This window comes from Pelodiscus sinensis, chromosome 4, assembly GCF_049634645.1.
Source record: "Pelodiscus sinensis isolate JC-2024 chromosome 4, ASM4963464v1, whole genome shotgun sequence".
Lineage (NCBI taxonomy): Eukaryota > Metazoa > Chordata > Testudines > Trionychidae > Pelodiscus > Pelodiscus sinensis.
Genome location: NC_134714.1, coordinates 78,734,543 through 79,847,074, shown reverse-complemented (window position 1 = coordinate 79,847,074; position 1,112,532 = coordinate 78,734,543). Strand labels below are relative to the sequence as shown.

The 1,112,532-nt window shown below is 41.9% G+C and overlaps 1 protein-coding gene and 4 long non-coding RNA genes across 9 annotated transcripts; 2 read left to right on the top strand and 3 right to left on the bottom strand.

Annotated features, from left to right (window-relative positions):
- Positions 1-74,007: 74,007 nt before the first annotated feature.
- LOC142828995 (uncharacterized) lies at positions 74,008-122,689 on the bottom strand. Its single transcript, XR_012903207.1, has 3 exons — positions 122,638-122,689; positions 108,461-108,646; positions 74,008-74,143 (listed from the first exon to the last, which is right to left on the bottom strand). It is a non-coding gene; the product is annotated as an uncharacterized LOC142828995 (long non-coding RNA).
- Positions 122,690-178,673: 55,984 nt separating this feature from the next.
- Positions 178,674-200,640, bottom strand: LOC112546025 (uncharacterized). Of its 2 annotated transcripts, XR_012903522.1 has the most exons (7): positions 200,431-200,640; positions 199,668-199,847; positions 194,514-194,679; positions 188,978-189,048; positions 184,744-185,876; positions 183,795-183,948; positions 178,674-183,343 (listed from the first exon to the last, which is right to left on the bottom strand). It is a non-coding gene; the product is annotated as an uncharacterized LOC112546025 (long non-coding RNA). The 2 variants fall into 2 exon arrangements; XR_012903523.1 differs by lacking the exon at positions 194,514-194,679.
- Positions 200,641-225,116: 24,476 nt separating this feature from the next.
- LRRC4C (leucine rich repeat containing 4C) lies at positions 225,117-998,372 on the top strand. 4 transcript variants are annotated; one of them, XM_075927512.1, is made up of 5 exons: positions 225,117-225,171; positions 461,462-461,551; positions 602,079-602,213; positions 827,246-827,332; positions 995,529-998,372. In XM_075927512.1, the coding sequence occupies exon 5, from the start codon at positions 995,571-995,573 to the stop codon at positions 997,482-997,484; it is 1,914 nt and encodes a 637-aa protein (XP_075783627.1). In that variant the 5' UTR covers positions 225,117-225,171; positions 461,462-461,551; positions 602,079-602,213; positions 827,246-827,332; positions 995,529-995,570; the 3' UTR covers positions 997,485-998,372. The 4 variants fall into 4 exon arrangements, with proteins under 4 accessions (XP_075783627.1, XP_075783628.1, XP_075783626.1 ...); XM_075927513.1 differs by lacking the exons at positions 225,117-225,171; positions 461,462-461,551 and adding an exon at positions 462,774-463,019; XM_075927511.1 differs by lacking the exons at positions 225,117-225,171; positions 461,462-461,551; positions 602,079-602,213; positions 827,246-827,332 and adding exons at positions 839,474-839,558; positions 839,981-841,303 and having other exon boundaries at positions 995,529-998,371.
- Positions 249,404-368,974, top strand: LOC142828994 (uncharacterized). Its single transcript, XR_012903206.1, has 3 exons — positions 249,404-249,920; positions 366,210-366,331; positions 368,493-368,974. It is a non-coding gene; the product is annotated as an uncharacterized LOC142828994 (long non-coding RNA).
- LOC142828993 (uncharacterized) lies at positions 531,087-551,684 on the bottom strand. The gene is made up of 3 exons (XR_012903205.1): positions 551,564-551,684; positions 541,741-541,828; positions 531,087-531,212 (listed from the first exon to the last, which is right to left on the bottom strand). It is a non-coding gene; the product is annotated as an uncharacterized LOC142828993 (long non-coding RNA).
- Positions 998,373-1,112,532: the final 114,160 nt, after the last annotated feature.

The following is a 1,112,532-nucleotide window of genomic DNA, read 5'->3' as shown; positions in this document are numbered from 1 at the left end:
ACTATATGCTTCTTTTGAAAGAAGCTTTTTAGAAAGAGCTTCTTTTGAAAGAGATCGTCCAGACAGACATAGCTTTTTTTTGAAGAAGTGATCCGCTTTTAAAAAAGAAAGCACCTAGGCAATCTGGATTTTCTTGTTTGACAAAGTCCTATTTGTGGTCAAGAATGCCCTTTTTTGGAAGAGCTCTTTTGAAAAAAGGTGTTCTTCCTCGTAAAATGAGGTTTACCGCTATGGAAAAAAACACTGCGTTCTTTTGATTTAATTTTGAAAGAACATGATGGCAGACTAGACACAGGTGACTTTTTTTTTTTTTTTGAAAAAAGTCCACTTAAAAAAAAAAACTGTAGTTTAGACATAGCCTTAGATATGTGTTAACTATTTACTCTAGACAACCTGTTCCAACTTTCATTTAGCTGTGACTCTGAGTACTGTTCCCAGACCTGAACAAGAACGATGTGGCTCAAGAATTTGCCTCATTCTCCAACAGAAGATGAACCCAAGATATTCCCTCACTCACTATGTCTCTCTAGTATCCTGGGACCAACAAAGACTTTCAAAGCACTGCATCTTTACTATCACAAAGTCAGCCATTCAAGGTCGAATATAGTGGTTACTCTAATGAAAGCAAGAGCACAGAAATCAACTTTAATGGCCTTGAAAGTCAACAGAATGGGCTTGGTGGTGTGGACTCATTTAGAATTGGCCTCAGGCTCTCTTTCACAGACTTGAAGAAGAAATCGGTGTGGCTTGTCTCTCTCACCAACAAAAGTTGGGCTAATAAAAGCTATTAGCTTACCTACCTTGTGTGAGGAAGGGCAAGTAATTGTACAAGGGGTTATAAGGATTTCCTTTATGACCGTATTGATTAAACTTCTGGCTGAGGCTGTGGGAAGAACAAACAGGGAAGCAACACAATGGTTCACTAGATAAGAACACCCAGCTTCAAGGACCTTGCATCCCGTCTCATGGAAGATGAAAGCTTGTCTTCCCAGGCTGAAAATTTGGAATTCAAAAGGATAATAAACAGTTTACAATCCTCTGAGAAAAGAAAGGGTGTCACTTGTCAGAGTCTAGGGAGTCACAAAGAAGTGCACTCTGAACATAGAGTCCAAAGAAATTAGTCCATCGCAGATGAAGGGAATGACAAGCCTTAGAGAAAAGCTACATATGTGTACTGTTTTAAAAATGTTTTCTTTTAAATGTTTTTGTTATCGAGGAATGATATTCTGAATTAAGGAGCCTGTTAGATTATAGTCTCTGACTGTTATTGCTCTTGAGTGAATAGGATAACAGGGTTTGGACATGATTTACCTCTGCAGGTTTGACTCAGCCAGGAACTGCAATCTAGGGCCCAATCAGAATAGAATCACATGCTTTTCCCCCTCTCAAAAAGACAGGTGACCCCTACATACTTGTGACCTATAAGGGGTGCACTCAGAGAGATCAAAAGGATCAAACCTGCAGTTTGCCCAGTAATGTTCAGACAGAGTTGCTTCTGACCCATTGCAGTCTTGTTCTCCATTAAATTATAGAAGTTCCCTCCTCTTCCCTCTGTTTCAGATGCTTACTTTACCTGTAAAAAGATAGCTGTTGGGGAAATGTGTTACTGGATGTGACTATTGCCATTTACTGGTATGGAGTCCTGAACTTGTTAGAATAACAGTTATGCTGGAAAGAAATGACTAGCCTATTTACCCATGAGAATCTCTGGAAAGATGTGATAATGTCCAACATGGCCCACGGAGTCAGAGCTACTAAAAGGGCTAAGTCTTTGGGAAAACATTTATGTTTATAGAAGGTATTCCATAGTCATGCTGGCATGACAAAATTTTGTAGTATTACTAGACTTGGACAAGAAACTTTGTTTTGGTTTTTGTTGTAAAACATTTCTTTTGGAAATAATGACTGTAGAAATCTTAACTTTTAGGTTATAAATTAGCCCTTTAAGTCAGAAGAGCAACATCTTCACCATGTTTCCTTTTTAAAAAAATGTAAACCTTGTTCTCAGCCTTACCATAGCTTTTTAAATTTTTCAAATGAAGGCCTTGAGTATATTGGGAAGATCTGCCCATTTTGAGAAGGGGTCCATTTCCCACCTTCCAATCCATCCATACTCAGAGACTGTAGAACAACCATATGCCACCACAACTGCTGCTTTGAGGAGCCACCTACTGGAGCTCCAGTGAGGATTGGGAAAGGGAAAGGAAGCACAGTGCAAAAATAGTTACTGGGCCTGGAGGAAGTGGTGTGGGTGAGTTCAGTAGGCTAATGGATTTAAGGGGGAAGAGTATGGAAATTAATAGGCATGGCATTTTTTGTTGGGAATAGGAAAGTCTATGAAAGAGTATGGGTTGTCGGTTTGGTGTGGTGGCAGAACATTTTGCCCAAGTAATGGTACATGTTAACATTTTTGTAGCACAGCACTGGGAATAAAATGGCTTTGTGATTAAAAGGCTTGTCTAGCACTTGAGATCTGGGTTCTCCTGCTGATTCCATACAAGATGGTAGGTGAGAGAGAGACATGAATGTTAGTCAAGTAACTTAGATGGCTTGAACTCAGTGCCCATAAATTAAGGTGCCCCAGATTCACAGACAATTGTGAAAAATGTAGGCCGTAAGTGTTCAGTGTCCCAATTAGTGGATACTTTTCAAAATGCAGGTGAATGAATATTTCTGGATCAGAGTTCTTCCATGTGCAAAATGGGGCTAATATGATTCCTTCATTTTAGAGTGGAGTTGGGAGGGTAAATTCATTTGTACCCATTTAATGCATAGATACTAGTGATGAGTGCTAAAGAAAGCTCTATACATTAAATTAAATTCCCATTCCTGCCTGGCCTTGGCTACAGCTATTTGTGAAAGGAACATGCCAAATAACTATAAGATGTGGATAATTTATTCAGTATTCTGTGATTCACTTTTGCTCTTGGCTTTAATGTTCGCTTCAAGCTCCCAACATATACATGGCATGTCCTGAAGCCAGACCATGCATGACTGGTGCAATCCTATTCTTTCAGCCAAGCCACTTGTCTACCTAACTAACACAAAAGTAGCAATTGTAATGATTCTGACATACGGTTTTCTTCATAGTCAGAGCTGTGCTTTGCTTCCCATTCACAACTTAAAGCACTGGATTTTTATATTCAAAAACTTCTTCTAGTGCAGTTTCTTCCCCCTCTGCTGGGAATCTGTAGAATTGCAAGTGTTTGCTTAATATTTTTGCTGCAGATATTTTTCCATCTCTGTCCTGACAACCAAATATTTTTCCCCCTCTCATTTCACATTTCTCACACTGCTCTATGCTTACCCTCTATTCATGCTGGTCAGAATTAGCTTTGAAAACTCAAAATTGTTAATGCTTTTATTTTTAGTAAATTAAACTAAATAGAAAAAGTCTAATGGAATGCAACCAGCTTAAACTAATAATAATGTTATAGAAAATTATTCTAAAACCAGGTAGAAAGTAACGGAGACTGATATTTTTACAACTATTTTATAGAGGTGTCTAACAGGGACCTATGAAGAAAGTAAATGACCTGTCCAAAGTCATATAGCAACTTAGTGACTAAGTCAAACATAAAACTCCCATGTCCTGGTTTCCTGCTCTTGCCACTAGTCAACTATGCTTCCTCTTGAAACCAATTAATACCCTAATACATGGTTATTTAATGTAAAACAGGAAGCATAACTTTGTCAAAATAAAGTACAGATAACCCTGACTTCAGGGTGTAGTGGTCAATTGCGGAAGAACTTTGTACGTGATAGTTTAGGGGTGATGAGGCCTGCATTCTTTCCCCCCTTTCCCTTTTCCCTCTATCTGATGAGCCAGAAGCAAGTCTTTGGGAACATACACCACTTAAGATAAGCATTGTTGCCAGTATAGCAAGAACAAGCACAGGAATGCAATTTTGTTTACCCTAACTTACTGATCACGTAAACAGGGCCAAAGGACAAGAAGATCCAGATCAGAACCAGATTGATAACTAACAGCTAAGCTCTACATCAGCACTAATGAGTAATCCCTGGACATTTCCAAACTGCCAAACAGGGCAGGAAAACTGTATTTAAGGCTGCCTCAGAGCCTAGCAAATTGGACCTCACTGATGGGCTTTGGGTACCGGTGCCTCAGAAGCTGAGACAACCTCCCACTTCGTCCACAGCCTACCTGGGGTCTCAGGCTTGCAGGAAGGGACGTAAGATATGCTGCTTCTTTGTTATATTGTTCTTCCATTTATGGGGCACGGCTATTAGCTGTCAGGAAATAAACTACTTGGCTGTGTCTACACTGGCATGAATTTCCGGAACTGCTTAAAATGGAATAATATTCCGTTTTCAGTTTTTCTGGAAAAGGAGCATCTACATTGGCAGGCTGCTTTTCTGGAAAAGCCCTTTTTCCAGAAAAGCGTCTGTGGCCAATGTAGACGCGCTTTTCCGGAAAAGAGCCCCGATCGCCATTTTCGCTATCGGGGCTTTTTTCTGGAAAAGACTACTGGGCTGTCTACACTGGCCCTTTTCTGGAACAGTGTTCCGGAATAAGGACTTATGCCCGAGCGGGAGCAGAATAGTTTTTCCGGAATAGAGGCTGATTTTGTACAGTAGAGCATCGTTGCTTTTCCAGAAATTCAAGGGCCAGTGTAGACAGCTCGCAGCTTATTCCGGAAAAGTGGCCCAGTGTAGACACAGCCCTTGTGTTTGACAGATACCTGTGTGGCATCCTTTGTACTTTGGGAACCCAGTGTTGGACCTGAGACTTACTCTTGCCGAGTACACAGGGTAAGAAACAAACAAACATTTATTGAACTAACAGTTTTCAGACAAGGGTCTTCTCTGTGGGCATGTCTACACCAGGAAATTATTTCAAAATAACTTATTTTGAAATAATAACTTCAGAAATAACTATTTAAAAATAAGCTTATTCCCCAAGGAAAGCAGGAGTTATTATTTTGAAATAACCTTCCCCTTATTTTGAAACAACAGGCTAGGTAGTGTAGATGCTCTGCTTTTTATTCTGAAACAAGGAAAGTTATTTCAAAATAACTCTTTAATGAATACCAGGGCTGTGAAAGAAGATCAGTGACTGGTTTCTTCCCTCGAGGCTTTTCTCTCCCACCTTACAGACAATCCCAGACCTGAAGTCTCTGCTTTCCACTGCTCAGAATGGGCAGATGCTCTCCTTTACCTTGCTGTCCTGTAATATTTCCCAAGTTATTTCTGCAAAACAGAACGGAAAAGTAGCTTGAAGGACTAAAGTGCCTGCTATAGTGAAGTTCCACTGTATATTTCTGTGAATAAGGGTATATCCACACAGCAGAGTTAAAGAAGAAGTAAGCTATGCAACTTGAGCTACGTCAATTGCATAGCTTAAGTTGAAATAGCTTAATTTGGCTTTTGGTGCTGTCTATGCAGCAGGAAGTTGAAGGAAGAACACTGTTCTTTTGACTTCCTTTCCTCCTCATGAAATGAGAGTTATAGTAGTCAGAGTAAGAAGCCCTCCAGCTCAACGTTATTTTGAAATAATGGCTTTCAGTGTCAACACACTCTTTATTATTTCAGAATGACTTCAGTTCTTCCGAAATAACGTTGCTGTATAGACATAGTCTAAGATAATAAGCTATCTTTGGTAATAGTATTTATATCCGCATATAGGTACTGGAACTAGAGATACTGGGGTGCTTGAAGTGGCTTCCGTTATATTACAGAGTTTACAGTTTTTGGTTCAATGGCTCCCAGTACCCCCTTTGTCCAAATTGTTCCGGCACCTCAGTATTCCCATGCATTAACTGGATCTTCTTAATTGGCTTGTCTAGAGTATCTGTTGCTGTAGAGTTATATTTTAACCTCATATACACTGAACCATTTACACATTCTGAGGATCTGGCCTGTATTATCTAGACAGAGAGTCAACACCCCTGCATGTGGATTTTCAAAAATTAGAATTCCCCTTAGTATATTGCAATCCCAACACTATATGACCCTGATCATCTCTCACCCCCCCCCCCCCCCAATTAAACCCAACTGGTCTTTGGCTTGGATTTCAAAGAGCATACAATTAATCCCTAAATGGGGTGGAAAAACAGAAAAAAACCCCCAAATTTTGTAAAATAGAAAAAAATAAATAAAAAATAATGCTTAGGACTTGTAACATAACACCCTGCATGGTAGCTGAACAAATTCTGAGTAGGTTGGATGCAGACGGAGAATCTTTTTATGTCTTCAACTTTCTCAAATAAAAAAGCAGTGATTAATCCCTATTAGGGGCAACTAATAATTGAAGAGACCCAAAAGGAATCAGGTAGGAATCTGTTTTCCCACAGAGTACGTCTACACTACAGCGTTACTTCAAAATAGTTAATTCGAAATAAATTATTTCAAAATAATGCGTCAACACACACTATTCATTTCAAAATAGCATTTTGCTATTTCAAAATAGCGTGTCCACACCGAGTGGACATTGAATCGCATTTAAGGCTGGCTGGAACCAGGTCTGGCAGGGCATCACGTCAGGAGTTACTTTGTGTGGCTGCTGCCTGAGGCTATCTGAGGCCAGTGCTTAAAGGGACCCTCCCACCCAGACAGCTGGTTCTAAGCTTTCCCTGCTTGTTTGACTACCTCAATGAGGGACAGCAAAACATTTTGTCTCTGCATGCTCTGGTTGTCCTCACTCGGGACACCACAGCACTCTGCAACATGGAGCCAGAGCTGCCCCTGGGTACTCTGGTGCTTTTCGTGGACATATTGCTGCGAGCCTGGCTGCACTTTCTGCAGGCTGCCATCTGAGAGGTCCATTGGGGGGCTGTGAGTATCCAGGAGTCCCTGCAGGAGAGCTACCACCCTGAGGAGCACTAAGAGCCTCCCTGGTCTGCCCCACTGGGGGCTTGTGCCTCATTCCTCTCTCACGACCTTCGACTTACCCCTCTCTAATCCCCCCTCATGAAAATACATATATTTTATTTAACATCAGGAACACAAACTATCTTTATTTAACAAAACTGGGAGGGGGGGATGAAACTCTCTGGTGAGACTGGGGAAAGGAGGCGGAAGAGGGGAGGAGAAAACCAGGAAGAAGGGAAGTGAGGGGAAGCTCAGAATGGAGGTTTCACCGGACCAACTTGATTTTCATGCAAACCTGCTCCTGGGTTTGCATGTGGCCTTTGGTGGCCAGGTTGGCAGCTATCCTGCCATAGACAGGAGATCATGGATGTTGGGGGCATCCCCCCCTCCAAAACCAAATAAGGTCCATGATCTCCACCCTGGACCAGGAAGTCACCTGCCTTCTCCGGGCCTTGGCAGGCTCCTGGGAGCTGGCAGACTGCTCCTGGGAAGCGGTGGAGGGCTGGCTGCCAGTGGCTTGCTGGCTCATGTTTTGGAGCCACTGGGTAAGGGGCAGTTACTGCTGGCTCTGGGTTGTCAGGCTTGGAGCTAGCACAGGCACTGTGGCCAGAGTCAACCCCTTTAAGAGCTCTGGGTAGGGGGAAGGGAGAGGAGTGTTCTTGATTGAGGCTGGAGTGGTCACCAGGACACCCTGGGAAGGCTGGAGACCCCCTATTTCAATATAAGTGTCTACACAGCACTTATTTCAAAATAGTTATTTCAAATTTGGCATTATTCCTCGTGGAATGAGGTTTACGAAATTCGAAATAAGCGCTCCGCTATTTCGCAATTAATTTTGAAATAGCGGTTTGCCTGTGTGGACGCTATGAAAGTTATTTTGAAATAACGGCTGCTAGTTCAAAGTAACTTTGCTGTGTAGACATACCCTCAGTGACAACTGGAATATTTAAGAGCAATTGAGTTTAAATGGAATATCAGAGAGCATTTGTTCAGCTGGAGATTATATGAAATAATACAACAGCTATACAATTTTATTTTTCTGTTAGCATCCTTAAATTGTTTTTATCATGTTAAGCAATTAAGTTTATATGCGAAGTGAAACTACAATTACCATCTTATAGAGAAAAAGTTAAATTTCTTGAAAAATTCCTTTTTAGCCCAGGGCGCATGTAATTGTGTAGCCAGGGGAAGGGCTGCTGGTCTTTGTGGAGCTTTGATACCTCACAGAGAAAACTCAGAAGCACCTTTATTCATTTGTTAGAAATTATTTTAATGAAGTAAATGTGAGTGAGAGGGCTGGTACAGTATCCTCCATAAGGTATGTTGATAGTTAATTCAACTGACTCTTTTTAGTGTGATTTAGATTTGTTTTGACAATACGGCATCTGCAAAGTAGAAGTGGTTAGAGAACACTGGAGACTTTGGCAGGTGGGAACACATAGGGCTTCTGGAACTTTGGGAAGTGGAAGGCAAATGTGAATTGTGAGAAGAACTGTAGCGGGATATTTCTGCTTAAATGATCAGTGGAGAAATAATTGATAGTACTTTTTAAAAGTCATCTTTTGTGTTATTGGCACATCTCCCAGAGCTGTAGTGTTAGGTTCTCTGCAAGCTCACAAAGACAAAAATGCTTTCTTAAAATGAAAGCCTACGTTCTGTAGTGTAACTTCTGTGGGAAGGGGTAAAAGAATTGTGAAATACACATAGCTCTGAGTGTAACATGTTGCATTCGGAGACTATAGCTTTCTCAGCTAAAAATGTGCTAAAGCTTTTCAGGATAGGTTTTGTCTTGGTAAGCTTGAATAATAATGATTCATCCTTCTTAGACTGAAAGGAATAACATAATATGAAGCTAGGTGGCTTGAGAATGTGCCTTTGATTTATAGGCAGGCACAAAACTAATTTAAATGGGTAGGTGTGATATACTCTTTCCATACAGGCACAGTGAAGGAACATTTAAGATTCTCTCCGTTTTGTTATAGCTTGAACAAAAAAACCACTGCCCAGGTCACTGAGCAGTGTGACAAGTCTGCATGGTTCAACCCTCCTCCAGTCTGCAGGCTTTTCTCTGGGGTCTAACTGCAAATGTAGGGGTTGGATATTGTTGTAGTTGAGTTGTGGATGGTAATAGAAGTGTGGTTCAGGGAGCTTTTTGTTCCGTGCTGGGTGGAAAGAGGCTTGGAGTCAAGAAATGACTCTAAGTTTGAGTCCACTTCTGTTCAAGGAAACAGGACTTTGTGTACACTCTTTGTAAATAAATGTGACTACCTGACATAGTCAATTTTCCCTAATAGAAATAACCTGCAAGACCCCAAATATTGGTTAATTTTTTTTAGTCTAAACAGGGAGGTAACCATAGTTTTCTCACTGTACAATAATTCTAGTGGCCTTTTTATTTTTTTTTAAGACTCTATTGCCTAGAATAAACCTAACTAACTGAGAAGATATTAAACTTAAAAAACAACAAATGGCCTGGTAGCACTTTAAAAACTAACACATGTAGATGGTGTCATGAGCTTTAGCAGGCACAGCCACTTCTTCAGATGACCGGAGTTTTGAGTTTAGGATGTGCAGACCCAAAATAAATAGGGGAGAAGGGAGAAGATATTGGGGAGGAGGAGTTTGTGTGGGGGGCAGTCAGTGCTCTAGATACTTTCCAAATAAAAGAAGAAAGGACATTGTCTGCTGCAAGGAGCTCATAGTTTAAAGAGAGGAACATAGGGCGTAAATAGAATGGTCTATATTATGGACTCTGTTATGAGCCCTATTGGGTATCCACACCACAGATTAATGGGCCTGAGAGGTTACCTACATCATTAGACCCTGCAGGATGAAGGGCAGAAAAACCACCACTGTGCTGCTACTTCCATTAAAAGTAGAATTTTAATAAGGGAAAATAGAAACATTACCAATCGATCTCTTCTACATCCTTTTTAACTTGGATGCTCATTAATATCGCACAAACTTGATTAGGTGCTGACACCATATTTGTTTGACAGGGGAATAAAACTCTGTAGGGAACAGTTTAAAACAGCAACTGTGATGTAATTAAATATAATGTTGACACTGAAGTGCAGCATAGCTCCTCTTTCACATCAACAGCTATTTGACTGTTTGCTACTGGCAAGGAGTTCTGAATAGGATACATTATTTAACAATGTCTATTTTGAAAATAACTTATTTCAACCACCTATACAATACTATTTCTATCCAGTTTGAATGCAATACTATTTCTATCCAGTTTGAATGCAATCCATCAACTTTATGGGAGAGGGAACTATGGACTGGTCAGAGGAGAATTAAAATCTACCCCAGCTGAAGGAGATTACTTCTCCGTATTTGAGAAAAAAGGAACCAGACATAACTTAGTATGACTGATAATGGTCCCTGCCCCACTCCTGATACAATGCAACCATGTTTTAGTTTTGCTAGATTTTAAAGTTATAATCCACTTCTATCTAAGGATGTTCTCTGAGGAATTCGACTATATAACTAATAGTATGTAAGTTTGTTTTTAAAAATTTATATATATATATATATATATATATATATATATATATATATATATATATATATATATATATATATATATATATATATTCCCAGTTTCTCTTGACACTTCTTAATCTGTGAATTTCATCATAGGCAGCATGTAGATTATGGGTGTCTCCATGGGAACTGCTTTTGTTGGTCTGTCTGAGTTACAAAATTTACGAACACCACTCTCCCAAAATGTGGATGGATGTGTTTTCCAGAATATTCTTTATTATACCATGTTTCTTAAAATCATGAGATGATAAACCCTTATTTTGCGGTGAATATTTACCCAGTATTTATATCAATTTTAGAGGAGTTTTGAGATAATGCAAAGTAAATTTTCTAGCTATCAAAATGTCTGGTAAGTAGCAAGCAGCATTTATCATTACTGTATTTCCTGTGTTAGTGCTGACATACATAGGAAAGGCAAATACATAGGAAAGGCAATATATTTTAGTCCTGGTGTGTGCTTTTATTATCTTTCATGTTGATGCAGATTCATTCTTTGATATGTAATATGAAACATCAGAAACAAAAAAATTATAACATTTTTATACTTAAAGAACTTTAAAAACCAGCAGGCCCTGATCCAAAGTTAGGAGGAGCCTTTCTGTATACTGCCAGAGATATTGGATCAGGCCCTTAAAGTTACAGGCTACCCTGTGGGGTAAGTTGTCTACCATATTACAGGTTTGAAAACCTCAAAGCTGAGAGAAAAAACTCCTGAAATCCCACACAATGGATGAATAAAAGAGGGAGCTTGGAATAGAACCTGGGAGGAGTCCTCTGATCATGAGCACATGATGCAGACACATATTGGTGACCATTAATGATAATTAGGTTACATTTATGATGGACATGTTCGTAGACCTCAATCATTATTCCTAGATATATCTGAAGAGAAGATGTGCCTAGGGCTTGGAGATATTGGGGATTTAAGTAAGTAGTTCTGCGTGCGAGAGACACCGAGACGAAAATGGCATTCTAAGAGAAATGGAAAAATCCCTAACACTTAAACAAAATGAGTGCTGTCAGTTTTATTGACTAATGTACAGAAGAAAAATCACTACACATCTTAGATAAAGTATATTTAATAATTTAGAAAATATACTTAGAGATATCCATGAAACATTATGGCTAATCAGAAATAAGAGCTTTTGTGTTCATCATCCACATGGACTTTATGTGAGCCAGCTGTCATAAATTTAAAATAATGACTTTAAAAACAGTTTCTTCAATTTATAATTTCCTCTTTTCTAACTGTGTAAAAATAATTTATTGATAATAGTTTAATAGATCTTGCATCACAAAATTCCTGAGTGCCGATAAAATTAACTCATTACAAATCTTGACACATAACTACACATGTGAGTGGTCTGATTGTACTCCAGGCCAGTGGTTCTCAACCTGGCATGCGACTCTTATTGGTGGAGGGGTGCCCGTGAGCACGTTTAATGGGATCTATCAAGCAGGGCTGGAATTAGACTTGCTTGGGGCCCAGGGCAGAAAGCTGAAGTCCCACCTTTTAGGTAGGGTTGCCAGATACTTAAAAAAAAAAAAAACAAATATGGCAGGAAAAAAATTGGTTGGAGGGGGGTAAAGTCACCGCACCTTTAAATCCCCACACTCCCCACTCCCTCTGCCCCCACCAGATGTGGCAAAGGAAGAATGTCCCCACCAGCCTTCCATCCGAGGAAAAACAGAAAATACCGGACATTTTACATGTCCAGTATTTTCTGTTTTTTGTTTTTTTTAACTGGACAGAGGCCGTGAAAACTGGACTGTCTGGGCGAAAACCGGACACCTGGCAACCCTACTTTTGAAACTGAAACCCAGGGCTAAATCTGAAGCGGAAGCAACATTGCATTGTAGGACCCCTAATGGCATGGGGTCTGGGGCAATTGCCCTACTTGCTTCCCCTTAATGCCAGTCTTGGCTTTTATATGAGGAGTTCATATAGCAGGTGAGGGCAGTGGGGCACGGAAGGAAAAATGTTGAGACCCCCTGCTTCAGGGGACTCTTTATATGTATGAAATTACTATGTGCTTAGCCTCTGAAAGAAGCAATTTTTTTTATGTATTATAATATACACACAGAGAGAAGACATTTCATGAATCACTGCAATGCAGTTAGTTCTAGAGTGGTGGACTTTAAATAGTAGCTGACAGTGTATGGTACTAATGTGTTAGTAAGGTGAAGAATACTGTTTCCACTAGATTGGGCAAAGTGGATGGCATGAGAAAGCTAGCCAAGTTGATTATCATAGAATAATAGAAGATTGGGGTTGGAGAACCCCAACCCCCTGCTCAAAGCAGGACCAAGCACAACAAAATCATCCCAGCTAGGGCTTTTATCAAGCCTGGCCTTAAAAACCTTTAAGGATGCAGATTTTACTACCTGCCTAAGCCATCCATTCCAGTGCTTCACCACCTTCCTTGTTCAATAGCTTTTCCTAATATCCATCCTAGATCACCTACACTGCAACTTGAGACCACTTGGACTGTCTTCTGCCAAAACTGAGACTAGCCTAGTTCCATCCTCTTTGGAAACCCCCTTTAGGACTAATAACTATTCAAACTGGAATTTTAACTGTTAATCTCGGCAGTTTTTTAAGATGTGTTGTAGAATGTTTTTTGGAGCACCACTGGCCAGAATCTAAATTACAGGGCACTGATGAATTTCTGCAGCACTGATTCAGAGGCTGAGAATCTTCAGCGTCTCCAAGAGGAAGAGGGGACAGAGGTGTCTTTGAGCCCACAAGGAACACGTGACATTTTATGCAAATTATAAATTGAGCAAATATTCATTTTTTAGAAATCTCTTTGCATATTGGCAAGACTTTATAGCTTCTAGTCAATACACACAGGAATGAGGAGTGGTGAGGCCTGGAGATAGCTGTTCAGCTTTGTGCAATTCTGTTCCTGGAGAAGGTAGGAACCTGGGGGAGCAGTGTTCTAGGACTGGCAAGGGGCCTGCAGAGGGGTAGGTAAGGGACCTTGCTAGGACATTGACTGGGAGGAAATGATTAGATGAGTGCTGAGAGCTATCTGGAGTGCTGGGCAGATGGTTCTGGAGGAATCTGAAATTTCAGATGGTGTCAGGAGGTTCTGGATTGGATGGAAATCTGGAGAGTGGGCAGGGGGATATTGGGAGTAAAAGTGAAGGCCATCAAGAAAGTTGGGGAAGTGGATGGCCTGTTAGCTTGGGTCTGGGTGTTTAGCAGGAGATGGGGATGAAGAGGGCTATCTGGTGTGAACTGAAGGTTGCTTAGATGACTGATGTATAAACAAGGGGTTGTGGGTGCTCTCTGGGTATCTGGAAAGGAGGAGAATCTCCAGCATGGGGGGAGAAAGCAAGATGGGAAATAAATGCCGCTTGACTACTGGCAAAGCAGTTGTTACATTAAACCCTAATAGCCATCAGCAGCAACTGCAGCTTAAAATAGAAGTCCAGGTGGATACTGGATGCAGTCCAGCTGGATTCCGACACTGAAAATGGGCTGTGACCATGCAAAAAGGTCTGACAAATGTGCAGGCATAACACTCAGTAACTTTACTTAAGCTACCTTTACACCATTCAGATTCTAGCTTCCTTCAAGGGCCAAAACAGCCCAGGCATAATTGGAGCCTCTGGGGGACGTTCCAAGTTACAGCAGTCTCATCGGAGCTACCTGTGATTTCTAATGCAAATCAAAATTGCTGTAGGTGTGTGATATACAGCTTCATCTTGGCACAGACTGTCCTGGGTCTTACAGGCGGAGCACAAGAGGACCTAGCTTCAGAGGTCTATTGCAGCTGCTGCACTGGCATAATTCTCCCTGGCACTTAAATATTTCTGTAGCACTGTCCCGGAGGAGGGACAGAAACCCATGCAGCAAAGTATCATGTCCTGAAATACCAACACAATCTCCACTGACCTGGACAGGAGCAGAGTTAGTTCCCTAGAGAACAGTGTGTAGGTGGTGTCCTTTATTTAATCTTTTTAGAGTCACAGAATCAGTGGCCCACCCATTTAAAGAACATTATTTTTCCTGAAAACACAGCATCATATATTTCTCTATCAAAGAGCCTCACAGGTACTAAGGCATGAAGAAGAGCTCTGTATAGCTCGGGAGCTTGTCTCTTTCACCAGTAGAAATTGGTCCAATGAAAGATATTATATCTCTCCACCTTGTCGCTAAGATCCTGGGATCACCATGACTACACTAACACTCTATTGCTATAAGTCATTCTCAGCTACTCAGACCAGTCTCAGCAATGTTTCTTGGTGCATGCTTTAATCACAGGCAGGGCTTCCTCAGATCCTGGCTCATAGGAGGAAGGAAAGGAAAAAGGGCTAAAATATCCATCCTTGAAAAGGCAAGCCTTTTCCAGCACCCAGCTCACATGAAAATGAGCTGGGGTGGTTGGCTTAGACACTGAGGTTAGGTCTATACTACGGGGTTTTATCAGAAAAAGCTATGCAAATTACACTCTGCAATTTGCTTAGCTTTTTCCGATCAAATGGCGGAAAAGCCTCTTCTTTTGGCAGCGCCCTTATGCCTTGTGAAATGAGGTATACAGGGCTCCTTGAAAGAGCGCATTTGCTCTTCCATGGAAAAAAAGCGGAACAGCAAACGTGTTCCTTGGATGTGGCAGGGTCTTTGCGGGATACCATTGGTATCCCGCAAAATCCCCGTAGTCTAGATGTAGCCTGAGAGATGGACAGAGGACATGTTAGATGCTGTCACAAACACAGGAGTAGGGTATAGGGAGTGGCGCTCAGGGATCACAACTGAGGGGATTAGCTATAGGGGTCAGAAAATGCCCTGAACATGGCTGACGTGGAGGGATCAGAGAGGAGATTCAGCCTGCCCATAAATGGGCAAGAACAGGCCCATGAAGGGGCGGCAGGGTAGAATGAAAGGGGACAATAGCCCAGGAGCTTAGGCAATATAAAAGGGCCTGGCGGCCCCTGGATACTATTGGCAGTACAGCAAGCCTAAGACAGACTTCCTGTCTGCCGTTGCTCTGCACCACTCCCAGATGTGACTGGCACCATCCCTGCAGCTCTTGAAGAGGCAGGAGATCTTCGTGCACTGCTCCACCTTGAGCATCGATTCCTCGGCTCCCTTTGGCCAGCAACTGTTGCTGATGGGAGTTGAGGGAGTGTTGGCCGCAGCACACAGGGACCTCCTGCCCCTCCCTACTTAGGAGCTGCTGCCTGAGGGGTGTTGCAGTCGCTGCCCTGCTACTCCCTCCCACACCTCAACCCCTTGTCTCCACCTAGAATCTACACCCAAACTCCCTCCCAGAGCCTGCACTTAAACTCCCTCTCAGAGGAAGAAATATGAATTGTTGGAAACCCAAGAGAAACTAGAAATGGCAGCCAGGCTGAGGAGACCTGTTTGTGCCTACTGCCCTTGTATGGAGCCAGCTGCCACCCTTAAACATCAAAGTTTCCACAAGGGAAGAGAAATCTATTTGACTGAGGATTGGAGGTATGTTCTTGCAAAAGCAGAGTTTGTATATGAATGCAAGGACATGTATTTTGCCTTATTTGAGGAGCTTCACCTATTTATGAAAAACTCATGCATTTGTGGTGCTTGTACTTGTCATTTGCCTCTTAATTCTGTCAATCTCTTTCGTATTGGGACTGAAACATTCTAGGGCTGGGTCTTTGTCATCATAGCCTACCATACAGCACCTAGTAGCTAACACTGTATCAATATAGAGGATGGATACACTCAAGGATAAGAAATTGGATTGGGTCTTAAGAAATCTGGGTACTATTCTTTGCTGCAGTATTCCCGGTAAGATGAGCATTTAGGATGCCATCTTGGAAAGAGTCAAATGCCACTAAGCTGATTAGTACAGCACCCACTGTGCCCATAGCCAGCAGCATTTGTTTCTATTTGTGGTGCATATCGGCATAGGTCTTGGTACACATGCAACTTATTCCACACATGAATGGAAAAAATTAGAGGGAACATTGTTTGTCTGTGTGACCTGGGCCACTCAACCTGTCAAGCTCAGTTTCTTATCTGTAAACCAGATCATAATACTTCTTTACCTCTCAAGGATGGTGAGGATATTTTTTTCAATATTTATCAGGCTTCAGTTTTGAGATAATGGCCAAATAAGATGTAGTGAATTAAAAATGTGTATTTTCTTCAGCTATTTCATGCAATTGCCTGTTTAGTTTGTTCATATATAGTAGCTGTTTTTTCTCCCTTGCCTAGGCAAAAAAACAACTAAAGTATTTAGCTGAGGTAGTGTATATTTTCTTGAGGTAGTGTAAAATAAAGATCCTTTTTCATGGTTATCTGAATGTCTTTGTCTCTGTCAGTAATAGAAATCTCTCTACATGACCACCTCATTTTCCACAACCACAGCTCCAAATCAAAAGTAAATCTCTTTGGAGTTTCCTTTTTTTAAAACTGTCATTTCCATCTAGTAATAGCAAGGAAGAGAGCACGCTTTCATGGGAGATTGCTGCTTTTTAGGGGTGATTAGCTCAAGTGCGATTCTAAGCAGACATGAGCCTTTAAACAACAATCCCTCAGGAAAACATTGGCTCTCTTGAGCTTTATTGTTTAAAGTGAAGTTATAGTCAGTAAAAATGACCTTGTGAGCTCCCTTACTCTATTCTTTCCCAATGACCCCAAAGCACATTTCTCAGAAGATGATTTTTTTAACAAACTTCACTTGGGATCAAAAAAAATCTCAACTCTGGCTGGCATCATCACAAAACTAAAATAGATACTGTAAACTGGGAATTTTCAGCAGGCAATTCTTCAGATAATGTTATGTATGAGGCACAATAGAATCTAGCTCAGCCTCTCTTAACTGGATTGGCTTTGCAGGGCTGTGAAATGTAAACATGTTACTGCCAGAAAAGCCAATCGTTATCACTCAGGCTATGTCTAGACTACAAAATCCTGGAAAAATTCTGCCGAGTCCAGGGAACGCGTCTGCTCTTCTAACATTTTTTGTGGAAGAGCAGGTGCTCTCTTTTGGAAGCCTTGTATTACCCATTTTATGAGGAAGAAGGGCTCTTCCAAAAGAGGAGGTTTTTCCAAAATTTGGCCCTGTGTAGACAGGCCAAATTTCAGAAAAGCCTCTTCCAAAAAAAAAAAAAAATCAGAAAAAGGTACACAAATTGCAAACGGCAATTTGCGTACCTTTTTCTGAAAAAAAAATGTTGTATAGACATTGTCTCTGATATGCATTGGGATGAATTTGTTGTGGAAGGAAGTATCATTATACATAATCATACATTTGCACATGTTACTTATTTAATAAGATGAGGGATTATTTTTTTAAAAAGCTTCACAATATATATTCTGAAAAATTGCCCTAATCAATCCTCTTACAAAGAATATATTACCTAGACCAGCAGAGTCACCACATTGTATGTCTTGCATACAAGTAGATTAATAGATTTTCCTACATCATTCGGAACTCAGACAAACAGTAACAAAAACAAGTAGCCTAGCTGGCTCGTGAAATGATAATGGAATGTAGAGCCTGTCATAACTCTCCAGCGACTTTGATAGAGAAGTGATGCCCTTTCTGAAAAGACCTGAACCATCTTCTAGAATTTTAGAGAATTTCATTACAGAATCCAATTCCTTCTATAGCGTTCCATAGGATACTTTTACAATAGCAAGATCATCCTTTAGCCTGAGCTAAAATTTCATGGACATTGATCAGAGAAGATGAGAGTGGTAGCTATTAAGTAGTATACATCTGGCTCTGAATTTGTATAGTGGGTCTTTTAAAGACTCATCTTGCTTCTGCAGAAAGTGGCACTGATCAGGACTAAACCAATTCTTAGAATTTTGTTTGTGGGAAGTAGGTTGTTGGGGTCCCATTTCTTGGGGCAGATGTAAATCTTGAGACCTAGACCTTTTTGTGCAGGTTTTTAAGGACCCCCTTTCAATTTTTTGAAAGTGAAGAATGTTCGTTCTGCTAACCAGCCCACATGCCAGCTCATGCAATTACACTCTGTTTCTCAAGATTTTCTCTTTAGTTTAATATTTTTCTTCATTTGCTTTCCTAAATTGCTGTATATGCTATGCCTTTACTGCTGAAATAGGTGTTTGTTTACATGAAAATAGCTCTCTGTGTATAACACTAATGGAACACAATAATTTTGTTCCTCAGTGTAGTTTGTCTAAGTAAATCCCAGGTGGGACACAGGGTTGTCTCTGACTAGCTACAATGAAGTAAAAATTAGCAGTGCCTGGCCTCCACTGAGACAGTACATAAACAGAGCTATCCTGAAAACACATACTTTTGTTTTTTGGAGGCGGGGGGGAACATAGGTATAGTATTGTTGTAGGCTGTAAATCAGCTGTAACATTGATCTCTATAGTTGGCTACCCTTTAGTGTTGAGTAAAGTGAACCTTCACCTATGTCACATGCTTGCTGGATGAAGTGTTATTATTTGTGTGAGACAGCAGCTTGTTAAAAAGCCTTTTAGAAGCCTCAGGTAAAATACTTTTAACCTGTATTTTTGTTCTATGAAATGACAATTGCACACCCACCCACTCACCCACAGAGCCCTATGCTCTCTGAAAGCTCCCTATGTAAAGGTGGAAAAATCCCTACTCCTGGAAAAATCCCCACTGGAAAAATCCCTACTCCTGAGAGACGTAGCCATACTGATCTAGCCCCTAGCCAATGACCTAGCTACCACTTCTTAAGAAGTTCTATCCTCTGGGGATAGAACAAGAAGCAATGGGCTTAAACTGCAGCAAGGAAGGTTTAGGTTGGACATTAGGAAAAAGTTTCTAACTGTCAGGGTAGTCAAACACTGGAATAAATTGCCCAGGGAGGTTGTGGAATCTCCATCTGTGGAGATATTTAAGAGTAGGTTAGATACATGTCTGTCAGGGATGGTCTAGACAGTATTTGGTCCTGCCATGAGGGCAGGGGACTGGACTCAATGACCTCTCAAGGTCCTTTCCAGTCCTAGTATTCTATGATTCTATGATTACCTAACTTTATGGGAGAATCCCTTCCATCAGTGCAGGTAGTGTCTACAATGAAGTACTATAGCAATGCAGCTGCAGCAGGACAGCTGTGTACCACTGCTGCATTTTAGATGTAGAGAAAAATCCTTACCCAAATAGGTGTAGAAGACTGTGTGGATGCTGTTGTTTCAATTCAGTTTAAATCTTCTGGGAACAGGGTTAAAACAAATCCAAAACCAGACATACGAAAGTGGAATAGGAATCTCTACACACAGGTTGGAAATAGCTTAACTCAGCCAGTTAAAGGGCTTGTCTACACATGGTTTTTGTGCCACTATAGGTATCCGATATAGTTAAGTGGTACAGTAGACTAGGATGAACCAAGTTGCACTGAAACGAAAGTGCTTGAATCATTGTACTTTTATAGGAATAATCAATAAATGTACCTTTGTTGATACTACCTCATGAACATTAGGAGGTTGTACTGCTTTAACTAGATTGGCATCTAAAATATAGTATCGAAGTACAGAAACCATCTAGAGCAGCCCTAAATAAGTTTTTGTGTGTTTTGTCTTTGTAGTCAAAGAAATGTCATGGGACACAAGGATATATGATATGTACAAAGAAGAATGTCCTTAAGCTAGAAGATATGGCCACTTGAATTGGAGGATCTCAAAGTGTTTTATAAATAGAGATGAACAAATGAGGGAGTTGGCAGGTAAGATTAGCTCTATTGTATCTATAGGGAAACTGAGGAACAGAAGTTTAACAAACTTCCCAATGTCACAAAGGAAATCTGTGGCAAAGTTGTATGTGGAAATCATAATCTTCCAGTCTCTGCACTGCTCTAGCTTCTGGTGTTTCACCTGGAGGATTACAACAGGTCTGTGAACTGCTCTAACTTTTAGCATTCTTATGTAGCTGCCTATAGGTTGTGCTGTTGCCTGGAGTTGCTGGAAGGGAGTGCTCTAGCAACTCCCACTCTCACTCTGAAATACCTTCTCCTGGACTTGAAAGATCCCAGGGAAGCTTAGGGTGCTCTGTCTGTCTGTCTATAATATTCTGCAGGAAAACTTGATGGGCAGTGCTCACTAAAAAGGAAGCTACAAATGGCTGGTTTTATCCTTTTGTTCAAAGCATAGCCCTAGGCCTTATTTACTTCATATTATTCAAAGAGGGCTGTAAAGAGAAAATTATTAATTTTTTTTCAGACTTTTTTATGATGCTCATGCTTAAAGAATGTGAGTGTTCACAAACATTAGCGTATTTGTTTACACAACCACCCTCACACAGGAGAAGACCATCTCCTGGGTCTCTGTGCCAGAGCTGGGCATCACAGCACTCCAGAGTAGCAATTGCAAAAGAAAGTCCTGCTTGGCCCCATATTGTAATATGCTTATCACCAACAAAATCTTCAGGAATGTGCTTGCCAAACAGTATTGCACCTTTGCACGTAAACATTATTGCACGTAAACTAAGATGTTCAGAGTCTTTTTACAGGTCTGAATGTCTGTGATTTTTCATGGTAACATCAAAAGCAACACCCTTGGGTTCTTCAAGTCCCTGCTCTAAAGTAAGGAGGCACTAGAACTTCTTAAGAAAAACAGCTGTAAGACTTACATTTTATTTATTTTGTGTTTAAACAATGCATTTTTACCTGATTTCATTCTCAGAAATGCCTGAAATGTTTTTTTTTCTGGAGATTTCCAAAAACCTTTAGCAAACACTGCATGGAAGACTTTAATCTATATAGTTGATGTTTACCAAAGTTAGAACCAAATGGGAACAACCTTGCTGAGAGAAGTGTCAGGCCATCTGAGCTCAAGTTTGTGCTACTAACTCTGCCTAGAACAGTTTGTTATGAAATGTTGTTTTAAAAGGAGAGTGGAGTGGAGCTGAGCATATTTTTCCTGTTCATGTATTCCCAGTGACTTGCACAGTAACGAAATCTGGATATCTGCATTGGGTGTCTTTTTTTGTGTTGAATTCCACTTGCCTTTTTGTTTTTCCCTGCAGAATTATAAATGCAGTGGGTGTTTTCCATCTGTAGCATTAGGTCACCTAGTAGCATGACCTGCCAATAGCAATGTTGTTCTCGGTGTGCATTTACTACTGTTTTGTCCAGTCTCTTTTTAAATACTTTAAACTAAAGGCTTCCACCATTTCCTCTGAATGATTGTTCTCCTACAGCCTAGTACATTGTAGCACATAAGCTGTCGACAATTCAACCTCAACTTTTATTTACCTTAATTTTATATTCCTCTTAAAGATGACCCTGGATGAATGTTAACCTATTTTATACTATATGGGAAAAAGAGCATATTTTAATTTTTAGGGGCAAAACATTTTCAGATCCATTGAAATTATCCAATTTACACTAACTGAAGATTTGGCCCTTCCTTCCTAAATCACTTTATAGCCATAAACAAGGCTTTGAGGATGGTTTTCTTTTTTGCTTATTTGTTTTTTTTGTTTGTTTTTGTTTTTCTCATTGTGCTTTATTTTCTAGCTTAATTTCCTAATTCCCTGTTGTTTCCTTGTTGGTACAAAAAATGGTTGGGTATTAGTCTCTCACTCTACTTTTTTCCTGAAGATTTTCTGCACATTATCTTCTGCCAATCAATATTCCTTTTAGGCATTTCACGTTCCCTCAGCTTTTTTGGTTCTTACAATGTGAAAAGGAGATATTTCACTTTTTTTCTTCAGGTATTTTCATAGCTTTTCACTCTGTCTGATCTCCTAAGCTAGCCAGGAAGGATACATTGTCATTTTGGGAGCTACTGGAGGCAGTTCACCTTCTGCATTCTTTTTAACCTTTACTCCAGCTTAAGATTTCATTTTAGCCATACTAAGTCTCAGGTCTAAAGAGGGTTGACGTGAGTAGGTGACCCAGGAACATTGTGTACCAGTAAGTTGAAAGATTATCATAAATAATGGGGCAGTAGCTAATATTTGGGAAACTATGCCATGATATAGCTCTCTTGAAGTTTTGCTCTCACCACAGGTACCATGGGAACATGCTTATGTAGATTCTAATAAAATGATCTAAGAGAACAACTGTGAGAATAAGAGCATTCCAAAATGTATGGCATGTGGTAGTACAGGGTAAACAAAAAAAAAGGGGATGGGGTCTTGGAAGTCTTGTGCATATGCATAAGACAGTAGATGATGTGGTCATAACAATGGACAAAAATAGGTTTGCTGGGATAGGGAAGGTGATTTCCCCATCAGGAACCACCCCTTTGTTTACCACCTATTGAGAGACCCATCAAACTCGATATCTCTAGATATGGGAGTATGTATACATCATTAGCTATTGTCTGGGATCCCTCTGGTTTTGTGTACATGCTATTGATTTTCCTTGGTTGGGAGATTCTAAAGGCAATTCTCACCCTGCTGATCTTAAAACTGGTACAACATAGGACAACGACTTGTTTGTGCATTCACTGTAGTTTAACACACAACTGTTGATTATTATATCAAGTACAGTTTCCATGTGTTAGTAAGAGTATGCAGAAATGTTTACCTCTGGATCATCCAACTCATATAGGTATTGACCAGAAAGTACTGGCAAATAATGGCTGCTCACTGGTGTCCATTAGGAACGTGTAAGAAGCCTAAAGGAATTAGCCTGCACTGCCAGTTCTCATTTAGTTTCAAATAGTATGTGGTCACCTAATTCCCAAAGGTGCCTTTGGAAATCCTTGATCCAGTCTCCAGAGTCAACCTCATGAGAACATTTTCCTTCACAATGGGCATCCTGGGTGGCACTTGTAGTGGAGTAACCAAGGAATGAGGAGATGATTCTCTCTCTCTTGCCTCCCAGAGGAGGTTTCTCTGAATGAGGATTGAGACCCAGTCCTACAAGCTTGATCCATGCTGCTCTACCATTGCTGAGACCCACCTGTTTCACCCCACCCTTGAGGGATTGTCCATAATTGAGAGAGTCACTAAATACAGTAAAACTCCAATAGTCCGGCATCCAATAGTCCGGCACTCCTGATAGTCCAGAATCAAAATGGCAAGAGCCTAGTGAGTGAGCTTCGCAAAAAATGAGTCACAAGGTAACAACGGCAGCAGCTGAACTGAGCAAAAAGGGTAAAAAAGGCTTAAAAAAACTAAAACATTACAGTATACTATATACAGTATGTACAATAAAAAGGGTTAAGAACACTTTATATACAGTATATAATGTATATAGTGTATATATATAACCAGCTTATAGTACCTCCTGATAGTGCAGCATATCTGATAATCCGGCACCACCTAGGTCCAATAGGTTCCGGATTATCGGGAGTCTACTGTACCATTTGTAGTAACTTCTCTATAACTAAGGAGACATAAACATCTGTGCATAGTTTCATGCAGTGGAAGCATGTCATGGGTATTTTTATATTACACTAGGAATGGCGGAACTGGTTCACATAAAATAAAAACCAGGTTGAATTTGAAGTCAGAACTGAGTTGAGGCTCTAACTTTTTTTTTTTTTTTTTTTTTTTTTTTTTTCATTTTGAAGGTTTGATAAAGTTTAGCAAAAGGAAAAGAGTTGACCATGGTGATATGCAGGAGTTAGCGACAGTCAAGAAAAGACCAGTTGAGACATTTCTTGTTTTAGATCATGGACAAGCCTGTAGCAAACTTTTTTTTTTGTCTAACAGAAAATAACAGCTTTTTAAACCATAATAGTCTAGACTCATGAAATCCACCCCCCTCCATCAACAGATATATTTCTGAGATACAACAACCTAGTACTGAGACTTCAGTGGCTCTCTACAAACAATAACTGTATTTGAGGTCAATTAGGCAGTAGAACAGTCTAATAAGGAAAACAGTGGAGGCCTTAGTGCAAAGGAAAACTTAAAATTAGACTGGACAAAGGCCTGGTAAATGCACATTAGGGAGCAATCCGGTATTGACTGGGAGATGGACTCAATGTAATAAGTCTTTTCCATCACTAACTTTTATGAAATAATTATGGGGGTTGCAGTCAAATACATTTAGCTCATCAGCCTAGGCATGCAACTAGATTCTCTCCCTTAGAATCCTTCTCGTAAACATGCCACTGCTGCTTTAGCAAGTATACTGCTCCTTAAAAAATTGCAATTACAACTCTGTTTAAAAAATCTGATTTGCATCTATTTCAAAAGGGAGTCTGGGGCAGTCATTTTGCCTTTTTTAAGGAAAACATGCTTCTCTTATAGTTTCTGCGTGATAGAAAAACATGTAAATAGTCCAGGTGAGAGAGAGACTGGATTGGGCTCAAAGAAAAGAATTCAGGTGGTGTTTATCTTTCCACATTTGCCCAATTGATCGTTCAAGTGAAATCTTAGACATTTTTGTGGGCCTTCCCTCCAGCCAAACAACATGTTTATTTCAGACCCAACCTGGAGTAAAATTAGAAAACCTACCTGATTTTTGTTCAAAATGTCTTGAGTATGGTAAGAAGCAGAAACTCCTTATCTCTATAGCCATCCTTCCAGGAACACAATTATCAACAAGAACCCTTTCACCTTCCTGCTGAATATGGGAAAAGGGAATCTTAGCTCAGTACAGTCCTTTATGCAGCCATCTCCCTAGCATGACTGAATATCCACTTGCAATCTATGTATACCTAGAAGATTTACCTAACTTTGCTCGGGTCCTTAATTCTATTATTTGTTTTTGTTTTTCTTCATTTTAAATAATTGCTCTAGAGTGAGGATGAGGATGAACTGGCCCAGCCCTCTCTCACTGCAGTAGCTTGGTGCCAGGTGAGACGCACCTCTCCCTGGTTGCTGCAGCTCCAGCAAGTACAGTTGGGGAGGGGTGTATGTAACCTGCTGGGACAGGTCCAGGTTTGTCTACTCTGCACTCCCCAGCCAGAGTGAGGAATACAGCAACTGTGCACTTTCCCTTCACTCCCTGATGAAAGAGAACAGCCAGTTATATCCCTGGGTGAAGCTGGGTGGTGGTGGGGTGGATTCAGCACCCCTCTGTTTTATCCTCTGTAATGGATACCTGGGGAGAAGGGGAGGCTTAGGGCTGGGGCGGTCCCCAGGGACGGATATAGGGCAGGGCGAACGGGGCGGCAGCCCCGGGCCCCGCGCTTCAGAAAGCCACGCGTATGCGCCGTGGCGTCGCCGTGCATGCGCGTGGTGTCACTGCACATGTGCCGTGGCAAAGGGGGGGCCCCGCAGAATTATGCTGCCCAGGGCCCCGCAAAATGGTCATCTGCCCCTGGCAGTCCCAGATGGGGTGGTGCACCCCAACCAGCCTCTTTCACCTGCCTAATGATTATGCCACTTTTCTTTGTAGCTTTGTGAGAATCAGTCCCATTCCAGGCGCATCCCATTACCCCAACACAACCAAACCCTTACCGTGCTTTAAGTTATGATAAAATGAAGCTCTGTACCTACCTTGGTGATCCTAGCTCTTACAGTTTAGGAGGAGTTCGGGAATAAACAGACAGAGGAACACACAGAAGTACACACAACCCCTCTCAAATGTATAATAGATTAAAAAAGGTAGTATTTCTAACTTTTCAAAACACAATACAGAGACACATGTTTGAGAAATACCATTCTCTGAGAGGCCATTACTGCCTTTTCAGGTCCTCTAGGCTGCATAAGGAAGATCACTAAAAGGCTGTGTTCTGTTCAGTTAACAAAGTGGTATAGTTCAGAAGCTTATCTGAACTGAATTTCCTGGCTCTTCTGGAGGGTGTCTCCTAGCCATACCTGCACTGTGAAGATGAGTACAAAGTTTCCTTGCTGAATTCCTTTTGACACAAGTGGGACTAAGAAGGAAACTCAGACACAGATGCTGAGAGAATCAAAGTCTCTGAAGGATGAAATATTGATGAAACTATCCGGCTCACCCTTTCTTTATTGGTAGCCAATAAAACTGGGACCAGTGTAAATATAAGAATCATATTCATAGACAAAGATGGCACAAACTTGAGGTGCAGTTAGACAGCTAAAGGATCAAGGAGCTTAATAAATGTGCTGAATCTTCCAGTGATCCAAAGGGTAATGGAATAGTAATGGTTTTATAGTTTTATTTTTTGTCTGTATCAGTTTAAAGATTATGAAATGGGACTCTGATATTCTAAAAAGTAAATTAAAAAGAATCTGTTGCTAATAATCTCTAGAGAACTAAAATAAAACAGCTTGTAGAAATCTGACTTGACCAATTATGCTCTAACTCATCTGCAATAATGAACCTATACCGGTCACTTTTATTAATTGAATACGTTTTCCTCTGTTTCTGAAAAGTAGCACAATGGAGCAAAGGTTACCTGTATGTCCTAACACACAAGTTGTTTTCACTGTCAAGAAACATACCCAAAAGAAAGGTCCAAACCTGTGATTTGAATAATGATTTTAATAATTGACTCCTCTACCTGCATAACACCAAAGATGAATGCAAGAGCCTCTGTCAAAGCAATATTTTAACAGAGGAAAAAGTATCAATTTTATTTATGCTGATAAGTCTCAGATCACTTGTGTAATTAGATTTCTTTGGGAGGGAGGGGGTGGAAGCAAGAGATTTGAAGGGAAAAAACCCAAAACACACTGTGCAACACACCCACTTTATTAAAAGGAAATAAACCCTAACATTTTAAGTCTTACATTACTGGACTAGGCTCTTAAACAATGTTTTTAACAGTGAAATGAAATGTTTATAACTATAAAATTGTTTTTTGAAAATCTCTGCATACGTAGATATAAAATGCTATTCAACTCTCAGTGGTTTTTGATGAAATTTGGGCACCTAATTCCCCTAGGTCCCTTTAAATATTTCAAATATTTTTAAATATTTAAATACCCTTGAACGATATAGCAAAAGAGTATACACAAAAAATCAGAAGCATAGTCATTCTAGAATACAAAACATAATCAACCAGAAAGTATGGGCTACATGTAGGAATTACTGAGTTAAACTTGATAACCTATGCTATGCAGGAAGTCAGACTCTATCAGAATAGAACCTGATGGGTTTAATATTCACAGATTAATAGTATTAGCATTCGAAAAGAAATAGAAAAAGTATTCAAACATCCACAAAGCTGCTATGAGGTGTAGATGGCCATAGTTGTGGGGTGGGGGTATGTAACATTTTAGTGCAGTGGTCCCCAACCATTTGGACCTGCCAGGCGCCAGAGAGCGGGGACACTTGTGCGCCCAGGGACGGGGCCACGCATATGCCACACCCCCATGAGCCACGTGCCTGGGGCCAGCAACCCCATGCAGTGCGTGGCCACGGGAGGGCCCACCCATTCGCCACAAGCCTGGGGCCAGCACCCCCTATAGCTGTACGCCTAGGGGCGGGGAGGCCAATTTGCTCCGTGCCTGGGGCCAGCACCCTCCAGAGTCGCGCACCCAGGGCTGGCACCCTCCATAGCTGCACGCCTGGGGATGGGGCAGCCAATTTGCCACATGCCTGGGGCCAGGGTGGCCAATTCACCATATGCCCAGGACCAGCACTCCCCATGCGCCGCGCACCGGTGTGCGGGCGGCCAATTTGCTAGGTGCCCGGGGCCGGCACTCCCCATGCGCCCGGTGCTGGTCCCGCGTATGTGCAGCACGCCTGGGGCCAGCACCGTGCATGCGCCACATGCCCGGGACAGGGCCAGACCCGAGCACTTGGAGAGCGCACACAAATCCCCCGTGGGAGCCATGGCACCCGCGGTCAGCATGTTGGGAACCACTGTTTTAGTGCAATACCAGGATGCACCAATTCGGAGCACAGTGGAGAGTATCTCCCTTTATTTTGAAATAATAAGCAGAGCGTCCACACTACCAAACCTGCTTTGTTTTCGTTTTTTAAATAAGGGGATGATTATTTCCAAATAACAACTCCTGCTTTCCATAAAGAATAAGGCTTATTTTGAAATAGTGGTAGTGTGGTAACTCTGTTGCTATTTTGAAATAATTATTACCCAGAGTCATTTCAAGTAATTACTCCCCAGTGCTTCCTGGGGCTCTAAGTCAAGGTGGTAGGTCCACATAAAGGGAACCTGCTTGGACATGCTATTTTGGGTTTTATCATTTCAAAATAAGTTATTTAAAAAATGTTATAGTGTGGAGTAGCCTCCTGTCATTTTTATTTTTTATATTTATTTTGGCAAAGTGTTTATGGTTAAGTCAAATTATTGGGACTCTTAGCTTCCATTTGTGCCTGCTGTGGATAGCTTTTTGATTTTTCCCTTTCTTTCGCAGAGGAGAAGATTAGATAAGACATTTATTATGTACTTGTATTGCTATGGGAGTGGTAGTTTGCCCCTCTTGTGCTAAGCACTGTACAAGCATTTATATAATGTTCAGCACAATGCACATTTCTATTCGCTGTGGGCTTCCAGTGACGAATGATGTGATTCTCTTTCTGTGGACAATAGATCCTCCTGTGGGTTCACCTTCCCTTCCAGATCCACCATCTCCCATTTCTGTTTTCTGAACACCTAAATGTAGTGTTTATGCAGCATTCAGAAGACAGGTTGATTGAACAGCAATAAAAACACTTCTGCTAACCACACAGCTGAGTCTGCATAGCCTTCTGGTAACATGTACTTCACACTGGCGTGCTCACAGTCAGGGCTGCAGGGGGAGAAGGGAGAGCAAAGAGGGCAACTGCCCTGCAGCCTGGTGATTTAAAAAGGCCTGGGGCTCACAGCTGCGGTTGCCACTACTTTGGCAGCTGCAGCAGCCAGAACCCTGCACACTTTAAATTGCTGCTGGAGTCCCTGGCAGCACTTTCCCTCCAACCACTGTGGGGCTGAAAGGCTTATTGGGGAGGCTAGTCCCAGTTCTTCCCCTTCTACCTGAGACCCTTCTCCTTCAAGGGGGCCTGGAGCTGTCTCCCCCTAGGGACTGGCAAAGACTCTCATCATCCCATCTCACAGTCTTGAACATACTTATCAGCGTGTCATTTCTTATATCATTATATAGTGTTGTAGCCATGCCAGTCCCAGGACATTAGAAAGATGGGGTAGGTGAAGTAACACTGATTTGGCTAACTTCTGTTTGATGAGTGAAACAAGTTTTGGAGCTACCCAGAGCTCATCTTTAATTCTGGGAAAGGACTTCACGCCATTATTTGCTTTCATTTGCAGAGTAATAAGATGTGTAGATATTCTAGTACCTGTGGCGAGGCCATGATGCTTCCTCACCCAGTGATACTCCTAGTGAGGGCTGTGTCAATCCAGAGTTTATTTGTACCTAAATCCCAACAGGTGTTATCGATAGGTAGTGTCCCTTTGAAAAGTGACTGGTGCAGATGAACTCAGGTAAGAGTTTGAATCTAGTAGGAAGATTGGCTATATTCAGGGAGAGAAAGGACTAGGAGACTGGAAATTAGAGAGAGCATACTAGTCTGGTTTGTATTGTTTGTGGATGGCTCTAGTTTTTGTCATTGGAGGTTGGAGTACCAGCACTGGCTTCCACTGGAGGTGAGGGGGAAGAAAGTCTGAAATCTCACTAGATTCATCTCAAGGTAGCATGCAGACATGCTGCCTGGAGGCTTTTCCTGCTGCTCCCATTGGCCAGAATCATTGCCAATGGGAACAGTGGGAGGCAGTACCTGGGAGTGGCTCCTAAGAGCAGAAGGGACATGAAGCTAGGTAAGCATTCCCCACATGCACCCCCATGCCTCTCATGCACACCTCTCCCTCTACTGAGACCTCGTATCCCCAGCCAGGTCCTGCACCCTCCCTTGCTTCTGCACCCTCCATCCAGGCCAGACAACCCACCCCCAGCCTTGTCCTGCACTCTCCTTCCTGGCCAAACTCCCCATTCCCAGCCCGTTCCTGCACCTAACTTCCCAGCCAGGCCCCAACCCCCTATCTCCATCCCACTCCTGCACCCATTTTCTCCTCATGGGTGGTTGGCTGGTGGTCCATGGAAATATCTGTATTGAGTGGGGTGGGCTGTGGGTCAGAAAGTTTGAGAACCATTGGTCTAACCTCCAATGTTGGAGATACTGGGGATTTCAAAGCAAGCATAAGCAATTAATTCCAGTGCTTAATCCCCCCTGAAAGGAAGCTTTTTCTAGTGTCCAATCTAAACTGCCCTGGGTGCAATTTAAATTCATTGCTTCTTATCTTCAGAGACCTCTATTCTTATAATATGGACCCCTGCAGAGACTGAATGCTGTTGACGGCCTATGCCCTAGGGCTATGCGTTAGAATATATGCTAACCATCATTTCATTAAACCATTGCTTATTAAAGTCCATTCTTTCATATGAGGTTAATTTGAGGCATAAATAATGAATTATAATGGAAAGTCTCTTTCATATAGAACCTTTAATTTAGAAGAATGACAGCATTTTTAAGCAGAAGGTATGAGTTCCTCAACCCTCCCTTGGTGGTTACAGCTCATTGACACCACATACCTCAACACCCTCAGGACAAGTAATAAAGAATTTGTTAGTCACCTATAACAAGAGGCATAGGATTACTGTGGCAGACTGATTGTCTACATTGGAACATGACCAGGACACTAGTTCTCCATTATAAAAATTGTTATGGGATATTTAATGGCCCAAAGTGGCAAACCTAGCTTCTTGAGAATCATTGAACCTACTAATAACACGATGAAGTAATGGTTTGGTCCATCTTTGGTGTTTGTGGCTTAAGAAAATTAGCTCCTTCCTTGAATTTACAAAATGAAGACTCTGATGGTGGTTGTGGGTGGTGCAGAGGAGAAGGGATTGAAACATAAAAGCAGAGAGAAATGGAACAGTTATGCTCAGCACATGTCTTGTTCCAAGATTTTTTTATATAAATCTTTTTATATTTAAATTGGAAGGTGAACTAAATTAAAGAACAGAGCCTGAATGAGTGAAGAGTTGATTGGTCAATGTTAGACAGATATTTTTCAATCTTCTGAATTAGTTCCCTGTAGCATCATATGTTTTTCCATTCAAATGAAAAGCAGATCAGCCCCATTTAATTTGCATGAACTGGTGAGCTCACAGTCCAGAGTTTCATGGTTGTAGGACTTACTTAACAGTGCATATTTATTTGGTACTTCCATATAATCTCTGTGAATATGATGTTTCTGATAAGTGTGGAATTGATTGCACTAAAGACAGCAGCTCCCTTTATTCAGAGCAATAATAGCAGTGCCGGAGGCAGTTTCACCATGCTGCCCAGCCAAAAAGAACCCTGTCCAGGAAGGACCAGTTGATATTGTGGGAAGATAATTCCACCTCTGTGCCCTTTTAGTGCTACCAACTAGGGGTTTGACTAAGGCTATTTGCAAAGGTTATATTTATGATGCGGACATAGGTCTGCTGAGACCATAAAAGTGATCTTACATTGACAAACTAACTCTGGCTGCTGCTGCTAATACTTACTGCTGTCCAGAGTTGGATTCAAACCTTTAATGTGAAAGGCTCAATAGCTGATGACCAGTCTTCTGAGCCATCCAGTCTCACATAGTTATATCATTAAAAACACACATACTTCTTGAAAAGTTTGTTTTTTCTCTGTAGATTTCCTTTCCTCTGGTTCACGAATTGAGTAATATATAATGTAATCAGCTGGAAAAGACTGTTTCTAAATAAGATATTACCTGTACAACATTGCTTGAATGCTGGACTTAAACTGAATAACCCAGTAAACCATCAGCTGAGCAGAGGTTACTGATTGTGAACTGAGACTACTTGTGTATTCCAAGAGGTTGAACTACAATGTGAATGGTGCTCTGCAGCTAATATTTGTATACCCTGGATGCTCAAAGACTAATACACCAATGAGGGGCACTACTTAACCAATGTATAACATTTCCTTTTTGTTGGCTGCATGGCATCATATTTATGCAGTACTCTGTGCTGACAATTTCAAACTCACTTAACATCACTGAAATATTTCAATAGAAGAACAGATCTTACCAAGAAAGAAAGAACTATCCAGTACCCCTAGAACTGAATTGTCTTGTGCCAATCAATTTAAACCCTGATAGACTCTCTATTGTGTATTTTTTCTCCCCTCATGAAAAATCTCCCTCTCTATACAAACAATCATTTATCTTTGGTTGTTTCCCCCTATCTCTGGACTGATAGGAAGGGGCTGCTTTTAAAAATCATTTATATATAGTGTAGCAGTGGATTTAAAATATTGCCTATGTCCCTTTGAGCCCTTTTACTAACCTAATGCATCTCTCTCTCTCTCTGAACATTGTTTCTCTCATAACTGCCCAGCCATTGCCTCAGGCTTCTAAAGCATTTAGCACTCTCCTTTTATCCTAAATAAAATAAGATCTCTGGCTCTGATATTCCTTGAAAGAAATAATCCAGATGAATTCAGGCTTCTGTAGCAGAGTGGAAACAGTTTGCCATTTGAACTGCAACTAAATCTAGAGACTGCCCCACCGAAAATACACATGCACATACACACCACACACTCACAGTACGTAGAATGCCTTGAAGAAACTGTAGCTAACCACCTTATTAGTATTCCTCCCTCCTCTGTGTTTCACTTGCAGCAACAGAGGGCTGAGCAAAATGCAGTAGAACAGGGACAGAGACAGAGCTGGCAATCATCTCAATGCAGGCTGCTGAATGTAGGGGGTGGGGGATGCAGCAAAAGCAAGATTAATAACCTTGCCATAATCCTGTGCACCCTGGAAGGAGATACCTCTGGTGACGGAGCCATTCCTGTCTTGATTAATTGTACTGAGTGAGTGAGTGGTTGGCAATCCACCTGCTTTGGAAGGGGACCCCCCGGTTTTGCTGTTCTTTGAATCCTCTACCCATCTGGGAAGGTAACAGTGAGATGTACCATCTGCAGCACACACAGCAGCTATTGGAAGATACTACTGACAGTTTGCACTACAGTTTTTGGTGAGCAAGAAGCCAGGTATATTGTACAGTGGAAATTAATATACCCAGGTCACTCAATTTCACAATCTGGCCCCTCAGCCACATCCCCACCACCCCCTTTTCCAATTGCCTTTAGTTCTGGGCTCACTTTTGACATAATCTTTTGGACACATTTTGCTGGGGATAGAAGATGAGTAAATGGAACCTTTTGAAAACTAATCATTTTGCTCCTATGTGACTTGAAAAAATAAAAATAAAAAAGAAGCATCTGAGTCCTTTTGGGGGAATTTTTAATTTCCTTTGGAGAAGTTTTAGGAGGGACCATCCAAAAGGTAAGTCCAGGGGTTTGTCTGCCCCTTCTTCCTCCTTATATTGTTTATGCTTGATTTGCTTAATCTTGAAAGAAGCTAAAAATGAGTATGGTGTACTTAAAAGTGCATGATGACATAGTGCAGGTGTGTTGTGGACTCTGTGCTTGACATTTGCAACCACCCCGACCACCTTTTTGCTTTCCTTCTGATGTACCTACTATTTGTAAAGCTAAAGTACCTGTAAAATTAATGATCAAAGTGCTGAGAAATGTTGGTAAAATAGCATTTGAAAGCTTTTTCTAGTCACAAGAATCCAAAGGAATTCTCTCTCACACACACACAAAATCCCATGCAATAACTTCAATGGGAGTCTTTATTTTCACAAATTATGGGGTTTTTTTCCTGTATGCATTTGTTTGCTCTGAAGCAATGAATATGTGCGTACAGAAAGCTTCTCCTGCTGCAATTAGCTGAAGTAGATGATAGAATGGAAATTGTTGAAGATATGTGGACCACACTGTTATGTGGAGTTCCTCTGCTATTGCTTCTCATTAACCTATTGAGTGCATTTTGCACTGTTTTAAGGCAACAGAATTTGTGAAATCTGTCATATCACTAAACCTTCCAAATCAGACTAAAGTGCTAATCACAAATGGCTTCTTACTGCCTTTCATTTATTTAGATGGGGAAGGGTTAGGGGCACAAGAGGGAGGTTTAAGGTGGCACCAAGCATACAGGTGTTGTAAGCAACTGCCTTGTCCAGCATGATTTATTGTAGTGTCATGTTTCCTAGGATCTATTAAACCACTTGGCTTTTGAGATATTCAAGGTCTGAACCTAGATCCCGCCTCCTACCCTCTCCTCACAGGTGCTGTTCTTCAGGAATTCTGAGACTGCTGGAAGATGGGTTTGGCTACAATTATTTAATGAAAGTAAAATACCCTTGTATTGCAGTAGCATTAGGGATCCCACACTTGAAGGTGTTTCATTGCTGCACTGACAGCTCTTAGCTTTCCCAAAGAGGTGACAGATCCATCTGTAAATATATTTCTGAGATGCCTGGTTCCCCAAGTGGAATTGCTAGGGACTTACTCCTACTCAATTATATGAATATGGATGACTAATATTGAAATATGTGGTACTGTGTTGATTTGATGGAATTATGCACAGCTGCCTAACTGTCACAGAAAGGCAGAGGTACAACTGAGCCTATAGAGAATAAACAGAAATAGAGGGGAGTGTATATATATGTATGTATAATATATGTTACAATGCATAAGAACACACATCCTATTGGAGGTGGACTTTTAACTTGCCCTATTATGTTTGAAGAAATGTGATGATGCTTTTTTTTTAATGGATATTGTATTGTAAAACTAAATACTTAATGAAAAGGCCTCTGCTACAGAGTAATTGAATAATATCATATTATTACATCCTGCCTATCAGTCAGTCTCTCTGGCTGTATTTTCTGCTGCTTTTGTATACCAGCTTGACGGGAGGATTAAACAAGGAAATCTGGCTATAGTTTCCCCTTGTTTTCTTCAAGTGATGTTCCATCCCATAATAATGTTACTGTACAGGAATAAACGGGATCTCTGTCTCTGGTCAAGGTGTAACTATGGATTGTGATTCCTTTTACCTTTCCTTTGTCTCAGGGGAGGATTTTAAACACAGTCCTATGAGAATCTCCAGAGCTCTTTTCTTTTGAAAGGGGAACTAAGAAAGAAGAGACTTCTGATGGAGACAAAGTGAAGGGGTGGGTAACATACAAACTGGAAATAAAACACGTCCACATTCTGAGAGGATGAAGGATACATGAGATCCTTGGCCCAATCCTGTAGGGTTCAAATTACCCTCAATTTAGTGGGACAGTAGTGGAAATTGAAGGGTTGTTACTAATGCACTAAACTGGATTGTAATGATACAGCCTAACCATGGTTCAATCCATAGAGGGAAGGGGTCACTTCTTTTGTGGTTAGAGTGATGTCTGTGTTTGTATGCATGAGGCCACAATTTTCTGTTTTGTTTGTTTTTGTTGGATGGTTAAGAGGCACAGCTCATTTGTAGCCCACAAACTAATTTAAACATTGTTCCTGAAGTGTGTAGATTAACAATGTTATTTAGGGAGAATGCTTCATTTTAATTATCTGTTTACTTCTTGACCAACTGTTTCTCAATTTAGAGTCCTACATGGCTCCCTGAAACTAACCTTTCATGGGCTTGATTACCATTTTCCTAACTTTAGTGTCCCAGAAGCATTATCTTCTGTGTTACAAGCCTGCTAACTCTATAGGATGCATGTTAAATAGTATTAATTATCCTCACGACACAGAGGAAGCAATTAAAATTCAGTATTGCCAGATTTCATGACAATTGAGTTTATTCAGGACTTGACGTAAGCAGCAGCTTGGTGTGTGGGGGAACGTGGAATACAACAATGTACAATTTAAAATAACTATTTAAAAGAAAACATGACATATCTTGCTTGTACGTGGTTCCCATTTTATCTATCCCAGTTCATGGCTGGGTGTGGAGATATTATTTTTTACTTTGCAAAAATATGGAGAATTCCATAATGCCTGTTGTTTTTCATGTAATGTTTGAGGGATTATAAAAGCTCACCGTTCTGCATCCTGTATGTGTCAGCATGTTGCTATTGGAAGGTCCATAGGAGTCCTTAAACCAAATGAAAGTAATAGTCTAGTACAAGCTTCCCAGCAGAAATGCAGGTACAGTTAGATTGTCAAAGATCAAATTGCCTAAATATTATTTTAAGAATATGTGAAAGATAAAAGGAACATTCAAATTTCTTCCCTATTTAGTTCCAGTCAGTTGAGCAGCTCTTCTCTCTCTTTCTCTCTCATTGCTGTAGTCAGCCAACCAGGCACTATGATCCTCCAGCACATGTTTCTATGTTTTTTTTAAGACCCTGGGTGCTTCACACATGAATTCTTCCTTTCCTCAGAAACAAGCTGGGTTGACAACTGGCAAGTGAGCTTAGGCACTCTATACAGGGCAAAAAAGGAAGAAACAAGAAATAAAATTCTTCCAGCAATTCCAGGACTTGAATGAAATGTAAAACCTGTGCAGGTTGATGATGCATAATTTTGATTGCTGAGTCTCCACGTTAGTCTGGAATATTATGTTCCATTAAAATGCTGACACTGGGACCAGTTTTGAAATAAATGGCTACGCGAGTTTAGAGTTGTTTAGCAGTAAGCCTGTGCCCTGGATTTAAGAAAATGTGCTTTCTTAGTTGCAGATGATTTTGCAGGTACACTATGACTGTTCACCCTTTTAGATCCCAGAGACACTGTAAAATGAGGAAGAGGGGATGTAGGGAACCTGGTAATAAAATACAAACCAGAAGTTCTAACTGCTGTAACAGGTTAGCCATCTGAAGCCTTTGTTGAATATAAAACAAAACAGCAGAAACAGCAACAAAAAACCTAGAGGAAATCCCTCTTCTACAGCCTGCAATTTCAGTGCAATCTCTCTCTCCCCTTCAGTAGCTGCCCAAAGTAAAGTTTGATAGGGAGGCTGATCAATCTGTCAGCTACTAGAAAGTACCGTTCTCTCAGACCAGTATCCAGGTTGCTTGGGAATGTAGTGGAGAGAACTGATGTGCAATGTCTTTCATGACTCCAGGAAGAAGCCTTTATTTCTTGACTTTATGAGTTATCTCAGGATCAGTTTTAGTCCAGACAGACTAAATCAGACTGACATCGTCCATTTCAAAAAGTGCTCCTGGAGCCTGGAACCACTATCGTATCAGTACCATGAACTGACTTGGTTGTATCTGTGATTGTATGTGGCCGCCTCAACAGTGTCCTCTATTGGCATGTGGCATTTTAATACTCTGGAGACAACATCATTATTTTCCATTTATTAATGCAATTTTCTTTCATCGTAGTTTTACTAATTATGTCATTGGTCATGTGTGTGAAAGCCCTGCAAGTTGGGAGAAATGGAACATGCATGTGTCACAAATCATGACCTAGTTGAAACAAAAGACAGGACTATGTAGCACTTTAAAGACTAGCAATGGTTTATTATGTGATGAGCTTTCATGGGCCAGACCCACTTCCTCAGATCAATATGTGGAAGAAAATTGGCACAACCATATATACCAAAGAGATACAATCCAAAAAATGAACACATGTGAAATTGACAAATCAAATTTTAGAACAGAGTGGGGGTGAGGGGGGAAGGTTAGTTAGTGTCTGTGAAGTAATTACATAGGGGTGATAGGAGAAGTTTCTGTGAGGTAATGACATTAGGGGTGATAATTGGGGAAGCTATCTTTGTAATGGGTGAGATAATTAGACTCTTTGTTTAAACCCATACCTAAAGTGTCAAATTTAAGCATGAATGACAATTCTGAAGCTTCTCATTGAAGTCTGGAGTTAAAGTCTCTTTGAAGCAATATGCATGTTTTAAGGTTATTGAGGGAATGGTCAGTCTGGCTAAAATGGCAAGCAACAGCTTTCTCTCTCAGAGAGAGTCTTATGTCTGTGTTGTGTGCATTGATTCTTTGGCGAAGTGTCTGAGAAGTCTGTCCAATGTACATAGCAGACGGACACTTTAGGCACATGATGGCATAACTTATATTTCTAGATGAACAGGAATATGTGTTCTTGATCTTGTTACATTATCCCCAATTATCACCCCTAATGTCATTACCTCACAGAAGCTTCCCCTATTATCACCCCTATGTCATTACTTCACAGACACTAACCTTCCCCCCTCACCCTCACTCTGTTCTAAAATTTGATTTGTCAGTTTCATGTGCGTTCATTTTTTTGATTGTATCACTTTGATATATATGGTTGTGCAGATTTTCTTCCACATATTGATCCGAGGAAGTGGGTCTGGCCCACGAAAGTTCATCATCTAACAAACCATCTTGCTAGTCTTTAAAGTGCTACATAGTTCTGTCTTTGGTTTCAGCTACACCAGACTAACACCGCTGCATCTCTATCACTAACTCATGACCTAGTCCCTCTGATTCTTCAGTTTGCCTTTACAAAGTTTTTGTGTCAGTAATTTAGCCTCTGGGTCGGTTGTTGTTTGTGGGGATTTGGAACATTTTGATGTGAACACATGGGCCTCTGTCAAGGCTAAAAGACAAAGCTCTGTTAGGTAAAAAGTCAGCTGCTAGTGAAGGACAGAAAGCTACACTGTAAGCATGGGTTACACTTATATATTTAGTCACTAATGCCTTCACATCTTTGTGAAGAGATGATTCAGAGAACTGTTGCAGGGGAAGTTTTAGGATATAGCACAGGGGCCTCATGTTTGTTTTTTCACTGTTGAGTCCTCTGTTTATATATACCCAGAGGGCCATCACTGCTGATATGCAAAACATGCAGCCATCTAGGGCACCACAAAATTTGCGGTACCAAATTGCCCCAAATTTCATGGTGCCCAGGCAGATTGTGCCTAATGCTGCATATGGGCTCCTGCAGCCCCCAGCCCCATCCTCCAGCTGGGCCACCCACCCATGGGCTCTGCACCAGCTCCGGCATCTGGACCCTTTTGCAATGAGGACATAAGAATGGTGAAAGCACAGAAGATAAATATTGTGATATCAGTAGGCTGGAGAAAGTGCAGGGATTGCTCCAACTAGAGGATTTGGATAATAAAATAAGAAAGATATGAAAGGGAGACAAAGGAAGTATACCGAGTAAGGCACTTTGGGAAGTGAGGAGATCAGCATAGTAAGAAAAGGCAAAGCCCAGCAGGGCTGTGAAGTTGAGAGGTCTGAACTTAATTTAGGAGGATTGGGAGGAAGATGGAGTATTGGGTGTCAAAACAGGAGCTAGAGGCAGTGGACTCTGGATAAAATTAAGCTTGGAGAAGCAGTCCCGAGAATAGTACTTACAAAGGTGGAATAGATGGACTCTTTCGTGTTTAAATGTTGACCTTTGTGTCAGAAGGCTATGTCTGGAAGTCCTATTTGGACTGATGCTTTCAAAATCTGCCTCACAGGAGAAATACAAAGACCATTCTATAAAAGCAAAGAAGCCATGTCAGTGGGTATTTTAGTTCAATTTTAAAAATCCAACTCTTGAGAAACTCTAATTTCTCAAGTCATTTGTGTAACTGAAGTAACTCCCAGAGCGTTTGGGTTGTACAATGGTTTTTATGCAATCACACTCTCATCTTTGAATGAAGTCTGAAGCCATAGATAAAGCTGTAAGGGTTTCTTAGAGTGTAGGTACTAGTGAAAGGCACCTATAAATATGCCATGTATTATCAGTCCTATATCCTATTTGTCTGAACTGGACTAATTAATACAGACTTTGGATGCTAGACAAAAAATAATGTGTGTTCTTTTCCTCTCCTGCATGGTTTATATTGAGGCAGATCTGAATGCATGTTTCTTTTCATTTTTTTAATTCTTTTCTAATGCTACTGAAATTTCAAGACTGTTCTACTATTTTTCCGAAGAAGCCTTTGGCCAGTATTGCCTAATAGTAGCAGTGCTTTTCAGATGCAGCTCTTGTTCTTGTGTATTATACGGAAGATACAGTGTCTGTCTCTGTAGCTTAATGGAGAACAAAGGGGTCTCAGAATAGCGGGAATTACTCTAGTCCTACCACGCTCTATCCTCTTATATAACCAGCATGTGACTTGGCCAAGCAGTGAGAGAGAGAGGGACAGAGTGCAGATAGTCTTGCCAGGCTTTTCCTTTCCTCTTCTGTCATAGATATTTGTGGATCACTACAGTAACCTGATGCTCTCATTCCACAGGAGGTCACAGCCTTTCCAAAACTATAAAAATATCTCTAAGAATTGGAATTTCCTGACCATCTGCTTTGTGGTATAAGCAGATTTACCAAATCCTGAGGACAGTGAGAAGACAGAGGTAACTGGGAAATGTCTCATGATAAATATACTTGGCTTGGCAATGCCTGCTTAAAAGTCTTAAACGATCTAAAATCTCTTAATCTGTGCTTTAATTTTTAAATTCTTGTTCCTGAAGCAAGCAAGGAGGTAGGGCCTCCCTGTCTGTTTATCTTAACAAGGGGTTCCACACTTGCCTCCAGACTCTGGAGTCTTTTGAGCTTCCTCTGGTTTCCATGAAGCTCATCTGGGATAAGTGTTTCCTTCAACCAAATCACTGAGTGTCTTGAAACTCCCCCTAATCTTGGAGACCAATTACCTTTCCTTTCCTGAATAGATATTAACATTTTATTCAACATTTAGGTTGAGTAAAGCACATGACATTAATTGTCCCATTTTGTTTTCTGGAGGTTCTAGGTTAGTTGATTTTTAATAGAAGGATGGGATTCTTTTGAACCTATTTGTGCTACTACTTGTGTGATATGAACCTCATAAATTTTTTGAGGTTCAGTTTGGGTAGAATTTGAATGGAATCTTTTTGGTCAGCTAACTTAACCTGGGCTTCTTCACTGCCAGACTTGTGTGACTTTCCTGCACATGGCCATAGGCATAGTTTGAAATAGCTCTTACTGTCCATGGGCAACAGTTCTATAAGGTGAGCCAGGTGCAGATTCTTGCAAGTTATCCCCAGAAAATGTGGTGAAGATGTCTTATCAGAAGGTTACCTACAGTACTGTGTTACTGTGGGTGATACAGGGAAGGTGATTTGGGAACAGAATTTTATAATCAATATTATAGTTTTGGGGATCTATGGGGTAGTGGGAACAGGTAAGATTACTATCCTGTGATGGGCACTAATATAGTTCCATTTGGAAGGAATTATTTTTGTGTCTTGTAGCCAGAGAGAGAAGAGAATGACTTATCATAGCTGGAAAGTTAAAGTAGCTGAAAAACCAGTACCATAAATTAGTAATCTCGGATGGATTTTAAGCAGTAATTTTGCTTCTTGGGATTCTGTCCCAACGATGGAATTTCTTTCCTCCTCTCACAAATTACCTCCTAAATTAAAAAGACTGAAGTAATTTTTGAAAATATGATTTGTTCCTAAACATTAAGGCTTTTTTGTTTTGTCTTTTTGATTTTGTTCACTGCACACTCTCTGGGCCAGCTCCTCAGCTAATCTAGAACAACATGTAGATGCATTGGCACAATGGCCGTTTACATGAGCTGAGGAGTTGCATCCCAGCATGTCACCATTTTTAAAAAATCTTATTTGCACTGCAATATGCTGTCTAGAAAAGTGAATTGACACAGCACTCTACACACATAGGGGCAATCTCTCAAATGCTTACTATCTAATTTGGGCCCACTGAAGCAAATACGTTAAGACTATTAAACTTAAAAAACCAACAAATAATCTGGTAACACTTTATAGACTAACAAAACATGTAGATGGTACCACGAAAGCTCATGATACCATCAACATGTTTTGTCTATAAAGTGCTACAAGACTATTTGCTGTTTTTTAAAGTTTATCCTGTACAAACTAACTCGACTACCCCCTGAAGCTTAAGACTATTAGTTAGCAGAAGAGCGGCTAGTAAAGGAAAGATCTTTGGGGCAAAAAATGTTCTACATATAAAACCAGGGCATTAGATTTGTCTCAGATGCTCATGATCAACTAGCTCCTGTTTAGGATAATAGTTCTAGAGCTCAGAATTTACTACAACTATACCTATGAACGCCCATTGATGATAATGGAAATGGGATTGATGAATTTCTAAGACTACAGCATAAGCTTTAAAATAGGGATAGGGTGGAATACTTTGGTTTATTTTTTAATTTATCTACTCGTATTAGGATATGTGTCAAAGATTTTTTTTCTAAGATATCTTTTATATGCATTGGGATCAAATGTTTGACTTTTTGCAGTGTTTTTTGAATGCTTCCATTTTCTTTCCATGGCCTGGGATAGCTTGATGAATATGCAGCTCAAAGAGAAGACCCAAGTAATGTATGTAGGGATGAAAGTGCCTGTGGATGAAACAACACCTCCATCCCATGTCACAGATTGGAGGCCTGTTGAAATCCACTCCTGAGATTCATATTATCTTCTCCAAAGGCCTCTGTGAAAGTATCAGACATCAGTCTTTAGTACCCCCTGCTTCACAACAGCAAACCTTTCCCTACTCCACTGATGGCCTGAGAGCTAAGATCTATCATATAAAATATGAATCTCCTTTAACATTAGTGTGAGGAACTTGTGCTTTTGAAGCAGGAGGCTCAGTGCTTTGTCCCTGCTACTCACATAAAGGTGCAAGTAGCTATGGTGTGAAGCCCTAGCTAGCTATGGATTTGATACAGTATTATTATGCACGCAACCCGTACTTCATGCTCCTGACGCTCAGCTGTTTCATGCAGTGCATAGTGTAATATGATAAGAAATGTACTGATATTTATAAAACGCAGACTACTTAGCCAAGCCAATATATAACATATATTTTTTTTTCAAAGCAAGTCAATGGCTCCCCCGCTACAAACAGCTAGCTAGTCTCCAAGACATAAGTGGCAAAGCTGGGCTATATTGTTTTGTGTACTTTTTTGTAATTTTCTCCCTCTTAAAAATCATGCTACTTCTGATTAATTTATTTTCTCAGCATTATTGTAACAAATAGCTTCTAATGACATTTCATTATGAATATAATGCCTTGAGTCCTCTGTACAATGAAGAAATGTTTTTTCCTTGCTAGGGCTTTGAATTTCTACTTGCATGAGTTCTGCAAGCTGTAATCATTATTGAATTTGTTCTTGAATAGCTTTTAAAATGTATTCTTTTGTGAAACAAAACAGTACTTCAGGCCTGAGATCATGCTGTTAACCTGGCAGAGTCAGGTGGGTGTTGGGCCAACACGTTGCTCTCTGTGCTGGCAAGTAAATGTCAGGGATTCAGGTAGTATCCCACCTAAATCTTCTCTGTCCCATTCACCAAAACCTTCTCTCAAAACCTCCTTTTGTCTTTGATAAGATTTCTGCTCCTTCCACCAGGTCTCAGCTCCCTTTCTTCTCCTCCATACTCAGGTGAGTTTGCTTCCCAGCTTTCTCACTACCCCTCCCTGTCTGACTGCTTCACATCTGCCTCCCTTTTCATTTCCACTCAGCCCAAATCCATCTTGTGCTATACTTTGCTATGGGTAGTCACCTCTTTAATACCCAAGGCCTGGTGTCACCATTTCAATTCTTGCATGATAACATAATGGCCATCTCCTGGAGCGTGAGGACTAGGATTTCAAAGGGTGATACTGAGGCTTAACATCAGAGTGTATTGACAGAACGAATTGGGATTTCTGTGCTGCAGTAGCATTTCAGGTCAGAAACAAGGTGCGGGGCAGAGCGATATGTGAAATACAATACAGGCAGTCCCCGGGTTACATGGATCCGACTTAAATCGGATCCCTACTTACAAACAGGGTGAGGCAACCCTGCACTAGCTGCTTCCCCCCAGCAGACCAGGGAGATGCGAAGCTAGCGCCCCCCCCCCCACCCCCCCAGCAGACCAGGGAAACGCGGAGTGGCTTTTCTCAGCAGACACCTCAGCTTGAGAATAAAGGACTGAGGGAAGTGAGGTGTGGGAGAATAAAACTGAGCTCTGGAGAAATGTTTGGCTAGAGTTTCCCCTACAATATGTACCAGTTCCGACTTACATACAAATTCAACTTAAGAACAAACCTACAGTCCCTATCTTGTACGTAACCCGGGGACTGCCTGTACAATATAGGACAGTAGCAGCTAGTGCTCAGCTAGTGCTCCTTGATGCAAGTTGTTTTTCCAGAGCAGTGTGAAGGAAGCTTTGCTGCACCTGCCTTACGTCATTCAAGCCAAATCCATTAATATCCCTGCACTTTAATTAGTTTATTTAAATGCCGAATAATTTATCATTAAGTGCCTATCTTGGGCTCCATGCAACCTTGTGATCAGGTACCAATGCTAAGCTCATTACTGAACAAAACTGCATCTTATTCCTCTGCCACACAACCATCAGCACATTAAGCTGCCAATCAACAAGAAACCCTTTGTTTACTCCCCATCTTCATTTGTCTCAGCCTGAACAAAGGGTTGGGCTTTGCAGTGTTCTCAGATGTTCCAAATTTTGGTTATTTCAGACCAAAGGTGAGAGAGGAATGAATAGCAAAGGTGAGGCACCCTTGAGGAAAACACTCCACTGGCAACTCCATTCTTGCATATCAGTTCAAGGGTGATCCAGCTCAGGTGATTCTACTGATGTCAACTAGAAGAGAAAGGACTTGGGAAGAAAGGACCTCGTCATTAAGGTTGACCCCAGGAAGTGAAATTCAACATACTAAACTCCACCTAGACACCTTCAGGCGGACAGCACAATCACGAAGCATTGACACCGGGCTCCTACTCCCATTAATGTGCAAGCTGATTCATTAAACACTAGCTTCAGCCTGTACATGGGTTTAAGAGAGGACTGGGTTGGAGGACCAATAGAGAGGTGATAAAGCAGTAGATGAAAGTTATGTGACCCCCCACATCCAAATAACTCATTCTGATCTATTCTCAGCAGCCATCAACCGTGTCTTCTGAATGAAACAGACACAAAACTGAATAAAATCATCATGTCAAAATAGTGGCCACTACAACCACATGCAAGGGTTTGGTGAGTGTGTGCTAATGATGCAGAATTATTAGCAAGGCCCTTTTAAATTGTGCCGCCACATTGTAACAATTCTGTTTATTTCACTCATGTGCATGCTTATTCTCTAGTGGGGCAGATTGAGATAAATACACAAGTGACATACAATGTTTTTCCCCATAGCAGCTAATATAAGAACAATTTGAGAAGCATTAAGCAAGAGCTGAGTATTCAAATCCACTGTGAAGCTTCAATACAGCTCTCTGAAAATTGTCACTTTTTCTTAGCCTTTAGTTGCTGGTTGGTGTGAAGCTCCTGCCATAATCTGTGCTGTAGTCTGCATTAATATATCACATTACAATACTCTTTTATTTCTGGGGTCACAGGGTTGATAGTGTTTCATTGTGGGGAAGAAGCAACAACAAAACAGAACTCTGTTATCAGTTAGAGAAACTGAAATGAATATCATGAAATCCAGGCAGGTGTTTTGCTGTCTGAATATTAGTACAGTTCTACAGTGGAAAATGGGGAGTGACAGCACTTTGAAATCAGTGCAGGCAAAGGGTAAAAGGTTTGCATTTGAGGTCAGATGAGTTCTGGGGGCCTGCAGATCCAACAAAGTTTTGGACAATTGTCCTCCGCAGAACTGAAATTGCAGTGGTTGTCGGTGAAATAAGCCCTCTGGCAAAAACTTTGAGAAAACGCAGCTCTGGTTTTGGTTCTTTACGCTCAGATTTTGAGGACTGTATGTCCCATAATAAGACTCCTATAACATTTAATACAGATGAAATTTCAAGTATGTAATGGGGCTTTTAAACCTGATGCAATGTAATAGAACATCATCTTTCTATAGGGTTTGATGAACCACCCAACAGAATTTAAGAGCAATATAATTCTCTATTCTATAGGGTAGTATAAAAATAAAACAAAAATATTACTATGTGAAATTAAATTTGGCAGGACTTTTTCCAAAAGGTATGTTCAATTCTGAGTGGAGGAGTATACTCATCTGTGTTCATAACACTAGCCCAATAAGTAACACATCCTTCATTCTGGAACAGTACTCATTTTTCAAATATTAATGGTTTTCCATTTGCAAGTATAGAGATTTTTATTGTATCTGGGATATCTGTTATAATGGGTTGAGAGACAATCAAAGTGATATTAATTGGGAGAAAAAGGGAAAAATGTAAAGATTTTATTGATGACACTTGTATCTGGGACCCATGATTTGAACTTTGTGCTAATTTTGGTCAACTCAGTGGAAAGCAGAGTACAGATTGCTCTCAGGTAGATTGTGTCCAGTGTGATCAGATGGTACATCTTTAATGCATATGCAGAAACTGAAACACTCCTTCGGGCCTTCCAGGTTGATTAAACAGGGCTGGAAATGTTTGGAACAGGCTTTCTCCTGAGAGTTATGGGGGTTTTTATATCTCTCTAAGGCAGATGTTTTCTTGCAGTATTCAAACCCTGCTGGGAAAGCTAGAAGGCAAAGAATCACAAGGAAGTGAAAATAATAATGGGGAATGGAGACAAGAGGAGAGGAAGACAACAGAATTGCCTTTTCAAAACTCCTGCTGGGTATTTGGTTTGAATTTTAAACCAAAGTTCAGATGTGTTGCTGGTTTTCTAACATGGCTTACCCATCCCTATCTTCACTTGTATGCAACTCCAACAGGTAGATGCTAAACCAGGGCTGATCAAATTTTGGCCTCCGAGCTGGATCTGGTGCACAGAGTTAGTCTCTAGCAGGCCCCCACCTCCATGTTTACCTGTACCTCTGCAGATATAGGAGGATTGCAGCTTTTGTTGGCCATGAATTGCCATTCATGGCCAGTGTGAGGGTTGAGAAGTGGCGGTCCAGTAGACAATGGTTCCTGCCACTTGCATTGGCCTTGAACGGTGATTTGCGGCCAACCAAAGTTTCAATTCCCTGATACCTGCAGAGGTTCTGGTAAACATAATGGTGGCAGACTTTTTTTTTTAAAATTGCCCACCCCTGTACTAAACCCTATGAACGTTGCCTATATTCAGTGAAATATAAACATAGAATTGGTCAGAAAAAGCTTTGGTGGATTTACTTTCTGTCAAATGCAGTTCCACCAAAGTCTCAATGCTTTGTGCAGATCCCGTTTTTTCTTCTCCAACATGAAATTTTGGTGAAAAACACACCGTGACCTATGTCAGAATGTACTATTTTGACACTTGGATAAAGTATTCTTTTTTTTTTTTTTTTTTTTTTTTTTTTTTTGCATTGAGATAACTTTTTAGAACTTTAAAATTGTATGTGTGTATGTAAAATATATATTTTTTTCCAGGGATAATTTCAAAATGCATGAATTTCATTACTAATTGCAAACCAACTTCTGTCCTCTGCGCAATTCTAACTATAATTTTACATTTATAATGTATTTTGATATATATTGTTTTGACACCATCAGAATGAAGCATTTTGGTAAGGCTTTTTTTTATTATTATTTGTCTTGAAATATTTCAGTATATCTTGTTCTGTAGAGGATTTTAACATTGTGTTTTGGCCCAACTCAGTACCCTTTGGAATGGAAATGGTATTTTCTGGTCTGCTCTATTTGAAGGTCAGTGGTTCTTTTCCCATGCTGCAGAATCGTAAGCTTTCCAGATTCTAGTCAGGGATGGAGAGACTGTCTCTTTGGAAGGAGGTGCTGGATTCCAATGCCCGTGAATAAGGAGGATTTGGAGAAATCGATTGTTAATAGGAAATGTGGTTTCTTTCTTCACACTCACTGACTTCTACTGGAATTAATAGCTAACTCCCATTGTACAAAGATGAAGATTATTGTATTTCTGACCATAACAAGTACCAGAAAATGCTTTTTATTTAATGCGACTAGCTTTTCAAAACAAAAAGGAAGAACAGATTCCAACTAGAGACAGCTCTGAACCAACCCTAACATACATATGCCCAGCATATTGAATTTCATGCTTCTCTGATTTATCATGTCATTACGAGCACCACAACCATCTCTATCTCCTGTAAAAGTTCCAGTTCATATGCAGACATCACAAATGTCTCATTTTGGTGATGTTTGGATCTAGATTCCAACTTCGCCATTACTGCTCTAAATCTTCTGAGGCTTTCCCTGCCACAACTTTCTGTAGACTCGTTCTTTACTGAGCTTTCTCATGTGGCCCTAACATATAACATGTTTTCAAATCCCCCATTTTAAATTTGTCTTTTGTACCTTAGGACACAACTATACATAGCTTTAAATTAGCATGATCTTTCAATCCAATTTATCATGGTGCACGATAAGCCTTGGGAGCACTACGTTACCAGCAGTGCTCCTGAAGTACCAGTTCAGCATGATTTCTCTCACCTAATTACAACTTCAAAAAGCACACAGCCAGTAAGAGGCCCTGGGGGCAATTTCAAGTGGAATTTCTAAGGACTACAGTATTGCTATGTGTCCTAACAAGCACTAGGTGTTGCTGTGGATCTGTGTTATATCAAGCCCAGAAGCATCGCCACAGCAGAAGCATTTTTTGCTTCTTAAAGATGGTCCACCTCAGAGTGCTTTACCTTATTAAAACAGATTTCTTCTAAGCAAACATAAGGTGGTTACTCTAACAGCTAATTATTAATTATCTGAATGTGTTAATGAGATTTAATATGCTTACAGGTGAACACATCAATCCAGTAAGATTCAAGGAAAACTTGTCCACTACCTCCTCTACCTTTTTTCTTCTCTTCTCACAATGATGATCTTGTTGCACTTGAATTGAAAATTGTTTCTTTTAAAAATCATTGTTCCCAAATTGTGGCACTGATTATTAATCTCACCTATGCTGATGTGCAGCTGCAAATGTAGCACAGCTGCTTGGCTTTTTATTTTCTTGGTTTGCTTTGCTCAGCATGACTTGTTCAAAGACAGGCCACATTTGTCTGACATGGATTCTTCCCAAAGAACAGCTGGGTTGGTGTCTCAGAGAGTATATCTCAAATCCACACGGTGTTTATCATCCTGGAGGTCCCAAAGCAGCTTCTGAACTATAGGAGCATAGAATTTGCTGTAAAGAATTGGAACAATGGTCCATTAAATGTGGTACCCTGCTTTCAGCAATGGTCAAACCCCATGCTTCAGGGAAGGACAGGCATGTCCCACAATGGATCTAGTGAGTTATTCTTAGCCTAATGCTAGAATGCCTTTTTGATAATACTATTGGGGAAATGTTTGAATCAGATAGGAAAGAAGTTCTAATTATTTTTCTACTCTGCATGGGTTAAAAAAACACATAAGATGTGTTAATTTACAAATTATATTATCTACTATATATTTCATGGAATATTCGAACTGGAAGGGACTTTGAGAGGTCATAATGTCCAGTTCCCTGCCCTCATAGCAGGACCAACTGCCATCTATATCATCTTTGATAGATGCTTATCTAACCTGCTCTTAAATATCCCCAGTGTTTGGAGATTCCACAAGCTCCCAATGCAATTTTATTCCAGTTTTTAACCACCTGATAGTTAGGAAGTTCTTCCTAATGTCCAACTTAAACCTCCCTTGCTGCAGTTTAAGCCCATTGCTTCTTATCCTATCATCAGAGGTTAAAGAGAATTTGTTTTCTCCCTTCTCATTATAACACCCTTTTATGTACTTGAAAACTGCTATCATGTCCTCTCATGGTCTTCTCTTTTTGTAACTAAACAAACTCAGTTCTTCCCATCTTCCCTCACAGATTATCTAGACCATTAATCATTTTTATTTGAGGAAAAAAAACTTTAACCACAACAAATAGTCTAGTAGCAGCTTAAAGACTAACAAAACATGTAGATGGTATCATGAGCTTTCGTGGGCACAATCCACTTCTTCAGATGACAGGATCTGAAGAAGAGGGTTGTGCCCACAAAAGCTCATGATACCATCTACATGTTTTTCCTGTTACAGACTAACTTGGCTACCCCTCTGAAGTTATTTGAGTTTGTCTGTTCAAGAACTCCTGCTGAACAGTAAGAGAAAAGGCTACCAGGTTTGGTATACAGCTTCCTCTTATCATAATTTAAAGAAAGGTAAGGGTTTGGTTGAGCCAGGAAAATGGGATGAGTCCAGAATGGGATTGCTTCTCAAAAAACCATGCAGAAAAGAGATGAAGTCACCAGGTAGGTGAAAGGAGCTGGCTTGGAAGGCAACCTCCCAGTCCCAATCTGGGACTGCCCCAGCCCCGGGCATCCCTTCCCCATCTGTACTGGAAAATTGTTGGCAGTTGATCAGGAAGCAAGGGGAAAGTGCAGAGTTTGCTGCAATCCTCATTCCAGATGGGAAGAAGAAAGGGCCAGGTGAACCTGGACATGCATCCCTCCCCCAGCTGTGCCCACTGGAGTCATCACTGAAAGGAAGATACTTTGGGGGATGAATATGGCTGTTGTTTAGCATCTCACTGCAGCAGTACATGAAAGTTTTAGCACAGGAAATGCAGGAGGAACTCAAAGTTCTATCTGTTCACCATACCAACTCGGACCTGAATTCTGGAACAGAATCTACAGATTTATGACATGATGGAAATTTTGTGGTACTTCCATCTACATTTCTAAAACTGAGCATTTTATTGAACACAACAAATATCACAATCACTATAATAGTTGCTGTGCAATTTGTTTGTATTTATTTTTTTTCTGCCTCTGCATTTCATTTTCCAATATGCAGTAGACTTTTGTACTGATATTACGGAACTGCATCATAGAAATTGAGAGAGGAAAAACAGGAGGCTGGAAGCAAGAGAGGGGTGGGAGATGACTTGGGATTTTGGGATAAACACACTAGCTAGGTGTCCTTTCCAAAATAACCAAAAGTGAATTAACTAACAATATTGCTGTTTGAATTATTACCTTTTAGGTTTCCCAAGCAACAGTCAATTAACATGAATATGATAGCCCTTATATGTGGGCTGTTTCAATATGTATGAAGATTCAAAAGTACATTGCATTGGGTTACACGTGGCTTGTGCTTTCAAAGTTATCTTTGAACTGAGGCCTAGAAACAAAATTGCTGTTTGGAAAGAAAGCTTAGATTCTGGAGCACACTTAGGCTGCAAGGAATGAATTCCCTTGAAAATTTCACCACAGCAGAATGATGAAAAAATGAGTATTTAAATATACCCAGATGAAATTGGCTAGGTCTAAAAATGAAGTACATTTGCCTTGTGGATCAAAACATTAGTCTATCAAGACCAATTCTCTTGGTAGTCAACCTGATCCCTAAAGACTGATATTTGATTACCCTTATTGTAGCATGGACTGTGGAGGACAGGACGCAGCCTGTCGGCGGGATGCAGTTCGCCATGGTCAACTCCTAGTGGGCTGCCAGATGTTTTATTTACTTGAGCATTTGCAAGCAAAGACACTCACAGCTCCCATTGGCTGCAGTTCACTGTTCTCAGCCACTGAGAGCTGCAGAAAGCAACACCAACTGCACTACCACTTTCTACAGCTCCCATTAGCTGGGAAAGACGAACTGCAGCCAGCAGGAACTCCAAGGGTCCATACCCAGAGTTGCTCTGCCCCCAGCTTCCTGGAATCAGCCTGATCAGTTTCAACAGCTGCTGAATCTGGAGCCTGGGACAGAACAGCTGGAGCGCTGCCCGGTAGGTTCCCACAGGACCAACCCGGCAGCACCCCAGCTGCTCTACCCGAGGCGTCCCGCAACAAAAGCCTGGTCTGCTGGGGGGGGGGGGGGCGCACTAGTTGCGCCCCCTCCCCCCCAGCAGACCAGGGAGACCTGAGCAAAGCCGCACAGGCGGAGGGACCCTGCCGCCCGTGTGGCTTTGCTCCTGTCTCCCTGGTCTGCTGGGGGGGGTCCAGCAAAGCTGCTGGACCCCCCCCCCCAGCAGACCAGGGACACCCGAGCAAAGCCGCCGCCTGGGCGGCTTTGCTCGTTTGCCCGGGAGCAAAGCCGCCCAGGCAGCGGGACCCCCGACGCCTGGGCGGCTTTGCTCCTGTCCCCCTGATCTGCTGGGGGGGTCCAGTGGCTTTGCTGGACCCCCTCCAGCAGACCAGGGGGACAGGAGCAAAGCCGCCCAGGCGGCGGCTTTGCTCGGGTGTCCCTGGTCTGCTGGGGGGGGGGGGGTCCAGCGGCTTTGCTGGACCCCCCCCCCCCCCCCCAGCAGACCAAGGAGCCAGGGAGAAGCTTTTCTCACCCCGGAGGACATGAGCAGCGACTCGCCACCCGTGAGCTCCGGGGCAAGAAAAGCCCCATTCGTAAGTGCGGATCCGACGTAAGTCGGATCTGCATAAGTCGGGGACTGCCTGTAGAGGGAAATCATTATTTTGTTGAATGTATAAATTAGTCTCACAGCAAAATGACCAAGCATTCTACCATTCACTGATAACCTAGTGAAACAAATACCAGTTTACTGGTCAATAACTTAGAATGATTAATAATTAAAACACTCTGTGATTTAATTATTAACCATTCTAATATCATCTGCTGCAGAAGCCCACTGAAGAGCCACTTACAGCACCTGAGACTCAGGCTAAGGATGACTGACCTAAACAATCTCTAATTTCTATGACTCAGGCAGAGTGAAGGAGCATTGCCTTTTACTTGTTTTAGCCTGAGCACCATTAATTGTAAACTTTAACTGAAACTATCACCCATCACACTTTTCTTGTCCCCCTTGTGAAAACCATTCAAAAAACCCATTTTCATAGAGGTTTCCACGATGTGTGGTGTTTTTTTTTTGTTGTTTTTTTGTTTTTTTTATTGCTGCTTGCAGAGAAGTGCTGGGAAAAATTTAGAAGAGCTGGAGTAGCATCTTGAAATCTCAGATTCTTCTGTCAAATTCTTTTTAATGTCTCAGAATCTCTATGGCTTGATTGTGGTAGACAATCCATCTTTGGTGTTCTGGAGGGAGCAGAAAGCTGTATTTGTCTTTGTGCTGCCAGTTGAAGTTTCAGGTGATGCCCATGCATTCTGATTAGGTCAGAGGCTGAGGTGCTAATCAATATCATACTCACAAATGGACAATAATGTATTTTTTCTAGTAATTAGATGCATTAAAATGAAACCATTACATTTCTACTGCATGCATGGGAAATAGGGACAATTAAGGTACTCACAATAAGAAATAGTTGGCAAATATATCTTGAGAAAAATTACATCTTTAAAGCTATTTACAAGCATATAAAATTTTTCTAGTTTCAGGAACTTGTGATGTAGATAAGTAGAGTGTGTATCTGTTTTACAGATCTGGAAACTGAAGGTGAGGGGCTGGCATTTGACTGAAGTTTGTGTGGGTGATAGGATTAGAAATCAGTGATTCCTTGGTATTAACACAATGCTAAACTCATCGCACTCTCATTAGACAGAAGAGTTCCTAGGTACAGGATCACCTGCTGAAAGGTGATAGTGGATCGAAACATAAATAGGTATCACACACTTCAATAAAGGTAGGCATTATAAATTCAATTTAGGAAAATCTCACTGCATATTTATATTACACTCATATTGGACCTGTAATAAAATGTCCCATGATTTACCTGTGTGCAATTATAAAAAAATACATTATTTATATTTGCTAACAATACTTTTAAAGACCAGGTTATAACTAGTCCTGAGGAAAGAGTCCTGTTCTTTGTTGAAGTAGTAGAGCAAAGTATCACACCATCAACGTTCTCTCTCTCTCTCTTGCTCTGAATTTTTCTGTTTTAATTTTAAAAAGTAATTTCAGCATCAATGTAAATCAGTGTCCCAGAGATGCAGATGCAACATCTATAATTGATTTCTCCACTGTTTTAAATCCAGGCTCTGCTGATGATTAGAAATTCCATGTTGAAGTTTTAGAGCTTGCTGAAACTAGGAGTAAAACATTTTGCCCCTCTTTTTTTTTTTTAATATGCATAAACTTTGTATTTTATATTTTCCATTCCCTCAAGAAATCTCACATGACATTTAACAAGGGACATTTGTAAGAATGTCAGATTGATAAGAGCTGTTAGCTGAAGTCTTACTATGTTCGTTCAGCTGAACAATGTCCATTGTCAAGAGCCATAATTACCATGAACATGTTTAAAGGACAAGCTTATTGCTGTATTTTGGCAACATTCTTTTGAGCTGGTGGTTACACAATAGTCATAGTTGGCACATTTATTGCTTTTCACTTCAAAGTACTTTACATATAGTATATAATGCAATTAATTAGTCAATATCTGTTGGCCCCTTGTTTTGTGGGAGGGCGGTAAATAATTCGTTTATATAACACTTCATGAGCATCTTAGTTTTTAACAAAATGCAATAGGCAGACAAAATAACATACACAATGAAAGATAAAGAACAACTACTAGAAAATGGAAAGAAAATGTGGATTCTTTTAAGAAGAGAAACTGAATTGTTTTGTTTTAATGGTTTTGATTGCCATGTTCTGACCCATCCAATGTATGTGGTTTTTTTAGTGCAACTAGCCCTACAATGTCTGGGTTCTGTCAATATTATTACAGGTCAAATTCAGTTCTAATGGCTGAATTCAGTTCCTCGCTTCTCTATCATATTGTGCCATTTGAGTGAACACAGAATTAGAATAGAAGTTCTGTTTTTTGTTGTTTTCACTTCTGTTCCTCTTACTTATGTCCCAGGAAATGTATACAGGGCTGCTGTTCTAATATTGTTGGCAGACTGTTGTACTAAGTGATGGGACTTAAATTTTGCTACAAGGTTGACAGACTGCATCTTATTCTAACATCTGACAGATAGGAATTTTGTCGCTGAGAAAACTCTCCAGACAGAATGTTACAAGCATGGACATGGTGTGACTATGCAAATGAGCTAACATAATGTTAATGTAGAGATGGCTTGTCAAAGCCTCTCAGAACATGCTCTCAATGTACTAAATTTCCCAGAAGCCTGAGCAAATTTAGACAGAAATGGAGTGCATGCTTAGTTAATACAAATAGAGTATTCTCTCAAAGCAACCTGTCCCTGGAGATTTTATTGAACCTTTCACTCTCTATCCTTCAGAAATCTATCCTAGACTGTCAATTCTAGAGTTCCTGATGATGGAAGTTGTGGAGGGAAAAAATGGTGGCAAAGGTTCATTCTAGTGAGCTCAAAATAGAGTCATAGAAATGTAGGATTGAAAGGAAGTTTGATGGGGTGAGTATGGTCACCTTCACTGAGGCAGGGCTAAGTATTACATAGGCCATCCATGTTATGGTGTTTGTCTAAGCTGTTCTGAAAAACCTCCAATGAGGGTTAGTAACTTCTTCTGTTGTTCAGTAATTTTCAAAGGGTAAGACACAGAGTAGGAACGTGCAATACCTATATCTGAGTAGAAATTATTAGTTGTAAATTCCCAAAGAGTTTTGAGGGAATATTGAGTAGTGAATTGAATGACAAGAATGAGACCTCAGGCATATAGCAGAAAGGTATCTATTCTGTGAAAGAACTTGAAGTACTGAATATGGGGTTGTGATGGGGTGAGGTCACAGATAGATGACCTGTTGGGAATGCTTCCTGGAGTGCTGACAAGGCTACTGCCACTTGCCTTCTTGAGGCTTTTTACCGCCCTGTCCTGCTGAGCCAGCTCTCTGGTTTCCCCCAGCCAAGGCACAGAGCTGAGATCACTAATCCCACTAACCCCCATGAGGAGTAATACAGATAATGAAACTCTTCAGGCCAAAGGAAAATGCAGTTTAGGGCCCAGCTTCCTGCGATACCACTCCCCAAATGGGATTAGAATCCCAAATGAATTATTTACGTAAGCCTCTTTTAACAATGAAAAGGGAAATATACACACTGATTGCTCCAACAATTAATTACACTGGGATTGATGGCAAATAAAAGTGATTTTATTAAGTACAAGCAGTAGGATTTAAGTGGTTATAACTGAGAACAGGTAGAACAAAGAAGATTACAAACTTGAAATAACAGAAAACACTTAACTAATTCTAACAATAAAACCTCAGTACAAACTTATTACAAACTCACCCTCAACCTGTTCTTGTTCCAGCTAAGCCTTGCCTTCAAAACCAGGGAAGTCTTCTCTCTCTAGGACCTTTGGCTCATTCTCCTGAGAGTGACATCATAGCCAAAGATAAAGAAAATCCTAGCTTTTTATTGTTTTATGGACACTGACTTTCAATGGACAGTGACTTGGTCCACCTCTACCAGTTGGGGTGGACATGTGAATTCCTAAGACCAACCACTGCTCAGACTTAAAGGACAAAAGAGGGCGTTTACAGTTGGTCATCTACACATTGATGGTAATACCCTTGACAGCTTTCATTTGCACGTTTAAAACCATAATGCATTCCATACTCCATATATCTAACTTTACATACAAGAATGATACGTACACCAAAATAAGATATACAGACCCAGCAGATTAAAATATTAAGATTGTAGGTTACATGAGGTAATTTTGTTCAAAGCATCCTTAAATTATGCATATTTGTGTCCATAAGTCCATTTCATCCATCACAGTAGCATGACCACCACCTACTTGGAGAAGTTTGTAAACTAGGACAAGAGGAATTGAAAGGGAACAAAGATGAAGTTCCTGAAATGTATGGTAGTTGGTTTATCTGGGCTGACAGTAGATGAGTGATGAACTGACTTCCTTTTGCTGCATTTCCAGACTGAGATGGCACGTTTGTATATTGTTAGCAAAACGAGAATGGGCCTTCAGTCAAGAAATAAGTTCACACCTTATAAAAATAGCAACAGAATTGTTCCATCTCACTGTTCAATGTAGTTAAACTACTCTATGTGTCTTTCTCTGTGTTGCTGTCAACTGTGAAATGGGTTGTCTTGTTTTACCTCAGAGGTAGCTGCATTTTGTTGTTAGATTGAAACCAGTGCTTTTTTTGTTTAAAAAAAAAAAAGCCAGTATCCCAGGGGAAAAGTTGTTGAGCTCTGACTGGAAGCTCTCGCACTGCATCTGGAGGTGCCGCTACTGCGTACCAGGTAGTACTATCACAAAGAAAGCACTGATTGAAGGTATTCGTGCATTTTGTAAAGTGCACTGGATCTGAAATTGCTCTGTAAATACAGTACCATTATAGTGAGCTCTGCTCTCCTGAGCAGCCCTGCATGCATATACTTCTATGATCTTCACCCTTTGTCACCAATTGGACTTAATTATCTGATACAATGACAGCTGCGTTCTAGTTTTCATAAAGAAGATCAAATTCAGAGAGGGACTGCTTTCCAACCCCTATCACTGGAGAGTGCTTCCTTTCATTATGTGGACAGCACTTAGCACATGAGTAATCAAATGATGAACCTGACTCTGGGCTCTAATAAGCAATTTGTGCTGTTTGATAAAATGATTTGCTGAATGGCAGCACGGGAACCTAAATACTTAATTGGGTCACATCTTGGAAGAGGTGCACATCTGGCCCATTGACTTGCTATTTCAAACATGCCTGGTAGCAAACTTAATGAAACTTCCTGCCTGCATATTTTATCTATGGGTGATGGCAGAAAAGGTAAGATATCTTGAAGCATGTATTTTCATTGCTGTACAATTTTCCTGGGCTTTTCTGAGTGAGTAACATCACATCTGTTAAAAAATATTTCAACACCAGTCATCCATTTAGTTGGTGGGGGAAGAAAAACCTCATTTCTCTGCATTTTGCTTTAGTTGTGGAAGGAGAGGATTTCAAATAAGTTTTGATATGTTTGTGAATTTAAAAGCATAAAAGTTACCCATATTCCTATTTGTGCTTATGTAAAAGCATCGAAACATTTTTCAGAGGGCTAATGAAATAGTTCACTGAAACATGCTTCAGAAAGATGGACTAAATCTGCAACAATATTAAAAGAAAAAAAAGTTTTCAAGGCCAATGCATATGAAGTCACATTTTCAAAACACCTCCAACCTGCATTTTGAAGTGCTCAGTAGAGCTAGTTAAGAACTTTTTGATAAACTTTGTTGGAAAGTTCCTTAGCTCTTAACCAGATGAATAGGAGTCAGGTTCCTGGGTTCTATTCCTGATGCTGCCATCGACTCATTGATGTGGCTAAGAATTACAGATAGTCAGCATGAGTCAGGCTTAAGCTGTCAGTCAGTACAGAGAAGCTATTCTTCCATATTCAGCAGCACTGGAACATAAGCAATAAAGACCTCATCCATGGTCCCAATGACATAGACCCTATAAACCCAGAATAAGGCATTGCCTCTGAAGATATAGGTTTGGCAGGATTATCTGAACTGGCCCTGGCTCCTTTTGTTACATTTTCTCTGAATCAAAGGTGAATCACTAAGCATCAAAGGAAGACTGTAAAAATAAATACATAAATCAAGCTTTCTGCAGCTCTTGACTTAATTTCTTTCCAAGTATCTTTCTTGTGTCATTTTGTGTCCTCATAGAACAGAGTATAAGACACAGTTCAGATTTCTTTTTGGTCACTTGATATGAAATGGAGCATAAGTCAGGTCGATCCCAATCTCCATGAACCCAGGGAACAGTTGTCATGACTTGGCCACACCACGTGAACTGTACAAGCTGCCATTGTAAAATGCACTGTCGTGGTGGTATTTGCAATGCTCTCTAATGATATTGATGTTCGACAACTCCTCCCACCTCCCAACCCAGTATGCACCTGGAGATTTCACAGAGGATTATGCTTCCTTAGTGAGGAAAATTCTGAGACTCATGAAAACTGTTCTAGGCCTGGGGGAATATCAGTGTCCATTTTAAAGGGATGCAAGTGCCCCCTGGGAAATATCATTGGGATGTTTCATTCAGCAGTCTTGCTGCTGGGGCAGCAGATGTTTTCTTTCTGTGTGGTTTAGAGGTAGGGGGAGCAGGTTATTGAGATGTTCACACGAAAACTTGTCTTGGTTTAATATTTTTACTATTCCTTCTGCTTATTCTCCATCTGAAGTCAACACGTTCTGTGTATACCATTATTACCTCTTCTGCAACCCTGTGTGATCTTAAAAAGTGGAGCATAATAGGCTTGATGTATTCTCAGGTGAGAAGCCATGGGGTACTATGCCTAAAGGAAAGGGGAGATCCACATCTGATGTAAATACAACTGGCAGCATCCGTGTCAACTTTAAACTTCAAGAAAGACACCTACGAGATGCAGTGAATCAGCACATGTCCTTTGTCCGCAGCCAACCCCTATTGCCAGCTCTGTTCATTTTTGCAGTTGCATCACTTTATGGAGCAGGGTAGAATAGAAGTTGGGTGTTTTGCTCTGCTATGCCCCCTTTCCAGATAGACTTCTTTCTCTTGGGACCTATTGCCTGGGTTTGCTCTCATTTCCAGTGCCAGGAACCCAGTCTGGTCACTTCTGGAGGGAGATAAAGCAGGGAGAAAAAAAGAATTCCTAAGTAGAGCTGGGCAAGAAAAAATCTTCATGTCTTGTGAGAGAAACTTCAGAATTTACAAACTTTTTTCCACCTTGAATCAGGACAAAAACAAATCAGTCTTAGAACTTGTCTTGACACTTTATACCTCAAGCACCAACAAAATTCAGATCAGGCATGTCAAAACATTTCCAAAATTTCAAAATGTATCATGGTGTTTTCAAATTGGTAAATGGTAAAATATGTTTATTATAAATTAATTAAGAGTTGATAACAACATGTTTCAAAATGATAAATAGATGCCAATTTTGACTACTTCAAAACTTTTTTTCAAAATGGGAAATTTGTCAAAACTGTTGCTTTCCCTTGAAAAGTATTGGTGTCAATAAATCAGCATTTTCCAATGTAAAACTATCTAGCTATAATGTTCCCAACCACATTTATGTCTTGAGCAATCAGAGGAAAGCTTATCCTTGCACCAAAATTTACTTGCTGGCATTGGGAGCTCTTTAGAAAGGGCATCAGCATCCCTGGCCAAGAATATTTTTTCATAAACACCAGCTTTTCCTCTGATGTAGATGAGCTGCAATGGACCATTACCCCTTTTGGTGAATATCCTGTGGCAAGACTTCCACTAGAAAGCTAGCTCTGAACTCTTCCACCTATATGGGAGGCTATCAGGGGCTGGAGAAGACCAAGATCTTCCTTTACTATAGCTATTCTTCAGCTGTGCCAGGCAGCTGGATTGTAAATTGGAGCAGTCAGCAGTTTTGCCCTAGCTTTTGTTGGGGGTCAAACCAGACTGTGGCAGCCCTAGAATCAGAGCTGAAGTTCCTTTTTCCCCCCCCATACTCCTGACCTGAGTAAATCTTGCTCTTTGTTTTTCCTAAACATCCTATTTCTTCTTGTGGCACCTTTTTCCAGAACTTATGCTGTGTACCTCTTCTCTCTCATCTTGGCTGAGAAGGGAGAAGTGTGGTCCAGGAGTCAGAGCAGGGTGGTGAAAGCCAGGCCTCCTGGGTTTTAATCCTTGACTAGTCACTAGCCAGGTGACAATGATCTGTGCCTCAGTTTCTACACAAAACAAAAGTTAACATTTATTTACCAGTCTCCAAGGAGTATTTTGAGAATTGGTGACTTGATTGTATTTTTAGACCCTAGAGCAGAGGGGCAAAACATTTTGCCATCATGTATGTGTCTTCATGGGTGCTCTTTGACTGATTTTCTGCTCATCCATATTTCTGATTAATATCCCACTGTGGAAGTTCTTTCCATATGGGTCCTTTCCTGTATGATTTCTGTATGAGTTTTTAAAAGTAAGCTTAAAATGTTCACTTATCATCTTCCCCTATTTTTAGTATAATTGTATGGTACTTAAGCCAAACAGCACTTTGATACTGTGCCTGTGAAAAGTTGCCTATTAGATTAGTAATGGCATAGGGAAAAGTCTATGCTATGAGTCAAAATGTCTCTAACTAGAGTGTTCTGTGCACCTTTCCAAAAAAGGCATATTTAAGTTACATCACCTGAACTGATCTCACAATTAGATTGTTGAAGCGTTTGTTTTGAAAGGAAGTGCATAGCAAATGTACAGAAGATGAAAGAGGAAGCTCTTCAGTTGCTCCTTATTGTCTTAATTAACGGCGGCAAACCCTCTCCACCTTGATGTTTTGCTTTTCAAAGCAAAACATTTCTGCTGCTGACTTGCATGACTTTCAAATCTCTCTTGTAGCTTTCTCCCCAGTGCTGGCCCTATTGGCTGCCCTGCTGCTGCACTCCTGCTTGCTCTGTGGCAGTGCTCTTTAACAGGCCCTGCCTTCTGTAAGCCTGTCAATTGTCAAGATGTTGAAGGGAGTCTGAAAGGAGTTCTGGACTCCCTAGTGGTGACAGAAGGGAAAACAAATGCCTCTCTCTTTCCCTTTTCATTCCCAGCCATGAGTGTGAAAGGGAAGACAGCAGCGGCACCGCAGTGAATGCTAACGAGTAGTTGGTAGGGCACTGAGAGCTTTTGATGCTTTTTGATGATTTTTGACACAGTGGTTTTTCCACTTAAGACATCGGGCTGATGCTTTGTGTCGCATTTGCAATAATTCTCCTTAGCAGGGCCTAGTTTTTCTCAGGTTTCTTCATCTTAGGAGAAACAGCTTGACTTAGGAGCGGTGTAGCTAAATAGGTTGTTTCCAAGAGCTTGCTTGTTTTTCCTTGGCTCTGGGGTCAAAATCTTCATAGTACAAATCTGGAATAATTTTTTTCCCCCCAGCAGTCTGTTTATGTGTGAGAGAGAACCCACTGTTTGTGCTAATTTGTTCATTGTTAGTGTAATTGAAGGAAAAACCTGCATTAACCTTTTTTAGAGTGAGAATGTTATCTTTGATGGCATTTATTTTTCCTTGTGAGATTTTGTGGTGTACTTGAACATTCATTATAGTGAGAAACTTGGACTAAGTAAAGTATATTTTAAGCAGCAGATGCATAGACTTTCAACAGTCAACAGCAGTAGCACCAAATATCCTAGTTTAGACCCCCTTCCTGAGAAGCACCTCAGTCCTTATCTGCAGTATTGTCTACTAATCCATTCTTGAGTTCTTCCCACTTACTGAAGGTTTGCTGGTGTCCAATGCATCTTCATTCTGATCTAGAACAGTCTCCTATTCAAGTCTGGGTGTTCCTAGCTATTTCCAGTTGTTACACATGGTACAATGGTTTTATACTATGGACTGGATAATGATGATAATTTGTTATTCAAGCTGCTGCGTGCTATGACAATACAACCAAGATTGGGGATCCATAATGGTGGGCATTGTACAAACAGTAAGGATATGCCCTGAATTATTTACAGTCTAAATAATAATAAAACCAGGATTTATCAGATCGGCATAACACACACTGGAAGGGGGAGTGATGTGATCTCAATGGGACTTGTACCTAGGTCTGCAAATCCTCTTCAATCATGACACTGGGAAAGACCCACAATGAGCAGGACCCTTTGTCATATTACTGCCTCCTTGTTGGTGACATAATTACAGTGTGACTGACACTTGGCATTTATATGACAAATATTGTCTTTTAATTATTTTCTTCGCTTCAGTGGAGAAAACTGTAGACACCACTATCCTTGAGCTCATAAGATCTCATCTGTGTTGCAGTTCCTGTGTAGCAGGAAGTCCAGTTTTGTTTTGTCCCAGCACAACTCACCACTCGGGCATCGAATCTCCAGGCAGCTTGAAGGCTCTGGGAATGTACTGGGAGGGTCCAGGAGGACTGCAGAGTGAGCAGGGTGGGTTTGTTTTTTGACATTCCACTTTTGCAAATGTATTTGCTCTTGCAGTTTTTCCCTAACTGGGTAACAGTTGAATTGATGCCAATGGAATTTTGCAGGCTTTAAAGACGTGACATGACCCATTAATTTTTTATTTGAAAAAGTGTTTTCTGAGCTGCTTCCCTGTAAGGTGATGCCCCCTCTGTGTTCCCCGCTGCACCAACCATCTGCCAATGTCAAGAACCAAGAGAGTTCACGCTGTCTATACTGAGGCAAGGGGTTGTGTGCACATGCTAGGGAGAATATGACGGACTGGCAGGTAGGTATAGTGACTCTGTTGGCGTGGATAGCTGTGCATTTGCTGGGGGCAAGTATTTATCTAGTAGGTGTGGTTATGATGGAATAGATACAGCATGTGTTAGGACATCCATGGTTTATGGTTTGCAATAGGCGTATATAATATGTGTGAGAGTTACAACCAACATTAAACATTTAGTAGGTAGCTATTTCAGCTTCAGTCTCTCTCATGGGCTTGCTGCACCTACTATGCACGTGATAAAAGCAACAAAAAAGGGGTGACTTGGAAATCCTGCAAGGGGACCTGGCTAGAGCACAGTTGCCTGTTATTGACTCTTTGTGGCAAATGGTCAATGCTATTATGGTGGGTCTTATGATTTTCCTCAGTGTGGTGAGTCAGGGCACTGCTCCTAACACTATTCTTGGGCTTCATCAGTGCCTTGGAGGGGGAGAGAAGAGGAATTGGGAAGGGAACCAGGTTTGCCCCCTGCTCTGGTCCTGGGCCTTTGAGTTTCCCAGGCTTCTTACACTCTTCCCTCTGGGCAGTGATTCTCAGTCCTCTGTGCTGGGGGAGTCCCTCTGCCCTGCTTAGGCAGGGTCTTCCTTCCCTTGGTACTCACATCCTCCGGACCACACTTCTGCAGTCTCTACCCCACACTCTGACTGAAGCAGGGTTGTTGGTTTTTTTTATTAGGTCATGAGCCAGGCCTAAATTGTCATCCGTGCTCCATTTACACTGTAATAACCTTTTCCTAGTCCACAGGGAATAAGGCCTTGATCATCCTAGGGCTAATATACTTCCCCTCACCCATTCTCCTTCTCAGAGCCAGCCCAAGCTACAAGCTGACCAGGCTACTGCCTGGTGTGCCCCATTGTAGGGGACACTGCATGGGTCTGCCAGACTGGGCGCGGGTGGGGCCATGCATGCGCCGGGCGCCTGGGTTGTGGGGCCGCACACATGCACCACACTCCTGGGGCAGTGCCATGCTCCCGGGGCTCAGGGCGCACAAATGGCTCAGGCTGGCCCTGCTCCTACTGCATCACATCTTGTTGTACTGTCCACAAGACAAACTCCTGCAGTGATACATGAAAAGGTACATGTTCAGTTCCTCTGATACCATCCCTTCAGTGCCTGGGCCTCCCTCTTGGTGGGTCAGTCGATATCACCATGCAGTGCCACAGAATGCAGGATGGAGTCTCTGCTGAGTTGGAACACTGTTCATCACAATATCAATAATGTTATTGATGCCATCTGCACTGTTGCTTGACAGAATTGTGCAAACCCTAACGACACAGTAATCAATTGTAGCTGAAAAGGTACTTAGCTGGGAGAGAGGGCATGTAAAAAAGCCAATATGACCTTTCCAGATCATCACTCTATTTAGTACAATTAATGAAAAGGCTCCCATCTTGGGCTGACTTACCCAGGCACCTTCAGCTTGCGGGACTATCTTCTAGGAGCCCAGAGGGAACAAGGCTTGTGAGGGGAAGAGGGAATATAATGAAACAGTCAGACCCCCTGAATGACTCAGGTATGCCCTGTTTTGCTAACGCACTGTCAGATTATTGAAATTAATGTTGGTGTCACTATTTACGTCACCACAACATGTCTTCTGACACCTCTGGCAATTTACCTCTCAACTGTGTATCATTTTTCATCTTCACTATGCGCCAGGAATCTCTTATCACCACCGCAGAGCTGCTGTGTGTGCACGCATAGCCCTGCTTGAAAGGAAGCATTTTTACAATAGGCTAGGAACTCAGACAACTGTAATTTCCTTTTTCAGGAATGCTCCATTTGATCCATTTTTACAGATGAAATAAATGCATGAAGGGTCAAGGAATGAAGGGGGCACTAAATGGAACAGCATAAAATCCTACCATGACTATTAACTCCTGTGTTTTATTTAAACACTGGCTTTAGGTTTCCCTTTATTTAAAAAAAAAAAAATCCAAACCCTTGCCAAAATCCAAAACTGCCTAATTTGTATGTAATCAGTTGTTTGCCACTGTCTGGCATATCCTGCCTGAATGGCTATTATACATTAATTCTTCTTTGTTGCTTTCTGTTGTTTTGCTGAAGCAAGAATGGCACTGAGACATTTCCTCTCACAAAAGGGGATCTTGGTGAATCATTTAAAACCTATTTTCTTGGCTCTGTCACAATAATGTTTTGTGTGTGTATGTGTGTGTGGGGGGGAGGAGTACAATAGAACCGGTCAACTGTTGTATCCATCTCTTTCTCATTGTCTTCAAGGACTTGTTACAGGCTCAAACAGTTTCTTCTGAGAAACATACACAGCTGCATGGTATTTATTCAGTCCTCTCCTGGTAGCTACTCCCTGGCAGGAATGAAGCAGAGTGAATTCAGAAATCATTTAACGAAAGACTGAAAGAGCTCGTATTTTGGAGAATGGCCTCGCATTATTGTTCAGGTGGTTCTAAAGAGTTTTATTGATTTTAAAGTTTCATAATGATAGATTGGGTTAGGAAGAGGGAAGAAATGTTGTGCTGAACTGAAATATGCATGTGGACTCTGGGCTCATCTGTTAAGACCTGATAGGTGTACATTGTACCATACATTTCCTGAGTGTGTAGAGAATACATGCATGGGGAAAACTCAAGCCTTTTGTTTTTGTTTTTTTTTACTGCTTCTTTGGGTATGTCTACACAGCAAAATGCTATGTATGAACTAGCTTGAATCCAGCTTGTGAAGGTAAAAATAGCAGTGATGACTTTGTAGCCTAAGCCTCAACGTGTATTACAAGCCTTGCATGGACCTGGGTAAATACTTAGTTCACTAGCACACTCTGAAGTACATGCTCTGCTACTTTTGATACTATTATTACCCATGCTAGCTGGATTCAAGCTAGCTTTTATAGGTAGTACATGCATATGTTGTTTTTTGTCCACATACTGGATGATATAGTGATGACTAGTGTTAACATATTAATTATCCTGTGCTTATTTTTAAGATGTCTCATGAGATCTCCCTGTACAGGCTATGGAAAATAACTTTGCAGGATGAGAGGTACCTGTCACAAACTCTACATATTTCCTGTTTTGGGTTTATTTTTAAAAGTGCCCATGAAGGGTTCTGGGGACTGTAAAATCACTATGAATCAGGCAACTTGATCAGTGTGATCATAAAAGGATCACGTAAAAGGATCATAAAAGATCAGAGTGATAATAAAAGGAAAATTTCTCCACTCAACTAAACAACCCTTTGGGTATGTCTATGCTGCAGTTTTTTCCAGAAAAATGGCAGTTTTTCTGGAAAAACTACACTTATGTCCATACTGCTATTGTGTTCTTTTGACAGAAAGTTGAAAGAATGGAGGGGTTTTTCCAACAGCGGTAAACTCCTTTCTATGAGGAAGAAGCCTTTTTTCAAAAGAGCTCTTTCCAAAAAAGGCATGTATGGACACAGAAGAGAGTGTTTTTTCAAAAGAAGAGGCCTCCGGGAAAAAGCACAGGTGCCCTGGTGGCAACTCCAACCACAGTAATCGCAACTGAAATGTGAGAAAGCGTCCAATCAATGTGGACTCTATCTTCCGGAAAATGACATCACTTTTTTGTCGCACTTTTGCTGTATAGACACTCTCTTTCGAAAAAAGTTTTTCCGGAAGAGATCTTCCAGAAAAACTTCTTCTGAAAGAAGCCTACTGTGCAGACGTAGCCTTTCTGTCCACTCTAAAGTCCTAGTCAATGCGTATTGGTCTTTATCCACAAAGGAATCTGTGGAATGTGTAAATGTTTTCCAGAGTTGAGTGCAAAGGAAGAAGATTAACTTCCACTCTCCTCCCACTTAAAGCCTGGAGGGAAAGGGAGGAGTAGAAGAGATGGTAGTGGTTCTTACAGTTGGTGTCTTTGAAGTCTTTTTGGTTGCCTTTGTAAAAAATTACAATATTATTGATGTATTTACAGTATTCTCTATTCTAAAATTGTAAAAAATTGGAAAATATTCAAGAACAGCCACTGTAGCTTCATCACTCAAGGATGAACACACTAATCACAACTGCTTTGGTATCGTATGAGAAGGAAGATCTAAACGAGAGCTGGGTGAATTTTCTTGTGCAAATAATCTTTGCCAAAAATCCAGTTTGTTAAACTGAATTTATTCAGGAATTCATGTCTAGTTCACAGAGTAGTTTTGACAAAACCAAACAAAATTTGGTTTTGACCTGATCCAAATTTTTCATTTAAACGTCAGTCATTTTCTGAAAAGTGAAAGACTACATTTGCAAAATGTTCAAGGAGGAGGTCAACCTTATAACTTCTACTTCATTGGCTAAGGTACTCATGTGGGATGTGGCAAACATTAGTGAAATTCTACTTTGTCTTCTGAAGAGAAGGAATTTGAATTTGGGTCAGGAAATACTATGATTCTGCTATATAAAGCCATGATGCATCCATATATTAAATATGATGTTCAGTTATGGTTGTCTCATCTCAAAAAAGTGATGGTGGAACTGGAGAAGTTTAAGATAAGGGCAACAAATATGGGGGGGGGGGAGGGGAAAGTATGGAATTGGTTCCATATGAGGGAAGACTATAAAGAGATTAGGGCTGTTGAGCTTACAAATAAAGGGAAGAATATGATATGGTTCTATAAAATCATGAATGACATAGAAAAAGTGGTAGAGATGAATAGTTTCTCTTTCCCATAACTCAAAAACCAGGGATCACCCAATGAAATTTAACGTAGGCATAAGATTTAATACAAACAAAAGAAATCACTATTTCACAGGAGGTGCAATTAATCTGTGGAACTCATTGCCATGAGATATGTGATGATAGCCAAAAGTATACCTGGATTCAAAAAGAAACTGGAGAAGTTAATGGAGGATAAGATCAATCAATGGCTGTTAGCCAAGAGGGTCAGATATGTAACCTCATGCTCAGGAGAATTCTATATCTCTGAATGCTAGAAGACGATAAGAGAAAATAGGGATAGATCCCTCAAATTGGACTGTGCTGGAAACTCTCCCTGGAGCTCTGATACTGGCCACTGACAGAGGGAGGATGCTGGACTAGAGGGACCACTGGTCTCTTCCAGCATGGCAATTCTTATGTCTCATATATATTGCAAGTGTATCCTAGTCCCTGAGCGCTGGGATTTTCTGGTATGGGGATCTTAATTCATCTATTTGTGTCTCCAGGGCCGCCAACTAACTTTGCTGAGACCTGGGAAGTGCGTGTATGTATGTGTGTGAGGGCTTGGCTCCAGGTCTCCAGGAGGGGTGGGGCTTCAAGCAGAAGTGGGGAGGGGCTAGATGCAGTCAGCTCTCAGCACTGCCAGAACTGTACTGTGTGAGGCTCTGGTGGCGATTTAAAGGGCCTGCAACACTGGGCCCTTTTTAAATCACCGGGCCACAGGGCAAGTGCTGCATTTGCCCTACCTCCCAAATCAGCATCCCTGGTCATAGTTGGCACTGTATATGTCCCTTGACCTTCAATCAAATCTAACATGTGTAACTGATAGTGGAATATATTTAATTGTTCTGCTTGTGTTTCTCAAATGGTTTGACACTAAAGAGTTTTCATTTTTCAACCTGTGTCTTTGTTGCTTTTCAGTTCCCTCTACCCAGTGCAATGTAAAAAAAAAGGGGCATTTCCACCATATAGCTTGTAATAAACAGCAAAGCTTTGGCTGATGCAAAAATTAGTCATTCAGCATCAGCCATCTGTTTCTCTAATCTAAGTGCCATATCAGATTGGCAGGAACCCTCAGATTTTTAAGGGGAAAAAACCCTTAGAGTGAAAAAAATGACATTAAAGTTTTATGATGTTTTCTCATGGGCCAATAAACAATATTAATGACAAAGTATACAAAGGACTAATAGATCCTTCTTGCAGGGCCTCAGTTACATAATCTGGAAGAATTCTGCCTGCTAAAATATGAGTCCTACAGTATCTCTGCAGGCATAAATTATTTAGCTTTTCTTCTCCTTGAAGGATAACCTGTCACTCTGGAGGCAATTTTTCTTTCTGATTTCTATGTACTGTAATTTTCCTGCACTCATTCTAGTGCACACTCCCACATGCAGCATGTGGCTTCCACATCTACATTAATGTCAGTCCCTTTACAAAGTAATAAGTCTCTGAGATCTTTATGTGGAAGACTGCCTGCTAATAGAGAGTCAGCTGCTCTGGCTAACCTGAAATAGGTCTGTAGCAGAGCAATGAGGTTGTTAGGCAGAGGGTGCTCTGAACCAGACTCCAGAGAGCCATGTATATCTATGGTGTCTATGGGCAAACCTCACTAGGCTGGATTTGAGTGAAAAGCTGGTTGGGGAATTTTCTGACACAATGTTTTTTTGCTGCAAAATGCTGATTCATCAAAACTGAAACTTTTCATGATCTTTCTTCGGGCAGCTTCCCACAGTTCAGCTGGACTCTCTGGGGGGTGACGATAGGAGAAGGGGAGACACAGACCCACCCCGGATTAGCTAATTACCTGGTGATTTTAGAGCTCTCACCTTGGTCTCCCACAGCCTACGTGAATGCCTTAATCACTGGGCTATGGCTGAGTCTTTCTCTCTCAATGAATATGTGATTAATATTAAATGGAATAGCTGCACAAGGAGAGGAAAAACTAGGTTCAAGTCCCTGCTCTCAGACTGACTGAACAACCTCCTACAACCCAGGTGAATGATCTAACCACCTGGTGATTGGCTGTTCTTGAGTGACAAGCTCTGGTCTCTCTCTCACTTTCATGAAATTGTAAAGTCATACTTTTTTGCTCAGATGCAAAATGAAATACTTAGATGATGTGCCTGCTCAAAGCACACTCCTTCAATGAGGATTTGATGGCCAAACAAAAGGCCTTGAAACTACTTCTTGAGTGGGACTTCAATTAAATTTCCCAAAGTCCACATTAACTCCCTTGCAACATCCTGGAGTTCATCGGAGCCTATCTAGATGCAAGAGCAGCCCAAGCATTTTCCCTCACACAGATTTAACATTCTAGTCAATTTAATTTCTATAATATAACTCAGCCATGAAACATCGGCCAGAAACTGGCTCCAGCTAATGGTGGTAGCAGGCAGCTGTATAATAAACCATGTGAAACTTCACGTGCACTGCCTTCAGGGAGGCTCAGAACTAACTGTTTACCAAATAAACACATCTTAAACAAATAATGTTGAAGATCTTGATAATCAAAAATCTCTCAACTGTTGGAAAGACCCTCACAATGTCTGAATATCCCAACATTAATATTTACTATGGAGATATTACTATTGGGATGAGAAGCCCACCTGGTGACCCACAGTATCCAAGGAAGGTGGTATCTACTCATGTCCACTCTCCATATCAACTTGCTGGAACTCAGAGTAATAAGAAATGCCTGTTGACATTGTCTCCCACTACTCAGGGGCAAGTATGTAAGGATTATGGTGGACAACACGTCATGTGCATTATACACAGACCATTAAGGATGAGTGAGATCACCTACTCTTTGGCTTTGTTTACACTGTAGCCTTCTTCTGCAAAAGCTTATGCAAATGAAGTATGGAGTGGAATATCATCATGCTTCATTTGCATAATTAATTAGCAGCTATTTTTGCCCAAGGGGCTTTTGAGCAAAATGGAGCTGTGTAGATGGCTCCTTTTTGTGCAAAAAACCCTCTTGTGCAAGAGCCGTTCTTCCTATTTTTTTCAGGAAGAATGGCTCTTACGCAAGAGAGGGTTTTTGTGCAAAAAGGAACCATCTACACAGCTCCTTTTTGCACAAAAGCCTCTTGCACAAAAGTGGCTCCTAATTAATTATGCCAGTGAAGCGTGGCGATATTCTACTCTGTGCTTCATTTGAATAAGCTTTTGCGGAAGAAGGCTACAATATAGACATAGACTTTGTGACCAATCAGGAATGGGTACATTCATCTTCACATCAGCATTTCCACAGCTTGCCTCCTAGGTATTTCAAAACACTATAGTGGCCGCTTTTGGTAGACAATCTTAGTGGACACTTCTCTCAGGATCACAAACGAAAAATAGACCCCTCCAATATCAATTGTGTATTTCTTTACTGGCAAATCCCAAAAACATATTCACTATAACCAGAAAAAAGAAATGCTCCCCCTTCTCTTCCAGGGCTGGTCTGGCTTATCCCTGTCTTGAAGATGCCATTCTTTTACAATGGAACAGAGATTTCTTCTATGTCTGTTCATCTATTCCTCTAATATCAAAGGTCCTGTCCAAGACAAGTCAGGATAATACATGTAGTTCCCAGATGTCCAAGACAAAGATGGTTCCCATTCCTTATTCACTGTGCTGTTTGCCATCCACTCTCTCTCCAAACCTCCATTCTACCTGTTCCCTTCTACACCTATCCTTGAAGACCCCATAGCTAGTGGGACAGACAAAGTCTGTAATGGCCTCCCACCGTTTACAATCTTTTTGTCTTTTTAAAGACAAGGTCATACTACAATTGCATCAAAAATTCCCATTAAAATATTTTTCAAGTTCCATCTAAATCAACTTAAGTGGAACTGCACTAGGACAGAAGGAATGGAACACTGCATGCACTTAGTGTCCGGACAGTACTAGTTTTACTAAAAAAAAAAAAAAAAAAGATAGGGCTAAGCCTTTCAGGAAATATTGCAAACTATTTCTCTCCATTGTGGACAGATTTAAGGGATCCTCGGTCTCGTAAAAAAAAGACTGTATAGATGGATATCAAGCTGTGTTATCCACTGGTATTGGCCTTATGATCTTCAACTTCCTTCTAGAATAAAAACTCCCTCTTCGAGAACTCTCTCCATTTCCATATCCTTCCTCAAAATGTTCCTGTCACAGAAATGTGTGGACCTGTGATGTCTGCTCTTATGTCTGCTGACCATTACACAGTCACCCACCACTCAGCATCCATTGCCATATTCAGCTCCATTGTATTATCCTCAATTCTAGACTCAACTCTGAAACCACGCTGCTACCTTTGGGGGGGGGGGTACTGCTGCAGAGTCATTTAGAATGGAGCATCCATAGGGATATTCCCCAAAGAAGAGGAGAAGGTTACTCTTCCTGTGTGGTAACTGTGGTTCTTTGAGATACATGTCCAGGGCAGCTGACAGGATTGCCAGGCCTCTGGGCAATGTGTGTGGGGGGCAGCACCATGATACCAGAAAGGGCAGGGCAGAAGCAATGAGACTTGGGCAGTGAGTCTCCAGCGCTGCTTGGATGGTGCATCCTCCCTGCCCCCCTACCCCATCCCTTGGAGCTGGCTGGAGTGATGGCAGTTGTAAAGGGCCCAAGCCTCTAGCTGCCGCATTAGTGGCAGCTGTGAGTCCTGGGCCATTTAGAATGGATGGCCTCAGGGAAATTGCCGCCTTTATCCCTTCCTGTTGTTGGGCCTGTGTACGTCCTTAGGGGTGTTCCACCACCTGCACTCATCCCCTCTTCTTCTGAATTCTTTCTAATGATCTGTGTGTTAGAAAATGAACAGAGGGTGCTTTGCGTGCACAGTGCTATAGCACACAAGACAGGGACCCATTGTGCATTCATGGATCCACTGTACACTGCTACCTAAAATCTCTAGTCTGAGATGCTGGGAGGTGCAAGTACTCCTAGAGTTGAGGACCTAAGGGGTCACAGATCTTGAATTATTATTACTGCACAGGCTGAGGAGCCTTGTCATCATGCGTTGAGGTTTAAAGTTCTCTCATGAATGAGAAACTGGTTGAGAAAGAGAGAGAGAGACCAAGCTTTAGGAATCAATAATAATTTTTCTATGTAGAAGGAGATAACAGTGAGGAACTTTACGGCAGTGAGAGAGAAATGGGATTTTGATGATTTTTGTGAAAAAAAATGGAGTTTTCATTGAAATAACAAAAAATGAAAAACAGCATTTTCAAAAACTGAAAAATACCTTATTTTTACTGGCCCCCCTCCCCCTATTTTGTGGAAAATAAATAAACATTGCTGAAAAAAATTAACCCCTTTTCAGAGAACACATGATTTTCTGCCAGCTCTATTCAATAACTGTCTGAAAAAGGGGATGAAAAGAGAAATATAAGAAATTTGGAGAATGACACACCATTGTTAGGTTTGTCAATTCTAAAGCAGCTTATGGAGAGCTTTAGAAGGATCTTACAAAACTAATCCAATGCAGAAAAGTGCAAGGTAATGGAGATTACAAAGAACAGTTTGAAATGTTCAGACACATTGATGGGTTATAAATTAACTGCAGCTACTCAAAGAAAAATCCAGGGTATCATTATGGACAGCTCACTGTAAACATCTGCTCAATATGCAGCAGTAGTCATAAAAAAAAAAACAAAGAAAATATTAGTCTGTAATATGAAGGAATAGCAAATAAGACAGAAAATATTTCCACATTTAAGGTTTGGTTTTGAAAAGATAGAGCAGAAAAACCCAAAAGTCCAAAAAAGAGCAGCAGAAATAGTGCTTTATCTTACACTAATTGAAATCCATATTAAACTCACTTTCATGGTGCAAGATCAGAACTATTAAAAGTTTATAAATTTTGATAACATGTCCAAATGGAGAAGAATTAAAAACTCAACAGTCAAAACTTTCAAAAGAAACTAGTAAGACATGACAAGATAGAAGGGGGGAAAAAAGATTACTAATATTCAGAAGTGAAGTGGGAGCTCTGATTTGCCCTTTCAAATAAGGAAAGATGGTTTAAACTTTTTGAATGAAAAAAGTAAAAATGCTCATTTTAAAAAACGTTTTCGTTCTTTTTAATTTTTTTCCTAGAAATCTGATAATGAAGAAAAATCAGAATTTCCACTTCTGCTTCATTCAAATTACTTGCTATCCATTCCCTCCCTTCTTTTCTAGTTGCATTTTTTTCTAAGAGGTGGGAGGGGGAACCCTAGAATTTTCAATATGTTCGTCATAATAACAATTCAGAATTAATTTAATTAAATACATTATTTCATTTTAAAAACTGTGACACAAAAGATGCCCTTGAAACTTTTTGCAACCCAGCTTTACAAACTACAACAAGAGAGAACACTGAGATAAAAATTAGCCTGTGGAACATGCTACTACTGGGTATTATGGAAGGAAAGAGGTTAGTAAGTTTCAGAAAAGACTAGAAAACTTAAAAGGACAATAATAATCTGAATGCCTACAATACTTAGGAAATATATTTTATATTCAGGGTTTATCAATCCTTATGCTTTAGTATAAACAAACCAGTCTGACTGAGATGAGAAAAACTTCCCCCATAGGCATGTTACTGCTTTATTTTATTGGGAATTCGAAGAGGAGATTTTATATTTTCTTTTGGAGCATTTGTCATTTTCTCTACATCCATGAAGATATCAAAAGAATCTGTGCAAATAGCTGATTTGTCATTTTGCTGGCTGTTCTGAAAAATAAATAATAAAGTTGTTTGGGGTTAATGCTAAACCAAATTTTTCAGAATATTTTCTTTCCTTTCTCTGGTGAGTGCCTTAGCCACCTGGCTATCATCAGAAGAGAAAGGGGTTGATTTCTCATTCTCTTCTGTTAAAGCTGTTCTTCTTTGTGTGAAATACTTAAATATTCATTAGGTTAGCAAGAAAGCACCAAAGGCTGTATGTCCCACTAGCTGTGGAATTTTTTAGGGCAGGGGTCCCCAACCTTTTCAGGTTGTCGGGCGCCAGGGGGCGTGGCCGTTAGCCCGCTGGGCGCCCGGGGGCTGCCCCCCCCATAGCCCCCGCATGCCCGGGGCCGGTGCCCCCCCCCAGCAAGCGCCGCGCGCCCGCCCCCCCTGCAAGCACCACGGGGCCGGTGCTCCCCCTCCCCCCCGCAAGCGCCGCGCGCCCGCCCCCCCTCCAAGCACCGTGGGGCCGGGGCCGGCGCTCTCCCTCCCCCCCCCCCCCCGCAAGCGCCGCGCGCCATGTGCCTGGGGCCAGGCCAGCCCCGAGCACCTGGCGGGCGCATGCAAGTGCCCCCGCGGGCGCCATGTTGGGGACCATGGTTTTAGGGAGAGGGGAGAAACTTGAATTCAGGTCCCCTGTCTTGCATCCAAAGAGAGTGCCCTGGGATACTAGATAAGAGGGCAACACTCTGCAAGTCCTCTTGTGCATTTTGTTAAAAATCAAACAAACAAATCCAGAAATGTCTCATGTCAAAATCAATTGTCTGGAAAATTTAGCAGGAGAAAAATGGAAACTATTTGAAAACTCATATGAATCAGTTTGTCAACCTAAATTTGCATTTTTTTCTTTAAAAAAGGGTTTAGGAAAAAAAGTACATTCATCTTTAATACTGAACTCAGTAGAACAACATCAGTCTGATCTGCTATGATAATCCTTCTGTTTCTACTTTTCATCGTGGTTCAGGTCCTGTGTAGTTTTCCCTCCATGAATTATTGTATTGTTGCTGTAATCTGAAATGCTTTTAGCTACCACCACCTCGATTTGGTCATCTGTTTTGGGAGGCAAGACCTAATTAGTTACAGGTCTGTGGCTTTTCAATCCAATCTCCTTTTGGTTTGAAAAGATCAAGCGTATATAGACTGCTAGAGCATATGTTGGAGGCCTTCTGTTTATTCAGGCCTGGTGTAAGAGTAAGTTGATGTGAAGTTGCAGTGTACTTTTGTTTTTAGCTTGTGTATTGCTTTTATTGTGAATGTGACTAGGGCTTGACAAAAAGTCCAGCTAATAAATGGAACTGTTTACAGGTGTTTTTGCTGTGTTTGTTTAAAGGAAGGAGCATAGCAAAACATGCAACCAGCTCAGAATTACTATGGGCAGATGAGAGTTAGGCTATAAAGTGGGAACAAAAGTGTTCTTTAAATGGTTTAATGGTTTATACTCTTAAAATATACATAAATTATTGCTTCAGTTCCACTGCAGGCCATTGATGACATAGCTCCTATGGTTTATTATATGAACTGCCTAGGGTAATGTAATTAGAACTGTATTGTGCCCCATTGTAGGTATGTTACTCCTTATAATAAATTAGCACACAACAGGAATGAGTAATTTTTATTTGCTAAGCTTTGGTATTGAATAGATATATGCAAGGAGAGGGAATTTAATTCCATATTTTATTCACACCAGGATTACAAAAAACATGCTATGTGCTACAATATTTCATAAATATAAAATGAAAGAGTATTTAATGTTTTGGGTCTGCAACATAGTGGCAAGTCCTCTATGACTTCACATGCATTCCTTACTTCACAAAATCATCCTTAGCCAGCAACAGGCATCCTGTCTCCTTAATTGACTAATCCAGCTACTATGTCCAATTATGCACATTTCAGACTCTTGACCCTTGCACTCTTAATCTTTTTCTCTGGGGAAATGTTTTGTTTTTATAAAATTAGTGCTGGTGAAAAGAGCTAGACTGACAGCCCTGAAACCTGAGGTCTTCCTTTTGTTGACAAAACATGTTCTATAAAAGCAGCAACAGTCTAAACTTTCAAATTCATAGTGTGTTGTACAAGTACTTCAAAATAATCCAGGACAAACTCTGTTAGACTGGAGTGGGTTTTCATTACTTACACTTCTACAGTACTTGGCCTTTCTGGTAAGACTGCCAGTTGTCATGGGGGTTTGAAAAATCCTTGCTTTGGGAAGCAAGCCCAGTGGCTCTGCTCTTTCTGACCAAGATCCTGCCCTCACATGTCAGAGCCCCAAAGTGCCTCCTCCCCAAAATACAAGCTGTGAGAGGATCCTGAGACCAGATGATCCCTGGCCCAGCCACATTGGGCCCAGCTACTGTCACTGGCTACCCCTACTTGCTGCCCCCCAGTGCCAGAATGAGCCTTTGTTCCCCTGAGCACCTTGCTGGCCCCAGCCCCAGCTCTGGGCTGAGACGCACCCACCAGTGACAGGCTGGCCCCAGTGCTGCTAGAAGCCTCCCTGAGCACCAGCTCCTCTTGCCCTGAAGGCCCCCCCCACCAATGAGCGGCCAGCCCCATCAGTGCCCAGTCAAGCCTCCTCAGTCCACTGGCTCTCTGCATCACACCTCGGTGCCTTGGCCTCAGGAAGAGGAATGTGTTGAGCAGTAGGGACCTTTAGGGGTGACTGATGGAGTGAAGGAGGCTTTGGGGATCTTGGTGACATGTGGGGGGAAGGCACAGCAGCCCAGTTGTCCCAGCAATGGGTCAGCAGTAGCCCTAGGAAAAGCAAGCCTTCCCTGGTCTATTATATCTGTTGCCCGTAATAGCTCTCTTTATCATTAGAATAAGGCCACTAACTAATAGGTGATGAAAAAGGCATCTAAGTAATAACTTTTGACCATCAACTTTCTTTTGTTGAGAAATGGATTTCATCATTTAGAATTCCATCAGATCTATTGGCATTAAGCTCAATGATCTCTCAGACCTTGACTATATGGCTGACGTTCTTTAAGTACAGAGCCCTGACAGGTTTTGCAAGGTATGCCAAAAAATGGAGGAAAAGTTGGCTGAATTTGCCCTCCTTGTTTAGTAGTCAATACAAAGCTGCAAAATTTAGCATTAGATCTATATGTGACCCTAATATTTTTGCATAATGAAACTATCAGAGCAGTCTCTAACTTTTGGGTTTTACATGCACCAGTTCCTCCAAATCTCAGTTGAAGATTCTCCATTGGCTTGGCACTGTAGTTTCTGCCATGGGTTGTTTACAATGAATATGGAATCAACACTATCTTGGCATGACAGACATGGTCAGGATCTATCTGAGCTATATTCTCTCTGCACTGTGGTACATTGACATTATTCTGCTCAGACTGGGCAAAGCTGGAAGCTTTCCATACAATATGTCAGCGTTTATTGAACATTGAGAGGAATGACTTCATTTGTAATGAAAATGTTTATGGTCACTCTGGTTTACAGACTACCAGGATCATTGTCTGCAGATGATATCTTTTGCTTTTCTGACCTATTGTGAGAACGCCACAAGATGTTCTGTTGGATGCCATTCTCCAGGTGGCTTGTAATATCCAGGATAAAATTGCACTAATCAAGGAATGGAGATGGCCCAGGAGCAGAGCCCATATTACATGTTGGACTCTCAGCATGTGAAGCTCTTGTGGACTTTAGAATGGACCAAATGGTCAATCACTCCAAATGACCATTTGGCTAAGTATAGAACTTCCAGTGATTCACATCAGTGACCAGGGGAGCCAACAGACCATGAAGGCACCTAGCAAAGTAAGGGGTTGGACATCTCCACACTCCCTGAAGAGGCAGGGCTTTGGGCAGAAGGAGTGGGGCCAGGAGCAGTCAATCCTCCGTGCTACCTGAAGTGCACCATATCGGCCCCCCACATTTCTTCAAGCTGCAGGGAACATGCACTGTGGCACTCTGGCAGTGAGTTAGATCCCAGGGCACAGATGCTGGAGTGATGTCACCACTACTGGAACACTTGAGTTCTGGTGCCTGTATTTCAAGACTGGTGTTAGTCAATTGAAGAGGTTTTAGCTTAACAAAGAAATAGCTAAGGGATGTGATTACAGTCTTATGATATCTAAGAGGGGAACAAATATTGGGCCTTCTTTGATCTGGCAGAGAAAAGATTAACACTATCCAGTAGCTGAAAATTAAAGGTAGACAAATGCCAACTGGAAATAAGATGCAGGACTAGGTAGCACTTTAAAGACTAACAAGATGGTTTATTAGATGATGAGCTTTCGTGGGCCAGACCCACTTCCTCAGATCAAATAGTGGATCTGAGGAATTTTTGATCTGAGGAAGTGGGTCTGGCCCACAAAAGCTCATCATCTAATAAACCATCTTGTTAGTCTTTAAAGTGCTACCTAGTCCTGCATTTTGCTTCAGCTACCCCAGACTAACACTGCTACATTTCTATTACAACTGGAAATAAGACATAATATTTTTTTTGCATATGAAGAAGTGGTTTTTACCCATGAAAATTTATGCACAAATAAATCTGTTAGCCTTTAAGGTGCTACAGGTCATCTTGTTGGTTTTGCAGATACAGACTAACAAAGAATTTCCCTTTGATAATTTTTTTCATGTGAGGGTCATTAACTTTGGAATAATTTACAAAGGGTCATAGCAGATTCTCCATCATTGCTATTCTTAAAATCAAAATTGGATGTATTTGTAAAAGATATGTTCTAGGAATTATTTTGGGGCAGTTCTAGGACCTCTTACTCAGAAAGTCAGACTAAATGACCATAGTGCTACCTTCTGGACTTGGAATCCATGAATTTCTATTTCCAATGAGTTATCTGTCACTTGTCTCTTCTCTGTCCAGCTATCCAGTCGTATCACTGTCAACTGAAGTGTTTTCTCCTTTTCATCTACAGCTATATACAACAGAATTACAATGTACAGGATGCACCTTCCTAAACTGGGACCCTCTGGTCCAGCAACATCCATGGTCCCACAAGATCACGGATGATACCCAGTCAGAAAGCCCGGGTGGCTGGGAGTCAGGAAGCAGGAGGGCTGGTAGCTGGGAGCCCCTGGAAGTCCAGCAGGGCTAGCAGCAGCCCGGTAGGGGGAATGGAGCCATGGCTTCAGGAGCAAGAGAGCCAGGGCTGGGACTGAGCTATGCAACAGGGGAGACGGGATTATGTGGCAGCCCGTTGTGGGGGGAGGGAGGTGAACTGGGGAGCCAGGGCCACATGGCAGCTTGGCAGGGGGCAGAGCTATGGAGCTGGAGCTTGGGCTGGGGCTGCATGGCAGCTCAACACTATTTAAATGGCCTGGGATCCTGCTTCCACCCTCTGACTGCTTGGTGCAGCAGTTTGCAGCATGTGTCTGAAGAGAGCTGTATCCCTGGCAAAGGAACCGGATCCAGGACTGCAACAGTGTAGCAGCTTAGCAGCGAGAGAGGGGGAATGGCAGCTTTGCAGAGGAGCTGGGCTGGGGCTTCAGAAGCTGGGACCATCAGCTGACAGCACATCTGGAGCCATCAGCAGGGTGACCAACTGGGCCTGGAAGTGGAGCCAGCAGCAGACTAGAAAGCCAGCAGCAGGAGACCTCCCCTAGTCGAGCAAATTTCCTCATTTGGGAGTGGTCAGAACTCTAGGGTGCTGGACCAGTGGGTTCCAACCTGTATTTCCACCAGTACTAGAAAACACTGAAACGAAGAACCTAGAATACTGAAGGATGCCCAATGGAATAGGATACTAGTCACATAGCATGGAGTATTCTAAGCACCCTGGTTCCTTTATTGATCTATTAGTGAATATTTCAAAATGATAGCTGCATTTACAAAAATGAATCAAAAGTTTTACATGTGGAGGAAAAAAGAAAAGAGCTCATTTGTTCATTATGCACTTACCCAGAGACTCAATAGTACATAGACATACCTTGGAGTGCTTTTTCTTATTACCATAATGCAACACATTACAATTCCTTAAGTATGTTAATTTTTTGAATACATGCCAATTGACTAAAATATTCTTGTCTAGGGTTAGCAAAATTAGGGATGTTCACAACATCATTCAATGTTAATTGTAGTAGTGTGGTAATCTAGTGCTTCCAATTAGCCAGGCCTCTGCATACATGATTATAGCGCATCTGATCAAGGACCAGTATCCTGACCCCAAAATCATTTCAACATCGGTAATTGTTGGGGAAAATGGGAACACATATTGCATTAATTTTCCACTGTACATGTTTGTCTGTGTTAACTGCTTCATAGCTGGGCTTCTACCCCAGTTCTTCGTATGCTGAAATTATATTGATTTTTTTCCCCATTGAAGTTAGTGAAATATGAGTCTAATTTGTGGAATTATTTTGCTTTATGATTAGTGCCACGTGTATGTATGCACAGGTTCATACGGGGGAGACAATAATATGTATTGAATCTACATAAAGACCATGTATGCTATTATTGACACATTGGTTTCATTACTAGCCTCAGGAAGGATCTGCTAGTGCTGTGGCCTGAAAGGGAAAGCTTTTCAGTGAAGTATCCTCCACAAAGGGCTCACCTGCAAGTGTAAGTAGGGCAGAAAAGACACAGAAAGGTTTACGGTCATAATTGCTTCCGTTTTTCCATAATTTACATCCTAACATGTGCCTAGTTCAAAAAAGCAGAAGAAAATTGTTTTTTCAAATGTTGCATTAATATGGAATGAGTCTATATAGCCCAACAGCTCTCAGTTTTGTTTCATCTGCATAGTAGTATAGGGGTTCTCACACTTTATTGTACCATGATCCCTGTCTGACGACAACATTACTATGCAACCCCAGGAGTGGGCATGGAAACTTGAGTCTACCTGAGCCCCGCAGCCCTTGGCAGGAGAGAGGAAAGGGATAAAGCCTAAGCCCAAGAGCTTCAACCCTAGACGAGGGGCCTGTAACCTGAGCCCCGTGCCCCATGGATGAAGCTGAAGTCTGGGTCCCAGTTAGTCTACCCATAGCTTTGACAATCCTTTTAAACCAAGGTCACAATCCACTTTGGGGTCCTGAGCCACAGTCTGATCACTGCTGCCATCACAATGACAGAATTCTTTGTGGAGGCTTTTTTAATTGTAGATCACACAACCCTATCTCAGCCAACATCCCTTTCCCCCTCCCCCCAAAAAAACAACTGATCTCCATGGAATGCTGTGTAGCATAAAGCTGTTTTAGTCTAATGTGGCTCTGTCTGAACTAAATCATGTTTTTGGCATTCCAGTGATGACTTTTAGATATTTTGTGAGAAACCTCTATTTTAGTTAGTAAAGAAAGGAGACTGGCATGACACAGTAAAATATATTTTTATTGGTGCATAGTAACTTGCTCATTTAGGAAGCTGACATGTAAATGTGCCATTCTAGAGTGGTCCCAGAAAATGACAATGTAAAGTAAGACAAACATTTCATTTGTGTATTTTATTTTCATAGTATTGGTGGTGGGGAGATATGGTTATTGTCCTCAGCTATGATCCACTTATCCATGTGCAGTGGGGATCAGAATATTTTCTGCTTTATGAAACTATGCTTAACTTTGACTGAATAAAGCTTCACAATTAAAAACAAATTTTCAGATAGCAAAGAACTAATTCCTTTATATCCAGAACTATGCTATGCCTGCCATGCTGTTGTTGTCTTCTACTGATTCTGTTTTTAAATCATACCTGGCTGTCTAAAGTTATCTAAGGTTTGATTACACCATGCTGAGCATAACTGGTACAACCAACACAACAGCAGGAGACTTCCCTGTTGTATATTCAGTGGTATAGCATTGGCTTTCTACTTTAGATATACTGTGTTTAGCAGCAGTCAAGCAGAGTTGCTATGCTAAATTTTTATGTAGAGGGTTTTTTTTTGCAAAATAAAGAAAATTTCAGTGCAACATAGTCAAAATATTTGTGACCTAGTTCACCAACTGCTACAACATACCCAGAGGCAAACTTACAGATTTCTCAATCATTTATTTATGGAGGTGGGAAAAAAAACCCCAAACAAACTGCTAAAATTGTACCACATCTCAAATTGTCAAATTTTGAATCTGAGGCAGAGAACAATGCAGAGTTTCATTGTACAGAATGTTCTTTTGGAATGTGTCAAAGTGTCCAGAAGAACTGGGCAGCATCCCCCTCTAAATGTTAAGTAAAGACATTTACATGATCTATCTTTTCATTTTTACTACTTTATAGTAGAAATGATAATGAATTGAACCTCATAAAAACAACCCTAGGAAATCAATGCAAAAATCATGAGCTGGTATGCTTATGTTTGTTATTTCCTTGGAGCCAAAAAGCTACAGCAAGAACTAACCCAGTATTGGAGGACGAGGGGGAAGGCTAAGCTGAAATAAAAGTAAATTAGTTTGCTATATGCTTTCATACAACTTTCTAGGGGACTCAATAGAGTCATTACCTTTTAGAGGGAGAAAGTAATCTGTTGGAGTAGAAGACAGAGTTAAGGTGCCTGATTACAGGGCCCATTTAAGCCACAGCTTTGCAGTGGGATTTCAAAGAAATGAACTGAACATCTTCTGCTGCATTTTCCCACCTGTATAGATTTGGGTGCTGACAGCAGTCTACCTGAATTGGATTGTGAGGCTTAATCAGGCCTGGCCAAAGAGCTTGTGGGGCCCATGGTGCCACCCTGACAGCAGCTGCCAAGGCAGTGAGTGAGTGGATGGGCGGGCAGACACCAGGCCCAAGACAACCGCCTTGCCATAAGGCTGGGCCTGGGCCTAATTAGTTTTTGTAAAACAGTCCCATGTGAACTATGCTATGTGAATGCAAAATATCAACACCTGGGTGAAAACACATCTCTATTCACTCATTAATAGCGGTCAATGCCAAAAATATTATCTACAGTATTCCCATACACACAGAAACATTCTTAACCATCAAGGGAAAGAGATATAGACCACAGGATAGCTGCACTGAGCTTTACTGTGTAAGTAAAAGAAAGATCTATGGGCAATCAACTGGGAACAGCTCATGCCAGAAGAGCTGCAATTACTTACACTTACTGTGCATAAATGTGTCCTGCTTATCCTAAGGATATGGATTAGCTATCTAGCCATTTGAAATGCCATCACTACTCCATGGTAGATAGGAATTAAAACTGCCTGCTCATTTATTTAAAGGTGCCTAAGAAGATAAGCACCTGTGTGTCTGCAATAGTCTGAGAAGCTGGACAGATTGGACTCTTGGCATGCTATATTAAAGTCACTTAAAAATAATTGTATCAAATTGAAATGTTATGGGAAATAATATACATTGCTGTAACAGTTAATATTGCACTGAATAAATAGTTACACTGTACAATTATGCTGTATATTCCACAAGGTTCCATCATATTTTACACTTACCGGTGCATAATAGTATATAAATTAATGCATATCAATTTTCTCTGTGTGCTCTACTGCATAAAAGAGGAGATGGAGTTCCAAATTTTCTCCTGACATAACTCTGTTAAAATCCATAGAGCTATTTCAGCAGACAATTTGGTCCACAATGTATGAAGGTAGGGCATACAGGATTTAGATACAGATGTATTCTTGCAAAAAATTGGTATCAATGTAGCATTACAATTGAGAAAAATCAAAGCACTAAAAAAGCTAGGAAACACATAGGTCATTCTTATCTTTATCCACAGGTGCTGACTTTCATTTTTTGGGTGGATATTCCACCCTTTTTCACCCCTCGGCCTTTCTATTCCTGTCTGTCACCCTCCCCCACCTCCAGCTCTGCCTCTCTCCAACAACTGAACAGTTGATTGGTGCAACCTGAACAGTTGTGGCTGGTGAGTGCTGGGCATCCACTATTGTTTTTCTGTTAGTGCTCCAGCCCTGAAGCACCCAACAGATTCTGCACCTATGTTTTTATTCCCTTTCAATTCTGCTATAAACCAGAGTCTCTATCATCATTTGTTAGGTAACTTAAGCTATAATACAAATTGGAATGCCTTGTAAATCCCATTACAGAGAAAAGTCATACTATGATTTATACAATCTTCATATGAGACTTGCTTTTTAGTCTCTCAGAAACCCTATAAAACAAGCTTCATTTCAAGAAAATTGGCATTCCTATGTTCCATGAATGTTTTTGTTGTGTTTTTTGTTTTATACTCCATACAAAAATCAACTATTTCCTCTTCAGTCCTTCTTAATGGTGACACACAGAGCCTATTTGCAACTCCTTCTTGGAAGTATGCTTAATGTAACATGGCCGGTGATGGGACATGCTCCCTATCCCGGCATTGCAAGAGCTTACTTACACCAGTGGCCCCAATTGGTTAATTAGGCTGGAGGCAGCTAAAAAAGAGAGTTTGATCTGTGCAGGAAGAGGCAAGACAGCAAAATGGGTACAGGATACTGCTGGGAAAGGCGTCAGATGCTTGGGAAGAGGGTTTGAAAAGCAGCAGAGGCAAGTTACCTAAATATATTCCCCAGGAGAAGGAAGTGAAGAGATCAGCTAGCACAGAAGTGTGGGAAAGGTGAGGAGGGAGGGAAGCAGCCCAGGGAAAGGCCACTAGGTGAATGGAAAGGATCTTCTCTATTGTATAGAGGGTCCCTGAGCTGGAATATGGAGTAGAAGGTGGGCCTGGGTTCCTTTGCTAGCACTGCAGGAATGGCATTGGGAAGCAGTGAAACAGAAGGCTTCCTGAGACTGTTGGAAAACAGGAAACCTGATACAATCCTCCTGGAAGGGAAAACCACAACAGTGATGTGGCCAGAATGCTGAGTCTAGAAGAGGATGCTATGGTTCCAAAGAGTGAGAAAGGAGCTGCAGCGGAGAAACTGATGAGGTATAAATACTGTAAAAGGCATTGGCCTGACCGAACTAATATCCAAAACTGCAAGCAGGTAGTGCCATCCAGCAGTGTGTAGAATAAGCACTAGAAGCATTGTCCTTGCCTCTTATTATTTGTATGTATTTATTGCATGCAGTCTTAACCCCTTTTCCCCGCAAATGACACTGACTATAGCAGGCATGGCCAACCCATTCAATGAAGAGAGCCGAAATAGTGGCGGAAAAAATGCAAAGAAATCCATCAGCCCCCCAGAGTTGTTGACCAAAAAAAAAAAAAAGACTTTAAAATACAAGGCTTTCCCCTCGGCCACTACTATCTTGGCATCACCATTTTGAATCGCTGCACCCAATGGCTCCCTTACCCCGGGGGCATAGGGAGCTGAGGATCGTTTCTAGGGGCACAGGAGCAGATTCATGAACCATGGGAGAGGCTTCATGAGCTGCACTTTAAGGGGAGAAGAGTCACATGCGGCTTGTGAGCTGTGAGTTGTCCAGCCCTGGTCTCTAGAGTAACTAATGTCCCCTTTCACCAAAATGCTATCTGTTGGCAGGAGGGGGCAGAGCAGGGATAAGGAAGGAAGTGGATAATTCTGTGGATTGCTAATGCATTATGGAGTCATTGTTTGGTCGTTAACATACTGCAAATACCCTTGTTTGCAAATTACTTTAAAATGGGAGACTTTTTTAATTAGTGAGAGCTCTGTGTAACAGCTCCACTTTTCAGATTTGCTGATGTGCCAGCTTCCCGGCCATGGAGCCTAAGGTCTTGTATTTAATTGCACAACTGGTACTTCACAGGCACAAGCAATGAAAGCTTTCCCTACATGATTCCACTGTAGTACCTCCTAGCTGCATCTGTGTTTCTGGCAAAGCAAATACTGCATGAGGAAGTTGACTTTTGTCACAGGTTAATATTTGTTTACTACTGCAAACTTTTTTTCCCAAGATATGTGCTTTAGACCCTTACATAGTTCGTGACAGCTCACCTCTTTTGTCACTACACAAGGGTATCCTTGTGTTCGGTGAACCAATGAATGAGAGAGAGAGAGAGAAATGGAGTAGTGACTGCTGCCTTCATGCTTTTCTCTGCTTGAATGAAGGAAGCCCAGCTGCTTTTAGACAGCAAGACAGAGAGAACCAGATTACACACTGAGAATAATTAGGAGGACATGGCTCTATTTAATTATTTCAAGGCATTATTCAAATTATTGCAGAGCAACTGCTGTGCCCCACTGCCCTCTGGTTCCCATGAATGCAAAATGGTCTAATTTTAAAATCACCAGTATCAGGATAACCAGGGGGAAAAAGTATTGGGAAAAATTCATGAGAGCAAAAGTGGTGTGCCCTGTTTTCAGCCACCCATCCACATATTCCCTGCTGGTTGAACCAAATAACTTCCCCCTTAGAACTTCAAACATCAAACATCGAGTAATCTATAAAAAAACAAGTCATGTGACTCCTCTTTCTCCATAGGTAACTTTGGGAGCCTCCACTTTATCCTTCTTTTCCAATTTTTGAAATTCAGCACTAATTTTAGAATCTGCAGCACCATCTCTTCTGGGTGTGGAGGTTGAGAGCAATAGAGATAAGGCACAGTTGAATTTTGCAACTGTGAGGGATAGGAGATGAATAGGCATGTGCGCACACACTAAAACAAACAGAAATCACCCAAAGGAAGAGTTGGTAACCATGGCAACACTGAGGCCATGTTCTGCATAAATGTAGAATCCCAGCTGTTTAGGGCCATATGCAGGCTATATTTAACCACTGCTGAGTGGCAAGTGAGTTTGGAGTTAACTCTTCCCAAAGACAGTGAGCCCTGGACCTTTAATATTTGCAAATATTCCCCTTGCCTTAGTACTTTGTAGTTTATCAACTTCAGCAAAATAGCAAATGTGAAAAAATGCAGGGGAAAAACATTGATTATGAAATTGATTCAAGTAGTCAGAAGTCCTTCCTTTTACTTTATGCCTCAACAAATGCACCAGAGTGGTAATTTTAAAAATAAAAGAGCAAAGGTGAGCTGATTTGGTTGTGTAATTAACAGCATTAAGTTCCCACCCTCCTATTCCCACTTCTGTTTTTCATAAAATAATTTAAAAAATCTTGCACTTTCAGTCTGAGTGAGTTTCCTTACAAATTAAGGAAATCAACAAAGAGAAAAAATGATAAATTTCCAGTTTGGGGAGAGATTAAATGTTAGTTACTGACTAACAAATAGCTTGACTGACTTGTAACAGCCTCTCTCCACCCAGAGTTAAAGGTGCAGTATGCACAAAACAGGTACAGATATGAAAAGACTCATGATTCTATCTGTGTCTATACCAAGCACCTACCTTCCTGATAGACTTTAAGATCTTCTGTAGTAGCGCTAGGTCCATGATGGCCATTGAGCCCTCTTTATCCCTACACATGCCTCACCTGCAAAACATAGAACCCCTTGGATACATGCTTCCTGATACTGGATAATAGTATTGTCCTATTAGTTTCATACGGCAGTTTGTACCCGATGCCATATACCAGTGTTCTACAAACCCATCAGGGATGCAGGTCAAGATCATGATACTAAAGATTTCTATTATAAGGCCTTGTTTTCATTTACTTATACCTTTGCTGAATGTTAACCACTGGAGCTGAAATAGTTCATGCAAGTTGTCTCCCTAAGGCTGATTTTATTTCAGTTAAAATTGCTCATCTGTTTGTCAGAATGAGGGTAGGGGAAAATCTATTATTTTGCCTGTGTTAAATCCCTTCCCATTGTTTAATGGAGATATTCTACTGACCCCACACTTTGGAGCAAGGCTGTGAAATTGGCAGTAGGATCACCAAATCATGGATATGGTGAGGGTGATCCGCCCATTTTTTTGGCCAACTGACTAGTCTTTGAAATTCTGTGTACACATGCTCAGTGGAGACTTATTACAGTTTGATAACTAACTTTTCTAATTTCACCTTCACTAAATGAGCTCCATCCCCATTCTCCTTTCCTATGCTCTCTGGTCTGTATCTGCATCTCTGAACAAATGTGTGCCATCCTAGAGGTGGAGGGGCACAAGAGGATTTCTTCTACAGTTGCTCTACCTGTTAGTTGGAGGCTGCTGTGGCTCTGGAGAGCAGGCAGACTTTCTCTCTCCTATGCTTTCAAGGCCTCCTGTTTTTCCCTCAGCAAGGAAGAAGGAACCACATGTGAAGACCTGAGAAACGAGGCCTGGGGTGGTAGTAAGGGAGGTAACATGGAGAAAGGGACTGGGGTGAGGAGTCAAAGGGGGCTGGTATTGGATATAGGATGAAGTTTAGCTGAAAGTACTAGAAGGGGTCAGACTTAAAAGGAGGGAGCGAAAGGATCTGACCTCTGCCACTTGAGCTATTGGAGCTACTGACAGCAGTAGCACAATGTTACCCTCTGTTATCCACTACAGGCTACTAGGACAATATTTTTGTGGATTTACCATAGTGTTATTCATTTCCCCTCCTCACCCCCCCCCCCCAGGTGCTGGAAATACCTTTAATGCAGGGTGGACAATGAGCAGCTCGTGTACCAGACCTGGTTCACCAGGATTAGCCCTTGGCAGGCTGCCAGTGTTTTATGTGCCTGTAGGTATGGCCACTTGCAACTCTGCTTATTGCTTACCCTGTTCTAATGGCAAATGTCCACATTTTTATGGTGCCTACTGTAGGCTGAATAGTTTCTGCTTATTCGGCATTCACAGCTCTCTATCTGCATCACAAAAAGGAAGTATGTTGTGTTCCTACGGGTTTAATACTGAAATATGGTTCCAGATTTTATTTATATATATAAACTTTTAAAAAAGACAATCTTTCTAAAAGCACACTAAAAGAGTAAAAATAAAGTTTTCAGCTACCAATTTAGGAGAAAGATTGGATGGCTAAATACAGTTCAAGGTAGTTGCTGTTAGCCATCCAATCTTTCTCCTTTGTCTTTTTGGTCTTAAATGTAGTATATTTCCACTAGTAAAAACTGCAAGGTTCTTGCCCATCTGTATCTCAGGGGCAGTGGGAAAGAGCTGCCCATCCCAGCTCAGGGACAGCTCTGCTTCCACCCTGGTGCTCTGGAGGCTCAGCCCCCTCCATCTTCTCTGCCCGTGCTCAGATGGCTCAGTCCTCTCCTTCCCCTTTCCCTCCCCTCTCCCTGTGTTCTCTCCCTGTGCTCTGTGCCAATGGAGTGTCCCCCGCATGACGCGGCATAGAGCCAGGCAGGCCGCCTGCAGGAGCTGGCAGGTGCAGCCTGCTGGAAAGGCTGGGAGCCGTGTGGCACAGAGCCAGGCAACAGAGCAGTCCTGCAGGAGTTAGCGGGACTGGCTATGTTGGTGCGTGCGCAGCAGCTGGGCCATGTTGGTGCATGTGCAGGAGCAGCAAGTTGAAAATCTCATGACTGACAGATACGAGAATGATGACCACTTAATAGAAAGATTATCTAATAATAATAATAATTAAGATGAGATGCACCTTGCAGCAAGTCTGTATTGAGCCCCTCAGTCTGATCAGCCGGTACCACCCACTTGGTATTAATCTGCAAGCTACATTCTCAATAGTGCTCCAGGCTCTAATGTGAAGTAGCAGCCACACAGTGTTTTCCTATTTAAGTGCACCCTGCCCACTTTCCGTGCATTTGAAAGCATGACAACAGACAATTGCTGTCTTGAACTCTTGTATTAAATTAAAGCTGGGCTAATATTAAGGTTCCTTGTTAACATTTAATTGCACATTAGCTTTGCAAAAAAGAATCAAACACACTTCAAGGAAGGGAAAACAATTGCTTAACTTTGCTCCCTCTTTGAACTACAGGCATGCATCTAATTAAAAATAAGGCAATTTGGGTTAAAATGAAACTAAGGAGACTCTAGCGACAGCAACAAGGAAATAGTGGGGCAATAGGGGAGATGCACAGAGGCAACGTTACTCCAAATGGCACAGTTGCAGCCTACGACACAGGGCAGAAGAGAAGCTTCTCTGACTACTTCAGCATTCGTGATTCTTCAACAGATGCACTGAGAGAAAATAGGAACAGTAAAGTCAAATAACCCTCGCGATGGAGACGCAATGGGGCCAAATCTTAGTGGTGTTGTCACACCTCAGGCACTCCCAGTCTCTAACAATATCGTTCACTCAGTTTGGGCCCTGCTGCCCTCTTGTCACATCAAAGGGCTGGCAAGGCCAAAACTGAGAAGGCAGCAAGCAGTGTTGTCAGCATTGCTCCTCCAGACTACTGCCAATGGTATGTAATACATATGTATTCTAGCAGGGACAGATAGAATCCATTTGTCTGGGGCAGCATTCAGTTGTCTTGACCGTAAGTCCCACACCTCATTCATTATATTCCTTCCAATGTCTTTTAACAAATGTGGTAGAGTTCCCACAGACACAACCCCAATTAACTTCTCATCTTCCATGCTTTCTGTGTGCTGAATGAGATAGGTCTGAAAGAATAGTAACTGATTGTATCATAATGCATATACTCAAGGAGACAAAATCAAGGTTCCAAAGGCAACTGAAATTCTCTAACCTCTGAGCACAGGTTGAAACTCTCCAATCTGGCACCCTCAGGACCTGACCTGTGCCGAACCATGGGAGGTCAATATTGTTTAGCAGCATTATCAACACTTCCACTGTTTACTGGGCTAGAAGATATTTTGGGGGTAAATTAGAGCTAAATAACAGCATAGAACACAAAGAGCCAGGAGTGTGGCTGTCAACAAACTTAATGGAAGTGCAGAAAACTTGGCCACATTCATTATAATGGACATCCAGCTAATTAAAATCATGCCGGACCACAAATGTTGCCAGACTAGAGAGGTTCAACCTGTGCCTGTATTGCAACCTTACCAATTCATTTAATGTATTTTGTATGTAATTTATTTTGTTTTTAATAAGGCAAACTGGAAAAATAAATTCCATCATTTCAGGGAGGTGTATTAACTGTGCCAATGGCAGAAGCTCTCTCATTGAAATAGGAGTGTCTTCACTAACGCATTACAGCAATGAGCTGTCCTGGTACAGTTGCAGTAATATGAAGTCAAGCCATTAGAATCCCTCAGTGATAGTTCTCAACTGGTTGAATTCACCTATTCCTCAAGTGAAGAACTTGTGCTTTGTGCTATAATATTATGTAAGACAAAGGGACTTGTGAGATACAAAGTATGGAAGTGCCCCCATCTGTGGGGTTAAGTCTGGGAAAAGAAGAAACAATTGCTAACTCTTTCAGTCATTTTTGAGTGAAATAAATAATATACAAATTTTACACTTAGACTATAGGATATAAATGTAAATAAAATGGATTTCTGAATTATTTATTACAGTTTTAGTCATTAGTCCAAGTCACTTTATTCACACTTATTACATCAGAATATATGCCTCTGCTTTGTGTCATAGGTCTGTAGCCAGATATCAAGCCTGTGTACAAGACCAGATTTAACTCCTGTAGAGGAAATCTCAGAGGAGCATAGAAGCTTAAATTATAAATCTCTCATTTTGTAAGGCTTATTAACTTGTCATAAAAACATTTATTGCCAAACTGAATTTATTATAAAAGGTCTTAACCCTGTATCCTATTGAAAATAATTTTCACTGAAAGCTCTTCCTTTTTTGTTATCAAAGACATTGTGTGTAGTGCTTTTTTTTGAGGGGGAGGGGAGGTCACTTTGGGTATGTCTACACTACCCCCCTAGTTCAAACTAGGGGGGGTAATGTAGTCATACGGAGTTGCAAATGAAGCCCGGGATTTGAATTTCCCGGGCTTCATTTGCATAAAGCCGGCCGGCGCCATTTTTAAATGCCGGCTAGTTTGGACCCCGTGCTGCGCGGCTACACGCGGCACGGACTAGCTAGTGGAACAAGGCGTACAGCTAGTTCGGATTAAGAAGCCTAATCTGAACTAGCTAGTCCGTGCCGCGTGTAGCCGCGCGGCACGGGGTCCGAACTAGCCGGCATTTAAAAATGGCGCCGGCCGGCTTTATGCAAATGAAGCCCGGGAAATTCAAATCCCGGGCTTCATTTGCAACTCTGTATGACTACATTACCCCCCCTAGTTCGAACTAGGGGGGTAGTGTAGACATACCCTTTCAGTCACTTTTTACCTCCGAATAAAAAGTTAGTTTTGGAAAATATAACTTTTAAGGGGGGTGTCATTCTCAATACTAAGCCGCATTAGTATGTCAAATCTGGTATAAAAAGGGAATGGAAAGGGCTGTGCAAAGAAGGTTAAGAAGACAACTACTCTCCACTATGCACCCGGTGATTCTGTGGAAATGAGCTTGCCTGAGATTGACAGCAAAATAAAAATCAGATGGAATGTTTGTTCCCCTAAAAATGGTTTTGATTTGAATGGCCTGCAGCTGCACCCAGTGCTGTGTTGCCATAAACTCTCTCACACTAAGCAAAGTTCAGTGAAGTCTGTACAAAATGTTTTGTATTGTATAGTGCTTTTCAGACTCATCATTTCTCCAGCATCTTTTCAGGGGCAAGAGAAGTGCTGTGATGGCAGAGTTAAAATTAAGAGATATTAAAGCAGCTCATAAAAGTAAAAGGTATTATTAAGAACATAAGAACATAAGAATGGCCGTACTGGGTCAGACCAAAGGTCCATCTAGCCCAGTATCCTGTCTGCCGACAGTGCCCAGCACCAGGTGCCCCAGAGAGGGTGGACCGAAGACAATGATCAAGCGATTTGTCTCCTGCCATCCCTCTCCAGCCTCTGAAAAACAGAGGCCAAGGACACCATTTTATCCCCTGGCTTTTATGGACCTAACCTCCAAGAAATTATCTAGCTTCTCTTTAAACTCTATTATAGTCCTAGCGTTCACAGCCTCCTCTGGCAAGGAGTTCCACAGGTTGACTACACGCTGTGTGAAGAAGAACTTTCTTTTATTCGTTTTAAACCTGCTACCCATTAATTTCATTTGGTGTCCTCTAGTTCTTCTATCTAGGGAACTAATAAATAACTTTTCTTTATCAGCCCTCTCCACACCATTCATGATTTTATATACCTCTATCATATCCCCCCTCAGTCTCCTCTTTTCTAAACTGAAAAGTGCCAGTCTCTTTAACCTCTCTTCATATGGGACCCGCTCCAAACCCCTAATCATTTTAGTTGCCCTTTTCTGAACCCTTTCCAAGGCCAAAGGGTGGGAAGAAGGAAGATACTGGCTGGGAAGAAGGAAGATATTCTCATTTAAGGTTTGTAAGGAGACAGATACCTGATGAATCATACCAATAGACTAGAGGAAAGCTGCTGTAGGTGGAAAGAGTGGAAGAGAAGACACTCGTGTAAGGATCATCAAGACTGCATGGAGGGGCACAGAGATGGGTGGTACTAGATGAACAATAGAAATAGAGAAGGGGGTAGAGGAATACCATGCCAGTGAAAGAAACATGAGGAAGCTGAAGGACTTTAAAAAGGAGTGAATTAGAACCTGGAATGAATGGTATTAATGGGGAGGTGTCATTGTTTTGGGGTTGGGGCAATGAGCAAGAAATACCTATTGTGTGCTGAAGGAAGCAGCATTAATAATCCAACAGACCCCTCTCCCTCTGACTCAGAGTGAGACTGTGCTCTGACTTAGTTTTAAATTTACCACTCACTTTTTTTGAGTGAGACGAATAATCAACAGAACAAGATGTAGCTATTAAAAATCCCATCTCATTTTTTTTTTTTTTGGAATAGAGAGATTTAACCTCAGTATTCTAGCCTGAATTTAACTTGGTTAACTTAATTTTATCAGCCTAAATTTCCCCATGTACTTGCAGATGTATATGGCATTCTTCATCATTTCATGAAAACTTATGTCTTATTGTTCCATTCTACATCTTTACCATGTTTCTCCCAATAAGTGTCTTCATTTCAGAGCTTGATGAACTGATCATTGGGTCTAGCTTGTCATTATATCAACTACGTAGCCTCCCCTCCACCCTATCCTGTCCTGTGGCAATGGACAAGCAGAAAAGTAGCAAGTGTGGATACAGTGTGAGCTGTAGCTGCAGACCTGCATGCACGATACTTGGGTATAGGACCACTTTTCACTGGACTGGAGCAGCTGTGGAATTTAGCAGCCACCTGGGTGATTGAGAAGATCTAGCTTTTGCTCCACAAGGCTGGAAGCTTGAACATGGCTCTGAAACTGAAAGACATTTTCCAGAGTATAAAAATGCATCTGTTGACAACTTATACAATTACTGGAGGATTTCCTTGATATCAATAGACAGCAAAATTATCACTACCATTCTGATGAATCACTTTGTGCAACAGATTGAACAAGGACTCCTGGCTGAGAGCCCATGTGGCTTCAGGGAGGATGCAGGCCCATGATACTGACAGTGGGCTTGGTATCAAACACCAGACTGAAAGCAAGTTTGCTTATATTCTCCTCATTAAAAAAAAGAGAAAGGTACAGGAAGTGACTCTGTGTGATCTTCTGCTTGCTATTGACTGTCAAATCTAAGTCTGCCACGCAGTGGAGCATGGACTATTTCTTCTCAGCTTGAGACAACTTCGATCTCACAATGTCAAGAAGACCAAAGTGATGTGATGTACCAGTCTGAATGAATAAAGTCTGATGTAGAGCCTTTCTTATCAAAAAGTATGGCCAATCTGTTGCAAGTATGGCTGTGACAGAATGCATTCAAATATGTGGGAGTAAAGAGGCATTAGTCAACAAACAAAACTGATGGTCTACAAAGCCATTGTGATGCCAATTCTGAAGTATACATGCAAAACCTGAACAGTGTATGGATACCATGCTGAATCGCTTTTACAGGGCTGTCTGAGGAAATGAACATGGATACGGTGGCTAGACAAGGTTCCAGGTTCTAAGGTTCTCAGACAGGCATGAACTCTGAGCATCCTTACTCAGTTGATGAAATCACCAGATGAGATGGGCAAGCCATGTCACCAGAATGACAGATGAGTGACTGCTAAAGAAAATGCATCTGACAAAGTGGGTCTTTGCCCACGAAAGCTTATGCTCCTACACTTCAGTTAGTCTATAAGGTGCCACAGGACTCCCCGTCGCTTTTGCTAAAGAAAATGTTTTACAGTGGAGAAACTCCCTCTAAAGGAGGGAGAACGCTTGTCAATAAGTACAGAAGAAATGCATCAAGGACTTTCTCAAGTTATCCCTGAGGAGTTTTGAAAGAAACTCGCTCATGATTGTTCTGACGGGAGAAACCTCATTGATAGTGGAATTTCAGCTTATGAGCACAGGAGAAATACTGAGACAGAGCAGGAGCACCAGCAGTGTACAACTTTTATGTCCACGCTTAATCAAGTAACTCATAGCAGCATCTCTTGTTCAGTGTGCCAAATCTCAAATTGGCCTGGTCAGCCACTCATATGTTCACAGAAACCAAACCAAATGATGTCATGGTCATCCCTGAACCTGAAGGACCAACACAACCAATTCATCTGCAGCAAAGGAGGCACTAAAAGATGGCGAAGCATTCCACACATAAGCACAAATTAAAAGTATGCATTTTTGTAAACACTATTTTCAGTCTGGGTCCCCTGAAGAATTTAGTAGGACTATTTGCCATGACTATTTTTGGTGAAACCTGACATACTGAAAAAATGTTGATCCATACCATACAAGAATAATGCAATCTCTATCTCTGTCTGTGGACGCACACACACACACACACACACACACACACACTCTACCACTCTCTCACTCCCTACTTACTCCCAATTTTACTTTGATTGCTTATCTCTCTGGAATCCTGTCCCAAATTTGGATCTCTAAACTAAAGCAAGATCAGCAAATTATTTTTTGCAAGGTCCAAATATCTTGGTCAAGGACCAGACTCCAAAAAAAAAAAAAAATACCCCTCTCCCAGCAATAATAATAAATAAATAAAAAGATTTTTAAAGTATCTGGAAATCCTGATTTGTCCCGGAGTCCTCTCTAACCTGTTCTAAAGGCATACCTCATTTCAAAGAAATCACAGTATGTCAATTTTATAGGGCTGCCAATTTTTGTTAGACATATTACTGGCAGTGTCATCACATGATATAATTGTTAATTCCTGGAGACTCCAGGGCAAGCCTGGAGTGTTGACAACCTTTTAATTTAGGCCATAGAAAAATTCACTTTTAGATAGATGACATGATTCAACCTTAACTATAGTTGTGCCACTACAATTAGTATGGTGACCACAAAGGTAACTGCAGGAGAACACTTAATCCTCATGAAATTGATGGCTTTCTTATGCATCTTGTTCTTTTCCATTGCATTCATGACCTGGAAGACACCATGTGGACATGAATACATGCTTGTCTGAGCCATGTTGTTATCCTGCGCCACTTGTTTTCTTTGAAAAAGAATAAAAATACACCCAGGCTACGTCTACACTGCATGCACGTTCTTGCACAAGTAAATTTACAGTAAAGCATCGGAACACAGGACTTCTTGCGCAAGAGTTATTCCTCTCCCCACGAGAGGGCAAGAGGGCAGTGCGTGGATGGGCAACAGGCTAAAATGGCCATCAGAGCTTTCTTGCACAAGAAAGCATCCACACTGCCATGGATGCTCTTGCGCAAAAGCACATCTCTTGTGCAAAAGCACATGGCAGTGTGGATGTGCTCTTGCACAAAACAGTCCTTGCATGAGAAGCCTGCAGTGTAGACATCGCCTCTGTGTTTTAGCCATGTACCCATTCGCTGACTAGAGTGCTGAGCTAGTATTTCAGGGAGCAACATGACATAACTTGTCTTATGTTAATGTGTTGTAAACAGCGGGCCTGGGGCTTGTCTAAAAGGGTCTTTGAAAAGCTGTGTGTGTTCACCAGCTCTGTTAAGCCTTGATATGCTTCTCCAGTTTATTTTCTCTCATAAATATTTTATAGCTATTCATGCTTGAGTGGTTCTGAAAAGAGACCTTTCATACTAAATTCTTTGCCTTAATGATGCAACGCGAAGGAAATTCTGTGCTGCAATATTGAAGGGGAGCACAGGACTCCAGGAGTGGGACAGAAAGAACAGATTCCTGACTGGGTGCCAAAAGCAGGCCTGCCATTACATTCTCAAGGTTTCCATGCTCAAATTAAATTGGGAATGACCTTCACTGTGAGAAGATGCCCTCTGATCTCCGGACTCTGACTTTCTGGGTTCCACTGGTTGTCCTTGCAGTTAAATGCAAAATTTTCTTTGCATTAACATTTACTTTCTGCTCTTCATTTTTTCTCTTTCCTCCATTTTCCAGCTCAGAAAAGTCCTATGTGCCAGCTTTTGAGCCTGATTAACTGTGATTAGCCTAGATTGCAAAGCCACCTGTTTCCAACTCACACCCCTATCTTTCTATTTAGGGGTCACAAGAGGATTCTTTGCTGATTTGAATTACTTATCGCATCCTTTGCTATCCAGATTACATATCTGGTGGCTCATGGGAGAGAAGAGTTGTAACCAAATTGTTCCCGATAATGATACATTGCTTTTGATTTCACATAGATACATAACTCAGTTTAATTTCCTTCAGGGATTACATCCAAACATACATGTCTTCCAGCAATGATTGGAAAGCGGGAGGAGGGGGAGAGTTTCACTTGTATTCTTCATTTCAGACATGGGACTGGGCTGCAAATCTGGATCCATATTTTGACGCAGGGGTTGGCCTCAGTCCCAGCTGTTTGGATAAATAATCATCTCTGAGCTTCGTTCCCCAAAAATCTGTTTCCTCTCATACTGCTCCTAAGTGCAGTTGCATAACAGCAGTAAGTGCTCTAAATCCTCTGTCAGAGGAGCGTATACTTAAGCAGAATGTTGTTTAACCTTAAAGACACAGTCTGTCAAATGGAGGAGGGGAGTCCATTCCAGAAACTCCTGAAATATTTGCATCATCTGTACTTATGCTCCAGTTGATTTAAATCCTAGGTTTCTTGGCAGGTCTTCCTCAAATAATGGTAGCATGCTGCATTGATATGTGGTAAGTCTTGGTTGGGTAGCTGATTCATCTCTCTCCCTAATTAGGATGGGAATGCTAGCTAAGCAGTTGCTGGAACATGCTCTAATGTTACAGTGATGAGCATGTTTCAAAACTTCTATAGGATAAAACTGCCTTGCTGGATTGGGAAACCCAACTATTTACCTCTGAGCAGTCCTAGCAGCTGAATGAGGTCATGACTGTGGGCAGGATACTGAGGTAATAGTTAAAGATGGGTGAACTGATGGAGATGGGGGGAAAAATCTGGAGCAGCTGACGGAATCCCATTTTATGACTCCCACTGGACGTGATTTATCTCCTGATATCTCTTGATATCAGCAGGTCTGGGGAGAATTCTGATCATCCCAATGGTTTTTTTAATTCTGGTGATTTCTGGAGGACAGAGAATTAAGAAAATTCAGATTCATTCTGGAGGCTCATCTGAACTCCCAAACAGTAGCGCTATATCTACACTGGCAGGTTCTTGCGCAGAGCGTCCACACTGCCTGCCTGATCTTGCACAAAAAGATTTACAGTATGGTGTCAGAAGAGAGGGCTTCTTGCACAAGAGTTATGCTCTTTTCTAACAAGTGTACCGGTAAGCCTAAGAGAGCAATTTAGACCTGTGGCAGGGGATTCTTTTGCAAGAAAGCCCTAGGGCTAAAATTGCCATCAGAGCTTTCTTGCACAAGAGAGTATCCACACTGCCATGGATGCTCTTGCACAAAAGCACGTGGACGTGTTCTTGCGCAAGAGTTCTTGCACAAGAACCCTTACGCAAGATGTTCTTGTGCAAGAACCTGCCAGTGTAGACATAGCCTAGGAGATTTAGCTATCTCTAATTATTTGGTGTGACATTTATGAAAGTCAGGGCGTTGTTACCCTTACATTCCCAAGGAGGTCTGATGAGGACAGGAAGTTTATCTTCCCCACCATACCAAGGTTGCTCAGATGTTCAAGATGCGTGTGTCCTTCTCAGCACTTGGTTTACTTAAGAGGGAAGATGAAAATATTGTGGACCCATCCCACACAAAGTGTCTCTGATTCAATAGAATTATCGTGAGCTGTGGTGAAAGTATACAGAAACACATACCATTGTTTTTATTGAAACCATTGGCTGGAAACACAATAACTTTGAACTTCTATTGAGCAGTTCAGAATTAGGGTGTCTATCCTGCCATATAAAAGTGTAATCACCACAAAGCTCCTTTACCACTCTCTCTGGCATGCTAGAATAGTAGGTGCCACTAAAAAAGAGATCAATAATTAATTGACCTGTGAGACCATGGAATCTCCATCACTGGAGATTTTTAAAGGCAGGTTAAACAAACACCTGTCAGAGATGTTAGGGAAGTCACTTAGTCCTGCCTTGATCACAGTGGACTGGACTAGAAGACCTCGTAAGGATCCTTCCAGTCCTATGATTCTATGGTCAGTGTGTACCTGTGAGATGGGATTTAATAATACTTATATGACATCATCATATATGTATATGGCCCTTTACTGATAAATTTACTTTTCTACTGGGTTTACAGTCTATAGCAGGGGTATCAAACATTTATGGCCTGGAGCATACTCACAAACCTGCCCAAGAGACCCAGTGGCCTGGTGGGTGGATGTTTGAACCCATCACCCAATCCTTGCTCCTTCCTGCCACTGACCTGTTCTTTCCTCCCTACCCCCGCCATGGCACCCTGTCCTCCAGGGGATCATAGAATCATAGAATAATAGGACTGGAAGGGACCTCAAGAGGTCATCGAGTCCAGCCCCCCGCCCTCAAGGCAGGACCAAGCTCTGTCTACACCATCCCTGACAGATGTCTATCTAACCTGTTCTTAAATATCTCCAGAGAGGGAGATTCCACCACCTCCCTTGGCAATTTATTCCAATATTTGACCACCCTGACAGTTAGGAATTTTTTCCTAATGTCCAATCTAAACCTCCCCTGCTGCACTTTAAGCCCATTACTCCTTGTCCTGTCCTCAGAAACCAAGAGGAACACATTTTCTCCTTCCTCCTTGTGACACACTTTTAGATATTTGAAAACCGCTATCATGTCCCCCCTTAATCTTCTTTTTTCCAAACTAAACAAGCCCAGTTCATGAAGCCTGGCTTCATAGGTCATGTTCTCTAAACCTTTAATCATTCTTGTCGCTCTTCTCTGTACCCTTTCCAATTTCTCCACATCTTTCTTGAAATGTGGCACCCAGAACTGGACACAGTACTCCAGCTGAGGTCTAACTAGTGCAGAGTAGAGCGGCAGAATGACTTCACGAGTTTTGCTTACAACACACCTGTTGATACAACCTAGAATCATATTTGCTTTTTTTGCAACAGCATTACACTGTTGACTCATATTCAACTTGTGGTCCACTATAATCCCTAGATCCCTTTCTGCCATGCTCCTTCCTAGACAGTCGCTTCCCATCTTGTATGTATGGAACTGATTGTTCCTTCCTAAGTGGAGCACTTTGCATTTCTCTTTATTAAACCTCATCCTGTTTACCTCTGACCATTTCTCTAACTTGCTAAGGTCATTTTGAATTATGTCCCTATCCTTCAAAGAAGTTGCAACTCCACCCAGTTTGGTATCATCTGCAAACTTAATAAGAGTACTCTCTATCCCAATATCTACATCATTGATGAAGATATTGAACAGTACGGGTCCCAAAACAGACCCTTGAGGAACTCCACTTGTTATCCCTTTCCAGCAGGATTTAGAACCGTTAACAACAACTCTCTGACTACGGTTATCCAGCCAATTATGCACCCACCTTATCGTGGCCCTATCTAAGTTATATTTGCCTAGTTTATCAATAATAATATCATGCGAGACCGTATCAAATGCCTTACTAAAGTCTAGGTATATGACATCCACCGCTTCTCTCTTATCCACAAGGCTCGTTATCCTATCAAAGAAAGCTATCAGATTAGTTTGGCATGACTTGTTCTTCACAAACCCATGCTGGCTATTCCCTATCACTTTATTACCTTCCAAGTGTTTGCATATGATTTCCTTAATTACCTGCTCCATTATCTTCCCTGGGACAGACGTTAAACTGACCAGTCTGTAGTTTCCTGGGTTGTTCTTATTCCCCTTTTTATAGATGGGCACAATATTTGCCCTTTTCCAGTCTTCTGGAATCTCCCCTGTCTGCCATGATTTTTCAAAAATCATAGCTAAAGGCTCAGATACCTGCTCTATCAGCTCCTTGAGCATCCTGGGATGCATTTCATCAGGACCTGGTGACTTGCTGACATCTAACTTTCCTAAGTGATTTTTAACTTGTTCTTTGTGTATCCTATCTTCTAAACTTACCCTCTCTCTGCTTGTATTCACTACGTTATGCACACCTCCAGACTTCTCGGTGAAGACCGAAACAAAGAAGTCATTGAGCATCTCCGCCATTTCCAAGTTTCCTGTTACTGCTTCTCCCTCCTCACTAAGCAGTGGGCCTACCCTGTCCTTGGTCTTCCTCTTGCTTTTAATGTATTTATAAAAGGTCTTCTTGTTTCCCTTTATGCCTGTAGCTAGTTTGATCTCATTTTGTGCCTTTGCCTTTCTAATCTTGCCCCTGCATTCCCGTGTTTCTAGCCTATATTCATCCTTTGTTATTTGTCCTAGTTTCCATTTTTTATGTGACTCCTTTTTTATTTTGAGATCATGCAAGATCTCCTTGTTAAGCCAAGCTGGTCTTTTGCCATATTTTCTATCTTTCCTACACAGCGGAATTGTTTGCTTTTGGGCCCTTAACAACGTCCCTTTGAAATACTTCCAACTCTCCTCAGTTGTTTTTCCCTTCAGTCTTGCTTCCCATGGGACCTTACCTACAAGTTCTCTGAGCTTATCAAAATCTGCCTTCCTGAAATCCATTACCTCAATTGTGCTGGTCTCCCTTCTACCTTTCCTTAAGATCATGAACTCTATTATTTCATGATCACTGTCCCCTATACTGTCTTCCACTTTCAAGTTCTCAACTAGTTCCTCCCTATTTGTTAAAACCAAATCCAGAACAGCTTCTCCTCTGGTAGCTTTTTCAACCTTCTGAAACAGAAAGTTGTCTCCAATGCAGTCCAGAAACTTATTGGATAGCCTGTGCCCCGCTGTGTTAGTTTCCCAACATATCTCTGGATAGTTGAAGTTCCCCATCACCACCAAATCTTGGGCTTTGGATAGTTTTGTTCATTGTTTAAAAAAGGCCTCATCCACCTCTTTCATCTGGCTAGGTGGCCTGTAGTAGACTCCTAGCATGCTATCACCCTCGTTTTTTACCCCTTTTAGCTTAACCCAGAGACTCTCTATACAGCTATCTCCTACGTTCATCTCCACTTCAGTCCAAGTGTGTACATTTTTAATATACAAGGCAACCCCTCCTCCCTTTTTCCCTGTCTGTCCTTGCTGAGCAAGTCGTACCCTTCCATACCAACATTCCAATTGTGCGTCCCATGCCACCATGTTTCTGTAATACCAATGATATCATAGTTGTATTTATTGGTTAGCAATTCCAGTTCTTCCTGCTTATTACCCATACTTCTTGCATTTGTATATAGGCATCTAAGATACTGATTTGATCTTGCCTCCCTGTTGTGCCCTGACCCTCCTTTCTCCTTGCCATTATAGGCCGTAGTCCCCCCCATTTCCTACCCATCTCCCAGTCCCGCACATTCAGCACTTACCTGTGGGCTTTGCTCACCTGTCCCCATCAAACCTAGTTTAAAGCCCTCCTCACAAGGTTAGCCAGTCTCTGTCCAAACAAGGCCTTCCCACTCCTGGAAAGGTGAACTCCATCTCCGCCAAGCAGTCCTTCCTGGAAGAGCACCCCGTGATCAAGGAAGCCGAATCCCTCCTGGCGACATCATCTTCACAGCCAGGCATTCACCTCCAGGATGCACCTCTCTCTGCCCGGGCCCCTACCTTTGACAGGAAGGATCGAAGAGAATACCTCCTGCGCTCCAAACTCCTTCGGATATGGCTTTGTGAATTGCTGAGGGTGAGGGAGGAGCTGGCATGAGGCAGCAAGTTATCCATCGTGCTGGGAGCCACAGGGAACTGTGGTGCACTCCGTCTGCACACTTGCTGCACTTCACAAAGGCTCCCATCACTGCAGGGGGTAGTGGGAGGCCTGTTTGCTCCTGCTCCCCCATGCCATGTCCCCTCCCCAATAATCCTGGAGGCTGCATCTCTCATGGGAAAGTTTGCCTTGGGGGAAGAGGGCGGGGAAGTGGCAGGCAGGGGTAAGGCTTGGTGGATTGGTTTGGGGACACAGCCTCAGGCCACTGTGTCTCCTGGGCCAGAATGGGAATATGTCTGGCCCAAAGATGGCTTGTAGGTTGTGAGTTTGAGACCCTGGGTTTATGGCTAGATTGAACAAAACCAAAGACAGCAGCTCATGTAAGACTGCAAAAGATACTGGAGTATCAAGGGCATAGTTTATTACCTTTTGGGAGGAGGATTTCTCAGAAAATATGGAACTAGTCTCACTTAAATTTCTTTGAACCTGGCATAACTTTGTTGACATCAACAGAGCTATGCCAAGTTGCACCAGCTGAGGCTCTGACTCCCTTTTTTTTGAAAGACAAAACATGTTGGATTATCTTGATGGACCTTGCTCTGCACTGGGACTTCAAGAAATGCAAGGTACCAGATAGACAGGCACCCATAGGAGGAGTGGGATGTTGGGGGGAAGGTCCTATTTTGGGTGATTGAAAGCAGTCAAAGACACTTGTTATCACTTAGCAGGAAACCTTAGCAACTCAACATTAAGAGGAGTGTTGCATTCCTTCTCCTTTTACAATTACTGACTTGGCCATTTTTTTGTAAGAGAATGATTTAGAGAGAGAAATACCAGGGCTTTTGTGTAAGGTATTCTCCAAGTATCTTTCACATCCTTTTGCTTTCTTTCTTAGGGCAGGTCTATTCTTGAAATGCTGCTTCAGTGCAGCTATGTCAATGAAATCAATACAGTCAATGAAGACTCTATTATGTTGATGGGAGAGTTAATCCACCTCCATGAGAGGCAGTATCTTTGTTGATGGGACAAGTCCATATAGGGCTGTGTAACTGGGGGCTTAGGTCAGCATAACTGCATCACTCAGAGCTATGGATAGTTCATATCCCTGAGCAATGTAGTTACAACAGTGTAAACTTATAGGCTATGTCTACATTTCAGGCTTCTTGTGCAAGAATGACCATTCTTGCACAAGTAGATCATCAGAAGAGAGGGCTTTTTGTGCAAGAGTTATTTCTCTGCCCATAAGGAATAAGCCTTTTTGCACAAGAGCTCTTGCGCAAAAAGGCTAGTGTGGACGGGAACAAGAATTTCTTGCACAAGAAACCCCTATGGATAAAATGGCCATCAGAACTCTCTTGCTCATGGCAGTGTGCACAAGAGAGCATCCACACTACCATGGACATTCTCGCGCAAAGCACATCTCTTGTGCAAAAGCATATGGCAGTGTGGATACACTCTTGCGCAAGAATTTTGAGTTCTTGTGCAAAAAGTTTTTGTGCAAGAAGCCTGCAGAGTAAACATAGCCACAGTGCCTTATGCTTTTTCATAGTCTCTTTTTTTCCTGTAGGAACTTCTTTTTGAATGACATGATTTTCAGAAGTACATACAGAAACTAATGGCTCTTCAGACTTAGAGTGACTTCTGGCATTTTGTCTGACACTTTTCAAATAAAGCCAGTATTTAGTATATAGCTTAATATCTCTGGGGCTGAGATGGCATTTGTATAGCACCACAGCTGCAGACCTGCATGTTACAAATAGCAATGCATGTTCTTTCCAGCAGCAGGCAAACAAGATTGAAAAGGACACTGTCAAGTTATTTAAGCTCAAATGCCAAAGAACATTTGTTGTTGAAAGTAAAATATATTTCTAAACACTTGCACTTTTAATTCTAAGTGTACGTAGTTTATAGATCCATATATATCCATCCAACTATTTGTGTGTGTGATATACATGTGTATGTATATGTCTGTTTGCAGGAAGGAAAATATATTTCTCAGGCTATACATTTTTTACAGTGTACAAAACAAGTGTTAATGCTTGTTGAAAATGTATGCTTAGCAGTAAAATTCAATGACTATGATTGGAGCTACAAAGGAAAATGGAGAGACCTTCCAAGAAATTCTGTAAATGATCTGGGCTTGAATGAGAATACAGACAAAATAGATTTTTAATATCTGCTCTCCTCTCCCTTTCTTGGACTTTTTTGCATTTTTAGGATTTTGGCAGTCCTGTGATGTCACGCACTGTTTCAATGCGAACTCTTTTCTTGTGCCCACATATTTGTCTGGCACTTTGAACCAAGAGTTCTTTGGCCCTGAGATGAGAATGCAGCCATGTATCTTCTGCTCTGTATTAGAAAGATAGATAGATAGATTGATTGTACTTGACTCTTTAATCAGACTACTAATGCTGTTCCAATAGGATTTTCTACCCCAAAGATGTCAAAACATTCAACAACCTGAGTGAAACCTCAGAACATCTCCGATGAATCAAGCTAACATATTGTCTTGTGCTGAAGATGGCCAAACTGAGGCACAGATTAATTTGAAACTTGCCCAAGGTCTCACACAGTGAGTGGCAGAGCTGAGAATACAACTCAGCTCTCCTGTCTTCCAGTTCTCTGTGCGAACCACCAGACCTGGTAGCTTTTCTGATTTCCCTTCTGCCCTCTAATATCAGTGACCAACAAATGCTACATTTTGGAAATCAGTTTAATGTAACTTGATTTAATCTTCTCTGTTTAAGCATTTAATTTCACCATCACTTAGATAACATTGCAACAGGGCTCTGTGGGAGTCTGAGCACCAAAGAGGGAAATACAGCTTGAGTCAGTAACTATTAGGCTTGTTCCATATTCTACAGATGCAGGAGAAGATCCTGCATGTCAGTGAGCAAGCAAACAAACACCCTTCCTTTCCTTGGCACTTTGTCAGAGCCTATTTGGCAAGCTAACTTTGGCTTCAGGCTGTCTTACTGAGACAAAAAAGGATGCTTCAAAAGACCCTTGCTCAGACAGGTACTTATGTACTTAGACTGATTTAGGTTCTGGGCCTGACTGTCTTGAGAAAAGATACCTGCCAGAAATTGATCAAACACTCTTGAAGAACCGTTCCTGCTTATTCCAGTGCAGATACGTACAACTACATCATGAGTACCTAAGCATTATTCAAGAGGGCTGCTATTACCTCAGTGGGCAAATTAGTTTCTAATGTGCACGTGCTGGTGTAGAATCTCTAGCTGCCTTCTGCCAGTTTATATTAATAAACTGCTATTTAAGCTCAATTCTTGAGACACAATTGCGAAACTGGACCCAACATCCTGGGTGTTTGATTTCTGTTGAATCATATTCAAAGGCTACGATGACTTCATCTGGATTCAGGGAACTGTAATAATGAGTCCAAAGCATCACCATTACTTGGGAAGTGCATGCCCAATGCTGAGTTGAGAAGGGTTTTTTTTAAGTGTCCTATTCATTGAGAGAGGTAATAAAATGAAACAAAGTAATTAGAAGAAATGAAGTAGTGGATTATAAAAATGTTTTAGATTAATAGACGAGGTTATTTAAGAGATTTGTTAATGGAAGATGGTGACACTGAATGTAACCATTCAGTGGTAGTGAATGCGTATCATTATTGCCTGAAGACTGGTATATGTGAAATCAGCTGGTGATCTTAGTCCATCATCCAAAAAGTTGGAGGAAGCCCAAGGATAAAAAGAGAATTTTCTCTATGTACCCATTCAGTCCTAGGTCCCGCTGAACAAACAATTAACATTGTGCCTGAGATTCCCATGAGAAGTGGTGGGCACATTTTCAACTAAATGCTAGTTTGTTTGGTCCAGAAATGCTGTTTTGTGGAAGCCAAATGTTTGTGATGACTTATCGATTACAATGACATTTTTGACAGGAAGGTTTCTGAGGGTGCTGGCAGACTATCCACTTGCTTACACTCACAGGGAGACCTGAATTGAAAACCTGACCTTTGACAATTCCATTTTGCAAACTCTTTGAAACTGTGAAAGTTTTCCAACAAAATCCCAGAACTTTAATTTCCAGTTGAGCCAGACCTTTCATATGTACAGTTAGTTGCAAGTCAAGGAGTAGACAGTAAAGATGTATTGTCTCACACAGCCTTTTAAAGGGGATGCCCAATAACTGAGGTTAAATAAGAGAATATCATTTCTGAGTTTTGTGCTTGAAAAGGAGTAATCTGGAGATAGACTGGTGATGGACTGATAGTCCTGGGATCCAGACTAATACATGGGGCTGATATCAAAAGAGGGAACCTTGAGGGCCCCATGTCAAAAAAGGAATGACTTTTGAATGGAGTTCACCGCAAAATAAAAAGGCATTATAGTCTCTGAAGAAAAGGAGGTGGGTGGTATTGGAGGTGAGAATGTAATGAGGAAACTTAAGAAGTTTGTTTTCAGAAAAGCCCTATTTCTTATATATACCACACGAGGGCTGATGCTTACATATATGCAGGCTTTCTCATAGAATCTCTGCACATCCACTCCCTGAGTCCAGTTTAAAAAAAAAAAAAGCCGAACTGGTTTGAGAACATTCCAGAATATTCCCTTCAGATATCAGGCAAAAGTTTGGTTCAGGCTTCACTGGAATTGAATCTGTTGTCCTAGCTTAGTGGTAATCATATTCACTACACTACCATGTGAGAATCTGACTCCTGAATATGATGAATTACTCTGAACTTTTTTTAAAAAATGTCTTATTTATTAATGGAGCAATCTAAAAACAAACCAAATGATACATTATTCTTCAGCCCTTTCTTGAAACTGGTTTATATCATAAAGTTTTATTTCATTTGAATTATCTTTCTGCTCTGTCAATCACTATCTTCAAATGGATTTCTGTCTTCACTGCACTTGGGAATTGTTGTTGTAGAACGATGTGTGATTGTTGTAATACGATTTGTTTTATTGTATGTATTTTAAAGAGAATTTACTCCATGGAAATATTTGGGTTTTTTTTCCTAGTTGCCCTTTTCTAGTCTAGTTTCATCAGAAGTTAGAGGAACACCTCCTAAGAAAGAGGAAAACGGAGTGTATGGCCTTTCCATCTTTAATTTCTCTCCTATGACTACCAATAACAGTTCTGCATATTAATGATAGTGGTGTGATGTGTGCACTGCTCACCCATGTTTATTAGGAGCAATGCTGAGACCCATCAAGTGAGTTACCAGGTAGTCATCCAAAAGTAACTATCACCATTTTGGATTAATTGAACCTTTATTTCCCTTCTGTGGTCTATCCAACTCTAGCTTCCCAATTCTTCAGCCATCATCACTCTTGAGAAGATACTTGCGTCTCTCTCCCTCCTGAATGACTTCCCTCCAGGATGCATAGTTCCCAACCTACTATATGTGAAGCTCTCAGGAAGACAGGCTGTTTAGCTAAGACAGCATTTATGCTTGGCTTTCTTTTGAGGGGCTATGAACAATATAATGGTCTGCAATTGCAAGTTACCATATACCCCTTTCCGAGCAAGCATATTTATTGTTAAGGTAGACGCCTTACATAGAAAAAAACATTAAAAATAAGAGAACCTACACACATGCTGCAAAGCTTACCAGAGATCAGACTCCAGAAAGTGTCAGACCCTCAAAACTCTGTTACGTTTTCCCAAGCTCAGAACTGAGAGTGGAAGATCAGCCAGTTTCCTTATTCAGCTCGGGCACTTGATAAGTAAGCCTCTGGTAAGAAAGACCATTTCTTCAGTAAGCTGGTTCACATGACTGGAACGTAGACTGTTGTGCCTGTTGGTCAGAACAAGAGTTGGTAGCCAGGAATTGGAGTCCAGATTTAGAACAGGAGTCACATGCCAGAACCAAGGGTCAGAACCAAAATAAAGAATGGGAGCTGGGGGTCAGGGCCAGGTTACTTGGAACAAGGCAAGGCTGGAAACAAAGCAGGAGCTATAAGAACATAAGAACGGCCGTACTGGGTCAGACCAAAGGTCCATCTAGCCCAGTAACCTGTCTGCCAACAGTGGCCAGCACCAGGTACCCCAGAGTGGGTGGACCAAAGACAGTGATCAAGCGATTTGTCTCCTGCCATCATTTTCCAGCCTCTGACAAACAGAGGCCAGGAACACCATTTCTATCCCCTGGCTAATTGCCTTTATGGACCTAACCTCCATGAAATTATCTAGCTTCTCTTTAAACTCTGTTATAGTCCTAGCCTTCACAGCCTCCTCTGGCAAGGAGTTCCACAGGTTGACTACACGCTGTGTGAAGAAGAACTTTCTTTTATTAGTTTTAAACTTGCTACCCATTAATTTCATTTGGTGTCCTAGTTCTTCTGTTATGGGAACTAATAAATAACTTTTCTTTATCTGCCCTCTCCACACCACTCATGATTTTATATACCTCTATCATATCCCCCCTCAGTCGCCTCTTTTCTAAACTGAAAAGTCCCAGTCTCTTTAACCTCTCTTCATATGGGACCTGTTCCAAACCCCTAATCATTTTAGTTGCCCTTTTCTGAACTCTTTCCAAGGCCAAATTATCTTATTTGAGGTGAGGACACCACATCTGTACACAGTATTCAAGATATGGGCGTACCATAGTTGTATACAGAGGCAGTAAGATATTCTGTGTCTTATTTTCTATCCCTTTCTTATAATTCCTAGCATCCTATTTGCCTTTTTGACCACAGCTGCACACTGTGTGGAAGTTTTCAGAGAAATATCCACTATAACTCCAAGATCTCTTTCCTGATTTGTCATAGCCAAATTAGACCCCATCATACTGTACGTATAGTTGGGGGTATTTTTTCCGATGTGCATTACTTTACACTTATCCACGTTAAATTTCATTTGCCATTTTGTTGCCCAATCACTCAGTTTGGTGAGATCTTTTTGGAGTCCCTCACAGTCTGCTTCTGTCTTGACTATCCTAAACAGTTTGGTATCATCCACAAACTTTACCACCTCACTAGATTAGTGGCTTCCTGAAGTATTTGTCTATGGCAGCCATAGACAAATACTTCGTAAAGCCACTAATCTAGTGTTCCTACTGTTGCTGATCTTAAGAACTGGTCTGGTCTGTTGACTCTTCCAGGTTATCAGAAGAATGCTGAGAGCGGCATAGAGCCAGTACGTGCACACCTGGTAAAAAATTGTGATAGAAATAGTGTGGGGAGTCCACATGCCTAGTAAGTTTCACCAGGGACCTAGACCTTGGAGGTTGCCCTTAATTCCCTTCTCCCGCAGTTGGAGCCATGTCGACTTCAGCCATTGAAGCGAGGATCAGGGATGGGACTCCCTGCGGTAGAAGGGACATAAGCATGCCAAGTGCCTTTTACTCTTATATGCATTGCTCTGTAACACTTGCTGATGTGTACTCTGTAATATCTGTATAACAATTCAGCAACATTAACTCCGTATAGCAGTGATGTAGTGAGACTAATAAAACAAACTAACTCTAGCTGACTCTGTGTTGAAGCAAATCCATAATCCTGTTTGTCCATGGCCCTGTGAGTTGACAGAAGGAATGGTAGAAAGGAGAACAGCAAACAGAGATAATGGATTTCAGGAAGGCAGATTTTAGTAAACTCAGAGGATTGGTAGGTAAGGTCCATGAGAAGCAAGACTTAGGCTATGTCTAGACTGCAGAGGTCTTCCAAAAAAACTTCTTCCGAAAGAGCATGCCCACATACACAAGCACATTGAAAAAGCGATCTGCTTTTTCGACAATGTCCACACTGAATGGATGATCTCGCAGTTAAGCTGTGATTACTATGGACGGAGTGGCCATCAGGGCACCTGTGCTTTTTCCTCTTCCCTTTTCTTTTGAAAGAACTCCCTCTTCCCTATCCACAAATGCCTTTTTCCAAAAGAGCTCTTTCAGAAAAAGGCTTCTTCCTCGTAGAAAGAGGGTTACCGATGCCAGAAAAAACCCTCTGTTCTTTCAATTTTTTAAAAAAGATTGTGATTGCAGTGTGGACATAACTCAGATTTTGTCAGAAAAATGGCTATTTTTCTGACAGAACTCTGTAGTGTAGACATAGTCTAAGAGGAAAAACAACTGAAGATAGCTGGCAGTTTTCCAAAGGGACATTATTAAGGGCCCAAAAGCAAACAATGCCACTTCATAGGAAGGCTAGAAAGAATGATGAGAGTCCACTTTGTCTTAACCAGGAGATCTTACATTGTCTGAAAATCAAAAAGAAGTCATATAAAAAGTGGAAATTAGGTCAAGTTACAAAGGGTGAATAAACAAACAACACAAGTATTCAGGGGCAAGATTAGAAAGGCGAAGGCACAAAACAAGCTCAATCTAGCTAGATACATGAAGGGTAACAAGAAGACATTCTACAAATATATTAGAAGAAGAGGAAAACCAAGGCCAATTGCTCAGTGAAGAGGGAGAAACAATAACAGGAAATTTAGAAATGGCAGCGGTGCTTAATGACTTTTTTGTTTCAGTTTTTGTCAATAAGATTGATGGTGATGGAATGCCTACTACTATAGGGTATGTCTACACTACCACCCTAGTTAGAACTAGGGTGGTTAATGTAGGCATTCGAAGTTGCAAATGAAGCCCGGGATTTAAATATCCCGGGCTTCATTTGCATCTTGCCAGGCTATACGCGGCACGGAGTAGGTAGTTCGAATTAGGCTTTCTAATTCATGGACCGAGGTGTAACGGTAGTTCGAATTAGAAAGCCTAATTCGAACTACCTACTCCATGCCGCGTGTAGCCACAGGCACGGAGTCCGAACTACCGGGGCTTTAAAAATGGTGGCGCCTGGCAAGATGCAAATGAAGCCTGGGATATTAAATCCCGGGCTTCGTTTGCATCTTCGAATGCCTACATTAACCACCCTAGTTGGAACTAGGGTGATAGTGTAGACATACCCATAGTGAATGCTAGTGGAAATGGGTAGGTTTAGAAGTTAGAATTAAAAAAAAATTAAAATTACTTTAGATGTCTGCAAGTCACCAGGGCCTGATGAAATGCATCTTAGAATACTCAAGGAGCTGATAGAGGAGGTATCTGAGCCCTTAGCTATCATCTTTGAAAAGTCATGGAAGTTGGGAGAGATACCAGAAGACTGGAAAAGGGCAAAGATAGTGCCCATCTATAAAAAGGGAAATAAGGATAGCCCAGGGAACTACAGACCAGTCAGTTTCACTTCTGTGCTAGGAAAGATAATGGAGTAAGTAATTAAGAAATTAATCGCAAACATTTGGAAGAAAATAAGGTGATAGCTAACAGCCAACATGGATTTGTAAAGAACAAATCATGTCAAACCAATCTGATAGCTTTCTTTGATAGGACACCAAGCTTGTGAATTAGGGAGAAGTGGTGGATGTGGTATACCTAGACTTTAGTAAAGCATTTGATATGGTCTAACATGACCTTCTTATCAATAAATTTGGGAAATACAACCTAGATGGGGCTACTAAAAGATTGGTGCAAAAATGGCTGAATAACCATTCTCAGAGAGTAGTTATTAACAGTTAACAATCATACTGGATGGGCATGACAATTGGGGTTCCGCAGGGGTCTGTTTTGGGACCGGTTCTGTTCAATATCTTCATCAATGATTTAGATGATGGTATAGAGAGTATGATTATTACATTTGCAGATGATACCAAGCTGGGAGTGGTAGCAAGTGCTTTAGAGGATAAGGTCACAATTCAAAATGATTGGGACAAACTAGAGAAATGGTTTGAGGTAAATTGGATATAAAGGTGGGAAACAAAACAACAGGAAGTTTCCAGACACCTGGAGACCCTCACTTACCATCCAAGATGCCCACTGAAAACATCTAAGACTGAATGGTGGAATGATCGGGCCCAAGCTAGAAGGCTGCCTAGCTTGTTAAAAAGATTATTAGAACTACTGTTAGGATAAGAATTTTCATGTAACAAGTTTCTTAGTGTATTAAGCTTACTTGGTGTGTTTTGTTTATTTCAGCTTAGTAACTCACTTTGATCTACAGTATCTGTTTTCACTTGCATTCACTTAAATCCTACTTTTTATATTTAATACAAACATTTTTTGTTTATCAAGCCCAGTGTAAATAATTGTTATGTACGGGGAGTCACAGCTGTGCATCTCTCTTTCATTAATAAGTGAACATCTTATGAGATTTCGCTGTGTAGAACTTTTATTCAGAGTAAGATTTATTTGCTTGAGGTTTTGATCTCTTTTGGGGGTCATGTTCCTGTGTGCTATCAAGTCCCTATAGTTACTATTCTATAGTTAAGCCCTTCCAGAGCTGAGTTGGTTCAGCATACATGTTGCTGGGGGAGACCATAGCATCTAGCCCAGCAGGACAGACTGTTGGTGGGGTGTCCCAGAGGATAGGCAGATGGACTCAGTGGCATGATCAGCACACTGGGTGACAGTCCCAAGGGGACCTCTGTGATGTAACCCATCACTCTCACTTCTTGTCATTGTGAAATCTCCTTGGGGTTTTCGTGTAGGAGTTAGGAATATTAACTCCCATGACCTGACTAATTTCATTTTGGCTAATTAGCTTTTCCTTATTAGCCTTTCCCACCCTTACAGTTTCAATTGGTTATTGTGTTCTATATTTTGTAAAGTGTAGTATGGAATTGCAGTGTATGTTTCCTCCAGAGTTGTCTGCATTTCAGTCAGAGATGAAGTAATTCCAGGAGATCAAGTATAGTTTGTAAAGCATTATGGCCGTGGCTGTGATGAAAGGAAACTTTAGCATACAGGTTGTACGCTTCAAAGGATAGGATGCTGATTTAGGACTTGAGAGATCTGGGTTCAAGTTCCTATTTCTCCCTTCCTCCGTCCTGCCCGCATATTTCACTGAGGGTATGTCTACACTACCCTCCTAGTTCGAACTAGGAGGGTAATGTAGGCATACCGCACTTGCAAATGAAGCCCGGGATTTGAATTTCCCGGGCTTCATTTGCATAAGCCGGGTGCCGCCATTTTTAAATCCCGGCTCGTTCGAACCCCGTGTCGCGCGGCTACATGCGCAGCTACACGCGCGGCTACACGCGGCACAGACTAGGTAGTTCGGACTAGGCTTCCTAGGGATAATAGCACTCTGGTATTTCACAAGGGTATTGTGAGGATCAAAAACAATCATGATTGCAAAATGTTCAAATTCTATATTGATATGGAGTCATATAAGTAACTACATTAGGTAGAAAGAAATGTGTCCTTCATAGAATCATAGAATAATAGGACTGGAAGGGACCTCGAGAGGTCATCGAGTCCAGCCCCCCACCCTCAAGGCAGGATCAAGCTCCGTCTACACCATCCCTGACAGATGTCTATCTAACCTGTTCTTAAATATCTCCAGAGAGGGAGATTCCACCACCTCCCTTGGCAATTTATTCCAATATTTGACCACCCTGACAGTTAGGAATTTTTTCCTAATGTCCAATCTAAACCTCCCCTGCTGCACTTTAAGCCCATTACTCCTTGTCCTGTCCTCAGAAACCAAGAGGAACAAATTTTCTCCTTCCTCCTTGTGACACCCTTTTAGATATTTGAAAACCGCTATCATGTCCCCCCTTAATCTTCTTTTTTCCAAACTAAACAAGCCCAGTTCATGAAGCCTGGCTTCATAGGTCATATTCTCTAGACCTTTAATCATTCTTGTTGCTCTTCTCTGTACCCTTTCCAATTTCTCCACATCTTTCTTGAAATGTGGCGCCCAGAACTGGACACAGTACTCCAGCTGAGGCCTAACTAGTGCAGAATAGAGCGGCAGAATGACTTCACGAGTTTTGCTTACAACACACCTGTTGATACAACCTAGAATCATATTTGCTTTTTTTGCAACAGCATCACACTGTTGACTCATATTCAACTTGTGGTCCACTATGACCCCTAGATCCCTTTCCGCCATGCTCCTTCCTAGACAGTCGCTTCCCATCTTGTATGTATGGAACTGATTGTTCCTTCCTAAGTGGAGCACTTTGCATTTCTCTTTATTAAACCTCATCCTGTTTACCTCTGACCATTTCTCTAACTTGCTAAGGTCATTTTGAATTATGTCCCTATCCTCCAAAGAAGTCGCAACCCCACCCAGTTTGGTATCATCTGCAAACTTAATAAGCGTACTCTCTATCCCAATATCTACATCATTGATGAAGATATTGAATAGTACGGGTCCCAAAACAGACCCTTGAGGACCCTTCATCATTCACCTAAAGACAGAAAGTAATACAGAGATGATATACCATTCACTGGGCTGAAAAAAGAGTAAGGAAAAATAAAAAATTCTGTGCTGGATAGTATTATTCAAAAAGATTTCTCTCCATAGAGAGGTTCTTCTGTGTGTGACATTTTCAGTCAGGACCACTGATAGGGCGGGGAAGGAGGGGAGCTAAAAGGTGCAGCTGTCCAGGGGCTCAGTTATTTTAAAAAGGCCCAGCGCTCCTGGCCACCATCGCTGTACCTTGGCATTGGCTAGAGCACTAGGCCCTTTAAATCTTCATCAGAGCCCCTATTGGTGCATCCAGCATAGAAGCCACAGGGAAGGGCTAGCTGGGGGAAACTAGCCCCAATCCTGCCCTTTCTGCCTGAGGTCTCACCCCTTGTGGGGGTCAGGAGCCAGCACCCGCTAAGGCCCGGTGAAGTCTCTTGTCAGTCCTGTTTTCAGTGGTCTTGCAAGTGTTTAATGTCTACAGTAATTTGAAGGTGACAATGGATGGAAGCCCCCTTTAAATGCAGCTTCCTCTCATATTTGGATAATGATAGACGCTGTGTGTGGTCCTGTTTGAAATTGCTACTCTCTGGAAGAGTTGGTTCCTGAGCAGCTAACCTAGGGATATCAGTGGGTAGGAGGGTGACAGATGAGAGTCTGAGGAAGGGAAAGAATAGAGATGCTAAATGAGTGGTGTTGCTGATTTACATAGCGGTCTTGTAGTTTTCCAACTGCTGGGGCCGTGATAGCTGGAGTTCTTGAAGCTTTCTAAGGCCAAATCAGGGGAGTCACTTTAATTATTTGTATCTGCCTTGTTTGCAAAGAATCCTCAAGATGTAGGAGTAAAAAAGAAAGAGGCTTCCATGGACACAGCTGCACTGAGATACAGGCAGTCCCCGGGTTACGTACAAGATAGGGACTATAGGTTTGTTCTTAAGTTGAATTTGTATGCAAGTCGGAACTGGTACATATTGTAGGGGAAACTCTAGCCAAACATTTCTCCAGAGCTCAGTTTTATTCTCCCACACCTCACTTCCCTCAGTCCTTTATTCTCAAGCTGAGGTGTCTGCTGAGAAAAGCCGCTCCGCGTCTCCCTGGTCTGCTGGGGGGGGGGAGGGGGTCTCTAGCTTCGCGTCTCCCTGGTCTGCTGGGGGGAAGCAGTTAGTGCGGGGTTGGATCACCCCATTTGTAAGTAGGGATCCGATGTAAGTCGGATCCGTGTAACCCGGGGACTGCCTGTATATGATGAGGCACATCTTTATCTGAAGTCTCATCACTGTGTTGTATTCTCTTGTGTAGTGTTATGTTCTGATCCTGAAAGCTGCTGTGAATGGGAAAACCCTTGAATCCATACAGAGCTCCCTGAAAACCAATGGCACTTTCTGTAAACCCAGAAGACTGAACACAGGAAACAGCTTGCAAAGCCAGGACTTTTGACCATTATGAAATTGGGAAACATTTTTTTCTCACTTTTGCTTTTTATTTTATTTTTATCACCCTCCACTCTTTACATTTTTAATCAAGAATTGCATTATTCTGCCATTGTTTCACTTCTGATTGACAGTCCTCATTGGATTAAAAATAATTCACTCAAAATGTTTGCAAAGTCAGTGATCAGAAAGTGGGGGATAGGTGACACACAGACTTCATCAAGACTCTCAAATCCTTATGGGTCTGCAAAATTAGGCTAGAAATATAGTGGGGTCAAAATTACTCTATTTTGGCACTTCCTTTTTCAGTTCCCAGTCAGAAACAAGCATAGTCTAAGCAAAAATGAAAAATAATAATGAAAAATACTTAGAGCGGTGTCTTCAAAAAAAGATCATTTAACATTTTGGGTTAGTTTGTGCTTTATCCAATATTTCATTTTGTCATTGCTACATTTGGCTTTTCCATGTGAAAAGACTGAAAGAAATAAAGCATGAGTAAACTTTTCAATCAAAATAATCTTCCAAGTCATTTAAAGTTGTTCTCTATCATAGAGTCATAGAATACTAAGACTGGAAGGGACCTCAAGAGGTCATCGAGACCAGTCACCTGCCCTCATGGCAGGACCCAGTACTGTCTAGACCAGTGGTCCCCGACCATTTGAGGCTGCCGGGCGCCGGGGGCGAGCCGTTCGCCTGCCGGGCACCAGAGAGCGGGGACACTTGCACACCCGGGGGTGGGCCCCCCCTTAGCTGTGTGCCTGGGGGCAGGGACCCCCCATGCACCACGTGGCCAGGGGCGGTGTCCCCTCCAAGGGCTGCACGCCCAGGGCTGGCACTCCCCCCACATGTGCCGTGCACCCGGGTCCGGCGCTCCCCCCCAAGCACCACGCACCCAGAGTGCAGGTGGCCAATTCGCCGCGCACCCGGGACCAGCGCCCCCCCCTCAAGTGCTGTGCGTCCGGGGCCAGTGCTCTCCCCATGCACCGTGTGCCCAGAGCATGGGCGACCAATTCGCGGCACTCACCATGCACCATGCGCCCGGGGCTGGCTCCGGCACCATGCATGCGCCACGTGCCCGGGGCCAGGCCAGCCCTGAGCACTTGGCGGGCACACACAAATGCCTCCGCGGGCGCCATGGCACCCCCAGGCACCATGTTGGGGACCACTGCTCTAGACCATTCCTGATAGACATTTATCTAACCTACTCTTAAATATCTCCACAGATGGAGATCCCACAACCTCCCTGGGTAATTTATTCCAGTGATTAACCACCCTGACAGTTAGGAACTTTTTCCTAATGTCCAGCCTAAACCTCCCTTGCTGCAGTTCAAGCACATTGCTTCTTGTTCTAGCCTCAGATACCAGGAAGAACAATTTTTTCCCTCTTCCTTGTGACACCCTTTTAGATATCTGAAAACTGCTATCGTGTCCCCTCTCAGTCTTCTCTTTTTCAAACTAAACAATCCCAATTCTTTTAGTCTTCCTTCACAGGTCATGTTCTCTAGACCTTTAATCATTTTGTTGCTCTTCTGTGGACCCTCTCCAATTTCTCCACATCTTTCTTGAAATGGGGTGCCCAGAACTGGACAGAATACTCCAACTGAGGCCTAATCAGAGCAGAGTAGAGCGGAAGAATGACTTATTGTGTCTTGCTCATGACACACTGTTAATGCATCCTATAATCATATTTGCTTTAATCACAAATTACTCAAATGGTATCTTTTAACTACTTTCATAATTGTTGGTATTGTTTTTCCAAATGACATTGGAATTTTTTTAGACAATATTTTCTACTGTCATGCTTTTTCCTTAATATCTTGACATTTACATCAGTTGTACCTCCCTAAACTGGGACTCTCCGGTCTGGCAACATCCATGGTCCAATAAGAGCCCCTATGGCAAAGGGGACCTCACCCCATCACCCCTAGTTCTTTAAAATAGTAATGTTAATTTTCTGAGCAGTCGGATTTTGATACCTCCCCAAGTGCAATACATATATCACAGCTTTGCACACATAACCACAGGGATTGTTCACTGGAACTTAAGAAGGACGTAATTGTGCCTTAGTACATGGCTATATGAGGGGTGGGGTGTATTTATATGCTACCTCCCTTCTTCCCCCCTCCCCCAAATTATTAGAGTCAGAAAAAGAGATAATTACAACGTTGAAGATGAACAGCCTAATCCTCTGCCTTGAATCCTCTCATTTTTCTGCATTATTCATATTTCTTGGCTGGGTTCAGGGAGTGCAGGCTGAATGCTAATGCTTGTGCCACTTGCTGGCTGCTTGCAGCCACCATATTTCTTTCCAGGGAAATATCTCCAGTGAGCTATTCTTAAATTTATCATTTTTGGAAGTGTCATCGTGTTGAGTCTCTGGCATTCCTTTAATCCTCTCCTATCCCCCTGCTTTAGAATATTCATACAGCATAAGAGTTTTCTAAGCAGGAATGAATACAGGCAGTGCTGTTGCCAGGGGAATGTAAATATCCAGAATTTTTTGTGTTGTCTCTATAGTTCTCTGGTAGGTAGTTACCCTTTTAGCAAGTTTTTCTTTTTCTTTAGCTGTTCTGTTTCCCCCACCCCTTTCTTGCCTTCTGAAATTGTACCTGTTCCCCTGTATGAAACGGAGTCCCCACCTATCCTATGTGAGGGTATGTCTACATTACAACCCAGTTCGAACTAGGGTGGTAATGTAGGCAACCGGAGTTGCAAATGAAGCCCGGGATTTGAATTTCCCGGGCTTCATTTGCATAAAGCCGGGCGCCGCCATTTTTAAATGTCCGCTAGTGCAGACTCCGTGCCGCGCGGCTACAGGCAGCACGGACTAGGTAGTTCGGACTAGGCTTCGGACAGGTTTCATGAGGAGTAACGGTAGTTTGGACTAGGAAGCCTAGTCTGAACTACCTAGTCCATGCCGCAAGTAGCTGTGCGGCACGGAGTCTGCACTAGCGGACATTTAAAAATGGCGGCGCCCGGCTTTATGCAAATGAAGCCTGGGAAATTCAAATCCCGGGCTTCATTTGCAATTCCAGTTGCCTATATTACCACCCTAGTTCGAGCTATGGTGGTAGTGTAGACATACCCTTAGTTAGCAAAGACCCATGTTGTTACCCCTGCCCCACTGTTCCCAGTACAGAATCAACCGATGCAGTTTTTTAAATGCTGCTGTCTGTGCAATAAGGAAGGCCCAGCTTCCATAAGTATAAATCCATCTGAGATACAGCTCTGGGACCTTTATAGCTGTCCTAGTAAATCTGATATCTACGCGGGTCTGAATTCTAGCTGCAGCAATGTGAAAATCACACAGTCAGCAAGTTGGCTTTATGGATGATGTCAGCTCTGTTAATAGATTAAAGGTGAAAATCAATGGGACTTGTGCTCCTAACTCACTTAGGGTGATTGGACTTCACCTGAGAGGGTTATAGTCTTGTGGATGTGAGGTACGGTAGCCACAAGTAAATACATAAGAGAGGAATTTAATTTGCTCATTTTCTCTCTCTCTCTCTCTCTCTCTCTCACTCTCTCTTTTTTTAATGTAATGGACTGGCAAAGGAACCTGGAGAGCTATCCTAATGAAATGACGTACTGGAATCCACATTATCACCGAAATTATTTTGGGCACTATAGTTCTTAAACATCTATGGATAAGTTTTCACTGGCACAGATCAATAGAAACTGAAAGTTATCATATCTGTTCAATGAAGCTGAGTTTGTGCTATTAGTCCATATCTATTGAAAAGACATTCAATCTACATCCCTACATGTTGAAATACTTGGCACCTTTGTTGGCACATAGCAGATAGGCCAAATACTGAATGAAGCAACAGATCCTAAACTGTAGAGGTTGTCAGGAGGTATGTTTTCTATTTTGTGGGAGATCTTGTGACTTTTATTTTTCTATTTTGAAACTGATAAAAACAAATTTGATATTTCCCACAAAATAAAATCCTGGAAACTAGCTTTTTTCAGTTGATCTGAATTGTTTCTTTCTAATTTCAACTTTCTAAATTGGAAACAAAAAAAGAAATTCAAAGTCATTTTGAAATGGAAAATTGAAACTTTGTTCCAAAAAAGTCAGTACTACATTGTTTCAACATTATTGTAATGCCCTATTGCAAGCTTTTTTTTTCTAAATTAAATTTTACTGAAATCAATGATTTTTTCCAGCAAAAATTTTAATTTTTATTTGCATTCCAACTCATCTGATGAAGTGGGTTTTACCCACAAAAGCTCACAATGCAATACATTTGTCAGTCTTTAAGGTGTCGCAGGACAGTTCATTGTTTTAAAAATTACAGATTAATATATCTGCCCCTATGAAATTGATTAGGAAAATGTTAGCTGGAAAAGTTGTGACCTGTTCTATAAGATTATCACTTCATGCTAGTGAGAGGCCCTTTAGGTTAGGGTGAAAACACATTTGTGGGGTAAAAAGTTATGGGAAATTTTAATGATCAAGTCTCATCCTGGCAGGACACCTCCAGGGGAACATTGTATAATCCCACAGTGGGGCCTTTGGTTTAATGCTGGAACAAAAGAAGCAGGGCCTCCAACTCTGCCGCACCTGCAGTTGTCTTGGAGATTTTCTATCCAGGTACTGACCAGGATCAGCACTGTTCAGCTTGCAGTGCTCTATATGCATTTGTGTTGTGACGTCACTGCGGAAATAACACAGATGGCTATTATACATATGGGAGACTATATACAAGGGAGTGTGCTAAAGCTTCTAGCTCGTGTCAAGACACTTAAAAATGTATACCACTGAATTCCAAGTAGGACTCTGTTGAATGATGATCTACTATGCTATAATCTTTCTCCATGTACCCCAACTTCATCTCCCTGAAAATCTCTCTGTGGGCCTGGTGAGGAAGAGATCAATAGCAGATAGTGCTATGACTGGCTACATTGTAGGCTGTGAAACTAGACCCATCCAGCAAATGCATGGCTCTAGAGCCACCAACAACACAAGACCTTCTATAAAAGCTGCCTCTTTGCACAGCTATTTTCAGCAGCAGTCAAGGGGTAAACAAATGAAAGCCAGGTGTGGTAACTCACAGCTCAGCTAGGATGACCTCAGCTCTGTGAGAAAACAATTTAACATGTCAGGGACAGGGAAGCTGAATCCTGATTGTACAATGTCTGTGTAGCCAAGCCATGTCTCTGTCTGCACGGAGTTAGGGTGAACAGAATGCTAACTAACACTCAAGCAATACCAGTGCATGAATAGCCAAACAATGCCCGAGGCACATGGTATTCCCTAGGAATGAGTGACTGGCTGAGTGGAGCTGTAGCTCACCCCTGAGCCATGCTCTGAGCTAAGACTCTAATTGCAATTAGAATCTGAAGCTAAAAATACCGGAGCAGGTATGTGGGAGGGCTTTAGCTCTGTCAGACATCTGGATTCTCACTCCCTTTTATTCCTATTCCCACTGGGAAGAAAGAGCAAGTATCCCCTTCCCTTCTCCATGGAGCCGTGATGGACACAACAGCCATTCTTCCTTCTAGGACTGAGAACAGAAAGAAGACCTGCCTGTGGAGACACATGGTGCTGCTTGAGAAATGACAGTTAAGGGCTCCTTAACTGATAATTCTGTGAAGGAAGAGTGGTCACAACCTGGTTGTAACAAGGTAGTATGAAATTTTCCCTTGAAACTTTAAATACCTGCTGAGATTGATCCAAGCATATTTGTTTTTACTCCATCTCTAGGTATTTTTCATGATCTTTCTTACTATGATATCTAAGCTCCTTGAAAGACTCCAGTAGCTGATGCTATTTTCCTGGGATGTACTAAGTATTTTGCCTACACATGAGAAGCTTTGTTTTTGAATGTGTGCTGATACTCCCTTGCACTGGCAGTTTGAAGTAACCTCATGCATAAGTTTTTTTCCTAATATCGTGGCAGTTTGGGACTTCCTCTATGTGCTGGTTCCCCTCCCCTGCCACTGGAAATTGCCCACTGTGCTGGGTTTCTCCAAAGTGATGGATCATCTCCTTTTGTACTAACAGGGTCAAGTTTTCTCCATGTGCTGATTCTTGATAAGAAATGTCAGTTTCAAGAATCTCCATGACCTGGTTTCCCTCTCCATGTACTAGAAATTTCAAAATTTTCCCCATGCTCTCCTTCCTTTCCAAATTGTGGCATATGAAGTTTTCCCAATACACTTACTTCTCACTATCAAATCATCAGAGCACCACACAGAGAACTTGCTGTTGCTGAGACTCTTTGTAGGCAGCATTCTAGAATATTCCCCTTTTAAAAATTATATTTACTGAATTAACATAAAGTGGTGGAGCCAGCAATTAGGTGTGTCTTCTCCTCCTTCTCCCCCCTTCACTCTTTTGTGATAAGGAGCATTACTGTCTCCAACACATTAAATATTAATGCCCCTCGTTGCAGTTTCTCTCTGTAATGTGCTTTATTTTGGTACCAGTCCAAGCAGTGGAGATAACGCCGCCCTCCCACCCCCCGGACCTGATGTAGAATATAATTTGCTCTGCATTTTTGGCTGTAAACATGATAATAAATTAGAGGATGTAATGAATATTCATTGAAGCATGCAAGGTTCCTCCTCTCTCCCCCCCCCCCACCATCGCCACTCTCTACCCAGCAATTCCTCCCTCACATCTCAACCCTGATGAAAGAGCCTTTCATGAATGTTGGCAGCCAGTGACATAATGTGTTCACTGCATTATAGACAAGATATCTGCCTGGGGAACAATTTTTACTATAAGAAAGGTCAGAGGTGCCTTGTTCTTACAAAACTCACTGCAGAATCCCCAGATCCCCCAGCTTCTGTTTAATGTAGTTAGTAAATTACAGGCCATAATAAGCACTCTTGCAGTGGGTGCTGCACCATTAACTTAAATGGGGCTATGCCTACTTATACCAAAGTTGAGTTTGTCTCCTTGGCTGCAGTGAGATCTATGTCTGTAGCCCATAGCTTTTCAGGAGAACTTCTATCAGATCTTACTTCTCAGCAAGGTCAGTCAGATCAGTCCATAGTGAACTCGGTTATAGCAAAATTCAGTTTATAGAGCAGGAAGAGAAAAGTTCTGGGTTGCTACAATAACATTTCAATCCGTTACTCCCCACCTCCATTATAGTTAAATTTTACTCCTCTCATAGTGACATTTCACTTTACTATAATAGTTCCCCATGAGATACTGGGTATGTCTAGACTGCATCCCTATGTTGGCAGAGGGATGCAGATTAGGAAGGTCGACATTGCAAATGAAGCAGGGATTTAACTATCCGGTGCTTAATTGGCATTAAAATGGCTGCTGTTTTTGCCAACTCAGCACTTTGTCGGGAGAAAGGGGCAGTCTAGAGGGGGATCTGTTGAGAAAGAAAGCCTTTTTTGACAGATCCCTTATGCCTCCGGCAAGGAGATTTACACGATCTGTTGAAAAAGGCTTTCTTTCTCGACACATCACCCTCTAGACTGCCGCTTTTTGCTGACAAAGTGCTGAGTCGGCAAAAACGGTGGCCATTTTTATGCAAATTAAGCATGGGATATTTAAATCCCCGCTTGATTTGCAATGTCGACCTGCCTAATGTGCATACCTCTGCCGACAGAGGAATGCAGTCTAGACATACCCTATAACTCAGAAACTGTTGCTATCTTGTGGAGAAAGAGGAAGAGGAATTCCTGGGTCGTGAATTATTTATCCTGTGGAATTGCTTTCAGATGTGATTGAATCATCAAGTATTGTGGCTGGATTTTCAAAAAGGGCTGAATCAACTGTTGACCAAAACATTTGTATTCTTCGGGCTTGAAATAAGGGCAATGAAATATTGGGCTTCAGAAGAACCAGGATCACTTAGAGGGTTGGGATTTTTTTTTCCTATGTACAGCGCCAAATTGCTAAGTTCTGTTCTGGTAAGTTTTCTGTTTCCACAAGAAGGAGATTAGAAGTGTGGTCTCATTTTGTGGAGGTTGGTGAAGAGTAGGGGTGGGCAATAATTTTTCTTGGGGGTCCAAGAATTTGAAAAGTGGTCAGTGGCCACTCTTTTCTATGATATTAATGGAGGGATTGTGGGGTCTGGGATAGAGTTTGGATTTCAAGAGGGGTTTCTGAAGTGGGGCACAAGTGTAGAAGGGGGTTTGACTTGAATGGGGTGGTGACCCCACTAGGAATTATAGTAATCAGGCAGGAGTTGTAAGAATAGCAAGAGCTAGGTTCCATAAGCAATATTCATGGTTAGAGGCAGGCTGAGGTTGGAGACCAGAGATCAGAGGTAGTAACAGGCTAGCATTTCAGTAGGCTAAAGTTTGTATAAGATGTTTTGCCAGTCAGAGAGTACTAACTCTCTGGGTTTCTTGGCCAGTACTTTCTAAGTTGCCTACTCTCCATAGTGTTCCTTAGCTGTGCTTCTGCATGTCTCCCTGGTGTTATAGTGGTAATAGCAGCTGTCCTGAGCTCGGTAGACCTGTGTTCTAGTTCTTGAGCCTTTTCAAGTAGCTCAAATATTGTTTTCATTCTTTGAGCTTTGTAGTTTATCCTGAATACCAGCTAAACTGGGGGAAAAATTCCTCCAATAATAAAATAGTGCACAGTTAGGCATATCATGGAGATTTTATGCCTTTCCATAAAGCATCTAATATTGATTTTATGTGTGAATCACATAAAATACCCGCTTTAGAATGACCATACATCTATCATGGCATGGCATTTCATAAGAAATCTGACTTCCATTAGCCCAAGGAATCAAACTGGTTTATTCACTCATAAATATGTCATTAACGCAGTTTTACTCCACTGTTAGGTTTGTGGTCTGTACAACTACTCCAGTGCTGTAACGCTGGGAAAGAATGCACCTCTTGCCTCAATATTGGTAGTTCATGACCAGTTGTAACCCCAGAGATGTGGATCAGACTTAACTTCAATACATCTTGCTTTATACCTACTTTGTGTGTCAAAGACATAATCAACTATGTAACTGCTGATCCCTGAGCAGCATGATAGGGAGAACTCATGTTAAAAAATAGATTTATTTGTATTTTAAATGTACAAGTTTTAGGGAATCTATCCCAGGCTCTATATGTCTTAGAGAAATAATAAAAAAAAAAACCAACCCTACAAAGATACAGATAGCAGCACCAAATTAAGTCTCTCCTTGTACAAAGTCATGAAACTGAAATTCCCCAAACTTCAGCTTCTACAAAAACTTATTTTCCCTCTAGTAAGCCCTAATGGTTTGAAATAGGTCACATGTTTAGACCAAAGTATGCATGGTGAGCAAGGATAGAATCTAAAGGGAAAGATCCTTCACAGACAATCCCTGGCAGAAACAACCTCTCTTGTTTACCAAGACAGCTTTAGCTTCATTGCCTCTGCTTTCAACAGGGGCATTATGAAAGAGGAAAGAGGTGGTCTCTCATGTAAACAGCTCGGATGCTCTGAGGGGGTATCTAGGGCTTTGAGGCACCTCAGCACTATCTACCCTCATCTTGAGGAAGTCATGTTTGTGTCTGCTGTGGATAAATTCCCTGAAACCAGCAGTCTGTGACAGCACAAGCAATAACTTCCAGGCCCTGCTTTCTCTGTACAGGAAGCAACAGGCCCTCCCCCAACTCCTCAGATTGTTCCCTGTAGTATTCAGCCTCTTATCCACTGCGCACTCACAGAATTACCAGGACTGCTATTCCCAAAGTACATGCCAGTTTGCAAGCTTCAACTTAGGATCACCTCTTTGCTTAATACCACCACACTTAGAGATATTTGTAATGAAAATAAGAATACATTTATTATCCAAGATCACAGATTCAAGTGAGAAAATATATTGGAAATAAACAGTTACATTAAAAAATCATAACATGTTTTAGACATGAGACTAATTGTCTGAAAAAGCTTTTCTCACCCAACGTTCTCTCTCTTGTTTTCAACCCAGCCCAGTTCGAGATCCCTTTTTTCATGAAGAAAACTTGTCCATTTGTTTCAAAGGTGAAGTATGATAGGACGTCTTCTTTGAAGAGAAAATGTTAAAATAATTAGTTCAGGGGAGTAAAGGAGTGGCAAAGACTATTATTGAGGAAGTAAGGATTTTGCTACGCTTATTTTATAGCTACAGAAAATTATTTGGTAGAATTTTATTTGCTGTATTGAAGCTGGTTATACTTACTCTGAACAGTAGCAAAGCTGTTTACAACTCACTTCAGATTAAGAGAGATTGACAACTTTTTTTAATAGCCATGACAGCTATGTCCTGTAATTTGTCACGTGTCATGTGGTTCCTCAGGTAATCTTTCTCCCATTGAAGGCATGAAAATGCTCTTTCACACGAACCACTTGATTGAGGAATATTAACACCAATCACACACAATTTATGCAGTTTGTGGAAGTCAAGTTTATATTTATCTGAGAAAATTAGCAGCTTCAGCTGGCTGTCAATCTTGGACTTCTGTTATTCTTCATAACATTCAGTTAATATTGGCAAGAGTTTTATCTTAATCTCCATACTGTTAAAATAACATTCATAGTGTTCTGTGAGTGGCTTTCATTTTAGAAAGTCAAGAAAGTTCTCATACTTAGGGTCAAGGTAATAGGCACCAAGAAGAACAGATATTTTCAAAAATCTTCTCTGAAATTCTCAAGTTATTTTATCAAACACTAGCAAAAAGGTGCATTTCCTGAAGTCTCCTTTTTCTCAGAGCAACTGTTCTGCACTTGAAACTACTTTAGTCAAAAGGTTCTTCTGGAATGTTTTAGGCACTTTCATACACCACTGAGTAATCTCCAAACTTCACAGGGCTTCATATCATTTTCTGAAGCGATGGTAACAGCTTATATAAGAATGGACATACTTTGATCAGACAATGGTTTACATAGCCCAGAATCCCATCTTCTAAGAGTGCACAGTGCCAGATGTTTCAGAGGGAATGAACAGAAGAGAACAATTTATCAAGTAATCCATCCCTTGTCACAGTGCTAATTTCTGGCAGTCATCTGTTTAGGGATGCCCAGGGTTGCATCCCTGACCATCTTGGCTAATGGCCATTGAGGGACCTATCCCCCATGAAAGTTTCCAGTTCTCTTTTTTTTAATCTAGTTATACTTTGGCCTTTAAAACAGTCCACAGTTGGGCCCTATGTTGTTTGAGATTCTAAACATTTTTTTAAACCTGCTGCCTATTAATATTCCAGAGGTGACCGTTAGTTCTTGTGTTTTACAAACGGATTAAATAACACTTCCTTACTCCCTTTCACATTTATTTTATAGTTCCCTATCATATCTCCCCTTAGCTGTTGCTTTTGTAAGCTGAACAATCCCTGCATTTTTTTAATCTCTTCTCATAGGGAAGTTATTTCATGCCCATAATCATTTTTGTAGCCCTGCTTTGTATTTCACTTCATATTTTATTGAATGTCTCCTCCCAATATCTCATGTTCAGAAATTCACTGATTTTGGTGACAAGAGATACATATGCCTGAGACAAGTTACACTCCACTGTGCAGGCAGGGGGGCCAACAGACGTGCTGGGTCACTCAGCAATGTGGGCGGAGTTCAGCTCCATACTCCCGGAAGGGGCGGGGTGGAGAGTCATACCCTCCTCCACCAGCCGTCAGAGCTGCCCAGAGCATACTGCATGGCTTTCTGGCAGGGGTCTGGCCACTGCTGCTACCACAATAGAAGCAGTGGTGACTGGAAGCTCCAGGCTCTTTTGAATCACTGGACCTCAGGGCAATTGTCCCATTTTTCTCCCCTCCCCTGGTCTGCAGACCTGCTTGCAAGTAGTCAGGTATAACTTTAAGCAGTCAGAGAATTTTTGTGAACATACAGAGGGACACGTAAGTCAATCTAACACCAAACTAAGACCTTGTGCACCCACAGCCCTGTCTCTCTTGACACACCTTGAGGTAGTATAGAGAGTGCCACAAGAATGGATAAAACTATCTTTTTCACAACATTGCAAGCACAAACTGGGCATATCCACGAGACTCAAAAAACTTCTGTTTCAAAACTTTATTTTTTGTTTGTAATTGTTTCCCTCGTTAATGGCTATGAATTTTGTGTGTATAGCAGATCTAGAGAGAAACGTGTACAATTTCTCCAGGATAGGGAAACATTAATTCCATATTTGATTCCTTTGCAAACAACCACACTAACTAAATTGAATTTGATTTGAAACAGTGAGCATGCTATGACTGCAGTATTTCCTCCCATAGGAGAGCTTGCACAACACTAAAATTTTCCATTCAACATGGGCACTATCGTAAGTATGGGCAATACAGTTCTGTATATCAGTACCACACCACAACAATGTTTTATTCATGTTCTGAAGGAAAGATACCAACTGACCCGACAGGATAGAAACCAAAAAAAAAAAAAAAATTCATTTACAATGCCATGTAAATAATATCTCAACATGACTGACATGTTCTACTTTTCTGATGTCTTTCGTTTCTCCATTCATTATATAGAAAACATTAGCCTCTTTAATTTCTTGTCTTAGGTATTCAAGTGCCATTTCTGACAAGGTGAATGATTTTATTTTGCATTAATGAAAGGGTGCATTTTGCACTGCACGTTCCACTTTCAATTTTCTTGTTTACCATGTCATTGCACTTGGCTATTAGGGTGAGGAGTGCTAGAAAGTTACCTTCCTCGTCAAGCCAATTCTGAGAGAAAGTATGGAATCCTGCTTGCTGTGGTGGGGGACAGGGAAGGAAGGAGTGTGCATGTGTCACTAAGGCTGTTCATTGAAGCATACAACCTTTTGGGGAGATTCCCCAAACAAGCAGAGACAAAGGGTGGTTATCAGAGTGAATCTAATTTCTGCTGTGGTGTATCCTATAGGCTGTGCATTTCAGCAGCAATCGCCCTGCTTTCTAAGATAAGTAACTACCTGCTTGTAAAAGCGGCGAGGAGTCCTGTGGCACCTTATAGACTAACTGAAGTGTTGGAGCATAAGCTTTCATGGGCAAAGACCCACTTCGTCAGATGCATGTAGTGGAAATTTCCAGAGGCAGGTATAAATATGCAGGCCAGAATCAGGCTGGAGATGACGAGGTGGATCCAATCAAGGCGAATGAGGCCCACTTCTAGTAGCTGATCTGGAGGTGTGAATTCCATGAGAGCAGAAGCTGCTTTTGTAGTTAGCAAGCCATTCACAGTCTTTGTTTAATCCAGAGTTGATTGTGTCAAACTTGAAGATGAACTGTAGCTCAGCAGTTTCTCTTTGAAGTCTGGTCCTGAAGTTTTTTTGCTGCAAGATGGCTACTTTTAGATCTACAATTGTGTGTCCAGGAAGATTGAAGTGTTCCCCTACAGATTTTTGTATGTTGCCATTCCTAATATCTGATTTGTGTCCATTGATTCTTTTACATAGGGACTGTCCAGTTTGGCCGATTGTATATAGTAGTGAGGCATTGTTGGCACATGATAGCATATATTATGTTAGTAGATGAACCAGTGACAGTATCACTGATCTGGTTAGGTCCTGCGATGGTGTTGCTGGTGTATATATGTGGGCAGAATTGGCACCGAGGTTTGTTGCATGGATTGGTTCCTGAGTTCGAGTTATTGTGGTGCAGTGTGTAGTTGCTGGTGAGAATATGCTTCAGGTTGGCGGGTTGTCTGTGGGCAAGGACTGGCCTGCCTCCCAAGGCCTGTGAAAGCGAGGGATCATTGTCCAGGATGAGTTGTAGATCACAAATGATGCGTTGGAGGGGTTTTAGCTGAGGATTGTAGGTGATGGCCAGTTGTGTTCTGTTGGTTTCTTTCTTGGGCTTGTCCTGTAGCAGGAGGCTTCTGGGTACACGTCTGGCTCTGTCAATCTGTCTCCTCACTTCCTCGTGTGGGTATCGTAGTTTACAGAATGCTTGTTGAAGATCTTTTAGGTGTAGGTGTCTGTCTGAGGGGTTGGAGCATATGCAGTTGTATATCAGTGCTTGGCTGTAAACAATGGATCGTGTGGTGTGTCCAGGATGGAAGCTAGAGGCATGCAGGTAAGCATAGCAGTCGGTAGGCTTTCAGTAGGGTGGTATTGATGTGACCGACACTTATTTGCACCGTTGTGTCCAGGAAATGGACCTCCCGTGTAGACTGGTCCATGCTGAGGTTGATGGTGGGGTGGAAGCTGTTGAAATCGTGGTGAAATTCTTCCAGAGTCTCCTTCCCATGGGTCCAGATGATGAAGATGTCATCAATGTAGCGTAGGTAGAGAAGGGGCGTAAGTGGACAAGAGCTGAGGAAGCATTGTTCCAGGTCAGCCATAAAAATGTTGGCGTATTGTGGGGCTATGCGGGTGCCCATAGCATACCTGCTTGTATTTCACTAATTACTTCTAGAGTCACAGCTCACACACTATCATAAGGAAACACTATGCCTCTGATACTTATTCTGCTTCTCCGATCAAGCAGGGTTGTGGAAAGCATGTGGAGGGGAGTTGGGGTTACCTCTGGGAATCATCCCTACTTCTTTGTTCAGCAAATATACTAAAGTAAATTTTTGATGTGAACCTCAGAGTAGGGTTCATCCTTCCCCCTTCTTCCCTCTTCCATCTCCACTGTTTGATTCTTCCTGTTACTCTTCTCTCTTTGGAGTTCTTACATTCCTTTATTAATATGCAGTTCAGATTGGTGGAAGGAGACCCAGTGTGAATTATAGAATACTTAAATTATATGTAAACAATTGGTTAGATAATCATTTCTCGTCTGATAGCAAATCTTGGCTGGTGACCAGTACCTAGAGACAGACTTTAAGAACATGTTCAATGCAACAACCAGATGTCAGTTTCACAATTATATTGATTGTCACTGTGATACAGCTTTTATTTGAGATGTCCCATGACACTCTTCGGTGAATTAGAATATACATGCCAGACCCATGAGATGCCCATAGCCCCGCCAGTTGGCATTAAGTGGTTCTTGGATCACAATACCCAAGCCATTTATGGCTTTATAGATTAGAACAAACGTCAGTCATGGTCACAGCAATTTATGCTATTGAAGAGAGAGCTATCACTTTCTATGCCAGCTTAGTTTCCAAATGGATTTTAAAATAGAGCTCCATGTGTAGCATATTGTAAGGGTCTAATCTTGAAATGACAAAGGCATGGATGACCATAGCAAGATCCTTACTAAGAAAAATGCCACACATTAAACAAATTTAGGTCTTAATCACTTGTATTTAGGCAACCATGAATTTTAGTTCAACGATCAATTCATCTTACTTAATCAGAATGAAGCCTTATGCAGAATTGCCCTCAAGATGGTTGCAAGATGTTTTGTATTAGAAAGTTTATCTGCTATATATTTTAGAAACTTTGTCTGTGTCTCTCCATCTGTGAGCCCATTTGTTCAAGAACACCTCCTAAGTGGAAAGGGCTGAGGCCTCTTATCGTCACTTAAAGCAAGGTAAGGATTTGGTTGTGCCCGGACAATAGGATATGCCCGGAATTCAGTTGTTTCTCATAAATTGGAAAGGAAGGGTTCTGATAGGAGGAACAGTTATACTGTAGAATGATCACAGGGAGGCAGCAAGAGGTCAGCGATGGAGATCAGGACAGCTGTAACCCCTTTGGGCCAGCAGAGGGCAGAGGTGGAGAAGCTATCTGCTATTTATTTCAGAGTTTGTCTGTTTGTGTGTCTGTTTGTTTTATGCCTGTCTATCCCTCCAGCTAGGGGACATATCCACCTCCTCCAGCTGTGCCTATTGCATCTTCAGCAGCCATGAACAGGTGCTTCTCACCTGGCTCCAAAATGCTCTGGTGAGAGAGGGCTGGGGTTGTCTTCTCTTCTTGGGGCAACCTGCTTGCTGAATGCCTAATCCCCGGCCCCACCCCAGAACGATGATTTAAATGAAGAGAAACAAAACTGACTGGAGTTAAGAACCTAAGCAACACTGGGCAAATCTTCAAGTAATTTATAACTTTTAAAAGCATCAAGGATGTTTTCTTATTGGCAGTATGTGACCTCGGATGTTCCTTAGGGTAATGCAGTTTCTCTTTCTACATACCATAGATGTTTAAGAGCTGCTTATTCTGTTCCCTGATTTGACTTGGAGGGTTGAAAGAGACCCCCTCCAGTTCCTCATTTGGGGGTTAACAACATTGAGGGTATGTCTAGACTACAGGGTTTTGTCGACAAAGAGCGTCTAGACTACATCCAGTTCTGTCGACAAAGCAAGCTGCTTTGATGTAGATGTCGATAAAAGGTGTTATTCCTCGTAGAATGAGGTTATGTCGACATAACTCAAAGGCAGTGTGGATGCAGGTATAGTTTTGTCCACTTTTGTCGACAAAACACTGTAGTCTAGACACACCCTGATTTATAAGCATCCCAGCCTTCTACATCCTGTTCTTCTGAATTGTCAGTAATGGTATCTTTCATATAACTCTTCCTCAACACAACACCTCTTCACGTGCTTTTCTATTAGGGTGTATTCAGTTATTTTTTTATCATTCCAGTCATGTAGCTGATCCTATCATTCCTTTTCTGATCACTGGACAATACAGCCAATAACCTCAACTAATGTATGGGCATCTGACATCTTGCCATCTAAACCATTTCAAATAAGAACTAGCTCACCCCATAGGCCTTGAGGTCAGGGATTCCTTGACAGAAACAGCTAATGAAGATCACATTAGCAGTAATTATCTGTAAATCTTGACTCTCAACCCCACAGGATTACAACTTTAACAACTCACTTCATTATTAAAAACATGAAGTGAGAGAGCTGCTTTTCCCTGCCTCTTGAAATATACCTGTCAATAGTAATTCAATGCATCAGGCTATTAAGGGAGAGGAGACACCCAGACTTTCAGGGGAATATAGGATTCACCGCAACCTCATGAACTGTCAGCTGCCTTGCTCGTACAAGGTTGAGTAAATGGAAATAAGTTTGATGTTTCAATGGAGGCTATACTGTGGGCAGACACCTGGGGCATCTCACTACATTGCTAGATGTGAGAGAGGTTTCAAGTCCATGCCAAGGTTGTGGTGGCAAACTGTGCCTTGCTTTTGAGGGATCTATTATAGCCACACTCCCTCATAAGTGGGGCCTTGATTATGCTACTCATGTAAGTGATGAAACCCTCTCTGAATCCCTGCTAGCAAGAATGCCAGTCTCCCTCCCAGCTAACAGAATCTTCCAGACCTCTCGCTGTCAAACACTGTAACATAGCACATTGTGAATTATGAACAATGGTTCATTGACCTGCTTTCATATACCCCTCTGCACATCCTAGGGTCAGCACTGACTGTTCAACCTCTGGGAACCAAAGAAAAAAAAATTTAGCACCATGGCTCTCCCTACTAAAAATTACCCTTAACGGGTTCCTGATGTGGATGAAGGTTACAATCTTTTTTGACCAACATGGGCCAGTCTTAAATGGGACACTTGGATGTGGAAAGGAGCGTAATAAAGGGGATAGAAGAGGATCCTGCAGTATCCTACCTCCACTCAAAAAGAAAATCTCTATGAGAACTAGAGACAGACCTAAGCTATGAAGTTCCTTTCCTTCTGAGGGTGCTCTATTCTAAGGCTATATACTGGGTCACTCTCTAGTGAAAGCCAGGTTGTGAGAGCTGTTCTGCATACTTCTTGAAGGCAGGGATTCTATTTTAGAAACCACTGCTCAATGTTTAAAATGCATCAAGCGATTTCTATTAAATTATCTTCAAAGTAGCTGTGTCATTAAAAATAGATCTTCACAGTCACTGGTATTAGATCTTTCTTCCTTCTTTTTCTAACAAATCCATTGGAGAACTACATGGGCACTCCTCACCTGAAAAAGCTCTCGTTTTCAGGGCCTGGATGGGTGTAACCAGTCTGCAGGTTAACACAGAGACAGGCACTGGATCCCCCTGTCGGGGTTCGGAATCAGGAGGTGACAAACGAAGAATCAGGTACTAGGAATCAGGTCAAGTCAAGAATCAAGAGGACAGGATAGTCTGAATCAGGAAGGGATCTGTACAGATAGCTTCTGTTCCTCAGTTTGCCTGAAGTAAGGGTAGCAGGCCAGTCGAGCTTTGGTGCTTCCCTGGTTGGAGCTCAGAGGTTGCCTCATCTGCCTATGATGAGCTTCAAGAAATCCTGGATCTAGCTGATACCAGTAAGCCATAGGAAGGAGGATTTGAGCATAATGAACTTCAGTAAACCCATAGACATGGGTTTAAGGCCCACAGGACATGACAGTCATGCAATACGCTCCATCTTACAAAACATACAGCCTTATACCCATTCTCATAATATACAGCATGCTTCCAAAATAAAAGACCATTCCTAGTTTGGGAGACAAAATCTTTGTTTATTTCACAAAAGAAAACCTTAAAATGAAATGCATGACCATATCCTCTGATCTCAAAGAATTTTGCGAACACCTCTATGAAGTAGAGAATTAGCACTACAGGCAGTCCCCGGGTTACGTACAAGATAGGGACTGTAGGTTTGTTCTTAAGTTGAATCTGTATGTAAGTCGGAACTGGCGTCCAGATTCAGCCGCTGCTGAAACTGATCAGTTTCAACAGCGGCTGAATCTGGACACCAGTTCTGACTTACATACAGATTCAACTTAAGAACCCCAGGCATCCCCAAGTCAGCTGCTGCTGAAACTGATCAGCGGCTGATTCCAGGAAGCCCGGGTCAGGGGCTTCCTGTAGTCGGCCATTGGTCAGTTTTAGCAGCGGCTGACTTGGGGATGCCTGGGGCAGAGCAGCTGGGGTGCTGTTGGGTTGGTCCAGTAGAGCCGCCGCTCCTCAGCGCTACTGGACCAACCCAGCAGCACCCAAGCTGCTCTGCCCCAGGTCCTGATTCAGCCGCTGCTGAAACTGACCAGCAGTGGCTGAATCAGGATGCCTGGGGCAGAGCAGCTGGGGTGCTGCCGGGTTGGTCCAGTAGCACCCAGAGCGGCGCTACGGGACCAACCGGCAGCGCCCCAGCTGCTGTACCACAGGCGTCCGGAGCAAAGCCGCAGAGCACTGGGGCAGCGGGACAGCCCAGACGCGCCGTGGCTGTCCTGCTGCCCTCGGGCTCCGTGGCTTTGCTCTGCTTTGCTCATCTGGGCTGTCCACTGCCCGTGTTCCACCGCTTTGCTTCCTCTCCCTGATCTGCTGGAGACCAGGGAGAGGGAGGGCCCCGTTCGTAACTGCGGATCCAACATAAGTTGGATCCGCGTAACTCGGGGACTGCCTGTATATAAAAACAAGAGACACAGCGGCATTTACTTAAAAAAACAAAGTGAGTCATGGAGGAGCTGGAAGTAGAACTCCACTGTTAAGATCTTCAAGCACTTGACCATGCTCCCCAGTTGAAACGAGAATGGGTAGTCTAGTGATGAAAGTCTGCTATGAATCTAACGAGACATGGATGACATCATTTTTTGAGGTTTACAGGATCTTTTGAAAAAGGCTTCTATTTTGGAAAGAACCACGTCCAGACTGTGGTTTCACTTTAGAAATAGTGCTTTTTCGAAAAAGTGCCATGACACGATTATGCAAATGAAGCATGGGAAATTCAAATCCCAGCTTCATTTGCAATTTTGAAGTTTCTAATTTATATCCCTCTGTTAAAAGAGGGATCTAGTCTTGATACACCCCTAAGGAATTTTGAGTACTGGAGATAAAATAATTAAAACAATTCCCAGGAAGAAGCTTAACTAATACATTACCATTTCTGATTGAGTTTCATAGAATCATAGAATACTAGGACTGGAAAGGACCTTGAGAGGTCATCGAGTCGAGTCCCCTGCCCTCATGGCAGGACCAAATACTGTCTAGACCATCCCTGATAGACATTTATCTAACCTACTCTGAAATATCTCCACAGATGGAGATTCCACAACCTCTATGGGCAATTAATTCCAGTGTTTGACTACTCTGACAGTTAGGAACTTTTTCCTAATGTCCAAACTAAACCTCCCTTGCTGCAGTTTAAGCCCATTACTTCTTGTTCTATCCCCAGAGGCCAAGATGAACAAGTTTTCTCCCTCCTCCTTATGACACCCTTTTACATATATGAAAACTGCTCTCCTGTCCCCCCTCAATCTTCTCTTTTCTAAACTAAAAAAACCCAATTCCTTCAGCCTTCCCTCATAGGTTATGTTCTCTAGACCTTTAATCATTCTCGTTGCTCTTCTCTGGACCCTCTCCAATTTTTCCACATCCTTCTTGAATTGCGGTGCCCAGAACTGAACACAATACTCCAATTGAGGCCTAACCAGAGCAGAGTAGAGCGGAAGAATGACTTCTTGTGTCTTGCTCACAATACACCTGTTAATACATCCCAGAATCATGTTTACTTTCTTTGCAGCAGCATCACACTGCTGACTCATATTCAGCTTGTGGTCCACTATGACCTCTAAATCCCTTTCTGCTGTACTCCTTCCCAGACAGTTGCTTCCCATTCTGTATGTATGAAACTGATTGTTCCTTCCTAAGTGGATCACTTTGCATTTGCCTTTATTAAACTTCATCCTATTTATCTCAGACCATTTCTCCAATTTGTCCAGGTCATTTTGAATTATGGCCCTATCCTCCAGATTAGTCGCAACACCTCACAGATTGGTATCATCTGCAAACTTAATAAGCGTATTTTCTATACCAATATCTAAATCGTTGATGAAGATATTGAACAGAGCTGGTCCCAGAACAGACCCCTGCAAAACCCCACTTGTTATGCCTTTCCAGCAGGATTGTGAACCATTAATAACTACTCTCTGAGTATGGTTATCCAGTCAGTTATGCACCCACCTTATAGTATCCCCATCTAAGTTGTATTTACCTAGTTTATTGATAAGAATATCATGCGAGACCGTATCAAACGCCTTAGTAAAGTCTAAGTATACCACATCCACCACTTCTCTCTTATCCACAAGACTCGTTATCCTATTAAAGAAAGCTATCAGATTGGTTTGACATGATTTGTTCTTTACAAATTCATGCTGGCTGTTCCCTATCACCTTGCCACTTTCCAAGTGCTTACAGATGATTTCCTTAATTACTTGCTCCATTATCTTCCCTGGCACAGAAGTTAAACTAACTGATCTGTAGTTTCCTGGGTTGTTCTTATTTCCCTTTTTATAGATGGGTACTATATTTGCCCTTTTCCAGTCCTCTGGAATCTCTCCTGTCTCCCATGATTTTCCAAAGAGTTTGCTTCTCTCTCATGGAGATACAGCATGTCATGGCTTCGTCTTACATATGATGATAGTAGAACAGTGAAAGCAATGGTGTCACTACAGTTGGATCTTAACGTCTGTTATCCAGCCTAGAGCATTGTATTGTGTGTGTTCAATTGTTTTTCTAATAGCATATGGTTTTCAGACATCAGATACTTTGCTAGTAGACACGGTATTTGACTTGTACTTCATATGGAGGGAGATACCGGCAAGTGAAAGGAACTTAACGTTAGTACCAAAATAATCTCAAATATCAGTATCATGACTTTTACCAAATATTTACAGCTAGAGAGTTCTGTTTATCATAAGTTTCATTTAAAATATCACACACAAATTATTCAAGTGATGATAAATATGCATCTCCATGGTGCTTTACACAAATGGATTAACTAAGCCTTATAATACCCTGTATGGGTATATGTCCCCAGCCTTTTAGAGATGGAAACAGAGAGGTGCAGAGAGGCAAAGTGACTTGCCTAAAATTACACAAAAGATCAGGGACAAAGCTTACAGTGGAACCAAGGAGTGACATGTCTGTTCCCAACCAATAGCCAGCACTACCTAGAGTGTATAATGCATCCATCCACATTTCATATACAAAACTGCTTTGACTGAAGTTAAATTTAGTTAGCAAGCTCTCTGAGGTTGCAGATTTATCAAAATGATTCAGCTGAGTTAAAATTTCTGGCTTGCTTTTGAATATCTAGCATTGTCATTTAAAAGTGAGTAGGGGGAAAGGAAAATAAGAAAGCTATTTTTCTGGAGTGTGTTTTATATATATATACTCCCTGCAAAAAGGTAATGAGAGAACTGCAGCATGTGTCATTACCACAAGATAAATTCACCTCAGAAGGTTTAGGTGTACTTGGCTGATCCTCAATCCTTATCACCACGTCTTTAGGAATATAATTGTCTTCTGATAACTGTACCTCCATTTTAGTCATTAGCATTGCAGCAATTTTCTGTGAAATCCTGTGCTTAGGAAATTCGGGAAGGGAAGTTGGATAGGCGGGAATAGAATCTTTGATATAATGATAAACAATATTCTAGGACATTTGCTGATAAAATAAAGGGAGAAAAAAAACAGGACCAAAATTTAAAACCATGAAAGTTTTCATGGGAAGTACATTTTATTTTATTTTATTTTATTTTATTTTATTTTATTTTATTTTATTTTATTTTATTTCTTGACAAAAATTCTGTCTAAGGAGAAATGAAACAGAATTTTGCAGCTTCTCGGACATTTGTCCGGAAGGCTCTTGTCAATATCATTTTCAGCCTTCAAGAGTGAAGATCTGGGGAAGGAGAGGAGGGTCTCTCTCTTCTCACACCGTAGAGCTCAGAGAAAGGCTTCCTGAATGTATTGGCTCTCTACTTGTTTGGTCCCAGAGTTGGGTGGCAGTCAGAAGGCAGGGATCCAGGGATCAACAGAGCTGAGTTCCCAACCACCTTTCTGGAAGATTATTTGTCAGTTTCAGTTTCTGCCTACAGAATTACAAGAGCCTTCCAGGGGGGCAGCTGGGGAGCTGACATTTCATTCTTTTGCCACAGAATTTTTTGAAAGGAGGTGGTAAGGGGAGGTAGTTATTTTTTTTTTTTAGTAGTGAATGTTGATTTTGCAACAAGGGTATTTTCTATCAGCATATTCCAAACTAGATCTAATGACAGTAATGATGTGCTTTTACACCAGAAATATTTTCCAGTTTGCTTCATTGCCACAAATTGACAAATGAAACAGACATTTCCAATTAGCATTTGCAAACGATTGCGTAACACCAGCCAAAGGAATGTAGATTAATGTTGATCTGTAAAAACAAATTACGCTGCAAAGTACAAAATGTAAATTGCTGCCTTTTTATTTCTGACACAGTGAGGGCCAGGGTCAATTCATCATTTGAAATGGCATGAAAAATCCTTTTATCTCTTTCATTAACTGATTCACTGCTGCTGAATTTGTTAGGCACGTGTCTTCAGAGCTGTTGAACAGAACCTTATGGAGAGGGAATGGGTGCAAAGATTTCTCTCATTAAAACCTTGCCAACTTTGGAGTCTGCCACCACTGAATCAGTGGTTTCTTCACTGACGAGTCATGAAGCATGGAGAAAATATTGCAGACAAAGGAACAAATTCTAGGAAGGCAGGTCAGGGCTCCCATAGATTTTCCACAATAGTGGTATGAAGGGGAGCCAACTGCTTGATGTGTTGCATCTTAGGAGAGTTAGGTGCATGGCAATAGTTATAAGAGGGAGCAGAAGAATGGGCTTAAAGTGGGTGAGAGTTGAGAAGAGGCCCAGGAGAGACAGACAGACATTTTCTGCATTATGTAGCTGTTGTAACCTTAACTTTAAAATAGCATAGATGACCCCCCCCCCCGCCGCCACACACATACCATATAGTTACAATCAAGCACAGAATTTCAGTATAAATGTCCCAAAAGTTCTGAGCTGATTGTTGTGGTATATGTTGGTATATATTCATAGCAAAAAAGGGAGGTCATGCTGTTTTCATCATTAAAAAAGAGTGTCTCCTTTTTTACTATAGCTGGTTCCCATTTTCACTTTTCAAATCAGATGCGGATTTGCTTGCTTGCTTTTTCTCGTGGATAATTAATAGTTATTCTTTTGTTTTTCTTTAGATTTGTCATTATCTGACAGTTTAGGTAGGCTGAAAATAAAGAATTTGGATCCAGAGTTTACCTCCTGGGTTTGGATGTGGACCAGACTCTAGCTATATTAAATGTCCTTTCTTTTTTTAATATAATACCTTAGTTTACTTAAATTATGTAATTATTAACCACAGTTTTTGTATTAAGGTGTTGTGCATAGACACTAGTCAGGATCAAGAATAGTTTTGATGGATGCTGAAAAAACTCATAGACTCGTACATTTTAACGAAAGAAGGGACTATCAGATCATCTAATCTGACCTTCTGCATATCACAGGGCACAGAAACTGAACCACTCACTCTTATAATACTTCCACAACTTTACACTGAGTTGCTGAAGTCCTCAATAATGATTTAAAGATTTCAATATAGGAAGATGAGATGGCAAAAGTTTACAGTCCTGCTTAAACATGTACTGCTATTTTGTTCACTTTGTACTTCTTCCAGTGAAATTAGAATGCAGATATCTGTGGCTCTTTTCTGCAGATGCAGATACCGATTTTGTGTCTGTACAGGGCTCTACTAGTCAATATTGTTGGATTTTGATTGCCAAAAAAGCAGAGGACTGTTTGCATTTTCAAGGAAGAAGGGAAGGCAAAAAAACCTGTTTTATGTGTAACTTTTAAAATTCATGAAAACACTCTTCATTTGTTTTCGTAAATAGAAATATTTTCTCTAACCCCCTATATTTTTAGCCTAAATGAAGACGTATGTTTTACTACGCGTATAGTCTCATGTCCTCATCCTACATCATCCTCTATTGCATAATGAATGGAGACACGAGCTAAGGAAATCTATTTGTGACTGTTATGATTTGAAAAATCATTGGTATTTTGAACCAACATTTCCTAATCAGGAACAATCTTTTCAGGGGAGCAATCTGTTTGTCAAGTATATGAAAATAATATTTTTTAAAATAGCCATGAAACAACTGTTAGAGAAAATTCCACATGGAAAAAGCAGAATTACCATTTAATCACAGCCCTGTAAACTTATCCTGAGATCTGACAGTCAGTGATGCTTGCCCCCCACCCACTGCAACTCGTGCCTCTCCATGAATAAAGGGTATGCAGGTCGGATTCTGTCTTCACTTGAACTTTTGCTACTCCCATTACCTTTGTGGAGGGCAAAATTTGAACATGCAAATGGAACTTCATTAATTATCTCCTTTGAAAATTCAGAAGCTGGAATAAAATCTAGCTCACTTGCCTGACTTTGAAGCACAAACAGTGAAAAGCCGGAGTTGCTAAAGTCATCAGTAAGAAAAGCAGATGATGCTGAGTTAGGATTGTCCTTTTTTACATTGAAAACTCATCTTGCTTGGCATTTTGAATTAATGGGAAGATGAGGACATAGTAATGGTTAGCACTTCCAGTACCTTTCACATTCAAAGCACATTACAAACATTATCTAGCACCTGTGAGGAGCTGAGGGACCTCTTTCCTTTATGCTTTGCCAGAGAGGATAGTAAGATGCTTTCCCTGTTGCCGGTTCTGTCTATTCCTTTCTTTACTAATAGGCATGAGGGTAAGCTTAACCTCCAAGATTCTCCCCTTCTCCAACTCACCAATTGCACTTTCTCTTCCATCTCTCTTGGCAGTGAGATCAATAGGCTATGTGAGTCCTGGCTTCCCTCTGTGACTGGGGGAGAAAAGAGGGAGCCTTTTCTTTTGAGTGCCCCATAAAAGCTTTTTTTTATATCCACACAGTTCCTCCTTTTGGCAGCCACAACATAGGGACAGGTTCTTGACTTTTGGCATTCATGCAATAGCTTTGCCATTCAGTGCTCTATGAATAGTAAGGCCATGCCTTAAAGAGGGAGTTCCTCAGTCTTGTTTGTTGGATTTACACATCCAACTGAGATTATTGTGCAGTTAATCTCGATTAGCAGAATCACTTATGGAAAAACAATTTGTACGCTTCCTCTTCATTTCCGTATTCCTCATGCTGTTTCCAATATTAGTGGTTAGTGCAGCAGTTCTTTGGGAGGTAACTTTAAATTACTATAGCTGGTCATTAAAAATGTCTTTTGTTTTTCAGGCAGTTAACACACACACACACACACACACACACACACACACACACACACACACACACACACAAATCCACAGCTTCCTCAGTTCTTAAATCAGAGACAATAAAACTGAAGAGGCCTAATTGACAACATGAGAGTTTGGGATGGGGGGGGGCACGTGGGCCTGTAGAGTAGAAAATATTCAACAGCCGCTTTAATACGGCATGAATATTTCATAAGAAACAAGACATAAAATCTTCTATTTACAGCAAAGTAAACAAACAAACAAATAAAAGCCCATTCCCATGAAGTGCTGACTGCTTTGTGCAAGCTGTTGTATAGCTGTTGTGATTTCCTTCTGAAATCAATGAGAACTGAAGACACTTCTAGGATTTAGCTTTCAGCAGCTTTATGTGACTTAGAAATTTCTTTCAGAACTGGCACTCTGGCCACAGAATTTAGCTAACTGTGGGCTGATATTATTGCCATCCTCTCTCTTCCTTTTCCACTTCTCTTGTCTATTTCTGGTTGTATGGTATGAATTCAGATTTTAAAAACTTTAGAGAAGGAATCATTTCTATTTTTGTTTGTATGAGCTCACACAATCAGTGGCGGCCCATCCATAGGCGTGAACTAGGTAGTCACCTAGGGTGCCAAATTAAATGGCCGTTGAGGGGTTTGGAGGTGGGGGCATCGCTTGCGCGCTTATTGCGTGTTCCGCCTATGGCGCCAGTTGCCAGCAGCTTGTCTAGGGCCGCTCCTGCACACATTACATATAAGAAGGACAGGAAACACGTGTCTTATCTCAGGACATATACCGGTACATTACAAAATGATGAAGCCGTAGTTTACATCAACCTATAGCCACCACAATTGTTAAATCATTTCTGGGTGCATGCTTGACTTTTTGTGTCAGTGGTACATATCATCATGAGGAGTGTGTTGTAAGAGTGGGATGGCTCCTAAAAGCCAATGACAATCATTGCAAGCAACACAGCATCTACACTGACACAGCATCAACCTAATTACATTGACTGTGGCTCTGTACTGCACAGGTGACTTAAGCTACATCCACCCAGCACACCTAAACAGAGCATGACTGTGCTGCTGCAGCTGCAGTGCTGTAAGATAAGTAAAGGAGCCCTCTTTGTCACCAGGAAAGAATTCTCCAGGCAAACCATCTCCACTAAGAGGCAGTAGCTTTGTCGCTGGGAGAGTGCCTCCTGCCAACAAAGCACTGTCCAATTTGGAACTTTTCATCATTAACTTTTGTAGTTCAGGGAGATATTTTTTTCAAAACCCCAAGTGACAAAAGTTTTAGACAAAATGTCATCCAAATCAATGTAGAGAGGCACTGCAGTTGGTGAGAGCCATACTGAAGTGAAAAACACTTCCACAGCTATGTCAATGGAACTAACCTTATAGGGTAGACCAGGCCTCAAACTGTTGGATATGATAGGGTATGTCTACACTACAAAGTTAATTCCAACTAACGGACGTTAGTTCGAATTAACTTTGATAGGCGCTACACAAGCGCTCCGCTAGTTCGAACTTCATTCGAACTAGTGGAGCGCTTAATTCGAACTAGGTAAACCTCATTCTACGAGGACTAAGCCTAGTTCGAACTTACTAGTTCGAATTAAGGGGTGTGTAGCCCATTAATTCGAACGAGTGGGAGGCTAGCCCTCCCCAGCTTTCCCTGGTGGCCACTCTGGCCAACACCAGGGAAACTCGTATGCCCCCCGCCTGGCCCCGGACCTCTTAAAGGGGCACGAGCTGGCTACGATGCCCGTGCCAGGTGCAAGCCTGCCAGCACCCAGCCAGGAGACCCTGAACCTGGCACGGCTCGAGCCAGCCACCCGATGCCCCCCAGCCCTCCCCCTCTTCCAGGGACCAGGCTGGCGGCTCCCGGGAGCTTGCCCGGGGCCGCAAGAGGCAGGCACCCGCCTGGTCTAGTGTGGACATCGTGGACCTCGTCCATGACCTCCGCACTAGGCACAGGAAAGTGGCCGTCTAGGGCAGGAGAGCTGCAAGCCTGATCACCCAAGAGCAGGTGTGCATGAAAATCAAGGTGGTCCACTGAGACCCCCCGACCCCGAGCCCTGAGCTTACAATGGCCGTACTGGGTCAGACCAAAGGTCCATCTAGCCCCGTAAGCTGTCTCCCGACAGTGGCCAACCCTAGGGACCCTGGAGGGGATGGACCGAAGACAGTGTCCAAGCAATTTGTCTCGTGCCATCCCTCTCCAGCCTTCCACAAACTTTGGGCAGGTACACCACTCCTACCCCCTGGCTAATACCACTCCATGGACCCAACCTCCATGACTTGATCTAACTTCTCTTTAAACTCTGTTCTAGTTCTAGCCTTCACAGCCTCCTGCAGCAAGGAGTTCCACAGGTTGACTCTTTGCTTTGTGAAGAAGAACTTTCTGTTACTAGTTTGAAGCCTGCTACCCATTCCTTTCCTTTGGTGTCCTCTAGTCCTTCTATTATGGGAACTAATGAAGAACTTTTCTGTATGCACCCTCTCCACCCCACTAATGCTTTTATAGACCTCTGTCATACCCCCCTCCATCTCCTCTTTTCTAATCTGAAAAGTCCCAGTCTCTTTAGCCTCTCTTCATATGGGACCTGTTCCAAACCCCCCATCATTGTAGTTGCCCTCCCCTCTTCCACCTCCTTTTCCCAGTCTCCCCCAGTTTTGTTCAATAAAGAGAGATTCTATTTTTGAACACAATTGTCCTTTATTTTGTACATCAGGAAGGGGGGTTAGGGAGGGGTAAGTGGAAGGAGGTGAGGGAGGAATGGGGCACGAGCTCCCGATGGGGAGGACTGGGCTGGCTCTGCGGGCTTGTGGGGGTGGAACCTCTCCTGCAGCCCCCCTACTGCCCCCTCTCCCCAGATGGCAGCCTGCGGCAAGTGCAGCCGGTCTGATGGCCGAGTGCTGTGATGTGCCCAGTGTGGGTACTCTGAGCAATCCAAGCCAGGACTGGTTTGCAAGCAGGGCACACCTGAGAACTGTCTTTCCGGGGTGGGGGTCGGGTCCCTTTAAGAACAGCCCTCGGTTAGCCTGAGACAGCAGCTCCACGCTCTAAGTCCTCATCTGATGCCCTGCCGGCACTGCTTCCGGCCAACCTTAACCCTAGTTCAGGGTCCACTCTGTGTGGAAATGCTAATTCGAATTAGCAAAACGCTAATTCAAAGTAGTTTTTTAGTCTGGATGCGTTAGTTCGAATTAGCTTAGTTCGAATTAACTAATTCGAACTAACTTAGTTCGAATTAACTTTGTAGTGTAGACATATCCATAGTGATCACAATAAAATGGCTGGATAGTATGGCAGAAGATGGTAACATACATTCAGAGAGCATTGTACTAGTGCATTGAAAAATGTATTTAAAACAATTCCAAAAGTGTAGGGTTTTTTTATTATTTTTTTCCGATTTTTAAATTTCCAAAGTTGTGCTGAAATTTTAAAGTTGAAAAATTTCAGCTAGCTCTATAAAAACACACTGAGATTTCCTTCTTTAGTTTCTCTGTCCAAGGAAATTATAGATGCCTGTGTAACTCATATAAAATAATGTCACTGTTTTACTCAAATGCTATTAGGTTATATTTGCATTCCACCCATCTTGGAGAGAGAGCCTGGAAGAATCAGGTGCACTTTGATGCTAGTCAGTTTCATTTTTCTGGATCTGGTCTTTCATCAATTCAGTCATCCACCCTGAATATCTACAAGCCTATTGTGTTTTGTACACCATGTTCATGTAGATGATTGTTTACAAAATATACAATATAAATGACAATGAAGGAGCTGAACATTTTGAAAAATAAACATGTAATTGACATTGATATTGATGGCACTGGTAAAACAAGGGAGATGAAAGGGGAATTGCAGAACAGTATCATAGTGAATTGGCACTGTGATATATGTTAGCAGGACAAGAACTGGAAGGATGGAGAAAAAACCTGGAAGGCTGAAAGAGAGGGCAGCACATAAAGACTGAGCTGCACTAGAAAAGGGTACAGTTGTCCTGACTTGGGATAGCAGAGGGTTTGCATCTAAGCATTAAGATATGTTAAACGAGTGGTGAGGGTACCCGGAGAGTATTGCACAACCTTTGCTGCATTACGGTTCTCTCTTGGGAGGAATTGCATCCAGGCTTTCACTTTTCTTAGTATTACATTCACTCACAGAAGAATAAAAATAAGTTAATTGATATTTCAGCCGTAATGAGAAGAGGAATAGTTGCTCTGTATTTTGTTATGAACTGATCCAGCTTCATTTCCCTTACCATACTGATGACAATGCTTCACCTCCCTTTATTGAATCTTATATTACCAGTGTATCATATAGCAGTGAAACATCTGTCCATCATTTCTGCTGAAGTCAGGTGCCATTCTGCAATGGAACAGTGGCTAGGAACTATCTGTCAGACATGCAGCCAGGCAAGCATCTAAACAGCGGGCCATTGTGTACTTGAAAAGCAAACAAAGATTAGCCCTAACATGTTAAATTAAAATAATTGTGATGCACAGACCATGAAGGGGACAGATCTCATTCTCTGCAAAATCCGCTGTCATAAAGAAAAGAGAGCGAGAGTGTTTAATGAGGTCTGTTGCTTTTGACTGGATTAAGTACTCAGTCTACTTCATCTCCTTCTGCTCTTGGCCTCTGCTGCTCATAAATAGTCCTTGGGATCTGCACACTGACAAGGCCACTGTAGGCAATAGTTTTCTTGCCCTTGCTAGGTATTATGATTGACAATGTAATCTGGGAGAATGTTGTGGTGTCATGCCTGTAGTGATATATATGAAATTTCTATATTGGCTTCTGGGCTTTTTCTTAATTGTGATGGAGCACAGAGCTGGATTTATTGATATGCAAAATATGGGGAGGCTAACAAGATTTCCAGCTTAACCTTCACAGATGTTCAGTCTTATTTCTTCAAGTGCCTAGGCACAGCAAGATCTTGCAAATAACTTGAATACAAAGGCATATACCTTTTAAAAGGATATTCTAGTGTTTATTTTACATAGCTTATGAGCACTCAAGTGGCTTATGTAGCGTAGACAGACACAATTACTGGCTGCCAGCTTCCTGAGCGATCCTGGCTCCGGCTCCTGCCACGGGGCTCCAGCCCCACACTCCCAGGGGCTGCTATGTGGCTCTGGCCCCAGTCCTGCATTGCCAACCCTATTGAACCTACCTTTGGCTGGCTCTCCTGCCCTTAGGCTCCCTGACTCTCCAGTCCAGGAGCATCAGTGGTCCTGCAGGACCACAGATGTTGCCGGACCAGAGAGTGCCAGTTTTCAGAGGGGCTACCTGTACTGACAGCTACTAAACATCCCCTGTGACTTGTATCCTCTTCGTAGTAGGATATATCCCCTTTGACCTCACACCTTGGTAACCTACTAATTCTCAACTCTGCCCAGAGACCATGTGCTCTAATATGAATGGACACACCTGTTCCAGTGTGCAGGCAGGTCACACGTGGACTTCGCCTGCACTGAGAATTTTTAGCAATTCTTTCAGGGTTAGTCTCTGACCTGTGAAGCTCCTCCAGTCCTTGCTTGATAGGTTGGTCTCCACTCCCTTGCCTCCTAATTGGAGTGGTAGTGGACACCAGTCTCAAGTTGAGGTGATTGGGCTTTTTTGAGTTTGTGTGTGTGTGTGGACGCATGCACGTGCAGAAATGTATGTGTGGTGGGGAGTTAACCACATTATCCCACTCTGGGTTAGATGATGCAGTGGTAGAGGGCAGCAGTAAGCCTGTGCTGCTATTTCCACCACAGCCAGCAACGGTGTTAGATGGCAGAATCCCGTACAATTCTCTTTTGGAGACCCAGCCATTGAGATGAAAGCCAATGCTCTCTTGACCCGAACCTGTGATGTGCTGTGCTTTTGTTTTGTTTTTGCACAAGTTTGACACCGAGCTTTTGTACTCCTGCTGCTCATGTGTGTATTGACTGGTAAGCACACTGTGAGATACAAGTAAGACTATCCCTTTTTAATATTTCAGTTCCCCTGAGGCTGCTGATAAAATGCAACTGAGAACAAAAAGTAGCTAAAGTCTGCCCAGTAATTTCTTCCCACAGCTTTGAGAAGCTTGTAGGGTCAAATGGTTGTGTCGAAGCTTCTTTTCAATTCCTAGCTCATCCAAAATGGAACATGAACAGAATGCACCGGATGACCCCACGAAGACACAAACTCTACAGTGAATGATCTATAACATTCCGATGCAGCTGAAGTTTCATTTTTTACTCACTGTAGAGTGCTGGCCAGAGTCCTGGTCCCAGATCTTGCCCATACTACACAAGTGATAAACTGCTGAAAGTTGATAATACTCATTGCTATAGTGCAATGTGCATCTGAGTCAATTGCCAGGAAATTCTATGTACATAGAGGTTAGCCTCAAGGCTGAAGAACCAGAACTGCAGGATTTTTATCCCTGGCTCTGCTATCAACCTGTGTGACCTTGGAGAAATCACACTACCTTGATGTGCCTCAGTTTCCCTACCCATTCCAAGTGTGTATTTTATTCTACTCGAGGTTGTTCTGAAGTTTACTCATTTATAAAAGTGCTTTTTAATCCTCAAGTGAAAGGTGCCTGTGACTGAAGGGTGACATCCTCAGCTGATATAAATAGTCATTGCTCAATAGAGCTCAGTTATACCTGGTGAAGATCTGACCCAAACAGTTGTAAGTCTGATTGTATTTCATATAGTAAATTGTACTGGACCAAAGCTTAATACTGGCTTCTCCTTTGTTTCTAGAAGTACGCCCATTATTTGTTGGCATGTGCTTATTTCATGAGGTCTATTTTCCCTGACTGTGCATATGCAGACCTCCCCTAAAACTTAATGGGAGCTACACCTTTGAATGCATTTAGTAGATAAGTTCCTTTAAATATATGATTTTGCATCCACTGCCAAACTGTACCTTCCAATGTCCACCACTACGAGATGGAGTGTTCAAGAGGTTGGGCTCTGGCCTGAGCCCAGAAATCTGCCCAGCAATGAAACAGACCGTTAGCCCAAGTGGGCTGGTAGGGACTAGACATGGACTTTTATTTGCTATGTAAATATATCCTGTCTCCTCTGAAGTCAATGTGAGTCATACACTTACCTTGAGGTAGAATCTAGTTCTTGATTATTTATAATCCATTGTATAGCAAGAAGGAGGATAGCTAGAGCATTTTCCAAATGGAAAAAAGTCTAGGAAAAGAAAAGAGCCTATAAAGTAACTGACGTGGCATGAAATTAATTTCATTGCCACTGAATGGGTGATGATTATTTCATACCAACTGCTTCAGATTGTCTCCTCCATATTCTTTTGTTTCTGTTGGATTTAAACCTGCCAAGTTACCACCTGTTTATAGCTGCAGCCGAGGAAAGTAAAATGGAAACTGCAGCAATATTTAAAGTATTTTAATCCCTATCTCTTTTTTAGTGTTCCCCCCTTTTTTAAATACAATAATTTAAAATAAATATAACAAAATAAAAATTATTCAAACATGAAGCTGCTATCTTTATAGATTGTCTTTGTTTGGAGTACACAAAAATATGCAGTTTAACAGCTAATACACATACAATGATCTAAGAATAGTTGTTGTTTCCTAAACTTCAAACATTTATTCCTTATAATATATGCAAAGGAGGCGTCACATTTTCTGTGTCTCAGACTATGTCATCAGAATTTACTTTTCATTGGGGAATATCATTAAAATGGCTACTCCCATTAATAGGCACCAGCACTGTTTCTAGTTAATGGAGATGTTGAAACAAAGTTATGTTCCAAAAGATGACCGACCGATCATTACGGTAGGATCATTTGCATTCCTACCAGAGACACCAATACCTGGCTAAGTCATAGGATACATCTACACTACCTGTGAGAGGGGGTTTCTAACTCAGGTAGACAGATATGTAAGCTCTGCTAGAGCTGGCATGCTAAAAATAGAGGCGTGGCTAGGGGTAGCGTGCCTGGCATCTTAGGCTAGCCATCAGACTACAAACCTGAGCCGACTCCCTGCATGAGTACCCATGTGGCTAGCCATTTGTGATGGGTGAAGATAGGGCTGGGGGAGACAAGCCCCCAGCCTCATATCCAGCCCCGCCTCTTCAGCATGGGGCATGTAGGTGGGTTGGCAGGCAGCCCCACCTTCCCCAGGTTGGAGCACAGGGAAGGCAGGAGTTCTGGGGCATCAAAAGCCTACAGTCGGTGTTCTGGGGATGGAGTATGGGTGGGTCCAGGCTGGCGGTTTGGAAAGGCAATGCCTTCCCCTGCCTAGCATGCCAGCTGCCCATGTGCGTAACCCAAATCCCTGTCCATGCTACCTTGAGGTACCCGGAAACTTTTAGCACACGAGCAAAGGCAAAATTAATACACATCTGTCTACCCACACTGGAAATACTGTCCCACAGAGAAGGAACTTACTCTGCATAGCAATAGGAATTTTACCGGGGAAGAGATCTAATTTACTGTAAGCATTTGCACACATGCTTAAGTACTGAAAGTAGACTCTTTGATTTAAAAGGGACTTCTCATGGTAATAAGGTAAGCATATGCTGAAATATCTGCAGGATCAGCTGTGCTGGTTGCTAGAGAACTGTATCAATAAATATACAAGGAAGATTCAGAGTTGCATGGGAGCAGGTTCTTCAAAAAAGAAAGACTCATGCTTTCGGTCATTGACTGTAACAAACTTTTCAAAGGGCTCAGCTGACCCCAGGGATACTGAGATACTGCAGTGTCTTGGCCTATGAACTCAGATCTTTGTTTCAGAAGAAAAAGAGAAGAAAAGAAAAGCACAGATGATTTCTTTGTAAAAGTCTACCTTGTAAAGTTAATGATGCAAAGTGTCTGGCAGAACCTAGCTCTGTCTGACGTACTTAGTGCAAGATGCTGATGGTTGAGTTTATTTCTATCCTCTGAAGTCACTTGTTATTTCAGCTGGAATGATCCTTATGGTCTCACTTCACAGTTTGACAAGGACAAATTCTGGAATATGATTTCAACTGCATAAAACATGTGGTGAAGAATTTTGATAGAGAGTGGTTGCCGCTTTCAAAAGATTAAAGTAACCTCCTGTTATCTCTCCTGAATAACAATAGCTTTTATTGTAAGCAACAATGACAGGCCCATTATGGTGGGAACACAACCAAGGTTAATTACATTGGGTCATAGGAAATAGAAAGAATTGCCAGGTTACAACATTAAACAAACATTCTGCTTCCAAAAGACAAATATGATTGGTTGCATAGTAGTTCACATGTAGCTGGGAAAGGTCACAAAAATGGATTCTTATAACTCTAATCATATACTTCTATCTTGAAGCTGAGCATGGTGCAGAATAGACATAAGTTTCTCATGTGGGTCATGGAAAGGGTTTGAGCAGGTGACTTACAGTGGACACCTCTGCCACTTGAGCTAGAGTAACTCCCGTTAATTGGGCGTGCTCGTAGAATGTCATTTTCTGTTTTCACCTGGCACTACAGTGAGAAGCAATACATGCTTTTTCATTCTTATATACATCCCCTTCTTTGGTATAGTTCACCTATACATTATAATGGTGGGCATAGTCTAAATATCTAATAGGGTGGGACTTTGAAAGAAACTCATTAGAGAGGCTAGTGACTGAATGGTAAAAGGAAACTGAATTCCCTTTTCACACACATAGGGTATGTCTACACTGCAAAATTAATTCGAAATAACAGCTGTCAGTTCGAATTAACTTTAATAGCGTCTATTCATGCAAACTGTTATTTTGAAATTAATTCGAAATAGCGGAGCACTTAATTCAAATTTGGTAAACCTCATTCTATGAGCGGTAATGCCAAATTTGAAATAGCTATTTTGAATTAAATACTGTGTAGACACTTAATTCGAAATAGGGGGCCTCCAGCCCTTCCCAGGGAGCCCTGGTGGCCACTCTGGGCACAACCAGGAAAACTTATTCTCCTCTCCCGCAACCCCGGAGCCATTAAAGGGGTAGACCGTGGCTACTGTGCCTGTGCCAGCTCCAAGCCTGCCAGCAGTAGCCACCAGGGACCCTGACCCAGTTGCCCCAAAAGAGGAGCCAGCCAGCCCTCCACGGCTCCCCAGAAGCAGTCTGCCAGCTCCCAGGAGCCTGAAAGGGGCTGCAGAAGGCGGGCGCCTTCCTGGTCCAGGGTGGAGATCATGGACCTTATTAAGGTCTGGGGGGGATGCCCCCAATGTCCATGATCTCTGCACTAGACGGAGGAATGCAGGATAGCTGCCAGCCTGGCCACCAAAGGCCACATGCAAACCCAGGAGCAGGTTAGCATGAAAATCAAGTTGGTCCGGTGAGACCCTTAACCCTGGGCCCTGAGCTTCCCCTCCTCCTTTTCCCCCCTTGCTTCCCCCTTCCCTCCTCCCAGGTTTTCCCCTTCTCTCTCCCACCCTCTCTCTTCTCCTCTCCCACCTCCTTTTGCCAGTGTCCCCAGAGGTTCATCCCCCCCAGTTTTGTTCAATAAACCCAGGTGGCTCAGCTGTGAAGAAAAATTTAAAAGGTCACTGATCATAGGAGACACTATGTATGAAGCCTGGCCCTAATCTCTGAACTTACACTGCTGGTCTTGGTTCAGACAATGGCGATGTGCATCGAGCAAGGCCATATGTTGCCTAGACAGAGGGCACTTTCCTGCAGGAGCATGGACATCCCAAAGGAGCATCGCAACACCCACAGCCCAGGGACAAGCAGGCATGTGAAGGTGCTGGCCAGGCCAGGAGGCTGCGGGCAGGAGAGGGGGTCGGGGCGGTTCAGCTTCCTTTTATGTCCTGCACACACCAGGCCCAGCACTGGTGGCGTCCCACAGAGAGAGAACTTCTATCACTGTCTTCTGGAGAGGTTGAAGGGGGTTGAGGGAGGTATGTGTGAGCAGCACTGGCTTCCCCTGCTCTTTCTCTCCCTGGCAGGTTCCCATGCACAAGATTAGTCTCCTTCACATCACCATGCTTGATCTGGAGTGATGCTGACTGAGTACAGCCCTGACCCTGGGCTGTGTGCAGCCCTGCTGTAGTACTTACTGGTGGCTTGTCAGGGGAAGATGTCTCACCACAGAGGCCAGAATAAGGAGGCCTCTCCAGGAACCTTGTGAGAAGGACCAAGGGGTTCCTGTGTGAGAACATCATGGAGCTGAGCGCTCCATGTGCAAGGCTGTTGTGCGACCCCTTCAGCTGAGTAGGCTGAGAGAGGAGCACACAGCCCCTCACAGCTTGTCACCTGCCCCCATGTGTAGACAGGAAAAGGTAGAGAACTCACCTGAAGTGCCCTCCCTGGGTTCCTCCGAACCCTGGGAGATGTCCTGGGAGAGGGGATCTGCTCCAGAGTGAGGTACAGCTCCAAGCTGGCAGGCATGGTTACCTGTCTGGCTTGCTTCTTCTCCTCCTCCTCCTTCGCCACCCTGCCCTCCTGAAGACTGACACCAGGAATGTCCTGGATGGACTCGATGATGATGGGGGAAGTAATAGCCCCCCCGCTCCCAGGATGGCATCAAGCTGGCCATAATAGAAGCAGGTGTATGGTTCTGCCCCAGAGTGTCTCCTCTGCCTCCCTGGCCTTGTGGTAGACCTGCTGCAGCTCCTTGATCTTCATGCAGCACTAGTCAAGGGTCCTAGTGTGCCCTTTGTCATCCAGTCTGGTGGTGACCCAGCTGAAAATGTCGGCATTCCCTTTTCCTGCTGCAGAGATCTTGGAGATTGGTCTCCTCCCCCCAGACCTCGATGAGGCCTAGGATCGCCACTCCACTCCAGTCTAGAGATCTCCTGCATCCCTGGGCAGTGACTTCTGCGGGAGCAGCAGAAGTGCTGGCAGCCATGGGAGGGCTCAAGGGAGCATTGGGGTCGCTCATGCTGCCTTGGGTAGTAGTCTCTCACACAGGCTTTCAAAGTAGGCCACATGCAAGAAGCCCTTATCCTGCTCTCTGGACTTTTAAGCTCCACAGGAGGAGGGGAGCAGAGGAGATGCTAGGTGTGCTCAGAGCTGCAGCTGCGAGAGGCCTCTGGAGGCTGTTATTTCGAAATAGCGGCACTGGCACGTCTACATTACCACTATTTTGAAATAACTATTTCAAAATTAGTGTTATTCCTTGAGAAAAGGAGTACAATTTCAAAATAAGCATTCTGTTTTTTGAAATAATGGGCTCTTGGTAATGTGGACACTCCGCTTTGAATTTGACCGAAGGGGTTTTATTTTGAAATGAATTCCTAGTGGACCAGGACTCAGGCAAGGATGGCAGAGGGCTGGGAGCAGGTTGAATTGATGTTCCAGTTGCAGATCTTGTTTCTAGATGGGTTCTCAATCTACTTCATACATATTCATTAAGATAGTTTCCCTGTTTGACACAAAACTGTCAATAGTCCATATGACAGACAAGAAAACTGATAAAAATCTTACATACACAGAACAGGCCTCTGTTACATGTTTGAGCAAAAGGCAAGTTGAAATTCTGATTATTTTCCCCCCGAGAATCTGTTTTAGTTTTCTGACCAGGTCTACTGAGGATTCGGGAAAGTGCTACGGCATTCCAAATGACCATTCATTTTTGAAAAATGTGGGGCACAGCTTCAAGGCCACATAGGTGGGCAAAACTTATGTTGCTCAGGGATGTGAAAAAAATGCACCCTCAATGAGTGTGTGCACAGCGCTATGTCAGTGTGAGAGCTCTCTCAGCAGCATCCTGTCACCGCTCCTTGAGGTCATTTTTTTATGCTGATGGGAGAGTTTTTCCCAGCAGCATAGTATGCAACATGACCAGTGGCACTACCACATTAGGTATAGTTGTGCTGCTGTAAATTCACTAGTGTACACATGCCTAACTTTATACCTGGGTTTAGGGTCTCTCTGTTGTGTCCAGCTTATTTTCCCCTGTGCAGCCTGCCAGGTGATGACCCTCTCCCTGCCTCCAGTTTTTGTGCAGGGCATCCCCTGAGAAGTAGGGACTGAATCTCTGCACTCAGCTGACAGTAGGAGCTGCAGTTCTGCCAGGTATGTACACCACTTGTGCAAGGGAAGAGAAAGTCTTGAGGATACTATTTTACAAGATAAACAATTGGCAGAATTAAGCCTTTTATTTTAAAACAGTATCCCAAAGTTCTTGAAGGGTTACGTAATATTTGACAGCAGGTTGTGTAGATGGTCTGAACTACAGCAAATGGCGGTGTAAAGGCATTTCTTAATGAACTATTCTGTGAGTTCAGTCATAAGGTCTGAAGCAGAAGGAAAGAGAAAACAAGAGGGTTAGGTAGGGGAGGTATTTTCAGATTAAATTTGAAAACAGATACATCATCAGTGAGGCAGGAAGGCTGCCCCAGACAACAGGAGAATGTTCATGCAGCAACAGTAAAGAATAAGGGGAGACAGAAATAAACTGTTACTTACAGAAGAATAGCATCTAAAATCAAAATATTTCCCCAGATGTGTCACCAAAGCAGTGGCAGCTTTTCAACGGTTTCCTTTTCTATTACTTTTTGGTTTCAGGACACATTGTTGCTGTAGTCTACTGCAGGGGGCAAAAGTCAATATTGTTTAAGGATTAGTACAGGGTACTAGGAGCTACAATAGAGCAGTTTGGATCCAGCTTTGCAGCTAAATTGCTGTGTGATCTCTCTTCATGCCTCCGTTTCTTCTTCTGTAACTATATTCCCACAAAGAGGAGTTGTAAGTGTTAATTAACTTATCTAAAATGCTTCTAGATTCTTAGAGGAAGGGCCAGTCTAGATCCACAGCAAGGCTGTGTCTAGATTGGCAAGTTTTTCTGCAAAATCATCTGCTTTTGCGGAAAAACTTGCCAGCTGTCTACACTGTCCGCTTTAATTTCCGCAAGAACACTGACGATCTCATGTAAGATCGTCAGTGTTCTTGCGGAAATACTATGCTGCTCCCATTCAGGCAAAAGCCCTCTTGCACAAATCATTTGTGCAAGAGGGCCAGTGTAGACAGCACAGTACTGTTTTGCGCAAAAAAGCCCCGATGGCTAAAATGGCAGTCGGGGCTTTTTTGCGCAAAAGCGCATCTAGATTGGCATGGATGCTTTTCCGCAAAAAGTGCTTTTGCGGAAAAGCGTTCGTGCCAATCTAGATGCTCTTTTCCAAAAATGCTTTTAACGGAAAACTTTTCCGTTAAAAGCATTTCCGGAAAATCATGCCAGTGTAGACGTAGCCTAATAATAGTATAATGATGAAAGAGGAACAAATTCAGCAAGGACAGTAAAAATCTCAATTCTGAGATGTTTCTCCATTACACATCCAATCTACCTCCTTTTATTAAATAAGAGGATGAGAGAAAATCCATCTCTTATTGGGTCCTGCTGTCCTCCTAAACTTCATTAAAGAGACACTCACAGTCCATCAATAATGATATTCTCCATCTCAGCCAGCTTCATTGTCTATTCATTTTTCTTTCCCACCTGCATTCACAATGGCGGCTGTTTGCTCCCACATACATTCAACAAGGAATCATTTGTAAGCTGGTCTTCATTCATTTCATTCCTGTTTGAAAGGCCTGACAGAAAGCCCTGTTTAAAAGCCTTTCAATGCAAATGCCACTTTAATGACTTGGTTCATTCAGCAGAGACGAATTTGCAATAACTTGACTTTTCCCCGCTGCAAATACAAGAAAATGTTTTCATAAAGCCCCCAACGTGTTTCGGTTGTTAATGAGATGACCCTAGTTTGAAAACAGAAACGTGCAACTAGAAATTTCAGTTGTTAAAACCTCAGATTTCTCTTAATATGTCATCCCAAAAGATGTATGCATATGTATGTGTATGTTTGCCTGTGTGTCTTTCCCCTGCTTTGGAAAAATCACCAGCTTTCTATGGCTTTAATTTGGTTCATTTCCTTGATAGAATTATATTTCCCTTTGGGGATTAAACCTTTGTTTGATTGGTTCTTTCTGAGCACATTTAAGTATCAAATTATTGGAGAATTACATCTGTAGTTACCCTTGGTAAAGCCAAAGGACAAACAGACTTAGTCTATTTCAACAGCTTGGTTTGGATTTTGGTTTCAGAACAAATATTATTTTTCTTAAATTAATTTTATTTTATTTTTTAAAATCTTTTTTTTTCCTGTGTAGTAAGTAAACAAAAGAAAATCAATGCCATGGTAATGTAACAGTGGGATCCTCCACTTAGCTTTTGCATGTTTGGTAGAGACTTGAGTATACAGTTGCAGCAGTGGTATCATTAAAAGATATAAACTGAACCGTATTTAAATTTAGAAGGGATAAATTAGTTTGATTTGGGAATTCCTATGAAACTGAATTAGAATGAAACCATCTGAACTTATATAGAAATAGTAAAGAACTCCTATAGAAATGAATCTTGCAGAATTTAAGAGAAAGATCTCCTTTTTGAGCCAGTTTTTAAATGCAATGGATGTCATTGAATTCTCCAGGGTGATTTAAATAGGATAACAGAGTGTGAAGCAACAGCACACATTTCTCATAACTGCTCAGCCAAAACACCTAAACCTTCACTGAACAGAACATTCTCTAATGTGTTGTTCATTTCCCAGGTCCACTCAAGCCTGATCTTTCCAAAGAAACATTGTAATCTGGTGGCACTTTCGATGGTGGCTTTTGAGATATGGAGCTTGCAGAGATGCTCTCAAATAAATAATAGAGTACAACATACTGGTTTCAGATCTTTCCCTCTTTTTCTACAGAGAAATAGACTGAAGATGACTTTTGCCATCCCATAGCTTCAAAGTGATACTGTTACAGTGAACCCATCTGTCTGTGCAAAACCAGTGTATTTATTTCATTTGCAAAGAATGAAACTGAGCTCTGGTAAAGCAAACAGAATGTTGGGAATTAAGAAAGGGATAGATCATCACCTGGATCAATTGGTCTTCAGCTATCATTAAGACTGCACCGATCACAGCATATCCACCATTCTTCTCGCACTCTTGCCTTTCTTCTCCACATTTGTCCAAAACGTTTAACAGTGTCCTCTTCCCACCTTCTTGGAGGCCGACTGGGTAGTCTTTTCAATTCTCGCGGGTACCACTCAGCAATAATTGAGGACCACCAATTGTCCGTGAGCCGTGCTGTGTAGCCTGCCAATTGCATTTTGTTATGTCTGCTTTCCACGATAATATCTTTCACACTGCTACGTTCTCTGATCGTTTCATTTGGAATACCATCCGGAAGGGAAATTCCCAACATAGCTCGCTCCATTGCCCTTTCAGCTACCAAAAGTCTCTGCTCTTCTCTCTTCGTCAGTGCCCACGTTTCGCTACCATACAACATGGCTGGCAGCAGTGCTGAATTGAAGATATTTGTACGTGTGATCTTATCGATTTTTCCTTTGAGGATGTCCTTGATGGAATTGAATGCACCCCATCCTGCCCGAATGCTTCATGAGAGTTCTCCATTCAGGTCTTGGTGCATATTAACTTCTTGGCCCAAATATATGTACTGTTCCACTTCTTCAATTTCTTCTTCTGTTATCATTATTTGGGCTTTTTGTAAGATGTCTGATTGCATGTATTTCATTTTGCAGTGGTTCATTTTCACAGTGACCTGACTGCTTTTCTTGTCAAGTCTTCGTAGCATACTCTGCAATTGGTTGGTGCTTTCAGCAATTAATACAATGTTGTCCATGAATCTGAGATGAGATAATCGTTCTCTGTTTATGTTGACACCACTCCTCCAATTGATCTTGTTCATAACCATTTTGAGACATGCAGTGAATAGTTTCAGTGAAATTGTATCTCCTTGCTTTACGCTTTTTTCGATTGGGATACGGAGGGGAGTTTTGAGGAGAGTAATATCTGTTGTACATCCAGTATTCGCTTCCTTCAACAAATTGATGTATTGCGTGTTAATGCCCTGCTCTGCGAGTGCCTTTAATATTGTGTTGAACTCGACGCTATCAAAGGCCTTTTCATAGTTGATGAAAGCAATGGCACAGTGGAAGTTTGTATTCCCTCACTCTTTCTAGGAGCTGGCTAAGAGTAACTATATGGTTGATCTTGCTGAATTTTTTTTGAAACCCCTGCCTGCTCTCTCGCTGTTATTCATCCAGGTTCTGTCAAAGTTGGTTCGTTACCATCTTTGTAAAGAGCTTGTAAATATGAGAGAGTAGGCATATAGGATGGTAATTCTTAAGATTTTCTTGATCACCCTTCTCGTACAGCAAGATGGTATTAGACTCCTTCCAGCTTGATGGTATTTTTCCTTCAAGATATCAACTGAATCTTAAAGCGAGGGCCTTGCAAAGTTTTTCGCCTCCTGCAGAAATCATTTCTGACATTATTCAATCTTTGCCTGGAGCTTTTCCCTTCGTCTGGTATAGTGTGCTTCGGATTTTGCTGACGATTATTGGGGGGACACGTTCTTCTGACGCCTGGAGCGTAGGGAGAGGGACATTGATTCTTGATTTGAATAGTTGTGTATACAAGTCCTTACAGACCTCCTTCATCCCTGCTCTATTACTGTCTCTCCATCCTTGTTCTTCAATGCTGTTATGCTCAGTCTACACTGCGTCAATTCCCACTTGGATGTCCAGAAGCTTTTATGTGATTCAGCTGTTTTGAGGAGTTTTTCTTTCCGAAAGTTCTCAAAGTCATCCTTCAGCTTTTGCCGTATAAGCTTGCATAGAATGAGTACTCGAAGTTGTTATCTGAGCTCCTTTAGATAATAAGACAGAAAATATCATGTTGCCCCTTGTCAGGGGGGGTGCCCGCCCCCAGTGTGCCTCAGTGCCCCCTGACTGTCCTCATATAGACCCTCTCAGGGCAAGTTACAGTCTGTATGGGTTGCTCATCATAGGCATTTGTCTCAACAGCTCAGCTTACCTAGTCGGCCTCATGATCGGCCCGCAAACCAGAGTCTTTGTCTCCAGCCCCTCGTCAAGGGGAGTCTTGGCCTGCCTACTTGCAGCATTTACTGGTTTTCCCCAGCTTGTCTCCCTCCAAGGAGCTCCTGCTTCCTCTGAAGTCAGCCCTCCACTCGCCCCCTAAGCAAACTGTGATCCTCCTTTTATAGCTGGCAGCTGGGCTCCCTAAGCCACCAGGGCTTCTCTGAATATCTGGCAGCTGGGCTCTCATTAGCCTAACAGCTTCCGCTGGCTTCTACAAGCCAATTATGCTGCCCTAGATAGTTGCCAGCTGGGCTCTCTCTAGCCCAAACAGATTCAGCTGGCCTCTCTGTTTCCAGCCCCGACTCCGGGCCTGAGTCCTTGTCTTAAAGGGCCTGTCATACCCCTATATAAATCCATGGCAAAACTAAATCTTGAATACTGCATGTAGATGTGGTTGCCTCATCCCAAAAAGATGTAGTGGAAGTGGGTAAGGTTCAGAAAAGGCCAGATTATTAGGGGTATGGAATGGCTGCTATATGAGGAAAGATTAATAAAATGGGGCTTTTCAGCTTGGAGATGGCCAAGGGGAGCTATAACAGAAGTCTGTAATGTCAGGACTGATGTGGAGAAAGTATATAAAATGGTGTTATTTAATCTGTCTCATGACATAAGAGCTAGGGGTCACCAGATTAAATTAATAGGCAGCAGGTTTAAAGCAAACAAAAAATAAGGTAATAAGAAGTCACACAACACAGAGTCAAACTGTGGAATTCCTTTCCAAAAGACATTTTGAAGGCCAAGGGGATAGGACCGTCAATGGCTATTAGCCAGGATGATCAGATGAGCAGGGATGTTTTCCAATGGTTTGGAGTGGTTTGCCACGGATGGTTTTCCACAAGATGGGAATGGGCAACAGGGTATGGATTACTTAATTACTATCTCTTCTGTTCTGTTCATTCTCTCTGAGGAACTTGGCATTGCCCACCGTTGGAAGATAGGATAAGATGGATCTTTGGTCTGATACATTATGGCTGTTCTTATGTTTGTAATTTGAACAGGTGAAACTTTAGTAAATTCCAGGCATTGTTCCATCCATTTGACGGACTTATTTCCTTCCTAACCTCCTGTGTTTCTTGTTCCATTAGTACCCCTCTTCCCCCCCCCCCATCTGACACCTGTTCCATTGACCATGATGCATTTTCAATATTTTACAAATATCTTCATATAAATATTAAAGCAAATAATTGATCCCCAGAGCCAACACCATGTCCTTTCAGCCACAGCTTGCTTGCAAATAGCCAAGTTGGAGTCTTGCCTTTAACACAGACTCATCTAGCTACATAGTCTTTGAGACAGTTTGGTCTAAACAGGTGCCCGCACCCATATATTTTTCCCATAGATTTTTCCCTGTGACCTATTTCTGAGTTTAGCAACCTATTTTTCTGGCTGTTTATTTGGTTTATCCCTCTTCCCTGTGGGGTTGTCCTCTGGCTAGCCCTTTCTGTTTTGTGATGTATGCAGTGGGCTCTCTCTAGGTGTTATGTCTGCTAGCTTATTAGTGCCTCCTGTTCCTTCAGGTCATTTCCCCCTCTTATGTGGTCATCTCGTATAACAGTATCTCCAGGAATATGGGCCCTTTGGCTTCAGTTCCCCTCATTATGGTACTGTCCAGCTACGTCTACCCTATGAATTTTCTGGGCAAAAAATATGCTAATGAGGGACTCATTTGCATGAGTTGTGATCTCATTTGTATATTTTCTGCCAATCTGTTTTTGCACAAAAATAAGCAGTGTGGACGTTTCCTTTTTGCACAAAAACCCCTTTTCCTGCAAGATCCTTATGCCCCAAAAAAGGAGGTGTACCAATCTTGCAGAAAAAGGGGGTTTTGCGCAAAAAGGAAGTCTCCACACTGCTTATTTTTGTGCAAAAACCCCTAGCGCAAAACCGGATTTGCAGAAAATATGCAAATGAGATCATGACTCATGCAAATGAGTCCCTCATTAGCATATTTTGCCAAGAATACTCGTAGTGTAGACATAGCCTCCATTTATAAGACCAAGAGCATATTTGGAAAAGAGAGAGAGAGAGAGAGAGAGAGAAACCTCACACGATTTCAATTAAGCTGGAATTCAATTAAGTGGAATCACTGCTAAGATAGCAGTAACATTTTGTCACTGCTGATCTGATCCAGGTGCAAAGCAATGCCCATGGTAAAAGCTCTTTTGCTTGTGTATTTTGAAACTCGATTTGATAAATGTAAGGAAACATTCTGCACTAAGAGTGGGATGGAATGTGTGGGGGAATGCAGTGGTATGTAATAGGCTGTTGCTATATCTATCTTCTTAAAAGATGAAAGGGTTCACTTCTTATTACCAGTCCCCTGAGCAATTCACTTCCCGAACACAATTTTAAATGCAATAAAAACCAAACTACTTTTGGCAGTATATAGTGAGGCATATTTTCCAGACATCATCGTAATACTTAGGAATTATGCAAAACTTTTCATCTTCAAAGAGCTTCACAAATATTTACTAGTTAATTAATCCTCACAACAGCCTATGATGTTGGAGACTCTCATCCCCATTTTACAGACAAGGAAAGTGAATCAGAAAGGTTAGGCTATTTCTATAAGGCGACAGCGAGAATCAGCGTAAAAGCCATGATTAGAATTCTGCTGCTGCTGCTCCTATAATTAGAACTTGTTAGGTTTGTTTTGTTTTATTCCTTAGTGAATTTTTTTGCTATTTTATTTCCTTCACTTTGTATGCAGAATTTCTCAGTGTAGAAACTCTTCTAAAAAGCCCCAACTCTGTGCATGATTAAAAACACTTTTTCTCTTCATACACAGTATGTATTGCAGCTCAATTATCCTCACTCTTGTTAATTTGCTTCTGTGCTGCAATAATTTTATTAGGATGCATTATGAAACATGTACCACCATAAATAGTCACGGATCATGTCATGTTTTTGTGTAGTGTTGGTTGCTCCTGAAACATAAAAGCAAATGAAAAACAAAACATTACACAGTCTTTACCATTAGAGAAGACAGAGGAGAAGATGTTACATGGTAATTCATTTTATTAAAATAATAACTAAGGTTTAGTGCAGGGTGTGATTCAGTTAAATTAAAAAAATGGATCAGAAAAAGTGGCAGAAAATATTATATTGCTAGCATCTAAATTATTCAATTAATCCATTATCTATACATCTATGATTCTGTGATTTATAAATCTCACCATCTTGTCATATTTCTGCACATACTCCCACATAGTTTTTCCCACATAGGCAAAAAATTTTCTCTCTCCATACATCTAGTCCTTATATGCCCCTAACTCTGTATTATCTGTTTTTGTTGCACATTTTTTATCAGATTTTCATTATTCTTATATTATTTCTTTACTTGTATTATGGAAGCAACTAAAGATTCCAACAAAGATCAAAGTAAAAGGCAATCCCTTCCCTGAAAAGTTTACAATTTAATGTTGGGAAGGGAAACCGGCCCAGTGATTTGCCCAAGGGCATATAGTTAATCAGTGGCATAATCACAAATAGAAAGCAGGTATCTTGATTTTCGTTCAGGTGCCCTCTGGAATGCACAATGTCTTCACTGATCTTAATGCACGTAGAGTGTCTTTAGGCAATCATGGAAGATAATGACATTTTTAAAACTAAATGCATCATTTGGAGTTCCTAGAACCTGTATGTTGGTTTGGATTGCCCATGTTTTATCCTTCATTCTTGTGAAATCTCATCCATTCACTCTTCTTCATGTTTACAGTTTCCAAAGGTGTATCTCAGGATTATCCCATGCAATCTCTGATTTTCTATATAACTGCATTTTCTGATGGAAAATACTCCATTAAATATTGTTCATCCAAGGCCAGTCATTATCATCCCAGATGTCCATCTTGTCTTTTGCACCACTATAAAGAACATATAAAAGTTATGTTTGGCTCTGTTAGCTTAATGACAGTTAGAAGTCTGACCCTTTTCTGACTTTTCTGTATTATCTTTTATTTCTTTCTGACTGAATCTCTGTGGAACACTTCCATGGCACTTCTGCTATTCTATGTAGAAAAAAAGATCACAATAACTGGCCCACTGGTTTCCTTATACTTTATATGAGCCGTGATCATAACTGGTACCTGCCTCATCCAATTTCAAGCAAGCTATGCAGAAATCACAGCAGAGAGGGAGGGGTATTGAAAGTGTATGTGACCTTACACAACCTTGGAAAAGATAGGTGTGTTGCCCTAAATACCCACTTAATTAATTTAAAACAACCTAACTTTCTGAGAATTTTCTTTCAGCATATTCTTTGTAGCAATAAAAGTATCGTTACACATGGGGAAAATTAGTTTCAGTATCTGTAGGATATTTTTTTCATTAAAAGGGCATCATAAAGTTATCTACCTTCACAGTCTAATTTGAGATTCTCCTGAAACAGCTCAGCAAATGACCCCAACTAACACTTGCAGAATAGGAGGCAGCTGAATTTTGTGTGTCCTTAGTTGTTTGTGATATAACTGGGGATACCTGTAAGGATAATTATTGAAAGACAAAACTCCCTGAAATGTCTTCATTACTCCCAGAAAGTTTGAGGGAGTACAACAGATGATAGACAGATTTGTTATAGTGCTTTCAGAGGATGAAATGAAAAACTGCTGTGTGTACTAAGTGCACAATACTATCTGAATGATTTCCCTGTATGTTGATAGTAATGCTTCATAGCATCTTTGTTCTTCCTTTTTGGGGGACTGAAAACCATGCTTGGTGTAGAGTAGTTTTGTTTTATTTTATTATATTTTAAAAATTTGAGAAATTTATTGGATAGAAATAGGTGTTAAATGTTGTCCCATTATTATACTGGAAAGGCTTTTTAAAAGAGGACGGTTTTGCTGTGTTTCTTAAAGAAAGTCAGACTCTGGATTTGCCTAATCAGCTCTGGAAGTTTGTTCCATAGCCCTATCCCCTCCACTAAGGATGCTTCCTCTTTAACTTCATCCTGGGCTTTGTGACGTGATTGTCTCAGAGAAACAAACTGCTGATATGGTAGCTTGAAATTTGACGTTTAATGTAGATGGTGTTTGATCTATTAATTGCTCTGACACTAGGTTTGTCAATGGTCCTCTAGTCAAACAAAACGTAATGCTGTTGCCACACACCCCTTTTCCCTGAGGCCGTCTCCTTCCCCTGCTCTTTCTCTGAATCCCTGCTCCTGCTCATTTAATTCCCCCCTTCCTCACTTTCACCAGGATGGGTCAAGCAGGAGAGCCGATGGACTCGCTGGGCCCCTGAGCAAAGCTAGGGAGGAAAGGCTGGCTTCTTGCGCCCAGAAAGGCCAGGGTCACAGGTTGAAGTGTAGGAGCCCAGGTCTCTTAACACTGTTTCTTGTTATATAGAGGTTGGTTTAAAGAAATACAAAGTGATATGCTTAGAGCTGCAGAGAATAGCCTTGAGTGAAGAAAACCAGGAGCCTAAACTGAACTGAACGTTGCTGGTAGAAATAATGATTTGAAATATGAATAAATGATTATTTCAGAATGGAACAACCAAACCCTGCTCCATTTCCCTACCAGAATGTGAGGCTGCTCTAGCATTAACAAAATGGCTTCTATGGGCTCAATGTTTTTTGGCAAATCAGTGTTCAAGTGTCTAGAAGAAAATTCAGGTTTCAAACCAATAGTTATGACCTAGAGACCCAAAACCTTCAGGCCCACAGGGAAAAGGATTGTCAACCATTCATTATTGGGGAAGGTGGATGTAGCAGGAAGAGACAGAGAGTATGGCCCTGCAAAAAATGTTGATTCTTAGGATAGTGGGTTTTCTTCAGCGTACTGTAGTTTGGATTTATGTGAACAGGGTTTTTTTCACCCACAAGGAATGGAAAGAGAGAATGAGAGGTATGATTTAGGGCTGAGAAATAAAGCAAAAATCTCCTTTTCTCTCCAGCCCAGTGCACATATTTTTTATGGCTCAATTCGATTCTGGCTTCCAAATCATTGAATGTACCATTTATTTGCTTCTGTTCTCTCAGAAAAGGAAATGTTTTGCATATCAGATGTGTCTAGAGATATATAGCTGTGCAGTACCACAAGCTTTTACAAGTGTTTTACATTTTACCCTACGTTGTGCCAGCAATTTCTTTTTTTTGTTTTTTTTGTTTCTGTTGGTATTGAAATTATGCCAATGGAAAGAGAGAGAACATGTGCCCTAGCATAAAAAAGGATATATCTAGTCTATGCAGGGAGCAAACCATAATCTGCAACAAAGAAAACAATTCCCAGGGTATCTGTTCTTTTCTTCTTTCCTATGAATACCAGAAAAAATAAGGAACATTAACAGTTCTTTCCTGTAATTACTTACGTTCACTGGAGGGTCATGAATGGCAAACTCTGTACATCCACTAGGCAGAGTCTTCACTCTGAGAAAGTGAGGTTATGGATGATAGAGATTTCTGGGAAGAACTACTGCAGGATGTAACTTTTTTAAAATTAAAGAATTTTGGTGTAAAGAGTCTGATCCTTATCCAGTTACTTCAGAATCAATTGGGCCTCAAATGCTTCACAGTAATGATGATATCCACCATTATCTCATCTACCAGGCACAGATCCACAGATGCTGCAAAACTTTATAAAATTAACTTTATATAGGGAACACTGCACCTGGCACTGAAATTTAACTACCTCTGTGGTAGATGTGGCAACTTTTAAAACGGCAGGTTTTATTTCAAAACCATTATAGATATACAGTCTTCTTTACTTCCTTTAATTGAAACTGGAGAAAAAAATGTGGGCTGAACATAATTACCCAACTGGAGTTTGGCCAGCCAGACACCTTATTCTTTCATAAAGTACCCATGGTTGTGCAATGATCTCATCTTGAAGTCCACTATTTCCTAATTCTGTGCTAGGCTAGTGGTTCAGTACTGACTTGGAAGACAGACCACTACTTACTGAAGCACCAACTCCAGTTTATATCTCCACCAGCATTTTCCTTCACAGTCTCTTATGAAAGTACCAGCTTATGGAAAGAACCTGTTTTAATTAATGAGACTCTGTTGCAATTATAGTGTGAGATGGGAAATACCTGATTTGACTTTCAAGGTTTATATCCAGTCTCCTTCCCTGATCCTGCTCCATGAGTGCAGTTGAGTCCCAGAACCTCACTGATCTGCCCCTAAATCAGTTGTTGTTTGGGTGCCTCATATAACACAAGGGAATTTAATCTGTCTAAAGAGAGGCTAGTGGAAGACAAGAGTCTGAAGTGGAATCTATGGTTTAGTAACATTTTTTGGGAGTCAGCTGTGGCTAATTGTATGGTGTCAGTCGAGGCTAGTGATGATTAACAGGCCTAATGATAGCATGATTTTGTTCAGGTATTTACATCCACTGAGGTTTAGAGATGACCAAAGACACCAATTTATGTGATTGTTTCCTCTCAATTTTCAGTAGCATGGAGGAATGTTTTTCCAAAGTGCAGCTGAAAAGCTGTTTCCTGTTCCTTTATCCATGGGACAATGGACTTTAATGTTCCCAGCATGGGACTCCCTATATTTAGACTCCTTGAGTCCCTGCTTTGCAGCCATCTCTAGACTAGACTTATCTGAGACAAGCCCTCACAAATAAACCCTCAGCATTTAACTGTCATTTTTTCCTGCATCAGGGAAAGACTTACTTGACAAAATAATAAATTCAATATCATCGCTCACTGATGTGGAGAATCCCTCCTCAGTTGTGATGCATCACAGTGTCATTTATTGCCTTTCCTGTGTGTGGCCACGTAAAGAGCATTGGGCTGCTGCATGAGCTATCAGAATGGGGGTACATATGGACTGAGACTGGAGTTCAGTCCCTTTTTTAAGCTAAACAGGAAAACAGCTCAGAGAAAAGCAGGTAGATAGGACAGTACTAGTAGTAAAAGCATCCTTTGCTGTGGGGTAGGAAGAGCTGAGGACAAAGCATCAGAGAATAAATAAGGCAGAGTAAGTTCATAAGAATGCAGAAATTTTCCAGAGGAACCAGGAATTTTATTAATTCCATTTTTATTAGATCTTGCTCAGCAACTTGCCATATTACCCTGTGATTTCCACTGGCAGACTGTTTGTGCAAAGTATTTCTTATCTTTGAATTTCAAGGCTGCCTCCTTCCTCTCACATTAGCAAAAAGGGTAACTAAGAGAGCCTGGTATAGTAAAGGCAAGGCCAAACTCCTCTAATTATTCTCTGTTCCATGCTAATTACATCTCTTTAAAAAAATCTTTTTATGGACATTGCTGTTTTGTCAGGACATTCTCTATTTCTGTCAAAACTGACTGTAGTATTCAATACAAGAGGAGATGGCTGCATTTCAATAATGACTCAATTATCTACCCTTTTTCTTTCTTTTTTATCCTATGGCAGCTACTGAACATGAAGCAGATATCTTCATTATGTTGTTAAATGTGCAATCTCAATCTGAGAGGTTGCAGCTAGAGCTTGGAGGAAATTGGGTTTCTCCTCCCATGGAACTTTCTGAGATTTCAAATGTAGTCTCATTTTATATTGGACAGGAATTAGATCTTTCAGGGTTTTTTATGAAAAACTGGAGAATGAAAGCTCCACTTCAGAACAGCCAATAGACCTGTGGCCATGACACTTATCTAGAGGCATAAGCAGCCCAGGTTCAAGTCCCTGGTCTGATTCAGACTGAGCAGGCACGTGAACCAGAGGCTCCCCAGTGAGTGCTGTAACTACTGGGCTATCAGTCTCACTCTGGACTGATGAATATTTACTTATTTTTACAAAGTGCAACAGATTGAACAGGTGAGATTAAGGGAGACCCACTCCAAAATCACTAATAGCCTAGCCTGTTGTTTAAAAAAACAACAAATAGTCTTGCAGCACCTTAGAGACTAACAAAAAATGTAGATCGTGTCATAAGCTTTTGTGGAAACAACCCAGAGTTAGTCAGAGCATGGATGTGTGACTACCCTGACCACCTAGTAATTCTGGTGTCTCTCTCTCTGGTTTTTAGCAGAAATTCCATCCTGGACCTGAGGAAAGTTCAGTCAAAATTGGTGTCTTCCAACAAAAAGGTTCGATTTCAATGAATCAGCACTTTTTGATGAAGAAATTCTAATTATAATTCCCCTTTCAGCTCTCAATATAACTGGGGTTCTGTGTCTGTCATGGAGGTCACTGAAGTCAGTGAATTCTGCAGGGGTCAAAGCTCTGGTTCTGGGGTCAGCTGCACAGGTGGCTCTAAAGGCAGCAACACAGGCTGCTGCTGGAGCCAGCCAGACACTCAGGCAATCCCCAGGGCTAGCTATACAAGGCACTGTATGGGCAGCCCCAGGCAGCTGACCCAGGGACCACCTGAGCAGCAGTAGGTGCATCTAGCTCCTGGGATTGCATGAGGATAAGCCAGTGTGGCTGGCCCTAGGGATTGCGTGAGCAGTGGTCCCTGGGGCAGCCAGAGCAGCTGCTACTTGGCAATCCCTGGTAGTAGGCCGCAGTGGCTGGAGAAGCCATTGTCAACAAACCTTGGCAGTGACCCTGAGGCAGCTGGAGCAGACACTACGTCTAGACTGGCATGATTTTCCAGAAATGCTTTTAATGGAAAAGTTTTCCATTAAAAGCATTTTCGAAACAAAGCGTCTAGATTGGCATGGATGCTTTTCCGCAAAAGCACTTTTTGCAGAAAAGCGTCCATGGCCAATCTAGACGCGCTTTTCCGCAAAAAAGCCCCGATCGCCATTTTCGCGATTGGGGCCTTTTTGCAGAAAACAAATCTGAGCTGTCTACACTGGCCCTTTTGCACAAAAGTTTTTCACAAAAGGGACTTTTGCCCGAACGGGAGCAGCATAGTATTTCCGCAAGAAGCACTGATTTCTTACAGTAGGAAGTCAGTGCTTTTGCGGAAATTCAAGCGGCCAGTGTAGACAGCTGGCAAGTTTTTCCGGAAAAGAAGCTGATTTTTCCGGAAAAACTGGCCAGTGTAGACACAGCTTCAGTGGCTATCAGCAGTTGAACCTACCCTCCCATCAGCAACACTCCCCCCATCCCAGATTTAGTCATGGACAGGTCATGAGCTATGAACTTTTGTTTATTTCTTATTACCTTTCCATGACTTTTATAAAAAATACCAGTGATTGAATTTTAGCCTTAATTATAATAACTAAATCAAGGCATAACCACATATGGACAAATTTGTTAACTCTTTCCTCCTAAAAGTCATTATTTTTCCCTTGAATTTCAAACTCGAGTCATCTACCATGTCTGTTGCCCAGTTAAAAAAAATTGTTAGGCCTTTCTGAGTTCTAGTCTTCCCAAATTTTGATTAACCTAAATTATTTTGTGCTTTCATCAAATTTTGCCAATTTGTTCCTTTCCCCAACGCATTTTTTTCTCATAGTCTGATTTACTACATAGCTTAAAGAAGACTGTGTAGTAGGTATTAGTAATTTCCAGATGTTTGATGCTAACTGTCAGGGATTAGAAAAAAATAATATCTATAGGCATGTTATTGCATAATAGTCTCTTATGAACAGTTAATACTCACTTTGGAAGATCTGCTGTTGGTCACAGAAATTAGATATTTCCCAATCTCTTTAAAATGAAGGCTACTTCAGGTCAATAGAACTAAGGCTAGGCAGGAGAGAATTGATGCAGTATACGCAACTCCAGTTAAGTGAATTGAGTAGCTTGAATCACAGATATCCTGGCATGGCCTTGTCTAGGGTTGCCAGGTGGATTCAACAAAAATTCTGGGCACACTTGACATTACATCACAATCTATATTACATCTTATTTAGAAAATACTGGACATTTATATTTTCTCAATTTGTTTCCTGAACAGAAAGCTCAAATACTGGACTGTCCAGTTCAAAACTGGATACCTGGCAAATCTAGCCCTGCCAAGGCTGTTCCCCACTCTGGCCCTCTGAGTACAGAAGGTGCCCACAAGAGACCTGCAAAATTCTTTGCCTCTATAGGCTTCTACTTAAAACCTTCTCAAGATCACAGAGTTCCTGGCCTTGGGAGATAGGCTGCCACCACCAAGTGAGCCCCTCGCCCCCTTTTTTTTAATCCAGGAAGAAACATTTAGAACTTCTTAGAGGGGGTATCTCAAACACTTTTAACACAAGTGAGTGCGAATAAAAAGAGAAAATAAACTATAATCTTTAATAACTGACCTCTTAGTCTCAGGCATGTATATTCAGACCTCCTATTACCTTTCAGGACACAAATCATTGTCTTAAAAAAGGTGATTTTATTAAATAAAAGATATACTTGATAAAGCATACTTGGATGCTAGGTGTTTTAAAGCAACTGAGAAAAGAACAATTTAAAAACACAGAGAAAATTCCATCCCTGGGATACAACTTAAAGTACAGTGTGTGTGTTTGTGGAGAGGGTAGGGGACATGGACTTAGCACAGAGAAGTATAACCAAACAACACAACAGAGAAAATAACCTGATAACATCTAAATAGACATTTCCCTATTTACTTATGTAATCCTTCTGCTGGATAGGGCTGGCAGTAACCAGGGCCAGGTTCAATATCTAGGGGTCCATCTCACACAGAACTGGCTTGAGCCCTTACCCAGTAGCCTGGGGAATTCACACACCCCTGGGCACCTCTGAGACGCAATGCTTCCTCACTCGCAAGCACCGAATCTGAGGCTACGTCTATACTGGCAGCTTCTTGAGCAAGAACTCTTCTACAAAAGAGTTCTTGTGCAAAAACTCTTCCAGAAGAGAGCGTCTACATTGGCATGTGCTTTTGCACAAGAGATGTGCTTTTGTGCAAAAGCATCCATGCCAGTGCAGAAGCTCTCTTGCGCAAGAAAGCTCTGATGGCCATTTTAACCATAGAGCTTTCTTGCACAAGAAATTCATGATGTCTGTCTACACTGACCTCTTCTGGAATAGCTCTTGCACAAGAGGTCTTATTCCTGAGAAGGAGCGTCAGAGTTCTCGCACAAGAAGCCCTGATTTTATACATTTATAATGTCAGTTTACTTGCTCAAGAACACGCGGCCAGTGTAGACAGGCAGCAAGTTTTTGTGCAAGAGTGGCCACTTTTGCGTGAGATCGCACCAATTTAGCCACAGCCTGAGTGTAGAAAATAAACTTTTAATGAATGAGAGAGAGAACTGACATGGCATTAACTTGGGAAAATACCATGAACAGAGTTCATAACTCCCCATGAGTAATTGTCCCAGCTCAAATGGATTGAGCAATGTCTTTTGCCTCTCAGGATAACTAGTCCAACAAGGTAAGGGTTCCATTCACTTACCCAAACTTTCTCCGTACCCCACTTCAAATGCCTCACTTAGGGTATGTCTACACTACCCTCCTAGTTCAAACTAGGAGGGTAATGTAGGCATACCGCACTTGCAAATGAAGCCCGGGATTTGAATTTCCTGGGCTTCATTTGCATAAGCGGGGAGCCGCCATTTTTAAAACCCCGCTGGTTCGAACCCCGTGCAGCGTGGCTACACGGGGCTCGAACTAGGTAGTTCGGACTAGGCTTCCTATTCCGAACTACCTAGTTCCACGAAGTGTACCGGTAGTTCGGAATAGGAAGCCTAGTCGAACTACCTAGTTAGAGCCCCGTGTAGCTGCGCTGCACAGGGTTCGAACCAGCGGGGTTTTAAAAATGGCGGCTCCCTGCTTCTGCAAATGAAGCCCAGGAAATTCAAATCCCGGGCTTCATTTGCAAGTGCGGTATGCCTACATTACCCTCCTAGTTCAAACTAGGAGGGTAGTGTAGACATACCCTTACAGCTCTGTGCAGTCACTGCTGACCCAGACACATCACCCTGTTGACTTCCTTCATAGAGCCTGATGTGATGGCACCTGTGTGCTGCTCCTGATGCCCACTGGTTGTTCCCCCCAGCTGCTCCGCTGGCCGCTTGCTGCTGCTCCTACCGGCTGCCCACCAGTTGATCCCGCCAGCTGCTCCACTGGCTGCAATAGATCTGGCTCCAGGCCAAACCAGTGACTTCAGCTCTTAGTGATTTCAATTCTTTAGCCCCCACCTAGGCTGGCAAAAGATTCCAGCTTCCACTGGACTAACAAAAAGACTCCCCATGGAGTCTGCTTTAGGTCTATCCTTAAAACAGGGAGGAAAGAGGCAGGTTGAGCCAGTCTTACAGCTCACACCTGGCAGGCATGAAGCATGCTGACTTAAGCCCTTTGGCCCTTTCCCCCAGACTCCATCCACTCAACTGTGGAAGAAGGGAGGCTTGTTCCTCTGAGACCTCTTACAATAATGGTGTCTCTTCTGCAAGCACTGGTGTCATATTTTACAATTCCCACATTTAGGGTAGCATGATTTGTGACCTCCACAACAGCCCCAAATTAGTTACAATACATCACATTCCATTCCAACACTGATTCTCCATCAGCCCTGGTTGAATTGGATTTACATAACAACACTTTGGATTCCTTACCTCTCCTGGCATGAGCTGTATTTACATGTTAACAGTTAATTATCTTGCAGAGCTAAACAAGTAGAGTGAGCATACCCATCCCCAGGGCAGCTCTCTCCGTTTAACTGGCCAATAGCAAGCAGTAATTCAGCCCCTGCTTACCTTACAATCCATGTTTGGAGGTCCAGTCCATTTCCATGCCCGGTATTCTTTGTAGGCCTGGTAGTTCTGCTTGGTTCAATTCATCTTCCCCCAACTCCTGGCTTAAAACTCTCACAAAGAAAAACAGCAGGCAGGTATATCTTCCAATGCAAATCTCAGCACCTTCTCCCATTGGCTCTCCAGGCTCTCTGCCAATACCCCCTTGCTACCTGAGTTTAACCCTTTAGTCACCAAATGCTGGGATGTTCAGAAAATGCCAGCACTCCTATCCATCACAAACCCACAAACTCTCCTATTGGCTTCATTTACTCTTTGCAGCAGTGAGAAGTACTAGTGCCAACAGGGTGCCCTTCAGCATTCAATTTAGTGGGTCTTTACTGAACCTGCTAAATTAAACTTTGGAGGATCGATCACCAAAGCATCGAACATTTGGAAAGTGGAGACACGGCCTAAGTATATTCCCCCATGATGCAACATGTGTTCTTAAAAGATTTATACATCTTAATTTATATCTTCTACACCCCAGATATTACCTTTGTAATATGATACTCCTTCTCCTTTACAGGCCTTGATGATGAGTGAAAATCGACAGTGTTGACATTTAAAGTATCTGCACTGGCATCCTATTCAAATGAATAAGGCAGTTTGCACTTCACATGTTTAGCAAACTCAGGCAGATATCCTTGGTTCAGTCACACCTGCTTTATGCTTTGATTTTTTTCTTTGCAACAATAATAGTGAGAACACTTTTAGTTTTTTTAAAAGCAAGTCTCTAATAAAACACTTTCCTTTCCCTCCCTTCCACACGGTTTTGTGTTTCCCGTAGTGGGTGCACTCGCACTGTGGGAAGCTGCTGTACTGGTAAACCATTGGCAAGTTGTTAAGCACCTCAGCTTCACTGGATCTAAGTTGTTAGGATCTATGCTGAGCTGGTCTTGCTTCAAGTCACCATTTGACTGGTTTACAGCAGCCCTAGAGTTTGTTTCCAGGACAAAATCACCCCATTTTTTCTTGTCTTCACTGACATGTCAAGTGTATCATTTTCAAGACTTGTCTGTAGCCTACATTGTGGTCTGCCTGTCCCTAGCAAAGAGATGAGAAGAGGTATGGTCTATTTCCAGACCTGCCATGAATATTTATATATTGCCAGCACCTTTACAAATTAGAAAGCAGCAAGATGAATGAGAGTTGTGAATCAGAGAAGACAGTGTAATGTTGACAGAAATTTACTATCTAGTTTTTATTTAAAACCTGATGACTCAGAAGGAGGCAGTCCATGTACATTTCAGTAAATTCTTTAATGCTCTCGAACAAGGAGGTTTGAATTTTATTGCTTGGTGGAGGCTATTGATTTATTCCTAGGAAGAACCAATTGATTAAAAAAGAAACATTTTAACAACGGCCCCAATAATTCTAGTTTAGCTAATCTCTAATTTATCTCCTTTTTTAATACTAGAAAGTCATAGCCTCTGGCAGTAAACTGTGCAAAGAGCATGCTTCACGGGTTGTTTGTGCACATATGATATGTGGCTTTGTTTTGAAAATAAAATCTTAATTGTCACTTAGATACTATGGTGACTCTCAATTACTTCATTGCCTTGTGACTGTGCTATGAAAAAAAAATCAAACATCATGCCTTTTCTTTCAAGGGCTTAGCAAACTCAGTACCATCTGAATCTTTGGTCTGGCTTCCTTTAGCATCCATCCCTCTTCTGTGCTCTTTGCTCCACCAGTTTTGCCAGCCCAAATACCTGTTTTCTTTCCTCCTTTCACAAATGTGTCCTCACCTCTTCTTTGTGGGCCATTATTCTTGGAACGTCTTTGCCATATTCCAACACCTCCTAGAAACTCATTTCTGCCATTAAGCCTATAAAAAGCTAGATAGAGGTAAAGAAGATAACAACTAAGTGAAAGAATCTTCAAGGTTTGTCCATGGCATACTGAATAGCACTTTTGCTAGTGTCATACTCCTCCTCTTCTTCCCTCCATCTTGTCTTTTTCTGATCCTCCCTCACTGTGTCATGTAATATCAGGATTATGTGCTCTTCTTTCATTCATTTTATGAACTATTTAGATTGCTAGAAAATACTAATGAGTCTCAGTATTATAAATGAAAACACTGTGTTATCTCAGAGATCACAGAGTGATTACTGGGAAAACTAAAAAGCTACTGTGATGGTAGCGTAAAATTAATATCTGTGATAAAAATTAACAGTGAGTTGAAAAAAGCATGAGGTAAAATTGAATTGTAACAGTAGATACTAACCACAAACATTTTGTTCTTGTTAGTATTATTGATTGCAAAATGGAAATGTGTCTTTTATTATAAAAACCTTCACTAACAGTGAAACCGTGAGTTGAAGATACCCAGGATATTATACAACTGGAAGAAACCTGGTACCAAGAAGAGGTCAAGGTATTGACTTAGGTCAAATTTGACTCCCTTGTCTTGATCTCAAGTTGAAAATTACCAGTTCACAATCTAAAGTCAGCCATGACCTAGCTGGATTGGGTAGTGTTCACAACAAACATGCCATATTTGCTGCTTGATGATTTTTGTTATAATGGTTGATTTTATTTGGGTTATCTTTAACTTTACAGAAATAGGACATTAACTTTCCTTTTGGATACTTTTTGCTGTGAGTTGAATACAGTGAAGAATGTACCATGTTTTTACTCTTGACTCTTGATTATCACCTATCTAACATTACCAGTTATATTGGCCAAAAAAGCTGTTGACAGGTTGATATAATGTGAATATTTTTCTGGCACAAAGACAGTGTCTGAAATCTTCTTGTGTTCTTATGAGTTCATTTTTAGAAGATAGGAAGCTGGATGTTGAGGAGAGGAAATTATATCTGCTCATTTGTTGTTTGATGAGCTCAGATGGAGGATATTGCATACAAGCAAAGGACCATAGGAAGCCTGCATGACTTGTTGTTTCCAGCTGCTCAGTGGGAGCCAGATAAGTGGTTCCTGCAGCCAGCTGATTGCAGTTAGGTCATACTAGTCTCTTCCTTCAAGGCCAGGTATTTGATCCTAATGTATTTTATGGTATAAATTCACTGGCCCCTGCTTTGTTCTCCTCATTCCACGAAGAGTAACGGTAGTTCAAACTAGGAAGCCTAGTTCGAACTACCTAGTTTGTGCCGCGTATAGCTGCGCGACACGGGGTTCGAACGAGCGGGGATTTAAAAATGGCGGCGCCCCGCTTATGCTTATGCGGGCTTCATTTGCAATTGCGGTATGCCTACATTACCCCGCTAGTTCAAACTAGCGGGGTAGTGTAGACATACCCTGGGTGAGTTAACACCTGGGTTATAATAATATACTGCATTTGATAAAAATGTGTAATCTTTATTTTTCAGATGGAAGACCAATTGTCCTTATTTGAGGAGGGTAGAGTCTTCATTTGTAAACCAACAGTAGTGTCATTATTTTCAAATGGTTCCTCCAAAAATGCTCTCATCCCAATCAATTTCAATGGAGTTAACAAGGTATAACTTTTTCCACTGCTTCACATTGTCCCTATTTGAAGCTTTCAGCTGTTGGCAAGTACAGCATGTGGTGTGTGTTAGCAAGCAGCCAAAAATGAAATCTGCAAGGGAATGTTAATCAGCTCATGGAAAGTACTCTATGTTGACACTTACTGGCCAGATTTGTATAGAGAAGTCAGGTTTATTTATTTATAGGCATTTTTTGAGTGCTCATTACCATAGTATCTGATTACCTCACAACATTAATATATTGTAGTAGGAAAGCAATATTCTCCCCAATTTATAGATGTAACTCGGAGGTCAGGGAGATTAAAGGAGTGATTTTCAAAATTACAAGGGGTGATTTGTGCCTGTGAAAATCTCCCACACGACTTAACTTAGGTCATAGAGGAAGACTGTGGAAAAGGGAGGATTTGAGCCAATGTCTAGTCCAGTGCTTTAACGGTAAGGTCAACCCATTCTTTCTTGTTCTGGACAATCAAATATTTGTAAAGTACAGTCTTTTATTCATGTTATGAAGAACTCTAAACATATCAATCCAAAATAATCGTTACATTATATTGCATTTTTCGTCTCTATTTATTATGTTACTGACTATTATTTTTGCAATCTGCTCTGCTTGGCTGTGTCTACACTGGGCCACTTATTCCGGAAAATCAGCCGCTTTTCCGGAATAAGCTGCAAGCTGTCTACACTGGCCCTTGAATTTCGGAAAAGCAACGATGATCTACTGTACAAAATCAGCACATATTCCGGAAAAACTATTCTGCTCCCGCTCGTGCATAAGTTCTTATTCCGGAACACTGTTCCGGAAAAGGGCCAGTGTAGACAGCCCAGTAGTCTTTTCTGGAAAAAAGCCCCGATCGCGAAAATGGTGATCGGGGCTCTTTTCCGGAAAAGCGCGTCTACATTGGCCACAGATGCTTTTCCAGAAAAAGGGCTTTTCTGGAAAAGCAGCCTGCCAATGTAGACGCTCCTTTTCCGGAAAAACTGAAAACGGAATAGTATTCCGTTTTAAGCATTTCCGGAAATTCATGCCAGTGTAGACACAGCCCTTGAGTTCAGGTGTAGGATATTACTTGGTAAGTGGGGAAAAAAATGTACTCATCCATGTCCTCTGTGTCTAGTCTAGTATATTTAAACTTTCTGGCTTTCATATGTTAGTACAATGCTGCAATGGTTCAGTTACAAACCATGCATGGGAATTTTTCTATTCCCCCTTCTAGCCCTCAGCCTCCACCCAAAAAGCAATTTGTTAATCTTTTTTTTTAAATGGCGTATATTTTCAAAAGTTACTAGTGATTTGGGGATGCCATAATTCTATCTAAGACTTGATACTTTAAAAGGACCTGTTTTTCAGAAGGTGGATGCTTAGAACCAGAGCTTAAGTGTTCCAAAATTAAAGAAAATAAAAATAGTACTATTTCCTAAAAATGTGGGCCTATGAAATTAGATTTAACATTTGGTTTGGTGAAACTTTTTTGTTTTTACAAAACTGAAATGTTGGTTCTAAGTGACCTGCAAATATATCTGTAATAGTTGCTTAGACGTTTTATTGTATTACTGTTGAAACTGTCTTGAAATATCTGGCTATGATACATCTGTACATAAATGGAATATACCTAATAAAAACTCAGCAAGGTTGACAATGTAACCGGGGCTGGCCATTAGGTATAATCTAAGCAAACAAGTAGGCCATGCATTACTGGGAATCCTGGTGTCAAACCATACTTTGCAACGCCTGGGCTAACTACTGTGCAGGGTGACCAAAGGAGGACAAAAAAAAGCCATATAGTGAGTTGTAATTCATTCATTTGCATATCGGTATTTTTCTGACAAAATTCCCATGAAGTAATTTTTTTTTATGTTATCTGCTCCTTGGCTTCACAGAGAGTATTTACAGTCGGATTGTAGATACTGGTCCTACTTCCTACTTAGCTTTGTTTATTTTATATAATATAAGAGTCATTACTTTGAGTTCTGCTGCTGCTGAATAATTAAAGCAGCAATTGGTCAAACTTAGGGGAGATTCCTTTCCATGCTTTTTCTTGAAAAGAGATTGCACCTTCCTGAGCAATTTGTGGGGCAGGGTCATACAGCATAAATGACTGTGGCGAGGTCCGTACCATCCATCCTTACGGCACCCCCCCTTTTCTTAGTCTTTTCCCTTAAAGTCCCGTCTCTCGCCCGATGTCTCGGGTGGCCGGGCGTACCCCCGGCCCCGGCTTTACTCTTTGGTGCGTTACCAGCCACCGCCGGGCCCATCCGGGTTGGGCGCTTGTTGCCGACGGGTTCCGCCCGTCGCCACCGAGCCTCCTGCCGGGGTCAGTTGCGGCGTCCTGGAGAACCGCCACTTGGGGCTCCTCCCGTCCTCCGCACGCTTCGTCTCCACCTGCGGGGGTTGAGAGCACAGCCAGCTCCTGCTCTCCCCCCCTCCCCCTTGGTTCCCAAGCTCGCCCTTTTGGGCTTTCCGGGCGGGGCCCTGCCCTCCTGCGCTCACCGCGCTGGGGCGCCCAACCTGGGTCCTAATGCCCTCCCGCCTGGAGTCCCGCCTGCCGGCGGCTGTGCCAGCTGTCAGCTCTGGGCTGCCCGCAGTGGCAGCGGTGCTCTCCCCACCTGTGGGCAACAGCGGGCCGCCGAGACTCGTCGGGGCTCAGTCCTCGGTCAGCCGTGCCCCCGCTACAGCCGCCTTCGGTCCTCCCTAGCCGTCGCCGCCCGCCGACCAGCTGGGTCGAGTGCGGGGATCATCTTCCCCATCACACTCCTCCCCCCCTTCTGGCTCTACACACAGCAAGAGAAAGTCTGCGTTCACGTGTGCTCACCCTGCTTTATGTACTATGCTAAAGTTGTATTGCTGTAAGAACAAGTACCACCTCATAATGCATGGATTCGCCTCCTGCATATTGTGCATCCATTTCAGGGGCGCGTGGTCCGTCACTAACAGAAACGGGCTCCCTAATAAATAGTACTGCAAGGCTTCCACCGCCCATCGGAAAGCTAGCGCCTCCTTTTCGATAGTTGAGTAGGCTCTTTCGCGGGGCAACAGCTTGCGGCTTAGGTACAGAATTGGGTGCTCACCGTCTGCGTATTCTTAGGCCAGCACTGCTCCCACGCCTATATTTGAGGCATCTGTCTGTACTATGAACGTTTTTGAGAAGTCTGGCTGCGTCAGTAACGGTGCTTGCGCGAGGTGTTGTTTTAACTGCTGGAAGGCGGTTTCGCACTGACCTGTCCAGTACACTCTCTGGGGGTATCCACTTTTTGTTATCTCCATTAGTGGCTCGGCTATCGTAGAGAAGTGGGGGATGAACTGCCGATAGTAGCCTGCGAGCCCCAGGAACTGGCGCACCTGTTTCTTTGTCCGCAGGGTTTGGTAGCCTCGTACTGCCTCGACCTTATCAATCTGCGGCTTTAGTCTGCCCCCTCCTATGACATTCCCCAGGTAGGTGACCTCAGTCCTCCCGAAGACACACTTACGGGGGTTTGCTGTCAGCCGGGCTTCTCTCAGCACTCCCAGGACCGCCCTTACATGCCGCAGATGCTCTTTCCAGGAAGTACTATAAATGACCACGTCGTCAATATATGCCGCCACGTACCCCTGGTGATCGCGGAGGAGACGATCCATCAGCCGCTGGAAGGTGGCTGCGGCTCCATTCAGGACGAAGGGCATCATCAGGAAATGGTACAGGCCAAACGGGGTGGCGAAGGCCGTCTTCTCTTGGGAGGCTGGTGTGAGTGGAATTTGCGAGTACCCCTTTGTGAGGTCGATCGTGGACAGGTACCGGGCTTGTCCGAGCCTCTCTAGGAGCTCTTCAGCTCGTGGCATCGGATATGCATCAAATTTGGACACCGCATTGACCTTTCTGAAGTCTATACAAAAGCGGAGGGTACCGTCATGCTTGGGAACCAGCACAATGGGGCTCCGCCAGCCACTCCATGACTCTTGTATCACCCCGCTCGGAGCATTTTCTGTACCTCCTCTCGCACTGGCTCCCACAATTTCCTAGGTAGAGGTTGTAGGGGTTCCCGTACCTTGATCCCCGGAGTGGTCTGGATGTGGTGGCATGCCACCGGGGTCCGCCCAGGCTGTGCTGACATGACCTCTGTGAATTCTTGGAGGAGCGCCTGGATTTCCCCCTTCTGGGCACCCGACAGGGTCTCGCCGAGGGTGACCCCGGTTTCTGGCTGGGTCAGGTCCCCTCCCCAGGGTCCCAGCTCTGGTTCCGCCAGTTGGGTGGTTGCTACCAGGCCCTCACGTGCCGTCCATTTTTTTAGCAGGTTCATGTGGTACAGCTGGGTACTTTTCTGTTTATCGGTCAATCGGACTTCATAGTCCACGGGGCCCACTTGCTGGATGACCTCGTAGGGGCCTTGCCATCGGGCCATCAGCTTGGACTCGGCCATCGGTAACAGGAGTAGCACCCTGTCCCCAGGGGCAAAGGTGCGGCTCCTTGCTCCCTGATTGTAGCATCTGGCTTGCTTTTCCTGCGCCCGCCTTAGGTTCTCCCTGGCCAGCTGTCCTGCCACTTTAAGCCTTCTTTTCAGGTTAAGTATATACGGGACCATCCCTTTCACCCGCGAGCTCTGTTCTTCCCAGCCTTCCTTCACCAAATCGAGGATGCCGTGGGGTTGGCGTCCATATAATAGCTCAAAGGGCGAAAACCCGGTAGAGGCTTGCGGGACCTCCCGTACTGCGAATAAGAAGGCTGGCAGGAACAGGTCCCAGTCCCTGGGGTCCAGCCCTACGATCTTTCGGAGCATTGATTTCAGGGTACAATTGAAACGCTCCACCAGCCCGTCGGTTTGGGGGTGGTAGACTGTGGTTCGTAGCTTTTTCACCCCCAACAGTTTGCACAGCTCTGTCATTACCCGGCCGGATACGTTTGTCCCCTGGTCTGTTCAAATCTCACGGGGGATTCCCACCCTTGTGAAGACCTTCACCAGTTTGGCTGCTAGGACGGGCGCCTTAGTGCTACGTAGGGGCACAGCCTCTGGGTACCGTGTGGCGTAGTCCACGATAACTAAGATGTATTGGTTGCCCTTTGCTGACCTGTCTAAGGGTCCCACCAGATCCAGCACGATCTGTTCAAATGGGATATCTACTACCAGCAAGGGGACTAGTGGTGCTTTCGGCACTCTTCCACCCCCCGGCTTCTGGCAGTCCAGGCAGGACTCACAAAAGTCTTTGGCCTCTTTGTAGATCCCGGGCCAATAAAAGCGCTGCAAAATCCTTTGCAGGGTCTTCTCCACCCCCAAGTGGCCAGCCCACGGGCTGGCGTGGGCCAGGTCTAGCACCCGCCACCGGAATCGCGCCGGCACCAACAGTTGGTATGTCTCCCCCAGCTCCCCCGGTCGAGTTGCGACCCGATATAAACGGTCAGCCCTTACCTTGAACAGTGGGCCCACTGGAGTTGTCCGGCCGGTGTCAGAGCCCTCACTGGCCTGTTCCCATGCGTGCCTCAGTGAGGGGTTTTCTCGCTGTTTGCGTAGGAAGTCCGGTTCTGCCCCCATCTCGCTTGTGCCCTCCGGGTTGGGCTGCGTCTCGGCCGACTGAGCCTCCATGGTTTTCTGGCTGGCCCTCTGGGCCTGAACTGCTTCAGGGCTCGTCGGCCCATGGTTCCATTCGCACCGGGCCATCGAGTCCCGGAACCCCATTCGGTCCCGTCCGAGAATCACGGGGTATGCCAATTTCAGGGCCACTGCCACCCGGCACCTGGCCTGCTGTGGCCCTTCCCTGATGGTCACCACTTGTGTGGGGTAATGCCTCACCTCCCCGTGGATGCACTGCACTGCTACCGGTGGGCCCCGGTCCCCCGTTTGTGCTGCCAGCCCCCGTCTAACCAGCGTCTGGTTGCACCCACTATCCACTAACGCCCAGGCTGGCCGCCCATCCACGCTTACCTGGACCGTCATCCGGGGTAGGTTGTGGCATGGCGGTGGCCTTGGGGTGGGCCTTGCGCGGCCATAGGAATAGTCCATGAATGGGCAGTCTCTACAAAAGTGGCCATCCTAGCTGCATTCAAAGCAGGCCCCCCGTATCCCAGGTTCGGATGGTCGTGCAGGTGCCTCCATTGGTGGGCTGCCGGTGGCATCCTCGGGGCTTGGTGGTGGTGCCTGACCGGGTCCTCCTCCCTGTGACGACGCGTCGGGGTTTTCCCATCTCCTGCACCCCGAAATGGCATGAACAGACTTCACCAGCCAGTAGAATGGAGGTTGTTTATTGTTCCTCCAGCACAGCGCAGCACAGATGTAATCTGGTTACAGGAACTGGGGCTAAGAGGCCTCAGTGCCCCCCTTGAGATAGGGGAGTCCCAGCCCCCCTCCCCAGCTCCTTCTTCCCTGCCTTCCAGCAAGGAACTCACTCCCCCTCTTCCAGCCCTGCCCACAGCCAGGGCAGCATTCCACCTCCCTTTGTTTCTCCCCATGGGGGGCCGCAGGTCAGACAGGTTTTTGAGTCACCTTTGCATAATGAGGTTTTCCCTGCTGGGTCTTGCTCCGGACAGCAGAGGTCACCACAGCCCAGCAAGTACCCCCACTACGTCACACTCCCCATCACCCCCAAGGAATAGGGTGTGCTGTCCAAGCCCCCCGTCCCCGTATCGGTCGGGCTTTACCTGTGGTAGCTGGAGTTCGTCCCAGTGTCCTGGTGCCTTTTGGACTGCTTTCTTTTCCTTCCGCTGCCATGTAGTTCTCGAGAATCGAGGTGGCCTCCCCCAACGTTGTGGGTTGGTGTTGCTGGACCCAGACCCGGCTATCAGGCGGTAGGATCTGTAGGAATTGATCTAACATGATCATGTCCACCACCTGCACTGCGGTCTTGCGTTCCAGGTTGAGCCATCGGGTGGCGGCCTCCTTTAGCCGTTGCACCATGGCCCTTGGCCGTTCTCCTGGTTGGTATCGCTCAGCCCTAAACCGTTGTCTATAGGCCTCCGGGATGATGCCGGCCTGGTCTAAAATGGCTTCCTTTACCTTCCTATAATGCAAAGCGTCCCTTGCGGACAAGCCCCTGTATGCCCACTGTGCTGGCCCGGTCAGGTATGGCGCCAGCAGGGTCGCCCAGTGTTCTTCGGGCCACCGGGTGGCTGTGGCCACCCTCTCAAAAGTAACTAGGAAAGCTTCCGGATCATCCCCCTCTGTCATTTTTACTAGTCTTAGTGGCAGGGCCAGGGCTGAGCCTCCGGCGCCCTCCCCAGGTGTCCCTGCTGACCCGTCCCCCGGCTTTTGCTGGTGCTCTACTAATTTGCGGACCAGCTGCTGTTGCCCCGTCAACTGTTGCAGCAGTTGGGTCTGCTGCTGTTGCTGCTGGTTCTCCGCCAGCCATTCCAGCAGCTTACCTATCTCCATCTCTCCGGTTACTATTGTGTCTCCCTAAATCCTACCTTCCCCTATATACACACCCAGTGTTTTTTTTTAAAGGGTTCACCGCTTCACCCCCCTTTCTGCCCACATTCTCCACCAGTGTGGCAAGGTCCGTACCATCCATCCTTACGGCACCCCCCCTTTTCTTAGTCTTTCCCCTTAAAATCCTTTCTCTCGCCCAACGTTTCGGGTGGCCGGGCGTACCCCCGGCCCCGGCTTTACTCTTTGGTGCGCTACCAGCCGCCGCCGGGCCCATCCGGGTTAGGCGCTTGTTGCAGACGGGTTCCGCCCGTCGCCGCCGAGCCTCCCGCCGGGGTCAGTTGCGGCGTCCTGGGGAACCACCGCTCGGGTTTCCTCCTGTCCTCCGCACGCCTCATCTCCACCTGCGGGGGTTGACAGCACAGCCAGCTCCTGCTCCCCCCCCCTTGGTTCCCAAGCTCGCCCTTTAGTGCTTTCCGGGCGGATCCCCGCCCTCCTGCGCTCACTGCGCCGGGGCACCCACTCCTGGGTCCTAATGCCCTCCCGCCTGGAGTTCCGCCTGCTGGCAGCTGTGCCGACCGTCAGCTCTGGGCTGCCCGCAGCGGCATTGGTGCTCTCCCCGCCTGTGGGCAACAGCGGGCCGCCAAGACTCGTCGTGACTTGGTCCTCGGTCAGCCGTGCCCCTGCTACGGCTGCCTTCGGTCCTCCCCAGCCGTTGGCGCCTGCCGATCAGCTGGGTCGAGTGCGGGGATCGTCTTCCCCGTCATAATGACCAATGTTAATTTGGGGGGCAATGTAAATATACCTTTTGAATGGCTTGTGTACATGCACCAATTTCAAAGTCTGGTCCCTTGCCATGGAAGATACGGGTTAACTTTTGATCCAGGTTTAATGAAATCAGGAATTTTTAAGCAATCCTATAAAGTATGGAATTTCAGATGAACAGCAGTCCAAGGCTGTAGTTGCTTCCTTTGGCCCAACCCTTGTAAGTGCAGATCATAATAATCATTAATGCTCAAGTTTTGCTCCATCTGTCGACTAAATTACCCAGAAAGGTGGAAGGAGGAGGTGAAGCCTTGGTTGATATTGAGGGAAAAGTTAATGCTTATAAAACAGAGTAACAGCATTGGCAGTTCCTCCTACTCCCCCCTGAAAATGCTATGTGGTTTCAGGAACACATTTCTAATGTGACATAAACTAGCAGCAAGAGTGCATTCACAGGACCGCTGGTGGATGATCTTGTCAGCTGCAATTTTCATTTTGGAGGAAATGTCTTCCACCACTTTCCCTTAATTCAAGTTACTGTCCTGCACTGATTCCTAGAGTGAACACTTTGGATAGTATTCATAGTCTTCATTCTGAATAGAAACAGAGAAAAAGTTTAAGGGGATGTTTCATATTGCTGTTAGATAACTTTCCATAACATTAAGAATGAGGGTAGTGCTGGATCCCTTCCACGCGCAGCATTAATGAAATTTACCTATGTGAAACACAAACATCTGCACAAGCTAATAGATGTCTGTATTATGTTCCATTTTTACTTTCAATAGAATAATGTGAGATGAACATACCTCAAGATTTAGAGGATGTTTTTTGTTTGGATAAGCAAAGTGGAACCTCATTCTAACTACCAGCACCTCTCAAGACTGGAAAATCTGGGCTGGAAATCTCACAAAGAACAAGAATTCAGTGTGTGATTTCTGGTGCTACTCATCTGCCCAAGAACATTTAATTCATAACCTGAGAAATTATAATTTGTGTAAATACATTCAACATCTCAGATTGTTTTATCTAAACGGAATAAAAATTTCCTATTTACTATCTATTAAAAGAAATTATTCTCTGTCCTATGTGAATTGGAAAACCATTGTCCTGATCTATGCAATGTCAGTATAAGAACACAATGTGAACAGGATCACAAAATGTGAGGGGGTAGCATGGCTACAATTTCTTCTATAATTAGGGAATTGCTTTGTATTTAATCAGAAATCTCAAAACCCAAACAAGTACAGCTGATGAGCATAATTGAAATGTATGTTTTGAACAAGTTATGAGAGTAAAACTTGTCATCTGACCATAAACCTTAAAACAGAACTAACCAAATGGGCCTGTGAACTGATTTTATTATATGAGGATTTGTACTATGGTCCTGCGATGAGCTTCATTAAAATGTATTAGGTCATATTCAGTTGAAAAGGGCCAAATTCCTGTGATCCTTACTTGGTTTTTACATGCAAACTCCTATTAAAATCAATGAGAGTTTGCCTGAGTGACTGAATAGGGCATCTTCTATACTATATAGCTGGTAAATCAGAACAAGAAGTGCTTAGATACAGCGGTAATTGGCCATCACAGAAAAATCCATGCTAGAGGGAGAAGGTCTGACCTAAATGTCTATCTTGGCCTTTACCTGCCCTTATTCAACTCGAGTTCCTCACATGAGGTATGTCTACACTATAGAGTTTTGTCAGAAAACCAGCCATTTTTCTAACAAAACCTGAGTTTCGTCCAGACTGCAAAAGTAAATCTTCCAAAAGTAAATCGAAAGAACAGAGGGACTTTTCCGGCGTTGGTAATCTTGTTTCTATGAGGAAGAAGCCTTTTCCGAAAGAGCTCTTTCAGAAAAAGGCATGTGTGGATGGGGAAGAGGGCGTTATTTCGAAAGAAGAAGAAAGAGGAAAAAGCACAGGTGCCCTGGTGGCCATTCCATCTATAGTAATCACAGCTTAAATGGGAGATAGCATCTACACTGAATGGACACTATCTTCTGAAAAAGCAGATCTCTTTTTCGATGTGCTTTTGTGTGTGGACGCTCTCTCTCAGAAGAAGGGTTTTTGGAAGATCTCTTCCAAAAAAAGGTTCTTCTGAAAGAAGCCTGCAGTCTAGACATAGCCACGGACTACTTCTACACTGCCACTGTCAGAGCAAATTGGTTTAATATTTTAAATGATAATTTATAGAGACAAGTTTTGTGCTTTTATTTCTACATAAGTTCATAGAATCATATGTGATTAGGTTTGGAAGAAACGTCAGGAAGTCATCTAATCCAACCCCCTGCTCAAAGTAGGATGAACCCTATATAAATAATCTCAGCAAAGGTTTTGTCAAGTTGTACCTTACAAACCTCTAAGGGTGGATATTTCACCACCTCCTTAAGCAACCCATTCCTGTGCTTCACCACCCTCCTAGTGAAACAGTTTCTCCTAATATCCAACCTAATTTAGTAGGCTGCTATCAAATCCCCTCCTCACTTTTTTCTTCTGCGGACTAAATATGTCCAGTTACCTCAGCCTCTTCTTATAAATTACATGCTCCTACCCCCTAAGCATTTTTTGTTTTCTAATTAACTCTCTTCAATTTCTCCATACCCTTTCTATAGTGGGATGCCCAAAACTGGAGGCAGTACTCCAGATGTGGCATAACCAGTGCCAAATAGAGGGGAATAATCACTTCCCTTGAACTGCTGGCAATGCTCCTACTAATGCAGCCCAATATGCCATTAGCCTTCTTGGAAACAAGGACATATTGTTGAATCACATCCAGCTTCTCATCTACTGTAATATCCAAGCCCTTTTCTGCAGAACTGCCTCTTAGCCAGTTGGTCTCCAGCCTGTAGCAGAGGATGAGATTCTTTCACCCTAAGTGTAAGACTCTGCCTTTTTCCTTGATGAACCTCATCATATTTCTTTTGGCCCAATCCTCCCATTTGTCTAGATCACTTTGGACCCTAACCCTACCCTCCAGTATATACACCTCTCTTTCCCCCCTTCCCCGCTCCCACACACACTTCAATGTCATCTGAGAACATGCTGAGAATGAAATTCATCTCATCATCCAGATCATTAATGAAGATGATGAACAAAACAGGACCAACCCCTGGGGCCCTCCTCTTGATATCGGCTGCAACTTGCCATTGATCACAATCCATTGATTCTACTGGCCTGGCCAGCTTTCTATCCCCCTTATAGTCCATTCATCTAATCCATACTTTAACTTGCTGGCAATAATGTGGGAGACTGTATCAAAGCTTTGCAAAAGTCCAGGTATCTCACATCCACCATTTCCCCTATACTCACAGAGCTAATTATCTTATTGTAGAAGGCAATTAGGTTCATCAGGTATGATTTGCCCTTGGTGAATCCATGTCGACTATTCCTGATCACCTTCTTTTCCTCCATGTGTTTCAAAATTGATTCTTTGAGGATCTGATCCAGGATTTTTCCAGGGACTGAGGTGAGGTGATAATGCCCTAGATTCTCTTCCTCCCCATTTTTAAAGATGGGCACTCCATTTGTTTTTTTTTCTAATTGTTTGGAATCTTGTTCAATTGCCATGAGTTTTCAAAGATAATGGCCAATGACTCTGCAATCACATCAGCCATCTCTGTCAGCCCCCTTGGATGCATTAGATCTAGATCCAGGGACTTCTGCATGTCCAGCCTTTCTATATAGTCCTTTACCTGTTCTGGCACTACTCAGAGCTGCTTTCCCCCTATGATGCCCATTGCAGCAATCTGGGGACTGACCTTGTCTGTAAAGACCAAGACAAAAAAAAAAAGCATTGAGTACTTCAGCTTTTTCCACATCACCAGTCACTAGGTTGCCTTCCCCATTCAGTAAGCATCCCACACATTCCCTGGCCAACTTGTTGTTGCTAACACATCTGTAGAAAAACCTCCTTATCCTTCACATCCTTGCTAGCTGCAACTTCAGTTGGCTTTCCTAATCACACCCTCAAGTAATGCTCAAGTAATATTTTTCTACTCCTCCCTAGTTATCTGTTCAATTTTCAATTTTCCACTTCTTGTAAATTTCCTTTTTGTGTTTAAGGTCACAGAAGATTTCCCTGTTAATTCAAGTTGATCACTTGTTATATTTGCTGTTCTTTCTGCACATGGGATGGTTTGTTTCTGCACTCTCAATAAGGCTTCTATAAAATACAGGCAGCTCCCCTGAATTCCTTTCTACTTCATATACCTCATTCTAACTGTACTTACTATGCTGTCCTTAGAGTGGTCATCTGTTACTTATTGAGTGGTTAATCTTCCACATTGTAATTTTCTTTGTTAGGAAACTGTAATATGGACTCTGGGCACAATTAATTTACAAAATTACTTCTGTCTGAATCTTGTTAGTATTCTTTTCTCTCTTGCTTTTATGTTATATTATACTGCAGACACTGGGGGTGTAGATTACTGTCAAGCTGCCCAGGTAATATTTAACCAACTGCTTTCCCTTTTGGAAAGAACCAGACAGGAGTGATAATCCTGACCCTGGTCCTTGGATTGTGTTTATACCATGTAAGATATAATGGCTGCCTCAGGAAGACGTATTTGTTGCACTTTCTCCTAGTTTTATTATATTTCTTTAAGTACATTCATTTATTGGCCAATTTCACAAATTGAAGTGTGCTGCTGTTGGATGAATGAGGGATGAATTCTCCTACTGCATCTAATACACATGTTCTTTAATTAATAACAATAAATAAATTAATTCATCCCCCACTCAGTCTGCCAACAGTATGTTAATCAAGTCATGCCAAGAAATGCTGAACATGGAATCTCAGACATCAGAAATTTATCATTTGACCAAGTCTCCTGGGGGATTCAGTGGCCACATGGTTTCCTGACTCCACATAAACTGATACTTGTTTTATTTACAAAAGATTATTTGGGGATGTCATTCTGTATAATAATTAATTAACATAATCAACTATGTAATTTTCAATTCAATCATTGTATTCTTCTCTGAGACATAATCCAATGTGATGTGTATTGTAGATATATTTATTAAGCATTGTTTATAATCTGGTTTTCATTGGTTTTTTTCTTGCTTATACAGCCCTGCTGGAATAGTATTGAGAGTAATTTAACTTTTTAAATAAGTAATATGTCTTGCTAGTCCAATTTGATATGCAAAATAAAGTTAGAGCAAATACAAACCACTTGATTCCTGAAGTCCTTAGTTTTTGTGTCTCATTCTCTAGAGGATGGTATTTTATCACCACTAATGGAATTGGCACTGGCCATTTATATGTCCCACCCATCATCCCCATTATCCCCATAGTGTCTAAGAAACTCTCGAACACCATTGCATTTATCCTCACAAGACCCCTCATCAGTGGAGAAATATCTTCCTCATTTTAAAAGCTGGGCAACAGTGGCACAGAGAGTTTGTGATTTACCCACAAACACACAGGAAGCATACAGCAGAGCTGGGAACAGAACCCAGCTTTGCTGATCCTGAGCCACAACTTCAAATATAAGGCTAGCCTTCCTTCAGCTACTAAGGCATGAACTGGGACTACCAGTTCACATCAGACAGGCAATAAAACAATCATTTATGGTGAGAGTGAGCATTGACCCTGTGAGCTAGAAAATGAGAAGCTCTATATTCATTTTCCAATAGCCTGAGTTCTCCAGACACCCTGACACCCCTTTTTTTACTTTTATGTCTCCTAGCCATCTGTCTTTTGTTAGCACTCTCAAAGCCTGCACTTACTGTGAATGTGTTTATTAAAAAAAATCTTAAATCATGCATTCTAACTAGATCAAAATTAAAATGACCTGACCCAAGTAGAGGTGAATCAGGTTCTATTGCAGCAGATTGGTGGAATAATAACAAAAGACAGCTCCACACTCAGTATATATAATGTGGTTTCTAGCAGCATTAATTTATAAGTAGTGGTTACTATGAGATGTTGGTATGTAATAGCAGAGGTTAGGGGCTGATTCTAATTGCATAATAATTTGATACAGTATGGGGACTATGATCAGGAGATTGATACTGGGATGTATCTAAACAACCTATACCAGTTGTTTAACTCCAGCCCATAGTGCAGAAGCTACATACATGATGGCTATTTAGCAACATTGTGCAATGTGTTGCTGGCTCTACCCATGTTTAAAATAAAACATAATAATATTCCAGATTACACAGTCCTGAATGTATGGGTGCCTATTTATTTATTTTACAGTGTGATGCAGAGGCCTCAGCTGAGACTGTGATTTCATTGTGCTGGGGGCTGTACAAACATGTTGGGAGACATTGTCTCTGCTCTGCAGAGCTTGGTCCCTCCAAGTCAAGGGATAGGCATATAGATGGAATGTGAGAAATTGGGTTGTCTTCTGCTGCTACTGCCCTTGTTGCACATGTATAAATACTTAGGACTTTTGTTTCTGACATGTCAGGCTGGCACCTTTCACTAGTGCCCAAATTTACTCTAGGAAAACATGACAAAATAGTTGTGAATATCATGCAGTAGTCCAATATTACTGCAAAAGATTCACCTATCATGTTGTACATTAATTTAAGAGGGGTGGAAAATAGAGAGAGACAGTCAGACTTGTAATATATTATGCCTGATTGCAAATGGGGACATATGTGTTAACAATCAAAGGATTGCCTTTTTTGTTATGCATGTGTTAGACACAGAGGCTATGTCTGCATTGGCAAGATTTTGCGCAAAATCTTGCCACTTGTCTATGCTGGCCACAAGTATTTGCGCAAGAACACTGATGTTGTAATGTACAAAATCAGTGCTTCTTGCGCAAATACTCTGACACTCCCGCTCAGGGATAAGTCCTCTTGCGCAAGTGTTCTTGCACAAGAGGCCAGTGTAGACAGGTAACGTCAATTTCTTGCGCAAGAAAGCATCTATACTGGCACGGATGCTTTTGCGCAAAAGCAAATCTTTTGTGCAAAGGCACATGCCAGTATAGACGCTCTCTTGTGCAAATACTTTTAACGAAAAAACTCTTCCGTTAAAAGTATTTGCGCAAAATCATGCCAGTTTGGACGCAGCCAGAGAGATTGAAATTACTTGATGCTTATTTTTAAATGAGGATGGAAGTTCTCTTCTGTCCTTCTGTCAGTGTACCTGATAAAACTCCAGAAGGAAAAGAAGGTGTTGCCCAATCAGTTTTCAACTGAAAGAGTCTGGCCCTTCTCTTTTTGAATGTATTTTGCCATTTTCCCATTTCATGAAGGTTATGAGACAATTCAAGTTTGGATATTTTTCATAATTTTGTTTTTCCAGATTCATCAGGTCTGACAAATTCATCTGTGTATTTTTGATATGTAACAGGATGTTTCTTTTAACCCATGGCAGTAGCAACCATCAGAGCATCAGAAACATTGGATAGGATGTGAAATACTAAAAACAAATCAAATAATGTTACAGTTCTAATGTGGAGATGATAAAGGAAAGGCACATAGAGATGAGACAGAACTAATTCTAACCTGTTCTGCAGTGATCTGGAAAAATAGAGCTGTCTGAATGTGATTAAACTGTCACAGATGCTGCAAGACCTGGGCACCAGATATGGACAGAGGTGTTTGTTAGTCTTTGTATGTCTTGGCAGTAAGTTGAAAACACAACACAATGGCAATGTGATTTTTTTTTTGGACATTGGAAATCTTTTTATGAGGAATGGAGTGTGTGTGTGTGTGTGTGTGTGTGTGTGTGTGTGTAGGATCTTTTAATTTAAATTTGGGTAGCCACCAGAAGTCTTGGTGAAAACCCTTTTCTGAAAGACTGTCTCTAGCAGTGCAGTCTGTTCCTATAAAGCCCTACCATGTCTGGACAATGTATCTATCCAGTGTTAATGCTGGGTATACAGTTAAAAGCTGGTATAGGACTTTGAGACATAACTTGTTGGTTCAGAGATAAGTACTGCTACTTGAGCCATATTCAGACAGGATTCCTTTCAGTATGATGTCTTGAAAAGGTTCTGGTATCCGGGAAACAAATATGTGCTAACAAAATGTCTGCCATTCTAAGAGGATTCCAAGCAAAAAAGTACTCTGGGAGATGATGTTTAATATACTGTATTGTATTGTCTATTGGGATATGCTTGCTTTGGAGAGCTTACTATTAGTGGGGACTACAATTTCCTGTAGTGTCCACTGTGCAAACACTATTAACACTAACATACTTCTGGACAATCTCAGTGGAGAATATGAGGCCTTATTACTCTCTTTATGTTGTGTGGACAGTTCCTCAGGGGAAGGGTTTAGACTCAAAGGCCTGATCTATACTAGACTAAGAAGGTCAGCTTAAGGTATGCAACTCCATCTACGTAAAATGCATAGCTGGAGTTGGCTAAACTCAAGCTGAGCCTTGGCAACATCCACACTGCAGGAGGCTGATGGGAGCAAATGCTCCCGTCAGCTTCCCTTACTCCTTGCAAAAGGAAGAGTACTGGATGCTGGCGGGAGCTGCCCTCAGCATTTGATTTACGGGTCTATGCTAGACTTGCTAAATTGAATGACAGAAGATCAACCTCCTGAGTGTTGATCTTCCAGTAAGTATTGACGTGCCCAAAGAGAGTGCACTCAAAGGTTACTAATAAAGAGCCCATTCTGCAAATAACTAGAGTTCATCTCTCTTCAGGGCTATTAATCTACTACTTTCCATTAACACTTTTTTTTTCTTCTCTCTCACGAAACTCTATGGCAACCAAATATCAAAAGTCAGTTGGCTGGGAGAAGAGTTGTAGAGCTAAGCAAAAGCACCGCATTGTCATTTTACTTCAAAACATTCTGATTTTTTCTGAGGAATGTTAAACTGTTGCTGGTTCTCTGCATATTATTTTCCTTTCTCTTCTCCCTTCCCCCAGGCAATGATAGCAGGTTTTTCTTATCACTGGTTTAGCAATCTGGGACATGTGAGTGCCTTAATTTATAGATTTTTTTTGTTAATTCCATATACTAGGCTCCAAAAAACAATCATACATTTAAAGCTCAGAGACACTGGATTTAACATTTCCTGTGCAAGTGTTTGCATATTTCTGACACAAGACCTCAGAAGATGTTATCCCTTCTGTCCCTGGTTTCAGGCAATATTCACCTAGTGTTAGTCATTGCTCTTCCGCTACATTAAGAAGTAATTTGTGTGAGTTTGGCTTCTCTCTGTATCTATATGTAACCAGTATCCCTAACTCTTAATTTTCACAAATGAACAGTTCACTACACTTAATTTCAAGGACAGAGTACCTGGGCTCCTGCTTAGCAATTTGCTACTTGGTTAATCAGTCCAAGGGTATCTAAAGGGCACCTCAGCTTACAAGCCAAACCATTACATTAAAAACTGCCAGACTCTCTCTCTCTTTCTTCTTCATCTTGAAATAATATCTGCTGGGCAAATTCTTGCTGAGAGGAGCTGCAGACAAAAATAGCATCCACAAATAGGAATCACTGGTATTAAATTAGACAAGCAGCATATAAGGAAATGAACTTTATTTCTAAAGCGTTTTTACACAGAGAATGTGGTCCAGTGTTACAGCTGGTGGCTAGAGGAAGACCTAGGACTAGATCAATGGTTCCCCCAGTGAGGTCCATGGACCAGCCATTTTGAAAGTGGGGCCGTGGCTCATGGCTCAGCCCCCACTATAGCAGGGAGTCCACACTGGTGCTCCAACCTGCACACACACCCCACAAGGTTGGAGTGCCACCATGTTTCCCGCTGTGGCGGGAGAGAGCCCTGAACCTCAAGGGCAGGATTCAGCTTGCAGGGGAAACAAGCAGCTCCGTGTGCTGCTGCTCCCCTTTGTTGTCATTCCCCCAATCCGGGGAGGGGAAGTGCTGCCTGGAGGCTTTTCCTGATGCTTCTATAGGCTGGCATTATGGCCATGGGAGCAGGGAATGTGTGCAAAGCCAGGTAAGTCCCCCCAGCCACCTCATACACACACCCTCATGTACCCCATCCTGCCAAGAACCCACATCCCCACCGTGCTCTGGCACCTTCCCTCCTTGCCAGGCAGCTCACCCCCAGCTCGTCTGTGCACCTTCCCTCCCAGAACCCCAACTCCCAGCTCTCTCCAGCTTTCTACATCCCACACAGACCATGCATCCTCACCTCTCTTGAACCCACATTCCTGGCCAGATCCCACACCCTGGCAGCCACCTCCAATACACTGAACCCTTCATTTTTGGCCCCACCCCAGAGCTTTGGAGGTGGGCACAAAATCTACTAACCCTGGGACACCAGAAGAATTAGTTTGTCCTGTGGGAAGCCCTGAAACTTGGCCCTCCCTGTCACCTCCACTCCCCCATGGATCAGGAGCATCAGGGGAGTGAGGTGTCTCAATTGGGCACCACATCAATAAAGGTTGGTTCAGTTTTTTTTTTTTGGTGGTGGTGGGAGGGGACTTTGCTTTTCACTTTTGTGTGGCTCTCCCAACTGAATTTGGATTCAAGCTTCTGTAGTCATATCAAGTATTATTTTTTGTTATACAAAAGAAATGCCAGATTATCTACAGAGTTAAATCAACTAGAGAACAGAAAACACTGAGCCTGGATCTGGAGCTGAATGCTAATTCTGTAGTCAAGGGGTGAGGAACCCCTTTGAGAAGCAGACAAAATTGAGAAGCAGAAAAAACCCGCACTGATGTGGCCCCTAAATGAGAAGCAGAAAGACACTCCTCATATTCCCCTTGCACACCAGAGCATTGGGGGCCTGAGGTAGTAGATTTTCTAAACGCCCCCCCGGCTCTGGGGTGGGGCCAAAATAAAGAGTTCAGAGTGTGGGGCTTGGGCTGAGGGAGCTGAGGTCTGGGTGAGAGGGTGCAGGAGTGGGCTGAGGTTAAGGATTCTGGACGAGAGGTAAGGGGCAAGAGTGAAGTGAGGATGGGAGATAGGATGCAGGAGCAGGCTAGGAGTGGAAGGGCTGTGTGGGAGAAAGGGTTCAGGAGTGGGCTGGGAATGAGGGGTCTGGGAAGGAAGTAGGGTGTAGGAGCAAAGTGGGGGTGCAAGATCTGGGTAGTATAGTGCAGAAATGGGGTTCTGGACAGCAGGGGATGCAGGAGCAGGGTGGGAGTGCAGGGTCTGGGTGGTGGGTGAGGAGGCTGCTTACCTGGTGCATCTCCCCAGGGATTCACATGGCACTATATCCCCCTCCACACACTTCCACGTACCCTTTCTACCCCGCACTCCTGCTCCTATTCGTCTGTGAATATGAACAAAAGGAGCAGCGGGAGAAAAGCCTTCAGGCAGCAGAAGGAAGAGTGGCAGGATGCAGAGCAGCCTCCTTCTCCCCCTTCCCCTGCTACACAGAGTCTGTGGGTTAGATCTGGCCCCAGCTTGCCTCAGGTTTCTGTCCCCTCCCCCCGCTCATATGCTCCAGCCCCGTAGGGGGGCGAGCACAGGTCTGGAGCAACATTGTGAACTCTCCAATTCTGAGGGTAGCCCTGAGCCTTGGTGGCCAGATCCAGGCCAACCGGGGGCCAAATCCAGCTCCTTGGCCATAGGTGCTCCACCCCTGCTCTACACAGAGAGCTAGCTGTGAAAAATCCAAGGATTAGTGTTGTGCTTGGGATGTGATATGCAAATGAGGGGCTCAAGAGCTAGTCTGGGCTCAGTCAGGCTATTCCTGCCACACCTGCAAAGACCTGGTTAAAAGGGAAGCAGAAAAATACACTTGTGGGAAGATCAAAGAAGAGGGCAAACCTTTAACTTGAAGCTGCTAAGAAAAGGGTAGAGCTTTCCTAATAACTCCCTGAAGATCCCTCCCTAGGACCCAACTCTGAAGACATTTCTCCTCTCTCATACTGACCCTTATTCGTGTTAGTTCTCCTTATTTGTGTTCATGGACAACCCTGCAAGGGGCTAGACTTGGAACTAATCTTGCCAGAGGTCCAAGTCATAGAAGGAGGTAGTAGGAAGTGGAACAACTGATGGCCACAACCCCTCAGAGAGTGAGAGCAGCCATGCCATGCCTAGCCCTGAGAAGGTGACAAATGCTGAACTGACCAGAGTGCTGTAAGTGCATTGGAAATACACTTTGTGAATGGAAAATTATTCCAAAAGGATTTTATGTATGCAATTGTAACTACCAAGAACTGTCAGGAGTCAGTCCATGGACCTGCATTTTTTCAGTAATCCTGACACCCTGATGTGTCACCTAGGCTGCCAGACAGACAACCCTGCCTACTTAGTTGACGAAGGCAATAGGCTGTTTTTAAAGCATAGTAGCAGCAATGGTTCATTGGCTGCTCAGTATAAATGTCCATGGATTCTTTGCTTCTTTATGCTTATCTCTTGCCATGCCCTATTCCTGTTTTAGTCTTCCATGGTCTGCCCTTCCCTGCACTCAGTCTTGTTCTAGTTCAGTCCTGGCCTTGATTCTGCCTTAGAACCAGACCTGTTCCTGCTTTCTCCGACTCTGGTAATCTGGTTCTAACCCTTTGTTCTGATTCCTGACTCCATCTCTGTCTCGAACTTGGCTGTGGTATTCAGGCTCTGAATTCAGTTCTGACTTTTGGTCCTACTTCTTGGATTCCTGTCTCAACTCTTAACTCTGGTATTTGGGCTCCAACCACTAGGCTACACTCTTGCTCTGACTACAAGGCCTCATTTTTGCTTCAACCTTGTCTCTTACAGGAAAACTATCATGGTAGGGATCTGTCTGAAAGGGGGAGAGATCAAAGTTCTGTTGTCCAGTGGTCAAGCATGTATTTTAAATCTTGTAGAGTATTCATATTGTACAGCATGGAATACTAAATAAATACCTAGAAATGAATTACTAAAGCCCTTGTTTTTAGCCTTTTGAAGGACCTTTCTGGTTTCTTTAAATTATTTTCCACATCTCCATCATTCAGCTGGACACAAGTGCCAAAGGCAGCAACTCTACATGAGTGTTGCATTTACTATAGTAGTTTTGACTATCTAGTTGAAAGAACCTAATCCAATGCTAGAATTCTAATTCTTTGTCATGCTGACTTTAAAACTGACCAAAATTCAAAACACATCTATTGTCTCCAGAAGAGGTTCTTGGTTGTGAAGCCAAGAAAGAATTAATATCTGCAGCAGAAGATTGGTTTGTCCATTTCTGGGTGGAAAAAGAAACAAGCTTGTCTAAGTCTGTCAAAGTGATTTATTAAATTATTAATGGGACAATTTGCCACCTTAACAAAAGAATTGGTTCTCTTTGTGTGTGCATCTGCAGATTTTGTTTCAGAAATAAGAAGTGAAAACAGCACAAAGAGACAAATTAAATGCTATTTTGTGCTGTTTTCTCTGCAGTAGTCAGTCCTTTAAAATAATCTGTTCCTGGAAGATTTCAGATGAGATATTGAAAGCCATCTTTCATATATTTATAGAGTTTAGGACCATAAGGGCACATCAGATCATTAGTCTGACCTCCTTTGTATCACAGGCTATTACATTTCACCCCTGTACTGAGCCTCATTGACATTCAATTTACTTTGGATGTCCAGTTCCCATTAAAATGGCAATGGGGTTGTGAATTCTTTAGGTTTGCTTTGAAATTCTCAAATTTCCAGCCCATGTTTTATAGACTTAAAAAATTGTGGTATGTTTTAAGCCAAGATTATGTATCTCATGATCTGTGTAGCTTCAGTCAACTGCTGCTTGGAATGCTTAGTTCTCTCACTCTCATGTTCCAGCCATGTAGAACTCATTATCACTAGGGCAAGGCTAGTTTAAATCCAAGCTGGTCATTTACTTGGAAGTGCTGTGCACCAGTTTCAAAGTTTAGAGGTATGTGTCTAAACTTTAGTGGGGCAGATTATACCACATCTACCTACTCTGGGGTTTTACCATCTTCCTCCTAAAGCTTTTATTTCAGGTCAAGGTAAGAGATGATGGATATGGATCTGATTCAGTATGACTGTTCCTATGTGACTTTCCCTCCTAAATTCAGTGGTATTAGGAATCAGAATTTTGACTTGGACTGCTCACTGATATTGAGATGTTAGTAATTGTATTTATTCATTTTTGTGTTCAGTTTAGTTGTGTCACTGTGAAGCTCTCTGTTTTATTTTTACAAGGACTTCCTCTACCTAGAGATCCTGTTTATATCACAATCTATTTGATAAATGGGTTTCCACACACATTGCCCATTCAGCACCTGTTTCAGGGTTGCATTGCCCCTTGAAGGGCTTTTAGTTGATGTAGCTGAATGCTAAGAGCAAACCTGAAAAGCTTATTTGCTGCTGGCTATTGGAACACTAATGATGGAGGTGAAGGGAGGGTGTTTCCTGGGTTTTAATGGGATGAGTAGATGGCTTATGGCATAGTTTTGGACCATTAACTATGCACAATGAGTCATTAAACCCCATGAAACGCACTGTTAGGGTCATTATTGCTATTATAACCTAAATATCTTTTGAAATCACTTTATACTGGTACCTTTTTAGGTGTATTTTTCCTGGAATTTCTCATTCTGTGTGTCTGAGTCCATTGATGATGATGATGCTGTTAAGCAGCACTGACATGTTTCAGACTTGATTCGTCACAGTCACACTGTAGGTTGTGCTGATTCCTATTCATCACCGGTCCTTCCTCCAATCTCCTTTTAAAAACTGCTTTCTGGTGGAATTTGGCACAAAAGTCAGTGGTTGTATAAATAAGCTTTCACAAACCTAACACTAGTAGAAATTATTTTAAAATAAATGTTTTTGTTTAAATAAACATTTCAGCATGACTCATGGAATAAGTTGCTGTTCAACACATGTAAACTTAGAAAGCTGGGCATTATGGTTTTCATGATTTATATAGCACTATAACTGAACATGGCAGTTACAACTAGAGCTGGCTGAAACTCAGGATTTCTGGTTTGCAAGAACTTTTGGCATCTTGAAATTTGGTATCATTCCGATTTGGAACAAAGCCTTTTTTTTTTAATTGTCACATACCAGAAATCTCCTCTTCCCTCCTCCCTTCCCAAATTGTTTCAGAAATACTGACACATGGTCCCTGATATCAACAACTTCTATATGAAATTGACATTTCATACAGCAGCTGTCAGGACACCTAGAGTCTGAGATTCCCGGACAGTCCCCCATCCAGTTTTCCTGGGGCTGGGGCTGTTTGAATGGCTGGACTGTAGCCACCAAACCCCCCCTCCCCCAAAGAAAAAATGGTACAGCAATTTAGAGGACTAGTTTCATACTTGGGAGACCAACGTCCAGTCTTCTGTTCTGCCACAGACTTTTTGTATGACCTTAGGCTTAGCCTCTCTGTATCTCAGTTGCCTGTCCATAAAATTGGGATAATAATTACCCCCCAGGAGTATTATGAGGATAAAAACTAGGAATGGCTTTGAGATCCACTGACTGAAAAATTTTGATTGTGAATTACATAGTTTGTTTTTTTTCCAGGAGCCCTGAGGTAGAATTGAAAGCCTAGACTCAGCGTTCTAGTGTGTGTTGTCTCCCAGAGTTACCACAGAGCCATAGAACCTAGAAGAATAGGGTCACAGACCCTAGGGCTATCCTGGAACTTTTAACCCTAGAAACCTGGGATACCTGGCCTCAGTGCAGGCCATGTGGCAGGGCTCTCCAAGAGCCCACTAGTCACAATGGCAGGGAACCAGGAAAGTTTCTAACAGAAACCCTGCCTATTGTTCAATGAAAGTCTTGCAACCTAACTCGCTTTCATGTGAAATTTCAGGTTCCATCCTTTTTCTTATAAAACAGAATATACCATCCAATCAGTTCTACTTGTAACCTGCAAAATTGAAAACATCCTAAATATTTCCTACCTGAAGTTGTTGCAGTTGTCTTAATCTGATGAACTGAGATATCTTACTGCTTCAAAAAATAGATCCCTAGGCTGTTCTGCTGGATGCAATCTACTGCCCAGCCTTTCCCGCCCTGACATCTTCTCTGAGATCTAACAGACGTATGCACAGTTCATGTTGCTCTCAATGTGTCCAATTTCTCCTTTTGTTTTTACTCTAATTCCCTATCTTCTTCAGCCATGTCCATGACATTACAATTTCCCACTGAGTTCTGTCTGATTCCCCTTCTATGCCTTCTGTTGCTCCCTGCATTTCAACCATGCCTCCTCCCTTGTCCTGACCCCTCCCCTTGGACCTGTTTGCTGTTCAACTAGATCAAAGCCAAGGGTATTGTATTACAATGTGGTTATCCCCTGGAGTCATCAAAACATGGTAGTATTGTATAATGTAGGTGAGTCCTTCATTGTGTTCCATAGCTGGAGTAATACCTCTTTCACTTCAGCAGTGGTTTAACATCTTTCACTCTGGAGTTCATAATGGGAAAATATCCAAGAGTGTTTGTGGGCCTTGGGGTGGTGATGTTTTTAATGAGTGTCTATTGATAAACTAAAAGAACATAATTTGCTACTGGTGAGTCACACTTCTACAAAATTCAAGATGAACATGAAATAGACAATGTCATAAACATGTCAAAAAATCTCACACAATTCAGGGTATGTACACCTACTGTTTCAAAATTCCATTGAGCAAGGATCCCCAGACCCTCATGTTCTGAAATAATTTTACATGAAACAAAATTTTCCCTCATAGAACCAGATCCTCAACTGGTATAAACTCTTACAGCTTCCTTGATTTAAGAGGAGCTAAACCACTTAACATCAGCTGAAATGTGATCTATCCTGCAATGTATATCAGACTAGGAGATTTACCTGGTATTGCTCACTGTAAATCAATTACGTTTATTTTGTTTTTTGTTTTTTTAATAAAAGGAAAATGTATAAGCTTCATTTAAATTATTTATATTTTTTTAAAAAACACAACGTTATTTTTATGAACTTATTTTTTATTTCAGTTTTCTTTAAAAAGGGATTGTTAACATTTTTCAGTTTAATTTTTTAGTAGTTTTTTTAATGGGAATTCCAAGTTTATTTTTTATTCATCCCTATAAACTCTTACCATTTGCTATGTTTTAACAAAAAAGAGCTTTAGTCAATTTGGTTTCAAGTAATATTTTCTTCTAGTTTTCAAACCTTTAGCATTGATTTAGCAGTCCCAAAACAGAGCACTATTCCAGTTTTTTCTGTTTTCTCTCTTTTCTGTAAGCCTTATTGAGAAGCAATCTTAATTCAAGTTCATCCTATTTTTCTGGATCATCTTAGTTCACTAGCTCTCAACATTCTCTCAGTTATGTCAGTTTTGAGGCCGTACTTTTCTGTTTGGTTTTATGGGAAGCAATCCCATTCCAGGCACATCCTGTTTTTTCTGGCACAACCAAACCCTTATGATGCTTTATATTATGATAAGAGGAAGCTGTACACTGAATTTGGGTCTTACTGTTTAGGAGGAATTCTTGATCAAACACACAAACTCTAAAATGTACAGTAGATGTTCACATATAGTATAAATGGCCAGAAAGAAACAATTCCATTTATTGAAAAATATAGAGGTTTAACATTTTGTTGTGGTCCAGCACAAAAAAAGATTTTTTTTGTTAAAAAAAAGAAGAAAAAGATAGACACCTCTTTCCCAGAATGGCCAATAGCCTGTGGGAAGGGCACTCATCTGGAAGGTGAGAAGCCCTAGTTCAAGTATGAGCTTTATATGATTTAGGGCAGGATTTTGAAACTAGACTTCTTAGGTGAGTATTTAGGAAAGTGACACAAAGCATGAGTTGAATCCAAGACCATTTTGGCTAATTGTCATTGATGGATGTATCCTTCATGATTTTTTTCTAATCCTTTTTGTTGATTATACTTTTGGCCTCCACAACATCCTACAGCTGTGAGTTCCACAGGTTAACAGTGGGTAGTTTGAAGAAGTACTTCCTTTTGTGTCTTTCAAAACTGCTGCCTATTCATTTCAGTGACTGACCCCAGGTTTTTAGGTCACATGAAGGGATAAATTACACTTTCGAAGAACATAGCAGCAGCTGTGCTGAGCCAGACCAAAGACACATCTAGCTCATAATCCTGCCTTCCAGCACTGGTCGATGCCAGGTGCCCTAGAGGGAATGAACAGAATCATCAGTCATGAAGTGATCCATCCCCTGTCACCCATTCCTAGCCTTTGACAAACAGAGACTAAGAACACCATTCTTCATATCATTCATGATTTTATAAACCTCTATCATGCTATCCCATAATGGTTGTTTCTTTTCTATACTGAACAGTCCTAATCTTCTGAATCTATCCTACTATGGAAGCTGTTCCACACCCCTAATCATTTTAGTTTCCTTTCTCGGTACTTTCTCCCCTTCCATTTGAATATATATATATTTGAGATGGGGAGACCACAACTGCATACAATATTCAAGACATAGGTGTACAATAGATGTATAGAGTGGTATTCTGATACGCTGTCTTTTTACTTATCCTCTTTCTAATGGTTTCTAATGTTTTTTAGCTTTTTTCGACTGCTGCTGTACAGTGAGCGGATGTTTTTTAGATAACTCTCCCCAGTGACTCCAAGATCTTTACGGAGTTATAGCAGTTAACGTAGATCCCATTATAGGTTGAACCTCTGTGGTCCAGGACTCTCTGGTCTAGCAACATCCAGAGAGTCCCAGCCACAGAGACTGTCAGTGGCTGGGAGCTCAGTCAGCAGGCAGCCTGAGGGCCAGTGGCCTGGGGGCAGGAAGCCCAACCAGCGGCTGGCAGCTGGAGCAGGACCAGGCGGGGAGCCCTGCTAGCTGAGAGTAGAGCTCCACATGCAAGGTCATGGAGCATCTGCTGGTGGGGTCATGGGAAGCACTCGCCAGTCAAGGATGCAAAATTGCTGCTGGCCGGGGGCAGAGAAGTCTCCACTGACTGGGGACAGGGAGTCCCTCTGGCTGGAGCAGAGGGGCAGCTGGGAGTGGAGCCCTGCCACTGACCAGCTCTGCTGGTCTGGCAAACACCCTACTTAAGGATCACTCAGGCCCCAAGGTTCCGCTGGACCAAGGAAGTTCAACCTGTATTTTGTATGGAGATAGTTGGGAATGTTTTCCAGCTACTTTTGCATTTACAACATTAAATTTCATCTGCCATGTTGTTACCCAGTCACCCAGTTTTGTATTACCATTTTTAACGGTTAGTTAAATCCTAAACAGACTACAATCCTGAGTAACTTTTGTATCATCTACAGACTGTGCCACCTCACTGTTCACTCCTTTTTCCACATCATTTATTAATATATTAAATAGCACTGATCCTGATACAGATCTTCGGGTGACACTTCTGTTTCCCTCTATCGATTTGAAAAACTGACCATTTTAGTCCTACTCTTTCTTGCTGATCTTTAACCAGCTACAGATCCATGAAAGGACATTCCCATTATCTCATGACTGCTTGGTTGCTTAAGAGCCTTTGGTAAGAAATCTTGTCAAAGACTTTCTGAAAGTCCAAGTACACTCCATCCTCTGGATAAGCCTTGTTCACATGTTGGTTAACCCTCTCAAGGAATTCACATTGTTTGGCGAGGCATGTTGACTCTTCCCCAACAAAACATGTATCTGATAATTCTATTCCATAGCTTCAATCAGTTTGCCTCCTACTGGAATTAGGTTTACTGGCCTGTAATTGTCAGGATCACCTCTGCAGCCTTTAAAAAAAAACAATCAGCATTACATTACCTATCTGTCAGTCATCTGGTACGGAGGCTGATAGTGGTGACTTTTAAACTGCTACTCTCCAACAGCAATAATTTCACTTTTGCTTTTTCGGTCATGCAGCTTTCTGGGAGACAAACTTCTCTCAAAGTAATACCTTCTCTTGCCCCTCTTCCCTTCCACTTGCTGCTTTCTATCACCATGAAATGACATAGTGGCATGTTGAAATGTGAGCTCCCTATCAGACTAGTTCTACGACTAATGATAGAGCTCTAAATCTGGTGCCTGCTAGCTTTGTGCACAATTTATATTGCTATCTGTAAAGTGCTTTTGTGCTTATGAAGAGTGTTACTGAAGAGCAGAAAACAATAACAAGTAGTCAGACGATAATGCTCATGAGCTACAACAGTCTGGGTTTTGTCTGTACTGAAAACATTTTCAAACTCAAAAGCAGTAATTAGCAATCTTCTGTTCTGGCCAGGCTTATTGTTAGTATACTAGGTAGTGGCATAATGGAAACTGACTGACCTCAGAGTCTCCCACTTCCTGTTGTCTGGAAAGGCAGCACAATTCATTAGTTAGTGTATCTAAAAGGTGACACTAAAGAGCAGTGCAGTATATTAAGATAATGGAATGGAAAAGCAATCAAAGAAGAAAGCTGCTGATGGAATTCACACAGTGGCTTCATCCCAGAGGAATAGGTTGTAAACTCTGCAGAATCTCAGTGGTTTTCTATGTAAACCCTCCCACATTTTTTTCTGCAGTGACTATTAGACCTAAATGGTGCTATCAGGTATAAAATGTGATGCAGGGGAGTATGCTAAACATAGAAGTCATGCCAAATTTACCCATCTCAATAAAATTTGCCACTTCACTCCTATTCTAGTCTAGTCATGTTTGATTCTGTTTTGGTGTAGATTTAATTATCATGATTTGTAGGAAGGCACTTGACAATAACCTTTATTAAAACTGTTGTTTCACTGGATTTTGTTAAGTTAATCTTAATGCAGAGAAGATGTTTAATGGCTAGGCATTAGGGATGTTATTTTCCTTGCTGATTGGAAAAGGTGTTCCACTTCCAGACAACTGCCCTGATCATTAAGTTAGAGTCAGTCTTTTTCCTCTCTGGCTAATTAATATTTATGTATATGAATTATAACAGTTCCAGCAGGAAATCTTGAACATGCTCAGAATTAGGCAGAGAAATGACTTTAACCTGGCTATCTGCATCCTACCTGACTGCCTGATGGCTGGGCTCTGATTGGTCTGTCTTTCTTGACCATAAATATTATCCTATATGTAAGAAAATATCATAGAAACATATCTATTTCTATGGATTGGCATTTTTTGACAAAACACTTTGTCAGAAAATCCCTAACCAACTCTAGTATATATGCAGATGTCTGGGCAAATGTTTGTATATTTGGATGACATTTGTTACAGTACATTCAATTGCTTTCTGGCCCTCAGGTAAGGATTAAATTATATTTGTATGAAAACTCTCTGTTGTGGATATATAGAGGGCTTTTTCAGTTGCAAATTAATTTGTTGGCGAGTACATTTCTCTTTTGTGCTTCTGTATCTATACACAAATCAGAATTCAGCAAAATATTTAAGCATATTTTTAAATTTAAGCATGTAGTAGTCTCACTGAAATGAGTGGGACTACTTGCGCTGAAAGTTAAGCAGAGTCTTAAGTACTTTCAACAATTGGGGCCATAGTGAACTCCCTTAAAAAATGTGCCAGTTTCCATGTTTACTATGGGCTGCATTAATCCATGTAATAATAAAAGGAAAGGATTGCAAATGGTGGTGGTAAGAGTATCATCATAAAATGTGATACAAACTAAGATTTTTAAGGATTCCTTCTTAAGCAGTGATCTAACTGTCTGGAAACTGCCAATTTTCTAACTGCCAGATTTTAACTCCTAAATGCAGTTGTCTTTTTTAGGTGGTCTATATATAGTTGGGAATATGGGGGCTGTCATGTGTAAAACAAACATTAATGTAGTCCTGCCTAATAGCTTTCTGATGCAGGAAGAAGATTATAATCACAAAAAGCAACCATTTAAAAAGTCACTGCTTTTTTTTTCATTGTCCATATTTTCCATTGTGATATTTCTAGCTGAGTAGGACAGATGGAATGTTTGGAGTAATGGTTAGCCATGTTACTGCTTGATAGTTGTGATGGTTGAGTAAACAGTGCAATCATAATTTCATTTGTCACACTGGTGGCGGATATAGTCACTGGATTGGTTCACCTACTTGGAAAGGCTTGGGAAAATAGTAGCGATGGCTTCAAGATTTGTCAAGGATGAAGACATGTGGGAGGCAGCTTGCTCAACATTCTAAAAACTGTGAATCATACAACTGTGTGAATCATACAACTGCTGCTTCTAAGACGTGTGAGAACACTGGTATTGGCCCATTTTTTTTCCTGTGGAAGAGGAAAACACTTCATCTAAAGAATGTAACAGTCAATGGCAAACTGTTCAAATTTACCTACATTTTACTAAACCGTCATTCACCATGAACATACACTTCTATAGTTAATTAAACCATTCTATCTTTGATCCAATAGGTTCAATAGATTCAGAGAGTTTTAAGATCAGAAGGGATGATTAGATTATACTGTCAGACCTGCATATATACATTATACCTTGCTACCCTGCAGCCTAATACCTTATGTTTAGTTAAAGTATATTTTTCAGAAAGGCATTCAGTCTTGATTTGAAGACTTCAGTTGATGGAAGATCTATCACTTCACTTGGTAGATTGTTTCAATAGGTAATCACGCTTACTGTTTACAATAATTTTTAAAAAGGGCCTTAATTGTAGAAGTTTTGAGACCCTTTAAAAATAAGAGATTCAGGCACAGTCCACTAATATAACTGTGTTCTGTGATTGAGGTAGTCACCTTGGTAGGGGGAGATAAGAAGATATTTTGGCTAAATTCAATTCGTACTGTACATTTCTCATATGGTTCAATGGATATGATTCTTCCCTTTTGAACAACAAAGCTAATTAACCTCCTACCAAGACTTGGACAGATATCTTAGTATGGCTGATGCCACTATCCAAAACAAGAACTCTGCACAGTTGGGGAGGTGTTTCTTCACAGGAAACAGTATGCTGAGTTTCCATCTGTCTATTTTCAGTGGTTAACCAATGTATAAAAAAAATCTCACAAGGGGAAAATAAAGACAGCAATAATTTCAGCATCCCAGCTAATGATCCATCAGTGGCCCTACCCTTGTTCTATAATATCTCCTGCCCACTTCAGATGTATTCTCTTGTCCAGTGCAGGAAAATAGATGAAGAAAAGAACCCAGGAGACTGAGGGCAAAGTATTCTCCATTAAGCAGCCCAATCTCAATATGCCTTAATTTGTCTATTCCTTGATTTATTGCCTTTTGTGCAAAGGTCAGAATCTGCCAAAGTTCCCCTTGTGGTCCATCTCTCTTTTTACTGTCTCCATCTGCTCCATGTAGATCCAAGTCATGGCCACTGTGGACCACTTTATCAGTTGTCAGTTACTCTTTGGAAATGGCTTTTAATCAGCAGAGAGCTTTGACAATGTGGATAAGGAAAGGAATGTTTTGAAGGTTAAAGGCAAATGACTTGGGAAAAGCTAATGTGGTTAGCAGAAGAGTAAGGGCCATCTGTGGTGTGCTCAATACATGGGGCAGATGGCCAGTTTTTCTCTCCAGCAGTAGCTTGTTTGAAAGAAGTGCCAAGACTGTAGCATTTCTTTTGAGCCTCGATTTTTTTCCCGCCATTTGGAAAGCTTGCTCAATTCCCAGTGACTTACGACAAATTTAGCACAAATGTAACACCAAGATGACTCTGTCCTTCCTCCTAGTAAGTAGGATCTGAATTAACTCTCCCCTGAAAATAGCTGGGAAGGGGAGAGACTTCAGGAGCAAACTTCAGTTCCATGAACACACCTAGTCTGCTTAAATATCCAGCAGATAGAACAGTGTTGGTTTACAAATCATGTTAGTACTGAGTTCAGGGTTAGTAAAATCTTGTCAATTTTGTTGTCTTCATTGTGCGAATAAACGGTAGCAGAACTATGCTGAACCTGTCCCAAATAAGGGGATTACCCTCATCTGAAAGGACCCTGTTAAGCCAGAGGGTCAAATGCCAAAGCCCTGTGAAAATAAAAAGGAGTGGAGACAAGTGTCCTAGACAGGAGTGAGGCCTCTCCCTAAAGGTGCGTTTGCATAGCACCCTAAACTCAAAATAAGATACGCAATTTGCACTATGCAAATTGCATATCTTATTTCGATTGTATTTTGAAATAGCTTATTTCAAAATTTGACACATGCACACAGCACCAAATTTCAAAATAATGCACTATTTTGACACATCCCTTAACCCTCATGGAATGAGGGTTACAGAGATGTTGGAATAGCACACCCATTATTTTGAAAAATATTTCAAAATAATGAGTGTGTTTAAAAGATGTGGGGTAGCTATTTCAGGATACTTCCAGTATCCCAAAATAGCATTGCTGTCTATTCATTCCCTAAGGCTATGTTTACACTGGCGGGTTGTTGCGCAGAAGTAAGCAAATGAGGCTAAGCATGGAATATCGCCGAGCCTCATTTGCATACCTAATGAGCTGCCATTTTTGTGGAAGAGGCTCTTGTGCCAGAAGGAGCTGTCTGCACTTCCCCTTCTTGCGCAAGAAAAACCCTCTTGCACAATGCCTTTATTCCTGAAAATAGTCAGCGTTGTTGCATTACGCAAGAGGGTTTTTCTTGCACAAGAAGGGCAGTGTAGACAGCTCCTTCTGGCGCAAGAGCCTCTTCCTCAAAAATGGTGGCTCATTAGGTGTGCAGATGAGGCTCGGCAATATTCTAAGCTTAGCCTCATTTGCATACTTCTGGCATAACAACCCGCCAGTGTAGACATAGCCTAAGGGTCCGCAGGCAGGTTTAACCATCAGTGAAAGTAACTCAAAATTTCTCACAGGTACTGTCCTATTACAACCCGGGACCCTGCCAACTTTCTAAATAGCTCCTTACTGGCTTTTGCTACAGCTCAGCCAGCTCTTGCCAGAGCTGCACACAAGGGCGTACCCACATACTTTCACCTGTGTTTAGGTTTAACCTGTTCCTCCTCACTTAAAAGATTTTGTTATTTTAAGTACTCATTGAACTTAAATCACTTGTGTTGGGGCAGTGGTTCTGCCCAGCTTGCTGAGAGCTAAAAATCATTAAGCCCTGGTCTATACTAGGAAGTCATTTCAAAATAACTCTCCTTATTTTAAAATAACAAAACACTACCAAGCTCATTATTTCAAAATAAGGGGCTGTTTATTTCTAAATAATTACTCCTGCTTTCCATGAGGAATTAGGGCTGCTTTGAAGTAGCAGTAGTGTGGATGCTCCACTGCTGTTATTTTGAAATAACTACTCCCCAGAGTCATTCAAAATCATTACACCCCAGTGTTTCCTGGGGCTCTAAGTTGAGGCAGTGCTTCCACATTAAGGGACCTTGTAGTGTGCACAGCTTATTTCGAAATAGTTATTTCAGGAGTTATTATTTCAAAATAAATTATTTTGAAATAATTTCCAAGTGTAGACATGCCCTAAGACTAAGAGACTGACCTACAGAGCTCCCAGCAGAAAGGGAAGTGGCAGCAGATGATAATTGATGTGCAGCAGTAGAAGGTAACTGGTGGGACCACCCATTGGAAGTGGAACAGCATCTGACCGGGTGACCAGGTGAGGAATAGTGGCTGTAAAGCCGGCCACATGATGAGGAGTTGGTGAGGTGGCCAGCCGCAGCAAGTATTCAGATGGCAGAGCACGCAAGGTGTTTTCTTCCCTGGGTGGGAGGTGAATTCATACAGATGCACCTCTGAACCCTGAGACCTCACTGATCCAGGACAACCACTGTGAGCAGGGGATAGTGAGGGAGCCCAGTAAAGGAACTTTTCATTGTAGAATTCAGGAACATGAGGCAGAAGACTCTGCCACACACATTCTGGGGTAGGTGCTCACAGTTTTATGTTTATAAATCCTGCTTGTGGCATTTTCCTTAATTGTCAGATGACTGCTCTCCTTTCATTAAAAGTTTATTTTCTACACTCATATTCTCTGCTTGTGAGGGGGGGAAGTATTCCTTCTCTGAGGTGAGTGGGTGGTATGTAATTTCCCATATGACTAGGTAGAAGTTAAACCCAGTTCTGGGTGGAATTGTTGAAAAGAAACCTTTCATATTGAATGTGGCACAGTTGTTACTGGCTCCTCCTTATTAAACATTATGATTCAAGAGGATCGTAATGCGATTGATGCCTTATTTTTATGCCTAGTAATTAAAGTGACTATGAAATAATATGTCTTGACTGTTCATTTATTTTCTCTAATTCTTAGGTTTTGTTAGTCTCATAAAAGATAGACCACCAATCACCAGTTTATATCCCTTATAGGGTTCCTTAACCATAATCAAGAATGTCCCCAAAAGAAATTAAAAACATTCCTCACCTGGCCCTGGTCTACACTGGGGGATAAGTTCAAATTAAGATGTGCAACTTTAGCTATGTTAATTGTGTATCTTAGGTGAAAGTATCTTAACTCAAATTTTGGTGTTGCCTACACTGAGGGACTCACCCTTCGACTTTCCTTAATCCTCATAGAAGAGGACTACCAGGATTGATGGGAGTTCTCTCTCTGTTCAAATTAGCATGTCTTCACTAGACACACTAATTCAAACCCCAGAAGATCAATTGTGGCTGTTTTGATCTTATCTGTAATGTAGACATGGCCCAAGTGCAATTTATTCACTCTTTGAACCTATATTTCTCTTCCAGTCCCCAACCCAGTACAATGTTTCAGTCCCTTTATATGGGGATTTCCTAGTGATGTTTTCCAAAGCTGGGAACAATTGTCTCTTTAAGAATGTGTCTTTCTCGCCCCCACTTTCTGTTTCCTGAGCATCCCCCAGTTTACTGCAGTCGCCTGCTCTTTTCAGGAAATCAGCTAGTTTCTCATACATGCTGCTTTTTTGCTGATGATTGTTGGCTATCCTTAAGCCTTCCAGTCATTAATGGGCAAAAATACCTCTTACTTAGGTATATATGCCTTTTTTAGCCAAGGGCTTCAGTGGACTTCATCAAGTACTCCATTTGTAGTCTACATTTGAAAAACTACACTAGAATATTACAAAAAACATTTTTATATGTGTGGTTTCTGCAAAATTTTTGCAGAAATGTATTGATTTTTCCATCTGGGAAAATCAAAATGATTTTTTAGTGTTAGATAGCGTCAATATGAATTGAAACTTTTTGGTTTGTCTAACTGAATCAAAATGGTTTGATTCAAGTTCAGTAAGATGTTCCGCAATTGAAGAAAGCATCTGAACCTCCCAGCTCCATAGTCTCTCCTTCCTGAGAGGGGGCCCTGTGAACTCACTTTTTTGTCTCCAATTGTTATAGGGAAATGAACACCCTACTGTAGTCCTTGCCAGCCAAGAGTGGCTCCAGTGGTCCCTCTAAGCTTCAGGACAGCACAGCTTAACAGGTGATTAAGCAGCCCCCGCCCAGCCAGTGAGCTCTGTGCACTGAGCCCTGAGGCTCTGACTTAACAGTGCTGATAAATCACCTGTGAAGCAGTGCTGCAGCTTAGAGGGAACACTGAATGGCACTGAATTGTCAAGCTGAGACTTAAACACTTCTAGGGATGGAGATTCCACCACCTCCTTGGTAACCCATTCCAGTGCTTCACCACTCTCCCAGTGAAATAGTTTTTCCTAATATCCAACCTAGACCTCTCTCACTGTAACTCGAGACCATTGCTCCTTGTTCTGCCACCTGTCACTACTGTGAACAGCCTTTCTCCATCCTCTTTGGAACCTCCCTTCTCTTCTGCAGTTGCTTGGAAGCAACTAATTAATTATGTCATGGGGTCTGACCCAAATTCTCCTGAAAGGTAGAGGGTGCCTCAGGACTGCTTTCTCCTCTTTTTCGGTTGGGTTCACTTTCTGGATTCATGTTTCCCAGTTTTCTCTATGGTTAGGGAAGATTTGATCAAACTGCAGAGCCTGAACCATAAAAGAGAATAGGAGCACAAGGCACTTGGGTTACAATTTCTGCGAGGTACCACATCCACTCAGGCAGACAGTCCAATGTTAATTCAAAACCAAAGTAACTTGATTGAAGAATGTTGAAATATTTTGTTCTGGTCAAAAACATGGAAACATTAAAATGTATCTACAATTTCTGTTCCACAAAATACTCCTATGTTGACATTTTTTTTTGTCCTGGTTCAGAATGAAAACAAATGTCAAAATATCTGAACTTATCAGAGGACAGAAATTCTGACTTTTTTTGTCAAGGCTCTTTGGAGGCCTTATGAAGCTAATATCCAGAAAAGGTATTTATTGCTAACCAATAATCCTGGCATCTCAACCTCTATAACTTTACATCATTTCCAAAGAAGTGATTTTTTTTTAAAGTTGCAGCTGAGTTCTAACTGTTTAGAAACCTCAGTTAAGATTCTCATCCTCAAAATCTCATCGCCCACCTTTATAGCAAATATACTGTACACGGATTCTGTTGCACAACAGCCTCAATGTCAGAAGAGTCATTCTGCATCATGGCTGAATCCCTGTCTGCCTAAACATCTGTAAATAACAGGACATAGATTTCTGGGCAATTTTTTGTTGAGGGAGTGCAGCTTTCCTTTGTGGCTTGAATACCCAGTTGTGTTGTGTGTTCAGATATAAAATGGCTGGAGAAAGTAGAGTTGCCTTCACCTTACCCAGTGGCCAAATTTTGCCCAATCCAAAACTACAGTGGCACCTTATTAAGAGCCTTTGGTCTGAATCTCTGTGCAAATTGGAAAACGTAAATGGCGTGGTAATATTTGCGTAACTTAGAAAGTGCTGGATGCCAGTAGCCATAGAAAGGCTGTTCTTATCAAAATGAAGCAGTGAGAGTTGAGACATGTCTTCATTTCATTGGCACTTTCCATGTACCTATTCCTCACTTGCCCTATTGTGGTTTAAATTATCCCTCTCACCACAAACCTTATTCTTCCTACGAGTTAAAATAATATTCTCCCAAAATAAATAACCTCCCCACCAGTCTGTCAAAAATGACATTCCTGGTCCAATTTTACACCTGCACAATCCTGAAATATTCACTTTAATATCATTGTTTTATCTTGGAATATGCCTCCATGGACAGAACTATTCTCATTGTCTATATGTGTTTCTACTCCAATGCTGAAAAATACTGACACATGAGCAATAAATAATTCCCTAGATCTGATGATTCAGAGTGGACAAGCAAGCGAAGTATAAGTAATTTCATAAAACTATCCAAATCTTTTGGGTCTCCAAAACTGGACTCTAAAGCTATGCACAGACAATCTTACTGTGTTTTGTTCTTTGCTTCCTGATTCAGGATGGTGCAGAGGATGGGAGGGGGATGGAGAGAGAGGAAGGCAAAGAAAGGGAGGGCCAAGGAAGAGAGTTACAGAAAGGGAAAAAAATAATAAAAATAACACTCAACTTCTGAAACTCAAAACATGCATGCGTATGTGTTCTGGGCAACTGAAGTACAGGGAATTTATGATACTGAAATCATCTCTTTCTCAGACTTTTTGCTTGGAAGATGTAGATTGTTCCTGATTAATCTCGTAACACATCAATTTCACCATCCATGTACAAACAGATGAATAAATATTTCCATCAATGAGGGCTGAAAATTATAGGCAGGATAAATAAGAAAAATGTTGATTAAGAGTTTATTAGAGTTTGATTTAAGACTAAAATTCTGACATACGATGTTTACAGATTGCGTTGTAACAGTCATAAAGCTTTAACATTTTAATTCTCAGTGATAACTGTTGTTAAATAATTATGGTTTGACAACGTGCCATTGTCTGACCTGCCATAATTTTCTGATGTGATGAGCATTTAAATTGATAAAAATATAAAATGTTTATAGTAAAATGATCCATAAAATTATGTAAAAAGCCTATTACATTTATGGGACATGTGGAAGAAATTCTTTCAAAGCCCTACAATATTTTCTGTGCTGCCTGTATAATTATTTTTTATTTCCCTGCCAGTGTCTCTGAAGTTCTGTCAGTCCCAGGTGTGAGTGAAATTAAACTTCTGTTCAGAACTCTCCATAGAGTACTGGATTTGGAGGCCCTGTTTAGTATCTTAACCAAAGATCTAATATTTTCTCCAATACACTTACTTATTTATATTCTTTATGGAAATGCAAAATTGCACTTTCCCCCTTTTTGCATTAGCTAGTCATGTTGAACCAGCTGGGATGATACACAGATGGCAGTAAATGTCATGAGAGAAAAAAAATAAAAAATCTTCCTAAATACCTTCAGCCTCTGTCGGTGCATAAAAACATGCTAGCAGAATACAAAGAGCAAGAAAAATAAGAGCAGAGGAAAGAGCTGGAGAGGATCAGGAGGTTATTTACTGGGGCTGTGTCCAGACTCAGGGTTTTTTTCGAAAAAAGTAGCCTTTTTTCAAAAAACTTCACCTGCGCCTAGACTGCAGCCGCGTTCTTTTGAGATTAAATCGAAAGAACGCGGCTTTTCTTTCGACGGCGGTAAATCTCATTGCACGAGGAAGAACGCCTTTTTCAATGGAGATCTGTTGAAAATAAGTGAGTGTGGACGCGGGGAGGCCATTTTTTCGAAAATAATGGCCTCCAGGAAGAAGCCTGGGTGGACAATCTGGGGCATGCCTTGCATGTCTCTGGTTCCTGTCTGCAGCCATTTCTTAAAGGGACAGGCACCCTCACAGCCGCTTGTTGCAGCCCCTCTCTCCCCCTGGCCCTCCTCTCCCCCAGGCCTCCCAGTCCCAAGAGTACCTACCCGCTGTTATACAGATAACCGACAGGCGCAACACCCGATCTCGTGGCTATGGTGGACCCCAAACACGAGACCCAAGCAGGAGACTGAGATCAGGCAAGCACCGTGCAACCTGATCCCCTTCCCCCCTCCAGGTTTCAAGCACCCCCATCACCCCAGTTAAATGACAAGGAATGTGTTAAACAAAATGTTTATTGTACATAGTTTGGCATGAAAGTATATTTTCTACATAAAAAATGAACAAACGCTTTTTTATGTTTGCAACAGTTATACTATTTTCCAGTGAGTGATATTTAAAGTGAGACAAACCCTGGTGTTTATTATTTCTCCAAACAGAGTCAGGAGATGGGTTGTGAAGGGAAGCTTCTATTGGGCCAGGGCCCAGTCCCCAACAGTACAGTCAGTGGCCTCCAATTGAGAATTGCTCCCGTAGGGCCTCCCGTATGCAAACAGCAGACCGGTGAGCCTGGCGGATAGCAGCTGTCAGGGGCTGGGCAAAGTGCCTCTCTTGACCATCAGCACCTGTACCCCACCCTGGTAGGAAGCCCTCTCCTTTCCTCTCCACCAGGTTATGGAGAACGCAACACGCGGCCACTACCTCAGGGATGTTGCTCTCCCCCATGTCTAGGCATGTGAGCAAGCACCGGAATCTGCCTTTTAAACGTCCGAACGCACATTCCACCTGGTTGCGAGCCCGGTTACGGTGAACATTAAACTGCTCCTTGCTCGCATCCAGGTGGCCGGTGTAGGGCTTCATCATCCACAGCATCAGGGGGTAGGCGGCATCAGCCACTATGCACACCGGCATGTGCACATCCCCAACCGCAAAGTCGTGATGCGGGAAAAATGTTCCTGCCTGAAGCTTCCGGTAGAGGTACGAGTTCCTGAAGATGCGGGCATCATGTGCCCGCCCTGACCATCCAACACAAATGTCAGAAAACTGGCCATGATGGTCGACCAGGGCCTGGAGGACCATAGAAAAGTAGCCCTTTCTGTTAATGAATCGGGCTGTTCGATGGGGCGGTGCACGGATTGGAATGTGTGTCCCATCGAGCGCTCCTCCACAATTCGGGAAGCCAAGGGCAGCAAAGCCGGCCATGATGCTGTCCAGATCTGCTAGACAGACGAGCCTGTTGAGCAGCTCCGAATTGATGGCCCTCACCACCTGCAGAACGAGACAGACAACAAAATGTTAGAAGGGGTGCCTTATCTCTTAGGAGGAGAACCCACCACCCACCTTCCCTCTCAAACACCCCGGGAATCCCCTCCTCAGAACTCCCCCCCCAACAATTCAGAGTGAGTGGAGGAGCTCCCTCCCACTCACACTCCACTTTGCCCTTCCTGACAGTCTCCCTTCCCCTCACCCCAAACTGTGACTGTCCCCAGACAATGACTTACCTCCATCAGGATGTATCCAACAGTAGACCTGCCCACTCCAAATTGGTGTCCCACGGAGCGGTAGCTGTTGGGGGTTGCCAGCTTCCAGAAGGCAATGGCGACCCTCTTTTCCGTGGGGATAGCGGGCCGCAAGTGGGTGTCTTGCCATTGCAGAGCAGGGACGAGCCAGGTACACATCTCCTGGAAAGTGGTCTTTCACATTCGAAAGTTGCGTAGCCACTCTTGGTCATCTCAGAGCTACATAACGAGCCGGTCCCACAAGTCAGAGCTGGTGTCAAGCCTCCAAACATGCCTGTCCACAAAGAAGTTTGGAGGCAAGGGCAGTGGGGCTGCATGACGGACAATCCCTTCGTACGTCTGGTCTGGGTCCAGATGGGGAAGTAGCCTCATGACTGTGTCATGCAGATGCAGCAACACTTGCAATATGATGGCGTGGGGCCATCGCCTGCCCAGGGCCAGCTCTGGCTCCATGCCGGAAAAACGGGTCTAAAACAGAAAAACCTCCCAACAAAAAACCTGCTGGGGTGTCCCAGGAAGCTGAGCACTCCAAACCAGCACTGCAATGCCTTGCTTACCTCCTAGAGGGACAGCAAAGGCAGCTGCAGAAACAGAGCAACGGGTGTTCAGGGGCGTTCCTTTAACCACGCGTCTCTGCAAAGGGCAGGCAGTAGCACCCGGAAGGAAATGCTGCCCCCATGCCCTGGCAGAAGCAGTTCCGGGTGGCTTTTAATTTCGAAAGAGCGTCCAGCAGTCAGGACGCTCTTTTTCGAAAAAGCAGATCGATTTTCCGATCTGCGTATTGTAGTCTAGACACGCTTTTTCGAAAGAGGCTTTTTCGAAAGATACTTTCGAAAAAGCCTCTTTCTGAAGAAGCTTGCAGTCTACACATAGCCTGAGTCTTGGGTCCAGGTGGAAAATGCATGCAACAGGCAGTTTGCTTTACAATAAATTAGACGCTGTTAAGATCGAGGCATGGGTGGTGCCAGATCTGTATATGGCCCTGTTTGTTATGTCAAACAGAACGAAATCTGCGAGGGGTCATACAGTATCTCTCTCTTAAGCCCTTAATATAAAAGGGTATGTCTACACTACAGCACTAATTCAAACTAACTTAATTTGAATTAGTTAATTTGAACGAAACTAATTCGAACTAGTGCATCTAGACCTAAAAACTAGTTCGAATTGGCATTTTGCTAATTCAAACTAGCATGTCCACATTGAGTGGACTCTGAACCGAGGTTAAGGATGGCCGGAAGCAGTGCTGGCAGGGCATCAGATTAGGATTTAGAGTGTGGAGCTGCTGTCTCAGGCTAGCCGAGGGCTGTGCTTAAATGGACTCGACCCCCACCCCGGACAGACAATTCTCAGGGGCTCCCCTCAGACAGTTCTCAGGGGTTCTCCGCTCACTTGTCTAACTCGATGAGGGACAGCAAAGCAGTCCTGGCTTGGAGTGCCCTGAATGCCCACACTTGGCACATCACAGCACTCGGCCATCAGCCCGGCTGCACTTGCCGCAGGCTGCCATCCAGAGGTGTCAATCGGGGGGCTGCAGGAGAGCTTCCACCCCGAGGACACCGCAGAGCTACCCCAGTCCTCCCCATCGGGGCTCGTACCCCATTCCTCCCTCACCTCCTTCCACTTACTCCTCCCTAGCCCCCCTTCCTGATGTACAAAATAAAGGACACGTGTGTTCAAAAATAGAAACTCTCTTTATTTAACAAAACTCGGAGTGTGGGGGGGATTAATCTCTGGGGAGACTGGGAAAAGGAGGTGGGAGAGGGGAAGAGAGAGGGTAGGAGAGGGGAGGGCAACTAAAATGATCAGGGGTTTGGAATAGGTCCCATACAAAGAGAGGCTAAAGAGACTGGGACTTTTCAGATTAGAAAAGAGGAGATGGAGGGGGGATGTGATAGAGGTCTATAAAAGCATGAGTGGTGTGGAGAGGGTGCATACAGAAAAGTTCTTCATTAGTTCCCATAATAGAAGGACTAGAGGACACCAGATGAAATGAACTGGTAGCAGGCGTCAAGCTAATAACAGAAAGTTCTTCTTCACAAAGCAAATAGTCAACCGGTGGAACTCCTTGCTGCAGGAGGCTGTGAAGGATAGAACTATAACAGAGTTTAAAAAGAAGTTAGATAAATTCATGGAGGTTGGGTCCATGGAGTGGTATTAGCCAGGGGGCAGAAATGGTGTCCCTGGCCTCTGTTTGTGGAAGGCTGGAGATGGATGGCATGAGACAAATGGCTTGGTCATTGTATTCCGTCCATCCCCTCCAGGGTCCCTAGTGTTGGCCGCTGTCGGCAGACAGGCTATGGGGCTAGATGGACCTTTGGTCTGACCCAGTACGGCCATTCTAAGCTCAGGGCTCAGGGTTGGGGATCTCACTAGACCACCCTGATTTTCATGCAAACCTGCTCCTGGGAGGCCAAGCTGGCAGCTATCCTGCTCTAGACGGCCACTTTCCTGTGCCTAGTGCGGATGTTGTGGATGAGGTCCATGATGTCCTCACTAGACCAGGTGGGCGCCCGCCTCTTGTGGACCTGGGTAGGCTCCTGGGAGCCACCAGCCTGGTCCTGGGAAGAGGCAGAGGGCTGGGTTGCAGCAGGTGGCTGGTTCGTGCTGTGCCAGGTGCAGGGTCTTCTGGCTGGGTGCTGGCAGGCTTGCACCTGGTACGGGCACCGTAGCCAGCCCGTACCCCTTTAAGGGCTCCGGGGCGGGGAGGGGGGCAATAGAGTTTCCCTGGTGGTGCCCAGAGTGGCCACCAGGGAAAGCTGGGGAAGGCTAGCCTCCCACTAGTTCGAATTAAGTGGCTACACAGCCCTTAATTCGAACTACTTAGTTCGAACTAGGCGTTAGTCCTCGTAGAATGAGGTTTACCTAGTTCGAATTAAGTGCTCCGCTAGATAGAATTAAGTTCAAACTAGCGGTTTGCATGTGTAGCGCCTATCAAAGTTAATTCAAACTAACGTCTGTTAGTTCGAATTAACTTTGTAGCGTAGACATACCCAAAATGGCAAGACAAGAAGCCCTGCCATAAAAGAGATTTCTGAAACAAATGTATAGACTCTCAGATAAGCATTCTGTAATATGCAAGGTGGTGGGATTTGGTGATGGCCCTGGTCATACGTTTAAAAACTTGGCCATAATGAAAAAGAATCAAGGAGAAGGATCTACTGCTGTTGAACAAGGTACTCTAGGCCACTCATATAACATTTAAACAAACTCACTGAACTCTGAAGACTGATGTTTGAGTTATAAAACCAGACTTTGTTTAACCAAGTTGATACTTTTAAAACTTGTGCTGATTTTAGACATATAAAACTGTAGCAATGAATGATTGAAGAACTGAAAACAGATTGGCTTACATTTTAGGCCACATCAGGTTTAATTTAGCAGAGATATTAATTTTGATTGTTTATGGAAATAGTTATGGAAGGTGCTTGTGAATAATCTGCCAGTTTTATCATTCATGTACACTGCACAGAAGGCCTTTAAACTACTTTGAGATGCCAAGTAATTAGTTTCATGTGCTTCTTCATATCTGTAGCTGATGTTTGTTGCAGGGGAAAAAAATACTAGAAACCCGAACAGATAGAATTTTCCTTCCTCTCTCCAGAAAATTAATTAATTACAAAAAATAATATGTTGCTATTAAGAAACTTAGTGTAGAATATGTGTTTGAAACATCAGGTGCACTGGAGATTTTGGCAATGTTGGGATGTCAGACTCTAACTTCATTCCTCCTATCCAGATCAGCAAGAATATATCCTGATTTTACTATTCTGCTGTGGTCCAGTAAGATTTTAACATGCAGCATCAAGTGGTTTCTGTACTTGACAAAAGATTTCAGAAGAACGATGCAGGAGATGATGATTGTGATTCAGTTGTTGTCGCTCTTTGTTATCATTATTGAACTCATACCCCAGCATGGTGCTAGTGGGTGCTGTAGTGCTTGAGTGATACCACCTTTCTGAGGAGAAGTAAATCATTAAGGCCAAAATTCTCAAAAGTGACCATGGATTATGGTTGTCCTATTTCCTGGATGCTCAGTCTGTGAAACCCAGGACCTGATTTTTTGCAAGGGCTGAGCACCCATAACTCTATTTGAAGTCACTGGGGCTGTGTCTAAACTACATGGCTCCATCAATGGAGATATGTAGAGTAGGCTGATCGGCAAAGGGAAATGAAGCCGCGATTTAAATAACCGTGGATTCATTTAAATTTACATGGCTGCTGCGCTGAGCCAACAAACAGCTGATCAGAGCACTAGTCTGGACGCTCCCGTGCCTGAAAGCCCTTTATTGACCTCCCCGTTATGCCTCTGGATAAGTTTCTGGACTGCATTGGAGACAACTTTCTGTTTCAGAAGGTTGAAAAAGCTACCAGAGGAGAAGCCGTTCTGGATTTGATTTTAACAAATAGGGAGGAACAAGTTGAGAACTTGAAAGTGGAAGACAGTATAGGGGACAGTGATCATGAAATAATAGAGTTCATGATCTTAAGGAAAGGTAGAAGAGAGACCAGCACAATTGAGGTAATGGATTTCAGGAAGGCAGATTTTGATAAGCTCAGAGAACTTGTAGGTAAGGTCCCATGGGAAGCAAGACTGAAGGGAAAAACAACTGAGGAGAGTTGGAAGTATTTCAAAGGGACGTTGTTAAGGGCCCAAAAGCAAACAATTCCGCTGTGTAGGAAAGATAGATAATACGGCAAAAGACCAGCTTGGCTTAACAAGGAGATCTTGCATGATCTCAAAATAAAAAAGGAGTCCTATAAAAAATGGAAACTAGGACAAATAACAAAGGATGAATATAGGCAAGCAACACGGGAATGCAGGGACAAGATTAGAAAGGCAAAGGCACAAAATGAGATCAAACTAGCTACAGGCATAAAGGGAAACAAGAAGACCTTTTATAAATACATTAGAAGCAAGAGGAAGACCAAGGACAGGGTAGGCCCACTGCTCAGTGAGGATGGAGAAGCAGTAACAGGAAACTTGGAAATGGCAGAGATGCTCAATGACTTCTTTGTTTCGGTCTTCACTGAGAAGTCTGGAGGTGTGCCTAATGTGAATGCAAGCAGAGAGAGGGTAAGTTTAGAAGATAGGATACACAAAGAACAAGTTAAAAATCACTTAGGAAAGTTAGATGTCAGCAAGTCACCAGGTCCTGATGAAATGCATCCCAGGATACTCAAGGAGCTGATAGAGGAGGTATCTGAGCCTTTAGCTATGATCTTTGAAAAATCATGGAAGACAGGGGAGATTCCAGAAGACTGGAAAAGGGCAAATATTGTGCCCATCTATAAAAAGGGGAATAAGAACAACCCAGGAAACTACAGACCGGTCAGTTTAACGTCTAACCCAGGGAAGATAATGGAGCAGGTAATTAAGGAAATCCTATGCAAACACTTGGAAGGTAATAAAGTGATAGGGAATAGCCAGCATGGGTTTGTGAAGAACAAGTCATGCCAAACTAATCTGATAGCTTTCTTTGATAGGATAACGAGCCTTGTGGATAAGGGAGAAGGGGTGGATGTCATATACCTAGACTTTAGTAAGGCATTTGATACGGTCTCGCACGATATTCTTATTGATAAACTAGGCAAATATAACTTAGATAGAGCCAAGATAAGGTGGGTGCATCATTAGCTGGATAACCGTAGTCAGAGAGTTGTTGTTAACGGTGCTAAATCCTGCTGGAAAGGGATAACAAGTGGAGTTTCACAAGGGTCTGTTTTGGGACCTGTACTGTTCAATATCTTCATCAATGATGTAGATATTGGGATAGAGAGTACGCTTATTAAATTTGCAGATGATACCAAACTGGGTGGGGTTGCAACTTCTTCGGAGGATAGGGACATAATTCAAAATGACCTTAGCAAGTTAGAGAAATGGTCAGAGGTAAACAGGATGAAGTTTAATAAAGAGAAATGCAAAGTGCTCCACTTAGGAAGGAACAATCAGCTCCATACATACAAGATGGGAAGCGACTGTCTAGGAAGGAGCATGGCGGAAAGGGATCTAGGGGTCATAGTGGACCACAAGTTGAATATGAGTCGACAGTGTGATGCTGTTGCAAAAAAAGCAAATATGATTCTAGGTTGTATCAACAGGTGTGTTGTAAGTAAAACTCGTGAAGTCATTCTGCCGCTCTACTCTGCACTTGTTAGGCCTCAGCTGGAGTACTGTGTCCAGTTCTGGGCGCCACATTTCAAGAAAGATGTGGAGAAATTGGAAAGGGTACAGAGAAGAGCTACAAGAATGATTAAAGGTCTAGAGAACATGACCTATGAAGCCAGGCTTCATGAACTGGGCTTGTTTAGTTTGGAAAAAAGAAGATTAAGGGGGGACATGATAGCGGTTTTCAAATATCTAAAAGGGTGTCACAAGGAGGAAGGAGAAAATTTGTTCCTCTTGGTTTCTGAGGACAGGACAAGGAGTAATGGGCTTAAAGTGCAGCAGGGGAGGTTTATATTGGACATTAGGAAAAAATTCCTAACTGTCAGGGTGGTCAAATATTGGAATAAATTGCCAAGGGAGGTGGTGTAATCTCCCTCTCTGGAGATATTTAAGAACAGGTTAGATAGACATCTGTCAGGGATGGTGTAGACGGAGCTTGGTCCTGCCTTGAGGGCAGGGGGCTGGACTCGATGACCTCTCCAGGTCCCTTCCAGTCCTATGATTCTATGATTCTATGCCTCGTAGGATGAGGTTTACCAGAGAGGTCGATAAAAGGCTTTCATGTCGACAGGGGAGTGTCCAGACTTGCGCACTGAGCCGACAAACAGCTAATCAGCTGTTTGTCGGCTCAGCGCGGCAGCTATGTAAATTTAAATGAAGCTGCGATTATTTAAATTGCGGCTTCATTTCCCTTTGCCAAACAAACAAATCTACATTGCTCCGTCAAAGGAGCCATGTAGTTTAGTCATACCCTGGGAGCTGTGGGTATTGAACTTCTCTGAAATCAGGCTCAAAGTTTCTGGGGGGAGGAGGCACCCAAAGTCAGCAGCACATCTGAAAATATGGACAAAATGTCAACAGTTGGATTTTTTTTTTTTGAGGGGGGAAGGTTGATGAGGATGAAGGGCATTAACCCATGAACTGGACAGAGTTGGTTAAATAATGGAAATAATATGTTAATTTATTTTCTGGTTGATGACAATACATATGATGGACATTAATCAAATAATTATAGTTTAGCTAAATAATAAACACATTTGTTAAATACATATCTGTCAGTTGGTGGGGAAAATGTGTTATATGAAATATTCTTGATTTTACGGCTGAGTGAAATATTTTGACTGCTAAGCATCCAAATTACATTCTGCCTGGTATCTGCATTGCCCATATATTTTTCAGTGGGAGCAGATATTACTTAAAAAGGTGAATATTGCAAAACACTTTCCAACAAATATTCAGTGAGTTATTTTTAATGACGTTGTTTTGACTTTTTTTGGGGGGGGTTCTTTTTTAAAGTTTTCTTTGTATGCACATAACAAAAACATCATTGCTTTTAAACTCCAATTCAGGAAAACATTCCTCTTTCAGAAGGGTACTTAAAGATATGCTTGAGGTCTGCTTCAGTCAAGGGAACTTGACTACATATTAAAGTGCTTCCAGATTTTGGGAATTGTTAACTGAATATTGGAGTAGAAGTATAGACTATGCATTTGGAAATTGTACTAAAAATATTAACACTGGAAACCTAATTCTAGCATTTTCATTTATCCAGTAGGGGAGTGAAATAATACCATGTGATCTCTGCATCCAATCACACAAATAAAGTATACATTTTGGTTATTACTTGCAACAGATTGATTCTGAACACACTACAGAAAAAGAACTCTTGACCAAAGTTATTCTTCAAATGAGCATTTTCTGTTTACATTTTGCTCCAAATCAAATCTACAGTTGTTGTAGAAGGTTAAACTTTTCCCCTTTGTACACTTTGTCATTATTATTTCAGAAATTAGCAACATGAACTTAAGCCTAAACGTTCTCAATGGCTCTGGTTGTTCTAGGATATCTCTGACCTTAGTTTCCTCTTTCCAGATCTACCTTGCTCACTTCCTGGTGGAGTTCAGGAGCTGCACTTGCCACAATGAGTAAGCAAAATTTAATCACCAACTTGATGATGCAGGGTTCTAACTCTGGCTAACAGGTTGGAGCAGAAAAATAGCCCGGCATCCCAGTGTGAGTTTATATTGTTTAATGGGATGATGTTGCTATTCCTGTTAGGAAATGTTATTGTAAACCATGTGTATACAACATAAACTGCAATGTCCTGCCTTCTCGCGCCAGTACCAACAGCTAGATGCAATTTTCCTTTATCTTAAATGACAGGGAACTGTGTTTTATAGGTCTTAAGAAGCCAGCCATTGTCATGAGTAGCTGTGTTCTGCTTACTGTCAATTTTCTACATCGTTATGGATATTATATTTTAAAAGGGACCATGTGTCTCTTCTGGCAGTCTTGCAAAATGACTGTTATCAGGATTTGGAATCTCTTTAAACAATTCTTTTGAGGGGTACCTGATCATTGCCTTGACTATTTGGCTTCTGTCTATACTACACTACATTGACTGCTATGCTGCTGATGGCAACAAATGGATGTGTGCCTCAGAAGAATAAAAAAAATCATTACGAAAGTTTATTCAGGTAGCTGAAAGAATATTTAAAGATACAAAATATAACTGGAGTGGCTTTTTATCACCTACTTAAAATAAACATAGAATGTTTGTTCTTCCAAGTACCAGGTTTGAGACCTCTGCATAGGGAAAATGGAGATTGTTTCTAACATGACATTAAAATGACCATTGTAGTTTATGCTAAAATTAAATTCTCTAGTTGATTTATTCTCACTAACTTTTCTTTATGCAGTATCCTCTAGTGATTCTATCACATTCTAGGTTGCCGCCATGCCAATGAGGGGTTATAGTATCACCTGCTCTTTAACACTGGCTGCTTTAACTGCTCTGTTGCTGTGACTCCCAGCCCACACAGCAACAGGCAGCAGACAAACATGCAGTGTAGGTTGTGTAGCTCCTAGGTCTGTGCTTTGACCCCAGCAGCCTTCCTATAATAAAACAGTCCAACTGTGGTTTCTACCATCTTTGATGACACCTGTTAAGATCATCCCAATACTCACTAGTCCCGAATTTTCACAAAACTGTATGCTCAGCAAGATTCAGCTCTTTCCTGGATCACTCAGAAAATAATAATGTTTGTTTCTTTAATCTTAGAATTATAGAATACTAGGACTGGAAGGGACCTCGAGAGGTCATCGAGTCCAGTCCCCTGCCCTCATGGCAGGACCAAATACTGTCTAGACCATCCCTGATAGACATTTATCTAACCTACTCTTAAATATCTTAAATATCTCCAGAGATAGGGATTCTACAACCTCCCTGGGCAATTTATTCCAGTGTTTGACTACCCTGACAGTTAGGAACTTTTTCCTAATGTCCAACCTAAACCTCCCTTGCTGCAGTTTAAGCCCACTGCTTCTCGTTCTATCCTCAGAGGCCAAGATGAACGAGTTTTCTCCCTCCTCCTTATGACACCTTTTAGATATCTGAAAACGGCTATCATGTCCCCCCTCAATCTTCTCTTTTCTAAACTAAACAAACCCAGTTCCTTCAGCCTTCCCTCAAAGGTCATGTTCGCTAGACCTTTAATCATTCTCGTTGCTCTTCTCTGGACCCTCTCTAATTTTTCCACATCTTTCTTGTAATGCGGTGCCCAGAGCTGGACACAATACTCTTATTGAGGCCTAACCAGTGCAGAGTAGAGCGGAAGAATGACTTCTCGTGTCTTGCTCACAACACACCTGTTAATACATCCCAGAATCATGTTTGCTTTCTTTGCAACAGCATCACACTACTGACTCATATTTAACGTGTGGTCCACTATAACCCCTAGATCTCTATACCAATATCTAAATCGTTGATGAAGATATTGAACAGAGCCGGTCCCAAAACAGACCCCTGCGGAACCTCACTTATTATGCCTTTTCAGCAGGATTGTGAACCATTAATAACTACTCTGTGAGTATGGTTATCCAGCCAGTTATGCACTCACCTTATAGCAGCCCCATCTAAGTTGTATTTACCTAGTTTATTGATAAGAATATCATGAGAGACCGTATCAAACGCCTTACTAAAATCTAGATATACCACATCCTCCGCTTCTCCCTTATCCATAAGGCTCGTTATCCTATTAAAGAAAGCTATCAGATTGGTTTGACATGATTTGTTCTTTACAAATCCATGCTGGCTGTTCCCTATCACCTTGCCACTTTCCAAGTGTTTACAGATGATTTCCTTAATTACTTGCTCCATTATCTTCCCTGGCACAGAAGTTAAACTAAGAGGTCTGTAGTTTCCTGGGTTGTTCTTATTTCCTTTTTTTATAGATGGTCACTATATTTGCCCTTTTCCAGTCCTCTGGAATCTTTCCTGTCTCCCATGATTTTTCAAAGATGATAGCTAAAGGCTCAGATACCTCCTCTATGAGCTCCTTGAGTATTCTAGGATGTGTTTCATCAGGCCCTGGTGACTTGCAGGCATCTAACTTTTCTAGGTGATTTTTAACTTGTTCTTTTTTTATTTTACCTTCTAAAATTACCCCCTTTCCACTAGCATTCAGTATGTTAGGCATTACTACAGACTTCTCGGTAAAGACCGAAACAAAGAAGTCATTGAGCATATCAGCCATTTCCAAGTTTCCTGTTACTGTTTCTCCCTCTCCACTGACTAGTGGGCCTACCCTCTCCTTGGTTTTCCTTTTGCTTCTAATGTATTTATAAAACGTCTTCTTGTTTCCCTTTATTCCCGTAGCTAGTTTGAGCTCATTCTGTGCCTTTGCCTTTCTAATCTTGCCCCTGCATTCCTGTGCTGTTTTCCTGTGTTCATCCTTTGTAATTTGTCCTACTTTCCATTTTTTATATGACTCCTTTTTTATTTTAAGATCATTCAAGATCTCGTGGTTAAGCCAAGGCAGTCTTTTGACAAATTTTCTATCTTTCCGACATATCTTTGTTTTTGGGCCCTTAACAATGTCCCTTTGAAAAACTGCCAACTCTCCTCAGTTGTCTTTCCTCTCAGTTTCAATTCCCATGGGATCTTACCTATCAACTCTCTGAGCTTACTAAAATCTGCCTTCCCGAAATTCATTGTCTCTATTTTGCTGTTCTCCCTTCTACCCTTCCTTAGAATTGTGAACTCTATGAGTCACTTTCACCCAAGCTGCCTTCCACTTTCAAATTCTCCTCCCTATTTGTTAGGATCAAATCTAGAACAGCTTTCTCCCTGGTAGCTTTTTCAATCTTCTGAAATAAAAAGTTGTCTCCAATGTAGTCCAAGAACTTATTGGATAGTCTGTGCCCCGCAGTGTTATTTTCCCAACATATATCTGGATAGTTGAAGTCCCCCATCACCACCAAATCTTGGGTTTTGGATGATTTTGTTAGTTGTTTAAAAAAAGCCTCATCCACTTCTTCCATCTGGGTAGGTGGCCTGTAGTAGACTCCTAGTATGACATAACCTTTGTTTTTAATCCCTTTTAGCCTAACCCAGAGACTCTCAACATTTACGTCTCCTATGCCCACCTCAACCTCACTCCAAGGCTGTGTCTACATTGGCACCCTTTTCCGTAAAAGGGATGCTAATAAGACACTTTGGAATTGCAAATTCTGTGGGGGATTTAAATATCCCCCGCAGCATTTGCATGAACATGGCTGCCGCTTTTTTCCGGCTCTGGGCTTTGCTGGAGAAAAGCGCCAGTCTAAATGGGATCTTGCGGAAAATAAACCCTTTTCCAGAAGGTCCCTTATTCCTACTTTCAAAAGGGTTTATTTTCTGCAAGATCCCGTCTAGACTGGTGCTTTCTCCGGCAAAACCCCAAGCCGGAAAAAAGCAGCAGCCATGTTCATGCAAATGCCGCAGGGGATATTTAAATCCCCCATGGAATTTGCAATTCCAAAGTGTCTCATTAGCATCCTTTTACGGAAAAGGGTGCCAATGTAGATACAGCCCAAGTGTGTTCATTTTTAATGTATAAGGCAACACCTCCTCCCTTTTTTCCCTGTTTATCCTTCCTGAGCAAGCTGTGCCCTTCTATACAAACATTCCAATCGTGCATTATCCCACCAAGTTTCTGTGATGCCAACAATTTCATAATTGTACTTATTTATTAGCACTTCCAGTTCTTCCTGCGTTTTGCCCCATTAATTGGAGATAACAATTATTTTCATTCAAATACAGTGCTGGGTTGGTTTAGATGTAAAAAGAAAAAAGTTTGTTAACAAAAGGATATAGGTTAAGTGATGCCAGTGGGAAGGGATAAAGTTATAAAGGGCTGTAAACAAACAGGAATAAAATATGCGATGTACAGGGTAAGACTTAGTAAGGTAGATTTCTTCCCAGTCCTTTGTTCCCAGAGCCTACCTGAAGCAAAAGCTTGCAAAAGCTCTAGCTCCTTTAGATCTGTCCCGTGACAGATGCCAAACTGGTGTTTGTATCTCCTTATATTGTCTTCTCAAGCTCATTGTTTTCCTCATAAAGTCTGTTCTTCACTTCCAGGGGACTTTCCATCCATTTACAGATTTGTAAATAGAGCTTCTATTGGTTTTGGTCACACCTTGCTTAATTTCATTAATGTAGACATCTTTGGGAGAACAAGTTCCCCACTGTGTTCTGGTCTCCCACCTTAACATAGAATATCATTATGTATGCATAGTGTCTTATACCGTGTGAATACATACATATCACAATTATACAACCAGGTTGCCATTTACTTTCAGAAAAGACGTATCCAAGGATATTGTACACAATCAGTGGGTTCAACGATCAATTGATGTTCAGATCTCCCCATCTTGCAAGTTTGATGGCTTTGTTTACCTTTTATGGAAATACGCTTTCATCGTCTCTGCCTGATCGTCTTGATCAGGGATTAGGCTTATGAACGTATTTAGCTCTCTGTACTCACCATATCAATACATCATGCAAGAATAATACTGATAAGTGAGTTAATAGATTCCCAATGCTTCAAGGGGTAGCCAAGTTAGTCTGTACAGGATAAACTTAAAAAGCAATATATGGTATATGGTATAATGAGCTTTCGTGGGCACAGCCCACTTCTTCAGATCATTGGAAGTTTCCAATGACATTGTATATTAACCGGAGTAGTGAATCACTGTAGCAATGTTTGCCTCACAGTCGTGGCACCTCCTGATGATTAATCCAGAAATCAGCTCTTCTAACTCTGAAGCATTCTCTTCTGGATGATGTCTCGTGTACTGTTTGCTTGTCTGTGTCACTGTTCTCCACCATGTCACACCAGGCCCCGCATCCCTCTCAGACTGTGGTGACCCTTCTCCTGGCTACTGCCTCATGGCAGCACCCACACTCTGAGGTCTTCCCCTCCCCTCCCAATCACCCCTTAACACACCCTGCCTCCGTGACCCACTTGCCATTCCTCATCTAGCTCTTTCTCTCAGGGGCAGACCACTGTGTGAAGTGGCCACTCATCATTGGCAAAGGTGATTGGACCTGCAGCCTATTCCTATCCTGGCTTCCCGACTGCAGCCAAACTACCTCCTCAGGACCCTGGATCAGGCCGCCTTCCTGGGAGTGAATCAGGCCAGAGCACCCCTGTCTCCACATGACTTTTTCCAGCATTGCTCTGCCCAGGGTACTGTCCATAGCAAGTGGCTAGCTCCATCTCCTTGCAGATCTAGAGAGACTGCCACCTTTTTATACTGCCCAGCTGGGCCCTCATGGGCTGTCACAAGCCTGCTCATGATTGGCTTCCAGCCCCAGGCCACTCCCAGAGCTGTTTTAACCCCAGCTTTATCAGTGTTGGGCAACCACCGCGTCACAACTGCCTGTGGGTCTCTGTGTCACAGGCTCAACAAATATAATGAAGACATGCTCAATGCTCCGTGGAGCTCACTATTCTCTGCACTTCAGTTCTGAACCCTTGGGGCAGGCTAGATTTGCACTGTCTATACTTACCAGAAAACTGATGCTCCAGAGGTTGATCTTCTGGCTTTTGATTTAGCTGATCTAGTATAGACCCCCTAAATCAAATGTTAAAGGTAGCTCCCACTGGCATCTTCTTTTGTGAGGAGTAAGGGAAGCCCATGGGAGCATTTGCTCCCATTGGCTTCTCACAGTATGGATGCTGCCAAGGCTTAGCGTAAGCTAAGTCGACTCCAACTACACATTTTGATTAGCCGGAGTTATCTACCTTAAGCCAATCTTCCTGTTCTACTGTAGGCTGGGCCCCAGAGTAGTTAATATTCAAAACACTATTTGAAAAGTTGGATTTCACTCACATTGAAGCTGTACAGCATGTTGTCTAGCTTCAGAAAGTCTTGAATAGCACACTAAAATGAGGCAGAAATAAACTGTTGGGAGAAAGAAAATTTAGTTAGAATGATGTGATTTTTAAGGGCAGGTTTCTCATGTTAAAATAGGACATACATTTTCTAGCACTCATGTTTCATGAGAAATTGGGCCTCACAATGGTCCTTGGTCCTTTGACCAAAGGTGCCATTTAGGTATTGCTCCAAAGATTAATACTGTAAGCTCTGCTCCTTGGACCAGCGTCATCTTCCATCTCTAGTTCTGTATTGTTTTCTTTTTTTAATTAAATGTAATTATAGCATGCTTGTTCCCAACAGTGTGAGAAGTAGACTGAGAATAAGTTAAATCAAAGCTGTCATTCATTTTATGCATGTACACTTCAGAGGTGTTGAAGCCTCACAATTATTTATTGATTCATGGAGCACTTTTCCTAAGGCTCATAAAAATGGAACCCTCTCCGGAGAAACAATCTACAGTCATTATAATAGCACTTGAAGGCTACCTAACAGTTTAGGGACTACAGGGGATGGGGGGGGGGGGAGTTACCTCCAATAAAATCAGTAGGGAGTTTCAGGCAAAGAGAGAGAGTATCATTCCCATGCTGTAATTCAGCCAGGACATCATGAAACAAATATTCCTAAGAACAACTTGGCATCCTTAAAAACCAGGCATAAAGTTAGGATCTTGGTTTTATAACTCATCCAAAAGACAACACCATTAGTAGAATGATGTTGACAGAGAGGTGCACCATTCCTGGCAATATATTACTTTGTCTTCCAGCATCTCTCATCCAGGCACCAACCTGGCTGAACTCGGCTTAGTTTATAAAGTGCAACAAGATGGCACCCTGAGATACTGTATTTGTACTTGCTCAACTCTCTCTTGCCATCTCACCTTCTTAGGGCAAGAACATTGTTTAGGTTCATATCCTGAAGTGAGCTGGGACAGAATCTCAGTTTTCTTTTTTCCTTTGCATACCAGTGTCTGGTTTTTCATTAGCTTCCTTTTCTTCATAGAGATGCCAACTTGGCATGATGCAAGCTTCCTCTGAATTAGATATCACTGCTGTTTCCTATACTGGTGAACAGGGAGTTCTTATGTGAGCCAGTGCAGCTGGAATCCTTTTCTTCCTCCACCTTCTCTTGGGCTAGAGAATATTATCTCTTTGACACACTAGAGGCTGCTGAACCATGGAGTAAGAACACACAGTTGCCTGCCAAAAGTGAGCCTTCTGCACAGCAGTGCGATGTACCACAACTAAAATCCTGAGCTAACTTGAAAATAATACTTGATTCAATTAGATTAATATCTGCTACTCAATTCTGCATAGTAGCTATCCATGTAATCTGGCTGAAATGGTGCATGACAGACAGCACTGTCACCCATCTCGCTTCCATTTTGATTTCCTTTTGTAGTTGTTTGAAATGAAATCCAATGATTCCATCGGTCTGAAAAAGTACATTATGATTTCTTCTCTCTCTGCACCCCTTTTAAAACTTTTCCTTTGGCTTCTAAGGTAATCCAGTCATTTAGAAAGCAACAGTCACAGTGCTTTTAGAGCCATTTAAATTTTTAGTATTAAAAGGTAATAAAATGCCATCATTGCCTATTGCAATGTTAATGTTCTCTTATTGTTTTGAGGCTATAAAGAATACCTATGTTAAGTCTGTTTGTTTGCAGGGAAACTTGTTGCTAAGCACAAAGAAGAATGAAAAAAAAATGTGTGTGTCTCATTTGCCCCAAATGGTTAATTTTTTAGGTTTCCAAAGAGTCATTTCTTCAGAAGAAAATTTAGTTGTACAATAATAATCACATTTAAATTGTGTATTTCAACAGTAGATCGTCAGCTGCTTTTGTTGTGGGTAAACATTAATAGTCCCAACTTTACAGTTAGAAAAACTAAGTCACAGCATGATGAGATGATTTGCCCAAGATCATGCAACAAATCAGTGGCCGAACCTTGAATAGAAACTAAGTTTTCCTGACACTGGTCCCTATCCCTCGTCTGCTAATTTTGGCTAAAGGTGATGTACTTTGTTGCCTTTTCCTAGTTACTCTCTTTTATTTTCTTAATCTCTTTCTTTTCTTTACTTCACTGTGCCTTCAGACATTAAAATAATATTTAATTTCATTAAAAGCTGCTTCTGCACCCAGTGAAGCAATTGTGAATTTTGTAAGATTTCAGTAGAAGCATGTTTGAGTAAAAAATATTCTCCAATATCTTTAAAAAACCCAGTTAAATAAATGTAGTTACTACATGTTATAAATATATATTGCTAATCCAATATATAAATCACTTTGCAGCTTTTTATTTTGTTTTTACATTATTGATTCAGTGCTCTACTCGTGTGAATAAGGTAAATGGTAGAAGAAGGGAGGTTCACCTATGGAATTTTTGAGTAATTCTTTGCCATAGATTGCTTTTATACAGTGTCTAATAACTCATCTTACTGTGCATTTCCCCACTGTCTACCTCCACATCAACCCCAACCCAAGTGCAGAGTGGGGATTGAGGAGAGATCTGGGAGAAGTCTAGGTTGGTTGTTGGCGTTGAATCAGTCTGGAGAACCAGCAGAGATAACAAAGGAAATGCAAAATCCTTGTAAAAAGTGACTCTATTAACAGTGAAGAGATGGGGATGTAGGCTTTAGCATGGTCTAGCCACTTCAATACAACCCAGCTGGGAATCCTACACACATAGTTGTGCTTTCAGACTTTGCTGATATCCATGCTGCTTCATCTTTACTGCTGTTATTGCCATCAACATTAATTAATGTGCTATATTAAAGCTTGTATGGGTATGATTACCTGCACAACAATTATCCTTTGTGATAGAAGCATATACCCTAAGTAGCCTTATATCCTAAAAGAGCAAGCAACATGTTAGGAAAAACTACAATATCCTGCTTGTCAATAAGAGCATAAGGCTTCTGTTTTGTTCACTCTTTCCACCCTCTCAATGGGGACTGAATTACATGTAATTCTAACACAAGTTTCTGGAATTTAACTGAACGGTGATACCTAGGGCTTTTCCATACACAAGTTATAGTTACATGGTACACTATATAGTTAAAGTGGTGCAGCTCCCCTTGTGTAGTCACAGTTAAATACTATATATTGTAGAGAAATTGTCTGTCTGTGGGCGAACGAGCCTTTCTCTCCGTCCATTTGTTCATGAACTCCTCATAGATGGTAAGAGCTAGGATGACCATTTGGTAGGCAGCTTCCTCTTACTATAACTTAAAACAAGGCAAAGGTTTGATGGTGCATGAGGGACAAGGGAGTGTACAGAAAAGAGACAGAATCTCCCATCAGATGAAAGGGGCTGGCTGGGGAGACCTCCTCCTGTCCATGACTTCCCCAATCCCGAGCCTCCCACCCCCTAGGCAACTTTTAGGAGGGGTGGGGAGAGCTGAAGTTCTTCCTCTATCAGGAAATGAGGGAAAAGTGCAGTTTGCTCCATTCCTCAATTTGGTTGGGGAGTACAGGGAGAAGACAAACTTGGACCCGCCCAAGCCAGAAGACATACAGTGGCCATAGATCACCTGTCCCCAAGCTGCTGTAGTTAGAGAAAGCTGTGGTAGCCCTTTCTCCCCAGTGCAGCCTTATGGGCTTAGGCAGGGGAAGGCAGAGTTTTTCCAAACAGTCAGGCATCTCCCCACCCACACTCTGCCCCCAGAACCCCTGCTGTGGACATTCTGGATGTGGAGTGTTGCTGTCCCTAGTGTCTGGCCTTCTCTGGGTCTGGGAAGTGTAGAGCCACATGATCCTCTTCCTCCCTAGTGATCTGGAACCAGGGATGATGGAGCCACACGGCCTCCTCCCTCCCCAGTGCTCCAGGGCTGGGGAGGCTCAGGCTGTGCATCCTCCTTCCTTCCTGATGCTCTGGGTCAGAGAAGCTGGGGCGTGCACCTGTGAACTTGCTTTCTCCCCGCCTCATGGGGCAGGGCAGGGCAGGGCCTCAGCAGAAGGGGTGGAACTAGGGGCCTTCCTCCCCCAGCTCTAGCTGCATCGACTACTCATGGGCAGTCTGCATACTGAGCCCCGCATCCCGAGCCCCACCCCAGAGCAATTATTTAAATGAAGAAAAAAAATTAATTAAATCCCCAGGCAATAATGGGTGAATGTTCTAGTATTGTTATAACAGTGCTTGTGTGTGTGTGTGTGTGTGTGTGTGTGTGTGTGTGTGTGTGTGTGTGTGTGTGTGTGTTTTATTCTGGCACAGGAAGGGGACTAGTCTATATTGATACGAAGCACCTTTACCTAATAAAACAGCATTCACACTAAGGTTTCCACTGGTATCCCTATTTCTATAAAAATGATACACTTAAGTGAAATAGTTATGCTGGTACAAAACCTTCTCTCAATAATGGACATCAATAACTCGAAAAATTAACTGTGTTTGCTAGTCTTCTCAACAAACATCTGAGGTGCTGCCTAAAGGGATTCCTAAAGGATCTGACCAACAGAGTTCTAGCTCATCCAGGGGCGGCCCAAGGCGAGCTGCCAGCAGCTGGCACCCCAAGCGGTATGTGTGAATGGTGTCCCCGCCTCCACAGCCCTGAATGGTGTGACATCATCATTGGGCACCCTGTTTAATGCGGTGCCCTAGGTGACAGCCAAGTTGGCCTCTATGCACGGGCAGCCCCTGAGCTTATCAGATTGTTCCTGTGTTGTTTCCTTGTTCCCCTGTATGTTAGTCTCTCCTCCTTCCCAAATCCATTGTTGCTATAGCAGCAATGGGTTTGGAAGAAGAGAGGGTTCATTATAATTTTCTGAAACAATTGCATACTTGTGTTTATTTCACTTACCAAACCAGTTTCCTAGCCGCCATCAAAATCATCAGTGTTCAGAGTAAACCGAAACAGCACCATAAGAAACAAACTTGTTTCCTATTAAAAATCTAGCTTATGCTCCCAGTAAACATTGTAGAAGTGGAAGCATTATTATTACTAGATGTTCTATGTCTCGGGGACAGGAGTGCGAGGTGGCAGTTGCTACGGAAACTAGTACAAAATTGTTATTAACAGCAAATCTCCTTATAAGACAGCTGTCACTGCTGACACATAGATTAGGTCTCTCCTCATTTATGAGGCTCTCTTTTAAAACAAATACAAAGTTCCCATGTTTTCCATATTTATGATGGAAATGTTCTTTTGTCAGTGTATCTCTGTCACCCATAGGAGCCGTGGAGCCTTAATGGAGTTCATACAATTTGACATGCAAGTTCCTTCCATACTGGAGTGATGTTTTCTTTCCCAAGATGGTGCTGCAGAAAAAGCTTTTCAGTTTTACAAGTACTGTAGATAATGACACCTCATGATAGAACACTGAAGGCTTTTGTTGCCACAGTGGCAGAATTCTGAGTCCCTAGTCACCAAGGTTTGATGGATTCCTGTCAACAGAGGTGAATATTTCAGCCTCATCATTATCAGAATTCAATAGTTATTCTAGGACTGCTGCCGCAGACTTGTTCTTTTTGCTATTCCAGTACCTCCTGTAACTTGTAGAATAGAGTAGCCATTGTAGTTATCTTCTGTTTGCTGATGGCCTCATCCATTTGTAGTTTAGAATGACCAGACTTGAAGCTGTCCACGCCTCTCATATCAGACCAAATATCTACAGTTCTTCCATTGTACCCTTAACATTTTCATTTTCCATTTAGAAATCTCTTTACTTTCCATTTGTGTTGAGCCCACACTATGGGTTTGTTCAGTGTCACATTACTTTGCTTCTCTAAACCCTTCTTCCTGAGCCTCATGACCAAGAAGCAGATGCAGAAAAGAAACCTTTTAGCCTCAAGGTTGCAGATATGTTGACCAACTAGCCTCAGACAAGAAACTTAATCATAGGCCTAATTAACTTTCTTTAACTGGTGTGGGTGTGTCACATCCTCGAGTTATTCCCTTCTAGAACAGATTAGATAAGATACAAAAGCTTTCTTCACTTCATTCCTTTCCTATCAGCAGTCTAATGGACCATGACTTATTATCTTCATCTCTCCCAGTTTTTAAAGCCCTCTCCTTAAGGAGGGCAGTTTTCAGAGCCAGACCCACTTGATTGGACCTCTGTTAGATTCTCATAAAATTTTCCTTGCATCTGTTGTCTATAGAAATATCTGTGGGAATTAAGTTTTCTGATTTAACTCCCATTCTTAGTTTTTGGTGAACAAATTGGTTTTTGTTTGCCTCAGGAGCTTTTTCCTTACCACATGTAGGAGTATTTGCCTGCTGTTCATCTATCCAAATAGTTCAACTGCCCCTTTCATAAAAAACTGTCTTATCTGGATGTAGAAAGAGACATTTACCTTTACCTGTTTCATATACTGCTCTTTCATGGGAAATGAATGAGGTTTTTCTTGTTTGTTTGCTTCCAGGACCCAAATTTTGGGCATTCTGTTGCCACAGACTGATTAGCATAAGCGCCAACTCCATGGGTGCTATATGGCTGAAGCACCCATGGAAAACAAGATGTGGGCCCTCAGCACCCACTGGCAGCTCCACAGATGAGTGCCTCACTCCTCCATAGCCTTCCACCTCTTGGGCTATGTCTAGACTACAGGCTTTTCCGAAAAGTGCATTGAAAAAGCCATCTGCTTTTTTAAAAGATAGCATCCACGCTGAATGGACTCTCTCACATTTCAGTTGTGATTACTATGGGTGGAATGGCCACCAGGGCAGCTGTGCTTTTTCTTCTTCTTTCAAAATAACTCCCTATTCCCCGTCCACACACACATTTTTCCGAAAGAGCTTTTTTGGTAAAAGGCTTCTTCCTCATAAAATGGGGATTACCAATGTCAGAAAAAGCCCTTTGTGATCAGCTGTTCAGCAGTATGCAGGAGAAGCAGAGGTGGGATCTGGAGTGGAGTAGGAGTCCTGGGGAAATCACAAATTTAGTGCATCTGTCCACCAGACACTGGCTAAAGTCCTCATGTGCTAATCTGGCTGGTGAACATATGTGAACAACTCTATCCCTGCCAGACCATGCTAGCCAGAATATTTCTACTTGCTGAGCTGAGAGGACTGATGTTACCACTCTGGAAATCTGGAACAGAGAGCTGTGGTCCTTTCATCATAATTATGCCTAATTTTCCCAGATGATTATAGATGAAAGAGACCAATTTAGTTCCTAACATTTTCCAAGCTGTCTCAAGCACATCTGCCCTTATTGCATGATTTGCTACATTCGTTTGTTATCTGGAATGTTCCACATGACGGAAGAGGATGAAGATAAACAAGGGAAAATTACTCACTGGTAACCCAGTATCTTGGATTCCATCCTCTTCTCCTCTCTTGAATTTTTATTTCCTCTCCAAAGCTTGAAGTAGATGGCTTTAAAACTTAAGTAAGGGCTGGATGTTTTGGAAGACGTGTGGAAAGTGGAGTCTTCCTCTCCACCCTCAAGCTTTGACAGTGTTTGGACTACTTTTACCATGGTACAATTCATTATAACATTGATTGTCTGGAATTTTCCTCAGGATGGGAGAAAATAAATCTTAATTACACTGATTACAGTGGGTAAGCATCTTCATAGGGAGAAGAAGGCTCTTAAATCTAGCAGAGAAAAGCATAATAAGAAACGATGGATGGAAGCTGAAGCCAAATACATTAAAAGTATAAATAAACGCCATTTTTATGATAGGGTATGTCTAGATTACATTCCTTTTCTCGAAAAAGACATGTAAATTAGACATATTGAAATTGCAAATGAAGCTGTGATTTAAATTTCCTGTGCTTCGTTTGCATAATGGCATCCACATTTTTTTTGGAAATGGGGCTTTTCAAAAAAAATGGCCGATTAGATGGGGATGAATTGAAAATAAAACCCTTTTTCGAAAGATCCTGTACTCCTCAAAAGATCCCAAGGAGTTCAGGATCTTTCCAAAAAGGGTTTTATTTTCGATCCATCCCCATCTAAACAGCTGTTTGTTGTTGTTGTTTAGAAAAGCCCCATTTCAAAATCATGGCCACCATTATTCAAAAGAAGTGCTGGAAATTTAAATCCCGGCTTCATTTGCCATTTCGAGAAAAGGGATGTAATCCAGACATACCCATAGTGATTAACCATAAAAACATGAAGGGAAGTGTGGGTTTTCTATCTCCTGATGATGTCATGTTAAGACTGGATGTCTTTCAAGAAGATAAACTTGTATTTGGCTAAAATATTTGCACTCAATATAGTGGTAAGTGGGTGAAATGTAATGGCCTGTCAGAGAGGAGGTCAGTCTGCAGCAGTGTCAATTATTTCTTGTCAAGCGACAAATTTCTTGATCAAACTTCAGGCTCTAGAGAAACATTTTTCACAGCACAATAACAATACTGATAATAAGTAAATATTTTTTTTCTGGTTCATTCAAAAGCATCTGATGGTCTGGATATGACCTGCTGTCTGCCTATTGACTAGCCTAGTCTACACTCTTGTGCAGAAGGAAAGGATTAATTAATCAGTAGGTGGTAAGGATTATGTAATGGGATGAAATAAGTTCAGCAGCACAGATGCCCATTAGAGATTTGCATTTAATGACTAGATAAACATGTCAACAATCATTTAATTATATTCAGAAGTGAAAGATGGTATTTTGATTTAAGGCAGAACTTTTCATATGACTGACAAAGCAGTAAGGTCAGATTCTTTTGTTTTTGATACTGGTGTCTGGAATAAACAGATTATTAATATAATTTGCATTATCAGAAGTTTATTTCAGTGACATTATGCCATCTTGAAGTGGAAAAAAAGAGGGTCAAGACTGAGACAACTGCCAGTTGTATGCACAACATTTTGCTTTCTGTGCTTGTTTGTTGTTGATCTTATGTTTTTTAAACTGTTCAAATTTGAGACTGGTAAATATCAGATATCCTGCTTCTAGGGGTTGTGTGATGCTAGGGATAGAAATCTGAGACTTGAGCTTTAGTAGAGCATAACTAGGGAGATCAGCATGGAGGGAATTTAGAGAGAAAAAAGTGATACTTTGGAATACACAAACCAATAAGAAACTGTCACCACATGCCCCACAACTCTGCTTCCTTAAATGCTATATTGCTTTGGCTCAGACTCCAGGAACCAACATCGAAGCATGAAGGTTATAACCAAGCTTCTGCTGGCCACTTACTTGAGCAGAGTGACCCAAATATCTATAACAGTCAAAATTTCCCCCCAAACTGTCTACATTGTGGTATCCAGCTCTTTTGCAGAACACTTACAAAGTTAAGTTTGCTGCGCCTTTAAAGAGAAAGTGCCCAGCATCTTATTACGTCATCTAAAGCTAACAAACATTTTATTGTAATTGAAGCAGGGAATTGATTTACAGTTAGTGCATCTAGACTGGCAAAATTTTGCCACCTGTCTACACTGGCCGCTTGATTTTGCGCAAGAGCACTGACGTTCTACTGTCCGAAATCAGTGCTTTTTGCTCAAATACTTGGACGCTCCCGTTCAGGAAAAAGCCCTCTTGCGGAAATGATTTTGCGCAAGAGGGCCAGTGTAGACAGGCAGCTAAGACGTTTTGTGGAAAAACAGGCTAAACGGAAAAAAGCCCTAGTGACCGTTCGGAAGCTCTGTAGCTGCAAGCCAGCTCCTGACTTCCTGGTAGCCCGAGACCCCTTAAAGGCAGACCAGTCTGCTGAGGCCACAAGGCAGAAGCCATTCTGGGACCTCTGGCCACAGGTCTGGCACACGGCCCCTGCTGTCCCCAATGTCACCCAGACCACGATGGCAGCTCCACGGGGGGATCAAGCACCTGCACCCACAGCACAGGAGGCCCCAAGGGGCCGAAAAAGAAGGGCCCCATCCTGGCCCTCAGGGGAGCTGGAGGCACTGCTGGACCTCTGGCAGGAGGAGGAGGCCCTGCACAGCACCCATTCCCGGCGCCGTAACGCGGACATATTTCACCCGCTTGGCACAGCATGGACATCTAGCCCAAACCCTGGAGCAAGTCCGGGTTAAAGTGAAAGAACCGCGCCTGGGCTATGTCTGAGCCAGCGAGGGCCAGGGGACAGGAGCCGACACCTGCCCCCACTACCGACAGCTCCACGCCATCCTGGGCCAGCCACCACCGCAGGGCCTGGACGTCCCTGTGGACACATGCGTGCGCCGCTCTTCCCCCTCCCCCGTTACCAGGACCACTGAGGCAGGGGAAGGAGGCAGCAGCAGTGGGTCGGAGGATGAGGCTAGCACTGCCACCCTGCAGGCCCCCTCCAGCAGCCTTGACGTGTCCCATGCATCTTCGGAGGCCGGGGAAGGATCCACCGGTGAGTGTTGCGCTTTACACTCACAAGGGTGAGGTGGAGGGGGAGCCAGGCGCCCAGAGGGGGGAGGGGGAGAGCACATCACTCAGGCCAGGTGAGCTGCACGGGCTGTGTAGCATTAGGCAAGCATGTGGCTGCAGCAGGCAGCTCCAGGGCACGCCTGGGACCGTGCTGCTCACACACACCCAGCGGGACCCGGGAGAAGGGTGGATGCCGGCTGGAAACAGCCAGGGCCTCAGGGGCTCAGGCCAGAGCCCGCACCTCAGCAAGGGTGCAGCACACAGAATGGCATGCTGTCCCATGCCTGGCTATGAGGCACAGCCAGCTGCTCCTGGGAAAACCGCAGCGTCACATCCCCATGAGCATGGCCCCCACTGAGCCTCTCGTCTACTCCCGGTGCATTGGTTGGCCCCCCGAGGGAAGTCCCTGTTGCAGCCACATACATCCCTGGGCTACGTGTGTGAGGGCTAGCAGGAGGGGGAGTGGGGAAGCGCTCGGGCCGGCCCTAGGGCCGCCTGAGTTTTTCTGCAAAGATGGTACACTCCCCAGTCACTCTCCTGGTTCCGTCCAGGAGACATCCCATGTGATGGGGATCTGAGAGCCCAGACCAAGTCTGCCATATGTGCTCCCAGGCACTGTGTGGGGATTTATCTCGCTCCCTGTCAGACACCATTGATTAGCCCAAAGCCTCACAGCCTCCACTGGCAGGGAGTTCCACAGGTTAACACAAAACAAGCACCCTCCCACCCCCCAAGGGGCCAGGACACAGACCGGTGGTTCCAATACATGGAGGAGGACCCTACTCCAAGGGCGCTCCTGTATGCAAACATACAACACGAGGGCAGGGGGGTAACTGAGTGGGCCCAAGCCACACTACTGTGGTGTCACCTGGGTTCAGGAGTGGAGGGCATGAGGTGTGGAGACAGTGGCCCGGCTGCTTGACTGACCCATCCTTTCTTCTGTTCCCTGCAGCGGGACCAAGCAGAAGCCGGGGAACCTCTAGCCCTGTAGCAGCACCCGCAGCCGCCCAACCACTACGGCAGCGGCTCCGCCACTGGGACCAGATACTTCAGCGCTACGTGCAGGCCGTCGATCATGTCGAGGCAGCCATCACTCGACGAATGGAGGCGGACCTGCCGTGACGCCAAGAGGCCTGGGGCTCCGTCCAGGCCCCGTGTGTACGCATAGAGGATTCAATAGCCACCCTCACTGCACACATTGGCCATGCCATCCATTATGGCATGGCCTTGCCCCATGCTCCCGTCATCTCTCCCCTAGCACTGCCCCTGACCCCTCCTGCAATGGCCCCTCCTGCTCCTGTCCCGGCCCCTCCTGCCCCTCCTGTCCACATCCCCGTGCTGCCTGCCCCGACGCGGCCTGCCCCCCATGTGCAGGTCCGCCCCTGCAGGAACAGTCGCAGGGGCCACCCCTCCCAGGAGTAGCTCCTCCCCCTGCCAGTTGAAGGTCTTCTTCCCCTCCCATCCTAGATCTCCCTTCTCCCCATTGTAAATAAAAAGTACAAGTTTTTGTGTTCAAGAAAAAAACTGTGTTTGTGGTTTATTGGGAGGGAAGGGGAAGGGAGGGAAAAAGGTAGGGGATGGAAGGGAGTTGTAAAGGGAGACCGAGGCGACCCTACTAATGGACCTGGGAGAACATGTCTGTCAGGGCCTACCAGATGGGAACCCTATCCTGGTGCGCCTGGTGGATGGCAGCTGTGCCGGGCTGTTCAGAGGCCTGGCCCTCGCTTGCCATCCATGCGTGGAGGAAGGCCTCCCCACTCCGCTCCACAAGATTGTGGCACACGCAGCACGCGGCCACTACCTCCGTGGCATTCCGCTCATCTCATCGAGATGGGTGAGCAAACACCGGAAGTGGGCTTTCAAGTGGCTGAAGGTGCACTCTACTTTCCGCCATGCTCCTTCCTAGACAGTCGCTTCCCATCTTGTATGTATGGAACTGATTGTTCCTTCCTAAGTGGAGCACTTTGCATTTCTCTTTATTAAACCTCATCCTGTTTACCTCTGACCATTTCTCTAACTTGCTAAGGTCATTTTGAATTATGTCCCTATCCTCCAAAGAAGTTGCAACCCCACCCAGTTTGGTATCATCTGCAAACTTAATAAGCGTACTCTCTATCCCAATATCTACATCATTGATGAAGATATTGAACAGTACGGGTCCCAAAACAGACCCTTGCGGAACTCCACTTGTTATCCCTTTCCCGCAGGATTTAGCACCGTTAACAACAACTCTCTGACTACGATTATCCAGCCAATTATGCACCCACCTTATCGTGGCCCTATCTAAGTTATATTTGCCTAGTTTATCAATAAGAATATCATACGAGACTGTATCAAATGCCTTACTAAAGACTAGGTATATGACATCCACCACTTCTCCCTTATCCACAAGGCTCGTTATCTTATCAAAGAAAGCTATCAGATTAGTTTGGCATGACTTGTTCTTCACTAACCCGTGCTGGCTATTCCCTATCACTTTATTACCTTCCAAGTGTTTGCATATGATTTCCTTAATTACCTGCTCCATTATCTTCCCTGGGACAGACATTAAACTGACTGGTCTGTAGTTTCCTGGGTTGTTCTTATTCCCCTTTTTATAGATGGGCACAATATTTGCCCTTTTCCAGTCTTCTGGAATCTCCCCTGTCTGCCATGATTAAGATCATAGCTAAAGGCTCAGATACTTCCTCTATCAGCTCCTTGAGTATCCTGGGATGCATTTCATCAGGACCTGGTGACTTGCTGACATCTAACTTTCCTAAGTGATTTTTAACTTGTTCTTTGTGTATCCAATCTTCTAAACTTACCCTCTCTGTGCTTGTATTTACTACGTTAGGCACACCTCCAGACTTCTCAGTGAAGACTGAAACAAAGAAGTCATTGAGCATCTCTGCCATTTCCAAGTTTCCTGTTACTGCTTCTCCCTCCTCACTAAGCAGTGGGCCTACCTTGTCCTTGATATTCCTCTTGCTTTTAATGTATTTATAAAAGGTCTTCTTGTTTCCCTTTATGCCTGTAGCTAGTTTGATCTCATTTTGTGCCTTTGCCTTTCTAATCTTGTCCCTGCATTCCCGGGTTGCTTGCCTATATTCATCCTTTGTTATTTGTCCTAGTTTCCATTTTTTATAGAACTCCTTTTTTATTTTGAGATCATGCAAGATCTCCTTGTTAAGCCAAGCTGGTCTTTTGCTATATTTTCTATCTTTCCTACACAGCGGAATTGTTTGCTTTTGGGCCCTTAATAACGTCCCTTTGAAATACTTCCAGCTCTCCTCAGTTGTTTTTCCCTTCAGTCTTGCTTCCCATGGGACCTTACCTACAAGTTCTCTGAGCTTATCAAAATCTGCCTTCCTGAAATCCATTACCTCAATTGTGCTGGTCTCCCTTCTACCTTTCCTTAAGATCATGAACTCTATTATTTCATGATCACTGTCCCCTATACTGTCTTCCACTTTCAACTTCTCAACTAGTTCCTCCCTATTTGTTAAAACCAAATCCAGAACAGCTTCTCCTCTGGTAGCTTTTTCAACCTTCTGAAACAAAAAGTTGTCTCCAATGCATTCCAGAAACTTATTGGATAGCCTGTGCCCCGCTGTGTTAGTTTCCCAACATATGTCTGGATAGTTGAAGTCCCCCATCACCACCAAAAGGCCTCATCCACCTCTGCCACCTGGCTAGCTGGCCTGTAGTAGACTCCTAGCATGATATCACCCTCGTTTTTTACCCCTTTTAGCTTAACCCAGAGATTCTCTACACAGCTATCTCCTACGTTCATGTCATGGACGACCTGCAGAAGTGTGCAGAGAAACACAGGGGAACACATCACATAAGGCAGGGTGAGTGTGTGCTCCTTTGGGCCCCTTCCCCCCATGATACCCTCTGTGCTCATGCACGAACACACACATCAGCGCTCCCACATACACACACACATCAGCGCTCCCTCTCCCCTTGCCCCTCCCCCCCACCAGCAGGCCTGTGCAAGGGAGGTACGGCCCAAACTCCTGGGTGTCCCATCCTGGAGTCTTGGCTGCCCCTGGCCATGGAATGCAGCACCCACCCCCCACTCTACTCCCCCCCGGACACCGACGGTGGATCTGCCCACCGATGACACCGATAGTGGATCTGCCCACCCCAAACTGATGTGCCACCGACTGGTAGCTGTCCCGGGTGGCCAGCTTCCAGACTGTGATGGCGACCCTCTTGTTGACGGGTATGGGTGCCCACAGCCGGGTGGTGGTTCTCTGGAGCGCAGGGGTGAACCAGGCACACAGCTCCAGGAATGTCTGCTTTCACATGCGGAAGTTCTGGAGCCATTGCTGGTCGTCCCATTGCCCCAGGACCAGCTGGTCCCACCAATCCGTACTGGTGTCCAGTCTCCACAGTGGCCTCTCCACGCTGGGGTGGGGATGCCACAGGGATGCCATGGCCTTCATGGTGAGGGAGTCCAAAGCGATCTGCGCCTCCAGGTCCTGGAAGAGGAGGGCACCAGCGTGGAGCACCAGCTGCAGGCACTGCAAAATGGCTGGAAGGGGCCAGAGCAGGCACATGGCGACCCCTGGCTCCATGGCAGACAAAACAAGCAAGATGGAAAAAAACCAGGCAAAGGCACTAAAAGGCAAAAGGTAGTGGTGATCAAAAAGGCAGAGGGCAACCACAAAAACTTCTATGGCTGTCAGTCCCTGCAAGAGGTCCTATAACACGCAGCAGGAGAGAAATGGCTGTCCGGGGAGATCCCTTCAAGCATGTGTCTCAAAGGAGCTCTTGCCCCTACCCCCAGAAAGGGCTGGTGCCCTTTTGCCCTCTTCAAAATGGTTCTGAGCCTCTGCTTTTGCGCAAAGCGCATTGTTGTTATGATAACTCCGGGACCAATCTAGACGCTCTTTTGCGGATATACTTTTAACGGAAAAACTTTTCCATTAAAAGTATTTCTGCAAAATCATGCCAGTCTAGACGTAGCCTAAAAGTAAAATGAGTAGTAATGAAAAATCACAGCATGAAGTGATACTAAGTATAAAGGGTTACAGAGAAGCAAAAGTAAAAATGCAAATAAGATTCTAAGACTAAAACTTAATGTCATCAGTCTTTGCCGAGGCTGTTTTTTCACCTATATTCAGTTTCCAATGATGTCAGTCCCCTTGGCTGAAGGATCCATAACTGTGTGGTTTCATTAGCCCCACCAACAGGGCTTTTTTTCTCCCTTTAAATCTTCCCAAAGTTTACTGACCTGGCTTCAAGAGGCAGGAAAACTTCAAGAAGGTATAGTCTCCAATCCCTGTTGAGATTATGTAGTTACCTGTCCCAACTTCCTACTCTCCCTCTCCCCTAGGTCCTGCCCCCACCATAACCCTACCCCAAATCCTAAGCTCCACCTCATCTCTTCCTACATTGTTCTGCCCCCTCCCTCAAACTCTCCCCACTTTCACTTCTCCCTCTCCTCAGCTGTGTTTTCTGCATGTTGCTAAACAACCAGGTGGGAAGCACTGGGAAGCACAGGGAGGTGCTGATGGGCAGCCTGCTAGTGGAGCCATTTTTTTCCTCATGAGTGCTCTAACACCAGGGCACCCACAGAGGAAGTGTGTGTCTTTGGTCACCCTTTGCTTACTTTATATTTACTACACATTCAAGGAGGCAGAACTACATTCTTTTGTTTGGAACGGGTGTGGCTTAGGCACTGTTGCCAGAGACATTTTAAGAACATGTTTGTAGCACTTTAAATATAAGTCCATTGTGGGTTTACTACACATACATTGCAAAAGAATTTTAATGATCAGAGAGTTATCTGTTTTCCAGCAATAAATGACATGCAACCTTTTTGTGTCTATCTATCTATCTATCTATCTATCTATCTATCTATCTATCTATCTATCTATCTATCTATCTATCTATCTATCTATCTATCTATCTATCTATCTATCTATCTATCTATCTATCTATCTATCTATCTATCTATCTATCTATCTATCACAAAAGTTTGCCAGCAGGTAATGGGTTGCTCTTAGGATCAGAATCACTACTCTTTCTCTCTCTCTCTCTCTCTCTCTGAAGTTTGATATGGGGGAAACGTGTAGGAAAAAATACCACACCTTAGTGATCACTCAAAATTATTTTCAAACATTCAAAACACAATTTTAAAACTACCTTAGTTAAACATCTAATTTCAACCAGTCTTATATCATTGTTTCAATCTAGAGACAAACTATTCCTAGTAAGTAATATGTTTGAATGTAGCCCTTGCTCTCTTCATGAATTATCCACACACGTCTGCTGCGTCTAGACTGGCAAGTTTTTCCGCAAAAGCACCTGCTTTTGCAGAAAAACTTGCCATCTGTCTACACTGGCCACTTGAATTTCTGCAAGAACACTGACTGCCTACTGTCTGAAATCAGTGCTTCTTGCAGAAATGCTATGCTGCTCCCATTTGGGCAAAAGCTTTTGCGCAAGAGAGCCAGTGTAGACAACGCGGTATTGTTTTGCACAAAAAAACCCTGATCGCGAAAATGGCAATTGGGGCTTTGTTGCGCAAAACCGCGTCTACACTGGCACGGATGTTTTTCCGCAAAAAGTGCTTTGTGGAAAAGCATCTGTGCCAATCTAGATGCTCTTTTCCACAAATGCTTTTAATGGAAAACTTTTCTGTTGAAAGCATTTGCGGAAAATTATGCCAGTGTAGACGATTTTACTGATTTATTTACATGCATCTCTATTTGTGGGATTTTCACTTTCTGTGAACATTATTGTGAACAAAAGTGCAACATATACTAGTATTTGCTAAAGATGAATAAAAAGGATTACAAAATGCAGGCTAAGTGAATTTCCTGCTTTTATTCAAATGAATGATGGTGAATATTTTTTAAATATTCACTCAGCTTCTCTGAAGACAGGTTTCACTGTAATAGATTCCATCAATGATTGATGAACCTGAATATATGCTGCAATTCAGTTCCAAATTATTGTAACTTCTTGAGCTTGCAGAATTGGCCTAGAAATCTTGTGAGAAGAGTCTTTTTTCTACCCCATGCGCCCAATGAGGCCCATAAAGTGCTTTGAAGAGACTATATTGAAGTATCAGAGGAAGGCTGGTCTAGTGTGATAGGCACGGGTCCCTAGTTTGGAAGATCTAGGTTGGTTCAGATGCCCTATGGGTAATCCCTTATGCTGGAATTTTCAAAGATGCCTAAGGGAGTTAAGTGCCCAAATCCTGTATGAATTATGTAGAAACTGGGTTCCTAACTCTATTAGGCTCACTTCAAAATCCCACTTATGGCTTCTCTGTGCTTTGTGACATGGGGTTTGCAATACTTCCCTATTTCAAAATTGATGGCTGGTGTTTGTATACTACAGTGATGAGGGCTATATAAGTACTTATATAAATGGATATATTTTTACTTCTTCTTCCAGTCCTGATATGAATCAGGGCACCGAGCCACTTATGAAAATAAAAAAGGAGGGGGGAAATCCGTTAAGTTAAATATTGTGTTAGGAGTCCTTTATTCTATCTGGTTTAGGCAGCCTAAATTTTTAATCCTTTAAACACCTTAGAATATGACTTAGAATGGGATTACTATGAATCCTTGTAACAAAGTATCTTGCCTCATCGTCAGCTGCTTGGGACTAAGCAAACTTGATTGCAGAATGAGCTTCACATGAGGGTGATCAGGCAATTCCTCATAAAGAGCAGAAGGTGGCTGCAGTAAAGCAGGTTTCAGGGGTGATAAAGGTGAAATATAGAAAGTGCTAGAAGGACACCTCGTCTGGGCAGGAAGGATTTGAAGAGATCTTGGCAAAATGGAGAAATCCCACTAGCAGAAAGACTTAAGGGAGAACCTGATTAAGCAAGGAAGATACTAGGAACCCCAGAGGGAATTTAAGAATCTGAGTAGAAAGAGGTACAGTGAAAATTTAAATAGACCTAGTGGTTCCAGCCCAAATCATGTGCTGAGTAGATGTGGGACTGGATTTTGCTAGCGACTCCTGAAAAAGTATATATAAGCCTCTCATAGTTATGGAGACTAGCACAGAATCTGCAGGCTAAGCCTTGAATACAGGTTGAGGAATAGCTCTGCCGAGGGTAGAAGGATTTTGTTTTACAGGCTTTTGGGGACTTTTATTTAGACATTTGTGACCCCAAGAAGGGTGGACTTAAGATGATGACCTGGCACAAGGGCCAAATCGTTGGAAGAGAAGTCACTTACAGGAGCAACTGTTAACGGGGCTCAAGAGAAGTAAGTGGCTACAGCAAATCATGTGTGGTCATGGGTTGGTGAGTGGACTCATGTATCTAAATTTGTCAACTTTGGTTTGAAATCCTCATTGCATGACATAAAGATTAAACTTTAATTAAAAATTAATTCCTGGAGACTCCAGGACAACTGTATTTATAATCCTAAGGACTTTCATTGTGTAACTTTTTAAAAGATGTTCTAAACCTAGAGAGAGGCATGATTCAGGAAGGTTTAAATGAAACACTCCCCTTGGAAGCATAGTACTTTGTTATCTTGCCTCAGTTTCCCTGTAGGTTTTCCAAAAACTCATGGCCAAGAGTAATTAAAATATTAGTTCCAGTTTTAGGGTTTAATGCATAAATTCCTTCTATCAACTCTGTTCTGGTGGACTTCCCAGTTTCCAAATCTAATTTCTGTGGCTTCAGACCCTGGATTTCTTGGCTCCCATTTCTCTGTAGCAGCAGAAATTAGCTAGTGTAATTCAGACCTATGCTTTCTCTGGAGAGTCTCTTCAATACTGGGTTTAAATTTCTTCTCCTTGGGAGGATTCTGAGTCTCAGTTCTCTCTCTGTAAGGTCTCATCCTTGCCCCAGACGTGGACTCAACCTCTTCTCCATGGAGGCTGGGTAGCCATAGTTACTGTCCTTGAAACAGTGTTTCACTTTTGGCAGGCTTCTCCATCCCAGGAGTGTTCAGTTTAGTTCCACCCCTTGAATGAAGTGACCATGTTTCCCTAAGCTGAACTCAGGACACATGGTAAAATTACTGTAATTGTCTTTGAACTTGTTTGACTATATCATACACATGTTCAGACTTACATCAAGTTGAGTGAGCCTCTATTAAGAACACTGCATGGCTGGATTCTTTTTATTTACTTACCTTTATAACTTTCCTATTCCAAAGGGGAGGGAGACATGCATACACTTCTGTACATCTCTCTCACATGGGGGAAAGGGGTGGAAGGAGGTGATGTCCTGACCTAATCCTGCCTTCTTGGTGCTGTCCACACTTGGCTGAGCTCCTAGGACAGACTCACCTCTGCTGGTACCTGGCATGGCATCTTTCTGGGGCAACATGTGTGCTGGGTGGGTATGTAGGATCACATGTACCCCTGCCCAGATTGCTGTCAAAGTTCACACCAGCATGTGGCCATCAGCAGCCTTTTGACACTAGTGTGGGGAGGGAAGGAGAGATGGAAATTGATTCCGGCTTCAGGGGAGATGGAATGATATTGCAAGAGCTTATCTCTTCTCCCTCTCCTCCCCTGCCACTACCCTCATATGCCTGGAAGCTGCATGTCCCTTGCTACCTGCACGGTGTTGAATGGCAGCTCATATCTCCAGGCTGTTGCTGGCCATCAACATAAACCAACTGTTCACTGGCTACAGTGTAGACAGGAAGAGGTTGAACCCCAATGATGCATTGTACCCCAGAGAACCTGATTGCAGGGGGCTTCAGTGAACCCAGCCAGAGGTGGCTCAGAAGAGGAGCATGCTTAGGGGACAGAATAACCTTAAATTTCCTGGGAGCAAGAGCCAGGGTAGGGGGTTTAGTGGGGATGGGGGCAGGTGAACAAGCACACAGAGCTGTTATGGAGTGTACAATTCTGAGGTGTGAATAAGCTGGAAAGTGCTCCTTCTACCCCCCGCCACTTCAGAGCTTAGCTGAGGAATAGAGAAACTTCCCCATGTCAGCATTGTGTAAAGCTTTGGCACATGCTGGGCTCAGTGCTTCTTGGCCAGCACCCTAGGCTGGAGGGTGTGGGGCTTTCCCAGGGTGTTGGCCCAGCAATAGGTAGTAGGGGAAACAGGGAGCCTGCTAGCCAGGCTGTTTGTGAGCTCAGTGCTCTGAGTAGGGACTGATTCTCTGTGCAGTGCTGAGAGCAGGATGCATCTTGCCAGGAGACACATAGTGGGTTTGAATGGGCAAAGCAGGGAGAGGGAAAGCACATAAAGGGCTGATGGATGAGTTGCAGAGGTGACACATTACTAGCCAGTACCTGGCTGCACTCACCGTACACCACAGCTTGCCTGCTAGAAACAGGATGGGGACGGGCCTTGTGGTAGGAGAGCTGGCATACAGTGAGAGCTGTGCTCATGACCCATTGGATGGAGCAGTGAGCTCCATATGCTGTGGCTGTGTCAACATTGGCACCCTTTTCCAGAAAAGGGATGCTAATGAGACCAGTTGGAATTGCAAATGCCGCGGGGGGATTTAAATATCCCCTGCGGCATTTGCATGAACATGGCTGCCGCTTTTTTCCGGCTCTGGGTTTTGCCGGAGAAAAGCGCCAGTCTAGACGGGATCTTGCGGAAAATAAACCCTTTTCCGAAAGATCCCTTATTCCTTGAAAGTAGGAATAAGGGATCTTCCGGAAAAGGGTTTATTTTCCACAAGATCCCGTCTAGACTGGCGCTTTTCTCCGGCAAAACCCCAAGCTGGAAAAAAGCGGCAGCCATGTTCATGCAAATGCCGCGGGGGATATTTAAATCCCCCGTGGCATTTGCAATTCTGACTGGTCTCATTAGCATCCCTTTTCCGGAAAAGGGTGCCAATGTAGACACAGCCTGTATCTTTGCTTTGCCACCAGTCTTGCACATCCACCTCCATCAACTGCTGCATCTTTACCACTTTCTCTCCCTCCTCCCCATTCACTGCTGATGGGAAGGTGGCTAGTAAGCAAGGACCCACCCAGCAGGATCTACCAGTACATATGAGGGGGAAGATAAAAAATATTAGGCAACTTTCCCATTTTTAAGAAAGTTGGAGGGCATAAATAGGGGACTGTCCCCTTTAAAAAAGCACCTCTTGTCACCCTATCATTGGATAGTCCTCCAAGTATGTAGTGCTAGGCTCCCATTTGACTAAGCTAAGGACAAGGCTACATTATAGATTCTAGAATCAGATGAATCTGTTTTCTAGTGATAATGATGAGTAGCTGCCATGTCCCTCTCTAGAAGCAACTGTGTGTCACTGGTGCAAGGATGGTATCTATACTGAAAAGAAAATTCTGAATGTTTTGGTTCTATATAGTTTCTTACACTATACTCATCACCAGACTATCTGAGCACTTTTGAATAGTAAATTAAGCAACATAACTATCTGTGACCCGCTTTTCTATGTAAACTGCTGTTTAGAGTGTGTGCAGGGGCTGCCCGTCCATATAGGTGAACTAGGCGGTCGCTTAGGGCACCAAGTTAAATGGGGCACCGAATGGTGGCGCAATATCATTGAGGGGTTTGGAGGTGGGGGCACTGATGGCATGGTTCGTCTAAGGCGCCAGTTGCTGGTAGTTAGTCTAGGGCCACCCCTGAGTGTGTGGAACTTTGTTCACTCTAGAAACACATTGACCTTAGATGTTTTGAGTTAGGGAGGGCTGAATGAGTGGAAGTACAGAAGGAGGGAGATTTATCTTAGGGCATGTCTACACAGCAGGGCTAAAGCCGGAATAAACTATTTTGACTTCAGCTATGTCAATTGTGTAGCCTACGTTGCATAGCATATTTTGGCTTTTGATGCTGTCTATGCAGAAGGAAGTCCAAGGTAGAGCACTCTTCCTTCAACTTCCCTTACTCCTCGTAAAATGAGGATTACGCAAGTTGGAGTAAAGTCCTCCAGATAACATAATGTTGAAACAATGGCTAAAATAACTGCTTGTACTGTAGACACTGACTATTATTTCAGAATAATGTCAGGGGCTGCATTTGGGACCATGGCATCCACTTTATATTTCTGATACCCTGAAATACTTTTACTGATGTAGATTCGGTCAAGGTGAAGGGTTCCACCCTAAATTTCAGAACCCCGTTTCCTACAGGTCAGCTCCAATTCTGACACTGGGTAGACTTTTGTGTCACTCGTGGTACGTGGTATTGGTATTGGCAGCCTTACCAATTCTGTTGTGAGGTACACAAATTGACAGCCCATCCTGAGAACATAGCTTGCATATGCTTTGTGTAGCTGCAGGAATGCCTCAGAAGATGTCTGGAATCACCTGGGGAGATAATTCACCACTTTCATGATTTAATTTGTATCTGGATTACTTTGAGAGAGACAGATAGTAGTGCTGCAGAGAGAATAATGAACAAGGGCAGCTCATTATTGTAACCGCTGTCTATTAATAACCAATGTACAGTATGGATCAGATGTCTACATTTAAAAAGTTTATATCCTGTGATTTACAATTTTTCATGAAACTTCCATAACTCAAATGCTTTTTAATGCCTCGTCTGAATAATGGAAAGGCTTGAAAGGGGGTGTGCTTGCACAATAGTTTTAGCTGCGATCACCTATAAATACAAACTGGATCAGTCTAGTAAGATTTGTGATGTGGTGATGGTGGTGTGTTTCTCTCTTTGTTCTTGTTTCTGTAGATTAAATAATACACAACTTCAGTTAATTTCCAAAAAAATTTATACAGCTCAAAGTACAGATTGAATCCTTCTATATGGGCTTGATCATGCCAGACTCTGAGTAATCTCTGAGTTGTGTTGATGGATCAGCCCTCTATTTTGACATCTTGGGCTCTAGTGGTTCAAGCTTCCTTCATTTGTGGTCTGGAAGGGCTCCCCTTACCTGTGAAAGATTTGAGTTGTACTGAAGCTGCAGCTAATAGCGGTTTTGTGACTCTGAATATCACTTAATGGCTCACGTACCCTGAAGAATAGGGATTTACACCCCCATATATTCTTTCTAATTGTAGATGTCAAAATTAGCCAGGTAAATGTGACTTATATAATCTAACCCTTCTGAATTCTTGCCTTAAATGACTTCTAGTGGCAATAGGTACAGGTGGGCAAACATACCTAGGGAAAAACGTGTTAAAATGCTACCGCCTTTTTGCCAGTTTAGGGGCAAAAGGCTCTGTACTTCTGGCATCTAAGATAAAGTTGTCAACATTTTTCAAGTTATTTCAGAGCCTACATCTCATTGACTTTAAATGAGATTTGAGTTCAGAGAGGCCTAGAAAAAATGACCTTAATACTCTTCCCTTCTTCCTTTTCCCACTGTCAACCCTTCCATATGTTGGCACCATCAAGTATTTTGAGAATACAGGTTGAACCTCTATAAACCGGGACTCTCAGGTCCAGCAACATCCATGGTCCAGCAAGACCATGAATAATCCAGGACTAGAGAGTCCCAGTGGAGGGTTGGTGGCTGGGAGCCCTGCAGGGCAGCAAACTACCATCAGGGCAGGAGCTTGTCTCCCCACAGTGGGGCTGCCAGGCAAGCTGCAGTGGGAGTTGCCTGGTGATGATGGGAGCCCGGGCATGCTGGGAGTTTGGCTTTTGGTATGGCAGACAAGGGGAAGTAGTGACTGGCAGATCAGTGGGGCTGGCAGCAGGGAAGCCAGACCAGTCCAGGGTTGGGAAGGCTGGTAGCAGGGGGGGCAGATATGACCTCCCCTGGTCTGACAAAATCCCTCATCTGGGACCAGTCAGGTTCCGAGGATGCTGGACCAGGGAGGTCCAACTTTTACTGATCATTTTGTTGTTTATAGGAGTAATAGATGGACCTCATAATAAGTGTATTAACATTTTATCTCCCTGGCGGATAAAGACACAGAAGGAAAAGATAGTCTCTTGCTTAATACACATACATAAGGGGCATTGTGACCTATTGGGTTAAGAAGGGGTTTAGTGTCAATGCAGTTAGGTTCTACTCCTAGTTTTATAGACTTCTTTGTACATGGGATCATCCTTCTATGTCTTTATTTTCCTTGCCCTTACATCTTTATCACTCAATTTGATGATACCTGTAGTCATTATAACAATGCCAATCAAATATGTTGATGGTGTTGGCCCATTTGAAACTGAAAAGTAGCTAGAAGTTCAGGTGGGAAATCTACTTGGCAGTAAATGCAGTTGGCCTGCCTAAGTTTTTCTCTGCCAGTATACTATTGTCTTCTAAAACTATAATTAAAAGTGTAGCCAATTAATGCAAATTATTAAATGAGTTTGTTAGACAACCAGCTCAAATCATTAACTAAAAAAGTCTTAAATGGAGGTAATGGCCAATTTCTTGGGGATTATTGCTTCATTAATTATCCCATCTCAGCACTTCTATTTTATTAGAAATAGAAGTGGAAGTGTTTCTTCAGGCAAGCACTGATTGTTAGTGCATGCAATGAGCTCTGTGCATGGCCTTGTTTTTAAAGTGTAGAGCAAGGAATCAGAAAAATCCGAATTCTCTTCTAGCTTTGCCACCGTCTTGCTGTGTGAACTTGAACAAACTTTTTGCTGTTCCTGTTTCCTTCTATAAAATGAGAATTCTAAAACATGTCCACTACAAAAATAAATAACTGGAACAGATAGTTACCCATTGTTCTATTTTAAAAGCATGTTGTCTAAAGAGACAGGACTTAGGAAAGGATGGAAAGAGCAATGGATAGTTATTTTTTCATAATACATATCTGCTAGGTGCTGTATGGTAGGCTTTTCAATGCTGATTTGGATCATTATCAATTGCTACAGCGTAAGCAACAATAACTATAAATGTAATCTTCCTTTCTAACAGCAACTGTATTATAACTACACACTGCCAGGACAAGATTAATAGGTTCTAAAGCCTGATCTATTGCTTAACACACTTTTTAGAACTTCACAAAGTGATTCCTGCCTGTTGGTCTGCAATTTGTGACTGAGGCAGCCCTTTTTGAAATTTTGGTTTAAAAGCATAAAGTGGTGGAGAAATTAGTCCATCCTTTGGTGATCCATCTTAATTGTTAATTACCCTCATTTTTCCAATTTGCATCTTTTCTCTGATTTGAACGTTTCTGATTTCACCTTCCAGCCACTGACTCTTAGTTTCTCTTTATCTATTAGATGAACAAGCCCTGTGGTAGCACATATTTCTGCTTTTGTAAATCATTATGGACTGCGATCAAGTTGCCTGATATTTCTTCCCTTCCTCCTCCCCCTGAAAATACAACAACAAAAGCTGCTTTGAAGACTCTTATGGACTTGTTTCATGAACCTAAACAAACTTCATAGGAGGGGTACTAAGCCATCAAAGATGAGCCAGAAGCAGACCATGTAATTTCTGAACTAATATAAACTTAAAACAACTATGACTTAACCAGGTGACCCTAGCACTGTTGTGTGCATGTGCTGTTTTGTGATACACATTAGTTAGTTCTGAGAGAGATGGTGACACTCCTTTTTTCATTGAGGAGTTGTTCTAATTTGTATCATATCAGTCCATCTGGTGTATGTGTAGGTACTCCTATAGCAGCAGTAAGGAAATATAAGATTAGAACATACCACAACAGATTATAGGAGTGATGAGCGATCATAAATATGCATGCAAGGGATTCATTCCAGTTCAAGCAATATTATGCTTCTGGTAACGTTTCACATTCCAGTTTGATAGATTACCAATTCTAGAAATATTAACTACATTAAAAAAAAAAATTGTAGGTAAGCCTGCTGTATTTTAGACTTCCGGTCATTTATCATTTTTTGTTTGTTTTTGTTAAGCAGTATATCCCACTTGTTCACTCTTTCCTGAGAGAGTTCAATTCTTAGCCTCATATATACAGGAAGAATTTATCCTGGTTTCCAGAGTGGGTATTTGTAGTTTTGCAATCCTAGTGATAGTGTATAGTGGAATGAAATTGATTAGTTGCAGGCATCAGAATGCTAATTCTCAAGACACTGGGATGCATGACTTTAACTTCAGAATTCTGTGAACAAAGGAGAATTAGGTATCCTATAAGCACTTCCCTAGATCTGTATTTGTGCCCTGGTAGGGTCTAGTCTATTTTAGGAAAACTTCCTTAAAGCCTCAAGTATGAAGTGGGATTAGGTTAGGAGAAAAGAAGTAGCCTATACCTTCACCAAACACTGCAATTAATCGAATCTGAACAAGTTTGCCCTTCTCTTCCTTGTTGCATTACTTTTTATTATTATTAGCTCAGGTCCAACTTGGGCCAGAAGTGAAAGACAAACTTGGGGCTTGTCTATATACTGTGTGGCTACGTCTAGACTGGCATGATTTTCCACAAATGCTTTTAACGGAAAAGTTTTTCCGTTAAAAGCATTTGCAGAAAAGAGCATCTAGATTGGCACGGACTTTTTTGAGCAAAAGCACTTTTTGCGAAAAAGCGTCCATGCCAATCTAGATGCGGTTTTGTGCAAGAAAGCCCCAATCGCCATTTTCTCCATCAGGGCTTTTTTGCGCAAAACAGTTTTTAGCTGTCTACACTGGCTCTTGAGCAAAAGCATTTGCTCAAGAGGGCTTTTTCCCAAGCGGGAGCAGCATAGTATTTGTGCAAGAACACTGACAATCTTAAATTAGATTGTCAGTGTTCTTGCACAAATTCAAGCGGCCAGTGTAGACAGCTGGCAAGTTTTTCTGCAAAAGCGCCTGCTTTTGCGGAAAAACTTGCCAGTCTAGGCACACCCTTTCAGTATTCATTAAAAGTGTGAAGCATTCTGAAGCATCATACTCTAAGTGCCCTGTATAGATCCTCCTGTCCTAGTGATCTTGATGCAGTCTGTTTGAAACCCTAGCTCATGTTAATAACCTTCGGAGTGTATCAGCTAGGACTACACAGAAATTAGAGTACAAGACTTTGGAGGTCTGTGGTGTGCATTGCCACACGTTAGGCAAATTCTTGAACAGTATGCTCTCGCAGCTGAAAAGAGAACTGCAGATAAGAGGACTGTGTGTTTTGCTATAAGATTCTCTTCAAATAAGTATCTTAGAGATGGTTGAAATATTAATTGCAGATGTAACCACTTGTTTGTGTGAAGAATTTTGTGAATCAGTCCTAGTTGCTATGAATTTCTTAGGTTTTCTGATTAAGATAATTTATGCAAATAAATTTCAGGGAATAGGTTGTCAATAACTGTTAGCTCTAAGTATTAACTAACCTGCTATCTGATGTTTCCATTCCCTGACTGGATGTTTGGGGAAAAAAGAGACAAACAAATGGGTAATGGTATAATTTGCAGCAGAAACTTTCAGATGAATGAATATTTCTGTTTCAAATTCATTCTCATAACTACTACAGGCAGCCATCCAGATACATGCAAACTCCAAATAGTTTGCAATCCCAAACTAATGAAGAACTGAATTTGCTTTCTTTTATTCACACAATAGTCATAAATCACTTGAGTATCACTTGATGAATTCCAGATTATCATTAATTGTATTACTGTGGTGTTCCAAATATGCTAGTGTCTGGGTAAAGAAATAATTAAAATAATGGGCAAACATTTCAAAAGTATGTTTATGATCTAGGAGCATATAACTCATTTTCCAAAAGGCTGTAATATTTTGGTCTCTTTTTTCATTTGTATGATTTAATAAGCATGTTTGCTGGGTGGCAGTGTTGGCTTGATATATAAGAGGTTAGCCCAGATGATCTAGTAGCCTTCTGCCTTTAAGCTGTATGACTAGGGGTCAGATTTACAATCTTATTTAAGCATTTAAAGATGCAGATAGGTACATAGTAGAATTTACAAGATTTAATTGTAAGGGAAAGTCAATGGAAGTTAGGTACCTTGGGGAGCTAGGTGTCTTTGTAAATACCAGTAGTAATCTGCATCTTTAGGTACTGAAATGCCTTTGTCCAGTAAAAGGTCTGTTATCCGGTATTCAGGTAACCAGAAATCAGAAATGTCAATTAATTGAGCTGTCTCCCAATACAAATCTTCAGTTTAGTAACTGGGGGTATGTCTACACTACCCTCCTAGTTCGAACTAGGAGGGTAATGTAGGCATACCGCACTTGCAAATGAAGCCCGGGATTTGAATTTCCTGGGCTTCATTTGCATAAACTGGGCGCCGCCATTTTTAAATCCCTGCTCGTTCGAACCCCGTGCCGCACGGCTACACGCGGCACAAACTAGGTAGTTCGGACTAGGCTTCCTAGTCCGAACTACCGTTACTCCTCGTGGAGTAACGGTGGCCCTGCAAGAAGGTCTCTCTAACAAAAGTGCAGATCTTTTTGTGGTGCCCACTTAGGCTGGGGCCCTGGGCTGTAGCCACTTAAAACCCCTGCTTTCCAGCTCTGCATGACAAGGGTGTGTGTGTGGGGGGGGACGGGGGAATGTAGCTCCATGTGCTCTTTACCCCACACCCAGACTGGAGCTGTAAGCACTGGGAAGCTCCATTTGTGCACTTTCCTTGCCTGCAGGCACGGCTCTCCACAGCTCCCATTGGCTGGGAATTGTGGCAGAACTGCCCATGCCACTACAGGAGAGTTATCACAGATAAGCACCCCAAACCCTGTCCCAGTCTTGCTCCCCTCATGCACCCTCACTCCTGCCCAGACCCTGCACCCTCATTCCCACCTCCTGCATGCCAAACCCATTGGCCCCAGTCTCGAGCCCTCTCTTGCACCACAAACACCTTATCCCAAGTTCCATGCCTGGGCCCATACCTCCAGTCAGAGCCCTCTCCCCCTTCTGCACCCAACTCCCTAATCCAGCCTGTGCTCCCTTTCACACTCTGAACCATTCATTTTTGGCTCCATACCAGAGCTAGGGAGCTCACAAAGTCTAACAGCCCAGGCCCCAGAGCAGCTAATTAGTCCTTTCCATATTCTGCACTCTACTTTCATGCAAAAGAGGCAGAGGACAGATAAGCAAGTTGAAATTAGGGATTTATTTAAAAAATCGCTTCCAGCATATGTCACAGGGTCATTACAGTTTCAGCACAATCTCCTACACCTTCTACATCTACAATGATCATTGATGCTGCGGATAATCCGGAAACACTGCAAGATCCTGAAGTGCCCTCTGAATCACACCAAAGAAAGATTAAATTATGTTCAGTGTAGTTTTAGGGTTAAGTGTATTTCAGGTGGTCTGGGTGTACGCCATGCACTGCCCATAGTTTTATATAGTGTCATAAGATAACTTACTGTACAGGAAACTTTACCTGTATGATTCAAGAAACCAGCCATTCTGCAGTGTAGTACTGCTACAGGATTGGTGAGTAACTGTGTTCTATTTTATGTTGTTCATTTTATAATATTCTAAATTTTTGAAAGTTGGCACTCTATTGGTGAGTTATAACTCTGTTTACCAGCGTCGACAAAACTGCTGAGTTCTGTCGATGTTATGTCGACAGAACTCAGCGGTAGTGTAGACACAGGTATAGTTTTGTAGACAAAAGTCCACTTTTGTCGACAAAACTGTGTAGTCTAGACACACCCTAAGTCTCATTTAAATAATTGAGATTTAGGTTTTCCCATATGTCAGAAGCTGTGCACAAAAATGACTGACCCAAAAGTCTGTATACGTGAAGGTGTTGAGGAAGTTCTTTGTACCAACCATCACACATAGTTCAAGCATCAAGTTCAAGTGAGGCTTAGTGTATAGATTGCCCAGAAAACTATTCTGATCTTGAGAACCTGCTGGAGAGGCTTTTATCAGAGATAACTCAACTGCTCCTTTCCTTTCAGTTCATCTGAGATTTGTCAGACTGCTGCAATAGATTTAAAAACTAGAGTGAAGCTCTTGGAAAGAAGCAATATTTTTTCTAATGGATACATAAAGGGTTAAGTGTGTAGCTACCACTAGGTGTCATGCTGGGATTATCTATTGAAGCAGGATTGACTATGTGGGGAAAGTGCTGAATGAGGCAATGGGTCCTCTGCTGATAGGTTACTTTCTATCACTATTTATCTCCATTCCTACAGAAACTCCTCCAAGCAGGCTAATTTTGTGGGCTGTAATCACAGTGGGCATGTCCAGTGTATCAGGAATATTTGTGGGAAGCCAGAATCATTCATGCATGCATCAATGAATTAGAAATGATCAGAGAAGAAGACACAAATCAATACACTCCATGTCTTCCAGGAGCTATGTTCTCTTGACTTTTTAAAAGGCAGGATTGATGGGGAGGGAGGAGTTCTGAGACACCCACAAGCCAAAATGACCTTTTCCTAAAACAAAAATGTGCTGTGCTTCAATTTCCCAGACAGTTGATACATTTTTAAAAATAAATGTGTACTTGTCTGATTACACAAACTCGCAAGGATTTTTTTTTAAACTCCTAATTTACTCTTCTTAACTTGTAAGATGCTTGGGAGAGGAATTATCTCTGATACAGCCCTGAGCACGTTGTCAAATAATTATTGCTGTTCTATCAGTTTAAGTATATTAATTGCCAATCACCGTCGAATTTAAGTCTCTAAACCCAGTAGGAGAGCATAAATCTTGGACTTAACTCTGCTTATGTCATGTCCTGCTTGCACTTATTCCTCTTGAATAACTAAATTCATCAGTTTCAGTCGGCTTGTAAGGGTTGTTACAGGACTTTATATCTTCAAAAAACAGTGATGCGCCAAGTATTATACTTAGTTAAACTTTACTCATCATAGCATAATCTTCGGTTTTAAGGGAAATATTTTGTTTTAAAAAGAATGCCAAGTTTATACTGAATTAATAATAAAACCGCACCATAATTATTAAAATGTTTGTATCTATGGTAAACCAGTGTGTTGGCTCAAACTTTAACCTCTCTTAAACTATTCAAACACAATAGATTGTCCTTCTATATTTTTAAACTCTGTTATTAACCCTTAATGATCTGACATTTTCCACATTGCAAATGACATTATTAGGTTTCCTTCCAAGTAATAGGAAACATAGCATAGACACAGTAAGCCAACCTATTGTCAGAAAATGAATGATGTAAAATGCTCCTTTCATGGTACTTGGTTTTGGGTTAAGCCTATGAAGAGCAAGTACTGAGATGCAACAATATTTAAAGAGGGAAGCAAGAAAAAAGCCCCCCCCCCCCACACACACACACTCCCCTAATTTGCAGGAAATGTTCAAGTTTGTTTTGGTTGTGGACAAGTGTTTGGGTAAGTCCTTACTTCTACCTGGCTGGAAACAGTGATCAGTGGCCATAAGGAGTGCAAGCAGTTGTACCTGCGGATGCACAGATAAATAAAGTGCCAATGTCCAGCCAGGAGCTAACCCTTACAAACCATGCCCAACCCGTTAGCCACTTATTGCCCAACTCTGAGTTACACTGATAGTCATAAAAGCTTAAGGCTAGAAGGGACCATCAACACCACCCAGAAGTGACTCACTGATACTGTTTCACCTGTTGTAAAACCTTCAGAAGCTTCAGCAGCCAGAGAATAGGAAGAAGTGAGGAGGAAGCAGTACCTGAGACCCCAGAATGGCAGGGAACAGATGAAGTGAGATGGACCCTGATAATTCTTACAAAAAAACAGGCAAAACTCTATATTTCACTGCCAGTGAGAACATCCCTTCTAGACTCCCCCTAGGAAGATCAGTTAGACCCTAAGCATTTCAGCAACAATATTCCAGCAAAAACCCTGAGAAAGAGACTGCTTGTCAGCACCTGAGCGCCTTTGTGGGTTCACCATTCCATCTCCAGCTGTGGCCATCTCTGAAACTTCAGGGGGAGACTCAATCCTTCTGTCTCTAAACCCCAAATAAAGTGTGTGTAGGGAAAGGGTGGGCTGCAGGTGGTGGGCTGAAACCTGGAAGCAGAAATCTTTAGGAACATAAGATGTGAAGTGAGCCCCTAAGGTACTGAGAACTGCCTTCTTTTATCAAGAGCAGTGGGGCTGACCGCCTCCATGGGCCCCAGGGTAAGATGAAGGAGGCATCTCCATGCCCCTGGAAGGGATGGGACCTCAGGCAGAAGGAGCGGGTCTGAGGGCACAAAGCCCTTAGCATCACCTAGACTGTTGCACCTTCCTCCATGCTCAGTCTTGCAGAGCAGCATTCTAGCGCCCCAGCAGCAATTCATAGGGGTATGGAGCTCCGGCCACTGCTGAAGAAGCAACAGTGGTAACAGGGAGCACTGGACCCTGGGACAGTTGCTCCTTTTGCCCTCTGTCAGCAGGCCTGACCATGAGTACCCCAAAAGTACAATCACACTTAGATAAATGTTCAGCTCTCTTAGAGCTAATTAAATTGTTGCCTGCCCCAATTCTTCTTGGAAAACTGCATTCTTCTGATGATTGGAAACCTTCTAATTTCCAGCCTGAGTTTGTTCATGGCCACTTTAGAGCCATTTGCTCTTTTGAGAGTGACCCCTCCTTTAAATAGCTCTAGCCTTTCTGGTGTTTACCTTTTTGAGACATTTATACAGAGGCGCTTATATTTGCATAGCTAATTCTGTAAGGGAAAGGGAATGGTGTAAAGGTGTTGATTGTAGCTGCATTCACACTAGGGGTCACAATGGTATAATTATTTCTGTAAACAATACCCTGCCCCTAACGGAATTGGTTATATCAATACAGAAACTGCCCATGGAATAGGCTTAAGTGAATTTATTGTGGGGAGGTATTAGTCAACTTCCCTTTCTGAATGATTTATTGCGGGTCAATTCCTTGACTCTTAATGATGCTAATAGGACTTTTGTGGGGGCCATCATTGCACCTTTCTCCACTCCCATGGGAAATAAAAGCAGGGATACTCTGATGGACAATTCCCCTTTTGCAGAATCCTGTGGGTCTTCGTGTGTGTGTGTTTGGGGGGGGGGGAAGCGTTTCAGAAGTTGTGGGACCAAACAGTGTGTCTTGATTTACTCCTTTCTCTTTCTTTCTCTTTTTAGACTGTATGCCTTCAGGCCAGAGAGACTGTTGCTCTCTGTTTTAAAAGAGCACACCACATCTTGAGAGCTATTAAAATCGAATTAATAGTAATTCAAGAAAATGAAAGCCATTGTGCTCCTATTATACTTTGCTAAAGCATAAAAATTCCTGCAATACAGGCAACAAATTGTAGAACAGAGTGAACCATTTAAATAGGAACAAACCACCTCCCAAGAGGTCCAGGATATAGTTCTGAATAAGCTTTGGGGAAGCTTTAAATTTTTATGATTCTCTGAACCGAATTTGAATCTCTACACTTTTTAGAAATTTACCTTTTTGCTAGTTATTTATTGAGCCAAAAAGATCAAAAGACAAATCTTTTTGTTTCCTAAAGCGATATGTATGGAATCTCTGTGTATGTGAGCATCTCTGCTTCCCTCTGCTGAATGGAATCCTAATATGTTGTGTCAGAGGCTATACGTTGTTGATGCTTGGTGGAGATTCTCTGATAGCAATTGGTGTATGTGAGGAAAACTTCAATTCAGCCCCTTTGAGAGTATGCAATATAATATACTCTTTAATTATAGGGCCGCATACATTATTTTCCTCAAGAGCCATGCTTCATTCAGTACATAGAATGGATGGTTCTCATTAATCAGTAGTTATTCAACATATTTTTTCTTTTTTGTTCAGTGTGTGTCCTCATGCTTTATTTAACTGCACATAATTCAAACTCTGCTCTGAATACAGAGTTATTTACTTCTTTATGGGATTTTTAACATGATCAAAAAATTGTCATAATTAAAGCCAGTCAGGTATTTTCTGTTGGAATAGTTTTCCAAAATATATAGCTTTTATAAAATTGAAATGATCCAGTTCAAGTTTTTGATATGGTTTCCCACAATATTCTTGCCAGCAAGTTAAGGAAATATGGATTGGATAAATTGACTGTAAGTTGGCTAGAAAACTGGCTAGATTGGTGGGCCCAATGGGTAGTGATCAATGGCTCAATGTCTGGTTGACGGTTGGTTTCATGTGGAGTGCTCCACGAATAGGTTCTAGAGCCGGTTATATTCAACATCTTCATTAATGACCTGGTTGATGGGATGGATTGCAAGTTTGTGGATGACATTAAGCTAAGGGGAGAGGTAGATACATTGTAAGGCAGGGCTAGGGTCCAGAGTGACCTAGACAGATTAGAGGATTGGGCCAAAAGAAATCTGATGAAGTTCAACAAGGACAAGTGTGGAGTCCTGCACTTGGGACGGAAGAATTCCAAGCATTGTTACAGGCTGGGGATCAACTGGCTAAGTAGCAGTTCAGCAGAAAAGGACCTGGGGATTACAATTGATGAAAAGCTGGATATGAGTCAACAGTGTGCCCTTGTAGCTAAAAAGACTAATGGCATATTAGGGTGAATTAGGAGGACCATTGCCTACAGATCTAGAGAAGTGATTATTCCCCTTTATTTGGCACTAGAGAGGCCACATCTGGAGTATTGCATCCAATTCTGGGGCCCCCATTACAGAAAGGATGTGGATGCATTGGAGAGGGTCCAGCGGAGGGCAACCAAAATGATTAGGGGCCTGAAACACTTAACTGTGAGGAGAGGTTGAGGGATTTCTGCTTATTTAGTCTGCAGAAGAGAAGAGTGAGGATTTGATAACAGCCTTCAGCTTCCTGAAGGGAGGTTCCAAAGAAGATAGAGAGAGGCTGTTTTCAGTAGTGATGGATGGCAGAACAAGGAGCAATGGTCTCAAGTTACAGGGGAGAGGTCTAGGTTGGATATTAGGAAAAACTATTTCACTAGGAGGGTGGTGAAGTTCTGGAGTGGGTTACCTATGGAGATGGTGGAATCTCCATCCCTAAAGGTTTTTAAGTCTTGGCTTGACAAAGCCCTGGCTGGGATGATTTACTTGAAATTTGTCCTGCTTTGGGCAGGGGGCTGGACTTGATGACCTCCTGAGGTCTCTTCCAGCCCTAGGATTCTATGATTCTATAATACAGATATTTTTCCTAACACTTTAAAAAATGAGAATAGCCAGTTGTAATCAAGATGCATAAGAACAAGGAAGTCAAGTTAAGGTTGAACAGGAATTTAATTGTCAGTTTCTGACTTTTGAGTACTTCCCTTCACAAGTTTAATGTTCTCTTAACATATGTGTTTTGTGTGTGTGATTGCCTAGGTTTTTTTTTTTTCTTAAATGGAAACTGACAAAGAAAAACTCTATCATCTGGTATTCTATTAACACACAGGCAACTGGAAACATCGGAACACTTAGATTTACCACATAGATCTTAGACATTTGAACTAATGAAGTGATAGAAAAGTAGGCTGTCAATCCGTGTAGACCAGCACTACAAGGGGATGAGACACACACTTTGGCAGAGGTTTTATAGATATTTGTTGACAGCAGAGGAATAGTGGGACTCAGATCTCTTCGGTTCTGTTTCAGGTGCTGGAGGAAATATGTTCTAGTAGTCAGAGTCTTCTGCCCTATCATCTGAAGCTTAGCTCCATTTCTTTAAACTGGTCCTAGTCTATCGTGGGTCTTCCCACCCTTGACTCCTTGTCTCAGCCTCATACTCCTTATTTACTCAAGACTCTGTTTCAACTCCTTGAGGTTCTCATTTCATTTCCAGTCTCCTTTCCCAGCAAGTCTCAGTTCCTCTGTCCCAGCTCACTGTCCAAGAAGTATTTTCCCAATTCATACCACTGACTACTAATGCCAGTCTCTCTCCCCAGGCTTCTCATCAATTTCAGCCTTCCTCAAAACCTCTGTGGCTTCTGTCCCAATCTTTTTGAGATGTTTTGTGTGACCTAAACCATTATTTTCTTGTTTTTTGAAACTTCTAGTGAACACACACACACACTCACACTCACACACACACACGAAAATATTTGCAGTGCTGCAATTGTGAGAAGAGACTGTCTCCAGGCTATTTGAGGTTGCCACTTAGTCAGATGCATGCTATGGAGGAATAGGTGCATGCTATCGAGGGATAGGTAACACTTCCAAACTCTAGAAGGGAGGAGATAAGGGACACTCTGTTGGCTGCATTGCCTGATAGACTCTCGGGCTATGTCTATGCTGCAGAGCTATTTCAGGATACCAGAAGTATCCTGAAATAGCTATTCTGCATTGTGACGGGGCAGACAGGCCCTGCACTGAAGGGCATGGGGTAGCTCAGGCCTAGCTGGCTCAGAAGGCCCCGCCCTTCCAGCCCTGCTGGGCATGCTCCCAGCAGAACCCAGGTATAAAAGCAGAGAGATCCCTGCTTCCAGGGAGGCCACAGGAAGAGGGAGTAGCCCAGGCTGGGCTTGTGTTTCTGCAGCAGCTGAGACGGGAGTTGCCTCCCCACCCCGCCCCCTCCTTCTCCTTCCGCTGTGGTGCTCAACTGACTTCTACACCGCTCAGCCAGGCCACCGTGGGGGAGCAAGCGGCGCAAGCGACTGTTTGGGCTCCACATTCCCCATGCAGCACAGGCCTCCCCAGAGGGAACAGCCAGCATTTCAGGCAACCATGTCACCCAGTGGGAACAGCCAGCGTTTCGGCGTTACAGACTCTCAGACACTGGGCTACTATATATATGATAGTAGCCCAATGTCTGAGAGTCTGTAATGGTGAAATGCTGGCTGTTCCCACTGGGCAGCGCTGTTGCTGAAATGCTGACTGTTCCCTCTGGGTGACGCTGTTTCTCAAATGCTAGCTGTTCCCTCTGGGAGGCCCGTGCTGCATGGGGAGTGTGGGGCCCAAATGGCAGCTTGCTCCCCCGTGGTAGCCATGCTGCACGTCACCGTCCTGCTCCCCTTTGTCTCCCACCATGGCGCTCGGCTGACTTCTGTGCCGCTCGGCCAGGCAGCCGCAGGGGAGCATGTGGCACAAGCGACTGTTTGGGCTCCGCGCTCCCCATGCAGCACAGGGTGCAGTCCCCTGAGTGAGAGGCAGGAGGGGGAGGAAGAAAAAAAAGAGACAGAAAGAGAGGCAGGAGGCGGAGGAGAGCTAAGAGAGAGGGGGAGGCAGGAGGAGGAGGAGAGAGAGAGAAAGACCAGAGGCTCAGGAGAGAAAACCGACATGGAGGAGACACCTGAAAATCCCATCTTATGACAGGCTAATTGGTTAGTCATATATAACATAGTAGCCCAGTGTCTGAGAGTCTGTAATGCTGAAATGCAGGCTGTTTCCTCTGGGCAGCGCTGTTGCCTGAGTCACATTCTTTGCCTCCCACCTTGGCGCTCGGCTGACTTCTGCACCGCTCAGCCGGGCCGCCGTGTGGGAGCAAGCAGTGCAAGTGGCCATTTGGGTGCCACAGTCTCCAGGCAGCACCCCTGTGGCGGCCTGGCTGAGCAGCACAGAAGTCAGCCAAGGGCCATGGCGGGAGGGGAAGGAGGTGGGGTGGTGACATGCAGGGCCTGGCCGTGTATGTCACTGCCCTGCTCCCTTTCACATTCCCCTTCACCTCCTGCCATGGCACTCGGCTGACTTCTGCGCCGCCCAGCCGGGCCACCCAAATGGCCGCTTGCTCTGCTTACTCCCCTGCAAAAACCTGGCTGAGCAGCGTAGAAGTCATCCAAGCACCACGGCGGGAGGCGAAAGGGGATGAGGCAGTGATGTACACGGCCAGGGGGCGGGGCCTGGATAAGCGTGCATCCCCGACAGAGACAGAGTAAGTGAGAGGCAGGAGGGGGAGAAGAGAAAAAGAGAGACGGAGAGAGAGGCAGAAGGTAGAGGAGAGCTGAGAGATAGAGGGGGAGGAGGAGGAGGAGAGAGAGAGAAAGACACGGAGTGAGAGACTAGAGGCTCAGGAGAGAAGACTGACGTGGAGGAGAGACCTGAAAATCCCATCTTATGACAGGCTAATTGGCTAGTATATATGATAATTACCAAATTTCAAGTTCAAGGTCCAAAGCAGGGGAGTGCTACAGCTGTTTAAAACAGAAAAGGCTGCCCCAATTTTTTAAACAGGGGAAAGTAAATGGTTTTCCCCAAACTTTGTTCTTCAAAATGTCTGAAGTATCTTTGAAACTTTCCATAGTAATACAGCTTGAAGTAGACAGCCAGCATGGAGAAGTTTAATGCAAATTATTAAAATCTGGCAACATTATAAGTTGCTGATGTCTAGGGTCTTACAATTAGAATTATTGGGAAATCTTCACAGTGCTATCCATCCTGCCTGTAATACTATATCAAGTGAAGACTGTTGAACTGGAGCTACCTGTTTTCAGCTATCCATAACATGCTAGAATGTTAAAGAAATTTAGTTTAAAAATATTTGTGTTGCATTCTCTTTTTAATCAAAATAAACTATGAGGTGAGGCAATTTGAAGATACTATTTTATCTGCAGGAGAAGATGATCCAAATATTTTGATGGAACTGTAGTAACAATTTTGGATAAAAATGACAATAATAAGGTAGCTTGGTGATTCCTCTGTGCTCATTACAATTAGTGAAATTCAATTGCTCTAATTTGCAAAAGCAGTTCTTAATCTCTAAGTAGGCTTGAGTTTTCTCTTATGGAACTTGAAATCTGATTCTAGAAGTAGTGCCAACATAACATCATCTCTTGTTTGTTCAAAAATCTATACCATTAGAGGTCTTATTTCTTGTCTCTATTCAAGAAAGAGGCAAGCAGGAGAAAAATAAGACTGAAGATTCTGAGCTCCAGTAACTTTGTTTTGTAATGCCCCTGAGAGAAATACCCAGGGAAAAAGTAAAATAAGAAATTTCAGCTCTAGGTAGGATGACTCGAAGAGAAGGTGCACAGCTTCCAACAGAACAGTGACATGAATTCTAATAACGAATACAAACTCTGTACTACAAGGGAATGGAGAACAGGATCTGTGTTAGAGAAAGTAAGTGAAATATTGCAGGATATTTCAGACCAAATTCTGAAGGAAACTGAGACTCAACCAGTTAGCACTCTGACTCTGTGTTTCTAACCTTCTTCCAGCTCCACAGTTATATGCTGTCATACTTCAAATAGAATAAATCCCAAAATTAAATTAAAAGAAAATTGTTTATGTTGCAAAGTAAAACATGCACAAGTGATAAAATTTCAGGGTTAATAGCTTTCCATGGAATTTGAATATTGTGTGTCTCTCCTGTCCACCAAAAGAAGCAGAGTTCGTGAGGGGAAAATAGTATTAGCTCATGTAATTAAAGACTGTACCATAATGTAAAAAAATCCAAAGCGGTTGAATTCTGGTTTAATGAGCAACAGTGGAGCTGGTGCTTCCTAACTCTCCAGTTCTTCAATTTTTAGTCTACATAGCTTTTCTGATATAATTTTTTTAATTTTTACAAGGTAAAGTACAACACATTGTGTTACGTTTGTCTGTAATAATAATCCTTACACCCCATATTAATAAGATCTAAATGCTAAACCACCATGATCACAGCATTGATTTCTACTGTGTGATCTATTGGACTGTATATATATTAGCAGACATCAAAAGAAGTTTGTTTGTCCTGAGGGTTTGGGCCAGATACTGTGTCTGTAAGGGTGATTGATGGAATCTGAACTGTCTAGAACAATCAAGGAAGAAAGGAAATTGACAGGAGGGTTTCAAAATTGGTAAATAACATAACTCATTCCTTACTGAAACTTATATTTTCTCTCCCCTTGTACTCCTTTCCTCATTGTGTAAGTTTGGGAAATGGCTGTAAGTAGGTCTAAAGAGAATCTGAAAAGTCTGAGCATAACGGTATGTCTTCCATGTAATACCTTTTTAATTTTACTTGCTGGGTATAAACAGGATAGGTAGTGATTTTTTTCTCTCCCTCCTTCTCTATTTTTTGAGCTGACCTACCGGTATTCAAAAATATCATGCCAAAACATGCTTTTAGACATTTTGCCCCTCATGGTGCTGACAGTTCTGGTGCTTTGAAGACTCGTATGCTCTTGTGTCACAGTGAGAAATGTCTACGAAAATGCTGCAGTTGCACTTAGTGCTGTGCAGTCTCTTTAGCAATTATTTCTATAGCTGCAGGAAGATTTGGTTCAATTTGAAATCAGTCCTGGTTTAAATATGAATAACATTTTTCTTTGTTTCAGCAGTTTACCCATGAACTCTATCCAGTCAGGAAGGGTCTTCCAAGCTTAGAATCAATTTTCAGCTATTTCTCAGAGGCTACATCTAGCCTCTTGAACCATCTAGATGCACTTTGGATTTAAATACTCTCCCCTAATCTACCTGGTGTTCATTTTTATGCCTGTCTGACTCAGCAAGACAGTGCTATGAACACCTCTGGAACAGAGATTGGTTGTGACTCTTAACAAAATATTGTGGACGTTTTTTCAAAAGTTTGTAACTGAAAATTCACTTAACTCAGCTTTTCCAAGCAGAAGGAAATTCTGCTTTAAACCATTGTAATTTAACTGAACGAAGTACAGAAATCGTTTCCTTACCTGTCAGATCTCTGTAGACTTTCCCTTTATTTTTAGTAGTTTATGTTCAACACAGTGCTGTACTGTATTTGGGGTTGGTTGGTTGGTTGGTTGGTTGTGCTGCCTGACCATGCACTTCTGGTTCCAAATGAGGTGTGTGGTTGACTGGTCAGTTTGTAACTTTGAGATGTCTGTTCTTTTATTGAACCTTAACAGTGGGTTAAGCACTGTAAAGAACTGTCTAAATAACACCTTACTGCGTGGAACCGTTCTTCTGGGAACAGTTGGTAATGGGAGCATGGAACGTCCATACGCTCATGGACCGTGAGGACACAGTAAGACCTCACCGGAGAACAGCCTTAGTCGCTAAAGAGCTTTCACGCTATGGTATTGATATCGCTGCCTTGAGTGAAACCAGGCTTGCTGAAGAAGGATTTCTCACTAAGCTAGCTATTGGTTATAACTTTTTCTGGAAAGGGAAAGCGCAGAATGAGGATAGGATTCATGGAGTCGGCCTGGCTGTTAAGACGAGTTTGATTAAGCAACTTTCAGACCTGCCTGTTGGTATTAACAAGAGGCTCATGAAGCTATGCCTACCCCTTAGTCACAAGCGGCATGCAATAGTTATCAGTGCATATGCTCCAACCATGAACAGCACGGAGGAGACAATTGAACAGTTCTACATCGATCTCAGTTCCATTCTATGCTCAGTGCCGGCTAACAACAAGTTGATCTTGTTGGGAGACTTCAACGCCCGAGTTGGCTGTGACCACAGTCGATGGGAGGAGTGTTAGGCAAACATGGTGTTAGTAAGATGAACAGCAACGGCTTATTGCTGTTGAGCAAATGTGCAGAATATGACCTCCTCATTACAAACACAGTGTTCAGGATGGCAAACAAATACAAGACTACCTGGATGCACTCTAGATTGAAACAATGGCACATGATAGATTATGCCATTGTTCATCAGCGTGATATTCGGGATGTCCTTATCACCAGAGCCATGCGAAGAGCAGAGAGCTGGACTGACCATAGGCTTGTCCGCACTATTTTTAAAATACACATTGCTCAGCAGCACCCAAAGCTCATTCAAACTGCCTTTAACATTGCCAGACTCCAGCAGCCTTCTCATCTGAGGAAATTCCAATCAAGCCTTGATGAAAAGCTGACTGTCAACAGACCATTGATTGGAGGTCCAATTCAGAAGTGGAGCCAGTTTAGAGAAATGGTGATGGAGACAGCGAAGTCAGTGCTGGGTCCCAAGAAACGCAATCATCAAGACTGGTTTAATGAGGACCTGCTTGCCAAGAAGAACAAGGCATTTATGGAGTGGCAGAATGACCCAGGCTCCATCTCTAAGAAGTTTCTCCAGGCCCAGGCTCAGCGAGAAATCCGCAAAATGCACAATCAGTGGTGGGAGAAGAAAGCTGAAGAGGTGCAACACTATGCTGACTTAAATATCTCAAGAAATAAGGGAGTTCTTCAGCTCCATCAAGTCAGTCTTTGGTCTTTCCGAGTCTGGCTTTGCCCGCTTGTTGTCTGCAGACGGAACCACATTGATTAGGGATAAGGCTGGCATTAATAACCACTGGAAAGTTATAAGTTTCAGTCAGCTCCTGAATCGTCCATCATCAGTCCATCAGTCAGCACTGGAACAGATTCCTCAGAAGCCAACTCTTGAAGACCTGGGAGATCCTCCATTTATTGATGAAGTTAAAAAGGCCATCAGGCAGATGAGTTGTGGCAAGGCATCCGGCAAGGATGGAATTCCTGCAGAACTGTACAAGGCATTTAATGTGGAGTCACTTAAGGTTTTTCATAGTGTCTTGACCAGTATTAGGGAAGAGGAAGAAATGTCATCTGATCTCCGTGATGCTGTGATAGTTGCTCTGTACAAGAATAAGAGTGCAAGAGCTGACTGCGGGAGCTACAAAGGTATCTTGCTGCTTTCCGTTGCCAGGAAAATCTTCATCTGCATCATCCTGAGCAGGCTGATTTCGACAGTTTCAGAAGTGAGTCTCCCTGAGTGACAATGTGATTTCCGCCCTAATCGCAGTACTGTTGATATGATCTTCGTAATGAGACAGGTGCAAAAGAAGTGCCTTGAGCAGAATATGAACCTCTACTCTGTCTTCATTGATCTGATGAAGGCATTCGACACAGTTAACAGAGATGCATTGTGGATCATCCTCTGGAAGCTGGGTTGCCCAACGAAGTTCATCTCACTCATCAAGCTGTTTCACGATGACATGACAGGAAAGATACTCCTGCATGGTGTGTCATCTGAGAAATTCAACATCTCCAATGGTGTGAAGCAGGGCTGTGTACTCGCCCCGGTGCTTTTTAACCTGTTCTTCACTCAAGTCCTCATGCATGCTCTCAGAGACTTAGATCTTGGTATTTACAACAGAAACCGTTTTGATGGTTCACTGTTTGATTTGAGATGCCTTACTGCAAAGACCAAGACACTGGAGAGGCTTATCACCGAAACACTGTTTGCTGATGACTGCGCCCTTATGGCACACCAAGAGAACCACCTGCAGACCATCATTGACAGATTCTCTGAAGCATCTAAACTGTTTGGTCTCACAATTAGCCTCAAAGACAGAATTCCTCTTCCAGCCTGCACCAAACAGTGCTCCTCTACAGCCATGTATCACTATTGATGGTACACAACTGAAGGTAGTGGACAGCTTTAAGTACCTGGGCAGCACAATATCAAGTGATGGATCCCTTGACAAGGAGATTACAGTGAAGATCCAGAAAGCTAGTCAGGAACTTGGGAGATTGCGTATTAAAGTTTTTCAGCACAAAGATATTTGCCTGTCAACTAAACTCAAGGTATATAATGCCATGGTCCTCACCTCTCTCCTGTATGGCTGCGAAACATGGACTCTGTACAGTAGGCACATCATGTAGATGGAGCAGTTCCACATGTGCTCCCTACGATCAATCATGTGAGTATGCTGGCAGAACCGAATTAATAACCAAGAAGTGCTTGATAGAACTACTTCCACAAGCATCGAAGCCAAGATCCTCCAGATCCAGCTTCGATGGTCTGGCCATGTTCTCCACGTGGACAAAAGCAGGATCCCGAGGAGGCTGTTTTTTGGGGAGCTGGTACATGGTAGTCACAAACAGGGATGCCAGAGTAAGAGCTATAAGGATAACCTGAAGACCAACTTGCAGTGGAGAGGCCTTCAACCTTGACAGTTTTAACTAGCTGCTGCAGACAGGACTAATTTGTGTTCCCTTATGAGAGAAGCAATGACAAAGTTTGAGGACAACCGCCGCCAACACCTCGCAGCTGCATGTGAAAGATGACATAGAGCTGTGTTCTGTCCTGTCCTGACAACCGGCATCCCATGCCCTATTTGTAGCCGCATGTGTGCTTCAACCTTTGGGCTCCAGAGCCACATGCGTCTCCACAAATGAAATGCACAACGTGTCTTCCTTGGCTCCCGAGAGACAACCAACAACATCAATAGGAGATAGGACACACAACTACCCACTTAGTTAGTACCCAAATGTTGTCTGGCATTATGAAATGTGTCATTAAATGGAATGATGGGTATTCTGTTGATGGTCCTCCTCATGCTGCTGCTAAGCAATTGGTATACTCAGTACCTTGTGCTGGTAGATGACAGAGACTGGGCAAATACCCTTCCCCCCGCCCCCCCTCCCAAAATCACATGCTTATCTCCGATAGCACCAGTAATGAGCTGTATGGTTTATACCCATCAAAACAAAATGCTTATTGTAGAAGTGTGGTTTTGTGTACATACAGATTCAACACCTTCGCTGCAGAAATCAAGATCTTGGCCAGCAGAATGTTGAGTGAAAGCAGGTGTAATTCTGTTTAGCTATGGATGAAGGGTAACCCACATGATCCTAGTATAGTGTCAGGACAAGTGTTTCTATTATGGGTAAAGCCCAGTAGTCACTGTGCTAGCATGATACATATCAAACTTCAGGTTGCTGCTCTTTGCTGTTTTTTTTTTCCTGCTGTCTTGTAATCAGTGACAATATGGGTGGTGCTGGTTAACAGCAGTAGCTGTATCAGGAAGGGTTTCAGACACTTGACAAAGAACTGCAGGCACTACTCATGAAAACAATGGATTTTGTGCTTGTAGGAATGTGTGTCCTCCTTTGAATTTGCAACTCAAGATTTGTACATGGCCAGTGCTGTGAGGACAGGCTTTAATAAATAGAATTAAAAGTATTCATTGGACTACAATTATAGGTATGTAGGACTCAAAGGGATCTCCCTGGCCAGAGTCCAAACCTCTGCTATCATAAGTATCTTAGTCACAAATCCTGTCCATAAACTTAAGTTAAATCTGTTTGTTGACTGCTCGTTCTACTGCTACTGGGAAACTGTTTCAGAAAAACTTCACTCTGCTGGCAAAGTTCTGAAATTATAGAGCCTTTCTGGAATTTCCAACCTAAATTTGTTCATGTCCAATATATACCATTTGTTCTTGTGCCAACATTGTCAATTAATTTAAAAAAGCTCTTTTCCCTTCCTATTATATTTATAGGAGTGTTTGTATCACCCCGTCAGCCTACAATATTTTGGAATTTAAGTCTGCATAGCATATAAGAAAATAGGCTATACAATAACAGTCCATACAGAATTAATGTATTGTCACTTGACTTAATATTGCATACTGTTTTTTGGCAAGTTTCAGAAGGGTAGCTGTGTTAGTCTCTGTCTGTAAAAACAAGGAGGAATCCTGTGGCACTTTAAAGACTTCAGAGATGCACCTGACGAAGTGGGTCTGCAACAAATTAACAAGTCAAGACATGGTGGTGATGGCATCTGTCTTGTCCCACTTCAGTCTCCATGCTTGAGATTCAGGTTTCATAGAATACTAGGACTGGAAGGGACCTTGACAGGTCATTGAGTCCAGTCCCCTGCCCTCATGGCAGGACCAAATACTGTCTAGACCATCCTTGATAGACATTTAATCTAACCTACTTTTAAATATTTCCAGAAATGGAGATTCCACAACCTCCCTGGTCAATTTATTTCAGTGTTTGACTACCCTGACAGTTAGGAACTTTTTCCTAATGTCCAACCTAAACCTCCCTTGCTGCAGTTTAAGCCCATTGCTTCTTGTTCTGTCCTCAGAGGCCAAGATTTCTCCTTCCTCCTTATGACACCCTTTTACATATCTGAAAACTGCTATCATGTCCCCCCTCAATCTTCTCTTTTCTATGCTAAACAAACCCAGTTCCTTCAGCCTTCCCTCATAGGTCATGTTCTCTAGACCTTTAATCATTCTTGTTGCTCTTCTCTGGACCCTCTCCAATTTTTCCACATCTTTCTTGAAATGCAGTGCCCAGAACTGGACATAATACTCCAATTGAGGCCTAACCAGCGCAGAGTAGAGCAGAAGAATGACTTCTCGTGTCTTGCTCACAACACACCTGTTAATACATCAGAATCATGTTTGCTTTCTTTGCAATAGCATCACATGACTGACTCATATTTAACTTGTTGTCCATTATAACCCCTAGATCCCTTTCTGCCATACTCCTTCCCAGACCGTCGCTTCCCATTCTGTATGTGTGAAACTGATTGTTCCTTCCTAAATGGAGCACTTTGCATTTGTCTTTATTAAACTTCATCCTATTTATCTCAGACCATTTCTCCAGTTTGTCCAGGTCATTTTGAATCATGACCCTCTCTTCCAGATTAGTTGCAATCCCTCCCAGCTTGGTATCATCTGCAAACTTAATAAGCGTACTTTCTATACCTATATCTAAATCGTTGATGAAGATATTGAACAGAGCCTGTCCCAAAACAGACCCCTGCAGAACCCCACTTGTTATGCCTTTCCAGTGGGATTGTGAACCATTAATAACTACTTTCTGAGTATGGTTATCCAGCCAGTTATGCACCCACTTTATGGTTGCCCCATCTAAGTTGTATTTACCTAGTTTATTGATAAGAATATCATGCGAGACCGTATCAAACGCCTTACTAAAGTCTAGGTATACCACATCCACCGCTTCTCCCTTATCCACAAGACTCGTTATCCTATTAAAGAAAGCTATCAGATTGGTTTGACATGATTTGTTCTTTACAAATCCATGCTGGCTGTTCCCTATCACCTTGCCACTTTCCAAGTGCTTACAGAAGATTTCCTTAATTACTTGCTCCATTATCTTCCCTGGCACAGTCTAAGAAGTCTAATTCTCATTTTGTGTTCACATCACATGTGCCCCCTTTGGATTATCCAATACTTCACTAGTGTCTGAATATTTCCAAGGGAGTCACTGCAATGGGAGTGGTGGTTTTTGATGAATGTGTTTTTCTGTATCCTTGACTGTGAAGGGGATCTGCAGGGATAGACAAGGTGAAATCCTATAGATACATTATAATTTTTCTAGTGCATGTAGGTGTCCTCCTCCTTCACTCAGAGCAGTAGTACTCTAAAGCTCCCTGAATGTTACTGTTGTGCTGTGCTCCTTTGCACATATAAGTACAGTATCTAAGAAGATATGAGCTAAAGCATTATCCTCATCTTACTAATGAGACACTTAGGTATATTCTTGCTCACTAGACCTCCCTTTTCCGAGTGGGCGAGAGCAGGATGACACTGTTCAGACATGATCTTTTATCATACAGGATTGGGTTACCCTGCTCCTCTAAGTATTTCTTCTAAACATAATATTTCACACTTGCATTGGGCAGTATGAAGACTTACAAATCTATTGTACACGATGATTTCATCATGATAGAATAATAATTATATTTTAAAAACATGCTTCAAATATTAGTGTGCTTTTAGTTCAGAAATTAGGAAGAAACATGACCTGTATGTTATCATTGTGTAGTAAAACATCAGTACTGTAACATTTTGCAGGTCCACTAGCCGCAATCACACAAACTTATTTTCACTTTTTTAATAAAAGGACAATCAGTTTTTTCTGGTGTTCAACATCTTGAACTCATTAACAAAGAATTTTTTTAAAAAGTGCAAAGCCACCAAATTAAGCACCAGTTGGTTGGCTCATTTTACAGCCTTTCTGAATACACTTGACTGAAATTCAATCTCTGTTCCCTCCATTTTAGTGCTATTTTGTGCTGCTGCATGCTATTCAGAATTGAATGCTAATCTTACAATCATAGTCCCTTGCACATAATGAATGATGGATGGCTGTGTAAATGTTGAACTGCTCAACTGCAAATGCACTGTGAGGTGTCCTTTGCAGCAGCATAGAAAATGGTCCCAAGATAGATGGAGATAGTGAGCATTAGCTACTTCCCTTTCCCATCTTAATTTCCCCCATAATCGAAAAGGCTTTATCGGCATTAAAGGGCACCTCCTTGTGTCTTCCCCTTGCATCCTGACTCCCTGCTCAGACCCCCAACTCCTTTTAGAAATGACCCCCATGTTGGAAAGTGAAGAGCGGCCATGTCTCACGATGGAATAGGTGGTATTTTGCAGATTGCATGCACATCTTGGGATGAAGATGATGCTAAATAGTAATTGTACTTTCTAAGGTCCAGATCCTCTCAAATACTTATTGATCTGTTCATCTCAAGGCATGGCAGTCACCCTTAAAATACATCAACACTGCATGATAGCTACCTCACAATGCACCATCACCATAATTTCCTATTTTGAGGAAATGGAATGCAGGGATATACCGTAGGAACTGCTCGGTGGTAAATTTTAGGTGCATATTGGGTTTTAAATGCAACCGCTGTTTTTGATCCACTTGAAAGTAGAAGTAGGCAAGTCTTCAAGTCTGTTCTTGAGGAATTGCTTATCCAATTCTGCAGACACGGGATGAATTGAAGGGATGTATTGCACACAGATGCTTTCAGCTGGGATCAGTAAGTTGGGCTGACTGTTAATACTGAGAGGATAGGTTTCACTGGGATCTCCTAAAAAAGAAATAACCTGATGGATCTTATTGCAAATCCTTAATACTTCAAAAAGCCACTTAATACTTCAAAAAGCTGTGATAGTATATAGCAGAGACAACTTAGCTTTTCATTGCTGCAGTATGCTGCAGTCTATTGCTAAAGTATAGGGAAACAAGCAACATTAATTTGCATTGTATTATGATAAAGTATCAGTGTTTCAAAGTATGTAATTACTGGACCTGGTTTAAAATTTGAGTTCAAAAGGATTATGAGGGGGAAAGGGAGTGAAGCCATTTTGACCAGAAATAAAAAAAAAAAAAAAAAAAATCCAAGTGAAGATTCAGGAATTGAGGGGGGGATGTTGACTACTTAATCTGAAATGGTTCTCCCATCCTAATTCTCACTCTGTCAGTTTGGCAAATAGCCAGTAAGAGGAGAGCCTTATGCAGTCTTGGAAACATATCTCTTTTTTTTGTGTGTGGATGTTTTCCCCCTTTCTCCTAACTGAAAAAAATGTTTTGCTGTCATTTGCTGAAGACAGTGGCCTTTGGAAGAGTTATCTATGCATTTGATATTGAAAGCTGAGCTATCCCTTTTCCAAAAGAGAGATAGGAATATTGGAGAAGGAGAGATCCTCTTTTATAATTGCATGTCATTTTGAGGAATGAAGGGAGTGTTGAATGGTAAGCCTTTGCCTTTTATTACAAGAAAACTGCTTTCCAACCTATTCTTAGCCTGTCAAAGCTCCTGTGGCATTTCCCATTGGGACTTCACTGGCAGAAAATTCAACTTTATGCATCATGGGAACATGAGCTGAGCCATCCTAAGTAAAGCTTTTGTGTGTGTGAGAAAAAGAATGAGAGCACAAGAGCAGGGAGGTTGTACAAGGGAGGGTGATGTTTGTGTGTGTTTTTTCCACTGTTACCACCTAACTGCTGGTATTTTTCATGCTGATTGTGACTGTCAGGCCTGTTAACGAGGGGTGAACAAAGGGGGAAACTGCCCCAGGGCCCAGCAATTCAAAAGGCCCCGGAGCCCAGGCTCTTAAAATTACTGCTGGAGTACCACACAGAGTGAGGCCAAGGGGCAGAACTCAGTCTGGGCAGTGCCCCTTCTGTCCCAGGCCCCACTCCTGCTAGACGTGCAGAGCCACCTCTACACCTTCCACAGGGGCTCAGCGAGGCTGTTGGTTCTCCTGATCTGTATTGATCATAAGAATAATCTCTGGAAGTTTATTAATGTTCCTAAACCAGCCATCCAGATGTTGGACATCTTTGAAATGCAGGGTGTCCTATATGCAGATCCAATCTGCAGCATTAACGCAGCTCTGTTTGTAACACTTTCTGATGACTGTGAAAGGATATAACCTTTAACATACGTACATGTGCTAAGTCCCAGATCTGTAGAAGGCTAAATAGATCTGACTCTTAAGTGCTTTCATGGAGATGATTGTTGATTTGAGCACTCTTTCTGAAACGTAGCATTTCTGCAGTAGTGCTAGACTTTGAAACAACTGTCATGAATGGAGATTCTTCAAGAGGAAAATATGGGCAACCGCTGGAAAAAATGGGGTATGTTTCTAGTCAGAATTTGTGATGCTCAGAAATTTTCCTCTGCTTTTTTTAAAACGGAAAAATGTGCTACACTATTGAAAAATTTGGATTGTACAGTAAGAACATAAGAATAGCATAACATAAGAATGTCCACTGGTTCAGACCAATCATCTGTCTATCCTAGTATCCTGTCTTTTGACAGTGGCACAGTGCCAGGTGCTTCATATGGAATGAAGAGAAAAGGGTTATCACTATTAACCCCTTCATCCCCATCATTCACTCCCAATTTCTGGGAATCATAATATTTGGGACACACAGAACACTGAGTACCTTTAAGTATTCTAGCCCTTGGCTCACATCCAGAAAACCAAGCCTCTGATAAAGGGAGAGGTTACTGAAAACCCATTTGACCATATATGAAATTCTTATTAATCCCAAAGGGTCAGACACTTATACTGGGTCAATCTATATTTCAGCTCTTACCCAAATATCACGTTCTCAGCCAATCCTTAGTAAACCAACAAGAGACTTATTAATAAAAAGTGTGTTTATAAATGGTTAATGGATAATATACATACAAATAATTGCGAAATCCTGATGTCAGGCTTGCAGCAGTGATGGGAATAGATTGATAGTATGCAAATATGTCTGATAATTTCTAGATGTTTAAAGGGTCCTCGGATCATAATGCAGGTCCTCAGATCTTTTTAACTGTAAATACACAGTCCAGGGTAATTCACAGGAAAGAGGCAAAACAGTGATATTGCAGAGGTCTTTTGTATCCTTTGTTATGTGTGTGGAAGCTTTCTGTTCCAAGCAAAGCCCACTGCCAGGTGCATGGAAAGTTACAAGCCCAAGATGGAGTTCAGAGTCACATGTCCTTATCATGTGTGCTGAAAGCTTTGCTGACTCACAGGTTCAGCTGTTCCACATATTTCTTCTCAGTTGTCCACAGGAAAGGCTTACTGGGCAGGATGAATTTCTTCACTAGCTCATTTTGAGCAGAATGTTTTTAATCACACAGATTTATATCTGAGATAAATTGTGATCTGGGATATGTACATGGGGGAATACAACACATTGTTGAGGACACACAGAGGCAATATTCATAACTTCAATTGCAAAGATACGTGCCTACAAACAAGATCCTTGTTATAACTTTTCTAGTGATATCTTACCTAACACAGTGTATGTAAGTCTTAAGGAAATGGCGTAATAGTGGTAAAAGTGATCTAAATCGTCACCTTTCTTCTTTACGGCATTACAGTTCCACGCCATAGTAAGTAATTCTGCAATTTTATGTCAGTGCTTTCTGAATTCTTGGGTGAATACCATCTGTCCCTGGTGACTTATTACTGTTTGTTTAGTCGATTTGTTTCAAACTACCTCTTTTGGCACCTCAATTTGTGTCAGTTCCTCAAATTTGTCCCCTAAAAAGAATGGCTCAAGTGTGGAAATCTTTCTCCCAAACTTAGTTCCCATTAAGAGAAACAGTCAGGTTATGTCTACACTCGTGATGGCTTGCACGAGAAATATGCAAATGAGGCTAAATGTGGAATATCCCCGAGCCTCATTTGCATACCTAATGAGCCACCATTTTTTTCAGAAGAGGCTATTGTGTAAGAAGGAGCAGCTACACTGCCCCTTCTTGCGCAAGAAAAGCCCTCTTGCGCAATGCTGTTACACCTATTACTTTTCAGGAAGAACGGCATTGCACAAGAGGGTTTCTTATGCAAGAAGAGGCAGTGTAGATTGTCCTCCTTGAGCAAGAGCTTCTTCTGAAAAAAATGGTGGCTCATTAGGTATGCAAATGAGGCTCGGCAATATTCCACGTTTAACTTCATTTGCACATTACTCGTGCAAGAAGCTGCGAGTGTAGACATAGCCTCAGAGTGTTCAGCACTAATGAAAAATCAGACCATTCAGGCTGCATCTTCCTAGCCTGTGGCAGTAAGCCTTCTAACCCATTCCAAGGCTTGGGCTTTGAAGCCCACGGAAGCAAATAAGGTTCAGCAGCAAAGCCCACGGTAACAAAGCTCTAAACAATTATTTTTACAATATTAGCAAGTCTATTGAACTGGGCTGCAAGGCTCACTGCTCCGCGCTATATAGAGATATAGCCTGAAAGGGCTGTCTTTGTTTTTTCACAACACTAGTGCTAAGCACTCTCAATTCCCAGTCTTATTATTAGGAACGTGCAGTGCTCAGTACCTTCTATAAATCTGGTCATCTCTAACCTCCCAAGTCTTGAGAAGGTATTTGTCTCCACTCTTTCCCCCTACCTGATATTATCCTCTGGTTTTCATAATTATTTGGTAACCAGAGCCACATCTTTGGAAAGCACCTACACCTGTGACTTCATTAGCACTTAACACATGATAAGGTTAAAAACATGCTTTAAGTGCATGTCACAGACTGGCTAACTTTTTAAGGGGGGTTTCAGGCTCAGCCTTGCTTGTAATAATGGGCAGTCCTTCCCATCCAATCCTCACTGGATGTGTAATGGATAATCTTGAATAATGATTGGACCTAGCTGAGAGTCTGAAGGTTTGCACAAACAGCTACAGGAACTCAATTAGGGCACCTGGTTGCATCTATAGGGAGGATCAGGCCCAAATAATAGTAAGCCTAGCAAAGAGAGGATCTGGGTGGTTACTTCAGGTTTCATGTCTTTATAATAGAACGAGAGTGTCAGGGAGAGAAGACTAAGAATTGTACAATGCCTCTTTTGGCAGTAGGGAATGGTTCCATGAGAGAGATGGAGAAGACATCAGGGAAGTTCTGCTGGGAAGTCTTAACTGAAGAGAAGAACTCAGATATACAATCCAGGGAAGAAGGCCAAAGAAGTGTTCAACTGCACAATGAGATACAGGGTAAACTTAAGTAGGAAGAATGTTCGAGCCAGTGGGCGGCAACAATGGTTTAAATCAGGGGTGTGGAACCTAAGGCCTGGGGGGCTGGATGTGACCCCTGGTTTGACTGGACTCAGCCCCTGAGGGACCCAGCCCCTGCCCAGCATTAGGGAGCCTGTGTTAGTGCTCCAGCCCCTCCACTACCCATAGCAGAGCTGGAACACACAAAATCTACTAGGCTGGGACCCCTGAGGCTCTGGTGTACAAGGGCAATTTGTGAAGTGTCTTTTTCTTTCTCAATCAGGGGCCATGTTAGTGCTTTTCACTTGTGTACAGCACTGGTTTTTTTTTCTGTGGGGTAGCAACTCCCAAACCAAAAATGTTACCTATCCCTGGCTTAAATTCATGTTTTCATTTGACATTTGTGAAAGGACTCCAGGGAGGAGTCCTATGAGCCTGAAAGACAGGAAACCTTAGGGGTAGTATGTAGCCAGGAAACAGAAAAGTCATGAAACCCTGAAGTAAAGTGTGCCAGAAACACTGGGCCTGGAGCCTGGCAGAAGATCTGATGGAAGGTCTTTGTTATTCATTGAACTCTGTTAGCCAAGAAGGGAATGGATGGAAGGATCTGTAAGTGCGCTGGCTGGCAGACCAAGTCATAAGAAGCAGACCATTTACATGAGGCCCTGGACTGGAAAAGCCTGATAAGTACTACACAGCTATGAGGGGACATGCTACAGAGAATCCACACATATATACTGACCTTTTAAATAAGGAGGTTTTTCTGAGCTTGTTTGCCATGTTGTTTGCCTTATCTATAGTCTTCAGACTTTTTCATTGCTCCTTCTCTCCTACAGACCTTCTCAAATCACCAAGGGGGGAAAATGAGTTACTTGACTCACATTGTGCAATGGGTGGGATGTCATTTCACACCAATAAGGGCTCATCTAGACTACGTGGAAGATTCAAAAGAGGGATATGAAAATTCCGCGGGAGCTTGCATATCTTCTTCCAATCTCACTTTCGAAAGCTTTGCTTTTGAAAGTGAAAGTAGTCAAGGTGCTTTTTTTCACAACCCCCCCCCCTTTTCGAAAAGCCATGTAAACCTCACTTTTTGAGGAAAAGTGGCTTTTTGAAAAAGGGGGAAGTTGCCAAAAATACGTCTTGATTACTTTCACTTTTGAAAGCAAGATCGGAAGAAGATAAGCAAATTCCCATGGAATTTGCATATCCTCTTTCAAATCTTCCGCGTAGTCTAGATGAGCCCTGAGAGTATTGGGACCTTGTTTTGGCAGGAAGGAAAGGGAAAGTTAATACACTTATGTAATAGTGATTACAATTACTGTACAGCAGGTCTAAAATGCAGCTTATGGAAAAATGCCATGGGGACAGGATGGAAAAAGCAGAAGTGAAATGTTATTTCTCAGTGTTTGATAAACTTTCACCTACAATCTGCACTTTTCGCTGCTTTCTCTGTTTTTATGAAACAATAGTTATTGAAATATATATGACCAAAAGTTCCTAAGTGGTTGGCTTTTGAAGGTGACTGCGGCACGGGCTAGATAGTTCGGAATGGCTTGCTAGTTCGAACTATCTGTACACCTCGTTCCACGTTCGAACAAGCCGGCATTTAAAAATGGCGCCGGCCGGCTTATGCAAATGAAGCCCGGGAAATTCAAATCCCGGGCTTCATTTGCAAGTGCGGTATGCCTACATTACCACCCTAGTTCGGACTAGGGTGGTAGTGTAGACATACCCTAAGAGACTATTTTAGGGATCTTGTATAAAAAGAAATTGCAAGCCATACATATAGCTTGTATGTGATAATTTATATGATAAGGAAAGTAGAAGCATTGTGGACTAACATTCTGATGTGAGAGGAAGTAAAATGTGGGTCAACAATCAGGATAGAATTCTAAGGTGCTCTGCTTTTTGTCAATAAATAACCTAGTTTTGGTGGTGGTTTTTGTGTGTTACTAACTGGACCAACACCCACTTTTTTCACAGAAGCAACAAAACTTTCTCAACAATTTCATTCACTATAACAGCAAGGATAAATCTTGAATGGTCGCTGCCAGAGGTTAGGTTTAACTTTAAAATCTATTTCAGAATATAGAGTAGGCAGATGTAAGAAGAAAACTATGTTTTTAATCTTACAAGATATCTAGATATCAGCTGAGTGTGGGCACTGCAAAAATGAATGCCAATTTTTTTATAAACAATTTTATGAATGATTCCTTGTCTTGGTTTTTTAAAAAATATGCTTTCTGGGAGAATGGAAGGAAGAAGTGCATTGCACAGAATATGAGTCAAGGAATAGAGAATATTTTATAGTAACATTATCAGCTTGAATCCAGCAACAAGATGAAGTAGTAGTGACCAAAAGTCATTACCTTCTGATGGCTGTTCAGTGGCCTCTGTGAAGTGATTTAGAGTCCCATACAGATTACTAAGGACATCTTCATAATTCTGAGTCTTCTTCACAGTCTTGAAAGAATGCCCAAGAAATGGGCTATAAAGTGTGTGTCAAGCTCCTGAGCAAGATAGGTGGGACTAGTTCAGTAGCTTGGTATACAGAAACCAAAGCCAATGGTCATAAAGAGTGTCAGGATCAAGTGCAGGCATGGGACACAGTCAAGGGTCAATGTGAGGTATCAGGGTCTGTGTGGGCATTTCAGGGGTTGGGTCAGAATCCAAGTCGAAGTTTCAGTCAATAGCTGGAGTTCAGCACTAGAGAAATATCACCTTCGTAACAGCTAGCTAGGGATCCTCAGTGCTTGGATGCTTCCAGCTTCGTCCGCTGTGCTTGTATAGGTTCAAGGAGCCAATTTGGCATCACTAAGACAACGGTCAGGCAGATGACTTGAGGCAGAACTTCCCATGGTGTGCAACCTTTGCAGATTGTGAGTGTAAAGGGACAGCCAGGTGGCAATGTACCTAGTCATTCCAAGCAAAACATCTCCAAGTCCCACTGATCCTTACATAATGATCTACCATCTAAGCCTTTTGATGGGCCCTTTCTAGGTCAACACTGAAGCATGCTGGCAGAGCAGCACCTGGGGAAGCTTGTCCGTGTTGTGCTAGTTCAGAGGATAAATAAGAAATTGTTTGCTTTCAGTTTGGCATCTCTTCACCTGCAGCAAAATGTTAGGATATTAAAACAAATACAAAAAGAAATACAATATAAAAAAATCCTTCCCTCAGAACTCTGCATGTGGAACTGGATTTCTGTTTTCTAATCAATTTAATTGTATATGTTTTTTTTAAATTTGACTGAATAAACCCACAGGAATAGTCACACGGTGTTTATTTAGATTATCCCAGAACTAACATTAGTAACCTTGCTATGGGCAAACATACTGCTCATCATATCTACTACCCTGACTCTACTGGGCTTCTTTTGGAGGAGGCAATGTCTGGTAGCATTCATAGACTCTAAGGTCAGAAGGGACCATTATGATCATCTAGTCTGACCCCCTGCAGAATGCAGGCCACAGAATCTCACCCACCCACTCCTGGAATAATCTTCTCACTTATATCTCAGATATTGAAGTCCTCAAATGATGGTTTAAAGACCCCAAGATGCAGCGAATCCTCCAGCAAGTGACCCGTGCCCCATGCTACAGAGGAAGGCAAAAAACCTCCAGGGCCTCTACTAGTCTACCCTGGAGGAAAATTTCTTCCCAAACCCAAATATGGTGATCAGCTGAACCCTGAGCATGTGGGCAAGACTCAAAAACCAGACACCCAGAAAAAAGTTCTCTATAGTAACTCCTATCATCCCACCATTGGCCTATTTACCGCTGATAGTAAAAGGTCAATTAATTGCCAAGATCTAATTGCCAAGATCATGTTATCTCATCAAACCATCCCCTTCATAAACCCATCTAGCTTAATCTTGAAGCCAGATGGGTCTTTTGCCCCCACTGCTTGCCTTGGAAGGCTGTTCCAGAACTTCACTCCTCTGATGGTTAGAAACCTTTGTCTAATTTCGAGTCTAAACTTCCTGATAGCCAGCTTATATCCATTTGTTCTTGTGTCCACATTGGTATTGAGCTTAAATAATTCCTCTCCCTCCCTGGTATTTATCCCACTAATATATTTAAAGAGAGCAATCCTATCTCCCCTTAGCCTTCTTTTGGTTAATGTAAACAAGCCAAGCTGCATGAGGGTATGTCTACAGTACCCCGCTAGTTCGAACTAGCGGGGTAATGTAGGCATACCGCACTTGCAAATAAAGCCCGGGATTTGAATTTCCCGGGCTTCATTTGCATAAGCCGGGCGCCGCCATTTTTAAATCCCGGCTGGTTCGAACCCCGTGCCGCGCGGCTATACGCGGCACGAACTAGGTAGTTCGAACTAAGCTTCCTAGTTCGAGCTACCGTTACTCCTCATTCCACGAGGAGTAACGGTAGTTCGAACTAGGAAGCCTAGTTCGAACTACCTAGTTCGTGCCGCATGTAGCCGCGCGGAACGGGGTTCGAACCAGCCGGGATTTAAAAATGGCGGCGCCCAGCTTATGCAAATGAAACCCAGGAAATTCAAATCCCGGGCTTCATTTGCAAGTGCGGTATGCCTACATTACCCTCCTATTTCGAAATAGGAGGGTAGTGTAGACATACCTGAGTCTCCTTTCATAAGACAGGTTTTCCATTCCTCGGCTAATCCTAGTGGCCCTTCTTTGTACCTGTTCCAGTTTGAATTCATCCTTCTTAAACATGGGAAACCAGAACTGCACACTTCTTTATGTATATGAAGGCCCCAGGCCAATTTGCATAACCCTATAAAACTCCTCTTGCTTTACTGGCAAAGGTAACAAATGGGATTATAGGGCACTGAATGAATTATAAATGAGCTGCAGAAACCTCTGATGAATGAGATTATCCAAGCTGGCGAGCCTTGGAAGGCAGCTACTTCACCCTCTGTTCATTCAGGCTTTCATCCATCAGTGTTAATATCTGAACTCAGCATCTCTGCACTTAACACCACCATTAGCTATAACTGCATACAACCTTGCTATGCAATGATCTTTTGTGGTAGGGACCCAGCTGCTGTACTTTGACATACCAAACAGCAGAACCATAAAGTGAACCACAAAACTTTGTGAGCCAAAGGATGGTCTTGACAGCAACCTTGGGCACTCTGCTCTTCAGAGACAGTAGAAACTCAGTTCTTCAGGTTTCCCATGAATAGCCCTAAATAGAACTAACGGATGTGAATAGAAGAGATGCACCATGAAAACAGAGATAGGACCGCTCAGGGGCGGATATAGGGCAGGACGAACAGGGCGGCCGCCCCACGCATGCGCCGTGGCACCACCGTGCATGCGCATGGCGTCACTGCGCATGCGCCATGGCAAAGGGGGGGCCCACGGAATTATGCTGCCCGGGGCCCCGCAAAACAGTCATCTGCCCCTGGGACAGCTAAACCAGCTCTACAAGCCAAATACACAGAGCAGCTCTGGAATCCCAGTTCATTCACAACATGCTAATGGACTCAATCATGATATGGGCTGGTGGGGACTCTACCTACTTAATAACCATGGAATGTGCTAACAGCTCCCTGAGTGGCATCATTTCTGTTTTAGGAATCTATCTATTAACTTTGATTTTTATCTGCTTGGGTTTCAGTACCCATTCTCCAGATACTTAATGATGCTCTGTCTCCCACCCCCCTCCCCTTCTCCTTTCCTATTGATTTCAAGTTTTCATATCCCCAACTCATAACTCTGGTCATCTGAAGAAGTGGGCTGTGCCCACGAAAGCTCATACCATCTACATGTTTTGTTAGTTTATAAAGTGCTACCAGACTATTTGTTTTTTCTGTAACAGACTAACACAACTACTCCCTGAAGCTTATGTTTTCCATGTATCATATTAGCTGCTAGGGTTTCTTTATTTGACTTTTTTTAATGTGATATCAGCTTCATGAAAAGGTACAAGACACTGTGCAAGATTATCAGGTACTCTTAAGAGTGTCTGTCTGTAATTTGGGCATGAGGCTTATTGATTGAGAGTGTGGGGGGAAAAGATGAAGAGAAGGGGAAATAAAGACGTAGATGAGGAAGAGCTTCATGGTAGGGAAAAGACAGGGAAAAGCCACATCACAGGAAAAAAGGAGGACATAATTTCAGGGTGCATGTGCAGGATAGGGGGAAAGGGTTAGGAACTGAACTTCTGAGGCCGTTGAACTATCTGTTTAATGGAATCTGTAATATTCTGGCCTGCGGGGCGAGGGGATTATTGGGTGTGAGGGAGGAGCATTATGGGCCAGATGTTCAGCTGTTATAAGTCCGTTTGGTTCCAATGACACTATACTGATTTACTCCAATTGACAATGTGGCTCCAAGTAAATGATGGAAGACTTTTTTTGGTTTATTTTTAATGAGGAGGACATTCTTATTAAAGTAATGAAGGAAAAGGGAGTTTCACCAGTTGGATGGTATAATTCACAGTAGAGATGGCTGCATTATCACTGTGGCACTTTGTATGAGTTTCTGAAACATATTGGGATCCTTTGGGATGAAATGTGCTACTTGAAGGTACAATACCATTGTTGTTCCCAGGTCTACATTTTGACTGCTCCAAATGAAAATCCACAACAGTGAATGTTCTCACCGTCATTAAAATGAAAAGGTTAATGTAACAGTGACATAGCACTTAAATAATCCAGTTGTGGATTATTATTATTATTAATAATAATAATAATAATTAATTAATAATCTGGCCCCTTCAATATTCAGGCAAAGGAGTATGATATAAATGTCTAGGTAAAGAAATAGCTTCACTGTCTGGCTGCTTTGCATTTCATAACTGAATCCAAAATGCTAAGAGTGTTCATCCCTAACTCCCCAAAGGAGGAGGCTGGGTAGTTAGTCAACAGGAATAACACACTCCTTTGATCATTATAGACTCACGGGTATTTGAACTGAGGTTTGACCATCATCATTTCTTCCAGCCATTCTGTTTATCAAGCTGGAAACAGATTATTGCTTCATTTTGCATCACTTTGCAATTTATAGCAGTAAATGTTTTCTAATCGCAGCCATAGATGTCAGGCCATAATAATAAAGCAGCAATATAATGAATCCCAGCCTGATCTGCAAGGCTCATAAGGTAAAGCAAAAATAGATAGATCTAGATGCCCTGCCAAGTAAGGTCTCTTTCCTCCCTCTCAGATCCTACAATAAAACAGTTTGGATGCACCAGCAGACATTTCCTTGATTCCAATTTGGCGGTCTTAGACAGGTATTTATTTTTTAAACAAAAATGTGAACATTCATTTACCTTTGATTATTAAGAGAAGTGTTTGGTATGCATGAAACTATCAAATCTAAAACCAACTTAATGTTAACATTGGGATCTGAATCCAGATTGGTATCTAGTCCCTATCTTATTTCAGAGCAACCTGTAAGATTGAGTGAGCAATTTACTCTCAATAAGCCATTCAATCATTAATTGCATGTGCTTAAACAGCCAACATGAGTGTCAGTTGTGGGGTGGACGGTTGTCCAAAGAGAGCTAGTCTTAATACCAAAAACTTAATTCATACAAGTCACAAAGTGAGGCAGTTAGTTCTAGCTTTCAGCTACTATGAAACACTCCTACAGTTCTGTGTTTTGGGTGTGTGGGGAAGGGGGAGTTTAAAGACATTCCTTCTGCTATTTGATCAAGTAACAAAAATATGATTCTAAAATACTAGTATATGAAGGCAAGTCTACAGGCCTGAGTACTCTCAGGGTTTCCTTTCAGGGGGCTTCTCTTCAAAACCCTATTTCTCACATCTTGAGGTGGGGTTATGATCCAACTGCTCCCAGGCCCACCAGGGGCGGGGAGAGAGCGGAGGGGGCAGTTGCCACAGAACCCGGAAATTCAAACGGGCCTGAGGCTCCAGGCTGCCATTGCTGCTACCACAGGAGTTGCAGAGACGAGAGCCTTGGGCCTTTTAAATTGCCACTGGAGTGCTGTAATATAGTCTGAGTAACTCTCAGGACTGGCTAGAGGGTTGGGGTGTCAGGGTGGTACACGCCGGGCAGTCCTGACAGCTGGCTGCCCCAGCTCCTCTCCTGCCCAAGGTCCCACCTTTTCTAAGAGCACAGAGTTGGACTCCACCCCTCTCACCTGGTCTAGGAGTCCAGTAAGTTGGCCTCCTTGACTACTCCAGTAAGTCAGTAAAACCTTTTCCCTTTTAAGACCACCATTTACTATCTGGTGTGTTTCAAGTAAATGCCGCAAGAATATTACACTCCGCCTATTGCTATGGTATATGTGACCTCTGGTATATGACAGAGAAAGTCAATGTCTTATGGCATCTCTGACTGAATTGGCATGATCCAGTACCTGATTCAGAACATCACATCAGACATCCTTTTGCTTTTATCCTCACTATGTCCAGCCAGCTAGAAAAATGTTTCTGTAGTTAATGGAGCAGGAACAAAAGAAATAGGAATAACAAATAGCTTAAGAATTGTTCAAATAAAATATCTTCATTTTCCCCCTTCATGTGTAAATCTCTCTAGTTTAAGAAAAATAGAATAGCCTTTTCATGCAGACAACTCCAATAAAAACAAAATGGTTGACAGACAAAGGTGTGAAAAGGAACCTGTTAAATGAATGAAACTCTGAAAAACATACTTCAAGGACTATCTCCTAGGCTACATCCCGGAAAAGCTCTGCCACATCCAAGGAACGTGTCTGCTTCTCTGGAAAAAAAAAATTGGAAAAGCAGACATGGTGTTTTGGCATCCCTATGAACCTCGTTTTACGAGGAAGAAGAGATGTTCTCAGAGAGGGTTTTTTCCCCGACATTAGGCCCTGTGAAGATGGACCAAATGTCAGAAAAGCTTCTTTCAGAAGAAGAGCGAGAAAAGATATGCAAATTTCAGCTCTCAATTTGCATATCTTTTTCTGACTTCTCTGTAGTGTAGACAGAGTCCTAGAGAAGGAAGAGTGAATTAAATACTCGAACTCTAAATCCCCAATGAATTTGAGCCCATTATCCTCCCTCAAAAATGTTTTCAAGATTATATTTGATATTCAGTATTGCTTGAATGCTGCAAATATCTACTGACCTCTCAGCACCAGCTCTGTCAGTAGCAGCTGTAGATCTTCAGCATCCATAAAATCACTTCTGTGCTTAAAATGTGAATCTTAAAGATCAAGGACCCCTAATAGTGCTCAGATGATAACATAATAAGTAAAAAGCGTAGGCCAGAAATGGGCAAAAGGGCCTCTGCAGGCTGGATCCGACCCCCACAAACAAGTTGAACCAGCCTGCAGAGATCCTGCCGCTTCTCGCTCCCAGTCCTAGGGACAAGGAAGTCCATGGCACTTAGTCAGTACTTGCGGTTGACTCTGAATGCCATGTGCTGGATGGCAGGGAGTAAGAGACTTCGTGCTCCCCCCCACCTTCAGGCCAATCCGGGCCTGGGGTTGGGAGAAGCACCCAAAGTTTCCACCTTCCCTGCAAGGAGTGTGTAAAACTTAGAAGCAGCATGCACTCCTTGCAGGACAGGGCCAGGGTGGGAGAAAACTTCACACTCCCTCAAACCCTGATTGGCCTGGGAGCATGGGGAGTGCATGAAGTCTCCTCCCGCCCTGCAAAGGGTTTGGCACATAGAGAAATCTAAGTGCAGTGCTCCCTTTCAGGGTGGGGGCAGACTTCATGTGCTGCCCCCTGCCCCACCCTGATTGACATGGCAGGGGGGGGAGGGGAAGAATGAGCAAAGTCTCCTCCCACTAACAGGGGCATGGGCACCTAGAGGGAACCATCAACTGTTCAGAAGAGCTGGAAATTCTCTGGGAGGGTTGAAGATTTCATGTGCTCCCCCACCTCTAAACCAATCAGGGTCAGTGGGTGGGGAAGCACAGAAGTGTCCTGGCTCTGCCCCTTCTGCCTGAAATTTCTGAAGTGTCCCTTGGTCAAAAATTATTGCCCACCCGTGTGTAGACAAATCATTGTAAAACTTGAATTATAAACTACCTGTGAAATTCAGATCACAAAATTGTTAATTTAGGTTAGCTAGTTTGAAGATGCACATGAAGCTTAGTTAATATAGGAGGCCCCCGACTTGCAACGCGATTGGTTCCGGAGGAAGCTTTGCAAGTTGGGGGCATTGTAACTCGAACCTGCATTTACAGTAGGCGACATGAGCCATTGTAAGTGTGGGCCAAGGATGTAAGTTAGAGGTTTCCTGCCCCTTCTGGCCTTATACAAATGATTGTAAATGCAGGGGGTAGGAAGTCGGGAGGTCGCATCTTGGGGGGTCTCCTATACCTCTGAAAGATTTTTTAGCTACAAATCAGTGTTTATATGCTCTATATTGTTGCTAGAGAAAGTAAACACTTTTAAAATTAAAATTAGGTATATTGTAGAAAACAGGAATTTGATAGTAGGATTACAAATAATCTGAGCACTCTCAATCTTTGTAAGGGATCAAGATAACACTATTATGCCTGGGGGAAAAAAAATCTTTCAGTTTTGTACTGGGAAGATATAATCAAATGACAAGTTTTCTTCAAGGACAAATACAACTAGATGGCTCATTCCTGTAAACCCCTGCTCCCAGGTGTAGCCATTGCTCATAGGAGCAATATTTGTTCCATCAACAACAATGTAAATAAAAAAGTAAGTAAGTATTAGGACAATTGGGACTCTCTTTATGTTGAGCATTTATCATAAAAACTACCCAAAAGATTTCAAGGTGCCAGATAATAATAGGGGAAGATTTAAGTAAGATAACCACAATGGAGGGGGTGAGAGAAACAATGGCAGGGATGGAGGATTCCTTCAAGTGAAATTTTGAAAATAGATGAGTGACAGAAAAATACAGGAAAGGGGCTACAAATGGCAGGGATCAACTGTAGAAGTACATCATGGGGAATGACATTACACTGTCACAGAACTGCCCTTTTACTGTCCTTTCATCATGCCTTGAGGGGGCTAAATGTAGGAATGAGAGAGGACTGTTCATTCTAGAAGGCCCATTCAGTCCTCATAGTTGTTGGTGAAGCTATGAAAGGGAGAATCAATTATGAGAGAGTAGCTTTTGTGTCGCTGTCTGCTAAGAACTGGATTGAAATTGTCTCTAGGATTTTTAAATGAATTACAAAAGCTCCATGAAGTCATTGACAGCTTTTGACAACCAACAAGCTTTGGGGAGAGAATTCCAGGTCAGTTATGTATAGATAGCAAGAAGCAGAGAGAAAGGAAAAAGAACCCTTGATCTTTTGCACATTTCTGCTAAACTTACTTGCATTCAGTGTAGTGCTAACTTTCAGGGCTCCCTGTTAGCCAGCTAAAAGAATTTCACAATCTGCTTCAGGTGAAGCTATAAACCTAAGCTAAGAACTTTTAGTGGATGAGAACACTGGCTACGTCTAGACTGGCATGATTTTCCGCAAATGCTTTTAACGGAAAAGTTTTCCGTTAAAAGCATTTGCAGAAAAGAGCATCTAGATCGGCACGGATGCTTTTCCACAACAGCACTTTTTGCAGAAAAGCATCCGTGCCAACCTAGACGCGCTTTTGCGCAAAAAAGCCCTGATCGCCATTTTTGCGATCGGGGCTTTTTTGCACAAAACAAATCTGACCTATGTATACTGGCCCTTTTGCGCAAAAGGACTTTTTTGCCCGAACAGGAGCAGCATAGTATTTCCACAAGAAGCACTGATTTCTTACATGAAATCGTCAGTGTTCTTGTGGAAATTCAAGCGACCAGTGTAGACAGCTGGCAAGTTTTTCTGCAAAAGCACGTGCTTTTGCGGAAAAACGTGCCAGTCTAGACACACAGCCCTTGAGAGAGACTGCAGGGCAAATGTTCAGCTGGTATAAATCAGCATAGTGTATTAGCTAGGATAGCATGATGAGGGTTTTCAGTTCCTATACTCAGTACATAGAGATCACTATCTAGGAAAAAAAATCACCATTTCTTGGCATATTAGCACTTAGGAGGATTAGTAGGGTTTAAAATTCCTTTGAGCATCTAGTATTAGCCACATTCTGACACAGGATGCTCAACTTAGATGGGTCATGGGTGCATTTGGGAACAAGGGCTCTCAAAAGGAGCAACTATCAAACTGAGTACCACTTTGTATTCCTCCTGTGATTGTGGGAATTAATCAGTGCTAAGTCCTGGATATATGAAGAAACCCCTGAGAACTTGATCTCCCTTCTGATTAAGATGTAGTCTTCAGAGACCAGGGACAGTGTCTCCTCTCCCCTTCCCCTCCCCCCCCCCATTACAGGCAGTCCCCGAGTTACACGGATCCAACTTATGTCGGATCCGCAGTTACGAATGGGGCCGTCTCCCTGGTCTCCAGCAGACCAGGGAGAGGAAGCAAAGTGGCGGAGCACGTGGGCAGCGGACAGCCCAGACACGTCTGGGCTGTCCGCTGCCCGCGGGCTCTGCGACTTTGATCTGCTTTGCTCCCCGTCCCTCTGGTCTGCAGACCAGGGAGAGGGGGAGCAAAGCAGAGCAAAGCCGCGGAGCCCGAGGGCAGCAGGACAGCCACGGCGCTTCTGGGCTGTCCCGCTGCCCCCGTGCTCCGCGGCTTTGCTCCGGACACCTGTGGTACAGCAGCTGGGGTGCTGCTGGTTGGTCCCGTAGCACTGCTCTGGGCGCTACTGGACCAACCCGGCAGCACCCCAGCTGCTCTGCCCCAGGCGTCCTGATTCAGCCACTGCTGGTTAGTTTCAGCAGCGGCTGAATCAGGACGCCTGGCGCAGAGCAGCTTGGGTGCTGCTGGGGTGGTCCAGTAGCGCCGAGGAGCGGCGGCGCTACTGGACCAACCCAGCAGCACCCCAGCTGCTCTGCCCCAGGCGTCCACAAGTCAGCCGCTGCTGAAACTGACCAGCGGCTGACTACAGAAAGCCCCTACCCCAGGCTTACTGGAATCAGCTGCTGATCAGTTTCAGCAGTGTCTGAATCTGGACGCCAGTTCCGACTTACATACAGATTCAACTTAAGAACAAACCAACAGTCCCTACTTTATACGTAACCCGAGGACTGCCTGTATTTGTAAATTCTATGCTCAACAACTTGAATAATTCTGTCACATACCCCAAAGCTTCATGTGGAATGAAATTATTCAGTGACATTTTAAATATATGTCCTTGTCTCTCTATTTGTGTTTCTAAAGTCTAGTGAATTTATTAGCAGTGAGATATGGTTCACTTTTTTTTTTAGCCTGCTGGAAAGTTGTTAGATCAGCTTAAAATTTGCATTGATTTGAAACAAATAATTAAAGTTCATTTAATAACAAATTGATTTGAGCTGAACAGCAGCCGAACAGCTAAGAATACAATAAACAAAGTGAGGACACAAATGAGTTCGGCTATCAAGCCTTTGTCATTCATCAACAAGCTAATCTGAGTCATCCTCACTTACAAAGTAATAATTGCTCTCGTTCATCCTTTGTGCTGCTGTTTGTAGTTTTGGTTGTTTGCTTCCCCCCCCCCCCCAGGTAAATTGATTTTTACCAAGAAAGATGGCCAGTTTGTGTGTTTAAATTTTGCTTTAGAGCAACTTGGAGGCAATGCTCTGGCTTATCAAATAAATCATATTTGATTGACAAGATGTTCCGTGTCAGACTATGCTGGACTTGGATTGAATTACTTGCCCATTCTAGCATACATACTGTGATCCAAATAATGGTTGTTACAACGCTAGAGAACTGGGTTCTTCTCTCTGCTGGAGAAAGAGAATGGCTCACCTAAAGATTTGTTCATACTAAAGTCTGTTTCGTTGAGCTGTGAAGTACAGGCAGTCCCCGAGTTAAGCGGATCTGACTTATATCGGATCCGTACTTACGAACGGGGCTTTTCTCACCCCAGAGGACGCAGGTGGTGGGACCGCCCAGACACGCTGCGGTCCTGCTGCCCGCGTCCTCCGGGGCGAGAAAAGCTGCTCCGCGTCTCCCTGGTCTGCTGGGCCCCCTCCCCCACCAGCAGACCAGGGAGACGTGGAGTACGGCCGTGGAAGACCTGGACGGTGGGACCACGGCGCGTCTGGGCGGTCCCGCCGCCCGCGTCCTCCGCAGCTTTGCTCCGCGTCTCCCTGGTCTGCTGGGGACCCCTCCACCCAGAAGACCAGGGAGACACGGAGCAAAGCCGCAGAGGACCCGGGAGGCAGCACCGCGGCGCGTCTCGGTCCCACTGCCCGGGTCTCCATGGTCTAGTTCGCTCCCCCTCCCCCCAGCAGACTAAGCTTTTCTCGCGGCCGCCTGGGGCAGAGCAGTTGGGGCGCTGCCGGTTGGTCCTGCAGCGCCGCTCCTTGGCGCTACTGGACCAACCCGGCAGCACCCCAGCTGCTCTGCCCCAGGCATCCTGATTCAGCTGCTGCTGGTCAGTTTCAGCAGCGGCTGAATCTGGACGCCAGTTCCAACTTAAGTACAAATTCAACTTAAGTAAAAACCTACAGTCCCTATCTTGTACATAACCCGGGGACTGCCTGTACAAAATAATATAGTACCATTGTCATTTTGGACTCAACTTGTGGGCCAGCTGGTTCAATGTCCTGTTTCTTTCTTGAAGCAGGTAGTACTGGCAAAAAAAAGTGCAAAAATTCAATGTAATGTGCAAATATAAAATAATGTATCCACAAAAAAAAATGTATCCACAAAAAATGTTTCTTCCTTTCCCTAGTTAGTTATTGGCTTTTGCCTCCAACCAAGAAGGTTTTTATTCTTATTATTTTTATAATTCTGCCCAATGTAATTGTAGATTTGCTCATTCTAACTATATTTTAAAATATTTTAAACCTATTTATTTATTGTTAAAATTATATCTAGTGGCAATGAGATCCCCAGCATAATTGTGGAATATATGTTTATAATATATATTTAGCAGCTTTTCATTTGTGGTCTGATACAATGCCTGTTTGCCAGCTTCCCATCAATGTGAGTGGGCTTTAGGTAAATTTCCCGTTTTTGTATAGAGGAGTATATAACGCTAATGTACCTGTTCTGTATAATTAATTTCTAGATTCCTTACATCCCTTCTTAGGCCATGTTTCCATTATTTTTCCTTTCTTAAAATTTCCCACAATTGCTATGATTGGTGCAGCTCCATCAGTCATAGCAACAGTGGGATCTGCAGTGTAGGCAAGCTGCTAGTAATCAATCTACCACTAATGCCATGGAGGAAACATATTAGGGAAAAATGCTAGTGATAATGCACCTTATTCACCTTCTTTCTAAAGGAAAGAATATTAATTTTTTTCATTTTTTGGTTGCATAAGTATTTCCATGTCTCTCATCCCTTTTGTTGCCCATCGCTTGACTCTTTCTGTTGAATGTATATTGATTTTTTTTATTTGACACTTTGAATTACAGAGCATATCCATCATGTAGCTATTCTTTAATTACACGGTACTTTAACTTCACTCCATTGTTGTGTTCAGCAGCATCTTTGGCATTGAAATGAATGAAGGTGGCATTCCTTTAAGTGACAGCGGAATGCTGACACTTGAGAGGATATATACTCGATAACCTAGGGCAGACCTAAACATTTTTTTCCTGTGTACTGGTTCCTAGAGGTAGCTCTGAGATGTCTAACAAGTTTTGCCAGCAAATGTCAAATAATTAAAGAGTATGTATGGGCTCTAGTGGATTGCAGTATAATTGTGCTTAATGGAGCTGAAATTAACTAGTATGAAATCTGCACTTGTTTCAAAACATTAAGTAACTTGCCACATTCCTATGATGTGGCATTGATTATGGCCATCCTCAGTCACTGTATGTCAATGTCGGTGTCTGCAGTTAATATGTTAATGAGCAGAATATCAAAAACTGGCATTAGTAATTCAGTACTGTTGGGTACTTTCTCTTCTGCCAGAAGAACTGAACTGATTTCTCAGAATGGTGCATGGTATGTATGGGAAGTACCACTTTTTTTTTATAAGATGTACAACCAAAAATCTTGAACTTGTGGCCATTAAAAGTCCCATGCCACTATTTCAATCCTTTTTTTCATGATGTCCTGACTTAAATTCTTCCTCCCTATGTCCTTCATAAATTTTATATTGTCCCATCAAAGTAATAATATGTGAGAACCTCTGAGATATTTAGGGTTTAATCTTCATGATAACCATATGAGACTGGGAAATATCCTTAGTCCCCTATCTGCAAAATGGGGATCACACACAAGGAAATTAATTGTATTGAAATTATCTCTCAGAACATTGTACGACACTCCTGGGATGTTAACTTTTGAGATCCAACCTCAGTGTCTTAACTAGAGCTAGTTGGAAATGTCTGTGCTGAAACTGAAATTTTTCATGAAATCATTTCAATGTTGACAATTTCTTTTCAAAATGGGAATAGAACAGGGCACTTCAACATCCTTGGAATTAGAAGTTTGAATGTTTGTTTCAATAGAGAATATATTTTGAATTTTTGAAAAGTTGAATATTGAAATGAAGTGTTTATAAAAATGTAACATTTTGACTGACTCAAAACACTTTAAAAATGCTGCTTTTCCTCCCCCCAAAAGGAAAAAATTGGCTTTGTCATAACTCAGGAAAAATATCTACTTTCCCCCACAGAACAGAAAATCCATTTTCTAACTATATATAATTTTTCCCACAAGACTATCCTGATACTTTTTAGCTATGGTATTCCCCACCTTGTCCTAAATTATTTGGTGGTGTTTCTATATTGCATATTATTGGATAGCTGCTATGTTCCATCCCATTGGTGACTTCCTTTTCATGATGACACTTGTATATGTAAAAAATACAGAATCTGCTTTGGAATTCTGAAGGATAACCAACAGTATAAAACTAAAATGTAATACAGAAATTGTTTAAAATTGCAATGTGTTCTAAGTGGAGTCAATTTGAAAAAGGGCCCCCAAAGTGATGTCACTATTTCTCTAGATCTTTTTCCTTAGTTTGCAGAATTCCTTCTCTTGGTATGTTTCTGTATGATGTAAACCAAAATGTTTGCCCCAATTCTATCCCAACATCCTATTTTAACATTAGCATGCAGGCAAACAAGACTTTTTTTTCCCAAAACCAATAATACAACAGCTGCCAATGTGTAAGATACTATGCTTCTGATTTAGCCTGGGGTTTTGCTTCCTTTACATGCATGAGATATAATGAACTGGTCAGGGTAGTGTCACATCTTTCTAAAGCATTTCATTTTTTCCCTTGATCACTTGAGATATGCCTCATTAATAACATGTTGTATTCTGGTATGTAAATGCCTTTTGTTTTTCAGCCACTGCTACAGCTCTTTATCTTTGTGAAACCTTTTGTCTGTAGAGACAGGCAGTCATTTTGAGAGACAGAACTGCTGAAACCAGTTAACAGAGAGACTTTATTTTCTTTTATGCTGCCTTCATGTCTTTTTCTTTCTTGCGTTATTTTCTTTAATCTAAAACCAATATTCCAACTGGTGTTTCATGTACTGTGTGCTTGGGAATACCACAAAAGGTCTCTTTATTAAGAGAACTATTTATAGAAATACTACACCAGCAGCTAGCCTTCCAGTCATGTACACACAGACTGGCTCCCTGGTGTCACCTTCAACCTCTTTCCTTTTGCAATCTATGCTCCTTCCTCCTGGTTCCATGAGGACTGATTCAGCTGGAAGTGTCTGCTCTTTCTGTATGGTGAAACATAAGGTAGTCCTTGAAAGTGATTATTTTTTCATGTGATAAAACTGATTCACAAGGGGCAGCAACAACAGAGGTTTTCCACACATTTCCGTGAAAGAGTTTGAACACTCACCTCGAGGCACCACGTCTAAAATGAATCCTCTGGACTTCACATCTATTCACACCTTTCCCTTCTCCATTGTTGGGACAAGTGCATCAGCTGTGGTACTGGTTTTTGTGATGTAGATTCCTTATGACAGAAATCCCCTCTTTTGCACTGAGATACTACTAGTGTCACCCTAGAAATACCATGAATGAATGACAGATGACGTACAAAATGTTAGTATATCTCACTGAAAAGCAATCTGATAGTGTTTGATCATAGTCAATTTGAACACAGCGGTGACTATGGGACTCTGTTACCATTCTGTGTGCCTCTGTTAAATACTTAGTACATCTTAAGTTGTGTGCTTGTGATGGGATTTTCGAAGGTACCTAAATGTCCAAACTTCATTGGACTTCTTCAATTATCCTAGCCATTCACAGTAAGGATTAGGTATAGGGTACTTGTAAGGGATTCAGCATACACTGGACATTGCTGTCAAGAGGTTCAGCACTTGAATGTCATTAATTTCCAGGAAATGTCCTCCATTGAATTATTGCTATTACAAATTGAATTTAGATCACCAAAGGTCTTGTGTTATGGGAGCTGCAGTTTCAGGTTTCATACAGGCAATATGATGTGATAAAACTGGCCATTCAAATTCTGTGGCTTTCTCTGAATTCCATTCTTTTTCTTATTGATATTTGTTTATTATTGCATTAGGGAAACATGCCTTAGGATAGCCTATGGCCATATTGATTTAATATGATTTTTGTATTGTTAAATAAAGATTGTGATTTGATTTGTGATGTGATCTCATCCAAAGTTGAGAGCTATTTGAGTTGTCCTTGCCAAAACAGTTACTTCCCACCATCATTTTCTACTGATGATGATGATGAAGCTTGAATTACTTTAGAGGAGAAGTGATCTTTTAGAGCAACACAAAAGCTGTCTTAATGGCACTTCTCTTTTAGGCTCAAAGACTGAGTGGGCCAGTAAATCCAGTGCACCACAATCAGTGACTCATATCAGGCATCAGGAGAATCATAGAACTGTAGAGCTGGAAGAGACCTCAGAAGGTCATCAAGTCCAGCCCCCTGCTCTAGGCAGGACCAATTCCAACTAAATCAACCCAGCCAGGGCTTTGTCAAGCTGAGACTTAAACACCTCTAGGGATGGAGGCTCCACTGCTTCCCTAGGTAACTCTTTCCAGTGCTTCACCACTCTCCTAGTTAAATAGTTTTTCCTAATATCCAACCTGGACCTCTCCCACCACAACTTGAGACCATTGCTCCTTGTTCTGCATCTGCCACTACTGAGAACAGCCTTTCTTCATCCTCTTTGGAACCTCCCTTCAGGAAGTTGAAGGCTGCTATCAAATCCCCCCTCCCTCTTCGCTTCTGCAGATTAAACAGACCCAACTCCCTCAGCCTCTCCTCATAGATCATATGCTCCAGCCCCCTAATCATTTTGGTTGCCCTCTGCTGGACTCTCTAATGTGTCCACATCCTTTTTGTAGTGGGAGGCCTTGAACTGGACACTATACTCCAGATGTGGCCTCACCAGAACCGAATAAAGGGGAATAATCACATCTCTGGATCTGCTGGCAATGCTCTTCTTAATATAACCTAATATGCCATTAGGAGGAACTGTAGTGATCCCATCTTGAATGGCTTTGTGAAAATCCTTGCCTGAACTTTAAAAATAACTTCCAATAAAAAGAAATGCAGGGAATGGGTCAGACTTGTTTGTGGGTATTAGCTGTTTGCACACACAACAGGAGCATGCTGGCAAATGAATGGCTTCAGACTGCAACTGCTGCAGCCATTTCTGTGAATTGTAAATATGCTTTGTATGAAGCGGTATAAAGCACTTTACAGAGCGGGATGCAGTCAGAAGTTAGAGGCACTGCCTGGTAAAGAATGTTGTTATAAAAGTTTTTTCTTGTCTTATAGTTAATAACATTGTGTGCCCTGGAAACTGAACACATTCAAGTCCTATTTTTTTTCAAGCATTTGGTGGTGATTATTTTCATTTCAATTAGCTTGGATAACGAAATTAGACTAGTGCCTTTTGCATTCACTTCTGTTTATTTCAGATCTTAGTTGTCCTCCACTGTGATATCTTATGGCAAGGGTTCAAGCAAACAAGTTAACTGGAAAGAATTAAAGAAAAAAACGGCAAATTTTAAGTAAATATTAAGTGATTGTAGAACATGTTTGAGGATTAGTGTATATATACTAGAAACCTTTTGAGAGTTACATTAAATTGTTCCTGGAACCTTTGTGTGAAATCAAAGCAATCAACGACAGTTTAAATATTACATATGCAATGATCACAATGAACTGTTCCTGACTGATCTGTAGATGAAAAGTTTATTCAAAAATGTTATGTACAAATAGAGGTCTAATAAACATACAACCTAAAAGATGCGTACAAAGATTGGGATTCTGCAAAGACTAGAAGACTTGGGGTGTCATTTTTTTGTTGTTCATATAAAGTCCTCAAGAGCTCTCTAGAAAAAAGGGAATTGAAAAGAGAATTGAATATAAGGAGAAGGCTTTAGAAATTGTTTCAAACAACAAATGTATGAAAAGCCTGATGTAAACAGACAGTGAGGCAAAAATCATCCAGTAAAAATGCTATAACCTATTTACTAATGCAAATTTTCTGGTAGAGCTATTTGAAATTTTTTGTACTAAAAAGACTTTTCTGTGAGATTTCTTCTCATTAGAAAACTTCAAACATCTTCAGAATGTGTTTTGTTTCTTACAAAATAATCCATTATTTAATCAATATTTTAATCAACATTTGTTGAACTCATGCATGAAATCATCTTTCATTTACTGGAAACATGATTTTAATAAAAATGTTGATTTAAAAACATTTAAAATCTTCAGGGGTAGCCGAGTTAGTCTATAACAGGAAAAAACTTAAAGAACAACAAATGGTCTAGTAGCACTTTAAAGACTAACAAAACATGTAGATGGTATCGTGAGCTACAAAACTCATTTTTGTTAGTCTTTAAGGTGCTACTAGACCAGGCATGTCCAAAGTCCGGCCCGCGGGCCAATTGCGGCCCGTGTTCCGGTTTAATACGGCCCCCCAGGTAATTTGGCAATATCTATCTTTTATGGCCCCCAACGAATCCATATGTATTGAGATGAATACATTGTAAAATCTCAGTTAATGTCAGTTGGTCTAAATCAGTTATAAATATATTTGGACACAACATGTATACTTGGTGTTATGTTCCTGTTCATATTTTTTGAACTTAAAAGTTGACAGACAACCTTTATTACCAATAATATGTAATGTACTTTACAATGTTCCTGACATATATTTCAGCTTCCTGGATTTTTTTTTTCATCTGGCCTTCAGATATGAAAGGCAGAGTGATTTAACACCTGTTTAGATTTGTCATCCATGTGACGAAATGAAAAGTATGCCGTTTGCAATAAACTTTGCATAAAATAGTTAATTTGCATTTAATTTTAATGGTTCAAAGAATGTCAGGCAAAATGGTCGGCCCTCACGCATGTTCACTTCATCAAATCTGGCCCTCTCTGAAAAAAGTTTGGACACCCCTGTACTAGACCATTTGTTGTTTTTTAAGTTTTTCCTGTTACAGGCTATTTGTTGTTTTTTAAGTTTATAATTTAAAATACCTTTTTTTTCCCCCACAAAATGTATAAAATGGATCCATGTCCAGCCCTGTCAAATAAAAACAGTTTCAAAATTTAGCATAGAACACTTTCTCCCCTCTTACCCCCCCCCGATGCAACCCACCTGACTTTTTGGGGAGTGTTTAAGAATCAAGCATAAACGATTTCACTGTATATTGTACTAATTGTACATAATATTTATCATTTTTTTTATAAAACTTAAATTTTCATGATCCAATGATGAACCAAAATCAAACTGGAAGTGCAGCTTTTAAAGGGAAGATGATACTTTAAAGATCACACTTATAGGGAATAAATGAAAAAGTCAGAGAATTCAAGAAGCATGGGGGCGTAACAGATTAAAGATTCATCTATCCAAATTCCAACTCCATGTGGAGTATCATCAGGTCAAGGGGGAGGAAAGAAGAGTAGGTATCTGGGGCTAGTGCCCTGGAAAGTTGTGCAGTCTTGACAAGTTCTTTTATGTATGTATTTATTTTTTAACACATTCTGAGCTGGGCTATGGTTTTGACTTTAAAACTATTTCTACCATAACAGCAGATAATGTTGTGAATTCAGTATGGTATCATGTGACAGGCTCAGGAAGCATGAGAGAACAGAGTGGAGCAGAACAAAGCTTTCTTTAGAAATTAATAGTGAATAACAAACACTGCAGGAAAAATTATGAAAAAATGAATTGGAATTTATATTTAAAGTAGAATATTCTTTGAAACCTACCATTAATAGTTCTAATTAGCATTTGTGTTAGGGTTGCCAGATACCTTCACAAAAAATCCCAAAGAGGCAGGGAAAAATTGGTTGAAGATCAAAAAAAAAAAAGAGACCAGACTTAAGCCAAAACAAAGATGTTGCTGTGTCTTTAAATTACCACATTCCTTGCTCTCCCCACCCTCACAGACACTGCTGGCCTTCTGTCCAATGAAAACAGAAAGCAACGGACATTTTACGTGTCCGGTATTCTATTTTTTGTTTTGTTTTTTTTTTTTACTGGATGGAAGGCCAAAATACCGAACTGTCCGGGTGAAAACCGGACACCTGGCAACTCTAAATTGTGTAGTATTTATTTCATAGCCAGAGGTCTTAACAAACAGCTAATTATTCCTCATTGTAGCTCTGTATTTACAGGGGTATTATTACCCATTTTAATAATGGGGAAATAGAGAAAGACCTGTTACTACAGAGGTATTGGGTAACATTTGTCAAAGGCAGGATTAGATTTTGGGCAGTTCTGTTGTCCCCTCAATTTATATCTTGCTAAAACTGCTCGCCCATGCCACTTTCTCTGAATACCGCAGCCAAGTTTGTCCTGGAAATAGCTGAACACCTTTGAGATCCGCACACTGGGTAATCAGCTGCTGTATGAAGTCAATGGAATTAAGCCAGAAAATAATTTGTCAGTTTGTCACTTCTAAATTGGCATACAAGGAAAATTCATGGGTCATAAAAATGCCCAACTAGCTCCACTGATGTCCAATGGAGTAAATTTGCTTGCTTTTTTTAATCATAGCTTTTTGTCAGTATTGACCTTTCCTCTCCCCCATTTTCCCAAAAGGCCAAAGCATAACAAAGTGATGATAACTTCCTTGGTATACCCAAAAAGTGGTGATGGTCAATTCATTTTTAAAGCAGAAGTTATTTTTCTTTCATACACTCATCTCTCTTCTACTCCTGTGTATCTCAGTGGTGATCGAGGGCACTGTAGCATTTTCTCCCTAAATCCACCTGTGCATAGATTTTGAACCTTCAAGTTGATTTCCATTTTGAACATAGGTAATCTGAGCCTGAATACACCTCCACTGTATACCTACTGTGACCATCTTTTGCTTTATTTTTTCCTAAGGTATTTGTGTTAATTTCATGAAACCAGGGCTCATTCAATCAGTCCCATGCAATTCTAGTTGTTAAAAGAAAATTTTCCTGCACAGTGCTGAAATTCTCCCTCTGACTCAGAGATCCCCTTTCCTTCCTTCATTTTGGTGAGTCATCCTGAAGATTTTTTTTAAACAGATTAGTTAGGATTGCCTAAAATGTGCACAGTACTTTTAAGGAAGTACAGATTGTATGGAAGAATGGGTGGGACATGCCTATAAAAGTTCTTATTATGAAGGCTGTGTAAGACTAATCTTCTCTTCACATAGATATAGTTCCACGTTAAATATATACTTAGAGGCTGATCCTGCATGAACTTACTCACATGATCAATCTGATTCCAGTGGGACTAGTCATGGGAGAAAATACTACGGACTGAATCTCTCTAGTCTGAAAATCTCAATGAGGGCTCTCCTGGTCAATATTATGAACCCAGCTAATTCCTGTGTCTTCCATGCTGTGTCCACATTGTGATAATCTAAACACCCTCAAGGCTATACTTCAGGCAAGTTATTTGAAGGTATTCTGTTACGCCCTATGGTTTTTTTATGATATTCAAGTACAATGGCACAAAAGATAGCAACCACTTTTTGATTGTTGTGGAACGCATTATTACTAAGTGACAGACAACAGTGTAACAGGCTGAGATAGATTATATCAGTAATGCCTGCAGTTTTGTGAGTCCCAAAGCAAAACTGTATGAGCCATTTGTGTAGGTCATAATGTGAGTATGACAGGTGACATTTAAATGTCCAGTTTCCATTCAAAGTGATTTGAAAACTCTTAAACGAAATACATTGGCTGATATCCCAAAACATTAATTGGTAGAAGGCAAGATTAAAAGATGACTAATAAATGTGAGAAGAGAACAGTGTCTGCCTTTGTTCCCATTTTTCTCCACCCAAACCCCTTTCACTATCACTTGTGTGACCTGGAAACATCTGAGTTGATCTGAGCTGTCATTTGTTTCTAGCTCTTTTCCTTGCGGAGTTATCCTTGGAAAAGCAGCCATTGGTATTGATCACTAATGCTAAGAGTTTGGCCCTGATTTTCATTAAAGGTCACAATTTATCTGCAATTTCCCCTTCTGTTTTTCTCCCATGCCAACTTCCCAGGGCTTAAGTTTGGGTCCCATGAAAATGATAGACATGGGTGGATTCATTTTTTCAGGGCACTCCTTGCTAATTTTATTGCTATCTGGGGTGAGCTGCAGCTGCTGGCAAAAGCCTCCACTTAGCTAATGGTCTGAAGTTTGGCTGTATGCTGTGCTGGGTAACTAGTGAGGGAACTCTGGCTAGACAGCGAAGCCACTCAGTAGCGTGAGGGAATGTTAAGTGGGGTAACTGTGGGATGGAATGCTAGGTATACTCTACTTTCTAATCCCATCTCTGACGCTGTCTCCTCTTAACCAAGCCATTTATCCTCATGGCCTTAGTCTTTCCATCTATAGAGCATGTTATTTTATCTGTTGTGTGTGCATGTGCCCTGTGCGTGCAGAATAGGAGTTGTGTTGCTTAATTAGATAGCATTTGTAAAGCTCAGTGTAACTACTACAGTTAATGAGGACACATGTACAGCCTTTGAGAAGGACACAAACCCGTAGTTCATTTAGAAACTGTCCCTTCAAAAACTTGCTTTGACTCCTGCGCAAACAGCTGAGTTCTACTTTTCCCCACTGTGATAGCAGAAGTACATGGTGGAAGGCTGAAGAAATGATACTTATCTTTGGGCTGTTATTTTGAATGTAAACAAATTTCTAAGCTGCTTTTGTTTGACAATCATTAGCTAGTATGAGAAGAATTTAATTAGGCTGTAATTTTGGAAAGTATTTTCATGCACATATCAAATTTATAGAAGACACAACGCACAGGACTATGAACATCTACAAATTGAAAACATCTTCCAACATCTCTGGAGGAGTCCTACCATATGTCTTTTTCAAAGATAATATTTAGCGCTAGATAAAACACAAGTCTTTTGTTCAGAATAAGGATTAATGTGTGATACCAGTGTGCATTAGCTAACACATGCCAGTTAACACATATTAAAACTTAGGGTGGATGCTTCCATCAACATTTGCTAAACTGCTCAAGTTAAGTTTACAGGAAACCTAGGCTCTAAGCGCAACGTAATATCTGAATTTTAGGCCCATTAAGATTCTGATCCAGATCTGAGATTCATGGGGAAGCCCTAAATATGTGTCTAAAGCAGGTAAATTGAAACTATAGACCCTTATGCCAAGAACCCATGCACTTGATTTGATAGTGACCTCGTTGAGATGAGGGTTCTTCCCAGAGAGGCAGGGATAGTAGAATGAAGTCCTTTTCTGTTCTTCCCAGGAGTAGTAGGTGAGGTCTATCTCCAATCACCTGTATTAGCCCCCCAGTACTTGTCCCTGCAACTGCAGCCTCTGGTATATCTGTGAGAGTGGACAGATTGGTTCAGCTGTTCTTTCCTCTTCTTGCCACAAACATATGTCAACTCTACCATCATCTTTTTAATTTCAAGTAACTGGATCCCAAAGTCCTGCTCATCTCATCCCTCTGGCATAGTGGCATCAGTTAAATAGCACTGTGAAGCACCACATAAATACTAAGGGCCCACAAGTCCAAGTAGCTGACATGGGCTATTGTACAGGTATCTGTTTGCAGTGTAGATGTACTCTCAATGGTTTGCGTGACTTTCCATCCCCCAAATAGGTTTTGTACTTGCTTCTCCCCACCTCTTTTTAACCAGAAGAATAGTGAGGGGGTAGATGGAATTGCTGGTTTGTCTGAGTGCCTCTGTGTGGGAAGATTTTGTTTTACTGGTAATTGTCTTTGTTGAGAGAGCGCCTTGAACGAGTAAAACGGTTCATGGATGCAAGTGTGTTTCCTTCACTCTTTTAAACCTATCATTCTTCTTATTTGGTTTTCCATTTTCTTTCATTTCTTCTGATTCAGGAGAATTTTATCTCTCACAAGTTTGTCCGTTTATTTAATCTACAAGCAATTGCAAGCAGAGTTCTAAATCGCTCCTCTGCTCCCTGTTCCATTTGCACTTTTGCCCCTACAGATTGAACTTTGTCTCTCTAAGTATTTTCTCCCTGTGAGATGATCTTTTTTTTCATCTCAAGAAAATCTTATGCTACAGTTACAGTGGCATTCAAACTTGGTAATACTAGCTAACAGTAATTTTATTCCCAACTGTAAAGTTTGTGGAAATAGCCAATATGTTATCCTCCTTCTTCAGATGAGATTTTCCAGTGGCTTAACACCCTTGAGATTTAGGTTTACTCTTTCCTGGTACAGTGTGCACATATTTTAGTTGGTAATTAAAATAGAGGCTCAGCTATCATGCTAGAGGGTGTGGGGTTTTTTTTTGTTTTTGTTCTTTGAAATGATATTCCAATAGAATGAGCTCTTGATTCTGGTTTTGGGATAGGAGGTATAGAGAAAGCTTCACATCAATGAATTTGGGGATGAGAGGGAATGACCCTCTTTAAGAATTGAATACTCCAGAAGGGTAGCAGAGTTAGTCTGTAACTGGAAAAACGTAAAGAACAATAAATAGTCTTGCAGCACCTTAAAGAGTAACAGAACATGTAGGTGGTATCATCAATTTTTGTGTGCACAACCCACTTCTTCAGATGAATGGATCTATTAAAGGTCCAGTTTCTAAATTAATAGGGGATGGGGAGAGGGGGATGGAGGGGAGAGGAGGGGAAAAAGGGAATAAATAGCCAGTTAGAATGTCCATGCTATATGAAGCCGATAGAGAAGGTACTAAATGTTCTTAAGTGTACTCATTGTTTGGGTTTTTTTTAATGTCCTTAGGATGTGGTCTGTGGTGGGCCATCCAGTCAATGTCTTTATTCATACCTCTGTTATAGGAATCAAACTTGTAAATGAAGTTAATTTCTAAGGCTTCCCTGTGGAGTTAGCTTGTGAAATTGGCCTGAAACAATATGGTGACTTTGAGATCCATTAATGAGTGCCCAGGTAAGTTAAAATGTTTCCCAACACATTTCTGTGTGTTGCCTTTTCAGATATCTGATTTGTGTCCACACTCATCAGTCTGTTCCTCCCCCCCCCCTCCAGCCTACTAAGTACCTGGCCCTGCTAGTTGTTTCAAGGCATCATATAGGTGACCCCTATATGCAGGCTGTGTTGGGAACATATGCAGCGTGTTCATCAGCACTCACTGGGAGACAAAAAAAAATCCGCAGTGGAAGCGTCATAATTTGGTTTGACCCATGTGTAGGTCACATGAGGTGCACTCCATATCTCCTGTCTGCAACAGTGCATTGCTCTGTGGAAGTGATCTCTGAAGTATATAGATGGTGGGGGATGTTGTGGCTGGGGACTGGAAAAAAAATGGTGAGGATAAATCTAATGGATCCCAAAATCTGAGCAGACACCCTCAGTGTAATGGTTTAATTCAGGGGTGGGGAACCTAAAGTCTGGGGGCTGGATGCAGCACCTGACTTGTTTGGATCCAGCCCCCAAGGCTCAGGGCTCTCACCCTTCACCCCTCCACCCCCGGCAATGGGAGCCCACATTGGCACTCCAGGCCCACTGCTGCCTCCCTTCAGGGCTAGAGCACACAAATCTACTAGGCATTTCCCCTAGGCTCTAGTATGTGAGGGGAATGTAGGGTATGTCTTTCTCCTCAGTTGGGGGCCACATCAGTGAGGTTTGGTTTGGTTTGTATGTTTTACTCCTCACTTGTGTATGGCCCTTGGCTGACTTTTCTGTGGGTCGGCAGCCACCAACCCAAAAAGGGTTCCTCACCTCTGGTTTAATTGAATGCCACAGCTACTCTTAAATCAGCCAGGTAGAGATGCTCTTTGTTCTAGCTCTAGATGGGAATGGGATTTATCAGCAGCTACTTGTTACGGAGGCTGTGTCTACATTGGCGCGATTTTGCGCAAAAACATGCTGCCTGTGTACACTGGTGGGGAGTTCATGCGCAAGAACACTGACGTTCTAATGTGTGAAATCAGTGCTTCTTGCGCAAGAGGCCAGTGTAGACAGGCAACATGAATTTCTTGCACAAGAAAGCCCGATGTTTAAAATGGCCATCGGAGCTTTCTTGCGCAAGAGAGCGTCTACACTGGCACGGATGCTCTTGTGCAAAAGCACATCTCTTGCGCAATGGCACATGCCAGTGTAGACGCTCTCTTTCGCAAATATTTAAAACACAAGAACCCTTGCGTTAAAGAATATTTGCGCAAGATCATGCCAATGTAGACGTAGCCAGAGAGTAAAAAGGTTAGTCTGCACTCTGATCACCCAGATGCTTATTAACTGCCCAGAGGAACTGACTGAGGTACCAATCAGACTGACTATGATAAGGAGCCAGTTAGCCTATCAGCCCTAAATGTGATTCAGAGGCACTGGAAAGAGATGCTGGGAGAGGGTTACCTGAGCCTAATTATGCAGAAGTCTTTGAGGCGTAGGACTCTGTTTCCCTCAGGTTTTGAGGACGGAAATTTAAAATGAAAAAATTCTGGGAGTGTCAAACCACTTCACTCATCCCAGCAAAAATGGAATAAAGTCATGACCAGCAAAAATGGAATATATGTCATGTTTGTGGGGTGGTGGTGGGTTTTGGGGTTTATTTTATTTTATTTTATTTTTTTTGGACTAGGCTTGTTCGCACCAAAAGCGTGCGAGATGCTTGTTCCAGGATAACCTTGTTGACTAATAATTGCATTATTGACTGTACTGAAATATCTTTTTTATTGTCTTTTTGAAACATGTTGTTTTCACATTAGTTTCTTCCTTTTTCAAGATTTTGATATATATGATTGACTTTTCCTTGTAATAATAATGTTTATTTGGTGATTCCTTCTAATAGAAAACTATATTTTGTCTTTCTTAACTGCTTTCCCTTCTAATAACTAGAGAGTTTGGTCCTCCACTCCCCATTGTCATATATTGTGAATAAGTAAACTTCTTTCTCCTTTTCTGGAGGATCTGGACTGAAGATGATTCAGTTATATAGTGCTCAGTGAAAATTCTTTTGGTTCATCTTTTTTAAACTTATCCCACTGATATTTTGGGTAATTTTCTGGTAGATTGGTATTTCTTAAACTTTCCAAACCACAAACCCAAGTTACAACAGAAAAAAAGGTTTTAGATCACATCACCTGTCAAGCCACAACGAAAAGGAAGCTGGAGACAACCCCCTGAAATTGTTCATGACCCCAGGTACATAATCTGTGTTACCAGATTATTCTTTCCCAGCTGTCTGAAGGGTCTTGCCAACATGCCCAGGGTCTAATTGATCACTATATTTAGGGTAGGTAAGAAATTTTCTTCTGGGAAAGATTGGCAGACACCCTCAGGTGGTTTCATGTTCCTTTATAGTAAGGGTCATAAATCACCTGTAGGTTTAAACTACTGTAAATCATAGATTCTCTGTAACTTGAAGCCTTTATATTGTGATTTGAGGACTGCTGTAACTCAAGCAAACATTAGGGACCAATTGCAAGAGTCAGTGGTAAGGCCTACACAATGTGCAGGAAATCAAATTTGATAATCATGATGGTCCTTCTGAGCTTAAATATTGAGTCTGTCACTTCATGGTAACCTATAAAAAGGCAAATCTTATCCTTCCTTGGGAAAATTTCCAGTTTAAATCAGTTATTTCTGAAGCTGGATTGAGCTTAATTAAAAATAACCAAAATAAAAGATTAACCATCTCCCTTGTCTCCTAGAGATTGCAATAAAGTCAAGCACACTTTCATTGAAAAAATCTTCAGTAGTGAAAATCTGATTATGGTAGTTGCTTTCCCTCTTCTCATTTAAATCTAGCCCCTCATTTTTGGATCAAGTTCATGGTTCATAAACATTTTTTGTTTACTATTAGTTTCCTTTCTGTCCTTTCATATTATCTCTTCTTTCTTGCTGAAAAAGCCTTCTCTTCCATCGCTTTTTTCGTGTCTTCTCATCTCATCCTACCAAGTTTTTTTGCCACTTAAATAGAGCTGGTCAGATAATAGAATCTGAACCCAAAGGGAAATTTTGATACTTTCAGAAAAGAAAATCTTTGGAACTGGGACAAAAACTTGACATTTTTAATGGGACAAATTCAAAAAAAATGATCGAGACATTGAAATGTTTCATTTAGCTAATGGAGGCACACATAACATACAAATATATTAAATGAGAATGAAGAAAAATAGTCCAATTTTTAATGTTTAAAAAATGTCCAATGAAAACTTCATCTAAATAGACATTCTTCTACAAAATGATTTCTGATTTTGACTAAACAGTATTTTCAACTGACTATGGTTTTTAGTTTATTTCCTGCTACCTTTAATTCTAAAGAACCTTGGGAACATGAGTATGAAAGCTGCCCTACAAGACACAATGGTCTTGTATTTTAAGTGCCTTCTCTCTCTCCTGGTACCAAACGTGCTCTGAAATATCCAGAGAGAGAACGTGTTCCTTTGTTAGGAAGCTCTATGTGCAAGCCTGGATAGTTATGTGATTGTGAAAAGGGGTGGAGTGAAGCCAGTCATAGTTTCTAATATCTCTGATACTTACACGGCTTATTTAGAAATTACATTAAAAGATTATGTGAGAGAGGGGGACTTTTTGTAGGCTTTGAAATTCTCTTTAAAGCATTAGGACAAGAAAAAGTCTGAAGCTTTACACAAACTCTTCTGTGGGGGAGGGAAGAGTCCAACATAGTACTTTGTTGAAAAGGAAAGTCAAAAGTGTTTGCTAAATCTTTCACAGCTATTAGGAGAGAGAAGTGTTCTCAAAGCTTTAGAAGTCTCTCTTAAAAGTCCTTTGTTTCAGTTTCAAAGGAAGTTTAATTACAAAGGAAAGCTTGAATTCTCCCTTGAGGGGATAGTATTTTTTTATGGCATAATAATCTTTTTAATGTAGCAATCCTCTTATAAATAAGAAATCTTCCTGGTTTTGGAGCACATGGGCACTTTTGAAATGTACACACTCCCACTGGGCAATTCATGAATGAAGATTGATATATTCATGAGGCTGACATCTGTTACAATGGAATATTTACAATTTTGGCTTCCTATTCTTGTCCTCAAGAGATTGAAGAATGCTGACACAGTCTTTATACCAGTTGTGGATGGATAGAGATTTTTTTTTAACTTGTAGGCAATTACCTGTTACATCCATAAAAAAATCTAAGAACAAAATGATGGTGGTTTTAACAGTTAAATGGTTCATTCTGAATACTTTACTTCATTTTTATCTTTTTTTCACTGTACTACATAATGCTCATCACGTATTGAACGGTATCCAACATTGCTGGAAACACTTGGCTTGTGTCTATACTGGCATGAATTTCCGGAACTGCTTAAAATGGAATACTATTCCGTTTTCAGTTTTTCCGGAAAAGGAGCGTCTACATTGGCAGGCTGCTTTTCCGGAAAAGCCCTTTTTCCGGAAAAGTGTCTGTGGCCAATGTAGACACACTTTTCCGGAAAAGAGCCGCAATCGCCATTTTCGCAATCGGGGCTTTTTTTCCGGAAAAGACTACTGGGCTTCTACACTGGCCCTTTTCCGGAACAGTGTTCCGGAATAAGGACTTATGCCCGAGTGGGAGCAGAATAGTTTTTCCGGAATAGTGGCTGATTTTGTACAGTAGAGCGTCGTTGCTTTTCCGGAAATTCAAGGGCCAGTGTAGACAGCTCGCAGCTTATTCCAGAAAAGTGGCTGATTTTTCCTGAATAAGTGGCTCAGTGTAGACTCAGCCTTGGTTACTTTCTTTATAAGGTGATCTATGGCTAATTCTGCTGAATGCTTAAAATAATGGTATTACCATTTTCAGAAACCTCTGAAAATGTTAATCTTCCTTTCAAGGCCAAATCTTGGATGAGTTAATACCAGCAGTTACATATAGTCACTAGCCATGTGCCGCATATGCAATAGGATTTAGCTATTATTTTTGGCTAATTATTACCCTTAATATGATGCCTAGCGCATAAATTCTGGCATTCCAATAAAGTGGAGCCAAAAAGTTATCAGAGCTTGGGACAAGAATCCAGATACTTCTCTGAATAGCTGTGCATTAGAAAACCAAGTTGAAATTTTTCAGAACCTAGCATTCTTGCGAGACTTCTTGGTTTCCGCTGGGATGAAAGTACATGTGCTGACTCTAATCCTCCTCTCACCTTAAAGATAATTTAGGGGATTTTTAATCTGCTGTCTAATCCCTTCTACAGTCATATAGACCCATGCTGAGGGAGGTAAACATCACACAAGATCAGGCCACATTATGGCATTGTCTAGACTATGAGTTAAATGTGGGTGGTTTTTTTTTTTTTTGTAAAGTTAAACTAATTTGACTGAGAGCATGATTGGGGAAAAAAACCAACAACCCAGCTTTTTCTCTTAGTATAAATAAGGCCTTATGAAAACATATCCACTGTACCATCAAGAAAATACAGCATTTCCATTCCCTGGGCTGGCCTTAAAAAATAGTATAGCAAAAAGGGATGATCCACAACAAATATTCAGGTTTTAGGAAGAGGCCTTCAATGACTAGGAAAAGGTGTGGCCTTATTTTTATAACAAACAGCTTCACTATTCTCTCACTTCTTGGGTCTTGGCCTCTCTCTCAAATCCATTTTGATCATTGCAACTGAAGCTATGCAGGTATTTTGATAACAAACAAAAAAAGAAAATATAATTAAAAATGAAATTGTTGTGATTGCGATGTAGTTCCTGACTGCTACCCTTGTTCTTCTGTGCACATTTGTAAAATTGTAACTCTTTACAATTTTGTGAATGAATGTCATACTTTTACAACAAACGCTCTGGGAAATCTGTAACATTTTAGTTTCATTAACATTTTTCTAATGTGGAATTTATCTTCAAAGGAGCCTCCTAAACTGGGTCTCAGTGAAGTTTGTGCTGGCTCTGCATTAGTATATGAAAGTAGGTACTTATGCATATAATTATCATATTGTGCCCAACAGTTTGGCATATGTTAGGAGCTTCATTTAAAAGAAGCTTGCATTTTCTGAACCTTCTGCTCACCCAAAGAGAGAATAAAGTATGGGCAACAGCACTTGCTGATTCTTCAAGATCTGATGAGAGATGGTTGTATCCTTTCTGGTGACATGTCATTTAGGCAAAAGATGCTGGTTTGTCAAAGCCAAATTGTTTCTTCAAAAAATATCTGTCTTTCATTGGACAGGGAGAGAGGAGAAACAAAGAGAGAGCTATCTCCCAGTTTGTAGTCTGGTGGTGAGGGTACAGGCCTATACATTGGAGAATCCAGATTCAAGTCTCTTCCTTGCCTGGTTTAGAGTAATCTGGGATGAAAAAACAGTGCTGAGGATCAGGCAAAGCCGTGATTCTCCTGCATTCTGGCTAGTCTCTCTCACCTTAGGTGCCCACCCTCCTTACTTACCTCACCCTTTGGAATGGAAAATCTAAGATTTCACTCTGAAAAGAAATTTTCACTAAAATGTCAGTGTTTGCAATATTTTTATTGTTTTAAAAATTCCAGTGCATAATGAAAACAAATTATTAAGCATCAAAAATTGACATAAAACAGAATTGATATATAACAGCTAGCTCTAGGCATGATGTCTAAAACAGAATGCCTGCAGGCTTATGAGATGGCAGTCTTGTCTCTGGGCTCACTGCCAAGCTCAACGTATAGAATGTATTATAAATATGCCTCTTGTGATACGGTCACCTATCTACTAAAAACTATGCTTTGGTGACATCAGCTAATCAGTCATCAATGAGTCTAAAATAGACTGTGAGATTTAGATTTAGGACACTTTTAATGTGCAGTGGTGGTAAATTGTCATCTCTTATATTTGTCTAATCTATAACTACAGCTGCTAATTCTTCAAGAAGGACATCTTAACCACCTGTTCATCTTTGATTTGTGAACAATAACAAATGGGCCTATTTATTTGTGAATGAAGAGAGAGGTGATGCATAAAGAATAAAACATGTGTGATGGAAATTCATTCTTAAAAGGTGATGTGCACTGCTTGCAAAAGCTGTACCTGCCCTAGACAATAGGATGTTGTTCCCCTATGTGTCCAGTGTAAATTAAGCCAGGTCATACCTCTGAGGACAATGCAAAATACATTTACATACAGGTAAACCAACTAATCACCCTATATATGAATGGGGTAGGGCTTAGATTACTTAAAGTTCATGACAGGGTATGACACCATGAATAGATTTTGAGATGCACAAATGAAGGCATAATGTCATTTTGGCATCCATCATGGAGCAAGAGATAAGGTACAGCACCATTTGATCTTTTAAAGTCTGGGTCCTGTTTCTGGAGACTGAGAAACATACTAAGACGAGGATTGTAACTTGCTGAAATTTGTAGTAACTAGAAAGTTTGCTATGGTTTTGTTTTAAATGAAATTATGTCATCTATTAATCATTATTTAATTATGAGTTCTTTGTTTTGTAATAAACCAGGTGTAAATATATTCACAATCTTTGTACTATATATAATACTATATATAAAATAAAATGGTAAAATTCTCAGCTTAACTAAGCTTCACACCCATACAGTGATTAATGAAGGATAAACAAAAGAAATATATTTAATCAAAGAGAGGGCCTTGGATTTTTAGTTCCCAACTTGGAAAGAAGACATGTAGAATAGATTATTTTATCCATTATATATACTGAAAGCTGATGAATAGGACAGTACTTCAGTAAATATAGTGAAAAAGGAATAGCTAGGCTTGAAATGTGTTTGTGTGTTAAACCAGATTTTCAGGCTTCATTACTTACTAGTATGTTAATATATTTAAAGGCTTTTAGAAGTTTTTAAGCTTATTTTCTGGAAGTTAGTATTTTTATCAGTACTTATCCCCTAGATAATATAGTATAATTATGACAGCTAAGTTTACTGTAAATATCTTGGATTTGATTTCTGGAGTAGCTTTTTGTCAGTTTTTTCACTACAGGTTGAACTTTTGTAGTTGGGCACTGTCTAGTCCAGCAACATCTGTGGTCTGGTATGATTTTAGTTAGCTGGATATCCACTTACCATGGGTGTGGCCAAGTTTACCACAGTCTCAAAGTTTGCTTATAGCATCAGTCCTGACTCTGTGTTCTGTGCTGTTCTTTAGCTCTGATTTATCCCTAAATGTCTTCTAACAACCGAGTAAGCAGTGGAAGTGTTGGTAATGCTTCTGGACAATATTGGCCTTCATAGTTTGGCAAATTCTCTGATTCAGCACCAGTCAGGTCATCTGAGTGCCTGACTAGAGAGGTTCAACCTTTAGTCAATAAAACATTTAGCATTGTATTTCATGGTGCATAAAGTGTGAAGATATGTGAGACTGCAAAACGTATGGTGCACCCTGTGTCCAAGGGAATAGATACACAGTTAATGAAATGATAAATGAACAGAAGAGAGTGAAGGAAGAGTGGATATCCATAGGACAAGGAGTAGGAGATAAAAGGAGGGGGGAGGAAGGGAACATAACAGAAGTAACTAGTTGTGGAAGAACAGACAGAGGGATGGAGGCTCCTAAAAGTTTGGCAGAGAAGTTTTTGAGATAGGAAGACTAGGTAGGCTGCTTAGAAGTAAGGTAAAAGATAGAACAGGGGTTCAGATTTATGAAGAATAGGGAAGTCAGAACAACCATGTGAATACTCCGCTACCAGAATATGCTTAGCACATAGCCAAAAACAAGCCAAAGTACTCATCAGCCATTAAGTTAAAACAAGACCTAATAATTAAGGGAAGTCAACCATTAATGGAAAGCAGGAACATGGCCTTTTCATCCTAAAGCTATGGAGACATCTGAATTTGGCAGCAGCAGAGATTTGTGACTGCAGAAAATTGGGGCCAGAGACCTGCCAGCTAGCCTAAAAGTGAAGGTGCATGCTCCTTTTGACTCCAGACCTCTACATCATCTCCCTTCAGTTGCTCTCTTATGCCACCAATGTAGGCCATGTCATACTCTCCATGTTCATTTAGGCAGTCTCCCTGTGTGCTAACGTAAAGAATTGGATTTCAGAAAAAGAAGCTGTTTTTCCAGTAATTCTAATGCTGGGAGGAGGCATGTTTCAGGAATTCATTATCATATTGAATTCTTCGCATAAAAGACAGAGAAAATCAATTACCACAGAGGGGTAAGATAAGGGGAACTAACCTTAAGCCTGGATGAAACCCTAATGCTTTAAAGATGAACATTAAGAATCAGACATCAGAATAATAGAGTTCTCCAAATCCCTGTACAAAGGGAGATATTGTTCAACTGACGTTGTTGCTGATCTGGCAGCGTATAGGCAGTGGAGTAAGGTTTGCTTTACGTTGTGACTCACGCAAAATATAACGCTTGAGGGGAAATTTAGGCTTTACCCAGAGTCCTCTGAAGTCAATGGAAAAAAATTGAGGTGAGTTGAGGGTCTTTGGATCAGGGCCTAATTTTGCTCCAGTATAAAATTTTAATTTTTTCTTTCTCAGTTTAGAGTCTGAGAGTACTTCACTGATAGAATAAAATATGCCTAAAATACACTGTTTTGACACACATTCTCGAAAGTAAGCTCATTTGAAAGAATATAGAATGGAAACAGAACCAAAGGGGATGTGAACAAAAAGTGTTTGTGTTTAATTAGAATTAAGGCTTTAAGTAATTTTACTTTATTTGCTCTACTCTACTAATGAATACCTCTAGTGATGCACGCTTCAGAACTGCTAGAGTAATATTTAAATGGCTTGAACACTTAGGAACCCCAAGAAGCAAAATTCTACTAATTCATGGTTAGAATGTTCAAAAATGTATGCACCTCAAAGAAGTTCTAATCTCATTTTAAGACAACAGTGTGTTTGGATAAACAGATGGTGGTTCCTAAAACAATACAGATAATATCTGTCAATATGATAGTCATTGGCTTCAGTATCATATCACAACAAAGTTTCTGGGCCCTCTAAAACAGGATCATAATGTACTGTAGGGGTATTTTTTTCACTTGAGTCTGGTATTGTTGTCCTACCACACTTGGTGATAAAACAAGAGAAGCAGTAAAGGGACTTTAGCTACATTAGGATGATGACATCTAGTGGAATACTTTGCAATTGTGCTTTTACATTTTTTTCTAAAGCCGAGGAGAAATTCTAGAGCACTGTATGAGTATGTGTAATGGCTGTTGATAACTAAGCGGGGAAGAAGTTGCTTGTGGGCAGACTCTTAAAAGTCACTGCCCTCGCAGCTTGGCTCTTATAGAAAAGAAGTTCAATCCTGAGACTAATATAGTGCCAGAAAAATTTGATCATTTTCTATTTTTTTATTGGATATTATCTGTAGTGATTCCCACTCCCCCCCCCCCCACCCCCAAATGATAAGTTTTTTAGTAGGCGAGTCCCAGTGTTGTCCTTTCCAACTGAACAAATGGTGTTTCTGGTAGGGTGGCAAACTTGGACAAAGAAGTCTGTGTCTCTTTCAATGGAACTGATTGTGCAATGCCATCCAATGAGAAGACCTCTGTAGATAGGTATAGAGACCCATTTATCAGCTCACACTTCATTCTCAGTTCTGTTACTTGCTCACATTCTTGTGGGTAATTGTGCTGGAATGTGTATATTTTGTATTGCCAAAGTCACGAAGGGGTTAATGTACAAACATCTGCAGCTAATTATTTAAATAGAACAGTTAAATTAATTAATTAGAACAGTTAAACAGTTAAATGAACAGCAAAAGGCTGCAGCTCAGGCAGAGAGGCTGAACGCTTACACTAGACAAACTCAAACTAAATCTGAATCATCAAACACAGAATCATCAAACTAGAAGGAACCTCAAGAGGTCATTAAGTACAGTTCACTGCACTCATGGCAGGATCAGACATCAGTTTGTCTATCCTGCTCTTAAAAATCTACAATGATGAAGACTGCACAACTACCCTAGGCAATTTATTCCAGTGCTTAACAACCCTGACAGTTAGGAAGTTTTTCTTAATGTCCAACCTATATCTTCCTTGCTGTAGTTAAGGCCACTGCTTCTCATCCTATCATCAGAGTTAAAGAGAATAATTGTTCTCCCTCCTCCTTGTAACAAACCTTTAGATACTTGAAACTTTTTATCATGTTCTTCCCCCTGGCTATGTCTACACTGCAGGTTTTTTGCGCAAACCAGTCGTTTTTGTGCAAAAACCCGTGGAGCATCCACATCTCAAGCGCATTTTTGCGCAAGAAAATTTACAGTAAAACCGCAGAAGAGAGGGCTTTTTGCAGTGTAAATATACTTCTTTCTACAAGGAATAACTCCTTTTTGTGCAAGAGTTCTTGCACAAAAAGGTGTGTATGGAAAGTCAACAGGGGTTTCTTGCGCAAAAAGAGCCTATTAGTAAAAGCCCGGGTACTCGGATTGCCATTCACAGAATGGCCATCAGAACTTTCTGGCACAACAGCGTCCCTGCAGTGTGGATGCTCTCTTGCGTAAAAGCACATCACTTTTGCGATGTGCTTTTGAGGTATGGACGCAAGCCTCTGTCTTTTTTCTTTTCCAAAGTAAACACAATTCCTTCACTCATCCTTCATAGGTCATGATTTTTAGACCTTTAATCTTTATTGTTCCTCTTCTCTGGACCTTCTCCAATTTGTCTACATCTTTCCTCACGTGTGGTACACAGAACCGGGCACAGTACTCCAGTTGAGGACTAATCAGCGCAGAGTAGAGAGTCATGTTTAAAATACTCCTGTTAATACATCCCCAGAATGATGCTTGCTTTTTTGACGACAGTGTTACATTGTTGAGTCACATTTAGCTTGTTGTTTTCTGGCTTCTAGAAGCCTTGCTTCAGTACTCTGGTCTATGTAGTCTCTTCCATTTTGAATGTGAAGGTGATAAACTATTGGAACAATTTAATGAAGTCAAGTGAAAGAGATAGTTCCATGTCCTTTGGGGGATATAGAACTATCTCCATCAGTTGATGTCATTAAATTGCCATTCGGTATCTTCTAGAGTTCAAACTGAAATTATATTTCAACATATCATGCTTGATGCAAGAATCACTTAATGAAATTCTGTGGCCTCAATTGTGTAGACTAGATAATAACAGTGGTCTCTTTAGTCTTAATACCCAGAAAGCTGAAAAAAGAAAGAAGGTGATGAAGTAAGGAGAAAAGTTAAATGGAAAGAGGAGACAAAGCATTAAAGGAGGATTACAAAAATGTTAAATTTTATTTTCTCTTCAACGAATATATTTCCCTTTGCTCCTACCAGTATGCAGCACACACCTTACATATCCTATTATCCATCTACAGTGATTCATCATATCTCTCACATATAGGTTTCCAGCTAAGATTTAGAAGCTTATGATTCTTCTTGACAAGAATGTTTGAAGGGAACTTAAATCCCAAACCCAACAGGCCCTAATATTTCTGTCGTCTTTCTCTATCCAAATGTCTGTAGCTATTGCTTCTCTTTAAGAAGTTATATATATTTTCCTCTCTCTAAATTTCATGATCAATGCTGCTCATTATTCTGACATTAAGGGAATGAAAATGCAAAAATCCAGTCGGGAACAGAGCAACAATGACTCTTCTTTTTTTGTTTGAAGAAAGCATTAATTTTATTTCAATCAGCCACAATCAATTAAGCATAGTTTCCAGGAAGTGGCTTTTAACCTGCATAAAATCTAGAGTTAAACTGGTTGTTACCAGAGAAATGGAAGACATTGTTTACAGTTTGTTGATGGTATCTTTCATAAAGTGAAAATTCTGATGTGTGTTCCTAATGCCATAAAGATGTATCATTTGGGTGGATAAATATAACTGTGATTATCGCTCTCACCTTTGCACTTTTAAATTAAGTGTTAAAACCCTAGAATCGGAATTTTGATGACATGCAGTATCAAACATAACAGCCCTTCAAAACCTTTTGTTTTTAATGTAATATTTGTCCTTGTGCAGTGGGCCACCGTAGGGCATAGTAACCACTTTTGTTCTTATGTTGTTTTGTTTTGAGGATTTAAGTGGAACTTAATTAATGCTATTTAGGCCTCTTGCTGGCCCTCTGGTCAGAATAAAGACAAATAAGTGGATCTTCAAGAAGGAATTGAATGAGGAGAAAAATGGTGTTTGGTAGTGTGGGCACAGGAGGCTGTTTTCTACAACAGAGCAGCATGGGAGAGTGAACAGAAAGAAGGGAGGAAGGAAGGCTAACATCACTGCAAGTGGTGAAGGAGTGTTAGGAGAAGATACCTGAGATTTAGGCCAGTGTGGGGTGTGCAGAGCTTTGAAGGTGAGATTTGATCATCATATGGATGTGGATGAATCAGTGCACAGATTTAAGGAAGGAAGAGTAACATGGTTTGACCAGCAGACAAGGAAATTCATAACAGCAGATGTCTTTTGGAAGGAGGAAGTCCCAGTTTGCTTTTTTTCCTACTGCTAGAAACTGTCATTGACTCCTTGGTTAATCTCGGATAATCAGTCCCAGCTGACTTGCCTTCCAACTGCTAGTTGTGATTCAGGTGGAGACAAACTTAACAAAGGTGTTTGGCAAGGTAAAGTAAATATCTGGGTAAACAGGCACTTCAGCAAGATGCAGGCTGCTGTCAAGAAATTATAGAAGAGGAAAGGAGCTAGGAGGGAGTTTGTACTCCTGTTAGGGCCGGGTAGGACTGATCAGTGCTTTGTGATAGGGCTGGCTTCAATTTCTTTGCAAAGTTCATTAGACTTAAAAAGGGCAATAAACACTCAAGTTATTTTTCATCTAAAACACAAAGTAAATGGAAACACAAAGGCTGTGTCTAGACTGGCAAGTTTTTCCGCAAAATCATCTGCTTTTGTGGAAAAACTTGCCAGCTGTCTACACTGGCCACTTGAATTTCCAGAAAAGCACTGATGATCTCATGTAAGATCGTCAGTGCTTTTCCGGAAATACTATGCTGCTCCCGTTCGGGCAAAAGTCTTTTTCCAAAAGACTTTTGCGCAAAAGGGCCAGTGTAAACAGCACAGTAGTGTTTTCCGCAAAAAAAGCCCTGATCGCAAAAAAAGTGCTTTTGCGGAAAAGCATCCTGCCAATCTAGACGTGCTTTTCCGAAAATGCTTTTAACGGAACAGTTTAGTTAGAACTTTGTTAGAAATCTTAATGGAGTGGTCACTAGAAGCATTTTTCACTTTCTTGTTTGTAATAATTTCTGAAATCACTCCTTATATTTGAACACTTTTAAAACATCATTTTGATTAAATTGTTTTTCTTTATTCTGACTCAATCTAGTAATGTGTTTGCCTTGAGAAGTGGCTCACACCAATTAAAGCAACATGCTGCTGTGAACCAACAGACCTTATTCCTCCTCCTGATTATTCTGAAAGAGAGCTGCCATTTCAGGGCAGAATGTCTTGGAGAAATGTGGGACTGAGGATGTGCTAGGGCACTTGGCTGGCATTAACCCCATCAGCCGGAGACCAAAGTATAACTGTGTGGTATAAACAAGCGGGCTGCTAGAATCAGAGTTATATATGCTTATTCCCCACCCCTATCCCCTCATTGTATGCTGGCTAGGATTGTCCAGATAGGAAGTTCCAGCACCAGAGCATTTTTAGGCTCTCAAGGTTACAGGACAAGAGAGACCCAACCTCTCACTGTTCTGAATTTTACTCCTGGAGCATGACTGCTCCTTAAGACCCATCTTCCCTTTCCAAAGACAAGTGACTATTGTACTCCTTACATCTGGTACTTTACCCTCCAAATGGAGCCTAGCCTTATGCAGATGGATCCAGTCAGCATGTTAGTATTAATTTTATATGGACCTCCAGGCTGAGCTCTGGAAACAACACTATAGGGCCTAAGGAGGAATCTATAGCAAAGCTGTTATTAGGGAGGATGGGCTATGATGTGCTATACTCTTGAAGCAAGCTTCTTGCTGCTCTGATCCATTACCAAATGCTCCAGTTCCAGAATGGTGTTAAGGAACAATGGCAGGGAAATATGCAAGTTACAATTTCTTCCACTGAATAATAATCATTTTTAGTTACACGCACTGTAAATAATAAAAAATGCAGAATAATCTTCTGTTATGTTGATTTCTAAGTGACTCTCAGAGGCCGTTCTGCCTGTGGCACAGTGTAGTCAAACCCATTATCTTACCATACAGCGTGATAATGACAGAACACACGCAGTGCAATGTAAACTTACAACCCAGTTCTAGGCAGACACGATTAGTCTGTCATCTTTTCCAGCAGCAGCAATGAAATCAGTAAAAATAACCTTATTCATATTTATTAGATGACTTTGCATTAGCTGAAGAAAGGGAAGCCTTGTATGGACTTTACTTTGGTTTGGTTTGGTTTTTCTTGTTTCACTAGCTTGGGTTTCAGATAAACCCAATTCACATAATCTTGAAAATGTGACCTTCAGAGAGATTTTTTTCCTCCTAGAGAGTTTGTACGAGAGAGTTTTGAAAACAGATTTTGAAACAGATTTTTTTTTTTTGGAGGATAGAGAATGAAGTTTGCCCTACTAAATACCGGTCCAATCATAAAACATTGGCCCTTCATGTGGGTTCAAATCCAGGTCCAGACAAAGACTGTTTAGTTTAGGTATTTACATGTCCTCTATTATCATGGTAAATAAGCATTTCCTAATCTTCAGCTAATTTAACTTCAAAACTCCCCTGTGAGGTAGGGAAGATTTTTACTTATCACTATATTGCCCATGATAGCCCTGGAAACTTGTGGCCAAACAAGACATTGAACCTGTGGGTCATCTTATTCCCCAGTTTTGCTACTTCATTCTCTTCCTGGAGACCAGGTTATCGTGCTAAAAACTGACATGATGGGCAGGCCTTTGTTCTGGTCTTTAGATCTGGTGTGAATGTTTTCCTGCAGAGCTTCATGTTCCCATTGCTTGAAAATGTGTTTAATTGTATAATCCCATTGCTGCTCTGTTCTTGTGTGTTCATTGGACATGTGTGTATGATTTAAATTGACAGTTGTGGAAACTGAAGCTCTCTGCTGACAGGAGAGGGACAAGAGGACAAAACATTTCCCAAGTGTTAGCCTTACCCTGACTGAGGGGTAATCAATAAGGGAGATTCCTTTTAGGCATGAGGAAGAGAGTTCAATCTTCAGTCTCCATGGGCTGTCCTGTACTAAGTCTGTGTGCTGAAACTGGCAATGCATGCGTCTAAAAAATGCTGTTTGTCACGATTCCCCTTACCTCTCACGTAGTGGTGAACCCTCTAAGAACTAGGTCAGACAAGTTAGTCACTAAACCCGTACCCTTGAACAAATGATTGTGTGATAGATGGATACATTGGAACCCATTTCCTATATCATGACTCCATGGATTACCTTGTTTGCCTGAAGCAGCCTCCTTGTTTTCCTGCATCCTGAAATATTTTATTTTTCCTCTAGATCCTTCCTGTAAACTTCCTTTGTTGGACTGTCCTCCTACTAGCCATCTCAACCGAAGAGTGATCTATTGTTTCTTATGGACTTGGTCCTATAAACAAACAAACAAAAAAAAGATGTGAAATAGAGTCACTTTGTATGACCTCTTTTCCTGTTAAAATGAAGCTGTCCCAAAGGCAGGCTTCCTTCTTTTTCCTTGCTATGTTGTTCTCCTCTTCTCTAATTTCCTATAAGTTTGTTCTTTTTGGAATGTCTGTATAGGCAAACTCCTGGGCATGGGATCTTGCCTTATTAGAGGTCTTTAACATACCATACGGTGTAAACAAATAATCCAAGCATGTAACTGGATTATGATATCTATAAAATGTGTTTGCCTTGGTTCCGAAGATGTATGGAGAATAGGGCACATGGGAGCTATCCCAATCAAATTATTGCAGAGGTAGACACGTTTATAGTTACCTGTGCACAGTTCTACATAGCCATTAGTAAGTACAAGCCCCAAATGTAAAAGGAACTCTTTGACTGCAGTCCTACTCTTTGGAAGGTAACCTATAAAATCTGCCATTCCCAGCCATATAAATGTAGTCTTCTTCAAATAGAAGTCTGTTACTTAAGCAACCTGAATAAAATCTCTCTATCACATAGTGATATTTGGCCTTTATTTTGAACATTTATATTTGAGCTTGGTTTAAATTATTAGGCTTAGTTTTTTACATTTCCCAAAGTTACTAGTGGCTTCTGAAATCCTTATGAAGATGTGATCTGAGTGCAATAAGGAATATTCTCTTGAAATCTGATTCAAATTTCCTCTGTTCATAGAGTGTGTAGATCTGTGAGTTTGGTTTGACTTGATTCTATGGATAATTTCTAGCTCCAAAGCTCAGATGAAGTCAGACCTTCTCCTGGTTTACAGTAAAGTTCTTAATTATGAATGCCATCAATTGGCAAAACAAATGCAGCCCCTTCAATAAAATCTCCACAACCAGCAGTAAAATGGAATAATACACAGCTTCTTCACTGCTCGAGGTTACATTGCACTGCAAGAGAGAGCACTGTTATACTGTCTGAATATTGAGTGATCTGATGGGCTGAACTCTCTTTAGGTGCATCATAATATGCATTAAATCTTCCAAATCTAAGGCACACACAGGGGTTGGGGCAGAGGGGAAACAAATAAAATAGCAGGGCTGGGAAAGGAGACTGTGTAGCCCTCAGGACCTGTAGAAGGGAAGGAATAGTATTTTCTGTAGAAGCATTTTCAAACCAGGAAATTGTCAGTTTGACACAGTTGGGGGAAAAGTTCCAAGATTTTACCCTGAAACAGGGCTGGAGAAAAGGGAAACATTTCTTTATAAAATGATGCTGTTGCCCATGTTCAGAAGAAATGGGCCAGGATAAGAACTTTCCATTTGAATCCCTTTGAATTTCAGGGGGGAGGTTCTGAAATCTTTGATCAGAAGCCATCCTTTACAGTTTCTGTGCCAAAATGGGGTTGACATTCTAGTTCGGGCACTTCTGAAATTTTGTCAGATGTTACAAGGTTTTTGCTATTTGAGAATGGCTAACACTGTTCAAAATTCACTAGTTTTCATCAAAATCTGATGAAAATTGTGTTGGCTGTGAAATTACCTGCTATGAGATCCATAACCAAACTTTCACCTTGACTCCAAATCCTTGTCTAAATCTAAAATAGCTGTGTGATGGAGTGTCAGGGAGCCTCCGACCCTGAACCCCCATCCTCAACCAGATGTGACTTTCAGCTAGCCAGTAGAGTAGAAGATTTTATTGTTTCACAGAGACACAGCACAGCATAGCATAGGATCAATGTTAACACAAGAGCCTTATTCCTCTTGAGGGGAAGGGGCTTCGTCCCTTTCCTTGGTCTAAAACATCTTGCTCATCCTAGCCCAGCCGAGACTGACCCAATTCCCGGGCCCGACTCCCCAGCCTGGTGGTCGTCCCCACATCTTCTTTTGTCTCTCCCTCTGGGAACAGAGTTATCATCTGCTCAGGCTGGAACTTAAATGTCTATGGCCAATACACATGTGGAGTGAGTCATTGGGAATCACACATCACACAATACAGCCGGCAAGAACACTGGGTTACAAAGGAGACAGCACCCCCACTACGTCACAAGCTGTATGTCCAAAATGTTGTGTCTTTATGTTTGTGGTGTATGTAGTGGTGGTTTTGTGGTTCTATTTCAATTGCAAATGCATGGGGGAGAGGGAGAAAGAAGAGAGTTGGGAAAGAAGCAGTCTTGAGACATGTTGAGATTAGAGGGTCTTACAAGAAGCTCACTCAGCTTTCTCTGTCACAGGTAGTTTATATATACAAAGTAGGGGTCTGCGTCCCCTCCTTACTATGCTCACCAACCCCCTCTCTCTGGGGGGTAGGCAACCACAGATCTCCCCATGGCCACTGAAGAGGGCCAGGCTGTTGCTGCACCAGCCCTGGCCCCTTCTCCCTGGTTGCGGCCGCACCAGCCCTAATTTATGCAAATTAGGCATGGGATATTTAAATCCCTGCCTCATTTGCAATGTCGACCTGCCTAATCTGTCAGCAGAGGGATGCAGATTAGGCAGGTCGACATTGCAAATGAGGCAGGGATTTAAAAATCCTGTGCCTAATTTGCATGAAAATAGCTGCCGCATTTGCCGACTCAGCACTTTGTTGGCAAAAAGTGGCAGTCTAGAGGGCGATCTATCAAGAAAGAAAGCCTTTTTCGACAGATCCTGTAAACTTCCTTGCAGACTGCCACTTTTTGCCGGCGAAGTGCTGAGTTGGCAAAACGTGGTGGCCATTTTATGCAAATTAGGCAGGATATTTAAATCCCTGCCTCATTTGCAATGTCGACCTGGCTAATCTGCATCCCTCTTCCAACAGAAAGATGCAGTCTAGACATACCCTAACACCCTACCCCCACTGTAGCAGGCCCAGTGATGTTGTTAGATACGTGGCTGTTACCATTCCTGAACCTTTATTTCTAAAGATTCTGCTGTCTGTAGCAAATGGCAGCCGCTTTGTGTGAATCCAGTTCATTTAGAAAGGGCTCGTGTGGTGCCTGCTGTCTCTTGTAGACTTTACTTTGTTTTACCAAACTCTCACAAATTCAGTGGATAAAAACATCTGCTTATTCTTCCACTTGCTAGTACTGTAAGTTGGACCAGTAACATTAGCTGGTTAAGATGAGACATCCAAATGATCATTTCTTATCAACTCCAGACCACCCCCTTTTGAATACGTGCCAGTCAGTCATCACCATCCACTGGAACTCCCAGTATGTTTTCTGCCTAATAGACCATATCTGTGCATGCACTCTATCTTTGTGTGCCAAGCTGAGCACACTGTCAGTGTTTAAATGACGAACTATAGTTATTTTCACAAGAATTCATAAGTTTGGTCAAGGTGTCTAATGTTTCACGTTCCTACCTGAGTGTTCATGGTGAAAAGTTATGGATCCCACCAATGAAATAAATGACTGTTTCTGGAACACAACCACAGTATGTGCTCTTGTCACCATTTTGTGGCTAGTCCGCATCAGAAAAGTGCTTCTGCATTGCTCTGTTAGTTCAAGTAGAAATTGCCACTTTTACTTCTGAGATCTGAGCTCAAACTTCATTGATGGTTAGGGGAGTGTTTAAAGTTACAAACTTGTTGCATAACAGAGAAAATGTTGCATAATGGAAGACAGAAGACACAAGACAAAAAGCAAATATTGTCAAGTCATTTCAGAATTCATTTGACATCGTTGGTAGCAATGAAGAATACATCTACAAAATGTCTTCTAAAATAATAATTATATGTGGCCTTTCATAGAGTATCCAAAAGTGCTTTAAAATGTTAAATCTTTAAAAGTCATGGGCTATGTTAAGATTGGCATGATTTTCCGCAAATGCTTTTAACGGAAAAGTTTTTCCATTAAAAGCATTTGCGGAAAAGAGCGTCTAGATTGGCACGGACGTTTTTGTGCCAAAGCACTTTTTGCGGAAAAGCGTCCGTACCAATCTAAACGCTGTTTTGTGCAAGAAAGCCCCGATTGCCATTTTCGCCATCAGGGCTTTTTTGCGCAAAACAGTTTTTAGCTGTCTACACTGGCCCTCTTGCGCAAAAGCATTTGCGCAAGAGGGCTTTTTCCTGAGTGGGAGCAGCATAGTATTTGCGGAAGGACACTGACAATCTTACATTAGATCATCAGTGTTCTTGCACAAATTCAAGTGGCCGGTGTAGACAGCTGGCAAGTTTTTCCACAAAAGCGCCTGCTTTTGCAGAAAAACTTGCCAGTCTAGATGCAGCCATGATGTTGCTGTGTCAATTTGCCCCGTTCTTCAGAAGGATATATAAGCCCCTATTTAACTCAGGCAAAAAACCTCATATAATAACACTAGCTGCTAGGAAACAGTGTAGTATAGCATTTCTGGCACTTGTGCTTTTTTCTTTGGAGGGAGATAGTAATAATTTCTCTCTTATTTTTTCTCTCTCTCTCATTCTCTGGTCTAACAGGGAAAGCTAAAGATAAACAAGGTTGAGAAATGGCTCAATTGTCTGTAATGAAACAAATGCTCTCAGTGGACACTTTCATTTTATAGCTATTACCCTTAGGACCCTCCTTATTCTCTGAACTAGCTTTTGCTGATGATTAAAGTCTTGACTGATGATTATTCTCTGGGTTTCTTTGGCAGGATTTATGGCTTTGAAGTGACTGCCTTATTTTCTGCTCAACTATTTCACTCCTCTTTTCCCACCCCATCACCTCCCCAACCAAAAGGGGCGGGCTGAGGTGGAGTATTGGAATTTGAATCATGGCAGCTTTACCAGTGTAAATGTCCTCTAACCGAATTGAATACAAAGGCAAGCCAGGGAACCAAATAGGTTTACCATGTTTTAGATGAAGGTGAAGGTTTAATGATATTGTTTGTGAAAGTCTTTGTTTCTTTGTTTTACATTATTGGTGAAAGATTTGAGCAAATTTACAGTGGGACTATATTTGTTTATTGTAAACACAACAAGAAAGTAAAGATTTCTTTCTGGCTTGTCTTTAGTAAGATTTTTTTTAAAGTGAAATTGAGCATGCTACATAGGGCATATTAAATAACTTCAGTGACTTGATTTGCGATGTGCACCAGAGAAAGTTCTCAGATGATTTATAGTAAGGATCTTCTTTTTGATGTATCAGATGGAAATGATTTAACTCCATTAAACCCAGAGGACTCAGATGTGAACTTGCATAAGTCAGAGGCAATGTCCCTAGAGCAAGCTCACTCTTCATCTTGGTCAGGGAAAATAGGTCAGTTCTAACTGTCCATGGACAAAACACATAGTGGATGTGGGGAAACTGAGGCAGGGAAAATGAATGTTGGTAAAAATGATCCTGATGTTTTGATGATCACTGGAGACCCAGATAAGTGTATCAACTGCTTGGAGAAATGCAGGGGAAATGAACACCAAAGTCTATAGCTTCAGTTGGTTAGTAAAGATGTAACCGAACCTAAAAGGAGTGAGGGTACACAGTCCACCTCTCCTCAACAGATGTAGAATGGGACTTGGCTCAAAGGGAAGTGGGGAGGTTATACCTCAGCAAGAGTCAGGGACCTGTCAGCTGCACAAGGCACAATTTTAAGAACACATTTTAAAGAAGCTAACCCTACTGTGGCTTTTCACCCCAGTTACAAGTACTGGAGTCATGACAGCATGTGGCAAGCATGAACTCTGCCCTATTTATTCCTTTCCTGTGGATATTTGCATGATGTAGATGGGAAATGACTTATGATTTCAAGATACTGTATATTGGTCTAATCATTAGACTTTCACTGTATGAATATATAACAGTTCAATCCATAATGGGAAATAGCAGATGTTCCCTCACAAAGAGTGGTGTAAGAACTTCCCCTTGATGCAATGTTTTCCTACACCAAAGAAAGCTTAAGAAAACATGGAAATAGTGGGTAAGCATTGAAAGACAGAGTCCAACTAGGGTTGTGACGCACAACAAGGGAACTGTAACTGACTTAGCATCAGACAGAGTCTGGGAGATGAGTACAGAAATGGGGTGAGGAAAACGGAAGCCAGTAGTTAGGAAAGGGATGTGATGAAGAACCAGCAAGGAGATTGGGACTGCCTGGATAAGGGGACCGGGCTGGAGACTAATATTGGTGGGTATTGAGACAAGGGAAATGAGTAAAGGAGGGTGAGGTACTGGAGGCCATGGAGCAGGAGAAGGACAGATTGGATGATGACACAGAAAAGAATGTACTGGAACTTGCAGCATCTGGGGGAAGTGGAAACAGCTGGGAAAGGAGACTGATGCTGAGAGGGGACACTGGGCTAAGGCAGAGCCAGGCCAAGGTACAGGCTAACCGGGATACCTTCTGGGGCCATTGTAGGGGGTGCCCCATTATAGGGTGGGACCACACATGTGCGAGGGGGGCGGAGCTGCACATGTGTCACACTCCCGGGGGTGGCACTGCGTTCCCGGGGTCTGGGGCGCACAAATGGCTTGGGCCAGCCCTGGGCTAAGGAGTATGAAGGGACACTCCTAAGATTTTCTGGACAAGAAGTCTAGAGACTGAAGAATGGAGACTGGGACTGGTGAAGTGGGGAGAGTGGGGGACACAGTCATGGATGAGGAAGACACAAGTCTGGGAAAGAAATTTTAGATAATGGGGTAGGAGGAGTCATATTGAAGGGGAATGGACATAAGAGTCTGTTTTCACCCAATATTCCTGGGAGATACCATTCCTCTGCCAATGGCAAATCTCCCTAATTCTGGTCTAGACAATCTATTGCTGATATCAATTAATACATTAGTTCAAGTTCTTTGCTGGATCTAAGACAGGGATGGAATAATACCATCTTGCAGGCCAAATCCAGTTTCCCAGAGTTAGCCCCTGGCAGACTACCACCACTATATTTACCTGGCTTTCATAGGTATGGGAGTGGCCCAGGACACTGCTTCACACAGCTCCCATTGTTCAGGAATGGTGATCTGCAGCCAAAAGGAGCTGCCGCCACTCGTAGCTGTAGAGGCACAGGTAAATATAGTGGCAACAGACCACTAGGGGCTAACCCTGGGGAACTGCTACCACTTTATGGCGCACCCCTGATTTAAGGGTTCCAAGCCTGCTGATAACTTGTGTGGGCATCTGTGTGATAGCACATGATAGAATTTTTCAGATATTTTTTCTAAAACACTATATTTGTGTGGAATTACCTGTGTTAAACCATATTACGGTTGCAAATCAAGGTTTTAAAAGATAGGAAATTAAAAATTAAGGTTGCCTATACAATCATACAGAAGATACTTCAGGAGCACTGCCATGTTTCTTCTACTCAGTAGCTATCTCTCACATCCTTCTCCATGTGACAAATCTACAGGGGATCATCTATGTAGGTCAAAGGGTAGGTGTAAATCTCCACATTGATCCATTCTTGTTCATCCTAACTGAAACTGCCAGTGAGGTTACTTTTTTGTTGAGTATGGTGGCCAGAGATGGCCAAGAATTTTTAATGAGACATGTCATCAGAAAATGCTCTTTTGTCAAATCAAAAACTGTGGGGAAGGGTTGCTGTTCTCAAATTTCCCTCTTGGGGAAGAGGGAATAGAAACACATTGTTTCACTCTTTTAAAATAAAAGGGTCTGATTTGTGAAAGTCAAAATGGGGTTTTTGTTTTGCAATTTAAGGTAACTTATGGGATTTAGGGTGTTTTTTATGTCAAAACTCATAGATTCTATGGCCAGAAGGAGCCATTATGATATTCTGGTCTGTTGGCATGAAGGTCTGTGAGTGCCACTGATTAAGCCCTGTTATGTGTTTTCTCTAGATATGATGTCCATGGTTAACATTTTTACCATTAAGTGGCAAAGTTCAAGGACAGAGGAGCTGCAGTGAATGCAGTCTGTGAATTTCAATCCTATGCGTTTACTCTGTGCCCTTGGAGAGATTACTTTTCAGCTATTGTCTGACACATCGTGTGCAGGGACATTCCTGAACACAATGACAGATTCTTATTCTCCTTCAGTTAACAACCCAAATGACTTCTCTTTTTCACCCCTTTTAAAAATAATCACACAGAGATTTTCCTGTCTCTCTCTCCCACACACCTCACCAAGCATCCCTGCAACAACTGGCTAAGATGTTGTTGCAGTATTGACAAGATACGCACAGGAGAAAGGGAATTGATTGACTTCAGCAAGAGCATGGTCTCCAAATGAAAGATGGGACAAAAGGGAGGTGAATTTTGTGGCACTGTACAAACACGTTTTCTTAGTTCAAATGTAATGGAATTTGTATTACAGATACAGCTAACAGCATTAAGTTCATGTTATGACAGAAGATTGCTACAGTAGTGAGCCTCTAAAATATGGCTCTTACAATCCAGCCATTACTTGCAAGTAATGTAAGTTAATGTCCCAGGACAAAGCAGAGAGTCATCTGTGTTCTAACTAACCAGTCATTAACCATGGTAATGGCCACTTTTGGGGAGAGGATTATTGCTGTTATAACCATAGCCAATATCATACAATAGCAATCCCTTCTACTTTATTTTCTCTTTTCATGTTTGTCTTTATGGACTGTTGCTGACCAATATGTCTACTTTGGGTAATTGGTCATTTCTCTAAAGAAAAAATACTAATTTTCTACATCAACAACGACAAGATGACAGATAGTGTGTCTTTCAGTGGGGGCTTTACAGAACAAATTATTTGCACCATTTTCTTGATGTGCACTGTAATTTGGGAGGAAGAACTTCGAGATGGGGACTGGGTGCCTCTGTGGCTTATTATTAATATACCTTCCTCCTCATCCTTCTAGAAATTTAACTTCAAATGACTTTTGGTGGCTATGACTCAGTACATGTGGTTTTTTTTAAAGACTATGTAATTATATCATAATTTAGATCCTATGATCTAGAGAGATACTGGATTAGATTATCAGAGGTTCTGCAGGTTAGGATTGAAGTACATGACAGAGATGGTTTTGGGAAGACTAGAATAGCAGAAGTGTTAAATGTCTTTACACCAAAGAGATGTGTAGACATGCAAGTTTGGAATAGTAATGGTTCTGCAGTCCATTATTCAGGTGGATTTGAGGTGGGAATACAAATTCTATTACATTTGTACTAAGAAAAGATGTTTCTACAGTGCATTTGCATTATAAATGGCTGCCGTAAGCACTAACAAAGATGTTGAAATCTTACTTGTATGTTGGTGCATTATGTTAATTTGCTATTTTTTTAAAAGAAAAGCACTACAGAAATGTATGCTAATATTAAATAAGCCAAATATTAAATATTTTAGGAATCATAGAATCATAGAATACTAGGACTGGAAGGGACCTCGACAGGTCGAGTCCAGTCCTCTGCCCTCATGGCAGGACCAAATACTGTCTAGACCATCCCTGATAGACATTTATCTAACCTACTCTTAAATATATCCAGAGATGAGGATTCCACAACCTCCCTGGGCAATTTATTCCAGTGTTTGACTACCCTGACAGTTAGGAACTTTTTCCTAATGTCCAATCTAAACCTCCCTTGCTGCAGTTTAAGCCCATTGCTTCTTGTTCTATCCTCAGAGGCCCAGATGAACAAGTTTTCTCTGACACTATCTCTTATTTTCTTTGACATTATCTCTACTTTTTTGCTCAGTTTTTTTTTGTGTCTTCTGGAATTTTGAAAGTGTGTCATTTGAAGGCGATGTTATTTCCTCCAGATCCCCTCTGTTAACCTTTCAAGTATTTCTAGATTTTTTTTGGTATCCACCCCTCCCTCCCCCCCTCCCCCCATCTCTTAGCTGTTGCTTAGGAAAGCTACACATTTAACTTTTTCCATATAGTCAATGATCTTCTGCTCTTGGGAAATACTCCCGTTGATGGATAAATCAACTTTCTGAAGCTTGAGGGATGTTTTATGTGAATGGGTTGCTTGGTATTTCTGCCTCTGCTCTCTTCTGGCTGCAAGCAGAAGGAATGAAATTGCGTCTCAGGTTCTGTACTAGCAAAGGAGATTCCCTTTTTTCTTTTTTTCAAGTCATATGCTTTTGGAACAGGAGAATCTGAAGGGCCTTCCCTCATCATGGAGTTTCAAGCAGCCATTGAGGCAGCAAAAGTGACAATTATAGAATTCTGGGTGGTAAAAGAAATTGCTACAATTTTGGCAAACACTGTAGGTAAAAAAAAAAAGAACAATGGATTAAGTTGAAACTAAAACTGGCAAAAATGATTAATGGGTCTCCAGCTTTCTTATTGTGATATGATCTCTGTAGCCAATCTGTGAGTCTGTTGGGCTGCCTATACCTAAACATTCATATGCCCCTCATCATTATAGTGCTGGAGCAACTCGTATAACAATGAATTTATCCTCACTTCATGTCATGGATGGATTTAAATACATTGATGCACAGATGGTATTTCCCTTACAGATGTGTTTGCTTATTGTCCTAAATGTTAAACTTAATGACCACATTACTGAGAGTTGTTGTACTGCCTCACTAATGCAGGGAAAGATCTGAGATGGTCTGCAAGATAAAATCCCATCATACTTTAGAAATGGTCATTAGAATGGAGTAGGTGTTTGCATTTATAGTTATGATCTCACAGATGGATTTAAGTTGTGCAGTTTCCTGTTCTTGTTAATTGTGGGATGTAACAACAGAATTTGAATGGTTTGCAAAACTGGATTGTAAACTATACTGCTCTGTGACCTTTTTAATGTGATGATTTGAATATTCTGACTTTGCATAGTTTGGTCAGACAAGTAGATGACTGGCATTCTCTTCCCATTGAAAACTTCTATCATGTGTAAACAAAAAGGGAACATGTAGTCAATCAGAGCAGATGTAAAATATTTAAGTATTACTATCATTTTATAACTAGCCAATTAGCCCCTCATAAGACGGGATTTTCAAGTCTTCTCGCTTGAGCTCTCTCGCTCCGTCGTTCTCTCTTTCTCCTCCTACTGCCTCCCCCCCCCTCAGCTCTCCTCCCCCTCCTGCCTCTCACTTTCCCTTTCTCTTCTCCTCCTCCTCCTGCCTCTCTCCCCCTTTGGTCTCTCCCTGACCTCCTTCCTCTTCCCCTTCCCCCCGCCGTGGTGCATGGCTGAGTGCTGCCTGCTCAGCCGGGCTGCCGCGAGGGAGGGAGGCGGGGTGGTGACGTACATGGCCAGTGGGCGGGGCCGTGTACATCACTGCCCCTCTTTCCCCTCTCCCGTGGTGGCCCAGCTGAGGGGTACACCACTCAATGCAATGGCGGGAAGAGGAAGGGAGAGGCAGTGACGTACGCGGCCCCACCCTCTGGCCGTGTACGTCAGCGCCCCACCCCCCTTCCAATCCTGCCGCTTGCCGCCCGGGGCCCAGCTGAGCGCTGCTCCCGCTGGGACTAGGGTTGCCAGGTGTCCAGTTTTTTTACCAGACAGTCCGGTATTTATGCCCTCTGTCCAGTAGAAAACTTCAGAAAATACCGGACATGTGCAATGTCTGGTATTTTGTGAATTTCCAGCTGGGCGCTGGAGGGAAGCCTGGCAGGGGCAGGGGAGTGACTGGGAGGCAGAGCGCAATTGGCTTTGGGAGCCCTGTGGTGGCGCGCAAAAGCCAGGTCGGGCAGGGTGAGGTGGGGGCAGGGACTCCCAGCCACCACCCCCTCACCCGGCTTTTGCACAGGACCAGAGGCTTCCAGTGCCAATCGTGGCCCATCTCCTAGCTGGGAGCCTATGGTTGCGAGAAGAAACTGGGTGGGGGGACTGGCTCCCAGCCGCACCCCCACCCCCACCCCCGCCCAGCCTGGCTTCTGCTGGCAAGTAAAGGGAGCCTCTGCTGGGGGCATGGCCAGAAGGACTATGGCTGCGGCCAGTGGCTACACCCCCCTCCCCCACCAGGTCTGCTTCCTGCCCCCCTTCCTCCAGGCCCCCCCATCCTTCCCTCCAGCCCCAGAGCCCCCGAATCCCCCACAGCTCTGCTTTCTGACCCCCTTCCGGCCATCCCCTCCCTCCTCCCAGGCGGTCCTCTCTCCCCCGGACAAGCATGTCCGTTTTTTTAGCGGGGTCTACCTGCCAACCCTAGCCGGGGCCCAGCTGAGCAGCGCCAGCACGGCACCACTCAGCTGGGCCTCGGCGGGGGATGGGGAGCGTGAACTCCAAATGGCTGCTTGTTGCCGCTTGCTTCCCCGCCGTGGCCCAGCTGAGCGGTGCAGCGCTCGGCCGAACTGCCATGGAGGGAAGGGAAGGGGGGGCAGGGCGCTGATGCACACGGCCAGGGGGCGTGGCCATGTACGTCAGCATTACAAACTCACAGACACTGGGCTACTATATATATGATGTAAAAAAGAGCTAGATTCCTCCTAATACAAAAAAAGACATGCCTTCAGTCTGAAGTCAGTTGTAAAAGAATGGATTCTGGAGGCTGCATGAACCTAACATTTTTGTTAACACATTGTGTAGTGTGCCTGAGTTTGATACAAAGTGCTATAATTCTGGGACTTATATGGATCAACTGTCTAGCAAATGTTTAGTGACATTTCTATAATATTTTTCATTCAAACATCTCAAAAGGCCTGCTTCATTCCAGTTGTACTTGATGGGAATTGCAGATGCTCAGCAGCTGTGAAAATAGGCCCTACGTAACTATACAAACAAGCATCACTTTCCCTCTGATCACCTCCATCCAGTCTAGCCTCTCTTCACACAAGCACCCACACTTGGAGCCAAATTGTGCACACATCAGCAATAAAGTTAATCTGGAATAACTGAATTGTAGATCATATGACCCTGGTTTCAAAACCAGTTAAATGAACTCCCATTTTGCCCCTCTTGAGTGTCCCAAATGAAGAGTTTAGGGAAAAGAGGAAGGACTTTTCCTATTAAACAAAAGGAAGAAAATATATGCAGCAGTTCAGTGATAAGAGAAACACTCTGATTGCAAAGGGGAGTTTGAAATTACCACCAGAAAACTGCCAGTCCACATGAGGAGTAAACAGCGAGTGAGTACTGTACTAGTGTGGCATTTCACGGTTGCAGTCTTGGCAGCATTATGTGAACTGGCATAGGCAATGAGATCCTTCCTCAGCAAGGATTTCAGAGCAGCTCCTCTGCCAACATTTCAAAGCTGCTTATTTTGTCCTGGAATTTTATGACAGCAGGAGACATCCCCTTCTCCCCTTACTACTGCAAGTCACTCAATTCTCAAGTCATTAAAACAATTTCTACTATTGACATGAAACTACATAAAAAAGCATGCGCTCATCACAGCCTTTTAGTCTTCGTTGGCTGAGAGACAGAAGTCTGCAGAAAGGATTTCTCAAGTAACTACAGAGTCACTAAGAAACCTTCCAGGACCTAATTTGCCACATTTCCAGTGTGACCTAGAGCCAGGCTAGCAGGGCCCTTCAGCAGCTCACAAATCCAGCTTGACAGTGAAAGGCTGACTGAGCTGGGGAGACAATATGACCATGGCTGGTAGCTACAGGGCAAGAAACACTGAAGTGAAAGAACATCTCTGCACACATTCCCCACCCCCTCGCCTCCACTGACAGTATGGGAACAACTTTTAAAATAACCAGTTGGCAATCCCCATCTGCTTTCTCTATCTTTTAGATGCAGATGTGGGGGGGGGGGGGGGGAAATAAACACAAGAGACAGTGATAAGTACATGAAAACTAGGAAGCTGCTCTCTGATAGTAAATTGGCTGGAGTGCTGTGGTATGGATGAAGCACACATTTCTTGCTGCACAGTGCTGTCTGTTAGCTTTTACACAGGCTGCTCATTAGCTTTGCCAAGAGCAGCATGTTGGCTCAGCCCCCTGTGTGGTGTTTTGAGCCTATTCTTAGAAGGAGCCTTAAAATGAGGGAGTTTTCCATTGTTCTGCATTCATGTAAGAGATCTCTTACATACGTTGCAGGGCCTGAGTGCCGTAAAGGAACTTGTCTAGCCTGCTGATCCTCCCTCTTATTATTGTATTGCAGGTGGAGCTGAGCCACACATTTCAATACCTGGATTGAGTATTTGAGGTCTCATATACATTTTAGTGTATTGTTAATCAGCAGGCTGACCAATATGTTAAAATTATTAGGTTTGCCTGACTGTGGCATTGTGTGTGCGTACATGCATACTCCTAAGAAGAACCATGTTCCCTGTAAGCTGTGTACTTCTGAGGTCACGCAGAAGAGTTTACAATGCCACCCAGTTGAGTAGCAGAGCACCCACATCTAGGTTTTTTTGTTTCTACTGCTGGTGCATGTTCACATGTGTCTCAGTGTAGATAAAATATGTACAGGCAGTCCCCGAGTTACGCAGATCCGACTTATGTCGGATCCGCAGTTACGAACGGGGCATTCCTCTCCCTGGTCTCCAGCAGACCAGGGAGAGGAAGCAAAACGGCGGAACACGTGGGCAGCGGACAGGGCTGTCCGCTGCCCACGCGCTCCGAGGCTTGGCTCTGCTTTGCCCCCCCCCCCGCGTCTGGGCTGTCAGCTGGCCGGGCGCTCCGTGGCTTGGCTCCGCTTTGCCCCCCGCCCGTCCCCCTGGTCTGCAGACCAGGGGGACGGGGGGGGGGCAAAGCAGAGCCAAGCTGTCCGCTGCCCGCGTGCTCCGCGGCTTGGCTCTGCTTTGCCCCCCCACCCCACCCCTCTGGTCTGCAGACCAGGGGGACGGGGGGGGCAAAGCAGAGCAAAGCCACAGAGCCCGAGGGCAGCGGGACAGCCACAGCGCGTCTGGGCTGTCCCGCTGCCCCCGTGCTCCATGGCTTTGCTCCGGACACCTGTGGTACAGCAGCTGGGGCGCTGCCAGTTGGTCCCGTAGCGCCGCTCTGGGCGCTACTGGACCAACCGGGCAGCACCCCAGCTGTTCTGCCCCAGGCGTCCTGATTCAGCCACTGCTGGTCAGATTCAGCAGCGGCTGAATCAGGACGCCTGGGGCAGAGCAGCTTGGGTGCTGCTGGGTTGGTTCAGTAGCGCCGAGGAGCGGCGGCGCTACTGGACCAACCTAGCAGCACCCCAGCTGCTCTGTCCCAGGCGTCCCCAAGTCAGCCGCTGCTGAAACTGACCAGTGGCTGACTACAGGAAGCCCCTGCCCCGGGCTTCCTGGAATCAGCCACTGATCAGTTTCAGCAGCAGCTGACTTGGGGATGCCTGGGGTTCTTAAGTTGAATCTGTATGTAAGTCAGAACTGGCGTCCAGATTCAGCCGCTGTTGAAACTGGTCAGTTTCAGCAGCGGCTGAATCTGGACGCCAGTTCCGACTTACATACAGATTCAACTTAAGAACAAACCTACAGTCCCTATCTTGTACGTAACCCGGGGACTGCCTGTATTCCAAACATGAATGGAAAAAGCTTAGCGGGGGCCATTGTTCCTAAGTTAAAAAAGTGTTGGTTTTTTTTAAGTTTTCTATCATTTAAACAAACACATTTTTTTTTTAAAATTGGGTCAACTTGAATTTTTGTGTGTGGAGACTTTTAAAGTTTTTAAAAATGGGGAGAACTAACTGTTTTATTTGAACAGACACTATAGGTATGTCTACACAGCAAAGAAAAACTCATGGCTGGTATGTGCAGAACACTTGGACTGAGGCTACAGAGTTGTTTTATTGCAGTGTAGATTTCTGGACTTGTGTAAGCGGGGGAATGGTCCCGCTCTTGTGGGGAACTTTCCTGGCTTCTATACACCCCGGTGAAATGAACCAGCGAAAGGATCTGAGTCCCCGCTCCCACTTCCTTTACCCCACGGCTCCCTGATCCTGAGGGCTCCCCCTCCACTCTCCTGAGTAGCAGAGCCCTTGAAACCCCAACAAGGCTGGGCCCAGGTTTCCTGGGGCTTAATCCCTGACCTTGTAGTCACTAGGGGCAGGAGTTAGGGTGTCCCCACTCCGAGGTGCTCTCTTTACACTGCAGGCCTTCTTGGCCCAGTGACCACTTCATAAGGTTCAAAGCAAATACAATTTATTAAACATCAACTGATTAAAGAGAATAGAATAAGAAACAATGAGAATGGTTAAATGAGAACACCCAGCCCTGCTCTGTAGCACAGGGACATCAACACAGCAGTCTGCAGAGTGTAAGGACAGTTCACAGTCTCTTCCTTAGAAGCCCTGGATGTGCTGCAAGGGGCTGCAGGCTGGACACGCTTGCACTGGCAGTGACCACACAGCCTCAGTCTCTAAGTGGCCAGACCCCTCTCCCAGTCCAGAGCCTTTCCCCACACTTTGCAGGTCCCAGTAGCTCACCACATCCAGCTGCAGGCTGTGCTGCTTGGCCAGTTCCAGCTCCTTGTGTTGTTTCTCTGTTCCTTTTGGCTTTCTGAGCACTGCCAGTCTGCTGCTCAACACAGGGTCTGCACTGCTTGGCCTGTCTGTGTCTGGTTCTGTCGCTGCAGGACTTCTTCTTGTACTCCTCTTTCAGATCTCTGTCTTTGCAGGACCTCTTCTGCACACAGCTTGTTTGTTCAGAGACAGAGCCAGAACAATCCCCACTTACAACCTGTCAGTCAGGCTGAGCTGGAGTGTTGACTGCTTTCCATTGTCTCTGGGGTCTGTCAGTCTCATGAACCCTTCCCCTTCTGAAGCTGGTAAACCAAAAAACTCCCACAGAGTTTTAGTAAGGGGTAACAGTCCCCTTACATTCCCCCTTGCTAGAATTCTACCACAGCCACAAAATTCACACCATATAAAAAACATTAACAATTAACAAAAACATTTCACATACTTAACATCTTATTTCTACTGGACATGCGGACACTCATTAAGCCATTACATAGGACCAATAACATAATCATCTCTAAGTTTAACAGGCAATACACCCTTATTAGTTCTCTGGGACCTTCTTACAACAGGTGGTTCATTACCCATATTTTCTATTTCCCTGTCTTCGGGTAATACTGGTTCAGCCTGAGGGATCTGGTCATCCTCGTTATGGACTGGGGTTGCTACCCTCTGTTCCCTTTGGTATTCAGTTTGTGGGACTAGAACCATTCCCCAACTCCTTTCAGTCTCTTCAGGCCGTCCTGATCTACGCCTCCTAGGATTCCTGACTGAACTAAAGGTGCAATGTTTTAGCTGGTCTCTATGAACTGTTCTCTCCTGACCTCCGCGTTCAGGTCGAATGGTGTAAACTGGTAGGTCAGGATTGTTATGAGCAACTACAATGTGAGGACTCGACTCCCATTTGTCCTGTATTTTATTACGCCCCCGGTGTCTATGATTACGAACTAGTACACGATCACCAGGCCTGATGAGAGCCCCCCTGGACTTGCGATCATAAGTCCTCTTCCTGCTTTGGGCTGCCTGTTTAGACGTACTGAGAGCAACTTCACAGGATCTCTTCAGCCTGTCATGGTGACTTTTGACCCAGTCATCCAGATTGGTCACATCATCTTCCTCAGGGCCCTCTCTGTCCAGAATATCCAATGGCAACCTGGGATCTCTAGCAAACATGAGATAAAAAGGAGAATACCCTGTCGACGAATGGATGTGACTATTATAGGCCATCACCAGCTCAGGGAGATGCTCCTGCCAGGCTCGTTTCTTTTCCGGTGGGAGTGTTCTGAGCATGTCATGCATTGTCCGGTTAAACCTCTCACACTGAGCATTTCCTTGTGGGTGATAGGGTGTTGTTCGGCTTTTGGCTATGCCATACAGTTTACACAATGCTGATATCACCCCTGACTCGAAATTCCTCCCCTGGTCTGAGTGTAACCGTGCTGGACAACCATAATACATAAACCAGTGTTTTAGGAGGGCTTCAGCCGTTGTCTGCGCTGTCTGGTTTCTAGTTGGAACTGCAACAGTGAATCGGGTAAACATATCTGTGAGAACCAGTACGTTCTCAAACCCCTCGGAAGATTTCTCTAGCCGAGTGTAGTCCATTGCTAAGACCTCCATTGGGGCAGTCACGTTAGTGCAGGTCAAAGGGGCCCGAGTGGGTGGAAACACATCCTTGGCTAGGGCACACCGCTTGCACTGACGGATCCATGCTGTTACATCACTAGCCATGGTAGGCCAGTAATAGTTCTTCCTCATCGCCTCAAGAGTGCTTCTGTCTCCAAAATGCCCTCCATGGTCATGCCTGGCTTCATAAACTTGTCGGCGAAGTGACACTGGCACCACTAACTGCCACACTTCTTCGCCATCACGAGGATGACAGATTACACGGAACAGCACTCCACGGTGCAACCTAAGTCGCTCCCACTGTCTGGTCAGCTTCTTAGACTGAGGGTATCTGGCCCCAAAGCTCCGGTCTGGCCTCATCCGGTTCATGACTGCCTCTAAGACTGGCCCAAGGTCCCCTTCTTTTTGCAGGGTGCGAATTTCTTCCCATGAATACCCTGAGATTATTGCATCCTCACCTTCTACCAGGTTTTGTGATACCTCTTTTACCATCACTTCACCCTCTTGCTTCGGAACCTCTAGCCACAAACAGGCCCGCACAACGTCTGCAGGAATGACCAGAAAGTCCTTTTCAAGGTCTTCACCCTCTTCTAATTCCTCTTCCAAAGGCAATCTAGACAGGGTGTCAGCACTGATATTCTGTCTTCCAGGTTTATACTGTACTTCAAAAGTGAACTCAGCAAGTTGGGCCACCCACCGGTGTTCAATCGCACCTAAGTTAGCAGTGGACAGGTATCGGAGAGGATTGTGGTCTGAGATTACAGTGAATTTAGAGTACATTAGATAATCCTTAAATTTTTCAGTAATAGCCCACTTCAAGGCCAGCAATTCTAGCTTAAAAGCACTGTAGTTTTTGTCATTTCTTTCTGACCTCCTCAGCCCTCGGCTTGCATATGCGATCACACGCTCAACCCCCTCCTGTTTCTGGCTGAGCACTGCACCCAGGCCATGTAGGCTTCCATCTGTTGTCACCATAAATGGCAGGCTAAAGTCAGGATATGCAAGCACAGGTGGTGTCATCAGCCGGTGTCTTAGTTCATCAAAAGCTGCCTGACAGGCATCATCCCATACAAAACATTGATCCCTTTTCTTCCTTTCAGTTGGTTGGCCCACCAATCCATATAGTGGCGCAGCAATGTGTGCAAACTTTGGAACAAATCGTCTATAATAGCTCATGAAACCCAGAGCTTGTCGCACTTGTTTGGCATTCTTCGGGACTGGCCAGTTTTCCAGAGCCCTGGTCTTCTCCTCGTCTACCTGGATTCCATCCTTCGAAATCACATGGCCCAAAAATTTGACTCTCTCACGTAAGAGGCAGCACTTGCTTGGCTTCAACTTCAACCCATGTTCCTTCAGTCGTGTGAAGACTACATCCAGTTTTTCTATATGACTCTCGAAATCTTTGGAAAACACAATAACATCATCCAGGTATATTAGCAAAGTGTCTAGGATGTAATCTCCCAACACCCCTTCCATTAGTCTCTGGAACGTAGCAGGTGCATTGCACAAGCCGAATGGCATACGCGTCCATTCAAACAGCCCAAACGGAGTTGTCACTGCTGTCTTTTCCTGGTCCTGTTCTTCCATTGCAACCTGGAAATAGCCAGAAGTCAAATCAAGAGTTGAAAACACTCTGGCACTTCCTAATGCATCCAGGGACTCTTCCACCCGGGGTAGCGGGTAAGCATCCTTGTGTGTTACTTCATTCAATTTCCTGTAATCACAGCAGAATCGCACCCCACCATCCTTTTTTATTACAATCACTGCAGGCGATGCCCAGGGGCTGTGGCTTTCTTTAAGGACACCTTGAGCCACTAGGTCCAGGATGTGCCTTTTTACCTCCTGGAACACTTGTGGTGAAATCCGCCGGTGTCTCTGTTTTATTGGAACAGCATCTCCAGTGGGTATTCGGTGTGTCACTGTGGTGGTGTAACCAAAGTCTCGGTCATCCCTGGAAAAGACCTCTTGATGTTTCTCCAGTAGTGCCCGTAAACGGCCAGCCTGCATAGGGGTTAGCTGTTGGAGATCCACTTGGACTGGAATGAGTAACTCTCCATCAGGTGCCTCTTGAGGTGTAGTAACCTGTGCTCCCTTCTCCAACCTTGTCACTCGCAGCTCATCTCCCTTTTCTTCCAGGACTACTCCTCCTGGGGGTACTACTTCTTCGGGTCTGTGTACCTCTGCCACTCTAGTGCGGGGGTACAACTTTATGGCCTTCTTACTTGAGTTTAGCAGCCTGACTGGCACTTTTCCCTTGCTGGCATTAGCAAGTACGTTCGCAACCAGTAGTCCCTGAGGTAGACTGGCCCCTCGTGTTGGCTCAACAAGCACCCGGTATCCATTGAATCCGCTTAGTACCTGGCAGCGTCCATCAACAATCTTCTCACTCCAGGGAGGTATAACTACCTTCTGTCTCCCTGCCACCTTTACGTAGCCAATCTGTCCTGTGGGACCAGGAAAACATCCTTGTCTCTCCACTTGGGCCAGTACCCGCTTCAATGCAGCCTTCATCCTAGGCTCCCCATGCCGGTTCATTTCTTGGGTTCCTTCCCCCACTAATAGTAATTCTTTCAGCTCTCTTATTATATTCATCCCGAGAATTCCTGGTACTCTGTTCCCCATCAAAGTCTTTTCCGAAGCTGGATCCTTTAGGATAAAGATGCATTTTCCCGGGATTATCCGACCCATATACCCTACATCAGCTTCAAGGCACCCCACAACAGGGATAGCTAGTCCATTAGCTGCTGTTAGCTGTACAAACCGGGTATTATGCATGGTCAGATCTCTCTCTTTTAAGTAGTTTTGGAAATATGATTCAGAAATAGTGGTGACTTCTGAGCCAGTGTCTATCAAACAGCGGGTCCTCACCCCTGCTATGGTTATTTCCACTGTCAAGCAGTCCCCAAAAGCTCGACCGCAGAAGTCATCAAATGCACTAGCATCATCAGGGTCCTTTTCCTTACTGCTGGCATGCTGCCCTTTTCCGAGGGACAGCCGTAGGAACCCTTCTGTCCCCGCTTGGCCTTCCCCTGATGTGCTACTCGATCTTGGTGTCTCTGGGATTTCAGACACTCGGGATTCCAGTCCCCTCTTCAGTGGACAATCTCGGCTAGTATGCCCTGGCCTTTCACAAGTATAACAAATGTACCTTCCCAGCTCATCCTTTAGTGGGGGCCTTCGGGACCCTGGGGTCCTGGGGTATTTTGGCCAAGTAGTGGAGGAGGTGGATTTTTCTTTCACCACCTCAGTCATTACTTTCAGCATCTCCCCCTGCTGGACTGCCAGTTTTTGGATAGCTTCACTTAAACTTTCCAATGTTAACTGTGTTTGGGGCAGGGCCTTTTCCCCAAAAGTTGCACTGACTAGGCCCCCACTCCGTGTTCGGGAGTTAGGCTTGCCGGTCTCTTCCAAAGGAGCCTCCTCTTCTTCTGACCACATAATGGCAGCCTGCATGAGTTCAGGGAACTTCTTTCCAGGCTCTTCCTTCAGCCTTCTCTTCATTTCACGGCGGAGGGAGTCATCCCGAAGCCCAAACACCATCTGTTCTTTCAGCGCCATATCTGCGTCTGAAACTCGTTGAGGGTCTCGCCGCTCCACTTTGCTCATTCTCTCCTGGAGTTCATAGGCATATGCCCGGATAGTTTCACCAGGCTCCTGCTTTCGCTCAAAGAACTCCTTTAGCCGAGTTCCAATAGGTACCTTGTCTCCATACACTTCTAAGAGGAGTTCAAATACCTTTTTCACATCTTTCTTGTCTGCCATTGCCATAAACTTTACTGTGGCCTTGGCCTGGCCCTTGAGGTGCTCCTCTATGAAATCCACATGATCTTCTTCAGGTATTCTTAGCACATGCAGAGCTGCCTTCACAGACTTCACCCACTCCTCTACCGTAATGTCTCCTGGCCTAGTTGGGAAGCCACCAAACTCTGCAACCTTCCGCTCCCGTGGGACATAAATAGTAGGGGGTTTCTTAGCTTCTGCTGCCTGTTGGTCTATAACTGCCCTGGCCAGTGATAAGGCTTCTCTATGCTCAGCTCTAGCTTGCTGTAATGCCTCACTTTGGTCTGATAATCTGCGCTGAAGTTCAGCAACTTGGATCTGTAGTTCTTCAATTCCAGCCATGGTTGTGCTCTCGACCAGGCCTGGCTGGTGCTACCAGAACTCAACAAATAAACCAATGGGGTGGACCCTTTGAATAGGATCCTGTTCGTGACGCCAATTATGTAAGCGGGGGAATGGTCCCGCTCTTGTGGGGAACTTTCCTGGCTTCTATACACCCCGGTGAAATGAACCAGCGAAAGGATCTGAGTCCCCGCTCCCACTTCCTTTACCCCACGGCTCCCTGATCCTGAGGGCTCCCCCTCCACTCTCCTGAGTAGCAGAGCCCTTGAAACCCCAACAAGGCTGGGCCCAGGTTTCCTGGGGCTTAATCCCTGACCTTGTAGTCACTAGGGGCAGGAGTTAGGGTGTCCCCACTCCGAGGTGCTCTCTTTACACTGCAGGCCTTCTTGGCCCAGTGACCACTTCATAAGGTTCAAAGCAAATACAATTTATTAAACATCAACTGATTAAAGAGAATAGAATAAGAAACAATGAGAATGGTTAAATGAGAACACCCAGCCCTGCTCTGTAGCACAGGGACATCAACACAGCAGTCTGCAGAGTGTAAGGACAGTTCACAGTCTCTTCCTTAGAAGCCCTGGATGTGCTGCAAGGGGCTGCAGGCTGGACACGCTTGCACTGGCAGTGACCACACAGCCTCAGTCTCTAAGTGGCCAGACCCCTCTCCCAGTCCAGAGCCTTTCCCCACACTTTGCAGGTCCCAGTAGCTCACCACATCCAGCTGCAGGCTGTGCTGCTTGGCCAGTTCCAGCTCCTTGTGTTGTTTCTCTGTTCCTTTTGGCTTTCTGAGCACTGCCAGTCTGCTGCTCAACACAGGGTCTGCACTGCTTGGCCTGTCTGTGTCTGGTTCTGTCGCTGCAGGACTTCTTCTTGTACTCCTCTTTCAGATCTCTGTCTTTGCAGGACCTCTTCTGCACACAGCTTGTTTGTTCAGAGACAGAGCCAGAACAATCCCCACTTACAACCTGTCAGTCAGGCTGAGCTGGAGTGTTGACTGCTTTCCATTGTCTCTGGGGTCTGTCAGTCTCATGAACCCTTCCCCTTCTGAAGCTGGTAAACCAAAAAACTCCCACAGAGTTTTAGTAAGGGGTAACAGTCCCCTTACACTTGTCTGGAGCCCAGGCTCTAAGACCCTTCCACCTTGCAGGAGCATCAATCCAGGTTAAATGATCTAGAAAATATTGTGATCAGGCAAGAAGTGGATTTTGGTGCAAACATTTCACGTAGATTTGTTTTCAGTGAGGTTTTCTCAGATGAGTCTTAGCCACACTACTTTTCCATCATTCCTACATCTTGTGCAGATCTCATAGCTAGAGACTGCACGTCAACTGTACCTGAAATATTCCTTGACCTAAATGCTGTCTAAGATCAAGTGATCATTTATATTTAGCTCACTGGAAGCAACTCTCTTCAGGTTGGACCTTCTTGACCCAGCACCCCTGGGACCAAATGAGGGAGTTTGCCAGACCAGGGAAATTCACTTCTGCTCCTCTGTTGATGGACTCTGGGATCTCCAGAGGTCCATCAGCAGACCCAGCAGGGCTGTCCCCTTGGCCACAGGGCTCCCTTGCCCCCTGCTGCTGGGCTCCCAGCTCCACGGCCAGTCCTGGGGTTGGGGAGGGGATGCCAGGCTCCCAATTCTGCTCCCTGCCACTAGGCTCCCAGGGGGTCTCAGGTACAGAGAGTGCTGGACCAGAGAGGTTCAACCTGAAGTGTATTAGGTCCCACACCTGAAGGGTGTTAGCCCTGGGTACGGTTGGCTTATTCTTGATTGTTTTGGATTGTATTTTTGTTTTGTTGTCTGTATTTCCTCTGAATTATAGAGCACATGCAAAGCAGCCTCCTGTCAAGGAAGCCTGAATATACAGTATAAATAAATAAATGATTGCCCCAAACAGTCATGAATAACTCTTTGCTTTTAATGCATAATTAAGACTGAGTAGGGCTACTAACGCAGTCAAATAATAATGCCACATTTTAAACAATTTTGCCTACTTCCATCAAGCACTTACAATATGTCCAAATCTTCTGAGTCTGGCACTGCAATTTTGAGTTACCAATTTCCAGTGAGCTCTTTAGAAATCTAATTAGTAACAACCATTACTGTTGGCTTATTCCTCTGCATTAGACAGTAAATAAGCACTATGTGTTTGCAAAGTAAACTCTAATAAATTCAGAATATTAACCACGGTGGTTCCCTTTTTCTGTCCCTTCCCCAAGGCCCTCTGATTCATCTGCTGGATTGAACAGTTCAATAGGCTAGAATTTCACAGACAACCTCCTTTACTGTACACGCACACACAGTTCCCTTGTGCTACCTTTCATTTTGATTTCTGTTCCCCCTTTTTCTCTGTACACACGTACAGGAGTGTTTTCGCTCAGAGAACTGCTGCATGGCTGCTCTTCAGTCTTTTACTACATTTGTACAGTGGCCAACAATATGGTGTCCTGAGTCAGATCACCTGAAGGCCAATAATAAAACTGCATACTGGGATTTAGCTGCTTATTTTTAGACAGTTAGGGACAGGGAAAGATACTTCATACTTCTTCCTCTCAGTTTCCTTAGTTAGAGGATATCAAAGTAGATGGATATTATATTTAACTTTGTTTCAGTAACTTCAATACATAAAACCTGGAGATTGGTCCATGCATCATAATCCTTTATAATTTATATTTATAAAGCAATTGCCATAGAATCATAGAAAATTAGGACTGCAAGAGACCTCAGGAGGTCATTTAGTCCACCCCCTGCTTGAAGAAGGACCTACACCAACTAGATCATGCCAGCCAGGACTTGTCGCTTTGGTTTCCATATACTCTACTTATGTCACAGAACACAGTCTGTAATTTCCTATTGGGCTCTTGGGTTAAATCATTGCCTTTTGCTTCAGTTCTTTAATTAACAACTCATTCATGGGATAATGTGGCACCACATGAGCATATGCATTGTGATAACTCCTGAACCAGTGGCCCTCAAACTGTGCTGTTTTAGGACATTGTCTCTTAGGCACGTGTACATAATTCATCAGGGAAAAATAGCAGCGCACAACATTCTCCTGTACAAAAAAAGTGGGGTAGAAATGTAACCTAAACATGTGGTATCATCTTTGTGTGGTAGGTAGTTCTATGGAAAAGTTGGCTTCTAATGAGAGTATCTTTTTTTGTAATAGGTAGCATATGCTAACTGACATTAAATTACAGTGATAACGGTTGCTGCCTACAGTCACCCAAAGAGAGAAGGTATTCCAGTAAGACTTGTTTCTTCAGATCCGACCTTGTAAGGTATCTCAACAAAGTAGATTGATGCTGGCTGTCTTTGTTTGGCTCTCTTTGAGGGGATTTTCTGTGTAGGTGTCATGCTCCAAACACTGCTAAATCAGGAGATTTTGTGAGGGTTTTCTGTGCTGTAAAATTGCAGATGGTGAACAAACGGGCCCAATATTCTGCTTCTGACCCTGAACAAATGTTCTGAAAATCTGAAAGTGAGTTGTCATGTGATGACAGCGTATTAGATCATAGTGACTTTGTGCCAGATGGTGCTGAGATGCTGTGAGAAGGAAAACCATGTTCCTTTGATTTGTTCATCAGATTCATCTTTGAGCAGAGAGGAGCTTGTGTTTTGCCCTGACAGAAGACTGGAAGATACATAGTGGGAGACAGCTTCTTCATTAATATTCTGCTTACTGAAGAACTACTCTATGAAAATTTGACCTATGTTGGAACAATGTAATCAGACAAGCTGGACATAGTCTGTGAGATACATTCACATCACTGGGTTACTCTGACCCTAGTTTCCATTGTTCCAAAGAAAGCATAATCACTGACTTGACGGTCAGTGTATCAACAGCATGAGGTGACAGGAGACAAAAGGAAACCTCAGATAAAATGGTGTCTGTGGCAAGGACCCTTTGCAAATGCAAGATAAATAGGTGGCCAGTAATTCTTTTCTTCAATATTCTTTGTGCTGGCATTGCAAGTTTCATAACCACTACACTCTTCGTTGGCATCACACTTTGCCAAGTCTTAGAAGGTGTTTATACATTGTTCATCTAAGAGAACTAGACACACACATAAGAAATGAATCCTCTAATTCCATCATCTCACCATGCTTGTCAAAGTAGCACTAGCCTCCTATTGAAAAATCATTATCAACATTGGGAAATATAAATAATAGAACTCTTTTCCAAAAAACAGGCAGTTTAGAGTACACGTGAGCAACTGCTGTAGCTCTGGGACAGGGATGGGCAATGTGTGGCCCATAGACCAGTCACGATTCACTAGGGTTAGCTAGTGTGGACCACCAGATGCTTTATTTACTTGTGTGTCTGTAGTTACAGCTGCTCACAGATTCTGTTGGCTGTAGATCAATGATCCCAGCTAATGGGAGCTGAGGGAAGTGGCAGAAACCAGTGCACCACTTCCCGCAGCTCCCATTAGCCAGGAACAGTGATCTGCAGACAATGGGAGTGGCAAATGGCCCTACCTGTGGAAACACAGATAAATGAAGTGTCTAGTGGCTTACCAGGGCTAACTCTGGAAAACCACATCCACTCTGTGGGACACTTACTGCGACCCCTGCTTTTGTAAGTGTGATATCAACAGCTTTCCTCAAAGCTCGGTTGTTTTACTGATACTGTTCAATGTGCACCTCAGCAGCCTGCCGATGTACATTTGCAGAAGTTCTTCTGTGATGACAACATCTGCTGCAGCTACCAAGCTCAGTCCTTCTCAGAAACTGACAAGGTCTTGAATGGTGACACAATGCTCATGGCAGACTATTGTAATTGATGAGGCTTGGCATCTGCTCTTCTCCAAGATGATTTCTCATGTGCTTCATCTCCACAGCGCAGGCACAAATGCCAAGTTAAATATTTTCCACAACGGCCAGCACCTGTGTCATGGTCAAACTTGTTTTCCTTTCTACCTTCCTCCAGGCATATTAGACAGAAATATGTACTATATAACAGATTACCTATAGTTGTATGGTCTGGACAGGCCTTTGATCCTTTTAAAATAGAAAACTGCAACCAAATCCCTCCCCTGGGAGATTGTGATGCCTGTGTAAGAAAGAGGAATAATTCAACTGGATTTGCTGGATTTGTCACTTCAGAACATTGAATTGCCCTGCCTAGTTTCTAATCTGAAGTAAGGAATTTTTTATACTAATCTGTAAAAATCCTGTCCGATTCCTCCACACAAACACCATCTAGTCTCTTAAGTAGGTATGGCCTGCCTGGCAGAGAACATGCTGGGGCAGCAACACATACAGAGAGAGAGAGAGAGAGAGACTACAGTGACATTTGATAGTGTTAATGTACTGAGTACCCAGGTTTATTTGGGGAATTCAGCACATATATCTACAGCTCTTTGATTTACCGTAAAATAGCTTCATAGGTCACCTTTAAAGAGCTCAGCTGGCAGTTGCTATGGAGCAGACACAGACACACACACTGCAGAACTTCTCCTTAATAGGGGCCATCCTGACTATTTTATAGATGACACATTCTCCACATTCTTCCACAGACAATGGTTAGAACTCCAGTGAATATTAGAGGCATCTTGCAGAATTTGCTGCATTAAATTATGTCTATACTGAAATTAAACACCAGCAATTAGTCTATCAGCTGATTCAGGTTTGGGCTCCAGGGCTGCAAAATTGCAGTGAAGGTGTTTGGGGTTTACACCACTAGCATATGGTTGTCCCTTAGGAACATTATGCCAGTAGAAAATTAATTGCTGTTCCATTCTCCCATGTGTCATCCCATCCCATTTCTCTCCCTGTCCTGTCCTCTCAATCTGCACCCCCTTGCCTTTATGCCATGGTTCCTGGAACATGTGGAATAAGAGGCGACACAACTGCCTCCTCCACTCCAGATTTATGCCGGTGGAGAGTTCTGTTGTGCTAGGGGAATTTTCCTCTGGTCTCTCCAGCCATTTTAAGGTCCTTTTTGCAGTATGTAGTGGGATTAGTAGACTGGAAAATCTGGCTTGTGCTGGTACTACCATTATCGCTAGAGAAACACTTTTTTGTAACACCATCCTAAAGAATGTTTAGAGAGTGCTTTGTTGTAGGGGACATAAGAACCTTACACATTCAAATGTGTAATTTGGCACAGATGTGTAAGTTAGATCAGTAATTATTATTGTAGAGCTGATAGCCTTGCGGTCTTGACGTGCAAAAAACCAGAAAGTTGCCTTAAGGTGCGTAAAGAGGTTATGTGATGTGATCCAATGGGATGTGATTACTTTGCATTGCAGAAGAAGAGAGTTAATTGGAAACCAGCCAGTTGCCAAAATGGGAAATAATAATTATCATATCCCAGGATCTAAAAAGTCCTTTATAAATATAAATGAATGAATTCTCATAACACCCCACAATATAGAGAGGAAGAAATCAAGACGTGTTTATCCAAAGTGGGAAATAGGACTTTTTCTCCCACTGGGATTCCCAGTCTTGCATCTTCATGACTAGTCTATTCTTTTTTGCAAAGAAAAGTTATTTGAACTCCTCTGGCTCTGTCGAACCTGTACAACATGGTAAAGCGTTATCACATTTGTGGGGTAGGTGAGAGATTCCCCACTATTGCTCTGTTTATAAAGCTTTTAAACAGTCCCTAAATTAGATTTATTTGTCCTGGATGAAAATTAAAAAGCCTGTGTAACAGAAGGGCTATACACACTTCTGTGCTCACAGGGTGAACGTTACTTAGACACATCAAAGTGTAATTATATTGGAGAAACCAACAAATGGTATCACAGATGATACAGCACTGTAAAAATGTACTCACCTCTTACTACCATTCTTAATATCTTCTGCTTTGCACACTGTTTTGAGAAATCCTCTAGTTGCCCCCCAATGTCTGTCTTTGGCAGTCTGAGTCCTCACCATATTTTCTATCTTTTTTTTGTTTGTTTTTAATTATCCTATGGACCAAGGGTTCTTGGATTATAGTTTGAGACCCGGTTCATAAAAATACAGCAGTGAAGATCTCCTCAATTATTCTTTTATGTAAGGGAGGTATTGTTGGTAGGAAAAAAAAAGATTACTAACCACTGCAGGTGTCATTATTAAATCCATATCATATTTTAATTGTACCAGATGGGAGAAGTTCAGAGGTAAGACAAAGGAAAGCCCGCGGCAAATAAATAGATTTTAATTGATTGTAGCTAAAACTATGACATGCTTTTGAACTGATATCCTCCTCAGCAATGTATACATGCAATTTGATTTTTAGGCTTTCTATTATTATGGTTTTGAAATATTCAAAGTCCTTTGCATTACTAGGAATTCGGCAAAATATTTATTACATGTTTTGTTGGAGAATTTAGCACCTTACCCCATAATTTAGCTTTGAGCAGACTCTTTATTTAACATTCATTTGTTGTTCAAAATGTTTGGACAAATATTTCCTATAGACTTATTTAAACCTCTTTGAGGTTCAAGATATTCATCCTGAAGATATTGTCAACTGGTTGCTGTTTGAGACACTTAAATGACGTAGTGATGTTCCTACTTCCTAATTGTATGACTCTTCTTGTAAAGAGGAGGGAAAACAAAGATCTTACAAAATGCCCACAAACATTTATTAAAGTGAATATTTGTGAGACTTTTCCTTTAGCATTGTTGAAAAAATTGTGCACTATTACTAACTGACATTGAATAAAAGGCTTGTAAATACCATTGAACTGAACCCAGTGGTGTTTTCCAGAAATTATTTTCCTTTTTTTTTCCTTTTTGCAGTAAGCCAGCTCTATTTCCCCCAAAATGGTTACTTATTTGGGTTCCACTTCTTAATAATTTGTCCCATTTTTCTGTTTACTTACAAACTTTGTTTTAATTTTATTTAACACAAATTCTGTCTGACAGAGATACCTAGCTCATGCACATTTCCAATGAAGGATGTGTTTTAGAGACAAGCCTGAAGTTTGTAGTGAAATAAGAATTGTCAAGGACTAAAAATGAACTTCAACTCTAATAATAAATTGTCATTGAAAGGAGGCCAGAGAAGGTCCTCCACTCCTCAAAAGGCCTGTTTCCATAGCTCTTGTAGGCCTTTTATTTATTTTAGAAGCTGATTATTTTGTCAAGTCATCTGAACTTGAAGCAGGAGACTCTGTGCCTGTATATCATCTACCTTGCATATCCAAAGGCTTGGAGATAAGCACAAAGAAATGCAAAGTGAAATACCTTGTTTACTTCAGGAAAAAAAAACCCATATAAGATACTTGACTTTATAATATTATGTCTTACTGTTGACTGTATGTTAATTGTCAGCTTTTATTAAACCTGTGCAATACAACAAATTACTATTTCAGTCAGTAGACCGACATGGTTAATAGCAGCAGTGGCCTTTTTAAAACAAAAATATTCCTTTGTTTCTCCTGTTAAAATCAAACCTTTAGAGGAGAATTTGTAAATAGTCTATGCCAGTGACAGGCAACCTAGGCTAGTGATTGAGCTGCATCAGTGACTCTCCTTCATCTCAGTGGGCCACAAGACAAGCTTCCGGTATAGGATTGTTTTGCTAACTGCACTTGCATACCTAGAATTTGTGAATTGAACTATAGCAACATTTTGACTGGATGCAGAGGGAGTGCACAAGTCTTATAATGTTATGTGCCGTCAGCATGTACCTCACTTCATGTGCTCTTGTGTTAAGTCCATGTCACTTTTGTCATACCGGTAGGAAAAGAAGAGGAAAGAAATAAATGAGAGAAAAAAAGGGTATGTCTACACTACCTTCCTAATTCGAACTAGGAGGGTAATGTAGGCATACCGCACTTGCAAATGAAGCCCGGGATTTGAATTTCCCGGGCTTCATTTGCATGAAGCCGGCCGGCGCCATTTTTAAATACCGGCAGTTCGAACCCCGTGCCGCGCAGCTACACGCGGCACGGAGTAGTTAGTTCGGATTAGGCTTCCTAATCCGAACTAGCTGTACTCCTCGTGGAATGAGGAGTACAGCTAGTTCGGATTAGGAAACCTAATCCGAACTAGCTACTCCGTGCCACGTGTAGCCGCGTGGCACGGGGTTCAAACTGCCGGCATTTAAAAATGGCGCCGACCGGCTTCATGCAAATGAAGCCTGGGAAATTCAAATCCCGGGCTTCATATGCAAGTGCAGTATGCCTACATTACCCTCCTAGTTCGAATTAGGAGGGTAGTGTAGACATACCCAAAGAGAAGAAGAATTTGGCAACCCTACTTGTGAGCAATGATAAACACAATATCTCGTGGACCACACACAGAATCCCAATGGAACGCATGCAGCTCTCAGGCTGTAGGTTTCTCACCTCTGGTCTATGCTGATGTCTACCTTGCTTAAAGCCTTACTGGCTTCGATGGGTAAACAAGGCAGGCCTAACTTCTTCACATATCCCACCAACTGCCTGTCTTAGTCTGGTTCCCTCAAACCACTTCTCTGAAAAAAATCTCTCGCATGAGAGAGTCCCTTTTGAAACTGCTGTTGGCCTTTTCATGTTGGGTGTGTGCAGGCCTTTTTTCCTGTAGTAGTGTTGTTACTTAGCAACTCTCAAATGCTTGCAGAAATGTGGCCTTATCTTGAGCTGTTCTGTTTCTTTCTTGCTTGTTTTTCTTACAGCCTGCTATAAACTCAACTGATACATATTCATACAGTAAACCTGGAATAATCAGGTCGACATATGGTATTCAGAAATGACTACAAAACACCTCCAATTCCCTCATATGCATTATAGTATACATGTACAGAGATAAGCCTGAAACTGACAGTCAATATGCTGATGAATATAAAATAGTGTGAAACATCCATAGAACTCCCAAATACCACATCTGGCTTCTTTTGATTGGGGATAGGAAGGTAGTTGTGGATTCTTAGGAAAGTGGTGGAGTTTATATTTCATATTTACTTCATATTTAAGTCAAACAATGAGATTCATATTTGTAGTTCTCTCTTTGAATGTTTGTGAGTATTGCCAGTTCCATGTGGTTCTGAAGCTGATGTGTTGTGTGTAAAGATTCTAACCCTTTGCCCAAGTATGAATTATAGCTTTCCGATTTATGTTTGGGCATCAGTTCTGAATTAAAAATGGGCTATTGGGATGGCTAACAGAGCCTGCTCATGGATTGTTTGTCAAATTGAGTATAGCTCCCAAAAGAAGTTCAGGAAGGGAGGAAATACTGTGTTGTGGTTAAAAGGCCAAGGCTTGACATAATAGTTTCATAGATTTTTTTTTTTTATAGCCAGAAGAGACCAGTAGATCATTTGGTCTGACCTGATGTGGAATATAGGTCATGAAATGTCATCTCATTACTGCTGTATTGAACCAAGTAACTTGTGTATGACTAAAACATACCTTTCAGAACACTATCCAATCTTGATTTGAAGATTTCAAGAGAGGGAAAATCCACCATTTTCTTCAATTGTTTGTTCCAAGGATTAAAAACTTCTTTTGGTTCATGTTTGCATTTCTTCATTAGGTTAAAAAGCCCTTTCATACCAGGCATTTTCACCCCATTAGGGTACTTATACAGTGCAATCAAACCCTGTCTTCTCTTTGATAAACTAAATGGGTTGAACTCTTCACAAAATACTTTGCACTGTGAGACTAGTCCTTGATTTTTTTTATGGCGTTCTGAATCCTTTCCAATACTGTGGACACCAGAACTAGATCAGCTGAGAACTGATCTCAACAATGCTACCATATACAGAGGTAAAATTTAGACCCTACTTCTACTCATTGGTCCCCTCTGTACATCTCAGGATTGCATTAGCCTTTTTTCCTCCACCACATCTCATGCTCAGTTAAGGAGAGCTGGGTTGATTTTTTTTCTTCATCTTTCCCTGGCAAATCAATGAGTTCAAATTTTCAACCTGACCTGCCTAAAGTTAGGCACACACATGCATAGCTAGGCATGTAAAGTTGGCCTGACTTCTCAGACATGCTGAATGTGTGTGGAGGGACTATCTAGTGAAACACCCATGGCTGGCCTGCATTACCTGACTCAGACTCTCAAGGTACAGGCTGCAGGCTTGTGAACTTGTGATATAAACGTTCTGGTTCAGGCTGGAGTCCAAGTTCTGAGACCTTCTCTCCTTTGCAGGACCCCAGACTGGGCCCAAATGTCGACAGTGCAGTTTTACAGCCCTGCAATCTGAGCTCTGTGAAACCAAGTCAGCTGACCTGGGCCAGCTGCAGAGGATTCTTTACAGCCTAGATGTGTCCTTACAGCATCTATTAAAGTAAATGAACACCATGGATGAGCCTAAATAATGAGTCTTATTTTTAAGGCACCTAAATATGTATTTGTGTGTCTAACTTTAGACAGCAAAATTTGAAAATACATAGTTTTAGAAACCTCTTATCTCTGGACCTTAGTGTCCTCTTTTGTAAAATTAGCTGCCTTTGTAAGAGTGTTGTAAGAATAACTTGACTAATGTTTGTAAAGTGTTTAGATACCTTCAGACGTAATGTGTAATCAAAAGGAAAGTATTATTAAACTGTATCTTCTGTCTTTACAATGCATTGCCTGGGTTAGAATGGCAACAAAAAGTTGCAGCAAGTACTAGATAATCATGGCTGCACACTGAAATGTCTAAAATCTGGTTTGTTTAATATTTGCATTTTTGCCAGTAGATTTATGAAGTAGCTGGTTATTAGGTTAGTACTATGCATATTTGTTTATTAACTTATTCCACATTGTGCTTGCAAATTGCCTAGCCACAGAATGCAGTACAGTGCTTTAAATAATGAGTGTCATTGCAATTTGGGAAAGTAGAAAGCATCCCATATGCTTGTCCATTTTATTTACCACTGAAATTATTTGGCACAGCCAAAACGTGGAGTATAGAAGCCACTTTTAGTACTAACCAGAAGTGATGCATTCTCATGGATACTTGGAAAGTCTTCTTCCCTACATTACCCATTACCCCACTTTCCTAGTGCTATGTAAAAGTGTTTTTGAAACTAGAAGTTCTCAATGTTTAGCTTTTTCCTAGAGACACTAGCATCTGTGTGTGTGTGTGTGTGAGAGACTCTCAGGTGTAGAGTTTGATTCTGATCATCTTTGATCCTTGATTGATCAGCTGTTTGCCACAATTGATTGATGGATTGATTCAATAAAGTAAAATAATCATAAGAGTTTTGCTGCTACTGAGTTAGCCTTATTTTAAATATTTAACTGTCAAGAATTTAGGATATTCCAGATATGTTAGGATAAGACTTTCTCACATGAGTGTAGGTGATTCAAAAGTGGTAATCTTGGACTCTATTTCTCCCCTTCTGTATATTTGCAACCATTATTTTACATGTTCCCCATAAGATCCAAAGATAAAAGGTATTTACAGAGACTTAGACCAGCAATTGACTACCAACTGATCTACAAAACTAGAGAATAAAAACTGTTAGGCTTCAAAGAAGAACTGCAGTTACAAAACGGAGTTCATTGAAATACAACTAAATACAAAATTCCAATGAAAAATGAAACTGCGGCAAAACAAAATTCCACTTTCCAGTTATCCGAGTATTATGTTGATATGAATATACAGTTATGTTCATAACATTTTCTCGGGTATAGTCATAAACTATGTTTTTCTTGTCCCATGTCTAAGTTTTGAGAATGAGGGAAGTTTTTCCTTTATAGATCCAACTCATAGGCTATCTTCTCTTCAGTTTTTGGTAAGTTCTTTATATTAAGAAATCAGCTCATTCATCAGATGAGTTATCAACTTCGTTTCCTCCCAAAGCATAGCTACCACCCATCTTATTTTAAATAAATTCCTATTCTTCCTCAGGAAAAACTATTGGTGTGATGGGGCAAAGATGCAGTGTGTGGAGCTTGCACTTCCTTCAATGGTCTGCCAGTGCAGCCCCCTCTGTGTGCTGGCTCCTACTAGCAGGGTCAAAGCCTGTACAGCACTGGCATGGGGAAGCCTCTCTACCCCTCAGCCTAAACTCTGGGACAGTGGGAGATGAGAAAAAGGATTTTCCAGCCTGTTTATCTGGAACCTGCAGGCTCCATAGCAGCCCTTGAGGCAGGGGCTTAACATCCTCTGTTTGATCTACCTGGGTCCTGCCCCCAGGAACCTCAGTGCTACTCCTAGGCCTCATCTGCTGAGACATCTCTTTGGCTAGATATACTGAAGCTTCTGCAGTCAGGTTCCCTGGGCCTTAATGCACAACGCAGTCTTAGGGCTTAACCCCATCTTGCCTGGTCTATAGCCAGAAGATAGGAGATGGCTGAGTTATGTCGGTGGCCAACAGCAGCTGGGAGGCAACTTCACTTCCTTGAACACTGGGTGAGTAGGAAGGGACAAGAGGCTTTTAGCCACACAGGATAGAAGGTGGGAAAGGGAGAAAGAGAAAAGCTCATCAAGGACACGAGCCAGGTCATTCCTCACCACCACACCCACAGCTAGAAATGGCTCCCATCCCTTCTCACACAGTGGAGAAAAGCTGCTTCTGGACACATTCTGGCATGAATCCTGCCAGGAATTGAAGGCACATGTTACCTCAAGAAGGATGTGGTGTCAGGTATCAAAAGTGGGTCCATCCTGGGAATGCAGACTGGGACAGAGGGCAGGGCAAGGTTTGTGTGTACAGCCCCAAAAATCCATGGATATCCGCTTTATAACTATGGGTATCTGCATTCACAGATGTGGATACAGATATCGACAGTTCTCTTTTGCGGATATGGATACAGATACAAATTTGTGGATATCTGATCTATATGCATGGGTTTCTGCATCTGTGGATGTGAATCTAGATATTCGTGGATCATTTTACACACATGGATCCCAATTGTGTCTATCCACACAGGACTCTAATGGTCAGGTTGGTTAGTCATCCCCCTGTGTGACAGATACATAGGTATATGTCCTTGTTCAAGACCTCTCCCTGTGTGTGCGGGGGGGAGAGGGGGAGGGAGAGTGGGGATGTCACCTCTCTTTGTGAACCCTAAAGCCTTAAAGATAAGATGGCAAATGAAAAAGAATCTACTACTCCATATTTCTTTCTTTCTAACTGGCTCAGTCAAGTTGATGTTAATTTGCATGTTTGCATGATTGCCGTGGAACTTGCCTGAATACAAGTAATTTTACCGGTTGTTCCATATTCAGCATAGGGAAATATGGTCACTCTAGCTTTATTGCTTTGTGATTCAAGAAGGTGAAAGCAGGGAAGGAACAGCAATCACTGTCAGCTGATAAGCTTGTTCAGAGCACAGATTTTGACCTTTTACTCCACACCTAATGACACCCCCTTACCTCTCAGAATCCCTTCTCATAAAATGAACTGGCAACATAAAGTGTTCTGAATGCAGTAAATTGTATTTGCTGCCACTGCTGGTGCTACACCTATGAGATTTTTTTTTTCTGCTCTGATGTGAAATTCAGTGCTTTTTTTTTTAAGAGCAATTTCTGAGGCAGAAATTGAGAAGTCAAGTTTTCATGCCTCTGCTTTTAAAACTCTCTCTTCCCTCACCTCACCCCACTCTCACTGCATGTAAAATGCATCTGAATGTTATCCTTGCTCTCCCCTGATTGATCCATCAAGTAAGCTTGTCACTGTATGGTAACACAGCTAAAGCAAAGGACAACATGTTTGCCTGAATTATTGTCTGATCTGCTGGCTTTCAGTTTGTCTAGCTGGGAGTTCTCAATTTTTTTTCCACTGTCTTTCTTAATTCCACCTCTTAATCTCTTTATAGTACATTTTGTCCTTTCCCTGGCTTTGTTTATCCAGGCAGGTGATGGGAGTCACTCCAGCAGGGACACTGAAGACATAATGGTTCATTGCAGAGAGCTGAAGGCAGTGGCCTTGAAAGGCATCTACCTCATTTCCATTCCCTACTATGGTCAGAGTAGTTTTTCTTGTAGCAAGAGTGTTTGCTGATAGAGTCCAGCAACTAAGATTTCTAGCCTGAATGTATCCCTCATGAAAATTACTTGTTTGTCTGCAGTGGACTTATATCAGGGATTAATTTAGACATTTCTCTTTAAAGTTGTTTCCCGATCCTCGTTTTTCTGATTTCCATGCAATATATGAAATACTGAAGCACTGCTTTAGAGCGCCTTTTTATTTTCAAAGTGATACATGCAAAAAATTGTTTACAATTTGGAGTTAAACTGCAGGTAGCAATAGGACAAACTCATTAAAAATGTGTATGGAAGTTGGGAGTTCATCTGCTGCTTTATGGAAGGAGCCGAACACAAGATTTGTCTGCAGTGGAAATCAAGGCTTTTGTACAGTTGCTGAAAGGGAAAGCCTTCTCAAGTAGAAGAGGTGGGAGGAAAGAGCTGGTTTCCTTAATCCAGTTTTGTCCATCCAACTTCATCTTTTGACCTTGTGAGGGAAACAGAAATCCCAAGAGCCAATGGTGATATACAAGCCAGTGGCGTGGCCATTATTTATTACCCACCTGAGTGTTTTCACAGGAGCTGTGATTTAAGGTAAAACTGCTAAACTAGGATGCAATGTTTCCTTGGGAGCAGAGGATCTGGGATTTCTGTTAGTAGCCAGTGCTATGGGCTGGACATGATAGGGTAATGCTTCCAGGGGGCTCCAAGAGGGCTCAAGGACAGTGCTGGAATAACTTGGAGGAGACTGGCTGAAAAGTTAAGCATGTGCTGTGGAGTTGATTCGGCCTGGTGGAGAGAGACAGAGACTGTGTCGTTCTGATGACCACCATTGCTGACTGTACTGTTCCCATACACACTGAGGAAAAAATTATTTTTTTCACATTGGCTAAGAGCTAGCTGTTACAGTGCATAGCGTCAAGGTGTATGTAGAACTGAAGGGTTCAGCAAGAAATTAAATACATAGAGTCAGGAATAAAATGGAGCTACAGAGCTACATTCAGTAGAGATTTGCCCTTGTACATCCTTAAGGGGATGAACTAGAATCTGAGTTCTGCTCCAAACTTCCCTGAAGCTTAGGAATGCTGACTTTTACGGTTGTTGTTGTTTTTTTCTGGGGGGAGGGGCACTTCTACAGCACAGTATTAGGGACAGGGGATCTGGCTTCTTTTCCTTACTCTGTTACAGTTACGAAGCAAGACCAGAGGCACTTGACCTCCATGCATAGAGTGGGGATAATACTCCATTGATGTATTGAAAGGCTTCTTTCTTTATCTGTAAAGCTCTGATGGAGGATTCTGTATACATACAAGCTGTAATGCACAGGGGATAGCACTTGCTGTTTGTGTTGCTTTATATGTCCTGTTTCACAGAAGGAGAAACTGAATCAGAGTTAAGCAGCTTACCCAAGGTCACTCCATAGTCGAGATTAAAACTGAGAAGCACCTGCCTTTCTGTCTCAAGCTTGTTCAATTAAACTCTCTGCCTCTTTCAGTCATGTGTAGCCTTTGTTTGGGCCAGATGCTAATAAGCTTGTTCATGCTGAGTAATACTGTATTCTGCAAGTAACCCCATTAGAACTAATGCGGCTATTTAGAGTAAGCTACTATCCAATATGAATAAGGATGGCAGGATCTAGCCCTTTCTTAATTTTGACAGTTTTCCTATGTTAATGAGACTGGGCACCTATGATGATTGGTCCTATGTTAACCAGACTTCACAAGCCCTTCTCAGCAATTGCAGTATTTCAATCCAGCGTGTCAGTGTACCATCTGCACTAGGTAAGTAAATCTATATTCTTTTTTTACTCCTTGTCCTTGCAATCATGCCCTAGGTCTCCCCACCATGCTGTGAGACCACTTGGTCTGAAGAAGTCAACCTTGGACGGTAGGGCACGGGTTGAACATGATACAATATTTTACAGACAACCATTCAGGTCTTCCTGTCCAGGAAGGTGGAGCAACAACAGAAGAGTTAAGCTAGGGATTTCAAACTCTCAGCCCACAGTTGCACATTCCAGCCCAGGAGTCCTGGCAGGATGGGGAGGAGGGATTTGTTGGTTCCCATCTGCCAACCCCTGCTCTTTCCCCCACTACCCCTTTCCTCCCTCCCCCATGACATCCTGTGCACTGAGGGCCTCAGGGATTACTAAGGGGTGGGTCTTGGCAAGGGGCAGCAGCAGCAATTGGGCAACCCTGCCCTCCCTGAGGTGGTGTGCACTCCATCTCTCTGCAGTTCACTTGGTGAGCACACTCACTTTGCTTCCCCCACAGTTTCTGGCAGTGTGGAGAGTGCAGAGACAAGCCAAATGCTGTGGCCACCCCATTCCAGGACCTCCCAGTAATCTCTGAGACCGTGTCCCTTTGAGGACAGGGATGACATGGGGGGGAGAAGGTGGGGCAGTGCCAGGAAGGGGGAGGGTATGGATGAGAATGGACAGCCCACCTTCACCTCCTACTTTTGGGTCTTTTGGGCTGGATTGTTCAACTTCTTGGGATGAAGGTGACCTGTTTGTGACCTCTCAGATAAGCCTTTCCCACTAGAGGGTTTTTGATTCAACACTCAGTTGATTTTCCTCAGGGTTAAGGACAACAATGTGCTGCGCTGAAGGAAAATTGTGAGGAGAGACTGCTGTCTGTGACATCTGAAGCACAAGCCTGAACTAGGGAATGGATGAATCAATCTGAATAATACAACAAGCAATATGGATTTTAACAACCTATGCCTGTACCGTCAATCCCCCTCTATTGATAGAATCACCACTACTTTGATCATATCTGCACCCTCTTCTCCTTAAAACGCACTGATTGTGAGATGTCTATAAATCCTACTGCTATCCTTACCTCTGAGGCCCTTCCTGGTTGGAAATTAAGCACGGGATTATGAATTTTTCTGTTGCTTTCATCCAGTTTTTCAGACCCAAGGAGTCCACACACTTGAAATAACATTTATTATAGCTCTAGCTGGTCAAATCATTCATTGCAAATCATGTGCGTTTGTGAATCTCTCATTTTTTCTGTAAGTGCATCTTTTTGCTAACAGATTTATATGACTCTCTCTGTGATTTGTAAATACTTCCCTTCTAACAAGTAATTCCCAGCCTGTGGGCTGGAAACAAACTGTGATTGTGACCAAGCTGTTTGTTTAGTTTCTGTTGATTACTTGAGGTAATGTTTCATTCCCTGACAGGATAGGAAACTTTTTAAGCATGAGAACCTTCTCCAGCTGCTACAGCTCATTCGATGCTCTCTTAATTTTAATTATAAGCAATTTCTGTAGTCATATTAGGGCCAACAGTCAGTGAGACAGGAATTAATCTGCATAGTCCCAAAGAGGGGAGGGAGCAGTGTAGGGAATGGGAGAAGTTATTTTGTGGCTGTGAAATACTCTTGCTATTGAGATATAATGCAAACCATGAAAAGATGTGAAAGACACTGACTGATGGTTCTTAGGGGACACAGAACTATGAATCACCTACTTGCCCCCTGGCTCTAGTGAGAGTGACATTTGCCATGTCAGCTGCCTATCGCTGCCAGTCTTTTAGTCACTCAAGTCTTCTCCTCTAAGTTATGCTAACCCAGTCTTGGTCTTTCAGGCTAATCAGAAATGCATGTCAGTATTTGAGCCCCCTTGAAATCTCATCCCTTGCACTCTCAGAAATCCCAGCTCTTCTGCTCCCAAGGGAACATTGCATCTCATTTTCCCCTTAAATCGCAGCTCCTGTCTAAACACATAGTACTTGTGAGTACTGAGAATAAAACAAAAGTAGGTTGACTTAAGAAAGAACAGTGATTCAGCTAGAAACTAGAGAGGGTGATATAACCAACTAGTTACAATACAAAATAAAATCATAAAGCACAAATTAGAGCCTATGCTTATGGATACTTACCTTTCCTAGATAATGAACTAATCTCCTCCACCCCCAATTTCAATCTGTTGCAGAGGTGGTTGGCTTCACTGAAACCAGGATCCAAATGTTCTGTTCCACAAGCGACTTCCTCAGTGTTAAGATGCGGAGGACCTCTCCCACTTCTGCGTGATACTGATACAGTCTTTTATTTTTAGTCATGTACAGGGCCATCCCCTGTCTGTTGTAATGATCCTTTTTACCATGAATGTTTTTGTTTCATTTGTTTGTTTTTCTTTAGTTTTCCATGGACTTGTGTGTTATAACAGTGGACAATAGAACAATTCATTACAGAATCAATTATCTATGTAGATGTGACAATTCCCCCTCACATGCCTGGGCCATCACAATACATATGATTTCCAGGTGGCTCTTTCACTCCAAGACAATAAGGACATAATATCAGAGTAGGTACCTTATTTCTTAAATATCACCTAAGCATACACCTCATAATCATTATAACTGATGAATGACAAACTTTTGGTAGAAACTTCATGTGCTACCATTTACAGATGAATCAAATGAAGGTGGCATAGTTTATATAGTGAGTTTGCCAGGTCTGAAATGAGTTGTTTGCAAAGAAGAGGGAACCCTTTGCCAATGGCCATTGTGTCACGTCCTGTTTACACAGTTAGCAACTGGCTAACTGGGTTTGTAATCCAATAGCAGTAAAAGTTCTTAAACCATCTCCTACATCAGAGAGAACATTTATTTTATTTTCCCTTACTTTTTTTCCCTTTCTGTTCCCCCGTTTTCCAGGTTCTTTCTAAGAGATATACCAAAAAGGAGAGAGTTAGATTTACACAATACGCCTGTTCTGCATGGCTTATTTTGTGTGTGTACGTGCATGCATGCATGCATGCACGCAATGTTATATGCGACATACTGTCCCATGCAGAGCAACTGCACCTGTATTTCCACTCAGTGGACTAGCAAGGGCACCCAATCTGAGATTTTCATGTCCCCTGCTACGACCGCTTGGGTGGTGAATTATATCTCCCTCCTTACTGTGTCAGTTATTTCTAGGCTAGACTGTTTCCTGCCTTCACTGTGTAATTCCCAGCAATGATATTCTGCTTAAACAAACCTGGTGGTGGTTTCTTCAGAGATTATTAACAGTTGAATTGCTACAGATATAAGTTGCCACACAAGTGTGGTTTTTTTAAAGTAAACCTACTTGATTGATAAAGTAAAATTCTCTGCATTACAGAGAAAACACATTAAAAACAATGAAAGTACCTGCGCTCAGGCTAAGAAATTATAACCCTAACCCTAACCCTAACAAGTTCATCTCAACTCTCACATGGGGAAGCTTCATTGTGGTTACGAGTACATCAGCTCAGAACAAGCACACAGTCTTATGATGGCAGACTGACCTGCAACTGCTGATATGTACTTACTATCTTAGTCTTGGTCTACACTACATGAAAAGATCAAAGTAAGATGCACATCTCCAGCTATGTAAATTGCAGAGCTGGAGTCAACATATCTTACATTGTGTTTCCATGCTGTCTACACAGTGGGGGGCTGACAGGAGCATACGCTCCCATCGGCCTCCCTTATTCCTTGTGAGGAGCCCGCATACCAGAGCCAATAGGAGCGTCCTTTGATTTCAAACTAGCAGGTCTACACTACACCTGCTCAGGGGCAGATGACCATTTTGCGGGGCTAGGGCAGCACAATTTTGCAGAGCCCCACTTTGCCATGGTGCATGCTCAGTGGCGCCACGCACATGTGCGGGGCTTCTTGAAGCATGGGGCCCGGGGCGGCCGCCCCGCTTGCCCTGCCCTAGATCCGCCCCTGCACCTGCTAAATTAAACCCTGGAAGATTGACTGCGGCAGCTTCAATCTTCCATGTAGTGTAGACTTGCCCTTAGGTCGGGAGCAGGCAATAAAAAATGGCAGCCCGCAGGGTTAGTCCTGTTGTATCATGCAAGCAAGGTACTAATAAACTTCAACAGGCCTTTATTTAACAAAGGTGAAACCTCTTTACAAAGCTGCTGCTGCATCCCTCTGTTGCTCTCACTCAGCCCTCCTCCCTCCTTCCTGTTTCCTGTGCTTCCAGACTCCCAACAGCCAGTGCTCCCAAGTCTAATAATTACAAGCAGCATCTAAAACATCACAAGTCCCTGGTGAGGTGTCACCACTATGTTTACCTATGTCTTCACAGGTATTGGAGGGTTGCAGCTCTGGCTGACTGTGAATCACCATTGAAGACCAATATGAGTAGTGGGAAGAATCGCAGACCAGGACAACACTTCCTGCCACTCGCATTGGTCATGAATGGTGATTTGCAGCTAATGAGAACTGCGATCCTCTGATACCTGTGGAGGTGCAGATAAACATGGAGGTGGGGGCCTGCCAGGGACCACATCTGGCCTGTGGGCTGGAATTTGTCCAACCCTGTCTTAGATATTCATATGGCTCCCATTACTGCAGCATCTGAATCTCTCACAACCTGATGTCTGTCTGTCTTCCTGTCTCTTTTCCTTCCTTCTGCATCTGAAGAAGTCTGTTGTAGCTCATGAAAGCTTATGATCTAGTGCCGTAATAAATGTGTTAGTCTTTAAAGTGCCACCAGACTCTGTGTTGTTTTCAATCTTAAATGTGTTTATCTTCACAATATCCCAGTAAGGGAGGAAGAACTACTAGTCCCATTTTACAGATGGGGGACTTGGGCCCAGAGAGACCAAGTAACTTGCCATGACAAACACAAGTCCATCAAAGCACACCACAGAAATGTGCAGCAGTATGGCCCATGCAGCTCCTTAGGCAGGATAGCATGTTGTTGCCCTTCACTGAGGAGATCACTAACTATCTGGCTGATTAGACAAGCCCTAAGAAACATCCATTGTTAAAATACGAATAAGAAGTAATACTGCACTTCCTCCAGAAAGAGAAGCAGTAATTAGAACTTAAATTCCTGTATGGAGGTTGTGTATGGGGACAGACTCTGATCTTTAGCTTCAGAAGAGGAGAACTGTATTAATAGATGTCATATTTGTCACTTACTCGGAGCCATTCCCTGCAGAAACCATGGGACTAAAACTAGTTCAGAAGTACATTTCCTCACCAAGACCCAGAGTTCCTTCCCCTTCTGCTTGATCTAAGAGCAGATGTTAGCTCACAGTAGTAGCTTTTGAGTCTTCAATCATTTCTTGAGCCAGGCATTTCTTGTTACCCACCATCAAAAAATGAGAAGGAAGAAAACCACTTTGGATCAAATGGAAGCCTAGAAGTTAAGAAGAAGGATTATTTCCCTGCTATGCCTTTCTCTTTCTGCCTCAGTCTTTGTGCTGCACTTCCTCCTTTGTTCAGTGAGAATTCAGAAATCAGTGGCAAGAGATTACTGGAATACAAAGATACATACCCTGCTTGGATTTTTTAATTTGTTTTTTGTTTTTAATTTAATTAAGTAATTGTAACAGGTCTGAGAGACAAGAATGCCAAGTAATACAAGACTTTAAAAAAGTCTAAAAGCATCAGATGATTAACATTTAGTACTAGTGTTTTGTGCATACTGATAGAATTCTACACCACTTATTTTTCTCTGCTTTAGTCTTTTCTCCACAGAAAAAACATACACAAAGAAATATTGATGGTGCAGAATGACGCACATTTAAAATATGAAATGTGGGTCAGCATACAATTATTGGTATTCTGTTGTCCATTAGCAAAGGGCAGGCTTCATTTACACACTGAAAACCACAAAGACAAATGATTTTGCTAAGTTGCACAGAATTATTAAGTGATGGAAGGGTATGTCTGGGGAGAGGTGTACTGAAGAAATATGCACTAGACAATAAATAATGTCTCCATTTCAATCTTTCCACCTACACTCCTTATGGTCCTGCCATTTGGTTCTTTCTATCATTATTGCTTCTCTGTCTTTGTAGTTGAACAGCTTCAAACTTTTGAAAAGCTGTGTAAGTTAGAGGTATAAATATCTGAAGAAAAACAACTTGTCAAGCTCTGCCCACTGAACTGCATTTTTGGATCTGGCAAACACTGAGGACATACAGATCATTTCCAATTGTCCTTCCCTTGCAACCTTTTCCATGTTAGTTTTAAAGATGTATTTGGAGTACAGGTAGGCTAGCCTCATTTGCTCCTTCCTGGGTGTACTTGAATGCAACAGCAGCAAAGGAGCAAAATCATGTGAGAATGAAGTATAAGCAAAGGAGGAAAATCAGTTTTACCAGACATCTCCCTATGATAAAGAATCGACGTGAATTCTTAGTTCATTGAAGTCAAAGGCAGTTTTGGCATTGATTTCAGTGTTATCGGATTTCATCCTTTGTCTTGCTTGTCTGTACACAGAAATCTGGCCATCTGTTTTTAGTGCAAGGAAATGGGGGTACATCTATCCAGCAACTAAAAGCCGATATCTGGCCAGATTCCTCTGACCTGGGCTAGCAGAGTCTGGGTTGGCTGTAAAATTGCTGTTCAGATGTTCAGGCTTGGGCTCAAGCTCTGAGATTCCATGAGGGAAGGGGGCCCCAGAACTTGGGCTTCATCCCAAGCCCAAATGTCTTACTCTTACCAGCAGTTTTCATTCTTGCAGCCTTAGCACTGGGACTCAAGTCAGTTGACCTATACAGCGCATGTTTTTGCCCAGCTCTGTGCCAAAGTAAAGCTTATGTAACTTAAATTCTCGTGAAACTTTTGGGATACTGATTTAAAGTGGCGATTATACAGCTGCAGAACTCACATCTGGGTCTCAAATCCTAAGGGTATGTCTAGACTACAAGCCTCTTTCAAAAGTGATCGTCTAGACAGCCTCAGGGTTTTGAGTAAGCAATCCAGGCAATCTAGACACTCTCTCAAAAAAGCCCTGTTTGTGTTCAAGAATGCCTTTTTTCAAAAGAGCTCTTTTGAAAAGAAAAAAGGTGTTCTTCCTGGTAAAAATAGGTTTATCAATATTGAAAAAAATGCTGTGTTATTTCGATTTAATTTAGAAAGAATGTGACGGCAGTCTAGATACAGGTAAATATTTTTCAAAAAAAGTCACTTTTTTTCAAAAAAACTCAGTAGTCTAGATACACCCTAAAAGTCAGGCCTGTGCACATCTGGATTTTTTTTGGCCATTACAGAGACTAAAGGAAAGCCAGCCATGAGGTTTATATTTGGATGTAGATGTGGCTGCTGAATCATCCCCAAATCCAGATATATGGGCTATGGTTTGAGCTCATCATATTTGACATTGATTTCTAATAAAGAACACATAAGTGGCAAGAAAAGTTTACTACTTTTTATCACCCTGCCTTGATTCACTTTCCCTCTTTCCTGTAGAAACCTCACTGTATTTTCAAATTGACTTTGGGGGAATTAAAGACATTCAGCCACTTGCAGGATTGAGCCCAAAACAGTGACAAGTGGGACATTTAAAGCACATTTCTTTCGGTTTCTTTGAATACTAAACTCTTTTAGGTAGCTTCAGAGGGGTAGCCGAGTTTGTCTGTAACTAGAAAAACTTAAACAAATAGTCTAGCAGCACTTTAAACTAACAAAATATGTTAGTCTTCTTTCTCTTTTAGGTAAGGTGCCTTGAAGGCTTTGGGTATGTGCCCTGTGGTGATCATTATAGATCCTATACATTAAAATTTATATGACCTCATTAAAATTTATATGATCTTATTGCTATTTTGACAGCTAGAAGAACATCCTCTAGGCTATGTCTAGATTAAATCTCTCTTTCGAAAGAGGAATGTAAATTAGACAGATCAAAATTGCAAATGAAGCCGGGATTTGAATTATCCACACTTAATTTGCATAATGGCAGCCACATGTTCTTTTGAAAAAGGGCTTTTTGAAAGTGAAACCTCCATCAAAATGCAGTTCTTTCAGAAAAAAAAAAACCCTTTTCGAAAAATCCTGTACTCCTCATTTTACAGGATCTTTTGAAAAAGGGTTTTTCCCAAAAAACCCCACATCTAGACAGCGGTTTCACTTTCGAAAAGCCCTTTATCGAAAGAAAGCACAGATGCCATTATGCAAATGAAACACGGGAAATTCAAATCCTGGCTTCATTTGCAATTTCAATCTAATTTACATCCCTCTTTCGAAAGAGGGATGTAGTTTAGACATGCCCCTAATTCCTCACTTACAGTAGTACAAACAAAATTAAATTAAAAAAGGAAAAGAATTTCATTTAAAACATTACCAGAATCAATGTTTCCTTCATTAAATAATAGTATTCCCAGCTGCCGATTTTGTGTGTGTGGGGCGGGGGGAGGGGGAAGATTAGAGAGGGAGGCTGAAAGCATAAAATCTCCTGCATCGTTTCATGGGACTTTTATTTCTAAGAAGTACTGTATAGTATTGTCTCCTTTAATTCAAGCTGAAAGGATCTGTGATGTTGGAGCAGGATGATCTAAGTTCTAGTCCAGCTGTGGTCATAAGATTTCCTTTCAATATAGTAATAAGTACCTACCTTGCCTCTCTCCTTATATATTATATAAATTCTTGATATATGAATATGAATGTCTGTCAGCTGCTCTCCTGGCTTCTTTCTTGCTTTTTATTGCAGAAGGGCAGCTGTAGTAATGAGAGATGCTCCATCAAAGTCAATGTCACCATTCATTTCCTTAAATACTTTAATAGTATAATCAATTCTCCTTGATTCTGTTGCATTAAGACAAAACTACTTTCACCTTGTCAACTAGACAATGTAATCTAATGCACTAGCTGACACCACAAAATTTTCTAGCGTGGATTACAGTGGTTTAGGGAGACAAAATGACGTTGGAATGAGCTGAAATTCTCAGAGAATGACCTTACCTAATGGCTTCTAGCTAAATAGGAAAATGGTTTCCACACCTAGAACAACCAGAATCTGTGGAGAAATTAACATATAGAATTTGAATTGTTCTGGAGGCATGAAGGACTAGCAGTTTTAGGGAAAAGTAGCTGATACTTAAAGGATTTCTTCTAAAAAACATTAGCAGTAATTTTGGTGACACCACTCAGTCAAATATGTCAGTGTTCACACACATTTTATTTACATATAATATAATATAATATAATATAATATAATATAATATAATATAATATAATTAATATATAGACTCTGTCCCCTTTTTGTCCTAGGCAGTATCAAAGTAAATTTAATGATGTTGCTATACCAAATTTTATATGAAGTGTTAATTTGATCTTTATTATGTCATTTGCAGTGTTAATGTTCATAATGCCCTGGCTAAACTCCAATCTCAGTAATTATATTCTGATGTTCCAAACTCTCCTGGTGGTTTCAGGAAGAGTATTTTTCTTTCTTTTTTGCTCTGCAGCACGAGCATGGCTGACCACTGTTAGCCACCACTGGGGTATAACCTGTAATACTGCTGTCACATGCTTCTAGACTATAGGGTAAAGGTTGAGGAGACCAAGCATCAGTGTCAGCCTCAATTCTAAAATAACCTAATATGGTGTTTCTCAACCTTTTTTTTTATAAAGTACCCCTTTTAAAAAAATAAGTACCCCCTTATTTTTTTTAAATAAATAAATAAAAATTATAAGACCCCCCCAGTACCTACAGTTTTCAGACAGACACCTTTTTTTTTTCTACCATTGCAACACATTTGTTTAAACATCTTAATCATAGCTGGGCGGGCAATGACATTTTTGGGTGTAAAAAGTACAAAAATAATAAAGCGCTGTAAAACTTACAACAAAAAATCAGTTTTCTCCAAATTTCAGTTGTATTGATGTACCCCCCAGAATTCTCTTAAGTGCCCCTAAGGGTACTCGTACCACTGGTTGAGAAAACTGACCTAATACAGACAAAACTTCAGTGATGGTAAGTTGCACTAAGTTTCACTTGCTGAGTCTGGTAATTCCTGCTACTCAGCTAACAAGCCTGTAATTAGTCAGATGGGCCCTGATCCTGCAATCATGTACATGGTTGCTTAACTTACTACCATCAGTAGTCCCCTTGATTTTCAGTGTAGTTAAATACATGAAAACTTGTTTTCAGGATTAAAACCTTGGTTAGTGAGAAGGAAATCTCATAAGTCTTTAAACATTAGGAAATTTTGTGTCTCTGTGTCAGCTACAAATTATATTTTTTTAGTATCATCCAACTACTAAAGATCTTTATACAAAGGAATTATAAGGCATAGTCATAGTGTGTGGCTGCGTCTAGACTGGAATGATTTTGTGCAAAAGCAACTGCTTTTGTACAAACTCTTGCCGCCTGTCAACACTGTCCACGAGTATTTGCGCAAGAACACTGACTTTATAATGTACAAAATCAGTGGTTCTTGTGCAAATACTCCGACGCTCCCGCTCAGGGATAAGCCCTCTTGTGCAAGAATTCTTGAGCAAGAGGGCCAGTGTAGACAGCCACATTAATTTCTTGCGCAAGAAAGCCCAATGGCTAAAATGGCTTTTTCAGTGGTTGCCTCTTTACATTTGCAAATTAGTAATTTTCTTCATCTTTCCTCTAGCTGCTTCAGGCCACATCTTCTTCCTTTTTGGCAAATAATTATTTAATTTCTTTGTTCTTTTCTCCTCTCTCTCTTTTTTTTTTTTTAAACTGTCTCTGAAGAGCAAGCTTTTTGCAGTAGTTAATTCCAGATGCTTCAGAGAAAGATGGAAGCTCTCCATCCTGGAGAGTTATACACCTCCCACACCAGGCAGATAGTGCATGGCATTCATCCAGTGGCAAGAGCGTTTGGTCTGTTTTCTGCTACTTTCAATATTATTGTCATTTTACAGGTCCATAAACTGAGGAATGTAACACATGGATAATTACAAACTGTGCAATTTGTGCTTCCATTATTGTGCTCAGTACTGCAAAGAGGCCCTTGCCTTGAAGAATTTAAGACAAAGCAAAATCACCCACAAATCACATAAGTGCTGGTGGTCATTGTGACAACTGACAATCTATAGTATCCCGAAAAAACTGTATGGAATTAAGATAAACCTTATTCAATATTATTGAAATGGGATTAATATCTTTGGGGAACACTGTATTTAAATGCAATTGTTATGCATTGTTATAAATTCCAGTCACCAGACTTCGAAGCTACCGCTTGGAGAGACAGACACATACTAGCTGAAATTGGGTTGTTCGGACTCCAACAGACAAAAAAACCAAAACATTTTGACTGAAAACCAGGCTTTTAAATTGACTCAGGGTTTTAAAAAAATCTCCCTGATTCAGCAAACTATTAGGACCCCCTCCATGGAGGTTCCCAGTCCTTGGAGGATACTTTCAGGGACTTGGTCTACTGAAGCCCTATAAGGCTATGTGCTTGTTCTGAACAGAAACACTGATGAACCGGTAACAACAATGAAATCCCTAGGGTGAGGTGATGTCTGATAAGCTTATTTGTGTGTGTAGGCTATTTTATTGTCTTTAAAATGTTTTCTCTGTAATGATTTTTATCTTAAGAATAGGGTTGTCAGATGGTTTCAATAAAAATACCAGACACACTTGACATTATATTACAATCTACATTACACCTTATTTAGAAAATACCGGACATTTATATTTTCTCAATTTGTTTCCTGAACAGAGAGCTCCAATACTGGACTGTTCAGTTCAAAACCGGACACCTGGCAACCCTACTTAATAAGATCAGCTTAGAAATAACTGTGTAGAAACTTATAGCTGTAGCAACACACTGTTGTCATCTCTTCTCTGAAGAGAAAGAAAGCAGTTCTGTTTAGACAAAGACTGCCTTTGGTGGGAAATGTAGAGTGAAGGCAAGAAACTATGCAGCCAGAGAATATCCAGATCAGAAGGGAGAGAGACAGGACTTCATCTAACAAGGCAACAGCTGGGGTGTTGGAAGCATGTGTGCTTTTGCTGGACCACTGAGGGGAAATACAGTTTCAGTTACACTGCAACAATCAAGGTAAGAATTAAAAAAAGAAACGTTTTTTTTTGTTTTGTAATTGAATCATAACCCTTTTGGTAGGGAGGAAGTGGATGTGGGAATGGGAGATTTACACTGCTAACCTAGGAAGTTTGCTGCAGTGAGTTTCTCTTTAGTACCTAAACATGTTTGGTTTTTTTCCCCTGGGGGGACAGAGGGATCATCCAGGTTGCATAAACAATATCTGCAGTACCTTTGAAGTCAATGCATTGTAATCGAGATTTCAGACTGTGTTGCATTAGCTGCAGTATGGCAACTGTTTTATCCGCCTTAGTCCTAAGTACTGATATGGGAGAGGAAGGCAAATGGATAATTTATTAAATTAACAAGATTTTAATAAAATAGTTTTGAGGAAGGGAATCACATTCATATCAAACTGTGAATGACTTGTGAACATGAATTCATTCCTAACTCATTATTTAAAATCTAATGTGAGGGGATTTCAAAGTTGCCTGTAGGGTCTTCATGTAGCAACTGCACTGAAATGTGTGGTTTTGTACTGTTTTGTTTTTTGTTTATTTGCTGTAAAATGGGCTATAAAGAATTTAATCCAAAACCATGGCTAGCATTCTCTGCAATATGCTTCGCAGTAGGAAAAAGAGATGAGGGTATAAAACTCAGCTGTCATTAGTTAAATTCTCTTAAAGTTAAATTTGCTTATGTACAGGACCAGCACCTGGCTTGATGTGATTACCTAAGAATCTCAACCTTAAATTTAAAAACAAAGAAAAAAGTCAGTTTGTGGCTGTGATAGTTGCAGATATGGGCTTTAAAACATGAAGTGAGTGTACCTATAAGCTAAAGTGTGTGTGAAAAAATCTTAACAAGAACCCTAGGTTTGCTACAGATTGAACTTCCTGGTCTGGAACTCTCCGGTCCAGCAACATCTGTGGTCTTGCTGGACCCCGGACATTGCTGGACCAGCAAGTGCCCAGACCAGAAAGTTCTGGCTCAGCAAAGCAGCCCCAGTGTTTCAGTGCCCAGAAGCCCCGGCAGCCGCATAGCAACCAAGCCCCAGTGACTTGGAGGCTGTGGAGGATGTGGACAGCAGAGTCCCAGCAGCTCTGGGCAAGCAGAGTCCCAGCAACCCCAGGGCTCGCTGTGGAGCCATGAGCCCAGTGGCCTGATGATCATATTTTGTTTCCTTAGCATTTGCATTACCATGAGTGACTTTTTTCTGGCTTGTGTAGGCTTTTACCCCATAAAGGAGCACTATTTTCATAGTCTTTCAGTTGAAACATTGCAGAACTCAAAGAGAAACCATCACATACCGTGGGGTCTTTCAGAAATACAAGTGGCAAAAAAGAGAGGTTGAATCTAGCCACGAGTTCCAAGGTGGCAATGGTGACAGTACAGGAGACATCCTGCCAGATGTGTTCATTAAAAAAAAAATTACAAACAAACACAATAACCTCAAGAAATTATCAGCATAATATTTATGGAGGCACAGCTGCTCTCCTTAACACCTTTCTGCTCCATCTGTATTATGACCTTCTTATAGCTTCCAATTGCAGTGAGTGTACAAGAGCTTATTATTTCATAACCTTCTGAGTACAGAAATCTGGATTGTTTTTTAATTAGCATTTTAATTGCTCATCAAAGTAATTGAAGACAGTGTTGGAAAAATGGAACATTTGCTAATCCCTTTGGTAACAGTCAACACTAAGCTTTTCCCAAGGTCAAGCATTGTGCAGTTGTGATATAGGGAGCTTTTCTTGCTGCTACCTTACGGGCTCATAGCATCCTAACCAGATCCAATAACCTAGGAGGGGGATACGTTTTGATTATGCCCTGCAGACTGCCTTTGCTTGTGAAGGGATAAAAGAAGAGGAGTCATTTTGTACGTAGCTCCCTAGATAAAATTTGCTTTAAGAAGATATATTACTCTTCAGAATATAAGAATGGCCATGCTCGTTTGTACCAATAGTCCATCTAGCCCTTTGTCCTGTCTTCTCATAGTGTCCAATGCTGGATGCCTCAGGGAATGAACAGAACAGGATAATTCATCAAGTGACCCATCCTCTGTCATCTAATCCCAGCACCTGGCAGTCAGTGGTCTAGGGACACTCAAAGTACACGGTTGTGCCCCTGAACAACTTGTCTAATAGCCATTTATGTACCTGTCCTCTATTATTTACCTAATTCATTTTTGGACCCACCTTGGCAAAGAATTTTACAGGTTGACAGTTCATTATGTGAAGAAAAAAATCATGGTTTGTTTGAACCTGCCACCTATTAATTTAATACAGTGACCATTAGTTTTTCTGTTATATAAAAGATTAAATATTCATTTTCACTATATCAGTAATGATTTCATAGACCTCTGTCACATTTCTATCTCCAGTTCCGGTCACACCATCCCAAAGATGATATATTAGAACTGGAAAACGTGGAAAAAGGCAACAAAAAATATTAAGGGTGTATATATAACAGCTTTCAGATGGAGAGAATAAAAAAGATGGGGACAGTTTAGCTTAGAAAACTATTTATCTCTCTCCATTGTGAAAGCTATTTATTCCTATCTTGAGCCAGTTACTAATTCATGAGAAGACCTTCCCTCTTAACCCTGACTGCTTAATTTGTAAAGGACCTTTAAGTCAAAGGCTTTCTAAAACTCCAGGTCCCTTATATCGACTGGATCAACTTCATTTGCAATATCAATGTCTGTCATAGCCACTGATTGAAAAATGTGGGGAATTAAAATTTAGGAGGCTAAGACTGGTTAGGCAGTTATTTTAATTTCTGCACTGCTCTTGGCCAGTGGGTGAGCTCCAAGGGAGCTTACTCCTAGGGTTATCATTTAATTGTACATATCAGTATAAATTAAACTAAAACTCATTTCTGTCCTGCTTTGGAGAAATCAGCAGAGGGCACTGATTAGGAAATATTCATATAGATTGGGTCACATGGACTTTCAGATTTCAAGGTGGGAAAGGCCTATAAGGCTTGTGGTGGGGGCATTATAAATATATGTTAACAAGATTGCTGAGCCCTCCGAATTTTTTTATAAAATTCCATCACTAAACAGTGAAAGATCTCAATCTCCTTGGAGGCCACTTTTTAAATTTGTGTTTACAGTTCTTCTCCATCTCTAATTTTTATGATTAATCTTGTGATTAACTTATTAACTCCACTTGTGCTATAAGATCCATTTGGGGAGAAGTTAAGCTGACTCTCAAGAGAAATCATTGACCTCTAAGAGCACAGAAATGATATTTTCTCCCTTACCATTTTAAATGTACAATCTTGTGTAATTCATGCTGCCAAAGGATTTCTTTTTCATTGCAGTGGAAGTAATATCCACTCACAGCAATGGGACCATGAGTGGTGGGGGGGTGGAGGGGGGGAAGGGTGAGGTTTGCCCTCTCAAAAATAAACTCATTTTAAAATGCTCTTTCCCAGAGTATTGAAGACATTTATTTTTATGATTTAAGTATATACCCTTTTTCTAATTAACTCCAAGGGAAACTGCCTAGTGACTTCAGTAGGAACAGGTTTGGTCCTTTCCCCAAGTTAGATATTATAATAACCATATTTGTGTATCACTGTGGAATGGAAATCACAATCTTTTGCTGAAAAAAAACTCAGGCCTCTAATTATTTTAACTAAAAAAATCTGTATTTGCTGTTACTCCATGTACATCTTTTTAGGCCCATTCTTTCCAAAATTGACCCTGAATTGGGGTATTTCAAATTTTGAATGCCTGATTTGAGATTCCTTGAGCCTAATTTTCAGACGTGTTGAACTCAGTGAGAATGGCAGGTGGTTGGCAGCCATCAAAACGGGGCCCAAGGTGTTTCACGTCATGTACCCCATAAAGCAGTGACTGTTTTTTGGAAATGTAGGCCACAGAGTCTTTTTCGTTACCCATTTCCAAGAGGGCAATTGATCTGTCACAGGCAGTTTATTGCACTAGCTCTGGTGAACCCTGAACAGCCGTACCAGCTGTAATAACGGTCACAGAATCTCAGAGGGCTAAGGAAAAAACATACTGCTTAGAAATTCTTTAATTTTTTTTATTATTGCTCATAATATCTCATTGAGCTTTTTATTCCCATGAAATAAAAGTTTGCCAGCCAGCGCCCAATAGACTTAAGAGACAAAGCTGTCTTCCTAGATGATTTGAAAGTTACAAATGCAGTCTGCCATGTTTGAAATAATAAAAACAGCCAGAGTCTGACCCACTAAAATACCTCATACTTTTCACTGCCAATGGGGGATCCTCGGTGAGGCAGAGGAAATTTAATTATTGACAGAGCACAAAGAAAACATGTTTGTTTGCCCTGTTGTAATGGGGACAGCTCAGCAGGCTTGGACCTGAGTGTGCTATATCCTGAATGAAATGCAGGCTGATGTGCTGCAGTACTGGCAGGGGGTCTGAACCATTTAATTATAAGGAGTTATTTTTACTTGTTAACATCAGATTTTTTTTTTAAGTTCAGAGACCAGAATATTTAACTAGCACTTTATATTTCTAAAGCGCTTTACACCCATTAAACAGTTAGCTGATACCCCTGACAGGGCAGCTTGAGTTTAAAGCACAACCACTCTTGCGGGAGCTTTTTGGAATAGGGTTGAGAGGGCAAGAACTTAAGTTAACTTTCCAGTGAAGATATGCCTTTGTGACTTTACCAGTGTCACATCAGTGGGGAATTTTACAGCACAGGAGGGATTAAACCCTGGGGTTCTTTGGAATTTCAGTGTAGAACTCTAACCACTGGATCATCCTTTTTCTATAAACTTGACATGCCCGATAATTCTGCCTTGTAAGTGATGATCTTCTCAATATCTGTATACTCTCTCTTTTTTTAAAATTAGGCTGATATTAATTTAGACACAAAGGAGTGTGGCTCTACCTCCTCTGTTGAAATTGCCTGGAATAATAAAGGAAACATAAAAGATCCATATATTTAAGAGTCTTGACAGACTGTGCATCTGCAAAATGCAAATACCAGAGATCTGATAACTAGAGCCCTGGAGATTTGTGGCTATCTCCTTTCTATCTGTGGGTATCCATATCCATGGAAATGAATACAGATATCTGCGGGTCATTTTTACAATCGCAGATACAAATGTTGTGTCCCCACAGAGCTCTTCGGATAACTCATGAGATTTGCCATGAGTTTTCGCGACTAGAGTACCTGTTTGAATTGGCCCAATCATTATCATCACACAATTGTTTGCACTATGTGGAACAATCTAGGTCATCTCAGCCCATGGCCCAAGGAATAGATATGTCTACCTAATAAAAAGTGACTGTCATAAATGACATCATGCAGTGTTGTTGTCACAGTGTTTGTCTTAGTATAGTAGAGAGAGGAGGTGGGGAATGTAATACCTTTTATCAGACTGACTTCTGTTGGTGAGAAAGTCATGCTTTGGAGTTGTAGAGTTCTGAAGACAGCTTTACTCTCTCACCAACAGAAGTTAGTCTAATAAGGTGGTGAGACAGATTAAAGATATTATCACAAATGGTATTGTTGACAAACTTAGCAGAGAGGCAAACTATCCTATAGGTCACATGTGGCTCATTAGGAGGAGCCATATTGAAGGACGAGTCAACTGCTATTGTCTGTGTTATACCTGCTCATCAAACCGATGACTTAAGTCTATTCAGCTTGTATTATTAGGACTTAAATTCATTCTCTCCTACCCTCCCCCAAATCGGAAATAATTAATTCTCGTTATTCCTTTTGGGTGCTTTTGGGTTGGTTTTTTGTTTGTTTGTTTTGTTTTTACAGGGACTGGCACCTCTCTTGCATTCCTTCTAGTAAATTATAGTTTTAAGGATAAGTGTTGAAACAGTTATTTAAAAAAATCAATTAACACTTATGGAAAAAAAAAGTAGCATCTTGTGATTTGATGAGCACACAACATGTTTTTAACCATAAGGAACTGACTGATTTTCACCCTCCTATTCCCCATGACAGTTACGTTACAGCCTAATCACAAGAAACTTTTAAATGAGCCATTAGTATGAGAGGAAGGGGAGAATAAAGGAATTGGTTTAAAGACTTCTCTTTCCCTGTCCACGTCTTCATGGAAGGAGGCCCTGGTTAGACTGTGTGCAAGGATGAATCAGAAACCTCTTTTTCAAAAGGAATGAGTGACTTGACCTGAAGGACCAGATCAGTTGTGTCAGAGCTAGTAGTGGACTCTCAAACTTCTATATGGACACCAGAAGGACACTGGACACTAAAAGGAAACAAGAAGCCATATGTACCTCATTGGTAATTTTCCAGAAAATACATTTTCATGTGACTTGGTTTTTTGAACCCACCAGGTTTCACATAAATATTTTGGTTCTTGACAAACTTCTGCCAAACACAAGCAGGGTTCACTTGTAGGGCTGCTGAGAAGACAAAGTCCTGCAGCAGGGAATCAGGAAGCCCCAAGGAGTGCCCTGAGTCTCTGAGAAAATCACCCTGACATGAGGATCTCAGGGTTTCTAGGCTCCTCATTCTATGATGGAAGACTTTCCTGAACAGCAGAGATTCCCCATGTTGCCCTGTCTCCTGAAGTCAGGGCATGTGGGAAGGTCTCCTTGGACGTGGGGCAGTAAAGGAATCCCCTGGGAGTTGGGACAGCTGGCTTCTGTGCTTTGCTTAAAAAAACTCCCTCAAATTGAAACATTTTCTTTTTTCCAAAAGTGATTTTTGGGTAATTTCTTGTGTCTTGGAAATTGTGTACGCAGCGGTGTTGTAGCCTCATCAGTCCCAGGGAATTAGAGACGCCTTGTCACCGGAAATTTTTACATTTCCTGGAGGGAGGAAATTATCTGATTTTTCAACAAAATCTATTTGGAAACATCGGAATTTCCATTAGAATAAAAATGGCTACACTCAGCTCTCTAGTTAAATATGGCTTGCACCAATGAACTGTAAATCAGTATTGAGAAAGGCAACATATTCCTCAGTCTGTTTGGTTCAAGACAAGCATAATAATTCTGTAGAGAAAGGTAGACAAACATTGCATCTGCAGCAAATTCAATTTTAAAAAAACAGTGTTCTTTTCTTGGGTGGACAATGGGTGCTTATTTATGGTAAAAATGGTTCTAGCTCCTCTATATTCAGAAACAAATGTATTTTTTGGAGTTCTTTTTTCTTTGTTTAATTCCTGGAAGATATTTGGGCTTGCCTAGAAGAAATTTGGGCTTGCCTAGAGTTGGTGAATGTTGTTTTGCCAATTTGTTTTGCACGTTTCTGCATTCCACTATGGTGGTTCTCTTATGATTTCTCCCTCCACCTAGCTCATACCAAAAGCTGCTGCAACTTGAAATATTAGAAGTAGGTTTTCATTTGGCAGTAAAAGGGGGAAGTAGGGGGAAATAGATGGATATTAATGCATGTAAGGCTGATTCATTCCTGGTATCTCAGTAACGATTTAAAGTTTACAAGACCAAATCCGATTTCCTTATATATTCTTCCAAAGTTGGTCTATTCTCTCTAGAGTCTCTTAATCTTGACAATACCATCATCGTCCCTGTGACACATACATACCTGTCCATCTTCCATGCCTCCTTTTCCCTAGTTCCTTTATATATAGGTCAAGTCAAATGTTGTCCCTTTTTTGCAAAACTTCTTAAAGATCTGAGCTTTATTCCCTCATGTCCAGGCAGCTATTTCTCTTCTCCATGCCCTTATCAGCTTGAAAATTATAGCCTCCTCTCTGACATCCTTGCCACGCACTGTAGCCCACTGTAGTTCATCCAAAGTGCAGCTGCTAAGTTCAATTTTCTCGACTGTCATTCTAGCTATATCAGCCCACCCTCTTCTCCCTGAATTCCTTCAACATCAAGGCCTCATATACGTTCCTTCCCTACTTACTGTCCTTGTCCTTTAGCTCATTTTCCTACTTCTTGTCCTCTGCTTCACTGATCTGGTGACTCTCAATGTCTTGTGTTCATTTTTCACAACCGTCTTCTTGCTGAGTAACCATGTTTGCTTAATGATGTTACCTTTGTCTGTTACCCCTCCTTGTCTCTTTTCTGTACTACTGAGTGCTCAAGGACACTTTAAAGAATATTCAGTAGTAATCATAGGAGAATTATACCTTGGTGAATTAAGCACAGAGCTATAACACGTGAGATGTCTGTTCTTTTGACCACTGCTGGTATGTCTACACTGCATTATTATTTTGAGATGATTAGTGTTATTTCGAAATAACAATGCGAGTGTCTACACAGCCATTCTGTTATTTTGAAATAACGGACGGCTTATTCTGAAATCTGTAAACCTCATAGATACTCCACTACTTCTATTTCAAAATAGACCCTCAACTAGTCCATTCTAAGTTGTTCCTCCCCAGTGCCTCCTGGGGCTCTAAATAGAGATATCAAGTCTACATTAGGGAAGCCCGCCTCAGACTAATTTTGAGGCTTCCTTCCTGTGTAGATGTGCTATTTTGAAATGTGTGAAGTGTAGACGTACCCTACCTTAGGCAAGCCTCTGAACCTCTTGTGCATCAGTTTCTTTGTTTGTAAAGAAGGAAACCTGCGTCAGAAAGGACTTTCTGAGGCCTTACTACGTAATACTGGTAAAATGCCTGATAAATGTAAGATGCAGCAGGTATAGGATCTGGATCTCTGGATTTCCCTCGAGGCAACTACCTCCATGGCAACACCTTACAGCTGTGGCAGGAAAAACGCTAGGCAAATCATAAGCATTGCAGGCTCAGCCACCACAGTCCCAAACAAAGGGTCCAACGATAGGATATTTGTGATTTTGCCCAGGCAAGCTATTTTAGTTGGGGGAGGACACAGGAAGTTTGTCTATGTAACTTGGCATATCCCCAGTTAGCTTCTGCTATAGTCCCTGCTTTCTCCCAGTACTCTTGTTCTCTGGTGGTTTTTGACCTTTACTGTACCTCCTGGCTCTAGTACCCACTTTCTCATTTGGCCTTGTCTTCTGTGTATGACTTCTGGTTCCTAGTCTTGGCCTTACTTCCTAGTACCAACTCACCTGACTTTATCTTAATGTTTGTAACCCCTGATCAATTCATGACTCCAATTCCTGGAGCTGAGTCTAGCTCTAGCTAGTTCCTAGGCTGGTTGTCCATCACCAAGTTTGACAGCAAGTTCAAGTATTAATAAGGTCGGGTCAGTGGTAGAGCCTGGCTCAGAATTCAGCCCTGTGCTCAATCTAATATATAGATACATATGGGAAAAATGTCCAGTAGTATTACTTTTACAAAAAATATTGTTGTCATGGAAGTTGCATGAATTTGGATAGGTCAGATTCGTCAAAACAAAAGGAACCTTTTTGCAATTAACATTTATCTTTTCTGGGACTAATTTGAGCCACCTATTTCCTCTTTGCTTGATGCTACTCACTGCCCTACAAATGGCACATTTGGCACTGCCATGGCCTCATATCTGCTTTTAAAAATAATCCTAATCAAATTAGAGATGGCATAGCATTTGCCTTGGATAAATCTTTGTGGCCTTGGTGTGAGCTACGCATGTGGCTGTCAAAAGTTCATTGGATTAAGTGTCCCTGCAAAAGGATCTGTGTCTGATTAACACTGATCTTTGCTGGATGGGATCTGGAATACTTAGGTGTTCATTATAGATCACCCTCCAGTTGTGGGAGGTAGATCAAGAGCACCGTACTGCCAATACCAAATAATGGCAATGGATGAGGTAGTAGATGCCTATGTTATACCAATCAGTACTAAATTGACTTTCACCTTCTAGATATACATCATTTAAATAGTAAAAATCATGCTATGTATATATTTTTGTGTGTTAACTATAGGTTAGTGTCTGAACAGACTTCTTCAATTACATTTCATATTATCTGAATTAAATCTGAAAGAAAAAGTTCAGGGGAAGATGCTCTATTACCAATTGTCCTGAATTTACCACAGGACTGACATTTTATGGTGTGAGAATTCCAAATTCTGTTTAAAAATAAAAAATTCTTGCCATTCTAGTTTTAGAGAAAAGCTAGAAAATATGAATCAGACACCAGAAAGCAAATAGCAAAAGCCCTCAAAGGTTATTTTTATCTATTTATTTATTTTAAAAATCTCATTATTTAAAATCCAATATCATGATATTTTGGAGCCTGACTCATGACTTTTAGATATGTTATTGACAATAATGCAATACCTTTTCCTCCTCCACATGAAGCACTTTGCATTGTGAGAAACCAGTCACCAGCTGTAAATCTCAGATGTGTCAAGGGAAATAGAAATATTCCCCCAACCAGGGTCAGCCAGCAGGCTGAAAACATGATCCAGGTCATCTTGCAGTGTAAGCCACCCCCATACTGAGTCACTATCTTATCATTATTATAGTGAGCTAAGAGAGTTATTGCAGTGTCTATGAAACAAAACAGGAGCTTCACATCCTTGGAGACAAACAATAGGATACCACTAAAGGAATGGATTTGTAAAGAACAAATCATGTCAAACCAACCTGATAGCTTTCTTTAATAGGATAACGAGTCTTGTGGATAAGGGAGAAGCGGTGGACATGGTATACCTAGACTTTAGTAAGGCGTTTGATACAGTCTCACATGATAGTCTTATCAATAAACTAGGTAAATACAACTTAGATGGGGCTACTATAAGGTGGGTGCATAACTGGCTGGATAACCGTACTCAGAGAGTAGTTATTAATGGTTCACAATCCTGCTGAAAAGGCATAACAAGTGGGGTTCCGCAGGGGTCTGTTCTGGGACCGGATCTGTTCAATATCTTCATCAACGATTTAGATAATGGTATAGAAAGTATGCTTGTTAAGTTTGCAGATGATACCAAGCTGGGAGGGGTCGCGACTAATCTGGAGGATAGGGTCATAATTCAAAATGACTTGGACAAATTGGAGAAATGGTCTGAGGTAAATAGGATGAAGTTTAATAAAGACAAATGCAAAGTGCTCCACTTAGGAAGGAACAATCAGTTTCATACATACAGAATGGGAAGCGACTGTCTGGGAAGGAGCACGGCAGAAAGGGATTTAGGGATTATAGTGGACCACAAGTTGAATATGAGTCAGCAGTGTGATGCTGTTGCAAAGAAAGCAAACATGATTCTGGGATGCGTTAACAGGTGTGTTGTGAGCAAGACATGAGAAGTCATTCTTCCGCTCTACTCTGTGCAGGTTAGGCCTCAATTGGAGTACTGTGTTCAGTTCTGGGCACTGCATTTCAAGAAGGATGTGGAAAAATTGGGGAGGATCCAGAGAAGAGCAACCAGAATGATTAAAGATCTAGAGAACATATGAGGGAAGACTGAAGGAATTGGGTTTGTCTAATTTAGAAAAGAGAAGATTGAGGGGGACATGATAGCCGTTTTCAGGTATCTAAAAGGGTGTCATAAGGAGGAAGGAGAAAACTTGTTCATCTTGGCCTCTGGGGCTAGATCAAGAAGCAATGGGCTTAAACTGCAGCAAGGGAGGTTTAGGTTGGACATTAGGAAAAAGTTCCTAACTGTCAGAGTAATCAAAAACTGGAATAAATTGCCCAGGGAGGTTGTGGAATCTCCATCTGTGGAGTTATTTAAGTGTAGGTTAGATAAATGTCTGTCAGGGTTGGTCTAGACAGTATTTGGTACTGCCATGAGGGCAGGAGACTGGACTCGATGACCTGTCAAGGTCCCTTCCAATCCTAATATTCTATGATTCTATGATTCACCTTTTTCATTGCTTAAAAGGTTCAAGAGTAAAGGAGGAATATAAATTTATAACCAGATAAGAGAAGGGAGAGGGCTGCAGGAGAACAATGAGGTGGTACAATTTGTTAGTGTTACAGAGGAGAGGTCATCAGACTCAATTTTCTACTTCTCTGGAGGTATTTTCAAATGCAGATTATATGAAATATATACAAATGGAACCTCTGTAGTACAGCCTCCACAGGACCTCACCAGAGCCAAACCAGAGACTTTGCCAAACTTCAGGAGTTCAATATTATCTAGCAGCAACGCCAACACTTCTGCTGCTTACTGGGCAGTTAGAAGACATTTAGGGGTAAATTAGAGCTAAACAGCACAGAACACAGAGTCAGGACTGGTGGCTGTAAACACACTTTATGCAACCCCAGGGAACTTGGCCATGCCTATAATAAGTGGACATCTGGCTAACTAAAATCATGCCAGACTAAAGAGGTTCAATCTGTATATATTTAATATAATTAACCCACTGTGTTTTATTTTTCCCTTTAAAATTCTTTTTTTCAAACATGTTTCAAAGGAACCTTTAATTCTACTCTTCCACCGCCATTCCGCAGATTGTGTCTCTGCTTGAGTGACTGATTGAGAAAGTAAAAAGAATTCCATTTGCAAAGTTAAAATTGTCCAGAACTACACATGAACCATCTACACAAAGATTTGACCTGAATTGAAGGGGACAACTGATTAGAGACACTTACCTGCTGGCATCATGTAACGGCAACAACAGGAAAAATGAAGGATATACTTGACAGAGACATTACCAACTGTTTATTTTCAGAGCTCATTTTCCCAAACATTCTTCTCAAACTCTCTCCCAAATACAAAAAATAAGAAAATGTCTTTGGGTCTGGCCAAAGCTCATCATCTAATAAACCATCTTGATAATCTTTAAAGGGCTACATAGTCCTGTATTTTGTTTCAGCTACACCAGACTAACACAGCTACATTTCTGTCACTTGTGTACATAGGCATTCAATACATATTTGACACACACAATGTGTAATGATGGCCAGCCAGAGATTCCCTATCAGCTATCAATAGTAATGCTCCAAAGCAACAAGGTGTATATTTTGTTGCAGAGTCCTTGGCTTCTCTGACACACTAATGGAAATTCTCAAGCAGAGTAAGATGTATTGAATCAATTTAAATTTTTTATTGAACAACAGTGTAACAGAGACATAATATCTCTTTTTTCCCCTGGGTAATCACAGTGGGTATAATCTGAATAAGTTTATTTTTTTTCAACCATCAGTCCTAGAAACATAGGGCCAGATTCTCAAACGTTCTCAGTATCCATAATTAGGACCTGAGTTTCAAAGGTACTCACTTAAGATGGCTTAAATAAAATGGTCAGATTTTCAGAAATGCTAATCAGCAACACTTCAGAAGAAGAACTGGAGCTGCTCAGAGCTACTGAGATTTTTCTGAAAATCTGGCCCCTCATTTGGGACCTTAAATGGGACCGGTGCATTCTCAGCTGCTTTTAAAAACATGACCACTTAAATTCCAGCATTGTTCATTATTTTGCCACTCATCATTTGAGTGGCAATATTTTTTTTAAATGATACCTTAGAGGTCAATTCAGTAGCCCTGGAAATTCATGGATATGCAAAGGGCAAAACACATGGTTCTCTGTTATAGGACATACGTACTTATGAGTTCTACCATCTTCCTGTCTCACCACTGCTTCTAGATATCAGCTAGAGGAAGAATGTGGTAAACCCAAATATCTATTATATGTGCTACAATATTACTCTTTAAACTGCAAACAAGTTGAATCTCGAGCGTCATGACTTTCTTTGATTATTTTCTTTCTCTAACACTTTGCAGTATCATGTCAATTCAGTTTTAAAGTTCTAATTGCTTAGGAACAAATTGCTTCCTGAAAATCTATAAACACTCAAAAATCAACTGTAAATATGTGCATAGCATGTTTTCCTAAGAGCAGAATAATTTACAAATAACTCATTGTTTAAATTGAATGATGAATTCCAGTAATCCACAGATCAAGCAAGCAAGCAAACCAAATAACACCTTGTTAATAACCATTTTTTTTTCTAACAGCATTGCAGAATATGTTGTATAAAGCCTGTGTTCTTACTTGGATTTTTTTTTTTAATGGGAGAGGGTGATTTGAGTTTGTCTCCACACATTTATACATATGCTCCCTCTTTTCCAGCCATAGGCGGGTCTGAGTATTTTAATTCCTTAATCTTTATTTTTATTATGTATGTATCTATAGTGTCTAGGTACCCTAGCTAAAAACCAAAACCAAAGCCCCATTGTGCTAGGCACTGTACAAAACCAGGACAAAACAGTCTCTGTCCCATACAGCCTTATGTGGAAATAAAATCACAGTTGTCAATGTCCTCTTACTTAAGAGTATTTCCACGCATGTACACTGGAGGCTGAATTTGTTCTCGAGTGTTAATTTGCTTATAATCTGTCCACTTTATTTCAGAGACACAATGTTGGTTATTTTCAGGAAATGTATAGAATTTACTCCTTCCATGCAGAATACTCCTTTTTGGAAGAGCAAGTTTAAGGCTTTGGACTATACCTGTGACACAGATATCCCTATACGCATCCCATCTCTGAGATTCATCTGGAGTCAAACATTCAAAGTTTGCGGGAGAAGTAGGGAGTTACAACTGTTCTTGAGATTCTTGTAAGGAAGCAGCTCTAAGCTTCATCCATTATGGGTGCTTTTGGACCATAGGTGAAACTAGAGCTTCAGGGGATGCTGCCACATCTCAGGGGCAAAGTGGCTTCCATCATATATAAGGTTTAGTTTGGTTCAAGCACGCCAGGTTTGCAATTTGTTCTAGAACCCCAGGTTTGAGTGGTGGTAGAAAGTCTCATTCTCTTTCTTCCTGGGTTGTACCTTCTGTGCCACATCTCCTAAGAGCTGCCATGAACAATATTCTGCAGGAACAATGTGTTGTGGAAAACACATAAGACAAATTGATTAGGTAGAAAGGAGTCTGATGTTAAGTGTAGGAAAAAAGCACATTTTAGGATCACTGTTGGTAGCAATGAAGCAGGCTCACTCAGAGATATGAGTCCTGTTGCCTATAGCAACAGATAACTGCATTAAGTGCTTTACCAGTAAACAACCACACTATGTACACAGTTACTGTAGGAACTGTTGGTAACGGAATAGTTCTCCCAGAAGTGCATTTCAAAATAGCAGTGTAATTAAATTTAATAACAATAATTGAACGTTCCTATTCCTCCTCTCCTTGCCCACAAAGAAGACGACACAGAGTAGTTTAACAGGAATATGGCATATTTAATTCATTTATGTCCTGTGGTAGGGGATTATACTGTTATGACTTTATTAATCACTTATAAATGGAAGGTAACAAAGCAACATATTGTCTTTTTTTCTACACTGAAGTCACTGGAAAGAGTTCCATTTACTTTAATGGGCTTTGGATCACAGCCTTAGTGGTTATGAAAGGTAACAGATTGACAGTTCTGGAAACTGAAGTCTTTTATCACACAACAAGTATGACACAGTCACCAGCAGTGCAAGGGTCCACATATAGACCCATTGTAATACAGCTCATCCATAATTTGAAAGAGAGTGAAGAGAATTTATATTGCCACTGCTTAATTCTAAACCTTCCATGGATATGTTGCCCCCACACACATCTGTAATTATGGTGTAGATTTGAAACATGGCTTCCCTTATGTTCAGCAACCTGTGTGCTGTACATATGATGTAGTTCTGTTTTTATGGGATAAATTCAAGAGTGGCTCCCTTCATTGGAAAAAGTGCTATGCTAATGATAAAGGAAATGTAGGTTACATGTTTGGGTTTCTTTGGTAGCATTACAGATTAATATCAATTTTGTTGTTAGTCTATAGGTTAAATGTGCTAAATCCTGAACTCTGTGGTCCAACAACATATGTGGCACAGATCACAAATGGTGCTGGACCAGAGAACCCCTAAACTGGAGAGAGGGAGCCCAGGTGGGGAGCCTCACCAGTGAGGCCAGTGGCAGCTGGGGACCCCATCCTGAGTAGCGGCATCAGCAGAGTTACCAGCATTAGGTGAGCCCCATTCCCAAGGAGCCCCAGCCAGCCAGCCAAGGCAGGAGCAGGGCTGTCAAGTTCTATCCCCAGAGAACCTTGGCAGGGTGCAGCAGCGGCTGGGGAGGTCCATATCTAGACAGCTTCAGCCAGCCTGCTGCGCCCAAGCCTGGAAGCAGTGGGCCTGCAGTGCAGTGACAGTGGGGCTGGAGTGAAGCCAGCGACAGGGAAAGGCAATGGGCTGGGAGGCCGGTGGTAGAAAACCTCCCCTAATTCCCTCGTTCAAGATGGGTCAGGTCCCAAAGGTGCCAGATCAGGGAAGTCCAACCTGTACATACAGGTTACATCTAATGCAGTTTCATGTAGTTTACAAAAAAAAAATCAGAAAAAAAGTTAGAAGAGTTGATTAATTTTTCAAATAATTAGCATTAATATAGGAGCTCCATTATGTCATTGAAAATATGAATAAGGTGAATTAAGTCCAGGGTAGAGATAAATGGAAAAATATCAAACAGGCATTTTTGACTTAATGGTGCCTTAATACACTCCTTGTCCAGGCAAAAGCAGTCAGACTGTTAATTAATTTCAGTTAGTGAGAATACTTTATACAAAAGTGCAATTATGCCTAAGGCTAAGATTTAGTTAGGGATATTTCTGGTAAAAGTCATGGATAGGCCTGTGGCCTTGCTGCTGTGGGGGGTGGGAGGGCTGATCCAATGTTGGGGGGGTTGACTGCCCAGTAGCTGCTGCTCCTAGGGATCACACTCCTCTGTTGTTTGAATGTTCCAGTCACATCAGTCCCTGTTCTGGCAATCATCACAGGCAGCTGCCTAGGGTTATTGAAACAGCGGCTGGTGTGGCTGGCTTTGGGAACCATCGGAACAGCTGGTCTGGGTTGCTCCAGCAGTGGCTGGCACAGCTGGACAGGCTTGGGTGGCCCTGAAGTCAGCCATACTAGTGGCTGTGGAAGTCATGGAGGTCACCAAAAGTTACAGTTTCTATTATTTCCATAACCTCTATGAAAGAATTGAGAACTTAATTATAATCCAAATAGCAAACTTGTATAAATGTATTTCTTGTTTGTGATGACTGTGCCTCTGTACAAGCCAACAGAGATTTTCTAACTGCTCAGGGATTCACATCCAACCTGGAATTTCAAGCTTCTTCCTTGCTTGCTTGCTTGCTTGCTTGCTTTCACAGTATAGCATGTGCTATATTTCTGTTTTTATGGGATACATTCCCTCCTCTTGGAAAATATGCTACAATCCTGTTTACAAGTCCAGTATTTTAGGTGTCCTTGGCAGCATTACAGACTGCTTTTAGCATAATGCTTACCTCCAATGTGTGTACAGATATTACATGTAATGAAATGGAATAACTCTACCTGGAAAGGTGAGAGAGCAATGTCTAGTGCTTAGAGAGGGGGACCCTGAATGAGGACACTGATGACTGATACCAGGAGACCCTAAATGATCATTGGACTTTATTTCTGGCTTCTAAACTTTGGGAAAGCTTGTTTTCTTCTTTGTTAAAATAAGACAATAATACTTTCTCCCTTTTTTCTAACATTGTCTGAGATCTCAAGATTGAACCTGCTAGACAATTATTTTAAATTGTTATAATTAATACACTTTCTGCATATGTTTTTTTTTTAAGGCAGAGTAGTGTCACTGGTTCTGCATGATCCATACTAGGAAACACTTGACATTATTGGTAATGTGATCAAAAGTGACTTAGGCACATTTACTTCAATGAGGCTCTGCCTAAGTGCAGTCATGTGTCTGCACATAGTGAACTGGAGGATCGGGCTTTAATGGCTATGTCTACAAAGTAGCTGTGCTTCCGAGTGTAGGCGGAGAGTCACAGACCTGGCCTAACTCAGCAGGAGCTAGCATGCTAAAAATAGCATTTGGTGTTGTTGCACTGCCCCAATCCTAGCCTTCCTGGGGTCTCAGGTCTAAGCTTGAATGGCTAGCCATAGTATCCACAGTGATAGTAACTTGGTTGCTCAAGCTGAGAGAATGCAAGTTTGTCTATCCTCATTGGGAATCATACTTGCCTGCTGCAGTGTGAGTATACCCTATGATGCACAATGGAGCAGAAGTGTGTTAGTACATTAACAGAGTAGGCCATCTATCCTCCAGCCACCCATCCACTAGAGGATGATAACCTTCCTATTTTGTGGAGAGGAAGGATGAGCCAATGGTTAAGGTGCTGACATAGGGACTCAGGATACCAGTGCTGAATTTCCTGTTCTGCCATCATCTTTGACATTCAGGGTGTGTCTAGAGTACATGGCTCCGTCGACGGAGCCACGTAGATGAGCTTTCTAGACATAGGGAAATGAAGTGGTAATTTAAATAATCGCCACTTCATTTACATCAAAATAGCTGCTGCGCTGTGCTGATCAGCTGTTTGGCGGCATAGCGCGGTAGTCTGGATGTTCCGTGGTCAACAAGGGAAGCCCTTGTCGACCACCCCATTATGCCTTGTGGAATGAGGTTTACTGAGGTGGTTGACAAGGGCTTCGCTTGTTGACCACAGAGTGTCCAGACTACCATGCTGTGCCGCCAAACAGCTGAACAGCACAGCGTGGCAGCCATTTTGATGTAAATGAAGTGGCGATTATTTAAATTGCTGCTTCATTTCCCTTTTTCTGGTACACTAATATACATGGCTCCGTCGACGGAGCCATGTAGTTTAGACGCACCCTCAGGGCCTGAAATCAATAGCAGCCTTTCCATAGATTTCAGTGCACAAGGTCATAGTCTATCTGGATACGTTGACCCTGCAATAGAATAGCTGTGATTGCTCCAACTCAGGTCCTCACTTCAGTCTGAGCCCTAGAAACCTGAGTCAGCTGAAATTGGCTAGCTATGGGTGTTTTATTGCAGTGCAGAGATACTCTCTCAGTTTCCATGTGTATAATGGGGATAATAACACTTCCCTACCTTTCAGTGTATGGGGATTCAAACTTGTATGAATCTTTTGGGGCACTCTAATAATGATGACCATGTAAGTATCTTAGCTGGATAAGAGCTAAAAGCTAATGGAGCAATTTCTTTAGCTCTAGTTGTCTGTGCTGCAGAGCTGAAGGTGTAGTGGGTTCAAATGTTGATGATGAATCATGCTGGGAAACATTAGATTGCATAAGAAGGTACCATTTTTCCTTAGCTGATTATTTAGTGGGGAATTGAGGATAAAACTTTTGGTCTAAATCAGTAATATACCTTAGATGCACAAGTGCTTGTGAAAGTGCACTGTTGTGGCTGGCACATTATACGGTGCAATCCTACTTTTAAGCTGGCTTCTGGAACATGCTCTACAATCTCTATTTACTTGTCCTCAGATCCTTTATCTGGAAGAGCTGAGGATGGTGCATAGAATTGGGACCAATCATTTTACTGTAGCTTTACTGTCTTATTTTTATGAATGTGCAAAAGCTTTATCGGTCTCTCTGACAGAACCATCACCAGATAGATTATTTATTGTATGGCCCTTTTGCAGCACACTTCATAGCAACTGAAAAATTATCTTTTGAGTGAGTGCCTGGATTTAATATGCACATCTAATGAAAGATTTTGGAACAGCTTGTTCTATCATCATCGATTAAGAACATATTATTAAATGTCTTTTATGCTAAAGTTTTATAAAGATCTATTGCATGATGTAGCTGAATGTTGGGTTTTGAAGGCATAAACTTCAGTTTGGCTCACTTGTGGAGTCTCTGATCATTTCATTATTCTGAGGCCTTTTGTAGTGACAGGGTAAATATACACAAAGTAGTATGTATTTACAAAATAACTGCATGTGTTGTCTTCCAAAGCACTGAGCAGACTACATGATGATTACTTTGGGAGCTACTAAATGAAAACACACAACAATATTCAGGAACATGTAATTACTCATAGGATTTGCTTATTAAAACTCTATCTTTGTGAAAATAAGAGTTCTTTTCACTTTTACATTACCTTGTATTGGACAATCTTAAACCCCGTTACAAATGTGGCTAAATTTATCCCGTCTGTAACCCCATTCACTTTAATGTTATAACATTAGAGATTATAAGTGTCACAATAGTCCTATGCAATCGAGGGGGAGTATTCTACTCATTTTTCTCATGGGGATATTGAACCACAGAGAAGTTAAGCGATTTGGACACCGTGAATGAGAGGCAGAGATGAAAACCGCACTCAAAGCCCTCTCGTCTTGAACACTAGTCCAAATTCATATCTCATATATAAATACAGTTCTGGGTTATTTATGCATTGTAAATTATGGGAATATTAAACACATACCTAAATAACTGACAAGTGGAACTTGCTCTGTAACAATGTTACATCCTTTTTCTATTTATCCGGACTTCTATCCATTTCTCACATGCCTTCTTACAATACAGCTGTTCATAAAGGGTACACAATTCTGCACACTTTCTTTCTAAAGAAAGATAATCACTCACTCAGAGTAGGCCATTTTTTTTGCCGAAGGACAAATACATCTGTGTGAATTTTATATGCTGTGCAGCATGTCTTCTAGCAGGAAATGTGATTCAGACATTTTCAACATGTAGGCAGTGCTGAGCTGTGCAAAAAGCAATATACAACCAAGACATTCAATTGCATATTAAGGCTTAGTTCCAGTAATGGCAAGTCCTATCTTATTCACAGTTTTCTTTTTTGCTAAGATCTATGTTACAAAAATAATTAAGTCACCTGTGGAAGCTACAAGGATAAAAATGAACTTACATTATTAGGCACATGCAGCTACTTTCTAGTGGACAGGGAAGAGCATACATTATTGACACAACAAGCCACAAAACACTCAGACAATTACATTTTACACTTTTGTGTAGTAATGTTTCAAAAGAGTGATTTAATAATTGATTTGCTCTGATGACTTTAAAAGAGAGTGAATCCGCTGTTGGATAGTTAACTGAAGCACATGTGAGAGTGGCAAATTTTAAAGTAACTTATGCAATGGGGGAGTTAGAAAACCTCCAGGAAAGTAGCTGTATTAGGAACTGTCCTCATGTCTTACTAACACTATGTTGCTGTTTCAAGCACCTTTGTCAGGTTTTGGCAGAGAAAAATGGCAATGTCTGAAGCAAAGGAGGGAAAAATTGGCAATGAACCCAGATGAAAATCAGACACACAATAAGAGACTGGACATGTGAAGTGCTTTAAATGAGACCATTTCAACAACACACATTCTGAAGATGTCTACTCACAGGAAAGTAGCTTATGCTACCTGAGTCAGTGACAATGTCTGACTGAGTGACAATTGGATTAAGAATAACTGATTGTGGTGAAGTGAGTGCTAAGATTGATTAGGCACCTAATAGGCAATTATTTTAATACACTTCAGCAGCATCCATATGCTTAAGCAGTATCACTGAGCAGTTGTTTATCATACAATGGGCCTGAGAACGTGGATATGAAAGATGTATATTAGTCCACATTATGTCCTTTATTTCCATTTTGGAAACAGCCTCAGACTGAATAATTATGGCAGACTGTCTAAAGAAAAAAGAACTTGTGTGGAACATATTCATCACAGAAGGGGAAAGTGCAAGGTCTTTAACTCCAGGAATGAGGACTTGAAGTGTTTCCATTGAGAATTTCATTTTCCAAAAAGCAGCAGTACTCAATTGCCTTCAGATTGTTACACCGCTAGAAAGCATGGAAATAGGACACATACTACTATTTTGAGATTGGATCAGTACTTTTCTATGTCACTTGGCTTGTAGCAAAATACCAACATTCTTTACATTAGTAGTAGTAGTAGTAGTAGCATTATTATTAGCATTAATAGTATATTTGGTGTATAATACGTTGAGGCAGATGACATCTCTGCCCCAATCTGGTAGGTGAATATAATTCTATTCACTAGGACAACAGAGAATTACAAGGTTTGTTATATGATGAGTAATTCCTGGGCCAATGACAGATGGTGTGGATGATCTCACAAGTACTTTTCATCCACTGCATTTGATATCTCAAAATGCAGGAGTCTTTGCAGGTGCTGCCTTTACTGGGGTTCAAGTTTAATAACGAGGTTCCTAATTTTGTTTGTTCTCTTGGCTGGAAGCATTACATGGCCTGCTGAATAAGAAAATGTGAGGTTCTTTGCCACTGAGGAAGGATGGAACCTTGCTGCAATTCTTGGTATTCTTGAGCAGTTACCTAAGTGCCTTCTTATCTCCTTGAGTAACTAGGTAAGCAGAGAGAAAACACTCTTCAATTTCATTGAGAGGGAGAGATCTTTGTTCATCAGGAAATGTCTTGCTTTTTGTGCCATATTTTTGACAGACTTAGTCATACATGAATATACAATTAATGAGGATCTTCTAAATTTGAATGTGGCTTAAATTCCGGTGGGGGTAAAAATTCTACCAAGAGGCAGCTTCTAGCAAATCAAAGAAACTTTAGGGCAGCACTGGGTGAGCGGGGAGGGGAGCTAAAGTAGCCCAAAATGTGGATGAAACTGGCTGTGCTTGGGGCATTAGGAAGGAGATCTCAGTGAGGCAAGATATAGTTACCTGACCTGGAATTAGATCAGAACACTGTTAAACACTTCTGTTCCTTATTCAAAGTGCTACTTCAGTGACTCCCCTTTTTACATCTCATCCTGTACATAGAATGCTAGCAAGGTGAGTAAATCATCAGGAAACCTAGCCTTAATGTGCTGATTTAGCTATATTCTTTCTGCTCCCTCTATGGTGACAGGTGCTTGAAAGAGCAGATAGCTCAGAGGTAGACAAAAATTCCACTATATCCAGCATTATCTGCTAACTGTCTTCTATTTATGAAACTGACCTCCCATGAGGTTTTCCCTAATTTTAGCAGGAGCTGCTCAGTTGAAGCTTACAAACTTCAGGCAGAGATACAATAGCAAGATGGATAATGTGTAATCAAATAGTAGCACTTAGGGGAAACCTGTGGTGTCCTCATGCCAGCATAATGACCTTGTGTTTATTAAAATAAATATCCCCAAGCAAGGCACTGCCAAGAAGTTTAACAGCAGAAATATTTTCCCATCTTCCTGCTTATGAGTTAGCTTAGTTTAAAGGTGCCATTTACAATTGAGAGCAGTCTGTGTTCATAGCGGTTAATGTTAATTTAGTTGTGTATGATAAATAACTGCAGGCACAGTACATGGAAAAGTGGTTTAAAACAAAATTGAGAAGTTCTCCAGTTGGCTCAGAAAAGCTGGTGAAGCTCTCTGCATTATTAACACCAGTGATTATAATAAAAATGTTTAAGAGTAAAAATGAGTCAGTTGCAAGCCTAATGCTGGTTTATGGGTACATAGCACTGCTCTGTAAAGTACTCCAGTTAGGAAGGACCAATCAGTTTCACACATATAGAACGGGTAATGACTACACATGAAGGGAGCTGGGGGAGTCATAGTGGATCACAAGCTAAATATGAGTCAATAGTGTGCCATTGTTGCAAAAAAAGCCTGGGATCCTTTAACAAGCATGTTGTAAGCAAGACACAAGAAGTAATTCTTCTGCTCCACTTCACATTGATTAGGCCTCAATTGTAATATTATGTCCAATGCGGAGAAATTGGAGAAGGTCCAGGGAAGAGCAACAAACATGAGCTATGAGGGTAGATAGAAAGAACTGGGTTTGTTTAGTCTGGAAAAGAGAAGGCCGAGAAGGGACATCATAACTTCCAAGTACCTAAAAGGATATTACAAGGAGGAGGGATAAAACATGCTCTCCTTAAACATTGATAGGACAGGACAAGCAGCAATGGTCTTAAACTGCAACATGGGAGGTTTAGGTTGGACTTTAGGAAAGACTTCCTCACTGTCTGGGTGCTTAAGCACTGGAATAAATTGCTTAGGGAATCTGTGGAATCTTTATCATTGGAGATTTTTAGGAGCAAATTAGGGAGACATACTTCAGGAATGATCTATATGTTACTTGGTCCTGCCATGTGTGCAGATGACTGGATTTGATGACTTCTCGAGGTTCCTTCCAGTTCTAGTGGTCTATGATTCTTATAATAGATGGAGCTATACCTATCTCATAGAACTGGAAGGGACCTTGAGAGGTCATCAAGTCCAGTCCCCTGCCTTCATGGCAGGACCAAGTATCATCCCTGACTGTATCAGAGGGGAATCTGCAAAAGCAGTGAAGGAGTCCTGTGGCACCTTATAGACTAACAGATTTATTGGAACATAAGCTTTCGTGGGCAAAGACCCACTTTGTCAGATGCATGTAGTGGAAATTCCAGAGGCAGGTATAAATGTACAGTCAAAAGAAAAGCGTACCAATCAAGAGTAAGGCTAGAGATAATGAGGTCAATTCAGTCAGGGAGGATGAGGCCCACTTCTAGCAGCTGACGGATTTGCCCCAGATCCCTAAATGGGCCCCCTCAAGGATTGAAACCACAACCCTGGGTTTAGCAGGCCAATGCTCAAGCCACTAAGTTATCCCTCCCCCAAAATGTCCAAAATGTGCCAGGGTACAGCAAGAATATGAATTATGGCAAAATGCTAGACTGATCATGTGATAATTTGTGTCACTTGACTGGGAGTAATCTAAGCACCCAGAGGTCTGGATCTATTTGCCTACTCTTGATACTGGTAGGAAATTATTCATCACAGTGATTTTACTGATCAGGGAGGAGGGGGTGGGGAAGAACCTTTTCACAACACTAAAATTTTGTGAGATAAAATTTCAGTTTTGCTAGCACTTTCAGGACTGTTAGAATGATGATGGTTCCCTGACTGTCAGCTTGCATGGCTTTGGTGACTCACTTTTGACCTGTAGCTAGTAAATGAAACGGGCAAAAGATTTCTTTCAGGGCTACCAAGGCTAAGTGTCCTGATGCTCTGCCTTTCAATCTCCCCCTGCCTCTCCCTAGCTCTGAGACTGGAGAGGCAGAGAGCCCAGACACTCACTCTCCTTCCCAACTCTTTGCTTCTCTGGGACCCAGACCTGGATAGGGAAGGCTAAGTACCATGACTCTGTGCCTCTACAGCTACACAGCTGGTTATGCAGGCTGACTGATCAGACTTGATGCATCTGTGATGTCTGAGATCTGGTCTGCATTAGGAATTTATTTCAATATAGCTACATCTCTTAAGGGTGTGGATTTTTCACATCCCTAAGCAACACAATTAAACTGACCCAAACCCCAGCACAGATTAGCACTAGGTTGAGGAAGGAATTCTTCCCATCAACCTAGCTTCTTCTTCTCAGGGAGGTGGATATTATTTGCCAAACACCGGCATGGGCACTACCTATGCTGAAATACTACATTTTAAATGTAGATATATCATCAGTGCCTCACAATCATTAAGGAGCATATTCTTAGAATACCCTTGTGAGGGAAGGATGTATTATTCCTTCTTCAAAGTGGGCACTGGAATAAAAGAGAGGTGCAGTGACTTGTCCAAGTTCATAAAATAATTATATTGTTGGAGCTGGGAAATGAATCCAGACTTTTTTTCAGTTCCTGTGCAGTCTTTAACATTAAGGCTATCTTCCCCACCACCACGAAGGATCCATGTTTTATATGGAAGCCAAGAAAGCTAAGAATTGGTTAAATTATCTGATCAATAAACAAGGTCCTTCCAGGAAACTAGTTTCATTTGATTAATACAGCAGGTCAGGTAAGAGCTTAATTGAAATTCAGCAGATATTTGTATTGCAGGAGCATTTCTTAATTGCAAACAGTCCTGAGTATGTGACTCTGTTAGAGAAAGACTTTATATAAGAACCAGTGTTCAATTGCAGTCTGACAGTGACCCTGATTGCATTGTGATCTATTACACCAATCTGCCAAGGATGCAAAGACTTAGCTGATTAACACCATATCCGTTCAGATTTCCATATGAAATTAAAAGGTTAATTAAGCCAGAGAGAGATAGAAAGGAATCTGATGAATGGGCCTTGAAGTAGAACTTAGGTCATGGAACATAAATCCTGTTTCTTCCAAAGAAAAATCAGGGAGGAAAGTGAGCATTGTCAGATGGGTTTTAGTAAAATGGGAAGAAAACAAAGCTAACTCTGATAATATGCAATGATTGCCATGAAAATGTCAGGATTTACTCAGAGCTGGCAAACAGTGGTATCTGAGATACTGTGTATCCCTCCCCTTTTTGTATGTCATCTACTATATATTTGAGAGAGCTAGTTTGTTTATGCATCTCTGTCCTGTCTGTCAGTTCAAGAATTCCTCCTAAATGTCAGGAGTTAAGACCACCACATTTGGTAAACAGCTTCTTTTTATAACTTAAGTTAAGGACCCAAACAAGTCTGGATAAATCTTCTAGTAGTATATCAGTGAGATAACTATGTTGTGTTTGGTAAATATTCATTTTTAATAGTATGCTTTTGCAGTTGGTTTTGAAGTGCCTCAAATGGAGTTCACCATAAATATTGATAACTTAGTAATGCAGAATAATGGATTGATTATATTACTGTTTTGGTAATGGGCAGTATTAGCAGATTTTATTGATCGTCCAACTATAGAGAAAGAACTTGTCCAAAAAGAAGTGAAGGTGACAGATTGGAGAGGTACAGAATAGATTATAGTTGGATACATTCAGTTTTCCTCTCCAGTAGCCAGTATGAAGTCTTGTATTTTTAAGTCCCCATTTGTGGCTAAATTTAGAATCTGGAATTGAAGGTAACACTTACAAGAGGAGATATAATATCCTGGAATGCAGCCATGCGGAAAAGCATTTGGGGGTAATGTTCATTTGGTTATCAAACATGAAGTCCCGATATAATGCTGTAGCAAAGGAGGTGAAGGTAATCTTTTGATGTACAAATAAGATAAAGGCTCTTCCAACCCCATATTTACATGCCAGTGAAAAGTTTAGCCTGTTAGTTTGCCTGTTCCCATGGAAGTCAAGGGGAGCCTATGACCATTTCCTGTTTGTGGGACACTAGTGACAAATTTACTAATTTTGAACGGCCACTTGCAAAACCAGAAATGTTCTAATCCCTTTGAGCATGTGACTTGTAGCCTTTGCTGCTCATCTGCCTCTTCAGCTGATTTGCAGCTTTTTGAAATATAGACCATTTAATCAGAGGAAAATCTTTGTGAAAACTAAGTTGGCATGATTGATAACACTGGGGATTTTAGTCTGTAACTACAGCCAAGTGCCTAGACAGTTTTATTGATGTATTATCATGACGTGAACAAACCTCAGCAGGAGAGGCAAGGACATGTTCCTGTGTTTATTGATCTGCAGTCTCCTATGTAAAATACCACATTTCTGAATTTCCTGAGTGGTGGTATTGATGAAATTTCTACAGCAGAAGGTCTGAACTGCAGGCACCAAATTGATATATCGTGTCAGATTTGAAACTGAAATATCCTCCACAAAAAAAAATAAGCAAATAATTTTTTAAAAAATGGAAAGGTTTGTGCAATATCTCACTGCCCCCATTCAGGTCTTGCTACTGGAGAAGAGCTGAAAGAAAACAAATATCCAGGCAGACAGCCAGCTGGCCCTGAATGCACTTCCAAAGTGTGTTGAATATACTCACTACAATGTATGATTATGTTGTATAATGGAATCCTACATGGGAACTCAGAAAATGGTTGTTTATCATTATTACCTGGCCCTCCTCCCAAGGGCAGAACTGTCTTCCACAATGATCGGCCCAATGCCACAGCAACTGCATGAAGGGCCAAAGTAATTTCATTCCCCAAAACACTAGGGCTAACTTCTGTTTGAGTGTGAATAACTGATTCAACCAAGCAGGCTAACAATAGTTCCTTTCTGGCTTTATCCAAGGTACTTTTGTGTTTGAGGCTTTGTTATTGTGGTGTAGAATGTGTATGTTAAAATCCATTTGTTTGTTGTTTGCGGGCATGCTCAGAAATGTATTTTGACAAGAACATGTATAATGACAGTGAATTTTAAGCAAATAGAGAATATTCACAGACAGCTTTCAACTTATAAATGTGAGTATTGTAGCCAACACTTGATTAGGAAACTATAATTTCTTATCAGGAGCTGAAGCCATGAGACCTATGCACGCATTCAAATTAATTGGAAATGCTAACACTTGTCAATTTCACCCACAACATCCTTTTATCCCCAATGGGGTTTGTAGGTAAAAAATTTTGCACATTGTTAGGAGTTAGATATCTGAAAGGGCTATTGTATAACCATTAGCAGGAGTTTTTACTTGCAAAGTGCAGAAGCAAGCTATGGCAAACACAGATAGAGGCTGAGCGCTAGAAATATGTCCACTTAATGACATACAGTAAATGTTAAATCAATGAAAGTAACAAAAAATGTTGCTCTCCCTGTTTCTTTGGAACAAAATTGTATTTTGGTTCATGGAAGAATAACCTCATATCAATACTTGAGATGTCTATAACTTTTGCCTACGGTTACCAGAGATTGCTCTTAGCTGCTAATTTGCAATGCAGATCAAAGAGCACTTCAACGGCAAGACTTCAGCATTTTGCCAATAGCTTAAATGTTCATTTAAAATAATGTTTAAGAAGTGCTCAGCAGAGAAGAGAATATAACAGAATTCATTAAGGGGGAACATCAGTGTAATATACAAGATATTCTAATTGCTGCAACTAATTACAAAAAATAATAAATACGTAAAAAGGATGGGTTCAGAAGTGTCTTAAATATATTGAAATAGGATTAACAATAATACAAGAAGATGACTACTTGACAGATGTAAAGTATGTTTCAGTGAATTTACATCACTCCTTGAAAAATTTAAAATGTATTGTAAAATTTTTCCATTTCAAACTTCTCCTTTCCAGTTTCTCCTTGGATTGTAGGTGTGGAGATCTTACTTAGAAATGAGTCCTATTGACTAATGTAAACAATGGAACTGTGTTAATCATTTCTTAAAATTCACTATTTTAATACATATTTTAATCTAGAAAATACATAACTGTATAACATTTTAAAATATTCAGGTTGATGGATTTTTGTTTTGCCACTTCTTTGTCTATGATTCTTGCAGTCTTCCATTATAATCCCCACAAATGAATTTTAAAATGCTTATGATTGACACTGTTTCCAATATCACCTGTTCCTATTCATTTTCCTGCCTGCTTTATTGTTAATATAATTACAGACAGAGTCAAATCTAAATTGTCAAAAATCGGAACAATCTGGATTTTTGATTTCCAGAGATGAATGCTCTGGAAATTTCGGAGTGTTTAGCTGATCTGAGAGAGATTTAAAGAAATTGCCACTCGAATCTAGTATCAGAATCAACTTGAGGTCCAAGTCCATCTATTATATATTTAAGAGAGTTTGTCTGGGGGTGAGCAAGTGAACTGCTCAAAAACTCCTCCTAAAAGCTAAGAGCTAGGACCACCGTATTTTGGCATACAGCTTCCTCTTATAACAACTTAAAGCAAGGTAATGGTTTGATTGTGCAGTGGGGAGGGGCAGCACTGAAGCTTCTCCCCCTTCCTCTCCCAATTCCCCGTTTGTGTGGTAATGCATAAAACAGAAAAGAGACATAATCACCAGCCAGGTGAAAGGGGCTCTCTGTGGGTGCCCTCCCATTCAGGACTGCCCCAACCCCAAACCTCTGACTCCCCAGGTGTCCTTTAGAGTTGGGTGCGGGGCCGGCAGCTGTCCCCTCCCTCGATTTATATGATAAAATTGCTAGCTCATCAGGGACTGAGCGGAAAATTGCACAGCTGGCTGTGTTCCTCATTCTGGCTGGGGAACATGTGGGCAGAAGAATCTGGACCTGCTCCATCTGGGGGACATGAACCCCTGCCCTGGCTTTGCCTGCTGGGGCCACAGCAGCCATAGAGAGGCATTTCTCACATGGCCCCACGCTGTTGTGGTAAAAGAGTGATGGACTCGTCCTCTCTCCCCAGGGCACCCTGCATACTGAGCCCCTCATCCCCAACCCCACCCCAGAACAATGATTTAAATGAAGAAAAACAAAACTTATTTGAGTTGAGGACCCGAGCAATGCCAGGTACATTTTCTAATCTCCAAACAAAATAGTGTTGTTCAGTCTTGCAACATTTTGTGTTTTTCTTAGGGTCTATCTACACAGCACCCTAAACTCGAAATAAAATATGCAAACTGTGTTATGCAAATTGTGTATCTTATTTTGAATCCATTTTGAGATTTGACGTGTCTACACAGCACCAAATTTCAAAATAACACATTATTTTGAGCCATTCCTTATCTGTCGTGCAATGAGGTTTATCAGGATGGCAAAATAGCACAAGCCCAAATATTTCAAAAAAGATTTTGAAATAAGAGGCAGCTTGTGTAGACGTGGGGATGCAGTGCAAATGTACCCTTAGAATCAGCTCCTGGAATCATGATACCGCATAATAATTTTTGTTAGAATTAGTCTAATTTTTATTGTTTCAGATAAAACTTGAAAGTGGCCCCAAATGTGATTAAAGGGCTCAGATACCAGAAGAAAAAGAACGCAACATTAAAAATAATAAATCTCATTTCTGAATATTTTGGTTTGCTAATGCGGGTAAGGACTTCCCCCACCTCCAGGGTTTGCTACTACAACCATTTACTATGCCGCATAGTTTATTCACAATAGAAGCCTCATTGCTTATCCCCAATGATTACTCTTTATATTATATTTGCATGCAGTTTAATAACAATATTCAGTCAGTAACCATGTCCTTGGAAGGTATTGAAATATCCCTCCTACTCTATCCAAACAGGTTGAAAATGGAAACAAAATAGTGAGGAGACAGAAATTAAGCCATGTCAGGAAATTGTTTGCTGTGCAGACAGGCTCTATTGCATAAAGTGTTAGGGGCTTGTCCGTCATTCCACACCAATGATTTTTAGAAGCATTAAACATACTCAAGTAGAGGTTTTTCTGCAAGCAATTTCGGTTAAGCCTGATACCTAATTTGATGTGTTTGACATAGAAAGATAGTTAAAGGTTAACTATAGAGCTTTATTTTATATAAATAAATTGTTTAACGTCCCAAACCAGTAGCCAAATACAGGAATAGGATTGAACAAGTAACAAGGTATTACATTTTAAAACAGGAGAGTTGAAAATCATGCATGGGCAGTAGTTGGTAGTGCACACTATAATGGCGCTGGTTTTTCCTTCTTACCAAAAATCATTCATGATGGGTTACAGTTCCTCCTCTATGAAGGCCTCAATGACAGGTTCCAAATATCAACATTTCTCCTCAAGATCTACATGAGACCACTGGGAGAGCTAATGAGAGGCCATGAGGTTGGCTACTAACATAAAGTGTACAAATGATCCTAAACTATCTGACTTCTTCTCGACTGAGACCACCATTGCTACTGCTAACCTATAAAACTGCATTTAGGAAATGGACTGTTAGATGGAGAGTGGCTGGCAAAAGTTAAACCCAGGCAAGACAGAAGTGATGATGGTAGAAAAGGGAGAACACTTCAAAGAACTGGGCACAAGGCTGTTTCTGCCTTCCGTCAAATGTAAACACTTCCTGTTCGTCACAGGGGAGCAAAGCTTTAGAGTCCTTTATGATTTCTCACTGTTTCATAGCTCCTGTTCCCAAAAAATTCTTTTCCCTCTAGTTTGCTAGGAAACTTCATCACTGCCTGGAGCAGGACCTAGCCACAGTAACCTATGGATTTGTTACCTTCAGGCTGGATCATTGAAGCTGCTTGTGAAGATGGCATATAAATTCTAGCTAGTACAAAATACAGTTACCTACCATCCACATGGCTCAGGAGTAAATGGATCAATTGAGAGCCACATTAAAGACCTAATCTTGTTGTATGAACCATCATAACAACTACAAATGTTTGAGACTATCAGAACCCGGGAAGAAACTTGTGAAAGCTGGGACAAATCAATATCAAGGGGATCGTGATATGCTAACAATCTTCCAGAGAATATTAGGCAAATTCAGAGTCTATCTTTAAGAAATGGTGTAAAGTCTTTCTCTTCGAGGAAACATTCCACCATAAATAATGCTTGGAATACCAACAACCCTTTTTATTATTGACTCTGTACCAATTCTTGCACCCCTTCCCCAAGAAAAAAAAAAGCTTACCTCAGGCAGAATTGACCCCCAAAAGTACAATACTTCATGAAGTCCACAAGGAGCTTCATTATTGCTATTGATTTTACATGGAAGAAACTCAAATATTGTACAATTTTGAAGAAAATAAATGAAGAGAAAACTGGTTTGTTCTTTAAATGGTTGACTTCACCTTGATTTTGAAGGAATACAAAATTCTGAACATATGTTTGGAGACACATATTGTACAAAAATTGGCCAGATTATTATTGTAATACCATGTTTATATGGCACCTTTATAACCTGCTGCAGACACAATCCAGGGAAGTTTATACAAAGTTATTTGACATTCAAACTGAGCAACTATGACATGCATTCACTGAGAGAAAATATGTATAGAACTTTACAATGTTATCTTTACACTGTTTCATGACTGTTTCCTTACTGGAGTATGTGGAATAAATAGTGACTCTCTGAAAGTGGTGCACAGGGGTTCCAGTGTTGTCTTTATGATTCAAAATCAAATTTGCCATTAAAAAAGACCCAACAAAACTATTTCCTAGTAATTTTTTCATAGCTTCACAACTTCTACTTTTGGTTTGGAGAATCAGGATTAATTCTTTACTTCTCATCTATCATCATCACCAATATTAAAAAGGAGAGAAGCAAAATCATGCTTGTTCCATTCTTCCATTATGCAACTCATTCCAAGTGTGCAACTCCATTATACTACATTGTGGTACAGATAGAACTAGGGCTGTGTCCAGACTCAGGGTTTTTTTTCGAAAAAAGTAGCCTTTTTTCGAAAAAACTTCACCTGCGTCTAGACTGCAGCGGCGTTCTTTCGAAATTAAATCGAAAGAATGCGGCTTTTCTTTCGATGGTGGTAAACCTAATTCCACGAGGAAAAACGCCTTCTTTCGAAAGTGCTCTTTCGAAAGAAGGCGTTCTTGAAAGCAAACAGGCTTTTTAGAAAGAGAGCATCCAGACTCACTGGGTGCTTTCTTTCGAAAAAGCGGCTTGCTTTTTCGAAATTCCGCGTGCAGTCTAGACGCTCTCTTTCGAAAGAGGCTCTTTCGAAAGTATCTTTCGAAGGAGCCTCTTTCGAAAGAGGCTTGCAGTCTAGACATAGCCTTGGATACTAACTCAGACTTCTGCATCCATATAACTGATGATGTGTGAAGAGGAAATAATCCACCTTGACTTTCAGATTCTCAGTAGTATTTGCAGGGCTGGCAGTGAGGAAAAAAATCTTTAACTTTTAAATGATGAGACCAGAGTGTTAGTAAGGACACAGTAAAGCCCGTGATGCTATTTTAGAGCACCAGTCTCTCTAAAAATGAGTCCCTTATAAACCTGAAGTCTGCTCACCCAGAAACAAATAAAGGGTGTTAAGGCATATCAGAGATTAACTCTTCAGGAAGTAAAAGTGTAGAGCAGGGCTAGAATTGAAATAATACTGAAAATCATATGAGGAAATGTAAAGTTGTGCTGGGGAAGAGTCACATGACTAATTTCAGTGGATAAAAATTAATAATTGCCGATTTGTTTATGAAATTCCTCTTCTAACTCCACTTGGTGAGACTTCGATTCAGTCTCTATTTCTTATGGGACCCATTGTTCCTCATTAAAGTAATAAGAATTACCGGAGTAAGGAACTGACTTGGCAGCTTGCCTCTTCCCAGCAGTCTTGATGGGAGTTCTCAGAATGGGAGAATGTAATAAAAGATAACACAGAAAAGACTCATAGTCCTCTATTGGAAATCCAACCATATGGTCCAATCTTTTTTAAAGGTTAAGACTTTTATTGCAGAGGTAAATTGGATCACAATTTTATTTACTCAGCCTCCTCAGCAAACACACATCTTACCATGATCAACCCGTTACTGTAATTTCATCCATAAAAGCTTCAAGTATAATTAAACATAATCCAGCAAATTGACTTCTATGCTATTCCAGGTTCTGTTCTTTTCTTTTTTTTATGACAAGTTGTTGACATCTTGGAGAGGAAGCCTAGTCTATCCGTGTTGAAAGCTGAGAGTCTGCCAAATACAGGCTATGAGAAAAGAAAACATCTTTGTTACCATAGCAACAATAAGGACCTTCCCCATGCCTAATAATTTAAAAAACACTCAATCTCTCCCTTCTTTCCCCACAACTGTTTCTGTAATAAATTAGATATAAAACATTAATCTTAAAAATTCCCATGTCTTGAGTGAACTGACTAGTGCCTTTATGAAAGTAGAACAACAAAAATCAGTGTGTTAGCCCAAGGGAATCATAATTATGTTAATTATCTCAAAACTATTTAAATTTATCTCTATATGATCATGATTTTATACAAAAAATTAAGACTATTTGAGTTTTCTTTTGTTTCCTTCTTTAACCCCTCTGTCTCTCTCTACAAGAAACTAAGCCAAAAACCCACACAGCTCGAATACCGTTAATGAGTGTCAGGTCCTGATCAGAGGCACATTTCACTGACATCCAACGTACATCAGTTGTCATGGCAATTGAATACGTTTCTTTATTAAAATTATTGTCTTTTAAATACAACAGCCTTTCTTGATGCTGCTATTCTGCACTGACCTCTTTTTGCGAAGGAGAAAGCCAGTGACTTGCTGACTGCCATGAAGTTTACCACAGGTTATGTGAAGGGCCTCATACTACCCTTTACTTGCATGTCATCTGTACTATCTGTTAACTGTATGCCTTTAATTTGTTTTGGAGCTGCATGCACAGAGAGGGGGCTGTCTCTGGATGTAGATTTTCTGTTTTGAATTGGCTTTAAACATATTAAAGACTTGCAATTATAGGGTATGTCTACACTACAGCGCTAATTCGAACTAACTTAGTTCGAATTACTTAATTCGAACTAAGTTAATTCGAATTAGCGCAGCTAGACTCAAAAACTAGTTCGAATTAGTATTTTGCTAATTCTAACTAGCATGTCCACACAGAGTGGACCCTGAACAGAGGTTAAGGATGGCCGGAAGCAGTGCCGGCAGGGCATCAGATGAGGACTTAGAGCGTGGAGCTGCTGTCTCAGGCTAGCCGAGGGCTGTGCTTAAAAGGACACAACCCCCACACCGGACAGACAGTTCTCAGGGTTCCCCACTTGCAAAGCAGTCCTGGCTTGGAGTGCCCTGAGTGCCCACACGCGAAACATCACAGCACTCGGCCATCACCCCGGCTGCACTTGCCACAGGCTGCCATCCAGGGGGAGGGGACAATCGGGGGGCTACAGGAGAACTTCCACCCCGAGAAGCCCGCAGAGCCAGCCCAGTCCTCCCCATCGGGGGCACGTACCCCATTCCTCCCTCACCTCCTTCCACTTACCCTTCCCTAGCCCTCCTTCCTGATGTACAAAATAAAGAAAACGTGTGGTCACAAATAGAATCTCTCTTTATTGAACAAAACTGGGGGAGACTGGGAAAAGGAGGTGGGAGAGGGGAAGAGAGAGGCTGGGAGAGGGGAGGGCAACTAAAATGATCAGGGGTTTGGAACAGGTCCCATATGAAGAGAGGCTAAAGAGACTGGGACTTTTTAGCTTAGGGAAGAGGAGACGGAGGGGGGATATGATAGAGATCTATAAAAGCAAGAGTGGTGTGGAGAGGGTGCATAAAGAAAAGTTCTCCATTAGTTCCCATAATAGAAGGACTAGAGGACACCAAAGGAAAGAAATGGGTAGCAGGCTTTAAACTAGTAACAGAAAGTTGTTCTTCACAAAGCAAAGAGTCAACCTGTGGAACTCCTTGCTGCAGGAGGCTGTGAAGGCTAGAACTAGAACAGAGTTTAAAGAGAAGTTAGATCAAGTCATGGAGGTTGGGTCCATGGAGTGGTATTAGCCAGGGGGTAGGAGTGGTGTCCCTGCCCAAAGTTTGTGGAAGGCTGGAGATGGATGGCACGAGACAAATGGCTTTGTCACTGTCTTTGGTCCATCCCCTCCAGGGTCCCTAGGGTTGGTTGCTGTCGGCAGACAGGCTACTGGATTAGATGTACCTTTGGTCTGACCCAGTACGGCCATTCTAAGCTCAAGGCTCAGGATCGGGGGGCTCAGTGGACCACCTTGATTTTCATGCTAACCTGCTCCTGGGTGGCCAGGCTGGCAGCTCTCCTGCCTTAGATGGCCACTTTCCTGTGCCTAGTGTGGAGTTCGTGGACGAGGTCCACGATGTCTGCACTAGACCAGGCGGGTGCCCACCTCTTGCGGTCCTGGCCAGGATCCCGAGAGCTGCCAGCCTGGTCCCGGGAAGAGGCAGAGGGCTGGAGGGCATCGGGTGGCTTGCTCATGGTGTGCCAGGTGCAGGGTCTGCTGGCTGGGTGCTGGCAGGCTTGCACCTGGCATGGGCACCGTAGCCAGCCCATGCCCCTTTAAGGGCTCCGGGGCCGGGAGGGGGGCATACGAGTTTCCCTGGTGGTGCCCAGAGTGGCCACCAGGGAAAGCTGGGGAGGACTAGCCTCCCACTAGTTCGAATTAAGGGGCTACACAGCCCTTAATTTGAACTAGTAAGTTCGAACTAGGCTTAGTCCTCATGCAATGAGGTTTACCTAGTTCGAACTAAGCACTCCGCTGGTTCGAATTAAGTTCGAACTAGCGGAGCGCTAGTGTAGCGCCTATGAAAGTTAATTCAAACTAACGTCCGTTAGTTCGAATTAACTTTGTAGTGTAGACATTCCCATATTTAATAAATGAAAATTGCAAGCCTTCAAGTGCCAAGAGGGTGAAACTCACTCTAGTGCAAATGGCTGACCCAAGATCTATGCAAAGCTAAAGATTCTAGTTTCAGTGAGACCTAAGTTACATCAATCTTTACTGATCCTCTGTGCAGAGATGAAATTCACCTGGAATAACTATGAATATGGAACATTGTACCATACACCTCATCTCTGCAGATCACTTTGAATCAAATGCCAATATAATCCATATTAATACTGTACACTCTAACAGAACTACTTAGAATAAATGTGTAGCTGGACACACTGGAGTGTGTAATATATCTGAGATTAAAAAATACAATCTTCAGGTGAGCCATTATTAAAGAAATCCCTTTAGCTGTCTCAATTAATTTGTCTATCAGATGTGTTTCTGGTTCTTACATGTGTTTAAAAATGTCAGATTTAGTAGACAAAATTGAATTTGTAAAATCATCTCTCTGCCTCAATTTCCTCCTAATTTCTATGGTATATCTGAATTGCTTAGGCTGTGTCCAGACTCAGGGGTTTTTTCGAAAAAAGTAGCCTTTTTTCGAAAATACTTCCCCTGCGTCCAGATTCAAGCCGCGTTCTTTCGAAATTAATTCGAAAGAACGCGGCTTTTCTTTTGATGGCGGTAAACCTCAATTTACGAGGAAGAACGCCTTCTTTCGAAAGTTCCTCTTTCGAAAGAAGGCGTTCTTCAATGTAAATAGGGCTTCTTCGAAAGAGAGCATCCAGACTCACTGGATGCTTTCTTTCGAAAAAGCAAGCCGCTTTTTCGAAATTTCTCCGTGCAGTCTAGACGCTCTCTTTCGAAAGAGGCTTGCAGTCTAGACATAGCCTTTGTGTGCCAATCAAACAGAAATAAAAATATCTATTGGCCTTGAAAGCACAGTCTATTATGTAGAAGTCCAGCTGGGCTCTTTTGGATTTTAGAATTTCTCACCTGTCCTCATTAAACACTAAAGTCTTGGCGTGGAACTAAACTGGCCAAATGAAATACAGTTCTACTTTACTCTGGTTATGTTGGCTCTGTAATGCTGATTGCAATAAAAGCTCATTTTGTCAGTAAACTAAGGCACTATGTTACAGTAGGGAGGTGAAGAGCTTCCAGTGCAGTTGATATGCTCCACTGCAGTTTTCCAGTGGTGACAATGAGAAATACGAATTGAAGTATAGTGTAACGTACTAGACATAGATGCACCACTAAGCTTTACTGGATAGGAAACCTTGAATTTTCTAGATTTGGTTCTGAGTAAGGTTGTAAATCTTCTGAGTTTTTCAACCATTTCCATCCTGACACAATTTGTTTATAACACATTTCTTTTTCTAGGGCAGAATGGAGTCTCCAGGTGTAATACTTGTACTGAAAACCCAATAAAAGTAGCACTTGAAGCTCAGTAGTTATGGTGACACAACAAGGTGTATAGAAATAAATGTAACCATCCTAACTAGGGTTTTCAAGCAATTAAAAATAATTTTAAAAAATACACCATTAAACAATAACAGAATACCACTTATTTAAATATTTTGGATGTTTTCTACATTTTTAAGTACATTGATTTCAGTTATGACAGAATACAAAGTGTAGAATGCTTACTTTATATTTCTTTTTTTATTAAAAATATTTGCAGTATAAAAATACTGAAGGGACATGTGGTTCTTTAGCACATCTGGCTCATAAATATCATGTAACACCAGCTATGAAAGTGTCATGTTCCCATTTTCAGGTGATTCTGTAAACAAGAAGCAGGCAATATTATCTCTTGAAATTTGTAATCAAACTTGTTTGTCTGAGCAACTGGCTGAACAAGACATAGGACTTGTAGGCTCTAAAGTTTTATATTGTTTTGTTTGAGTGCAGTTATGAAACAAGAAATACATTGGTAAGTTCAACTTTCATGATAGTTTGCAATACAGTACTTATATCAGGTAAATTGAAAATACATTTTTTTCATTTTTATACTGCAAATATTTGTAATAAAAATAAAAGTGAGCACTGTACACTTTATTTTGTGTAATAGAAATGAGTATATTTGAAAATATGGACAAATATCCACAAACATATATATATTTCAGTTGGTATTGTGCTGTTTAACAGTGTGATTAACCATGATTAATTTTTAATCACAATTAATTTTTAAGTAATCATGTGAATTAACTGTAATTAACCAACAACACTAATCGTAGTGTATTTACAAGCTAAAAAGGGAGATGGCCCAGTCTAATTCTATATCTTCGAGGGCCAGACAGCTAAATAGCCAGCATGCCTTTCACCCCTCTCATTGCAGTAGTGAAATCTATTCTTGACCTTGTCAGAAACCTTCTGCCTTCCATGCACACCTAGCTCTGAACAAAAGGGCAAGAGAAGAGCTGGGATACTCCCCCTTCCGCTAGATCTGCACCCAGAATTTGATTTCAGCGGCCTATTTGTCACCCTTTGCTTGGGCTTCTGAGCTCTTTTAACACATTCCTACATTCCTTCTACTGAAACGTACTTACCAGGCCTGGAGTGGTAGGGCTACTTGAGCCCAATATTGTGTTTCAATCCCTCTGACCCAGTGTAACATTTGTATAGCCCACCACAATCTCTCTATGCTGTAAATCATAGATATCTATAGAAATTTTGCTAATGAAGAGGGATAAAAATTATGTACTGATTATATAAAACAGTTCTTCACTTTTTTATTCTTATAGAACCATTTTGTTACTTAAATTTTTAAAAAAATCTACTTTGACTTAAATATGCCTCTTCTTTACTGTTTTACCATCCTGTATCTTGGACAATAAAATTAGATTGGACAATATAACTTTCTTAGTTCGAGTTTCCACTCTCTATGCCAGACTGTAGTGTGGTGACTCCACTGAATACAGTGTTCTTACACTAGCATTAAATCAGAATATTAGACTGTTCAATATGTTCCTTTTCTACTCCATTTCAGTTTCTGGTTCTGATGCACAAGCCTGATATTGATGCTTGAGTTCACAACACTATGGGGAATAGATGATTACAGGAAAGAGAATATAAAAAAGTAAACAAAAAATCTTCTGTTCACATGAGTTTAGTTAATATTAGATCTTTGTTCATATTAATTGAAATTATTTTCCCTAATTATTAAAAGTGGAAGGCAAGTGTCCTTCAACCAGTTTATATTTTGCAGCTGCAGCCACCTTCATCGACCTCCTTTTTTTCAGTATTACCTGTTATAAGAAATATAGTATTTCAAATTCAGTGAATATATAGTTCTGATAGACGTAAGAGTATATTTGCCTTTTACTTGAATTGGTTATGATAGATTCATTTGTTTCTGATTAATTTGTTTCATTTAACCCAAAGGACTTCAGATACTGTGGTTTAGTAGAATAGACTGTTTCTTTTATGTGTACCATCATCAGGATTTTCTTGATGCTTTTTTCTTTGTTTACTGCACCAGATTTTGGTGTGCTGTGTTTGCCTTTTCAGGGGCTGCTGTTGCCTTATGTGGATATGAAGTCTTTGTAGTCACTGAGCAACAAGGTGACTTTGACAATGTGTTTCCCTGAGTCAATTTCATATCTCTTGGGAAATAGTTTATAAACATGAAATGTTAAATATTATACATGAGCAAAATGTGTATAGAGTTAGAATATTCATTCTCTGTAGAATGACTAAACATTAAAATAGCTCTTTCAGCCTCAGGGCTGAAGGCCTTTTTTGTTTGCAGTTTTTTCTCTTTTTTAGAAGTGAAGGACACAGAAAGGCTGATCTTCAGTCAGGCTGTGATTTAATCACATCTCAGCTTCAGAAACGACCCTGGGATTTTTTTTCTGACTCTTATCCCTATGGCATTGAAGAGATGGATAGGGTATCTCTGCTAGAACCCATGTGGAACTCTTTTCCTTTCAAAATTGAAATGAAAACTCCTGGAGTGACTAAAAATGATGAATAATAACAACATTGTACCCATGATCCTCGGACAGACTTATACAACAGCTCCTTAGAATTCTGGATAATAAGGTCTGATAAGCTCTCAACTACTGGGGCAGAATTATCTTCTAGATTAGTGTTTACATAGAAAAGTTCCACTTATTCCTAAAAACATTATTTGCTCATCTGCTTCCCATACGGTTCATTCCAATATTTGATACCCTTCTTGTGAAAATTCTAGGGTAGAGAATTCCAACCATGGTTTTTCTGCTGGGCTATTTTAGGTAGTCAAAGATATTCTGCCTAGGTGTCCTAGGCTAGTTTTTATTTTAAGACTTAGGATCCTCTCCATGCAGACACTTTTTTTGAAAATAGTATCCAAAGTCTTTTTGGTTGGTAATTCTTATCAACATCTTTCTCTTTTTCCACAATCTTTTCAAAAGTGCTGTTATTAATAGTTCAGAGAGCAGCAGGCTGGTTAAAATGTCTTGTGACAGATGCACATACAGTAGATACACTGCTGACCTACCACATCACAAAGCACTCCCTGGTAACCATGTCTGTTCTCCTTCTCATGCTTGTGCATGTGTAAACAAGAAGAATTAATGAACCAGAATGTTAAACCTCAGGAAATAAATGGTGTTCTGCAGGAGGTGATTAGATTTGGGAACGTATCTTGTACTTTTCTGATAATGTGTAAAATAAACAAGTAGGCAAGAAAGGTTTATGAAATGCAGCACATCCTTCTCCTTTAAATTTCAGCATTTACATATATTAATTATCCTATTTCAAGAGGAGACCATTCACTTAGACCGTAATAGAAGAAATGTTGTGTGCATACCCCTTATGGTGAAAAGGTCTATGACTGAAATGTGTGGAGATGATAACAAAGAGCTCAGTTATGTGGGTTTGCTCAGTTATGTGGGGCTCAATACTTCAGCTGAGGAAATCCCAAGGGGGACTTGAGGTGGTGGTTTTGGTGGCTGTAAGTAGTGTTCTATGTGCTTTGTTCAAACTATACCAATGATCCTCCAGAGAGAGGTGCTTGAAATTCAACCTTTTCTTATGATACTTAAGCAAAATGTATGGATACTGTTCATTTTTGTGGAGTACTTTAAAGATCTTCAATTTCCTCAGTTGTGTAGTCTTAGATCTCCTTCAGAAGATGGCACCTGTAAGAGCACAGTATTCCTGACTCAGAGGCAAAACGTTGACCAAAATAGCCAACATCCTTTCCAAGCAACTATCTGTGCCCGCTTCTAAAGACAGACACTTTTTCAGACCCAGTATACTTATTTAAATTGCAAGTTTCCCCGGGTCAGAGATGACTAGTAGAGCATGATATTTAGTGAAACTGCCTACGTCAGCAAAAAGCCAGAAGGAAATGAATAAAACCAAGCCATGCATATACAGATGTTGCATCAAATGGAGGCACGTGACTGGTTGAATAGAAAAAAGCAGAGCCAGGGAGTCTTTCAGTGGATGAGCACAGATATATAACAGGAGACTAGATCGCTATTTATTCTTTCTATAGAAATGATCCCTTTTATCTCTAGCTCCAGAATGTTGCATTTGTTGTATTTTAATTATTTCTGTAACACTTGTCACCTGTGTATCTGAAACCCCAAACATTACAAGTGACTGCCAAATGATTTAGGTCTTCCAAATACTACAATGAACTGCAGTTGTCAACCTTATTGTCCTAATTTTAATATGTCTTCTCCATTAGAAATACTGGGATCCTCTCTCTACTGGACATTTTCTGTTTTTTTTATAATTATTTAAACATAAACATTATGAACAGATCATTGATGCCCAGAGCGCTCTCCTCTGTCCCTTCAGCCAGATGTTGCTAACACAAAGCTGAGTTTACTATGAACTCAGTAAATAGTTTGCTCTCCTTAACGAGTGACCATGTTGGGAGTGACTTGTCTCTGTCTCTGCATCATCTGTCCTTAGGAAACTATTTCTCTATGAAGTCACCTCTTTTCCTGTGGGGTTGGCATTCAAATAGTTGTCTGTCAGCTTTCTCTGGGCGTTGTGCCTGCTGGCTTGTCAAATACCTCCTGTGCCTTCAAATCACTATTCTCTCTTGTGTAATCGCTTCATATGATCTGTGCCACTGCCCCCTCCCCCATGACTCCTTTGGTTCACCCCTTCTGCTATCTCCCTACTGGCTAGATCCTCACTGGATTGCTTGTCTCCTGGGCTCATCTGTAATACTTCTGGGTTTTCTTTGTCTGATGGTAGGTCTTGGTTTTTTTCCCCATGGGGTCCCCATCCTTCTGGCTGTATTAGGTCTCCTAATTTGGGTCTCCTGATGGAGTATTTCCCATATGCCAGCAATACTTCTTATCTTTCTTATGCATCAGGATAGTGTGACCCTGTGCCATTAAAATTCTCTCTCTCTCAAAACAAAAAACCTGCCAACTCTCTTTAACTCATTTGCTTCCCTAGGGCATGTCTACGCTACAGCAATATTTTGAAATAACAATGTGAGCGTCCACACAGCAAGCCCATTTTTTTTAAATTGTTTTGAAATAACAGGCATCTTATTCCGGAATAAAAAATCCCCAGTTCACGAGGAATAACACCTATTTTGAAATAGGGTGTGTGTAGATCACACAGCTGTGCTTATTTTGAAATAATGGGCCTCCAGAATAAGATGCCTGTTATTTCAAAACAATTTCAAAAAAACGGGCTTGCTGTGTGGACGCTCACATTGCTATTTCAAAATATTGCTGTAGCGTAGACAAGCCCTAGGGAAGCAAATGAGTTAGGGTACGTCTACACTACAGCGCTAGTTCGAACTAACTTAGTTCGAATTAGTTAATTCGAACTAAGCTAGTTCGAACTAACGCATCTAGAACTAAAAACTAGTTCGAACTAGCGTTTTGCTAGTTCGAACTAGTAAGTCCACATTGAGTGGACTCTGAACAGGGCTTAAGGATGGCCGGAAGCAGTGCCGGCAGGGCATAAAAGGAGGACTTAGAGCATGGAGATGCTGTCTCAGGCTAGCCGAGGGCTGCGCTTAAAGGGTCCCGACCCCCACCCCGGACACACAGTTCTAAGGGGTGCCCCGCTTGCAAAGAAGTTCTGGCTTGGAGTGCCCTGAGTGCCCACACTGGGCACATCACACCACTCGGCCATCAGCCCGGCTGCACTTGCCGCAGGCTGCCATCTGGGGAGAGGGAGTAATTGGGGGGCTGCAGGAGAGCTTCCACCCCCAGAAGCCCACAGAGCCAGCCCACTCCTCCCCATCGGGGGCTCGTACCCCATTCCTTCCTCACCTCCTTCCACTTACCCTTCCCTAGCCCCCCTTCTTATTGATGTACAAAATAAAGATAACGTTTCTTCCAACATTGACTCTGTCTTTATTGAAAAAAACTGGGGGAGACTGGGAAAAGGAGGTGGGAGAGGGGAAGAGAGAGGCTGGGAGAGGGGAGGGCAACTAACATGATCAGGGGTTGGGAACAGGTCCCAGATGAAGAAAGGCTACAGAGACTGGGACTGTTCAGCTTAGAAAAGAGGAGACGGAGAGGGGACAGGATAGAGGTCTCTAAAAGCAGGGGTTGGGTGGAGAGGGTGCATTCAGAAAAGTTCTTCCTGAGTTCCCATAAAGAAGGACTAGAGGACACCAAAGGAAAGGACTGGGTAGCAGGCTTGAAACTAGTAAGAGAAAGTTGTTGTTGTTGTTGTTGCCAAAGCAAATAGTTAACCTGTGGAACTCCTTGCTGCAGGAGGCTGTGAAGGCTAGAACTAGAACAGAGTTTAAAGGGAAGTGAGATAAAGTCATGGAGGTTGGGGCCATGGAGTCCTATTAGCCATAGGGTAGGAGTGGTGTCCCTGCCCAAAGTTTGTGGAAGGCTGGAGAGGGATGGCACGAGACAAATGGCTTGGTCACTGTCTTCGGTCCATCCCCTCCAGGGTCCCTAGGGTTGGCCGCTGTGGGCAGACAGGCTACTGGGCTAGATGGACCTTTGGTCTGACCCAGGACGGCCATTGTAAGCTCAGGGCTCAGTGTCGGGGGTCTCAGTGGACCCCCTTGATTTTCATGCACACCTGGTCCTGGGTGGCCAGGCTGGCAGCTCTCCTGCCCTAGACGGCCACTTTCCTGTGCCTAGTGCGGAGATCGTGGACGAGGTCCACGATGTCCGCACTAGCCCAGGAAGGTGCCCGCCTCTTGCGGTCCAGGGCAAGCTCCCGGGAGCCGCCAGCCTGGTCCCGGCAAGAGGGGGTGGGCTGGGGGGCATCGGGTGGGTGGCTCTGTGCCGTGCCAGGTGCAGGGTCTGCTAGCTGGGTGCTGGCAGGCTTGCACCTGGCACGGGCACCGTAGCCAGCCCGTGCCCCTTTAAGGGGTCCGGGGCCGGGAGGGGGGCATAGAGTTTCCCTGGTGTTGGCCAGAGTGGCCACCAGGGAAACCTGGGGAGGGCTAGCCTCCCACTAGTTCGAACTAAAGGGCTACACAGCCCTTAGTTCGAACTAGCTAGTTCGAACTAGGCGTTAGTCCTCGTAAAATGAGGTTTACCTAGTTCGAACTAAGCGCTCCGCTAGTTCGATTCAAATTCGAACTAGCGGAGCGCTAGTGTAGCGCATAGGAAAGTTAGTTCGAACTAACGTCCGTTAGTTCGAACTAACTTTCTAGTGTAGACATACCCTTAGAGAGTTGGCAGGTTTTTTGTTTAGAGAGAGAGAGAATTTTAATGGCACAAGGTCACACTACCCTGATGCATAAGAAAGATAGGAAGTATTGCTGGCATATGGGAAATACTTCTCACAGCTGCCCTGACAGCCACTCTGTCCACAACCCTCAGAACTCTATAGTTTCCCTTTCCCTGCAGCCTTTAAAGGTGCAGCCACAGGAGAAACTTCTGGTGGCACAACACAAACCTTCCAGTCCTGTGCCATACACCACCACCCCAGTGTACACCAATGGCTGACCCCTGTGCTCTCATCAAGCCCCCCAAGGCTGCTATTGAGCTGGCATACAGCTCCCGTGCTCCTACCCCCCAAGGACAGAAGAAGAGGGTCCCTTCCTGGTCTTGTGCAAAGAACTTGGATCACATTGAGATCTGGGGAGAGGAGACTCTAACTTCCAGGATCTCTGCACCAGATGCAGGAACACAGATATGAACAGCTGGATTGAAGCAATCATAGCCCAGAAGGGCTACATGTGCACCCAAGGTCAGGTGCACATGAAAATCAAAGAACTTAGGAAAGCCTACACCAAGGCTGGGAATGCAGTTCCCACTCAGGAGTAGCACCCCAGACCTGCCACTTTTATGAGCAGCTGCACTGCATCTTGGGAGGAGGGTCAGTCCCTTCCTGCCCCCTTATTGTGGACTCTGGCCAGGAGACACCCATTGTGAACCTCCCAGAGAGTGGAAATGTACATGAGGAGGAGGAGGTAGAGGTGGAGAAGGAAGATGAGGCCAGCCAGGACATGATGCCTGCAAGTCAGGAGGTCATCCTGTTCCTGGAGCCAGTATACCTCTCCCAGGATGTTGACCAGGGTTCAGGAGAAGCCAGGGAAGGTCCATGAGGTGAGTTCCATTACTTTCCCTCGACACATGCAGGGAGAGGCGGTAGGCAGTGAGGAGCTGCATGCTCCTTTTTCAGCCTTCTTGGCTTGGGGATCACACAGCAGCTTATGCATATGGGTGCACATGGAGCACCAGTCTGGAGCAGACAGCTGAATGAGGCTGCCACAAAGCAACCTTTGGCTCCTGCTCACAGGGTTTCTAGAGAGACCTGCCTTACTCTCAACACCATGATGGAACACCTTCCCACCACAAGCCACCACTGAGGAGGCTGGGGTCATGGACAGACACAGCAGTGATACACATGGCACACAGTCATGCCTGCAATCTCAGGGCAGCATCCACTCCCAGTCAAGTGCATTGAGGTGGAGAACACCAAGCCCCTGCATGGGAACCTGCCAGAGGGAGGAAGACGAGGGGACCCCAGTAGCATCCTCCCTGGGGCTCTCACACACACCTCCCCCAACATCCTCCCCCTTTCTTCTCCAGTGGGAAGGGATAGAAGTCCTCTCCCTTGGGGTGCCACCACTGCCAGTGTGTGAACAGTATGGAGGGCCAGCATGGAGGGAAGACAAGCCACCGCATCATCCCCCTCCTGTCGCAGGCTCCTGGCTTGAATGGCACATTCACATGTCTACTTGTCCCCAGGATGTTGGGGTCACAAGGCTGCCCCTAGGACATCTGTGCCCCTTCAGGACAGTGCCCAGAGACCTGAGACCTTTCAGTGTTGGGTCAGAGATGAGGGCAAGGCTTCATGCACAGTGTCTCCTGGGATGACTGCTCTTCTCTCTCTTCTTCACAACTGGACCAGCTGAGGGTGAAATGCATCCACCACCTCCCATGCCATCCTTCCGAACCTGCAAGAGCTGCTGTCACAGACGACCCTGTGAGGATCTGGACCGAGAACACATCACCTGCCTGCAGGCCTGCAGTGGTGTCTTGAGCAGCAGAAGCAGAGGTGGGATGACAACTTGTGCCATACCACCTGGCAGAAGTTATCCCAGCAGAATGTGCACAGCATACATAACTGCATCTATTACTTTCTTGCCATGACTGAGCAGTCCAGCAGCTGCCCCCCGCAACACCTGCTCCTTCCCAAGTCCCCCCCGCACCCACTCCTGCTCCTGTTCTTGCCCCATCACCACCCCTACCCCTCCCACTTCTCCCCCTACCCCAGCCCACAGTGGCTGCTGAGGGCCCTCCACATGAGGCGGTGAGACCACCCAAGGCAGGCACCAGTCCCAGCGTCATCTCTGAGCCTCTCCTACTCCCTCTTCCTGCCCCCTTTCTTCCATCCCATGTTCTTTCCCCAGCCCCTCCCCAGTTATATTTACCCCAAATTTTAAAAAGACTTTATTATTCCAAAACAAAAAATCTGGTTTATTTGATCTGCAGGGGAGAGGAGGTAGGGAAGATGGGAAGGGAGGGGTGTGGGAAGAAAGGCCCAGAGATGCAATGCAGGGGAGAGTGTCATAGCTGCCCTTGTCAGAAACTCTCCTTCAGGGCCTACTGGATGAACACAACCCTCTGATGGGCTTGCTGGATGGCAGCAATGCACAGCTGCTCAAAGGTCCTGGTGAGTCACTCCGCCTCTGTCCCTGACTCTGGCAGGAACATCTCCCCCTGGTTCTTGCACAGGTTGTGCAGGACTCAGCAGGCCACCCTCACCACCTGGGAGATGTTCCATTCACCAAGGTCCAGGCAGGTGAGGAGACACCAGAACTTCCCATTCAAATGGCTGAAGGCATCCTCTACCGAACATGGGTCCTGCTGAGCCTGGCATTCAACTTTTCCTTAGTGGTGGTGTGGTCCAGATGTCCCATGTAGAGTTTCATTACCCAGGGGAGCAAAGGGTAGGCTATGTTGCCCATTATGCACATGGGCATGTCCATGTCCCTGACCCTGAGAAGGTAGGAAATGGAGAGGAGACTGAGATACGGCTGTAGATGCAAGCCACTGTAAGCATGAACCTCAGATAGCTTCAGGCAGCAGCTACAGGAAGTGACTGCTATCCTGATTCCCTACCCGGAATGCTTCTGGGGGGCTTTAAATGTGATTCAGTCTCCAATCAGTGTGGATGAACTAGTTCAACGGGCATTTTATTGTGGACATGCTATTTCAAAACAGTTGTTTCAAGAGTTATTCCAAAATAGCTTATTTTGCAATAAGCGTGTAGTGTAGACATACCTTTAGGGATCTGACCTGCCAGTTCTCTGAATTTGCTATGGCATTGCATTTCTGCATTCTAAAACTTTATATTATTTTATTCTGTTGTCATCCCTGGCTATTTTTTTAAATTCGATGTTCCCTATTCCCAAGGGCTACGTCTAGACTGGCCCCTTCTCCGGAAGAGGCATGCAAAGCAGGCAAGTCAGAATAGGGAAATCTGCGGGGGATTTAAATATCCCCCGCGGGATTTAAATAAACATGGCCACCGCTTTTTTTCCAGCTTGGGGAAAAGCCGAAAAAGAACGTCTAGACTGGTGCGATCCTCTGGAATAAAGCCCTTTTCCGGAGGATCTCTTATCTCTTATCCTCTTGCAAGTAGGAATAAGAGATCCTCCGGAAAAGTGCTTTATTCCAGAGGATCGTGCCAGTCTAGACGCTCTCTTCCGGCTTTTCCCCAAGCCGGAAAAAAAGCAGCGGCCATGTTTATTTAAATCCCGCGGGGGATATTTAAATCCCCTGTGGATTTCCCTATTTTGACTTGCCTGCTTTGCATGCCTCTTCCAGAGAAGGGGCCAGTCTAGACGTAGCCAAGGTGTCTTGTCAATAAAAGTCCCTTGAGGTATCGTGCACCCTCTGACTCTGTTCCACTGATTATGGTATGTTACTGAGATCCTTGGTATCCTTCTGCTTCTTATATAAGATCTGGAAACAGAAATTGGCCAACAGTATGATGATGATGGATGTGTCCCACTAAGTTGTGTGCCTATGCAGTTGCACAGCTGTTTTCTGATCTCTGATCAGAAGTTCAAAGCTCCCGTGCAGGCAGGGAGTTCATCTGACTTGGGGGGGGGGCGGGGATTTTGCTGAACAGAGCTAGCTGCCTGCTTAAGACAGAGCAGCTCCCAGAGCAAGTAAAAAGGCAGATAAACAGGGAATAAGTGGTTGGGGGGAGAGGGAGGGAAAAAAAGACAAAAGGAGGGATTAAGTAAGTAAATGGCTGGGGGGGTTTGGAAGAGAGGGGAGGAGAGGGGAGTTTGGTGAGTCCCATCTGTGAGAGTAGAGAGAGAAGCAAAAACATAGCACTCTCAAGCTTCCTAGGGAGGGGGAAGTAAGGGACTGACTGCATGGGGTGTGTAGGGGATAGAGAAGGTGGGTGGGTGCTGGCGTCTGTGCAGTGAGGTGGAGGCAAGAAGCAGTTTAAGACTGCAGAGAGTCAGACACCCCTATCTGTCTCGATGCGCTGGAGTGGGGTGTGAACTGCATGGAGTGTGTGTGTGTGGTAGGACATTTTCATAATTACATTTCAAAAAAAGTTTACATAGGTATTAATGGCTTAAGGTAAGGAAGAAAAATTATTTTACAAGATTTTTTTTTTTGGAGTTACAGATATCTAAAACTCTGATCTTAATGATTTTTTAACATCCTGGGTTACTTATTAATACATGGTAAATTGAGAGGGGTCATGCTAGTGGTTTTCAAGTACCTAAAAGGGTGTTACAAGGAGGAGGGAGGAAAATTGTTCTCCTTGGCAATAGGAGAACAAGAAGCGATGGGCTTAAACTGCAGCAAGGGAGATTTAGGTTAGACATTAGGAAAAAGTTCCTAACTGTCTGGGTGGTTAAACACTGGAATAAATTGCCTAGGGAAGTTGTGGAATCTCCATTTCGGGAGATATTTAAGAGCAGGTTAGATAGACATCTATCGGGGTGGTCTAGACAGTGATTGGTCCTGCCATGAAGGCATAAGACTGGAGGGCAGGAGACTGGACCCGATGACCTCTCAAGGTCCCTTCCAGTTCTAATGTTCTGTGATTCTATAAATTGTATTTCATTAAGGCCAGATCTTTGCTAGGTAGAGTTCTGGCTCTTATGAGTCAGAAGTAGCAAGTACTAGCTTGAGCTGTTAGAAAGATTGATGATACATGTATTCCAAGGATAGTGTATTTTCCTTTTTTATTTATTTCATATTAAATATCATAAGCATTGTTCCTTGTTAAATATCCATTATGGTAATATATTTTCTTCCACATCTATGGACTGCTTAAATACATATTTGTGTGTGTGTGTGTGTGTGTGTGTGTGTGTGTGTGTGTGTGTGTGTGTTTTGTTTGTATTGGTGGTGCACATCCCCACACATAATACCTCAATATTGGTGGTGCACATAAGAAAATTCCATCTGCCCAAGGATAGAAAATGTTAAAGGGAACACTAGTGTCCCAGTAGAATCTAGTTAACATTGCCTTAGAAGTAGTTGCATTGGTTCGACAGGACTAATGGTGTGAAATTATGTTTGTGTAGATAGAGCAACTCAGTTTAGCAAAAAAGATGCACAAAGGCATGTATGAAATAAAAAATGCCATTTTATGTACTGTGTATGCTCATTCATAAGCTGATTTTTTTGGGGGGTAAAAATGTAATCCATCAAAGAGCAGGGTTGGCTTATCAATAGATCTAAATGTCATTGCAGATCAGTGGTTAGCAAACTTCAGTTCCCAGCCATACAGGGTAAGGTGGGGCCAACAGGAGTGGCAGGAAGTGGAGGCCAGTGCGTCCTGTGGTCCATGCTGCTTCTCACAGCTCCCATTGGCTGGGAACTGTGAACCGCAGCCACTGGGAGCTGAGGGGCTCTGTGCCTGTGGACACTCCAAGAACACAAAACATCCTTGCACACCAGTGGCTTACCCGAACTGGGAACTGATGTTTGTCAACTTCGCTAAACAGTATTTTAAAAGTTGGAGTCACAAGAAACCTGCAGAAGTTTTAATAAATTTATTTGAATGTAATCTAAGAAAATCCTGTTATAATAACTGAACAAATGTGCATTCACATACCTTCAAAATTACAGTTCATGTTTTAAAGTCTCATATCATTCTAATGCACTAATTTAAAAAAATATTAAAATCCTTCAAAGTCCAAATCAGTTTCCAATTCACCTGTTATCAAACTCAGCTTCAGTCATAGCTGCTCCTGCATCATCATCGCAGATGTTAGCAGTTTCATCCTCAGACTCAGATTCCTTATCAGTCTCATTGTGTCATCAGCAAATATGGTGTGATGTTGCTGACCCACCAAGCACATTGTGATACAACGTTTCCAAAATGATTTTTCTGTCATTTCCAAGGGAATGGACTTGCATGCATCCTTGACCTACTGGGCGACCCGATTGATTTCAAGCTTCATAAGATTCCTGCCTTTTGTCAACTTCACTGTGCCTGAGCACATGCAGTCAGACCACATTTTGTCTAGCCTGTCCTTAAGGGGTTTATTAAGGCAGACATCAAGTGGTTGTAGAACAGCAGATAAGCCTCCAGTTATTACAGACAAAGTAGTTTTCATTTTTTTGGGCCACATATTTCACTTCATCTGTTCTGTGTGCCTTGAACATGTCCCAAACAAGCATAGACGGTTTCTTGAGAAGTGCTCTGATTTCTCATTTCACACTTTCTCCAGCAATTCAGTAGTCCCACTTTCATCCATCCATATCTTTTCATGTGTGCGTACAATGACACCCACAGGAAATTTCATTATTTTTAGGCAAGTTTTTCTTTTAAAAATAACAACAGGAGGGAGCTTTGAGCCATTGGTCAAACATGATAAAACCATTGTAAGTTGGCGTTTTTTGTGGTCAGTAGTTGTAATTAAAATTGTCTTTTCACCAGCACCAGTTACCATTCTGTTGCTCAGGATATCAACTGTCATTGATGTTTCATCCATATTTCCAATTTGTGATAGCTTAAATGAATATTCCTTTCAGTGTTTTATAATTCTGAATATAATATAAAATCTTTGGAAAGATTCATTTTTTTCTTCCAGATCTCTCGGCAGCTTTTGTGCTATCTTTGTTCGCTGATGAAGACAGGGACTGTGATGGTTCATGAAGCGAGTACACCAACTGGCTGATGCGACAAATATTGATGACTTTACTGACTTGTATTTTCATCTTGTGACATTTGCAGAGAATGCAGATGAATTCCAGTTCTAGTGATACCCATTTTGTCAACATTCACCAACCCAGTCATTGAGATCTTTCCCCAGCCCAGGAAATGAAGTGCAACTCGTTGGAAAATTTTCCTTGCTTCTTCACATGTCTCTTATATTTTTCCTTCATTTCTTACCTGCTTCTTATTGATACAGAATTCATGAGCAGCAGCACAATTATTATTTGCTTCAGCATATTCAACACCTGTAAATTTGAACGCTACATCACAAGGAGACCGTTTTCTTTTGATTTCACCTCTGTTCATTTTAAATATTAGTGTGAAAATCTTAGAAAATAATTTAATTGTAGGACTTTATAAAGGAATGTCACCTGCTTCATCACTGACAAATTATAATCATTCTTATTCTCATGTTTCTGTCAAAGCAGTTCTGTAGATTGGCTTGTCTTTGGTAATAAGAGGCTATTTAAATTTTATTACAGATCTCATTGATTCTGCACATTGTATTTTCAGATTGGCTGGAGACCTAGGAAGTCCAGTGGTCAACATGCATGAATAGATCAAATTACATAGTAGCAGACTGACACCAATGCCATAGTATTATCATTCATTGTATTTTTTCTAACTGATTTGTAAGGTCTGGCATTTTGTGTAAAGGACAGGACAAATTTCATGTAGACACAATTTAAATAATAAAATTTTAGCACTTTTTTTTTTTAAAGAAGTCAGTTCAGTACTGACATTCTATCACTGGTGACCTACAATAGGGGTCTGTAACCATTTGAGGCAGCAAGGCCCTCCCTACCCCACCATGTCCCAGCCCAGGACCCTAACAGTGGCAATGCAGCAGCCACTGGACTGGCGGGGCTCCAGAACATAATGTGCTCTCCAGGTCGGTGTGTCACTGTGGGTCTGAGCCACAGCGCACTGCCCACCTGACCTCCATTTCTTCAGCCATCCTAGGGTCAGCTGTCCCTGGGCCACTTCCCTGCTCCCCCTGCGGACCTACCTGGATTGGCTTCTGTTCCTCATTGTCAGCTAGGAACAGAGGTGCCAGCAGGGTGTCCATCGGCTCAGGATCTGAGATAGGCAAAGGTCCAGGAGGGCTGGCCTACTTGGCGGGGTCTTGCACAAGCCCTGAGGGTCCCGGCAGATCGGTGGGCCCGGGTGGTGGCCTCTGTTGTTATGTCTTGGGGTCTAGGTTCAGCAGTAACTCGGATGGTCTAGGCCTGGACTCAGGGCCTGGTAGTGGCCTGGGCAGCCTGACTCAGTCATTCACCGGAGTATGGCACAGTGGAGCCTTTATACAGTTGGGCTGGGAAAAAGCCTCTGTCCTTCTTGGCCGTTGGGCTCTACCTGAGCTGGGAGCTTCCCTTTTTATACCCCTAGCTCTCACTTCCTGATTCCTGTATGCGGGGCTGGGTGATTCTGGTACCACCCACCAAGGGATTTCTGTGGGAGTTTCCTCCTCTGAGTCAGCGAGAGTCCACACTGACTCACTACAGAGTTAGCAAATTTTGGCTTCCGGCCCATCAGGATAAGCTGCTGGCATGCTGAGAGATTTGTTTACCTGGAGTGTCCACAGGCATGGAGCCCCACAGCTCCCAGTGGCTGCAATTTGCTATTCCCAGACAATAGGAACTGTGGGAATCAACTCAAGCTGGGGGATGTGCTGGCCACCACTTCTGTTATCCAGGAGCAGCAAATCACAGGCACTGGGAACTGTAGGGATCTATGCCTACGGATGCTCCAGGTAAACAAAATGTCCCAGAGTGCCAGCGGCTTATCCAGACAAGCTGGGAACTGAAGTTTGCCAACTGCTGAAATACAGGGCCAGGTTATGACAGGTCATAGTGTTTTGCCATATGTATTTTTTCATCTCAGGGATTGGTTTATAAATGAACAGACTAATGAACGAGTATATATGGTAGTCTGTGGTCTGTTTTTCTGTCCATAACTGCACTTCAAGTAATTATCAGGAAGTCAGGCTGGCTGCAGAGGGGGGTTGCTGAGCAGATTCTATCTAGTCAGTCTGAGAGAAAGCAGTTTGGTGATCCAGCTGTCATTCTTTACTTTAATAAAGTTCCTTGCTGTTTGCTGAAGAGTGACGGTGTTATTGTATACCACAGAGACATGAAATAGTGTGTTATCTGTTGCCACTACTTCTTTTCTGAGCAGGCGTGTGTGGGGCGTTGTTTCATGGTTTCTTTTCATTCAGAAGTGCTCATGCATTTAGAACCTCTGTCAGGATTCTGGTTTCCACTATGTGTTTTGGAGGGTCATGCTTTCCTCTTCGTTCAATTTCAGTAGAAAAATCTGATCAGATGTAGCATCTAGTTTCAGAGAAATGAAAAGCCAGGTTGTGTTTTGAGGAAGGTCCCTGTAAAATGATTGCCTGGTAGTGATGTACCTGGCACTGTGCTGTGGCTGATTAGTGCCAAAAATATAACTGATACCATCCAGTGAAAACAGATTGGTTCAGGATAGACCAGAATATACAAGTATATACAGAGAGTGAAGTGTAGCCTTTTTACTGTTACTTAAGAGCATTGTGGAATAGCTGGAATTTGAGAAGTTTATTCAGCTTATCAGAGGTTGATAGAAAGGCTGTTGGAATTGCAGATGGCGACTATGTAGTAAAACCACTCCCTGACTGAATCAGAACCGTGTGTCCAGGTGCACTCTGCTCTGACAATGTATAGTCTCTTTAGGGAGATGGTTGGAGCCTATGCTGCTTGAGCAAGGTCAGAATTCTCTCCCTGCTATTACCATGAAGTTCCAAGGCATGTGTCATAGGGTGTGTGTAGACTACAGAGTTTTGTCGACAAAACTATACCTGCGTCTACACTACCGCTGAGTTCTGTCGACATAACGTTGACAGAACTCAGCAGTTTTGTCGACACTGGTAAACGTCATTTTACGAGGCATAACACCTTCTGTCAACAGAGTTTTGTCGACAGAAGGTGTTATTGCATGTAGGGTTGTGTCTAGACTACAGGGTTTTGTCGACAAAGCAGTTTGCTTTGTCGACAGAGCTGAATGTGTCTAGACGCTCTTTGTCGACAGAAGTTTTGTCGACAGATACTGTCGACAAAATTTCTGTCGACAAAACCCTGTAGTCTAGACATACCCATAGTGACAACCATGAAGCTTTAGGTGACTGTGGTATTATTACCTGTTACTCCTTCACTTACACCCCACCACCACCACCACTCATCCCCATCTTATAATTTCCCCATACTTCTGTGTGGCTTAGGTAAATTTTGGGCATTACACCATCAATTGTTATATGACAAACAGGTATTTCAGCAGCTGCCATTCTGTTGGGTTAAATTTCTTTTCATTTTCTTTGATGTACTCTGGATGTCAAATTGCTCAAATTGTTGGTTTAGATGTTTTCTTCCATCTCTCACTTTCAGCATTGATAATCATCTATCCTTAGATGGAGCCTCAGTCACCTTATCCCCTCTGTGGGGTTTCCTTGCAGAGAACTGTTGTCTTTCTGCTTTCAGGCCACTTCTTCAAGATATCAGCACTTATAAAGTCCTGGAGACTTTTCCTTTGTCTGGTTTCATTACACCATTTAGTGCCTTTACATATCAAGGAGTGCCTTCACATTTTGAAGTTTTCCTGAAATATCTTCTTAAAACTGTAGCATGTTACCAAACTCTACGACTAACATACACATTTGGCATTATATTTTTTTAAAGTGTATATTGGGGTTAGTTTCCATTTCTTTAACTTTGTAATGTTAGCAGGCACCTTAATGGGATAGTGACAGTTGTTTCTGCTTCATTGAATCTTTGCATTGCAAAGTAAAATAAATCAGTTACTGAAGTAAAAAAATGGATGACAGTGAGATTACAAGGAACTCTTGACAATAGACAAATTGACAGTATCACTGAGCTTGATAAGATATTGTTGCTAGTTTCATCTGATTCAAGTGTAATTAAGCTATAGGAATCTTTTCTCTTGTCAAAATGTTTAGGGCTTCTAGAGGACATGATGTATAGACTTTCTTATAAAATTTGAGGCATATTTTTATAGAAAAAAACAAATAGTCAAATGCAGATTCCATGAAAATATTTACTATAAGTAAAGTGATTTGTGATTATCTTAACAGTCAAAGAGCATTGGATAATACACTGCAGGTGATTATTCTTCACTTGGAGTGGGAGGATAGACAGCTTCACAGAAAATGAACTAACGTCTTTCCTATGTACAAACTTTCATCATAATATGGTGATCGCTGCATTATTAGCCCAGCTGAGCTAGTTTATAGCAGGCACACTATGGTCTTTTCCATACAAGAAAAGTTCTGATCAGTTTTTCATATCCCTGTGTTAATCTGGAATCATTTTTCTAAGATATTGAAAACAACTGTTCCTCAAATTTGTACTAATTATACTGGCTATTTTCATGTGGCCTGGCAGAAAAATGTCCCAACCCTGCTAATTAATCGTGAATTCTCACACACTCATAGGTCTTCCATGACAGTGATTTCATGATACAATTCAAAGGTAACATAGAGAGAACCTGCAAATTACCACTGACTTTCTGTGGTGATTCATAGCAGGATCAGTTCATCCACTGATGTGGGCTTTCAATATCTCTCATTCTGGCATGTCAGGCAATAGACGCTAGTCAAGCGTTGTCTATTTAACCTGGAATCTCACCCTGTGGACACCTGCTATTACCTCTTACAGCTGCTCTACCATGAGAAACATTTTACTGAAGATGGAAAATTGCACAATATAGGACCAGACATAAAAGGCACAGTCTGCTCACTTTTCATAATCTTTTCCCCCAACTTTTGCTTTTCTGTGTGGTTCTAGATTAATTGGTTTAACCCAGAATGCACAGATAGTCTGACCTCCTGCCCAGTTCTCTTCATTCCATCACACCAAAAATATCTTGTAACATGGTTCTTCCCCCTTCCAGCCCATGAAACTTAAAAGTTCAATACCGTATCTTTATCAGTATTTTTAAAACCACATATCCAGAGCATCTTATATTGTAATCCTTTTTAAAAAGCATCATTTTTAAGATGGAGATGTTGTTTGAAATCCCAGACACCTGCATGAAATATTGATGATTTTTTTGTCAGTGCAATGCTCCAAGCATGGAGTTTGTGAGCAATGGAGGGTATATCTGTGCTCTTTGAGGACTTGCTTAAATATTATTTGTCAATTGTCTCTTCACATGCACTGCCTCTAGTCAAAGAAATGTCAATTCAGTCCCAGGCAAGTGAAGATGGGCTGCTGAACAAGCACTAAAGAAGTCAAAGTGATAATAAAGGCACATCAGTGCCCTTATCTAGTCATAGTAGAACATTTACCTTTAGCCCAACACACATGGCAGGGATATATTCTCAGTTAAAAAAATGAACGTATGTGCTTGTGAAGAAGACGAGGCAGAGAAAGCTCCTACTTCACCATTAAAAGGCTTATTTCTAGTGTTTATTTCTTTTTTGCCTGAAAATTCAACATTTCAAATATGTGCTTTAATTCCAATTAAAATTGGAACAAAATTACATATTTTCATCATTTCTGGTGACATGAAAATTCTAAAACAAAAAATATGGTTTGAAAAAAAATCATTTCCAAATGTTTTTTGTTTAAAAAAAATTATATTGTTTTACATTACTCTCATTCTTTTTACATTATGTTATTACACGTAGGTAGTAGTGCAGCATTATATCATGCAGCACTATTTTTGACTTGTCATAGTATGACATCCAAATTCTCAATTAATGTTGTTTTTGTAATCAAATGGGATAGGTGCACCTTAGTAGTGATTAAAACATTTTCTTTTCTAAATCAACGTATTACCTGTTTATGTTTTAATGAAACATTCTGATAATTTAAAATTTTATATAGCAAAGATATAGTCGTGATGGGTTGAATCACAAAATCCTCTTTGGATTGTCCCCCATTGTGTTGATCATGCTACTGACACCTGCCTTTTTGCTCTCTGAGGCTCCCGACTACCCTGTCTGTCTTGCTGGGCCAGAAGCTCCGGCCTTCACCAGCAAAGGTACAAAGTTGGAGTAACCACACCCCTGTAGAGCAACACAGATGTTGAACCAGTTCAGGAGGGCTCAGACTTAGCACCCAGGAAACCAACCCCCAAAAGGACCAAAACCCCAATAAATTTGTCTTATTAAAAGTTTTACACAGGGTAAGTTCAAAAGGTCAGGACAGCCCTCTTTATCAATGAGAGACATGCACAGTGGTTGCTCCCCCCTCTCCTGGGTAACAATTATTTACACTGAGCTTGGTAAGAAACAAAAGCATTTTTATTAAGTATAAAAAGTAGGATCCAAACAATGATGGTATCTTTAACCATTCTCTGGGGGTATGTCTAGACTACATGGCTCTGTCAACAGAGCCATGTAGCTGAGTTTACTAGATATTTGAAAATGAAGCGACGATTTAAATAATCGCCGCTTCATTTACATCAAAATGGCCACCGCGTTGTGCCGATCAGCTGTTTGGTGGCCCAGCGGGGCAGTCTGGACACACCGCGGTTGACAAGGAAAGCCTTTGTCGACTGCTCCGGTAAACCTCATTTCATGAGGCATACTGAAGCGGTCGACAAAGGTTTCCTTTGTCGACCGCGGCGTGTCCAGACTGCCCTGCTGTGCCACCAAACAGCTGATTGGCACAGCGCGGTGGCCATTTTGATGCAAATGAAGTGGCGATTATTTAAATCGCAGTTTCATTTTCCTATGGCTAGTAAACTCATCTACATGGCTACGTCGATGGAGCCATGTAGTCTAGACATACCCTGTGAGCTTTAGAAGTAGCCAGCACCAAGACAATTACTTAATGCATTTCTGTGCAGCAACTAGGAAGAACACCTGCAGTAAAAACCTTGTAAGAGAAACATCATGAAAAGAATTTGTTACACATACAAGACATAACTACTCATTTGTCATCACTAAATCTTATATGGTTATAATTCCAACTGATGATTTGTTGGTCTGTTGTCAGATGGCCATGCAGACTCCATTCCTCCCCCACATCTCTCCCCATCACAGTTATAAATATAGCTATGGAATCCTTGTCTTATGACCCCCATTTTACATTTTCTGCTAAAGACAAGAGAAATTATTTCAGAATAGCTTTAGGAAAAAGAAAATGGTGGGTTTTTTTGTATCTTGTTGTGTGTACAGCCAGGTATCTTGGAGAGAGAGAGAGACAGAAATGAACATTAATACCTGCAAAATGCTTCCAAAATTGACCTAAAATAGCTTTTTTAGATCCAAAAATATCCATTTAAAGTAATTTATCTCAGGAAATTCCACATCTAGATGTGAGTGCTGCCCTACTTCAAGCCATGTAATACATCATACTTTGAAAGCAAGACATCTTTAGGTCTAGAAAGGAGTTGGAACTTGCCTAGGGGTGAATCTTAACCATCCTAAACTTTGGACCGAGGCAAATGCAATATTTGAATTCAGCACGTGGAAACATCTCCCTTGCTGCTGGGGTTTGCTAAACCCTGAGGAGCTTCACTCTTTTTTTAGTGTTAAGTCACAGACAGAATAGGTGATGTGGTTAGTGGTATGTTTTAAATAATTCTATCACACGGATATTGCCTTTCTGTGTGTGATATAAATACTAAACAGGATCCTGGGTATACCTGGAAGTTGCTATGACCATTACTTGTAGGAGGTTTTGAAAAGAAGTCCCGTATTTTTTATAAATGGTTATGTGCGTAACTACTCCAGATTTTTTTAAATGAGCTATTTTGAGAGCTGTCAAGGTTTGAGAGCTCTGAATTTTCACAGTGGATCTGTAGCAAATTTCCAATCCCAGGTGTTTCAGTAATTGTGGTACACTTGAAAATTCACATTGTTCAATGGCTCTTCTTCGTTCAAGGGTCCTCAGACTCTCATTCACCTGTAATATAGTCTACTGACAGTAAGCTGCACTGTAGAGAAAAAAATAAGATTACCAACTGGCTTGAGAGAGCCAAAACAGATTTACCCTCTACACTCTATCTTTATCATTTACAGTGTTTCTGTTTTGTATGCATAAAAAGGAATCTTAAAGTGGAAGTAAGATACAAGTTATGAGACTAGTTTTCATAGACTAATAGAGCACTAGAACTGGAAGGGACCTTCAGAGGTCATGGAGTCCAGTCTCCTGCCCTCATGGCAGGACCCAGTACCATCCAAACCATCCCTGATAGATATCTAACCTGCTCTTGAAATGGTAAGTCCCCTTATTTTCAATTTCAGAGGGGTAGCCGTGTTAGTCTGTAACTTCAAAAACAATGAGTAGTCCTGTGGTACCTTAGGCTATGTCTGCACTGCAAGAGCAATTTCAGGATACCGGAAGTATCCCGAAATAGCTATTCCACATCTATTGAAGCAGCCCATTATTTTAAAATTGATTTCAAAATAATGGTAGGCTTATTCTGATGTCCCTGTAACCCTCATTCCATGAGGTTTAAAGGATGTTCCATAATAGTGCTTTTTTTTAAAAATTAAAGCTATCACCAAATTTTGAAATAAGCTATTTTGAAATTAACTCGAAATAGGCTATGCAATTTGCATAGCGCAAATCGCGTAGCTTATTTTGAGGTAGGTTGCTGTGTAGACACACCCTTAGAAACTAACAAAATATATGTAATGTTTGTTTATTTATTTATTTTTGTCTCTAAGGTGCCACAGGACTATTTCTTATTTCTCTGGTATATTGACGCTTAAATTGATAAAAATGTATTACAGTCACTTCAAACTGCTTTCCTACTATCGGTTTCAGGTGAACAAACTATTCAAATTGCTCCATTCTCTTCTAGCCTGGATTAATGCATTAAACTTTCATTGATATTTGTGTTAGTTCTATTGAAAGATTACAAAACTTTAGTCTTTGCAGATTTAAATTTAGACTTGCTGTTTATTGGGAGCTATCATGATTCATTGCACCAGTACCAAATTATAATTTCAGGTACACTTGTGTATAGTACTAGATTTCAAGGCCAAAGGGGAATACTATTATGTAGTCTGACATCCTGTATAACACATGACAGAGAATTTCCTGGAAATAATCTCTATGGCATGTTTTAGAAAAAAAAAAGTCTTGGTTTTAAAATGGTCAATAATGGAAAGCCCACCATCACCCTCTATAAATTATTCCAGTGTCTTGAGTACCATTGCTGATAAGGCATATGTTTTTATTTCCAGTCTGAATTTGTAATGGTTTTACTTGGATATTGTTATACCTTTGTCTGCTAGACTGAAGATCTCATTATCAAACATTTGTTCACCATGTAGTTAGTTACTGACAGTGATCAAGTCATTCCTTAATCTTCTTTTTGTTAAACTAAATAAAGGAAGCTCCTTGAGTCTATCACTAGAAGGCAGATTTTCTAATCCACTTAGGCATTCTCATGGCACTTCTCCGAACAGTCTCCAATTTATCAACATTCTTGTTGAATTGTGGACACCAGAGTGAGATACAGTATCCAGCAGTGCTTGCATCCATGCCACATACAGAGGTAGTATAATCTGTCTTCCCCTTGTTTTTGTATGCATGGCTCACATTAGTCTTTTGCCAATAGCTTCACACAGGCAATTCATGTTCAGTTGATTATCCACTGAGACCCCTAACTCACTGCTTTGCAAGATTGAGTCTCCTATCCTGTAAGTAGGGTCTGCATTCTTCATTTCTAAATATAAACACTTATATTTAGGCACATTAAAAGGCATCTGCTTGTACTCAGCTTACCAAGCAATCTAGGTTGCTCTCTTTCACTGCTCTGAGGTCTTCATTCTTTACTGTTTCCTAATCTTGGTGTCATCTGCAATCTTCAGTGACTATTTTGTTTTTTGGAAGTCATTGATAAAAATGTTGGTCTAGGACCAACAATCCTGCAGAACCCCACTAGAAGCAGAGCAGCTGAATGAATCCCTGTTTACAATCACATCAATTAGCCAGTTTTAAACCATTTGAGTACTGTGGAAGAAAACATTGTCCTCACTCTGAGTTTGTAAGCAACAAGTAGCCAGAGGCAGTTTTATTAAGAGTTGCAGCAAGGGAAAAACTCGTTCGGACGGGGGGAAGCCCCCCCGCTCCGAGGCAGATCTTCGAATACAAGCAATTATGAAGCAGTTTATATACTGTCTATTAAATATAATAACAATAACAATTAGTCTCCTTCCCATTACAAACACCAATGGCTAACAGTTATTTAGTTCCACCCAGATGCTCCTTATCTCAAGGTCCCTACCAGAGTCAGCATTCTATCCTTATCTCCTTATGGAGGCCAGAGGCGAAGGCAGCGTCTAATTACAGATCTCGCATTGTCAGGCCACAGACTTAGCCTGACACTTGCTCTCTTGTTAACAAGACCAAGATGGCTGCACACAAATTCCCTTATTCCCTTTTCCTGCCTCCACAGTACCATGTTAATTTTGTATCACTCTAGGGTTTTTTTAATGAAAATGTCACATAATACCAAATAAAAAAAAATAGAAGTATATTACATTACAAAGTTGATTTGAAAAATGTATTATTTCAGGGGGGAAGAGGCAGAGCGGTGGGCTCCATGATGGTCTATTTTCCAAAATTGACACTGATTGACATGAATTATATTAGTTTCCTTTAATTCCCTTTTTTAATAGAGTCCTATATGAGCCACTCCATTATCTTGTCAAGGATCAATGTCAGACTGACAGGCCTATAACTACAATGGCCATCCTACTTACTTTGTAAAAGTTTTGATATATTTGTTTTCTTGAAGTCTTGTGGAACTTCCCCACTATTCCAACACTTATTGAATATCAGTATTAATGGTCCATTGAGTAACTCAGCCATTTCTTTAATATGCTTGTCTACATTGGGTCATTTACATTTTTTTAACTTCAGTAGCGGCTGTTTAATAGCTTTATGAGTTACTACCGGAGTGAAAAGTGTCATCATCAGCATATGAGAGTGTATCATCTGGCTTTTTTCCCCCCCAAGTGCCTAATAGAAATATTTATTGAATGCTTCTGCCTTTTCCACATTACCGTTTAAAATTCTACCATTTTTTTCTTGTTATGGTTCAATACCATTGTTAGGATTCTTTTTTCATATAGTTAAAATAGATATATGCTTGTGTCCCTTTATTTTCCTCATTTACTTTCCTTACTTAAACCTTTATCTGTTTCTAAAGGTATATAAATATAGCTGCCTTCACTTCCCCACTAATCCAGGTCTCTCTCTTCTTTGTGGGGGAAGGTCAATATGGACTTTTGCCTTGATTTTGCTTTGGGGATATCTAGTAAAGTATACTTTAAACAATTCCAAGTTATTCTTCTCCTTCTTTTTAAATTATTTTTTCCTCTTTGCTGATGTTACTTAGAATTATTTTCAGCTTTTTAAAATAGGCTCTTTAAGAGCACCATATATGTATGACTGGTTTGGATGGGGACAGGTGAGCAAAGCCCACAGGTAAGTGCTGAATGTGCGGGACTGGGAGATGGGTTGGAAATGGGGGGGACTACGGCCTATAATGGCAAGGAGAAAGGAGAGTCAGGGTACAACAGGGAGGCAAGATCAAATCAGTATCTTAGATGCCTACATACAAATACGAGAAGTATGGGTAATAAGCAGGAAGAACTGGAATTCCTAACAAATAAATACAACTATGACATCATTGGGAGTACAGAAACCTGGTGGGATGGGACGCACGATTGGAATGTTGGTATGTAAGTGTACGGCTTGCTCAGGAAGGACAGACAGGGAAAAAAGGGAGGAGGGGTTGCCTTGTATATTAAAAATGTACACACTTGGACTGAAGTGGAGATGAACATAGGAGATAGCTGTGTAGAGAGTCTCTGGGTTAAGCTAAAAGGGGTAAAAAATGAGGGTGATGTCATGCTAGGAGTCTACTACAGGCCACCTAGCCAGGTGGAAGAGGTGGATGAGGCCTTTTTTAAACAATTAACAAAACTATCCAAAGCCCAAGAGTTGGTGGTGATGGGGGATGTCAACTATCCAGACATATGTTGGGAAACTAACACAGCGGGGCACAGGCTATCCAATAAGTTTCTGGACTTTCAAGTTGAGAACTTGAAAGTGGAAGACAGTATGGGGGACAGTGATCATGAAATAATAGAGTTCATGATCTTAAGGAAAGGTAGAAGGGAGACCAGCACAATTGAGGTAATGGATTTCAGGAAGGCAGATTTTGATAAGCTCAGAGAACTTGTAGGTAAGGTCCCATGGGAAGCAAGACTGAAGGGAAAAACAACTGAGGAGAGTTGGAAGTATTTCAAAGGGACATTGTTAAGGGCCCAAAAGCAAACAATTCCGCTGTGTAGGAAAGATAGAAAATATGGCAAAAGACCAGCTTGGCTTAACAAGATCTTGCATGATCTCAAAATAAAAAAGGAGTCCTATAAAAAATGGAAACTAGGACAAATAACAAAGGATGAATATAGGCAAGCAACACGGGAATGCAGGGGCAATATTAGAAAGACAAAGGCACAAAATGAGATCAAACTAGCTACAGGCATAAAGGGAAACAAGAAGACCTTTTATAAATACATTAAAAGCAAGAGGAAGACCAATAGGTCATTCTGAAAGGTGTACTCTCAGGCTGGAGGGAGGTTACTAGTAGAGATCCGCTTTAGTGCCCTACGTACAGAAAGTGGGAGTGTGCTAATAATATTTGAGGATGACACCAAGCTGGAATGTACTGCCAATACAGAGAAGGACTGATGTCACATGAAAAGATGTAGATGACTTTGAAAAATGGAATAATAGAAATGGGATGAAATTTAATAGTGCAAGACCATGCACTTTGAGATTAGCAACATGTATTTTTGTTATAAACTGAGGACCTGTGTTATCACAGTATAACTTAAACTGCCAATGTGATGCACCTGTGAAAAGGGTTCCTGCAATCTTAGGATGTGTCATGTAAGGTATTTCCAAGAGAGGTAGGGAAGTGTTAGCACAATTATGCAAGGCAAGTTCTTGTCTCTCATGTTGAAAAATAATTTGAACTGGAACAGATGCAGAGAAGACCTACTAGACAGGGTAGGCCCACTGCTCAGTGAGGATGGAGAAGCAGTAACAGGAAACTTGGAAATGGCGGAGATGCTCAATGACTTCTTTGTTTCGGTCTTCACCGAGAAGTCTGGAGGTGTGCCTAACATAGTGAATACAAGCAGAGAGAGGGTAAGTTTAGAAGATAGGATTCACAAAGAACAAGTTAAAAATCACTTAGGAAAGTTAGATGTCAGCAAGTCACCAGGTCCTGATGAAATGCATCCCAGGATACTCAAGGAGCTGATAGAGGAGGTATCTGAGCCTTTAGCTATGATCTTTGAAAAATCATGGAAGACAGGGGAGATTCCAGAAGACTGGAAAAGGGCAAATATTGTGCCCATCTATAAAAAGGGGAATAAGAACAACCCAGGAAACTATAGACCGGTCAGTTTAACGTCTGTCCCAGGGAAGATAATGGAGCAGGTAATTAAGGAAATCATATGCAAATACTTGGAAGGTAATAAAGTGATCGGGAATAGCCAGCATGGGTTTGTGAAGAACAAGTCATGCCAAACTAATTTGATAGCTTTCTTTGATAGGATAACGAGCCTTGTGGATAAGGGAGAAGTGGTGGATGTCATATACCTAGACTTTAGTAAGGCATTTGATATGGTCTTGCATGATATTCTTATTGATAAACTAGGCAAATATAACTTAGATAGGGTCACGATAAGGTGGGTGCATAATTGGCTGGATAACCGTAGTCAGAGAGTTGTTGTTAACGGTGCTAAATCCTGCTGGAAAGGGATAACAAGCGAAGTTCTGCAAGGGTCTGTTTTGGGACCCGTACTGTTCAATATCTTCATCAATGATGTAGATATTGGGATAGAGAGTACTCTTATTAAGTTTGCAGATGATACCAAACTGGGTGGGGTTGCAACTTCTTTGGAAGATAGGGACATAATTCAAAATGACCTTAGCAAGTTAGAGAAATGGTCAGAGGTAAACAGGATGAAGTTTAATAAAGAGAAATGCAAAGTGCTCTACTTAGGAAGGAACAATCAGTTCCATACATACAAGATGGGAAGTGACTGTCTAGGAAGGAGCATGGCAGAAAGGGATCTAGGGGTCATAGTGGACCACAAGTTGAATATGAGTCAACAGTGTGATGCTGCTGCAAAAAAAGCAAATATGATTCTAGGTTGTATCAACAGGTGTGTTGTAAGCAAAACTCGTGAAGTCATTCTGCCGCTCTACTCTGCACTAGTTAGGCCTCAGCTAGAGTACTGTGTCCAGTTCTGGGCGCCACATTTCAAGAAAAATGTGGAGAAATTGGAAAGGGTACAGAGAAGAGCGGCAAGAATGATTAAAGGTCTAGAGAACATGACCTATGAAGCCAGGCTTCATGAACTGGGCTTGTTTAGTTTGGAAAAAAGAAGATTAAGGGGGGACATGATAGCGGTTTTCAAATATCTAAAAGGGTGTCACAAGGAGGAAGGAGAAAATTTGTTCCTCTTGGTTTCTGAGGACAGGACAAGGAGTAATGGGCTTAAAGTGCAGCAAGGGAGGTTTAGATTGGACATTAGGAAAAAATTCCTAACTGTCAGGGTGGTCAAATATTGGAATAAATTGCCAAGGGAGGTGGTGGAATCTCCCTCTCTGGAGATATTTAAGAACAGGTTAGATAGACATCTGTCAGGGATGGTGTAGACAGAGCTTGGTCCTGCCTTGAGGGCGGGGGGCTGGACTCAATGACCTCTCGAGGTCCCTTCCAGTCCTATCATTCTATGATAAAACACTAGAACTGGAAGGGACCTCAAGAGGTCATCGAGTCCAGTCTCCTGCCCTCACGGCAGGACCCAGTATCACATTCTAGACCATCCCTCATTAATGTCTATCTAACCTGCTCTTAAATATCTCCAGGATTCCACAACCTTCCTACACAACTTATTCCGGTGTTTAACCACTCTGACAATTAGGAAGTTTTTCCTAATGACCAACCTAAGCCTCCCTTGTTCCAGTTTAAGCCCATTGCTTCTTGTCCTATCCTCAGAGGCTAAGTAGAACAATTTTTCTCCCTCTTCTTTGTGACATGCTTTTAGATACCTGAAAACTGCTATCATGTCCCCTCTGTTTTCTCCTTTTCAAACCAGAACTAGAAACTTCTTTCTACTTTGCTTGTGACAAATTTGATCACTTGTACCTGGGCTATCACTAATTTTTAGCTCTCTGATCAATTTGTTGTATCTGTCAAGACAAGGTCTAATGTAAAATTTTGAGTTAGGTAATTATTATCTATAATATTTAGAAATTCCAAAGATGCTTTAGTACTGGCAGCATGAGATCTCCAGTAAATGTCACTCAGATTAAAATCCCTGTGATTATCCAGAATTGTCTCCCCTACATTATAAGTAGTTGTGTAACAAGCCAGGTATCCTGTTCTCTATAGTAATTAGGCAGTTTGTGGCAAACACCAACTAGTATCCCATATTGTGCTTTTTTCTGTTAGGACGTTGTTTTCTTCCCAGTTGTCTGTGACTCAATCTTAAATGTTTATGGGTCAAACAGGTAATGGGATTTCTGACACACAGCACTGCTCCCCTCTTTCCCACTCAATCTTTTCTAAGTAAGTTATAACCATTGATTTTTACATTTCAGTCATGTGAATCATCCCACAAGGTTTCACTAATACCAATTAGATTGAATTTATGCTCATAAATGAACTGTTCCAATTCTTAGTTTTGTTACAAAAGCTTCTACAATTGCTATATAGGCAATTAAAGAATTTCTTAGCTTCACCTTCTTTGGTCCCTTGATGATTTTTTTCTCAGTATCTCAATACTGTACTACATGAGAGATTATTTCTTGACTCTTTTACTCTTCCCTTTTTGTTATGAATTTAATGCTTGTCTTAATACTCTAGCCCACTTGACTGAGAAGCATGCTTCCCGTCTATTAGGTGAGGGGCATTTGAAGTATACAACATCTTCTGTCCAAGAAGGTGGACCAATCAATATTCCACAAATGTTCCACAAAACTAAAATCCTCTACCTTATAGTCAGCAGTTCACTTCCAGAATCATCTGCCCTCTGTTTTCCTTTACTCAATGGCCATTGTTTTCAGAAGCTTATCTTATGTGAAGTAATCTGATATCCTGGCTCTGGAAAAAGAGCACATAATCCTGTTTTCTGTGTCTCTTTGACAGAATGTTCTTTCAGTTCTTAGTCAAGAATCACCAACAAGGATGATCTGTCTTCTTTGGCTGGTTAGCCGTCTTTGCAGGTAAGCTTGAATTTCTTACAAGTTGGGCCAAGCAACCATCTGCAGGTGCTTCCTGTAAATGTTTTCATTCCCTGGGACCCATCTGGATCTGCAGAAAGATGTTGCATGGGTATAGAATCATAGAATACTAGGACTGGAAGGGACCTCGAGAGGCCATTGAGTCCAGGCCCCTGCCCTGATGGCAGGACCAAATACTGTCTAGACCATCCCTGATAGACATTTATCTAACCTACTCTTAAATATCTCCACAGATGGAGATTCCACAAACTCCCTGGACAATTTATTCCAGTGTTTGACTACCCTGACAGTTAGGAACTTTTTCCTAATGTCCAATCTAAACCTCCCTTGCGGCAGTTTAAGCTTCTTGTTCTATCCTCAGAGGCCAAGATGAACAAGTTTTCTCCCTCCTCCGTATGACACTCTTTTAGGTAACTGAAAATGGCTATCATGTCCCCCCTCAATCTTCTCTTTTCTAAACTAAACTAACCCAATTCCTTCAGTCTTCCCTCATAGGTCATGTTCTCTAGACCTTTAATCATTCTTGTTGCTCTTCTCTGGACCCTCTCCAATTTCTCCACATCTTTCTTGAAATGTGGTGCCCAGAACTGGATACAATACTCCAACTGAGGCCTAACCAGCGCAGAGTAGAGCGGAAGAATGATTTCTTGTGTCTTGCTCACAACACCACTGTTAACGCATCCCAGAATCATGTTTGCTTTCTTTGCAACAGCATCACACTGCTGAATCATATTCAACCCTTAGATCCCTTTCTGCCATACTCCTTCTCAGTCGCTTCCCATTCTGTATGTATAAAACTGATTGTTCCTTCCTAAGTGGAGCACTTTGCATTTGTCTTTATTAAACTTCATCCTATTTACCTCAGACCATTTCTCCAATTTGTCCAGGTCATTTTAAATTATGACCCTATCCTCCAGATTAGTCGCAACCCCTCCCAGCTTGGTATCATCTTCAAACTTAACAAGCATACTTTCTATACCCATATCTAAATCGTTGATGAAGATATTGAACAGATCCGGTCCCAGAACAGACACCTTTCGGAACCCCACTTGTTATGCCTTTCCAGAAGGATTGTGAACCATTAATAACTACTCTCTGAGTACGGTTATCCAGCCAGTTATGCACCCACCTTATAGTATCCCCATCTAAGTTGTATTTACCTAGTTTATTGATAAGAATATCTTGTGAGACCGTATCAAATGCCTTACTAAAGTCTAGGTATACCACATCCACTGCTTCTCCCTTATCCACAAGACTCGTTATCCTATTAAAGAAAGCTATCAGATTGGTTTGACATGATTTGTTCTTTATAAATCCATGCTGGCTGTTCCCTATCACCTTGCCACTTTCCAAGTGCTTACAGATGATTTCCATTATCTTCCCTGGCACAGAAGTTAAACTAACTGGTCTGTAGTTTCCTCGGTTGTTCTTATATCCCTTTTTATAGATGGGCACTATATTTACCCTTTTCCAGTCCTCTGGAATCTCTCCCGTCTCCCATGATTTTCCAAAGATGATAGCTAGAGGCTCAGATACCTCCTCTATCAGCTCCTTGAGTATTCTAGGATGCACTTTATCAGGCCCTGGTGACTTGCAGGCATCTAACTTTTCTAGGTGATTTTTTACTTGTTCTCTTTTTATTTTCCCTTCTAAAACGGTTGTGACTACTTTCTTCCACTATTTGATCTGAGGAAGTGGGTCTGGCCCACGAAAGCTCATCATCTAATAAACCATCTTGTTAGTCTTTAAAGTGCTACATTGTCCTGCATTTTGCTTCAACTACCCCAGACTAACACGGCTACATCTCTATCACTACCCCCTTCCCATTAGCATTCACTATGTTAGGCATTCCTTCAGACTTTTCGGTGAAGACCAAAACAAAGAAGTCATTGAGCATCTCTTCCATTTCCAAGTTTCCTGTTACTGTTTCTCTCTCCTCACTGACCAGTGGGCCTACCCTGTCCTTGGTCTTCCTCTTGCTTCTAATGTATTTATAAAAAGTCGTCTTGTTTCCCTTTATTCCCGTAGCTAGTTTGAGTTCATTCTGTGCATTTGCCTTTCTAATCTTGCCCCTGCATTTCTGTGCTGTTTGCCTATATTCATCCTTTGTAATTTGTCCTACTTTCCATTTTTTATGACTCCTTTAGTATTGATTGGAAATATCTAGCTATGTAGACTTCTTAATCCTCTCTCTATGATGGTCACACAGAGCCAGCCTATCCTCATCTGTCTCCCACCAAATGAAATGCTGCCTTGATCTCTTGTCTATGAACTGCTAAACCTCTTCTCTGAATTACTCTCTCTCTCTAAATCCTTTATGGCCAGTTCTGTTCATCCTTGAACTTTGGCTGCTCATGTTTCCTGAAGTTGGTTGTCTGGGAAAACCTCTGATTTTTTAAATTATTATTATTATTTCTCCATAGCATCTCTCTCTCTCTCTCCTTCTTTTTTTTCCAATTCAACAATCATCTCTTCCAGCAGAGCCACCAGCTTGATGTCTATTAACAGGAAATGATCTACATGGTGCTTGATCCCTCCACAAGTGCAGGAGACTGGACTTGATGACCACTCGATGTCCCTTCCAGTTCACATAGTCTATGATTCTATGAAGTATCTTCTGTCTTCAAGCAAGAAAGCAAACATAACCATTTTCATTGCGGATCACTGCCACTGATGCATCACTAGCCAGCCTAGAATGGAAAATAGAACTTGAAGGAAACCCTCTCACATTTCCTCTCCAAAGTCTCTCTGGAACTCTCCTATTAGTTGTTCATGGATCCTGAGCCTTATTTTTTTTTTTTTTACCAAGTTCAGCTCACCTCTGTCTTCTTCACCAGAGAGTGATTAACCAGTCAGAGACTTTGCCCAATAGAGTTATTTTTTATTTGCACAGGTGTAACTGAGCTCAAAATTTAAGGTTAGCAATGTTATATTATTGTTTAGCCAACTTCTTTAGCAAAATAAGATTGGTCCCTGTTAAAATGGACTTTGCCCATACCTAACACTAATCTCCATCGTACCAAAGTCAATGATTCCTTCTAACTCAAATTGTCATTTATCATCATTATTTGTTTTTTTAAATGCAGGCCAAGTTAATTTAGATTACTTTAGAGAATAAGAGTTCTTGAAATATTGTATTCAATGATTTTATAATATCTAGTTATTTTACAGCTACTGCTTTCTTTCAGTTCTCTAATTTAGTACTTCCATTAAAGATGAAATCAATCAAGTTTGTCCAATAAAATCTATTCTGTAATAAGCCCCAATGCTGTCTATTGTTTATGGTTTTGTTATGCTCTAGAAATTGTCATTTGTTTTCTCTTAATATTCCAATATTTTTTAGCAATAAAAGTAAGGTTTATGGGATGGTAGTTGCTGCCATAGTGTTTCCACTAGCCTTACCCTCCCCCCCCCAAAAAAAAGAGCCTGCAGAAACTATTTACACTCACATTGCTTAGTCAGCAATATGTATTTGCAAAGGCTGAAGCTAAATGAACAGCTGGGGATAGAGATGAGGAGAAATAAAGAGTAGGTATGTTTAGAATGATGTCACAACCAAAGAAAGATAACTAAAAGCCACATTAACCTTTTTCTACAGCAAATGAGACTGGGGGAGAGGGAGAGGGAGAGGGCTGTGACTGAGCTTTGCAGTTTTCTTTTTATCACGTCTAAATTGTATCTAGGGATGTCTTGTCTAATGGAAAGACAAATGAGTGTTCATTGAAATTCAAAAGAATATCTTTACATGCTGTTCTCACTCCCTATAAGCTATGACCCTATCAGAACAAGCGAAATAGTTAAGTGTAAGAAAGACCTTGGACAGAGGTAGCACATTGGCTGACCATGGAGGCAGTCTCTCAGGAATATATTAGTGGAGCTATTAAGCTTGCTGCTAAAGTAATCTCCTTTTACTAATGTTCTGACCATGTCACCCCCAGCTTACCACCTCAAATCTCTTCTGACATCCCACCTTTTATCACTTTAAGTTCAAGTTTTTTGTCCTCGCCTTCAGATCTCTTCACAGTTCCTCTAATGCCATTTTCATCTCAGAAACGATTTCTTCTTAGGCTTACCCTTTACAAGTACTCTCAGTTCTATCTATGGTCCCCTCCGTTCACTTTATGCTTTGCAACTCCTTTCATGCCTCCCCTGATGCTTGGAATGTCATCCCACTTGTGGTCAAAGTGTCCTTCCTCTTTCTGACCTTTCAAATCCTTGTACACTGTTCTTGCAAAGACTTTCGATATTTTTTACCTCAAACCCAATTGTTTAGCAAGGGGAAAAGGGCCTATTGTGAGCTTTAAATGCTCCAATCTATAACATGTGGGGGCATAGTTGTTACTCTGTTTACTATTTATTCATCTTGCTTACATTATACATTTCTTGGGACAAAGCTTATACTCCCTTCTGATTTTTCATGGTGCTCTATGATTATACACTATTACTAAACTAAGAATGGAGAAAATAACTTTTGGTGGATAACTTGATTAACAAATTTAGCCAGATTATCAAATTGTGAAACATTCTAATGTATTTGATATTTGAAATAATAGGGAATTTCATTGATCCGCAACTACCTATTTGTAAATCATTAATAAAAAGCCTCTTTATTCTTAGTTTAATTTAGCATTGGTTAATTGTATCAGTGAAATGGCATTATTTTTCTTTATGAATTTAATATTTGGGTACATTTTGCACTTTACAGAGTTGGTGGCTTACTCTGAAGTTTGAAATTTGATGTTTGTGAACATCCAGAGTCTAATATTTGCTTTTTAAAAAGTGTCCATGCTGGTAAGGCTCATTCACCAGCATACTTACATAAAGCAAACTCCAAAAGGTTAGGAATGTGGTCAGAGCAAATGTGTTTAAAAATTTAAATGACTATTTGCACAAAGTGATTGTTAGTATATTCCCAGCTCTACTTGATCCCATGCTTTGGTTGCTATCTGCCTTAAATGTTGACATATAGGAAAGAATAACTTCAAATCACATGAGTGTCACCATTCAAAATACTACCGTGAATCTGTTTTCTATCTGTCTATGGCCATGATTTGTGGATGCACCTAAATCCATGAGTCTGCATCCCTATTTAGGATAACACATTGCTTATTCCCAATGATTTAGTCACATATTTAAAGCTATGTGCATTCTTAAGAGCCATCTTATATACATGTGCTTTCTTGAATTGAGACCTAAATGTGTGTCCCCTCATCGTCATAGTGCCTCAGCATCCAGCTAATATGCCAGGTAGTTTATATAGCTAAATCAAAATGATCGCAGATACATTTGTTCAATCAGTCATATGTGTGTGGAAAATGACTTAGTGCCATTCCAGAAAGCATCAATCTCTAAGTCTGCGGGACTTTTGTAGATAATCTGTACCTATTTATGTGTATATTTAACAAAGTCCACTCAGCAACCATCAAAGTTGTAAGAAAAAATCAATGAGTGGCTTACTTTTCCTAGTTTTTTGATAACTAACAATGGAGCTAATTCAGCAAAGTGCAATTCATGTTACTTCATTGTAGTTACCACATGGGTGTTCTCTGTCCTAGACAATGAATGAGTGATATAGAGTCCCTCTTGGATATTGCTAAATCATCTATTATTTACTAACTGTTATCATACAGTTTGTTCTTATGTCACTATTCCCCCCCCCCCCGCCCATTTAAATAAGTAATAGTTTTAAGAATTCTGGGCGAACAAAGCAAATATAATAGAAGTCTCACCACTCTTCTGTGAAAAAGGCAAATATTAGATTACCCCTTGTAAATGTGAAATAAAACAGAGAGAGGTGGGAGATAAGAGAATTTGCTCAAAGTTAAACAGTGAGACGGGATACAACAAGAAATAACCACGGTCTCGTCTCCCATTCTGTTCTAACCATGCCACCGAGTTTGTCATTCTCCATTTGCTTTTGAAAGCCTGAAATGGGGGGAGATTTTGAATAAAGCTCCATTTGGTCAAAGTTTGCCCTATATTGGGACAGAATTGCAGAAGCAGGTTTTGAAGAATGGCACAAATAAAAGAATAGAAGATATTATTCTGAAGATAGACCTGCATATACTGTTTGTTTTTATATACAGCATCTCATTAATTTATATATAGAACTTAAGAGGCACACAGGTGGGGGCTTAGCAGTCAACTGCCATGGGGCTTGGTGATTCAAAAGGGCCTGAGATCCTGGCCACCACTGTTAATTTGAGTCAACTTTCACAACCTCTTCTACTTAAGCTTAAAGTGGTTCAATGTTCAGCTGCTTAGCCCTGTCTGTCTGTTCCTAAGCAAATGTTGTAAGCAGCAGTGGCAGACAGAGCCCCATGCCCTTTAAATCCTCGTTAAAGCCCCAAGCAGCACACTCCACATGGCACTAAGGACTGGCTATTGGGGCAGGGGGGAAGGGGCACACAGGGCACTATCTATTTGATGCAAGATATCAAAAATATGAGGGCCTATCCTGAAAGTTGATGCATGCTTCTGTTGTTGTGCAACTTCTCAACTGCCTTTGACTCCAGGTGGTATTCAAATGCTTGAAAAATTAGGTCCTAAATGCTCTGCTTGGCTATCCTTGTGTACTTTCCAAAAGTACACACAGGCCTGTCCTTAGGTCTCGAATTTCTCTTTTAGAGATTTTGGTCCTATGTTTTTGAAATAGATTAACATACAGAAGGGCATGGCAAATTGTGACTTAAAAAAAGATGAAATAACACAGATAATAATATATAGTGCTCTGTGTAGAAGCAAACACGGAAATTGAAACAAACACCACACAGCCCTTTGTTTTGTATTCTCTAAAGTGCTTCTGAAGTCTTTTCAGTCCATGGTAATAAATGTTGGAAGTTGGTATGGTAAAAGAGTCATTCTGTTTTGTCAGGCAAGTGCCTCACATTCTGAATGCATTTGGTGGCAGAGGGGAAGAGACGCAAAAGAGAGAGTAAAAGTATATAGTGGTTTAAAGAAAGGACCAACCCCTAGACTTTTGTACAGTAATTTGAGTCAACTTTCACAGCCTCCTCTACTTAAGCTTAAAGTGGTTCAACATTCAGCTACTTAGCCTAGTCTGACTGTTTCTAAAGTGAGTGTTGTAAGATGGGAGAAAGATATGTAACACAAACTGTTGGTGAATCCGTCAGTAATCTTACTCTTCTTTGCAGAACTAATACCTTAGATAGGTACAGTCTTGGTTTTGGATTTATAGTAATTAAAAATTTATTAGACTTTTTCTGTAGAAGTAGAAATCTCTTGAAAATCCATAAACAATTTCTGAAATTGTAGTTGGAAAAGGTATTCTTGACTTGCTATCCTAAACTGCTTTTAGCATTGCAATGTGCTTTTAAATTGCTGGATTTTAATCCAGAAGCATTTTAACAGTGGGAGAAGTGTCTACGGTTGTCCAGGATACCTCACATATCGTTGCACAAAAGAATATTTTCAGAAATATTTTCTCTTTGAGTTGCTATGAAAAGCAACATTAATAAAACAAGAGTCTGGTCAGTTTCACCACTGTTATTCAGGGGTGAGCATCAGTGAAACTGATTTAGTTTCAATCAGCAGCTGCTAGGGCTTCTGGGGTTTATGGCTCTATGACAGGCACCCTGATAGGCTGCTGAGGAGGTAGGGAACCTGGAAGCCCCTGCTCCCAAGCACTGAGGCTCCCAGCTCAGCCAATGCTTCCAGCTCCCCTTTAGCATGCCTGTTCTGCTAAACAGTATGATGATTTCAGCAAGTCTGCAACTTCCAGCCACAAAAGTATTTTAAATCTGAATTTTTTCTAACCAGATCTAGAGGGGACTCTTCTGTATAGTTTTGGAACAGATCTTGAGGCGGGAGGCTCCTCTGAATAGTTTATATTATACTTTGTTATATAGTTTAATATAAAATACAATATAAATGTTGTTGAAGTGGTTTGATTTAGATAGGTCAATTGATGTTTATCAGTCAAAGACAGATGAATGCAAACAGAGGTAAATGCATACCAATCTGTGGGAAACAGCCTTGCAGCTGTAATCTGTTCAAAGTTAGTCACAATTCTGTGAGGTTTTATAGCCTCCATGTTTATTTCTCACTATATTCTGTTATTAGTTGTGTAACATTTATTGTTCTCCCACAATCAATACATGCTGTGCAGGTACTGTTATTAATTTCTCAATACTTCTTGTTTGCAATACAAAGTTCATTTGTTTGTTAGTAATTCTTTTAGCATAACTATTTAAAGTTTTATCAGAGACTGGTTCAGGTTTAGTACCTAACTCAGTTCCTCCAGTTATAATACTTGATTATGTAGTTAAACCAACCAACACAGTTGAAAAAATAGGTTATAAAAATGGGGCATGCCCTAAATACGTTTCTGTTCCTTTCAGGGCATATCACATAAATTCAATAAGCTCAAAGTCAAGTATACCTTTAGTTCTCTTTGACATAACCAAAAGGGATGCTGGGAGCTCTAGGACTATATGGGGACAAATGTAAGATCAATGTCTTATGAACTATAGGCAGGTTAATCTATTTTCTTGGTTGAACTTGAATATGTTACTGAGTTTCACATTACCTTAGTTGGCCCTTCTCTTTTTCAGGAGCTAGTTTCAATCAAGAGCTAATCCCTGGTGTTGAGAGGAATCTCTATAGAATCCATGTGGTCCCTGCTTTCCTTTCTCTAAGCCTTGTCCCACCTTCCTCTACACACACACTCTCTCTTTGTCTGCAGCTTTATTTGATTGAACTCTATCACACATGAATATAGAACTGAGTAAAAAACAAAAAATGTTGTTTGTCTTTTAGAAAATTAAAATATGCCTTGGGATAGGCTGCAGAACTCCAGATACACTGAGGATGGCATAGAGAACAAAATAGAACTAGTTAGGATCACAAAGCCTAAGCGTTTGCCAAAGGTTCATTTTTACTCCAAAGTTTGGAAGTAAAAAAAGTGTTTTGTACACTTCCTTGTGCGTACACAGTCCCCCTATGTAAAATGGAATTTCCTGATTAACTCTGAGAACTGGAAGTCAGGGCTGCCACAGATACTCTCTGAATTGGGGAGAGTCACCTAACTCCTTTGGGTTTCAGTTTCCCCATCTTTCAAATGGAGAAATGTACGTGATTTGTAAAGGCATGTGAGAAATAATTGTGAAATACCTTCATTATGTTCTTAAATAGAAAAAAATCTTTGTAGCACAGTTCTGGACTCTTAAATACCTCTCCCCCTTCACAAAGTGTTTTATTTACAGAAACTCATCACTCTTCAAAAGACTACAGCCTACAGGATAATAAGTACTTTAAGAAGGAAAAGGAATGGGGGGAAGAGGCTATTCTCATGATGTTTCTCATGAACTCAGTACATCTCACAGATGATACTAAAAAGCTATTTGATTTCTCAACAAAAATGCGAAACTCTTTGCTGTTTCATACATCACTAAATAATTTAATCTTCATTAATCTATTTTGGGATGTCATGATATTTATAAAATGTGCTAAACTCAGTTGCAACTGTTAGTAAAAACCATAGAAAATTATTATTTTGCTACGATGGATATTTTCAGATTCTCACATTCTGCTTTTTTAAATTAATGTAGCTGAATGCTTATTAGCATTAAATCCATCACATTCTGATATTCCACAATGAGGAATTAGGGCATACAATCTTGTTGTAACCTGTTATTAATGATGCTTAGTGTTTACTATTAAGAACCAGCTCTAAGCCTACACAGAATTTGTTAAATTAAAGTGATACTCTGTGACCCTAATATGCCATTCTCTGATATCTTCAGTAACTGCAAGTAAGTATTGTCCATCGTAATTTGCCTTATGCAACCACAGTGTTTCCAGTTTCCACTATATGATGAATTAAAACACTCAGTCTCTTACACATTTGCTGTAAACATACGTGTCTGAGCCTGTATTTATCAAAGGAGAGGTTGGACAAGAATCCTAATGTAAGCCTCCTTCTCACTTCCTCTCCTGTCCCAGACAATGTTTTCTGTCTGAGTGCTCAACCCTCCAGCTGATCACTAATTCCTCTAGGGAAGTCCATGTCAAGGGGTTCCCGAAATACTACCTCACACCTTGCCTTCCAGAAAGATGTGCACACCGTCCTGAGAAACAAGATCTCTGCCTCCCATTGCTGCTGTTCTGGGTCTGCAAAATTTCATATCCCAGGAAGAACTTCTGAGGCTCTAAGATGGCTGGTACCCACCCTAACTCAGCCCAAAACTTCTGTGTCCACAGAATTTCCATAAATAGATAATTTAGTCTCCAGCAATGGTGCAAGTAAACCAGTACAGTAAGTGACGCTTTACCATTCAGATATTTATTGCCTCTATGCCATAGCGGAAACATACATTGTGTGTCCACTGAACACTGCAGCGCTCTCCAAGGAACTGCAGCAGCAAAAGGACCAGAATATGAGGTCACTGGGCAGTTTCTTGAAGGTACCTTTTCTGGCACTACTGTACACTTTTCCCATAGCCCTTCCACACAGTTGTCTCCTGTATGGGTTCTGTACAGCCCTTCCAAAGGGAGGGCCTGGAGTAGTACAGCAAGATCAGAGGAGCTGCTGGCATGGGACTGCACAGAGGTTCCATGTCTTATTCCTTTTGCTGTTGTGGTTCCCATGAGAGTCCTGCAGATCTGAAATTAGTATCCAGAACTGAGGGAGAACAGAGCCCACCCCCCAGGAGTTTGGGATGGGGAGAGAACAGAGAGAGGCCCCTGGTTGGGGAGAATGCCAGGGAGAGATCACATATCCCCTTTAGCTGGTGCCCCCCTTGTGTTCTTCCCATGAGTCACCTATGTGTACTGGTTAAAATTTACTTGTACCACTATTCTCTCCCCCAAATACCATTTTGCCTGGGACACAGCCAGTCTTGTTTTTGCAATGTTTTCTAGGTTGTTGCATAGACATTTTAACATGGCAAAGCCTTCAGGCCATTTTTTATATTTGAAGAGGACTATCTGAGATTGTAGAGGTCCCAAAGCCCCAGAACGACTTATTCAGATAACTCCAAGGGCTTATTTACTAGAATCCTTGCTCCTTTGTGCCCAGCCTGTCCTGCCCTTCTGTCACCTCATCCTACTATAGCCCCTATCTCTATAATGACTAGAAAGCCCAAAATGGTATTCAGGGGAGCTAGTTTTACCTACCCTGTACCTGTTACTTCTGCTGCCTCCTGCCCTTTACTGTCCTCCTTCATCCTTGTCAAGGCTTCACAGCATCCTTTCCCAAGATCCCTCTAGTGGTGCCAACCAACTCCTATGTCAATGGCACTGAACTCAAACTGGAACGATGCTCTAGACAAGACTCAGTGAATGGCTCAAGTTATGCTTCATCCTTTGCAGATAAAAATGAAAATTCCGGGAATTAAGTAACACATTTGTGTGCCTCATTCCCAAAGCTTCAAGTTCCACTGCTTGATAGAGCAGAGACTTCATAATGAACTGATATGTTCACTGACCCCACAGGATGAGAAAAAAACCTATTATTCTCCTTCTCAGTTGTGCTAAGACCAATATGTACCTTCTAGCCAAGTAAAGGATGAGTGAAAGCAGATACATTCACAATTAGTAGAAGATTCAAGCCAGCTTTTCCATTCCTTCACCAACTGATGGAACCACTCTTCCCATACCATCTTATAACCCAAGTTTTTCATTCCACCTTTCTGCCACCTTCACATCAATCCTTCCAAAGAAGGGAAAGATGGACTGTCACCATCCTTAAGAACATAAGAATGACCAAACTGACTTGGACCAATGGTTCATCTAGCACATTATCCCGTCTTCTTGTAGTGGACAATGCCCTACTTTTTTTTAAAGAGAAGAGACATAATAGAACAACTTCATGTGAGCCATCCTCTGTCATTCAGTTCCAACTTCTGGTAGGGATTTAGGGATATTTGGAGCACTTCCAGATCCTCCATTAATTTAAATATTTTAATCCAATTATTGTTTGTTCCTCATTACAGCCCATGACACTAAATTCCACATAATGGCTGTGTATTGTGTGAAAAAGTAGTTCTTAAACCTATTAATTTCTTTGGGTTACCCCTGGTTCCTGTAAACTATTGGTCATGTGAAGGGGGAAATTATATTTCTTATTTGCTTTTTTGACACTATTTTATATGCCTCCAATATAGCTCCCTCTTAGTCATCTCTTTTCTAAACTGTACAATCCCAATAGTTTTAATTGCTTCCCCTATGAAGTCTGTTCTATATATCTAATCATTTTTGTCGTCTAATTCTAATACATTTTTTAGATGTGGTGACCAGATTTGTACACAGTATTGCATGTATGGGCATGGTATTTATATAGTGACATAATATTATTTAATGCCTTATTATTTCCCCTTTTTTTAATAGTGCCTAACATTGAGCAGATGTGCCTAACACTGAGCAGATTCAAAATGACTCCAGAATCTGTTTTCTATTCTGTGCCCTGAAGGCATGTGTTACATCCATTTTTCCTTTCTGGGCCATACAGGTACTATATGGCCTTTCTTCTGCCCTGGCTATGCTTGGTTCTGTCACTGTTCCTCATCCACTATGGAATTTGCTATAGCCAGAATGCTTAACAATTCTTGTTGTTCTACCCCAAGTCCTGTGGCTGTTACTGCAGTACAGCTCTTCATCTTCTCCAGGGTGTCCTCCTCCAAAACTTCTCAGAACTCTCCTCCTTCTCCAGCCTCTCCAAACCACTAACCCTCCTTAATGTTATTATCCTCCCCTGACCTGGTCACAGGAGTCCTCTCATTTACTGGGTGCAGGAACTAACTGTGATGGAGCAGGTTCACCAGGTAAGCCCTTCTGCCAACTCCCAGACTTGAGACATAAACCCTTTTTCCTCTGTCCTAACTCACTTGGGGTATCACAAACTGTTCTCAGTGCCTCTCTGTTGAATCCTTCAACTACTGCAATCCCTATTAATGTTTCCTGCTTCCTCCAACCCTCTTTTCTTCCATATCCTCCTTCTCTTTCTCTCTACTTGAATGAAGACCTTGCAAAAGACAGTCAGAGCATTCCTGCGGATATGTCTTCTCTAGTGCTTCAGTGTATTCACAGACTCTCCTGACTCAGTAGCATATTGTACCTTTCAGCTAAGTTTGATGGGGTCAGGGACCCAGCCTACTTACAATAGATTCTGCTAAGGAGAATGAGCCATGCAAGCTGCACCCAAGAGTTAAGAACCTCATTAACTGAAGAGTTGTTACATTGCTAGTAATTTGGATGCAGTGTTCCTTTGGTGATGGCAAAGGACCTGTCTCCAGAAAGGGGTCACTGGTCAAGAATACTTTTTCAATCAGGAGCTTGGATGGAGGAGACAAATAGACTTAGATCTATTTGTCTTAGGCTGAGAGAGTAAAGATTTACTTGCTCCCCCTTTTCTATCCCTTTTCACCTAGCTAGGTACTGTGGTGAAGTCTTGCTTATGTGCCATGTTTGATCTTTGGCTAACTAAAGTAGACTCCTTGAGGGACACTATTCACTATATAAAAGGCTCATTGAACTTACTGAAAGCCCTTTAGAGAACTGGTTGTTCCACAGGGGGCTGCCAGAGGGCATGCAGGGTAATGTGCTAGCCTTCATACAATGAGTCACTCCAGGGATGAGTGTCCTCTGTAACATCAACATCATTTGTTTGCTTTGGTTGGAGGATCAGACTCATATATTTGATGTGTTAATATTGTAACAGGGCCAAGTTTTGCTCTTAATCTGCTTAAAGCCCGTCTGTGTCTCTTAATTACACAAATGTAATATGTCATAGTCATAGCTCCATGGAGGGCTGACAAAACTATAAAGTGTATCTCACCGGCTGCTTTCACTCCACTGGAATCCAAGCCCAATACTGATATTTTTGCATGTATTTCAGTCACAGATTTTAGAAATGAAACTGGTCTATTAAAGTATTCAATGCACTCATTGTCTCCTAGTTCTAGATTGTCTCCAACTGTGTATACTTTTTATTTTCAGTTTTAAGTTACTAAAATCTTCCAGTCAATGAAGCATTGCATCGCATTTAGAAAACTATCAGGTTTTGCCAATGGAGTGAACAAAAAGGGAATGCTGCCTAAATCTGGGAACAGTCACATTCACTGCAGGGTTATTTTCTATGAGTAGGATTTCCAAAAGCTCTTAACACAGATCTAACTTTGCTCCCACTGAAGTTTAATGGTAAAACTATCTTTGACTTCAATAGGAGCAGTTAAGTCAGTGTAGATAAAGCTTGAAAATCCTGTTGCACATGCATACTTGTCCCGTACACTTTAAGTGGTCAGACTTCTACCATTTTCCTCAGTGAGATTATTCCAGTTAGTTAGAATTCACTGGTAGAAATTTGGCCTGCAAGTCCACCTACATTTTTTCTTCATTTGTTTCTATTAGTAAGAAGTAGTATATAAACTGGTGCAATTCTGGAGTACCACCCCAAAAATTCCTTCTAATTGCTTCCAAATCCTTTGGTCCACATTGGAGGAGGTGAAATCTTCCCATTTTTGTAAGGAAGCAGCCTTTTGGTGACAATAGTTGCTGCACAGATTCATGGCCCTCTGTAAACCTATAAAATGGTTTGCCAGACTCGAAAATTGACTCTTTTTCCAGAAAAGCATAATCTCTTTCTCAAAAGGGAAGGAGAAGAAAACAACAAGCAAAGAAACAAAAAGTACTCAGTCAAAATTTCTTCTTATCTACATATGAAAAGTTTTTTTTCTGTCAGTTTTAAGATACAAGTGCCACAATAATAAAAATGTCCTCTTTTTGTTACATTGCGATTTCCTCTCCACTCCCCCATTGATGTGTCAAGTGGGAAGATTTTGTTTTTTAGCACAATACTGCTTGTCACTTATGTGCAATCTTCAACAGTCTATTTTAATGTCTTTTTTCTCCTTTTATCTTCTCCAGAAATGAATTTCTCTTTTGCAAGAATTCAAGATTGTTTAGTAATGTGGGAGCCAAACAAGCCAGCATACAATTGGATACTCTGAACATCATGTGAGTACTATGGGATTATTTTAATGATGATCATATATGAGTTTAGGCTAATGGTTTTGACTGGTTTCATCCAAAGAATTTATGGTGAGAGATTTAAAAAAAAAAAAAAAAGCATTTGACTAAAAGCAGCAATCAAAACAATGTGAGAAATTCTTTCATAGTTCAGGCCTTTCTGTTGCATACACTGTAATTTTGACACATGGAGACTGCAAGCCATAAACTAATCCTTTTCTGGACCTCTGACAATGCTGTTGACTTGTCTGTCAACTGAAATATGTCTGTAAGGCCATAAATTTCTAGACACATGGGCATCAGTGGGATTTCTGTCTCTTCTAAGGGTGTTCTCTCTTAGTCTGCCTCATAAACATTAGAAGATGCAATAGATAACCTCAGCTCAGGGAGAATCCATGACAATGCAGTCCAGAATTTATGATGTCATAAAATGAAGCACTAGAGTAAATTACATATAGCCTGCCTGGACAAAGTCTAGATAGATCTCACTATTATTTCTCTTGCCCCAAAATAGCATCATCTTGACCTTTATGTACGTGGAATATTGCAACTATAGAGTGGCAGCCAGGGATGTTAACTTTGATTAAACTTTTCAACTCTGAAAGGACCCTAAGTAATATTAATTACCTTCTAGGTTTAATGTACTAATACACCAGGGAAGGAAAAAAGGCCATTTATTCTAAGTCTCACTGCAATGTGCACTAAGCCTGGTCAATCTGGAATAGCAAAATCATCTTAGATAATACTGTTAGTGGATTTGTAATTCTTGTTTTTCTTTGGACTTCTCTGCTTTTAAAGTCCTTTCGGTTTAATAAAGATCCAGTGTAAAATTCTGATGGTAAACACTATTAGCTCTCTTTGAACACTGCAAAGAGTGTGTGTAGACTTCCATTTGAATTTTGAGTGATTGTTTGGTTCTACTGTGTTCATAGGCTTGTTTACCTCTCTGCTGTGCCTCTGTTCCCCAACATTTCCCATAAACATTTGTGAGAATAGGGTGTTGCTTACCCTAATACTTGGTGTAGCAGGGCAGCTGCCATGTACTGGCCCTTTAGGAGCCAAACCCTAGCCTGGAGCAGGCCCGGGGAGTTCAGCCCAGCTGGGCGGCATTGGCCAATTAAGGCCCAGCTGGGAGCTATAAAAGGGAAGGGCTGCTTCAGCAAAGGCAGTGTGAGCCTGGCTGCCGAGGGAGCAGAACGCTCCCTGGGGCTAGGGCAGGGCTAGAGAGCCAGGCTGGGCCAGGGCGCTCGGACAGCCAGCCTGCTAGGCCTGCTGGAAAGACACCAACCCCCGGAAGGGGGGCTCAGAGCGAGTGACTTGGGCACTGCCGGAGGGCAGTGTGGCGAAGAGAACGACGTGATCAGAGGATTCCAGAGGGGAAATGCCACGTGAGCGGAGGCCCGTGCGGGCGGAATGGACTGATTCTGGGGACAGATGACGGACCCCCGCTACGGTGGTGAGTGACCCCCTCACACTTGGAATTAGATGTTTGTCATCTGAATACCTAAATTCTCTTGAAAGGAAAGGATTTTGTGCATAAGCAAAGAGATTCACTGTTGCTGTTCACTGCTTATTTTCTATTAGTTATTCTTTTGTTTAAAAAGCTCCAGTGTGGGAGTAGAAATTACACTGTAAGACTTAAGTAACCAGTTACTATTCCTAAATAGTGATTAGCCAAATTCTAGGGTGGGAAGACAACAGATATGGTTAAATATGTTCACAAACATGTTTCAAACAATTATGAACAGTAAATCAGTTCGTACAAATTGGTCCATTTGCAAATGGCTTATGGAAAGAAATAATAGCTAAATTCATTGATGTTCCTTTGCAACTAGTTATTCAACTAACTTCGTGGTATGCAAATTCAGCCCTTTAATTAGGAAATTGAAGATGTCTATAGTTTCATGATAAATGCAAGATTAGATTGCAGAGGAAAGCAAATATTTTCATGATTCTCATCAGTCTATCCAAAATGTTTCTGTTGTTCAATAATGTCTTCAAAAGATCAATGTTAATGTGGTTTAAGTTCAAAACATTCATTGTTTTGGACAGAAAACAGGTTTTCGAAATCTGGTATGTTCACTGGAAATTGTCCCTATAACATTTTTTTAAAAAGTTATCTTTTAAAAAACATACTGCAGTGCTGATGTCTCACACTTGATACGCTCTTGCACTTGGATGAGTGAAACTGATTAGAGAGCAATTAAAAAAAAAACACCCTATTGACTACGTGTTATTGGGGTGGTGGCTGGTGGCTTGAACAAGAAGCTTCTTGATCCTCTTGCATAGCCGTATGCTGTAGCAATCCATTCATCCTTTGCCCTCTGGTCTGCACAGGGTTTATTTTCTCCCACTGCCCATTGAGGAGCAAGAGAATAAGAACAATGCAGAGATAAAGAGGGGCCTGACCCACCTCTGCATCAGCATACACAGCAGAGCCAGGGCAACAGTGACAGCATGCATAATGGGTGGAGCAGATTGCTCACTCCCTATGTGCAAATTTCTGCCTCAGGCAGCGCATGTAGATGTACTGGTGGTAGCTTTAATCCTGCTAAAGTGATTAAAAATAGACATAAGAATGCACTTAGGTTTCAGCATAGGTTGACAAGCATGTGTGTGTCCAGCGGGGTCAGGCAGGATTCTGCAGTCTAGGCTGAAGTCTTTGTCCCCATGCAGGTCCCCTCACTACCAGCTGGGAGATACTTGTTGCTCTGTCCTAGGCAGGGAGCTGCTGCTGCTGTAGCTAATGGAGAAGTGTACCTCCCTCAGCTAGGCAGCTCTCTGTGCAGCAGCAGTGGGCAGGGCTCATTAAGCAGCTTAGAGGGAACCTGTGGATACTATGTAGACAAACTGTAAGTAATGTCCAAAAAATGAACAAGATAATTAAACATACACCAGTGTTGGGATTTTCAAAAACACTCCGCATTGACTTGACGTTATTCACAATTCAATAAACGTGAAACTTCCAAGTGGCCTAACCCTGCTGCCATTGAATGTTTTAAAAAGTCTTTCACTTTTAATAATGTGGGTGGTAATAGCAGGAACCTGTGTAAGAAATGGCTTCAAATGGGTTTTTTTTATGTTGACAGACTCATTTAAAATTAAATGCATGGGGGGGGGGCAGAAGTAATAGTGAGGGGTGTCTCGTAAGAGAAATGGATTCTAATTAAAAACATTACATTCTGTATTGGTACATGATGCGCTGCTATTCACGATTTAATATAAAATGGACACGACACAAAGCACAGAAATGAGCAACAATATGTTTAAAAGGACACATGCAAAAATAATCTCTGTTTACCAAGGCTCCAGCTTGCATGCGAAAATACAATTTAGCTGTGATGATAGAAATTACACTTCAATCAATATGCTCTTTGCTATTAATCCATTTTTTCCCTTTACTCTGAAGAGGCCTTAATAATATGTTAGACAAATCATACTGTTTAAAAAGTAATTTGAAATAAAAGTGCCTTTGAATTCTTGCAATTCTGACATGAATTTTGTAGGAATAATAATATGTTCTCTTGCTGTTAATGTATGGATTCAAAATTGTATATGTGCATTAACATACTTTTTTTTTGGTCTGGTTATTATTATAAGCAATTGTTGCTGAAGAGACAGAGTGAAACACTTCATACATTTTCTAAATATCAGAGATGTATCCAAGAAGCTAAGGTTCTGGATATGAACCGCTCCAAAATCAGGGATTGTAGGGAATTGCTTTTCTTTGGAGTGAGAAGATATTCAAGGAGTTTGAAACAGGTTGAACTTCCAAAATCTGACATTCTCTGGTCCAGCAACATCCTTGGTCTGGCAGGACCACAGATGTTGCTGGATCAGAGAACTCGGGTTCCTGGGAGTGTGAACCCTGCCCCTGGGGAGCCCGGGTCAGGTGGTGGTGAAGTGGGAGCAGCAAGCCCATCCCCAGTAGGGATCCCCGGTTGAGTGGGGGAGAAACGGGGTCATACAGGTTGAGAAGCTCTGTCCCTGGGGAGTCCTGGCCAGGCAGAGCACCAGCAGGACTGGTGATCAGCAAAAGTGGGGCAGCCGGCAAGACCTTTTCCTGGGTATCCCTGGGGTGTAAGGCAGAAGCAGGACAGCCAGCAAGCCCCATCCCCAGAGGTCCCAAGTCGGGTGGAAAAGTGGAATAGCAGTGGCTGGGGAGTTCCATAATGGAGAGCACTAGCAAGCTGGAGCCCAAGTCCAAGCCCTGAAGCTGGAGCCCAGTGGCAGTGAGGTAAGAACTGAGCCAATTGCAGGGTGGGAGAGCATCCTGGGACGCTGGTGATGGGGCACCTCCCCTCCTCCGGCAAATTCCCTCATTCAGGATGGGTCAGGTCCTGAGGGTGCTGCACAAGGGAGATCCAACCTCTGCAACTGTAAATTATCCCAAAATTCCAGTGTGTTTAGATCCCAGGAACTTTCTTCATATAAATAAAAACCAAAGAATCCTACCTCATTTATAGATTCATTACTGAGGAAGGAAAAGATGCCATGATTTTGTATGATTCCTGCAGTGACTTGTGACTTCCAGCTGACATTTTGTGTTATGATTCATCTAGCAGCAACAGAATCACACAGCAACTCCCACAGAGAGTTTACTTTGCCTGTCTTTTGTTTCTTATTTTCTTTAATTTTCACTCAGACTGAATCTATATTTGTGGCTGTTACCATTTTACCACTGGGTTGCAGTTTGCATCCAGCCATCTCTAAGTGCTATATAAACACTTACTCTTCTCATCCGGTAGATATTTGAGTTATTTTCCATAACCTTCTGCCTATAAATCCAGATGTCTTGTTAACCTCAAATCCAACTGTAAAAATTGTGTTTGTGAGAGGGGGAAACTGGGAGTTGGGGTAGTGAACAAACGTAAAGTGTTCTCAAAAATAGCCATTGCTTGAAGCTGGGTTTAGAATATTAGAATAAGTCCTGAGGAAATGGAATGTGATTAGGTGATGTAGGAATAGCACAAGCATTTGATAAATATATTGAAGCATGCAATTGATTGCATGGGCACATACTTTCCTCAGTTGATCTAAATGAGTCTACCTCCATAAACAGGGTGGATGGGCGTGTATCGTGTATATGTATCTATATCTAGATAGTCATAACTAAATATCTATATCTAGAGAGTGGTCTGAATTAAAATAGGAACTAAGTGAAATGTCATACAATTTCCACCCAAATATAATGGAATTAAGTGGCTTGGGTAGTTCAGATAAACACTCCAGTTTTAGAGGCTTATCACAATGCAAACTCAAACTCTCATGAGATTTGCCAATGTTTGCAACAGTAAACTCCACATTTGTAGGTGTTTGTGCTTCTGAATTCCTGGCCAGTCCTGCCATTAGCTTCGACTTAAGCTGTAACTTCTGTCAAACACTGTAAAGACCAATATAGCTGTTGCCACACAACAGACATTTGAGATTAATCAAACCAGCTATGTGGTTTCAGACATTCTTGCTGTTGCACACAAAGAACCTGACAATGGATCACTTCCATTTGCTGAAATGTGTCTAAACTAATCTGGAAAAGAGAATCAGAGAGCTGCCACAAGCTGTCTCAGGGCAAGAATAGTGAAATACTTCAAATATCTCCTTGGTTAAGACTGAAAGTAGCTGATCTCAACATAGTTTCTTTTTACTCTGCAGCAAAATATTTTAGTCAGGATTCTGAGTTTCGGTTTGAGTGAACCAAGTATCAAAGCAGTCATAGAAGGCATTTCTACATTCAGCATTTTTAAGCATATGGGACTGAATGAACTATATGAAGAAAGAAAGCGGACCTGGCCAGAAACCAAGAATTCCATTCTGTGGAAAATGTTGAGGTTTCACTGAGTATTTCAGTCAAATCTGTCTATAGTCACTATCCAGACTATCTGGCAGAATACGTGGGAAGTGCTCCTGGAAGGCATTAAGAGTTTGAATGAGTAGATATTGGCTGCCAGCTACAGGATCCCTTGTCTGGAACCTACAGGAAGGGCTTGGGTTCCCCACACACCAAGGAAGGGGATTGCATCCCTTCAGAGAAAGTTTTCTAAGTCCATGGAGCCCAGAAACCAATGGAAAATTTGCTGTAAGGTCATTGAACTATAGTTGGGTTGGACTCTGGTACTCCAGAAGGGGTGGACTAACATGTGACTTGGCTGAAGGGCCAAGTTGCAGGAAGAGAAATCATAGTAGTGATAGAGCAGCCAAAAGTCGGAGAAGCAACGTGAGGATACGGTTGCTATGCTATGCCTGACCATGAAGTGTCTCTCCTGCAGTGACTAGACCCAAAATGGTACTGTACCTACATCAGTTAGGTCAATGCTAAATATAAGATCTAAACCTAGGAATCCTGCTTCACTGCTCTACAGGATCAATGCTCTCCAAATGCCTGATTTTTATATAGGCTTTGGATGCTCTCCAAGATCTTTTAGAAAAATACACAGAATTTTGAAAGTTGAAAATATTGTATAGAACATAAAGGCTAGCCATAATAAAATATACATTTTACTAACATTAGTTGATTTAAGGTGATGTTTATGTGTCTTTGATTGCAAGAAGTTTGGTCAGAAATTGAAATGAATCCTAGATTAATAAAGCATCTTGCTAGGACCAGAAGTTTATCTTTTGTGTAAATCAACAGAGCTCCAATCACTTCCATGGAACGCGGCTAATTTACATCCACCTTGGGTTTGTTCCTAAACATTATTCCTTTTTGTAGGGAACCTTGCTGGGAACTGAGAGAACTCTCTGCTCCATTTAGTACATGTAGTGATGATGCACCATCTTAATGCTATAAAGCATAGCACTAGATTTGTGGTCTATGATAGAAGTTAGGTCCTGCTGTGATTCATCACAATAAACTCTCATGAATAGCACTGTCCAAATCTGTGTGTTCATTTCAGCTGTGGGAATTGAAAGAGAAGAGTACCTGAATACAAAAGTGGCTAAGAGCAGTTTTTCACTGTTGGAGACCAGCCACGAGTGCAGGAGAAAGAAGTTTGCGCTGCCATTCACTCCCTGATTCATGTGCTCCAGGGCTATGGGTGTTGCATTGGATTCAGGTTTATATCATGCTGTAAATCATGATGTTTGTGTCTGGTTCTAGAGTCAGAATGCCTGGTGTTCTCCTATCCAGTGTTTGCATCTCATTCTAACACAGTTATAATGACATGGTCTAGACTAAGTAAGTGGCTTTGGGTTCTGCTCTCAAACCTTTCATCAACACACGGTGTGACCTTAGCTAAATCCATTGTCATAATTTTCAAGCACATAAAAGGTGGGTAATGATATTTAATACATCTAGGACTGAAATGTTCGACTGAATGCTTGCTATTACTATTTGCTTTATGATTAAATGGACAGAATGGTAGGGAAGGGAAAAATGTTTTGTCTGAAAACAAAACACCAACTTTTCTCTCTTCCCCATTCACTATAATACCATTCAAAGCCACCTACCATGTTTCAACTTCCATTTCTCAAATTAAAACTTTCAGCTAGTATAGCCAGCAGGTCCAAATTTCCTGCAAAAAGCTCTGCCTAACTACAAATCCAGGAGTGCTGTGCTTTTGCAATTATCAGTCTGCAGAGTGTTGTGAATGGGCACACACACGGAGGGCAGACATAGACAAACTTCTTTCTGGCTATGCCATATTTTTTATTAGCTAATTTAATTCCCAATGTCCCTATAACATGTTTGGGATCTAAAAATACTATAAAATAGATTTAGGTGCAGTACTTAATTCCTGCTGATATGAGGTCTTCCTCCTCTTTCCTCTACACAAACTCTCTTACTTTTGGATATGATGTTTTGGTGTGACTTCACAGTCCTTTAACCTGATATCTGAATAGTCCACAATGTGCAGTATCCTCAACTTCCAATAGACACATCCAGGAGGCTCACAAACATATGGAATAAAGCACCTGAGAAAGTTCACCTAGTCAAATTATATGGTGGATTGACCACTCTGTAGTTTAAGATGCTAGGTGGTACAACCACAACAGACAATACTATGTTTGCACTGCTTATGTTTTACTTCATCAAAATAAATGTCTGAAAAATAGAATCTTGAAAACTATTATGAATTTTTTCAAATGCCACATGTATGCTTTCTAGTTTTTTAGCATTTGAACCTGGTGCCATTTTCTTTGTTGGTGCATGTGATCACAGTTGGAGTAAGACATTTCAAAATATAATTTTATTCATCAAACCCCAGCAGTAGGCTGGGCACTTTTCAAACAATTGAGACTTTATGGTTCCTACCCAGGGGCTTGTGTCATGGTCTGTGTGTTTCTGTCCAAATTGCTCAACTGGCTGTTATCCACGCTGGAGCAGAAGAATTGACTGTGGTCAGGTGAAGTAAGCAACATTTTGTACAGGTTCATGTCCTTTCAGAGCACATGATGTAACATTTAGGGTCTGATTTCCTCTCCACCATCCCTGCCTTTAGTCTCTGCTGAAGATCACATATCACCTTGTGCTGTTCATAGTGTGAACTGCTGTTATTATGTCAAATGGAGTCACAGAATGTTCTGGTTTAAAGGTCCAAGGCTGGACAAGGCTGCTTCCTGAACCTTCTTACTGTTTCCGACAGCCAAATGCATCAGCTTATCCCCTGTTCAGTTCTCCAGGAAAAAGAGAGCTGTGTAGCTGCTCTGAGCATTTGCTTGTATGCAGTGTATGAGGAACAACTTCAAATCTAATAATGTTCATGTTCAGTCTCATCTGTAAAGTGCCTTATCATGCGAACAACATCCCAAGGCGCTGAATACTTTGAAAGGGATTATACATGAGCTCAGCTAACTGCAGTATTAAAAAGAGAAAGTCTTCATCTTCCCTTTAAAACACTGTAGCAAGTGAACATCACTGACTGAGGAGATGAAGTTGCTTTGTAGATAAAAAGGGGCAAGCTGTGCAAAAAAGCCTCATTTACCAGAAGAACAATAATAGTAGTAAAGCTTTGAAATAACAAGTGACTGAGAACCCAAGAGAACTCTAGCTGACATAAGGGTAGAGGAGGGGGTAGGAAGCCTGTGAAATAGGACAATGCAAGGTTAATGGAAGGAATTATAGGTAAGAATTAACATTATACAATAAATATTTTGACAAACTGGCACTGTAGCTCATCCAAAAATGAATGTACCACAAAAATGAAATGAGCATATGATGGATTATTGAGCAGGAGTGCATCTTATGCTGGAGGTGCAAAGCTAGATCCATTTAGAAGGACGTTCTAAACATTTCCTGAGCTGACAGAAATAAAACAAGAGGTAGAGAACAGTTTGCACTAAAACACAGTACGAACAATATTGTAAGAGAGGGGAGCTGGGTCCCCAGGGTGAGACTTGTGGAAGGATGATCTTTTACCCAGCGGACAGGACATTGATTTTCAAAATCAGCAGGGCTGAGCAAGACTGCGATGTCGTTCCCCCTGCCCCCACTTAGGTTTGTTGATATAAGAGTTTTTCACAGGACAAAGTGTCTTGTTTTTTTGTTTGGTTTTTTTTTTTGGAAATGGGGTCTGGATGGTCATAGGCCCAGGCCTGGCTGCTGAAGAGACCAGAAAGGCAAGTGCAGTCATTCTGACTTTCTTGGGTGAGGGGGTTTTATTTTTATTTTTTGCTTTTTCACTATTGGGTACCATTGTTAGGGTTTTTGCATGGCTCCTGAATGAAACAAAGTGGACATTTTTAGTGAAGAAGATAAAAATTCCAATAAAATTTCCTGGCTTTTCTTTTTATCATGAAGAAAGTCAACTATTTATCCCAAGAAATGCCACTGAAAACTAGAAAACATGATCTTCAAAATAGGAAACTGGGGTCCAGATAAGGTTTTAGACATCATGCTTTCATTTTTGGAAAGCAAATATGTAAAAAGGTGTGCATACTGTTTTATTTTTCTTTTAGTGTTAATTTTTAAGATATATTTGGTTCAATTTTATTAACTGATTTTATGAGAAAAAGAAGTATTTTGAATCCATGGTTATGATTTCCCTCTTTGAATTAAATAATAAAATAAAAATTGGCCTTCCAAATGCTTGCACCTCCCAGATTTCTTCAAGAGTTTTTGAACTTGACAAATAAAATACAAGGTACTTTTTGGCATGTACTTTAAATCCCAGATAAAGCAAGTATTTGAAGGAGTTTTTTAAAATAATAGATTTGACTAGTTTGAACTTAATTTCTGAAATAAGAATTAATTAAATGCAAATGGTCATTAAAGTTGAAAATTAGCAATGGATGTTAGAATCAGAAGAAAATATTTGTTGATGATGGAAAAGTAAAGTAGCAAAAGGAATTAAATTTAGGAAAGCAGGAGGCTTGTTGGGCCCAACAGTCAACTTGTTTTATGAAGCTCTTATTGTTGTCTATGACATTTGACCATGATACCATCATCTGGGTTTCACTTACTATTCCATTGATTAGGCTATTGGTATAAAAAAAGCAATGGAGAGGGCAACACTGGTTAAAACAGGAATGAAATTAGAATTTTTGTCCAATACTTGTTGTACTATTTACTTGCTGTATGACTAAGTTCTACTAATATATAATCCTTTTATAAAAATGATATAGTGTTATAAATGTTGCAGAGCTGTCGTGAAATGATTGCATTTCCAAGATTAAAGGTGATACAGTATATCTGTGCAAAGTACTGTTTTTGTTACTGGCTGACGTGTACCCACAGCATTCTATTAGGCAGAGTTGAATTGCTCAACTGTGTACCATATATTGTGTGTTGCTACAAATGAACAGTTCCTTTAACTCAAAAATTAGAGGCCTATGCTTTCAAAGTAGGAAGAACATTTTTGTGTGTCATCTCTGAGAGTATCTAGATAACCATTGTGACAGATATTCCCACCCCATGAAGTAACTTTTGGTTAAGCGTACACTATTAGCAGTCTCAGAGGGGTAGGTGTGTTAGTCGGTATCTGCAAAAAACAATAAGGATAGGGAAGAAAAACATCAACAGCACAGGAAATGAGCAGATTTTGATAGCTCTTCAGGGTCCCTGAGTCAAACCCACTGTATCAGGCAGGTTTGAGTTCTCCTGCCAGCTGCTTGTATAATGACAGTCCATAAGCAGGGCTGAAACTGACCAGAGGAGGCATTTTACAGCGCTGCTGTTGAACTTAGAAACCCAAGAAAGGGTGAAGGACCAAGTTACCAGGAGAGACTATTGCAAAAAGCAGAAGGGGGCACCCAATCCTACGTGACACTTTCAAAAATCTAAATCTAGACCCAAAGAGATGCACTTACAGTGAGTGAGAACCCCATAACAGGGGCTATCGGCACATCTACACTGGAGGGCAAAAGTCTTAATTTCAGCTACATCAATGGCATAACTGAAATCGAAATAGCTTAACTTAACTTTTGGCATCAGGTACATCTACACAGCAAGAAGTCGAAGGAAGAACACTTTTCCTTTGACTTCCCTTACTCCTTGTGGGTATGTCTACACTACCCTCCTAGTTCGAACTAGGAGGGTAATGTAGGCATACCGCACTTGCAAATGAAGCCCGGGATTTGAATTTCCCGGGCTTCATTTGCAAGTGCGGTATGCCTACATTACCCTACTAGTTCGAACTAGGAGGGTAGTGTAGACATACCCTGTGAGATTTTGGTTACAGGAATCGGAATAAGACCTCATCTCAAAATTATTTTGAAATAATGGTTTGCTGTGTAGACACACACTTTATTTCGAAATAATGTCAGTTATTCAGAAATAACAATTCTATGTAGATGCACCATAGAAGACTGGTGACTTCTGGCAAGATTTTAACCTGTCTATGGGATACTATGATGAATTATATTTTTCTGAAATATGTTTTACTTTACAAACAGATTTATTTGCTTAGAAATGGGTGTTTCTCTTGATGTCAAAATGAGGTACAGGCAGAGTGGCTTGCCAGGTATATCACAGTAGAAAGCAAGAAACTGCACAGCCTTACAATTCTTGGTCAGGAGGGAAACAGATACAGACCTCTGTTCAAAATTGGTGACAGTGGGGAGCTGGAAACCTTAAGTGGTTCCTTTGAGGCACCATGATGAGGGAATATAAAGGTGCAGTTACCCTGAAATGGTAACAACTAGAGCATGCGACCTAGTTATGATATTCATGAATTAAGACCTGGAATGGTTCCCTGCCAACATTTTAGACTTGGAATGGCTCGAGCAACAATGAGATGCATATCTATGGTATGTTACAATAATTCATTAATATATGTTGTTAATAACAGCCCTATTACCTTTGCATGTACTCAGTCACCTTTACATCATGTCAACCAGGGGCACAGTATTTGAATGAACTGTGTCTAACAGTGGGGAAAAAATGCTTGACATGTCAGATATGTTGTGTATAAAATATTCTAAGCCAAGAAGGAAAAGTGGCATGTTCCATTCTAGAGATGGGTTAATACAACCAGAGGTTTTTGCAGGAACAGCAATTAATGGCAGGACTCAGACTGTTTTCTCAGTTTCCTAATTGAAAGCATGTTTGATTTTTTGCTTTTTGTGTTTGTTTGTTTTTTTTAACGTACAGGCTCAATACTTAGGAGAAAATATGCAAAAATTGTTTTGCAGCTCATCTCCATTTAGCATTTTAATACCTCACAAATACTGCATTTGCTGGAGTTTTTGTATTTATAGTTATTTATCATATATTTAATCAGGTGAGAGAGATTTGATATCCAAAAACAAATAACTGTTCTGTACTGAATTTCCAATGGTGGTACAAAATGGGTTCAGGCATTAACATCACAAGCTTGTTGTACCAGCAGCACCGAGACTGTATCCAACCTTGTTCAATGGAAACCACCTGCAACCCTGACCCCACTATATACTTCTGCAGGTTATGGACTGAAGGTTCAACTGCTAATACTGACACTGCTGTTGGTATCAACTTAGCCACCAACATCAACAAAGCCACTGATTCTGACAACTGCTTCATTCTACCAAAGCGGGAACAGTACCTTCTTGGAGTCAGAGATCTACAGCTGAGGTTCCACCATCTTCATTTTTGAACCCCTCAAAGCAGAGACATCAGTTGTCAACTGGTTCCTGGGATGACATGAGAAACACCTTCAGGATCCTTTTATCCTCATTATGCTAGACCTTCTGGAATTCTTTTCTCTCACAAGGACACCAACTATATGTATTACTTCATACAAGAGGATCTGCTAAGACAGGGATGGGGAACTTGCCTGGATCCGGCCCCCCAAGGTACTCAGCACTGCTGGTGCTTCGGCTCCTCCCCCCCATCCACCTGCAGAGTTGGAGCACACAATCTACTAGCCTGATTCCCTCCCTCCAGACTCTGATGTGTGAGGGGAATGTGGAGAGTGTCTTTCTCCTTCTCAGTCAGGGGCTTCTCACTTCGCTTCTCACTTGTGTGCAGTCCCCAATTTGATTTTTCTGGAGGCCAGCAGCTCCCAATCCAAAAAAGGTTCCCCGCCTGGGTTCCCGCTAAGGTACACGCCAAGAATGTGACTCTCATGCACCTTCTTAGAAGAGCTGTGCACAGGCTTCTCAGCTGCTCCAGGGCAGGCAGCATGGCAGGTGATGAGCATCTGAGCAGCCACAATGCAGTCCTGTCCCTAGCTTCAGCCCTTACCCGGGTGGCTGCCAGAGCTGGACCATAGGTCATGGTACTAAAAATAGCACCATGGCCTTGGCCCAAGATCAGTTATACCATGGCCTCGGATCTAGTCCTGGCACATAGGGCAACTGCTTGCCATATGGCAGCACCTTGTATGTCAGGATTGGAGTCAGGGTTGTGGTGCTATTTTTAGTACCATGCTCCCAGCCCCAGGAGTTGCCAGGCAAGTCCCACCTCAGCTGCTCCCAGGGTGGGGCCACATGGTAGGCAGTTGCCCCACATGCTGGGACTGGAGCCAGGACCACCCATGGTACTATTTTTAGTACTACAGTCCAGACCTAGAAGCTGCTGGGGCTAGAGCTGCATGGCAACTTCTGGGGCCAGGACAACAGTACTAAAAATAGCACCATGGTCCTGGCCCCATCCTCTGCAAACTGGGCAGCTGCCCACCACATCGAAGGCAGAAGGTGAGGGAAGGGATGGGGGAGAACTAAGGGAAAGGTTGGGGGTTGTGCTGAGGTGAGAGGAGGGGTTCAACAGAAGAAAAGAAAGGGGAAGGCACCAAGAGGCTGGGTGGAGGAGAGACAAATGCTAGTGGTCAAGAGGAGACAATGAGGGGGAAGGACAGGAGAGGGAGGGGAGGAAAGGTGTCAGTGAAGATGGGAGAAGAAAGGGGACAGGTTGATGTTGGAAAAGGAAAGGGGATTGTGGGGATGAAGCAGAAGAGCAGACACTGGGAGATATTATGGGGGCAAGAGGAAGGAATAGGAGAGGGTAGGAGTGGCTCCTGGGAGAAGAGGGCTGAAAGGAGAGGTGGGCTTGAGGAAAGGAGGGGATGGAGTAAGTCGTTTGTGAGTTTGCAGAGGGGCATGAGGAGAACTGGAGCAGAAGGTGGTGAGGAAAGAGGGGAGGCACCAGGAGGGAAGAGGGGTAAGGCAGGTGCAGGTGCTAGGGGGATTGTGCTTTATCGAATTCATAATAGAAAATACAGACATGTTCAACTGGAGGCTTTGCAACTAAGTACTTGGAGTTAGTGATCACACAGTTGTCTGTAGCTAAGAATTACCCAGGGAAATTGTTGCATAATGTATAGAAATGTTACTCAGTATCTATTCTGAATAAAAGAGGACTATGAAAGTCCTTGCCCTACAAGGACTTTTATCAGTTCTTGTTTCTATATGTACAAAAAGGCAGAGAAAATATTTTTCTCTCAATACTTCGGATGACTTTGTTAGAAGACATAAAATGAAGTAAATACCATAATACATCACCCTTCTTAAATAAAGCTGTTATTTTAAATAGATTGTTTTTAAGTAAATTATTTAAGAACCAGATCCAAAGTCCAATGAAGTTAATGAAAAGATTCCCATTGACATCAAGGAGTGTCAGAATAGGCCTCAAATGTCCTTTGTTTTCTTGTCTGCTTGATTTTTTTTTTTGTGTGTGACATTTAAAACTGCAAGAAATTCATTAAACCCATCCGGCATGTGCTTAGCTTTACACAAATTCCTTTGATAACCTTTCCATGCACATACACAATTCTTTTCTTTGAGGAAAAATAAGAACTCTTGTAGCTGAGTTGATCACTTGGATGATACAATCAAGTACCTTCGCACTCTGGCACAAAGCAAAGAATATTGTCACCTTTCTTATAAATTATTTTTATTAATAGACATTCAAGCTTTGAAGAATGCTTATGAGTGGATCAAATCAGACAAGGGAAATCTGCGCTTGATTCATCAGAGCTTTAGCTCCAATTTATATGTCCTGTGTTCAGAACAAGTATTCCATGTAACTGCTTTTTCTAAGTCTTCTATTTATCTGTAATAAAAAAAGCTGTTTAGAATTATACTGGATTGACTTCACCTCTGATCCAAAATAAAGTATAGCCCTGGGACACAATGTGAATGGGTAGAAATATTCAATAAGCTGTTGTCTAGGCGTGCGTGGAGAGTGTATACTACATACGCTCAGAAAGGCCAATTAAACACAGTTCCGTGAAAGGAGAGCCAGATTTAATTGAGGAGGAAGCCCTGGTAGGGGTCTGATAGAGGTCTATAAACAGAAGAAGCTGGCTACTGAAAACCTTTCAGTATTAATTTTTTTTATTTGACTTAATAGTAAATAAACAGTTGAAGTCTCGCACCTAGTTAATTATCCCTTGTTTTAGTATATTTTTTTCTGTAACATTTAAAAAATATTTTTAATATATTTGTTAATAACTTGGGTGCCACAGTGGCACCCATCTGAACAAATATAAAATAACCTCAATATCGATACACAAAACAAAACTCACTCGGCTCATGGATGGAAAATCTTAGCGGGAACGCTGTTCCCCACCCCGTACTAAGAGGACAGTAAGCACTACTCAGGTTTTCTTTCTTCAGTTCAACCCTTTAAAAGATTTGCAGTGATGGCATTGTCATCTAATGAGTCTTCTTTCTAGCAAAGGAGTCCTTTCCTTTACAAGAACTCATAATTGCCACTAATCTGGTTTTGTTTTCTATGTCCAGGTGCCTGGTTTTTCACAAGAAAGTCTGGTGAAAATGGGAGCCTGGCAGCGTATGGTCAGATCTACTGACTGGACACCAAAAGCCTGGTTACCTTGGGCCGGGGGAGGCACACTGGGTCATTAACTTTCACCAGCTCCTGCTCAGCCAGGGCTGTTTCCTACTTGCAGGCAGACTCCTTGTCAGGCTATATCATCTCATTCCCAGCCAGGATGGTGGGGAGAGAGATTGAGATGATTGAACAGGAGGATAGGAGAGAGGAGCAAGCAGAGGGGCAGGGTTTTGGAGAAAAGAGGTACACCAGGGGACAGGGCCTCACAGGAAGGTTCAGGGCAGGATCTCTCAGGTCTGGTTACCAGCAATTAGAAGGGAGCCAGCCCTGCAGAATGTCTGCCCATCACTGTACCTCTCAGATCAGAGCAAATAGAGGTATGGTTAAGGCAGGCATGGGGAGCTTCCAGTTGACTGCTTCATTCCATCTAGTCCATGACAAGTCTTTGAGCCATAGTCCAGAAGCTTCAAGCCTCAGTGTCCCTCCATGCAGCTGGAGCTGAAATTGCTGCTCCACCTAAAGCAACAGGGACATGTGGCTGAGTCAGCAATCAGGAAGCTCCATGTGCTGCCCTAGCCCCAACCACTGATTCCACAGCTCCCATTGGCCAGGAACAGCAGTGGGAGCTGCAGGAGCAGTGCATGCAGGCAGGGGCAGCATGCAATGCACACAGCTGCCTGGCTGTGCCTCCAACCAAAACATGTTGACTGCTTCCAGCAGCAGCTTGGAGCCAGGGCAGGCAGGAAGAAAGTCTTAGTCATTCTGCACCACTGATGACAGTTGCCTGAGTTAAGTGCTACCCAGTCAGAGCCTGGACCCTGAGCCTCCCCCTGGCCATATCCCAACCACCTACCACAGCCCTAAGATAACTCCCACACTCTAAGCCTCTTGGTCCACTCTCACAGGCCAGAGCCCCCTCCTGCACAGTGAACTCCTCATTTCTGGCCCAGCCTGTCTGAAGGACTGGGCCATGAGCACCATCTCAGTGAGGGGGGGAAGCCCTAAGCCTTCGTGTCTTCTCAGTAGTGCTTCATGTAGCCCCTGACCATTTTTTTTCCTGTGGGTCAATGACCTTGGTAGAAAAAGGTTCCTCTACCCTGGCCTAAGGCATGAATACTGTTACAGAACCAAATGTGCATGGGTGTGTGTAGAACCTAAAATGGAGCACCCATAGGGGGAAAAAACCTCTTAAACTGTAATTACTATGAAGGTAAATTAACCTCTCCTTGCCCACAGAATTACAGTAATTACTTTTTATGGGTATATTCCAATATTTAATTGCCATCAATTCTTTGCACAATTTTAAAGGTCTATTCAATTTTTACCATGCTAACTCTTGATACATAGATGTTAATCCTAATGTCCCCTAACATTCTGGACTCAGAATTTAAGTACAAAAGTGCAAGGCAAATCTTTGCTCAGGGAACTAATAAATATGTGTGAATCTGTGTTAAATCAAACATACACATTTTCATATAAACAAGAAAATTGACAAATAGCTTAGTTTACATGCATTGTATGACTGGATTAAGATCTTGGCTTGCACACATTTTTGGAATGTTTACAAATACATAAATTGGATATCTTTCAAATCAAAGAAATGTAAATCAGTATTTTATATACAAAATGCAACTAAAAAGTCATTATCTATGCAGTGATGAAATGAAAACTAATGCTGACTCAATATTCCAGAATTGGTTTTCTCTGACAGTATCTCAGGTAAAGCTGGTTAGAAATTTTCTGGTGGAATATTTTCCTATTAAAAATGCTTATTTGTTAAAAGTAAAATGTTTCACCAAGATCTGTCAATTTTTATTAAAATTCTGAGGGTTTTGGGGGTGGGATTAAAATGGACATTCCATAGATCTGAAATATTTTGCTTCCTTGTTTACGTTCCTTTTTGGAATGTAATATACTTTTAATTTCAATTTGTTTTGTTTTTGAAATTACTTTTCAATTGAAGTATTTATATTTCCTATTCTATATGAATCAAAATTAAAACAAAATATTATGATCGACCTAAAATGGGTTTCATTTTGTTTCCTAGGAATCTTTTTGGGAAAACAAGGTTCTATTTTGGAAGGGGATAGGGAAATCAAAATTGTGGCATTTCTTGCTATACAGAAAGTCAAGTATTCTCCAGCTGCCAGTTTAGAGGGACTTGATGGGTGTGTCTAGTCTACACCCCTCTGCTGACAGAGGGATGTAGATTAGGCACATCACTATTGCAAATGAAGCGGGCATTTAAATATCCTGCGCTTCATTTGAATAGAAATGGCCACTGCTTTTTGCCGACTCAGAACTTTGCTGGAAAAAAGTGGCAGTCTGTACAGGCATCAGTCAACAAGGAAATCCTTTTCTGACTGATTCTGTCCCTCTGGCAGCAGAAGGGTGTAGTTTAGACACACCCGATCTCAAAATTTAAAAATTCACGTGTCTGAGATTCTAAAGCAACAGCTGAATAGATTTCGAAATCCCAATTTACTGCAGCGCTTACAGTCAGTAGCTCATCACTACATAACTAGTCATCAAGGAGGTTAACTTGAGTTACCTACTTTCGAAAGTCTTAGGCTAGATGACTAAATATTTCTTCCTTGAACTGTTGTCTTCTTTACCGTTTTTTGATGTTCACTTTGACTCCATTGCACAGGACATGATCAATTATAATTTTAATAGGATGTTTTTACATTGCCCTCCTCCCCTGCATCCTTCTGCCTCGAGTTTGACAGCTGGTCCCTTGACACCTCCCCAAACTGGTCAGACCTTATGAGTAAATGATGACAGGCAAACTGAGACACGGTATGGGATTTACCTCTTCACCCAGCTATCTTTCATGCTGACAATAATTTTTCATTCCCAGAAGAGACTGTCAGTTTCTTGGCTGACCGCTCAGGCTTGCTGCATTACAGCTGCATTTGTTTTTATTTTTGAGAAGTTTAGGAGATAGAAATGTGAAATGAGTGACCCTCTTCATTCTTCACTTTGAAGAAGAATAAAATTGACAAACTTGTGTCACTTTCAGAGTTCAGCATTTTTCTTTCTTTCCTCCTCCTTTCATCTGGAAAAAATGTTTGTCATTGTACCATATTAGAAATGAGCAAATGCAGCACAGAAATATTTATGGATATTCTTGCAAATATAGCCTCTCCATTTTCTACACTCACATTTCGAATCTCTTCAATTGAGAGTTTTTCGAAAAATGGGGAAAATGTATAAAAACACAAATTAAGACTTATTAACAGGAAAGGAATAATTTATGTATTGAAAATGGAATTCTCTTTGTACTTAAGTCATCTAATCAAAGAACAATACTACAGAAGTTGTCCAATCACATGTAAGAAAAAAGAATCTCAAAACTTTCATATAAAATATTGTGTTAGCCATCGGTTAAATCATTTTTCCAGGGATTATTAATAATAAAAATCAGTCCATGAATTCTCTGTGAATATGTTAAAAAAAAAATACCATTGGAATCAGAAAATTGCTTCCGTGAACTCAGAGCCTGTTCTCATAAGGAACCCATCCCAATTTTGGGGATCCCAAAAGTGAAGGATATACAGAATCCACACACAGGCTTATCTGAAACAAGAAATGAATATGGAGTGATTTCCTATTCCTACTTTGATGGAACATTCAAATATATGATAGCTTCTAGTCAACAAACATGCTTAACAGTCTGTTAGGGTATGTCTACACTACAGCACTATTTGAACTAACTTAATTCAAATTAGTTAATTTGAACTAAGCTAATTCGAACTAGTGCATCTAGACCTAAAAACTAGTTTGAATTAGCATTTTGCTAATTCGAACCAGCATGTCCACATTGAGTGGACCCTGAACCGAGGTTAAGGATGGCTGGAAGTAGTGTCGGCAGGGCATCAGATTAGGACTTAGAGCGTGGAGCTGCTGTCTCAGGCTAGCCGAGGGCTGTGCTTAAAGGGACCCGACCCCCACTCCGGACAGACAGTTCTCAGGGGTTCCCCGCTTGCTTGTCTAACTCGATGAGGGACAGCAAAGCAGTCCTGTCTTGGAGTGCCCTGAATGCCCACACTCGGCACATCACAGCACTCGGCCATCAGTCCGGCTGCACTTGCTGCAGGCTGCCATCCGGGGGGGGGGGGGGAGTCAATCGGGGGGCTGCTGGAGAGCTTCCACCCCGAGGAGCCACCCCAGTCCTCCCCATCAGGGGCTCGTACCACATTTCTCCCTCACCTCCTTCCACTTACCCCTCCCTAGCCCCACTTCCTGATGTACAAAATAAAGGACACGTGTGTTCAAAAATAGAAACTCTCTTTATTGAACAAAACTCGGGGAGACTGGGAAAAGGAGGTGGGAGAGGGGAGGGCAACTAAAATGATCAGGGGTTTGGAACAGGTCCTGTATGAAGAGAGGCTAAAGAGACTGGGACTTTTCAGCTTAGAAAAGAGGAGACTGAGGGGGCATATGATAGAGGTCTATAAAAGCATGAGTGGTGTGGAGAGGGTGCATAAATAAAAGTTTTTCATTAGTTCCCATAATAGAAGTACTGGAGGACACCAAATGAAATGAATGGGTAGCAGGCTTCAAACTAATAACAGAAAGTTCTTCTTCACAAAACAAATAGTCAACCTGTGGAACTCCTTGCTGCAGGAGGCTGTGAAGGCTAGAACAGAGTTTAAAGAGAAGTTAGATAAAATCATGGAGGTTGGGTCCATGGAATGGTATTAGCCAGGGGGTAGAAATGGTGTCCCTGGCCTCTGTTTGTGGAAGGCTGGAGATGGATGGCACAAGACAAATGGTTTGGTCATTGTCTTCGGTCTATCCCCTCTGGGGTAGTTGGTGTTGGCCGCTGTTGGCAGACAGGCTACTGGGCTAGATGGACCTTTGGTCTGACCCAGTACGGCCATTCTTATGTTTTTATGTTCTAAGCTCAGGGCTCAGTGTCGGGAGTCTCACTGGACCACCTTGATTTTCATGCAAACCAGCTCCTGGGTGGCCAGGCTGGCAGCTATCCTGCCCTAGATGGCCACTTTCCTGTGTCTAGTGTGGTGGTCATGGATGAGGTCCATGATGTCCGCACTAGACCAGGCGGGTGCCCGCCTCTTGCGGCCCTGGGCAGGCTCCTGGGAGCCGCCAGCCTGGTCCCTGGAAGAGGCGGAGGGCTGGGTGGTAGCGGGTGGCTGGCTCGTGCCGTGCCACATGCATGGTCTGCTGGCTGGGTGCTGGCAGGCTTGCACCTGGCATGGGCACCGTAGCCAGACCGTGCCCCTTTAAGGGCTTCGGAGCCGGGAGGGGGGCAGACGAGTTTCCCTGGTGGTGCCCAGAGTGGCCAGCAGGGAATGCTGGGGAGGGCTAGCCTGCCACTAGTTCGAATTAAGTGGCTACACAGCCCTTAATTCGAACTAGTTTATTCGAACTAGGCATTAGTCCTCGTAGAATGAGGTTTACCTAGTTCGAATTAAACGCTCCGCTAGTTCGAATTAAGTTTGCCTGTGTAGCGCCTATTAAAGTTAATTCGAACTAACGTCTGTTAGGGTACGTCTAGACTACATGCCTCTGTCGCCAGAGGCATGTAGATTAGGCCACCAGACATAGTAAAATGAAGCAGCGATTTAAATAATCACTGCTTCATTTAAATTTACATGGCTGCCACGCTGAGCCGACAAACAGCTGATTAGCTGTTTGTCGGCTCAGCGCGATAGTCTGGACGCGCAGGTGGCGACATCAAAGGTATTTGTCGACCACCCAGGTATACCTCATCCCAGGAGGCATACCTGGGTGGTCGACAAATACCTTTGATGTCGACACCCGCGCATCCAGACTATTGCGCTGAGCCGACAAACAGCTGATCAGCTGTTTGTTGGCTCAGCGCGGCAGCCGTGTAAATTTAAATGAAGTGGCGATTATTTAAATCACTTCATTTTACTATGTCTGGTGGCCTAATCTACATGCCTCTGGCGACAGAGGCATGTAGTCTAGACGTACCCTTAGTTCGAATTAACTTTGTAGTGTAGACATACCCTTAAAATAGTGACATATTGATTGTCATTTTGATTATCATACTCAAAAGTACAATTGTGAGATCTTGTACTTTTGAGTATGGCCTAATCTCTGTCTACATAGCAGTGTTATTTTGGAATAACGTCAGTTCCGAAATAACGTAGAACATGTCTACACAACAAGCCATTATTTCAAAATAATAGTGCGCTGGAAGACTTCTTACTCCAATGGCTGTAACCCTCATTTCACAAGAAGTAAGGGAAGTGGAAGGAAGAGTGTTCTTCCTTCGACTTCCTGCTGTGTAGACAGCGCCAAAAGCCGAATTAAGCCATTTTAACTTCAGCTACATGATTGCTGTAGCTGAAGTTGCATAGCTTAATTGGACTACTGCCCTGCTGTGTAGACACACCCCAGCAGTCTAGATGACTGAAAGAAATTTGTTAGCAAGTTATTCAGTAATTGCGTACTTCCCACTAAAATACCGAGAAATGTCCATTGTGGGGACAGAATATTGGACCACCTCTGGTCTGGCAAGGTATTCCCCAATAGAGTGCCTGTATAATGTCGATATCTACTACACAGAATGGGAGGTGGGAGAGGATAAAAGGAGGAGAGAGAGAGAAAGTGTTCAACAATGTAAACTGCAAAGGTGTTCAGTTGATGGATGTCTCTGTCTTGGCATCACTGAAACTCATTCTGCATTCAGTTAGTCACAATACAATTTTTATAGCTTACAATTATCTTTTTTATTGTAGGGATAAGCAACCACTCATTAAGTTAAAAGGAAGATAGTAGTTTTGCACAGTAAAACAACCTTTGAGTTCATACCTACTCTGTTCAGAATCTGGAAAAATATTAAATGCTTGTTTCTAGATGTTTCTTTGGTCTCTTTTAGTGTAACTACATAATATTTTAGTCTGTTTTCATTCCACACTCATTGAATAAGTCTAAAGAGTTTAGTATATTGGAGGGGGGAGAGAGGAGATGGGGGACAGTAACCTGTATGGTAAATAAAAAGTTAAAATTCTGCCACAGACCTGCATCCTTGCTGCACCATTGCAAACAAATAATAATCCTGCCATCTCATTATGGTAATGAAGCTGTGCTTCATTTGGGGTAATCACTGTATTGAGGAGGAAGACTGAAAAGTACTGGCCTGTCTATTGGACCATCTCTGTTTTCAGACCTAAGTGTAGCTACTTGCAGCACTGGGATATCAGCAGAACAGAATCTCTCTCTGTCTTGCAAGAGTTACTAAATGAACATCAAACAAATGTTCAGTTCAGTTTAGCTGATTCCTAAATATGGTTATAAATACAAATATTAAACTTCTTAAAATAATGAATGGTATTTGGAATATTTTATTCTGATCTCAGTAGTGTTAACAGATTCTTTTGATTGCCAATTAAGACATCAACTGGTTAAGCTCAGGTTTAGTTAATCAGACAATGTATCTAAGAGGAAACCGAAAAGGCTAATTACCAATTTTGGGATACTAAGCCAACCTGCCTGAAGGGGTCTGAGGTGTACTGTGACACCAGGTTTGTGGCAATGTGTAGACTACGGGGAAGATTTGAAAGAGGATATTCAAATTCCGTGGGGATTTGCATATCTTCTTCCGATCTCACTTTTGAAAGCAGAGCTTTCAAAAGTGAAAGTCGTTTAGACGCAGCTTTTTTCGGTGAACCCGTACTCCCCCTTTGTCAAAAAGCCACGTAAGCCACCCCTGTTTATCCCATGTTACAACTTTTGTGATTACTTCAGTCTCCATTAGATATCTTCCCTGGAACCAGTTGTCTACGTGATAACATTTTCATTATACCCTAATACAGTATATATTTCTAGCATTGGTTTTGACCTACATTGAGATGGGCTACATTCCATAATGTCTGCCTTTTCATGTTTTCACCTTTTTAATATTTTTATCTATTTTTCTCTTTTTTCTGGTTTCCATGATAATCTATAAATTGTCGTTGAAGTCTCTTAGAAAACTCTGATTGTCTATCAGCATAAAAACAATAAAAACAGCCTTATCTGATTATAACAGAAGTCAGTTTGAAAAGCAGTTTAGTTTATATAATTTCTTTTAGCATTACTTTTTTGAAGAACTTTATGAATGCTCTTTATCATAGCTATAATAAATATTTAGGATTTAGAACCTATAGGCCAACAGTTGGAACTTGGGAACGCTTGTACTGAGAACCATATGGAGGCATGTAAAGAGAACCTCAACTCTAGAGCTGACAAAGCATTGGAAACAAGGAAATGACATATATGCAAATTAAGGTTGAAAGTGAGCTGCACAGTTACATGTTAGTTATATGTTTTACTGATTTGTTTTTAAATTGGGGACAGAAATAGGGCAAAAGGTAAAGGAGTGATATCTTCAAGAACCCTTAGGTAATATAAAATGAGTTTTTCTTTTATCATCTGAAGACTCGCTAGCCTAAATATATGCTTCTTACCTGATGCTTAAACAAAAAGTGCCACTTGTGTTCAATTATTGTTTGTATTATCTGGTTTCCAAAAGCCTCAGTTAGGAGAAAGGTCCATTTGTGCTGGGCAGAACAGTTAAAATCTCTGTGGGTGGAACAGTTTTCAATTAAAAATAATTTCATTAAAATTGTTGCGGAAACACTGGACTTTCCTGAAAATATATAAAAGTACGAAAGATGAAAAACACAGTGCTGATTATCTTAGTTTGTTTTGATAATGTCAAAGCATCCCTAACTTTGGGTACTAGTACTGTTTTCACTCTGTTGTTTTGATGAATTTTATTCTGATGTATTAAAATAGTATTTCAATAATATTACAGTTGAAAGATGCATTTTTATGAACATAAAATGATTAAATGCTATTGAAACATTTCAGTAGTGTGTAATTTCATTTTGACAGAAATATATCAATAAACCTGAAAGAAAATCAGAATTCCCGTTTCATGGAAAAGTAGCATTTTTGCAATTTTAGCAGTATAGAGTAGAAGAAAAATCTTGAAACAGAATTTACATTGATAGTGTGCTTTTAGTTGAATGGTGTTTGTCTTTATGGGCATGTGTGTGAATGTAAAAATCTAAATTTCCTGACGCATGGAGATTGAAGTTCTCAACTATTTGTGGTGTTGCTTATTAAGAAAATGCATATTAAAGCACAGCTTATCTACTGAAGGCTTCTGGACTAGATTGACAAGATGCAACAGGTGGATTTAGCAAAGACTGTGTGTGGGTAAGGGTAAATGATAGTCAATGGCAGTGACACAGAATGGACTTGGATGATGGTTGAAGCACTGCTGAGTGACCCTCATAGTTTTATGACCAATAAGAAGCAAATTAATCTCAGTAAGAAATCACACTTTTCCTCCCTATTTGCAATATATCTTTCTCAGCTATCATTGAATTTTAAATGTAGAAATGAAATAAAAATTCAATTTTAAAACATACAAACAAGCCTACCTGAAAATATAACTCTCCAGTCAGGAGATTCAACTCTCAAGGAGATACTTTAATATTTTGTGATCAACTCAATATGAATTATTTGTACATTTGTGTATGTCTGCCTCCGGTGTAGCTGTTGCTTGTAGGTGGCTCAACATCATTGAATTCTCTTGCTCTACACAATATGTGTATCCCTTAAGCCAGTTGTTAAGCAGATACCTTAGGCTTCATCCTAATGATGAAGTTTAAAACTGATTAAAATTTATTTTAAGCACATTGGCCTGTGCGGTAACGAGGGTGAAACTCAAAAGGATTAGAGACTAAAAAAAGGGCAATAATGATCAAAACTCCTTTAGAATCTAATCCTATTCCAATCCAAGTAATTAGCAGGTGAATAATTGTGCACGATACAAGAGAAAACAAATTACATACAGCCAAAAGTAGTGTTTTGAGATTTTTTTTTTTTAAGAAAAAGCTTTTCAAGCCATGTTACTGAATCTCTGTCCTATGCCATAGGAATGCTGTTGAAAGGATGCCCATTGATATTTCTGAAGTTCCCACACAAGCATCTAAAAAAAAAAAGGAAACTGCCTTCGGCAATGGATTTAACTGTAGAAGCATGGAAAAGTAGTATGACTTCTGTTTTATTTATGTGCATCTCATTTTGCAGCTGAGGGTAGGTTAACACTAACAGCCTTTGAAAGTGTCAGCAAATATTTGTTTCATCAGGTAGTGCAAAAACTATAAATACTCAAAGAGCATGTGGAGGGAATAGAATAAAAAACAAATCAATCTGGCGTTCTAATTGAAATCTGATGAGGCAAAACTGTTTAATTATTTTCCAGGAAGAAAGGACTAACTATTTTTGTTTGATTAATCTTAGTCATCTTGAACTCCATAGGATGAAAATGAGCAATGATTTTCAGCCTCCTGGTGAAAACTGCCCTAACTCTCTCATGCTTGGGAATAATGTCCCAATGAAAGATGCATTCTCTCAAGGAATGTAGTAGAACTGCTCCTGTTTTGCTTTTGTAAAATTTAACTGGATAAAGTACCAGAGAATATACCATTGGGAACTGAGGATAGACTAAAGACGTTGTTCTCCAGTGTCCTTCATCCAGTGTGGTAATCTACACATATGCAAAGTGAGGGCAAATTGGGAATCAAATGCTGCCTCCAAAAGTAAGTGGTTGGAAACTTCACGACTTGGTAGCATTGTACAGCAGCTTTGCTCAGATTGTGGTGAATTTGGTTCCAGGTGATCTGGTAATTTTGAGGAACTTCTTCATGACAACAGAAAAAAAAAGCTATTTGTAAAATGAGTCAGTCCTGAATTGTGAAAGATAGTTACAAAAACTTTGCCATAACTTTTTTTTCTTCTTACACTCCATTCAAAGTGACTAATAATTATCCAGATGTGCTTCTTGTATAACTGGACAATGATTTGTATTCACTTAGTTAAGTAGACTCTCTGCCAGATGTGGGGATTACATTTTAATTAAGTGTATTTGGAGGGGAAGACAGAATACATTGAAAAAGTTGTAAATGTAATTAAGAAACAGTCTCTCATTTCCACGGCAGTTCCAGTTCTGTTAATACTGGTCCAAAGTTGATGTATTTGCTTTGTTTTAGTAAAGCAAAGCTAGGCAGTAAAAAACTATCTTTCAGGCCTGAATTTATGGCCAGCAGGATCCAGAAATGTCTTACTTTTCTGTCAAAGTCTGATGGTGAATATCTTCTTATCCTGCTGACAGAGGAGGGAGATGGGATAGGACAAAAGTTGCTGAATAATTGCAAGACCCTGTGTTCTCCATAATTTTTTTGCACCCTGAGACTTGAAACTATCAATATATTTATACTTTAAACACATCACTAGCCTATCTAAACAAAGATGTTTTCAAGTAGCTGAAAATATTGGATTAAGCAAAATGTTAATAGATATTTTGTTTTATTATTACCAAAGACATAGTATTGCAGGTGTCACTGATTTCTAGTTGTCAGAATCTTATTTTTAAGTCAATTTTCAAAGTAAAGTTTGCAATTATAATACTGTTTTTTAACAGCACATTCAAATGAAAGACATCACATTATTAGGACTTATTCCTATAAGTAAATTTACATTACTGGACCCAGGAATATCTAATCAAATACACGTGATGGGTTAAACTTTTAAATCTGATCGCCTGGAATGCTCAGTTCAACACTTACATCCTCAACAACTCAGTTTAGATGAGTAAATGTCACCCATCATTGCTAGATATCATAATCTAGTAACTGAAGTGTCAAAAGCAGTCTGAAAAGAAAGAGGAAATAAATTCCAGAAATGTATAATTGTGGAATATGCTCATTCACTACTTTGTCTACAGAAATTACTTTTCACCTTAAGGAAACACACATAAAATTGTGACTTTATCTGCAGTGAAGAAGAGACACTGTTAGTAGTAGCGACTCCTGTATTCCATCTCACAGGCAGTACATTGCACTGAAATTGTGCTCTGTCACAACTTGCTTAAGCACCAGGGAGATACTATATCTGAAAGACTGGTCTGATGAGCTTTGTTAGCCTATGGCTCTGATTTCTGTGATAGTGACTCAGTACCATGGTCCTTGCAAGTTGTTCTTGTTTCTGAAGCAAAATCTATTAGGCTATCACTCTATAAGTGGTGTTTTGCACATCTATTTTATTCCCAAGTATGATTATTTTAACAGCAACTACATATGCCTGTTAAAGGAAAATTGATTATTTTAGCATAGTGTATGGTTCATGCAATAATGTATGAATTCAATACCCAAGATTTTTTTTTTTTATGTTTCAAAAATAATCTAATACAGTTTGGAGCTCCCTGGTGCAGCACCTTGGGACCTGACTGGTCCCGAAAGAGGAAGATTGTCAGGATATCGGGTAGTCAATTCCCATCCTCCTACCACCAACCCTCTAGGCAGACTCTTCTCCCAGCTCTAGTAGGACTATCAGCCCCCCAGCCAACCTTCTGGCCCAAGCAGGCTGCTGACCCACTGCTATGGGTCCAGCAGGACTCTCAGCTGCTGGCTACTGTGCTGCAGATCCAGTCAGACTCCCATCCTCACCAGGGTTGCCAGCCGCTGGTTTCCCTACTGCAAGTGTGACCAGGATCCTGCCCCCAAGCCTGCCGACCCAGTGAGCTGCAGGCCACTAGTCCTTTGGCCTCCAGCCCAGCAGGGCTTCTGGCTGTCAGGCTCCTTGCTACTGCTGGCGCAACCAGGCTCCCATCTCTAGCAGGGCTCCCTGCCAGGGTTCTCTGGTCCAGACCAGAGAATCCCAGTTTAGAGAGGGTCAAACTATACAACTATTTCATTTTTAAACTCAGATGGGTGGCTCTCACTAGTTCATGGGCCAAATGCACTGCTGATGTAAGTGGATGAAATTCCATCTGAGTTCATTTTATAAAAATGATGAATTTGAGGCAATTAGTTCAAATCCAATGTTTAGACGTTTGCCTAATCACTTTATTATATGTCAATGATATCAAAACAATTTCTAATGATGAAATCAATAGTCTGGAGGAACAACATTGAACAAATAATGATGATCTTCTTTTGAAATTTTTAAAACATCCTCTAGAATTTAATAGAGAATTATGGCACTGATCCAAAACCCAGATAATTTAATAGGCTTTAAATTAGACTCTAGATGCTTCATAAATAATTCCTTATATTGGTTTAGAATATTATAAGAAATAACATCTTTACTATTACATTTGATAGGATTTTTGTGGATATTCTGGGGAGGAAATGATAACATAAGCAATGAGTTTGAAAATTTCTCTATAATCCTGCAAATGTAAGCATGGTATCATTACCAAGAGTCATGGATCTGTGGTGCATACTCCATCACCAACAATTTTGAAATCAAATCTGGATGGTTTTATTCCTAAAATATATCGTTTAGCAATTATTTTTGGGAAGGTGTCTGGGCTATGATAGACAGGAGGGAAATTTATGGGAGGAAAAGCATCATGTGACTGAAAACACAAAGTGAACTAATTTATTTAAATTCCATATCCCACACTGAGTGAAATACAAAAACTAAAAGCAACAGAACCAGTGATGAAAAAAGTTGTTTGGTTTTAATACTCAAAGGAGTTCTAATTTAAAACAAGTGAGGATATTTGTGAAGCACCACATTTATATTGTCAATGTCTCTTAAACCTAGCATGTCAATATTTCAGAATACAAAAATCCTGAAGAAACAATTTCTAGAAGTGCAAAGCTTGCTACGTGGAAAGCTTGGATAACAAAGAGGAGGTTTTGTTCATTTTCTCTCCTTATTTTCTCTTCTGTTTTCTGATTTAGATGATATTCTGATGAAACTCACTTTACAGCATAATGCATAATTTTGACTTTTTCCATGAAATCCTTCCCAATCCAAATAATCTTAGTTTTATCATGCAGACAACTTAAATACGTATGACATGTAACCTACATTGATTAAGGTCAACACTGTATTAAGTTTCAGAAATTAATCTGATCACTTTCTTAATGTTTCACATTTGGCATTTTTGCCTTTCTTTGAATTATGTATAGTATTGGCTTCAGAAGTTGAATATTGGATGAGGCAGACCAAAAATTCTCTATGCTGCTTTAAAATATTATAGAGGTTATATCAAAAGGAGTAATAGTGACCTCAAGAGACACTAAAACCCTTAATATTTTAGAACTACTGATTCAGCTAAGAATGAAAACAGTCTAGAGCTTAAAATATGAAGGTGTGAATAGTTAGAGTTGGAGAAGATTGGGTTAGGTAATTTAAAAAGGAAAGAAAGGGCTTTTTAAAAAGAGACTTTATGCTTTCTTTAATGACACTCTGATATTTTATTTATTTTAAATTGTAGACATAAAGGTCAAATTCAGCCTGTATTTAACTCCTCTGTGAGCTTACACATCAATTGAATTTTATCTTGAAGCTTTGTCTCCACTCTTAGTAGCATAAACGTGCATCCCATGTCACATGCCCCAAGTTGCTCCAGCAGTGGATGGTGTCTCTGGTCCTAAAGTCAGATTCACAAGCTGCTATGGAAAGTCACAATCTATGACTTCCGTGACCTCCATGAAATAATCACAGCCTTAATTATAATCTAATATACTAATATAATTATTATATGGTGGTGTTTATGTGACCATTTATTTGTACTGTTATATATGTCTAGGAAGTGGGTTTCTTGTTTGGGATAATCCAGGATGAAGTTGATAATGGGGTGGAAATTATTGAAATCCCTGTGGAATTCTTCAAGGGTCTGCTTCCCATGGGTCCTTATAATGAAGATGTCGTCAGTGTAGTGTAAGTAGAGGAAGGTTTCTAGGGATTGAGACCTGAGGAAACTTTGTTCTAGGTCAGCATTAAAAATATCAGCATACTGTGGTACCATACAGGTGCCCATAGCAGTGCCTCTGACTTGACGGTGTAAATTGTCCCTCAATCAAAAACAGTTGTGGGTGAGGACCCAGTCATATCTCCATCACCAGATGTGCCTAGACGTCACTGGAGATTCTGTTTCTGACAGCTAGTAGTCTATCCTCCTGTGGAATATTGGTGTAGAGAGCTTCTACAAACATGGTTGCCAGGATGGTGGTTTCAACACAAGTGATCCACTTCTAGGACACTACAGGACAAATAAGGGATGGAGACATAAACACCACCATATACCAGAAACCTACTAATACACTGTTTTTACCTACATGCCTCTAGTGTCCATTCAGGATACATTACACAATCGAGTGTACGGCCAAGCCCTAAGGTGCAACGGGATCTGCTCCAGTCCCTCCTACAGAGACAAACACCTACAAGATTATTATCAAACATTCTTAAATATCCACCTGGAGAAGTGAAGAAACAGATTGATAGAGCCAGACGATTACCCAGAAGTCTCCTCCTTCAAGATAGGCCCAAAAAGGAAAATAACAGAACACCACTGGTCATCATCTACAGCCCCCTGTTTAAACCCCTCCAGTGCATCATTGACAAACTACAACCTATCCTGGAAAATGATCCCTCAATCTCAAGGATCTTGGGAGAGAGTCCAATCCTTGCCCACAGACAACCCCCAAGCTGAAGCAAATACTCACCAGTGACCACACACACCACATCTCAGACACTCACCCATGAAACCTATCCCTGCAACAAATCCCATTGCTAACTCTGTCCACATATCTATATTAGGGACACCATCCCAGGACATAACCTGTTTAGCACAATTGAAAGCATCTGCATTTATTTTTTCCACTGAGAAAAAGATTCCAGATAGATGGTAGGATTTGACAGTTCACTTAGGACCCTTCAGACCCCTATTGGATCAATGTAGCTATCAAGGGCTGACCACTGTACCATTTAATACACTGTTCATGAAAGGTATAGATATGCATCAAGCATTGAATTTTGTCAGGCTTCTGAAAGATTAAATTTAAATTCTGTCCTGGAAATTGGGAATGCCTGTCAGTTTGGATTTAAAACTGATTTAAATTTCAGCTGCTGAAACTTCTGCTGTAGTATTATAGGAAGCCTGACTTAAAGCTGTTAACAAAATGATAAAATTATGAAGCAAAGTGACACACAAATTTTGAGAATATAATTTCTATACCATTTGGTAAGTTTATTCATCTTTCTTCAAAACTAGCAATTTCTGTCAGAGGATAGAACTGCATTTGTTCTCTTAATGGATCTAGTGTTTATGAAAGGTGTTGAACTAACAGTCCTCAAATTCAGGTGTGGCGTGCACAGTACAAGCTTTCCTATGTTGATGTCCATTACAAAGGCTTAACTCTGAGTTTGTGTGATCAATTTTGGAGTTAAAGAAAATTTCATTATTATATCTTTTCAGTTCTTGGCCTCCAGGCTTAGAGTGGGGAAATTGTGAAATTTGGTGTAAGAGTACAAAACATGAAAGCATGAGGTGAATTTTTTAAAGGGGATACTGCCAATCTGAATGTTACATTTTCACCTGAAAACTTTGTACTTATTAGTTCCAAGTAAACTCTAAAAACGTTGACCAAAATAAAAATATTCAATTTATTTTATCCATTTACTTTTTACAGTTAACAGCGCTTTATGGGTTGTCAGTTTTTCTAGATGATCTATGAGTGTCTTTGCCAGTAGTGGTGGCATCAAATCTGAAACCGAAAATCCAGCAGTAACAAGTGTTCATAGAGAAAAGAGTGAGGAGAAGGACTTTGATCTAAGTACCATGCAATGTTGCTTAAAGGTCTCCTGAAAAAATCTTTCTAAACATCAGTTGGGAACAGAAAACCCCGTAACAATTTTAAAAATTAATTACAAACCATCAGGATGTGTTGTTAAAGCTTCCATATAATAAAACTTGTTTATTTCTTCAGAGAGATAAATATAGTAAAGTTGACAGTACCACTTTAAACTCATCAGCCTGGACAATAAATAAATTAAAAATAAATTGTTTTTAGTTTGAAGGGCATAGTCGAACTTGATTGATGTCAATTGGACTCTTTTCAAAGATTTTTACTGTCCTTGGTACAAATGTTGAGGAGTGGAGTCCTTGGTACAAATGTTTTCCCACCATTCCAACACAGAACAGCTCCAATGAATATGGCTTAGATACGTTTATCTGCTGTTATCTAACCTAATAAGAACACATTCTCTAATGTGATGTCATCATTCATCACTTGCTGTTAAAGTTGTGCAAAAGTGATGTTGCAGAATGAATAAAGGAAGTGTAATTTAACCTATGCATGAGTATCCCATCCTGACCCAGAATACAGGCTGTTAAAAATACATGCTCTAGAGTCTATTTGAATAATTAATATGGAGAGTTGAAGCACTTGCAACTTAGATCTGTTGTAAATTATGTTTTATTTTTTATTCATCATTTTGGTATGAATCTATTGAATGATCTAATTGCTGCCCTCCATTCCCCTCTTTCTCATCCAGTGTTTGTATGCATAAATTACCATGTCATGTCTTAACTTAGGTCCTGATTCTGCAAACTTTTACTTGCTTAAACATTTCCTACTCATATAGTTAAGTGAGTCACATGGAAATCCCATGCAAATTTTTTGTAGCTACCTAAAGTTATTTCATCTGTGCTCTCTCCACTTCTCTGTACGTTTTCCTTTAGAATGATCAGCTCCTGCCAAGATTATTCTCTTTTAATCCCCTTTGGGTTCTTAGCTAGATCTTACAAATAGCTCCTTGCCTTTTCCATATGTTTCATCCCTCACTCCCAAAACTCCTCACAGGAAATCATTATTCCTTTTCTCTACTAACTTTATTATATTTTGAAAGACACTCTTCTCTTTAATCTTTCCTATTTATTTTTCCTCACACCAATTGGATTTTAAAATCAGTGTAAAGGAAATGGCACAAAAATGAATAAAGCCAGCTTCTTTTCATGGATTGCTTTTACTAACAATAGGAAGAACACTATAGGGACCAACTAAAATTTTTCTCCTGATCATAACATTTAAAGTTCCTGGTAGACAGACCATGGCCAAAGCTAAATAGATGCACAATATTCTGTGCTTCAGCCAATGAGGCTTAGTTTGAAAAGAGAATGTGATGAAGCCAATGGAACAGAACATGATGTATTGGATTATAGTTCTCTCTTTTTTTATTTCGTTTAGGCTGCATCCTGAAAATCACTTCATTGACTTATGGGTGCTATTAATTCCTAGGATGTTTATACTTCAGTTTAGCATTAGAGAGACAAATGATAAAGGTTGTTATAATGAGTTAATACTAGCAAAGTGTCTTTCATCTCAAAGGCTCTCAAAGTATTGTACAAGCTTTGCCAGTGGATGTTTGGAAAAATCCTCAGAGTGCAGCAACTGCTTTGTTTGTACTACACTACCTCAGGGAAATATTGTAACTTTTTAGTGGTGCCTATGAACTCTGTTATGGTTACAGGGCAAGCTGCACTTTAGACCCTGTTTATAAACAATGTTAAATGAACAGGCCAGGCCCAGCTGATTTTGGCACAACTTAGGCCTGGTTTACAATGGGAAGTTACAGCTCAGTAAATCAGCTCTCAACACTGTCACCCCTGAGGTGTCCGCACTGGCAAGGCAGTTAATGTGCACTAACTCCACAATTACTGCATTCTAGGTAAATCACCATGTTGAGAGGTGGAGAGCTTTCTACACAGTGCTGGTGTGAAGGTCAGTCACCTGTGCAAAAGGTGGTGTACTACAGCACTATGACTGGCTTCCAGAACCTGTCTCACAATGCCCATTCTCACTTCTTTGGCCATCAATTTGAACTCTATTGCCCTGTCCTCAGGTGACCAACCCTCAGATCTGTCCTTTACATACCTTGGGAATTTTGAAAGTCCTCTTCTTGTTTGCTCGATGATGCATGGAGTGTTCTCTCTCCTTTCATGGTAATCAGCCACGTGGATCTCATCAAAAGCATCATGCAGGTGCTGGGTGATCCAGGTTCTTTGGCAAAGATGCTTTGTTCTTTGTCCCATGAAGGGTAACATTCTCGTGGCATTGTGGTGTAAGGGGGACACCTGAGTTAATGACCATGAAGAGCCCATGGTGATCCACAAATGCCTGGAGAACCATGGAAAAATATGCCTTCCAATTAATATACTTAGGCTAGGTGGTCTGGTGCAGGAATTAGAATCTGCATGCCATCAATTCATCTTCTGCAGTTTGGGAAGCCCATCGTGAAAAGCCATCCACAATTTCACACATTGTCCAGACACACGGTCTTTCAAAGCAGATGAGATTAAAGATCCTGAACACTTCCATGAACACGAGTTCAGCGATTGACTTCCTCACTTCAAACATATTGGAGATCGATTGGTAGCTGACTGTGGTAACCGGCTTCCACAATACATTCACTGTACACTTCACAATTGGCAAGGTAGTTCTCATTCTCGTTTCCTTGTGATGCAGGATGGGGACAAGCTCATCCTACAGTCCCATTGAAGTGGCTTTCCTTATCCAAAAGTTCTGCAGCCAGTGCTTGTCATCCCAAACGTTCATAATGATGTGATTCCACCACTCAGGGCTTGTTTCCTGAGATCAAAAGGGAGGTTCCACTGGGGTCAGCACCTCCATGAATACCACAACAAATCTAATACTGTAGATACTATGCACGGCAAGATCAGTGTAAGTCTCCTCATTGTCACTTTGTAATTTAAGGAATAACTGGACTCCCATTCATGACGTGTTAGTGAAACCTATCAGCATTTTCTTCAACAGTTCATCCATTCCAGCAGATGGAAGAGGCAAAGCATGTAGCCCAAAGCCATTGAGTGATGGTTTCCAGAATGTGAAGCGATGCATCGGCAGCTGGCAATGTGGACACACAATTTTCTGATTTGCACTGAGAGCACTGCCATCCTTTACATCTGTCCATGCAGGCAAAGTTTTAGTCCTCTTTCCTCAAGAGTATGTGACAATGGCTGATTACGGTAATTTACCTAAAGCAAAGTGGTCTTTATTCATTAGTTGACAGCTAGAGAAAAGGGTTCTAAAAAAGTCTAGCTACACATTTCTCCTTAACCTAAGCCTTAACTTTTCTTTGCAAACGTTAGTAAATTCAGTTTAGCCAATTTATGTCCATCTATAGGTTGGTAGATAGCTTGCTTGCTGCAACTTCTTTGTGTCTCTCTTTCTCCCTCTGTTTCTGTCAGCATCACTCCTCTGGGAAGCTGCTGAAAATCCAATCAACCCTCTTCTTTCCAAGACTAAGGATATGTATAGACTACAGGGTTATTCTGGCATCCCGGGAAAACTCCACCATGTGGTGTTTGTTTGTTTTTTGCGGAAGAGCAAACGTGCTCTTTCGGAAGCCCTGTCTTCCTCCTCCCATGAAAGCTCTTCTGAAAGAGGGGCTTTTTCCAAAATTTGGCTCAGTGTAGAGCCAAATGTTTTACAAAAAAACTATTGGAAAAAGGTACACAAATTGCAGAACGATAAATCCCCGCAGTATAGACATAGCCCCACATATATTTAAAATTGTGCTGTCCTTTTTGGTAATAAACTCCCATGGGGGAAGAGTAAACTCTTGGCAGGGTGGTTGGAACTAGGAAGGGTATTCCCCAATTGATAGCTTCACCATTGTTTTCTCAGAAAGCCCTGATATTCTCTAGGTTATACCATATTTCTGCTTTTCTTTTTTTTCCCCTTTCCTGTCAGTTTCCTTTGATTTAACTCATTTTGCAGTCAAACGAGATTCATGTGATATTTATAAAAAATACTGATAATTCTCACACTCTACAGATACTAAACAACAGGAAAGAAATAACAGGATGTGAAATGAATAACATTATCACCAAATGGAAATATATTACAGGAAAAGAATTTCAGAACAGTGCTTTACATTTCTGATGCTTTACATTCATGGCGACTTTTGATAAGCACTTACAAATGACTGACTACTTATTATCGATATTTCTTATCTGGGGAAACAGAGGTATGGGAAATCAGTGGCAAAGTAAAAAAGAAAAAAAAACAGATCCTCTTCATCTTCCTATTTAGTCACACAAATACCCTTCCTTCTGCACAAGGTGCTAGTATCAAGCAGTCTAGACTGGCTCATCCACTTGAATACCAACATCAGGGCAGACTACTACACACCAGGGCAAAAATCCCAAATTGGTTGTGAGTTCTATAATTAGACTTCACCAACCAAGCATCAAGTATGAACTCCTCAAGCACTACAACAGCTTTAACATAGAGTCACAGTCTCCTTGAGTACTCTCTTTATCTGGTCACCTAATCACATCAATATTTAGGTTACTGCCAATTGGAAAAGACCTGTCACTTACCTAAGGTCAATTGCACCTTATATCTAACACCAAAGACAAGCTTGTAGCCAATCCAATAATTACTTTACTAAAGATCTAATTAAAGCAAGAAAAAATAAATACACTTGCAAGCTCTCTATATCTCCTAGGGTCAACGGGGGCTAAACAGCTGGGGATCCCTTGTTTATGTTTAGAACACCTGCCCTTTCTAAGTCCAAGGACCATAGAGTGGAGGTTTCTTCCTGTTCAGGATTTGTATTCCCTTTTCTCAGTGTACAAGCTGATCAGACAAATCCCCATGTATGTTGTCTCTTTGTGGATGTGAAGAGAGCAATTAACAAATCATTTTGTCCTCTGATGTTCCACAATGGTTTCTCTGGTGTCTTTAGCCCTTCTTTTGTTGTGTAGGGGGTAACATCTCCTGTGGTGAACTAGTATTTCACATTTGGGAGTGCATCTCTACTGACTGTGGGGATTTGGAATTTCAGAGGAAACACTTTTTTTCCCACAATTACAGAGCAAATATTTAAATATCTTACAATATGGGATACAGATATTTCAGAGATTTAGACAAACCTAATACTTATTTTAATAATTCTGACATAGAAGTGGATCAGACTGGTTTCCAGCTATTCATTGGTCAGTGTTCAGCTGAAACCTTGGGGCTTTAGTCTGAGCTGTCACTTGTTTTGTCAGCATCACAACTAGCATTCAGTCTGCTAAAGTAATCCCCCCTAAAAGATATCAAATTCCTAGTTTATGCCTCAGGACAGAGTTGTGGTGATTCATATTGTGAATTCTCAGGTACATGAGGAATTGTTCTGGATCCGTCCAAAGAATGTCATTTGTATACAGCCTGGCAGTTTTACTTTGTTATGGGCTGATTTTGGTTCAGCATTTGTAAAAGACATGAATGATTATCAGAAAGCAGATATAAAATTTTGAAGTATTATATTATCTAAAATGATAGTATCTACAATGGTTTCCATTTAAAAAGTGATTACCTAAACTGGGAAATATACTATTATCACAGATAATCCTTCATAAATGATAAACTTTTAATGATGGACTTCTACTCATAGGTGTGTGCAGCACATTTCATTAGGGCGTGCACCCAAAGAATTGTTTTAAAATGTTCTCTTTGACCCCAATTATCCACGCCTCTGATCCCCATTAGCCACACCCTCCAACTCCCATTAGCCAGGCCTCAGGAGGTAACACACTCAGGGCAAGATGGACACATGACCAGAAGTAAAAGATGTCATGTGACCCCCTCTAAGGATTTTTCCCACCATCCTCCTACCAATAGAGCAGTGGTCCCCAACCTTTCAGGGCTGCCGGGCGCGGCACCGTGCATGCGCCACGCACCCAGGGTGCAAGAATGGCTCGGGTCGGCCCTGGTCACTAGGCGGGCGCACATAAATGTCATGGTGCCCGTAGGCACCACATTGGGGACCACTGCAATATGGATTGTTTTGTCCCCCACCAAATTGCCCTCATGCAACTATCCTGCAATTGCATTTACCCAATGTGTGTGACATTAACTCAGGGGCAGAGAGGCTGGGGGAAGTGTTCCCTCTAAGAGTTTCCTCCTATGAGCAGAATGAATTTTGTGTTGTGCACCAGTACTGAGTTCATGGGGCTTGTTTGGATGTGTCACTGTGGCACCCAAGTTATTAATAAATATCTTATAAACCTCTACCTTTTCCCTCTGCTGCCATATCTCCTCCCCTTGCTCCATCAGCTCCCCTGGTGCCTGCTGCCCTCAACCCTTCACCCTCTTCTGCTGTCCTGACTCCTGCCCTTCTCACTGCCCTTAGCCTTCCTGAGATCTGCCCCCCTCCACCAGCCCTTCTCTCTTCCCTGTGCCCACTCCTCCAGTAGCCCCACTCTGATCATGTGAGCTACCCCTCCTCATCCCTTCTCCTAACACCTCCCTCTACATACCTACCCTGCCTCTCTCCTCTGGTGCTGGTCCCTTCTCTGCAGGTGTCTGCCCTTCTGCTTCACCCCCAGAATCCCCTGGCACCTGCACTTTCCCTTACCCCAGCATCTTCCTGGTGCCTCCCCCATCTCTCACTGCCCCTGACCCCCCTTTTCCCTCTTTTTCCCTGATGCCCCCACACACACTTGGGGGTAATCCCTGGGGCTTCCATGAGTAACCTCTGTTACTGGGGCCACTGAGACCCATCACAAGAGAGGCCTACAGGGTGTTCTCCAAATAGCTTGTGCAGCCTGCCCCAGAGGGCCCAGGTTGGGGGGCCTTGCCAGTTCACCTCATACATCAGACAGTATCCAGTGTTTCTGGCCATATGGTTTCAGAGCAAGACCCTCTCATTGGGGCACATTAAACAGGCCTGGCTGGCTGCCCAGGAGTGTATGTATCTGTGCACTGGAGAGATGGACATTGCCCATCAGGGCAGGGAAACAACAATTTTTCTTGGCTGGGGGCAACTGCAAGGCAGCAGCCTTCCCCCCTCTTGCAGGAGCCTACCTTCTGATCTGCCCAGGGGATGTTAACCTCCCCTTGACTCTCCCACAATCCTGCTCCTGGGATTCTCCCCTCCCAGGGCACAGGTGAAACATTCCCCAGCCCAGTGCCTTCTCATGGGGGTGGATGTGAGCCCAACGTGGCTGAGTCTACAGGCGGGCTGTGGAGCCGAAGGTCTTCTCCCACGGGGACTAGGTGACGTCCCTGGGGTGGGTCTCTTCTCTTCCCTTGGCCCTGGCTTGGCATCTCTAAGGGATCGCCCCACCACACTCCTGCTCCACATCTCCCTCCTCCAGCAGCCCTGTCTGTGGTCGAGCAGCTTTGCCCCCGTGCCCTGCCCCAAGTCCAGGGGCTGGACGAGTCCCTGTGGGTTTATCCTGCCCTCCCCCAACCGGCCTCGGGCAGAGGTACCGAGGGAGGATGCCCATGTGTGCCTCCCACCCCTGGGAGCCTGCAGCTGTGGGAGGGGAGTGGAACGGGTTAAAGCCCCACCTCTCCACCTGCCCCCACCACAGACCCGCTCTACCAGGCAGCGCTAGCAGCTGGGTTGTCTCCTCCCTACCTCCCCCGGTTGGCATTCAGAGCCTGATTGCCCGGAATTATCTACCCCCCACTGGAGCCTCTCCCCGAAACTTTCAGGCACTGGGCAGGGCCTCACCTGCCGCAAGTCCGCCCATGCCAGGCAGCTTTCCTGTCCCAGCTCTGCCGGTCTGTGGCCTCTGTGTCTCCTGCACCACCACCCCCCCACTTGGGCTCTGCGCAGCGTCCAGGAGCGGCTTTCAGGGCTTATCCCCCTCCTCCTCCAGCAGTCGCCAGCCAGAGGACAGCCCACTGAGAGAGCCCCGGGGCGCAGGCAGGCGAGCGGTGCTGGCAAGGCTGGGAGCCCAGCTGCTCCCCCTCCCCCTGTAAGTGGCTCTGCTCTGCCACTGCCAGAGCCGCACCGGGGTGGCCGGCAGTGGGGGTACACAGGCGGGGGGGAGGGAGTTGTAGGGGGCACACAAAAGGGGTTGCCGGCTGGAGGGGGCACACAGGTTGGGTGGGAGTTGTAGGGGGGTGTACAGGAGGGGATGGCTGGCCGGAGAGGGCCGCACTCACCTGAAGGCCTCCCGCTTCATGGTGTGTGGCCCCAGCTTTTCAGGTGCCTGTGGGGCTGCCAGAGCATGTGCAGGAGCGCCGAGGCATGCTGGGCTGTGCAGCTTTTGATGCCACGGCTGCCAGCGTCTTCTTGTGGGGGCGGGGTATGGGCTTGCCCCGTCACACCCCTCCTCCTCCAGCCGGCTCATCTGCCAGTCTGCCCCTGCATTAGGGTGTGCCCAGGCACACCCGGCACACCCTGTGCACCCACCTATGCTTCTATTATAGCTGTTTCAGGAGTAGCAATATAAATTGTATGGTCAATTTTGTAGAATAATACTACAGCTGTATTTGTCTACTGTATTGAATATTAGGACCGGAGTTTTTCCAGTCTAATTGGACATCAAATCAAATTACAAGGGTAGTGTATAGTTACATTCAGGCAGCTTAGAGTGACTAAAATTTATTTAAAAGGAATAAAACCTCAGGTTCTTTATGCAGGATTTTCATATGCTATTAAATAACTGAATTAAAGAGAAGTCCATATAAATTCTTTCCTTTTCAGTACAGAAGTTACAACTAGTGTGATCAGACAGGAAGTATGGAAAACCAGGATCATGGGTGGGGAATAATAGGCTCGTCTATAAGAGAAAAGCCACAAATATTGTCCCTATAAAACAGGGATATCTGGTCACCCTAGTTGCAAAACTATAGATGATAATACTTGAGAGTCCCGGCTTCAAGAGCACAGATCTTCTCCTTAACAGTTTAAATGGTTAGATGGATGAAGTGATTAGGAGAAAAGATTAATACTTTGCCCATTGTTCAAATCCAATCTTTCCTTCAGGTTTAGAACAGTCTGGTTGACTTACTTTTAACAAACTTCTGGTGTTCTGAGCTACAACCAAATGCAAAATTGCTGAAAAACAAAATAGGAAATGAAATTGGCTCTATACATGAAATTCAGATCCGGTCCCAAATTCATTCGAGATTTAGATCAACTGTCATGATTTACCTTATCTGAGAAGCCTAACTCGAAATACTCCAGATGTCAGAAGGAAACCGCTTTTTCTGACCTTTACAGTTTATTTGTAACCTATTACCTGCTCATCTGAATCACTGTCTGTCAGCCGACGGTCAGGGTAGGGTGTGTGTGTGTGTTCCTATACCTGTCCCTTATGACTGGCTGAAGTTCTTTTAAATTGTGCTTGGTTCTGTTACAGCAACTGAAGGAGTCAGGTTAAAACTTAAACAGTTATAGGTTTATTAAAGAAGTTTATAAATCATATGGTTACAATGGTTATTGCTCTCTTTCTTAACTGCTAGCAAATATAGATCTTAAAAATGGTTACAAAGAAGATAAAGATAGAAAAATAGAAATAATAGTACCAAGTAACAGCTTAATCTTTAAAGAGCTCTAAGTCTATGTGTACACTTAAGACAGAGGACCACATCCAGGTACAATTTTTACCCCCTTCTGTGCCTCTTGAATCCAGCGTGTCATGCCAGGGCCGGTCCCTCGATTCCTAGGAAAGACGAAAATACGAGGTGGGCGTCCCCATGGAACCTCGGGAGGTCAAACACCTAACCTGACCAGCAGGTAGAGGGTAGATTGACTCTCAAAGTGAGTGTGCTGCTGGACCCATCTTTATACCCATGGGGTTACGTATTTCTCTTTCTTATCTGTGATGCCAAATGGTGCTGGTCTGTCTTTTGTGAGACCAGTTCTTACAAGGGAGTTGTGAACTTAATTTACACTTGTAAGAGAGATAACTAAATTGGAATTACTGGGGGATTCTTTTCTCAGTGGGAGATTCCTCTCCCAGGGACTGTGTGTGATCATATCAATATGGGTACCAGCCGGGGCAGTTCTCGCAGCCTCGAGGTCAGCTTATTGCCTTAATCGCTCTCTCCTCACATCTATATTTTCAGCTTCTCAGGATCAGATGAGCCAGCATAGACTATGCTGATTTTATTGCTCTTTCTCTGCCCTGTATGCTTCAGGAACCTCAGAGAGGCAAATAAGATGGATGTGGGGGGGGGGGGTCTATCTGGCTACACTGTCTTAAGGGGCCTTATATAAACACAACATAAGAATCTTTGGACATAAGAATATCTTGTTAATTATTCACTTCATAATATTTTTCTCCTTTTCTCACACTACCTTGAATATTTTTAAGTTCAGATGGTCTTCCAGTGGCAGTTTCACTGAATAACAATGAATTGTTGGCAAAGGAAACAACTTCCCCTTTGCACTACCATGAAAACACTCCCTGCCTGAAAAATAAGGAAATTTTAAAAGTCAGAATTATATATATCGACATTTTACCTCTTCAAAAGACTTTATTCGTCACTCGTGGTTGGTATACTCCAGCTGATCATTAGATATGCAGAAAGTGCAGTGGGAAAGAATTGGAGTATCTTCAAAACAATACTGTTTGACTGTTTAAAAACTTACTCTTCTTCCCTAGGGAGAAGACAGAAGCCCAGAAAATCTTTTTTTGTGGGCATTTTAGACAAAATGGTTTAGTAAATATATAATTCATGAGGGGAAGGGTGAGAGAGCAAGCACTATTTTTGAAATATTTTAAAATCTGCAGAGTGCAATAATGTGTATGGAAACAAATGACCTCCTTTGAATAGAATTGAAAGAGACAACCTTTTTCTCTTCTCAATATATACAGCATTCAGTTTTCCCCCTTATCCTGTGTTAAGTACTTAAGTCATTTTTCTCTTATTCTCTTAAACTTCTGTGCTGGCAGAAGTCTTTTTGCGGACATCCCTAGAGATTAACTCCTTCTAATTATCTATAGACAGGCACAGCATAGGCAACTGCTGTGCACATTACCTTCACACTGCTAGTATGTCTCAAACCTGATCTGGAGATATTTGCTCTGGAGGGAAAAGATGTCTCTGTGGTCACTTTGCTGGATGGTTTCTTGATGAGCACATTGACTAGGAAGTGTACTGAGTACAGCTGATCAGAAAACAGGTTTTTCTGTTCTGTGAATAAATATGAACACTTTTGGCAAGTGGGAAGGGAAAAAACTCAAATCAAGATGAATAATGAAAATGTTTATTTTGTGCTTGCTAAAAATTTCTGGGAAAAAATCAGATTAATCAGAAAGTTGTCTTTCTATAGATTAAAAACATTTTGTTTCAATTTCAATTATTTGTTTTCTCCATGAAAAAAAAAAAGAAATGAAAAACTGAAGCTTTCCATTCCAAAAATATCAAAAAGGGATATTATAGCATTTATAAAACTATTATCTATGTTTTAAATAAAATTTCATTGAAATCAGTACAATTTCATAACATACTCTGTTTAGAAGAAATGACAATTTTGACAAACATCTGGTTTTATTTAAAAGAAGCTGACCAGTTGTAATACTAAGACTACTCAATATTTTTCACTGAAGCTGTAACTTCAAAAACTAATTGGATACTAATAATTTGCTTGGTCACTACAGGGAAATTAGAGTAAAAAGCTCAATATCACACAGAGTCTCTGGAGCTAGGCCTAGATGTAGCCTATAAGTAGTCTAAAGAGTAAGTAGTCCAAAAGGCCATACAGTGATATTTCTAGAGAAAAAATATTAGGCAGAAATAATTTCTATAGTAGGAGTAATTTGTACCCAAAGGGAAAAATAGATGAAACGTTTATTATGGCAAAAAGAAAAAACAAAAATATTTCCACCAGGAGCTATTTAGTTCTTGGATAAATTCTTACTTCTACTGAGTCAGAGTAAGTAATTGAAATAAGTATATTTGATCCTTCTAGTCCTAGCCTAATTCTTCAATGTTTCTTGGGGTGGGATGTGTATGTGAGTGAGCATATTAAGGGGTGTGTGTTTGTGTGTGTGTAAAAATTATACGTCTAAGTGACTGTCACTTTATTCTGTGGTTGTATAGTGCTTAGCACAGATGGGTCCTCGTACAAGACTGGATCTCCTTTGTGGTACTATAAAAAAAAGTATTTCTGGTGTGTGATTTGGCTATAAATGGAACCTGAGTTGGACAGTAAAAGGTATATCATCCATTGGTGGGAAAATCACTACTTTAAAAAAAAATCTGAGTTACATTTCTTCCTGAACCCAACCTGCTACAAATAGCAGCCTAAAATCTCTGGTACTATTCAGTATTATTGGAGGCAAGGCTGAGGGAGGTGTACATTTAATCACAATGCTACTGAGGCACAAGTACCTGATGCACAGAATAAGCGGTGTGTGTTATTAATTCTCATAAGACTGTACATTTTTTTGCACATAAAAGGGCCTGTTGAAGGATCTCCATGTTCTTTATAAAGTTAGCTAAGCATTATGAACAGCTTCTCATTTTCAGAATGAGAAACCAAGACACAAAAGTTCAATGACTTGACAAAGGTCAGACCATGGGTGAGCAGAATCAAAATGCTGATTGTAGAACACTGGACTCAAAACCTGACATCAGATAAAATCCTGTGCTAACTCATTTAGGTACTATCTCTGTGCAAAGCCTTTGCCATTTGAATATATATGAAATATATATGAAACCAAGCTTGAAAATTCAATGAGGTTATTTTATTTAAATGTTTTAAATCAAAGTAATCCATGTGTTTAGTGTGACACACTATGTTCTCAGATATTTAAAAGTGCATGTATAATTCTAAAGTTTCCTTTTTGAAACTTTTTTAATAATATTATTGTGATTTAAAATTTTTAAGTGCAATTCAAAATTTTAGCCCATGTCAAAATGCTTAAGGCTCACTTGTAAATCATTTAAAATTAGGATTAGAAAGATAGTAGGTTGAAGAAACTGTGAATATACACAAATCCTGTCACATTTTGTGAATAAAATCTTCATCATTTTTTTTTATTATTCATCCAGTTCTAGACTATAAAGAATGTGCCTGTCAAACACTGCAGTTTGAGTGATACCAGTAAAATACATCATTTATTATATATATAGAATGGCTTTTTTGTTGCCTGTTTCTTTCTGATATTATAAAGTTTACAGGAAGATGGCAAGTTTTGGGAAGCAGAGATAGTAACTTCCTATATGTTTGCACAAAGGCGCAAAGAGCCTTCTAATGAAGGTCTTTCATCATTTTCTCAATACAAGAGATGTTAAATAATAAACTCTCGTTTTAGTTGGGGAATACCAAATGGCAGAGCAGTCAAATAGCTAATAAATGATAAATGGTTTATATCCTACCAAGAAGATTTTTATATGTTGCAAATCACTAGCTAAAATCGTTATGTATAAAAACATACTTGAAGGTTTCCCCAATAAAGCCATTCACTGTGTATTTTACTTCATTAAATGACAACTGCTTTAAAACAAAATTATGTATCAGAGGAGTGAGTAAAGTAGAGCTGGGCCTCGGAGGAGTGGCAGGGCAAAGGTGTTCAATTTTGTGCAAGTAGAAAGTTGGTAGCCCTACTCTGGATTTGGGAATCTGGGCCTGCTTCCACCAGATAGTGGCCTTTATACCCACTTAGGGCGTTCCTTGTTTTGTGTCCTGGTATTAGGACTGGGTTTTTTTAAGGAAATGTATACTGACCACGTTTCAAAAGAGACATGAATTTTGGTGCCTCAATTTTTGAGTGCTTATCTAAACATAATTTCATGGGGCCTAATTTTCAAAACTTTCTTAAAGTCAGGCCCTTTTAAGGCATTTCAAGTTCTATATGTGACAATAGAAATAAGAAATCACTAGCCAATAACCTTTGCAGGGATCTGGGAAAAGCCAGAAGATAAATCATTTACTGACTAACACAGTTGGAGGACACACGAAATGATGATTATCTCAAAACACTACAGAATATGAGTTTGATTCAGATGGTAACTTTGAAGGGTAACACAAAAGCGTAAGCTATTAAAAAAGAATTAACTTGGAAATGATACTCACAACATTAACTTTAAACATTTTTTCACTGACATAAGTACAGTTAGACTCTGTTTTTTGAGTACATAGCCCAATCAGACTTTAGAGGTATGTAATTCTGAGACACAAGATGGATAAAAGTCATTTTGCTAGTACTAGGAATTCTAACCAGTCAATCTAATACAAATAATAAGTGCTTCCCTAAGTAAATTTGTTCTGCCTCATTAGTTAAATGAGCTTGTTATTTGATAAAGTAAATAACACTTTGTCCTTCTATAGTGCCTTTTATCCCAAGTGTTTCAAAGCATTTTGTGAACACTGCCTTATGATACCCTTACAAGATAGATATTCACTCTAGTTAACAGAAAGTGAAACTGAGGCATGGGTAAGTGATGTGACAGAGAGAGAAACCTGAAGGACAGGTGTAATCCATGCACCTAATATATCCAGCTTAGGCTGTAGAGCTCCCTTGTTCTTTTTGCTTGCTGTAAGTGGTGTAAATCCCACTACCTGGGACAGTGAACCACACTAGGTATGTGAAGTATCAGAGGGGTAGCCGTGTTAGTCTGAATCTGCAAAAGCGACGAGGAGTCCTGTGGCACCTTATAGACTAACTGAAGTGTAGGAGCATAAGCTTTCGTGGGCAAAGACCCACTTCGTCAGATGCATGTAGACATCTGACGGAGTGGGTCTTTGCCCACGAAAGCTTATGCTCCTACACTTCAGTTAGTCTATAAGGTGCCACAGGACTCCTCGTCGCTTTTACTAGGTATGTGAGTTACACAAGCACATCTGTAATAAAACACAGCTATATAGGAGTTCTATAAACAAGAGTTTCCAGTCTTTCTGGTTGTCCTATGAAATGTTACACACATCTGCCGAGAGGCTCAAGTTGTTTTACAGTGATCCTTCTTAGCAAGATTTAAGGACTAAAGGCAGTCCCCGAGTTACGCGGATCCGACTTATGTCGGATCCGCACTTACGAACGGGGCTTTTCTCGCCCCGGAACTCATGGGCGGCGGGACCACCCAGATGCACAGTGGTCCTGCCACCGTGTCCTCCGGGGCGAGAAAAGCTGCTCCGGGTGTCCCTGGTCTGCTGGGGGGGTCCCCAGCAGACCAGGGACACCCCGAGCAAAGCCTTGGAGGTGGCGGGGTCCCACGCCTCCAAGGTTTTGCTCCGGACCAAAGCTGCAGAGGCGCAGGATCCCGCTGCCTCTGCGGCTTTGCTCCGGGTGTCCCTGGTCTGCTGGGGACCCCCCCCAGCGGACCAGGGACACCCGGAGCAAAGCCTTGGAGGCGTGGGATCCCGCCGCCTCCGCGGCTTTGCTCCGGGTCTCCCTGGTCTGCTGGGGGAGGGGGGCGCAGCTAGTGCACCCCCCGCCCCCAGCAGACCAGGCTTTTGTTGTGGACGCCTGGGGTAGAGCAACTGGGATGCTGCCAGGTTGGTCCTGGGGGGACCTACCCGGCAGTGCCCCAGCTGTTCTGTCCCAGGCTCCAGATTCAGCCGCTGTTGAAACTGATCAGTGGCTGATTCCAGTAAGCTGGGGGCAGAGCAACTCTGCCTTGGGCTTCCTGTAGTCAACCCCTGGTCAGTTTCAGCAGCAGCAGCTGAATCTGGAACCAGTTCCGAGTTACGTACAAATTCAACTTAAGAACAAACCTATAGTCCCTATCTTGTACGTAACCCGGGGACTGCCTGTACAAGCATCCAGCTTCCCTGCCTCTTTCACAGCATCTTGCTCATTTGTCACTACTTAATTTCTTGCTTTACAAGCAGGCCTGTTCTGGACTTAGCTCCCACCATTAGGCAGAGTTCTAATGCTTTACTATTCAAAAGCCCACTTTCTGTACTGTAAGTATTCATATGAGTGGTTTGACAATGCTTCCGGCTGCATTGAAGGGGTCACCATTTGATTCTACTGCAGCTCTCTTTGGTATCCAATATTTTAATGGAGGTTGTCTATTTAATTAGACTTACACTCAGTAAGAAGTGCTATCCTTTGTTCCAGCAGCTCCTTAACAATGTTTAAATATACAGCTAAAAAGAACTATTCCCTTGTTTTAAGAGAGTGTCTTTAATGGTAAACATTCACATTACTAAATCCATCTCTCCTTTCTGTCTAAATATGTATTTTATCATATGCATTATTCAAATACACAACAATCAAACTGTGAAACTGGTTCATTGCTTACTGTGACCAATATAAATTTGCTGTTTCTTGAATTTAGTGTGCCTAAAGCACTGTGTGCAAAAACTGGTTGTATTCATCTGGCATAAAGTAGACTGCTTCCATGCCGTCCCCTAGTAGACTCACATTTTTAATCTGCTAGCACAGTGGCTACCTTTTTTTAACTGAGGAAACCATCCACCTTGATTAACTATGTGGCTGATTTGGCTGAGAGTAGTATGGTTTTTACATGTTTGGCAGAGAGTAGGTACTTTGTTATTGGTTCACTTGCTATAGTTGAGAAGCAGACCCGCTAAAATTAGATAGGGGAAGAATGAGTGAGTGAAAACACAAAATAAAATACAACACTGTTTGATTTGGCATAGTGTCTCACATAAAAATTCATTACAATATTATTTACCAAGTTGAAAATTAGCAGAAAATAAGAGGCATAGGCTATCGAGCAGTGAACATTTACAGACATTTTAAAAAAAATGGAAAACTTGCTGATGAAAAATCAGAAAGGGATGCAGGGGAGAAGGTTCTTGTACCAACCACAATTAAATAATTGTTTATTTAATTTTACTTGTATTGATTGTGGAGTCACAGAAGTGTCCCAGTTCTCTTAAAACAGCTTTGTTTTATTTTGAAAAACAATAGGTCTGCAGGAGAAAATACATGCTACTATATGGTCAAATTTAAAACTAAGATCAGTATTGAAATGTATCTTAAATAGAAATCCAGTGGAGATTGTTAAACCTATATGCATTTTGATAAAAGTCTTTTATCTATCCAAGGGACACAGAGAAGAAGGGCTAAATAGTTAAAAAGCAAATTCTTTCATCAGCCTTTACAGGTTATTAAAAAAAATCCTGGGTAATTAGAAACTGCTAATGTACATTTCCTCCATCCCCCATTAGGAGATAGACTGCATGGCTGAACAATGGGATGCCAGTGCCTTTCTAACATTTGTCATCTTCAGATTAGCAATGTTTAGCTCTTAAACGATCACAAAATAGCAAAATATTAATTGTGTTTCCTGTAATAGCTACAATCCATCTTAGGCTGTCTTCAAAGAATGATTAAATTCAAATGTTAGTCCTTGTGGCTATATTCAAATATATCTTCACTCTGGATCCACTCAGTTTTGACCGATGATGCCAGTTTACGAGCTAATGCTTGTAGCATCTGTCACCCAACAATGAATACCTGTACAATATTAATCTATTTCTACTAATATGACAGTATACCTGGCTAATTATAATGCAAAAGGGGATACTGATGACTTTATTTGTCAAGGACACTTTAAAATAAATAGATTGCAAATGGAATTCCTAATTTATAATTGAGACAAGTATATTTTAAAATGTACCTAGAAATATAGTTCACCTAAGCTTCAGATTGAATAAACCAGCTCAGGAAGTGATTCCTAGGTAACATTAATAATATCTATAATACGAATACAATATTGGATTTGGGATCTTATAAAATTCCATAGCTAAGGCCAGGCTGGGTCATTGTTGAACAGGAAACCTCTGTGGACACAGATGCTGCTTATGTTGACTCAAAATCTGGTGCTCTGTCTTAATAAGCCAATATTCAATCCAGTGTTCCCATGTGATGACCTGCTTCTGCAGATGTCATATTTTTAAAAAGTAAAAATGGTGGTCTTGAACACATGATGATTAAATATTCCACTCTACTTCTTTTGTAAGAGTGAGTTGTTATTTTTGATCTAGCAAAATTGCAGTTTTGATAACAAGTCTGTCTAAATCCATCTTGTAGCTTTACATCAATAAGAGTTCTATTTGAGAGTGTTGGCCATGTTCCTGAGTGCTGTTAATTACTGAGTTCTATCCCAGAGTTGGCTGCACTTTGATAGCAAATGAAATGGCTCAATTTATTGTATAGTTTGTTAAATGTTTAGGTTGCCTGTCAAAGTGTGTGATATGTTCTGGTGGTTTTTCAGACCCCTGCCCTATGTGAAAACCATCTTCCCCTAAACCAAAGAAAGAAATTAAAATAATACTCATACACGTTTTAGTGGATTGACTCTTCCATGGACATTATTTTTTACTTATTTAATATTACCATATTAGAAACATACAAGTTCTCAGAAAGGACTGATGTATGCAGTGCCTTCTTGCCAATTCCTTAGGAGCATACTGTCGAGATCTGAACAGGGGGCGGCCTACCTCTTGTTCCCTCTCTAATTGTTGAGTAGGTAGAGGATTTACACAGCTTTGTAATGAGTATGCACAGAAATTCCCCATTTTTGGAGCACAGAGTTCGTAAGAAGATTTTCAGAAATGCCTTTTCCTCTTCCTTATAGATAAGTGTAGGTGACTTCAGCAATACATTTCCCATGCAACCCACAAAGCAAATAGCAACTCTTCATGTCCATCATATGGCATGGTAATACAAAAGCATAACAATGATCTCAGCAGTGTTAAGATAGAATGAATAACTGCATGGCTTACATGAGGGTGAGATATGCTGATCTGTTGTTACAACTGATCTTAAAGTTTGAGGTCACTGTTAAGGTTCTGTCTTAAGGCTAAATATTGCTTTTTCTCTCTCTGTGTTGGAGACAGAAATAACAACCTTACATGGAGCACTGGAGTTCATTCTTGATAGCAGTGTAGCCAATGTAGAGATGGAAAGGAGTGCACAGGTCTTTTCCTATAGCTTCTTATTCTGTGTTTTTTAAGCTTTTAGATGGATGCCACTAGTTTATGTTCCTAAATAGGGCTAGGAATAAGTGAATAAAATAAAGCTATCAACATTTTAGGCAGACAGTCAGAACATATGTCCAGGAAGTGACCTAAAAATTATCTCCCAGGGGATTTGGTAGAAGCCCCATCAGTTTAGTTATTCAAAAGGAACTGGATAAAGGATAGGAGAATAACTTATACTGGCAGCAGGATGGAGTAAACTGTGATGTCTTAACAGGTCTTCCCTGTCTTTAATATCTGTACTTCTGAGAATACTCTCAGGAGGGGACAGAGGATAAAATGGTGAAGATTTTAAATTTCCCATCTAGACAAATTTCTTGCAGTGGCTTAATGTCCAAAACAGAAATAAGTAAAACTAAATGACTCAAGAAATAGATGTCAAAGTATACTTAGGCAGCAACAATTCATTTTTATTCAATTTCCACTATTATTTTATGTTAAATAGTTAGCACCTTCAAAACTGAAATGTGTTTCAATACTGAAACTATACAAACACATTTGCTAGGCAAAACTGGGTAGCCAAAGATGTTTGAATATGGCCTTGACTATGAAAAAGTGCTGGGAAAGGATTTCATTTTTCCTATTGTAGAAAAATCAAGGGCAGAGCTAAATCACCAGATGGTAAACAGATTAACATTGCTTCTAATGATGTTTGTTATAGTCTACTCTATGTTGTTTGCAATTTTATGGTATTTGGCTTTCCAACAACTATTTCATTCATGTGTGGAATCCATTATGAGCCCATATAAAACATCCCGTTTGATGTTCAAGCTATAGCAGTGAGAATTTACAGGAGTTGCAAAAACAAGGCTTGCATTTTGTGAACAATGAATTTGAAGAACCTTCTGTGATGCATTTATAGGAAAACCCCTTGCTTGATGGCCGCTAGTGGTTTATGTTACAGGTGAATTGATGGAGCAATATTTGGCAAAGTTCACTGTGTTTTTTGGATGGAGGACTTTAATTTTCAGGACTGTAGATGTCTAGCACTTTTCATCTGCAATAACATTTATAAAACAAAGAAAGTAGGTAACAGAAAAGAATGTGCTATCCTAAGTCAGTTAAGAAACTGTAGCAGAGTAGCATTTAGATGGCATATACTGTATTCCTGTACTTCCAGGTGTTTTTCTACATTACGTAGTTTCAATCAGCATCCTGTTAGGGAAGACTCTCACAAGCTTCTCTGCATTGCAGATCCAGAAATTATGATTCATGTTGGTGGCAAGGCTGAGTTGCATCAGGGACTAAGAGGAAAGCAGCATCAGGTGTGTTTGAATAAATAGATTCCAGGTGGTATCATCTCTAAATATTGGCTGCAACAGGGAACATAAATTTTTCATGATCCCAGTGGCGGGCAGTCTAAGAGATGAAACATTTTCATCAAGGTTGCAAATATCGAAAAGTTAAATGTGATGCCAAATATACGTGCAACAGTTGTTTCAATCAGCAAAAACCATCTTAATAATTGCAGAAAGAAACACACATGAAGACCCCTCCTCATACCTCCATCTCATATGTTCCCCTTTTGTCTATCCCACTGTAAATCCCAAGGGCTTCTGATTATGAAGGGATTTCAATGCCATATAAAAATAAAGGTCATAGTTCAATTGCAACAGTGAGAATAGTATAGAAAAACAAGGACTTTTCTAGCTACAGAGCCCTAAAGAATCCACACTGATTTGTGATTACACTGGTACTAGTAGAAATACTCAAATGTGCATTGCTGTCTCCTCCTCCACCCCCACCCCCGTTCCCGCCCCAGAAATGTGTTGGTACACAATGCCTTATCAAAACAAAAATGAGCAATTGAATGACCAGTCTGAGTGTTCTGGAAGCCTTTTTCCTAGTCATCTGGGTTGAGAATCTGATTTTAATGTAAACTGGAAGTAGCTCCACTAAACACATGTATATAGTGTAAGTAAGATCTGAATTTGACTTCGGTAGTCTGCCTACTGAGTTACATGGATTTAGGTCCCAGTGACATTTTCAACAGTAATCTTAGTAATTATCTTTGCTTGAGAAAACCTGTTCCTTACCTATCAGAGGAGCATGTTAGTCTGTATCTGATGAAGTGGGTTTTTGCACATGAAAAATTATGCTCAAATAAATCTGCTATTCTAGGACTTCTTGATTTTTCTGTTTCTTTCGTGTTCACAAAATAACCAACCAAAATATCCACAATTCACAAGCCAACAACTAACTTACATTATCCCGAAGCAAACATTTACTTAGAATCATAGAAGATTAGGATTGGAAGAGACGTCAGGAAGCCATCTAGCCCAGAGTCCTGCTCGAAGCAGGAACAACTCCGATGAAATCACTCTAGCCAGGGCTTTGTCAAACCTGGTCTAAAAATCCTTTAAAGTCGGGGGGGGGGGGGGGGGTTCTACCTCCTTCAAAGGTAACCCATTCCAGTGCTTAACCATCCTCCTAGTGAAATAGTTTTTCCTAATAGCCATCCTAGACCTCCCTCATGAGACCATAGCTTTTTGTTGTGCCATCACTGAGAATAGCCTGGCTCCTTCCTCTTTGGTATCCTCTTCTGGTAGCTGAAGGCTGTTGTCAAATCCACCCTCATTCTTCTTTTCTGCAGACTAAATAAGCCCAGTTTCCTCAGCTTCTCCTCATAAATCAGGTGCCACAGCCTCCAAATAAGTTTTGTTGCCCTCTGCTGGACTCTCTCCAATTTGTCCACATCCTTTCTAGAGTTGGGACCTCAAAACTAGATGAAATACACCAGTGCCAAATAGAGGGAAGTAATCACTTTCCTCTATCTGTTGAGCATGTTGACCTGTTTCAATGGCAAATCTTTAATGCACAGTTGCTCAGTAGGCTTGGGGAGCTTCACTCCCTCATACTGCTAGTGTCTTCCATTAAGCCTAGATCACGCTATGCTGGGGTTGATCAGGGAGTGATGATAAAATTATATGGGACTAAATCAGAAAATTGTAGTCCTCAACACTTGTAGCTGGATTAAGTAATTCCTAGCCCATCCCTGACAGGTGTTTGTGTAACCAGCTTTTCAAAATCCCCAATGATGCATATTCCACTATTTCCCTAGGCAATTTATTTCAGTGTTTAATTACCCTGACATGAAGTTTTTTCCTAATGTCCAACCTAAACCTCCCATACTGCAATTTATGTCCATTGCTGCTTGTCCTATGCAAATTTTCTCCCTCCTCCTTGTAACGACCTTTTATGAAGGTGAAGACTGTTATCGTGTCCTCCTCAGTCTTCCCTTGTCCAGACTAAGCAATCTTTCCTCATATGTTGTGCTCTCCAGAGCTTTAATCTAAACTTTGTTATGATTATTAAAATTGGTGCTACCAAAAAGCAGAGCAGATCTTTTTAAATTAAATCTCCTAACTGTACATTTGATTTATCTGAAATAGACCAAATTTGCCGATGGCATAAATGCAGCCAGAATGTCCTCTGTCACTTTATGCTGACATAAGCAAAAGTCGAGGTGATCGGAATTTACTGTCAAAAAGTGGTCACATTGGCTTTATAAGGTATGGAGCTGTAAACAGTCAATGCAACAGAAAAGTTAGATGGAGTTTTGTGATGAAAGGGACATAGGCAGATCAGCCATAATGTGATGTGATACATGGCTGGCACACTTACAATGGTGGGCCTAGTGCAAGCACTGATGCCTTTCTGTATCTCTTGTTAAGTTATGCAGTATACAGATTGAAATTATGATCTGCTAGACATATAGATATTCTAGGATAATCGTTCGCTTGGGTATATAAAATGCTGAATTTCTCAACAAATCATACCCCATCAAACTCTTTCATTAGCTTTATTGCCCATCTCCTACAGATATGAATCTGACATCTGCTACAGTGGGCTTTGCTGACCCAGACTGAACAAGAGGTTAACTATACCAGTGTCTCTCTTATTTTCCAAACTATTGTATCCTTTTCAGGTATTTGATTAATCTTGTGTACTCCCAATTTTCACCTTACTTAAAAACTACTGGCTTACAAAATCAAATGTAAAAATATCAGTGTTACTGCTCACTATTACTTAAAAAAAGTTTAGTTTTTCATTGTATCATATAATTATACAATAAATAAATTGGAATATAAATATTGTGCTTACTTTTCAGTGTATAGTGTATATAAAGCAGAATTTTAAAAAAGCGTTGTGTAAAATTTTATTTTGTACTGACTTTGCTAGTGCTTTTTCAAGCTTGAAGCTTTAATTGTTTTCTTGGCTGAGTTCACTGATCAGTAAATTATTTGAGTAGATCCTTTCTATAGATAGCCATGGAGAGTGGCCTAGTCTGGAAGAGCCTCTAATTTCAAGGACAAAGGAAAGGTCCGCCATTGTGCAGATGATCTTAAATATTCATATTCTTCCTTAATTTGAGCAGGATCTGCAAACTCATGGTCAGCAGGAGTTGCAGAAATTGGATCTATTTTTCCTCCTCATCAGTGACCTTTCTAAGAAATTTCCCTTTGAATACAAATCTTAAAATGTATCAAGATTTGGAATCCAAATATCAAAGCATCCATTTATAGTGTGCTTCTGTCATTAAACTTTTTTAGCAACAAATAATTATTTGGTTTCAGTTATTTTATTTCCTCGTTTAACCCCCTCCCATCATTAATACTTACTTGTTTGGTTAGTTAGTATCAGTGTCCCTCCACTCCCGAAAAAGAACAACTTAGTGTAAAGAGATGTTCATATCCCATAACCATTCATATATGTGCCAAATTGTTTAGGTTTACATATTTAAGAATTCTGTTGAAAGTGGTCTCATCTATCTATTAGTCCTTTGGGCTCCTAATGGAGCATAGGGCCTCCATAGTCATTCTCCATCTCTTGCGATCCTTAGTGATAGTCTTGATTTGATCCCATGTTAAGCCAGCTGCTTTTACTTTGACCAGGCAGCTTCATTACCGTGTTTGTTTGGGACGTCCCCTTTTCATCTTTCCCTTTGGATTCCATTCTAACGTTTGTCACATGATACATTCCTCATAGTCCTTACACGGGATATGGTCTGCCCATCACCATTTTCTTTTCTTAATCTGGACCTCCATTGGTTTCTGACTTGTTTTGGTCCACAAGGTTTCATTTGGCACTCTATCATACCACTTTAGCTGGAGAACGTATCTAAGGCACTTATTGGCAAATGTCTGAATTCTCTTAGTGTTGCTATGTACAACATGCCATGTCTCTGAGCCATACATAGTTTGGTTCTTGTTGAAATGGCTCTTGTACCCCAGACTAGTTGTAGTATGGCAAAGGCTTGTTGCACCTTTCTTATTCTTGAAAGTGGTCTCATACTTAGGTCAATCTAGAATACAGAAACAAAATTACTGCAACAAGACCAAGTGAGACCACTTAAAATTCTGGACCCAATTTTCTTCTAGCATGGCTTTTTGGTATTTCAGAGGTTACATTAGAAGAGAATTTGATCTTCCGAATCTTAACGTTCAAGGTTGAATCAGGACCTGTTTCTTCTTTTGTGTTTGTAGAATACCTAACACAGTCAAGGTGCTGTTACAAATGGGAAGTTTAGGCACTACTACATTATAAATAATCTACTAATTTCAGCTGTTAGTATTTTATTTTACATTTATTAATTGTAAAATCAACTTAATGCTGATGGGCGGGAGCTGCTTATGTATAAATCAGAAGTAATGAAGATACTATAAATGCCCAGAAGAGATTTTGTTTTTTGTTTCCCCAATGGGTACAGATTTAGTGAATAAGTTTATATGCAAGTCAGCATCTATGCATCTACAGTAATTACTATCTACAGAGAGAAAATATATCATATAAGTAATTTACAGTGTATCTCTGATTAAATTCCATAGTCTTCTGTCCTATAAAACAAGCTAATGTTTAGTTCTTCAGGCAGGCAACACTAAAAGCAAAACTAGCATAAAAGGTGATCCATGATTATTAAAAATCATACCTATTTCTATAGATTTTGGAAATACCTTTTATTGTTTCACTGTCTCTAGAGATATGAATGTTCTCTCAGGGGAGGCTATTGCTGTTCTGAATCTTCCCAGCTGGGATTGTGGTCTGATTGTGCAGAATGCAGGAATGCAACTTCCATTTTGAATGCATACTGTTGTGGGGATAGAACTCAGCCAAATTATTAATTCTTTTAAATATCCCATGTTGTTTTTAAATCAATAATCTTGTTTTGCAAGGGAGAGGGCCTGAGTGACACAAAATAGTCTTGTCCCTAACTGCATGATTCTATGATGATTAATTGAGAAGTTATTAAGAGTTTGTTACAAATGTATGGATCATAGTACACTTGAAAGAGCTTTGGCATTTATCATGACTTACAATAGATCTAATCCTTTACATTTTTCTGATAATTAATTATAGCATTGCCCCATTCCCCCATGCTTTATGAAAATTGGCTTATTAATATGAATATGCATAATTTGAAGATGCATTAGGAAAAAATCATCATGTGACATAATTTTTAAAATTACAATCTACTAAATGTGTGTATTCTATTTCTGTGAATTTATCATTCTTGTAATTGAAGTTAGCAATATGAAGTGTGAATCTGTTTGTAACTCTAAATGAGGTCCATTAGTGATACTCTGGAAACATAATGGAACTCAAACGGACAATCTGTGACTGACTTTGTTTTTCCTTGTAAGCTCAAACTGTGGTTGGTCCTACAAAGACATGTGACCATCGTGCTAGAATCCATCTCAAATATGGCACTTTTCCATGGGGATAGGGACTGTTAAATAATGGATTCCCACTCTGGTGAAGATCTATTTAAGGAATGGAAAGCACTCAGTCACCTGGCTTTTGAAGTTCTCCACCCTTAATCACTTAAATCCTACTTTTTTTACTCAGTAAAAACACTTTTGTTTATTATCAAGCTCAGTGTAAATAATTGTTACTGGGAGAGAGGGGGAATAAACCACTGTGCATATCTCTCTTTCATTGATAAGGACAGCCAACCTTGTGATCTGTCTCTGTGTACAATTTTATATGGAGCAAGATAGACTTTATTTGGAAATTTGTTCCATTTTGGAGGTTTTGATCCTGGGTGTTATCAAGGCCCTATAGATGAGCCCTCCCTGATCTCTGTATGTGTTGTTCTGCTGGTGGACTCTGACTCCAACTCTGTGCCTTGTCTTGGGGAAACTAGAGCTTCTGTTCCATCAAGACAAGAGGTGGAGCACCCAAGAGGGCATGTAAGTGGATTCAGTGGCACGGTCAGCACACTGGATGATAGCCCCAAAGAGGCCTTTGTGATCAAACCCATCACAAGCATCATATGGACCAGGTCTAGAGCTATGCTGATTTACACCAGTGGAAGGTTATTTTTCAAATTCAGGTTTATAAATTTAGCATTGGTTAAGTTATAAGAATGGGGAATGAAGTAATCTTTTAGCCACAAGCAGGCTGACTGATGGGGGAGGAGGGAAGCAAAATGGATAATTGCCCTTATGCCCAGTGATTCAAAAGAGCCTGGAGCTCATGTGATCACTATTGCATGAGCGATGACAGCTGGAGCCTGAAACCCTTTAAAAAGCTCCCTGGAGCATGCCACCCAGTGCTGAAGGCTGACTGGGGAGGCGGTGTGATGGGGTGAGGCAACCCCATCACTATCCTCAGCAAGGGACTCCAGACGTGGGTGGGGAAGTGCGGACCCGCTGCAAGCAGCGGCGAGCCGAGCACTGCCAGACAGTCCCGGGGCGGTACCGTGCGGCATCGCAGCTCCGCAGCTGGGAAGTGAGGTGGCATGCGGACAGCCACCTTGACCCTTGACGTCACCTGATGTCATCGGCTCAACGAGAGGGGGTGGGGCACTGGAGCCGGTGGGGCAGCCGGGGCAGGAGACGTCACACGCGGAGGCGGGGAAGGCGGTGTGTATAAAAACGGGAGGGGGAGCACAGACAAGGGGTGAAGCAGGGGCAGGAGGTAATGGGAGCTGGGGTGAAGGAGCGTGGGAGGAGGTTCCTTTGGGGAGATGGCCGGAGGGCACCCCAGAAGCAGAGTTGAAAGTGGCCCAGGGTTGGGTCGCGGAGCCCGTGAACAGGTGAATTTAGGGGAAAACCCCCACCTGTTACCGCTGGGAGTTTCACTCCTAGTGTTAGGGCCCTGGGCTGGGGTCTGGGACCATGGGTGGGCCCAGGCCCCCCCTCTCTGCCACCCGGCTGCGCTTGCAGTCACGCAGACGGAAGTGGAGACCTTATTGAGTGAGACTACTTTATGGATAGGCCCAGACCAGGAGGATAACCTGGAGCAACCCAGGAAGGACAAATGTGTAATAATCCGGTGTAATACCCGTATAAAACTATGCACTCATAACAGGGGTGGGGTATGGCATGTTCTGGGAGACATTAAGGGGGGGCATGGAATAAACCAGGTGGTTCTAAGGGACCTTCCAGGAGCACAAAGCTGCCAACCATCTTTCCCAAAAGCCCAGTAATACTGTCCCCCCTCCTTCTCCCCTTAGGGAGGAGACTATAAAAATGACATGCCCTGCTCCCTAGTTCAATTCATTTCTCCCAGTTCTCCTCTGATCAAAGAAAAACTAGCATAGGAACTGTTTCCAATTTAAAAACATACACACTGTTTTCCTTGTCCCTTCTAGCTTCCTGCCAGTTCACTTCCTGCTTGTCTACCATTCCTGGAGACTCTCTAGGACCCACTCTGTTTTAAACCCTTCCAGGCAATTTAATTAACTGAATGGCAGAAAAGTGTAGTACTCCTCCCATTCATCACACTATGTCATCCCCAACCCAAGCTGGGGGAATGATGAATGTTGACAGTTGGTATATGTACCCTGTGTCTTTTTCTAATTTAGACAATAGTTTACTCTGCAGTTTTATTCTGGGTAGCATCAGTGTGTGTTACAGCATGTGGAATTTCTGAAAACTCATATGAAAAAACTGCTTTCAGACCAATCTTTTGTCATCACAGTTTCTATAAGATTGCCAAACAACTTCCTGTCTGCTTTTAAAATCACTTTCTTATCACTATTAACTGTATATCTAATCTTGCAAATCTCATGATAATGAATTTGTGCTGTTTTTAAAATAATTTAGTGGTATTTAATGTAATATGCCTTTGATGTTGACAGTTGATACATTGACTCTATCTTTTTCTAATTTAGGTAATAGCTTGGCAGTTTTGTTCCAGATAGCATAAGAGTTTGACAGATCAGTTGCCAGCTAAAGCCAATGCCCCTAAGCCTCATGTGAATGCTGGCAATTACATAGCTGGAACCAGTCTGGTTCACCAGTTTATTGGTGGTGTTAAGTTAGATATTCGTGAAAAAATGTACTTCGTGTTCAGAGTGTATGGAATGTTTGTAAATTGATACGTGAAATAATCTCACTTATTATATCTGTATCTCTTGTTATGATGCAATATTTAAGTGCTTGGTTTGTAACTGTAAAGCACAAGACAGGACATGAGGATTAACAGATGTGAAATATTAGTTTATCACAGGAAGTGTTCATAGACTCATAGACTTTAAGGTCAGAAGGGACCATTATGATCATCTAGTCTGACACCCTGCACAGTGCAGGCCACAGAATCTCACCCACCCGTCCTAGAATAATCCTCTCACCTTCAAATACTTTGAAGACCCCAAGATACAGAGAATCCTCCAGCTGTGATCTGTATCCTATGCTATAGAGGAAGGCGAAAAACCTCCAGGGCCTCTGCCAATCTACCCTGGAGGAAAATTCCTTCCCGAACCCAAATATGGCGATCAGCTAAACCCTGAGCATGTGGGCAAGACTCATCAGCCAGACACCCAGAAAGTTCTCTATAGTAACTCCTATCATCCCTCGATTGACCTATTTCCCACTGATAATGAAAGGTCAATTAGTTACCAAGATCATGTTATCTCATCAAACTGTCCCCTTCATAAACCCATCTAGTTTAATCTTGAAACCAGATAGATCTTTTGTCCCCACTACTTCCCTTGGAAGGCCGTTCCAGAACCTCACTCCTCTAATGGTTAGAAACCTTCATCTAGTCTCAAGTCTAAACTTCCTACTAGCCAGCTTATATCCATTTGTTCTTGTGTCCACATTGGTATTAAGCTTAAATAATTCCTCTCCCTCCCTGGTATTTATCCCTCTAATATATTTAAAGAGTGCAATCATGTCCCCCCTCAGCCTTCTTTTCATTAAGGTAAACAAGCCAAGCTCCTTGAGTCTCTTTTCATAAGACAGGTTTTCCATTCCTTGGATCATCCTAGTGGCCCTTCTTTGTACCTGTTCCCGTGATCCCTCTTAAACATGGGAGACCAGAACTGTACACAGTATTCCAAATGGGGTCTCACCAATGCCTTGTATAATGGCACTAACACCTCCTTATCCCTGCTGGAAATACCTCGCCTAATACATCCCAAGACCATATTAGCCTTTTTCACAGCCATATCACAATGGCAGCTCATAGTCATCCTATAATCAACCAGGACTCCGAGGTCCTTCTCCTCCTCCATTACATCCAACTGATGTGTCCCCAGCTTATAACTAAAATTCTTGTTATTAATCCCTAAATGCATAATCTTACACTTCTCACTATTACATTTCATCCTATTGCTCTCACTCCAATTTACAAGATCATCCAAATCTTTGTGTAAGATATTCCGATCCTTTTCTGAATTGGCAATAGCTCCCAACTTTGTGTCATCCACAAATTTTATCAGGACACTTCCACTTTTGGTGCCAAGGTCAGCGATAAAAAGATTAAATAAAATTGGACCCAAAACTGATCCTTGAGGAACTCCGCTAGTAACCTTCCTCCAACCTGACAGTTCACCTTTCAATATGACCCGCTGTAGTCTCCCCTTTAACCAGTTGCTTATCCACCTCTCAATTTTCATATTAATCCCTATCTTTCTCACTTTGTCCCTACATGCTCTAACCTCAATAAGGTAGCTTTCTTTACCGATCCCTCCCATTTTCCACTCCTTATACGCTTTCTGCTTTTTCTTAATCACCTCTCTGAGATGCTTGCTCATCCAGCTTGGTCTAACACACCTGCCTATAAATTTTTTCCCTTTTCTAGGGATACAGGCTTCTGACAGCTTCTGCAACTTTAACTTAAAATAATCCCAGGCCTCCTCCACTTTAAGGTCCATAATTTCTTTAGTCCAATCAACTTCCCTAACTAATTTCCTTAGTTTATTAAAATTAGCCCTTTTGAAATAAAAAACCCTAGTCTCAGATTTATTTTTGTTTATCCCTCCATTTCATTTGAACTGAATTAGCTCATGATCACTCTAGCCAAGGTTGCCCCCTACAAGCATTTCATCTAGTAGGTCCTCGCTATTCACCAAAACCAAATCTAAAATAGCATCCCCCCTTGTTGGTTCAGCAACTACTTGATGAAGGAATTCATCAGCTATCACATCTAGGAAAATCTGAGCCTTGTTATTATTACTAGCACTTGTTCTCCAGTCTATATCTGGAAAGTTGAAATCTCCCATGATTATGCAGTTTCCATGAGTATTTGCTTCATTAAAAACATGAGAGGTCTCTATCCATATCCAAATTGGATCCTGGTGGTCTATAACACACCCCAAGCACTATCCCAGAGGAGGATCTGATGGTTTTCTTTCCCAATGTGATTTTTGCCCAAACAGACTCTGTCTTCTCCATTCCATCACTTTTTATTTCTTTACAATCTACCTCATCTTTGATATACAATGAGACTCCACCACCCTTATTTCTGTCTTTCCTAAAGAGCACATACCCTTCAATACCTGTATTCCAGTCATGCCTAGTATTCTACCATGTTTCTGTTATTCCTATAATATCTGGTTTCACTTCCTGGACCAATAGCTCTAGTTCTTCCTTTTTGTTACCTAGGCTCCTCACATTGGTGTACAAACATCTTAATTTTTGCTGTTTGGCCTCATTCACATTCTTTACCTAATCTGGCACAGACGTAGTGCCTCCAATATGACCTATTAGATTAGTATCCACCCTACCTTTCCTCATGTTCATTCTCCTACCCCCAGCTATTTCCTTTCTTACTTCGTTTTCCTCCCTCTCTGTGTTAAAATCCAGCATAGAGATTACCTGGATATCTCCCAACGGTCTCCCCCAAATTCCTAGTTTAAAGCTCTCTTAATCAATTGAGCCAGCCTCCATCCTAGAAGTCTATTTCCCTCCCTACTTAGGTGAAGTCCATCCCTAGAGAACAGTCCTCTGTCCATAAATGCCTCCCAGTGACCATACATCTCAAAGCCCTCCTTATAGCACCACTGCCTAAGACATCTATTGATCATCATAATCCTATCACATTTTAGTTGCCTTCTCTAGGAACAGGCAGAATCCCACTAAAGATCACCTGAGCCTCATTTCCTTGAGTGTCCTCCCCAGCCTAGCATAGTCTCCCTTAATAAGTTCCAGCGAGAATCTAGCCGTATCATTTGTTCCTACATGAAGGCTGATCAATGGATTCCTTCCTGCTCCCTTAATAATCCTCTTCAACCTCAGTTCCACATCCCGTATCTTAACACCTGGCAGACAACACACACTTCTATTCTCTGGATCAGCTCTGGTTACAGGCCTATCTATTCTTTTCAATAAGGAGTCCCCAATCACATAGACCTGCCTTTTCCTAGTGACAGTGCGATTCTCTGGTCTATCTCTAGCTTCCTCTCGCTGCAAGTCCTTGCCATTCCCATTTTCCCTTGTAATCCTCTTTAACCCATCCTGTATCCTCCTAATGCTCATTATTGGTGTTGTCTCCATTAAGACTTCCCCTTTATCTATGGGACTAGCCACTCTTCTCTTCTTCCTTACCCTTCCATCTTCATTATCTACCTGCTGTACCCCTTCTTCATTCTCCAGCTCCACATACCTGTTCTTGAGCTCTATTTTTCCTTCACTGACCCATCTTTTCCTCTGCCTGGTTCTCTGAGTCACATGCTTCCACTGTCCATTTTCTTCGCCCAGCAGTCCCCCCTCTGAGGCCCTTGATCATGCTTCCATCTGCATATGTAAGCTTTCCCCTTCAGCCACGTCATGCCTTTGCTCCATCATCTGCTCAAAACCCCTTCTAAACTTGACCAGAGTTTCCACCTGCATCTCCAGTCCTCGGATCTTTTCTTCCGTCAGCTCTATCAGGCGGCACTTCATGCAAACAAAACTCCTTTCATGTACCCCCTCCAGAATCATGTACATACTGCAGCTACCACATCCAATCATCCTCCTTGTGTTCTCTACTACTTGGGCCATGGCCACTACTGCCTCTGTGTTTTATCTAGTTTCTCACCAAAATCATATTAGTCTGGGAAACACAAAAACAGACCAAAACACCCCCTCCACAGCAAAAACAAACCCCAAATAAGTCCCATTATCCAAACTCCCTTTACAAACTCCCCCTTAAACTCCCCTGTTTACTGCTCTGTTTGCTGGCTCCTGTGCCACTGCAGCTATCTATGTTATCTCCTTCCCAACAAAAGAAAGGTTGTCAATACCAGATGAACCATTGTGGAACATCAGAGGAAAATGATTTTGAATTCCTCCCAGCAGCTGAACTTACAATTCAGAGTCGAAGGAGGGAAGGAATAAAAAGCTCTGACAAGGAGAAACTATCTTTTATGCTGCTTGGAACTGAAGGGCAGGAATTACTAAGGATAAATGAAAGGTCCCAAATAGTTGGCCTGGATTAGTCTTAAAGGACATAGCAAGCTTGCTTATTCTAGATGCTTCTATTATTTTTTGAAATGTAAGACTGTAAATCATTTGTGAGTATATATATTTACATGTTTTAACCTTGTTAATTACTCTTATTTCCTTTATTTTAGTTAGATACTTATTATAGAATTGGTTACAAGTGTTGCCTTTAGTCTTTGAGATTTAAGATGCAATTGACCAGAGATCAGTGCCTGATCCTTTGGGACTGGCAGAAACAAGAATACCGTCGTGATTTTTGGTGTAAGGGACCATCTATTGGAAACTTGCCTAGAAGACGAGATAGATTGGCATACTCAAGGGGACTATCTATGACTTTCTGTTTAGGCTAAAATAGTGCCTTGGGAGTTTATACTTGATACTTGGTTGGTAAAATCTAAGTATAGATTTGGGGGTTTGTGCCCAGCTTTTTAACAGTCTACCCTGATGTTGGCAGCCATGGTTTGAGTCTCTGCAGAACAGCTTAACAATATCTTCCACATACTCTTTCATTCTTTTGATTCTTGTATTATATGCAGTAACAATCTTGGTAGAAACCTGTGTTGGTGCAGCAATGCCAGTTGCAATTTTGGATGAGAGCCATCACGTTAGCATTCAAATCAAATGCTGTTTTTGTGGGGTAGGGAATGAACAAATTCATTTACATCTCCATCACTTTGCATGTGACATAACTGCAAAATTCTTTGTGAAATAACTGAGTCTTCCACATCACACATTACCTTAATGAGAGTGATGATACATCTAGTCAAGGCTCCTGGTTTTAAAACTTACTAATAACCATTTTTTACTTTACTACTATAGTGTGCTATTTCATCAAGTGCCATGTCTCTCCAGATTTTGCTGAAGTTATAACTAGCCTGAGCCACAGCATGATTTCCTTCCACAAACTGCTCATGAATTTCAGGGGCATAATTTGGCGGAAGCTTTGCATCACTCATGTGTGCAGATACCTTGCAGGCATAACTGGTGCACTGAAAGGTGAAAAAATAGCTGTAGTAACTGCACAACCAGTAGAAGATGCAAGTCCCCATTGCTTTCATGTTCTGCTCTAATGAAATGCATTAGGAATTCAATGATTTCTATGTAAACAACCTAGAAGGGAAAGGTTTGGGAAGTTGCTGTTTCAATGCAGAATCTGAGCAATACATCTTGGCTACGTCTACACTAGCATGATTTTCTGGAAATGCTTTTAACAGAAAAGTTTTCTGTTAAAAGCATTTTCGGAAAAGCGTGCCTAGATTGGCAGGACGCTTTTCCGGAAAAGCACTTTTTCCGGAAAAGTGTCCGTGGCCAATCTAGATGCGCTTTTCTGCAAAAAAGCCCCGATCGTCGTTTTCGCGATCCGGGCTTTTTTGCGGAAAACACTACTGTGCTGTCTACACTGGCCCTTTTCTGAAACAGTTTTCTGGAAAAAGACTTTTGCCTGAACGGGAGCAGCATACTTTTTCCGGAAAAGCACTGATGATTTTACATTAGATCGTCAGTGCTTTTTGGAAATTCAAGCGGCCAGTGTAGACAGCTGGCAAGTTTTTCTGGAAAAGCGGCTGATTTTCCGGAATAACTTGCCAGTGTAGACACAGCCCTTGAGAGCATCACCGAGCTGGGAAGGTGTTGTTGGACTTGTTGTATCATTGTTTGAAACTGCTTTTTTGGCTTTCCTGGGGTTTGCTGTTGGTGAGGTCTACATCATAATCTCATTTTCCTATAAAGTGCTTGCCACGGCAGCCTGGAAGTGTCTCCATTACCAGCTTGTGGTCCCTTACTCCATAGTTATGTACCTTTAAGCAGATTGCTTGTGGTACCAGACATCTGTGAGTCTATGAGGTTGTCTTTCAGATCTCTGTCTTCCCAATTCCTTCTAATCATAGCCGAAATCCCTATGGTATGGGACAACCATCCATTCTGAAGATTGTTTTTCCACCAAAAGTCCTCTGCATATGTGTGTTGAATCCTTTTGACTTTACAATAGTTTGCATCATCAAACGTCAAGACACTACAATCTTGGCCATGTGTCCTAGACATCGTACTGATGTTCATTTCCGGGGAAACTGTACTCCATTTAGCAGTACGGGGCAGTAGATGCTACTCTTGGCATGGTAGATTATATCATCATATTAAAAGCTGACTATGCTAGTATTTGCTGAATTTTTCAACCTCATCCTCAAATTAAGAGGTTGGCTAACATCTTAAAATTATTGATTGTGAATCAAGGGGGGCAATTTGTTGGCATGCCTCAAAATCAGTATACTAGTTTCTTTTTTTTCCCTTTCTCACAAAGTTAGGTATAGGGTGTCTGTCAAGCTAGTATAAAGACACCCTTTGTCCATATCTTATTGCTGTAAAACATGGTAAAAATAAGCTCTTTTTTTTTTTTTTTTAAAGAAATGACATTGTATAAGCAGGTCATAAATCACACATATAGACAAAACAACAAGCAGAGAACATATTTAAAGTACATTTTCCACATTAAATCAATATAGTGTGAAATCAATGTATAATTGCACACATGTTAAAGGAGAGTAATTACTCTGACTTTTTCAAGATATTCCTGAAGGCAATTTGACATGCTATACAAAAACATCCATAATTCTCAAAGTTAACACTGTGCAATTCTGCATCCCACCGTAAAATTCCTAGATTTTAAGTCTCCTCCCAGTCCAGTATCATTCATGGCCTTGCAGAGCATTTAAATCCTGTAGGATTTCTGAGTTCCCCAGTTATCCCCTTGTCTGGCATGTCTCACATTCTTGTATAGTTTCTATGGTTCATTTCCTTCCCTTATCCCAGTATCTCTGTGATTTTGAATCCTGCCCCCACCCATGAAAGGATTTGTACTCAGTTATCTTTGGATACTTAAATAGAAAAATAATGGAATACAGAAATAAACATTTCTGTAGTATGTTAATAGAAGAATTTCTCCAGCTCTGGATTTGTTCTGAGGCTTCAGTAGCTCTTTAATAATTTGAGCATGAGAAAATAAAGCTCTGTAGAAATTCCAATACTAATCTCCTTCACCATGATTATTTTGCTGCCTTAAAGAGGCTCTTCCTCACTTCCCAGAATAATACCACACAATGTTAGTGAAGTAGCAGCAGGGTTCCACTTCAAAACAAATCTACATTTGCAAGGCCTTTTGGTGTTCATATGAATTTACATGCTGAAATCTGAATGCGCGGCTGACGAAGTCTGGGAGTTCAGTGATTAATCCAAATGGTGAGATTGTTCCATTCACCCCCACAAAACATAGTCTGCATCTTCAGTTTCTTATGAGGCTTCAAACCAGATGTCTTTTCATTTCCCCCACATAGTTAAAGTAGGAACCGTATTGTCAAAAGAGCCACTGCCTGTCAATTCCATAGCATCAGGTGAAATGGGATAAAGTATAGCTGGTCCCTTGTCAATAGGGCTGCTGACTGGACAGTGGGAAGCAGAGCAGGGCAGGGCGTGGGCAAAGAGGGCAGTTGTCCCAGAGCCCAGTGATTTAAAAATGCCTGGGTCTTCAGGCCACCACCTCTGCTACAGCAGCAGCTCTTTAAATTGCCACTGGAGCCCAGCATTGCATGGTCCCAGTGGTGCTGGGGGCTGGATGACGGAGGCTAGCCCTCCAGCCCTGCCCCTTCTGCCTGAAGCCTGTTGCCTGTTTCTTGTTTCCAGCCACTGAATTGTACATTAAAAAGACAGTTGCAATACACAATGTTATTTCTTAATTTTTTTTAGTTTTCCACATAGGAGAATGTTGTAGGTGCTGCACCTATAGCATGCAGCCACAAATAGGAGATCTGGGCCATACATGATTGTGAAGAGGAGGGGAGGTGTCCATAACACCATTTGCCTATTATTATGTAGTCCACATTATCAAACAGGTTTAAGAATCTTATATTCATACCTTACTCTTAGTTCTTCTTAAAAAAAAATCAAAATTTGTCCTCCCTGAACACCCTTCCACTCTGACAATAGTATCCTTATTCCTTGTCGTCTTCACTCCAGTATACTGCAGCTAAATATCCCCTCTGCTTAACTCCTTTTGCATTAAATTGAGATGACTCATTTTTATACATGTATACATTTAGTCCTGACTACAGCTTGTTTCTCACCAAACAATTAGTATTGCAAATTGTAAAGTATGCAAAACCACTATACCAGTGCCTGCTCTATAGAGACCATGACTCAGAGATGGAAGAGAATTGCTCAAGGTTCTGTTGTCATTCTTTGTCTTTATTTCTGCTTAGAGTCATGACGGCAGGAGGTTAAGCAGCTGATGTTTCATCATGTGCTGAGATGTTGCCTGTAATGCACTCCCTTCCTGATATGCATGTATTATTTTAGCCTGACAAAATAAAATAAATGGTAAAGTTCAAAATTAAGAAAGAACAGGAGAAGTGGAGGAAAAACAGCAATAAATAAGGACATAAATTGGAAAGGTCAAAAAAATTTACTCTGCTCATTTAAAAAAAAAGCAGCTACATCTGTCAATTTTCAAACACATTGCAGAAAGTATTATCAGGTAGGAAAAGTATATGTTCCATGAACAGTCTTGTCTTTGGGCCAGAAATCCTAGTGTGAGATATTTCAGTCCTAAGAGTATAGAGGCTGAAGTGCACAGCAGTACCCAGAAAAGATGTTGTAATAAAGGTCTCCCCAGACTGTTTTTGATAGTTGTTCTGGTGGGGATGAAAGACCCTCACAGGACTTCTCAAATAAGTAAAGAGAATGATGGACATATGCTGGGCATAATTTTCTCTTGTAATATAAAGAGATTTGAATGAACAAAGTTGCATTAAATAATGACGAGCATGTAGATATTCAACCAATTCATCCTAAGTCATTGTAATACAGGAAATCTTAAGTATGAAAGATGGTTTGACAGAAAATCATGGTTTAGAAAGGAATATTCTGAACTATATTTTGCTACAAATCATTAACCCCTTTTAGCATCTAGAATTTCTTGTTCGCCTGAACTTCATGTTTGAATGGGATAATGCATGGATGAAAAATAATTCATTTATTTAGTAGCTTAAATTTCAATGTCTTAGGGCCAGATCATGTAGGTAGAAGCCATGGGGAGGAATGTAAGCACTCATAAGAGGTGACACTCCTAAGAGTTCTGCATTCTTTCTGCCTAATGAAGGGGTGCACAATAATATGATGGTGGTTCACCAGGGTTAGGACCTGGCGGGCTGCCACTACCAGCATAGTTGCAGGTAACAGTGATCACAGCTCCTATTGGCTGCAGATTGTTGTTCCCAGCCAATGGGAGCAGCTGGGAGTGGCATGGACTGGGACACCACTTTCCACAACTCCCATTGGCCAGGAACAGCCATATGCAGCCAGTGGGAGCTGTGTTTGCTAGTACTTGCAGCCGTGCTGGCAAATATAGCAGTGGGGGAGTGCCAGGCACTAACTATGGCAGACTGGATCCTGGAGCCTAATGTATATGTTGACCCTCAAATCCATGCATTCCACTATAGGAAGGGGCTGTGTAACCCACACAAGTAGTATGGTTACTGAGCAATGCAAGTGGTACCTAGACCACAACAACAGTTAAGATCAACAGACCTCTACAGCATGGGCTGGGAGCCAGCTGGGTAGAGGTTCCTATACTGTGCTTCAGAGGTCCCAGGCTCAAATCCACCTGGTAGTGGTTACAACTGCATGAAACCATGAGGGAGGCCATCCATCCTGGAGCTTTGGGGAAGTTTGGATTTGGATCAAAACTTTGATCTGAACTTACAACCAGTCTTCTCCTTTGTCATGTGCTGAATGAACTGTAACTCCAGATCCAAACCTCACTACCCCCAATCACCCTGAAATTTGGGTAAAGTTCATATCCAGATTGTGACTGGAGCTTGTAGCTTCCCCAAACTCTGTCTCCATGATGTTGTAGAGGTTAGTCTGTCTGTGGTCACTACAGGAGACACTTCGCTCCCTTGTGTGATGTCTTCTGATACATGTTTTGCTGCTTCTTTACATAGATATGAGATGTCATTTAAGTCTACTTTGGGAAGCTTTTTTGCTATTGGTTTAATTCACCTCTCTGCAGAGGGCCAACATAAGGCAGAGGCATTTAGGGCTTAAGTGGAACTAAAAGCTTCATAGGCCTTGAGCTGGCTCCCTAATAGGGATGAATGTCACTGTATATAAATGTAAGACACATTTATTTATTTATTTATTTATTCCATTATCATTTTATTAATTCTTAAGAATCAGGATTTTTTGTTGTTTTTCTTTTATTTGTTTTTACTCTTGTGATACCCTGGGCCAGTGTTTGATTTCTGTATTACTGCACTTCCTTAGAAATCGTCAGTGGAGCAGCATGAGCTTCTCTCTTCCCTGACAAGCTGGGAAACGGCAGGGCCAGCAGGGAACGATACGGCCAGTCACATCTCATACCCATCTCATCTGAAGGCTGTGAGCAAGGGCTCATTTTAATGCTCATGTCAGCTTGACATAAATGTGGATTACTGCATAGCTCTGTGCAAGTGCAAATAAAAACTGGAGCCCTGCTGAAACTGTAGAATCCTCATCCTTAGAGTTGTGTGCAGTGGAAAAGTTAATGGTATTATTTTTTGCCTGAATTTATTTATGGGGAGGTGTAATATGGTGGAAGAAGAAGATCTGGAAAAGGGGAAATGGAAGAAGCAAGTAGGTTTGCCTCCTGAAATCAGCATAGCAGCTCAAGAATACCTTTTCTTTCTATCACTAAAGACTTCTCATCCAGACAAATATTATGTCATCTTGCGGCAGCTACTAGCAGGTATGTTTGCCAGAAAGACAAGATTATCAGATTAATTGTCACCTGACTGATACCCTTTCAATTGCATCACAGGATTCTGCCAAACATATGAGCTGAGGAGGATAATGTGTGAGAGGCCCTGTTTAACAACCTAGTACAATGGCAGAAAGAAACCTGTCTGTCTATATATACAGCAGAACCTCCCTAACTTAAACTTACCATTGAGATGTGAATTGATGAATTTTACAAATAAGTAGGTTTAATAATACTTAGAAAGGGATGCACCTCCTAAATCCTGGACTCTCTGGTCTGGCAATTTCTGTTACTGCACCAGAGAGCCCTGGCACCTGGGAGTGATTATTGGCTGGGAGCCCTGGCCAGGCATGGCAAAAGCAAGGCAGTGGATGAGCCCCGTCCCCAGGGCATGGAAAAAGCAGGGCAGAGGGTGAGTCCCGTTCCTGGGACCTCCTGTGGGATGTGACAGAAGCAGGGCCGATGGCAAGCCCTGTCCCTGGAGAATGCTGGGCAAGCAGGGGAGAAGCAAGGGCATGATGGCTGGGGAACCCCGTCCCCGGAGAGTTCCAGACAGCTGAAGGCAGTGGGGCCAGAGTGAAGCCAGCTGCAGAGAGGGGCAGTGTCCTGGGAGGCCAGTGGCAGAAGACCTCCTCATGGGTCAGGTCCCAAGTGTGTTGGACCAGAGAGGTCCAACCTGTATTTACGTAGTGCCTCACGTATCAAAAAAACTTTGCAACCAACAACTAATTAATCCCCATAACACTGATACGGGCTATGTCAGTAAGCACTTTTATTCCCATTTTACAGATGGGGAAACTGGTTATTTGACTTTCTTAAAGAAGCCTGCACTGATAACACTGAAATTGGGACTATATATCTCAGGTCTCCGGGATCCCAGGCCTCGGCATATACATCTAAGGCATGCTGCCTCTTGAACAGTTCACTAAAATAAGAAAGGCTGTTGTATATCACAACATTCACCTTGATCATTTATTTGAAGAGATGTAGTTAATTTTTAATTATTTACTATCATATTTATAGCAGAATAGTAAATATTCAGGGGTGTATCTTAAATCTTAGTGATATGTAGTTTCACTACAGCTCTGTCTTAGCTATTTAATCTATGCTGAGAAGTAAAGAAAAACTGTCCTGGTGTTCTTGTGTGGGAGAGTTATGGACTCTGTGAATAAGCAATATTCTATTATAGCTCCTTTCATGCGTATGGAATTCTATCAGTAATAACAAAAGCATAGCAGCTGAATTCGTAGACTCTGTTTTATAATATGATTCTTCTAGAGATGATCTGCAAGACCCTCTCTTGCATCCTTTCAGTTAAAATAACCTCACATGATGCACTTTGATATGCAAGTGTTTCCTGGAAGCTGCTGCAAATATTTGATAGGGCAGCTGTTTATAGTTTGCCTGTCTTCCTGCAAGCATATTGTAACACATTCTTGTCTTGCACAGTTGACTTGATACCATCAATGCCATCCCTTCATTCATTTGTTGCACAGTGACTCTAGCCCTCTCCCTTTGGCAGCCCCCTGACCTTTTGGTCTCCTGGAGCAGCATTATCATAAAAATGAAACTATTTGCCTCGTGAAAAGCAAACTGCCAGCCCTCAAACAAGGAGTTTTATGTTGTGTCAGAGACTTGTATTGGTTTTTTGTTTCAGTTATTTCCCAACTAGTTCATGTAATAAACTAAGGTATAAATAAACACATGGAAACTACCAATGGGTATGTGAGCTTTCTATCTGACCACTATGTGTCTATGAAACTGTACGTTCCTTACTCCATCCTACACATCTGAGGTTTAGTATTTTGTTTCTTGGTTTGCTCACTTTTAGGCTTTTAGATCCTTGGAGCATGAACTGATTTTTCTTCTGTGTTTGGAAATTCCCTTTCACACTGTGGATAATAAATACTACAATCTCTAGAATACATAATTAACCACATTTACCAACTGGATACCTAAAGTTAAATACTGGAAATCCTTAAGAGTCTAGGTGGCTGGATTTTTTTAAGATTAAACATTAATTTACACAGGAAAATGTTGAAGATCCAGTCAACTTTGAAAATTTGGGGCTTGAGTGCCTAAACTTACACTTAAAATCCATATTTAGACACAAATAAAAGTGACCTGATTCTCAAATGTGCTGAGCACCTGTGGTTCTTATTGATATGACTGAAAGCTGCAAATGCCCAGCACTTCTGAAAATACATCTTGATAATAAGACTTTTGACGTTAGTCCTGTATGCCATTCGCAAAGGCAAACTAGAGAAATGTGATATAGAGAAAATTGCTATAAGGTGGCTGCATGCCTGGTTAAAAAGCACAGTGCAAGTATAGTTATCAATATTTTGTCAGACTTGTTTGATATTTCTAATAGGGTCCCCCAAGTGTCAGTCCTGTGTCCAATACTAGACAATAATAGAGTGGTGAGTATATCATAAAATTTGCAATAGTTACAAACCTGGTAGGGGCTGCAAGCCAATTAGAGGACAGGATTAGAATTCAAAATGATCCTGATAAATTGGAAAACTGGTCTGAATTCAACAACATGAAATTCAATAAAATTAAGAACAATGTACCTCACTTAATAAAAACAAATGTGCAACTATAAAATACCTGGCTAGATACTGCTGAAAAGGATGTGGGGATTATAGTTGCTCATAAATTGAATATAAGTCTACAAAGTGATGCAGTTGTGAAAAGGGGTAATATCATTCTGGGGTGTATTAGCAGGCATTTTGTATGTAACACTCAGGAAATATTAGTCCTGCTCCATTCAGCACTGGTGAGGCCTCAGCTGGAACATTATGTCCAATTCTTGGAGCCATTCTTCAGGAAAAATATGGACAAATTGCAGAGAGGCCAGAGGAAACCAACAAAAATGATCAAAGGTTTAGAAAACTTGACTTCTGAGGAAAGTTTAACGATAAACTGGGCATGTTTAGTCCTGATAAAAGAATACTCAGTGGGGGCCTGATTACAAACTTTAAATATGTTAAGGACTATTATAAAAAGGACCTCTTCTTTCAAATGTTATGTTCAATGCTATATTTCTTGGTCAAAGTTGGACGTCCAAGCTCTCCACCAGTGAACAGCATCACTGGTTAGATTGTGCATATCTCCAATGAGCCAGTGAATTTTCGTGTTGGGCATTCGCAACAAAGTGGTGCATAGTTTGCAGACTGCCACAATCACGAAGTGCAGATGGCAACAAATTCCATTTATGCAGTAGACAACTGACCCTGCCCTGACCAATCCTAAACCAGTTTAGGACATACCACAGTCTCCGGGGAAGATCAAAGCCTTTCTGCTCAGTGGTGGGAATAAAAAGGACTGTGATCAGTTGTTCTCTGTGCTAGCTGAAGATAGGACAGAAGTAGTGGATTTAAACTGCAGCAATGGTGATTTAGGTTACATAATAGTATCAACTTATTGACTCTAAGGATACTTAAGCCCTGAAATAGGCTTCTGAGAGAGGTGGTGGAATCCCCAGCATTGGTAGTTTTAAGAACAGGTTGCACAAACACTTGTCGGAAATGGTCAAGGTTCACTTGGTCATGCCATAAAGCAGGGTGCTAAACCTGATGATGTCTTGAAATTCCTTCCCTCCCTACATTTCTTTGATTCTATAAAAAGCAGGCCAATTTTATTAAGATGATGAAGAATAGATGTAAGTGCCTAAGTGTAGGCACCCAGGTTTGCAAAGGTTGCCCTTTAATAATAAGTTGTTGGTTTCTAAAAATGTCCATTTTCCAGCCCCTAAAATTTCTGCAGAATTTCATTCAATAATTATGACGAGTTGGGGAGTTGGAAGCAGCTTATGTTCTATTAGGCAGGCTATTTAATTAATATGTTCACAGCTGGGATAGGAGAATGTGGGTCATGTCTCCATTAGAACACACCTAATCAAATAGTTGAGATAAAAGGGTCCCTTTTTTATAACATGTTCACTTTCTTGATGTTCATCTGACAGTTTGTTGGGCTAGAGTTAAAGAATATGGTGCAGGTCAGCCTATGCACTGTGGTGATGTTTTTCCCATTGAAGCCAAGCATAGTCAAAGCAACAGGAGTCAGTTTTAATGAGACTGATGCTGCCTGGGACAGATATGGGCCATAAATTAACAGCAGAGATAAAAAGAGACATAAAGGGATCCATAGAGGAAATAAAGCACACTTGGCTGACAAAATAAGGTAGCCTCCTACTGAGGGCAATCACAGGCTTTCCAAATGAAAAGGCCGAGGCAGTAGAGCTGTTGTCACCAAGATTGGATTTTTGAATGTGAATTATAGTATATTTATTGGGTCACGGGGAGGCAGAGTGAGGGGATTTTCTGGGTTTTTGGTGTGATATCTCCCATCCATGCCAATAGTTGGGATTGCATCAAGGTGTAAATCACCTCATTGTGATGACGAGCACAGAGCATAAAGGAATACATGCTTTGGAAGGGCCTGCATTTTGAATCCTGACTGGAAAACTCTAATGTGGATTCCTGGAGGTTAGTAATTAAAACTAAGCATTTTGAATGCAACACCACTCAGGAGAACTGGGCTCCCCTCTCTCAGTGGGCTGGCACTTTGTTGTACTGCTCCCTTTCACCTTTCATGTGCTCTCTTTCATCATGAACATTTGTAAAGAACAGGCTCTGCAGACATGTTGCAAAACAAATAGGTAATTGAAAGCTCCCGGTGCCCTTTGGTGCCTTAATCTTTGATTATTCTAATGTTGGTAATCATAGTTTTTCATTATCCACAGAAGCAGCTTTTATGATGAGAGAAAATTAAATTGTGTGCTGGGATGCTTGCCATTGGAGTTGTTAGCCTCGAGTTTCTATCACCTACTTGTATTTGTCCTTTCCTGGGAATAGTGACGATATTTATTTTAGGGACGTATTTTTGCTAAAAGAAAAATATGAATCATTTGGCATTGCTCGTGTTTTTGAGCTCATTTTTGGGCCTGATTAGAACAATATCAACAAGACAAACAAAATCTATTCTTATTCATTTTCCTCGTATCCTAATTTTGAAAAAGGTTTGGTAGGTTAGTAGCTATCGCCATCGCATTTGCGTGCCTTACAATTTATCCTCACAGCACCCCCCTGAGTCATGGAAATGTTGTTTTCCACATTGTAGAAATGAATAACTAAGGCAAAATAAGATTAAGGGACAGATTTCAAAAGTGCTTAGCACCCACAAATTGGCCTGACATTGAAAAGGGCTCAACACCTCCATATCCTTTTGGTGGACCTGCTGCATTGTTAGTTCTTTTGCCAATCTGGTGACTTGCATAGGTGCTGAGCTGTAAAATCCTGGTCCTATGAAAGTCAATTGTAGTTTTGCCATTGGCTTAATAGAGCTACATTTCATCTAGGAATGATAACCGAGGCTCAGTGAAACCAAATGATATATCCAAAGTCACACAAATAGGCTGCAACAGAACTGAAAATTAGATTCTTAAAAGTCATGATAATTACAAATAATAAAAATTTAAGGTTTTTTTCTTTCTTGTTGCCGAAACTTTAGAATATATTTGGGTTATTTTCAAGTTTTTTGCACAACCATGGGGCTCAAAACTTGCTTTTCTTCTGAAGTAAAATGAAATAAAATAACTACAGGACCTGGAGCTTTAAGACAAACACACATATAATGAGATACGTGATAATAGCATGGTAACTGGAAATACTTATTTAGTAATTTGTGACTGGTGATTTTATTTTTAAAAATCTGCTTTTTACAAGAAAGGTCTGTATGTATCAGAATGTTACATATCATGGATACTATGATTGAAACAAATTGGATATGTTAATTATATATGTTGTAAAGTGTATCTGTGTACATGTGTGCACACGTGTATGTGCACACAAATCTTTTTTGAACAAATTGTTGGACAGTATGACAGAATATCAATAATAGAATGAGACAGTTTCACAGAGCTTTGATAGCAAAAAAGGAGTCACCAAAGACAATCAAACCTTCAAACCTTTAAGTTTCATTCTGCTGTTCTGCAAAATTTATGTGACATGGTCCCTCCTGGTTATTACCACAGATACAAAAGGAAACCAATGATCTTTTTAAAGACTGCAGCCCCCTCTTCCCCCCCCCCCCATCCCTAGAAGTCATTAATTTATTTATTCCATTCTCTTGCTCACTGAATTGATAGTTATCTCAAGGGAGATAACTCCAGCCTTGACTTTGTTGTGCTATGGATCAAATAAATTGTATGTTTCCAAGATCCCCTTTGACTAGGCAAGAGCCATGAGCATGGCATTCTCTCCCCCTCCCCGACCACTCCCCAGTCTGCTGAACAATTAAAGTTTCATGCTCTAAAAAGAAGCAGAGCTCTCTTCTGGAAGATGTAAATATTGCCAAACTTCTTAAAACATTGCAGGTCATTTCTCTTACATTTTGTTTTAATCCCTGGTTGCCTGATACTGCCTTATATACACAGTAATTGAACATTGAAATCCCAGTTTTAAGAGACTACAGGAGCAAACCAATAATCTAGAATCTCTGTCTTGCAGGGTTTTAGAGACTGTGATAATCTAAAGCTCACCATGGCACTGTGCCATCTGTAAGCAAACACAGCTCTGTCTGTCTTGGAAAGGAACGGGCTGCCTTTTTAGCTTAGTGAATGCATAAATGTCTCTGCTTCTCAGAGTGTGTTAGGTTCTAGGGCCCTGCATAAATGTGCAACACGGCTTTGTTTACTCGCTACCAGTCTCACAATGTGAGTCTTACAAGATGCTTAACAGATGTGGAATAAGTTTAAATGACAGTTTCAGGAATGGAGTGAACATAAATATTTTCCTGACTATTTTTGCAGTGAAACTATATTCAACACCAATTCAGCTATGCCTGCAAATTGCATCTATCCTCAGCCACAGGTAATATTTGTAAAGTGGACAAGCCATGGGTTTCTGCATATCTTAGGGATTACCTATTCTTAGACTTCTTTCAATGTGAAGAAATACCACTACAATTGTTAAAAATGTTAACATTTAAATTGACCTTGAAACTCCGTGTGTGTGTGTGTGTGTGTGTGTGTGTGTGTGTGTGTGTGTGTGTGTGTGTGAGAGAGAGAGAGAGAGAGAGAGAGAGAGAGAGAGAGAGAATCTGTGTATGTCAGCACTCAATTGTCGGAACAAACTGTCTTACAGATGCAAGGTCAGATCTTTAGCTAGTATAAATCAGCTTAGCTTCATTGACGTTAATAGAGCGATGCCGATTTATGCCCACTAAAGACTTGTCCAACAGGGGTGTGTGCGCCCAGGAGTGCACACCACTTGCATCTCTTAGCACAAGGATGGAGGCACCAAGTGACTCTGGACATCAGTAGCACCAGAGGTGATTTTACTCTTATGGCCTGTGAAAACTGATTTCTTCCTATAGCCATTTTGGAAATCCCTTGTGCCAAGTACAGCTACCTGATACAGGGTATTAGGAGAATAATGAGGGAAGTAGGATTTGAACTAGGGAATAGAGACCCTGAAAATACTATGAAGTATTCTCAGAGTTGTTACTTAATTATAATTTTGGTAAGCATTTTCCATGAAATGTCCATTCCTGTATTGATACACTAACCATTACAACTTTCAGAACAGATACGAAAGTTAGGAAAACATTTAACACTCATCTTTCTAACATGACTTAAGTGATAGTTAGTAGTAAATGCTTAATTACACCTTTATGATATAAACTGTTCAGGAGAAATGACTCTGGTTGATTTTCAATGTACTGTAAAAATGTAAATAGATATTGTCCTTAATTTTAATAAGCTCTTTGTCTAAATTCAGTCAAGATAGCTTTGAAAATCTTTGTGCACACAAAAGTTTACATTTATGTTGCTAGTTAGATAATTTAATCAACTGGTGTAGTGATTAATACTTTGAATAATTAATTTAAACAATGTACTGTATATCTGCTGAAGAAGGTAGAGCACAACAGAGGAAGATTTACTTTAAAAACATTCTATTACTAATATTTAATTTTACCTTCATTTAAAAGAATTTCAGTAATAATAACAGAGTTTTGTATCCCCAATCACTCTAAATTATACAGATTTATATGTGAATGGGTTTCACCATCTCTGTCTCACCACAAGCAATAGAGCACGAGGTGGTCTGCCGCTCTCATTTTCCTTCCTTTCCTGCATCTTTCCTCCCTTCAGATGTGTCCAGAGCCCCCTGTACCCCAAACAGAAGAAATCTATATTGGAAATTTTTTACTTTGGTGAAACAACATATTTTAGCAACATTTGTTGTAAAAAATTCTCTGACAAGCTCTAACAACCAAGGTGCTTAATTCACCAATCACTTTTCCCATCAGTTTATAATCATAATTTTTGCTCAGGTTTTCATTGGCCTGCACAGTGTTGACCTTTATTTTTCTCCTTATTAACTGCATTGTATTCACAATATATTATCATAGAAAAACAGCAAGAATATTGTTTACATGGCCAAACAGACAAGAAGTGGAAAAAATAGGTTTAGTGTTGTGGCTGGAATGGGAGAAATATTTGGAAGAATTTTGTTTTAATCCAGGTAAAAAGTTTCCTTGTTATTTTATTTTTCTGATTCAAAAGAAAGATTCCTCCTTTTAAAGCAAAATATATTGATTTCTTAGGTATGATGTGTAATTTTCACATCTGACTTGCCTCTCCTCTGAAAATGGTGACAAGTGGATGAATAGTACCAAACATGGAAGTCATTTTTTGCAGATGTTGTCATTAAGCTTTATTACTATCTAAAAATAATCCATTATGTTATGTTTTCTCCAATTTGGTTTTGTATCTATAGAACTCTTTAAAAATATTATAGTTAATGTTGAAAGTAAATTTCAGTGGAGTCCTGTTAGCAACATAAAATCCTAACCCCATTCTATTTTCTTTACAAAAATAACTTCTGGTTTTTTAGGACACAAAGGGTTAGAATGTCTAGAGATGAAACAATAACACAAGAGTTCTCAAACTGGGAGATACTACATGAATTAAGCCATTAGCCTCTGCTCCAAATCCTTCTTTGCTTCCAACATTTATAATGGTGTTACATATAGTAAAAAAGAGGTTTTTTTATTTATAATGGGGTCACATATAGAGGCTTGCTATATGAAAGGGGTAACTAGTGAAAAAAAATTGAGAATCATTGACCTAATGTATCCAGTCTGTTCCCCTTGAGCATATGTGAAGAAACCTTCCTGTGAGAGTACAATATATATATTTAGGATCTGGAAGAACTATCTTAAGGGGAAAGGATTTTAAAAAAAAATGACTAGTATGGGTAAGCATGATTTTTGGAAGTCATATCAGCTGAAATACGTTTGACGAGAATGTATACCAAAGAGGAAGAATATTATTTAGGTCAATATATATGCATATAGTAATGAGACAAAGTGAATAAATGGGTGAGGGGAGAGGGAGAAACATGGATATCAGGAATAGCTTTCTGACAGTGTAGTCACTTTGGCTTTGGAATGAGGACATTAATAGAATTAATATCAGTTGGGACATTTAAAACTAGACAGGACATAGTGTTAGAAAATGTGCTGTTGAAAACAGCCCTCCTTCAGTTGAATGATGAATAATTATGTAGAAGAAAGAGCTGATCCTGAAATATCCTACATTCTCTTACATGTAAAACATTTCAGGTAAGATAAAAAATGGTGATTAAATGAATCCACTGCTATTAAAGTTACTAAAAGAATTCAGTAATATACAATATTAGGTTCCTAAAGAACAAATTGTGTGTGCGTTTTTGTTTAACATTTGCAGGCAAACAAGCCTAAAACATAATTACACTGCCACCTCCCACACAATATAAAAACCCTAGCACATCCCATGAATAGATAATTTCAGATTTATTTGATTTCTAGCTATTACAATTTGAACCTTGCTCTTCAGTTTGGTATGCAAGTTGTAAAATTGACTTCATACCAATTAATGTTCCTTTCCTGGGCTTTGTCAGCACAGCTAAGACAGTGGTATGTTGTGAATTTGCTGCTCTGTGCTGGAGTTATCACCAGGGAGGAAAGGGAAGATGCAAGCTTGTTGTTTTTTCTCTAGTATTTAATTTTTTTTGTTTCAGTAACCATGAAGAAAATATAAGCAGCAATCGAAAGGGCTGGTTTATATCCATGAGTTAGTCTTGTACGATCACTCCCTGCAACAAACAATGTACTTGTAATGTAAATTTTCTATTTGTTGAGAACAGGTCAGTGAACTCTACTGTACCCTTCTGCCAGGTAGAGCCAGCAGCAGCAAGGGCTGGTTTCAGTAACTAAGGGTTCCTCTCCATCCATCCAACACAGAACTGACTTGACACCCCGCCCAGGAATCTGGGATACTCACACACCACCCCTGGGTGCCTCAGAGGGAGTGCTTCCTCACTTGCAAACCACAGTCTGAGCGTAGAACTTTTAATAAAAAGGCAGGGAAGTAACTTGGCATTAATTTGGGAAAACACCAAAACGTAAATAAACATAAGCCATGAGTAAAAGTCCCACCCCAAGTAGGTTGAGCCACGTCCTTTCCCTCACTGGTTCGTAAGTCTAGCAATCTAAACGGACCCTTCACATGACCAACCCTTCTCTGCACCCCACTCACAGTTGGTGCCCTTAGTGCAGGTCCACAGTTGAGAGGTGCATCCACAGAGTTCACCTCCTGTCCTGGGTGGGAGGAGGTAAAGAGGCACTCACTGCATGGGCCACTCACCATACTCCTGCTCAGGGCTCTCAGACACTTCCCTTCTGGCCACCCGTTGCACCTTTCTGCTGCCCCCTGCTGGCTACTCATCACTTAATTCTGCCACTGCCCTGCTAGCTGTCATTCATCATCCACTGACATCCACTTCTTGGCTGTGTCTTCTGCCCATAAATCTTAGCAAGCAGGATAGAAGAAGCACATGCACGTGTGAATTCTTTTTAGTAATTGTGCCTATTGGCTGTCCTGCAAAAACTACATCCCACACTTTATGAAATACCACACTTAGAAAATGGATCATGAATTCTAAAATAACGTGGATGGTCTTTCCATGGGAAAACAACTGTTTATGAACACCCAAAATCAACAAGTTTTTCAGATGGTGCTTACAACCAAAATATTGATCCATCTCTGGGGTGGCATCTCTTCTTTCCCTTACCAGCCTCTTCACCTCTCCCCTTGGTGGGAAGAGCCTTGGGTAAAATACCACCCATCTGCCACATCTGAGCAGTCAGCCTTCCCCTTAGAAGGGGGTTGGGCTTGTAGTCTTTCCCTGGGGTAGGGAACCCAGCCTCTCCTGGAGCTCCTTACTCCCCTGCTGTCTCTTAGCTTAGTAGCTCTTGGTGTTTCTGGATGTCTCTCTCCTCCCTCTTCTACCCAACAGTGGAGGCTTTAGAAAGTCTCAGGCAGGCCTGAAGTGGAATCAGCTGACCCTAATTGGTCCAAAATAGCTCTGTCCCAGCAGGTCCTAATCTGCCTGAGACAACCCCTTGTCAGCTGCTCCTGCTTGACCTACAGTAACCCACTTCTAATTAACATGGGCGTTGGCAAGAGCTGCCTTTTCCCACTCTATTGCAGCCCTCTGGTTTAACTTTGTCACTCTGGGAGATGCCAGTAAGGCTGACACTGAGTGAACCTTCTGTGCTCTGCTTCCCTACAAAGGTTGTGATCAGAACCCATATTGCAATAATAAAGACATTCTTGCTATTGTATTCTGCAGCGCTGTAGTCTCATTTGGATAATTGGTACTATGATTAACATTAGGGAAAATAAAATTAAAACAAAAATCCATTATAATTAATTTTCATAGAATGTCTTGGAAATCTTACAGGGAATATTATTGGCTGACATCTTTTCTATTTATAAGTAGAATATCACAAACATTAATGCATTTCCCCAACAGAGACTGTGAATGGAAAATTGCTATTGCTAGGGTGTCTCAATGGATTCACTCTCTTAGCGTATGTCACTTGACAATATAAAGATTGATGTCCATATGGGACGAGCTCAGTGCCGAGTCTTGCATCACAGCCAGTGGGGGAGACATCTCCATGTCTTATGTGTTAGAGTTGCTGAGCATGGACAATTTGTTTCTATTTTGAGCCTCATCTGTAAATGTATACAGGACACGAAGCAAGCCTAGTTACAGGACGAAGGGAATTCTGCTCTTAAGTTCATTGATGTTCTACAGTGGTAAAGCCAATAGAGAATTATTCCACATTTATTGATATTTACCCATAACAATTTACAACAGTGGGATGGGAGTGCAGAGTTCTCAGTTCCACACACTTCTTCTTCAATCTTACAAAGTGATGAGCACTTTGGCCCCAACCTGCTAAAATGCACACTTGGGCTACATCTACACTACATGCCTCTTTCAAAAAAGATTGCATTATGTGGACTGAAAAAAATCTATCTGCTTTTTCGAAAAAGAGCATCCAGATGGCTGGACACTTTAAAAAAAAAGGCACCTGGACCCACTTCTGGCAGGGCATGGGGGCAGCATTTACTTCCTGGTGCTACTACATGCCCTTTGCAGACACGCATGCTTAAAGGGACCCCCCTGGACAGCTGTTTCTCTGCTGCTGGCTTGCCTGTCTCTGAGGGACAGCAAAGCTGCTGCAGTGCTTGCTCTGGTTGCCCTACTTTCTGGGACACTGCTGCAATTTGGTTTTTTTGGAGGTTTTTCTGATTTTGAACCCTTCTTCCACGACAGGGTCTGATAATCCAGACTGCACCAGATGCGGTGGAGTCCGGGCTTCCCCACTGCCGAGAATGTATGCCAGGTCCACATAGTATGGACAATAGTTTGGGGCTGCCCCAGAGTGGGAGCTCTCATCTCGGGCCTTTGCATACCCCTGGTGCAATTCTTTAACTTTGGCCCACAATTGGTCCTGGGTGCGGGGGTGGTGCCCTCTCTTGGCTAGTCCCTGGGCCATGCAGCCATAAATTTCCTCATTCCTGTGGCTTGCAAGGATTTCTCCTTGAACCAGAACTCAAGGAGGCTCTTGATTTCTGGCCCTGACCATTCTGGTGCCCGCTGTTTGGAGCCCCTGGGTGGGTCTTCAGAAGTCTCCCTGGAAGGGCCATGGGGGTCTTGGGGCTGTGACATGGCTAGGATGCTATAGGACAGGAAGAGCTGGGTGCTCTGGCTGGCTTCCTGCCACAAATGGCTGGAGTGGTGCCTGTCCCTTTAAAACATGGCTGCAGACAGGAACAATAGAAGCTCAAGGCATGCAGATGGATTGTTCACCAGGGCTTTTCCTTGGTGCCTTTTTTTTCCGAAAAAACTGGCTCCCTGCGTCCACCCACACCTTTTTTCAACAGATCTTTGTCAAAAAGGTGTTCTTACTTGTAAAACTAGGTTTACCACCATTGAAAAAAACTGTCACATTCTTTTGATTTTAATTTCGAAAAAAACGCGGCAGTAGTCTAGACACAGGTAAAGTTTTTTTCAAAAAAAAAAACCCTATAGTGTAGACACAGCTTTGCTTAACTTGACGATCAGTGAAACTGCACACATATACACTTAAAGGTAAGTAACTGATAAAGTGCTTCACTAGATCATGTCCAGAGAACTCACTAACTTGAAAGACTGAGTCTAGTAATAATTTTAGCATCTCAAGTACATCTTTTAATTTAGACTTGTGGGTCAATCATTTTATGTTAAAACAGTGGATGTCAATTCCATTTCATAAAACATACGGGGCTCGTCTACATTGGCCCCTTTTCCGGAAGGGGCATGTTAATTTCAGAGGTCGTAATAGGGAAATCCGCGGGGGATTTAAATATCCCCCGCGGCATTTAAATAAAAATGTCCGCCGCTTTTTTCCGGCTTTTAGAAAAGCTGGAAAAGAGCATCTACACTGGTCCCGATCCTCCGGAAAAAAAGCCCTTTTCCGGAGGATCTTATTCCTACTTCGAAGTAGGGCTTTTTTTCCGGAGGATCGGGGCCAGTGTAGACGCTCTTTTCCGGCTTCTCTAAAAGCCGGAAAAAAGCAGTGGACATTTTTATTTAAATGCTGCGGGGGATATTTAAATCCCCCGTGGATTTCCCTATTACGACCTCTGAAATTAACATGCCCCTTCCGGAAAAGGGGCCAATGTAGACGTAGCCATGATGTTTAGAAATTTTGTTTGTCCTGCTAACCAAACATCTTTTTTGCAAAAATGTTATTGCTGCATCTATTTTCAGATCTAAACCTTTTCAATTTGGGAAGAAGGTTTGTCCTAACGTTAGGCTATGGAGTGTACTGATACATTTCTGCAGAATACTTCAGCTTCAATGAACTAGCATATTTTGGTGCAATTTTGTTTAGATAAATGTGTTTTAACAAGCTGTAGCTTCATGAGTTTATAAAGAAAAGTTAGCCACTTCCTGTGCCAGCTATATTCGGCATCTCAGGAATGAAGGAGTGGGTAAATGAGATGTGTGGCAAAACTGAGTGCTGCTACAACTGATGATATCTTGCAGTTGTAATTTATACCACAGTTGGAATGATCAGCATTGGGAAGCTACGACTGTCTGCATTGTGGGCATCCTGTCACTACAACCAAATATCGCTGGCCACTGTTTATTACCTTAAACATCTTTATTGGCATCCATTTTTCTTACTTGTCAGTTTCCTTTATCTTTATTGGCATTCATTTATCTTACTCATCAGATTCTTACTCGTCAGTTTCACTGTAGTGGGAGGTTTCTGTTTGGGAGTTTCTTCCCTCACTTGGCATTGGAGAAACTATACAAGTGCAATTCTCTTCCTATTAAATATAATTACTTAGAATTAAAAAGATCAGTATGATACTAAAACAATTGCAGTTCAAGGTTCCCTCTAAGCTGCATGGCAGCACAGATAGCCTGACAGCTGCTAATTAGCCCTGCCCTACCAGGGTCTCAGGACTCCACGCACAGAGCTGTGTGGTTGGGGCAGGGGCACGTCTCTCTCAGCAACTGAGAGCTGAGGGAAAAGTGCCCTTATTCCAACCAGTAAGCTCTGTGTGGGGAATTCTGAGTCCCTGTCTGGGTGGGGCTGATTAGCAGCTGTCAGGCTGTTCTATTGTGCAGCTTAGAGGGAACCTTGTTGCAATTGATAGCTAAACAAATATTTATTGTAATTTAATTACTGAGGAAAAACATGTACTTTAGTTGATTAATTTATCTTCTGCCATTTTCTTGACAGGGTATCATTGAACAGATGATAATTTATTCATAATCTGCTAATATTTGCGATTTTCTTACTCTTTGAATTGATCACAACTATTTGATAGCCATGTTCTGTATCAGGACTGAGAATGCTTAGACTAGTGATATGTATTTCTGTAGCTGACTAAATGAGGTCACAAACCTTTTTTGTAACCTGAATCAGGCTATGCCTACTTTCTGATATTTTGGAGACTGCCAAAAAAGGGTTCCTGTGTGAGAATATCTTGGGCATACATGATGATCAGTCAGTTGTAGCTGTGCATCACTGCATGTGAGCTGGAAAGCTCCCATTGAGGTTTGCAGATGATCAGTATATGTCCTGAAGTGATTTGAGCACCTTTTTATAGCTCACTCTTTAACTTCACATACTAGCAAATAGTAACAGTAGTCAGACAGTTAGCCAGGTTTTTTACATTCCAGATATTTTATTTATCTCGGTGTTTTGTAAAAGTCACAGAATGCTACATGTGCATATTTTTGAAAAATACTGTACTAGATCATACAGTGCATCCTACCAAATTGATTCAACAGCTCAATATATCCCTCACCTTACTGTTTGCTTCAAGTTAACTACGCTCTTGTTTCAGGTGCTCACTCGTCATGGCATTATAGTGACAGGTTAAAAGAAAACACTTTAAAAATAAGTATAGTACAAGAATATAAATCAAATCAGAAAACTATAAACCAAACAGGAGTCCAGCAGTTCTTGCCTAATTCATAATCAGATTGTAAGTAGCCCGGCTTTTATCCCCCCAAGAGTTGTCGCTCATCAAGTTGTAAAATCAAGGTGAGACCGAACATTGTGCACTTGATCAGGAAGTCATATTAGCAAACCATTAGTGTTTTAATAACAATATATAATATTATGCCCCATGTAGACATAAAGTTCATAGAAGAAATGTGTGAGATACTATAGAGGAAGAAAGAAATGGGAGAGCACATCTTAAACTGTCTGAACATCAAAAATTGCTTCATAATTTACCAATATTTCTCTTCAGGAATGCTGAAGAAACTGCATCAACACTATTGGCACTTGTAGAAGTTTAAATTGAGATATGACAAACAGTCTTTGGAAATAAAAAAATTTTCAAAGCTTTTTAGCACAGAAAAAGAAACTAAACTAGGCTGTATAGTTATGAGTTATTTACATTATTAACTGTGGTGGACAGAGATTTAGCCATTGATACAAATAAGACCTGTAATTCAATGTTTTCACTTAAAACAAAATTTAAATACAATTGTTAAATAGTTGTATGGATGATCCATGTAACATGTCTCTCAACTATAAGGCTATGAGTTTTGAATTTGAAGTATATATTATTATGATAGCTTATTATATTGCAGTAGGTTCTTGAGGCCCTAATCAGGTCCTTGTATCCCACTGTGCTAAGTGTTGTACAGACATATCCTTGCCACAGAGCTTACAATCTTAGTTTAATGACAGGAAGCAAAGGCTGATGAAAGAAAAAAAACTTGGTGGAAAGAGAGGGAAGGAGTGGGAAGAAGCAATGGTTCTGTGATAAATGGTTTTGTGATAAATGGTAATGGTTCTGTGATAAATAGTGAAAAACCCATGTCTGAATTGACAGTCTGAGGTTAATTGTCAGTCCTAAGCCTCAAGTAACATGAGCAGAACTTCTTTAGTGACTCAGAGGATTTCAGACTCTCCTAGGGTACATCTGTTATTTCATGTATAGTATTCATTCAACTAATCCATTTATAGGGCCCTGTTGTGAGCCTTCCAGTTCCTGTGCAAAGAAAGCATTAAACAGGAAAATAAAACAGAACCCTAACTAGCCCAAACACGGAGCCAAACAGCATTTCAAACAAACAAACAAAAACACTTGGCACAAGGGCAAACTGAATTTTCATTAGGCAAACTGTCTACAAAGAGATCATTTCCCTAGTAAAACAAATCATAAGGAATAAAAGATGCAAAAACAAGGGAAAGTCAAAAATTGACTGAAATGGATAGGCTTAAAACATGCCCTGTAAAAAACACTGTTGGATTCCTGTGTAACTCATAGGGGTGAATTCCCAAAGCAAAGAATTTTGGCTAAGAAAACATTTTCCCCAGCACGATGACAGTGGAACCTAGGAACCAAGTACAGATTACTCTGCTCAATGTAACTGTTAGGTAATTAAATAGGGGTTTTAAAGAAAATACATCAAAATGGTATAGCTATAGGAAAAATAATAAAATTCTACATGTGCTTTCATGGAGGGTCACAATTACAAATTACTATTCAAAAACAACAAATGGTCTGGTAGCACTTTATAGACTAACAAAACATGTAGATGATATCATAAGAGTTCGTGGGCTATGCCCACCAAAGCTCATGATACCATCTACATGTTTTGTTAGTCTATAAAGTGCTACCAGACTGTTTGTTGTTTTTTAATTTTATCCTGTACAGACTAACTTGGCTGCTCCCTGAAGCTTCCAGAATTATTATTTGTTTGTCAGAAAGCTCATCTTCAAAAAAAAAAAAAGGTTAATTTCTATAATTCCAAATATTAAGCAGTGTGATTGTAATGACTTGAATCAAATTTGTTATCTAAACCCTGGTAACAGTTCAGTTTTGGCTGTTAAACTCAGTTTATTGGCATGTGTACACAGTTAATGCCTGATTGTAAAAACACAAACAAATGCATATATCACCTTGTTTTTAAATGAAGTCTTTTATCCCAAAATATTCACCATTCTCCCAGTATTTTACAAATTGGAATTATTTCACTTACCAAAGATAAACAGAATACGACATCTGGTTAATATGTACAATATCATTTCAGTCCTGCATAGACTTTGTACTTAGCAGTGAGTGAAAAACCAATTGTAGTTGCTCTGAAAGTTTTAGGGAGAAAGAAAGTATTACAAAAACTGGATTTGACCAGGCCATGGAAGCTAACATAATCAGTTTTATAAAAAAAGACATTGATTTTTTTTTTAATAACTTGCAGCTGGATGGAACCTGTGTATGTAATATACCTTCCCACTCTACCATTGTGAACTCACATTGAATGGTAATAATAGAGTCATTTAACTAAAAGGAATGAAGGCACAGTAGTGCAAAACTAGCGAGTGAGAGGAGAATCAGGCTTATATCACTACAGTATTTATACAAACCAATACATTTAGATTAGAAAAGAGAAGACTGAGAGGGGACATAATAGTTTTAAGGTACTTAAAAGGGTGTTACAAGAAGAGAGAAAAATTGTTCTCCTTGACCTTTGATGACAGGGCAAGAAGCAATGGGCTTAAATTGCAGCATGGGATGTTTAGGTTGGACATGAGGAAAACTTCCTTTCAGAGTGGTTCAACACTGCTGTAAATTGCCTAAGGAGTTTGTAGAATCTCCACCACTGGACTCTGAAGATAATTAAGGCATCTATCAGGGATCAGGGCCAGCTTTAGGAAGTGTGGGGACCAATTGGAACTGTTCTGGCGGGGCCCCCACCCACCCACCCACCCAGGATTTTTTGTTGAGCAAAAAAAACCCAACAAAAAACATACACACAACAAACCACAACCACACACAAATATCACATCAGAAATAGATCTGATCAAAATGTACTGTATATCAATATAGTTGAACATTTTAAAAAAATGCCATCCTTTATTATGCAAAATTTTACACAAAATTAAATCAATTGCCTTAAGTGTAGGTCAAATATTTTCAATTGCAAACTATCCAATTTTATCAATAAAATTTAAAGTTTGATTTTTAAAAAGTTACCATAGAGCGTTGAAGTTTTCTGTTACATTGATTTACTATCTAAATAGCAAAAACAGAGTCTTTGTTCAGAAAGGGTCAGTTCTGTGGTCAAATTCCAGTCCTTAGTGATTTCAGCACCAATGATTATACTAGGTAATATGGTAGCTCACCACCATTGCCTCCTTTGCACTGCCCTTCAACACATTGCCAGCATGTTGAGTCCAAGGTCAGTCTACATCAGATTTTATCAATGAATTTTGCTCGAGCGATCACTAAGACAAGACAAGGGCTCTTAATTGATTTTAGTCAGCTCTGCCTTTAAAAACTGGATGTAAAGTGTGAGAGATAATTGAGGACTCCCAAATAGACTCTACACCACCAGAAATAAAACCTGTTTCCATTTCTGTGACTTTCAGTTAGATGTGACTCACTATCCTCTGCTTAGTGTTCAAGTTATGGTAGACCCTAAGCCAGGTCATATTAAGTTTAGGTCTTTTACCTTTTAATCATACAATATGGATAACATTTCATTCTCCCAGCTCCAAGTCTTAAGTGAATTTCAACCCAAAAGAGCCAAAATTGATCACCTTGACACAGCAAGTGTGTCTACTGATCTCTGTGGCAAAGTAGGTTGTCTATATAAATAAGGTCTGCTCGTGAAGCCTTTTCCTACAGTTGATTAACAGATGGCAGAAGTTAGCTCATTCAGACCACTGGCTGATAATAGTTAGTCACCCTGACCAGTCATTAACCATAGTCATGGACTCACCCTACTCTCTATTGTCTCTATGATTCTGATGACCTGTGACAAAAAAGGAGGGTGGAACAGGAAACTGAAGGGAGAGACCTCTCTAAATTCACCAATCAAAGAGCAGTATTGCCAACCCAAAAATCACAAAGAACATCTACCTAAAGTTATGAGAATGGTCTACAAATCATAAGATTTTTTAAAAATAAAACATGTTGGATTTTTATTGGCCTTTTGTTTCTTGAGTATTTAGGGTTCATGTTTTAAAGCTTTCCTCCTTAGCTGTAAGGCCCAGAAGTATAGAGAACTTTTTTAAAATGAAAGCTGAGATTCCTATATAATCAACTGACTCCAGGCCTTTAGAAAAACACCTAGGCTGTGTCTAGATTGGCAAGTTTTTCCGCAAAAGCAGTCGCTTTTGTGGAAAAACTTGCCAGCTGTCTACACTGGCCGCTTGAATTTGCGCAAGAACACTGATGATCTAAGGTAAGATTGTCAGTGTTCTTGCACAAATACTATGCTGCTCCCACTCGGGAACGTGGAATGAGGTGTACCGGTAGTTCGAATTAAAGAGCCTAATTTGAACTTCCTACTCTGTGCTGTGTGTAGCTGCGGGCACGGAGTCCGCACTAAGGGGAATTTAAAAATGGTGGCACCCGGCAAGATGCAAATGAAGCCCGGGATATTAAAATCCCGGGCTTCATTTGCAACTTCGAATGCCTACATTAGCCACCCTAGTTCAAACTAGGGTGGCAATGTAGACATACCCTCTCTTTCCACCCCTTCCCCACCACCCCCTCACTTCCGCCCAAGCCCCCCCACTGCTGTCTCCTCTCCTCCTCCCGTCTCTGCCCAAGCCCCTTCCCTTTCCCTTCCGCCGCCGCCGCCGCTGCCTCCTCCTCTCCTCTCCTCTCCTCTCCTCTCCTCTCCTCTCCTCTTCGCCCTCCGCCCAAGCCCCTTTCCCCCGCCGCTGCCACCGCTGCTGCACAAGCCCATTCCCTACCTTCTACCTTCCACATTGCAGGGCCGGAGTCTGCGCTTAGGCCCCGGAGGCCAAACCCACAGCCAGCAAGGCCCTACAATGTGCCTCCCATGAGTTTTAAAATCCTGGGCTGTGACATCACATCATGCCCGGGCGTCCTCCCTGCCCACGTGCAACACCACACATGGCCAGCAGCAGGCAGTGAGGAGGAGTTGCGCACCGCAGGGACGGTCCGGGGCTGAGGGGGATGATCTGGGGGTGGGGTGGGGTGGGAGGATGCACAGGGAGCCCGGCAGGAGGGTCCGGGACCTGCTCCAGGCAGAGCCAGGGAGAGACCCAGCTCTGTAACTTGCCAGCACTTCCGGGTTCAGGGGCGTGGGGCCCCCTTAGGCATGGGGCCCGATTCGACTGAATCGGCCTAAGGCCAGCCCTGTCAGGGATGATTTAGACAGTGCTTGGTCCTGATGTGAAGGCAGGAGACTGGACTTGATGACCTCTTGAGGTACCTTCCAGTTCTAGAATTGTATGATTCTATTATCTCTTTGTGTGTATGTGTGTACGCAATATAGGTGTGTATATATTGGGAATAGGCCTGAATGGGCCTTAAATTCTGGGAAAATTTGGCTCTGGATAAAAATTCTATGGATCTGGCTCTTCTTCAATATCTGCTATGTATTTTTAAAGCGCTTGTGCATCTGTGTGTCCATCTGTCCATATGAGAGTCTGTTTATTCAAGAACTCCTTCTAAATAGTAAGAGCTAGGACCACCAGATTTGCTATACAGCTTCACTTATCATAACTTAAAGCAGGGCTGCTCAACTTTGGAAGCCCCAGAATCACAGTGATACTCACAGCATGCGCTGAGGGCCGCAACTAAAGTGTGATTGCATATATATGTGCAAATAGCTTCTTTCACACTGATGTGAATGAATACAAAGCACTTCCCACAGTGCCCTAGGATTCCCAGCACCTCTTCCCTGGGGGTTAGAAACATCAACACCCTGTACCTGTCTGTTTCAGCCAGCCCATCCACTTGTGTCTTTCAATGCTCACCCCACCTGGGAGATGCCTTGTTGTTGTGGAGCGTGTTCCCAGTGGAGGTCATGTTCAAAGGATCCCACCTGTGTGAGCATGAATCCAAACAGTACCACAGGCCACAGAAAAACAGGCTGTGGGCTGCATGTTGAGTAGCCCTAACTTAAAGTAAGATCAAGGTTTGGTTGTGCCAGGAAATGGAATGTGGGTAGAATGCGAGTATTTATCTTCAGATGGAAAGGAAAGGGTGTGAAAGCAGTTATACTCATGAATGACTACAAAGGGGCAGCAAACTCCCCAGCCTTGGGAAGCAGCTACTGGAAGGTAGCATGGTCCTGCCACCCCAAGTTACCCTGAGAAGAGGCTACTGGCTGCTGCGCAGCCCCCGCTGCCCTGACTGCCCCCAGCCACTGTGGTGTGGCCCCACCCCGGATCCTAGGCTGCCCCTGAGGAGCAGCTGCTGACTGGCCTTCATTGCCCCCATTGTCCTAGGCCAGCCCTTGGGAAAAGCTGGCAGGTGCCCTGATTGGCCACCAAGCCTCAGGCCAACTCCCTTCTTCCCCCATCCTACCTTGAGCCACCCCTCAACAAAAGCCAGTAGGTTGCCTGTGGAGTCAGCCTCTCTCCGGGCTAGCCCCAGGGAAAAGCTGGCAAGTGGCTTGCGTAGCCCTTCCCCCCAACAGCCCCAGGACTGGGCAGTGCCTGGTAAGTCTTACAGTATATAATAAAGCCAAAATTTAAGACTAGAATGAATCAAGTATAGAAATTACATGTTAGCACTGGAAAATATAAAGTGTATATATAGTTAATATATTGTTAAAAATACATAATGCAACTTTTCTCAGCTTGTGTGATGAAACATTGACTTTTTAGATATGTTTTCTTATTTTCACATTATCTTAACACAGAGGATTATTATTTGCAATCAATCCAACAAATGATTATTAATCGATATCTTTTAAATTTGTCTTCATGCCTGTATACTTTTGATGATGCTGTATGACACTTAAGAATAATTATCCTCCTATTGACAGTGTCACTGTGTATACTTCAAAGAACAAACAAAAGAAAGCATTGCTGTATTTCATTTCTGATAAAAGGCAGGGTACACATGTAAAGCTAGCTTTCACGGGCAGAAATCAATGGGATGACTTTGGATGCTGAAAAGTTTATTGGTCCAGATGCTTGAGTAGTATTTTGTTTCACCACTTTCTGGGAGACATGAAATCTCTGTCCAGATAAAAATGGTCCTCCTTGGTTGCAGTTTGGGGATATGGTGAAAGCAAAATGAATTTCTTCCCAGTGGGGGGGGGGGGGGGGGAGGGCGGGGTGCACACCAGCAAAAGGGGTGCCACATGACCCCACATGTGACTCCCCACATGACTCCACTCTCCCCCCAGATCAGTGCTCCTATGCTTTTCTTTTCCACTCCCCAACGCATTATACCTAGAGAGACCAGGGCTGAGGAGCAGTGCAACAGCTACGAAGCTACTGACATTCTTCTCCTTTCCCCTCTGTGCCCCCTAGCTCCATCTTCACCCCTATACATCCACAGAGCTGTGTATCTTTTGGTTCCATATAGTGGCAACCCTGCTGGAGGACAGAGGTAGGGATTCTGCACCTTTCCAAACTGGTAGGGGTAACAGCAAAGGAGCAGAATGCTGCAGCTTCTCCAGCTGCCATACTGCTTCCTTCTCCTCCCCAACAGTCAGCTCCATGAAGGGCCTACAGATGGTACAGTGTCTATAAATAGGTTAGTGGCACAGTGGACTGTACCACTTGAACAGCTTCCATCATTTTCTTACTGATATATCGAACTGGCCTATACCAGCTTAGTTTCACCTCATGAAAAATGCTTAACTCTCTGGCTCTGATCCAGTAAGTAAGGATGGTCAGAAATGTTTTGATGAACTGATTTTGCCCCCAAATCCTGATTTGTTAAAACTAAAACTGTATATGGAAATAGGGTTCATTTCAGCAAATCTTCCCATTCAAAAAATGTTGAGGAAAAATGTTGAAAAGCTGTCTAAATATTATGTTCTGATCATTTCAAAGTATTTTTTCAGGTTTCCACTTAAAGTTTTCATTTTGAAATTAATTTTATTTCACTAAAAGAATGGGAAAATGTTAAAAATGTGGGCGGAAAGCGTTGAAAGTTTCAAAATCCTTGTGATTGAACTGAATTGATTTAATATTTTTGGTTTGGAATTTTTTTTGAGACACTGACCTACTTTCCATTCAGATATGTGATTTTTTTTTTAAATATATCTTGAAAAATTTTAATAGGACAGGGAAACAGCTGCTGTAATGAATAGACCTATTTAAGTCAGTAGGACTTACATGCTTATACTTAACCTAATGCTTAAATGCTTCACTGGATTGAAGACAAAATGCTGTGTGTACCTTAAAGGACTGATCACACTAATCAGAAGAGCTAACAGTATCAAATATGAAAAACTTCAGTGTTTAATATTGTAGCTAATCCATATGCATCCCACTCTTTTGGACATATTCCACCCCTACCACCATTATAGCTAAAGGTAACTCTTCTTCAGCTCCAGTGTTTTGAGGCCTGGGCTTCTGAATATTCTGAGGCCAGGTCTACCTTACAGAGATAGGTTGACGTAGGTCAGCGTATGCCAACCTTTCTCTGTAAACATCTACACTAAAGTGTAGTTCCTGCCAAAGTATCTCGCTGTCACAGAGTTTTGAGGGGGATTCTCTGGAACTGCTCTGTAGGTGCCCGAACAGGTGTCTGGGGTAGCATGCCTTCTCTCCCTGAGCAGGTTGTTGCCACAGCGTGAAGCTTTCACAGCTGTGACCATCCTGGGTGTGACCTCGGAGCAGTCAGCGTCTCCTGCCACACTGTAGTGAGTCAAGTTGGGCAGGGCTCCTTGGAAAGCCAGAGGACCCTGCACCCCAACTCCAGAGTCATTAGTGACTTTCAGCCACCATGTAGAACAGAAGGTTTATTAGACAACAGGGGTGCAGTATAGAAGAGAGCTTGTTAGCACAGGAAACAAGAACATTCAGTTAAGTCCATTTTGGGGAGAAGCAAGTCCATGGTTCAGGCCCTCCCCCTGACCCACTTCCAGATGCCTGGCTCCCCACATGCCCATTGTTCCTCTGCTGGCCTTCCTGAGCCAAGTCATATCCCCTGGTCATATCCCCTCCTGGGGCTTAGGTTACGAAGAAGCAGGCTATAATATACGTAGTAGCCCACACAAAAGTCACATTCCCTTATACCCACCACCTAGACGTTGATGCAATACACTGAGACAAACACAGTATTCATGTAAAACAGTAAGATTCACCTAGGATCACTTACAAAATAAAAAGGGAAAATCCCCACTTCATCTCACACTCCCATTATAACAGCTTAATAACTCCACCTGCACAAAAGGTATAGTACTTAGGTTAATGTAGTTTCCGGTGGATACTGCATTGCTTCTGTCCACAGGTGCTGCCTTTCAGAAGGCATCCCACAATCACCCACACTGTGTGGACATGCAAAAGCAATGTAATTTCTGGGGTGGCAGTATGTTGACATAACTTAGTGTGGATTAATTTTATAGCATAGGCTTGCCCTGCGTTCTATTCCCATTTATGTCCCGAGTTGCCATGTATTTGTTTCAAGCTCAAGAAAGGCAGAAGGAAATTTGGCTATGAATCACTCAGTCTCCATGAAAATACAGTATAATTTTATGGAGAAGTCTGTATAAATGTTGCCATGTAAACTAAAAAGTTGGATTGGAAGGAAGTAATTTTTCAGAACCATTCTGACTTCAGCATGGGGGTGCAGCAAAATGTTGCTCTAATGAGGTGAGATGAAAAGGAGAGAAGAAGAATGGAAGTCCTTATTAGTGAATCACAATGAGAAGCTGACTAGAAAAAAGTAGTTCCAAAAGTATTGTTGTTTGAAAGCGAAATCAGCAACTCTCATTTTTGAGAGAGAAAAAAACTGTTTAAGCATTCATTATCTAAAGATTGCCAATCAGTACCACAATAAAATGTGCAGGGAGCTAATGAAACCTTTGTTTCAAATTGTAAGTGACATTTTTGAAATTCCAGAGACCTTAAGTGATTTTTTTTCTGTTAATTACAATATAGAAGCTCTGCCATTTCCCTTCTGCAGCTGTACGCACTGGTCTGCACTGTTGCTTTAATCTGGGACCTATTTACCATGCCTTTCAGGGGTTGGGAAGTAGTAACTCATCACTGAAACTCATCCAGTTGTTTGGATGATAGATTTCACGTGTCGCCCTCTGATCCCTGAGACTTGGAATCTTCCATAAAAAAGTAACCGCATTTTAACATCCTTAGTGCCAGTGTCCCCTCTTCCCCCTTCACCTATGCTTTATGAAAATTTGCTTAGGAATATGAATATACAAAACTTGAAGATGCTTTAGGCAAAATGCAACATATGACATTACTGGTTTTAAAGTTACAATCTTCTGAATGCCTGTGTTCTGTTTCCATGTACGTATCACAGGAGTGGGCAATAATTTTTGAAGTGGCCTCGGGTGGAAGAGCGGGGCCTTAAATAGAAACAAGTGAAAGGGCTTGCACCTCCCCTGTAGCTCACAAGCAACATGGTGGGCTCGGGAGCTGCAAGCCCTTTCAGTTGCTTCTGTTTAAAGGGCTCGCGCCTTAGCAGCCTCCAGGAAGGATACAAGCCCCTGAAATAGAAGCACTTGAAAGGGCTCGCAGCTCCCACCCACCCCTAATGTGTTGCTTGGGGTCTGCCTGGGAGAGACAAAGCTCTTTCAAATGCTTCTGTTTAAAGGGCTTGTGCCTAGGGTTGCCAGGTGTCCAGTATTGAACCGGACAGTTCGGTATTTTTGTCTCCTGTCTGGTAAAAAAATTCAGAAAATCCTGGACACCTAAAATGCTTGGTATTTTCTGTTTTTTTCCCCTGGCCAGGAGATGAAAATCCTGGGCTGTGTGGTTCAATACAGAGGCAGCCTGGCAACCCTAATGCTTACCTGGTTCCACAGGATGACAGGTGGCCACTGGCACAGGATGACAGGTGGCTGCAGGCAGCCTGTTAGGGCCAAAAAGCCTCACACATGGTTTTTACAGGGGCCACGGTAAGGGTTTTTTGTTTGTTTGTTTGTTTGTTTTTTTTGCTTAACAACTCTCAGGGTCAACAAATTTTTTCCTGGTGTGGTTTTTGTTGTTGTTGGGTATTTTTTCTGAAACCATTTGACAACCCTATAAGTTGCGCCTGACGGGTGGTTGCTAACACATTGCCTTCCCAGCAAGCCCATTAAATAGAAGCAGCTGAAAGGGCTCACAGCTCCCTACACCACTGCTAACACATTCTGCTAACACATTTTCTGGGAGGTGGGGAGGTGGGAGACCTTTTAACTGCTTCTATTTAAAGGGCTTGCACCTTCCCTGCAGCTACTAACATGTTACCTGGAAGCCATGGGGAAGGCACAAGACCTTTGAATAGAAGCAGTTGAAAGGGCTTGCACATTCCAACTCCCAGGCAATGTGTTAGGGAGCGGAGCTGGGAACTGCTGTGTGAGCTGGATAAAAAAAGCTAGGCAGGCCAGATCCAGCCCTGACATATAATTTTTGTATGAGATGTTAGAAATATGAAGTCAGGATGTGTTTATAAATCTGAATGTGTTAAGGAGGGCCATTACTGATACTCCAGAAACATAATGATTCAGTACTCAAAGTAACAATCTCCGAATGGCTTTATTTTTCTGGTAAGCCCAAACTTGTGTTTGGTCATACAGAGATATGTGGCCAGGCCACCTGATGCTGGAACCATTTTGGTTCTTACAGTTTCTCTACTCAAAGAGAGAAAATATTGAACTGAACACAAAGAATTCCTACCTTGGGCAAAAAAGGCTATAAAAGGAGGGAGACCAAACAATATGGTGGTTGCTAGACATAAGAAAATCCTTCACTTACCATCCAAGAACACCTGTTGGAAACATGTAAGATTAAAGAGGGGGAAGGATTGGGCCCAAACTAGGAGGCTACCTATCTATTGAAAGAGATGATTAGAATCCCTGTTAGGGTACGATGTTGCATATATAGTAAGTTTCTTAGTGTATTACGATTAGCTGACACTTTTTATTTTTTGACTTAGTAACTCATTTTGATCTGTCTGTTTTCACTTACAATCACTTAAATCCTACTTTTTATACTTAATTAAAACACATTTTTTTTATTATCTAGCCCAGTGTAAATAATTACCTGGACGGATGGACAACCACTGTGCATATCTCTCATTCACAAAGAGGCCTGACTTCATGAGCTTTCTCTATGCACTTTTATTTGGGGGTTTTGGTGCTCTTTGGGGCTGTGATCTTGAGTGCTGTCAATGGCTTTATAGTTGCACTCTTCCAGAGTTAGCTGTTTCCACATCTGTGTTGCTGTGCTGGGATGGTCTGTTACCCAAACTCTGTGCCTTGGCTGGGGAATACCGGCACTTCTGGCCCAGCAGGACAGGGTGCTAAGAGCACCCCAAAGGATAGAAAGGCTCAGTGGCATGACCATCACACAGGATGACAGTCCCAAAGGGACCCCTGTGATTCAATCTCATCACACTTGGGACTTGGAGTCGAGAGTTAAGGGCTGTTTTTTTCTTAACTCTTTTTCCCCCCTTCTTACCTTAGTTTTCAAATTTGCAAAATGGAAGTAATACCATGTGAGTTCTAATTAGTGTTGTTCAGTGTGTAGAGTTTCTCAAATAGAAATTACTACATAAGAACTTAAGAACGGCCGTACTGGGTCAGACCAAAGGTCCTTCTAGCCCAGTATCCTGTCTACCGACAGTGGCCAGCACCAGGTGCCCCAGAGAGGGTGGACCGAAGACACGATCAAGCAATTTGTCTTCTGCCATCTCTCTCCAGCCTCTGACAAACAGAGGCCAAGGACACCATTTTATCCCCTGGCTAACAGCCTTTTATGGACCTAACCTCCATGAAATTATCTAGCTTCTCTTTAAACTCTGTTATAGTCCTAGCCTTCACAGCCTCCTCTGGCAAGGAGTTCCACAGGTTGACTACACGCTGTGTAAAGAAGAACTTTCTTGTATTAGTTTTAAACCTGCTCCCCATTAATTTCATTTGGTGTCCTCTAGTTCTTCTATTTAGGGAACTAATAAATAACTTTTCTTTATCGGCCATCTCCACACCACTCATGATTTTATAGACCTCTATCATATCCCCCCTCAGTCTCCTCTTCTCTAAACTGAAAAGTCCCAGTCATTTTAACCTCTCCTCATATGGGACCCATTCCAAACCCCTAATCATTTTAGTTGCCCTTTTCTGAACCCTTTCTAAGGCCAAAATATCTTCTTTGAGGTGAGGAGACCACATCTGTGCACAGTATTCAAGATGTGGGCGAACCATAGTTTTATACAGGGGCAGTAAAATATTCTGGGTCTTATTTTCTATCCCTTTCCTAATAATTCCTAGCATCCTATTTGCCTTTTTGACCGCTGCTGCACACTGCGTGGAAGTTTTCAGAGAACTGTCCACGATAACTCCAAGATCTCTTTCCTGATTTGTCGTAGCCAAATTAGCCCCCATCATACTGTACGTATAGTTGGGGTTATTTTTCCCAATGTGCATTAGTTTACACTTATCCACATTAAATTTCATTTGCCATTTTGTTGCCCAATCACTCAGTTTGGTGAGATTTTCTTGGAGTCCCTCAGTCTGCTTCTGTCTTGACTATCCTAAACAGTTTGGTATCATCTGCAAACTTTACCACCTCACTGTTTACCCCTTTCTCCAGATCATTTATAAATAAGTTGAAAAGGATTGGTCCCAGGACTGACCCTTGGGGGACACCACTAGTTACCTCTCTCCAATCTGAAAATTTACCATTTATACTTACCCTTTGTTTCCTGTCTTTTAACCAGTTCTCAATCCAAGAAAGGACCTTCTCTCTTATCCCATGGCCATGTAATTTACACAAGAGCCTTTGGTGAGGGACCTTGTCAAAGGCTTTCTGAAAATCTAAGTATACTATATCTACTGGATCCCCCTTCTCTGCATGTTTGTTAACCCCTTCAAAGAACTCTAATAGATTAGTAAGACAGGATTTCCCTTTACAGAAACCATGTGGACTTTTGTCCAACAAATTATGTTCTTCTACTTGCTTCACAATTTTATTCTTCACTATTGTTTCTACTAATTTGCCCGGTACTGAAGTTAGACTTACCGGTCTATAATTGCCAGGATCGCCTCTATAGCCCTTTTTAAATATTGGTGTCACATTGGCTACCTTCCAGTCATTAGGTACGGAAGCCAATTTAAAGGATAGGTTACAAACCACAGATAATAGCTCAGCAATTTCCCATTTGAGTTCTTTTAGAACCCTTGGATGAATGCCATCCGGTCCCGGAGATTTGTTAACATTAAGTTTTTCTATTTGTTCCAAAACTTCCTCTAATGACACTTCAATCCGGGACAGTTCATCAGATTCATCACCCACAAAGGACGGTGCAGATTCGGGAATCTCCCCAACATCCTCAGCCGTGAAGACTGAAGCAAAGAAATTATTTAGTTTCTCCGCAATGGCTTTATCGTCCTTGATTGCTCCTTTGATAGCTTGATCATTTAGGGGACCCACAGGTTTTTTAGCAGGCTTCCTGCTTCTAATGTACTTAAAAAACATTTTGTTATTTCTTTTTGAGTTTTTGGTTAGCTGTTCCTCAAAATCTTTTTTTGCTTTTCTTATTGCATTTTTACACTTGATTTGACAGTGTTTATGTTCCTTTCTATTTATCTCACTAGCATTGGACTTCCACTTCTTAAAAGATACCTTTTTGTCCCTCACTACTTCTTTTACATGGTGGTTAAGCCACGGTGACACTTTTTTAGGTCTCTTGCTATGTTTTTTAATTTGGGGTATACATTTAAGTTGGGCCTCTATTATGGTGTCTTTGAAAAGTTTCCATGCAGCTTTCAGGGATTTGGATCTAGTCACTTTGCCTTTTAATTTCTGTTTAACTAACCTCCTCATTTTTGTGTAATTCCCCTTTTTGAAATTAAATGCCAGGGTGCTGGACTGCTGAGGTGTTCTTCCCACCACAGGAATGTTGAATGTTATTATATTATGGTCACTATTTCCAAGCGGTCCTGTAACAGTTAATTCTTAGACCTGATCCTGCACTCCACTCAGGACTAAGTCAAGAATTGCCTCTCCCCTTGTGGGTTCTTGCACCAGCTGCTCCAAGAAGCAGTCATTTAAGCCATTGAGAAATTTTATCTCTGGTTCTCTTCCTGAGGTGACATGTATCCAGTCAATATGGGGGTAATTAAAATCCCCCATTATTATAGAGTTCTGTATATTGGTAGCCTCTCTAATCACACTCAGCATTTCAATGTCAGTATCACTGTCCTGGTCAGGTGGTCGGTAATATATCCCTACTGCTAATTTCTTATTATTGGAGCATGGAATTACTATCCACAGCGATTTTATGGAACATGTTGATTCACTTAATAGTTTTATTTCATTTGATTCTACACTATCTTTCACATACAGTGCCACTCCACCACCCATCCGGCCTGCTCTATCCTTTCTATATATTTTATATCCCGGTATGATTGTGTCCCACAGATTTCCTCATTCCACCAGGTTTCGGTGAAGCCTATTATGTCAATGTCCTCATTTAATACGAGGTACTCTAGTTCACCCATCTTATTAGTCAGACTCCTAGCATTTGTGTACAAGCACTTTACAAATTTGCCACTGCTTATTTGTGTGCCCTTCCCGGATGCATTGGATTCATTTATATGCGGTTGTTTGTCTGCTCTGGCCCATGGTTTGCCCTCTCCCCTCCTCTCTTTCTGACTACAGCCTAGAGAATCTTTATCAATAGATTCTCCTCTAAGAGAAGTCTCCCTCCGATTTACGTGCATCTCCGCACCAATTGGCTTTCCCCCATCTCTTAGTTTAAAAACTGCTCTACGGCCTTTTTAATGTTTAGTGCCAGCAGTCTGGTTCCACCCTGGTTTAGGTGGAGCCCATCCTTCCTGTATAGGCTCCCCCTCTCCCAAAAGTGTCCCCAGTCCCTAATAAATCTAAACCCCTCTTCCCTACACCATCGTCTCATCCAGGCAGACTCTGAAGCTCTGCCTGTCTACCTGGCCCTGCACATGGAACTGGAAGCATTTCTGAGAACGCCACCATAGAGGTCCTGGATTTCAGTCTCTTTCCTAGCAGCCTAAATTTGGCCTCCAGGACATCCCTCCTACCCTTCCCTATGTCATTGGTACCTACATGTACCACGACCACCGGCTCCTCCCCAGCACTGCACATAAGTCTATCTAGATGCCTTGAGAGATCCGCAACCTTCGCACCAGGCAGGCAAGTGACCATACGGTTCTCCTGGTCATCACAAACCCAACTATTTATGTTTCTAACAATCGAATCACCCACTACTAACATCTGCCTCTTCCTAACTGGCATTCCCTTCCCCTCAGAAGTATCCTCAGTGTGAGAGGATACCACAACATCCTCTGGGTGGAGGGTCCCAAATACGGGATGGTTTCCCTCTGCTCCCATTGAATGCTCTGTTGCCTTGAGACTTTCATCCTCCTTAAGAGCACTGGGGCTCTCAGACTGGAGGTGAGACAGTACTACAGTGTCCCGGAAAGTCTCATCAACATAGCTCTCTACCTCCCTTAGCTCCTCCAGTTCAGCCACCCTGGCCTCCAAAGCCCGAACTTGGTCTCTGAGGGTCAGGAGCTCTATGCAACGGGTGCACACATAGGTCACCCTCCCACAGGGTGGAAAATATTGTTAAATAATTATCATTTCTCAGCTTAGTATTTTGACACTAATATTCATCCATCAAGAGACATAATATAAATCACTCCACATCTTGTGCATTATTATTTCTCACTGTTTTCAGGATATATGTCACATCAGCTTCAAACAACCTTGAATGTTGTATTATGTGCACACTATATTCTTCTTCTATGTGAGAGAATAGAGGTTGCTATTTGTTGCTCAGTATAATTTATGTTTATTGATTACAGTGACTCCATTATTCCAAGTGGCATATTCTGTTTTTACAGCTTTAAAAAAAAAACTATCATCAATATTTTGAAGGCACCGTTGCTTTCTGTGGATCCAACAGATTGTGCGGTTGGGAAGTGAGGCACCAACTGAAACTGTGGCAGCTGAATTAATTTGTATGCCACCATACTGTGGCAGTTTTGATACACTTTGAAGAAGTTGTTGAGTGGTACGTGTAATGAAGTCACATAATTTACTTAAGAAGTATATTGCTATAATAAATGAAATTCCACATCATGATTCTAACTGCATTAATATAAGGATATAATATATCATGCATTAGAGGAAGTACAATCCTTTACCTTAAAGTTAGAGACTATTTACCACTGGCACTACCAAAGATGCACAATATATTGTTGTTATTTTTTAATAAACTGGAAGGAATATCATGTATAAAATTATGGATACTCACCAGATGGCAAGCTTACAGATGATTTTTTCAAGTTCTGTTTGACTGTTTGGAGAAAGTGAGGAGCAAATATTTGGTGTTAATTTTAGTGCAATTCTTGTTACGGTGCTCAAAGACAAATCAGATGCATTCTGCTTTAGGTTCCTTGAGAAAATAATTTCCTGTTCCTAGATGAAAAATGGTGCCTACATGCACACAATCAGAAACATTACATGATGCCATAGCAATACATATGATTTATAGAAATATTGTGACTGTGCAAAAGTTTCAGTGATGCAAGTAGAATATTTACATAATATTGTAATTACTTCAATTAGACACTAATTGTGTAAATCATTAGTTGTATATAAAATGTAAGTTACATACACTCTATCTTCTCTACAATTCAAAGAACATTATATATATACAGTGAAAAGTTCGGTAAAATCTTATCTCCAAGGCCAAGCCCCTCTCTTACACGATCTTTTAATTTATTCCTGGTCAAATTTGCTTGAGCACTTTTCAGATTTTAGGAGCCTGATCCTGCTATCATATTACACGTATAGGAATGACTCTACTGAAGTCAATGAATTTACACGTAACATGCAGTGGAAATACTTGCCTGGTCCTTTGGGAGACATACATTGTTCAAAATGGCCTTCTCTGTATTTAGGGTTGTGATTTGAGCTAGATGCCCTTTTTCAGCTGAAACTTTCTTCAGAAAAAAATTGCAGATTTACTGCCACTGAAATATTATTATAAGAATTCATGACAATTTGGCCAAATTATTTGTTGAGGGAAAAAACTAATCAAAATCCGCCCTCCCCCCCAAAAAAATATAATTTTTGTTTCAAGATTTTCTAAGGGAAACATTGCATTTTTTTTTCCAAAATGACTTTTGGGTTCTAAATTTCTTTTGATTTTTATATAAAGAAAAATCTAATAAAACAGTCTAGAATATTAAAATTGACATTTACTATTTTCAGATTGAATAAAACATTTCATGTAGACAACCTGAAATGATTTCTAACAAAATTGATTCTCTCTCTCTCTCTCTCTCTCACACATAAAAGTTTTGGTTTGTCCTGATGGTGTTTTTTCTGTCCCAATTCTTTGCAGTTGCCAGTGAATCAAAAATTATTATTATTAACACAATACTATTTGTATTTGTCTCAATGTGTTATTGCACTGAAAAGGTACTTGCACCCTTTGGTGCATTAATATGTTAAGGTGACCATATGTGCATGTATGTATTTGTGAACTGCCTAGAAAGTATAGTTTGGATCCTGATCTGAAGTTTTCCAAATTATAAGGAATTGAGTCTGTATTATTTTGTACTTTGTGTAGTTATTTATATAAATGCAAAGTGTCTTAAAATGGGTGTAAAATGTCAAAAAGTAGCATTTTACACACACTGCACTAGTGTACCTGGCAACCAAAGGTGGAAGGCGAGAGAATGCTTTCTTCAGAAAAATCATTGTTTGTACTCTTTCTGTCAGACACTATATAGCACTAGTGTGTGCACATACACACACATGTGCATACACTTACCTTTAGTATTCTAGTTTCTTCTCTGTGTGCGAAGGGAACACATTTTCTAGTATTCAATTTTGAAATAATACATGCAAGTTAATATTGTCTTTAATTTTATTAATGTTATAAATTTGATTTAGTGTGGCTGCCTAGCAACCTGTTTAACCTGAAGTAAAAAAGTTTTTGTCTCAATCAGACTAATTTCATTTATGGCACAAGCAAGCAAATGGAAGTGATTAATCTCTGACAACTTTTAATATTTTCATTAACGTTGGTACACACTGAGAAAAAAAATATTACCATGTAACTTTATGACTAGTGCAAAATACTTAATTTGGAAGACTTTCACTTGTTAATAATTTTTTACCTGAGTAAGGTTCTTTTCTGCTAATGGAAACAGTGGGGCCATAACACTGCAATTTTTTGCAGATGGATCACATTTTTTACCCAAGAATGTGTGAGGCATGTAAGAGAAACACTGAGGCACAGAGATTGCTCGATGAAGTTGGTTTTTGATTAAACTCCCAGTTTCATTGACAATCATAGGAGTGTGCAGTTGACTTCAGGGAAGCCAAGACTTTACCGCTCAAATCTTGATTTCCTTTTCTCTAGATCTGAGTTGACCTGACTTGAGAAACTACACAGGTGAACTGAAGATTTGGTTTGCTTCTTTAGATCCATGGATCTTTTATTTAATTATTCAGTTTCTTTGAGGAGAAAGTTGATTGTATAAGCAAATGTTTCTACTTTTGCAATAACTTGTAAGAACATTGAGTTTCTTTACAAAGAGTTTGCATGAATAGTTCAGCATTATTAGCCTCTCGTGGTGTTTACTCACCATTTGCTTCCAGGTGAGGGGTTTTTATAGGATAATAACAATAAGAATCCAATGTACTGCTTACTTTCCTTTTGTGTATAACTATTTATCCACAAAAAGGACATGTTTGTAAGGCACTTGATTGATTTTGAAGAAAAAAACTGTATAAAAGGCAACACATAAGCCTTTGCAAACTTCTATCAATATTTAGTGGTGAGTTGTGTCTAATGAAAGAAAGAGCTGTTCAAAGGATAATGTCGGTTCTTTCATTCAATAAAAGGAAGTGGTTTATTTTAGTTAAATATGGTTTGTTATGGAGATTTAATTATCTCTGCTGGTGTTTAAGCTTGTTGTGACCCACACTAATTTTATTTTTCTTTTGAGGCTGCTCTGGTCTTAGTACATCATTAAGGATGAAAGACAGTGTTGACGACAACCAATAGACTTTACGTAGGAAACAGCCAACTCATTTTGCCTTGCTTTGAATGCTACTGTAAACTTGCAGGCTTCACCCATATTCAAATGCTGTTTGATTTTCCTTCTGCTTGTGAGAGACAATGGGAAAAGAAATGGTAAGAAAATATCACAAATAGAGAAGAAAGAAAATATGAAAACAAGGAAAAAACTATACAGAAGACAGAGGATAGAAAATACAGCACAACATAGTGCAGATTGAAAACTCATTTCAGAGAGATTGTAAAAAAGGAGGAGAGGAGATGGAAGAAAAAAAGTAATATAAAATAAATACAGTTGCCCAGCTCCTTCATTACATTTTAGTCCAGTGTCATCATGGGAATGGAAAGCTGAGGTTTTGACTTGGATATAATAAATCAAATATCAAAATAATAATAAAAAAAAGACTGAGAACACATCAGTGGCAAAATCTTGAGTCTGTATTTACTGCCAACGTGGGAGTGTGTACCGAGATAGTAGTGATCAGAAATTTATTAACACTGACTAACTCTAAGTGTATAATGACAAGTTTCCACCAAGCTTTGTCGTCGTTCTGAGATAGAAAAGCTAACGAGAGAGCTTGTCAGCATCCAACTGTGGTCAAATTCATCTAAGTACATCAGCTAAAGAGGTTATGGTACTATCTTGAGGAATATTGATAAAGGAAGCATTGCTTTTGCAAGTACCTTACTATGACAGATTTTTTTGTAATATCCTAAATAAACTTTATTGAATTAAGTTTAATACCTTTATATTAAAATTGTGATATTATTGTGGGATTGTATGTAACTTTTTAAAGGACATTATGAATGTAAATGTTAGAAACTTCATAAAAACTGTTTGAGAGAGCATGTGTGAGGTGGATTTCATAGGAGGTATTTGAGAGGTCTTCTTCCTGATGGAGAAATGCACAGAACCTCTGGTTTATGAAGAGTCAAAACTTTAGGGAAGGATTGGAAAGATTTGGAGTATGAAGGTCCCATAAGATAGTGTGCTACAGGTTGTGCCCCCCAAAACTGGCATTCTCTGGTGCAGCAACAACAGTCTTCCAGAAGGACCACAGATGCTTCTGGATCATAGAGCCCCAGAGCCTAAGGGCAGTAGAGCTAGCAACAGGGTCAGCAATGCAGCTTGGGACAGCATGATACTGGGGCTGGAGCCCAGTGGCAGCCCCTGGGAGCACAACGCTGAGGCTGGAGCCCTGCAGTGGTATGGGGCTAGAGTCTCCTGGCACCCCTCAGGAGTGTGGTACTGGGACAACGCAGCAGCCCCTGGGAACATGAGGCTGGAGTTGGCATCCCATAGCAGTGCAGGACTGGAGCACGAAGTCGGGGCCAGATATCTGTAACAGGCCCCTGGAGCACAGTGTGGGAGCCCTGTGGTTGCCCCCAGATGCACAAGGACAGAACTTTATGGCAGCCACCAGAGCCTATGCTGCCCAGAGAGGCAGCAGCAGCTGAGCAAGCAACCCAGCCAGGTTGTGGTGAGGCAGGGCAAAGCTGGGTGCTTGCTGGGGCAGCCTGCCAGCAGCAGGTGAAGGGCCAAGGAGGTCCAATCTGTAGTTCTGACCTTATGTTGTTATGAACTCGTGGCCACAAAAGAGATTCCTCTTGTGAGGTGGGGAAGAGCTTGGTTGGGCATAGGCTTGAAAGACTCACCTGACAGAACCCATATTGCAGACAGTTGCGGTGATCTCTGGTAATCTTGTTAGCATACATGTAAGTTCTTTTTATATGTGTGCTCTGTAGTGCTTGTACCTTAAGAATAAAGTAAACTTGCATAGGAAGTGCTATAATGTAATTTGTAATGTATTAATTCCATGGTGCATTGGCTATGAAGGGAAACATGAAGTAGGCCTGCTTAGGCAGGCTGTCTTTTCCTGGGAATAACACAATGAAGGCAGAGGATTATTCTGTCTTGAAATACATAGGTCAGGAGGCATGGAGAGGGTCGTGGATTTTCATCTAAGGAAGGCAATGACTAGATGGCCAGAAGCCTGAGAGTGGGTACCGTTGAGGGCTTATTAAAAGGAAATACAGATACAGTTGCCCTGAACTGCAATAGTTGCCATTTTGACCGGCGCAGATAACCTTGCTGCTGGTCATCAGTTTTCTCAGATGAACAGGGCTTATATTGTTATGATTCAAATGGTGATTAGCAAGCAGTTAAACATGTCGGCGTTGGAGGTTAGGACTGCACTATCGGTGGTAGGAGGAAAACAAACTCTGTGTTCATTCATTCCCTCCTTTCTTGGCCAGAACAGGATTGTTCCCGACAGAAATATTTTGTACAGGTTGCACTTTCCTTAACCAGGACTCCATGGTCCTGCAACAGCCATGTTCTGACACAGACCACAGATGTTCCTGGATCACAGAGCCCAGGAACAGAGAGGTCTGGCTGTGGGGTAGGATTGCTGGTGGGGGTACTGGTGACTCAGCTGAATGGGTGGCACTGCGGGGAGTTTTGGCCCCAATGGCCACCATGGAGCTCCAGTGGCAGCCAGGGAGTTCTGGCCCCAGCCCCAGCAGCATCCAGGGAGCTCTGCCCCAGCCACAGTCCTGACTGTGCAGCTCCAGCTCCAGGCTCAGCCACAGAGCGAGGAAGCTGTGGAGTTCTGTCCTCACTGCTGAGGCTCTAGTTATAGAGCCTGGTGGCTGCGGAGGTCTGCCCCAACTGCAGAGCTCCAGCCCTATCTGTGAGCATTGGCCATGGCGCTCTGGCCCCGGCAGCAGCAGGACAAGTGGCATCTAGAGAGCCCCAGCAGACTGAGGCAGCAGTGGGGACAAGCTAGAGCCCTAACACTGTGGCAGAAAGGGCCAGGAGGGGAAGGACCTGGTCCAGCAAATCCCCTTGTTCAGGACCAGTTAGGTCCCAAGGGTGCAAGACCAGTGAGGTCCACCCTTTAGTGCTTTGTCTAGGCTACTTGTAAGTGTCTGAAGCAACAGGGCTTCCTTGGATACTATTCTGATGTTTAATATATCTTCACATTCAGAAAGTCTTTTTTTCCTAAGATGAAACCAACCATATTTTCTTTGTCATCTTATTATTTCTAAAATTATGTCCCATGGAACATGTTGACTGATTATGCTTACACTTGCAGTACCTTATGGCAACTTCTGATTATCGTTATATAGCCAAGTTATACGTATATATTTAATTTAGTCATTCCCATTGAATCAATCCCTCCATCCTTTTAATTACATGTATTTCTTTCTCTGAATCCCCATCCAATTTCCTTGAAATGTCTTCAGTTTTGGCAAGTCCATCCCAAGGAGTGCTCAGAGAATGAGACAACTTCATGACTGGGGGAGTATACTCGTCAGAACTGTAACAAAGCAGCTCACAGTGTCACAGTATCACATGTGTCCTTGTCTAGCAGCAGGTGCTGTAAAGTTAAACACATTAATTTAAAATTAAATGAATCCCAGTTGAATTGTGCTGGTATATCACCCATGAAAATACAATTATGTTGCTTTGGCTCGTGGAAAGCTCTTCATCATCATCATGTTAAAGTATTTTCCCAATTGATGAATAATTCATGTTCCTTTATGAAGAGGATATATTATTGATGGAGGGGGGAGGGATGCTAGGACAGGGAAACATAGAGATATAAGTGTTGAGATCAGGGGAAGTGTATTGATTGAGTCTAACTCTTAGGGTTTTCCAGGGGTTCTTGAAGTGTGGAGAATACAACTATATCCAGCTTAAATCTTCTAGAGGTTCCAGGGTATTTGCTTTTGTGGGGTCCCAAGTCTATGGGATGGGGTAAAAAATTAGGGGTTCAGAAGTACAGGAGGGATTGAAGCAGAGGGTTGGGGTGCAAGGTCTTGGAGGAAGTTAGATTGTAGGACGGGTCTCAGGGCTATGGCAAAGGGGTTTAGGTGCTATATCTGTGAGGGATTTAGGTCCAGGAGGAGGCTCAAGGCTGAAGCAAAAGATTGGTGTGCAGGGCATTTACCTGGGGTAGGTGCCCTTTGGTGAGAGGGCAGTAGGTGGATCAAGAACCACACACTGCAGCTCCGATTGGCTAGGATTCCCAGCCACTGGGAGTTGTGGGGGCAGAGCCTGCAGGCAAGGGCAGCATGGGGACTTAGATTTCCCTGGCACTTGCAGCAATGCAGCTGCTTCCCAGCAGGAAAGATGGCAGTGCACAGAGACAACTTTCCCTCCACCATATAATGTGCAGAGGCTTTAGTGTCTGTATCCCAGGTTCCCTGATTAAAGGGGCTTCCCCAAATGATCTATGTTTTTGGTGACCCAGAGATCTTTTTTTCAGGGGCCCTGGGCTGCATCCATTAAAGCCCCTTTCTTAATCCAGCCCTTCATATAACCTAAGGATATTGTGTACAATGGGCTTGTTAAGTCCTGAACCTGAGGGTTTCTGATCAGCAAGAAATCCCTGAGACTTCAGCGGAGGCTGAAAGTGCTCAACACCTCTCAAAATTAAGCCTATAGTGGAGAATACATTGTACTATAAAAGAACCATACTGTACCATGTTATATGAACATGTGTCCAGATACAAAATGAGAATTTTCATTCAGGAGCATGATGATAGTGTGTGCGTATAATGTGTCAAACCAACTCTGCTATTAACTGATGTACTTTGATGCATTCCATCCATTAAGGATATGAGATGCCCATTAATGATAGGGATGATAGCTAGGGATGGTGAAGTAGGGATAGGAACTACGACCTTCAGCACCAAAAGCAAGGCAGGGGAATAAACCCTTTAGATATGACTATAACAGATTTTTATTTGCTTGACAGTCAATAAATGGAGACATGATCACATGAATTATTTCAGTGCATGACATGAAAGATAAGTCTACACTCCACATAGACACCATGCCAGCTGACATGGGTTCGTGGGGCTCAGTCTAGGGGCCCCACCACACAAGACCCTAGAGTTTTTGGGCTCTGAGCTGAGCCCAAATGTCTGTGCTGCAATTGAACTGCCTCAGAGGCATGGACTAGCTTCAAGTTTTTAATTATACAGTAAACATGCACGAAATGTGCATATTCTGTTTGTACCAATGTCATTCTTACAAATGGCTGCCAGTTGAAACTCTTAGCAAGTATCTCATAGTTTGTATCATATTTTTATGTCTTCTTCATCTTTGCATAACTGGTTATCTTGAGTGGTGCGCGAAAATGCTTGGTATAAGTTAAGACCAAGAAATTGACCATCATGGAGACTCCATCAAATACCATTTTATTACACCCACTTTTTGTTTAGAGTAAATTATAACTAGAAGTTGCACAAACTCATTTTGGGATCTGAAAATCTAGATATGGTCACCATTCAAAACTGAAGTGTAATTCAGTAATATCTGAAATACTTCATTTATTTCTGGAGTTGGTCAACTCCATTTAATAGTTTCAATATTTTTCCAATCAAAAATCCATTTTTGAACAAAAAGGTCATCACATGTTCATAACTGGGAGAATGTGGGTCAGCTTTTTAGTTACTTGGAAAAAAAAATCTAACCAACTAAGAAATAAACAAAAAAGGACATTTTTTCACGTTTTTCCTCTGCCAATTTAAATTTTTTTGTAAATGTAATTGAAAATTTAACTAATTCCAGTTATTTATTTTCTGGATGTAGAAGGAACCTGGCTATTTCCACTGTTATTTTGTATTGAGGTAGCCAATTTTCACTTTGGAACTATCATTATTGTAATAATGTTTCTGCTTTCACAGCTTAGCTGATAGCATCACTGATGGTTCTCAAAAGAGTTTGTGCAAGATGATGCATAGATGATCACACCCTATTCCCCTAAAAATGTATAAGCCCTGCAGGGCTCAAAGGAGCACAAAGTTATGGTCAGAGAAAGTCAGCATATAATGGCTCAAAGCTGAACAGGGACCAGATATGTTGAGTGTCATTTTTTAATAGTTACTCTTCTGAATGAGACAGCAGTCTAAATTAATGTCAAGCTTGTCTATTACTGATTAATACACCTAACAATTGTCCCTTCATCTTCTCTTGTAAGAGACCTGAGCTAAATATGTTTGCAATTTGTAGTAATCCTTTCCAGAGCTATGTTCTAGCATTGCCATTAAGTATTTTTCCCTTTGCTTTTTAATGATGATGATTACATGCACACAATTTACAAGGTATTGTACACACTTAAGCTGAAAATAGTGAGCCTTTATCTTTTGACAGCAGAAGGGAATTACTGCACATTTAAATAGCCTTCCTATTTTGTCCAAATAAATGATTCATACTTTTGATTTATGATGTCTTTTGTTGCTTTCTTTGAATGAGATCCTTAGCATGTGAGAGACAGAGAAATTATATGTTTTGGTGAATGAAAGATACTATCAAATACAGTTCTTCAATCTTTTTTATTCCTTTCTGGATGTTGTTCCTCAAGCACGTCAGGCAAAGAAGAAGGAATAAACAAGGGAGTCGGGAGTAAGTCAATGTTTGGGGGACTTTTAAAATAATTATTATTCTATGTTTGTTGTAATGTTATACTAATAATGGCTCAAATCCTGAAATGCTTACTTAATACTTGGGCGCAAACTTCCCTTGTCTTCAGATCAGGATGTGGTCCACATTAAGTAATTAATATCCTAGTTTATTATTATTGTAGCAACATTTGTGTGCCCTTTATATTAGCCACAGCAAATACATGTCCATAGTAATAGACAGACCCTGTCTCTTTTAGTTGAGATAAACAAGACAAACAAACAGTAAGAGGGGAGACAGGTATGTATGGATTGAGCCATCAATTGGCAAATCTCATCTTCTATGAGGCCATGGGTGAGTGAGTAAGTTACAGGTGAGAAATAAAAACTCAGCGATTCACCAGGGTTAGCCCCTGGTAGGCCTCTGCCACTATCTTTACCTGCAACTCCACAGGTATGGGCAATCAAAACTACGATTGGCCAGGAAGGCAATCAATGGCCAACAGGAACTTTGATCCCTGGTACCTGTAGAGTCACAGGTAAATATGGCAGAATGGGGACTCTCCAGGGGCTAACCCTGGTGAACTAGATCCAGCCCATGGGCCAGTATTTGCCCACCCCTGGACTAAGCCAATCCTCAATCAGCAAAACCAATCACGGGTGTCATATAAAAGTCCACCGCTGGTGGGTGTTGTGTGCAGTGACTTGTTCAAACTTTCAGAGCTGGGATTAGGACCCAGAGATCAAATACTTGCCCTAATGACTTCAGTCAGACCAGGATTTCATCCCAGATGTCCAGATTCTTCTCCCAAAGCCCTGGTGTTCAATGACTTTATTAAATCTCAATATTTCAAATTAGTAATAAATATGTTCACACCAGAATGTAACATCACAGCAATGGTGGGAGTGATGTTGCTAAGAGTTAGAAATGGTGACAGTGCAGTCAGACACTCATGGCTGATCTGTCCAGCTGACTCAGGCTCAAAGGGCTCAAGCTGCCAGTCTGTTTAATTGTGATGTAGACATTCTGACTTGAGAGCTGCAGCCCAAGCTCTGGGACACTCCCTCCTAGAGCCCAGGCTGAGCCCAGATGGCCACACTGCAGGTAACAGCTCCTTACCCTGAGTGCCACAAACTGGAGTTACCTGGCATGGGCCAGAACAGGTTTTAAATTGCTATATAGACATGACAGAAATGTAGCCGTCTTAGTCTGGTGTAGCTGAATCAAAAAACAGGACTACAAAAAAAGTGCTACATAGTCCTGTATTTTTAGTTTTCAAAGGTGATTACAAGAAATACCCCTGAAAAGTATATGGGTCTCTGATCATCCTTGCATTGCCAATCACCTGGTGACAAGGTTACACCCACTTAATTTGTTTTCCCAAATCCCCATTTTCATGTGTAAGTATGGGATTCCATGAGCACATTAGCTGCTGAGAACTTTAAATAAAGGAGGAAAGGTATCCATGTGGAACTTGCAAAGAAATAGAAAATTAAATTACAATAGTAATGCACTGAAATTTTCCCTGAGCCAAATAAAGCGGTGTGAGAGGTATCAGTTCACTCTGAGTAGGGTGAAAGGTTTCTTTTCAACAATATTAGAGGCATCCTTCACATATGAGCTCCTCAGCAATGTGATGGTCACTATAGTAGGATTGCAATGGGGGGCCACTCTCCATCCTTTCCTTTGTTATAACTTTTTAGGCTTCAGTTCCAAATATGTTGTCCATCACTCATGCACCTTGCCCATCTCTCTGCACTGTAGAAATAAAGCAGGGAATAGTAACATCAAATGTATCCAGAGGTTTGGGAGATGAAGTGGCTTAAAAACATAGTTTCTAACTAGTTAGAAAATGTATTATATCCAAATGTGGCCTCCTTTTTTCAATGTATAATACTTTCCTTTTCTGCTGACTCAAATGTAGCTGCGGGGAGGAGAGGCAGTGGGGATGCTGTAATCACTGATCTAGGAAACCATCCAGCGTTTTCTTCCATAACTTGTAACTCTCAATAATCCCTAAACATGCACAACAGTGTGTGTTCATCACACACCACACCTAAGTTCATCACACATGCAGCTGGTATTGATGGTGTGCTTGTTCAACAATTTTAGTGAAGTCTAATAAAAAAAATATGTGGAAGCTTGTTAAGGTCTATAGACACATTGTTTTGCTTTCTGTCGGGGGAGGACAGAGAAATAGCAAAATGTCTCTGATTTATGCTTAATTCATCTTAAATTGCTCTTCATGTCTGTAGAAAGCACTTAGGAGATGGCTGGACTCACATATCCTCTCATTCCACTGTGCTGAGAGGAAATGCCCGTACATTTTGAGAGGTGTAGGCAGATGAATGAACAAACTTTCCTAACTTCAAGATTTTAACCTAAGCATCAGAGGTTTGTTTGGAATTCCTAAATCTGTCAGGTCAGAAGTTGTGATCGTACCAATAACCATGGAAGTGATTATGAACTGAAGGGGACAAAGAGAGTTTAGAAAAATAGGGGGCAAAAAAGAGGGTCACATCTGCATGTTTTAATGTGTGTGTCTGAGAGTAATAAATCATCTTGTGTGTAGTCATTCATACCTAACAGTGATTTAGACATACTTTACAAATGTTGGGCCAGATTCTCAGCTTGTGTAAATCTATGTTGGCGTGCCAGTTTGTCAGTTGAGAATCAGTCCATTGTCTACGGTAATTAATTCTTTATGATGTAGACAAGTATATTATTCTTATTTTATTTTCTCCTCTTGAATAGGAATAGAAGGGATTTTACCTTTACATTTGGCATTGGTGTGACTGCTGCTGGAATACTGTGTTTTCTTCTTGGGTCCTCATTTCAAGAAATATGTTGATAAATTAGAGCAGACTCAGAAAAGGGACACGATGGTGAAAAAAGGTTTAGAAAACACACTTTATAGTGATAGCTCTAAGGCGCTCAAGCCATTAGCTTAAAAATCAGAAGGAGATAAGGTGACGTACTAGAATGTTAAAGATCCTCCTTAAGCAAAAAAATTATTAATAATGGACTCTTCAATCTAGCAACCAAAGAATAACACCACAATCTTATATCTGACCATTGAAACTAGACAAATAGAGCCTCAAAATAAAGCATGCGTTTTTAACTATGAGGATAATTAACTGGTGACTTCTCCAACGCTAAGATTTTTAAAAATAAGATTTTACAAAAAAAAATATGACATTCTAGAGATTATTTTGGGGAACATTCTATTATGTGTGCTATACAGGAGATAATACTAGATGATTCTAATGGTTCTTTCCTGCTTTAGAATCTGTGACTGTATAAGATGTGGGAGAGAGATTAAATTATTTTAGCATTATAACAGACATTATAAATTAGAGCCAGATTTATAATTGAGGACTTCCCAAATTTGTGCTTCATATCACACCCCGCAGTAAATTGTGATGGGCCTTTTATCAGATGCCCTGTTCTGATGGGTGGGGAATCCAGAGTTGGAGGATTGAAGATAATGTGAGGAGAAAAGGAGGAAGAAAAGGACATGCCACAGAATTGATAAAAGAAAATACGATATGTAAATTAAACTGTAGGACTCATTGCCACAGAAAATCATTGAGGTCAAGGATTTAACAAGAATCAAAATAGAATAGGATTTTTATATGGATATCATGAATATCCAGAGTTGTCATTATTAATAGCAACAAAAAAGTGTGGAAAGGATATTAAACCTTATTCTTTAGGGTTTCAGTCAATCTCTAAGGGCACATCTACGCTAGGAAATTATTTCTAAATTACTCCTCAAATAACTATTTCAAAATGGCATGTCCACACTACAGGGAAACCTCAACATTAGTCCAAGGCAAGCTCCTTTAATGTGGATGAGCTACTTTGACTTGCAGCCCCAGGAAGCACTGGGGCATAATTACTTTGAATGACTCTGGGGAGTTATTTTGAAATAGCAGCAGTTGAGCATTCACTCTACCGCTATTTCAAAATAACTATTTCAAAATAAGCATCATTCCTCATGGAAAGCAGGAGCTATCATTTCAAAATAACCAGCCAGTTACTTTGAAGTAATGAGCTTGGTAGTGTGGACACTCAGCTTGTTATTTTGAAGTAACTCCCCTTATTTCAAAATAACTCCCTAGTGTATACCAGGGCTAAGTAAAGAGATCAGGATGGCACATAATGTAGGGAACTGATTAACCCATGTCTGCCTACTGTAGGGTCTTACAACTACTTTTAAAGCTTTAGGTAATGGCTTCTCTCGGCTACTGGCTTCTCTTAGCTACAGGACAGTGGACTAGATGGACCTTGAGTCTGATCCTGTCATACGGCTATGGGGATGATATTGTCCCAGGTGAGGTGGGGTGGTCCACCGCGCTCCTATCATGCTTATCCCCACTCTTTTTCTCCCCAGCCGGTGCTTCTATTCCCACCCCCAAAGTCTGTCTGCTCCTTCCCTCTAGTCTCCTTGTAGGAGTCTTATAGGTAGGACAGCTCAGTTCAGTAGACACTCCGTGACCCAATGGTTAAAGTCTATAATTTGCCTCTATTGGCAGGGCAATACTATTCAATAGTCCATTCATGACCCAATGGTCAGAGTCTATTTGTGGGGGAGTAGACAGGGGAAAGGTTTACATCCCCCTTCAGGGGGGTCCAGGCCCTCCCATTACATTGGACGCCAGCCCAGGGCCCTGTTAGTAGCTTACTCTCACCACTGAGTCAGCGGGAAAATCCGAACCGCAACACACTGACTCCTCGATAGCAGCTCACTCACCCGGTAGCTGTTGCTGCTCCTGGGATGCTTCCTGCTTCCCTGAGTTTTGGTTCACTGGTGAGTTTCTGTTTCACCACTTCACTCTGTGTTCTGGCTACTTCCCCTTATTTCCCAAAACCAGCATGGTCTTCTAGAGGTGTCTGGTCTCCAGCCTGGCTGGCAGCATCCTTGCTGTTGCTGGGGCTTGCAGGGAGTTGGCTAAGTTGCTAGGGCCTGCAGGGAGTTGGCTAAGCATGCTGGGGTGGGGCTTGCAGTTGCTGGGGCTTGCAGGGAGTTGCTGTAGTTGCTGGGCCTTGCAGGGAGTTGGCTAAGCATGCCCTTGCCCTCCAGCTGCTAGCCCCAACTGAGCTGAGCTGCTCCCTTTTATAGCACTGCAGCCAGAGCATGCCCAGTAAGGTTCAGGGGCATGGCCTCCTCTGCCCTCAGGGCTGAGTTAACCCCATCCTGCTCAATGTGGGGGGAATATGCCCCGTCACAGATCCAATACAGCAATTCCTATGTTCCAATATTGGCAGGCCAGGACTGCTAAGTATGTCCTCCTATTGCTAGCTATATATCAAAGCTTGCATTTATTTTCCCTTATTGGTTTACTCTAACCCCTCCCAAGTAGCTTTCTCTTTTACCTAGTAAACCTGCTATTTGTATAAGTTCAGCCGTTTTGTTACAAACCGTTGTGACCAGTATCCCAGGAGAGCCAAATGAGGTTATTCAATTAGGGTCACACTGCCAAGAATGAGGCAGTCAACGCCCAAACCTGCTGGTTATTCCAATACTTAGATTTACCAAACCAGCATAAAACAACATCTATATTACCTCACTGGTTGTCCAGGACCCAACAACACAGTTTCCTTAAAGCAACCCTTAGGCCTCAAGCCTCCACCCAGACACTCAAGTCAAATATGATGAAGATAACTCATTGGGCACATTACCTCCCATGTTAATGCATAGTTCAGATATTACCCCAAACACATTATAGCCAATTCTGATTAACTAAACTAAAATTTATTTTAAAAAGAAAAGACACAAGTACTGTTCTGTGAGCAGATTCATAGTGGAAATGGTGAGCTTTGTAGTTGCAAAGAGTTCTTTCAGAACTAGTCCATAAGTTATTGTCCAATGTCCATATTCAAGGTACAGGTTGTACCTCCCAAAACCAGCAATCCCTGGTCCAGCAACATCCATGGTCCAGCAACATCCATGGTCCAGCATGACCTGAAACAGAGAGCCCAGAAGCCTAGTGGGAGGAGGACTATCCAAAATCAGGGCCAGGCGGAAGCAGCAGGACAGGGTAGGGTTGAGGCTAGTGGCAACCCTGAGCAGCCTGCAGCAGTGGGCTGGAGCCAGCAGCCACCCTGCCAGCATCTGGCACTAAGGCCGTGTCCAAGGCAGCCCCCACAGCACAGGACCAGGAAGTTGACAGCCGGTGGTAGCGCGGGGTTAGAGCCAGAGCCCTGGAAAGTCTGCAGAAATGGGGTCAGAGCCTGTAGGCTGCCATAGGACAGGAGTTTGAGCTCTCAGCAGCCTGCGACAGGAGGACCGAGGACGGGGCTGGTGGCAGCCCCAACAGTCTGTGGCACTGCGGGCCAGGCCAGAGCCCACAGGCTGCTGCGAAGCCGGAGCCTGAGACCTCAACAGTCCCTGGGAGCCCTTAGCAGTGGGGCCAGACTCGGACCCGCAGAAGTGTAGCATGGGTCTGGAGATGGAGCCTGTAGCAGCCTGCGGGCAGCCTCCAACCAGGGTAAGAATCACCAGTAATTATTTATACAGATTAACATAAAACAATTGCCTGTCATTTATAGATGATTTATTATGCATTTTAAAGAGAGATTAATGCAGTATAGACAGGAACCATTTGATTACCTTGTTACCCTCCAACAATACCACATACAAACACACAAACCCACAAATATTATTTATCAGTATTTCTGATAAAGGTTGAATATATTTCTTCAAGCTGCTCATGTTTACAATTCTCTTCCCTCTTCATTGCTCCCCCATCCTCCTATTCAATCATTCTAAACAGAGCTGAGGAATTCTGGTTCTGCAGGCCTCCATCAGAAGACAAACAGCTCCTACACCCCACCGCATGGATTTTAGGAATGTTTATGAGGAGAGGACGTATCAGGAGGGCAGCAATAAAAGTGAAATTTCATATGGTTTCTGCTCTTTTCCCTTATCCAGCAATCCCTGTTGTCCCCCTCAAATTCCCAGGATACAATCTCCTAACTGCTGTGAACTTCCAAAGAAGGTTGTCAGGGTCATGCTTATCCTTCATTTCTATCCTTCTCCCTATAACTGTTCCCTAGAACCATTTGCATAGTAGCTTATGGTAACAAGTGATAACTACATGATTGGTCCCTTGCAATGTGTGTTAACTACTTCTGCTAGAACAATCTGTTAGCCCTGGTCTACATAATTCTGTGAATAGCATTCATGCTACCACTATACTATTTCAAAATAACAAGTGGAGCATTATTTAAAAAAAGGGGCTGGTTATTTTGGAACAAGAACTCCTGCTTTCCATGAGCAATAATGCTTATTTTGAAATAGTATAGTGGTAGTGTGGATGTTCCACGGCTGCTATTTTGAAATAACTATTCCCCAGAGTCATTCAGAGAAATTACTCCCCGGTATTTCCTGGACACGTTATTTCAAAATAGTTATTTTGTGAGTTATTATTTTAAAATAAGTTATTTCAAAATAATTTCCTACTGCAGACATGCCCTTACACCCTGTACAATACTCTGAGTATGGTTAACTGACCTCAAAAAGAGGTCTGTGAAAGCTGAAATACTCATGTCTGTCACCAAGGGTATGTCTACATTGCAGGGCTATTTTGGGATACTGGAAGTATCCAAAAATAGCTACCCCACGTCTACGCAAGCTGCCCATTACTTTGAAATATTTTTTGAAATAACAGGTGTCCTATTTCACCATCCCAGTAAACCTCGTTGCATGAAGGATAAGGGATGGTTCTAAATAGCACGTTATTTTGAAATTTGGCACTATGCAGATATGCCAAACTTCAAAATAAGCTATTTCAAAATAGATTCAAAATAAGATACAGGCAGTCCCCGGGTTACATACTAGATAGGGACTGTAGGTTTGTTCTTAAGTTGAATTTGTATGTAAGTCGGAACTGGTACATATTGTAGGGGAAACTCTAGCCAAACATTTCTCCAGAGCTCAGTTTTATTCTCCCACACCTCACTTCCCTCAGTCCTTTATTCTCAAGCTGAGGTGTCTGCTGAGAAAAGCCGCTTCGCGTCTCCCTAGTCTGCTGGGGGGAGCGCTAGCTTCGCGTCTCCCTAGTCTGCTGAGGGGAAGCAGCTAGTGTGGGGTTGCCTCACCCTGTTTGTACGTAGGGATCCGATGTAAGTCAGATCCATTTAACCTGGGGACTGCTTTACACAATTTGCGTAGCAAAAATTACGTATCTTATTTTGAGTTTAGGGTGCTGTGTAAATGCACCCCCAACAGAAGTGGGACCAGTAAAAGATACATCTCAGTCACCTTTTCAGTCTAGGAATTAGAGATGATAAAATGCCTTACGCTTAAATAAATTATATTCATGTACAATTGTTACCAGTGAAAAATCAATGCTTGCCAACAAATATTTTTGCCAATCATTTTTGTCTTCTATATAGACATTCTACAGATCTGCAAGGATCAATATGAGTAATTATTGGCAAATTTTGGACTTCTTACTGATGATTAATGTATGTTTTTACTTCATTGTTGGATGTTACCTTTCTTGAACCATTGGATATCTTATAATACTGTCTTCCATGAATATTTCTTGTTGATACTAAACATCTTAAGTTGAGGGGAAAAGGTTAGTGAATCTTTCAGACTCTTCTGAGTTGTTTTTTTTAATGGTGCAACATATTAATGCTGCCCTACAGGGAAATAATCAAAGGACTTTAATATAATACTCTGATTCAGAAAAGAAACATGACAGCCGTACATTACTGCAAATTGAATTTAATGAGCTTCTTAGTGCTACGCGAGTGACTCTTTGAAACAGAAGCTATTCAATTTAGATCATTCTGATTATAATTAAATCATTTTACATTTACCACAGGGGCAAGTTTAATCTTAATTAATTAGACACTTTTACAAAAAGGTGATTTCATATCATCTCTATATATTTGTTTAATCCATTATTAACACGCTCATATATATCATGTAAATAAATGACACAACTTCCTCTGGTGGAGATTTTATGTACCAGGACACTTCCTGTTCTAAATCAGGAGTAGAGCTGATATCCATGGCAAAGTCTACATACCTACATTTTCCACGTAGTGGCATTTGAGATATCAAAGCACTTATCTAGAGTAATTCATGCCATTTTTTTTGTTCCAGCATCCAGCCCAGAGTGGAAACAAGCTAGGCTCTGTCAGGGTGGGTTACATTTATACTTGGAATAGTTAATAGTTGTAATTAGCTTAGACAAATGACAACTTTTATAAAGGATGACTCTTGTACAGCAAGGTAGGAAGCATAAAAAATCAGTAAAGAAAAAGTCTGGGCAGGATTTAGGGTTCAGGACATGGTTCAGGGTTAGAGTGCACAGTATAGGAGGAAGTAACATGGTGGCACGGGCTGGAGAAGTAGTTTGGGTTGTAGGGCATGTATATGGGGCAGTTCCCATTTGGTGGTGGGGAGGAACAGGTGGCCCAATGCTGCCCTATGCTGACTAGTAGATATGACCCCCATAGCTCCCAGTAATCATGACATTACAGTGGCCCTGAGCTCTTGTGTGAGGCCTGTTAGGAAGCTACATGACTGCATAGCTTAGAGTGAACTTTGATCCTGAACTAATCTGAGAGAGGTAGGGTGTGTGTGTGTGTGTGTGTGTGTGTGTGTGTGTGTGTGTGTGTGTGTGTGTGTGTGTTAAGAGGACATATTTTAGTTAATTTAAGAAAAATATTTTCACATATTAAAAAAAGTCTCTAATGTTAATAGTGTTTTGTGGATGACATTTTTGATTGCAGGCTAGGCTGTTGGTTTACATTCAAACATAATATAAGCCATAAGGAGGCCTGTTAGAAACCAGAACTTTTACATTTTGTTTTTTAAGATGTTTGTAACTTAAACTTTGCATTAATTTAGACTGTTTTCGCCTTGCTTTTGTGAGATTTTGTGGAGTGATTTTATGCTAAATTATTACTAGTCCTTAGACATGAGTTAGACTTTATGAAAAGCTGCTCCCTCTGACCAGGAAGCATAGTCTCCTTTCACTCATGGCAATATTATTATTATGTATCACTTGCGTCATAAACACAGAAAAACAAATTAATACTTGTCCTAAAAAGTTTACAATCATCTCGCTCTCTTCATACCTTGCAACTTTTACATAAGGGCTGGATTTTTTTTCTCGGAAAGGAATTCTCTGAAAGGATTTATTTTGGGGAAGTTCCATGATTTGTGTGACACAAGAGGTCATCTTTTTCATTTGAATTTTAATTGTATATAGTGTTGGTAAAAGAGGCTATGCTGACAGCTCAGGAGAACAAAACATTCTCTTTATTCCCAGAACAGATATAATTCAGAAAAGGATAATGCAAATTTCCCCTTGCAAATGCTTGTTCTTTTTATAGAAGGACAACTTCTTCATGGTGAGTTTTTTTTTTTTTCTAGGGTTCACCTTTCTGGGAAGTGACACCCAGATTTATTTAGGCCTAGATTTTTTAAATTGTTGTTAATTTGGGGTTCCTTAATTCTGAGTTGCCCGATCCAAGAACCCAGGTATCATTTTTCTGACCAGCAACAATTTCATTTTGAGGCAATGGAAAAGGTGCCCATCACTGCAAATTAGGTTCTAGATATTTCAGGTTGTGTTCTTGAAAGTTAAACCATACAAAATCATCAGTTGCTTTAGGAAATGTTCTCTGTAACATCCTGAAAATTGAATAAGCCTCTTATTTTTAACAGTGGTACGTCCATGTCCAAGTGGGTATGGTGAAAGGAAGCCTGTAGTAATACTGCTCATGCTGTCTCTCTTTTTTGATGAACAGAGGACTTCATCTACATTGCTGTCAATCCAGTATGAAACTCAGATATTTTTACAATTATTATTTAAACTCTGTGAATCATTCTATGATGTGTCATCCTATGCGCATTAAATAGATTATGGGTTATGTGTAGCTAAAGTGTTGAGGTGTGATACTTCAAATGCATTGCTAACACTTTGTGCCTCTGGATCATTTTGTACAGATATTTCTGAGCATGTGAAAAACAATGATTCAGACTTGGGCAACAGTTTCTCAGACACAACTCATTAGCTGCAAATTTCAAGACCTACACAAAGTAGAGTAAAGACATGTGAATGTTATATCAGATCAGGTGACTGACCACATCCGGTATTGTCTTTCAGCTCAGGAATAATATCTGATATATCAAAAGAAGATGAATATCCATTTACACAACCTCTCTCCCACATCTGAAAACAGACAGACAAAAATCCAGGGCCCATACTGTTGTATACTGTTGCTGCTGAGAGCATTTGTTTTCCTCACCACAGTAGAAATCAACTTTTACTAAGGTTCCTTCAAGATTGGGTCTGAGGAATGTTGGGGAGGGAGAGCATTGAATTGTTGCTTCTTTTGTGGTACTTTACCCTTGCAGAGAGGACTAATTGGCAGTACAGGATTGTTTCATTCAAAGCACACCTCAGAAAAGGAGTATTGCCTCTTATGAACAGGAATCACTCTTTGTATCAACTGTGTGTATATCATAATCATACCCATTAGAGGTAAAAATGATTGAATTTTCAGGACCCTATATTTTTTCAAGTCAGAAAGAGGAAGCAATGTGAATTAATCTTTTCCTTTCAGCAGTGTTGTTTATTCTGCAGAAAAGCACATTACTGTTAAAGATTTTTAATTAATTAATTCACTCATTTATTAAATGTCAAGATTCCTATTTAATAAATGTAAACTGTATCTTCTCATGGAAAGAAAGGATACTGTAGACAACATTGTAGCTGACAGGCTTTCCCTTTTAATTCCTTGACTAGCAAATGTGCTAATTTTTTGTTCATTTTCTATAGATGGAAAATGACAAGATAGTAGCTTCTTATATTCCATACTACAAATTAGGGCTAAGCACAAGGGGTGCGTCTAGTAGCCAATGAGAGAGTCAGTTGCATGTCAGCTGAGACTGGATGTGTGGCAGAAGGGAAAACAAGGTATTGTGTTCGCAACTGATGTACAAACCTCGATCTGTGGCCATCTGGTCCATTTGTATGTCCAAAGGATGATGACATTGGCAGGGAGGGTCAGTAAAAAGTCTCTTCATTTTTTCTCTCTCTGTCTCTCCACTAACTCAGTGCAGAGATTGAACATCTCCACTGAGATTGTCAACAAAGCTATTATTCCACTCATTGGTCAATATATGTTCATTTTCTGCTGACTGCCTGGGGAATCGATGCCGATCTTTTTCTCAGGTTCATTTTCCCAGGGACAGTAATGTCTAATCTTCAGTTCATCTGCATCATGCAAACATTCTGATTACAAGGGTTTCAGAATGCTGAAATAATTATTCACCTCTGTGGAGACTCAAGGACAAAAGAGGCTGATACAATGCATTCTCTTCTTAGTGCCATTCTTAAAGAGAAGTGCTGGTTTTTGTAAAAAACAAACATATTTTCCCCCTTCTCCCTTTCATTTTTTTTTTAAAAGAAAGTAGATCTGTGGCTTGACCCTCTGAATGGAACTTTAACTGAAACAAAGGTAAGGGAAGCAAATAACTAACTTGAAGTGTTTCCCTGAACCCAGTCTATAAGGGTTACTGTGACAGTAACATAAAAAATAATGTGCACTCTGTGCTCTCTGGTATTATTTCATATTGAATTTCTTTGCTAAAACCTCTCTCTCTCTCTCTGTCAGACTAGTGTAGTGGCTTTGTGTATATATGTGGAATGTCGCCCATGAGCATCTCACCCACAGGGAACATAAGAGATCTACCAAAGCTAGCTAGGAGAGATTTCCTTTAATTCCAATGGCAGAAGCCTATGGTTTGAAAACCAAAGACGCAGTTCCTATATCAAGCTGAAGACGCATATATAAGGCATTTGTCTATTTGCTATGTATGTATTAATGACATTAAAATATGTAGGAAAAAATTCATGCTTCTGAAAATTAAAGTTGTAAAACTTCTTATGTCAATAGGAGAAAATTGAATAGTGCTGGACAAGTTCAGCTGAATATTTAATACCAAACATATGTAATTTATATGAGAAGCATGATGAGATTCTATCTGACCTAACCAGCAGCAGGTGTCTAGCTTATATTAAGGGAGGTGCACAAGCTAATATTTGTCTGTCCGATATCTTTGTAATGCTAAGAAGTATCAGCTCCTAAAGGAACAATATAATAATAATAATTGTACAAACGTTTCATTCTATTTGCAGACTCCAATGCCATTTACAATGCTTTATCACAGTATAATAGTAATTAGCCTGAACTCCGGATAATCAGTATTGTAGAATGTTACTAATTTAAATATTGTTTATCCAGATACCTGCATTTATGATAATAAGATAATATCTTAACATGAATTAGATATAGAATAAAGTGTTCTAGGCATATATAGTGACATCTAAGTATATATAAATAAATCATGTGATTTAGATAGTACAATTGCTAAGGAATAATTATGAAGCTTATTTTCATACCCTGACACATTAGGATCATTTGGTTTAAGCCATCTTTTTTCCCCCCTCACAGTCAACATAAAATTAGAGACTGGTTTGTCTTGATAAGAGAAACAATTTGCATGTGTCATTCATAGTGCAAAAGATGAAATTTCAGTCTTCACATATATAAATAATATTCATGCACACATTTTTTTTTCTTTTTGTCTGAAAGTTTCTTTCACAGAATAGAATGATGAGAAATTCAGGCTTGTCCACATGTGAATTTGCTCTGAAATGACTAATTCACTTGTAATGCACACTTAAAGTGATTTGTGGACACATATTTCAGAATAGAAGTAACATGTTTTTATTTAGCTTGTTAGTACAAAAAATAACCTAAAGCTAAACAATTTAGATTTCCCAGAACAGAAATAAGAATGTCCACATAGAATTTGCACTGAAATAACAAAATGTGAATTACACTTGAATTAGTTATTTCAGTGCAAATGCATGTGTAGACCAATAGACTTTCCTGCCAATATTTATCTACATTGCATTTTATTGATTTCTATTCCATCTTGCTACCCAACATGACAGCCTGTTATTGTTATCTTTTGTAGTTAAAGGGGATGGAACTGTTAACCATTTGAGTGGGAAAACTCCAAGGGAAAAATTCTGCTGCAGAGAATATAAATATTACTAAAGGCCATTCTCCATCTAGTCTATGTTATTTGTCGTTTGGAGGATGCTCTATTGCCAAATTTTCTTCTTGTTCAGATATGAAAATGAGTTCCTCATTGCTTACCGTGAGTGAATATGGACCCATCACACTGCCTTTCAATATAGATAATCATTTGCACATATGTGTAAAGTGGATTTAAAATGCTCCCATTCTTGATGGTAGCACTATACATCTGCATTGTTTTCACTTTGCACAGGTGTTACTGACAACACGAAATGCTAGACAATAGAGAATCTCATCCAACATGTATGCATCTTTCGGGGGGGGCGGGGGGTTAAACTAATATTATTGTGTTGTGGTCTGCTTTGTCTTTTCAAAGGGATAAAGGAATAGGTGACATTTCACACAGAACAAAGATATGCCAGAGAGAAATCACCGGTGAACGGCAGTATCAGACGGAATAGAGACATGGAAAATATATAAATAAATCATCTAATTCAAATCAGCAGTGAGAAATGGTATTCAAAAATAATAATGTTAATAAGGAAGTGGTCAAACTGTGCACCAGTCTAAAAAAGTAGTTTATAAGCCTACCTTTGATTCAATTAATCGGTTTTCTAATTTTCCACATCACTGAAGATTTTGGAAATTCAGTATTTAAAACTCACATACTACTCACCATAAAGACATCAAGGGACTAAGCATCAGAGAGGAAGAAGAGTGTTTATGCTAAAGGACAATATTGGTACAAGAATAAATTGCTATAAACTTGACATGAATAAATTTACTATGAAATTAAAAAGGAATCTATTACAGAGGTGACATCCTGAAACAGCCTCGCAATATAGAAGTAGTCAGGGCAAACAACCTAACTAGTTTTAGGAAAGAGCTTGTTAAGTTTATGTGTGTGATTATTTGACAGTGTTGCTGAGATAGCCGAGGACTGGATGCCATAACAAAGGAGGTCCTATGTCCTGTATTCCCATGCTGCACATAAATGCATTGTGAGTGTTTATTACAAATTTTCATGATTTTTACATTCCATTCCACCATAACGCTATGTCTACACTGCCCCCTCTTGCGCAAAAAATATTCAAATGAGGCTAAACATGGACTATCGCCACACCTCATTTGCATAATTAATTAAGCTCAGTTTTTGCACAAGAGGGTTTTGCGCAAAAAGGAGTCATCTACACAGTTCCTTTTTGCGCAAAAACCCTCTCTTGTGCAAGAGCCATTCTTCCTGAAAAAAAGCGGAAGTGAAATGTTATGTTTGAACCTGTAAATAAGAATATGAAAAAGCTTATCTCTTTATATGCCAGGACATGTCTCCTGCAGGAACTGAACACTAGCAGAAGGCCTAACTGCTGCTGTTAGGTCCCAAGATGACACCCTGAGATCTGGTTCTAGGCAAGATGGATTCCTCCCTTAGCTGGGACATTGGTTTGATGCTCTAACAAACCTTTTCAATCTCTGATTTTTATGATTTTGTTATTTGAAAAAAGGGAGTTACCAGAGAGTTACAAAAGTGAGTTTGGTTTCTCAATCTCTCTCTTTCTCTCAGGGTATGTCTACACTACCCTCCTAGTTTGAACTAGGAGGGTAATGTAGGCATACCGCACTTGCAAATGAAGCCCGGGATTTGAATTTCCCGGGCTTCATTTGCATAAACTGGGTGCCGCCATTTTTAAATCCCTGCTCGTTCGAACCCCGTGCCACGCGGCTACACGCGGCACGAACTAGGTAGTTCGGACTAGGCTTCCTTGTCCGAACTACCGTTACTCCTTGTGGAATGAGGAGTAACGGTAGTTCGGACTAGGAAGCCTAGTCCGAACTACCTAGTTCGTGCCGCGTGTAGCCGCGCGGCACGGGATTCGAACGAGCAGGGATTTAAAAATGGCGGCGCCCAGTTTATGCAAATGAAGCCCAGGAAATTCAAATCCCGGGCTTCATTTGCAAGTGCGGTATGCCTACATTATCCTGCTAGTTCGAACTAGCGGGGTAGTGTAGACATACCCTCAGTTACTATAACTCCGAAATATACACAGAAAAAGGGATCAAAAAGGGGAGCACTCAACATTATGCAGAATAAAAGAAAGTTTACAGCTGAAAACTAATTGAATAATTTGCATGGGTGATTATTGAGAATGCCCTTGTTGAAGTTTGAGTGCTAAGAAATAAATGTAATCCTTTGCTCTTCATATGTAGAAAAGAGAAGTAAGAGTATGTTTAATGCAAGCTTTATAACTGTGACAATTCTGGAAGCATGAGCTGTTAGGTAGATCAAGAGAATATTACCAATAAAAATAATGGGTTTAAATCCAGCTAAGTCTACTACAACCTTTTGACATTGATCTTGTGTCTCCCTAAACTAACTTAGGAAAATATGATATAATTGCATAAAACCCAGCAAATATATGTGTGTATGTGTGTTGGAAAATTCCATAAAATATTATGTTGTTTTTATTTTAATAATATTGTTGTATAGGATTTTGGATAATCTACATTTGTGATTTCATACATACATGCAATTCTGGATTTTCCAGCTCTCTAACTCAAATCTGCATTAATCAGAGATGATAATACCATGGAGTTTGTCAGTTTACACCAGGGCGATCCAAGAGCAGAATGTGGCCCACTATTTCTGTAGGGAATATCAAGGTGTAGCTGTTGCCTCTTATGCTATTTAAATATAAAACAGGGAAGGTTGAGCATGTTGGCCTTTCCAAACAGCATACTCTGTGTGGCAGTTCTGGTTGAAAGATGAGCCCAGTGAGAGTCATATTGAGATGTCAACGTTTATAAAACAGAAAATGGAAGCTGGTGATGGATGACATTCTCTTGTCAAACTGCCAGAAAACATGGCCCAATCAGAATCTGAAATGCAAGAGCCACAAAGCGAGCCAGAGTGATTGGATGACAGGTCTTGATTGAAATACAGTGGAGGGTGGTATGTATTATCAACACCCCCTCCTCCCATTAAAAAATTTAGAAATCATGTGTCTGGTGTTGATGGATGAGAAGTCAATCTTTCCTCAAAAACTTGCTATACAGAAGCAGCTGGAACAGCGGGATCAGGAGTTAAGTTTCTGAGAAGGCAGCGGAAGGAGAAATGAGCCATCAAGTATTTGTTTTGAGGTTAAGGATATTTAAGTGCTCACTTTAATAGCATTTTCCCAGTGCAATATAGGTGACATTGAGAGCCAGCTTCAGGAAACTTGCTATGGAGACTTTAAATTCAATTGCATTTTCTCTGTGTACCTCAAAGTAAGTTGTTCTGAAAATCAAAAGGGGATGCATACAATGGTGGAAATTGGCTATGTGATCTTGTTGAGTCTGAAAACATATCTAAAGAAAACAGAACAGGAATCATACGCAAGAAATTGAAATGAATGCACAATACCTTGCTTCAGAACAGTGTTCCATCTTTAACCACTGAAACTGGAAAGAAAGGATGGAATAGTCTGGCTTTTCAAAGCAAGACAATTTGATATAGCATTCCACTTTTCCTATAAAAGGAAGTATATTATCTTTGTCATGCCCTGGAAAGCCTTTCATGTTCCAGCCCTTGCAAAATGTGAAATGTTATCCCCCTCTGACATAATGAAGATTACCTTTTCCCTACAAACCAATATAGTTTTCAGATTATACTTTTTATTCCCAAATATTAAATGCACTTAAAACTACATCATATATCTAGCTACAGTTTAAAATTACTGATATCTGAGTTATTCTTACCCTTAACTTAGTAATTTAGAAGTTATCTTAGTTGGTGCTTGAAGAATTAGGATAACCACCACTATGGAATATTTTTAGATGTTTTTCAAGGTGGATATTGGAATTTGAATTTTACTCATTTCTTGAAAGAAGATCCCATAGTCTCTTTGCAAATAGGTAACATAATAAAGCAAGACACTGTGGCAAGATCTGACCTCGATTTGTTTTTAAAATTAATAGGCATCTGTCTACACATGACCATTAAAAAGTCAACAGTTCCTGCCTGGTATTTTCACTGCCTGAATTTACTAATCCTTCACTGGGGTTATGTCTACACTGACAGGTTCTTGTGCAAGAACAGCCTTTCTTCCGCAGAGCATCCACACTGCCCGCCCACTCCTGCATAAGAAGATTTACAGTAAAGCGTGGTAAAAGAGGGCTTCTTGTGCAAGAGCTATGCTCTTTTCTAACAAGTGTAAGCCCTCTTGCATAAGTGCTCTTGCGCAAGAGGGCAGTGCGGAGGCGCAGCAGGGGTTTCTTACACAAGAAAGCCCTGTGGCTAAAATGGCCATGAGAGCTTTCTTGTGCAAGAGAGCATCCATGCTGCCATGGATGCTCTTGTGGAAAAGCACATCTCGCACATGGCAGTGTGGACGTGTTCTTGCGCAAGAATTCTTGCACAAGAACCCTTGCACAAGATGTTCTTGCGCAAGAACCTGCCAGTGTAGACATAGCCTAATAGTGCAAATTAGGTAGTAAATTAAACTTGCAGATTCCCCATTGCTGAGTGCTTAGTTTCATGTGCTCAGTTACATTGGTCAAGTAATACTAGAGTAACTGTAAAAAGGATTTGCTATTATTGTGGTAGTGTCTAGAGCAGGGGTTGGCAACGTCTGGCACGCATGCCATAAGTGGCACGCAAGATGGTTTTCAGTGGCATGTACAATGAACAGTCTCCCCCTCGCCACCACCACCCGCAAGGGGGAGCCCATGCAGGCGATCTAGCATTGCACCCCCAGCAAGATTGGCATCAGCATCAGCTTCCTGTCGGGGAGAGGGGAGCAAGGGGGAGCCCATTCATTGTGCACGCCCTGCAGATGTGAGACGACAGCTCAGGAAAAGGAGAGAAACAGTCTAGGCATGTTCGTGCACTGTCACCACTGCAAGGCACATTTTGCGGCATTACGTCTGTGTCATCTCCTCTTGTGGAAGTGGAAATAATGGATGCCAGCTGAGCTGCCCCTCACAGCAGTTTGGCCCCATCCATTTCTCCACCTGCAGCAGCAACTTCATGGCACATTCCTGGCTTTGTCACAGCCCCTGGGATAGGAGCCAATCACAGCCAGTGAGGGGGTAGGGTGGAGAAGGAGGCATACACGTGCACTGAAGGACAAAGTCTAGCAGCTTAGCTGGCCTGGGAAGTCCCAAGGCTCTCCACCAGATCTGGCTTGTGGGGAAGTGAGCATGTGCTGCTCCTCCCCTTCCTCCAAGAAAAGCAGGAGCAGAGCCCAGGGCAGGAGACCAAGCAGGGCGCGTGGTAGAGAGAGCCCTCTTCACCTCTCCTGGGAGAGTGGCACAGCCCAGGGCAGGAGGATTAAATCTTGGTATGCCACTTTGGAAAGGTTGCCGACTTCCTGGTCTAGAGGCTACTGTTGTAAAAGGTATTGTAATCAAGCAGGCCCTACCCCAAACATTTTACAGTTTAAATGCACATGTTGGACTATAGATGAGTGAAAGGAAGTATTGCTATTTGCCATTTTGCAGATGCTGAACTGAAGCACAGAAAAACTAAGCAAATTTCCCAACTTCACATAGGAAGTCTGTGACAGAACGAGGAACAGAACACAAGATTTTCTGAGTCCCAGCCCAAACCATTAACCACTGGCATGATAACTGTGGATGAATGGTGATTTTACAGTGGTCACTATATGTATGAACTTTTAAAATAGCATAGAGCTTATCATATTGTCACAACATCTCAGCTAACTTGAGTTCATGTTACAAAGTTAGCATGGTTATTTCACACATTGTTCACTCCACATTAATAGGTGCCAGTCTTGGTCATATGCATTAATAAAGAGCAAGAAGACATAAATTGGTTTTCTGGAGACCAGACCTGAAAACCTTAGATTAAAAGGATATTTTTTGTGTTCATTCAGGCAAATAAAGTATCCTTTCCCCCATCACTTTGGCATCCTTAATAACAAAGGAAAATGATGAATATCATTATATCAACAGGATTTAATATCTTACTCTAGTCAGGGAAAATATGTGATTTTGTTGGGAAGTCAAAACTGCATCAGATCCATTTCTAGTCTTCATTTATGTGCATTTGTCAAAGGCACTGTGTAACTTCCTTGCAGGAGATGAAATACTGATGGCAGATACATGTAATAAAAGATTTGAAATTCATTTAAGCTCTAATAAAACAATATTGAAAGATGAAATATACCTTCCTGTTCCCTGCTGGCAGGTTGACGCTCATAATTTTCCATTAACCATAATATATATTAGAGGATCATTTTCTAATAACCTTTCTTTGGCTCTCCTTTTTGCTTTTGTTTCAAATGTAAGTGGTATATCTGAAATGTTAATGCTAATGTGGGAACAACTCCTGGTCCATGCACAGATTCTGAGTAAAGGGACTGTGTGCAGGGGTAGTTCTAAAGAAAACCTTGTCCCCCGTACCCTAGAATGTCACTAATCTTTGTACCACTGCTCTGTGTATATTGGTGGAGTAGTGCAGCATGTAATATGGCTTATGAATTGATGTGAGCCTGTAAACATGTGGATAAACCCCTCCTCACTAAGCTACTTCCTTACTATGAATTTTCCTTGTTTGTAATGGCAAATGGTTTCTCCCATTTTGAATAGAAAAGTGACTCCCCACATAGGCAACTGAGTAAATGTAACAAGAAATATTATTTGTATGCTATACCATAGTGCAGCTAAATTGTGGGTTGGAACCCCAAAGTGGGTAGCGACCCTAGGATTGGCTTACTGGGGTCAAAGCTGAAACCTGAGCCATACCACCAAAGGGTCAAAGTCAGGACTTTAGTCCTAGACGGTGGGGCTCAAGTAGCCTCAAACTTTGCTCTCCCTCTGTCCTTTCTGGAGTTGTGTAGTAAGTTTTGTTGTCTGAAAGGGGATGCAGTGCAATGAAGTTTGAGAACCCCACCTTAGTGAACATGTTGCTAATAATGAACTGGTTCCTTTGAGTTCCATTTAACAGTCAGGTTTTAGAACAATGGGTCCTAAGGAATACAGCTCGCCCAGTAGAAACTACATCAGGTCAGTAGCAATCAACAATGAACAGAGGAAACCAACTGATTAATTCTAATAGAGTTCATTAATATTTCCTGTAGAGCAAGCTATGATGATAAGGGCAGTATCAAACCTTATTCTCCAGGATATATAAACTGATGATCTGTAGAAAAGAAGGTTGATACTGTGGTGAAAAATAATTTTTCTATGTTAAGCATTGCAGATTAGGTACTGCATTCTCTGCTTCCCTGGAAATGCTTAGTATTAGCCACTGTTTGAGGTACAAGATATGATGTGCCAGTAATGAAGACCAGCATGGCAATTCTTATATTTCCTAGGAAAATAAAGCAAATGTTAGTGTCTTGGATAATAAGAACAGATTTGTCTTTCAGTCTATGAGACTTCATTTGCCTTTAAAGTCAGACAGGATCTTTGTGACCATCTAGGCCACAGAACTTCATCCACCCACTCCTGAAATAGACACTGAGCCACTGCCTGAGTTACTGAAATCCTCGCATCACACTTTAAATCCTTCAAGTAACAGAGATTTCACCATTTACAGTAATTTAAGACAGCAAGGGATGTCGGCCCCATGCTGAGGGGGAAGGTGAACCCTCCCCCAGGGTTTCCGTCAATCTCACCCAGGGGAAAATTCCTTCCCAACCCCAAATCCTCAGCATGTGAGCAAGATGTACCAGGCAGCTATCCAGGAAATAATTATCTGGAGTAATTTAGAGCATACCTCATCTTGTGACCTGTCTCTAGTCATTAAGGATTTTTGCTATTGGCAGGTGTCAGTTGGCCCCACGTGCCGTCATAGGCAGTCCCATCATACCACCTCCTCCATAAATTTATCAAGCTCAGTCAGTCGGGATTTTTCCCCCCTGCCTGCTCCCTTTGAACTTCACTCCTCTGATAGTTAGAAACCTTCGCCTAATTTCCAGCCTCAAATTGTTGATATCTATTTGTTCTTGTGTCCACATGGGTGTTTAATTTAAATAACTCCTCCTCTCCCTGGTATATTTATAGAGAGCAGTTTCATCTCCCCTCAGCCTTCCTTTGGATAGGCAAAATAAGCCTGGATCTTTGAGTCTGCTCTTTTAAGGTAGCTTTTCCTTTCCTCAGATCATCCCTGTAGCCCTTTTCTGCACATATTCCCATTTGAATTCCTTTTTCTTAAATGTATCCTATCAAATCTCCTTCTTTAGGGAGGATGTCCCTTATTATAGAGCACTGTGTCTGATACATAAGCCTGGTGTCATCACCATTTTGGCTTTTAAACTTGGCGAATATTTTTGAACAACTAGTTTATTCACTGAAAAAATTCAGTTTCAGGTTGACTGAAATTATTTATGAATTTGACAACAAATAGTTCAATAAAATGTTTTTGGTGTCATTTACAAAATAACCAGAAGAGGTGAGGTAACAGGAGAGCTTGAGAGAGACCTTCTTTATGAGACCTTATAACCTGGTAGTAGGGCACTCATCTAGGAGGGAATAGACTTGAGTTAAAATCCCTGAACCAAAGTGGGTATCTGGACTTTGTCCAAATATCCTGGAGAGCCCCAAACACAGAGTTACTGAGTATAAGGTGGAGCACCATTACCACTATGAATCCGGACCTTTATGAAGTCATGAAGCATCTTATTTATATGAATTACATCTACACATTTTTTTTTCAAATTGGGGCATCTTTCTGTAATTTGGACTCCTGCCCTAGTAGGTTGAGAGTTACAGCCTAGAGGTAAGATAATGTGGCTTATCTATAAAAATGAATGAATTAAAACAAAAAATAATAATTGAAAATATTTCTTTTAAATAGTCACACAAATCAATGCTTTTTTATGAGGGGATGAATTGCCCTTGGTGATCATTAATTAATTAATACTGTTATCCATCTTGAAGGAAGAAAAGGTCTTTACTCATTTTACAACAGGGAAAGCTAAAGGACAGAGAAGTTGATAGCACTTGTCCAAGGTCACACAGACAGTTATTGGCAGACGTGGAGGTAGTTCTCAGGAGTCCTGACTTCCACACCCCTGTTTTAACTACTAGCAAATCTGTCTCCCGTAAATTTAAGCAAGTAATAATCATCAGTGTCATATACAAAAAATGAAATAATAAAAAGGACAATTAGTCTTTTTAGTATACTTTTCCAAACATTGCCAAACACCTTTTCTATGAGATGATTCATTCTTTGTCTGGAATTTGAAAAAATAATATATTCTGGGGGGAGGGATGGTGTTTTGCTTTTTGAGACATGGATTATTTTAACAAGGGATCAATATCCTTCATCTCCTTTCTTCAAATACTTTTACCACAAAAGGGAAATTACATTTTCAGATAGAAACCCTCAGTATTTGGACAGCTACCCAGCCTGTATAATTAACACAGATTTACATAAATGTGTACCTTCCTTGGAATTCTGATGTCCTTCAAAGGAACAAGAAGTCACACATGGATGAGCAGCCTCTAATCACAAGCTCTCTCGCGTGCTCTCAGAACATTGTAAGGGGATTGTAGTGCAAAGGCTGTCCTTGAGAAAAGCGGGCTTGGTCAGATCAACTGTAGTTTTTCAGGAATTTCGTAACTGTCAACCATCTCGTTCTTAGACACACACAAAAAAGCCTTGAAAAGATTAATATGTAGGGGGGATGGGAATATGCTACAGTCCTGTGATTTATAGACATTCAATAGAATGAAAATATGTGTTCTTTAAGCAATGCTGAGGGCAACATGAGAATGGTCTCTTTCTGCAGATGTCTAGTATCAGGTACAATTTCCTGCCCCAAATACCCAAATGTGCAAAAGCCACCTGCTATTGCCAAGTGCAGAGACATTCTTGCCAAGTTCCATGAAGCACAAGTTTGTCACCATTTAAACATTGGCAGATTGGCCATGGGCTATGGTGGCTCATTGGTTAGAGACAAATGGATACCCTGCTTCCAGCAGAAAACCATTGAAGGGGTGACAGAAGCCTGGAACTCTTGTACAAGCACAGGGCAAGGCAGGAAAATCCTTACACTGGACGCTGCTGAGGACTGAAGGAGTTCTCACTCCCTGTTGCAACCTTAGAACTCTGGCAGCAGGACACAGCTTTTCTGGTTTGGGACTGCAGTAGAGGCAAGGAAGGAGCAAACAGGTTGCTTGACCACAGTAAAGATGTGAGTAGACTACAGGGTTTTTTCAAAAAAAGTGGCCCTTTTTAAAAAAAACTTCCCCTGTGTATAGACTGCTGCCATGTTCTTTCGAAAGTAAATCGAAAGAACGCGGCAGTTTTTTCGACCGTGGAAAGCCTTGTTTTTCAAGGAATAAGGCCTTTTTTCGAAAGTGTTCTTTTGAAAAAAGGTGTATGTAATGCAAACTGCTTTTCCAAAAGAGAGCATCCAGACTGCCTGGCCGCTCTCTTTTGAAAAAGCATCTTGCTTTTTCGAAAGTACTGGTTATAGTCTAGGTGCTCTTTTTCAAAAGAGGCTTGCAGTCTAGATGTAGCCTAGGAGGATGGAATGAGGTGTAACCCTGGGTGGAATGGGATGGAGAAACAGAAGAAAGGGAAGAACGGGTGGCAAGACCACAAGTGCAAGGGGTGAGGAGGGGCCCACCAGTTGCTGTGGCCGCTCAACCCAGAAAATCTTGATCTCCCTCTGCATTTAAGAAAAAAAGGCTGTCAAACCTACATAATAAAAATCATTGATTTTTTTTTAGCTGAGTTGTTAAAAAATTTTATGAACTTGTGATTCAATGGGCAACTCTATTTCATCTGAGGCTATACCCCCACTATATATTTAATGAGTTGTGTGGTGCCAGAGAGAGCCTCTTTTTGGGGAGATATAAAACCAAGATCGTGTTCCTTCATATGGATGGATTAAAGGTGCTGCAATTCTTTTTATAAAGAATGGGAATGTTACTCTAGCTAATTCTTGGTTAAATCACAAATCTGGTAATATTTTTATCGACCTACATAAAAACAAAACAAATCAATGAAAATAAAACCGGTACTTCAGACTGAAGGAGTTCTTTTTTTTCATTTCCTGTCCTTAATAATGTTAAATAGTGATAGAAATGTAGCCGTGTTAGTCTGGGGTAGCTGAAGCAAAATGCAGGACAATGTAGCACTTTAAAGATTAACAAGATGGTTTATTAGATGATGAGCTTTCGTGGGCCAGACCCACTTCCTCAGATCAAATAGTGGAAGAAAATAGTCACAACCATATATACCAAAGGATACAATTTAAAAAAACATGAACACATATAAAAAGGACAAATCACATTTCAGAACAGGAGGGGGATGCGGGGGGGGGGGGGAAGGAAGGAAGGTAAGTGTCTGTGAATTGATATTAGAGGTGGGGAGAGTGGGATGTTTGTGAGTTAATGGTATTAGAGGTGATAATTGGGGAAGCTATCTTGGTAATGGGTAAGATAGTTTGAGTGTTTGTTCATTCCTTCTCGGAGAGTGTCGAATTTTAACATGAATGACAGTTCAGAGGATTCCCTTTCAAGTGCAGATGTAAAAGGTCTTTGTAGCAGAATGCAGGTGGTTAAGTCATTGAGAGAGTGTCCTTTCTGGTTAAAATGGCAAGAAACTGTTTTTTCTTTGTGATCTTGTCTGATATCTGTTTTGTGGGCATTAATCCTTTGGCGAAGTGTCCGAGATGTTTGTCCAATGTACATAGCAGATGGACACTTTCGGCACATGATATCATAAATTATATTTCTGGATGCGCAGGAATATGTGTTCTTGATCTTATAACTCACTTGGTTAGGTCCAATAATGGTATCAGCAGAATGAATATGTGGACAAAGCTGGCAACGGGGTTTGTTGCAAGGGAAGGTACCAGGGTTGGTATTAGTGTGTTAATACTAATACTAATGGTATTAATAATGTTAGGTACAGATGCTGTCAAAGTAATATTGCTAAATTTTATTCCAAATGCATCTTAATTTCAGTAGTGGATTAGGAGATTTGCACAGACCCAGAGTGAAAATGTTCTTGTGTCCATCATTTTATTTACTTAATTTTATTGTTATTACCCCCCTTTTCACACAGGTCACCAGGAGAGCAGGAACAGCCCATGAAATTTGTTGATAAGAATTATCCTAAAAATATGGGACGTCAATGAAAAAAAGAAGTGAAATCAACTTTGGCAAAGAAGAGAATTGTCCGGTGTATGATTGACCACAGGTAAACTGAAAGTTGTCTTCTACATTCACTTTGAATATATACTGACATAGTTAGATCTCATATCTCCATTACAAATATCACTGTGTTTACTCAAGTTCTTGATCACTGTAGCTATATTTTTTTTTTAGTTTCAAGTAGTGAAAAATGATTGTGTTGCTGATTATTTATTTCCGTAATGAGTATCAAATTGACCCTTCACAATTTTTTGGGCATTTCACTGGGAGCTGACAGAACAAGAGGTTGACATGCTTAGGATTCATCTGCATGAATCTTGCAAATTCACTCAGTTTTACTGACAGCATTCTGTGTTCTCTATCTGGGTGCCAGTTGTATCATTAACATAAAACAAAGTGCTCTGGAAAGTTGTCTTTTTTTGAGAGTAAGGATTTGGCAGCTCAGTACTGCAGTGAAATGAAGATGTTCTCTGTTAGCATGACATAGAGGATACTGCATTCTAATCAAGAAGGGGAAGTAATTCAAAGTCATGTGTAGTGTTTTCAAATCATATGATTTCTTCTAAGATCAGTGATAATGTCAGAAACGTGCCCGGGTAGATGCTGTGCCAAGAAAAGAGTAATACACACATCCCCATAGAACAGGGAAAACTACAAACTAGAATTTCTAAACTTTGTTTAGTATTAGATCTGCAGTAACCAGCATTACACATAACCAATGAGACTGGATTTCACTTCAGTCTTAACCTGGATGGTTCATTCGGTAAATATGATTAATATTCAGCAACATTCAGTAAAACCTAAACATAAAAACCTAGAAGATTCAGGTGGTAGCCGAGTTAGTCTGTACAGGGTAAACATAAAAAAGCAGACCATTTATTGTCTTTTTAAGTTTATAAAAACCTAGGTTTTGGGTAGGGTCTGGGACATGGTATAAAAACAAACATGATTATTTTGGGACAAACAGCTTTTTCTGAGTTAGCATAGCATCAAGAATAATGGAATCATGGTCGATGATCTAAATGTTATGGTAATACAAATAAGTGAAAACAATGTAGTAGACGTTTCATCCTTTGACAAAAGAAACCTTTTAAGACAGTACAACTAAGGCTTCACTGTCTTACGGCTTGTATAATCACTTACCCTGCACATGCTATCCACAGGTGTAACACCAGCTCATAATAGGAGTCATTTCTATTTACTTTGCACAGATGTGAATGACTATTCAAACTTTAAGGCAGGGAGGGATCAGGCAGAATGATTGTTTACTTGCAATAGAGTGAACCCCAGTGGAGTGTGCGTGTGTGTATGCACGCGCACATGTGTACTAAGCAATATGAAGGAGGCTGAGATAGTGAGCCCAGAATCCACTCCCTTCACTAAAGGATTCCAAAAATGGAACACACATTAAACAAATTAATGGAGAAATATTTTAAAGTAATTACTGGAAAGTGAGGAATCACTATAAATCAAGACAGAGTCCTAATGGCAGCAGTCTGGTAAAGGCATTGCGGGGTGGGGGGAGAGACAGTGAGAAACAACAAACAACCCTGTTTGGAATCAATTTTATGTACCAATGGTTTCTTAAATAATGTTCTGCCATCCACATAGACACACATCTCACATAATTATGTAACAATGAAGCTGAGAGCAAAAGAAGATAAGTTGTTTAGCTCATGTAGCATATAATACTGTTAAATGTTTATACATTCTGTCTGTATTCAGTGGGATATTTTGGCAACAATGAGTCTCACCTATTCTGGACTGTTATAAGAGACTTTGGAAACATCAATTAATGTTTTAGCACAATAAAATCAAATATTTCATTCCAGGGGGTAGGGATGAAGCTGAATAAATATTAGCTTTATATCAGATGGCTTGGAATGTAGGTATGGTAAACAAATCCCTAAGAATGATGACAGTTTCAAGATAATTCCCAAAGCTAAAGACATGAGAAGAATGAGGGGGTTAATGGAGAGGTAACTGATTTTTGTGTGTGGATCTTTCCATCCTTGTGGAGAAAAACAACAACATTTTTTTCCCTTGAGAAAAAGGAGCAACATAGTTTATCCTTCAGCTACTAAGAAGATTTGAGGAGGCATAGTAATAATTGAAATACTAGGTGGCAACAGTTTATGCTTGTAATATTTAAGATAGAGTGAAATAATGAAGCCAAATGAAGTGCCCCACATCCCAATTCACTCTTAGCAGGTTCTACTGTAACTATAAAGAAAACTGGGTTTTGCAACAAATTTCATGTAAAGAAATGCAACTATGAACGGATTTTCACATCCGGCATTTAGTCAGAGCTACTTCAGCAATAGCTGTATATTATAACAATATATTGTTATAACCATGTTCCTTCATAACAGCAACGTGCGTGTGCACGCGCGCGTACACACACACACACACACACACACACGAGTATTATTTTCCTTATGTGGGTTATGCTAAGGGAAATAAATATTTTAAAACTTCTTTTCTAGAGAATTTTCATATCTTCTGAAAAGCAAAGAAAATTAATTCTAAGTTCCCCTGAAAAATGAAACAACAAAACACTTTCTTTTAAGAGTTGGCATGTGACTTGGGAAGATTTCCTCCATCACATGAGTGTTTCGGAGAGCCCTTAGGCTGAGTTATATCAGTCTGTTCCATCATCTCAGAAGATAAAGAAGTGTGCTAGAGGCATTTTGCTCTGAGGGGTCATATTTAGCATTGACTCACAAAGCCTGGGAAAACAGCCTTTCTCCAGGGAAGAAAGAGCTAGAACTCCAAATATTCTTTGGGGAAAAAGAATACCTCCTTTCAGCAACATATCAATACATTTAATTCTCAATATATTTCAGGTTATGCCTGAAAAACTAATTGTTTTGTACTCTGCCCAAGTCCTGAATGTGTTACCAGGTCACCTTTTTCTTTACTTAGGCAAAACTGTAATGAACTTCTTTGAGAATTTTGACTGAATAAGGATCTGAGATCAGGCTTTGACTGTGAGTGGGTGCAACTCATCACTGTGGTATTTCCTGCTGACTTCCCTGTTGATTCACACTTTATACCAGTGTCCTCTCTTCTGGTGATGTCTTGCCACTATCACTTCTGCTCTAGAAACCCATGTCACTCCTCGAATGACCTTGTTTTCTTCATGACATAGCTCTCCTGCTGTGCCACACTCCATATTTCCCCTTCTGAGGGGACAGTATCACATTCCTACAATCCAACAACTTCCTCAGTGAACAGTAGAGGTTGGGGGACCCTGGGCTCACCCACTGCTCTGGGCCCTGGCCCAAAGACCCTTTGATGGCTGATACTTTCTGCATCCCCTCTGATTTCTCTGTAGATGTTCCTGGACCACTTCTCTGCAGTCCCAGTACCCTCTTAGTCGTAGCCTCAGAGCATCAGGCAGCAGACCCCTGCAGTCTCCCAGGAGCTGCCTTCAGCTCGTTGGGTCCCTGCTGCAGCACTGCTATGTCCAGGATTCTTCGTCAGCCTTTTGCTTGCAGCCAGTGTTTCTCCCTCCTCAAGTGCCAGGGAGTGACTACAGCTGCTTTGAACTGCAGTTCTTATATGGGTCTGTCCTGATCTGATTGGCTGCTCCTGCAAGGCTTTCTGTGATTGGCTGTCTGCTGTGCATCCTCCTTAGGGGTCTATTAATCCCACTGTGAAGTAGGCACCCATCACTATGAGTGTTGCATTGTAAGACAAGCAGAAGTTATGCCATCAGTTTCCAGTAAGCCACAGAAGCTAATTGTTAGTTCAGACTAAATATTCTCTATTTATTGGCATTGTAAACTGGCTAATTTATTCCAACAATCCACAATGCAACATTGAAAAAAATAGTTACAGATACTCTCTAAGGGTATGTCTACACTACAATGATAATTCGAATTAACTTAGTTCGAATTAGTTAATTCGAACTAAGCTAATCCGTACTAACGCATCTAGAACTAAAAAATAGTTCGAATTAGCGTTTTGCTAATTCGAACTAGCATGTCCACATTAAGTGGACCCTGAACCGGGCTTAAGGATGGCCGGAAGCAGTGCCGGCAGGGCATCAGAGGAGGACTTAGAGCGTGGAGATGCTGTCTCAGGCTAGCCGAGGGCTGCGCTTAAAGGGTCCCGACCCCCACCCCGGACAGACAGTTCTCAGGGGTGCCCCGCTTGCAAAGCAGTCCTGGCTTGGAGTGCCTGGACTACCCACACTGGGCACATCACAGCACTCGGCCATCAGCCCGGCTGCACTTGCCGCAGGCTGCCATCTGGGGAGAGGGAGCAATTGGGGGGCTGCAGGAGAGCTTCCACCCCCAGTGGTGGAGGTAGGGGAGATCCAGTGGATGACGATAGGGAGGATAATGGTGGGGCAAAGTTTCCAACTAGCGCTGGTTGTATGCAGTGAACTGCAGTGGCTGGTGAGTGCGGGCAGGCACCAGGCAGCTGTTGGGCAGCAATGGCAACACATAACCACCTTTACATGCTTCCCTTTCTGTTGTCCTCCTCCTCCTTTGATCTTCATCCACCTGCTGCTCCTTCACACCCATACACCCTTGGTGGAACGCATCCCACTCCTAAGCATTGTGTGGAGAACCAGCCACTAATCAGACAACTCAGCTCATGAACACCATGGCTGGTAGGTGCCTTCTTTCCCCTCTTGCCTCCCACCAGACCAGTACCCCCAGGAAAGTCCAAGACCCTCTGGCCCAGAGCACTGATCAGGAGGAGCCAAGCCTTGCATATACCAAAGCCTCACACAGTACTGGTATTGGAGAGCTTCTCTACCCCTCAGCAAAGCTCTAAAGTGTCCGGGGGAAAGCAGTTTTCAGTGCCTGAACCCTGCATGCTCCACAGCTCTCCCTCTAGGCAGGGGATTATTACCCTCTTCATCCACCCCCACCTGCCCTGCATCCTGTCCCCAGGACAAAGAGGTGCTCCATTCTCTGGGCATCCTCTGCTCAGTTACCTCTCTGGCTGAGTTTCCTGAAGCCCGTGCAGTCAGGTTCCTTTGGCCCTGGTACACCAGGCATCTTTAGAGCTTAACCCCTTCCTGCCTGCACTGTAGTTGGTGGAAAAGAGGCAGCTGAATGATGTTGGTGGCCAACAGCAATGTGGAGTTATTAGCTGCTTTTCAACACTGTGCAGAGAGGAGGGGACAAACTGCTTTTAGCCACAGAGGAGGGTTGGCTGGGGACAAGAGATGAGCCCTGTGAGAACACAGAGCAGATCATCCCTTCCCCCCTCCCTCTTCCTTCTCTGTAGCTGGATGCAGCTTCATCCCTTTCCTCCTGTACAATGTCAAAAGGCTGTTCGCGGCTACACTGTGGTGTGAATCCGGGCAGAAATATGTATGCAGGCATGTGACCTTTCATGCGCCGCCCCCATGCGTGTTGTCTACATGGTGCCAGGTACTAGGAGAGGCAGGTCTGTCCCAGTGGCACAGCCATGCATGAAGGTGGAGAGGAATGTGTCATCTCTCCCCATTTATGTGAGGGGCTTAGGTGTGCGGGTGTTATATCTCCCCATGAGGGAGGCCCTAAAGCCTTAAAGATAAGACTGTAAATCAAAATAATCTAACCCTGAAATATTTCCTTTTAATGTAGGCCTGCCTAGTCAACTTAACATTAATCTGAACATTTACACCACCTAGCTCTGACTGATTGCCTTTGAACTGTCTTAAATACAGGTAATTTTATCAGGTGTCCCATATTCAGAGTAGGGAAATATGGGCACCCTAGTTTGTAATGAATGTTGACAGCACTTGAGCTTTTTATATTTTGGTTTGTTACAGATTTCTTTTTTAAAAAAATCTGAACTCTTATTTCTCAGATTGTCACTGAGAAAAGTGAAATAGTCTGATGGTGCTTCAGATGTCTTTCAGTTTGTGAGGGGGTTCGCACTCACCACCGTATCCCCCTGCCGTCTGTCTTCCGGAATTGGCTCCCTTGGCAGGTGGGGTGCCTTCTCTGGGGTGGTGTCTCCCCTCTTTACTCCCGGCTGCGGCGTCCTCTTCGCCACACTGCCCTCCGGCAGTGCCCAAGTCTGTCTCTGAGCCCCCCTTCCGGGGGTTGATGTTCCTCCAGCGGGCCTTCTTTCAAGCCCTGCAGTCTGGGGATTTGCGGGCCAGAGCTCCCCTAGCCCTGCCTGGCCTCCCCAGCCCTGCCCTAGCTCCAGCGAGCCTCCTCCTCCCTCAGCAGCCAGGTTCTCACTGCTTCCCTCCACAGCAGCAGCCCATTCTCTATTATAGCGCCCAGCTGGGCCCTAATGGGCTAGTACAGCCTCAGCTGGGCTAAACTCCCCGGCCCTGGTTCAGGCCGGGGTCTGCCCTTAAAGGGCCAGTGCAGGGCGAGCGCCCTGTCACACACCCTCCCCCTTAAGTATCTCTCCCGGGGGGGGGGGGGAAGGGGAGGGAAGTACCCTAACGCCCCAATGTACGCCTTAGCTGGGCCCGGAGGGTGTCCCTCTCTTCCCGCAGATTCTCCACTCGCAGGAGCAGCCTACTCCCCTCTTCCAGGGTCTGGACTCCCACTGTGGTCCTCTCGACCACAGCTGGAGTCTGGGTTCCCACCGAGGCCCTGCCTATTCCGAGGCGGGTTCCCCATTTTGCGCTAGGCCTTCGGGCCTCAGCCTTCCCCTTCTTAAAGGCTCTTATCTCCCCCACTCCCTCCTGGGGAGTCGCCTTACGCTGACTCTCTTTCTGGGCCATCCGCCCCCCTCCCTGGGGGCAGTGCCTTTTTATGTGGCCTGCAGCGTGGCAGTAGAAGCACCGTTTGTGCCTCCCCTGGGTCCTGGCCCCCCGCCAGGCCCTTTGTGGCTTAGCCCCTCCTCTCGGGCTAGCCGGTGCCCTGTAGGTCTCCCTGGCGCACTCCCTCTTCAGGTGCCCAGGTTCCCCACAGGCCCAACACCTTCGTAACCCCCCTGTTGCCTTCACAGGGGGGACTCCCCCACCATCCGTCCTATCTGGGTGGGACCTCCTTTCCCTAACCCAGTAGCAGCACTCCCTCCTCCTGTGGCCCCGATGTCCACAGGAGAAACAAGTTGCAAGTCCAGGCCCGGGCTCCCAGCCCTTGGCGCCTGTGTGTCCCTGGAGTCTGGGTGCCCACCCTTGCAGCGGCCCGACCGGCCTCTTCTGCTGCTCGGCAGGCTGGGCCACCCACGGCCTCCAATAAATGTCCATCTCGTTCGGTAACGTCCCGGGTCCAAACCAGCCCCCTTGGTCGCAGGGCAGCAGGCCCAATGGCCCGAGTTCACCAAAGTAGCCCCCTTGTATCAGGGGGGGACCGCACGTGCCCACATTCTCCACCATCTGTGAGGGGGTTCGCACTCACCACCGTATCCCCCTGCCGTCTGTCTTCCGGAATTGGCTCCCTTGGCAGGTGGGGTGCCTTCTCTGGGGTGGTGTCTCCCCTCTTTACTCCCGGCTGCGGCGTCCTCTTCGCCACACTGCCCTCCGGCAGTGCCCAAGTCTGTCTCTGAGCCCCCCTTCCGGGGGTTGATGTTCCTCCAGCGGGCCTTCTTTCAAGCCCTGCAGTCTGGGGATTTGCGGGCCAGAGCTCCCCTAGCCCTGCCTGGCCTCCCCAGCCCTGCCCTAGCTCCAGCGAGCCTCCTCCTCCCTCAGCAGCCAGGTTCTCACTGCTTCCCTCCACAGCAGCAGCCCATTCTCTATTATAGCGCCCAGCTGGGCCCTAATGGGCTAGTACAGCCTCAGCTGGGCTAAACTCCCCGGCCCTGGTTCAGGCCGGGGTCTGCCCTTAAAGGGCCAGTGCAGGGCGAGCGCCCTGTCACACAGTTATATAAGGATTGTTAGATCAAAAGTTTATATAAAGTAAACATCTAAAGTAATCTTTTTGTTGACAGACTAGCCAACAGAAATCTAATAGACTTCTTTGTTCTGAGTGTTTGTTTTTTGCTAGTTAATTAGTTAGCTAGCCAGTCACATGAGTCAGCATATTGGAGGAAAAATCATGGACTAACTAAGCCAAGCAATAACAATTTTTACTTGTGTAACATTTGAAAGTAAATATTATTAATTAAACTATATAAATACATGAAAGGTCCTCTGGATTCTTCCAACTATTCTTTCCCCTCTCATTCCAGATTCTGATGTTCTGTCTTCTTAACTTGTTACTCTTCAGTCTGTCTTGGTATTTGCCAACCCATAGTGGGATGTTGCTGGATATTTGGGGGTTTGTGTTGGAAAAGGCAGCCTTAGTATGTGTGGATGAAATTCCAGTGAATTTGACATCATTGGCCCATGTTATTTCATACAGTACATTGTTCAGTGGTAGGTTTCAGATGTCAGCACCCGCCCCCTCTTTTTCCCCAGCTATCTCCATGTAATTTGCTCTCTGTCATCCCAGCCCCGGTGGAGGGTGGGAGAGAGTCCTGCCTCCCGGAGTTTCAGGCACCAACAGTTGTGGCCCACAGACAAACTCCTCACTTCACCAATACCAGCATCTACTCCTCTCCTCTCCTCTCCTCTAGTCCTCTCCTGGTTACAGGGAAGCTACTGCAGCTGTGGGAAAAGTGCCCCTTCTCCATCCAGGCAGCTCTGTGTGCTACAGCCCTGAGCCACTGAGCAGGGCTCATTAAGTATCTGTGTGGCCGTGCTACTGCATAGTTTTATAGTGAACCTTGGTCACCACAGTAGATGCTACTTGATACAACTAGCATCTCTCAAAATGTCTAAGGGTATGTCTACACTACAAAGTTAATTCAAACTAACAGCCATTAGTTTGAATTAACTTTAATAGCGGCTACACATGCAAACCGCTAGTTCGAATTTAATTCGAACTAGCGGAGGGCTTAATTTGAACTAGGTAAACCTCATTCTACAAGGACTAACACCTAGTTTGAATTAAGTAGTTCGAATTAAGGGCTGTGTAGCCACTTAATTCGAACTAGTTGGAGGCTGGCCCTTCCCAGGTTGACTTGGTGGCCACTCTGGGCCAAACCAGGGAAACTTTTCTGCCCCCCTCCCAGCCCTGGAGCCCTTCAAGGGGTACAGTCTAGTTACGGTGCCCGTGCCAGTTTTAAGCCTGCCAGCACCCAGCCAGCAGACCCTGCACCTGGCACGGCATGAGCCAGCCACCCACTGCCACCCAGCCCTCCGCCTCTTCCCAGGACCAGGCTGGCGGCTCCCAGGAGCCTGCCCGGGGCCGTAAAAGGAAGGCACCCGCCTGGTCTAGTGCGGAGATCGTGGACCTCATCGAGGTTTGGGGGGAGGCCTCCAACGTCCATGACCTCCACACTAGGCACAGGTATGCAGCTGTCTAGGGCAGGATAGCTGCCAGCCTGGCCACCGAAGGCCACATGCGAACCCAGGAGCAGGTTTGAATGAAAATCAAGTTGGTCCAGTGAGATCCCCGACCCTGAGCCCTGAGCTTAGAACATAAGAACTTAAGAATAGCCGTACTGGGTCAGACCAAAGGTCCATCTAGCCCAGTAGTCTGTCTACCAACAGCGGACACCACCAGGTACCCCAGAGGGGATGGACCGAAGACAATGACCAAGCGATTTGTCTCGTGCTATCCATCTCCAGCCTTCCACAAACAGAGGCCAGGGACACCGTTCCTACCCCCTGGCTAATAGCACTCCATGAACCCAACCTCCATGAATTTATCTAACTTCTATTTAAACTCTGTTATAGTTCTAGCCTTCACCGCCTCCTATGACAAGGAGTTCCACAGGTTGACTATGTGCTGTGTGAAGAAGAACTTTCGCTTATTAGTTTTAAACCTGCTGTCCATTCATTTCATTTGGTGTCCTCTAGTCCTTCTATTATGGAAACTAATGAATAACTTTTCTTTATTCACCCTCTCCACACCATTCATGATTTTAAAGACCTCTATCATAGCCCCCCCTCAGTATCCTCTTTTCTAAGCTGAAAAGTCCCAGTCTCTTTAGCCTCTCTTCATATGGGACCTGTTCCAAACCCCTAATCATTGTAGTTGCCCTTTTCTGAACCCTTTCCAAGGCCAAAATATATTTTTAGAGGTGAGGAGACCACATCTGTACACAGTACTGAATATATGGCGTACTATAGTTTTATACTTCCCCTCCTCCTTCTTCCCCTGGCTTCCCCCTTCCAGCTCCCTCCTTCCAGGTTTCCACCACCCCTCTCTCCTCCCCTCTCCCACCTCCTTTTCCCAGTCTCCCCAGAGGTTAATCCCCCCTCCCCCGTTTTGATAAATAAAGAGAGTTTCTATTTTTGAACACACGTGTCCTTTATTTTTTACATCAGGAAGGGGGGCTAGAGAGGGGTAAGTGGAAGGAGGTGAGGGAGAAATGGGGCACGAGCCCCCGATGGGGAGGACTGGGGTGGCTCTGCAGGCTCCTTGGCGTGGAAGCTCTCCTGCAGGGCCTCCTGGATCCTGACAGCCCCCCAAGTGACCACCCGGATGACAGCCTGGGGCAAGTGCAGCCGGGCTGATGGCCGAGTGCTGTGATGTGCCGAGTGTGGGCACTCAGGACACTCTGAGTCAGGACTGCTTTGCTGTCCCTCATTGGGTTAGACAAGCAAGCGGGGAACCTTGAGAACTGTCTTTCTGGGGTGGGGGTTAGGTCCCTTTAAGCACAGCCCTCAGCTAGCCTGAGGCAGCAGCCCCACGCTCTAAGTCCTAACCTGATGCCCTGCTGGCACTGGTTCCGGCCAGCCGTAACTTTGGTTCAGGGTCCACTCAATGTGGACACACTATTTTGAATTAGCAAAACACTAATGCGAATTAGTTATAAGTCTAGATGCACTAATTCGAATTAGCTTAGTTTGAATTAACTAATTCGAATTGTTAGTTCGAATTAGTGCTGTCGTGTAGACATACCCTAAGATATTTCTATCCACTAGTGATTGTTATTAACAGGTGAAAATTATTTTTTAAAAATTGATATTGGAGTAGGATCTGGGATCACCACCTGGGTTCCAGAGTTTTAGATGATGTACAAACATATATGAATACACAGTCCTTGCACCCAAAGAGATTACTACTCAGAACTGTTGTCACTGTACAGGAGATAAGAAAATTTAAAATATTACAAACAGAAAACATAATTAATACCATCCATTTTTGTTTCTGGGTGACCAAACTCTATTTCATCTAGATTACACACATGGAAAAGTAGTCGCTGAAAAACAGTTGTGTGGCTCATTTTAAACAGGTGCCACTTCAAGTTTCAACAATATACCACACAACTTCCATAGCCCGTGTAGGCCCACTGACAGGGGAGACGTGGGCAAAAGGGGCAGTTACCCTGAGGCCTGGTGATTCAAATGGGTCCCGGGCTTCCAGCTGTTGCCACTGCTACTGCTGGTACCCCGTGCAGCTCTGAAGGCTTGCAGGAAGCATGATGCACTGTGGGTGGCACCCTCTAGTCCCACCCCTTCTGTCTGAGGCCCACCTATTTAGGAACATGGAGCTGGCCCACACATACACCCCTGGTCAAAAGCCCTCAGAGGCTGCCAATTTACCTGAGTCTGTGTAACACATTTTACAACAAAGCTATTTTATAGATATTTTGGAGTATTGTTCATTTGGATGCTCTTTCATTGTGACTACTTTTCATATGTGTCTGCCTACAAGTTGCCTCTGTTACCCTGGCTACATCTAGACGACAAGCCTCTTTCGAACAAGAGCGTCTAGACTGCAACCACTTCTTTCAAAGGAGCCACTTTTTCGAAGGAGAGCACCCAGGCAGTGTGGAGACTCTCTTTCGAAAAAGCCCTGTTTGCATTCAAGAATGCCTTTTTTGGAAACAGCACTTTCGAAAAAAGGCATTCTTCCTCGTAAAATGAGGTTTACTGCGACCGAAAAAACTGCCGCGTTCTTTTGATTTAATTTTGAAAGAACGCAGCAGCAGGCTAGACGCAGGTGAAGTTTTTTCGAAAAAAGGCTGCTTTTTTTTTTAAAAACTCTGTAGTCTAGACACACCCCCAGAGTGCAACTGCATAGACCTTAGAGAGAGAGGGAAATTCTGGCTCCTATGTTTTATAATCCTCTAAAAATTACTGAAAATAGATGATCTGTCCACAATAATCTCACTATTTCAAGGCCCACTGTCTTGGACTTTCCCAGGGAAATAAAGAGCCAATGTGTTCAGCAGAGTGAAGAGAATCTCCTCTTCTCCACATTTCTCCACATTTCTAACTTTGCAGGGTAATCATGGATTTTTTTTAGAAACTATTGGGTACATATAGAGCCTACAGGATATATACCTCATTGATAAAGGATTACTGATTTCAAAAGGAGGACCTCTGTTAGCTATAACATTAGGGAAATCCACAGTGAGGGGCAAGATTATGAAAAATGTTCTAGCATGTTATTTTACAATGCAATGGTTTGAGGCTGTTCAGAAGGTTAGAAGTACACACTGTAAAGACAGATTACTGAGCAGAGTGCAGTTGAGGGGTTTAAAGTTACATGATAAATGTAATTTTACATGATAAAGTACCACATATGATCTGTGTTGTTGTAAGGCAGGGGAAGGCCTTTTTGGAAAATTACTTTAACTGGCTCAATTGCTATATTTGATTTAATAGATTTGGTTTAGAAGTGTTTTTTTGTTTTTTTTTTTCCAGTTTTGTAGCTATTACTAATGGAGCAATACATTTAAATTATCTAGTGCATATTGTATTTCTGTGCACTGAAGTTAGGCTTGAGGAATTTCTTTGTAAAGAAAATTAAAAACAAACCAATAAATACAAGATACGCCATTCTCATTTAATATTGGAAGTCTGTGATGAATTGTACAAAGCAGCCTTCTGAGCAAGACTGACATATGGCTGGTAATATCCTGTGGGGAAATGTACAGTGTAGCCAGGTAATAATATCCCTACCTGGGAAGTAAAGGTCACACACAATAGCAAATGCCAAGAAATAATCATGGATTTTTTTAGAGCCTACTGGGTCAGTAAGATCTTGGCAGATGTATGTATTTCTGTAGCTTTGCAAGAGTGTGGGACAGGGAATATAAGGAATTGAAGGCAAAGTGCAAACAAGTGTTTTGCAGGCCTGAGCTAATACAGTTTGCTCTTCCAGGAAGATGTTTTGGCTTAACAAGTTCAGTTTTATCATTAGTTTTCTTTGTAATTATAGAATAATTGGCCTGACTTGCAGAGGTGCTCATCAGTGACAAATACAGCTATTGTCAACAAGAGCTAGAGATGCTTAGTACCTTTGAAAATCAGTTCTTATTTCCTCCAAAATAGTATGTGACATATCTTTTAAACTGACCATATATTTAAAATTGTTTTGCAACACTGAAGTGCCCAAGGGAAAAGTATGGATACAGAACCTTTTCCCATTAGGTCACTCTTTTGCCTCCAGCAAAATAGTAATAAAAGTAAATGGCACTGACTGTTGTTCAGTGACTTTTGTTAAAGGGTCAGTGGGGCTCGCTCCAGTTTTGGCTGGGTGGATGTTCACATCACAGAAATAACCATTATATATAATAGGCCCTAGCTTGGCCCTTGCTGGTAGTCTCAGCAGAGAGCCAGAATGGATAGTGAGGCAATATCTTCTTCCCAGTGCTTACACATATTTGTTGAGTCATATTGGCAGGAGGTGGCAGGCGGGAAATTAACAGTGCCTTTGGCTATGCTATGCTTGGATAAATATAGAGTTTCAGTGACCAAGGCTGTCAATCCAGCACCTGTCATGAACATTATTAATAGCTCAGCTATCCTAATTGCTTTTGTAAGCATATTAATTGACATATACACCATTACTTATATACAAAAATATGTGAATGCTTCTGTTTGTGTATGCAAAACATAGCATTACTATCAGAGAACTATTATCTTTTGCCTTCAGTTTTGATGACCAAATGCTTTTTTAGTCTGAAAGTTCAGTTTCTGTTAAGCATTCATCTAAATCTAACGAATATCTTTACATCCTCCCTTACAGAAATCTATTCTAAAGTCTTTCTGCCTTGACTTTAAGCAGAATATCTTTGCTCTCAAAAACCTAACCTACCATGGAATGTTTGTGTGGGTTTTTTTTTTTTTTTTGGGTGGGGGTGAGATTGGCAGAGGGGAGGAAAGAGGATGGGAGGACGTGACTGGATAACATAGCTCTAAAACAACAACCTTTCCTATCCACTTCCATCCAGACTGTCTTCATGTCACATTCAGAATGCTTCTGCTAAGATCATTTCTTTAGCTTGTGTGTTAAGCAACACCCCCCTTTTATTTTAGTCTCTACATTTGCTAAGGTACTTATCTTAACTTTCAAGGCCCTTCATGGTCTATTGCCAACCTACTTATCATATCTCATTCATTAACTCCTCTTCACCATTGGAAGAATTTACCAAGGGCTGTGGTGGATTCTTCATCACTGACAATTTTTAAATCAAAGTTGGACATTTTTAAAGTTATGCTCTAGTAATTATTTTGTGGGATTTCTATGGCCTCTGTTATAAAGGAGGTTAATCTAGATGATCACACTAGTGCCTTTTGGCTTTGAAATTTATAAATCTGTTACTGGGTCATGATGCCTTCCCACCCACATGTTAAATTTTCAAACAAGCAATTTTGTGATTTCTGCTATCCTGCTTCTCATGCCTTATGAACATTTGGAAAGCTACCTCATTATCCTCTTTAAAACTCTTTCTTACTGTGATGTCTTAAAAAAACAAACCTTGAAATTGATTACGTCGCTTGTGTGCAGAGAACCCTGACTATTATTATGTTTTGGTAGTCCCCTGCCTGGCAGTATCCATTGGTACTCTCTTGTCTTATAATTAGATTGTAAGGTCGTGGGGCAAGGATAGTTTATTCATTCTATTTGTACAGGGCCTACCACAATAGGAACCTGAGCCATCACTAGCACCCCTACCAATTTCAGTAATACAAGTAAAAGATGTAACAGTAGTCACGGATGTCAGTGGCAGACATTTTGTATTTGTTATTTTCCAATAGGGTGTGAAGACTCCCTGTGTTTTGGGGATAGAATTAAATTCAGATTATCTTTACTTAGAGGAAATTGTCTCCAATGTCAATCAGAAAAAGAAAATCCAGGCTGTCAATTAAAGCTCCCTGACATTCCAAAGGTATCTTCTAATTCAGATAGACAAAGTATCTGTCAGACTAAACCATATCTAAAATGCTGAGGAGAGGTGAAATATCTGTTGGTTTATACCATAAGTTATATCTCAATCTCTCAATATAGGAATCAAAATTTCTTGGAATTTCGATAGATATGATCTCATTTGGACCATCTTAAAGAATTGGGGTGGGCAAAAGGGCCTCCACTGGCCGGATCCATCCCACCAAGTGGGTTGATCCATCCCACAGAGGCCCTGCTATTCCCCCGCCCCAGGCCAATCAGTGCCTGGGGGCAGGGAGGGAAGCATGCAATTCCCCTCCCGCCCTGCCTCTGCCCCGCATGGAATGTGCAGCGCTTAGAAGTGCCATGTGCTCCTGGCAGGGTGGGAGGAGACTTCATGTGTGGAAGGGAGCATGTGAAGTCTTCTCCTACCCTGCAAGGGGCTGGGCACTTAAAGTCAACCGCCAGCTGCTGCTCAGCTGCCAGTTGACTCTAAGTGTGGCATTCCCTTGCAGAGTGGGGGCAGGGAGTGAGAGACTTCCCATTCTCCTCCCGTCCCCAGGCTCTGATTGACCTGGGGGCACGGGAGAAGTGCACAAAGTCTCCTCCCACTGTCAGTGGCATAGGTGCCTAGAGAGAACTGTCAGCTGTTCAGAATATCTGGCAGTTCTCTCTTCAGGGCAGTGGGGGAAAAGACTTTATGTGCTTCCCCATCCCCAAACCAATCAGAGTCTGTGGGTGTGGAATCATGGAAGTGCCTGAGGCCTCGCCCCTTCTGGGGTGGCCTGAGGCCACTTCAAAACTTTCTGAAGTGGCCCCTGATCAAAAATTGTTGCCCACTCCTATTATAGAATAAGTAGTAACAAGGGCTTTCGGGGCCTTTTCTAACTCTCCTGAAGTCAGTGGAAATCTTTCTGTAAAAGTATATCTGATTTGCTTTCAGTTATTTCTCTATTTTAAAGTTTTGTATAGTATCAATACCCAACTAAAGCTCTTAGGTTTAATCTGTGCATCTCCACATTACTTGTGCTTGTGAAGCACTGATAGTGTCATTGGCAATTTCATCCCACTACATAAATAGAATGTTATATTTTACTTATTATGTTAATCTAAATTGTTTCTCCTGTTTTTGACCAATGGAAGGGAGTTTCTTCTAACTCACTGTCTGTAAGACTCCTTGTTAACAATATTTGATTGCTATTGTACAATTCTATGATTCTTTGAAGCACATTCATGGGTGTTAAGCATTCTCAGTATTTCTCAGGCTTGGACCATAAGATACCTGTGCTTACAGGTGTGCTAAAACAGATAACAGTCACAGCTGATCCTGTGGTGTTTATTTGGTGTGCTGTCAGTCCTATCCAGTGTTATCTGTGTTACAATGACAATCACTCATGAGATTAATTCAGTAACCATAATACTGGAGCAGTGCTACTAATTCTCATACCTCAAACTTCTTATGACAAAGACATAGATTCTTGGAGCAGGGGGAAATGATCCTCCTCCTTTACCCTTACTCAAAAGCACCATTTGTATTTGCCCTTGATGCTGTGGCATCCAAAAAAGTTTTAATTCGTTTTCCTCATTTTCAGTTGTCCTCACTGTGAGATATACCTACCCTACCAAGAACATGTGGGCTCAATTTAGCTCTTGATGTGCAAACTTTTCCCCAGGGCAGGCAATGTCTGCTAGTTGTGTTTGTAACTGCTGTTCTCTCTGATGGAGACGTATTTTTCTTTCTTGGTGTTGGCCAATCTGTCTTGGGTTGATAGTTTATCCATCAGAAGTTGTTATAGCTTCCCAATGTGCCTTTTTTCTTTTGTAGAATCTTACATGTTGATTCTAATGCATTAATAGGAGCTATTTCTCTTTGTACCTCTGATTTTGATCTTTTAATCACATGACTTTCCTTAGGAATCTGGGGGTTCTCCAAATACAGGCATCAAAAGTTTTTTTTGTGTGACATTTTGCTCTTTATCTGAATCATGCAATGCACTTTCTATAGTTTAAATCATTTGGCCTTTAAACATACATAGGTAAGCATTATTATCCCCATTTCAGAGACAGAAATATAAATTGATTTACCAAATGCTAAACAGGAAGTCTTACAAATGAAATAGCAGAATCGAGGAAAAAACCCATCTCGTATCTTCCTGTACTATAATTTTCTTATGGGAACTTACATTCTATAGGAGATTGGTAATGGGTTATGAAGCTTTTCACTTATTCATATCCAGCCTGTAAATGAACTTATTTTATAACTTCTTAAATCAGAGCTTATGGAGATAGGGTATAGTATTAGAATAAGAAATGCAGAGTCTTGGGCGAATTAGAAAATTTGAGTTTACTCAATAGTTTAAAAAGGGCTCTCTTTATGTACTTTACAACTAATTCCTTTCTGTCTTTTCTTTACCATGAACCATTCTGCATAGTCCATCTTATGAGAGACACAAACTCATTACACTCTGATGGATATTTAGGGATTTATGTGAAATGAGTTTCCAGTCTCACTCCAATTCCTAAAGAAAACATTTAAACATCACAGGTGACACTAGGTGGGATACTTATTGAAAGACACACCAGAGAAGGTAGGGGATAAATTGGACATGTAGGCTGAACCACAATTTCATCCTTAGAAGGGTTCCAAGTGCCAAGGTTGAGATGCATTTGCAGGGCATTGTTCAGGGATGCTTGCACTGCTCCAGCAATGCTGTCTCTTATGAATGGAGTAAAAGCTTGCCTTGTTTGGCAATTAAAGTACACCAAAGATGAGCTTTATGCCCCAGAGATGCACTGAACCTGTCTTGTACCAGGCACTTGGCCTAAGGCAGAGATGGATCCTCTCCTTGTACCCACAAGGCTGAATCTCATTCACTGCATTGTTAGTCTGTAGAAATCTTCATCACAAACCGTATGTGAAATATAAGATTTTATTATGATATAGTTTATTTTACAAAGATATTAATATAGTAGAAACAGTGTGCTAAGTACTGTACAGACATGTACAGAAATAAGATCTGTACCTTGAAAAGCTTACATTGATGGTAGACAGGGTACAGTGTGATGACATTTGTAAGGTACAGTGTTGTGAGTTTTGTAGGATAGAGGCAAAGTGATTAAAGATTTTCCACTGTTTATCATGATTAACACAAGATGATAGTTTCAAGAAGCCACATAAAACAACAAATCAACCACTCCACCTGATTGAAGGAGGTGCTCCTGCAGCATTTTCCCTCCTCAGTGGTTTAGCAGGGTAAATCCAGGGCTTGTTTTAGACCATGTGCTGATTGCATGCATGCTCACATCTCATTTCACTGAGTCCTTTGCACAGCCTGAGGCTGGTTAAAACCCAGTCAGCTCTAGCCCATCTTGAGCAGAGCAGAGCAGAGGAGAAGAATATATAGAATAAGATTCTGCAAAAGATATTTCAGTTTCTTTCTGGAAGGGAGCTTGCAACATTAGCAGTGTGCTCCCCCCCCCCCCCCCCCTTCGCTGTGGAGTTTCACTCGAGGGATTGCACAGGCAGATTAAAGAATGAAGCATCTTTTCTGCTGTTCTCCAGATGGAGTCAAGTCAGGGTTGGTTGGTTGGCTGTTTGTTTATTATCATTTTAGTGCTTTGAGGAATTGCTCTTTCATTGAAACAGAATGCCTTCAATTATCTTGGAGGAGCTAAGAACCCTCTGTGAAATAGAATGTAGTCACAAGGGGAGAGGGTATTACATGAGAGAGAGAGGGAGGGAGAGAACCAGATTTTTAATTTCATTCCCATTCACTATAAAAAGCAGGTAGGCTAGGAAGGAAGGGAAGACAGAAGGTCATTCAGGCTCTGAACCTCCCAGCTTGTTGGGCAGTGTGAGTGGAGGGTATCAGAAAGGTCTGGCACTAGGTGTATCCTTTGCTGAGTGTTGGTAAGTTTTAAGTGCCTTACATATCTATTCTCTTTTTGCACAAGAATAAAGGATAAAATGGGGGCAAGCTGTAGGTGGAAAATGGCCTTGAGTGAGGAAACATGGATTTAGATGTTCCTCATAGTAATAAGGTACATAGTCACTCTCCTAGCTCTCCTACATGCTGTTAGGCAGCTGCAACTTGGCACCACCCAGCAGCAGTTCTATAAATGCAGGATCTTCTTCCCCTGCATTTCCATCATTGCTCATCGTTTTTAGTTGGCTGTTACTCATGCAGGCAGCACTTTATACCCAATCTGACAAGGATCAAGTTCTCACTGTGTGTTCGTGCTGCTCTCTGAGGGTATGTCTACACTACAAAGTTAATTCGAACTAACAGATGTTAGTTCGAATTAACTTTGATAGGCGCTACACAAGCGCTCCGCTAGTTCGAACTTAATTCGAACTAGCGGAGCGCTTAGTTCGAACTAGGTAAACCTCATTCTATGAGGACTAAACCTAGTTCGAACTTACTAGTTCGAATTAAGGGTTGTGTAGCCCCTTAATTCGAACTAGTGGGAGGCTAGCCCACCCCAGCTTTCCCTGGTGGCCACTCTGGCCAAAACCAGGGAAACTCTATTGCCCCCCTCCCAGCCCCGGACCCCTTAAAGGGGCACAGGTTGGCTACGGTGCCCAGCTAGCAGACCCTGCACCTGGCACGGCTCGAGACAGCCACCCGATGCCCCCCAGCCCTCCCCCTCTTCCCTGGACCAGGCTGGCGGCTACTGGGAGCTTGCCCGGGACTGCAAGAGGTGGGCCTGATCTAGTGCAGACATCGTGGGCCCCGTCCACGACCTCCGCACTAGGCACAGGAAAGCGGCCGTCTAGGGCAGGAGAGCTGCCAGCCTGGCCACCCAGGAGCAGGTGTGCATGAAAATCAAGGTGGTCCACTGAGACCCCCGACCCTGAGCCCTAAGCTTACAATGGCCGTCCTGGGTCAAACCAAAGGTACATCTAGCCCAGTAGCCTGTCTGCCGACAGTGGCCAACCCTAGGGACTCTGGAGGGGATGGACCGAAGACAGTGACCAAGCCATTTGTCTCGTGCCATCCCTCTCCAGCCTTCCACAAACTTTGGGCAGGGACACCACTCCTACCCCCTGGCTAATACCATTCCATGGACCCAACCTCCATCACTTTATCTCACTTCTCTTTAAACTCTGTTCTAGTTCTAGCCTTCACAGCCTCCTGCAGCAAGGAATTCCACAGGTTGACTCTTTGCTTTGTGAAGAACAACTTTCTGTTACTAGTTTGAAGCCTGCTACCCATTGCTTTCCTTTGGTGTCCTCTAGTCCTTATATTATGGGAACTAATGAAGAACTTTTCTGTATGCACCCTCTCCACCCCACTCATGCTTTTATAGACCTCTATCATATCCCCCCTCCGTCTCCTCTTTTCTAAGCTGAAAAGTCCTGGTCTCTTTAGCCTCTCTTCATATGGGACCTGTTCCAAACCCCTGATCATTGTAGTTGCCCTCCCCTCTCCCACCCTCTCTCTTCCTCTCTCGCACCTCCTTTTCCCAGTCTCCCCCAGTTTTGTTCAATAAAGAGAGATTCTATTTTTGAACACAATTGGCCTTTATTTTGTACATCAGCAAGGGGGGCTAGGGAGGGGTAAGTGGAAGGAGGTGAGGGAGGAATGGGGTATGAGCTCCCGATGGGGAGGACTGGGCTGGCTCTGCGGGCTTCTGGGGGTGGAACCTCTCCTACAGCCCCCCCAATTGTCCCTTCTCCCCAGATGGAAGACTGCCGCCAGTGCAGCCAGTCTCATGGCCGAGTGCTGTGATGTGCCTAGTGTGGGTACTCCGGGCAATCCAAGCCAGGACTGCTTTGCAAGCGGGGCTCCCCTGAAAACTGTCTGTCCGGGGTGGGGGTCGGGTCCCTTTAAGCACAGCCCTCGGCTAGCCTGAGACAGAGCTCCACGCTCTAAGTCCTCATCTGATGCCCTGCCGGCACTGCTTCCGGCCATCCTTAAACCTGGCTAAGGGTCCACTTAATGTGGACATGCTAGTTCAAATTAGCAAAACACGAATTCAAACTAGTTTTTTAGTCTGGATGCGTTAGTTCGAATTAGCTTAGTTCGAATTAGCGCTGTATGTAGACATATCCTGAGACTGAAGGGTGCTGGACACTGGAATAAATGGTAGCTCATAGTATAAAATACTAGGCATTTTAATGTTGCAGAGAGTGATGAAATCCCAAAGGAAAAGCCACAGCATAAAGGGAAAAGAACAAAACTGTGTGCAGGCTAGATCCTGGTACAAACTGCAGTAATGACTTCCAGGTGTCATACTGTCAACCTAGCTGTGAAAGTAAGGAAGAGGCAGACCAGAGCAGTTTCATGTCTTGAGCTAATCAGTCTGTCTGTTTAATATAACATTTGTCTGTAGTATCCTCAGCCCCAAGAAGGTCTGTCACTTGGAAGAGAGGAGAAGCTTTGTTCCTCCCTACCTCTCACTGCTGATGGAAACTGGTTTTGACTTGGTGTCATCACAGTGTAGATACAGAAAAATAAATGATGAAGTGTGTCTTGAAAACTCCCAAGTCTACAAACAAAGCGGGGGATGGGGGGAGATATTTACTTTCTTTGTATGCATGAGCTCTGAAGCAGAGTCAGAGGGTTTCTGGAGCTGATGAGGATGATTTGGTTTTGATGAATTCCAAACTGTAAGGGGTCTGAACTTCAGTAAAGCGCTCCTGACATTTTGTTGCACCATGGCACGAGGGACTAACATTCCACAAGGCTTTCCCCGCTTGGAACCCTCCCTCACTTGCACATCCAAGATGCGTTATAAGCGTGCTTTGGTATTTTGTGTCAGGAAGTAGTGTGTCTGTATGGAATGTATGTGTGTAGAAGTTACTTTTTCTGTGCCTTTGCACATTTGCCTTCCTCCATACTTCACAACATGAAGAACATGTGGCACAATTGGTTCCCATTTGTTCTAACTCCAGCCTTGTCTGGAACTAGCTGTGAAAAGCTGCCATTGCATGTAAGTGGCTATTTCTGGTTCTGTTGGTTCACCAAAACCCTACTTAGAAAAGAAGAGCTAAGATTTAGTTTCGCTGGCCTATGGAGAAAATGCTGAATGTTCCGTGTACCATATAAATATGCATGCCCAGAGACACAATGTAATTCTGTTTAATCACTTGCTGATTTATTTATTTAAGAAAAATGTCATGAGACATTTCAAAAATAGATAAGGCCATTTCCTCAGTTGGTGTGCTTTGGCATGGTTCCACAGAAGACATTGAATCAGCATCAACATATACAGGATGAGGATTTGTCCCGTGTGCTTTTTAAAGAGAAATGATGAGTAACAAAATAGACTCAATCGGTATATGAATGGGACAACATGGGTAGCGAGCTTCCAAGCATACTACCCCTTGCAATATTGTATCACAAGTCTGAGATGTAGGGACCACCTCTATATAATGCAGCTAAGAGTAATAATAATTAAAATAATCTCCATGACTGTCCCATTCCACTTCTGCTAGGAGGACCAGCAATAGTGACAATCTAATTCTAGCAGCTTTTATGATGTTTCTGAACACCTGTTTGCCAAGAATTGGGCTAAGATCCATGAAATAACAAGTGAAAAAAAGTCCTCCGTTGTTAATATAAGGTTTGTACTCAGATCAAAGCTGTCAGACAGTTTCTATGATCTCAACAACTACTTTGATTTCTACTTACAGAATAAATGAGTCATCAGTTGAAACGGCATTGAAGACCAACTGGTGAGGCTCATGACCATATGTATATCAGCCTGTAGAACAGGCACATATATTCAGAGCTACATTTGTTTAATTTGCTGGTTTAGCAGACTCAGAAGGGACTAATTTAGTTCAGGGATTAACTTTATAAAACCTTTAAATGGAAAGTCAAATGTTAAATATATCCCTTACCAAATTGTTTCCTGTTGTTATTTCAGCCTGTATGAAGACAAGCCATTTCTCCTTCCTACTTCCAGAGCACTGAGTCACAAAGCTTCTGAAAACACAGCTTGCTTTTCTATTCCCTTTTTTCTTTTCAGCAGACAACACACTGATACCTTGGGTTTTGTGTGCAATGTGAGGTGTATTACATGGGTAGTACCCAGCACAAGTTAGCTGAGTTGGTTCAAAAATTTTCAGACACCTCAAAACACATGTATGCAATGGCCGAGAGCTAAACCTGAGCACATTGGAACACAAAGATGAGAAAGGGTGGATATGGCTGGAAGAAATGGAGACAAATAGACTATGTATAAGACGAGTAAGACATAAGACTAGCTGAGGATGCGTGGGGCAGGCAGTGGATGGTGAGAGAAGTGGGAGATCAGTGTACTATGAGAACTGGGTGGATGTATCTATTGAAGATTATCAAGTAACAAGGTTGGCAATATATATGCAGGTCTCATCAGGGCTAGGTAGATGTGGCCAATGGAATGAGGGGTGGGGCATGGGGTACAGTGGGCTGGGCATAGCAGCCTCCCACTGCTCCCTGCCATAGGTCAGTCACAGAGGGGCAGTCACTTATATATAAGAAACTAGCACGTGGGTACGTTACACTTACAGGAAAGTTCAAAAAATTAAATCTATGTAATAGAATTTTTTATTAATGTGCTGGCAAAAGGGAAGTCAAAGAAGAGTTTTAAATTTGTAGAATTTCACCTTCAAACATTATTCATTTTATTGAATAATTTCATTGATAGCAAATTTGAATCAGAAACTTGTAAAGCTTCCATTACTCTTTTCATAACTAATTTCAATTATTTTGTGATTTGGAGGAGTAAAAATTTTCTTTGCACTTAAATGACAGTTGAATAGGCGACTTGATATTAATTTTGTTACCAAATACTTTTTATGAACTGTAATCATAATAGTTGTGACATTTTTTCCGATGAAAAACAAAAAATAATATTTAAATCTTTTCACCCAGCTTATTTTGACGTAAAAAGTAGTGCATTCAGCTAATTTAAGTGGCAGAATTTCTTGTGCAAAATTTGGTGTCTATAGGTAATCGTGAAGTATGATTAGGTTAAACTAACATAATAACATTGCTGTTGGGTGATATATGTATAAAAAACATTGACTGTTGTTCTCTTTTGTCCATCTGAGCCAACTTTATATCATGTAATAATGTGTCTGTAAAAAGTTTGGTTGTCTGTAATGTTTTCTATACTGTCCATGAAAATCATTCAGTCAAAAAAGCTACTATTGTTAGGAAACAACTTGAATACTACATGCAGTCTGGTCAGCCCATCTCAAAAAAATATATATTAGAAATGGAAAAATTCTAGAGAAGAGTAACAAAAATGATTAAGTGTATGAAACAGCTTCCAAGTGAGGGGATAGACTGAAAGAGTTCATCTTGGAAAAGGAACAACTAAGGCTGATGTTCATGAATGTACAGACCTCTATCTTGGAGAAAGTGAATAAAGAAGTTTTATTTACCCCTTCATCTAATACAATGAAATTCATAGGAAGCAGGGTTGGTTTGTTTGGGGTTTTTTTTAAGAAAAAAGGAATTAGAAAAATTCATGAATAATAGGTCAATCAGTGGCTGATAGCCAAGATGATCAGGGATGCAAACTTACGCTCTGGGTATCCCTAAACTTTTGACTGCTGGAAGCTGAGACTGGACAACAGAGAATGGATCACTCTGTAATCACCCTGTTCTATTCATTCTCTTTGAAGCCTTTTGGCAGTGGCCACTGTTGGAAGAGAGGATGATGGGTTAGATGGACCATTTGTATGACATAGTACGATCATTCTTATGTTCTTATGCTATGAACAGTTAACTCTTTATCTTTATTTATGGCTACAGAGGCAGCGTTGCGGGCAGGGGTAAACTGACAAGGTGAGATTTACTCTGCCAATATTGCATGTAAAGAGACTGAAATGATCACAAGAGCCTATGTTTTCCACTTCCTCACTTAGTAAAATGTTATACCCAATGCTCAAAGTGTTCCCTACACATACAGGTTTGCATCTGAAACCACCTTGTACAACTGCAGGCTATCAATTGAGAATTTAGTTAGCAGAATAGTGATTGCCCATCCAATAAAAGCACATCTTGCTCCAGTACACAAGGGCACTTAGATTCTGGAGTGCAGGAGCAACAGCGTTTCTTGGCAAGTACTTTGATGGGAGTTTGTGTCTGTGTCTATCTCTGCTTTCCAGGAGCTGGCACAATAAATCCAAACTGGGATTAAGAATTCAAACCCACCCAGCTAAAACCTCTTATTTGAAGTATCACTGCCTGCCTTCCCTTAGGTTGTGCATTTCATTAAAGTATAATAATAGTTTTCATACTGCATTGACACATGTTTCAGACTGCTTCTTGTGAGCTCGTGGGTAATTTGCCACACTAGCAGTTTGAGGTCAAAGTAAGTCATGTCAAGTTACTAATGGTGTCATGTTACTAGCTAACTATGTCACTTTATTATCAGGTGCCTAAGAATCCACACAACTAGGCATGCAAAGCGCCAGCTCAAGGTGATGTCATGTAATGTTAAGCTAACTCTGTCTTCATTACATTAACTCTGTCTTCATTGCACTGTGACTATAGTGGAACATTATTTAACAAACTTGGCATTTTTTTTCAAATTATTTGACAAACTTTTATTTCATGTTCACATATGATTAAATCTAAACTCCACTGAAGTCAATAACAAAATTCTCATTTACTTCAGTGTGGCTCAACGTTGATCCCTGTTATAACAAGACTGTGAAATAATTTGCAGGTGAGATATGCAAATAACTTATTCAACAAGTGAAATGTTTCAAATAAAATAGTAAAATAATATTTTTATTCCTGGCTGTTCACCTCTAAAGACAGTCAAACATTTCCTACTCAGGAAGGAAGGAATAAGAAAGGAAAATGGTTTGGGATAATCACCCAGTTGTAAGTAAAAACTCAAATGCAATGCCTGTCTGATATTCTGTGTGCAACTGCGGCGAGGAGTCCTGTGGCACCTTATAGACTAACTGAAAGCATAAACTTTCGTGGGCAAAGACCCACTTCGTCAGATGCATGTAGTGGAAATTTCCAGAGGCAGGTATAAATATGCAGGCCAGGATCAGGCTGGAGATGATGAAGTGGATCCAATCAGGGAGAATGAGGCCCACTTCTAGCAGCTGATCTGGAGGTGTGAATTCCAAGAGAGCAGAAGCTGCTTTTGTAGTTAGCAAGCCATTCACAGTCTTTGTTTAATCCAGAGTTGATTGTGTCAAACTTGAAGATGAACTGTAGCTCAGCAGTTTCTCTTTGAAGTCTGGTCCTGAAGTTTTTTTGCTGCAGAATGGATACCTTTAGATCTGCAATTGTGTGTCCAGGAAGATTGAAGTGTTCCCCTACAGGTTTTTGTATGTTGCCATTCCTAATATCAGATTTGTGTCCATTGATTCTTTAACGTAGGGACTGTCCAGTTTGGCTGATGTATATCGCAGTGGGGCATTGTTGGCACATGATGGCATATATTACGTTGGTAGATGTGCAGGAGAATGTACCAGTGACAGTATGGCTGATCTGGTTAGGTCCTGTGATGGTGTTGCTGGTGTATATATGTGGGCAGAGTTGGCACCGAGGTTTGTTGCAAGGATTGGTTCCTGAGTTCGAGTTATTATGGTGCGGTGTGTAGTTGCTGGTGAGAATATGCTTCAGGTTGGCGGGTTGTCTGTGGGCAAGGACCGGCCTACCTCCCAAGGCCTGTGAAAGCGAGGGATGGGTTGTAGATCACTAATGATGCGTTGGTGAGGTTTTAGCTGGGGACTGTAGGTGATGGCCAGTGGTGTTCTGTTGGTTTCTTTCTTGGGCTTGTCCCATAGCAGGAGGCTTCTGGGTACATGTCTGGCTCTGTCAATCTGTCTCCTCACTTCCTCATGTGGGTATCGCAGTTTACAGAATGCTCGTTGAAGATCTTGAAGGTGTAGGTCTCTGTCTGAGGGGTTGGAGCATATGCGGTTGTACCTCAGTGCTTGGCTGTAAACAATGGATCGTGTGGTGTGTCCGGGATGGAAGCTGGAGGCATGCAGGTAAGTATAGCAGTCGGTAGGTTTTCAGTATAGGGTGGTATTGATGTGACCGTCACTTATTTGTACCGTGGTGTCCAAGAAATGGACCTCCCGTGTAGATTGGTCCATGCTGAGGTTGATGGTGGGGTGGAAGCTGTTGAAATCATGGTGAAATTCTTCCAGAGTTTCCTTCCCATGGGTCCAGAACATGTGTGCAACTGTGGCTGGTACAACACATCACATATACCACATGTAGGATTTTCAAAAGCACTCGACGTTGGCCTAACTTCTATTAGTGCTAGACCAACTCTTAGCGCTATTGAAAATACCAAGCCATATTTTTGGGGACTGAGTGAGTCCCATAGGATATAGTGTTCATGGTACATTTAGGAAGGCAGTGTGACCTCATGGTTAGAGGAGGCTGGCTTGGTGTCAGAAGACTCATGTTTTAATGCCAACTCTTGTCAGAAGGCAGCTCTAAGCTCTCAGGGCCAGATTCACAGGGAGGCTCTGTGTTTACATTACTTAACCTTTATGCACCCTGCCACTAGTGAAATTCACAACCCCAAGTTATGCACCCAGGCTCCTTATACATTGCTGAAGAGATTTAGGTTCTTCAAAAAGGAATCCACAACAGTTGCTTGTTTGCCAGTGTAGGAAATCCTAGAAGAGAAATGAGGCCTAATTCCAACCTTTCAAAGGGAGTTTGGTGCCTAAGTCTTGACTGGAGGGAGATGACTCCTTCCACTCAGTATTTACAGTGGTGAATCTTCTCCTGGAGGTAGAGGCCTAATGTCCATCTTTTCTTAAGAAACACCAAGGAGGTGGTGGTGTCCTCCTTTTATTCAATCACCCAGTGGTTACAGCACTCACCCAAGACCTGGAAGGCAAATGCTCATTGATGTGACCCAGGGACTTGAACCCAACTCTCCTACTTTCCATGTGAGTTCTCTGTTGACCTCTCCATTTACTGTGCATGGAACTTAGTCTGTAGTCCAGTGTCAGGGCCATCCTTGGCATACACAAAATGTGCAGCTACATAGGACACCTGAAAATGTGTGCTTGTATACCTGTGGCTGCAGCAGGGCTTCTTCCCGCCCCCTTCCCTATGTGCTCACAGCTATCAGGTGTCAACTAATGAGGGTTCTCTGCTGCCAGACTTGGGGCAGAGAGGAGTCCCCAGCTTCTGTAACTCAGCTCCTGAGTCTCAAAAAGCTGTGGGGGGGCGGGAGCATGAGTGAAGAAACATGGGGGTAGCCTCAAGCCCCTGGTTCGAGCCATGGGGAAGCCCCAGACCACCAGCTACAACCGCATGTGTCGGAGGGAGGGAGGAAGGAAGGAAGGGTAGTACCTGGACCCCAGAAGAAATCCCATAAGGTCTATGATATGGATGACCCTGCCCAGCATTTGGGATGTGGGAATCTAATATTCCATTCTTTTTTTACAATGATCATGTCAATGAGATCGGGTAAAACAGATGGGGTAAGCAGGTGAATTAGGCACTGAGTTGCTCAGTAGCATTAGGACTGTGGCAGCTGTGCATATGCCCACAAGGAGAAATTCTGGCATCTAGAGAACTTCAGCACTGGAAAGTTTGATGGCAGCTGAGCAGGAATTTTGAGGATCTACATTTTGGACTCAGGTCTGTGGCAATTTGATACCCAGATCACCCTTGGGAAGCTAGCCCTTATTTCCACATCTGTACAATGAAAATTACTGTTACTGTCAACCTTTTTGTGAGGCACATTGGGAATTTTTAGATAGAGAAAGATTGTAAGTCCAAGGGGCCATTTATGACTTATTACTGTTATTTTATTTTCTTAATGCTAATACATGGACCAAATATGGAGGCAAATTGTTCCCTCATGTAAACATATCAAGTCAAAGAATTTACATTGCATTGACCCATTAAGTTATCTGATCTCTACCCAGTTCCTATGTGAATGGCCAGGGAATAGACAGTTTCTGGATCCTGGTCTCAGCTACTGTAAATGAATATTGATCCACTGAAGTTTGTGCCCATTACCTCAGGTGATAATCCAACCTGTATCATTAAAACCACATTTGTATTGCATTCTCTGGTAAAGGTCTTGGGACTTCCAGGAAAGATGAGCACTCATATATCTGAATAAAGAAAAGGAGGCTTTATGTACATTACACAGCTTTTAACAACTTGGTCCTGTCACTAAAAATTGGGCAACATTGCCCTCACTTTTGCCAACAAAATAATTCCACCTTCCATGAGTGGAATCTTTGTTGTTGGCAGGACAGCGCTCCTGCTGAGAACACATTGTTTACACTTGCCACTTGCTGCTGCAAAACTTTTGTCTTGGGAGGAAAGGTTGAAGCTCTTGTGAATGACAAAAGTTTTGTGCTTAATTGGCAGTGTGGACAAAGCCGGAGAATGATTGTTACTCAGCAGCTCTAAAAATCAGGACTTTAAATAACTTCTCATAGATGTGCATTGTGCATAAACGTAGGCTTAATTCTGCTCTGTTTCACAATGCAACCCTACTGTATCCACTGGGGTTGTGTGACTGGATAGCATATGCAGGAATAATGTATGTGTGTATGTATAAAATGTGTGCTTGTATGGCATATTTGATTATCAGCTTTATTCTGAATGTTCATTTTGTACTCAAATAAAATTTGTACATTTCACTTCATCATATCCTTTTGTATTCCCTGGGTTTGAACATAAATTTGTGACAGGTGGCATCTGGAGAAGGAATACAGGGATGAAGAGAAAGGGAATGGCTAATGACTCTGGAGAGGTTGTGGGGGGCAGGACTATGTAAGATGTTGGTTGTAGAGGGTAAGTGGAGTTTGAATGCCAATTCCCTTGAACTGGAACCAAATAAACTATTTTGGATCTTGGACTCTTTCTAGTGAAAAGAAGTAGCATTAACAGATGTCAAGACCAATTGAATTTTGCCTATGCTGTAATCTGTCCATCCCCAGGACACATGTTATGCATGAAGACAGCAGAGAAACATTTTCTTTCTCCAACTGTAAGAAGTTTTCACACAAGCATTGGGGATACTGTTGATTCTCTCCATTGCTTATTACAAAAAAAAAAGTATTATACTCAGGTCAGTTTGCAAGTTCTGTTACTCTGGACATGCAGGGGGAAAAAAGGAAGAAACTCATGGGGCAGAATTCTAAAACCTGAAGTAATGTAAACTTCTGTTACACTTGACATTTGAGCTTTTCCAGTGAGTTCTTTGTCTACAAGTCCATTCCTGCACATTACTGTCACTTCTGCTTTCACTATGGAACATTAATTCTGTTTTTGTTGCTCACATTTAGTGATATTAGATGGAGCGTGGCATATCCAGGCTGATAACCTAGCATTTTCTTTCTTTTTAAACACATGCGCGCACGCACACACCTACCTTTCCTTTTGCTGAGCTTCTGGTTTCCATGTAGAAGAAAAAGAAAGTAACAAGACAAAAATACATTCACATCTTCTTCGCTCATGGGGATTTTCTGCTGGGGAAGTTAAGGGATTTATTTGTGCAATGCTGAGCATCATCTAGCTAGCTAGTTCTTTTTATATGACCCCTATTGCTCACAACTCTATTTCACAGGACAGATTGAATTGTTCTGAGAATCAAAGACTTTCTTCATTATTAATCACATGATCTGTAATAGGATGGATATGTCTCAATATTCAAATGATTCTAAATGTAGGATGGTTGGAGGAAAATGTTTTCTAGGTTAGTAAGAATGATGCAATGAATTAGCACAATGATTTTTCATGTGTTGTAGTGACCTGATTATGGTCTAAGACCAGGGGTGAAGAGCCTAAGGCCTAGGGGCTGGATGTGGCCCCTAGTTTGCCTGGATCTACCCCCCCCCCCCCCCCAGGTTCAAGGCTCTCCCTCCAGTATTAGAGAGCCTCCCCCCCACACACACACACACTGTTCCCTCATGGGGATGGAGCACACAAAATCTGCTAGTCTGGGCCCCCCAAGGCTCTGGTATGCAAGGGTAATGTGAGGAGTGTCTTTTTCCTTCTCAGTCAGGGGCACCTCAGTGAGGGTTTTGTTTTGGTTTTTTTGCTTCTCACTTGCGTGTCCCCTGACTGATTTTTCTGTGCATCAGCAGCCCTTCACCCAAAAAAGTTTTCTCACCCCTGAAGGACACTAGCTGTATCTCAACTTAACACACTGTTTGCACACATCACAAAATTGCTGTGCTATTTAGCATGGTTGCCAATTACCTATCTCAGTTTAAAAAAAACCACACCTCAGATCTTGCATCTAGAGATTAAGGCACATTGGCAGAGCTGTCTACCTGGTTGGAATTGAATTGGCCAGAACAGGATTGGATTGTGTGGGCCTGGAATGTTCTTGGTCTGGTTTGGGATGAATCAAAGTTGGATTTGGAAGTGAGTGCTGAAACTTACAAGGTTGAGTGTATATGCCTTGATCTGTTCAAGGTTCTCAATGCCTGATATTTATGTCAACTGGCTTGTTAATTAGCTTAAATGAGTGAAGCTGGTGCGATGGACTAGAACAGGGTATTTGATGTGAAGGTTTAGGAATATTGGCCTCACTTTCTGGCTCCTTACTAACTCTGTGACTCCAAATAAACTGGTTAACATGCCCATGCCCCTGTTTACCCATCTATAGTATGGGTATACAGACAGTCCCCGAGTTACGTGGATCCGACTTACGTCGGATCTGCAGTTACGAACGGGGCTTTTCTCGCCCCGGAGGATGCGAGCGGCGGGACGCCCAGATGCACCGCGGTCCCACCGCCCGCGTCCTCCGGAGTGAGAAAAGCTGCTCCGCGTCTCCCTGGTCTGCTGGGGGGGGAGCACCCCCAGCAGACCAGGGAGACGCGGAGCAAAGCCACGAAGGATGCGGGTGGGACCGCGACGCATCTTGGGCTTTTCTCGCCGACGACACCTGGGGTAAAGCAGCTGGGGCACTGCCGGGTTGGTCCCGCAGCACCGCTCCTCGGTGCTACTGGACCAACCTGGCAGCACCCCAGCTGCTCTGCCCCAGGCGTCCCCAAGTCAGCCGCTGCTGAAACTGACCTGCGGCTGACTACAGGAAGCCCGAGGCAGAGTTGCTCTTCCCCGGGCTTCCTGGAATCAGCCGTTGATCAGTTTCAGCAGTGGTTGACTTGGGGACACCTGAGGTAGAGCAGCTGGGGTGCTGCCCGGGTTGGTCCCCGCAGTGCTGAGGTGCGGCACTGGGGGGACCTACCTGGCAGCTCCCCAGCTACTCTGTCCCAGGCGTCCAAAATCAGCAGCTGTTGAAACTGATCAGCGGCTGATTCCAGGAAGCCCAGGGCAGAGCAACTCTACCTCGGGCTTCCTGTAGTCAGCCGCTGGTCAGTTTCAGCAGCGGCTGAATCTGGACGCCAGTTCCGACTTACATACAAATTCAACTTATGAACAAACCTACAGTCCCTAACTTGTACGTAACCCGGGGACTGCCTGTAGTAATATTTTTACCACATAAATTCTCCTCACAGGTGGTTCTGAGAGTCATAAATAATGTTTGTAACAAGCTTTAAGATATCTTGATGACAATATCTGTGCTTAAACTGGAAAGAGGAGAGTGAGGGCACTTTGTGTAGTGTAACAGCCTATTAGGCAGTGTTCAAAGTGGAGTATGGGGAAGGGATTTGTAAGAGTGATCATGCTTAGAAAGGGCAATTCTTTCCCCCACCATAGTCTTAAATTGATGGAATAGTCCATAAACATTGATCTATTTTAGATAAGAGTTAAGACTCTGGTTGAATGCCCAGATATCACAGTGATAGGCACGCTAGAATGCTATATATTAGATAAAGCAATGTGGAGGAAGTTTGAACTCATTCTGTCAGTGTTGTAAGTCTTCTGTTGAACCTAAGTATGGCTTGACTTTGAATAGAAAAGCCTCAAGTTTTGCTCTGATTCCATGCATGTCTCCTGTGCCTGAAATCACTAATACATTAGGATTTCCTTATATCCACAAGAGAGTCATTCATTTCGTGAATTGCTAATTCTTCATATAGAACTGCGAGTACCCAGAGATTTTAGAGGCAGCCAAGTGTATGTGAGTTTTATTAATTTCCATGACTGTATTGAAAATTATCCAAAATATTTTGTTCTAAAATGTGAGTTTCATATCTGCACACCCCTTATATGCCACTGCTACAAATTAAACTCACTTGTTCATTAGGAATAGAGCCAATGCAATCATAATAGAAGGTTTAAGTGACGGAATGATGTCCTGGCTTTAAGCTACCTCTTTTGTTGCATGTCTTGGCACATTTTCAGCACCTCACTTACACTCAGGTATCACTCCCCAAATTAGTAAGATCCCTGAGAGTCATCAGAATTTATTACTATTATGATTTGTAGGGTGGTGAGGATGTGAAGCACACAACTGGGAAGTTAATTTGATTTTATGGTAGGACTTTCAAATTGTTCATTTGCTAGTCACAAGGAATGTATTCTTACATATATAACATTGTATAATTCAAAATAGAGGAACAAGCTAATGACTCCTCCTTTAGAAATGCCACAGGCGTATGTTCCTTATTAAGACATTGGTCATCTAGTAGAGCAGACTTTCCACTTTTTTAGCTGTTGGATCAAAATCATCAAATTTACTGTTTCATACAGATGTAATCTGTATCAATACCATAAAACTCATTCAAAGTTACTAATTCAAAAACAATAAAAATGTAAATATTTTTCAGACCATGAAAATATTTTGTGGAGCTGCTTAAATAGTTTTAAGATGTTTCTTCCCCTAGAATATTTTTATGTCTTAGATATTGTTCACGTTTATACATTTTAATTGAGTGTTAGAATTGAAGTAATTGAATGAATAAAAATAAGTTTCAAAAATTGGAAACTGAAATTAACATTGGATTTTTTTACTTTTTTTTTTTTCATTTTTTTTGACCAGGCCTATATTGTGTGTGCGTAAAAGCAGATTTCCTTCACTAATTGTTTCAGTGTAATTATGTCCTTGTCCTCAAAAGAAAGCAGCAGAACAATTTCAAAAGATGAGCCTGGATACTTAAATTATTAACTATTAGACATTAAAAACCATGGACTTGAGAGACACTGATTTTATGGCTCATTACAACATTACCCTACTAGGGTGCTGACTTTAATTGCCCACTTCATTATAAGTGGTCTCTTACAGCATGTGTGAACCCTTTATGCTTAAAAAGCGGTTCCACCTTGTATTACCTTTCCCAGACCAGAAGACCCTTGTAAAGTTGGAAAGCTTCTTCAGTCCACACACCAAATTTGGACCAATAAAAGATATTGTCACATCGCTTGTCTCACTAATGATGGACTAAGTCATTCCTGTCTTTTTGTTCTGTTTGTGTAAGCCTAGAATATGTCTAGGACTCCTAGGTGCCATTGCAATGCAAAATAATAATAATAATAATAATAATACATTATTATTATTTATTATGATTCATTATTTATTATTAAATATACTTAAATAATGACTCTGAGTGAAAGATGCATGGATGGTGGTGGGAAAAAATAGTTTCCTTACATTCAATTGATATGGATGGAAACAGTACAAGCAGAAGCAGGAACAATACGGGGCCTGGGGATAGTTATACTGCTGGGAGTTATTATATTGTTGACAGAGGTATAGATAGCTCTCACTATTCCCTCAGTGGTATGCAGTGTATGAAAGGTCAGAGAGGAGTGATCCAAACATAATATTTTGTTATCTTTAATAAAAGGGCATCAACAATTTGGGTTCTCATCTTTATCTTAAAATCTATAAAATAATTTGACCCTCATTTTCTTAATCTGCTTTTATGTAATAATGAAAAGTATAGCTCAAGTGAGTGCATTATAGGATAGAGTTTGTGGAAGTGGTGGAGTTGAGATGGGGAGATGGGACCCTGTAATCCATGACTTTAAGGATCCATTGGTCAGTTCTCCACCTATAAAGCAACAGTCACAGCAATAGTGCAGCTCCAGGGCAAAAGACCCTATGTAAACCTGGTGTTAGTAGTCTATTGGTCCTTGGACTCTCTCAGTAAAGTGAACATGTTTTGCAGGAAGATTAAGCTCTCTTTGGGCATGTCTACACAACAGAGTTATTTCAAAATAACTCCTCTTATTCCAAAATAACAAGGTGAGCATTCACACCGCAAGCCCATTATTTCAAAATTATTGTAAATAACGAGCTTGTTATTGCTGAATGGATTGAAGCAAAGGACATTTTCCTTGTGTATTTTATTAGTTCTGACTGAAATTCAACCCATGCATAATGCCAGCATGAGGACTAGGGGCATGAACCAATTAAGTGCTCAAAAGTTCCTTCCTGTTTATCTGAAACAAGGGCATCCAAAAGAGCTTTGAAACCTCATAGAAAATCTTCATCTCTGAGCATTTTGTTTAGCACTCATTGGTCACATATAGTAGCACTTGTGAGAATGGGAGTCTATTTAATGTTTCCATATGGATGTGTTAGCAGCTGTTGTGCTTGCAAAGTATAAAAATTTGGAAACACATAGGTGGCAAGTGAAAGCTGAAAATGTGTCCTCCTATATCTGAAATTTATATCTCTTAGCCCCCATTCGCAATACCCATTTCCTCTTAAAGGGAGGAAATCATTCTACCCTGATAGGTATCTTGATCATGCTTATTACATGGCAATTCTCTAATGCTGATATATAATATGTTTCTGATTTCCACAAATGAACCACTAGCCTACAGCTGGACCACTTTCAGCTGTGTTCCCTTAAGCTCCTATCAGCTAATAAGCAGAACCTAGGCTGCTCTAGACATAGCCCTACCAAAACCTAGTGGGGGCAGTTGCGGGAAGAGGGAAATCTTGTATTGCTATTGTGAGTTGGTACTACCTCTTTCATGAAGAAGGGATGGATGGGTAGACAAAGAAATTCAGTCTCAAGTGGAAAAATATTTTTTTGTGGCACTTATTTGTCAGGAGTAGCTTATAGTGTCTTAAAGAAGAAAGAAGAATAAAAGTATCCATACAGATTTTTTCCCCCACGTAGATATATAGACTTTAAGGACATGGCTAGGACATTGTTTTGAAACTGAAATAAAAACTCCCAAAATAACTATTTCAAAAGTGCGCGTCCACACTAAAGCGAAGCCTCAAAATTAGTCCGAGGCAGGCTTTCTTAGGGTACGTCTAGACTACAGACTTTTTTCAGAAGAAGCATTTCCAGAAGAGATCTTCCGAAAAAACTTCTTCCAAAAGAGATGGTCCACACTGCAAAAGGGCATCGAAAAAGTGATCTGCTTTTTCAAGAGAGCATACACATTGAATGGACACTATCTCCCATTTAAGTTGTGATGACTATGGACATGGTGGTCACCAGGGCACCTGTGCTTTTTCCTCATTGCTCTTCTTTCAAAAAAAACTCCCTCTTCTGTATCCACACACACCTTGGAGATGACTTGGAAATGCTCCCTCATAAAGGACTTGTGTTGTGGGTTTGGGGATTTGGGGAGGTGCCCTGAAGGTAGGGGTTGGAATCCATACATACCTGTGTGCAGCAGTTCAGCAGAGATGCTCTCCAGTTTGTTTTGCTAAGTTTCATTCCTTTCTCATTCACTGGGTTGTTCTTTAACGAACACCAAGGCGTTCTTCCTCGTAGAGTGGGGTTTACCAATATAGGGAAAAAACTCTGTTTTCTTTCGATTTTCTTTTGAAAGAATGCAATAGCAGTCAGAAAAACAGCCGTTTTTCCGAAAACCTCCTGAAGTGTAGATGCACCCTTAATGTGGACACACTACCTTGACTTAGACCCCCCAGGAAGCACTGGGGAGTAATTACTTTCAATGACTCTGGGGAGTAGTTATTTCTAAATAGAAGCAGTGGAGCATCCACATTACCCCTATTTCTAAGTAACTATTTCAAAATAAGCATTATTCTTTGTGGAAAGCAGGAGTTGTTATTTCAAAATAACCAGCCTGTTATTTTGAAACAACAGGCTTGATAGGCTACATCTAGACTGTAAGCTTCTTTTGAAAGAGGCTTTTTGAAAGATACTTTCGAAAAAGCCTCTTTCGAAAAAGAGCATCTAGACTACAACCAGTACTTTTGAAAAAACAAGCTGCTTTTTCAAAAGAGAGTACCAATGCAGTCTGGATGCTCTCTTTCGAAAAAGCACAGTTTGCATTACATAGCGCCCTTTTTCAAAAGAGCACTTTCGAAAAAAGGCCGTATTCCTCATAAAATGAGGTTTTCTGCGGTTGAAAAAACTGCTTCATTCTTCTGATTTACTTTCAAAAGAACGTGGCAGCAGTCTAGACTCAAGAGAAGTTTTTTTGAAAAAAGGCCACTTTTTTTGAAAAAACCCTGTAGTCTAGACACACTCATAGTGTGGACATTCCACTTGTTATTTCGAAATAACTCCCTAGTGTGGACCAGGGCTAAGATGAGAAGGGACTACTGTGATCAATTAGTCCTGATTATTACAGGCCACAGAATCTCATCCACTCCTGAATAGACCCCCCCCTCTGGGTGAGTTACTGACGTCCTTAAATCACAGTTTAAAGACTTCATATAATAGAAAATTCTCCACTGACCATAGCTTATGTCTGCAAATGACCCATGCCCCATGCTGCAGAGGAAAGCAAAAACCCCTGGTTCTTTCCCAATCAAACTCAGGGGAAAACTCCTTTCTGACCCCTAATATGTGAATTTTTCCCTCCTATTTTTTCCCATGGGAGAGGATGATGAATCCAAGCATTTAATAAATGTTCTTTAGTTGATATTGCTGACTAAGAGAGTTAGTATTTGAGAGTATGGAATAATCACAAAGTTGAACAGGACAATTAGCTGGTGGTCCTCTACGGGGACCATATTTTGTAATGTTATGATAGCTGGAATAAAATGATCAATAAATATGTTGGGTTATGGCAGACCTCTTGATGTTATACTGTCATAATTTCTGTGCATTAATTACTATAAATCAGTATATGTTTTAAGTAGAAAAAATTAATTTAACTCAGTCTCCTGGCTCATTAATCTTCAGTGGTGCCATTTAGGATCAAATGCCTCATCATTTGCAGATGACACCAAACTGGGTGGGATTGCAACTTCTTTGGAGGATAGGGACATAATTCAAAATGACCTTAGCAAGTTAGAGAAATGGTCAGAGGTAAACAGGATGAGGTTTAATAAAGAGAAATGCAAAGTGCTCCACTTAGGAAGGAACAATCAGTTCCATACATACAAGATGGGAAGCGACTGTCTAGGAAGGAGCATGGCGGAAAGGGATCTAGGGGTCATAGTGGACCACAAGTTGAAAATGAGTCAACAGTGTGATGCTGTTGCAAAAAAAGCAAATATGATTCTAGGTTGTATCAACAGGTGTGTTGTAAGCAAAACTCGTGAAGTCATTCTGCCGCTCTACTCTGCACTAGTTAGGCCTCAGATGGAGTACTGTGTCCAGTTCTGGGTGCCACATTTCAAGAAAGATGTGGAGAAATTGGAAACGGTACAGAGAAGAGCGACAAGAATGATTAAAGGCCTAGAGAACATGACCTATGAAGCCAGGCTTCATGAACTGGGCTTGTTTAGTTTGGAAAAAAGAAGATTAAGGGGGGGACATGATAGCGGTTTTCAAATATCTAAAAGGGTGTCACAAGGAGGAAGGAGAAAATTTGTTCCTCTTGGTTTCTGAGGACAGGACAAGGAGTAATGGGCTTAAAGTGCAGCAAGGGAGGTTTAGATTGGACATTAGGAAAAAATTCCTAACCGTCAGGGTGGTCAAATATTGGAATAAATTGCCAGGGGATCTACCTCTCTGGAGATATTTAAGAACAAGTTAGATAGACATCTGTCAGGGATGGTGTAGACGGAGCTTGGTCCTGCCTTGAGGGCAGGGGCCTGGACTCGATGACCTCTTGAGGTCCCTTCCAGTCCTATGATTCTATGATTCTATGATCAAATAATAGTGCTTCAATCAAAGCTCACACAATCCAAAGCCTCTCTGTACCTAGAATTCCATTTATTAAATCAGAACATCCTTTCTCAGCTCATTTCAGATTAGCAAAATAATCCCTTGCTTTTATATAGAAATTTCTACTCTCTGAGGACAGTGTATAGACTGTTTATACAAACTTCTAATTTATTGCACCTTCAGAATTCATTCACCTTTGAGTAGAACTCGGTGGCACAATTTCAGTCTCACCATTTAGTGCTACTCAGTGATAGGATGGAGTTCTGAGCATTGTAGAGTCACAAAATACAGTGACTTGGAGATGCTCCCTCATTAGGGACTTGTGTTGTGGGTTTGAGGATTTGGAGAGGTGCCCTGAAGGTAGGGGTTGGAATCCACACATGCCTGTGTGCAGCAGTTCAGCAGAGATGCTCTCCAGGTTTTTTTGCTGTTTCATTCCTTTCTCATTCACTGGGCTGTTCTTTAACGAACACCAATATTGGTATTACCTTCATAATGGAAAAAGCAAATGTGAGCATCTTGTATTTTAATAACCAGACTGATGTTGGGTTACTTAGGGAGAACAAAGTACTCATCATTTCTTGGGATTTGGTGCAATAATAACAATCAGTTGTCCTATAGTACCTGCAACTAGCAATCTTATTGTGCTTCATGATAATGAATGAAACCTCAGAGGACCTATATGAGACAGGTATAAAATGTAACTTTTATCCAGAATTCTCATACAGGGATAGCAGAGATACCCAGTTATTTCCTGTTCTAAACATAATTATGTGGAAACTGAAGGTACTTTCAATGCCAGTGATTGTGTTCTGTTTATGGATGTGGATACAAGATGGTATTCACAAGGGCATGTAGACACCTAATTGCCACTTTAGGCACCCATAATCCATGCTCACCTGCTTCTTAACCTGGTAGGTACCAACATCCCTCTTGTCTAAATTTCTATTGGTAAAAAGTCCATCTGGGACCCTAATTTCTGCCTGTGGACATTCACACAGCCATTTCAGTCCTGATACCACTGAATTCTTTGGCACCTAATTCTTTCCTAAATTGAATTGGGATTCATAATATAGGCATTCCCCTACCTAGTATAGCTGCAGGGCCAGATCTGGTAGACGTATGTAGAGTCCACTTCAGCATTTATGGATATGGAGTAGGAACTATAACCCAGCTCTACTTCTGCCTGTGTGAGTGCTCTCACCATTGGGCTAGAGGTATTCTGGAAGTGATCTACTTTGTATAAAAGCTTCAGGAGGTAGCCGAGTTAGTCTGTACAGGATAAACTTAAAAAACAACAAAGGGTCTGGTAGCACTCTATAAACTAACAAAACATGTAGATGGTATCATGAGCTTTTGTAGGCATAGCACACTTCTTCAGCTGTATATTATGCTTAACCAATAGGGCAGAAACTTGAACTTTGAGTGTATCCTAACAATTGGGCTATAGAGTTTATTTGTCTGTTGCAATGATACCCAGAGGCTAGGGTGAACATCTGGTAGGTAGGAGACCTATGTTCAAATCTCTTCTCTTCAGCAGGCAGAGGAGGGATTTTAATTTTTCTCCCATAGCCAGAGTGGGCTATTGTCATAAAGGGTGAAACCCCTCCGGCTCTCAAGTTTCTTGAAAAAAAGCTCATCTGACTTAGATACCTAGGAGTGAATCTTCTCCTAAAGTTATGAATCACAGGTGCAGGAAGGTGCCTCATTCACTCTGAAGGGTGGTATTTAGACTACACCGGTCTCCTTAGCATTTCTTATTACCTTGCTAAAGGAGCTCCCTTTTTAGCATGCTGTTTTCTGTGAATCTCCTTTTTGGGCGCCTAAATCTTCCCAGCATCCTGCATAGATCCTGAGCACCTAACTTGAGATTATGAATTCCATTTGGCAGGAGGATGCTTAAAAATTAGGTTCTATGATGCTCAACTTAAGTCCCCCTCGTGACTCTAGCCCCTATTAATTGTGACTTCTCTCGTGTCCGTGGCAGATGGGGAACATCCTACTCTCCTTATAGCAACTATCCCTCTCTTTCCAACTCTTGTGTTACTCATACTGTGAGCAGTCTTAATAGAAATCTGAGTTTGAAACACCCCACCAGACTGAGATGCAATGACTATACATCACCTTCAAACAGAGCCCACTCCTGACTTCATTATAAATGATGGAAGCAGAGGCTTAATGCAGCTCCTCTTTCTGTACTGTTTAGAGTGACCCAAAATTCTAGTACTAAGAGGTTAAACTGTTTTGTCACGCATTGCCTTAGTCTTATTTTCAATCTTCATTTCTCTTTTTCACTGTCTTCTCCTCCAACATTCTACTCATGTAGATTAATGCATCCCAGAGGAAGTTTCACTATTCCTTCCTTTGAGTTGCTGCGACTCAGTTTCAAATTCCAGCTTCATTGGACATCGTCTGATTTACACCCCCAGCCACTACAGCTGTTGGATGATCAATTTGGCTGCAGAGCCTACTGAGACGTGTGCAAAACCTACTTTTACTTGTGATTTATGTCATTTGGGACAGATAAACAGCTGGTAATCTTCCAGAGAGTAGATCAGCTACAGTTTTACTCCAGTGAATGATGGCATTTCAAGATTTATTCTCATTTCTTGCTCTTTTTTCACTTTTCTTTTTGGTTTTGCTGCCTATTATGGGAAATCTCTTACCTCCTATATATCATAGATAACAGTCCATATGAAAGCTTGTGTCCGCTAGTGCGCCCAGAGTGAGTGATAATTGATTCCATTACAGATCCCTGTAGTTCATGTGGAGACGATATACAAGTCTCAGGGGTTAGTAATTTGGCTTAGTGTATGTGAGCCCTGGCATGCAACCTTTATAATTACTTACTAGTACAGTGTTTTCAAAGGTCTGAGAACTAATTTAATGGTTGTTCAGTATATCTAGCAGGAAAGTAAAAAATATTTATTATTCCTATATTTTTTAGATATACATCTTTCTGTCAATATATATAAAATGCACAATACATTTTAATAGATTGTAAATGATTATTTTATTTATGTACAACTGTAGATTAAAAGCTAGCTCTGTTCATTTGTTAGTGGCATTTTAAAGTTGGCAGTCTAATTCTTTACAAAAAAAACTAAGAAAGAACAAAACAATTGAATGCCATCATTTTAAAGATTTAAAAGAAGCTAATACTTTTTTAGAAAAGTATTGACCCTGGCAATGATGAATAGAGTAATTCCTGTGAAGCACTTTGAGATCCCTACCAAGAAAAGAGGTGCTACATAGGTGTATGTTAATTATCAGCATAAAGCATTTTCACTTCACATTCTAAGCTATATAATGGAAATATGATTTGCAAATGTTCTACAGTTGCTAATAGTCTTCCCCCAGATTTTCAGACTCGTTACTAAACTTGATGTGAATGAATTCATATTAAAATTAATAGAACTGTAGATCTAATTCTCTTTTTGACTATGTCTGCACCTGGAACTACGGGTGCGATTCTCAGATCCCCTAAACATACTTGTGTTAGCTCTCGTCGAGCTAGTGTGCTAAAAGAAATAGTATAACAGTGGTAGCATGGGTACTAGTAAGCAGCAGCATGGACTAGTTGTCCAAGGAGGGCCAGTGGATTTGCAAATTAGCTCATGCTACCTCTCACTCCTGCCCATGATTACTGTGGCTACATGACTATTTTTAGCATATGATGACAGCTTGATGACAGCTAACATGAATATGTCTTTGAGATCTGAGAATTACACCCTTAATTCCTAAGGCTGAATAACTCTATTAATCTAGTATAAGGTATGAATATGGTCAGTATCTCATTATGAATTAATGGCACAACTTCTTATTCTTTCTTTAAACACTTAAACCACTTCCTTCTCCACCCCATATGAAATTAAACCTGAAAAAGTGTGTTTTCATATCACTGAAGTGACCTGCATATTTGTAATGTCTTATCATGACTAGTCTTTCACCAATCTGTCTGTTGCTGTTACATTTCAACCTTTAGAGCACTGAATTTTTCATTTTTCTAGCACAGTAAATTCTTATGTATGTCTACACTACCCCGCTAGTTCGAACTAGCGGGGTAATGTAGGCATACCGCACTTGCAAATGAAGCCCGGGATTTGAATTTCCCGGGCTTCATTTGCATAAACCGGGCACCGCCATTTTTAAATCCCGGCTAGTTCGAACCCCGTGCCGCGTGGCTACACGCAGCACGGAGTAGCTAGTTCGAATTAGGCTTCTAATCCGAACTAGCTGTACTCCTCGTGGAATGAAGGCTGTCTTCTCTTGGGAGGTAGGTGTGAGTGGTATCTGCCAGTATCCTTTTGTCAGGTCGATTGTAGACAGGTACCGGGCTTGTCCCAGTCTTTCTAGAAGCTCTTTGGCTCGCAGCATGGGATAGGCATCAAATTTGGATACCGCGTTGATCTTCCTAAAGTCGATACAAAAACGGAGGGTCCCGTCGTGTTTGGGGACTAGTACAATGGGGCTGCGCCAGCCGCTCCGTGATTCCTGTATCACCCCCATTTGCCGCATCTTCTGCACCTCCTCCCGCACTGGCTCCCACAATTTCCTTGGTAGGGGTCGGAGGGCCTCTCATACCTTGACCCCCGGCGTAGTCTGGATGTGGTGGCACGCCGCCGTGGTCTGCCCTGGCTGTGCCGACAGGACCTCTTTGAATTCTTGGAGGAACGCCTGTATGTCTCCCTTCTGGGCGTCTGACAGGGTCTCGCCGAGGGTGGCCCCGGCTCCTGGCTGGGCCAGGTCCCCTCCCCAGGGTCCCAGCTTGGGTTCTGTCGGTTGGATGGTGGCTAATATGCTTTCCCGGGCTGTCCATTTCTTTAGTAGGTTCACGTGGTACAGCTGGGTGCTCTTCTGTTTGTCGGTCAGCCTTATCTTGTAGTCCACGTGGCCCACTTGTCGGACGACCTCATAAGGGCCCTGCCATCGGGCCATCAGCTTGGATTCAGCCATCGGCAACAGGAGTAGCACCCGATCCCCGGGGGCGAAGGTGCGGACCCTTGCTACTTGATTGTAGCCCCTGGCCTGCTTCTCCTGGGCCTGTCTTAGGTTTTTCCTGGCGAGCTCTCCCACTACCTTGAGCCTTCTCTGCAGATTAAGTATATACAGAATCGTCCCCCGTACCCATGAGCCCTGCTCCTCCCAGTCTTCCTTCACCAAATCGAGGATGCCCCAGGGTTGCCGCCCATATAAGAGCTCAAAGGGCAAGAACCCCATAGAGGCTTGTGGGAGCTCAAGTACGGTGAATAAGAGGGCTGGCAGAAACAGGTCCCAGTCCCTGGGGTCCAACCCCACGAATTTTCGGAGCATTAATTTCAGAGTGCGGTTAAAACGCTCTATCAGCCCGTCCGTTTGGGGGTGGTAGACCATGGTTCACAACTTTTTCACCCCCAATAGTTTGCACAGCTCGGTCATGAATCGGCCGGACACGTTCGTCCCCTGGTCTGTCAGAATTTCGTGGGGTATTCCCACCCTCGCGAAAACCTTCACCATTTCGGCTGCGAGGACCGGCGCCTTGGTGCTACGTAGGGGGACGGCTTCTGGATAGCGGGTCGCATAGTCCACGATGACTAAGATGTACTGGTTGCCCTTCGTGGACCGCTCTAAAGGTCCAACTAGGTCCAGCGTGACCCGTTCAAAGGGGGTGTCTATTACCGGCAAAGGGACTGGGGGGCCTTAGGCGCTCTCCCCCCCCACCTTCTGGCAGTCCGGACAGGACTCACAAAAGTCTTTGGCCTCTCTATATATTCCCGGCCAATAAAAATGCTAGAGGATCTTTTGCAGGGTCTTCTCCACCCCCAAATGGCCAGCCCACGGGCTGGCGTGAGCCAGGTCCAACACCCGCCACCGAAATCGTGCCAGAACCAACAGTTGGCACGTCGCCCCCAGCTCGCCTGGCCGGGCCACGACCCGATACAAACGGTCGACCCTTACCTCGAACCGGGGTCCCGCTGGTTTCGTCCTGCCGGCGTCGGGGTCCTCGCTGGCCTACTCCCATGCGTGCTTCAGTGAGGGGTCCTCGCGCTGCTCACATAAGAAGTCTGGTTCTGCTCCGATTTCGCTCCTGCCCTCCCGGGTGGGCTGTGTCTCGGCGGCCTGAGCCTCCGTGGGTTTTGGGTGGGTACCCGGGGCCTGGGTGTTTTCGGGGCTTATCGGCCCATGGTATCGCCCCCACTGGGCCATCAAGTCACGAAACCCTGGCCAGTCCTGCCCCAGGATCACGGGGTATGCCAATCTCAGGGCAACCGCCACCCGGCACCGGGCCTGCCGCGGCCCTTCTCGGATGGTCATCATTTGGGTGGGGTAGTGTCTCACCTCCCCGAGTATACACTGCATTGCCACCATAGGACCCCGGTCGCTAGCCGGTGCCACCAGTCCCCATCTGACCAGCATTTGTTTGCACCCACTGTCCACTAACGCCCAGGCCGACTGCCCATCCACGCTTACCTGGACCGTTACCCGGGGTGGGTCGGGACACGGCGGTGGTCTTGGGGTTGCCCGTACATGGCCGTAGGAACAGTCCATGAACGGGCAGTCTCTACGGAAGTGTTCTTCCTGGCCGCATTCGAAGCAGGCCCCCTGCTTCCCCAGCTCCGGTGGTCGTGCGACTGTCTCGGTTGGTGGGATGCCGATGGCGTCCTCCGGGCTTGGTGGCGGCGTCTGCCCGGCCCCTTCTCCCCATCACCCCCAGGGGATGAGGGGAGCGGTCCAAGCCCCCCGTCCTCGTGTGGGTCTTGCTCTCCCTGTGGCCGCTGGAGTTCGCCCCGGAGCCTTGGCGCCCCTTGGGCTGGTTTCTTCTCCCTCCACAGCCATGTAGTTCTCGAGGATTGCCGTGGCCTCCCCTGGCGTTGTGGGTTGGTGCCGCCGTACCCAGACTCGGCTGTCAGGTGGCAGGATCTGTAGAAATTGATCTAAAATGATCATGTCCACCACCTGCCCCGCGGTCTTACGCTCCGGGTCGAGCCACCGGGTGGCGGCCTCCCTAAGCCGCTGTACTATGGCCCTCGGTCGTTCGCCCAGAAGGTAGCGTTCCGCCTTAAACCATTGTCTGTGGGCCTCCGGGGTGATACCGGCCTGGTCTAAAATGGCTTCCTTGACATTCCGGTAATGCAGCGCGTCCCTTGCAGACAACTCCCTGTAAGCCCATTGCGCTGGCCCCGTAAGTTAGGGTGCCAGTAGGGTCGCCCAGTGCTCCTCAGGCCACCGTGCGGCTGTGGCGACCCTTTCAAAAGTAATTAAGAATGCCTCCGGGTCATCTCCTGTTGTCATCTTGACTAGCCTGAGTGGCAAGGCCAGGGCTGCGCCCCCGGCGGCCTCCCCCGGCGCTCCTGCTGCCCCCTGCTTCTGCCGTTGCTACACTAACTCCCGCACCAGCTGCTGCTGCTCGGTCAGCTGCTGCAGCAGTTGGGTCTGCTGCTGTTTCTGTTGCTGCTGGTTCTCTGCCAGCCATTCCAGCAGCTTCCCTATCTCCATCGTCGGGCCCCCTTGTGTCCCCGCTAACCCTCACATTCACCTTATCTACACACCCTTTTCTTTTTTTTTTTCCTTCTTACGGGCTCCGCCCGGGACCCCCCTTCATGCCCACGTTCTCCACCAGTGTAGCGGGGTCCGTCTGGTGCCGCCCTATGGCCCCCACCTCCTTTGAGTCTGTTCCCTTAAAGTCCCGCCTCACGTTCGGCGTCTCTGAGCTGTGGTCTCGCCCCCGGCTTCTGTCCGTCCCCAGGGCACATCACCAGCCAGTGCCATGCCCGTCCAGGTGTGTTGTTTGCGGCCGCCGGGCTCTGTCTGCCTGGGCAGCCCTGGGCAGCCCGCTGCGGCTGTTGCGTCCCCCCCGGCTGCGGGCTCCCATGGATCACCACGGCTCGCTGGCGTCTGGTCTGCGGGCGGCCGGTGCCCTGCAACGGCTGCGCTCCGCCTGCCCCAGCCTCAGCGTTAGCCTCCTGGCTGGGCTGAGGACGGGGATCGGCTTCCCCGTCCCAGCGGGGAGTGGCTTCCCCGCCACATCTACCTTGATACATGTCCTACCTGCTATTCAGGTCTGCAGTTAGTGCACTTTACCTGGAAATACTTGGTATATACTGCAGCTGTGGTTTATGTGGCTGTATACAATACACAACAGTTTCACAATCACTTGCTCTACCTAATTTAACAATTAGAGATTAGCAGTAATGAGAGTTACTTGCATTCATATGTAAATATACTACTTAGAATGTGTCCTATATAAAAAGAAAACAAAGAAATTCAGACTTAAGGTTGATACTTTAAAACACATCGTACTTTAAACTCATCCCAGGAGGCATACCTGGGAGGTTGACAAATGCCTTTGATGTCGACCACGGAGCGTCCAGACTACCAAGCTGAGCCAACAAACAGCTGATCGGCTCAGAGCAGCAGCCATTTAAATTTAAATGAAGCGACGATTATTTTCCTGCTGCTTCATTTTCCTATGCCGGGTAGTCAGAGGCATGAGGCCAGAGGCATGTAGTCTAGATGTACCCTTAGTGAGAAATGAGCTTCCCTCTCATGAGAGTGTATAGGACAGTAGCTATACTGCACTAGTTTAAAGATGCCCCTCTGTTTTTATTTTTTGAGTAATTCTTTTCTTATTTTGTGCTTATTTTTAAGTAATTCTTAAGTTTCGGGTAAATCTTGTAGTTCCTCATTCTTTTAGTAAGTTATTTCTGCTAGCATTAAACGATCATGTAACTAATGTGGGTTTGTTTGGGAAGTAAGGTATGGGATATTTCAAATTATTTTTTTCAGCTTTATAATCAATTAATAATATTCATCCATCTGTTTCTTTGTACTTCCTGCTTCTCTACTTATGCAAATAAGACTGTTAATTAATCTAGAGGCTGGCAGACCAATAAGGGGCCTTTTGTGCAAATGTGTTGAAAGCACGGACTTTGTGTTTCCTCAGTTAGAAGGCTCCTACAAGGCTTAACACTGAGTATGAAAACATAGGTAACATCTAGCATTCTTTGGAACAATTTATATGAAAGATGTATGTAAAATGTGCCAGGAATATATGTAATGTAACTCTGCAAGGGTTTGGATCAGTGAAATTAGATCAGGTGCTCATTTTAGAGCAGACCACAGAGGCTGTTGATGAGGTTAACATAGTATCATGGCCACTGTACTGTGGAACCTTGCAGTCACATCCAGGCATGGGTAGGTTTATATGATAGTTTCTTAAACTCAAGCAGCCGCTTTTCCGGAATAAGATGCGAGCTGTCTGCACTGGCTCCTTGAATTTCCGGAAAAGCAGTGACGATTTACTGTAAGAAATCAGCTGCTTTTCCGGAAAAAATATGCTGCTCCCGCTCGGGCAAAAGTCCTTTTTCCGGAAAACTGTTCCGGAAAAGGGCCAGAGTAGACAGCACAGTAGTCTTTTCTGCAAAAAAGCCCCGATTGCGAAAATGACGATCGGGGCTTTTTTCCGGAAAAGCGCGTCTACATTGGCCACGGATGCTTTTCCGGAAAAAGAACTTTTCCAGAAAAGCATCCTGCCAATGTAGACGCTCTTTTTCCGGAAATACTTATAATGGAAAACTGTTCCATTTTAAGCATTTCTGGAAAAAGGTGCCAGTGTAGATACAGCCAAGCAGTTTACACTTCCCTGAGCCAAACCATGCTGCCTGCTGGCTGTGACTCCCCAGGCAGGAGCTCCCTAACTGCCGCTGCCAGACCCTGAGCTCCACAACTTGGGCCAGAGCCCCACAGCCACTGCTGGACCCAGCGGGTCTGGAGCTCTCTGGCTGCAGCCAGGCCAGAGCTCTACTGTCACTGTCAACTCCTGCTACCTCCCAGCCACAGGGGGCAGATCTCTCTGCAGCACTGCCCGACCCTCCACGTCTGCCCTTCCCCCCCCCCAACATAGGACTCCCAGCTGAGTCGCCACCCTTCCCCACCGCTGCTCTCCTGCCTCATGACCCAGTTTCCATGTACCTGGGCTCTATGGTCCAGGAACATCCCTGGTCCTGGTTAAGGGAGGACAACCTGTACATGAGAGGAGAGAGAGATTGGAATCAGTAATTGGAAGTCAGAACTTGCTTAATTTGAGTCCTAATCCAAGCCCTGATTTGTTGTGACTTAATGATATGTCCTCTATTGCCGTAACACCTCACAATGTTCAATGTATTTAAAATACTTGTCAGGCATTGAAGTGTTATTTATCCCCATGTTACAGGCACAAGAAGTGACTTGCCCAATGTCTGTGGTAGAAGAGGGACATCCTAGGTTATCTCAAGCCCAAAGCTAGAACCCTGACTGTTGGACAATCCTTTCTCTAAAACATAAGACAAGTTGTTTTACCTCACAGTATCTCAGGTCAAATGGAGGTGATGATAATGCTCACTTATTTCAGTGCAAGTTCTCAAGGTTTTATTAGGGCTTGTAAAGTGTTTTGAGAGATCCTTGGGTGAATTACATGGACTACACAAGTGTAAAGGAGAATTATTCCCCTCCTGGAGTTTGGCTTTGATTGTGTTACTGTAACTTTATGATAATAAGAACCTAAGAACTTGTATTTCTATTTCCAACAAATAGAGTCAATCATGAATTCTCCTGTATGGGCTGGCTGCGTATGCATATTCTCTATGCTCCTGTTACACCTACATAGAATTGATTTCTAGAACCAATTAGAAATTTCTCCTCCTCATGATTTTTTTTCTCTTATATAATGTTAAAGTATAAAAAAGAAGCATATCATGGATGGATTTCTGCATAGATATATAAGTCAATGGGCTCATAAATGTGTGTTTGTGGGCAACATTTGTCATAAAATATTTGTGTGTTTTAGATATAACAGAAAAATTACCAGAGGAACAAAGGGATTTCCATACCAGATCAATCTGGTCCAGTAATCTGTCTCTGATAGTGCCTAGTATCAGCTGCTTCTGAGGAATATTCAGGAATCTCTGAGGTGGATGCCTATGAAAAACAAACAAAACTTATTTGAAACCTTCATCAGTTGGATGATGCCCCGAGTTATGAAAGCTTATATCCCTGGTTTTTTTAAAACAAAATTACCTCGTGCAAACATAGATGTTTTCATGTAATGCATACATATCTAAACTTTCTTTTTTTACTATTACAAAACTCGGCCTCAGTTATCTCATGTAGCAGTGAGTTCCACAGATTGAAAAAAGCACTGTATTTAAATAAAAAAAAGTTTTCAGCAATTTAAAATTTGTTGCCTTTCCTTTATAATTGAACATGCCCCTGGATTTATATTGCTAGAAAAGGTAAATATGACCATACAGTTTGCTTTTTCTGTACTAACTGTTATTTTGTATAGCTGTACCATAAGGATCGGATTAAGTGGCTTAAATACTTGATACTTTTTAACTACCCAAGATCCCTGGCATAATCCCTCCAAAATTCCAGGGAAAATGCATATTCTGTTCCATCTGTTTGAATTGTGCAGCCTGGTCCCCCCACACATTTCACCAGCTCTTTGATCTTGTCTAGGAGAAGGAGCAGAGCCAGTGGCCCTTTCTCTCTTCATTGAAGTGGTTTGCACTAATACAGAGCAAACTGACTGGAAAACATTCTATCCTGGAGTTCCACTAAGTTGAGCAGATGTACCTCACGTCTGACATGTGCTAGTAATCTTGTTCCAAAACAGTTGGTGCTCTAGCTCTCATCACAACACTGTGGTTTGTAACCTCTCCTTTAAATCTGCTTCTGGAAGATAGCTAATGTGATGTCAATATTTAAAAAGGGCTCTAGAGGTGATCCTGGCAATTATAGACCGGTTAGTCTAACATCAGTATCGGGCAAATTAGTTGAATCTATAGTAAAGAATAAAATTGTCAGACACATAGATGAACATAATTTGTTGGGGGAAAGTCAACATGGATTATTTAAAGTTAAATCATGCCTTACTAATCTACCAGAGTTCTTTGAGGGCATACAGATGTGGTCTCCTCATCTGAAAAAAAAAAATATTGGCACTGGAAAATGTTCCAAGAAGGGCAACAAAAATGATTAGGTGTTTGGAATAGGTCTCATATAAACAGAGATTAAAAAGACATGGACTTTTCAGATTAGAAAAGTGGAGACTAAGGGGGATATGATAGAGGTCTATAAAATCATGACAGGTGTGGAAAAAGTGAATAAGGAAAAGCTATGTACTTGTTCCCATAATATAAGAACTAGGGGTCACCAAATAAAATTAATAGGTAGCAGGTTCAAAACAAACAAAAAGAAATTTTTCTTCATGCAACACACAGTTAACCTGTGGAACTCCTTGCCAGAGAATGTTGTGAAAACTAGGACTTTAACAGGGTTCAAAAAAGAACTAGATAAGTTCATGGATATTAGGTCCATCAATGGCTGTTAGCCAGGATGGGTAGGAATGGTGTCCTTAGCCTCTGGGAATGAATGACAGGAGAAGGATCACATGATGATTCCCTGTTATGTTCACTCTCTCTGGGGCATCTGGCATTGGCCACTGTCAGCAGACAGGATTCTGGGCTAGATGGACCTTTCTCTGACCCAGTATGGCCCTTCTTATGGAATAACTGACGTTATTCCGGAATAACAAACAGCATGTCTATACTACAAGTTTTTATTTTGAAATAATGATGAGCTGGAGGACTTCTTACTCTGACTCATGGTAACCCTCATTTCATGAGAAGTAAGGAGTAAGGGAAATCGAAGGAAGAGTGTTTCCTTTGACTTCCTGCTGTGTAGTCAGCACCTAAAGAGGAATTAAGCTATTTCGACTTAAGCTCCGCAATTGACGTAGCTGAAGTTGTGTGTCTTAATTCGACTTTAGCCCTGCTATGTAGATGTACCCTTAGTGAAGTCAAAGAGGGGGAAGAAGAGAAGTTACCCTGAGTAAGTACTGAAGACACTACTCTACATTATAGTGAATAAAATTAGTGGATAAGAAGAGTTGGGGTGAGAAACACATTCAGAGGGAAGGTAGTTATCTGTCTGCTCATCAGGATGAGATCATTGGAGGGAGGAGGAGGAGAGAGAGAGAGAGCACCTGCCTGACAATACACTGAGTAATATCCACATTAGATGAGATTGTTCTCCAGATGGAACACATGTACAAAAATCAAAAGTTCAAGGGTGGTGTGTGTGTGTGTGTGTGTGTTTTGTATTTATTGCTTTTATTTTTAGTAGCTGAAATAGTCTCTTAGGCAAGGAAGAGAAAGTCAGATGAGAATGTTAAGGTCAGAATATGAGTAGTAAAATAATGTTGGGCATTTCAGAGCTCCCACAGCTCCAATCTGAGATCTAAAGACAGTTGCCTCAGCAGATTAAAACCTTCACATTAGATTCAGTGGGTAATAAGAATCATGAAAATAATGCTTTTTTTTTGTTTGTTTGTTTGTTTTGTTTCCTCCTCTCTCTGTCCATCCTCACACTAGCTGGCTTGGAGAACACTTCCAACACTTTATGAAACAAACTTCAGCAGAGATTTTAGAGAAATTAGCATATTTTCTGCAGCTCCTTCATCCAAAACTAAGAACCCCAAGAGGATTGAATTGCAGAATAATTCAGGAATGCAGTGATCACTTAATACAAAGAGTCATTTGCTGATGAGTCTCCTGAGGAGAAGGGCATTTGTAGAAAAAGGGGCTCAGAAGACATATCCAGACCAATGGGCATTCTCATTTCAGAAGAATATTTAAATAATAAAAAACCAATTTAAAATGAAAAAATGCTAGTGTGAAGGACAGCAGAGGACATTTGCAATAAGGAGAAATTCAGTTAGTAGAACTTACTAATTTCTGAATGTAACTCATACTTTATACAGCTGGTACTTAGGTAGGGAGCACCACTTCTAAACGAATATCCTGATTCTGCAAATATTTACCTCTAGACAAAGACTAGACTTTTTTTGGCCACAACTGTGGCACAGAGGGCCTAAACCTGCCCTAACTAGAAAGTTCTGGTGTGGGGGAGTCCTCTACAAGTACAGACCTGTTGGGTCTACCTTGTCACCATTTGGTCTTCCTCCAGCCTCAGTATAGCCGGTATTTGGGGAGGTACCAGGAAAAATTGCATAGCCCCTATTGATACCAGCTCCCACCATCAATCTGTTAGGAAAGGGATTTGGTGGAGGCTTCGATAGCACATCCTGAGGTTACCATGCTCAGAAAAATTAAGATGATAAATTGTGTGGACTGGCAGTCAGAGACAGGGAGTAACTGTAAGTTGAGGGAAACGCCACACCCACATATGAGGGGATAGTCTCATTGGACATGGGCGGGGCTGATTCATCACCTGTGAAGCTGTGCTGCTGCATAGCTTAGAGGGTACACTGTTCAGCGCTGTCCCCAGCTGGGCCCCCTACTTCCGGGCCCCACTACCGCTGCCCTGGCTAGGCTGACAGCTCTGCTTCTGCCAGCTGCTGGCCTCAGCTGGGTTGCCTTCCGGGTTACCATCCCTGCTATCCCTGGCTTTGGTTGGGCTGCCAGGCCATAGGCTCTACCCTAGCCCTGTGGGTGCAGGCTGCCACAGGCTCCACCCCCATTGCCCTGGGCTCTGGATCCAGCCCCAGCCCTGTTGCTGATGCTGTCATCCTGCCTCTAGACTCCCAGAGCTCTCTGGTCCAAGGACATCCGTGGTCCTGCTGGAGGTTCAGCCTGTATATGTATGATAACGCTTTGCCCTAGAAAGCTCTTAGATGCTATGGTACTGAATTCATTAAGAATTAAAAAGATAGATTTGTAGAAACTGAAAGCATGCAAGAATATATGGGAGAGAGACAGGTGTGTTGGCCATAGTGGAAGAGAGGATTGAGTAAACGTTATTACCTAACAAGTCCCGTCCACCTCTTATTTCTAGGGTTTTCTGAGCAAATCATTTTCATATTTTGAATTTACTTTCAGATTTGACATATTAAGTTTATAGAAGTGCAGCTTTTATGGACACTGTTTTTAAAATCACAGAGAAAAGAAACAGAAAAAAAATCTTGGTTTCTAATCATCTGAGATTTTTTTCTGAGTCATCTAAACTTTATTATAAATGGCCAAATTGAACAGATTCTTTCATTGCATGTTTGTATTTATTTTGTGCCTTAGAAGTAGGGCATCACATGTGGTAATAGTTGGTTGCAATCCTGAAACTGGATTTGAGTGATCAAGAGTCACATTAGCTGAATGAGTTGTTCATTTCTTCTAATGAATCAACTGATAGACTCTTTTCATAGTAGTATAATTTATTCACACCAGACCTTTCCTACAAAAATTTCAACTCAATACTGAGTTGAATGCCTAACTTCATTAGTCTGGCTTTATCTCTGAATCCAAAGCACTTTTTATATAGCACTTGCTATGCATTAAAAAAATATATCAAAAGGTCCTTGCCATTTTTGACAATAACTTAAGCATCACTGGCCTCTCTCTCCGAATTAAATAAAACATGAAGTGCAAACTATGCAAATGTGTTTTGTCATTCTCTACTCTGAAATGCCTCTTAGCATTTCATTACAGTAAGCATGATTAGGTGAGTATATTGGTTTTCCTATAAGAACCTATTGTGCATAAGAAAAACTGAATTGTTCTGTGCCTAGGAAAATTGTCTTATTTTATCTCCATGGAATGACATTAACATTGACAATTATAAACATATAATAACCTCACACCGCAATATTATAACAGTAATTCTGATCAAATGTATGGAGAATATCAGTGGGTGAATCCTATTAGCTCTTTTCTAAAGTTACTATTGTAATGGGTACAGTATGAAAACTTGAACAGAATAGAACTTTTAATATTGGTGGCCCAAAAGGCTGCATGTCTTCCAAATAGATCCTTGGAAAAGGATAAGGAAGTGCAGAAGTAAGTTGCTGTGAAATACCTTCATAGTACTTCTTCCTTATTCTTTCATTGAAGAGAGAAGGCGTGAGAGGTGGTGATAGGAAATGTCTCATGAAAAAAGCAACACCATCCAGCATCATTAGGATTTGAACCTACCTGGCATCAATATTATCTGCAGATTTATCAACTTGACAGGGGTAATGTAGAATAGAGCCAATGTGCTACATACTCTCCCTGATAGCAGATGTTCATAGAAGAGGGATGATCTTCTAATTAAAGCACTGGTGTGCTACTTGGGAGAAGAGGGTTATTTTCCCAACTTTGCCACAAGCTTCCTATTTGATCTTGAGCAAATCACTGAATTCACCATCTGTAAAATACATATATCATAGAGATTTCCTTCCAACTTTAGTCTCTTTGATTTTAAACTATTCATAGGAATAGCTGTTTCTTTCTTTGTGTGATACTTAGCACACTGGTGCCCTGGTCTAATTTGGAGGACTGAAAATGCTACTGAAATATACATAATAATAAAAGGGATACCAGAATTAAGGATTGATTTTTTTCAAAGATTTTCACCCTCTGGAATGGTTTGAACCAAAACATTCAGGACCATAGAGCCAATCTCTAAAAGTGAGCTAAAGGAGTTATTCCCTTGGCTAGCAGCAATAGAAGACTGTTATTCTCCAAGACATAGGTCATGGACTGGTGATTTATGAAACAATGGAGAAATAGCAGAACTGCAGGGCAAAAGGAAAACTGGGAGGTGCCTCCAAAAATCATCCTTGATATGGAATCTGAATAGGCGGCATCTAAATAGAATAGAATAGAATAGAATAGAATGTGGCAGGAATAGCAAAAAAACTAGGCTGATTTCTGCAGTGGCCTTTTTGATATACTGGAGGTAAGTGAGAAGAGAAGCAGAAAAGAGGACTTGGAGAAAGAATATATAAAAAAGAATGTTAAAGCTGTTGCAAAGAAATAACTGCCTGGAATCAGCAATATCAGAGATGTAAGTTTGAGGGACGAGGAAAAGGACAGACAGGATATAATATGACATGGAAATTGCATTACCTGGTGAGAGGGGGCATACTGCAATTATTGACTCTGGTAGAGAAGAGTAAGAGGGAGATGATGTTGTGAGGAAAGACAGAGATCATTATTAGTGTCTAGCTGTAGAAATAACAACCAATACCCTTAAAATAAATGATCAGGTACTCTCACAATGAAATCTGTGGTAAATTATTTCCAGATTTGCACACCACCACCTGAATCCATCTAGGGACAGACTCCTTTGCTTCATGTGGTAGAACTGCTTTTTTCCTTCCTCAGGTGTCCTAATTCAAGTCTCAGCTGAGGAAATGTGCAAGGTGAGCCATACATGCAGTATAATCCAGGGATGGAAGTTTGGTTGATTGCTCCCATCTACTGTGATGTTTGCCCTCCTGTTTGCAGACAGTAAGGGTTATTGGCTACTCAGCTGCTACAATGTACAACAATATTTTTCCTTCCTTTCCTTCTGCTCCCCCTCCCCATGTAGTCACACAGGCAAGTCAACCATAAAAGGTGAACCAGTTCACTGAACTCAACAAAAAGCTCAACTTAGTAAATGCATGGCCTCAGGCAGTACTCCTGATGGCTTTTTCCTCTTTGTTGTTGTTGGTGGTGGGTTTTTTTCTTTTAAACTCAGTTGCTTTTTTTGTGTCTGTGATGGATGATGTGACACAAAGATTCTAACAAACTGTGAATACAAAACATACAGGGGGGATATCCTACCTTTGTCAACCACTGTGAAAGGGAGTTGAGTGCATATGTGTTCTTGCACAGGAGGGTGGGGGTTACATTCTCCAGGGAGTCTTTTTCATATCTCAGAAGATATTTATGTAGGAGCTAAAACAACAAGGGTCATCTTATCTTGTGGTATTTCAGTTTATGAATAGTGAAAATTCCATGGAATGGATCTCAACTCATTTTATCTCTTACAAATGGCTCTCTGGAACAAGAAAAGCCACTGGAGAAACATGCAAATGTATAATTGCAGTACTTCCGTGTTACACAATAATTGACAAATGCAGATTTACTTAGGTTCTCAACAAGAATTCCTAGCCACCCCTTTTTCACACTTCTAGTGATATTTCCCTGGTTCATCTTTGTAGTAATAATATATCATCATTTTATCACCCTTGTAACTGAGGCACTAAACAAACAGGTAAAAATAATTGAAAATACTTTTTACTTGTATCAGCCATCTGAGAAACTGAAAACCGTGTACAAATAATTAAGCCTGAAGACATCCCTCAAGGAAAAGAAATGTTGTTATCCCCATGTTCAGCCAAGACTAAAGCAGAAAAAAGAGAAATTACTTGCTTGAGGTCTCATTTAGAGTCAATTTTGGCACAAACAGCAATAGAACCTTTCAGTATGGACTACTAGTGTCCTTCTTTAAAGACTCATATCAAAGTTGCCCTACATGAAATTACTGTAAGGTGGGTGCACAACATGTTAAAAGACCGTATTCAACAAGTAGTTATCACTTTTCCTTTTGTCAAACTGGGAGGACATATTTAATGGGGTCCTGTAGAGGTCAGTCCTGATACTATTCAATAGTTTAATTATGACTTGGATAATGAAGTGGAGAGCATGCTTATGCAATTTGTAGACTTTACCAAGCTGGGAGGATCTGCAAGAACTTTGGAAGATAGGGTGTATCTAGACTACAGGGATTTTTCGAAAAAAAACCATGTCCCTTTTTGAAAAATCTTTATCTGCGTCTAGACTGCCGCTGCTGTCAACAGTAAATCAAAATAACACAGCGGTTTTGTTGACAGCAGTAAATCTTATTTTACGAGGAATAATGCTATTTTCGACAGAGATCTGTTGAAAAAAGGTGTATGTGGATGCAGAAAAGTTTTTTCGAAAATAAAGGCCTCCAGGAAAAAGCCCTGGTGGACACTCCTTGCCAGACCTTTCACCTCTATTGTTCCTGCCTGTAGCCATCTTTTAAAGGCACAGGCATCCAAGAGTAGCATTGTGGCAGCAAGCCAGCTCCAGGCAGGACCCTGACTGACTGCTCGGCTCTTCCTGATAGGCCCATTACAGCCATGTCACAGGCACAAGCCCCCCACCTCCCTGGCCTTTCCAGTGACATATCCCCGCACCAAGCCAGAAGCATCAAATGCCGGACACCATCATGGTCTTGCCCCGAGATCAAAATCCTCTTGGAGCTCTGGCCTGAGGAGGAGTCTCTGCAGGCCCTGCAGTCCAGGAGGAGAAACGTGGGCATTTATTCCCGAATGGACGATGGCCTTGCTAAGAAAGGCCATCACCCCCGTATACTAAACCAAGTAAGAGCAAAGGTCAAAGAGCTGTGGCAGGGGTATCTTAAGGCCTGTGAGCACAGCTCCCGCTCTGGGGAAGCAGCACACTATTGTGCATATTATGAGGACCTAGACCGGATCCTGGGGGCAGGGGAACCCCTGTCTCCACAGAAGGTAGTGGATTCTGGGATGGAGACACCTGTGCAGCAGCAGCCACAGCTCCAGTATGACATCCCTGAGAACCAGTAGCTCCAAGATGAGGAGGAAGACACCAGGAGCATGGTGACCTTCACACAGGAGCCAGACACCCAGACGCAGGAGGCCTCACAAACAACTTCAGACACCGGGGAGGGAACATCAGGTGAGTGCTATGAGGGTCCAACACTCCCAGGGAAGGGGAGGCAGGAGCAAAGTGGATGGTGCAGTACTGTAACGTGTCGTGTTGATCACAGCCTTGGGGGGGGGGGGGCACACATGGCCAACTGCATGGAGGGCCATCCTACCCCCTACCTGCAGACAGTGATGCCAGGTGCAGGCATGGGTTGGAGACCCTGGGACGGCCATGCAGCTCCAGGCCTCTCAGCAACCTGTGGAAACCCCAACTGTGGCCTGACACTTGTCTGTGATGCTTGGCCATAGTTTGTGTGAGTGAGGGGGAGCAAGATGGTGGCCTGCACACCTTCTGGGCTCCAGTGAGGCCATGGCTGCTAGCCAGGCCACACCACACCTTGCTGAGACCACATCAGCATCCCCTGACCTTAGGACATGTACTGACTGCTAAGAAGGAGGGCATGCCCTCTCAGGGAAAGCGTGAGACTGCATGACTGATGACTTTTCCCTCTTGTCCTCTACAGCCAAACCAGCTGTCCAGGAGGGGTGCACCACACGTGTCCCACCACCCAGACGGCTGCATGGAAGTCACCAGCACTGGCGCACATACCTGGACCTGATGTGCCAGCACATCTCGGTCCTACAAGGGATGCAGGACACATTTACACTGAGGATGCAGGGAGAGGGAGAGTGGTGCAGTCGCTTGCTGGACGAGTTCATCCAGCAGCGTACTGCAATTTGCGCTGCTATCAGGGAGGCGATGGCCTTCCCAGGTTCTGTCCCTGTTCCTGCTCCTCATGCTCAGCCTCGTGCCCCTCACCACTTGCTCTTCACCCCCCACCATCCCAGCCCCCAGTGCAGCCCCACTTCCTGCCCAGCCCCCTACTGTCCCAGGCCGCATACACGGCTGTCTCCGAGCATGTCTCCATACCTAATGTGGCAGGACCTATTCATCCAGGTGGTGCTCTGAGCCTCCCTCCCCCCTTCCAGGTTTACATCTCCCTTCCCCCCTTTCAGGTTTACATCCCATTTCCCACCAGTGAGAGTGAGTAAGGGAAGCACTTTAGTTTAACAAAAAGTTTATTTTTCATTACAAAAGAGTTATACTGTTTGTAACATACAACTGTACAATAAACTAAAAGCATTTTGTAAACCACACCTGTCACTCTTCTCTGTATATGAGTACAAAGTGGGGCAGGGATGGGTTTTGGGAGAAGGCACTGGGGGCATGGAGCAAACCCACATTTGGAAGGACCTAGGGAAAGTCATCGGGCTCCTTGGGAAAATCTCTCCCTCGGGGCCTCCCGAATTCGCAATCCCAACTGGTGAGCTTGGCAGATGGCAACTGTCCAGGGTTGTTTAAACTGCCTCCCCTCAACATTAGACAATGTCCCCCACCCTGGGAGGAAGGCCTCCCCTTTCTTCTCTACCAGGTTGTGCTGCACACAACAGGCAGCAACCACCTCATGGATGTTGCGTTCCCCCATGTCCAGGCAAGTGAGCAGGCATCTAAACCTGCCCTTCAGATGCCTGAAGGCACATTCTACCTGCATGTGAGCCCAGCTCAGGTGGGAGTTAAACAGTTCCCTGCTCGCATCCAGGTGTCCAGTGAATGGCTTCATGCACAAGGGGCTACGCCGTGTCAACCACGATGCACGTAGGCATCTACACATCCCTGACTGAAAAGTTGCGCTATGGAAAGAATGTCCCAGCCTGCGGCCTGTGGTATAGGTATGAGTTCCAGAAGATGTGGACATCATGTGCCCGGCCCGACCACCACACATAAGTGTCAGTGAATTGTCCCCAGTGGTCGACCAGGGCCTGCAGCACCATGGAAAAGTAGCCCTTTCTGTTTATGTACTGGGCTGCTCGATGGGGTAGTGTGCAGATCGGGATGTGAGTCCCATCAAGTGCTCCAGAGCAGTTCAGAAATCCTTGCCCCGCAAATCCGGCCACAATAGTATCCAGGTCTCTGAGGTGGACAGTCCTGTGAAGCAGCTCTGAATTGATAGCCGTCACCACCTGCAGAAAGGGACAAATACAAACACACATAACAGGAAATTAGAGGAGTTGTCTGATCTGATGAGAGGTGCTCCCTCACCCTCCCCTCCCAGACCCCAATAGCCCTCCTCAGGAAACCCCCTCCCACTCTTCCCACCCCTGTACCACGGCAGGGTGAGGCCAGGAGGGCGTCTACCACTCCCATCCCATTCCCCATTCCCTCTGCCCAGTCCTGACCATCCCCCTTGTCCGCCCCCACCATGGACTGTCCCCAGAGAGTGACTTACCTCCATTAAGACGTCCCCAACAGTAGACCTCCCCATGACAAACTGCTGTTCTACCAAGCGGTAGCTGTCACGAGTGGCCAGCTTCCAGAGGTCAGTAGCAACCCGCTTCTCCAGGGGGATGGAGGACTGCAATTGGGTGTCCTGGCATTGTAGGGCAGGGGCAAGCCAGGCACACAGCTCTTGGAATGTGGATTTCTGCATATGGACGTTTTGGAGCCAAGCCTGGTCATCCCACTACTGCATAACAAGCCGGTTTCACCAATCTGAACTGGTATCCAGCCTCCAAACTCACCTTTCCAGGAATAAGTTTGGGGGCAAGGGCACTGGGGCTGCAGCCCAAGTGAGGGGCTTAAAGCTGGGTTCTGAATCCAGATCTGGCATGAACATCATGATTGTCTCATAAAGATGCAGCAGAACTTCAGGAATCACAGAGTGGGGCCATTGCCTGCCCAGGGGCAGCTCCAGCTCCATGGCAAACAAACAAACAACCCAATTAAAAGCACAAAAACCAATCAGGAAAGTAACTGCTGTGGTGTCCAGAAAGCAGGGCACTCAAAGCAAGCACTGCAGAAATTTTGCTGTCCCTCTAGGAGGTAGGCAAGCCAGCTGCAGGAGCAGAGCAACGGCTGTTCGGGGGGGTCCCTATAAGCACGCGTTTCTGCAAAGGGCATGCAGCAGCACCAGGAAGTAATTGCTGCCCCCATGGCCTGGCAGAAGTGGTTCCAGGTGCCTTTTTTTTTTTCAAAAGAGTGTCCAGCAGTCTGGATGCTCTTTTTCGAAAAAGTGGATCACTTTTTCGATCTGCGTAATGCAATCTGGACACTCTTTTTCAAAAGAGGCTTTTTTTCGAAAGTATCTTTTGAAAAAGCCTCTTTCGAAAAAGGCTTGTAGTCTAGATGTACCCAGGGAGTTAAAATTCAAAACAAGTGCAAAGTATGATATTTAATAAAAAAAATCAAATACATAAATTACAAAATGGGAATAAACGGTGAGATGGTAATCATCTGAGACAATCTGAAAATCATCTGAGACAAGGAAATGAAAATGAGACAAAATGATGTAGTTGTGAAAAGGGATCCTATCATTTTGTCCATATGCTGGTTTGGAGCAACTGCCCTAGGACTCACAATTTGGGGGGCCCTGCAAGCACCTGCATGGCCAGGAGGACTAGTGGGGGGCCTACTGCTGGTAACACAGATCATGCCCACTCCCTCAGTCACTGGCAGAGGCAGGAAACAGAGTGACACCGATCCAGCCCACTCTGCTTCTCTGGCTCCCAAGAGTATCTCTTGGGGAGAGAGGGCTGGAGGAAGGAGTGGGACCACTCCCCATACTAACCAGCAATGGTGGGAATTAGAGCAATGTGTCTGGTTGCTGTTTGTGCAGAGTGGGCCGGGGTGGTGATTAGATGTGAGAAAAGAAGACTCGGGGAGATCCAACAAGTCTTCAAATCATAACATCACAATAGATTAGCACTGGAAAAGACCTCAGGAGATCACTTAGTCCAGTTCCCTACCCAGAGCAGAACCAGTGCCAACTAAATCATCCCTGCCGGGGCTTTGTCAAGCCTGGACTTTAAGATTCCCTAAGCAACACACCCCTGAGCAACTCATTCCAGTGCTTAAACACTCTGGGTATGTCTACACTACAGAGTTAGTTCGAACTAACGGATGTTAGTTCGAACTAACTTTCCTAGGTGCTACACTAGCACTCCACTAGTTTGAACTTAATTCGAACTAACGGAGCGCTTAGTTCGAACTAGGAAAACCTGGCACGGGCACCGTAGCCAGCCCGTGCCCCTTTAAGGGCTCCGGGACCGGGAGGGGGCAGAAGAGTTTCCCTGGTGGTGCCCAGAGTGGCCACCAGGGAAATCTGGGGAGGGCTAGCCTCCCACTAATTCGAATTAAGTGGCTACACAGCCCTTAATTTAAACTACTTAATTTGAACTAGGCATTAGTCCTCATAGAATGAGGTTTACCTAGTTCGAATTAAGCGCGCCGCTAGTTCGAATTAAGTTCAAACTAGCAGTTTGCCTGTGTAGCGCCTATCAAAGTTAATTCGAACTAACTTTTGTTAGTTCGAATTAACTTTGTAGTGTAGACATACCCAAAGGAAGTTGTAGAATCCCTACCATTGAAGGAAGAATAGATTAGACCTGTCATGAATAATTTGTCTACTAGGTCCTGCCTCAGTGCGCAAGTCTTGACTTTATGTCTTGTTGAGGTCCCTTTAAGTTTTACATTTCTATTAAAATAAAATAAAATGGTATATATATATATATATATATATATATATATTAAATTGTAGTTGTTATTTGCAAACAACCTGCCAAAATAAATGTTCTATAAGGTCCGTGGGATGATGTGCCAGGAGTAAATTAGACACTCTCTAGACCATCATATCAGAGGTTTGGTAACAGACACTTTAGAAGATGTTCAAACCTAGATATTCATCAAGATAATGGACCATGTCCGTAGCTCTTGGAATATACCTACTGTACACTCTTGTCTGAAAATTCCAGCAAACCAGTCTTCAGTAAAAGTGGCTCTCTGGAAGCTGCCAGTATATGAGTATGATACATGAAACAGCAAACCAGCACTGGTCATTCTAGTAATCAAAATCCTTATCATTCACCAGACAGTTTGAGTGATCAGAGATAATGACTCCAAATAAAATAGAAAGGTAGATAATGCTGTTTTCCCACTTTGGTTTCTTTCCTTCTATAGCTGCTTCTCCTCCTCTCTCATTTTTCTTTTGGTGGCATTATTTTAACTTTCCTTCATTCCCTCAAAATTCTCTTCAATCACCCACTCTCATTTTCCCCTCCCTTCTTCTGTAGAACTCCCCACAATCTTCCCCAGTAAATCCCAGTGTCCATCCTACAAAACATGTTTCTTTCTCTTTAAATTTCTTCTCTCTCCCATGGCCATTTCACACTGTTCCTCTCACAGTCATGCCTCTCCATATGGTTTATTTTCCAGTCTGCAATTCTACTTTTCTTCGACTTTCATGTACGTCCTCTTTACTCCTGACAGTGCCATATTATTTGTTTCTCAATAGTACCCCTTTACCACTGGCCTCCTCACCTTTCCATAGTACCCTGACCCCCAAATCTTCTTTTCTTCTCCAATCTTTTCATCAGTCCACTCTTCTCCACACATAGCAGCTCTGTACTCTCCTGTGTGTGCTTATCTTTCATGTTACGAAGACCTTCCTTCATTTCTCTTCTTTTTCACTAGCACAGTGTATGCTTCTGATCACAAGGATTTAATGTGGGGAAAGATCCCTGCTGAGACCTAGTGCATGTTGCACAAAGAATGTGAATATTCCACTGCCCTCTTAGCTTGATGATTTATAATTTCTTCCCTACATCCATACCCACCCCCAGAACAAACACTGTTTTCCTCTTACAGCAAAATGTTAAGGAATTTCACTGGGCAAAAACTAACATTTTTCACTAGACTTCACATCTGGGATAACTGGTTGTTTTCTATGCCTTAACCTGAAGCTTTTTGGTTTTGTTGTTGTTTTCATTATTGTCACCTCCTCACATTTGTATCAGTGCCACCAGTGCAATGAAAAGGGTGCCAAGGGCCGGGGAAGAGAAGACTCTGTTTCTGAGCATTAGTCTGTCAGTATTTGCGCAGCATTCGCCACCTGATAAAGCATCTGGCTGAGTGCTGCTTTTCTGTGCTTGCAAACCTTAGAGTCCCTGGTGGATGGAACAGGTGGAGATCTTAGGGATTTCAGCTGACTCCAAGGCAGGTGATGTGATTCAGGCCTGTCACTGTGTATGTGTGAGGAAGGGAAGTGAGTTTATGGCTCTGTAGCAATAAGTACTACTCTGTGTGTCAGGAATAGATAGCATGGCACTGTAGTCAAACAAATCACAATGATCTCGTTAGAGCAAGAGACCTATGAATCCTTTCCCAGGCTCTACTACAGATTCACTGTGTGAATTTGGGACCATTTTTTCTGAGTTTCCCCATCTTAAAAAAACAACAATAATACTTAATTTCCTTTACAGGGTGCTGTGATGTTCAAAAAGAGATTTAATATCCTCAGGCAAAAGTGGCTATATCACTGCAGTTGTATTTGTATGTTGTTTTGCCACTTTTATGTTTTGGCTTCTTGTACCTGGCTTGACGTGCCCTTTAAACTGAGCCTAAAGATAAAAGATTGATGGCCTTCCTCTATGGAACCATTGACAGAGCAATATGCTGACTGTAAATACAAAGCTTGTATAGTCTATGGACAGAGTGTGATAAAGGTGGAGGCAAAACTTCTGGATTGTGTTATTTTTGGAGTTTGACACATTGTATTAGTAACAAAAGGCTTTGAAATTATGTTCCAGATTCTTGAGTCCCCATGGAAACTCAGTCACTCTGGGTATGTCTACACTACAAAGTTAGTTCAAACTAACAGACGTTAGTTCGAACTAACTTTCATAGGCGCTACACTAGCGCTCCGTTAGTTCGAACTTAATTCGAACTAACGGAGCGCTTAGTTCAAACTAGGTAATCCTCATTCCACGAGGATTAAGCCTAGTTCAAATTTACTAGTTCGAATTAAGGGCTGTGTAGACCCTTAACTCGAACTAGTGGGAGGCTAGCCCTCCCCAGATTGCCCTGGTGGCCACTCTGGCCAACACCAGGGAAACTCTATTGCCCCCCTCCCGGCCCCGGACCCCTTAAAGGTACAGACCCTGCACCTGACATAGATCAAGCCACCCACCCAATGCCCCCCAGCCCTCCCCCTCTTCCCGGGACCAGGCTGGCGGCTCCCGGGAGCATGCCCAGGACCGCAAGAGGCGGGCACCCGCCTGGGCTAGTGCGGACATCATGGACCTCGTCCACGATCTCCACACTAGGCACAGGAAAGTGGCCGGCTAGGGCAGGAGAGCTGCCTGCCTGGCCACCCAGGAGCAGGTGTGCATGAAAATCAAGGGGGTCCACTGAGACCCTCGACCCTGAGCCCTGAGCTTACAATGGCCCTACTGGGTCAGACCAAAGGTCCATCTAGCCCAGTAGCCTGTCTGCCGACAGCAGACAACCCTAGGGACCCTGGAGGGGATGGACCGAAGACAGTGACCAAGCCATTTGTCTCGTGCCATCCCTCTCCAGCCTTCCACAAACCTTGGGGAGGGACACCACTCCTACCCCCTGGCTAATACCACTCCATGGACCCAACCTCTATGACTTGATCTCACGTCCCTTTAAACTCTGTTCTAGTTGTAGCCTTCACAGCCTCCTGCAGCAAAGAGTTCCACAGGTTGACTCTTTGCTTTGTGAAGAACAACTTTCTGTTACTAGTTTGAAGCCTGCTACCCATTCCTTTCCTTTGGTGTCCTCTAGTCCTTCCTTATGGGAACTAATGAAGAACTTTTCTGTATGCACCCTCTCCACCCAACTCCTGCTTTTAGAGACCTCTATCCTGTCCCCCCTCCGTCTCCTCTTTTCTAAGCTGAAAAGTCTTTAGCCTCTCTTCATATGGGACCTGTTCCCAACCCCTGATCATTGTAGTTGCCCTCCCCTCTCCCAGCCTCTCTCTTCCCCTCTCCCACCTCCTTTTCCCAGTCTCCCCCAGTTTTGTTCAATAAAGACAGATTCCATTTTTGAACACAATTGTCCTTTATTTTGTACATCAAGAAGAGGGGCTAGGGAAGGGTAAGTGGAAGGAGGTGAGGGAGGAATGGGGTACGAGCCCCCGATGGGGAGGACTGGGCTGGCTCTGCGGGCTTCTGGGTGTGGAAGCTCTCCTGCAGCCCCCCAATTGCTCCCTCTCCCCAGATGGCAGCCTGCGGCAAGTGCAGCCAGGCTGATGGCCGAGGGGTGTGATGTGTCCAGTGTGGGTAGTCCGGGCACTCCAAGCCAGGACTGCTTTGCAAGTGGGGCACCCCTGAGAACTGTCTGTCTGGGGTGGGGGTCGGGACCCTTTAAGCGCAGCCCTCGGCTAGCCTGAGACAACATCTCCACGCTCTAAGTCCTCCTCTGATGCCCTGCCGGCACTGCTTCCAGCCATCCTTAAGCCCAGTTCAGGGTCCACTTAATGTGGACGTGCTAGTTCGAATTAGCAAAACGCTAATTCGAACTAGTTTTTAGTTCTAGACGCGTTAGTTCGAATTAGCGCTGTAGTGTAAATGTACCCTCTCTGATCAGTTCAGTCTCCATCTCCACTGCTGGAAAGGCAATCCAGAGGAAAAGTCTGCTGAATGGAGCTGAATTGGAAGTGTCAGAGGCTATTGGATGGGATGGCAACTTTCTACTTGATGCCTCCCCACCTTCAACAGGGTTGCTAAAGGGAGAATATAACGTGCAGTCTGCTTTGCTCCTTGCATATTCTCATGTCTTTGAAGTTTCAATCTTGTGAGAGTCCTGATCTAAACAAAAAACAGGACTATGTATCACTTTAAAGAATAACAAGATGTTTTATTAGGTGATGAGCTTTCATGGGCGAGACCCACTTCCTCAGATCAAATAGTGGAAGAAAATTGTCACAACCATATATACCAAAGGATACAATTAAAAAAAATTGAACACATATGAAAAGGACAAATCACATTTCAGAACAGAAGGGGTTTGGGGGGGAAGGTAAATGTCTGTGAGCTAATGATATTAGAGGTGATAATTGGGGAAGCTATCTTTGTAATGGGTAAGATAATTAATGTCTTTGTTTAAACCTAAGTGTAAAGTGTCGAATTTAAGCATGAATGACAGTTCAGAGGATTCTCTTTGAAGTGTGGTCTGAAAAGGTTTTTGAAGCAGTATGCAGGTAATCAAGTCATTGAGTCAATATCCTTTCTGTTTGAAGGCAAGAAACTGTTTTTTCTTTGTGATCCTGTCTAATATCTGTTTTGCGGGCATTGATTCTTTGGTGAAGTGTCTGAGACGTCTGTCCAATGTACATAGACATTTTTGTTCCAGCTATACCAGACTAACACGGCTACATTTCTATCACTCTTCTGATCTAAGTGACACATATGGCTTCTCTAAGAAGCCAGGGAGAGGAGCATCTTAGAGATCACTTAGCAGCAACCTTTCAAGGCTGTCATCCTTCCTGGATTTACCAAGATAGCCTCTGAGTGGCCCAGTGACCTGTTAAATTCAAAACTTGTGTTATCCAAATAATGCATTCTTATCATGATGCAGAATACTTTTTCAGCCACATAAATAAGTTAACATCTCATATTTTTTCATTATTGATGATGAAACTAAAGTGAACAAGGCAAGAGGGATTTTTTCTATTTCTATTTTCTATTTACTTTTTCCAGTGTCCCACTTTTTTTCACTTTTCTTTTCCCCTGTAGTCAGCAGTTCTTTTTTTCTTCCTGTCTAGTCAGCTTCAACATAGCATCCTAGATTTTACAGTTGCAAAAGACCCATTAGGTCATCTTCTCCATCCCTAAAGACCCAGTGTTGGATTTATTCCTTCTAGTTTATACTCTAATGTTTTGTTCATTCTAGTTTGAAATGTCCCAAGTGGCAGTTTTTTCACCCCTTCCTTTGGGGGAGGTTATTCCACTGTTGTATAGCCTTCATTGTCTGGAAATATTCCTGATCTCTAACTCCATGTTACTGTTTCTCAGCTCTATTGATTTATGTAATGTGCCCAACCCTATAGAATGTAGGTGTTAATTTAAAATAACATGACAAAACTTATAAAGTCTTTCCATTACATACAGGCACATTGTATGCCTGCACACTCTAAGACTGATGCACAGTATTACCATACTCCTTCCCAGCTCACAACGGCATGTGTACTTTCTTATCTTTCCTTCCTTCCAGGGAGGTATGTGCAGGGGTGTTAAGATGGTGGCGCAGGATCCGGAGTGGCTGGATTTTTAAAGAAGCCACACCAGCTCGAACCATGAGCCTATCAGACACCTGAACCCCCTTCCCTGAGCCCATCACATCGCCAAACTCCTGAACCTCCACATCACTAGTCTTCTACCAAAACACTCCTGCACCATCCACGCAGTGCAAATCTGTGCCCTGAGCCCATCACGCTCGCAACCCCTCTGCCCTAAGTCCATCATACATACCAACCCAAACTCCTGCACCCCCCACATCCTCAAGCCTGTGGCTTGCTCCAGCACCCAAACCCTCTACCTGACCCCAACACTCTCCAGCCTGCAGCCTCGTCCCTGAGCCAGCATCCCCTTCTCCACCTCCTCTTGTACCCAAATTCCCTCCCAGCACTTCTCACACCTTCCCATCCCCAAATCCCTCATTCCCACCCCAGAGTCCACACCTCCTGTCTCAACCCAGCGAGAGTGAATAAGGGCTGGAAACAGCAAATGATGGCAAGGTGTGGAATGGAGAGGGTGCGGCCTCAAGGAAGGGGTGGAGTCTTAGGGAAGGGATGGGGTAGATCTTGGCTTGCCCTGATATTTAAAAAGTGATTTTGGGTATAAAAAGGTTGGAGACCACTGGCCTAGCCCCTCCTGAGCTGTACTGGGCAATACCCCTGATGTAGTCTTGTGCAACTGAGTCACCCATTGTGTGGTGCTTGGGCTACTACAATTGAATTGTAAATTCCTTAACTACAACTCCATTGCTTTTTATTAATGGCCATGGGCTGGGGTCCTTTGTATGTCCCTAGCTGATGTAAGGCATATTTCAATAATAACCATTCAGCAACATCTCCTAACTCCATACATACTAATGATATACATACTTGGGCAAAGCAACAGATTTCAATAGATCATGAACTTTTCATATATCTTGCATGGCATGCTTATATGAAATATCACAACCATATATGAATGCTGAGGCACAGTGTGTTCGTTACATCTCCCCTCCTTTTTCCATCCTATAATGTCCAAGTAAATATCTGAGTGGGAGCTAGCATTGCCTGAAGAAGCTCTGACTCCTGTGGAGCAGCTTCAGGGGGAAACAGTCAACGTCTTTACTGTTCCTGCAAATGCCAGGCAAAGGAGAGTCACTGGAGCAACACTGGAGCAACATGACTATGCAGGACAGCTCCATCCTCCACCAATCTAGGGGATTCTTTTCTGTGCATCTCTAGCTTTTGTAGGACTAGAAGCTCTTTCCCTCTGTCAACTCAGTAGGTCTGTAAATCCATACCCTTTGAAGGTTGCTTCTTAGAAAATTCAGAGGGTATGTCTACACTACCCCGCTAGTTCGAACTAGCGGGGTAATGTATGCATACCGCACTTGCTAATGAAGCCCGGGATTTGAATTTCCCGGGCTTCATTAGCATAAGCGGGGAGCCGCCATTTTTAAATCCCCGCTGCTTCGAACCCCGTGTAGCGCGGCTACACGGGGCTCGAACTAGGTAGTTCGGACTAGGGTCCTATTCCGAACTACCGTTACTCCTCGTGAGGAGTGAGAACCTTAGACCTCACTTGGAAGTCATCCGGGCATGTGGGAAAATAACTCGACATGAAGAAAAAAAGCTCACCTACAAAGTAGACATTGTAGGCTGCTATTCTTCCTACATCAAAATTAGTGTGAATGTCTCACAGGGAAGTACCTGAGGAGAAGGAGGGAGTCAGGCATAGTGCAGGGAGCAGCACATTTTTGTATGATCAAGTAAGAATTCATATCAGATTTCTGGAACCTGTTCCGATGTTCTTTTCGCTACATACAATCAAACAGATTACCCCAAAGAAATAGTGTTCTTACAGTGTGCCTATTGTCCTTATCCTCAAAGTATTCTGCTTTCTCGCCAATGTAAATCAGGAGTAATTCCATTGAAATCAGTAAGATCCCTCAAAAGCAAAATCAATGTGATATCATATTCAGGTCCTTTGTTTTTAGAAAATCAGAGATATTCTGAGGTGCTGTTCACCCGTAACTCCTTGCGACTCAGCACCTCTGAGTGTGTATCTACACTGTGGCACTATTTCTAGATAAATCCAGTATAACAAAATAGCTGTTCCGCATCTTGACAGTGTACCCGTTGTTTTGAAATATCATGCTATTCCAACGTCCCTGTAAACCTCGTTCCATGAGGATTAGGGACATTTCAGAGGATTAGGGACATTTTATTTCAAAATTTAGTGCTGTGTAGACCATGCCAAATTACAAAATAAGCCATTTTCAAATATACTCAAAACAAGCTATGCAATTTACGTAGCTCAAATTGTGTAGCTTATTTCCAGCAAAGAGTGTGGTGTAGATGCACCCTGAATGTCAGACCAATAGTGCACTTATCTGCAGCCATTTCCAGGAAATAGATAACTAAGCAGTCTGCAAACTTGTGAATTCACCTTATTCCCTACTTAGCTTTCCCCCTCCCTCCCACCCTTTGTTATAATTTAGCAGCAGCCAGCAGGAAACTATGTGTGTGCATAGAGAACTGCACTTGATTTTTTTATGTCACCTTTTTCCAGATAAGAATAAATAAACTGCAAAATGGAATAAAAGAAAGACAAGAAGGAGAAGGTTCAATTCTAACATACTAATTAAATCTTACAAGACAAGCTTATGCACTGCAGGACTCAGATAAAACAAAATACCACATAGAAAGTAATTGTAGTTTTGTTTTCAGAATATAAAATATTAATGCACTATCCTCAAAGTACATTCAAAGGTGTGATGGACTTCATAAAAATTTTAATCAGATCCATCTTAATCACTAGGTACCCTTGGAGACCTATTTACATGCAGCAAACTGCGGTGTTTTAGGCTTGAGAGGATTTGTGTTTCTGCTAAGAAAAGAGTAACAGACACATTTGCAGAATGCCATCACTGTCTTTACTGATATACGCAGTTTTTTAAATAATAGTTTTTAATGTTTGATTTTATTTTTCCTGTATAAATTAAAACTTGTGATTGTATTTAATGTTTCCCCTGGTCTCTTAAGGCATTTTTCCTTTGGTATGCACAGCTTTTTTTTTTCTTTCCTCCTTATGATTTGAGGCTATTCAAAATTCATGTTAAGAGCAAACACAGTAAATACATATTCATTTGTTAAACCATGATATCTTTGTACACCTGTATCACTGATGTGATCACAATCTGCAATATCACAAATAATTTAGGCCCCAAAATTAGGTTGTTGTAATTTTATTTCTGTAGGGGGAGAGGGATAGGTTTTGGACTTCAGGGTAGATTTGCAAAATCTGAGATAATGAGAAATATTATCAGCTTTCTGGATTGTAATCTTATTTTACTTTGATCTCCATGTCGGAATATGGGTGTGAGTGCACATGTATGTGTGTGTATGGTTGCCTGTTTGTGTGAGAGAGAAATATGTTCCCAAAGAGCTGGAATCCATATCTTGCAGCATTATGCACCAAACAGAAAAAGTGAATCTGACTGCTATTAATGTTATTTTTTTAAAATTTTGTAATTATAACAATGGGACGTGGGCAGGGCTAAAAGAAAGGAGAATTTTGGATATCTCATTATGAGACACAAAACTCTTTCTTCTGATTCATCTATTTATAGTATGCTCACCACTCTAGAATTTTCATTAGAAGCTCTTGGAAAGAGGCACCATGGAGCACTTACCAGTACTGTGAAATATCAAACAACTTTCAGGCCCTATGAAATAATACAAAGTGAAGATCTAGATTCTAGATCTTGGCTTTATGGTTCATTTGATCTATGAAACCATCTACTCCCTTCCATGGATCCTGTGGGCATCCATGTAGATTGCAGAGGATGATGAGAAATGACCAAAAAGAGAAGGCAGCAGCTTGAGTTGGAGGTATATCATTTCCCTTACTCAAAGAGCAAAGGATCAGTAGCTGGAGCTACAAGGGCATGTGCAGGCCTGGAAGAGCAGTGCATGAGATGTGGGCAAGAATATTGGAAGGTTGATGGGAAAAAGATGCTCAAGAGAACAAGGATAAAATAAATGATATATCCATAAATAAAAGCCTTTTCACATCCTCTATTTCGATTGATGGTGCAAACACATTCTCAATGTACTGTGTGGGGCAGAGATTCACATGGATATTTATCAGAGACTAGTAGAAAGGTCAATACAACATTGGATTTCAGTAGTTTATGAAGAGAAGAAAAGAGAGTGCACTTACATGGATAACTTGGAGCTGAAGATTATATACTTTGGAATAGGTTTGCTCGATGCTTGCCCATTAAATTAATGCTCATATGATTAGTAGACTTATGCGTATAATTCTTAGTTACATCACAATATTGCAGTAGCATTTTTGTATTTTATTCACATTACAAAGTGTGCCAACAAAAAGGAAGGCTTTGCTGTGTTTTTAGAATAAAATGTTTTCAGTGTATTCAAGATATATGCATTGCACCTGTAGGCAGGTTGCCACAACAGATAAATGATCTCTCAGGAAGTTTAAAAGCAAATTACAACTAAATCAATGGTAAGGCTGATTGCAAAAGACATGAGATGGCTACATTTTTTTCCTGTTTCTTGCCTCTGTTACAATTAAAATACAATGTAAACAGTAAACATTCTGCTGTTGGATTCAGAAGATCATAGGAATTTTTACCCTCACCAGTCTCTGCAGATTTAGAGAGTTACAACGTCTGGCATAAAATATAATTTCATACAATTTACTGAGCTTACTTAGAGACTAGTGTGTGTGTGTGTGTGTGTGTGTGTGTGTGTGTGTGCACGCACGCTCCTGTTTCTTTCTCTGCTGAAATCTGAGTGCACGACTGAGGCAGTGGCCTTTCACTTCTGATCCTTGTGCAAACAGTGCAGGGAAGAGGATTAAAGTCTGCGTTTGTGTCCTGGGTTAACATTTCTGTGGGCTTAGAAACACTTTGGGCCAAGGCAAACAAAACAAAGAAAACTACTACAAACCAATGATGGAAAATAAATACACTTGTATTTGATTCCTCATCTAATTGGGTCTTAAATGAGCTGCCCTATTAGTTGGTCAAAGCAAAAACAAACAAACAGAAAACAAAAAACTCCACCAAAACTGTCAGCACAGCTATGGAAGTGGGGAGAAAATACATTAAAGAGGGATTAATATTATTGGAGGGTTCCCCCCATTTCCTTCATTTGTAGAGTGCTTCAACAGGATGTTCATACTGTGTTGTAGTGGGTTGACTCATCTATGATGTCTTGACTTGCTGTTGAAATCAATGTGTTTGTTGTAGGATAGAGGATGACTTATAGGTGACTGACCCCTTGATAGATCACTGGTTCACTGCATTCATAAAATTACCCTCTATGTATACCTGTAACTGGGCAGCTGCCTCCTCCTGGGTAATAAAGTGTTAAAACAGCCCTGGGAGAGGGGTCTTGCTCCAGCTCTGGACAGAGAGGGACCAGGACCTAACTGCTTTCTAGCAGAAGTGCCTTAGACAGAGCAGTTCTGGGGAAAGGCAGGGCAAGCCAGGGGAGCTCGGCCCTGAAAAAACCCCAAGTTGAAGTCCAGTGGCAGACCCAGGGAGGAAGTAGGGTTGCAGAGGAGCAGTCACAGCAGGAATAGTTGGCAGATCCAACCCCCTTGCCAATGATGGGTGGCCAATTCAGACTGAAGTTTCCCCCAACAGGAAGAGGCTAGATGACGAATGGCAGTAGGTCACAGACGCAAGATGAGATTGGGGGAAATTGGGTTCCCCAGGAGAGGAGGAAACACAACATGGGTTCCACCATCAGGGCAGTAACCAGAGTAAGAGGCATCATGGTATGGGAGAGATACACAGCCTGATCCAAGGAGACATTAACAGGTGCAGGTAATGGACAGGAATGACACCAGACAGCATATAGTGTTCCAAGGCTCAGAAAGAGCTAATTCTTGGACTACCAACAGGAGGCATTGTGGCAGTGAGTCATGACATGCTACAAGGTTGCTCTTTTTGCTCTATAAGTAGATACCTTTGTTTAATGGTGCTAGTTTCAGTGTTTCACACTTAAGGCTGGTCACAGCCCACATTTAATGTGCAGGTATGGGGCCATGGGTTTGCATTTTATGGCGGAGCTGGATTGTGCAAGGAGGAATTGGGAAGGATGTTAGAGAATTAGTGTGCTTCTGGAGCTGACAGAGTGGTCTTTCATAGAGAGAGGCTGTCTCAGGATATTCTTCTGAGTCAAGTTACTTTAGGTTCCTCAATCTGGTTTGGATGAACAACTGTGCTATTTTGCTTGAAACATCCTAGAGATGAAAAATATTAGTGATGAGCCTTTCTATATCACTGGGCCTATGCTAGTTTCATCAAATATAATGGACTCTGCATTCAGATGAGATCTAAAACTGGGGCCCTGGCCATATTTTAACCATCCCATGGTTGTTTCCCTCATAAGCTTCAATAGATTTGTAAGGCATTATTTATAAATTCATAACTATTGTGTGGTTCTGTTATGCAGCTATTGTGGTCCACCTCAGTGGCGGGAGAAGTGATTACATTTTTATCAGTCTTGAAAAGCAACTGTGGAATCCTTTAATATGAAAAGACACAATATTGGGCTACGTCTACACTACAAGTTTTCTTGGCAAAAAATATGCTAATGAAGGTCTCATTTTCATGAATCGAGATCTCATTCACATATTTTCTGACGATCTCTTTTTGAGCTGGGGTTTTTGTGCAAAAACAAGCAGTGTGGATGTTTTCTTTTTGCGCAAAACCCGCTTTTTCCACAAGATCCTTATGCCCCCAAAAAGGAGGTATACCGATCCTGCAGAAAAAGGGGTTTTTGTGCAAAAACAAAACATCCAAGCTGCTTGTTTTTGTGCAAAAACTCCAGCGCAAAAACGGATTTGCAGAAAATATGCAAATGAGATTGCATCCCATGCAAATGAGTCCCTCAATAGCATATTTTGCCTCGAAAACTCATAGTGTAGATGTAGCCTCAGTGTTAAGAGAGTATCAATCACGGTTCTTAGTATTATTGCTGTTAGCTGGCAATGTTGATTTTTAGATCATAGAAAGCATATCCTGGTTATGAGTCATGAATATGAATTTGGCTGCATCCTAGAGACTAATAATAATAATTCCATAGCACTGTAATAATTAAATAGCACTGATATCACTGACATAGAGTATAGGGTAACTATTAGTCGCTTTTGAGGCACAGATAGTTTACATTGCGTGCCCAAGATCTCACAGAGAGTCTTTAGTGGAGATGGGTGGAAACAATGTCATAGTTATCAGAGAAATGGATCTCTGAACCCACGTGGTCTCATTGAGTGCGTGCATGCTCCTCTCATGTCTCATGCTGCCACCCAGCTAAAACTCTCACCCCAGGTTGTGGTTTATAGTTTGTCAATGCGAAAACTCATGTATCTCAACGGGTTTGACCTATGTTATGATTCTAACATTCTGTTCCCTCTGGGGGCAATAACAGTGGTAACCAATGAGCATATAGCCTCTTTTAAGCAAATCATCATTCAACAAAATAATTTAACAGAAAAAGCATTCTAAGTACAGTAAACCAGTCTGTGAGCATGTCTATTTTGCAGGTGTTTAATTGTCTTCCACTTGAGGACCCTGGAAGCAGGGTCAGCAGGTTTAAAGGCATTTTGGTGGTGCCTACAATGCCAGGAATCTACATCCCTTCCCTCTAAACTCCTCCACATCACTCTCTTAGCCAAACTCCCTCCCTCCCACCTCCCTAAGGCTCTGGTAGAGAGTTTGGGTACAAGCTTTGGACTGCGGGAGTGGACTGGGAGGGAGTTTGTGTGCAGGCTCTGGTATTGGCTAGAATAGTGTTTCTCAACCTGTGGTATGAGTACTCAAAGTCTGGGGGGTACATCAACACAACTGAAATTTGGAGAAATACAAATTTTTGTTTTAAGTTTTATAGTGTTTTATTATTTTTTACTTTTTATACCCAAAAATGTCATTGCCCAGCTACGATTAAGTTGCTTAAACAAATGTATTTTGCAACGGTAGAAAAAAAATTGTGTGTCTGAAAACTGTAGGTACCGGGGGTACTTATAAATTTTTTTTTTAAAAGGGGTACTTTATAAAAAAAGGTTGAGAAACACTGGGCTAGGGGATTGGAATGCAAGGGGGTGCAAGAAGAGGTGAGCGGTCAGGCTGTGGTGCTGGGTACAGGCTGTGCCTGGAGCAAAGGGTGGTTGTGCTGGAGGAGGTGCATGCTGTGGGAGGGATTGGGGGGGTCAAAGGGAAGTGGGAGAGAGGGTGCAGGTTCTGGGAGGGAGTGGTGTTTGCGAGAGAGTGTAGGGGGAGAAAATAGGAAACATTGCACTTACCTAGGGCACCCTCTGTGGCAGCAGGTCGGGGCGGGGGGGACGACAAAGGTCTCCATGCATTTTCCCAATATTTTCCCCCTGGCTCTACCTGCCACCCCTCTTGGCTCCACCTCCTGCTAGAGTGGCTTCTGGATGCTCGCTCTGCCACTGCCACGTGCATCTCTTTTACCCTATGAGGGTGAGGTGATATCTCCATACACTTCTCCCAGGACTTGCCCAAGGGCAGCAGGTGAGGTCAGGGTGAAGAGGATGCATGGGGCGTGGAGCACACAGAGGTGGCCAGGCAGGATCGGGGAGAAATCCAGTCCAAAACTTTGATGAAGCAGGGTCTCAGGCATATTTTTGATGTCCAGGCACTACAGGTCCATTAACTCACTGCCTATTCCTGGAAAGATGAACTCTTCCAGAGCCTCTCTCTGTGTCAGTTGGTCTCTCAGGGAGAGCTCACTGACACCTCCCCCCCCCCCGGACAATTCACTCCCCTTTACAGAAATCAAGTCACCTTTTACCTACTTACTAGCCAATTAGCCCATCATAAGACGGGATTTTCAGGTCTCTCCTCCAGGTCGGTCTTCTCTCCTGAGCCTCCGGTCTCTCGCTCCATCTCTTTCTCTCTCTCTCCTCCTCTTCTTACTGCCTCCCCCCCCCCAGCTCTCCTCTGCCTCCTGCCTCTTCCTGCATGGGGGTGTGGAGCCCAAATGGTCGCTTTCGCCGCTTGCTCCCCCGCAGCAGCCTGGCTGAGCAGTGCAGAAGTCAGCCAAGCGCCACGGTGGGAGGCGAAGGGCGGTGGGGTGGTGACATTCATGGCCAGGGGGGCGGGGCCTGGAGCTGCTGTTATGCCGCACATCAACGCCCCGCCCCCCTTCACCTCCCGCCGTGGCACTCGGCTGACTTCTGTGCCATTCAGCCGGGCTGCCGCGGGGGAGCAAGCAGTGCAAGAGGCAGCTTGGGCCCAGCACTCCCCATGCAGCACGGACCGTCCAGAGGGAACAGCCAGCATTTCAGGCAACAGCGCCACCCAGAGGGAACAGCCAGCATTTCAGGCAACAGCGCTCCCCAGAGGGGACAGCCAGCATTTCGGCGTTACAGACTCTCAGACACAGGGCTACTATATATATAATAGGCCTTTGGTTTTTGAGAGCTGGGTGTTACTGAATCAAAGCTTGCTGCTTCTGGGAAGATGTGATCTTTGAATGTAGTAGTTGCCCATTGTCTTTCAAGTGCTTGTATCAGAATGTCATTGTGATGTTTCCCTGTTCTTCTCAAATACCACAATATAAAAGTTAGATCAGTATAATCATGCAGGAAATTCTTAGACGATAACTAAGTGCCTCTCTGACTCACTTATGCTGTTCATAAAATTGTTATATTGCGCCATTCATAACATTATTGCCTCCACTTCTACTGCAAATTAGACCAATGGTCTCTTAACTTCACCATGCCACATTGCCTCCCAAGTAATCTTTTGCCAGCTAACTAGCTGCCATAGTTTGTCTGAGTATAATAATAATCCATTAATCTATGAATGAATACTTCATTCCAAATAGACCTTTGTTTTGTGGGTGAAGCAGGAAGACAATGGTTAACGTTCTCATTGGCCATTTTCCTGCTGGCTGTTGGAAGCACATAAACAGTCTAGATTCAAGCAACTTGCTGCCTCTAATTGCTTACAAGTTCTTTTCATTAGTGGGTGTTTCAGTAATCAGTAGGAATTTACTTGGAGTGAAAAGGGGCTAATTCAGTTACGCAAACCATAATGAGAGTTATTCAACCTGTCTTCCTCTTTTCTTGGTTTAAGATTAAGCACAAATGAAGGTCAGGATGATTCACATAACCTGCATGCTCCCAGAAGCTTGACAGTTCCATAGTAAACCTGCACTTCAGAAGGAATCTTAAGCTATGTTTATACTGCACTTTCACACCTCTGACTGAAAAACATTTTGCTGATGAAAGAACCACAGCTCTGACAGACAAAGTTTTGCTAACAAAAAGTATTGGTATGGACAGCACTTTGTTGGTGGGAGACTCTCTCTTGCCAACAGAGTTACCACTCTTGATTGGGGGTGGTTTTATTTTGTCACAAGAGAGCTTTCTGTTAAATGATATTTTGTCAAAAGAGGCTCTGAGTAAATTTATATTATTGGAGGACATAGCCTTGAATCTGTGGGAGAAAAGCAGTCTCTCACATCTGATGAATGAAAGGGGTAGCTGGTAACAGAGTAGACAAACATTAATAACTGCCTTTGATAATTATTTAAATAACATTCAGTGATTTAGATTTAATCACACATTGCAATGCACAATAAGGACAATTTTAAAATGTTAACTGCATAATCTTTGATTTGTTACTCCAACTGCACCACCTGCCACTGACCTTGAAGTTTCTGAAGCTGCCTCTTCTAGCCATAGGGCCTCTCATAGGGCAACAGTTACACACATATACGATAGTAGTATTTCCCCCCAATGGCATCCAGCTAAAAGAGCTAAAGTGACTCACCAATGGTCAACACATAAAGCAAGTCTGAGGAAGGGAGTATAAGGGTACGTCTAGACTACAGGCTTTTGTCGACAGAAGTTTTGTCGACATATACTGTCGACAAAGCTTCTGTCGACAAAGAGCATCTAGACTACATTCAGTTCTGTCGACAAAGCAAACTGCTTTGTCGACAAAACCCTGTAGTCTAGACACAACCCTAGATGCAATAACACCTTCTGTCAACAGAACTCTGTCGACAAAAGACATTATGCCTCGTAAAATGAGGTTTACCAGCGTCGACAAAACTGCTGAGTTCTGTCGATGTTATGTCGACAGAACTCAGCGGTAGTGTAGACGCAGGTATAGTTTTGTCGACAAAAGTCCACTTTTGTCGACAAAACCCTGTAGTCTAGACACACCCTAAGACCTGACTCTCAGTCCCTCTGCTCTAATCAAATTCTCTTTCTTGCTTAGTGCTAGAAAGAGAGCTCAAAAGTCCTGACTCCTAATTATACAGCGTCACAATCATTCCCTTTCAAATCATCTCCTGGTAGGAAGTAATTAACCATAAGTCATTTTTCACTGAAATAATTTGTTTCCTCATTCAATGCCTTGTTCTTTGTGCTACCCCACAGGCAACTTGGATTCAGTCCTCTTTCTTCATAGTTTACTGGGCCATTGGGATATTAGTTGATCCCATAGAAAACATCTCTTTTGGTGCACCTGGATTACTGATATTAACAGAACACTGTAAGTGTTGCTCGAGTTGAATGAAAATTAGGCACAAACATTAGGACATTTAGAGGGGAAAAGAGGATTTGCCAAAACTAATGTAAAGTAAATAGATATATTTTTGGTTTATGTTCTCACTTTAATTTCAATAAAATTAACCTGGGTGAGATTTCTTTCATCTGTAGGTGTATGTAGCTTTCTCAGTTCTAGTTTTTTAAAGCTCTGTTACAGCCATGTAAGGATCTTAGTAACTCATATCCCACTACTTAGAGCTTAGTTTATTAGCACCTGGGTGCTGCCCTATATCTACTAGTTAAGACAGGTAGTTAGTACCTCTATATTTAGGAAATCTTTCTGAAAAATTAAGTTTGTTCTGGCAGCAGCTGGGAATGGAGACCACTGGGATTGAAATCTCTAGTAAACAGCAAAACTAAAACATGACAGTCTATTCCTTCCCCTGTTGTTTTGTTGTACAAAATATTCCAATAACATATTTTCCTGGTGTCTGGAGGCCAATTTGAGACATTGTCCCAGTTGTATCCAGAGCTTTGACAGGTTACCTCTCTCGACAGTAAAGCCAGAAGGCACTGTTCACCTAACTACTGTCAGATCCTGTATCAAATGTATACTGCCTCTGCCGGGGCCTGACATCTCATTTTCCCCCTCTCTCTCCAGGACAGACACTCCAATGCCAAGTCTGCATAAAAAATAGCTTATGGTGTGAGATGTTTGTATCATAACTCTATACTAGCAGGTGTCATGAGTTCCCACTGCTGAGTTTCAAGCCAAAAATGAGGGAGAGTCTAATACCTGGTGCTTCAGAAGTTGGCAAACTGAAATCACTCTGCATGTAGCCAGTTGTACAGTGCTTCTATTTATTTTGTATAAGCCAGTTTATGCTTCCCTAATTAGTCTCCTTTCATTGTTCAGAGGGGTGTATGTATATATGTGAAAATTTTCCTCCATAAACGGGTTCGAGCAAGATTTCATTGCTGCATGTACAGCTTGCCTTTCCTCATGCTCCCACAAAGGCAGGTGGTGTGTCACTGCCTTACACTGCCAGCTTCTCTGATCAGAGACCATGCCAGTTTCTGTATCTTATAGAAAGCTGAGCTTAGTCAATCCATTACCTATTTATCACCTTGGTGTCTAAGCACCTATATTTTCTTGTGCCCATTAGAGATGGCAAATCTGTTATATTATGATACTGTGAGGTTTGGCCAGTTATGATGCTTCTCAATGTGGATGTCAATGAAGATGTTTCAAGATTCAGACTTAGGTATACCTAATGGTGACCTGGTTGTGCCTTGGATGATCTTATCACACTTGCCCCAAAGCTTCCCCCTGGTAGAAGAACCTACAGATGGGGGAAAAAAAACAAAATAAAAAGGTATAAGGTTCAAATGTAGGCGATGAGCATTCTCACATCCAGGGAAATGGGGTTTCAGCCTTTCAGAGGGTAGATGTCTATAAATCTTGTGGGCCCTAAAATATGCTGGTGGATGGTCTTTCCACCCCACTCCCTGGGATATCTTCCTCCCAGGGAAAGAAAGATCTCTTATAAATAAATGTGGAGAGAGTTCCTCATCTGGGGTATGTCTAGACTACGTCCTTCTGTCACCAGAGGGATGTAAATTAGACATACCAAAATTGCTAATGAGGCAGGGATTTAAATATCCCATGCTTCATTAGAATAAAAATGGCTGCCGCTTTTTGCTGACGTGGCACTTTGCCGACAAAAAGTGGCAGTCTAGACAGGGATCGGTTGACAAGGAAAGCCTTTTCCGACCTATCCCTTATGCCTCGTGCGAGATGGTTTACAGGATTCATCAGAAAAGGCTTTCCTTGTCGACCAATCCCTGTCTAGACTGCTGCTTTTTGCCAGCAAAGTGCCATGTCGGCAAAAAGTGGCAGCCATTTTCATTCTAATGTAGCGCGGGATATTTAAATCCCCGCTTTATTAGCAATTTCAGTATTTCTAATTTACATCCCTTTGGCGACAGAAGGATGTAATCTAGACATACCCCTGGTGAAAATCAAAATAGGTTCACTTAGGTCCTGGCAGCTATTCCAGGTTATACCAGGTGAGAATTGGCACACACACCTAGGCTACGTCTACACTGGCCACAATTTCCGGAAAAGCCATACAAATCAGGTAAGTCAGGATAGGGAAATCTGCGGGGGATTTAAATATCCCCCGCGGATTTAAATAAACATGTCCGCCGATTTTTTTCCGGCTTGGGGAAAAGCCAGAAAAAAAGCATCTAGACTGGCGCGATCCTCCGGAATAAAGCCCTTTTCCGGAGGATCTCTTATTCCTACTTTGAATACTTTGAAGTAGGAATAAGAGATCCTCCGGAAAAGGGCTTTATTCCGGAGGATCACGCCAGTCTAGACGCTTTTTTTCCGGCTTTTCCCCAAGCCGGAAAAAAAGCGGCGGACATGTTTAGTTAAATCTGCGGGGGATATTTAAATCCCCCACGGATTTCCCTATCCTGACTTACCTGATTTGCATGGATTTTCTGGAAATTGTGGCCAGTGTAGACATAGCCCTATACTTGATTTTTGTATATATTTTATAAAATATAAAAGATCAAGTGTTCATAAAAAAGGAATCTATGTTCCCCTCGAAGAGGAGAGAGGACAAACAAAGAGTTCTGGTAAATTAGTAAGTCAGTTCCTGTCCAGACAAAAAAAGCACCATGCCATCAGAATAGCTCTAGCTGGAGGCTGTGGCAAGGCATAAATATTAGCTATTTCAAAATTTACCAAGGTGCTAAAAGTAATGCAATGTGACACCCACTACCTTATTGTAGCCTTTTATTTTATTTACAGTGAATTTAGTAATGTATTACATCACTGTGGTTTTGCTCTGGCAGCTCCAGTTTCAAGTTCAAAGTGAAAGTTACTTCTGCTACTTGCTTCACATTAAGAGCTGCTAGAAACACATGAAGATCAAAGATAGTAACCACACACATGTTCACAAGTACAAGGTTCAATCAGTTTTATAATATTTTTGAAAACTGATTATGTTTATGGTTATGATGATATGGTTAGGTTAGGTTATGATTACGCATGCATATAGAAATCCTATGAAGACCTATGTGTAAGTTACAAATATAATCATAATCACATCATTGATGATATTATTAGGATCTGATGGATGCCTAGCAATTGTTCATCAGTAAAGGGATGATTCTTATTGGAATTTCCCATAGGTAATCCATTTTACCCCATCTGGGAGTTCTTTTTTGTCGTGTAGTTATAACTACACATAATGGGAGTGTCTAGACTACAGGGTTTTATTGACAAAAGTGGACTTTTGTTGACAAAACTATACCTGCAGCTACACTACCACCGAGTTCTGTTGACATAACTCGGCAGTTTTGTCAACGGCGGTAAACCTCATTCTGCGAGGAATAACGCCTTTTGTCGACAGAGTTCTGTCGACAGAAGGTGTTATTGCATCTACACTGTCCTTTGTGTCTACGCTCTCATGTCGACAAAGCGGCTTGCTTTGTCAACAGAACTGGATGTAGTCTAGATGCTCTTTGTCTACAGAAGCCTTTGTTGACAAAAGCCTATAGTCTAGATATACCCCACGCATGCATATGAATGTGTCAAACCTTCTTTTTTCCTTCTCTCTATACCCTCCCCCAAGAATATTGGGGTATTCTATTTTTCATAGATTGTGTATAGTTCCTCTTACTCTCATTGGTATCTATGCATAACATGTATCCTGTGGCCACGATGAATGAGAAACAGGCATTACAAACTATCTTGTGATTTTGAACACTACATTGCAATCAGCAACATCACCCGTTGGAACATCTGTCTCATAATCATGTATCATAGAGCCATTCTTTGGTCGCTTATTTATTTGTCAAGCACATTTATTTGTCAAGTTTATGGCCTAGTACAGCTAAGCTGACATCTTTAATTTCGTTAGACTGTAGGCCAGTGGCCACCAACCAGTCGATCAGGATGTACTGGTAGATCTTAAAGCCTCTGACAGGGGATCCTGACTGGTGTGCCAAAAGGCTATCAAGTGCTGGCACTTCAGCTGGCCTTCCCCCCACTGCTGCTCAACTCCTGCCCTTTGCCTTGGAGCTGCCCCTTCCCCTGGGGAGCCTCCTGCTTTTGTGCAGGACAGGGGAGGTAGAGGAAGGGCACTGATGTCAAGGTGCCCCCTCCCACTCTGTATCCTATCTCCACAGAGCAGAGTGGACAACAGGACCTGGGATGGAGTTTGCTGGTTGCTTTAGGGAGTGGTCCAGGGCGAGGGCAGGTGTGAGTCTGCTTTAGCCCCACTGCACCCCCAACTAGGAGCCACCAGCAGTGCCCAGCTGGAGACCACATCCCAAACTCCTACCCCAGTCATAAAATCCCTTTTGCACCCCAAGCCCATGCCCTACACCTGAGCACCCCTTCATCAAAATGCCATCCCAGAGCCTGCACCTAGAACCCCCTCCTACATTCCAACTGCCTGCCCCAAGAGCAGCTCGGAGCCTCTCTCACACTCCAGATCCCTTAATCCAAGAACAGAGCCTGCACCCCAACCCTCTGCCCCAGCCTGATGAAAGTGAGTGAGGATGGGCAAGAGGGGGAGGATGGAATGAGTAGGGGAAGGGCCTTGGCGAAGGGGTGGGAAGGAGGCGGGGCAAGGGTATTTAGATTTGAGAGAGGCCTTGGATTGCACATAAATTCAAAAAGTGACCTCATGCTAAAAAAGGTTGGAGAATCCTGCTGTAGCCCTTGCTCCCCTCCCTCACTTTACTTAGATATCTAATGAATGTTTATCACTTCTCAACCTGATATTTCTATGATCCTACACTTAAATCTACTTACTACGCAATGATTATTGAAGACCTAGCATATGACTCAGTTATAAGATCACACACCATACAATAAATGAATGCTAAAATGAACCAATTGGCTACCTTATTCTGGAATGTTCAAGCACCAGGTACCATTTATACCAGCCATGGCCAACCCACAGCTCGTGAGCTGCATGTGGCTCTTGGCCCCCAAAAGTGCGGCTCGCGAAGCTACTCCTATGCCCCCCCCCAACAACCTCCTGGCTTCTCTTTGCTTACCGGGTCAGAACGGCGGGGTTTTAAAAATGGCGCCTAAGATGGAGGCCATCTTAAAAGGGCAGCTTCGTTTAATTTTTTAATTTTTTTTTTGTTTTTGCTCAACAATTCTGTTTTGAGGGCTGTTTTGCTCTCTTTGTTAAATGGGTTATACTATAACATAATAGAGTACTTTGCCTTGTTGACTGAATAAAATGCTTACTACCAATGACGTGAAGGAGGACAACAGTTCCAGACAATAGGTAAAAGTAGAGGCTGCTGCTTAATTTTCCATATTAATAGGCCTCTTGGTATTTGCATTATAAGCTTCCTCATTCTGCCATTTTCAAGCTTTTAAAATATTAAAAGCTCTTTTCTGATCCTTCCCAGAAAACTTTTGAGAATCATTGTATGCAGAAACAGCTTGTGCCTGTGTATATTCTCCCTTCACTTTTAGTTAATGGGTACCAGCATAGCAACAGGATGTTTGCTTTTAACAGTTCAGCATCTCCATTCCTCACCTCCGAGAGTTGCATATCCTTTTTAAGCATAAAAATGAAATTCTGATGGCATTTTTTGTTTTTACCATTTCCTGTCCTAAGCACTGAGATAGTTTGGTATGTTATTATTAGGCTGGTACCTGATCTCAGCATAGAGAGCCTGTGTTGAAGTGGTGGGTGAATTGATCCATATGTATATACACTGTATTATAAAGATAATACTTTTATAAAGCAGTCTGGGATCCTTGACAAATGCCCTGAATATAGAAAAGACAGGATAAGAGAAAAGACAGCTAATGTCTCTCTCTAGACCACCTTCTGTTGGTGAAAGAGACAAGCTTTTGATCTACACAAAACTCTTCTTGCAGTATAAAAGATCTTCAAGACCTGAAGAAGAACTTTGTGTAATGTAAAAGCTTGTCTCGTATATCAACAGAAGTTGGCACGATATATTACCTACCTCACCTTGTGTGTCTAATATTCTGGGACCAGTGTGACTACAAAAGCACTAAATATGGAAGATCATTCTGCTAGTGATTTCAGTCCTTGCTACTGGATTTAGCAAGGAAATTACACACTAGGGACTCTGATTTCAGGAGCTGGAATATGCAGTAGCTGCAGGTATGTTCTTGGAAACAAAGGTTCTGGAATATGTTCTCACTTACCCTGTGCTGTAGAGTAAGCAAACAAAGGGAGAGAGGAGGAAGAGAGAAAAGCTGAGCACTACTCTAAACCAGGGATCTTCAGTTCACTGTACTGACCCAAATTGTCAGCTGACTACCATCAATCGCTTTCTGTGATTTAGGGGCAAAATACAATACTTACAAGACATTAGCTCTTGGCTGAAGAGCAGCTGGCTCAAGCTGGACCTAGGCAAGGACAAAGTGATACTGATCAGGAAGGGGAAGTTTATAAAGAATTGGCCAAGATTATGTCATCTTGTCCCCTTGAAAGCAAATAGCCCCTATTTGTAAAAGTCTCAGGCCAGGTTGACTTCTCATTAAACTTGGGTGACCTGGTAGAATTAATTTTACAAATGCCTTCTTTCACCTCTATCTTGCTAGGAAACAGTGTCCCTTCCTTCTGAACAAGGACAATCCATGTGTCCGTTGCCCCTGTGTTGGATTAGTATAACTCACTGACGCTGAAATTGAAGACAATTAATAGATATCAGCTGATACAGAATGTAGCTGCCCATCTTCTCAGAGCATATTAGTCCCATGCTCTAAGCCTTTGTGGAGACAAACCTGTCACATCCTTTGAGCTCACATAGCCTAGGAGTTCTGTCAGTCTATTCCAGGTCCCAGTAGCCTGAAAACTCGTTCTCCCATTCCCAAGTCCATCATGAGGTAGGTAAGGGAACCCGGGCCCATCTATTCCACTGTTTTCTAGATAAGGGCCCTCAAGCTAGCTAAGCATGGTCAGGGTTCTCGAATTCTGACAGTGCCTTCAGCTTCTTCCAACACTCCCCTGGATTTTGCAGGTTCCCTTGCTTATTGTTCAGTTTGTCCCCTCCTGAACTGTTGCCTCTCGACAGCTCTCCGGTAGTTTGTCGGCAGAATCATCTTTCTCCAGGCTGCTCTCTCCTCTGTAAGCCACCCTGCCTTCTGTTTCCCAGCCCTGAGGCTGGCCATGCCTTTGAGTACATACACCCCATGACAGCCTTCCACTGCTCTATACCAGTTTCTGCTTCCTACTTAAGGTCTTGGTCTTAATTATTGAAGTAATTAATGGTCCATATTGCAGCTACATCGAAGACCAAGTTTCAGGATATGTCTGCACTGTGACAGCTGCACTGGGACAATGAAGATCACAAAGCCCAAGATAAATTTCAGTCTATAAAAGTAAGTGTGTGTGAGTGCTCAGGAAAACATTTTCTTAGTTCCATAGTTGGATCCTCTTAACAGTCTTCCAGAGGAGAACAATGCAACGTTGTGGCCAAAAGCGCTGCTGCCATCACTTCACAATAGACTGAATAAATAGAGGAATCTCAGGAGCAAAGAGGTTATTTTACCTCTATATTTGCACTGGTGTGACTGCTGCTGGAATACTGTGTTGATTTCTGGAGTCCAAATTCCAGAAGAATGTTGGTAAATTGAAGAAAGTACAGAGAAGAGTCACTAGAAAGCTTACAGGAAAAGAGTGGTGATTAACACTTTAAAACCCTAATGACACTAAAGAACAGAATATGATGAAGCCCCAGGGAAAGTAAATGTTTTATACTTATCAGCAGCTTTGTGCGCAATGTTGTTGTAAAATGGCAGAAGTGCTGCAGATGCAAGTAAAATTCATCCAGCAGGAGTCTGTGTTCCACTTAAGTATCCAAATAGCACTTAAGGGTACTTAAATTGTGCCTATAGGCATGGTATTGGCCTTCTGTACATGGGTACTTTTTCATCAGGAATGAGCATCTTAATTCAGCTCTATACTGGAATAAGTCAGCATGGACATCACCAAGCCACCTGTGCCTTCCAGCCAACCAGCAAAGATGGGGAAAAAATCAACCATGGATTTGTCTCTCCTGTCTCCACTGAGATCTAGGAAGCTACCACAACTAAGCCAAAGCAAAATGTTTTATATACACCTCCTGGGTAGCAGAAAAGGTTTGAATGGTTTGTTTGCATGTAGATATTTATCCCTATTATAAAGGGAATATAGGATCAGTTTTTGCCAACCTTACTTAAAATTAATAGTACACTATTTTTTTAAATATCAGATTGGATTAGATGAAACTACTCAAAGAGTTATTTGTAAATTATCTGTAGATATGATTTTCTGCTTCCTAGCCAGTTTTGCTTTCTATATCTCCTATACTAAGGCCTGATTAAATCAGGAAACATATTTTCAATCTAAACAAACAAACAAAAAAAAAAAAACCCTGACATTTATGTTCACAATAGCTCTGTTCTTAGCTGGTTTACATTTGAGTCCTGAACTTCCTGACTCTTTTTTTACATTTTGCCTTAGGATGTTTTTACCTACTGGACCATATGGCTCAAAGACAGCACTGCTATCAGAGAGACGAGTTACATTTTAACAATAGCTCTAAAATTGCTCTGCATCTATTGATGTGAGTGAGACCTTGAATATTATTTTAGCTTAGAGTTTATAATAATTTTTCATGATTTAAATAATTAAAGCCCAGTGAAATTGGTTGGGGTACTTGCTTTACCAGGTTTAGAATCAAACCCCATAATGGTTTAGGCTTACTCACAGTTATTTATTATATACATTAGTAAGAACACTGTGTCACAACCTGACCCAGGTACTCTGTACAGTTGTAGTCTGTAACAAATGGAACCAGTGACTGGGTTCCACATGATCTCAAGCCAACTGGGTGTGGATAGAGTTTAGTCACTGTTTCTGGCTCTGAGGCCTTAGGGCACACTCTCAGGTTTAGTGATAGAAATGTAGCCGTGTTAGTCTAGGGTAGCTGAAACAAAATACAGGACTATGTAGCACTTTAAAAACTAACAAGATGGTTTATTAGATGATGAGCTTTCGTGGGCCAGACCCACTTCCTCAAATCAAATAGTGGAAGAAAATAGTCACAACCATATATACCAAAGTATACAGTTAAAAAAATGAACACATATGAAAAGGACAAATCAAATTTCAGAAGAGAAGGTGGATGCGGGGGTGGGGGGGGAGGTAAATGTCTGTGAGCTAATGATATTAGAGGTGATAATTGGGGAAGCTATCTTTGTAATGGGTAAGATAACTAGAGTCTTTGTTAAGATCCCGGCATAAAGTGTCGAATTTTAGCATGAATAACAGTTCAGAGGATTCCCTTTCAAGTGCAGTTTTAAAAGGCTTTTGAAGCAGGATGCAGGTAATCAAGTCCTTGAGACAATGTCCTTTTTGGTTGAAATGGCAAGAAACTGTTTTTTCTTTGTGATCTAATATTTAGATATCTTTTTATGATGTCTTCCCTGAGCATGTCAGGTGCCAGTTTCAGACAGCCTAGATCCTGAAAACTGATGCCAGAGTCCTCACGAGCTGCACATTTGCTTACACATGCTTCACTACAGTTCCAGTGTGTCCTTCTAGTTTAACCTCTTATGGGGACAATGTGGTAGGAAAGCAAGGAACACAGGTTTAGCAAAGGAACTTCTTATCCATAATGACTTCTTTCTTAAAGTTCTTGAGCGTTATAGATTGTTGAAAATAACAACATTCTTGAGATGCACCTTCCTCATGACTGATCTCACTATTTTACGAGTCAGAGGCTTGTCAGAGTTCTAGACTGAGCAGCGTCTCCCCTGCCCTCTCTCTCTGCAAGTTTCCCTTATGTGTGGCAGTAGCTGCTCTCTACTCAGAGCAGCACTTTTCTCATAAGTAGTTCTCTCTTTTGCCATATTCTCAGGACTGGTTCAATGCATAGGCAAATGAGATGCATGTTCAGGCCCCAATTTGGGGGGAGGGAGGCTTCAATTTTATTTTATTTCTTTTTACTGATGTGGGAAAGAACATCACTTGCTGGATTGAGTGGCATTGCTGACAGCTATACGAGGTCTCCCAGAAGAGGAGGAGATGGTAGACTGTTTCCACACTCCTGGAAGAGGCGGGGTTTCAGTCAGAAGGAGCAGGTGGGGGCAGAAAGCCCTCTGTGCTGCCTATAGCCCCCTCCCCAGCCCTAAGCACCACCCAGAGTGCACCACAACACATGCCCCAGGGATGACAATATAGTGCAGTAGCAAGTATGAAAAATAACATAACAGAAATGAACGTTGCCCAATTTTCCATTTCTTTCCTTCCATCTCTTCTCCTTCAAATTAGAGAATGGGGCCAATAATGTGTGTTTGCTGAGGGCCAGTGGTGGGTGAATCCAAGTCTGCATGTGCTCTATTCAGATGTTCTGGCTCTTCAGTAGAAAAAATGGTTCCATGAAGTGGCCAGTAATTGTGAGACAATCACAGTTGATAGCCCTAGATTGCTATTCTGGGTCAGTCTTTTGGGGATATTTTAAGCTCTTTTCCTAGGTAAAGCAAATCTCTGGAATACTGTCAATACAACAAGCTGTCCTCAGGCAAGTTTAGTCATGTGCTCAACACACACTACAAAATGAAGTTCATAATCTTATATTGACAAATTCACTCGGACATAAGATACTGTTGCAGTAAGTTTTTGTTGGTTTTGTCTGTGAAACTGGAGGCACAGAGCTGCTACTGTGCACTGAACTTATTCTTTTGCTTTTTGCCATCCATTTGTGTAATCCATCTCCTTTGTATGCACTGAAACACACACAGAGCTATGGCCAGATTGAAGTGCATTTATATATTTATAAATAAATGCACTTCAATCTTGTAATAGTACTGAGTGTCTAATATAATATGAAGTATTCACAGGGGCAGGATGAAGTCTGCTTCAGTCTCTTCATAAATAAATAAATAAAATTTAAAAGTCTCAGCAGCCCTGGAGTAAACTTCACCCCTCTTGGCAGAATCAGCAGTGGAACTGATGAAGTACATCTTGCATGCATGATAATCTCATCTGAGATTCTTCAAACAGGGTCACATTTCTGTCAAACACTTGGCTGGAGTGGGGAGCGGTGAAGGTGATGGGAGGAGCTGGTGAGGAAATAGAAGAAAACTTAGTTAAGGGGAGAAAAAGAGAGACAAAAATGTCCACTATTAGCCATGTGGAATGTCTGAGACAGTAATGCAGAATGGGGATGAAAAGGAGAATGCATGTTCCCCATATATCAAAAAAAGAGGTCGTGCTACAGGTTGTCCCAGAGACCATTTCAATTGCATTAGTAGTGCTGAGCTTGACATTAAATGTCATGTTCAATTGCAGCTTATTTAAGGTGATGTCTGTGGCTGTAGGAGTGGTGAAAAGGCAGATGAATGTTTTATCTAATAATAACTGGGAGATCAATGGGAGTTTGTCCAAACACTGCTGAAAGGGAGAGTGAAAAAATGCATCCACAACTTTGTTACTAAGCTGCGTTTTCCTGACTTGAATCTTTGATCCAGTTTGACTCTGTCTCTTTCTCTTTTAATCCCATTAAAAAAGAAATACAAAAGCGTGCAGGAGAAAAAAAAACCTTAAAATATCCTGTAGGGAACAATCCTGTGTTTGCAGGGAAATGGACTGCATAATCAAATAGCTCTTTTCCATCTTTAATATCTGCAGTGATATAATACGAAATAAGAAAACTACAGCTTGCTTTTCCCCCTCTAAATAGGATCTTGCTGCAAATAATTGATCAGAACATATTTTGGGCTCCAGCCATTGCACATCACAAACAAGAGTGTGTCAGCTTGAAAGATTTCATCATCTTTTTTTGCATCCAGAGTGCAGTGACTGGGCACCATTTTAGTCCCTGTTATCTCTGCCACTCAGTATCCCCACAGTCTTTAGTCACTCTAAAGATGTTGGGATGATAAGGTGCCATAGCACAATCCTAGAACTGAATATCCAAATTGGTTGGGAGTGCAGGAACACATAGGTTTTTGTCTACACAGCAACATTATTTTGAAATAACATAGTCTGCATCTACACAGCCAGCAGTTATTCGACAGAATGTCGAAATACTGTCGTGCTGGAGCTGAAACAAAATACAGGATTGTGTAGCACTTTAAACACTAACAAGATGGTTTATTAGTTTATTAAACCATCTTGTTAGTCTTTAAGTGCTACATAGTCCTGTATTTTGTTTCAGCTACACCAGACTAACACTGCTACATTTCTATCACTATTCTGTCATGCTGGAGGACTTCTTACTCCGAATCCTGTAACCATCATTTTATGAGGAGTAAGGGAAGTTGGAGAAAGAATACTCTGTTTCAAAATAAGTGTTGTGTAGACAGCACCAAAACTCGAAATAAGCTATTTCTAAATAAGCTATGCAATTAAAGTAGCTCAAATTTATAGCTTATTTCAAGTTAAGCTGTATTGTGTAGGTGCACCCATGCTGTGCCACTGTATGAGATTGAACAGTGCATATACTCCAATGCCATGCTTGGTGACTCTGAGACTCTGTCCTGATGGTGTGGAATGGGGCAGTCTACATCCTTCCAAAGAGTGGGATAATTGAATCCTTGGAATACATTTGTAGTGCTGGTTCTTTTCCCAACTCTAGTTTCCTCCTTTCATTCTTATGATGTTGAATCAGCTCATGAACTATTTCTTTATTCCTTCCTTGCAAACAGTTTCCAGGACATGCTGAAGATTCCTACACATTTCTTCAAATTTCAGCTCTCAGCACCTATTTCAGAGCTTGTATCTTTGTTTATGCTGGCATGAAGCAGAATTAATTATACAGGCAGTCCCCGAGTTACGCGGATCCGAGTTACGTCGGATCCGCAGTTACGAACGGGGCACTTCCTCTCCCTGGTCTCGAGCAGACCAGGGAGAGGAAGCAAAGCGGCGGCGGAACGCGCGGCCAGCTGACAGCCCAGAAGCGTCTGGGCTGTCAGCTGGCCGCGCGCTCCGCTCTGCTCCCCCCCCTCTGCAGACCAGGGGGAGGGGGAGCAGAGCGGAGCAGAGCAGAGCGGCGGAACGCGCAGCCAGCTGACAGCCCAGAAGCGTCTGGGCTGTCAGCTGGCCGCGCGTTCTGCCGCTCTGCTCTGCTCCGCTCCGCTCTGCTCTGCTCCCCCTCCCCCTGGTCTGCTCCCCCTCCGCTCTGCTCTGCTCCCCCTCCCCCTGGTCTGCACGGGGAGCAAAGCCGCGGAGCACGGAGGCAGCGGGACAGCCCAGACGCGCGTGGCTATCCTGCTGCCCTCGGGCTCCGCGGCTTTGCTCTGCTCTGCTCCCCGTCCCCCAGGTCTGCAGACCAGGGGGAGGGGGAGCAGAGCGGAGCACGCGGCCAGCTGACAGCCCAGACGCGTCTGGGCTGTCAGCTGGCCGCGCGTTCCGCGCTCTGCTCTACTCTGCTCCCCCTCCCCCTGGTCTGCAGACCTGGGGGACGGGGAGCAGAGCAGAGCAAAGCCGCGGAGCCCGAGGGCAGCAGGATAGCCACGCGCGTCTGGGCTGTCCCGCTGCCTCCGTGCTCCGCGGCTTTGCTCCCCGTCCCCCTGGTCTGCAGACCAGGGGGACGGGGAGCAAAGCAGAGCAAAGCCACGGAGCCCAAGGGCAGCAGGATAGCCACGGCGCGTCTGGGCTATCCCACTGCCTCCGTGCTCCGCGGCTTTGCTCCGGACGCCTGTGGTACAGCAGCTGGGGCACTGCCGGTTGGTCCCGTAGCGCCGCTCTGGGTGCCACTGGACCAACCCAGCAGCACCCCAGCTGCTCTGCCCCAGGTGTCCCCTAGTCAGCAGCTGCTGAAAATGACCAGTGGCTGACTACAGGAAGCCCCTGCCCCGGGCTTCCTGGAATCAGCCGCTGATCAGTTTCAGCTGCAGCTGACTTGGGGATGCCTGGGGTTCTTAAGTTGAATCTGTATGTAAGTCAGTTCCGACTTACATACAGATTCAACTTAAGAACAAACCTACAGTCCCTATCTTGTACGTAACCCGGGGACTGCCTGTATTACATTTAATATATTTCCATCTGAAAGCACTATGGTTTGCTTTCTTGGTGATAGATCATATAAAGGATCACCTAAGCAGTGAAGACCTCTAGCTTAAGAGCCTAAATCCGTAAGAGCATAAGAATGGCCATGCTGGATGTAATAGTTTTACACTCACTGCCACAGAACCTCCTGCTGGACATCCTGGGAATTAGCTCGGCCGTCCAAGAGAATCCTCTTCTAGGAGCATCTTGTCTGTCATTGTTTACTTTGTCCATCTCCAACATGACAGGATCTACATGTCTCTCAGACCATGGAATCCCTTTCCCTGGGTTTTGCCTTCTGGTGGTGCCAACTCTCTGGGTTTTCCTCCCCTCTGGGGAACTGATTAGGCCTGACCCCACCATTTTCCTTAATGGCCCACTACAGTCCCTAGTCTGCCCCTCAGGGGCAAATGCAGCAGGGCAGATGGACCTGGTGTCTATTTCTCTCCAGGCTGCCCCTAAGCAGCCCTGCTATTCTCTCAGGTCCCTTTATCAGGGTGTGGGTTCGGGTGGTAGCCAGGATGGAGTGCCACTGGCTCTCAAGCCTCTCTCCACACTGTTCTGCCTGTGTTACCGGTCTCCTGGAGGTAGCTAGTCCTTCTCTCTCCAGAATTGGAGAGAGACTGAGCTCCATCTGCCATGCAGCCCTTTTTATACCCTGATTGGGTCCCTTAAACATACTTTCTATTGGCTCCATTTCCTATTGTGCAGCTCTACTTTCTGGCATCCAGAAGCTTAGGGATACTCAGGGCACGGTTTGTATCCCTCATCATTTTGATTTATAGCCACAAATTGACTTATTCTACATGAACTTATCTAATTATTTGTTGGACATAGTTATACTTTTGGCTTCATATCAACTCTGGCAACTCATTCTAAACATTGCCTGTGCACTGTGTGACCAAGTAGTTCCTTATGTTTGTTTCAATTTCCCATTTGCCACCTTTGTTCGGTTTGTCTTCATACATCCTTCCATGCAAGTTGATATCACACAATTCCATTTTGTTGCAAGCACAATGTTTCCATTTTTGGCCAAAGGGTTTTCTTATGGGGCTGGCCCAGCACATTTTGGCTCTGCTCAATGGTTGTTTGTGGTCATTAATGTGGGTTGTCCATCTATTGTCTTTCCTGTGTATTTTATGACCCAGCTATCTCTGCTTTGTGTTATACATCATCTATATTACATCAGTCACTACCAAATGCCTTTGAATATTCCCATTTGGCATGGGAATACTCTGTTTCAAAATAAGTGTTGTGTAGACAGCACCAAAACTCGAAATAAGCTATTTCTAAATAAGCTATGCAATTAAAGTAGCTCAATTTTATAGCTTATTTCAAGTTCAGCTATATTGTGTAGGTGCACCCATACTGTGCCACTGTATGGGTATGTCTACACTACAGCACTAATTCAAACTAACTTAGTTCGAATTACTGGCAGTCCTCGAGTTACGCGTTATGTCGGATCCGCAGTTATGAACGGGGTTTGCTGCCCGTCTCCCTGGTCTGCTGGAGATCAGCAGACCAGGGAGACAGGAAGCAAAGCCTCTGAGGACGCCGGCAGCAGGACAGCCGTGGCTTTGCTCCACGTCTCCCCAGACCAGGGAGCCGGGGAGCAAAGCCGGGGAGCACACGGGCAGCGGACAGCCCAGACGCGCCATGGCTGTCCCGCTGCCGGCGTTCTCCGCGGCTTTGCTCCCCGTCTCCTTGGTCTGCTGGTCTCCAGCAGACAAGCAGACCAGGGAGACATGGAGCAAAGCCGCGGAGGACCTGGGTGGCAGGACCGCGGTGCGTCTCCGTCCGCCGCCGGCGTCTCCCTGGTCTGCTGGGGGGGGGGGGGGATGCAGCTAGTATGCCCCTCCCCCAGCAGTCCAGGCTTTTCTCCGGACGCCTGTGGTAGAGCAGCTGCGGCGCTGCCGGTTGGTCCCTCAGTGCTGCTCTGGGCCCTACTGGACCAACCCGGCAGCACCCCAGCTGCTCTGCCCCAGGCGTCCTGATTCAGCCGCTGCTGGTCAGTTTCAGCAGCAGCTGAATCAGGACGCCTGGGGCAGAGCAGCTGGGGTGCTGGTGGATTGGTCCAGTAGCGCCGAGGAGCAGCGCTACTGGAGCAACCCAGAAGCACCCCAGCTGCTCTGCTCCAGGCATCCCCAAGTCAGCCGCTGCTGAAAGTGACCAGCGCTGACTACAGGAAGCCTGTGGCAGAGTTGCTTTGCCCTGGGCTTCCTGGAATCAGCCGCTGATCAGATTCAGCAGCAGCTGACTTGGGGACGCCTGGGGTTCTTAAGTTGAATCTGTATGTAAGTCGGAACTGGCGTCCAGATTCAGCCTGTTGAAACTGATCAGAGGCTGATTCCAGGAACCCCGGGGCAGAGTAACTGGGGGGGCATCGGGTGGCTGTCTCGAGCCGTGCCAGGTGCAGTGTCTGCTGACTGGGTGCTGGCAGGCTTGCACCTGGCACGGGCACCGTAGCCAGCCTGTGTCCCTTTAAGGGGTCTGGGGCCGGGAGGGGGGCATTAGAGTTTCCCTGGTGTTGGCCAGAGTGGCCACCAGGGAAAGCTGGGGAGGGCTAGCCTCCCACTAGTTTGAATTAAGGGGCTACACAGCCCTTAATTCAAACTAGTAAGTTCGAACTAGGCTTAGTCCTCGAACAATGAGGTTTACCTAGTTCGAACTAAGCGCTCCGCTAGTTCGAATTAAGTTTGAACTAGCGGCACGCTAGTGTAGTGCCTATCAAAGTTAATTCGAACTAACTTCTGTTAGTTCGAATTAACTTTGTAGTGTAGACATACCCTATGAGATTGAACAGTGTATATACTCCAATGCCATGCTTGGTGACTCACAGAACAATATCTTTGTTACCCCAAAAATATTCTCACTGGAGATCCCCCACTAATATGGGTTTATTTCCACTAAGTAGAACGAAAGAGGAGAAAGCAGCCACCAAAGGTTTAAGCTAAAGAAGATAGAGCTCGCTCTCTCTCACACACACACACACACGCACAGACAAGCAAGCAAGCGCTTACACCTCCGTTCATTCACTCATTCACACCCATTCATTCCTGCCCTCAGATACTCTCACACTTACACAGACATATGGGTTGCAGAAGGAGCCAAGGCATGTGGATCCTGGAGGGTCTGTCTGCTCATCATGGCTGGGGAAGCAGGTCAGTAGAGAGAGACAACGAAGAGGAGCTTCTCAGGAGCAGGGGAAGGAAAAAGAGAGAGTCTCATATGTGCTTCTTCTCTTTATATAGTGTCTGAATGGCTCCTGTGACTCATTCACCTTGTCATCAGGGAGCATGCCCAGACCGCCCTTTGTCCAGCAGAGAGCATGCCCAGACTGCGATGACTCATTGCCATGTGGTCCATTGTTCCAAGCCTTCTTCAAACACACTCACACTCTCTCTCCATTCACTCAGGGGAGAATGCAGCTTAGAGAAAGTTACAAGCAAGGTGGCTGCATGTTACAAAGTTTACAAAGTTGCAATTTACAGTAAATTTGAGAGTTACACAGATTACAAAGATTGACAAGGATCACAGTAAGTTGCAGTTTAAAACCTTAGACCTTACAGTTTTGTGTAGCTTTAGAAAATCCATGTATATAAATCTAGTGAGCTCAGGCCGAGGCTTTTTTTATGCAACATTATCCGCCCCTAAATTAGGGTGACCACACAAAGGTGCCTCTGCCCATCCATATTAATATTTCAATTACTAGGACAATTTTCAGATTTTTTCATAAAGATAGAGAAAACGTACTGTATATCAAGAAAGGCAAAATGATAATCAAACAATAGAAATGTATATTAACAACAAAAATGATAATCAGAGAAAAAAACCTGGCCAAAGGCATTTTTACAGAGATGGAGGTGTAGCTGAAAGTTTGATTGGAGATGGGGGAGAGTTTAACAATAAAAACAGATAATACAAATGTATATCAGTAAGAAAACAAACAAAATGGTAATCAGATCAACAACAAAATAAACTTGATGTATTGCGGACTAAGGCTTTTTTACAGAGGTGGGAGTGTGGCTAGTAATTTGGTTGGAGATAGTGGAAGTAGGGGAAAAATGAGTGTACACTAGGTATTTCTCTTTTCCCAAACACAACACTGCTAGCACAGGACACCCACAAGACAGACACAGAACATAGAACACAGAGCATGCACATAGTGTTTCAGTTGCTCTTCAGCTGGTAACAGTTCTCCTGATGTTCTGTGATAAAAACTTGCACAAAACCTTAAGCATTTTAAAAACTTCAACTTTTAAAATGCAAGAATTTAGCCCTCACAAGCACTGCAAAAGAGAAAAAAAAAACATAAGCACTGGGTTATGGTAGGGTGAAGCAAGGAACTGGGGTGGTTCCTCCCACATGGTTAAGCTGCCCTCAGCAGGCCCACTTCTCATGAGGGCCTCAGTCACTTTGAAAATCTTTCAATCCCATGATACAACCGCCCCTGGGGCCCATGAATCCACTCCCTTGGTGCCCAGAGGAGGAGGAGGAGGGGAAACTTTGTCAGGAGGGGGGGTTCTTCCCTTATTCACATAACAAAATACCAGACATCTGGAAGGGGGAGCAGGCATATCAGGGTTCACACATTCTCTACTCCAATCATCCTTTTCCTTTAATGTACGTGGAAAGGGGAGCAGGTGTATCAGGGTTCCCACATGCTCTCTACTCCATGGCACCCCTTCCCTCTACTGTTCCAGGAAGGGGGAGCAGGCATATTGGGGTTCCCCCACGCTCTCTACTCCATGTCATCCCTATCCTCTGCCTCAGACCACAATCTCTTTCAGCCCTAGCTCACAATCCAACTCCCTGCACCTCAAACCAGGGGCCTAAGTCACAATTACCTTCTTTCCCAAACTCCCTCCTAGACTCCACACTCCCTCCTACATTCCCATCTGTTAGCCAAGCTTCCTTCTCATCACAGAACCCCACATGCTTGGAGTGATCCCCATAAAAATCATTGCCCACCCATGCTCTATCACTATTGCTCCCATGGGTGGTCTCCAGTGAGAATATTTTTGAGGTAACAATCTTATACATGTCTTTTGATGGCTTTCTGCACATTTTTCTTCCTCTGCTTGCATCAGTTGATCAGCTTACTACTCTGTATAACATTGCTGACAGAACAGTGGAGTTAAATATTTCTTTCCTTTTCTCTATAAACAGTTCACCATCTGTTAGAGGAATCTTTATTTTGTTGACACTTGCCCATCCCACCTTTCTCCGCCTGCTACATTCCCCTTTGAGTGGGTTATCTTTATTTAGCTGCTGACCCAAGTAAATATGTTTGTGAATCTTCTTGATTACATTCACATTTACGGCGATGATTCCTGGTGAGCAATGCTCAATTCCATATCCACTTCATCTTCAACATGTTGTTTTCCAACCCAATATCCTATGAAAGAGTTTGCAGTTGCCCCAATTTGTTCTCCAGCTCTATTGTGCCCTTTCCAGAATCACACAGTCATCAGTGAAGAGAAGATGTGTTAACAGGTTTCTATAACTTCTAAGCCCTTCTTCCCTGTTCAATTTCTTGAATAGCAACTCCAAACAACTGCAAATGACTTTGGTGACATTATTTCGTCTTGTCTGACTCTTCTTTATATAATAACAGGGTATGCAACATTGAATAATGTCATCTGTGTTGAACAATTCCTGTTAATTTCTCTCAGCAGCTCAATTTACCTTGGGCCATTTCCAGTTTAGTTGAGCACAATGAGTACAATATTAATCTCCACCGAATCAAATGCTTTTTTTAGTTGATAAATGCAAGAAACAGTGGTACTTTGCATTCCTTGCATTTTTCAAAGAGCTATCAAACTGCATAGATCTGATCAATTGTTGAATACTTTTAGCAGAAAACAGCTTGATCTCTACTTTTATATATTTCAAGATCTTTATTAATCACATTGAATATAACACAGATGAAGACCTTTTACACTTGATCAGAATGTAACTGCTCAATTCTTCTAGATCACCTTTCTTCGTCAGAAGTTTTGTATTCAGTTATCTAAGATTTAAACAAAATACAACAGGAGAATAAACAGATTAGTGGGTGGGTAAGAAAGAGGAAAAGAAATTATAATAGTGACAGGAGTATATGCATAAATTACTCAGAACAGTGATCTCGATAGGACCAAGCAGTACCAGCCTAATGTACTGGTCAGATGTCAGATGGTAATGGTCTATAGGTATCATAACAGCGGTAGGTTTCAAATAAGGATTTAAAATAGGAAAAGGGTGGTGGCTTTTTGAATTATGCATGGGCGTTTTTCCCAATTATAAAGGATGACTTGTGAAAAAGCATGCGGGTGTTTTGGGCAAAGGTGTGATTAAACCCAGCATCATTTGGGTTGGTAAAATAAGGTGCTGACATTGTGACAGGAAGTTAGACTTGAAAAATAGGGAGGTGTTTATGATTCTGTATTAGGGTATCCCTAAAATATGAGAATGAGGAGTTTGCACTTGATGCATTGTACATGCAGTTTACAATGGAGGTACACAAAGGTGGGGGGAATAAGGTAGTCAAACAAAAGGTAAGGGAATTTCTTGAAGGAATGTAGTTTGAATAGACTTAGTTGAGAGGCATCAATGCCAGAGATAGGGAAATTACTGTGATCAAGATGTGAAATAAAGGCCTAGATAAAAGCTTTATGTAAATATATACAATCTGCTTTTTGAGAAAAGGCAAGATGTAAACACAGTCTGATGTCAAGGGGTAAAGGCTAGAGCCTGTGAAACATCTGTGACAAAAATGATTTTTTGTCAATGTATGCTGTTTCATTGAGGCTGAAATGTTTCATGAAGGTGTATTGCTTCCCACAACTTTTGTTGGAAAAAAATGAGAGGGAGAGATAGGGAGAATTGGTAGCTAGGGTGCTGTGTGGGATGTGGCAGACCCAACTTCAAGCCCTTGATTAGGAACCCTCTAGAATGAGAGCACTACTCTGAATCAGATAGCAGAGGATCCCAGACCAGTACTTTCACTGCCAGGCAACAGAGTGCCATATAAATACAATCTCTTTTGTACAAAAAAGTTTTAAAAAATTTGGTTTCAGTCCAATTGTAGTGAAATAGAACTGTATGCAGTGTTATTGTTGCTGTGGTGGTCCCAGAATATTGCAGAGATAAGGTGGTTGCGGTAATCTGTTTAATAAAAGGTGGTTGAGGTAATGTGTTTGATATTTAATAAAGATACCTTGAATAAAGATACTATCTTACCTGCCTTGTCTCTCTATGGAACATACTGGTCATTCTCCAATCAGCTGTAGGGAGGGCTGGGTCAATGACAGCATCCAGATGATGAGATTGAGTGACAGATAGCTCTTATTCACATCTGATTTTCCCCAGACTGTCAGATGTGTATGGGGACATAGATTAGGTATGTATAAAATGGTTCCAAAGAAACAACAATCTTATTTCTACTAGAAACTTTGTCCATTTCAATATCTGAACACTTAAATGGGCTCTAGCATATCCAGTTCATTTTCCTCTCCATTTTGTTGCTTATTCTCATGGTCTTCTGGGAATAGGACAGGGCAGGAGCAGCTGAAACACCTTGGGCATGTCTACACTAAGGAGTTATTTCAAAATAAGTTATTTCAGTAACTCCCAAAATAACAAATTTGAAATAGCACTATTCTTCTTCACAAGCAGGAGTTATTTCAAAATAACAGGATTGGTAGTGTGGACGCTCGCCTTGTTATTTTGAATAAGGGGAGTTATTTTGAAATAACTCTTTAGTGTAGATTTGCCCCATTGCAGAGGCTCAATGCCAGGTATTTACAGCCCAAATCATGAGCAGGATAAGCAGAAAGTACTGGAAATTTAATAGGATGTGATTTCCAGACTAGATCTAGTGCTGGTACATTTACCTGCCTTAGGTACCTCTGCAGTTTTCTAAATCAGCTGAAAGTCAGATCTTCCCTTTTTTTTTCTTCTTCTTCAGGGCCTGGACGTCTGCGCTTTCCTTTTAATATCTTAATGGCATCACTAATAAGGGCACTGTAAAAGATGCACCTCCCTTGTCCTGATTTCAGTGTTGCTTATTAATAACAGCTATTAGGAGGGAAATACATAATTACAAACTCAGATCATAACAAACTTTTCATTTAACCTTTCAGGCCTGATTTTTCAGAAACAAGCTTTAATTATTGCGCCTGCAATCATTAACTGAAGGTTGAAATGCTAGATTTAAATATCAAACTACCTGATTTCAGTTGTAATTCAGGTACTTATGTATTTAATTCTCATCAAACATGTACTAAGTTGTAAGTGGTATTATTTCTGGATGTAGAATCAAACACAGGGGTAAGGTCTTTCAGGACATAAATCTTTCCATTCCTAGTGATTAATACATGACATGTCTAGATATCTCTAGTTACAGTACACAGCTTCAACAAGGCCACTTGATTTATTTTTAAAGTGTTTCTAAAATCTCTTTCTTCTTCACATCTTTAACGATAAAATTCCAACCATGATTGCTGAGAGCACCATGCAAAATATGTATTTAGCTCTCAGTGGAATTTATTCTTTAATAAGGATTTTAACCTGACAAGTATTATATTACTGTGGCATTTGATAAAGCTATTACAATTAAGATATTTTAATAGCTAACCATCTATCTCTTATAACATGTTTCTCACAGGAGAAAGAAATGGGGAAGATTTTTATATGGAACTAGGAAGAAAAGAGAAATCCCCTTACTAAGAAAAACATTCCTTTTCTTTTTCCTTCCTCAGTTGGGGAAGTCATACACATTTACCCCCTCCTTCCTACCCAAGTGTTCCATAAACATTCTGTATAGGAAAGAACAACAAATGGTCTGGTAGCACTTTATAGACTAACAAAAGTTTTGTTAGTCTATAAAGTTCTACTGGACCATTTGTTGTTTTATTCTATTTAAGGAGAGTCAAAACAGGTTTTTTTTCATGTTGCTGGCTGTCCTCGTGGAAGATGTGTCAATTTTAATTTCTCGCTGTAGAAAGACAGTGAAATTTAACAAAAGTCTTCCAGATGGGCTCCTGCAGGTTGTGCACTTAGGCTTCTCTCCTTCTGCCCAACCCAGCTGCAGAAGAAGCCGCTGAGTTGCAGAACAGACAGAGTCAGGGTGCTTAGCATATTTACCTCCCGGCCCTGCAGCCCAGCTGTAGCTCTTTGGCTTACTGCCTGGGTAGCTCTTGTCAATTCCACTTCCAGTTTTCCCATACAAAACTCAGATTTTGCAAAAATAACAGTTTCTGTTGGAAAAGTCTTGTCTCACAGTAGTTCTAAGGCAGTTTCTCTCCCTGCTAGGACAGGATTTCTTCATATAAATGCACATTCTCTAGCAATTTGCCCAGTCTACAACCAAATTACGCAAATAATGGGAATTATGACTTGGGAAACTATTCCACATTCTAATTAGATCTCACAATACCTAATAGTCCTCTCATTTATACTAATTTTAACTCCACTGTCATCAGTTGAGCTACTCCTCATTTATACCAGTGGAAATAGATTCTTGTCCATGATTTGGAATTTTTGCTGATATTCAGCATAAGCTTCTCTGTTATAGAACCTTGGTATGAAAGCCGTACAGAAATAAATGCAAATGTTACCCTTAACATAGTGTAGCTACAATTTCACCCTATTTTTTTCAGTTTAATCTCATTACTCCTAAAAGAAGAATTCAGGTGAACCACAAACTCTTACCCTTGCTTGGGATTCATCCTACTATGGTTTGTCCATCATATGTTTTCTTAAATACTCCCCACGATCTCTGTTCACTTACAGTATGGTGCAAGCCAGGAGTAACTGCAAAGAAGTCAATAGAGCTACACCAATATAAGTGACAGCAGAATGAGGCCCTTTGATACATGATATAAAGTTAAATGCAAATAAATTTATTTTTACAGTACTGACTCATTACATTCATTGGATCATATTTTGAAGCAAGGTTTACATTTATCTATTACATTTATAGTGATTGAAAAGTTTCTCTTTGCTGAATAAATTGCAGAGCATAGTTACAACTATATCATGAAAAAAGTCATACTTCTTCATTCTAAAAATGGCTTAATAAGGGCACCAGTACTTACATGATGAAACATAGTAGCAAGGTAAATAAGGAAAAAAATCCGCTGCCAAAAATGCATGATGTCTCATTCACATTGATTGTAGCACTTTGTCTTTACATGCAATTCCTCCAAAAATGGGGATGATAAGATAACTTGCAGTATTTTAGGACATGACATGAACACACACAGAAGAGAGTGAAAAGAGAATGAGAACCGCCTTCTGACTTGTGTAATGTATTTCAAATAATGTCAATTAGTTGCCTACGTATCAAAGCATCAGCCTTCTTCTGAATCACTAAACCTAAGAATCTAAGATGCTTTAACTTTCTTTGTAAGCTTCCAGTCATGTATGTACCTATAAAATTGTGTAGTCAGAAAATTCTGGTTGTCCTGCTTCACATCTCAGAAGTTCAGAAACCACAAATCTTACTGAAGTTATTGGGACTACAAGTGTTCGGCACCTCTAGAAATCAGACTATTCACAATTTTCTTGTGCCAAGTGCTGTACAAGGGAAACAAAGTAGTTCCCGCCCCAAAGAGGTAAGCTAAGTAAATAGATAACTTTCGTTTTCCCACATTGTTCACAGCCTTTAACTAGGGCAAGCTATTACATCTCAAATCTTTGCCAAATTTCAATTTACGTAAAACATTCTGCTTACCTGAATTCATTCCATAGTTTCAAGATGGCTTATGCTAGGGAAATACAAACAATAAGGTTCTGGAATAATGATGATGATGATTTGTTTGTATTGCAGAAACATTTAGCATCTTCAACTGCTTTGTGTAAAGTGCTGTTCAAGCATGCCAAGCTGATGGTCTCTGACAGAGAGATAATCCAAGTGTAAAGATAACTTTAAGTTGTCTTCATTGCACATTTGGGGAGAATTTCAAAAGCACCAATAAGAATTTAGGTTTACAAATTCTACTGATTTTCAGTGGGATTTGTGCTCCTAACTTTCTACAGTGTTTTTAAAAATCATCTTCCATATGAAATATTTGGCAAGACTCAATTTTGTTCTCAAATATTAACACATTTTCCATTGATTTCACAGGGAGTTGCAATTATCATATATATAGTAGCCCAGTGTCTGTGAGTCTGTAACGCTGATGTACATGGCCACGCCCCCTGGCCATGTACGGCAGCACCCCGGCCCCCTTTCCCTCCCTCCGTGGTGGCTCGGCCGAGCACTGTGCTGCTCAGCTGGGTCGCGGCGGGGGAGCAAGCGGCCATTTGGGGTCCACATTCCCGGCGCCAGAGTAGCTGAGTGACATTTAGATGTAAACTGGAAAAAAAGTAACAGCTTGATAGAAAGTAATAATTAATAGGAACATAAAGAGAAATGGGAACAACAAAGAAATCAGAGTGCACAAATGTGCCATGGTAATATGTGTTACTAGTGCTCAGTCTATGAAAGAGCAAGCAGCTGAGTTTGAAACCATCCTTCCCTAACTCATTTCACACGGGAGCGACACTAGCTATTTAATGGAGGTTCTGGGTGGGAACTGAATATAGAAATGGCTGGTTTTCAGCAGAGCTATGTGAAACATTTTGTAGCTGTAGCAGTGCAGGTAAAATTCAACCTCATTTATGCTTTAAATGTAAACCAAGATCTAAGTAACACTATCCATCTTACAAGCCCAAGGTGAGTCGAGAATTTAAAAGCCACAAAGATCTAAACTGTGTCATATTTTCAGTAGGGGGAATGCACTAGGTGGTTTTGATAAAAGAAAGATTTAGGTAAATTCTTATCAGGTTAGAAAATTTCAATTTAAAAAAAATTGTATTTCTATACATCGTTACGTGGCTCGGTTTCAAATGTAACAAGGCCTCCAACCCATCTGTATGAAACTTTCAGCCTAGTCTTGTTATCACAAATTAGAACATGGACGCATTAATATTTTTTTCTTAAAATTTCTCACACAGCATCTTTATTTCTAAGGCAGCCATGTGACATTTTGCATCTACAGATACCACAGTATCTCAACTTGAATATGCTCTGGGAAAAACAGAGTAGGTTTCTTACAGTGCCTCAATAAAGTGATCAGAGAACATGTCCTCTGAACCTAGTCCAGCAAAGCACTTAAGCACCTGCTTAACATTAGTATCTTTGAAGTCAATATGATAACTCACAAGCCTAAAGTTAAATCTTTTCTCAGTCAGAGCCACAAACTGGTATATGCATCCTGTGGTCACTATAAAATATTATGCTGCACAGGAAGAAAAATTAGTGACTGTTGTAACAAAGGTACTGTTCTAGAGTTCTATGCTGGGGGAAGGTGTTTGCGTTAAAGTGCTGTGCAAATGATTTATATACCATTTTAGGCTAATAGCACCAGTAAAATATTGTTACCCCTAAAGGTTACTAACTACAGGTAAACTATGTCTTTACATACTAACATGTTAACTATGTATGTAGAAACTATGTTGCTAGCTAGTTACAAACTCATTCAAATATACTGTTGTTTGGAGGGTTTATGTATGTTTTTAAATCCCTCCCCTCTTTTGTCATCTGCCACTTAACCTTTTTTCTACTCTCCCCATATCTTTGATTTTTGTTTCCACTTTAATTTTTTTCACACTTCTGCTTGTATCTATATACAAAAATAGCTAAATAAATCATGCAGCGTAAATTTTTTTAACTAAAGCAAAACAAAAGAACCCCAATCATCTTTGTATTTTCTGAAGAGTGATATTAGAGAAGAACTGTTAGGAAAATCCTACTCTGCATCCAAGTAAAGCAGCCAACTATGATTACACTCTGACTGCTAGTTGCCTGGGGACAAACACATTCCATGATTTTGATGAAGAGTCCACACTTTTGGCTGTGATTTCTGGTTGCCATAAGTTTAGCCTCAGTGGGGCTCTCTGTAGGACATATTCTGCTTCTGAAATTAGGATAACAGTTAGTGGAAACAGATTCAAAGTGGCCGGTGTTCAGGGAGATAGCCACAAGAAAATTGTGAGCTGAATAAGAAGACAATCAGCCTCAGCAAACAGAATTGTCAGCCTGGTAACTCCCATGTCCAAGGGAATGAAGTAGGGCAGCAACAAACTTCTCTGAAGGTTTATGAGTGCAAGCCTCTTCTTCTCTGTAATTTGTTTCTCCATGAACCCTTCCCCCCTCCTTGCCTGCTGTAGAATTTCCATGGGCTTGAAAAGGCAGGAAAGTCAGAAGCCCCAACTGCCATGTACTGCATCACCATTCTAGTGTATGAAGGTTCAGGCCCCAGTGTGCTGTAAATATGACAGAATTACCCAGAGCTGTGTTACAAAGTCTGATATTAAAAAAAAAAAAAAAAAAAAAACCTAAACCATTCATCAAATGTTCCACATGACTTTGGCAGGTATGACAAAAAAAAATCAGCTACAAGGAAAGGCTTAGCAATCAAAGTGTCCAACATGAAACGTCACTGTGACTCCACGAAGGAAGGCTCAGAAGGAAGCTGAGAGGAAGGAGGGAGGACTCATGTAGCTCTTTTATCAATCTGTGTGTCCTGCTAATGCTCAGCTGATTCAGCCTCTTCCCTGTTGCGAATTTACAAAGCTCTGGGGAACCAGTCTAAATTAGAATACATATCTCTAGCTCTCATATCTCTAGCTTCTTTTGATGTCAGTAATTTCCCTGTAAAAGATCTGTTCCTTGCAATCTATGGTCCCAGAATCTCTGCAGTGCTGTGTTTCTGACTCTACCCTAAGCTCTGTACCTGATATGCCCCCTCTCCTCCTGCCCCCCTCCATCAGGGCTTGTGAGGGGGTCCTGAGAAGTGTGGGGCAGGAAATCCTCCTTCATCTTGATTCTGGATCTTTTAGAGCCCTTTTTCATCTCTGTGGATTTTTAACCTGACATAAAAGAGGTCACAACAGTGATGAGGATTTAACCCTTAAACTCCTTGTCCGTGTCTACATTGGTGCAATCTTGTGTAAAAGCGGCCTCTTTTGCACCAAAACTTGCTGCCTGTCTACACTGGCTGCGAGTTCTTGTGCAAGAATGTTCTAATGTATGAAATCAGTGCTTCTTGTGCAAGAACTATGATGCTCCCGCTCCCGCTCAGGAATGTTCTTGTGCAAGAGGCCAGTGTAGAAAGGCAACATGAATTATTTGTGCAAGAAAGCCCTATGGTTAAAATGGTCCTCAAAGCTTTCTTGCGCAAATCTTGCAAAAGAGTTCTTGTGCAAAATCATGCAAGTGTAGAGGTAGCCCTTATAACCACAGGTTCAAAGATCCTGGCAGATCAGACTCAACTCTTTATTTGCCTGAGATGAATAATCCAAATTCTAACCAGAGTACAGGTATTTCTGATTAGAAGTGACAAAATTAAGTTCTGCCTGCTCTGCAGGGGCATTAAAGGTCTCATGTTATTTTTTGTAAAGATAAAGGATAATCTTCTCTTTCTCCCTAGTCTTATATAGTACACTTCCAATAATCCGGAACCTTTGGGACCTAGGTGGTTCCAGATTATCGGATATGCCAGACTATCAGGAGGTACTATAAACTGGTTCTTTATATAAACAGTAGTTACTGTATATAAAGTGTTTTAACCCTTTTTGTTGTAGCACAAGCACTGTCCAGTGTCACACAATGCCAGTGGCAGATTGACTTGGTCCCATCTGGTTTTGCTCAGCTCAGCTGATGTCACTGCTGCCTTGTGACTTGTTCTTTGCCAGAGCTCACTCACTAGGCTCTTGCCATTTTGATGCCAGACTATTGGAGTTTTACTGTATTATGTATTTGTAAAGGTGCAGTTAAGCTGTGGGGGTGGGAGAGGCAGGAATTTGGGGCAAGTGTAAGAGTACGTCTACACTTCAAGCTAAAGGCAAGTTAAGCTACGCAGCTTCAGCTACGTTAACTGCGTAGCTGAAGTCGAAGTAGCTTAGCTTGGCTTTTGGCACTGTCTACACAGCAGGAAGTCAAAGGAGGAACACTTCCTTCGACTTCCCTTCCTCCTCTTGAAATGAGGGTTACAGAAGTCAGTGTAAGAAGCCCATGATTTCAAAATTATTTCAAAATAATGGGCTCGCTGTGTACACGCACACTCTGTTGTTTTGAAATAACATGTGCTATTCTGAAATAACCGTGCAGTGTACATACAGCCTTAGAGTGATAACGAATGAAAATGATTGAGTCCTGCAGCAACGCAGAGGAAAATTTCAGCCGGAGAGTGACAAAATGGTGGGACGTGTGTTCCTCCTTTGCCTAAATGAGTGAACCAATGATTAGTCACTGCCCTCCAATTAATAATTGGGCTATTTTTCAGTGATACTGTACATCCAGTACATCCTTTGAAAAATGGTTTGGGTTCCTTTGGAGCAAAGAAATCTCTATGCAAAATCTTTATAATAGTAAACTATGTTGGTGTCTCGCCTTCTACAAGGCATATGTGCATCATTCCATTGTCTACTTAAATGAGTTTCATTATGCCATTTGCAATGGGTATAGATTACAGAGAATACTAATGCTACAAAGTGAATGTTAATGTTTACAAAATTACTAGTTAATTAATATTATATAAAAAGGATATATATAAAAGATTAAAATGCAAACAGGGAAAGTAAAAGATAAAAGGAACATCATTGTAATGTTTAACTAGAAATTGTACTGTTGTACCATCCAATATATCTAGTAAAACTATATACGTTTTGGTGTTTAATTCCTACAGTAATTGAAGGATTAAAATGCCTGCAGTAAATCGAGAACAAGGGTTAAGAATCTAGTATGAGAAGTCAGACAGTGGTAGTTTAGAACTTGGATATAGCTTCTCTAAAATAGTGCAGAGTTGAAGGTAGCTGATCAGTTGGAGAGTGACAAATACACGGGCAGTTAGTCACCTGATCAAATCCAGTCCCAGTAGTAAGCAATAAAAGCAGGCTGCGAGGGACACAACCTCCATCGTAACAGCTATAACTAGGTGTCAAATAAAATGAACTTACTCACTTCTATGTATTGAAGTCTGTGCCAGTCCTTTCAAATCCAAGAAGAAAAGAAACAGTACAGAAATGGATGGAATAAAGCTAGCAAAAGGAGCATCAAAATTAATACATCTAAGATCAGGACAATAGGCTTGTGATTAGATGAGACTGCAACAATAATAAACTGATCACAGGTCCCGTCATTTGTGGTGTAAATGATCTTTAGCTGCATCATGCTAACAATACTTTTTAGTAGACCATTCAAACAAGTACCTTAAGATTCCGATTCTCTCAATTTTTATCTCCCTCTCCCTTTTTTTTATACAAAACCTGTCAATCAGTTCTGCTACATGATCCATCAACCTATCCTGCTGTCCTGGTAATCTACACCATAATACAAATGGTTGAGGTCCCACATGAAATTAAAATTACCTTTATAAAGTAAAGTTTCTGCCCACGTAACCTACTACAGAGGAACACTCAAGTGGTCAATAGTGCTCCTTTTCCCTCTGGTTACTTTTTGACGCCAGTGCCTTTATGCAGGTTTCCTTCAACAAGTGGGCATGTGCGATCACATTTACTATATCTATTTAAACAATACAAATCATTTTTGCTCCCGAGTGTCCATTTTGATACCTGTTTGATACAATTCTTGTCCCTGGGTGTGGTGTGATCTATGTGGGTAGAGTCCTGTAAAGTTCATGAACTCATTGGTATGGATGATGTTCCCAGAGATAACATTCTTTCGGGTTTGTCTCCAAGCCATAATGATGTTATTACTTCTCCCCTACCAATTCACAGTCCAATTTTATAAATTTCCTGTTGGTGGGTGGCTGGAGAGCAGCAGCTACTGGCCAGGTGCACAGCTCTGAAAGCAGCACTGCCATCAGCAAATGCACAGGGCGGCAATAAAATGACCTCTCCACAAGTAGCCTAGTAAGCCTCTTTCGGGTTAGACTCCCAAGTTAAAAAAACCTGGGTACATTTGTATACTTTTAGCCTATGTAATAGGGCTTTTTTATAGTCTGGGGTAAAAGTACACCAAAAACGAGATTTCTCAGGCCATGAGGCATTTTTCATGGCCTAGAATTTCATAGGGCCCTAGTTATATGTTGGATTCACACAGATCACATTGCCATGTCCCATGCCTTCACAATAAATTTGGTTTCATTAACTGAAATTTAGTGTTTTTCCCTCATAGCATTCCAGTGGTTTTAGGCAATTAGTGGCAGAACATCTTGTCCTAAGTAGTACTGGAATATACTGCTCCCAAGCAGAAGCATCCACATGTTTTCTGCTTATGGGCATTGTGTCTTTTGGACAGAGTAAGTTGATTGGCATAATGGATTTTATCATCCTTTTTATTTCTCAAAATTCTAATGTTATACACTGAAGAGCTCTGTTTAGTCCTAATATAGTGTGGACCAAGCTATTTGTATAAGTTGTACTGTGATACAGCATGTCACAGAAGCATGATCCAGTTTCCTACCTCCCAATAATTTGTTTGCAGTGACAGCGTTGAGTTGGGCAGATAATGAATTCAATTCCTGCTGGAGGTAGTGATAGTTTTCTGGCGTCAGTGACTTGGGGTAGGGAGGAGGAAGTGCATGAACTGGCCATCAGTAGCGAGGAACATTAGAGAATGATAGCAGTGTTTTGCCAGAGTAACCACCTGGCTGCCCTCTATTCAGATCATAATTGAAAAAATCTTGTCTTCTGCCACAGCCCCCGAAGTTTTTGACAAGTCTCACAACTGTATTTCCCCAAGCTAGATAAATGTCTTCCATCTCGACATACCCCCAAGAGCATCAACTGTAACCGCAGTTGCAGCTATTGCTATTCTTTTCTTTCTACTTTGGCCTTTCTTGCTATTATACTGTGATATGTCTGAGTTGTTAATTCCAAACCATCATCTACTTTAGAATCCTGCCAAAAGAACAATGCCAACCTATTCTTTGTGGCAGTAATTAAATTCTTTACAGGCAGATTATTACAGTAAATATCAATTGAACAAGTGGCCATCATTTCTTACCCACACTGAAGCCAACCATTCATGTTAACTCAGAAGGATGTCTCCTGGCTTTTGTTTGAGCTTGACTACCAGGGTAATGCAAACATGTCTAATCTGTAATATGTTTTGGAGCTGAGATATAGATTCATTAATACTCTACTATTTTGTAGACATGAGGAAGGAGAATTTCAGGTGGGTTTATTTCTTGTCACTTGTGCTACCGTACCCTATTAATCAACTAGACCACCTTTTATATGAACCACACAATTTTTGGTACTAAATTCAACTTCTTTATTTCAGTGGATGAAAATGCATCTTCCTTTTCCAGTTTCTTATCTGAGACAGTCTGTGGTGTTGTTGTTGTTTGATGTTTTTTAATCATTCCAAGTTAGAGTTATTCCCATCTTCCTCTCATGGATTTTCATATCCTTCTGGCATGTAGTTCCAGTTGTCTCCTTTTTTCTCTTTCAAATGCATTACTGTCTATTTAAAAGATCTATAGGAATTTTAATCTCCTTTTTCTTTTCTCTGTTTCACTCTTCATTATCTAAGCAAGGTTCATCCTATTCATCTCTTGTCATCCCCATCAGGGGAATTTGGTTAAGGAGGCTACGAAGCACATGCTTTTTCAGGCTTCAGTGATCCCATCTGTCTCCTGAATGCAGGGGACTCCACTTTTGGAGTCTCCTGTTACTTTCTATCATGTATGCTGAGACTTGCCTTGTTTAGTTCCTCCCTTGCTACTAGGTATGCACCTTTTGTACTCTGCTTCTTGCTTCTGCCAAGTTAGCTTCTGTCTGTTTTCTTTGCTTTATCGGATCTGATTCCTTCATGTTTTCTTTTTTCTTTTTCAGTTATGTGCTCAAGATGCATTTAACCCACTTACATTTTTTAAACTGTAAACCTAATTCCACATTCTGTCCTTTCTCCTTATCAGGGTTCTCTCTTACTTCCTTGAGACCTTTTCTCATCTCTTTCACTCTATAATTGAGGCCATAAACAAGCATTGCACTGCTATGCCATTCATCTTTCTCCTTTATTTTTTTCCAACTTTGGATGCATGCAGTATACATTTTTTACACCATGAGCCAGGTTCTTGGACTATGACCAACATAACTGAACCTGTTCCATGTTCAGCAGTATATTAAACAATGCAAATGTCTTTTATTATTATGGCTCCTATTAACAAGCTTTTTAATCTCCATGGTGTTTAGCCTAATTAGCATATTAATTTATTTTTTCTTCATATTCCTTATTCAGTAGTATTTTTTTCTTTGTTCTTGTATTATTTATTTGGGCTATCTTGTTTTTCAATTCTGCCCCCCCCCTTCACCCTCAAAAAAGGGTTTCATGCTAGAAAATTCTTTCACCAGGTACTTTGAATGCTAACTTGATTCTGAATTAGTAATACAAGATATAGTATGTTAAACATTTGATTGTAACTTTGCCTTAAAAAATTTAGAAGGAAAAAGAAGAAAATCTAACAGCAGCTCCTAGCTGGTACCAGATAGAGACTGAAATCAATACATTGTAGTTAAACTATTAGTTTTGGGGTGTGATACAAAGGAAGTTACTGTGGTAACAGAGTTATTATGTACCATGTCATCTAAGGTGCTGGACTTCAATGGGATACCTCTAAGGCAGTGTTCCCAATATTATTTGGCCATGGAACCCTTTTGAATTTGAAAGAATTTTACAGAAACCCTGACTGTGCGCAGAGCACTGAGTAGTGACATCATCGTCCCCACTCTCTGGCTAAACTAGCATTATACAGGGACACTTATCATAGCAAACACAAATGAAAATTGTTTTCAATAAAATTCATAAATGAATGAAAATTTCATTCCATTACAATAATGCAGGTTGCAATGGAATTTTCTCACAGAACCCCTATTTTCACTTCGTGGAACCCTGGGGTTCCACAGAACACCATTTGGGAAACACTGCTCTAAGGAAACCTTGAGTAATGCAGGAAGTGCTGCTTGTGATGCAAGAGCTGTCACTTTTCCCAATGAATTGAAGTGGAATTGATGGCACATTGCTGACCACGTGTGGTTGCTACAGATTGCAATTCCGTGGCACTTTTTCTGGGATTATTGGTGCTCCACTTTCAGGACAATTTCTAATCCTGATAGATAATTATATTCTAGTTCCCTTAATAGTATAGATTCAGTAATGATGAGTATGACACACTGAACTGTTAAACAATTGCATTATTTTCTCTCTAGGGTAGCTGTGTTTTAGTGGTGAGTTGATAGACGTCTCTACTTCAGTAATGTGGGACATTTTAAGATGAAGCTTCAGTTTCCCCATCTTTAAAGTGAGGTAATAATGCTTGCAAAAATTGTGGAGTGCTTATAGAGATCCAGTCCTCTATAGTTACCGGAGATGACCAGAATATATTGCACCATGAAGCTTAATAAGTATAGAAGCTGCTTGGCTAGAGGGCTGTCTGCCTAGTCCATGCCTTTTAAACTGAAGGTGATGTAGCATGGGTAGTATGAAGTACTTTGGAATCCTTCAAGGCTCTAGGCCTTGATGGTTAACAAAAGAAGAATCATCCATCTCTCTTCTCTTCAGAAGGATAAAAAGTTCTGACCCATAAGAACCATATGTGCATCATGCCAGGTGTCCTAGTTGATTATTGTGGAACCTGCCAATATAATTCTGAAAACTCTTTGTTCCATGTGTCCCTGAGTTTCTTGTATCTTTTGGGGAGTTTGCTTGAAGTATTTCTGATTCTCCTGTCTCAAGGACATGCTGCAGATGGAGTAATATCTTGCTTAAATAATTTTCTTTGAAATTTGATTTGATGAAGGGCCATCCCCATGCAATTCTTTTGTCAATTACAATGAATTTAATGACAGAGAAACTGATCCAGAAAAAAAGAATCCTTCTCCTCCAGTATCTATAATAATCCTGGAAATAACACATACATTTTTAACAATGAGAGTAATTAACCATTTGGAACAATCTGCCAAGGGTCATGAAGGATTCTCCATCACTTTCCATTTTTAAATCATGGCTGAATTTTTCTTCTAAAAGCTGTATGCTGCGAATTATTCTGGAAAAGTTCTGGAAATGTTCCATGGCTTGTGTTACAGGAGTTCAGATTGTATGATCACAATAGTCCCTTCTGGTGTTGGTATCTAGCAATTATTTTCATAAACCATGTATGTAATGTGAGAAGTTGCCAACAGAGATGGGCAACCAATGGCGGGGCACAGAGGATCACCTGCCCCCCAGATGGCCTGGGTGGGAAGGGCCAGACAGCAGCTTGTAGGAGACTAGAGGAGGGATCCAGCCCCCCTGCACTCACTGGCAGATGCAGAGGAAACTGAGCAAGGCAGCCCCAGATGCTTTGCTCTCCCAGCTGCACTGTTCCAGAGGAGTGGGCAGGCCTGCGCCCTCTGCCCCAGCCACACCACTCCTGATCTGCCCAAATGAGGTAGCCTGGGGACTAGCAGGGCCACTGCTGGAAACAGAGGTCCACTGCTCCCCACCTTCATTCACTGGCAGAAGCAGGGTAAGGAGAGCAAGGGGGCCCCAGCTGCTTTGCTCCTCCTGCAGGAAACGGAGCAATTCAGCAAGAGAGAAATAAGACTGGAATCAGTGAAACACCAGGACAGGCTGTATTCATTTTTTTTCCTGTCCTGAGCAGAGTACCATAGATCTTACCTGGAAAGAGTCTTGACATTTCTGACTCCATATTTCTAGTCTGAAGCAGTTCAGATAAACATCTGAACTTTCCATGTACTTATCTTATTATAGTTTCCGCGCACAAATCACAGCTACATATTTTTACTCAGATTTTTTTTCATTAAGAAAAACAACCGAAAGGAGAGAAGCAACGCAAAATCTCCATAAGAGACCAATGTGTGTGGCTCCTCTGTAGAAGACTATAGCAGCTCCTAGATCAAAAGAGTTCCTATCTCTGCAGCCATGCAGCACTCTTAAAAATGGGAAGCTGCATTATAACAGTACTGTGAGCACCATTTTATGATTTACATAAACTACCCTATTTATGTCTTTTCAAGTGAATTTATTACCAGTGAAAATCAGGTGAAAATACCATACAACTTGTGTGTGCTTTGTGGCTGCAAAGCTGCAGATGCAAATAAATGGAAGTATTTTGCAAAGTAGAAATTGAACGTGCATTTCGGTGCTTTGGAGATGCCATGCTCATGAAAGTGCTGTGAGTTCCATCAATAACTAGAAGCCTAGACTATCTTTTTATTTGAAACAAATTACAGTCCATGTGATTCTAGCTTCCTGCTAATTCTCCATCAAGCAATAAAGCAAACCGTGAAGACATAAAATATCATATATTCATTAAGTAAAGTAAATATGACACTTTCAGGGTTGTGCCTTTAAAGCATTATAGTGAAAATGGTAGACACAAAGAAAATTTAGGGAAAAGAGGAAAAGAACAAGGAATGCTGTATCCAAAAATAGTCAGCTTGTCACATCATATAGGAGGCTTTTGGAGTGTGAAGCACAGGGACACTATTTTGTGATTAAGTTTGGCAATAAGGGACAAATTTTTAATGCTATTTATGTGTACCAAGAAGCAGCTAGGCAGCTCTTGGATTTTTCAAAATCATCTCTGCATATAGATTCTATTGAAATCTGTGGGAAGTAGGCATCTTCAAATATCCCACTGGGCACCTACTTCCATCTTTAGGCACATAACTAACTATTTTTAAAGGATTTGTCCATACATGACTGGAAATAATCCCAGGGCTCTAAGGAAGCTTTGCAACAGCCATCATTCTTCATTGGCTGGAAAAACATTGATAGTGATCCTAGGTCAAATGCATGATTTGCCCTATGAGATGAAAAGAGTGAGCATGGATAAAGGTCCAAAAGTAATGTGTTGGACTCCTCACAGTATTTGAGTGAAGCAGGATACAACAAACATAAAAATGGTTGGCTTATAGAAATCTGGATCAGTACTTTAGAAAGCTGGGTTGATAAGGATAGGGGTGAGGGACTCATGGCTTTTTCCATAGTGCAGTAAAAAATCTAACAAGGAGAGAGAAAGCAGATGAAAAAGCTTGGCTGAAGGAACACAGGCACACAAGTAAGCAATGTTACTCATTTTTGTGGTGTTTATTGCAATTTTTGTCATATTTGGCATTTGTTGTTAAAGGCCCAGCTCCAGGAGTCAAGTGATTAATAAGAGCTCATGGGTTAGGTTGGTTGGGGTGTTGTTGATATAAGTTTCAGATCCTTGTGGCTGCAAAGAAAAGCTTGAAAATATCAGTTGAATGGACCCTAAAATCTCAAAACAAAAGAAAAAACCCAAAGTTTACTTTAAAACCTCTTAATAACATAAAGTTTACTTTAAAACCTCTTAATCTCATAGTCCTGGGGGACATCATGATTCCACGTAAGCTGGTTAGAAAATGGGTCAGATTGGGAAAACAACAAAAATGTTTGAAAAAAAAACCCTTTTGTCAGTGTTGTGTTGGGTCATAATTTCTCAACCAAGTCAATCCTCTCAAGGAAGGCAGTTGTGAGTGGAGCAATTTGTTGTGGGAATCCTTGTCTGCTAATTTAGGGGGGAAAATATGGATAGACTCCCTTAAATACAAAATTCCATTGTCTGAAAACCACTGCTTTAGCTATATTCACTTAGGGTATGTTTACACTTGTACCCTCTTTTGAGAGAGGGATGCAAATGAAGATATTTGAAATTGTAAATAAAGCCGGGAATTAAATATCCCATGCTTCATTTGCATATTTGCATTATAGCTCTATTTCGAAATAGCACTATTTCAGAATAACAGACGCTGTTAAGACACGTTTTTTTCAAGAGAAAACCCTTCTCTCAAAATAACTCATTGTATGAGGAATAAGGGTTATTTTGAGAGAAGCGTTTTCTCTCAAAATAACCGCGTCTTAACAGTGTCTATTATTTTGAAATAGTGCCATAACGAGACTATGCAAATGAAGCATGGGATATTTAAATCCCGGCTTCATTTGCAATTTTGAATGTCTTCATTTGCATCCCTCTCTTGAAAGAGGGTGCAAGTGTAGACATACCCTTTGTCCATAAATCTTCAATAATGTCCAAGGATCTCTGAAGAGAGAGTGCTATACCAGTGCAGAGCCCCACTGGCTGCAGAAAAGTTCACCCATGGTGAGTATGTTGCAGGATCAGGTTCTACAGTTGTCTGTGCTCTATTCCTAAGGGTTGAATGATGTAGTTATTTCATTGCAGATGGCTGTAAAAATGCCACCACTGACTTGCTCATGACTGTGTAAAAATATGAAGGTGCTTGAAAAGCCACAGGATGCCATTACTTGTCTTGTTTTTAAGTTATTTTAAATTATAGATTTAGAGGAAAGTGACATCGGTAATGTGCTTTAATGAAACATAATGCTTCCTTCTGTCACTTTTTGACAAAGCCTGGAAAAGTGAACAAGAATGACTGTTTCTGAGAATTGACAATCAACATTTGGGTAAATGAGGATGAACAGAATTACGCTTCAATCTTGTGTCAATAAAAATGACAGACATTTAAAATCAATTCCATGACATTTCCAAAAGGGATGTAATTGACTATTTTAATCTGATTAAAGATTATCTCTTTTAGCCAACAGGCAGGTATCAGAATTTGAAATGGGAAAAATATAAAAGAGTATCTAACTACTAACAAAAAGATATTTAGAATTTGTCTTAAAGTAGCCACTAATTTTGGGTGCCTAACTTTAGCCACTTTGGTTGTTGTTTTCAAAGATGCACTCAATTGTTGAAGAAATCACTGTGAACTGAGAGTGCTGAGTTTCTTAGATGTTCAAGTCCTAGATGTTTCATGTTGAACATCCAAAAGACAGTGGTCAATTTAAAACATTGGCCTGTACTACTATTACTGGTATTTAGACTGTTTTATAATTTCTAGTCAAACCCTGTGAGAATGATAAAGTGCTCATCTATTTGTAAATTGGGGGAAATGAAATGAGTTGTTAGTAGAGCTGAAGACAGAACCCAGGAGTCCGGACTCCCAGTCCTCATTCATAAAGAGTAGCATATTCCTAATCTGTGTTTGCTAATCCATTTACCAAACAATAATTCTGTGTTAGCACCATGGTTCATATCTGTGTACATCTGGTTAGGGATTCTTTGGAGACACTGAAAAAACAAATCATCCTCTGAGCCTGCCTAGGTAGTCTTCGGCTAGCAGCTCTTAAGATATTGACATACAGAAGATAAAGGGACATCTGGAATTCTTCTAAGTACATGCTCAGGCACTGAAATGGTATCTCTCTTTTATAGTTGTAAGAAGGATGTGTAAACAAAATGTTGTTTGTGTAAATACTCTGCATATCAGTTGCCAGTTCTCTGGCCCAGCAAAATTATTTCATCTGCTTTTCAATGGGAAAAGTTTTATAACTGTATGTTGAAAGATTTCCTGTCTCTCTGAAAGAGATGTTGTGTTTACACTACTTAAGCGTTAGTTCTGTATTAGTTAGTTTGAGGAATGCGGGTGGAGGCAGACATGCAATTTTTATATCTTTAAATGAAATCTAATGTCAATCTGAACTCTGAACATAGTAAAAATTTAAAATCGCTACCCAGAACAACATCCTAAATCCTGAATACTATTACATTAAAAATGCAAGTGCTTTCAGAGCAAATAAAATATGACAGTTAGATAGTCCAGAATAAAATGTCCAGAATTACCAGCACAAACCAAACTTGTATATAATCTCTTGTGTAGAATCTCAAGAAGATTTATCCACCTTTGCTTAGGTCCATAACTCAATTAATTTTTGTTTTTCTTTATTTAAGTCATTGCTCTGGGGTTGGGCTCAGGATGAGGGGTTCAATGTGCAGCCTGCCTTGGGGAGAGAAGATACCCTAGCCCTCTCTCACTGCAGCAGCCAGGGCAGGGTGTGGAGGGTGTAGGAGTCTGGGCAAAGGGTGGGGGGTGCGGCTTAGGGCAGTGGATGGTGATGCAGGACTCAGGGCAGGGGCAGAGGGCAGAAATATGGAGGGTTTAGGAGTCAGGACAGGAGGCTGGGGGCAGGGTCAAGCCTGGGGATTGGAGTGGTGGGGATTCAGGGCTGGGAGTGTGGCCACCAAGCTACTTAGGTAGAGGATGCCCTTGCTAGCCCTGGGGAATGAGGACAACCATTCTGCCCGAGTGACAGATCCCCAGGGTGAGCTGGGGCTGCACTGCCTGGGCAGCAGATCCCCAGGGGCTGCGCTACCCAGTTGCCTGAGCTGTGGGGCTATAGCCTGTGTCACTGTGGCTGTAGGTGCCAGCTCAGGCTCACCAGAGCTGGGGCCTTGCTTCCCCATCCCCAGCTGTCCAGAATGGGGGCTGAGGGCAGGGGGAAATGGTTTGGGCTCTGGCAATGGGGACCAGAACAGGAGTCATTTACCTTCACCCCTGCCTCCTGCTGCCGTAATGGGGTTTTAGCTGCCCCAGTCCCCAGTCTGCCCCCTTGCTGCTCCCTGTGATCCTTTATACAGTATAACTTATTCCTGCTAGCAGCTCCCTCCCTTTCCATGTTATGAAAAACAATCACATTTCAGGCACATTCCATTGTCCTGGCAAAACCAAACCCTGACCTTACTTTAAGTTACAATAAGAGGAAGCTGCATACCAAACGTGGTCATCCTAGCTCTTATTGGAGCCATTTTGGAGGAGTTCTTGGACAGACAGAAGATATACAGACACACTGATTCACTTGCTCACTCACTCACAGACAGACAAACATTTTCAAATGTATACTAGGTTAAATCTACCAGAAGAAACTAGTACATAGAACCCAAACTTTCCTTGCTCCTTAGGTCAAACATACCTACAGAATGAAGGAAATTGAGATATGTACCCTAAGGATTAGCTAGTAAACTATGGTGAAATGTCATAGAATAGATTTACTAGATACTGAGCCACTTACAAACATCAGTATACAGATGCAAAACAGTCTGTGGCTGTGTGGAGAGAGATAATTGGATATTCGGAGAATGGAATTAACAGAAGAGATGGAATATCCCACCCTCTTTATTCTATGCATTTATCCATGCATCAATATCAATGCCACCTTTACATACTAATAGTACCATTAATATTCATCACTGTGCTGTTTTAAATTTGCAGATAAAATGAATTGGCCAGTAGAGACAAAAAATACACCCCAAGTACAGTTCTGCACTATTTATTTCAATTACAGGTCTGAGGAAAGAGCACAGCCATTGCAAAGAGAAAAGGTTTCTAAGAGGAGTTTCAGATGGAACTCATAGAAAGTTCTGATGAATATTTAAACACAGCAGCTGCTACTTGAAGAATGAATCTGTTGAATACAGTGATACTACAGTATCAGAGGCCAAAGGAGGCCTGGTATGGGGGACAATTGGGTTTCCTCTGAGACTTTCCAAGAATGAAAACACTCCCCAGACAGTTGATTAATTTGAAGAGACATTTTGATTCTTCCAAAAAATCAGCTATCCCAATTTAGAACTGGATTCTAAGGGACACAGTATATGGAACAGCACTATGGGGGATGGGGGGGGGGGGGAGGGAGAGACTGTTGAGATGGAGTAAAGTAAAACAGTAAGGATTGTTTACCTTCCTCCCCATAGCTCTACAGCCTCTTTCCTAGGTGCACTATGCATTAATATAAGCTTGGAAAATGTGGGGTGAGGCTCACTTTAAGAGAATGCACTTAGATATGAGTTTAACAAGAGCCTGAGATAATTATTCCAGAAGAGTGTAAGTATGAGTTTTGCAATCTCTCACAACTGCTTTCTTGAGATAGGCAGCATTAGAAAAAACTTTCAGAATGTGTGAGATTCATTTTCTTAAGCGTGTATGTTAAATAACAATTTACTGCTTGACCAAGGTGACCAACCTGGAGGCCCAAAAGTATTTGCTCATACATTAATTTTCATTGTGCCTTGTTTCCTTTTCTAAATGGCTGCAGAACTAGATGTTGGTTTGGCTACTCAGCTGGGGCAAGACCTCTTCTTCAGTGATTTCCATGTTTTTACAGTAATATTCAAATGTGTCTGAATATTACTGTTAAAACATGGAAATCACTGACGACGATGTCTGTTAATTATGGCAAGAAGAATGTAGCAAGTATTGTATGGGCAACACACATTAGCCAGTTGCTAAACCTTCCTCTTAACCGATAAGCCTCTAAAGAGCAGTCAACATCAACATCAGCTGAATCGGTTTAATCCTTTGAGGAAAACAAATCAAATTGGAGACAGCGTTTAAAACACCTCTTACTTCCTGTAAAGAATTATCTAACTTCATCTCTATATAGTGCCTTTCATTGGTTTACACTGTAGTTGTGTCCCCTGTCCAGAATATAGCTCAAAGGTGCACACTACTCACAGTGGATAAAATATGATACTGAGAGCTCAGAATTAAAAGTAGTAAGCATTGTAACTAGGTTCTTTTTTATGATGGATTTTCTGAGCCTGACTCTCATCACACTATGAAACTCATCATGTGTTCTACATAGCCATTGTTCTTCATTTATTTTGTCACTCTTTCATTGCAGAATAAATTAAAGTGAAGATAAGACTGATTTCCAACACACACACACACACACACACACACACACACACACACACACACACACACACACACACACACACACACACACACACACACACACACACACACACACACCACCAGTATAATGTAACCCAGCATTTGAAAACCTCATCTATAAATTTTTCTTGAAGGATCTTTTTTGGAGTGAACCCCACATGGTCAAAACCTCGTGGCTTAACTCCTGTCACTGGATATTTAGAGTCCATTTCAACAGTTTAATCACCACTTTAAATCATTAAAATGTAACATTTGGAATTCACCAAATAAATTGTGCTATTTATGGCCTGTATTTACCCATTAGTCATAGTCAAACTACCCAAAAGATATGCCTAATGACAAACTTAAATCAGCAAATTGGGTTCCAGTGACTCTGATGAAGCTCAGTCGGGGACATTTCACTAAATATTTCAGGGCACATTTCTAATTAATAAAAATGTTCTCCGCTTCATCCCTGTAACAGCAAGAGTGGCAGTCTCTAAAATAGGTAAGTGTCTCTTCTTTGCTTTAAAACTGCCACCTTCAGTTTCTCTTAATATCATATGGGAAGCCAAGGCAATTTATGAAATATAGCTATAAAGTTACTGTAAGTAAAGGGGTTTGTAGGATAAATGCTCACAGGAGGGGAATGGGCTATATGGACATTTTTACTTGCATGCCACTAATTCAATTCTCATACAAAAGGGCATAATTTGATAACTGACTCATGTCCTACAGTAGGTATAATTATTTGGTGATTAAAGTTCAGTTTGTAGTGGACTCTATCTATGTCACAAAGTTAAAAAACAAAACCCAAAAGCCTAAAACCCACAAAACAACACGCACACTGTGTGCACATACAAATTCACATTTCAGTCATAACAGGCACCATTCTTGTCATTTTCATTAGAAAGGCTTGAATGGATTGATCCATGAACACTGAATAAACATTCTTGTTTCTAAAGGAAGCACTGTAACTGCCTGGACTGTATCCCTGTAGTGGATAAACAGGAGGTCTTCTGTTTGTCTAGCCCATAGCTTTCCTCTGTATAAAGTTAAAAACAAAACTGTGGTGGTCATTTCTATTCACCTTGTATTCTGCTATATGAATACCTAACTTTATACTTAGACCACCTATACAATAAAACTTGTTGCTCTAATTTTCACTGCAAAGCTCTAATATGCTGAGGTTTAGAGTTTGTTTCCCCAAAAGATTTCTGTTGCTCTAATGATGTTGGAACAGAGAAAAGTGAAGTCTTGATGCTCAAGGATCTGCATAGGAAACATAATAAACCATGGAAACTAGCAGAGATGTAGCCAACTGCAAAGTAGCACAAGAAACCTTCTGAATTATTAATAGGACCTATTATTACTCTGCCATCCCCTCCCCTGGAGTAAAGCAGTAGAATGTTATTTGAGCATATCCCTCCTTTATCGTGACAGCTTAGTGTAAACGTTGGTCTCATTTGTACTGTGTTTGGCCATCTAGCAGATCTCAAAAGTTGTTCTGGTTTCTTTGTTTGGGAGCTAAGAAGGAGTTTCTTAAAAGAAAGGAAGCTAAAGTTCTCATAATTGTTGTCATATTTTTTTCCTTTCTCAGGTTTCCTTCCTCTCCTTTATTCTCTGCTAACTGGAGGAATTAAGTTACTTCATAACAATAATTTGTAGGTTAATGTGCTTCTCCAGGGGGAACTCAGGGCATTCTTGTAGTGTTTGTCTAGAAAAAGCACTTGAAAAGTAAATTCAAAATGAGCCAAACTCAGGAAAATATGGTCCCCAAGTAAAAAATTGGAGGTTGTGAAGGATCCCCTTCCAGCTTTTTCATGCTAAAAGAATAAAGCCAAGTAAAATATGCTGAATGTTAAAACAGTTATATGAAAGTGGTATCTTCTTGCTCCATTTAACTAACCACAGGTGAACATAGATTTTTGGATTGTAGGTGGGATTTGTAATGACTGCAGATAGAAATTTTTTTCCCCACTTTAAAACAGAGCAGACTAGTGGGAGAGAAAAATGTGGTATCTGTCAGTGGATTTGATTGAGCTCCTATTGAAAGCTTTCCCTTGATTCCAATAGGAGTTAGAGCAGATTCAATGTCCTTTTTAAGGGGTTTGAACACACTTTTAAATTTATCCTGTCCTCTTATCTACGGTTCACTGAGGCTTTGGGGTTAAAATGCCACTTTTCATTCCTGGTCCCTTCTGGCCCATTTTAGATTCCTAAAATTGAGACGAAATGTGTGTTCAAAATTAATTTTTTTTTTTTTTTTTTTTTTTTTACAACTTTCTTATCAAATTGGCCTAGATGTTATAATATGTGTGGGCAAATTGTAACTTGACATCCCTGCTCAAAAATGGCAATATCCCGGTTTTTCCCTTCCACCGATACTACATTTTTCAAGAGGGCAAATCATAGAATACTAGGACTGGAAGGGACCTCGAGAGGTCATCAAGTCCAGTCCCCTGCCCCCCACGGCAGGACCAAATACTGTCTAGACCATCCCTGATAGACATTTATCTTACCTACTCTTAAATATCTCCAGAGATGGGGATTCCACAACCTCCCTGGGCAATTTATTCCCGTGTTTAACTATGGAAATATGACCTCTCAGTCTCCTCCTCATTCTTATCTTTTCTTTGTCATGTCTTCTCTCTTCTACACCTCAAAGCTCATCTTTTACAAGATGGACACAAATGTTAACCTTGTGATCTTTCTGAGAGACAGCTCATCTCATTATCCTCATACATTTTGTATTGTCAGAACTGGAGTCTATATGGTCCCCAAATTAGAAACAGTGTTTTCTGTGATGTTTTTCCAACACCAAACATGCTGAAAACATTCACTTGTTCAGGAAAGAAATTTTTGTTCTGTAGAAATAATAATTACTAAATATAGGGTTAATCATGATGCCAGAGAATGGCTACAAAATCCAGCATGTATCATGCTCTGATTCACATGTAGGATCAGTTATTATCTTTTAAAGGTACAATGCATATACCATATTTCTGAAAGCACGCAAGAGTTTAAATAGTGAACTGAGAGCCATAAGAAACATTCCATCTCTTCTGCCTCTCCAGTCCCTCCCTTCCCTCCAAAAAAGACCCCCAAAAGTTGCAGGTTTCCTTTTAAGGAAAGAATTAATTTCCTTTTTAGAATACCCTGCAGCTTTAATAAGTTAATTACCTGATGCACACAATGATCAGTAGATCAAACTCAGCTTACATGTGTGTATGCATGCTGCGTTCTATCAACATGGCAGGAATTGGGCAGCATATGTTGCTGATCTGCTGCCTAGCTAGAGTGAATTTGTCCATTAATGTCCTACATAAATAAAGCTGATTGTGATTGATGGGCTTAGACATCTTGTTCCAACATATGGTGTTGGATTGTCAGGTATTCATATTTTAATTATTTACATTTACAATTAGTTCTGATATAGTCGTTTCTTGTAGCACTTGAGATTCTGTGGAAGATTCACGACATTAAGCAGGTGATTCATATTTGATGTTCTGGAATGTAAAATTAAATTACTAAAATAAATATTCTGTGGTTTTATGAAATAATTTATCTTTTAAATATTAATATATATGTATCTTCAGGATGAGACATAAAATCTAGGCCTTGAGGCCACTGTCTGAGCACATTAAAGATTCTATGGTATTTTTAAGAATGTTAATCCCACTGTCTTGGCCAAATTACCTCTTATTTAAGAGTCATATTCCGATTCCATTACAAAAAATCTCTTCTGTCTTTTCAAACAGAAACCTATGTGGCTTCATTTTCTGCAGTGTTGCTATCTGCTCTTCACCCAAGCTTTGCCTAAGTTTGGTGCAATATACAGGCAGTCCCCGGGTTACGTACAAGATAGGGACTGTAGGTTTGTTCTTAAGTTGAATCTGTATGTAAGTCGGAACTGGCATCCAGATTCAGTTGCTGCTGAAACTGATCAGTTTCAACAGCAGCTGAATCTGGACGCCAGTTCCGACTTACATACAGATTCAACTTAAGAACCCCAGGCGTCCCCAAGTCAGCTGCTGCTGAAACTGATCAGCAGCTGATTCCAGGAATCCCGGGGCAGAGCAACTCTTCCTCGGGCTTCCTGTAGTCAGCGCTGGTCAGTTTCAGCAGCGGCTGACTTGGGGACGCCTGGGGCAGAGCAGCTCGGGTGCTGCTGGGTTGGTTCAGTACTGCGGCCGCTCCTCGGCACTACTGGACCAACCCAGCAGCACCCCAGCTGCTCTGCCCCAGGCGTCCTGATTCAGCCGCTGCTGAAACTGATCACCAGCGGCTGAATCAGGACTCCTGGGGAAGAGCAGCTGGGGTGCTGCCGGGTTGGTTCAGTAGCGCCAAGGAGCGGTGCTGTGGGACCAACCGGCAGCGCCCCACCTGCTCTACCACAGGCCCCGGGCTTTGCTCCACATCTCCCTGGTCTGCTGGGGGTGGGGGCACTAGTTGCACCCCCCCCCTGCAGACCAGGGAGATGCGGAGCAAAGCGGCAGAGGACCCGGGCCAGACCGCGGCGCTTCCAGATCAGCGCTGCGGTCCAGCCCGGGTCCACCGCGGCTTTGCTCAGTGTCTCCCTGGTCTGTAGACCAGGGAGACGCTGAGCAAAGCCACGGAGGACCCAGGCCGGACCCGCGGCGCTTCCAGATCAGCTGGAAGCGCCGCGGATCCGGCCCGGGTCCTCCGCCGCTTTGCTCCCCGTCTCCCGGGTCTGCTGGCTCCCCCAGCAGACCACGGAGACGGGGAGCAGCTTTTCTCGCCCCAGAGGAGGCGGGCGGCGGGACCAGGCATCCCGCCGCTCCAGTCCTCCGGGGCAAGAAAATCCCCGTTTGTAACTGCGGATCCGACATAAGTCAGATCCGCGTAACTCGGGACTGCCTGTAACTGTGAAGGAGGGAAAGGGCTTCTGACACCAATTAGCAGTCAGTCAAGGAAGTGATAAGTATTCTTTGGTGTTAGTGTCACCTGTTGACAGTCATCCCTGCCCTGCAGTAGTCTGTCCCAGCCTTCAAGCTGGGCCACAAGTAGAGATGATAAAACAGTTAACCGATTAAATGCTAATTCTTAACAGTTTAACCATTTAACTTAGGGCCTGCTGCCTGGTCATGAGGTCCTGCTGCTGGTCCTGTGGGCTGCTCCAGCCCAGCATGGCTGGCCACCACTAGACTTCACTGGGAAAGGCTGGTTAACCTCTTAAGCAGCAAGCATGCCAGTAAGCACATGTTTTCCAGTTAACTATTTAACATCTCTAGCCACAAGATGCATTCGCTCATTCCAAGGTACACAGAGATTCCAACCAAAGCTGGTTCCATTTTTCAAGTTCACCTGGCCAAAGTTCCAATGTCCAGATGCTCCAGGATATGTGGTTTTCCAAGTTTTTTGTCTCTGATATCAGGTATAGACTTTTCACCTTTTTCAGGGGTATGGATAGGGGAACACAGGCCCACTCTCCCCATCAGATTCCAATTCAGGGTCCAAAGGTTGACATCTAAGTCCTGCCTCAGCATACTCTACATCTGTTTCCCTAGATCACTTCCTGCCACCCTCCCCATACATAAAAGAACAGCAAAAACATGTAAACAAAATAAATCAGACAATGAGTCTCCAGCTTTTCCCTTCGCTGGTCTGGTAGATAATCAATAATCAGGGCCCCAAGCATTTGGACCTTCTGTAGTGCTCCCTTTGCAGAGCCTTGGGGCATAAATATGCTATTCTCCACTGGCTAAAGACAAATTTCTCTCTTTCCCTATTAAGCCATTCTCCTGCGTGTGCACTTTTTGCAGTTGTGGCAGGACAGAACTGTCTAAGCCGAGAGCAGCTCCTTAACCCTCTCCTCTCCAGAGGTGGTTGGTATACCCTCTTCTGAGTGTGGGCAGCACATTTTTTGTAGTCCTTTCTAAAAGTGTAAAATGAATTGTTGTGTGGGGTCTTTTGGTTCAAATATGATCATGACGTCACAGGTTCGTTTGGTTTGTGACCTGGAGGGCGACTGATCAGGCCAGTTTGCACTTTGAACTATCTGTGGCACAGTGAAGAAGAGATGCTGCTGTGAGTTACTGGATTAACAGCAGACATGCAATTGTTGTGACATTTACTCTACTGGTACATGTGCTGTACCTCAGCAGCTCTCCTTTGCTCAAACTGTTGCTCCAGTATGGATGAGTGAAGTCTTCCCAAAACTGTGGAATCAATATTGAAATGTCTCAAGGATAACTTGAGGGAGTCCTTGAAACATTTATTCTGGCTTCCCTGAGAACTCTCTCCTCCCTTTAGCTCGCTGTAAAAGATCTTCTTTGGCAGTTGCTCATCTGTCATTCTGCTGACATGGCCTGTCCATCTCATCTGCAATTTCATCAACAGAGTGTGGATGCTCAGAGTGCCTGCCTGTATGAGAACCTGAGTATCTGGAACCTTTTCTTGCCATTTTATCCTCATCAGTCTCCTCACACAGCCCATGCAAAAGCAATTTATCTTCAGAGCACGGCATCTGTGTGCCAATCAGGTTGCACCTGTATATATCAGAGTTGAAAACACAAGGGCTTTGTTGACCTTCATTTCCCTTTTGTTGACTAATACCTCTGTGCTCTCACACATTTGTCCATAGTCTGCCAAAGGCCATGCTTGCTTTGGCAATTCTGGCTCTGGTTTTCATTGATATGACTTGCATGTGACCATGTACTGCTGAGGTAGGTGAACTTGTCCACGGACAAGGGTTTGACTGTTCACTGTGAGAGTAAGCTCCACATGAGGCTTTGTAGTACAGGCTGGCTCATCTCTTCTGTTTTCTTGTTGTTATTTGTGAAACCAAAGCTGTCACAAGCTGGGGAGAAATAATCCATATTCCACTGTCTGTTAGATTCAGATTTGGCATTCAGGGAACAATCATCAGCAAACGGAAGATCACAAACAGTCACTTCCTGTACCTTCATCTTTGCTTGTAGTCTCATCACATTGAAGAGCTTGCCATCAGTCTGGTATCCAATGCCAATCCCAGTGTCACAGTCAAAAAAGGCATCTGTAAGCATGTCCAAGAACATCATCCTGAAGAGGTTTGGAGGCATCACAGAGCCCCGGAAATTAAAGTAGAAGCAAAACATGACCAATCATAATGTCCTATGGTGGCTATAGTAAATACAAGACCTAGAATGATGATAGCTGGTGAATGTCCTTTAGTTCAAGTGCTGTGACTGAGGTGAGGGGGGAGGGACAATAGATCTTGATTTCTATCCTCTTTGATAACCATGTATGTAGTCATAAACTTATGACTTATGATAGTGGAAGAAAGACATGCTTGTTACTAAAACGCAAACCATTTCTGAATTTTCAAAGATCTCATTTTTAACAAATATTCTTGAGAATACCCGCAGAGTAATAGCACCAACAACTTTTGGCAAGGCAAAGCACAGTCTCTAGCCATATATATATGGGGATGATGTCATAGGGTGGTAGCTGGAAGCAGGAACTATTTATCCCAAGAAGATTGTGGTAGCTGATAACTATTATTTTGGTGAAAAGGTCAAACAAAAAAGTTGAAATAAAAAAATCATTTTGTGTTAACCTGAAATTATTTTTTAAATATTATTGGCTAACCTGAAAAAAAGTTTGAAAAATGGTTTTGGGTTGAACAAAACATTTTGGTCAAATTGAAGTAAAATTCTAAACAAAAAATGAATTGGAAAGTTGAAGCATTTACATTTGAAAATGTCAAGTAAAGCATTTCAGTTGTCCTGAATTTTATATATATATATATTTTAAAGGTGAATTTGACTAGAGTCTGCAACATGTTTTAATCAACTTATGCACTTCAGCAGGGAAAAAAAATGTTTAAATGAAAATTTTCACACAGCTCTTCTTGCGTGATTAGACAAAAGGGAGCCTAGGACCTTCAGACTTCCTTGTTCACTGGTACAAGTATTAGCCACAATCTGTGCATGGCCCTTTCCTTAATCTTAATGCTATTTGGGAGCTCAATGACCCATTCACTGATCCCAAGGAAATACCTAGCCTTATGATGTTTATCATTTTTTATAAGGAAGATAAAAAGTATAGATTATTTTTTATGGATAAAGCAAATTCAGTTCTTGGATGTATGAGGAATTGCTGAAAGCTGAATGCCAAAGCACACTAGCTATTTCAATCATTTATTATTATTACTGCTGTTACCTGTGTGAGCTCTCCGTAGTCCATCCCCTCTCATCCTGAGACATATATTGCAATAGCATTTTATTCCTTCTTTAGAAATCTGTGGTGATATGAAAACCCTGTGCTACTGTATGGTCCATTGCCATGGTTCACACTCAAGCAAAGCTAGTCTTCTGGAAACATTTAGGGAAGACAGATAAGCAGGCACATTTATCACTTTTCTCATTATCACAACATCCTTGGCCTTTTGCCTTGAGGGTGTATCTTTAGTTATTATAGCAGAAACAGACCAAGGCCCAGCCTTGGCTAATACCACTCTGTGCTCCCAGGCTCATCTAAGTGTAAACAGTTAAAAACTATGGTGACTTTTCTATCCAGAGACCCTTATTCCAATGACAACAATGGGAAATAATAACCAAGTGCAGTCAGTGATGAAACAGAATGGAAAGAGAGAATCACAACACTGCCCCACTAGCTTTAGAGCCTGAGGGGTTTTAAACAATTGTTTTAATCATTTAAGGGAATTTTTTTTCCAGAACACAAAATATGTAATTGTTGAACAATGACAGAAGGGTTTAATGATGTGTTCCTGCAAATAATGAAACATTGAGGAGTTTAGCGTGAGACCAGTTTGTGTCCCAAGCTCCCTTGAACCTCACCCTTCTGCAGTGGCTGTCTATATGATCAATAGTAGTGCAGTAGAGAGAGCTGCTTCTGTGATCCCACTGTGTGTCTTCCTCCTATCCCCTTTTATTTGATTAGGGCATTGGTTGGCTGGCAAACTGGGGGCTGTACACTATTCCACCTAAGGCTGAGAAAGGGCACACTTCCCATGAAGTGACAGAAAACTGTAAGCAAGATTCTGAGTAATAATTATCCTTTGTATTTTGATGTGTTGTTTCATCTGAGAACCTCAAAGCACCTCAACATTAAAGGACTAAACTTTACAACAGCCCTGAGGGGTAAATATTTATAATTGATTTGCACATAGATCACATGTGTCACAAAGGATGAAATTCACCTTTGACTGGAGCATCCATGCAAGGCCTATGCACCATTCAGACTCACAACTGGGACTTACGTGAAATGCATTTCTTATTCATGCCCTCTGCACAGGGATGAATTCCCCCCCCCCCCCCCCCACACACACACAAGAGATCAAAATACAGATTTTCAAAAGTGGCCACTGGTACACTTACTTGCAGAGTTGGTGAGCACCCAGAACTCTACATGGAGTGAAAGGAAGTGGCAGATGCTATGCATTTGAGGAAAAGAGGTGAAAATATATTAAATCTGCCCCCCACACACAATATTACTATTTTTAAATGATTTTTAAACGATCTTTGCAACTCCCTTTGCTTTCCCCCCAAACAACATCCGCTATATTAGAGTAATCTTATGCTCAGAGTTAAACTGAAAAGGAAATTTCTCCTCCCAGAGCATAGAGATGAGACTGCTTTACGCTAATGTGATTTCTACCAGCGTGCCCACAGGACAATACTTCTCTGTCTGATGATATAAAAGCTTCTGTCATGCTCAGCATGTAAGATAAAAAGAAGGTGTCTGTTTCATGCAATTGCTTCTTTACAGTTATTTTTGGGCAAAATTGTGTAGAGAGACGAGCACATACTAGGTCAGCCAGTATCCTTTCAAGTTACTTTGATAGCACTTCCATGTCCTTAACAGACGGTGAAAAAAAATGAATAAATGAAATTATAACGCTACCTTTTGTTTTCACACTGTCTTGAAAAATAGTAAGAATCATAATGGCATGCTGAGTATGTCTGGCAGTAAGCAAGGCCCTGAAATGCTGAAAACTGCAAGTCAATTTGTCTATTGACTATGTTGCAGAAGACAAATAGTGGCTGGGGGGGGGGGGCGGGGAGGGAAAGGTGGGGCTTGTCCATTATATTGCACAAAACTTATTATTGGTATCTATAATTATTGCTATATATAACAATGTGAGTATAGCACTCTCAGTACAGGAAGTTTCAGAGTGATTTGGCAGACACTGGGCCTGAACCCTGGTTGAGGACAATGAGGCTGTGGCACTGGAGAGAAAGATTGTACAGGGGTTAAGCTGCTGCTTTCTTAGGACCTAAAAGACCCAAGATCAATCCCCTGCTCTGCTAAAGGCTTCTTGCACAACCTTGGGTGAATCACTTAGCTTTTCCATGGCCAACAGGAACTCTGATCTCCTGTACCTGTGGAGACATAGGTAAATGTGGCAGTGTGGGGGCCCACTATGGGGTTAACCCTGGCAGACTAGAATTGGCCCACGGACCATTTTTTGCCCACTACTGTTCTAACTATAGGCTACAAGGTCAGTATCTCTTGCATAATGAATATGTAATTAATTATACAAAGTGGATGAACTCCAACAAGAGAGATTGAAAAAGACAGACTCACTGAACAGCCTGGTGGCTAAGGCACTAACCAGCGATAGGACAGACCAGATTTCAAGTTCAAATTAGACTGAGCAATAACCTGAACCTGGATCGTCTACATCTGACCCTGAGAACCTGCCCATCAGGCTATTCTGGAATGAGTCTTTCACTTCATTTTGACTACAATTTTTCTCCTGCACCAGAGAAACCTTTCTGATTTAAAATTTTGTCTAAGCTTTTTGTCTTTTCTGCTAATGTTTTCAATTTGGACGAACAGGTATTTTCCAATGAAAAAGTATTTTGTTGAAACATTCCCTACCAGCTCTCAATTTAATCATGACAAAAGAGAGCCTGCCATCAGATAACCAAGTTAGCAAGTTTTCCAGGTTTATCATTGTGAATAGAGTATTAATAACAGTAATATTACCATGAAGGAGTGATTTTTTTTTTTTTTTAGCAGATGAGGTCTTCCAAATTTCAGCTTGGTTGTCATCTTCATACGTGTTAAGAAACCCAAATCTAATTGTCAATGACTGAATGAAAGCAAAAATTATTTTTACTTAAAATCATTGATTTCAGGAGAAAGACTCTAAATACTCAATGTTTGCAGTCATATTGAAATATCTGACATTGCTGTGAGGAAGTAAATGTCAGGTGAGAAGAAAGATGTATGCTGCATGGCCATGTCTACACTCAGGAGTTATTTCAATTAAACCGGGCGAGTGTCCACACTGTCAAGCCTCTTATTTCAAAATAATTCCTGCCTGTGAAGAGGAATAAGCTTATTTTGAAATAGTTATTTCGGGAGTTATTATTTCATAATGATTTAAGTTATTATTTCATAATAACTTAGTTTGAAATAACCTGGTAGTGTAGAAATTACCCAGGGCTTCTGCATGTCTGGTTGCCAAATATATTCACTTGAACTTCACTTGAAGTGGAGGTATGATATCTGTGTCAGTTATTGATGGAGAACAAAATACAAGATAAAATAGAGGTATATAAAATCATGAGTGGTGTGGAGAAGGTGAATAAAGAACAGTTATTTATTAGTTCCCATAAAAACTAGAGGACACCAAATGAAATTAACAGGTTGCAGGTTTAAAACTAATAAAAGAAAGTTCTTCTTCACACAACGCTTAGTCAACCTGTGGAAGTCCTTGCCAGAGGAGGCTGTAAAGGGTAGGACTATGACCCAGTTTAAAGAGAAGCTAGATAAATTCATGGAAGTTAGGTCCATAAAAGGCTATTAGCCAAGGGGTAGGAATGGTGTCCCTGGCCTCTGTTTGTCAAAGGCTGGAGATGGATGGAATGAAACAAATCACTTGATCATTATCTTTGGTCCACCCCCTCTGGGGTACCTGGTGCTGGCCACTGTCGGCAGACAGGCTACTGAGCTAGATGAACTTTGGTCTGACCTAGTACGACCATTCTTATGTTTTTATGCAAAATGTTTCCTTAGCAAGAAATTATTAGTGGTTCATTAAAAGACCTTTCTGCCAAATAAGGAACAGAGGGTGATACTTATTTAAACACTTGTGAGCACAGAGGGCTGCAGGTTCCTAGCTTAGTCACTTAGAAACGAAGGAGCGGGGTTCATGTGTCACAAAAATGAGAGTATCACTTCCCACTCCTTAAATCCTTTACTTAGGAAGAATAATGGGGCCCTTGGGAGTCTTATATTAGAACTACTCAGCCCAGAAACTTTGGATCCTCCACCACTGTCATGAGCTTCTCAAATCTGTCTCAGTAAAATGAAGTTTTATATCTCTTTTATATCTTTTGCAGAAACGTGAGGCGACTGAGCCTTGGCATATTGTAACTTGTTGTTTTGATTACAGCTATGATTAGACAAGATTAGAGCTAGGCTACCTATCCTGAAGTAATAGAAAATGACATTGCATACTATAGCAGGAAATTTCCTGTCCTCATTAAAGAAAGCATGCCCAACAAACTTCAAATACATACTTGATATTCTGGGTCAGGATTCATATTTGTTTATTATTACTATTAACATAGATTTGGAAGGGTTTTCAGTACTTCACTGAGCAAACAGGCAAGTGAATGGGTTAAACCAAGTTAGACCTAGCCAAGAAGAGGGGAAATGTAGGGTACTTCTACACAGCAGTGTTATTTTGAAATAACCTCACATCTATACTACAAGCCTTTATTTAAAAATAATATCGAGCTGGAGAACTTCTTACTCCAACTCATAGTAACCCTCATTTCATGAGGAGTAAGAGAAATCAGAGGAAGAGTGTTCTTTCTTTGACATCCTGCAGTGTAGACAGTGCCTAAAGTCAAGTTAAGTTATTTCTACTTAAGCTACACAATTGACGTAGTTGAAGTTGCATAGTTTAATTTGTCTTTATCCCTGCTGTGTAGATGTACCCCTAGGTCATAAGAAAGAATTTTTGACTGAATAAGTTCTGGCTGTGAAAATCCAACTTTTGCATCTTGGGTAACTTACTTAGAATCCTAAATGGTTTTCAAACATGACCCAGGGCCAGAGTTGCATAAATATTCAGATGCCTAGAAATACACATAGATGAATGCATGGTAACTGAAACTCTATACCTTGGGAAGGTTGCTCTTCACCTGAATTGTCATGGCTTCTAAAGGTGCATCTATACTGCACCCGTAGCTCAAAATAATATAGGCAATATAAGCTATGCAAGTTGTGTACCTTATTTTGAGTCAAATTTGAAATAGCTTATTTTGAATTTTGGCGCTGTCTACACAGCACTTATTTCAAAATAAATTGCTATTCCGAAATTTCTCTTACTCCTCGTGGAATGAGGTTTACAGGGACATTGAAATAGTGAGCATGTCATATTTTGAAATAATGGGCATGCTCAAAAGATGTGGAATAGTTATTTTGAGTAGTTATTTTGGGATACCTCTGGGTATGTCTACATTACTACATTCATCAAAGGATTGCTTAGAAAAAAACATCTCCTTAACTGCTTATCTGTGGAGTGAATAAAGGCAGTCAGAATGCACTGGCAAAGTAGTTTTTAAACACAGATTTTTTCTCAGGGACATTTTGGTTTAATTATCAGATTTTGTTTTAATTATTACAGTCTGAGCATTACAATTCTATTGAGAGGGAAAAATGGAATCTATTATTTCAGCTGTGTCAATGACAGTCCAATAACTGATCATGATGATTGTTCTCTTTTTATTCTCAGGCTTTTTTCCTGAAAAGAGAAACTATACTATATCAATTAGGATTAAATGTTTTCATGTTCATACTGTGCAATGTTCTCAGAAATAATACTTTCTTTCTGATTTAAACTCACAACCATTATTTGAACATTTATTCCCATTTCAATCAAGTTGAAGTGCAAAAAATGCAAGAATGGAGGTTAGGTTTCTGAGAGTCTTCTATTGTTGCTCCCACTAACTCTTAAAGTTAGTAAAATGAATACAGGATTGATTTATTTGCATTAGAATGATACCTACAGGCCTCAATCAAATATCAGGAACTCCTTGTGCTATACATTGTACAAATAATAGAAAGTTAGTTCCTCCATCAGAGAGTTTATAAACCAGGTTTATGACAAGATGCATCAAAAGAGGCAAACTTCAGGTAAGGTGTGGGGAGATGAAATTATGGTATAACACAGATATTTCATGTGAAAAGTAGTATTCTCAGCTCAGCCTGCCCAAGCATTATTTGCTACATAGCTAAGGAATACATGATGCTCTGAATTGGGCGTAGTGATGGCATCAACTATTGTAGGGGAATTAAGAACCAGTAAATTCAAGACTTGGGCTTTAAAATTTATTTTATTTTCAATGTTTTAAAATCAACACTATTGTCTTTATGTAAGTAAATAATTATAATTAAGTAATTTTACACTTGTCTCCCAGTTTTCTGGACAAATTTTTGTGGCTTTACTTTTGCCTGTCTTTCTTTTCCCTGTAGCAGCGTTAAAAAGTCCATATGAACAAAAGGGATACTCACCAAACATAAGGTGGAAGGAAAGTGTGAAGCCAACAACACAAACAAGTGCTATCAAATGTGTAAATTAAGCAAGCTGCAAAGGAAAGCAAATAGTCTTTCAATGGTTTAGTCTAAATAATTTTAGGTTTACTAATTATAGTTTCACAGAGATGTGATTTTTAAATTGGTGTCATTTTAAAGGTGAATTGCAAAGTTTGCAAAATAAACTGAAATATAAAAGTCCTACAAATTATATTATAAGATTCAAGAGGGAACTACCTAGGTATTTTATCTGTATAATCGGTTATTGCCTAATTCTGGACAACGCTGAGTACCTTCAACTCCCAATTCCTCAGAATATTTTCTAGTTTACAGTTTGAACCATTTTTTTCAACCAACTTTCCAATGTGATTTTTTTTCTCTTTTTGTTTGTTTGTTTTCCTTATCTCTTAAAAAATAAATAAAAGGAAAGACCCAAACATCCAGTGTACCACCAGTGCATCCAAATCCTTTTAATCATTTGGTTTGGTGGAGTCCTTGTGAGCCCTCTAGCTATTCTACAATGTCATCCTTTTCAATTCAAAGATGGATTACTTGGTCAGAGACATAGGGTATGTCTACACTATCCCGCTAGTTCGAACTAGCGGGGTAATGTAGGCATACCGCAATTGCAAATGAAGCCCGGGATTTGAATTTCCCGGGCTTCATTTGCATAAGCGGGGCGCCGCCATTTTTAAATCCCCGCTCGTTCGAACCCCATGGCACGAACTAAGTACAGGCAGTCCCCGACTTACGCGGATCCGACTTATATCGGATCCGCAGTTACGAACGGGGCTCGCTGCGGAGGACACGGACTGTGGGACCTCGCGGTCCTGCCGCCCGTGTACTCCGGGGTTTTCTCCGTGTCTCCCTGGTCTGCAGACCAGGAAGACGTGGAACAAAGCCGCGGAGGGGCTCGGGCAGCGGGGCAGCCCAGGCGCGCCTGGGCTTCCCCCCTACCCGAGCCTCCCCCCCGTGGTTTTGCAAAGCCTCGGGGAAGCCGGCAGCGGGACAGCCCAGACGCCCCGCGGCTGTCCCGCTGCTGGCATCCACAGAGGCTTTAGTCCCCGTCTCCCTGGTCTGCTGGTCTCCAGCAGACCAGGGAGACTGGGAGCAAAGCCACGGAGGACCCAGGCGGCGGGACCGCGGTGCGTCTCAGTCCGCCGCCTGCGTCTTCCTGGTCTGCTGGGGTGGGGGGGGGGGCGCAGCTAGTACGCCTCCCCCCCCCCAGCAGACTAGGCTTTTCTCCAGACGCCGGTGGCAGAGCAGCTGGGGCGCTGCCGGTTGGTCCCGCAACGCTGCTCTGGGCGCTACTGGACCAACCCGGCAGCACCCCAGCTGCTCTGCCCCAGGCATCCCCAAGTCAGCTGCTGCTGAAACTGACCAGCGCTGACTACAGGAAGCCCAAGGCAGAGTTGCTCTGCCCCGGGCTTCCTGGAATCAGCTGCTGATCAGGTTCAGCAGCAGCTGACTTGGGGACGCTTGGGGTTCTTAAGTTGATTCTGTATGTAAGTCAGAACTGGCGGTCAGTTTCAGCAGCGGCTGAATCTGGACGCCAGTTCCAACTTACATACAGATTCAACTGAAGAACAAACCTACAGTCCCTATCTTGTACGTAACCCGGGGACTGCCTGTAGTTCGAACTAGGCTTCCTAGTTCAAACTACCGTTACTCCTCGTGGAATGAGGAGTAACGGTAGTTCGAACTAGGAAGCCTAGTTCGAACTACCTAGTTCGTGCCACGTGTAGCCGCGCGGCACGGGGTTCGAACGAGTGGGGATTTAAAAATGGCTGCGCCCCGCTTATGCAAATGAAGCCCGGGAAATTCAAATCCCAGGCTTCATTTGCAATTGCAGTATGCCTACATTACCCTCCTATTTCGAAATAGGAGGGCAGTGTAGACATACCCATAGGCAATAGAAGGTGAAGGCAACAGTTATCTTGTTTGGATCTAATGAGGTTTCATAGGGAAGAAAGGTGATTCTAACTGGAGGGTTGTGCTAACTATTCCTCCTTTTATATTTTTATTTAATGGTTTGACATTCTATGACAATCATCATTTCTGACCATTTTCCCCCTCTGAAATCACTCTGACACAGATCAGTGCATCTCAATATCAATTTTTTTTAATAGAGCAGCGACGTAAGGCACTGACAGCTGGAAATCTTAATTGGTCCGATAACAGAAAACATAATGACTATTCACAGAGTCATTTATTCTTTCTGACCTTGCCATTCAATGAAAAGTTAAATGTTCATTATTATTTGGGAATATTAAGGATACTGAGAGAGGGATATGGAAAATAACGTTCTTGTGAGAAAGAGCCAAATAAAAAATATGCCTCAGTTTTGGCTTGGAGGAGACATCACTCAGGGTTTTCATGACCATTTTAGCTGTAGCCTTGACTTCTTTTTCCATAAGAATTCTGGATGTCTTTGTGGATGACTGCTAAGAATCAACTGGATTAAACCCATCAAGTTATTTAATTAAAAACATAAACATAAAAATGACCCCACTAGGTCAGATCACAGATACATCTAACCTCGTAACCTGCCTTCTGACAGTGACCAATACAACATGCTGCAGAAGGAATGAACAGAATATGCAGTTGTCATCCAGCCCCTGTTGTATACCCCCAGCTTCTGGAAACCATTGGCTAGTGACACCCAACACATGGCACGGCATCCCTGACCATCTTGTCTTATAGCCATTAATGGACCTATTCTTCAATTTACTTATCTAGTTCTAAATGGCTATTAGCCAACATGGATAAGGAATGGTGTCCCTAGCCTGTTTGTTAGAGGGTGGAGATGGATGGCAGGAGAGAGATCGCTTGATCATTACCTGTTCGATTCACTACCTCTGGGGCACCTGGCATGGGCCACTGTCGGCAGACAGGATACTGGGCTGGATGGACCTTTGGTCTGACCCAGTATGGCCGTTCTTATGCTCTTTTTTTAACCCTGTTATAGTTTTGGCCTTCATAAGACTCTCTAGAAATGAGTTTCATAGGTTGACTGTGCTTTTGTGTTTAGGACTCCTCCCTTTTGTTTCTTTAACGCCAGTTGCCTATTAATTTCATTGGTTGACTCCTAGTTACTTTGTTATAGGAAGGAGTAAATAACAGTTACTTTCTCCACATCAGTCGTGGTTTTATGGATCTCTACCATATACTCTTTTACTCAACTCTTTTGCAAGCTGAAAAGTCCAAATCTTTTTTAATATCTCATCATACAGCAGTTGTTCCATACCCCCTAATTATTTTTGTTGGCCTTCTCTGTATCTTTTCCAATTCTAATATCCTTTTTTTAAGATGGACTGATCAGAACTGCATGTAGTCCTCAAGGTGTGGGTGTACCAGGGATTTATATAGTGGCATTATGATATTTTCTGTCTTCTTATTCATCCCTTTCCTAGTGTTTCCTAACATTTGGTTTGCTTTTTTGACTGCTGCTGCACACTGAGCATATTTTTTCAGACAATTATCTACAGTTACCCCAAGATCTATTTCTTGAGTGATGACATCTAATTTAGACCCCATCATTTTGTATACATAGTTGGGATTATGTTTCCCAATGTGATTACTTTGCGTTTATCGACATTTAATTTCATCTGTCATTTTGTTGCCAATTTACCCAATTTTGTGAGCTCCTTTTGCAACTCTTCATAGTTAGCTTTGGACTAAATTATCTTGATTAATATTTTAACATCTGCAAATTTTGCCACCTTGGTGTTTAGCCCTTTTCTAATACATTAATATATATGTTGAATGGCACTGGTCCCTATACAAATACCTGAGATATATCACTATTTATCTCCATTCTGAAAACTCACCATTTTATCCTACCCTTTGTTTTCTGTCTTTTAACCAGTTGCTGATTCAAAAGGGTACTTTCCCTCCTAAGAAAATTAAGCAATCACAGTATAAGACCCTAAAAAGGACTTTGTCCTAGTGCATTATATCCACTGTATCACCCTTGTCTATATGCTCGATGATAACCTTATTAATTCTAACAGATTGGTGAGGCCTGATTTCCCTTAGCAAAAACCATGTTGACTCTTCCCCAGTATATCATGTCCACCTGTATTTCTGATCATTCTGTTCTTGTTTCCACTGATATCCCTGAAGTTAGGCTTATTAGCTTGGAGCCTCTTTTTCAAAATTCATGTCACATTAGCGATCCTCAATTTTTCTGATATAAAAGTTAGGACCCTGGGACCCTGACCCCTGTTCCATCTACTATCTCACCCTTTGAGGGCTGTAACGGGGCCCTCACTTGCAAAGTTTTTAGCCCAGGGCTTTCCTTGCCCTCAGCATAAAGAATAGTGTATTGGGGTGAAGCCTTGGGCCAGTCACAGCTGAGTAGTAAGTCCTCTTCTAGCCCCATGGGGATAGGGAGCCATTCAACTCTCCCTGCTCAAGCTCCTCACCTCCCTCTGCAGCCTTTAGTAGGGCTGGAGGTTCCTCCTGTTCCACTTCTCTGAGTCTCCTTATCACCAGGTTGTTTGCTCCTCCTCCACTCTCTCTCCTTCTCCTTTTGCCCTAGGGAAGGCTTTTAAAGAGGCCCTGTGGCAGCCTAATTCAGCTCACCTGGTCCTTAATTAGTTTGCAGCTGCCCTGTCTCAGCTGCCCCTTTTCCCTTTTAACAGGCTTTTTACCCTTCCCTGTCACAGCTGGTTTAAATGATAGGTTACACACTACTGTTAGTATTTCTGCAAATTCATGTTTGAGATTGCTCAGACATTTTGGACGAATACAATCTGGTCCTTGTAACTTAGTACTGTTTAATTAATCTTTAAAAACTCCTCTATGGACATGTCAATCTGTGACAGTCCTTCAGATTAATACATTTGTGTCCTGAAACATAAATTGCTCTTAGGAATATAAGAATGCTCATGTTGGGTCATATTCATGGTCCATCTACCCTTGTGTCCAGTCTTCTGATAGTGCCCAGAAGACACTTATCAATATCTTAGTATGGCTACAGCATAGAATCAGTCTCAAAATTATCTGTTTCTTTTAAATATTCCATCTCAAATCCTTCTTTGGCAGATCTGTTTCAGTGGATTGAATTCTGAAGGACAACTACAAACTCTCTGTCTATATATAGTCTTTTTATTATTGCAGTATTACTAATTTTGCAATGAAATTAAAGAAAAGCAAAAGACACATGCAGGGATTATTTTTGATTGTATTCCCAATATTAAATCAACCTCTAAGATCTGGGTGCTGTTCACTAGTAGCATCATTTCAGCCCTCATTTGATTTTCTTCTGGCACTCCTATGTAGTTGTATTCCAGTAGTGAAGAGAATGAATGTTTGTGTGTATTTATACTGACGTGTGTGCACTAATTTATGTAGGTGTTTAACAAAACGTCTGGTGTAGGTTTTCACCTTATCCATTATTCTTTCTTTGGGTAAAAGAGCCTATCTTCCAGTCCATCAATATTCATCTCATGGTTTCTCTTGATCAATTACGGTACGTCTAAACTACATACCTCTGGCGACAGAGGCATGTATATTAGGCTACCTGGCATAGGAAAATGAAGAGGCGATTTAAATAATTGCAGCTTCATTTACATTTAAATGGCTGCCGCACTGAGCTGATCAGCTGTTTGTCGGCTCAGCGCTATAGTCTGGATGCTCCGCGGTTGACATGAAAGGCATCTGTCGACCTCCCAGGTAAACCTCATCCCAGGAGGCATACCTGGGAGGTCGACAAATGCCTTTGATGTCTACCGTGGAGCATCCAGACTACCGTGCTGAGCCAACAAACAGCTGATCGGCTCAGCGCGGCAGCCATTTAAATTTAAATGAAGCGGCGATTATTTAAATCACCACTTCTTTTTCCTATGCCGGGTAGCCTAATCTACATGCCTCTGTTGTCAGAGGAATGTAGTCTAGATATACCCTTACTGTCCTCTGGGTCAATGGAACTGGACTTACTAGTGAAAGGTACAGGCCTTGTATTGTGTAGGAATTTTCACAGCTGCCCTTGCTTGATCATTTGCTAAAGGAATGTCAGAGATGGAATGGGAGAAAAATATCAATGTGTCATCCATAGATATTAGCATGGAATGTTGAAGTGTTGTTATTTATTAAGACTGGGAATTTGGAATCTAAACTGAGATACCAAGTGAAAATACATTGGACTCTATAGAGGTCCGATTCGTGGCAGAAACATCTCATGTTTTTTAGTTGCATTGACAATCTTGGAGGCCGCAAAGATTTTATTAATTCAACCAGTGCAAGGCAGTTCCCTTTTAACTTGCCTAATAGAACTGTTGCCTACAGCCTCCTGAGTGAGCCTTGAATACAGTAATATAGAAGACATGTACATGATGACCTGAATTAGAAAGGGCTCCACTAAATAGTAATCTCTGAACTAATTTTGAGATGTATTAATATAATGGATTATAAATACATTCCTTCACCTTCAGAAGAGTTTGATGCATCTCTGGATAACTTTTGTTGGAAGTGATGTATTGCTGATTATTTGGCAGTGTGATTTTCAGACAGTGTTGTGATGCTATAAAAAGTCAGCACTGTGCTTTTTTTATAAATCAGGCCTAATCCCACAAGCCAAATAAGCACAAGCATAATAATTCTTGGATGGGAGATTTCCAGGGAACCTATGTTGTTAGAAGACTTGGTAATGGTGATATGGTAGGCAATATTTTTGCTTTTCAGTATGTATGAACCAATTTATAAGAACTATATTGGTAGAATATGGTCCTGGAAATGAATTTAGAGAAGATTTTGACAACTTGTGGCCATTAGAGATCCTGTAAAATTCAGGGTTGCCTTAGCCACATTTGAATTGGCTAATTACATTCTGCTACTCTAAACATATATAGTGAGTCTGATTCTCTGTTGCCCTGAACTTTGTGTAGTCATTTATGCAGTGCAAAGTGAGTGTGGAAGTGCTACCAACTCTGCAGTGGGTGAGTATTGCATTGCTGTAAGTGTTAGGTGCAGGGTAATGAAGAATCGGGTTCACATTTTCTATCTTAAGTGCTGTCTCATGTGCAGCGTTAAACAATTCTATCCCAGAGGTAGCTGAAAAAAATTATGAAAATCTAATGAAATGTGACTACACATGTGTAGGTGCTCTATCAGGAGAAAGAGCAGAGATGGCTTCTTTCCCTCACATCTAGCATACCCATACATGAGGCATCTCTGAGTTGCCAGGCACCTCTGAAGGACTAAAGAGTGCATGCTACATTCTCCTAAATATAGGCTGAACCTCTCTAGTCCAGAACTCTCTGGTCCAGAAGCATCCGTCATCTGGAATGATTTTAGTTACCCCAATGTCCACTTTTCATGGGTGTGGCCAAGTTTTTTACAATCCTATAAAGTTCTACAATCTTAGCTCTCAGTGTTCTTTGCTGTTATTTAGCAATAATTTTCCTCTAATTTTCATCTAACAGCCCTGTAAGCAGTGGAAGTGTTGGTAATGCCGCTAGATAATATTGATCTCCTGTGTCTGAAAAATTCTTTCTTTCTTAACTGGTCAGGTCCTGAGAGTTCCAGACTAGAGAGGTTGTACCTGTAGTGGCATATTAATAGGCTTGCACTATGTCCTGAGCAGCTATTGAAGACATTGGTCCTTTCTAAGCTACAATGAATCCCATAGTTCTCCTGAAAGATTGTGTAATTTCACCTCCAACATGGACCTTTGCCTAATAGGTCAATTAGGACTTAAAGGTTTATTAGCCAACAATAGTTTGTCCCCAGTGGTCTAACATATTCTTCCTGCACAGTCAAAATATCTCTGAGTCCTTCAGTTCTCTCTCTGCAATCTGTTTTATGTGCCTCTGGCTGGGAAAGTGAATTTGGCCTTTGGTTTGAAATACTTTGTAATACTTCAGGAAGCAAAGATTTATATTATTGTGAGTTGCAATTATTATAATGGTATGTCAGTTCGTTTTCCTATGTGGATGAGTTTCTTTGTTTTACACTTCTCCTGAAAAGGCCGTACAAAATTTATTTGATAAAATCCAGGGGGAGTAGTTAATTCTCTAGGGGAGCAGAAAGAAGAACCTTTCACAGACTCTTTTTTTTTTTCTGAAATGCATCACTGATGTGCAGTGTGAGGAACAAGTAGTAAATTTAATTAATAATGGATTTTTTCACCTCTCAGCCTCCAAAATGGAATGTTTCTCCCATTTTATAGGGTTTTATTTTATTAGCCACACAAAGAGAAATAATGGTTCATTTAACTATGTCAAAAACAATCTAAACTCTCTGCTATTTACTTTCCTTTCTATAAATTTTAATGCATTTTTAATTCCACCCCACTGGTTGGTAAACCAACCATTGAAGTTATTGCTGCCCTGTAATGTATTTCAGTCATTTCTAATAAACCTGGACTTTAAGATGATTTATTATTATCTCTGTAAGCTATGAAAATGTATTCACTGTCTGCACTGGAGTTGGAGCTGCAGCCCTTTCATTACTTAGAGTAGATTTTAATGTACAGTCAAACAAAAGTGACCAAATGTAATACAGGCATTTTCGAACTTTGCAACTCTATTTGAACAGAATTCTATATAACTCAAAGTCACACTATAAAATAATGCAATCCAAATATATAGGTTTTGTGGATAACAGACTAAAAGGCAATGGGGTTATAAAATATATTTTTTCATATTTTTCTTATTTCACAGAAAATATTTATATCACTGCAGTAGTCTGTAATCTCTTTCATCTTCAGTCAGTCTTGTTGTTTTTTTCTGGTAGTGTTCAAATATCATTTTAAATAAAATCAGAGAAGGAATACTACACCTTAAACAGGAACATCAGTAATTGCAAAGTGGTAGAAAGTAAAAATAATCAACTAAAATGGCAAAGTTCCACATTAAATATTGTATCATCAGATGTACAATTTATCATAGAGTGATAGACTACTAGACCTGGAAGGGGCCTTGAGAGGTCATCAAGTCCAGTCCCCCTGCCCTCACACCAGGACTAAGCACCATCTAGACCATCCCTAACAGATGTCTCTCTAACCTGCTCTTAAAAATCTCCAATGATGGAGATTTCACAACCTCATAAGGGAATTTATTCCAGTGTTTAACCATCCTCACAGTTAGGAAGTTTTTCCTAATGGAGAGCCTAGACTTTCCTTGCTGCAATTTAATCCTATTGCTTCTTGCCCTCTCATCAGAGGTTAAGAGAATATTTTTTCTCTTTCTTCCTTGTAATACCTTTTTAGGTCCTATTATCATGTCCCCTCTCAGCCTTCTCTTTTCTAAACTAAACAAGCCCACTTCTTTCAGTCTTCCCTCATAGGCTGTGTCTAGACTACATGCCTCTGTCGTCATGTAGATTAGACACACAGGCAAAGGCAAATGAAGCCGCGATTTAAATGATCGCGGCTTCATTTACATTTACACGGCTGCCGCGCTGAGCCGACAAACAGCTGATCAGCACGCTAATCTTGACGCTCCCCTGCCGACATCAAAGCCCTTTGTCGGCAGCCCTGGTAAACCTCATCCCACGATGCTCAGCGCAGCAGCCATGTAAATGTAAATGAAGCCGCGATCATTTAAATCACGGCTTCATTTGCCTTTGCCTATGTGTCTAATCTACATGCCTCTGACGACAGAGGCATGTAGTCTAGGCACAGCCATAGTTCATGTTTTCTAGACCTTTAATTTTTTTTGTTGCTCTTCTCCACATCTTTTCTGAAATGTGATGCCCAGAACTGGACGCAATACTCCAGCTGATGCCTAATCAGTGCAGAGTAGAGTGGAGGAATTACTTCTCATGTCTTGCTTACAACATTCTCATTAATGCATCCCAAAATGATGTTTGCTATTTTTGCAACGTTTGTCACACTGTTGACTCTTATTTACTTTGTGGTTTATAGATATAATCTTTCCTGATTGGCACTTGCACCACAAGCATAATTCACTGAATTATTAATTCCCTGAAGCCATATTAGAAATTGTTATCATTATTTGTTGTTTATTTATTTGTGTTTATTAAGTTTACCTAGAAACTTTAAGAATGGGTCCCCATTATGGTAAGTACTACCAAAATGGAGAATAGTCATTGGTCTATTCCTTTTGGGTACAATTATCAGCTTTCAAAGAGTTTCCTCCAAAAATGTGCTCTCATCTAGAATCTTTCTGTTCCTGAAATTGTCTGCTTCTTGCATCTCCAAACACAGCATGCATTGTAATCTCTGTGTGCAAATCATTGGCTACTCAGCTGGTGATTTTGATTGGCACCTGAGCAATTTTCTTTCAAGACACCTTTCTCAATTCACCCTGAGTTTCCCTCACTTTCAGATTTCTCAGGTACATTGGCAAGATAATGTGGACAAGCTTGTGCAGACATAACTCCTGCTGTTAGTCTTTCACTTTCTACCAGTACTAAGTATATTTTATAAGGAAAGGTCTGTCTTAAAAAAAACTAAAGGGTTCATTTATTCAGGCCTTTGAAATGACTTTGACCATAATTTCTTGAGATGAGCTATTCAAGTAGCTAAGTGATTTTGTTTGAAATTTCCCTTAATCTTTTGTTATAACTCTTTCTGTCTCTGCATGGCAAAATACACACATTCGTATTAAGCAGTTGCTCTGTCTGACCTGTTTACCGGAATCTGCCTAATTCAAAGATTTAATTATTCAAATTTGCCTTACCATTCAGTAGAGCAGCTCTTTTTAACAGAGCTTTCCCTCCATCATCTTTTCCCAAGGCTGAGATAAAGTATATCAAGGGACCAGCTTGGGAACAGCTAGATTAGGCCAAGGTGGGTATGTGTATGTGTGCAAAGATGTCATTTCAAGGCCCCTTCCTGACTCCTATATCAAGCTGAGTTGTGTGTTCTTTCGCTGGAAGATCTGGGCATCATGTGGGGAATTAAAGGCAAGGGCAACCAACTCTGTTTCTTTGTTGTTGTTGTGGAACAAATAACTGCATTTCTCTGTGACTCAGTTTATGTATTTTTAAAAAGTAGGTAATGACAGTGTCAGAAAGGTGTTGTGAGGATTATTTTATATTATTTGCACTAGCAGTATTCTGTATGCTAATCCAGTATAAACTGAAATGCATCCCCTGCTCATAATCTAAAAAAAGATGAATTCAAGTTTAAGAAGCATGTTGAAGTGCTAACTACTGTGATTCATTCAAATGACTACCAATACCATTTCATGAAATTCCACAATTGCTACACCACATTTTATGGTCATAAGCCAGATCACTGGTGGAAGTAACCTGGCACACATTTTATTGATATATGGCAGCTCCAGTCAGTTGGCTTTTAATAACGGTTATGAAAAGTAAATGGCTGGCTATTTATTTTCTACTGCAGACCACAAACCTCATGAATGGATATTGACTGTTTGGATTCTTATCTTTACTACTAATACAGTTAAAATCTCCTTGTCCGTGACCTGAGGTATTGTTTCCATTATCAGATTGTAGATGGGATGGAAAATTGGCATTTCTGCTTCCCAGATTCCTTTCAAGTACACATCCTCAGATTTGTGACATTTACATTTGCTGAATTCATTCAGAATAAGGCCTGAAATTCTAAGAAATGGTGGGGGAGATAATAAAAATGTAGGTAATAGGTGGGTAAGCACAGCATGAATGATTAAGTACTGGAAGGAATGACTTACGAGCAAAGATTAAAAGAGCTAAATATATACTGCATAACTTAGCTAAATGATTAATTGAGTTGGGCAGAAGGGATCTAAAGGAGAGATATAATCATCTGCACATCACATCACCAAGGGCTGAGTGTGCCATTTAGTCACAGCTCTGATTTGGACAGTGTATGAGTAAAAGAGAGGAATACACTGCACCATTCCTTGAGAAACTACAGTGTTGTAACCTGTTTTTTTCCCCTGACATGCTGGTCAAGCTTCATAGCTGGGGTGGAATAGAGTAGGTGCATGAAACAACCTTGCCTCCTTTGAAATGATTTGTGTCTCAAGAGGATAAGAGAACGAGAGAGCACTTCCTGCCCTTCCTTGAATGCAAGGACTCTGGTTGTATGTGCTCTTTGTATAGGGTGCAGAAACAGGAAACATTGAGAGGTATTTTTTGCTCCTCCTCTCCCACACCACCACAACCAAAATTACATACATACCCATGTGTGGCACCGGAACAATCAAGCCCAAAGTACCAGGCAAAACAGCTTAACAGAGAGATCTTACCATTTCTGCAATAGCCTTCTGATTGGTTAGAACAGTAAGTACTAGAAAATAGATGATAGGGAGTAATTTGATAGTGACTCAGAGATGCCTGAATTATTGAATTGATACTTTCTGAAGATAGAAGTGGATCCAGACATCTGAGCCTCATTGAACATAGGTAAATTTAGGACCTAAATCTGGATCCAGATTATGCAGACAGCACATATATATAGTAAAACTGAGATACTACGAAACTTGATATGAATTTCTGAGCTCCAGCCCTTCCTCGCCTCTGACATCTGTAATTCTGTGAACAATTGCCACTGCTATAGCACCAGCTCTGAGCATCTCAAAGAAGATGATCAACATGAATGAATTAAGCATCACTACACTTTGAAATAAAATTTCTCCATCTTGCAGATAGTTGAAAAGTGGTGCAAGTGATATACTGCAGGCCTGAAGATCAGTTCAATGGTAAACATGGGATTAAAATCCACTATTGCCAACTGTCATCTCCATAGTCTCACCATAAGTAAACACAACTACTGAGCTTCCCTATTTAGCAGATATTCCTGAAGAATTCCAAATTCCAATTCCATTGCTTCTTTATTTATGTTAGCATATTGTTCATTGCAGCATTTCCAGAGGACTTTGACTATTCATTCTGCATGTTGTGAGCTGCAGGTTTTGTTGTTAATAGTTTCCATCTCTGAATCTCAGGCAAAATTACTTCAAAAATTAATTGACCTCTCCTCCCCCTTAAAACTCCTGTTGAGCTTCAGCTATTTGCTTAATTTTTGAAATGACATTTATATTTTGTTTGGGAAATAGGATAGTCTCTTGCATTCATGAATTCTTTATACCGATTGAGTTTGCTTGTTGGATTTGTTTAGCTTGTCCATATTTCAAGGTTAAATACCAAACATATTGCTCACTATTACTTTTTTTATTTTACTGATGTGCATAGTTTGATCTGGCACTAGAGTTTAAATTAATTTCTATGACTAGTTTAGCTCAGGCTTTTTTCCCGTCTTTTCTTTTTGTTGTTACTGTATGGCTGTCATGCTCATTTTGATAGGGATGAAGAAAACACATAAAAAATGAACAAGTCCTCAGTAAATTGATGAGTTGTAGAGGCCTCCTTTGATCCAGTGTACTGAAATATTATATTCTTGAAGAATTAGTTTAGCCATAAGAAATACAGAAATGAATAGTGCACCCAAATCAATCAGAAAAACGTAAATATCTCAAGAGCAACTGGAAATAAAAATGGATAGGCTTTTACAAAATGATGATAAACAGGAAGATCAATATGACAAGCTTGGGGTTTGCCTCCATTAAAAGCCTAGGTCATATCTCAGGTAACAGATGTCTTTAGAAATCACTCTATTTTCCTGGTCTGCAAATCTAGATACATGGATTCATGTAAGATTGCTTCCAGCTTATTCCTTTTTAAGGATGGTTGTTATTGTTGATGGGGTTTTTCTCGTGTGTGTGTGTGTGTGTTTGTTTGTTTTTGTTTTTGTTTTTTACTTTGCATTGACTGAAATTCACATTGGACCCGGGGCTTCATAGCATCAGACAACCCTAACTGACAATGTCTCTGTCTCCAGAGTGGATGTTTCTGTTTTGAAAGCACTGTATCAAAGATATACACAAGTCATTAAGACACATAAAAACTCAGGTGGCAGGTGGGATAAATAATCTATTGCAAATGAGCAATGAGGGAATAAATTCATCCCACATCTATCATCTTCAGTGTATCTTTTGTTACACGTACACATACTTTGCCTGGAGTGAGAGAAACAACTAATATTGATCCCTTTCATATATCTAGGGATATGAGTCAAAAATTTGTCAATTACAATATTTCATGTCCCAGTGTTTCCAGCATCTGCACAACATTTGGATTAACTAAAGCTGCAAAGGTGCCTCCTAGGTTATAATATAAGATTGTCATCCAGACTCAGAAAACAATATGAATTTATTAAGTCCTCTAAACTCCTTTCTGGACCAAGAGATTATCTTGGTTTTGTTTTGTTTATAAAGGATTTTCTTTTCCTAGTGTGTTGTGAAGTCTCTTCAGTTTGAAAGTCCTGCGCAGGGATAGAAATAAACTCTCACTTCATCAAATGTGTGGCTATCTGGCAGTGCAACTGAAAATCCTTTTCACACAGACTAATTTGTATCATTTGAGACTACTGCAAGCCCCCTAACCCTCTCCAATATGTAGAGTATGCCAAGATCTGATTGTGTAATAGTCTATTGCCTTACAATATTTTAAGCCATTGCAGATATAGCTTGTTTTTCCAGTCATCACAAGTCCTTGTTTGTTAATGGTGAAATACACACACGGATATATAGCTCCCAAAAGTGCACATACAATTAGAGATAATGACTGAATGAAGATGCCTGGCTGGATATCCATGCAGAAAAAGTGCTTGGGTCACAAAATTAAAAACAGGTATGTGGCGAAGAAAGAAAAAATAAAATATTTTCCTTTTGTATTTTGCTAGTCTTGAACTTTTCCTGAAACATCAACATTTGAAAAAAATCAGCCAGCACTACTGATTAGTGTCCGGGCAATGGATATAGCTATAGGTAACAATATTGCAAGATCTAATAGGTCTTTTCCCATCCTTATTTTCGCTGATGGTATGAACAGTTCATTCATTCTAGGCACATAATTGCATGAATGATTTAGTGGGAAACCCTGGGTTTCTAAAATGTGTTTATTGGAGCTAGCATTTGAACTAGTGACTATGATCCAACAAAGCCCATTGCTTAAAATTAAGGTCACGAACATTCCCAAGGCTGCAGTGAAACTACTCATCTTCTTAAGTGCTTTGCCAGGTTGGGACCAGTATTATGATAAAGTAGAGTGAAACTTGGTTTAGGTCCCTAATGTTAATCCTTTGACTGAACACTAAATTTAATTACATTTTGCCATTCAAGTCATTGTATGTTTCATTCAAATGATTTTAGACAAAAATGGCTTGAGGGATTCCTCCCTTCCCCCCACTTCTGATCATTGTATGTTTGCACCCCATAAGCTTACTTTGTGTCTGGAGTACAAACAAATGAAAACATTACAACGAAAACCCAGTCACAACTACTGAGCATCATCTGGTTTATAAAAGAACCATAATTTGGATCTGCCTTTGCATGAAACTGGGCTCAGTTGTACTCAAAAAGTTCACAAATCTTTTAACAAACCAGGGCTAAGTTTTAGGTTTACAGAGAAATGTGAAGCCAGTCAAATTTTACTCTTTTGCATACAATTTTTTTTTGTATTATGATTTTTTCTATATTCAAAATGAGAAAGTTTGTTTAATTTTAATGGACTCAGAGGCCACATGGAATTGGTTCTCTTCAGGCCCAGCCTTAGGGCAAGGTGAGCATGGTTGTTGCCTTGGGTCCCATGCTGCCCAACTGCTGGCTGGTTGTCCTGGCTGGGACCCACCTGGGCACATGGTGCAGCCAACCACAGTGTGCCGCCTTGGGCCCTGCCAACTCTTTGGTCAGGCCTGTTTCTCTTTCTTGATTGGAATATTATTACTGTTGGAATCGTGAGTCCGGTGATAATAAGTACAGAAGATGAATCACATATTTTGTGTTGAGAATAGCTTCCAGTATTTAGCCAGTGAACTCATTTGTTATCATATTTGCCAGCTGAATTAAAGGGAATCACCACCTTTCCCTGAAGCATTTACCATCTCTGTACTAGGTGCTCAGAATAGCACCACATTGACCATGTTTCTGGGCTTGCTGTGAGGAATAATATTTTCACAATCTTTAGTATAGGAAGTAAAACTTTAAAACACAACAACAAAGTTCATTTCTTTGGTGATAGAAATGTAGCCGTGTTAGTCTGGTGTAGCTGAAACAAAATACAGGACTATGTAGCACTTTAAAGACTAACAAGATGGTTTATTAGATGATGAGCTTTCGTGGGCCAGACCCACTTCCTCAGATCAAATAGTGGAAGAAAATAGTCACAACCAAATATACCAAAGGATACAATTAAAAAAATGAACACACATGAAAAGGACAAATCACATTTCAGAACAGAAGGAGGATGCGTGGGGGGAGGGGGAAGGAAGGTAAATGCCTGTGAGTTAATGATATTAGAGGTGATAATTGAGGAAGCTATCTTTGTAATGGGTAAGGTAGTTGGGGTCTTTGTTCAGCCCCCCGCGGAGAGTGATGAATTTTAGCATGAATGCCAGTTCAGAGGATTCACTTTCAAGTGCAGATTTAAAAGTCTTCTGAAGTAGGATGCATGTGATTAGGTCATTGAGACAATGTCCTTTCTGGATGAAATGGCAAGAAACTGTTTTTTCTTTGTGATCCTGTCTAATGTCTGTTTTGTGGGCATTGATTCTTTGGCGAAGTGTCTGAGACGTTTGTCCAATGTACATAGCAGACGGACACTTTCGGCACATGATAGCATAGATTATATTTCTGGATGCGCAGGAATATGTATTCTTGATCTTATAATTCACTTGGTTAGGCCCAATAATGGTGTCAGCAGAGTGAATATGTGGACAAAGCTGGCAACGGAGTTTGTTGCAAGGGAAAGTACCAGGGTTGGTACTAGTGTGGTATGTCCTGTGGTTGTTGGTAACTTCATCTTGAGGTTAGGTGGCTGTCTATAGGAGACTATGGGTCTGTCTCCCAGAGCTTCTTGGAGTTTAGTGTCCTGTTCCAGTATAGGCTGTAATTTACTGATACTGTGTGGGACAGGTTTAAGTTGGGAGCTGTAGGTGATGACAAGTGGTGTTCTATTGTTGGTTTTCTTGGGTCTGTCTTGTAGTAGATGGTTTCTAGGTATTCGTTTGGCTCTTTCAATTTGCTTTTTTATTTCTCCGGGTGGGTAGTTGAGGTTTATAAATGCTTGGTAGAGATCTTGAAGTTTCTGGTCTCTGTCAGTGGGATTAGAGCAGATGCGGTTGTATCGAAGGGCTTGGCTATAGATGATTGATCGTATGGTGTGTGCTGGATGGGAGCTGGAAGCATGTAGGTAACTGTATGAGTCAGTGGGTTTTCTGTAGAGGGTGGTGTCTAATTTTCCATTGTTGATTTGTACTGTGGTGTCCAGGAAATGGATCTCTTGTGTGGAATGGTCCAAGCTAAGGTTAATGGTGGCGTGTAGGTTGTTGAAATCTCTGTGGAATGTCTCCAATGTTTCTTGGCCATGCATCCATATCATAAAGATGTCATCGATGTAGCGTAAGTAGAGAAGGGATAAAAGGGGATGGGGGTTGAGGAAACGCATCCAGAAATATAATCTATGCTATGTCTCAATGACCTAATCACATGCATCCTACTTCAGAAGACTTTCAAATCTGCACTTGAAAGGGAATCCTCTGAACTGGCATTCATGCTAATATTTGACACTCTCCATGGGGGGCTGAACAAAGACCCCAACTACCTTACCCATTACAAAGATAGCTTCCCCAATTATCACCTGTAATATCATTAACTCACAGACATCTACCCTTCCCCAACTCTAATATCATTAACTCACAGGCATTTACCCTCCTTCCCCCCCCCCCCCCCCCCCGCATCCCTCTTCTGTTCTGACATGTGATTTGTCCTTTTTATATGTGTTTATTTTTTTTTTAATTGTATCCTTTGGTATATATGGTTGTGACTATTTTCTTCCATGATTTGATCTGAGGAAGTGGGTCTGGCCCACGAAAGCTCATCATCTAATAAACCATCTTGTTAGTCTTTAAAGTGCTACATAGTCCTGCATTTCTTTGGTGTTTACGTCCTGAATGGCTTCCTTACTCTGTTCCTATGTCATCCAGAGAAGAAGTGGAATAGGGCAAATTATTTCTCAAAGCTTCTGCCCTTCTTGAAAGGAGGAAGCCATATTGCAGGGCCCTGGCATTATTGAATATGGTGTCCCTTAGGATTACCCCTCTGAGCCATGGATTTCTATCTGAGAATGATAATAAAGTTGATGAATGGCCTTCATTGTGGTGTTTTTGAAACTGGTTTTGCCAAGTCTCAGACATTCCAGGAAGCAAGCACTCTCAGTGCTTCATATAACAGGCCCATTTAAGGAACATGCTAAGTGATTTAATTCAGTTCAAACTGAGGTAGGAAAAAGATACAAAACACTGTTAGGGCAGACTTTGCCAAGTAATAGACCATGCCAACATCCTTTTGTTGGAAGGATAGCATTTTATATAACTAATTGGAGCAACTGATTGCTCTGCATTTAGCGAGCCTGTTGTTCAATTTATTAGGGCTGAAAGCACAACAGCGAATGATAATAAATCCCTGGAGTAAAAGAAGGTGTAGGCAACTCTGGGAATATTTAAATTCTCTTTTGGCTCACAATGCACATTTTCTGATGTGCTCAATTCTGTTTAATGACAATGTTCATTTTTCCCCAACATTAATGGTGTTGCATTTTATTGCTTTCCAGAAAGGTTGATCAATGTCTCTCCTCACTCAGATGGGTTGGCAGGAAACAAAGTGTTCTTTTTAAGGTATTTTGGGGGACGTGAGTGAAAGGATGGGGAGATTTAATTGTAGATTCCAGGTCTAAGAAATGAATTTGATTTTTTTTTCAAATGTCATCTCTTTGGACGGCAATTCTCAGCAAATGTGGACAGCAATGATTAGGGTATGAAATTGTTTAATAAAAGAAGTGGTGCAATCTACCTCTTAGTTTCTTAGTTGAAGTCAATAAGGAGGGACAGGGATTCTTCCAGGGAGTAAAAATAGGATGCTACAGCAAGTGGTATGGGTGATTTAGAAGATGAAATTTTTTCTTTCTAAGTCCTTATAGAACCAGAACCTGGGCCCCAAGGATGGTGGTGTGCAGCTTAATGTGCCACATTTCACACAAAGTGTAAATCTGTACCTGTGTGTTGACCAAATTCCACCTATAATAATGATATTCTGTTCATTTAGAACCCCCTTTCTGTTTCAATTGAATGGCATTTTAAGGGTCCTGGAACGTGAGGAGACTACTTCACCTTGCACTGAAATGGAACCTGTGGGAGATAGCAGCTAGAATGAGAACACTAGTCACATTGCAACAGTTAAGGAAAAATTAAGTGAAGAAAAGTCAATGTCCTTCAGCAAGAGGCAAGTGTCTTTATTACAGACACTCACTGTTACTCAGTGGAATTCACTCTGTAGGTAGAATTTTAAAGGCTCAGGGTTGTGTGTATATTTATAATTTTTTAAAATACCTTGGTACTTACAACACTGCCCTCTATATAAAAAAAAATATATGCCCCAGCACTTGATCTTATGGACAATACCTCAACATGCAGAAGCATTCAGATTATGAAAGACTCATCCAAGGTCTTATCTCATGTCATCCTCTTATCTTGTCTTGTTACTGGAGGGATATACTGGGAACCAGTGCACTACCCCATTAAGTTGGAATACCATCAGGTGGGCTAGAATAGGCTGTCCATCTTCCTTCAGATTTTATGAGCTGAATATTTTGATAGTTTCATTTCTATTTCATTACCATGCAAACAAAATGAATTGACAGAGAAAGCAATCAGCACATGATGCATCCTCTGGAACCTCTAATGTAAAATGTTGGCTGCTTCTGCACACATTGCCAATTATCGGAGGTACTCAAAAAGGAAGCAATAGCCTTTTGTAATATACGCAGCAGGACATTATGGCCCATGGCCCACATGCCTATTACTGTGTGAAGTGTGGGCATAATATGTTTGAATATTTTATAAATCAGTCATTCTGGTCACAAATTACATTCATGCCACCTAATAACAGCAAAGAATACATGCTTCTGGACATACTGTCTGGGAGATTGCAACTTTTACCCTAAAGTTTAATGAAACACATGCTTATTTGTGTCAGTCTGTTCTCTTTCACTATTCCTTTCTACCTGCACTCCATTCTGTTTTGCACACAGAGTAGTTCTCCTAAAACTTTGTTTTACTGATGGGTCTGGAATAAGTATATTAAAGAATCCAGAGTTGAATGCTATATGAGGGGGATACCAGAGACTGTATTAATAAAGACTCAATTAACTGATTTCACCTTAAAATGCATGAGTGCAAGACGGTCCCCTTCATTCCCATAAGGGACATGTTTCATTTGTCCTAAGAAATTCTTCCCACCAAAAGTATATCTACACTACAGAGTTTTGTTGGGAAAATGACCATTTTTCCAACAAAACCTGAGTTACATCCTCACTGCAATCGTGTTCTTCTGAAAGTAAATCAAAAGAACAGAGGGTTTTTTCCAGCATTGGTAATCCTCTTTCTATGAGGAAGAAGCCTTTTTCTGAAAGAGTTCTTTCGGAAAAAGGCATGTGTGGCTGGGGAAGAGGGAGTTCTTATGAAAGAAGAGGAAAGAGAAAAAAGCACAGGTGCCCTGGTGGCCACTCCGTTCATAGTAATCAAAGCTTAAATGTGAGATAGTGTCCACACTGAATGGATGCTATCTTTTGAAAAAGAAGATTGCTTTTTCGATGCGCTTTTGTGTGTGGACGCTCTCTTTTGGAAGAAGTTTTTCAGAAGATCTCTTCCAAAAAAAGGTTATTCTGAAAGAAGCCTGCAGTCTTGACATAGCCCAAGAGTGCCCAGCAGGCTATCCCATTATAAGAAGTCTCAGAACTAGCTCTCAGTGGTTGACTAAACTCAAGAACACAACATGTATAACTGCTGAGAGCTGCTTTTCCAAATTTCATTATTTTTTTTAAAGATGTGCTCTAGTTCAAGCAGGAATTAATTTAGGGAAATCCTATGGCATGTGTAAAACAGGCGGTCAGACAAAGTGATAACAACACTTGACCTCTGAAGCTATGCAATTAACCATTTAATCTCTGAGTATTTTATACATTTAGGTGAGACTCAACAATTTCCAACTGAAAGAGCTACAAGTCCTGACCTAGTTCTCTCCACTGTGTGGGTAAACAACTGCCCGAAGAGGGAAAAGATCTTTAGTTTTGAAAATAAATCTTTAATCTCTGTTTTTCTAGTTCAATATGCCGACACTGCATAGGCTATGCTATGATGTGTCAATTCTTTTTGTTCATCTGTTAGTATCTGAAGAAAAATGACTTCCTTGATTTTAGTGTTTAAAGGGGGATGTTGATGCATCTATTTAAGTACTTATTTGGCCCCCATCACTACATCATCTGAACATCTCCTAAGTATTTGCCTGGATGATGAAAGGTTGATTACAAGCAGCCCACGTGGATTTACTAAGAGCAAATCATGCCAAAATAGCTTGTTTTCCCTCTTTGAGACAATAACTGGTGTGGTGGGTAGGAATAAAATGATGGACCTAATATGCCTGGACTTTAGCAAGCCTTTTGGCACAGTCCTGCATGACATTCTCATAAGTAAACTCCTGAGTGACATGATTAATCCATTAGGAAAGGCTGGTTATGAGCTCTTGAAACTCCCTAGAGGTGGGAGGAGCCACTATCACTCAGACTGTGGCCCTACCCCTGTTTGGCTTTTTTGTCTTCTGATGTCCAGTTCACGTTCCAATCCCATTTCATTCTAGGCCCCACTCCTGCTCAGCTCCCTTCTTGCTCAACTGAAAACAAAGAGTAACTATTAATGGAATGATGCCAGGTTGGAAGGAGATCTCAAGTGGCATTCCAACGGGATCTGTTCTGAGTCTGGTATTAACAGTTTTATTAATTACTTGGACGTACAAATAAAGACAGTACTAATAATATCTGCAGATGACCCAGAACTTGGGGTGGGAGGGAGGGGAAGCTACAAATACTTTGGATAAGAAAGCCAAAATTGAGAAGGATTTTGGTAAATTGGACAAATGGACAATACATCACAAAATGAAATTCAACTAAAAACAAAAGCAAGGTGGTACGCTTAGACAAGAAGAACAAAAAGCATAAATACCAAATTGCGGAGAGCTCATTTGGCAGCAGAAATACTGAAAATAATTTGGGAGTCAACACTGTGATGCTATTGCAGAAAAAAGTAATAATACTCAGTGCTGCTTAGCCTGGGTTGTAGTGCTGCTTAGGCCAAAAGTTAGAAAGGATAGCAACAAGGATGAGCAAAGGGATGGAATGCAAATCATACAAGCAAAGGCTGGAAGAACTTGACATGGGTAGTTTCAAAAAGAGCAGATTAAGGATAGGCATGATAATTATTTTCAAATATTTAAAAGGCTAACATACAAAAAATGAAGAAAAACATTTTCTCTTGCTTCAAAGAGCAGGACAAGAATCAACGGGTTCAAACTATATAGAATCATAGACTACTAGGACTGGAAGGGACCTTGAAAGGTCATCGAGTCCAGTCCCCTGCCCTCATGGCAGGACCAAATACTATCTAGACCATCCCTGATAGACATTTATCTAACCTACTCTTAAATATCTCCAGAGATGGGGATTCCACAACCTCCCTGGGCAATTTATTCCAGTGTTTAACTACCCTGACAGTTAGGAACTTTTTCCTAATGTCCAACCTAAACCTCCCTTGCTGCAGTTTAAGCCCATTGCTTCTTGTTCTATCCTCAGAGGCCAAGATGAACAAGTTTTCTCCCTCCTCATGACACCCTTTTAGATACCTGAAAATGGCTATCATGTCCCCCCTCAGTCGTCTCTTTTCTAAACTAAACAAACCCAGTTCTTTCAGCCTTCCTTCATAGGTCATGTTCTCTAGACCTTTAATCATTCTTGTTGCTCTTCTCTGGACCCTCTCCAATTTCTCCACATCTTTCTTGAAATGCGGTGCCCAGAACTGGACACAATACTCCAACTGAGGCCTAACCAGAGCAGAGTAGAGCGGAAGAATGACTTCTCGTGTCTTGCTCACAACATACCTGTTAATGCATCCCAGAATCATGTTTGCTTTTTTTGCAACAGCATCACACTGCTCACTCATATTCAGCTTGTGGTCCACTATAATCCCTAGATCCCTTTCTGCTCTACTCTTTCCTAGACAGTCGCTTCCCATTCTGTATTTGTGAAACTGATTGTTCCTTCCTAAGTGGAGCACTTTACATTTGTCTTTATTAAACTTCATCCTGTTTACCTCAGACCATTTATCTAATTTGTCCAGATCATCCAGAGCAGTCGCAACACCTCCCAACTTGGTATCATCTGCAAACTTAATAAGCGTACTTTCTATGTCAATATCTAAATTGTTGATGAAGATATTGAACAGAGCCGGTCCCAAAACAGACCCCTGTGGAACCCCACTTGTTATACTTTTCCAGCAGGATTGTGAACCATTAATAACTACTCTCTGAGTATGGTTATCCAGACAGTTATGCACCCATCTTATAGTAGCCCCATCTAAGTTGTATTTACCTAGTTTATTGATAAGAATATCATGTGAGACCATATCAAACACCTTACTAAAGTCTAGATATACCACATCCACCGCTTCTCCCTTATCCACAAGACTCGTTATCCAATCAAATAAAGCTATCAGATTGGTTTGACATGACTTATTCTTTACAAATCCATGCTGGCTGTTCCCTATCACCTTGCCACCTTCTAAGTGTTTACAGATGATTTCCTTAATTACTTGCTCCATTATCTTCCCTGGCACAGAAGTTAAACTAACTGGTCTGTAGTTTCCTGGGTTGTTCTTATTTCCCTTTTTATAAATGGGCACTATACTTGCCCTTTTCCAGTCTTCTAGAATCTCTCCTGTCTATGATTTTCCAAAGATGATAGCTAGAGGCTCAGATACTTCCTCTATCCGCTCCTTGAGTATTCTAAGATGCATTTCATCAGGCCCCGGTGACTCGCAGGCATCTAACTTTTCTAGGTGATTTTTAACTTGTTCTTTTTTAATTTTATCTTCTAAAACTACCCCCTTCCCACTAGCATTCATTATGTTAGGCATTCCTTCAGACTTCTCGGTGAAGACCGAAACAAAGAAGTCACTAAGCATCTCTGCCATTTCCAAGTTTCCTTTTACTGTTTCTCCATCCTCACTGACCAGTGGGCCTACCCTGTCCTTGGTCTTCCTCTTGCTTCTAATGTATTTATAAAAAGTCTTCTTGTTTCCCTTTATTCCAGTAGCTAGTTTGAGCTCATTTTGTGCCTTTGCCTTTCTAATCTTGTCCCTGCATTCCTGTGTTGTTTGCCTATATTCATTCTTTGTAATTTGTCCTACTTTCCATTTTTTATAGACTCCTTTTTTATTTTTAGATCATGCAAGATCTCGTGGTTAAGCCAAGGCGGTCTTTTGCCATATTTTCTATCTTTCCAACGTAGCAGAATAGCTTGCTTTTGGGCCCTAAACAATATCCCTTTGAAAAATTGCCAACTCTCCTCAGTTGTTTTTCCTCTCAGTCTTGATTCCCATGGGACCTTACCTATCAGCTCTCTGAGCTTACCAAAATCCTCCTTCCCAAAATCCATCATCTCTATTTTGCTGTTCTCCCTTCTGCCCTTCCTTAGAATTGTGAACTCTATGATTTCATGATCACTTTCACCCAAGCTACCTTCTACTTTCAAATTCTCAACCAGTTCTTCCCTATTTGTTAGGATCAAATCTAGAACAGCTTCCCCACTAGTAGCTTTTTAAACCTTCTGAAATAAAAAGTTGTCTCCAATGCAGTCCAAGAACTTATTGGATAGTCTGTGCCCTGCTGTGTTATTTTCCCAACATATATCTGGATAGTTGAAGTCCCCCATCACCACCAAATCTTGGGCTTTGGATGATATTGTTAGTAGTTTAAAAAAAGCCTCTTCTACCTGACTCTTAGCATGACATCACCCTAGTTTTTAATCCCTTTTAGCCTAACTCAGAAACTCTCAACACTTCCGTCTCCTATGTTCATCTCCACCTCACTCACATATATTCATTTTTATATATAAGGCAACACCTCCTCTCTTTTTTTCCTGTCTATCCTTCCTGAGCAAGCTGTACCCTTCCATACAAATATTCCAATTGTGTATTATCCCACCAAGTGTCTGTGATGCCAACAATGTCATAATTGTACTTATTTATTAGCACTTCTAGTTCTTCCTGCTTATTACCCATACTTCTCGCATTTGTATATAGGCATCTAAGATACTGATTTGACCTTGTCTCCCAGTTTTGCCCTGACCCTCCATTCTCTCTGCAATTATAGCCCATGCTCCTTCCCATTTCCGACTCATCTCCCAAGTCTCCATGTTCTCCACTTACCTGTGGGCTTTGCTTATCTGTCCCCATCGAACATAATATCATAGCAGAGTTAGATTTAATCTCAGGAGAAATTTCTTAACTATAAGAATTGTAAGGCAATAGAACTGCCTAGGGAACTCGTGGAAGCTTTTACAACAAATCCTAAATTTGGGCACAGGATTAGTCTTGATGATCCCCATGGTCCTGTCTAACCCAAGGTATTGTTAGTCCCATTTTAAAGGTAGAGAGAGAGACAGACAGACCGACAGACAGAGACTTGCCCAGGTTCGCAAAGGTCATCTATGAGGGTATGTCTACCCTAACCCCCTAGTTTGATCTAGGGAGGCCAATGAGGGCAACCAAAATTGCAAATGAAGCGCGGGATTTAAATATCCCACGCTTCATTAGCATGGTCCCGGCCGGTTGCCATTTTAGAAATTGACTAGCCCGAAGTAACTGCCCTACATGCAGCAGTGAAACAGGATTCCTAATTAAAGCCCAAAATCAAATTAGCTGGTAAACCTCATTCCAGGAGGAATAAGAGCTAATTTGATTTAGGGCTTTAATTCGGAATCCTGTTTCACTGCCGCGTGTAGACGTGGGCAGTTACTTCGGGCTAGTCAATTTCTAAACTGGTGACCAGCCGGGAACATGCTAATGAAGCACGAAATATTTAAATCCCACACTTCATTTACAATTTCGGTTGCCCTTTTTGGCCTCCCTAGATCGAACTAGGGGGCTAGTGTAGACATACCCTGACAGAGTTGGAAATTTCTTCAATCCTACTCTGATTCTTTAACAGGAGAACCACCCACCTGTAGTGAAAAATAGAGAGATTCTTCACAGATACAGTAAATCCTTGTTAGAAATCAAGAAAACCTGTGGTATAAGACGATATTCTTTCCTGAAACTAAGGATGGTCTGAAATTATTATAAAGCATTTGGAGAATTGGTCACTAACACAGGAAGATTATAATTGCCTTGGAGAGACTTCAAGCTAACTGTTCAGAAACTTTATGGTGAGCTCTTTATTAAGTAAGAAACAATGTTCAGGGCAATTTTTAGCATTCAAAATATGTAGATTTATTCAGTCGTAGCGGCTGAGTAGCCTCTGAAATACACCAGGAACGAAATCCTCATTTCCTAATAGTGCAGTGTCTTTCGGACTGCCAGGTACTGTAATACTATGGAGTGGGCAGCATCTGGTGCTTTGTTATTACTGGACAATATCTCCTCTCTTCAGTATCATTTCAGCCAGTGGTATTTACTAATGCTGCATTTTCTGCTCACTTGCTGTGGACGGGGTAATACAGCTATACAATATCTTGATTTCTTGTGACAGATGGAAAATTATCATTTTTAATAACCCATCTGTATCATCATTGGCATGCCCTCATTTCTTTTATCTGCAAAAGCTAGTCCAACTCAGATTGTTTAAAAGATTGTGATATGGCATCTTCACAATTTGTACAGCACCTTCCAACAAGAAGGGCCCCAATGTGGCCCACAGAGGTGGAGTGGAGATTTTTTGTCAGAAATGGATCCTTAAGTATGAACTCCTGAGGATTGCTGAGAAATATAGATGCATATCTCTGGATTTAAACACTGATTACAGACCCCATAGTATGGCATTGAACACTGCCTCCTTAGGCTATTCCTAATTATATGTATCAATCATTTCATCTACAAATGAATTTCAACTATTTCTGTATTGAAATATTGCTGCCTCTTGGCTGTGGGTATTAATGCTAAGTTGGACTGTTGTCTTGGTGTTGGCTCAGAGAGAAGACCATGCTAGCTGTTAAATCACTGATACCACATGCAGCAGTTCATTGGGATTTGTCTTGTGGTCTCTTATCCAAGCACAGGCCAGACACAGCTTGCTCAATTTGTGAGGTCTAATGAGATCAGATCCTGAAACTTTATCACTGCAGACTCTTTAATGTGATGCTAGTGCTGTCCACAATTAAAGTATTTATGAAATTTCACATTCTGGGGTGCACTTCAGATTAATATGTGGTTGTGTCACTGCTTATCCTTAAAATGCTTTTTTGCTGCAGCTCCCTGTTCAGATGCTCTTAGTCAGCGTACACGCATGCACACTGTGTCTGTGTGTTGAGTAGCCCTGGTTTAGCAAATGTGAATTCAGCAGACTGCTTGTTATATCTCAGTCATACCGTGGTGTTCACCAGCTTTGGTTACTGCTAGCCAAGTAACTCCAACACACACCCAGTCCAAAAATTCCCCCTGTCTGCCTTGAAATGTACAGCCCTCCTCTGGAACATTCGGAGGTATAGCAAGGTCTGTTGCTCCTTTAAAAAGCCAAAAGCACAGCAGTCTGTTCCTGTAATGAGAGTTAATCACTTTCGGTATGTCTACACTGCGGATAATGAACCAGCCGTTATTTCAAAATAGAATTCGAAATAACGGGCTCTCTATTCCAATGTCCCTGCAACCCTCATTCCACGAGGGTTAAGGGACATTTTGGAATAGCAGTTTATTTTGAAATTAGATAGAAATGAGATACGCAATTTGCGTAGCTAAAATCGCGTATTTTATTTCAATCTACGGGTGCAGTATAGATGCACCCTGCCAGCTAAACGCAGCCCTGGGTTGATTTAAGACAAATAAAACACGTTTATTTAATCAAAAAGAGAAGTTTCAAGAGATCAGTGTATAGGAGATAAAAAAGAAATGGTTACAAACAGATACAAGTGAGAAAAAAAAACAGTATACGGTGACTAAGACTTAACAAAAACATAGTTCTGGTCAAAAATAAGATTTTTACCAGACCTTATTTCAGCAAGGTGGATGACCACTCCCTTGCTCAAGATCCCCTGTGACATACAAAGTGCTTGGATTGCTTGTTAGGGGAAATGAAACCTGGATTCTTTGCCCATCTATTTTATAGTCCAATGAACATCTCACAGTTCAAAGCAGTGAGGAAAAGTGCCATAGAGTCTGATGGAGAAGGATGAATTTTGTTTTCATTTTCCTCTGGTGATTTCTACAATGCAAATTGATCTGTCTCCACTCCCTCTCATCAACCCATGAATGGATACTTCACTGTGTGATTGTCTATTGTCTGTGATTGTGTTTAGATGGAAGCATCAGCCTTTCCTTTCTCTGGGGAAAAAAACTGTTTACTCATCCACCAGAACTGTCTGATTCAAACACATTTTAGTAACATCAAGCAGAGGGAATTCATAACTTTCCTTACAATGCATTTTACAATTATATTAATAGCCAGTTTTCATGCTGTAACTCACAAGACGTATTTTGTACGAATATTACTGCAACAAGGATGTAAGGTGTGCGTACAGGGGCACGTAGGATGACGTGAATTTATTAAAATTCCAAGTTCCTGCCCAAACCAAGAGTACTGTTCTATTCTCTGTCCTTACATCTTCCTCCTACTAATGATTTATCGATTTGGTCCTATTTGTCAGTATAAAAATTTCACTTTCAACTATCTAATGCTGTGTTTTCTAAACATGTGGCCTAGTGATTAAAAAAAAAAATATGTTCCCTGTGTTAATTTTTGGCACAAAGAGTTTTATCCCTGTCTTCATTTCCTGTACTTTATCAACATAGTAGCAGATTTCTATGAGGCACAGACATCCTCATGTGACAGTGGGCAGTATCAGGCATGTTCCAATTTGGAAGCTGTTTTACTTGTTATTTAAAATGGAAATTACTTTATTAAAAATAACTTGGTTTGCTTCAGTTCATCTGTCTCTATGAAACAGCAAAGGCACCTGAGTCCTATTAATACTTGTATTATGCAGCACATTTGCAAATGTTATAACTCAGGTGAAATACCGTCACAGGAACCACGTATGTTGTTCCTTCCTCAGGTCTCATTCCCTGTGTATGTCAAATGATTAAATGATCTTCAGGTTTCCCCAACATGTTTGCATCCAGAATCCTTAAATGTCGATTACTCAGGCAAGTAATGGAGAAACTGATTCCTATGCAAAAGTAAAATACCCTTGTATAATTCTTTTTTCTATCTCTTCATTACCTCTTCTGAATCTGATCCATCCTTTTATAATAACATTTAAAGAACAGAAAGAGAGAGACACATAGCTTATACATTTCCTCCTCATGAGCTTTGCCCTCTTCCCAGCTATATCTAACAGTACCTTTGTGGCTATTCGTGGAATGGATTAATTATTTGTAATCATAATATTGAAGATTGTGGTAGAATTTTTTTAAAGTAGGTTGGATCATTTTGTGGCCATAGCAACAGTGTAGTTATGGTATGCAGGCTAATAGAAGACAATCAAATCTGAAGCTTCAGCTCATTCTCACAAAGGTCATGAATGAATCTGTTCCCTCCCCCTCATCCAGCTCCCCATAAAACCAATGACATTAACTGCCATAGTCATCAGCAATGCAGGCTGGGCTCACAGAACTCTGCTTCAATAGCTACGTGCACTGAGGGAATTTTTTGCCTCCTGCTCCTGCAGCTTCAGTTTCAGATACTGCCAGATTTAGGATACTGGATATGATGGGCCAGTGCTCCAATGTGTTATGGCAAATCTTATATTCTGCTAGGCATGTACTGCCTTTCCTCCTAGTTAATAAGAAGAGCTCTGGTTCCCATATCCCTAGGCTGATTGAATCTAACATGCATCTCTGAACAAAATGTTTAACTCAAAGGACATTTTGCCACATTTTAATTCCCATTATTTCAGAATAGCATTTCCCCTAGTCACCCCATCACTTCTCCATTCAATATTTCTACAAGAGAATGACTTTGACTGAGACAAACTTATACAACAGATGAACCTGCTGATTTGGAATATAACTAAAATAATCATTCTGATCAGTGGCCTAATAGTTCATTACCCATCTTTACCAGAAAAAAATCTCTCATGCACCAGGACGCACAAGGCTTCATTAAAGCCTGTGTCATGCTGAGATTTCATTTGTTTGAACACCAGCATGGGCTTCTGTTCCGCAACAGCAGTAACATTTATTTCATTTGTTCTGATGGGAGTGATAAGGCAACATATTGGCAGCCATGGCAAAAAAATGCTGTGTTTTCAACATATTTCCCCTATGTCATTGAGGAAGAATATGGAAAAGAATATTATGTTGTACCATTGGCTTTTGACTGACTCTTTGAGTACCAGACTTCACAGTATTTCCTAGGTCTCTCACAAATTAACACAGGAAAGATTTATTTTATTTACTATTCACTTGGATATATATAGATATAGATATTTTTTAAATGAAGTTGAGTGACTTGCAATGTCCAATGACTTGCAATGAAATAAAAATTATTTATACTCATCCCAGATAGCAGTGATTCAAAACTGTTTTTATATCTATTGGCTGGCCAACTGATGACCTGAGTTGGTGAGATCCTTATTTACCTAGGGCTATTGGAAGAAAAGAACTAAGAAACCATGAGGCATTTAAATGATCATCACACTAATGTGGCAACTCGATGATAATCTCACCAAACCACCATGATTACTTCTTCTCCCAGGAGATGGTTCTTCCATGTCAGGATAGAGGAATATCTACAGGGTTTTCTGTAGGATGCTCATTCAATTGCTGCTTTTTCTGTGGAGAAAGTATTTCAGTCACCAGCATTGAATTCAGTAACATTAGTTTCTTTTCCAGAATTAGTTTGTGAACGCTTTTCCTTTTTTTAGGTTTATTTAGTTATTTGTTAAAAAGCATCATTATTCCTGATCCATTCACTGTGGACCCATATGAAATGTAAACTAATGTTGTCTTTGTGGTGATAATTTCCCTGGGTCATTCTTGAATTGATATCCAAATTATAAGTGCCTGCATGGAGCCAATAGCTCAGGTTTGTTTCCCCGTGTTTTACCACAAAAGTCCTAATCAAATTCTGATTACTTGTTTTGTACTGTAGATTTTGAGACAGGATCCCATGAGAGTGAAACTGTTTATGACAGCTACATTGTATAATTTATTGAAAGGCCAGTTATCCTGTTAGAATAATCACTGTATCATATCCACTTCCATCACAGCAGTGATGTTACTTTTTCTACCCATCTTATCCTTCTAGGCTGTACATAGTTCAGTTTCCTCAAAAAATCTAGGTCATTTGTTTGACTTAGGGAAACAAAAAATAAATTATTGTTTCTGTGAAGAAAAACACAGGAGCAACACCTGAGCTACTTTAGTATTCATGTACCCTTAAATGGGAAAATAAATAATAGTTTATAAAGGAATAAGGCAATGTATTTCATGCATGAGCAGAATAATTTTAAGGACCTCTTTATGCATTCTCAATATCCTATACAAAACCTCCATGGCTATATGTGAAATTGCAGAGAGGTAATAACAGTAAATGGACCCCACCCACCTGAATCAATTGATGGATGATTCATTAATCAGATTGGCAAACCTCTGCAATTTGCATGTCAGTGGTTGGCCTCTGTTAGCAAGTAATTCCCATTCCCACCCTAGCTATTCGACACACAATTATTACTTGAAGAGTTAGGAAAATGTGAAATGTTGCCTAAAGGACAGTCACACTTGGAAATGTTTAAATACTTTTGGCCCATTCCAGTGAGTACCAGTAGGCCTCAAGTAGATTCAGTGAAGTGGCAAGGGGGAATGAGGGTCTTCCAATAATTCCTGCATGTGCTTAGCAGCCAAAGGATCAATCTTTTCCATGCTAAAAAGGGAGGAATGTTATTGAGCAGGGAAGGGATAAGGGAGCTGTTATCATTTTAAAAAATATATGCCTGGGTTTTAATCCAGTCATTTTTTTTTCAATATAGTCTTATTGTACCCAGCTTTTTAAAGTTTTTCTGATTTCATGGGAATGATTCTTCAGGCTTGTGAGGCATGAGAGCATCCAGAATGACATCTGGTTCTGCCATATAACTCTATGTTGTGACATGCTGCTATAACACCATGATTGAGCTAGTTCATCTGTATCTAATTTATCTTTAATCTAGTTTTATCTAATCTATCTCTCCAATCTAGCTCTGAATTTCATTGATAATCTCCATAATCCCTGAGTGGCCCGGCATAGTTACATGAAGATTTTCCTGCAGGATGAAACTATTACAGGCGTGAACTCTCCTTATCTGTTATACTGTTACAGAGCAGAAGCTCAGTTGTTGGAAAAGAACTACTTCAGAGCCCTGTAGGAGAAATTTCCCAAGGATTGATTTAGATCTAGGACAGACCAGCTGTCAGAGTTTATCCAGAAGATTAAAAGAGCAGAGCTCAGATATGTGAGTTAAAAGAGCAACTTCTCAAAGCCCAGACAGTAGCAATTGTTATTGTATTCATTCAGCTGATAGTAATTTATAGTGCAGTTTAAGTATATTTTTGTTTGCATTGTGAACCTGATAAAGTCAGGACAAAAGATCAGGACATAATTTGTCTTGGAAAAGTGAAGTCATGTCCCAATGGATGCATGAGTGACTAATAGATTAATAGATATGTGACCTCATTAGTATTGACTCAGACCAAGTTAATCCTTCATTTCGTGCTGTAAATGGCAAAATCATGTCAAGCAAATGTATTTACTGCTCCATTTCTGAATGAAGGTTAAACAGCTTGGCCAACATGTAATATATAAATAAAATAAAGACATATGAAGATATTGTGCTTTTCTCATGTAGTGTGTATTTCAAATAAATAAACCCAGATAAAGGCTAAGGAAGAGCTTAGGGATAATGGTAACTTAACAAATGGGACTAAAGGTATGGAAGTAGATATTACCATATCCGAGGTAAAAGCCAAACTTGAACAGCTTAATGGGAGTAAATTGGGGGGCCCAGATAATCTTCATCCAAGAATATTAAAGGAACTGGCACATGAACTTGCAAGTCCATTAGCAAAAATTTTTAATAAATCTCTAAACTCAGGGGTTGTACCATTTGACTGGAGAATTGCTAATATAGTTCCGATTTTTAAGAAAGTGGAAAAAAGTGACCCGGGTAACTATAGGCCTGTTAGTTTGACATCTGTAGTATGTAAGATCCTAGAAAAATTTTTGAAGGAGAAAGTAGTTAGAGACATTGAGGCTAATGGCAATTGGGACAAATTACAACATGGTTTTAAAAAAGGTAGATCGTGCCAAACCAACCTGATCTCTTTTTTTGAGAAAGTAACAGATTTTTTAGATAAAGGAAATGCAGTGGATCTAATCTACCTCGACTTTAGTAAGGCATTTGAGACAATACCACATGGGGAATTATTGGTTAAATTGGAAATGATTAATATGAAAGTTGAGAGGTGGATAAGCAACTGGTTAAAGGGGAGACTACAGCATATTGAAAGGTGAACTGTCGGGTTGGAGGAAGGTTACTAGCGGAGTTCCTCAGGGCTCAGTTTTGGGGCCAATTTTATTTAATCTTTTTATTGCTGATCTTGGCACCAAAAGTGGAAGTGTCCTAATAAAATTTGTGTATGACACAAAGTTGGGAGCTATTGCCAATTCAGAAAAGGATCGGAATATCATACACAAAGATTTGGATGATCTTGTAAATTGGAGTGATAGCAATAGGATGAAATGTAATAGTGAGAAGTGTAAGGTTATGCATTTAGGGATTAATAACAAGAATTTTAGTTATAAGCTGGGGACACATCAGCTGGAAGTAACGGAGGAGGAGAAAGACCTCGGAGTCCTGGTTGATTATAGAATGACTATGAGCTGCCATTGTGACATGGCCGTGAAAAAGGCTAATATGATCTTGGGATGCATTAGGCAAGGTATTTCCAGTAGGGATAAGGAGGTGTTAGTGCCATTATACAAGGCATTGGTGAGACCCCATTTGGAATACTGTGTGCAGTTCTGGTCTCCCATATTTAAGAAGGATGAATTCAAACTGGAACAGGTACAAAGAAGGACCACTAGGATGATCCGAGGAATGGAAAACCTGTCTTATGAAAGGAGATTCAAGGAGCTTGGCTTGTTTACCTTAACCAAAAGAAGGCTGAGGGGGGACATGATTGCACTTTTTAAATATATTAGAGGGATAAATACCAGGGAGGGAGAGGAATTATTTAAGCTTAATACCAATGTGGACACAAGAACAAATGGATATAAGCTGGCTAGTAGGAAGTTTAGACGTGAGATTAGATGAAGGTTTCTAACCATTAGAGGAGTGTGGTTCTGGAACGGCCTTCCAAGGGAAGTAGTGGGGGCAAAAGATCTATCTGGCTTTAAGATTAAACTAGATGGAGTTTTGAAGGGATGGTTTGATGAGATAACATGATCTTGGTAACTAATTGACCATACATTATCAGTGGGAAATATGTCAATGGAGGGATGATAGGAATTACTAGAGAACTTTCTGGGTGTCTGGCTGATGAGTCTTGCCCACATGCTCAGGGTTTAGCTGATCACCATATTTGTGGTTGGGAAGGAATTTTCCTCCAGGGTAGATTGGCAGAGGCCCTGGAGGTTTTTCGCCTTCCTCTGTAGCATGGGGTAGAGATCACAGCTAGAGGATTCTCTGCATCTTGGGGTCTTCAAAGTATTTGAAGGCTTCAATATCTGAGATATAGGTGAGAGCATTATTCTGGGAGGAGTGGGTGAGATTCTGTGGCCTGCACTGTGCAGGGGGTCAGACTAGATGATCATAATGGTCCCTTCTGACCTTAAAATCTATGAGTCTATAAAGGTCTGATAGGGTTCATTATGGAATAACAGAGAAAAAGCCTTGTTGACCACTGTATTTCATCAACATACTACAAAGAAAATAGAGGACAGGAGGTCAAATAAGATGTAAAGGTTTTAAGGGAAAGGGAAATCTCCATGGAAATCAGTTTTTATTTCACATGTTTTGTGGCGAGTTATGTTTTGTTGTTTTTATTATGGTATTAGCCACCCAATAATCATCTTACAAAAGAATTTAAAATCTATGACAACATACCTAACTAAAACTCACGTATTTTGAAATTGATATGCAAATGGTGAGAAGGGGCATGGAAGGAAAGAACTGCCATTGCTGTGATTATTACTGCAGCCTCTAGTAAAATCATGACTAATTGCTTCCTCTGTCCTTCATTTGATTCTTGCTATAATAGGATGCATCCCCATCCCAATCAGAAGAAGACTAATGAGCTCCTCTGGGCTCAATTGCTACCAAACAGACACACCTATAGAGCCTGTTCCAGCTGGAGAGAGCACACTTAAAAAAAGAAAACTGGTCATAGAGAGCTAGGGGAGTGGCTGGACCTAGGTTTCTCTGCTTCTTGCTGCTATTGGTGGGGGTGGGGCTTAACTGCTACATATTGTGCCAAGCTTCACCACTAGTCCCTGGACTGTTTCTTGGGGGAGGGGCTGGTGGGATGGGTGAAACAGGCCCTTGCACTCACTGGCGGTGGGAAGTGGAACAATGTGGCTGGGAGCCAGGTTCCTCCACTTCCCACCACAGACAATGAGTGAAGGGGAGGCCTGACATCTCCTGCTGGTACCAAGGCCTACCAGGCCCTTGGGCCCCATGGGGCTCCCCAAAGTTTGGGGTCTGGGATAGTTGGACAGCTTTTGGCTTCTTGCCATCCAACACCATCACAGGGAGGGCATGTGACCCTTTTGTGTCCTGCCCTGGTGTGTTGCCCCTGAAAAGTTGTGATGCAAGGTATCAAGAAAAAGCTAATAACTACTGCTCATTAATATTGTGTAGTGTATATATAGAGAACAAATTCAAAACTGTGGAAATTACTGAAGTGTATCTGCTAGGCAGGCTACTCCACCCTAGACAAAGGAATGTGGTTCAGCGTCCTGTAAGTCATCTTCAGGGCCTGTTAAGAGACAATGGGATTGCAAATCACTTAGGCTATGTCTAGACTACATCACTCTGTCAGCAGAGGGATGTAAAGGAAGCACTTTGAAAGTGCAAATTAAGCTGGGATTTAAATATCCTGCATTTTATTTGCATAATCATGTAATGGCACTCTTTCAAAAAAGTGCTATTTCGAAATTGAAACCGCAGTCTAGGCACAGTTCTTTCGAAAGTAGAAGTCTTTTTTGAAAGATCCTGTAAGATCCTCAGGTTTACAGGCTCTTTCAAAGAAGGCTTCTATTTTTGAAAGAACTGCGTCTAGACTGCAGTTTCAATTTCGAAATAGCGCTTTCTCGAAAGAGCTCCATTATGTGAGTATGCAAATGAAGCATGGGATATTTAAATCCCAGCTTCATTTGCACTTTCGAAGAGCTTCATTTACATCCCTCTGCCGATAGAGGGATGTAGTCTAGACACACAAGACTGTCAAGACGGCAGGGGGAAAATATTGTAGGCAACAGATCAGTTTGCATTTCTGCAAACACCAACTAGCATAGAACTTCCTGCATCAGGAAACTCCATTTCACCTTCCCCACAGCTTGGATAAACTTTTATTTGGTGGAGAATAATCTTAGATGAATCCATTTTAAAGGTCTATAACACAGGGCAGAGAACCCCAATTTGTCTTTCACTCAGAAAGACAAAGTAGTGAAGCACTTGGGACAATGTAGGAGATCCTAGGCAGAGGCTGTACACAAACTATCTTGAGCGATGCTTTAGCTTGTTTTGCTAAGTCTGTAGCCTCTAGAAACCACTTTTTCCACTTTTTTTCTTAATAAACTTGTTTTACAGTGATGTTTTTGATTTAAAGTCAATGTTAACTCCAGTTAACATGGCAAGCTTCTGAGCATATACCTATAAAGAAACAAACAAACCATAATATTTCTCTGAAGGGTTCAAGAGAGGACTGGGCATTGCAGGCCATATTGTTTTGGAAGTGGAGTGGGGTCCTCTTGTTAGGCATAAGCTGAGTTTGGCTGTGGTGTACCAAACAGGCTGCTAGAATCAGAATTGCTGAGTCAGAACGGCTTAACCCACAGACACTCAGCACAGACTTCTATGCTGGCTGGGAACTTCCAGACAACAGAACCATGGTATCAGAACCTTTTAAGGCACTTGTTGTTACAAGGCAGGCAGTGACACAGCCTCTTACTGGTCTGGATTACAGCCCAGAATGAGACAGGGAAAAAGAGCTGATAGACCCCCACTGCCTATAAAGACTTCCTAAAAATGAGAAATGCATCAATTTAAAAGAGGGAGAGGCTCCACTTGTGTGTGACCCCCCCCTTCTCTCCTCCCGGAGAAAAGCCCAGCCTATCACACTTGCAAGGAACAATATTGCAGAGGGGGGAAGTGAGTTGTGCCTGCAGAACTTCATTGTCAAGAATTTTTCTCTTTGTCAGCCTTGGGGCCTGTTTCTCTATAGCTCCCCATGTAACTGCTTTAAAAATAGTGAAAATGAACTAAATGGATTTTTAATAGGTTGTTTGATATTTCTTCCAACAAAGGCTATCACTGGAGCCTTGATACCGAGCACAAAGCATGTCTTATTGCTCTTACTTTTATCTGCAGGTCCTTTAGGGCCTCATCTAATGCCTATTGAAGTCAGTGGGGAGACTCCTGTTTGAACAAGTTCTAATCTTCTAATGCAGTTTTTCTCAAAGTGGTCCACGGACCCACTCTGAGAAAGCTGCTACTGGACCATTCTGGTTTGTTTACGCTGCTTCCCACAGCTCCCCTCGAAATACAGCCAATGGGAGCTACGAGGCTCCATGGCTGCAGAGCTGGTAAGAAAACAAACTGCAGCAGCTATTTAAGAGTAGGTTTGCAGACCACTCTGAGAAACCCTTTTCTTGTGGCTATCAAATGAAAGAAATGTGAATAACTGAAGGATTCGGTCTACCTTTCTTTTCTCTTCACTTCCTCTCTCCCCAATATGTGGAAGTGACCAGAAGATTTTACCTACTGGCAGCTGTTCAGTGGTTCCTATGAATTGACCTAGTGGATTCCAGGTGCCACTGTCCGAGTTTCTTTCCATGCTTTATAATTCATCACAACTGCTACCAGTGGCTGCATAAGAATTGAGTGGTTATGGAGAATGATTTATCCTCTGGCATCAGGAAGTGGTTCCTCTATGTAGAGGTTCAGTCATATTGGCTGGATAGCATGGGGAAAATTTTGCTGTCTCTACCTGTGCTCCTCTTGTTTGGATAAACAGAACACCAGAAAGCAAATGTATGAGGGTATGTCAAAAGCTAGGGAGAGGAGAGAAAACATTGCAACTTGCATTTAGATAGAGGGAGTCATGTAAATAAATCCTCGCGTGGTACTTAATGCATGGTTTTTCTAGTCTAGTATTGAATATAACCAATATAAGTCCCTTGAATCGTATATGTAACTCAATGGAATACTCTTTGCTGTGTATCCCTGTATGCTGCAGGTCAGGATTGAGGTGTAGTAACAATGAATCAAATGTAAACATTGTTTGACAGCACCTGTTCCCCACAATTATTCAGTGTGTCTCTCAGCTTCATAAGCCCTTCATAATTAGGAGCGTAAGGGTTTGTCATTATAGGGTGTAAATTCTAGAGTGCGCTAGCATTTTGCAAACTTAGGCCTGGTCTAGACTGGAGGGGAAGGTTGACCTAAAATAGGTACCTTAAATCCCTATCCACACTGCCAGAGGCTCCAGTCAGATTCCCTTATTGCTCACAGAACGAGGAGTACCAGATGTGGGTGGAAGCTGCCCTCAACATTCAATTTAGGGGTCTACACTAGATCTGCTACATTGAACACTAGACGATCAGCCTTTGGAGGGTCGATCTTCTCTGTAGTGTAGACATGCCCTTACTGTCCTACATGGACTCTGCTGTCAGGCACAAAAAGTTCCTACTCTGTGTGTTGTTCATTTGGTCTTGTTTCAAACAACATGCTACTGTGCACTAGAGTTTATACCCTTGTAGTATGAACTAATGCACCATGTACACAAGCCTTTCGTCCCACATTCAGAAGTAACAGAGGCCAGGTCTTCACTGCCTGAGAAAGTTGACATAAGATATGCAACTCCAGCTACAAGTATAGTATAGCTGGAGACAACATACTACTTTCTGCAGCTTCCCCATTGCGGGAGATCGACTTACTCGTCGTGACCCTATGAAGTATGGGAGTAAACAGGGGAACCATCAGCAGTCAATTTAGCAGGTCCTTACTAGACCTGCTAAATCAAACCCCTGAAGAATGATCTCTGGATCTACACATCGATCTCACGCTATGTGTAGATCTGGCCTTAGGCATGTTGATCATATCTCCTGTTGGCTTTCAAGTGGGCTAGTTTCACAACAGGGACTTTGAGTCAGATATGCCATGCCTGTTGCTAGTGGAATTCTCAACACTAAGTTTGACACCTAGAGCCCCTATATAATGCATGAAGAGAGTTAGGCACCTAAGAATGGATTCCATGAAAGCCAAAATACTGAGTGGAAAACTGCCTAAACTAACAGAACAGAAATACAAAGGAGAAGGGTGTAGCCTAAGAAAACACCTAACTCCAGCCTAGAAGGAAGCACTTTCTTCTGAATGGGATTCACAATGTACACTAGTAGTTAGGTTCCTAAGCCAGGATAGACAGACCTTTCTTATTGAATCTAGCCCTAATTGCCTAAGATATTTTTGGGAAATGGGACTTCTGAATCATTTACATACTTTAAAAACATTTATCTTAACTTCATTCACCAGTTTATAGACTTGTACATGCATAGAATTTATTAGAGAATTTATAGAATTTCTTGCCATTAGATATTATTTCTGAAATAAGGTTGTTTAATGATCTGTAGTTGGTTTCATGCATGCAAATGAAATAGATGTAAATGAATTGCAGACAAAATGTACTACAAATAAATCTCACAACTTCACATTTAATGAAAATCTCACTCTTACTACCCAGCAAGCTAAAGGAGCAGATCCTCTGGGTCCGCTAATAGAATAAGCAGATGGAATATATTTGGCTTGCTGATAAACATGTTAGATCACCAGTCAACTAAAGAACCTCACTCAGTGTCAAATATTCTGATATTTTATAAGGGTTAAATTGTACATTGCCATATTTTTAATCTTATCTTTGGTCCATGATCAAAGGGGTAGGTGTAGGGTTAATATTAATAATAATTCAGTCACTAAATAGACACCCACAATTGTTTCTTTAAAGTGACAGTTTAAATAGTAACTATGGGTAGTTTTTTGGGGGTCTTTTGTTTGTTCTTTTGTTTGTTTGTTTTTGAAAGTTTTCTTGATGGTTTTACAGAAACTTGTTCTACCCTTGGATTCTCCCTCAGTGGCAAAAGAGGGAGCTTTCAGATATCACCACCACCAAACAGCAGGAATGAACATCTGCTCCCTTCATAAACTTATATTAGAAACATTCCTGTATAGAAGCATCCTAGGCCCCTGAGTATAAGCTTGAGTGTGGCCATGGAATTGTCTAGGCCAGATGGTTTAATTAAATTTATTTATTTATATCACAGCGCCAACTTTTTAAAACATACATGAAAATATATTCTCAAAAAGGGAAAAGGGGTATGGTTACATTAATTTAGGGGACTTAACACTGGAACAGTTTAGGGCTCTTAAAATATACTAGTAACATACATCTAAGTGTAATGAATAATCCATGAAGTTTAATTGTTTCTGGAAAATTCAATGTGCTCATAACTAATGGCATCTGATTTACAGGGAATTCATAAAAGGAACATAGAATAGATCCAAAGACACCTGCCTTACAAAACAACAGAAATTAGAGATGGAAAAAGATCTGTTAGCTCATCTAGTATATTCCTTGTCTGGTTCAAAATTCTTCTCTATTCTCAAGCACTTTGGCCAGTGCAGTGATTGGGGTCTTCCAAAGCCCCCACATAAAGAGATTATGCCACAATTTGATAAACTTTATTGCTAGGGTATTTTTCCTCAGCTTTATCTCATTAAATCTCATTGAAAATGTCAGCCTTGGAAAAAGCTGCAAGTGGGGCAGAAAGTAGAAATCCACCTCTTCAGCAATATGGACTGTGGAGAATACATTGGATCTGTATACTGATCAATCTACTAGCTGATTCCTTGTTAAAACTACATCAAATTTAAAGACTCAGTTTATTTTTTTTTCAATGTCCATGATAGTAAGGATCTGAAAAGAACTGCCTTATTCTTTGAAAATACAATTTTCCCCTCAGGAAAGATGGAGTTGTTTCATTGAAGATTCAAGTTCATGTACACAGGAGAGAGGACTTTCTTAGCACCCTTCCTTAACCTGTAAAATTCACTCTTAGAGAAACAAATAATGACAAACTTACCAATTTCAAGTATGAATGCAAAGATCACTTCTCAAATCTTACTTTCCCACAAAGCCACTTACAGCAAAACATTGCAGCAGCTTAGTGGAGGAATTTACCATAGTGCAGAGAAGGAGAATGCAAGGGAAGTTTTTAACATGTAGAATAGATAACTTTTTTTGGTTTTGTTTTTACCCAGGGAGGAATTCACATACAGCAATGATGGTTGCATTGGGACTGCCCCTTAAAACAGAATATAATTATAAAACATCAACATCTATCTTTATCAACACTACCAAGATTCAAGATTATTACAATGAATGGGCAAAATAGTTGGAATGAAACAAAAACCATATTGAACCTTAACTTAAATGTTAGAACAAATCCAGACTTATTTTGTGAAGTTTGAAGAAAAAAAAATCACACTTCTTCTCTTGTTTATTTTTTTTCTAGTATATGAAGCAGAAATAGAGGAATTACACTATCTTTATATTTGGCCCAAGTAACCATTTCAAATTTCTTGGGGAAAAGCAGATTTTTAAGAAACATTGAGCCTGATTTATAGAGAAAGCACTTTAAAGCAGTTAAGCAATAGTTCGGTTCACCTGTTACTTCTTGACCATGAGTGACTTTTTAACAGTTCTAATTCCTTGATGGGCAAAATAATTTTAAGTGGTATTGTATAGGATTTAAAAACAAAACAAAAAAAATATAAAATAGAATTGGCTGAATCCCAAATGGGTATGCACGCCAGTAATTCTCTTAATCCATCATATTATATATGGAGATGATAACTACAATGTCATCACAAAATGTGATTTATATTTAGTACTGAGTGAAACTAAAAACCCTACATATAATACGAAAATACAGATGTTCATCAGAAACATACCCTATGGTTTCTGTAATGATTGTGACTCTGACTGTTTCAATGTTGAGTATACTGCTAAATAGAGTATATCCATGGGCATTGTTTTGTGAGTTAGTCCAAGTTGGTTGATGCTGCAATGAGTCCCACACTTTCTCTTATTTTTATTTATTAAACCAAAAGTTCAATACTGCATTAATATGCTACATCACACATTGCTTATTCAGGGTCAGCTAATAACATGAAAAGGCACATTCAACAAAGTTACAAGAGCCCTCCCAATCATTCATAAACAGCGCAACACCATGAAAATTTTTCATTCCCTCAAAGAATAATGAATATGCTACAGCCTTTGTTAACCTGAGTAGAGAGTTGCCTCAGCGACTGAAACCAAAAATCCACTGGTTTGGATAAACAACTAAAGAAGTTTATTAACTAGAAAAAGATAGATGGGTAGTGATTATAAGTGATAAAGGCATACAAATAAAAATTGGCTACAAAAGAAAATTTAAGTTTAAAACCACAATGTCATTCCTAGACTTTATCAAGTTTAATAGGATTTCAAACAAAAAGATGTCACCTAGAAACTTTCAGCAGTCCATGCGGCTTAGAGAGCATTCCGATTAGAACCAATCCTCTAATTCAGTGATGATTGATTGTCTATAAGACAATCTTGCAAAAATGTGTTGAGATGTGTTCCTCACTTCTTGTGAGTTTCTCCTCTCTTTGAGGATTAGCCCTTCCCCATTCCTCCACCCCTCCACCAGTGTGTAGACAAAAGTGTACCCTGTGTACAAGTGTCTTTCAGGTGAATTGTAAATTCCCTGTTCACACGTGATGTCTGAGATATTTCAGGTATGTTATACAAATCTTTGTTTGCAGTCCCCTCTGATGGTGAATGGTCACTTGAGTTGCTAATAGTTTTCTAAAACCATTGTCGGTCCTTTGTTAACACTGAGGTCATGTCTACATTACCAAGTTTTGTCAACAAAACTTATGTCAATACCCCAAAGTTGACAAAACAAAAATTGCCAGAAGGTGTTCACACTTGCTCCTTCTGTCCATAAATCGTGTCCACACTGGGGGCAACATTATGCACAATGTGTGCAATGCACTGTAGTTATGTATCTCACAGTGCCATATTATGGGAAGGCAGAACTGATTCCTGCACATCTTGGGATTCCCCCTCACTTCTCCCAGTCTCTTCAGCTACCAGAAATGCATCATGAATAGCTCTGTGAGCTCTCCCTATTCAGGAATATCAAAGCAGCACAATAGCCTATCTCCAACCCTCTGCAGCAGCAGAATGCCTGTTGCTTTGTTTCTAGTTCCGGGAAGAACAGGAGCAGTCCAATGATTTGCTGTTTGTTTCCCAAAGGGAGCAGCTCACTCAGCTGTCAGACACCTTCTGGAGCTTTGAGAGAGGACAGGGCAGGGCATGCCTGCTGGGTAGTAGATCAAAACACAGAGCAAAGCAATCAGGGCAGGCAATGTGGGACACTGGCTCTTTGTCCACAATAAAGGGAAGGAAAAAGGAAAAAAAAAAAAAAAGAGAAAAGTTTGTTGCTGCCAAACCTGAGTATTTTTACCCACAAAAGTCCCATTGTGATGTGTACATTCGTGTCGTTTTGTTGCCAAAAGGCATATTTTGAGGACTAAACTTTGTATTGTAGACAAAGCCTCAGGAGCTACTGCAGTGGTCTCCAACCTTTTTAACCACAAGATCACTTATTCAATTTAAGTGCAATGTAAAATCTACCTCAAATACCCAAATACCCTTGCTCCACTTCCTTCCTACCCATTCTTTAAGGTCCCACCCCTGCTCCGCCCCCTTCCTCATGGCGTCACTCTGCTCACTCCACCCCCCTTCCTTCCCCATCCTCAATCACTTTCACCAGGCTGGGGTAGGAGATTGGGGTACAGACTCTGATCTTAGGCCAAGGGGTGTGGAGTGTGGGAAGGTCTCTGGGCTTTGCCCAGGGCAGGGGATTGAAGTCCAGGGGTGGGGTCAGGGTGCAAACTCTGAGAAGGAGTTTGGATGCAGGAGGACTCACATCTGAAGCAGGAGGTTGGGTGCAGGAGGAAGTTCAGAACTGGGACAGGGGTTCAGGATGGAGGTTCTGGCTGCTCACCCTTTAATTGAGATAACTTCCGAGTGGTGGAACAGTGGAGTTAAGCTGGCTTACTTCTGCCCTAGCCCTTCACCACTCCTGAAAGCATCTGGCATGTACAGCAATGTCTCCATGTGCTTCCCCTCATCCACAGGCACTGAGCCTACAGCTTCTACTGGCCACAGTTCCCTGTTATTAATCAATGGGAGCTGCAGGAGTGCTGTCTGCCGGCAAGGACAGCATGTGGAGACCCCCTGCTCTGCCTCTCTCAGGAGCTGAAGGGACATGCCAGCCACATCCAGGAGCAGCAATAACCACAGGGATAATTACTCCAGCCATGATAGGTTAGGCGTTTTAGAACTCACTACTCAAATAATTAAATTTAAGCATGAGAGAGAAATGAAAATTATGAAATGCACAGACCAGTCAAAAACCTAAAATAAACCACTTTGCAAGCAGTCAAAGTAGTAACAACAACCCCCCATGTATGTATTGCCTCTGGAGATGAGAGTGAAGGACAGTGTATGTTTATGAGAATGACAGACAGGGTGTGAGAGTGACAGATTTTCATTGCCAAGCTCTCTCCATCCCCTTCTCTCTGTGTAGACAGAAGGGTACAGGAGTGAAGGGAGGGAGGACATTCTGACATCAGTGCCCCCCCCCCCTTTCTTTGTCCCATGCCCTGCACAGCAACAGGAGGCTTCGGGGAAGGGGAGGGGCAGCTCCAAGGCAGAGGACAGGAGCATCATGACAGTAGGTGGATGGGCAACTGAAGTGTCAGTGCTTGATAGCTTCCTGGCCAAACCAGTCAGGATCACCTGTCACAGGCTCCAAGATCTACTGGTAGATCCCAATCTACTGGTTGGTGACCACTGAGCTAGAATGTGGGCATTCCCCAGAATTATAGGTTTCAGTAACAAACATACAGCGAAATCTCATAACTCTGTATTGATAAACTATATCAGGATAATGATGCTCAGCAGATTTAGTTTTTTTCAAATGATACCTCAAAAGGTATGCTTTGTACAAAATATAACCATAAAAAGAGTAGTAAGCATGGGATACAGAGTGTCACACAGGGTACATGGTGTCAGATATGCTCCATTTAAGAGAGAAAACATTGGCAACATGATCTGTCAAATGATCATCCAGTCATTTCACTCCAAATATTTTCTTGCACAGGACTTATGGGGACAAAGAACCCTTCTCTGTTTGTATGGATAAAGCCAAGTTGCCCAAATGAAGATTCCTTTGGCATTCAATACGTCTTAAGTTTAGAACTCAGATAGCCTCTCTGATAAATACAGATAACATGATGATTGGAACTATCTTAATCCTCCCATCTCTAGCTTCCCTCCCCCTTTACTTGAATATGAAGGTGTGACCACCAGATACTGTAGATCCAAGCATGCAGTGTTGCATCTTGATCTGAATGAAAGGTTTCCTGGATCAAGATGCAACATTACTTTCATAGTCCTGTATTTTCTTAAGCCACATACTTCTCTCTTCATGGAAAAAGAAAATTATCTTTGATGGAACAAGATTAATGAGGAAGATTTAATTTCTTCTCTCTTAATAAGAGACTGAGGGTATGTCTACATTACCACCCTAGTTCGAACTAGGGTGGTAATGTAGGCAACCAGAGTTGCAAATGAAGCCCGGGATTTGAATTTCCCGGGCTTCATTTGCATCTTGCCGGGCGCCGCCATTTTTAAATGTCCGCTAGTGCGGACTCCGTGCCGCGCGGCTACACGCGGCACGGACTAGGTAGTTCGGACTAGGCTTCCTATTCCGAACTACCGTTACTCCTCGTGAAATAGGAAGCCTAGTCCGTGCCACATGTAGCCGCACTAGCGGACATTTAAAAATGGCGGCGCCCGGCAAGATGCAAATGAAGCCCGGGAAATTCAAATCCCGGGCTTCATTTGCAACTCCGGTTGCCTACATTACCACCCTTGTTCGAACTAGGGTGGTAGTGTAGACATACCCTGAGAGACTTACCCTCTTTTGATGTTTATTTCAACTCTTCAAAGAAATATGCACGGTACTGGTTTATTTTGTGTCCTCTTTGACTAAGATTTCAGATTGTGTTTTAATTCTATGCCAATTATCCCTGCTTAGAAGGTTTAGTTTCCATTTTCATAGCCAATAAATAAAATTAAATTACTATTACACTCTTGTCATTTCAGAAAGCTCTCTCTAGCACGTGTTTGAATTGAATTGAATTGAATTGAATTGTGTGTTCTTATTTTTTTCTTTAAACTTTTAAATTTTGGCAAATACAAAACAGACTAGCTGACCATCAGATAAGTTCAGTCAAGCTGCCAGAGTCACACTTCTCAACTTGCTGACACCAACTGTTAGAAAGTGAAGTTAGGAGAATTGATAAAAACAAAGATCTAATCTGATTTTTCTTGACTCAGTAACCTTTTCTGTGAGTTCCACCCTTGAATTCCAACGTGCCTGAAGAAAGGCAAAGTAATTGCATTGTGATAAGGAGAGCTGCACAGAAGGATTTGCCTGAGGCTTAGAAGACTGAATGTCCAATAAAACCCAAAAAAGTCCATGAGCCCCAGAAGACCACTGAGGCTGGATCTGCTGCAGGCTAATGAGCTTAGAGGAAAGGTCAGCCAGTTGTGGATGTGCAAACAGCAGACCCTGCCTCTTAGCTCAGCATTTGAAGGATTCTAGCAGCCAAATGTGAGGGATTGGTGTAAGTGTTTCTGTGTTGCTCTAAGATGGTTGGTTTTTTTCCCCGTCTTCTATTATAGCCTCCTTACTCCCTAAACACCTTACTATGTGGCTGTGCTCCAAGTGCAAATAAATGGATTCTAAAGTGAGCCTTCTGCACAATTGCTATGGGATCTGTACAGTGTGTTTGTCACTCTGTGTGCTTTAATCATTACATTACAATGAAAGGGAGGGATCTCAGTATATACTGAGTACAGAAAAAATAATCCTCTTTTCCACTCTATGATATGAGGGGAGTTTTCAGAATTAATGGGAACATGGAGGAAGCTCTCTCCTCTCTTATACTACAGCAATCCCCAAGTCTCAGCATGACCATTGGGGCCATTGGTAATCATCCACATTTAGAAATGCCCTCATCTCTAAGGGTACATCTACACAACAGCATTATTTTGGAATAACTGATTTTATCTTGAAATAACAAAATGTGTGTCCACACAGCAAGCTGTTATTTTGAAATAATGTCAAGCTGGAGGATTTCTTACTCCGACTCCTGTAAACCTCATTGTATAAGGAGTAAGGGAAGTCAAAGGAAGGAAGTTCTTCCTTCGACTTCCTGTTGTCAAGACAGTACCAAAAGCCAAGGTAAGCTATTTCGACTATAGCTACGTAATTGATGTAGCTGAAGTTGCGTATCTTAATTTGATTTTTGCCCTGCTATGTAGACATACCCTAATTTAGGAGTGGAGCCACATCAGCATTTGCATAGCTTCAATTAGGAAAGCACAATGATAGCTTCAAAGTGCTGTCATTTTTCATCATCCCCATTCCATTCCAAGATCTTGGTGTTTTTTTTGACAATCTCTCAGCAGTGTGTTTCACAGGTGGTGGTTATACATCGATTGTAGTTTTCCTTTTTGTTTGTTATAAATGTGGCAGCAATTCATTTAGGTGAATACACTAGCTCTTGGTTATGGGACTAGGATAATAGGAGACACTAATGAGATATAATGCAAAATATCTATTACCCATTTGGTACATGCTTCTATTTCATAATCTCTCTTTATGACCAGAATATTTTCTCCCCACCTCTACCCCCCAAGATCTGGCAGTGTCAACTCCTGAAGTGTTGCAAAGTAGTTACACCGAGGAACTAATTCTTCCATACCAATCCACTGGTTCAGACTTGCCAGGATGTTCTTATGGTCTAAAATTGTATTCATCCTCATAGCCATTGGATTGAACATGTATTACATAATCAGCTGTTACAGAAAGATACTCAGAGGATGCTGATGTAGTTGTCAAAGAAACTATATAAGAATTCTCTACATTGCTGTATTTGAACCATGTGGAAAGTGGGGGGTTTCTATTAATACCTTACTAAATGCCATTCAGCTTGTAAATATTTTTTTTTCATGGATGAAAGAAAGAAAGGGAGGCTCTTGGTGCTACTATTAGTTATACTTTCATTCTCATCAGCAAATCCACACCTCCCTCCCCATTAATATTTTTTTCCAAAGGGCATGTCTACACTAGGAAATTATTTCAAAATAATACCTCCCAAAATAACTATGGGTATGTCTACACTACAGCACTAATTCGAACTAACTTAGTTCAAATTAGTTAATTCGAACTAAGCTAATTCGAACTAGAGCATCTAGACATAAAAATTAGTTCGAATTAGCGTATTGATAATTCGAACTAGCATGTCCACACTGAGTGGACCCTGAACTGAGGCTAAGGATGGCCGGAAGCAGTGATGGCAGGGCATCAGATTAGGACTTAGAGTGTGGAGCTGCTGCCACAGGCTAGCCGAGGGCTGTGCTTAAAGGGACATGACCCCCACCCCGCACAGACAGTTCTCGGGGTTCCCCGCTTTCAAAGCAGTCCTGGCTTGGAGTGCCCTGAGTGCCCACACTCGGCACATCACAGCACTCGGCCATCAGCCCGGCTGCACTTGCCACAGGCTGCCATCCGGAGGAGAGGGGGGGTCAATCAAGGGGCTTCAGGAGAGCTTCCACCCCGAGAAGCCCGCAGAGCCACCCCAGTCCTCCCCATCGGGGGCGCGTATCCTATTCCTCCCTCACCTCCTTCCACTTACCCCTCCCTAGCCCCCCTTCCTGATGTACAAAATAAAGGACACGTGTGTTCAAAAATAGAAACTCTCTTTATTGAACAAAACTCGGGGAAACTGGGAAATGGAGGTGGGAGAGGGGAGGGCAACTAAAATGATCAGAGGTTTGGAACAGGTCCCATATGAAGAGAGGCTAAAGAGACTGGGACTTCTCAGCTTACAAGAGAGGAGACTGAGAGGCGATATGATAGAGGCCTATAAAAGCATGAGTGGTGTGGAGAGGGTGCATAAAGAAAAGTTCTTCATTAGTTCCCATAATAGAAGGACTAGAGGACACCAAATGAAATGAATGGGTATCAGGCTTCAAACTAATAACAGAAAGTTCTTCTTCACAAAGCAAATAGTCAACGTGTGGAACTCCTTGCTGCAGGAGGCTGTGAAGGCTAGAACTAGAACAGAGTTTAAAGAGAAGTTAGATAAAGTCATGGAGGTTGGGTCCATGGAGTGGTATCAGCCAAGGGGTAGAAATGGTGTCCCTGGCCTCTGTTTGTGGAAGGCTGGAGAGGGATGGCACGAGACAAATGGCTTGGTCATTGTTTCAGTCCATCCCCTCCAGGGTCCCTAGTGTTTACCGCTGTCAGCAGACAGGCTACTGGGCTAGATGGACCTTTGGTCTGACCCAGTACGGACATTCTAAGCTCAGGGCTCAGGGTCGGGGATCTCAGTGGACCACCTTGAGTTTCGTGCAAATCTGCTCCCAGATGGCCAGGCTGGCAGCTCTCCTGCCCTAGACGGCCACTTTCCTGTGCCTAGTGCGGAGGTCATGGATGAGGTCCACGATCTCCGCACTAGACCAGGTGGGCGCCCGCCTCTTGCGGACCTGGGCAAGCTCCCGGGAACCACCAGCCTGGTCTCGGGAAGAGGCGGAGCGCTGGGTGGCAGTGGGTGGCCGGCTCGAGCCGTGCCAGGTGCAGGGTCTGCTGGCTGGGTGCTGGCTGGCTTGCACCTGGCATGGGTACCGTAGCCAGCCTGTGCCCCTTTAAGGGCTCCGGGGCCGGGAGGGGGGCAGATGAGTTTCCCTGGTGGTGCCCAGAGTGGCCACCAGGGAAAGCTGGGGAGGGCTAGCCTTCCACTAGTTCAAATTAAGTGGCTACACAGCCCTTAATTCAAACTAGCTAATTCGAACTAGGCGTTAGTCCTCGTAAAATGAGGTTTACCTAGTTCGAATTAAGCGCTCCACTAGTTCAAATTAAGTTCGAACTAGCGGAGTGCTAGTGTAGAGCCTATCAAAGTTAATTCGAACTAACGTCTGTTAGTTCGAATTAACTTTGTAGTGTAGACATACCCTATTTCAAAATAGTGTGTCCACACTATGAGGAAGTCTGATAATTAGTCCTAGGCAGACTCCCAAACGTCCCATCATTTCAGGTATTGTCACACTCACTACCGGATTATCCAGCTATGTAGACTCTCTCCTCAAACCAACACTCCCAGCTATTGCTGAGATACCACTGACTTCCTGAGAAAACTATAAAACATTGATAACCTCCCTGCTAACACCATCCTTGCCATCATGGATATAGAAGTTCTCTACACTAATATTCTACATGAAGATGGATTACAAGCGATTAGAAACACTATCCCAGAGGATACCACAGCCAATCTGGTAGCAGACCTATGTAACTTTGTTCTCACCCACAATTATTTCCAATTTGGGGACAACTTATACCTCCAGATCAGCGGCATAGCCATGGGTACCCTCATTGCCCCGCAGTACACTAACATCTTTATGGCTGACTTAGAAAAACGTGTCCTCAGATCCCGTCCCCTTTTACCCCTCCTTTACATACACTACATCAATGACATCTTTATGATCTGGACCCATGGCCAAGAAACACTGGACGCGTTCCACAGAGACTTTAACAACCTACACCCCACCATCAATCTCAGCCTGCAACATATAACATGAGCGATCCATTTCCTGGGCACCACAGTACAAATCATTAATGGAAAATTAAATACCACTCTCTACAGGAAACCCACTGACTGCTACACTTACCTACATACCTCCAGCTTCCATCCAGGACACACCATACGATCCATCGTCTATAGTCAAGCCCTTAGGTACAACCACATCTGCTCTAATCCCACTGACAGAGACCAGAAACTTCAAGGTCTCTACCAAGCATTTGTAAATGTCAATTACTGGGGGAAATAAAAAAACAAATTGAAAGAGCCAGGCGAATACCCAGAAACCATCTACTTCAAGATAGGCCCAAGAAAATCAACAATCGAACACCACTTTTCCTCACTTATAGCCCCCAACTTAAACCCCTCCAACACATTATCAATAACCTACAACCTATACTGGAACAGGAGACTTCACTCTGAGAGGCTCTGGGGGACAGATCCATAGTCTCCTATAGACAACCACCTAACATCAGGAAGATTCTTACCAACAACCACAGGACATACCACATTGGGTACGTCTAGACTATATGGCTCCGTTAACGGAACCATGTAAAATAGTTTACTCGGCATAGTCTAAGAAGTGGGGATTTAAATAATCCGCTCTTCATTAAAATAAAAATGGCCTCTGTGCTGACGATCAGCTGATCCAGCACAGCGCGGCAGTCTAGATGCAGTGCGGTTGACAAGGGAAACCTTTGTCAACCTCTCCGGTATGCCTCGTGAAACGAGGTTTACCGGTGCTGTCGACAAAGGCTTCCCTTGTCAACCACGCCGCGTCTAGACTGCTGCGCTGTGCCGGATCAGCTGATCATAGGCACAGCACGGCGGCCATTTTTATTTTAATGAAGCGGGGATTATTTAAATCCCTGCTTCCTTGACTATGCCGAGTAAACTATTTTACATGGCTCCGTTGGCGGAGCCTTGTAGTCAAGACATACCCATTAATATCAACCCTGGAACTTTTCCTTGCAACAAATCCCGTTGACAACTTTGTCCACATATTTACTCTGGTGACACCATCACTGGACCTAACCATGTCAGTTATATGATCAAGAACACATATTCTTGTTCGTCCAGAAATGTAATTTATGCCATCATGTGCCAACAGTGTCCTTCTGCTACGTATATTGGACAGATTTCTCAGACGCTTCACCAAAAAATTAATGCCCATAAATCAGACATCAGACATCTCCACAAGGAAAAACCAGTTGCTTTTCATTTCAACCTACTTGGACATAGTCTTAACGACCTTACTACATGCATCTTACTTCAAGAGACCTTAACACTAGTTTACAGAGGGATACTTCAGAACTTTCATTCATGCTTAAATTTGACACTTTATGAATGGGCCTTAACAAAGATGCTAATTACCTTACCCATTACAAAGATAGCTTCCCCACTGAGGAAGTGGGTCTGGCCCATGAAAGCTCATCACCTATTAAACCATCTTGTTAATCTTTACAGTGCTACATAGTTTTTCCTTCTGTTTTAGCTTCCCCACTTATCACTCCTGATTAGCCATTCATTGACTCATAGATAGCTATTCCCTCCCTCCCTTCCTCTCTCTCAAACCTGTACTAAATCTGATTTGTCAGTTTAATAATGTGTTCACTTTTTTCATTGTATTCCTTTGGTATATATGGTCATGCCAATTCTCTTCCAGAATATGATCTGAGGAAGTGGGACTGGCCCACGAAAGCTCATCACCTATTTAACCATCTTGTTAGTCTTTATAGTGCTACATAGTTTTTCTTTTTGTTTTCCCTTAATGTATATACACTACCTTGATTTAGAGTACATCTACACAGTGGGGCTAAATCTGAAATAAGATACACAACACGAGCTACGTCAATTGCGTAGCTTAAGTCAAAATAGCTTACTTTGGCTTTTGGCGCTGTCTACACAGCAGTAAGTCTGAGTTAGAGCACTCTTCCTCTGACTTCCCTTACTCCTCATAAAATGAGGGTTACAGGAGTCAGAGTAAGAAATCCTCCAGCTGGACATTATTTCAACATGATGTCAAAATAACTGCTTGCGTGTAGACGTGGACTATGTTATTTCAGAATAAGGACAGTTATTTCAAAATAACACTGCTGTGTAGATGTACCCTAAGTGACCCCTTTGTATGAACTGGTTCTAGATTGGCAGCCTTGGAAAATGAAGTCCTGCTTATCCATAAACTAGGCATCAACCCTTTCCCCCCTGAAAAGCACTTGGCTGGAGAGATCACCTATAGAGGTAAGATGTAACCTGATAAGTCAAATTAAGTCACCACTGAGGCTATGCCTACACTACGAGGTTATTTTGAAATAACTCCTGAAATAGCTAATTTAAAATAAGCTTATTTCCCAAGGAAAAATGGGCTATTATTTTGAAATAACCAGCCCCTTGTTTTGAAATAACAGGCTTGGTAGTGTGGACCTTCTACTTGTTATGTTGAACTCCCCAGTGTAGATATGTCCTGAGTGAAAATAAGTGGTGGCCATTTTGTAATTGACAGTTAAGCCCAACATTCTCTATCACAAATGACTGTCACTACATATTAATGATTTTCTGATAATAATTGGACTTGCTCTGCACTAGGACCTTATTCTGAAATATTCCCCTCACCAAGCAGAGTGTCCACACTACCAAGCCTTTATTTCTAAATAACGGGCCACAGAATTCAAACTCTGTACTCCTGCTTTTCACAAAGAGTAACGCTAATTTCCAAAATAGTAATTTTGAAAGAAAGTTATTGTGGGTGCTCCACTGCTGCTAATTCGAATGTATTGGCCTCCGGGAAGCCTCCCAGAGCTCCCTAGTGCTTCCTGGGGCTCTAAGTCCAAGGTAATACGTCCACATTTACAAAACCTGCTTTCATTCATTTTGATGCTTCTCCGTAGCGACGACACACTAATTCGAATTTGTTAAACCAAGAGTTCTTAAGTCAAATTTATTAATTTCAAAATAGTTTCCTTGAGTAGACCTGGCCTAGAAGATCCAAATTGGTGATTTTCACTAGGAAATGTCCATAACACAGCACTTTTATTTGGGTTGCTGTTGACACAAATCACTGCATTTATCACATTCACTATCTACCCATCCCTAGGCTTTTGTTTTGTTTTGTTTTGTTTTGATTTTTGAGTTTTTTTAAATTGATGGATTTTGAAGAAGGTAAGCGTTTGGGGTTGTTTGTTTTGTTATTTGCCTGATTTTAAGTATAGACAGGATTATAGTTGTCACTGACAGTTAAAATAATTTCAGGAACAACATTTTTGCTCCTAGTTCTCCCTATGGAAACTCATTAGCTCCTATAGAGTTTTATGGGGGTAAAAAATGAAGGCAGAGTTTGGATGTATAGTTGTAATGCAGCATGACAAAGTTGCCATGCCAACACAACTTTGCCTGCCTGATGTGGCGCTGTAGTACCCTTTTGTCCCAGTTTCCTCCACTGTCTTTTGGTCAGCTCCATCTGTGAGAGTGTCCTGGCCCTCCTGCCAGACTAGTTTGCCAAAGAGTCCTTTGCCATATTCTAATAAAAACATATATAGAAAAATAAACTTTCAGATCATCTGGTAGCCACCTCATCATAAGTTTTCCTCTGCTGCACTGGACCACCCTCCTGTCTAACCACAGCCTTCTGGGCCTCGATCGACAGCATGATCTAGGGCCTGCCACACACTTCCCCTCAGTCAGGAGTTCAAGCACCCTATAGCTCCTTAGGATCCCCTCCTGGCAGGCTTCTCACTCACCGCTGTAGAAACTCCTCTGTTTTGCTTCTCAGACTTTTTCAGGCTGCTTCAGAGAGAGTGAACTCTGTTTCTCTCCTTCAATAGCACTCACCCACCTGAGAGCTAGCTGACCCACAGCTGAACTTTTTCTCTAATTAGGCCACCATCCAGGTGCACCAGATTTGGTTAATTTGCCCATCAGTGCTATATTTACCATTTCTTCTGGTATGTGTGTCACTTAAAGCTTCTGCTTTATATGTTAGTATTAAAATAATTTGCTGCCCATATTTTTACTGAGGGCTCCCACAAAAATAGTAAAACCCATGCACCTTTTTGCTTGTGCTAAGAGAAAAGAGGGGGTCTAAGGGTTCTATGCACGTCTTTCCCCATTTTTTCACAAGTACAATGCAGAATAAGGAACGCAATTGTACCCTGCTTCTTTTCCTGAGAAGGTTCCTTTCATCTTTCTGATTTATGCTCGGGTAGGCAGGATCTGACTGAAAACAGGGCAGATGGCAATTTGGATGACCAAAGGGAGATTGCACGGAGGTCATTTTCCTATTTTAATTAGGAGCATAACAGCTTTTGTAACTGCTGGATTAACGTTGCATGTAGTTTTGCCATAAGGAACATGTTTGAAGCAGAATTTGAACAAGGAGGGGGTGGTTGCCTTGCCTTGAGAGATGCTTTGTTACAGTAACAGAATAGTAATCAAAGCCACCTGTGATCCTTGTTTGGCTTCTGTTGTCACCTTAGCCCACTGGTCAAAGTCCATCCATGACTTCTGTCACTAATATCAATGCATATAGATTCTTGGGGATGCTCTCATCTCTCTGTGTACTGCAATGTGTTATTACTCAAGCAGTCAGGTACAAAGGCTCTGAAAACAGACATAAGCATATTTTAGAGCTGGTGAAAAGTGCCACACAGGATAATGAAGTCCTCTGTTTATCCATAGCATGAACAGGAACAGCATGAGCTTCTCACAAATTTTGAATCCTCTCAGTGTGCCTCAATCTTGTTCCTGAGGGAACATGTCTAGGGTCTACATTGACGTTTGTTTCTCTTTGGTCACTATAGTCCTTGGCCTCACCACTGAGAATTTTAGTCAAATTTTAGGTTCAAATTATGTAGCTTCTTGTGAGATGAACCATCCATGACTGATGGATGGTTCATATCACAATAGAAACTGAGCTTCTGAGTTCACAGAGATCACCAGATGGTAAAAAATGTCTAGCTTGGGTCAGATTTAAATAACTGACTTTCAAGTGAAAACTTTTGTATTCTATTGTCATGCCTGCAGCAAATTTAGTGTCCCATTGCCACCCCTTACACCTTTTCTGAGAACACAAGAGATTTGGATAGCATAGGCCTGTCAGTCCTTTTAGAGTAAACAAACAATTTATTTGAGACAAAATTAGAAGTAACGGAATAAAAGAAACCTCACTTCAACTCCTGTACTGTAGGTGAGATTCAAGAGAATCACATAGGGTATGTCTACACTATACCGCTAGTTCAAACTAGCGGGGTAATGTAGGCATACCGCAATTGCAAATGAAGCCCGGGATTTGAATTTCCCGGGCTTCATTTGCATAAGCGGGGCGCCGCCATTTTTAAATCCCTGCTCGTTCGAACCCCGTGCCGCGCAGCTACACGCGGCACGAACTACCGTTACTCCTTGTGGTGCCCCGCTTATGCAAATGAAGCCCGGGAAATTCAAATCCCGGGCTTCATTTGCAATTGCGGTATACCTACATTACTCCGCTAGTTCGAACTAGTGGGGTAGTGTAGACATACCCATATATAGTAGCCCAATGTCTGTGAGTCTGTAACGCTGAAATGCTGGCTGTTCCCTCTGAGCAGTGCTGTTGCCTGAAACGCTGGCTGTTTCCTCTTGGTGGCGCTGTTGCTGAAATGCTGGTTGTTCCCTCTGGACGGTCTGTGCTGCATGGGGAGCGCGGGGTCCAAACGGCTGCTTGCTTCTCCACGGTGACTCTGCTGAGTGGCGCAGAAGTCAGCCGAGCACCATGGCAGTAGGCGAAGGGGGGCGGGGCGGTGATGTACATGGCCAGGGTGCAAGGCCTGGCCATGTGTGTCACTGTCCTGCCTCCTTTCACCTCCCTCCGTGGCGCTTGGCTGACTTCTGCGCTGCTCAGCCGGGCCACGGGGGAGCCCAAACGGCCACTTGCTCCCCCGCGGTGGCTCGTCTAAGTGGCGCAGAAGTTAGCTGAGTGCCACGGCAGAAGGCGAAGGGGAGCGCGAAGGGGGGCAGGGCGGTGATGTACATGGCCAGGCCCCACCCCCTGGCTGTGTACCTCACCGCCCCACCCTCCTTCCACTCCCACCGTGGCACTCAGCTGACTTCTGCGTCACTCAGCCGGACCTCCACAGGGGAGCAAGCAGCACAAGGGCCGTTTGGGCCCTGTGCTCTCCATGCAGCACGGGAAGAGCGGTGTCCAAATGGCCGTTTGGGCTCTGTGGTCCCCCGTGTGAGCAGCGGGAGGGGGAGGAGAATAGAAAAAGAGAGACCGAAAGAGAGGCAGGAGGCAGAGGAGAGCTAAGAGAGAGAGTGGGGGGGGAGGAGGAGGCAGTAAGAGGAGGAGGAGGAGAGAGAGAGAGAGAGAGAGAGAGAGAGAGAGAGAGAGAGAGAGACCGGAGGCTCAGGAGAGAAGACTGACCTGGAGGAGAGACCTGAAAATCCCATCTTATGATGGGCTAACTGGCTAGTGATGAAATAATGGCTGAGTGTCTGCCTACAGGATATTTTGGGTTTGGTAGTCTTTGTTAAAGGGATTGGGACTGTCTCCCCAGATGCAATTTTTGTAGATGTTTTTAGAATTAAATTCAGCACAGTGGAACAACTAAGGCAACAGTGCTTAACAGATACCACTTAGACTCAAAAAAGCCACCTCACACCTTTTGAAAATCTCTAAATTTAGGTAATTAGCTGAAATCCTTTGTCCCTATCTTTTTATCATGTTGAGTGTTGAACACAGAAATGAGGAGATTGTGCCTCTGTCCATGAGGTAGATATGTGGTTGGTAATTCATTTCTGGAGGTTTTTGGTACAGTATTTTGAAATTTGGTGTTATTCCAATTTGGAATTAAAACCAGGATTTTCAAAATTCTCCTAACATGTTAATGGAGCAGCATATGGAAGAAAGTCTGGCAAGTGGGTGACCTGGAGTCACATATCTTGGAAGTCCAGGGTTCCCCAATTCCAAAGCTATCTAGTAGGGGGGCTACTGAGGCAGTGGTCAGGCAAACTAGGAAACCAGGTAGGAGCTTCCTGACAATTCAGCTGTCTCCACAAAACATTTTAGTTTTTACAAACTGACAAATTAAAATTAAAAATTCCTCAATTTTTTTCCAACTAGATCTATGAAGAGCCTTAAGCTCACTTAAGAATATGAGTGAACCTTCACACCCATATGCTTGTTTCCACAAAAATAATCATGGATAAAGGAAAATGAAAGGGTGACCTTTGAGGGAAAAAAGAGACTGATACTGCTCTCCTCCAGTAACATGACAGCATTTTCAAATGTTCATAGGCCTGATTAGACAATGTGGAGGAGTGCTTGATGGCACTCATGCCAATCTGGAATAACTCCACTGAAGTCTTTGGGTTTACTCCAGTTTCACATCTGTGTAAGCACATTCAGAATCTGGCCCAGGCAGTCCAAAGGTGAAGGCACCAGATAGTACTTTTTTGTGTTTCACTACAAATAAGGCAAACATAAAAAAGCCTCTTAGTATCTTTACATCATAGCTTACTCAGCTAGGGTATGTCTACACTCCCACCATAGTTCGAACGAGGGTGGTAATGTAGGCAACCGGAGTTGCAAATGAAGCCCGGGATTTGAATTTCCCAGGCTTCATTTGCATAAAGCCAGGTGCCACCATTTTTAAATGTCCACTAGTGCGGACTCCGTGCCGCGCGGCTACACGCGGCACGGACTAGGTAGTTCGGACTAGGCTTCCTATCCGAACTACCGTTACTTCACAGTGAAACGAGGAGTAATGGTAGTTCAGACTAGGAAGCCTAGTCCGAACTACCTAGTCCGTGCCGCGTGTAGCTGCGCGGCACAGAGTCCGCACTAGTGGACATTTAAAAATGGCGGCGCCCGGCTTTATGCAAATGAAACCCGGGAAATTCAAATCCCAGGCTTCATTTGCAACTCTGGTTGCCTACATTACCACCCTTGTTCGAACGAGGGTGGTAGTGTAGACATACCCCTAGAGAGACAAAGTGGGTAAAATAGTACTTTTAATTGCATCAACTTCTGTTGGTGAAAGAGAGAGGCTACTAAGCTTATGCAGAGCTCTTCTGGTCTGGGAAAGGTACTCAGAGTGTTACAACTAAATACAAAATGGAACTGATTGTTTGGCACAAGTCGTTAACATGTATTATAAGACACCATTCAAGAATCTATGACCTGTGAGTTTTGTGAATGATGATTGGGAACATTTATGATCTGTCCTGTTTACTTCAAAATTGGTAACTTTATCAACTCCACATATGCCAAATATCGCTCTGCAGCATCTGGCTGTTAAGCTGTCTAATCTCCCTGGGTATGTCTACACTACCCCGCTAGTCTGAACTAGTGGGGTAATGTAGGCATATCGCACTTGCAAATGAAGCCCAGGACTTGAATTTCCCGGGCTTCATTTGCATAAGCGGGGCGCCGCCATTTTTAAAATCCCGCTCGTTCAAACCCTGTGCAGCATGGCTACATGGGGCACGAACTAGGTAGTTCAGTGGCAAGAGAGAATTTTTTTGCCCTCAGTGGCAAGAGAGAATTTTTCTCCATCTTTATTAGGCAGCCTTTCAAGTATTTGAAGACCAATATCATGTCCCCCTTTAATCTCCTCTTTTCAAAACTAAAAATAATCGACGAGCGGTCCTGTGGAACCTTAGAGACTAACAAATATATGAGCTTTCGTGGGGAAAACCCACTTCATCCAAAGACTCTGAGTAGATCTTAATTACTCTTGGACCTTGGAGGCATGTATATATATGTTCGATCTACAGTGCAACACCTCCTTTTCCCCATACCTGTCCCATACCTCAGTATTAGTTCTCCATTATTATAGCTGTCCAATTTTTTTTACCTCTTTAAAATGTCCTTTTCTGTAAAAAATTGTTTCAATTTTTGACAAAAAATGTATTTTTAAATGCATATTTTTCAATTGTTGTTCAAATATTGTTCCCCTTTTCTGCTTTTCTCTCCTATTATTTTCGACTCCTTGCCTCCTTTTAAGCAATAAAAGGGGGAAAGGATGTAAAATAAGTTAAGAGAAAAAAAGAGTGAGAAAACATAATGAAAAATATTTGATTTTGGTTTCAAAAACATTTTTGTATTTGGGTTTAGTCAAAAAATCAGGAAAAAAAAGCTTTTCATGAGCCCTGTGACCAGCCCATCCATGTAAGGGATGGTGGGGGGAAGGTAAATGTCTGTGAGCTAATGATATTAGAGGTGATAATTGGGAAAGCTATCTTTGTAATGGGTAAGATAATTAGATTCTTTATTCAGACTCAGGTGTAAAGTGTCGAATTTAAGCATGAATAACAGTTCAGAGGATTCTCGTTCAAGTGCAGTCTTAAAAGGCTTTTGAAGCAGGATGCAGGTAATTAAGTCATTGAGACAATGTCCTTTCTGGGTGAAATGGCAAGAAACTGTTTTTTCTTTGTGATCCTGTCTAATATCTGTTTTGTGAGCATTGATCCTTTGGCGAAGTGTCTGAGACGTTTGTCCAATGTACATAGCAGACAAGGTCTGCTATGGTTGTGACAATTTTCTTCCACTATTTGATCTGAGGAAGTGGGTCTGGCCCAAGAAAGCTCATCACCTAATAAACCATCTTGTTAGTCTTTAAAGTGCTACATAGTCCTGTATTTTGTTTCAGCTACACCAGACTAACACGGCTACATTTCTATCACCACCCTGAGTAGGTTCTTTCTAAGTATATTAAATACAAGAACACAGTTTATTTTCAATCTACTTTACAATATTAGATTTACTTAAAACTATGCTAGAGCTATCTTGCCTTTTGTTTTATTATAAAACATTTAAAGTTAATTACTGATGTGGAAAATGATCTTTTGAGTTTTGTTTGTTGTTTTGTGTTAACAGCCATCAGCACTGTAATAGAATAAGAGAGTGTCAATATATCTCACTAAAGAGCTCTAAAGTTGGCATCAGATACTTCAGAAAGACAGATGCTCCTGAAGCAAACCAAATACTTGACTGTATTATGTGAAACTTTTGTATGATGTCTCAGGTATTTTATAGTGAAATGCCTCCAAATTATTCTCAAAGTAAAGCATTGTCAGCATTGGGCAGAATGTAGTATTTCTATTTAACCTGTGGCTCTGAGAGTTGCATAGAGAGAATTAACTATGAAACTCAAATTAACAATAAAGGGATGATTCACTTTTCATTGAGGCTTTCCACTCTGGAATTCTTTGTGCACGTTTTCCCACCACAGTATACTCACCTATCTTGGATGTAGGAAGTTGAGTTTCAGTTGGCGTCTCTGCCTGATTTGGACCAGGGAATTGAACTTGGGTCTTCAAGTACCTCATCACTGAACTATTGGGTATTCTGGGATGGATCTCTCTCAAACCCTGTTCTTGATTGTATTCCACTTTGTATAAATATACAAATATTTATTTGAGAGGGGAATTATCCTCCTATGTCTTCAGCATCCCACTTGAGTTCCATAACCACCAGGATATAGAGTCAACTCTCTCATGCCTTCTCTGGCCCAGTTTACTTAACTGCTTGATTTTTCCCCCAAATGTAGATGGGGTCTGAGGTACCTGTGAGTCTTTGCCACTCCTTCCATTCTATGGCATTGGTTCTTAGATCTCAGAGTTAATCTTTCTCTTCAAACTTATATTGATAGTCTTTCCATAATATCCTCAGTCTTCCACATCCTTTCTTGCTAGTTCTCTTCCTCCCATGATTTCTTGGCTCCTTGTTTTTTCTCTCATTTTTATCACATGTGCAGTCCACCTCCAACATGCATTCTCTATATCCCAAATTCATCTTCCCCCTAATTTTGGTCATGTACATTCTATCTATTCTCCTCTTTCCTGCAATTCTCATTACAGTAGCCAATTAGCCCGTCATAAGACGGGATTTTCAGGTCTCTCCTCCATGTCGGTCTTCTCTCCTAAGCCTCCGGTCTCTCGCTCCATCCCTCTCTCTCTCTCTCTCTCTCCTCCTCCTCCTCCTACTGTCTCCCCCCTTTCTCTCTCAGCTCTCCTCTGCCTCCTGCCTCTTTCTCTGCCTCTCTCTTTCTCTTCTCCTCCCCCCCTCCCCCCGGCCTCTCACTCGGGGAGCCGCGGAGCCCAAGCAGATTTGAAAAATCTAAATGCCCACAACTCTCATAGCTATAAGCAAGAGTTGCAGATGTGAAACAGATTTCATATTTGGGGTCCTTTTAAGGCTATTTAACAATGAAATGCAAACAGGATTGGAATGTCTCCATTGCTGGTTATTAAACATGCAGGTTTTGAATTATAGCTATTAGGATGGAGGCATTACTCAGAATACAGTTCAGTTCCTGTCCTGCACACACAGAAAGCTGATTATTTTCATAGGGTAAAATGCTATCCTGTACAGAAGACTGATGTAAGGTATTATGTTAATTCTGATGGAATAAATGAGTCCAGAGCATAAAAAGTGTTAACATTATCTGGCCATTGTACAACATTAGACAGTTAAACATGGTTTGGGATTTTGAGTTTGCAACTTTGGCTTACGGACCACAGACAACTTGAAAATAGAGCTTAAGTGGCATGCAATTGACCCCAGATCTTGGAGATGAAGTTCAAACAATTTACAATTTAAATGACACACTGCTAAGCATACTAAAAGAGCAAACTAATATTGACAGACTGCTTGATGCAGAGTCTTTGGGACACTAATTTTTAAAATACGTGATCCTCACTACTTTCATGTCTGAAGAGCAAATGAGGAATCCTAGAATGATAGGAGGCAACTTTTAGAACAGATTTTCCTAGAACTTTGGAACCTGAAAATGCTTTTCAATACAGTTATTAGATTCTATACATAGAATCTGAGCTGGATGGAAGAGAAGTAGAGAAATGGCACCTAAAGTGAACACTTTCTATTAATATCTGAAAACAGGTCTGCTATGAACATAAATAAGGGACTCAGTATGAGGGTTGTATTTGAACTTGATGCTTAAAAAGTGAAAGTACATTTGCAATTAAATATGACTCACAGAGCATTAAAACTCTACAGAGAACTAGTTTAATTGTATTATTAAAAAACAATAAGGTAAAATCCCTAATACAGTAAACTTCCGATAATACGGCACTTTTAGGACCCAGGGGGTGCCAGATTATCAGATATGAGGGGTCTGGGGTGGGGTGGGGGAGATGCCCACCCTTCTGATAGTCCGGCTCTGCCCCAGGCGTCCCCAATTCAGCCGCTGCTGGTCAGTTTCAGCAGTGGCTGAATCTGGGACACCTGTGGCAGAGCAGCTGGGGTGCTGCCAGGTTGGTCACGTAGCGCCGCCCCTGGGCGCTGCGGGACCAATCCGGCAGCACCCCACCTGCTCTGCCCCAGGCGTCCCCAAGTCAGCTGCTGCTGAAACTGATCAGCAGCTGACTCCAGGAAGCCCAGGGCAGAGCTGCTCTGCCCCAGGCTTCCCGGAATCAGCCGCTGGTCAGTTTCAGCAGTGGCTGAATCGGGGACGCCTGGGGCAGAGCAGCTAGGGTGCTGCCGGGTTGGTCCTGTAGTGCCGCCCCTCGGCGCTGCTGGACCAACCCAGCAGCACTCCAGCTGCTCTGCCCCAGGCATCCCCAAGAGCAGCTGGGGTGCTGCCGGGTTGGTCCCACAGCCCCGAGGGGCAGCGCTACGGGACCAACCTGGCAGTACCCCAGCTGCTCTGCCCCTGGCTTCCCCGATTCAGCTGCTGGTCAGTTTCAACAGTGGCTGAATTGGGGAAGCCGGGCACAGAGCAGCTCCAATTGTCCGGCTGCCCGGAGCACTTCCGGGTTCCCGATGGTGCCGGACCATCAGGAGTGCCGGAGCATTGGATGCTGGACTAATGGAGTTTTACTAATAAAAGGAAAGCTTCCTTCCCTCAACAAAAAAGGAATTCTATCCATCCATCTATCCCAAGTACCATATCCAGATGGTGTTCAGGATTTAGACAAAGTCTCTGGATCCCTGTCACTGGAGTGAGTATGGTCAGAATACCTTTAAGAATGAGACTGATGACAATCAAGACCAATGGCATCACAGTGGATTCTGAAATTCCAGGAAATGGTGGATGTAGGTAAAGCTCACTCCTTTTAGTCTTATATTTATACTCTGTTGGTTCCCCCTCCTACCTCACAAGTCTTTATTTTAAGGATCCCAAAAAGGTGGATGGACAATCAGCACTCTTCCTATCATCTCTTGTTTAATACTGAGTTGTTGATGCTCCCCTCTAGTCATCCCTCAGTGCCAAACTACACTGCCTTCTTGTTACATTTTCAAACATTCTATCATGTTGACCCATGTTAACACACATACCTGGGCTCTGCAAAGATTCCTCATTAACTATTTTCAAATCCATCCACAAAACTTTCTTTTGCCAGGGTGCCAGCAAAAAAGTTGATGAGGCAGAAGCCATGGCTTTTTATGCTGATGAGCATTGTGCTGGTTACTCAAACTTCTGTGTCCATACATTCTCTCTTTTCTTCTTCTTAGTTTAAGGTCCTTGGGACAGGGATCATTTTTTTGTTTTGAATTTGGACAGTTCCTAGCACAGAGAGGTCCTGAGCTATGAGTATGGCTTATAGTCACTATGGTAATAATTAAGGGTATGTCTACACTACAAAGTTAGTTCGAACTAACGGATGTTAGTTCAAACTAACTTTCATAGGCTCTACACTAGTGCTCCATTAGTTCGAACTAGGAAAACCTCATTCCACAAGGATTAAGCCTAGTTCGAACTAGCTAGTTCGAATTAAGGGGTGTGTAGCCCCTTAATTCGAACTAGTGGGAGGCTAGCCCTCCCCAGGTTTCCCTGGTGGCCACTCTGGCCAACACCAGGGAAACTCGTCTGCTCCCCTCCCGGTCCCGGAGCCCTTAAAGGGGCACGGGCTGGCTACGGTGCCCGTGCCAGGTGCAAGCCTGCCAGCACCCAGCCAGCAGACCCTGCACCTGGCATGGATCGAGCCACCCACCCGATGCCCCCCAGCTCTCCCCCTCTTCCCGGGACCAGGCTGGCGGCTCCCAGGAGCTTGCCCGGAACCGCAAGAGGCGGGCACCCGCCTGGGCTAGTGCGGACATCATGGACCTCGTCCACGATCTCTGCACTAGGCACAGGAAAGTGGCCGTCTAGGGCAGGAGAGCTGCCAGCCTGTCTACCCAGGAGCAGGTGTGCAAGAGAATCAAGGGGGTCCACTGAGACCCCCGACCCTGAGCCCTGAGCTTACAATGGCCGTCCTGGGTCAGACCAAAGGTCCATCTAGCCCAGTAGCCTGTCTGCCGACAGCGGCCAACCCTAGGGACCCTGGAGGGGATGGACTGAAGACAGTGACCAAGCCATTTGTCTCGTGCCATCCCTCTGAAGCCTTCCACAAACCTTGGGCAGGGACAGCACTCCTACCCCCTGGCTGATACCACTCCATGGACCCAACCTCCATCACTTGATCTCACTTCCCTTTAAACTCTGTTCTAGTTCTAGCCTTCACAGCCTCCTGAAGCAAGGAGTTCCACAGGTTGACTCTTTACTTTGTGAAGAACTACTTTCTGTTACTAGTTTGAAGCCTGTTACCCATTCCTTTCCTTTGGTGTCCTCTAGTCCTTCTTTATGGGAACTAATGAAGAACTTTTCTGTATGCACCCTCTCCACCCAACTCCTGTTTTTAGAGACCTCTATCCTGTCCCCCCTCCATCTCCTCTTTTCTAAGCTGAAAAGTCCCAGTCTCTTTAGCCTCTCTTCATATGGGACCTGTTCCCAACCCCTGATCATTTTAGTTGCCCTCCCCTCTCCCAGCCTCTCTCTTCCCCTCTCCCACCTCCTTTTCCCAGTCTCCCCCAGTTTTGTTCAATAAAGACAGATTCCATTTTGGAAGACACGTTATCTTTATTTTGTACATCAAGAAGAGGGGCTAGGGAAGGGTAAGTGGAAGGAGTGAGGGAGGAATGGGGCACGAGCCCCCGATGGGGAGGACTGCGCTGGCTCTGCGGGCTTCTGGGGGTGGAAGCTCTCCTGCAGCCCCCCTAATTGCTCCCTCTCCCCAGATGGCAGCCTGCGGCAAGTGCAGCCGGGCTGATGGCCGAGTGGTGTGATGTGCCCAGTGTGGGTAGTCCGGGCAATCCATGCCAGGACTGCTTTGCAAGCGGGGCACCCTTGAGAACTGTCTTTCTGGGGTGGGGGTCGGGACCCTTTAAGCACAGCCCTCGGCTAGCCTGAGACAGCATCTCCACGCTCTAAGTCCTCCTCTGATGCCCTGCCGGCACTGCTTCCGGCCATCCTTAATCCCAGTTCAGGGTCCACTTAATGTGGACATGCTAATTCAAATTAGCAAAACGCTAATTCGAACTAGTTTTTTAGTCTGGATCCGTTAGTTCGAATTAGCTTAGTTCGAATTAACTAATTCGAACTAAGTTAGTTCGAATTAACGTTGTAGTGTAGATGTATCCTAACTGTTGTTAATTAACTATTAACAATTATTAGCCCAGATTTACAGATTAGGAACTCAGATACAGAAAAACTAAGTGACTTGCCCAAGGTCATACAGAAATGCTGTGGATGTGTACAAAACTGAACCTCCCTTTCCTGAATCAAAGGCTAGCATCTTAATCAAGTGGCATCTCTTAAACTAAAAATCAAATTACACTCTGGTTTGAGAGTTACATTTCTGTAATGCTCTACACTTCTAATTGCAATCTATTGTAGGACAAGAGAAACACTTTTGTGGGACTTGTTAATATTCTAGCTGTAGGAATTTGAGGGAAACGGTGTAACCACTCCAACTATTGTTTGGTATGTATAGTACAGCTAACATGCTACCTCCTTAAGTCCCTAGAACATAACTCTATTATCATTCCTCTCTCCTATGCTTTCCTGGAGCTTATTCTTCCTTCCATCTTCTGTTCATAATAAACCTCAATCTGCTTGGGGCATCCTGGAATGGGTTTCATTTATAATAATGTATTTCTTCATATTTCTTCACTAACCTATTAAAACAATCAGCAAACAATGTTGAAAAAGTGTTCAGGATTTAGTCTGGTATTGGCATGGTAATGAGACATCTTCTTCACTTTATATCATTATCACCCAACTGTGAGGTCAATTTACAATGGTCCTGTGCAAGGGAAGTGAATGACGGCCGTTCTGATGCTGTATTTTGCATCCATTTCATCCTCACACTACAGATATAAATGGTGACACAAAGTGCAGGCACCAGTAATCTGGACCTTCTGTATTTTCACTGTAGTATACAAAGACAACCCAGTTAATAAAATATATTTCTGTGGATTACCTTCTCTTTTAGTCTCCTTCTATGCATTCCTGGGAAGGCTCAATGCACAGCCTTTAGGATTAAAGCATTCCTTTGTTCTGACTGGTGGGAAGAAGGTTTGCCTCTGTAGGATGACTTTCAGCACTAATAGTTTTATTAATGCAACACTATACTGATATAGATTTTTTTATATATAAAACCCACACGAGTACTTTCAAGAGAATGACAAAGAAAAGAGATTGTAGCAAGCAATGACTATTTGTACCTCATTGTGCAGCAACACTGGTACTTTTCAAATGTAGCATGAAGAGCTGACAGTCATCAGTCTGAGTCATGTATAGTGATATTTTCCCTTATCTTCACTTCTTGATGTGAAACAGCTCATGTTTCTTTCCTCCCCTGCCCCTCCACTTTGCTATCCCAAAATATAACTATTATATGATCTGGGGCACCTAGAATAAATTAGTGAGGTATCTGGTACAAATAATCATGACTGTTGTGGTGCATGGTCTTTTCTTTCTACTAAAATGTGAGATTCTATATAAGTTTTAGGATGAAAAAGATGAAACCAAACAAAGGAAAATTTAGATTGACAAAAAAATTCATAATGGTGTGATGTTTTCAGCTTAAGAATGGTTACCCTAGAGAAGTGATGGACATCACTTTGATCAAGTTATCTGCTGAATTTGCATCAGGAAATATAAATACCAGAGACTATAACATAAGCAATATTCCTGCAGTGGTTAAGAAGGCAAATGAGTTATTGTCTCATAGTTGAGGGCCAAATTTTTTAAAAAGCGACTTCTAAAATTTGTGCTTGTACAAGTTTTCATGACTAAACTCTTGTACATGTACAAACTGCATCCCAGCCTGTAAAGTTGGGTTGTTGGATTGAACTAATTTACAAGGGCAGCTGAAGTTTATGTGAACTAAAGCATGGAAACTTGAAAGTACAAAAATACCTACAGATGTTGGACAGCTAAGATAAAGTGGTTCTCACAATGAAGCCCCACAGAGTTCTTTCATCTCTAACTTCTGACTGTTTCCTTTTCATCATTGCCTTGCATATAATTTGCAAGGAAGTTTTAAGGTTTAAACCTGTTGAAAGTTATTTGAATTCTAAACATATTTTTATACTGCATTGCATGATCCTCAAGTCTCTCACTTTATAATAATAATTTATTGTATAGCCTTTCCTCATGGATTCTCACAATATTAAAAAGCCACTGGTTTTCTTGTAGATTACAACAGACTGACTTGTTTTTCTTAAAGAGAAGCCATAATAAGATAAATTAATTAAATCAGTGGCTTAAGTCACTTTCAAGAGACAAATAAACTGTTTATGCTCATATAGGAAACAATCTATGAGAATGAGGTGCAGAAATAATATAAATTCATTCTGAGTTATATATCCAGAGCTTTTGGTAATTTCTCTGGCATTTATTTTATACTGACCATTAGTAGATGGTCAGCCCTAAAAGCAGATGGCTGTACGTGAGACAGAACTATTTCTCTGATCCTAATGATAGGGATGCTATTACTGAGATCAATAAATTCAAAGCTCAGTTATTGTTAGGCTCACAGGGACACAATTGCACATTTATGAGATATCTGTTAAATGTGTTTTTTCCCGTCAGCACCATATCTTGTTCATTTGGGTGGCAACTGAAGTGCGCTGTAATATGCTGAATTAAGTGAAGGGCTAAATGAAGCAATTAATTCCATTCTCTCCAAGACAACAAAGATATCACACAGAATATAGAGTAGCTGGATTTTCAAACTTCCTGCTACTTGAGTGAGAGAATCAAATGTTATCATTCAATGTCTATCCAGGAGCCATTCCCCAATCCCACTCTATCTCACTGCGTACCAAATATTTGAACCTGCATATGGACCATCCAGTTGTGCTGCATATTGGGGAATTCTGTAGAAGCAAGGAAAGAATCACATGCCCAAACTCTGCTCCCTTTTTTCAATAGATCTACATTGGCTTTCCAGCTGTAAATTGGAGAAAGGATTTATTCTTTCTTTCTCAGTGATCCTGAGAACAAACATAGCTCAGGCATGACAGCAGTCCAGCCATAGAATTCTACAAATCAGTCTTCATTTGTAAAACATTATGTAGGCCCTGGAGACTGCAGGTCTCAGTATGTATTGATCATCTCTAATCCAAGTGGAAGGTTGCTCAGCATGGTATGTTGAGAGCTGGAGTCCATCAGAGCCTCAGAGCCATACCGAAAGTAAGAATGCTTGCAATCTGTTTCATCCCATGTCAAGAGGATGTGGCTTTCCAGCCCTGAGGCAAAATGATAGTGCCGCCTTTCGTGTTCCTGATCTGATGCTTCATGTTTACTCTTTGAATTTGTGGAAAGGCCTTTTGTGTATTTTTTCCTTTGGATAGCCCTGTGCTTTTCTAGCCAAATAAGAATAATTTAAAGATAAATTAGTTCAGATGTTTCCGATTTAGAATCTAAAACTAAAGCAAAAGTGTTATCAACACACACGCACACACACACACACACACACACACACACACACACACACACACACACACACACATAATATGTTTGCAGATATTCAGAGCTGGTGTTTCAGTAATAGAAATAATGGAATTCAAACTTTCTCAACATTGTGGCTGCCCAGAGCTAGGACTTTGATTCAAGATCATTTCAGTTTTTTTGGTTACCATCTGATTAATCTGATAACCAATTTATTTAATCTAATCCATTTTAACCTAGTTCCCAGTCTATATCGATGAACAGTTATCTCTAATTTAGCAACTTTATAGGCAGACGGGCTTCCTGATCTGAGTGGGCTATAGAGAATGAATTCCTGAACTTCTCTCCTCACTCCTACAAGTAGCCCTTAGTGTCAGGGCTGGTGAACTTAAAAGTGAAAATCAGTGTGGGAGGTGCTGAGGAGAATGAATGCCTGTTGAAATTGAAGTACACTCTTGCTCCTGAAAGAACTCCATTCAGATCAGGCTGAGGTAATTAGCAAAGCTGTGGAGAAAAGTGAGTTTGCACTGTTACTATCCTTGCTGTACTGGATTTTTACTCAATAGAGAAGTTACAATTTAAGGATTACAACATTAGGAAGGGGTTAAGTTTACTACATTTTTTTCCTTTAAGGATCAATGAATAATTTATCCTTTTTGCTTGGCTGGGTTTTGCTTTGTTTTTATACAATTTCATGGGGCAACTAAATACAGCTTCATTGAGGTGTAGGATTTGTTTGTTTGTTTGTTTGTTTTTGAGAGAAAGAGAGAGTGAGAGAGAGAGCTGAAAGCAAAGCACCCTAAGAATTTTAATAAACTGTTCAGTGCAAATCATGCACAATCTAGTGGACATCAAAAAAACCGAGTACTTTACATTCTCCCAGCTGCTCTTTCATTGGCTTGTGGCCATGCCTTATATATTTGGAAAGAATGGGGTAGATGTAACCAAAAGTGTACACTGATATATTATCCATCAGATATATTATCCTTCTGCACTGAAACATACACAGAGAGAGCTTCTTGATGAGACAGCATAAAAGAACAAGCCCTTTAGGAGGCCTTTACAATCCACAACTACTATCTACTATCTTTTTCTCATCTTTTGGGTTCTATCATGTTAGTATTGGCAGACAGCTTTGGAAAGAGAATATCAGTGTTTGGGGCCTCTTGGACCTGTAGGAAGTTCTCCTATGCAAATGCAAATAAGGCCCTTCAACAGGGCTGCGGCAGTGCCCACATTCTCCACCACGCACGGCTACATCTCCCAGGCAGCAGGATGGTTAAGTCCCAGAATTAGCTGATGACAAAAGGGTGTAGGCCCCTGCTTCTGAGGTCCCAGGCCTAGGAACTCCAGTCTCTTATCTAAGTCTAGTTCTTAAGTTTGAGGTGTGGCCCCAAGAGTCGATTTCCCCCTCCTCAGTGGAAGCTCCCTTTGTGCCAGAGGGAGGAGTTGGAGGCATGCGTGGTTCTGTGGCTGACCCAGTAGACAGCTCTGGCTCAGGTCTGCAGACAGCTAAGGGAGATTAGAGAGGTTACCAAAATAAAAAACTCTATAATAAAGGGGGATTTCAATTATCCCCATATTGACTGGGTACATGTCACCTCAGGAAAAGATGGAGAAATAACATTTCTCAATAGATTAAATGACTGCATCTTGGAGCAGCTGCTTGTTACAGGAACCAACAAGGGGACATGCAATTCTCGATTTAGTCCTGAGTGGAGCGCAGAGCAGGTCCAGAAGGTAACTATTACAGGACCGCTTGGGAATAGTGACCATAATATAATAACATTTAACATTCCTGTGGTGGAAAGGACACCTCAGCAGTCTAGCACTCTGGCATTTAATTTCAAAAATTACACAAAAATGAGAAGGTTAGTTAAACAGAAATTAAAAGGCACAGTGACGAGAGCCAAATTCCTGCAAGCTGCATGGAAACTTTTTAAAGACACCATAATAGAGGCCCAACTTAAAAGTATATCCCCAAATTAAAAAAACATAGTAAGAGACCAAAAAAAGAGTCACCATTGCTTAACCACCATGGAAAAGAAGCAGTGAGGGACAAAAAGGCATCTTTCAAGAAATGGAAGTCCAATCCCAGTGAGATAAATAGAAAGGAACATAAACACTGTCAAATTAAGTGTAAAATTGTAATAAGAAAAAAAAAAAAGATTTTGAGGAATAGCTAGCCAAAAACTCAAAAAGAAATAACAAAATGTTTTTTTAAGTACATTAGAAGCAGGAAGCCTGCTAAAAAACCAGCGGGTCCCCTAGATAATGGAGATACAAAAGGAGCAATCAAGGACGATAAAGCCATTGCGGAGAAGCTAAATCAGTCTTCACGGCTGAGGATGCTGGGGAGATTCCCAAACCTGCACCGTCCTTTGTGGGAGATGAATCTGAGGAACTGTCCTGGATTGAAGTGTCATTAGAGGAGGTTTTGGAACAAATAGAAAAACTTAACGTGAACAAATCACCAGGACTGGATGACATTCACCCAAGGGTTCCAAAAGAACTCAAATGGGAAATTGCAGAACTGTTAAGTGTGGTTTGTATTCTATCCTTGAAATCAGCTTCCATTCCTACTGACTGGAAGATAGCTAACGTGATACCAATATTTAAAAAGGGCTCTAAAGGTGATCCCGGCAATTACAGACCGGTAAGTCTAACGTCGGTACTGGGCAAATTAGTTGAAACAATAGTTAAGAATAAAATTGTTAGACATGTAGAAGAACATAATTTGTTGGACAAAAGTTAACATGGTTTCTGTAAAAGGAAATCATGTTTTACTAATCTATTGGAGTATGTATACACTACAGCACTAATTCAAACAAACTTAATTTGAATTAGTTAATTTGAACTAAGCTAATTCGAACTAGTGCATCTAGGCCTAAAAGCTAGTTCAAATTATCATTTTGCTAATTTGAACTAGCATGTCCACATTGAGTGGACCCTAATCCGAGGTTAAGGCTGGCCGGAAGCAGTGCCATCAGGGCCTCAGATTAGGACTTATTGCGTGGAGCTGCTGTCTCAGGCTAGCTGTGGGCTGTGCTTAAAGGGACCTGACCCCAGCCCCGGACAGACAGTTCTCAGGGGTTCCCCGCTCGCTTGTCTAACTCGATGAGGGACAGCAAAGCAGTCCTGGCTTGGAGTGCCCAGAATGCCCACACTCGGCACATCACAGCATTCGGCCCTCAGCCCGGCTGCACTTGCCACAGGCTGCTATCCTGTGGAGTGGGGGGTCAATTGGGTGGCTGCAGGAGAGCTTCCACCCTGAGGAGCCCGCAGAGCCACCCCAGTCCTCCCCATCAGGGGCTTGTACCCCTTTCCTCCCTCACCTCCTTCCACTTACCCCTCCCTAGCCCCCCTTCCTGATGTACAAAATAAAGGACACAAGTGTTCAAAAATAGAAACTCTCTTTATTTAACAAAACTCGGCATGGGGGGGATTAACCTCTGGGGAGACTGGGAAAAGGAGGTGGGAGAGGGGAAGAGAGAGGGTGGGAGAGGGGAGGGCAACTAAAATGATCAGGGGTTTGGAACAGGTCCCATATGAAGAGAGGCTAAAGAGACTGGGACTTTTCAGCTTACAAAAGAGGAGACTGAGGGGGGATATGATAGAGGTCTATAAAAGCAGGAGTGGTGTGGAGAGGGTGCATAAAGAAAAGTTCTTCATTAGTTCCCATAATAGAAGGACTAGAGGACACCAAATGAAATGAATGGGTAGCAGGCTTCAAACTAATAAAAGAAAGTTGTTCTTCACAAAGCAAAGAGTCAACCTGTGGAACTCCTTGCTGCAGGAGGCTGTGAAGGCTAGAACTAGAACAGAGTTTAAAGAGAAGTGAGATAAATTCATGGAGGTTGGGTCTATGGAGTGCTATTAGCCAGGGGGTAGGAATGGTGTCCCTGGCCTCTGTTTGTGGAAGGCTGGAGATGGATGGCACAACACAAATTGCTTGGTCATTGTCTTCGGTCCATCCCCTCTGGGGTACTTGGTGTTGGCCGCTGTCGGCAGACAGGCTACTGGGCTAGATGGACCTTTGGTCTGACCCAGTATGGCCATTCTTATGTTCTTATGTTCTAAGCTCAGGGTCGGGGGTCTCACTGGACCACCCTGATTTTCATGCAAACCTGCTCCTGGGTAGCCAGGCTGGCAGCTATCCTGCCCTAGATGGCCACTTTCCTGTGCCTAGTGCGGACATTGTGGATGAGGTCCAGGTGCAGGGTCTGCTGGCTGGGTGCTGGCAGGCTTGCACCTGGCACAGGCACTGTAGCCAGACCGTGCCTCTTTAAGAAGAGTTTCCCTGGTGGTGCTCAGAGTGACCACCAGGGAAAGCTGGGGAGGGCTAGCCTCCCACTAGTTCGAATTAATTGGCCACACAGCCCTTAATTCGAACTACTTAATTCGAACTAGGCGTTAGTCCTCGTAGAATGAGGTTTACCTAGTTCAAATTAAGCACTCCGCTAGTTCGAATTAAGTTCGAACTAGCGGTTTGTATGTGTAGTGCCTATTAAAGTTAATTCAAACTAACGTCTGTTAGTTCCAATTAACTTTGTAGTGTAGACATACCCTTAGAGTTCTTTGAAGGGGTTAACAAACATGTGGACAAGGGGATCCAGTAGATATAGTATACTTAGATTTTCAGAAAGCCTTTAACAAAGTCCCTCACCAAAGGCTCTTGTGTAAATTACATGGCCATGGGATAAGAGGGAAGGTCCTTTCATGGATTGAAAACTGGTTAAAAGACAGGAAACAAATGGGTATATAAATGGTAAATTTTCAGAATGGATAGGGGTAACTAGTGGTGTCCCCCAAGGGTCAGTCCTAGGACCAATCCTATTCAACTTATTCATAAATGATCTAGAGAAAGGGGCAAGCAATGATGTGGTAAAGTTTGTGGATGATACTAAGCTGTTTAAGATAGTCAAGACAGAAGGAGACTGTGAAGAACTTCAAAAAGATCTCACAAAACTGAGTGATTGGGCAACACAATGGCAAATGAAATTTTATGTGAATAAGGGTAAAGTAATGCACGTTGGAAAAAATAACCCCAACTATATATATAATATGATGGGGGCTAATTTGGCTATGACAAACCAGGAAAGACATCTTGGAGTTATTGTGGATAGTTCTCTGAAAACATCCACACTGTGTGCTGCAGTGGTCAAAAAGGCAAATAGAATGTTAGGAATTATTAAGAAAGGGATAGAAAATAAGACACAGAATAACTTACTGCCCCTGTATAAAACTATGGTACGCCCACATCTTGAGTATTGCGTACAGATGTGGTCCCCTCACCTCAAAAAGATATTTTGGCCTTGGAAAGGGTTCAGAAAAGGGCAACTAAAACCATTAGGGCTTTGGAACAGGTCCCATATGAGGAGAGGCTAAGCAGCTGGGATTTTTCAGTTTGAAAAACAGGAGACTGAGGGGGAATATGATAGAGGTATATAAAATCATGAGTGGTGTGGGGAGGGTGAATAAAGAAAAGTGATTCATTAGTTCCCATAATAGAAGAACTAGAGGACACCAGGCGTGTAGTCAACCTGTGGAACTCCTTGCCAGAGGAGGCTGTGAAGGCTAGAACTATAACAGAGTTTAAAGAGAAGCTAGATAAATTCATGGAGGTTAGGTCCATAAAAGACTATTAGCCAGGGGGTAGAAATGGTGTCCCTGGCCTCTGTTTGTCAGAGGCTGGAGATGGATGGCACAAGAGAAATCACTTGATCATTATCTTTTGTCCACCCCCTCTGGGGCACCTGATAGTGGCCACTGTTGGCAGACAGGCTATTGGGCTAGATGGACCTTTGGTCTGACCCAGTACAGCCATTCTTATGTTCTTATGTTCTTAGCTCCTGTCTCTTCACTGACCAGCTCCCTACTGAGCCAGGCTCCTTTCTTTTATCCTCCCTCCAGGCCTGGCATTGGCTACAGATATAATGTGGTGGGCTAGTTAGGCAAAAAGGCTTTGTTTAGCCCTTGCATTGCCAGGCCCTCATCTCACTCCCTCATGAGCCATTTTGTGCTAGCCATGTTCCACAGCGTATTTTAAAGGTGTAAGTTGAGAGGTACTTCTCCAGTAGAAAATGTGGCCACAACCCCAGAACACCATCTGTACTTGTGTGATTTCAGTAAGGCTCCTAGATCCTGCTTAGATACCTCACAATGCCTGGCTAATAATTGTATAGTTATCACTGCTGTCAGTCATTCATGTTAACTAGATGTTATTGGAATGAAGAATTTATTTTGTTCATTTCTAGCTCCTGCCTGAGCCACCTCTGCAACAGGTTACAGAGCACTTCCCTCATAAAATATCCTTAGTATATGGTTTGGCATAGCTGATGTTGCCTTCCCCTGAAAACAATGCACCAGATTAATTACACAGACTCAATTACCTCCTTGTAATGGTAAATTCAGCACCAAGGACAGCAAAGAACAGCTGCCACAATGTTGGGCTTCCCTGCATCATAACTGACTGTCTTCCAGTTCGCACACCTCATGCTGTTTTGCCACTCGCAGAGATCAAGAAGAATGAATAAATCAGAATACTACAGCAGGAGCACCACATACTGGGACAACATCATCCCTCCAGGTTACTTTTATTTAAGCTGATAGTCAACTTTAATGCAGCTACCTTTTGCTTTCATGTGGCATCATGACAATACCCGTCCACACTCTGATTCAAACAGGTTTAATTAAACATTGACATTCTACAGTCTCTGTGTAGGATTAGCTGTTATTTGGTTTTCCTTCTGCCATTAGCGGAATATGTAATGAGTACCAGTGAGGTGTGGAAATAGTCCTGCTGATGAAGCAACACATTTTATTATTCATCCATGGCTTCAGGTAACAGAAAATGTCTCCCTTCTTCCCTTTTGACCCATGGTATATTGCCTCTAGGCACAAATATACTGTGAAGGTTATCTCATAGCCATGGAAGTGATGTATAGCTCCAGTTGAATTATGAGAAATAGCCTCCTGACAATTATTTATTCAATCATCGATAAAACAAGTGATTAGTAATATACCATGATAAATTATTTTTCTCACCACCACATGCCCATTTCCATTCATATTCACAAGGTAACATTGTTGAATGTTAGGAAGAATTATATGCAGAATAGAATATTAAGGGCACATTCAAGCAAGTTAATTTCCAGGACGTTAGTTTTCCAGAATTTCCAAATTTCCAATTAAAAGTTCATCCAGTATCTCTTTGATATCTATAATACTGCCTCTAATTATGGTTTTATCATCACTCACGAGCTAAATAAGGTCAGGTATGATTGGTTTTTAAATGACAAACATGCGAGAAAAAACTAAAGGTGATGGACTATTAAAGATGCTCTTGTTCTTCTCCTTGGTCAATTCTGCACCAAAAATAAACTAAAATAAAAATTCTGCACACAATATTTTTCAAATTCTGCAAAACTCTGCAAATTTTATTTGCCAAAAATAAATGTGGAGGCTCCAGCATGGCAGTGGGAATCACAGGCTGCCTGGAGGTAGGCGATCATGCTGCTGCACTCATCCTGGGAAATTGTCTTGATGGTAAGGTTGTGCCTGAGCCTGACACAATGCAAGGACTGGGCCACCTGTGGAAATGCCCCAGGGCCCTGTCCCTCTGTGCCAGGTACACTAAGTGTGGGTGTGCAGGCTCAGCCAAGCTTAATTTGTGGGATTGGAAAGGTTCTGTGAGAGACAATCTGGGCATGGGTGGCTGATTGCGGGGGTGGAGTGGGATACACAGAGACTCATTGAGGGGTTCTGGGTGAAAGGGTCATGTGACTCTTCAGTTGGGTCCAGATGGAGTTAGCTAGGGCTCAGCAGGGGGTTATGGCTGTGGAGTGATGGGACTTGGTGAGGGGTCTGGATGGAAGGCGTCTCTAGAGAAGGGGATGAGGTTCAACAGGGGGGGTCTGAATATAGAGGAGTTCAGATTCTCAGGATCTGGGCAGATGGGGGAACAGCCCATTCAGTTGCTGAGGGACTAGCAGTTGAGCCCTATGCAGGGTAGGACACACAGGCTAGGTAGATTCCCAAGCCCCACCACCCAGCCACTGCACTGATTTACTCTCTACAAGCTGGTGCAGGTACTTGAAATGATGCACCCATGCTGCAGGGGAGGGGCACATGACTTCTCTTACAAAATCCTTTTGCTTCCCTTTCAGTCATTTTTCTGAGAGGAAGCAAAGAAATCTGTGAAAAAAATGAATTTGGCAAGCAAGTAGTGGACCAGAATTCCCCCAGAGATATCTTTGCTCTGTGTCACCATGGATCCAGTGCCCTAACATGTTGTGAAGGGAACTCATTGTGCTGCTTAGAATGCTAGATTCCTGAGTGGAGATGGCTGGGAATGAACTGACAAATGACTTTCATTTAGAAAATGCTGATATGCCAAACCCAGAATGTTCCCTAGAAACATTCTTGTGACTAATTTCTGCCAAATTACAGACAGGGTTCCAGTGAAATCTGGCCTACTCTGGTTTACTTTGGAAACCTGCCTGATTTCATGCCAGCTTATTGGGTGGGCTGAGAAATCCAGCGTCGCAGGGTCTACAGCCAATGTCATGTGAACTGCTTCAGAATTGGGGATCAGCCTGGCACTCCTGAGAGACTTAATTCTGGATTAGGTTCTCAGGGCTTCTAGATTCCCTGCTCTGTGATGGGGAACTTCCTGGGGAGTTGGATCATCTGAGAGGTCCTTAGGAGTGGAGGAGTCCCTGGGAATTGGACAACATGAAAGACCCCCAGAATGATCTAAAGCAAATAGCTGCTCAGTTTCATTGTGAATAAATAATATTTTTGCTTTCCAAAATGAAATTTCAATATGAAATATTAACATTTCAAGTTGCTGTTCTTTTTCCAAATGTCAAAATTGTCCATATGATGGACACTCTGGCTAGGTCTGCACTGCCCCTGTATTGTGCAAAAAATATGAAAAGGAAGCAAAGCATGGAATATCGCCACACCTCATTTGCATAATTAATGAGGCTCTGTTTTTGCGCAAACCCCCCCTTGCACAAGAACCGTTCTTCTGCATTTTTTTAGGAAGAACGGCTCTTGCACAAGAGGGGGTTTTTGCACGAAAAGGAGCTGTGTAGAAAGGAGCTGTGTAGAGGCTGTGCAAAAGCCTCTTGTGCAAAAACAGAGCCTTGTTAATTATGCAAATGAGGTGCAGTGATATTCCATGCTTTGTCTCATTTGCATATTTTGTGCACAATACAGGGGCAGTGTAGACATAGCCCCTAAGTTTTAGCCATCCATGGGGGTCATTAAAGATACTACAACATTTTTTTTTATTTTTCAACAGTTATTCACCTGGTAACCAAGCTAAAATATAATTTTGTAATTATGTTTTGCCTACCAAATTGTCCAAGCAAATACCTCTAGAGACAACAGTTTTAGGTTCCTGGGAAAAACAAAAATGCTACTTCTTGCCGGCTGTTAAGCAGCACTGGTAAACCTCTACCACTGAAGGGTATGGTTCAGTTGTTGGTGAAGAGATTTCTACATAACAATTTTGGACATATTTTGATGAAAAGTTCTATATGAATACAACTTCTGGATCTTGTTGTATATATGTATGACTTAAAAGCCTATAGCTGCTTTCATATTATAATGCCAATAAAAGATGCATGGGAGTCATTAGCTCACATGAGCCGGTCATTACTTCTCTAAGAAATTTTCTGCACCTCTATCATTGTAGCTTATATGGGAGTATTACAGTGAGATGTAATGTAATTTCTATTGTAGCTGGTTACCCATAGTATTTTGGGAAAAAATCAGTTTAGGGCGACTGATATGTAGCTGTGATTAGAAAATATTAATATAAACTGCTAGAAAGAAAAAAAGCTTCACTGAGCGCCGGTTGAAATGACTTCACAGTAATGCCTCCCTGACCTGTTGATTGTGATTTAGAAACGTATCTTCCCACTGACTTGGGTTTTTCCCCTTCTTATCTTCAGATCAGAAGATTAGAAATACATACAATTTCCCAAGTCATGAACTGAAGCTATATATGGGGAAGGAAGAGAAGGAAAGATAAAGTGAATATGTCAAGGGTAACCCTGTGAATGCAACAGTCTCTGAGGTTCCTGAATTATGACATTGTATGGTCTAGAAGCTAAAACAAATATTTCATTGCAATAACATTTGGCCTAGTAGTTAAAGTAGTGGCATTGCCTCTGTAAGTTCAGGAATTAAACTTCTGGGTTATATAGCAAACTTTGAAAAAGAGATACTAGTCAAAGCAACTGCCCTCTCTTTATTTGAGTTTGTGCATATATAACATGAGTACAGCAAGTAGAAAATGGGTGATGACATATTTGAGAAAATCACTCTCCTTACTTTTTGTCAAATTCAAAATTCTGACAAAAATGTATTCACATGTTCAGTTTTATCAACCCTCTGTCAAAATGAATTTAATACTTTGACAGTCTGAACACTCAGGAAAAATGCCATTCAAGAACATTAAATGAACACCTCAAAAAAATCCCACATTTTTTTGCTCTAGAATTTGGGTGGGAGTAAATTAATTTGTCCTTTTGCATTCTCTTTTTTTATAATACTCTAGCAAATGAGTTATAATGGAAACAGCAGATAGGAGGTTGATGGGAGAGAATATTCTTGGAAAATATATTTCAAACTTGTGCAAGCTTTTATTCATTTTTCACACCAAATGCTTGAGTTCTCTGGTTCAAAACTGCCATAACCAGACTAAATTAATTTAATAGAATTGGCCACTATGAAAGATTCTTTTAGCTCTGTCTCCACATCACTTTTGATCACTCTTGAAAAGGAGGGGGCAAGCGTGTGTTGGAAGTTTGGATAGCTACTGTATGTGCTCTGCCTGTTCTCTGGGTGAAGTGCCCTGTAGTCTCCAGTACTCTAAATCCAGGAAATTTCACCATTACAAGCACTGCCCAAGTTACAAACATCTGATTTGTGAACATCCATCCATACAGACAAAAGCTCACCTGCAGCCTCTGGGGAGCAGGCAAGAGTGATATGAGCATGGGTTGGAGGGACCAGGAGACAGTTGCATAGTCAGCAGCTGGAATGGAGTGGCACTTTGAGGGGGGAACTGCCACTTCTCTCCAGCTAATGACTTCATGGCTGCTCCCTTCTCTTCTAGAGTCCTCCGGTCCTTGCTTGTGCCACTCTCTGCCTCCTGATGAGTGGGGGCTGGGTGCAGCCCACATGGGCAGGAGAATGGCTGGGGGTTTTGAGGATTGCTAAAGCTGGCACAGCACCTGTGGGGAGAATTGCCCAGAAGTCCTCTTCAGAATCTCCACCTACCTCCTCATCCTCCTCTACTTAAGCCTGCCTTTCTTTAAGATCCAGAGTTCAGGGTCAACTAAGAACACATACAGTATTTCTACAATTTTTCAGTATAAATATACAGTATTCCAGTTACATTTGTGGATTATCCTGGGAAACTAACAACCATTTATAACATTATTTCTATGGAAAATTGCATTCCAAATTCCAAACAACCAACTTACAAAAAAACTTTTGGAACATAACCCGTTCGTAATTTGGGGACTTTGTGTACTCAAATTGAGTATTTTTAAAGTAGAGATATTAAAACCCTTTGTGCAGTAGCAATTGTTTTGAGAATCCATTCCAAGTTGGCAAGGAACTGTGAACATATAGTTTTAAACATTTCAGGCTGCACTTCTACATCGTTAATTAATTGTGAACTTAGAGCTTGAAATGTAGCATTCATTATTGAACAATTTTAAAAATGAAACTTGCACAACAAAACCTGGGAATTCTTGTTCCAGCATTTTGAAATGCCGCCTGAGCAATGACCTCTGTATCTCTGACTTTCTTCTCCATAAGGATACCCGGTTCTCCTAATTGGACTTCTCATTTAGGCCATGTCTACACTAAGAGATTATCTTGCATTTATTAAGTTTGACTTCTGGGCACCTGATTTTACAAATTCAAAGAAGTGACTTTCACTACAGGGAAGAATCAAATGTAGTCTGAGGTAGCACATTCACATTAATGGGGCCTACGTCAGACTCAGAGCCCTAGGAAGCACTCTGAAGAGATGTGGAAGGTGTCCCAGAGGCCAATTAGTTTGAATTAGCAGCATTGGAGCATCTACACTAATGTTATTTCTGACTTACAAGTTCAAGAATAGCGTTACTCCTAGTGAAAAGCAGGACTACAGAGTTTGAATTCCATGGCCCCTTACTCCCAAATAACAGGCTTTGTAGTGTGGAAGCATCACTTAGAAAATTGACATGGGGGGATGTAATTTCAGACTAAGGTCCTAGTGTAGACCAGGCCTCAGTAACATCTACTCTCTCTTCCTGATCCTGTGGCCTCAGTGGTGGCTTGGGATTTCTCCTCTTCTTCTCTGACTGATTTCAAACCCTCCCCCCCCCCCCCCCCCCACACACACACACACTTGATTTTAGTCCTCACCTTCCCTCTTCCACCAACTGGCTTTACCTCTTTTCTGTTAATCTCACTTTGATGGTTGGCTTTCTTTTCTCACCTTAACCCTATATATTTATCCTGGAGATTTAAATGTCTTTACTGTACTCTTGTCATTAATGAGATGAGACCTCCATGAGAAAAATAAATCTCCTCACTCAGTCACCACTTTTGGGTTGATTCCTCCACTAACTGTCCTCCTCACTCTCTTAAACTGCTAGTTGTTCAGGTTCTTTAATCTAAGAATTCCAGATAGGGTAGAATAGCAGTCAGTGAATTTTAAACTTATTAAATGATGGCTCTTTTCAATTCATGAAGCCTTCGCAGACCAATCTTGATTCCGAATTAATTACTTTATTTCATTGGCTGCTAGTATCTTTACTTACATTGTCAGATGCATTACACAAACACAGCAGTAGATCCAGAGTCTGGAGGGTGACAGAAGCATTTCCAATCCAGGGAGCTGACTTCACTCTTAAGGCTTCTCATTGTTTGTGTGCTCTGCACTGTGCTTTATGACAGTTCCTCTGACTAACACTTCACACAATGAATAATAATGTGTCATAGCTGCATCTCATCAGACCTTCACTCTCACTCCTACTTCTTAGCCTAACAAACTCCTCTACTCCCACACTGGTGCGAGACAAAGAGCCAACATATATTTACATTCAACCAAAGCAAGGAATCCCTTTGCATATCACCTACAATCCACAGGCCTCATCCCATTAGTAAGAGTAATTTTCTTATAACAGTGGAAGTGGAGGGTGCTCAGCAGGTTTTTTTTAATCAGCACTCCCATGGTAAGGGTGAGCACAATCCAGAACAAACAGAGTGGTTGTTGGTTCATTGCACTTGGGATGCATAATGAAACAGGTGTTGAGGATTTTTTTAAGAGCGGGAGAGTGCTTAAAATCGTATGTTCCTTGCATCCACAAATAGCTGCATATACTTCCAAGTACATTGAATCTTTTTGTTTGCTGCCAAAGGCAAAATACCTCTGCACACTCTTCCCATACCAAGTTCTTTTGCTGACCAGAAAGTAGAACTACTGCATTTTAATCCCTTGTGCACAGTATCCCACCTCATCATTCTGCATACTTATAATGTGCTAATTATATTCTGCTAGAAGGAAATAAGATGAACACCTTCAAATGACAAGAAAGGCTGGGGCAGGGGGGAGGAAAGACTCACCATTGTCCTCATATAATTAAGATGACTTGAAAGTTACTGATTATCATTCAGAAACCGCAGGATAGGCTATATTAGCAAACAAACCAAAAGCATTCTTGTTTCACAGAGTATCCAGGATGCATAGACATTAAAGGGAATTAAGTACCTAACTCAATTAGACACTTTCGTAAACCTGCAAATCTGTGCATGTAGCCACCTAAATCTACTCTATATAGGAGTTTGTCTGTCTTTCTGTCCATCTGTCTATTTGTTCAAGAATTCCTCCTAAACAGTAAGAGCTAGGAACTCCAAATTTGCTATACAGCTTCCTCTTATCATAACTTAAAGCAAGGTAATGGTTTGTTTGGGTCAGGAATGTGGGATATACCTAGAATTGTGATGATTATCATAAAGCCATACAGAAAAGAGACTGAATTACCAGACAGGTAAAAGGGGCTGTCAGGGAGCACTCTCACCCCTGCCCATCCAAGACTGCCCTGAACCACCACCACCCCTCAAGTGCTCTTTAGGGAGCACAGAAGGGCTGATGCTCCCTCCACTTGATTTGTATGGGAATATTGTTAGCTGATCCCCTTCCTCATAGAGCCAGGGGAAAGTGCATGCCTTGCTGCATTCTTCACACTGGCTGGGGAGTATGGGGGCAGATGAACCTGAACATGCTCCAACTGGGGCACATGCACCCCTTCCCCGTCTGTGACCACTGGAGCTGCCACAGCTATAGGAAGGTGCTTCTCATCTGACCCCAAGCTGCTGCAGTGAGAGAGGGTTGGGGTTGTCCTCTTTCCCCAGGGCAGCCTGCATACTGAACCCCTCAACCCCAGCCCCACCCCAGAGCAATAATTTAAATGAAGAAAAAAATTAATTGAGTTAAGTACCCAAGCAACTCCAGGTAAATCATCTAGTACCTTTATAAATATGATATAAAGGCTTCATTTAGGCTAGGTCTACACTAGGGGATAAGTTTGAATTAAGATATGCAACTCCAGCCACATTAATTGTGTAGCTGGAGTTGAAGTATCTGAAACTGCATTTTGGTACTGTCCACAAAGCAGGATGTTGATGGGAGCACACTCTCCCTTCGACTTCCCTTAGGGTATGTCTACACTAGAAAGTTAGTTCGAACTAACGGACGTTAGTTCGAACTAACTTTCCTATGCGCTACACTAGCGCTCCGCTAGTTCGAATTTGAATCGAACTAGCGGAGCGCTTAGTTCGAACTAGGTAAACCTCATTTTACGAGGACTAACGCCTAGTTCGAACTAGCTAGTTCGAACTAAGGGCTGTGTAGCCCTTTAGTTCGAACTAGTGGGAGGCTAGCCCTCCCCAGGTTTCCCTGGTGGCCACTCTGGCCAACACCAGGGAAACTCTATGCCCCCCTCCCGGCCCCGGACCCCTTAAAGGGGCACGGGCTGGCTACGGTGCCCGTGCCAGGTGCAAGCCTGCCAGCACCCAGCTAGCAGACCCTGCACCTGGCACGGCACAGAGCCACCCACCCGATGCCCCCCAGCCCACCCCCTCTTGCCGGGACCAGGCTGGCGGCTCCCGGGAGCTTGCCCTGGACCGCAAGAGGCGGGCACCTTCCTGGGCTAGTGCGGACATCGTGGACCTTGTCCACGATCTCCGCACTAGACACAGGAAAGTGGCCGTCTAGGGCAGGAGAGCTGCCAGCCTGGCCACCCAGGACCAGGTGTGCATGAAAATCAAGGGGGTCCACTGAGACCCCCGACACTGAGCCCTGAGCTTACAATGGCCGTCCTGGGTCAGACCAAAGGTCCATCTAGCCCAGTAGCCTGTCTGCCCACAGCGGCCAACCCTAGGGACCCTGGAGGGGATGGACCGAAGACAATGACCAAGCCATTTGTCTCGTGCCATCCCTCTCCAGCCTTCCACAAACTTTGGGCAGGGACACCACTCCTACCCTCTGGCTAATAGGACTCCATGGACCCAACCTCCATGACTTGATCTCACTTCCCTTTAAACTCTGTTCTAGTTGTAGCCTTCACAGCCTCCTGCAGCAAGGAGTTCCACAGGTTAACTATTTGCTTTGTCAAGAACAACTTTCTCTTACTAGTTTCAAGCCTGCTACCCATTCCTTTCCTTTGGTGTCCTCTAGTCCTTCTTTATGGGAACTCAGGAAGAACTTTTCTGAATGCACCCTCTCCACCCAACCCCTGTTTTTACAGACCTCTATCCTGTCCCCCCTCCGTCTCCTCTTTTCTAAGCTGAACAGTCCCAGTCTCTGTAGCCTCTCTTCATCTGGGACCTGTTCCCAACCCCTGATCATGTTAGTTGCCCTCCCCTCTCCCAGCCTTTCTCTTCCCCTCTCCCACCTCCTTTTCCCAGTCTCCCCCAGTTTTTTTCAATAAAGACAGAGTCAATGTTGGAAGAAACGTTATCTTTATTTTGTACATCAAGAAGAAGGGGGGCTAGGGAAGGGCAAGTGGAAGGAGGTGAGGGAGGAATGGGGTACGAGCCCCCGATGGGGAGGACTGGGCTGGCTCTGCGGGCTTCTGGGGGTGGAAGCTCTCCTGCAGCCCCCCAATTACTCCCTCTCCCCAGATGGCAGCCTGCGGCAAGTGCAGCCGGGCTGATGGCCGAGTGGTGTGATGTGCCCAGTGTGGGCACTCAGGGCACTCCAAGCCAGAACTTCTTTGCAAGCGGGGCACCCCTTAGAACTGTGTGTCCGGGGTGGGGGTCGGGACCCTTTAAGCGCAGCCCTCGGCTAGCCTGAGACAGCATCTCCATGCTCTAAGTCCTCCTTTTATGCCCTGCCGGCACTGCTTCCGGCCATCCTTAAGCCCTGTTCAGAGTCCACTCAATGTGGACTTACTAGTTCGAACTAGCAAAACGCTAGTTCGAACTAGTTTTTAGTTCTAGATGCGTTAGTTCGAACTAGCTTAGTTCGAAATAACTAATTCGAACTAAGGTAGTTCGAACTAGCGCTGTAGTGTAGACGTACCCTTAGTGCTCATAGAAGCAGGACTATCAACACTGATGGAAGTGCCCTTTCAGGTCCAATTAGTGTGTCTTCATTAGATCTGCTAAATTCAAAACCCAAAAGATCTATTGCAGCAGCTTCAGTCTTCTCTGTAGTATAGATAAGCTCTTGGAGAGGTAAAAGAGTTAACAGAGGAAATAAGTGAGTTTCTTAGTTGCGATATGTCAGATTTGAAAGAAAATTTTGAACCTAAAAAGAAACCCAATTTTAAATGTTGCTCACTATAACCCTGATCTTCCAAAGGGCCACCTCTTACATAAAATAAGGTGCATAAATGTTTTCAGGATCTATATAAGTCTAGAGATGGGAAGAGATAATCTCAGTAATAAGTTCAAGGACTGGCCCACAACTACTGTGGCTCTAGTCTTATCCTTATTAATCAAATTTTTCATTGTAAAGATCAATGTTGAGTGATTATCACAAGTCAAAAGCTAAGTGATGGACTTGGTTTTTTTAAAAAATACCAGATGTTTGGAATGTTCTTATATAAAACTGATCTCATGCAATTGTGTTACTCCTGTGAGATCTTGTAAATAAAGGTTATACAAAAATGCAAAGGTAAGCATTCTGGAGATTGGCTCACACAACAAATAAACAAACAAACAGTAAAGAAAGAACTTGGATCTAAAGCTGTGCAGGAACTAGAATTTCTATTTCACCAGAGATATTGCAAATTTCTAAATTTGTTTTCATTCCAAATTGGAAAGAGAAAGCCCCATTTCAAAATTTAAATCAAAACATTTGGTTTTATGTTGTTGAAATGGAATCTTATCCAAATGTTTTCTTCTCTTTTTTCCCCCAAAATAAAGATTAATTAAAATTCACACATTCCTCTAAAATGATAGAGTGATTTTGATGAAATAGCATCTTCCAATTAAAAGATATTCTGATAAATTTTTTCAACCAGCTATACATCCTAGTTTTGGGAAAAGCTCAGAATAGATCTGAGCTCTACAATGAGTCAAAAAGAAGATTGGATTCATATTCACCTGAAATTGGGGAAAATTCTGATCTGGAATCAGACATGAACATTACAGCCCAGTGTTATGTCTAATGTAACCTGCTTGGTTTTGGGTGTCAGCTTGGAGCACTTTAATTAGGCCTGATTTTCAGAAAGTGATGAGCTTCTAATTGGAGACACCCAAAATCTCTAGCACTTCTGAAAATTTGAGCCAACATGTTTAGTTTCCTGAGAAGCAGTAGCATTCCTTCCCATTGTCAAAAGACTGTAAGTGCTATAGTATATGGTATTGTCAGTTCATTCTAATCTACTACACAGCTCTGAAGTTTATCAGCATTGTAAAATAAATTGCACACTACTGAACCAATGAAGTGGAAACCATATATAATAGCAAAGAAACGCAATTCCACTTTTTATGATGTACAGAAAAAAACAGTTCCTTCATGGAGTGAGAGATGCTCAGATTCCTACTTATATGAACCAAGCTCAGACATTCTCACATCTCAGACTACGCTTTCCTGCATTTTTGTGTAACCAACATGTGCAAGCTTGTAATATTTGTGTTTCTTTCTTTGCAGTTGTGGATGCCCTCTTCATTACCAGAAATCATCCCCTTACAAGGCAGCCCTTCTCTAGATCTTGAAGATCAGATCTGATTTGTTAAGGTAGGAAAATGTGTCATGTTGCACCAATCACAATGGGAAAGGAAATGGTGGAGACAGTAAAGGTATGTCTACACTACCCCGCTAGTTCGAACTAGCAGGGGTAATGTAGTCATCCGCAATTGCAAATGAAGCCCGGGATTTGAATTTCCCGGGCTTCATTTGCATAAAGCCGTCCAGCGCCATTTTTAAATGCCGGGTAGTTCGAACCCCGTGCCGCGCGGCTACACGCGGCATGGAGAAGCTAGTTCGGATTAGGCTTCTAATCCGAACTAGCTGTACTCCTCGTGGAATGAGGAGTACAGCTAGTTCGGATTAGGAAGCCTAATCCGAACTAGCTACTCCATGCCGCGTGTAGCCGCGCGGCACGGGGTTCGAACTAGCCGGCATTTAAAAATGGCGCCGGACGGCTTTATGCAAATGAAGCCCGGGAAATTCAAATCCCGGGCTTCATTTGCAATTGCGGATGACTACATTACCCCTGCTAGTTCGAACTAGCGGGATAGTGTAGACATACCCTAAGGGAAGAAAAAAAAAGAGTATTAAAATAATGACATAATACATTAAAGCCTTATGTATTCTTATCACTTTCACAAACCTGGACTGAAGAGGTTTCCGATCCTATTATCTATGGACATACATTGTAGAAGGACAACAGTTCACAACAGCTAGTTCCTATTATGTCTTTTTAAAGAACCTTGTCTTAGCAGTATCAATATGTAACCCACACACCTCCTAAGTGTGGTGTCTGTCCCATGCAATGGTACTAAAATCAGTTAGAGATTAATGAGACTGCCAGTGGCTTTTAGCTCATGCAATAGAGGTTCATGCATTTGTAACAGCAACAGATCCTAGGCTTCGCAGGGCAGGATCAAACTGAACCTCTGAAGCTAGGCCCTCAAACTTCTGGCAAGTGGGCCACCTACAGGTAAGAGCATCTTTGTAATCCAGCCCGGGAGACCTGGTGGCCCAGGAGAGCATTTCCACACCCATCATTCAAGCCTCACCTGTTCCTGCCACTGCCTTACCCTCTCCCACCCCATGCCACCCATCCCCCAAATGAAGTAGTATGAGTGAGCCCACCAAGCATGCTCTGCTTCCCCATGGCTCCTGCTGCTGTGAAGAATGTAGCAGGTCCAGCTGCTGCTGCCACCCTGCTCCAGGCCCTCCCGGTAATCCCTGAGGCCAAGTCCCTCAGGGAATGGAGTGCCATAGGAAAGGGTGGGGCAATTATGGGAAGAGTGAGGCTTGGAGTACAGGTTCAAACATGCTCCAGGCTGCCACATCTCCCATGCCAGATGGCAAATATGCTCCAACTGTAAATGGCCCACCGCCTGGGAATTTGCAACACCTGCTTTATGGCATGAACTAAAAGCCGCATGGCAATTAGCTAAGACTATACATGACTCATTTATTTCCAGATGATATCAGTGCCACTACATGGGACATACATATACACCTATATTGAATATATTCTCCTTGCTCTCTCCAGAGTGTATGTTCAAATATTTTCTCTACAGAATACTCTGTGTGTTTTATTACACATAATCTATATTCTAATCTTAATATGTCTATCTAAAACAAAGCTAGTAGCATGATTCCAGAACCTTCTTTTAACCTCTGTGAAACCCAAATGTTTTAAATACATTGTAGTTTCAGGAATATATGTCAACGCTAAAGCTAATTTGATTTCTGAACACTAGAAAACAATGCTGCCTATATTTGAAGAAAAGAAGAGAGAGAAAATAAAATAACCCATTGTGGAAATGGGCTGTGTTTCTCTTCCTGAAGAATAGCTGGTTTTTTTATCTTTTTGACTGTCATGGATGATCAGGCATTGTAAATACGAGGCCTAACTTTTCTTTCACTTACATAGCTATAAAAAAGGAGTAAACTACATATTATGAGATTTCCTGTACCTTCTTCTGAAGTATCTGTTACTGACTCCTCTCATTGTTCTGATCTGGAATAACAACTCATTGTAAACAATTGTTATGGGAGTGGAAAAACAGAAAAGTGAAAGAATAAGCCAGCAGTGTGCAACCCATGCAGTCGCAGCTCTCTTCCTGGGAGGTCATATCCAAGCCAGCCAGTATTTTCTTTTCCTGGCTCTGGAGGTTATGAATGAAAAAAACGTTGAGCACCACTGGAATAAACTACAATATAGGCCAATGTGGGAAAACCCAGAGCAATTAAGATTAAGACTGTTCTGTTAACTATATTCAGAGCCTCATGTCTTTCTTCATTGTTAATACAATAGGGCCAAATAAGACCAGCACTCAGTTTTCAATGAGTGACCACTCAGACAATGAACTGCTAAAGTACAGCATGGTATATAGCATACATAGATCTCAAAGTGTTTAACAAAATCAAAAGCTGGCATGCCCTAGGAACTAGCATCACTGTGTCTTGAGGCTACATCTACACTGCAGCCTTTTGTCGGCAGAGATAATGCAAATGAAGCGCTCATTAGAATTTGTCGTGCTGTCACTTGCATATTCTCTGCCGATGCTTTTTGCGAAAGAGGGTTTTGTGCAAAACCAAGCAGTATAGACGGGGCCATTTTGTGCAATTCCCCCCCCCCCCTCAGCCCCCGCCCTTTTGCGCAAGATCCCTTGTGCTTCAAAAAAGGAGGTATACAGGATCTTGAGTAAGATCCCTTTTGAGCAAGATCCCTTTTGCTTCAAAAAAGGAGGTATACAGGATCTTGAGTAAACGGTTTTTTCTGCACAAAACAGCCCCATCTGCACTGCTTCTTTTTGCACAAAAACCGCTTCTACAAAAAGCATCGGCAGAGAATATGCAAATGACAGTGCGACAAATCCTAATGAGCACTTCATTTACATTGTCTCTGCCGACAAAAGGCTTCAACATAGACTTAGCCTTAGTAGTGTGAAAAATCCATCCTAGTGTCCAATTCATTTATTGATGCTGCCTCCAGAATGGTGCTGTTAGACAACAGTGTACTGTCCACGTACATTATACTTAGGTCTGACTGAATTTGATTATTTTTGTATTGACAGATAATATTGATATTTAGCTTTAAAAATGAAAGTAAATTTTCACAGTTTTCTACAGTTATGGAGTTTGAGCATTTTATATGTATTTATTTAATTTTTCACAGTTGTAGGAAATTATGGGGAAGTCAAACAGTTATTTCATGACAGGCGATGTTGAAATAAAAAATGTTAACGAACAAATTGTCAACATCACATGTCAAAATATACAAAGTACTTATCCTTAAATCAATAAATCATACACTAGTTTTGCACTTAATTTGCTAGTCCATTTGTAAAGAAAGCCTACTTCAAAAGTCTAAATCACTGGATTTTGACTCTAATCATTATAATTGATAGAAATATTTTTCATCAATTTATGTGTATACTAGGGATGTTAAATTGTGTTAAATTAAGTAATTGTGTGACCACTGAAAATTTCAGCAGTTTCGGGAGGCAGGCAGCTCCCCAGGAGCCGATGCATGCAGGGAGCTATCTTTTAAGCTGATTCCCCATGTGTATCAACTCCTGCCTGCCCTCTTCTCTCTACTGTCTCTGATACAGCTTGCATGTAATGGTAAAGATTAACCAATGAACCCAGGCTCATCGGTTAACCACATAACTTTCACATCCCTAGCGTGTACGATGAAATAGATATTTATCAACATTTATAATTAAAAATCTAATATTTCCAAGCATAAAACCACAATTTAAAATCTTAAAACTTGGACGTGTCTACACAAAGTATTGTTTCATTTGCCAAAGGCACTTTTGCTTGTTGAGGTTGAAGTATATGCTAAGTATTCCATTTTTAAAGAGGACCCTTATTTCTGTAGAGAGGGGGAAAAGCCTCTGAAAAAAAATGTCTTAACTATTGGAAAATACTACTTATTTTATGTTGAGAAATCTCAAAAAAGCCAAATACAATTTTGTCTGACCTCCAAAAACTGTGATCGCCTATTGGGCTTAGAACATATTGATGAAATCTCAATTCAGAGGTTAATTCATTTTGAAAGTTATAGCACCTGAATATTGAGGCTTAAAATAAAAGTATCTCTAAACTACTGTGAAGTGTAACAACTTTCAGCAGTGAGTACTTGAAAAGAATGTAGGAAACTTCACCTAGAGCAGATGTGTAAGGCACAGTTATTATATACTTATACCATGACCATTTTTCCTCTTGGCAGGGATCCTCTCTATCTCTGTCAAGTTCTTCACACTCCTGTTTCCTCACTTTTTACCTTTCTTTGAGGGCTTGTACTGCTGCCTGCAAAGCACAATCTTTCTGGGTAATGGGGACAATGGAACCAGCTTATGTTCCTGCATCCTTGCCTCAGAATTCTCTGTTAAGCAAGAGACAAGACAGCAGAATTAGACCCACATGTGTATTTCCTGCTTGGCACTGCAGAACAACATGGCTGCTTAATTGTCTTCTTATGAGTATTTTTAGGCATATTCAGTTAAGGTTCTATTCCGAAATAAATAAGAATTGTGTTTTCCAGAGAGAATACATTCTTAGGAATATAAATTAAGATGTCTGAAAAATCCATGTCTATGTCAATATGTCATTCTTGCTACTTTAAAAACATTGTCACTCTTTAAATAAGAGATCATTCCCAAAGTACTCTATTGTTCATGTCCATGTCCATTTCTCTTAGGGTGTGCAAACTTCTGAATGTAATTTAAAAGATGTTCTTCCTTTTTTTCACTCTACTGACTTTTAGAAAAGCAGATACTCATAAGATGATCCATTAACATAATATTAAGGGCCAAAATAGGGTCCCATGTACACCTACATAAATCTCCATTGAATTCAAAGAAATTACTCCTCCCTGACACCAGTGAAAATGAAATCAGTGGAGCTCTGTCTCAGTGAAGGAATCTACTTTTGTGTGACTCATACTGTAGGTTCAAGACCTGAGGCTGTGAAAGTGACAAAACTTTGAAGTAGGAAATTTAGAATGAAAACATTTGACATTTAGTGCCAACCCATTTTGTGAATCAGAACTTCTGTTGATTTTTGTGGAAAATAGGGTCATTTATGAGAGCAAATTTATCAGTTTTTGTCAGAAAATTGTCGAAAAATTACGTGTTATAAGAAAGTTGCCAAAAACAAAAAACAAAAACACAAACACCTTGACATTTTTCAAAAATTCAGACTGAAATAGAAAAACCTTTGTTCTTATTTTTTCTTCTGGTTGTGTGTGCATGTACAATTCTAGTTGTTTGCTATGACTGCCACTGCAAGATGTCACTTGTGTACTTTGTACCTAATGCCTGTCCAACTTCATACATAATACTTTGCCCTGCTCTTAAGAGGAGCGCCTAACCTTTTTATGTCTAACTACTTGAAGTGAGTAAAGATATTTATTTGGAAACTGGACCTTTAATATCTCCATTCATATGAAGAAGTGGATTGTGCTCACAAAAGCTCACCATACCATTTACACATTTTGTTAGTCTCTAAGGTGCTGCTAAACTATTTGTTGTTTAAGTTTTTCCAGACTAATATGGCTACCCCTCTGAAGCTTTTGGATCACCTTGTTTTTTTTTCATTTAAGACACAGGCATGAAAATAGCTTATCTTTTGTCCAACATGATAATAGAAGCAGTAAAGTTGGAGCAAAAGTTATTTAAAAAAAAAAGAACTTTCTGAACAAGGATGTTGAACACAGAAGAGAAAGAACCTACAGAGATCAGACACAACTCCAAGTCACATGAGAGGTAGATATTTTGTATGAAATGTTGGCCTCACTAAAGATAGTGGGAGTTTTGCCACAAATTTCAATAGAGCCAGAATTTCACTCATTTTATTCAGACATTTTTACACAATCAGTTTTCTGATCATATTCATACCATAAAGATTTATAATCCTGACCCAGTAAGTTGCTAAAAAACTTGAAGGCACACTAAAGTCAATACTGGCCTTGAAGTTGCTTAGCATCCTTTCAGGAATGAACTTTAAGTTCATAGGGACTTGCATTTATTTTAGTAAAAATCTGGACACTAGACCTACCAATTTGGTAATAATATAGTCAAAATTATGCTTAGAAACAATTTAATGCAGTTTTTCTTCACTTAAATATTATGGACATATTTCTTCTCACATATCCACAGTGCTCATTTCTATTGCTCATTCTGTGCACATTCTATGTACAATGTTCTCAGGTGGAAAAGAGATCCTCATTGCAGACTGGAAAGGATAATTTTGCCCTAATAGTAGAAGACTTCTTACTTTCTTTTACAAGACTTTCAGTCACTAATTGTATGGCCTGTGGTGCAAAGAAACTTGCATGCCACGGAATTCCTTTTCACAAATCAGCTGATCTTTCTATGCAGTAAATTGTGTCTTATTGAAGAATAGAGCACATTAAGCCCCAGACATTTTTAACTACAGATTGTGATGTTTGTGTCTGCAGCTGTCCAGCTGGATTAGCACACAAGATTCAAACAAACACGTTGAGAGTTTTACTGTGTGAAGTGGAATCAAGTTTACAAGGAACATCTTTACAAATGGAAGATGCAGCATCTGGTATTTTCCTTCCAAACAAATATTTTAGGATTCATTGCTTAATAGCGTGTAAGGATACAGGAGGCCAACAAACAATTTAGTCAGACCTCCTGAGTATTGCAGTCCATTAAATTTTACTCTGTTTTACCCCTGTATTAATCACAGTGACTTGTGTTTGACTTCTCCTAATAAGCCCCTGTGTTCCAATAACTGTTTAGTTGAGAAACCGAACTTCATATCTGGGAACTGTGAATAGGTTGAGACTAAATCTAAAATGAGTGGGGGGATTCTTATGTATATGAAACAGTATGTCTGGACTCCTGTTATTGAAGGCTTTGGAGCTAAATTTTATATCACTCACACTAGAGTAAACCAATGATAATCAGTGGAATTATATATGTCACATAGGTATGAATCAGATCAAAGTCAAGTTTTGATTTTCTTACTGTAACATAATCTCACTGTAATATACTACTGGATTCTCACCATCCTTTCATTCCGGAGACAAGTTGTTCATTTAATTAGACTAAAGAGGGCCTAATCCAAAGCTGATTTAAGACAATGAAAAGTTTCCCATTGACTTCAACAGACTTTGGATCAGATTCAGGCAATTTTCTTTCTTGTGAAAGGTATCAGACTGAAAAGAACCAAAATGACAGAGTAATGTTTCCATGCACAAATAACTTCCTGCTAACGGTGTTTTATAAAGAAGAAGGAGGATTATTTTCCAGGGTTTCTTTTGTGACTGTATACAAGGAAAGCTGATATGTAATTGTATCAGAGTCGATAGATAGTTCTGAAAGTGCCTCCCACTTTCCTTTTTATTAGAAAAATTGTCTAATTTCCCCCCTTTTCACGCCTCTCCCTATTCTTTGCTAGTTTTTGCACCATTTATTTTTCTCTCTGTAGACTTCACTAACAGTGCAGTTGGTATCTATCTCATCCTCTTGATGTGAAGGTCAGCCACCATATATTGATAACTTTGAGTATCCAATCTTTTACATTGAAACCTTTTCAATGCCACTCATATATAAAAGTTCAGTCCTTTAGCCCCAGTTTACTGCCAATAAGCCACAATTGTGTTATTGCAACCTGCTATTACGTTGCCAATTACATCAACATTTGCTGTCACATTCAAGTAAGTACTGTATTGAGATTCTCCTTTACCTAACATCAGGGTAACTGGTCCAGTTTGATGAGAAACAATTGTCAGTTGTTTCAGATCATTTGTCAGAATGTAACTAATTATCTTCACTGGTCCAGAATCCTCTTGGTCCTTCAATGGAACTTGAAGTCAATGAGACTTTGATTATGGTTTCTTGACACGTGCATCACCATATGCAGCATTCTGAGTTTTAGCTGCACTACGGCAGGAGGGGTCTAATTATCAAGGACCCAGCCCTCCAGCACGAGTGTGACTGCATCTTCAAAGCATCCACTTAGGCCACAACCAGCTCCTTCATCATTCAGACAGCTGCTACCATCCTTAAGACTTTCTTTCTGCCTAAATAAAGCAAAGGCGAGTGGCCATGTAGAGAAGGAGCCAGAATATACATATCCCTAACTACTTCTTTCTCTACTTGGCCTTGTCTGTGTCAGTATTTGTGCTTTGAAAGTGCATGGATGGATGTCTGGCTATTATTCTATTTCTTCTAAATTCTCCAAAATATCTCTCATAGTACTTTCACATGAAATGCAGAACTATTGTAGAAGTAAATTTTGCCAATTAATCTACAGAAAATTACTAGGTCCTAAAAGTTCCATGCAAACTGAAAAATGGAATGCTCAAAAACAGCATAAAACAAACTTGAGAAAACAATTAGTAAAAAGTATCAGGGAAGAAACATTTTACCCAACCGGTTTTGACCAACTATAACAATTTACTTGGATGATACATATACGCATTAATGAATGATTAAATGTGCTGATATTTTTCAAAAACATGTTTTCAAGATTGTTGACGTCTAGTTGTCAAGCCAAGCAAGCCTGGAAATCTGATAGTATAATTTAATTCCAGATTGGTTTGAATTTGTGTTCTGAGTGACTCCTCGTTGTATATTGTTTGTTTTATTTGGATAAACTATAATTAGCATATAAAAAGTATTAATTTAGAAGAGGAATTTATGGTTTTAGTCTGTATAAGAAGGGCCATATTGGGTCAGAACAATTGTCCATCTACCCCAGTATCTTGTCTTGTGAAAGGTAGCCAGTGCTAGATGCCTCAGAGAGAGCAAACAAAACAGGGACATTTATCAAGTGATCCATTCCCTGTCATCAGCATCCTACTACTCCTGCTACTACATTTTTGGTTAAATTATATCTACTGTACCTAATACATTATTTCACTGTATGTAGTCATATAAATACTGATACCATTAAAATAATATTTTAATGCCATTTGGAATGAAAACTGCATGAAATGCTAATTTCCGGTGAAAAGGTAAATGAATATTAGTCAGTGTTCAGCAAACTGCTGTATCTACCACAGATGGGTGCATATGAGAATCAGATTACATGTGCAAAAGCTGAGCAGCAGTCCCAGCTAAAGAGTTTGTGGGGCCCAAGGTAGCACGTTGAAAGTGGGGCCTAGCCAGTGGATGCAGGGGCAGAAGTTTGTCTTCTTGCTGCGATTTGCTAGGGCAACCCTGTGCGGACACCCCTTCATACCTCCACTCCCATGCTTCCAGGGTCTCTGGGCACGCTCCAGCTCAAAGAGCTCTGTGATGTGCCTGCGTACTTACATGTGCTTAGCACTGACATGAGCACCATACTGGCTTTGTGCAGGGTACCCCTGGGTTTACATAGCAGGATCTCACTGGTCTCACACCATCCTGTAGCCTCTGCCCAGTCAAGTGGGTGCCAGGCCCAGTCTGGTGTGCTCCTGGGAGCAGCCTCCCCTTAAGACATTGCTATTTCTGGATGGGCAGCCAGATCCTGGCTCGGGCTCAGGGGGCCAGCTCAGCCTTCCCCCACCCTCTAATGGAGAGCCTGCCCATTGGCTCCTGGCCCCTCCTCGTCATGATGTGCTAGCCTGGGCCAGAGGAGGCTCCCAAGCCCTTAGCCGGTCCCTGCAGAGGCCGTAACAAAACACAGACTCCCAGCTCCAGGCCCAGCCAAAGAGTTGGTGTCAATTGCTGCTCAGGACCCTGAAGACGCAGTGCTCAAGGAAATTGCCTTGCCCTAAGGTCAGTGATGAGCATCACCACTTACAAAGATCATTTATTTGAATTCATATTTGTTCATAGACTCTTAATTTTTGTAGGCAAGTAATAAAGGCACCTTATAAAAACAAAGCCAATTTTTTTTAGCTAGGTTCTTTGCATATTAACCTGACACTCAATAACTAATGAGTAGTGTGCAATGTCGTTTGCTGTGTAGTTGAAACTTTGCCATAGGAAAAAGTTATTAAAATGTTGATGTAAACATTTATTGAGATATATTTTACTCTTCTGAAAAATATGTTATTATTTATGTATTTATATTTAAATAGTCTTAAGGAAGTGCTAATGCTTGATTGTATCAGAAGTCCAGCAGCAAAAATGGTCAGGTTTTGCAGCTAGCTACTTACAAATGTTTCCTTCTATCCCTTCTCCTGTCGAGGTGCATACCCTTAGCCCTCTTCACAAAACCCTACTGAAAAGCATGCAGCATGCCTGGAAAACCACCACATTTATTATTGATCTAGGTCCTGATCCTTCACCCATTTAAGTCAATGAATATTTGCTGCTGACTTCAATGACAGCAAATCAAGCCCTAAAATATATGCTTGATTAAGAGCAAGGAGGTGATCCCCCTCATTCACATTAAATGGAATGTTACTTCATAAGTTCTCTGGGCAAGTCAACACAACTAGAAGTAATGTGCAGCTGGAGACTGAGATCCATGGCCTATGCTACTGTACTGAAATTAACCAGAAAATATACTTGACAATTAAATTAATATGTATTGAGATATTGTATATGTTCAAGTCCCATACTTGTAACTGTAACACTTCCATTCTCCATTTTTTTTCATTTTCACTTTTTCCAAGTTTATATCAAAACGCTAGATTAAGTAAGGATACCTAAAATATATATGTTACTATTGTGCAGAGCAAAGTGAAGGTGTAGCTGTGTAATTGCATGCTAAAAATAACTGATGTATGGAATCCCACTATAATTACTTCAAAGAGCCTGGCTCATTCTTTTTTTGGGTGCATGTGGAAGAGTTTGGATCTATAAATACTTTTTTTTTCTGATTATGGTCAGATTTATCCCATTGGAGTTACACCAGAAAATCTGAGAGTCTAGTAATTGGCCTGGTCCATACTGAAGTTTAGATTGGCATCTCCATTGCACTTAGGGGAGTGAAAAATCCACTCCGATAGCACTATAGCTATGCTGACCTACTCCCCAGTTAGGTTGATGAAAGAATGCTTATGTGGACCTACAGGGATGAAAAAAATCAAACCCTGCTGTTGCCATAGTTTGTGTCTACATTATGGGTAAGCTTGGAAGGATTTAGTTTTTATCTGTAAATGTCAGTAAATGTCGTTTTCACCAAACACACACAAACTGCAAAAAAAAAAAATATTCAATAATAATTGAACACAGAATAGACAAAATAGGGGAAAAATACTGCTTTTGAACTTATTAGAATTTGATTTGAGACATATACATTGTATATTCTGAAATGTGGTGTTGACACTTGTAACTGTGACAAAGCTTTTACTTTTTGAATCTCAATGTCTACTGGCATTTAATAATTATTGCCAGATCTCCCACAGTTTTCTTCAGTTGTGAAAATTTAAATAGGTCAAAATCAAAAAATGCTTAAAGCATATTATTTTGCACAATTGTGAAAATGTAAATTGTTAATTTAAAAATGCTTTAAAATAAACCTAATTATGGGATTATAGAAATATATCTATGGCATTGTAACGCTGCTGCTTTGATGCTTGTAGTGTAAATGTGGCCATTATATTGTTCTCATGCTACTTAACTGCTCACAAATCTCAAGAAACCATAAGATTCTTTAAAGATCTCCCATATGTTAAAGTGCAAGTGTTTTTGTACTGAGTGATACTTCCCCCCCCCCCCAATGTATGGTGGAAAATGGGTTGTGTATGTATTAATGTGTTTGGGTGTGTGTAATGTAAAATACATATGTTTACTGTGTTCACAGATACATGTCAAACCACAAAAGTGCTACATGACTGCTTTTTTGTTTTCACAAAAAGAGAAAGCTACTGGAGTAAAATGAAATATAGCAGGTTTCTAAAGTGTGATTTTATACAAAATCATTAACTTTCCCTATCCTTCTGTGGCTAGGTATGTACCTGTGAACACTGTTGTGCTGCCACAATCAGGCAAGCTTTTAAGAAAATGAGTTTTGACATTCCTTTCCTCAAGACGAGCCTTTGTTTTTCAATTACTCCTTCCTCACTTGGAGGTTTCTTGAGGTAACACTGTGCCTGTTCCCAGACTGGCAGCCAGGTGGCAGCAGTGCCCTATCACAAGCACTCCAATACCCTTTTCCTTGACATCAAGTGTTAATGCAATTGACCAATCAGTGCTAAGATGATGGGAGGTAATTGGGTAATTGTATTTTACTGATCACAAGCAGAGAAAAGAAGGAAGGGGGGAGGGGGGTGGACGAGAGAATTGAAGACGGGAGAAGGGACGAGTGTAGGCAGAAAGTCTGACCCGGGGACCTTTGGAAATACTGAGGTGTCATTGCAAAGGTGGGGAGGGAGTGAGAGAGCGAGCAAAGCTACTCCTAGCAGCAACTGACTGGAACTGGATCTATATAAATACATATACATACATACATACATGCATAAGGAGAGCTCGGGCTTAAGCTGATGGCAGGGAGGAAAGGTTTCTGCTGTGCATTTCTGGGATAAGGAATGAAAGAAGCAGCTGCGCTCCTGGGAATGTGTCATCTTGCAGGGGAGGGAGGGAGAAAGGGGGAAGGTAACAGGAATGTGGAAAAAGATGGGAGCCTAAGCCACTGCTGTGCAGAAAGGGATACCAACTTGTAGATCTGAAATATACCAGGCTGATCTTGCAAATGAGATCAGAGCTGCAATTGCAATAGATAGGGGGAGGGAAAGGGAAGCAGAAATTGAAGGACTCCCTGTGTTTCTCTCTCTCTCCCAAGAAGAAATAGAAGTTTACCCGTCTCGGTACTGCTGGATCTTTATTGTTTCTGGACAAAAGATGAAGAGGAAGCCGAAATGAAGAGAAAGGGGAGCCCGTGATTATGAAATTCAGAGTTAAGAGGACAAATCACGCCTTTCCGGGCAGTGTTTGTGCCCCATCAGGGGACTTTTAACGTCAGGACGATTTTGAGAAGTGGGGGCAAAGAGAGGAGGGAGTGTCAAAAACACTCACCCCACATGTGTAAAAAAATTAAATAAGGGATGGATGTATTCTTGACAGCTGGTGGGAACCTTGAATTTTCCTCTCCTCCCTCCTCCTCTCAACCTATTTCCATTTAATGTGAGATTATGAAAATGCAGAGGAGTTGGAGGGAAGGCAAAAGGATATAACGTGGAATTTGAAGAGAGGAGATGGTGGTGATGCTGTGGATGGCTGGCTTCTTGCTCAAATCAAAAATCCAATTGCGCACTGGGTTGTGATTGGAAATCTAATCAGATCTTTGGAGAGGGAAGAGAGAAAGAGACCAAAAGTTTGTTTTCACACAAAAAAAAAACCCCAATTCTAAATGTAAGAGGAGACTCTGGTAAAGGTGTGTGTGGAGGAAAACGGGAAACAGAAGAATGGGAACCCCCGATCTAACGTGGAAACACATGGATTGGATAATTGATAGTGCAGCAAAGAAGGGGAAAGAAGAAAATTGCTTGACAAGATCTGGATCTTAACAGTCACAACACAAATGCATTAAAAGCAAACGGTCTCAGATAGAGGGTTGTTTAAAATCAAGGAGCCCTTCTTATCCTCCAAAGGAGAAAAAAAACCCCACCAGAGTTGGCAATGGAGAACGGAGGAGCCAGAAAGGCAAAAATCCTCCGAGAAAGGAAACTGGGCAAAGGATCTACACTGGAATGAAAAGTTTCAGAAAGGAGAAGGACCATTCTTGCTCTGAGGTTTTCTTTTAATGTTTAGTTAAAATAAAGCTCCCCCAAGAGAAGAGGAATGTAATGATATAACTACGACGAATTTAAGCAGAAAAGTTAAGAGCGACGGAAAAAAAGGGGGTGGGTGGAGAGGAAAAGAAGAAGAATCCGGTGAAGGAGGAAAAAAAATCACTAGATTGTGTTGGATTGCAGCCTGTTAACTGAAATTGATGGCAAATTGCAGTTGGATATTTTGTCTTTTTAAATTTCATTCCTTCTTTTTAATTTTGGCTTTGCTGCTGACATGAAATAGTTTACCACCCTTTGCTTTCCTTCCCCCACCTTCCCCCTACCCTTTAATCACTCGGATTTCCATCTGGATAGTCTTCTGTGCAATCTGAAATACAGTGAGTGCATTTGATATTTTATTATTATTATTATTTATTTGGGAAAGAAAACATGCCCCCGCTAATGTTCGTCATCGCTTTCTCCTCTTTTATTGAAACCTGGATAAATTATAAGAACTGATTTGGTGCGGGAAGGAGGGGTGAGGGTAGGGGACGACAACTAATAACTTGGGCTACTGTTATGGTTGGTAAAGTGCAAGCCAAGGATGTTGCAGATGCCTACATGTCGGGGTCTGCAGGGTTTGTAAGTGTTCACTAGCAAAGAAATCTCCGAAGAAAGCCCCTGCAGTGTATGATGTTCTACTGCTTTATTGCCCAAACTGTGGAAGCGCGGCAAGTTGCAAGGCAGCCTAAGGAGTTTGGTGCCCAATTTTGTGTGTGTGTGTGTGTCTTCTTCTAACCATTGCAAATCGAAGAGATCCTATTTAATTTTCATTATACGAGCTGACATTGCAGATCAACATGGTGTATTAACATGGAGATATGATAATAAGGCAGGCAGGTGAAGGATGTCTTTGGTGGGGGCGGTGAGAAAGGAGGCAGTAAAGGGAGAAGCGCTACATTGTGATTCTGGCTAAACTGGGGGGGGGGGCGGTATTTACTATGGAAGGCGAGTTTAGAAAGTGGCTGGGCTTGCCACAGATGTACTCCAGTCCAGATCTCTTAAGCAATTTTCTGTGGTTTGGTGGTAAATCCCTCCGGTTACCAGAGGACTTTCACAGCGATTGTGGATGTACTATTGATAAACACACAATATTCTGCGGCGTTAGGGGCTCACTTGAGAGAGAAATCCTGTCTCTTGTGGGGTTTCACTGACTAGGACTGATGGGTAGATAATTGGCCAAGTTAATATGCACTAATTATGCCTGGCCTTGCCTACAGAAACGTATGTAGTGGGTGGGTGGGTGATGGTGTCTGATATAACCGGGGGTCCCTGTGGGGAATAGAGCCACTTTTTTCCTCTTTCCTATTGGCATAGCTGCTAGCTTATTAGTCCTTCTCTTTCCCTGCCCCCAACCCGGCCTCCATGTGCAGTGACTCCCAGAAAAGAGCTTGACTGGAATGTAGTGAAGAAGGAAGTTGGGGGAGGGAACCCCAAACACATAAATAAATGACCCCCATTGAGCAGATAATGGCTTTTTATTTTTGGGCCAGGCAATGTGCAGAATTAGCATCACCACTGATTTCCTCCCCACCCCCCACTCCTTTTAGCTGCAGTCTCATGGGGAGGGTGTTAAGTGGGGGAGAGATCTTGATTAAAACTCTCTCTTTCTCCCTCTTTCTCGGGCTTTCTGTCTCAGCAAGCACAAGTCCAACAGAGCTGGAACTTCTGGCAATAAAATAAACATGTAAAAAAGGAACACAAGCTCTCCCTATTTCTGTGGTAGAAACCTTCTTGAGCTTGCTGGCCTGTTGGAAATTAGAGCTTCTGCCCTTTACAAATATCCTATTCTCCTGTTCCTTTGAGGTCCTGTCCCTTAAGCATTGGCTACTTGGGAGGAATGAAAGAGGGAAGAGGCAATCCTGCTCCCAAGAAGTTCATGGGGATTTTTGAATCAAGCACTTTATTCTGCTGGACCTAAAACAAGAAACAAGTGGGCACAATTTAAAAATAAATAAACAAAAACTTAACAAAACCAAAAACCTCCCTTATAGTCATATTTGTTCTTACCCTTCTCTTAAGTCCTTACCTAAGCCTGTTTAATATAGAATGCTTTCAGTCTTGTTTATTTTTCTGGAGGGATGCTTCCTGTGAGCTATATATTTTGTCAATCTGTGAAACCAATTGTATTGTTTTTGTGGACTCCCTATAGTGTCTTGCATATCTTTATCATAATTCTCAGTCCTATTGGGGTTACACTGACATCACCAGTTGCAGTAATAGAGCAGTTAAACTGCTACTTAGTAATTGCTACTGAAAGAGAGAGAAGCTGGCCTAGTGAAAGGGGAAGAAAATCTTCAAACATTGCACTGGATTGTTGTGAAGCGAGACCATAAACAAAAACCCTAGTCTAGCCTTTGACAATAGGATGCCTGATTCATTTTGTACAGTAAATAGCATGAAGGGTTTCTTTTAAATATGCTGAAGAAGTAGTGGGAATATTTAGACACAAATCTGGGCTGAAATAAGCAAAGCTTGTCAACATTAGAAATCTGGAGAAGCAGCTCAGCTTCTAAAGATGTAATAATAGTTGCACGCTTCCATGAATTACTCATTTGATAAAGTAGCCAAGGACACATGAAGCAGCCTGGAATTTAACTCTTTCAGTGACATAGTGGATGGATGTTGAGCTTTCTGATAATTTGCACTCAAACCTTGCCAAGATTTCAAGGTGCCAGGCAAGATAAAAATGTCAAAAATAAGATAGATAACCTTAGAAAACAAAATGAAATGAAAAGTAAGGACTTCATAGGAACCTCAGTAGAAATGAAAGCTGGTTGACTTTCCTATTTCCTTCTTTCATGTCAGAATTCTGGCGTAGTATTCAGTAGTATATGATATGTGAGCTGTCTTCTTTTTCACAGTACGGGATAGATCTGTAATTACCTAGGCAGGTAGGAAGTTGGTGTAAATAGCAAGTACAGTGTGAGTAGTGAGCAGCTATGTATATAGTAGTAAGACAAATGCCCTCTCTCACCATGTAGTTTGGGGCCATGTGAGAATCGCTTCTCCATTGCTGATGCAGCTCCTGTGAGCACATTTGGGGGAGGGGCAGGCCAAGGTTCATCTGCCCCCTGTGTTCCTCAGCCAGAATGAGGAATGCAGCAAACTCTGCATTCTCCCCTCACTCCCTGATGAAGGGGAACAGCCTGTAGTAATGGTGGAGGAGAGCTTCAGCTTCCCATGCCCTCCCTAAAATGCCTAGAGGAGTGGGCAGTCCTGGATGAGAACAGCAGGTACTCCAGCCAGCCCCGTTCACCTGCCTGGTGATTGTCTCCTTTCTGTGTGGTTAGGAGAATCAATCCCATTCTAGGCATACCCCATTATCCTGGCACAAGCAAACCCTTACCTCACTTTAAGTTATGAGTAGAAGAAGCTGTATACCAAATGTCATGGTCCTAGCTCTTCCCATTTAGGAGGAGTTCTTGATCAAACAGTCAAACTCTTTCAAATATATATTAGGTACACAGTGAGAAAAACACAATTTGACAGCCCAAGAAGCCGAAGTCCCTAGTATATTCTTCAGGGATGGCGGGAGACAGTCCATTGCAATTAATTGTCCTGTAAACTTCACTCTCACTGTGTTTCCACCTTGGCCTGCAGAGATCCCTGGATCTCTCTGCTGAGATTTTTAAACAGGTGGGCAATTAGCAACAACTACAGTATGGAAATTTGTCCATGCATAATAGGAATAGAGTTTCCCCAACTTATTTGTAGACCATTCAAACATCAGTCAGGAGGTAGTGACTTAGGTCACTACTTACCTGGGCCCTGCCTACTCTGACTTGTGCCAGCAGCCTCCAGGGAGTGAAAAAGCACTACTCTTTTAATAAAGGACTGCTCCTTGTGGTTGCTCATGTGATTCAATGCATGTCAAAAATTAGTTTGATGGCTGGAAGTAACCAGCACCTCAACAAATAACTTCTTGAAAATTGCCTTAAGAAAGTTCCCTCTCCCTGCCCCTTTCCAATATCATTATCATGAAGTAAAGGGTAGTAAAGTAGCCTTTTTTGAAGGAAGGGGAACATTGGGGTTAAATTTTTGTGAGAATTCTGCAAGGCTGCCTTTATCCGATGTCCAAATAAAAAAAATAATGAAGGGATCTATATTTCATTGTACAGCTTTACAGGTTCCCTCTCTTCTTCTGAGAGTTTTGGCAATTGTATCCCCCCCCTCTTTTAATTGCATATGTACAAGCTGTGATATGTCTGGGTGAATTAAAATGAAGTGATCCTGGTGGGAAGCAGGAATATTCTTATATCCATTAAAGAGAAAAGCTGGAGTCAGGCAGGCGAGCACACACAAAAAAAGGGAGCGAAGATTTACATTTGGTATCCAAGGAAGCAGAGCAGAATCCTGCAGGGTTTTCTGTTCATTGTTTAAATGTTGCCATAGCAATATCTTGGGGCACAAGTTACATGTTTTTCACTTATCTAGTTGAGCTTTTCTTCTCTCCCTTTTGATCTACTTAACAACAACAAATATTTCCATTGAACTTGGCACAACAATGGGAAAAAGAGTGAGATGGCCTCATTGTCTCTCCCTGGCATTCTGCAGTTCTACCCCCAGGTCTGTTAATGTACACGAGACCTAATTAAGATAGAACTGCTCCATGGAAGTACAGTGTGAGGCTGCTTCTTGTTGTAAGGACACCGAACATATTACAATATTTTGTGTAGTGGTGATATGTTAATTGGATAGCTGCAGGCAAGTGAAGTGTAGCAGTCGCTGACAATTAGAAAGAACAATGAACTTGCTAGGACTCAATCCATTCCTCTAATCACTGGGTGGATTAAAATGTATTGCAGGCAGACACTGGCATTCCTGTAGATTTGAACACACACACAGTTCTATTACCTTTGCAAATTCTATTTTCATAAAGCAAGGACTGGATTTATCTTGATGTCTGCAAAAGAGAGAGAGAGAGAGGCAGCACTGGACCCTGAACAAAGTCCCTTTGCATTTGCTGCAGAGTATACAGCCATGCAGGAGTGTATGTGTGCAATAGACCACTGAAATCAGTGCTTTTTTAATGTAACACTGACATTGGTCCCATGCCTAATTAGTTAAAACCAGCCCAACAGAGTCACTTTGCAAAAGAAAAAGCTTTTGTCTTGAAAGACAGGGGAGATTCAGAGTGCTGGAGATACCATTTGTGTGGAGGAATCTCCCTTTGGTTATGTTTTGCAGCAGAGGGACCCATGCTTGGTGCAAGAAAATAACTCCCAGAAATGAGGATATGCCTTCCTGTCATGTGGCCAATTTAATATAAAATTGACTTCTGAAGAGCCTCAATAGTTAGAGAGGGTGTGGTGTGGTTTCTTTTCTTTTTTTTTTTTTGGTTGCTATATGTGTAAGAATGATTCTTAGGGACTTTGAAAGTCATACCCAAACTGAGAGCCTAGCACTGTATTACATTTTTAAAAAGGTATTTAGTGTAGTTCAGGTCTGTTCATTTTGCACTGGTGAAAGGGGAATGTAGTCATCTATTTATCCACAAGATCAATACAGCACTCACAATATTTGTCTGAATACCCCAATCAGTAACACTAAGGTAAGGCTCACCTCTTGAACTAAAATAGGGACTGAATCAGTTTCGGTAATCTGAGCAATACTTAGAATCTCTGATATGGCAAATAAGATTCCCAGTTATGATTTGGACCAGGCTCATCAACTTGTTTAGTGTACTCAGGCAACTGACTAGCCATCAGTTGGTTAAACACATGACTTAGAGATGAAAGTATCTCCACAATCAATTCCCAGAGTCATGAAGTTTTATGCATTTTGATCTACATCATTTATTGTTGGGAAGGAGTAACAGGCAAGGTGCAGTGATTATAGAGACTTAAAAATGAGTAGCCTTGTAACACCTTGGAGACTAACAAAAATATATAGTATCATGAGCTTTCATGTGTAAAAACACCAGTTCATCAGATGAACTGGAATGTAAATAACAGAAACCAAGAAATATATTTTTGTTAGTCTTTAAGGTGCCACAGGACTACTCATTGTTTTTAAAGTTACAGACTAACATAGCTACCTCTCCGAGACATTTATATAGTCTTATTAACATTAATAAATCCTGCATAATGACCTAAACCTATTCTGAATGCCTCAGAGCAACAATGTGGTTGCATTTATGTTTTCTCCCCCCTTTTCTCCTTTACTCTGCAAGCCCAATCTCTAGTCTCCCTCTGATCTCAATGAGAGTTTTCTCAATGACTTCCAGAAAGGCAGGATTGTTGTTTGTTTGTTTGGTTTCTTTCTCTTCCCTTCCACCTCCACCCCAATAAAGTGCAAAACCTGTTTTGGTTTGTTTTTACAAATCAATAACAGGAGAAATGTTTAGGCGCATATAAAACAAATATCACAATTATATTCTGAATCACAACATTTTGAAAGGCCACTTCCTCATCTATTTTATATGTCAAGTGTTACATATTACCATTGTCATTCTTAATGTCACAAGCACTTAGACAGGAGAAGGAACATATCTCTCTCCTGGCTGTTCTGGGTGTTCATGATGAATGCTATTTCATAAAATCTTCACCTGTTGAAGCAGAAGCACAAGTCTTGTAAACCGGAACTACGGAGGCATTTTAAGGCTGAGAGTCTTAAAGGAGCCTAAATTAGGTGTCCAAATCCTGAAAGACTACATGCATGGAACACTCTGTTACTGATGCAACCTAGTTATTTTATTTAAAGCTTTGTAATTCACCTTTGAATGACTGTAGAGAAGATTGGAAGGTGGAACAATGGGGCATAGAGATAAAGGGGTTAATTTAATGCTCTCCCTGGGTGTGTCTAGACTACAAGGTTTTGTCAACAAAAGTGGACTTTCGTCGACAAAACTATACCTGCGTCTACACTATCGCCGACTTCTGTCGACATTAAGTCAACAGAACGTGGCAGGTTTTGTCAACGGCAGTAAACTTCATTTTATGAGGAATAATGCTGTCGACAAAAGGCGCTATTGCATCCACACTATGCTTTTTCAAAAGAGAGCGTCTAGACTCTGTCAAAAAAGCGGCTTGTTTTGTCGACAGAATTGGCTGTAGTCTAGACGCTCTTTTTTGACAGAGGCTTTGTCGACCGTATCTGTTGACAAAGCCTCTGTCGAAAAAAAGCCTGTAGTCTAGTCGTACCCACTCTCTCATTGCACAAGAGCTTAATACGAGAAGTGAAAAATGTATTTAATTCTTGAACCTTCTTTACAAAAGGGCATGTATGTTATGCTAGGCTCTTTCCTAGATGTTTAGTGTTACAAGATTTTACTTGTGACTGTTAAGCCAATTGTAAAGCCTTATTTGAGAGGCAGGTTCTTTGACAAAGAGAACAAATATTTTTTTCTCTGGAATCAAGCTTTTGTTATCAATATAGCCTTTGGGGATCTGAGTTTCATTTCAGTTGGGACAGTAGTTCATAGTAAACAAGGAGGCTTGATAGCCTCATTAGTCTTTCAGGAGTCTCACATGCCCAATTCCTTCAATCATATGCAGGTAGCACTCTCTTTGAAACCCATCGGAGGTATGTATGTACATGGTGTATGGAAATTCAACCTGAAAAGTTTTCTCTTTTGGGGTTGGAAAAAGGTTGGAGAGGCTCATAGTTGAATACTGTTCTTTTTATATTTTTCTTTCTCTAATGTGAATCTCATGAAGGAGAAAGCTGCTGGTTTGGCTTAGCCTTGGAGTTAAAGGTTCTGTATATGCCAATTACAAAGTAGTGGAGGGAGTACTGGTGGGGTCTCAGACAAATACACACACATTCACAAAACTTCCAAACAGACCAGGATATGTTCAAAAGCTGTAGTGGGCTGTACCCAGGAAAACTCATGATAACATCTATATATTTTGTTAGTCTATAAGTCCTGAAAAACATTTATTGTTTTTTCAGGATATGTTGTTCCTTTAACATTTGTCTGTAATATGTGAAAAGAAATGAATTTTGATATGAAGGAATTCAGTTTGGGAGGCAGATGTTGGAAGTCTCATATATCCAACATTAAAACATCATTAGAATTTATTTTTAAAGGCAATTTTCTAACATACAAGATCTGATCTCTAATGTGAGGTTAATTTCCAAAAGCTGAGACAAATTATGAGCACCATTGATTGGGAAGATAACTTTAGAAAGAAGAAAATATGAAATGTGTTTTTTTTTAAAGAAGACTGTATTATATGGTCACAGTTCTCCTCTCAAGAAAGACAACAACTTTAGCTAATATCCCTTTCCTATTCAGTGTCAAAGAAAAGGCAGCAAATATAAATTAAAAATGACATATGGGAAAGAAGACAGTAGATAGAAATTGATATAAATTAGAAGTTGAGATGCATAAAATTGATAAGGGAAGCTAAAGACATCAAGAAAAAAAGAACTGTGGTTGGCAGACTGAAGGACAGAGTTACATATATTATGAACAAAAAAAATTCCTAACAATTGTATAGGCTTGATGTAGATAGTACAATATTTATTAAATATTTCTTTTCTCTATTTGGAAAGAAGTAGGAGAAAGCCTTTGTATTATATGAGGATGATAAAATACTCCCCTGTCTATTAGTAATTGAGGAGGATGTTAGACAATCATCTGCTAGTATTAAACATTTTAAAATCAGCAGGCCCAAATAATTTATACCCAAGATAAATCAGTTGGCTGAGGAGTTTAAATCATGACATGCTGAGGAACTATCAGAAGACTGGAGCATGCCAATATTCAGAAAAGGCAAGCTAGATAACCTGATTAACTATAGACTGGTTACACAGAAATCAATCCCAGGGAAAACAATGGAAAAATTGGCATGAGGTTAAACTGATAAAGAATTTAAACATAATTTTATAGAGAATATATTAAACAAATTTAGTTTAATTATTTGATTAAATTAGAAATGTGGTTGATATAGGTAACTATTATGTAGATGTGATAAATTTGTTTAAGCCATTTGGCTTAGTATTGCAAACATGCTTAAAAAACGTCTATTTAATATCAAAAGCATAAACATCACACAGATGAAGTAATGACTAGTTGTGAATGAGGCATTATCACTAAATTGGAACATTTTTAGTGGGATTTCACAGGGATGAATATTCAACACTTTCATTTAATGAACTAAAAGTAAATCTAACCTTTTTGCTGATAAATTTTGTGAATGACATGAAGATTGGCAGAGTATAAGAAATATAGGGTAGCCATAAAGTGATCTGAATTGTTTGGTGATCTGGGTGCATTCAAACAAAATATGTTTAATACTGCCAAATTCAACATTGTACATCCAGTAACAAGTAATGTAGCCAATATCTATAAAATGGAGGACTCTATCATGGAAAACTGTGACTCTGAAGAGGATCATAAGACATACTGAACAATCAACTGTACATGAGCTCCAACTGCAATGTCAGAAAGGGCTAATATGATTCTTGTGTGTATAAAGAAGAGGGACAGAAGTAGGAGTTAGGAGGTTATTTTACCTCTATATACAGCACTGGTGAGACCATTATTGGAATGCTGTGTCCAGATCTGTTGCCCACATTTGAAAAAGGCTGTTGAAAAATTAGAGAGGGTGCAGAAAAGAGCTACAAAAATTGTTAAAACTGGAGAAAATGCCTTATAGTGGGAGGTTTCAATAGCTCAATCTGTGTAATTTATCAAAAAGAAGATTGAGAGGTGACTTGATTACAGTATATAAGTACCTTCATGGGGAGAGAATACAGCTACTAAAGGGCTCTTCATTCCAGCAGAGAAAGTCATAAAAAGAAACAATGGAAGCCAAAGCCAGGCAAATTCCATATAGGAACAGAACCAAATTTTGAAGTATCAAAATCCTACTTGAAACAGAATTACCCTTCCCTTCCCACTACTACTTATTTCATACAGATCATTACATAATTATGTGATGATCTGTATAATAAGTGCCTACCTCTTCTTTCCCAACCATTAGTAGAAATAGATGATTAGTATATGGGACTTCGTGTTTGTTTGCTGTCTTGTGTTTGTTCATATATGTAGGAGTGTGTGTTAAGAAAAGTATGGTGGAAAATTAAGTCAAAGGCATGTTTCACAATTAGCGGTGAGGTCTGTGGTCATTTTTCTGCAGAACTCCCATAATAGAAGAACTAGAGGACACCAAATGAAGTTAATGGGTAGCAGGTTTAAAACTAAGAAAAGAAAGTTCTCCTTCACACAGCGTGTAGTCAACCTGTGGAACTCCTTGCCAGAGGAGGCTGTGAAGGCTAGGACTATAACAGAGTTTAAAGAGAAGCTAGATAATTTCATAGATGTTAGGTCCATAAAAGGCTATTAGCCAAGGGATAGAAATGGTGTCCCTGGCCTCTGTTTGTCAGAGGCTGGAGAAGGATGGCAGGAGAACCACCCTCTCTGGGGCACCTGGTGCTGGCCACTGTTGGCAGACAGGCTACTGGGCTAGACGGACCTTTGGTCTGACCCAGTACGACCGTTCTTATGTTATGTGTGAGTTCTGCAGTCCAAGTCTAATTCCTGTGAAAGCACTGCTCTGTAAATTCAATATCCTCCCTCAGTAGTTGGTATTTTCATTGTTCCAATTGAATGTAGTTATTGTGGGAGGTCATGGGCAACACAAAAGTCATCTTTGAAGTATTAAGGGCAATCCATTGGCAGTAAGTATTCAGTCACTACAGATTGTGAATTGTTAGCAGGTTCCATATCCTGAAACACCCAGTTTTTGTATCTTTCTCCTTTTTGAAAACACTTAACAAATGTGAAGTCTTAAGCATTCCTCTCCTAATATACTTTCTCTGCCTGTGATGAGTGCAAAGAGGCATATTGAAAAATGACAGCTGTTGCTTTTCTTTTCATACTACCTTCCTACCCTTACTCACCAACCCCTACCCAAGCAGTTTCAATCTGCCTTAATTAATACACAAATGTAATGAAATATGCAAATAAAATTGTATCCTTTTTGGACACTAATTGTAATATTCCTCTCATTACTGTTCTTCAGACAGTGTGTAAATAAGATAATGGTACATATTCTTGCAATTTGTTCTCATGAAAAAAAAATATTAGCAGATGCTGTGTGAGTACATCAAGAGGAAAAACATCTAGATGCAGGAGTAATGCAACCTATAGGGATTTTATTGCTAAAGCATATAGCAATTGGTCTATATGGACCTTGCTGGTATGCACTAGAGGCTCCCTAGGACTCTTTACTATAGTGGTGTTTCAAATGATGTTGCATTAAAAGTGCACTAGGAAACACTAAATGAATACCCGCAGGGTCTACCTGGAACAACTAATATGCAACATTGCTGTTCTGCGTAGACAAGGCCTTACTTAGTCTGATTCTCCACTGTTTTCTGCCCTCTTTCACACCTGTACAAAAAGGATGTCAGGTGGTACCAAGTCCAAGTAGTAGAATTTTTCACTCACTTTCCATAGGTGGAAATATCTATATGCAAAGTAGAGGAGAATCAAGTCATTTGTAGGGAAATGAGATTTCCAACAGTTCTGCAGTAACTGCTAGTATTGGCAAAAGCAGGAATATTTTGAAGTGCAAACCTCTAAGTAAAGAAAATGTCATGCCTCCAACAACATTAATGTCTTATTATAGATTTGCCTATTTATTTGCTGCCCCTGTAATTTGGTGGTGTTGAGAAATTGTGTGTAATTTCATTTTCTTTTTATGTTTTTTCTCTGTTTTCATTTTAATTTCTCCTTTCTCAACTTCCTACCATAGCCAAGTGTTATTCTCAGATATACATCATTTTCATTTTTCTTTAAATATTTTCTTTAATAGTTTTGCAGACACACTACCATATTTGCTCAGTGGAAGGGAGGAGGAATCTAAAGCTTTTTAGTGGGGATTTTCACAGGGGCCTAAGAGAGTTAGGTGCCCAGTTTTCTTTATGATTTCATATCGTATTGCATTTCCTTCTTCATAAATATCCTTCCTTTTATCATAGATACTTCTGGCGCATTCACTTGTGACTGTAATAGGGGAATTAATTATAATGGAATGTTTGTTTCACATTTCTATTAACTTCTTAGTGTCAGTGCCTGCTTGAATGTCAAATAAATGAAGCCATAGTCTAGCAGCAGAGACTTGACCAGAACACTTTATCTACCCTCTTATCTTCGTGCCTTCCCACACTAGATAGCTATCTAACCACTTCTCAGAATCATTTATCCATCTGGGGAGCAGATAAGAAACTGAATCAGCTTCCAGCCTGAATTTATTTTACTGATTGGCAAAACTACCTTTACTCATTCCATTCCTCAGACTCAGAGCTAAGTTTCTTGGGTGAGGAGTTGACAGTGATATCTCCGCACTGGTTCCATTTTAGAGTGACAAGTATGTGCTTTCTCAGGCAGGAGTAATTTCAGGATACAGATGTCCCAAAGAAATATTGAGATCTATTAGTATGGTTGCATCTAGATTCTTTATTCATCCCTCCTGCAGGATAGTCAGTGGATACTGACCATAAAGCCATCTGTTGAAACCTGTTTGTTCTTCTTGATACCCTCCATGGTAATCAGAAGTGGGTAGATGTACTGACATTTGTCACTTTTTATTTTTTATTTAGCTCTTAGTCTTGCAAGCTGAACCAATCTACTGTACTACAGGTCTCATGTGAAGCCACATTAACTTTGATGGGTATTTGTAAAGGGTTAAAGGTCTGCCATTGGTGATCAATTTGTAGGATTAGGGCCTGAGAGAGCTTTAGTTTCTGACATTTTCCATAAGATCTTGCTTTCCTGTTGCATCTTAATGTATATCTGAAATGCTAAATGTCTATGAATGAATAGAGACCACTGCAGACAGGCATATAATCAATACATTGTATAAAATATCTAGATAAGTTGTTCCAACAAATGCAAAATTGATTAATGTTTATTTTTAAATTCCCGAGTAAAACTTATTTTTCCTACTGTTTTCTAATTAACAATGGGGTTACAACTATAAACGTAACACTTAGCTATGTCTGTGCCATACGCTGTCAGATTATAGGGGCAAAGTCCTGCTATCACTCTGTCTGTTAAGTACCATTCATATCTGTGATGGTGTGTAATAATAGCATCAAAATCCCCCAAAGAACAAAAAATTAAATATTTAATTATCCCACCTCTCTAACAATAGGATCATTGTAGTTCTTGCTGCATGATGCACACTGGGGAACAGATAAAATAGCAAAGTAACTGCTCTTTCCCATATTGTTACAGCCTAAGGGGAGATGCAGAAAGAGGAATGAAGATTCCCTTAAGTGTGTTTCTATCTGTATCTGAATCTGCGTATCATGAAAAGCTTTTGCTCAATCCAGTAATCCAAAATGCATCAGTGTTTGTCTTTACAGACATAAAACATTTGGCTTCAGCCCAATTTTATTAAGATGCTACTGTCATTAACAGGGTAAAATGGAGAATGTTTCATATTGAGAAAAAATATTTATTTAACTGGATATGCAATGTGTATATATACATATAATTTTGAACAAAACCGTTAAGAAGAGGATACATATCATGTGAGAAATGGAATTATATTAGCAGCTGAATGAGAACACAGGCTGCAGGTTCCCAAATTCAACATTCATTTTCAGTAATGAACTATAATAAAGCAAAGAGATAAAAGAGATGCACATATCTGTTTTAATCAAGACAATATGCTCAGCAACCTTGAAACTAGGAATTCCTAAAATCTAATCTTCCCTCTACCACTGATTTGGGATGTGGTGATGGGTAATTATAAGGCCCAGGATTTCAAGCCTTTTTATTTCTTCTGTAAAATGGGAATGCTATTTCTCTCTCTCACAGAGCTGCTGTGACAATTAATTAATGTGTTCATTTTTTGAAAATATACAGTGTATTGTCATATCAGTGCTATCTTGATAGTTAGGAAGGAGAGTCTTGGTGCAGAGGGACAGAAGTTTCTGGAAGGTACAAGGTCTAGATTCAGTTCCTGTGTCTGCTTCCAATTGTTATGTGGGATCTTGGGTAAATGATTTAATTAGCAATTTTGAGTTCCTTAAGTTTTTGGCTGCTAGAGAGCACAGGCATTAGCTAGATAGTAATTAAGTCTGGGCTAGTGATATAAACAATTAAACCTGCTAATTTCCATAAAGCTGAAAACAATTATGAACCAAGTAAGTTGGGAGGAAGAGTACTAGGTGCTCCAAAAGCCACAGTTATGGGAGGAGGCCATATTGTTTAAAAATAGTTTAGTGGCAAATGAAGGCAACTATAAAATAAAATATAACATGTAACAAATTAAGAAAGGGGAAGCGAATAGTGATGAATATAAATCAGAAGTTAAGAGCTGTAGAAAATAGTTAAAGGTAGCAAAAGACACAAGCAAAAATGCCTGATCAGGAATGTTATGGACAATAGGTAGAAGGTTTTTAGAAGTATATTAGGAACAAAAATAATCCTAAAGTATTTGTTCATTATTCAATGGAAGTGTAGAATTTTAGATAATAATGTAGAAAAGGCCAGATGTGTTCAATAAGTGTTTCTGTATAGAGAGTGGGGGGAGGGCAGATGTGGTAGTCAGAATATATGATAACACTTTCCATTCCACTAATACCTCACAGCAACTATTATTAAATCAGGTCTGCATAGCTTGCATCCAAGAATTTTAAAAGAGCTGGCTTGAGGAGCTTGTGGAACTATTAAAATTGAATTGTAATAAGTTTTGGAACACTGGGGAATTACCAGAAGATTGGAAGAAAACTAATGCTGTATCGATATTTAAAAATGTAAACGACATGATCCAGGTAGTTATGGATCTGTCCATGCAAAATAATGGACTGACAGATATGGGACTTCATTAATAAAAGAATGAAAGGGGGTGGGGGGCATCACCAGGCCCTTCTCCCTGGCTCCAAAGCATATTCTGCCATATCCAGCCTTTGCATAGAGAACTATTTTTTCAGCTGAGGTTATCAAATAGATAAGTCTTATTTCAGTTTTTGACTCCAGGCTTCAGGGTCACCTCTTCTATGTGTATCTGTCACTCCTGTTCTTGGCTGTCTTCCAACCTCAGTCATCTCTGGAGCTTTGATGAGCCCCTGACCCTTTACTCCAGGAACCCAAGATCTGACTCCATTCCTGTTTGTTTTTGATTCTCAGGGAAGGACTGTCTCAGTCCGTCCTTCCCAGCTGCCTACTAGCGCCTTTTTATTGGTCTAGGTGTAGCTCCAGCCTTCTGTGATTGGCTCTGTTCAGGGGAATTGAGCTCAGTGTGTCCATTGAGAGCAGCTACCCAGACTGGGTACACAGAAGGTACTATATTTAATGCAAATCAAACTGGGTTTTGTGGAAAATAGATGGTGTCAAACTTATTTGATTTTTTTATCAGATTACAAGTTTAGTTGGTACAGGTAATAGTATTGATGTAAGAAGTTTTATTTGGTTCAGCAAGAGATTGTGATTAAGGAAGCTAGCAGGATATAAAACCAAAATGGCATACATTAAAATCTGGCTGATATATCTCTACATGTAACCATAAATGAGGAATCATCATTGAACATGTGTCTTTCCAGAGGTATCTAACAGGGACTACTAGCTGGCCCTATGCCAATATTTTTTTTTATTTATGACCTGAAAGAAAACTTTAAATAGTCTCTGATAAAGTTAGCAGATGAGACAAAAGTTGGGGCAGTGGAAATAATAAAGAGGACTGGTTATTGATTCAAAGCTATCTGGATTGTTTGAGAAAGTAGAGACAAGCATACAATATGCATTTTAAATGATTGAATTTACTCCTAGGAACAAAGCATGTCTCCCTCTATTGGTCTGCACAAGTAACTGGGGACATTTTTCATTGTGTATATTTTCAGATGTAATGATACTGTCACACTGAGAGAGTGGCATTGAACAAAAGGCATCTCTTTTGAACAAACTAAAAATACTCAAATAGCAAAATACAATGGCCATGAAGAATATAATGAAAGTAAAAGGAGAACAAACTGGTAAGGCATTGAATTATCTCTGTAAAAAGAGCGTTGATAGCCTGAAGTAAAAACCAGTCCTTTAAGGAGAACAGCTGAGTCATTTAAGTATTTCCTTAACTTTCTCTGTTTAACCTTAACATTCTTCACCAAGAATTCTACCTGACTAGTTAAAACTTGCAAAATATGGTCCTATCCTGCCAAATTTCCAAGCAAGTGGATTCCAGTGTTGGAATAAAGCCTCATGGAAAACAATGGGACTCTTTGCTAGCCAAAAGTTCCACCCAAACATCTCAACTTTGGTTTCAATAGTTTCGTTTGGATTATATATGAGAGAAAAATTATGCACATGCTAAGTGTATGCAGGATCAGAACCTATGAATATAATGGACTGGTCTCTAAAGGGAATTAGATAGTGCCTCTATGGACAGGATCTCTCCACTATAGGAAAACAGCGAAGAGGCATTCTTTTTGATTCATCTGCCTGTAACAGGTTCAGTCCTGTCTGTGAGCATCCCTTAGTGGCTGAAAGGGATCTCACAATAATTACCTTGCCTGTTTGCGGGTGAGGCATAGTCCAATCTGTGGCTGAGGGGCAGGCCTCCTCTTTACCCCCTCGCTCGGGTGTAGTTTGCAGGAGGTTGGGGGGAACCCGGACCTTCCCACTTCTCTGGGTCCCGGCCCAGGGACCTTATATATAGCAGTTTCCTGCCAGGTTTCAAAGTCTGTACTTCTGGTCATGTCCCTGGGCCACTTCCTCAGGATACCATTTTTTCCAGCCATTCTCTAGGGCCTAGGTGCAGAGTTCCCCCTTGCCCGGGGTTCCTCAGAGTCACTGCTGGCTAGCCTTTCACCAAAGGATCTAGCTCCTCTTAATTACAAGGGCCCAGCACCCTCTCAAAGCTGTCCCAGGTGCTGGTATTCCCAGTCAGCCAAGAGGTCTGCCTGCATTGAGCTCTAGGATGGAACTGCCTGGGCATATACTAACAGCTCCTTATATAGCAGCCTGCCGTACCCTGATTGGCTGCAGTGTAGGCTGCCCCTCTACCCTAATCGGAGGATCTCTCCACTGCTCCTGCTGCTGGCCAGGGTGCTGAAAGGCCTCCAGTGGGGAGGTTGAGCTTTGTCAACCCCATCACACTGCCAAAACACCAGATTCCATACAACTATTTGTGGGGGAGGGGAATAGAAGTTTTCATATTTCAATCAGATGGTTCTCCTTAGCATTTTGAGTATTGGATAATGTTGCTAGTTGAAGTGGAAACTGTTATTCATAGGAAATCTGTTTAAAAATGAATGCAGAGGGTTTTTTTTTTCTTGTTCACTTTTGGTTTTTTCGTGATGTAGCACTTCTTTGATTTCTTTTTTTTAGAAGAAGTGATTTTGTTTCTCCCATTTCAATCCTTTTTTTAAATTTTAAATGGTAAATGAGAAGAGGAAAATAATAGGGATCCATTAGGCTGAAGGGCACAGCGTTCCATAGAGGATTTGAAAGTTAGGACTCACGGGATTTTATTTCTAGTTTAGCCTGTGATTCATTACATGGTCCTGGAGCAAGTCATTTAACTTCTTTAGTCCTCAGTTTATCAATTTGTGAAATGAAAATAATCGTATTTCTAAACCATACTCCAGATCCTGCATAATTCACCACAACCAAACTTCCCCTTAAAGAGCAGGTGTTCATGACTGGTTGGGAAGTTTAATTAATTCATGACTGTAAAGAACTTCGCAATCCTAAAATGAAAAGCATATAAGTGCAATAATTACGTTCACTGATGCCATATGTAATACATAACACTTCAACATGTAGTAACAGAGACAAAAGAGCCATGCATATTCCATGCACTGAAATATTTATTTAGTTACACAGTTCTAGAAGAAGAGACCAGTGTTTCCAAATCTTCCTCCATCCTAGTGACTTCTAAATTTGCTAATATTTTCATCCTACCCTAGTAGTTTCTCAAATATTCAGACTTTTAACAAGTGAATTTTGTTTTCATGACTTATGTTTCGCTGAATTAAACAAAAATCTAGGTCATAAACCTAAGTGTTTACTCATAAAAGTAAGTGCTTACACACATGAGCATGGAATCCTTACTTATGCACGTAGTCCATTAATTTCAATTGGCCATTGCCACTTAGGTGAGTAAGAAGTATTAGCATACATTAAAAGTTTTCAGGTTCAGGTTTCTGCACTTTCCACGGTGCTGTAACATTGATTTTGTTTTGTTTTGTTTTATACAATGGAATGATTAAGGAGACAGTGTCTTAACCCTGTTTTCATTTGATAATGTGGAATTTAATTAGATTCTTAAATGCTGCAGTAGCTCTCCAGCTTTAAAAGTGACTAATTTGATTAGCCATAATCTACAAATTTGGTCACTTTGGAGTTTCTGTGAGAAGCATGAGTAGTTCTATTCAGTCCATGCACTGCTGCTGGATGGAAGAATTTTAAATTGTCATAATAGATTTTCTCTATGGAGTGAATGAGTGGTACTAATCCTTTAGCTCCCTTTAGGAGAAGGTCATGAGTGATTGATCCTTGCAGATGACTCATGAATGGTGGTGTCTCTGTAAGTAGCTAGGAAGAGTTTAGCTGCATTAATGACCAGGGACCTGATCTTGCAAATCATTCCTTGCATGAGTGGTCCTTACTCATGTTAGCACTTGCTTTGAATTTTTTAAAGACTGCGCTTATCTGCTGCTCTAGGCACAGGTGCAGATAGTGGGGAAAAAACTCAATAACAACATGGAGCATTGCACAGAAATCATAAACTCTCTGAAACCCATCAGCTCTCCTCTGCATGTACATGCTTACCAGCCAACTGTACCTAAGTAGGCTTTAGAGTATTACCCAAAGATCAGTTGGTTCAGACTCCAAGGTAAAAAGTGAAATCCACAGTTGAGGGCATCTAACCATGAGTACTCTGCCTCTAGCAATCTTGTGCTTGAACTAAAGGAGTTGGTGATTGCTCGACCTGACAAACAGTGTCAGCTGGTATGGTGCTATATTGTACAAGAAGAAATATATTGATGTCACTGGAGCTATTCAAATGCGTAAAAGCTACCAACACAAGACCTTTCAGAATCAGTTCCTAGTACAGTATATTTCATTTGGAACTGAATAGCTTCTATTTCAATCAGTGTTTTTTGTCTGATCCAGCACCCCTCAGTTATCTAAAACACTTGTAAAAATCAAAGGACTCAATAAAATCAAATTAAATGCAAATTTTGAGGAGTCAAGGAATGTGGCATTGGACTACGAGTTCAAAAACATCAACGTTGTGTGTGCTGGTTCCATCCCCTTCTCTTCTATTTTACTATGCCATCTGTGAGAGTAACCTGTTAGCACAATTACGACACCTAAATCACAAACAATTTATCACCAACTTGTTTACATGTGCTTGGTACATTTAGTATCTTTTCAGACATTGTATTTAATATACAGAGTTGTCTTTTTGTTCAGGAATTATTCTGTGTGGTTGACTATTCCTGACATTTGTCTCTTTGTGTTATTTATGGCTGATTTGAAAATCTAGAGTAGAAGGTCACATCAAGGCACTAGCATCACTCAAGTCTCACCTTTGCCCAGTGATAAAAATTTAAGCAGTATGGAGGGTCCACTGAAGTTTAATGAACCAAATAATCTTAGAATACTAGAACTGGAAGGGATTTCGAGGTCATTGAGTCCAGTCCCCTGCCCTCATGGCAGAGCCAAGCACAATCTAGAAGAGGGCTGTCACATTCCAGACAGAAGATAGCTTTGGTGAGTTTTGCAATCAGTTACATCCACTCACACCTATGTATCTGACAAATATGTATATTAGACAAAGAAATATCTGTAAAATCTCCAGTTGATGGAGAGAACAAGACATTACATTTACCTCATATAAAATTCCTCAAACAGGTCATTGCCCATATTTTGTCATTTTACACACCCTCATTACCAATGCAACTGCTAGTAAGATGTCTGTCTTCTAGAACCATGGAGTCATTTCAAATTCCCTGATGACACTATATGTTTGTTGGCAGATCAAATGTTCCACTCATGTTTTAGGTTTTTTTTTTAAACTCCGGGGCATATGAAAATAATCTCACTGCAATATTATGAAATCAATGTCCTACCACTTCTCCAAAAATCTGTCCATTTAAATAACATTATGTAACTGGTGTTCCAGTGCTTTGTCACATAGCTGCCAAAATTGTCATTGTATTGCCTAGTACTTTATATCTGGCAAGAGTCAGACAGTGTCAGCAATATTACCAATAGCTTTTCTAAAGATAGGAGTGAAAAGGGCTTCCAAGCAGTATGCAAACTAATGGAAAGTGGCTGCACTAATTAAACAAAACATCACTGTATTTAAGTATGATTGGCAGAAACAACAAATAGTTTGCTGCATCTGTTTTCTGTAGATGGAAGTGGGTTTTTTGCTTCTAAAAAGGAAAATAACGTATCTGGTGCTTGAGAATATACCTTTAAAAGGTCAATTCCAAAATAAAAATAATACATTTTTTTAAATGCACTCAACTGTGGTATAGTCAACACCTGAGCTTAAAACTGAAAATTTAAAAAATCTAATTTTTCACATGAAAAAAATAGCATTTTGCACAACATGGACAATAAACCTAGACTGGTCAATTTAAATCATTATATTTAGTTAGTTTTGCTTTCTGATTATGAAGCAACACAATAAGGCAAAAGTCTCAGACGGATAGCCATGTTAGTCTGTATCTTTAAAAATGAGTACAGCTTGAACCTCGCTGGTCTAGTACTCTCAGGACCTGACTGGTCCCAGACCAGGGAATTTGCCAGACCAAGGAAAGTCAATGCACAGGGGTCTCTACTTTTTCTCCTAGCCACTTTGCTGCCACCTGGGGCTCTGCTCTCCCCATGGCAGAGGCTCCACTTACCCCAATCTCACATGTAGCTCTGCTGCCACCTAGGGCTCTGCTTTTGCTCCCTGGCTCTGTTGCCCTCCCAGAACTCCATGCCGCCAGGGGCTCTCCCCAGCAGCGCTGGGTCTGGAGCACCATGCCCCACACAATAGCCTTACTTCTGCAAGGGGCGTTCCCCTGGAGTCCTACCCTGGAGTTCTACCCTTCGTCCAGCAGCTCCTGCCACCAGGGACTCTGCTCAGCAGCCCTGGGACTCTGTGCTCTGGCTGCCCTAGTCTGGTAATGTTCCTGACCCCACAGGGTCAAGGACCAGGGGTATTGCTGGACCAGGGAAATCCAGATTACAGCGTGTCAACCTGTAAACCTGTGGTATTTCAGGGTATGTCTACACTACCCTGCTAGTTCGAACTAGCGGGGTAATGTATGCATACCGAACTTGCTAATGAAGCCCGGGATTTGAATTTCCCGGGCTTCATTAGCATAAAGCCGGCTCTGCCATTTTTAAAAGCCAGCTAGTGCGAACCCCGTGCCGCGCGGCTACACGCGGCATGGGCTAGATAGTTCGAACTATGTAGCCATTCCGATCTATCTGTACACCTCGTTCCACGGGGCGTACAGATAGTTCGGAATAACTACGTAGTTCGAACTATCTAGCCCGTGCCGCGTGTAGCCGCGCGGCACGGGGTTCGCACTAGCCGGCTTTTAAAAATGGCGGAGCCGGCTTTATGCTAATGAAGCCCGGGAAATTCAAATCCCGGGCTTCATTAGCAAGTTCGGTATGCATACATTACCCGGCTAGTTCGAACTAGCGGGGTAGTGTAGACCTACCCTATGAAAGTAACAAATATATTAGATTACAACCTTTCATGGGCAAAACCCACTCATAACCCAGCATGAGGATGTTTAATTCCAAAAGGAAATATTGTTTCTGAAATTTAAAAATACTGTGAAAGCTTTTGCGTAAATGGTAATTTCAGGTAAACAAATATAAATAAATAACAAATCTTGCAGTTTGGGCATTACCTGGCATCCCATTCAATTGCATTCCAGTTGTTTGTTGTAATGGATTTAAACGTTCTGACCTCTTGTAAAATAGTAATCTAATCTTTGTGTTTGAGCATAAGCAGCTGATCAATTTGACTCAGAGTCTATCAGTTGTAAAATTGTAGTCTAGAAATATAGAATTTCATTATAAATCTGTTGGAGTATACTAAGGGGGGTTCTTGCTCTTTCAGTTGCAAAGGGAACCTTAAAAAAATGAACCAATTATAAACAATGTTTTCCAGAGTTTGCAGAGATTTTGAAAAATAACGGTTGGAGATGTGATCTGTCCATTTCATTTCAATGAGATATTGACTCTGAATGTTAATGATGAGAATTAAAACTAATTATAGTTTGATATCTCACTACCCATCATTCTGGCAAAAACATCCTGGCTACGTCTACATTGGCTGCCTATTACGGAATAAGAGATCCTTGCAAGTAGGAATAAGAGATCCTCCGGAATAGAGCTTTATTCCAGAGGATCGCGCCAGTCTGGACGCTTTTCTCCGGCTTATCTCCAAGCCGGAAAAAAGCGGCGGCCATGAAAATGCAAATGCCGCGGGGGATATTTAAATCCCCCACGCATTTGCCTCTTCCAAAGTTCTACATTAGCATGCCTATTCCGTAATACGTGGCCAATGTAGACGTAGCCCATGATTTGCATTCTGCCACAGCAGAGCCTGAAAGAACCCAGGACATTTACAGCAGAGTTTAGACCCAGCTTGCCATAGATCCTCAGTTGTATTTGGTGGCTACGCTATAGGCAGCTATAACTAAGGTGGAAAGTTCAAGAGAGGAAAGAGTATGTAGAGAAGGGACGGTAAATGAGAAGTAGAAGAAAACAGAAATCTTTCCCAGCTGCTTGGTCTCTGTGGTGATGCAATTCATACCTCAGAAAGAATATAGACTATATCTATACAACAGGGCTAAAATCAGAATACGCTATTCAACTTCAGCTACATCAATTGTGTAGCTTAAGTCAAAATAGCTTATTTTGGCTTTTTGGCACTGTCTACTCTGCAGGAATTCGAAGGAAGGACACTCTTCCTTTAACTTCCCTTACTCCTTGTGAAATGAGGGTTACCATGAGTCAGAGTAAGAAGTCCTCCAGATCGACATTATTTCGGAATAATGGCTTGTAGTGTCAACGTGCATTTTGTGTTTTGGAATAATGCCTGTTATTCCGAAATAATGCTGCTGTGTAGATGTACCCATAGTGTTCAGAACCCTTTCTGTATGCTTCTGTTTCTCTAATTGTTAAAGAGATTACTATCTAGCTAAGGTATATGCTCGAGCATGTCTCATGACTTGGTTTCAAAAAGTCCCAATGGCATTCCCCCTCTTAGATGAAAAAAGAGGACTTAGGCATAGCCAACAGCTATAGGTTACAACTTCTGTAAAGTTCACTTACCTTTATGACATTTGAAAAATAAAAAAGGAGAGGGGAAATTTCTCAGTACACAAATTAGAGATTGAGGGGTTTTGGAGATAACGTGATCAGGAAAACAAACAAGAATTCCTGTTGAAGGGTAAAAAGAATGGAGATCTACACTGTTCTATATAATTATCATCTGTCTGTCGGAGTATTTCTGTTCCACCAGAACAAGATTTGGATTGCAACAAGAGCAGAGGTGACGCAGGCAGCCAGTCTAGTCATTGGGAGGCACCTTTCAGTTTTGTATTTATTTCTCCATAATGCCAACTTCTAGAAATAGTTTTTTTTAAAAGCCCAAACTGTAGGTCAGCAAGCAAAGCACAATTGTATAGAGAATGGGGGGAGGGAGATAATACAGGATACCCCCATACTCACTCTACCTATAGGATGTAGCAGAGGCTATGGTCCATGAGCGTGCTCCCTGCACTAACCTTTAGACGTAGATGTATGTACTTTATGCACAGAGCCACTGGCCATATCTTTGCCTGCCCATGAGATCCAAGTCAGAGCCATTATGGAGTAGCGCTCTGCAGTATGAGTATTGGAGTTTTGCATATCCCCTCTGCAATCTGGCACTTGAGCACTGATTCTGCTGCACTTTAGGACTGCTCTTCTTAATGAGCGGAACAGCAACATATGGCTAATACCAAGTTTAGCAGCCCAGAGACATGCTGCATTGACAGTGACGGAGATTCTTTGTCCATAGTGCAAGTGCAGCACAGGAAATAATGAGTCTGTGCATTGTGCGCTATGCCTCCAACAGAGAACAACATAGAATCGGACTGCAAGAGTTTTAGCGACATCCTCATGGGGCATCCTGTAGACAGTAGTTAAGTTAACATGAATTAATATGGGAAAAATTCTTATTTACCCTGATCAAGAGAAAAAAACAAGTTCTCAAAAGAAGTGGGAGTATGGAGCGTGAAGGGGATTGAACCTCAAAGATACAACTTGAGTCCACTGAGGTCAAGACAATTGGTTTTAACTCTGGAGAGTTTTGATTAGCAATTTCTTTACTTCAGATACTCCCCATCCATTATAGAACACTATGATCTAATGCCCTTATGTAGGATTGCCAACTATATAGGCCAAAATATTCAAAATTGGGTGTTTCATGTTAGACAGCTAAATCCATATGCAACTAACTGGACAGAAAAAGAGGTGCTCAGCATGTGCAGCTTTCATTGATTGGAGTTGCCTTCAACTTTAGTGATCACATTTAAAAATGTTGGCTTCTTAAATAATAGAAACACTTATTTCATTATCTCTCTCTCAAAAATAGCGTGTTTTAAAAATTTGCATTTTGAAATATGGTATTGCTACATTATATGTTAATGTGCTTCAGTAGACTGGAAGATAGCTCCTTTTTTACTTTGATATGGTCTGTACTCACGATCACTTAAATCTAACCAATAAATGTGGTTTAGTGTAGTCATACTGCATGTAGTGCTAGCTATATTCTATATAGGCAATACATATATCACATCTAAATGCAAACCTGATATAAAAAAATATATTGTAGTGACATAAACAACGTTTGTGTGGTGCAACTTATCTTTATTCTCATAATTTATTCCTTTGGAATAAAGGCAGGGCACATATGGCCCACAGACCAAATCCGTCCCTTCTATAGCCCAAAGGGACCCTTGGACAAGCTCCCTGCCTGCCATACTGCCACATGCCACTCAAATGGGTGTCTGCAGAAGTCATGTGCATCTTTGTGCACTTCCCTCATCCTCAGCAAAATCTCATAGAGTCTGTTGGTCGGCACTTGGCCCCCACCGCAAGTTGCTTTGAGTAGCATGCAGGAATGCAGCATGCAGGGATCCTTCTCCAGTGTTCCATTGGGCTGCTGGCAGGGAGCAGCCCAAGGTAAGTATCTCCCGGCCAGAGCCTACACCTGGTACCCCACCCCTCTTACACCCCCAAACCCCTGCCCTAGGTCACAAACCCTTTAAACTCCTGCTTCTGTACTCATGCCCCCTCACAGACCTTGTAGCCCCTCCTGCCAGAAGTCACAGGCATCCAAACCCCTGCATCCCCTTCTGCACCCTTGTAGAAATTGTCAAAATTCTCTCCTGCACCCATACTCTCTCTCAGACCTTGCACCCCCTCTGGGAGCAGCCCTGGACTAGCTGCCGGCAACTGGCACCCTAGGTGAAACACGCAATCGGCAGCCCCTCCTCCAAAACCCTCAACATCGGTTTATCATGGCGCCCTCGGCGACTGCCTAGTTTGCCTGTATTGACAGGCTGCCACTGATCCCCTCCCACACTCTGCAACCCACCTGCACCTCAATCCACCATTCCAGGTTACGACCCCCTTCTTCATCCGTACTCCCTCCCAGACTCCACACCACCTCCCACACCCCAGTTTCCTACCTCAAACTGCCTTCTCCACCCAACCTCCATCCCAGACCCTGCACCTCCTCCATTAATATCCTAGAATAGTGTGAAAATTGATCATTTGGAGTGGCCCACATCAAAAAAAGTTGCCAACCCCTGCTTTAGAACAACCAATTTGTGTCCCTAAATGGAGAGTGTGACGGGGTGAGGCAACCCCGCACTAAAAGGGCCCCCCCCAGCGAGGCAGGGGAAAGCGGCGTGGCTTGTCTCACTGCTGCCAAGGACGCGTCCGGTGGGGTAACCGGGACGCGCTACTCGGCAGGCGGTCGAGCTGGCGGGACCCCGAGCAGCATGGGGGAGGGTGGTGACGGGGTGAGGCAACCCTGCACCGAGGGTGCCCCCACAGCGGGGCAGAAGGAAGCGCCGCGGCTGGACCCGCCGCCGCCGGGGACACAGGCAGTGGAGCAGCAGGGACACGCCGCCTGGCTGGTGGCTTCAGGGACGCAGCCCGGGACATCGCGGGGGAAGGACCCCCCGCGGCAAGGTTAGTAGGGACAACAGGGCAGGAACGGCACCCCACCTGCCTCAGGGCGGGCAGCCCCGCAGATGCCCCAGCCAGCCCTATGCCCCACAGCTTCGGGAGACAGGGAGGACACTGGGGGTGAGGGGAAACAGCTGGGGAGGAGAAGCTGGAGCCGTGGACTAACACAGGTGTGGGTGCTCTTGAGGGGCGGGGGCGGCACCTTCCCCAGGTATAAAGTCAGTAGAAGCAGAAGCAGAGGGGAGGACGAGGAGGAGGACGCTGGAGGAAGAGACTGAGAGACACGAGGAGGCAGCGGGACCAGCCGGCTGGTGAGCGGACGAGCGAGGGCGTGAGGAAGCAGCCCAGGGTGGGTGTACTGGAGCCTGAGGGTTGATGCGTTGTGGCTCTGTGCCCCATCAGCCAGGTCGGGGGGAGAGAAGAGCATCTCCCCCACCTTAGGGCCCTGGGCTGGGGTCTGGAGAGAGGGAGGGCCCGGCCCCCCCTCACCTCCTCGCTCGTGGGACCTTCTGGGCAACCGCCGGGAGGGTCGACCCGGCGCCGCGTCACAGAGACTGGGACCTTCCGGGGCGGCAACCGTGGTAGTGTGACTGCCCCGGGCGGGGTGGGCCTGTGGACCCCGTAACAGAGAGTATATAAAGTGTATTATGGAGAGTATATAAAGCAATGAGTTATGAATGCTACTGTCTACTTACATGATTACGTTGCAAAATACATGTAGTTTTGATATCAAATATCTAATCCGAAAGCAGTTAGATTTCTTAGCAATTACCCTGGCTGGCCAAGAAACAAATGTGAACCCGTTCTGTAATTTGACACCCTCCTGCTTTAGCTCTCACATGTGTCTTAACAGGTGATCTTGTTACAAGAAAAGAATTAGACAATGTGTACAATTCTCAGTAAAGGCATGTTATTTTCTGTACTTGCTTTTTTTCTGTAGCACCTTTTCCTAAAATGGGTGAATGGATGGATAGAAAGTTGGGCACCATAAAGCATTGGTGAGAATTAAACATATCACAAGTAGACACTATGCATACTTCCAGACAGGCATCAGAAGCATAACAAAATGCCATATTGTGAATACATGTGTATTCGGTTATTGCATACAGTTTATTTGGCTATGAATACATTTTTCTAAGTAATTGCAAACAATAAAACAAATGAGAGACTGACTTTTTTAGATGCAAAAATACTTATTTTTAAAATAGAATGAAACACTTGGATAGTCTTGTAAAATAGAAATAATTGTATATAAAAAAATAGCACTCTCCATGAAAAATGTATTGCACAATTAGGCTATGTCTAGACTGCAGGCTTCTTTCGAAAGAGGCTCTTTCGAAAGCATCTTTCGAAAGAGCCTCTTTCGAAAGATCGCGTCTAGACTGCAGGCGGATCTTTCGAAAGAGCAATCCGCTTTTTCGAAAGAGAGCACCCAGCGAGTCTGGATGCTCTCTTTCGAGGAAGCCCTATTTACATTGAAAAATGCCTTCTTTCGAAAGAGGAACTTTCGAAAGAAGGCGTTCTTCCTCGTGAAATGAGGTTTACCGCCATCGAAAGAAAAGCCGCGTTCTTTCGAAATAAGTTCGAAAGAACACGGCTTGAGTCTGGACGCAGGGGAAGTTTTTTCGGGAAAAGGCTACTTTTCCTGAAAAAACCCCTGAGTCTGGACACAGCCTTAGGGCGTGACTAGAAAATCAATGCTTATGTGAATAATCCCATTTTATTTTAATGCAAGAAATTCAAATTATTTTATTGGGTATAAGTTAGAAATATAAATGGCACTAAAGTAGGAGATAGATTGAGCAGTTATTCAAAGTCCTGCATAAGGGGAAGGATGCAATTCCACTCAGGGAAAGGAATTATGACTCAGACACAATTTCTGTCTTTCTCCTGTCTTGATCCATGGGGGAAATAATTTATTGCAGTGAATGGAATGGTTCTTACTTCCTTTTTTTGAACCAGTTCAGCTCTGCTTGCTTGTGTATTTTAAGGAGGAGGCCAGCTCCTGCCCACAATACCTCTTTCAGACTATGATTGGACTGCAGGCTTCTTTCGGAAGAAGTCTTCAGAAAAAACTTCTTCCGAAAGAGAGCATCCACACTGCCAAAGTGCATCAAAAAAGTGACCTGTTTTTTTGTAAGATAGCGTCCACATTGCTTTTTCCTGTGCATTTTCCTCTTTCCTCGTCTTCCGAATGAACTCCCTCTTCCCCGTCCACACACGCCTTTTTCTGAAAGAGCTCTTTTAGAAAAAGGCTTCTTACTTGTAGAAAGAGGATTATTAATGCTGGAAAAACCCCTCCGTTCTTTCACTTTTATTTTGAAAGAATGCAATTGCAGTGTGGATGTAATTGAAGTTTTTTTCATGAAAATAGCCATTTTTCTGAAAAAAACTCTGTAGTATAGACATACTCTCAGACTCCTCACCTAAAAATGAGCGCAGGAGAAACAGAGTCATAGTCAACTATCCACACATGCCTAAAATTTGTGTTCTTCGGGTTTAGGGCTGAGGGATTTGCGGGAGTCAGAGCAATGCTATGGAGTAACTCTTGCTAGAAGTGTAGCACTGAATACTTTAGATGTAGTCTATGGTTTGCTAGACTGGACATACTTCCTATTTGGGCAGAAACAAAGAGAATCAGGAAAGGGCAACTGCAGGCTACAATTACATAGTGTGTTTTTTTTTTTTACCTTCTTTCTGTACATAGCTCCTATGTATAATAAAGGGTTTATCTTGACTCTGGTCTGGTCATCCATGAGATGCTACCTGATGCTAGCAGTAGAAAGTACAGAATGCTGGAAAATCCAGTGAGTAACATGGCTGCAACAGGGCCTATGCCTGAGAAGCAAGGGAAATGATGAACATGTCTGGAAATAGTTCAAACAGCAATTTGAACTATATCTGAAACTCCCAGGGGCAAATAAACTGGAGAATTAGAAAAAGACTGTTCTGCCCTTACCAAAGGCAGGCATAGAATATGTGTACTATGCATTCCATGTAGATGGTGGTAGGGAAAGAGAGCAAAGCTTTCCAGAAATAATGATAATGTTTGAGAATCATTCTGCCCCTTAAAAATGCTTATGATGCTATATTTCAGGATGAGAATGCAGTACGAAGGGAACAAGGTTCTGTGAATATGGAATGTGAATATCTTATTAAGCACCAGATTGTGCTGGGATTTAACCATAAAAAAGGTCATGAATGGTTACTAAGGGAGATGAATCTGACACTAGAAAAGGCTATATGTATCTAATATGCCAAACAGCAGAACAAAACAGATAAAAAGCTTAGAAACAGGTCCAGAGCACGTGTCTGTGAGTACTATAGTTAAATCAACAAGGGGAAAGTTCATTGAAACTAAATTGGGCAAGGACAGAAACATGGAAAGCAGGAAACAGTGCAGCAATGTGGCAACCCACGTGATTATAGGAAATGGCTAACATTCAGGCAAATGTGGAGATACTGTAACAAACTCAAATATAGTGCTAAAATATTCAGAGAAAGCATTGAAGTGCATGGATTAAGTACAGAAAGGGATTCCTCGTGTGAAGAGGACAAGCTGTTTTTAAACACAGTACTGGAAGAGACAGAAGCCAGAAAAAAAGATTAATTGAAATGTGTACACATGGTTTTTATATGCAAGATGACAGAAGTACCTAAGTAACATAATAGCAGAAACGGAAATAAAGAGCTAGAAGGAATCCATATAAAGTGGAAAAGTCACAAGTGAAAGACTATCCTGGAAGAACAATCCCAGTGATGGGTAAGTGTAAACTGATATTGGAGTATAAAAGGAAAACAATAAAACAGGAGCTTGTCATGGTGCCCTAAGGTAAGAGATCTGTCTTGGGCATCCAAACATGTAAGGTCCTTGATCCTGTTAGGAGGATGTTTGCCATAGAGAGAGAAAAAGACAACACAGAACCAAATATGAAAGTACTATAGCATCATATGAAGATATAAGCCCAGAAAAGAGTGCCTCCCAGTAGTATACAAGATACAATTAAGAAAAGACATAGAAGCTGTGGCAAAATGCCTTAAGAAAGAGGCGGGAAGAAAAGCTGCAAAATATGACAGCAAATGTTTTCATTTAGAGGCTAGAAGAACCAATTGATTGAGTTCACTCATTAGTAATTGTAGTAAAAAAAGATAGGAACAACAGCTGTGGATCGATCCAAAGCTGCTGAACAGACTAATAAAAAAGAGACCTTTTCCATTTTCCCACAAGAGGTGAACTGTTGGCGGAGAGAGTAGGAGCCAAATTCTCCAGCAAATTAGATGTATCAGCATGATTTTGGCAGATCCTTGTGGACAATGAGAGTGGCGAAATCTGCACAGCATTTGGCAAATATTGCTTCCTACGATGGTCTTTTTGAATATGTTCTGATACGGAAATATTTTCTGTATAATGAGCCATACACTAAAGCATAGCTGCCAACTCAATAGGGAACAATTTGTGGGTACTCAGCACTCCCTCACAGCTAAGTTTCCCTCTTACCCTTTCCACCCCAGCACCTCTCACCTGCTGGTGGCCCTACTGACCACCTCTTCCTTCTGCCTCACAGCATCTCTCACCAGCCATGAAACAGCTGTTCTGCAGTGTTCAGGAAACTCCAGGAGGGAGGGGGAGGAGTGGAGATGCTGCAAACTCAGGGGAGAAGGTGGGTAAGGATTTGGGAAAAGTGGTTGAGTGGCAGCAGAGTCTGGGAAAAGATTGAGCATTCACCGTCTAGAGGAGAAACCAGAACCTATGTGCTAGGGTCTAGCATTCATGAAAGTGTACACTGATGGCATAGTAATTTGGGGCAGCAGTGCCATTGAACAATCAGGAACAATGAAGGAGAGTATTGGTTCTAATAACTTTTGAATAAGGCCAAATGTTAGTTTCAAACAACAGAACAAAAATACTTGGGAGAGAAACTGACTTCAAAGCGATCTTGCCTGATGAATTAATGATTCAAGAAGCAGTGTACATGCCAAGATTTTAAGTTTTAAAAGGGAATCCAAAGGTTGCTAGGGATGTTGACTTATGACTGCAAAATCATACCATACAAAACTTGCTTAAGACATTTCCTCCAGAAGGTCCCTGAATGACCCTGGTTGCCAGAGCATGAAAGAGACTTCAGTTACTGAAAACACGTTCTGACCTCAACTTTAGTGTTGCAGTGTTTTGACCGACTGAAAGGTATTGAGTTCTCCAATGATGCTTTGAAAGGAAGTCTGGGAGCCATACTGTAATAATCTTGTGGAAGTGATTGGTTACCAGTTTCACATGCCTTAGGGCTATAACAGATTCAGCAAAGAAATGCATACAAATTGGAAAAAAAAAAAGACACAAGATCTAGCAGGCATAATTCTGGTATAGGATTTCATGACTTTCTTTATGGTTGTAGCTTCAAAGCAGAAACTAATCACAAACCAATGATTGAAATACACAAAAATGAACTTGAACAAGTACTACCAAGGAAAAAGGCATTACTTTGGAAATCGCAGAACTATGATCTGACCCTGGAGTTCCAGCGTGGATGCCACTTAGCAATGGCAGAGCCAAACTCAAGAGCATGTGCTCCATTTGACATTAAATGGCTTGTAAATATATATGTAAAGCAGTAAATATATATGTTAATACGATAAAAGTGTCACATGCTATGTCTCCAGGCATATAGGATGAATTAATGATAGAACAGATAAAGAAGAAATTGTGCAAACAGTGACACATATATAAATAAAGGGGTGGGCGGTGGGAATCAACACTTCTTTTCTGCATATTCCTATCATAAATATGAACTTTTATTGATCTCAGGAGTGCTCTGGAAGGGAACACAAATCAGGATTCTGACAATGATCAGAAGGGAAATATTAGAATTCATACATAAAAGGAACCTGGGAATGACCAAATCAAAAAGTAGAATAGTACAAACTGTATCCTGGCCACAGATGAATAATCAAGAAATGATAAGTAGATGTGGAACATGTCAGAAGTCAGAGATTCCCAGCAGAAAGCACCAGTAATAACATACAACCAGCCAAAAATTCCATAAAACAAATTTGGAATTCACATATTCCATTTAGAAAGTTATGATTTCCTGTTTATAATGGACTATTTTATCAATTTCCCAGTAGTCTTTCATACACAGCAACAATGATGTCAGGCACATTAAGACATTTTGTAAGAAATGAAATTTCAAGAATGGTAGTAGCTGACACTGGACCACATTTAAAGAATGAGTTCCTGGACTTTACTAAAATGTATTACTTTCACCAGGAGACATTTTGTCCAGAATATCCTCAAACTAGTAGATTAGCTGAATACGGTATATGTATAAAGAAACAATGTATGCAGGAGAAGATCTATATTTAGCACTTCTCAGCTATATTGCTACTATATGAAAAGTCTCCTGTTGAACTCCTCTGCAACAGACATATAAATACTCAATTAGTAGATATGGTCCAAAAACAAAAGATAACTGTAATAATGAGAAATAGAACTTAAAAAAGCACAGTCAGAGAAACTATTACAATCAGGGAACAAGACCTATTCCACCGTTAAAAAACAAAGACTTGGTAAGAATTTGACAAGATGGGCACTGTCCAGTCAAAACTACAGGCACCAAAGAATAGTTATTTTGATCTTACCCAGGCTATGTCTACACTACTGCTTTCTATCGGAAAAAGGTACACAAATTGCGCTTGGCATTTTTCGTACCTTTTCCAATAGTTTTGTCATAAGAGGCATTTCCAAAATTTGGCCCATTTACACTGGGTTAAATTTCAAAAAAAGTCCTCTTTAGGAATAGTCCTTCTTCCTCATAGAGTGAGGAAGACAGGGCTTCCAAAAGAACATGTCAGTTCTTCCACAGAAAATGTCAGAAGAGCAGACATGTTCCCTGTATATGGCGGAATTTTTCCGGGATACCAAAGGTAGTCTAGACATAGCTTCAGGGATTACAGATTAAGAGAAAATCTTATGAAGGAATTGTAACCATCTGATCAAGATACCAGACAACTTGGCTGAGACAAGATCTAACCCTGTTAGGGTATGTCTATACTAGCCCCCTAGTTCACTCTAGGGAGGCTTATGAGGGCGACCAAAATTGCAAATGAAGTGCGGGATTTAAATATGCTCCCAGTTGGTTGCCATTTTAGAAATTGATTAGCCTGAAGTAACTGCCCGCGTCTACATGCGGCAGTGAAACGAGATTCCGAATTAAAGCCCTAAATCGAATTAGCTGTTATTCCTCCTGGAATGAAGTTTACCAGCTAATTTGATTTAGGGCTTTAAATCAGAAACCCGTTTCACTGCCGTGTGTAGACGCGGGCAGTTACTTTGGGCTAGTCAATTTCTAAAATGGCGACCAGCTGGGAACATGCTAATGAAGCACGGGTTATTTAAATCCCGCACTTCATTTGCAAATTTGGTCACCATCATTAGCCTCCCTAGATCGAACTAGGGGGCTAGTGTAGACATACCCTTATTGACCAAGAGACTGAATAGGCTTTTACAGATAAGGATTTGGCTCACGTGTGTTTGCAACCCAGCAGACTGGGAAGCCTGTGGAAATCTTTAAGCGACCTGAAGAGTTAAGTCAAGTATTGAATTTGTAATGGTTTCATACTTTATTTGAATAGTGTTTTAGTTAAGTACAGATATTTTAAAAAGAGATCTGAAAAAGGAAAGATGTGCTTCAGAATAGGTACTCTAGGAGAGATGCCCCACTTCCTGAACAGGCTAATCTTTGGTTTGCTGGGATACACTTTCTGCTGAGACAGAAACAAAGAAACCTAGATCGGGGCAGTCATAAACTGCAGCTGCACAGAGCAGTAGAAAGTTCTGTTCCCTCATTTCTATACATAATTCCTGTTCATAATAAAGGGTTTATTTTGCCAATCTGCTGTGCTTTAGTAAGATACGACAAGGATAGGCAGATGGTGTTGCAGGACTTTACACCTCTATATTCTGCTTTATGGATTAATTGAGCTGCATTTGGCAGGATTGAGCCCTGAATGAGAAATGTAAATTGATGTAATTACTTTGGTATAAAATTGGATTATGAAATCATTGGAGACTATAGTTTTTTAGCACCTTTCAGAGTCAAAGATTATTAAACAAACAATAATTTTGGACCCCAGGCATGAAGTGCACTAGAAATTGGGTTCTTTATATTTTTCACATAGTAACAACTCTTGCATATAATTTTGGAGTGTGTATATATATATATATATATATATATATAATGTAGTTTATTGAAACAGATTATTGCATAAATAAAACAATATTGAATGTATAAAAACAATGTTGTGGGTTATTTCTGTGTTCAAAAGTTGGATGTTTAGATCAGTGATTATCAACCTGTGGACTATGTCTAAGGAGCCCACAAAAAACTGACTGAAAATGGACTGAACAGAATCCAGTTATATCTACACATAATAGTTTTACAAAGGTGTCTGCACCCCCATTAAAAATGTATAGGGTTCCATAAATAAAAACGGATTGAGGACCTTTGGTTTAGACTATGCTGAAGTTTATTTTCCTGTTTTATAATCCATTTCAGATAAGTTTTTGAAATCTGGGTGCTTAAAATTAGGGGACCGAAATAAAAGTATCCTGATTTTCAAAGTTACGAAGTACACTTTTGAACTTGTTTTGTATTTACTTATTGAATACCTAGGGTACTGTGCTGGAAAATGTGTGTATCCATTACTCTTCCTAGTGAATGGAATCAGAACTGCTTAACTGTGTCATAGGAAATATAGTCTAGTCACTAGGGCTGTGTCTACACTGGCATGAATTTCTGGAAATGCTTAAAACGGAATACTATTCCGTTTTCATTTTTTCCGGAAAAGGAGTGTCTACATTGGCAGGCTGTTTTTCTGGAAAAGCCCTTTTTCCGGAAAAGCATCTGTGGCCAATGTAGACGCGCTTTTCCGGAAAAGAGCCCCGATCGTCATTTTCGCGATCGGGGCTTTTTTCCGGAAAATACTACTGGGCTGTCTACACTGGCCCTTTTCCGGAACAGTGTTCCACAATAAGGACTTATGCCAGAGCGGGAGCAGCATAGCTTTTCCGGAATAGCAGCTGATTTTGTACAGTAGAGCGTCGTTGCTTTTCTGGAAATTCAAGGGCCAGTGTAGACAGCTCGCAGCTTATTCCGGAAAAGCGGCTGATTTTCCGGAATAAGTGTCCCAGTGTAGACACAGCCTAGGGGTTATGGTGCTCACTTTAGATTTAGGAGACCTGTATTCCTATGATACCACTTATTTTCTCTCAGCTTTAGTTCCCCCATCCTCTTCAAAAAATAAGGATAATACTTCTCTCTCAGAAGGAAGACACATACATTAATGATTGTGAGGTGATTAGATTTAATTGTAATTGTAACCATGCAAGAATCTGGAAAACCTGGGGGACCCCTTTTATCAGTAGGGGCCGGAACTTGAGAGTAGTGTTAGAGCTCTATATTCTCTTCTTCTGTAAAGTTCTGACAAATTACACTACTGAGTATAGTAACTACAAAACTGAATTCATGGTGCCATTGCAAAACTCTTAGTCTCATTATGTATTCCAGATCTTATTTCACCATGCACACATTGGTCTTTATGATGAGTGGGTCTAATCTCAAGCTTCTTCTGATCTCAAGTGATAAGCCACAAAGCCAGGTCAAGATGTATCTCAGTTCTTACCCGGTAATCATACTTCTGACAATCCTTTAGTAACTAAAATCTAAAGATTTATTCATACAGAAAAAAAGAGGAGAGTTGAAACGGTTAAGGAAATCATATGCATGCAAGTAATTGCAAAGTTCTTCTATCAGGTTTGAAGCAGTGATAGAATAAATTGCTAATTTGAAAAATTCTCTCTGGAAATTACCAAACAGTTGGGGGCTCATCAGTCCTTGTGTAGAGAAAGCTTGCTTCTTAGAAATCTAGTCCACAGAAATGAAGCAAGAAATGAAGACAAAATTTAGATGTTTCCAGGATCTTTTGTACCCTCTCCTGTGTGGATGGAATTTTACTGTTCCTAATAACACCCCCATGCATAATTTATGGAAAAATACAGCCACACGATGGCATCAGGGGTCACATGACCATGTCATAGTCCCTTACATGGCTTGCTATCATACAGGAGAAAATCACTGGCTACTTCAGGAGATAAGGTGTGGGCCTACAGGAAGAGTTATTTGGTTGGGATGAGTTTCTTCTATGCTCATTGTAAGCGTCAGTTGCCTTTGAGGGCTATCAATACAAAGCTGTCTGGAATCAATGTCTAAGATTTTAGCTGATGAGTGTTACTCCAAGAACAGACACGTGTGAAATACAGGTACATGGTCAGTATTCATAGTTTTAGATACAAAGATTATACATGCATGTTAATGAGATATCTCTGCTCTTGATATTTGATAGTTTGTAGCTTCCCACTGATAGCTTATCTAGCATATTTTATATATGATTTGTTGCAGTTGTATTAAGTGGTAGCAGCAATGATATACATGGTCATATTTCAATCATATAGTATCACTACACTTTACTGCTAACATTCTCATTGCTCTCTATCCCATTCATTCTCCCTCAGTGTGCAAACACTGACAAATTGCAACTCGTTTTTAGATATGCAAAACCCATTCTCCGGGGCTTCTTGAGTGGTGTCTGCCAATTGTCAGTTTTCAGCAAATTAAGTTTCGTTTTAGATCAGTTTAGCAAACAGAAAAAAAGAGAGAGGGAGTGATTACTCCCCATGCCTGGTTAAAAATGGTCACATAATCTGTCAGTTAAGAACCATTATATGCCTAGTGCTGAAAAAATTGAGGTAACAGTTTCTTGAGAGTTTAAAAGGATGTTTACATTATATCTAAAAGGAAAATAATACTTGCTGATATGACCTCATGACTTTTGTAAAAAGTCCTGATCTTGTGAACACCGAACGCACCTAAGTAAATTCTTATATGTAAATAGTTCCACTGAACTTGCACCAACAGAAGAGAATGGATGCCCCAAACAGTCTTGTTTACCACTCTGAGTAAAATGCATGGGAAAAGCAAACTGGTAAAGACTAACATTGATTTTCAAATCATTTCAAAGTTGTTTCATTTTGCAATGGGACTTAAACACTTGTGTTTGGTTGAATAGGGATGGGCATAACTACAGGCTTAACTGCTTTGTTGAATCGAGACCTATGTGCTTTAGTAGTAATGAAACAGTGTAGACAAATTGAATTTAGAATTCTTGTGTTTTAGAAGACTGTTACCAGATTTGCCCAATACTCTGGGGTATGCTCATTTATCAGGGTTACCCTGATGGGACTGGGGGAAGGTTAACAATTCTATCAGTGTGCTGTTGGTGCTTACTTGTGCTCTCATATGGAGCTGAATTCTCCCTGCTGCCAATTCCCTCTCCCACTGGAGTTCTCCTGCAGGAACTAGGTTCCTCAGGATGGGGTTCTTGCCACCTTGGCAACACACACAGACACTCACACCCACTAATCAGAGCACGTCTGAAAGGACTGGGTACTCAGCACTCACAAGCTGACCCCCTCATATGTCCCTGGACTCAGCTGGCTGGGTTTCACAGCAATGCCACACTGCACCCTCATGTGCCTTTGGACTCCGTGGGCTGGATTAAACAGCACTTTAAGCTGCCATCCTCATAAGCCCCCAGGTTCAGCACCCCCTATCCCCACTTTCACACCACAGTCATTCACTGGTAAACCACACGATGAGCAAACCCCACAGGATTTTAGGCACTACAGGGACCTTTTGCTTGGGTACAAGAAGCGTTGTTGCAGAGCGAATGGGGAAGCCAAAACAACACCCCTTAAGGAAGAGTGAGCAAAAGAGAAAGAAAGAGAGAGAAGCAACCAGTTTAACAATGAAAGTGATTTATTTCTGAGTAGTGAATAGATATCAAAAGGTTACAAAATTAAATCTAACAATTACAATATTAAATCTAAATTGAAACTGATTACAAATGTTAGGTAACCATATAACAGTTTACACAGGGCAGGGTCAGGAGGCTATGCTTAGAGAGATAGTTGATGAGAGAGAGAAAGAGAGAGAGAGAGAGAGAGAGACCTCAGCACTCCACGGAGCTTGCACTGATTGGGGTTCCCAGATGATGATGGTAGCCGGGGGTCCAGAGGGCAGGAGAAAAGCAGGACAGAGCCCCCAGCACAGGAGATGAAGAAGTCTCAATGGAACTGATGCAGTTTAAGTCCAGGTATCAGAACAGTTTTCTTGGGGCAAGGATAGGAGTTTTATAGAGATAGTTCAAAGAGAAAGAGGAGAGACAATAGAGACTGATCACCCCTGGTTATGGGTGATGTTCCTTGAACGAGCTCACAATGCAACTAGGCAGTTTCAGTATTTTAGATGTCAATAGGATCATTACTAGAATTGGTCTGATAATGACTAATTTGGGTGTGAGCAGGCCTAGGTTCATTAGCATCTGGAGCAGGGATTTCCCATCAGGCAGTGCTTCTCTGCTTTTGGTGTCCCATAGTTCACCGCGGTTCCTGCCTTGGAAGAGCTGCTCTCCATTCTGTATGCTAATGAGATGTCCCTCTGTTCCATCTTTAATGCAAAATGAGGCTGGGGTGTTTCCTTAATTATATCACCCTTGTCTGAAGCAGTTTAGGTGTGTCTTCCCCGGCCTTTTCATTGCTTTGTCTTTGATTCTAGCAGAGGCCTGAGGGAGGGGAATGGTTTTCCATGAATGTCACTCCCTGGCTCCCCAAGAGCACAAGGCTGACAGGTGACCATGTTCTGGTTCCCCAAGAATCACAGAGCTGATGGGTAACAAAGACTCATGGCAAGAGCATCACAAAGGCAGATAGTGATTTTTGTTTTGAAATAGTGACAGTCCAAGTGGCTCATGTTAGTTTCCAGAGGAAGATACTCTCATTTGAGATTGATAATATGAGCAGCTGTTGAAGGAAAACGTAATACCAGGATGCCTACAACTACTGCTGGATTATATGTATTTTCTTTTCCTTGCCTTTGACATTTGAAAAAGTATTTGCACATTTATTTTTAATATGAATGTGACTTTTCAAATTAAAATCTAGAAAACCACTAAGGTTTTTGCATTTTATTTTATGTTTTTATTTTAACTAGAGACTTCTCAGAACACTGAAGCTAAGAAAGATTTACAGATACCAAGTATTTCTTTTCAGGTATTTTAAATGAAATTTCCCAGAAAAGGTCAGGGTGTTTTGATTTTTTTAAAACATCCAGAAATAACTATGTATTTTCTTATGACATCAAAAGCTTTTGGGTCCTGCTTTTAGAGCTGCATTAGCATAGAATCTTCTATATTACATACTTACAGTTTTGTAGACTTTTCCCCTCACAAAAGCTTTTGACTGCAACATTGGTCTTTTGTGTTGTAAAGAAATTTGTGTGTGTGTGTGTGTGTGTGTGTGTGTGTGTGTAGGGGGGAATTGGAATACACTTATGGCATTTAGCACTTTTTCTGATCAAGCCTTTCTTCACCCACATATCTATCTGGATTTTATAAGGTCACTAAGATACCACGGTGATAGGTGACCTTATAAAAAAAATCAGTTGAGTGCAGAAGGGCTGCATTTTTCAGGAAAATGCTAAATGCCATGGCCAGTGGCTGCACAAAAGAGGTTTTCAGAGACCGAAAATGAGTCATGTATGAAAACATTAGGATAAATATAGTGATTACATAAGCCGTTTATTTAAAGTAGAGGGAAAGATAAGAGAAACAAGGTCACAAAATTATCTGTTTTGATGGCTTCTGAAAGAGGGCTGAAACACAGTGATATCCAAAAACAATTGTGTAGATGGAACATTCCCACAGAAATTAGAGATGGGGAAAGACATGTATTCTCATCCTCCTTATATCACACTAAATAATTCCTCTACCTTCTTGATGTTTATAACCTTCTCTTTTGTATAACTGATAATGTTTCCTCTCACAGTTATCTCTTGACCATGCTACATTTCTTTGGCTATTTTAATCTTTCCTCATAGGACAGTGCCTCATGTTTCCTGATTATTGCTGTAGATCTTTTATTAATTCCTTCGGTTTGGTAATGAGGTACCCATAACTAATGCAATTTTCTAGGTACAGCTACCTCAGACCCATGTAAAAAGACTATCGATTTTCTACTACATTATGTGATATTGTTGGATTTGGCTCCTGGGGAACATGTATCTAAAATAGCTGATTCAGCATTTGCAACTACCTCTTTCAACCTTCTAATATCAGCGATACACTTCTCTATAGCAATATCAAGAGAGTTTTCATCTCTAACAGTGATGACCACTTTTTGTCATGGATGGACATAAGTAGCTGGCACTGTTGTTCAAGATTGTATTTGCTGTGACAAAAAACGTTATGCCCAGGATCTTTCACCAATATAAATGGCTGAGTTTGGGAGGAAAGTTCTATTTGTGCCGAAAACCTTTTAAACATTATCCCACAGGGTCCATTCTCCCTTCAGAAAGGTTCACATGAGCACTTTTGGGAGCAGTACATCTGCATCAAAAATGAATAGTCATTTTATAGCTATAGATCTAAAATTAAATTAGAGGCGCCTTTTGAAAATTTGACTCTAAATTACTTATTTCAAAGAGTCAGGTATTCTGTGGAAAATCTTGCATATAACCAGATCTCCTGGCCCTCAGAACCCACAAGAACCCTCATTTTTATTATGTGCACAAAGTGAGGAATAAATATATTAGACTATTACAAGAGCTCAATGAGAATTTGTAGGCTATAATCAGTAACCTGGAAATTCAGATGCAGAGCTGTATGAATTTGAGAATAGCTGTAATAGGTTGCTGCATTATTTACTTGCAGTAGTACCCATAATATGCTAGCTACTTTCAAACAGGAAAGCGGACATAGCCCCTGCCCTTGGCTCCAAATCTCATAATCTAGTTATTAATTATTCAGTTTGTTGTGGAAGGAAAACTGTTATGATTCTTCATATTTTGCATAATAGTAAGAGAGGAGATAAATTTAATAATAGTTTTGCTAAATGGATGTGTCTTGCCTGCTCACAGTCATCCTGCAGAAATAAGTTTTGCTATAGCTTGCTCGGTTGTATACACTGACATTCAGTGACATAGCTGTATAATATGGATATAATTTACATTTCAGTGTTCCGGTATGTAAAGTAATTAAGCAATGACAATCACACCCAGTCAAGCCTTTCATGGCAGCGAATGACTGACTGCAGCACTTGAGAAACCTTAACCCAAATGGTTACTATGAAGAATGGGCAACCTAGATGTCATTGTTGCTACGATAAACTGTGACAATATAACACTGTAAAGGGGAAAAGAGATGCCTTTTTTTTCAATGTCAATGTTTTTATCTGCTGCTGGTGGTACAGTTGGATTGTCTATGTGTTTCTTAGTAACCATCAAGAATATGATTTTATGTTCAAGGTTGGATTAAGTTTAAAATGAGGTGAACTCTGTTTGGAAGTACAGGTTGGACGTCCCTCGTCCAGCACTCTTGGGACCTGACCAGCTCCAAACAAGGGGAGGTCACTCCCATCAAGGCCCCTGCTGCCCCTGGCTAGAGCTCCAGCCTGATCCCACTGCTGCCTGCCCAGCTGTGGCTCCCCTTGCTGGAGCTCCATGGCTGCCGCTGGGGGTGGAGCTCCGGGGCTGGGGCTGGAGCTCCATTGCTGTTGCTAGTAGCCCCCAAACTCTGTGGCTGGGGCATTAAATATTTTTGCTTTCCTGACCTGATCCAAAGTTCATTGATATCACCCATCTGCCAGTGACAGATGCTCTATATATCTACCATATATTTGAAAGTGTGTGTCCGTTGGTCGGTCTGTCTGTTTGTTCAAAAACTCCTCCTATACAGTAAGAGCTAGGACACCAAATTCGGTATACAGCTTCTTCTTACCATAACTAAAAGCACAGTAAGGATCTGGTTGTGCCAGGACAATGGGATATGCCTAAAATGGAAGTGCTTCTCATAAAACCATACAGACAAGAGACAGAGTCTCTAGGCAAGTGAAAGAGGCTGTCTGGGGGCATGCTCCCCAACCCACCTAGGTCCACCCCAGCCATGAGCCTTCCATTTCCAGGTGCTTTTTAGGGAGGGTGTATGTGTGAAGCTCTCCCCTCCCCCAATTCATACAGGAACATTGGTGGCTGTTCTCTTCATCAGGAAGTAGGGTTGTTGGAGCATACTTTGCTGCATTCCTCACTATGGCTGGAGCGCAGGGGGCATGTGAACTTGGACCTGCCCCACGTTAGTCATCTCTCCCTGGAGCAGTCTGCATGAACCCTTCATCCTTAGCCCTACCCCAGAGAATGATTTAAATGAAGCATGTATACTTTCATTTTATTTTACACAAAACAAAAATGAATTGAGTTAAGGACCCGAGCAATGCTGGGTAAGTCTTCTAGTCATTTTTATCAATATTAGGCATGTTCTTTTGACGGTGAGGGTAAAGAACCATTGGCACAATTTCCCAAGGCTTGTGGTAGATTCTCCATCTCTTGAAGGCTTTAAATTAAGAATAGATGTCTCTCTGAAACACGGGCCTTAGCTGTAGACATTATGAACTTGGTGCAGCTCTGAATGAGTCAGGTTATGTAGGAGATCAGACTAAATGATCACAATGTTCTTATTTGGCCTTAAATTGTATGAATCCATCTAATTTTGCATCCATCATTTTCAAAGCACTTTAAAAAAATGGGGCTAAAGATGTTAGTCCCATCCTTTGTAAAGTATAAATGGAGAGAGGAAAGCACAAAGGGTAATATGATTTCCCCAAGGAGGAGGCAGAGCTTAGAACAGCCCCTTCACCATTAAATGAAAACTTTCTATGGCCCATGGTTGACCCAGCCAGTGATGATGATGATGATAATTTAATAGTTCATATTGCTGGAAGAGAAGAGAGTTGTGATCTTTTAATAATAATAAATATCATTTTGTCAAAAAAAATAAAACAACATTACAAAGCATCCATTGATTGAGGCAATGTAACAATAATAATAAAACTTTATTTTCCTACTGACTTTGACAGTCCTTTGCCATTATTTTAATATTCTTTGTTTTGATTTGTGTATTCCCACAGTCTGTGCGATGTGTGCTACACTGCTATGCCAGCAATACATAGGATGCACTTATCAAAAAGCAAGTGTATCCCTGGAGCCTAGGGGCATTGTACTGCCCTTTTGTTCTATGCAATCTATTCCAGAGCTACTCACAGAATGACACCCTCTGCTGTGTGTCACCTTATTGCTTTATTATTAGCGTGCATAAAGGTCAGGTGGGCCTGACTCAGACACACACACAAAAGCAAAGCTGTACACAGTGACTTCCCTTTATTGTCTCTCTCTGGAAGGCTGTGTGTGTGTTTGGTCTGCAAAGAGTTTTTTTATATTTTGTGGAAAGTGGAGAACTGTTCACAATTCCCATTCTGGTAATCAATGAGATGTAAAATTGCAGCAGTTCTGTGCTGCCTAGAGCCCCTCCTGACAAACCTCATTTGGTTTGGCAGAATGCATAAAGCACTATAAGACCATAGCATTAGCTCTGTTTCTTTCTGATGTGACTGAGCAGAGAAATAAACCAGTTCTTAATGAGACATTTTTGTTTGCTTAAATAATCCTGCCATAGCTGCACCACAGTATACAAAATCAGTAATATGATGGAATCTGTATAGAAACCCAGTTTCCCTCTATGTCCACATATGATGTTGGCATTTGGGGAACAATATGGACCAATTCAGGAGCTATTACATATGTTATGTGCATGACTTCATTCACAAGTATACCAAAGGCATTAGTGATGGCTATCTATAGCGTTTTATGTATTGTAAATATCTATGTAAAGAAATATTTATCATTATGATGCTTTCTATGACCATTTGGAACTTCACAGAAGAAAATGGGATATTATTTAATCTCCCTATTCCAAAAGCACAGTCCTTTATCACTTGAACTAAAAGAGGGTATGTCTACACTACCCTCCTAGTTCGAACTAGGAGGGTAATGTAGGCATACCTCACTTGCAAATGAAGCACGGGATTTGAATTTCCCGGGCTTCATTTGCATAAGCAGGGAGCCGCCATTTTTAAAACCCCGCTGGTTCGAACCCCGTGCAGCGCGGCTACACGGGGCTCGAACTAGGTAGTTCGGACTAGGCAGAGCGGCTACACGGGGCTCGAACTAGGTAGTTCGGACGAGGTGTACCGGTAGTTCGGAATAGGAAGCCTAGTCCAAACTACCTAGTTCGAGCCCCGTGTAGCCGCGCTGCACGGGGTTCGAACCAGCGGGGTTTTAAAAATGGCGGCTCCCCGCTTATGCAAATGAAGCCCGGGAAATTCAAATCCCGTGCTTCATTTGCAAGTGAGGTATGCCTACATTACCCTCCTAGTTCGAACTAGGAGGGTAGTGTAGACATACCCTCTTTTAGTTCAAGTGATAAAGGACTGTGCTTTTGGAATAGGGAGATTAAATAATATCCCATTTTCTTCTGTGAAGTTCCAAATGGTCATAGAAAGCATCATAATGATAAATATTTCTTTACATAGATATTTACAATACATAAAACGCTATAGATAGCCATCACTAATGCCTTTGGTATACTTGTGAATGAAGTCATGCACATAACATATGTAATAGCTCCTGAATTGGTCCATATTGTTCCCCAAATGCCAACATCATAGTTTGAACTAGCGGGGTAGTGTAGACATACCCGGAGACTCTTCTCTAGCATTTAGCAAAATTTGGAGCCACTGAAAGGGTATGTCTACACTGCAAAGTTAATTTGAAATAACAGCCATTATTTCAAATTAACTTTAATAGTGTCTATATATGCAAACCGCTATTTCGAAATTAATTCATAATAGCAGAGCACTTAATTCAAATTTGGTAAACCTCATTCTATGAGGAGTAATGCCAAATTCAAAATAGCTATTTTGAATTAAGTGCTATGTAGACACTTAATTCGAAATAGGGGGCCTCCAACCTTTCCCAGGAAGCCCTGGTGGCCACTCTGGGCACAACCAGGAAAACTTACTCTCCTCTCCCCTAGCCCTGGAGCCATTAAAGGGGTAGACACTGGCCACAGTGCCTGTGCCAGCTCCAAGCCTGCCAGCCCAGAGCCAGCAGTGGCCACCGGGGCCCCTGACCCAGTGGCCCCAAAACATGAGCCAGGAAGCTACTGGCAGCCAACCCTCCACTGCTCCCAGGAGCCTGTCAGGGGCTGGAGAAGGTGGGCGCCTTCCTGGTCCAGGGTGGAAATCATGGACCTTATTCAGGTTTGGAGGGGATGCCCCAAACATCCATGATCTCCACACTAGACAGAGGAACGCGGCCATCTATGGCAGGATAGCTGCCAGCCTGGCCACCAAAGGCCACATGTGAACCCAGGAGCAGGTTTGCATGAAAATCAAGTTAGTCCAGCAAGACCCCCAACCCTGGACCCTGAGCTTCCCCTCCCCCTTCTTCCCCTTGCTTCTCCCTCCCAGCTCCCTCCTCCCAGGTTTCCCCCTCCCCTCTCCCACCCTCTCTCTTCCCTTCTTCCACTCCTTTTCCCAGTCTACCCAGAGGTTCACCCCCTCCCCCACCATTTTATTCAATAAACCCAGTTTCTATTTTTGAACATACATGTCTTTTGTTTGACATCAGGAAGGGAGTCTAGGGAGGGGTAAGTGGAAGGACGTGAGGGAGGAATGGGGTATGAGCCCCCAGTGGGGAGGACTGGGGTGGCTCTGAGGGCTCCTCGGGGTGGACGCTCTCCCACAGGGCCTCCTGGATCCTGACAGCCCCCTGATGCCCCCCCCCCCAGATGGCAGCCTGCAACAAGTGCAGCCAGGCTGATGGCAATGACCCCACAAGATGCACTGGCATCCCTAGGGGCAGGTCTGGCTCCATGTGGCCAAGTGCTGTGGTGTCTCAAGTGTGGGCACTCAGGGCATTCCAAGACAGGACTGCTTTGCTGTCCCTCATCGAGGTAGACAAGCAAGCAGGGAACCCTGAGAACTGTCTGTCCGGAGTGGGGGTAGGGTCTCAGGGAACCCTGAGAACTGTCTGCATGGAGCTCAGTTAAACTCAGGCAGTAGCCCCACATGCTAAGTCCTAACCTGATGCCCTGCCGGCACTGGTTCCGGCCAGCCTTAACTTCTGTTCAAGGTGCACTCGGCATGGACGCTCTATTTCGAAATAGCAAAATGCTATTTTAAAATAGTTTTTGTGTATAGATACGTTATTTCGAATTAACTTAATTCGAATTAACTATTTCGAATTAAGTTAACTCGAATTAACACTGTAGTGTAGACATACCCAAAGAGATAAACTGTTCAGAATACATCCAGTGGAGGGCAGTGCTGCTCAGACACACTAGTCCCATCCCTATTTATAATACAGCCTATATTAAGATATAGAGAGTGGGAAACATCCCTTGGAGATCTTTGTAAAATGAGTTTGCTAGAACTCAATGAATCTGTGTAAAGAATAACTTTCCTCTCCTACACAGGCTATTCTTCTAACATAGATGAGGTGTAGTGTTGATGGATTTTCTTTTTCTATTGCTTACTCTGTAATTGTTCTGTACATAAATCTAGACCTGGTTTCCAGACTTCCACCTCTTTTCACCAGCAGAAAATTTATTTTGTAATACGTAAATGAGATTCAGTAAATCTCAAGTGTTCATACTTCATGAATCTGACAGTCCCCCTCCCATCTCCAGAGAAAACCCAAAACAGATGAACTTGGTTTAAAAATAATGACATTTAAAAATAAATACATTGCGGGTTCTTTTTATTGGCACTTTGGTGTATGAAGCTTTAGAGTATGTTTGCTTTAGGTTTTCAAGTTTCTCTTTTTCAACTTAGAGGGCAAGAAGCATTTTACATTTATATTTGTCATATTTTTCCAAATAAAACAAATATATTAAAATACGAGATTCATCTGAATATACAAAGTAAGTAAATACAAGTTCGGATAAAGGGAGGAAGGAAGTGACATGCCTATTGTCAGGCTCTACATTAATCATAAATTTCTAAAAAGTCAGTTCATTTCTTTTAAAGGAAAGCTGAGATTCTTACCTAATCAGCTGCTTACAGGAGTTGGGGCTTTAAGAAAATCACCTGTTGTGTGAGACTTGTGGTAAAATCATGAGCTTTGAGAACACTTGAGATAAGGGGATAAATTGACATTTTATAGGTTGTTCCCTGGTCACATGCAAGATATGATTAATATCATTACAGATTATGGGTATGAGCCTGCAAGGTACTGTTCTTATGTAACTCTCTTGTTGGGCGTTCCTGGCTCTCAGCACCTCCCAAGGCCAAGCCCAGTGTTTGTGGCAGGAGAGTTTTTAGAATGTCTTTGCAGAGATCCCAATAATCAAAGCTACCTTTTAAACGTATGTGTGCTACTTCCATCATAGTCCAGGTTTACATCTGCATTTCCACTGCTAAACTGCTGTTATTAACATCATTTGGGATTTTTCTTTTATAATTAATTAGTCATGATGAATATCTGTTCCAAGCTAAATTTGGCACCATGTTACATGGTTTTAAGCCAAAGAATAACTATTTTCGTAGAGGACTTGAAGAGGAAAAAAGTCTGTTTTCATTTGTTACTGAACAAAAAAAATGCTGAGAAGGTTTCAGTTACTTGTTTTAAAATGCACTGATACCATAAAATGGCTTTTGTGCTGAAATTTTTCTACTCATTGCTTCTTAATTTGCATGGGTGTTTTGAGTGGTTTGAAAAACTCCAATGTTTCCTGTTGTTTGAAGCAGCAAGTTTATTGGTGAGCATAATAAACAGCTTGTTCTACATACCTATTTCTTGGGGATTGTACATAAGAGTATCACAGTAGGCCATAGTCTAGTTTCCGTTACACTATTATAAATCTGAAGCAATTCCATTCACTTAGTGGAGCTATTCTGAATTCAGGTAATTGAAAGTGAAAGCAGAATCTGGCTCTGTATTTTCTTTTATTTTGTCCTATGCCCCCCTTACTAAACTTTTGGACTATTTGAACCTCTTTTCCCTTGCAGATCCCAGACTAGTCTACGGGGTTCCGTAGACTATTAATTTCACAACACCTAGCAGGACTTGCTTCTCCAGTCCTTTGCTTAGGTAGGCCTTGCCCTTCATCCACAATGAATCACTCTGTAGTTTCCTCTTGGGGCAAAGGCAAGTCACAGGAACTTTATACATAAAAGACAAGGAATTAGGTTATGTTCTTTATCATGATCTCTGTAACCATTTATATAGCACTTATTATAGGTACGTTTTTAGAAGGATGTAAAATGCAGGAAAGTCAGTATGAGTCAATAAGATCTTCAGCTTCCTCTAGATGTGATGAGTCCCTACTAAAAAAAGGAAAAAACAACTTAAAAAACAACAAATAGCATGGTAGCACTGTTCTGTTAGGGTATGTCTACACAACAAAGTTATTTCGAAATAACAGCTGTCTACACAAGCCAACTGCTATTTTGAAATTAATTTGACATAGCGGAGGGCTTATTTTGAATTTCATAAAACCTTATCCCATGAGGAATAACGCCAATTTCGAAATTACTATTTCGAAATAAGTGCTGTGTAGACACTTATTTTGAAATAGAGGGCCTCCAGCCCTTTCCAGGGTGCCCTGCTGGCCACAACCAGGAAAACTACTCTCCCTTCCCCCCACCCCAGAGCCCTTAAAGGGGTAGAGTCTGGCCACAGTGCCTGTGTCAGCTCTATGCCTGCCAGCCCAGCAAACAGTCAGTCCTGCCCCTGACCCAGTGGCCTCAATATGAGCCAGAAAGCCACTGGTAGCCAGCCCTCCACTGCTCCCCAGGTACAGTCTGCTTGCTCCCAGGAGCCTGCCAGGGGCCGGAAAAGGTGGGCGCCTTCTTGGTCCACTGTGGAGATCATGGAACTCATTGAAGTTTGGGGGGAATCCTCCAAAATCCATGATCTCCACACTAGATGGGGTAATATGGCTGTCTATGGCAGGATAGTTGCTAACATGGCCAGCAAAGGCCACATCCACACCCAGGAGCAGGTACAGATGAAAATAAAAGAGCTTCGGCAGGCACATGCCAGGGCCACAGGGGGCAGCTCCCAACCGGGGCGCACACACCAAGCTGCCCCTATTTCAATGCTCTGGACCGCATCTTGAGGGGCAGGACGGTCCATGCCCCCCAGGTAGTTGTCAACCCTGGGGCAGAGGGCCGTGATCAGGGCATCGAGGAGGAGGAGGAGGAGAGCCAGGAGCTGCAGCAGACCTGACGGAGCGTGCTGAGCAGCCAGGACCTCCGAGCCTCCCCAGCAGACCTGTCACCGGTGTCATCTGAGGCCAGGGAGGCAACAACAGGTGAGTACCATCACTGTCCTCTTATGTGGGAGGTGGGGGGACAGAAACCAGGGACTGCGTGCATGGGCCTTGCTGTTCATGGATCATGCAGCAACCTATGCATGTGTGAGCATGTGCCATGCCACCCTTGGGCATGTGGCCCGAGCTGGCTGCCACACAGGGGTCTTACCCTGTTAGCCACACGTGCGTAAAGAGGCATGACATGCTCCTGACTCTGGGGTGGGACACAGCAAGATGCCTTCCCTCCACAAGGTCATTCTACACAGAGTGAGGGGACATCTCCACCCCCCACACACACACACACTATATACAGCACAGGGGCATGGGTGCAGTCTCTGGGTAGCTCCCACTCCTGGGGATAGCAGGACATTCTGAACATTGCCTCTGTGCAATGCTCAGATGCAATAGGCTCTGATGGTGCAGGAAACAGTCATTTTCACCTTGCAGAGGGGGGCTGGGATTCACCCACTGTGTCCCCAGGGATAACTGACCACTTCTCTTGTTTCTCCACAGCTGCACCAGCTGTGCGTGCAGGGTGCACCACCCTGCCCAGGACATCCTCCTGCACCCAAGGGCTCGGCAGGCCCACCCATGCAGTGGAGGGGTATCAACAGTAGCACCTGGGGGCATTGCAAGGTCTGCACCACACCCTCCAGCACTGGGTGCAAGAAGACCTGCAGCTCCCGCGGGAGCAGCTTGCCCAGGGCCGTCCTATCTGCCAACACCTGCAGACTCTGGGGTAAAGCATGCGGTCTCCTGCCGCTCTAGTGCCTGCTGCATCCCTAGATACCTCTCCTCCTTCCATGCCTTCTCCCCCTTCCGCTTCTCCCTCCACACCCTCCCCACCCACCTGGGGACTCTGAGGCCCCCGCACCTGCAGTGCTGGGAGACAGTTGGCTCAGTGAGACCCCCAACCCTGAACCCTGAGATTCTCCTCCCCCTTCTTCCCCTTGCTTCCCCCTTCCAGCTCCCTTCTCCCAGGTTTTCCCCTCCCCTCTCCCACCCTTTCACCTCCCTTTTCCTGCCTCCTTTCCCCAGTCTCACCAGAGTTTCATCCCGCCCCCCCCAGTTGTGTTAAATAAAGAGAGTTTGTGTTCATGAAAATACGTATATTTTATTTGACATCAGGAAGGAGGGTTAGGGAGGGGTAAGGGGAAAGATGGGAGGGAGGAATGAGGCACAAGCCCCCAGTGGGGCAGACCAGGGAGACTGTTAGTGCTCCTCAGGGTGGAAGGTCTCCCGCAGGGCCTCCTGGATACTGACAGCCACCTGATGGACCTCCCGGATGGCAGCCTGCAGAAAGTGCAGTCAGGCTCGCAGCAATGTGTCCAAGAGAAGCACCAGAGTGCCATGGGGCAGCTCTGTCTCCATGTTGCAGAGTGCTCTGGTGTCCTGAGTGAGGGCAACCAGAACATGCAGAGAAAAAAAATGCTTTGCTGTTCCTCAGCAAGTTAGGCAAGCAAGCAGGGAAAGCTGAGAATCAGCTGTCTGGGGGGGGGGGGGTGTCCCTTTAAGCACAGGCCTCAGATAGCCTCAGGCATCAGCCACACAAAGTAACTCCTGACCTGATGCCCTGCTGAAACTGGTTCTGGCCAGCCTTAAATACGATTCAGTGTCCACTCAATGTGGATGCACAGTTTCGAAAGAGCCAAATGCTATTTCGAAATACATTTTGTGTGTAGACGCATTATTTCAAAATATCTTATTTCGAAATAACTATTTCGAAATTAGGTATTTCAAAATAACACTGTAGTGTAGACGTACCTCAGTCTTTAAAGTGCTACCAGACTATTTGTTGTTTTTTAAGTTTTCCCTGTTACACACTAATTCGGCTACCTCTCTGAAACTTAAGAACAAAAAGTTAGTGTTCTGTTGCATTCCAGGTTTAGTCTTGCTCTGTTATTTTTGAGAACCATTGAGTTTTCTTCTAATTTGGTTCTTCAGAGACTGCTATGGCAGGGATGGAAGAGTTGGAGTGCATCTGGACCTCCTTTAAGATTTTCTGCTTTTGTGATGGTGGTGTTCAAGAGGTTATTTCTTTTGTTCTCTTGAGACCACCTATGGGCACTGAGAAGTGTGTTTTGGGCCCATGTTCATAACTAGTTTGGAAGGTTCTGACAGTGATGAAATTTATGAAGTCATGTTATTATTTACCTCTGATATGTAAGGGTATGTCTACACTAGAAAGTTAGTTCGAACTAACGGACGTTAGTTCGAACTAACTTTCCTATGCGCTACACTAGCGCTCCGTTAGTTCGAACTTAATTCGAACTAATGGAGCGCTTAGTTCGAACTAGGTAAACCTCATTTTACGAGGACTAACGCCTAGTTCGAACTAGCTAGTTCGAACTAAGGGCTGTGTAGCCCTTTAGTTCGAACTAGTGGGAGGCTAAGGCTTCCCAGGTTTCCCTGGTGGCCACTCTGGCCAACACCAGGGAAACTCTATTGCCCCCCTCCCGGCCCCGGAGCCCTTAAAGGGCCACGGGCTGGCTACTCACTTTGTGCCAGTTGCAAGGCTGCCAGCACCCGTGCCTGCACAGCCTGCACCTGCCACAGGATGAGCCAGCCATCCGAGGGCTCCCAGCCCTCCACTGCTCCCCACGACCAGCCTGGCGGCTCCCGGGAGCCTGCCCGGGGGCGCAAAAGGCGGGCGCCCGCCTGGTCAAGTGCGGAGATCGTGGACCTCATCGAGGTTTGGGGGGAAGCCTCAAATGTCCACGATCTCCGCACTAGCCACCGGAACGCGGCCGTCTATGGACGCATGGCTGCCAGCCTGGCCGCCAGGGGCCACCAGCGCAGCCGGGAGCAGGTGCGCTGCAAGATTAAAGACTTGCGGCAGTCCTACTCCCGGGCCTGCCTGCCAGAGGCTGACCCGGAGGCCTGCCCCCACTTCCATGCCCTGGACCGCATCCTGGGGCCTCATGCCGTCCCTGCCCCCCGGGACGTGATTGACCCCGGGGCAGAGGGACCGCTCCTGGACACCGAGGAGGAGGAAGAGGGCTCTGAGAGCCAGGAGCCTGCCGCCAGCCTTCCCAGGACCCGGGACCCCCGAGGCACCCCACAGAGCCGCTCGCCTGCATCATCAGAGGCCGGGGAGGCGTCCACCTGTGAGTACCCTCGTGTTCCCCTTATGTGTACGGGGGGCTGGGGCGAGAGGGAGCCCCGGGACCGTGCGCCTGGGCCTTGCCCACTACGGAGCAGCAGCTGGGGATCCTGCAGGGGCCCTGGCCTTGCAGAGGGGAGCTGGGTTTCACACACCTGGGCCCCTGGGGTAATTGACCGCTGGTCTTCTTGCACCACAGCTGCAGCACCGGGGACTGCAGGGCGCACCACACCGCCTGCAGCAGCCGCCCGCGCCCGGGCAAGCAGGACAGCCAGGAACCAGGAGGACTACCAGAGGCGGCATCTCCGGTTCCTGGACCGACAGCTCCGTCTCCAGGACCACTGGGTCCAGGAGGACCTCAGGCTGCGCCAGAGGAGTCTGGAGGCCCTGGAGGAGCAGGGCCGTGCCCTGCGAGGCCACCTCCAGAGCCTGCTAGACCGCTTTCCATTTCCTCCTCCCCCTGCTCCCCCTCTTGCTCCCCCTCTTGCTCCCCCTCTTGCTCCCCCTCTTGCTCCCCCTGCTCCCCCTCTTGATCCCCCTCTTGCTCCCCCTGCTCCCCCTGCTCCTCCTGTTCCTCCTGCTTCCGCTCCTGCTTCCGCTCCTGCTTCATCCACACCCCCTGTCCTCTCTGCCCCCCCCTCCACAACCATTCCCCACCGACGCCCCCGGACCCGCAGTGTGGCGAGACGGGAGAGGCACCCAGACTCCCACCCCTGAGCTTTCCTTTCCCTTCCTCCCTTCCCTCCCCTCCCCTTCCAGCTCCCTCGTCCCAGGTTTCCCCCTCCCTTCTCCCACCTTCATTCCTCCCTCCCCCACCCCAGTTCTCTGAAATAAACAGACGTTTTTGTTTGAAAAACAGGTGTCTTTATTGTACAGTAGATAGGGAGGGGAAAGGGGAAGGGGGGGGGGTAGGGTGGAAGAAGGCCCCGGTGGGGCATGCAGGGAGAGGTCAGTCCTCCTCCTCCTCCACCTGGAAGCTCTCCCGCAGGGCTTCCCGGATCCGGATGGCCCCCCGCTGGGCTTCCCGGACGGCGGTGGTGCGGGGCTGACCGTAGTGTCCAGCCATGCGGTCAGCCTCAGCCATCCAGGCTGGCAAGAAAGCCTCCCCCTTCCGCTCACACAAATTGTGGAGCACACAACATGCCGCCACCACGGGAGGGATGTTGTGCTCGGCCAGGTCCAGACGGGTGAGGAGGCATCGAAAGCGGGCTTTCAGTCGCCCGAAGGCCCCCTCCACCACGATGCGGGCCCTGCTCAGCCTGTTATTGAAGGCCTGGCGGGAGGGATTGAGGTGCCCCGTGTAGGGCTTCATGAGCCAGGGCTGCAGTGGGTAGGCGGCATCCCCCACCAGGCAGACGGGCATGTCCACGTCCCCGACCCTGATGTGGCGGTTGGGGAAGAAAGTCCCGTCCTGCAGCCGCTGGCACACGGAGGAGTTCCGGTACACCCGGGCGTCGTGTGCTTTGCCGGACCAGCCCACATTTATGTCCGTGAACTGTCCCCGGTGGTCACACACGGCCTGCAGGATGACGGAGAAGTACCCCTTGCGGTTCACGTACCGGGACGCCTGGTGTTCCGGGGCACGGATGGGGATGTGCGTCCCGTCGATGGCCCCCCCGCAGTTGGGGAAGCCGAGGGCGCCGAATCCCCGGATGACGGCATCCGGGTCGGCGAGGCGGACCACCCTGCGGAGCAGCACCCGGTTGATGGCCTTGACCACCTGCGGAGAGAGACACAGCAAAGCGTCAATCAGTGGGGCGCCCGGGTGGCTGGGAGCATTCATGCCCTGGCAGTGCCCCGCGCCCCACTCCCGGAAGCAACCCCCCTGGCGGCGTGTAGTACGGCCGGGACAGCCCGACCCCTCCGGTGCGGGGCGCCTTCGCCTCCTCCCACCCCCCCCTTTGTCCCTGGGGCGGCCCATCCCCTCCTCGCAGCCCCCCTCCCCCCCGGCTCGGTGGCCGACGAGCGCCGTACCTGCATGAGCACTGCTCCGACAGTGGATCTCCCCACGCCGAACTGGTTCCCGACGGATCGGTAGCTGTCCGGCGTGGAGAGCTTCCAGAGGGCGATGGCCACCCGCTTCTGGAGGGGGATGGCGGGCCTCATGCGAGTGTCCCTTCTTCGCAGGGCAGGGGCGAGCCACTCGCAGAGCTCCAGGAAGGTGTCCCTCCTCATCCTAAAGTTCTGGGTCCACTGTCGGTCGTCCCAGCGCTCCAGGACTATGCGGTCCCACCAGTCGCTGCTGGTGTCCAGACGCCAGATGCGGCGGGGCACGCCGGTGCCGGGGCGCCGCCGCGGCTCCTCCATGGCCCCCAGGGCGGCCAGGCGGAGAGGCAGGGGGCTGACGTTCCCCAGGTGGTGCCAGGCAGCCTCGAGCCATTGCTGGCAGGCTTGCAGTAGCAAGTCCAGAACGTGCACCAGAAGGTGCAGGGCGAGCCGTGGCTCCATGTTGCCACCTGCGGCAGTCCCCCCCGAAGGGAAGCACCGACACAGACGGGCACAGAGACCGACGCTTTGCTGTCCCTCGGCGAGGTTGGCAAGCAAGCAGGAAAAGCTGAGAACCGGCTGTCCAGGGGGGGTCCCTTTAAGCACGAGCCTCAGATAGCCTCAGACAGCAGCCACACAAAGCAACTGCTGACCTGATGCCCTGCCAGAACCGGTTTCAGCTGCCCTTAAATGCCCCCCTGCGTCCAATCAGTGTGGACGCGCTAGTTCGAACTAGCAAAACGCTAGTGCGAACTAGTTTTTAGTTCTAGATGCGCTAGTTCGAACTAGCTTAGTTCGAATTAACTAATTCGAACTAAGTTAGTTCGAACTAGCGCTGTAGTGTAGACGTACCCTAACTCTTTATTTGCTTGTAAAGCATTATGCACACCTAAAGACAAGGAAGGCTATCCTAGTTGTTATATTACAATCTGTGAGAGTTTTGCCAGCTTTGTGCCCCCATGTTGTTGGTTTGTTTCATCATTATTCAGATAACCGGTTTATGAACATACAAATACCTGTTGGGGTGATTTGTCCATGAATGTGGATTATATAGGATCATGCACTGTTAGGGATATTCATAAGCAACTGATATTCTTCACATCAAAAGTGTCAATGTGACAAGAACATACAAATGTGAAGTCTGCTACCAGTGTCTCCTTACATTTGATGGTCCTGTAAATAATCAAAGTACTCTTTTTTGAGGAGAGGAACATATTTGCAATGTCCTCATGTTTCCTAGGCCTGCAATCTCTCTCTTTCCCTCTCCCAAAGGGATTCAAAGTCCCAATGATTTGTCTTGGTGTTTCTCTGCTCTGAAAAGTGTAATTTATCCACTCAGGGAACAGAGATAGTACCATGTGATTTAGGTGACCAGTCACACACAATAAATAATCAAGGATTTATAAAGTGTGATTATATTACTTACATCTAATTATTTGTATCTAATTATTAATTAATGTTTTGGGAAAAAGTAATTGCACATAAGAAATAAAATAAGAAAATTGGCAATTGTTGCAGGAGTAGTTAGCAGACAAGAAAAAAGGGCTAATTTAAATGAATAAACAGTTTATGATTATTTTGTTCTACCCTAGTGCAGCAACATGAATTATTACTGAATTATTTTAATAGTGGGAGTACATACCATATTCTGATTCTATCTCCTTTTTTTCTGTTGAAACCTAGCCCAGCAATTGCTTAAAATATTTTATGGCATTTACCTGAATGTCAAACATTTTTTACTAAAATTCAGAAAATTGCAGAGACAATTATTTATACACCACCTCCTGCTACCACTGAAGTCTCCACCTCTTTTCATATAAACCAAAATGACTGAAATTGCTAATGACATGCTGGGGATGCTCTTTTCACTCTGCTCCAGCTTGGCAGATTCAGCTTTTAACTTAAAAATGCTTATTATGGAAAAAAAGTAACTAGTTCTGGCTTTGTTTGTTTGTTTACGCCATCTTCTGTTGATGGGAGAGACAAGCTTTCACGTTTACATAGAATTATTCTTCAATTCTGTGGAAATTCCAAAGCTCATCTCTCCAACCAACAGATGTGGACCCAATAACAAATATTACCTCAACCACCTTGTCTCTCTAATATCTTGGGACTGACACTTCTACAAGAACACTGCATTTAACCAATTTGACGGATGACAGAAACCAAGTTAGGAATTTTTACCTTTTTAAAACCTGACAGTTATGTTTACACCCATTCATGATCTATGAACTGCACATTGCACATATTAACCCAGGGGGGTTGATTTTCATATCGTTGGTAATGTGCTAAGCTGCCAGAAAGATTGAAAGTGAAACTTCAGTTCCATTAGACCCACCTCAGATTTTCAGTGAGGCCCAACAGCTGTGCAATTTAACACTCAAGGTTAATATAATTAAATAGAGTCTAGCACTTCATTAAAATTATTATTATTAAAGTTAATTTATATCATACCATAAATTTGCATAATGCTTTACAAATAAAGAACAAGACATACTCCCTGCATGAATGTTGAAAAATTGCATAATGTCTTAAAAACAAATTGCATTTCTGTTCTGCTCTAAGGTATTCATTTAATCACTTCACTGAATGGGTGAGTATGTGCTTTGGAATGAGATGCATAGTTGTTCCTGTTGCACCCTGCTCTTTGTTAGAGACAATCAATACTGCTCAGCTGTGGTCATAAACCCTACACAGCTAATAAGTAATGGAGATCCTTATTTACTTTTGGAACATATCAGTCTGAATTCTGCGCACCACCACTGTGAATTTCTGAAGGATCAGAGTGTTCAGTGTAATGAATACCATTCTTTGAAACTCCTTGATGTTGTTACTAGCACTTGTTAGATTAAGGCTAATTTGGATCTGTCTACACATGCTGTAGTCATACCCTAAGCATCTGTATGACCTTGAGCAAGTTGATTGATTTCTCAAACCTTATCTTCCTCTTCTATAAAGTGGGGATCATAGTTTCTACGTAGCTCAGATGGCTATGTGAGGTTTAATCAATCCAGGTCTGTGAAAAGGCTTAGGAACTTCAGCTGGAAGCTTCTAGAACATAGCAAAATACTACAGTATTATAATTCATAGCAAAGTGTGGAAGAATACCAAGTCTTCCATCAGAGACAGACATCTAAAATGACACAGTTGGTACCAGGAAACAATTGAAATATATACAATGTAGTGTGGCTGAGACTTTAGGAGACTGGTCTATCCTTCTGTTGTTTACAATTTGTATCCCACCCTTCCTCTCTCATTTCAGTCACTCCAAACTTAGCAGTTGGTGAAGACAGCACTAATTTATCTCTATTGCTGCATTTAAAATGCTAGACCGTGCTATGGAATGCTCTTCACTTCTAGTCTTTTCTTCTCTGTGAATGTCACACTGTGTTGTAGAAACACAGCAGGGATGAAAGCTAACACAGATACATATTTGTATCTACAGCACATAAATGTGTATTTATAAATGCACAAACCCATGGAAACCTTTTATAGCAAGAATTGTGTTAAACAGCTATTTGTCAGAGGAGTATTTGCTAGGAAACCTGGAAAGGAAATGGGGGAATACGAGCAAAACATTTTAAAAGTCTATCTTTTTTGGACAAAATTTCATTTTGTCATTTCCAACCAACTTCATGGCTAACTAATTTGTAAAGTGCTTATTCAATTTCACACTGTACTTTAGGTGAACACCTGTTGAAATCAATAAATGTTTGCAGCAGTGAGTGAGAATGAAGTAAAATCGTAAGATTTTTCCCTAAAACAAAAAAGGCAGTCAATCAATGGCTAGTAAATTAAGATCCCCATTGTGTATAAAAGAACCTCATTCATCAGATTTAGGTAGGCTTTCTTCCACATTAGAAGGGAAAAGCTGGCATATCCAAGTGACAGGTTTTCTAATATTTATAGATGTGAAATGTGAGGTGAAGAGTAAAAGACAGAGATGCTATGCAATGCTGTGTCTTAGAAATTTCAGTTTGAACTATAATTTGGATTGGTAATGATTAAAATGGTTTGACGCCTTTGTGATTCTGTAAAATTACTTGATATTAATCGAGATTTAATGTAGAATGTAGGAATTGTTCTGGTTCACAACGTAAGGAGAGACATGGCATCTTCCCCAGACAACAAATTGATGATGACAAGGCCTGGGTACTTAGGGAATTAACAGGCAAGGAAGGAGGTAAGGAGGAATACCCAGAATAGGGTTAAATGAACATCTATGCTTACATGGGACAGTATGCAACATAACATTTTCTAACTATCTGCTTGCTGTTGTTTTGAGTTGGGAGGTATCAACTTAATTTTTAGTAGATGTATACATTCAGAACTGAAAACTCCCCACGCATCAGAAATCATGGAGTTGGATAGGCTTGAAGATAGAACCACCATCTACATCAGCATAATATGAGTGTTATTCATAGGAAGTGACTTACATCGTTACTGCCTAGGCTATACCTATCGGTATGTGAATATATTATTGTTATTTAACATTAATGTTAGGGATAACGCCTAAAGGCCACAACCAATAGTCCCCATTGGGTTAGGTGCTGTACAAAGAATACATGACAACCCCCAACCCGGGCTGTACATCTGTCCCTTTTCCATGAATTCTAATTCCCCTTTAAAAACTGCAGTATGATAGGAGAGACACAGTTAATTGTGTCAAAGCACTTAACACAGTTATATATACATGAAAGTTAACCAACACGACAATTCATGGTATTATCTCCTAAATCACAGGAAGCAGACTATAACCCCTTTTGATTTCTTTATACACTGTACTCGAGCACTTAAACTGGTGTTGACAGTGATAAATTAAAAGGATCAAAGACCATGTTTCAGATTATCAGGAAACCAATGATAGCTGGATATTGTGAAATCACTCAGGATTCATTCATAAGATAAGAATTCAGGTTGCCCATCCTTGAGTCCATGCATAATATATGGATGTAAAGAGACTATCTTTGCCTATGCAACTGTACAGAGCAGCTTTTTCCTCTGTATCTAGAAGGACTGTTAAATGGTTTATGTGGGCAGATAACATTATGACTTTCACATTTTAATAACTTTGTCCTCATTGTGCCTACTAAAATATAGATGTAAACACCCAAAGCACATTTATTTTTCCTGACAGTATGTCTCATCCCTTGCTTTAAGTCCTCCAATGCTGCACATTTCTTTAAAACAGGATTTGTTAGTATTGGTTATGTTTGGTTCTATCTATGTATTTTTTTTATTTATTATGCTATTACTTCAGTACATTTAAAGATTTTCTTTAAGTAGCTCTCTCCAAATGTACTTTGATCACAACTTTCTTTTTATTGCTGCAGTTTCATCCTTGTGTTCAGGCAACTACAATCATGTCTGAATAGAGGCGTTTGTAACTTCAATGATTTAATGTCTCTTATTTTTCCATTATGTTTCTAGGTGATGTTTCAATAACTGGGCCAAATTCTGATCTCCGTTGCTATTCTATAAGTGTGGAGTAAGAACAGGATAACTGGGGTCAGGATTTGACCACTAAAATGTTTCCTGTTGTTACAAATGCTGTCCAGAGTGAGAAGGAGGTGGCAGGCTCCCCCCTTTGAGAGAGCCCTCAATTTGTGTAGGATTATAACATAAGATCATAGTCATCCTTCTGTTATAACAGAGGAGTGGCAAAGCCAAAGCTGAATGACACTGCAGCCCATTAAGAGAGGAATATTGTTGTGGGATGAGTGCTGAGCTGGATTGCTCTCCGAGTCCAATGCCCAAGCTCCTCTCAGAGTAATGTTTTTGGAAAGATGCGGGAGAGTGGACTCCATTTCAGATTTTTGCTCTGAATGCCAGAAAACTTCGGTGCAGTCTTGCTTGCAATTTTCCTTGATTAATTAGTTTGATCCTTTTATTTAATCATATATCTATAATTTATGCAGTACTTGCACATTCCTTAACAATGTTTGCCTTGCATCACCTTGATGATTTACTTCGCCACCATTTTTGCATCTTTTTATTTTTTTCTGTTTATGTGGCAGGATCCTGGTGAACTTCAGATTTAGGGAAAGATGTAAATTGCATACCAATCCAGTTTGCAACTTTCTTTTCCAGGAGAAAAAAGTGAGCTCTTGGGTGTACTAATTATTTAAATATAAAACCAAAAGGCAATTGAGATTTTTCTTCTTTAAAATCTACTTCCAGTCTTTGGAATTTAGGTTAAGACCTTCTTTTAATATACATTTCTTATAAGCTGCATGACTTTCTTCTTTTTTTAGGGTGATAGCTAGTATGACTTTTGCTTGTTTCCAGAAGATCTTCTCCGGTGTCTCTTTTGGTGCTAATCTCACTTTCTTCATTGTAGAGTTAAATCAATTTATTAGAATATTTGATACAAGAATAAAAATAAAATGTTTATTTTTGATCATTTACATGATTGCAACTTGTCTTTAAAGCTGACCCTTCATCTGGGTGAATACAATAGTAAATGGATCATTTTGCATGTCTGCTGCTGTTTGTTTGGAGGTCGTTCTTTGCATGATGGGGTTACATTTATACTTTGCAAAAGGAAAGAGCCACAACTTGATTTTGATTTTAAAATGAATTTCTGATGGTGACAGATGAGACCTGTGAAGAATAAGGAGTTTGACTGAATTGAAATGTGCAAGACAGGCACATATTTTTGGGCCAATAATTAAGTGTGTTTCCTGGGGAATCTCTGGGAAGTGGTTAATGCAAATTTCACAAACCTGGTTATGAAAAAAATCCAGCTTTTTGAAGTTACTCCCTGAGAAGATAAACATTGACATCCTTTTCCCTATTTGAGATTAGCTCAAGCTCAAAGGCCTGAGTTATCTATATCTATATCTATAAATATATCTATATCTATATCTATATCTATATCTATATCTATATCTATATCTATATCTATATAAAGTGGATCTGTCCAGTTATGTTCTGGTTTCTGATATAAAAACTGCCATGAACTTTCAACCAAGGGATAAATCCAGGGTAGGATGTGAAAAACTGGTACTAACCAGAGTTCTATACTGGAGTTGGGGAAAACTTAGGGTATACTTTAGCATATGTGTATGTTTTCTTTTATTTTTTATACATGTTTTCTCTGTAATGCTTTTTCCCTAAGAATAAATGTGATTTGCTTTGTGAAGACTGATTGATAACTTGTGTACCCTGTTAGAGCCCCCAGAGAAATGTTAACCACAGATGCTGGACACAAGTCATATCTGCGGGGGAAGTCACAATGTGGTGTATAAAGACTGCAGTCCTCAACCCCCATCCTGAAGGAGTGACAAGTGGAAACCCAAAACCTTAAAGAAAACTGGGGTGTCAAAGGTGCAGTTGCCCATGGAATTCTGACACTGTAACTCAGTAGAAGGTGGACATTATTCAGAACCATAAACAATTGAAACATTTGCAGCTTGTAGTTTGTCTATGAATGATTTTCAAACAGCTGCATCTAGACTGCACCCATTGCTAGAAATAAGCTTCCCAATGTGAGCTATGCAAATTGCATAGCTTATTTCGAGTTAATTTCAAAATAGTTTATTTCAAAAAATGGTGCTGTCTACACAGCACTTATTTCAAAATAAATCGTTATTCCAAAATGTCCTTTACTCGTTGTGGAATGAGGTTAACAGGGACCCTGGAATAGTGGCCCTGTGATATTTCAAAATAAAGGGTGTGCTCAAAAGATGTGGAATAGCTATTTCAGGATACCAAAGGTATCCCAAAATAGTGCTGCACTGTTGACATTGCCTAGTTGTTTTCATTGTTTGATTGATCCCTTCAGTCATCTGATATTGTTTCTGCTTTCTGATTCGATAATGGGAAAAACTTTTCAAATTATTTCAAATGTCAAGTACCATATTTTCCGCTACAATATTTTGGCTTAATAAACATTTGTGCTTAAATGTAGGCAAATCCCAGGATTCACACACATCTTCAAAACTCAGCAATGGTTTGATTGAATAAATATCAGCCCATGAATCATAGCAAAACAATGCAGGCACATTTATTTTTGTTTGATATTTGTAGACAAGGTGGGTTTTGTTATTTTTGTCTTTGTTTACCATTTAACCATTCCTATGTCTTAAGGAGATATGAGCTCAGTTAAATTGCTTCATTGGTTCATGCCTCAATTTCTGTAAAACAGGGTTAATAATATTGAACCTACTTCTTGCAGGGCATGGGGAAGTATTGATCCAGTTATATTTGTAGAGATCTTTGAGAAAACCTAGTTGATGTGGCAAGGGATTATGTATTATTGTTAATTAGCAGTGAGTTTACTTAGCAGTGAAGAGGAGCTGTTCTGTGCATCCATCATTCTATGGCTAGTTTCATGTAGCCGTCAGTCTATGTCTATCAGGCTATGTCCACACTTATAGCAGGGCATGTAATTCCCATCTTGTGTAGAGATACCTGTGTTAGCTTTGCTCCAGCTAGAACGATAAAAATAGTAGTGTAAACAGGCTAGCACAGGAGTTGGATTGGGCTAGCTGGCCAACTATGGACCAGGAAGGTATATACTTGGAGTGGCTATCAGCTACATTATTTTTAGTATACTAGGTTGAGCAGATCTAGGGCATGTCAGTCTACACAAGAGGGAAATTATGCCTTCTGCTCCAAGTGTGGATTTAGCTAAACAGCAACAGAACCTTACAACCAACCATAGTCATGCTTCATAAAATGTGAGAGTTAATCAGAACAAGACTGAGGAGATAATATCCTCCAGGAAAAGCAGAAGGGAGCTTTCTTTTTTGTTGCTAGGTTGGTAGAGTAGAACATATACATAACTCCCCCTTCTTTTGTCTGGAGTGGTCACCTGCCCCTCATTCCTATTTCAGTCTAACCACAGTCCCCTCCAAAGCTTCAGGCCCTGAAGAGAACACAAGGAGAGACTACAGACTTTTAAACCTTTTTCCCTTCCGCAGCATGGATGATGTAGCAAGGTTCTGTTAGTGAGTCATTTTTGCAGTAGTGACGCATATGCATGTTACTCAGGAACTCCATGGCTACTGCCTCACACATCACATGATATTCCAGGCTGAAAAGGTTTATGCAGAATAATCAACAGAATCAGAGAAGCTGTAAAAGAGCAGTACCCATTAATTCTGGGAGCCAATGGAAGGCTAGGGCATGGTGGTAGTGGGCTATTGGATCAGTGACAGCTATGTTCTTCAGTGAGGTGGGATGCTTACGATCTGATATTTGATAGCAAGAACAAACAGCTTTCTTTTTACATCCTCCTTATAGACATACATAAATAAATGAAAACCCTTCTGAATTAGTATAAACTAAGAAAGCTCTGTTGAGGTTGCTAAGCAGCAGAGGCCAAAGGCATAGAAAACAGGCAGAGCTTTGCAAACAAAACCAGTAGCTTTTGGGTTATTTGGAATAACCACTTCTTGTGTCATTTTTGTTATAAATAAGTGAATGTGGAATTTATTTTCTTTGGTAGATGAGCAGCAACTTTAGAAGAGTTTAAATGAAAAAACTATTTTTTAATCTCTTTTCATTAAATTATTGAGATTATACATAGAACTAGTTTTTATAATGGCACTTATTGATTTAACTGAGATTTTAGATTCTGCAGTATTTTGATGTGTGCCTATATATATATCGTGGGAACAGCAAGTTTGGTTTGTTGTCTGGTTGGTTGGTCTGGTTTATACCACTGTGTATATATAACACAGCACCACTTTAGATGTGCTTGCATCTAATAGATATCAGTGGGAAGTGATGGACCTCATCACCTTTCAGGATCTGGCCCTATGTATACATATACATATGTGATCAAATTGTTGCACTGCCACACAGGCTTTTCCTATCACCATTACCTGTAAAGTGCTTGGGGTACCTTGTATAGAGACTTATTTCTGAGCTCTGGAATACATCCTTTAAGGAGGGGTTCTGGGAACATCCACCACAGGAGAGGCCCTGGTATTATGATGGAGGGGGAAGGGAGCATACAATGTCTGGCCCAACTCTTCTACGTTATTTTGTCCTGTTTCTTTTGAAGAGCTCCCAGTGTGCTCAGGATTTGTAGTCGCAAGCCCCTTCTTTTGTGTGTGAGGTACAACTTGCCTGATTCCATGTGATAATTCAGAGGAAAAATTTTAGACCCTCTAATGGCCCTGTAAGGAATTGCATTTCAGAGGTTTCCAATGGCAATCCATACAGCCCAGTTTTGTCAGCTCCTGATAATACAACCATATCAGCTGTATAACAGCCTTGAACAATTTGGGCATGTGTTGGGGAGATATGCCCAAATGTAGACAATGGAAATGTAGACAATGGAAAGACTGAACTGTAAATACTCCTTTCTACCTGGAAATATTCTTGGCTGATTGGCTGTATTCCAGGCCCTTCTCCAGGTTTAATTATCTTGCTTGATGTATGATTTCCTTTTAAAAATCATTCTCGTTGATGTGGATTGTAAAATCTCAGAAACTTCAGAGAATGTATGTACTTCAGGTCCACAGTCTCACAGCATCGGGGTCAAAAATATCACCAGGTGACCCAAAATCCTTTGTAAACAAGTTGGTACCTTCATCTTTATTGTATCCCAATTGAACTGGGCTATGATATCCCATGTGAAATAAACCATTGGCTTTTAGTCACCTGGTGTGAATCTGCCACTTAGTTCTGAGCCCTGTGAGCTTTCAGTGGAATGTTCAGCACATTCATATTTATTGGTCCTCAACTAAAATTAGGTTTGCTGAGCAAATAGATTTTGTGCACTCACTCTAAACAAATTATTTCCCAGGATGCTTTAGGAAAAAATCTGACAAGATGATTTCTTTCATTTACTGATGTGCTGTAATGCTTTTGCAGGGCAATAAAGTGTAGACAATGGAAAATCACACTGATTAGACAATGCAAACTGAAGTAGAATTTTTATGGAAATTCACGGTAGTGGTGTCTTTTCACCTCTGACTCAGGGCAGGGGGAGTTGGATAGAACATTATCGCAGCTAGGAAAGCTTTTGTGTCTGTTCAGCTCTCAGTGGTGTAGAAAGGCTTGGCTGGTTGAATAATAGTCTGGGCTTTCAAAAGTCTCAGGGAAACACCTTCCTTTTTTTCTTTCTGGTGAGCTCCCTGGCATCCGTTAATTAAAGCCATTCAGAGTTACCGCTGCTGCAGTTCACAAATTGCTTCCATGCTTCAACAACCTTGGCAGCCACAAGACAACACACCAATCTGCAATCATAATCTTGCTGAGAGTTACATTTCTATATGGCCTGACAGAGAGTGAGATCCTGAAGTCCTCATTTCTAAAGAGAGCAGCTACCTTTATTGTACTTGAGAGAGGCGAGCTAATAGATACATTTGCAGGGGAGAAGAAGGGTGGGTGTTTAGGGAGTAGTGAGGAAGTCAGCAGGACAGGGTGGATGTTACATTAGCCAATGTACAGATCATTCATTTTATACTCCCACATGCCCCTCCCCCCCCCCCCCCAAGGATGGATATAATTTTGATTTTTCAATCTGCCCATTGCATCTTCCTCTGCACTTTTGAGTACTGGACTGAAAATTTTCTACAAATGTAGCATAGTTTATTTTATTTTGTTTTGAAAGGGTCCAATGAGCCTGCAGAAGTTGATTTCTCAGAAGCTGGTACTAGCAAAGGGAAGGAATTAGTCTGGGATTCAGGTGACCTGAATTTACTTCCTACCTCTATCCCAGATGCTCTTGGTGACATTGGGCAATCTATCTGTGCTTCTGTTTGCCACTTGTAAAATGGGATTAATAATACTTACTTGCATCAATGAAGCTCTGTGAAGATACCTTTGTTAATGTCTGTTAGCTATTTCGATGCTACAGTGACTCTCGTTAGGACCTTCAAAGTACCTAGATGGATAATCCTAGTGCTGCTGGTGTCAGTTATGATAATGGACCTTGTATTCATGTGGGAAATGATTTCCTCACACTAAGGATGTAGCTAAAATTATGTCAGAGAACAAAGTACCTGAAGTAGATCAGCTGGAGTCAAGATCTTTAACTGCACATACTAATAAGAGAGTTTGATGTCCATCTTGACATCAAACTCTTTTCAAGAAGACATCTTGAAAAAATGACTGCTACGTGACAATGCAGCGAGTGTTTGATTTTTTTGTTTGTTTAAATACATTTTGAGTATCTCTATAGGCATTGTAAAAACCTATTGGTCTCTAATTAAGTCCCATGCCACATTAAATAAGAAGAGTAAAAGAGACAATCAGTGAATATCATGGGCTTATTTCTTTCCTCTCCTTTTCCTCCTTCTGCCCACCCTTAGGGTGGGCATATCCATGTATAGACATACCCGTGGAGAGACCTGTGCATGCCAGATGTATTCTAAATGACTACTGATTTTAACTTTCACATACACATCTATCTCTGGTCAGACAGAAAGTGGTTGGAAATTGACAGGACCACAGTTATCATCAGGCAGTTGTAATTTTTAATGTAAAATTGTGTGGACCACTTCCATTGCTACCAGGCAAATGTAAACAAACAGAATGATCAAGTAAGTATTTTTTTTATATTCTATACATGCAAACTGGAAAGCCTCTGTTCACTCAGTTTTACTAAGGTGCCTCTGAGGATTTATTTTTGAAGAAAAGAGCCTTAGATGGAACCAAAGTCAATAATCCTCAAGAGACAAATGGAGGAAGGAGAACTTAGTAGCAATTCCTTTTTATATTTCACAGTGGAATAGAAATAGTGACATGTCAAAAATAGATCATTTTGGATCTCCTTGAGAGAAACTGAAAAAGTCAAATGTAAAAGGAACAAGATTAACTCGGTGAAAATTACATGTCCAATCATGGAATTCTTAGTCACCTCTCACACATGACATCTTTTCCCAGTCCAAGGCACAATGTTATTGCTAGGAGTGGCTTGAGTATTGCCTATAATAAATTCTAACTATTCATGATATTTGAGTGCCATTATGTTCTTATTAAAATCACTAGAAATGCTCCTATTGTCCTCAATGAGGTAAGGATTTTCCCCAGTGCCTCAGTTTTGTTTGCTTTTCATAACTGAGACTTATTTTTCTTTGTTTTTTCATTCTATGCTTCTGCCATGTTCTTTTAAAAATCATCACTGTTCCTCTTTTTTCTCTTTTATCCTTTCTGTGCTATTCTCTCTCCACAGTTATCTCTTCCTTCAATTTCTCACCTACTATGATCCTCTCCTCCATTTCACATTCCATCCTTCCCAGTCTCAAATGCCTTTCATATTCTCTTAGGAGCGGGAATGGAATATGGATTTCCCGCACTCACCAAATGCAGGCAATGAGTGTTTTTGGAAGGTGATTGTGTAAGAGAGTGAATGTGCATGTGTCACCCTCTAAATGTGGTTGAGAACCTCCTCTCCCTCCCTCCATTGAAGCCAATGATACCATTCCTGGGCCAAATCCTGAAATACTTACTGGCTGTGTCTAGACTGGCAAGTTTTTCCGGAAAATCAGCAGTTTTTCTGGAAAAACTTGCCAGCTGTCTACACTGGCCACTTGAATTTCTGGAAAAGCACTGACGATCTCATGTAAAATCATCAGTGCTTTTCCGGAATTTTTATGCTGCTCCCATTTGGGCAAAAGTCTTTTTCCGAAAGACTTTTGCGCAAAAGGGCCAGTGTAGACAGCATAGTACTGTTTTCCGCAAAAAAGCCCCGATCGCGAAAATGGCGATCGGGGCTTTTTTGCGGAAAAGCGTGTCTAGATTGGCCACGGACGCTTTTCCGCAAAAAGTGCTTTTGCGGAAAAGCATCCTGCCAATCTAGACACGCTTTTCAGAAAATGCTTTTAATGAAAAAGTTTTCCGTTAAAAGCATTTTCGGAAAATCATGCCAGTGTAGACATAGCCACTGTGTTTTACTTAATGACATCAACAGGAATTTTGCCTTGTCTAGTGGTTTAGTAATAACTTGAGGGCCCACTCCCTTCTCCATGATGCAAATGTACGGGAGAGGGATACCCACTGATTTAATTACTTTCCTGTCTTTATTCCCATATATGACAGTGGAAGATCAAGTTCACAACCAAGGATTTCTAAAATTTGGCCATATGGGAACTAAGATGCCTGCAATTAAAAACCTATGACTGGTGCATGTCAGCTGACTCATGCTTGCAGGGCTTGAGCAATGGAGCTGTAAAATTATGATGAATTGGTTTTGATTCTGTCTGGAAACCAAGCTATGGGGATCAAACTTTTGTGAGGTCCTGGAACTTGGGTTCCAGCCTGAAGCTGGATTCTACATCATAGTTTTACAGCCCAGTAACTCAAGCCCAAATCAAATAACGTCGACCAGCCACAGGTGTTTAGCTGTAGTCTGAACATACCTCTAGAGATGATACAAGCCCCAAATCATTAGAAATATCTCACTACAGCAAGCTAGTTTCAAGTAGTAAGTTCAGTGTGCTCTTGTAAATTAAAATGTAATGTTAATACCTCTAATTTTCCTTCTGGATACTCACTTCATAGTGACTGACTCATACATTGCTGATGGAGTCCTGATAATTTTTTTCAGTTCTGATAACTGAAGATTTACTTATACAGAATTTTGGATTAACCCCCAAAACAAAAGTCTCAGAGGGGTAGATGTGTTAGCCTGTATCTTTAAAAAAAAAAAAAAAAAAAAAAAAAAAAAAAGAGTAGTACTGTAGCACTTGGGGGTATGTCTACACTACAGAAAAGATCGAAGCTGCTGCTGTCGATCTTCCAGAGCACTCCAGTCAATAAGCAGGGCACTCCAGTTAATGCTTGTAGTCCTGCTTCCACGAGGAGTAAAGGAAGTCGAAGGGAGATTGTTTTCCCTTTGACTTCCTGCAGTATTGACAGTGCCGAAAGTTGAGTAACGGTACTTTGACTTTAGCTACGCAATTAACGTAGCTGAAGTTGCATATCTTAATTCGACCTTATCCAGTTGTGTGTGTGTGGCTGTGCATAGTATCATGAGCTTTTGTGGGCAAAAGCCACTTCTTCAGATTCTGCTTGACTCATCTGAAGAAATGGATTTTGACTATGAAAGCTCATGATACTATACATAATTTTTTAGCCCCTAAGGTGCTACAGTACTCAGAAACCAAGAGGAACGAATTTTCTCCTTCCTCCTTGTGACACCCTTTTAGATATTTGAAAACCGCTATCATGTCTCCCCTTAATCTTCTTTTTTCCAAACTAAACAAGCCCACTTCATGAAGCCTGGCTTCATAGATCATGTTCTCTAGTTCTTTAATCATTCTTGTCGCTCTTCTCTGTACCCTTTCCAATTTCTCCACATCTTTCTTGAAATGTGGCGCCCAGAACTGGACACAGTACTCCAGCTGAGGCCTAACTAGTGCAGAGTAGAGCGGCAGAATGACTTCACGAGTTTTGCTTACAACACACCTGTTGATACAACCTAGAATCATATTTGCTTTTTTTGCAACAGCATCACACTGTTGACTCATATTCAACTTGTGGTCCACTATGACCCCTAGATCCCTTTCCACCATGCACCTTCCTAGACAGTCGCTTCCCATCTTGTATGTATGGAACTGATTGTTCCTTCCTAAGTGGAGCACTTTGCATTTCTCTTTATTAAACTTCATCCTGTTTACCTCTGACCATTTCTCTAACTTGCTACGGTCATTTGGAATTATGTCCCTATCCTCCAAAGAAGTTGCAACCCCACCCAGTTTGGTATCATCTGCAAACTTAATAAGCGTACTCTCTATCCCAATATCTACATCATTGATGAAGATATTGAACAGTACGGTTCCCAAAACAGACCGTTGTAGAACTCCACTTGTTATCCCTTTCCAGCAGGATTTAGCACCGTTAACAACAACTCTCTGACTATGGTTATCCAGACAGTTATACACCCACCTTATCGTGGTCCTATCTAAGTTATATTTGCCTAGTTTATCAATAAGAATATCATGCGAGACCATATCAAATGCCTTTCTAAAGTCTAGGTATATGACATCCACCGCTTCTCCCTTATCCACAAGGCTCGTTATCCTATCAAAGAGAGCTATCAGATTAGTTTGGCATGACTTGTTCTTCACAAACCCATGCTGGCTATTCCCTATCACTTTATTACCTTCCAAGTGTTTGCATATGATTTCCTTAATTACCTGCTCCATTATCTTCCCTGGGACAGACGTTAAACTGACCGGTCTGTAGTTTCCTGGGTTGTTCTTATTCCCCTTTTTATAGATGGGCACAATATTTGCCCTTTTCCAGTCTTCTGGAATCTCCCCTGTCTTCCATGATTTTTCAAAGATCATAGCTAAAGGCTCAGATACCTCCTCTATCAGCTCCTTGAGTATCCTGGGATGCATTTCATCAGGACCTGGTGACTTGCTGACATCTAACTTTCCTAAGTGATTTTTAACTTGTTCTTTGTGTATCCTATCTTCTAAACTTACCCTCTCTTTGCTTGTATTCACTACGTTAGGCACACCTCCAGATTTCTCGGTGAAGACCGAAACAAAGAAGTCTTTGAGCATCTCCGCCATTTCCAAGTTTCCTGTTACTGCTTCTCTCTCCTCACTGAGCAGTGGGCCTACCCTGTCCTTGGTCTTCCTCTTGCTTTTAATGTATTTATAAAAGGTCTTCTTGTTTCCCTTTATGCCTGTAGCTAGTTTGATCTCATTTTGTGCCTTTGCCTTTCTAATATTGCCCCTGCATTCCCGTGTTGCTTGCCTATATTCATCCTTTGTTATTTGTCCTAGTTTCAATTTTTTATAGGACTCCTTTTTTATTTTGAGATCATGCAAGATCTCCTTGTTAAGCCAAGCTGGTCTTTTGCCATATTTTCTATCTTTCCTACACAGCGGAATTGTTTGCTTTTGGGCCCTTAACAACGTCCCTTTGAAATACTTCCAACTCTCCTCAGTTGTTTTTCCCTTCAGTCTTGCTTCCCATGGGACCTTACCTACAAGTTCTCTGAGCTTATCAAAATCTGCCTTCCTGAAATCCATTACCTCAATTGTGCTGGTCTCCCTTCTACCTTTCCTTAAGATCATGAACTCTATTATTTCATGATCACTGTCCCCCATACTGTCTTCCATTTTCAAGTTCTCAACTAGTTCCTCCCTATTTGTTAAAATCAAATCCAGAACAGCTTCTCCTCTGGTAGCTTTTTCAAACCTCTGAAACAGAAAGTTGTTTCCAATGCAGTCCAGAAACTTATTGGATAGCCTGTGCCCCACTGTGTTAGTTTCCCAACATATGTCTGGATAGTTGAAGTCCCCCATCACCACCAACTCTTGGGCTTTGGATAGTTTTGTTAATTGTTTAAAAAAGGCCTCATCCACCTCTTCCACCTGGCTAGGTGGCCTGTAGTTGACTCCTAGCATGACATCACCCTCATTTTTTACCCCTTTTAGCTTAACCCAGAGACTCTCTACACAGCTATCTCCTACGTTCATCTCCACTTCAGTGCAAGTGTGTACATTTTTAATATACAAGGCAACCCCTCCTCCCTTTTTTCCCTGTCTGTCCTTCCTGAGCAAGCCGTACCCTTCCATACCAACATTCCAATCGTGCGTCCCATCCCACCAGGTTTCTGTAATACCAATGATATCATAGTTGTATTTATTGGTTAGCAATTCCAGTTCTTCCTGCTTATTACCCATACTTCTCGCATTTGTATATAGGCATCTAAGATACTGTTTTGATCTTGCCTCCCTGTTGTGCCCTGACCCTCCTTTCTCCTTGCCATTATAGGCCGTAGTCCCCCCCATTTCCAACCCATCTCCCAGTCCCGCACATTCAGCACTTACCTATGGGCTTTGCTCACCTGTCCCCATCGAACCTAGTTTAAAGCCCTCTTAACAGGGTTAGTCAGTCTGTGTCCAAACAAGGCCTTCCCGCTCCTGGAAAGGTGAACTCCATCTCTGCCAATCAGTCCTTTCTGGAAGAGCACCCCGTGGTCAAGGAAGCTGAAGCCCTCCTGGCAACACCATCTTCGCAGCCAGGCATTCACCTCCAGGATGCACCTCACAAAATCAATGTTTTTTGAGTTCTGATTTACAGCTCCTCCCACTGTTCTAGTATTGAGCTGCTTCTAAACAGGTAGTGACCATCACCACCAATTGTATGGTTGTTTGGTGACACTGAAAAATGTCCACTAGCCACAGAATTGAGCCCCACCAAACACATTTCATTATAAACCCATTAATCCATAAATTGAACTCTAATTTCAACAGAAAATTTAAGCTCTTCTTTTAAAAAAGGAAAAGAAATTGAGAGCAAGCTGGTTATTTACAAATGAAGTTTCAGTCCGATATGGATCACAGTGTCCAAACCATATACCTCTGAGTAATTGGGCTTATAATATATACCAAATGACCTGAATTGTGTCAGCAATAATTAATGAAAGCCACATCAAGACTTTGTGCTCTCTGCAAGGTCACAGACAGAAAGAACCCAATTTCTCACTGGTTTAAATCTTAGTTATAATGAGCATGATTAAGGGTAATTTTTTTAAATAAAAATTATTTTAAAGAAAATTTGTAATGTATTTGTAAAGTCATGTAATCTAAGTGATGGCCTCTACCCCCATGTACCTACCAGACTTGCTATATGAGAGACACGTGATTGGGCAGGATCGGCCACTTGAACTTTCTCCTGGATTCAAATCTTACCCTGACATATTTATGGGTTGAATAAAAAAAATGGCAATTTTTTTTCATGCATATACCTTGATGTTTCACACAATAAGAAATGCCAGAATTCTGCCAGAAATGCTCTTCTAATAAGATTTCCAGCATCCCGGTTTGCAGTTTGGTAAAGTTCAGACTCCAAACAACTTGGAGTTAAGGAGAGTGGAATTTTTCTTTGTTTTGTTTTCTATTTGGTTGTGTTTAATTCAAAATGATACACAGATAAAATAATGCAGAATGATGTTGTTTAGGGAGGTGAAAAGTGAATCTCAGCTTTGGGATTTAATCTGGTATCATGATGTTATAAATTGAAATTCATGGTGACTTAGGTGTATTAGTAGGTAGGCCTGGACATGGGAATTTCTGGGGTTGGTGTGAGCTGTGGCTGATAGCTGCCCCACCCCCATGGCCCAGCCCTGCCCCAACCTCTCTCTTGTGGGAGGGAGGGAGAAATCAGCTCCAGCCTTCCCCTGGCCAGCTGGAGCAGAGGAGGGAGGCTGGGGCAGCTCTTTGCTAGCAGTCCCCTAGAGGGTTGCAGGATGGAAAATGCCAGCAGAAGGACAGGACCAAAAAATTGTCACTGTTTCTAAAAATGACATGCACTTTAAGCAAGGGGAGCTATACCATTGCCAGAATTGGAAGTTCCCCCAATAGGAGTAACTCGATGGTAGTGTAGATGCAGGTATAGTTTTGTCGACAAAACCCTGTAGTCTAGACACACCCTATGATTCTATATTCTGAAGCTTTATTTTGCCTAACTTTGATTTTTGTGCTTCTGGGGATAAAGGGCATAGGAGCATAAGAATGGCCACGCTAGGTCAGATAGAAGTTCCATCTAGCCAAGTGTCCTGTCTCCTGACAGTGGCCAATGCCACATGGGCAGAGGGAATGAACAGAACAGGTAATCATCAAGTGAGCCATTGCCTGTTGCTCATTCCCAGCTTCTGACAAACAGAAGCTAGGAACACCATTCCTGACCATGCTGGCTAATAGCTATTGATAGACCTGTCTTCCATGGATGTATCTAGTTCTTTTTTGAATCTTGTTATAGTCTTGGCCATCACAGCATCCTTTCGGAAAGCGTTCCACAGGTTGACTGTGCACTGTGTAAAGAAATATTTTCTTTTACAGATTGAACCTCTCTCATCTGTGACACTCTGGTTCAGCAACATCCGTGGTCCTAGAGGTCCTAGAGGACCATGGATGTTGCTAGAACAGATAGCCCCAGCCCCAGAGGCTGACAGTGGCTGGCAGCAGAACTGATCTGGTCCATGGCAGCCTGCAGGGCCTGTGATCTGGGGGTAGATAGCCATGGTAGCAGCTGCTGCCCCGTGGGGGACAGGGTCAGGGAACCATGAGAGCAGTTGCTTCTGCGTGGGGGACAGGGTCAGGGAAACCCAGGAGCAGTTGCTGCCGCTATGCACACAGGGCCAGAGAACCCCAGGAGCAGCTGCTGCCACTTGGGACTGGGAGCAGGGAGCAGAGACCCAGGGGGCAGCAGATCCAAGCAGGTAAGCCGGAGGAGTCAGGCCTCCAGGTTCTCCCAGGGCAGCAGCCAGGAGGGAAGACCCGGGAGATCCCAGATACCTGACCTTCCCTGGTCCGGCTAATTCCTTTGTTTGGGACCACTTGGGTCCTGAGGGTACTGGACTAGGGAGGATCAACCTGCATTTATTTTTAAACCTAGTACCTATCAATTTGATTCTTTGACCTCTAGTTTTTTGATTATGATAAGGAATAAATAGCACTTCCTTATCTATTTTCTCAACAGCAGTTATGATTTTATAGACCTTGGTCATATCTCCCATTAGTCATCTATTTTTCAGGCTGAAACATCCAGTCTGATCAATCTTTCCTCATATAAAAGCCATTCCATACCTCTAATCATTGTTATTGTCCTTTTCTGTGCTTTTTCCAATTCTGGAGATTTTTTTAGATGGGGTGACAACATCTGCAAGCAGTATTTAAGATCTGGGTGTACCATGGATTTATATAGAGGTAATAAGATATTTTCTGTCTTACTCGGTATCCCTTTCTTAATGATTCCCATCTTTTTTTTTTTTTTTTTTTTGGCTGCCACTGCAAACTGAGTGGATATTTTCTGAAAACTATCTAGAAGTTAGTCCAAGATCTCTTTCTGAAGTGGTAACAGCTAATTTAGACCCCAACCTTTTATATGTATAATTAGAATTGTGTTTCTGGGTGAGTGATGGTATCTGAGGCCAAGGAACTTGTGTTTGTTGCTTTAATGTTGTATGTTTCCCAAAGAGTTAAACTATAATCCAGAATGCTGTGGTGATAGAGTACAAAAGCTACTAAATTGGCTTGGGAGGTTCAGAATGGGTCTTAGGATAGAGGAAAACTGGGATTTTGTAAACTTTATGACAAAGATAGGTGCCAGAAACTGGATCTGCCCACCCACCTGACCCCAGCCTTAGTCCCAGACCCCCAGAGGCAGCTGAGAAGTCTGCCTGGCTCCCTATTTCCTAACCTACCTATGGCCAGAGCCAAGTTGGATACTGCAGCTATCACACACTGGGGAAACAGTTGAACTGGTTTCTAGCAAATAGATGATAGGGGCCTTCATGACAAAGAGCTGATTGGCCAGATGGAGAGGCAGACGGTTAGAATGGCCAACAGCTGATTCTCCTCTGGGTGCTGAGCACCCACTTTTTTTTCTGTGGGTGCTTGAGCCATGGAGCATTCACAGAGTCAGTGCCTATGCCGCCTTGCTTCCCGTAGGTCTTTACAATTTAGCATGGCCTTTAAAAAGATGAGTCTTTTTCTGTACTGAATGAAATTTCATTCAAGTTTGGCTGAGCTATAAGCTGCTAAAATAGTCATTTCTCTTGTTTTCTTAGGAACATCTTGTCAGCATGCGAAAATAGTAATGAAACAAGAATATTCTAAAAAGCTAGCCCCCCAACCAACACCAAAGCAGCAGCAGCCCTGAGAATGACTGGGAGCTGATTTAGTAGTGACCTCAGGCCCACTGCTATAGTGCTGGACTGCACTGAAGGTTGGGTGGCCCTGGTCCCTTCTCTTACCCCAAAGCCCCCACCTCTTCTGAGGCACAGAGCTGCACCCTCACACACCTTGCTTTGGGGCCCACAGTGGCTGTGGGCCCTGCTGAGTGATATTGGGGTGAAGGTCAGGTCAAGATAGGTTACTCCTTCTGTTCCCTGAAAACACATAGTTAGACCTGGAACAGGCCCCAACATCATATCCTAGGGACAGCATAGGGGGCAAGAGTCCACTCACTACCTGGAGGGTTGTGGAGGAAAGAAAACCAGATTAAACTGGGAGTCTCCCACTCACCTTCTGGAGCCAGCATATGGTGCCAACAGACCATCTCCCTCTGGGTTAACAATCTTTTCTTGCTTTCAGCTCATATAGCTAGTCAAGAGGTAGACATCTGTATTACATTCATGAATGTTCAGGGTTCAAACCCTGTTGATGATGTCCGATGGACAGATTATTATAGTTTATAATTAACAAAATTTGCTTTTACAGGTTTCTAGACAGGGCTCCTATGAAATTACTGGAAAAATCCTACAAAGCTGTTAAAAATGTCATTTTAGGGTGTATCTATATTGCAACATTATGTTGAGATAATTAGCATTATTTCAAAATAACAATGCTAGCTTGTGCGCAGCCATTCTATTATTTCAAAATAATTTTGAAATAATGGACGGCTTATTCTGAAATCTGTAAACCTCATTCTATGAGGAATAATGCCTATTCTGAAATAGCTATTTTGAAATAAGGTGTGTGTAGATGCTCCACTGGTGCTATTTCGAAGTAGCTCCTCACCAGGGCCATTCTAAGTTATTCCTCCCCAGTGCCTCGCAGCTCTAAATCGAGATAGCACATCTACATTAGAGAATCTTGCCTCGGACTAATTGTGACACTTCCCTGTACTGCAGATGTGCTATTTTGAAATATGCTATTTTGGAATAACTATTCCGGAATAGCTTATTTCGAAATAAGCGTGCAGAGTAGCTGTACCCTGAGTTGCAAAACCACAAAAGGTAGGAATTTCCTTATTTCTTATTATCTTGAAGTACATGATCACAAAACTTTGGTGGTTGGTTCTTGTTATTGTTAGTTTGTTTTTCACAGAACCCTATCTAATTCACTGCACAGTTGCATAAGGGAGCAGAATTATGGTTCTTAAATCTGACATTTCCCATCTTTTGAATGCTTGACTTTGCAACCTCAATAATATTTTAACTTAAAGCCTCTACTTTCATCCCATATCCACGTGGCAGTTTTTTAGCACTGGTATTCCACTCCCTGTTCAGACACACAACTCTACTCCTTTTTTTCCCTCCCCCAGGTCCTAGTGATATAAATGGGAAATTCAGGCAACTAAAGAAAGTAGACTATTGCACTGAGGTCTGGAGTGATGCTCAAAGTGGAACATTTTGCCTTAGGACTGCATTTTGCCTTAGGACCTGAGGTTGTGGGTACTGTGAGGTAAATGGACAGTGAGAGTGAAATATTCTGAGTGCCCGAAGAGTATCATTAATTGCTTACCTTGTATTCCTTCAGTCTCTCTTCCCAGAAGACACATGTATGTTCTTTTCCTATAATAGAATTTGCCTCCTCTATTTAAACCTGATATTATTTGTGAAAGTTAAAAGGAGAATTGATTAACCTTCCAATTGCTTCCCCCATCTAAAGTCTGAAGAGATGCTCTTGCTGTCTTTTGATGTGTTATTACTCCCCTCCCTGCACAGCTAATCAATGTTTCTGTATTTATTTGGACTTCTCTGCCCTTGCTAACTTCAAGAGCCACATCATACTTGTGTTCTGTTAACTTCTTCTTGGAAGAATATTCTTCTTGGAAACTATTCTGCCACCATTTCATTGACACATTAGCATCAACTTATGTGATCTTCCTTGTTGTGGTTACTGATTCACCCTACCTTTCTACACACCTTATTTGTGCCCTGCCTCTGCTGACTCTGTCCTTCAGTCTTCCAGACTTCTGTTCTAACTGTGCTCTGACTTTCTGCCCTTCTTTTCTGCATTCTCTCTGTCATCTATCCTCAAGCCTCACACTTTAATGCAGGGGTGGGGGACCTACAATGTTCCCCCCAGAGCAGGCAAGCCAGCGCTGGCATGTCAGCTATGTAGGGAGTGCTGTGATTGAAGCACTAATGCAGGTTTCCTGATGCGGGAGCAGGAGGGGGGCAAGCCTTGTGGGCCTGATCAAGGCAAGTCATGAGCCACATCCGTCCCAAGGTCTCTGCCTGGCAGGAGCAGAAAGGGCTCTGCACACAGCAGGGAATTGTTCCCTGCAGGCACCGCTCCTCCCCCTCACCCCCCATTCCTGCTGGCTTGGAATTGTGGCCAATGGAAGCAGCAGCAGAGAGAAGGAGAGAGCAGTGCCTGCAGGGAGCACTTCCCTGCAGCGTGCAGAACCATGTGGATCCACCTGTGCCCCCATGGGAACTGCACCCCCATCTCCTGCTCCTTGTACCCAGACCACACGTCCCCAACTTCCACCTTGTTCCTGCACCCTTCTCCTATCCAGACCTTCCATCCCCCATTCCCACCCCACTCCTGCATCCCCTTTCATGTCCAGGGCCCTCAGCCCACTCCTTCACCCTCCCTCTTAGAACCTGCATTCCCATACCACTCTAGCACCTTCGCCCCCCCCCAGACCCTGCACCCCCAGCCTACTCCCCAGCAGCTCTCTCCTACACATTGACCCCCTCATTTTTAGTGCCTGGTACCCCCCACAGACATTTATCTGCTCCACAGGTACAGGGAATAACAGCTTCTGTTGGTGATAGATCACTTTTCCAGGCCAATGGGAGCTGCGGGAAGTGGAGTCCCAGTCCGCATTGCTTCCTGCCACTCCCATTGGCCAGGAGCAGTGAGCTGCAGACATTGGGAGCTGTGATTGCCTGTACCTGAAGAGGTATAGATAAATAAAGCAGCAGCAGCGCTCACCCTGGTGAACCACTGCCATTTTATTGCCCACCCTGCTCTAACCCTAACCCTGTCATTCAAGGGAAATTCACGGAAATCAGTATCCGTTTTCCTTGGAATTGTACAACAGCAATATTAATCTGTGCATGAGGTTCATCAAGCAGCTCCAGTCAACTACGCATAATGAAGGTAGCATTCAGGAGTGAAATGTAAGAGCCGATAGGTCAAAGCCTGGGGGCACCACCAACATCAAAAAGTGACTCCATAAAAATGTGACCTCCTTAGTATAACCTGCTCTCCTTGGGAACCACGTAGATAGCTTGTAGCTTCAGCAAATTTGAAAAAGAAATCACTGAAAGAGACTAAGCATGGAAGCCAATAGTGTAACTTCTACTGCAACTACACTTTAAGTTGGACTTAATTGAGAAGAAATATTTAGCAAGAGAAAATGTTTTCCTTCTGTCCTCTTCCCGATCTCTGTGGGCTCTACTGTGACTTTTCATGGCGCAGCTTATGTTAGGGCTGCTATGCAATGACAGGACTTGTAATATCAAGGTAGCCAGACTACATGCCGGGAGAGAACATGCATCTTTTGAAGGGGCACAGCATGCATTCCCTTCTAGTCCAGCAGTTCTTCAATGCCTCTTCTCCCCGAACCTCCTTGCTGCAGGTTTATAACTGGCACTGGGAGTTAGCCTTCAGTATTGAAGGGCCTAGTTTGCAGCTCTGGCTTGAATGGTCAGTCAATAGAAGAAGTCTCCTTGTATCCTCACTCTCTGTGCCATAGGTGTACCCATTCCAGGACAGCCATAATCTGTATCTGTATTTTGATCTGCTTCTTTTCAGCATGATATATCTCACTTTAAGTCCTTTCCCAATTTCCTCCTTTTAACCCTCTCTTCATTCCATTCTTGTTTTCTTCCACATGTCTGGTGAAATGAGGAATGTATCAGTAAAAGCTCCTCCTCTCAGCACTGAAGCTCTCAAAGCAGATGTTGCTTCTCTTCCTTGGTTTTTTATCCATGTTGGCACCATTATTTTGTCAGTGTTATGGTAACTTCTTTATGATACTCCATGGAAGAATATATCCCTAAACACTTGTCCAGCCTCCTACAGAGAAATCTGAGATCTCTTCTCTCTTTGTCCCCAGTAGGAACTTCCTGCTCACTTTTTTATGTTTCAGCCACGACACATACAATTAGGTTTGATTACAATTATAAGAGCCAACCTAATAATCCAGCACAGGGAGCACTTTATGGCAATGTAGCTGTATCACTTCTTTCTATAAGATTTCTTGCCTGGTTGTCAAATCCAGCTCTCTGTCTCTTGTCTGCATCAGACTATTTAATTAATCATTAATTAAATTGTGTTATTTTGAGCATTTTATAACATCAAGCATTGTGGTATCTGCGTACTTGTGCACCAATCTTCTTGTCCAAATTGCAGTTGGATTCGTACCACTGACAATTTACTTTATCCAGAGGGTGGCTTAGCCTCTTTCTACAACCATTGATCTGAAACCTTAATTGTTCCACATCTTTCAGCATTTCCTTAGTACCAGAGATGTCCCATATTTGAAAGCCAACGAGCCAAATCCTGACAAGAGAGTAGAACTGCAACACTGAAATCTAAGTTCAGCAACTCCCTGGAGTTGGTCCCAGATTGGCTTCATCTCAAACATGCCTGCTGTTATTGCTTTTCATTATAAATGATTCCCAGCAGAAATGCAAAGTGGCAACATCCTTTACTATCAGAGGGTATGTCTACATTGCATTCTTCTTTCGAGAGAGGAATGCAAATGCAGATGAACGAAATTGCAAATGAAGCACGGATTTGAATTTTCCATGTTTCATTTGCATAATCGCATTTGGGCGCTATTTCGAAATACCCTATTTCGAAAAGAGAAACGCTGTGTATACACAGTTATTTTGAAAGAAAACCCGTCTTTCGAAATAACCCTTACTGCTTATAAAATTAGGTTTAAGGTGATGCGGGTGTGATATTGTAAAATGGGCTTGCGTTCACTGATTTTTTTCAAAGCCTGTGGTAAAATGTTATACTTACATGATACGACTGTGACTTGATGCAAGCTGTTACATTAAATCAGGCACACAGTATTTGCACTTCACCCTTAAAGGATAATTTGAGTATAGTTTTCTTCTATTATTTTGTATATTTTGGTTTCTGACGATTTTGGTGTTTGTCTGATTGTCGGGTCATAGCATATACTCCATGAATGCCATTAGGGACTTTGCTATTGATTTTCTGTGGAAGATGCTCACATACCTTAGTGCTAGGCAGTAGCATAAAGCCCAAAGATAGCTATACTTAGCTATTAAAAGTTCTATTTAATCAAAGGAGATAACAATCATTCCCTAGTTTACAGATAGGGAAATTAAGACACCGAGGGAGTGGTGAAGTTACTTGCCCAAGGTCATCTGGCCAGGTCAAAGCAGAGCTAGGAATAGAACATAGGTCTCCTGTGTCCTAGTACAGTATCCTGTCTCCCTGTCATCTCTGCAAAAGAACCTACCACCACCTTAAAGCATCCCCATACCTATTAAGTACTATTCTAAAACAACGTGTAATCCTGTGGCACCTTAGAGACTAACCAAAAAAAATATAGTTTCATGACTGTTGATGTGCAAAACCCATTCAATCAGGTAGGCTCATGATACTATATATATTTTTTGTTAGTCTCTAAAGTGCCACAGGATTACTCATTGTTTTAAAGTTACAGACTAACACGGCTACCCCTCTGAGACTTAAGTACTATTCTAGTTAAATTTCATTAAGCAACTAAAATGTATCAGCCCCTTTAACCCTCACATAAGTTTTTATTGCATCTATTTTTACTAATAAGATAGATCTCATTCCTGAGGGGTCTGAACATGCTAGACTCCCATTAAAACTGATAGTATTTTAGGGTGTTTGGTATCTCTCATCATTAGGTAGCACACATTACTGCAGCAAGCTGTAATACTCTAAATCGAAGATATTTGGTGGTTTAAACTTGTTCTGTAATCCAAATACACTTCATTATGAAAGTGAGAGAGCAGCTAAGCTTTGAAATAGAAGTTGTTGAAACTATCATTTATGTTAAAGTAATTGATTCCTGATCATTTTAACCTCTCTGCCCTCTTCTTGTTCTGGTGCCCATCGTATTGTGTGTTCATGACGCATCTGGACCTTGGCTTAATGGATTTGTTAATCGATAATGCCCCTTTTGTAGTGACTCTGCCTCTCAAAGAACTGGCTGTTATGGGAATTACATCGCCTATGCCAATGGCATATATAGCAAATGTCAATTAGCAGGTAGAAGAGGTAGTATTGAAAGGGAGCCACAGTAGTGCTACTGTTCTTTGCATTTATGCACTACTGAGTAAGTACTAAGAAAATTGCTGTGCTGGACTTGAATACTGGGGTTTTGTATTGGCACTCATGTTTCTGTTAGAGTTTTCAGAGTCCAAATAATTCAGGACCAGAAGTGTATAGAAATGGCCACCAGAGCCCTATGCACAGAAATTTCAGGCAAGCGGTAATGAGTGGATATGTAGTCTAAAGTGGGTTAGGGGAGATCACAGATGGGGATAGAGTGACCAGATATCAAGTGTGAAAAATCAGGTCAGAGAGTGAGAGGTAATAGGTGACTATATAAGACAAAGCCCAAAATATCAGGACTGTCCCTATACAATCTGGACATCAGGTCACCCTAGATGGAGAATGAATAAGGTGAATGAGGAATCTTCATGAAGCTAGAGCTTAGGAATTTAAAATTCTGAAAATCTATTTCCTTGTCTAATCGAAGCATTCAGTCGGTAAGTACAATTGTATGTGCTGTTGTGGCAAATGCATATCCATTTCACTAACTTTTAAACACACAACTGTGCATGTAAATTAAACGCAGGAATGTGCAGAATTCTGAAAATCTGAATCATCATGCTTCCAGTTCATAGGAACAGTGTTCATAGGCAACAGGGTGACTCCTCCAATGTGCCTAACTACTGAAAAGTGAGTTTGACTGGCTGCTGTACTGATGACATTTTCTAATTCCATGTAATGATTCCAGGATTTTCCCAAGCTGCTACAGAAACCTCCCATCAATTGCTACCCACGTCATGTTTTCATTTGCTTGTTTTCTTTTTATTTCTATGATCAGCTCCTACTCATTTTGCTCCTTCTAATCAGATGGGTCTCAAGCAAATGCCTACTATCAACTTAATCCCAATATTGCCTATAATTCCCCGTAAAGATTCTACTCCACCTCTAGTTCACATTAGGTATCCTTTCTCTCAGTTACTAACTCCTTGCTTCACAGAAAAGGACTAGTCATTTCCCCTCCATTCCTTTCAGTCTCCAACTATTTTCTTGCTCTTCCCTGAGCTTTGATTCCCTTTGTGGGGTTTTTGGTTTTTTTCATTTAAATCCATGATGGGCAAAATCCTTTCTGCATGTACAGAATATATTTTCATTTTCCTGTATTCTTCACATTGTTTTTTAAACATATTTTTACATACAATAATCAGTGTTGTCTAGTTGTCAGATAACTCAGATTCTTTTTTTCTGCTACTGATTCACTGTGCCCTTGAGCAAGTCCCTTAATTATCTGTACCTCAGCTTCCCAACCTATCAAGTGAATGCCTGATTCATAGGGTGCTGATTTCTAACTAATGAACTATATGAAAAATCTTTGAAATGTTAATGGGGAAGGTGCTGTATAAGTATATAATAATAATTCCCTGTAATTTCACGGATTTCACCCCTGTTTCCTGAGGGTTTATTTTTCCCTCCCACACATACACTGCTTTATTTTCTAGGTCATAATGCTGTTATTTTGCATCTTAGTTTTGCCACCAAATAATGACTGTGCATTGTGTATACATTTATCAAAGAGGATTTTAAAGATTAATTATTCGTGTGCCATGTGAACTACTGGAGTTTAAATGATAAAATAAGCCTTTTGAAAAATGTAGTTTATTTTCTTTTCACCTTTGCCTACCTTTTGGAGACATACAGTGATGATAACAATGTAATAAATTAGGCTGTACAATACTATAATGAGGGAGCAACTTAGAAAGATAATGCAATTTAAATTTTCAAGAGTGAAAACGGTTATTCTGACTTTCCCAGTTTGTGGGTGCCCAACTTGAGACAGTGTAAAAAAGCCTAATTTTCAGAGAGTGAGTGCTCAATACTTTCTGAGATTGAAGGTTCTTTAAAGTGTCTCAAATTGGGCATCAGAATCACTACTCACTTGTGAACTTTTAGGCTTGTGCCTTTTATTGGAAAGAATTTACAAACTCTGCCTATATCCTATAATCTGTGAAATGCAACCACAGTTAGAATGGTATATGAGAGGTGTTTGAGATAACAGTATTACACATAATTCATGACAGGAAATGAAGAATATTGAATACAATTGAAACTATAGTTGGGATGCAGAATATGGATTTGGACTGGCAGCATATGGATTTAGACAGGACTCTGAACTTAAGTGTGCCACTTTAACTTACTCATGTGCAAGATGCTGTGAAATCTTTAAAAGACCACAAGTTGTGACTAATCGCTTCTTAGTTTTCTATCTCAACCTAAACACCTAGTTTTGTTTTGTGTACACCCAAAGCTGTGTAAATAAATATATTGAAAAACAGGCAGTTGCAGGATCAGAACCCAAGACTGGCATCTTCCTCGTATTTGGTAGTAAATGGTTCCATTTTATTTATGTCTTTTTATTTATTTATTTGTCCTTAATTTCAAATTATTCAATTAGCAAGAATATGATAATGGAGAAATTGGACAATTTCAAAGAAAAAGTGCTTTTTAACAAAATATACAAGTTATTGGCATCATTCACAATTCGGTTCAACAACCTTTTACTTAATGCAAGGTGATTAGTTATGGGCTAGCAATGACTCCATCCTCAATTGTTGCTTAACCATTTCTACTCATCAGTCAAAATAAATATTTATGCATATAAAAATAGATGCCAACAGTTATTGTGTAGCTGACAAAAGTAAAAGAATAGCAGGGCCTTAGAAAAGATTTTAGCACTTCTAAGATTAACATTAAAATGGTGTTAGGAAAAGAAATAAGAGGACATGTTATAGTACCAAGATAATTATGCTTTGCACTTCTGCAAGATCTTCCCATCAGTACATTTACAAATATTAATTAGCCCTCACAATGCTCCTGTGAATTATTTTAGTCCCATTTTACAGTCAAGACACAGAGATGGGCAAGTCCCTTCATTATCACAAAGCTAGATGCTGGCATGGCCTTGTATAGAATTCTGCCTTCAAATTCCTTGTAGTGACCCCTAAAACATAACATTTCTTTATTTATTATATTACTTATATTTGAATTCATGGAAGAATTTCAAATATTTATTTTTGTATTTATAATAATCACTGACTTGAAATGTTACAGAAAACGGAAATACCATCTTGTGTTCCTTATGATAATAACTATGATGTACAGCAAACTGATTTTGATATTTAGCATATAACAAAAATGTATTAAGCAAAAAACATATTTTCAAATGTGGCCACCTACCTTTCAATTACATATAACACTATAACACTTAGGCTGCGTCTAGACTGGCATGATTTTCTGCAAATGCTTTTAACGGAAAAGTTTTTCCGTTAAAAGCATTTGAGGAAAAGAGCGTCTAGATTGGCATGGACGCTTTTGCCCAAAAGCTTTTGCGGAAAAGTGTCCGTGCCAATATAGATGCAGTTTTGCGCAAGAAAGCCCCAATCGCCATTTTCGCCATCGGAGCTTTTTTGCGCAAAACAGTTGTTAGCTGTCTACACTGGCTCTCTTGTGCAAATACATTTGCGCAAGAGGGCTTTTTCCCAAATGGGAGCAGCATAGTATTTGCGCAAGAACACTGACAATCTTACATTAGATCATCAGTGTTCTTGTGCAAATTCAAGTGGCCAGTGTAGACAGTTGGCAAGTTTTTCCGCAAAAGCAATTGCTTTTGCGGAAAAACTTGCCAGTCTAGACGCAGCCTTAATGTTTTCTATGAGGAAATGAGCAATTAATGTAAATGCACAGTAAACTAATTTTGCATGCACACATATATGTTTTCACATACAATTACTGTCTTTGTGTTCATAATGAATGTGCAAGTAATGTTACAGCTGCATTGGAAAAGATTACTTTGAAACGTTTGGTATATAGCTTCTCATGGCACAAACAATGAATTAGATATTGGGGAAGTGATGGAACTGTAGTAGCAGCATTTGGAAATGTAAAGTGCAGCCCTCCAGAATTGGAGGGGCCTTAGTCAGAATGGGCAGGACTAGGGCTAGTCTCTCCCAACCAGCCCCTCAGCACCACTGGGGTCACAGGGCTCATGCCAGTGAGGGCTCCAGTGGCAATTTAAAGGGTCTAGGGCTCTGGTTGTTGCCAAGATAGTGGCAGCCATGGATCCCAGGCCTCTTAAATCACTGCGGGGGTGCTGCTGGAAGAGGGCAGCCCCTGGAGCTTTGCTCCCCCCCAGACAGTCTATATGTTGGGGTGGGGGTACTGGAAGATGTGGTAGTATCCAGAGCCTGGTTTCCCCCAGACAGCCTGCTGGCCATGGGGGATAATTAAGGGGGCACTGCCTTGGTCCCCTGGTAGGAGTTGTTTCTGGAGCAGTGCCACCCTCACCACCACGGGCAGCACCCGGTAAACACCCTTTTGCCTCCCAGCCCTCTGTTTTGAGCCCTCTGCCCTGAGTCCTCACCTCCCACCTGCCTTGACTTCTGTACCCCCTCCCCCTGCCCTGAGCTCCCTCACCTCTCTTCCTCTTGGTGGTGATGGGGGACTTCAACTATCCAGACATATGTTGGGAAACTAACACAGCGAGGCACAGGCTATCCAATAAGTTTCTGGACTGCATTGGAGACAACTTTCTGTTTCAGAAGGTTGAAAAAGCTACCAGAGGAGAAGCTGTTCTGGATTTGGTTTTAACAAATAGGGAGGAACTAGTTGAGAACTTGAAAGTGGAAGACAGTATAGGGGACAGTGATCACGAAATAATAGAGTTCATGATCTTAAGGAAAGGTAGAAGGGAGACCAGCACAATTGAGGTAATGGATTTCAGGAAGGCAGATTTTGATAAGCTCAGAGAACTTGTAGGTAAGGTCCCATGGGAAGCAAGACTGAAGGGAAAAACAACTGAGGAGAGTTGGAAGTATTTCAAAGGGACGTTGTTAAGGGCCCAAAAGCAAACAATTCCGCTGTGTAGGAAAGATAGAAAATATGGCAAAAGACTAGCTTGGCTTAACAAGGAGATCTTGCACGATCTCAAAATAAAAAAGGAGTCATATAAAAAATGGAAACTAGGACAACTAACAAAGGAGGAATATAGGCAAGCAACATGGGAATGCAGGGGCAAGATTAGAAAGGCAAAGGCACAAAATGAGATCAAACTAGCTACAGGCATAAAGGGAAACAAGAAGACCTTTTATAAATACATTAAAAGCAAGAGGAAGACCAAGGACAGGGTAGGCCCACTGCTTAGTGAGGAGGGAGAAGCAGTAACAGGGAACTTGGAAATGGCGAAGATGCTCAATGACTTCTTTGTTTCGGTCTTCACCGAGAAGTCTGGAGGTGTGCCTAACGTAGTAAATACAAGCAGAGAGAGGGTAAGTTTAGAAGATAGGATACACAAAGAACAAGTTAAAAATCACGTAGGAAAGTTAGATGTCAGCAAGTCACCAGGTCCTGATGAAATGCATCCCAGGATACTCAAGGAGCTGATAGAGGAGGTATCTGAGCCTTTAGCTATGATCTTTGAAAAATCATGGAAGACAGGGGAGATTCCAGAAGACTGGAAAAAGGCAAATATTGTGCCCATCTATAAAAAAGGGGAATAAGAACAACCCAGGAAACTACAGACCGGTCAGTTTAACGTCTGTCCCAGGGAAGATAATGGAGCAGGTAATTAAGGAAATCATATGCAAACACTTGGAAGGTAATAAAGTGATAGGGAATAGCCAGCATGGGTTTGTGAAGAACAAGTCATGCCAAACTAATCTGATAGCTTTCTTTGATAAGATAACGAGCCTTGTGGATAAGGGAGAAGCGGTGGATGTCATATACCTAGACTTTAGTAAGGCATTTGATACGGTCTCGCATGATATTCTTATTGATAAACTAGGCAAATATAACTTAGATAGGGCCACGATAAGGTGGGTGCATAATTGGCTGGATAACCGTAGTCAGAGAGTTGTTGTTAACGGTTCTAAATCCTGCTGGAAAGGGATAACAAGTGGAGTTCCTCAAGGGTCTGTTTTGGGACCCGTACTGTTCAATATCTTCATCAATGATGTAGATATTGGGATAGAGAGTACGCTTATTAAGTTTGCAGATGATACCAAACTGGGTGGGGTTGCAACTTCTTTGGAGGATAGGGACATAATTCAAAATGACCTTAGCAAGTTAGAGAAATGGTCAGAGGTAAACAGGATGAGGTTTAATAAGGAGAAATGCAAAGTGCTCCACTTAGGAAGGAACAATCAGTTCCATACATACAAGATGGGAAGCGACTGTCTAGGAAGGAGCATGGCGGAAAGGGATCTAGGGGTCATAGTGGACCACAAGTTGAATATGAGCCAACAGTGTGATGCTGTTGCAAAAAAAGCAAATATGATTCTAGGTTGTATCAACAGGTGTGTTGTAAGCAAAACTCGGGAAGTCATTCTGCCGCTCTACTCTGCACTAGTTAGGCCTCAGCTGGAGTACTGTGTCCAGTTCTGGGCGCCACATTTCAAGAAAGATGTGGAGAAATTGGAAAGGGTACAGAGAAGAGCGACAAGAATGATTAAAGGTTTAGAGAACATGACCTATGAAGCCAGGCTTCATGAACTGGGCTTGTTTAGTTTGGAAAAAAGAAGATTAAGGGGGGACATGATAGCGGTTTTCAAATATCTAAAAGGGTGTCACAAGGAGGAAGGAGAAAATTTGTTCCTCTTGGTTTCTGAGGACAGGACAAGGAGTAATGGGCTTAAAGTGCAGCAGGGGAGGTTTAGATTGGACATTAGGAAAAAATTCCTAACTGTCAGGGTGGTCAAATATTGGAATAAATTGCCAAGGGAGGTGGTGGAATCTCCCTCTCTGGAGATATTTAAGAACAGGTTAGATAGACATCTGTCAGGGATAGTGTAGACGGAGCTTGATCCTGCCTTGAGGGCGGGGGGCTGGACTCGATGACCTCTCGAGGTCCCTTCCAGTCCTATTATTCTATGATTCTATGATTCTTCCCTGAGCTTCCCATCCACTGCCTTGAGCCCTCCCATAATTCCCAAGCCTCTGCCCTGTCACATTCCCCCCTCCCACTTCTTGCCCCCAAATTCTCACTCCAGCCTTCATTTTCCTTCAATTTTGAAAAATACAGCATGTATATTTTTCATTTATTTAAAAAAAAATTACTTCAGTTTTAAAGACCTGAACAACGCCAGATACATCTGTTAGTATGTATATACTACAAAAGAGCATCTGAGTGAGTAAGTCTTGTTCATATGATGTGGGTGACAGGATTCATATGATGGGGGCTATTTGAACCATTTCCACACTCGCCGATCACTGTTCTATTAGAAATCAATTAGATAGTAAATTGTACAAGTTCTTCTCTGGGATCATAGACTATAATTTTAGGACTAGTGCGTGGTGCCACACTGTGCTTTATGTCCACAAAAAGTCAGCAAAAACAGTGCTGACCTCCTGCCCTGTCTAAAAGGCATCATCAATTAAAAAAAATCAGTCTAATCACTTGATCCTCAGCACTACAGCTGGGCTGGAACTTTGCCTGGTAATGAGGTAACTGTGAGTCAATTAAAGGCAACAGTCATTCTCTCAAGCAGCGTAAAAGTGATGCTGATAAGAGCAGTAGTTCTTTGGGTCATCTGCCTTTCTTCCAGGCTTAAGAAGAGCCATGTTGTGTGACCTTCACTAGAGCTTTGGAACTGCACCATATTCCAGGCAACTATTATTGATCCGTAGCAGAGAGTCACGACGGGATGAGTTCATGTTATGCAAGAACTCCCCATAGATATTGTCAAGCCCAGAAGTTCTTGTAAGGCATTAAAAAAGAAATAGCTGATTCCAGTTTCTCCTTAATGGAATGACAAGAATATACTGAAGTCAGCTGAGGGGCTTACCAAATCCTGAGAGGCCACAATACTTTAGTCAGCTGTTGGCCACAAGGTGGACTGCATTTAGGGGTCTCCTCTGACTGAATGCCCAAAGGAGGCTGGGGACCCTGTGAACTTAATAGATGAAGTCCACACTTGCCACACATTTGTGCCACCTTCCCTGCCTCTTAACATTGATGGTCCATTAACATATTAGCAGCTTGTTTTGTCCCCTCAGGTCAAGCAGACTATATGATAGAGGTTGTCACAGCCATCATCCCAGCATAGGATAAATGCCCTATGAAAACCACATGGAATGGCGTTTGTAGCTGCACTTAACAAAGTTTCACAGAAGACCCATGTAAGCAAAGTTCACATCATCAGCCACATGCTGTGATTTCCTGACTACGAGGAATTTGAATATTTTTTGAATATTTTACTTCAGTAGCAGCCTGCATTTTGGGGGAGAAAATAAATAAAGATGTCATGATTAAGGTCCCAATCCGTATTTCAGGATGTCAATAAATGGCTAGGGTTGCCAGGTGTCTGGTTTTGTACTGGACAGTCCAGTATGTGGGTTTTCTGTTTGGGAAACAAATTGAGAAAATATAAATGTCCGCTTGTGACGGGGCAAGCACCGCGTCCGCGCTCCCCCGCACTGAGTTAGGGGTCCGAGACAGAGGCTGACCTGCCGGGGAAGCGGGCGACCGGGGGAAGCCCGGCTGGGAGGGACTTGGGAGGCCGAGCAGAGGGGAAAAGGGCAAGCGGCTGCAAAGACGCACCGGCGCGGCCGGATGACGTCACGGAGAGCGTCGGAGAGGCCGCTCAGGAGGGCGGGGTCGCCGGCGGCGGGGGCGGACCCACCTCTCAGCTCCGGCAGGGAAGTTCAAAAGGACGAGAGCCCCAGCCTGGGGAGGGGGAGGAACGAGGAGACGGACAGCCCCTCACGAGGGCAGAAGAACCCAGAGGAACCCGGAGGCGGGAACTCTCGGCGGAGACAGAGACCGGGGGTAAGCCTAGTCCCCAACTGGGGAATCCCCCGGGGCTGAGCCAGGAAGAAGAGACCCAGGGCGGGGCTGCGGTCCCCGCAAGTGGAGGGTTTGGGGGAACTTGTCCCCCTCCACTATCCAGGGACTATCGTCCCTGTCTTAGGGCCCTGGGTCGGGGCTCGGAGTGTGGGAGGGCCCGAGCCCCCTTCCCGGCCCCCTCAGGCCCATCAGAGCACGGGCCAGTAGCGCCTACAATTAGGACCGCGGGCAGGCGGTCGGTAAATAAGACAGGGAGGGCGCCCGAACTTGGGGTGACCTCCCGAGACTTGGGGACACTGGGTGACACCGCTATTTTCTAAATAAGATGTAATGTAGATTGTGATGTAATACCAAGTGGGTCTGATATTTTTATTACAACCATCTGGCAACCCTATAAATGTCCTGATTTCTTAAAGGACTGAAAACCAATGATACTATTTGGAATTAGTGACTTATGAGGCTATTGCACCCATTTTTGAAAATCCTTTTCTATGGCAGGCTGTAGGGATCTGATATAAGCATTTGATTGCTTTTTGTGATAAACAATATCAGAGTCAGGACTCAGTCTGCTAAATTTCCCTTTTCCAACAGTCAACACAATTACTAAGCCAAGGAAAAAAATGTAAAAAAGAGGTAAAATACAGTTGTGGAGAAAATACATATTTTATTTTAAAAAATAGTCAGAAAATAACATGTAAGAGGTAGCTGAATTCCAAAACATTATTCTGTTTTCATTATTTTCTGTAGTAAAATATTAATAGAGATGGTTTCTCTTAACCAAAGTAATTTGTATCATCTCACTAACCTACATGGAAATAAAGAGGTATGAACTTCAGCTCTTTAAGAGAGCAGCAGATAACAATGCAGCATGACAGAGAAATGATTGAATTTGCCAGCAGTGTTTGTGCAACACTTACTAATTTACAAGGGCATTTTCAAGTGTTTCAGCGGCTGGCATTCCTTTGGGGCAGCTCACTTGGGCACTGAAACTAAATCAACATTTAAACAATTTTATTTTTAGAGCGATTAACAAAAATCTAAAGTAAATAAATATATGTTTCCATAATTAATACAGGAACTGCAAATCATGCAAGGACTATTTGCCTTTGAGGTAATTAGAAGTAGAACTACATCCTCATTTGACTGGGCCTTGTGCATTGTGTTTGACAAGAAGTACAAAGAGGAAAACACAGGTTGCTGGGTTAAGACCATTCAGTTGTTCACTGACTGATCTGTACCTAGTACCTCTCTTTGTGGGTAATTCATTGCTAGTAGAGGTACTGTAGTCTGGTGGACAGGATACAGCATTGGAAGTCAGGAGGCATGGATTTTTGTCCCTGCCATTGACATGCTGGATGATCTGGAGCAAATTACTTCATGCTTTTGTGCTTCTTTTCCAGGTATGTAAAATAGGACTGGAGAGGCTCTACTGTAAAGTATTGCACAAGGGCTAAGGTTGATACTATGTGTTATTGGTTCACACTAAGCTCTGTACACGCAGAGTATTTCCACTTTACAGAGGACATCTATTCATCACATCATTGATTCATGCTGAGTTGGTTATGTGGGGCAACGTATCATTTATAGTCTTGCTGAAAGTGGCAACATTTGCTGAAAGTGGCCCCTATTGTATTTGTTCTCTGCATTTATGGAGGGTTGTTATAGCTGTGTTGGTCCCAAGATGTGAAAAAGACGAGGTGGGTGAGGGAATATCATTTGTTCTACTGATTTCTGTTGGGAGAGAAACAAGCTTTTGAGCTCATATACAGCTCTTCAGGTCAGATAGAGTCATTCTTCACACTTGAGAGCAGCACCAATTTACACCTGATGACAGTCTGGCCCCGAATCTGAACTAAACCTTGGAAGCTGTGCTGCAGTTGGGCAAGGTGATTTCTGAATTCTCCAGCTATGTTTGAATTTGTGTAACAGGAGGTAAATCCTGTTTCTAAACAAACACCTCTCTTTGTTAGGCTAACATCAATAGAAAACAGCTGGGAGACCTGTTATCCTGACACACTGAAACAGATGTGTTTGTTTATATAATTTAATTCCAGACAACAGCTGTCAAGTTCAATTATTCTTAAAAGTAACTCAGCTGAAGAACTGTGCCCAGTTTTGGGCATCACATTTTAAGAAAGACATGAACAAATAGCTTCAGAGGAATAGCCAAGTTAATCTGTAATAGGAAAAACTTAAAAAACAACAAATAGTCTAATAGCAACTTAAAGACTAACAAAACAGGTAGATAGTATCATGAGCTTTCGTGGGCACAACCCACTTCTTCAGATGACAGGAGTGTTGGAAGTCCAGATCCAAGAATAAATAAGGAAAGGATGGAGGGAGGGAGAGAGAAGGAAAAAAAATGAGGGGAGGAAGAAGAAAAGAGACAGTGAGTAGATAAGCTTCAGAGGGATAGCCGAGTTAGGGTACTTCTAGACTACACATTTCTTGAAAAAGCTTCTTTCGAAAGCGATCATCTAAACAGACACAACTTTTTTTGAAAAAGCGATCCAGTTTTTTGAAAGAGAGCACCCAGGCAAATGAATGCTCTCTTTCAAAAAAGCCCTGTTTGTGGTCAAGAACACCTTTTTTTCGAAAGAGCTCTTTTGAAAAAAGGCTTTCTTCCTCGTAAAATGAAGTTTACCGCTGTCGAAAACAAGTCGCATTCTTTCGATTTAATTTCAAAAGAACATGGTGGCAGTCTAGACGCAGGTGAAGTTTTTTTGAAAAAAGGCCACTTTTTTCGAAAAAAAACCCCTGTAGTCTAGACATAGCCTTAGTCTGTAACAGGAAAAACTTAAAAAACAACAAATAGTCTAGTATAGCACTTTAAAGACTAAATAGTTACAAAAGGCTGATGAGAACCATTAGTTTGCACTTGGAAAAGGAAGATGACCAACACCAGATTCTACATAGACATCAAGAACCATTAGCACCTTCTTTGGTTGGTTGGTTACTGAAGTCACTAAGATGTGGAAGATAATGTTTGAGCCAGCCAATATCCCAGTTCATACTATTTGCATAAGAATTAAATTTGTGAATGAAGTTAAGTTCCAACCCTTCTCTGTGTATTTGGTTTTTGGAATTGGTCTGAAACAACACGGCAACTTGGATATCTATTAATGAGTGTCCAGGAAGATTAAAGTGTTCTCCAACAGGTTTTTGTGTGTTGCCTTTTCAGATACCTGATTTGTGTCCATAGAAGAGTAATTAAAGTGATAAGGGGGTTAGAAAACCTGACCTATGAGGAAAGGCTGAAAGAATTGGACGTGTTTAGTCTAGACTAGAGAATAGAAGGCTGAGGGGGCACTTGATAAGAGTCCTCCAGTATGTAATAATCATTACAAAGAGGATGCTTCTCCATGTCTTCTTAGGGCAGGACAAGAAGTAATCAGTTTAGTTTTCAGCAAGGGAGCTTCAGGTTAGATATTGAAAAAACTATCTAAGTACAAATCAAACCTCCCTTGTCCAGCACCCTCAGGACCTGAGTGGTCCCGAAACACAGAACTTCCCAGATACAGACTTTGCCAGACATAGAGTTTGCCAGACAAAGGGAGGTCAAGACTTCCTACCCAGGTGTAGGACTCTGCTCCCGGATGCGGCTGCACTCCCTGCCGCGTACTGCTGCCTCCAGCCCCCAACCCTGCCAGCCCTAGACAAGGTTGCGCCCCCACCATGCCAGCCCCAGATGGGGGCTGGCTCTGCTGCCTCCAACCATGGCCAGGGCGGCACCCCCACCACCAATGCTGGCCCAGGCTGCATGCGTAACTGCCAGCTCCACTGACTCTAGCCTTGGCCAGGGCTGCGCTCTCTACCGCCAGTCCTGGCTAGAGCTGTGCTTCCCACTGTGACAGCCCCACTGGGAATGTGCTCCCCACTGCCAGCCCAGCTCGGGCTGCACTTCTGAAACTGGGCAGCTGGGGCTATCTGGTCTAGCAATATCTGTATGTACATTGAAGAGGTTCAACCTGTATCAAGACAGTTAAGCACTAGAACAGGTTTCTTAGGGAGGTTGTGGAATCACTGTCCTTGAAGGGGTTTTTAGAACAGGTTAGATCAGATGTGGGAAAACTACAGCTCACGGACTGCATCAACCATTTTAATCCAGCCCTCAAGCTCTTGCTGGGAGTGAAATCTGGATCTTGCCCTGTGCTGTGCATGATGAGGCTCTGTGTGGCTCCAGGAAGTAGAAGCATGTCCATGTTTTAGAAACAGCCAGAGGGATCTGTGCATGGCCACTGCTCCACCCCCATAGCTCCCAAATAGCTAGGAACCATAGCCAAAGGAAACTTCAGGGGGGGTACCTGTGGACAGAGGGGCAGCCCACAGAAATGCCTGGCAACTCCTCTGTGAAGTAGCTGGCCAGAAGGGGGATGTGCCACTCCTTTCAAGATCAGCTTGAGGGGGAAAGTGTAGCCTAGAGCCAACACCCTCAGCCCTGCACCCAACTCCTCTACCCCAGCCCTGATTCCCTTCCTCCTCTCTGAATCCCTTGTATCCAGCCTGGAGTCTCCTCTGACTCCAAGGCTCTCATCCTGAGCCCCACCCTGGGGCCTACACCCCCAGACACAGCCCTCACCCCCATGACTGCACTCCAACTCCTTACCCTAGCCCAGAGCTCCCTCCAACACCCTGCACTCCTCATTTCTGGGCCTACACCAGAGCCCACACCCAAAGACAGAGTCTTCATGCTCCCCTGAACCCCAACCAGCTTGATGTGGGCCAAAATATTTGCCCATTAATCCTAGGTTAGACAAACATCTCTTAAGGATGCTGTAGGTATGTATAATATTGCCTTGGAACAGAGGAATGATTTCCTGCCCCTCTTTTCTATCATTCAGTGAAATGGAGAAGGAAAAAGAAATCAGTATATCCTTCAGGGATTGAGTGGCACAGAGAATTAAAGGCTTGGAATATGGTCTGTGAAAACTGTGGGTCAAATGTGAAATTTGTTTGGTAATGCAAGCTTAGTTCTGTCATACACACTCCCTCCTCCTATGAGTATTCGGAAATATTACCTACTGTTTTAAATACTGTGTTATAATAGCGTATTTGATGGCAAATTCTGATTTAAAAGAATGATACTGTGGTTGCCAGAGGCTGTAATGCAATCTCTAAGTGTAATTGCAATTCTAAGGCAATTTTTCTCCAAGTGCCCTACAATTTTCCAGTAGCAAAGGTCTAGACTGTCACATACTTGGAATAGTTGGGGTCCAGTGAATGACCCTGAGTGTGATAGGAGGCAAAACCAGTTAGCAGTGTCCAGTCTGCTGACTGGACTTGCTGTTGGTGCTCACATCAGCTGACACACAGACTTTGGCTGTCTCTGAGCAAAAAAAGACCTTGTAATAGCTATGTTGTATAATCTCGGTGGGAAGTTCCCTTTAAAAAATGAAGCCTCCCATAGAAAACAATGAGTTTACATGGGAAGCTACAAACTTATCATAGAAGGAAGATTTGTGAGAACCAAATTCTCTGCAAACTTTGTGCAGGAAAATACAGATCTGTTAAGTTTATTTTCTTAAGCTTGGTTCTAACTTTCACATCAAAGCCCAAAGAAAATACTCCTTTAGACCCATCAATTTTGAATGAGCTAGAAATTAGACAAAATCATTTGCCTTATCCTTATTAACAGTGATGGGAGACAGTTGTGCGGCTTGCCCTTCTGTATCCATTATTTTGAAGTACTTGGGCACAGCTGTCCACTGGATCTCACTGTTGCTGTACAGACAAATGACTGGAAGCCTATTTCACTGCCTAAAGATAAACTCCTTGGTTTTAGACTATTACTGCACATCTTTCACAGCTCATCAGCTCTCCAAAGACATAAATCACTCAAGAGATATGAGATGAGGGCTTGTAATGAGGAATATACATTAGGACAAAGCCGAATAAAAACCATGACAAGCGACAGAGCAGGTTAAACTCTGAGGCAATGCACAGTTGTTCTCTAACCAAGAATGATACTGTGTTTGCAAACGCTCTCTCCATCACTAATCAACTTATTGTCAGAGGTTCAACTGGGAACTGAGTGCCACTGATTTCTGTCTTGGTGTTTGCCCCTGATTTTCTTCATGGCAATTCTCTTTAGTTCTTTGTGCCTCACTTTCCCCACCAGTAAAATGAATTTTTACCTACTGCAGGCACAACGATGACCTCTGGCTTCTCCTGCAGTGCAAATAATACTACTGCAAATCATTGTGAGTTATTGAATGGGATATATCACAGTGCAAAATATCTGTTGTTCATGTGAATGTATTCACTTTGCTTCCGTGAGTTAAGTGGCTGGTCAGATATCCTCTACAAAACATTACTATGACTAGCTGTGACCAGCATTATTAATTAATGGATTGTTAAATCCATTCCCAAATAATACCACACTTTTCATGTCATTACATTTTGCTTTATAGTGTGGAGTGAAGAAAAATTTGTGTAAGTTGTAGTATGAGAGGAACAACTTAATCCCTGTTTTCCTTCCTTTAGCTGGGCCCCGAGGGTATGTCTACACTGCGGGACAAAGTGGAGTTAAGATATACAACTTCAGGTACGTTAATTGTGTAGCTGAAGTCAAAGTAGCTTAACTCGACTTTTGGCACTGTCTACATAGCAGGAAGTCAAAGGAAGAACACTCTTCCTTTGACTTCCTTACTCCTTGAGAAATGAAGGTTACAGAGGTCAGAGTAAGAAGCCCGCTATTTCAAAATAAGCGTGCAATGTAGACATAGCTTCTGACATTGACAGACAATCCTAAAGGTGCTCATGTCAGGCCATTGATTTTGTAATCTAAATTTTAATTACCAAATAGGAAAGGTTGCAGGAGGTAGAGATGATGATGGCATTAGCGTAGTTATTTGTATACAGTAGCAATAACAGTTCTTTGCCCTTGAGCATTAGGGAGAAGTAGTTATAAATGTTTCTAAGCAGGATTTATGGAACAACTAAGGAGACTGCCCACTCATTGAATCCTCCCCAGGTTTGGCTTTATACTGAGCCTTGTACATGCTGATAAGTCTTTGGGAGAGCTAACAAGCACAGTGTGAACACTCATAGATTCCAGATATTATCAATAGAGCTCTCCAATATAATAAGAATAATGGATTTAGATTAGCATGAGTTTATGGGATGTAAGCACTTACTCTGCTCTTTTAGTTTCCTTTGAAAATTCCAACCATAATGTGAATAAATAAATAAATAGCAAAGAATCCTGTGTCACCTTAGAGACTAGCTAATTTATTAGAGCATAAGCTTTCATGGGTAAAACTCACTTCATCAGAATTGTCCAATTCATCTGATGAAGTGGGTTTTATCCACAAAAGCTTATGCCCTAATAGATCTCTTAGTCTCTAAAATGTCACAGGACTCCTGATTGTTTTAGCTGGCACAGACTACACAGTCACCCCTGTGTGAATAAATAACATATTAAGATTCAGCAGTGCCTTGATTTAATGAGCTCCCAGTCACCTGGAGTGTGATTATCATTATTTATTTTACAGCAGTGTTTCTCAATAACTAGTCTGTGGACTGGCACTGGTCCCTGATAGCTACCTGACACAGTTTAGGAAGGCAGCAAGTGGATCCGATATCATAAATGTTGAGAAGCTTTGTTTTAGAGCACCCTGAACTATACAAGGCATCTCTCAATACAGATAAGACATGGTCCCTTCTCTTTAGAGCTCAAACTCTGTTTTCAGACATGTCACATTAATAAAATTATGGGATTACTTGACAAAGCACACCAGAAAGATACCTGTATACCAATACCCATACAAATAACATTAAATGACATTGTTGGCATGTGATATAAACCAGACTCCTTAAAAGAACATTGAAGGAACACCATTAACTAAACAACTAAATCATCATTCTTCTCAACGGCGACAAGCTCCTGCACCTAGCTAAATAATACACTATGCTTTTGCACTGGTGCTTTGTTTTGATTAGGCACAGATGCATTTAATTAGCAGTTTGTGTGATCAATTAGAAAATGAACCCTAAAGTCACCTTCTTGCTTAGATCTGTTTTGAGCAAGGATTTTAATCACAGTGACAACTCCTAAAGAAAAGAAGGGGAAACAATATAATTAAACTATTAGCACATAGAAAAACTTTACCTGACTTATGCAGGATGGAAATCAAATATTTTAACTCTGAAATATAGAGACTATCAAACAAGACAGAAAAGCCAAAAGTTTAATGTATTCCTAATGCAATTTTTTTTCACCTCTTTCGTCATTAGTTTGGATCTCATCTTGTTCAGTAATGATCAAAGATGAAAATTTCAGCAATACTTACCATCCCTTTATCTCTGCTCATACTTCCATTTTAATGGTAGCCACGTTAGCCTAATGCTGAATGTTTTTGAAAATCTAAAAAGTAACTATCTTTTGACCATTGTTAGACCAATGTGACATGAATTTGATTGTCTCTGCATTTAGTTACTTTGAGAAGGGCAGCCCAGACCTAGTAGACAAGTGGGGAGGTATGCTGGATATGACTGTGTAAAATGCTTGCAGCAAAACAGAAAATAAGCAAAACTCCAGGCTTGGGATTCACTAGGATGTCAGTAAGCTAATCAGGCTTCCAAACCCTCCAGGTAAACTGAAACTAGGTTTGAATGGATCTGAGACTAATGACCATTGTGCAGAAATGTGTATGCACAGACACCTAGGAGAACCTCAGCAATTAAAATAGTGTTTCTCGATGAATTGTAAAGTGTCAACTCCTAGTGAAACTCCCTTCCCAGGGAATGGAAACAAAAGAAACATACCTATGAACACTTGTGAACAATGAGGTCCTCATGACTCTTCTGATGAACTGGCATACTGAAGAAAACTAGAGGCTGTTCTAGAGGCATGCAAATGTATCACATTTCAGCTTCTTGGTGACCAATGTCTGTCACATAGTGGCATAAAGAAAATTATATTATTGTTATGGTTACATATTAATACAAAAGGAAAGAAGGGGTGAGAGTGATGAGGGAGGATAAAAAGGAAAATTATCTCCATTTAATAGATGAGGAAGTGAGATACAGAGCAATTTAATTTACAACGTGAAATTAACCAACATAGTTATTTGCAGAATAAGTTACTACTATTCCTCCCTCTGTTCTGGAATAAAAGTGATTGAACTGTGTATTAATACTTTGAGAGATGAGTAAGTATTCTGGATGAAGTTATTTTTATCCTGAAATAGAGTGTCCACACAGGAAGCTCATTTTGGAATACTCATGAATTTCCGCTGTTTTAAAAAGGCCAAGTGATATGAATAAAGTCACAGCAGAGCCATAAACTGATTGCAGATGTCCTAAGTGTTAGTCCAGGGCCTAAGTAAAAAGATGATCGCTCCTCTCCGAATAGCCTATTCCTCTGGCTCACATTTTCTCTACAGATATGTAACTGTCACCCCCTTCCCTGAATTGGTACATCCTTCAACTTTTACTATTGTTTCTTAGAAAAGGCAAACATAATATTTTCTGCTGTTTATGTGTACTGCTGGTCCTTTGTAGTCCCATCTGTGAAGTGTTATGTTTTAATAGCAGTTTCCCACATTTCCTACACACAGATTATCAGCAAATATTGTCCTGTACTGCCAGTGAAAGACGGTCAAGAAATGTGTCATCTGGTTAGAACCCTGTAAAGTTACAAAATTTGTATCAGTATCTGTATCTGTACCTAAAACAAAATACAGGACTATGTAGCACTTTAAAGACTAACAAGATGGTTTATTAGATGATGAGCTTTCGTGGGCCAGACCCACTTCCTCAGATCAAATAGTGAAAGAAAATAGTCACAGCCATATATACCAAAGGATACAATTTTAAAAAAGTGAACACATATGAAAAGGACAAATCACATTTCAGAACAGAAGGGGGATGCGGCGGGGGAGGGGGGCGAGAAGGAAGGTGAATGCCTGTGAGTTAATGATATTAGAGGTGGGGAAGGGTAGATGTCTGTGAGTTAATAGTGTTAGAGATGATAATTAGGGAAGCTATCTTTGTAATGGGTAAGATAGCTGGAGTCTTTGTTCAGGCCTCCGCGAAGAGTGTCGAATTTTAGCATGAATGCCAGTTCAGAGGATTCTCTTTCAAGTGCAGAGTTGAATGTCTTCTGAAGTAGGATGCAGGTGAGTAGGTCATTGAGACAGTGTCCTTTCTGGTTGAAATGGCAAGCAACTGTTTTTTCTTTGTGATCCTGTCTAATGTCTGTTTTGTGGGCATTGATTCTTTGGCGAAGTGTCTGAGACGTCACTTTCGGCACATAATAGCATAGATTATATTTCTGGAGGCGCAGGAATATGTATTCTTGATCTTATAACTCACTTGGTTAGGCCCAATAATGGTGTCAGCAGAGTGAATATGTGGACAAAGCTGACAACGGGGTTTGTTGCAAGGGAAAGTACCAGGGTTGGTATTAGTGTGGTATGTCCTGTGGTTGTTGGTAAGAATCATCTTGAGGTTAGGTGGTTGTCTATAGGAGACTATGGGTCTGTCTCCCAGAGCTTCTTGGAGTTTAGTGTCCTGTTCCAGTATAGGCTGTAATTTATTGATAATGTGTTGGACAGGTTTAAGTTGGGAGCTGTAGGTGATGACAAGTGGTGTTCTATTGTTGGTTTTCTTGGGTCTGTCTTGTAGTAGATGGTTTCTAGGTATTCGTTTAGCTCTTTCAATTTGCTTTTTTATTTCTCCGGGTGGGTAGTTGAGGTTTATAAATGCTTGGTAGAGATCCTGAAGTTTCTGGTCTCTGTCAGTGGGATTAGAGCAGATGCGGTTGTATCAAAGGTTTTGGCTATAGATAATGGATCGTATGATGTATGCTGGATGGGAGCTGGAAGCATGTAGGTAACTGTATGAGTCAGTGGGTTTTCTATAGAGGGTGGTGTCTAATTTTCCATTGTTAATTTGTACTGTGGTGTCCAGGAAATGGATCTCTCGTGTGGAATGTTCCAGGCTGAGGTTAACGGTGGGGTGTAGGTTGTTGAAATCTCTATGGAATGTCTCCAGTGTTTCTTGGCCATGCATCCAGATCATAAAGATGTCATCGATGTAGCGTAAGTAGAGAAGTGGTAAAAGGAGACGGGAGTTGAGGAAACGTTGTTCTAGGTCAGCCATAAAGATATTAGCATACTGTGGGGCCATCCGTGTACCCATGGCTGTGCCACTGATCTGGAGGAATAAGTTGTTCTCAAACTGGAAATAATTGTGGGTGAGAACAAAGTTACATAGGTCTGCTATCAGGTTGGCAGTGGTGTCCTCTGGGATAGTGTTTCTAATAGCTTGTAATCCATCTTCATGTGGGATGTTGGTGTATAGTGCTTCTACATTCATGGTGGCAAGGATGGTGTTATTGGGGAGGTTATCGATGTTTTGTAGTTTCCTTAGGAAGTCAGTAGTGTCTCGGAGATAGCTGGGGGTGTTGGTCGTGTAGGGTTTGAGGAGAGAGTCTACATAGCTGGATAGACCAGTAGTGAGTGTGCCAATACCAGAGATGATGGGGCGTCCGGGCTTTATGGATCTTGGGAAGCAGATAGAAAAATCCTGGTCGGGGGTCAGAAGGTGTTTCTGTGTGGATTTGTTCCCGAGTAGCTGTAGGGAGGCTTTTAAGGAGGCAGAATAATTTCTTTTGGTATTCTGAGGTAGGATCAGAGGAGAGAGGTTTGTAAAATGTTGTGTTGGAGAGTTGTCTGGTTGCCTCTTGGTTATAGTCAGCCTTATTCATAATGACCACAGCACCACCTTTGTCAGCTGGTTTGATTATAATGTCCAGGTTGTTTTTGAGACTCTGGACGGCATGTTGTTCAGCGTGGCTGAGATTGTGTGTCGCTTGTTGTTGTTTGCGAATAATGTCAGTCTGTGCGTTGTTGTGGAAGCTTTGTATATAGAAATCCAGATTGTAATTCTAACCGTCAGGGGGAGTCCATATAGAATGGACTCCTTTTGTGTTGATGGGGGGATCTGGTAGGTCAGATTGGTGTTCATTGGTGTGTTGATGGGGGGATCTGGTAGGTCAGATTGGTGTTCATTGGTGGTTTGGAAATATTCTCGGAGGCAGAGGCAGCGAAAAAAAGCTTCAAGGTCACCACAAAATTGTATCCAGTTTGTGGGGGACATGGGGCAGAAAGAGAGACCCCTGGACAAGACAGACTCTTCTGCTGGATTGAGTTTGTAGCTGGAGAGGTTAACAATATTATCCGGTGGGTTGAGGTTGTTGCTGTTGTAGCCTGTGGTGTGGAGTAGTTTGGAAAATTTATTGTCTTTTCTTTGTTGTAGGGAATAGAAGTGTGTATAGTAGATTTCTTGTCTGGTGGAACAAAAGTCTTGCAAGGTGTCAGTTGGTGTGGATGTTTGTCTTGAAATGAGACTCTCTAAGTTGGAAATGTCATTCTTGATGTTTTTCTGTTTCTTGTATAAAATGCTTAGCAGGTGATTCCTTAATTTCTTGGGTAGTGTGAGGCAGAGTCTTTCACTGTAGTCAGTATAGTATGTTGATCTTAATGGATTGTTCACTTTCAGTCCTTTGGGTATGATGTCCATCTTCTTGCACTTGGATAGAAAGATGATGTCTGTCTGTATCTGTGCAAGTTTCTTCATATGGTTGATGGATTTCCATTCCAAACGGCTAAATGTAGTGTCTTGCATGTAGAATAATGTTAGAAATGTAGCCATGTTAGTCTGGTGTAGCTAAAACAAAATACAGGACTATGTAGCACTTTAAATACTAACAAGATGGTTTATTAGATGATGAGCTTTCGTGGGCTAGACCCACTTCCTCAGATCAAATAATATCTGTACCTGTATCTGCAAAAATAAGCCACAAATATCTGCATCTAGGGATACTTCCAGATATAAAGTGGATATTTGTGGTTTTGCAGAGTTCTAGTCATGATGTAAGGAGATCCAAGTTGTAAGGAGACCCAGGTGCAAAAGCATGGGTTTTAACTGAGGTATATCAATTGAAATTGCAGGAAGAAATGAGGTACCTGATAATTAGTCAGACTGGAGTTTGGTCAGGATACCGGAGATGATATCCCTGAAGTTGGAAACATGCTATAGAATTTTTTCACAGTCAGACACGGTCAGCATCTCTGTTTGAGAGATGGGGACACTGATAGCAGCCAGCAGTGTCCCTTCACAGCACACTTGGGTATTGATTCAGTTTACTTAAAGGCAAGAATGTCACCTTCTAATAACGTGTTTAAAGATATTACACCTAAGTACTGACTTAAGGCCCAATCCTGAAAGTTGTTCTGGCTGGATAGATCCCCCGTAATGTCATGGGGGCCCCATGCAGGCCTGGGGGTTTGATGCCCCAAATCCTGTGACTGTGTTCTAAATCTTGCTAAACACATGAGATCTCAGAGGTCACGCTCTAGTGAGAAGACCCACTGTATATATGCTGTACTGAAAAATAAACTGTAGGGTTTCTATTCAAAGAGGAGAAGGAAAATATGAGGTATTTTGAGGGAATCAGATTTCTACTTACCTCCTAAAGATTCGTATTTTGTACTGTTTCTGTACATCTACTGTGTCATTTCAGCTGTTTGACAATTCAGAGGATGCTTCCACTGTACCCTTGGGACATTAATAAGGATTTGGACTGAATGCAAAGGAAGTTGCTGTAGCAGACAGCCTGCTTTGCGCTTTTTTCTTCTAAATAGCTACAATCACTGAATCAAATACCAGATTGTCAAGAGAGTAATAATCTCCTATTGTGTGCCCAAATTTAGCCAAATAAATAAGAAAACAGGGCTCTGTAGAGAATTCTTTTCGGTTATTTGAAGTAATTTAAGAGGCAAAAAATTAATCATAATAAAAGTTGGGAATCAAATAATATCAGACTTCATACATATTCTCATCAAAAAACCCTGTTGTGAACTATGCATCCATCCATAGTGTTCCATGTCACCAAGGTTACTTGGAAGCCTATTTCCTGAAAGAAGACTAACTCCCCTTTCTCACCCTTCTACCTACTTTACTATGTGATATTGGTATGATATGAACTATTTAGCAATGGAAAAAGAAAATTGCCTCTGCCATCCCATTGTGACTTAAATGTTTCACTCAAATGTTAGGAGTGAATGGTGTGCAGAGAGGTACAGTTCCAATGGAGAAATATGATTCAATCTCTCTTTCAAGGTCCTAACCTCCTATAGAATTGATTTAAAAGAAATCCGTTAATGGAAAACATCAGCACTAATAAAAATCCACCTCAGCACTCTCTTCCACCTTTGGTGTTTGAATTTAAAAATATAGTTTGTTGTAATAACATTTATAGGCCACTTCTGATATAAAATTGAAAAAAGCTATTTGTTAGGAGATTCCTTACCTTTGTGTAATGGGTTGCTTTTGTTTACCTGAAACATCTAACTCAGTTCAGGGGGAATGGATGCAGCTGGAAAAGGCTTAAGAGAGTACTGCTGACTAATGTACTGCCACTCCCCCCAACATTCAAAAATCAGAAGTTAACTCCAAGAAAATGATGATACTTAAAAATAAGCATATTTAAGTAGTATGGGATGGTTTTGTTGTTGTCATTTTGTTGTTATTGTTTTTCATTTTCCCTCTGGTTTTTGACCCTTTTACCAACTACTTGCTCAATTTTGTGTGAGCATTTCAGTGTCCAAATTCAATCTGATATGTGTGTGCAAACAATGCAGGCTTCTCCAATGGCTATTTAGAGTTGGCCTCCCAATATCTTCTCCTAGCCATTGTTTGGGAAAGCTTCCATTCTGTCTTTCTCTTTCCTCCCCCCAAATCCCTGACCTCACTGGGGCTTCCCACAGTTTCCTGTTCCCAGGCAACACCCCCCCCCCAATTCTCTCCCTTTCTCTTTATACTTTTGTGTTGTGATTTTTACTTGCATGCCTGAATGTCCCCAAGCACTTCTTCACTGCTCCTCTTCAGGATGTCTCCTGACTCTCATATACTCTTGATCCCTACAGTTTTCTAGTCAGAGTAGTAACCATAGCACAGAGGAGATGTTGTCTTCTTTGAGGGCAGTCTGCTTCACCCTCATTTAAAATAACAAAGTATAGTGGTTATCTTTACTAGAAGTTTCCTTTCTACAGGCAAAGCCTGTATGAAGTGGTGGTAATGAAAGTTGAGGGACATTTGATTATAGCCCCATTTAAAGTGATGGGAAACAGCAATCATTTTCTGTAAGGGGAATTTCTTGAGGCTTGAACCTAGGTATTGTAAGAATTTAAAAAAATCATATTTTAATGATATATGATACATTATGAGTTGGTAACTGTATTTAACTAATGCAGATAGCTTATTACCTTGTCAAAGCCATAAGCAAAGTCGGAAGGGTTCTCTGGGGAGAGAGGATCCAGTGGGTGGGCTGAGCAGTTCTGAGGGAGGAAACCTGAGAGCAGTCCAAACCTGAGAGGACAGAGTCTGAACTATATGCTATGCTATGGTATGTTAATTTCTGTGATATATTAAACCAAAACTCCAGGAAAAGCCTGGATTTTGGACTCTACAATTGTATGGATTTTGTTTTGGAGCAGTCTGGGAAAGATGCCCGGTCACACTGTGTTACTAATAATACCCTAAATTATTAAAGCTGACAGAATTTTAAACTGATAGTTCATATTGAACACTTGTGCTCTTTGCACTCTGCACTTCAGTCAGCTTGGCAAGACTAGTTAGTTTTGTTTCCTATTTCTCATCCACTACCTCATTGTTATTATTTCAGTTCACAGCACTAGGGGGGTGGTTAAAATGTTTTAAACAACTGTTTGTTTAAATTAAGTTTCTATTGCCAATTAAGTGTTGTACATTCCTCTACTTTAATAAAAAGTGTGATGTGGAATCTGAAGACTTGGACTATCCAATTTAACTAATGATCACCCTCCCTTGTCTCAGAGAAACCCTTATTAGAAATACAGGTTCATTTTTAAGGCCCTGCCATATTTTCAAAATGGAACCCCCAACTACAGACTTCTTTATGTGTGCAACTGATTGGACACCACAAAACCATAGTACTCCCACATCTTGAATACGGTGTACAGATGTGGTCACATCGTCTCAAAAGAGACATATTGGCATTGGAAAAGTTTCAGAAAAAGGCAACAAAAACTATGAGGGGTTTGGAATGAGTCCTGTATGAAGATAAATTAAAAAGACATGGACTTTTCAGCTTAGAAAAGAGAAGACTAAGTGGGGATATGATAGAGGTCTATAAAATAAAGACTGGTATGGAAAAAGTAAATAAGCAAAAATTATTTACTTATTCACACAATATAAGAACTAGGGGGCCACTAAATTAAATTAATAGGCAGCAGGGTTAAAACAAACAAAAGGAAGTTTTTCTTTACTCAGCGCACAGTCAACATGTGGACTTGCAAGAGGATGTGGTGAAGGCTAGAACTTTAACAGGGTTCAAAAAAGAGCTAGATAGATTCATGGAGGTTAGGTCCATCAGTGGCTATTAGCCAGCATAGGTAGGAATGGTATCCCTAGCCTCTGTTTCTCTGTAAGTGGGAGACAGGGGAGGGATCATGTGAGAATTACCTGTTGTGTTCCCTCCCTCTGTGTTATTAGCCACTGTCAAAAGACAGGATACTCGGCTAGATAAACCTTTGGTCTGACCCAGTATGGCCATTCTTATGACATACTTTTTGCACACTGTCACTTGAGCACATAAACAATAAAATGTAAAGATGCAAAACTGGCTTGTATTTTCAGATCTCAGGTAAATTGGTTTTTGTAACAAAGTTACATAAACATTTTACGTGCACAAGTTGAAACCCTTGGTTAATTTAGTGATATGATGTTTGAGAACTGGGCATTAGTTTACAATACAATTCAGGCAGTTTGAACAAGGTTTGTTGTTGTTGTTGTTGTTGTTTAACCAGGCAAATTACAGGTAAGGCTGTTAGGTGTGCAAAATCAGTCAGGTTCACAGATATGGTTTCTGGCAAGAGGCTGATGTGAAGAAATTGACAAACAAGGAATGTGTTGTTTACTATTTAAATGCTTGGGTATTTTACTGAGGGTTTCCTGCTCTTTTCAAAAAATGATGCAGCTAGAAACAGACTGCAAAGTCCTTGTGTGTGTTCTGGGAATGAGCTTTGGGTTTATTTCAGTTTGGAAATAAAGGTCATGCATTTATTTTGGAATAATCTCTTACAGGCTGATATCACTGCTGTTTGCCAAGAAGTTCAGCATCATTTCATACTGCGGTATAAGCACTTTGGGTCTGTCTCTGTGCAAATGAAGGCAGCCGCTCAGCATTTTTGTGATTGTCAACTTCAGACCATTTCATAGGGAACCTTATTTTCTCTCTACTTCCACCCCTTGGCAAGGTAAAAGTAACTGTCAGTGAGGTCCATGGGTTTTTTTTCATATCTTGCTGAGGGAGGTCTCTGCTGCACTCTGCAATATCTAGTATTTAAGTGACTCCTTCCCTGCAGAAAGCAATTGCACAAGAAATGATTAAAACAAGCCCTAAAATGTTTTCTTAGCCTAATGAAATTCCATCGTCAAGCAAATGAGACCTGGCACTTCTCTGAGACTCTTTAAAGCTCAGATTAAAAAGAAAATTAAATTGAAAATGGAGAAAAAACAAAATCAGTTTTGCCTTATTCTTGACCATATTTGACTCCAGGGTGTTGGTGATTCTCCTAAAAACAGCTGGCCACACATACAGTGAGCCTAATGGAGACTAAAGAGCAGCTGCCTGCACGTTAGGTTGGTGGAGTTCTTTCTCATTGCAGTAAAAACACAGACTCCTGAACTTGTTAGTGTTTTAGGGGGTATTAAATGGAGGAACTGTCATACTTGATAAGACTAGTGGTCTGCCTTAGTCCAGCATCCTGCCTCTGAGAACATATCTACACTGCAAAAATGGGGTGTGTATGCACCAGATGTAAATGCACCAGAGTGGTTAATGTAAATGTACCAGAGCTTCTTTCAGTTAGGGTGCTAGACCAGGGAACATGCAGAGACCAGTCTTGTGCACTCCAACGGAAACCCAGAGTGCTGCAGTTTTGCTGCTTTGATGCCTGTGCTAGCTAGATTGATTCTAACTTGGGTATTTCTACACAAGCTGCAGTCAACCCCCCCCCCCCATGACTGCAGTGCAGGCATACCCCAAGAAGGACCAGAACTTCAGAGAAAGGTAGAAAATCCCCATAGCTTGAACCTTCTCTTTGGATACAAAGCAGGATTTCAACCTCCAACATGGGTACTCCAGCACCTTTGACCAGCACTTAATTCACAAGGAAAAGCACAAAGAAATATATTTCTTTGTCATGCTTGTATCCTTGGGTCAAGATCCTGAGCAGCTTTTAGGATCAAATGAAAACAACAGTTCAGCTCTCAGAGTCCCAGCCCACCCCAGCATTCCTCTCTCAGCTGCTCAGGCTCGGCGTGTGAGAGTTCAGATGTAATTTTGCATTGGGCACCGAGCCAATCTCTGGTACCCAGAGAAGTGATAGTTCAGGGCTGCTCTTTTACTTCTTTTCATCACTGCTGAGTGTTGTTTTACTTCCTTCATTTCGGAAAGAAACTGATCATTCAGTGTGTGAGCTGTCAGTAGCTCCCTCATTTTTTCTGCAGCAGCACGGGGGGGATTGCCAGTAATTCAAAATGTCTACCCATCCTAGCTGATGCATTCTCCCCTTTCCTCTACTCCCCACTGCCTGCACTGCATACCCATAAATCCCCTAAGGCAGGCATGCCATTACACTCAAATGATCATGAAAGCAGCAGCTGCAGTAAGATAAAGAGACTTAGTGTCACGCTGCACAGGAGCACAAGTTTTACCATATTGCATCAGATCATAGGACCATTAAGTCCAGTAGCTTCTTCCATGAAATAAAGGTGCCACACAGGGTAACTAGGGAATTGCGCTATACTATATGTGTGAGAAACAGAGATTTTTTTCCTGATTCCTTTAGCAATGAACTAATGACCTGAATTAAAGTCAGATTTCCCCTCACCTCATGTAGTCAGAAGTTCCTTTGATGCTGCTGAGTCCAGGCAGAGATGTAAGGAGACACCCTATGATAACACAACGCAGCGCAGGCTTCGTGCACTGAGCCTGAGAACCAAACGGGGACAGCCACAGAGTCTGGGTGCATCCACCTACCTCAATCCCCCTTTATGTCCAGTGTCTTTTGTAAGAGGTAGAAGTATACATGAAATTGTCATGAAATTGTCCAGCCTTTTCAAAATCCTATCATGGTACTTGACTCAATAAAAATCTTATCCCTGCCCTTGATGACCAGATATGATGTTTGTAACAGAGTGGTTCTTTTGTTTCAGGTCAAAATCCTGCAGCTTGTCACCCTATTACAATTAGTCCTGCCTGACACAGCTGGGATGAGTATGGGATTTAATTAGTAGAATCAGGTGGATATGGGAGAGTTCATTCTCCTGTGATTATCAGTAGGGAGCTAAAGAAGGGAAGGGCAAGATGGTTACCCTTCTTCCTCTTTCTAGGTATCCTAGGCCAGGCTCCAAGCAAAAATTAATGGTTACTTTGCTCTTCAGCTACCTAAGGCAAATCTGGTTGAGGTTGTAATCCAGTGTAATTGCTGATTTAGGGAGCAACATCTCATGTTGAAATTCCCTTTTTTTCTAATGTACATCTTTGTTTTCTTCCCAGTTGCTGTCAGACTGCACAGCCAAGTGATCTTGTGCATCCATAAAATGAAAGCTTGCAGTAGTGCAATGTGAGAATGAAGTTTAGGAGGGGGACACAACTGAAGCCAAGCTGATAGGGCCATGCTAGATGGAAGGCAGTGTTGTCAAGAGACTGCATGTCAAGGAAGCTAGGTTTTATTCCCAGTTCTGCCACTGAAATGCTGTGTGACTTTGGACAAGTCATTTCAGATATATGTGCCCTAGATTCAATGTACATCTCTGAGGTTCTCAAAGGAAAGGTGTTCTATAAATGCAAGCTATTATCTTTATTTATTTAGGATGACAACCAAAGAACTGAATTCTTGAATACTAAGTGTACCGATTAGGGGCAAGGCTACAGTATGCGCAATGTTTCACTCAGCAAAGGTGGCCAAAGACTCCACTGATAAGCTATAGGTGTGTAGCCATTACTCCTTTTAGCAAGGTGGCTGAGAGTGCTACAGGAAACACTTCTGGGGGCAGGTCTATGGTATACTCCATTCAGCAACTGGATGAGGTGAATATATATTATATCTATCATAGTGGGGTTACAGTAGTGTTTGGAACCTTTGCTCTCAGAGAGTTACCTACGGCCATATCTATACTTTCTGCAACTGAGATCTGGTGTTTGATTTAGCAGGTCTAATAAGGACCCACTAAATCGAACACTGGGGACACCCCCCCCCCCTCCCGGTCAGCACCAGCACTCCTTAATTTGCGAGGAGTAAGGGAAGTCGGTAGGAACATTTGCTCCCATCGACCTCCCACTGTGGAGATGGCACCACACTTGACTTAAGGTAAGTCAATTCCAGGTACATTATTTATACAGATATCTTCAAATCAGGTAGAGTACAGCTGTAATGCTGATGTATTATGCAGGCAGACATATCATACAGACTATTGGTTCCAATGAAACATTGACAGGGATCATGATCTCACATGAGAGGGACAGGCAGACAAATAATTAAAGCCTGTACCCAGTAAAATAGAGAGGAATCTTCTTGAACTTCTATTATGAAGGGTGAAGTTATGGTTGATTCATTTGAATTACCCATTTCTGGTGTCCTGACTCTTGTGCTAACTTAAGAAATCAATCTGATTTTGACCTTCTTGCTCCACTTTTTTTACTCCTATAGCTATGAATTCTGAAGTGATAGAAGTTGAAATATATATGCATGATCATCTGCTTAAGAAGTCATTTCTGTAATTATGATCTCAGATAATTACACAACTGCTTTACTGTGTAACAATAAAAACCTTAAATATTTTGTATCAAGTTTTAAGAAAATAGTTATTTGAAGATAGCTTTTTCACAAAATCAAGAGTCCACCCTGTAATATGGGCAGAGCTGATGATTGCTCAGAAGTAGGGGAAGACCTAGTTATTGACATACACATTCTCACAGTTGCTTACATGTTACATTCCCTCACCCCATCCCCTACGCCAGAGATGGTCAATAATTTTTGATGGAAGAGCACTCCAAGAACTTGGAAAGTGGTCAAGGGCCGCTCTCTTCCATGACATTAATGGAGGAGGTGTAAGGTCTGGGATGGAGGTTGGGTGCAGAAGGAAGCTTGGGGTAAGGGTGGGAGTTTGGATGAAGGAGGCAGTTCTGGACTGGACTGGAGTGGAGGGGGTTGGATTGTGACCTAGGGCAGGGAATTAGGGTACAGGAGGGGGTGCAGGGATTTAGGTTTTGAGCAGGGGTAGGGGTTTGGGGTGCCAGATCTGGGAGGGGATATGGGTACAGGAGGGGAACAGAGGATTTGAGTATGTGGAGTAGGCAGTAGGAGTTAGGGCCAGAGTTTTGGGAAAGGGTAGGTTTGGGGTGCCAGAGGTAGGCTCTACCCAGGAGACTTACTAACCAGTAGCAGTTCCTGAATCAGCCTCCCTGCCTGCCCGACCCCTGCACAAGCTGAAGCAATGTGCTATGGAGCCCCTTGTGTTTCATGGCTGCCTGTTATTGAAAGAAGCACCTCTCATTGGCCAGTTTCTGGCCAGAAACCATCCAATGGAATTCTGCTGGGAGCAGGTCCTAAAGAAAAAATGCCCACAGCAGAGTTTCTGAAAAATGTGTGGATAGAGCAAGGCAAGCAGGGCTCCCTGCAGTGTCCATGGGCTGGATCTGGTGGCTTTGCAGGCCGAATTTGGCTCACAGGCCATTTTTTGCCCAAGCCTGCCCTATACCTTGCCTTCTGGCAATATCACATTCCTCCAAAAACTTTCTAGAGAAGAGAAGTCAGAGTTGGCTAGGCAGAGAAGTGCTGCTGTTGCAGATGACATGAATGCAGTCTGTGCAGCTCTCCTCTTGTAAATATCTGTCTGTCCTCAGGCTGGCTTGCCTCACCATCCTTTCTCCCAACCTCGGGGATGGTATCCTTGGAGACTTACTGAACACAGCTGTTTTTGAGCCTATGACATCAAACTATATTTTGTTTTGGTATTCATGTCCAACGATAGAGAGAAAAGACTGCAAAAAATGTGATGGATAAGCACTCCCAGCTAGAATCACCCAACTATTAAAACCATCTAGACTTCATTGGTTTCTTGTTACTGATTCCATTTACAAAGTAGAGAGAGTAGTTTCTAAATAATTTTACACAATGTCCAGTTCTCCACTGAAAGTTTTATGGGCCAGATTTTCTGATCTAGATTTTCAAATAATATAAAATTATAGCAGCAGTAGCTCTTCCCTGCATGCATGTCATGATTTATAATCTGCAACTTGGCATCTGGGTTGGGAAGATGTAAAATTAATAATATGAATAGATTAAAAGCTTAATGGAACAAAGAAAATATAGGCACATATTTTTAGGAACATACTGCCTTTCTGTATTACCAATATTAAAATGTCTGTTTTTTTCTTTTGCTTGCTAGGATTGGTTGGTTCATTGCTTTAAGAAATCTAACACAGTGTGAGGAATGAAAACACAAGTCAGTGTCATTTTGATTTATAGTCAGTTTCACTCTCTGGTCTATATGCACTACTGCAGTGCTGATGCTTTACGATTAGAAGGGGTACAGGAGGGTGTTTAAATCCAAACAAACAAAGGAACAACCAAATTAACTCTGTTTTTATATTTCAAAAGTATTTTTTTTAGCTATAAAACATTTTAATGTTATTATTCTCTGTAAAATATTTGCAGTATGGCAAAAACATTATGAAATTTAAAAAATAATGTGGGGTTCTATTCATTTTATTTATTGGTTATGGACTTTGGCGGGATCATGTTTGCACATTGTGATATGACTGGAGGTTTGAGCTTTGACAAAAGTGCAAACAATCACAAGATTTTAAATGAAATCACACGTGTTGAAAGTATTACATTTACCTAATAGCAGAATAGATAGATTTTAAAAAAAGCCTTCTAGCTATACCATCTGTAGACATAATCTAGCTTTTAAGATGGCAGGCTGAAGTAATGAGTTATAAACTAGACTATTCCACATTTTCTGATCTTTAACACCTTACTAATTGCTTCATTGTAGGTGTGACAGAAGCTGGCTCAGTGTATATCACTTAAAAAATTCATAATCAGCAGAAAGTAAAATACAGAGAAATTGGCATTTCCTAGGTTACTAAGAACTAGCAACTAGTCAAATGTATTGAATTATTAGAAGATTTACCTAGTGATGCTTGTGTCCTTAATTATTTTTCTTCATTTAAATTATTGCTTTGGGATGGGGCTTAGGATAAAGGGGTTCAGAATGCAGGGGAGAGAGGACTATCCCAGCCCCAGTTTGGGGCCTGGTGAGAAGTTCATCTCTGTGGCTACTTCAGCTCTAGTATGCACAGCTGGGGGAAGGTTGTATGTCCCCTGGCCAGGGCAGATCCAGGTTCTTCTGTCCCCTGTGCTCCCCAGCCAGAGAGAGAGGAATGCAACAAACTGTGCACGTTCCTCTATGTTCCCATATGAATGGGGGGAAGGAGCTACAACTCCCCCTGGCCTTCATACAGGACACCTGGGGGATGGGAGGCTTTGTGCTGGGGCAGTTCCAAACATGTTCTCTTTTACCAGACTGGTGATTCTATCTCTTTTCTGTATGGTTTTATACATTAGGGGAGGAGGCAGCTTCAGCTGAACAACTATCCCCTGACCTTGCTGTAAGTTATGATAAGAGGAAGCAGCATACCAAATTTGGTGCTCCTAGCTCCTACTGTTTTGGAGGAGTTCTTGATCAAACAGATGAACAGACTGACTCACTCGCTCACAGACAGACAAACTCTCTCAAATAAATAGCAGATACTCTATTCAAGCTTCGGCACTGTGCTATTAACGTAATTTCATTACAGTTTATTGTTGATTTCAGGGACACTGGTATGGAACACTATTTGTTCAGATAAAGCTCATCTGAAGTGCCAATGTACTGAAATAGTGGAACTCTGATAGCAATGTGCAAGGTAAGATAGCTTAATGGGTTATAAAAGCACTGTCCACCCCAAGGCTGTTCTTGGAATCTGATATTTCCTCATTCTAGTCATTGTAAAATGATGGTGTGTTTTTTTGAAAAAGGTGAACTTCATGGCCGTTTTGAGTTGTTTTAATTTTCGTTGAAAAATTAGTGCTGCTAATGGTTTTGTAACTATATAATCACAAGCTATGATCTCATTAACTAACCAGGATTGAAATGGGTCAGTATGTGGGTGCAAAACCGACACGTAAAATTTGGAGTGCTGCAGGAACTACTGTGACTATGAAGTAGGAGGCAGTCATCCTTCTGCATAGATTCTAAGGCCAGACTATTATCATAGAACTTATCCAAATTAATTCTTCACACATATCTTTTATGGGAAAAAAATCCAATCCTCTTTTTTTTAAAGTACTAGTGACCCACCACTAGAGAATCCATCACATCCTTTAGTAAATTATTCTAATGTTTAATTATCTTCACTGTAAAAATGCATGCCTAGTTTCTAGTCTCAAATTGTCTAACATCAGCTTCCTGTCATTGGCTTTTACTTTTCTCTGATATATTGAACAGCCCATTATTAAATATTTCATCTTCATGTACTTGTAATCAAGTCACCCTTTACCCTTCTCTTTGCTATGCTAAATAGAGGGAGCAACTTGAGTCTATCACTATAAGGCATGTTTTCTAATCCTTTAATCATTCTTGTGGTTCTTCTCTGTACCTTCTCCAGTTTATCAATATCCTTGTATTGTGAGCACCAGAATCAGATACAGTGTTCCAACAGTGGTTGTAGTAGTGCCGAATACAGAGATAAAATAACCTTTCCACTCCTCCTTGATTTTCCCCTATTTATTCATGTCAGAATCACATTAGCTCTTTTGATCATAGGCCAAGTCTTCACTGGCAAGTTACAGAGCAGTAAATGAGTTCCTAGCTTTGTAACTCCCGAGGTGTCCACACTGGCAAGGCACTTAATGTGCACTAACTCTGAAGTTACTGTGCTCTAAATAAACCATCTTGACAAAAAATGTAGAGCTTGTGGTGCTCTAGATACAGTGCTTCAGGGTCAGTATGAACACGTGAATTGCTTCTTGCATCCTGATTGGCTTCCAGAAATGGCCCATAATCCATCAAGCCCCCTCTGCTCTTTGTTTGAATTCACCTCTTTGCTCTGCAGGAATGTGTATATCCCCTCTCAGAGCTTTGTTTCAAACATCCTATGTGCTGCGCTGATTTGCTCTGGGACTCAGAGCAAACCAGTCTGATGGAATGCTCATGCTGTTGAACACAGAGACAGGTGTTTGCATGTGTGAGTGAGTCAGTGAGGGAAAGAGAGAGGGAGGTTGCTGTGCAAAGACCCAGGGAGGGAGGTGGATGGGTTGAGAATTCAAGGTTTCTCCCTCCCCCTGCCTTAGGGGGGGTTGTTTTCTGCCACTGTCTGAACTTACAAGACAGCACATTGACATCTCTGAAAACACACTGTCTCCTGCCTACCCCTCAGACACACACACTTTCCTCCCTTCCCTCTAGTAATGTTGAAAAGCATCTGTCAATGTAGTAAGATGACTGGGAAGCAATGGGATTGGGAAACCAGCATCATGTGATGCTGACTGCCCCATGAGGCTCTGCAAACCTCTGTAAAGCACCTGCAGCCAGTAGCACAGTGGGATAGCTACCACAATGCACTGTTCTCTGTGACATTGCAAGAGCTGCGTGTGGACATGCTCCTTTGTCACTAGGAGCATAGTGTGGACACACAACTGTGGTCTCCTTGCTGCGCCTTGTTCCAAAAAAACTTCCCCTGCCTCTAGACTGCTGCTGCATTCTTTCGAAAATAAATCGAAAGAACGCAGCAGTTTTTTCAACTGCAGAAAACCTCATTTTATGAGGAAGAACACCTTTTTTCATAAGTGTTCTTTTGAAAAAAAAAGGCACTATATAATGCAAACTGTGCTTTTTTTAAAGAGAGCATCTAGACTCCCTGGGTGCTCTGTTTCGAAAAAGCTGCTTGATTTTTTGAAAGTATTCTAGATCCTCTTTTTTGAAAGAGGCTTTTTCAAAAGTATCTTTCGAAAAAGCCTCTTTTGAAAGAGGCTTGCAGTCTAAATATAACCTCTGTGTTTTCATATATAAAAGTTAATTTGCTCCATTCAAATGAATATTGTTTGCTTGCCGCCCAATTTATGGAGTGATATAAATGGTTCTGAACTGGTGACCTGTCCTCTTCATCATTTACCACTTTGCAGTGTTTGTCTTATCTGTATATTTTATCAGTGATAATTTTATGCTTTCTTTCAGGTCATTTATAAATATGTTAATAACATAGGGCCAAGAGCAGATCCCTGCAGGAACCTGTTGGAAACAGATGTGCATAATGATGATTTGTATTTACAGTTACACTTGGAGATCCATTAGTTAGACAGTTTTTAATCTACTTAATGTGTGCCATGTTAATTTTATATCATTCTAGGTTTTTTTATCAGAATGTCATGCAGTACCAAGTCAATCACTTTAGATAGAAGTCTAAGTATATTACACCAACACTATTACCTTTCTCAACCAACTAGGTAATCTCATAAAAAATCAAATTAACTACCCATGACCTATCTCCCATAAATCCCTGCTGATTTGCATTAATTACATTTTCTTCCATTAACTGCCTACTACTTGAGTCCCACGCCAGTCCATACAAATTAATATCCCAACATTGTGTTGGAGGATGCTATTCTGCTGGAGTTATCATCTTTTAAACAGGATGCAGAACCCAGAACACATGAGACCATTGGAGATCTCACCACACATTGCACAAAGGCAGTAATAGCTAAATGTAAAAATGAAGAAAGTCTTTTCAAGTGATTTGAAAGTCTGAAGGCTAGGGTGACTTTTAAAGTGAATGTGCAGAGTTTGGTCTTTTGGTTGATTGGCTTTTTCTGAAAGACAAACTGGGATTTGGAGATATTCATTAACTAAATGTATGAGCCAACAGCTTCATTTTCTTTCAGCATTTATTTTTCAATCCCTTAAGAACATACATTAGGATCATTTGATGAGGATTTTGATTGTACCTGGAGACTGAATAGAATTCTCCTTTTCTCTCTGACTCTGTTCTAATGCAGCACACCACTAATTAGAAGCATGTTCATTTGGTTCACTCTGTACAGATTAGCTTAATTTCGGTAAAGACACTATCTTGGGTTCTTATATTAAAAATAGGTACTGCAGATGTTTCTGCAGAGCAAAGCACTTAGAATTATTTCCTTGGGTTTATAAGGTTCTGTGCATTTGTGCTTTGCAGTGGAACATAATTAGATTTCAAATTAATAGGTTGCATATAACTAACCTTGAACAAAGCTGAGCTATGGTGACTCAGTAGCTAAGTGACTTAATTTTCTCCTTTAAGGCCCTAATTCCAGCCCTTTTTTCTTTGTGGTTATGTATGCATATGTTTTCTGTATGTGCTCTGTATGTCTATTAACCCCCTAAACTAATCCACAAGTATTTGGGCTAATTTTCCCAGAAGTGTATGTCAGAAATCATGCTGTGGTCTCCAGAAAAATATGGGAGCTGGAAGAAGTTGCTAAGAACAAGCACTAACAAATTGAGAATAGCTGAGCAAGATATTCACTCTGCATCATTAAACGTTGTTCTGGGCCCCCCAGTCCCAGTTTTGGAAAGAAGCTGGTGGTAATAATTAGAGGAGCTAGTCACAGTAGGTTTCACCTCCCCCAATATGTGTCCAAAAAGGGTTCACTAAGGCAGATCTGCAGCTTCCCACTTCTTTTCAGCTGGCGTGCACTACAGTGTGTTGGGAAAAGAGGAAAAATTGAGGATAAGAGGGATGCTACCCTAAAATTATGATTGGATGGAAAATGAGGACTTCACAACCTGCCTCCTCCTGACAAGGAGATAAATTATTCCCACTCCTCCAACTTTTTTCCTGGAAGTAATTTTTGTTACAAAAATTTTTGTGCATTACACCAGTCTCCAGAGTGATTTTCTGCTTCAAGTTGTATGTTACTTCCTTTGCCCTCAATATTTGTGTTCTCCACAGAGGCATTCAGCCCTTTTATTCTATTTATGTCTGAATAGGTAGCTACGAAATGCAAATACAAGGAGAAAGTGGTGGGAATGAGTGTCTAACACAAAGAAGGGATTTGTATATCTGATGAACTCCTCTTGTTTTTCATAGACACAGAAACATCATGTTTCTGTAAAAATCAAATAGGGTTTTACATAAATTATTCTACAAACATAGGGGTTCACTTCTTGGTTCTACTGAATCTAGAATTCTTTGAGAGGATCGACAGACATGTGGACAAGGATAATCTGTTGGATATAGTTTCAGGGGGTAGCTGTGTTTGTCTATAACTAAAAGAAAGCTTAAAAAAAACAACAGTTGCCCTGTAGTAACTTAGGGTGTTTCTACACAGTAGGGCTTAAATTGAAATAAGCCACGCAAATTGAGCTACATCAATTGAGTAGTTTATTTCAAAATTGGGAGCATCTACACAGCACTTTTTTCTAAATAGAGCACTCTTCCTCTGACTCCCCTCACTCCTTGTATAATGAGAATTACAGGAGTCGAAGTAAGAAGTCCTCCAGATTGATAGTAGGGGGAAGGAGAATAAAACCCTGTTAATTAAAGTGACCATTAGCTAGATGAGACTAATAGAACAGGCTATAAGTGCCCGATACTTAGCTTTTGATGTCATTTGGGTGTTGAATATAATGGCCCAGCCAGTTCATGTTTTTTGTTTAAACCATGCGAAAAAGTATTAAATCTGCATATGAAAGCAAGTTCTGCAGATTCTCTCTCTAGTTGGTTCTTGAAATTGCTTTGTAAGAGAATAGTCACCTTTAAATCCATTAATGAATCCCTGGGCAAGTTAAAATGTCCCCCAACAGGTTTCTATGTGTTTCTCTGTTTCTCATGATACTGTCTATATATATTTTTGGTTAGTCTCTAAGGTGCTACAGAACCATTGTTGTTTTTTAATTTTTTTCTTTGGTGGATATGGTGTAGTTGAACTTTCAGAAAACCTTTGAAAAGGTCCCTCTCCAAAGGCTCTTAAATAAAGTAAGTAGTCATAAGATAAGAAGACAATCCTCTCATGGATCTGTGACTGGTTAAGAGATAGGAAAAACACATATAAATAAATGGCCAGTATTCACAATAGAGAAGGGTAAAATTGTGCTTCTGTACTGGGATTGGTGCTGTTCAACATATTCATAGATGATCTGGAAAAAGGAGTAAACAGTGAGGTGGAAAAGTTTAATGACATGAAATTACTCAAAACAGGTAAGTCCCAAGCAGACTGCAAGTACCTTTACAAAGGGATTTCACAAAACTGGGTGACCGAGAAACAAAAAGGCAGATGAAATTCAGTGTTGATATATGGAAAGTAATGCACACGCACAATGGAAAATATAATCCCCGCTGTACATGCAAAATGATAAGGTCTAAATTAGCTATTTCCCCTTAAGAAAGAGATCTTGTAGTCTTTGTGGGTAGTTATCCGAAAACTTCTGTTCAGTTTGCATCCACAGTCCAAAAAAAACAAACAAACCATAATGCCACTATATTAGTCCATAGTATATCACACCTTTCTGGACACCCCATCCAAAGAAAAGGATATATTAGAAATGGAAATTGTACAGAGAATGGCAACAAAAATAATGAAGGTGTGGAACATTTTCCATATGAGAAGAGACTAAAAAGAATGGGTGTATTTAGTTTGGGAAAGAGATAAAAACAGGGGATATCAGAGACATGTATAGGATTATGAATGCCATGGAGAAAGTGAATAATGAAGTGTTATTTACTCCTTCCCATAACACAAGAATCAGAGACCACCCAATGATATTAATAGATAGAAGGTTTAAAACAAACATAGGGAAGCACTTCTTTGCACAATATGAAGTCAGTCTGTGGAACTTAGGGATGTAAAAAATATTAACCTGTTACATGGTTAATTGTGGGGCTCGGCTGTCAGCTCTTGGCCCACAGGGCTACCAGAGGGGTTTCCAGAGAGGAGCTGTGTGATGGGGCAGAGTGGTCCCACACGCCATCGGGCCAAGGAAACAGTGGCCCAGCAGACGCCATCAGGAAAAGCTCCGAGAGCACGCGATGCGCCAGAGCAGCGTCCCCAGCTGATGACGTCACCCCAGCACTGGCTGGCATCGCAACACTGGTGACGGCCGATAACGTCACCCACTGGGCTGATGGAGTGTTAAAAAGAGGGGGGTGAGTCTCGGGCTGGCCACAGGGAAGGCGGGCGAGACAGGCATGGAGGAGGAGCGTGGCGTATTTCAGTAACTGGCTGGGGTTAGCTGTAACCCCATGCCAGCCAAATTGAGTGGGATTGCAGGCAGGGTAGGAAGTGGCCCAGGAATGGGCCAAGGACTCCGAGCATGGGTGAGTTTAGGGGCTTGTACCCCATCCGCAGGCAGGCAGGAGGTCATTTTCCCCCTGCCTTAGGGCCCTGGACTGGGGCTCGGGAGAATGGGCAGGCCCGAGTCCCCTACCTCACCGCTGGTGGGTGTAACACTGGACGGCATGGCAGACATCCAAGTCGAAAGGAGGGAGCTGTATTGTAAGGTTGGCCCATGGGGGCTTGGTAGTAGGGAAAACATGTAATAAAAATTGACCACCGACCATGACTTTGGGGGTGGACTTTGTGCAAGCTTGTTAGCTGCTTGTTGGTTAGCATCACCTGTTAGGGTGGTGCTTGCCAGTAACCGGTTAACCAGTTACCCATTTTTATCCCTAAAGAAACTGGTTGCTATGGAATGCTGTGTAGGCCAACACAATAGCAGTATTCAAAAAAGAGATAAGGTGGATGATAAGTGCATCAGTGGCAATTAGCCATGATGATCAAGTATTCAACTGCATGCACTGGATTTTCCTTAACTTCTGTGTGTCAGAAGCTGGAACTAGACACCAGGGGATGGATCACTTCATTGCCATGTTATATTCATTCCCTTTGAAGCATTTGGCATTGACCATTGTCCAAAGACAGGATATTGGGCTACATGGTCCATTGGTCTGATCAAGTATGGCCATTCTTAAGTTCTTATGAAGCCAATGCCAATTTTGTCCTTGATTTCATTGAAGCGCAACATTTCAATCTTAGAATTTAGGTTAGGTCCATCAATACTTGTTAACCAGAATGCATAGGAATGGTGTCCCTAGCCTCTGTTTGTCAGAGGCAGGAAATAAATGATAGGAGAGGGCTCACTTGGGGCTTATCTAGACTACACTAATGGGCCAAAAGAGGATTGTAAATTCTACGGAATTTCCATATCTTCTTCCAAACTCACTTTCGAAAGTGGCGCTTTCGAAAGTGAAAGTAGTTCAGACGCGGCTTTTTCAGTGAATCCCCCCCCCCTTTGTCAAAAAGCCACTCTTCCTCAAAAAATGAGGTTTACGCAGCTTTTCAAGAAGGGGGGGTTTCCAAAAAAGCCACATTTAAACTAATTTCACTTTTGAAAGCTCTGCTTTTGAAAGTGAGATCAGAAGAAAAGATGCAAATTCCTACTGAATTTGCATATCCTTTTTCAACACTTTAGTGTTGTCTAGATAAGCCCCTGATGACTACCTGTTCTGTTCACTCTTATGAGGCATCTGGCATTGGCCACTATTGAAAGACAGGATACTGTGTTAGGTGGACTTTTTGGGATGACCCAGTATGGCCGTTTTATGTTCTTAATTTAATTGGGAATACTTTCTTTTTCTGAGTATTGTTGAGCCATCCTGAAGAATTCTTTAGTAAATTTATGATTCTCTATTAAAATTTGTGAAATGTTTTGTTTAAAAACAGTAGTAAAGTTTTAATTTTCTATTAAATACTGTGTTTCCCCAAGGGGAATGAAAAGTTCTCTCCTGGCCTCTATTAAGTTTCTTATTACCAAAAAGTATTGTTGCATTGTAGGTTACAGTTCGGTACGTTTTGTCCATGATTTTTTTTTTATGGGAGACTAGGATAGAATAACAAAAAATTCACCATCAAATAAGTATAAAAAAGAAATAACATATTGTCTATCAGTTTTGCTCTTAAATCATATATAATTGAGGTGGGTTAAATGGGTAATTGACAGTAAATTGAAGATTCCACTTCTTTTATAATTATGAAAGAGACTCTTTTCAGTGTACTCGGTGTGGAACCTTTTCAGTTGTGTTTTCATACCACATGAGTCAATGGTACTAATGACTTTGGCTATGGTAATTAATTCTGATGAGCTGGGTTTTTTTAAATGTTATCTGATTTTTTTAGAGGAGGACCATTTAACTCCATGATCCAGAGGCAAGAAGCTTCTCTGCTGAGCTTCAAAATTAAATCAGTTTCAGCACAGTTTTTGTAATGACCCCTGGCATGTTTCATCAGAAGGGTTTGAATCTCTAATCTTCATCACTGCTACGCAGTTTTCCATTACTTGAACTAAAGGAGTAACTCCTTTAGCTTTAGCAAGTAGGAAGTTGTTTTCTCTTCTGTGTAGTTCCCACTAGAAGGTGATGTGTTTATGGTGCAAAAAATATGTGATCATATTTGTTTCTTTGAGAAAGAGACTTTTATTTTTGCAAATCCATGCACAGCTATACATACTTTCATAAAAAGCACTCACTTAAATTCATCTAGGCATAGAACAAACCACCATAACAGGTGACTGTTATCAGTCATACACATTATGTGGTGAATACTTAACACTTAGTAACATAGTTATTGTGAATAGTGGTGAAAATCCATAAGCCTGAATATGGTTTGTAGGAAGAAATAATGAATAATAAGTTAAATTGGGAAAAACACCATAGGTTTGTAGCTATTTAGAAAACAAAAATAGGGCCAAATTCAATCCAAACATCTCTAATTCAATCCCAAAACAGTGTTTTTAGAATCTGACTTTTTAAATACTCAATGTTTGTCCTTTATTTCAGTGTGCTGGATAATTCCTCACTGCATACATATCTTCTGGCATCACCTTCTTTAAAAATGTAAATAAGACAAGGTTCAATTTCTCATTTGTCCATTTCCCCAACAACCAGCCTCATGTTTGTTTTCCCATCTGACCTATAGTTTTGGAATATCTCCCATTTGCATTCTAAACCGCCACACAATTCTTCATTGAAATCCCCTATAAACCTGACATCTCTCACAAAGCCTACAGGATGTGAAACAATAATATCTATAGATAGAAATATAGGCTAGGGAATTAAGAACAGTCTCAGGGAATTAGCTTCTATTTTCCACCAATGGGAATTGAACATCTAATCACGCTTCAAACTGTGGTTGACTCAAGTTACATTGGTGCCAAAGTTTGTGTATCACTTAGGCACACACACACCTGCCTGTTCGTGTCAGTGTTATATGTACTCACTTGAAGTATGTATTCCAATGTGCCATGGACCACTATCTGGCATAGTGGAATACATACTTCTAGTGATTTCATAAAATCTTCATATTATGTTATGGGATAAAAATTATTCTCCAGAGTTCTTGCTATCAGAGGTGCTTGCTATGATGGGCTCTCAGGAAAAGGCATGAGGTGGCTTTCTCGGTCTGTGATTCCAGAAAACTAGAATTTAAAACAGTGTCCACACCTGTCACTTTCATGAGGCATGGGACATTGTGGGACAGGTACTGATGGATTCTTAGAGTCAACACAGATCATGGAGTGTCTATACTCACACTGCATCAACATCAGTAGGACAAACAAAGCTTTGGACTCTTTGAACAAGTGGTTTTACTGTGTTGCTGTAATAGTGGACTTATACTAAGGGTAGACACATACAAACATAGGTTAATGAAAGACAACTTATGTTGACCTAAATGCGTTGGGCAGACAGGAGTAATTCCTATGTGCTCCTCCAAGAATCCCAGCCCAAAAACTGTATTTCTATTACTATTATACCTAATATCTACAGCTACATGAGCAGCTACATGAATTTTATACCACATCCATCTTTACCACATCTGTTCCCTACAGCTTCTTAATCCCATTGTTGCATCACATCTACAATTAGACTGTAGGATTTGGAGACAAGAACCACCCCCTTTTACATACAATGAATAGTCCTGTGGCACCTTAGGGTATGTCTACACTACAGCGTTATTTCAAAATAGCACGTCCATACTGAGTGGATGCTGAATCACATTTAAGGTTGGCTGGAACTAGGTCCAGCAGGGCATCAGGTCAGTAGTTACTTTGTGTGGCTGCTGCCTCAGGCTATCTGAGGTCTGTGCTTAAAGGGACCCCCTGGACAGCCGGTTCTCAGCTTTCCCTGCTTGCTTGCCTACCTCGATGAGGGACAGCAAAGCATTTTGTCTCTTCGTGCTCTGGTTGCCCTCACTTGGGATACCACAGCACTCTGCAACATGCTGCCCTGGGCACTCTGGTACTTCTCGTGGACACGTTGCTATGAGCCTGGCTTCACTTTCTGCAGGCTGCTATTCGGGAGGTCCATTGGGGGGCTGTCAGTATCCAGCAGGCCCTGTGGAAGAGCTTCCACCCTGAGGAGCACTTAGAGCCTCCCTGGTCTGCCTCACTGGGGGCTTGTGCCTCATTCCTCCCTCACGTCCTTCCACTTACCCCTCCCTAACACCCCTTCCTGATGTCAAATAAAATACATGTGTTTTCATGACCACAAACTCTCTTTATTTAACAAAACTGGCGGGGGGGGGGGGATGAAACTCTGGTTAGACTGGGGAAAGGAGGTGGGAGAGTGGAGGGGGAAACCTGGAAGGGGAGGAGGGAGCTGGAGGGGGGGAGCAAGAGGAAAAAGGGGGAGGGGAATCTCAGGGCTCAGGATTGGGGGTCTCACCAGACCAACTTGATTGTCATGCAAACCTGCTCCTGGGTTCGCATGTGGCCTTTGTTGGCCAGGCTTTGGGGGCATCCCTCCCAAACTTGAATAAGATCCATGATCTCCACCCTAGACCAGGAAGGCGCCCGCCTTCTCCAGGCCCTGGCAGGCTCCTGGGAGCTGGCACACTGCTCCTGGGGAGCAGTGGAAGGCTGGCTGCCAGTGGCATGCTGCCTCATGTTTTGGGGTCACTGGGTCTGAAGCAGTGAGTGCTGGCTCTGGGCTGGCAGGGTTGGAGCTGACACAGGCACTGTGGCCAGAGTCAACCTCTTGAACAGCTCCAGGGATGGGGGAGAGAGAGGAGTGTTCTTGTTTGAGGCTGGAGTGGCCACCAGGGCTCCCTGGAAGGCTGTAGGCTCCCTCTTTTGAGATAAGTGTCTACACAGCACTTATTTTGAAATAGCTATTTCAAATTTGGCGTTATTCCTCAGAGAATGAGGTTTACCAAATTCGAAATAAGCGCTCCACTATTTCAAATTAATTTCAAAATAGCGGTTTGGCTGTGTAGATGCTAGTACAGTTATTTCAAAATAAGTTGTTATTGTGAAGTAACTTTGCTGTGTAGACATACCCTTAGGCTACATCTACACTGGCAGCTTCTTACACAAGAACTGTTTTGTGGAAGAGTTCTTGCGCAAAAAGTCTTCCACAAGAGCATATCTACACTGGCATGTCTTTTGTGCAAGAGATGTGCTTTTGCGCAAGAGCATCTATGGCAGTGTGGACTCTTGAGCAAGAATGCTCTGATGGCCATTTTAGTCATAGGAGTTTCTTGCGCAAGAAATTCATGTTGCCTGTCTACACGCCCTCTTGAGCAAGAGCTCTTGTGCAAGAGGGCTTATTCCTCGAGGGGAGAAGAATAACTCTTCTGGAAGAAGCCCTGTTTTCTGATGCTGGATTGTAAATTTACTTGCACAAGAACGCGCATGCAGTGTAGACACCCAGCAAGTTTTTGCGCAAGAAGCCGCCAGGTATAAACGTAGCCTTAGAGACTAACACGGTTCTCCCTCAGAGAACCTATTATATGTGCTGTGAATTGTCTAGCCCACATTATAACAATGAATAATATCTTAGGGTATGTCTACACTACCCCGCTAGTTCGAACTAGCGGGGTAATGTATGCATACCGAACTTGCTAATGAAGCCCAGGATTTGAATTTCCCGGGCTTCATTAGCATAAAGCCGGCTCCACCATTTTTAAAAGCCGGCTAGTGCGAACCCCGTGCCGCGCGGCTACACGCGGCACGGGCTGGATAGTTCGAACTACGTAGCCATTCCGATCTATCTGTACACCTCGTTCCACGAGGCGTACAGATAGTTCGGAATAACTACGTAGTTCGAACTATCTAGCCCGTGCCGCGTGTAGCCGCGCGGCACGGGGTTCACACTAGCCGGCTTTTAAAAATGGGGGAGCCAGCTTTATGCTAATGAAGCCCGGGAAATTCAAATCCCGGGCTTCATTAGCAAGTTCGGTATGCATACATTACCCTGCTAGTTCGAACTAGCGGGGTAGTGTAAACATACCCTTATATAGTAGGAGTAGGTATGCAGGGGTGTCTGAAACAAGCAGCCACATTGATCATCAATAAGAAAGAGGCATTCTATAGTAGGACCTAATATGGGGTGTAACTGTTCCCTCCATTCATACCCACTTAATTTTCTATAGTTACTCTGATCAAAGATCTAAACACATTTAATCACACAGAAGCCATGGTTTAGGTCACCTTCCATACTGCGGCAAGCCAATGGCATTATTAACATTTCTGTCTGATCAATATGAAGAAAGAATGAGCTTTTATTAGCATCCAGGCTTTCTGAAGTGAAGCAAAAATCTAAGCTTTCATTTTGCTAATGAAATCTCCTGCTGCTATTAAAATCCCTCCTCACACTGATCCCATAAGAGATGTTATCTGCTTTAATTTGTGACAACAGAGTTATAGCTCACCTTGTGACAGTGAATATTTGGTCAGAACAATTTAAACTATTGATACATAAAATAGGAATTGATTTAGAATGTGTGTGTAGTTTCCACTTCTGCTTTAGGCCTTGCTGAATTTTGTGCATTGAACAAGAATATTTATTATTATTGCATTGTCACTTAAACTATCTCTAAGTTGGAAAACTTTCCTGGAACTATGTAACAAGGAGGAACCACAGTGTGTCATTATCAAAGTTTTACATAGCTCTGTAAAAAATTTTAAAAGGCCTGTTTTCAAACCTCAAGGCTCTTTGCTGCATTTTTAAAAAAATCCATTGAATAATAGGAACATTTATTTGTGAACAGTCTATTCGATGACTGATGGGGAAAATGTCAAATAAAATATTCACCTCCTGTTATGTGATCATCAGAGAAGTGCTCATATTCTGAAAAAATGCATTAAAGCATATTCTTCCCCACCTACTCCTTCCATGCACATATGTAGTCCCTAAAGATTAAATACCACCAATGAATAGACACTGCAGTTAGAAATACTAAACATACATACAGTTGAAGGGAGTAACAAATATAATTATAACAAAAAAAGGAGGGAGGACAAAGAATGGTTTCTGCACAAATGTCATTTTCCTGACCAGTAAGCCTAGAACTCTACCCTTCAAAATGAATATGAATCATTTTCCCTTTGCTCAAATATTGTGAATGACACCATAAACTATAGCAAATCATACTTTTAAATATGATTTTTGACAATAAACTTCCAACCTTCAATCAACCCTAGGTTAATTTTTGAGCTACAGTCTCTTGGCAAAATGCTTTTGTAGTTTCCAGATTTTGCAACCTGCTGCTTTGAGCCACAGAAAAAATTCTATTAGCTCATATTTGCCTTTGTATGAATAAAAAAGGAATCAAAACATCAAAGATTGTGGTTCCTTTTTTTAATACAGCCCTGATATTTTTGAAGACTTTGTTCTAACTTGTTTGATGTGCAGTCAGATGCTGTTTAGATCAAACATTCAGGATAATGGAAGACTGTGATCTTCTCTAGTATGTATTGTTATCTCATGTTTAAAACACATCTGCATCTTTAAACAAGAGTAAAGGTTTCTGTAGCTCACATAAGAGAATGGGATATTGGAAAGGTGTATGGCTTTACACAGAGAGCAATATGGCAGGCAGCAGCTAATAGGAACACATGAAAGAAGCAATTATCATTTCATTGTGGACTCTCCTTAATTGGTACCTTGATAAAATACCCAACAATTACCCTTGAGTAAAGTGACTAGGGACATGGGAAATAGAAGCAGTTCATTTCAGTGCCTCTAAACAACTGAAAAAAGTCACACTTGCTTGTGAAAAGTAAACAGTGTGGTTAGTATGGTACTTGGTAGGGGTCATTGATAGTTGGATGAGAAGACTTAGATTTAGGACCTATGAGTACTGTTCTTGTGTCTGTCATTTACTTACCCCACAACTTTGGCAAGCCAGAGGGAGTCAGCAGAAGAGTGAAAAATGGAATTCAGATGTCCTAATTCTGAATCTACTACTCTTACTGCACCCATTCAGCACATAGGACCCTCATCAGTTCCAAAACCCAGCCCCTTTGTGACCCATTACTTATTGCATGGAACCCCCAAACCTCCCATTGTTGATTTTTGTGATGCAAGTCCAACAACCATTCCAAAGGTGTATGGAAAGGTACCATGGAGGTATGCAGGATAATTTTGTGGGTTGTTCTGTGAAGACCAACATTTTTTAGAAACACTGCACTAGACAAGATTATCCCACATACAATTAACTGAATACTAGTTAGATATCCAGGTACATATAACATAAGTGGGTTGATTAACATTGATATTTAATTAGGACATTAAACGTGAATTAATAAAAAAGTAGAGAGGAAAAAGATAAACAACAACAACAACAACAAAAATCCATCCCCCAAAATTGAGCACTATTGGGCAAAGAAAACAAAAGCTTCGGGATTTTTTAGTGTATTTCCATCTGTTGCCAATTGTTCTAAGCATATGGAAGAAAACACAAGAGGCTATGTATGTCTGGACCATGAGTTAGAGATTGTCTGAGTGGATACTTGGAGCCAGGTCCTCTGCCAGTATGATTTGGCATAGATCCATTGAATTCAGTGGAGCTATAGCAATTTACCCACGCTGAGGATTTGGCTTGTATCTTTGACAGTAACAACAGCAATGTCAGGACTGGCCTTACTACAAAGCATTAGTCCTGCCCCCATAGCTCCCAAACCAGTCGGATTGCTTCTTCTATACAGGTGTACTGCATCTGGTAGCTCTTTTCTGCTTCAGTGTAATCCAATGGAAAATTATTGAGATTGGATCAGAAATGTCCCCAAACAGTGTAATCCTATGTGGAGACTGAAGTGGTGGGATATAATACCTTCTTATAAAATATACCATACAATCTTGTTAAATTTGTTCTTTTCTGTATTCTGAGGGACTAATGGTCAATTCATTCCCTCTAGGCTGGGATAGGATTGACTGAACCTATGGAGTTTGAAGTAATTTATCACATTAGGGTATGATCCACTGTGGAATGGAGAGAATAGTATGACCTCAAACAGTCTGGGTGGGCATAGAGTATTCTATGGGAACCCTCTGTAAATTCACTCTTAAGGAGAAGGGGGGGGGAGGATGGTATGCTCTACAGGCCTCTAGACCACTGTTCCCCACCAGTGGTATGAATTCCCTTAGGGATACCTGAGAGAAGTTGGGGGGGATGGGGCAGGGTACATCAACACAACTGAAACTTGGAGAAAACTGAATTTTTGTTTTAAGTTTTATAGCGCTTTATAATTTTTGTACTTTTTACACCCAAAAATTTCATCACCGCCCAGCTATGATTAAGTTGTTTAAACAAATGTGCTGCAATGGTAGAAACAAATTTTGTGTCTGAAAACTGTACTTGGGTTGCTTACATTTTTTTGTAAAAGGGGGTACTTATAATTTTTTAGAGAGGGTACTTTATTAAAAAAAGGTTGAGAAACAGTGCTCTAGACTAATCAGACATAGCTCTTTGGAATTTATGTCCAGATTCATACTGCCCATTCTCAGATAGGTAGGAGTGTGAGTGGGGGCAGGGAACTACTTACACTTTCATTGCAAGATAGTTCCAAGATGACATCAGCACCGTTACTTTGTAAGTTTTGGGGGACATGCTGCAAGACCCCTCTCAGAACCTACAGAGCCCTAAACCATTGAGAGAGCTGGCAATGGCTTCAGGGGAAGGAGAGCTGTGCAATTTCCCCATCCCCCTTTTAGAAGTCTCAGACACGGTTTGTGCATTCCCTATGTGCATAAGTTATGTGTGTCAGTCCACATAATCTTCTTCCTTTAATTCTAAGTAAAACCATGAAAATAAAGTAGAGGAGTCAAGTGTAATCAAATTCAATCTAGCAAGTGCCTTTCTTGCTCTTAATTGCTGTTGGCTTAATTTTTGAAAAATGAAGCTGTTGTTACTGTGAACATGAGAGAAGTGGGCAAAAAAGTTCCCCAAACTATTTAAAAATCGGTGTTATTTGCTGCTATGTAATTTTCCAGTGACTAAGCAATTTGTTCTGTATTTAAATAGAAAAATAAATAAATTGCAACTGAACTGACAACTTGGACACCAAACTGCAGAGAAATGCAATTTTTAAAGAGAATATTTAGTTTCCCTTTGGAGAAGAAAAATGAAGTTTTAGATTAGAAATGCTTGACGAATCCATAATTAAAGTGAAAGGTGCATTGCTGTAATATCTTAGGAAGAGACCATTAAGATGTCCTCCCTGATTGCAGTATATTTTAATGATACCCACTACAATCCGTGACAGCTGTCTTACACTGCAATATACTGCAGCTTTGCAATTTTCACTGGTGTAGTTCAAGGTAACATCCAAAGGCCAAAGAACTTTGCCATTTTAGACACTGTTAAATGGTTAGAGCCAAATGTTGCTATGGTTGCATTCTGTTGCTCTTCTGACTGCCCAGAGTGAGGCCTTTAAATCTAAGTATTTGTTATTGTACAGGTGCTATAGAGTCAGGCATTTTCAGCATAGGATGATACAGTAGTTACTACAAGTACCTCAGATGGTGAATAATGAATTTTTAGTGGTACCTTCTAGATGACAGCTGACTTCTTACACTGTTTACTCTATTTCATCTGGAAGAAGAAAGAGGATAAAAAGTGGCTAAACACTTTAGAAATAATCCCCCATTTTCTGGATTATGACGATAGATATCAGAGACTAGCTAGTCCATATCTTTGTAGAATCAAAGGGGTAGATTGAATACTAATGTGACTATTGCATCCACCAAATGATGGAATTGTGCTCAGATCCCCTTGGATAGTTCATTTATCTTTATCTTAAACTGAGCAGCATTGTATTTGCAGGGTACTTTCATGGGAGACACAGTGGGTTGCAAGAAGTGAATCTGGTGAAAATAGGGAATCTTTCCCTTTCCGCTAGTCTGGAGACAGTACTCAACAGTTTGCTTTTGGAGATACTATCTTTGACATGAGATGTAAAAGAGAGGTCTTCTCCTCTTTTGATCATTTCAGCTTCTATTGCATTTTCTACAGCGGCAGAGATGTTAATCCTCTTGCCTTGGCTGAATTTCAACAAAAGATAATTACATTGTATCTCCCTAATTTCCCTTTGCAGTTTGAATGTACTATGGTATTCTTCATTTCTCCCCTCCATGTCATGGTGCATGGTAAAACAGCATTTCAGTGGGGGCATAGGGTATTCTTGGTACATTATGTATGCTGTTTATCAGTGTATTTTATAAAATCCACAGGGATCCTTCAGGATGAAAGGTGCTATATAAATGTAAGCTATTATTATCTATTAGTCAATTTAAAGCCTCCTAAATCCCTTGCACACCAGACATAACACATTATAAAGGCTGTAGATAAAGACCTCTCTTGATTCATCATAGTGCATGCCTGTCAAATATTATTTTGCAGCAGCCGTTGTAAATACTCATCTCATGGTAATAAGTGGGAGGAATTGGAGTTACTTATCCTCTGATAAAAAACTAGTTTCCAAAGTTTATTTTAACAAACTAAAAATAAATGCAGCTTTCTGATGTGTTATTATCCCCCTTCCAGCATTTTAGCAATCTGAATGCAGATCTCTTTAATTAAACACAATTAAAATAAAAGTGTTTATATCATCTTTAACACTACCAGCCTATTTTTATAAATGGTGCTTCATATTAGTAATTGGTTATCTAAATGTCTCAGTTTTAATTAAGAATGGGTGAACCCAGTGCAAAAAATAATAAGAGGTCATTATCTCAGCTGCTGTATATCGGTAAATTTCTATTGACTTCAGTGAATCTATGTCAATTACCACCAGCTGAGGAGTGGCCCAATGCTCACTGAATCCTAGGAAAAAAGGCTCCCTTGAACTTCCTGGAGTGGAAGTGAAAGGAGAAAAAAGTCTTGAGGCAGTGATTGCTCTGTGACATTTTATCCAGAATTAAAGGAGCGTGAGGGAAAAGGGATAGACTCATGTGTAAGGGGTTAAATTTTTTTCAGGTTATAAATGAAATAAGACTAAAGAATTAGAGCTATAACTTTACTAGTACATCAAGTCCCTATGACTTTTTCCTGTTCCTTATCTTTGATACCCAGAAAAACTCCTGCCTTTGCTGAAATTTATCATACAGATTAAGGTCCCAATGCAACAGTCAAGACTGGTATAAACCTCTCCACAGGTTCTAGGTGCAGTGGTCATATCATATCCTGGGTTTTCTTGGGTGTTGTGGCTTGAGGGAAGCAATGCATTGTTGGGAGTAAAAAGAAGGGGGGAAATGAGGCACTGTTGCATATACCTGTGGATGCCAGGTGCATAGTGAAAGATACTTCAGGTTTAAATAAACAAGTTTCAGTGCCACCCAGGATATGCTGAAAACAGCACCTCCAGTGCTAAGGATCCATATACTAGGCCCTGTCAAGTTCGACAGTCCATGCAGCTATCTGTACAGGACACAATGGGAAATGCAATATTTCTTCTACATCATAATTTTATGGTCTCATACATTACAATCTACCCGAACATGAAATAAGAGCTTTATCTCACTGGTAAAGGCATTCATTGATTCTTAATCAGAGACAGGTCTAATTTTTAGTCCATATAAGTCCTGGATCCAAGAATAAATATTGTTTTTCCTACATCTCACATCTTTGTTGATTTGAAGTAACATTTTGTATTTGGGAGAAAGAAGGAAACATCTTTAGAGTCAGGCTCTTTTTTCCTTTTCTAACAGTGCAGTCTGAAACTGCTAAGAGCTTTGTAATGATAACATAGTCCACAGGAGAAGGAATAATGGGAAGAATACAGATGATATGATCAAAGCTGAGTGATGAATGCTATAATCAAATGTCTTTTGTCATTTGTCATGTAGATTTAACCATGCCGGGTGGCATATATTTGAAAAATATTTAGCAAAACCTCTGGCCAGCAGAGTTAAAGACAATAAAAAGGATGGGTTTTATGTGTTTTGAGAAGAAAATATTATCCTCTATTTGTATTCATCCATTAGTAGATAAAATGGTGGAATTATCAGTAATAAGGCAGAAAATGCAGAGGTGTTCAATACATATTTCTATTCTATATTTAGGAAAATCAGTAATCAACATATAGATGATGAAATGGGACACAATAGGAAATGCGTCATATGATGAAATACTTTCCATCAGAATAGCAACTCAGGAGGATGTTGAATAGCATCTACCAAACATAGATATCTTTAGATCAGCCATTTGGATAACTTGCATCCAAGATTTTTATAAAATGGGAGTGGATGTTGCTGCATCACTAATGCTAATTTTCAGTAAGTTTTGGAAGACTGGGAAGTTCCAGAAGACTGGAAGAAAACAAATGATGGTTCTATTTTTCACTTTCTTGGAGCTGCATGAATAATTATCTAGGCTTCAATTCTCAACTAAGCCCAATAATTTCTGGGTGCAGTGGAGGATGGATGATCTTTCTGATCCTGAGGCAAGGTTAGCCTTCTGCTCTTAAACTATGCTCATACCAGGCCAGAGAGGGGGGTGGAATTCATTGGCATTCTAGCAACATGCATGCACACAGGGAAATCCTCAGCTAAAGAGATCTGGATGATCTTTTTTTGGAATGACTCAATACTGACTCTGAGCAAATTGAAAAAAAAAATTGAAAAAACCCCCCCAAATCACAGATCTGGATCTCATCCTCAAATTTAAATAATTCTAGGATAACGTGTTTCATTGCTCTCTAAATATTATACAAAGACCAGTATAGATTATAAATTACATATGAAAACCTCTGTGAAAATAACATTATGAATATTTTGAAATCAAAAGCTCAAAATTTAGGAAATGCCAGGACCCCTTATGCATGTGCATTATTGTACAGTCTTTAATTATATGAAGAAATGCTATTTTTTCCACAGGATCCCAGCAATTTCATGCACAGAACACACAGGCAACTTTAATTCTGACATCTCCGAAATTTTGAGAGTTCTACTTGACAAACTTAATAACGCTCCTTTGCCATTGCTTTGCTGTTATTGGGCTTTTGTATGTTTTATTTGTACCTAATTTCCTAGCTCTTCTGAAAAAGTGAACTGAAAAGTCAGAAAGTCTGAATCAGCATTTATTGACACCCATGTGACTCATCAGCAGGATAGGAATTTTTAGGTCCATAACACAAACCTGTTTCACTTGAGCTTATAGAGTATCTGATAGCGGCAGCAGACTGTCATCCTCTGCATGGACCAGCACTAGAGGAGGGTTTTGGCATGTACACTTTGCCAGTGAGTTTAATGGATATTTGCTGGCAGCAGAGGGATGGTGAAGCTCAAGAATCATGAATTCCATTCCAGGCTCTGGTGGGGAATGTATACTAGTGGACACAGACTTACCTATTCCACCCACACTTAACCCTTTCAGCCCCATCCCCTCAACCTGTCCAAGTCCTGTCCCTTTATCACTCCTGGTTACTCATCCCAGGCTCATTGCTTCACATAGACCGTCCCAGTCTCATAGTCCCACAATTTTCATTCTGAAAACTTCTAAAGTTCACCCCTTCAGTGCTCCAAACCTCCAGCCTGCTGGCTCTCTTCACAGACATTCCCAATCTCCCTACCCACCCTCAACTTCTTGATTCCAGTCTCCTTTCCCAGCTATCCCAAGTCTTCCCCCGTCCAGTCTATCACTTTCACCTCCACCCTACAGGCACCCTCCTTGCCCAAGTTCTCTTTACCCCTATTTCCAGGCTCCTCACAGATTTTCATTGTATTGTTTCCTCCTGGTCCCTTGTCCTAGTCTCTTTGCCCATCCAATCCCAGCTCTTCTTTGTTCCCCTGCTCCTCATTACATTTGTTTTTATTCCTCCTTCATATCTTTGCTTCTGCCCACTAGTTCTCAGTCCCAGTTTTGTTGCCCCGCCAATCCCAGTCTCCTTCTACCTTCTGGTCCCCATTTCTTCCATTTCAGACCCTGACTCATAGGCCATTTTTCATTCCTTGCTTCATCACCCTCAGTCTTACTTCTATTTTAGCTCGCAGAGCTAGTTTCTTATTTCCCTGCCCTTCGAGCCTCCACTCCCAGGCTGACACTTAAGCTTTCCTCTCCCAGTCTGCTTCCCCCATTCCTACAGGACCATCTCTTATCCTCTGTGCATTTATATCAAGCATCTTCCTCCTCCATGCTGCCACAACTAGCATTGAGAGCACAGGAAAGACAGACTCCTGGCTTTCAGTTCAGATATTTGGATCTGGCATGGCCCTTAATAGCACAGCATTACAATTAAGGGGAAAGTCTTGGTCTGCTACAGAATGGAATATGCCTAGTTTTGATTAAACCTTCTGGGGTTTTAGCTACTAAAATCTGAATCTCTTCTGAGAATACAGAACTGCAAAATTTTCAAAGGCTTAGAATTTGGCTGAATTTGGGTAGACACTTCTCACAAAGACCATTCTTTGTCTAAGTCACCATTCCAAAGCTTGTGAGTACTACAACTTCTAAAGGAAAGGGTCACCAGAATTTTTAACCTGAGCTATACAAATATATTTTTTCCTGGTCTTGATCTCAGTAAAAACTGTATTGGATGATTAAAAAATACCCATAAAAAACAATGAATGGTCCTGCAGCACCATAAGGTATGTCTACACAGCAAAGTTATTTCAAAATAACAGCCATTATTCCAAAATAACTTTACCGGCATCTATACAGCCAAACCACTATTTCGAAATTAAATCAAAATAGTGGAGGGCTTTTTTGAAATTGGTAAACCTCATTCCACGAGGAATAGCACCAATTTCGAAACTGCTATTTCAAAATAAGCATTGTGTAGACTCTTATTTTGAAATAGGGGACCTCCAGCCCTTCCAAGGGTGCCCTGGTGGCCACTCTGGGTGCAACCAAGAAAACTCCTCTCCCTCCCCACATCCCCGGAGCTTTTAAAGGGGTTGACTCTGGCCACAGTGCCTGTGCCAGCTCCAAGCCTGCCAGCCCAGAGCCAGCAGTCACTGCACCTGATCCAGTGGCTGCAGCATGAGCCCGGCAGCTAGTGCCAGCCAGCCCTCCGCCGCTCCACATGACCAGTCTGCCAGCTTCCAGGCACCTGCCAGGGTCCGGAAAAGGTGGGTCCCTGCCTGGTCCAGTGCGGTGATCAGGGATCAAATTCAGGTTTGGGGGAGGATGCCTCCAACATCCGTGATCTCCGCACTAAATGGAGGAATGCAACCATCTACAGGCGGATGGCTGCCAGCCTGGTCACCAAAGGCCACATGCGAAACCAGGAGCAGGTTTGCATGAAGATAAAGGAAGTGTAGCTGATGTATGCCAATGCCACAGGGGGCAGCTCCCAACCATGGGCAGACCCAGACCCCTGCCCCTATTTTGATACTGTGGACTGCATCCTGGGGGGAAGAATGGTCTGTGCCACCAAGGTGGTCATTGACCCTGGGACAGAGCACGCTGCCTCCTGTTGCTCCAGCCCCTGCTGCCTCCCCAGCTACTGTTCCTCCTCTCACTCCTTCTCCCACTCCTGTTTCTCCCTCCCCATCCTCCCCACACTCTCAGGGATGCCGAGGCCCCGCACCCACGGTCCTGGGAGACAGTTGGGCCGGCAAGACCCCCAACCCTGAGCCCTGAGTTTCTCCTCCCCCTTCCTCCCCTTGCTTCCCCCTGCCAGCTCCCTCCTCCCAGATTTTCCCCTCCCCTCTTCCACCCTCCCTCCTCCCCTCTCCCACCTTTTTTCCCCAGTATCACCTCAGTTTCATTCCCCCCACCCCAGTTTTGTTCAATAAAGAGGCTTTGTTGTATTAAAAACATGTGTCTTTTATTGTACAGCAGGAAGGAGGGTTAGGGAGGTGTAAGTAGAATGACATGAGGAAGGAATGAGGCACAAGCCCCCAGTGGGGCACACCAGAGAGACTGTTACTGGCTGCAGAACGTGCTGCCAGGCTCACAGCAACATGTCCAGGAGAAGCACCAGAGTGCCCAGGAGCGATTCCGGCTCCATGCTGCAGAGTGCTGTGGTATCCTGAGTGAGGACAACCAGAGCACGTAGAGAAAAAAATGCTTTGCAGTCCATCAGTGAGGTAGGCAAGCAAGCAGAGAAACCTTAGGACCATTTCTCGGGAGGGGTCCTTTTAAGCATAGGTCTCAGATAGCCTCAGGCAGCAGCCACACAAGGTAACTCCTGACCTGATGCCCTGCCATAACCGGCTCTGGCCAGCCTTAAATGCGATTCAGTGTCCTATCTGTGTGGACACACTATTTCAAAATAGCAAAACACTATTTTGAAAGGCATTTTGCGTCTAAACGTGTTATTTTGAAATAAGCTATTTCGAAATAACTATTTTGAAATAAGATATTTTGAAATAACGCTGTAGTTCGAACTAGGGAGGCTAATGTAGGCATTTGAAGTGGCAATTCAAGCCTGGGATTTAAATATCCCGCACTTGATTTGCATTTTCCTGGCCGGTTGTCATTTTTTGAAATTTACAAGTCCGAACTAACTGCCCGTGACTACATGCGGCAGGAACCTGGTATTTCGAATTAAAGCCCTAAATTGAACTACCTGTTATTCCTCCTGGCACCAAATCACTGCATCTTAAAGAGATGACATCACTAATCTACCACTGGGTCAGCATAACTGAAACGTTATTAATTTCGGGAGTGAAATCCTGTCTCTACGCAAGTCAATGACAAAACTCCCACTGACTGCCATATGGCCACAATTTCACCCATCGTCTATCCTCATAGACCCAGTTGCACAACTGAGGCCTGTATTTAGGTCATGACATAAGAGAACTATTATTAACTGGGCATTCTGAACAGATGATCAATCAAACAGAAAGGCCTCCCAGATTGTTGAGAATGTAAGGCAGGAATTCAAGCATGTGCTTAACTTGATCTCAGCAAAAGTCGTCACATGCTTAGAGTTGAATATATTCTTAAGAGCTGGCTGAATTGGGATCTCAGTTTGTAGCCTAAATACCTTCCCTTTGGTCAAGTGGAAAATGCTACTACAATGACTTCAATGAGCTATGGATATTCAAAGTTGAAGACAATATACCATTAAATATTTTTATATTTGTAAATGTGTAACAATGTAATAAGTTTACCAAACATATGGACTTGTTCCTAGAATAAAAATATATAGAAAAGCTATGTGTTTTCACAGTGAAAAAGTGCTGTCACAAAGTAAACTATCCATTAAATATGAAGTATCTCAGATGTAAAAGATAGAAAGAACCTAATGGTTAGTCTAATTCAGTGGTTCTCAAACTATGATTCATGGATCATAAGTAGTCCAGGATATGAAAGACAGAAATAATTACATTACATATTTTACCATATACAAATAGCTGTTAATGAAATAAGGATGGAAATCAAAAAAAGATGATCATTGTGATTGTGATTAGGAGAGGAGATTGGGTTCACACTATCATGAATTAGTGGGAAGGTGGCCAGAAGAAAACCTGCCCATTAACGCATAGCCCACATTGTGAGAACATTTGATGCTCATGGGTGTTTTCTCCGGAGCTGGTCTAAGAATATAGAATGAACTCCCAGAGGAACTAAGAGCTATCACAGTCTCAACACATTCTCCTCCCAGTTGTGAGGCACACTTCTTCAGTCTTGTCTTGTCTGCTATAAACATGTAGCAGCATGTATGTACAAGCAAACATTCATTAACACTCCACTGCTTCTGCAAGTCTTCTCTGGGGAGAGGATCAGAGACAGAGCAAACTATGTATGACATATATTTATCACTTCACTTATTGCACTACTGGAAAGTGCTCAAATGGTACAGTGATGAGGATAGCATATGAACCTATATCTAATAGAATACAGTACAGAGTATTTTATTATGCTTTTACCAAAGTATTTTTAAATGTCATAAGAAAATGGACTTCCAGAACTTCACTTGGAAGATAATTTGACAGCCTAATAGTGATGAAGTATAAGTTATTGTAGGAGTGAGAATCAGTAGATGTAAGTTTTATTCCCATCATTTTCACTGAGCCCCCCAAGTCATTTTAATCTCTCTATATCTCAGTTTTTCCAGCTATGAAATAGGGATAATATTACTTTCCTCCTTTATAGCGTCAATGTGAGGATAAAGTATGTTATCTCATTAAGAGCCTCTGTCAAAGGCATAATGCAATGCAAATCATTATTTTAAGATCTTATCACTAGCCAGATGTTGTTGATACTAAATGCAACTTTCTTTTGACAATTAAACAATTTCTTTCTTGGTGTCTAAGTTTATAATCCTTGTGTAGCCAAAACTCCCTTTGCTTTCAAAGTACATTGCAAACCCTACATCCATATTCTTCCAGGCTATGTCTACACTACAGGGTTTTTGCGCAAAAATGGCTGGTTTTGAGCAAAAACCCGCAGCGCGTCCACACCTGAAGTGCGTTTTTGCGCAAGAAAATTTACAGTAGAATGGCAGAACAGAGGGATTTTTGCGGTATAGGTATACCTCTTTCTATGAGGAATAACTCCTTTTTGCGCAAGAGTTCTTGAGCAAAAAGGTGTGTGTGGACGCTCAACAGAGGTTTCTTGCACAAAAATAGCCTATTGGAAAAAGCACAGGTGATCTGATGACCATTCTGTTAATGGCAATCAGAGTTTTCTTGTGCAAGAGTGTCCATGCAGTGAGGAGGCTCTCTTGCACAAAAGCACATCACTTTTGCAATGCGCTTTTGTATTCTGGACACGCTTTTGCAATCTCTTCTGCAAAAAGCTTCTTGCACAAAAAGCCTGCACTGTAGATGTAGCACCAGAGAGTCCAGTAGCAGGTCAAAGTTTGTTGTCTGCATCCATGAAATACTTGTAGGCAGTTGTAGTATTCCCCCTGAGTCATCACAGAGCTTCGCTCTTAATTTCATTTCACTTGCTGCCTTCCACATTGACTTGAAATGCTTTCCTGGCTGTAATATTCAAAGCTGTGCAAATATTGTGTGCAAGAGTGCCTTTCACCTGTTTGTTCATCAGCAATGATAGATCTGGTAATAACGTGCTTGCTATTCTGGCTGTGCTGCACTTTAGTAACACTGAGCATTTAACTGAAAATACTGCTCGACCTTGGTTTTGGGCACAGAAAGGACATAATTACTATGTATCTGCTCAGGGAAGCTATTGAGAAATGTCATATTGCTAATTTTGGCTATGCACACACCTTCAGAATCTCAGATTCCAGTAAAAAACAATGTGTTACAAATGCATAAAACTCCAATAAAACTAGTAATTTTCCAAAAAATTAACTTCTTACCTATTTGTTGATTCCAAAATTCTATCACAGTATGATAATTGCATTGTCCCTAACAGTCTCATATTCCATCATAATTAAATAAACAGCTTGTAAATTGCAGACCATAAAATATCTGTTGTTCCATTCTTACCTTAAGGGGTTTCCATAGTTACCAAGGACAAGAAGTTTAACCGTCATTTGCTGGACTCCAGGCTATTCACAGCATTAACTTTTCTTTCTTGTCTCCCTTTTCTCCCTCTTTGTTTATTAACAGAACAAGGGAGTAATTTGGACTCAGTTACTAACTGAAAATGCAGTCATGCAAAATGGACTCACGTACTTCAGTATCATTTCATTATTAGCTGGATATGTTACTCCAATAAATGTGGGAAATAAGTTTTCTCAGGAGAAAGCATGTCAGGGGGTTATTGCCTGTGGTCACTAAGGTTATGTAATACTGTTATCCAGCAACAACCCAGCTCAATCCAGTATACTCAAGACCTGAACAGTAGGAGAACCTCCTTCATTTGGTTCCTTTCCTATGGGGCATATAGATACAATTAGAATAATGGAATGATTTTGAACTAGGAAATGATTTTGAAATAACTTATTTCTAAATAATTACTTACAAAATAACTATTTTGAAATAGCATGTCTACTGTTAGTCTTTAAAGTGCTACATTGTCCTGCATTTTGCTACATTACAAGGCAGCATCAAAAAATGCAGATTTATTTCAAAATAGCACATCCACATTGATTGGAACTTGCATAGCATTTAAAGCCCCTGGAAGAATTCTGGGGAGGGCAACAGGTGAATAGAGAATTCCTGTAGCTGCTTGCAGAGACTAGCTCAGATACATGCTTAAAGGGGCTCCTTTCTACAGCCATGTCTCACACATCACTTCTCCGTGGCCTGCACCTTTATGGGACACCTAACTCATGCTGTGTGCTCTGGTTGCCCTGGAGGATGCAACAGCACTGACTACATGGAGCCGGAGCTGCTGCAAGCAGTGCCAGGCTCATGGGCCTCATGTTGCGTCTCATGGTGCAATTCATCCACACTGCCCATATGCTGCCTCAGGACCATGATGAGCAGACCAGACTGGTGCTCCTGATGCAGCAAATGATCCTCAATCCCCTGCACAAAGTGGAACGCTGGTTTTGGCAGAAGGAGATCAGTTTTGACCACATCGTCCTGCAGCGATGGGACAACCAGCAGTGGCTCCCTAACTTCCGTATATAGAAGGCCACCTTCCCAGAGCTCTGTGAGTGGCTAATCCCTTCCCTCCAGCAAAGGGGCACCTGCAAGAGACCCACCAACCCTCTGCAGAAGCACATCACCCTCTCTCTCTCTAGTAGCTCATCATGCCAGACAGCTACAGTTCTGTGGGGAATCAGTTCGACATAGGAAACCGATAGTCAGGGCCATGCTCATGCAGGTAGTTAAGGCCATCAACACCATATTGCTGCAGAGGATCATCACTCTGTTGGCCCAATCGTTGCTGGCTTTGCAAGCATAGGGTTCCCCAATTACGGGGCAGGAGGAGCCCATAGATGGCACCCACATTCCCATCCTAGTCCCTGACCACCATGCCTCTGAATATATAAATAGAAAGGGGTAATTTTTGATGGTACTGAAGGCACTGGTAGACCACAAGGGCCAGTTCACGGACATTAATGTCAGCTGATCGGGGAAGGAGCATGACACGCTCATATTCCAGAACTCAAGCCTGTTACAGAGGATGCATGCCAGCACTTTTTTGCCCCAGGGTGGCCACAAGTGTAGCAGTAAGTGGCTTCTGGAGGCCAATTTATGTCAAAATAGCAGCAGGGGAGCATCCACACTAATGCTATTTTGAAATAACAATTTTGAAATAAGCACTATTCCTCATGACAAGCAGGAGTTATTATTTTGAAATAACCAGCCCCTTATTTCGAAATAATGGGCTGGGTAGTATGGATGCTCTGCTTGTTATTTTGAAGTAAGGGGAGTTATGTTGAAATAACTCCCTAGTATAAACCAGGGCTTAGAGAACTATCCCAATTAATGGTATGTCTGAAATAGCACTGCACTGTGGTAGAACCTTGCTATTATAGTACAGTAGTGGATACATATTTTAATTCACATCCCAAAATGCTGATTTATGCCTATGTCACAGTAAAAGTTTGATGTAAAAGCATTGCAGTGAGACCTCATGTTACTAGACCATCATTTTTCAAAATAGTCTATTTTTCCCATTATCAATGTCTCTTCTTGAAAAAGTAAATAATCATCCATATCACTGAAATTGAATTTCAATCTTAACTTGAGCAGAACCAAGTCTTCTGTCTGGTTAGTCTCAAGACAAGAGAAAAAGCAAATGGTCTTCCCCTACAATCTCAAAGTTTGGTCAAAACATTTTGCATTAGTAAGGTGCTACTAATTCATGGCTGCAATGTGTGTTCATCTTTGAAATATCAAGCATCAACAGTTTTATCTCCCTTTTTAAGTTTGTTGTGAAAAGAAGCAGAGTTCATTGAGGGTGTGTCTACACATCTGGGCTTAACTAGAGATAAGCTACACAAATTGAGCTATGACAATTGTGTAACTTATTTCGAAATAGCTTGTTTCAAAATTGGGATCATCTACACAGCACTTATTTCAAAATAGAGCACTCTTCCTCTGACTTCCCATACACCTCATACAGTGAGGGTTATAGGAGTCAGAGTAAGAAGTCCTCCAGCTTGACAGTATTTTGACATTATTTCGAAGTAACTGCCTGCTGTGTAGATGTGAACTAAGTTATTTTGAAATAATGTTGCTGTGTAGACATAACCTGAGTGAGCTCAGCAAGATTCCTAATAAGATTGGACCTTTGTATGGATACCAAGAATACCCAGAGTTATAATATCTAGTAAATAAATATAGAATAGTTTTGGAAGGGACATATTTCCTCATATTTTAGAACATAAGCTAACCTCTAACTTTTGAGGACTAGGAAGAAACTTTCTTTAGGGACAGTGTGCCATAGATGTTTTCTTTCTCCTGAAACATCTGGAGTGGACACAGTCAGAGACAGGATACTGAGCTACATGTCTGTCTTGTCTCATCCAATATGGTAGTGCCTTTGTTCTTTTTCTGCATTTTATGGTCTTAAGACATAATGATTGGCTAGGACTGGTGATATAGTTACGTGCTATTTACTTATTACAAGCTGCTACAATAATGACCCTAAACCCCATAGTACTTCTCTACTTAAAGTTGCAGAATTTTGGGTAACCAATTTAAAATAGTCAAAAGTGAGATTGCCTTAAGACTTCTTCCCATATAAAAAATCATGATAGCAATGTGTAGTAATGGTCCAAAATAGTCCATTTCAAAATAGTAATAGAGATGTAGCCGTGTTAATCTGGACTTGCTGAAAGAAAAGACAGGACTGTGCAGCACTTTAAAGACTAACAAGATGGTTTATTAGGTGGTGAGCTTTCGTGGGCCAGACCCACTTCCTCAGATCAAATTGTGGAAGAAAATTGGCACAACCATATATACCAAAGGGATCTAATCAAATCAATTTTTTTATTGTATCCCTTTGGTATATATAGTCATGCTAATTTTCTTCCACAATTTGATCTGAGGAAGTGGATCTGGCCCAAGAAAGTATTATTCATCACCTAATAAACCATCTTGTTAGTCTTTAAAGTGCTGCATAGTCCTGTCTTTCATTTCAAAATAGTTTCATTACAGGAGTTTGGATAATTACTGAGAGTGTTCCTACACTGCACTGTTATTTTGAGATAGCTAGCGTTATTTTGAAAAAAAATAGTCCATGTCTACACAGCAGGCAGTTATTTTGAAATAACAATGTGAGCATCTACCAAGCCATTCTACTATTTTGAAATATTTCAAAATAACGAATGGCTTATTCCAAAATCTGTAAATCTTATTCTACAATGAATACCACCTATTCTGAAATAGCTATTTTGAAATAGGCATGTGTAGACACTTCTTTGCTGCTATTTCAAAATAGACCCTCACCAGGGCCATTCTAAGTATTCCTCCCCAGTATCTCCTGGGGCTGTAAATTGAGATAGCAAGTCTACATTAGGGAAGCCTGCCTCAGACTAATTTTGAGGCTTCCTTGCAGTATAGATGTGCTATTTTGCAATAAGCTATTTTGGAATATTTTTTCTGGAATATCTTAATTCAAAATAGCATGCAGTGTAGACATACCCTATCGTACCTAACAAGGGATGTTGCATTAGATGACTGTGAATAGTATTAATTTTAAAGTGTTCTAAAGTAATACTCCAACCTCTTAGTAGTACTATTGGAATCTGTAAAGTTTTGGACCTTTGTTTTAGAATACCATTTCACATTTTTTGTGGATTATTTGTGCATTATTTTTGTTAGTTTCCAAGGTGCTTTCAACATAGGAACCTGCAGATGTCTTTTGATCACCATTATAAAGCAAATCTGAGCTTAGAAAACATTTCCTTTAATTTGAAATTTAATCATTATCACTTGAAACATTTCTGGCAAAAAAGATATGGCATTCAGAAAGTGTTCATCTGACTGATTCATGGTACAGTTAGCATGTGAGGTGAATTAACACTCTAGTGCAAATAATTACAAACTCTATGTAGTCAGGATTATTATAGGATTTCTTCTGTATAATTGCTTATTTTGATCTCCCTGCTTCCTTCACCATTAATATCTTCCATAAGAATATGGAAGATGAAAAGAGTAAAAAAGCCTTTACAGGAGCACCAACAGTTATGGAAGTGAGAGACATGAGATTGGATTTCAGAATCCCAGAGGATTAAATATGGGGTGGGAAATCTTTTAGAGAACTGGTTTGATTCTTTCCTAGAGCAACAGAGAATTAAAGTTGCTAATACCTAATGCCACCAAATCAACTTAACTTTGATCTGGACAGATTACAAGTGGCACCAATTAGTCCCATTCTGATCAATTTCAGCGGAGAGGCTAGGAACTGACTAGGCCATACTGTCCATGCAGGCTTAGACATAGATACTCCAGATCTGAGGGGAGCAGATGGGCCAACAAAGAAGCTGCCAATTCTTTCTAGTATACTTCGTCTGCCAAATAGATCTTATCTTACATGCTCCAAAATCCTTGTTCATGACTGAAACCAGCAAATATTAGGAACAATTGAGAGGAACACTATGTGCAAGTGAAAACAGAGATTAAAAGAGAGATGCTTTGGAAAGAAACACTTGTCAGAGTGCTCTGGAGTAAAAGCCTTACAGAGCTTTCCAGTGTCCCAGCATGGTATTCCTGCCAGTACTGACTGCCCCATTTGGAAGAGTGTGTACTTGGGAATCATTTGAATTAACTGAAAATGGGAGAGGAAACTACATGGCTGTGTCTACACTGGGCCACTTATTCTGGATAATCAGCCGCTTTTCCGAAATAAGCTGCGAGCTGTCTACACTGGCCCTTGAATTTCCGGAAAAGCAATGACGCTCTACTGTACAAAATCAGCCTCTATTCTGGAAAAACTATTCTGCTCCCGCTCGGGCATAAGTCCTCATTCCGGAACACTGTTCCGGAAAAGGGCCAGTGTAGACAGCCCAGTAGTCTTTTCTGGAAAAAAGCCCCGATCGCGAAAATGGCGATTGGGGCTCTTTTCCGGAAAAGCGCATCTACATTGGCCACAGACACTTTTCCAGAAAAAGGGCTTTTCCAGAAAAGCAGCCTGCCAATGTAGACGCTCCTTTTCTGGAAAAACTGAAAACGGAATAGTATTCCGTTTTAAGCAGTTCCGGAAATTCATGCCAGTGTAGACACAGCCCATAAGAAAAAAGAACCCCCATTGAAAAAGAAAATGAAATAAACCTATTGATTGTAAAGCAAGCTGCTAAGCACAATGAGAAAGAGAGATCAAACCAAATTTGTCCCTTGAGGATTCGGCAGAGATTCAGTAGGGATAAACTTGGCCCATTGCATTTAGACCTTTTAGGGAAGTATCTTGTCCCAAATGGCCAGGCTGAATGCAGGAGATCAGGTAGGGAGAGGAGGCAATTTGTGGAATTGCAGTATTTCCCTTAGCTCCTGTGCTCATACTCCATGAGAGGCCATGGTGTTGTGAACCTTGGAAGTAGACAGTGTTTTCTCTAAGCTGTGCAGGTGATTAATCAGTCCAGTCTAGTCAGAGTCTCAGGGCTTCATGCCCAGAGCTGACTGACTGGGCAAGGCTGATTAATCACCTGTGAAGCTGTGCTGCTGTGCAGCTTAGAGGGAACACTGGCAGTGGACCTCCATATTTGCTACTCATCTAGGTCATTCTTCTCCCCTGCATGCCACAGAAATACTTGAACAAAAATTGTGATCTTAAGCGTTCAAGATTTGAATTCATTGGTTGTTGATTCCAATGCTGGATTTACTCCGGAGTCAATGAGCAGCAATGAATAAACCAAAAAAACCCTAAAGGTGGGATCTCCTGATTTCCGTTATGAAGGACAAATAGTTGTGTGGTAAATACAGGGGCTGGCTCACACAGAACATAAATCACTCCAAAGATGGCATTGTAGTCTCTCGCCCATATGGGCTGGTTAGTGTTGCTTGGTGAAAACAGGTTGCACTGTCAAGAGATGGTATATTGGGTGCATGCCCCTTGGCACTCTGTTACTCAGGAAATAATTGTGCCTCCTGAACCATAATCCCCTCTCTGAGATCCACCTGAGGCTGAAAACTTCCACTCTGCCCTTTGCTCAGGATCCTCCTTCATTGTGACCCTGTACTTTGTACAGTCCTAGATTTTAAGACAAGGCTTCATTAAAGAAAATCTGAATCTATTTGCTACCCTTTCCACTTTTCAAAATCTACCCATCAAATTTATATCAAAGTGCCTAAATCCCAGTGAAATCCAATGAGAGTTGGCCCCTGACTCCATTTTGTGCCTTTGAAAATCTTCCACTGAACGTAGGCACAGATATCACATTCCGGGTCGCCAAGATCTTGCAGGACAGTTTTAAGAAATGCAGATACTTTGGAATACTGTTTTTCTTGCTAAGCCTTATGGTGTACATGAATGCACGGTGGGAACAGTGCTTTGAAGGTGCCTTTCCCTGATATATGCATGTTTGGTTAGCTTTATGCCAAAAGCGAACTGGAGGTGCCTTTGAGGAATATACCTTGCATGGCATTCAGGGAGTGATACTGCCTTAAAGACTTGATCTCATGTTATTCCACACATAAAACAGGCTATACCCTTTTTCTCCAGCCTGCCTGTCGATAACAAGTCACATATCTCATGCTATTTTTTTGTATGCCAGATGCACGCCATTCAAAGAAGTGGACAAAAAGAACATATAGTAAGTTGTATTAAACAACTAAATACAGATTATGACCTAGAAATTTGACAATAGCTGAGGAATGCTCTGCACATCTGAAGAGGTTGGGACATAAATGTTCACTGTGCATTCCCATGCTTTTCACAGGGCCTGTCCCTAGGCTCATATTAGATCCTCTGCACTAGCTGCTATTGTCCACATCTGGAAGCTAGGAATCACTAAGGCTGGGGAAATCCGAACTACACCTCTTTGCTTCCTTGATTTTTCCATCCAGACTTTTGACACTCAAGGTCCCTCCCTACCTTCCCTATGGGTATGTCTAGACAGCGTGCTATTTCAGCATTCCTGTTACTCTCATTCTACGAGCGTTAAGGGATATCTCAAAATAGCATGTAGACGTGCCAAATTTTGAAATAAGCTAATTTTAAATACAAGCAAAATAAGATATGCAATTTGCAGAAGGTAAATTGCATATCTTATTTCGAATTTAGGGTGCTGTGTCAACACACCCTAAGAGTGAAGATCCTTCTATACAGTACCCTTAACCTCAAAATAAGCTACTCAATTTGCGTAGTGCAAATTGAGTAGCTTATTTCAAGGTATTTTGAAATAGCTTATTTCAAAATTTGGCACTGTCTACACAGCATGCAGGTAGGTTAGCTTTGCAATTACTGTAACTGCCTCGTCCCCTGAGTTCCACCAAAGGAAAGTTATCTGTGCCATATCTGCACAGATAAGTTGGCTTCATCTTTAATTGCTCCAGCCCTGGTTTTGCAGCTAAAGAAGGCTGTGCTGGTGGCTCAAAAGAAAATGTAAAATGCACAGGATCTTACTGAATTATTAACATAGATTCCTGAGAGAGAAAAATACTTGTATAAAAAAGTCTATTTCAGTAAAGTTCTTCTGAATCTTTGACAATGAAAATTATATAAACAGCCATGAATGAATCAAAATATTGCAAGGTATGCGTGTATCTTTGACTGCAGAATAAATATGATGGTGTTATAATTCATTATTTAACAAGTAGCATGTGGTCCTATAATAAGAGCTGTATCACGTCAAATTCTCAAGGGACAGCATTAAAGTTATGCATGCAAACTTAATTCAACATTTTCCTAACTCTTTTGGGGGTTAACTGAGAAACAAGAACATTCTCATTTTAATGGATCAGAGGGGTAGCCGTGTTAGTTTGTAACTGGAAAAACTTAAAAAACAACAAATAGTCTTGCAACACCTTAGAGACTAACAAAAAATGTAGAAATTTAAATGGAGTTTTAAATATATACAGCAGAGGGCAGCAGTGTTATTGGATTGATCATAGAGTTTGTAACTTTGTTACAGAAAACTGAGGATTTAAAGGGAGATCAAGAAGAACTGTAGAAACTGGTTGTCTGTCCACGAATGCTGTGCCTGTCTGGATTTTTAAAACCAAACCTTTATATGTCTCTAGCACAACTGAGAGAGCTTCTGAATAGCAAATTTCTAAACTATAAATTTGAAGATGAGTCTTTTGTGACCCATATTAAGATATCTCCACAATATTTTATACCAGGGCTATTCAACATGCTACCTGCGGGCCACATGCGGCCCATCGCCCATTTGTTTATGACCCGCGGTGCAGTTTGGATTTATGCGGCACTCAATACGTGGCACGCAGGTGGGATACCTGTTAAAACAACTTCACATCTTTCCTGCTTCCTGTCCTCTCGTAGACAGTTTGCTATCTGGGTTTGAAAAATTATATTTAGAGTAACCCAGTTAGTTGGCCAAATTATGTAAGATGTGGTGCAATTGTGCATGGCTTTGAAGGTTGCAGAGCAATTGCATAAGGTGCTTTCAGAGAGTATGGTCCCAGTGCTTGGATGCTTATGATATGTTTGGCACAGGATCTAAGGGGGGAAGGTAAAGGTGGCTGTAAGTTCTGGCATTGCCTTAGCAGGTTTGCATTGAATGAAAAATTGAGCAGTTCTTGGCAGCTCCACGTACAAGGCATCTTATAAATCAGACTAGTTAATTCCTTTGTTCCTGAGCAGTGGCTATGCTTTCAAATTCACCTGAAATAAATAATGGAAGAGTCCCTACACATTCACACAGACCCTGTCTATAGGGGCAGTCAGAGAGCCAGCAGAATGAGGTCTTGCCTTTGGCATGGGTGAAAAGGAGAAAGTGAAACAGGCTTCTTGGTGAAAGAGGGGAAAGTGTTTTTGACTAAGGTAGACTTGATAACGGAACTTGTGGGAAATGTCTTTTGTAGCTTGAAGCGGTTTTTTCCCCCCTGGAGCACCTGGGTGCATGTTCTAAAATGCCTGTGGCAGCTGGGTGTGTGGGAACTGGATGCTGGTAGCGCCAGTATTATCCCCCCAGCCTTATCTTGCTCTTGCTGCTCCCTCTTGTGCTACTTTATTTAACTGCTTCCCTACTCTTGCAAGCTGCCCAAGACTGAGGAGGGAGAGCAGAGTAGCAAGAAGAGCATTAAAAAAAAAGACATTTGGCAGCCTGCAGACCAGCTGCTGCACAGTGGGCACTTGATGGTGAGAAGATGAGGAGTAACCACAGAGCTATCCCTGCAGCTTTTGTGGATGTATGATGGAGCTCCTGACTGCATGTCATGCCAGATGCATAAAGACCCTTGGGAGCTCTGGTATTAAATAAAGTGGGCCAAGTTCTCTTCTGAGCTACATTGAAGTCCATGGAACTGCACCAAAGCAATTAAGAACAAGAAATAGTTCTGTGTTTCTTTATCTGTTTCATTGACTGCTAATGTGATTCATTATTGAAGCCAAGATGTTAGAGGATAAGGAAAAAAATAAAGCCACGATACTAAAAAGAGAAAGTGAGCAAACAACAAAACCTTAATACAATCTTGTCCAGATTTTATTTATAGGCATTGTGTGCCATTCAGTAGCAAAATCTATCCAACAATATCAATTCATCTTTTAAACTATGAGACCCCAATTCTGCTCTCATACCAGTTTTACTCCAGTGCAATCTATTGATATCAACTGTAACTCCTTTTTTACAACCATGGAGGAAAGATCAGAATCAGGTCCTGATTAATTAAACCTTACCATTTCTCTCTCTGAGATTGTTATTATAGGCCTTGTTTTGAAGAAATTAAGACATGGAGGGGGGGAAAAAAGACAAGTGACTTCTGCAATGTTGCAAAACACACTGATGTCAGTTTCATCAATAGATACTATAGTGATTGGTGTCTGTAAATAGCAAAAATAGGCTAGCTAAAGCAGATAGAGCTCAGATCTCCTGACTCCCAGTACTATGCTTTCACCTGGGGTGGGCAATAAAAAAGTGGTAATGTTGGCAGGCTGCCACTGCTATGTTTACCTGCACTTTCTCAGGTATTGGATGATCGCAGCTTTCATTGTCCATGGATCACCAGACATAGCCATTGCAAATGGCAGAAAGCAGCTCAGACCAACATGCTGCTTCCCGCTGCTCACATTAGTCATGAATGCTGATTTGCGGCCAACAAAAGCGGCAATCCTCTGATACCTGCAAAAGTGCAGGTAAACATTGTGGTGGGGGCCCACCAGGGACTAACGCTGTGGACCAGATCCAGCCTGTGTGCAGGAATTTGCCCACTTCTGCTTTGACCAGGGGATCATGATGATCAAGTGTTAAGACTGCAAAAGAAAGCTCTTGGTAATACTGGGATATTTTCACAAATTAATACAGGTTGCACCTCTCTATTCTAGAGAATTTGCCGAACCACAAGAGGTCAATATTGTCTAGCAGCATTACCAACACCTTCACTGCTTACTGGGCTCTGAGAAGACATTCCAGGGTAAAATTAGAGCTAAATAACAGCACAGAACACTGAGAGCCAGGACTGGCAGCTGCAAATAAACTTTATGGTACCACAGGAAACTTGGCCACACTCATGATAAGCAGATTTCCAGCTAACAAAAATCATGCCGGACCATGGATGTTGCCAGACCAGACAGTGCTGGACTAGCGAGGATCAATCTATACCAAACATGCATAATTAAATTCATAAATATATATTGTCAGAACATATGATTATAAAAATTGTCTTTTTCAAAATAGACTGCTTCGATGTAAAACATTTAAAAAAACTAAGAGGGCTTTTCACTATAAAGTGAAACAATTTGAGGTTTAAAATGAAAAACCTTTAGCTGATAGTTTTTTTGTTCTGCTGAATACATGTATTATTCATCAGGGTGCTCAGGGTTATAAATGTGCTTTGAGCTTGCTGTAATTTATAAGACTTCACTTGTGGCTGATTTATAGGAAATTTCATTAATCTCTACAGCAGAGGGACCTTGCAGATAGCAGCAGATTGAAAATGAACCCAGGACTGGGGGCTTTAGAAACTACCATAAATGAATCAGCACTGAAAAACTTAGAATGGTAATGATCATTTGCAGAGTGCAAAGGTCTCTTTCCCTTCTTACACTAAGATCTGAAGAAAAAAATTGAAGGTAGCAGTGAAATTACCAACCCTGCAGCACCCGAGACTTTTTTAGAACATTTAAACAGCTATTCTTTATTTCTGTGTTTTGCACACATCTACTAATGAGTGTTTCTCTAGCATTGCTGCTGCTGCCAAAAGAGAGAATAGAGGAAAAAATATCATGAAATTGAATGAGTCTGTTTAATGATGGGGGAGAGCTGAGGCTCAGCAGTTCTCATAAAGCTTTTTTTTTTTTTTTTTTCTAATCCACTTCTTTGAAATAAGCAAAATGTTTTACTGGAATTTTTGTGACCTTCTGCATCCAGTAGTAAAAGCTTTACTTGCAAGAAGGCCCCAGTCCTGTTCTCACATTTGCAATGGTGTAACGGTTTACAAATGAAGTTTTGATAGTAAAGCACTGACTTGGGATATTCGCTTTCACCCAACAGTGTTTCTTTTAAACAGTTCTTTTATTTAGAATATGCCCAACAAGTTTAAAACTATGTATAATTGATGAGGGGAGAGGGGTCCATTCCTAACCATTGTTACCTTGTATTGGCTTTTCAGCTTCTTGTCACTGGTACTCTGGGCTACCCTTCTGTATTTAGCTGAGACGAGTCTCTCAGCTAAACACTGCTGTAGTGGTGCTGACTGTTGGCATTCAGTTATGCACGTTATAATCTAAAATGAAATGAGAGTCTAATTTCTAAAATGGACTGAGAGTCTAATTTCTGAAATGGCCCATTGCAAGTTACAGCCTGCAGAGTTCCAGAAATCAAAATCTATGCCTGACAGACTAGGCAGAGGTTGACTGAAAATTGCGGGGAAAATATTATCTATAGGATCATAGATTTTAATATTTGGAGTTAATTTAATGTTATTTTCTCTCTCTTCCTTTTTTTTCAGACAATTCAAACTCCAGAAGGACCAACACCAAATAAATTATGAATGTTGAACAAGATGACCTTACATCCACAGCAGATAATGATAGGTCCTAGGTTTAACAGGGCCCTATTTGACCCCCTGCTTGTGGTGCTACTTGCTCTTCAACTTCTTGTGGTGGCTGGTCTAGTCAGGGCTCAAACTTGCCCTTCTGTCTGCTCCTGCAGCAACCAGTTCAGCAAAGTGATCTGTGTGCGGAAGAATTTGAGAGAGGTCCCAGACGGCATCTCCACTAACACACGGTTATTGAATCTGCATGAGAACCAGATCCAAATCATTAAGGTGAATAGCTTCAAACATTTGAGACATCTGGAAATCTTGCAGCTGAGTAGGAATCACATTAGAACAATTGAAATAGGGGCCTTCAATGGTCTGGCCAATCTCAACACTCTGGAACTTTTTGACAATCGTCTTACCACCATCCCTAATGGGGCTTTTGTATATTTGTCAAAACTGAAAGAGCTTTGGTTGAGAAACAACCCTATTGAGAGCATCCCTTCATACGCTTTTAACAGAATCCCTTCCCTCCGTAGGTTGGATTTGGGGGAACTGAAAAGGCTTTCATACATCTCAGAAGGTGCCTTTGAAGGTCTTTCCAACTTGAGGTATTTGAATCTTGCCATGTGCAACCTTCGGGAGATCCCTAACCTCACACCTCTTGTAAAACTGGATGAGTTAGATCTTTCTGGGAACCATCTGACAGCCATCAGGCCGGGATCTTTCCAAGGGTTGATGCATCTTCAAAAATTGTGGATGATACAGTCCCAGATTCAAGTGATTGAAAGGAATGCCTTTGATAACCTTCAGTCACTGGTGGAAATCAACCTGGCACACAACAATCTAACACTACTGCCTCACGATCTCTTTACACCACTCCGCCTAGAAAGGATCCACCTGCACCACAATCCTTGGAACTGCAACTGTGATATTCTTTGGCTCAGCTGGTGGATTAAGGACAAGGCACCCTCCAACACTGCATGCTGTGCTCGCTGTAACACACCTCCCAACTTGAAAGGAAGGTACATTGGTGAGCTGGACCTGAATTATTTCACGTGTTATGCTCCGGTAATAGTGGAGCCACCAGCGGACCTCAACGTCACAGAAGGCATGGCTGCAGAGCTGAAATGCCGAGCATCGACCTCCCTGACCTCTGTATCTTGGATTACTCCAAACGGATCGGTTATGACGCATGGGGCATACAGAGTTCGGATTGCTGTGCTCAGTGATGGTACGTTAAATTTTACAAAGGTGACTGTGCAAGACACGGGCTTGTACACATGCATGGTGAGTAACTCTGTTGGGAATACCACAGCTTCTGCCACACTGAACGTGACTGCATTGGACAATGGTTACACATACTTTTCAACTGTCACTGTAGAGACTATGGAACCTTCTCAGGATGAGGCACGGACCACAGAGCAGATTGGGCCCACGCCTGTTATCGACTGGGAAACCACCAATATAACAACCTCTCTTACTCCACAGAGCACAAGGTCAACAGAAAAAACATTTACTATCCCAGTGACAGATGCAAGCAATGGGATCCCAGGAATAGATGAGGTTATGAAGACTACCAAAATCATAATTGGTTGTTTTGTGGCTATCACTCTCATGGCTGCTGTGATGCTGGTAATTTTCTACAAAATGAGGAAACAGCATCACCGGCAGAGCCATCATGCTCCAACGCGGACTGTAGAGATCATTAATGTGGATGATGAGCTTACAGGTGATACACCTATAGAGAGTCACTTGCCCATGCCGGCAATAGAGCATGAGCACCTAAATCATTATAACTCTTATAAGTCTCCTTTCAACCACACAACGACAGTTAACACAATAAACTCAATACACAGTTCAGTGCATGAACCGTTATTGATCCGAATGAACTCAAAAGACAATGTACAAGAGACTCAGATCTAAAATATTTACAAAATTTGGGGGGGGGGGAATACAAAAAAGACGGTTTATAAAACAAGTGACACAAATGACTGGGCTAAATCTACTGTTTCAAAAAAAGTGTCTTTACAAAAAAAGAAATTTATTTATTAAAAATTCTATTGTGATCTAAAGCAGACAAATTATGTGTATTCCTCAAAACCTCTTTTGCTGCACTTATTTACCCTCTTCCTCCTTTCTCCCTCCCCAACCTGCCCCATCCCACTTGCCATATTTTTCATAGATCTTGATTCCCTAAAAGAACTGGTATAGGAAATTTTGTAAGAATTCTGTCATACTTTGGGAATTTTTATGGTGAACTCTAGTGGTGAGATTCAGTCAATTTTGTCTTTTTTCTGATTTATTTTTTCTTTTCTCATACCCTTCTTGAAACTGTTCTACAGGGAATGGAGCATTAGCAGTAGATTTTTAAGTGAGAACAAGGATCAAGCATCAACAACAACAACAAAAAACAAAGTTTTCTTTTCTTTTACTTTTCCATGTAATTACCTGTTCTGTATTTACCAAGAGGACCATTCTGTGGAAGAAGAAACAAAAATCCAAGAAATTAATTTACTTGAGAACATCGACAAAACCCATGATCTTTTAAACAATTCTAGAACCAGAATTTGTAGATCAAACACTAAAATAAGATTATAAATAAAATATTGTTGTTTTTTTCTGTACTTGGATACAGCTTATTTTCAGTGTGGCTTTAAAAAGCAAAAGTTTGTTAGAAATTTTACAGTATTCTGCTGTGATGGTCTAAAACACAACAGCTTCAGAGTATTACTGCTGCATTTTGGATCATTACTGAAGAATAGCATTGCTTTTATTTTAGTGTATATATAACAGTATACAAGATAATACAAATACATGACTTTTAATGTAAAATTATAACTATTCAATGTAAGGAAACATTCAATGATCTTCATTGTACTCACAGAAATATTCTGTAGTTTGCAAAAGATTTCTACACAGAGTTCAGGGACAAATGGGCTCACTAGACAATGGTGGAAGTTTTGTTCTTATTTTAAAGAACTGTTACTTGTACACAGGGAGATCAACAATAATAATATTGCTTTTAATCTTCACAGCCAGACATTTTGATTGCTTTGGAAGTTCTTCTAGCTGTAAATATAAAATTTGTATAGATACCAAAAATACATCTCTGAGTCTATATTCCCGAGGGCTCCAAAATGAAATCAAGGTGCTTTGCAAGAAGTGGATTAACTCAGAAGAAAATGAGTCCCATGGTCTGTTTTGGCCAAATTCAGAGATGAATCCAAGTGTATGTAATCAGCCCATTCTTTTGGTCTCCTTTTACATATATGTATTGCCCCGACTAAAAGAATGAATATTCTAAGGTAGGATGTGTAATCCTCAATGTTGCAAGCTACAGCACAAAGTCTAAACTATAGAGGAAACTGGAGATAGGTGACACTGAATCACAATGTTCAGGGGGTATAAATTTAGTGCAGAAGAAAACACAAAGTCCTATAATAATCTCAGAAATATATTTGCAGACATTATATTTCAATGTATTAGCTGTATAATATATGAAATATACTAAGGGAATTTTAAAAGGGGATGAAGAAAGATCTGGATTAGACATATTGAAATAAGCAGGAAGAACTGGAATTCCTAACAAATAAATACAACTATGATATCATTGGTATTACAGAAACCTGGTGGGATGGGACGCACGATTGGAATGTTGGTATGGAAGGGTACGGCTTGCTCAGGAAGGAAAGACAGGGAAAAAAGGGAGGAGGGGTTGCCTTGTATATTAAAAATGTACACACTTGCACTGAAGTGGAGATGAACGTAGGAGATAGCTGTGTAGAGAGTCTCTGGGTTAAGCTAAAAGGGGTAAAAAATGAGGGTGATGTCATGCTAGGAGTCTACTACAGGCAACCTAGCCAGGTGGAAGCGGTGGATGAGGCCTTTTTTAAACAATTAACAAAACTATCCAAAGCCCAAGAGTTGGTGGTGATGGGGGACTTCAACTATCCAGACATATGTTGGGAAACTAACACAGCGGGGCACAGGCTATCCAATAAGTTTCTGGACTGCATTGGAAACAACTTTCTGTTTCAGAGGGTTGAAAAAGCTACCAGAGGAGAAGCTGTTCTGGATTTGATTTTAACAAATAGGGAGGAACTAGTTGAGAACTTGAAAGTGGAAGACAGTATGGGGGACAGTGATCATGAAATAATAGAGTTCATGATCTTAAGGAAAGGTAGAAGGGAGACCAGCACAATTGAGGTAATGGATTTCAGGAAGGCAGATTTTGATAAGCTCAGAGAACTTGTAGGTAAGGTCCCATGGGAAGCAAGACTGAAGGGAAAAACAACTGAGGAGAGTTGGAAGTATTTCAAAGGGATGTTGTTAAGGGCCCAAAAGCAAACAATTCCGCTGTGTAGGAAAGATAGAAAATATGGCAAAAGACCAGCTTGGCTTAACAAGGAGACCTTGCATGATCTCAAAATAAAAAAGGAGTCCTATAAAAAATGGAAACTAGGACAACTAACAAAGGATGAATATAGGCAAGCAACACGGGAATGCAGGGGCAAGATTAGAAAGGCAAAGGCACAAAATGAGATCAAACTAGCTACAGGCATAAAGGGAAACAAGAAGACCTTTTATAAATACATTAGAAGCAAGAGGAAGACCAAAGACAGGGTAGGCCCACTGCTCAGTGAGGAGGGAGAAGCAGTAACAGGAAACTTGGAAATGGCGGAGATGCTCAATGACTTCTTTGTTTCGGTCTTCACCGAGAAGTCTGGAGGTGTGCCTAACGTAGTGAATACAAGCAGAGAGAGGGTAAGTTTAGAAGATAGGATACACAAAGAACAAGTTAAAAATCACTTAGGAAAGTTAGATGTCAGCAAGTCACCAGGTCCTGATGAAATGCATCCCAGGATACTCAAGGAGCTGATAGAGGAGGTATCTGAGCCTTTAGCTATGATCTTTGAAAAATCATGGAAGACAGGGGAGATTCCAGAAGATTATATATTCCCATCCAGAAGATTATATATTCCCATCTATAAAAAGGGGAATAAGAACAACCCAGGAAACTACAGACCGGTCAGTTTAACGTCTGTCCCAGGGAAGATAATGGAGCAGGTAATTAAGGAAATCATATGCAAACACTTGGAAGGTAATAAAGTGAAAGGGAATAGCCAACATGGGTTTGTGAAGAACAAGTCATGCCAAACTAATCTGATAGCTTTCTTTGATAGGATAATGAGCCTTGTGGATAAGGGAGAAGTGGTGGATGTCATATACTTAAACTTTAGTAAGGCATTTGATATGGTCTCACATGATATTCTTATTGATAAACTAGGCAAATATAACTTAGATAGGGCCACGATAAGGTGGGTGCATAATTGGCTGGATAACCGTAGTCAGAGAGTTGTTGTTAACGGTGCTAAATCCTGCTGGAAAGGGATAACAAGTGGAGTTCCTCAAGGGTCTGTTTTGGGACCTGTACTGTTCAATATCTTCATCAATTATGTAGATATTGGGATAGAGAGTACACTTATTAAGTTTGCAGATGATACCAAACTGGGTGGGGTTGCAACTTCTTTGGAGGATAGGGACATAATTCAAAATGACCTTAGCAAGTTAGAGAAATGGTCAGAGGTAAACAGGATAAAGTTTAATAAAGAGAAATGCAAAGTGCTCCACTTAGGAAGGAACAATCAGTTCCATACATACAAGATGGGAAGTGACTGTCTAGGAAGGAGCATGGTGGAAAGGGATCTAGGGGTCATAGTGGACCACAAGTTGAATATGAGTCAACAGTGTGATGCTGTTGCAAAAAAAGCAAATATGATTCTAGGTTGTATCAACAGGTGTGTTGTAAGCAAAAGTCGTGAAGTCATTCTGCCGCTCTACTCTGCACTAGTTAGGCCTCAGCTGGAGTACTGTGTCCAGTTCTGGGCGCCACATTTCAAGAAAGATGTGGAGAAATTGGAAAGGGTACAGAGAAGAGCAACAAGAATGATTAAAGGTCTAGAGAAGCCTATGAAGCCAGGCTTCATGAACTGGGCTTGTTTAGTTTGGAAAAAAGAAGATTAAGGGGGGACATGATAGCGGTTTTCAAATATCTAAAAGGGTGTCACAAGGAGGAAGGAGAAAATTTGTTCCTCTAGGTTTCTGAGGACAGGACAAGGAGTAATGGGCTTAAAGTGCAGCAAGGGAGGTTTAGATTGGACATTAGGAAAAAATACCTAACTGTCAGGGTGGTCAAATATTGGAATAAATTGCCAAGGGAGGTGGTGGAATCTCCCTCTCTGGAGATATTTAAGAACAGGTTAGATAGACATCTGTCAGGGATGGTGTAGACAGAGCTTGGTCCTGCCTTAAGGGCGGGGGGCTGGACTCGATGACCTCTCGAGGTCCCTTCCAGTCCTATGATTCTATGATTCTATGAAATACTGGGGACTAGGATGTCCTAGCCTGCTTTGCTTGCTAGTGCTCCTCTTAAACTGCACTGCTCTATTTTACTAGCATTCCTGTTGAATTACATATGAACATTATGATACAGCCTATCCAGAAACATGGCAGATGCATTTCATTTAAGGTAAGATGTTCAAATCCTGTGGTGATGAGAGTGGTATAAGAACATGTCCAGAAGGTGCATTTTGCCTAAGGTGCCTGCTCCATCCAGTAGTGTGTTAAAATTTTTGTCCCTCATACTAGGCCATCTGGAAGCTGAGCTATTAGGGAGTTTTCCATTATGAAATGGTATCCACTTTTTTTATTAAAATGGTGCCGAGATACAACTTCACCCTACTGCATAATCAAAGATTTCAAATAAATAAAAACACACATAGAAAACTGTAAAATACCACCCACTGGTATGGCTAAGGAAAAGACACCAATGGGCATTATCTGGGAGAAGGAGAATTGGAGAGGATGGTAACGTGCATATTAATGCAGACAGGGTCTAGAAAAGCTTAGATGGCTCCCCACCTAGGCTATGTCTAGACTGCAAGCCTCTTTCGAAAGAGGCTCTTTCGAAAGATACTTTCGAAAGAGCCTCTTTCGAAAGAGAGCGTCTAGACTGCACGTTGAACTTTCGAAAAAGCAGCTTGCTTTTTCGAAAGAAAGCATCCAGTGAGTCTTGATGCTCTCTTTTGAAGAAGCCCTATTTACATTGAAGAACGCCTTCTTTCGAAAGAGGAACTTTTGAAAGAAGGCGTTCTTCCTCGTGAAATGAGGTTTACCGCCATCGAAAGAAAAGCCGCGTTCTTTCGATTTAATTTTGAAAGAACGCGGCTTGAGTCTGGACGCAGGGGAAGTTTTTTTGGAAAAAGGCTACTTTTCCCGAAAAAACCCCTGAGTCTGGACACAGCCCTAGAGATTATTTTAGCTTAAAATTGCTGTGGGATACCCCTGAAATGTACTTTTATACAAAAGATGTAACAAAACGTCTGGCTTTGGTGTTTGTTAATTTAAAAGAGCCCTGCAATTTAAATTTCTGAGGTTTGTACATGGTAGAGGGAAATCCTACAAATGGAAAGGGAGACTAACAGCGTACATCCGACTCTATGGAAGTCCTCCTGTTCCTCCCCTTCCTCCCCCCCGAAAATAACAGACACTGTTACCTAGATTATGGCGCAACATTCTGATCATACATAGGAATCAGGAAGTAAACCTAACTGGTCTAAATTTACTTGTCATATGAAATGCAAAATCAACAAGAAACAGTAAATCAGTATTTTAAATATACTTGATTTGATTAAATAAAGGTTGTCTGAGTCAAGCAGTAGGAGATTCTATCAATGGTTCATTACAGCTGCCCAAAAAATGGAAATTATTTTTTGGGAAAAAAAGTTGTTTGTTTTTATTTTTGTCAAAATGTCCTGAGAGAATCTTCTGGTTTTTCAACAAATAATTTGAAGAGTATTTGATTGTTTTTTACAGAACATTTTTTATTCTGATTTTTCATCAAAATTATTTTTCAGTGAAAAAAAGAACCAGCCAGCTCTACTGATCCTTTTGAAACACAGAATAACTGCCCAGGGTCCTCCCCAGAGCTAGTCAACCCCATACTTTGAACTGCCAGAGGGATATGAGAGAGACATCACTACCTTCTGCAGGTCTGCCACTTCAGAGTTAGAAGCTGGGAATGGAGCCTAAAAGTCCTGTAAGGCAGAGGACAGCTACCAGGTTTATATGATGAACTTGCTCTTATTAGTGATGAGCCAGGAAATAACATTAATTTGCTCTTATTAGTGATTTTCCCACACAGGAGCAACAAACGTAATCTGGATTATGAAGTCTAACTGTTTTTAGTGTACACGTGAAAAAAGATGTAATAATCTTCACTTCATCAGATCAAGTTGTACTGAGTTAGTTGCTTTCTTCGCCAAATATAAATTGCAGAGGATTTTTTTCTGAGGGTATGTCTACACTACCCCGCTAGTTCGAACTAGCGGGGTAATGTAGGCATACCGCACTTGCAAAGAAAGCCCGGGATTTGAATTTCCTGGGCTTCATTTGCAGAAGCGGGGAGCCGCCATTTTTAAAACCCCGCTGGTTCGAACCCCGTGCAGCGCGGCTACTAGGCTTCCTAGTTCAAACTACCGTTACTCCTTGTGGCTCCCCGCTTATGCAAATGAAGCCCGGGAAATTCAAATCCCAGGCTTTCTTTGCAAGTACAGTATGCCTACATTACCCTCCTAGTTTGAACTAGGAGGGTAGTGTAGACATACCCTGAGGCATCATCTTCAAGTGAGGAGAAAAAAAAAGATTATGGGGCTTTAAGTGTACAGGAGCATGAAAAAAGATTCCAAATAAGTTGCATTTCAGTTTCTAGCATAACACGAGCACTTTACGTTACTCTGAAAGTCACTAAATGCACAAAAATTGTTATGTTGCTAGATTTCTCTTTCTATTGAAAATAGCTCATGCATTAAAGAATAATGTAGAAATGTTTCCAGGTTCCCTTTTACGTAGCTGACATTGCAGGTCAGTTACAGTATGAGAAAAAGACAAAACTAAATGGACATTGTATTTGTCACTCTAGATTTGGTGCATTATGAATAACTTCTATTACAGGCTTCACTGTTTTGCAATGTGAGCATTATTATAGCCCTTTGAACAAGAAGGATGGAGAATTCCATAAATCTATTTCCCCCTTACTAATATGTAGGAATATTAATTCACAAGGGCATATCCTATATTCATGTCTTAAGGATAACATTTTCTATACTGCCATTCTTTTGGAAATCCAAAAGAAAAAGCTCCAGGAAACATTACAAGCTGAAAAGGCAGAACCTGTATAATTTCACTGAAAATAAATAAATAAAACCAAGTTTTAGCCTAGTCTACATAATATAGTGAGAACATATATTATCAATTTCTCAAATGTCCCTGTTTCTCTCTCTCTAAATATGCACAACCAAAGATGCTCTTAACCCAGTGGCACAGCTGTTTTAATGAATGTTGGGTTCCAATTATTATAATCTCTATATTGGCATTAACTGGCAAATGCCTCCACTTCTACTGCTCTTTACATAGTGAAGAACTGGTGAGGGAATTATGGGCATTCATAACTATGGGAAGATACTAGGGAGCATACACAGAGAGGATGTAGTACCTGAGTACCATGAATCCTGTCTCTCATGGAATCTTAAAATAATAAAACTTGAAGGAACCTCAAGAGATCACCAAGTCTAGTTTCCTTAGGGCCGGCCCACAACATTTTGGCACCTGAGGCGGGGAACTCAAATGACGCCCCCATATGCACAAATGCACCAGCAGCAGACACAATTTTCTACACTCTGGTCCTAGTGGTGCCCCCTCCCCCAACAGTCTGGCACTTAATCAAAGAATCATAGAATCATAGGACTGGAAGGGACCTCGAGAGGTCATCGAGTCCAGCCCCCCCCTCCCCCAAGGCAGGACCAAGCTCCGTCTACACCATCCCTGACAGATGTCTATCTAACCTGTTCTTAAATATCTCCAGAGAGGGAGATTCCACCACCTCCCTTGGCAATTTATTCCAATATTTGACCACCCTGACAGTTAGGAATTTTTTCCTAATGTCCAATCTAAACCTCCCCTGCTGCACTTTAAGCCCATTACTCCTTGTCCTGTCCTCAGAAACCAAGAGGAACAAATTTTCTCCTTCCTCCTTGTGACACCCTTTTAGATATTTGAAAACCGCTATCATGTCCCCCCTTAATCTTCTTTTTTCCAAACTAAACAAGCCCAGTTCATGAAGCCTGGCTTCATAGGTCATGTTCTCTAGACCTTTAATCATTCTTGTAGCTCTTCTCTGTACCCTTTCCAATTTCTCCACATCTTTCTTGAAATGTGGCGCCCAGAACTGGACACAGTACTCCAGCTGAGGCCTAACTAGTGCAGAATAGAGCGGCAGAATGACTTCACGAGTTTTGCTTACAAAACACCTCTTGATACCTCTTGCGGAGGCCGCCTCAGTTCCCCTCATGGTAAGGCCAGCCCTGAGTTGTCTGCACTCATGACAGGTCCACACACCATCTAGACCATCTCAGACAGGTGTCTGTCTAACCTGAACTTAAAAATCTCCAATGATAGAGATTCCACAACCTCCCTCAGCAATTTATTCTGCTTAACCACCCTGACAGGCCAGAAGTTTTTCCTAATGTCCAACCTCATCTTCCCTTGCTGCAATTTAAGCCCATTGTTTCTTGTCTTATCATAAGAGTTTAAAGAGAATAATTTTTCTCCCTCCTCCTTGTAACACCCTTTTAGGTACTTGAAAACTATTATTCTGTCCCCTTTCAGGGTGTGTCTACACTGCAGAGTTTTTTAAAAAAAACTTCACTTACATCCATACTGCTATTGCAGTCTTTCGACATAAAGTCAAAAGAATGACGGCTTTTTTCCAACATTGGTAAATCTCTTTCTACAAGGAAGAAATGTGGATGCGAAGAGGGTTTGTTTTTTTTTCAAAAGAAGAGGCCTCCAAGAAAAAGCACGGGTGCCCTAGTAGCCACTCTGTCCATAGGAATCATATTTTAAATGCGAAGTAGCGTCAAATCAATGTGGATGCTAACCTTCAAAAAAGAAGATCGCTTTTTCAATGCACTTTTGCTATGTGGACACTCTCTTTCAAAAGAAGTTTTTTCTGGAAGATCTCTTCCAGAAAAGCTTCTTTCGAAAGAAGCCTGCAGTCTAGACGTAACCTGAGCCTTCTCTTTTCCAGACTAAGCAAACTCAATTTTTTTCAATCATGTTTTTAGACCTTTAATCTTTGTGGTTGGTCTTCTTTGTATTTTATCCAATTTGTCCTCATCTTCCTGAAATGTGGTACTCAGAACTGGACACAGTATTCCAGTGGAGGCCTAATCAGTGCAGATTAGAGTGGAAGAATTACTTTTCATTTCTTGCTTGCAACATTCCTGTTAATGCATCCCAGAATAATGTTTGGTTTTTTGCGAAACAGTGTCATACTTTTGTTGACTCAGACTTAGCTTGTGGTCCACTATGACCCTTAGATCCCTTTCTGTAGTACTCCTTCCTAAGCAGTCATTTCCCATTTTGTATATGTACAATTGATTGTATCTTCCTAAGTGGAGTAAAATTTGCATTTGAAGAATTTCATCCTGTTCACCTCAAACCAGTTGCTGATGCAAGATTGGATCTCTGCCATTCTGTTCTTGTAGAGCTGGTATTGCCCTGACCCATGCACAAGGTTCCACATCATATCAAAGACTCCCTTTGGAAGGGTAGGAGTTATTTAGACTCCCTGAGTTATTTTGTTTCTCTCTCAGGTCCAACTCAAAATTGAAATTAAACCTGGTCTCTGTTTCTCAGTCAGACTGTTCTCTCACACTGACTCATTATTGGCACAGCAAACTCACCCCATACAGAAGCCTCTCTAGTGGCCTCTGAAGGAATTACTAGTTCATACTGTCCCCACTTCTTATTCCCAGCCTGCTGGAAATGGCTAGGGTCCTCCAAGAGTCTCAGTCCAGACTTCTAGAAGCTAAATCATTCCAAGATGAGGTTACACTTACACAATTTACATCAAGCAGGACTTGGCCTGTGTGTAGTCAGCAACCTACCAGAACACATGTATTCTTGATATCATTCCTTTAAAGCTTTATAGAATGTTGCATCCTGAAAGCTCTCAAAAATCCTTTACAAATGGCTGGATAAGTGAACCTGTCTTGAATTTAAAAAACAGGACTGTGTAGCACTTTAAAGACTAACAAGATGGTTTAATAGGTGATGAGCTTTCATGGGCCAGACCCACTTCCTCAGATCAAATAGTGGAAGAAAATTGTCAGAACCATATATACCAAAGGATAGAATTTTAAAAAATGAACACATATGTGGTTTTTTTCATTTTTTTAAATTTTATCCTTTGCATCATCACCTATTAAACCATCTTGTTAGTTTTTAAAGTGCTACACAGTCCTGTTTTTTGTTTCAGCTGCACCAGACTAACATGGCTACATTTCTACCACTGTCTTGAATTTGAACTTTATCTGGTTCAGAAATGTGTGGTGTTCTTATGTTCCTACCCTATTCCATTATTTTGGCTGAATGAAGTAACATTAAAGTACCCAGAGACGTGACTATAGTTATTTCGTACAAACAAGGCTCGGGGGGGAGGGGGGGGGGCGAATATATATTTTTTGCAATTTTGGAGAAATTAGCGTTAAAAATATGGTAAAGATCAACATTATGTCTGACTGAAGAAGCAATTTAGTGATTAAAGCATGTGCTAGTAGTCAGAACTCCCAGGTTCTAGTCACAGCTCTGCCACCAATTTGTTGTATGACCTTAGGCCACTCCTATCAGCTTTCTCTGCATTACTTTCCCCATTTCTTAAAAAGAAGACGATCATGCTGTCCTTCTCCACAGGTAGCTTAATTAAAATTGTGGGAAAAAATGGTCAGCTGAGCAGTGCATGCACAAGTTGCTATGTAAATGCAAACTCTACACATTTAAAAAGTCACATATATCATAGTGGACACCTGCTATGGCTTACAGACCTTTACAACCTGGCTGTGCAGAAAGGGGAGGTATCTGTAGAAAATGAATGCCTATGGAATGCCTCTGGGGGTTCTGAGAAAACATATGGCTCATGTCAGCCCTAACACTCTCCATAATACTAATGAAAATGTTCCTCCACTCTCAGGAACTGCAGATACAAGGATTCCAGCTGCCCTCTGTCTTCTGTTGATGCGTGTGGATGTCCTGGGCCTTCTAATTTGCTTTGAACACTCTACTGGAGCACCCAAAATCTGATCTTTCAACTCTGCAATACTTTCCCAGGGAGAGCAGACATGGAAAACCTCTGTTAGGTGATCTAATTCTTCTCCCCATGCTACTTTCTTCACCCAGCACAGGTTCACTCCCTGTGATTTCCAGAGTTTGCTTGAGCCCACTTATAAAAACCTCAACAATGACATTTCTTGTGTTTTCTCTGATTCTGTATTTCTGCAACAACATTTTGTAATCTATCCAGGGATTCATCAGGCTGCTTTGGATTTTGTTATCAATCAAAAGAGTAATGGTAAGCTATATTGGTAGTTTATGGATTAATAATTAAATCAGATCATTAATACAAATATACTTTTGTGCCCTGCCATAGGGAACTACTATAAATAAATACACCATAATACTAGAGAACAATCAAGAAAGCTCATGCACTATGAAAAGTATGCACATGTGTGCAAATGTGCACACACACACACATATATACAATGTGGTAGTTTACTGGGAGGGGGGAGGATTAGCAAAATGAAACAGGATACATACCTATGGAAAGGGAGAGAAAGTAATAGATGGGCTGTTATGGATAGCTAGGAGAACTAAACTAAGGTGCCCAGAAAAAGAGATTTGGTCACTTAGTACTTATCTTCAGTAATTGAGGTTCCCTCCCCTCCAAAGGAGAGTTTTGGTCCAGTTGTTTCAGCATGGAAGTGGATTCTTCTTTTGCCTCTGCTGCTAACTTGCTATATGGTTTTAAGTCTTTGATTTAACTAGAGATGGTCTGAAAATTTTTTAAAAAAAAGGTTTTTCGTCAGAATCCTGTAATTTTTGCAGGCCCATACCAGTTTCAATAACATTGGTGTTAGCAAAAACTCCTTAGGTCTAGGGCAGAATTGCCGGTCGAAGAGACAGAGAACCCCCACACTAGTCAATAGCCCACACATTTGGGATATGGGAAACTCACATTCAAATTCTTTCACTGCCTGATGTTTCAGAGATTGACTCCCAGGTCTCCCTCCTCCCAGTAGAGTATGCCAGCCACAAGTTATTAGATATTCTGGGGTATGCAGTGAGGGAAGACTCTCTTCATCTCTGCTGTTTCAGAGGGTAGCCGAGTTTGTTGTTTTTTAAGTTTATCCTGTACAGACTAATAGTGTGGTAGCTCTTTACAGACTAACAAAACACGTAGATGGTATCATGAGCTTTTGTGGGCACAGAGAAGTGGTCTGTGCTGTGCCCATGAAAGCTCATGATACCATTTACATGTTTTATTAGTCTATAAAGTGCTACCAGACTATTTGTTGTTTTTTAACTTTAATCTCTGCTATTCGCACAGTTATACTATGTATACCTAAAAAATGAATACTAAGTGAGTCAGGGAATGACCCAGCAGACTGATGACTAGGCTGCTTATCTGGAAAGTGGGAGAGTCAGGTTCAAGTCCCTCTTCTGGCTTAGAGAAAGAAGGAACCTGAATCTGGTATCTCATTTCATAGGTGGGTGCCACTTGCCTAGCAGCTTTTCTAGGGGTACTTATGCCTCTTCTGGTTCATGCAAAATTTCAAAAGTCTGGGATTTCATCCTGTTGCAGACTGGTACAATATTTGAAAGTATGGAAATTTGCACAGCTCTAATGCTAACCTCTCTATGCCTTAGTTTGCCAATCTGTAAGAAACAACGGTAATAGTAATTTACTCACTTTTGAGATATGTTTATATGAAATGTGTTACACGTAATAAAAGGTAGAAGTTCTTTATTTGGTTGGGAGGATCCCGAGAAGAGGATTTTATCATTCATTGTGTAACTGTTCATTTGATGCAGAAACAGAAACCACAACAAAATGAATAGTGTGTGTTTTGAATTATGAGATCATACTTTCTACTGTGGTAAGTGCTGCACACACAGGAATTCCTCATTATTGCTTCAGTTTAACAAACTATGTTTGCCACCAAAATTTCTAAAATAGTCATCACTTTTGGGAGTGCCTCAATTTCGGAGTACAGGAATGGGTTACTTAGGAAGGCAGTGGAATCTCCATCCCTAGAGGTTTTTAAGCCTCGACTTGACAAAGCCCTAGCTGGGATTATTTAGTTAGGGTTGGTCCTGCTTTGGGCAGGCAGCTGGACTCGATGACCTCCTGAGTTCTCTTCCAGCCCTATAAGTCTGGGGATTCAACCTAACTCACCATAAAGCACTCACATTTCCAGAAACTATTGAACTCTCTTAAAATCAGAACTGTTTAAGTGATCACAAGTTGGGTAACTGGAAAATTGAGAAATTTAATATCACTTGTCATTTAAAAATCTTGGCATTTGTCGCTTCAGAACAACTGATTATTTTAAACACCACAGACAAGGGCAGGTTTTATTTCAGAATCCTATTCATCTTGCTATAGATTCACAAGGTACTTAGGTGTCGAATTCCCTTTGCACTAGGCCTTAGGCACCTCACTGACAGGCTGGATACTCAGCTGTGAATTTGCTCCTGAAGTTGGGTGCCTAAACCAGGTAGGTAATCCTTTCTGACAAAGGATACATCTACACAGCCTGGGGACATGAGCCTCCTAGCTGGGGTCAACAGACTCAAGCCTTGTGCTCATGCTCTAAAAATAGCTGTGTAGACACCACTTTTGAGTGGTGATTTGGTCTGGAGCTCAGGCTCTGAAGCCTATGAACTAAAAGGGGGGGGGGGGGGGAAGGGTTTGAAAAGCTGAGCTCCAGCCTGCAGGCTTATCTCCATTATGCCTGGGAATGAAGGCGATGATCGACTTACCAGCTGTCAATTTATCATGTGTGCTTAGATGGGAGAGCAGCCCCTGCCAACCTTACCACACGAAAATGCATCAGCTTCATCTTAGTAATTTGTGGAGCTGACATAGAATGACTTGGGGGTTAGCATAGACTAGGCCTGAGTCTCAAGATCAAAGCGCTGTCAATGCAGCTATTTTTAGAGCACTAACAGGAGCTCTTTTAGCCCATGTCTGTCAAACAATGAGAATGTCAAAATTGCCTAAATATTGGAATTAGGCCTCGAAGAACCTCTGTGAATCTAGCCCCTTAGGCACTTTTAAAATGCTACCCACTGTTATACTTGCACCAACCTTTCTCATGTCCTTACAGCTAATGTCTCCGATTATTTCGCTGGTACCCTACATGTTTTCATATTCAAGTCTGCCATTGCTAAACAAATTGGCCCTGAGAGACAAGTTTGTGAAATGCTGTTTAATTTTTCAAGTGCAGCATATCTCTTTCCTTATAATCAAGTATGCTCTAAAGCCATGGGCTTGAAAACAAGGATTATATTCTTTTTTCTATCATTTTTCTCTTTCCTGAACAGCTGCTCCTCCTTTGACGCTGCACCCAGATCGTCAAGGCTTGTTCTGGGAAAGAAGAATGTAGAAAAATGCACAGAGGGTGGGGAAAAAAGATAAGGGTGAAATGAACACTACTGGGAGCAAGAAGAGTATGATGGAGAGAAAGGCGATGAAAGGAGGAAAGGGGGATAATTCCCCGTTTCATGTCTCTTTGTCTTCTCTCATTCATTTTCTTTCATTCCATCTTTTTGTCTCCTTCTCGATACAAGAAGATACCACAGTGGCGGGTGAATTAGAGAGATTAAATTGAAAACTGTTTGAAGGACCATTTAAACAAAGGTAGTGAAAATTTAGCATATGGGATTGGGCACAGGTGTCTAATCAGATGTGGATCACACTCATCTGAGGTGGTTTTTAGGGTGTTCTGATGTTACACAGCTAAGAGAAATAGGATGAAAAATGAGGTTAAATGCTTGGAAAATGTTCCAAATGGATCTATTAGATTGGGAAACAGTCTCCTAAAAGGAAGTATTAGAAAAGTTTATGCCATCGCGGTCCCCATGGGGATCTTTTCCAATTAAAGTGTGGCTCATGGAGCTTCTCCTCAATCATTCTTTGCTTATCAGACTTAGGGAACAAATATGTTATTGCAGGGACAGATGACCGTTTTGCAGGGCTCCGGGCAGCATAATTCCGCGGGGGTCCCACTTTGCCACGGCGCATGCGCAGTGACGCCATGCGCATGCCCAGCGGCGCCACGGCACATGCGCAGCAGCACCACGGTTCATGCGTGGGGCTTTCTGAAGCGTGGGGCCCGGGGCGGCTGCCCCGTTCGCCCTGCCCTATATCCGCCCCTGTGTTATTGCATTATCCTTCAGGCACTTTTTAACTTTTCTGTTTATATTTTTTGTCTTTCTCTGCTCCTTCCCATCTATACCTGTACATTTTTCTAAAAACATACCCCTTCCATAAAGACATCTTTTCTGTGGTGCAGTGGTTTTACAATTTAAACCCAGGTTGCATCTAATTACATTTCATTAACAACATTCTTTTTTTTTTCTTTAATGTCAGATGACATTTCCCTCCAACACAGCAAGTTCCAGTTCTGACCACCACCAAGACTCCCAACTCTCAAAAAGATGGGGATTCACATAATAGCTGTGTTCTCTATAATTTCTTTATCACCATCAAACTACATACATTGGGTACACCCTTTTATAGGATCCTTTCCTTGAATGCTTTTTCTTGATAGGTGTTACTTTAAATTAGGGAGAGACAGCAGCTACAAGCTTACTAGCTAGAAGGCAGTGGTCTGGGGCAGTCACATTGACACAGGTTCTTTTGTTTTCTTCTGGTGTTTCCTTTTGCTGTAATTTGCTCTGCTGCTCTTCCATCTTATCTCTACTCTCCTCCCCATCCACTTTCCCCATGTACATATACTCTGCCCTATTATGCATGTTAGTCTAACAGAAAGAATCCATTTTCTAAGGGAAATTTGCAAGGGTTATTTACTAGTATAACTTTTCCTGGGTGAAATAGTGTGCAACAGCAATTCTTTCAAAGCAAATGGGAGAAAATAAAAGAGTTCACCACCATCATCTCTTTCTCCCTTATTCCTTAAGTGCATCTTTACTGTGGCTTGAATGCTTTTCTTTAACTGTCCTGTTAATTTCACTTAATCTATTCAGTGATCAAACTGACCAAAGATGTATTGGGGAAAATACAAATAGAAGGAAAGAAACACAATGGCTACATGAAGAGAAAAGGAGAAAAAAAAGCAGTGAAAATGTACCCTCAAATTTAGATTCTGTAAAAAACATGACCTCATTATTATTTATTGTATTAGTTCGGTGACAACAAGGGATACTTTACATGCCATGGTTGCCACTCAAATATTACAGCTTTTCTCCAGTGCATAATAGCAGGAGAATAAATCATAGAATCATAGAACCATAGAGCTGGAAGGAACCTTAGAAGGCCATCAAATCCAGCCCCCTGCCCAAGGCAGGACCAATCCCAATTAAATCAACCCAACCAGGGCTTTGTCAAGCCCAGACTTAAATACCTCTAGGGCTAGAGACTCCACTACTTCCCTTGATAACTCATTCCAGTGCTTCACCACCCTCCCAGTGAAATAGTTTTTCCTAATAACCAACCTGGACCTCTCCCACCGCGACTTGAGACCATGTTTTCCTTGTTCTTCCATCTGTCAGTATTGAGAACAGCCTTTCTCCAACTCTTTGGAAGTTGAAAGCGGCTATCAAATCCCCCCTCACTCTTCTCTTCTGCAGACTAAATAGACCCAACTCCCTCAGCCTCTCCTTGTAGGTCGTATGCTCCAGCCCCCTAATCATTTTGGTTGCCCTCTGCTGGATCCCCTCCAATGTATCCACATCCTTCCTGTAATTGGAGGCCCAGAACTGGACACAATACTCCAGATGTGGCCTCACCAGAGCTGAGTAAAGAGAAATAATCACATCTCTGGATTGACTGGCAATGCTCCTCTTGGCTACAAGGGCATTAGCCTTCTTGGCTACAAGGTCCATTAGCCGTCTTGACAACAAGGGCACACTGTTGACTCATGTCCAGCTTCTCATCCATTGTAATCCCCTGGTCCTTTTCTACAGAACTGCTACTTAGCCAGTTGGTCCCCAGCCTGTAACAATGTTTGAGATTCTTCCTTCCCAAGTGCAGAACTCTACACTAGAATCTGACTAAAAAACACAAGAAATACATTTGTCTCTTACCTTCATCCCTCCTCCTCCCCCCCAAGACAAAAAGGCAAAGAACAAACAGTACACGCATAAATACTGAAAATGTAATTAAATTTAAGTAATGATTTCATCTTTGTTCCTTTTGAGTAATTCTGTATAGCAACAATCACTGTGATTCAATCCCACTGTATTATCATAGCTTGAGCTTTCACTCTTTTTCCTTTTATCTAACATCTAATGTCCCCTCTTCTAGCAAAATAAATTTATTCTGGAAGATATATATGTACTAGAACTCTTAGCTGGCATTGCGTGGGTCCTTCAGGGCAAAGGGTTGAGAATATGGGGCGGGGGGGTTCATGAGTCAGGGCAGAGGCTTGGAGATGTGGGGTGTGTGGAGGGGCTCAAAGCAGAGGTGCAGGTGCAGGAGTTAGATTAGCAGGTGAGAGGTGGAGAGACTAAGGGGATGGGATGCATAGTCCATCTGCTGGCTTGTCTTCAAGGCCAGCCTGGAGCAGCAGGGTCTACACAGCCCAGCCAGTGGCTGCTCCTAGTGTATTGGCTGGGGTGGTGGGGCTGCACTTATGGCCATCATATGCTCCCTGGATCTAGGGCACTTGCTGCACCCCCTGTGGTTGTTCTGGGGTATAACTGCACCTGCTATCACACCCCTCCCTTTCCGTTTGATGAGAAATCATCACTTTCCACACTCATCACATTGTCCTGGGACAACCAAACACTGACCTTGCTTTCAGCTATAAAAGAAAGCTGTATGCCAAATTTGATGGTCCTAAACACCATTTAGGAGGAGTTCTTGAACAAACAGTCTCACACACAGATGGGCACAGACAGCTGCACAAACTCTCTCAAATATATAGTAGATACAAGATCAAACAAATTTTCCCATTTCAGGGGCGGAGTGGTGAGAGGTAGTGGTGTTGAAAGTGTTTTAGTGAGGCCACTGGGCAACTGGAATTATTAGGCTTCTGTGATATTATTAGAAGACTATGTTCTTTAAGTAAATAGAAGGCATATTTTTTACTCAAAACTTGTATCCTGCTTCTGTGCAAAACATAAATGAAAATAGATTGATTTGGGATCTGAGGGATAGGGGATCATTATCTGTCCCTCTCTTCTCCTGCCGCCCCTCCCCCTCACACACACACACACACACACCTGCTTTCTTACTTGGCTTGTCTTTCAGGCACAGACAGATTATACAAGGGGCTTTAGGAACAGCAGTCCAGGACCCCAGGCTGAGGGAAAGCTCTGGGGTGCAGCCACTAAAGCCCCTGTGTGCTGCATTCCTGTCTGCCTCTGCCTGATGAGGGGGCAGGAGGAACACTGTAGCACATTCTGCCATTCCCTCTACCCCTGGGCTAGAGCTGCATTGCCATGGGTATAGTGAAGCTCTCTGTCCCTGCGCTTGCCTGCAAGCTTTTCCTTTGCCACACCCATTGGCTGGGAATCACAGACAATGGGAGCAGCAGGGTGTGGTGCCTGCAAACACAGGGCAGCATGGAACAACCTGTTCTCCTACTGTCAAATGGCAGCTTCCCCTCTCCCCCAGACCTTGTACCCTCCAACCCCAGCTCCCCCCTGCACCCCCAGCTCCCTCCCAGACTGCTCCCTGGCAGCCCCCACCTCACACCCAACTACTCATTTGGTCTACTAGCCCCAGGCCCTCAGAATAGTTAATCCAACCCTGTTTCCAAGGCTGTGGAACTTCCATAAGCAGCCCAAGATGTCATCCCTGACCTCCATTTGCTAAGTGGTGGTACCTTTAACTTTTCACAATATATTCACCCACCATACACCAAGAAGTAAAGAACCAGCTAGGGTTTTTATTCCCCAAATTAAATTGAACTTCTCTCTCTGCCCTCATACATGGTATAAATAAACGTTAACCTAAATTTAATTCAGTACTTGGAAATGCTAATGCCAAAATTTCACGAGGACAGAGACTTACTTCATGGTGTGTCTAGCCCAGTCTGAAGAGGAAGGAAGGATTCATATATAAATGGGATTAACTTTCATGAAATATGACAAAGAAGCCTTTTTAAAGTATATCTACAGCCCAGTTTTTCTGACTGCTGATTTGGGCCATTCTAAAATTTGGGGATTTCATTTTTAGTCACGCTGCACTGAGCTTTCTGATTCAGGAAGTCTTAAAATGGAGATTGTAACTCCTTTGGGATTATCAGTGGTCATCAGGGTGATAGTCATCTTTCCTTTTGCTTATTATTAAATTGAAAAGCAGTTCTGGTTTAATCTTTACTAACTGGGAGAGCTGAGGTTGGTATGGAAAATGATGAAGATCACAGAATTTGAATTTTTCACTTTGCATTGATTTGTAGCACAGAACCACACAGGATGAGATTGACCAAGTGCTCATCTACAAACAGATAGCACTGAACCAAAACTCGTGGTCCTGAAAAAAATCCCAAAATAAAAATAAAAATATCCTCTGGCTATCTGGTGAACTGAAATGCAAATCCAAGCAGTGGACTAAATCCAACTGATCTGAACTCTATGCCTTAGGCCTGTCTCTACTATCTATTTAGGTAGGTTTTAGCATTGCACAAAGCCAGGCTGTCCCTCTCCCCACACCTTTTTTAAAAATCTGGAATTATTGGGCAGGAGAAAATAGTAGGGCTCTACAAATAAAAAGCTGGGTATTCAAGCAACCATAACCAAATGTTAAATTGCTTAATTAGTTCTATATGTGGCTGATTTGGTTTCTTGTCTGAAACAATACAGTGATGTCACATTCCTCTTCCAACTCTACTCACCACAAAAAGAAATTAAGCCATTTGTAAATATATTCTAGGTGATCATTATCTGCAAGCACCATCAGGAATTGTGGCGTGGCACAGCATAAAGCTGAAATTTGATTAATAAATTGGCAGCCAGTTCCTGGTGGGCACTTCAGCCACTAGAATTTTTTATCCTTTTTGTGCTGCACTCCATATACCCTGAACTTCAAAAGGTTTCAGTTTACCTACTGGTTAATGGGAATCAGTTATGTTGTGCTGCAAAGGGATAGCTGTGGGACATTCACCAGAGGTCCCTTCTTACCCACAAGACCTTATATTGAGTTAAATTACAAAGACATACATGGCCCCAAATGAAATCTACTGAATATGGCCCATTGTGTATGTCAGGACAAAATTGTATCCTGTCCTCTGTGGGCATCATGGGCATGGAATATCTTCTTGCCGTGGAACCTTTGTTGTTTCACTTCAGGGAGCAACAAGAAGCTGAAAGTGTCCTGAAATGGAGACATGATAGCAGATATGCACTCCTTGCATGGTGGAAAGCTGTCAGGAGGAGTGTGTGGGTGGGTGGGGTGGAGATCTTCTGCTTTCTTGCCAGAGACAGGTTGCATTAGAGACAATTAAAAAAGATACTGGAACCTTGGGATTGCAGTAACAGTTGATCCACTGCTGCTTCATAGTCTCCGGAGGATTACACAACATAAAACTTGATCTGAGGTACTGCCTCTGTAGGAACATGCGCAATTAGTCACAAAGGCAATTACGAAAGGTTAATAGGGGTAGAGGAGATTTTTATGCTTAGATGGCTTAGATGGGAATAAGGTGTCTAGCCCCTACTTGAAGTCAGCTGGATCAGCTGCCCAACTCTTATTTGCACCTTTTGAAAATCTCATCCTTAGACAGGAAGCATCTGCATTTTGTGTCCAATGTAAAGACTGTTGCAAAGTTCCTCACAGTTTGCAAGCATCTTTGTTCTGTGGATTGCACTCCAGTTCCCTTGGATTTTGTTTTATTGCAACCACATTCTACAAATGTTTGGTTGCTTTGGGTAGAGTTTGTCTCTATTTCCATGAAGCAAACATCATTTGTGAGTGTCTGTAATAAAAAGGGTTTGTCCAAATTAGAAAGATTGGCACAATTTTATGTTTCTGGTACATAAAATGGGATAAATGACTATGTGAAATATTAAAAGGGAAACAACCTGCCACTGGGAAGTGAGAGCCAAATGGAATCAAAGCCCTGTTACAGTCCAATGCTTTCTATGAGAAGATTGTAAATGAAGACTTGAAAAGCAGCTAGTGTTAAAAACAAGATGGGTGAGGTAATATATTTTACCGGACCGACATCTGTTGGTGGGTGAGACAATCTTTTGAACTCACACTGAACTGTCCTTCAGGAGTGGAAAAGTAATCAAGCAAAAAAATGAATTTTAAATGGAGCTGAATGGAAAACCCTTAGTCACTTCTTCCCTTTTCCTAGAATGAGAAACCAGAAACAGGGAGTAGCAGAGGTTTCAAAATCCATGGAGCAAGATCAATTCAGCAAACCTGCTTCTTCTGAAAAGGAAATCTCTCAGACTTTGTTTCAAACTGATTGGGATTTTGATGTTGATGAGGCAATGGTGGGTGGAATAAGGCACTTATCATCCCTGCCAAACTGCATGGCAATTAGTTAGCGATCTCAAAAAGAAAGAGGCACCTTACCTCTCATTAGGGCTGGAAAAGTGACTCTAACAATGCTCACTTTCTATTTAATACAATGTTTTAAAGAATGCTTCTGGAACACTGGCTGTGTAATGAAGAGAAATTATGGCATGGCTCTCATTGGAGGTAGATGTTTGTATGTTTGTATTTGGAATATGTGACTTTTCAAATTTCCTCCAAAGTTTCATCCACTGCTTCTCAGTAAAACGTGACTGAATTAAGCTGATGGTATCAAGTGTTATTAAAAAATAGTACCACCATTAAGAGCACTCAGAATTTCATACATACATGCACTCTCCTCTAAAATATCCTCTAAAGCACTAAATTAAAGAAAAATTTGCATTATATTTACAATGTAATCTGTATTTGTTAATGTCAATAAATGAAACACAATAGCAACTTTAACAACTTTTCTCTTTCCCACTCTGGGGCATTTGCAGGTCAGAATGCTTTCCACTTAATAAAGTTTCAGGCTGTGTCTACATTGGCACCCTTTTCCGGAAAAGGGATGCTACTGAGACTAGTTGGAATTGCAAATGCCCTGGGGATTTAAATTTTCCCCACAGCATTTGCATGAACATGGATGCCGCTTTTTTCCGGCTCGGGGCTTTGCCGGAGAAAAGCGCCAGTCTAGACAGGTATCTTTCGGAAAAGAAAGCCTTTTCCGGAAGATCCCTTATTCCTACTTAAAATCAGGAATAAGGGATCTTCCGGAAAAGGCTTTATTTGTCGAAAGATCCCGTCTAGACTGGCGCTTTTCTCCGGCAAAGCCCCAAGCCAGAAAAAGCGGCAGCCATGTTCATGCAAATGCCGCGGGAGCTATTTAAATCCCCCACGGCATTTGCAATTACGACTTGGCTCATTAGCATCTGTCACAGGTCACCCCCTTTTGGGGGGTCCCCCTTCCCCAACGTACCCGGGTTATGGCACGCACCAGCCGAAATATCGCTCGCCCTGGCAACGGGGTGGGGGGGTCCAGGCCCACCCTCTCTCCGGACCCCAACCCAGGGCCGTAACACCAGGAACTCAATGCTCCTGGTGGTAGCAGGTGGGGTCTTGTCCCTAAACTCGCCTGCTCTCGGGTTCCACGGCCCACCCTGGGTCGCTCCCCACCCCGCCAGTGGGTCTAGCCCACATCCCACCTCCACCTTCTTACCGGGACCCCTCGCGCTTCTTCGGCATCCCCCTCCCTCTGTGCTGTTCCCCCCCCTCCTGTGCCGCTTCCCCTCCCTTTGTATCCCCCGTGGCCTCTGCCAACACCGGTGCACTTCCGGGTGCCCCGCCTCCCCCTGGCGTCGCGCTGCCGATGTCAGCGGGTAGCCTGGTCGCATCCGGATGATGATCGGCCTCTCGGCCGGCCTTCCGCTCTTGCTCCCTCCGGCTAGAGTCCTCCAACCCCTCATCGGCGCCCGCGTCCCCTGACATGAAGGAGTGACGGGGTTGCCTCACCCCGTCACACACCTCCCCCCTTTGTATGACTTTCCCTTGGCCCCCGCCATTTTCCCTCGCAGATGTTCTCTCAGGCGGTTGGTGGTGGAGGGGTTGCTCCACCCCTCCCCCTTCTTCACCCCCGTCCTTGTCTCTTATACTTGCCGACCTTTCTTGCTCGGTCTCTGGCACTCAGGATAAGCAATCTGCATTCTGATTGTCCCTTCCTGGCTTGTGCCTTATTTCAAAAGAGTAGGGTTTTAGGCTTAGGTACCAGCGTAATATCCGTGCGTTGGTGTTTTTCATATTCTGAATCCACTTCAGGGGTGCGTGGTCGGTCACCAACGTGAAGTGGTTGCCTAGAAGGAAATAACGTAGAGAGTCGACAGCCCATTTAATCGTCAGTGCCTCCTTTTCTATGGTGGCATAGTGTTTTTCCCGAGGCAATAGCTTTCTGCTTAGGTAGGCCATGGGGTGTTCAACCCCTTTTTCTTCCTGCGCTAGTACCGCCCCAAGCCCCACCTCTGATGCATCAGTCTGCACTACAAATGGCTTTCCAAAGTCCGGTTGTCGCAGCACCGGCTCAGTTATCAAGGCTCTGCGTAGTGTCTCGAAAGCTTGCACTTCCCGAGGCCCCCACACCACCCGTTGTGGTTTACTGTTTCTAGTCATGTCTGTGAAGGGGGCGGCCACCGAGGCAAAATGTTCTATGAACCATCAGTAGTAGCCCGCCAGACCCAAAAATAGCCGTACCTGTCTTTTAGTATTGGGTCGTGGATAGTCTCTGATTGCCCTTACCTTATCCAGTATTGGACGTAGCTGCCCGTTCCCCACTGTGTACCCCAAATATGATACTTCCCGCTTGCCGAACTGACATTTTCTATGGCATGCACGCAGTCCTGCTTGCCGGAGCGTCTGTAAGACCTTGTCCACGTGCTGCAGGTGGTCTCCCCAGGAGTTGGTAAAAATGATGTCGTCGATATATGCGACCGCATAGTCTTTGTGTGTGCTGAGGACCCGGTCCATTAGCTGCTGAAACGTGGCCGCTGCCCCGTGGAGACCGAAGGGCATTGTGACGAACTGGTACAAGCCAAACGGGGTCACAAATGCCGTTTTCTCCTTTGTCTCTGGGGATAACAGGATTTGCCAATACCCCTTCATTAAATCGAGGGTGGATAAGTATCTCGCTTGCCCCAGATGCTCCAAAAGCCCGTCGATCCGCGGCATTGGGTATGCATCGAACTTAGATATTGCATTGATCTTATGAAAGTTGATGCAGAACCTAACTGACCCGTCTTTCTTCGGGACCAACACAATTGGGCTATGCCACTCACTCCGGGACTCTTCTATGATACCCCATTGAATCATGTCACGGAGTTCCCGATGGACGGTCTCCCACAGTTTATGGGGCACGGGGCGTATGGGGTCTCGTACCTTTTGTCCAAGGTCCGTGTCTATGGCATGGCATGCGAGGGTCGTCCTCCCTGGCTTGCTTGTTAGCCCGGCAGCGGATCACCCTAGCAGCTCCCGGAGTTGTCTTTGCTGCCCCGGGTTTAGGTCTTCCCCTAACGGGCTGGCGGTCCAGGTCAACTCCTCTTCGCCCCACGGCCCGAACTCTATCTCTGCATTTAGGGCTTCTGCCGGCGGGTTATCTCGGGGTACCCAACGTTTCAATAGGTTCACATGGTAAATTTGCTTTCGACGTCTCCTACCCTCCACTTGTACCTCGTAATCCACCTTCCCCACTTTCCGCAACACTCTAAACGGCCCCTGTCACCGTGCTACTAATTTGGAGTCGCCCACTGGTAGCAGGATTAATACTGGGTCTCCCGGCCTAAACTTTCTGGCTCGAGTGTCCCGGTTGTAATGGTGAGCCTGTGTCTCCTGCGCCCTTCTCAAGTTATCCCGAGCCCACCATCCGATGGTCTGCATCTTCTCTCTTAGCTTAATCACATATTGGGCGTCTCCTAGTGCCGTCGAGGTTTGTTCCTCCCAGCCCTCCCGCACTAGGTGCAGAATCCCACGGGGGCGTCGCCCGTATAACAGCTCGAAGGGGGAATACCCCACCAAAGCCTGTGGTACCTCTCGTACAGTGAAGAGAAGGGGAGGGAGTAGTTTGTCCCATTCACGGAGGTCATCTTGCGCCAACCTCCGCATCATGGCCTTTAACGTTTGGTTGAATCTCTCCACCAGGCCGTCCGTCTGCGGGTGGTATATGGACGTCTGAATTTTTCTGACCCGTAGCCACTTGCATAGTTCCTTCATCAGTCTCGACACCAAATTTGGACATTGATCAGTCAGGATCTCCTTTGGTAGGCCAACTCGGGAAAACATTCTCATTAGTTCATCCGCTATCACCGGGGCGGTGGTCTTACGGAGGGGTACCACTTCGGGGTAACGGGTGGCATAGTCCACTACCACCAGAATTCGCCACCGGGTTCGCTCCAGGGGGCCCATGAGGTTGAACGGCTCTTCTACCAGGGGCATTGGGACTAGGGCTGTCCGGGGAACCTTTGTTTTAGCTGTTAGCTGACATTGCGGGCATGAGGCGCAGAAGTTCTTAATATCTTGGTATATACCTGGGTTGTCATGAGCCAGTTCCATTACCCTCCATCGATAGGCGTGGGGCACCACCAATTGGGCTTCTTCCCCTTGCGGCCCGTCCCCTTTATGAATCTGGTACAGCCTATCGCCTTGAACCTCAAAGCGTGGGCCTTGTGGAACAATCCCACTCCCCTTGCCCTCTTCCTCTGTCCTTACTCGTGCGTTCTCCCAAGCGCGTTGTAGCGTGGGGTCTTCCCTCTGCATGATCTGGTTCTAATGCCGTGGGGTCCCTCCGCTGGCCCATCTCTCTGGTCTTATGTTGGGGTGAGTGCCCACGCCCCTCCCGTTGTGCGGTCCATACGGGCCTGACGTCTCTTCCCACAGAATTGATCCTTCTCTGCAAGAGCTGGTAGAATCTGGGCCAATCTCGCCCTAGCAACACGGGATAGTGTAGCTGGCTGGCGACCACCACCCTCATAGCTCCCCCTCGTTGCCCGTCGTATAGGTTGGCCCGGGCAGTCGGATAGGCCCGCGCATCCCCATGAATGCACCGGATCCATATCCGTCTCCCTCGGACATCCCCGTCCCCACTGCGTCAGCCTGGACCAAAGTCTGGCCACATCCCGAGTCCAGTATAGCCTCGACCCACCTCCCGTTTAAATGGATCTTCCATGTTATCCATGAGGGGCTTACCTCAGGCCGTGCGGCTCGTCGGGAGCCAGGTTGCCCGTACGTACAATCCATCATCGGGCAGTCTCTTTTAAAATGTCCTTCTTGTCCGCATTGGAAACACGTCTGTTTTGGAGCCGGTGGGGGTCTGGCATCCAGCCTCCTCTCCTCGCTGCTCTGTCTCTCTTTGCTTTCCCCTTTTTCCAGGCTGCGCCACACCGGCACTAATCTTCCTCCCATGCCCCATGTCGGCGGGAGCTTAGGCCCTGGTCCTCCGTCGTTTTGGAGATCCTTCGCCCGGGGGGTAGTTCCGCCCTTCGCTAGGGTCCCCACCCCAGGCCCAGCCTTCCCCTTTTCTTCCATTTCCTCGGCGGCCATAAAATGCTCCATAAGAGTGACCGCCTCCTCTAAGGTCCCAGGGAGGTGGCGGCGTACCCATCGTTGACCCTCCAGAAGTAATATTTGGAGGTACTGCTCTAAAATTACCAGGTCTGCCACCTGCGTTGCCGTCTTGGTGGAGGGTTCCAACCAATGCAGGCCGGCTTCCTTAACCCTTTGGGGGTTTCCAGCCCTTATTGCAGGGCTCCGATCAGTGCCCACATTCTCCACCACGTGTCACAGGTCACCCCCTTTTTGGGGGTCCCCCTTCCCCAACGTACCCGGGTTACGGCATGCACCAGCCAAAATATCGCTCGCCCTGGCAATGGGGTGGGCCCCTGCGGCCTCTGAAGACTCCTGTAAACCTGATTGTATGAGGAGTAAGGGAAGTTGGAGGAAGAGTGCTCTATTTCAAAATAAGTGCTGTGTAGACTCTCCCAATTTCGAAATAAGGTATACAACTGACATAACTAAATTTGCATAGTTTATTTTGAGTTAAGCCCTACTGTGTAGATGCACTTTTAGAAGTTAAGCAATTTCAGGTTTTTTTGGTGTACATGAAAAAGAACAATGTATTTAATATGCTCATTTTTTCTGTGCTAAAATACCTGATATGGGTTCCACAGTTCTCTCACAGTACATCTACACTACTGAGAAGATCAACCTCCCAGAGCTTGATCTTCCAGCATTTGATTTGGTCTGTTTAGTGTAGACCGCAAAATCGAATGCTGAGAGCAGCCCTGATGATGTCTGATTCTCCTCAATATATGAGGAGTAAAGGAAGCCGATGGGAGCATGCGCTCCTGTTGGCCTCCTCCAGTGCAGACACTGCAGCAGCTTGGCTAAAGGTAAGCTGAATCCAACTATGCATTTTGCATAGCTGAATGGCATAACTTCAGCCAAGATTCTTGGTCTAGTGTAGACTAGAGATGTTAATTTTGCCGACTACATGATTAATTGATAAGAGTTAGCACTTCTACCACTCAGTCCTGGCTTGTGCCGGAGCCGGCATCAACTCCTGCTGCAACTCTTCACAACATAGTGCTTACAGTGCTGGTGCATAGGTAGGCTGGCTCAGTCCCAGCTTGCACACTGGCTCTTAAAGCACTATGTTGTGCAGCGCTGCAGTGGGGTAGATGCTGGGGCCTGGTGCAAGCTGGGACTGAGCTAGCCTGTTGGTCTGCCTGTTAAAAAATGTACATGCAGAGCCTCACATGCACATGTGTGTTTGAGTCTAGTTGATAGCGTTGACTGATAAGCACCAGCTTATCAGTTAATCATTTAGTTAATTACACTGTTACTTCCCTAGCATAGACCTAGGCTCAGATCACCTATGGAAACAATGCATGGGCCAAAATATAAGGGAAGTCTCAATCCCTCTTAGAAATGAACCAGCACTTTTAAAACCTACAATGTAAGATACCTCTAAATTGTCACCCCAAACACATTCATTTTGATAATAGCAGCTTATGATGTTCAAAAAAGGTAACATGAAGGATATTTTAAAAATCAGGGTTTTTTTCTTCAAGATGATAGCAGAAATATCATGGGGTGGGGGGGGGAGCTGTTCTTCCAACGAGGCCAGGAGGGCATGCAAATGTCACAGGAAAGTGCATTTTTTACAATATTTCCATCCTAGGGCATGATCTTATGCTATGAGAGTTTTTTCCCATTGCCTTGAGTGTGAGCAGTATAAACCCCTAGTGAAATTTTATAGCGCTTCAGATAATCATCCAACCTCTCTGAGTGTTTTAAGATTCAGATTCTGCTACTTGCCTTCAACACAGTTATGCTAGTATCAGTAGATAGAAAGTGGGATGATGAAACATGAAAATGATGCTCAGATTTAACTCTTTCATTAGTGCTAAGAAGCTTCAGTTCACAATAGGACTGGAGATGGACCAGTGCAGCCATACTTGTAGTAAGTAGTATGACCATTCTGAAAATGTTCATAGAAGGATTTTTATAAAAGCCTGTCAAATTCACATTCTTTCAGACTTATGAGACTGTGTATTCTGTGTCACTGTGCAAATCTGAATTTTAGTTAAACACTGGATTAAATCCAAAGCTAATGAAGTTCCTGAGAGCTTTTCCATTTATTTCAGTAGAGTCCAAGATTTTACCTTGCATATTTTTCCTTGTAAGTAAAGTATTCTTGGGGCATGTCTACACTAGATGGAAAAGTCAGTCTAAGCTATTCAATTTGAATTACTTTAGTCATAAAACTCAAGTCAATGTAGCTTAGATCTACTTAGTGCAGGGTCCATGCTGCACTGGGTTGATGGGAGAAACTCTCTCATTGACTCCCTTTATTCATGTCATTCTTGTAGAGTCAATCTACATCCAAGTGGGCAGTCATCAATTTAGTAGGTCTTCACTAGACCAGCTAAATCAACCCCTGGTGGATTGATCTCCTCTGCCAAATTGTTAGATATATTTTTCCTTAAATGGATTTAGATTATATAAGAGTATAATTACAATTTAGTAACAGCAGTCTTCTGTGGTTTATAAATTCTGACTTCACCTCTATGTTACCTTACTGGGTCAATTTTATATCTACCGAATGATCATAAAAGTGATACCTACATCCCAGCAGGTAAACCTAATATCAAGGCTATTCCCCACTCTGGCACTTCAGGTGCAGACAGTGGGGGCCCCCAAGAGACTTTAAAATACCTTGTCACTAAAGGCTTCTGTTTAAAAAAACTCCCCAATGTCACAGTTTCCCTGACCTTGTTAGTATCTTGCCTCCACCCAAATGCAAAAAAAAAAAAAAAAAAATTGAAAGCCAGAGAAGATGCACTTGGGAACTTCTAACCCCAAGTTCTTAAACCTTCCTTGGTAGACAGCTTGAAAACAAACTGTAATTTCTTAATGGCAGACTTTTAGTCTCAGGCATGTATACACAGAACCTCTTGCTTTCTAGGACACAGGAATCAGACCATAGTATTAAAGGTGATTTTATTTAAAAAAAAAAAAAAAAAAGATGACATACTTGGTAAAGAATACTTGGATCCTAGGTGTAACAGAGCAACTAAAAAAACCCGATTAAAGCACAGAGAATTGCTTCTCTGGGATTCGATTTCAGTTACAGTGTAGAGAGGAGTTTAGCACAGAGGACTTTAACCAAATTAAAAACCAAAGAAAATAACCTGATCACATCAAACTAAACATTCTCTGTTCACTTACATATTTTTTATTCTAATGTGCAGTGTTTCCTTAATCATGGATATTTCTGAAAGAAATCCTTTTCTTTTATTCTTGGTTTAGCCTATCTCTCTCTCCAGCTCCTGCTCTGAACAGACTACAAAGATTGAAGAATGCAAAACCTGTTTCATTTCAAAACATTCTCACTATTTTCTCATTGCCTTTCTTAGTTCCCTGCCAACATTTACTGGATACCCACTCTTCTTGGTTTAACCCTTTAGTTGGGATGTCTAGAAAAGGGTAATATCCCTCTCCTCCATCACACCTTATAGCTATGATAAAGGGAAAACTGGGGACTTCTGTACTGAAAACAATCTTCTTTCTAACACTTGCTCTAAAGGAGGTTCTCTCTTAACTGTTAGAAATTTGGGGCTTCTACTCAGCTCCAATCAGTGTGTTTGCTAAATATATATACCAAAGTTTTGGCCAAGCTGGGCTGTGTTTTAAATACACTCAGGTCATGTTATGATTGTGTGTGGAAACTATACAATGTGCAAATGAGAACCCAAGCAAATGTTTTGCTTTCACTGTGAGGGAAGACTTGAAAATGGAACTCTAAATACGTTACTGGTGTGCATAAACAAACTCTGTCATGAATTGCAACAGCTACTTGTATCCTCTTTGCAAGCGTCTGACCATCATACTTACAAAGGCTTGAGCTGGCATAATTCCAAATCACAGGAGGACATTTGTATCCATATACACTATACATTATACATTTACACTACTCACCACTATCCCCAATTGGCTGCACACTTCCTGCTGGTCACCCTGGGAATTAGCTTAGTTCTCAGCAAGGCACCTCCTTCTGGACATTGTCTCACCCATCATCCCTCTGTGCTCTCTCCACTCTCTGCTCTGGATCCACATCTCTCCCAGAATCACAGCATCCTCTTCAGGATACTCCTTTCCAGCAGTGCCCACCACACTGATCTCTCATCCCCCATCCAGGGGTATCAGCAGTCCTCACTCTGTACACCTGCTACTGTGGCCAAACTGAAGCCCCAAAGTCTAGCTCCTCATTTCAGGGGCAAGGCGCAGCCTATACAGACCACTCTCTCTGGTGGCAAGGTGTGGTATAAAGGAGGGATCCAGACCCACCCGCTATTGTGGGTCCGAGTCCAGGGAACCTCTGGCGCAGCCTTGTCTTGCTCTCCTTCCCCACTTTACTGCCTCCTGGTCCCTGGACAATTTCCCCTGTGATCCATGCACCTCCTGATCCTTGAGTTAAGGCCTGCAATCTGGCAGGTATCAGCATGGAGTGTTTCTGTCTCTATCACTGTCTCTGGCAACAGCCCTGCATTCTCCCTAATCAGGACCCCACTGCTCTGCTGAACTGCCCCTTATAAACAGGGTTGCCCTAGCAAGCTGTCCTCTGATTGGCTTCTTATAAGCCTCACCCTGATTGATTGACCAGGTCTCTGCACAGGCACCCTCCAGCCTGCTTTAATCCCTTCTAGCCGGAGTGGGGCAGTTGTTCCACCACAGTCAGGTTCACAGAAGTTTGGCCTTTGTGTTTGCTGATACATTACACATTTATTATAAGTACAGGCACTGCATGGTGACCACACAGGAGTGAAAAACCTGAGCTTAAGTAGTAGAGTCCTTTCTTTTACAATTAGAACTCCTTGTGTTTTATTACCAGATTAGCTATACGTGGTTTAGATGGTGGTACAGGAATCAAAAGTCCAGATCCTCCACAGGTGTAAATCAACACAGGTCAGTTGGCTTTATACTAACTAATTTACATTAGTTGAGTTTCTAGCCAAGTATCTAGTACATGACCTCGGATTCATTTAACTGCACAGCCTCTCTCCTGTTTATATTTTTAAGCTCATTTTATTTCTCTAAAATAATGAGAGCAGATCATGGAGCATCATCAAAAGCAGGATACAAATTCATATCTATTCCAAGTACCTGCAATTATACACCTACAGGCTAGGAGAGTTCTGCATCACAATCCCCCTGGCAACTGCAATCATCCATGCAGCACATAGTTTACATTATTCCCAGACCAGAGTTTTCTAGTTAGGCTAGCATTTACAGTACAGCAACACAATCCACATGACAGGGAGAGAGGGCTCTGGGGAATCTAGGTAAATTATTTCCTTTAAATTAAGTGGAGAATCTTTTTTTGCAAATGTTGAATTAATGTTACTGATGATTCCAAAGCAGCAACTGAATCAAGAGCACAGAATCAACAAAACCACAAATGTCTTGACATTTTAAAACAAAATACATTGACTACTTTGGGTGCAACATGATCAGCCTTCTGGAGCCTTGAAGAAGTAAAACCTAATATGATCAGGGAGTGTTTTGGTTGGTGGTTATATCCTCAGATGTTAGAGGACATATAATGCTGAACCCACAATTTACCCTGCTCCTTAAAAAAAAAAAAAAAAAAAACACCTAAGAGACCAAACAAATAATGTACAAATTGGGTACATTTAAACAGCTCTGTTGCCAGAAGCTGAGATGACAACAGAGGATGGGTCACTTGATAAATTGTCCTGTTCTATTGATTTCCTCTGAATCATCTGACCACTGTTGGAAGGCTTGATGGATCATTGTTCTGACTCAGTATGTCCATTCTTAAGTCTTAAATGGTGGGGCAATAGGTGCGACAAAAGCAGGGTGATTAAGTGACTTACAAGGTTAACAAATGCCTTTGTCTTTATGTAAACAAAGAAAAAATAAAACATAAACCCACTGTTATTTAATTTGTTAATGCTTTTCTTGAGGACATAATTAGAGTTTATAGGCTTTCTTGGGGGAAGTGTGTTTTTGAGAAATGTTTTAAAGATAGAAATGGCCACAATTTTTTTTTCAATTTTTAATTTAAATGTAGGTTTATCAAAACCAAAACTTTTTTTGAGGTAATATGTTAGTTTTCATTAAGTTTTTTTTTTTTTTTTTTTTTTGGTCAGGTAGTTTTTTTAGGTCCTGGATGGAATGTGTGGTCAAAAGGAAAGATGTGATAGGACAGGCAAACCTGTGGCTAAGTGGCAAGTGGAAGATCCAGGTTCAAGTGTCTGTTTCAAAAAACAGCAGAATAAAGACAAGAATGTTGGTCCTTGTTATCCTTGGTGGGTTTCTAAGTGAACATTTGGAGTGACCGTCTTAATGTTTTTTCTTCCCCAAAAAAGTTCAACAGTCTCTGATGTGGAGCAGAAAAATGTCTGAAATTTCAAAAACCGATTTTGATTCAGTGTTATTTGAAAATTTGTTGTGCATGTTTAGCTGAGCAAAAGGAACCAAGGAAGAGGACCACAAAGAATGATCATGATGCTCCCTTGTGTGAGAAATAATTTGAAAGCAATATATCAAGATTGTTTTGAGATGGGGAAAATGTTTAGCTAGCATCCTATTTAACAACTAAAAAGAGTGAGGGCCTTAGTTTAAGGCCTTAGTTTAAGGCCCTTAATCATAGCCACATATTGAGACAGTGGCAGAGTCATAAGAGTAAAGGTTTGCCATTGGCCAAAATTTGCAGTCTGATGCTCTCCACTCCCCAAATACTATTGTCCTGTTGGTAATAAAAACTGAGTCATACATAGAGTTTCAGGAGGTGTATAACAGTTTACTGTGAACTTCTGAGATGGAAAGCTGTTAATAAGCACGTACACTCACACACTTACACTCATGTGTATATAAAATTGTATTTTCTCCCAGAATGTGTGAAGATTGAGAGATATTTTTGGACTTGTCAACCAGTGACTAAGAAATGCTTTTCACAATAGTCCAATGCAATGCTTATTTCTTATGAGATACATAATCTTCTGACAAGGATTATTTAGCAAATTGCTACATTTTGTACCCATGTGGTAATTACTCTAAATTCACTAAACCTATGACAAGAAGTCTATGCGGGTATGTCTACACTACCCTGCTAGTTCGAACTAGCGGGGTAATGTATGCATACCAAACTTGCTAATGAAGCCCGGGATTTGAATTTCCCGGGCTTCATTAGCATAAAGCCGGCTCCGCCATTTTTAAAAGCCGGCTAGTGCGAACCCCATGCCGCGCGGCTACACACGGCACAGGCTAGATAGTTCGAACTACGTAGTTATTTCGAACTATCTGTACGCCTCGTGGAACGAGGTGTACAGGTAGATCAGAATGGCTACGTAGTTCGAACTATCTAGCCCGTGCCGCGTGTAGCCGCGCGGCACGGGGTTCGCACTAGCCGGCTTTTAAAAATGGCGGAGCCGGCTTTATGCTAATGAAGCCCGGGAAATTCAAATCCCGGGCTTCATTAGCATGTTCGGTACGCATACATTACCCCGCTAGTTCGAACTAGCGGGGTAGTGTAGACATACCCTGCTTCTCTTGACACTCTCTCTTTCTCCATCTCTCGTTGTGTATTGCCCATCAGCTTCCAAATTCTGAGAGTAAGGGCTATAGTGCAGAGGCGGCCCTAGACTAGCTGCCAGCAACTGGGACCCTAGGTGAACCATGCAATCGGCGCCCCCACCTCCAAACCATCATTTGGCACCCCATTTAACTTGGCGCCCTAGGCAACCGCCTAGTTAGCCTACATGGACAGGCCACCCCTGCTATAAGTATTTGCTTCTATTAACAACAACAACAAAAAAGTTCATGCAGCAGACTAGCATGCCAGCTCCTAGCTAACTTGCAAAGCTGTTGCTGTTACCTAGCAACCAACAGGAAGCATGTCAGAGAGCAAGAAGGGTCTGAATCAATATGGATGCGTTGGCAGCAGCATTATTAGTTTAGGCAAAGTTGACGGGAGATGGAAGAAGGAGGAAGTCTTTCTAACTGTACTGGCTTTCTCAGTGTATGCAAATGGTGTGAGGCTCAATCATTTTGAATGAGGTTCCGGGGTGTCTGTGTGTCAGGGGGTTGATATAGTGATGTGTTCATTATTCCTTATCCCCAAACCTTTCAACTCTGTTAAAAATAGAATAAACTGAACATATTCCCTTTGTGAAAACAATGGTGCCATAAGACCTCAGACACTTCTTAAAGCATTTATATATGCAGGCATAGTCTTTGGCTCTGTGAAATGAGTACAAATGCAATGATTTTGGGTATTCTATGGGCTGACACTGACAGCTACTGATAGGCTCTCTGCAGAGTGGAAGATTGTGTGCTGACAACACTCCAGGTCCATAGGAGAAGAATGTAATATCAGAAGATGGCTAGCAAATGCAAAGGAGCAGAATACAGCACTCATATATTCAAGAGCCAATTTAATCTCAGTCGAAGAATCTATTTTTTTCCTTTTAAAGCCAATATTTTGTATCACAGAGGAAAAAGTCTTTCATTTTAGGCAAGTACCACAAGTATTAAATAAATCTTACAAGGACTAAGGCTTGTGTTCATTTGTTTAAACTCGATGGACTTCTTGAGTCTGCAAACCTTGACTGGAAATTCTATGAGAAAATAACTTATCAATGTGATTTCAATTTCTGGTCAGGCCATCAGAATGGCTTTTGGGAGGATATTTCCTTGAAAGGAAGAGTTGTCTAGTGAGGAAAACTGTGTCATATTTAGGAGATCTGGATTACATTTCTGATTCTACCAAAGATTTTAGGCAAAGAAATAAACATTTTAGTATTTCAGTTGCTCATCTGTAGACTCGGAATAATAATCCATTATTTCTCTGATTATTTTTCTGCCTTGGTCATTTTAGTTTGTCAATACTTCAGTGCAGGAACTTTCTCTTACTATGTTTGTACAGAACCTAGTTCATACAGACCTCATTCTCAGATGGGCTGTCTAGAGACTGCCACCAATCCCCTGATCAAATATTATCCATAAGGCAATATTCCTTCCTTTATCATTCCTGGTATAGGTTGAACCTCTCTGGTACAGCAACATCCATGGTCCGGCATGATTTTAGTTAGCCAGGTATCCACTTAACACAGGTGTGGCCAAGTTTCTCGTTGCCCCATAAAGTTTGTTTACAGCCACCAGTTCTGGCTCTCAGAGTTCTGCTCTGTTATTTAGCTCTAATTTATCCCTAAATGTCTTCCCCCTAAACAGTCTGGTAAGCAGTGGTAATGCTGGTAATGCTGCTAGACAATATTGACCTCTCCAGGTTTGGCACCAGTCAGGTCCCAAAGGTGCCAGACTGGAAAGGTTACATTTGTGACAGTTGACAGACAGACCTGCATGCACAGTGACAGACAGACCTGCATGTTCAGTTGAAGATATTACCTCTGAGCCTCTCCATTTCCCCCACCTCTTTTCTCTTCTCCCAACATTCAGAAATAAAATTTCTCCTCTCCACTCCAACATCTTGCAATAGATCCTGAAGCTTAAACACTTACAAACTCCATAGTATAAAAGGGTTGACAGTTATTTTATGTTATTTAATGAGATGTCATAAACTAAAGATATAGGTGATCTCCTCTAATCCTGATCTGTAGCATCCTCCTTAGCCTGCTGCTGTAAAACATTAAAAGCCTTCTTTACCTTGTGTTAATTGGTATAAATGGGGTTAATCTTTGTAAAGCAGAGATTATCTTGCTTTAGGCTGACATACAAGGAAAGACTTAATTAACAAAGAAAAAAAACCCGTATACGAGAGACTTACATACTGATGAAGTGCTATAGTTCCTATTCCTTCTCTGTATTGTATAGTGATAGCTGCCTTGTCTGTTTCAGGATCCTGTCAAATCATTCATAGGATGGTGACTTGAGTATCTGCCTCAGGAAAGAGATGTTTGCTTGGTTGCTTTATTTTGATTTATACAATTCCCTAATATCAGTTAGATGGGATATTAATTTTCTTTTATCTAAGGGGACGGTTCTTGCTGTGATGGGCCTGGTGACCTACAGCTGAAGGAGAATGCAGATAGAAAGCTCTCAGAGAACACTGAGAATGCTTTGTTATTTTGTTGTAGCATCCCATAAGCATCACCTTGAGGCAATGAAGTCATGAGGACTGAAGACAAAGCATGCTGGAGGTATAGCAGGGATGGGACAGTAACATGCATTATTTAACTACAGTCTTCTTGAGCCGGTAGTCCAATGGCAACATAACACAAACCATGAAATGTTATAACATCTCATCATCATCTTTTAAAAGAACATCTGGTTGCTGTAAAATACCAAGATGAGAAAAAGTTTGTTTGGGATGAAACAAAGAATCATGGCATCCTGAAAGGTAGACTGTCAGGAGTCAGTCCTACAAAAAGAGTGCTATTGACTATGGGGTCATGTCATGCAAAGCAGTGGATGGCCATTGCTTCGTAACACTTACAACTGGACTGGAATATACATTAGAAGGACTCCCTTTGGTAAAAAAAAAACCACCTTGCTCAAATACAGCTTAAACTGAATAAACATAAATAAGTCACTGGGCCAGCTTCGCATGTGCAACACTGCATCTAGCAAAAGTGACGAGGAGTCCTGTGGCACCTTATAGACTAACAGATTTATTGGAGCATAAGCTTAAGCTTCTGATGAAGTGAGTCTTTCCCCATGAAAGCTTATGCTCCAATAAATCTGTTAGGGTATGTCTATACTACCCTCCTAGTTCGAACTTGGAGGGTAATGTAGGCATACCTCACTTGCAAATGAAGCCCGGGATTTGAATTTCCCGGGCTTCATTTGCATAAGCTGGGCGCCGCCATTTTTAAATCCCGGCTCGTTCGAACCCCATGCCGCGCGGCTACATGCAGCACGGACTAGGTAGTTCGGACTAGGCTTCCTAGTCCGAACTACCGTTACTCCTCATTCCACGAGGAGTAATGGTAGTTCGGACTAGGAAGCCTAGTCCGAACTACCTAGTCTGTGCCAAGTGTAGCCGTGCGGCACGGGGTTCGAACGAGCCGGGATTTAAAAATGGCGGCGCCCGGCTTATGCAAATGAAGCCCGGGAAATTCAAATCCCGGGCTTCATTTGCAAGTGCGGTATGCCTACATTACCCTCCTAGTTCAAACTAGGAGTGTAGTGTAGATATACCCTTAGTTTATAAGGTGCCACAGGACTCCTCACTGCTTTTGCAGATCCAGACTAACACGGCTATCCCTCTGATACTTAACACTGCATCTAAGCTCCCTAACAAAATTACACTCAATCATGGAGGACCAGCAATCTGGATGCCGGGGGAGGTTAGCCCCTGGCCCCACCTCTTGTGCTCTCCCTTCCTCCCCCTAACCACTACTCAAGCCCAAAGCACACCCACTGCAGTTCACTAACCCAGCACTACTCGATTGGGGGACAAGGTGCCCAAACCTTGGTGTGCCACAGCTTTACCACCCACAGCTCCTGAGTGGTACAGCTACTGCTTCCACAATCACAGGGCTCCAAGCCCCAGGGCACTGGGCAGATAAGGTGTCCAACTCCAACTCCCTGTGGGAAGCACACTGGCCTGGGGGAGAGGTCACAATAGGCAGTTTGGGGATGCTCAGCCCTCCCCTGCCTACAATATCTGCCGCCCATGCGAGTCTATCAGTACTGAAGTAACCCATGAATGAGCCAGACAGATTCCAGTTATGTGTCTGTCAGTGTCCTGCTGAGACACGGAGACCTTGGCATGAGTTCTGACTAGACTGCCAACATCACAGCATGTACTTAAGGAGAGATTTTCCCTTTATATAAATAAGGTAAAACAGTGTATAAGCATACGTAGAGAGGCACTATAAGAGTTTCTGTAATCTATGATCTCATTGAATTGAGCCTTAAAAACAGGCCAGAAATAGAGCCAACACTTGATCAGTATGGAAAAGAATATGCACGAACACACATTTTACCTTTTGTGTATGTTAAAACGAATCCACCGCTTCAATAGGCAAGTCAAGGATTTGACCCAACAGTTCCCTAACACACCAGAGAAGCCTCACAACTGGCTTAGAGAAAGAGCCTCATACACCATGGAGGAAATTAAGACAGTACAAATGGCCAGACTGAGTCAGACCAATAATCTTGCTAACCCAGTCACCCATCTTCTGACAGTGGCCAATGCCAGATGCTTCAAAGGCAATGGACAGAAGAGGGCAATTACCAAGTGATCCATCTTCTGTTGGCCAATCCCAGCAGCTGGCAGTCTGAGGTTTAAGTATGCCTAGAGCATGGGACTGTGTCCTTGACTGTCTTGGCAAGCAGCCTTGGTGAAGCTGTTCTACATGCAATTGCTCACTTTTTATTCAAATCAGACATACCTTGGCCGTCAAGATGTCGACTACATGCTGACTGTGCCTTGCAGGAAGACGTTCCATCTTTGGTTTGGTTTAAAACCTTCTGCCTTTTTCATGTCCTCTACTCACAATGACACTTCTATTTTGTGAAGAGGTGAATAACACGTCCTTATTCACTTCACCACATAGTGATGGAGATCTAACTCACAGATAACCCCCACCTCCAGTCACTAGGCTAAAGATTACATGGTAAGCCTTAGCCTCCTTCCCCCTCTCGCCTCAGTTGTTTGGTGGGGCATTCACCAGAAATGATTTTGGTACATAAGTGGTTCCTGGCCAGGAGTTGCAAGCAAGGGTTGGTACCTGGGAGGGGTAGATGCAAGTTCAGTTTCCTTCTCCCTTCCTGAAGAGAAGAGATGTGTGAGGCCCAGTCAGGGGTGCAAGGGATAGGCTAAGATGGGTTGTGTCTTGTAGCATCTTGCCGCTGTGACATTTTTATTAGGTAGCAATTAAGCAAGGTCTGAGTGCTAAACCTTTTTGTAGTCCAATGGTCTGGGTGCTTTTCCAGCTGTGTTGGTGATGCAAGTTCAACTCCTTCCTCAGCGTCTTCAGAAAGGTCTTGAGTTGCTGTCTCCAGCTGTTGGAGGTGGTCTCCTGGGGCTGGGTTTGATGTTTGTTACCTCAACCTGTTCTGCTGCAATTATTCCACTTTCATTCCATATTCATAGGGGTCATAAGGCTAGGAATCAGCCTTGTGAAGCCTAGCAGTTATTGTTGCATTAGCTTGGGGTTCAAATCCCCCTTTATCCTTGATGAGAAGAGATTTGAATCTTCATCGCTATTCTGACCTGCAACATTCCTGGCTCCATTCTGCTGAAGCTGCTCCACTTTAAGTACATCTTCATGGGGCCAAACCCCCAACAAACAGCTTACTGGTTGGGTGTATGCCCAACAGGTTGGTGGTTGGGTTTCACATCCCTTCTTACTTGTTGATCTCTTACCTCTCAAGTGACTGGTCTAAGAAGTGGTTAGGAAGTATTCCAATATGCTGGCTCTCCCAGTGTTTCCCTTTGAAGATGGGCCACTGTCATTAAATAATTAAATAGTCATTGAGCCACAAGTGCTCCCTGAGACTATATCTATACTGCATGCTTACTTTGAAATAACAGAGTACGTGTCTGTAATTTCGAAATAAAAGTCTTCTTACTCCAACATCTATAATCCTCATTTCACAAGGAATAAGGCAAGTTGAAGGAAGAGTGTTCTTCCGTTGACTTCCTGCTCTGTAGACAGCACCAAAAGTTGAGTTACGGTACTTCGACTTCAGGTTTGCAATTAACGTAGCTGAAGATGCATATCTTAACTCAACTTTAGCCCACAATGCAGACATACCCCGAGTCCTCATGCATTCCAGGGCTTTGTGTGCTTGAACCATGCGAGTGGTGGTTCAAATCCCCTTTATGTTCTCTTTGAATGTTGATCTCTTCTTTCTTAAATGAATGGCCTAAGTGTGTGCCTAGCAGGTGATCAAAGGTGGGGACTTCTTCAGCCTTTTCTGTTCACAGCTGTCCACACTCAATGGCTGTGTCTACATTGGCCCCTATTCCGTAATAGGGATGCAAATGTAGCACTTTGGAATAGGCAAATCCGCGGGGGATTTAAATATCCCCCGTGGCATTTGCATTAACATGGCTGCTGCTTTTTTCCAGCTTGTAGATAAGCCGGAGAAAAGCACCAGTCTGGACGCGATCCTCCGGAAAATAAGCTCTTTTCCGGAGGATCTCTTATTCCTACTTTCAGACTGGCATTTTTCTCCGGCTTATCTACAAGCCAGAAAAAAGCGGCAGCCATGTTAATGCAAATGCCGTGGGGGATATTTAAATCCCCCGCGGATTTGCCTATTCCAAAGTGCTACATTTGCATCCCTATTATGGAATAGGGGCCAATGTAGACACAGCCAATAAGTATAAAATTAGAATTGGGCACCTTAAGACTTTTGTCTTCCTGTGCTTTGAGTACCTCCCCCAGATAAACCAGGGCACTCCTCTTGCTCTTTTGAGAGGTGTGAACTGGGTGCTCCCACTTCCTGGGGAGAGTCAGTGGTGAGTGATCCCTGTCTTAATCCCCTCTCCATCCCAAGAAGACAGCAGCCTCTTGAGAAAGAGAGGAGGTTTGGAAAAGGATGGCCCATCTCAAAGGGCAGACTCCTAGGAGTCAGGAAATCTGTGTGCAAACCCCTGCTAAACAGGCAGCTTGGGGATTTGAACAAGGGTCTCCTGCCACTCAGGCAAGTAGCTTAATCATAGCACTCAAGAGTTGGCTACATATACGCTGGTGGCTTCTTGCACAAGAACTCTTTTGCGGAAGAGTTCTTGTGCAAAAAAGTCTTCCACAAGAGCACATCCACACTGCCATATGCTTTTGTGCAAGAGATGTGCTTTTGCGCAAGAGCATCCATGGCAGTGTAGATGCTCTCTTGCTCAAGAATTCTCTGATGGCCATTTTAATCATAGGGGCTTCTTGAGCAAGAAATTCATGTTGCCTGTCTACACTGCCCTCTTGTGGAAGAGCTCTTGCGCAAGAGGGCTTATTCCTCATAGGGAGAGGAATAACTCTTCCAGAAGAAGCCCTGTTTTACAACGCTATACTATAAATTTACTTGCGCAAGAATGCTCATGCAGTGTAGACAGCAGGGAAGTTTTTGTGCAAGAATGACTGTTCTTGCGCAAGAAGCTGCCAGTGTAGACATAGCCAGTGAATGTAATGGATGATGATGAAGTCGTTTTTTGAGGAAGAAAGGCTCTTGCACAAGAGGGGGTTTTTGCACAAAAAGGAGCCATCTACACAGCTCCTTTTTGCACAAAAACCTCTTGCGCAAAATGGCTGCTCATTAATTATGCAAATGAAGTGTGGCGCTATTCCACACTGAGCTTCATTTGCATAAGTTTTTCTGCAAGAAAACTACAGTGTAGACGTAGCTTTAGGGAAGCAACCTCCAGAGCCTGTGGCTCCATCCATGGTGCACCTCTGCACTGCCCATTCCGCACCCCCTATAATCTCTCTCTTTTCTCTGCTCACTCATTCTGATCCCTGAACCCAAATGTAGCAAATTATATTTGGAAAATAATACTCTTCTCAAATGTCCTTTTAAGGAAAATGGAGCATGTTTGTCATTGCATGTCAGATTGTGAAGACTGGAAAAGCAGAAGGTACCTAATTAAAAGCACTAAATTGGCGAGTGAAAAAGGTCAGTCAGAGGGATTTTTTTTAATGTACCCTGAAGTTTGTCAGATATCAATTTGCAAAAACTTTGTTGGAAGGGCAAGTCAGTTGTCCTGCAGGATGCATCATTCAATATTATGAAATGCATGATATAGCCAGCACTTATCTGTTTTACATTTTCTTCATCGGTATTTCTAAGCTAATTTTATATATTAAATATACTTTTAGGCCTTCATAAAGTAACCAGTCCAGGTTATTACCTATTTAAACAAAGACATAGTTTTAAACTAGAAGACTTGCCCGGGTCCTTCAAGGCAGTGGGCTGGCTGTGGCAGAGGGAGGTGGTGCAGAAATCTGGATATCCTGCCTGCTGGCTTATGTTTGGGGCAGAAGAGGGGCTGCACACCTTGCTGGTGGCTTGTCCTTAGGGAGCCACGCTGAGGTATCTCTGGGGTGGAGGATACCAGATAGGCAGGCCTCGCTGATACTCCCTGGTCCTGGTCTTGGTCCAGGGAGCAAGGGAGCAGTGCAGGCTACTCCCAGCAGCACTCCCCAGGAGAGGCACAAGGGAAGAAGGAGGACAAGCATGTTGGGTGGTTCAGTGTTGCGGGAGAAGGGGCAGACTATAGCTCCTCTGGCGGTGGTAGTGACATTTCTCCATGTTGTAGTAAATGTTATGGAAAACATTCCTCTTCTAGGCACTTCCACTTTGCCTGGCACAACCAAATCCTGACCTTGCTAGACTATAGGAGAAGTGGAAGCTGCATACCAAATTTGGTGGCCCTATCTCTTACCTTTAGGAGAGTTCTTGAATCAATGGAATCACAGCTGGATGGACAGATATATATAAAATATATAGATAGCTTTATCAGTCAGGGCGACTTGGTGTATTCATAAAGTTCATTGCTTTTAAGGAACACGAATTTATGTGGTGTGATTTTCATAACAAGACGTGAATGAAATTGCATTATATGTTTATGTTTAAAAACATGTTTCCAAAGATTTTAGATATAACAAAAGATTTCATTGGTGGAGGGTTCTCTTATAATAAGTTCGTCAAATAGTCAGAAGTGAACGGAAGCTCATTTGTCCAGCTATCTGGAAGAAAAAGGAATGTTGTCCCTTTAAGGCAGGGTTTCTCAACCTATAGGTCAGGACCCAAATATAGGTCACCATTACATTTCAAAAGGGTTGCCAAGTGTCTCCCTGGGTGGCTCTGCTCCCTCTCCTCCCCCTGGTTTTGAATTGCCTTGGGTCACCAAGTCTTCCTTAAGTGTCAAAATGGGTCCCCATCTGGAAAAGTTTGGGAACAGCTGCTTTAAGGGCTATCTTCAACAGGCATGAAAGGGGAGTAGGGATAGATAGAAAAGATGGGAAGATTTTGGAAGGAAGTTTTTATATTATAGTGATTAACAGGGCTTGACAAACGGCGGCAAAATCTACTCGCCAGCCCCGCGCTGCACATGTGCAAGACCCACATTGCGCATGTGCGCACCGCCGGAGAACGGGACGACCGGCTGAAATCTACTTGCCATGGGCAAGTGGATTCACTGATTTGTCAAGCCATGGTGATTAAAATATGTGTTTTAGAGAAAGGTGGTCTTTTGAAAAATTTATTTAAAAAAACTATATGTCTGAAGATCCAAGCATTTAAGGCTAAAACTGAATAATTGGACTGTTAATCTAAATAGCTATGCAAGGATTTGTTTTAGAGATGTGATTTTATAATCTTCTTCAACAAACTAATGAAATATTCAAAGCAAATTTTAAATTAAGGTCCTGTAGTGCACAACTGTTTGTCAGTAAATTCAGAGTTGGCACATACCTGCTAAATGGTTTCATTACCACTTTATGGCCCCTTCACAAGTTGAATGTTATGCTAATAACACTAAAAAGTCTTCCAGCTTGCCAGACCTAAGTTAAGAGATCCACATTCAACAACCATGTGGCACCGGCTTAGCCTGTTGTTGAACCACTCCTTACTGCTGTCCAGGTTCCCCAAGTAAAGCTTCATGAGCCAGGGCTATGAGGGGTTATGAGGGCATTGTGGGAAACATTCTGTAATTCAATATACTGGGGGTGGGGGGGGAGCCTACTGTAGCATATACTGCATGATTGTCAACTGTAAGAGGAGAAGCTAGGACACAAGGCCCTCACTGAAACTAGGCATTTTTTGTGACTTTCTCTGGGTTTTCTTGCCAAAAAGAGGGTTTTGGTAACAGAACTTGCCAATGTCAACAAGCACTGAGAACTAGAAGTTTTGACCCTCCAAGTCTCTTTCAAGACAAAGAGCTGTCCAGTGCTCCTGTGCCTGTTTATTTTCTTTTCCTGCATGCATGGCTCTGATGTATATTTGAAGTGTCATTTTTCCCTTTGTCTTCAAAAACAGGAATTTTCTTGGTATTTGATTTTAAGTATTCTGCTGTAACAACTGAAACTCAGTTGCTGGAAAGTTGTGTTTAAGACCCTTCTGAAAAGTAACTCACCTTTCAACACAAGTGAAATCAGTGTAGCAGCCAACTCTTGTGATGTTGTTAAGAGTCTCTTGATAATGATTGTTTCCCTGAAAAGACCCAGCAGCTGGAGTCAACTGCATATGTGATGATTTCAGTCTTCATGTTTAAACAAAAATGAAGTTTCTAGCCCTTATGGCTGTGGAGAAAGCTTAAACATGAGATTCCAGAGCACACTAAAAGTTCAAAAGCCTGAAGGCAAATAAAACCCCTAATCTTTTAATTTTTTAACTTAAGTTCATGATTATAGGCCAATCTTATGATTGTTGATGAGCCCGTGTAAAAGAGTCTCAACTAGTTCACCACCAAAAGGGCTAATGTCACCTGTGTTTCTTGGTCATCTGGGCCAGTCCTGTAGCCCCAGGCATAACCCGCGGCAGGGACCCACCCTGTTCCTATTCCCTTTTTTTATAGCAATGCACGCCCGAGGCTGCCTCTCCGGCCAACGGAGTAGAGGGGGTTCGGGCCCACCCCCTCTCCGAACCCCGGCCCAGAGCCCTGAAGGCAGGGACTCACAGTCCCTCCCTAGCGGATGGGGGAAGTACCCCAAAACACACCCACTCATGGGCTCCACGACCCCGCCCTGGGCCACTTCCTACTCTACCCTTCCCAAGGGCCAGTCCCTTCTCGCGTATCCCGGCCTCACCTCTCCTTCCTCTGGCTCCCTGACTCTCCGTTGCTCTCCCCTCTCCCCTTCCACGGTGCCAGACCCGGGTTTAAATCCCCCGCCTGCCCTGTCCCCACACGTCATCTCCTCTGCGCCGCCCAGCAACCTCCCCTTCCCCCGTGACGTCACATGCCAGCACCTCTCTAGCCCCTCCTCTTTGGGCCTCACCCAGAGGCGCTCCTTGCCCACCGTCGCTCGCCGCACCGAGCCCCGGCCCGGCAGCACACCGGCTCTCCACCCCCCAGCGCGTCCATCCGCCGTCACCCCGGGCACCCCGAGTGCGGGGCAGGAGCGCCCCATCACACCACACCCCCTTCACCTCATCCCTTATACTCTCCCCATCCCCCGCGTCTCCCTCGGGTATCCTCGAGATGTAGTCCGCATTTTGATGGGCATTTCCCGGCCGGTGCACAATCTTGAACTTCTATGGCTGCAGACTCAGGTACCATCCGAGTATTCATGGGTTGGTATCCTTCATGGTGTTGAGCCACTTCAGGGGGGTGTGGTCTGTTACCAGGGTAAAACAGTCTCCTGCAAGGAAATACCGTAAAGCGTCTACCGCACACTTAATTGCTAACGCCACCTTCTCAATAGTGGCATACCCTTTCTCTCTAGCGAACAGCTTACGACTTAAGTATAAGATCGGGTGCTCGCCCCCCCCCCCCTGTTTCTTGCATCAACACGGCCCCTAACCCTGTCTCCGAGGCGTTGGTCTGGAGCACAAAGGGTTTTGTAAAATCAGGTTCAGCTAGGACGGGCACCTGGGTTAGTGTTATGGGGTCCACAGGCTCACCCCGCCCCGGGCAGTCCCGCCGCCCCGGTTGCCATCCCAAACACTCCCGGTCTTCCTCAAATGTTGCCCGGTCAACCCTCCCTTCGGTCGCCCAGACGAATCCTCGAGCGAGGAGGTGAGAGGGGTCCGGGCCCTCCCTCTCTCCAGATCCCAGATCAGGGCCCTAAGGCGGGGGAGGTGATCTTCTCTCCCCCAACCTGGCTGATGGGGCACGGAGCCTCAACACATCAGCCCGCGGGCTCCAGTACACACCCACCCTGGGCTGCTTCCTCATGCCCTCGCTCGTCCGCTCACCAGCCGGCTTGTCCCGCTGCCTCCTCGTGCCTCTCAGTCCCTTCATCCGACATCCTCCTCCTTGCCTCCCCCTCTTCTCCTGACTCTGCTGGTTTTATACCTGGGGAGGGTGCCGCCTCCACTCCTCCAGAACGCCTGCACCTGCGTTCACCTGCGGCTCCACCTTCTCCTCCCCAGCTGTCTCTACTCACCCCCGGCATCCTCCTTGCCACCGGCATCAGTGGGGAATAGGGCTGACTGGGGGCGTCTGCGGGGCCGCCCGCCCCGAGGCTGGTGGGGTGGCGTTCCTCCCCCGTTGCCCCTGTCGATCTCGGTGCGGGGGGTCCTTCCCCCGCGGTGCTTGGGACCGTGTTAGTGAAGCCGCCTGCTGAGCAGCGCGTCCTGGTTGCCCCACCGACCGCATCCTCAGTGGCGGTGGGAAAAGCCGCGGCACTTCTTTCTGCCTTGCTGGGGGGGGCACCCTCAGTGCAGGGTTGCCTCACCCCGTCACCCCCCCGCGTTTCTCAGGGCCATGCTGGCTAAGCCGCCTGCCGAGCCGCGTGTCCCGGCTACCCCGCTGACCACGTCCTCGGCAGCGGCGAGAAAAGCCGCACCGCTTCTACCTGCCTCGCTGGGGGGCGCACCTTTAGTGCGTGGTTGCCTCACCCTGTCACAGTTAGTCTCTCCTTTAAATCTTGGAAAGAACTCCTACATTGCTCAGTCCACTGGATTCTCTGCGGCCTTTCCTTGCGGGTTAAGTCCATCACTGGGGCAGCTAATGACGCAAAGTGGGCCACAAACCGGCGGTAATACCCGGCCAACCCCAGGAACTGCCTTACTTGTCTCTTTGTAGTGGGGGTGGGGTAGTCCCATACCGCTTGGATTTTCTCTGTTAGGGGCCTCACTGTCCCCTGTCTTACCGTGTACCCCAAATAGGTTACCTCTGTCTTTCCAAACTGGCATTTTTTTGGGTTGGCCGTAAGGCCGGCTTGCCTCAATGCCTCCAATACTGTCGCGACGTGTTCCAGATGTTGTTCCCAGGTCTCACTGAACACTATAATGTCGACTATATATGCAGCCGCATAAAGCTGGTGTTCCCTCAGGACACGGTTCATGAGGCGCTAGAATGTCGCGACTGCATCATGCAGGCCAAATGGCATAGTCCGGAACTGGTAGAGGCCGAAAGGGGTGGAGAAGGCAGTTTTCTCCCGGGCTGCTGGTGCCAGCGGGATCTGCCAGTAGCCCTTCGTCAGGTCGATCGACGAGAGGTACCGGGCCTTTCCCAGCTGGCCCAATAGTTCATCAATGCGCGGCATAGGGTATGCATCAAACTGAGAAATCGCGTTAATCTTACGGAAGACAATACAAAACTGTAGTGACCCATCTGTTTTGGGGACCAGAACAATTGAACTCCGCCACCCACTGTGCGACTCCTCGATTACCCCCCAATCCAGCATGTCCCCTAGTTCCTTCTTCACAGTGTCCCACATCTTGCGGGGGAGGGGTCTCACCTGGTCCAACACCCGCTTCCCCGGCTCGGTGACGATTTCATGCTGGATCAGGTGCGTTTGCCCCGGTCAGCTTGTTAGTACCTCCCGATACTCCTCCAGCCGACTCCGGAGCTCCTGTTGTTGTTGTCCCGTGAGGTTGGCCCCGAGCGAGGCTTCTTTGACCTTTTAATAACACAAGGCATCCTTGTCTGCCATACCTCTGTAGGCCAATTGTGCCGGGTCTGTTAGGAAGGGGGCCAGTAATGTGTCCCAATGTTCCTGCGGCCACTTGGCAGCTGTGGCCACCTGTTCAAATGTGACCAGAAATGCTTCTGGGTCGTTCTGGGGTCCTAGCTTGGTCAATTGAAGGGGCAGCTCGGCGCCCGGGATGGTGCCTCCTTCCCCCATCCCCAGGGGGCTCGTCTCCCCAACTGGTGCGCCTCCACCTGACATCGCCCCTTCGCGGATCTCCTTTAGCATTAGCCGCTGCTGGTCCTGGAACTGGGTCATCATTTCTTGCAACACCTGGTTCTGATGCTGCTGTTGCTGCTTCTGGTTGTCTACCAGCCACTCTATTATCTTGTTGACTTCCATATTGAACCTTGTGGATAAGTCAACAGTAATATGTATGGGGCCAAGACCTATCTCTCCTGAGAAACACATACAAAAAACCTAATTGACCTTCTTCCCCCCTCCTCTTTTTTTTTTTTTTTTGCGTCTGTGTGTGTGTCACACTGCTCCCTAGAGCCCCTTCTTGTTCCCGGGGCTCAGGGACCTACCCACATTCTCCACCACGTGTAAAAGAGTCTCGACTAGTTCACCACCAAAAGGGCTAATGTCACCTGTGTTTCTTGGTCATCCGGGCCAGTCCTGTAGCCCCAGGCACAACCCGTGGCGGGGACCCGCCCTGTTCCTATTCCTTTTTTTATAGCAATGCATGCCTGAGGCTGCCTCTCCGGCCAACGGAGTAGGGAGGTTCGGGCCCACCCCCTCTCTGAACCCCGGCCCAGGGCCCTGAAGGCAGGGACTCACAGTCCCTCCCTAACAGATGGGGAAAGTACCCCAAAACACACCAGCTCACGGGCTCCACGACCCTGCCCTGGGCCGCTTCCTACTCCACCCTTCCCAAGGGCCAGTCCCTTCTCGCATATCCCGGCCTCACCTCTCCTTCCTCTGGCTCCCTGACTCTCCGTTGCTCTCTCCTCTCCCCTTCCACGGTGCCAGACCCGGGTTTAAATCCCCCGCCTGCCCTGTCCCCCGCACGTCATCTCCTCTGTGCCACCCAGCAACCTCCCCTTCCCCCGTGATGTCACACGCTGGTGCCTCTCTAGCCCCTCCTCTTTGGGCCTCGCCCAGAGGCGCTCCTTGCCCCCTGTCACTCACTGCGCCGAGCCCCAGCAGCACGGCCCGCCGCCCCGGCAGTGCGCCAGCTCTCCACCCCCCAGCGCGTCCATCCGCCACCCCCCCGGGCACCCCGAGTGCGGGGTGGGAGCGCGCTGTCACAGCCCGATACATGATTTTTTAACATTTGGGGTTGGTAGTATTATAAAAATGACTTTAAAATGTGTCATTCCTTTTCAAAGCTCAGTTTCTAGGTTATTTTATTTGCTGGGGAGTAACACCTGACCGTTGGTCTACACTAAGGAGTTATTTCAAAATAATTCTCCTTATTTCAAAATAACGAGTGGATCATCTACACTACAAAGTCTGTTATTTCAAAATCATGGGCTGGTTATTTTGAAATAATAACTCCTGCTTTCCATAAGGAATAACTCTTATTTCAAAATAGCGATAGTGTGGATGATCCACTGCTGCTATTTCGAAATAACCTACTCCCCAGAGTCATTCAAAGTAATTACTCCCCTGTGCTTCCTGGGGCTATAAGCCAAGGAAGCATTTCCACATTAAGGGAGGTTGCCTCAGATTAATTTTGAGGCTACCCTTTAGGGTGTACATGCTATTTCAAAATACTGATTGAACTTCTATCCAGGACTCTCTGGTCTAGCAACATCCGTGATCTGGCAAGAACATGAATATTGCTGGACCCAAGAGTCCTGGCTGCCCATTTTCAGAAGTGCAGCCTGAGTTAGGCTGGCGATGGGGAGGACATCCCCAGTATGGCTGGCATGGTGGGGAAGTGCAGCTCCAGCCAGAGCTAGAGGCAGAAGGGCCAGCAGCCAGGAGCTCGGCCCCACTGAGACTGGCTAGGTAGGGAGTGCAGCTCCATTTGGGGCTGACGTGGTGCGAAACACAGACTCATTTGGGGCTGGTGCGATGGGGGAGTGCAGCCCCAACTGGGGCTGGAGGCAGCAGGGCCGGCAGTCAGAAGAACAGTCCTGGCTGGGGCTGGTGGTGGAGAGCACAGTGCTGCAGTCAGCGAAGCCAGCACCTATGCAGCCCCAGCCATGGTTGGAGGCTACAGGGCGGGCAGTGGCACGTGGCAGGGAGCACAGCCCCAGCTGGGAGCAGAGCCCTACACATGGGCAGGAAGCCCTGACATCCCTTTGTCCAGCAAACAATCTGGTTTGGGACCACTCAAGGGAGGGTGCCGGACAAGGGAAGATTGACCTGTAGTTATTTTGGGAGTTATTATTTCAAAATAAGTTCTTTCGAAATAATTTCTGAGTGTAGACATGTCCTCAGAGTCTGAGGCAGGTGAAGTATGAACTTCCCAGGTCTTGCCCTAGGAGAATGTTTCCAAAAGTTAAATGATCTCCTCCATGCTTGGTGAACAGCAAGAGAGTAACAGAAAGTAATCTGCATTTTTCTGCAATTGTTTCAATTGTTATATACAAGAGTTAGTAACAGTACATTAACATTTTAGTTAAAATGTTTAGTAAAATGTTAGTACATTAACATTTTAAACCTAACCAGTGTCCCTTAAGTGAGTTGACAAAAGATAGGAGGACACATTAGTATTAGGACTGAGTGAGTCTCTTTTTTATTTATAAGAATTAGACAAAGTGCTTCTGTCAGTTAATTTCTAAGTAGTCTGTGGAATCATGGTTAAATTGCTCTTCCCCAACTGCCAAAATCTGAAATGGTGCCCGTGTGACAGATTTTTGTTACCAATCTGCCTGAGGCATCGGGAGATCAGGCTGAAGCCACAGGATCGTTAAGGGAGGAGATGACGGAACGTAACAAGTGTTTAAATTTTAAAGTTTTATTCATAAAATAATAAAATAACAGTGGAGAGTGATGGGTGCTCCCCACGTGTCAGCTGATGGTCAGGGCAGTGTGTGCGTGTGTGTTATACACCCGAGACTTCAACTGCTGAGACCGGGGTCCCTTTCAGCGGGCAACCTGGAGGAGGTTGACGGGCGCCCCAATTCTGCCAACCGACGGTCAGGGCAGTGAGTGGTGTGTGTGTGTGCTATACACCCGAGACTTCAACTGCTGAAACCGGGGTCCCTTGCAGCGGGCTACCTGGAGGAGGTTGACGGGCACCCCAATAAGTTTACAGGGAGAGCTTATAACATCTCAGATTTTAGCTGCTAGGATACAGAAATCCCTTTGCAGCGGGCAGCCTGGGGAGGCTGAGAGGTGCCCCAACGGATCTGTCCCCTGGAAGCGACACGATCCAAAATGCCCAAGCTCTCCCTATATCTGTCCCTTATGACCGGCTGAAGTTCTTTTAAAATTGTGCTTGGTTCTGTTACAGCAACTGAAGGAGTCAGGTTAAAGCTTAAACAGTTACTATTTTATTGTTACAGGGTAAACTTAGTTGTTAAATGCTACTACTGTGTTACAGATAACACAGTCACTACAAAGGACAGGACAGAAATTACACTAATAAGTCACTTACAGGTACCATGAAACCCTTTTGGTTCTCTGAGCTCTTATTAAATGCATGCAAAATAGACACCTAGCAGGTATAATTCTCACCCCTGCGTTCCAGATTTGGCGTGGCCAGCGTCTTTCTCTCAATCCCTTGGGAAGAAGTAGGACGAGGTTGGGCGTCCCACAGACCTCGGGAGACAATCAATACCTGTCAGCAAGGGTGGGCTACTAAACCCCTCTTTATACACCTTGGGTCATGTAGGCTTCTTCCTGGTCTCAAGTGGCTAATTAGGAAAAATGGCTTTGAATGCCAAGTTTCCCATGAAGGGTGCAAAGCATAATTCACACCTGGGAAAATGCAGACAATGGGCACCTCTGGTATGTGATGGGCGAAGATTCCTCTCCTGGGACAGTGCAGGTGTGTCAATTACTGGTACTAGCCATCAGGGCGACGGGAGGCCTCCCAGTCGTCAGCTAGCCCATTTACTGTCTGGTTTCTGTTTATGGTAGAGTCAGGGACAGGCAGCACACCTGCATTCCCAGGGCATCAAAGGCTGACTGCCTTTCTCTTGCTCTCTGGGGGGGGGGGGGGGGAGAACAAGATGGGGTTCATGTCTGGCTACACCACATCACTCAGAGGAAGGAAGAAAGTGTTAGTGCCCAAAGCCCTAACCCACTTTCATACTCACACACACACTACCCGAGGCTGGCCAGGCCTGGGTGTAATGTAAGAAGAAGAGGGGGAAGGGTGGACAGGAGTTTGGTCCTGTGGTCACAGGTTGTCCAGGGTCTGCTGTGATCTCTCTGAATTGCTCCAGCTCTAAGGAAGGTTTTAAGTCCTGGGCTCCTTTGAGGGTGTTCCATTCCATGACCTCTGTTCCTGGAGCTCTTTGTTACAGTTTAAACCAGCTTTCTGTGGTCTCCTTGACTTTCCCAAACACATCAGCTAGACTCTGTTGTTCTCTTTGCTTTCCTCCATGCTGGCCTTCATTTTTCTTGCTTGTTATGGGCTGGCTCTGCAGATTGGTTCAGTTGAATGTCTTTCTTATGGCTGGTTGGTGGATTTCAGGCCCTCCTCTTCCTTGGCCGGCAGCTGAAAGTCAGATGTGTGCTGTGGCCTTGAGCTGGCTGGAGCCAATGTCTTATCTTCGGGCCTAGCAGAAGTGTGGAGTTACCCATTCTCTTTTCTCTTTGTCCCCCCCCCCCCCCCCCGCACCTTGGCCTCTCGCAACCTGCAAAGGAATCCTTCATTTACTCCACACTTACACCTTTGACCCTTACCCAAAATGCCCTGTGATGCTTGCAACAGCATTAGCAATATTCAGTGCTGACCTGTCTCCCCAGGGGGACCCCTTGAGGGAGGGGACCATTGGGCTGTGACACCCATGCCTCTGTGACACTGCTTTTTCTTGCCTGTGTCATCTACCACCATTTAGGTGAAGACATTTGCACCCCCTTTCTCAATCTCTGCAGCCTCTAGTGATGTAACCTATGATACTTTTTTAAAGCAATACAAGCTGCATCCTATCATCAGTCCTATTGTGCCTTATGTTGAAATTTGCTAAATTTTCCAACTCTACCAAACATTTTCTGAAATAACTCTCCTTCAGTAGTTGCTTGGAGAGGCTAATTACAAATAAGTGTATAACTTTGAGCCAGGGGACTCTTAAATATGACTATTAGGTCCTTCAGTATCAGATTTTTATAAATTTCTCTTGAGCAAGAATTCTAAGTGCTTTGATGTGGAGTAGGTCTTGGGAAATTGAGCTGAAAAGGAACTTGTCTCGGCATTACTGGGTTTCCATGTGGTATCATGTAAACTTCAGTCTGACAGCAGTTACTAGACTTCATGTGCTGTCATGCACAGAGTTGTTTGGACATTTTTAATTGTCCAAAACCCCCAAAAAGCAAAAAGTGAAAGATTATAATTCTAACCATAGTTCTCTTTTGCATTAATTTCACAAACTCTCCTTCCTAGCCCTCTGATATTTAATTTTGGGTCACCAATTTGCTTCTTTTAAAATGCCATTAAAAAAAAAACGTATCTCAGAGTCACTTGTCCACTGCAAGAAAAAATAAAAGCCAGAGAGATCACTACAATAAATTTGATACCAAACTTTGTGAGAGGCTGAATGCCCTCAAATATCCAGTGACTTAAAAAAAATCAATCCTACTTTTATCTTCTGAGCTGTTGGTGGAGGGCAATTGGAAACATTATATAATATTTCTGATTAGATCAGTATTATAAATTAAAGGCGTGGGAAGGGGAAACAACCCATCATTCTAAAAATCCTGCATAATAGGCCATAAAAATGCCTAGATATCAGGTAAAAGCTTGGACAGATACATTTTACACTGGCAATGACAAATTCTGTTACTGAAACAGCTCCCTTGTTTTGTGGGCAAATCCTAGCAACCAATTTTAACCTTCTGCAGAGTTTGGATCTGAGAGCCTAATCCTCAGCTAGAGTGCATCCCCAAAATACCACTGAAATCAATAGACCTATGCTGTCTTTCTCCAGCTGAGAATGCAGCCCATAATATTCATGTCTTACAATTATATGTACCTTTCCTGTAGAAGGATACCCAAGGACTATGCAGATTGTATTAAACTAAGTTACAAACTATGGCCCTAATCCTACAATGAGACCTAAGTGGGCAGCCTTTGCATCCATGTGAAGCCCCATTGCAGGTTTATGTGGGTCATTACAGTCACCACTAAAATGCATCCATTCCTACCTTAAGTGTTTGAAATATGTTCGACAATGGAGAACAGTGGATTCAAAAGCAAGCTTAGAACATATTCTTTAGCTGAAATTTACTGTACAAAGCACACAAGGAGCAATGATGCATTTGAAGTCAGAGTTCTTTTTGTTTTATCTTCAGAGAACCAAAGTAAGAGAACAGAGAACACACAGGTTGTGTCTTCTGTAGCAGTCTGCATATTATACCGAATGACAGTTGCCTATGCAGCAGGGAAGGGGATGCCTCCCCATTTTGAGGAGAAGTGGGCAAAAAAGAGTCATAACAATATCAGCAACCATCTGAGTATGAACACAATGGTCTTATCCATGTCTATTTTCCAGTTAAAAATACTGTACATAGGAAACTATCCTGCTGAGATGAAATCCCTGGCAGTCTATAACATGCCAGCATTCAAACGGTTAAATTTGAGGATGGTGGTGGTGAAGAAATCATTTCTGTTTAAACTGAAGACATGGTGAGGTTTTTAAAAAGTAATATACAGATTTTCCCCCAGAATTTGATATTATCACTCCAATAAATTCACAATATATTCCTCAGTCAGGGAGCCAATTATCATGGTGCTTTTGAATTAATGATAAAAAGCCAGCTGCATTAAAAAAAAAAAAAAAAAAGCTAAGAGATATTTTGTCCTTGGAGAATAATTTGTTTCCTGTGCTCACTCTGAACAGATGCTGCGTGATTTTAAATACATTAGCCATGTTAAGCAATTGTCTCTTTGTAATGTACTTACATTATATATAAACTACATATACTATATATAACAGTTTATATAAAACTGTATAGCTGTATAAACTATATATATAAACTACATATGCACATATAACCATGCTTTTAAAAAGTGCTGGATGAGCAGCCTTACAGGCTGGAATCCTCTGGATTATCCTTGGAATAGGTACATCACGGAGTGCAGCTGAGGACTCTTCTTATCGTTGAACTATGGATACCCTCTCTCCTTGGGGAAAACATTTATAGTAGATACGATTATCCTAAATCTCGTGTTCATTCCCAACCCATGCTGAAACTGCCCCTGCAGTGGTGGTATTTATAAAGGGGTTATCTGCTCTTTCAGGGTGCTTCTACACAACACTCATAGATCAAAATAAGCTACACAATTTTCACTATGCAAATTGCGTATTTTATTTCAATGCTATTTCGAAATAGCTTATTTAGTAATTTGGTGCTGTCTATACAGAGCAAAATTTTGAAATACAGGCAGTCCCCGACTTACGCGGATCCGACTTATGTCGGATCCGCACTTACGAACAGGGCTTTCTCGCCCCGAGATTGAGGTGGCGGATTGCTTCCTGCGAGCCCCGGGGCGAGAAAGCCCCGTTCATAAGCTGCTCCCGGTGCCCCTAGTCTGCTGGAGACAGTCCCCAGCAGACCACAGGCACCGGGAGCGAAGCCGCAGTAGCAGCAGGTTCCCGCGCTTCTGAGGCTTTGCTCTGGCAAAGCCTCAGAAACGCGGGAACCCGCCGCTGCTGCGGCTTCAGTCCTGGTGCCCCTGGTCTGCTGGAGATGGTCCTCAGCAGACCAGGGGCACCGGGACTGAAGCCGCGACGGGGTGCCGCGCCTCTGAGACTTTACCAGAGCAAAGCCTCAGAGGCGCGGCACCCCGCTGCAGCTGCGGCTCTGCTCCCCGTGTCCCTGGTCTGCTGGGGGGAGGGGTCGCAGGTAGTGTGCCCCCCCCAGCAGACCAGGCTTTTGTTGTGGACCCTGAGGCAGAGCAGCTGGGGCACTGCTGATTGGTCCTGCAGCGCCGCTCTGGGCACTACTGGACCAACCTGGCAGCACCCCAGCTGCTCTGCCCCAGGTCCTGATTCAGCCGCTGCTGGTCAGTTTCAGCAGTGGCTGAATCAGGACGCCTGGGGCAGAGCAGCTGGGGTGCTGCTGGGTTGGTCCAGTAGCGCCAAGGAGCGAGGAGCAGTGCTACTGGAGCAACCCAGCAGCACCCCAGCTGCTCTGCCCCAGGCGTCCTCAAGTCAGCCACTGCTGAAACTGACCAGCGCTGACTACAGGAAGCCCAAGGCAGAGTTTCTCTGCCCCAGGCTTCCTGGAATCAGCTGCTGATTAGTTTCAGCATCAGCTGACTTGGGGACGCTTGGGGTTCTTAAGTTGAATCTGTATGTAAGTCAGAACTGGTGGTCAGTTTCAGCAGCGGCTGAATCTGGACGCCAGTTCCGACTTACATACAGATTCAACTTAAGAACAAGCCTACAGTCCCTATCTTGTACGTAACCCGGGGACTTCCTGTAACTCACCATTCTGAAATTCCCCTTAATCCTCGTGAACAAAGGTTACCAGGATGTTGAAATAAGCCGCCTGTTATTTCGAAATATATTTCAAAATAACAGGCTGCTTCAAAAGATGCAGAATAGCTATTGCAGGATACTTCCGGTATCCCAAAATAGCTCTGCAGTGTAGATGTACCCTCAGAGTTGGCTTGAGACTCAGCACCTCTTTTCACAAAGGCCAGCAAACAACTTTCAGATGAAAATGCTTCTGATCCAGATTCATCTAGGCCAATTTCAAACTAGTGTCATAGCAGTGAAAAACCAATTCTTGAAACACACCTGTCAAAATTATTTGGGGTTAAAAACTTACTTACCTGGAAAGATATGCTCTCTTTTCATGGGCCTGCAAACAAAGAAGAGAGTTAAGCATTTGCAGTAGTGAAATGCAACAAGAAGATAATTCCAAAAAAACCTGTCACTCTTGCAGCTCCTCAAAAAGCAAGCCCTTTAGTTATTTACAGACACAGGTGTATCAAGTAAAATTGCACACACTCCTTCCCTCCTTTGTGCATTCTCTCTCTCACACACATACACAGACACACACACATGAACATGGCTATGCTGCTACTTTAATTACTAGTAGTTGAACTGACAGCTTTAAAAATAAATCAATCCAAAGAGTTTGTGATTTTAGCCTCAGCGGTATGCTGCAGTTTTACACATCAGTACATTTTGAAATGGTTTGTCCTCTATTCTTTGCTTAACTACCTTTTAAAGAGCTCAGTTCAGAACTTTGAAGTTCCCCTGTATCATCTGATCTTAGGGTTATATATTGTCACTCATTCCCTTCCAACCACAGCACATTTGATACTGTCACTAACACTAAAGCAGTAGAAAGAACAACGCTTGCTGCCAGCAAACTCGTTACAGATATGTCCCTAATAGTACATTAACACGTCACTAACTTTAATGTTTGACATCCCAATATGTTTGCGTGGTAGGAAAGTGTTATTGTGTCCATTTTCCAATGAGGAACATAGGCAACAAGAAATAATCAAGTAACTTGCCTGAGTTTACAAAGAGAGTGTGTGACAGAGTCAAGAACTTCTGAAATGCTGCCCAGTGCTTTCACCACAAGATCATCCTTCCCTGATTTATAGCTCAGCACTGCCAAGGACAAAAAACATCCTGACCTCAGCTCCATCAGCCACTCTCACTGTGCAGCCTAATGGAATTCAGCACATGATGAGGCCACTTTTTGGATCAGGTCCTTAATAGGTAAAATCCTATTCTCATTGAAGTCAATGAGAGTTTTCTAATTTCATTTGAACTAGGCTCAAACCAGTTAACACTTGCTGATCTACTAAGACTAATATGGGTAGGTACCGAATTTTTCAATACTGGCTCAATCCTGAAAAATCTTTATGCACAGGAGTGGTCCTTAATGAAATGTCAATGGGAATATTTGGGTGAATTAGGATTTCTTCTCAAGGTTATAGTCACAGATAGAAACAGAGCTGTTACATTAAAAAAACCCACAAATACTTTTTGTGGGAGGCTGCAGTGTAATGCTAGTTTATTTTTTTGAAGCCAAATTCCTAATCCAAGAACCAGAAACACAAAAAGACAAAGCAGGCTGCTCCATGAGTCAGAACTCACTCCACTTTGCCCATCCTCTGCTTTTTAAATTCTCAGGAATGTACCTTGTCTTGTTTGCAGGCCAGGGAGGGCTCTATGGAGAAGGTCCTAGAGTATTCAGCAGTCAAGTTTTGAAGTGATAACTTACTATTTGAACACAGTTTTCATTACCTTAATAAGTAAAGATTGTAAGATGGAGCATCTAACTTGTAAAGTAACAGTGTCTTTCGATTTTCAAATGTGTTTTTCCAGTTTCCCTTACTTGGGACAAATATTGTAGATCCAAGCTTCACGCTTATTTTCTGCTCTCAGCATGACCACTTATTTTAATAGGGTTTGTCACACCAAAGCTACCCTGCATGCACAAATTGCTTAGGAAATATGACTTCAAGGAAGGAGGAAATCATTAGCAAATAGAGGTATTTAGAGACATAAAAAGGGTAAAATGTGCATTTAAAATGAAACAGCAATCTCTGCTCCGATAGCTCCAGGGTTATCTGTTTGCTATTACCAACATTTCCTTGTGTAAATGTTTTCTGATACAATAAGCTAAATGGGAAACAAGGTGAATCTGGCTCATTCCAAACTGCTTATTTAGTGCTGCTTGATTATTGGGGCAGTGAAGGGAAAAAATAGCAATAAGCACAATCTAATTCACTTTTTAAAAAAATGATGGCATCAAAGATTTTACTTGTTAGAGATTCATCGGCTTTGTAACAAATGAGCAGGTTGTTGTCCATACTGAAGATGACAGTCTGATTTGCTCCACAGTTAGGGCGATGCTGTCATTCTTGCGACACGGCCCACACAAAAGGGAGTGCAGAAGGAGCCATGGCAGCACTACAAACTGCTGTAAAACACCTCCATGAGGAGAGTAGCTAATGGCGCTGGGAGTATGGCTCCTATCACTGTATTCTGGCTCACATTAGCACTTTACAGCACTGCAACTTGCTGCACTGGGGGGAGGGTGTTTCTTCACACCTATTTAAAATCTTGCAAGTGCAGTGTGTGTAATTCTAGTATTTAGTTTACATTCAACTGGTATCACTGGTGTGCAATATCAGGATACTTGGCTCTTCAAACAAAAAGTACTGTACTGCAAGCTGCCCACCTGCTACAATGGTATGATCTTTTACTTGCACAGATGATTGAAGCTCTGATTTCGTAAATGCTTTTCTTCCCTGCCACATAGCACCATTCTTCAAGGAACTTTATAAACATATAAAGTAGCCTGACAGCACCATGTAACTATTATGCCAGTGTTACAGATCAACAAAGTGATGCAGAGAGGTGAAGAAAATTTTTCCAGGTCACAGAATGAGTTAGTGGCAGAGCAACAGAGTGCTCAGTTCAAGTTGCAGGCTCTAGCCACTAGCATGGTATCAAAAAGGCCCTCTCAGCCACTGAATATTACTAATACAGGTTAACCCTCTCTAATCCTCAGGAGCTAACTGGTGCCAAACCAGAGAATTAGCTGAACCAATCAATATTGGCTGGTATCATTACCAACACTTCCACTACTTTTTGGGCTCTGAGAAGACATTTAGGGTTAAATAAGAGCTAAATAACAGCACAGAACACAGAGAGCCAGGAATGGTGTCTGTAAACAAACTGTGGGAAACTTGGCCACACTTATGATAAATGGACATACCGCTAACAAAAATCATGCCGGACCACGGATGTTACTGGACCAGAGAGTGCCTGACTAAAAGGTTCAGCCTGTATATGTTATGTGTTTGCTATTTGCAAATGTAGTAAAGTTTGCTGCATTAAGCTATCTCTATTTAGTATTGAAACATTTTGCTATAATCTCAGAATAATAGCAACTATTGTAGTTGTCCTTGGTAAATTATAAAATGGTCCCCTTTTTCTGTAAAGACTACAATGCAAAGTGAATTTAATTTACTTCCTATCACAAGTTTTCACAGCAGAAATATTTTGCAAAACTTACTACTCTGCCAGTAATTCTCTTTAGGCCGGTCAGTCTTACCTCGGTTCCTGGAAAAATCATGAAAGGGATCCTTAAGGAATCCATATTGAGGCACTTGGATGAGAGGAAAGTGATTAGGAATAGTCAGCATGGATTCACAAAGGGCAAGTCGTGCCTGACCAATCTGATTAGCTTCTATGATGAGGTAACTGGCTCGGTGGACATGTGGAAGTCTGTGGATGTTATATACCTTTACTTTAGCAAGGCTTTTGATACGGTCTCCCACAATATTCTTGCCAGAAAGTTAAGGGATTGTGGATTGGATAAATGGATGGAAGATGGATAGAAAGATGGCTAGAAGGCCGGGCCCAGCGGGTAGTGATCAATGGATCAATGTTAGGATGGCGGTCGGTTTCTAGCAGAGTGCCCCAAAGTTCGGTTCTAGGACCGGTTTTGTTCAATATCTTTATTAATGATCTGGATGAGGGGATGGATTGCACCCTCAGCAAGTTTGCGGATGACACTAAGCTGGGAGGAGAGGTAGATACGCTTAAGGGCAGAGATAGGGTACAGAATGACTTAGACAAATTGGAGGATTGGGCCACAAGAAATCTGATTAGGTTCAGCAAGGACAAGTGTAGAGTCCTGCACTTGGGACGGAAGAATCCCAAGCATAGTTACAAGCTGGGGACCAACCGGTTAAGTAGTAGTTCTGCAGAAAAGAACCTGGGGGTTACAGTGGATGAGAAGCTGGATATGAGTCAACAGTGTGCTCTTGTAGCCAAGAAGGCTAATGGCATATTAGGTTGCATTAAGACGAGCATTGCCAGCAGATCCAGAGATGTCATCATTCCCCTTTATTCGGCTTTGGTGAGGCTGCATCTGGAGTATTGTGTCCAGTTCTGGGCCCCCCACTACATAAAGGATGTGGACGCATTGGAGAGGGTCCAGCGGCGGGCAACCAAAATGATTAGGGGGCTGGAGCATATGATTTATGAGGAGAGGCTGAGGGACTTGGGTCTGCTTAGTCTGCAGAAGAGAAGAGTGAGGGGGGATTTGATAGCAGCCTTCAACTTCCTGAAGGGAGGTTCCAGAGAGGATGGAGAGAGGCTGTTCTCAGTAGTGACAGATGGCAGAACAAGGAGCAATGGTCTCAAGTTGTGGTGGGAGAGGTCCAGGTTGGATATTGGGAAAAACTATTTCATTAGGAGGATGGTGAAGCACTGGAATGGGTTACCTAGGGAAGTAGAGGAGTCTCCATCCCTAGAGGTGTTTAAGTCTCGGCTTGACAAAGCCCTGGCTGGGTTGATTTAGTTGGAATTGGTCCTGCCTAGAGCAGGGGGCTGGACTTGATGACCTCTTGAGGTCTCTTCCAGTTCTATGATTCTGTGATTCTTTTAATTGGCCATGAATTATATTAGAGACATGTTGAACCTCAAAAATCTGTGACTCTCTGATCCAGCAACATCCATGGTCTGGCAGGACCAGGGATGTTTCTGGATCAGAGAGCCCCGGCACCAATCAGTACAAACCCTGGGGAACCGCAACCAGCGGGGCAGCAGCAGGACTGGTGAGTCCCATCCCCAGGGAGCACTGGCTGGGCAGGGCAGCATCAGGGCAGCCAGCTGCAAAAGCAGAACAGCCGGCAAGCCCTATCCCCAGGAATTCCTGGCAGAGTGTAACAGAAGCAGGGCAGCCAGCAAGCCCCATCTCCAGGAATCTCTGGGAGAGTGTGGCAGAAGCAGGCAGCCGGCAAGCCCCATCCCCGGGGATTCCCAGTGAGGTGGAAGAGAAGCAGGTCCACAGCAGATGGGGAGCTCCATCCCCAGGGAGCCCCAGGGAGCCCCAGGGAGCCAGAGACCAAGTCCAAGCCCTGTAGGTTGGAGCCCAATGGCACTGGGGCTAGAACACAGCCAGCCACAAAGTGGGGGAGGATTTTGGGAAGCCGGTGGCAGGGGACCTCACCTGATCTGGCAAATTCCCTCATTCTGAATTGGTCAGGTCACAAGGGTGCCGGACAAGAGAGGTCCAACCTGTTGTATGATACTGACCTATTATCTTCTGTCCTTCTTTTGGCATAGCCAGACATCTGACATGGGTTTAATCAGGTCACAACTTTACTATTAAATGTCTGAAACTACTCAGCACATAAAAGTTTACAGTGCAGATAAACCCATGTTTATTCCATAATTACCTAAGGGGCTTTCACCAGCTCCCTCTCTTTTTTCCATCCAGGTCTCACAGGCAAATCCATTAGGACCTTACTATCTATCATCAGGACCTTACCATCTATCATCAGGACCTTACTATCTATCATCTAGGAGGATTAAGGTGGTCTATAAGATGGGAGGAGAGGGCTGTCTCCCTGCTATACTAATAATAGGATTATCCAACCAACCCCCTGCCCACACATTCGCTCCTTTACCAAATACCTGTTACAAAGTATTTTCCAAACCATTTCTTTGATCACTGCATATCTTTCTTACAGAGTACCTGCAACAGAAATTCAGCCCACACTCAGATAATGAGATATATAGCCTACCACCCTTCATGCCATGTAGAAGCAAAGCCCTGTCTGAACCTACTGTGGGGAAGGTGAAAAAAACCCTAGCTGCAACCAAGCCAATACCATGGTAAGGGAAACATTCCTTCCTGGTAACTTAAAAAAAAAGGCATCTAGCATAATGCCCACAGTAGGTTCTGACCAAGCCTTGCGTTTTATCACCAAAAGGGAAGGGAGGCTGGGTCATGCTTCATCTTGCCCTGTATAAAAGGAGGCTTCAGTTGTAGAGCTGCCCCCTTCAAATCCTGCATTTCCAGTGGATGAGTCAGCAACCCTGCTGACTCTTTTGGATCAGTTTTCCATTATTCTGGTGTATTACAGGTCATAGAACATAAGAACGGCCGAACTGAGTCAGACCAAAGGTCCATCTAGCCTAGTAGCCTGTCTACCGACAGTGGCCAGCATCACGTGCCCCAGAGAGGGTGGACCGAAGACAATGATCAAGCAATTTGTCTCCTGCCATCCCTCTTTAGCCTCTGACAAACAGAGGCCAGGGACACCATTTTTATCCCCTGACTAATAGCCTTTTATCGGCCTAACCTCCATAAAATTATCTAGCTTCTCTTTAAACTCTGTTAGGGTATGTCTACACTACAGCACTAATTCGAACTAACTTAGTTCGAATTAGTCAATTCGAACTAAGCTAATTCGAACTAACGCGTCTAGAACTAAAAACTAGTTTGAATTAGAGTTTTGCTAATTCGAACTAGCATGTCCACATTAACTGGACCCTGAACTGGGCTTAAGGATGGCCGGAAGCAGTGCCGGCAGGGCATCAGAGGAGGACTTAGAGCGTGGAGATGCTGTCTCAGGCTAGCCGAGGGCTGCGCTTAAAGGGACCCGACCCCCACCCCGGACAGACAGTTCTCAGGGGTGCCCTGCTTGCAAACCAGTCCTGGCTTGGAGTGCCCGGAGTGCCCACACTGGGCACATCACAGCACTTGGCCATCAGACCGGATGCACTTGCCGCAGGCTGCCATCTGGGGAGAGGGAGTAATTGGGGGGCTGCAGGAGAGCTTCCACCCCCAGAAGCCCGCAGAGCCAGCCCAGCCCTCCCCATCGGGGGCTCGTACCCCATTCCTCCCTCACCTCCTTCCACTTACCCTTCCCTAGCCCCTTTTCTTGATGTACAAAATAAAGGACAATTGTGTTCAAAAATGGAATCTGTCTTTATTGAACAAAACTCAGGGAGACTGGGAAAAGGAGGTGGGAGAGGGGAAGAGAGAGGCTGGGAGAGGGGAGGGCAACTAAAATGATCAGGGGTTGGGAACAGGTCCCATATGAAGAGAGGCTAAAAGAGACTGGGACTTTTCAGCTTAGAAAAGAGGAGACGGAGGGGGGACAGGATAGAGGTCTCTAAAAGCAGGAGTTGGGTGGAGAGGGTGCATCCAGAAAAGTTCTTCATTAGTTCCCATAAAGAAGGACTAGGGGACACCAAAGGAAAGGAATGGGTAGCAGGCTTCAAACTAGTAACAGAAAGTTGTTCTTCACAAAGCAAAGAGTCAACCTGTGGAACTCCTTGCTGCAGGAGGCTGTGAAGGCTACAACTAGAACAGAGTTTAAAGGGAAGTGAGATCAAGTCATGGAGGTTGAGTCCATGGAGTGCTATTAGCCAGGGGGTAGGAGTGGTGTCCCTCCCCAAAGTTTGTGGAAGGCTGGAGAGGGATGGCACGAGACAAATGGCTTGGTTACTGTCTTCGGTCCATCCCCTCCAGGGTCTCTAGGGTTGGCCGCTGTCAGCAGACCGGCTACTGGGCTAGATGGACCTTTGGTCTGACCCAGGACGGCCATTGTAAGCTCAGGGCTCAGGGTCGGGGGTCTCAGTGGACCCCCTTGATTTTCATGCACACCTGCTCCTGAGTGGCCAGGCTGGCAGCTCTCCTGCCCTAGATGGCCACTTTCCTGTGCCTAGTGCAGAGATCGTGGACGAGGTCCACGATGTCTGCACTAGCCCAGGCGGGTGCCCGCCTCTTGCGGTCTCGGGCAAGCTCCCGGGAGCCGCCAGCCTGGTCCTGGGAAGAAGGGGTGGGCTGGGGGCCATCGGGTGGCTGGCTCGAGCCGTGCCAAGTGCAGGGTCTGCTGGCTGGGTGCTGGCAGGCTTGCACCTGGCACGGGCACTGTAGCCAGCCCGTGCCCCTTTAAGGGGTCCGGGGCCGGGAGGGGGGCAATAGAGTTTCCCTCGTGTTGGCCAGAGTGGCCACCAGGGAAACCTGGGGAGGGCTAGCCTCCCACTAGTTCGAATTAAGGGGCTACACACCCCTTAATTCAAACTAGCTAGTTCGAACTAGGCTTAATCCTCCTAAAATGAGGTTTTCCTAGTTCGAACTAAGCGCTCCGCTAGTTCGAATTAAGTTCGAACTAGCAGAGCGCTAGTGTAGCGCCTATGAAAGTTAGTTCGAACTAACGTCCATTAGTTCGGACTAACTCTGTAGTGTAGACATACCCTTATAGTGTTAGCCTTCACAGCCTCCTCTGGCAAGGAGTTCCACAGGTTGACTACACGCTGTGTGAAGAAGAACTTTCTTTTATTAGTTTTAAACCTGCTACCCATTAATTTCATTTGGTGTCCTCTAGTTCTTCTATTATGGGAACTAATTAATAACTTTTCTTTATCGGCCCTCTCCCCACTACTCATGATTTTATACACCTCTATCATATCCCCCCTCAGTCTCCTCTTTTCTAAACTGAAGAGTCCCAGTTGCTTTAACCTTTCTTCATATGGGACCCATTCCAACCCCCCTAATAATATTAGTTGTCCTTTTCTGAACCCTTTCCAAGGCGAAAAATCTTTTTTGAGGTGAGGAGACCACATCTGTACATAGTATTCAAGATGTGGGCGTACCATAGTTTTATACAGGGGCAATAAGATATTCTGTGTCTTATTTTCTATCCCTTTCTTAATATTTCCTAGCATCCTATTTGCCTTTTTGACCACCGCTGCACACTGTGTGGAAGTTTTCAGAGAACTATCCACGATAACTCCAAGATCTCTTTCCTGATTTGTCGTAGCCAAATTAGCTTCCATCATACTGTACGTATAGTTGGGGTTATTTTTCCCGATGTGCATTATTTTACACTTATCCACATTAAATTTCATTTGGTCCTAACCTATCATGATGACTCCCTTTGAATATCAGTATCATTCTATTGCTACAGGTGTTGTAACATAAATTTAGGCACCTACACTTGGATTTAAGCATCTAACTTCACTTGTGAATCTAGGTCCAATTCCTATGTAATTTAGATGGGTATAAATCAGGAATAGCTCCATTGTAAACTGGGGAAAGCAAGCTCAGGTTTAAGCTTATCTAATCTCAGCTGTATATCTGATATATGGTTCAAATGTTCAAATATGGAAAGCACAGTTCCCAGTAACTGAATTTGGTTTTCTTCTTCTGCAATGTTTATCATATATTATAGAAGCGGTTTGCATGCCATTTATACTGAAGTGTTATGTCTTTTTCTTATTTATAGTAGGTGAAATTTATTTTCTGATATATGAAAACTCTTGTAGTGAATTTTCAGTAGTTTAATGAAAGGGTAGTAGCAAGGGACTGCATGCTGTACAAAAGGAAAAGAGAATGAAGTGAAGTGAGCATGGTTTGCCCTTACTAAAACATGCCTTTACTTTTGATTTAACTTCACTTCCATAGTACATCTCAGACATAATCATGTACTTCTGAACTCTAGTGACCAAAATATAGGAAGAAAATTACTCTGATAAATTGTATTCTAAATAGCTAAGTTAGATCTATATTTAGAATGTTGCTCCACATCTGTGAATCACACTAAAATAAAAAATCTCTTAGTACTTCCCAATTTTGTCATTTTTATAGGATTCTCACATGGTATGAGAATTTGCACATAGTATTACTGTGAATGAAATCCTGATTCTATGGCGGTCATTGGTATTCTTGCCATTGAATTCGATGGGACTCTGATTTTACTTTTTAATTTCCAAGTACAGAATGCACATACTGTATCTGGCAGACAAGTACTGCATGGGATCTGTGGATTAAGCACACGGTACAGATAGTTTTTCCATATATTAGTAGTTAACTCTGCTGATTTTCATAATAGTCCCTTCTCTCCTTAGAATCTATTAATTTCTTTGGCATTGCAAACATTGAAAATACAACCAGAAAAAAAATCACTTTTACAGAGGACTCCATCCTTTCTAATATGTGGAAGGAAACTAGACAGATTAAAGACATGCTGCGCCTAGTTTTGATTCAGAAAAAAAAGAAGCAGATGAGACATCTCACTCATGTTCCCCCCTTCTTTCTTATCACTAACCTAGATACTTGTTTCCGACCAGAGATTGTATTGGACAACCTTCAGCTCAGAGTGAAGTTTGCATAGGGACAATTTTTTAGTGGTTATAGACCTAATCCAAAGTCCACCAAAAGATTGCTAAGTATCAGAGCTCTAGGACATCTGTAGCCAGGATTCCAAATCTGAATATCCCTGAATTATGGCCTGCACCAAAACCCAGAGATAAATTTTATGAAAGTCTCATTTGTATTGTGGAGGCAGGAAAAGGGAATAAGGGAATTTGTGTGCAGCCATCTTGGTCTTGTTAACAAGAGAGCAAGAGTCAGGCTAAGTCTGTGGCCTGACAATGCGAGATCTGTAATTAGACACTGCCTTCGCCTCTCGCCTCCATACGGAGATAAGGATAGAATGCTGACTCTGGTAGGGACCTTGAGATAAGGAGCATCTGGGTGGAACTAAATAACTGTTAGCCATTGGTGTTTGTAATGGGAAGGAGACTAATTATTATTGTTATTATATCTAATAGACAGTATATAAACTGCTTCATAATTGCTTGTATTTGAAGATCTGCCTCGGAGGGGGGGGGGGGCTTCCCCCCTGTCCGAACCAGTTTTTCCCTTGCTGCAGCTCGTAATAAAACTGCCTCTGGCTACTTGTTGCTTACAAACTCAGAGTGAGGACAATGTTTTCTTCCACAGTATATTCAACCATATGGTCTGATTCAGAGTACAGCAAAGTTAGTGGAACATTTTCTTTTGACTTCAGGGGGACCTAGAATCAGGCTCTTGAGACTGAGTTGACAGTCACCTTCTGAAAGGCTAGGTGAATAGCACCCTATCTTACAGTTTCTGTATATGTCAAATGAATATTAGATCTACATATTTAATAGAAGAGTCATAGTAATCAGTAGGACAAATTCTGGTGTTGTAGTAACTTTGCACATTGCTTTGAAGTCCTGAGATGAGAAAGGATTCATAGTGGATTTATAATTATCATCCTTAAGTCATAGCAGTAAAATATAACTCTTTTGGTGACAATATAGTCATCAAGGTTGTTTGTTTGATTTGCATGCTTTGTGAGTCCCAAAATACTGTCCAGCAATGTGGTGCTGGCTTCCCATTCCTTGTTTCCAAATGCATTAAAAGATCCTAACAGGATGGGAGATGGTCTACATGATCATGAATGGGAGAAGGTGTATCCAAGCATTTGAAAAAGGAGACCAGTTAGTATGGTCTGTGTCATCACAAATGTGGGGAGGTAGGGCCAGAAGAGGGAGGAGTGGTGATCCATGCAATCATGAATGATCGATGTAATGGAGAACAGAAGAGGAAGAGGATTGTGTAATCATAAATAGGAACAGAGGTAAGAACAGATGATACTGAATTGATCTGTGTAACCATGAAAGAGCAAGGATATGTCTACAAGATGGTCTCTTATTCTCTAATGTGGACCGTGCTGTGAAAAATGTTTGAGAACCTGTGCTACAATGATTTATTACACACTCTTTAAATAAATTAGATACAGTGCATGTATAGTGCAATTAAACATCATAATGTGTTTGCACAGCCACACATAAAACAAAAAGCTGCCATAGTGATAATTAACCTTACTTTCACCCCAGATTTAAATTAAGTTTATGCTGTTTTTTAAAGGGGGAGTGTGTCTCCTGGTTTGCCTGTTTTATAGCTCCTTAGGAATAGCTGTATTCTTTTGCAAATATAAAGCAGAAAGGATATGGATCCTGAGCTGTTGGAGTCAGTGGTATCTTTAATTAACTCACAAAAGGTCATGTGAATGTTCCTATGATATACATGGCAGCTGCTTTAACTAATAGTTATTGGATCCAATCACTATTCATCATCAAAGTTTCATTGGTGCTTGTACTGTGGAGAGGAAACAGCAGGTTTTCCTATTCAGCTCATTGAAGTCATTCTTGTTTGTTCATTAACCCTTATGAGAACACAGTATTTAAGCTGTCTCAGGAGCACCAGGCATTTTTCAGCATGTCATGCTCTTTGGGTGTATGTAGTCCTCTCTTCGTGAAGTTTCCTAATGTGGTATTTTGAACAAGGTAGGAATAACTGCTATTCTTTGGTGTATCCAAGGTTTTAGATCACTGAGCACCAACAGTGTGCTCAGTGTTGTAAAGAGCATATTGACAGTGCTCAAAAAGATTTAGGCTTGATTTTTTTATAAGCTCTGGGCATCTGAAACTGTCATTGATTAGACATTTAGGGCCATAGCCTCAGCTGATCTAGCTCCATTGATATCAGTGGTGGTTGAGAGCCTTGTCTTAAGCACATGGTGAATAATACATTTTGGTCTCTCTCTCTCTCTCTCTCTGACATGCATGCGCGCGCACACACCTTATGGTTCTGTTCCAGCATAATCAATAGTAGGGCATTACATTTATATCCAAACTTCTTTTCTTAGGAGACATATGAGGCAATGTCCATCTGTGTTTCTTTTATATCTCATCCAAAAGAGAGCACCTTTTGCAACATGATGCTGCCCGAGGGGATCAGAGTCTCTCTACTACAGGGATGGCTGCAGAATGCGCCCACCCACTACGCACCAGGGAGTTGCAGCTCCTGTCCTATGGGGCTATGTCCAATTCACCACTCTGGGTGTTGCAACCTGGAACATGGGCTCATAACACTTAAAAGCTGCATGTTTTCGCTTTTATTGGCTTGTAACCATGCTAACATTTCGTACTTTAATTCATCTAAAACCCTGTCTTATTTTGTTTTCCATGATTTTTAATCTACACTAATCTAGTGCTGTGTTCAAACTGAACTGTCTGGTAACTCTAGTTCAAGTAACAAATGGTTGAATATTGAGTCTGTAGAGGGACAACAAACTTTAATATTGGAACTAGCTAGGAGAAGGCTGGACATTGCTGACTATGTTTTTGGAAGACTCTGGGAGTGACAGTGTTTCACACTGCAAGTAGAAACCAAGGCTGGTGGAAGCCAAAGTGTTACTGGTGTGTTGCCAGCATGTTCTAGGACCAGGGATGCGTGTGACTTGCATGCTGGTATGCTCTGCGCAGCCTAGATTGGGAGCTAAAAGTGCAAAGCATTGTTAGACACCTGGGTTACAGAGCGAGTGGTGACACTGCCCCTTACTGGTCTTAATTGCACCTCCGAATGGGACAATAATCATGAGTAGCATTTATTTTCATGTCTGGGTCAACTTTAATAAATACCTCTTGGAAACACATCAAGGAGCAGCCTATTACATTTCATTAATTCAAATGGCACTCTGTACCTTGGACTGGAGGACACAGATAGGCATGTGTGTACACAGTTTACAAATATTTAGTGAGTAGTAGCAGCAGCAATTTAATATTTGTATACTTTAATCTCTATACTCCATGTGTCCCTAATCCGGTAATACCCAGGCTGTGTCTACACTGGCGCATTCTTGCATGAAAACTGTTGCTCTCGTGCAAAAACATGCCACCTATCTACATTGACCACATGTTCTTGTGCAAGTAAACTGATGTTGTACTGTAGAAAATCAGGGCTTCTTGTGCGAGAACTCTGATGCTCCCTCTCAGGAAGAAGCCCTCTTGCGCAAGAGTTCCTCCAGAAGAGGTCCATATAAATAGGCAACATGAATTCTTGCGCAAGAGGCCGCTATGGTTAAAATGGCCATCAGAGCTTACTTGCGGAAGAGAGCTTCTACACTGCCATGGATGCTCTTGTGCAAAAGCAAATGTCCGTGTAGATGCTCTCTTGTGGAAGAGCTTTTGCACAGAACTCTTCCACAAAAGAGTTCTTGTGCAAGAAGCTGCCAGTGTAGATGTAGCCCCATGGTATAGAGGCAGCAGCAGCTCTGTAAACTGTCACTTCCCCTCCTCCCCACCGGGGGATTGGCAGCACACAGAGCTGTTTCCCCTGAGGCTTTTCCCCTCTGCTCCCATAGCAGCAGAGGCAAGGGGTAGTGCCTAGGAATGGCAGGGAGCATGCAGCTGTGCCTGCCACCAGGAATGGGGTGGCAGGTAAGTGCCCCACCTTCTTCCCCTCATGCCCAGACCCTGTTGTACCCTCCTTGGCCCAGCAATATATTTAATCTGGCATACCCTGTTTTGCAGGGTTTGCTGTATCAAAATTCGTATCACAGACTGAAAATTAATGCTAACATTTCAAAATTTACAGATGAGCATTTACAAGTACCTATATGCTCCCACATCTTCTGTTCAAATAGTCTGGTTTAAAGGTGATTTGCCTCCCTCCTATGCGTGGTAACAGCAGCACCTGGAAGGGTTTGCTGCTTGTCACTAACAAAAAGGGTTGTGAGAGCGTGCCCAGGCTTGAGAGTTATAGGGGGCACAGCAGTCCTATGGTGCCAGGCTGAACCCCTGAAATCGCATCTCACACTCATTGAGCTGATTAATCTTCTGAATCTATACAGTAATATGGAACTCTTCAAAGGCAGAATAGACAATAGTCCTCGTCAGCAAAAGCCTTTTGTTGTGGAATCAACTGAATGAGACAGATGAGATACAAAATACAATTTCTTCCTCTATCTCTTTTTTTTTTGTATGTTTGTTTTTTGTTTTGTTTTGTGTTCCTGTCCCAATTTAGAATTACTTTTGGGTAAATATGTGACCCTGAACCCTAATGTCCATTGCAGATGTATACAGTCAAAAATGAAACAAAATTAAGCAGTGAGATTAACTATGAATCTCCCATAAATCTCCCCTCCCTTTTTACTAGCCATTTTTAAAAAGCTGAATTTATTTTCAAAATTTTTTTTGAGGTTCCATGTATATGAAGTTTTGAATTATTCTTGCTAACGAACAGCAGATACTGAGATACTATTAGAAAAATAGTATCTCAGTATCCCTTTTAAGATGCACATGTAATTCAGCTACTGATTGCAGCAGCCTTGCTTTTGCTTGTGAAACAAAGAATGAATCGTGACCAGTGCTTTGGAATTCGGTGCCACATCACAATAATTAATCAACCCTGAATTGGCTGCACAATCGATTCTTGATTTAGTTACTAATGGCTTGATTTTTAAGTCAGGCTCTCCCTTCTGCAGGCAGAGATTTTTGTACCAGAATCAATGTGGTGTGGTGGATAATTGTGGACAGAATTCATTATGGGTTCAAAAGCATGTCTACAAAAAGAGACTTAATTTGAAGGTGAGGTTGAAAGTGACTTGACAAGGACACACAAAGGGTGTGCCTAGACTACAGGGTTTTGTTGACAAAAGTGGACTTTTGTCGACAAAACTATATCTGCGTCTACACTACCGCTGAGTTCTGTCGACATAACGTCGACAGAACTCAGCAGTTTTGTCGACATGGGTAAACCTCATTTTATGAGACATAACACCTTTGTTGACAGAGTTCTGTCGACAAAGGGCAGTCTGGACGCGGGGGTTTCTTTTGTCAACAGAAAAATACCTCCAAGGAAACCCTCTGCTTCAGGAAAAACCTCTTCTTGTTCCTGTCTGTAGCCATGTTTTAAAGGCACAAACATCCCTGGCAGGCATTGTGACAGGAAGCTGGCCACAGAGGAAGCCTGTCAGCACACAGCTCTCCCAGCTTCACTTGCATGTGGCCATGTGTGCAGCTCCAGAGCCATGAGGCCCCAAGGACCTTCGAGGGAGCCAGCCCTGGTGACCACAGCCAAGAGAGCCCCAGCCTGGTCAGAGCCAGAGGTCTTGACGCTGCTCAAACTGTGGGGGGAGGAGGAAGTGGTCCAGGCCCTGCACACTCGGTGCAGGAATGCCAGCATCTACGGCCACATGGCTCGGGCTGTCCGATAAAGGGCACCACCCCAGGGCACTGCAACAAATCTGGGTGAAAATCAAAGAGCTTCGGCAGGGATACGTGAAGGACCAAGTGCAGAGCTCAGCATCAGGTGCAGCCCCGATGCATTGCACCTATTATAATGAACTGGATCGCATCCTGGGAGGCCAGGAACCTATGTCTGCACCGGTGCTCGTGCAGACCGGGTTGCACACATCAGTGCAGCAGAGCTGGCAGGAGGTCCCCAGGGAAGATGTGGAGGAGGAGGAGGAGCAGACATAGGACACCCTGACCCTGACTCTGCAGCCTATCCCGGAGACCCAGGAAGCCTCGCAGACATCCCCGGCACTCCTGAAGGAACATTAAGTGAGTGCAGTCAGGGTCACAGACACAGAACAGGGGAGGTGGGAGCAGAGAGGATGCAGAGCAATGTTCAACATGGCCTTCCTGGACAGCTTGCATGTACAAGCAGGCGGGCGGGTGGTGGGTATGTGGGTGGGGACCATGGGAGACATGAGGTGCTGCAGGCCCCTGTCCTACTGTGGCTGCACACTGATCTGGCCTGGATGGCGATGGTGGAGGGGGGCAGGTGGGTATTGTCCTAGCCACAATGGGGCCCTTGTGCAGCCGAGGCAGCTGGCAAGGCCAGACGTTTCCTACCAGTAACAACATTCCCATCCCTTGTTGTAAGGACTTGTGTGTGAATTCCTAACATTGATCGGTTCTCCCTCTTTTCCTCCACAGCCGGACCTGCTGCTGCTGACACCAGAGTGACACCTGTGACACCACCCACAAGGTCCCACAGCACCCGCAGGCATTGGAGGGCCTATAATGACCTCTTGAGGAGGCATGTGGAGGTGATGGAGAACATTGAGGGGACCATGGCCAAAATGCAGGAGACTATGCCTGAAAGAACCAGGGAGGAGGCTCACTGGCATAATTGTCTGCTTGAGGACTTCCTACTGCAGTGGAGCACAATGTGTGCCACCATCCCAGAGGCCCTGGCTGTGCCAGGTCCTCTCCCCCTGGGGACTGCTGCCCATCCAGCTCCAGCCACCTCTGACCACCCCCTTCCTCTCCCTCAGCCCCTGCCACCCCTCCAGCCCTGCCCCCTGCTAGAGTAGAGTCATCTGTAGCCCCAACTTGAGCCCGAGGTTGGCAGGGTCCATGGTCAAGAGGTAGCAAAGCCTTGCGGCCCAGGTGATGCCGCCATTATCCTTAAGTTGTCTGCCCTCCCTCCCTCCTTCAAGGTTGAAATCCCCCCCCCCCACCACAGTTATAAACGCAGGTTAATAGTTCCAAAAAAAGTTTATTTTTTAACAGTTGTTGAACAATTCTATGTTTTTATAACCGTTCCTAATTCTAACATAACTGGTTAATAAACATTATATTTTTCATATTTAACATGGTGTGTGTGTCTTAACTGTTCGGAGGCTGATGCAAGGATTGATTATGGGAGGGAAGGTTTTGGGACGGGGGGCCCAAGCCCACAGGCCTCATTGGGGAGTCATTGGGGTCCAGCTAAAGTGCTCATGCAGAGCCTCCTGTATGCAAACCCCCACCTGATGGCTTGGTGAACAGCAGCTGTCCGAGGCTGCGCAAACTGCCTCCCTTCCATTTCAGCCATTGGCCCCCAACCTGGGAGGAAGGCCTCCTCTTTGCTTTCCACCAGGTTGTGGAGGATGCAACATGCTGTCACCACCTCTGGGATATTGTGTTTCCCCCATGTCAAGGCGAGTTAGCAGGCACCTAAACGGTCCTTTCAGCCAGCCAGCCAAATGCGCATTGCACCTATAAACGTGCACGTGTCAGGTGTGCGTTAAACACTTCCCTGCTTGGGGTCAGATGCCCTGTGTATGGCTTCATAAGCCAGGGCATGAGGGGGGTACGCTGCATTGGCCACAATGCAGACTGGCATCTCTATGTCCCCAATAGCAAAGGTTCGCTGGGGGAAGAAGGTTCCTATCTGCAGCCTTTCATACAGATGTGAATTGCACCAAGAGTAGATCTCCCCACACCAAACTGGTGTCCCACTGACCAGTAGCTATCAGAAGTGGCCAGCTTCCAGAGGTCAATAGTTACCCTCTTCTCCAGCGGGATGGCAGGGCGCAGGTGGGTGTCCTGTCATTGCAGGGTCGGGGCAAGCCAGTTGCAGAGCTCCAGGAAGGTGGACTGCTGCATCCTGAAGTTTCAGAGCCAAGCCTGGTCATCCCACTGCTCCATTACGAGCCGGTCCCACCAGTCCATACTTGTTTCCATCCTCCAAAATCGCCTCTCCGGGAAAAAGTTTGGAGGCAGGAACAGTGCTTCTGCATCCTGAAGGAGGGGCTCCATTCTGGGTTCAGGATCTGGACCAGGCATTAACAGCATGAAAGTCTCATGCAGTTGCAGCAGCATTTGAAGCACTGTGGAGTTTGGCCAGCGCCTGTCCAGGGGCAGCTCTCGCTCCATGGCAAAGAGAGGTTTGGAAAAATGTTCAAAAAAAATCACACTGCTGAGTTGTGCCAGGAAGCAGGGCACTCCAAGCAAGCACTGCAGAACCTTTGCTGTCCCTCTAGGAGGTAAGCAAGGCAGCTGCAGCAGCAGAACAATAGCTAGTTGGGGGCGGGGGGTCCCTTTTAGCATGCAAAGGGCAGGCAGCAGCACCAGCAAGTACATGCTGCCCCTGTGACCTGGCAGAAGCAGTTCCGGGTACTTTCTTCTGTCGACAGAGCATCCTGCAGTCTGGACGCTCTCTGTCGACAAAGCGAATAGTTTTGTCTTGTCTATCTGCTTGATGTAGTCTAGACACTCTTTGTCGACAGATTCTGTGGACAAAACTGTCGACAAAACCCTGTAGACTAGATGTACCCTCAGTCAGAGTTTGAATGTAGGGGTTGTGGCTCTTCATTCCCGGATCTGCCCACTAGAACACATTCACTAGGCTGCTCCACATTAATCCTTGTTCTAGACACTTGTCTGTCCAAAGTCCAGAACAGAATTTCTTTAACAAGCAGAATGAGAAGTAAGAAGGTATTGAATAGCACTGCGGAAACAATAGTAATGATTGTGGCAGCAGCAAAATTTCCAGCTATTTTTGCTCTCTGAGTAAGCAGATAGCTACTGAATCTGAATTCTGATAATCTCATTCCTTCACATGTCCTTACTCCTTACAGGCAAATAAAATAATTGAAATATGCCTACTATCTAACTTGAACTTCAGGAGGCAAAAACCATTACCCCCTGGATGTTCTGCAGGGCAGTGACCTCAGGATATGTAAAATCAAGTGCAGCAGGCAGTTTCAAATGTAGTCTTTTATTCATTGCTAGCAACATGACCCACTACTGTTGAAAGCACTATCACTATAATGATCATTGTACATTACATCTAGTTAGAATTTATTTCAGGCTTCATCTGGAGATTTTTGTTTACTACTTTTTTCCCCACTGTCAGCATATGCAATACACATCTATTGCTTATTTGGTTTGAAATAGCAGATGCAGAACTCGTGATGTCAAAGAGCCTTGAGAGACTCCACTTCCCTATCAGAAGTACTCTGACGTTTGCAGAAGATGTTTTAAAGGCAGATGATCAATCTGTTCCATTAGCCTCTTGAAACTATCTCGAGAATGGCGTCATTCTTGTGTGTCTGTATAAATTTCTCAGTTCACAGCAAACATTGGTAACATGCAAAGCTGCTAGATAGTTAATACTAGAGAAGAATGAACTGATGGCTACCTCCTACCATACTCTGGCATCAGTGTGAATGTAAATACCAAGGACTTTCTGAGAAACAGAGGTGGGTGTTATAAATAGATCAGTCAGCTCATGTGAGGAGGTAGCCAAATGCCTTTTATCTGATCCACAAAGAGGAAAATGTCACTCATCCACCTTGGGCAAAAAAAAAAAGCTATCCCAAGCTCTTCTAGAGAATAAACCATTCAGTAAAAGAGCTTAATATATGCCCAGTGAACTGTCGGGCTTTGCTTTGCAACTATTTGTATTCGGGTTTTTTTGTAAAAACGCTATGGGGATAAAATGGAGGAAAAAAGTTGTCTTCAGCAAGCCTATTTCAGTTAATACTCTGTTTTTAATGTTATAATCTTTGGCTATGGGCCAGTGACAGAGGAGGCAATTTCCTTCAGGCTTGCCCCTCATGAAACAAGTCATGGGGTTTACCCATAAATTCCTCCGAATCCTCTTTGCTTCCAAAGATGATCTAAGCCAAATGCTTTCATTGATGTGACCCAAACATTTTTTCTCTTTATATATTTGGTTTGCAGAATGCTTTTGAGATTCTTGTCATTCTGACATCATCAGAGATGGTATGCTCTATTCCAGATGTTGTTTCTAGGGTTAAAATGCCTAAGTTGGGGCATTTAAGGGCACATAGTTAAAAAAAATACAAGGAAAGATGAATTAGTTAAATAGAGGGAAATGAGTTAACCTAGCTATCAACATGAGACAGTTCCCAGAGGATACTACTGACTGGACTGGATATGTTGGCAGGCGTGGCAGAGTTTGCCAAATCCAAAATAGGCTCATAGTCTAGGCAATAATGGGAGAATTGATGGACTTTAAGTTGTTTCCTCTGGCCATTAAGAATTGATCAGTTTTAGGTAAAGTAACAGACCAATTTATTTTCTAATTAACTGTAATACTCAACGGTAGGTGATTTTGCACTGCTAAATGTCTTCAATATGAGAAGTACCTACAAAGTGTTTTGTCTCATCACTGAGTCTCATGTTCCATTATTTCAGCCCCATCCTCCCTCACTGCAATGACATACACTTCGCTTTAGCTGTTATTTCACTTCACGAGTCCTTCCACCCTATTTTGCGGGCTCCTCATACCAATATTCTTTCATTAGTCTTTCATTGAAATTCTTGAAAGCAAACAGCGCAGCACTTGGGGTTTCTTGTTATCTTACCTGTTCTTCTTTGTTATATACTAACACACTCATGTGCCTGCCGAGGTTTTCTCCTGCTTATCAGGCAATGTACAGCAGTGGAGAGGCGTAGGAGCCATTCATAAATGCTTCCTTGCCTGGAAAAAGCAAGGAGTCATCCAGGGTTGGAACCAAGGCTGACCGCAATAAAAGATTAGGCTGCCTGGAGAGACAACTGCTTGAAAGGGCAAAAAGTCAATGATAGGAAAGCAAATGAGATACCAAATAGAGTAAAAATCCCTTTCTTTCCCCAATACCCACAGAACATGTATGACATTTTATTGTCCCTTGACTGCAGAGCTCAGGGAATTAGGGAGACTGTAATTTACAGCCTTTCTTTTTCCCTCCATATATGCAATTTAACCTAGCTCCTGTAGCTAGAAAAATGCTTTAGCAATAGAAAATCCTACAGGGGATTTTTAAATCTGCAGTAAAGACAATACAATCTACCTACATAAAATATATTAATTCTATGGGGACTATTAAAACTCTGCATGTGGCACTGCACTGCAATTGAGGCATTGCAGCATCTACCTGTTTCAAGTATACCAAATGCTACCATCATTGTGGCTGCCTGAGATAAAGAATACAGTTGTGTTTTTTGTAATAGAACTTCAGCAGCAGCAAGGTAAGATCCTCAGTGCTGATTTCAGATTGCTGCTGACAAACTACCTACTTGGGCCCTGATCCTGCAATGAGCTCTTCTGAAAGATCCCTTCCCCTTCAGGAGTCCTAATAGGTCTCCACTTGTGCACAGAGAGATGTTCATCTGGAGCTCATTGCAGGACTTGTACCAGTTGGAAATAATCTGAGAGCTTGTTAATTGCTGGACGTTTTGTAAATGATCAATATATGACTAGCCTATAGATTCTCTCAGCTAAAATGTCACATTTCCCATGTGTGGGCTTCAACTGGTTCTGTCAATAATGCAATCCCTAAACATTCTGGGGATCTTATTTTTCCGGATATGGATCTAGTCATTTCTGACCTCTGAATTAACAGCTTCCACTGTAGTCCACCTCAGCACTAGAAGTTTCAAATACCCTTGGAAAATAATTGTGCTAGCTCAGTGACAGCGTCTGAATACAGGTTCACAACTCATTTGTTTGAATAATTCATGACTGAGTTGCTAATTTTGCTTTTTGCTAAAGCACCCTGGGATGCACTGCATTAAAGGTGCTACTGAAGTGAGGTCTGATTAACTGATTTGGCTTTGTATAAGAACCCCTTGGAAATATGAGTACAACATTCCATCCTCTACAGAAAAAAGAGGAGATTCAGGCAGGAGAAATGCTTTGGTCTCTTTGTTTAATTAATTTAGTGCTCTATGAAATGGTAGTGCTGGAAAATGTCTCTTTACTCAGAGAAAAAGCACAGCATAGGCAGTCATAGCGCTAGCACCAAGAAGCCCCCATTCTTCTACCCCAAACTAACTTCTGCCCACAAGCATCACAATCCAGTATGTTGTGAAGGATGCTTTCTTGGGCAGGAGAGCATAAGTGATTTTAGTTCTTGGTATTTCTGCGTAGACTGCTGATGGTTAGCAATTTGTGGTGGTGATTTTTACTTATGTGGAGACCAGAAACTGGACTGAAAGCAACTCAAAGCTCTTTCCTTTACACACACCTTCTAACACCGTTCCAAGGATTCGTACTACTGACTAAGTCTATTCCCTATCTCCTACAATATGTATGTATCTCTGACACACAAAGGACTGATTTGCTATAGCGTGCCAGTTTATTTTAAAGTTTGAGTTTGCAACCAGATAGTCTTCTGTCTCTAGCTTTTTCCCATCACAAGTAATACTTGCTTTTGTTCACCCAGAGATGACTCTCTTCTACTTAGATGTCTCTGTGGAATGGTGTTTTGTTTCCTCCATCTCATTTTTTTTCCTCTGTGGCCAGGTGACTTTTTGTCTTGGTCTTAATGGGCCACTCTCTTCTCTCTCTCTCTCTCTCTCTCTCTCTCTGTGGTGTTTTTAGAAGCAACCAGTTCTCCGTCTGTCTTAAGCCTAAATGATCTTCAGGGTAAGCTTTAAGAAAGATATGCATCCTTTAATCTATATGCAATGTGATTGGGGTGGGGGGAACAAAACCCTATCTACACTCCTCTATCAGTGTAGAGTCTAGGAATATTGAGGCATATTGAGGGGAATCCCAACGGCGGGATGTAGGATTTTTTGCAAACATCTGTGGCCCATGTTCACCAGCCTTTTACATCTGTATCCAGGTTCGTGACCCCATGGAATGTACAGTTTCTCTTCCAAATAATCCGAGACATGATGTGAATATTTTGCACATGTCTAGTGTTAACTAGATATAGGATAAATGATGACCCTGAGTATTATTGATATAGAACCTATTTTTAGTTAGTGAATTCTTATTTCATGAGTATCTGCAAGTAGGGTTAATAAGAGATCCAGTTTACTGGATCAATAGCTGTGGGATATATTCCAGCACTATAAGCACAAGAGAATGCATTGGCCACAAGCTAAGCTGAAAATTATGACTGTCTTATTGGGGAGGAGGGAGATGAAGTTCCAAAGGAGACGACTCAGAATTAAATCATTCACTAGTATAAGTAAATAATAGTGGCTGAGCTGATATGGAGAAAGCCAATGATGGTCTAGACATCCTGCAGCGAGGAGTAGTGACCAAGCAAGTCCCAAAGGAAAGAAGTACTGAATTACAGGTTGGTCCTCCCTGGTTCGGCACCTCTGGGACCTGGCAGGTCCCAAATAAAGGACTTTGAGGATGCCTGGACTCTGCTGCTAGCCCCCCTCCTGGCTGCCACTCCACTGTCCAGGCCTCTTGTCCTGCTGGCAAGGTCCATTCCCTGATCCCGGAGCTGTCAGGGCTCTCTGATCCAGAAACATCTGTGGTCTGCCAGATATTGCCAGAACAGACAGGTTCAACCTGTATTATATATAAGAACTGATCCCATTAATTTCTATTTTATGCTGGGATATACAGCCAGGTACTCTCTACTTTTGCACAGGCTGTTCTATTCCAGGCTTCTGTGCACCTTTAGAATCTAAGACTCGGTATTAAGGTAAAAGTCAAGGTAGCTGTGTTGGAAGTCTCTATAGAAACAGTTAAATACCTAAGTATCCTGTCGTATCACAGCAGTTATCTTGTTTTCCAGGGACTATTTTTACTTTGGCTATTCCAAAGTCCTGAAGGCTACTGTAAATTATGCCGGCTGCAAACAGACCCAAGTGACTGATGAGAGAGTAAGTTATCAGTGTGGTCAGTAATGCCCCAACTGTACCTTCTTACCTCTTCCATGCTCTGTACACTGCTCTACAGAGGCTCCCCCAGCACACTAGAGATCCAACCATGCTTCCAAGGATGCTTTCCACCAGCAGTACAAAGGAGCTGCAATATAACCCAGGCTCTGGTGAAGATCTTCCAAAGGAACATATCAGTTCCAAAAGCTTCGGAAAATGATCTTTATGAAGCTTGGATTTTACTCTAAGAATGAAAGGGTTTACTGATGAATTCCTGTAAGGCAAACTTCCTACACTTAGAGGTTCCATGGATTCCAAAGAGTATACGGTCAGTTTAAAAGCTCAACACCCACATCTAACTTGCTTGTAAATGTGCACAATTTGAAAGTGGAAAATAACTGCATATTACATGTAACAATGATATTTAAACATACACATGTTATGCTGGATGGGTGAATACAGATGACTTGCTGACTGTGTTTACCAGCATAAAAAAATTTGAAGTTGGACAGTTTCATTTTACAGAGTGAAATACTTTCAATATGTAACTTTCACAAACGGCTCTAAATATTCAAAAACTACAATATAGACTCACTCACAAATCAAGAAAAACAGCCTTTGCCTCAGTTACTACAAGCCCAAGATTTAGACATAACAGAGCAAATGGTTACAAATGGCATCCCTGATAAACATCTGCAATTCTGGAGTTCTCTGAAGCTTGCCACAAATACTGGCTGTACGTGCTTAATCCTAGCTTTCTTGTTCCAGTCTACTTCCATCCTGAGGTACAGTATCTCTGCCATTTCTGCCATTTCACCTTCTCACCTCTACCCCACAAAATGTCTTTCAGTGTGTATTATTTTGGGTCTGTGTTCCTCTGCTCTTCAGATGTGAATCCATGCACAGAACTTTCCTTGTACTTCAATCTTGACTTGTAACACTCCTGGATTTTCAATATAGCTCTCCAAAAGCTCTGCTAATGAGCAACAGTCCAGTGTTTCCCCTTTTCCTGTTCTACTGCTACTGGCCTCTCTAGAGCAGATTGGGGATTTACCCAGAAACATGTACAATGTTCTCAGGATGTGCACACATGGAGAGCGTGATGAAGCTATCTAAACTTGTTTTCATTTCCAATCTGTGCTGGAATTTGAAAGACAAATCCAGGAAGTAAACTGTTCTCAACTGTAATTCAAGACACAAGTTTATTCAGTTTTTTTGCAATGAAAGTTAACTTTCTTTGGGGGTGAGGTAGGGATTAGTATTGGTGTGACAGTCCCATCACATGAAGTAGTGTTGGGATATAATGGGAAATGGTGAGCAACACTGTAGAAGAAACCCACGCACTTGTGAATCCAAAATGTTCAATTTTTTTTTTCAAGAAGATTAAATTAGTTCAGTACAGCTCTGGTTATAATGATCTGATTCCTGGAGTTACTGTGATTAAACTGGGTGAATTAAAGTACGCAATGATAAATTAAAAACACAGTAGAAATCTTGGTGGGTGTGAAAAGATGAGTAATCTTAATTGGAAATAAAATATGCCCATTATGTTATGCTATAAATGGACTTTTATATTATGAATTGCAGAGATAAAGACTTGATGTGTGATGCAGTGCCACGCTAGTTGGAGATAAATTCATTACAAGTGTATTAGGTAAAGCCTTTCTTAGACTATGAAGGACAAACATAAGCTTCTAGAATCTGTTACACTTGTATTGCTCTGGATCTGCAAAAGGCGATACCAATTCCTTCTGTATTCAGTGATATGCAAGTTTTTCATAAAGTACTGGGTGCAAACATCCATAAGTACTTTTTTCCCTTGAAGTGATTTATGTGTATCTTTGCAATGTGATGTGAAATGATGATATGAATTAGGAATGACTCAAGAAGGCGATCTTAATATATGGATTGTGTTCAAGATAGGACTCAAGGGTTACATTGGAAGTCAATTCCTCATTACACATTTGCTTTATTTTAAGGAATAGAGGAGAAAGGACTGTTATAATGAATATATAGGATATTGTTTATGTGCTGTGCAAATCAGAACCATGGTTCTCTGTGGATCTCTAGTTCCTAAACTAACACAATCTGTACTGCCTTGAGCCATCACACAACATGGCAGAAGTCTCAAGGAATCAGCTGTTCTTGTATATTTTATATATGAATTTTTGTTATGAAATTTGCACTGCATTCAAACTAAAAGAGAAAAGGCAACCATATAGGATAATTTAGTGCCAGTGAGTCAAACTGATTCCCTACTCCTGGACTTCCAAGAGGTGGTTATTCAAGCTTTTTAGTTGTGATCCAGCTCCTGTAAAGATTGATGGACATTATATAAAAATATAGATGGTTCTGTTAACTTCTCAAAACACATACATGCATTTTAAGCAAAATCTTCTTCCTTCCAGGACCAAACAGGTAAATCCATATAATTAGTTATTTGAACTTCCAACAGCTGTAACATTCTTTCTGTGGCCAACCGATACTCCCAAAGAACGATCAATTCTTTCCTGCCTTTGAAATCATCAAGTTTTCACTAGATTTATTGTACCTAACTTTTTCACAATCCAGGGATTCTCTGAAGCAGAGATACCCACTTCCTAAGATGCCGCTCACAGAGGGCCAGTTACGACAGCGAAGAGCACCTGTGGAGGTACAGATAGGCACACCCATGTCCTTTTCTAAGTGTGTAAAACTTGAATGGAGAAGCCAACTCTACCCACAGGGATTGAAAGACCTGTGAGGATCTGATAGTCATCCTATGGACTGGGCTTGTGTTTTGCCACACTGTCCCTTTAAGGACAAAAACCCCCAGCCCTGAGTGAGAGCTGAGAGTGAAGCCCCAGCTAAGGCAGTGCTACTATTGGGAGGACTCCTTGTAGGAGGGGAGAATTGATTGCTGCTCTGGATGGAGAGCAGTAAGGACCTGACGGACAGAGAAGCAGGAGGCTTTCTGGACATGGAACAGATCTGGGGAAGGAAGATAGGGCTGGGGAGGCTCTGGACAATCAGGCCGCAGGGCGGAAGCTACTGGGGCTGTGAGGGGCAGCCATGGTAGGCAGGGGCAGCAGGTTCAAAACTCTTTGCCAGTGATGAGAGGCCATTACAGACTGCAGTTTGGCCTGAGGCAGGGACTAGATGAAGACTGACAGTGTCACTGAGGCAAGGTGGGGACAGGGGAACTGGGTGTTCCCTGGGAAGAGAAACATGGGGAGACACCTGCTAGGGGAGAGTGTCCAACGAGCCAAACAAGCTAATTCCCAAGACTGCCGGCTGGAGGAGCTATGGTGGTGAGTCTGCCCCGTGACACAGGATAGTTCTTATCTGCTGCCCTCTCACACAATGGCTTTAAGAACACAGCTCAGCCTCAATGTAGCAAATGGAAGTTGACCTGTTTTCTTGCTTTATTTATGTAGCTCTGATTTTTTTCCCCTCCCCTTCCACTCCTCCGTTGGCCCAATAGAACCTGATTTTGTTACCCCTCAGGGAACGGTATAAATTTCAGCCACCTCTCAGATTTTACCATTTGGCAGTGATAGTGTGATGGGGAAATTGTATAAATAATCTTTGGTATAGTCTGCTGTTGACCAGCATATTTTGAAAGTAGTTTTTCAACTATGAAAATGTGCTCCATGTGTGAGTGCTTATTGTACCTTTCAGGATTAGTCTAACATGAATTAAATCCTCACATTGCATTGTTCTTTCCTCCCTTTCACTTTCATAGATTTTTATCCCATTTCAAAATGCTATTTGCAAATGGGGATAATGGATATTAATGAATCTACACATCAAATCACATCGGTCCAAAGACAATCCACCCAACCATGGGAAGTTAGTGAAATGTGGAAAGATTCATTTTATTTGATACATTTAGTTCTAAATCCACAAAAGGATTTAGACATCTAACTTCCACTTTTTTTTTCTCAGCAGAAACTCTTCATAAATCAACTTGAATTCACAAATGATTTGGGGGCCTTGAAAAATGCATTTTCTGGCAAATTTATTCTAGGCTGAGAATATGCCCTGCTGTAGTACTGGTGCCTAGCATGCACCTCAGCCTAAGTAAAATCTTCAAAAGAAGCAAAGCCTCAGTTATCTGACATGTGGGGCCTAGTCTAGAACATGACTCAGAACATGTCTGCCAGAGTGGGTCTTGCATAACACACATGGTGGGTGGTGCTGCACAACTCCCCAGCAGTTACGTCTGAGTGTGGGAGACAGCCAGTTCTCTGTGGAGCAGGGAACTGAACTCTGGATAAAAGAGAGAGAGGCAACGTCTACACTGGCCCCTTCTCCAGAAGAGGCATGCTAATTTCAAACTTTAGAATAGGGAAATCCGCGGAGGATTTAAATATCCCCCGGGGGATTTAAATAAACATGTCCGCTGCTTTTTTTCCGGCTTGGGGAAAAGCCGGAAAAAAGCGTCTAGACTGGCGCGATCCTCCGGAATAAAGCCCTTTTCCGGAGGATCTCTTATTTCAGGTAGGAATAAGAGATCCTCCGGAAAAGGGCTTTATTCCGGAGGATCGCGCCAGTCTAGACGCTTTTTAACGGCTTTTCCCCAAGCCGGAAAAAAAGCAGCGGACATGTTTATTTAAATCCCCCGCGGATTTCCCTATTCCAAAGTTTGAAATTAGCATGCCTCTTCCGGAGAAGGGGCCAGTGTAGACGTAGCCAGAGTGTCTCTAGAGCCGTGGTCACCAACCAGTAGATCGCGATCTACTGGTAGATCTCAGGGGCTCTAAGAGTAGCTCTTGAGCCCTCTCTGAACTGTGCACCTGCGCAGTACATTTACATTAGATTTCCTCATGTAATGTAGGCGGGGCTTCAAGGACGGGGCGGGGCAGTAGATCTTCGCCTGTTCTGAGACTTAAAAAGTGATCTTGGGTGTAAAAAGGTTGGAGACCACTGCTCTAGAGTATATCCCTACTCTAACTACCTAATATGGAGTAGGGTCTTGAACCCCATTTCCCAGGTACTGTATTTATTCCCTGGTGTTGGGAGGAATAGGATGGAGGTTGGCTTCTTTGGTTACTTGTATGAAAGAATTGACCTGGCTTAGTTGCCTCACTCCAAGACAGGGATCATGGCTGTGAATCTCAAACGGAGAGAGCTACGTTGGCTCTCATCCCTCTCTGTCACTTCCAAATAGCGAATTTTGGCAGTTCCCTGTCAGCCTGTTAGTTTTTATGTACCCAGGCATTACATAGGGAGCTTGCACGTCTAATTTGGAACACTTACTATTCAGTGTTTCAACACCTAAGTTGCCCTTGTGAATGTCCTAGCGAAATTTAGGTACTTACAGATTAGGCAGCAGCTAAGCAATGTTTTTAAGCATGTCAGTGGCATCTAAATGTGTAACTTCAAGAGACAGTTTGGGCTAGATTCAGAAAGGGCATAGATTAGATTCACATAGCTATTTAGGCAGTTAGATGCTTAAATGCTATTGAACCCCCCCTGTCCCCTCCCTCCCCCCCCCCCCCCCGCATAACTCACTTTCTGATTAAAGGCCCCTTTGAAGTTTCACCTTTATTTACCCATAATGATAACTCCTAATAGATTATACTTGTGTAGATCACAGTTATACTTGCATGCATGCCTTAGAGGCTAGGTTTAGGAATTGACAGTTGAGAGATTTTAAAGCAAAACATGAATGTTTCCATAATAAAAATAATGGATGAACATGTACAGATGAATTATAACCCAACATATGCAAAATATAACCATTAGTACATTTTCTTTGTTTTGACCCTCTCTCCTTAAATCCTCTTTTTTCCCCTTATGAAATGGATTCTTTATATGTTCTGTAGCTGTAATTTATGTACATGCAATCCTAAGTGTTTAATAATAATTAGCTATTAACAAATAATAATAATAAATAAAATGTAGAGAACTATAGGCTATTATACGAAGCGTGTTAATCTGATTTATCTCTGCCAGGACTTTAAAAATATAAAATAGAGGAATGCATTTTGTCTTTCTAGCAACTTTCTGCACCTGATTTTTCTGTCTTCTTTTAATAGGAAAGGTAGTTCCCACTCATTAATTTGGTATGGGTTGCCAACCTTTCTCTCTGGATCTCTTTAAGGTGACAATAAAGATGAATACAATTCAAGGGGGTTACAAAGCTTAAGCAAATCCACACTGGCCCTTCAGCCACAACTCTCCTAACACACCTTCCATGATTATATTTCATGTTCATTTGCCAGCTAATTACCACCATCTTAATCTGCAGCAGCTTTGATATCAGATCTCTGCACCATATCTATTAACAGTACACTTTGAAGTAGATGTTTCACAGAATATAGGACAACCTTGAAAATGGGGGGAGGAGAGCACTGGAAATGTTTCTACCCTTTTATCTGTAACTTCCTCTTTCTGAAATTCCTGTTCCTCCTCTCTAATAGCCAGGCACCTGGAAGTCACACAGTGTGCTGCATGATCCTGCTACAGAGGTTACCTGAACAGGAATCTTTTATACTTGATATCAGATGTCCTGGTTCATTTACTCTGCCAGGGGTACTGATCCTGTTTAATACAACACAATATTTACAACGAATGCAAATTATTTATCACCAGGCTCTCTCATATAAGAAAATGGTAACAATGGATAACCCAACCCAAAGAACTAATATCTAGAAATATAGTTAGTTTGATTATTTATTAGAAATTAGAATCTTTTCAATAAACTAATTTCAAAAAGGCTGTTCTTTATACTGATATGTTTATCGCCTCCCTAAAGGGGTTCCATTTTAGGTAGGATTGGGGTTTTTTTGGAAGGTGGAGGAGGGGGGGAAATCAAAATTTATTTAATGAATTTCATTCATATGCAATACAGATAAATCGAGGATTCTCCCACAATAAATACCAGTGGATCTCTATTAAAAAGTCATGCACCAGGGTATTGTGCTAGCAACCCCATAATGCTATGTCAGCCCTCTACCTTATCCCAGAAAATAGGGTGACATATTAGAGTTCTTTTTTCTCCAGATTTCATGTGAAAGTGGCTATAATCTATAGAAATGTCTCTGGGGCAAGATGAGATGTGGAGATGTAGTATTTAGTCAGAGTTCAGCTAAACTGTACTCAAATTGCAAATAAAAGGATTTTTTCCCCTAATATCCAGGGCTACAAATTCATCTGAAGATCTGAAAGTGAAGATAGGTTATTTCCTTTTCCTGCATCCACATAATTATTAAAGGTTCTGCTTGTCAAAATCTCATAGATTCATAGACTTTAAGGTCAGAAGGAACCATTATGATCATCTAGTCTGACCCCCTGCACAATGCAGGTCACAGAATCTCACCTACCTCTTCCTAGAATAATCCTCTCACCTATATCTCAGATATTGAAGCCTTCAAATTCTTTGAAGACCCCAAGATGCAGAGAATCCTCCAGCTGTGATCTGTACCCCATGCTACAGAGGAAAGTGAAAAACCTCCAGGGCCTCAGCCAATCTACCCTGGAGGAAAATTCCTTCCCGACCCCAAATATGGCGATCAGCTAAACCCTGAGCATGTGGGCAAGACTCACCAGCCAGAAACCCAGAAAGTTCTCTATAGTAACTCCTATCATCCCTCCATTGACCTATTTCCCACTGATAGTGAATGGTCAATTAGTTACCAAGATCATGTTATCTCATCAAACCATCCCCTTCATAAACCCATCTAGTTTAATCTTGAAGCCAGATAGATCTTTTGCCCCCACTAATTCCCTTAGAAGGCTGTTCCAGAACCTCACTCCTCTAATGGTTAGAAACCTTCATCTAATCTCAAGTCTAAACTTCCTACTAGCCAGCTTATATCCATTTGTTCTTGTGTCCTTGCCCCTAATCAGGGCTCAGCTTCTCTCCCAGCACACTGTCCCTACAAGCTTCTACACACAAAAACAATCCAAATACAAATACAAACTTCTCCAACAGAACTCCCACTCAAACTCCCCTGTTGATGGCTCAGTTTGCTGGCTCCTGTGCCACTGCAGCTACTCCCACTGGCACCAGTGCAACTACAATTGTATTCATGGCGCTACACTGGTGGAATAAATATGATCCTTCCACTTAAGGCATGAATTGCATTGGCATCGTGTGTTGTTCATGGGAAGTTAATATTCATACTGGCCATCGTGGTCCGACTTTGTGTTTGAGAGCTGTTTAGAGTATCAAAGGCTGTCAACCCAGTGCTTTTCTTTAGCAGTGAAAGTCACAGGGAAAGAAGGGGGGGGGGGAAGCAACTTAATAGAATAAATACCCAATGCAATTCAATTCTAATCCCAGAAATACCTGCAGGAATCCTGGAAAAGTCAGGTTGTGTGGTGTTAAATGCATGCCTGGAAGCTTTAATTGTAAAGCTTTTCTTGTTAATAAAGGCAACCCCCATTTTTAAAAAAAGTTCTCCTCTGAACTCCAAAGCCACAATGAGGAAAACACAGTAGACTCAGTTTCCAGTTCCCTATTAACCTATGAAAACAAGTGTCACAATGTTGCCTTGCATGAAAGCTCTCCTAGCTGTCCAAAGGACAAGATGGAGGCAGTGACCCACTGTCAATTCAGATAAGTCAGGTCACATTTGATACTAGCACATGCCAAAAAGAGAAATCCTATATTGCTGAAGTCTACCCAAACAAATATCTGGCCTTCCAATATGGATTCTCCTTTTAAACTTACTGATCTGGTTTATTTAATGAAGGCACAGAATGAGAGAATTCTGTTATCCCTCATCTCAAAGGCATTGTCTAGACAGGAATTACAAGTGTGATACTGAAATGTGTAAGCTAATATATTCTAAACATTGTGGGTGAGGCAGTGCATGATTTAAAAGCTTTTACTTGACTATAGTAGTAGGCTGCATCTACATTGGCAAGATTTTGCGCAAAAGCAAGTGCTTTTGCGCATAATCTTGCCGCCTGTCTACACTGGCCGCAAGTATTTGCACAAGAACACTGATGTTCTACTGTATAAAATCAGTGCTTCTTGCGCAAATACTCTGACGCTCTCGCTCAGGGATATGTCCTCTTGTGCAAGTGTTCTTGCACAAGAGGCCAGTGTAGACAGGTAACATCAATTTCTTGCGCAAGAAAGCATCTACACTGGCACGGATGCTTTTGCGCAAAAGCACATCTTTTGTGCAAAGGCACATGCCAGTATAGACAATCTCTTCCAAAAATACTTTTAATGGAAAAACTTTTCCGTTAAAAGTATTTGCGGAAAATCATGCCAATGTAGACGCAGTCATATAGGGTCATGTATGCTATGCTTTTCATAGAATCATAGAATCATAGGACTGGAAGGGACCTCGAGAGGTCATCGAGTCCAGCCCCCCGCCCTCAAGGCAGGACCAAGCTCTGTCTACACCATCCCTGACAGATGTCTATCTAACCTGTTCTTAAATATCTCCAGAGTGGGAGATTCCACCACCTCCCTTGGCAATTTATTCCAATATTTGACCACCCTGACAGTTAGGTATTTTTTCCTAATGTCCAATCTAAACCTCCCTTGCTGCACTTTAAGCCCATTACTCCTTGTCCTGTCCTCAGAAACCAAGAGGAACAAATTTTCTCCTTCCTCCTTGTGACACCCTTTTAGATATTTGAAAACCGTTATCATGTCCCCCCTTAATCTTCTTTTTTCCAAACTAAACAAGCCCAGTTCATGAAGCCTGGCTTCATAGGTCATGTTCTCTAGACCTTTAATCATTCTTGTCGCTCTTCTCTGTACCCTTTCCAATTTCTCCACATCTTTCTTGAAATGTGGCGCCCAGAACTGGACACAGTACTCCATCTGAGGCCTAACTAGTGCAGAGTAGAGCGGCAGAATGACTTCACGAGTTTTGCTTACAACACACCTGTTGATACAACCTAGAATCATATTTGCTTTTTTTGCAGCAGCATCACACTGTTGACTCATATTCAACTTGTGGTCCACTATGACCCCTAGATCCCTTTCCGCCAGGCTCCTTCCTAGACAGTCGCTTCCCATCTTGTATGTATGGGAAGGAGCCTGGCGGAAAGGGATCTAGGGGTCATAGTGGACCACAAGTTGAATATGAGTCAACAGTGTGATTCTGCTGCAAAAAAAGCAAATATGATACATACAAGTTTCATACAAGTTACATAGAACAGAGTACATAATAGATCCTAACACCATACCTTCTATCCTGATGTAGCAAAGGTTATACTGAGTACAGAATTATAGGTATAAAACATTAATGGTGCTTCAGGAAAGGTAGATATCATTAACACATATAGAAGAACTCTGTCTTTCACTAAAATTTTGTATTTTCCTTCCCTGATCTTTAATAACCTTAGACAATAATGAATTAAGTGTGTGAGGAAGTATCTTTCTCCCCATTTTACAGATGAGGCAACAGAAAACTCAGTTAAAATTATTTTTATTATTATTATTACCCTGAGTCAGTGAGAGCCAGGTAAACCCAAGTAGTTTGACGTTGAGGTACTTTGCTCTAAAATACACTTTAACAGCATGGGTCTATTTCTCATACTTTGGCATGGGTTCTCAGTTTTCTCCATTTGAGTGCATACATATTAATATTAATAAGGTGGGCACCTGGGAAAGTGAACTTGTCAGAACATTCATTATATTATGATTGTGACCAATATAATAAAAACAGGCAGGCCACAAAATTTCCAACTATCTCTATTACAGAAGTACAAGTGAAAAAAAGTATATATTTAAAAATACTGTCAGATATTGCTCCAGTTTATACAGATATAACTCCATTAACTACAGTAAATGATTCACAGCTGTATCTAAGGGTATGTCTACACTTGCAGCCTAATTCAAACTAGGGCTTCAAATTTAGGCATTCAGAATTGCAAATCAAGCTAGGAATTTAAATATCCCGTGCTTGATTTGCATCTTCCTGGCCGGGCACCCTATTTTGAAATTTACAAGCCCTAAGTAACTGCCTGCTTCTACACGTGGCAATGAAACAGGCTTTTGAAATAAAGCCCTAGTTAGAACTTTCTGCAATGAAGTTTAACAGGTAGTTCAAACTAGGGCTTTATTTCGAATGCCCGTTTCACTGCCGCGTTTAGACGCGAGCAGTTACTTCAAGCTTGTAAATTTCAAAAATGGCGCCCGGCCGGGAAGATGCAAATCAAGCATGGGATATTTAAATCCCGGGCTTGATTTGCAATTTTGAATACCTACATTTGAAGCCCTAGTTCAAATTAGGCTGCAAGTGTAGGCATACCCTAAGAGAATCACCCTGGGTATGTCTACACTACAAAGTTAATTCGAACTAACAGACGTTAGTTTGAATTAACTTTGCTAGGCGCTACACATACAAACCGCTAGTTCAAACTTAATTAGAACTAGCGGAGCGCTTAATTCGAACTAGGTAAACCTCATTCTACGAGGACTAACACCTAGTTCAAATTAAGCAGTTCGAATTAAGGGCTGTGTAGCCACTTAATTCGAAGTAGTGGGAGGCTAGCCCTCCCCAGCTTGCCTTGGTGGCCATTCTGGGCACCACCAGGGAAACTCATCTGCCCCCCTCACAGCCCCGGACCCCTTAAAGGGGCACGGGCTGGCTATGCTGCCCGTGCCAGGTGCAAGCCTGCCAGCACCCAGCCAGCAGACCCTGCACCTGGCACGGCTCGAGCCAGCCACCCGCTGCCACCCAGGCTTCCGCCTCTTCCCGGGACCAGGCTGGCAGCTCCCGGGAGCCTGCCCGGGTCTGCAAGAGGCGGGCACCTACCTGGTCTAGTGCGGAGATCGTGGACCTCATCCACGACATCCGCAGTAGGCACAGGAAAGTGGCCGTCTAGGGCAGGAGAGCTGCCAGCCTGGCCACCCAGGATCAGGTTTGCATGAAAATCAAGGTGGTCCTGTGAGACCACCGACCCTGAGCCCTGAGCTTAAAATGGCCATACTGGGTCAGACCAAAGGTCCATCTAGCCCAATAGCCTGTCTGCCGACAGCGGCCAACACTAGGTACTCTGGAGGGGATGGACCGAAACAATGACCAAGCCACTTGTCTCGTGCCATCCATCTCCAGCCTTCCACAAACAGAGGGCAGGGACACCATTTCTACCCCCTGGCTAATAGCACTCCATGGACCCAACCTCCATGACTTTATCTCACTTCTCTTTAAATTCTGTTATAGTTCTAGCCTTCACAGCCTCCTGCAGCAAGGAGTTCCACAGATTGACTCTTTGCTTTGTGAAGAAGAACTTTCTCTTATTAGTTTGAAGCCTGCTACCCATTAATTTTATCTGGTGTCCTCTAGTCCTTCTATTATAGGAACTAATGAAGAACTTTTCTTTATGCACCCTTTCCACACCAGTCATGCTTTTATAGACCTCTATCATATCCCCCCCTCAGTCTCCTCTTTTCTAAGCTGAAAAGTCCCAATCTCTTTAGCCTCTCTTCATATGGGACCTGTTCCAAACCCCTAATCATTTTAGTTGCCCTCCCCTGTGCCACCCTCTCTCTTCCCCTTTCCGACCTCCTTTTCCCAGTCTCCCCCAGTTTTGTTCAATAAAGAGAGTTTCTATTTTTGAACACAAATGTCCTTTATTTTGTACATCAGGAAGGGGGGCTGGGGAGGGGTAAGTGGGAGGAGGTGAGGGAGGAATGGGGTACGAGCCCCCGATGGGGAGGACTGGGGTGGCTCTGCGGGCTCCTCGGGTGGAAGCTCTCCTGCAGCCCCCTGATTGACCCCCCTCTCTGGATGGCAGCCTGCGGCAAGTGCAGCTGGGCTGATGGCCGAGTGCTGTGATGTGCTGAGTGTGGGCACTCAGGGCACTCCAAGCCAGGACTGCTTTGCTGTCCCTCATCGAGTTAGACAAGCAAGTGGGGAACCCCTGAGAACTGTCTGTCCGGGGTGGGGGTTGGGTCCCTTTAAGCACAGCCCTCAGCTAGCCTGAGACATGCCTGAGTCCTAACCTGATGCCCTGCCGGCACTGCTTCCAGCCATCCTTAACCCTGGTTCAGGGTCCACTCAATGTGGACATGCTAGTTCGAATTAGCAAAATGCTAATTCGAACTAGTTTTTAGGTCTAGATGCACTAGTTCGAATTAGCTTAGTTTGAATTAACTAATTCGAATTAAGTTAGTTCGAATTAGTGCTGTAGTGTAGACATACCTCCTGGCCTTCAAAGTTTGAAAACTATAGAAATGCTGCTTCTTGCTTTGCTGAACTAAAAGATGTTGAATAGTTTTGCAAATCTTTTATCAATCTCAGCAGCGGACATCTTATCCAGAATGAATGGAGATAATTAACAGATTAGAGATCTGCTAGCAACAGGAAATTGGATTATCACTGGATAATTTGTTTCCAAAGATGTTTTTACTATTTGCTCATCTCCAAGTATTTCATTCTTATCTTTTCATTCTGAGATTGCCTTCAAAAGTAGGCTTATACCTGTATAACTTTTGCTACTATGTTACTGCTAGAGAAAGGATATAACTTAAAAAAATTTACAAATGCTAGGGCTCTATTTTTATTACCAACAACACTGGTTTCCCATGGCCTTATGAACCTGTATTGTCAGGATTGTACAATGATAACTTTTCTCTTTACCAGCACTAAACATACTAGCAACGTCTAACTTATATTAACCATCATAGTCAATCTTTTATGAGGTGAGGCAATACTATAGGAGCCTGTGAGAAAGTCCAGTGAAACCTAACTTGGTGAATGGGCAATGCTATGGCAGAGGAAACTTACTGCTGAGAAGTGTAAAGAAATGTGTATTGGAAAGGACTTTACTCATACACATTTCTGAGTTCTTTAGTAAAACTATTAGGGACAGTGACTTGAGCATCCTCATGGCAGATCTGTGGAAAATCTCTATTTGGTGTGCAGTATCAGGAACACAGTAATAAAATAGGTCATGCAAAAAAAGCTGTGGAGAATTCTATTGATTAGTTCACACTAGCATTATGCAAATCAAAGAAACAGCCTCATCTATAACACTGGGATTTGTTTCGGTCACCATGTCTTACAAAGGATAGAGCAGAAACAGAAAGGGCTCAAAGACAAATATGAGGTGAGACTTGGACAGAAATCCATAAGAGGAGAGACAGAGGAGAGTAGGATTGCTTAGTTTAGAAAGAGGACAAAAATGGACCTGATAGTAATATACATGAAGGTAGACCAGATGCTTCTATTTATCTTTTCCTATAAAATAGGACCCAGGGACATCTAATGTAAGTAAAAGGTCTCCAATTAAAAACAAACAAAACACTATATAATTAGCCTAAAGAACTTACTGCCACAAGTTCTTACTAATTGCCCATTCTGCACCCATACATTGATGGCCACCAAGTGAGTAATTGTATTAAAGTCAATGTAACTGTTCTATAAGTAAATGCTCATCAATATAACTACAGGGTTGCATAGTCTAGCTACCGCATAGTTAACTCAAGTCCATATATAAGTTTTTTGTTTTTCTTCATTTAAACCGTTGCTCTGGAGTGGGACTGGGGATGAGGGGTTCAGTATGCAGGAGGTCCCAAGGAGAGAGGACAACCCTAGTTCTCTCACCACAGCAGCTTGCGGCCAGGTTAGAAGTGCCTGTCCATGGCCGTTGCAGCAGGAACAGCTAGGGGACAGACATGCAAACAAATAGACTCTCTGAAATATATAGTAGATAGCTCACCTTTTATCCACCCCTGCCCCCTATTGGCCTAATGGGATTATAGCTCTCCCGAGTCCCAAATCTGGCCCCTTTCTATCCCTCCCCACTAATAGATGAAATTTCAATTCCTCTTCCACCTTCCACTCATCACAGCTCCTTTTCTTTCCACTCCACTCTGTTCCAGCCTAAACAGTCCAAGAACTGGGTCTCATGATTTTCAGAAATATATACTGAGAGTTCCTGAGGCCAAATTATTATTATTTATTATTCTAAATAATGAACATTCCACAGTTTAACTGTCCTTCCTATCCTTTTCCATTTTATGAGGAACCATTGAATTATATGTACAACCCATTATCCTGACATGACAAACCCCCTGTCCTTGCTTTAAGTTATAAGAGGAAGCTGGATACCAAATTTGGTATCCTAATGTTTAGGAGGTTTTGGAAAAAAGAGATTCTCAGGTGGACGAACAGATATACACACATTTCTAAAATCTAGTATTAAGGTGAATATAGTTTAAAAAGAGAAAAGATATAAGATGTAAAAATCACTAAAATTTCAGGAAACAAGTCAACTTCTAGGTAACTGGGCATAGGAAGAAATGTCCTCTATAGGCATTTTCCTCCCTCATGAGTTGTCTTGCTCCTTCCTTTGACACTGTTTAGTGCCAGACTCGATACCAGCCACAAAAGAACACTAACGTAATATGATGATTCCTATACACTAAAATATTAGCATTACATGTTTATGTTTCTCTTCTGCCCACTCTTTGTAAGTGCAGTCAGTCTTCTCCCCTGTCTGCTGCAGCTGGAGTTTTTGTTCCCTCTCGGCACCTTACAGCTTGTCCTGTTCCCCACTACTGTTGCTGGGAGCTGAGATTCCCTATCTCCTCTTCTTGCCTTTTGTATACCTGTTTTCTCTTCTAACCCCATAAAACTGACAATGTCATTCTTATTTCCCCACTTTACAATACTGAGCACTGAAGTTCTCTCCCTCCTTACAGGTCACCAGGTCAACACTAGCTCCCCAACAACAGACGGTGTTTCTATTCCTCTCCTACCTTCCACCCATCGCAGCTCCTTTCCTTTCCAGATAGGCCTAAACTGTCCAAGAACTGGTCCTCATGATTTTCAGAAATACATGTAGTGAATGCCTGAGGCCAAATTATTATTTTTAAAGATTAATGTTAATGTCAAATCTATTTTGTATTGCTCCCTTAGGAGCTGTTTTAATGGCTCAGTCTGTGTGGTAATCCATGGCTTTTGAATGCAAACCAAAAGTATGTTGCTTCTTTCTGTATTAACTCAACAATCCATTTAACTGGAACAAGAAAAAAAAAGGTGCATACAGCCTAATAACATTTGTATTCATTGGGTGTGTATTTCAGTTACTGCAATTAAACTGCCTGGAAGTAGAAAGGAATTCTGGGTTATTTTTATGAGCTTTTGTTGGTAGTGAGTGGTTGAATGAAAACAGATTTCTTTATATATCCTTCCTTCAGTCTATCTGACCTTTTCTTGTGTCCCTCTGCTATTTGCTGTACAATTGGCTCTCATTTACACTGGCAGAGGGATGGTAGAAATAGCCTGCTAATAGGATTCCAGTTTCTGAGCCTGGCCACTTTTATTTCTCCATTTTTCAAGAGCCGTGGGGTCATATGGGTCATCTCTGATGAGCTGAGTTTATTCCTTAAATCTTGTGCCACTGGGCTGATGTGACAAAGTCAGACCATTTTGGTGTAGTGGGTCTCATATTATATGTTCCCAAATGGGAAACTCTGACAAACTTATATGATGAGAGCAAACTTTAATCCGTTCTTCTATACTCTTCATACTAAGCTTTCCCTTAACCCAGGTGATAAAACAAGAGTGCTTATACTCCTGTCTTATTTCATTACAAAAAAGTACATGATAATAACACTACTGGATAAGAAGCATATTCACACTAATCTACATTCTAGAATAAGGACCTTTCAGACTCTGGTGCCATCTTAACTAAAGGATATGTAGTCATTGAAGTCTAATCTCCAGTTGACCAACCACAAGCTAGTCATTTTGTTTTAACCTACACACAAAACTCTGAACACCTGCTGCCATGCCCCATGTCCACACTGTTGCAATAGCTAGTTGTGAGAGTCACTAAGTTTTCTGGTTGTGGTTCAAAGAACCAGAACTTCCTGCACCACTTCATTTGCTTTTAAATCATTCTGGGACGTGTCTGCCTTCTCTGGTGCTTGTGGGTAGAAATGGTATAGACCTGTGAAATTTCTTTCCTGGCAAAACAGCTATTACTTCCTTGAGATCTGACAACCAGGACAAACAGCAATTATTTTTGGGACACAATTGTGGGGATGGTGGTTATCATGTGTCTCTGAGGAAGCTGGCACCAAGAGGTATTAAAGGATGTTTAAGATGAAGGTTTCCACCTGGAGAGGAGAGCATCAAGGGCTTGTTTTTAAAAGACAGGATCATTTCCTTGCAATTATGGAAGCACAGACATTACAGATGCTGCCTTTCCTAGCAGGGCATCCTATGCGCTTACCCCCCCCTTAAGCAGTCTGCAGCTTCAGGACCAGGATCATGAGTGTAATGGGATTATGTCATGGGAAATTGCTGAGACCGCAGCTGATCATCTCCTTTATATGAGAAAATCAATGTTCCTAGAGCTGTGGGAGGAGTTTGCCCAGGCCTTTTAGCACCAGGATAGTCCCCTGATGAGAGAGGTAATTACAATCCAGACACATGTTGCTTAGTATCCTGTGGAATCTGGCACCTGGAAGATGACAACTGATCTTGTATAGATTTGTTGTATGAGGCTGGTACATCCACAATTAGCTTAGGGTATGTCTATACTACCACCCTAGTTCGAACTAGGGTGGTTAATGTAGGCAACCGAAGTTACAAATGAAGCCCGGGATTTGAATTTCCCTGGCTTCATTTGCATCTTGCCGGGCGCCGCCATTTTTAAATGTTGGCTAGTTCGGACTCCGTGCCCGCGGCTACACGCGGCACGGACTAGGTAGTTCGGAATAGGCTTCCTATTCCGAACTACCGGTACACCTCGTTCCACGAGGAGTAACGGTAGTTTGGAATAGGAAGCCTAATAGGAAGCCTAATCCGAACTACCTAGTCCGTGCCGCGTGTAGCCGTGGGCACGGAGTCCAAACTAGCGGACATTTAAAAATGGCGGCGTCCGGCAAGATGCAAATGAAGCCCGGGAAATTCAAATCCCGGGCTTCATTTGCAACTTCGGTTGCCTACATTAACCACCCTCGTTCGAACTAGGGTGGTAGTGTAGACATACCCTTAGTGATAATGCAAGGCAATTATGGATCTAATTCTGAGGTGCTTATATTGGGAAATATCTTCAAAAGAATGGAAATCTTAAAAAAACACTGAATAGTATAGCAGCACCTTAAAGACTAACAAAACATGTAGATGGTATCATGAGCTTTCATGGGCACAACCCACTTCTTCAGATGAACAGAGTATTATTCTTGATGCTCAATTCATCTGAAGAAGTGGGTTGTGCCCATAAAAGCTCATGATACCATCTACATGTTTTGTTAGTATAGCAGCACCTTAAAGACTATTTGGTGTTTTTTAAGTTTTTCCAGATATAGGCTAACTCAGCTACACCTCTGAAGCTCCAAAGAATGGTGAGATTTGAATGGGATGAGGTCTCTGAACTTTTCAGGCATTATTGATGGTACACACATACTCATTTGATTCCTGAATTTTGAGGAAGTGATTACTACATGGTGTGTATGGACCGCTATCACAGACTGATTGATACATACATATACATAAAGGCTACATCTAGACTGGCCCCCTCTCCGGAAGAGGCATGCAAAGCAGGCAAGTCAGAATAGGGAAATCCGCAGGGGATTTAAATATCCCCCGCGGGATTTAAATAAACATGGCTGCCGCTTTTTTTTCCCCAAGCCGGAAAAAAAGCGGCGGCCATGTTTATTTAAATCCTGCGGGGGATATTTAAATCCCCCGCGGATTTCCCTATTCTGACTTGCCTGCTTTACATGCCTCTTCCGGAGAAGGGGCCAGTCTAGACGTAGCCATACTGTCAGAGTAATATTGTGAAGGTGTTCTGGGGGCCTGATTTATTTTAGCATTGGTAAGCAGATACATTAATCCCTGCTGGTGACCCAATCATCACTGCACAGTCCATGCCTACTAGGATTTTACCCTACTATCTGTGCCCTCTGCTGCCCTGAGTGATAGAGAGTTATCCTGACTCCCCCCTGTCTGATAGAACACAATGTACCTGTATGTGCAGGATGGTAGTGGAATATACTTATGGCTATCTGAAGGCAAGATGGAGGTACTTATGTACTCATCTTGACTGTAATGAGTATAATGAGTATAAAGTGAAATGTGCTCTTGAGGATGTGAGGATACAGGGAAATAATGAGGAAGAATTGACTGAGGACACCAAACATTTGGAATCTGATCAGACAGTGCCTTATTCACCTTTTGATGCTGGTACAGTAACAAAAGCTATAAGGGCTTTTTGGCACTGATGAAGGCAACAATGGACTATAGTGTCCAGTTCTGGTATCCACAATTTAAGAAAAATGTTGAAACATTAGAGAGGGTTCAGAGAAAAGCCACAAGAATCATTAAGGGAATGAAAACATGCCATAAACTTAAGAAGCTATTTAATAGAGCTAGTTGGAAATTCTTCTACAGAATGATGTGATAGTGGAGACTGTTGATACATCTAAATTAAATGTGTTCCATTTGTTAACTTTATTCTTGTTGTTATGAATTTGTTTAACCTCAGCTTCCAGCCCTTGGATTTTGCCATACTTTTGTCTGTTATTTTTAATAGTACTCTGTTACCAAGTTTGTGTTGCCCCAAATAGGTACTCATGGGTGTTGATCTAATCACCCTTTGGGTGCATGTAGACTTCACCATTATTTCAAGAAAACTAGCATTATTTCAAAATAACAATGTGAGCATCTACACAGCCATTCCATTATTTTGAACTTATTTTGAAATAACAGACAGCTTATTCCAAAATCATATTCTACGAGGAATAATGACTATTCCAAAATAGCTATTTCAAAATAAGGCATGTGTAGATGCTCCACTTCTGCTCTTTCAAAATGGCCCTTGTGATGGGCTATTCTAAATTATTCTTCCCCTGTGCCTCTGGGGGCTCTAAATCGAGATAGCATGTCTACATTAGGAAAGCCTGCATCAAACTAATTTTGACGTCTCATGTAGTGTAGACATGCTATTTCAAAATAGGCTATTTTGGAATAGTTATTCTGAAATAGCTTATATCAAAATAAGCGTGCACTGTAGACGTACCCTATAACATTTTATAAGTTACATAGATAGAGGTCCTTGGCTCTTTCACTGTAGTACGTTTTCCAATCCTTTAATCTTTTTCTTAGCTCTTGTAGATGATCTTATTTTTGTCTTCTGACCCTCAAATATGTGAAAGGTTTTAATAGTTGGATTTTGCGTTGATGGAAATTTTTTTCCTCAAAATGGGATTTCTTTTCTAAAAGATATGCTTTAGTTAAAACAGGAAATAATTCAAGCTGCCTATGGGCTGTGTTATACAGGAGGAAAGACTAGAGGATCACAATGGATTGTTCTGGTCTTATGAGACACAGCATCATTTCCTGACCATGATGATTAGGAACTTTTGGGTTAGCTCATGGTCCTTTTTCAGTCTCTCTTTTTACAGCTATCTTTATGTCATTATCATCTTGGCAGTGCCTTTACAGATTGTGTTTGAGTAAGGTATATTTTGCCAGGCTATGGCTGGCAATACCTTTGTCTTTTGCACTTATGCTTCTCTATTAATTAATTGTGACACTTATCAATCAATATAAACTACTCATTTACAATTTCTTTTCCCTCCTTTCTTTGCTGTATTGAACAGCATGATTGGCCAGCAGGAAAAAAGGAGAAGCAGGGGACAGAGGAACATGTATAATAGCCTGCATCTGAAGGAAGAATTGAGGTTAGTACCACCTGTGAGGGCATCCCCCCTCAAGCACTATTTTATCAGACTGTTGGGCATTCCTCTTCTGGGTCCCGAAGTTGTGAATTTTGCTTGCTTTAACCCAAAAGACTAAGCATTGGTATTGCTGACCAGCCAGTGGTTATGTGCTGATTTGTAGTTGTCTTGCCAAGCATTTTTGTCATTGATGTATCAGAGACCAGAGTTGACCAAAGCTGAAGGCACTGCAAGTAGTTTAGGTCCCAAGATGTCAAGGAGACTCCTATATGAAGGTAGGATGCTTCTGGTCAGTACACAGAGCCCAGGAAGATGGAAAAAGGACATAGATGCCTAGTGCCTTGAGCTTTTGTGGACAAATCATTGTGACTGGTTCTGGCCATACATTTTTCACTGCAGATATTTCAAGTTAACAAAATGTATGACAAGCTAATTTGATGTTTGTCCTCCACCTCAAAGCAGACTCATTTGGCACTATTATGGCATGACCAAGGGCAGTTTGTATCTAATTATGGAGTATGTTAAAAAGAAATCTCATGATTCACAATGAATTCAATCTCTAGTGAAGACAAAGCTATAACAGCATACACTGCTTGCATAGCAAAGAACTAGATAATCAAAATTTACATCCAAACGCAATGTGTAATTCACTTTTTATATAAAGTCATACAGAAACTGCCTTAGCAGTATAACAACGATATATCAGTACAAACATTATCCTTCTCTCCTATCCCCAGAAAGTGACTGATGTCTAAGACCACTGGGAAGAGCATATCAAAACCAATAACAAGCTGGACTGCAATAGGTCTCTGTGCAGAACTTTCACACTATGCTACTCCAGCATGTGTGTAAAACAGTTACCCTCTTCTAATAAAGAATCAATATGGGGGAACACAAATTAAAAGAGAAGCATCCGAGACATAAATGAGATAGGGGGAAAACAAAAAAAGAGAATAATTTTCTACTTCAGTGCCCTAAATTCAAGGGAGTGTATGTAGAAAGAATAGCCATACAGGTTAGAACAATAGTTCATCTAGACCAATATTCTGTCTTTCAACAATGTCAGGGACAGATGCTTCAGAGGGAATGAAGAGAACAAGGCAATTATTGAGTGATCCCTATCCCCTGTTATCCAGTCTCTCCTTCTGGGAGTAGTATATTTTTTCAAATGACAACAAATAAGAATTTCTTGTGAAAAAATAATAAAGGAAAACTATGCATAATTCTAGGAATAGATAAAAAGGTCATTTTACGTTGCAAACTGTTGCTGAAGCAGAACTGGTCAATAATGTTTGGAGCAAGATAAAGTAATATTTGTAAACATTCATATAAAGTATGAATTTATTTGCAATCCCTTTTATGTAATGTCATGGATAGCTAAGTGAGCCAAATTTAACATGTAAATACGCATTTACATTTGAGTAACTATGCAAATATGTATTACTAGAGTTATGTCAAGAAAAAATTAAAGTAGTGGTGTTTTTTTCACAGTATTCTCTCATCCCATATTTTGCAACCACTACTAGCATCAATACAAGTGGCTGTGCTGAAGTATGTGGGAGGATAGGTGTAGATCTCATAAGATCTTAACATAAGGCAGGCAGGCTAAACAGAGATACACAAACTGAGCTATTAGGGTCTTCATTCAGCAGTTTATGCCTATTCAGTACACCACTTGATACTCTGTTAAGGTCTTAATCCTGGAGGGATCCACTACTGGAATTCCATGCTATCCTGGAACACTACATCTATTACTGGAATGTTGTGTTCAGTTCTGGTGTTCACACTTGACAAGGACACTGGCAAATTGGAAAGTAGCAACAAGAATGCCTTTAGATCTGGAAAATATGACTTATATTTATGGGGAAACACTTAAAGCTCAGTCTTTTTACTTTATCCAAGAGTAGATTAAGAGGTTACTTAATCATGATTTCCTGATGGACAACAGATTTCTGATGGCAGATGATGACTTCATAATTTAGCCTGAAGAAAGACATAATAAGATTTAATGGAAGATGAAGCATATCCATATTAGAAATAAAGTGCAAATTTTTAAGCGTGAGTGTGAACAACAATTGGAACAACTTACCTAGGGATGTGGTGGATTCACTATAACATCAAGTCTTTAAATGAATGCTGGATATCTTTAAAAAAAATGCTGCAGCTCAGCCAGAAATTATGCAGTTGATGGAAGAATTACTGTGTGAGGTTCTATAGCCTGTTATTTAGAAAGTCACACTAGATAATTGTGGTCATCCCTTATGGCCCTAGAATCTATGAAGAGTACAGAACACATCAGCCCAGAAAAACACTTGAAGTCAGTGCAACTATTCATATGCTTAAAGCCATGTACATGCTGAAGTGTTTTGCTGACTCAAGGTAGAGTGATCTGCAATTTAGAGAATTGAGCCATTCATCATTTGCTGAATAGGAATGAACACAGGGATGAGCATGTGCTTAACTACTTTTACTGAATTGCAGCCTAGACTTGCTTACTTTTTGGATGGGGTGCAACTGATTAATTCAAGTGGGAGCCAAGTGACTGCAATGTTATTTTAACAAAACAATAATGTTCACACAGCAGGACAAAGAGACTAAAACACATGGAAAGTGCAGGAAACAGTTGTTTAATAGACAGGTAGCAATAGATACATTTCCCTTTGTTCATCAAAGCTCACTGGTGTTGCTAAGCTGCTTCATATTTGATGCTGAAGAGGTAGACTTGTCTTCAAAGGCATTTTACACAGGAATAAACTTTGCACCATCTAAAGAATGGAAAAAGCAATGAATAATGAGAACATGCCTGGATTATTCCTTGAATCAAAAAGAAATATGAAAATAGTATTAAGAAAGGTTTAGCTATCCAAGGTGCCTTTTTATTAATAATGGAATGACAGAATGTTTTAAAATACTGATCTGTTTCATTTGAAAATGTTGAAAAGGATATATATTTTTAACAGGAGTGTGATCCTGACTTAACTTTTATTTCCTTTTATATGCCTTTGGGTTTTTTTTATCAGGCTCAGAAAAATGATTTATTTTTTTCCTCTTAAAAATCTGAAAGAATATGTGCCAGAATACTTGTTTAGGGGAGAAAAAACAGAACAAAGAAATTTGTTTATGGAGATTTGTTTTTCAGTACTACAAGTGAGACTTTCCTCTTACTGCTAGGCAACAGGAACTATGGTATCACTGATCTTGTGCAAAATGTTCATAAGGAATCAACATGTCTTGCAGCTAATCCAACAAAGAACTTTTGTGTTAACTTTAAATACCTATCTGGTTTCAGTGGGACTTCTTGTGTGCTTAAAATTAACCATTTGCTCAATTGCTTTTTTGGTTCTGGTCCATATCCACATCAGCCATCTAATCAGTAGCCGTTAGGTTAAAGGAACAGATTATCTTTATATAGGACCTGACACTGCAACTAACTGTGCCTGTAGGGAGCACTCAAATATGGGATTGACACCGCAGTTACCAATAAGCAGATGTCCACAGCACAACATAGAACAGGCACTAATGGACATTCTTGCTTGTGATTATTAGAAAGAGACATAACAGATCTTAATTCCTAGGTATGGCTTCTGTGGAGATGGAGAACAGGTGAGGGCAGAGAGATGAGACAAAAAATGAATAAGGATGCCGCCCTTGCTATCCCTGATCTCACAGCTACAGAGCTTCAGCATTCAGGGCTATCAGTGAAATCCCTGTAACTAGCGCAAAATTCAACAAACATAAAATGAAAAAGGACCTATTATTAATGCTGATAATGTCACCTTCCCTACAATTTCACTGCTAGTTTAGCTTCTTCCTTTTGTTTGTTCTTTCTCTTAATTGTTTGCATGTTTCTTCATTCACATCTCTGTCTGGTCCCCAGTATACGTGGTTCTATGCTTTGCTCTCACTCCTGATCCATCTTCTTGGTATGCATCTCTGTTTCTGCCTTGGACAGTGCTACACAGGTGTCGCAAGTCTGCATTTCAAAGTAGACCATTTTTGCACTTCATATTTCTGTCTTCCAAAGAGTTTTCCATTTAGTCTTGAGTCTTCTCTTTATATCCCATTTCACCTGGCTTTTAATAATACACATTTTTCTCAGGTACACAAAATGTTTGTATTACACAGGATACACACAGTCATATGTTATGTTTGTTTAGTTCTCTAGATTAGGAGTCATAGCTGATTCAAAAGAAAAAAAGACATACCAATTGCAAATCTGGGGCAGCTTCTCATTCTTAAAACAGATCAGATGGAGCTATCACTATTGAAGGAAAGTGGGCCATGTGGTCTTGCAGCTATATAGAGAGATTTATTTTCCAGACGGTCAATCTTCTACCTTTCACTAGCATTAATCTTTCTTTTCTTCATGGACCTGCAAAATTATTTATTTCACACTTACCCACATGACAGTCAAAATAGAAAATAAATCAGCAGGACCACATCACATTTGCAACTGAATCCCCTTTCTCCACCTCAGTTGGAGACTCTAAAAAAGGGTCATGAATATTCATTGCTAACATTGTAATGAACACATTAACGTGCCTTCGTTTAGGAACAGTCAAAGGGCAAGAAAATCATAGACTCCTAGAATTGGAAGGGAACTTGAGAGGTCATTGAGTCCAGTCCCCTGCCCTAACAGCAAGACCAAGCACTGTTTAGATCATCCCTGATAGATGTCTGTCCAACATTCTCTTAAATATCTCCAGTGATGGAGATTCTCCAACCACTCTAGTCAATTTATTCCAGTGTTTAACCACCCTGACAATTAGAAAGTTTTTCCTAATGTCCAACCTAAATCTCTCTTGCTGCTAAGGAGAACAATTTTTCTCCCTCCTCCTTGTAACATCCTTTCAGATACTTGAAAACTGCAACCATGTGCCCCAATCAGTCTTCTATTTTCTAAACTAAACAAGCCCAATTCTTTCAGTCTTCCCACATAGCTCATGTTTTCTAGACATTTGATCATTTTTGTTGCTCTTCTCTGAATCTTCTCCAATTTCTCTTTCTTGAAATGTGGTACCCAAAACTGGACACAGTACTACAACTGAGGCCTAATCAGTGCAGAGGAGAGTAAATAATGGCTTCCCATGTCTTGCTCACAACACTCCTGTTAATGCATCCCAGAATCACATTTGCTTTTTTTCCAACCATATCACACTGTTGACTTATGTTTTACTTGTGATCCACTGTGACCCCTAGGTTCCTTTCTGCAGTACTCCTTCCTAGACAGTTGCTTCCCATTCTGTATGTGTGAAACGAATTGTTCCTTTCTAAGTGGAGTACTTTGCATTTGTCCTTATTAAACTTCATTCTATTTACTTCAGACCATTTCTCCAGTTTGTCCAGATCATTTTGAATTATGACCCAATCCTCCAAAGCACTTGCAACCCCTCCCAGCTTGGTGTCATCTGCAGACTTAATAAGCATACTTTCTCTGTCATCATCTAAATTGTTGATGAAAGATATTGAACAGAACTGGTCCCAAACCAGACCCCTGAAAAACCCCCTTGTTATGGTTTTCCTGCATGATTGTGAGCCATTAATAACTACTTTCTGAGAATGGTTATCCAGCCAGTTATGCCCCACCTTATAGTAGCCCATCTATGTTGTATTTTCCTAGTTTACTGATAAGAAGGTCATGTGAGACTATGTCAAATGCCTTTCTAAAGTCTAGGTATACTACACCCACTGATTCTCCGTTATCCACAAGGCTTGTTATCCCATCAAAGAAAGCTATCAGATTGGTTGACATGATTTGTTCTTTACAAATCCATGCTGTCTGTCACCCTATTGCAGATTAATTACTTGGTTCTTAATTACTTGGTCCTTTATCTTCCCTGGCACAGAAGTTAAACTGACTGGTCTTCAGTTTCCTGGATTGTTCTTATTTCTCTTCTTATAGATCGGCACTATCTTTGCCTTTTTCCAGTCTTCTGGAATCTCCCCTGACTTCCATGATTTTCCAAAGGTGATAGCTAAAGTCTCCAATAACTCCTGTATCAGCTCCTATTCTAGGCTTTATTTCATCAGGCCCTGATGACTTGCAGACCTCTAACTTTGCTAAATAATTGTTATTTGTTCTTTACTTTGTTCTTTTCTTTTTTTTTTTTTTTTTTTTTTAGATTTTAATTCTACTCCATTTCCACTAGCATATTAGGCATCCTGTCACCATCCATCTTCTTGACAAAAAACAAAACAAAGACGTCAAAACAAAGCACCTTTGCCATTTCCAAGTTTCCTATTATTGTTTCTCCCTCTTCACGAAGCTCTGCGTTCTTCATGCCACATTGACCAATTGGGACCATACCAATCATAGATCAATGATTTCATCAATTGATCATAGAGTAATCACTCATATGATGTATTATATAGATCAGTGCTTAATTATCAATAACAAAAATCCATCTCTATGGAATCCAAAAGTCACATTTGATGTTAATTATCTCTGTCAAAATATTATTGAAAGAAATAAGAACATTAGTAAAGGCAGATGGATAACTGGCATTGAACAACAAAGCTAATAATTTAAATTGAATTCTATTCTTTTGCAATGCTAAAATTATGAAGTATGGACATTTTACTCCTTTGCCATCAACATTTTGGTTTATATTTTTTCTTGAGCAACTCTATTCAGAATTAACTTATCAGGTGAATTTGGCCTTTTTCTGTGTCCAAATTATTAGTAGTTTGAATATCTTCACTTATAAGTATTTTTCAAATAATTTACACAAGCAGGTTTCAAACTATGACTGTTTCCCAATTTTTACATCTCAAATGGGTGTTTTACTGGACATTTAAATCATGCGTAACAAATAGTGTGACATTACAGTTTTTACCCACTCAGGATGAAATCTTGGCTCAGTTGAAGTCCATGCTAACATTGTCATTCACTGCAATGGGGTCAGATTTCATTCTAAGTATTTACCAGATTCTTCTACCTAACTAAAATCATAGGAATACAAAAATTGTCATATCTGGTTAGAGAAGTGCATTTAGTTGAACATGACCAGAACTAGATGATTTTGTGGTAGTTGCAAGAAAACCTATAGGTAATTATAAAATAATCTGACATAGGGAAAATGTCTTCTTTAAATGTAGTCAGGATTTTTGGCCTGAAACATCAAGGATCAAATGCTTTCTTTATCTAAATCTCTTTATCTAAATCTTCTACATTTATAGTTTGGGTATTTTTTATAGAAGTTCAGCACATAACTTCCTTAGGTTCCTTAAAAACTAGTAATCTCTCTCTCTCTCTCTCTCTCTCTCTCTCTCTCTCTCTCTCTCTCTCTCTATCTTTGCTTAATATCCATACTATCTAAACAGCTAACTCTTTCTTGAAACAGCCTTAAGGCCAAAATGCATATCTTGCAGGACTCAGTTCCACAAGTTGGTTATGCATTGTATATAAAGAGATTTCTATGTATGTGTTTTTAATTTGTTGCTTTGAACATTCATAACAATTTAGGGACCTGTCCACTTAATACAATTTTATCATATTTATTCCTTTAGGGTGCGTCTACCCTGTACCGTAATTTAAAATAAGATATTCAATTTGAGCTACTCAAATTGTGTACCTTATTTCAATGCTATTTTGTCAGTTGGTGCTGTCTACAGAACTATTCTGAAACGTCCCTTACTCTTTGTAGAATGAAGTTTACAGGGATGTTGGAATAGCAAGCCTGAAATACTAGGCTTACTGTGAAGATGCGGGATAGCTATTTTGGGATACTCTGGTATCCAGAAATAGCGTTGCAGTGTAGACTTACTCTTAGAAACAGAGAAGCAGAAGTTTTTTGTCTTCTTTGTTTGCTGACATTGTTCTGACAGATTAATTAACTATGCATCTGTTAAGCAATGAATGCTCCATTCATAGCAATTGTTGGATGGAATACAATAATTCCAGCGAGGATTCTTTTTGTTGCTTGGTTGATGATTTTACTTATATATTTATTTATTAGAAGATTTACCCGGTGTTACTGGGCTCCTTAATTCAAGTAAGTTTTGTTTTCTTCATTTAAATCATTGTTCTGGGGTGGAACTGGGGATGAGAGGTTCAGTATGCAGGCTACCTCAGTGAGAGAGGACAACCCCAACCCTCTCACACACCAGCAGTTTGGAGCCAGGTGAGAAGCACCCATCCATGACCAATGTAGCTGAAGCAGGCACAGTTGAGGGACAGACACCTAAACAGACACACAAACTCTCTGAAATATATAATATATACCTGTTCTTTTCTCCACTCCTGCCAGCCCAGTGGTGTTGGAGCTGTCCCAGTCCCCATCTCTAACCTTTTACTGCCTCCCTGTCATTCTGGAATATAACTCCTTTCTAATAGGCTACAACTACATTGCGGCAGTTTTTCAGAATAGGAAATGCATATGAAGAGCTCATTTGCAAGTCTTGTACTCTCATTTGCATAGTCTCTTCTGATCCTTTTTGCGGAAGAGATTTTTGCGATAAAAAGCCCTGGGTAGACGGGGCCATGTGTCGGAAAAATCCCATTTTGCGCAAGATCCTGTAAACTTTATTGTTTTAGGAATAAGGGGTCTTGTGCAAAATGAGGTTTTTCCGCTAAATGGCCCTATCTACACAGGGCTTTTTATTGCAAAAACTTTTTCCACAAATAGAATCGGAAGAGAATATGCAAATAAGAGTATGAGATTTGCAAATGAGTGCTTTGTTTGCATTTCCTCTTCCGAAAAGCTGCCGCAGTGCAGACGTAGCCCTAGACCCTACCCTTTCCATTTTATGAGAAACAATTGAATTTCAGGCACATCTCATTTTCTTGGCACAACTAAACTCTGATCTTGCTTAAAGTTATGAAAAGAGGAGGCTGATACCAAATTTGGTGGTCTTACCATTTAGGAGGAGTCACAGAATCATAGGGTTGGAAGAGACCTCAGGAGTTCATTGAGTCCAACCCCCTGCTCAAAGCAGGACCAACCCAACTAAATCATCCTAACCTGGAATTTGTCAAGCCAGGACTTAATTTCTAAGGATAAAAATTCCACTACCTCCCTGTTAATCATTCCAGAGTTTCACCACCCTCCTAGTGAAATAGGGTTTTTTCCCTAATATCCAACCTAGACCTCCCCCACAGCAACTTGAGACAATTGCTCCTCATTATGTTATCTGTCACCACTGAGAACAGCCTCTCTCCATCCTCTTTGGAGCCCCCTTTCAGGAAGTTGAAGGCTGCTATCAAATCCCCCCTCACTCTTCTCTTCTGTAGACTAAATAAGCCCAAATCCCTCAGTCTTTCCTAATAAATCATATAAATCATATGCTCCCATCCCCCAACTCATTTTTGTGGCCTTCTGCTGGACTTTCTTGAACAACCCTACCATTCTTGAACAAATGGACTCATGGATGGACAGACAGAAATATGCACATTTCTAAAATATAATGTATAATTAAATGTTTGGTCACACATATATTTCTACAGTTCATTTCCCCTCCTATAATCTTATACTTGACTGATAGATTTTTATGGGGTATTTTAGTCAATGACCCAAAAAACTGAAACATAAGTCTTTAACAATATTTCATTTACATATTTGCAAGTATTGGCATTGTAAATACTAAGTTGCTTGTCAAGTCAGTTTGCCTTATTCTTTCATAGAGAACATCTCCAAGCTTATCTCAGACAACAATAATCCCCTCTAGGACTCTTACGCGAAGAGGAACATCTTCAAAGCTCATCCCCGCCACCAATAATCCTCTTGGGTCTGGAGCTCAGAATGTAGCAGGCTGTGCCATTGCTACTTCAGTTTTCAGTACCCTCTCACAGCAACTCAAATAACCATGAAGTTTCTGCCCATGGGGGGAAATGGTCGGGTTGGATGGGGTGAATTGCCATGGCAGTGCCCCTTCATCCTCTCACCAGACAAAACAAAAATGTAAAACCTTTTTCCAATTTTCTATTGAAAATCAGCACAGAAAAGAAACTCGATACAATCTCATTTTGTAGACATCTCCTGCAGGACAAATCAAAACATTTTAGGAAAGAAATTAAAAGGAAACAGAGAAAAAGAAAAGAGAGTGATGAGGAAAAAGAGGAAAAGAAAGCTGAAAGAGGGAAAGAAATTTATTTAAAAAAATTGGTAATGGACTATGCATATTAAGAAATAAACATTATGAAAAACAGTCCTGCATACAGGCACACACTTTAGCTGGGCAAAATCTCCATTGGCATCAGTATGCCTTAAAAAGCAAACACTGTAGGCTTGCTCCCAAAAACAGGTTAAAGGATTCATTCCTCCTTTGTCTTCCAATATCTGAATGAAGGGATTCTTTGTTTCCCCTGCAACAGCTTGTGACATCACTAATGCTTAAAGTATGTAAGAAAATAGAGCTATCTGTTCCATTTCAGGATTTTAGGAATAGCACCAACAGCAGCAGGAGAAACATAACCCCCTGGATGCAGATCTTGGCAGGAAGAAGCACTTCTGTTCCACTTTCAGTTCTGGGTGAACAAGCTTGATTCAAGTGAAGTTAGTGATAGTTTTCCCATTGATTTCAATTGGGACAGGACTTCACCCCTTTAATCGGGTTCATGTTTTTTGTGTTGTACATTTTTAACAAGTGCTAAAACTTGTAGATTCTTTTCCAGATTTAGGAAAGGGCACATAAAGGACAACAGACTTTTGAAAAGCAAATATCTGTTGCAAATTGCCAGAGGAAAGGATGACTTCATTTGCACTACAAACCTGAAAGAAAAGCACAGTGTACAGTTGTTTGTGTCAAAACAACACCTTGCCCTGAGAAGACAGCAGAGTAGATAAGATTCAAAGGTTTAAATGAATATTAAGAAAGAAACTGTATCCTATTATTATTTTTCACAAAACCATGAAGATCTACATAATATTTCCTTCAGAGGGGTAGCTGAGTTAGTCTGTAACTGGAAAAACTTAAAAAACAATAAATAGTCTAGTAGCACCTTAAAGACTAACAAAATATGTAGATGGTATCATGACCTTTCATGGGCACAGACCACTTCTTCAGATAACCACAGTATTTCCCGTGGGTGAAAAACATCTTTGTGAATAGGACTTGTGCTGGCCCTATGTTCTATTTCCAAGCAGAAATGAAGATACAGTGATATCTCACATAAAACTTTGGGATAGCTCTGGGTGAATCCTGCATTTATAATGGAGAAAAATGTATGATGAGAAAAGTGTCTTCATTTCATTTCATGCTTCGGAACATCATTGGCCATTTCAGTAGTGAGAAAAGGAACATTTTCCCCATATACTGCATTGCTAAAGCACTAAAGTGTGTATATTTGTTTTCCTCTAGAGCAGGGATGGGGAACCTAAGGCCTGGGAGTTGGATTTGGCCCCTGGCTTGCCTGGATGTAGCCCCTGAGACTCAGGTCTTCTCCACCCAGCATTGGGGAACCCATGCTGGTGCTCTAGGACCCCTTGCCATCTCTTTGTGGGGCTGGAACACAAACAAAATTGACTAGCATGGGTCCCCCTAAGCTCTGGTGTGTGAGGAGTGTCTTTCTCCTTCTCAGGCAGCGGCCATGTCACTGAGGATTTAGGTTTTCTTTTTTCCTTCTCACTTGTGCGTGGCCCCAGACCGATTTTTTTTTCTGTGGGTGAGTAGCACCCCACCTAAAAAGGATTCCCCATTCCTGGATCTAGAATAGCAGGTATAGTCCACTGCTTTAAGCAGGATATCAGACTCTATGCGTTACTGGACCGATCTGGTGTTTCCAACGTTATTACATGCTCCTATCAAAACTACAGTGATGCAATGTGCAGGAGATAATAGTTCAGTTGGCCCATTGTTTCTCAGGTGACAAACTGTGCCTCCTGTTGCTTGGTGTCTTAGAGAAGTATCGACGGACTCCGGAGAAAGGTGCATCTAATCGTTGTCAGCTAGATGAAGAATTGCAGTGTTTTGACAGAGAGTGAGAAACCTGTGGAGAAAAACATAGGGAAGGTTTTATGAAAAATGACATGGGGGCTGGGTAGTCACCTGATTAGGGGAATTAGAACCAAGAGGCCTTGGTAGCATCCCTGGATCTACCACTGACTCAGTTTTGCAACCATTATTAAGGTTACAATTATTATTCTCTGTTTTGAGGGGGAGGGATGCTAGTAGAGCTAATGAATGTTTACAGAGCTCTTTCGAAGCTTCCATATATAGCACCACTGAAGGGGAAAGTTTTACTACTGTTCAGTTTGTTATATGGGATGTTCTACAAGGAGCCTAATTTTACAGTCTTTCATTTGCTCCTTGTTCCAACAAATCTAGACTGAAGAAAAAAGGATGTTTGCAAGAAGGTAAGAATTGAATAAAAGACTGCAGGGTTTGGCACAGCATTTTTTTTAATTGCCAGCTCAGCCCAATATCTGCAATAAAGTCATGTCATTTCTCTCCATTTCAGCTCTACCAACCAGCACCACAAGACAAAATCGGAAATCGGAAATGAGATGGAAATTGTGTTATACATTCATGAGACAGAATCAGACCCAGCTGTGCCCTTCTGCAGCTGCATTTACTCAGCAGTGCTGACTGTGGTTAAAAAAATAACAGCAGCAAAACCCCTCTTTTGTGCTAGTAACCAAAGCAAATATGACTCACAACACATAACCAGCAAGATATGAGCAGTAACAAGGTACTATTTTTATAGGCTCTGTTCTGATCATAGCCTCACTTTAAAAAATCTGTCTGTATTCTTGTTCCATTTGGGAGAAAAATAAGCAGTGAATCTCCTGCAAGGAAGGAATATGAGTGATTTTAGGATAGGGCTATGTAGAGGGGAGGTAGTTGTTTTTTAAATTAACCTTATGTGTTCAGTAGACAAATTTTGCCTTCTGTATTATGTTAAGTAGCACCTAATCCTGAGAGGTACTGAAATAGCTGTAATTCACTGATGCAGCCTTAAGTGGGTCTGAATGTTGCACAGGCCTTGTACTTGTACTCTAAACAGAGATGAATTTCACCCTTTTTCTCAGGAGCTGAGCAACCATGAGACCCGCTAATTGGAGTGATCATTGGTACCCTGAAGCAAATCATAGGTTAGGAAAGGCTGGAGAATGATACTGTGAAAATGGTGCAATATTAACTGTCCTATTAAGGAATGGACTTTTACTGGGTTTCGTGTTGAGCTCAGTGGTTCTAAATATTCCAATTTCTCTTGCTCAGTATTGTCTTACAAAGAATAAATACGGCAGAGAGAGGAGGGTGGCCCAGGTATACATGTACAGTGTAAGTAACAAAGGAAAGTTTACTTAACTGTAATAAAAGTCAACGATACAAGACTGCTGGAAAGAGGTTTAAT

Bases quoted from the DNA above. Each gene is read 5' to 3' on its own strand.
- LRRC4C (XM_075927512.1), top strand. From the start codon at position 995,571: ATGTTGAACAAGATGACCTTACATCCACAGCAGATAATGATAGGTCCT.